General features: G+C 41.3%; 3 protein-coding genes and 3 pseudogenes across 12 annotated transcripts; 5 read left to right on the top strand and 1 right to left on the bottom strand.

Annotated features, from left to right (window-relative positions):
- Positions 1-410,879: 410,879 nt before the first annotated feature.
- On the bottom strand, positions 410,880-422,675 carry LACC1 (laccase domain multifunctional purine nucleosidase 1). The gene is given in 7 exon segments (XM_022574892.2): positions 410,880-413,662; positions 414,674-414,685; positions 414,687-414,834; positions 415,987-416,212; positions 419,025-419,190; positions 420,305-420,483; positions 421,102-422,675. Coding segments are annotated over 7 exon segments (1,305 nt in total). The 5' UTR covers positions 421,652-422,675; the 3' UTR covers positions 410,880-413,638.
- A 749-nt stretch (positions 422,676-423,424) lies between these two features.
- Positions 423,425-458,165, top strand: CCDC122 (coiled-coil domain containing 122). Of its 7 annotated transcripts, none has more exons than XM_089899515.1 (6): positions 423,425-423,637; positions 432,636-432,723; positions 433,239-433,354; positions 442,054-442,452; positions 443,202-443,318; positions 457,225-458,165. In XM_089899515.1, exons 2-6 carry the CDS (start codon positions 432,678-432,680, stop codon positions 457,372-457,374), a joined length of 828 nt encoding a protein of 275 aa, XP_089755641.1. In that variant the 5' UTR covers positions 423,425-423,637; positions 432,636-432,677; the 3' UTR covers positions 457,375-458,165. The 7 variants fall into 7 exon arrangements, with proteins under 7 accessions (XP_089755641.1, XP_089755642.1, XP_089755645.1 ...); XM_089899516.1 differs by having other exon boundaries at positions 432,569-432,723; XM_089899519.1 differs by lacking the exons at positions 432,636-432,723; positions 433,239-433,354 and adding an exon at positions 439,832-439,926 and having other exon boundaries at positions 423,433-423,637.
- Positions 458,166-470,859: 12,694 nt separating this feature from the next.
- Positions 470,860-1,101,693, top strand: ENOX1 (ecto-NOX disulfide-thiol exchanger 1). Of its 4 annotated transcripts, XM_089899512.1 has the most exons (21): positions 470,860-473,377; positions 473,746-473,975; positions 491,957-495,580; positions 640,615-640,680; positions 697,175-697,332; positions 805,739-805,882; positions 840,051-840,197; positions 887,775-887,918; positions 888,762-888,899; positions 944,736-944,906; positions 946,326-946,532; positions 950,166-950,399; positions 960,914-961,126; positions 977,928-978,034; positions 981,946-982,063; positions 1,006,889-1,007,073; positions 1,034,794-1,034,901; positions 1,039,229-1,039,285; positions 1,065,140-1,065,242; positions 1,077,570-1,077,655; positions 1,100,234-1,101,693. In XM_089899512.1, the coding sequence occupies exons 7-21, from the start codon at positions 840,110-840,112 to the stop codon at positions 1,100,363-1,100,365; spliced, it is 2,091 nt and encodes a 696-aa protein (XP_089755638.1). In that variant the 5' UTR covers positions 470,860-473,377; positions 473,746-473,975; positions 491,957-495,580; positions 640,615-640,680; positions 697,175-697,332; positions 805,739-805,882; positions 840,051-840,109; the 3' UTR covers positions 1,100,366-1,101,693. The 4 variants fall into 4 exon arrangements, with proteins under 4 accessions (XP_089755638.1, XP_089755640.1, XP_022430603.1 ...); XM_089899514.1 differs by lacking the exon at positions 840,051-840,197 and having other exon boundaries at positions 470,860-473,975; XM_022574895.3 differs by lacking the exons at positions 470,860-473,377; positions 473,746-473,975 and having other exon boundaries at positions 486,905-495,580.
- Positions 1,101,694-1,135,551: 33,858 nt separating this feature from the next.
- Positions 1,135,552-1,136,390, top strand: LOC149746858 (dynein light chain 1, cytoplasmic pseudogene; annotated as a pseudogene).
- Positions 1,136,391-1,138,294: 1,904 nt separating this feature from the next.
- On the top strand, positions 1,138,295-1,139,455 carry LOC111175091 (adenylyltransferase and sulfurtransferase MOCS3-like; annotated as a pseudogene).
- Positions 1,139,456-1,149,802: 10,347 nt separating this feature from the next.
- Positions 1,149,803-1,151,757, top strand: LOC149746857 (spliceosome-associated protein CWC15 homolog pseudogene; annotated as a pseudogene).
- Positions 1,151,758-1,153,433: the final 1,676 nt, after the last annotated feature.

Here is a 1,153,433-nt window from a genome sequence, read left to right as displayed (position 1 = left end):
CATTTGTATATAAGTTGAATTGACTCACTTTGAATAAAGAATTGAAAAACTGGTACTAGAGATCAAAATTTAAACTCCTGAAATTACTAGTTAATGCTTAGCTTATTCAAATTTAATTTTCATGGGTGGAGGTGACCCACCCTCTCTTTGGTAAATACCAATGCCTAGGTATCAGTAAGCAGCTTCATGCAGAAATTCTGATTCCCCATCACTGTCCTCCACTCTTTGAGCTGGAAAGACAACTGCCTAGTGAGTCCTGCCTGCACCCACCTCCCTGAATCCAGGCTGGGTTGAGTGTTTTATGAGATGCATACCATTTGGATCCCTTGATGCTAAAGAACATACTATAGAAAATCTTGCCCATCTGCCTCAGTCCAAAGACTTTCCAGCTTGCATTTCAAGATGTGTTCTGTTGTCAGCTGCTTGCAAACCGTTCTGCGAAGCTTCAGCTTCATTAATTGGCAGCTGCATTTACTCTAGGCAGAGTTTTGTTGCATTGAAACGAGAGGAGCCCCGGGGTAAACTTGAGTGTTTACCTATTTACGGAGATAATGATGCAGTCAGGCGGGTGGAGTTCTGCTGTGTGTATAGGGATCCCCAAGGAACACATCTAAGTTGTGAGTCATTGCTCTTTACCTGTAAGAACAGTTCTGCCAAGAGCCCTGGGTGTGGAGGCCCAGAGGTAGATATCGGGCAGCCGTTTTGCCTTTTCCTTGTGTCTGTTTTATAATAAATACTTTTATCTCCTTGATTTTATGTAGCACTTTATGTCCTCCAGACCTCTTTCAACTGTTATCTCATTTCACCCTCTTAAATAACCCTGCAAAATAAATAATTATCATCTCCATTTGATACATGAAGAAATAAACTCCAAGTTCATTGAATGTGATGTTTAGAAAACTTGAGTAATGAATATCTTTAAATAAAGTTCTCATAGACTCTAAGTGTTGACAAATTATTTTTCTATAGAGTTATATAAGCATGTATAGATATTATTTTTTTTTAAATTTGTTTATTTATTTATTTTTGGTTGTGTTGGGTCTTCTTTGCTGCGTGCAGACTTTCTCTAGTTGCGGTGAGCAGGGGCTACTCTTTGTTGCGGTGTGCAGGCTTCTCATTGTGGTGGCTTATCTTGTTGTGGAGCACAGGCTCTAGGCACACTCAGGCTTCAGTAGTTGTGGCATGCAGGCTCAGTAGTTGTGGCACATGGGCTTAGTTGCTCTGTGGCGTGTGGGATCTTCCTGGAACAGTGTTCGAACCCATGCCCCCTGCATTGGCAGGCGGATTCTTTTTTTTTTTGGTCCAGCACCATTTTATTTTACTTTATTTATTTTTGGAATTTTATTTTATTTTTTTATACAACAGGTTCTTCTTATTTATCTATTTTATACATATTAGTGTATATATGTCAATCCCAATCTTCCAATTCATCCCACCATCAGCCCCTTCTCCCCCCGCTTTCCCCCTTGGTGTCCATACATTTGTCCTCTACATCTGTGTCTCTATTTCTGCCTTGCAAACCGGTTCATCTGTATCACTTTTCTAGATTCCACATATATGCGTTAATATACGATATTTATTTTACTCTTTCTGACTTCACTCTGAATGATAGTCTCTAGATCCATCCACGTCTCTACAAATGACCCAATTTCGTTCCTTTTTATGGCTGAGTAATATTCCATTGTATATATGTACCACATCTTCTTTATCCATTCGCCTGTCAATGGGCATGTAGGTGGCTTCCATGACCTGGCTATTGTAAATAGTGGGCAGGCAGATTCTTAACCACTGTGTCACCAGAGAAGTCCCTGTACAAATATTCTATATGCTTATATTCATTACACAATCATTGAAAATCTACTAATTAAATATAAACAAGACAAAAATATTGATAACTTTTAAATTAATAATATTTGTTTTGTATGTTAGCTGATGTTTTGCTGAAAGTAAATTGCTAATATTGGGCTTACTAGTAGACCCATGTATCTACATTTTTCATACTTGTCAACATAATTCCTTTTATTAGTTTGAGTCACAGTATTTATCATAGTCACCACGCTCCCATTTTAACCTGACCTTATTTTATTTATTTATTTATTTATTTTGCGGTACGTGGGCCTCTCACTGTTGTGGCCTCTCCCGTCGCGGAGCAACAGGCTCCGGACGCGCAGGCTTAGCGGCCATGGCTCACGGGCCCAGCCGCTCCGCGGCATGTGGGATCTTCCCGGACCGGGGCACGAACCTGTGTCCCCTGCATCGGCAGGCAGACTCTCAACCACTGCTCCACCAGGGAAGCCCCCTGACCTTATTTTAAACCATGCATCCATGGTTGTGAAGGACAAACCAATTGAAAGGTGTAAATCAAGATGCCTTACTCAAAGTTTAAAGAGTTAGTATTTAATGAAAAATCCTCATTGCGTATTTACTGTAATACTGTTGATGAACCATTGGAGATCGGTACAAACAGAAACAGGATCCAAAGAAAACATTTACTCACAAGGTGATATTACTCTGAATGATGACTCTGGGATGAGGCCTCCATTCTTCCACCATATTTCTCCATTTCATTTACCCCCTGTTAGCAAAACATTCTAATACCTCCCTGCACGGCACCCCCTTCAATGTTTGTTAAAATCTGTTCAATCCACAGGGCTGATTCAGATGCTTCCTCTTCTTGTAAGAATTAGTACCTCCTCTCCCCACAATCTCACAGTTTATCTCTGTGATTTCACCCTGCCTTGGGTTACAGTTAGCAGTTGCCTGGTTTCCACACTGTGTGGAAAACTTTTCAGCCAGATACATTTTCATAATCTTTGTGGTCCCCAATACGAATGAAATGTCCTAATTTATGGGGAAAGCAAAGTGAGGGACCTTCATAGGATATATACTTGAGCGGCACTAGAAGCAGAACTCAAATTGCTTGCTTTCTGACATAACGGAAACCTCTCAGCATAGGTCAGTTGACAGAAAACTTGAAATATTCCAAACCTGAGCAGATTTAGGCCTCCTCTAACCCAATTCATCCCATCCAAATCTCTTGCTTTATAGAGGGCGAAACCGAGTCTTGGAGAAATGAAACGACTTGCCCAAGGAGAGGTCACACAGCTAAATATTTGCAGGACCAGTATTAGCTCAGAGCTCAGCGGCTCTCCTTCATCAGGCAGCTCCCCTGCATTCAACGCTTCACTGATCCCTAGAGAAGCCATTCAACGCTTCACTGATCCCTAGAGAAGCCATTCAAAACAGCCTGTCCTGGACTCAAAAAATAGGCTCGGTCCCATTGCTCAGTAGAAGTTCTGGAACAGTGATTTATACTGCCTGCTACTATCCAACTTTGAATTTTCTTAACCAATTCTATCTACATCACCAAAAAATGAAGTCTTGGGTCATATTAACAGAGACAAGGCGAATTAACAACAGAACTGTAGTGTATGCAGTATGCACCCCCCAAAACTTTTATGTTAGAATGAATGAACCAACCCTCCATATCCTAAATCTCATGACGTTATAAATCCAGACGCGAATGAAATGAACATAAGCGCTTGCAAGCACAAGTTGCAGTTAGTGAGGGTACGGAGCTGGCAGTTTAGGGGGTCTTCCGTTTTACCGTTCACACATTACATCAGGGCCTGGCAAACTATGGCCCTTGGATCAAATCTACTACTACTTTTTGTTAATAAAATTTTATCGAAACACGACCATATCCAATTGTTTAAAAATTGTCTGTGGCTGCATTTGTGCTGGAAGAGTTGAATAATTGTGACAAAGACCCTATGGCCCACAAAGCCTAAAATCTTTATTATCTGGCCTTTTACAGAAAAAAACCTCTAGACCCTTGACCTCGACGTGTTTCTTCATCTGGAGTTTGTCACTCCAGTAGGATCTGTGGACATACTTCTAGAATTATACCAGAACTTAAATATATATATATATTTTTTTTTTTTCTTTATTTTTGGCTGCATTGGGTCTTCATTGCTGTGTGTGGGCTTTCTCTAGTTGTGGCGAGCTGGGGCTACTCTTCGTTGTGGTGCGCGTGCTTCTCATTGCGGTGGCTTCTCTTGTTGCAGAGCACGGGCTCTAGGCACGCGGGCTTCAGCAGTTGTGGCTCACGGGCTGTAGAGCACGGGCTCAGTAGTTGTGGCGCACAGGCTTAGTTGCTCTGCGGCATGTGGGATCTTCCTGGACCAGGCTCGAACCCGTGTCTCCTGCACTGGCAGGCGGATTCTTAACCACTGCGCCACCAGGGAAGCCCTATACAGGAACTTTTAAATGTTGTGTTTCGTGTCTATGATAATCTGGAGTTAAAGTGAACATGAGCATGCTCTGTGTCTTCCACACGGCTTCTCCAGGACCTGATCGCAGTGCCTTGTGTTTTAGTGTCAGCATTTGGATTTGGGTTTATGGTTGTTAGAAACACGAGAAGGTGGAAAGACCTCACAGCAGGCTAGACAAACTGCCTTTAGGAGCATCCAGGGCTGTTCTAACCACTTTGCCTGTGACTTAGAGGCATCTGCCCACAAGTCAACTCAGAGCCAGAGAAAAATACACAAGCTTTCTCTACCTGCAAGAGACTCATCCTGGCATAGCCAAACATGCTTTCCCAGCTCCGAGGGAAAAGGAAGGTAGTTGTTTTTGCTATATGGAAAAGGAAGGTAGTTATTTTTCCTATATGGAGGAGTGTAAGGAGGGTCGACATTAAACTTTGCATGGGGTGCATTTTTCTTAGTTGCTTGACCTACAAAGTTTCCAGATATTCATGAAGTGGTCAGTAGGTTTCCAAGGACCTGGCCTTTTGCCAGGGGAAACCAGTATTACTCCATCTAGATGGAATGATTGCATCACTTTGCTCCCAGACTGAAAATGTGCCTCTTGCAGGAAGTATAAAGTTGGGCTTGATCATCCAATTAAAATGGTGTTCTTGAGCCGTTTCTGCATCCTTGGGGGTCTACATCAATCCAATCAGATTCATGAAGAGAGACAAGGAGATAAAAGCAGACAGCCTTTTAAAAGTTCACGGTCTATGAAAGATAAGACTGACTGGTTTGAGGGGGAACTTTCAAAGCAAGAAAGCAGAACTTGACTTATAAATCTTGAAACCCATGATAAGGCAATCAAAATACTGATTTCCCCAAAGTAAAAGACTTTTGTGGTATTTCAAAAGTAACTGCTTAGAGAAACTCAATTTCAGTCTTGACTAGTTAAGATAAAATTTACAATTGCAAATGGGAATAATCCTTTGGGAAAGAGTTTTATATGTAGTAGGAGACAGAAAGATAATAAATGCCTCTAGACCCAGTAATTCTACCCCTAGGTATTTTTCTTAAGGAAATAATGCACGGAAACGAAAGAATGTGTAAACAAAAATGTTCACTGCTGCGTCATCTCTAAGATAAAAAATAAAGAAACATTTATGTAAAAATATCAATGCTAGGAGAATGTTTAGTTAATTATGCTGTATCAATATTGTAAAACTCTTAAAGTGAATAATTATAAAGAACATGTAGAAATATGGAGAAAAGTGCTATAATTTAAGTAAAAATAACAGTAAACAAAATAGAATGCTCACTGTAATTGTGGGTATGTAAATATTACATGCAAGAGGTAATATCAAATAATGAAAATAGTTTAATTAGGTAGTGTGATACTAAGGGTGACATTTTAAGTAGTTTGTTTAATGATGTTGTGTTTTTTCAAAAAAGAATTAGGACGGTCACTAATTCAAAAGCTCAGGTAAGGGCAAACATGAAAGAAACACCACATTTTAATTTTGACATAGATTTGATATACCAGGAGAAAATAAAATCACTTTATTCAAAACATCACAAGGTTTCCGAAAACAGTCTAGGCACTAAAAGTCATGCGACTCTCTTGTGAGAGCTACTGGGAAGTGGTCACTTACTGTGTGGAAATGTACTTGAGTCTTCAAACATGCTTTGCAGCCAGCACTAATACTATTCCCATTTTTCAGATGAGGCAATAGGAGTAAAGAAGGGAGGAGATTTGCCCGCGATCATACAGATAATCGGTGTCAGAGCTGGGATTTAATCCCAAGTCTGACTTGAGGGCCAGTGCAGCTGTTGAGTTGGAAACCCTTCAAGACTTTATGCCCAGGGAGACAGACTCTCAGACTAGAAACTCTTGGGATGAATAGGTACTTGATCATCAGACAGACCTGAGTTTGGATTCCACTTTTTGCATCAGTCAGGCTGCTTCTGATGAAAGGGAAATAGAATCTGATTCATCCTGAGGTAGACACTTAGGAAATTTATTAGCTTGTGTAACTTGGAGTCCAGAGGTTGCCCTGGCTGTGGGGTGGGCGGGGTTGGCTGCTCAGTGATGCCACCCAGGACCCTTGCTGGCTTTTCCTCTTGCTCCTCCGCCATCCTTGGAGTGATCTTTGCTGGGAAAAGGATGCATCACAGCCTTATCTGAGGAGGAAGAGAGAGCACCCCATCTAGGACACTGTCTCAGGAGAGGGAAGCTTTCCTCAGAAGACTTCCAGCAGAAAAGTGTCCCAGGATCATTCCTGAGCTAGTTCCTGGCTGGGGATGGTCTGATTCGTTTACACTGGCGTGGAGGCGTGGACACCAAGGAGTCAACCACGAGGTCCACTGCTCTCTTCTCTCAGTTACCTAACTTGCTTACATTGCCATTTCTCTGTCTGTAAGAGGGTGGAGCTGAGGGAGGATTCAATGGGATGAAGGTTGGATGTGCCTGGTCAATGGGGACATTCAGTATTTAGCTGAGTTTTTATTAGTTTGGGGAGGGAGGGCTGTGAGTACTGGTTGTATAAGCTTGAGATGCAATCTTAGTGAGTGTGCTTAATTCTTTTTCTTTACCACCCTTCACTCCAGCAGCAGTAGAGGGATAGTTTGATAAAGAATGAGGTGCTGGGCTTCCCTGGTGGCGCAGCGGTTGAGAGTCCACCTGCCGATGTAGGGGACGCGGGTTCGTGCCCTGGTCCGCGAAGATCCCACATGCCGCGGAACGGCTGGGCCCGTGAGCCATGGCGGCTGAGCCTGCGCGTCCGGAGCCTGTGCTCCACAACAGGAGAGGCCACAACAGTGAGAGGCCCGCGTACCGCAAAAAAAAAAAAAGGAAAAAAAAGAATGAGGTGCCAATAGTCCTAAAATTAAAAAACAATTTTTTCTCCTTTTTTTAAAAAAACAGCTTTATTGAGACATTATCAACATGTAAAAATTGTATGTATTTAAGGCAATGTTTTGATATACATATACATTGTTAAAAGATCACCACAATCAACATAGTTAACATCAATCGCCTCTACATAGTTACTGTGTGTGTGTGCGCACACACGTGTGTTGAGAAGATTTAAGATCTAGCCTCCTAGCAAATTTCAAGTATATGACACTGTATTATTAGCTGTCATCACGTGCTGTACATTAGATCTCCAGAACGTATTCACCCTGCATACTTGAGTTTTCTCCTCTCTTCTTGTCCCGGGCCGTCATCCTACTTCTCTATCGAATTTTTTTTAATGAGTTAATTAATTAATTTATTTTTAGCTACGTTGGGTCTTTGTTGCTGCGCATGGGCTTTCTCTAGTTGCGGCGAGCGGGGGCTACTCTTTGTTGCGGTGCACGGGCTTCTCATTGCGGTGGCTTCTCTTGCTGTGGAGCACGGACCCTAGGCGCGCGGGCTTCAGTAGCTGTGGCACGTGGGCTCAGTAGTTGTGGTGCGTGGGCTTAGTGGCTCTGTGGCATGTGCGATCTTCCCAGAGCAGGGCTTGAACCCACGTCCCCTGCGTTGGCAGGCAGCTTCTTAACCACTGCGCCACCAGGGAAGTCCTTTGAATTTCTATAGTTAATAAGAAACGTGCATACACCCAGAGCTTTAAGATGTTATGAAGTTCCATTATTTAAAAAGTGGAAATGAGATTTCACAGAAAATTCACAGTTTTCAACATCCAAGCTAAACTGTAATTTTTGCTGTCCTCCTCCACTCTGCTAGTCTTTGTTACTGGTGTTTTTCTCAGGCTGTTTCAGTTTAGCCTTGAACAACAGAATTTCTTGCTCTGTGTTATTACTCAGTTTTCATTTATACTACGTGAAAAGACAATGAGTTTTACAAATTGTAAAATTCATGGGCCTTAACATTTGCGGCTCTTCTCTCCCTGGTCCCCTCCTGCAAAGGCAGAGGACATCCACTTTCTCAGTGAAATGTTTCTGGATGCTCCAGTCCCCTGGAGGACTATCAGGGAGCCCCGGCTCTGACTGCTTCACATACTCATGTACAGGCTGAGTTGCTCTCTTCTGCTCCGTCTGCCCCCCGCCCCCATCTCTGGTGACATGCGTGTGACAGATAGAATGACTCCTGGGGGTCAACACAGGAGCTATAAGTAAAGAAAAAAAGGAAATAATTGGCAGTGTTTGTTAGCATGAATACATGATGCCTCCCCTCTTTCTGTGTTTCTTCCTCCCTTCTTCCTCCCCCTCTCCTGGTGTCACGTGGACTGAGCCCCTGGATATAAGTTGCAGTTCCTGTCAAATCAGTCAGTGGGGTTTCAGAAATCAGAGGCACATCTCCTTATCTGAGTGACTGTCAGCCCCACTTTGAAGCCCAAGTCCTGGTGTAGTTTCCCAGTGTATATGGATAGAAAGACATACTGATTTTGGCGTGTCTAGTTGAATGCCGTAGAAAGTATGATGTGGTTAGTTCTGTACCGAGCTCCTGCTTAATTCCCCAGGTTTCACCCATTTATTGCAACCCAAAAGCCCTGCACACACATTAAAAACTATAAAACCAATGGGCTAAAGGCAATCGAGTTCAACCTATAAGAATGTGTCTGTAGAGTAGTAAATTGTGTGAACTTTATTATAAAGTGACAATATAATATTTAATATTTTAAAAAGGAAAATGTTACTTAGAATTCCTTTGCTCAACACTACTGTCTTTATTTTGTATTTCTAGGCAGCATTAGCCATATGTATACATTTTCAAATAGTCATAATCATAACGTATATGTAATATTATATATGTGTAATGCATGTGTATATATAATATGTATACATATGTAATATAATTTTATATATTATGAATAGTAGTAGACTGTTGACGTTCTTGAATTTGACATTCTCACTTTCAATTGTTTGCCTGGGACATCAAAGGTCCCAATAGTTTGTAATTTTGCAGGGGATTGACTTTGAAATGGCTGGGTTTAAAAGCTGGTGTGCAAGAAAGGAAGAGATCACATATGGTGAACAAGCCCGCCCACCGTTGCTGGGAGCAGCGTTTCAATACAGCTTGCTTTTGTGCTTGCCTATGGAGCTTGTAAGGAACTCTCATAAAGTGATAAAGATGTTGTTTCTTTGCGGATTTAGGTAAATTTGGTAAGTACACTAATGATGTGATATAATGCAATCTAGAATTTATTTTATTGGCATAATTTATTTTTATAGCTTTATAAGCAAATCCTTAGCTCATAGATTCATTAAGAGTCTCAGGGGGTTCCTTCACATTTTTAGTTATTGCATTTTAAAGGGGGCAGTTGTATGCTACAATGTTTTTCACTTATCTGGGACTTTGCAAAGATATTAGGCTATATTCCTCGTGAATGTCAATAGTGTACTCTATTCTACCTTTCCACATGACAGTTTACTTCCTATAAATATTTTCCCATGGTGTTACATAATCCTCATAAAGATCATGTTGAATGACCACACAATATTCCATTGAGTTGTTGTATGATTGTTTACCAAACCATTGTCCTGTCACTGCACATTCAGTTTGTTCTCAGTTTTGCACTGTTAATGTTGCAATGACAAACTTTGAGTCTATTTTTGAAATATTTTCTTTGGATAAATTATTACATTGTTTTCCAAAAAATTTATGTAAATTTACAATATGACCATCAAAGTGTTACCGAGTCCAAGCTCATACTGCTCACCACACAACAGGCCAATAGTCGAGAGATGAGTTGTTGAGGCAAGGAACAGAGACTTCATTTGGAAAGCCAGCAGACCTAGAAGATGGTGGACTCGTGTCCCGAAGAACCATCTTACCTGAGTTAGAATTCAGGCTTCTTCTATACTAAAAGGGGAGGGGGTGTGGCTGCTTGTTGCTAACTCCTTTGTTCTTGCAGCTCTCCACTAGGTCTGGTCACAATGTTCCTATAAGCCTCCAGCAAGACAAATGGCATTCTCTATTCTGCAACTTTTTATCTCTATACAAATGGAAAAGTGCTATACATTTAAAGGTCAGTGCCTTGAGAATGGGCTATCCTGTATATTTCAGGCTATAGGCAACAGTCTTTTATAAGAGGTGCAGAGCCAGCATGACTAAGCACAGGCAACAGAGCACAAAGGTTAAAGCTAAAGGAATAGATCCAATCTGGAGTCATGTTGGTTCTTCTCTGTTACAAATGTACTGATGTCCATTGAGTGATACAAAACAGATGGCATCGTGCATGGTTAGTAATGTTTTGCTAGTTAAATGGGTATAAAATGGTTCAATATTATTGTTTTACTTTTTGATGCTTTGACTTGTGCCCAGGTTGAACATTCTAAATATATTTAGAATTCAAAGTTTCCTTTTAAGTGATGTATCTGTTCATATCCTTTGCTGGGTTTCTTTTAGGGGGTCCTTTTGGGCTTTGGAGTTGAGACAGGTAGAGAGTTTGAATTCCAGTTCTGCCACTTACTAGCTGTGTGACCCTGGGCAAGTTACTTAACCTCTCTGGTCTCTGTGTCCTCACCTGTAAAGTGAGCATAACAATGTGTCTCTCACAGAGTTGTTAGAGGATGAACCAGGCTAGCACATGTGAAGAAGTACTGAACACACACATTAAAATCATTTCATGAGTTTGTAGTCACACAATATGCTTTTGGTTTGTTGGTTTGGTTGGTTTCTATCTCAGCCTGAGCCATCAGTGGCTTCCCAATGCTCTCAGGATAAGCCCTCCGAGACTTCCCAGCAGCCTGAGTGCCTCTCTCATCTCTGTGTTCATTCTCCCAATTCACTCTTCACAGGGAGTGTCTTGAATGTGTCTTTGTTGTTTCAGAATTCTACCTATGCTTTCCTACAAGCAGCTCCTCCCATCATGCCCTCATCAACCTTCTTCATCTAGCAAACTCCTAATCATCCTTCAAAACATCTTCTAGAAGTTTCTCTGACCCTCCAATCTAACTTTACTCCTCTTCCTCCCAGAGACCCCCATGCCTGTCCCCATCACAGCATTTACCACACTATTCTATAAAGCCAATTTACTTGTAACTTTTCTCTAATAGGCTCTAAGCCCCGTGTGAGTAAAAGCTATGTTTTATTTGATTTTGCAGCTTCACTTGTAGCACAATCCTTGGCGTGTGGAAAGCACTCAGCAAATATTTGTTGAAAGAATGAATCAATACCTACATAACTCATCAGGTGTGGACTCAAATGTCTCAAAGCGGAAAGGAAATCACTTTCACAGGACAAATATTTGCCATCACTGGGATTGGTTGGATTTAGGGCAGTCCTTGTGGGAGAAAAGGTTTTATCAATTAATCAATCACCTGAATGATTCCCTAAAACCTCAAAGGAAAGAGAATTGCTGTAGGCTGTTTATTGTGTTCAGTGGTGTTTGGCACATACTCTAAAGTCAAACCCAAAAGAAGAACCCCCAAATTAGGATGGGGAGCGGCCTTACTGGAAGAAGTGATTAATCGCCCAAGGTGAGTACTTTGAAAAGTGACAACATCTATTCCGATGATTAAGTTCTGATGTAATTGTCTAAGAAATAGAAGTAGGTACATGTTTTGACGTATCACTTAAGTGCTAAAAAATACACACATAAGGGGTATAGGCAGAGTCTGGTTGGCAAACCTTGGAGTAAGTAAAACCTGAGTTAGGTCTCGAAAGAAAGGAATAAGTAGAGAGGAAGCTGTCTTAGCAGGAGAAAGAACAGTAAGACACGCGGTGTGGAAATAGAGGGGGCGAAGTTCCAGCTGGAACAGAGGGAGCTAAGGAATGGGGGTGGAACAGGTGGTGTGCGGGGAACTGGAAGGCTACCCCAAGGATTCCCTGGTGCATCTGTGCAGCTGCAAGAGGAAAAGTCAGAGGCTTATGCTGGGTTCCCTAGAAGCAAAGCCTGAGATAGAGATTTGGATGCCTCTGACTTACTGAAGAGGTGCTCTCAGGAAAAATACCCCAGAGAGCAAGGAAGCAGGTTAGGAAAGGGGAACGAACCTAGCAGAGAGTAGCCTTAGGCTGATCCTCTGGGGCATGGGGTGCAGAATTGTCCCCATGCTGAGGCAGGGGGGGGTGCTGGCCTTTTGTGCCCCTGTATCAGTCTGTCCCTGGCTGTCAGCCATCCTGAGAGGCAGGAGTGGCTCTCTCTCCGGTGGGGTGCTGTGGTCAGCCAATGGCAAACCTCAGAGATGGGGAACAGCTTGGAGCCGTGAGCAACAGAAGCCCCAGCTGCCCTACCCGCCGAGGGGACCCGAGCGAGGCCTCAGCTCCTCCGTTACACCCGTGGAGGGAGCTGATGAATTCTCATCCTCCCCAACGCCGCATGCCTGTATCCTTACCCCTTGGAAAGACTTAGCCGAATGCCCGTCCTCCATAAAGCCATGGTCTCTCCACCGTAGGAGTAATCTCTCTCTTCGCGCTTCCTAAAACACTTCATCTGCACCTCTTTTGTGGCACTTTCCACTTAATGGGTGTCGTTTCACTCGCTGGTGTGTGGTCCTATCTCACCTAACTAGCCTGTCAGCCTCCCCGTGCCAGGAATCACGGCTCATCCAGCTCTGTATTACGTTGACCCCAGCATGGTGGCTGGCACATGGGGTTCACAACAAATGCGTGTAAAACGAGTGTTCAGAGAATGCTGTTGCTGCCCAGATTGGGAAAGAACTTCAGCTGTAAATCCATTTTTTCTGGGTTGGCTGCTAAATGCTCTTGGTTTATCATCAGACCATAGCTCTGCAAAGTCCTTCATAATCCCACCCCCCTGAACGTTAATATCATCTTTTTAATATCCTTTTGCCTGTGTGCTATTAGCATGAACAGCAAAGTAGTGAAATTATAGTAACTTTGGAATTGCAACCTTGGGTGTTTTTTGGAGGATGCTTTCAGAGACTTGGCTTTGAGCTACCCAGTGTTCAATTTCACAGACCCACGTCGGGCCTATGAATTGAGCATACACATGCTGTTTTTGACATGCCCATCAATACATAATATCCGTTACACTGTGGTCTGCAGCCAGGCTGCAATTCTGAGCCTGCCTTCTGATTTTCTTGAATTTTCTGTAGGAAGTTCTGCTGATCGCTTACCAGCAGAACGGAGCAGTGAGATGCTGTGGAAGTTGTTGCATGGAGCCTTCTTACTTTTGTCCTTCAAAGCCCCCTGGTGTTGGCACTGCTCTCACACATGCAGGAGAACACAGGAGAGATGGTATAGAGCATCCCAAGGCAGTACAGGGCTCAGACAAGGTTGCCTGCACGCTCCAGCTTGTTGGGTGTTTGGACTGAAGGTGGAGAGCCACGGGGGCTGGGAAGGAGCTTTTATTCTAGCAGAAGGGCAGCCTTTTCTGTACACATTCTTTTGGAAGAACGTCCAGGATGGTGTGTGTTTCATAACACCGTGCAACATGATACATCCTGGACAGGTTGGATTCATGGCTTACCATGTGTTTTTTAATCAAGCCCAATCTCCTTAAAAATGTTATTGGCAGAGCTGGGGAACAGGTATTCCGTAGAGCTCCTGTTGGTAAGTGTGGGAGTGCTGAACTTTTCATAACCTGCACCCTCCGAACACCAAACGTGTTATCTATGTAACAAAGGAAATGAAATAATCCAGAAAAAAAACCCCAGTGAATTCTGACTTGTTTTCTATACTTGGAGACCTACATTCAGTCAGGTTCTTTCCTTGAGCAAAATTAGTCACTGGCCAGAGAGATCATTAACCACAGGCGACCAGGATGCCCATTTGGGATAGGTGCTGTTTGTGGTCATGGGAATAATTAACTCTGGAGATGCTGACCAGGTCACAGTTAAGGCCTTTTGTAAATTATTGATGCCAGGCTCTTCCCAGGCATCAGTCCCTGTGCTTCCCAGACCCCTCAGTCCAGCTACTGCAGGATGCAATCAACCAATGGCCAGAGGGATCCAGCTGACGCCATCCGGAAGTGATGAAAACGGACGGCACCCTAGAGGGTGACAACTTCTTGTCCTTCTCAGGGGCCACCACTCCTTTCTATCTTCAGTCTGGTTAAGCCAAGAAAATTTTAAAATGACTCCACTTATTGAGATTTAAAGTGTTGGCTCTGTCTATATTTCACTTTTTAAAAAATTTTTATTTATTTATTTATTTTTGGCTGTGTTGGGTCTTCGTTTCTGTGCGAGGGTTTTCTCCAGTTGCGGCAAGCGGGGGCCACTCTTCATCGCAGTGCGCGGGACTCTCACTGTCGCGGCCTCTCTTGTTGCAGAGCACAGGCTCCAGGCGCGCAGGCTCAGTAGTTGTGGCTCACGGGCCCAGTTGCTCCGCGGCATGTGGGATCCTCCCAGACCAGGGCTCGAGCCCGTGTCCCCTGCATCGGCAGGCGGATTCTCAACCACTGCACCACCAGGGAAGCCCCGTCTATATTTCTTGATTGGCACTTGTTAATTTCGTCTGCTTTGGCTCACTTGGACTCTCGTAGACATATGATCCTGATGAATAAAGCATTCAAGGGCCAAATGTTGTAGTGAACGTTCCTGATATGAACATTACAAACTTGTGAACGCTACTGGAGAGTGGCATAAGGTACACATCAGGTCCTGGAGATGCACCTCTCCCAGAGGAAGACGCGGAAACAGCTGTGCTGCGGTGGACCGCATCCTCCACCTGGGGTCTGAAGACTTCCTTCAAATACCGAGTCTGCCACTAACAAGATACTGGGTCAGGCCGTTGCTTCACCTTAGTTTCTTTGTGTGACCGTCTGATAACAGAGTATTAGTGTTTGTAATTTTGCTGTCTCTCTCTGGTGGAGGATTTTTGTATCCTAGTCCCACGGTGCCAGGCGTGGCCATGTGATTCTTGGCACCCATCCGTCCTGTCGAAGAGTAGGCATCCCTGCCCTGTTGACATCAGGCTTGACTATGGGATTTGCCTTGGCTGGCAAAAGAGAGTATGAATAATTGTGTCACTATTGTAGAGATACCTTAAGGGCCATTGTGTGGTCTGCCACCTCTCTTTCTCTCTGTCATTGGGGCCTGGAATGAAGAAGACATGAAGATGGGCCGTAGCTGACCCCTAGCGCACGTGTGATGGTGGCATTGGTGAGAATCAAATCTGTACCACAGTGAACACTGAGATCGCCAGGTTGCATTTTTTGCAGCGTAACTTTGCTTAAGCTGATTAACACAATTGAGGATAATATGATATATCGGACGGGCTTCTTGTGAGAATCCAATGAGAGAATTAACTCAGAAATGTATGTGCGCTTACCGGGTACCAGGTACTGTGCTCTGGGTAGAAGAGTGACAAAGGTGCGTAAGGCAGGGAGCTCATCCTCCAAAGAGCTCATAGCAGAAGAGACAGAGGTTTCTAAAAAATGTTAGTAACAATGTGTAGTAGACCTATAGTGTTTGTAAGGGATTCAGCCTGGGCTGTCACACATCCCCCAATTCAAGAAAACCTCTTTTTTTATACTTAAAAAAATTTTTTATTTAACATCTTTATTGGAGTATAATTGCTTTACAATGGTGTGTTAGTTTCTGCTTTATAACAAAGTGAATCAGTTATACGTATACATATGTTCCCATATCCCCTCCCTCTTGCGTCTCCCTCCCTCCCACCCTCCCTATCCCACCCCTCTAGGTGGTCACAGAGCACCGAGCTGATCTCCCTGTGCTATGCGGCTGCTTCCCACTAGCTAGCTATTTTACGTTTGGTAGTGTAAGAAAACCTCTTAACAGATGATTTTCCTCAGAAAATGCTTGCAGAACAGTGAGTTGAGAACAGCAACAGTGCACCATGATGCTGCTGGGCAGCTGTGTGAGATAACTCACTCGTTGAGTCACTCATTTCTTTTGCATCGAAGCGCTATAGATCAAAGTACCAAATCTCATGGAAATATTTTATTTCAGTTGCATGTGGTTACTTGTACGTAGTCAAAATTATAAAAGTAAATCATTCAAGAACCGAGTATACATGGTATGTTACATGGCAGTACTTGATACCCAATATGTTTATCACTTGGTAAATGGCTTAGAGAATGGGGCAACTTAGTGAAAGCCACAATGTGTTTGTTATAATCAGAGGAGGTTGGGTTCCCAGAAAGAGAAACCTGCTCAAGCCAGCTGAGCAAAGGAGGGGGATTGGAGGGATTCAGGGGCGTCTCATGGGCTCCGCAAGTCCTCCAGGCGGTACCTTCTCCACTCATCATCTTGATTCCTTGCTGAAAATGCCCAGTTTCCTCTCTTACAGCCTTGGGTTTCCTCATTCAGTCTTGCCTGGGTTCTGGCCCCTCTCTATGTGATGGTTAATTTTATGACTCTAAGAAAACTGGTATAATTTTATGAATAATGTTTGATCAAACATCTGGGCACCCCATTTCCCAACTTGACTGGACCCCAGATATTTGGTCAAACGTTATTCTGGGCATTTCTGTGAAGGTGATTTTGGAGGAGATTAATATTTAAATTGGTAGATTGAATGAAGCAGCTCCCCTTCCCCAGTGTGGGTGGGCCTCATCCAATCAGTTGAAGGCCTGAATGGAACAAAAAACCTTGACCCTCCCCTGAGTAAGAGAGAATTCCTCCTGCCTGACAGCCCTCAGATTGAGACATTGGCTCTTCCTGGGTGTCAAGCCTGCCAGACTTGCCTAATCACTTTGCCAGTCTTGGGGCTTGCTGGCCTCCATAACTGCATGAGCCAATTCCCTATAATAAATTTCTTTCTATATCTGTATGAGTCCCATTGGTTCTGTTTTCTCAGAGCACCCTGACCAGTGCAGTGATTGTACAGCTGCAAGCTCACAGATGCTTTAATTGTCCTTTCTTTTTTTTTTTGCGGCACGTGGGCCTCTCACTGTTGCGGCCTCTCCTGTTGCCGAGCACAGGCTCCGGACGCACAGGCCCAGCGGCCATGGCTCACGGGCCCAGCCACTCCGCAGCATGTGGGATCTTCCCGGACCGGGGCATGATCCCGTGTCCCCTGCATCGGCAGGCGGACTCTCAACCACCGCGCCACCGGGGAAGCCCCTAATTGTCCTTTCTATGTGTCAAATCCAGTCCTGTGGGAGAGCACCTCTGACTTCTCTCATTGGTGACTCTCGCTGGTCCAATCAGCTCTGGAGGAGGGCTGTGTGGGTCACAGATCCCGGGCATTCAGAGTAGGGACACAGCAGGTGCTTGAAGGTGCTGTTATTCTTGAATGAATAACGTTTCTCTCACTGTTTTCCTCTCCTGCGAATGCAACTAACCTCACCTCTGTAGACTCAAGAAGAGGGTTTTACACTATTATGAGGTCATCATGGGGTTGACATCTCTGAGTGTTCCACTTCTCAGAAGGCTGACATGTTAAATGGTTCCCCCTTACCCCTTTTGTATTGCTTCCCAATACAAAAAAAAAAAAAAAAGGCATAGCAACACTTTGAGTTTGTGATTGTAAATGTACTTTTGTCATTCTGGAGACAAGGCTATTGTCCACGATTGCCCTTCCAGAGCACTGGACCAGGAGGTGCTGGATGAGGGTTTGTTACAGGCTCTGCTATCTACCAGCCCTGTGGCATTAGGCAAGCTACTTCTCCTCATGGGGCCTCAGTTTACTCCTCTGTAAAATGGGGTTAATACCCACCGCCGGAGAGACAATGAGGTGCTGTGGTGCAAACCCCCTTGACAATTTCATTATGATGTACAACGTTTAAGAATTCCAGGATATCCTAGCTAGAAGGTATCATAAAGAACACTTAGTCCAACCCCTTAATTGTAAAGAGTATGAAACCGAGGCTCAAAGAGATGTTATTATTGCTGTGAACATAAATAATCATCCTCATAATTCTGGGCTTGTTCTGGTCCAACTTTTCCACCCTCCACGAGGCATTTGTTTTCATAGCTGGGAAGGTTAGGATCCCCAGGCTGCCTTCCCTCCTTCCCCTTTTAAGGGCTTTCTTTGTTTCCTCCAGGGCCACTTGTTGGACCCCCTCTGAGGTCAGGTGTGTGATCTTCCCTAATCAGGAAGCCTGCGCAGACCAGCTGCTCTTCTGGGGGCAGACTTGCCAAGGGTGGGCATTCAAACTCCGACGGCAAGAAGACTCAAAAGCTATAGATCTGAGTGAGGATTAAGTCGCATGGCAGGTAAAAAATGCACAGCACACAGGCATGCAGGCCCTGTGGCCAGGGTTTCCCGGGATGGGGATGTGCAGTTCGGCAGAGACAAGCCTGGGGTGCCCAGCAAACAGCTTTTGATCTAGTGCCATCGTGGTTTTTGAACTCAGAGTGCAACGCCTTTAATCGTTCCTGGCTCCGATTTCCCAGGTTAATTTCCTGACATCTAAGGAGCTTTGTTTAGTGTGTGTAACTTCCTGCCTTTTATGTCAGAGCCTGTGAACTGACGGAACCAGGGTACGAGCCAAGATAACCTGGCGATGGGGGCAAGCATTTGAGACTCCTTTCCTAGTTTTCTTTTCCTTTAGTCACACACTCACCCTTAGTCACTTTCCCCCCTGATATTAACACAATAGGAGGCTCTTATGTAAGATGTTAGAAGGGGTAAGGAGGGCCCTGGAGGGAGCGTGGAAGGAGGCTGTCATGTTGGAGTGAAGAGCTGGAGGGGTTTTATCTCAGCGTTCTGACTTTGCACTGATGTCTCAATCCTTTGGGGGGCAGTCATAGAGGGCCCTTGTCCTGGGTCCTGGGTCCCCATCTCGGTTCTCGCTACCCTTCTTTTCTCCACCATTCCAAAGGACCTGGCAATCCTGGGACTTCCCTGGTGGTCCAGTGGTTAAGACTCTGTGCTCCCGATGCAGGGGTCATGGGTCTGATCCCTGGCTGGGAAACTAAGATCCTGTGTGCCAGGGGAGGTGGGGGGGAAACCTGGCAACCCTGGACTAACAAAAACACAGCTAGAGACTTCCCCACCCTGTTGCATGTTCTATAAGCCCCTCTCTCCCTCCACTTTCACCAGTTCTGCATTTGCATTCCCTTCGTTGGTCTGACAGCACCATCTTATCAGAGTTTGCTCTGTTGTTTGTCCTTTCTATGGGCAAGCTCCAGGGTTTCTAGAAGCGTCTGGACAGCTGGGCTGTGCCTCTTTGACTTAGAGCACAAGACGCCCCAAGCACACCGGAGCCTAATGAGTGTTTCTGGGTGTGGCAGACGTTGCCACACTCACCTCTCCCCAGGGGCTCTGGCGAGGTTCCATGACCAGCTCTGACACTGTGAGTGCCAAGTGGTTAAGTCTGGGAACGCAAATGTAAACAAATAGACTAGCAAAACATGATTCCTTTTACTTAGTAGGGGCTGAATTCTTTAGCTTGGGAGATATAAGGAAGCCCTCTGGCCACTAAGAAAATATTTAGAGACTGTTGGATGGGAAAGGCCCTTGGAGGGTGTATCTTATAAGATGCCCGGGTCCATGTGGGCTGTTTCGCTTTGTGTTTCTACAACCCAAGGCTGTCCCTGACATCCAGCAGGGTCTCAGGAAATGACTGTTGAATCAAGGACTGCAACTGCTCACACCCTGACATCTCAGAGGAGCAGACTCGCTCCACAGAAGCTGTGATGGAACCGGGAAGGTGAAAACCTGTCTCCGGCCCCTCACACTAGAGCTGCTTAACTGGCTTGTTTCTGCTGTGTGCCTGGTGTGGCCACTCAAGCTGGGTCTGAGGGCCCTCCTGTCTCAGGAAGCTCTTCAGAAGCCCACTCCTTGGTGAGAAGGGGAGCCCAGCAGGGCGCCAGCGGGAGACCCGCTGCCATCCTTGGGACCAGTAGGAAGCCCTGGTTGGGAATCTGAGGGAGTCTCTTTCACACTTGACCAGGTCCCGACCATCTGAAGATCCAGATATATCTGGCCAGAGACAAATGCTCTCAGAGACAGTGTTCTCCAGCCAAAGGTCTCCCCCCAGCCCCACTCAGGGCTGCCTCCAGAGGCAGCTGTTAAGAGGACACTGCGACACGTGGTCTGGCTTGGGTGGAGCCCAGGGCTCCCCATCAGGAAGATTTATCTTATAAATCTGCCCTCCCACCAGTTACAAACAAACAATAAAATTCTGAGTCAAAAACAAAACACCTCCAAAGAAAATAATTCTTGTGTTCAGGAATTCTCACAGCTTCAGTAAATCATTGCCTCTCTCCTTTCTCTGTCTCTGTTTCTCTCTTTGCCTTTGTTTCTGACACACACACACACAAATCAGCACATGTGTAATTGCTGTGAGCTCCTTCAAAGGAAAGTGCTATATACAGACAGAGCGTTTTTATGTGTGCATATAAAATATGTCTTCTCTGGCTAGAAGTTTCTTATTCATGGAGCTAAATGAAACAGGTTTAATTTCAAAGAGCAGCTACCCCAGAGGACCTGAGTAGTGCAAAAAGCTTGCGTTTGGGGAACTATCCGTCACTATTAGAAACTGTTTTTACAATTAATTTCTTCCCCTCATTTGTGGAGTCTTAGTTTCTGCCTTATTCTCTTTGCTTTACCTTAATGAGACTCCAGACCCATACTCACACAAAGACTTTTCTGTATGGAACATGATACAGTTTCAGGTAGTGGGGTGCTGGCTCTTTGGGGATGGGGGTAGTCTGAATTTATAGTTTTTGCGATATCAGTTTTCACGATGTAAACACTCCTCCCCATGGCTGATTTCAAGCCAACAATATGGCTGATGTCAACAGGAGTTGGGCAGAGACGCACCTAGGACACCTTTATATGATTTTTCCACCAGACTTATAAAATAGATATAAATCACCTCAAAAGCACAGATAATAGTAAACTATAGTAAAGTAATTAGGAAGTGGAGAGCTTTGAGAATTTATTATGCTTGTTTTTTTTTTTTTTTTCGGTTCGCGGGCCTCTCACTGCTGTGGCCTCTCCCGCTGCGGAGCACAGGCTCCGGACGCGCAGGCTCAGCGGCCATGGCTCACGGGCGCAGCCGCTCCGCGGCATGTGGGATCTTCCCGGACCGGGGCACGAACCCGTGTCCCCTGCATCGGCAGGTGGACTCTCGACCACTGCGCCACCAGGGAAGCCCTATGCTTGTTTTTAAAATCATTTACGTGTAAGTTTTTGTGACTCGATTTTTAATGATGGCTGTATCCACTGCCACTTTGCGAAATTTCAGAAAATTTACCCACTGCCTCTCCCACGCTGGGATGAGCTGGCCCTGCCACACCACTGTGCTGGCATACCGAGGTGCTGGGTTTGGTACGGTCTTGACTCTAATGCCCCTGGAGGCTCTGGCTCACTTTGCCGAGCATCTGTTGGGTGTTTCCACCTGGAAATCAAACCTGAAGGGTAAAGGGCTCTGAAAATAAATTCCTCGTTTCCACATTAGCATCCCTTTCTGACTTTATCCAAGTTAAAAACCGTAAGGTTAGGTAGCCTCATCCACAAGGGGGCAGACAGCAGAAGCAAGAAGAACTACAATTCTGCAGCCTTATTAGTTATCTATTTTATACATATTAGTGTACACATGTCAATCCCAATCTCCCAGTTCATCCCACCACCACCACCCCACCGCCATTTTCCCCCCTTGGTGTCCATACATTTGTTCTCTACATCTGTGTCTCTCTTTCTGCCCTGCAAACCTGTTCATCTGTACCATTTTTCTAGGTTCCACATATATGCATTAATATATGATATTTTTCTCTTTCTGACTTACTTCACTCTGTAGGACAGTCTCTAGGTCCACCCACGTCTCTACAAATGACCCAATTTCGTTCCGTTTTATGGCTGAGTAATGTTCCATTGTATATATGTATCACATCTTCTTTATCCGTTCGTCTGTTGATGGGCATTTAGGTTAACTCCATGACCTGGCTATTGTAAATAGTGCTGCAATGAACATTGGGGTGCATGTGTCTTTTTGAATTATGGTTTTCTCTGGATATATGCCCAGTAGTGGGATTTCTGGGTCATATGGTAGTTCTATTTTTAGTTTTTTAAGGAACCTCCATACTGTTCTCCATAGTGTCTGTATCAATTTACATTCCCACCAACAGTGTAAGAGGGTTCCCTTTTCTCCACACCCTCTCCAGCATTTATTGTTTGTAGATTTTTTGATGATGGCCATTCTGACTGGTGTGAGGTGATACCTCATTGTAGTTTTGATTTGCATTTCTCTAATGATTAGTGGTGTTGAGCATCCTTTCATGTGTTTGTTGGCAATCTGTATATCTTCTTTGGAGAAATGTCTATTTAGGTCTTCTGCCCATTTTTGGATTGCGTTGTTTGTTTTTTTGATATTGAGCTGCATGAGCTGCTTGTATATTTTGGAGATTAATCCTTTGTCAGTTGCTTTGTTTGCAAATATTTTCTCCCATTCTGAGGGTTGTCTTTTCACCTTGTTTATGATTTCCTTTGCTGTGCAAAAGCTTTGAAGTTTCATTAGGTCCCATTTGTTTATTTTTGTTTTTATTTCCATTTCTCTAGGAGGTGGGTCAAAAAGGATCTTGCTGTGATTTATGTCATAGAGTGTTCTGCCTATGCTTTCCTCTAAGAGTTTGATAGTGTCTGGCCTTACATTTAGGTCTTTAATCCATTTTGAGTTTATTTTTGTGTATGGTGTTAGGAACTGTTCTAATTTCATTGTTTTACATGTAGCTGTCTGGTTTTCCCAGCACCACTTATTGAAGAGGCTGTCTTTTCTCCATTGTATACTCTTGCCTCCTTTATCAAAGATAAGGTGACCATATGTGCGTGGGTTTATCTCTGGGCCTTCTATCCTGTTCCATTGATCTATATTTCTGTTTTTGTGCCAGTACCATACTGTCTTGATTACTGTAGCTTTGTAGTATAGCCTGAAGTCCAGGCGCCTGGTTACTCCAGCTCTGTTTTTCTTTCTCAAGATTACTTTAGCTATTCGGGGTCTTTTGTGTTTCCGTACACATTGTGCAATTTTTTGTTCTGATTCTGTGAAAAATGCCACTGGCAGTTTGATGGGGATTGCACTGAATCTGTAGATTGCTTTGGGTACTATAGTCATTTTCACAATTTTGATTCTTCCAATCCAAGAACATGGTATATCTTTCCACCTGTTTGTATCATACTTAATTTCTTTCATCAGTGTCTTATAGTTTTCTGCATATAGGTTTTTTGTCTCCTTAGGTAGGTTTATTCCTAGGTATTTTATTCTTTTTGTTGCAGTGGTAAATGGGAGTGTTTCCTTAATTTCTCTTTCAGATTTTTCATCATTAATGTATAGGAATGCAAGAGATTTCTGTGCATTAATTTTGTATCCTGCTACTCTACCAAATTCATTGATAGCTCTAGTAGTTTTCTGGTAGCATCTTTAGGATTCTCTATGTTTAGTATCATGTCATCTGCAAACAGTGACAGCTTTACTTCTTTTCCCATTTGGATTTCTTTTATTTCTTTTTCTTCTCTGATTGCTGTGGCTAAAACTTCCAAAACTACGTTGGTGAGAGTGAACAACCTTGTCTTGTTCCTGATCTTAGAGGAAATGCTTTCGGTTTTTCACCATTGAGAACAATGTCGACAGTGGGTTTGTTATATATGGCCTTTATCATGTTGAGGTAAGTTCCCTCTATGCCTACTTTCTAGAGGGTTTTTATCATATATGGGTGTTGAATTTTGTTGAAAGCTTTTTCTGCATCTATTGAGATGATCATATGGTTTTTCTCCTTTGATTTGTTAATATGGTTTATCACATTGATTGATTTGTGTATATTGAAGAATCCTTGCATTCTTGGGATAAATTCCACTTGATCAACGGTGTATAATCCTTTAATGTGCTGCTGGATTCTGTTTGCTAGTATTTTGTGGAGGATTTTTGTATCTATGTTCCTCAGTGATATTGGCCTGTAGTTTTCTTTCCTTGTGACATCTTTGTCTGGTTTTGGTACCAGGGTGATGGTGGCCTCATAGAATGAGTTTGGGAGTGTTCCTCCCTCTGCTATATTTTGGCAGAGTTTGAGAAGGATAGGTGTTAGCTCTTCTCTAAATGTTTGATAGAATTCACCTGTGAAGCCATCTGGTCCTGGCCTTTTGTTTGTTGGAAGATTTTTAATCACAGTCTCAATTTCAGTGCTTGTGATTGGTCTGTTTATATTTTCTATTTCTTCCTGATTCAGTCTTGGAAGGTTGTGCTTTTCTAAGAATTTGTCCATTTCTTCCAGGTTGTCCATTTTATTGGCATATAGTTGCTCGTAGTAATCTCTCATGATCCTTTGTGTTTCTTCAGTGTCATTTGTTACTTCTCCTTTTTCATTTCTAATTCTATTGATTTGAGTCTTCTCCCTTTTTTTCTTGATGAGTCTGGCTAATGGTTTATCAATTTTGCTTATCTTCTCAAAGAACCAGCTTTTAGTTTTATTGATCTTTGCTACTGTTTCCTTCATTTCTTTTTCATTTATTTCTGATCTGATCTTTATGATTCCTTTCCTTCTACTAAGTTTGGGTTTTTTTTTGTTCTTCTTTCTCTAATTGCTTTAGGTGTAAGGTTTGGTTGTTTATTTGAGATGTTTCTTGAGGTAGGATTGTATTGCTATAAACTTCCCTCTTAGAACTGCTTTTGCTTCATCCCATAGGTTTTGGGTCATCGTGTTTTCATTGTCCTTTGTTTCTAGGTATTTTCTGATTTCCTCTTTGATTTCTTCAGTGATCTCTTGGTTATTTAGTAGCATATTGTTTAGCCTCCAAGTGTTTGTATTTTTTAAAGTTTTTTTCCTGTAATTGAAATTTAGTCTCACAGTGTTGTGGTCGGAAAAGATACTTGATATGATTTCAATTTTCTTAAATTTACCAAGGCTTGATTTGTGACCCAATATATGGTGTATCCTGGAGCATGTTCCATGAGCACTTGAGAAGAAAGTGTAATCTGCTGTTTTTGGATGGAATGTCCTATAAATATCAATTAAGTCCATCTTGTTTAATGTGTCATTTAAAGCCTGTGTTTCCTTATTTATTTTCATTTTGGATGATCTGTCCATTGGTTAAAGTGGGGTGTTAAAGCCTCCTACTATTATTTTGTTCCTGTGGATTTCCCCTTTTATGGCTGTTAGCATTTGCCTTATGTATTGAGGTGCTCCTTTGTTGGGTTCATAAATATTTACAATTGTTATATCTTCTTCTTGGATTGATCCCTTGATCATTATGTAGTGTCCTTCTTTGTCTCTTGTAATAGTCTTTATTTTAACGTCTATTTTGTCTGATATGAGAATTGCTACTCCAGGTTTCCTTTGATTTCCATTTGCATAGAATACCTTTTTCCATCCCCTCACTTCAGTCTGTACGTGTCCCTAGGTCTGAAGTGGGTGTCTTGTAGACAGCATATGTACAGCTCTTATTTTTGTATCCACTCAGCCAGTCTATGTCTTTTGTCTGGAGCATTTAATCCATTTATATTTAAGGTAATTATCGATATATATGTTCCTATTACCATTTTCTTAATTGTTTTGGGTTTGTTGTTGTAGGTCTTTTCCTTCTCTGTGTTTCCTGCCTAGAGAAGTTCCTTTAGCATTTGTTGTAAAGCTGGTTTGGTGGTGCTGAATTCTCTTAACTTTTGCCTATCTGTAAAGGTTTTAATTTGTCCATCGAATCTGAATGAGATCCTTGCTGGATAGAGTAATCTTGGTTGTAGGTTTTTCCCTTTCATCATTTTAAATAAGTCCTGCCACTCCCTTCTGGCTTGCAGTGTCTGCTGAACCATCAGCTGTTAACCTTATGGGGATTCCCTTGTATGTTATTTGTTGCTTTTCCCTTGTTGCTTTTAATATTTTTTCTTTGTATTTAATTTTTGATAGTTTGATTAATATGTCTCAGCATGTTTCTCTTTGGGTTTGTCCTGTATGGGACTCTCTGTGCTTCCTGGACTTGATTGACTATTTCCTTTCCCATGTTAGGAAAGTTTTTGACTCTCATCTCTTCAAATATTTTCTCAGATGCTTTCTTTTTCTCTTTTTCTTCTGGGACCCTTATAATTCGAATGTTGGTGCATTTAATGTTGTCCCAGAGGTCTCTGAGACTGTCCTCAATTCTTTTCATTCTTTTTTCTTTATTCTGCTCCTTGGTAGTTATTTACACCATTTTATCTTCCAGCTCACTTATCCGTTCTTTTGTCTCAGTTATTCTGTTATTGATTCCTTCAGGAGTAAATTTAATGTCAGTAATTGTGTTGTTCATCACTGTTTGTTTGCTCTTTAGTTCTTCTATATCCTTGTTAAAGTTTCTTGTATTTTCTCCTTTCTGTTTCCAAGATTTTGGATCACCTTTACTATCATCATTCTGAATTCTTTTTCAGGTAGGTTGCCTATTTAATCTTCATTTATTTGGTCTTGTAGGTTTTTACTTTGCTCCTTTGTCTGTAACGTATTTTTTTGTCGTTTCATTTTTTTTTTTTTTTTTTTTGATGGGTGGTGCTGTATTCCTGTCTTATTGGTTGTTTGGCGTGAGACGTTTGCAGGAGTGGAGTTTGCAGGCAGTTGGATAGAGCTGGGTCTTGGTGCTGAGATGAGGACCTCTGGGAGGCCTCACTCCACTTATTCCCTGGGGCCTGAGGTTCTTTGTTAGTCCGGACGTTTGGACTCAGAGCTCCCACCACAGGAGCTTATGCCCAACCTCCAGCCTGGGAACCAAGATCCCGCAAGCTTTCTGGCATGGTAAAGGAAAAAAAAAAAAGGAAGAAAGAAAGAAAAAAAAGAGCAGTACAATATCAAAGAATAAAAAACAAAATAAAATTAGAAACATAAAAAATATATTAGGAAAAATAAAGCTATAATTGAAACAACTGCAACAAGGTAAAATAAAACCACCACAGAAAAAAAGAAAAAAAAAAGTGGGGGGGGAACAACCCAAAAGGATAGAACAATAAGAAAGTATAAAGAATAAAATAAAATTAGAAAAATAAAAGATTTATTAGGAAAAATAAAAATATTAAAAAATCAACAATAATGAATCTACAAGGTAGAACAGAACCCCAATCTAAAAGAGGCAAGAAGGGCTTGCCTGGTGGCGCAGTGGTTGAGAGTCTGCCTGCCGATGCAGGGGACACGGGTTCGTGCCTCGGTCTGGGAGGATCCCACATGCCGTGGAGTGGCTGGGCCTGTGAGCCATGGCCGCTGAGCCTGTGCGTCCGGAGCCTGTGCTCCGCAACGGGAGAGGCCACGGCAGTGAGAGGACCACGCACCGCAAAAAAAAAAAAAAAAAAGTGTAAAAGAGGAAAACAGAAAAGAGGAAAAAAAAAAGTCTTGGCTATGTGGGTGGAGTTTAGGGGGGTGGAACTTAGGGGTGGGGTTTTGGGTGGGGCGGGACCTAGGCTGGTGGGGGCGTGATGTTTGAGTGTGGGGCGGGGCCTAGGTGGGGTGACGTTCAAGCGTGGGGCAGGCCTCTGCTTAGGACCTGATGGGGGAAGGGGAGAGGCAGCACGTGGAAAGGAGGGCCTCTCCAGTGTGGAGTTCGGGAGTCTGGGGGTAAGGCCCTGCCTGAGTGTGTGTGGGTGGGGCTTAGGCCCAGTGCCTTGGAGGGGGTCTCAGAGGGGGTCTCCGAGTGTAGAGGTGGGGCCCTGGGGGGGGGTGTAGGGGCGGGGCTTGGGCTCTGCGCGGCAGGAGGGAGGCTCCGAGGGCAGAGGATTAGGCCTATGAGCCCAACAGGCTCTCCGGTGCCTAAGTGGACAGGGAAAGCGCTGGCCCTGTTCCCTTCCATTCCTTTGCTCCCCTCCCCCACCATCTCCCCCAGGGTCTCCCCCGTTGCCGCTGGACCCCTAACCGTGGGTGGGTCCCGCTGGCTGTAGGAACTTCTCCCATCCCCCAGCTACCTACCCCTCAGGGGCGCCAGTCCCGTTCCACCTCCACTTGTCCTCCCCCTTCACTTCCTCCACACCCTACCGTCCTACCTGGTCGCTGGGGGTTCCTCCCGTCCCCTTAGATGTCCATGGTCCCCCACCGGTACCTGGTAGGTGCCCTAGTTGTGAGGAGACGCAAATTCCATGTCCTCCTAGCTCGCCATCTTGACCCCGCCCCTACCTCCATGCTTTGTGTCTGCTGTTCCGTTCCCTCCCCTGGAAAGCCTTTCTTCTCCTTGCTCACCTGGACATTCCAACTCACTTGTCAAGGTACCAGCTACACAACCTTCCTTAACTGCCTCTGACAAAATTAATTATTCCTTCTCTGTGTTCCACGGCCCTTGGTACAAACCTTATTCAGCACTTGGCTGCATTGTTTTGTTTTCCTATCTGCCTTCATTCGAAGGCAGCTTAGTCGTCGTGGTATTCTCCCATGGCCCCATGGGAGGGAGGAGCTCTACACCTGTTTGTGAAATTAGCACATTTCCTGTCTCACGTTACACGTGCTCTCTCTTGTCCTTCTCTGCCAGAGATATGCCAAGAGACCGAGAGGAGAGAGCCTACCTAGATTAGACAGCAGTACTCACAAACATCTCAAAAGCTCTGTTGTATGTCCAGGAAAAGCTTCCTTCCAGAACCCATGTGGCAAAGCACATTGAAGCAAGCTCTAGCAGACACGGGAAAAGTCTACCTTTCACCCTCAGAGAGGCTGTGCTTGGAAAACCCGTGTTGATTTTTAACTTGAGTGTTAGTCACCCGTAGAATGCTGCCGGAAGTCTCTCTGGGGCCGGCCCAAATTGCAGATCGTGTGCAGCTTGTTTTCTAAACTGTGCTTTGTTAAAATAGCAATTCCCAGTTTGCCTCAGGTGTGGAGTTTAGGTTCATGGTTCACTGGATATTTTAGGAAAATATGAGCAAACATTCCAGTCCCCGAATTCCCTGCCCGACACTATGTGAGGCTTAGGTTGTTTGTTCGTATGGCTGAGATTTTTCAGAGAAGAGATCGCTGATAATGGCCATTCCATCTCCCGGCCCTCTTCCAAAAGAACCGTGTTTAAGTGCTCTGTGGATTTGAATGTCCACAAAATATCACTCTCCAGGGTAAGCCTGGAAGTGAGGTTGGGGGACTTTGGAGCCCCCGACAGAACCAGAGCCCTGGGCCCACATTAGAGATAAGGCCACACGTGGCCTTTTTCTGGGAGATCTAGCCAGATTGAAAGAACAAATGAATGCATGAATGAATGAATGAACAAAGGAATCCTTCCTCATAATTTGAAAAGAGGATTTGAAAACCCAGCTCTATATTTAATGGTATTTTCCCCTCTCATCAACCTTCTCCCTACTCTCCCCTCTAGAGGTTCACCCCCTTGCTTTTGAGCACTGACTTGGTGAAGTCACTCACCAGTATTTACTTTGCCAGATTGACCTTCAGTGTCAGACAGTAAAAAAGACCACCAGTGACCATTGTCCAGGACCAGAGGCTGAATGACTTTCCGATGAATTCTAGCCGGAAGGCTTTTGAAACAAAAGTAGGAGGAAAAGGTCAAGGAATGATGGTATAAAAATATCTTCATTCCCTTCATTGGAGAAAATGACATCTAGGTTCGCTGTCACTCTTCAACAGCCAGGTGTGTGTGCTGGAGGTCATGTTGACGGAATGGTCTGGGTGCTGGCGAGATGTTGGGGAAACAGCAAGGTGGTGAAAGGGGGAGGGGTTTGGCGGAGTTATGGCTCTGGCAAAGGTGAAGAAAATAAATCACAGTCATGGAAAGGAGCTGCTCCAACTCCATGTCATCAGGTGGATAGCCAAGGGAGTCTCGGAGAATGAGGTCCTCGTGCCTGCCCGGGCAGGTATTGGTGACACCACTTGTCAGACCCTTCAGGAATTAAAGAGTGTACGTTAAGCTAAAACAGCTGTTCTTAGAAGTGCACATCCAATTAAGTTACATAAATCAATTAACGATTATTATATAGAACAGAGAAAAACGTTGTAGGAATGAACAGCTGTGGTTTGGGGTATGCTACCCCACAGATGGGGGTAGCAGCTGCCTACTGCCTGTCAACTCAGTCAGTCGGTGGAATCAAACTTCTTTAGACTGCTTCTTGAGGAGCTCGGAAACTCATGCCATCTTGGGAGGTTTCTCACCCTGATCACAAGACAGGAACGGGCAAGTTCTCTTTACTGGCTCTACCCTGGGATGGAGGTGGAAGTTCTCAGAAGGCACAGCTGTATTATGGGGCCAAATCAAACACCCATATAATGGAGTACAGGAAGTCACACCCCTTATCTCACTTGATCCTCACTGGGTCCTTTTGAGGGTAGGCAGGGCGTTGTTCATTCATTCATTCAACATTTACTAAGCAACATGTGTCAAGCTCTGTGTTAGGGATTAAGAATGTAATAAGACAGACCAGGCTTTAAGATGCTCAGAGCATAGTAAGAATATTGGCCATGATACCACAGTGTGAAAACATGGGTCTAGTGGTATACGTAGGACGCTATGAGAACACATCAGACAGGTACTGGATTCAGCCTTGGAGAGAAATTCAGGCAGGCTTGAGTTGATCTTGAACGATGAATAGGAGTGAGTCAAATTACAAGGTGGCAGGGGGTGGGGTTTGGATTCCAGGAAGTGGGAATGACATTTATAAAGATATAGAGGCAGGGGCTTCCCTGGTGGCGCAGTGGTTGAGAGTACGCCTGCCGATGCAGGGGACACGGGTTCGTGCCCCGGTCCGGGAAGATCCCACATGCCGCGGAGTGGCTGGGCCCGTGAGCCATGGCCGCTGAGCCTGCACGTCCGGAGCTTGTGCTCCGCAATGGAAGAGGCCACGGCAGTGAGAGGCCCGCATACCGCAAAAAAAAAAAAAGATATAGAGGCATGGAAAAAATACAGTGACAGGGAAGCAACAAGTATTTCAGTATGACAGGAACAAAATTGGTGGGATTCTAGTAGGAAATAAAGTTGGAGAAATAGAAAGGGGTCATATCATCAAAGACCTTGTGTATAATACTAATTTTTTTTTACTTTATTCCGAAGTAACAAGGAGCAATTGAATACGTTTTTCTTTTTAAATGAACTTTATTAAGGTACATTTAAAATACAATAAGACACACCCATTTTATTTTTTTCTTCCGTTTTATTGAGATACAATTGACATGCGGCACTGTAAAAATTTGAGGTGTATAGCATAATGATTTGACTTACATACATCAGAAAATGATTATCACAATAAATTTAGTGAACATCCATCATCTCATATAGTTACCAAATTAAAGAAACAGAAATAAAAAAGTTTTCCCTGTTATGAGAACCCTTAGGATTTACCCTCTTCACAATGTTCATATATAACATACAACAGTGTTCATTATATTTATCATGTTGTACGTTACATCCCTAGTACTTATTTATCTTAGAACTGGAAGTTTGTGCCTTTTGACTGCCTTCATCCAGTCCCCCCTCCCACCATCCCCACCTCTGGTAACCACAAATCTGACCTCTCTTTTTTATTTTTAATTTAATTTAATTAATTAATTTATTTATTTTTGGCCGCCTGGCTTACAGGATCTCAGTTTTCTGACTAGAGATTGAACCCTGGGCCATGGCAGTGAAAGCCCAGAATCCTAACCCCTAGGCCACCAGGGAACTCCCTGATGTCTTTTTCAATGAGTTTGTTTGTTTCTGAAGCATAATTGACCTATAACACTATGTTACTTCCTTTTACACAGCACAGTGATTTGGCATTTCTACACATTTCAAAATGGTCAGCACAATAAGTCTAGTTACAATATGTCACCATACAAAGATATTACATGGTTATTGACTATATTCCCCACACTGTACATTTCATACGTGTGACTCATTTATTGTGCACCTGGAAGTTTCTACCTCTTAATCTCCCTCACCTATTTCTTTCCTCCCCCTAGCCCCCTCCCTTCTGGCAACCATCTGTTTGTATTCTGTATCTATAACTCTGTTTTTGTTTTGTTATGCTTGTTCATTTGTTTTTTAGATTCCACAGATAAGTGAAACCATACAGTATTTGTCTTTCTCTGTCTGACTTATTTTACCTAGCATAATACCTTCTAGGTTCATTCATGTTGTCACAAATGGCAAGATTTCATTCTTTTTATATAATATCTCATTATATATCTTTATCCATTCATCTATTGATGGGCATTTGGCCTAGTGTGTGATCTATCCTGGAGAATGTTCCATGTATGTTTGAAAAGAATGTGTATTCTGTTACTTTTGGATAGAATGTTCTATTAATATTAAGCCATTTTGTTTTAATGTGTCATTTAAGTCCTGTGTTTCTTTGTTGCTTTTCTGTCTGGATGACCTGTCCATTGATGTAAGTGGGGTGTTAAAAGACCCCTACTATTATCGTATTACTGTCAGTTTCTCCCTTTATGTCTGTTAATATTTGTTTTATGTATTTAGGTGCTCCTATGTTGGGTGCTTGTATGTTTACAATTGTTATACCTTCTTTTTGGATTGATCCTTTAATCATTATGTAATGTCTTTGTCTCTCTTTACAGTCTTTGTTTTAAAGTCTATTTTGTCTGACGTAAGTATTGCTAACCTGGTTTTCTTTTAATTTCTATTTGCATGGAATAACTTTTTCCATCCTCTTACTTTCAGGCTGTGTGTCTTTAGATCTGAAGTGAGTGTCTTGCTGGCAGCATATATATGGGTCTCGCTTTTGTATCCATTCAGCCACTCTGTGTCTTTTGATTGGAGCATATAGTCCATTTACATTTAAAGGAATTATTGATAGGTATGTACTTATTGCCATTTTGTTAATTGTTTTGGGGATGTTTTTCTTCTTTTGTTCTCTTCCCTTGTGATTTGAAGACTACCTTTAGTGTTATGTTTGGATTCCTTTCTTTTTTCTGTGTGTATATCTACTACAGATTTTTGGTTTGTGGTTACTGTAAGGTTTATGTATAGCCATATATATGATTATTTTAAGTTGCTGATCTCTTAAGTTCAAACACCTTTTGATAATCCTGCATTTTTATACCCCTGCTCCCACTCCTCATTTATGGTTTCTGACATATTTTCCGTCTTTTTGTTTTGTGTATCCCTTAACTACTTACTGTGGATGTAGATGATTTTACTACTTTTGTCTTTTAACCTTCCTACTAGCTTTAAACATGGTTGATTCACGACTTAACTGTATATTTGCCTTTACCATTGAGCTTTTTCCTTTTGTAATTTTCATGTTTCTATTTGTGGCCTTTTCTTTTTGCTTAGAGAAGTCCCTTTGACATTTCTTGTAAAGTGGTGATGCTGAACTCTTCTATCTTTTGCTTGTCTTTGAAACTTTTGGTCGTTCCATCAGATCTGAATGAAAGCCTTGCTGAGCAGAGCATTCTTGGTTGCAGGTTTTTCGCTTTCTAACATACACCCATTTTAAGTGTGTAGTTTGGTGAGTTTTGACAGACATATATACCTGTGTAACTACTGCCCCAATAAAGATATAGTACATTTTTCCATCTACCCCAAAAGCTTCCTGTGCCCTCCTCCATTCCCAGCTCCAGGTAGCCACTTATCTGTTTTCAGCCATAATAGATTAATTCTGCCTATGCTAAAATTTCATATTGATAGAATCATACAGTATGCTCTCCTTTACCTCAGTATGTCTTTGAAATTCATCCATGTTCTTGGGTGTATCCGAAGTTCATTCCTTCTTATTGCTAGGTACTATTCCATTGTATGAGTATATCACAATTTGTTTATCCATTCATCTGTTGACAGGTATTTGGGTTTCCGGTTTTGAACTACTGTAAGGTTGCTATAATCATTCATGTACAAATCTTTTTGTAGACATGAGTTTCTAGTTCTCTTGGGTAAATAACCATACAAATATATGATAAGCACACGAAAAGATGTTTAGCATCATTAATCATAAAGAAATGTAAATTAAAACCGCAACAGGATACTAGTAAATACCTGTTAGCTTGCCTAAAATTAAAAGACTGACCATAACAAGTGTTGACGAAGATGTGGAGGAACCGGACCTCTCAGACACTGCTGACGTGAAAATAAAATGGCACATCCACTTTGGAAAATGGTCTGGCAGTTTTGTATATACATAAACATTAACTAAGCAGCCCCATCCCTGAGTTTTTAACCGTTGAATCATTTTAAGCAGGGTAGCGATATGAAGAGATTTTATGTTTAAAGGAATACTCTAACGGCATTAAGGATGATAGATTCTGTATGTTTAAATAGTCTTCACAAACATTAATTTTTATTGATGAAAAATCGTCTGTCATGTTTTAATACTTTACGTGGGTAATCATTTCCTTAGTGTGAATAGTTAGGTAACATTAAATATTTCATTACTCACTATAATTCCTAATAAACATAAGTGTTGTTTCTGCTGAATTCATTCCTTAAAATGAGCTCCTAGGATCAGAATCACTGAGTCAATATTCTTAAAAATCTTTATGCTTTTTGCTGCTAAGTGACATTCTGACTGACTAAGGATTATACCGGTCAACAACAGGTTATATATTACTAGTTATTTTTCATAGATCAGGAAAGAGAAGCTCAGATAGATTATGTGAATTAACTAACATAGGTGGAAAAAGGTACAGCAGTATTTTGAGCCTGTGTCCTTGATCCCTCCCTAGTCTTGGGTTTCCTTATTTTTCTGTTCACACTTGTGCTAACTCAGAACTTTATCTGGAGAACCCCTATTCTGTGCCGTAGACTCCTCTAGCGTTAGGAGTACAATGAAAATGCATAGTTCCTGTTTCCACAGAGCTTATGGGCTAGTGACATTTCCAGATTCCTTCCTCTCTATCTGGAGAAAATCTCGAGCCAACAGACTGAACGACAAAAGGAGAAAGAGAAAAAGTGTTCAAGTCATATAATGGGTCACAGCTCGGGTACTCATTTTTGACCCAGCTTCCAGGACCATGTCAAGAGACACGAGGGAATTGCATCTTCTGTTGTGCCATTACTTGGTTGGGCCAGTCATGTGGGTGGAGGTCTGGAATGAAGAAACCCACCTCAGTGGGGATTAACTACAGATATTCAGCGTGAGTTTAAGAAGGAGAGAGTATACAGAAGCACTCAGTGGGGGGAATGACAGGTTGCAGCAATAACGGGGGAGTCTGACAGAGGCATCTGAATTGAGTGCATTTTATTGTGAATGACTCACATTTCTTGAGTTCTTTCTGCGTGGTTGTCATTGTTCTAGGTACTGGAAGAAAGTGGAAGTGAAAAGCCCTGGGGGCTGGAGATCAAGACGTTCCAGGAAACGTCTGGCACAAAGCAATGCAGGTGAGGTAGGAGGCGGAGTGCAGAGGTGGTGGTGTTTCATTTGCGTGTGCTCCAGCTCCCTCCCTCCCTCCTTCTGGGGGCCCCTTTTCTATGTCCTCTCCCAACATGCACCCCCTGGGCCTCCAGACACCAAGCGAGCACTGTTGTGTTATCCCAGCCCTTTGCAGAGGCACCTTGCCCAGGCCTGCACACCTACTTTGGGATCAAACCGCAAATGCCTACAGATATCAGCCAGGTCAACCTAGTGAGTAAAGAAAGATGTCGTGGGGAGCCAGTGGTACGGGCTGCAGAGAACTGGACAGCTTCTTGTCCGTCTCAGCAGGACAGCTGCTACTGCTTCAGGTGACTGATGCTAGTCACACTAATGGAACAGGGCATTGCAAGATGGCCCAAGGTTCCAGGAGTACGGGAGAACCAGTTTTCATCTGAAATTTTATTATGTTTAAATATTGGAAATCCAGTTAATTTAACCTTTTGTGTTACAGTTTACATTGGCCAAAATAAAATAAGAGTTTAGACTGGATTCCACTGGGAGCCTCTCGTCTGCGCTTCTGTCCTAGGCGATGCCACATTCCTTTTTCTTTCTCTCTCTAAGCCTGTCTCTCAATCCTGGGAGGTTACTGCTCAACTAATTAATTTCCAAGGGTGATAATGGCTTAATAGCAATCAATTTCCTTTTGTCTTCAAAGGCATGATCTGGAGGTACTGAAACTGATGGGGAAAATTGAGGCTTCATGGGAGGTGCAAGTGATCAGTAGGTGGGCGGGCCCTTTTTGTGCCAGCTCTCATCAAACCATTTGGGAAGTCTGTGGGCTCTGACCATGTCTAGGATCAGCACCCTCTTCAAGGGTTCTGGGGACACTCCATGATTCTTTATGAGTAGGTTCACTTGGGTCTGGGGCTTGGAATGGAGAAGGAAGGCTCTAGGGCATGGTACCTATGGAAAGACAAGGGCAACTCGGAACTCCTCTCTGTGCAGCTCGGGTTTAGCACTAAGGCCCTACCTGCATAATGCAATATGGTAGCCACTAGTCACACATAGCTATTTAAATTTAAATTAATTCAAATCAAATCAAATCTAGGTCCTCAGCTGCACTAGCCACATTTCACGTGCTCAATAGCCACTTTAGCTGGAAGCTACCATATTAGACACTGCAGATATGGAACATTTCCATCATCATAGAAAGTTCTATTAGACAGCGCTGCTGGACCACCTGCCTCATGGGGAAACAGGCACGGGAGTCGGGAGAACTGAGTTTTGGTCCTAACGCAGCCACCCATTGGCTCTGTGACCTTGGGCAAATTATTTAATTCCTCTGGCTCTCTTTCTTCATTGATAAAATGGAAATGATAACATTTTCCACAAGATTCCCTTGAGCGTTAAAGGAAAAGACAAACATACTGGCACCTATAGTGATTAATAATGTTGCCCCCCGGGCAGAATGTTGTCCTGCACGAGGGGCAGAGCTGAGCTGAGGAGGAACATTTCCTCCCCTCACTATGGTTTCCAGTCTGGTTCTAGGATCTTACTGTACTAGTTTTGCTTATTATCATAAGCTCAGAAAGATTCCCCAGGTGCACGTAGGCAGGGAGGATAAGCAGGAAGGAAAGATCCCCCAGGTGCACGTGGGCAGGGAGGATAAGCGGGAAGGAAAGATCCCCCAGGTGCACGTGGGCAGGGAGGATAAGCGGGAAGGAAAGATCCCCCAGGTGCACGTGGGCAGGGAGGATAAGCGGGAAGGAAAGATCCCCCAGGTGCACGTGGGCAGGCAGGATAAGCAGGAAGGAAAGATCCCCCAGGTGCACGTGGGCAGGGAGGATAAGCAGGAAGGAAAGATCCCCCAGGTGCACGTAGGCAGGGAGGATAAGCAGGAAGGAAAGATCCCCCAGGTGCACGTGGGCAGGCAGGATAAGCAGGAAGGAAAGATCCCCCAGGTGCACGTGGGCAGGGAGGATAAGCAGGAAGGAAAGATCCCCCAGGTGCACGTGGGCAGGCAGGATAAGCAGGAAGGAAAGATCCCCCAGGTGCACGTGGGCAGGGAGGATAAGCAGGAAGGAAAGATCCCCCAGGTGCACGTGGGCAGGGAGGATAAGCAGGAAGGAAAGATCCCCCAGGTGCACGTGGGCAGGGAGGATAAGCAGGAAGGAAAGATCCCCCAGGTGCACGTGGGCAGGGAGGATAAGCAGGAAGGAAAGATCCCCCAGGTGCACGTGGGCAGGGAGGATAAGCGGGAAGGAAAGATCCCCCAGGTGCACGTGGGCAGGCAGGATAAGCAGGAAGGAGGAACTAGGCTGAGGATGCTGCCGCAAGACTTGTGTAGAGCACAGTCTGCACGACTGTCCCAGGTGGCCTGAGGGAGGTTCAGGGTTGAGCATGCACCTGGGAACAATGAACAAAGGAGAATCTGAGGGGTCAAGCAGGTCTGGTTAACAGTGGACATTGGTGACGCTGGAAAGCAACAGGGGACAAGATCTAGTGCTTGGTATGTAGTAGGTGCTCAAGAAAGACTTGCGGAATGAATGAATGTACAAAGCACACAGAAGGTAAAGGCCAACAGTCAGCTTCTGGTGACCCTGGCTGGCTTCTGTGATGGCTTTCCCATAGGTATAAAGCCTTGAGTTAATGGAGGAGGGTGGGCAGTGGAGGGTGGGATTCGCTTTCAAATAGGATGCAGTAAATACAGGGGAAGTATAACAGCCTCTATTTATTGTCCATCTACTATGTTCCAAGGGTTCTGCATGTTTATCTCTACTCCTTGCAAATACTCTGCAAGGTACATGTCTTTATTCCCATTTTAAAGAAGAGTGAGTTGCCCAGAGTCACCTGGCTTTGTGCGAGCATCCGAGATTCAAACCTAAAGCCCACTTCTTTCCTGCAAAGTCAAATTACTCTTAAACAGGTAACGTGTTCTCTCTGAGGAGGACTGCGTTGTCTGAGCTTTAATGCGAGAAGTCGCAACAATCTCTACTCTTCAGGTGGACTTCTGACTAATGCTCTCTTTGGTTTGGCCCGGTTGGTAGACGTACCATTTACACGAGTATTTCACAGCACTTTACCATCTGTGCCTTGAACATACAACAGCAGTGAAGTTATTTCTCTCAGTTGAAAATGGAGAACCTGCAGCACCAGGAAGTTATATGACTTGTTCAAGAGCCTAAGAGAGCAAGTCGCTGATGGAGTGTATGTGGAAATGAGGACATTCAGGAGACTGTTCGGGGAACTGAAATGAATCTGTGACACATCATTGTATGTATCTATTGCTAAGTTACGGAATTATTTAATGCTTTTTGCTTCTTCCGCCTCAGTGCTTTTAATTGTATATTCCAGAATGCAACAAAATAATGCCAGAAGACTGTGGACCACATAGAACACAAGTGTCAATCACAGGCCATTCTGCTTGGAGGTTGGTTTGTCTTATGCAAAGGGAGTGTCCGGTCATCAGACCCTATTTGTTACCCATGTTTCTACTAATACCTTTGTGGATGTTCTACTTACAAGAGTCTCTACATGGTTCAGGGTGTGTGGAGGAGTGAGCAGCCAGAAAGAGGCCGGGAGAGTCTTTCAAGCAAGGTCCTTCCTGGATTTTTCCTTTTATGGACTTTTCCTTTTACATTTACCATTTAGGTGATGTCTTTCATTTGTGGATATAGCCACATTCCCTCGTGTTCCAGTGAGGACAGACCTGGGGGTCTAGTGGTCCTGGACAGGGTCTTCTAGGTGTGGGGTGCCCAGTTCTGCTCTGGGAGTTGTTGGAAGGCACCCTGGAAGAAAGAGAAGAGAAGGAAAATGGAAATCAATCAGAGCAAGTGGTAGCTGCCCTGAGGCAGCGTTCTTCAAAATGGGTTACACAAACACTAGTTCCGTGAGCTGCTCTGTGATAAAAGGATTCTGATTCAAAGATTTCAGGGAAGTGGCATATTATATCACCCACGTGGAGCTTCACAATTCAAATTGGCATATTAAAGCTTACAAAAAGCCTTCAGAAAAGAAATTCATTGCTTTTCATTTAATACAGTTCTTCTAAAATTTACTGGAGTGGGGAACCCCATCTCTCCACCCCCTGTGTCCAACACATCTCTTAATATCCCAGGAAAGCACTTAGCATTGAAGGAAGATGAAGATACAGGAGAAGACGAATCTACTGCCTAAAAGAATGTATGAGCCCTCTTTCATTGTCTGTTGCTCAAATTAGTAAATCCCAAACTCCATTTAGTAAATCTTCAAGGTATCAGGAAGCTCACAAAACATTATTTAAAGCATGGAGAGGTGCATTCACGTTGACTGGAAAACCCCCCAGCGCCATATGCAATGTTTAGCAGGAAGCAAAGGGCCATAGGACTATCCTCCCTGAGTCCTGCTCATTGAGTCATGTCCTCAAAGAATTCTTGCTGACTCCTCTCTAGAGGTTGGTCTCCTTCTATATTCTCATAGAACCTGCTCTTTCTTTCAGAGAGCTCATCTATTTTGTAGCTAGGCATTCATTAGCATTGGTTTATGGCTTCCACGGGCCTAAAAACTGCAAGAGAACAGGGACCTGCACACAATTAGTGTTCTATAAATTTTTGCCAAAAAATTTTATTAAATCCATTAGAGATCATGATAAATTTCACCTTCCTTGAAACTCATTATACCAGACACACTTTACCCTCTAGGCAAAAATCTGTATTAGATTCATAGGGCTTCCATAATAAATAACCACACACTTCATGGCTTAAAATAACAGAAACTTACTCTCTCACAGTTCTGGAGGCTAGAAGTCTGAAATCAAGGCAAGGTTGGTTCCTCCTGGAGGGTCTGAGGGAGAATCTCTTCTGTGCCGCTCTCCTGACTTCTGGTGGCTCCTGGCAATCCTTGGTGTTCCTTGACTTGTAGCTGCATCACTCCAATCTCTGTCTACATCTTCACAAGACCTTTTTATCTCTGTGTGTCTGATCAAAGATGCCTGTATGAAACATTGGAATCCTTCATACATAGCAAAAGCCTAAATAAAATGTATTTTTGTACCACCCTGTCCTACTTTCCTGCCAACAAATATACACCCACACCCTCCTGCCTTTTCTCACAAACCTTCGATGTTTTCTAAAAACTTGGGGCTTACACATCTTACCATCATTAATTCTGTCAACAGGAGTTTGTTGGACAGCCTTGAAGGGGTGGTAAGATTTCCCCAGGTGGAGAAGACAGAGAGGCGTTTCAGGCGGCAAAACCATAAGGAATAGAAGTTTGGTCCAGGTGAGGAAGACAGAGTATTTTCCCTCTCTCTTTTCTTTCATATTTTTCACTTTCCTTGTACCACCAAGCCACAGAATTCACAAACTGTACATCATACAACTTGTCCTCAGCTCCAGAAGTGCCAGGTTGGTTTGGCTGGAGCTGTAGACAAGACACTTCCTGTGGAAGAGGCAGTTAGGTTGTGAGCAGGAAACAGGGACAGTTAACAAAGAAGACCTAGAATTTCTACCTTCAATCTGGGAAATTGCCTCTTGAATGAACTATATGAGGACTATGAAATCTTGGATAATTTCTGTCCTTGAAAAAAGTAAGGCTGAATGTAACTTCGATTGGGAACTTTAGTTCTGCTCTAGAGTTTGCTTCATTTGGGGGTAAGTTGAGAGCAGAAGTTCTTATCTGGCCAACTACTACTTCATACAGGATCTGAGGTCCTTGTAAGAGGACCAGATGCCCCCGTGGTCCATGATCTCTAAAAAACGGAACTAGAAGAATATCCTTCCCCTACTTTTAACAAACTGTAGAGCTCATGGCTTACTTTATGAATTAACATCTCAGGTGAATATATTGATGGAGCTCGGGATGTGTTCTAGCTTTGCGTGATGAAGCAGGGAACTATTGGGAGCCATGGTCACCTGTTGGGCTAGGATTCCTCATGAAGGCCCTCCTCTTTGTGACTTTCTTGTATATAAACCTTCATCTTCCCTCCCTACCCCAAACCAAAATAGACGTAGTTATAGACTAACACCACCAGGCAGACATACCTGGTAAGTATTATGTCTTCTTATTATCCCAAGAAGAGGAACTGAAGGCATAATGATTTTCCATCAATATACCGAAAAGAAGAATGAGGGAAGGGAGAGAGTTTGGTCCTTTCTTGGTTAAAAGGAAGGAGAGGGGCGGTATGTCTGAAATAATTCATTTTTTCCATCTACTGCCTTTACGAAAAGCAAAATATTAACCTACAGATAAGGAAGAGCTTGAGGAAAACAAATGAAATGCTGAGGCATTATCCTGATAAATGCCAAAAACACACTCCACCTGAAGACGAAATATTCCCAAGAATTTTGCGAGGAAAGAGGAAGGAGCAACGCGGTAAGGTCAATATCCACGTCTGTGGAGACAGGAAATATTTTTTGAAAATTAAATTTCAAACAGGTAGTGATGAGGTTGATACTGAGACACTTGAACACAGAAAACTCTGATGAGTTTCAAAATTTTGTTTTCTAACATTCATCTCCTTTTCTTCTAGGAAGGAAAAATTTATGAACTTCAGAATTAAATTCAAAGGATATAGTACTTGGTGGGCTGGAAATATTCACTGGCAAATATGTCAGACCCTAACATAGACGGGCCTGACATATTTCCATGGGAAAAACATCATGTCTTTTCTATTCTTTCAAATCGGGCACGTGAAATGCATTTCAGTAAACTTGATGCATTAGGGGGCCCTCAGCTCACATATTTTATTTAGCAAAAAGGCACAATATACCTTTCTCTCCTAATGTCTGTTTGCTTTGAGAAATCTTTTTGCCCTTCATGCACACCTAAGAAGCACATCTCCAAGGTACATAAATTTCCAGACTATGTTTTCAACCAGGTGAATTGCAAAATCGATCAGTCAGTCCTTCCAACCCAGAAGAGAAATTGTCATTGGAAAGTTTCATTCCCAAGGCTGGATCTTAGCATTGAGGCAGACCTGGATGGGGAAGGAGGGTGGGCTTCTGTTGGGACAAGTGATGGGAGCTTTGGGACTCTTCCACTCTGTGATTGATGAAACCCCGTCATCTGAGATAATACTCCTTTGGCCAGATGTGCTGAACTCTGGGATTGCACAGTGTGAGTGCTAATGGGAGTCAAGTCAAAGACAGCAGTCAAGGAGAAACGAGAGGAGAGAGGATATTTCCAGATGAGGCTTGAAATGAGATCATGAGTTGATGTGGCGAAGACAGTCAGGATGGCTGTTCCAGATGACAGGAGCTGCAGAAGAGGTCACCGCATGTTTGTCTTTAGGAAGGGAGAAAACTTAGAGAGACAGGAACACCAAGTATTAAAAGTACTACACGCAACACAGAACGTTGTTTTAAAATCTGAGGACTTCCCTAGCAGTCCAGTGGTTAAGATTCCATGCTTCCACTGCAGGGGGTGCAGGTTCGACCCCTGGTCAGGGAACTAAGATCCCATATGTCGTGTTGTGCAGCCAAAAAATAAATAAATAGATAAATAAATAAATCTGAAAATACTACAAGAATACAGATTTCCTTTTAAATGGATTTGCTGACATGATTTTCAAAAGTAATTTTACATGGTATAGTGGTTGAATTGTGGCCCCTCCAAAAAAGATATGTCCACATCCTAGTACCCGGAACCTGTGGATGTGAACTTATTTGGAAAAGGCATCTTTGCAGCTGTTTAATTAAGTTAAAGATCTTTCAATGAGTTTATCCTAGATTACCTGTGTGGGCCCTAAATCCAGTGACAATTGTCCTCATAAGAGACCAAAGAGAAGACACAGACACACAGAGGGAAGAAGTCCTCGTGAAGATGGAAGCAGAGATTGGAGTGATGTGGCCACAAGCTGATGAATGCCTGGAGCCCTCAGAAGCTGGAAGAGGCAAGGAAGGATTCTCTCTGCAAGATTTCAGAGGGAGCATGCTCTTGATTTTGGTCTTCTGGCCTCCAGAGCTACAAGGGGATAAAGTTTTTTGTTGTAAGCCACCGAGTTTGTGGCAATCTGTTATGGCAGCGCCAGCAAACAAATACGGGTGGTTATGGCGGGGTCCTTGCATCGAGGCAGACCTGGTTTTGAATTGTGGTCCCTCCTCTTCCTAACCTTTTGAAAGGCCCTTCTCTAAATATAGCTTCAGCATCTGTGAAATTGGTAAGGCAATAGTATCTACCTGATAGGTTGTGGGGAGAAAGGGAATCAATGTGTGGAAGGGATGGAACACAGGGGATGTCATATAGTAGATGCTCAGTAATGGCAACTGACATTATTATAGCGATGAATATCTTCCTTACTCCAAACCTCTTGCACTGGTGCTGACACAACCCACTTAGGCTGGTTAGGATGCCATTCTCTCTCAGCTCCAAACACACACTCCTGTCCTCTGCTGTGTTGGGCTGGGTCTGGGCCTCTGCTAACCACACGTCTCCTCTGCCAATTAGTGACACTACAGGGAGATCTGGTGTTGCAAGGAGGGGAGAAGGACTTGCTCTTTGTGTTTGCTCCCTTTTTCTGTCAGTATTGCCCCAGCAGTGACCTTTCAACCGGAAGCAGCTTTGGTTCCAATTGGTTGCTGTTTCCAGCCTCTTTCAGTACTTCTGGAAGCAGCCCCATCACTTGTGCTCTGAGGTACCAGCACCAGTGGGGCAGTGCTCCCTCCTCAGAAGCCTGAGTCATAGCTCCCAGGGCCCCTTCTCCAAGCTTCTAGGGTCTGAGGACTCCAGCCTCCTCTCTGTTCCTTTAGCCCTAGGTGTTTCCTTAGCTAGACCTACATTTACAGGCTTTTGTTACTTAGGGTTCCCTGTCTGCCTTTCTAGTTCCTCAATACCTGTTTCACCAATTCTCCATATTAAATTCCCTCTGTTACAATCACTGGTGAAGTTTCTGTTTTCTGACTGTACCTGGGGGATACAGCACTCTTTGTGGGTTTCACGGTTTGCTGTACGTGTAGGAAAGGGTTGGTACAGCCGACCCAGCACTGAATTGAAACCAGAAGGACTTAGTTTCACATCCTGGCTCCTTTACTTTCCAGCTGAGACATCTTGGCCAAAATACTTGGCTTCTTCGAGAGTCCAATTTTCTTATTTGTGAAATGGGGTTAATCATGTTTATCTTGTAGGGTTATATATGATTGAATGAGATAATGTCTAAAAAGTGCCTGGCACCTGACAGATATTCAACAAATGTTGGCTATCATGTTATATGTGTTAGAAATATATCTTCGCATCTGTATATCTCTTACAGGTTCCTTTGCTTTTTACCGTTGAGCATATGAGCTCCTCTGGGCAAGCCTGGACTCTCTTACTTCAGCTTTCTTGGTCCATTTAGGGTGTTTGTTTTAGACGAGAAGACTGCAGCTCTGTTGTATTAATTAGCTTGATCCCCAACTGATTTAAGAATGAGGAAGTGATAGTTGTGAGCATGAAAAGAGTTGGATTTACATTGTGCAACGAATTAGGATGAAAAACAAGCCCGCTGTTGGGAAGCGCCACTGGGACACTTTTGGTAGCCTGGTACTCACCACGGCTCACTCAGGGCTCTTTCTCACGTGGATGTGCTCCTGACTTTTAGAAGCCCGTCCAGTAAGAGGCCGTGACATTCCTGGGGGTGGCAGAATGTGAATTAAAAATTCAGTGAATAAAATCTCACCCGGACTGTTTGCGTAAGACTTAGTCAAAACTCCTGCTGTAGGTAAGGCAGCAGTCTGGAGGGGCTGTCAGAATTAAAGGCAAGTGAAAACTGTGATCTTGGCTGGTGTGGGGTTTCCAGTATAATGGGGGAGACCAAACTGAGAGGTCCAAACACAAATATAACATTTGCATATGTGATTCCTCTAGATTTTAGAATTTTCTGGAACTCCCAGAAAGATTCCTGAGCTGGAAGGTGCAGGACCTAGGGCATAGGAACCACCACTGAAAAGTAGTTTTCAGAGTCTAGTGGAAATTATTAATCCCATTCTCTCTTCCTACCCACCTCCAGCTGACCCCAGTGCCCTGATACCGCTGCTAGCCACGGAAGGCTCCATCCATCCACTTGGCTCCCAATTAATTCCCCTCCTCCACCATCAGTGTATCATCCCTTCTCTCTCAGGACCCTGCTTTCTTTATATGAGAACATTCCATCAGTCAGCTGTATAAACCATGTATAGCACCAGACACTGGGCTAGGCCTGTTGACACAAAGGCACACGTGAGCCATAGATCTTGGCCTCAAGGAGTTTATAGTCTCAGTAGGAGACACAGACAGGTGAACAAAGTGTATATGAAATGCGCAATGATTTGGGGTTCTAGGATGATGAAACACGAAGAGGGTGTGGGCATTCTAACAAAGACGTGATGAGAAAAAGTTTCATAGATACTTCAAAATGGGTAGAAGTACAATGCTGTTAATTGTAGGGAATCTGAATCTGGAGAGTGAGGAAAAGGGAATCGCAGGCACAATGGCAAAAGAGAGGATGGGCAAACAAAATGGTGAGGTCTCAAAATACATACGCATGGCAGGTTCTCACTTCAGAGGATTGAGAAGGAGAAAGGCCAGGCTAGTGGTGAAGGGGACAGTTTGGCAGACAGCAAAGGAAAAAGGGTCCTTGCTTTTTTCTTTAGAGGGTTCTTGCTTGAGCTAACTTTGTTTCACACCTCACAGCCTGGTCCCTGATATTCCGATCAGGTGTTTGGCACTGTCTCCTTAATGTCTGTTTGCCACAGACTTATCCACTGTCATGTCATGATTCTTGGAATGGAGCCGCATTTGAAAAAAGTGTTTAGAAGATGCAACCAGGCTTCATACCTCTCTTACCAGCTAGGACTCTGATGAAAAGTCTACTGTGCTCCCCCTCGCCTTCCATCCCAGGAAACAAGTCCTAAAAACATCCCCTGGGTATCTGTTGCAACCTGGTTTCACGCTAGTCACCATGGGGAGGGGAGTAGCTAGCGCTTTTTGAAAAACAATTACTGTTTTCCAAGCACCGTGCTAGCTGCTTCGAAGGCAACAAAAATAGGGCACAGTCCCTTCCATGAAGAGCTTGCAATTTTTGTTGGGGAGTCAGACTTAAACATGGATTTTCACATACTATAGTCCTGGCCAAGGGAGCCCTTTGCCCAATCTGGAGCTTCTGGGAAGGCTTCAAGAAGTGGTTGAGGCTAAGATGAGTGTTGAAAAGTGAGTAAAGCGTAGTTATGCCAAAAACAATGATGGACCAAAAATTCCAGGCTGAGGAAAGAGCAACAGCACAGAAACTTGAAACAACAGAACGCATATTAGGAGATACAAATGCTTTAGCACAATTAGAGCATAAAGTGTGAGACCAGGGGGGAGCAGAAGAGGAAATAGGAGGGTAGAGGCTGGTTCATACGGGACCCAGTAGGCCAAGCAAAGAACTTTATTCTCTCACGTTGGGAAGCCATAGGGTGGTTTCATGTTGCAGGTGACGTGGTTGGATGTTGAACTGCAGAAGAGAAGATGGATCCAGGCAAGAGGTTTCAGGACTGGGAGCAGGGAGTCAGTTAGGAGTCTTGTTCAATAGTCCAGGCAAGAGATGCTAAGCTCCCGAGCTAGGAAAAGGGTGGTAGATGAGGTGGGAGGAGGGGACAAGTCTAAGGGCCATTTAGGAAACAAAAGAAGCAATTGGGTTCAGTGATGGATTGGCTAAAGTGGGAGAGATAAAGGAGGAGGCATGGTGAATTAGGTTGAGGCTTGGCTGAATGGGTGCATGAGGCTTTGATGGGCTGGGACTGGGAATACAAGAGGGAGAACAGAATATTTCGAGGAAGTGGGGGAAGGCTGTGAGTTCAGCTGTGATGGCTTGAATATGGAGGGCTTCAAGGGCCTGAAAAAGGGAGTTGGCCATGTAATCTGAAACTCCTAAGAGAGGTGGAGTGACCTGTGAGCATCATCACCATATGGGTGAGAAAGGCCGCTGTGACGGTGACTGGAATCACCCGTGAAGAGAAAAACCGGAACTAGAAAGAAGACCAACACATTTCCCTTTCCCCGGAGGGACTCTACATTCTACTGGGGGAGATAAGACTTGTACGCAAATAACTAGAATACAAGGAACCACGTAGTAATTCCTGCCATTACAGCGACTGCATTTTCCAGGTCAAATGTGGAACCATGTGGTCTCATCAAGGTCTGACCACAGACACAGATTTTGAAGGAGAGTTGTATCAGAAGTCCAGTTGCCTTAGTTGTAATAGAGGTACAAACAGAAGTGCTTTTTTTTTTTTTTGCAGTACACGGGCCTCTCACTGTTGTGGCCTCTCCCGTTGCGGAGCACAGGCTCTGGATGCGCAGGCTCAGCGGCCACGGCTCACGGGCCCAGCCGCTCCGTGACACGTGGGATCTTCCCGGACCGGGGCACGAACCCGCGTCCCCCGCATCGGCAGGCGGACTCTCAACCACTGCGCCACCAGGGAAGCCCAGAAGTGCTTCTAAAGAGCAGAGTAAGCAGCCATAAAAAAGAACGAAATGCTGCCATTTGTAGTAACGTGGAAGGACTTGGAGGGCATTATGCTCAGTCAGACAGAGAATGACAAACACTGTACGATATCACTTACATGTGGAATCTAAAAAATACAACAAACTAGTGAATATAACAAAAAAGAAGCAGACTCCCAGATACAGAGAACAAACTAGTGGTTACCAGTGAGGACAGGGAAGGGGGGAGGGGAAATATAGGGGTAGGGGAGTAAAATGTACAAGCTATTACGTATAAAATAAGCTGCAAGGATATATTGTACGACATGGGGAATGTAGCCAATATTTTATAATAACTATAAATGGAGCATAACCTTTAAAAATGGTGAAACACTATATGGTACACCTGTAACTTATGTAATAATGTACAGCAACTATAGTTCAATTGAAAAATAATAAAGTGCAGAGTAAGAAGAAATTTATGCAGAAAGAGGAATTTGAGTTAATCCCTGAGAGTGGACTTGGGAAGTCTCAGCTCTACCTATACTAAAAGTTGCTTTCTTCGAATATTGTGTCACCCCAGAGCCACCAAGAAAAGGGTTGGCCCCAGTGGAAGAATAAATTGCATCCTGCAGCAAGCATGGACTGGCCACAGTCTTTAGAGAAGATATGTTTGGGCCCTGGGTTCTGGTAATTTGTACAGCATCATCCTTTTTCACCCTGTGTCAATCAACGAAGACACACCTAAATGGAGACAATGAATGAATTCCATTCGTTACCAGTGTGGTAGGGTCTTAGTTATGTTCAAATTGGAATTCAGAGTTTGTTTATCTGCAGAATAAATGGCTTATTGACCAGCCAACACCCCACCCCCCATATCTGTTTCATGAATTGTTTTGTGTGAGTTTTTTTTTTCCCCTCTGAAAGGTAATGGAGGAAGTTTGGTGCGTGCACTTCTTAGAGAGCGATGAGAGGTATATGAGTGGTAGAGAAATGCAACAATGTCTGTCTCCTCTGCTTGGTATTCTAAACCTCAATTTGTTATTATGAGCAATTTGAAATAGTCAAAAAGTTTCAAGAATGGTGCGCCATATACCTGCCCTTCACTTAGATTCACTAATATTAGCATAACACTTCCTCTCTCTCTTTCCCTCTCTCTCTCTCTCTCTCTCTCTCTCTCTCTGTGTGTGTAGCATACACAGGTGTTTTATTTTTTGCTAAACCACTTGAGAGTTAGTTGTAGGCATCATGAACTTTCGTCTCCAAATACTTATCGTTCTTTGTAAGTACAATACAACCTTCACATTCAGAAATTTAAAGTTCATACAACACTATTTTATAACATGTAGCTCACGTGACTTCAATTTGACTTCAATTGTCAAGTCAAATTTCCTCAATGTTCCCGCTAAGGTCCTTTACGGCTTTTTCATCCTTTTTTAAATCCTAGGACCTAATGTAGGACCATCCATTGGCTTTGGTTGTCATGTCTCTTTGGTCCCATTTAGTCTCGAACAGTTTCCCAAACCTTTTATGGTTTTCCATCATATGGAGATTTTTGAAGGGTCCAGGTCTGGTGCTTTACAAATCCTCAACGTGGATTTTTCTGACTGTTTCCTCGCGGTTAGGTTCCGGTTAGGCATTTGGGTCAGACTGGTTTTTGAGCTCCCGAGTCAGGGTCACCTGGCCTGGGCAAGGGAGCTCTGCCTGGTCAGGTACATCTCAGCCTGGCTCCAGCATCCTGTGAACAAAACAGCCTTGGTATGGCTGCCGGTGCCAGAGCTCTGCAGTCTGGATGTGACCAGGGTTAGCGGCACAGAGCAGCCCCGGGGATAGTGGCTTGGAGCAGCTGTCAGGGACTTCAAAAGCCTGGCAAGAGGCTTAGAAGGGGAGTCGGGGTGCTTACCAGAGAGCAGAAGCGCCCTTGAAGTGGATGCATCTGTAAAATGTACAAGCCTCCTCTGGGGTTCCAGAAACTTGGGACTGGTGTTCTTCAGAGTGGAAGTTTCTGGATTGTTGCTACGCTTCCTGATTCAGTAGTGGGGTAGAATTCAATTGTCAAGTGAATGTTAGCGGTTTATAATCTGCAAAGGAGGAGAAGGTACGACTTAGCAGATGGGAAACGAATGAATAATTGGAAGAAAGTACTAAGATTTTCATTTTCCCGAGAGAAGAAGGGACCGCTGTGGGGGAGGAAGGGCTGGAAATGTATTACAGTCAGAGATCCTAGGCGAACTTATTTTTAGGAGAATTTTTGTCATTAGAGGTTCAGGACAAAACAGGAAAGGCGCACTCGTATTTCCTTCTAGAAGAGAGATTTCCTGTTCCTGAGATTTCCATTCACCATTTTGAGAGACATGTAGGAGGCAAAGAGCATGCCCTTCTGTGCCCACCAGGTCATCTGTCTGCCCTCCTTCCTCCTGACATTTTACCGGGAGTGCTGTGTGCATTGGTTGCTTCCCGGATTTGGAAGGAAATAAAAATGGAGACCAGGCTCGCTGGGGAACAATGAGGAGGGAATACTCGCTGTTTCTCGGAGCTGGGCCTCTCCGGGATCACCAGGGGGAGGCAGAGCCGGGCTTGGCTTCTGGATTGCAGAGCCTTTTGATCTTAAAGCAGCCCTTTGGTCCCAGACATCATTCAGGCCAGGGGGGATGTAGCTGGTGGTTTGGGTAATCATGTGTTCATTCCTAAAACCAAATCCTACCTTGCGGCCATTAAAATGGTGAACAAAAGGCTTCAAAGCAGCAAATTATTTTCTGTTGAATTTATTTTTTTTAATAAAGCGATGATGCCTTCTCCTTGTAAAGCATTTTACCAATTACAAAATATTTTCACAAATCGTGTGTGGCCCTCACATCAGTTTCACAATATAGGTCAAAGGAGGAAGCAGTCCGTCCTGGAATCTGGGGCTTCTGTTAGGGCTCTCAGCCCAGTACTCAATCCTCTGCCCTTTGCTTTCTCCTCTCAGCAGGTGGGTACCATCTAAGATGTTTGCTAAGGGAGCCGACTCCTCTATCTTTCACCCTTCAGCCTCCTATGAGTTCTTTGTTCCACTTGGTACCAGGTCTGCATGGAGACGTGACCTCACTCGGCACCAGGGAAAAGCCCAGGCCTCCTTGGGCAGCTGTTGACCCCGAGGGAAGAAGCTGCCTCTGAGGTTTTCCCCTCTTGTGAAACATAAGTCCTCATGTGATGTGGGAGAGACGCACCCGATCTTCTCATGAGACCGCTTTGGGGGAATGAATATGCCCCACAAATGTGACCAACAGAACGTAGATCCCTATTAAGGTGAGCTTCTGCCTGGTCTCTGAGTCTGGGGTGATGGATTTCAGAAGGTCAGCAGGCTGTAGACACTACCTGCCAGATTTCTGTGGGGTGTGTGCGTGTGTGTGTGTGTGTGTGTGTGTGTGTGTGTCCCCACTCAGGCAGCTATTGGAGGGTAGCACTCTAAGTGATCGTCCATAAGTGATAGCACATTTCACGTGTCACTCACAGGAAAGATGTCATGATGGGAAGACATATCCTCCTGCAATTTCAGGTAACTTTGGGGTGACTTGGTCACTTACAAGGGAGGTAGCTTCCACTGAAGTCTTTGTGAAATCCCTGAACTGGGAGGCTGGTGAGGAAAGAGCCGCAGCTCCATGGCGGGGTCCTTCTGAGGTCACACCAGGATATTTCCACAGTGAAGTGGAGTCCTGTGGCTGGCAGCTGAGAATGACACGTTAGGACCCACCCCACCTAATTCTCCTCTGGGAGCTGAATCAAACATCATTGTCTACACACATGTTTACACGTTCTTGCAGAGGATGTTCTGGCGTCCAGCCCATTACAATCTGTCATCCATGAAGCTTTGTGTCCATGCCTGGAAGCAGAAAGCATATGAAATTGTACACTGGAGGAAAAACAGCACCAAATCTCAGAGGCGCATTCTCTTCAGGCTCCAAAGGAGATTGGGAAATCTAAACAATTTAGAGGTCAGTATGGTAGACCCAAAAGGCCCAGCCAATGCAGTAAAAAAACAAAACAAGGCACAGCCACATTCGGGGCAGTACTATTCACAAATTCACACTTGCACACTAGCCAAAAGGTGGAAGCCACTCAAATGCCCACCCGTGGACATGAATGAATAGATAAACAAAATGTAGTGTGTATATATATTATTCAACTATGAAAAGGAAGGACATTATGACATATACTACAATGTGGATGAACCTTGAAGACATCATGCTAAGTGAAATAAGCCAATCACAAAAGGACAAATCATATGAGCCCACTTATGTGAGGTACCTAGTGTAGTCAAACTCACAGAGACAGAAAGTAGAACAGTGGTCGCCAGAGGCTGGGAGGAGGGGGAAATGGAAAGTTGTTTAATGGGAACAGAGTTTCAGTTTTGCAAGATGAGATTCTGGAGACATTGCACAACAATGTGAGGGTACTTAACACATCTGAATGGTAGACCGAAAAATGGTTAAGATGCTCGATTTTGTTATGTTGTGTATTTTACCACAAATAAAACAACAACAACAGAAGAAACGAACAAAAATAAGGCAAGATAAGCCCATTGTATAACAACGGAGTTAGCTGGTTGCTTGAACTTCCTGGAGACGCAGCCACGTGTGGCTAGCCAGGGAATGGGGTCAAAAGACGTGACAATCTCAGCTGGGAGGGAAGCTGCCCCGGGGGAGGATTTTTTGAGGAGAGAGTTGGAACGAATGTTCTCTGCCCTTTGCCTTCCTGGGAGTTCTTCCCTCCATCCATAACTTCCGGAGGAGAACTCAGTGTGAAGGTATCCGCCTCCAATCTCTGTGTTTTACTCTAAATAGTGACAAAGTCCTGGGCAGGGAACTGCTATCTCATCAAGATTCCTGGAGATTGGGGTGGGTTTATCTTTCCTTGGACACAAAGTGTGATCAGACTGGTCGGACAGATAGGGAAATGTCGCCTGGGTTGGTGGTTGATGTAACAGAATGTTTCTCAAACCAGAATCCATAGGTTCTCTATGCAAATTTTATAATTTATCGTAGTCTAACTTTTATGATATAAAAATAATTTAAAATTATACATTTAATTGAATAGTTGGAGCATCAGGATGATCAACTTCTCACTAGTTTGCTGGCATAATTCCAGGACCCACATTTAGGATTTTGTCATCACTCCAGTGAAGGGCAAGTGACATCTTGAACCTTGGCATGCATGGAGGTATAGCACCAAATTAAACTGAGGAAAGGGGTGGGAGAATTGAGTCATCCCACAGCACAGGGTAGCACGGGCCTGCCACACTCAAAAATGCCAATATCATGACAACACCACCCTCGTATTTGTGCTGTGAACCAGTTTCAGCAAAACATTACTGGTGCCATGAATGTAATGTGGTTAATTTTCATTTTGTCGACCTCTGAGGTTTCGTTTCCATTTAATTTGTAAACTTCTGTTGCTTTTCAGTTATATTTGAGCTATAACCATAAAGTGTTTATATCTATGCTAATGTTGGCATATTTCTAAATAGCTGTATAAAAAGGTTAATTTATAAGAAGGTTAAGTTAACCCTTAGGGTCCAAGATGCTTTCTTCTCTGTAGAAGCTCCTACAGCTCCTGGCGTGAGAAGTCTGTTACACGGAAGCTCAATTGGCCCTACTTGTGTTTGATCAGACCTAGAGGGAGGTCTAACTCAGGACTTTATGAGGTCAATACAGTGACTTATTGAGGATGGACTAACTTGCGTTTAGGAGTTCTACCCATTATCTCCAACATCGATACATACAACTCTAGAATATAATTGGTAGCTTCCAGATTGTGTTCACAAAGAACCCGGGGGCTCTGATTGCCCAGCCTCTTCTCTCAGGCTTAGTTGACTCTCTTCTATGCTCCACACCCTTCTTGTCCTTTCTCGTTGGAAGCCAGGTTTAGCTGCTCCTTTTATTCAAGATGCTTGTTTTATGTACAGAAACTTCGAGACTTAACGTTAGTGCAGGCTCAGATTTCATCTTAAGCACCGTTCTCATCAAGCAGTTTGGCTTCCCTAGGACTGCAAACTGCTGCTTTTTTACTGTGCCCATTCCCCCAAGACGTACTTTGCGTTCTTCTTCCTTTCACAGCTCTCCCCGTCTCTCTCTATCCAGACACACTCGGCCCCACCTTTGCTCTCTCCCTTGAGTTGCAGACCCTGTCCGATAGTAGGAGGGGTTCTCTGGACAGGAAGTCACTCCCTGAGCCAAAGCCAAGTTGAAAATGGATTCCCACTTAGGAGAGGACTTGGGCACCCAGATGCTTTCTTTGAGAAACCATGAATGTTTCTGCTGTCAACAGGAGTTAGGAGCTACTTCTGGTTAACTTTCCATGACCTGCATCACGGAGGTCTCCATGTTATTCATTCACTTGACAAATATACCAGATTCCTTCTATATGACAGTCACCGCTCCAGGTTTTGTCCATGCTAAGATGAATAAGTAGTATTTGTCCTTCATGAGCTGGTGATCTCACTCGGGATGCCATGTGCATCTAAATAAGTTGCAGCACAAAACCAGAAATATAGATCCATGGAACAGGATAGAAAGCCCAGAGATAAACCCACACACATATGGTCGCTTTATCTTTGATAAAGGAGGCAAGAGTATACAGTGGAGAAAAGACAGCCTCTTCAATAAGTGGTGCTGGGAAAACTGGACAGCTACATGTAAAAGAATGAAATTAGAACACTCCCTACCACCGTACACAAAAATAAACTCAAAATGGATAAAGACCTCAAAATGTAAGGCCAGACACTATCAAACTCTTAGAGGAAAACACAGGCAGAACACTCTATGACATAAATCACAGTAAGATCCTTTTTGACCCACCTCCTAGAGAAATGGAAATAAAAACTAAAATAAACAAATGGGACCTAATGAAACTTCAAAGTTTTTGCACAGCAAAGGAAACCATAAACAAGAGGAAAAGACAACCTTCAGAATGGGAGAAAATATTTGCAAATGAGACAACTGACAAAGGATTAATCTCCAAAATTTACAAGCAGCTCATGCAGCTCAGTATCCAAACAACCCAATCCAAAAATGGGCAGAAGACCTAAATAGACATTTCTCCGAAGAAGATATACAGATGGCCAACAAACACATGAAAGAATGCTCAACATCATTAATCATTAGAGAAATACAAATCAAAACTACAATGAGGTATCACCTCACACCGGTCAGAATGGCCATCATCAAAAAATCTACAAACAATAAATGCTGGAGAGGGTGTGGAGAAAAGGGAACCCTCTTACACTGTTGGTGGGAATGTAAATTGATACAGACACTATGGGGAACAGTATGGAAGTTCCTTACAAAACTAAAGATAGAACTACCATACGATCCAGCAATCCCACTACTGGGCATATACCCTGAGAAAACCATAATTCAAAAAGACTCATGTACCACAATGTTCATTGCAGCTCTATTTACAATAGCCCAGAGATGGAAACAACCTAAGTGTCCATCATCGGATGAATGGATAAAGAAGATGTGGCACATATATACAATGGAATATTACTCAGCCATAAAAAGAAAAGAAATTGAGTTATTTGTAGTGAGATGGATAGACCTAGAGACTGTCATACAGAGTGAAGCAAGCCAGAAAGAAAAAAATAAATACCGTATGCTAACACATATATATGTAATCTAAAAAAAAAAAAAAGTTTCTGAAGAACCTAGGGGCAGGACAGGAATAAAGATGCAGACATAGAGAATGGACTTGAGGACACGGGGAGGGGGAAGGGTAAACTGGGACGAAGTGAGAGAGTGGCATGGACTTATACATACTAACAAATGTAAAATAGATAGCTATTGGGAAGCAGCTGCATAGCACAGGGAGATCAGCTCGGTGCTTTGTGACCACCTAGAGGGGTGGGATAGGGAGGGTGGGAGGGAGACGCAAGAGGGAGGAGATATGGGGATATATGTATATGTATAGTTGATTCACTCTGTTATACAGCAGAAACTAACACACCATTGTAAAGCGATTATACTCCAATAAAGATGTTAAAAAATAAATAAACACATAGGTTGCAGTGCATTGTGACAAATGCCCTACCATATAATACAAATGCCATACTTTATACTAGCCCTCCAGAGGCGAAGAGGAGAAGCCCCCTGACCACCAGGGGAGGTCAGGGGAGACATTCAGAGGGCATGACTCTGAAACCCCTCTTGAAGGATGAATGGGAGTTCCTTTGGTGGGAAAGTTCCATGGAGGCGAGTGAGCATTCAAGGTAGAGAAGAGGTTGTGAGAAAGCTCAAAGCTTCATGGAGTTTGGGTGGAAATGTAAGGTGTTTGGGATGGCTGGAGTGTATGTTTTGGTGTGTGTATACACGTGTTGTAGGAGAGTGAGGGTGCAGGGTATAGATTTGGAAGAGGCTTATACTCCAGGCCAAGCAGAGGCAACGGGGTACCATGGCTTACTGCATTCCACAGTGTATACCACTCCTGCCTGGGGCTGCTGTTTTTTCCCCTCCCTCTCCCTCCCTCCCTCCCTCTCTTCCTTTCAACAGCTTTATAATTCACATACCATAAAATTCATCTATTAAAAGCATAAAACTCAGTGGTTTTTAGTATGTTCACAGAGTTGAGTAACCATCACCACAATTTATTTTAGCGCATTTTCATCACTCCAAAAAGAAAACCCAGACCCTTTAGCTGTCACCCTCCTACCCTCATCCCCTCCACCTCAGCTCTAATTAATCAATAATCTACTTTCTGTCTCAATGGATCCTGGACATTTCATATAGATGGAATCATACAACATGTGGCCTGTTGTGGCTGCCTTCTTTCACTCAGCGTGGGGTATTTTCCTTAGCAGCTGCAGAATGGGCAGCAATTCAATTTCCCCTAAACTTGCAAAGGGTTGGTGAGTTCATGGGAGAGAGAGAAAAATAAAGAAAACAGTGATGGAGTATTTGGGGACTCTGAAACGGCAAGACTAAAAAGGCATAAAGTTTCATTTAAGACATTTCTTTCTGGGACCATGGCTTCGCAGGTGTAAATATTTCTCTTACAAAAGACTTCTTGTTTTGAGCCATGGTAGTGTATCTGGAAACCCACGGTTTACAGTTTTATGTCTTTGTGGACAGGTTGGTAGAGACAATCCCTCTCTTTCCCACTGCTGTGGTGCCATTGCTTCCATGAAAACACCACCGAATTTGGCATTTATGCTACTTGCTTCACTGTGAGCCTTCTGCCTGATATCGGGTCAACACAAAATTGCTTCTTCTCCAGAACAAACTTGAACTGGGAAGTGGCATACGCTGGACCCGGAACTGTTCTCACAAGTGCGGTAAATTTCACATTTGCAAATTCAACAGGACAGCCCTCGTTCATTTCGTACGTCGCTGTGCAGAACTGCTGAGCTCTATAAAAGGTCTGGTTCCTCTCTCTTGCTGGCACATTGTCAAAGACCACATCAGTCAGTGAGAGCAGTCCTGGGTCCTTTCCACGCAGCTGCCTCGGGGTTTTATAGACCCTGAGACGGAATCTCGTAAAGTCTGGCTGCCATTTTGAGTTGCAGTCTAGTGATTCTCTCTCTTTTCCTACGTGAAGATTTGATTTCAAATCCGTTTGGAAAATGACATGGTCAGCCTGAATCATCTTAGTTTTCAATGTTAAAATCGAACAGAATATGCGGAAGTTGGCTCACAGTATTGTAGTTAAACTACTTGTCACTTAACACTACGCAACTTTAAGGATTGTTTTAATCAATAGTATTTTGATAAGGTACATAGACGCCAGAGAGTTCCATCCAACTTGTTCTCTTCTTTGGCGATGTGCGTCATTATTATTCCAAGTAGCGTGTCTTAAGAGCCTGCTGTGTATAACTCTGCTTTCTCTTTCTGTTTCTTTCTGTCTCTCTCTCATTCATACTTATATTTAACAAAATATGATTCCAAATATTCCTCTAATATTTTCATTGGGACGATTTGGGCATGAGGCTTGTTGCTGTCCTTGAATGGTTTTACAAGCGCTCAATGAGAACGGGGATATGCGAGAGGCAGGTGTGGAGCAGCTGGGGGAGGGAATGCTTAGTGCTCCCAGGAATCCCAGCCTAGTGATGCGAAGCTTCCACCTGAGGTTAAAGACCAACTCGGCTCATCAGAACAGCTGTGACCCAAAATCTGATCTGGGAGTTGATGTTTTCTAAGAGCTCAGCCATGTGAGCCTGGAGCCCCAAAGCCAGGCGTGGTGGCAGCCCCACACTTATCCTCAGGTATCAGTGAGCTCCAACCCTCTGGGGGCCCTGATGTGCTGGGAAAGCACAGGTGTTATACTCCATGGACATGGGATGGAGTTTGGGGCTCAGTCACTTACTGGCTCTGTGATGTTGGACAAGCTGTTCAATATCTCTGATCTTCTATTTACTTTTTTTGTAAAAGAAATATGATCACGTCAATAACTATGGAGGTTATTGTGAAGAAGAAATATGCATGGAAGATTACTGGTTTGGGAATTTCAGAGTCAGGATTTGTCTCTGTCCCTTAATAGGACAATGTGGTATGTGATTCCTTTGAGAATACCTGACCAGAGATTTAGCTGGAAAGTTGCTTATCCACTTGGTTTCATGAATCAGTTCTTTCGTTGATGTATTTTCTCAGTTAACCTAGCTGGGGAGGGGTCCAGGAAAGTGGAGGCCCCAAAGATGAAAAGGAGGTAGCCAGGTGAAGGTGAGGCAAAGAGCAGAGAATGACATACAGTGGGCAAAGAGATGGGGATAACGGGGCTCCTGTAGATATTCTGGCATATATGGAGTGGCGAGTGTGAGGGGAATAGATAAATACGGAGATGTGCAGAGAACGCAAGCTTCCTGCGCCCAGCAGTTCGCTCCTTGCCTCCCCGATGCAGTTCCATACCTCCGATGTTGATACCATGCATGCTGTCATCACAAAAGATAGGATGCTAGGACGTTCCTGACGTTCAGTGTTAGAACTTGAAATACAATTTCTACAGAGGCAACATGTTAACTGGTAGTCCTGTGTAGTTAGGATAGTGTTATAAATGACAACTTCAAGTGGATTTTAATTTAAACAAGTAAAATACCGAGAAAAGGTGGGGGATAGGTCCTGTTTCTTGGCTAGGGGTCCTTTGCAATGCAGAGCACTGGGCGTCTTGCTCTGGCCATCGGAGCCCAGATCAGATCTGTAGGTTGACTCTGCTTGGCCCATGTACTTGGAGTCTTTTTTTTTTTTTTTTTTTTTTTTTACCAATTTTATTTTAAATTGAAGTATAATTGATTGACGATGTTGTGTTAGTTTCAGGTATACAGCAAAGTGATTCATATATATATAACATATATTCATATATATATGTTATATATATATGAATATATGTGAATATATATATTCATATATATTATATATATGAATATATATATTCATATATATAATATATATGAATATATGTGAATATATATATTCATATATATTATATATATATAACTGTTTTAGATTCTTTTCCCTTATAGGCTATTATAAAATCTCTGTGCTATACAGTAGGTCCTTGTTGTTTATCTATTTTATATATAGTGTGTATATGTTAATTGCAAACTCCTAATTTATCCCTCCCCTTTGGTAACCATAAGTTTGTTTTCTATGCCTGTGGGTCTATTTATGCTTTATATATAAGTTCCTTTGTTTCATTTTTTAAAGATTCCATATATATGCGATATCATATGGTATCTGTCTTTCTCTGTCTGGCTTACGGTGTTTGGATTTGAGTGTTTGGTCCTGTGAGGCTCTCGTCACAGTGCTTCCACGGTTCCATCACTCCCTGCTGTTTAATACCTGGCCCACTTCCTCACTTTGATGCTACCTCACTTGGTCCCTGGAGGCACTGGACTTGGGAACTCCATGTCTGGGCAGCAGAGGTGAGAGGTGCCATCATCGTTTCCATCTGATTCATTATCAGTTTGGCGTTTGTCCATATCCAAAGTCAAGCACGATCATTGAGGTGGTGTCTGGAGGTGCCTTCTTACTTTCCAACCAGTGCTTCTTTTTCTTTTCCTCTAATCCTTCTCCCAGGTCCCTTCTCTTGCTCTGCCAGCATGTTTGTTTTCTAGCTCAATTAAATTCAGTTCAACAAAGGCACATCAACCATGTGCCTGCCACTTAGGCTGCAGCGGTTGACAAAGCACAGTGGTTACCCTCAAGGGGTTCATAGTCTGGCCCGAGGGAGTGGAGGACAGACAAGTAGAGAGGTCAGCCCTGCTTGCTGGGGAATGGGCCTGCTGGGGTGGAGTCTATCCAGCATCAAAGAAGAGAACCTGAGCCATCTTGGGGAATGAGGAAGAGGCTGGAAGGACCTGCAGGAATTAGACAAATGCAGATGAGTTCCAGCAAAAGATAAGATACAGCTTCATGCACTCAGGATATTGCAAGATTGGGCCAAAGGCTGGGGGAAGAGACGGGGAGGGAGTAGAGAGCAGTGAGAGGTTAGAATGAGGAAGCCAGCTTTGCCTTTCCTGTCTCTCCCCAGAGACACTTGGATGGTACTTAGCACCTCCTGGGAGCCCTCTGAGCTGAGATGGGCACTCACTCCTGCCTTATGGGAAGCCTGTATTTTTCAAGAGTTTCCTTAGAGAAGAGTCCCAGGAGAGTCGAGGGCCTGAGCCTGCATTGGCAGGAAAAGTGGATTAAAAGAAGGCCAAACCCAAAATAGCTCCTGGGGGTTGACAAGATGGATATTGGATTGCTGGTCTGTGTGGGTATAACCCTGTGGAGGCCAGTAAAAGGGTGAGAAAAAGGGAGTGACCACTTCTAGAGAGTGGGGGAGAAAATGTTGCTGCCTGGGTCCCAGCTCAGCAAACGCTACAAAAGAATATTACCCAAAAAATCTATATCTTAAAAAAAAAATCAAAATGCAAAGGATTTTCAAGTGCCATAGGAAAAATATTTTATTAATAGATGAGTATCAAAAAGATTACTGGCCTTATGTTTAAAAATATTAATATCTGGACACGTTTGGGAAGTAACGATCTGGAGGCTGCTTTCTAATCTTTTTTTTTTTTTAATTTTGTAATTATTTTCCGCTAATCTTTTCTTCCTGGGCTGGGAAGCATTCAGCCATTCTCCTGAGGTTACTGTCTCTAGGCATGTGGTGTCCTGTTTGGAAAATGCACCTGGCCTTTAGAAAGCGGCTGTTCTGTGACCTTGTAGGCATCTGTCTCTGGTCTTTATGCAGAAGGCCACCTACCGGGGAAGACCAGGGTGCTGTGTAAACACGTAATGCCTATGCCGTTTTTGGTTTTCTTTTCTCATCACTGTGTTGTTTTGGGAACTCAGTTCAGGGAAGTGATGCTGCCAGCCTTTCAAACCGCCCTGGGCTGTGCAGCCTCCCAGTGGGCACCCCGAGGCAGGCACGTCTGATTTCCTCCTTTCAAAGCTGCAGGAAGTAGCAGCCCCAGGATGAGCACACATCTCAGCCTCGTGAGAAAGGCGGGCTTTGGGAAGGGAGATTTAGAGTTAGAATAAACAAGAGAGAGGATTTCATAAGCTTCTCGGAAACGCCTGGACCTGATGCTTGTCATCTGCTACTAAATTTGGCCTTTTCATTTTCTTTGCACAGGATACGGTGGCAACCAAGGCACAAATTCCGGGATGTATTTAGATAAACAACTTGGCGGTGGAGGATTTTTACCTGTCATGGGACCAAGAAATGTCAAGGGTTATAAGCGTGACTCAGGACAATTTCAATTAAAGTGTCAAGAATAGAAAAAAAAAATCAGCAGTCTAGCTTATCTGTCTCTCTTTTTTCTTTTCTACCCTTACAATTTTCATTACTCTCAATGAACTGCTGGAGGTAAAACTGTTTTTGTCCTTTCAGCTTTTACGCTGTGTGTACGTTGCTTCTCGTGTTTGGATGATACCATGGAGAGCTTCAGTATCACCTCCGCCCTCTTCCTGGGCGGGTAGAATGAATCTCTTCCACCTTGAATACCCAGGGCACCCGTGCACGCCTCTATTACAGCACCCATTCCTTGTAGTGTATTATTGGTTCGTGAGTCCGTTTCCCCTGCTGGTCCTAGAACCCCAGTGTGGACCATCCCTGGTTGACGTCTGTGTTCTCAATGTGCACACAGGGCCTGGCACGTAGTAAACCCATATTTGATGCTAAGTGGTCATCCTGATTCTGGGGGATGATGCTTTCGGCTGCCAAATGACAAAAGAATAGAGCCAAAGCCTCATGAAAAGACAGCAAGGAGGTAGGAGAAGGAGCAAAGGGTTTGAAGAATAGGGATGTTTCTTTTGTTTACTGTTTCTATTACCTTGGGCAAATCACCAGTTTGGCATTTTGTTACCCAGGAAGTGATAATACTGCTTTCTTCTAGGTTTTGGGGAGAAGTTTAAATGATGTAACAGATAGGGTTGTGTTTTCTCAACTGGGAGGAGTTCTATGCAGGAGAAGCACAGTCATTAGTGGAAACAGTCATCTGGACCTGGGAGCTGAGACAGCCATGCTCCTGGGCGGTGCTCCCACTTTCTATCTGAGTGATCTGAGGGAAGGAAATCACTTGGCTTTTTGTGGATTCCTCGCCTGTCAGGAAACTCAGTTCTCTTTCCCAGGGTCATTAGGTGGATCAAAATACACATGAATGTTTCGGATGGTTATTAAGGTCTGTCAACTGGAGCCCCAATATTATTAGCTAAGGTGGGATGAGCACATCCAGATCTCTCTCTGCTCACGTTCACTATTCTCCTCCTCTGTGCCCTGGTCTTCCCACCATCGACTCAGGACATATGTACCTGTGTGTGTGTGTGTGTGTGTGTGTGTGTAGTGTCAGGGCAGGGGCCAAGAGCCCCTCTGACTCTGAATGCCGGCAGAGTGGCCCCTGTCCTTGCTGAGCAATGACCCAGGGGAGCTGGATTCTTCGCAGTATGCTACTAGGACAGGAGGGGAGAGGTCAGCGAAAGCTGCTCTGATTAAATTGCCCATGTGGGGGAGCTGCATCCAGGTGTACAAACAAACACGTACATTTCTGGTATATCTGCCCCCAAACTGGACATCGAAAATGTTTATCGTCCTTTAATGAAGAAGATCAGCTTTTTCCACCGGCCAAGCCATATAAGCAGTTGGTGTTCTTACCTGTGCACAAAGCACTGGAAATCACGATTAGTAGAACCTTGCTAACCAGGACCCTCAATTCACCGGAATTACGTCGCTGCATTTAGTATTCATGAGAAAGATTGGCAAGCAACACACAAAGCCTGTGTGTCAGGGTAAGGTGTGAAGATATTAATTTGTGCTTTGTTTGTGCCGGGATGGAAGAATGCAGTTAAATGGGACACTGTTGTGTTTTATTCATTTTATCCCACCTTTGTCATTCTGAGAAGAGAGACAGGTCTTTTAGGGTCACTTGATTGTGAGTTCCCAGGGCAGAAGAGAGAGGTGAAGATCTGTGGGGTGTGTGAATGTGAGAGGAAAGGGGAGCTATCCCGAGACTGGGGAGCTGGTGGAGATTGCTGGGTCTGCTACATCACCCCTTCTCCACCCACACCCCGGATCATCATTGACACCTTGGACAGAAATGGTTGTGTAGAGTTTCCAGGGGCCTAAAGCCCAGGAAATGGGGCTCCTGGCGCAGCAGCAGTTGGCTCGCTCAGCCCCAGCACAGGCGAGGAAATACCAGTCCCTAGGACTTCAAGAGACCATGTTCACACTTCGTATGATGCTGGTAGATTCGGAAGCCCTGATAGGTACTGAGATTAAATTTCGGAATTATTGCTTAGAATTGGGTTGAAGGCAAATAAATACACGTGATATTTCTCGGGTAGCGGAATATGTTTGCAAACCTACCCTTGGCTACTTGGTTGGCAGGATTTATTTTAGAAATGCAATTTTCAGGGCTTGCTATGAGGTCGAGTGATATCCGGTCCAGGTTCCAGCATCTACATCTTCAGGACCATAGGGGCTTGGAGAGCTGGGAGTGGAGCAAGAGGAAAGCTGACAGCCAGGCTTCAGAGCTCAGGGTGAAGGGATGTGGAGAAGCCTGGGATTCACCTGCGCCAAGGGTGGAAGTGTCCCTTATCTCCCTCTCACGGGGAATCCCTGAAACCCCTAGAGGTCGTGACAACGGCAAACCAGGTAACCAGGTACTGTGCTAAGCATGTTGCATACATCAACTCATTTAACCCTCGTAACAGCTTTGGGAGGTGGGCACTGCTCTTCATCTTCCATTTTACAGATAAAAAAACTGAGGCAGAGAGATGCTCATGATCACATAGCTAGTGAGGGGCAAATCCAGGAGCGAACCAAGCTATCAGGCTTCAGAATGTACGCTCTTGGCAACCACACTCTTCTGTCAGTCGACCTTGACTCATAACTGACCAGATGGGATGTTGTTACTGGACAGTGCTCATGGGTGCTCAGTGTGCTTGTCCAGCAAGACTCTAAATCATCAAGGGAAGGTCAAATGTGCATATTCTTGGGGCTTCCCTGGTGGCGCAGTGGTTGAGAGTCCGCCTGCCAGTGTAGGGGACACAGGTTCGAGCCCTGGTCTGGGAGGATCCCACATGCCGCAGAGCAGCTGGGCCCGTGAGCCACAACTACTGAACCTGCACGTCTGGAGCCTGTGCTCCGCAACGGGAGAGGCCGCGATAGTGAGAGGCCCGCGCACCGCGATGAAGAGCGGCCCCCACTTGCCACAAGTAGAGAAAGCCCTCGCACAGAAATGAAGACCCAACACAGCAAAAATAAATAGATAAATAAATTCCTACTCCCAACATCTTAAAAGAAAAAAAAAAAAAGAAATGGGAGGAGTATTAAAAAAATGTGCATATTCTTGGTGGCTATTAAGAGATAAGCTATTTTAATTTTTGTATTTTTATTTTTTTAGGACAAAATTTTACGCATACTGAGAAAAAAGGGATGTCTGGGCAAGCCTTGTTTGTTTCATCTCAGCCGTACTAAACAATTCTCTTCTGAGCACAATTTTGGTTACTCTGGATTTTACTTCAATAAATGACTTTGGGTAACTGAGGCCATCTTGAAGTGGACGAGGCCAATTTTTTCCTGTGCGACTCTTTAAGCAAATCTGGTTTGGTGTGTGGGGCTGTTCTTTGGAAACACTGGAATATGAGGCATGCCATGAGAACCTCAGGATGAAATTGCAAAAACAGTCTATTAGCCTCCTGGCGAGAATACTGAAACTTTGCAGAGTGTGTGGGGTAAACACAGAGAAGATGGTGTCATTCGGATCGTTCCATTTAAATGAAATCTGACTAGGGATTTGGAGAGCATTACTACAACCTTTACAATTGGGAATTCCTGGGTGGATGTAAATAGAGCTTAGTATTTGTTTTTAGGTAAACACCCAAAAGGTCATAACAGGTAAGGGTTTGGAGGATACAGCAATAATAGCCTTTTTAAAAAGAACTTCGGGGCTTCCCTGGTGGCGCAGTGGTTGAGAGTCCGCCTGCCGATGGAGGGGACACGGGTTCGTGCCCCGGTCCGGGAAGATGCCGCAGAGCGGCTGGGCCTGTGAGCCACGGCCGCTGAGCCTGCGCATCCGGAGCCTGCGCATCCGGAGCCTGTGCTCCGCAACCGGAGAGGCCACAACAGTGAGAGGCCCGCGTACCGCAAAAAAAAAAAAAAAAAAAAAAAAAGATACATTTATACTCTATTAATTTTATCCTCACTAGGAGAGAATAACGGTCCAGTAACTAGAAGCTTCGTTTGTTAGATGCCTTTAGACCACCCCTTCCCCACTCCCCTGCCTCTCCAAGGGGAGCTACCGTAGGGCTGTCTTCTGCTTCAATAACTCTAGGTCTCGGCAATGAACCAAGCATTGAATGAAAGTCATCTGACAACCTTTTTCTCCTTAGTACCTCACAATTACCTTTTATTTCTGACCCAGCTTTCTCTTTGGACTTGTGTTTCTGACTCTGTTGCAAAGCCATCTGTCCATCTGTCCATCCGTCTGTCCATCTATCCATTTATTCATCCATCCATCCATCTGTCCATTTATTCATCTATTCAAGTATTACCCATTACCTGCCTCCTCCGGGATGGGCTTCCCTCAGCACCCCAGATGATTGTGCTCTCCTCGGAGGGCTTGGCGGCCCCCTGCAGGGGAATGCAGGGCGCTGGGTGGCCCCCCTCATGGACCCCTCCGTGGGCAGCATGAGTCCACTGTTGAGCCAGGTTGACTGGTCTGCAGTTTCGGTCCAACCCCCCCGACATGGTTCTGAGCCCACAGGTCTGGTGTGGGAGGATGGGAGGTTCTGGGGGAGGGAAGCCTTAGTCCCATCTGGACTCCTCTTCTTCCTGTGTGGTTGGAATCACCCTCACGTCACACTCTTCCTTCCCTCATGCCTTTCTATGTATGGCCAGCTCACAAAGCTTTTGGCTCTTTGTATGTTAAAAACAAAAAGAGAGAGGGCCTTCCTTGGTGGCGCAGTGGTTGAGAGTCCGCCTGCCGATGCAGGGGACACGGGTTCATGCCCCGGTCCGGGAATATCCCACATGCCGCAGAGCGGCTGGGCCTGTGAGCCATGGCCGCTGAGCCTGCGCGTCCGGAGCCTGTGCTCCGCAACGGGAGAGGCCACAACGGTGAGAGGCCCGCATAACGCAAAAAAAAAAGAAACCAATAGAAAAAAACACAAAAAAACAAAAAACTTCGAGAGTCCTGATAAAACCATCTTTTCTTAACAGTCTTACAAATTCTGTTGCCTTTAGAGTGAAATACAGTTTGAAATTCACAGCAGAAGCAACGGTGTCTTTACTCCAGTTGGCATATCCCCTTCCTGGGATGTCTGTCTGAACAGCATGGTTCAGTTTTAATGGCAGATGAGCTGTGGAGTTGGGTGCAACAAACAGTCACTGGGAAAATACAGTGGGTGATAGTTCAAAGCATCCTTGGACACGTGGACCAAGGGTGTGAGCCGCCCCCCCCACTCAAGTGGCCCTCACCTTCTACTGACATTGCCCTGAACGGTGCTCTTTCACGTGACATAGAGAAAACGCCTTCTTCCTTATATTGGGTTCTAATTTATGTGACTATCTTGAAGCTCAAACTTGAACTGCAGCTCCTTACCTGGGAGCCCCCCCCCCACCCCCGCCGTGTGTTCGGACAGCTTCAGCAGTCACACCACATCGTCCCTTTCCCACTGCCCTCAGGCAACTTGGGCCCATGTCCAAAAACAGCAGCCCCGGGGTGTCGCCATCTGTCAGACCAGCAAAGTACAGAAGTTTCTCCAGTGGACGTCTCTCAACTTACACTCCTTGGATTTTGACTGGCATCAGATGCAAGCGCCCTCACAAAATGTAGGCAGCTGAAAGCTTTTTGGGAGTCTGGGTGACGAGTCTGCCTCAAGGACAGTTCTCGGCCGTGGCTGTGGCTATGACCTGCTCCTTTGTCTGGCACTGTGGCCCCTCCCAGGCCTCTTAGGTGGAGGGTCTAACCGTGACCTTGCGGGCAGCTCTGCCTAAGTTCTTCCTCATCATTATGGCTCGAGGATTCAAATGTTCTGTGCTCTGTCATGCCTCTGTGCCTCTGTGTATATTATTCCTTCTTAGAATACTTTGTACTCATAGCCCTTGACTCAGTGTAACATTCACTGAACTAGGCGGGCACTTCTCTGGGTACCAAACTGCTCTAAGTCCCATTTGTCCCTTAGGTCTTGGCTTGGCATACAATTCCATCTCTTGGGGGACTACCTGGATTATTCCCTCTCCCTTTTACATCCCTTTCTCCCTTTCCTCCCAGCCCTGAATTCGGGGCTTCTCCTCTGCTCCCTCAGAACCTGTTGCAAATATCACAGCATTCTTCAGGTACTATAATCGCTTTCTCGGTCAGCCCCCTTATTTTGATCCCCGAAAGGGCAAAGATGGTGTCTGTTCATCTCTGCATGTAGCACCCAGCACACTGTCTGCAAATGGAAGACCCTCAATAGAATGTACTAAATGAATGGATAAATAAATGATTGGTTTTAATGTATTTTCAAAATCACATCCTGATGAAGGGCTAAGAAGATATTCCTGGAACTGGGAAAACAAACCAGAGCAATTTAGTGTGATTTTAATTTTAACCTGACCTTGAGGCTCTAGTCTGAGTAAACAGAAGATGAATGACAAAATATTGGATTTAAGAAATGGTCGTTTTCTCAATGTTTAAAGTTTTAAAAACCCCGTGCAATTTTGCCCACAGAGAGGAAAAAAAGAAACGCTGCCATGAGAGAGCTGTGAATTTTATGTCTCCGGGGCAACAAAGTGAATAATTTTAGAGAGAGAAGGAGAGAAATTGAGACAGAGTCTCGCCGAATGAATTCGCTGTTCCACCCGAAACTCACTTAAATTTTTTTTTTCCCCAAACAGAAGTATAGGAATTAAAATGAAAATAAAAGGAGATAAGGTAGTTTCCCTATTCATAATGTTCTCTTGGAGGCTGAGAAGGAGATGGTGAAACAATGGACATTTTATGAGCGTTCGACTCTGTTGAGACACAGCAGGGCCGTTTTTCTGACGTTTACAGCAGGGAAGAAACATCAAGTCGGAACCCTAAGTATAAGCCATCTCCAAGGCCAACTGCGAAACGCCATCCGCCCCGGGAGGTGTGTGAAGGAATACGGTGACGGATTTCCCTGCAAAGGGCTGCGGGGGAGCAGAGCTGCTCTGAAGGATTGCCCCCCGCCTCTCCTTTGCTGTCCTGCCTGGGGCGCCTCATTTCGTGTGCATCAGGAACAAATTACAGGTCTGTTTCCGGCGTGGTTGTTGCCTCCTGACTCTGGCGTTCTGCGAGTCAGCTCGTTGTCATGGAGACCACCGTTTAGACAGTTCTTCTGAACAGGGCCTTGTTAAGTGGGCGAAAAGGATCCGCAGCAGTATCCACTTTGGTGTGGGAAGGGTCCCAGTCAGGAGCGCTGCGTCACTGCTTGGGTAGCAGCCACGGCGTGTTGTCACAAGGCTTCCCAGAGCCTCCTCGGGTCATCCCTTCATCTCTCCATCTCCTCAGAATACATTTGTTTATTGCTCTTTATGTGCCCTCGATGTGTGACTTCAACAGAGATGTTTCCAACCGCTCTGAATGTCAGGACCCTCCTTTGCACTGGGCTCCCACATTTAGGCATCACACTCCCAAGGGTTCACCCCGGTCACGTCCATCACAAGTGTTTCATGTTTAGAGTGTGGACGATGAGCTGCTTCTTACTCACTGTGTCATCAGTTGTGAGATCTCTGAGTGCTGTGGGCCCTCTGAGCAGGTCCATCTGCAGTAGTGCCCATAGCTTGCAGTTAGACGGCCAGCATCCCATCATGGCGAGGAGGGGAACCCTCCAGGTACAAGACTAGAGCCAAAGACAGGTTTAAAAGCCATTGGGGACAGACAGCTAGTCTCCCAGGGCCTGTGTATTTTATTCTATGTAACTGACATGAAGCCATTCTGAGGGCTTCTCCCTGAAAACCACGTGAACTAAAGCAATATGCAGGATTCTGGGGCAACGGATCACATTCAACACAGAGAATAACATCTAATAGGAAACTGGAAGAAACAGAAACTTCAAGTCTGTGCCTGTGTTCTCAGTTTGAGGAATACCCGTAGCTTGGGGTCACTTACCACCCCCAAGTGATACTGGAGGCAAAGAATATTGCATATCTTGGAAGCCACCAAAGGTCTTGTTCTATTGGTGTTCAGAACGACACCAATACATCATCAAGAAAAGCTAAATATATATGTATATAGACACATATGTTTTTTAAGGAGGTGAAGTATGTAGTGTGTTTCAGGAAGATTTACTACCAAATTGATAAAATAAGAAAGGGAAAAACAGTTTTATGGAAAATTAAGTTATGTGAACTACTATGTGTAATTCTATGTGATAAGAACCACTTCCTGTTATAAGACCAGTGGAATTAAGAGTTCTTATATATGGATTTCACAGAAACACTGCTAGTGCGGCAGGGATATTTGCAATCATATATTGTGGTGGCTTGAAAATAATTATCAGCCTTGGAACCCTTTCTGCAATGGAATCTTATGCAGGAGCCTCACCTTATGTGGAAACCCGTCTCTCTGCCAGCATGTGAGGAAGGAGCTGAGCTGTAAATCTGCTGCTTTCAGATTCAGGTGGTGTCTGTCTTAGTCTGCTCAGCTGCCATAACAAAATACCACAGACCGGGGGTCTTGAACAACAGAAATTTACTTTCTCACAGTTCTGGAGGCTAGAAGTCCAAGATCAAGGGGTCAGCATGTTTGGTTTCTAGTGAGAACTCTCTTTCTGGCTTGTAGACGGCTATCTTCTGGCTGTATTTTCACATGGAAGGGAGAGAGACAGAGAGATTTCTAGTGCCTCTTCTTACAAGGCCACTAATCCTATCATGAGGGCCCCACTCTCATGACCTCATCTAACCTTGATTACCTCCCAAAAGTCTTATGTCCATATACCATCACTTTGGGGGTTAGGGCTTTATCATATGGATTTTAGTGGGACACAGTTTAGCCCATAGCAGGTGTGAAAGCAGAGGTCTAGGGAGGTTCTGTGATGGAGGGAATTGTTCTCAGGTGATGATGTCCAGTCCAGGGCTCCTCATTTTCTTCTGCACAGCCTAGACTTCCAGAGCAACTGCCCTAGGGTCTTGACTTCCTCAATCCCTTCTGCCTTTTTAAGGGCTGGGTGGGTTTAAGGAAGGATTTCTGGAGGCTGCCTTTTCCAAATCTCATCAGGAGCAATGTTAACAATTATATTAGAAATAGTTATCATATATAGGGCCTTGACTAACTGTTCTAAGAACTTCACAGATAGTACCTAATTGAACCCTCACAACAACCTAGGATAAGGCATTCTTTTCTTTTTTTTTTTTTTTCGCGGTACGCGGGCCTCTCACTGTTGTGGCCTCTCCCGTTGCGGAGCACAGGCTCCGGACGCGCAGGCTCAGCGGCCATGGCTCACGGGCCCAGCTGCTCCACGGCACGTGGGATCTTCCCGGACCGGGGCACGAACCCGTGTCCCCTGCATGGGCAGGCAGACTCTCAACTACTGCGCCACCAGGGAAGCCCATAGGATAAGGCATTCTTATCTCTTCTTCATTTCACAGCCAGAGTACAGAGATATTACATGATCGTGCAAAGTCACACAGCCAGAGGCACCGCAGTCAGGAATGGAACCCAGGTGTCTGGCTCCAGAGTCTGTGCTCTTAACCAGCACTACCCTTTGGGATGGAATAGAGAATACCATAATCGGGAGATGGGCAAGAGTCACCCTCCCCTGGGCTAAGTGTGCTGGAATACATCGACTGTGCCCTGGTCGGCGCTGGAATGACACGTGAGGCTGATTTTGAGAAAAATCGAAGTGTAATTGACATATGGGTGTTTCTCAAACTGAGAACCAGGCATAGACTTGAATCTTCTGCTTCTTCCAAAGTCAAATAATGAAGTAGACAGACTTATTCTAGCCATAGTCCCAATTTCTTGTTTTCTAGGAGGATATAGGCCAAAGGTTTCTGGACCTAGGATCACAGACTCAAAAGACTAGGACTATTAAGTCACCTGAGACCTTTTGGTGTCATTGGACAGGACCACATGGAGCGAGATGCCATTTTAGTATTAACTAGGAGGTGCTGGTCAATCCCCTAGGGGTGGTAATCTCCCCTTCTTCTTCTGGGTGACATGCAATAGTCACCAAGGATGTTCATTGTGCTGGGTGTCCACGGCCTAGACTTATGGTCCTGTGCTGTTGAAATCTACATCTCGACATTGATTCATGTCAGTCCCTCCCAGGGCTCTTATCATCAGCCCTTGCTCTGGTTGGATGGCCCACAATATGTCTATGTGTCAGATCTGGGAGTTACATTGACAAGGGTTCAGTCTTGGCTTGTCACTGGGTTACTTTGGACAAATGACTTCACCTTCCCAAATCCCAGCTTCTTCACTTAGAAAGTATAACAACTGCATTGCAGGTTGTTGTCTGGGTTAATTTAAGGTGTCTGCCTTCTAGTTGGGGCTCAATAATGTTAGGGGTTTTTCCCTCGGGTGCTATACGTTGTGCATTTTTACTTAACAAAATTCTTCTGCTAGAGTTTAAGTGATGTCATATTTCTTCAGTGGGTTGTTTGTTTGCCTTTGACTATGAATCTTTTTATAACTGAGATGCATTCGTGCTTCTGGGTAAAGAAGCAGAAGTTAAGCCAAGGAAGAAGCAAAGCTGGGGTTTCAGGATAGTTTTGGAAATGTAAGGATCACCCATTGGCAGAAAAATAACAATGATTTTAAAAGAGAAAAAAGAAAATCCTGGGGGGAAAATTGCCCTGAATTTCATTCCATTGTTTCAAGTCTTGGAGGGCTTTTAAAATTGTTATTTTATGTCATGGTCTCAAATACAAGCGCCACAAAATATCACTGTCTCCTAGAAAGATTCAAGCAAGTGAAATTAGGGAATTGGAAGATCAAGACAATAGCAAATAATCAGTCATCAGAACAAGAACAAGGAGAGAGAAGCATCCTCACAAGCTCAGAGTATTATTTCAGAGCAGATTCTGCCTGAGGTCAAGATGCGCTCAACAGTCCTGCCCCAGGCTACAGAACTGGCTAGCAGGAGATGGATGGTTTACGAGTTAAAACATTATCATTTACTCTCCTTCCCCGCAGATCTCAGCTTTCAAAGATGATTTTCTTGCTAATTCTTTAGTAACAGGGAGCAGCTTATGCACGATGCTGTTTCTCTCCTAGGGGAACATGCACTTTGCTGGCAGAAAACACAGGGAAAAAGAAAAGCCACACAAGCGGATTGATGAAGGATCGTGATTGGCTGAGAAAGGAGGTTGGGAAGTTACCCGTGGAGATGAAGCACACAGATTTAATTTAATATTGATTTCAGTTTCGGGAGGAAGAAATTACCCTTGCAGCTGAGCCTGCTGTCACGCAGAAGTCACTGTTTTCTCATTCTGACCAACGCTCTCCGCTCCTCCCAGTAGCCTCTTACACTGGAATCTTACACTGAGAGCATTTTGGAGGGTTGTTCATTCATTCGAAGCCTATGGAGAGGGGCATATTAAGTGCATTCCAGCAAAAGCACCTCTGTACAGTGATCAGGAAATAGACGAGTTTCCTGAATAGGATGCTTTTCTTTTCAATACCATTAGCATCTTCTCTAACAAACCGAGAGCCTGTTCTTACAAATGATTTTTAAGAAACAAACCATCACTCTGGTTTTGCCTCCTCCACACAAAAGGATTTAAAAATAACCAGTGTTAGGATCAAACACTGGGTTAACTATTGCTCGTGCGTGTTTTCCTTTCAAGTTATGAAGGGCATGACATCATTCAGCGCCATACCTGTCTCCTGTCGCCATACCTGTCTCCTGTGGCATCTTTCTGTATCTCTGTCAGCACAAACACTCACCCCTTTGTCCCCTCACTGCCTGACCACCTGAAAACCATTTGACCGGCACATAAATTGTGCCAAGCAAAGGACAGGTGGGTTAGCTGAGCTTGGGGCCCTGCCAGCCCTCCCATCACGTAATAAGAAAGCTCTCAAATAAACACTGTATGATTTAATTGAATCTGAGCTAGGAGCTATGGCTTTACAGAAACTAATTACAGCAGGCAGCCTGGTATATTAGTGTAGTAAATCTCACTGATGTCAAGCCCTTGAGCTACTGTGTCGGTTTCTTTTCTCTCTTCCACTTCTTTTGCTTCTTAGTTTCTTTCATTTGGTCTCTTTCCACTTAATTTCATGTCTCCCTCTTCTTTCTGGCATGTTTAGACCTTGAGTAAGGGTTCAGCACTGGTAGCCCACCGATTCCTGCTTCAGATCAATGAACGTGTATGGATCTGTGTATGTGTATGTGCGTGTACACATGTGTGTGCATGTGTGTGTGTGTGTGTGTGTGTGTGTTTTGGTCTTTCTGCCTGCAATGGACATGACAATTCAGGACAGAGTGGTGTAAGGGTGGGGGCAGGAGGCAGTGGATAAAATAATTATTCAAACTTCTTGCCTTCAGATAGCTTTATCATGGGTGATATTGGGGCGGGAGTGGTTATGAAAAGGGGAAGAGGCCAATTATGCAAGCCACTAGGCTTGAAAACATCAGGCAGAGTGAGGTAAAGACCACGTGTCGTGAGAGGGCAGATGGAGGCGTTTTAATTCTGATCAGACGAAGCTTTAGCTTCTTTCCTTCAAGGCTACCGTCTGTTTCACTTAGGAACAGAATACTCGATTAAATATTATGAGTGAATGAACTCATAATTACATTTATTATTTACTTAAGAAGTCTGGAGCTGGTCTCAGACTTTGTTTAGTTACTTGGTTATCCTTCCATGCTTTTTCCATCCTTCTTTGCCATCCTCAGTGTTTATGGCTTTTCGTTCTCCTGCCTCATGGCCTTAAGATGGCTGCCGCAGTCCAGATATCACATGAGCATCCCAAGCTTAAAGGAAGCAGCAAGGGCAAAAGGCCTTCTCTTTATTAGGCTCTAGAAAGAAAACTTTTTCCTATAGCCCCCAAGAAAAGTTTTATTATATCCCCATGGTCTGAACTGGGTAGCTGGCTATAAGGAAGAACAGGAATGTGAGTACCTAGCAAAGGACAATGAGAGGGCCATGATTCATTTCCTAGGGATGGATGCATTGTCATTCTAGTAAAATTGAGATTCTGTGAGATAGGGGAAGGGGACTGAAAGGGCAACTGGGATGGCCAATGTATGATGTCTGCCATGCTTTCCTCGGGTATATTTGAGAAAAGGGCTACCTGTCTTACATTAGTTACTGAGCTGCCTTCTTACAACCCCCAGCTGATGCTCCTCACGTAAGTACCCTTCTCTGCTGTTTGCTTTGCTGCTGGTCACCGCAGGAATTCTTCAACTACAATCCTCTCGAAACAATACTGCCTTCTTCACACAGGCCTACACATAGGATTTCACATCAGACAGACCTGGGTTCAAATCCTACCCCCGGGGGTACTACTCACTTGAGTTGTGCCCTGGGTGAGTTTCTTAACCTCCTTACTGAGTAAAAATGCACATAATAATTTGTATCTCCTTGAGTAGCTGTGAGGATTAAATTATGAACGTCAAGTGCTTAGCGCTATGCCCGACCTAGAGAGGTGCTCAAAAAATGATAGCTTTCTCTTTTCTCCACATTTAAAAAATAATAATAGCTGACATTTACTGAGGGCTTCCTATATGCCTGGCACAGCTCTAAGTGCTTAATACAAATTAACTCATCTAACCCTCACAACAGCCCAATGAGGTCTGTACTAACATCATGTGCATTAAGAGCTGAAGCAATGAATAAGAAAAGTAAATTTGTCTAAGATTCCAGAGATAGTGAGAGGCAGAATTAAGATCGAATCCAGGCAGTTGGTGTAGAGCCTGGCCACTGACCACCGTGTGTATTTTCTCCTACTCACGATGTGCCCCTCCTGGAAATGGGTTCATAATCAGCTAGGACCAAAGCTTCCTATTAGGCAACAGACATTCAACAAGGGGCGACCTCAGTAAGCACAGGCGTGTGGGTGGAGAACGGTGGGTTCCTCTGTGGGGCAGGGGCTGTGTCCTGTCTGAGAAGGGGGCACAGCAGGAGAGCACGGTCACGTGAGGGAGTGGGGGGCAGTGACGCCCCACACTACACGTCAAGCTGTATCCCACAGAAGGGTTTCCTTCCACCACTGTAAGCTTAGCCAGCCTCAGTGTGGTTACAGCTCCCGGCTCCCTATGCGAGGAGCCTGCCCTCGGAGAGGTGGGATACACGTTTCCTGCCTCCAACTGTTAGACTATTTTCCAGGTGAAAAGCTCAGTATTGGAACCCAGCAGCATGAAATCATTTTGATATTCTCCCTGGGCATAGCTTTTCTAATGGAAAGAAGACAGAGCAGTGTTTTATAGGGGGAAGTGGCCAGCTTTCCTTTGGCTTCTGAAAGGACTACTCAGTTGCATTGAACGATTCCAACCGACAGACATAGGCTGCGACATCCAAACAGTAGGTGCCCTGGGGGGCTCAGGAGCTAAAGCACCTTTTAGTCTGAGACCCCAGCCAGACAAGGGAGAGAGGAGATCAGAATGGGACAGTGAATGGGACACTGCTCTGCGGGCAGTCCTAAGTTTAAGCAATTTCAATTTGATTCTTGGATGGGAATGCAAACATCAGTGCCTGTATTGATATACACTCCATTTAAAGAAACAGATGAACCACAAACCACATTGGAAAGGTAATTGATGAGGACACAGCATTTTTCTTTCTTTCTTTTTGTTTTTAAATGCTATCGCACCGGAGTCCGTGAGGTTGGCTGGAAGGTGGTGGGCAGGGAACATGCAGGTGTTGAAACATCTGCACTTGGAGGAGGTAAATTCCCCTGCACATCCCCTGGCCCCTTTGTTGTGGTTTTGTTGCCTTTGGATTTTGTTTACTTGTTTGAATGAAGGATGAGCCCTCACAAGGACGGGCCAGAAAGTTTAGATAGTGGAGTGGCATAGGCCTGCCTTGAAATGAGTCTCTGCATTGCAGGTGACGAGTTGCATGTGAAGTTTTGACATGCGTAGAATCACCTGCTTACTTAGGCCTCTCTGAGCATTGCTGAGCCCTAGATAACGAGAAGTTTACCATTTTACAAGTGATTTCCTGGTACCCTACCCTACATGATTTCCGTCACCTTGGCCGGAAGTAGGATAGAGGAGATTTTAGTGTTGTCCCCATTTTTACAGAGGAACCCTGGACTCGGGGCAGCTAAATGACTTGTCGTCGGGGAAGGACTCAAACTTCTTGTCTTTGGAAACAATTCTCACCACACCCTCAAGCCGTTTCCCTAGTGGTTGGGAGTTCTCCCCCAAGCCTCCCTAAGATGCTGGGACTCAAGCTCCCGGTGTGTCGGGAAGGTGTTGTCCGGCAGAAAGGAGGATGGAGAGGCCAATGTTTTGGGTCACCAGCTTGCTACCTCCACGGGGTCGGAGATGCAGATAGGTTCAGCAGGGCTTCGGAAATAAGTGTGGCTTAGCAGGAGGGCAGAAGTGTGTCCATATTATAGACTCATAACGATCTGAACACTGGAAGGGACATCAGAGGTTTCCCAGGCTTGTTCTCACAAATGAGGAAAATGAGAATCTAATTCTCTACCCAGTTCCAAAGAGTGGGATTTTTTCCCCCATACCAAGCCGTTCTCAGACACCAGCTGGGGGTCATACAATTCAACTCAGTCCTGGCATTATGGACCTGGAGAGAGCGTCAGACCCCGCAAGTCAAGGACTCTGTCTTACCAGACTGCTCCCCTCACCCACACTTCAAGAGGCAGGTTCAAGGCAGAAAGAAGGCAGAACGGCGGGCTCCTGCTGGCCAAGGCTGTTCCTTCCGCTCAGGAAAGGAAAACCGATTCTGGAAGCCGCATCCAGGAATCTTCTCCTTCATTCTATGGGCCAGAACGGCGTGCTCTGGCTGCCTAGCTACAAGGGAGAGGGAACCGTAAGCTGTGGCCTCTGCAGTGGAAGGCAGCGAGGGGGCAGGGGATGGGACAGGGCTCCTGGGGGTCCATCCACAGTGTCTGCCTCAGGGCCCACCCTGGATTTCCAGGAGGAGGGACATGGGACACAGTCGTTGACTCAGCCTTATGTGTAACCCAGGGCATTGGGTTTCCTACTCCTTATTTTTAAGAACCAGGTAGAATTGGTTCAAGTCTCCGTTTCTTGGTACTCCCAAGGTTGTCTCCAGGATGTCTTCGTATTAGAAGGAGTTGTGTGTTCTCATGGTCACCTCTGGCTTGCAGCTCCGTGTCAGCGGCAGGACCACATCGCTGCTTGTGGGCGCTGTCCACCGTTTCCCTGCAGTTGACCCAGATGTGGATCTCAGAGACTTTCTTTTCTTTCCACCAACCTTCCCGGGCTCCAGGTGTGTGCATTTTACTCAGAAGTGAGTTTAGAGTCGGGTCCACTGACATCAAAGCCAAGGAAAATTCCATGGAAGGAAGCGAACTGGTTGCACCATTGTTTCTATAACAGTTTAGTCAGAATGAATTCTTTTCATTGCATTTTCCCCTTTAGGACAGGCTGAGTCTGTTTTCTAAAGAGCTGTCTATGCTATTGTTTATGGGATGGTGGGTTCCCAGAGCAGGGTGGGTGTTCAATAAATTACTTAAATAAAAGGGAGGGCAATCATGAGTCAGGAAGCAACCACTCAAATACAGGAGAACTTTTGCGAAAGTTTGGAGAATCGGAGGCAGAAAAACCTCTCTCGGCTGCTCAGTGTTTAAAAAGGCATTTTCTCCTTGCACCTTTCACTTTCTCATGTGAAAAATGTTCTTACTGTTATCTTGGTGGAAGGACTAGGTTTCGGTGTGAAACCGTCATGGTGTCAGTGGCACTTTGATGATAAAAATACTTGTATATGTCGTTCAAAATATTTTCCTGGAACTTATCTTTTCCCACCACCTACCCACTTACCAGGATTCTTTGCAGACTCTACGTGTGCTGCGTTTCTGAGGCTGCCTTGGAGAAAGAAGCTCCAGGATCTTGGGCCATAAATAAGGGCACTAAATGTTTTTTTCTTTTCTGCTGGGGAGTGTCTTTGGGCCTGAAACATGTCTGCGTATTTACTGTGGCTCAGTTTCCTTATGTGAAGAGTGGAATTGTCATTTCAACTCCATGGATTCCTCAATGCCCTGAAGACTTTCTGATGGGCAATTTTCAGCCAGCTTGTGTAGGAAACACTGCTGGGCTACTAAGACTGCAGGAAGTCGAGATGTGATTTCGGAAGGTGCAGAGATCAGATTGGGCACTAAGGGAATTTCACTGCTCACCGAATATAGATAATGCCCTTCTAGGACCAGCGTGGAGAGAAGCCACCTGTGTCAGGCCACTCTCGTTGATGGGTCAGATGATGTAATAGCTCCGTCAACTCTTCACTTAAGGCTCTGATAGATTTCAGCTGCTGTTCTTTTTTGTTTCTGTTTTTTTGGTGGGGTTCGGGAGAGAAGGATGGGGGACGAGGGCTGGGCTGAGCTGTAATGCAAGATCCCTTCTCGGAGGAATCAGAATTGGAGGCAATCGTTCACATTTGACAGCTCATCAGCCTACAGGAGGGAGCAGAGTGTGACACGGAAAAATCACATGGGGCCACGAGGAAAGTGGGAAAAATCCATTCAAGATGTTCATTACCACATGTGAAAAGTCGAATCGATTTCTACCAAACGGCTTTACATGGTCTTCTAGAAGGGTAGGTTAAACAGCCGCTTAGCTAAACAATGCCCACAAATATTTTTCTCACCACCAGCGGGTGATGAGAAACTGAGATTTGCATGAAGTTCTTTTAAAGGGAAGAGTAGTCACCAACACACCTCAATTTCATTTTTAGATAAAGAAACTGAACTCGAAGTTTACATAGCAGAACAGGAGCTGAGAGGATCATTTACATCGAGTTAAGACTTGACCATTGCCCCATGACTGTCTTCTTGCCTCTGGAGCTGGGGGTGAGGGAGGCTTTGAGGGTGGGTGACACGCCAAGTGGACCATCTCATTGGTAGCTCACTGAGTGGCTGAGGCCAGACTGCCACAGCAGCAGAATAGATCAACCACCATCCTGTCTTTCCAGAAGAATTCCTCCCCATTGTGTTCCAAACACAGAGAACTAGTTACACGTCTCCAAACATGGCGTCTGCTTGGCTGTTTTTTGTCCTTTTGCATATTTACTCCGTCTAGAATCCCTTTCTCATTTGCTCTTCTGGGTAAGTCCCTCTTCATTCTTCAAGCGCCTTCTCCAAGTCACCCCTTCTCAGGTGCTTCAGCCACTTTACCTCTCCAGCTCCAATCGCCCTGAATGCTGTCCACACCCGGACACGTATCTCCCTCTCTCCGCGTCCCGTGTCTACAACTTTCATTTCTGTAGACCTAACACCTCAACAATGCCTGGCATTTAGGATACAGTTTTTAATTGATTAATTATTAGATCAATTTCACCACGCTCAAAGCTGGAAATGTACCAGCGGCATCACAAGTCCCACAGAAAAACCCATATTAATTCACTCTTGTTACATCTGAACTCTCGGGGGAGTTGCTGGCAGCTCACTGAGACAAACCCCAGCCACTGGGTGTGTGCAGAAGGAGAGCAGAGAATCAGCATTCTACAATCAGGTTCTACACCTGCCATCTCATTTAATCTTCATATCAGCGCTGCAAAGTAGGCGTTCATATCCTTACTTTACATTTGAGGAAACTGGGGCAAAGCGAGGTTTCCCATGAGGCTCAAGGTCCCAGGGCTCCCCAAAATGGCAAGGTCAGATTTGGACCTTGTCGGCTAAAGGCTAAAGGTGATGCTGTGGACCGCTGGGTTGTATTTATTGCCTTTTAACACATCCATCACCACATGCGTTCAAGGGTACAGTGCTGGCAGGGGGTGGGGAGGGCTAGGGAAGGGTGGCTCAGCCTGGGCTGAACAGTTTTTTTTCTCCTCCAGGCTTAGAGTAAGACTCCTTAGTGGATCAGGCCTGGGGGCTGGACCGGTGCTCAGGTCATCTATTTGGAAAGAGACCCATGGGCCTCCCAGAACCGGGACATCTGCAGTGTCTATAATCAGACGCGTCATTATTGAAGACCAAGTATGAGGGGCTTCACACACACACACACACACACAAGCGCATTCCCCCAAAGAACCGCTTGTTGGAGACCAGGCAACCGAGGCTCCACAGTATTTCCCAGTCAGTATCAAGGGGAAAGGTCCTGTGTGGGGTGTGGCGAGAGGCAGCACAGCCGTCTACAAAACGACACCAGTAAGAACAAGCCCTAGGAGGCCAAATGCTCGGCCCCTGCCCTGTGTTTGCTCAGAGTTCTGGGCAGCAGTTTGGGGTGGGAGGGGACAGGTTTTCAGCTGCTCTACACCAGCCCCAGGCAATGGTCGGAGTCCAGGATTTGTCTTGGTTTTGCAGTCCTGGAGGGCTTTGCTCCTTGCTGCAGACCCAAGAGCTGCCAGGAAGCCCCAGAAAATGCCTGAGAACGAAGAGGCAAGAAACACGCTCCGAACCCTTTTACCAACTGGCTCCGTCCCAAACCAAAATGAGAAATGAATTGCTGGGGGGGGTGTGTGTGTGTGTGTGTCTGTGGCCTCAAGCTGGTGGGAAAGGAAAGCCCTGTTTTAGATGGCAATATTCAGCTTGGACCATTTAAAGGTATGGTCAAGTGAGTACAGCAAATGAACTTTCTGTACATTTGTCCCTCTGAAAAGCTGACCCGATAAGCCGTAAAATTTTCGCACCTCAAGGTTTCTTAAGTACTAACATTGCTCGGGGAAAGGCGAAGTGTTTGTTTAGCTTGACACTGTGTTTTCTGAACAGGGAAGATTATCACCATCATCAACTCCATGTCACCTCCGTCACCATCTTTTGTTAAGCACAGGTTATAAACAAGCAGCCTGCTGGAAGTTTACTGATACCATGTATCACTTTTGTAACAACACTGCTGGGTTGCTACCCTCGACCTTATTTTACAGAGGACACGACTGCTGCTCAGATTGCATAAGTGATTTGTTAAAGACCACACCGCTGGTATTTACATTTAAGTCTTTCAGGCTCCAAAATCCACACTGTTTCTGCTTACTTCTCTATGTGCAAATATTTATTATTATTAATACAATGTCTCAAGCCATAGCACTGTTCAGCAGTAGGACATGGGAATGACTATTTCCTCAATGGATTGGGTTCTTATAGGAAACTTTGGGTGGGTGTGCTGTTACCGCAGCCAGGGATCCAGGAGCCGGGGCCTGCATTCCGTTTCTGGTTCTCAATTACTTTTTCTATTCTTCTTTTTGATAAAATAAATATGATGCCACTTACCTTTACACGATTCTGTAAGACTTGACGGATTCACGTCCATAAGTTGCTCCAATCTCTTAGTTTTAAGGCATTCGCACATTTTGCTAGTTGTTTTGCTTGTGTGTTTTCTTTTTTCATTTAATTTTTTATTGAAGTATAGTGGATTTACAATGTTCGTTAGTTTCAGGTATATTTGTTTGCTTGTTTTTGATTAAAGTTAGACCATATTTACCTCATTTGTGTCTGAGCTGAAGTTTTTGGAGCGGTGTAGGTGAGAGGCCTGACCTATGACCTCAGGAGATTGGTATGATCAGCTCACCATCTGGAAAGCTCTTGGAGGCCTTCTTTCCATGAAGTGCTTGCTTCTAGGGAATCATTAGTGTCTAGGAGGTGGAATGTCCTCGTCTTGTATGAAGGGGATCAAGTGTCCAAATGTAACTAGCTCCTTTGGTATCACAGCTGAATCTGAACACAAACATCATACTTCATGTAAAATAACGGGGTTAAAACCAAGGCACCCCGTGCATATCTGACTTTTTAACAAAAAAAAAATCAAGCCAAACAATAAACAAACACCAGCAACCCCAACCTTTCAGGACTTTTCTGATAGCATCATTTGACTGAAATAATTATAAGACAAAGCTTTTAAATTGCTGAATATCTGACAATCCTCTATGAGAACATAGGAAAAGCACCATTGATGGGAAGACATATGCCCAGAAATATTTAAGATTAATCAGTACTGTTTTCAAGAGGTTTACACGATGAAACCAATCATTCCCACAACAATTCTATGTCCTTTTCAAGATGAAGACCTGGGCACAGAGGAGGCAAGTAAGTCACCCAAACTCATTCAATAGATATTTATACTTTCAATAAATTTGTTCAATAACTGTTTATTCACTACAAAGCCCGGCCACTCTTCTAGGCACTGGAGGTGCAGCAGTGAACAAACACAATGCAGATCCCTGCGCCCAGGGAGCTGGTGTTTGAGACAGGGGGCGACTCCCAAACTGCAGATCTCATGTTCAGCAGGACATCCTTACCTTCGGAAGCCCCAGGTGTGAAAATTCACACCTCTAGACCGGTGGCTGGATCTTTGTGGTGGGAGTTTGTTTTAGTAAACTGATTTTACACTGTGAGTTCCAGAGTAACAGGTATTGACGTCTCTCTTGTTTCCCCTCAAACAGGTATGAGTGAGAGGGTGTTTGAGAAATATTGGCTCTTTTTTAGGATTATGAAACTCCTGGTCCCTTGCTAATTAAGACTCTTTGCCCCATAGAGCAAAAGCTTCATTATAATCAGAGAGACAGAGAGGGACTCAGAAGGGATGAAGGCCTGAAGCCAAGCTCTCAGTGTGAACGCCTTGGTTCAGTCCTATGCACAGTGCAGGTTGATTTTCTGGATTTGTGCTGATTTGGTCTAAGTTGCATTCAGCCGAGAATGGGAACCACGGGGATGCTCTCTCTAAGCATCTGGAGGTCTCTCTCCCTTTGATGTCAGCTCCCCATGCTTCTTGCAGTCATAGCAACAAAGACTGTGGGCTCCTGAGGGCAGAGGTGCCTCTCCTCTTCCTATGCCCGGTTCCTCAGAGAACTGGCTTATTTAAGTGCTTGCCAAATGACGAATGGATAAGTGAAAAGATCCCAAGTCCAAGAGTCATGATAGCTAGTTTTGGGTCTTAGAAACTTAGGGCAGGGGCTCCATGTCCCTGCCCCTATATCCTCATCTACAAAACGAGAAGGCAAGTCCCCTCAAACTTAGGTAGCTGTAGATGGTTTCTATTCCAGGAATTCTTATTTGCAACAATAGATATGGATAGCTTCTAACTTACATTGCTCTTCTGTTTCATAGTGAACCCTACGGAAAACCCCAAATGAAATCACCTCTGATTTTCTACAGGGTGCTGAGGGGCTGAAGATTTTTTGTTAGGAAAGAGGAGATTTTTATTAGTAGTAGTATTACTGTTATCGATCAGTTATTGAGCACTTAGAATATTCCAGGCGTTGTGCTAAGTGCTTTACAGATATTATTTCTATTAATCCTAACAGCGACACTATGATTTGGTCCTTTTATTTTCCTCATTTCATAAACAAGAAAACCAAGGCTCAGAGAAGGTTAATTAACTTAAGCAGGCTCACCAGCTAATAAGTGATGGAGGCACACTCGTGTGTGCACTTGTGTGTATCTATGTATTTGTGCAGGTTTTGACGTCTTGGTGTAAGAGCATCTCTTTCTCCTTGTATTTTTCTCAATTCTGCAGGAAGGTCTGTCTATCCCCCAGAGGATACCAGACTCTGGCAAAGATCCACAGCTGAAACAAAGCCCCTTCCTGTCCGACCTGCTGTCTGAGTCTGTTCGAGCTGCTATGACAAAATACCACAGATTGAGTGGCTTATAAACAACAAACATTTATGGCTCACAGTTCTGGAGGCTGGCCATCTGAGATCAGGTGCCAGCATGGGCAGGTTCCCGTGAGGGCTCTCTTCTGGGTCGCAGACTTCTCATTGCATCCTCACGCGGTGGAGGGGACTCAGGAGTGCTGTGGGGTCTCTTTTATAAGAACACTAATCCCATTCGTGAGGGCTCCACCCTTGTGACCTAAGCACCTCCCCAAAGCCCTACCTCCTAATATCATCATCCTCGGGGTTTAGGATTTCAACTTTAGGCAGGGACACATTCAGAGCATAGCCCCTGCCTAAGCCAAGCCAAGCCGAGGTGTGAGGGTAACTAGATGCTTTACACAAAGGAAGGGCAAAATGAAGGGTAAGCCAGGATCCTAACTAACCAACTTCTACCAGCCCCAAGCACCTCGGTGGTCAGGGGCATCGGTAATCTGTATATAAGAACCAAAAATGACTCCCGGGGGAAACTGGGATTGTTAAGACTTCTGAAAACCTTTGTGATCATTACTTCCAGTTGCTAAAATGCCTTTCCATAGGTAAGCCGATTTCACTCAACTCTTCTTTCTCAAGGTTGTAACCATTTTCAACTCAGAGAAGAATATTCAGGCGTCTATGAGTCCTTGATTTCAAACGAATTTGTCTTGCTTTCTGTTAATACTAACAAAGCTGTCATTGATGGAAACCTAGGGCATTAAAACCCAGAGCACATCTACTGGCCTGGGGAAATCACTCAGATGATAACCGCTTTGAGAAACAGGCTCTGTTTTGGGACACACTGGCCAGTCTCCTTAGGGCACACCCAGGATCTCATTACAAACCACCCACCCCATCTTGTGTAGGCTCCTCTGCACAACTCACATGCACAAAATTGCCTCTGTTGGTGGGACATCCTTCCCCAGACAATGGGTTTGCTGTGCGGTTTCACAGAAGAAACACCATAAGCCGAAGAATTGATGTACATGTCATAGTCTGGTGGCTGGGACACCTTGGTAAAGAGCATGCAATAAATTCAGGGGGGCTGATCATGCTGTGTTTTGTTGGGCAAAGGCCCAAGGCCACACACCAGCCCACTTGTTACTTACAATACCTGCATTTGGTATCATTGGAGAGGCCCTCCAGGCCTACCTACGAACTGAAATTATTATGCACATTTTACCTGGATTTCAACATGCTGTTGTTTACTCTTGCAGCTGGGTGTGCAAAACAATTGTCGTTACTTCATGTTTGCCTCGCCTTTGTTCCCCTGAGCCAAGTGCAACCCCCAATCAGCCTCTGCAGGTCTGAGTTTGAGGGTAACTAAGAGCTTGCCTTCTCATTTTACAGATGAGGGTATGAAGGCTCAGAGACCTTGAGCGCATGGCCAAGGTCCCAGCTACATATTCTTAGAGTCAAGACCAGAATCTACCACCTATCATGCCTTTTGGTCTTGGGATCTTTTCACTCATCCATGCAACATTTGACAAGCACTCAAGCCAGTTCTTTGAGGAACTGAGGATTTGGAAACGAAAGGGGGTCTTGTCCTGAGGAGGCTGTGGTCTCTGATACTCTGACTGCAAGAAGCACTGGGTCCCAACATCAAAGGGAGAGAGATGGCCGGAAGCGGAGAGAGATGGCCGGAAGCTGAGAGAGAGCATCCCCACAGTTCCCATCCTCCACTGAATGCGCCTCAAACCAAATGAGCACAAATCCGGGATTCACTAAATAAAACCACTGGAAAACAAGGCGAAAGTGACCGAGGCCAAGAGAACCGATACAAGTGCCTTCCTATCCCTCCTGAGAAGTGAGTCGAAGAGTGGCCCCCAGTGACAACGTGGGCCTCATGGCTGGGCCTCACCACCCACCCCGGCACCGCCTGGGATGAATCACACAACAGAGAACAACGGGGCTGTTTCTTAAGAGTCATTTGTCAAGTTGACATCCGTGCCCAGAGTTATTTAGGGCTTTCTAAAGACACTTCTTTCCCTCCCTGCTGCAGGAAGCACCTGCGTGGCTGTCGAGCTGTGCGTTTGCTCAATGGCACTTTGATATCCTTCAATGCCATCAATTACGCTTCTGTCCCTGCCAGCATGGACTCTGGCTAATACAAAGATAGGGAAGCTTAGGGAGGATGATGGAGAGGAAGAGGATAGGGGGATCCCACCCCACCCTGGGATCTGAGGCCAGACACTGTCTGGAGGTACGCTCCTTGCTGATTCCTGTGGGGAATCCTCCAGGCAAGGACAGTCTGAGTCCTTGGCTGGCTGGACTTGGAACTTAACTGTGATGCTCCCATGAGAGCACGTCTCCCTCTTGGCAACTACTTAGAGGAAAAGCAGGCCCATCAGATGAGTGAGACTCAAGCAAGATTCAGGTAAATGGCTTCGGGGGAGGGAAATTGGAGAGGACTCAGAGGAGAAAAATATAAATAATTAGAAGATCCGGTGAATGGACCTCTGAAAGCAGTTAGGGGAATTAGAGTTGTTGAGTCTAGGGAAGGCAAGGGTATACTAAGAACCAGCTTTGATTACAGGGAGGATAATTGGGAGGAGATTAGTGGTCAGTTCCACTGAAAACATGATGTGGGTTAGTGATGCTTAAATTAAAGAATGAGGATTTTGTGCAATGCGTGCTGGCCTGTCTGGACTGTTACATTGTTCTTATTCATGAGGTGGTGGGGCTTCTTCTGTGGAGATGTACGTGAATGAAAATGACATCCTCCCAGCTGGAATGGTTTAGGGAAAGTCCTAATGGCCCATGGGTCTCCTCCTTTCAGTTCACACCACCCAACAGCCCAGTTTGGCCCTTATGTCTGAATCAGTTTGGCAGACTCTCGGCTGGTATCCAGACATTCCATCTCTACCTCCTCCAACCTGTTTTGCATAGTGAGGTCCTACTTATCTTCCTTAAATTCATCTTGGCTTATAGCAGTGTCCTGCTCAGAAAGTGTTGATGCTTCATTCATTCATGCAACAAATATTGAGCACCTATTGTGTTGAGCCCAATACTGTACTAAACTTTGTACATACAGCGTGGTACAAAGTGCAATAGGGCCTCAAGGAGGTCTCTCAGTCTTCGTGTCCTTGTCCTGGAATATTTCAAGGCCCCCACTGCTTGGTTTTGACATGTCTTTCTGACTTTATGTCAACTATGAAACTTTCCCCTCCACCAGCCTTGTCTATTCACCATGGCCAGCTCACTCTGGGACTGTCCTCTCAACACTACTGGGGCATGGACTAGCCTTAGCCAAAGCCCATCTCTCCTTCGAAACCAACACAAGTCTCCCCTCCGTTAGCAGGACTTCTGAGGCCACTTGGGTTTTGAGAATTCCAGCACCTAAGCCCCAGCGGTGCTTCCTTGGCACTACGTATTTCCTGCCTGAGGGCAGATTGCAAACTGGGCAGCTGCTGTGCCTGCTATGACCACTGCTGCCTTCACTCACTGTGCATGAGACCCCAGAGAGCTGTGATCACATGGACCTTCTCTCTGTATCCAAAGCTCTGCTGTGAGCCGTGAAGATAGCTGGGGGTTGGGGGAGCGCTCAGGTGTTGGCAGGTGCTTCCAGAGCATTTTACACTATTAAGAAAAGCGCAATTATATCAAATCTCTGAGCTTAACGGGAGAAAGGCTTTTGTGATCGTTTAGTAAAACTACCTCATCTTCCAGATGTGGAAACTGAGGACCAGGGGATCTGGTTTACCCAAAGCCACTAGGTGAAGTCGTAACAGAGTCAAATCTGTTCTCCTTGTCCACTAAACTAACCTGTCTCTATACAGTCCAGCAGTTGGAATCCTAAAGAACCTGCCATTTCAGGACACACATGAAAGAAATAGGAAATGCATTGGTTTCTTATTATGGCTGTTAACAAAGAACCGCACATTTAGTGGCTTAGACAACACAAATTTACTATCTTACAGTTCCGTAGGTCAGAAGTCTGACATGGGTTTAGCAGTCTCACTGCTAAAATCCAAGTGTTTGCACGGCTTCATTCCTTTCTGGAGGCTCCAAAGGAGAATCTGTTTTCTTGCTTTTTCCAGTTTCTACAGGTGGCCTGCATTCCTTGGCTCATGGCCCCTTTTATCCATCTTTCAAGCCAGCAACGGTGTGTTGAGTCTTTCTCACGCTGCATCACTCCCGCCTCCTCTCCTGCCTCCCTCTTCCACTATTAAGGACCCCTGTGGTTACAGTGGGCCCACGGGGATACTCTTCCTATCCTAAGTTCAGTTTAATAGCAACCTTAATACCTCTTTGCCATGTAAAGCAAGATATTCTCACGTTCCCTGGATTAGGAGGTGAACGTCTTTGGGGGAGGTCCTTATTCTGCCAACCCCAGGAAAGGAACAGAGAAATGAGAATGAAGGCCAACTCTCTGTCGTGTTTTCTTAATTTCTCTAATTCTCTGTGACCAGAAAAATTTAGTTTGAAGATATCTTAGATTAGGCTTCTCTTCTGAGCTCTGATCTGGTTAATGGTCAAGGCACAAAGGAAAGGAAAATGCCAAAATTTATAGAAAAGAAGCCTCCAAATGTTGGCGAAAATGGGATGAGAACCAAGGGAAGACCGCTTTAGTTTCTAAGGGCCTGAGAATTTCTAGGCTTCAAGGGTGTGGGCTTAGTTTACCAGAGGAGGGAGTTTACATGAGACATGTAGATGGAATCCCTGACTTCAAGGCCTGTTGGTCATTAAAATCAGTAAGTAAGGGTAGAGCAAGGGGGCTTCCCTGGTGGCGCAGTGGTTGAGAGTCTGCCTGTCGATGCAGGGGACACGGGTTCGTGCCCCGGTCTGGGAAGATCCCACATGCCGCGGAGCGGCTGGGCCCGTGAGCCATGGCCGCTGAGCCCGTGCGTCCGGAGCCTGTACTCCACAACGGGAGAGGCCACAGCAGTGAGAGGCCCGTGTACCGCGAAAAAAAAAAAAAAAAAGAGTAGAGCAAGGAAGGGAATGTCTTGGACAATTTAAGGCCGGAGTCAACGAATTTTGGGTCAGGATGTTTTCATAGACTCCTGGCCTCTCAGAGTGGAAACAAAGGGCCTTAAGAGGTTCCTTGTCTGACCTCACACCTAATGCAAAGTCCTCTGTAAGACCTTTGACCACTCACCAACACCCTGCTTTGTGGAGCTCTGGCCAGAGGTAGAAAATCATCTAGATTCCCTTAGGTATTCTCCAATTTTCTGTGCTTATGATTTTCTGTGAACCTCAACTTTTATTTCTAATTAATTCTTGGAGTTGGTGGGAAAATCAGGCAAACTACCCCTCCTGATCTTTTCTCTATCAGGGTGGTAGGATTTTGACTGTTGTTCTATCTTCACATGGAGAGTCTGACACCTCCCTAGACCACATGTGGTATCTAACCTTCACTGATGGGACTGTGAGGAAAGGAGAAAGCGCCCAGGGAGGAGTCATCTGCCGGTGGATTTGGTTTCACAGAGCTCTCTTGTCCTCATATGCTGTAGTGGCTGTTGTTTAATCGGCCTAGCACCCTTCCCCCACCTCTTTTGGTAACAGACCCTGTCTCCTGGTCACATGGGACACATGACCCAGGAGAGCCAATCACATACCTCACTGGCTTAGTCATTATGGCTGGACCAATCAGCATCATCACTCGGGGACTGTTTTCTAATCCATGGGAGGAGGGGGAGGAAATGCCCATCTGCTCAGATCCTGAGCTGTGAGGAGGTGAGATTTGCCCATGGCCACATCCCCACCTCCTGGAGAAGCTCATCTGGGAAAATGGCATCATCCAGGAGTGAAAAGAAGAGAGAGTGAGTATCCTCAGGGCGTTTTCAGGTCCCTCAATCCAACAATCCTTTTTTATGGTTTGGTTATATGAACAAATAAATTTCTCTTTTAGGCTTAAACTGGCTCAAGATGTGTTTCTTCCATCTGTAACCCATGAGTCCTAAATCATTTGGGACTTTTCTCAGTTTTCCTGTTTTTTAGAGACTCTGAAAAGTAAACTAAAGAGCAGAAATGATTCGTCTCAGAGTCCAACCTGTCCATGAGGGTTTGGGGAAGAATGAGTAGAAAGAAAGAGTGGAAAATCAATGCAGGTGAGAGATAAAGGTTCTTGTGTGAAGCCCAGTGAGATGGGATCCATGAGTGATTCATGGGGTCCCTTGCCCTTTGGTCCTTTTGGACCTACACTTGCTTAAAATAAATCATAGCCCTAAACTCACATAGATTCAAGCCAACCTTGGGTTCCCAAAGGGAGTATTTTTCTACTTTATGGAAATGGTACTATTTGTTTGGTGTAAATCAGAGCTTTAGAGAGTACCCAGTAGATTCACTGTTAAGCCCAAGGGAAAGGGGAGGGAAGCAAGAGAAAAGTCTAGCAGTAAGGAGAGAGAAACATGACTCCACCAACAAGATGCTGACTGAGTATCTCCTATGAGTGTTAATCTGTGCTCGTTTCAACTTGTCATTCCAAAGCACCAAGCAGAAACCTTATTCGTGATGACAGACACTGAGAATTAGGTGTGTCTGGTAGAAGAAAAATGCACACTCAGGTAGGAATGGCAGGCAGCAAAGTGGACAATTACTCATGAAGGCTATTAAGGAAGGAACAAGGATGAAAGGGCCCATGTTAAACTACACATTAAGTTAAAACATATGGAAAAAAATTTTTTTTGATATATATTTGAAGCCTGTAATGGTCTATACAAAGAGGCTGTGGCGTCTCCCTCAGAGGGAGACTATTGAGGATAGTTTAGACTGCCTCATGACCGCTTCTCAGGCTTGATTATAGGTCTGCAACTTGGCCCTCACATCTGCTTTTCAGTATCACCGTGGGGGAGGGCAATTTGTCCCTTTGGACTCTGAAACATAACCTAAGGCTTTTGCATTTTTATTTTCTGGCAGAGTTGGTTTTCCATGTTTATTTTGTCAAGAATGGCTTTATATATATTTTTTTATATATACTTTTTTTTGCAGTAAACAGTTGAACAAAATGTGCACAGTGTTGTCCAAACTTCTTAAGTGCTCCCAGATTTGGATGCAGTGTTTATTTATGTAGCTTTCAGAAAGTCCAAACGGGTCTGAAAGGTCAGAAGATACCTGAACTTTTGACTCTGCCCTTCAGCTCACACACTGTTCTGTCCATTGTTTTATCTTCAAAATGGGAAAACGAGGAACTATTCTTTGGCCATATCTTGCTCACAGAGCCTTTCCCCTCCTGCAGACTGTGCCACCACCCGCAAGCTTGAAAACACCCAAGGAAACCATCCCGGCATTGTGAGCAGACTAATCGCCACGTACCACTCAGTTTTCCCTTCCTGGACTGCGTCACTGGCCGTAGCCCTGTGGTTCCCACGTTGTTTCTGTCATCATCCCAAGGAGCATAATTCCTGATCCTGAGTCTGGGCAGGACAGCCTGTCTCAGCACGAGCTCTTATGTAAGGTGGCTACGGGAAGAGTTGGCAATAAACAAACATATTTCCAGCCATTGTTTTCTCTGCAGTCTTGAAAATTATTTTCTCTGGGGCAGCTGCTGCTCTCCTGCCCCAGGATGGAAGATTCCCAGCTTAGAAATGTCTTGCGCTGCATTTCTAGATTCTAAAATCAGAACGAAGCGAGCCACAGTGTTCAAAGAACTTACTGAGCACGGGGACATTTAGATGGATTTCTCTGCAAGGGGATTTGAGGCAGCATTTCAGAAAGCTTGTCCACTCATCTGTGCTGCTGCTGACTGTTGGTAAATCACATCCCTTCCGAGCCACGGGTGGGGAAACCAGAAGACGATAGGAACTAACCTGGGAATGGAGAAGTGATTTCATGGCTACCAGGTCCTGTCCTCCAGTGTCAAAGTCAGACTCACTGCATGAACAGATTCCACAAGTATGAGAAAAATGGGACTATTTGCAGACTCCATTTTTCCTTGAACCGCTCCATCTTAGAAACTCAGAGGAGGGACGGTTTCCAATACTGCCTTAAAATACTCTGCCTCTAACTCCCATTACTGAATTTAGTGAAAATCCCACCCAAGTAGGCAGTTCCTGGGAGAATCTTGTAGGGACACTCAGCCGGCTCCTGGTTCACTGGGGGGTATCCCTGGGCTTCCTGTGGTTGACACGACGTCACCCCCCCACCCCGCCCCGCCTTAGTAGTCTCCATTGGGAGGCCCCCGCCAAAATGATCATGGTCCCACTTTCCCAGCAGGGGCCAGCTGCTCTGGGGGTACCCTCTGTGCTGAAAGCCAGGTTGATTCCTCTGTCTCTCTGAGTAACTTAAGTCATCTCACAATGAATTACGAAGTGCATTTGTTATTTTTTTGGGGGGTGGTGGCGATGGGGGTGGGATGCACTCCCAGAGTCTCTTTTAGTTCTCCTTGAGCCTCCTGAGACCCCCGAGGGAGGACTCATTGCCTGTAGCCTGGACACGTCACTACACACTTGAGAGGCCTCCACTGGGCTCACTGTCAAGGCTGGGCCTGTGTCTGTATTCATCCTACCTCGCTCACTATCGTCCCCATAACATCCATAGGACAAGGATAAGGTTACTTGAAAAGGAAGAGGCTCACGCAGGCCACTTGGCTCGTCCTCGGTCACCTGGAGCTAAGATCAGCTACGTAATTTGCAGGGCCCAGTGCAAAATTAAAATGTGAAGTCCCGTTCTGAAAAATTATTAAGAACTTCACGATGGTAACAGTCAAGCATTAAGCCAAGCATAGGCCCTCCTGCATAACTACACAGGTAACACACCCGTGGAGCCTGTGTCGTTTTATTTGAAATCGCCAGTTTTCTGAGTGGAGTGACTGGAAGAGGTAAGTACTTTGAAGACCACGTAAGAAAGTCTATGACAGAGAGGCATCAGCTGGCTGCCTTTAGCAGCGTGCTCTAAGTGGGGGAGGTCTTCTGGGGACACCCTGACTAGCAGGCGGCACCATTCTCAGTACTTCCATATGTTAAGTCATTTCATATACATACATGCATATAATTTACATCTATTACATCATGAAGCCTCACAGCAACCATAGCAAGTACTATTATTTCCCCCTGCTTTACAGCTGAGGAAACTGAGGGACAACAGCATTGAAGAAAACGTTGAGAGTCTGCTTCTCAGCTTTCTGATACAGAACCTCTGTTTTTCAAGTCTACCCGGACCTTACCAGACCTGGAGGGACTGAATCATGGTGAACTCATGGATCATTGATTTCTATGCTGCAAAAACACATGTATTCCTCTACAGTGATAGGCGCTACCATTCCAGTAATTCAGTTCCATGAACCAGGGCACCCCTTTGGGTATTAAGGTGCCTGGGGTGACTAAAGTCAGAAGGCTTCTCAGTGAGCACAGAATCAAAACAAAGCTAACTGCAAAATCTCAGGGGAGACCTTGACCAGACTAACAGCAGAATCCGGGAAATGGTCCTCCTTGTTCTTAATGCACTTCTTTCTGGTGGGTGGAGCCCCCATCTGCTGAGCACAGAGGCTCCGTCCTGTGCACGGAGTCACTCCCACCACCTCATGCCAGGCCAGTGACATTACAACCGAGGGGGGTGTCCCTTTCTTTACATTGTTGCAATCAGGTCTGGGATTTGATCGCAAACATCACAATCCCAGCAGTTAGTTTATTCACAAACCAACTCTGAGGATGCCCAATCCACAGAAGCCCTGCTGATTTCTACCAGTTTCCATTTCCAAGGACAAACTGAATCTGGCCCTCTATGTGCTGCCTAAACTTAGCACTTAAGTAATTCCAAAGAGAAGCAGCATGTTAACATGTTAAAATGAGATTGTGTTGGTTCCATCAGGAATGTAGGATAAAGATGCCAAGCTGGCCCCTTGGAGGTAAATTAACTCCCTAAAAGCTCCTACCTGAGTAGCACTGAATAACTAAACAACAAAACTACACTTGGACAGGTTTCAAGTGGGACTGAGGAAGTAGTCGTAAAATAAATGACTTTTGCATCATCAGGGAATTCGTTTTTGTTTTGTTTTGTTTGTTTGTAAACCTCACTTGAAAGTTGTCTTCTCCCTGCCAAAAGCCAGGATGATTCAGGGGACCCACCTTCTGATGTACAGAGAACCTGCAGCAGGTGATTTTGAAGGGCATCTTCTGGGGGCCAATTTAGAATAGCACGATTGGATTATAAAGATGATAATGATGATAATGATATTAAATATATTAAAAATAGTTTTACTATATAGGTGGCAAGAATTTGCTGAGTAAAAATAAGTATTTTCTAACAACACTATGAGATTATTCTCATTTTACTGAGAGAAAATGGATTTGGGACCAGCGATTGCAATAGAGGTAAAGGCGATGATTCTTAATCTCTGAACTAAAAGCATTAAGAATTGGCCGCAGTTGGAAACTTGTCTTAGATGGAAGGGATGGTTCCAGGTAGACGAGTGTGGGCTGGATACTGGTGGGGCACATGAGGAAGGACGAGAGACTCAAATAGCCACGTGATGAAGATGGAAGAGGGTCCTAAAAGGACGAGGGCAGAGAAAGCACCGGGGCAGGTGTTTCTCTGGGTTAGGTCCACCTGGATAAAATTCTCCTGAGATCCCTCACTGAGAAGGGGTCAGAAAGGCCAGGAGGACCATCTAGTCTCTAGTTAGGTATGAATCTTAATTGTGACTGATTATATATGTGTTCATTTATGCTCAAGTTAACTGTGAGTAGATCGGTAGGATGTCATTCCACGGTATGGATTTGGCTTTCTTTCCTAATCTCTTTGCTTCGTTAGAAACTCCAGTTAATGGAACACTTCCAATATTGTGAGAAGCAGAAGCAAGCTGACCAGCACATAGTCACTTAGCTTCTCTTTCTTCCCGGGAGGCTGTTACATCATATCCATTTGTAAAAGAGGAAAGAGTGGCTTGGAGGTACTCAGTAATTTTCACAGTGAGGTAGTTCACAGGTGAGCGGTGCAGATCTTGGTCTCAGATCTCTCTGGCTCTTTCCCCTTCAGTGGAGAATCAGTCAAACAGCAATCCTCGGATAGGAGCAGTCAACCAGGCTTGTTCCTGTCTTCGGCATGCCTCCCACTGCCCTGTCTGCAGCTACCCTCCCCGCAGACCACGCCCCCGCCCCGCTCACCAGGGTCTAACCTCAGGTACATGGTGGTCTCCTTTAGCTCATTGCTTTGCCTACTCAGGTGTGGTAACTGAGAAAAACAAGAATATGACTGTGATTTTCTTAGCTACTTTTTAATGTTCAAATCAGCTCTTCGAAAACAAAGTCAAGATGCAATAATAATAAGTGTTTATAGTTAAAGTAGGGAATCAAACAGCGCTTCTATAGCATCTCCTATGTGGCAGGTACTGTTACCGGTGTGTTCCATGAAGTCAGTTTGCCCCTGGCTTCATAAGGCAGTTTGTGTGTGTGTGTATTTGCCTCTTTGCGTGCGTGTGGTACGTATGTGTGTGTGGCAAAGGATGCTAGAATTTCAATTTTCTCTTGCTCCCATCTTTGAACTTCTCAGAATTAATTTTAGCCGGGCTGGATCTAAGTAGAATCTAATTCTTACTTGTGGCTCCCCAAATGGTCCCACTCTACAGGCTGCCTGTTTGGAAAAGGGAGGGGCCAGACAAGACACAAGGGTCTGAGGCCCACCCTGGAGTCCCCCAGGCCTGACCTCTCTGGAGGTGTTATCAGAATCTGTGGTCCCTGTTCTGCTTCCTCTCGTTTTGCTTCTTCCCCCGCCATCATGAAGTCTTTCTTTTGATGGTGAAGAGCCATGTGCTAGTTCCCTTGTATGCCAACAGTCTCACCCTCCTCTGGCTCTCAGGGCCAAGGCCCCCGTCCCTTGGGACCTTGTATCCTTGGTTTTCCTGCACCCTGGGAGGCTGGGTGCCCACACAGCGATGTGAGACACATGTGTGCAGTCGGGGGAGAATTTAGCTCCCAGGATTCAAAGACATTCAAAACCAAGCTCTGTGTAGTAATTCCCCACATAAATCTTGCCTTTGACTACAAATTATTTAGACTATCCCATTTCACTTCCTTCTCCTCTCCCATCAGATTCAAAGGATTTTAGACTTAGGAGAAACATTGGGTCTGAATTAAGCTGAGTCATTAACTTGATCATCTTTTAGTCTCTCGTTTCACCGGGGAAGACTGGGAATAGGGAGATGTAGGGGCAGGGGCTCCCCAAAGCAGGGGCTCTGAAGATATCTACATATAAAAGGCATTTGCAAAGCCAAACTTGCTGTGGACTTTATGATATCGAAGATGGTGCAGTCCAAATGAAACATAAAACATAAGGCTGGCCCACCTCACTGTGACATTATGGCCCTTAATAGTTGTCCTGGGTGGTGCACCTCCAGAAATTTGAAACAGGAAAGAAACAAGATTCCAGGGGTTCCAGCAAGACCATAATGACAGCTTTAGAGAGCGCTGCAGCCACCTTTTTTTTTTTTAGGCCTCTGCCCCGCCCCTGGGGTCGAGGGTAGTATTTGATCCCTACAGCTTTCTTTCCATCCAGTTCAAGTACCTGCTTGCAGGCTTCGCTGGCCCAACTTGCAAACAATAAGTGACAAAGGAAAACACTGGCAGCAGGTTCCAAGGCAGGCCCGAGGCAGGGATTTCCCAGAATTTGTTATGAGAGGCAACCTGCTCTCCCCACCAGGTTGGGAGTGGCCAGGAACCAGGTTGGAACAGCCATGAGTCAGGCCTAGAGAATTTCAGTTTCAACATCCCTCTGCAAAGAGGCTGTTTAATTATATCTGTTACCTTCAATGAAAAGGTCACCCACCCTGTAGTAAATGATTAATTTGCTGGCTGCTGAACATAATGTTCCGATTCTAATTCCTTTACATTTCTGGTTAATTTTTGTAGGAAAACCAGGATGTGATTCATTTTGTTTTACGGAATGGTAACCGCAGTCGATGGTCAGTTGGTGAGCTGTTCCTGTTTGATGCATCCTTTGCAAACAGCGCTGTGTAGGATTGAAGGGTGGGCGTGCACGGCATGGGACCCAATTTGTAGTTCAGATTCTGGTGTAAATTGTTTCACCCAAGTCTAAGGTTCACTGAAAGTGTGGAAACAAGTTGAATAATCACTGCGGTCTGAGCAGAGCAGGAAGGAAGGATGCGGGGTTTCCAGAGAGAATCTTCATGCACGCCACACCGGGCTGCACTCAGGATCCTCCAGCCCCCAACTCGCTCTCCTCAGCCCTTGGAGCAAAGGACCCAGGAAGATCAGCGGTCCCCTCTTAGGACCTGTCAGCACTATTCCTGAGACGACACCGTGGTCGAGTCACGCTGAGCACCTGTCATGCTTGCTGGCTTTCTTTGTTACGGTGATGGCAAAGGGGCAGGCAGAGAGCTATGGAATTTGATCTACAGCTCTTCATCACAACTCAGCCCCTTCACTTCCCTCAAGAGCATAATTGTCAAGAGTCCAATTTGTTGGAGATTATTTTTTGGATCGAAGAGGGGCGTGGGGGGATCAGTAGATGGAGGGAGTATCAAATATGTTCTAATCATTTCTTCACCTCTTTCCCTACTTTTTTTCTACGTGGGACTCATTTAATGTCTGTCGTAAGCTCTTGAATAAGCAGAAGCACATCATCTGTACCGGTACCTAAGAGCTGACCCAGTTTCCTGGGGCTTGAAGCTTAGCAACTCTGGGGGCCTCATTGAAGAAAACTGAATATTCAGAATTAGGATAGAAATAAAAATAAATGATAATTTAAAACATACAAATACCACAAACACTGACAAAAATCCCATGCTGTTTTTATTAACTAACTGCCTGGCATACCTCTAATAATACTGTTTTCCCCACCCTTGTTTTGCCTACATACTCTTTGATCATCTCTTCACATAACAATAATTTTATAGAAAAACAATAGGAGGATAATTCAGTCTTTCCTCTAACACGGTTGATCAAAAACCTTTTTTTCAACTTTAAATTAAATAGTTGGAATGTATAAACAACGTATCAACTCACACGGGGAGAGACACGCTTGCTATTTATAGTGCTACTAGAAGTTCGTGCCCTACAGACACAGCAAGAACTTCCTTTTGGATGAGACATCCATGAGAACTGAAATCTCTGCTTACAATTTTACATGTTTGATGATTGGTAGAATTCCCACAGACCTGCGTCTGCTCCCACAATCTCAAACCTCCGTGACTCTCCATTTTCCATAGATTCACAGGCAAGACTCTGCACGGCACATTTGTATCATGATATAACACCTGGCTGTGTGCCTTAGCATCACGATGATGGATGAGTTGGCACAATAGGCTCCAGGAGTATTTATAGAAGAAATTCCTACACCACAGTAACTTGCAATAACTTAATCATAATACGCAGAGGTGACTGGGAACCATAAAAATATATCCCATTAAATCCAAACCAAATTTATCTCCAACTCACCTTTGCCTCAGCAGAATTCCCAAATGCTGCGGCCACTCAAAGCCAACCCGCACAAGAGTGAGTGTGGTGAAGCAGAAGAAATAGCCTTAATTGATTTCAGTTAAAATATTTTACTTTTGCAAATTTTACAGAAGTCCTGTGACCGTGAACCTTGTAGCTTCATTAACATCACAGTCAATCTGCCTCTGCTTGTATCCATTTTAAAGCTCAGTTCAGTGCTTAATCATAGCTCTTAATTGAGAAGTGGAGAAATGAATCTTGAAAACACAGTGAAAAAAGAGGAAAGAGGACATGAAATGTGAGGTTGCTGGCAGCCATGCATGTACTGAGCAGAATGTCAGCCTGACATGGGTCCAGGGAAGCAGCCAGGTGGCCAGCCTGGGATGCTCTGGGAACCTTCAAGGGATGCTCTAGGCTGGGGATCTGGTTTCTGGACCATGATAGTTTCCAAAAGCACAGAGAAGTCTTGGCTGTTACTGAAGGTGAGAAGACATCCTGAATGTGCCAGAGAAAAAGGGAAGAGAGATTAGGAAGGGAGTGGGAAAGGAAGGACAAAAAATAATGATGATAAAGGAATTTTCCTCATTAGTCCTCCAACTCTTCTTCCTAGCAATGGCAATTCTGTGTGTAGCCTGGAAGGAGAGTATGTCAGAGGTCACTTGTGGGTACATAAAGCTTTCAGAAGTGACTCACAAATGACAGTGGTCTGCTGGCCCTGGAGAGAATCCTTTGCTAAGTCTGAGGATTTTCCTGTCTGTGTTTCTAGGAGGCCTTTGTGGTTGGTTCTTTTTATGGGGGAGGGAGCGTGACTTGCGAGACTCTCGTGAAATGGATAAGACCCATCGCAGGGCTGGAGCAAAACCTCATATTCTCCATCTTCTAGTTTTCTAGGGCTTCAGTATTCTCCTGTTCATTAACTGGGTCGATGACTGTGTATTGACTATATACTGATAGCCTTACATGCCAGGTACTTTTCTAGAACTGGGGATACAGTGGAGGACAAGATGGGTAAAGCCCCTGCCCTCATGGAGCTTCCATTCTAGTGGGGGGACAAATGGCATATAAGCCAATGAATATTATATATCAGCTCCAGTAGCAATAAGTCTTGAGAAAATGAAACTGGAGGATGGGATATGGGTTTAGAGAGGAGTGTGTATGTGGGGGAGACAATGGCAGTGTTGGGTGTGTGCTCACTTTTGAAGAGGTGACACCCGGCCCTGGAATGGTGAGAAGGAGGGAGGTATGCAAGCATTTTGGAAAAGAGCTCTGAAAGGAAAGGGAACACCAGTCATGAAGGCCCCCAAGACCAAGAGGAGCTGGCACATTAGAGGGACAGAGAGCACACCCGTGTATCCGCAGTGAGGAGGTGGAGAAAGGCAGGGGATGAGATCGGGGGAAATGGCCCAGGTGGTGATGAGCTTTGTAGCCTATGGTTAGGGTCGTGGATTTGGACAAATTAGCCTATCCATTCAGACAAACGGACTCCCATTGTACAATTCTACCCCATGAGCCTAGAAGGGTATGTAGAAAACGACTATGGTGAATGTAAAGGCCACCAGACCAGGGCCAGGAGTGGGCTCAGGGAACTATGAGAGTGATGAGAGGGGTCTGCGGACCCCAGGGGAACAATGTTGGTGGAATAAATGGGTTTCACGTGACCCTCAGTAAGGCCTGCTTCAAGGTACCCAAGAGAGTGAGCTGGTACCAGGTGTACAGAAATCATCTTCACAGTTTAAAAAGACTACTTTGAATACACAGGCTATAGTGAGATAAGAGAGGTAGCAGAGAAGCCAATTAAAATGGGATTTTTGTGGTAGTTCAGGCCCATGGTAATGTTACTGAGTCTGAGCTCCTATTGCTTGCCACACAACCAGTAAATCGAGATGGGTTGTTGGGACAAGGAATAGCAACTCTATTTGGAAAACCAGCAGGCCGAGAAGATGGTGGACTCGTGTCCCAAAGAACCATCTTACCCGAGTTAGAATTCAGGCTTCTTTCATACTAAAAGGGGAGAGAGTGTGGCTGCTTGTTGCTAACTTCATTCTTGCGGCTGTCCACTAGGTTTGGTCACGATGTTCCTATGAACCTCCAACAAAGCAAATGTTATCCTCTGTTCTGCAACTTTTTATCTCTATATGAATGGGAAAGTGTCATACCTTTAAAGGTCAGAGCCTTGAGAATGGGCTATCTGTAATATTTCAGGCTATAGCAAATATTCTTTTACAAACAGTGCAGAGCCTACATGACTATGTGCAGGCAGCATAGCACAAAGGTTAGAGCTAAAGGAATAGATTCAATATGGAGTCAGGTTTGTTCTCCTCTGTTACAGTAATACTTGCAGGCACGTATCTTGGAGGTAGAGCTGAGAAGACTTGCTAAACAATTGGAAGGGGATATATAAAAGTGAAGAGGGGGATGGTTTCGTCAACTGCTGAAAAAGGGAAGACGAGAGAGAAAGAAGTTTAGTTGGAAAATCTCGCTGTGTTGTGCTTGCGATACCTAATGATACGCTGACTAGGACAACGAATGGAAAACATGGAGCCCAAGGAGAAGGTGGGGCTGGATTTATATATTATTGGTTTTATTAGCTTCTATTGATTCTTCAACAATGTTGCGAGCAGCCAGGCAAACGTACAGTTCAGATCTTGCCATTTGCCACCTGTGACAAGTTGACAGTTGTTCATCAAAAATGGACATATATACACTACCAAATATAAGGTAGATGGCTAGTGGGAAGCAGCCGCATAGCACAGGGAGATCAGCTCGGTGCTTTGTGACCGCCTGGAAGGGTGGGATAGGGAGGGTGGGAGGGAGGGAGACGCAAGTGGGAAGAGATATGGGAACATATGCATATGTATAACTGATTCACTTTGTTATAAAGCAGAAACCAACACACCATTGTAAAGCAATTATGCTCCAATAAAGATGTAAAAAATAAATAAATTATCAACTCAAAAAAAAAAATGAACAAAGAAGAGTTGTTGCTGGAAGCAGCTGCCCACCAGGACTCATTTCTTTGCCCCTCTTACATTTAGGAAGAAATCAGTGATTAATGTTTCCAGGTCAAGGAAACAGAGTCACAGAATAGTGAGCCGCTGTATCTTATTGAGTCTTTCTCTTCCCTGTTTAGCTGGCCAGTTACAAAAGATTATATGTCTCTTGGGCAGTATTTCTCAACCTTGGCACTATTGATATTTTGGACCAGAAAATTCTTTGTTGCAAGATCTGTCCTGTGCCTCGTAGGATGTTTAAGAGAATTCCTGGCCTCTACTCACTGATGCCAGTAGTATCCCCCCCAGAAGTGACAATCAAAAATATCTCCAGATATTGCCAAATATCTTCCGGGGGCAAAAATCACTTCTGGCTGAAAACCACTACCCTAGAGGATGGTGAAGCCACAAAATGAAAGAGGCCAGAATCCCTGAACCTCTGCATGGAGAATATCCGTCACCCGCTGACCAGGAAAACCCACGTTGTACTGTCCTGTGAGTAAAATAAATGTGTATTGTGTTAAAGCCACTGCTGCACAGTTAGGGGCTTCTTTGGTACTCTAAACAGTCCAACTAGAATAATGCCATAAGTAAAAAAACAAAAGCAACTAAAAACCACAAGCTTTCTGTCTCTCCAATGCTGCTAATGAGCTGTGTGACTCCCCATAAAGCATTCAACTTCTCTGAGCCTTAGTTTTTTCTCATCTGACCATAAGGTAATGTTGGACTAGACACATGTCTTCCAAACACTTAAGACTGCAACTCACAGGCAAAAATACATCGTGGTCCAGGACACACGTAAGAGTTTCACAGAGCAATACTTACCATTATTATGAGCAAATAGCTTTAATATAGTTGGGATACTGCACCATCATTAAAGCTATAAAAAGCTATCATTATGGCTATAAAAAGTTTGTAGGAAAATGGAAAAATGATGATGTTACTGTGTGAAAAAGTAAGAAATTTTAACTGAGCTCTTTCCCAGGACGATTACCCCAAGCACCATGCATAAAAACCCATTTTTGTGTAGAAATGTTGTTTTTCTAATAGAAAGGAAACCCAATACTACATTTCAAATCCAAAGAAAACCTGAGTTTTGGCCTCTACAGTGCTTCTGACAGACTGTATAATCTATAAAAGTGGTGTGAGGAAAATATGTTGCTTCCACCAGGAATTCTGGTGGGAGAGAGAATGACATTATATGTAGCACTTTCCAAGGACCAGTCCTATGTAAATATAAGGTGTTGTTCTCTCTGCAGTCATAACTAGCAAGAAAAAATATTATGAAACCTTTAATTTAAAAAAAATAAGACTTTGAATCCTGATTAATTGCTACCATAGACATTCACTAGAGCACGGAAGTCAAACTCAAAGGGTAATAACCTATTTCCCTGTCTCAGACTCTTTTCCTTGGTTGAAAATACTCTGTTCTAAACCTACAGCTGCAGTGGAAGGGAAGGAACCAGTCTCTGTTGAGATGTCCACCTTTCTGGAGCCTTCAATGGAAAGTTTTATGAAAAGTAAGATATAATAGAATTCATAAGAAGGTAGAGAGACAATCTTAAAGACTCCAATTTCTCCTAGAGGGCCTCACAGTCCCTTCCTTTACAGCATAGTCTAGGGGGGTTATTCATTACTTTGCCAACCGGTTTCAGAAGTTGGTCATCTGTTTTGATATCTCTCCAAGGAGTTATCTTTTGTTGCTCAGAGCACAGATTCTTCCTAAGATTGCAGTTTCTTGGACTTCAATTACCTGTGAAGTCTCCTTTGGAAAGGTTAAAACAAGTATCAAGGGCACCATTTTCTTGCTTTTTCTATCCAGGTACCTTAGTGTTTCGTGCCTCAGTGCATAAGAAGAGAAATTATGGAAGGTGAAAGAGGGAGATTTTAAACAGACTTAAGGCAAAGGATGAGGTTGGATACCAATGGAGAGTACGTATAGTGAGATATTTCTTCCTTCAGAATCATGGAATGGAACGTTATCACTGTCGACTATCCTAAACTCTCTAGCCTTGAAACTCCTGGGCACTCTTGTTAATAATAATTATTATGAAGTGTGTACCGAAAATAATAATAACTCTAGTAAACATTTAGTGATTTTTATAACTAAGGGCTGGATACTGTACCAAGCACATTATCATTTCATTGAATCCTCACAGTAACCCAAGAGGTAAATTCCATGATTATACCAATTTTGCTTAAGGATAGTTCCATTATAATAATTCCATTATTATACCAATTTTGCTTTTAGTAACTTGCCCAAATACCAAAGCTAACAATTGACGCTGTGAGGATTTGAACTTGAGTCAGTTAGAATCCAAAGTTCATACTCTTAGCCATTAAGCTATACTACCTTCTTGATACCCATAAGATATCCCCAGTGAAAAGTAGCTATGAATTCTAGAGAGGGTTTCATGGGTAATCAGCGCTAATGCACCACTAATGGTGACGGCATCCTCTTCTGTTGATATATTTGTCTTTTTTTTTAAAGAGAGAATGCTTTCTCCAAAATCCTAATGTACTAGATCCGAGGCACTGTAAAAACATTTTTTTGCTCCTTTCACATTTGTCAGTTTATAATGTTCCCTAAGTGACCTTCTACAATCCTTCTTTCTTCTGGAAACAAATGCACTTCCCATGACCACGTGCCACTTGGCTATGTCAAGCCCAGTCAAGTGCAAGCAATTCGTTCAGACTTAGGCTGGTGATTCAGCTGGGCCAAACAGAGTTCTTCCCTGAGACTTTTCTTACCAAGAGGTAAGAAGCCTCTTTATTACATGAGCCAATATATCACCTTTTGGCTGATCTTATTTCATGCTGAGTTTCTGAAAGAGTCCTGATTAATATAACCTTATCCCCAGCTCTTTTCAATTTTTGTTTTATTGTAGGCCCCAGTACACTGGGGAATTCAGTTTTGTACCAGTAAAGACCAAGAAGTTCATTTGAGAGTAAATGAAAAATGAGATAAAGATGGGGAATGGGTACCGATAGGGATACACTCTCACTGTAGGTGTTTGAGGACATAGTGCCAAGGGAAGTTATAGTATTTCTTCTCGAAATATTTTTTAAAATATGGTAAGAAATTTTCACAAGGGGGAGGTACTACGGAAGATGCCATCCTGCCTAAATGTAGGAGACTCCTGAGGATTTGAAGACTCATCATACTTTAGGCTTGATAAAATATTTCTCCTCTGGGTGCTTCTGTTTGCGTAAATTTTCTATATTTGGTATGCATGTTTTTTCAATGGAAACTTTCTCCATTGTGTACATCTTTTCTCGTCCCCTAGGGATATATAAGAAAAAAAATCAGCTTGTTTTTCTATCTAAATGGAGGTTTGTGCTAAACACAAAAATCTAGCTATGAGTAAATTATGCTCTGATCTTGAAGGATAAAATAAACACAAAGCAATGCAGAGATGGGCTTTGCCAGAGCTAAATGGTACATGAAGTCCAGAAGTTTCCAATCGACTTCCAAAATTAGAATAAATCTTGGCAAAATGCATACACATGTCCCATAAGGAATTTTATCATTTGAACTCAGTGCTGGCTACTCCGTGCCTTACTCATTCCAGTAGCTCCCAGGAGGCCCAAGGACCTGACTCCATGTGTTCTGGAGCTGCCCTGGGCCTGCTAGTTTTAACTTTGCCTCAGTTAGGATGGAAATAGAGCATCAGAAACCCAGCCAGTGATACCCACTTCCAGTCCCATTTCTTCTAGGAAGTCCAGCTGTTGCTGCTGAGTTTATGCACTGAGTAGTTATCCTACTTGGTCTCACAGCTGCAGATCTCTCAGATGTACTTGGTGGTAGGTGCTGGATCTAAGCCTTTTGGCTGGGCTCTACGTTCCTATGAAAGTCTCTTTGGATTATACATTCTGTAAGAGGTAGTTCATTTCTAGATTAGAGGCCTTCTTGGATAGGTAATCTGGTTCAAGTGTGAGAGTATGGGAGTTCCTTTCAGGAAGTTCTTAATTAAAGACAGCCATATGGTTGCCAGTTAGGCAAGTTTCAGTACTTGCTGAGTTAACTTCCAGGGGCCAGGATGCCAAACTTCATCACCAAAATGGGCCTGAGGCTCTTCCCTCTTTTGTTTGTGGGGCTTTGCAGCACAAGACTTCATCCTGTCTCCCAATGCTCATGAACCAGAGTGTAGCACTTTTGTCAGCCAGCATCCTCTTAGCCCCTTAAGGTGTTGTGTTCATGGTAACCTCAAGATTTCATTCATTCCAGTTTCCCTCTTGGAATGCTTCCTTCCACTCCATTCTACATCTGCCATTCACTTCCCAAGCTCATCTCAAATCTTCTTACATCCTGTGTGAGGCACACCTGCCAACAATTTCGGCCCACTTTGGTTGCTTGCCTCTCTATTTTCTCATTGCTCTATCGTACAATTACTACTTCATTAATATTCAGCCATTTATTTTTCTGCAGTTGTGTCCCACAACTGTACCAAAGTATTTTGAAGTCAGGGCACATATTTCAGACTTTCTTTCTTATATCTCTTGCAACTTGAAACATAGGTACTTGAGATCTGCTCAAAGTTGAATGTGAATCTAAGAAAAGATGAGCAAAATCTTTAGACTGAAAACTATGGATCATTACTAAGATAAATTAAAGACCTAAATAAAAGAAGGTATAGACCATGCTCATGGATTGGAAGCCTAAATATTTTAATGCAGAAGAATATTTTCATGAGCATGAGAAAGGCAAAGATTTAATAAATAGCATTTATGAATTTTAGGACATACTAAAAATAAAATTGATAAGTTAGATAACAGTAAAAATGAGAATTTCTGTTTATCCAATATACCATTAAAAGAGGGAAAAATTAAGCCATAGGTTGGAAGAAAATATCAGCAAATTATATATCTGACAAAGGACTTATATCCAAAATATGTAAAGATCTCCTACAAATTAATAAGAAAAAAGATGGACATCTCAACAGAAGAATGTGCAAAAGACCTAAAGAGGTAGTTTACAAAAGAGGAAATCCAAATGGCTAATAAACATGAAAAGATGCCTAACTTCATTAGTCATCAGGAAAATACAAGATAAATAAATGTGCTTAAAAAAGCACAGCAACCAGAGAGGCTAAAATGAAAACAACATTCAATACCAAGTGTTGGAGAGGATTTGGACTATTCAGAACTCTTGCATGCTGTTATTATACAATGGTAGGATACAGTTGATACAACCACTTTTCAAATCTATTTAGCAGGATCTACTAAATCTGAGTATATATATAGCACATGATCCAGCACTTCCATCCTATGTATATGTATTAGTATATATGCTCATCAAAAGACATGTAGGAAGAAGAGTCATAATAAGCTCTGTGCATAATCACCAAACAGCCCAAATGTCCATCAACAGTAGAATGGGTAGATAAATGTGTATACAGTGGAGTTCTTTCAGCAACGAGAATGAGCAACCTATTGCTACATGCAACCATCTGAATGAATCTCACGAACATATTATTGAGCAGACAAAGTCATACACAAAAAGGATATATTCTATAATAGCATTTCTTGAAAGTTCAGAAAGAGGCAAAACTAATCTATGGTAACCAGGAGGGCTTTCAGGATGCTATGATGTTCTATTTCTTCATCTGGATGGTAGTTACAAGGCTTTGTTCTTTTTGTGCCAATTCACTGAACTGTATACTTACGATTAGTATGTTTTTTCTGTTTTTAAGAAGTATTTATGTTTAAAAGCAGAAGGTTTTGTCCTAGGAGGATGAACTGTCATTCATCAGGGATTTTTACTCACTGCTCATAAGCTTAGGGGTGGAAAGTGAGGAAAGTCTGATTGAATAAACAGACCCATAAATCTGATTTTAAACCTCATCTTGACCTTGAAAAGGATAAGCCGGTTTGAGCTACTCAGCTCCTCCTGCTTCAACAAGTTTACTCATAAAACCATTTCATAGATGTTGCTTTGCTTTCAACAAGGAAAGCATTTTTATTAATAATATTCACATCCTCATTATCTCCCCATTGTAGTTCATCTCCTGGCTTGGAATTGCCTAAGTCTCTCTCATGACTCTGATCTTGTTGAATCTTGCATTTATAATTGTGTGTATTCTTTTCTTATCCCAGCATCCCTGCTCAGTTCGATACACAGGAGAGGCTTGAGGCTGGATTCCCCCAAAACATTTTAATTGAATTGAATTAACTGCAAGGTTCAGGGTTACAAGCTAAGTGGGTGGGCTTGGCTATACCTGGTTATGCTTCAAATTCTCCTTGTTGTGAAATTGAGTAAAAAGGTCACCATTCCCACCAAAACCCAGCCGGGTGCTGAGCCATCTTTGCTCCAGTCTGCAAGATCACGGGCTTCATTTTCTGAGGTTATTTGTGGACACTCGGATTGGTTTAGGATATTCCAACCAGAACATTCTTGAATGTTGGAGGCAAATTAGAAAACATACTCTCCTGCTTTTGTGTAAATTCTATCAATTATACTAAAGTGAGGTAAGAGAAATTTGGACTTTAGAAGTCCTGAATTTAAAATGTTTTTACTTTAACACTCTGGAACTTTGGTAGTGGGGTGGGGGAGGGAAACTTAGCACCTGTTTCCGTATCTTCCCCCAATGGGACAGTAATGCCACCCCACAAGATTATTGGGAGGATTCATTCTTGCATACATACATTCAGTTTTCAACATTCAGCATTTATTCCCAACACCATAGAGTGTCAACCATTCCATCAGCTCCAGGGACCCACAAAAGATTCATAGTCCAGTTGGTAAGAAAAACGTATGACCAAATCAGTTCAGTACTTCTCAACCGATTTTTCATTATTGGCCTCTAAAGGGCCTTCTTAGACTCATTGTTCCTAACTCTCCCACCATGAAATGTTAATACCACAGATATACTGTATAAATATGTATGCATATCTGTGCTTCATAATACAAAGAATATTATTTTTCCAACCCCCCAACCCCCCGGCTCTAAGAACTCACCCCCTGGGGGGAATATCCCCTCCATTGACCATGAAGGAAACAAATGATTACAGGCGAGCGTGACAAGTGCAGTAGGAGGAAAAGGTACCAGCTGTAGAGCGCCCCCAGCACCCACCCATGGATGGAGGAGACCGCCTGTGACTGGTGTTGTCAGGGAAGACTTCAGGGAGTAAGGGAGGTGCTGGAGATCACAAAGGACGAATCAGGACTGCCCGGCAGCCATGGAGAAAGGTGGTCCCTGCGGCTTTTGTCACAAGGCGGGGTGAGGCAGTGTGCCCACTCTGGATGGGTAAAGGTGGGGGGGCCCAGGGGCAGCAGTGCAGGGCCTTGAACGCTGAGCCCGAGAGCAGACCTTACCCCGAGACACCGGGGACCCAGGAAGTCCTTAAGAAGGGGAATGACTTGATGAGAGTCATACATTTACGAGGTTGCTTCTGTGTAGATGAGGCAGGGAAACCAGGTCAGAGACTGTTAGAGAATCTGAAAGCCAGGAATCGTGAGGACTTGAATGAGAGCAGGTGCCCGTGAGGATGAGAGAGGAGGGAAGGAGATTTTGGAGACAGGATTAAGTGAAGCAGTTTCTGTGACGGCACCTGGCATGCTGTCGGTAAGTGGTAAAAGGGCTTATCGCTGAAACTCAGCCTTTGGGACCGTTTGGCGACTTGGCATTGCAGACGCTTCCCAGAGGCCTCGGAATCAGACTGCCTATATCGCTCAGTGGCCTGAGGTTTGACAGCTGTTAAATCAATGTTTTCCTCTGAGGTGAAACTGGGCAGAGTAAACCTAGCCAGTGGGCTGTGAGGGGACCACACGGGCTGGGTGCTGACCCCTGAGCTGAATGACCCCTGAAACTGTAAGTGTCACGACAGGACAGCACGGGCTGCGGGCGGTCCTAGACCCGTGCAGCCATTACACGTGGACTTCAAATCCTCCCTTGCCGCTCAGCACCAGCCGATCTGCACCCACTGACGTCATCAGATGTTGCGCGTCCCACCCCTTCTGCCTGCTCTGCTCTCTTCTGGGCATCTCCTGATCTGCTACCAAGACCCTTGAGAGATGAGCACACTCTCCCATTTGTCTCTAGTTCACAATAAATTAGGCTGCTTACGGATTAGCCAACAGAAAGCTATTCATTTCCTATCTGTTAGTAGCTTTTAGGATTATGAAGAAAGTAAAAGAAAGTGGCAGTGATGTAACACGTAGGGAAAATGAGGCACATTAATATGTGAATGGCTTTTCTATCAAGAGGAGCAGCGGGGGTCAGTGGCCTTTCTGCATTGGAGGACTGTTTGCCATTACCGGAAGCCCGGGGAGGATCCAGGGAGGTGAGCCAGGGAGAGCAGCGGCTGCTGGTGGTGCCACTTCTCTCTGTGCTGGTGTCACTTCTTCCCAAAGAGCTGCCTGACCAGGCCTTGGGGTGGACAGGGAGCTGTCTGTCCACTGCCTGGGACCCTGTGATCTAGGCTGAAACCCATTCCTTTCATCTTTACGCAGAGCACACTTGCTGCATTTGATAAGATGGTTTTGAAGTAAAGATTAACACTGTTTTCTCTATTCTGGATCAAATCCATACACTGGGGGCCACCTCCTCAGCGCTCCTCTTTATCATAGCACATCCCTTATAGGCCCTTCCAGAAGCCCGTCATAACGGCAGCAGAAATCAAGAACTGCCAAAGTCTCCCTCCCAACCATCCCTTTTAATGTCCCCTCCCTTTGGCTTCCCCATCTCAGCTTCATTTGTCTTCTTCTGCTCTGCCGAACCCCAACTCTACTGACAAGTGGGTCTCAGTGTTTCCCTTGGCTCTGACACAGAGTGCCTTTAACACACTGCCCTTCATGGATTTGCACTGAAACTGGGCAAGGGCCCTGGTCCTATGTCTGCCCAGGGTCTAGGAACTGGATTCAGCTGGGCCTACAGAACCTTCCAGATTCCACTTATTTGTTAGAAGGTGGAAGCAACCGTGCTGAGGGAGCCAGAGCTGAAGATGATTAAGGAGCTTGCTAGGGAGCTCCCAGATGCTCCCAGGGCGCCAGAGCTTCTGACCTGGCTCAAGCTCCGTCCCAGGCAGGGGCTACCTAACTATTGAAAGGATGTATCCAAAGAGCGCTGACTCGTGCATTTTGGTGTCTGGAGGGAGGTCTTTGGTGGGCTGCCACAGTGCCTGACATAGTCCCTGTTTAAAAATTAACTGGATGAGGAGCTTTGGGAATATGTTAAATAAACACAGAGAATGCAAAGCTGGGAGTGGAGACCAGTGCACTGTGACAAACTCTGGATTGAGAGCAACTTTGAGGGGCTGAGCAGTGTTACAAGATTCGGAGAAAACTGAGAAATGTTAGTGAGAAGTGTGAATGGATTTTCTATTAACTGCGTGGTGCAAGAGAGAGGAGATACGGCATACTGTCATGAGTTGAAGAGCCTTCAGGATTTTTAGTGACCAGTAAGATAAGGGAATATAAAACACAAGATCCAGTACCTCAAATTTTAAATACACTGAACTGAGCATGTCAAATTTGTCCTTCCCTTGAGGGTCCCAATATCTGTTGATCAGAGCTATTAGTCTGCTAGAATTATCTATTATATAGTTTGAATGATTTAATATATCATTGTAATTTGTAGCCAATTTTTTTTTCTGAATTTTTGAATTTTATTTTATTTATTTATTTATACAGCAGGTTCTTATCAGTTACCCATTTTATACATATTATGTATATATGTCAATCACAGTCTCCCAATTCATTCCACCACCCCCACCCCGCATGCATCTCAAGGATTCTCTATGCATAGTACCATGTCACCTGCAAACAGTGACAGCTTTACTTCTTCTTTTCCTTGTATTCCTTTATTTCTTTTTTTTCTCTGATTGCCGTGGCTAGGACTTCCAAAACTGTGTTGAATAATAGTGGTGAGAGTGGACATCCTTGTCTTGTTCCTGATCTTAGAGGAAATGCTTTCAGTTTTTCACCATTGAGAATGATGTTTGCTGTGTGTTTGTTGTATATGGCCTTTATTATGTTGAAGTAGGTTCCCTCTATGCCCACTTTCTGGAGAGTTTTTATCATAAATAGGTGTTGAATTTTGTCGAAAGCTTTCTCTGCATCTATTGAGATGATCATATGGTTTTTCTCCTTCAGTTTGTTAATATGGTGTATCACATTGATTGATTTGTGTATATTGAAGAATCCTTGCATCCCTGGGATAAATCCCACTTGATCATGGTGTATGATCCTTTTAATGTGTTGTTGGGTTCTGTTTGCTACTATTTTGTTGAGGATTTTTGCATCTATATTCATCAGTGATATTGGTCTGTAATTTTATTTTTTTGTAGTATCTTTGTCTGGTTTTGGTATCAGGGTGATGGTGGCCTCATAGAATGAGTTTGGGAGTGTTCATCCCTCTGCTGTATTTTGGACGAGTTTGAGAAGGATTGGTGTTAGCTCTTCTCTAAATGTTTGATAGAATTCAACTGTGAAGACATCTGGTCCAGGACTTCTGTTTCTTGGAAGATTTTGAATCACAGTTTCAATTTCAATACTTGTGATTGGTCTGTTCATATTTTCTGTTTCTTCCTGGTTCAGTCTTGGAAGGTTATGCCTTTCTAAGAATTTGTCCATTTCTTCCAGGTTGTCCATTTATTGGCATAGAGTTGCTTGTAGTAGTCTCTTATGATACTTTGCATTTCTGCCATGTCCATTGTAACTTCTCCTTTTTCATTTCTAATTTTAATGAGTCCTCTCCCTCTTTTTCTCGATGAGTCTGGCTAATGGTTTATCAATTTTGTTTATCTTCTCAAAGAACCAGCTTTTAGTTTTATTGATCTTTGCTACTTTTCTTTGTTTCTATTTCATTTATTTCTACTCTGATCTTTATGATTTCTTTCCTTCTGCTAACTTTGGGTTTTGTTTGTTCTTCTTTCTCTAGTTCCGTTAGGTGTAAGGTTAGATTGTTTATTTGAGATTTTTCTTGTTTCTGGATGTAGGCTTGTATTGCTATAAACTTTCCTCTTAGAACTGCTTTTGCTGCATCCCATAGGTTTTGGATCACTGTGTTTTCATTGTCATTTGTCTCTAGGTATTTTTTGATTTCCTCTTTGATTTCTTCAGTGATCTCTTGGTTATTAAGTAGTGTATTGTTTAGCCTCCATGTGTTTGTATTTTTTACGTTTTTTTCCCTGTAATTGATTTCTAATCTCATAGCATTGTGGTCTGAAAAGATGCTTGATCTGATTTCAATTTTCTTAAATTTACTGAGGCTTGATTTGTGACCCAAGATGTGATCTATCCTGGAGAATGTTCCGTGTGCACTTGAGAAGAAAGTGTAATCTGCTGGTTTTGGATGGCATGTCCTATAAATATCAATTAAATCTCTCTGGTCTATTGTGTCACCTAAAGCTTGTGTTTCCTTATTAATTTTCTGGCTGGATGATCTGTCCATTGGTGTAAGTGAGGTGTTAAAGTCCCCCACTATTATTGTGTTACTGTCGATTTCTTCTTTTATAGCTGTTAGCAGTTGCCTTATGTATTGAGGTGTTCCTATGTTGGGTGCATATATATTTATAATTGTTATATCTTATTCTTGGATTGATCCCTTGATCATTATGTAGTGTCCTTCCTTGTCTCTTGTAACATTCTTTATTTTAAAGTTTATTTTATCTGATATGAGTATTGCTACTCCAGCTTTCTTTTGATTTCCATTTGCATGGAATATCTTTTTCCATCCCCTCACTTTCAGTCTGTATGTTTCCCTAGGTCTGAAGTGGGTCTCTTGTAGACAGAATATATATGGGTCTTGGTTTTGTATCCATTCAGCGAGCCTGTGTCTTTTGGTTGGAGCATTCAATCCATTCACGTTTAAGGTAATTATTGATATGTATGTTCCTATGACCATTTTCTTAATGGTTTTCGGTTTGTTTTTGTAGGCCCTTTTCTTCTCTTGTGTTTCCCACTTAGAGAAGTTCCTTTAGCATTTGTTGTAGAGCTGGTTTGGTGGTTCTGAGTTCTCTTAGCTTTTGCTTGTGTGTAAAGCTTTGATTTCTCTGTCGAATCTGAATGAGATCCTTCCCTGGTAGAGTAATCTTGGTTGTAGGTTCTTCCCTTTCATTCCTTTAAATATATCATGCCACTCCCTTCTGGCTTTTAGAGTTTCTGCTGAGAAATCAGCTGTTAACCTTATGGGAGTTCCCTCGTATGTGATTTGTCCTTTTTCCCTTGTTGCTTTCAATAATTTTTCTTTGTCTTTAATTTTTGGCAATTTGATTACTATGTGTCTTAGCATGTTTCTCCTTGGGTTTATCCTGCCTGGGACTCTCTGCACTTCCTGGACTTGGGTGGCTATTTCCTTTCCCATGTCAGTGAAGTTTTCAACTACAATCTCTTCAAATATTTTCTTGGGTCCTTGCTCTTTCTCTTCTCCTTCTGGGACCCCTATAATACGAATGTTTTTGCATTTCATGTTGTCCCAGAGGTCTCTTAGGCTGTCTTCATTTCTTTTCATTCTTTTTTCTTTATTCTGTTCTGCGGCAGTGAATTCCACCATTCTGTCTTCCAGGTCACTTATCCGTTCTTCTGCTTTAGTTATTCTGCTATTGATTCCTTCTAGCGTATTTTTCATTTCAGTTATTGTACTGTTCATCTCTGTTTGTTTGTTCTTTAATTCTTCTAGGTGTTCTTTATTTCTTCTAGGTGTTTGTTAAACATTTCTTGCATCTTCTTGATCTTTGCCTCCATTCTTTTCCGAGGTCCTGGATCATCTTCACTATCATTATTCTGAATTCTTTTTCTGGAAGGTTGCCTATCTCCACTTCATTTAGTTGTTTTTCTGGGGTTTTATCTTGTTCCTTCATCTGGTACATAGCTCTCTGCCTTTTCATGTGATCTATCTTTCTGTGAATGTGGTTTTTGTTCCACAGGCTGCAGGATTGTAGTTCTTCTTCATTCTGCTGTCTGCCCTCTGGTGGATTAGGCTATCTAAGAGGCTTGTGCAAGTTTCCTGATGGGAGACGATTGGTGGTGGGTAGAGCTGGCTGTGGCTCTGGTGGGCGGAGCTCAGTAAAACTTTAATCCTCTTGTCTGTTGATGGGTGGGGCTGGGTTCTCTCCCTTTTGGTTGTTTGGCCTGTGGTGACCTGACACTGGAGCCTACCCGGGCTCTTTGGTGGGGCTAATGGCGGACTCTGGGAGGGCTCCCTCCAAGGAGTACTTCCCAGAACTTCTGCTGCCAGTGTCCTTGCCCTCACGGTGAGACAGAGCCACCCCCCACCTCTGCAGGAGACCCTCCAACACTAGCAGGTAGGTCTGGTTCAGTCTCCTATGGTGTCACTGCTCCTTCCCCTGGGTCCCAATGTGCACACTACTTTGTGTGTGCCCTCCAAGAGTGGAGTCTCTGTTTCCCCCAGTCCTGTTGAAGTCCTGCAATCAAATCCCTCTAGCCTTCAAAGTCTGATTCTCTAGGAATTCCTCCTCCAGCTGCCAGACCCCCAGGTTGTGAAGTCTGATATGGGGCTCAGAACCTTCACTCCAGTGGGTGGCCTTCTGTGGCATAAGTGTTCTCCAGTTTGTGAGTCACCACCCAGCAGTTATAGGATTTGATTTTATTGTGATTGCACCCCTCCTACTGTCTCATTGTGGTTTCTCCTTTGTCTTTGGATATGGGGTATCTTTTTTGGTGAGTTCCAGTCGATGACTGTTCAGCAGTTAGTTGTGATTCCGGTGCTCTCGCGAGAGGGAGTGAGTGCATGTCCTTCTACTCCGCCATCTTGAACCAATCTCCCCAATTGTTTAATATACATATATTTGGCACATAATCCCATAACATGTTTTAGTGAATCATTTGATCATTAATTTATTCTTTTTTTCAATTTATTTTTTATTTGTTTCTGGCTGCATTGGGTCTTCTTTGCTGCACATGGGCTTTCTCTAGTTGCGGTGAGTGGAGGTTACTCTTTATTGCGGTGCCCGGGCTTCTCATTGCAGTGGCTTCTCCTGTTGCGGAACATGGGTTCCTGGTGCGCAGGCTTCAGTAGTTGTGGTGAGTGGGCTCAGTAGCTGTGGCTCGCGGGCTCTAGAGCGCTGGCTCAGTAGTTGTTGCTCACGAGTTTAGCTGCTCCGCGGCATATGGGATCTTCCCGGAACAGGGCTTGAACCGTGTCCCCCGCGTTGGCAGGTGGATTGTTAACCACTCTGCCACCAGGGAAGTCCCATTAATTAATCCTTTTCATATATATTTATTGAGTAAATAGAAAGTACTGTACACTCTGTTAGGTGCTGGAAATAACAGTAGTAAATGAGATAGACATAGTCCCTGCCCTTCTAGACCCTGTTCTATCCTGGGAGACACTTCAGACTAGCAAATACACACATGATTATTCAAAATGATAATCTCCATTAGCTTTATGAAAGTACAAGTTTCTAAACAGCATATAGTAGGGAGATAGGCCTGGCTATGGGTGGGGTATTCAGGGAATGCCTCTTGAGGAAGTGAATGTTGAGTTCACTAAAGTTTGTAGAGTATTCTGTCCAATATGGTAGCCACTAGCCACATGTGGGTATTTACATTTAAATGGCTTAAATTAAATAAAATTAGAAGTTCAGTTCCTCAGTCACACTGACTACATTCTAGTACACCATAGCCACCTTCAGCAAGTGGCTACCATATTATAAAACACAGACATAGAATGTCTCCACTGTTGCAGAAATTTCTATTGAGCAGTGCTGTAACATAGGATTTCACTAGCTGGGAAGGAGCCCAGGGGAGGGGAAAGGAAACAACTTGAGCCAAAAAAATATACTCCTGAACTTAGTGGAAATTGCTTATAATCTAAGAGAAATGTTTTTAGAATGCTCTGTGGATGATGACAGTGGATGATGGGTTTTGGTGAAGGATCAGAGGAGATGGGAAATATTCCCTCCTCTTGTTTTGTGAGTCAGCCTTGGACAGATAACATCCAGCCAATCATTCGGGGCTTATTCCCACATGGGCCCCCTGTTCTGGACCCTTGCCTTGGTTCCTGGGCATATGAAATAGTTAGGAACAAGACAGGAGAAAGGAGAACAATATTGTGCCTGAATTGTTCAGCAAAATATAAAATGAGTGACATAAGAAGACAACTGACAGCACATTTCGAATTATATTGTAGAAACCACGCATTACTAAATATTGGCAGTCACTGCCCTCTGAGTCGTCTGCCATTTGCCACAGGCCCTTGTCCTCAGCCCATATGAGACAGGCTGGGACCTGGGACCCTTTGCTGCAGTGCTTGCACCTGGACAAACGTCTCCTCTCCTCAAGCAACAGAATACAAAGAAACTACAAGGGACAAAAAAATAACTGTGTGCGCGTACGGTTGGGGCAAATTATGGATAACAAGATACAAAAAGACCAAAAAAGCCCAACTGCCATTTCTGAAGAGCCAGGAGCAAAAAAAGGGTACTGCACATGCCCCCTGCACTCACCACCACCAAAGGGGTGGGCAAAATACCTAGGCCACGCCTCCGGCCCGACCCCTGGACACACCCCTACCCTCATGCCATATAAGGAACAAGCTCGTGCGCCCTCCACCCTCCACCCCCCGGGAGCGAGCAAGCAAGGGAACCTGTGGCTTGTTTTTGCTTCCCCCTCTGCTGCAGCAGGGGCCCCAATAAAGCCTTACCTGAATTTCTTGTCTGGCCTCTTACCAATTTCTACTGATTAAGGGAGGCCAAGAACCCTGATCGGTAACACACAGAGTAAGTATCAGTGCTCCTGAGAGCTCTGTCTTGGGCCCTATTTTCTTTTCACTTTACACCTTCCCTTGAGTGCGAGCATTCCCTCCTTGACTTCACATACGATCCACATTCTGACAGTTCCCAAGTCTCTATTTCTAGTCCCAGGCTCTCTGCTGTGCTTCAGACCACTCAATGTCCACTAATAAGCTCTAATAACGCTGTCCCACAGACACTGCAAACTCACCCCAACTGTGCCCACCCAAACTGCCCCTCCTTCTCAGGTCACAACATCAACAATGGCGACACTTTCTGAACCAGAAGCCAGAAGCCTGGGTGTCATCCTTGACTTCTGTACTGAAATCCCACCAGCCACCAAATATCTATTGATTTTGCCTCCCAAATAACCTCTTGAATTTGTTGACTTATCTGCCTTCCCTTCTGCACTGTCCTAGTTTTTCATTCACTGCCTGAATTATGTAACCATTTCCTAACCATTCCCCTTGGTCCAGTCTTGGCTGCCTCCAAACCACGCTCCACATTACAGCCATAGCCATCTCTCGAAATCTGATCATGTCCTTCCATTGCTTAAAAACCTTTCAGGGCCTCCTCATTACACTGGTCCAAATGACTTTCTGTAGTTACAAGGCTCATCTTTTTTTTTTTTTTTTTTGTGGTACGCGGGCCTCTCACCGTTGTGGCCTTCCCGTTGTGGAGCACAGGCTCCGGACACGCAGGCCCAGCGGCCATGGCTCACGGGCCCAGCCGCTCCGCGGCATGTGGGATCTTCCCGGGCCGGGGCACGAACCCGTGTGCCCTGCATCGGCAGGCGGACTCTCAACCACTGCGCCACCAGGGAAGCCCACAAGGCTCATCTTGATTTGGCCTCGATTACTTCTCCAGCTGCTTCTCCTACCCATTCTCCTTGTACATTCTCTGCAAATACACTTAGTTTCATTTAGTGTCAGGAATCCAGCAGGCTTAACTTTGTATTGGGATCTTTGCACATGCTATTTCCAGAAGCACTTTCACCACCGTCACCCCCTTCTTTTCCTCTTTTCCTGGCTTATTCAGCTTAAACGTTATTTTTTTCAAGGCAGCTCACCCCAATTCCCCAGTGTGGGGTTAGCTGTCCCTGTCATATACCCTCTGTAGTGGGTTGAATGATGGCCCCTCACATCCTAATTCCCAGAACCTGTGAATGTTATACTTTCATCAGAAAAAAAGTGTCTTTGCAGATGTACTTAAGGATCTTGAGATGAGATCATTCTGGATTATCCAGGTAGACCTTAAATACAATGACACATGTCTTTATAAGAGACACAGAGAAAAGAGGAAAAGGCCATGTGAGGAAGGAGACAAAGGTTGGAGTGATGCAGCCGCAAGCCGAGGAACACCTAGAGCCACTAGAAGCTGGAAGAGGCAAGAAAGGATTCTCCTCCGGAGCCTTCAGAGGAAGCACGGCTCTGCTGACACCATGATTTCAGACTTCTAGCCTCCAGACCTGTGAGAAAAGAAACTTCTGTTGCTAAGCCACCAAGTTTGTGTCAATTTGTTTCAGCAGCCACAGGAAACTAAGGCATCTCCCGCCTTCTTCTACGAGACCTCTTATCACAGTGCTTCAAAGTGGACTTTTTATCAATACTTGTTTGCCTTCCTGACTTGCAAAGTCTCATGAAGGCTGTAGAGATTGACCTAATCGCAGGCTGGGGTTCCGAAAATAAAGCCTGGTGAGCACTAAGGCAAACTACTAGAAACTTCTCCTGCAGGACTGAATTTTCCCAGCAGGTGAACTCAGCAACTTTGTGTGCTGAGAAAGGATTACAGTTTGCCATGACGTCTGTTCTCCCCAGAATGGCTGGTTGGGACCTGGGGCTTCAGAGCAGCCCACGACAGCATCCATGTATTAGCATGTTCTTTGTGTACCATGGATTAAAAAAGGCTGGCAAATACTGCTAAGGTTAGGAGTCACTAAAGCTTCTTGAAATTGAAACATGAATAGGACTGTCTACATAATTTGTGGGCCCCAGTGCAAAACAAAAATGCAGGCCTCTGATTCAAGAATCATGAAGAATTTCAAGATGGCCATAGAAGAGCATTAAACCAAGTGTGGGCTCCTGTGTAGCTAATTGCATGAAGCCGACCCTGATCACAATAGAAAGATGTGCTGAAAATGGATACGACGTTGTTTTGTGAAATGAGCCAAATGGGTAGGAGGGTAGTCAGGGGCACAAGGTAAGGGACTACTGCAATAACCCAGGAAGGCAGAGGTGAAGAGACCATGGGCTAAGGTGGTTTCATGGCAGTGCTAAGGGAAGAAAAAGGCAAATCCAGGAGGTGATGTGTGCTCAGAGGCAGGGATGCTTCAGGGTCTTTCCAGACTTAGAGCAAGGAGAGGCGTCGGGGAGCCCTGGAGGAATCTGGAACACTCATGTGTCATTGACATTGTCCTGGGAGCTGCAGTAGGTGGGAATGACTAGAGCTCAACGGAGATCAGAGTGAACAGGGGCACTTACTCCACAAAGGAACCACATACAGCTGTCAGGCTGTAGCCTAGCAACTCGACGGCTATAGTGAGGGTGATGGACAGAAAAGGTGGCAGGGGAAGAGGACACACCCTCAGATGCTTCCAGGTGCCGGAATGTGTGAGGATGAGTTGTGGTGGGGACCATCGAGAGCTCAGGACCACCCCCAGTGACAGCCACCACCGTACATGGTTATGTGGGAACACAGGGGCAGAATGGCCAGAGATGCAGATTTTGAAAGAGAAGCTGGGGATCCAGAATGGTGAAATCTCCCAATTTTTAAGTGTGGACAACTAAGCTAAATATTTTTTTATAAATACTATAAGCCAAACTAAACGCACCCATAGGCTAGATCTGGCTCCTGGGACTCAGCTTGCAGCCTCTGTACAGGGGATAAGAGCTGGGCGGGGCTCAAATCCTGTCTCTGCCACTTGACCAGTGGAGCCCTTCTAAGCCTCACTTCTCCATATAGTGGGGACAATTTTAGGATCTACCTCTCAGGGTAGTAGTGAGGAATAAATGCATCTTTTAGGTAAAGCACAGATGACAGTAACTGGTATGTAAAACTGTGCTGTGCACTTTATATATTCTATTTTATTTTATGCTCACAACCATGCAGTCAAATTGGCTTTATTACAAAATACCCATTTTCCAGAGGTGGGTTGGAAAGAAAGTCTCAGAGATGAGAAATCACTTGCCTCAAATCACACACACCAAGTCTGAGCAAGCCTGAAGGCCTTATTTCGGCCTCCAAAGGTATTGCTTTTTAAAAAGTCTCTCTTACCCTGTACTGACTCGTATTTTATTTTAGAGGTTTCTAGAAAGAATGTTCCAGCCAATGGTACTTTCACAAGAAAAATTTTAATAATAAAAAACTTCAGAAAGGAAAAAACAGTCTCTTCCTCTTCAACCTCCACACTTAAACACACACACACACATTCAAAACAAAAGTAACGAAAGGTGCCAGAACATTCCCCCTCCCCACCCTACCCTCAATCCAATGGACTCTTAAATAACATTATTTTAGGGAATACATTATTCTTTGTATTTTCCCAATTCCTCAGGACAACCACTGCAATCCTGTTCTTTAAATCTTTTTTTATTTTATACAATTTTTAAAGGTTACTTTCCATTTACACTTATTACAAAACATTGGCTATATTCCCTATATTGTACATTACATCCTTGAGCCTGTCTTATACCCAGTAGTTTGTACCTCCAACTCCCCCATCTCTATATTTCCCCTCCTCCCTTCCCACTGGTAACCACTAGTTTGTTCTCTACACAGTATCTGTGAGTCTGCTTCTGTTACGTTATACTCACTAGTTCGTTGTATTTTTTTAGATTCCACATGTAAGCAATATCATACAGACTGCAATCCTGTTCTGCTTCAGAGGGGCAGGAGAGGATAGTGTAATGGATAAGGGGCCTGTGCACAGGCCCTAAGGCAAGAGATTAACAGGTAGGCCCCTAATGCCTTTATGGAGTAGACCAACTCCCTTGTGTCCACTCAGCAGTGGTGACAGGTGTCAGCGCCAAGCATAGGGCCCTAGGGTCTCTGTGCCCTGGAAGGCAATTAGGCATTTGCTCAGTGGCATATACTTCATGTATACGCTCCAGTCCCACAGACTGATCATTCCATTTCCCATTTCTCCTCGGGGCCTTTGCCTCTGGAGCTGGATCTTCCAGCAACCAGATCTTCCAGCAACCAGAATTTCTTTTCTTAAAGAGAGAAAAGGAAAGAAAAGATTTGCATTGTTTGTAGGTCTGAAAGTAGCAGGAATTTTAACTTGTTCCTGGAACAAATTCTGGGGCATTTGAATTGGGAGTAGAATTGGGGTAGGCGTGGGGAAGGTCCCAGCTGGGCAAGTCAGAGTGATGAAATTCACAGCCAACAGCTTTGTTTGATTCTTTTGACTATGGCCAAGCCAGTAGGGCTGAGAGCACGATGTTCTCAATAATAGCCTTGACAATAACATGATTTGTTTCCCTTCCAAAGCCGAACATGGCATCTCAGCCTGCAAAGGGGAGCTTTCTTCTGAACCTGTGGGATGCGAGAGCTGATTTCGTCCTCCAGACTAGGAAATGAAGGCATTAGGCAGGGAGGACTCAATCGAAATGTCATCTGGCCATAACACTTGCCTAAACAATACATATTTTGTTTTGAAGGAACGTCGCTTCGGTCTTTTCATGGGTAGGATTTCAGACTAAGATGTTCCTCTTTCCTAACCACCAGATTGAAACTGAATATTGCCTCGGTCCAAGGGGTACAATACTGCTGTTATTTCTGTAATTCACAGTAGAAACTAAGTCCTGAAGCTTGACCCAAGCCAGCTGACATTTTTAGGCCCTGGGCTGGTAACTACCAAATGGTTTTCTTTTCTTCACGCTTTTCTGGATTCTTTCAGAGAATTGGGAGGCTGTTTTCTCCGTGTTTTCTCAACAGGGAAAACTGAAAGCTAATAGGCATTTATGCCATTAAGAAAAATAATGGTTGCAGTTAGCTAGTAGTTAATCATGACTGTAAGTGATTGCAAATCTCTTGAGTTGCACAAACGCTACAAACAAATAAATGAGGGTTTCAATGCTTTCCCCACTGGTGAAAAGCACGGATTAAGCTCAACTCTGGCCAAAGCCGTGCTCTAGTGCCACAGGGAAACACTGGGTCACCAAAGACGTGATCTCTGCCCCCACTGAAATTACAGGAACGCAAGAGCAGGGCACCCCCAGGCACACACATGCACACACCCCCAGTAGATAGCACAGTCTCCAAGGTGTGCATGGGTGTGCAAGTTCATGTCTAAATCAATGGCTTGAATTCAGATTGCATTTGCCAATATAAATTATACCCTAAAGGCTGAATAAGTTCTTGGGCTGGCAAATCACAGCCCATTTGCTTCTTCAGACAACCGTAGGATTTGTCCACCTTTTGTAACATTGCTTCTATGGACTAACTTATTGATCTCCATGGTCCTGATAGTAAATTCCAGAAGCTTTATGTCACCACCCTGCTGGAGAGAGCGTCCCCTCCTCTCTCCTTTTACTGGGATTTTGTTTTCTTAAGGGTTCCAGTGGGGGTGGGGTGATGGTACCCGACCATTGATGGGAGTATTGAGTGGTAGGGGACTTGGGTGAAGCTGGAAAATCCGGGAGGCCTCCGGGACATTCAGGGAGCAGTTCATCTTTAGAAAGGAGTTTAAGTCTTAGCCGTGGCACTTGTTAGTCCTGGAGCCTCAGGCGACACCTTCTTGATGAGTCTCTCAGCTGGCCTGGACCCTACGAATCTGTTTCCACATCTGGAAAATGGGAACAATGACAGTAACAAATGATGCTCCCCTCATGGGGTTGTCGTGAGGATAAGGGGATGGAGTCTGAGAAAGCACCTAACATGATGTGCTGTGCCAGAGCTGGCATTCAGTAAATACCAAATTTGGATCTGTTAGAGGAAGAGAGAGCATGTGCAAAAGTATAAACAAGTACAAATACATTGAATGCAAGTTATATACAGGCTGAGATATAGGTGCGGAGTGGTGTGGAGATGAGGTAATTTGTGGGCCAGCAGATAAAGCTATCCAGGGAGACTCTGAGAAACTTCCACATGGATGCCTCTCTATAGGACATATCTCTTAGCATGGCCAGGCTTTTGGGGTTCTTCGCGGTCATGGGGGTTTGGTCAAGGCTTCCGTGTGCAGCTCTTGGCTCTGCTTCTGTTCCCGCTGATAAGAAGAAGCTCAGCTCCACATGTGCAGGGTCTTAAGATTTAGAAGTCAGACCACAGAATGCTCAGTTAAATTTGAATTTCAAATAAACGGTAAGTAATTGTTTAGTATAAGGATGTCCTGTGCAATATTTGCAAGGTACTTATATTTTTAAAAAATCCATCGTTTATCTGAGATTGAACTGATTGTCTTGTATCGTATTTGGAGACTCTACCCCTGTCACCCCCAAATCGCAAGGGACCAAGGGCAGAACTCAGCAGGATACTCCACACTGACCTCTTGGGGAAGAGAAATTAACTACACCCTGGGAGGTTGGATAGATTCAGGAAAAATCATGAGGACAGTGCTGAAGGACACAAAGGACTTCCGTTGTCAAAAAGCTCTATCACCTCCCCTCTCTTCAACTTTCCTCTTTGGATCAGGGACACTCCTTGAATGAACACCAAGATTGATGCCCCTGGACTGTGTGGCTTTGGGAATTCAGCCCCAGAGGGAGAATGCTGCCTGCCTTGGTTAAGGATCTGAAAGAAATTACATGTGACCTTAGGCCAGGGTTTCTCTAGATTCCAATCAGTCCTCCGCCTCAGAGTCAAGCCTTAGAGCATCAAATCCATTGCTCTCCTCAGTGCCCATCATTTTTATGCTTTCCTGATGAATACGGGGACCTTTCATTGGTCCTGTGATCTGAGGAGGTGGAGCTTAGTAAATTCTTAGGATAACAACACAGCTTGAAGAGAAAGATCTGAGGAGGCAAAGAGAAACTTGAAAATATAAAAATAATGATATCACTGACAGAAGTTTGGAGGGAGGTGATGTTAGAAGAATGTAAAAGCACCAATTTCTTTTTTTTTTTATAAGGTTGATTTTCTTTCTTTTTTCTTTTTTCTTTTTGCCCACGTTGGGTCTTAGTTGTGACACGCGGGATCTTCGTTGAGGCATGTGGGATCTTTTTGTTGCAGCGCGTGGGCTCTTCGTTGCAGCACGCGGACTTCTCTCTAGTTGTGGCATGTGGGCTCCAGAGCACATGGGCTCTGTAGTTGCAGCACGAGGGCTCTCTCACTGAGGCACGCGAGCTCAGTAGCTGTGATGTGTGGACTTAGTTGCCCCAAGGCATGTGGGATCTTAGTTCCCCGACCAGGGATCAAACCTGAGCTCCCTGCATTGGAAGGTGGACTCAAACCCTGGACCACCAGGGAAGTCCCAAAGCACTAATTTCTTAATCGTATACAGTGGGGAGTCAGCCAGTGCTGTTGAAAGCTGGTGGAATAAGACACAAGTACATAATTTAGAGTTATACACATAATCAACAGAAAAACTTAAAAAAGAGTAATAAAACTAACCAAACTCAAGAAATGGGAAGTAGTGTAAGAAAGGCAAAGAGAGTGAAGAGGTATTCACTCTTCTTTTAGAATAGGAAGTAAAAAGAAAAAAACTGTTAAAAGTTTATAAAGACATATAAGTGTATCAGCTAAAAACTAAAACAATGGTTCTTGTTCTGCTTGTATCTCATGGCTGTGGCTGCCAGTCTCCAAGATGGCTTCCGATGATCCTTGCCTCTTGGATTGCACACTCTTGTGTAGTCCCCTCCCACATGGCACCAAGAATTGGTCTACGTGACCAATATAATACTAGAGAAGTAATGACGTATAACTTCTGAAATATAGGATAATTTGTTATGCAGTAGTAGATAACTAATACAGTCGCTGTCGGTTTGCTGAGTCTCTGCACCGCAAAACGTCTCATGATGAGACTCAGGAGGAATGAGTAGCCCCTGGGACATCTGCTCTCATGGCAGAGAAGAGCCAAAGGGGAGTGGAAGCTCACAAGGGCATTAAACCATCTGCTTAGAACTGGCATACGTGACTGCTGCTCACATTTCATTGGTTAAAGCAAGGACATGGCTGAGCCTGTTTAGGGTAGGTAGGTATTTTTCTTCCACAAAAGGTCATTATAATAGGCAGAGATGAATAATTCTCCTACTGGGAAAAAGGGCATCAATAATCAATAATTGGCAATTATAATACATTTGATTCCAAGAGGCATAATGTATTTGATAACATACAACTAAAATATCTCTGGAAGCATATTCAGAATAATGATAACATTGGTTACTTCTGGAGGAAGAGACCTGGGTGTCTGAGGAATGGGATGGGAGGGAGATTTTTCACTAAGTGACTTTTGAATATTTTAAATGAGATCTAAGTAAATATAGAAGTATTTACTTCTATAAGTAAGTATTAAAAATACTTACTTGAAATTAAAATTTAAAGTGGGGAGGGGGTGTGAGCCTTCTATTTTGAAATGTATCATTACTAGGGAGATACTTGGAGAACCACTAGTTATTTATGGAGAATGGAGTGAGGGTAAGGCATGAGGAGTGAGAGGCTTAGATGTTTTGTTTAGGTCCTGTTAGTTACTATTTAAAATAAAACAAACTTCTGGGCTTCCCTGGTGGCACAGTGGTTGAGACTCCAACTGCCGATGCAGGGGACACGGGTTCGTGCCCCGGTCCGGGAAGATCCCACATGCCGCGGAGCGGCTGGGCCCGTGAGTCATGGCCGCTGAGCCTGCGCGTCTGGAGCCTGTGCTCCGCAACGGGAGAGGCCACAACGGTGAGAGGCCCGCGTACCGCAAAAAAAAAAAAAAAAAAAATCAAAATGGGGTAACTGTGGTTTGAGCATTCAAAATGGAGCCGGGTGGCCATTGTGGATGTTGTTTCAGACATGTTCCTGCATCATTGAGAACTTGAATTTTCTAACTATATCAAACTCGAGGACCCCACCTTGAGATATTGTTCTCAAAACAATATCTGCTAGCACCTGCCAGCTGCAACCTTATGGTCTCTAGGTCTCCCTTTGTAACTATGCAACCATTTCGGACCCCAACCAATTCTTACTGTTTAACAGCACCCTTACTTCTTGCAGTTCCAATTACAATCCTTGATAAACAACTCATGTAACTAACTGTAACCTTGCAGCTTTTGCCTACATAAGCCTCCCGCATTTTGTAATACAGTGAAACACAATTCGAGGGCTTCTTGAACCTGTGTTTCCTGGGCTATAGTCCTCAATTCGGCTTGAATAAAACTTTTCTATTCCTATGATAGATTGTTTACTGATTATTTCCATTCATCAGCAACCTGGATTTGTCCTCCTCCCGGCAGTTACACGGTGGTCCATTCTCTCCCCTACCCCAACCTCCTGCCACGGCAGTATCAGAAAAAGCCACTTAAAAACAGAAGGCTTAAATAAGATCCAGAATCTTGTAACATATTTTGATATACAGCTTTCTGTTGGTTTCCTGTGTCTGCAGCAACAAATTACCACAAACTTTGTGGTTTAAAAAACAGAAATTTATTCTCTCACATTTCTGAAGGCCAGAAGTTAAAAGAAAGGTGCTGGCAGGGCAGCTCTCCTTCTGGAGGCCTTAGGGAAGATCTGTTTTTTTGCCTCTTTGAGAGTCTTGTGGTAGTTGGCATTCTTCGACTTGTAGCCACTCCAATATTTCTCTGTGGTTACATTGCATCCTCCTCTTCTATCTATCTCCTCTGTGTGTCTCTTACAAAGACACTTGTCATTAAATTTAGGTCCCACCTGGATAATCCAGGATGGTCTTCTCATCTCAAGATCCTTACCTTCATTACATCCACAAAGAACCTTTTTCCAAATAAGGTCACATTGATTCATTCCAGGGATCATGGCATGGACATATCTTTTGGGGGAAATACCATTCGACCCACTCTAAGATTTAGATCAATTCTATCAAAAATCTCAGCAAGCTTTTCTGTAGACATAGACAAGATTATTCTCAAATTATATGGAAAGGAAAAGAATTTAGAATAGCTAAAACAATTTTGAAAAATAAGAATGAAATGAAAGAAATCAGTCTACTGGATTTCAAGATGATATATAGCTACAGAAATCAAGATTGTGTGATATTGGTGGGGGAACAGACACATGGATCAATAGAACACAACAGAGAGCCTAGAAATAGACTCACACAAATATGCACTACTGGTTTTTGACAAAAAGTGCCCCCCCCCCAAAAAAAAGGAAAGAAAAGAAAAGAAAAAGGAAGGATTGTGGTTCTGGAGTAATTGGACACCTATAGGCAAATACATGAAACTCAACCTAAGTCTCACATTTCATACAAAATTAACTCAAAATGGATCATGAACATGTAAAATGTATAACTATAAAACTGCTAGAGGGGCTTCCCTGGTGGCGCAGTGGTTGAGAATCTGCCTGCTAATGCAGGGGACAGGGCTTCGAACCCTGGTCTGGGAGGATCCCACATGCCGCGGAGCAACTAGGCCCGTGAGCCACAACTACTGAGCCTGCGTGTCTGGAGCCTGTGCTCCGCAACAAGAGAGGCCACGATAGTGAGAGGCCCGTGAACCACGATGAAGAGTGGCCCCCACTTGCCACAACTAGAGAAAGCCCTCACACAGAAACGAAGACCCAACACAGCCAAAAATAAAAATAAATTTAAAAATTCAATTGTCTATTAAGTGAAACTTTAAAAAATAAACTGCTAGAAAAAACAATAGAATATTTTCAGGATCTAGACTTGATAATAAAAGTACAATCTATAAAAGGAAAAATTGATAAATTAGAAATTTTAAAATTAGACTTGACAATAAAAGTACAATCTATAAAAGGAAAAATTGATAAATTAGAAATTAGACTTGACAGTAAAAGTACTTGACAATTAGACTTGACATAAAAGTACAATCTATAAAAGGAAAAATTGATAAATCAGAAATTTTAAAAATTTGATCTGTGAAAGACTCTGTTAAGAGGAAGAAAAGGCAAAGTACATATTGGGAGAAAATATTTACAAACCTCATATCTGACAAAGGACTAATATCTAGTATATACAAAGAATGCTCAAAACCCAGAAGTGAACAAAACAAACAATCCAGTTAGAAAATGGGCAAAACATATGAAGAGACATTTCACCAAGGAGAATACACAAATATCAATAAGCACATGAAAAAAGTTTCAGCATCATTAGTCATAAGGAAAATGAAAATTATAACTGTGATGAGATATTTCTACTCACCTATGAGAATGGCTAAAATAAAAAATAGTGATAACACCAAATGGCGGCAAGAATGTAGAGAAACTGGATGGCTCATACATTGCTGTGGAAATGTAAAACGGTACAGCCATGGAAAACAGTTTGTCAATTTCTTAAAAAACTAAACACGCAACCATCAAATGATGCACGAATTGCATCTCTAGGAATTTATCCTAGAGCAATGCAGACTTATGTTTACGCAAAAAGCTGTACATGAATATTTATCGCAGCTTTATTTGTGACAGCCCAAAATAGGAAGCAACCCAGGTGTACTTAAATGGGTGAATGATTAAACAAATGGTGATACATCCATACCTTGGAACACCAAGCAGCAATAAGAAAGAACAATCTATCGATACACACAAGAATCTGGATGAATCACCAGAAAATTATGCTGAATGAAAAAAGCCAGTCCCCAAAGATTATATACTGTGTGATTCCATTTATGTAATACTTTTGAAATGACAAAATTACAGAAATGTAGACTAGATTAGCAGTTGCAAGGGATTATGGGGAGGGTGGGAGGGCTGTAGCTATAAAAGGGCACCATGAGGGATCCTTGTGATAATGGAAATGTTCTGTATCTTGACTGTCTCGATGCCAAATATCCTGGTTGTGATATTGTACTATGATTGGAGGAAACTGGGTAAAGGGTAAAGGGTATTTCTCTATATTACTTCTTAGAATTGCATGTGAATCTACAACTGTCTCAAAAGGTTTAATGAAAAAACCATACTTCAATTAAAAAGAAATGTGAAACAAACTAAAACAATGTTCATGTATTATTTAATTTATAATTAAAAATAAACAACATACCAGGAAAATATATTTAACATAAATTACAAAGCGTTAATATTATTATTGTAACATGATCTTCAGGTAATCATTAAGAACAGACAGCATAATAGAAAAATAAGCAAAAGTTATAAGCAAGCGATTCTCAAACTAAGAAATACAATGGCCAGTAAGTAGTGTGACATGAGTTTCATTTGCTTCCCTTCTGGTTAGCACCCCTTTCCACTCAAAACACTCTAAATTGCACAGTAAGTTATATGATCATCTCACTGATAAACCGCTAAAAAGGCGTTCACCTTCACAAATAGTGAAAGAAAAGTGAAAAACCAAGTTATTGTTTTCCCCTATCAGCTTGTTAAAGAATAAATTTTGCTAATTCTCACTGTGGGCAGAGGCGTGGGAAAGGTGGATCTTATGTTCTGTTGGTGAGAGTATAAATTGGTTCAGTTCTCTTGAGGGTCATTTGTCAATATGTACTAAAACCCTTTAAAAAGTACATTCTTATGAACAGCAATTCCATTTCTAGAAAATTAGACAAGTATTCATAGATGGATATTCAAGAATTTTCACTGAAATGTCGTGTAGACATTGAAGACAATCCAAATAGCAAATGTTCATTAATATATAAATAATGGTACATACATACAGGTAGATATAATGGAATATATATACATATAAATATATATTATATACATGTCTAAAGATAGTAAAATTAGCATATCTTGGTTAGTGGGTTACTTGTTAATGCTAATTTGCTCCTTTATACTAGTCTAAACTAGTGACAAAAGTCACATGCTATTTTTATAATATTAACATAGCAAATCTATTTTAAAAGGATCCTGAGAAAAGTATACCTAGAAGATCAAGGTAGCCTCAAGGAGATTAAGTGAAGCAATAAGAATGCGGAGTGTCACTTAGGAAAGTGGCCTCTATGGGATGTAGGAATTGATTCTGGCGTCCAAGAATAACATTAGGGTTGGTCCTACCTACCAGCCTGAGAAATATGGTCACCTTGCTGTTCTGTCTTTAGAGTGGCTCCTTCACAATTAGGACATATGAGATAGGTACTTTATAAACTACAAAATGCCACAAAAATGTTGGGTATCACTCTCATCACAAGTGGTCCCTCCATGCTGCTGAGATGGGATCTGAGGGCAGTTCTGGAACACCAACGAGCCAGCTGGATCCTGGGAGCCCATGAATGGAGCACGCTGGTGTTCAGCTCACATTCAGCCCTTTGGCCAGCTTTGGGCTCGGCGCTTGAGATGTCACGTGGTGTGGAGCCCAGAGCAAAGGTTCGGGCGTCATAAGACACGGGTTTAAATTCTGCGGACTCATTCACCTTAGAAAACCTGGGGAAATTGCTGTAATTCCACTACCTGTTTCCTCCACTTAGAAGTGAAGAAAATAATAATTCTCATGTCACATGAGTGTTCTGAAGATCCAGTGAAATAGGGCACGTGAAAGTGCTTTGTAATACAATATTCTGCAAAGCTCAGTTACATGTGTTGGAGAGGCAGTGTTGATGCCATGAACGCATCGGTTTTGTAGTGTGAACCCAGCGTGGCCACCTGTAGTCGTGTTACTTAAACTCTTTAATCTTTTGTTTCATCATCTATAAAACAAAAATTTAACTTCCTTATAGCGTTTTTTTATGAGAATTAGATGAGATAGTGAGGGAGGGAAACACAGCTATTGAGCATCTGCTACGCGCCATGCGCACAGTACATGATTTTTATATGACAACAAATAAATATAAGGCATATTCCCCCCAAATCACCCTTTGATATAAGAGCTTTGCCTTGTGTCCAAGTCCTTACAATGTTTCTTGTATTACGGGATGTTCTCTCGGCTATTTTATTTTTGAACAGCACAGTACCATTTGAGAGATACTGACTTAGATCAAAATGACTCAATGGGTGCTGGTTTTGGACACAGAGGTCACTGGACATAATCTGTGAAATCAGGAAGCAACATTCTAGGATGGTTAACCGGCACATGACGTGCCCGATCATGAGTCAGCATGTGCAGAGGGGTTATCTAGCACTCACCATATCTTTAGTGAAATCTTCTCTTTGGTACAATGAATAGTGTCAACACTGGTGGTTGGTTAGGAATACTGTACAGGCCCCACTCGTCCCCCGCCCTTTTATGAACAAGACATAAGAAACTGGCAGATGTAGGCCTGACATCAGCCACTTGGTCCTCTGTCCTCTCCTTCAAGGGGGACCCTGTTGCCTGATGTGAACCAGAACTGCCCAGTGCTCTCCTAAGAACATCACCGCGTCTGCTCCAGTGCCAGCCTTTCATGCACGATGCTCGCTCGACTGCCAGGGCCATAGTGGGTCTTCTCCTAAACCACTGAGTGAGTTTGAATGCTTGTTTTTGCACTTGCTTGCCAATGCACGCTTGTTTGTCTGATGGGGTTCAGTCCAACATTTCTGAGGTTGTGGGAGAGGGGATTTATAACTCCCATGTGCCTCTAACCGTAAGAGGTTACCAATAGTTACCAAAAGAAACTGATGTTTTCCAAATCGCCAAGTTTGCTTAAGTCAGAAGGCAATGTCATTGTCTCTCTCCCCCAGACCATAAACTCCTTTAAGGGAGGGACCACGCCATTTCTGTGAGCCTCTTTCAGATGCCTTGTGTAGTGCTTTGTGCAAAAGTAATGTAGGAAGCAGGTACGTTTATTTGGAATAAAGCTTCCTATGTTCAAATCCTGCCACTTGCATACATTGAGAGAATTTGGGGAAGTTATTTACGCTCACTATGCCTCAGTTTCCTCTTCTGTAAAATGGAAATGGTGACAATGGCACCCACTTTCCAACGGTCTGTGCAGATTAAGGTGTGTGCAGATGAAGAGTTCAGAACAACGCTTGCTTTTCAATAAACATTAGCTCTTCTCATTAAGAAGGTGGAAAATGTGTGTTATGTGAATTAGGGGTAGTAGTGCAGGGTTCCGGTAATCGCACAAGAGCTCTGTCCAGGCCAGCTATGACTGTGTAATCAGTGTCCATAAATCTGCTACTGGTTCCAAGAAACATCCATCAACGAATCCACCTGCACGGCACTTGAAGCCACCCCAGTGGGGCTGGAGGCAGGCCACACAGCCAGCCCCTCCATCGTCCCTTCCTGCTTCTCGGCATAAGCCCGCAGAACACTTTTCTGAGAGGGCCACCTGGGAACTCATCCCTAATGGATCCTATTTTTTCCCACACTGAGTGACCCTCCCATTAGGATGCTGAATCGGATAATTGGTAGACCTCCTCCTTGGCTCATTCCATCTCATTACTTCATGCTTCTCCTTTCCCCCACTGATGCTAAGTGATTCCCCGAGGGTGAACTGGAACGAGAACAGGGTACTTGTCGACTCTTGGAAAATAACGGCTTTTCCCACCAGAGTTGGGTTTGGCAGCTGTTCTGTGGTCAGGCTAACATGTGTAGTGCCTGTACAGTTTGCAGCATCACATGAGTTTCCACGTGCATGCCCAGAGGCACCAGCACTCACTCTAATACAGATCCACGTGGGGCGGTGCACACACCCTGTGTTCACATACAGGTGTTCACAAAGCCCTCCCCTTCTTCGCACAGATTCCCAACTTATCCTGAAACGACCTGGCCTAGGGAGAGAAGGAGGAAAAGCAATCCACTTTCATCCTTTCGTGTTTGCTGTAAACTTGTTTTGAACAGTGGGGACCCTATACTCACATTTATTCCCTCCCTCTCTGCCCACTGGGCTCCTGTCCTTGCAGCCTCCATCCCGAGAAGACTCCAACTGGGTAGATAAGGCCTAGATGTGTGAGCGTGTGCTGTGCTCAAGGTGATGACTTGCTCTAAACGCCACCTTTAGGGCCCTTCATGTCCAGTTGGGAGGAAGTCAGGACATTGTCCTGCTGCCCTGACCTTCCTCCCCGCTGGCCTTGGGACTGTGCTGGGGAGGACAGTCACGGGGAAATGAGCATTCCAGACGTGAGGGCTGAGATCCCATCTTCCCAGGGCTAACTGCTTTATCTTGGTTGTCGTGAGACTGTGCCCCTGGAACCCTGAAGCATTTAGAGGCGGTTGCCACCCATACCCTTGAGATGGCAAATCCCTGGGTTCGGTTCACATCAAACACCCTGGAACTGACATGCCTTGTCTTGCATACCAAGAGAGCAAACATGTGTGTGGGGTCCGTCCTTCCAAGGAGGAGGAAGTCCTCTCTTCTTTGTTCAGGATGGTGACAACATGGCCCTACCCCTCCCACACAAAGGAGGCTATTTACAGATAGTGTCTGTGGTCACCTAGGTGTGTCTCTATACATAGAACTTTCCAGAACAACCTTTCAAGCAAATTTTCTTATCCGTCTCCTAAATAACGTTGACTGATAGGGAGAGGCGAAGGTGTATTAGCTTTCCACCAGCAAGTAGAAGGCATGGCTGACCAATTCGACAGGTGAGATGTTAATAAGTTTGTGCAGGTGAACTCCCAGCAGAGAGGAATGAGAGATAAACGTTGTCTAAGAGACGTGAACTCTTTCACCCAGCACCTATGCTTTTGGGTTTTCTTTCTCCATTAATTACGCCCTGGCTTCGTCAAAGAGAGTAGATAATGCAGGTAAAACATGCTTGTGTTCTGGTTGTCAAGGAGATGGGGGATCTGTTTGCTTAAGTCTACGCATAAGCAAACTTCATAAGCACAGCCCAGTATTTAGATTTCTGGCTTTTTACCAAATCTCTGCATCTTTACTTCAAAGCTTTGTTGAGTTCAGTGATTTGTGGTGTGTTCTTTTCTTTCCATGGTTCTTTTCTCTCTGCCACCCCCTCAGCCGGTGAAAATGCTGACATAAAATGAAATCCCCTGTGGCAAGGGAGCTTCGCCAGGCTCCCAAGCCTGATGGCGTTGAGCCCCTAGGATGGCAGAGCCGGGCGAGGTACCCATCGCAGCCCAACTCCCAGCACCCACTCCTCAGGACTGTGAGGGAAGCAGAGACTTCCTGGCTGGTTCAAAGGACAGGTGACTGAAGTGGAGAAATGTGATTTTGGAAGGCTGGAGGCAAAGGGGGTTGGAGCCAGAGAGGAACACGCCAGACCTGAGAGCGAGAAAGCTGAAATGTAGATTTTTTTTTTTCGGTCACGCCGCGCAGCTTGCGGGATCTTAGTGCTCCGACCAGGGATCGAACCTGTGCCCCCCACAGGGCAAGCACGGAGTCCTAACCGCTGGATCACCAGGGAACTCCCGTTATTGACATGTTTCCATGTCAACCAAGTGTTTCGGATCCAGATGCTGGAATGCCAGAGTTTTCCTGGCAGGATGGTGGGGAAGCTTGTGGCACCAGCCAGGCCAGGCTGAGCCTTGCTGGCTGTTCTGTTTTTCCTGGGATCGTCTCGTGGAGCCCGTTTCCCCTTAGTCGATTGGTAAATCATTACAGAGCCACGACTGGAGTATGTGTGAATGTTCCCCAGGTTCATTAGCCTTGGACACAAATGAGGCTGTCAACCTCTAGGATCAAATTTTGTTTGCTCAGCTGTGTCCCCCATGGGGCCTTGGGGTTTCTTTCAGTCCTCACCCCTCAAGCCTCTCTGAGAGTTCCCAGGGCGTGTCTTATATCCTCCACGATCAGTTCAGCTGTATGGAAACAGCAGCCTGTCATCTGTGAGCTGCCATTTTAGGGGGTCCCCAAAAGGTTGTTGGAAGTCTAGTAGATCAGGGTTGAGTTACATCTTGACCCTTTCACTTCAGGGCACACTCCCTACCACCAAAGGAGACGGCTGGGGTGAGTGCAGCAAAACTCATCCATGTCTTTCACTTACACTGTTCTTCATCACTGGGAGATGTTCTCCTTGAGAAGGCAGCCACCCTTGCTGTGGCTTGCCTTCTTTTATCCTCACCTCTCTCATTATAGTTCATCAGTTGAGGAGGCAAAGTTCAAAGAAATATATATATATATATATATATATATATTGCAGATGAATCAAAAAGTACAGATAGGGACTCCCCTGGCGGTCCAGTGGTTAAGACTTCGCCTTCCAATGCAGGGGGTGTGGGTTTGATCCTTGGTCGGGGAGCTAAGATGCCACATGCCTTGCAGCCAAAAAACCAAAACATAAAACAGAAGCAATATTGTAACAAATTCAGTAAAGACTTAAAAATGGCCCACATCAAAACAATCTTTAAAAATAAAAGTACAGATAAAAGTAGAACAATCCGATTGCAAACGAGAGGAAGAGGACCTGTAGGGACCAAGTGAAAGGGCAGGCATAGCAAGCGCCCTGCGAGAGGTGAGTGGAGCTGGTGAGGGAGCTGAGAGATGAGATTACTGCAGATGTGGCGGGAGGACGTCCTATGTGCTTCCATAGCAACCGGGCTTTCCTCTGAACAGCCTCCCACAATTATAGTGCCTTGTAATTGCTCTTTCAGCCGTCTTTCCACTAATCTGTGAACTTCAGAGACTGAAGCTTTAATCTCTGTATTCCCAGAAGTATGGCTCAGGCAAAGTTCTGGAAGCGAAGCAGGCACATTGTGGACCAGGGGCAGTAAACAAAATTGCTTGGTTTAAAATGATGGATATGTTGTAAATCGACTATACTTCAATAAAATAAAATTTAATTTTTGAAATGATGGATACATGAAGGGAAATGACGCTTATAGTCAGCCTTGAGGACCTCGGTTTTAATTAACAGTGGGTCAGAAGCTGAAATCAATCCTTGAGTGTGAATCCAACAACAAGGCTTGAGAATTACTTTTCAGAAGTTGTATGTAGAATGGCTGGGGTCAGGGCAGAGGAGGAAGGAGGCTGTGGGCTGAGGGACTCACCAAGAAGGTGTTGTAGGTAGTCAGCATGAAACCGGGCAGGGAGGAGATGAAGGCTCATTTATGGGAAGAAAGGGCAGAGCGACGGGGGAGGTTGGATGAGCAGGAATTAGGCTGGACCACATGAAAGACTGATAGGCATGGACTCATTCATTTGCTCCGTTGTCCATTAATTCATAAACTCATGCATGCTTCATTCAGCATTGGGTTGTGCCAGTGCCCTTGCTGAGCGCTCCTCTCTCTTCACCGTCAAGCGACAGCTGCAGGTGTCACCACAGCCAGGGAGTGACTGCGTGGCAGAGCGTGGACCCTGGCTTCAGTTCCCATTGGTTCATGTCCCGATTCTGCCTGCGTGGATCTTAGCAATTTACTCAACTTCACTAAACCTCACTCCGCTCATCTGTGAAGTGGGGATAATGACCTACCTCACAGGGTTATTGTGAGGGCTGCTTGAGATGATGCACGGAGCTGACAAAGGCCAGCTAGCAGACGATAAATGAATATTTCTTAAGCACCTGCCTATGTGTTAGGTATCGTGATATTAGGATATCGAGCCAGACAGGACCCCGTCTTGTTCTCTAGCACCCCAAAGGCAACTTTGGGGAGTAGGGAAGTTTGAAAACCGTGCTGTGCATGTAATGTGGTAACTGATCTAACAGAAGGATGACGTTAGGGCCATGGAATTCAGACAAAGAGATTAAAGGGGCCTGGGGAGTGAAGAGAGATGCCGCAGAGGAAATGGTAATTGAACTGGGTTTTGAAAATGAGTAGAAATTTGGAAGATGAGAGGAGGGAGGAAGAAAAAGATCTTCAGACAAAAGGAACGAATGTACAAAAGAACAAAGGGTAATGACACACTTCCCTTGCAGGGTTACTGTAGGATGGACTGAGGCACCATATATGCCTGGCACCAGGGCCTTCGAGGTCATAGCAAAACTCAACATATCAACACACGCTAGCTTTCTCTCTGCCTTTGCTGAATCCCAGTTGTATCTTCTCTAGACAACTTGTAGCTCAAACCAAGAAAATGGAGGAACATCTCAGAAAAGAGAGGAAAAGGAAGGCAGGAGTTGTAACCAAGGCTTTTATGACCATGGTTAATGAGTAAATGGAGAGAGGAAAACAGGTGTCTACAGAGGAGGCCAACAGAGGTTACTCAGGGCAAAAGGAGCAAAAACAACAGGGTTCATGTCGCATAAGCTGAAGAAGGGAAAGCTTAAGAATGAACACTCACTTATGTGGCCTGTAATGAGAGGTCAGTAAAGGAAGAACATTGCAAGGGCTGCTTCCAGAGGCCTTCAGCAGCCTCCTCAGAGTTTTCCATGGTAACTGCTGCGGCCACTGTAAAGGGTTGGCTCTCCAATGTCTGCCCACAGCGCCAGAAATGTTTCTTCTTCCCCTGGAGTTCCCACTGCCCTCTGCACCCACCACCCCACCAGGTCCACGGGGTATGCAGATCCCAGTGAAGTGGGAGCAGAAGGGCACGTGGCTGTACTCGTGGCCGCTCCACAGACCAAGCCACTCTCCCAGGACAGCCCCACCCACCCGAATTTTCTGATGGTTGGCGTTCACGCAGAAGAACCCCGCAATCATGAAGGGCAGCTGTCTGCCAACCTGGAGTCAGCATCCAGGAGGAATTTGGTAAAACCAAGACAAAGCATAACAAAGTCTTCCTGTGTTATTGCTGCAGCTGGGACTGGTCTGCGAACTACCTGTTGGTGCAATTCTCCCAGAGGTGACCTGAAAGGACTCAGACCTCAAATATTTAATGACAAACAAGTATGGTTGTCAAGATAAAGTCCTTTTAGACTGGGTCATTCACAAATGCACTGGTAAGCAGGGAGGCCACATGAAGCTCCAACAAAGGTCCATCTATTCCAGCACCTATAACAAAACCCAGGGAGCTTGCAGTTCCTAAAATCTACAGATTAGTAGCTCTGCGTTTGCTTGATTCATATGCCAATGTGTCAGGATATGGGCCCCCTTTGCTTTCTTTATAGGTGAAACCCTGTAGAGTGGAATAAAATAGTACTTTCTCCTGAAAGTACAGTACAATGGAGAAGACAGATAAACATGGTAGGAGATTTCCTTTTTTCTTGCCTCTTCTTTGTTTTGTATTTTTTAAAACTCGGAGTGTGAATCAAACCTGAAGAACTACCCTAAGATAGCAGGGTAAACTACCAGGTTAATGTTTAATTCACTTTTGCTTGATCAGGACTTTAAAACTTTGAACAAAATGGACTTCAATAAAGATAGAAGATGGAAGAAGATTTTAATATAATTTTGGTGCAGAAATAGGGCGAAAGCAAGTGGTTATGGAGGAAGTAATTTGTGAGGAAAAACAAGCCATATCCAGGGGTTGGTAAACAGAACAGGGAGAGCTGAAATCTCTGCTTGTGTAAGAGAAGCTCTTGCCTCTTCATCAGGGACTGGGCTGTGTTCTTACTGTGGTTCTCATTCTGCTGGACCTTCCTCTCTCCATGCCCAGTAAAAACTTGCCATATGGTCACCAAATACTAATCTAGCATGTGCTAATTGCTAAGCAGAGTACTTAGCACATGGGAGCATAGAAAGAAGAATGATATTTTAAAACCCTCTTCATCTTCATCTGTCTCAGAGATGACTCTGACCCCGGTCTAGGTAAGGGCCACTATTACGTGCACATACAACACCTCGGCTGTCTCACTCGCTCTTGTGTTTACTTGATGAATATCTGTCTCCCTACAGATTGTAAGCCCCAACAGGGCAGTGACTCTTGGTGAGTTGATCCCATCTATATCTGGAGCATCTAGTATAGTGCCTGACACAGACAGTAGGTCTTCAATACATTATGAATGAATGAATGAGTAAACAAGCAATGGAAGGACAAATACCACTTCTAGGCCATTGAAATGATTAATTCATCCTTCTTTTGGAATAGCAATGGAAGAATGTCATTCAAATATCAACTCACTCTCCCCTCCCTTCTCTTTCCTTCTTTCTTTCTGCTTCACTCCTCACCCCTCCTACTAGCCCCTCAAATATGAAAATAACATCATCAACAACCACAAAAATAACATCATCAACAACCACTCTGAGTACCTGCATCCTGGAGGATGTGCTGGTGCCGCTGTGGGCTGTACGGACACAGCCCACGTCCTCTGCTGCGCTGCCTGGGGTTTTTATGTAATAGGAACAGGTCGATTGGCATGTTCTCAGCTTGGAAAGAGGAGCCATGCCTTGTTGTGGCTTTGAGTTCAGATCAGTTTTTCTCACTCTTTGAAGATGAAGAGCCCTATAAACAAAGCAAGGCAAAATAAGCCTGAATGCTTCAAGGCAGGAAGAATGCTGTGTGGTGATATTGTTTAGAAAGACTTGGTAATTACTGTACTGGAGAGCCGACCTTTGCGGAGCTCAATTGTGTGGCGTCCGACTGAGTAAGTTAGCAAAATAAAGACAGATGGCAATGGATTAACTCCAACACACCCACCAGACAACGGCAGACAACATGGAGAACGGTGGAGTGGCCTAAAAAAGCATTTTCGGGGAGACTTCACCAAGTGCCTCCCATAGATGCCACCTAGTGACTCACCAAAACGTTGCATCTTGCACAATCCTATAGATTGAGGAAACAGCTTGAGGGGACTACGCCATACACAGCCTGGCTTTGTTTAACAGGAAAAGAGAGAGGGAGAGATACCAGATCATGGAGGCCTTGAAAATTTATAGCAGTTTAATGTTCAGTTCACTGAGAAATAATGGTTGAATTTTGTATTCTGCCTTGTATGTTTAGAGAGAAAAAAAAAAGAAAGAGATAAAAGAACACAAATCCTGCAAGACAGGCAACTGTCTTTCATCCAGAAATAAATGACCCAGAGATAGACACAAGATTCAGGACAGTTTATGCATTGGGGTCCTGACTTTCTACAACTAAAACCTAGAATATGAATCATTCATTTCAAGTGCTAGCTCCAACTGACCAGCAGAAGCTCTCAGGATGGTGTGGGGCTGTGAGGTGGGCTCCAGACTCATGGTTGGGACCTTGTGGTCCTTGAGATCGTCTGCCGTGGCTGCAGGCGAGGGGACTGGTGGTACCTGGGTCTGCATTAGACAACTTTATGTCAGGCTATCAAATCTCCTAATTTGTTGAAGAAACTGTACTCCTGACTGTCCAAGGGCAGGAGCTGAAATGTGCATAGAACATATAGAAAAGGTGACAGTTTTCCATGTTAAGGAGAGGTGAAGAAGTAACATGAGCAGTTTTGTTAGGTTCTACCAAACTCGGGTTTCATTATGTTTGTCCCCCCATTGTGGAAGGTGGTGTTTGATCGGCAGTTTACACACTAGCACATATAATTTAGGGCTTATAGTCCTTGAACATGTGCCAAGAACTTGGTGCTGAGGCACTGATTATTCTTAACTATAGAATTATTTTACAAGTGAAGGTCTAGACAATTTCACTACAGGCAGACCTCAGAGATAACCAGATGACCGCAATAAAGCAAATATCGTGATAAAGCAAGTCACGTGAATTTTTTGGTCTCCCGGTGCATATAAAAGTTATGTCTACGCTATACTGTAGTCTGTTAAGTGTGCAAGAGCATTATGTCTATAAAACAATGTACATACATTAAATTAAAATCATAATTTAAATTAATTTACTTTATTGCTAAAAAAAGGCTAACCATCATCTGAGACTTCAGTGAGACATAGTAGTAACATCAGAGATCACCAATCACAGATCTCCATAACGAATGTAATAATAATGAAAAATGCTTAAATATTGTGAGAATCACCAAAGTGTGACACACAGAAACGAAGTGAGTGCTATTGGAAAACGGCACCAACGGACTTGCGCCATGCAGGGTTGCCACAAACCCTCAATTCGTAAAAAACGTAGTATCTATGAAGTTTAATAAAACGATGCAGTTTCTTCATTGCCACATGTGGCCAACCCATCTGAAGTGTCTAGGAGGGTACCCCAAAGCAGTTGGTGAACACCTCTTGTGTGCCAGGCACTATTCTAGGGGTTCAGGGACACAGAGATGAAAATGAACCACGACTTGCGCAGGAGAAGTTCGTGTTTTAGTGAAGAGGCAGACATGCATAGATAAAACCCCAATATCTTGAAAGAGATGCTGTGACTGAGGTCATGGCTGAGGGAGCTGGGAGCTCAGGGCAGAAGGTGACATTTCAGTTGGGTCTTGAAGGATGAGGCGGAGTTGTGAAGGCTGAAGATGACACACTAGTGTTTGCAAGGGCAAGGTCACATGGGAGGGCAACGTGCAGTTGCGGAACAATGAAGTCCAAGCTGATCACAACACAGGGCAACAAGAAGCCATTGCCAACAGAACTACAAAGACTTTCATGTCTTCTCTGCTTTGACGTGAGCTTCATGTTTGGGCTTTATTCTGCAGGCCAGCTGTCCCCAATATTCACTCTTAAGGACTCACTTTTTATACTTTCTTTCCAGTGGATCGTGTCTTTATAGATTTCTTTTTAACCTCCCCCAGTCCTGCAATTATTAAGAAGTAATTTGTTTCCCATTTCAAAAAAGTCATCCAACCTCCATAACTTGCAATGGATAAGCATGAGATAAAGCATGTTATTAAATTGCGGAGAAAGGATATAGAACATTAGCTGCTCCCTTAGACAAACCCCCCAAATCCCAATGGTTTAAGACATGAAGGTTTGTTCTTGCTCAAGTCAGGTCCAGTGCATATAAAAGTTATGTCCACACTATACAGTAGCCCCCCATCATGTTGCAGTAAAGCCACTGAGAACATTATCTTCCAAGGTCCCTGCATCAGGGGAAGAGAGAGCACGGAGGAGGCACCCTATCTCAGCCTGGAAGTGACCTTGTCACTTTTGCTCACAAATCATTGGACAAAACTAGTCACATGCCCCAATCTAACTACAGGGCAGGGTAGAATATGCGGAGATGTAGCATTTGTTCATCATTAACAACCTGTGTCATGTGTCATACATGTGTAAATTTGCTCCTGGGTCTGTGGAGTTCAGAGGCACCTCCAGCTGAGAACCACAACTCTGGCAAAAGGAAACAGGAACGTGATCGGATTGTTTTCTTTCTCAGAAAAGATCACACACGTGGGAGTTCAGAGAATGGATTCCAGTGAGTAGACCAGAGGCAGGAAGACCAGTTTAGGAGGATGAGGGCCTGGCCCAAAGCAAGGGATGGAGCAAGGGAATGGGTTCTAAACATAGTCTGGGGGTAAAATCCCTCCGTGTTGGAGACCAGATATGATGCCTGAGGGAGTCAGAGGTGTCAACGTTGGTTCTTGGGCTTCTAGCCTGGGTGAGTCAGAGGCACTGTGACAGCCACAGCATGAGTCAGAGCAGAAGTCAGCCAGCCAGGCAGGATCCCCTTCTCCGGGGTTGCAGGGATAATGGTTGTCAGTCATCCCTTTTTCCCCTGCTGACCTAGTCATTTGTTCTACCCCTTCCCCACCCAAGAAAACACCAGGTTTGCATCACAGCCTGTGGAAACTCAAAAGCCAAGGCACCAGAGTTAGGGCAGATGTGGCTGGAAGTTTCAGACTCCAACCCAGATATTAAAGCCTTCCTAGCTCTACCCATCCATGCTTAGGTGCTGTGTTAAGTGTTTGGGCCAAACAGCACTTAAAACCACCACTACTGCCATCACCCAATGCTCCCTCTTCTCTTCTACTCACTTTCCTTCCTCAGGCGTCTTCCCTTCTGGATGCTTCCCAGTCACTCCTATCAACCTTGCTAATTTGCACCAAGCATTACAGCCTCATCACTCCGCGGATATTGTAATCCAATGTATCTGTGCACTTCTTGTCCAGCCTGTCCTGTCTTCCACTGGACAGCAACCTCATCCGTGGAGGGACCACACCTTCCCAACTGCTGTGAGTTGGGCAGAAAGGGACAAACTTCACCCCTTCAAATAAATGAGCTACTCTCTTTAATTACGTTGGCCCTCTCTGGACATCAGAGCCTTTAATGCAAAACTCAACTGCGTTCCCCTGTTTGAAGCATCACCCTCTTAGCAGAATCTACTGGTATGTGGCTTCTTTGAACTTTATGAAGAGAAATGAAACAATCACTTGAGAATTGAAACCACACTCAGGAAAAAAGTACATTCCGTGTTCTGTTTACTCAGTTCGATGAACTACTAATAAGTAAGTGGCTGTTACAGTGGATAGCAGAAGAGAATGGGCTTGAGCATCAGGGGGAACTTGGTGCTTGGGTTCTAATTTACTGCATGTTACAGAGCTTCACTATCTTCATCTGCAAACGAGGGAGCTTAGAGGCAAAGGCAGTGCTGTTCTAGGCCTGAGCCCATGCAGGGCACCTGGCACAGGCCTTGCACAGTAAGAGCCGCTCAATAAAGGGCAGCCAACACATGATCATCACTCAGTTTCCTCCCTTATGACGTATGATGTTATAACCTGAATTGTTTCTGCCTTTTTTCGTATCTATAGGTCCCCTTCGCGTTTTTTTTGGTTTGTTTTGTTTTGTTTTGCGGTACGCGGGCCTCTCGCTGTTGTGGCCTCTCCCGTTGCGGAGCACAGGCTCTGGATGTGTAGGCTCAGCGGCCATGGCTCACGGGCCCAGCCGCTCCACGGCACGCGGGATCTTCCCGGACTGGGGCATGAACTCACGTCCCCTGCAACGGCCGGCGGACCCTCAACCACTGCGCCACCAGGGAAGCCCCCCACTTCGCGTTTTATCTTCCTGATCTTGTGTCATTCACTGATCTTTATCCATGTGTCACACAGAACCTTGCGGGCTCATCACTTCTTAGTGCCAGTATTAACTGTAAAGAATTGTCAGTATTTTATTTGCATAAAAGTTGAACCTAAGAGTACAGAGTTTGCATCAGCTGCTTTTATACAGAGAGTCTGAGCTACTTATGTTTCCATTTGCTGCTCTATGAGACCATGCAAAGACCACTGGACTTGCCAGCTCTCCAAGAGCTGCCTGGGAATATCGTCTTGCGGTAGAGGAAGCAGAGCCAGAACTGACGCTCCTTCTGCCAGAAGTTCAATAAGTCTCCCTGCCTTTCAGTGAGAAGAGGAATCTTTTCAGCTTGAAATGACTGTACTGCTCAGAGATTAATTACTTTTGGGTCTGACTCTTGTCTGACCATTAATTATCCACACTAGCAGCAGAAGCTGGGGTTAAAAACTGCACTATTGTTGCCTTACTGCAGATTTGCTATTCAAGCATCTCTCGCCATTTATATGTGTGGTGGCAACAAGTTCAAGGCTGTGTGCACTGTAGGAAGTACTTAAGTTTCTGTTCGACATGTCTGATGCATTCTGGATGTGGTCTGAGAGTTCAAAGTTGCTCCACGAAACCTTTTGAGGAAAGGATTTGTTGGAATGTACCCAAACGAAAACAAACACATTAAATGGCACACTTTTCCATCTGGGCCTGCATCCAGTGTTAGAGCACCTTAGGGTGTCAGAGTGTTTGGGTTTCCTGCCATCTTCTGCAAATGTTGACAGAGCAGGGAGGAAACCAAAGTGAAAAAAAATAAAGGAGGAAGGTACATCTTGGGAGACGTCATATGGCTGGAGAGGTAAGGAGTGGGAAGCATGCTGTCCTGGACTGAACTGTGTCCCCCCCCAGAGTCATATATTGCAGTCCTAACCCCCGAGAAGGTGACTGTACTTGGAGATGGGGTCTTTAAAGAGTTAATCAAGTTAAAATGAGGTCATTAGGGTGGGCCCTAACCCAATATGACTGGTGTCCTTATAAGAAGAGGAGATTAGGACACAGACACACAGAGAAGGAAAACAATGTGAAGACACAAGGAAGAGAAGACGGTCCTCTACAAGCCAAGATGAGAGGCCTCCAAAGGAGCCAATTCCACTGACACCTTGGTCTCAGACTTCTAGCGTCCAGAACTGTGAGAAAATAAATTTCCCTTGTTTTAGCCACCTAATCTGTGGTACTTTGCACTACAAGAAACTGATAGACTTGCCTTATTGATATAGAGCAGCAGGTGAACATTTCACAAGTAAAGAAGTTTAGGAAGACTGAGATAAATGATTACATATCTCTAAAATATTGTGTGTAGGTATGTTGGTATTTTATATACATTTGAAGTTGCCCTATACCTCCCACTCCTGAAATGCTTGTTCATGTTTAAATTGTTCAAGATCTTGGGATCCATCTTACTCAGAATCTTACTCAAAATTCCTTCTTTTAAAGAGAAGAGATGTTAAATAGGTAATTCTCAAACTCTTCTATCTGGGTATTCCCAAAAGCAAGTAAGAAAGAGGAGGTGCAGCAATGTATCAGCCTGAAAAGGGAGCCTGGAGTAACCTGATTTTTTTTCTAAAAAGTCAGGTTTATTGAGATACAATTTACATAAAGTAAAATTCACCCTTTTAAATTGTATAGTTAATTAAATTTTGTTAAGTATACACAGTCATGTAACCACCATCACAATCAAGATATAGAACATTTTTCATCATCTCCAAAGTTCCTTGTGTTCCTCTGCAATTTCCTTCTTCCACTCCCAGCCCCTGGCAAGCACTGAGATGAATTTTATCCCTATAATCTTGCCTTTTTCAGAATGTCATATAAATGGATTCACATGTCTGGCTTCTCTCATTATTTTGAGGTCAACATTTAGATTCTAAAATTTATTTGAATTTTATATTCAACGCTGATATATGTGATATATACATATATAACATATATATATATATTTTTAATGCTAAATAATATGTCCATGTTTGTTTTAATATTGGGAAACATTTAAACCTATGTACCCAATTAGGTTACTTAAATGTGACTTAATAATAATTAGATAAAATTAATATTCCATGAAGATGCCCCATTTCCTAATTTTAAAATATCACTTAATTATAAAGATGTTGGGTTACAAGAGACCTCCAAGAAAGTTCAAAGAGATATTCATTAAATTCTGAAAAAATATGGGACAGGGAGTAATGAACAAGAGCCTCCTTCCCTTTTATCAGAGACTGCGATCAGAAATGCCTTCTTGGGGTTTGAGAGACAACATATTCTATATGTAAAATAAATAGAAAAAAATTTTCATAAGAAAGACATCCAAACAGGCCACGTGATAATCTCAATATTGATGTATCACTGAAACACGCTGATACACTAAAGTTTCCCACTGCGTGGATAGTAGTAGGTGTGGAGGTGGGGCCTCTGCTATCCAGCCAGTACCCACCAAACCAGTTCCTCACAACTGGAGGCCCTTCTGGTTGGTTGTTTCTCTGGGCCACGACCCATTTGTAGAACACGTTTGATATCTGTCTTTAGATTGCCGAGCAGAAATAGATCTTGTGCAAAAAATGGTTCTTTTTATGCAAGGTCTAGGCTTTGGATGAGATCAACACAAAGCAAGAGGAGAGGAAGAGGCACCCACTTGGTCAGTGGATAGTATACTTTCTGGGCTGTCCTTTCACACTCTCCTTACTGAATTCTTTAAGAGCCCACTCAAATATTACCTTCTCTGTGCCCCCATCATGACCCGTTCCTTAACCCAAGGCAGAACTGGACCTCTTATAACACTTGCACATAGTTATCACATCTTATGACATTAGTTTTTTATGTGTATGTGTTGCCTGCTATGTTCTAACTCTGTATCCCTAGATCCTGGCATGACAGCAAATGCTCGATGAATACACATTAAATTTAGTTAGCCCTTAAACATACGATATGCCACAGGTCACAGACCCGCCTCAATCAGACTTTGGAGAACCAAGAACTGGACTGTACAGATGAAGAGCTAGTCTCCAGTTTAATTTGTGTATCAGGCTTCATGTTTCCTACTAGTCTGCCAAGCTTTTGACCCAGATTCCTTCTCTGAGCCTATCTGCCTGGTCCAAGTGCAAACATAATTCCTGCTCTGACCCAGATCCACCGCCCCTACTTGTTCCAGCTCACCAGGGTCTCCTGTTTTGGCCTCATCTATGAAATCTGATGTGTGACTAAGGCAACCCTGGTGAAGAGCCAGGTGGGGCAAGCTGGTACTGCAAGGTCCCAGGGTGACATCCAACTCTCCCGGCTATCTGCAAGGCAACTGAGTGGGCCAACCAGAATAAGCTTTCATGGGATCAAGTATACAACGGGCTGACAGCGAATCCTGAGGTAGGAGGCAGGTACAGACGTGGACCAGAGTGGAGCCAGGAAGCAGCAGATTAGTCGGTCAGGATGTCTTACTTGCCCCTCTAGCTGTGAACATCCCATAAAAGAAGTATGGACGAGACTGGAACAGGTGTGCAGGGGAAAGGAAAAGGGAAAAGGAAATATATGTAGGTTCAAACAAGGTAAAGGGATGGATTCTATTTGCAACCAGTTAGGGCCCTTTTATTCCTCCTAGTGGGTTGAATAGGTGGCCCCCAAAGATATGTTCACCTCCCAAATCATGTGAATGTGAGCCTACTTGGAAAAATTGTCTTTGCAGATATAATTAAGTTAAGGATCTCAAGATGAGGTCTTCCAGAATTTAGGGTGAACCCTAAATCCAATGACAGGTGCCCTTAACAGAGACAGGCAGAGGAAGATTTTGACAGAGATGCACAGAGGGAGAAGGCCATGTGAAGACAAATATAGAGATTGGAGTGATGCCACCACAAGCCAAGGAATGCCTGGAGCCACCGAAGCTGGAACAGGCAAGGAATTCTCCACCAGAGCTTTCAGAGGGAGGTGGCCCTGCCAATACCTTGGTTTCAGACTTCTGATTCCAGAGCTGTGAGAGAATAAATTTCTGTCGTGTTAAGCCACCAAGTTTGTGGCACCTTGTATGGCAGCCCAAGAAAATTAATACACCCCTCCTTTGCTCATTTATCAGAGAAGTAGGTATGCATTTGAGTGTTTGGGTCTATGAGGAAGGTTTTCAGAGCATTCGGGAAAGAAGACAAGGCACGGGGAAGACGCTGGCTCAGAACCACACAGAAATAGCTCAGTCATCAGTAGAGACCAATAGTATCCACAGGAAGAAAGTTTCTATTATTCAATTTAGTTCACCCTAAGAAAGTATCTTCCACTTACAAAGGAAGTGATAGTAATAGAAATTATAATAATGATTACTGGGAGTATGCCATATGTCAGGCACTGAACCAAGTGTTCTACATATATCCATTTTTTTCTGATGAGAAAATTGAGGCTCAGAACGATCAGGTAAACCTTTACGTTGTACTTACTATACGCCAAGCCCTGTTCTAAGAACTTTACAATTGTGTGCTCATTCAATCCTCATAATAACCCTGTGAAGGAGAAATTATTATTTCCATTTTACAAATGAGGAAAACCAAGGCACAGAGAGGTGATGTAACATGTCTAATGTCACACAGTGAGGAAGTGGAGGAGCTAGAATTCAAATCCAGGAAGTCTTGCCCCAAAGAGTCTGCGCTTACCTAAAGCTGCCTCATAGCCATAGGTAAAGGAACAGGGATTTGAACGCAGGTGTGTCTGACCCAAGATTCCATGTATATTCCATATGCTGCACTGTCTCTTAAACAAAAAAGGTAGAATCACACTGTGAACAGTGATCCTGTCCACGTGACCATCCCTGTCTGCCCTCTCAGTTACAGGCTCTGAAGCCAGAAAGGAATTCCTCCCCGTTGCTTACACAACCCTGAGCACAACAGCCAATGCAGATGGAAGCTCAGACCTACTTCCTGGCAGAGACTGGCACTGGCTTTATGGGCCAGTCTCTGGGAGATTGCAAGAGAGCCACAGCCACCTCCTTCCCTTCCCCCTCCCCCATGCTGTCCTGTCCAGGTTTACCCAGTTTTGTAACTGAGGTTTTTATTGTTTCAACAAATATTTATCAGGCATATATTGTATGCTCTGCAATATGGCAGATGGTAGAGACAGAGTAAAGGCCTAGGCCCAGGCAAAGCATGCACAGTCTCCAATTCAGAATGATAGGTGCCATCAAGGAAGAGTAATAATGATGGCCACTGTTTGCAGAGTGCTGTTATGTGCCGGTCATTATATAATCCTCCCAACACTGGCTGCTCTGGGAGAACACAGGAGGGTCACCTACTCAATCTTGGGAGGTCAAGGAAGGCTTCCTGGAAGAGTCCTGGTAGACACATGGGGGATGAGTAGGAGTTAGCCAGGTAAAGAAAGGGAACCAGGGAGAAAGGTCTTCCAGGAAGAAGCCTGAAGCTGAGAAGGCACACAGTACATGCTGTAGAAAAAGTATGCAACTCATTGTAACTGGGGGCAGAGCAGGAGGTGGGAGAAAAAGATGGATGTGGAGGGAGAAGTATGTCTGCAATAAACATCATCATGGCCTTGGAAGCCGTGATAAAGGATTACTGGTCCAGCCGGACTGGAGTCTAACAGCGCCTGTCAGCTGAGACATGTAACATCTTTCTGCTGTTGCGGAATTCCCTGTCCCCTGTCCACTTCCTAGAGTCCTGCTTCTAGGTGAATGGACAACCCAGAACTACAGCCCTCCCACCCCTCTGACTGCAGACACCGCTACTGCCCCAAATCCCCTTGGATACTGAAACTGGCCTTAATGGCACTCAAGTTCACTGTCCCCTGTAGATACCTCCAAATTGATGGTTGGACACCACAAGGCCTGGAGGGCACATCCACAGGAGAGTTATTCCGCTAGCCCTGGCCAATCTGCCCCTTGCTCCCCACTTTCTGGTGCCTTAGAGGGTCCCCGAACGTTTCAGAAAGATGTCTACCCTCTGCAGGTTAGGAAGAGATTCAGAGCTGCATTTGGTAGAACCTACACAGCTTGTCACTGAGGGGATCCTGGCCTCCTGACTCTACATCCAGGGTTTTGGTCAAGTGCAAGTACTTTGGAGACATGTAGCCCGTGTTTGAACACAGCTTGTACTGCTAAGCAGTTGGCGGGTGATCTTGGGGCAAGTTACTTAGCGTTCCTAAGCCTTGGTTTCCCCCACTGTAAAAAGGGGTGATAATTTATCTCCCTCACAGGACTATAGTGAGAATTAGAAAATGTGTGTAAAAAGCTTAGCACATGGCCAGCCATTTATTAAAGACTTATAACATGAAGGTTGTAGTGGATGCTGTGATACAACACCAGCTTCCCCCCAGGTCTGACACATTCATTCTCCTGGCTGCCAATAGCTCCGTAAGCCAAAGGAAGCTCTCTTGCTCAAGGTCATGTCCCTTTTCTGGGGCGTCCCATATTCAATGATGGGTTGATGTGAGAGTACAAGCTCTGGTCCTCTTTGCCCCAGAAGGGTCATCAGTAGAGTCGCCTTTCACCTTTAGAGTCTCTCCTGAGATCAGCTTAGATATTTGTCACCATTGCAGTGGGGTTCAACTTTTCCTTCTAGTCATGTTTCTTCTGCTATCCTACAGGTGTTATGCCCTAAGGCAGTCCTGGATACATTTCCTGCATGCAGATCTCAGAGTCTCAGAGGACCCATGCTGTAATGATGATGAGGAAGATGACGTGGTGATTGCACCTCACTGCTGTTAAAGATCAAGCCTGTGCTGATATTGACAAGAAATGGCGGCAAATTAATTGATTGGCTTACATTTATTGCCTATTCTCAAATAAGTTCTTTCTTTGTTTATCTGAAGTTTCTATTCGAAAGAAAATACACAAACTTGAATTTCACAAGTATGTGTGATTTACAAAAGTGTGATACTGCTTTAGCAAGAACCCAGCTTCAGGCTCCTTTCAGACACTGATTATTCTCAGTAAGTCACTAGTCTGGGTTAAGCAATATTTATCTTTTGTGTTAGAACTGCAAACCAAACAACAGCTAATTCATGAATTCAGTTATAACTGTTGTTACCTATTTTTTCCCCAAAGTCTAAATCATACGTATAGTAAACTCTGTTATTACGTTTTGTAAGAGAATAGTATCATTTGGGCAAACCAATATTCTGATAAATAGAATTTTCATATTCCACACATGCTTTACCAATTTTTAATGAATTAGAAATCAGTAAAACATATTTAACACTAAAAGTCTGCTGCACACAATCTAATTTTATTTTTGGTAATTCCAAAGGCATTTGGCATTTGAATGATTAGCAGTGTGTTATAAATGTGCCGAAATAACAGTTACTAGAGAATGACAAAGTCAGTTTTAATCTAACTGTATCTATTATGATATACATGAATATCCATATTTGCATACATTCATCTTGTTTAATATAATTATGAGAACTGTTGTTATAAAAATTGGTAATTGGAGTATAGCTGCTCGTGAGCACAGCAGGGAACTCATTGATTTGAATGGGCTTAGATAGACAGATTTTTAAAGTAAGATAAAATTTACATATACTGTATATTAGGTGTAGAGTTTGATGAATATTCAAAACAATATATACTTATGTAACCAACAAGATATAAAACATCTCCAAAGCAGGCATAATGTGGGAAGATCTTGGATTTTTGGCTTTCCCCAATAGTGTGCTTGGTTTCCCAAGATAGCTTGTCAACTCCTGGATCCCAGTGCCTGCTTTGATCCTTTTCTCATCTCCACTGCTTCTTGCAGCTTCCCTTGGCGTCCACTGTACCTTTCCTCTGCTGGTCCTCAATGCACACAGTTTTCATCAGATTGGAGGTGAGTTCTTTCATTTTCCCGGGTGGTGGCTGTTTCCATCTTTTCCTTTCCAACAGTGTGTTGTTGGCTTACTAGTTCCAAATGATCTTTCCTCATGATGAACACACACAGTGATCAGATTTCTTCCCTCCTTCAGGAGCTTTCCAAACGTTTGCTCATAAGTCTTCCCAGTACAGTCCTGGGTAATGAGTAGGGAGCAAGTCATATGCTTTGCTTTTATACATGGAAACCTCAAAGCTAAGTGAAGTTAAATGGCTTCCTGCAATGACTCTGACACTAACTCAGAATTATATGACCCAGTTTGTGCCATGTTTGTTTTTGTTTTCTCCCTCCAGCAGGAAGGAGAGTATGGTGGAGTTCCTAAGGCAGTTCTCTCTTCAAGCCTCTCAATTTTTCTCACCTCTACTTGAGAGGCTATTCCATGGTCCAAGTATGAGGAAACAGTGACCTGGAAGGAGACACAGCAGTAGGAAGAGACACAGGGAGATCTGGTGTGAGAAGCCTCAGGTCTTGGTCATGTTTATAGAGATTAGGAACGAGAAAGAGGGAGCAAAGGGTCAAAGATGGACACAAAAAAATTAGTCAAAGCAGTAGTTCTTCACACTTCTTGTAGTTATCTGCACACTTCCTGCAGTGTCACCTTCAGCAGCTTAATGGTTTCATTTAACTGGAGGCAAAAGGAAAATTCAGTTTGACTCTTTGCAGTATCAAAAAGATGATGATGAAGAAGTTGTAAAGAAGATACTGAATTTTCTGGGAAATCCCCCTTCTCCACTCCAGACATTCCTCCCTCCAAATGTTGCTCTTTACCTTAACTGATTGGCTTTGTGGAAATAGCCACATTTAGGTATTAAAGGACATATATATTTAGAGGCTTAGGAAGTTACACCAAAGGATTTTTCCATGCTTTGGGCAGTGGGAGGGGTAGCCACCCAGTGTGTTAAATTTTGCAAAAGGAACTGTGCAGCTGGCTTCGCCAATGCCCTACCTCTGCAAACAGAGTCAGGAGACGGGAGCAGTTGGAAATGGTACCATTCTCCTGCTGCTCTTATTGGCTGCCTCGCAGTTCACCTCATACCCTTGGCATAATGCCTGTGCTGTGGGATTTGACAGTTGCAACATCTAATCTGCCTCAAAGGCTCTCCTCACGTCCAGGGACTTCCACAGGACCTCCCTTAGTCTGCTGTAAGATCTAACCGCAACCTCAATTATTAGTCTTCTTGAGAGAACCAGGGAGACTGTCTCCCACACCATGACTCCATCCACTCAGCTCTGAATGAACAATCCAGCTCTTTACAGCTAACTCCCCAAGTAAGCGACAAACCCAAAGTGTGAGTAAAATAACTATGTGCCTTAAATAACACAGCCCAGGCATGCCACTCCTATTTTGCTTCTTAGGAAGTGTTTTACACTCATCTGCAGCCTGACTAAAGCCTTCTCCGGTACCTCCCTCTGACTCATGAAAGCATCAACTTAATCCATGGTAATAAGAAAGGATTCTATTTAGCTGTACTCGTGGAAGAGGCATGATTAAGGTTGCTTAGCAGTAGACATTGGTTTATTAAAAACAACTGTCTGTGAGGAAATCACTCCCTCACTTTCCTATGCATTCGTGTCTTCTGGTTGATTGAATTGCTAACTGAATTGCTCAGAAGATTTTCTCCTTATATGTGCTGGGGGGGGACCTGGAGAGCAAAACGGCTGGGAAAGACTCAATATTAGAAACAAGACTAGATGCCTTAAAGCAACTAGGTGGACCATGTTTCTTCTGTCTAGAAAGTCAGAGGACTCAGAGCAGCTGTGTGTCCCCTGCCCAGCTGTGGGGTTTCATGCGACCTCAAGCAAGACGAGGGAGAAGCTCAGGGAGGGAGAAGGGACAGGTGTCAAACTGGGAATGAGGACAATCATCTCTGGAAAGGATATAGACTTGAGTTGTTACGTAGTGAACTGAAGCACCACAGTTGCCAAACTCATTTTACTGAATTTTTTAGACTAACAGTAATGATTATGGGGCCAGGATAGTATGGAAACTAGTAAAGCTACCTATGTAAGAGGGGTGGGAAGGAGAATCATTGACATTTATTGAATGATTATTATGTGCTACATTCTTCTAAAGTGAGCATGGAACATTCTCCAGGATAGAACACATCTTGGGTCACAAATCAAGCCTCGGTAAATTTAAGAAAATTGAAATCATATCAAGCATCTTTTCTGACCACAATGCTATGATATTAGAAATCAATTACAGGGAAAAAAATGTAAACTACACAAACACAGGGAGGCTAAACAATACATTACTAAATAACCAAGAAAACACTGAAGAAATCAAAGAGGAAATCAAAAAATACCTAGAGACAAATGACAATGAAGACACGATGACAAAAAACCTACGGGATGCAGCAAAAGCAGTTCTAAGAGGGAAGTTTATAGCTATACAAGCCTACCTCAAGAAACAAGAAAAATCTCAAATAAACAATCTAACCTTACACCTAAAGGAACTAGAGAAAGAAGAACGAACAAAACCCAAAGTTAGCAGAAGGAAAGAAATCATAAAGATCAGAGTAGAAATAAACGAAATAGAAACAAAGAAAACAATAGCAAAGATCAATAAAACTAAAAGCTGGTTCTTTGAGAAGATAAGCTAAATTGATAAACCATTAGCCAGACTCATCAAGAAAAAGAGGGAGAGGACTCAAATCAATAAAATTAGAAATGAAAAAGAAGTTACAACAGACACCGCAGAAATACAAAGCATCCTAAAAGACTACTACAAGCAACTCTATGCCAGTAAAATGGACAACTTGGAAGAAATGGACAAATTCTTAGAAAGCTATAACCATCCAAGACTGAACCAGGAAGAAGTAGAAAATATGAACAGACCGATCACAAGTAATGAAATTGAAACTGTGATTAAAAATCTTCCAACGAACAAAAGTCCAGGACCAGATGGCTTCACAGGAGAATTCTATCAAACATTTAAAGAAGAGCTAACACCCATCCTTCTCAAACTCTTCCAAAAAATTGCAGAGGAAGGAGCACTCCCAAACTCATTCTATGAGGCCACCATCACCCTGATACCAAAACCAGACAAAGATACTACAAAAAAATAAAATTACAGACCAATATCACTGATGAATATAGATGCAAAAATCCTCAACAAAATACTAGCGAACAGAATCCAACAACACATTAAAAGGATCATACACCATCATCAAGGGGGATTTATCCCAGGGATGCAAGGATTCTTCAATATATGCAAATTAATCAATATGATACACCATATTAACAAATTGAAGAATAAAAACCATATGATCATCTCAATAGATGCAGAAAAAGCTTTTGACAAATTCAACACCCATTTATGATAAAAACTCTCCAGAAAGTAGGCATAGAGAGAAACTACCTCAACATAATAAAGGCCATATATGACAAACCCATAGCAAATAATCATTCTCAATGGTGAAAAACTGAAAGCATTTCCTCTAAGATCAGGAACAAGACAAGGATGTCCACTCTCACCATTATTATTCCACATAGTTTTGGAAGTCCTAGCCACGGCAATCAGAGAAGAAAAAGAAATAAAAGGAATACAAATTGGAAAAGAAGAAATAAAACTGTCACTGTTTGCAGATGACATGATACTATACATAAAGAATCCTAAAGGTGTCACCAGAAAACTACTAGAGCTAATCAATGAATTTGGTAGAGTAGCAGGATACAAAATTAATGCACAGAAATCTCCTGCATTCCTATAAACTAAGGATGAAAAATCTGAAAGAGAATTTAAGGAAACACTCACATTTACCATTGCAACAAAACGAATAAAATACCTATGAATAAATCTACCTAGGGAGACAAAAGAACTGTATGCAGAAAGCTATAAGACACTGATGAAATAAATTAAAGATGATACCAACAGATGGAGAGATATACCATGTTCTTGGATTGGAAGAATCAATATTGTGAAAATGACTATACTACCCAAAGCAATCTACAGATTCAATGCAATCACTATCAAATTACCAATGGCATTTTTCACAGAACTAGAACAAAAAAAGTCTTAAAATTTGTATGGAGACACAAAAGACCTTGAAGAGCCAAAGCACTCTTGAGGGAAAAAAGCGGAGCTGGAGGAATCAGACTCCCTGACTTCAGACTATACTACAAAGCTACAGTAATCAAGACAAAATGGTACTGGCACAAAAACAGACACATAGATCAATGGAACAAGATAGTAAGCCCAGAGATAAACCCATGCACCTATGGTCAACTAATCTATGACAAAGAAGGCAAGGATATACAATGGAGAAAAGACAGTCTCTTCAATAAGTGGTGCTGGGAAAACTGGTCAGCTACATGTAAAAGAATGAAACACTCCCTAACACCATACACAAAAATAAACTCAAAATGGGTTAAAGACCTAAATGTAAGACCGGAGACTATAAAACTCTTAGAGGAAAACATAGGACAAACACTCTTTGACATAAATCACAGCAAGCTCTTTTCTGATCCACCTCCTAGAGTAATGGAAATAAAAACAAATGGGACCTAATGAAACTTCAAAGTTTTTGCACAGCAAAGGAAACCATTAACAAGAAGAAAAGACAACCCTCAGAATGGGAGAAAATATTTGCAAACGAATCAATGGACAAAGGATTAATCTCTGAAATACATAAACAGCTCATGCAGCTCAATAATAAAAAAACAAACAACCCGATCCAAAAATGGGCAGAAGACCTAAATAGACATTTCTCCAAAGAAGACATACAGATGGCCAAGAAGCACATGAAAAGCTGCTCAACATCACTAATTTTTAGAGAAATGCATATCAAAACTACAATGAGGGATCACCTCACACCAGTTAGAATGGGCATCATCGGAAAATCTACAAACAACAAATGTTGGAGAGGGTATGGAGAAAAGAGAACCCTCTTGCACTGTTGGTGGGAATGTAAATTGACACAGCCACTACGGAGAACAGTATGGAGGTTCCTTAAAAAACTAAAAAAAATTACCATATGACCCAGCAATCCCACTACTGGGCATATACCCAGAGACAACGATGATTCAAAAAGACACATGCACCCCAATATTCATTGCAGCACTATTTACAATAGCCAGGTCATGGAAGCAACCTAAATGCCCATTGACAGACGAATGGATAAAGAAGATGTGGTACATATATACACTGGAATATTACTCAGCCATAAAAAAGGAACGAAATTGGGTCATTTGTAGAGACATGGCTGGATCTAGAGACTGCCATACAGAGTGAAGTAAGTCAGAAAGAGAAAAACAAATATCGTATATTAACGCATATATGTGGAACCTAGAAGAATGGTACATATGAACTGGTTTGCAGGGCAGAAATTGAGACAGAGATATAGAGAACAAATGTGTGGACACCAATGGGGGAAAGCGGCAGGGGGGCGGCGGGCGGTGTAACGAACTGGGCGATTGGGATTGACATGTATACACTAATATGTATAAAATGGATGACTAATAAGAACCTGCTATATAAAAAAATAAATAAAATAAAATTCAAAAAAGTAAGAATCACTAGATGTTCCTATATAATTTATTAAATAATTTATCATGCCCTCATTGTTTCAAAATCTGTTTATATCAAAAAAAATGTATAATGGGAAAAAGAAGACAATGGATGTGACAGCCATTTTGTAATGCATGTAGATAAGTGTTGCATAAAAAAACATACATAAAAAAGGTGGTTATAAAAGAAAAGAAAAGATTATTATGTGCTAGCCACTCTTTTAAGCATTTTTGGTACATAGAAATAATTGCCATTAGTTTAACATTGTCTTTATAAAGATGAGAAACCAAGACTTGAGAGGTTAAGTTCGTGAATTTGGTTACTTGTAAGTAGCAGCGATGGGATTTGAACTCTGGACACCAACATTTCTATCCACTGCACTACCTAGGCCCTCAGTTCTCAGATAATTGTGACCATGGTGGGAATTGTGGCCCTCAGCTGTCAGACCTTTCCATTTTTCAAGAAGTTTTTCTGAATTTATCAATGAGAAACTTCTGAATTTTTAAATCATTGGAAATATCTTTTTTTTTTTTTTTTTAATGTTTTCATAAGACTCATTTCAGGTCAGCAATTGGATGCAGACCGAATGTGATCTAGGATTACTTCCTGCCCAAAGTCATTAGGTCACTGCTCAACCTGCAACCCTGTGCACACGCTGGGGAAACCTGCACCAAGGAAGTAGAAATATAAACAGCAACTTGTCCCATTGCAGGAAATGCCCTTTGTGGAAGCTTTGTAGCATTGGGTCATCAGAGGGAGTTTGTCCACCTAGGCTTTGCTAGTTTCACCAGAAACCTAGGGAAAATGTGGATTTAAGATTTGCAATGGAATAGTCTAGACCTGTGTGTTTAGACCAGAGTGCCACTGATCCCGTTCAAAGAGGTCAGTGAAAGCTGTGATACTGACCCTCTCAGCCCCCAGGGGACTGGGGAGTTTCTGTGGTCTAGAGGTCCCTTAGATGGTCACCTCTGGCCACAAGTAGCTCCTCTTTTCAGTTTACCCCATGTTGCAAATATTATAATTTTTAAAAAATGTGTGCCATGAAGTTAAAACAGTTGGGAAGTACTGTTGTGGCCTATTTCTCATGTAATATGTTGCCCTAACTTACCATCAGCTTTTTTCCTTTTAATGAATGGGATCTACATTTTTATATGAATCCTTTAATGAAACTTTCCTCTTCTGCTCACCTGGATGGTAGGACATCCTCCTCCTGGTTCTTACCCTGCTCATTATTCATGGATCTTTTCATTAAAAACAAATAATTTCATTCACTTATTCATTCATTTTAGTTCTCTTCCTGACTTTCAATTTTACACAGCAATTTGGTACTATTTGCTATCAATTCATTCAATAATGATTTGTTATGTGTTTGGAAAGGTCCCTGGGGAAGGGGTGTGAGGCCTAAGAGAGCAATCATTCTGTCTTGGTCTTCCTGGGACATTTCCAGTTTTAGCACTGAATGTCCCAGGGACCCTCAGTCCTGGGCTAACTAGGATGGTTGTTCCCCCTAGGCCTAGCTAACAGGTAGAGCTGTTGTCACAGAGAGAATGAAAGACTCTTCTTCATATGGGTGGGTAGGTATGGAGAAGACAGGGGACAGGGGAGGGTTTCACACAAAATAACCTTAATTTTTTACTACGTAGGTGTAAAGTCATCTGCTGAGAGGAAGGTGAGCAGATGGTAGAGGAAGTGTCATTCAATGAAGCCTAGTTCCCTTCATACCATGTGCTTCTAAAACAACTCTTCTAAAACAACAGCAACTTATGTTAGGTGTATCTATGCTTTGCCTGGATGTAACTGGTCATTTCCTGAATGCAAATTAATACGAACAACTAAAAAAGGGAAATGATTCTATATTTATTTTTCAAAAATAAAAGGCAAGTGCAAAATACATAATCTATTACGCTGAGGCATCATCTAGATCATTAGATGTACCTGTTCCTGTAACTGCCATTCTTTAATAACCACATGCCCTCAACTGGCTACCACGTTCCTGCTCCCCCGTCCCCACATCCTAAAGAACACACCCGGCTTAAGTAATAGTAACTCAAAAATGGGGGAAAAGTGGCTATAGCAGAGGAAGGGAAGTACCTGATTTGATATGTGGCCCTCAAAGATCCACTGGACTGTAGGTGCTATATGGCTGTGAGAGGGGCCAAGGACAGGGCAAGTGTAACAACATGACCTTGGACAAGCACTTAACCTTTCTGTGCCCTGATGTCTCCCTTTGCAAAATGAAGGGATGGATTACATAAGCCCCTAAGGTCCCTCGTGTGTTCTAGAATTCTAGCACTTTTTGAAGGACTGTAAGGGGAGAGAAGCAGTTACAGATACACGTGTGCACACAAACACAAACACACACACGTTAGAAGTCTTTGGTATGTGAAGCCAAGGGGACAGGCCAGAGATCCCTGCAAAAAATTAAGATTGTGACTGGGATGAATCAAGCCCTAGGACACTGAGATCCAGGCAGCTCCGTGAAAGTTTGTAACAAAGGAAGTCTCACTCCCCGCGTCAGAAGCAAGCTTCTCATTATGGACTTTCACAGTTGAGAAAACATTTTCACGTACAACAACAGCTTGCAGACTGAGAAGCATTTGAACACAATAGTGTTGCATTTGGTCCTCACACAATCTTGGGAGGCAGGCATCAGAGTTTCTGTTCTCTCCATTCTATAGATGAGAAAACTGAGTCTGCAAGTAGTTAAGCTCACAGAGCTGAGTCTTGGACTCTGTTCCCACGAATCTCTGCAACCTCTACAGAGAATGGGGGTCAGTGGGGTCTTACCACTGAGCAGCCATCTCAGAAGTAGGAGCCCTGGGTGTGGAGCCTTCAGGACCCCTGGAACACAGGATGGAGCAGAGGCCTGCAGTTGTGAATGCCATGACTGTCGGGTCACCAGAGATACACTAGATTCGAGGGTAGCCTGACCAGTCTGTGTCCTTACTCTCTGCTGGGGTTGTGTCCTTGTGGTCACATCTCCAATCTGGTCACTGCTGGACTCCCTCATCCTGATTGTTCCAGGACCATGGCTTTGGGGTTCTGGGAGGCTGTGGGACTGAAATGATCTAGGAGTCTGTGAGGACTCGTGCTTCTCTGCTGCGTGCTGTCGAGTGAAGCGGGATGCTACGGTACCACTTTTGATGCTGTTTAGATGGCCCATCCACTATAGATTATTATTCCACGAGTAGACCTGTAATGTATTCTTGTACATCTGAATTTAATTAAGAACCTTTCTCTCACTAACGTGAACGTGGTTTTACTGTTTCTGGCCAGGCCAGACAAAGATGTTAGAAGACAGATTTCTGAATTGTGGGCCAATTTCCCTGATCTTTTAAACCCAAGCCCCTGTTCTGAGACAGAGATTTATGACTTTGACATCCTGTCTTCAACCACTCTCTGGTCACTAGGGAGTATGCAGAAGCAACGGCTCCAAGAGTCAAGGTTGTCCCCTGCAACCTCACCAGGATCCTCATGGGATTCAGAGGATTACTTAATTTTCAGTATTCAGAGGACGGTGTCGGGATCACCCCAGCTTTACTTAATCATCTCATGACTTGGGAGCGTTGGTGATGGGATTAAATCTTTGTGCTGTGGTCCATTTCTGATGTGTTGGCCTGTGGAGCCTCAAAGGGCAACGTGAGCTCTACTTTTTCTGTTCCCAAAGGACTAAGACCGGAAACTCATGTACTATTTTGTCCTGTGGCTTCTCTGTTTAGCAATACCTCGCCTTTGGTGCTGATGCTGCTTAAAAATAAGAGAAGGTTCAGGAACACTGACAGTTGTTACCAAGGGCACTTCTCACATCCTCTGCCCCTCCCCATGTGTGATGGCCACACCACCTGCACTTGGGGCAGTAAAAGCCTGCACCCTTTAATCACCTCCCAGTTGCTCACCCCAGCTGTTGACTCAGCTTTAAACATCCAGCCCAGGGAACATTGCCTCTTTGGTGCATGTCATAATCAGGAGATTATGGCTCTCTTCAGATTCTCACTCCACTCCATTTAGGGTGGAGAGCTTGGGAAGCAGGGATGAGGGGATGGTGGCATCCCTCCGTCCATCCATTCACACCTCCATCCAGTCTTCCCTTACACAGCGTCTGACTGCCCACTGGGCGCCATGTGCTAAGCTGGGTGCTGTGCATTCAGTGGTGAACACAGAAGACGCTATCTCAAGGAGCAGCTTCTGTTTCAATAGAGCAGCCCAAGGAACTTCACCTGCTATTATTTCGGGTATGTTTCTTGCTGCCAAGAGTCTGTAGGTGTTTAGGGACCTCATTAAGGTTTGGAAGCTCTGGATCCTCACTGCTCCTTTGGAGCATGGCCCTTGGTTGGGCAAGGCCCTCAACGTGCCACTGTCAGCACTTTCCAGATGAGCACTATGCATGGGGAGGGGCCAGGCCTGGGGCCCCCTGAAGGCTGTGTCATCCCTGGCTCTAGCCACAGAGGCTTCATCACAGAGGGAAGCTGAGCTGTGAGCATGTTGCTAGGCTGTGGCTATTTATTTTTATAAACGAGGCTTCTGCTTAATTTAGAAATCTGCTTTTGCTTTTTTTCCCCTTTGTTCCAGCATCATCTGGCTGTCTGGCACCATCAAAGAATTGCATTTCTGACCCAACAAGAGCTCATGGGTGAATGGGGGCAGGAAAGAGGTTGGGGAGAGGACTGATGCCAGCGAGGCTGCCTCACGGGGAGGTGGAGACACTTGGCCATGCCCCTAGCATCCTGTTCGGCTTTCGGATGAGTTTCATCTATGACACGTACAGAGTCCTCACTTGGAACAAGAGGGTTAAAAGAGGCCCTGGCGCTTGCTCCTCTTCTGATTAACCACACCTCGGCGGAACAGAAGGCAAAGCTGCACAGAAGAGGACCAAAGTCAGGTGCCAGAAGCAGGTGACATCCAGACTCTCAGTTCATTGGATGCCGCTATTTCAATAGAGCCACTTTTTTGTGTGGCTATTTAGACATGAGGATATTTCGATTTGGCTTAAAAATTAAGCTGATAAATGTTAGTTTTTCGGCCTAGGGAATATAGCCAATGTTTTATAATAACTTTCAATGGAGTGTAATCTATAAAAATATTGAATCACTGTGTTTGTATACCTGAAACTAATATAACACTGTAAGACAACTCTACTTCAATAAAAGAGAATTTTAATTAAATGATGAGTAAAATGGGCACTTTATACTCCACCTTTGAATTTCACCCCAGCCCCGAGCTTTGTCCTATTGCCAATCCTAATCCTACCTCTGGGCGTCAAGGTGTGTGGATCGGGGAAAGGTATGGTAGAGGCTCAACATGGAAGAGATATACCAGGGATCAGGTAACAGTTAAGGACGGAGTAAATGTCAGGAATAAGGTGCCCTAAGAACCGGGGGCAGGTCGGGAGGAGAGGAGGCTGGGAGGCCTCTAATGTCGATCCAATAGAGACAGAGCAAGACTCAAGAGACGGAGTGACGGGTGGGGAATTGGTAACAAACAAAATCCCGTGAGCCTGCATTTCGGCTCGCCTGTCTTGAGGCTGTGTCAGAACAGCTGCATGACATTGTTGGGCAGGAAAATATTCCACTTAGGATTCAGAACAGCTCATCTTGTCTCCCCCAGGCGCGGTGTCTGACTCATACATGTCTAGGCATTTCACTTGAGGGCTTGTTTGAGCCTCAGTTTCTCCGTATACAACACAGATGATCATGTCGACCCTTCCTCTTTCCCCAGCTGTGTTTTCCCTCCAAGCGACAGGATGCAGAATGAGCCAGCAGCTTGTAAACTGCTTCGAGCCACTTGGAGAAGGTGCTTGCGTAACTAGTGGGCATTAGCCGCTACGAGTGCCCCATGAGTCAAGAGTTTCCGAGTCGGGCAAGTGTAGCCGTCTCTGCCTGATGATTCACGTGGACACAGTAATGCCTTTAGTTGGAACGTACAGTGTTGGTGATGAATTTGCTCTTGCGATGGCAGAGAACTTCATCTTCGCTAGAATGCTATCAACGTGAGGAGTGTGCGGGGATTAGATGGGAAAAGAGTTGAGAGGAATCTGGCACCTGTGCCTGCCATGCAGAGATCCACTGTACGAAGAACTACGGCACATGTTTACGCCCAGTCATCAACTCCTCTTGGCCAGCAAAGAAATTCTTCCAGATTCTTCTGCCATTTGTCAAACCTGCCAAAGTCCCCGGAGGCAGTTTCTGTGTCACTGAAGGTGGAGGGAAGGGAGGACTTTCTCCACCAGGTTTCACTACTTCCTCTGTTGATCTTGTGTGTCACATGGTGAAACCTGATTTTAGTACGGAATGTCCTTCCAGAATTGGTACAAGGAGGCAGCAGGGCCTGGGGCCTCAGCTTCCAGAAGCCTGACCTGGGGCTGCCATGCAGCTGGGCAGGAACCCTCCTCTGAGCCCTCAGAGCAGAGGCAGAGGGCAGGAAGGGCATGCGTGTCTCTGCAGCTCGCTGGCCCAGCCGTGCCTCCGAGTGCTGGCCGCCCCGATCCCTGCTCTAGGAGCCAAGATGCCATCTCCCTGGTACGGTTAATCTTCGTTCCTGCCACCAACTCACCTTTCTTTGTTACTTCTCACCATGCCTCTGGCCGCAGATTCCTTATGGATTCCTTTCTCCGGTGTCGTGTTTTGATTCCCTCCTCACATGTACTCCCAAGTGCCAAGAACAACTCTGTTCCGGCAGGAGGATATCATTTGGCTTAAAAGAGGGTGGGAGCGGTAGCTTCTCCACACGAGCATTCTTTGGATTTATGTGGGGATTTATTCTGGGAACTGTTTACAGTCTCCCGCAAGTCTCCCCCCACCGCCAACAACATGTTTCTGTCGCAGAGAGTCGCTCTGCTTTCATTGTTTGTAACTGGAGGACGATACGAGCTTTTCCTCTGGAGCCCGGGTAGGAGGGCTCAGCACGCTCTCTCCACATGCACCATTACTGCCCCAGCATGTTGGCGGGGCCCACACTGAACAGTGCAAAGTGCTTTGTTACCATCATTACAGCCCCAAGGCTTGTCCCCAATATTTGTGAGATAAACCTTAAGACTTCTTCCCAAATAGTTGGTTTCTCCAGCCCTGGCGTGGTGTTCACCCCATGGGGCAGCCCTCCCTGAGCGACTGACAAGCACTCCCAGGTTTAGCTGGAGGGGTCAGGTCCGACTGACATTTGCTTCTCTGTTGTCGTTGCGTCAGACTTAATGATACATGCTAAGGACAGTAGCTGCTCTTCCCCCTCGTCCCCATCGTGGTTTGGGGAGGTTGCGTTGCCCCCTCTGTCACTTTGTATAGTGATTCAGGAATCTGCTGTTGGACATGGAACTAAACTTAGAGACAGGAGGGGTCAGGACCCATGCAGGCAGCAAGCAAGCCTGTCCCCAGACAGGGGAGGGTGGCTCTGGGAGTGAACGCATCCTGGACTTGGTCTGCCTGGACCAAGCGAGTCACCCAGCAAGACCCCTGCTTTAGGGGCTAAAATCAAGTAATCAGGCCAAGGCTGAGTAAGAGCAATCTGAAGTTTGAAGGTGCTTCCAGGTACAACCCCTGATTCAGGTACGGAAACTAAGACAGTGGTCTCCTTTGAGTCCGACCACAATTCTTGAAGGTAAACAGGGCAGTTGTTATTACTCCAAGTTTACCAATGGGGAAACTAAGTTCCAGGAAGTTTAGTTAACTTCCTTAGAGTCAACTAAGTAAGTTACTGGTGGACTTGAGACGAGAAACCTCAAATTCCTGACATCTGTTCCAGTTTTTTCCATTACTCCATGCTGCACTTCAGCAGGGCTTACGCAAAACATCAAATGCAAGTGCTAGCCCTTCCAGCTGGGCAGGAGCTGGAAGCTGGCATGGGTTTCCACTGGCATGTCTGGGGCCCAGGAGGCTGCAGGCACTGTTTCCACTTGCTTGTACAGCAAGGTGAGGCTGCGTGGCTCGGCAGGGCTGAGACCATTTGGGGGCTCGCTGCTTATGAGGCTGTAGTGAGGGGAATGCAGCTGAGAGGGAGAGGAGTGGAGCAATGGTGCGAGTATCTGTGTGTGCACTTGTGTATGTACACTCACACACACACACACAGTCACACACACACAAGCCTGGGATCACAGGTGAACAGCCGTAACTACCGTCTGCCACAATGGCTGTTGAAGGTGGATGGAGCAGATCCCCTTCGAGGTCATCTGCAGCTTCCAGATGCACTGTGGCTTCTTACTTCAAGCTTCTGCATCCTAAAGCCTTTCTCTGGCCACGGGAATTTGCTGAGCCCCTGGGTGGGGCTGAGGCGGCCCAGAAGAGCCCCAGAGCTAATGGTCCTCTGGCACTGGTTAAGACCAATGAGGGATGGAGCTGGGCATAAATGTCTCAGGCTCCTTGCCCCTCGATAAGACAACTGAGGTGTTTTCTATGGGGTCTCTGACAGGGACCCCAGAGGGAGTGAACCCCAATGCTCTCAGCAGCAGCCTGCTCATAACACCCCCCTTTTTGCTTTCCCCTCTTCCGTCTTGCTTCCCCAATCCCTCACTGCATTTCTTGGGATCACCTCCCCCATAAGCTCTGTGCAACCAGATTTCTGTTTCAGGCATGAAAACTAAGACAGTGGCTTCCTAACTAACTCCTGCTTCCCAGGAGCACCTTGTACGTGGTGGGCTTTCAACACAGCCAGGTTCCTGCTCAGAGTGGCAAGTGTGCATTTCCTGGTGAGCACTGCTCCTTTTCAGCCATCGGACAGGAAGCCTGTGGCTCTGGTACAAATAATGATGGAGTTCTACGTGCTGGAAGAATCTTTTTTCCTATGTATCCAGGGGAGGCCCCGCATCAGGGCTGCATGGGTAAGAAATAGAGAACTGAGCTCAGTGTCTTTAAAAACGATGCCAAGTTGAAGTAAGCCTGGAGGATTTTTTTGCTGTTTTGCCAACGACATGGACTCTGTGCAGGTGTGGCCTCAGCTATCCTTCACTCCTTTAAGCCCTGGTGAGCGGCGCCATAAATGCTCCCTTTCCTGGCGGAGGCCTGCATCGCCTTGCTCTCTAAATTCCTCTTAATGCAGCCGCGGAATCTTGGGAGCACGGGAAGGCAGAACCAGGACTCCCCGAGGCGGGAGCAGGTTCCTGGATGCCACCTGCCCTTCAGTCCTCCTGGGTTCCAGCAGACAGCAGATTCGACTTGCAACCAAGCAGACACATGAAAGCAAACGTGCGCTTCTGACATTTTGTAACCCGCCTCCCACAAAACAGAAGGTACTCTTTTCCTTGTGTTATTCCCTGCCTTGTTCTTGACATTTTTAATGTGCTGAGTCTACAGCCGACTTTGCATTCCCGACACCTCCCACTTGAATTGGCTCCTGGTCCCTCCAGGCCTGAGATCCCAGTCACGTGCTACACCCCAGAGAACACTCGACATTCCCTCTCTGGGCAGGCTACCCTCCTCCTAACCTTGACATTTAGGGCCTGCTGTTTCTTTTCCTCTTCTCCTGTAATAAATCAGCGCCAGGCAAGATTCACTGTGCGCTTGGCAGGGCTTGGGGAAGCTGATGCTGGGATAAGGGGGGCTTTTCTGCAAGCACTGGGTGAAAAGCAAGCATTGTCGTTCTGCCCCTGTTGCCTGGCTTTGCAACAGTGTGAAACCCTAAGCAGAGAGCCCAGGTTCCCTTTCCAGGCCCTTGTCTGACCTGCACAAAGCTGAGCGTATCTTCCAAGTTCTTTCGCTTAAACCAGACAAAGTAATGCCGTAATGCCGTCCCTTGCCTGGGTTTTTCCTAGTTTGTAGCCCAGGCTGAGCTGCTGGCTGAGTTCATTCACCTCAGGGGGTCTGGTATGGAGCAGAGTCCTCAACAGCCGAAGGAACACAGAGGCTGGGCCATTTCTGTCCATCCGCCCCCAATCTCCCCAGGCCACGTTTAGGAGTTGGGGTTTGATTCAGCTTGGGAGTGAAGGGAAGTAAGCCTTTTTAGCGCCAAGTGTCAGATACTAAGCAATGCCTAAGGGTATGTATGTACGGGATGATAAAGTCATCAGATAGGCTACAAGGATATATTGTACAACACAGGGAATATAGCCAATATTTCGTAGTAACTGCCAATGGAAAGTAACCTTTAAAAGTTGTATAAAAAATTAAAAAACATTTTTTTCAAGACAGAGGGAAAGGGGAGAGAAAGGGACAGAGAGCAGGAGAGAAATGGGAGAGAGAAAGACGGGAAAGGAAGAAAATGAGTCCACAAAATAATAGTGATGCAGAGGAGTGGCTGAGTGCCACCCACAAGCCTTTGAGTGGCACCGATGCCATCTGTCACCCATCTCTGCTTCAAAGTGGCATCAGGAGCTGCTGAATGCATGTGCTAGCTCCACAGAAAACACACAGCTCAGATGTTAGAACGATGTTGCCTCCCACAGTCCCCTGGAGTAGGGATGAGTGTGAACCTCCCTACTCAACCGTGAGAGGTCTTCATCAAAGGACTTTCAAATGCTTCATGATATACTAAATCACTTGTGTAAATATAAGATGGTATTTTTTTTCTCCAGCTCACTTCAAGACTTGAACACACACTATTTGCACAAGTCTCAAGGTTAATTTAAGATTCTTAAAGGAAGAGACCATGACAGTTGGGTTGAACCAAATGCCTGGCACACAGTAGGTGCTCAACAAATGTCTCAAATTGAATCAGGGAATGAATGAATATGAGGGATACAAAGAAGAATATTTTAACAAGAAGATAACTGAATATTCAGTACTGATTCCTTTTCAACACATTTCATGGCATTCCTTCTGGGTCCCAAGGATGAGTGAGCGTTCCACATGTGTATTCACTAGTCAGCCTGTGACCACACGCACACATTGGAGTAGATGTGGACAGGGTGCAGTGATGGGGATGGTTGACACCGCCCAGGGGTTTCTGCAGAGGTGTCTATATATGCAGGTCCTGAGGCTACCCAGGAGGTCTCACCAGGCAGACCACTTGGAAGACAGAAGCTGAGGACAAAGGGATGAAACAGCCTAGTGTGTCAGAGAGCAGCAATAGCTGCATATGGCTGGGGCAAATGGAAGGTGTGTGTGTGTGTGTGTGTGTGTGCGCGCGTGTGTGTGTGTGAGAGAGAGAGAGAGGAGAAGGGTGGGGGGTTGAGGGAGGCAGGGGCAGGATAGAGAGCCCTGAATGTCTCTGACAACAGCCAGGTTTTGCTGGTCACCAAAGATTTCAGAGTGTCTTCTATATGACCAACCACTGGCAACAGCAGGTTTCACTTATTCAAGTCTTCCTGGGAAGCTGAAACCCCATGGACCAGCTGTTGCTTGGTCACTGGGGAGTGTGGGGTGTCTCCATGCCTCCTTAGGGCCTACAAGCTAACGGTAGAGAGGTATGATCTCTGACCTTCTAAGCACCTCATGGTGCTTATTTGGTGTCTGGTCTAATTTCCTCTCTGCTGCGAGCTACCTCAGGGCAAAATCTCCCTGTTCTCTGAGCAGACCGAATGCAACAGAGCTTTACTGGAAGGATGGATGGATGGACAGATGGACAAGTGGATGCTGAGTCCTACAAAAGCCTTTAAGCCCCACCACTCTTCCCTAAGGGGGCAAAAGTCATATTTACCGTGACTACTTGTTTATTATTAACCTTGCAAGTCTCCGATGGGCACAGAGCCCAGACCAAAACCAGTCTGGTATGAAAAGAGACAAGGCAGGAGCCCCCAAAGAACTTAGCAAGAAGCCAGATCAGGGTTTATCAGAAGAGTGGCCAGCACAGGCCCCGAGGCCTGGGAGGAAGAGCATGGGCTGGAAACCTGCGGCCCCTCAGGTTCTCGGGCCCCTGGCAGTTCCAGCAGAAGTGGGCCCAGTGCTGGAACGCCACAAGTGCTTCTGCTACAGAATGCCCTGGAAGCCAGATGATTTGATAAAGCCCAAATCAGAGCAGATAAAAGGCAATTATGTCCCCACAGCCTGGGCTCCTGCCACTCTGAGCCTCCCTGGGGATGTACTTGTGGCATTTGGATGTTTCTCTCACAAAGGCCTGCAGAGAGAAAAACAGCCATTCAACATCTAATAAATTATCTATCGTGTCACTGCTTCTGCTGGCCTCGTTCTGACACTTCTCCCCTTCTGATTGTAGACAATCACCATTCTCTAATTGCTTAGTTCAGCTTGCTCACGGAGCTACAGCAACAACGAAAAGCTCTCATTTGTCGTTGTTTGTTCGGAACGCTGAATTAAGCCAAATTATGCCTCAGTTTAGGCACGATTCTATTCTGAAGAGCAGCTCCCCGCCCCACACTGGCCCCAACGAGGCTTCTCTCTTGGCCCAAAGGCTGTACCTGATTTCCAGGAGATCACTAATCAGCCCCTCTCCAAACGGGGCCTGGAAGGAGGGTCCTTGTGTATCTGGGGGCCATGATCTGGCAGCGGATGGAGAATAACCGAAGGAAGGCAGTAAGTGCATGCAGGTCCCGACCCCACTAACAAGTGGATTTCCCTGGAATTCAGACCAGCCTTGGACCCTGCATGTGAGTCTCTCTCTTTTCAAAGCACAGAACTGAATGGCAGGAAAATAGGACAAATTGCTGACATAATTCAATAGTATTTATTCGCCATCCCATATTCACTGCTTGGTGCTTTACAGTCTTTGGGAAACTTACTTCCTACAACATGAGTACAGATTATGCACAGAAGTCACTGTGAATATATGGAATACATGGAACTATGAGGCAGTGGTGTGAGTTGGACATAGCAATGAGCACAGATTCTCAGAGCAGCAGCACGTAGAGAATGCATGAGAGAAATACCTGAGTGCAAGCTGGACATCAGGCCTAGAGATCTAAGTGGCTTAACTGATTACTTAATTCATTTGTCCAACTCCACGTATTGAGGACCTATTAAGTAACAGGTACCAACTGAGGCACCGAGAATTTAAAGAAAAGAATAAACCTCTGCCTGTGGCTCTGAGGAGTTCATACTCTAGAGAGAATTAAAGTATAAATAAACTAGATAAGTAATTAGAGTACAGTGGCACATGGAGAGTGGGAATTACCGGGGAAGCATCAAGGAAGAATGCATGGACTCAGCCTGAGGAGACGGGACCCAGATTTGAGTGGACCTGGCGGGGTCGGTGAGCTCCTGAAAGGTTTGCTGAGGGTATTTCAGGCCTGGAAGCTGGAGGAGCAGGGAGCAGTTAAAGGAACGTGCAATAGTTGTGTGAACAAAGAATAGGGGGAGGGAGGCGGAGTGACAGATGTGGCTGGAGAGAGGCCGGGGCTAGTTCGGGAAGCTTCTGAGTGTCCTGTGAAGGATGTGGGCTTTTACACTGAAGGCTTTAAGAGGGGAGAGGACAGGAAGAGAGTCACTGGCCAGAGTGGAGGGGAGTGGATGGAAGCGGGAAGGCAAGAAGCAGAGACAAGTGAGGAAGTGGTGGAATTAACGGGGTTGGAAGAGACGCTTTCAGAGACACATGAGATGCGGTCTATTCCACTCTCACGTTTCTTTCTTTTCTCTTTTCAGTGCTTTTTGGGGCATTACTACACACAGCTGTTTTATAATTTGACTGTCTTAATCTGCTTATTCTGGAAGTCTTTCCCCACATTTTTCTTGGGCCCTGAGATCTGCCTCTATTACTGCAGTGTCCAGGTGCACAATATTTTCTGTCCTTGGATGGGGGTGAGAGACCCCAGAGCGCACATTCCGGTTAATGGAAGTTTCACATCATGGGTTGGACTCAACTTGAAGTCCTTCCTTTATGATCTAGATAATTAATTTATGTTTTCTCTTTTCAAGTTCATAAATTCTCAGCTGAAGCTAGAGTTATCTGTGTGAGGACTTGGATCTTTCCCTAGTTTCTCTATCAGGGGTGTTAGCAATCCAGGGGTCAGGTCTCAGCCAGTTTATGAACACAAATTTATTGGATCATCACTATTCCAGGGTGTGTTCAAGAAAGAGTCTGAATATTGTTCAACAGCCAAAGGAAGGTTCAGGCCATTGACGAAGGTTCAGGCCAGGCGTTCGTAGCAATAAGCAGCCTCCACCTGGTGCTGAACTCACCAACCTCGGGCTAAGGGTGAATGTCTGTCCTTCTCCAGAGAACTGCTCATTTGCTTGGTGTAACTCTGATGACTCAGCATCCTCAGACTCCATATACGGAAACATCTGCCTCTGGGGTAATTGCCATGGTTGTTTCCAGATCATTACTGTGAAAGGTGATAAATGAAAGTACTCTCTAGGTGGCCTTGAAAAGAGCTCTGCTCTGAACCTGCACCTCTCCTCACTTTCTCCACCAAGAGTGTAAATAATTCAAGGGTCAAGAGTCAGCCAACCTATGATCAAAGATTTATTGGATGCTTGCTGTTTACACATGACACAGCTATTCCAGATTGTGTCCAAGAAAGAGTCTAGACTCTGAGTCTCAGCAAAAGTCCCTTGTAATCCCTCCCACTGCCAACAGCGCTTGCTGCGGGCTTGGGGCAGCCTTCCCCTGTGCTGTTGTGAAAACTAATCTCTGTAAAATGCTCGCAAAGCCTGATGCACGTCAGTCATCTGGACCCCCAGCTCCCTACCAACGACACAGAAACAAGAGGAGGGCTAGTCTCTGGAATGCTCTTCAGATCATAAATCTCCAACTATACTGAGGAAGCAGCCTCTCCCTTGGAGATGGTAAATCGATTTGCCTCAAACCCAACCAACCGACATTTCTCTGAGCCTGTTTCTCATTTCCCAAAGGTAACATATTCTGGAGAAATGAAACAAAAGGAAAATAAATAGATTGATTCAACACCTCCTGTATATGTGAGTCTCTGTTAAGCACCATACAGGTACTACAGGGTCACAAAAAAACTAGGACTTGGCCTCTGACCTTGTGGAGTTTACATTCTACTTGGGAACATACAGAGCTGCATGAATACCTTTAGAGGCTCTAACATGAAAAGATGCGATCCCTCCCACCCGTTTACAGGTCAAAATAAGAAAACAAACCTATAGTGTAAAACACAGAGCTTACACTCTGTGTGTAAAAGTTCTGGATTTTCTGATTGCAAAATTCTGGACAAGTTAAGTGAATTCAAGATGAACTTTTCTCGTGTTTTTGTGGTCTTATTTTACTGGTTCTTTAAGCACAGGCTTCATCTGTCTACTAGTAATCTAAATGGGGTCCATAACTATACACGCAAGATACAAGACCACACATGCCACACAATATTACAAGAAAATAAAGGACATGGTGGGTCCCTGTGTCATTTAGGGTTCTCAAGAGAAATAACCAGTGGATTGTATATGTATGTGTGTGTGTATGTGTACAGAGACAGGGACACAGAGACACATACACACACACACACACGTAGAATTATTTCAAGGAACTGGCTTAAGTGATTATGGGGGCAGCTGGCAAGTCTGGAATCTGTAAGGCAGGCCAGCAGCAGGTTGGAAAGCCTCAGACAGGAGCTGATGCTACAGTCCACAGATGGAATTGCTTCTTCCTCAGGGAAACTTCAGTTTTGCTCTAAAGGCCTTCCAACTGACTGGATGAAGGCCACCCAGATTATCAAAGATAACATTTACTTAAAATCAATTTAAGTAAATGTTAATTAGATATACAAAATACCTCCCCAGTGACACCTAGATTAGTGTTTGAATAACTGGGCTATAGCCTGGCCACGCTGACACATCAAGCTGACCATCACAGTCCCCTACAAAGGATGTAACTATAATCAGGTGGGTCATCAGAAGAAGGAATCCCAGGATGTGAGAGCCTGAAGGGGATTTAGAGCTCACCACGTTCAATCTCTTCCATGCACAGGGATGCTTCGTTTGTACATAATCTTGAAAACTGATTTTTCTAATCTAGTAGCAATGTTGTATGTGAGGAATTCAAGGGGATTGTTATAGAGGCCTGGGGTCAAGATTCTTTCTTGATTAAGGCCTGATGGAGCAGAATGTACACAACAGGTGTCCAAAAATATTTGTTAGTTGTGTCACATGGGTATTGGAACTGGGCCTGAGGCTTAGTCCTACCCTTTGAGAGCAGGGCTCAAGACCATCAGTTCACTGATATGTCTCTAGGGCCTAGTCTAGTCATGGCACGTAATAGGTGCTCCAAAGCATTGGTGAAATTCATGAATTGAATGAATGCATGGAATTCAGGCCAGTTGGATGTGCAATATCCTGATTCTATCCATAAAAATGCAGACACAGAAAGGCAATATTCTAAGCATGAAGTATGGTGTTTTCTGAGTTTCCTCATGAGTCCAGTGGAAATGGTAGTATATTACCTATCTAATAGCTATATTCCAAGGATTATATGAGCATATGTATATAGCTATATTTTATATTATATATATATATATATATATATATAGCATTTAGCACAGCACTTGGCGTATAGTAGGTGCTCAATAACTGAGAGAGATTACTATAATCCACGTTATTTCACGCTATCCATTTCCAGTAGATGCTGTTGGTGCCATGCCCAGACTACTTTTACCAGCCATGGCATGTATGGTAAAACTACCAGCTCTGGGCATTGAGCGCCAATGACCCACAGCTGCCCATGGAGAGAATCACCCTCCACTAAAACAAGATCTTTGCTCACTAGGCAGATATGGTTCCCTGCCTTCAAGATATTGCCCACAGCCAATGACTGACCCATATAGAGAGACAAAGAGTTAGCCTCCTTGCCTTAAGGTGGGACCAACCCCAAAGCTCATGGTGATAAAGCTGCAGCTAGTCTCCAGCTGAGCTCACATACTGGCATTTCCCCTGCCCTCTTCTGCTTCTCTTGCTCCCTTTCTCCTGAGAGCATGCCCTCACTAAAAAAGTCACTTGGACAAGAACCCTTGTCTCAGGCTCTGCTTCTAGGGAACCCAACTTAAGACATAAACATTTACTTGGAGAGCGCGCCCCTTCTTTGCCTGTGCAGTAATGAGCCATTGCACTCATGTGATTCTGCTATTCAGATCCCCGGGTGAGTTTTTGCCACACGCTGTTCCTAGCCAGAAGAGAAAAATGGCCTTGCCTCTGCAGCTGGCGCCTGGCTCATCCACATCAGACCTCTCTAGGCTGGTGCAGTGAGTCCTCTTTAGCTTACATTTTGCCTAATTCTTCCTGGCCAAGTCTATTCAATTAGCCTTGCCTGTTCTTTAAACTAAATAATCACACTTTCAAACACTAAAGCTTGAATTTCAGGGAAGACATTCACTCATCCATCCATCCATCCATCCATCCAATCAACAATTATGGAGTAGTGTCCATGTAGCTGAGAGCTGTGTTAGGTGCTGGGGATGTGGCTACAAACATAGACAAGACATAGTACCTACCCTCCAGGATATCGTATTCTGGAGGGAAAAATGGACAAATATGCAATTGCGATGGAGTTTATGACCCACTATAACATGATACTACAAGAACACAGAGAAGAGATTCCTAAATCAGGCTATTGGTTCAAAATGACTTGGTCTTCATTGTGATTGACCTAAACAGAAATAAATAGAAGGGATATCCCCTAGCACGCTGCAAACCAAGGCAGTTGCTTCAGAGAATAAGGTGTTAAAATGTAGAATGATGCGCAGTTTTAAACACAAAGAATAGTTGCGTAGTGATGGACAGAATAAAGAAATATAAATGCAAAGGACTCTGTCTGCTGTGTCATTACTGCTATAGCTTTTCTCCCACTCAAATGCTTCCTTCCTGGGGACCCAAAGAAAGGGCAGCTGAATTAGACGTTTTCTGTCTGGGGACTGGCTAGATCAGTGGCAATCAAAACCGAGTTCTCCCACTGCCTTTCCACCTGATGGCATGGCTGATCTCCCACAGGCATGGCCAGGATGCAGAGGTCTCACTGCACAGCTGCCTTATTGGTGCTTATTCCTCCTAAGCCATTCATCAATCTATTCCTGCGAGACAGGTGGAGGTTACAGCCTAACCGCGAGGTTAGGAATGTTAATTGTTCTGTGCTGATATTAGTGTGGCTGGTGCTAATGGGAAAATAATTACTACTCTGTACCTTTATGGCCATGTTCATTGCTCTCTGGTGGTTATGTAGTTGTTTGGCTATACGTGGTAATGGCACAATGCACCGGGGCTATTGTTGCTTCAGCTATACAGCTGGGGGGAGTGAGATAGGAGGAGGTGTTTGAGAGGCTGGGACTTAAGAAATAAAGACTTCATTCCTCTTGAGACTTTTTTTTTTTTTTAGTCTTTGCAGAGCTCTCTTTGCAAAATCTCTATGTAAAATCCTAAAACTCCAAAACATTTGGTGATTCAAGAACCCCAACATCTTATTCATAAGTCAGCTCTGTTGGTGATTCTGTGTTGCGGTCTGAACAATAAGGAGTCTCATCGTCTCTCTGGATGCCTCTTATCACCTAACTTCCTGAGTTATAAGCCTTGGAGTCGATCTAGATTCCCCCATCTCTCCTATTCTCCTGTGCCCAGCTCCAGTCACTCTCAAAGCCCATCAGTTGTATCTCTCGAGCATCCCACTTCTCTCACCTTTGTCGCCTCCTCTCTGGTCCTGATCATGGCTCTGGTAGGGGGCCTGGGCATTTATCTCTTCTTGGACTCTTGATTGACAACTGCCACCTTACTGGTCTCCTACCTCTAGTCGCAACTATTCCAGTCCACCAATCATGCCGGTTCCTTATTCAAAATTCTCCCCATTGACTACTGGATAAAATAAAAAGTCCTTTCCAAGATGCTTCAACATCTAACCCCTGCCCACCTTTCTAACTTTACCTCCTTTCACACTTCCTTCTTCTTCCCGGCAGCCCTGTGTATGACTCACGACTTGCTCTTCCCTGAGTACATCATGCTGTCTCCTCCAATGCCTCTCTTGCTTCCTGGAATGCCCTCATCCTTCAGAAGCTACTTTGTCTGAGACCCCTCCCTGCCTCGCCAAGGCAAATATGACCATACCTCTCCTGTGTCCTGCAGGTGACACCTCAAGCACAGAAACGACCACACTGCACTGTAATGGTGTGTGGGCTCATCTGTTTCCTCACAAGACTGTGAGTGTCTAGAGGTCCATGAGGTTTTTCTCTCCTTAATTTTCAGTACCTGGCACAGTTTCAGGTACATGGAAATTATTTAACATATGCTGAATAAATGAATGAAGTGGTTTTCCTCCTTATGAACTAGGGTCTTCTGGATTAAAATGACAGACAAAACAATTACTCTTTAGAAGGATCATATGAGATGTTTTTATAAATTTATAGTTATAGTCACACAGTCATACCTGTTAGAAGGTCAGCCTCTCCTTCTTCATGGTCCTCACATGTGCTGTTCCATCTTCTTGGAACACTCTTCCTTCCCTGTCATATGATTTCAGCTTAAATGTGTATTCTTTAAAGAAGCTTATACTGAGCACCCTTCCAACCCCCATCAGTCTAGTCTAGGCCCCCAGTTATATGTTCCCATGGCATCTGAATATTGGCTTTCCATTCTATTTACCCCAATTATTATTAGAAAATATTAATTTAATAACTGTTTTATCTATTAAATATTAAGTTCCTTGGAGGCAGGGGCTAATAGTCTTATTCACCACTGTGTTCCTGAGCCTGGCATATCACCTTGCCTATACAGAGTATATAATACATATTTAAAATAAGGAACTGAAAAAGTTTCCAAGGCAAGACATTCTTTTGACATCTACTTTACGCACAGATTAATGGGTTACATAACTACATCTCTTTCCAGAGGTAGGCTGAAGTGCGTGTTGTCTTGCATAACATTTCAAGCAACACATTGAATTTCCATCAGTTTGGACTAAGAAGAATAGGGGAGAAGATAGGTTCTTTTGAGTATGTGATCAATTTCAATTTCAGGCTTTTTTCCAGGTCAGTTTAGTTCAACATCTCCTGAGCACCTACTATGTGCTAGGCACTACCCTGGACTCAACACTGGGTACATGAACAAGAATATGACAGACTCTCTGACTCTCTGATGCTTAAAGCCCTTGAGAAATGCCTCTCTGTAGATTTACTAAATTTTAATTCACTCTAAGCACATCCTGTTTCTTTAAATCATGTGGTCATCTCTCCCCAGTTCGGTCTGGAATGTTCTTTCCTGTCTTAACCATTTGATTAATCATTATTTCTCTCTCCTACAGCAAACCCTTTGATTAAGATCACACCGCTCCTTCCCCAGAATCTTCATTGCTCCTTCTCTGCACTGCTTTGCTATTCTCCCAGGACTGGTCCCCATAAACCATCCACTGCATCATCCTCCCTCCTTGACTCCTATTCTGTGTGTGCCCGCAGGGCAGGGACCATCATTTCATTCTGTCTCTAGCACAGTGACTGAGATATAGGAGATGCTCAACGATTTTTGTTGTTTTTACAATGAACAAATAAATTAATAAAACTCGTGTTTTTAGCTAGAGATAGTGCAAGACTATTTTTTTTTACTATGCAACATCTTTAATTTCTCAACCAAAATAACTGAAAAACAATTTTACACCTTTTAGCTCTACTTTACATCCAAGTATTTATCCAATTAAAATGTGATATCTTTCTGCATCACATTAATGAAATTGTGTCACAGAACTGTTGCAAGACTATTTTTAATGGATTGTTTACAGTTAGCGGTACTCACTCCTATAAAGACCCAGACAAAATTCCTCAGTATTTCTTCCCCTGTCATCAAGTAAGTTAGACATCCCCTAGTATATCTTATTTATCTCAGGATTCTGTAAGATTCAGTCATATGAAGCTACCATTTCTGTGCATCAAAAACAATTGAATACCGGTACTTCACATGGCTCAACCTAATGCTCACCCGCTCATTAATGACGGTGCCAAGGTGAACATCAAAGTCTACATTTAAATGTTTCAGATTCCAAAAGAGAGGACTGTTTTCCTTATCTCATTCTGGATCTTCTCCCTGGCCTATGTATCCAAAGCTATTCAGGAGTATCTGCTAAGCCCACTGCTTCTTCCATTTTCCCTGAAATCAGAAATGTTTGGAGCACAGTGCAGAAATAATCTGTTTTAGCATCATTTATGAAAGGTCAGCATTCATAGCCAATTAGCAAAAGCCCAACACAAAGTGTATGTACAATAAATGTCTCTGAATGAACACTAAGCAGCACAGTGGACATTGCTCATATCATGATGACACTCTCCAGGTGGTTGGGATGGAGGGATTGAGGGATAATGGTTTTGGTGAAGCCCCTTCTTTTCTGGAACGAGAGCCACACTTTTTGATATTTGTTCCTGGGCCTTTAACTCCACTGCCCTGCCCCTGTCCCATGTGGCTAACACCCACAGAACCAAGCTATCCTCTGAAACATCTAATCCACAGCCTCTGCCTAAGACTTTATTGCTCATACCATGCTTTACTCCATTTCCCAAGCAAATGGCATCATTGGCTCCCAGCCTTTTGCCTCATCTCCCATCTAGGTCTGTATGTTCACCACTAGAATCTCACGACTAATATTTCTCCACCAAAATTGCCCTGTATTTCCCTCTTTGATGGAGGCTGCATTTTCTCTGGTCACTCAAAATATCATCTCTGGATGTTGAGGGAACACTTGGGTCCTAACCCCCAGCACTATCCCTACTCCCTCCTCATACTGCATATTTCCCAAGCTTACCTGGAAAGGTGGAGGAAGAGAAGGCAGAAGAGAAGGGTGAAGCCCAAGAACCTGGGTATTTTTCTTGATCAAGAATCAGGACTGCTCTGGATAAACAGAGGTTGTGTATGGAAGTGTTCTGTATAGTTCAAGGCCACCAGAGCTACAGAGGCCAAAGTCACTTTAGCAGGAACTCTGACCTGGCTCCCAGGGAGAGCTGCCTCCAGCTTTTCCCTGTAGATATTATCCCTTTTTGTCTGCCAGGAATATAAATCTCTGCTCCCATCTTACAGCATTTAACCTTCAGTTTGAGTCCTTGGTCCCCTCATGTCTACCAGCTCCCACCTCCTTCCTTGTTCTGTGACACCTGTTGAAGGAGACACACAGGATTTGCAGTCACTGCAGTATGACTTGTGATTGTGAGGTAACTGGATGATATTATCACCTTCTCAGAAAGTCTTCAAAGATATCACGAGGAAGTGAGGCATTCCTCTTCTGGCAGGTATCTGTGTGGTCAGTTAAGATGACCACTGCATTCCATCCCAATCATGTCATTCAGCCATTTTTCCACAGTGGGCACGTCCACAGAGACACTGAAGGATGTGAGAGTCCAGAGGACTCAGCTAAAATGCAATTCCAAACACAGCACCCACACATGGGTTTCTAATAATCAGTTGGCACATAGTCTCTCCACAATTCAGGACGTAGGTTCCTCTCACTGCGTTGTTTTTGCTTTTTACCTCCTGCCTTTTGGGAGTTTTAAAACGTTAAAGGCTTCTTGGAGATAGTGACAAAAGTATTCATTATCAAAGAGAGCTCTTGTATATAGTACAAATATTAATGTGTGTGACTCCAAGAGCTAGATTGCCTGGGTATAAATTTCCGCTCCAACAACTTATAGCTTTTTAAACAAGGAGAGGTTATTTAACCTCTCTGTGCCTCAATTTCCTCATCTGTAAAACGGGAATTATAATAGGATGTACCTCAGAGGTCACTGGGAAGATTAAATAATCAATGTATATAAAGCACTTTAAAACAATACCTGGGAAAAAGCTGACAAAAAATATACTGTTATATTATTGGTAGTAGATAATGTTTAGCATCTGTCTTAGAGGAGTATGTTTTCCGGCAGTGTATCTCCTATGTAAGAACTCACTGAAGCCCTTGCATATGTCCCTGGACTATCTTGAGCTCTCTGGACTTCTGAGTATCACAGGTTTTGCAAAATGAGTCCCAGACTAGAAGCCAGAAGACCTGGGGGGTTCTGTAGCTACCTACTTACTATTCATTAACAGCCTACACGGGCCAGGCCTCATACCAGATTCTTCTCCTGTTACTTTATGTATTCTTCACACCAGTTCCGCAAGGTGGCTCTTATTTTCCTAATTTCACAGATGAAGAAACAAATTCAGATTAACCACTGAGTCAATGCTATGGAGCCAAAAACGCAGGTCTGGAACCACTATTAAAATCTTGTTTTAAAAACCCAGCACGTGGTTCTATGGAAAGTCACTCAACCTCTGTGACCCTTATTTCTCCCGCCTGTAAAACTGGAATATGCCTCCGCGGTCCATCTCACAGGGTTAGACTCCAAAGAGAAAGTTTATGAGGCCGGCTGTAGGCCGCGAAGGGATAGTCAGAATCCTACTCCAGGAGCGAAGAAGCACCTAGAACAACGAACCAAAAACACGCTAACGCGAGGAGGAGACTGCCGCTTCCGGGAGGGCGCTCGGATGAGTGGCAGGAGCATTGGCCAATAGGGCTGCGGGAGGCGGCAGGGGCGGAGTTACCCCTCAGCCGTGCTACGCCTTGTGGAAAAGGGAACGGCTGCGTGCCTGACTGTTCTCGGATCAGTCATGAGAGATTCCTGAGCCAGACGGCCTGTGGGACTTTAGCAAATGCCAGAGCGCTTGCCGCGGGCGCCGCGATGCCTGGCCTTAATGTAAAGAGGCTGGCGAAACCTCGTTAGCGAGAAGAGCAGGCTGCTGGCAAAGTCACGATGTGCTGCAAATGGCCCCAGCGAGCCTGGGCTCTGGAATGTGGGCGTCGGGACAATTGATCTCTGTAATCAAGACCCCGGGGGTCCCGGCCTTCTGTTTCCTGTCTCATTCCTGACTGTTCTAGGGGCGGGGACCGATGGGGAACAAGGGAAGGCAGAGAGCAGGGACTGTTTTCCTACCAGAAACACATTTGCAGTCGTCCTAGAAGGAGAAATTCATCAACAGTGGGATTCGAGGAAAGAATGACACCTTGGTTCTCATATTTGGTTGTGATCCGTTCACTTCGCTTTTTAGGCTGCCACCACCATCTCTCACGTGCTTTGTTGCCATCGTTCTGACTGGTTTCCTGTTCCAAGATTTGCCCATTCCTGTCGGGCCCACTGTAGCTCAGAGTGACTGCTGCTAAATGCTCGGGACATCCCCCTCCATAAAACTCAAGGGATTCCCCATTACCCTCAGATGCAGGCCTAACACTGAACTTGGCATTCACGGCCATGAGGCTCTGGCCTCTGATTACTGCCCCAGACCTGTCTCTAGACACCTTCCACTCCCTTTCCTCAGTTAAGGGTTTGTGAGATGAGTACGTGGATCAATGAGTTAATTCTAGAATTATCAGCATTATTATCAGAATAGAAGAAGTCCTCCATAATCTGACGATGAATTCTCAGTAATCGCCTCAGATGGGAAGTCAGCTCCGCCCTGGAGTCCAGCAAACCTAAAGGCTAGTTCTTGCTCAGCTGCTGATTTTACTGTGTAATCTATCACAGGTTGCTTCCAGTCTCTGTTCCTTTATTTATAATATAGAGCTGGTGAAGTAACATTTCCTGTTCTCTTATATTTTTACCTTTTCAGGATACTTCAAAGGTAAATCTAGTAATACATGGAGAAGCACTTTACAAATTCAAAGTATTATTGCTATATGCCCCTTACATCAAGGTGTACACCTTAAAAATGGGCCATGTAGAACCTGCACTTTATATACAATATGTCATACCTAAGGTTTATTTTTATATCTGACATAGATTTAAAGCACCTCACAGATTCCTTTCCCTATGGCTGGATCTGAGATGCCCACCTGACTTGTAAGCCTTGCCCACTTCTGTTCACCAGTTATTGTATGTTTTAGCAGAAGGGCCTAGAGAGGAGGTGAGATAGAAGATGTTAACTAGAGAGTCCTGGCTGGATGAACTAAAAATGGCTCTGTCTTAAGGAAGCCTTAAAAAGTAGTTCTTTTTTTGTGCTAGGTACAGTGTTGCCCTCAAAAGAATTGGAATAACATGTAAAATAGAACGTGGGGTCATGGGCTGCTGTAGGTCCCTGATCACACCATGCTCTTAATCACCTCATTTTCTCTGCCTTCAATGCCCTTTCCCAATCTGAGATGCCTCTCTCTTCTTTCCTTCCCCCAACCTCCCAATGTACACGTACTTTTCATTTCACTAACTCTTGGAAAATACTATACATATTGAAGAGTGAAGAAATAAAAGGATGATGGATGGATAGATGTTTGGGCACCATGGACATAAAGTCAGAAGATCTGGGTTCTTGTTTGTGTTGGCACAACCACCTTGTAAAGTAAGTAGAGCAGCAATTAATTGTCCCATTTTACAAATTATAAAATTGAAATTCAGAAAGTTAAGTGACTTGGTTGAAGACATATTGTTACAAAGTGACAGAACTGGCCCTTAACTCTTAGGATATTTTTCTTCCCACAACATCATAATTCTTGAAGTCAAGAAAGACTGAATTTCCATGCTGTAGGCTGAGAAGAAGCCATCTTTAGAGAAAAGGACATTTATATGCCTGTCTCCTTCGCCCCCTCCTCCTCCCCTAAGCAAAAGATTTCAAGGCAAGCCAGTACTCAGCCTAATTTTCAAGACAGGTCTGGAAAGTGATGGCTGTTAGGAACACGGTAGGGAAGAACTAGACATCATGGGATTTCAGCCCTTTTTTTTAACAGATTTTTTTTTTTTTTTTTTTTTTTTTGGCTGTACGCGGGCCTCTCACTGGCCTCTCCCGTTGCGGAGCACAGGCTCCGGACGCGCAGGCTCAGCGGCCATGGCTCACGGGTCCAGCCGCTCGGCGGCATGTGGGATCTTCCCAGACCGGGGCACGAACCCGCGTCCCCTGCATCGGCAGGCGGACTCTCAACCACTGCACCGCCAGGGAAGCCCTTAACAGACTTTTAATGAGCGACTCAGTACAGTTCTCTGCTTATGAAAGGAGCCTGTTTCCATGGCAAGGGAGGGACTGAGGGAGGAAGGAGAGAAACAGTAGAGCATGTTTTCTCAGAATCATTTCTTCAGATACAGTGAACAATTCAAAGGACCAGGGCAATTCACTGATGAGTGGCAATGGGTGAGCACTGAGAAGTATTGATAGAACAGTTCTTTAGGTCTCACCCAAGGGACAAGATCAATGAGAAACCTGGGCATAAAAACGCTTTATTGAGCTTGTGAGCCTGCCCTATTTCATTTGCTCTGGCTCACATCTCTCCATATAGTCTGAAGCTAGACTTCCTGGGTTTTAAACCCCGGCTCTACCACTAGCTAACTCTGTAATCATGAGTATGATTCTTAACCTCTTTGTCTATTCTCATCTGTAAAATGGGGATGATAATAACTAACACCTCCCTTGTAGGTTGTTGTGAGAATTAAATGAATTAGTTTATGCTCATACCTTTAGGTCAGTGTCTGGCACATTATAAATGCCACTGTCTATCATTATTACAGCTGCCCCTTGATAATTGAAGTAGGGCACATACATTAAGACAGTTATTTTCAAATGGGTCACAAAAGGGAGGAAAGAAAAAAGAGAGGAAAGAGTGACTAGATCAACTGGGGCTCTTTTACACTTTCTGGCCCCCTTTTCCATCTCCCATCCCCAACCTTCTGGAAATTCAGACTCATTTGGTCTGGGGTTAAGACATAATCATTGTATTTTGAAAAGGCAGCTCTAAAATGCTTTCTTTCATCCTACCACTCAACCTAACTCCCCAACAGAATCTCAACTTTAAGGGACTTCTCGAGAGGGTAAAAGGTATTTTTACTCCATGAGGATTACAGCATAGTATAAGCTTGGGCAGGGCACGTATGCATTATTATTATTAAGTCTATCCAAACTTAATTGGATTGAAACCAGCCTAATTTAGGATTCAAACTTTTTTTGCATTATGGATAAGCCGATGAGACTTACAGATGATATTGATATGATGATACTCTTTCTGTAGACACCAAGCCCTAATAATTTAAAGCTGGATCATACAGTATTGTGTCCATTATACTGCAACTGACTTTTTTCACTTAATAACCTATATGGACATACTTCCAAATTCATACATATAGATCTAACTCATTCTTTTTCATAGCTGTATAATATTCCATTATATATATGTATTTTTTTCATGCTTTCTTCAACCATTTTCTATTGTAGGAAATGCAGATTGTCTGTACCCTAGATTTTTAGGCAACAAACACCCTTCCACATAAATCTGTACATACTAGGGCATTTTTTTCTTTCCTCTTAGGATGGGATCACAATAATGTAATGTTTAGATCACAAAGTATGTATACTGGTAATTCTAGACGATATTGCCAACAAGGTCAAAACACTTCACCACTGCCCTTCCCACGAGCTTCTCCAGAGCCTAGTATGTGTAGTGTGGGAAGGGGGCAGGCTGACCTAGAATACCTTCACGTAGATGCAGCTGGAGTACAAGACTATGATTCATGGTTTGTGAAGTATTTTGGATTTTATGGTTCAGCTAAAATCTCATTAGATAACATGCCACCTGCCCTTTTCAGAATATAACTGTGTCCACGATGTGGCTAAGCATACTACCCACGCTTGCTTACCCCACAAGCATCAATCCGCCCTCTATCCCTGCTTCTAGTTTTGTATGGTACCTGCTTGAGGGAGAGAGGGAGTGGGCCGGAGAAGATGCAAACAAAGTACAGGGGCAGGTAAAAGGAATTGTGGGAGTGGAAACCCACATAAGCTCAAAGCAGAGACCGCAGGAGAGGTGTCAGGCGACAGGATAGAATCTGTTTCCTTATTTTCATGCTCTCTCTTTCTGCTCAGAAACATTTTCCATGGAATAGCTGCTGACTTCTATAGCACCCTCCTATAATCTCCTGCAAATCCAGTGGACTCTGTGTTGTCACACTTCATCAGCTGTGTTATAATTCCCGATAACTGGACACAATTGATGTCCTATCCCTGTAAAGCTGGCTCCAAATAAATGGCTTCAGAGGGCTTAATGATAAATCAGAAGCATTTTGAATGGATTCTGAAAGTATTCTAAGTCAGGACAAATCCTCCCTAGAATCCAGTTTGGCTGCTTCATTACCAGTTCTATCTCCTGCATGCAGAAAGATGATAAACAACATTGTAAAGATGTAGATGAGATTGGCTCTTGTGACCTCATGTTTCTGATGAAGAGAGAAGTACTTGCTGTTAAAACAGAAAAAATGCACACAACCCACTGGCAAGAGATTATTACAGCTTCATTTTGAAGAGGAATCATTTGTGATTTTATTACCTCGGAGACAAAGACCTGGCTGCTTCTGCATTTTATAGTGGTTTAATTAACCTTTGTGCACAGAGCTGATACACCTACTGAAACTAAAAGGCACTTAAGAGATTGAAAGTTGCCAGCTCTTTCTTACAGACCCACGCCAAGATTCTGCAGGGATAGATAAAGGAGTGATGAGGGCAAACATTTCCAGGCCAGGCTCTGGGGGGTGACTTCCAGCAAATAACTTCTCCATGTCTCAGTTTCTTCATTTGGAAAATAGGCTAACAGTAGTTTGTACCTCATTTTTAAGTGGCACTAAGAAGGACCAACAAATAACCAAATGTGAGAGGGTGTATGGGCAAAGAGTGAAAGTTTATTTAGGAAATCTAGTCTCAGAAAAATCATTAAGAACTGTTGGAGTTTGGCTCTCATTTTTGGTTAGTAATTTCCATGTAAGGTGTTAGGATTGACAGTATATTCCATATGTTGTTTCTGTTCATAGCCTTTGGAGTTAGACCCGGGTTTAAATCCTTGCTCTGCCACTTAGCAGCTGTGTGACCTCACTTTCTTCATTTACCTTATGGGGAATAAATGTCACAGAGTGCATAACCAATACATTATAAGGATGCAGTACCTGGCAGCAGCTATGATTATTATTATGCTCTATTGGCTGCCATGTATTGAACCTTGGATTCGTTTCCTATTGCTGCTGTAACAAACTAACACAATTCTGATGGCTTAAAAACAACAGAAGTTTATTCTTTCACAGTTCTGGAGGCCAGAAATCTGAAATCAAGGTGTTCAGCAGGGCCACACTCCCTGCACAGGCTCCAGAGGAGAATCAGTTCTTTGCCTTTTCTAGCTTCTGGTGACTCCAGCATTCCTGGTGTTCCTTGGTTTGTGGCTGCATCCCTCTAATCTCTGCCTCTGTCTTCACATCGCCTTCTCCTCTGTGTGTGTCTAATATCTTGAAAAGACACTTTTGGTGGTATTTAGAAGCCACCCAGATAATTCAGGATAATCTCATCTCAAACTCCTTAATTTAGTCACATCTGTTAAAACTACCATATAAAATAACATTCACAGGTTCTAAGGGTTAGGACTGATATCTTTGGGGGCAGCACGCAGCCCATTATAATCCCTTACTGTGTGTCAGGCTACCCTGGTTTTCTAGGGATGTTTCTCATTTCTAATTGACGAAAAGAGGAAATCGAAAGTGAAGTAACCACAACTTTTTTAACCAGAATGCTGAGAGAAATAGGGGCTTCAATTTGCCAATTGAAAACAAAGTAAACGTTTTGTTTCTGTGTTACTGGGTCATCATTTCTAACATAAACAATGATCCTACACAGGTGATATAGCTTAGAGGTGGAGACCCTAGATCCTGGACGCAGATGGCCTGTATATTAGGTGTAACTTTGGGAAATTATGCCTCAGTTTCCTTATCTATAAAATGAGTACAGTTAGAGTACCCACCTCAAGGAGGCACTTGTGAGGACTGAAAGGAGCCCAGCTCACAGTAAATATTATGTAAGTGTTAGCTGTTATCATGTATTTCTGTGCATGCAGAGGGAGAAAAGATTTGGGACCAGGTAGAACACTTGCTACATTTCTAAGATTAGAAATTGCCTTTTTTCTTCCAATTTCATTACTTGCATCTGAGGGCATTATGCAGAGAACATTTTGGTTAATTAAGAATCAGTTATCAGGACCCTTGTTAATTGAGATTTCCTATGTACTCTGGGCATGTGCACTATGTGAGTAGAGGTATGAAAGGGCAGATCCAACTTTGTGGGTGCTGAAACTTATAGAACATGGGGGCCCTCTTGATGAAAAGGAACACAAAACCACAGGTGCAAAATTAGGTACAAAAGTGAATATTTATTTACAATGAGAAGAGAAAGCACAACAAATCACTGGTTTGAGCTGGTCACGGAAGGTAGATGGAATGCAGATTCCAGGGCCTGTGCATATGGTCACGGTCTGGGTAGTTAAGAGAAGCAGTTCCAGAAGTGGTCTCGGCACAGTGGACAACTTGATTAACAGCCTTCTCCTGGACAGGAGTTAATAAATTTAAATCCATTAATAAAGGAGATTTATTACGTGTAAACTAAAGGCAATTTATTTTCCTTCTTTAAGACTTCACAGAAAACATTACATATATGTCTGAACCAACATTCCAGTTTGAGATCAGGAAATTCAGTCCTGCATTTCCTTTTATTCTTAGTCTTCATCTAGAAAAGATTCTTCTTCAGATTCTAGGTCTTATCTGGATGGAGAAGGGAGCCTGGAAATGTGGGCCTGGGGCATACCAAGGTGACAGTACCATCTCAAGCAACATACATTGTTTTGATGTTCTTCTTGTCTCTTATTTCTTGAGTGCTTGAGTTTTCAGGTGCTGTGTGGCTGGGAGAGAAAGCATGTATTGAGGAATATGTGTGATGAAGGACTTTCTTGGTGGCTCAGTGGTTAAGACTCCATGCTTCCGATGCAGGGGGCCCGGGTTCAGTCCCTGGTCCAGGAACTAGATCTCACACGCATGCCGCAACTAAGAGTTCGCATGCCACAACTAAGGAGCCGGCAAGCCGCAACTAAGGAAGCCACCTGCTGCGACTAAGAGCTGATGCAACCAAATAAATAAATATTAAAAAAAAAAGAATATGTGTTATGAGTCCTGGCCTGCTGGGCTTCTCAATATTGTCTGGGCAACTTTGGAAGGGCTCCCCTCAATCAAAGCCGTTGTGTGTAACAGATTTACAGAGTGGTTGGAGGTTATGGAAGGGGTCACAAGATAATGAAGAAGAGAAACTATTTAAAACAGAAAATAAAAATGCCACTGTTCTGTAAAATGCTGTAGCCATTCTTGCCCCAAGAAATTTTTCATGGCCCTTGTTGAGCCTCAAGGCCTGCTACCTTCTGTCATGTCTCCAGAGACCACTGCTTGATTTTGGAGACTCAGATCCTATGATGTCACTTTGCTTCCCTGAGGAAACTCAGATTTCTGGTTACTTTATTAAGAGAAGTTTGGTGCTTCTCTGTCCCGGCCTCTCTAGGTCAGACCAGGTCACTCTCTAGGTCACTTTCCTGAATCAAGGCCACACCCTGATGTCTTTTGCTTTGAGAAGCTTCTCCCCAGACACAGAACAGCAGCAATTATTTTTGTTGTTGTTGTTGTTAAAGCATTTTGTTTTCATGCCCTTAAACATGAGAGGCGGAAGAAAATGAAATCTTGTAGACCTCAGTCTCTGATGGAGTCCCCTTATCCAAGGAGGTGGGACAGAGATGGCGGCTAGGGGAGGCAGGTCTCAGAGAGGGATAGCTACTTGGGTTGAAGTTCTGCATATCTGTCAGGGATGTGTCCTGGACAGATTCCTTGAATCCTTCCACTCTTAAGCACTATGGATTTGATGTTTTCTCTTGTATTTCAAACTTGTGATTTGAAGCCACGAAAGGATCAAAAAGTTGCTGTACTGACAGCAGCCTCCAGCTTTGGCATGAATGGTAGCACAGGTGTGCGCTTGTCCCTCCCACACTGACTTTATCTCTTTGCCAACTCAGCCTGGCCAGGTAACCTGCTCACAATTCCTCAGGTAACTCAAAATGAGAATTAATGAAGAGAAAAAAAGGAAAACCTGCTTCGGTTTCAATGACCTAAGCAATGTAAAACAATTTTTAAAAATTAGATCATCCGGGAGGTAGGTCTTCTTGAATGGTTTCTAGGAATTTTTTTTTCTCCTGCTCTGAGGGATCATTCTAGATCATTCCAAGGGCTATGAATTGGCTCCAGCAACTGTTGCCAGTAAGGTTCCACAGTCATGCTTAAGCATCCACCCCTTCGCTTTCATTGTGCCCTGGTGGCAGATCTTTGTGAAGATTTAGTGCTTTGTTCCCCAGCACTCGGCAGGGAGAGGCTCTCCTCTGAGGCAACACTGGAGTCAGGCACAGTGGTCCACTGGCAGCCTGCCTGGCAAGCGTTACCACCGTCACTCAAGGCCGGGGATCACACTGGGTTGGATGCATGAGCAAGAATGTTTATGGTAGTACTTAGCATCTGGGCTGTTGTTTGCCATCCGGGACAGAAAGATGAAGCAGAGCAGCCCTGAGCAGAATAGGGGGCACACATCCACGGAGGTTCAGGATGTATCGAACACAGCCTCCAAGGGAAAGGGGACAGGGAAATATTGGGAGCAAGAATGCTGTTGCTTATGAGCTTTAAGAATCCGGAGCCTGTGAGCCATGGCCGCTGAGCCTGAGCGTCCGGAGCCTGTGCTCCGCAACGGGAGAGGCCACAACAGTGAGAGGCCCGCGTACCGCAAAAAAAAAAAAAAAAAAAAAAAGAAGCCGGAGGTAATTCCATGGTGAAGAAGTGAGTGCAAAGAAAGAAGCATAAATTAGCCAGAGGCAATGAACCCAGAGACTGATAGGCAGCATTGTCCAACTCCAAGCTACCAGCCCTGCCTCTAGTCCTCACTGATCTCTCCCTTTCCTGAACTCTTATCACATGCCCCATCTTTATTACGTTTTGACATTTATACCATACTCTGTCTTATGTTGTTTCCCAACTGCGATTTCATCTATATGCATCATCTCTTCCCAACTTGAATATAAAGTCCTGGAGGGCAAGACCATACTTGGCAAAAGGTATGAATGAAATTAATTTTTAAAACTTGTGTATTTACTATAAGAGAGAAAATACAATCGAGTCATATTGTTCATGGAAGTAAATTAAATAATAATTACGATAAAGAAGCACACCAGCACTATTAAAAAGCGTTCTCTACCTAACTTCCTGGTGCAAAAAATTATTTTTAAGGTTTTTAATAATAAAAAAAGTTAAACATAGTCTAAAGTAGAATGAACAGTTTTATCCCCATGTAATCATCACCCACAGTCCAGAATATTCAAATTTTCACTACTGTTGTTTCATTAATTCCCTTTTTTACCCACAGTAATTAAAAAATTTTAATCCCAAATATGTTATTTACTTCTATATACTTAAGAATGCATCTCTAAAAAATGTGGACATTTCCCTTCATAATCATGTGCATTCATTAACCTGATTAACATCAAATTAAAATTAATTCCTGGATATCATCTAAACTTCCCTGATTTTTTTCAAAGAGCAAGAACATCATTTAAAGGAGGGCCTGGGCTTCCCTGGTGGCGCAGTGGTTGAGACTCCAACTGCCGATGCAGGGGACACGGGTTTGTGCCTCGGTCCGAGAAGATCCCACATACCGCAGAGCAGCTGGGCCCGTGAGCCATGGCCGCTGAGCCTGCGCGTCCGGAGCCTGTGCTCCGCAATGGGAGAGGCCACAACAGTGAGTGGCCCACGTACAGCAAAAAAAATAAATAAAGGAGGGCCTGTTTGGCTTGCTGAATGGATACAAAAACGAGACCCATATATATGCTGTCTACAAGAGACCCACTTCAGACCTAGGGGCACATTCAGACTGAAAGTGAGGGGATGGAAAAAGATATTCCATGCAAATGGAAATCAAAAGAAAGCTGGAGTAACAATACTCATATCAGGTAAAATAGACTTTAAAATAAAGAATGCAACAAGAGACAAGGAAGGACACTATATAATGATCAAGGGATCGATCCAAGAAGAAGATATAACAATTATAAATATATATGCACCCAACGTAGGAGCACCTCAATACATAAGGCAACTGCTAACAGCTATAAAAGAGGAAATCGACAGTAACACAATAATAGTGGGGGACTTTAACACCTCACTTACACCAATGGACAGATCATCCAAAATGAAAATAAATAAGGAAACAGAAGCTTTAAATGACACAATAGACCAGATAGATTTAATTAATATTTATAGGACATTCCATCCAAAAACAGCAGATTACACTTTCTTAGATTACACTTTCTTCTCAAGTGTGCACAGAACATTCTCCAGGATAGATCACATCTTGGGTCACAAATCAAGCCTCGGTAAATTTAAGAAAATTGAAGTCATATGAAGCATCTTTTCTGACCAAAAATCTGTGAGATTAGAAATGAATTACAGGGAAAAAAAAGGTAAAAAATACAAACACATGGAGGCTAAATAATACGTTACTAAATAACCAAGAGATCACTGAGAAAGTCAAAAAATACCTAGAGACAAATGACAATGAAAACACGACGATCCAAAACCTATGGGATGCAGCAAAAGCAGTTCTAAGAGAGAAGTCTATAGCTATACAAGCCTACCTCCAGAAACAAGAAAAATCTCAAATAAACAATCTAAACTTACACCTAAAGGAACTAGAGAAAGAAGAACAAACAAGACCCAAAGTTAGCAGAAGGAAAGAAATCATAAAGATCAGAGCAGAAATAAATGAAATAGAAACAAAGAAAACAATAGCAAAGATCAATAAAACTAAAAGCTGGTTCTTTGAGAAGATAAACAAAATTGATAAACCATTAGCCAGACTCATCGAGAAAAAGAGGGAGAGGACTCATTAAAATTAGAAATGAAAAAGGAGAAGTTACAACAGACACTGCAGAAATACAAAGCATCCTAAGAGACTACTACAAGCAACTCTATGCCAATAAAATGGACAACCTGGAAGAAATGGACAAATTCTTAGAAATGTATAAGCTTCCAAGACTGAACCAGGAAGAAGTAGAAAATATGAACAGACCAATCACAAGTAATGAAATTGAAACTGTGATTAAAAATCTTCCAACAAACCAAAGTCCAGGACCACATGGCTTCACAGGAGAATTCTATCAAACATTTAGAGAAGAGCTAACACCCAACTTCTCAAACTCTTCCAAAAAATTGTGGAGGAAGGAGCACTCCCAAACTCATTCTATGAGGCCACCATCACCCTGATACCAAAACCAGACAAAGATACTACAAAAAAAGAAAATTACAGACCAATATCACTGATGAATATAGATGAACAAATCCTCAACAAAAAACTAGCAAACAGAATCCAACAACACATTAAAAGGATCATACGCCATGATCATGTGGGATTTGTCCCTGGGATGCAAGGATTCTTCAATATACACAAATCAATCAATGTGATGCACCATATTAACAAATTGAACAATAAAAACCACATGATCATCTCAATAGGTGCAGAAAAAGCTTCTGACAAAATTCAACACCCATTTATGATAAAACCCCTCCAGAAAGTAGGCATAGAGGGAACCTACCTCAACATAATAAAGGCCATATACAACAAACCCACAGCAAACTTCATTCTCAATGGTGAAAAACTGAAAGCATTTCCTCTAAGATCAGGAACAAGACAAGGATGTCCACTCTCACCACTATTATTCAACATAGTTTTGGAAGTCCTAGCATGGCAATCAGAGAAGAAAAAGGAATACAAATTGGAAAAGAAGAAGTAAAGCTGTCACTGTTTGCAGATGACATGATACTATACATAAAGAATCCTAAAAATGCCACCAGCAAACTACTAGAGCTAATCATTGAATTTCGTAAAGTTGCATGATACAAAATTAATGCACAGAAATCTCTTGCATTCCTAAACACTAATGATGAAAAATCAGAAAAAGAAATTAAGGAAACACTCCCATTTACCATTGCAACAAAAAGAATAAAATACCTAGGAATAAACCTACCTAGGGAGACAAAAGACCTGTATGCAGTAAACTATAAGACACTGATGAAAGAAATTAAAGATGATACCAACAGATGGAGAGATATACCATGTTCTTGGATTGGAAGAATCAACATTGTGAAAATGACTATACTACCCAAAGAAATCTACAGATTCAGTGCAATCCCTATCAAACTACCATTGGCACTTTTTACAGAACTAGAACAAAAAATCTTAAAATTTGTATGGAGACACAAAAGACCCTGAAGAGCCAAAGTAGTCTTGAGGGAAAAAAATGGAGTTGGAGGAATCAGACTCCCTGACTTCAGCCTATTATACAAAGCTACAGTTGTCAAGACAATATGGTACTGGCACAAAAACAGAAACATACATCAATGTAACAAGATAGAAAGCCCAGAGGTAAACCCACGCACCTATGGTCAACTAATCTATGACAAAGGAGGCAAGGATATACAATGGAGAAAAGACAGTCTCTTCAATAAATGGTGCTGGTAAAACTGGACAGCTACATGTAAAAGAATGAAATTAGAACACTCCTTAACACCATATACAAAAATAAACTCAAAATGGATTAAAGACCTAAATGTAAGACCGGAGACTGTAAAACTCTTAGAGGAAAACATAGGAAGAACGCTCTTTGACATAAATCACAGCAAGATCGTTTTTGATCCACCTCCTAGAGTAATGGAAATGAAAACAAAAGTAAACAAATGGGACCTAATGAAACTTCAAAACTTTTGCAAAGCAAAGGAAATCATAAACAAGACAAAAAGACAACCCTCAGAATGGGAGAAAATATTTGCAAATGAATCAATGGACAAAGGATTAATCTCCAAAATATATAAACAGCTCATGCAGCTCAATATTAAAGAAACAAACAACCCAATCCAAAAATGGGCAGAAGACCTAAATAGACATTTCTCCAAAGAAGACATACAGATGGCCAAGAAGCACATGAAAAGCTGCTCAACATCACTAATTATTAGAGAAATGCAAATCAAAACTACAGTGAGGTATCACCTCACACCAGTTAGAATGGGCATTATCAGAAAATCTACAAACAACAAATGCTGGAGAGGGTGTGGAGGAAAGGGAACCCTCTTGCACTGTTGGTGGGAATGTAAATTGATACAGCCACTATGGAGAACAGTATGGAGGTTCCTTAAAAAACTAAAAATAGAATTACCATATGACCCAGCAATCCCACTATTGGGCATATACCCAGAGAAAACCATAATTCAAAAAGACACATGCACCCCAATGTTCATTGCAGCACTATTTACAATAGCCAGGTCATGGAAGCAACCTAAATGCCCATCGACAGACGAATGGATAAAGAAGATGTGGTACATATATGCAATGGAATATATTACTCAGCCATAAAAGAGAACGAAATTGGGTCATTTGTAGAGATGTGGATGGATCTAGAGACTGACCTACAGAGTGAAGTAAGTCAGAAAGAGAAAAACAAATATCGTATATTAACGCATATATGTGGAAACTAGAAAAATGGTACAGATGAACTGGTTTGCAGGGCAGAAATTGAGACACAGATGTAGAGAAGAAACGTATGGACACCAAGTGGGGAAAGCGGCGGGGGGCTGGGGTTTGTGTGTTGAATTGGGTGATTGGGATTGACATATATACGCTGATGTGTATAAAATTGATGACTAATAAGAACCTTATGTATATAGATAGATAATTTTTTTAAAAAGGGAAGTATGTAGTGGGAAAATAAAGGACATAAAAAAAAAATAGAAAGCCTGTTTCTCAGCCTGTCACAGGGAGTCATTCTGGAACTGACAAGAGAAAGCAAGGATTAAATTCAAGGTCAATTCTTGTCTGGATGTACTAGCAAAGTCTGAGAATCATAGTCACAATCTTGAACAGACAGAGAGGACTGGCCTGGAATCCAGCTTTCTGAAGAGAGGCCAGTGGGTTCTAGACAGCTAATGCTATTTCGAGGTGTGCATGTGTGTGTCCAGATAAGGGCCATCCTTGAGGCATTGAAGTGAGAATAGATTTCAGGGGATTGTGATGGAATTCAGGGGAGCTATGAATTTAGATGGAAAAGGGGGATACATCTTAAGTTTTTATTATCCTTTAGTGGAAATTTAAAATTCCTTTTAACTATAAATATAGGCTGCAAACCACAGAAGTATTAGTATCTGTGGCTTTGTCACCAATAGAAGTAAAAATATTTTAATATAACATTAGAGTTGTCCCAGATATCTTCAAATATTGTGAATACTCATGCTTACTTTGAAATTATGTTGTTTCCCCACCTCTAGATCTTGTTATATGTCAATAAGGAAGCAAATTCATTACATCACAAATCTGTTTTGTTTTGTTTTACTATTTGGATAACTGTATTTTTTATATATTTGATTTCCTTTCTAGTCCTATGTATTTTATTTTACACATTTTAAAGTAGTATTCTGAGAAAGAGTCCATAGACTTCACCAGACAGCCAAAGAAATCCATGGCACAGAGAGAAGGAGCCCCTGGGAATAGCCTGTTTGGAGACATACAGAAAGCTGAGATGCTGTGAGTGATGTTAGGGGAGAAAAGAGAATTACCCCTTGACTAGTTCATCATATTTTTGAACCGTGAACACAATAGCTGGAGATGACAAATCAGCCCATATAAGGAGCCTGGAAGTCACCGCAAGAGCCATATGAAGGCCCATCTCCAAAGCGACGTTTCTCCTAATGCTGGCATATGAGTCACAAGCTTTGGCCAGCTCTTCTGAAAAGACGCTCAAAGTCCTCTACAGGCAGAGAACTATAAAAGTCTAAGGTATTAATAGAATTCCTCCCACCTCAAGGCCGTGGTTCTTCCCACGAGATCTTTGCAGCAACATCTTGGGCACCTGCCAGGCTGACTGTGTTCGGGGGGCGGGGGGACTGCTGGAGACAGCTCTCAGCTCAGTCTGAAGTTGATATCGGCTCGCTATCATGAATAGGACAAGAGGGAGGTGAAGTGGTTTGCCTAAACTCCCTTTTCTGGAACATAGGAGCCATGCCACTTGCCATTTACCTCACAGAGTTTTAAGTTGCTCAACACAGTGTATATGTTAAATCCTAGGAGCGTCACATAATCGTATCATGAAAAAGTTACCAAGCTTTGATAAAAACAGAGGGTAAAAATAACCAGCTGTTGCTGGGATCACATAGAGTCATATTCTTTACCTGCAAATTCATCAATCTTGTTTGCTTCTCACTGGCTGATGACTTATTAGCCTTATGCAGTGATTTGCATAGAACTGCCTTATACAGTAACCATACCTTTAAATTTTCCAAGCAAGAAAAACGATCTTTCACAGTTATTTTTGCTTCCTACAACCACAACAGTTTATCAGCCCTTGAATTTCACATTCACATTTGGTGTGGCTTGTGGCAGGAGTATGTTAACAACAGTCAAACATTAAAAATGGCTGGCAACCATTCACATTAGCTCCAAACTGGAAGTGACCCAAATGTCCATCAATAGGAGAATGAATTAAATTATTTGTGGTAGATTTCTACAAGGACATACTATACAGCATTAAGAATGAATGAGCTATTGCTACTGGCAACAACCTGGATCAAGCTCATGAAAATAAGGTTGAGAGAAAGAAGCCAGAGAGAAGGGAGTGCACACTGAATGATTCCACTTACACAGAGTTCACAAACAGCCAAAGCGAGCCTGAGGCATTAGAAGTCAGAGCAGTGGTTGTCTGTGGATGGCGAGGAGTGACTAGAAGACATGAAGGGGTTCCTGGGGTACTAGTACGAAGTCTGTTTATTGACTTGGGTGCTGGCTACTTGGATGTATTCATTTTGTGAAAAATTTTTGAGCTGTACACTTATAATTTGTTCACTTTTCTGTGTATATGTTATACTTCAACAAAAATTCACAATTAAAAAAAAGAAACCATGAAGACAGGATCCCAACATGTTTTCTTTTTAATACACCCTCCACCAGAATACATTTCTTCTTAGAGAACTGGCGATATTTTAAAATAGTGTTAAGAAATCTGAAATTCTTAATTGGGGTTTCTGGGAATATGCAGATCACCAGAAAATAAGCTATCCTGCCAGCCCTGCAACCCCCAGTTGGGTAATAATTCTTTTTATTGACATATTTGTTCATCTTAAATGACAGATATCACAAAGCCAACTGTGATCTGTTCTGAAGCCTTGTTAAAGTGACTTTAAGTAAAGTGAGCAATGGTGAGGACATCCTTACCAGGAGTTTCTCCCCAGGAGGCAGGGCGGTGGTGACAAGGGCACCCAGTCAAGCCGATGCAAAGAGCTGCTGGAATCTGTTCTTGCTCAGCTCCCGGTGTGGTGCATGCAGCAGGAAGAAGGGGAAACTTCTTCTAATCGGCCAGCCCAGAAAGCGCATTTTTTCCTGATTGGTGGATCCAAACGGGTACTGTTTGAGAGAGAGGACTAGCCGGGATGCAGCCCTGCTTCTGTTCCCCATGGGGGTCCCTTCTTCTGCTCATCACTGTTGATGTAGATCACGGTCCTTCCCTCCTCCAGTTGCCTACCTTCTTTCTTCCCTGTTTTTACGTAGGAAGGCTTTAAGAACACTCTTCTTTCTTTCATGTCTCCCTTTCATTCCACCCCAACTCCAGAGCAGAGCTTAACCCCAAGTCACCATGTTTCACTGTTTGCTTTGTAGGGATTAAAGGTGAGAGTCCTGTTTATGAAACATTGAAACCCACTTCATCTCCCAACACTTGGTGTCTAGGAGGAGTTTACTAAACACTTGTTCAAAGAAGGAACTGCAGGTTCTTGGTATTTCTTTTGGCCCTTTTGCATTTTTGTCTTGCCTTTATTCTGGGGTATTTGTTCTCATGTCAGTGGGGAACAGTGGAAAACAAGCAGGTATCAGAGTTAGACAGATGTGGTGCCAGAATCCTGCTAATCACTTGTCACTTATTGAACCGTGGGCAAGTTATTTACCTCCAGGTTCAGTTTCCTCAATGGTAGAATAAGGATGGTACTATCTTCCTTGCAAGGGTCTGAGGAAGATCATATAAACAAAATGCGTGTAGCTCCTAGAACAATGTTTGCACATAGAATTGCCCATTCATTCATTTCCTCAATCATGCACTTGATAAACATTTGATAAGCTTGGAAGAGATGCCAGAAACCAGGCTAGTTGTAGTGACATGAAAAATAAGGTTCCCATTCTCATTGTGTGCAGAATCCTATGGGGGATGTATTTGTAATCAAGAAATGCAAAATAAATATTTTTGGGGGGTATTATACTAAAAATATATGCAGGGTTATCTATCTATCCATCATTTTACTATCCAGGCATCTATTTTTCTAGCTGCATATGTATGTAATTCTTCTACCTGTATCTTATGTAATAATATAAAGTACTATATGTGTTTGCTATTATTATTAATAATATTATAATTATGCATACTAAAAAATGCCTGCCATAAAAATTATAACTATGTACGTATATAGAGATGTTTATGTTATGATTATTTCTAGGGCTAGGATTTGGGGTGGGATTTTCAATTTCTTCTTTAAATTGTTCTGTATTGATTGAAATCTCCAAGAGCAACTATCATTTTCAAAAAACATTAAAACAAAGATTTATGAACTAAAAAGATCAAAAACCTAGACAAAATGGAAAAATATGATATGCCAAAATTGGCATTGGTTACAGGGAACTTGAAGAGACCAATAAGTTTTAAAGAGATTACATTGCACTTAACAACCTCCACCCTCAGAAAATTGTAGGCTTAAACGGTTTTTCAGGTGAGTTTTACCAAACTCTTGAGGAATAATAAGTTTCCAAGTTACTCCAGTAGGGACAAACACAAAGCTGCCAAGCTCATTTCATATTGGTATAATCAGATGAACACAGTATATTAAAAAGAAAACTCTATCCTCTTTTTAAAAATATTTTAGGGCTTCCCTGGTGGCGCAGTGGTTGAGAGTCCACCTGCCGATGCAGGGGGCACGGGTTCGTGCCCCGGTCCGGGAGGATCCCACATGCCGCGGAGCGGCTGGGCCCATGAGCCATGGCCGCTGAGCCCGTGCGTCCAGAGCCTGTGCTCCGCAATGGGAGAGGCCACAACAGTGAGAGGCCCGTGTACCGCAAAAAAAAAAAAAAAAAAAAAGTTAAAAGATGAAAAATCTTTTAAAATGCTAGCTAATTGAGTCTAACAGTATGTTTTAAAATAATACAGCTTGATTAATGAATGGTTCATCATTAGGATTCTGCCAATATAATTTAGAACATTAATAGATTAAAATTTTTTTTAAATCTCATAATTTTAATTGATGCAAAAAAAGTATTTGACAAGTTCTTTACTTATTTATGATTAAAAACTCTTAGTAAGCCAAGAGTAGAAAAGGATTTCTTTAATTCCCTTAAATGAATGATGGTTATATTCCAAAACTCTCAGTAAATATTATACTTATTGGAGAAATTTTAAGTGCATTCCCATTAAGAATGGAAACATATTCTTACAGTCAGAAACCACTGTATATTGCAACCAATACTATAATATTGGAAATCCTGGTCAAGACTGAAGGAAAGAAAGAGAAATAAGAGGCTCGGAAAGAAACAAACAAACCATTGGTTTTTGCAGGATGATATACTTATTTACTCCAAAATCAACACGTAAATTATAAGAACGTGGTGGATGTATGATCATATTATAAGCACATTTCTAAGAGCAAACAACTAAAAAGGCAAGATACTATTCACATAGCAACAACAACTAAAAATTGTCTGGTAATTAACTTAACCAAGAATACATAAGGCCTCCTGGAGAAAACTTAAACATTGTAATAAAGGACATAGAAAAAAACCTGAGTGATTAAGAGACATTCCATGTTCTCAGATGAGAAGACTTAATATTGTAAAGATATCAACTCTCCTCACAATTATCTCGTAAATACAATGTAATTCCACTAAAATTGTAGCTAGACCTTTGAGACCCACAATAAATGTATTTTAAAATGTCTAATGTTGAGGCAGTATAGGACCTCTTAAGCAAAAACTTCAAAAAAAACCATATGGTATAAAATTGATTATTGAATACATCAAAGTTACACATGGGGCTTCCCTGGTGGCGCAGTGGTTGAGAGTCCGCCTGCCGATGCAGGGGACGCGGGTTCGTGCCTGGTCTAGGAAGATCCCACGTGCTGCGAAGCGGCTGGGCCCGTGAGCCATGGCCGCTGAGCCTGCGCGTCCGGAGCCTGTGCTCCGCAACGGGAGAGGCCACAACAGTGAGAGGCCCGCGTACCACAAAAAAAAAAAAAAAAAAGTTACACATGGATAAAGTTAGAAACATGGGTGAAGAGCCTTTAAAATGTTTCAAATGGACAAAGGATTCCCATCTAGAATGTAGAAGAACACAAATCAAACAAGAAATCAAATCAAATCAACAAGAAATCAAATCATACAAATCAACAAGAAAAAAGACAGTAACTTCAATAGAAAAATGGGCAAAGGACATCATCAGGCAATTTACAGAAAATAAATTCAAAAAGCTAACAAGTCATAAGTAACTCGCTGACAACATAACAGTGAGATATAATTTTATACTTATTTGACTGGAAAAAATTAGAAAGCTAAATTATGCCCTGTGTTGGCTGGATAAGGGGATAAGTTCTGCTGGTAAGAGTAAGGATGGGCACAGTCATTGGGAAGCACAATCTGTAGTGTTCAGGAAGTGAGTAAAACTGTGTCATATAAAATGGCAAGACTAAAAGGACGGTAAAGAAATGAGAGGAGCAGAGAAAACAACAAGGCTTCTGGCTTAATCATTGACTGAGTAGATTCAGGTGACAGTGCCCAGGATAGAGAATGAAGAAAGAGGAGGAGCTTCTTTGAGGATAAAGATGATGTTTTCCATTTTGGACCTTTTAAGAATTATGAACTTACGGGGCACCCTGATGGAATTAGTAGGTACTCAATTAATATTAACTTCTCCCCCATCAAATAAATTTCCTTTTCCTTCTGTGTTTAGGAAAGATTAAATCTTAATTTGCAATTTTCTTTAACTTAAATACTGTTAGTTTTTGTATTTGAAGGACCAGTGTTTCTATTAACTCCTTCTCAATAATAAGAGATGAATAGATAATGCTGATTTTTTTAGATCATCAAAACTTTTAAGCTATAGTTAGGAACTAAGTGAGAAGATATCCCTGCTTTTTCCAAGTCACCAAATGTCGACATTCTTGGGCATATTTTTTAAAGTGAGGTAAGGAATGCTTAAGAGACATCATTCCAAAAACCTCATGGGAACAACAAACCAAACATCTACAATAGATACAGACACAAAAAAGAAAAAAGCAATCCAAACACATCACTAAAGGTAGACATCAAACCACAAGAGAAGAAAACAAAAGAGGAAGGGAAGAAAAAAGACCTTCAAAAGCAAATCCAAAATAGCTAACAAAATGGCAATAAGAACATTCATATCTGTACTTACTTTAAATGTAAATGGATTAAATGCTCCAAGCAGAAGACATAGACTGGCTGAGTGGATACAGAAACAAGACCCATATATATGCTGTCTGCAAGAGACCCACTTCACATCCTGGGACACACACAAACTGAAAGTGAGGGGATGGAAAAATGTATTCCATGCAAATGGAAATCAAAAGAAAGCTGGAGTAGTAATACTCATATCAGACAAAATAGACTTTAAAATAAAGAATGTTGCAAGAGACAAAGGTGGACACTACATAATGATCAAGCAATCAATCCAAGAAAAGAGATATATCAATTATATATATGCACCCAATGTAGGGGCACCTCAATGTATAAGGTAAACACTAACAGCCATAAAAGGAGAAATCGACAGTAATACAATAATAGTGGGGGACTTTAATACAGTAAGTCCCCTACATACAAACGAGTTCCATTCCGAGAGCATGTTCATAAGTCCAATTTGTTCGTAAGTCCAACAAAGTTAGCCTAGGTACCCAACTAACACAATTGACTATGTAGTACTATATTGTAATGGGTTTATAATACTTTTTACACAAATAATACATAAAAACAAACACAACAAATAAAGAAAACATTTTTAATCTTACAGTACAGTATCTTGAAAAGTACAGTGGTACAGTACAACAGCTGGCATACAGGGGCTGGCATCAAGTGAACAGGCAAGAGGAGGTAGGAGATGGTAGAGCTGAAGGATCGTCAGCAACAGGAGATGGAGGGCAAGCTGCAATTTCACTCATGCCTGACGATGGTGGCACAGGTACTGGTTCCTTGCTGGATTCAATTCTATCTACCCTCTTGAAAAAATGATCCAGTGATATCTGGGTAGTAGCTCTTTTCTTCTCATCATAGATGACATGGTAGCACTGGATTGCATTCTGAATGGCTGCTGCAACCTTCATGTACCATTCTACATTCAGGTCCTGTGCCCCAAAACCTGACAGTGCCTCCTTAAATGAAGAAAATCCCCTTGCCATTTCCTGTGTCATGAATCTCTTTGGTTCTTCAGTTACTTCTTCCTCTTGTCTCTCTTTGTCCTTTCTCTGGCCCTTCAATTCTGTCAGGTCTTCATCAGTAAGCTCCTCATGTTGCACAGCAAGGAGTTCAGTGAAGTCATCCTCTTGCAGATCTAGCTCCAGCTTCTTGCTGAGGGTCACTAAGTTGCCGAATACCTCTTTGGACTCCTCATCCACCTTCTCAAATCCATGAAAATCATGAACAAACTTTGGGCAAAGGTTCTTCCAAACTCCATTCATGGTGATGGCCATAACTTCATGCCAAGCAAAGTCAATGTTTTTTATGGCCTTGCAGATGTTATAGCCCTTCCAAAATTGTTGCAAGGGTGTTCCTGATTAGTCAGTTGCCTTTACTGCCTGACAAAAAGTGTGACATAAATAATATTTCTTGAAAGCCGTTATAACTTCCTGGTCCATAGGTTGGATGAGTGGCATAGTATTCGGTGGAAGATGCATTACTTTGACATTGGGATGAAAGTTGTCCATGAATGGGTCATGGCCTGGAGCACTGTTGAGCAGCAAAAATTCACCGAATGGGATGTCCATCTCCAAGCAGTATTTCTCTACCTCTGGGATACAGTGGTGGAAAACCAGTCCTGGAAAATGGCCTGTGTAACCCAGGCTTTGGGGTTACTCTTCCACAAAACAGGAAGGGAGGCCTTAGCTATGTTATTAAGGGCCCTTGGGTTCTGTGAATGATAAACTAACAGAGGCTTCAGCTTCATATTGCCAGAAGCACTGCCACCAAACAACAGAGTTAGCCTATCCTTTGCTGCTTTATTGCCTGGCATAAACTTTTCCTCCTTACTGATGTAACCTTGGTCTGGCATCCTCTTCCAGTACAGTCCTGTCTCATCCACATTAAAAACCTGCTCAGCTAAATATGTGCCTTCATCAATAATTTCTCGAAGTGTTTCAGGAGATTCCCGGGCAGCTACCGTATCTGCCTCGCCACTTACTTTTACATTGTGAAGGCTGGCTCTAGCCTTGAACCAATGAAACCAGCCATAGCTGGCATTAAAAGATGCACCCTCTGATTCTTTGTCATATTTCTTCTTCACATCTTCATAAGGGCTTTTAGCTTTCTCTTGTATCAGCATTAAGCTGAGTGGGACTCAACGCTGATGCTGATCCTTCATCTGCACACTGAGAAGTTTCTCCATCTCCTCCATCCCGTTTCCATGCTTCTTCAATATTATTGTCCACATCAGCAGCACAGCAGATGTCACATGTTCCATGATCTTGTCTTGTTCTTTAGAGCTGTGCTAATGGTTGAACAGTTCATGTTATAAGAGCAAGCAACGTCTACCATCTTTTCTTCTCCTTCTACTCTCAATTATTTTCACTTTTGTTTCCATTATTGCTTGCTGCTTCTTAGCAGTACCAGCTACATCACCACTGCTTTTATGCTTGCTTCTGGACATCCTGGGCTTGAAATAATGATACTGCACTTCTGTACTGTACAGTAAAGTGCACAAAAGCACAACCACTTGTAGAGGATGCACGCACATGACAATGTACACCAGACACGTGAACTAACTTACATGATTGGACATGCGAACACACATTTGCATCTTTGAAAGTTCGCAACTTGAAGGTTTGTGTGTAGGGAACTTACTGTACCCCACTCTCATAAATGAACAGATCACCCAGACAGAAAATCAATAAGGAAACATAGGCCTTAAGTGACACATTAGACCAAGTGGACTTAATTGATATTTATAGAACATTCTATCCAAAAACAGCCGAATGCAATTTCTTCTCGAGTGCACATGGAGCACTCTCCAGGATAGATCACATCTTGGGCACGAATCAAGCCTCAGTAAATTTAAGAAAATTGAAATCATACCAAGCATCTTTTCTGACCACAACACTATGGGATTAGAAATCAATTACAGGAAAAAAACTGCAAAAAAAAAAAAAATACATGGAGACTAAACAATATGTTACTAAACAACCAACAGGTTACTAAAGAAATCAAAGAGGAAATAAAAAAATATGTAGAGACAAATGACAACAAAACATGACAGTCCAAGAGACATCATTTCAAACTGGAAGGTCATGTATTTTGGTGCCAGAAAACCTGAATTTAAATACCAGCTCTACCACTAGCAAGCTATGCAATTTTGAGCAAGATGCTCAACCTTTCAATAAGTGGAATAATAATAGTTACTTTTCAGGGTTGTTATTAGGATTAAATAAAATCCTAGAGGTTAAGCTTTGGACACAGTAGATGTATCATAAAGGCTGTCTATTATTATCATCAATATTATTATCATATCGCCATAGACCCTTCCATTCTTCTTTTATTAATTCTACACAGAGTAGTCTACATCAGCCTGTCCAATAAGAATATAATACAAGTCACATTTGTTACTTAAAATGTTTAGTAGCCATGTTAAGAAAATAAAAAGAAACAGGCTAAATTGATTTTAATAATAGACTTAATTTAACCCAATATATACAAAATATAATTTCAACATGTGAGCAATATAAAAGTTATTAACAAGATATTTATATCTTTTTATTGTTTCAAAATACAGTATATTTTATACTTAGAACACATCTCAATTCAGATGAGCCACGTCAAGTGCTTACTAACCACAAGTAAGCACTAGTGGCTGTGGCATTGAATAGCACAGGTCTAGATACAACGTTTTAAATCCTTCATTATTTAAACATTCTTTTTAAAATCAAGTTCCTCTCTATCGTTCTCAGATGATAAGAGTTTGTCTAAGAGACAACACAGCATTTTTTCCGCACCTCAGTCATTAGAAATGGAGGTTTCTTTGGAACAGTCTTTAGGCCTTTAGTGCTTCTGGAAAGAAGGCCTTTGCAAATGCTCCCTCCTTTCTCTCCAATCTCTGGAGCCAGGCTGAAATGGGGCCTTGGAAGGATCTCTGGAACCAGGAGTCCATGCAGCAGTTTTGTCTGCATCTTGAGGAACTGCAGGTTTTCTGACTCTTCTCCTCGGGTTCAGAATATGAATTCTTTTTTTTTTTTAATTGGCTATTTATTACATCTTGTGCTTATACGAAAGAGGCCAGAATTTGAATTCTTAAACAAATCTTATTCCCTCCCAGACCTGGGAATGTCCAAACCACAGCAGCCATTAAACAAATGGGAAGGGAGGAGACAACTTTTTCCTTTTGGGGCCCACTCACGTTCCAATGCAATCAAGCAGATCATTTATTCTGCTTGGAATTGGTTTGGAATGAAACAGAGAGGAAAGAAACACATATTGCATAAGCTTATGGTAACCACAAATTGGGCAAGACAAGTATTAACAATACTTGAAACAAATGAAAAAGGTTGAAATTATTTCCTTTCTCTGCCAAATCTAATACAATATCCTGCATTGGGTGGGAGGGTGACAAGATGACTTCTCTCAACTCCATTACAAGTCTGTTATTCTCTAGTTTCTAAAATAATTATGTAGACAACGGATTTTTTTGTTTTGGTTTGTGTGATAAAAACACATACCATGAACTTTACTATTTTTAAGTGTACAGTTTAGTAGTTTTGAGTATATTTACATCGTTATGAAACAGATCTCCAGAACTTTTTCATCTTGTAAATCTGAAACTCTATACACATTAAACAGCAACTCCCTTTTCCCCTCTCCCCCAGCCCCTACTAACCACCATTCTACTTTCTAAGAGTTTGACTACTTTAGACACCTCATATAAATGGAATTGAACAGTATTTGTCTCCTTGTGACTGATTTATTTCACTTAGCATAATGTCCTCAAGGTTCATTCTTGTTGTGGGAACATTTTTTAATAAGATTTTTTTAAAGTTTAGTCTCCCAAATTCATCACAAAAAAACAAATTTGATTTTTTCCACCAGACTTTAAATGAGTAACAGTTATATTCTCTATGCCATACACATGAAGCTTATCTTCCTGTTGGGGAGCTAGTAAACTGGGATCTTCAGTCTCAGGTTAGCAGAGCCATGGATGGGACTTCCTTGAGACTCACTCTGGTAAGCTTTAGAGAACATGCCGGGGAATGTACGGCCTTACGTCCAGTTTAAATTCTACCCATACTCCTCAGCCAGGCACTTCATTACTCCATGTTTCTCACACTCCTAGGTGATGAGTCAGGTCCACAAACCATGGAGAATATAGGTAAAAGTAAGCATAGAATATGTGTGCAGCCTTGAATGAAGTGGAGATCAATTGATAAGCTCAATATTTCATGCTCAGTGATTTGGGTGAGACACAGGCTGGCGACGGAGAGGGTGGTCCATATCAAAGAATCCCACATCATCAGAATCTGTCCCCACCCTCTGTCTTTCATATTCCCAACACTTTTGACTTCTCCAGAGCAGCAGGGAATTCAGCCCTGCCATGTGTATCTTAGAGGTCAAAGAGAAAAAGTATAGAGCTCCAATGTGTGATTCCCAGTCTGAAAGGAACCAAGTGTCTTCTGATAAACAACACTTGAGTTTTTTTTTTTTTTTTTTTTTTTTTTACGAAGGCACTAAACTGACCTTCTTTTGAAATGGGCTAGACAGGATAAATAGGAGAGATCTTGTTTTCCCTTCATCCTGGAAAAATAACATTTCTCTCTTTCCAGCTCAGTACAGTTGAATGAATTGGAAAGGAATCTATTTTCTCTGGAAAGATTTATTTGCCCAACAGTTGTGTTTTTGTATATGTGTGTGTGTTGGCAAGAGGTGATATATTTTCCAGAACAAGGGTCGTCTTGTTCACAGTTTAAAGGGGCCCAGAAGTTGACTAAGGAATTGAATGTTAGGGAAAGCTTTTTCAGCATTCGTTAATGCTATGTACAGACTCCAAAGAATGTCAGGTTGGTCTGGGCATTAGGATGGGGAGGAGAGTGTGCTGGAGCATGGCTCTGTGCTACCACCCCACTCATTCCAGAATAGGTAAAAACATTTCCACTTTCCTCACCTCAATCTCAAGACATGTGACAATCAGGGTCTGTTAGGAAGCATCTGTGTTTCTATTTTTCAAACAGAGAAACTGTTTCCAAAAAAGTTAAGCAGGTTTTGACTAAAGCCATGTGGAAAAGCAAAGAGTAGCATTACCTCCTCTCCCCACAGCCAGACTTCTTTTTCCCACCTGGGAACACATGTTTTAGATCAAGCAAAGATGTAAATTCCTTTCTGGCCAAATTAGAGAGAAGACTTAAAGGGATTATTAAGGTGCCCCTATCTCCTGTCTCCTCCTCTACTTAGCTTCACAAAGGACTGGCATCCCATTGGAAATTTTAGAGCAAATATTTTCTGCTTTACAGAGAATTCTTTTCACTGCTTTTAGTTTTCTTGTATTGTGTGCTAGGCATTAATACAATATAAAATAAAATTGGATACTTTGGGATATTTTCTTGAGAACATTTCTTTGAAGGTGAATGACCAACTTCTTGTCAATTCAAAAAAGTTGACTATATATTATGTACACAACACATATAATTAAACATATATAATACCGGGTTGGCCAAGAAGTTCTTTCAGGTTTTTCTGTAACATCTTTCGGAAAACCCGAACGAACTTCTCAGCCAACCCAATATATATGTTCTAACACCAGAACTGCAATATATCTTAAGCTGAAGATTGTTTCCCCTGACTTTTTTTTTCCAAGTCACTGCTTGCTGAGCTCAACTGACAGCTCAGCTGGATTTTGCACAAGTGACTCTTCACTCAGCTGGTCTTTGCCTTGCCAGGTGTGGCTGGCCAATGTAAAGGAAAGGAAAGGTGTTTTTCCTTTTAGCACAAATGTTAAAACTTTTACCATATTTTCCATTGCCCAGTGTCTGTTTTCAAGGAAGCACGGATCTGCAGAAAACAGAGGAGGCTGAGATTTCCCATTTGTAGATGTTGGCTCCCGGTCTCTTAGTGCATTTAATTTAGCAAAGTCCAGGTAATTAAATGAGGGGAAAATAGAATTTTTCTTTGATGGCAAAATGGTTTCCATGAAGAGAAACTGGCTGATGGTGTTGACTCTGAAGTGTTGCTGGAAGACTTCACAGCAGCCACTCACCCGCCTTCAGAGCCCAGAATGTCCACACTCCCAGGGGTTGGCTCTCCTGGCGCTGAACAGCTTTCTGCTCAGGAAGTGTATACCTTCTCGAGACATTTTTGACTTTTGTGTGCCAAAGTCCATGTATTTGGCATAATTGGAAACTTTACTAATTCATATTGTGTTCTTTATTATCCTGGTTTGAAGATAGCTGGGATTAAATCTGGGCGAAATGGGTTTCCCACTTGCTCTCAAGTTACCTAGTACAGCAGCTCTAGAAGAATCAGGTGTCATCTTTGGGAAAGACCCCCAAAAGCTTTCCAGGGCAGGATCCAGGCTTTTCTTCTTAGTCTATTCTCCAAATACCTACCCCGTCCTTGGTGTTAAATAAATATTAATTGGAAATGCTGGCCATGAGGTAAAAGACATAGAGGAGGGGAGAGAAAAATGGCAGCTTGCTGCCCATGAGCAAAGGATAAAACAGGGGTGATCATCCAGTAGACCCGGACCTGATTCTCAGTCTCCAACTTATTTTTGTAGGGCTTTCAGTCAACTGAAGCTTCCGGGTCTTTCTCTGCCATAATCCCTTCTCTGATTCGCCCCTGGTGGTGCCCCCTAAACTCTGCTCATTCGCCCTTCCATCAGCACCTTTCTTTCCCACCCTGTGGTGCAAAGAGCCCTCCACGGTGACACTTCTCTTGCCTCAGTTCCAATCTCTTCCCCTCCAGCCAATCACCTCTGGAGTGGGGGAACATTTAAAACAGCTTCTTCACCAAGAAGCAGTCTCTGGGATGGAATATTATGTCAGGCTGGATGGATCCCACACTCTGCGCTTCTGCACATAGGACAAGAGGCAAAAGAAGGAGATTTGAGGTGAGATGTTAGCACTTGCCACCTAATTATCAAGGTTGGTTGTTCACAGAGATGCATTCCTCGCTAAGGTTGTGGATAAGCTTAATGGAACAGAATGGGAATAGACTATCTTAGCACCTGGCCTCAGAATTTCTCCTACCTTGATGAGCCAGCCTGATGTGAAGAGTTGAGCAGAAAAGTTCGGCCCCAGGTGAGTTATGGAAAGAAAAGAGAACAAGGAGAGGACTGAGTTCTGTATTAAAAAAAATGAAAGTATAATATTTTTTATTAGTGAGGGTGGGGGTAGGAGGTAGGGGAGAATATTGTGGTAGTCAGTCTCAGTTGATGGAAAAAAATATTTATATCATATAAATATTAATTTATTTGTTTGCATGGGTAGGATGTAAACCCCTCTATTTATCTAAGTCTTCAGTAAAAGAGCATAAAGTACTTATAAATTATATCAAATACATATAAGACAATGTGTGTGTGTGTGTGTGTGTGTGTGTGTGTGTGTGTGTGAAAATCAAGGGACTGTTCTGGATTTTCTACATCTATACCCCCTTGTTAGAGAAAGCCGCAAGGGCACAATGAGATGATGTACACATAGATATACAGAGTCAGTGTTTCAATGGGAGGAACTGCAACTTGACCAGCAATATCAAAAGGCACACCTTCCTCATGCGTCCAGAATCCAGGAGGCAAAAGGGGTGTAAGGCCCCTCAGATGGGAATGTGAGGTGATTCATCTGAGACTCAAAGGGCAGATTTTGTTTTTTTCTGAAACCTTGGTTAAATTAAGAGCGCATTTATCAAGTAGGGGGAGAGGGCTGGGCAGCCATTTACTGGCTTGATTTAGTTCTACTAGTGTTACCTGTAAAAAGAGATCAAACCAAAAGAAATTTAAACGTCTATCCAGCATTTTGACTCTATTTTTAATAGAGATCCTGAACTTCCTTCATCAAAACTTATGGATCACAGACATGAAATCACCAAAAATGTTAAAGTCATGAACCCAAATGTGGCAAGAGCCACAGAGCCTATGAATCCAAACTCTGGTACCAATGATCTGGACTTGGCCATGCTTACTTGTAAGTGACCTTATGCGAGTTCCTTAACCTCCCTGTGCCTCAGTTTCCTCTTCTCTAAAATGGGGATAATCATAGTTCCTAACTGATAAGTTCCTTGAGAACATTGAGTTAGTGCAGAAAGCACTTAGAAGAGTTCTGGCATATTCAGAACCTGAGTTATTGTCATCTTGCCTTACCACAGGAAGTCGGGAAGAAGATTATGCTAGGAAATTTATGTACCTATCTCAATCCTCCCAACAATTAATTTTCATAACAATGGGACGTTATTAAAACTATTGTCTCAGCTGAAGACTTGAGACCAAGGAAGAGAAGTAAATCTGCTAAGGTCACACAACTGGTTAGAAGCATGTCTTTGTGGGTCGTTTGTTATACAAATTTACACAGCAAAATTGTAATGACTGATTATAGCTCACACAGTGAATAATATCTTATATAGTATTTATAGAAATGGAAAACCAAATAGGAAATAGCTATGTTCAGTGCATTAGGCTAGCCACACACCATTTTAAATGGGAAAGTGTGAAATGAAACCATTACAGTTAATCTCTAAGCAGAAAGTCCACGGGATCAGTAGTGGGGCTGAGCTAGCATGTCTGCAGAAGTCTTAATTTCTCAATGTCTGGTCTGCAATTGCTTAAATTTTTTAAAACAGTATTAAAAGTAGATTTAGCTAACATCTCAAATATTAAATATATTCATATTATTTGAAAGAGAAACAGTTTTCCTCCTCAAAGCTATGTCTAAAGTAAAAGTCCCTTTTTCTCAGTTTGGGCGAGCCTGGTTTACTGGAGGCGAGGTTTCACGTCCCCCTTGTGGCTTAGAGACTGATATGATCCCAGTTCTGGGGGATGGGCTGAGAGGTCGGAGAGAATCCTTCCTTGTTGAGCTCCTATTGTCAGTGCCATGCTAGACACTTGGCATCCATCATCCCTTCAATCCCCACCACCATCTTCTGAGGGTGGTATCTCATCCTCTTTTTGGAGGAAACAGGCACAGAGAGCTTATTTCTTACTTGTTCACTAAACACTCTGACAGTATTCAGAGAAATTCACAGGCTCTAGTCTCTTAAACCAGTGTTTATCTCACTTTTCCTGTGTGAAATAAATGGCGTGTTTTGTTCTAATGAACGACGCACTCCCACGGGTATACTCAGGGCTGTGATAAATTTGCTACATCTACACTCTTTTCTCTTTCACTTCAGAAGGCCTAACAGAATGTAAGTGAATACTCTGGTTATTAGAACCATAACTTTGAATCCATACTCATTTATATAAAATAGTACATCATTTGCTAACTTCAGCACTGCCACCATTATTTGCAATGATCTATATGCAAGATACAAAAGAAGTGATACTCTGATGTTTAAAATCAAAATGAAGCAGGCATGGTGGGTATATATGTCAACACATTTCCAAAGGAACAATTCCTCATTTTCCTCTCTTTTTAATCCTTTCTTTTTTGTGAGGATCCCTTCTGTATTCTATTTCCATCTATAGAGCTAACTTACCTAGAGTTATCCAGACTGAGCAGCTCAGGGCCGTCTTAGTGCCTCCTCATACTTCACTATTTCTCTCACACCTGTTCCCTTTTCTCCATCCTCAGTTCAGGTAATCATTATCTTACTTCTGGGCCATTGTCTGTTCACTTGTTTCCCCGCCTCTTTCTTCTTTCTCTTATATTCTTTTTATTTCATTGCTGCCAGATAGGTCTCCTCAAAATGCAGTTTAAATCCTTTTAAATCATTTTATTGTAACAAAACCCTAAATAGCTACCCAGATTCAGTGCAAACCTCAATACATAAGGCAAATGCTAACAGCCATAAAAGGGGAAATCGACGCAAACTCCTCCCCTTAGCCCCTAATAAACTTTGCCTTATGATCCCAACAAGTTTTCCAATCTTACCTTCTACTCTCTGTACCCTGTGCCCCAGCCAAAGTATAATAGATAACGGGTGCCTGTGTTTCTCTTTGCTCATCCACCCTCACTCTATGAAAATGCTAACCGTCCTTCTAGATTCTATTCATCCTTCTCCAAAAAGTCTCTCTAGGTTCTCTCAATCCGACGTAATCACTCTTCCTTTGAACTCTTCTGTCATAAAATGAGCAGACATTTCTGTATATTATTATCTCTAATTCTCTGGTCTCTTGCCTCCCTCCTTCCCCCACTACACACACAGACACACACGCACACACACACACACAGTTGGGACTTTGTATTCCCTGTAGTTCCAGTATGGTCTTTCTCATGAAGTGGTATTTGCAATCATAATGTTGTTAAGAAGAAAAAGAAGAAGAAGGAGGGGGAGGAAGAAGAAGGGGAGGGGGAGGAAGAAGAAGGGGAGGAGAAGAAGATGGTAGAGAGCTTTCTTGTTTCTCCAGTCATCATGGTTAAACAGCTCTAATTGTTGGAAAGTTTTTCCCTATATTCATCTGAAATCTTTGAAAAATTCAGTTCCATAAATATTTATTGAGTGACTACTATGTACAAATTATACCATTTTAGGCACAAAGCACATTCACTGGTCCAAATACAGCCCATATGCCTGCCCTGCCCATGACCCACCATCAGGGACCTTCTTCTCACATATTGAGGAGGAAAAAAGCTGCATCTGAGCCCACCCACTCTTAGCAGCTTCTCTAAGATTTGAGGCCCTGCTCTCGCGGTTAATTTCTTTGAAAGTATCTTTGTCCGCTCATCTCTGAGCTATAATATATATGGGGGGGTGCCTATAGGCTTGCTGAGGGATTTATTGGATTTACTATCATTATGTATAGCAAACCCCTGGGGGTCAGAGGCAGAAAGATTTGTTCTTCCATTTACACACACACAAAAAAATGGGTCTAGGGCTTCCCTGGTGGCACAGTGGTTGAGAGTCCGCCTGCCGATGCAGGGGACACGGGTTCGTGTCCCGGTCTGGGAATATCCCACATGCCGCGGAGCGGCTGGGTCCGTGAGCCATGGCCGCTGAGCCTGCGCGTCCGGAGCCTGTGCTCCGCAACGGGAGGGGCCACAACAGTGAGAGGCCCGCGTACCGAAAAAAAAAAAAAAAAAAAAAAAAGCATCTAAACCTCATGATTAAATCTTCAAATATGTGAAGATAAATATCCTAGTTCCCCATAAATCTTCTTTGGAAAGATTTATTTACTTTGGAAACTAAGAGTGGAGGGATAGGTAAAGATTCTTCGTATAAATCAGGAGATGGGTTTAAAAGGGATTTTGGTAATTTGGTTTAAAAGGGATATATTTAGAAAGAGGAGTCATTTATTTAGGATTTATTTTTACATTACAGGGATGGGGAACATTCTAGAAGTTGGACTATCTGATTGTATCAGTCCTTGGAGGCACTCCTACACAGCTGGCAGAGAAATAGACATAACTTTGCTCTCATAGGTTCATTATATGAATTAGACTTTGTTGTAGTTAGTTCCTAAGCAATGCATGATCTGATTTGACACTTGGACCAGCCAGATCCATCAGTGTCTTCCTTTCCATCAGTGCTGCCATTACCCTCATTGTCTCTTTCCTGGACCACACAGTGACCTCCAGCCAGGATCCTTGTCTCCAGTTGCCCCTCTCTCCAAACCATCCCACATGACCCAGTGAGGGCGATCTTGCTAAAGTGCAGTTCTAATCATATCCCTGGCCCAGCAGTCCTGTTTTCTTAAATCTTACCTAGAGGGGTGGGATAGGGAGAGTGGGAGGGAGGGAAACGCAAGAGGGAGGAGATATGGGGATATAGGTACATGTATAGCTGATTCACTCTGTTATACAGCAGCAACTAACACACCATTGTAAAGCAATTATACTCCAATAAAGATGTTAAAAAATAAAATAAAATAAAATACACCATCACTAAAAAACAAAACAAAAACAAAACTTCAATGCCCCCTCCCACCTCATCCCTGGAGGGGTTCCTAAGCTCCATATAGAGTTGACCACCCTCGCTTTTTACCTATTATTTCTGATACAGCTTTCAATCATAGTACTCATGACACTTTACTTCTTTAGATCGCTCTCCTACTTCTAAGACTATAATTTACTTTTGCATCCCCAACACCTACCACAGTACCTAGCGGCCAGTGAGAGTCTAACATCTTGTCTTGGAATGAATACAGGCACAACCTCATTTTATTACACTTTGCAGATGTTGCGTTCTTTACAAATTGAAGGTTTGCGGCAATCCTGCATCGAACAAGTCTATCAGTGGCATTTTTCCAATGGCATTTGCTCACTTTGTGTCTCTGTGTCACAGTTTGGTAATTCTTGCAATAGTTCAAACTTTTTCATTATTGTATATTTGTTATGGTGATCTGTGATCAGTGATCCTTGATGTTACTATTGCAAAAATGTTATGACTCACTGAAGGGTCAGATGACAGCTAGCATTTTTCAGCAATAAAGTGTATTTTAATTGAGGTATGTACATTGTTTTTTGAGACATAATGCTATTGCACACTTAACAGACTACACTGTAATATAAACATAACTTTTATATGCACTGGGAAACCAAAAATTTTGTGAAACTCACTTTATTGCAATATTTGCTCCTTTGGGTGGTCTAGAACTGAACCTACAATATCTCCAACGTCTGCCTGTGTGGGATAAAATCCAGTCTCCTTGGTACAGCACTCCAGGCCTTCCACAGTTTTGGCCTGCCCCACTTCTCCAGTGTGCCTTTCCGTGGCCCCTGTTCCTTTACAAATCACAAAGCAAACCTTGCCCCTAAGAAGGCTTGAATTTTCCCACTTTGATAGGGGAATTCTGTCACTCTCCACTCTGTCGCTTTCACCCGGATGGCCCTCTTTCCTTTCTCTGCTTGTTGAAACCCTACTCTTTTTCAGGACAGTCCAGTTATCCCTTCTCCTTGAAGCCTCCACCTGCTCTGAAAACACCTGGTTGATCTGCCTTTGACAGCATTCATCAGACACTTATTTCATGACCTCATTCAATTTCATTTTCACCACAGCTTTTAGAATGGAGATCTGGCCAAATAGATTCTAAGAAAACTTTGTAGCATGGAAATAACACGGCTGCATATCTGCTGACTTTGTTGAGCACACAGCCCTGCCCAGGATGCATACATCTTGCTACTGAACAAGTGCTAGAAAACGATACATCATAGGCTCTGGGGGCATAGTTAGAACATGATCAGGCCAAAGTCTTTTCCTGTCTTAATTTTCTCTGGAGAAGTAGTTAGCTGGGCTGCAGAGCCTTGAGCTTCCCAGCCTGTGTTCTCACAGCGATGGGTTACAGGTATATGGAGAGAGATTCCTCTCACTCCTCAGGGTGGTAGGGCCAGGCTTGGAACCACCCAAACCCCCGGGCCAGTGGTCTGACTGTTTGCCCAGTGTGCCTCAAAGACACTGTATGTGGGTCCTGTTATAAACAAAGTTAGGGGGCACTGACCTAGTCAAATTAGGGCAAAACCACAAACATGGGTGCACGTGCACTGCAATGGGAAATGGCTCTGTTTGGATTTGGCATCCTATCTGTGGGCACAACAGGAAAAGCAGGAACGTGGAGTCAGGAGCTGCACCCCAAACCCATCCCTTACAGCTGTGTGACTCTGAATAAATCATCTGAACTTTCTGGGTTTCTGTTTCCTCCAGGATTTTTTTTCCTTCAGGGATTTTTTTTTTTTTAAACATGGCTTCATTTGGTGTTTGGGGAAGCCTTGGTTTGAGGTTTCTAGACCCTCGCCCCACTTTGGTCAGGGCAGCTCCCCTTGGTCTGTTTTATATGCTGTGGGAGCAGGTAGACATCCCTGGGAGAAAGCACTATACAGCACTATACCACTATACATTGGACAAAGTGTTGCCCAGTGCTCACATCCTTGAAGACTATGGAAACCTATTTCCATCGCTCTGTTGAAAGTAAGTAAACGAATACACTTTAGGCCACGATTTTTTCATTCTTAAAATAGATTGTTTTGCTGGTTAGTCACTTTTTATCATTTGGTTTTCTGAGAAAGTAGGGCCTCTGGGTGAGGTAAAAGCTTTAATGACCTGGGTGTTAAACCCACCAAGTTGAAGGCAAAACCTATGACTCCTTTTGGAAGAGGAAAGTGAACATCTTTTTTTTTTTTTTTGCGGTACGCGGGCCTCTCACTGTCGCGGCCTCTCCCGTTGCAGAGCACAGGCTCCGGACGCGCAGGCTCAGCGGCCATGGCTCACGGGCCCAGCCGCTCCGCGGCATGTGGGATCTTCCCGGACTGGGGCACAAACCCATGTCCCCTGCATCGGCAGGTGGACTCTCAACCACTGCGCCACCAGGGAAGCCCATGTGAACATCTTTTAAGGGCATCAAATGCCATAGATTTCATCTTCAGGTGAAAGATGAAAAAAAAAAACAGTGGGCTTTATTCTCCCACTCGCAATTAAATATTATAGGATTGTGAGCTAATTTAAATATTATAAGATTGTGACCTGCCGCACAACCTGTAGGTCGTGTGCTGTTCATTTATTAATTCAACAAAGAATTGCTTACGGTAACCCATACCACTGTTTGTGCCCAAACAGCCCAGGTTAGACTTTTTGTGCATTAGGTGACTTCTAATAATTATTTGAAACACTCCGTTTCATTTTGAATATCAAGTGCCTTCTCTCTGCCAGCAGTCTGCCCCTTCTGGGTTGGGTTGGTATAGATTCACAAATGACTCTCCTCATTGAAAAAAGAGAACTGAGTCAAAACAACCTTCTGAAATCTCTGTTTCTGAACCTGGTGAGTAGTCAGTAAAGGATGGTGGAGCCTGAATGAATTACAGGATTCAGAATCAAGCCCTTCTTTCTCAGACACCATTTTAATTTAATTTTTAGACGATTTTAAATTCATGCTTTCTCCTCTATGTTTTTGTGGCTTATAACGGTTTGGTTTTCCATATCAGGATTTTTCTCATTGGTGTGGACGTTAACCCAGATATTGACCACAACAGAATTCTGCTTGCTGAGTCAGAAACCAGTCCTTGGGGTGAGAATTCACTTGCTGAATGAAGATACCTTTTAGGTGCAAGGCATCTCCTTCACCATTCACAAGCATGATTTATTCACTCGTTTCCACACACGGGCTTCTGTCTCCATCCACAGAGCTGGAAAAAGGGGTCTTGATTATATAAAGGCATTATAAGCTGAATCTGTCCCTGCAAGGCCTCCTCCCTTGCCATGGGAAGGACTCCCAGTACACATTTTCACCACCTGGCACACCTCCTCCATTTATAGCCTGAGAATTCCCTTCCCTTATTCTGACCTAGTAATGCTCCTTGCTTCATTGAAAAGCGTGATTGGGTTTCTGGGGTCTTCTCCCTATTAATGCTGCCTCATGCCATAGCATGGTAAGGTCCTATTTAAACACAAGCTCGTCCAGAGCCTTCGCTGACCCCCACTGTGGAAATAAGCTCTCCTTCCTCTTAGCTCCTGACGTTTCTCATAACCTTTCTACTTGCATGTATCACTTTTTAAAGTGATAAGGGATCTTCAAATCCCCAACAGGCTAGGACCATGTGAGATGATTGAGGCATTGGCCTCAGATGCAAAATTTAAGGCCCCCCCACAAAACCCAGTCACAATAAATAGCATCAAAACATGACAGTTTAAAAAATAAAAATTAGTGCAAAAAATCCATGATGAACAAAATATCAAATTTTTCAATGAAGACTGGATCAGTATTTTTCCTTTTATTTTCTCTTTTTTTTTCTTTCAGAATTTCCCTTTTGCCTCAGGCTCCAGTATGGCCCAGCACTGGTAATGATTATGTCTTTTTTGGAAATTTTAATATGTCATTCATTATAGATTTTTGCATTAATTTTGATTCTTTTAAAAAAATTGCATTAATGTGTTATTTATCTTGATTCCTGAGTTTTTTTGGCACCACTAAATGTTATGCTTCAGGCCAGTGCCTCACTTACCTTTCCCTGGGTCCTGACTCTGATCACCATAGCAACTAGCACAGACCTTTGCTCATTGCTAGGCACTCAATTAATACTTCATGAATGAATGAATGAATACTAGCAGAGATATTTTAGGTACTCTTTTCTTTCCTTTTTTTCTAAAGGCAAAATGACACCCTACCCACAATCCAGCATCTACCACGACATTTGGACAGACAGTGACACAGATATGTTGTCATGGTCTCAAGTGGCTGCATGCGGTGGCAGTCACCATTGCTACTACCAGTTAACATAACTGAGCCTGGGCTTCTTTCACTGTCACAGAGCATCCCCTTGCAGTCTTGCTTTATTTCATAAAAAATTCTCAAGAAGATAAATAGCCGCGGAGGTATAGAATCATCTTTCACCTTCTTCTAGTAAATTGTTAACCACTAACAACAAAATAACCCCTTTGCAAGCCCAGAAGAATGGGGGAAGGGGTTCTGTTGATGGGTTTCTGCAGGAGCCCCAGTGGTTCCACCGAGAGGAAGAAGGCAAAGGGCTGGAAGACCAAACATGATGGAATGGAGCCTGCCCCTCAAACTACTACCCGGCTCGACAGAAAGGAAAACGTTGTTTCATTACAACAGCACAGACACATAGGAGGGGTTCCCATTTCTCAGGGGAAAAAGACACAGATCATGTATGTGCTGAGTCTGAGCTTCACACATGCTCTGAAGTTGATTCCTCAGTGTATTTATCAACATCTATCTTTAAAATACCAAAGGGACCATTCACAAAATCCTCTTGCAAAATCATCTCCAGAAAGTTGAGCCTGTAATAACAAAATTATTTCTCTGCCCTGGTAGATGACCCATGATAATAATGTTTTTGATTTAGTTACAGGAATTCTGTTCAGCAAACAAAGTGTTTCCTCTGGGTTCTGTCCATACAGTAGTCACTGTCCTGAAGTGAGGAAAATAGATTTTATTCTGTTATAGTTAGTATGATTTACACTTTTTGTCTTGTCATCAAATGATCATTAGCCTTTGTCTATCCTCACTCCTCCTAACCTTAAGTTGTCCAACTGTAAAAAAGTTAACTAAATTAGCTTTAAAAAAATGTTTCTTAGAGACTACCTCTTTGTTTCACTGACAGTCTTCAAATCACTTACGTTCCCATTTTGTTCTTTGCCGTTTCATTGTAAAGTGACTGGAACTTCACTTGTAGTATACCTCTGGAAATCTGGAGATCTGAGACCCAGCAGTGTGCTCATTTTAACAAATTATCTTACAGGGAGAATGTTTAGACACTTCCTGGAATATCAAGGAGCCTCACTAATACATTAGGTTAAGATTCCACTTTTCATGAGGGCCTATTCTGTGCTACCCACCATGCTAGGTGGCTTTCTCATGTTATTTCATTGAACCCTTTGAAGAGTCTGGCAGGAGAACAAGTATTGTCAGGCTCACGTCAAATAAATAAAAACCAAGACTCCAAGAGGTTGTGATGTGCTCAGGGTCACAAAACTAGAAAGAAGCAAAGCTGAGGCTTGGCTCAGGTCTCTTGCTTGTCATATTGCCTGCAACCGCCTGGTTATTGTCACAGGAGGAAATTTGCACTTCTTCTGCTTCAAGAGATGCCAAGGATATGTTTATCCAACCCAGTTTGTCCTGTGGTTAGTTTCCAAGGTGAAATGAAATCAATCCTAGGAGGTTTCAGACATTATTTCAACTTATATGAAGAGACAAGCACTGTCTGACCATCTCTCTAGACTCTGTATATACTCTCCCAGGAATTTCATATTGTTTTCAGGGAAACTTCTCCCTTTTCAAAAAGGTTACCCTAACTTCCAAAAAGGCTTACAAGGTATAGGTTTTAGATCACCTTGGAAGAATGGGTAAGGTGATTGTGTATGAGAAAGAACAATTTGATTCTATGAAATGGAAAATGCGTCAAGGTTTATATGCCTGAATTTGGGGGGTATATGTGGGCATAGTTGTGTGTGTGCTGGGGGCGGGGAAAGAATGTACATAACAGAAATTGAATGATGCTCAGGACAATATTTTTGATGATCAAACAATCAAGTATTCATGGCTACAACTCTAATGGATAAAATGACTCAAAAACAGTACAAGGAAGTAAGATAGAATAGCACAGCACGGTGGTTAAGTCTGTAGGCTCTCAAAATCAGTTGCATGCGTTTATATCCCAGTTTTGCTACTTACTGATTGTGTGACATTTGATAGGTCACTTAAAAACAGACAAGCAAACCCTGTGTGTTCAGTATTCTCATCTATACAATGGACACAATAACAGTAAGTACACACAAGGATGTTGTAAAAGTGAAATGAGAAAGTGCCTATAAAGTATCTAACTCTTCATAAAAATGTGCTATTATCAAAAGGAGGATATATCTAACATTTTTGAGCTCCTTGTAGTAGAATACTGTATTTCTCAGGTTCAAGAAATAGGAAAGAGTTAATCACAACAGGATTTGTCACCAGGTTTAGTGATAGAGCAAGTGATTTTATTAGTGGAAGTCAATGTGACGCCTATATCAAGGCCTAAAAAGCATGGGGAAGAGGACACCTAATGAATAAATAGTAATAATCACAAGGTTGTTGGCAGCTGAGCCCTCAGAACACCTACATTCCTTTAATAATTAGTAGGCAAATAACCCTGCTCAGTGGCAGTGGATCTCCACTAACCATACAAGCAGTGCCAGCAAAACTAGAAAAAACTAGCAGGTGCCCCTTGCAGGAAATTTAATTAAAGTGGAAAGGCCTGTAATAGTGGTCCCACTGTGCTCTTGACTTAAATTGGAGAGGCAAAGCATTGTGCAAATTCTCCAGACCAGGAGGCTGGCGTGGAAACAGCCAGACACCGTGGGCCTCCTGGGATCCTGCAAGAGGACTTGCAGCTATGTCGATTGATAATCACTTCCCCAAAGTCACACAGCACCTTCAGATAAGCACAATTCTGGGTCACAAAATAGGTGGGAAGCCACAGAGTTCCAGGTCCTTTAAATAAAGTTAAAGATTACACCATCTATAATGATATAACTTTATATCTCCTCATGGCCTCAGTTCCTTAGTCACTGAGAATACAATAAATTCCACAGAAATAATTCATGGAGGTGAGAAGTGAAGCCTCACCTCTTATGTTCTGAGCTGTTAGCAATTGCTCTAGCTCTTGAAAGGGGGATGGAACATCTATTGCACATCCTCAGCCTGTGATATTTTCTTGCAACGTGGGAGACTCTAAGTTCTGAAAGGTAGTGGGCAGGCAGTTCCACAGGGAGACAGTATAACTTGTGCCTGCCCTGGAACAGCAGTGTCTGGTTTCAAATATGGTCTCAATGTACCAGCTCTATGGCACTGGGCAATGACTTCATTCCCTGTGCTTCTCGGTTTCCTCATCCACAAAATGGGAGTAATAACAGTGCCTCCCTCATAGCGTAGTTGTGCCTGGCACACTGTAGGTACTAAATAATTGTCAGCTATTACGCCAGTTCTTCTCAGTAATTAACAATGGTCTCACCTCTTGATAGTCTAGCAAAGAATTCTTTGAAGACAATTACAATGACCAGTTCAGTGCATATTTCATAAAGATAAAATATCTAACATTATTTTGGATCTATACCCAGAAGTAGAATTGCTGGATCACATAGTGGTTCTACTTATAATTTTTTGAGGAACCTCCACACTGTTTTCCACAGTGGCAGCACCATTTTACATTCCCACCCAAAGTGCACAAGGGCTCCAATTTCTCCACATCATTGACAACACTTGTCTTTTTTTTTTTTTTTAAATAATAGCTATTCTAACTGGTATGAGGTGATATATATATCATTGTGATTTGGGGGTTTTTTTTGTATATCAATTATATTTCTACAAAGCTGTTTTTAAAAAATCTAACTTTGTTCTTTACATGTTGTAGGGATCTCACACAATATAGGTAACTATTGGCTCTTTGCTATGTGGAATGATAACATGTGTTGCTTCTCTGAATGATATTCTGCTCCTTTGACATTTCCACTGCTTTGACCTTTCCCAGTGGACCCGCTGAAGGGATAACAAAGGCTTTGGCAAAGGGTTCATTCGAAATGCATACACGCACTAGATGTTAAGAATAGAGAGGGAGGAGGTGCAGACAAGAGTGTGGATGGGGTCCCTCCTTCACGGAACTTAAATTCTAGTTAGACGAGAGGTAACAACAAAGCCTGAGAAGTGTTAGAGTTGGAAACTCAGAGTGTGAGAGAGTTATGTGTCAGGAGCTCACAGGAGGAAGAAGGAAATGTTTCCCTAAGGAAATGAAATTTAAGCTGGAAAGTAAAGGATTCTAGGTATTAGCTGCACTTGTGAAAGTGCTGCAGGTAGGTGAAAGGTTGTGGTTCCGAGATCTGGAAGGAAAAGAGCTGGTAGCAAGAAGAGATGGAAAGGTGGGATGGTGGCCAGATTCTGATACAGGCTTGGAGGCATTTCAAAGGGTGAGGCTTGATCCTGAGAATGACGGGGAAATCACCAGAGTGTTTCAAGCAGGGAAGGGAAATGATCCCGTCTGAGATTAGGAAGCATCATTCTGACTGCTCTGTGAGGCAAGAGGGAATGTAGGATCCTGGTAAGAAGCATTAATGCATCATCTCTTGATGGTTCTGGCCCACACTTCGGTGGTTTGGAGGCAAAGAAATGGGTAGATTTGAGAGAAATGTAAACAGTAGGCTTAAAACTAAAGCTAAGCCCACCCCGCCATCCAGATAGGGATGGGACAGGTAGAAACCTTAACCTTCAACCTGCTCTTCTGCTAAGAACACCCAAAACATATTTAGTCTGGAGAAATATGGAAAACGTAACCAAAGGGAGCTAGGGGGTTGTCTACCCATGTCAATTGTCTGTGCTAATCTACTTGACCCATTGCTACAGCTACTGAAGGGCTGCCTGCCTGCCTTTCACCCTAATTATGCTTATCATCCAGGGCCCATAGACGCCAGGAATAACTCAACATGAGTCCCTCTAGCCAAACAATCAGCAAGCAAAGATAAGTTTAAAGAGTGTCAAACCCAACTTTATGACGCCCTCATAGGTACCAAGGGCATTGTCTCAAAAGCCTAAGCCACCAGACAGGATGGCCCAGAGCTGCTTGTTAGTTGACCTGCTGGGACCAACTGTGACTCATCTGTTTACTGCAGAGCAAAGGTAACTTGGGCTGTAAAAGTAGACAGCTGCCTGCCATCCGCACCTGGAAATGAGGGCAGTGGGCTCTTCAACTGGAAGTGTTTCCATTGGCACAGACCCAGGCTGGATGAAGCGTGCTGGGTGAGAAGTGATGCCATGGGACGTGAGGGAACACATGTGCATTTTTTTTTTTTTTTTTTTTTTTTTTTGCGGTACGCGGGCCTGTCACTGCTGTGGTCTCTCCCGCTGCGAAGCACAGGCTCCGGACGCACAGGCTCAACGGCCATGGCTCACGGGCCCAGCCGCTCCGCGGCACAGTGGGATCTTCCCGGACCGGGGCACGAACCCGCGTCCCCTGCATCGGCAGGCGGACTCTCAACCACTGCACCACCAGGGAAGCCCCACATGTGCATGTTTTAAAGAATGGGGTCTTCACAGCTGACTGTCTATTTCAAGCCACTTTCATTCTCACTGAGCAGCTTAGAGGCTAGTGATAATCACTTGTGAGTGTTCTGTTATTTACAATTTCAATATAACCAGACTTCTTTTCTTGGCAGAAGTAAGATTAAGGGCAGGAATAATAAAAGTATTATTGGTATCACTTATTAATTATTATTATATTCGGAAGGTTCTATGTTGTTCAGGTTATATACATCACCTCTAATCTAGTGATCACAACCTGGGTGCCCATGCGAGTCACCTGGGGATCCTTAAAATGCCGATGCCTGGGCCCACCCTCCAAAGGCTCTGATTTCATTGGTTTGTGGGAAGCCCAGGCACTGGCATTTTAAGGCTTCCCAGAGAATTCTACTGTGCAGCCTAAATTGAGAAACACAGCTTTAATGATCATGACAGTGTGCAATGTAGAGATATTTAGCTTCATTTGATAGATGAGGGGGAAAAAATAGAGCCAGAGAGAAAAAGTACCTTGCCTAAATGCAAGATCAGGCACTTCAACCTTGAATCTGGCCACCAACCCCCCTCACAATTGCTTCCTGTACTGTTTAGTGAATCCTTGGTAAAGAGGACACAGGGAGAGCACATGGAGGGAGAAGGAAGGAAGCCCAGGGTGATAGCACTGCACAGGTGCCTAGAACTCTGTATAGGAGGCTCTACCTTGCCCTGAGCCAGCTGTGCAGCCCGTAGGTGAAGATTCATAAAGGAGAGAATCCAAGTGGGCAAATAACCCCCCTTCGTGGTGGCAGCAGCCCCTGGCCTCCGTCCAAGCCCTGGGGACGGCACACAGGAGACACTTGGCAGAAAGTTGAACAGGGAACAGCTGGCAGGCAGCCCCACACGCACCCATTTACCCTTTGCCTCGTCGTACTGCTGCAGGGAGAGGAGCTTTCTTCCCCAGCTCTGTCTTCTCACCCTGTGCTCAGTCAGGGCTGGCAAGTTCCCCCACCTCTAATCTGGGCTTCTGAAACACTGGTGTTAAGTCAAGGAGGTCACGCTGATTGAGACCCTATAGAGTGGAAAGGGGGCATCCTCTATTCTTGTTTCCCACCCATGAGCACCCTTCACCATAACTGCCTGAAATAAATATAATCAAGTAGGACTCTGAAACAGGACTCTTATTCCTCCCTGCTGGGAAGACAAGGACTAAATATTTGAAGAATAAAAGAAGGTAGAGGAGGCTATATCTGGAGCTAATTGAACATATCTCAAACATGGGACCATCATGTTTCTTAAAAAAGAAAATGAAGAGTGAAGCATGGACACAAACACACATTCAGCTCCTTTGTGTCCTCCCACTTGGGAATGGCTGGGAAAGAATCACACTCTGAAGGATGAAGAAAGGAGGGGAGAAGTTTCTGGAATCTGGGGTGGGAGGTGTCTGACCTTCTCTGTAATTCACATCTGACTCCTACTTTTATACTCCCCACAAAGCCTTAGACTAGCCATTTTTGTTTATGTATTTACTCATGTAAACAGTCATTAAGGCTCTAAAGCTCTAGGGATTCTTAGAGGAATGAGACCCGACCTTAAGTAACTCACAGTTCAGTAGGGAAGAGGTCACATAAAGAGCAAGTGTGATGACAGGGGAAGCACTGGTGTGGTGGGAACACAGGGAGGGGCCCTGGGTCCAGCTGGGAGGTGGGGAGGGGAGGGGCCTGGAGGGGCAACCCCTCATTTGGGACTTCCTGACCGCTTAGCAGCATGAGCCGGTGCAGAGTGGGGAGATGATGCTCTCAGTGAAGCGGGCAGCTTCAACAGAGGGGTAGAGATTCCATCCTCTGCCTCAGTAAAGGTGTTCCTTGTTGAGTAGCCGCATTGGCGTAGCAGAAACTTCCCTCTCTAGGTTTCACACTTGGACTTCCTTCTCTCTGTTCAAGCCAAAGAGCTGAGTCCAAAGGGAGACTGATTCCTCACTCAGATTTTTTTTTTTTTAACAGAAACATGTAGTTCCAAAGGCCTGCCAGCTGTACTATAAAGAGCTTTTCCCAAGGAGGCATGGGCCAGGTAGAGGCAGCTTTGCAGGGGGAGGAGTGTTAGGTTTTGGACCAAAAAACATGACTCAGATGAGGTTAACGATACACAAAACACAGGCACTGCATGAAGGAGTCATTTTCCCCCTCGGTAAGCATTCTGTTTCATAATATCAAATGTCATAGCAGGGCATAACAAGGGCAGACAGATAGATCCTTGGAGGGAGGTGTTCCTGGATTTCACTCCTGGCTCTACCAAGTAGGATTGTGGATGACCTCCTGCAGGTCTCTGAGCTTCACCACTATTATGTACGAAATAGGGCTGAGAGTGTCCCCCAGTCTACGCTGGAAGGGAGAGTTAGGTGACATGGCAGCAGAAGAGGACTTGGGCTTGGCACAGATAGGGTCTCAGCCAATGGTAGCTGTGCTTCCTGCACTCCTGATGTGACCTTCCTGTTTCCGGTTCCCCTCACCACACACAGCCCCCTTTCAAGTCTCTAAGGCAGTCATCCAAACCCTTGCTCTCAGAAATTTCTAACTTTTTCCAAAAGTGGATGATTCACTTTTTTTTCTGCCCCTTGAAACACGGCCACGTATTCCTCCTTAAGCTCTTCGGCTGGATGTTCGTGGACACACCCCTGTTCAGTCAATGTATGCCGAGGGCAGGGCGGTGAGGGTTGGGCTATGGTTACAGGATCAAGGGTGAGTGTGAAGGTCTCCCAGCTTCATTTCTGTCTCCCCCTCCCCTGAGAGAGCCACACCAGGTCACTCTATTCCTCCATCACCGTGACTTTCACTTTACCCACTTTGGAACACTCACTAACGTTAAGAAGCCTTTGTTTCTGCCTGTGCTGAGCCTGTCTACTTTGTAAGACAAATCACAATGGTTGTCATAGTTATGCTCTTTGCTTCCTGAGTGAAATAGCGCCAGGTTGGATTATATTTCATTATTTATAATTAATTATATTATATTATGGATCTCTCTTTGATGGTGGGTGGCAGAGGTGGGTTTGCTAATTCATTCCCTTACAATATTTTAAAAATAAGCTCTCAGAATCAAGTCCACGTTATTATTTTCTTCTACTTTTAAATAGACTTTAAATGCTCATCAAGTGAAAAAAGCATAGTTAAACACCTATAGTCTGTCATATAATGGTGAGAGGGGGAAAATCCAAAGCAAGAGGCCACAGGAATATTTTAGAAAACAGTGCTTGAACACAAATCCTTCCCTTCTCTTCCCACTGAGGCCGCTGGATATAAGGCCTTGTCAGCTCATACCAAGACCACTGCAAGAACTTCATATTTGTTCCCCAGCCTCCAGCCTCTCTCCCCTGCAGTCCGTGCTGCCCAAGTACCTCAGTCATTACGTTGTAGTCCAGCTAGTTTCCTAGTAGCTCCTAGTGACTGCAGGATAAATTCCATCCTCCTCAATGGACATTCAAGGTGCTTTACTGTTAGGGTCCTCCTGACTTTCCAGGGACCCCACTGCTGCCAAATGGGTCTACTCATGGTCCTATGATGGTCCTGGAAGAGCTTTACTTGGTGCCTAGAGTTATGGATCCCTCTGCATCCCCCTCTCAGAAATCCTTCCCCTCCTCCTTGATGTGTGTACAAATATTACCCGTGTCCTCTGAGCTGGAAGCACATCCTCCACCAAGATATGCATGTGCGGGCTTCCTTGGTGGCGCAGTGGTTGAGAGTCTGCCTGCCGATGCAGGGGACACGGGTTCGTGCCCCGATCCGGGAAGATTCCACATGCCGCGGAGCGGCTGGGCCCGTGAGCTGTGGCCGCTGAGCCTGCGCGTCTGGAGCCTGTGCTCAGCAACGGGAGAGGCCACAACAGTGAGAGGCCCGCGTACCGGAAAAAAAAAAAAAAAAAAAAGATATGCATGTGGTCATCTATCTTGGTGAGCAATCATTCTGTGCTCCGTTTCCCTTTGCCCTTTGGAGGTAATATGATATCCCTGGGCAAAATGGTGCCCCCAAGCCCCACTTTCCCTTTGACGTTTCCGGGGCAGCTCCACTATACTTCAGCTTCTCTGCTCTGGCTATTTCACAGCCCTCCTCCTTCACAAACCCAGGAAAAACGTAATATCTCTGAGACATTGCTCTCTGCTACAACCTATGTCCAAGCAGGTTTTTAAATAGTTTTGTCTCTCCCATTGTGCACCTGTCCTCCAAACACACCTGAGCAGGTAAGGAGAGAGAGGGAGAGAGATTACTGATGTTTACTGCGTATCTACTGTATGTCGGGCATGAATACATTTGGATACATTTAAATTTACCTACAAACTTGTATGGAGGTATTTTGATTCACACTTTCCAATGACGGAACTGAAGCTCAGGAGGGGTTGATGACTTTCTCAAGGATAGTTTGATGCCGGATACGGTGCCAAAGAGAAGAAAATAATTGTGGGATGAAGCTTGTGAAGACAGGCTTCACAGATGTGGTAGGAGCAGAGCCAGACCTTGGTGGGGTGGGCAGCACGACAGAGCACTGTGAGTGTGGGTAGCATCTCAAAGATTCCAGACTCACCCTGACAGTGTGATCATTTATGGCTTTTAGAGATTATACCTGATTTCCTTTAAGAAGGCAATATTAAAGTTAATTGTCTGGCTTTGAGCATGCAAACACTGAAATGCACTGGAAGGGCCAAAGTTCAGGGGTAAGTGAACTTTACTGCAGCATGTTGAGAACGGAATAAATGCTGACAAAGAGACAGGTTTTTTATTTTAACTGTAGGTCAAAACCTCTTTTAACTTTTAACACTTTTAACACATGATGGCTGAAACGGGGCAAACACACAATCCCAGATGGTTTCACACAGCAGGATAAAAATGAATGAGTTGATGCGGGTTCATGGATAACAAATGTACCGCTGTGTGTGTGTGTGTGTGTGTGTGTGTGTGTGTGTGTGTAGATGGTGGTAGGTAGGAGCTCTGTACTTGCTGCTCAATTTTGCTTGGAACCTAAAACTACTGTAAAAAGTAAAGCCTATTTAATAAAATAAAATCACTTTAAAAAAATTTAAATGAATGAGCCCAGATCCCAAAGCTGTCCTCTGAGGCATGAAGGGAAGGGAGGATATGCCCTTCTTTTGATGTGTTGGAGCACAGACACCTCCTCAGCTGTTGTGAGTTTCATAGTCTTTTATTTTTCCAGTTTACTCCCTAATGAAATGTTTATGATCATTGAGGCCCTCAAAATTAAGACATGGAATATGAAAAAGAAGGAAGGGGACAGTGAAGAGAAGGAAGTAAAGGATGCTTTAATACCCTGTATATTGAAAAATAAAAAGCTGGCTGCATGTACAGGTTTAAAAAGCATAATGAGTAAGTGTCCAAGAAAAGGAGTTTTACAGAACGTTTAACCTTGGGAAGCTGCTCACTTCTTTAATTTTCTTTTATCTCTTCTCTGAATCAGATATAACAATACCTGCCTTACATGGTTATGATGAAGATGGCATAATGTACTTAAAATTCTTAGCCCAAAAGCCTGCATTCGTTCCCTGAAAATGGTTGTTGAGTGCCTAATATAAGCTAGATACCAAGGTGATCAAAACAGTTGTGATTCCTCCTGGCTCATTGCATTTACAATCTAGCGGGGGAGACAGATGTCAAACAAGAAAACATAAAAATAATTAATTAAAAATTGTGGAAAATTCTACAAAGGGAAAACTCAGAGTGCTGTGAGAAAATAATAGGGCTTCTGAGTAAATGATCAATAAATAGTAGTTATTTAAAGACAGACATTACTTTGTAATTAGGACAGATTTGGGGTTTTTTTAATTAATTTATTTTTTTTGCGGTATGTGGGCCTCTCACTGCCATGGTCTCTCTCGCTGCGGAGACTAAACAATACACTACTTAATAACCAAGAGATCACTGAAGAAATCAAAGAGGAAATAAAAAAAAACATAGAAACAAATGACAATGAAAACACCATGACCCTAAACCTATGGGATGCAGCTAAAACACTTCTAAGAGGGAAGTTTATAGTAATACAATCCTACCTTAAGAAACAAGAAAAATCTTAAATAAACAAACTAACCTTACACCTAAAGCAATTAGAGAAAGTAGACCCAAAGGTAGCAGAAGGAAAAAAACCATAAAAATCAGATCAGAAATAAAAGAAAAAGATATGAAGGAAACAATAGCAAAGACCAATAAAACTAAAACCTTGTTTTTGAGAAGATAAACAAAATTGATAAACCATTAGCCTCAGGAAAAAAAGGGAGAAGAATCAAATCAATAGAATTAGAAGTGAAAAAGGAGAAGTAACAACTGACACTGCAGAAATACAAAGGATCATGAGACATTACAAGCAACTCTATGCCAGTAAAATGGACAACCTGGAAGAAATGGAGAAATTCTTAGAAATGCACAACAGTCCGAGAATGAACCAGGAAGAAACAGAAAATATGAACAGACCAATCACAAGCACTGAAATTGACAGTGTGATTAAAAATCTTACAACAAACAAAAGCTAAGGACCAGATGGCTTCACAGGCAAATTCTATCAAACATTTAGAGAAGAGCTAACACCTATCATCCTGAAACTCTTCCAAAATGTAGCATAGGGAGGAACACCCCCAAACTCATTCTATGAGGCCACCATCATCACAAAGAAAGAAACTACAGGCCAATATCACTGATGAACATAGACGCAAAAATCCTCAACAAAATACTGGCAAACAGAATCCAACAGCACATTAAAAGGATCATACACCATGATCATGTGGGATTTATCCCAGGAATGCAAGGATTCTTCAAGATATGCAGAGCAATCAATGTGATACACCATATTAACAAACTGAAGGAGAAAAAACATATGATCATCTCAGTAGATGCAGAGAAAGCTTTCAACAAAATTCAATACCCATTTATGATAAAAACCCTCTAGAAAGTAGGCATAGAGGGAACTTACCTCAACATAATAAATGCCATATATGACAAACCCACAATGAACATTATCCTCAGTGGTGAATAACGGAAACCATTTCCACTAAGATCAGGAACAAGACAAGTTTGCCCACCCTCACCACTTTTACTCAACATCGTTTTGGAAGTTTTAGCCACAGCAATCAGAGAAGAAAAAGAAATAAAAGGAAACCAAATTGGAAAAGAAGTAAAGCTGTCACTGTTTGCAAATGACATGATACTATACATATAGAATCCTAAAGATGCTACCAGAAAACTACTAGAGCTAATCAATGAATTTGGTAAAGTAGAAGGATACAAAATTAAGGAACAGAAATCTCTTGCATTCCTATACATAATGATGAAAAATCTGAAAGTGAAATTAGGAAAACACTCTCATTTACCGTTGCAACAAAAGGAATAAAATATCTAGGAATAAACCTACCTAAGGAGATGAAAGACCTGTATGCAGAAAATTATAAGGCACTGATGAAAGAAATTAAAGATGATATAAGCAGATGGAGAGATATACCATGTTCTTGGATTGGAAGAATTAACATTGTGAAAATGACTCTACTACCTAAAGGAATCTACAGATTCAATGTAATCCCTATCAAACTACTCCTGGCACTTTTCACAGAACTAGAACAAAAAATTTCACAATTTGTATGGAAACACAAAAGACCCCGAGTAGCCAAAGCAATCTTGGGAAAGAAAAACGGACCTGGAGGAATCAGGCTCCCTCACTTCAGACTACATTACAAAGCTACAGTAATCAAGACAGTATGGTACTGGCACAAAAACAGAAAGATAGATCAATGGAACAGGATAGAAAACCCAGAGATAAACCCTAACACATATGGTCACCTTATCTTTGATAAAGAAGGCAAGAACATACAGTGGAGAAAAGACAGCCTCTTCAATAAAAGGTGCTGGGAAAACTTGACAGCTACATGTAAAAGAATGAAATTAGAAACTCTGTAACACCATACACAAAAATAAACTCAAAATGGATTAAAGACCTAAATATAAGGTCAGACACTGTCAAACTCTTAGAGGAAAACATAGGCAGAACACTCTATGACATAAATCACAGCAAGATCCTTTTTGACCCACCTCCTAGAGAAATGGAAATAAAAACAAAAATAAACAAATGGGACCCAATGAAACTTCAAAGCTTTTGCACAACAAGGAAACCATAAACAGGACGAAAAGGCAACCCTCAGAATGGGAGAAAATATTTGCAAATGAAGCAACTGACAAAGGATTAGTCTCTAAAATAAACAAGCAGCTCATGCAGCTCAATATCAAAAACACAAACAACCCAATCCGAAAATGGGCAGAAGACCTAAATAGACATTTCTCCAAAGAAGATATACAGATTGCCAACAAACACATGAAAGGATGCTCAACATCACTAATCATTAGAGAAATGTGAATCAAAACTACAATGAGGTATCATCTCACACTGGTCAGAATGGCCATCATCATAAAATCTACAAACAATAAGAGGGTGTGGAGAAAAGGGAACCCTTTCACTGTTGGTGGGAATGTAAATTGATACAGCCACTAATGAGAACAGTATAGAAGTTCCTTAAAAAACTAAAAAAGAACTACCATATGACCCCACAATCCCACTACTGGGCATATACCCTGAGAAAACCATAATTCAGAAAGAGTCATGTACCACAATGTACATCGCAGCTCTATTTACAATAGCCAGGACATGGAAGCAACCTAAGTGTCCATCGACAGATGAATAGATAGAGAAGATGTGGCACATATAGACAACGCAATATTTCTCAGCCATAAAAAGAAACGAAATTGATTTATTTGTAGTGAGGTGGTTGGACCTAGAGTCTGTCATACAGAGTGTAGTAAGTCAGAAAGAGAAAAACAAATACCGTATGCTAACACATATATATGGAATCTAAAAAACAAACAAAGAAAAGGTCATGAAGAACCTAGGGGCAAGATGGGAATAAAGACTTAGACCTACTAGAGAATGGACTTGAGGATGTGGGGAGGAGGAAAGGTAAGCTGGGACAAAGTGAGAGAGTGGCATGGACATATATACTCTACCAAATGTAAAATAGATAGCTAGTGGAAAGCAGCTGCATAGCATAGGGAGATCAGCTCCGTGTTTTGTGACCACTTAGAGGGGTGGGATAAGGAGAGTGGGAGGGAGGGAGATGCAAGAGGGAAGAGATATGGGGACATATGTATATGTATAACTGATTCACTTTGTTATAAAGCAGAAACTAACACACCATTGGGAAGCAATTATACTCCAATAAAGATGTTTTAAAAAATACTGCTTAAAACTAAAGACAAAAATAAAAATGTTAAAAACAGTTACTTCTCTGGCAGTGCAGAGGTTAAGACTCCACGTTTCCACTGCAGGGGGTGTAGGTTCGATCCCTGATTGGGGAACTAAGATCCCACCCCACATGCCACATGGCATGGCCAAAAAAATAACAGCTATAGGAAAAAAAGACCCATTATTTTCAAGGAGAACAATAAGGCTGACAGCTGAATTCTTGAGAAAATTTATGAAAGCTAAAGACATTGGTATATCATCCTAAGGTGAAAAATGCCCGTTCCAAACTAGGATTATAAAAATTGTCTTTCAATATTGAAGATAAAATTTACTAATTTTAAATTTATTTCTATTTTGTATCTTTTAATTATAACATAAAATACAGATAAAGAAATTACATAAAACAAAGGTATAGTTTTATAAATTATTTTAAGGCTAATACCTTTACAACCACTGTAAAGAAATAAAATTTTGCCAGCCACTCAAAAACCTCTCCTTGTGTGCTGTCCCAATCACTATGCACTGCCTTCCCTGAGAGCAACGCTTACCCTTTTATCATACTTTTATTGTTATCTTGTTCTTGGGTTTATAGTTTTATTATCCAAATATGCCTCCCTAGACAGTTTAGTTTATTCTGGCCCACTAAAAAAATGTTTGATGTGACACATAAGTCTCTTTTTATCCAGTGGAGCTCCTCCATTCCTTTCTTCTATAGGGACTTTATCTGTTGAAGAGGGCTGTTTGACCCATAGCAGCGGTCCCCAACCTTTTTGGCACCAGGGACCAGTTTCATGGAAGACAGTTTTTCCATGGATGGGGGTGGGGAAGTTTCAGGCAGTAAAGTGAACGATACTTCAGATGGCAATACAAGTGATGGGGAGCAATGGGGAGAGGCAGATGAAGCTTCACTTGCTCACCTGCCACTCACCTCCTGCTGTGCGGCCTGGTTCCTAACAGGATGTGGACTGGTACCAGCCCATGTCCTGGGGGTTGGGGACGCCAGACCTATAGAATTTCCCAAAGCCTGGATTCTGTTAATCTCATAATTATGGTACAGCTCAATAAGTCCCTCTCTTCTTTGTTTTTTTTAAAGATTTTTAGCTGGATCCAGAGACTTGAACATTGTATTTTCTGGAAGAATTTGTCACCAATACCTGCAGGGAGGAAATACACAAGGGAGGTCTTTAGGCAGAGGAAAAGTGATGTTAAGTGACAGTAAAAAAAAAAAAAGTTACAATATAGAATAAGTAGTAATGAAAAGATATATATATATATATATATGTAAATCTAAATAATATTGAATCTATAAAATAATATGAATAATGTATGGGGTTTTAAATATATTGAGAATTAAAATACATGACAGTAATAACATGAAAGTTAGAAAGAAGATAATAAGTAAAGTCAAAGCATTTAACTTTCCTTTCATCGCACAGGAAATGATTTTAAAAATACTACTTTATATTATACTTTAATAAATCCAAGATTCATGTTGAATCTCTAAATAGACTCTGAAAGAATGCCAAAAGATTACATAATTGCCAATATGTGAAAAAGTGGAGTTGTAAAACCTACTTGACTGACCCAAAAGACGATAAGGAGAAAAAATGAGGGACATAGAATGAATGGGATAAACTGAAAAAAATCATAGTAAGATCGAAAGTCTAAACCTAAGTGTGTCAGCAATTATCTTAAATGTAAACAATTGTTAAAATTTATATTGTCAGACTGTATTAAAATATCAAGACCCAATAGTACAACGCTTATAAGAGAAGCATATTAAATAGAAGGATACAGAAAGAATAAAACCAAAAGAATGAAGAAAGATACACCATACAAACCATAACCATAAGGAAGCTGGCATAGTTATATTAGTATCAAAAAAGGAAATTGTAAGACAAAAAGGGACCCTGTAAAAATGATAAAGGTCAATCCACTAGGATTTACGTTTGTAGTGTTTAATAGTGTAGCTTCAGAATATATGAAGGAAAAGTGATAGAATTAAAGGAGAAATAGGCAAATCCACAGTCACAGTGGAAGCTTTAAACATATTTCTCACTGAAACTGATAGAACAAAAAATGCAATAGTGAGAAAAATCAGACATGGTCTCAGCCTATATTGAACTTGCATTAGAGTAAAGGAAACAGATAATAATCAGATAAGCACATGAATGAAAATAAAATTGCAAGTTAGCTGAGTGTTCTGAAGGGAAGGAAGACAGTTTTATGACAATGAAGATGACCCTGGTTGAGGGAATCAAGAAAGGATTTTCTGAGAAAGTGAAACTTGATCTCAGACCTGAAAGATCTCAGATCTGAAAGACAATAAGGTTAATTAAAAGAGTGGGAGTGGAAACATAGAGCAAAGAGCACTATACACTGGGCTTCATGGCATCTTCAAAGATCCTGCAGTAGGAGGAAACTGGAGTTTGAGGAACTGGAAGGAGGTCAGAGTGATCAAAGCACAGTGTATGAAGGAAAATAGTTCAGATCAAGCTGGAGAAGAGGGCAAAGCCAGAACACTGAGAACTTTCTGGATTGTGTTAAGGATCTTGGGATTTATCCAGAGAGGCAATCAAGAGTGAAGCAGGGTGTGGAGAAAAGGGAACCCTCTGCACTGTTGGTAGGAATGGAAACTAGTGCAGCCACTATGAAAAACAGTATGGAAGTTGCTTAAAAAACTAAAAATAGAGTTACCATATGATCCAGCAGTCTACTCCTGGGCACATATCTGGAAAATATGAAAGCTAATTTGTAGAGATACATGCACCCCAGTGTTCAAAGCAGCACTATTTACATTAGCCAAGACGTGGATGCATCCTAAGTGTCCATCAACAGATGAATGGATAAAGAAGATGTGGTATATATATAAGGAAATATTACTCAGTCATAAAAAAAGAATGGAATAATGCCATTTGCAGCAACATGGATGGACCTAGAGATTATCATACTAACTGAAATAAGTCAGACAAAGACAAATATCATATGATATCATTTATACATGAAATATAAAAAAATCATACAAATAAACTTATTTACAAAACAGAAATAGACTCACATACATAGAAAACAAACTTATGGTTACCAAAGGGGAAAGGTGGGTGGAGGGATAAATTAGGAATTTGAGATCAACAGATACACACTATTGTATATAAAATAGATAAACAACAAGGACCTACTGTATAGCACAGGGAACTATATTCAATATCTTGTAATAACCTATAATGAAAAAGATCCAAAAAAGAATATATATATATGTAAACAATCACTTTGTTGTACACCTCAAACACTGTAAATCAACTATACTTCAATAAAAATAAAAAAGAAAAGAGTGTTAAAGCAGGTTTATATTGTTATTGGATTTATGTTTGGAAAAGATTATCCTAGCTGTAGCATGAGAAAGGGCTGGAGAAGGTAGAGTCAGAGGAAGCTAAACAACCCAGCAGCTTTTTACCAGAGCAGGGTTGGTGGCGAAGACAGTGGAGACGGAGAGGAGTCAGATTCAAGAGACGCTGAAGATCATGTTAAAATCAACAGGACTGATCCACCAGAGGGCAGACAGTACAAGCAAAAAGGACTACAATCCTGAAGCCTATGGAATGAAAACCACATTCACAGAAAGATAGACAAATTGAAAAGGCAGAGAGCTATGTACCAGATGAAGGAACAAGATAAAACCCCAGAAAAACAACTAAATGAAGTGGAGATAGGCAACCTTCCAGAAAAAGAATTCAGAATAATGATAGTGAAGATGATCCAGGACCTCGGAAAAAGAATGGAGGCAAAGATCAAGAAGATGCAAGAAATGTTTAACAAAGACCTAGAAGAATTAAAGAACAAACACCTAGAAGAATTAAAGAGCAAACAAACAGAGATGAACAATAAAATCACTGAAATGAAAAATACACTAGAAGGAATCAATAGCAGAATAACTGAGGCAGAAGAACAGACAAGTGGCCTGGAAGACAGAATGGTGGATTACACTGCTGCGTAACAGAATAAAGGAAAATGAATGAAAAGAAATGAAGACAGCCTAAGAGACCTCTGGGACAACATTAAATGCACCAACATTTGCATTATAGGGTTCCCGGAAGGAGAAGAGAAAGAGAAAGGACCTGAGAAAATATTTGAAGAGATTATAGTTGAAAATTTCCCTAACATGGGAAAGGAAATAGCCACCCAAGTCCAGGAAGCACAGAGAGTCCCAGGCAGGATAAACCCAAGGAGAAACATGCCAAGACAAGTAGTAATCAAACTGACAAAAATTAAAGACAAAGAAAAATTATTAAAAGCAACAAGGGAAAAAAGACAAATAACATACAAGGGAACTCCCATAAGGTTAACAGCTGCTTTCTCAGCAGAAACTCTACAAGCCAGAAGGAAGTGGCTGGACATATTTAAAGTGATGAAAGGGAAGAATCTACAACCAAGATTACTCTACTCAGCAAGGATCTCATTCAGATTTGACGGAGAAATCAAAAGCTTTACAGACAAGCAAGAGCTAAGAAAATTCAGCATCACCAAACCAGCTTTACAACAAATGCTAAAGGAACTTCTCTAAGTGGGAAACACAAGAGAAGAAAAGGACCAACAAAAACAAACCCATAACAATTAAGAAAATGGTAATAGGAACATACATATCGACAATTACCATAAATGTGAATGGATTAAATGCACCAACCAAAAGACACAGGCTAGCTGAATGGATTCAAAAACAATACCCATCGATATGCTGTATACAAGACACCCATTTCAGACCTAGGAACACATACAGACTGAAAGTGAGGGGATGGAAGAAGATATTCCATGCAAATGGAAATCAAAAGAAAGCTGGAGTAGCAATACTCATATCAGATGAAATAGACTTTAAAATAAAGAAACTTACAAGAGACAAGGAAAAACACTACATAATGATCAAGGGATCAATCCAAGAAGAAGATATAACAAATGTAAATATTTATGCACCCAACATAGGAGCACCTCAATACATAAGGCAAACGCTAACAGCTATAATAAGAGAAAATTGACAGTAACACAATAATAGTGGGGGACTTTAACACCTCACTTACACAAATGGACAGATCAAACAGACAGAAAATTAATAATGAAACACAAGCTTTAAATGACACAGTAGACAAGATAAATTTAACTGATATTTATAGGACATTCCATCTGAAAAGAGCAGATTACACTTTCTTCTCAAGTGCACACAGAACATTCTCCAGGATAGATCACATCTTGGGTCACAAATCAAGCCTCAGTAATTTTAAGAAAACTGAAATCATATCAAGCATCTTTTCTGACCACAACGCTATGAGATTAGAAATAAATTACAGGGGGAAAAAACGTAAAAAACACAAACACATGGAGGTTAAACAATACATTACTAAATAACCAAGAGATCACTGAAAAAATCAAAGAGGAAATCAAAAAATACCTAGAAACAAATGACAATGAAAACACGACGATCCAAAACTTTTGGGATGCAGCAAAAGGAGTTCTAAGAGGGAAGTTTATAGCAATACAATCCTACCTCCAGAAACAAGAAAAATCTCAAATAAACAACTTAACCTTACACCTAAAGGAACTAGAGAAAGAAGAAAAAACAAAACCCAAAGTTAGCAGAAGGAAAGAAATCATAAAGATCAGAGCACAAATAAATGAAATAGAAACAAAGAAAACAATAGCAAAGATCAATAAAACTAAAAGCTGGTTCTTTGAGAAGACAAACAAAATTAATAAACATTTAGCTAGACTCATCAAGGAAAAGAGGGAGAGCACTCAAATCAATAAAACTAGAAATGAAAAAGGAGAAGTTACATTGGACATGGCAGAAATGCAAAGTATCATAAGAGACTACTACAAGCAACTCTATGCCAATAAAATGGACAACCTGGAAGAAATGGACAAATTCTTAGAAAGGTATAACCTTCCAAGAATGAACCAGGAAGAAATAGAAAATATGAACAGACCAATCACAAGTAATGAAATTGAAACTGTGATTAAAAATCTCCCAATGAACAAAAGTCCAGGACCAGATGGCTTCACAGGTGAATTCTATCAAACATTTAGAGACGATCTAACACACATCCTTCTCAAACTCTTCCAAAAAATTGCAGAGGAATGAACACTCCCAAACTCATTCTATGAGGCCACCATCACCCTGATACCAAAACCAGACAAGGATACTCCAAAAAAAGAAAATTACAGACCAATATCACTGATGAATAAAATGCACAAATCCTCAACAAAATACTAGCAAAGAGAATCCAACAACACATTAAAAAGATCATAAACCATGACCAAGTGGGATTTATCCCAGGGATGGAAGGATTCAATATACACAAATCAATCAATGTGATACACCATATTAACAAATTGAAGAATAAAAACCATATGATCATCTCAATAGATGCAGAAGAAATTTCGACAAAATTCAACACCCATTCATGACAAAAACTCTCCAGATAGTGGGCATAGAGGGAACCTGCCTCAACATAATAAAGGCTATATATGACAAACCCACAGCAAACATCATTCTCAATGGTGAAAAACTGAAACCATTTCCTCTAAGATGAGAAACAAGACAAGGATGTCCACTCGGACCACTATTATTCAACATAGTTTTGGAAGTCCTAGCATGGCAATCAGAGTAGAAAAGGAAAAAAAAGGAATACAAATTGGAAAAGAAGAAGTAAAACTGTCACTGTTTGCAGATGACATGATACTACACATAGAGAATCCAAAAGATGCCACCAGCAATCTACTAGAGCTAATCAATGAATTTGGTAAATTTGCAGGATACAAAATTAATGCACAGAAATCTCTTGCATCCGTATACACTAACAACAAAATATCAGAAAGAGAAATTAAGGAAACACATTCACCATTGCTACAAAAAGAATAAAATACCTAGGAATAAACCTACCTAAGGAGATAAAAGACTCAGAAAACTATAAGACACTGATGAAAGAAATCAAAGTTGACACAAACAGATGGAGAGATATACCATGTTCTTGGATTGGAAGAATCAATATTGTGAAAATGACTGTACTACCCAAAGCAATCTAAAGATTCAATGCAATCCCTATCAAATTACCAGTGACATTTTTTACAGAACTAGAACAAAAAATCTTAAAATTTGTATGGAGACACAAAAGACCCCAAATAGCCAAAGCAATCTTGAGGGATAAAAACGGAGCTGGAGGAATCAGACTCCCTGACTTCAGACTATTATACAAAGCTACAGTCATCAATATGGTACTGGCACAAAAACAGAAATACAGGACAGAAAACCCAGTGATAAACACACACACCTATGGTCAACTAATCTATGAGAAAGGAGGCAAGCATATACAATAGAGAAAAGACAGTCTCTTCAATAAGTGGTGCTGGGAAAACTGAACAGCTACATGTAAAAGAAAGAAATTAGAACACTCCCTAACACCATACACAAAAATAAATTCAAAATGGATTAAAGACCTAAATGTAAGACCGGACACTGTAAAACTCTTGGAGGAAAACCTTGGAAGGACACTCTTTGACATAAATCACAGCAAGATCTTTTTTGACCTACCTCCTAGAGTAATGGGAATAAAAACAAAAATAAACAAATGTGACCTAATGAAACTTAAAAGCTTTTGCACAGCAAAGGAAACCATAAACAAGACAAGAAGACAACCCTCAGAATAGGAGAAAATATTTGCAAATGAATCAATGGATAAAGGATTAATCTCCAAAATATATAAACAGCTCATGCAGCTCAATATTAAAAAAACAAACAACCCAATCAAAAAATGGGCAGAAGACCTATATAGACATTTCTCCAAAGAATACATTCAGATGGCCAAAAGGTACATCAAAAAATTCTCAACATCACTAATTATTAGAGAAATGCATATCAAATGTACAATTCACACCAGTTAAAATGGCCATCATCAAAAGATCTACAAACAGTAAATGCTGGAGAGGGTGTGGAGAAAAGGGAACCCTCTTGCACTGTTCTTGGGAATGTAAATTGATACAGCCACTATGGAGAACAGTATGGAGGTTCCTTAAAAATCTAAAAATAGAATTACCATGTGACCCAGCAATCCCACTATTGGGCATATACCCAGAGAAAACCATAATTCAAAAAGACACATGCACTCCAATGTTCATTGCAGCACTATTTACAATAACCAGGTCATGGAAGCAACCTAAATGTCCATCGAGAGATGAATGGATAAACAAGATGTGGTACATATATACAATGGAATATTGCTCAGCCATAAAAAGGAACAAAATTGGGTCATTTGTAGAGACGTGGATGGACCTAAAGACTGTCATACAGAGTGAAGTAAGTCAGAAAGAGAAAAACAAATGTCGTATATTAACGCATATATGTGGAATCTAGAAAAATGGTACAGATGAACCAGTGTGCAAGGCAGAAATAGAGACACACATGTAGAGAACAAATGTATGGACACCAAGGGGGGAAAGCGTCAGGGGTGTGGGGGTGGTGGTGGGATGAATTGGGAGATTGGGATTGACATGTATACACTAATATCTATAAAATAGATAAGTAATAAGAACCTGCTGTATATAATAAATAAATAAATAAAATTCAAATAGAAAGTTAAAAATAGAAATCAACAGGACTTGGAGAAGGATTTTACGTGGTGACTGAGGGCAAGGGAGACATCAAGGGTGTCTTTTCAGGTTCTTACTTGTACAAGTGGGTCTGACAGTGATGACGTTCTCTGAGGCAAGAAACACAGATAGAAGGCCAGGTTTTAGAGGGAAAATTATAAATTCAGTTTTGGACATATTTAGATGGAGGATTTTTTCTTTAAGAGTTTGTTCTATAGAATGTCTTTTCCATATTCTTGATTATTCTTTGTGGTGTTTGGTTTGTTTTATTTATTTTTCTTACCTCCTCCAGTCTAACACTTCAAAAATACAATCACAAGCTCAGACTGTAGTTATTTATCATGTCACTGCATCCAAATATTGGTGCTTGCCTAATTTGAACCTTCCTGGAGAGTAATGCAAAGAAGAGAGAAGATGGAAAATTTGTGAAGATTCCCCAGGAGTGCTTGCAGGATGTCAGACACTGACCCCAGCTAGAGTCCAAATGTGTCAGGGAACTTTCCTGGCTCTGGCTAACAAAGGCCACCTAATGTGCCAGGATTGCTTTTCTTGAAGATGCTGTGCAAGGATGAGCAAGCCAAGTTTAGAAGAACTGGCTCTAATACACAGAGCCATTTCAGAGAAACACTAATGAGCTCTCCCTTCATTGAAAGTTAAATCTGTCAAGGATATGAATCAGGTGTCATGTGAAAGAAGCCAATCAACTCTTTCAAAGCAATTTCCTGTTAGAGCTCTGTGATGGGAGGTCCCATTTCCCTTGCTCCAGGGTGGTTGAGATCCTGGTGGCAAGTTGTCTTGAAATCCTTTCCATGAGAAAGCACACAGTGAATATGACAGCCTGTGCAAAGTCAGTTCACATCCAGAGAAAGGGAATATGTAGTCATGACTCTCTCTCTCTCTCTCTCTCTCTCTCTCTCTCATTGACCAGTAATATTATGAGGATGTATTAGGCCTTTTTTCAACACATTTTTTTCTTTATTCTGCTTGCATATATTCTTTAGTTCTGCTGGGACTTAAAAGAAGAAATTAGGTTTCTATCTATTGATATCTGATAAGAAATTTGGTTATGGTATCTGACTGGAATGAGGTATGTAGACTTTATGATGATTAAATTATGTGTTGTTCTTTGACAGCTTAAATTTTAAAATTTTGCTCCAAGCATTGAGTTTGCCTACAGTTTCAGTAGTTGGCAATTCCTTACTTGTAATAGAACCTTGAGTTTTGTAAATGTATGAAGGAGGAGATAGATGATTTATAGCTGTTTCACAAGCTATGAATATAATTCAATTGTCAAAGGAGGAAAGGTGGTAGATGTTCAGGTGGTAGATATTCAGGAACTTGTTCTTTTATGTGATTTTCCGTATTTCTGATTTGTTTGAAGATTATCATCTTAGGAAATTATAAAATAAAAGGTTATATATATGTAGCCTAGAACTGGGCCAAAGAGCCATGACTTTGCTTAATACCAATGCTGCCTAATGCAAAACACCACAGAATTTTGAAGTGGGGAGGATCTTAAGCCGTCAGGTCGTCCAGAGCTCTCTGGAGGGCTGTGATTTGGGATCCTGGTTTTAATACTCCCCACCTCTCATTACCCATAGGTAAACAAAGACCCAGAGGGGAAGTGACCTGGTAAAAGTCACGTGATTAGTATCTCAGAATTCATCTTCTTGTGAATTTTATTCAAAGAACCAAGCGCTTGAGCTAGTCTTTATTCTAAGGGCATGATTTGAAATATTACAAAGAGAAAGTCTCAGATGATAGCACTGGGAAGAACTGTCCTACATGAAGCCCCTCTCGATGGATTCTGGGCTTTGGATGTGCTCGGGCCATTTTATTTCCATTTTGGATTCCTGCAGACCCTGTAATTAGGAGGAAGCCACCAGGTTCTTGTGGCTGAGTGGAATTGAGGGAAATGAGAGGAGGGAAGCATCTCAGCACATGTCTGAGCTTGCCCCTTACTTTGGACCACTCCTGCACACAGAGTATGAAGCTCTTGAGCTGGTAAGCAAGGACCTTGGGCTAGAATGTTTTGCTTTCACATTCTCAAACTTTGTGTTTACTTCCTTTCCTCTAAGATAACACTTGCTTACTCCCCATGTGGTTCCCAATCACATATTGAGAAATATGGGTGAAGTCTACCTTTTAATAATTTATCATGTTGCTTGTTCTTGAATTTGATGGATGAAACAAACGACCCAGAGTTTGTGATTAATGGAACCCCATCTCCACTCCAACCCCAACTCATTAACCAGTGACTTTGACTTGTGCCTGTCATATCAGTAAATATGCCAGAGGGCTTAATTAAATCTGGAGCTGAGCTGGTGATCTTAGTTGAAGTACTCTGATTCATTCTGAACAATCATTTGATAGAATAGCCTCAGTTTTTCTATATGTAAAATGAATTTAACGTTGGTGGCACCGGTGTTAAAGTAACTTTAAGAAAATTGCTGAAGGCTGTGACATATTGACCTAGTGTATTATCATTTTATAATGGAGAGTTTTACCTACCAAAGAGAAGACCTATCAGTTGCTCATGTCATCGCTGGTAATTTATTATTAATGATTTCTAAAAATTCCAGCACTGCAGGAAGCTTCAAGCATCATTACTGCATAACATTTTGCTTTCATGTTAATGGACAGCTATTTTTCACTGTCACTTTCACGAGTAGCAAGAGAACAGAGATGAAAATTTTTAGCAAATATGGACAGTTGAAGACGTATTCCAGGCTTTGTCACTTGTTAATAATTGAATGATCAAATTCAGCTTTACCAGAACCAAGAATTTCCTGGACACAGACAGTAACCCATATACGTCCTTACCAGTGCCCTTGTTACATCACACCCACTCAGAAGCAAAGTCAGGAAACACTGAATTTTGTTAGCACTTCCATGCTTAAAGAGTTAAAAAATCCACATCATCAAGTTACTGCTTTTTTATAACTGAGAAGGAAAAAGTCATGGTATAATTTCATCCAGTGGAAAAGCTTCTATTCGATTCAACTTCTTCATGGATTAGAAGGAGGAAGCACTTTTGATGTCACCAAAAATATCTTCTCCTTCTAGAAGGCCTTTTTAAAATATTATGTCTCACGGAGGGTTCTCTGGTTTGCAGACATCTCATAGAGGTAAGGGGTCTCTGCTTGCCACAATCTGGAATAATTTAAGTCAAGCCCAGTTAGCACACTGTAGGAGCAAAACCATGCTAACTCCTGATATTACAAGTGGAAGCAGTTCCTTTCTGTCTAAATCACAAGTCCCTACTCTGCATATCCAGCTTGTAATCTGTCTCTCTTCAAAATTTTTGTGCCCTGGGGATGGCTGTATCTGAAGGTGCTAACTGTCAGCAGGGACAAGGACATCAGGGCTCTTGTACTCTTTCCTCTTCCATGCCTGTCCTTTGATTAGTTGGTGCTGTGAGAACAAGTTTACAAATTGAAGGGCACATTTTCAAAGGGATGAAGAATGCCAAGACAATAGCTGTTTGCCAGTGTGGTGCAATTGGCAGACGTGAAAGGTGGAGAAAGGAGATATTTAGCAAGTTTACACTCATTATTAATAGTTTACAGCAAAGCAATTGCGTATTTTGTTTTTATGTCTTCTGACTTCATGCAGTTTTCCTTTATGCAGTCCAAGCATGTGCAACAAATACTTTCTCATCCAGTTATAGATGGCAGTGTAGTTTTTCCCCATCAGCAGGGTCCTTGGTTGTGGTAACAGTCAACAGAAACAAGGACATCAGGGGTCTTGTTCTTCTCTCCTCTTATTTTCCATGGCTGCTCTTTGTTGTTTGGCTTAGGTAATTTGATGCCGAGTAATGGCTCTGATGCATCATATTTTCCATCCATTAACCAATGCTAATCCGAAGAAGAATGGGGCATAGGCAGGGAAAGGTCTCTTTCCTTCCCTTACAAAACAAGTTAGTGTTTATTCTTGGAATCTGTTCTAGACAAATTAAAGCACAAAGAGACTGCACTATCCATTAAACACCATGACAAACTGGCTGTAAAACCTCACAATTTGTTCAGAGTCAGTAAATGAATATTGTGATATTTCTTATCTGTGTTATGGGCTAGTGAAGTATTTCCTAAAAGGCATTTCACAGAAGAGAAGCCCTTGGAGGTGCTTCAGAGAAGGGATTCTGGAGTTCAGTAAAATTGGGAAGTGTTTCATAGAGGAATTCCCTCTTTGAAATTCACAATGCATAATAGGATTTTACAGCTCTGACAACTCATTCTGTTAAAAAACAAAACTAAACTATTATACTTTGTATAACCCAGAACTTTTAAAATTCATTTGATCACAGAGCACATTTTAACACTCATTTTTTGGAATATCTGGAAGCTGTAAGTGAAGCAACTGATCTATAAATTATAGTTTGAGAATAGATCAGTACTTTTATTTAAAAGATAAAGTTTCCAACTCAAGGTCTGCAACTGATTTGTAATAAATCACAAATCACCATCGTATCCTGCTATACCCCATCAATAAATTTACTTTTAAGTGAAAATTTATTAAGTTTTTATGATGTGTCAGGTACTATAGTAAGTGCTTTATATGTCTTATTTAATTTATTCCTTTAAACTTGTGTTTATTTTCTTCTTTTTTAAACATCATTATTGGAGTATAATTGCTTTACAATGGTGTGTTAGTTTCTCCTTTATAACAAAGTGAATCAGCTATACATATATCCCCATACCTCCTCCCTCTTGTGTCTCCCTCTCACTCTCCCTATCCCACCTCTCTAGGTGGTCACAAAGCACTGAGCCGATCTCCCTGTGCTGCATAGCTACTTGCCACTAGCTATGTATTTTACATTTGGTAGTGTATATATGTCCATGCCACTCTCTCACTTCATCCCAACTTACCATTCCCCCTCCCCATGTCCTCAAGTCCATTCTCTATGTCTGCGTCTTTATTCCTATCCTGCCCCTAGGTTCTTCATAACTGTTTTTTTTTTTTAGATTCCATATATTTGTGTTAGGATGCAGTATTTGTTTTTCTCTTTCTGACTTACTTCACTCTGTATGACAGACTCTAGGTCCATCCACCTCACTACAAATAACTCAATTTCATTTCTTTTAATGGATGAGTAATATTCCATTGTATATATGGGCCACATCTTCTTTATCTATACATCTGTCGGACACTTAGATTGCTTCCATGTCCTGGCTATTGTAAACAGAGTTGCAATGAACATCTACGTATTTTTTGATTTCCTCTTTGATTTCTTCAGTGATCTCTTGGTTATTTAGTAGTGTATCGTTTAGCTTCCATGTGTTTGTATTTTTTACAGATTTTTTTCCTGTAATTGGTATCTAGTCTTATAGCATTGTGGTTAGAAAAGATAGGTGACACAATTTCAATTTTCTTAAATTTACCAATGCTTGATTTGTGACCCAAGATATGATCTTTCCTAGAGAAAGTTCCATCAGCACTTGAGAAGAAAGTTTAATCTGCTCTTTTTGGATGTAATGTTCTATAAAGAAAAATTAGTCCATTTTATTTAATGTGTCATTTAAAGCTTGTGTTTCCTTATTCATTTTCATTTTGGATGATCTGTCCATTGGTGAAAGTGGGCTCTTAAAGTCCCCTACTATTATTGTGTTACTGTAGATTTCCCCTTTTATGGCTGTTAGCATTTGCCTTATGTATTGAGGTGCTCCTATGTTGGGTACATAAAATTTTACCATCTTCTTCTTGGATTGATCCTTGATCATTATGTAGTGTCCTTCTTTGTTCCTTGTAACAGTCTTTATTTTAAAGTTTATTTTGTCTGATATGAGAATTGTTACTCCAGCTTTCTTTTGATTTCCATTTGCATGGAATATCTTTTTCCATCCCCTCACTTTCAGTCCGTATGTGTCCCTAGGTCTGAAGTGGGTCTCTTGTAGACAGCATATGTACGGATCTTGTTTTTGTATCCATTCAGCCAGTCTATGTCTTTTGGTTGGAGCACTTAATCCATTTACATTTAAGGTAGTTATTGATATGTATGTTCCTATTACCATTTTCTTAATTGTTTTGGGCTTGTTTTTGTAGGTCTTTTCCTTCTCTTGTGTTTCCTGCCTAGAGGAGTTCCTTTAGCATTTGTTGTAGAGCTAGTTTGGTGGTGCTGAATTCTCTTAGCTTTTGCTTATCTGTAAAGGTTTTAATTTCTCCGTTGAATCTGAAAGACATCCTTGCTGTGTAGAGTAATCTTGGTTGTAGGTTTTTTCCCTTTCATCACTTTAAATATGTCCTGCCACTTCCTTCTAGCTTTCAGAGTTTCTGCTGAAAGATCAGCTGTTAACCTTATGGGGATTCCCTTGTATCTTAATTGTTGCTTTTCCCTTGTTGCTTTTAATATATTTTCTTTGTATTTAATTTTTGATAGTTTGATTAACATGTGCCTTGGCGTGTTTCTCCTTGCATTTATCCTGTATGGGACTCTCTGCACTTCCTGGACTTTATTGACTATTTCCTTACCTGTATTAGGGAAGTTTTCAACTGTAATCTCTTCGAATATTTTCTCAGTCCCTTTTTTTCTCCTCTTCTTCCTCTGGGACACTTAGAACTTGAATGTTGGTGCATTTTATGTTGTCCCAGAGGTCTCTGAGATTGTCCTTAATTCTTTTCGTTTTTTATTTTGTTTTTTTGTTTGTTTTTTCTTCTGCTGTGCTGTAGTTATTTCCACTATTTTATCTTCCAGGTCACTTATCCATTCTTCTGCCTCAGTTATTCTGCTATTGATTCCTTCTAGAGAATTTTTAATTTCATTTATTGTGTTGTTCATGGTTGTTTGTTTGCTCTTTAGTTCTTCTAGGTCCTTGTTAAACGTTTCTTGTATTTTCTCCATTCTATTTCCAAGATTTTTAGATCAATTTTACTATCATTACTCAGAATTCTTTTTCAGGTAGACTGCTTACTTCCTCTTCCTTTGTTTGGTCTGGTGGGTTTTTACCTTGCTCCTTCATCTGCTGTGTTTTTCTCTGTCTTCTCATTTTGCTTAACTTACTGTGTTTGGGGTCTCCATTTTGCAGGCTGCAGGTTCATAGTTCCCATTGTTTTTGGTGTCTCTCCCCAGTGGGTAATGTTGGTTCAGTTGGTTGTGTAGGCTTCCTGGTGGAGGGGACTGGTGCCTATGTTCTGGTGGATGAGGCTGGATCTTGTCTTTCTGGTGGGCAGGACCACGTCCATTGGTGTGTTTTGGGGTGTCTGTGAACTTATTATGATTTTAGGCAGCCTCTCTGATAATGGGTGGGTTTGTGTTCCTGTCTTGCTAATTGTTTGGCATAGGGTGTCCAGCACTGTAGCTTGCTCGTCATTGAGTGGAGCTGGGTCTTAGGGTTGAGATGGAGATCTCTGGGAGAGCTTTCATCATTTGGTATTACATGGGGCTGGGAATTCTCTGGTGGACCAATGTCCTGAACTCAGCTCTCCCACCTCAGAGGCTCAGGCCTGACACCCGGCCAGAGCACTAAGACCCTGTTAGCCACACAGCTCAGAAGAAAAGGGAGAAAAGGAAAGGAAGAAAAAATAAGTAAAATAAAGTTATTAAAATAGAAAAAGTTATTAAAAATAAAACAATAAAAAGTAATTAGAAAAAGAGATAAAAAGAAAGAAGAGAGCAACCAAGCCAAAAAGCAAATCCTCCAATGATAACAAGTGCTAAAAACTATACTAAAAAAAAAAAGGACAACCAGAACCCTAGGACAAATGGCAAAAGCAAAGCTATACAGACAAAATCACACAAAGAAGCATACACATACACACTCACAAAAAGAGAAAAAAGAAAAAATATATATATATATAAATAAAAAAAGGAAGAGAGCAACTAAATCAATAAACAAGTCTACCAATGATAATAAGCTCTAAATACTAAACTAAGATAAATATAAAACCAGAAACATATTATTTGCAGAAAACAAACCCCAAGTCTACAGTTGTTCCCAAAATCCACCGCCTCAATTTTGGGATGATTCGTTGTCTATTCAGGTATTCCACAGATACAGGGTACTTCAAGTTGATTGTGGAGATTTAATCTGCTGCTCCTGAGGCTGCTGGGAGAGATTTCCCTTTCTCTTCTTTGTTCTCACAGCTCCGAGGGCTCAGCTTTGGATTTGGCCCCACCTCTGTGTGTAGGTCGCCTGAGGGCATCTGTTGCCCTTCCAGGCAGGACGGGGTTAAAGGAGTAGCTGATTAGGGTGTTCTGGCTCACTCAGGCCAGGGACATAGAGGGGTACGGAATGTGAGGCGAGCCTGCAGAGGCAGAGGTCAGTGTGACGTTGCACCAGCCTGAGGCCCACCATGTGTTCTCCCAAGGAAGTTGTCCCTGGATCATGGGACCCTGGCAGTGGTGGGCTGCACGGGCTCCTGGGAGGGGAGGTGTGGATAGTGCTTACACACAGGCTTCTTGGTGGCTGTAGCAGCAGCCTTAGCATTTCATGCGGGTCTCTGGTGTCTGCGTTGATAGGTGTGGCTCACGCCCTTCTCTGGAGCTCGTTTAGGTGGTGTTCTGAGTCCCTATCCCTCGTGCACTCTGAAACAATGATCTCTTGCCTCTTAGGGAGGTCCAGAGATTTTCCCGGACTCCCTCCCGGCTAGCTGGGGCGCACTAGCCCCCTTCCGGCTGTGTTCACACAGCCAACCCCAGTCCTCTCCCTGGGATCTGAACTCCAAGGCCTGAGCCTCAGTTCCCAGCCCCCACCCACTCCGGTGGGTGATCAGACAAACCTTTCGGGCTGGTGAGTGCTGGTTGGCACTGATCCTCTGTGTGGGAATCTCTCCACTTTGCCCTCTGCACCCCTGTTGCTGTGCTCTCCTCCATGGCTCCAAAGCTTCCCCCCTGCCCACCCCTCATCCCCGTCAGTGAAAGGGCTTCCTAATGTTTGGAAACATTTCCTGTTTCACAGCTCCCTCCCAGAGGTGCAGGTCCTGTCCTTATTCTTTTGTCTCTGTTTTTCCTTTTGCCCAACACAGGTACTTGAGGAGTTTCTTGCCTTTTGGGAAGTCTGAGGTCTTCTGCCAGCATTCAGTAGGTGTTCTGTAGGAGTGGTTCCACATGTAGATGTATTTCTGATGTATTTGTGGGGAGGAAGGTGATCCCCACCTCTTACTTCTCCACCATGAAGGCGCCCCCCCTTGTGATTATTTTCAAATAAACCCAAGTAGTGCAAAAATACATTTTTATCCAAAAAGTCAAAAAAATACATAGAAAATTCTTTAATTTTTGTATGTAAATATCTAAATATTTTTCTGTGCATTTACATTAAAAATGGGTCCTTAGAAAACATGTACATTTCTTATTATTTAAATAAAATGGAATTCTATTATGCATACTGTTGAGCAACTAGCTTTCTTCATTTCAAAGTATTTGTTAGAGATATTTCTATGTCAGTATATGTGCATCTACCATATTAATTTTAATGGCTTCATGACATTTATAGTGTATATGTACCCCCAATTTTTTAGTGGTAGATATTCAGCTTATTTTAGAATTTTTCACCAATGTAAACAATTATTTTTATTTCTGTTTCTGGTAGTATGGCAGATAGATAACTTTGAATCGAAACATCCAGAATGCTGGAGCAAACATAGAGTGTATCAACTGGTGCACAAACAAAGAATCCTCAGAGGTTAAAAGCAAAGAGAATGCAGAGACCTGGTGGAACAAGAGACTGACAAAGTTGTCTTTCCTTTTGAGGTTTTCTGTTGAACCCAGGGAAACTTGAGCTACTGCTTGCTGAGATGCAGGAGCCAGGAAGTAAAAAGTCACATCCATACAAGAAGCTGAAGCCAATAGAAAACACATAGCATAAAGCTGGCATCCAAAGGACTATACCTTCAATGTAACAGTAAACAAGAAGCAAAACCACTATCCAGACAGGAAAATAAATAAATGTACTTGTCTCAGTCTGGGTGTTGGGTAGAGGATGATAGTAATCTCTCCTGAAAATTCAAAACCATAAGCCTGACTTCACGTGGGTTTGCAATCTATTTCATGTGATGTCTTTGTGTTTCACAAAACATCAAGTAAAGAATATAAAGTGGACCCAAGTTAGTGGTGCCTTTAAGCATATTATGTAAGTAAAAGAAATCTGATTCTTTTTAGAGGGATTTCAACTCAGTCCTCAAAGAATTCCCACTGATAATGTGATAAGAAAAATGATCAGCCTACAGCCAAAATTCACAAAACACATAAAGAACCAAGACATCATGAATGAAAACCATCAAAAATAATAAACAGGAGAATCAGACTTGCAAAGACTTCATATATTGAAATTATCAGACACTAAAGATAAGCTATATTTAATGTTTAGAGACATAAAGGAAAAGCTTGAAGATATAAATAAGAATAAGGAATTGAAAAAGAAGAAGCAAATATATTTGTAAAAGAACCACTAGAGAATTTATAGAATTCTAGAAGTAATAAATAGACAAACTCAAAGTAATAAGACAATACAAACAACAGATAAGACAGACACAGCTAAGGAGAGAATTAGTCAATTGGAAGATATAGCTAAAGAAGTTATATAGAATACATTCCAGAGAGATCAAGAGACAGAAAATACAAAAGAGATGTTAAAGACATAGAGGATAAAGTAGGATTATCTTACATACATTAATTAAAGTTTTAGAGGACAATAATCATGATAATGGGAAAAAGGTAATATTTGAAAAGATGATGGTTGAGAATTTTCCCTAACTGTTGAAAGACTAATGCTGTTTTTCAAGAATGTCAATGAGTCCACAAGTATGATAAACAAGAGAAATTTATATCTAAACATATCACAGTGAAACAAAATACACACAAAAGAGATTTTAAAGAAACAGTCAGCAAGAAGACACTACAAATAAAAAGCAATTATCATTGTGGCTAACTTCTCAAAAGCAACAATGGCATCAATTTCTTCATGCTGAGGGAATATAAATGTCAATTTAGAATCTGATACTAAGAAAATTTCTTTCAAGATTGAGGTGAAGTAAAGATATTTTCAATCCTTTTGCTTAGCCATCCTTACAATATGCTATTTGCCTTGTCACAGAATGGTTGCTTCACCTCTGAGGATTGCCTCTGCATTCTGGGTAGGAAAAAGGGAAATAGCAAGGGCAAAAAAACATGCCAGCTGAGTCTGTTCCTTTTTTCCTGGAAGTCCCATGTACACATCCACCTATATCTCATTGGCCAAAACTCCATCACATAACCTCACGTATCTGCAAGGTAGCCTGAGACACCTCACCTCCCCCAACAAAATTTAGTTTCTATTTTCAAAAAGGAGGAGTAGGGTGGATATTAAAGAAGCCACTAATTAATGATTTCTATCACAATCAAGAATGAAACATGGTTTTTGTCCTCAAAAATTTCATAGTCTGGTGAGAAAGATGGACCTATAAAAAAGGTAAATGTGGAATTCCAGACACTGATTTCTATAGTTCTTTCCATAAATAAAAGGGAGAGACTTTACTACTATCATTTTGGGCCTTTGTTTATTCATCATTCCATCAGCAAACCAACCAACTGACTTTAATAAGCATCCTCTTGTGCTAGGAATTATACTAAGTCAAGGCTACAGAGAAGTATCAAATGTGGTTCCCTCTATGTAAAGGATTATGAACTAATGGAAGATGTCCGGCAGAAAAAAAATACACGAGTGCAAGAAATTATTACAATATAAATAGGGGGAAAGGAATAAAAGAGGGCATTACAGGTTGAGTTGTACACACCAAAAATGAAATTTGGTGAAGTCTTAACCCCAAGCACCTCAAAATGTGACCTGATTTGGAGACAGGTTCCTTACAGAGGTAATCAAGTTAAAGTGAGGTCATTAGGGCAGGCCCTAATCCAATATGACTGTTATCTTTCTGTGCAGAAGAAATTTGGACACAGACATGCACGGAGGGAGGCATTGTGAAGAGAGGGGAAAAACATAACCATTTAGAGACCAAGGAGTGAGATCTGGGACAAATCTATCCTTTATAGCCCTCAGAGGGAACCAACACTGCCAACACCTTGATTTCAGACTTCTAGCCTCCAGAACTGTGAGACAATCAACTTATGTTGTTTAAACCACCCCATCTGTGGTACTTTGTCATGGCAGCCCTAACAAACTGATACAGAGGGAGTGGTAAATTCTCTTTGAGTCGTGGGAAGAAAAGGTATTTTACAAAAGCCTTCATGGATTATCTGAAGGTTGAGTTGTAGGCTGAGTAGGCATTCACCAGGCAGAGTTAGAGAAGGAAGAGTAATAGAAATTCCCACCTAAAAGGCTGTTATAAGTAGAGATTCAGATGTGTGGTGAAGCATGGCATGACTGAGAAAGCATTACAGCAGGAACATGCGTTTTGAAGTAAGACACCATGAGGGAGAAGACTGGAGTAACAAGATGCTCAGATTAAGAAGGACCTTTGATTTCACGAAAAAGCACATCTCTTTGAAAAATAAATATGAAGTAGAGAAATCTTTGTAGCTAGTTTTGTATTGGATTGAGTCTGTTTCTGATTTCTTTGATGTCACTTAAATGAGCCTTCTTCATCAGATAAAACTGATGCTCAGATGAAATTGACCACTTCTAATCTCCAGTACATTCTGTACAGTACCCAGTACACTTGCAGGTACATTGTGTTGAACAAATACTTACTGATGGAAATAGGGAGCTGTATAATCAGTGTGCAATGAAGCAATATGGCTTCACACACTTTCATGAAATCAAGATCTTAGTCCTTCTAATACAAAAGTGATCTTTTGATTCCTTTGAGACTGTTTAAGAGCATTGGCTCAAAGATATGAATTCACTTAATGTAGAAGATTATACTGTCTGAGGATGTGTTGATATATAACTGCTACAATTATGTCTCTTCAATTAACTGTGATATTCTTGTACCTTTCTAATTTGAAATTTCTGTTCTGGTTACATGTTTCATTACTCAATGTAATTAAGTCAGGTACATGCAGGAAATATTGGAGGAGCAGCAGTTATAGCCCTTTCATGTTCAAAACCAGAGAACAGAAAACTCTAGTGTGTTTTAAAATAGAAACTTTTTCAATTAAACCCACTCCCTCCCACCCAAGAAAACCCATCTGAATCAAGTTTGATGACAGTACTTCCTGACTGTAATAAATGACTGTAAATAAGCAATCTAATTTTCAATGCTTGCAGCATGAAGTATAATTAACCTAGCAAAACTTTCATGATAAAATTTGTCACATCTTGAATCAAGGTTATCAAAATGGCCATTATTTATAGAGACAGCAGCCATTCATTGCTGACTTTTGTTATTCCTGCATTCTAAACCAATAGTCCATCTTTTATAGAGAAGTTAAATTTAAAAAGCAATTAAATAAAACAATATATTACAAATACTAGCTGCTAAAATACAGGAGGTGGAAGGTATTATACACGAGAGAAGCGTAAATAGCATAGCAACCGGATTCCATTAGAGAAATCTGTTATCCATTCATTGTGAGGCTTGGATACATTCTTCAATACCAGAGTACTTCTGTTTTTCCATCTGTAAAATAAAGAGTTGCGAAATAGATGTCCCCTCATCCAAATGAAGTGCACTGAATTAAAGAAATAATGTTCCAGGTGTCCTTGCTTAATTGCACCCTAAAAATGTCACAGCAAAATGAGCATTTTTGCTTGAAAAGGCTGGAGCAATTTACAACCAGTGTTCGAAGATGATCCTCAGAACTTAACAGAAAGATAGAATTAACACCAGCTCTGTTTATGCAGAGATTTATTGTTTTTATTTAATGTATTTCTGGAAAAAGAGAGATGGCCAAGTAAATAAAAGTTCTTTAGAAGAATGTTGATGTTAACTGGCTATGAAAATTGCTATCACTGAATCTGAGCACTCTTGCTGCTTTGGGACTGAGTAGAAAGAATTGTTCATACTAATTCTCACATCAGGTTAGAATCAGTAACAGGTTTACAAATAGAAAGACAATGACAGCTACAGGGTTTTTAAATGCAAATATAAGGAGACATTTACAGATTTGACTTTTATTTATTAATTGAAGTTCTCTTTGGCATAAAATAATTGTAGGCCACCCTGCATTATACACACCTTCCTTATTATCTCATATTTAAGAAATGAACTGGACAATCTGGATGACCAGTAGGGAGGAGGGACAGTCTTAGGACCCAAAGAGCAGAAATAATTCCCTAGGTCTGCAGAGACCCTTATCAGTCTTACAGGGTGTTCCTCCAAATGTTTACATTGCCCTTCCCTGTTATCAATCCATTTTTCCCGTAACATGGAAGGTGCTGCACTTCTTACATTTTTAAAAAATGTGTTCAAAAATCCACTAACACTCTTGTTCTGAAAGATTTCTAACAAGTTAGAAAAATTGTCTCCAATTTTTAAAACAGCACAGATAGATTTTTATTTATTTATGCTCTTCAGTTCACTAAATTCCACCTAAATCCCTGACTGTGAATCATATTTCACACTCACAGCTTACCCAACCTGATAATTTCAACAAATTTTACCAATAGAACATATGTGTATTTCACATTCCACCCATATAAATATAGGTGCAAATAAGACAAATCGCGTAAAAAAGCTGTTAGTAATATCCACTTAAGTAAGGGAATATGGAAAAATGATTGACAAGATGAATTCATATGAAGCAGTCTTTTCCTCATTGATTAAATAGGAGGAGTGTGCTTTCTGTGGCAAAACCCATAATTGTTTAAGAGAGATTAAATCAGTCACTCTAGGGAAGCAGAACTTCATTATCATGTATTGAGTTCCTCCCCCATAGCAATGGATGATGAATATTTGTTATCTAATTTAAGTCTGGAAGTGTTTGTAAATACCTGACCCAAGGAAAACAAAGATTGCCAAACAGCAGGCTGAAATAAAGCCAGATCTTTTGCTTGGTTCCAGTTCAGTGGGTCTCCTTGGATAAAAATGAAAATGGCTAGATCAGTGTTGTCTAATAGAAAAACAATGCAAGCCACATAGATAATGTTAAATTTCTAGTAGCTATGTTAAAAAAGTGAAAATAAAATGAGTAAAATTAATGTTAGTAATATATTTTACTTAACTCAATATATCTAAAATATCACTATTTCAATATGTAATCAATATTAAAATTATTAAAGATATTTTCGCCTTTTTTGGAACAGTCTTCAAATTCATCTGTGCATCTTATACTTAGAACCATCTCAGTTTGAACTAGCCCATTTCAAACACTCGAGAGTCATCTATGGCCAGTGGCCACCACATCAGACAGCACAGAGCCCTAGAACAAGACAAATAAGAGAAAGATGAAGTTCAATTCTCTGGATGGCTCATGAGGCAAATTGTAAATGCTTCTCTGGAATTAATTGTCTTCAGTTTTTAGACACCAAAGCTGGGAAGCCTGGATTCAAACAGTCTGAAATGGGTTGTCCAAGATTCCAGCCAGCCAAAGTCAGTCAGTGGATGCACTTGCTTGAACACTGTTGAAACTTGGCAGGATTTCTTTTTGCCATCCAAACAAGTTTGCAATTTGCCACAGATGTGAACAGGATTTTTTTTTTATTGCTTCATCAGCCACATTAATCTTTAGTTAGGATGCCCATAGATAGAATCGATTATTCAAACAGGAATACTTTTAAAAAAAATTTTATTGAAATATAGTTGATTTACAATGTTGTGTTAACTTCTGCTGTACAGCAAAGTGACTCAGTTATACCTACATATATTCTTTTTCATATTCTTTTCCATTATGGTTTATCATAGGATATTGAATGTAGTTCCCTGTGCTGTACAGTAGGACCTTGCTGTTTATCCATCCCATATATAATAGTTTGCATCTACTAATTCCAAACTCCCAGTCCTTCCCTCCCCTACCTTTCCTCCCCCTCGGCAATCACAAGTCTGTTCTCTATGTCTGTGAGACTGTTTCTGACAAACAGGGAAACTTTTGAGAGACAAAGGAGGTACTCCTAATAATTACCCTGGGACAACAGGCATAATATGAGACTGTCCCTGCTGGCATATCAGGGTACATGGTTACTCTACCTCTAGTCAGCGTTCCCAAAAGAACCTGGGTTACTGCCTGTAGGCACATGTTTCTCCATGATATATGTAACTCAATGAAGAGGAACCAGTTTCCACAGGAGCCCTGCACACAAAGCCCTAAACTCCTCCTATAGAATTTAGGTCTCATCCCAAAGCCAGCATCATAGAGGGTCTTTTACACCAATGTCTAACAACATTACTCTGATGCAATTTGCATGCTTCCTGTTTTGCAATTTTCCACTCTGGGTCATGCTTAAATTGGGGGTTTAATGAGAAATGGCTGTTGTCAGCTAAATGGAGCTTCTTGTTGGCGAGGTCTCCCAAGAAAACTAGAGGACCAGTAAACAAAGCTGTGCATATAGGTGGCCAGGAGATATCTTTTTTTTGGGGGGGGGGAGGGTCCTTCTCTTTTAAAATTTCTTTTTCTCCTATATAAAAAGAGAAGTAGAACAATCAGCAGTGACAGCTGAGGGAACTGTTCCACAGGAAGTAACAGATGGCTCAAAGCCACCTTCATTTCTGAACGAGAGGGAGAGTGCCTGTAGGCCTGGAAAATTGAAGACTTGGAGACTAATTTTGTTTGACTCTTTAATCCATTTCAAACATAGGCTCCAAAATGGAAGATTAAAGGATTTCACTTTTGCTGCTGAGGGCATTCAGTTTAGAAAGGTGACAGATTCAGAAGCAGAATGACTTTAGGAGGAACAATAGGAGATTGAACAGGAGGAACTTACCTTTATTAACCCCAGGGTAATTGAATAAAATTCTCAAATTAGGATTTTGCTATTACTGTTTTTGTTGTTTATGTTAAGACTGGAGTGTTTTACCAAACTGTAAGACACTGGGTCACCACACGAGGTTATATTTTATATAGAAACTACAGGTCACATTATTCAGAGCAAAAAGTCATAAAGTAAGATTTGGAGGTTGGTTAATATGAACATTCCAGCAAAGGTAATGAAAAACACAAAGGACTCAAGCCCATTCATTCATTCATCCAATATTTACTGAGCACCTACTATGCGGCAGGCAGTGTTCTGTTTCAGGTTCTGGGATCAGCTATGAAGAAGGTGTACAGTGTAATGTGCATTACAACAGCAAGAAGTTGACAACAAAGAAATAAACAAATAGTAAGATAATTTCAGAGAAATATGAGGACATGAAGAAATCTTAAAGGTGGAAAGAACAAGTAGGATGGAATGGGGGTACTTTAAATAATGTAGTCAGGGAAGACTTCTCTGAGGAGGTGGTATTTAACCTAAAACACTGAGTGGTAAGAAGGAGCCTTCCAGGTGGCAGGAATAGTGTATGCAAATGTAGCTTGGCCCCATTATGTGCCAGGCATTATTCCAGGAATACAGTGTGAGCAAATTAGGTAAAATTCTTGCCCTCATAGAGCTTATACTTTAGTGGGGGTGGGAAAATAAATATGAGCTAAATAGAAAAACTTAGCTGGGAGGTGCTAGGTAGAAAAATTAATCAGGGAAATCATGGCTCAGGGAAGGTTTCACTTGCCCCCTTCTCAGGGAAGGTGATATTTGAACAAGGACATATAGGATGCAAGGGAATGAGCCATGCAAATTTATGGGAGAAGACGAGCTTTCTAGAAAGAGGGAACAGCCAGTGCAAAGGCCTCAGGCAGAAAAAATGTGTAGCTTATTTGAGTAAAAGCAAGGAGGCCAATGTGGCTACAGTTTATCCAGGAAAAGAACAAGAGTAATTTATACTTAGTATTAGAAGATGATGGGTGCCTGGCCAATACCATAAGACTTCATGATTTCATCAATTATTAGTGTGTTGTTTAATCTTCAATTCTAGGGGAACTTCCAGATATCTTTGTTATTGATTTCTACTTTAATTCATTGTGGACAGAGAACATACTTTGTATGACTTAAACTATTTTACAAATAATGAGATTTGTTTTATGGCACTCAGTGTGGTCTTAGTGATTGTCCTGTGTACACTTGAAAAGAATATGTTTTCCGTTATTGGGTGGAAGTTCTACAGATGTCAATTATGTCACTTGGATGATAGTGTTGTTCAGTCTTGTATGTTTTTAAAGATTTTCTATCTAGTTTATTTCTACCAGTTAGGGAGAGAAATGAGTCAAAGTCTCCAACTCATATAATTGTGAGTATGTTTATTTCTCTTTTGACTTCTATCAGCTATTTCTTCTTCCTGAAAAATTATTTTAAATATTTAGTTATTTTTTTATCGGGGTATAGTTTTATACAATGTTGTGTTAGTTTCTACTGTACTGCAAAGTGAAGCAGAGTTCCCTGTGCTATACAGAAGGTTCTCACTATTTATCTATTCTATATATTAGTGTATATATGTTAGTCCCAATCTCCCAATTCATCACACCCGCCCTTTCCCCCTTGTGTCCATATATTTGTTCTCTACATCTGTGTCTCTATTTCTGCCTTGCAAACTGGTTCATCTGTACCATTTTTCTAGATTCCACAAATATGCGTTAATATATGATATTTGTTTTCCTCTTTCTGACTTACTTCACTCTGTATGACAGTCTCTAGGTCCATCCACGTCTCTACAAATGACCCAATTTTGTTCCTTTTTATGGCTGAGTAATATTCCACTGTATATATGTACCACATCTTCTTTATCCATTCATCTGTTGATGGGCATTTAACTTGCTTCCATGACCTGACTATTGTAAATAGTGCTGCAATGAACTGGGCAGAGGACCTAAATAGACATTTCTCCAAAGAAGACATACAGATGGCCAAGAAGCACATGAAAAGCTGCTCAACATCACTAATTATTAGAGAAATGCATATCAAAACTGCATTTTGTGAGGGATGACCTCACACCAGTTAGAATGGGCATCATGAGAAAATCTACAAACAACAAATGCTGGAGAAGGTGTGGAGAAAAGGGAACCCTCCTGCACTAATGGTGGGAATGTAAATTGATACAGCCACTATGGAGGACAGTATGGAGGTTCCTTAAAAAACTAAAAATAGAATTACCATATGACCCAGCAATCCCACTACTGGGCGTATACCCAGAGAAAACCGTATTTTAAATATTTATTAGTAGTTTTGCTGGTACTTAATGCTCTAAGACTTTGTTTGTATGAAAACATACAAGGAGAAATAGATTTCCCCTTCATTTTTGAAGAACATTTTCACTCAGTATAGAATTTAAGGTTGAGAGTTATTTTATTTCAGCTTTTTATAGATGTGACCCCATTGTCTTTTGACTTCTGTTATTTCTGTTGAGAAGCAATCAATTTGTAATTGTTACTTTGAAAGTGATGAGTCTTTTTCTCCAGCTACTTTTAATTTGCCTTTGTTTTTGTTTTTAGTTTACAGCAGTTTGACTACATTGTGTCTGGGGTTGGGTTTTGGGGTTTTTGTTGTTGCTGTTGTATTTAGTCTTTTTGGGTTCTTAGAGCTTCTTGAATATGGATTGGTATGTTCCATCAGGTTTTGGAAATGATCAGTCATTATCTCTGCTAATATTGTTCCTGTCCTATTTCCCTCTTCTCTATTTCTGTAAATCCAATCACAAATATTAGGCCTTTTCTTTTTTTTTTTTTTTTTGTATTTCATATATTCTACAGTCTTTCTGTATTTTTCATCCTCTTCTCTCTCTATGGTTCAATCTGGATTTTTATTCACTTACTCGTCTTCTAGTTCAATATTTCTCTCTTCTGCTCTAATTTTGTTAAACTCATTTATTGAGTTATTAATCTAAAATACTGTATTTTTCAATTCAAAAATTTCTATTTGATTTTTTATTTGGAAGATACCAGTATCCTATTCTTCAGCTAGTCAACAGTTTTCTCAGAAATATTGACTATAGTTAATTTTAAGTTTTTTCTGATAACTCTAATAACTGCATTGCCTTTGGATCTATTTCTATTATTTTCTTTCTGTTCCTTGATTTTCAGTCATTTGGTCCTGTCTCCAGGCATGGTAGTAATTTTCAATTGAATAATGGGTATTACCTATGAAAAATTGTAGAGACTTTTGTGTTATTATCTATTTCCATAAAAGATTTATTTTTCTTTTGGAAGGCAGTTAGAGTAGGACCCTGTAACCTTGATTCAGTGGGGGACTGGGAGGAATCAGGTTGAATTTCCATTTTTGTGAGGGCTTGTCTATTTCCAGTTTGCCTTTAGTCTCAGCATGTAGTTAGTTATTCATGGGTCTCAACTCAAAGAATAGAATGTTGACCATTGCCTCTCATCCTTGGTTGGGATTCAAGCTCCAATTTGTGTCTTCCCAGTACCATGATATCAACAAAAGTTTGCTAGAGTTTTTAACTTCTTATGTGTTTCATTGTGTTTGTCTCCTTGTCTTTTCACCTTGCACAGCTTATCAGTGGTAAAATGTCTCAAAGTGAAAAGCAACAAAGTGTCAGCTTGTCTCACTATATTTTCTTTCTTTCCAGAATATTTGTCCCCTCACTCCTTTCCCCCTTGATTATTCTCTAATGCTTTCAAATTGCTACATTTCAGTATTTGTTCAGCGTTCATTGATGTTATCAGAGAGGGAGTTGATTTGATATACAAGGTACCCTATGATTCTTAAAACTGTAGATGACTTGAACTTTTGAATTTCTTTTACTTCTAAATATCATTTTGATGAAAAAATATTTAAATATCAAAGAAGTGTTATATTTCCTCTGCCAAATAAAATAACAACTTGAAGTTAGGAAACCGATTACTTGACAACCACATTTTTAATAGATGACTACACTGTAGTTATGCTGGAAACCAAGTGATAGGAGGAAAAAAATAAACCATGAGATCATATTACCAGCAAGATGTTAGTTGAAACCAAAGAGAAAGGTACTGGAAAACAAGTTCTGCAATGTCAGTGTGGGTGTGTGTAAGAGGAAGAGAACCATTAATAGCTCACTTATTTTTAGAAAATAAGTGGGCTATTATTTCATTCTAAAAATACTATCATTTATCTAGTAGCACTATGATCTTTCAGTGTAACTTGGTACACTGATTGAGAGGCAGGTGATATTAATCATTTCCTGCTGAAATCTTGAAAATAAGGTGGCAGAATTGAGTAGCCCCTTTTCCTCAGCTATTGAAAATTCACCAGTGCATCAGTTACATGAGAGACAGCACAACATGGTAGCATTGGTGGGAAAGTGCTATTCTGTGCATAACCTTTAAAAAGTGGTTATGTGAAACGAGTGAATAATGAGCAACCACAACCACTAGACTCTTTACTTGGGTTATCGACCTACAGCAAAGCACTAACCTGCCCTCCCACAACAAAGACACTAAACCACTAGAGAGTGATGCCGTAATTCACCAAGCAGATGATACCAGAGTGTACGGAAGAAACAAAGGAAGAGTGAAGGAGTGAGAAGGGGTCTCAGAGTCATCGTAACTAGGGTTCAGATACCCAGGTTCTGACACTTCTTAACCATGTGGTCTTAGTCATGTTGCCTGAGTCTCTGCTTCTCCACTTGTAAAAAGAGGATAATAATGCCTACCTTGCAATGCTGTTGCACAGGTTAGAAATTTCCTAGCAAAATGATAGACATAAATAGGGTCTCAATAAATAATCGGTATTCTTGTTATCACTTTCTCAAACCTCCAGGATAATAATGTATAACGAGTTACCTATTGTCATGTAATCATTTACGTGGAAGACAATTTGCCTTAGAGATTCTTTCAGAATGAACTTTTAATTTTTATATTAGAAGAGTCATGTGAAAGCAGCAAAGAGGGAGAAAATGTTTTCATTAAAAGAATTCATAATAATCGTCCCAAGAGCTATTAGTAATTTCTCATGGGGAAATGAAACTAACATTATAAGGTTGAGAAAAAAGGAAATCAAATTCAGTGTGGCCTTTGTAATTATGATTTGTATTCCAGTTATCATTTGAATGCAATGAGACTTCAATGTAGGCTTAGTTCTTTGTCATCATGATTAGAAACACAAAATTAATTTGTGGCACGATGACCTGGACACGGATCAGCATGCTTTTTCTGGTATCACAACTTTAACGATTATTCATAGACAAGAACCTCTGCCGTATTTACCTACAACCACTGTCCTCAACATACCTCACTCTGTTCAAATCCACAACCCGTAATTAGAATATCGCTGTCTCCCACTCGATATTTTTGCCCCTTCCCCTTTCATTTTGAAGGCCTGGCAAAACACCAACTTTCTCACCCTCACTCCACTTCTATTTATAGAAAACCTCTACTTTTCCCTGCTGGTTCTCCCCACTCCCTCTCCACCCATTCTCTCTTGAACCCACACAATCAGGCTACTATGCTCACCACTCCTCTTAAATTGTTTTTATCAAAGACATCAAATCTAGTACATAGTCAATTCCACATTGTCATCTTACTCAGCAGCATTTAATACAAGTGATAATTTCCTAATTTTTGAAAACACCTTCTCTAGTTGGCTACAAAGACACATAATTGCTTAGTTTGTCTCAGACTTCAGAAGCTGCTACTCTGCAATTTCCTCTGATGGGTGCTTTCCTTTTTTTTTTTTTTTAAACAACATTATTGGAGTATAATTGTTTTACAAGAGTGTGTTAGTTTCTCCTTTATAACAAAGTGAATCAGCTATACATATACATATATCCCCATATCTCCTCCCCCTTGGGTCTCCCTCCCACCCTCCTTATCCCACCCCTGTAGGTGGTCACAAAGCACCGAGCTGATCTCCATGTGCTATGTGGCTACTTCCCAATAGCTATCTATTTTACATTTGGTAGTATACATAAGTCCATGCCACTCTCTCACTTTGTCCCAGCTTACCCTACCCCCTCCCCCTGTCCTCAAGTACAAACTCAACATCTGTGTCTTTATTCCTGTCCTGCCCCCAGGTTTGTCATAACCTTTTTTTTTTTTAGATTCCATAAATATCTATTAGCATACGGTATTTGTTTTTCTCTTTCTGACTTACTTCACTCTGTGACAGTCTCTTCTGACAGTCTCTAGGTCCACCCACCTCACTACAAATAATTCAATATCGTTACTTCTTATGCCTCAGTAAATTTCCATTGTATATATGTGCCACATCTTTATCCCTTCATCTGTTGATGGACACTTAGGTTGCTTCCATGTCTTGGCTATTGTAAATAGAGTTGCAATGAACACTGTGGTACATGACTCTTTTTGAATTATGGTTTGCTCAGGGTATATGCCCTGCAGTGGGATTGCTGGGTTGTACAGTAGTTCTATTTTTAGTTTTTTAAGGAACCTCCATACTGTTCTCCATAGTGGCTCTATCAATTTACATTCCCACCAACAGTGCAAGAGGGTTCCATTTTCTCCACAACCCCTCCAGCATTTATTGTTTGTAGATTTTTTGATGATGGTCATTCTGACTGGTGTGAATTGATACCTCATTGCAGTTTTGATTTGCATTTCTCTAATGATTAATGAAGTTGAGCATTCTTTCATGTGTTTGTTAAAAATCTGTATATCTTCTTTGCAGAAATGTCTATATAGCTCTTCTGCCCATTTTTGGATTGGGTTGTTTTGTTTTGTTTTGTTTTGTTTTTTGATACTGAGCTGCATGAGCTGCTTGTAAATTTTGGAGATTAAACTTTTGTCAGTTGCTTCATTTGCAAACATTTTCTCCCATTCTGAGGGTTGTCTTTTCATCTTGTTTATGGTCTCCCTTGCTGTGCAAAAGCTTTTAAGTTTCATTAGGTCACATTTGTTTATTTTTGTTTTTATTTCCATTACTCTAGGAGGTGGGTTAAAAAGGATCTGGCTGTATTTGTGTCATAGAGTGTTCTGCCTATGTTTTCCTCTAAGAGTTTGATAGTGTCTGGCCTTACATTTAGGTCCTTAATCCATTTTGAGATTATTTTTGTGTATAGTGTTAAGGAGTGTTCTAATTTCATTCTTTCACATGCAGCTGTCCAGTTTTCCCAGCACCACTCATTGAAGAGGCTGTCTTTTCTCCATTGTATATTGTTGCCTCCTTTATCAAAAATAAGTTGACCATATGTGCATGGGTTTATCTCTGGGCTTTCTATCCTGTTCCATTGATCTATATTTCTGTTTTTGTGCCAGTACCATAGTGTCTCGATTACTGTAGCTTTGTAGTATAGTCTGAAGTCAGGGAGCCTGATTCCTGCAGCTCCGTTTTTCTTTCCCAAGATTGCTTTCGCTATTCGGGGTCTTTTGTGCTTCCATACAAATTGTGAAATTTTTTGTTCTAGCTCTGTGAAAAATGTCATTGGTAGTTTGATAGGGATTGCACTGAATCTATAGATTGCTTTGGGTAGTATAGTCATTTTCACAATGTTGATTCTTCCAATCCAAGAACATGCTATATCTCTCCATCTCTTTGTATTATCTTTAATTTCTTTCATGAGTGTCTTATAGTTTCTGCTTACAGGTGTTTTGTCTCCTTAGGTAGGTTTATTCCTAGGTATTTTATTCTTTTTATTGCAGTGGTAAATAGAAGTGTTTCCTTAATTTCTCTTTCAGATTTTTCATCATCAGTGTATAGGAATGCAAGAGATTTCTGTGCATTAATTTTGTATCCTTCTACTCTACCAAATTCGCTGATTACCTCTAGTAGTTTTCTGGTAGCATCTTTAGAATTTTCTATGTTTAGTATCATGTCATCTGCAAACAGTGACAGCTTTACTTCTTTTCTGATTTGGATTCCTTTTATTTCTTTTTCTTCTCTGATTGCTGTGGCTAACACTTTCAAAACTATGTTGAATAACAGTGGTGAGGTTGGGCAACCTTGTCTTATTCCTGGTCTTAGTGGAAATAATTTCAGTTTTTCACAATTGAGAAGGATGTTGGCTGTGGGTTTGTCATATATGGCCTCTACTATGTTGAGGTAAATTCCCTCTATTCCTACTTTCTGGTGGGTTTTTATCATAAATGGGTGTCAAATTTTGTCAAAAGCTTTTTCTGCATCTATTGAGATGATCATATGGTTTTTCTCCTTCAATTTGTTAATATGGTTTATCACATTGATTGATTTGTGTATATTGAAGAATCTTTGCATTCCTGGGATAAATCCCACATGATCATGGTGTATGATCCTTTTAATGTGCTGTTGGATTCTGTTTGCTAGTATTTTGTTGAGGAATTTGCATCTATGTTCATCAGTGACATTGGCCTGTAGTTTTATTTATTTGTGACATCCTTGTTTGGTTTTGGTGTCAGGGTGATGGTGGTCTCGTAGAATGAGTTTGGATGTGCTCCTCCCTCTGCTATATTTTGGAAGAGTTTGAGAAGGATAGATGTTAGCTCTTCTCCAAATGTTTGATAGAATTCCCCTGTGAAGCCATCTGGTCCTGGGCTTTTGTCTGTTGGAAGATTTTTAATCACAGTCTCAATTTCAGTGCTTGTGGTTGGTCTGTTTCTATTTTCTATTTCTTCCTGGTTCAGTCTTGGAGGGTTGTGCTTTTCTAAGAATTTGTCCATTTCTTCCAGGTTGTCCATTTTATTGGTGTAGAGTTGCTTGTAATAATCTCTCATGATCCTTTGTATTTCTGCAGTGTCAGTTGTTACTTCTACTTTCTCATTTCTAATTCTATTGATTTGAGTCTTCTCCCTCTTTTTCTTGATGAGTCTGGCTAATGGTTTATCAATTTTGTTTATCTTCTCAAAGAACCAGCTTTTAGTTTTATTGATCTTTGCTAAAGTTTCCTTCATTTCTTTTTCATTTATTTCTGATCTGATCTTTATGATTTCTTCCCTTCTGCTAAATTTGGGGTTTTCTTGTTCTTCTTTCGCTAATTGCTTTAGGTGTTTGGTTAGGTTGTTTATTCGAGATGTTTCCAGTTTCTTGAGGTAGGATTGTATTGCTACAAACTTCCCTCTTAGAACTGATTTTGCTGCTTCCCATAGGTTTTGGGTCATATGTTTTCATTGCCATTTGTTTCTAGGTGTTTTTTATTTCCTCTTTGAATACTTCAGTGATCTCTTGGTTATTTAGTAGTGTATTGTTTAGCTTCCATGTGTTTGTATTTTTTACAGATTTTTTCCTGTAATTGATATCTAGTCTCATAGCATTGTGGTGGGAAAAGATACTCGATACAATTTCAATTTTCTTAAATTTACCAAGGCTTGATTTGTGAGGCAAGATATGATCTATCCTGGAGAATGTTCCATGAGCACTTGAGAAGAAAGTGTATTCTGTTGTTTATGGATGGACTGTCCTATAAATATCAATTAAGTCCATCTTGTTTAATGTATCATTTAAAGCTTGTATTTCCTTATCTATTTTCATTTTGGATTATCTGTCCATTGGTGAAAGTGGGGTGTTAAAGTCCCCTACTATGATTGTGTTACTGTTGATTTCCCCTTTCATGGCTGTTAGCATTTGCCTTATGTATTGAGGTGCTCCTATGTTTGGTGCATAAATATTTACAATTGTTATATCTTCTTCCTGGATTGATCCCTTGATCATTATGTAGTGTTCCTCTTTGTCCCTTGTAATGGTCTTTATTTTAAAGTCTATTTTATCTTATATGAGAATTGCAACTCTAGCTTTCTTTTGATTTCCATTTGCATGGAATATCTTTTTCCATTACCTCACTTTCAGTCTCTATGTTTCACCAGGTCTGAAGTGGGTCTCTTGTAGACAGCATATATTCAGACCTTGTATTTTTATCCATTCAGCCAGTCAGTCCATGTCTTCTGGTTGGAGCATTTAATCCATTTACATTTAAGGTAATTATCAATATGTATGTTCTTATTACCATTTTCTTAATTGTTTTGGGTTTGTTATTGTAGGTCTTTTCCTTCTCTTGTGTTTCCTGCCTAGAGAAGTTCCTTTAGCATTTGCTGTAAAGCTCATTTAGTGGTGCTGAATCCTCTTAACTTTTGCTTGTCTGTAAAGGTTTTAATTTCTCTGTCGAATCTGAATGAGATCCTTGCTGGGTAGGGTAAATCTTGGTTGTAGGTTTTTCCCTTTCATCACTTTAAATATGTCCAGCCACTTCCTTCTGCCTTGCAGAGTTTCTGCTGAAAGATCGGCTGTTAACCTTATGGGGATTCCCTTATATGTTATTTGTTGTTTTTCCCTTGCTGCTTGTAATATTCTTTCTTTGTATATAATTTTTGATAGTTTGATTAATATGTGTCTTGGCATGTTTCTCCTTGCATTTATCCTGTATGGGACTCTCTGTGCTTCCTGGACTTGATTGACTATTTCCTTTCCCATATTAGAGAAGTTTTCAACTATAATCTCTTCAAATATTTTTTCAGTCCCTTTCTTTTTCTCTTCTTCTTCTGGGACCCATATAATTTGAATGTTCGTGCTTTTAATGTTGTCCCAGAGGTCTCTGAGACTGTCCTCAATTCTTTTCATTCTTTTTTCTTTATTCTGCTCTGCAGTAGTTATTTCCACTATTTTATCTTCCAGGTCACTTATCCGTTCTTCTCCCTCAGTTATTCTGCTGTTGATTCCTTCTGGAGAATTTTTAATTTCATTTATTGTGTTGTTCATCATTGTTTGTTTGCTCTTAATTCTTCTAGGTCCTTGTTAAACATTTCTTGTATTTTCTCCATTCTATTTCCAAGATTTTGGATATCTTTACTATCATTACTCTGAATTCTTTTTCTGGTAGATTGCCTATTTCCTCTTCATTTGTTTGGTCTTGTGGGTTTTTACCTTGCTCCTTCATATGCTGTGTGTTTCTCTGTCTTCTCACTTTGCTTAACTTATTGTGTTTGTGGTCTCCTTTAAACAGGCTGCAGGTTTGTAGTTCCAGTTGTTTTTGTTGTCTGCTCCCAGTGGGTAAGGTTGGTTCAGTGTGTTATGTAGGCTTCCTTCTGCATAGGGACTAATACAGGAGGCTGTTTTCTGGTGGATGAGGCTGGATCTTGTCTTTCTGGTGGACAGGTCCACGCCCAGTGGTGTGTTTTGGGGTGTCTGTGACCTGATTATGATTTTAGGCAGCCTCTCTGGTAATGGATGGGGTTGTGTTCCTGTCTTGCTAATTGTTTGGCATAGAGTGTCCAGCACTGTAGTTTGCTGGTCATTGAGTGGAGCTGGGTCTTAGCATTGCCATCTAGATATCTGGGAGAGCTTTTGCTGTTTGATATTATGTGGAGCTGGGAGGTCTCTGGTGGACCAATGTCTTGAATTCAGCTCTCCCACCTCAGAGGCACAGGCCTGACACCCAGCTGGCACACCAAGACCCTCTCAGCCACATGGCTCAGAAGAAATGGGAGAAAAAAAGAAAGGAAGGAAGGAAGGAAGGAAGAAAGAAAGAAAGAAAGAGAAAGAAAAGAAAACATAGTAAAGTTATTAAAAGAAAAAATAACAAATAATTATTTAGAATTAAAAAATTTTAAAGTAATTTAAAAAAAGAAAGAGTAATCAAACCAAAATCACATCCACCAATGATAACAAGCACTAAAAGCTATATTAAAAAAAAAAAGAACAGACAGAACCCTAGGACAAATGGTAAATGCAAAGCTATACAGACAAAATCACACACAGAAGCATACACATACACACTCACAAAAAGAGAAAAAGGAAAAAGTACATATATCGTTGCTCCCGAAGCCCACTGCTTCAATTTGGGATGATTCGTTGTCTATTCAGGTTTTCCACAGATGCAGGTACATCAAGTTGATTGTGGAGATTTAATCGCTGCTCCTGAGGCTGCACTGAGAGATTTCCCTTTCTCTTCTTTGTTCGCACAGCTCATGGGGTTCAGCTTTGGGTTTGGACCCACCTGCGTGTAGGTCGCCGGAGGGCGTCTGTTCCCGCTCAGACAGGACAGGGTTAAAGGAGCCGCTGATTCGGGGGCTCTGGCTCACTCAGGCCGGGGAGGGAGGGGTATGGATGCGGGGCGAGCCTGCGGCTGCAGCGGCCGGCGTGACGTTGCACCAGCCTGAGGCGCCGTGCGTTCTCCCGGGGAAGTTGTCCCCGGATCACGGGACCCTGGCAGTGGCGGGCTGCACAGGATCCTGGGAGGGGAGGTGTGGACGGTGACCTGTGGTTGCACACAGGCTTCTTGGTGGCGGCAGTAGCAGCCTTAGCGTCTCATGCCCGTCTCTGGGGTCCGTGCTGATAGCTGCGGCTCGCGCCCGTCTCTGGAGCTCATTTAGGCGGTGCTCTGGATCCCCTCTCCTTGCGCACCCCTAAACAATGGTCTCTTGCCTCTTAGGCAGCTCCAGACTTTTCCCGGACTCCCTCCCGGCTAGTTGTGGCACACTAGCCCCCTTCAGGCTGTGTTCACGCAGCCAACCCCAGTCCTCTCCCCGCGCTCCGACCGAAGCCCGAGCCTCAGCTCCCAGCCCCGCCCGCCCCGGCCGGTGAGCAGACAAGCCTCTTGGGCTGGTGAGTGACGGTCGGCACCGATCCTCTGTGCGGGAATCTCTCTGCTTTGCCCTCCGCACCCCTGTTGCTGCGCCCTGCTCCGTGGCTCTGAAGCTTCCCCCCCGCCACCCCCCGTCTCTGCCAGTGAAGGGGCTTCCTTGTGTGTGGAAACTTTTCCTCCTTCACGGCTCCCTCCCACTGGCACAGGTCCCGTCCCTATTCTTTTGTCTCTGTTTTTTCTTTTTGCTTTTGCCCTACCCAGGTACGTGGGGAGTTTCTTGCCTTTTGGGAAGGCTGAGGTCTTCTGCCGGCGTTCAGTAGGTGTTCTGTAGGAGTTGTTCTACATGTAGATGTATTTCTGATGTGTTTGTGGGGAGGAAGGTGATCTCCGCGTCTTACTCTTCCGCCATCTTGAAGGTCTCCCCTTTCCTTTTCTTGATTTATGAACGTTGGAATACACAGGGGCAAGTCATCAGACTCCTCTTTGTCCATATTCACTCCCTTATGATCTCATCCAGACTATGGGTTTAAGTGACCTCTACATATTTCATCAAGTCTAAGATTCTGTGATAGGCTGAATAATGGCCCCCAAAGATACCCAGGTTCTAATCCTTGAAATCTGTAAATGTTACTTTATACGGCAAAAAGGATTTTGCAAATCTGGTTAAGTTTAGGATCTTCTTGTAGGAAGATTGCCCAGGGTATTCAGGTGGGCCCTAAATGTAATCACAAATGTCCCTATAAGATGGAGGCAAGGGAGATTTGACTGTAGACACAGAAGTTAATGTGATACCAAAGCAACATGCTATGTAACTGAAGAGAGAGGAAGGGGCTTCAAGCCAAGGAATTTAAGGATCACAGCTCTAAGAGCTGGAAAAGGCAAGGAGATGAGTTCTCCCCTAGAGCCTCTGAAGGAGTGTGGCTTTGATTTCAACCCCGTGAGACCATTTGGACTTCTGGCCTCCAGCGCTGTAAGAGTATAAATTTGTGATGTTTTAAGCCACCAAGTTTGTGGCAATTTATTACAGTAGCCATAGGAAACAGATACAGATAACACTTTTTTCTCTACATTTTAACATCTTTGAGATCGGATGCATCTAATAATCATGGCATCTTAGAATTGCTGTCAGCCACAGGGAAGTTGTGATCTAGTTGGAATAGTTCAGTAGTGTAAGTACATTCACATTGTTGTACAACCAATCTCCAGAACCCTTCTCATCCCACAAAACTGAAACTATACATCTATTTAACCACCACTCCCATTGCCCCCTCCTCCCAGCCTTGGGCTACCACCCTTCTACTTTCTGTCTATGAATTTGACTACTCTGGGTACCTCAAATAAGTGGAATCACAGTGTTTATCTTTTTGTGATTGGCTTATTTCACTTAGCCAATGACAATGATAATATCATCAAGGTTTATCCATGTTGTAGCATGTGCTAGAATTTCCTTCCTTTTAAAAACTGAATAATGTTCCTTTGTATATAATGTATATACCACATTTTGTTTATCCATTCACCTGTCTGTGGACACTTGGGTTGCTTCTCCCATGGATTTTTGTCATGCTTGGAATAAAATCTGGAGTCCTTATATGGCTCAAAAGGCCCTATATGATCTGACCCCTAGCCATCACTTTGGCCTTTTTGCCTATTAAGCTTCTCCTCACTGCTCCCCAGCCACACAGGCTTCCATCACAGCGGGCTGTCTCCTCTCTCTCCAGGGCTCCAGGACTCCTCTCTGAGTGGTCCGCAGGGTCCCTCCCTCACTTCCTCTCTCAAGGCTTCCATCACATGTCCCTTCTGAGAGAGCACTTCCCTGACCACCACATCCAACACAGCACTGCTGCCACCTCCCCTGCCTGTGCATTATACTGATTCATTTTCCTCCATAGCATTTACTGCCTGACATTATTTGTGTTTTTATGTGTTTATTATCTGTCTCCCAACTAGAATAAAACTCCAGGAAGGCAGGGATATTGTCTCACTAAATGCTGAGTCCTGAGTGCCTAAAATAGGAAATAGCATGTAGTAGAAATTCCATAGATGTCCTGGAATATTCAATAGAGTAAAAGAGATCAAATTCAACAATTAACCTTTGGAGTATCTTACTATTTTTTTAATTAAAAGACTTTATTTATTAAAGCAAGTTTAGGTTTACAGAAAAATTACATAGACAGTACAGAGATCCCATATATTTCCTTTCCAGTTTCCCGTATTATTAACCCTTTGCACTGATATGGTACATTTGTTACAATTGATGCACCAGTATTAACACATTATTATTAACTAAAGTCTGTACACTAGGGTTCAGTTTTTGTGTTGTACGTTTCTATGGGTTTTGCAAATATGCAGTGTCATGTATCTACAATTAGAATATCATACCTAATAGTTTCACCACCCTAAAAATTCCCTGTGCCCCACCTATTCATCCCTCTCCTTCTTCCCAACCCCTGGCAACTGCTGGAGTGTTTTAATTTAATGTGACTAGGTGACTAGACTCTTCCTAGGACAGACATAGGAAAGCCCACGCTTTAGTTTTCCACTGCTCCTGACACATTGCCTTCATGTTTAATGTTCTTGCTTTTCAAAGCTATTAAGGAACTGGAGCACATTTCTGGGTTAAAAAAAGAAAAAAAAACCCCACATCAGCTAATAGTGTTCCATCTTGTATTCCTTTCAGAATTATTGCTTGGTTCTTAATTATCACCCAGCTGTGGTCTCCAAGGCTGCTGCCTGAAAGCTGTGATTAATATGGGGGCTCACTGGGAAATAGTTTCTCACATAGATTCATTTCCTCTTTCTAGGATTCTCCCTACTCCCACTTTTTTCCCTTTTCTTGTCTTCATTTTCTAACAGTCTGAGTTATTGAAATTTCTAAATATGTTTTTATGTAATGCCACTTTAATTAAGATATGGCCACAAGCAAATGGATTTTTTCCCATCAGTCACGGGAAAAAGCTGTGCTTGAAAGTTTTCAAATGGCAGATGCTCTAATATAGGGGGTGGGGTAGGGAATATAGAGTGCTACCAAAGGGCTGGGGGTCTTTCTGTGGGGATGGGGACAGAGTGACTGCTAGGTAAATGACTTCTTTCCTGGTAAGGAGAGGATCTATATCCATACTCCCTGACTACCTGTGAAGTCAGCTGAAGTGTGTCGAGGGGGAGTAAAGCTTTCTGGTCTCAGCTTGGCTGCTGGGGGATTCCTCCCTCTTTTACTCATATGACCACTGGAACTGGATCATTTATTTCCTTAGCCTTCAATTCTATCTCCTTGGAGAAACTCACCAGTTACAAAATCACAGCTATTGCTAAATGCAGAGAAGTCTTAGCACTAGGGAAGAAAATGTATTCAAGAGGAAATTATTTATGTTCATTGTGTAAATCAAGTTCATAAGAATGGTTTGTTTCACCAATTGCTTGTCATTTCCTAAGCACACAATTCTTTCCTTCACACATGTTTTCCGTGTGCTCATCCTGATGTCAGTGTTACGTTTTCTTTCTCTCTCCCTCCTTTCCGTCTGTGATGTCTTCTCTGTGGCCACCAGGGTGAGTCAGCCACTCCTTGTTCAATCTTCCCATTGTTCTTTATACATAATTTTAATATCATACTTTTTACTCCTCTACTAAGTGACAAGTTCTTTCTTAAAGGCAAGAAGTTCATCTAGAGTACCATAATTCATGGTTAGGTGCTCAAGAAACTGTGGATTGAAAGCCTGAACTTAGATCTTTTAAACGCAGTGTAGCAGGAGTCCTGGCTGGAATGTGAACTGTTGACCCCATGGTCAACATGTCTGGAGGACTGGTGGAGCCAGCCCACTGCAAGCTGTTTTCGTGAAGACTGAGAATCTCTGGGGAGAGAATTAATACCACAAGACTCGTTCCTGGAAAGACTAATCTCTCCTGCCTCCAGACCTCTACACATGCTCTGCACACATGTTTTGCCTGAAACTCTTTCTCCACCTATTTCATTTATATTTCAGAGGTGCGTCTAAATATCACTTCTCTAGGAAACCTTCGCTCGAGCCACCCAGATTGTCATCTCCTCTTGTTCTTCCCTCCCTAAGCCCCCTGATTTCTACATCAATACCTACATCATGTTAGTTACTTGTTCAATGTCTGTCCTACTTGCTTATAAATTCCATAAGGCTAAGACCACCCCTGTTTTGTTTATGGCTTTACCCCCAGAATCCAGCCCAGTTCCAGTGTACAGTAGAGATTCACAAATATTGTTAAATCAACAGATGAGTATACGCAAATGCCTCAGTGCCCCACTTCAGTAACTCATCAACCTGCATATGTTGTAAGCTTTTGATTTCCCCTCAAAGTTTTTCATCTTTCTCATCTTAGTAAATGCATCAGCATCCATCCAAGGTAGAATCTTGGTAGTTGATCTTGATTCTTCTCCTTACCATACCTCTATGTTGACTCTATCTGCAAATTCTTCTGGTTCTAGAATACATCTTCCATTTACTTATAACCATCTCTGGTGTCACTGTCCTTCAAGCCACCATCACCTCTTACTCAGTTGGCTGCAACTTGCATCCTTACACCTCTCCTTACTAGCACCCTTATTCCCCTCTAATTGCTAATTAGACTCTGACTGCTAATTCGCCACATAGAGTCAAGATGATCTTTGCAAAATGTAAAGAAAATTATTCCAGTGCTCTGCTCTTTAATGGCTACCCCAGTACAACTCACAAACCCAAACATAGCATGGCTACTCCTTACTGCTCCAGTCCCACCTCCTGCCACTCTGCCTCTCTGTCACTGACTCTGTCTCTCTTCTAGCCACACTCACTCCAGATTTATCCTAGGTCTTCAAATATACCATGCTTCTTTATTCCTTATGGACTTTGCTGTTCCCTTTGCCTGGAAAAATCTTCACCCAGATCCTTAATGGCTTGTTTTCTTCCCCTGCTTTGGCTCTCAATCTAAATGTCATTTCCTGGATGAGGCTACCTCCTGACAATTCCATTAACTCTCGTTCCTTATCACAACACCTTGACTATTTCCTTCTCAGCACTTCATGTAGGTAATTGTCCATCTACTAACTTGTTCGCTTGTTGACTGTCAGTCTACACATGGGAATCTAAGCTCCATGATGCTTCTTTCCTACATAACTGTACACCATAAGCCCACTTTATTGCTCTGTAAATAATAGATGTTCAATAAACATTTGTGGACTGAAAGAACACATAATGACTGAACAAAGCTCAAGGACAATGGGGTGGAAGTGGAGTGGCCAGTTGGCTTTGATGACAGTACAGAGTCTGTCATGACTAAATGCAGTGGCCCAGATATTGGCCTCCTTGATCGCCACCAGCCTCAGGGTGGACATTTGGAACAGTTGGCCTCTCTGGTGGGCATTGAAAGCCAGGCTCTCCCCTCAGGCACAGCAGAGGCAGATGTAGCACCATGAAGTTCAGACACACTGGGGTCCCATGAGTGCCAAGAAGGTTAGTTGTTTGAACCCTTGGGAGGTGCCATATGGGAAGAATCTGGGCCTTACTAAGACCCTCATGGGAAGAATTTGAGGGGGCTGAAGTTTCTACAGATTGTGTGAGGGTAGAGCTAGAAAAAATGCCATTTTGTGAGAGTTGTGGCCAAGGACATGTGGGTTTGGATTGCCTAAGTCTTTCAAGCCTTGTCTCTCAATTGGTAACTTACGTGGGGTTTGATTTTTATATTCAAGACATTTAGAGTAGGCAATATTAATAATCACTAAATATCAATAGTGTTGGAAGATGGACTCAGGGAGTTAAACAAAACCTCAGTCCCACTGGTAGTAGTGGTTACAGTTTTATGAAGCCACTTTGGAAGTACATTAAAAAGCAGACACAAAAGATATTTGAGCCGTGTTCCAGCTGTTGCAGAAACCCTTCAGGTATTATGTCAGGGAGCACATTAACAGTCTTAATAGGTCACAGGTGCTGCATTTTATTTTTTTAAAGCATCCTTACAAGGCGATCCAGTTTAAGTATACATTTGGGCCAAATTCTCATCCTTTATGGCTCTATGGGGACATGAATTCATTAGTGAAAAGGCGTAGAGTTCTTCAAAAGGAAGAATTGTCTACCCGTTAGTGAGTTGGCCTAAAATATTAGAAACTCCATATCCTCTTTCTACTCTGTTCATTCTCAAATTATTTCCTTCAGTGGGGGCTCTGGTTTTCCTCAGGGCTGACTTTCTTCTTGTCACCTCCAACATGAGTTCTGGGCGAGGAAAATGAGGTCACAGGAAACCAACATGGATTAGTCTTGCCCAATATCCAGCCTCTTCAGGCTTCTTCTCCCTCCATAGCTGAGGCTACTTAAGCCCAGTTTCAGGCTCAACCTTCTGAGGCTTAAACAGCAGCAAGAAGTTCCAGATCACACCCTGAGTCTCTGCACAAAGTCACGTGTGCCCCCAGTCCAGCTCTGCCCTTGTACACAGGCCCTTCTGTCTTAGCCCCAAGAGTTAGTCTCCACCTCAGGCGCCAGTTCTGAGAATTTGGCTTCTTCCTTGTCCCCAGTGTCTGAGTTCCTGCATTGGAAACCTGACGCTCTCTGTTTTAAAAAGTTTTTTTCTTCTTTTAAAAAATTTTTCTTATGGTAACATAACGTATAATCTACCATTTTAACCATTTTTAAATGCACAGTATTTTCACATTATACATTGTCATGCAACCATCACCACTATCTATCTCCAGAACTTTTTCGTCATCCCCAACCGAAACTCTGTACCCATGAAACACTAACTCCCCATTCCCCTCCTCCCCATGACCCCTGTATTCTACTTGCTGGCCATTGTCTCTTATACTGAGCCTTGTCTTGCTCTTGCCTGCCCACCTCTTTGTTCCCAAGCCACAAGGACGAGGAAGGGACTAGAGTCTTGCTTTTGAACTTTGACATAAGAGGTGAAGCCCTGCTACTTGCTAACAATTTTTTTATATTTTCCGCCTGCCTGCACTTCTGAGTATCCCTTCATATCTCAGTCTTCACGGCCTTCCTCTGCCCGTCTCTCATAATTTCCTGGCTCTTTTGCTTTGACCTACTTCACAGGACAGTCTTCTTACTTCCAATGTCCCTCCCCCATACCTGTGGCTTATTTCCATACCCTCTGAGACAGCGTTCTCTCTGCTGGACTATACTTCTCAGCACCTGTAGCTGGACCCCTTTCCCTGCTCCCTTATTCTAAGTCTTTGTCCCTCCAAGGATGTTCTTCCCCAGCCTACCTGGCAGCCTCAGGGGGCAAGAGAACATGGCCATTCAGTGCCTAGTCACATGGAGACAAAGCCACTGGCTCTGCAAACTTTAGAAGTATAAGGCTCTCAATCTCCCTAGGAGCATGTAGACTCAAATTCAGAATTATGAGCCAAAAGCAATGAGAATTGATAAAGCACTGCGCAGGGAAGGTATCACTCTGGTAACACAAATGAGATGAGTTTTAATGGACTGGAATGAACCAATATGAAATCTCATTTGAGACATAGATTTAAAAGACTGACTTCAAAAGTCATCGATTCTGTTTCCCGAGGCCCTCCACACCATCATGTGATATGTGAATCTCTTCCACAATAACCTGTACAAGGCTAGGAGCTAAATACATCTGTACCTGAACAGGTGTCCTGTACCTGAACAGGTTAGATTGTTAAAACCCAAGGTCCCTTCCTAAAGAAAAGCTTCCTCTTCTAATGTACAGTATTATTTTTCTGTTCTATTAAAGACTGATTCAGCTAAAGAATTAGTTTCTATATCATTTTAATAGTAAGTATTTTTAGAGGTCAGTGAAATATTACTGTAAAATTGAAGATAATGACCCAATTCCTCATCTTCTTCAATAGAAGTGACACATATTAAGACTGAGAAGAGAGATGAGGTAGAATTAGATATTCATAATAACTCTGTGAATTCTCAAGTACTTCATTTTTCAGTGAGCTTTTAAAAATAGTACAGAGAACCTATTTAAAATAGCATTTGGGTCGTCTCTAGCAGTCTGATGCGCTTCGTCATGTGTCACTTTTGGTCAGAACCAAGGAAAAACAGGCATAGGGACCAGGTTCTCAGCATCAGGCAAGTGGGTGAGGAATTTAAAGCTGAATTTTCTACTGTAAAATGAATAAGGTCTGATGATCTAGTGTAAAAGATGGTGACTATAGTTGATAACAATATACTGTATAATTGACATTTGCTAGAAGAGAATTTAAATGTTATCATGAAAAAAAAAAAGAAAGAGAAATAAAAATTTTAAAAGAAAGCTGAATTATGGTGTGGAAGCATGATCAAGTAAGATACAGAGTGACTGCTTACCAGCTGAGCAGGAATGAGAGACCTAAAGTTCTAATCAGACTCATACAAGAAGCAGAGACAGTGAAAGCATTTGGGGGACAGGTTGAAAGAAGAAATTAAATGACTGGAATTGAGACTTAATGATGGGCAGAAGAATTTTGAGGTTTGTTTGTACCCATGCCCACTTAGAAGGCCAAAGCCCACCTGTGGCATTATCACTCAGCAGATGACACCTTGTTCTAGATGCCTGGTATTTTCCAACATGTGCCAAAGAACAGGACAAAGGCTTTCTCGAAACAAATTTAGTTGTAGAAAGGGTATTTGGTGTTAGTTTGCAAGACCTGGGTTTAAATTCCAATTCCACTACTTTTTAGATGTATATTTGGTGCAAATTACTTACCCTCCCTGAACCTGTAACTTCCTCTAAGTAATAGCAAAACCCACTTCACAAAGTCCTTTAGGCATGAGTTAAGGGGTCTTTGGGCATTGGACAGCATTCTACAGTTAGTAAAGCAAGAGTTTTCTAAAAGAAATATCTTGCAGGCTCTAAAATCCAGCCATTTGTTCCACAGGAGATGTCAGCTGCATACAGAAAACAAAGTTGAGAGAGTTTGTATTTCCCTGTTCAGTTCTGTTCAAGGGTCCCATGTCATGTTTTTGCAGCTGTCAATAATGGAAATTTCTGCCAAATATGTAATAATAATAATTCTAACTCTGAACTTCTTCTGGCTGCCACTTCAGCACTAAGCCAGCACAGAGCCAAATGGAACAAATTTTTCTGGAACTTATCCGTGTGATATCATTTTATCTCAGACTTTTTTATATAGATCTTCCCCGATCTGTTTTGTAATATCACAGGAAAGAGAATAATTTTCTTTTTGTGAAAATAAACTTTATTTTTTAGAACAATTTTAAATTTTAAATTTATTTTTTAGAACAATTTTAAATTTAAAAATTTGTGAAGATGGTTCACAGAGTTCCCATATACCCCACACCTACTTTCCTCTGTTAGCCTCTTATATTAGTATGGTATATTTGCTGCAATTGATGAGCCAATGTTGAAACATTATTATTAAGTAAAGTCCATAATTTAATTAGTTTTCACCTAATTTCTTTTTTCTGTTACAGAATCTCATCTGGGACACCACATTACATTTAGACGTCATGTCTCCTTAAGGTTCTTAGCTGTGACAGTTTTTTAGACCTTCCTTGTTTTAGATGACTTGACAATTTTGAGGAGTATTTGTCACATATTTTGTAGAATGACCCTTAGTTGGAATTTATCTGATTTTTCTCTCATGGTTAAACTGGGATTGTGGGTTTTGGAGAGGAAGACCACAGACTTAAAGTACCCTTTTTCATCACATTATATTAAGGGTGCGTACTACCCACATGACATCACTGTTGTTGTTAATCGTGATCACCTGGCTGAGGTCGTGTTTATCAGGTTTCTGCGCTGCAAAGTTATCTTTTCATTCCCTCTTTTCGTACTATTCTAAAGGAAGACATTGTGTGCTGGCTACATGGCCACACTTAAGGTGTGGGGATATGTGCCCCACTTCTTGACGGTTGAGCATCTACATAAATTATTTGGAATTCTTCTGCATGGGAGATACTTACCTTCTACCCCATTTATTTATCTATTCAATTCTTTATATCAATATGTGCTCATGGACGTTTATTTCATACTTTGAATTATAATCCAATACTACTTTATTTGATTTTTTTCCCATATTGTTCCAGCTTTGGACTTTGGAAGCTCTTTCAGTTGGCTCCTATATCCCTTGGGAATATCTCCCTTATTATGGGGTTTGTTTGTTTTGCTTTTGTTTCTGTTTTTTGGACACTTCCTTACTTTCTGGACTGTAAGATGCTCCAGTATCATCTCGTCTATTTCCTGACCCAGCCTTAGAATCAGCCATTTCTCCAAGGAGTCATAGTTCCTTTTATTGGGAATGGTATTAGAAACCAAGATCTGGCTACAAGGTGTGTTTATTGCTACTGCGGTGTTGGTGCTTCTGGGTCCTCTCAGCTGACAGAGCAAAGAAATATATGTGTGTATACTGACCTATGTATTTACAGATATCTAAAAACCTTTTGTTTTATAGCCATCTATACCTGTATTAAGCTAAACATGAGTTCATACTGATGTCTCCAAACCTAATCCGTTATGACACGGTTCATTGTGGCCTCCTCCCCTTGCTTATCTGTAAACATCCACTCTAACAGTGAGAAATCTGACTCTTATCACCTGCCATCCATTTACTTGATTGTTCAGTTCCAATATACATGCATAGTAGTTTCAGAATCATTAACCCATATCCCTGCTGGAAGCAACTTTACCAATCAGAGTGCAGCGCTTATGTGCAAGTTCTTTTCCTTTAATTCTTACAGACTCCACTTATTTCCTAAATCACTTGGACCAGCACCTTTTCTCCCTACCTGCCTTAGTGAGGTGGTTTCACACACTGTAATACCGTTAGAGCCTCTTGTCATAGCTTACACTCCTCCTTGGTATCCCCTGACACCTTAAATGATTTCTTAAAAGTTTACATAAACCGAGTTTCACTCTTTGTCTTTTAAAGTTCAGTGGGTTTGGACAAAATGCATAGTGCTGTGTATCCACACTTTTCAGTATCATACAGAATAGTTTCACCACTTTAAGATCTCCTCTGTGCTTCACATATTCAATGCTCACCCCCACCACACTCTTGAACCCTTGGCAACCACTGAGTATTTTACTATCTTTATAACAATAACTCTTCCAGGATGTTATATACATAATTGGAATCATACAGTACATAGCTCTTTCAGACTGGCTCCTTTTACATAGGGGTATGCAGTTTAGATGCATCCATGTCTTTTTGTGTCTTGATAATACATTTCTTATTATGGTTGAATAATATTCCATCATATGACTGTACTGTAGTTCATTTATCCATTTTACCTCTTAAAGAATATCTTGGTTGCTTCCAGTTTTTAGTGATTATGAACAAAAGATGCTATAAACATTCAGAAACAATCCAGTTTTAGCACATTTCCATCAATGGAAAAATTCCCTTGAACTATTTTCATTTAATCCCTGCTCTCTCCCCAGCCCGAGGAAGTTTTGCCTTTTATAGAAATTATTTAAAATGTAGTCATTATAGTCTAATGCATTTGGCTTCTTTCACTTAGCATTACATTTACGAGGTTCATCTATGTTGTTGCACGTATCAGTAATCCATTCCTTTTAATTGCTGTGTAATGTTTCATTATAAGAATTTACTACATTTTGTTTATACATCCATCATTTGATGGACCTTGTCATTTTTTGGCTATTACAAGTAATGCTACTATGACCATTCACATACAAGTTTTTGTATAGATATATGTTCTCATTTTGGGGGGGTAGATATCTAGGAGTGAACTTGCTGGTCTGTTTGATAAGTTTCTATTTAACTTTAAAAAAACTATCAAAGGGGCTTCCCTGTTGGCGCAGTGGTTGAGAGTCCGCCTGCCGATGCAGGGGACGCGGGTTCATGCCCTGGTCCGGGAAGATACCACATACCGCGGAGCGGCTGGGCCCCTAAGCCATGGCCGCTGAGCCTGCGCGTTCGGAGCCTGTGCTCCTCAATGGGAAAGTCCACAACAGTGAGAGGCCCGCGTACCAAAAAAAAAAAAAACTATCAAAGTATTTCTCAAAGTGGTTGTATCATTTTACTCCTGCCAGCAGTGTATGAGGGTTCCACTTCTTCCACATCCTCACCAACACGTAGAATTTTCAGTCTTTTTTAATTAAGCTACTCTAGTGAGTGTGTAGTGGTTTCTTGTAGTTTTTTTTTTTTTTTTTTTTTGCGGTACGCGGGCCTCTCACTGCTGCGGCCCCTCCCGTTGCGGAGCACAGGCTCCGGACGCGCAGGCCCAGCGGCCACGGCTCACGGGCCCAGCCGCTCCGCGGCACGCGGGATCCTCCCGGACCGGGGCACGAACCCGCGCCCCCCGCATCGGCAGGCGGACTCCCAACCACTGCGCCACCAGGGAAGCCCTCTTGTAGTTTTAATTTGCATTCCTTGATGACTAGTGGCACTCATTTGTTTGTAAATCTTCTTTGGAGAAATGTCTATTCAAACCATTTCTTATTTTTAATTTGGTTGTTTGTCTTATTATTGAATTGTAAGAGTTATTTATTTATACAAAATTATTTTATCAGTTGTTTTGCAAATATTTTCTCCCAGCCTCTGTTTTACCTTTTCATTTTCTTATCTTGTGAAGACCAAAAGTTGTGATTTTGATGAAGTCCTATTTATCACATTTTTAATAGATGTGCTTCTGATGCCATATCTAAGAAATATTTACTAACCTAAAATCACAAACATTTTTCTCCTGTGTTCTCTTTGACATATCTTAGAGTTTCAGCTCTCACATTCAAGTCTGTGATCAATGTAAAGTTAATTTCTCAGCTCCATTTGTTGAAAAGACTGTTTTTCCCCATTGAATTACCCTGGCTCACTTGTTGAAAATAAGTTGACCATATACGTGTGAGCTTAGTTCTGGACTATTCTGCACCATTGACCTTTGTGTCTACCATTATGCCAACATCACACTGTCCTGCCTACTATCATTTTGTGTCGAGCTTTGAAATCAGGTAGTGTAAGTCCTTCAACTTTGCACCTCTTTTTCAAAATTGTTTTGACTATTCTATGTCCTTTGCACTTACATATGATTCCTAGGATTGACTAATTGAATCTAATAAAAAAGAGCCAGCCAGAATTCTGTAGGGATCATTTTGAATCTGTAGATCAATTTGTGGAAAATTGACATCTCAATATCAAGTTTTATAATCTACAAACATGATATATTTCTCACTTATTTCGGTCTTCTTTAATTTCTTTCAGCAATGTATTATAATTTTCAATGTAGAGGTCTTATCTTTTTAAAGAAATATAAATTATTCCTAAGTATTTTGTTCTTTTTGATATTATTGTGAATGGAATTTTTTATTAATTATATTTTTACATTGTTTGTTGCTAGTATATAGGAATACATTACTGTCTGTATATTCATCTTCCTGTTACCTTGCTAAACTCTTATCATTAGTTCTAACAGTCTTTTTCTTATATTCCTTAGGATTTTTTACGCACAAGATCATTTCATCTGTGAATAAAACATTTTGCATCTTCCTTTCTAATCTATATACCTTTAGGTTTTTTCATTGGCTTGCTTCACTGGATAGAGTATCCAATATACAGTGAATTTCCCCAGTCTAAGGGAGAGAGAATTTAATCTTTCACCACTAAGTATGATATCAACTGTACGTTTTTTCTTTAAGATTTTTTTTTTGATGTGGAACATTTTTAAAGTGTTTATTGAATTTGTTACAATATTGCTTCTGTTTTATGTTTTCGTTTTTTGGCTCTGAGGTATGTGGGATCTTAGTTCCCTGACCAGGGATCAAACCTCTGCCCCCTGCATTGGAAGGCAAAGTGTTAACCACTGGACTGCCAGGGAAGTCCCAACTGTAGGTTTTTTATAGATGTTCTTTATTAAATTAAGGAAGTTCTCTTTTCCTGCTTGTTTCTTGGGAGTTTTTTTTTGTTTTTGTTTTTTGCAGTACGCGGGCCTCTCACTGTTGTGGCCTCTCCTGTTGCAGAGCACAGGCTCCGGATGCACAGGCTCAGCGTCCATGGCTCACGGGCCCAGCCGCTCCGCGGCATGTGGGATCTTCCCGGACCCAGGCACGAACCCGTGTCCCCTGCATCGGCAGGCGGACTCTCAACCACTGCACCACCAGGGAAGCCCATGATAACTGTCTTGCTTTGACATCAAGGTAATACTGGCCTCATTAAATAAGTAGAAAAGTATTCCCTCCTCTATTTTCTGAGTGTGTGTAGAACTGGTGTTATTTCTTCCTTAAAAGAAATGACTTCACAGACTTTACCAGTAAAGTCATTTGGGCCTCAGCTTTTCTATGTGGAAAGAGTTTTAATTCTAATTCAATTTCTTTACTTGATGTAGATCTATTCAGATTTATTATTTCTATTATAGTCAGTTTTAGTAATTTGTGTCTTTCTAGGAATTTATCCATTTCATTTAAACTGTCTAATATGTTAGAATAAAGTTATTCATAATATCCCCTTATAACTATTTTAATTTCTTCATGGTTTGTGTTAATGTGTCTCTTTTGTTCCTGATTTTGGTAATTTATGTCTACTTCCATCTTTCCTTGATCAGACTAAGTAAAGGTTTATCAATTTTTTTAATGTTTTCAAAGAACCAAAATTTAGTGTAATTGAAATTCTCTATTGTTTTTCTGCTTTCTAATTTACTGATTTCCATTCAGATCTTTATTATTTCCTTCTACTCCCTTTGGATTTGGTTTGCTCTTCTTTTCCTAGTTTCTTATGATGGAAACCTAGATTAGTGATTTTATCTCTTTCTTTCTTTTTAGTACTATATAAGTATTTATCACTATAATTTCCTTCTAACCACTATTTTAGATGTGTCTCATAAATTTTGATATGATTTGTTCTCATTTTTAATTAGTTCACAACATTTTCTAATTGCTTTTGTGATTTCTTTTTTGACCCATGAGTTATTTAGAATTGTGCTCTTTAATTTCCAAATATTTGCGTTCTCAGATTTCTTTTTGTGATTGGTTTTTAATTTAGTTTCATTGTAATCAGAGAATTACTTTGTATAATTTTAACCCTATTAAATTTATCACTATTTGTTTTATGGAATTGTCATAATATCTATACTGGGAAATTTTCCATATATACTTGAAAAGAATGTGCATTCTGCTGTTGGTGGTGGAGTGCATTATATATGTCAACTAGGCCAATTTGGTTTATGTTGTTCAAATCTTTCTTACTGATCTTTCTAGTTCTGTCAATTACTGAGGGAGGAGTATTTAAATCGCCAACTAAAATTGTTGACTTGTTAACAATTTTAATTGTTATTAATGAAAATAACAATTATTTTTAATGGAATTGTATTATATGCTTTATACTTATCTTATAATTTAACATAATTCTCAAAACAATCCAGTGATGTATTCTTTTTACAGCTGAATAACCTAAGGATCATAGAGATTAAATAACTGGTTCAAGTATACAAAAAAGCATTAAATGAAGGATCTACAATTTGGATCCTGTCCTGTTAGACTCCATATGATACTGTAGAGTTTTCTTCAACCCCTTCTCTCTCTTTTCTTCCCTCCATGCTCTTCTCACTCACATAATTTTTCCTCCTAACATTCCCCATGCTCTTTTCAGATACTTAGTGGTTCATAGCGAGTTATCTGTCTCTTTTGTCAGAGCCCAGAGACTATGATAAACTCATTCACAGTTGTCAATAATTAATTGTGAGCTGCCTTATATAAACGTATGGCCAAGAGAACTTTAATTTTATGGATAGATGATCCATAAGAGAAACCCAGGTGAGGACTGAGGAGAAGGAGATAGCAGTTGCCTTTCTCTCTTTCCCACCCTAGGACCATGTTTCTAGCATGGAGGATATGTTGGCTTTTATTCTGATTTCCCAAACCCAACTAGAAAATTTGAATATAAATGTCTCTCCCCCTTTTCCAGGTGTCTAGAGGATTATCTGAGGGAGTCAGAAGTAAAATTGACCTTCCCAGGGACACTAGGCTCTCAATTCCTTACTTAATTCTCTCTAGAATAATAAAATATTTGATAGAAGGTCTTCTAGACCGGCATCTTACTTTTGCCAATGAGAAAACTGGACGCCAGAGAGGCTGTGAGGTTTTGTCAGATCTCACAGCAGGTCGCCACCCATCTGGAACTTAAGTTTGCTTCTCTGGCCTCTCAGGCCAACATTCTGCCCACTCTGCTATACCACCTCCCTGATGGATGCTAGCAGAAGAACATTCTGATGAAAAGGACCTTAAGTTTTTACAACAGCTGCCTAAATTTTTTCTTTAGCATCACGTAGTATTATGAGTTAGATTTTGTACATAAATTTATTATTAGTGGATTTGTATCTCATTTTAGACATGAGAAAACTGAGGAGCTGGGTTGCACCAACTCCCATAGAGTCTGAAAAATACACCCAAGACGGCTCTTCATAGGGAAAGTGCTCAGTACAGGCTTCCAGCAACGGAGGAGTATGACTCAAGCAAGAGGAATGGCTGCCCATTCATAACAAGCCCAAGGGCACGGCATCCCTTTGGCAGTCCAACTGCCCCAGATAACCCAGGATCTGGATTGCCAAAGGCATCCATAGGCGATGGTACTAAGACTGCCTGTTGCTAACACCACCCTTTGATCACTCAGTCATATCCAAAAGCATTTATTAAGAATCAGTGTGAGGCTCCCTGCAGGGGCTTCTCTTTGTGTCTCTGTTGTTCACACTTCCCTGCTTCTCTTCTGTGGCTCTTCACCCCTGCCCAAGAAACTCCCCAATGCACATGCATCTCACATCTGGTGTTACCCTTGTCACAGCCAGAACAGGCTCTCTTTTTGGTTCCTTCCGAGATGTTATTCAAAGTCCAGGACAGAACTTTGGGCATGGATCTAGGCTTTATGCCACTGTAGAATCTATGCATTCCCCCTGCTTTCACAGGATTCTGTGTGAGAAGCAACCTAGTCAGTAGCTGGAGTTTATAGGGATGAAATTTTAGCATCTGTTTTCTTCTTTCAGAATGCAGAGTGAACATTTAGAAGAGTTTTTATGAAAGCAATTTACAGCCAATAATTGGAAGTGCTGAAGTGTTTTTGTAAGACCAGTGTCTCAGATTACAGGTTTACGATTTGCCTAAAAATAAGTCATTTATTTTAGGCTTAGACTTTAGAAAGAAGAAAAGTAAAGTCTTAGAATGATTTTCTTCAAGTTTCCCATGATGTTCTTTACATCAGGAAGGAAGGGAGAAGGGAGAATGCAAGATGGAGTTTCTAGAGAGAAGGGGAATCCAACACTATTTTCCCTCCAATCATTTATGAGATTACATTTTCCTAGTCATATACACTATTTCCATTTTACGACTCAGACAATTTACTATGTTTAAAGTTACATTAATTTCTTTTTGTAATGCTTAGGTCAAATATACATACTATGTGTATCAGTGGAAGTTCCACCTCACATATTCAGCTCGTAGTATGGATGTTGTATTTGTGTCCTCGTTGCCGTGGTGACTAGAAAAGGTTAAAGCCAAAGTCTCAAAAAACAGAGTGGCTGTGCAATAAAATATCATAAATATGTGTATGCTTATTAAAATATTCTTCTCAAATATGGATGAAAAAATCTTTGATCCACTGTCTTAAAATTAATTCTCCATTTCTACCATGCAGGTTATTATCTGAAAAGACTATTCTCAAAACAACCTCTTACAATTCACTCCCTTTCTCTCCCAACTGTAATCTAATGGCTTTTTATCTCAAAAGACAGACTATGTAAATCATGAAAAATGCTTTGGGTTTTTGGTATGGATGAGAAATGGCAATGAGAATGAAGGGGAATGGAGTTGTTTTCTGACTGAAACACACTGTCTTTTTCAAATCTCCCCCTTTAAATCTATTTATACAAGAATAATAAGATATTTTTCCCAGTTTGTTTAAGAACTTGATAAATAAACTTGGGCAACACTTGACAGTGCCAAGCTGTTAAACATTTACCGGCTGTAAGAATGCAAGCTCTTCTTTTTGTTGGCTGATGGCCCTCAGGTCCTTGACTGACCCTTGTTATTTCCTCATACATTTTAACTATCCAGTGGGATGGATTTTAAGGGTTTAGCCTCAAAAGTAACACTAAATAAGAGTAGAGGATATAATTCCTGAAAGGCCTGGATCCGTTGCAGTACTGGAATAAAAGAGCGTTTCTCATATCCACGTGTCTTTTCTATTATATTTCCAAATGCAAAGGGACGATGGGTGAAAAACACCCTTTGAGTCCTTTCCCCATACCCATTGCCCATTTCATCAGGATACCAGAAAGAGGATTAATATATCCCTTGGTCTATAATCCCTTGCTTAATTTGTAATCTCCAACCTAAATTCTAAGATTCACCTAAGTTCTCCACAACCCTTTCTTTATTTCAGGATATTTCCATGTAGAACATATGATAAAAATAAAATCAAAGCAATATATTTCACAGTTTATTTCCTACCTTTGATACCATCTCATATTTAATATCTAGGAATCAAGATTATCTCAAGCTCAATAACCTGGCCCTTCTTCTGCCATCTGGTGGAGAAATAGGGAAGCAGTGAAATTAAGTAATGAACGGAGAGTTTCTTCACTGAATCCATAAAAGCATCAGTCAGCAAATGTTTATGGAGCTGTTATTATTATGCATTATTTTTATTCAAATAGTACTCATCGAGGGAGGTACTTGGTCCCATTAAGCTCAATACACTTCAAGTTAGCCGAACTCAGTCCTTGGCCCAGGAAGGACTGTGAAATATTACACATGTAAAACTCCCGACAGTGTAGTATTTTCCAGCAATCAATTCAACACATAGGACAAGGCAGAGACTCTTTAAGACACTGAAGTTACCACTTAGCTCATTTCAGTAGTAATTTACTTTGTAATGATAGTCTGACCCTAAGATGCTCATGCTTTTCTGAGCATTTTCTAAAGAGAGAAAAAAAAAGAGGGGGAGAAAAGGGGGATGGCAGGGGTAGGTGGGGTGGAGAAACTCTTTTATGCCTTATGAGGCAAAAAATAAGGTTTGGCAGCATTTTTCAGTAAGCCATTTAAGAGTGCCTGAAAGAGGAAAAAGATGAGAAAAAATAACATCTCTGTGAACTGTCTGCATTTTTCTCCATTCCTAATTTGCTGGCTATGGAGAGTAGAGATGTGATAGTAGAGATGTGATAGTAATCATACTAACTGGCACAGATTGGAAGGAAGTGGCAGCCTCCTCAAATAACTTGAACAAAATGATGCTACAAGCCTGTTGAACTGCCCCCACATATAGTCAAATCTGAATTCCCTTCTTCCTACCAAAATCCACAGAGAAGAGGCAGCCATAAATCATGTAGGAGATACTGTGGTTGTTATTAAATGTCCTGTACATTTCAAGGAAATGTGGCTCTTTATGCCATGGATTCTGGAGGAATCCACTCAAGAGAAAAGGATCATGCCAATTTATGTTATGTTGAAAGGGGCTGTTGGCTTGGTCTGTTTACACGTGCTCTTTGGTTTTAAAGGACATTGAAATCTAAGGAAGGTCCTTCATAGTGTTCCAAGTCATTACTATAGCACTGAGGAAAAAGTAGTGCTGATGTAACTAACATAGTCAACTCAGATGGCCTTAGCCAGGGATGTGGAGCACAGTAATCTCCAACTCCCGCTTCCTGCCTCCTCCACTCAGCATCCTCTTGGACCAAACCTAGGATGAGCGGTCTGCCAGAAATTGTCCTCTTGCTTAAACAGGGGATAGAGACACCACCTTGAACGTCCCTAATTATAATCATCAGTGGATATATTTTGATTATATATGGATATGTGATGCTTTTCTAAACAAAATGAGAATTTATCTAGTCCAAAAATATAGCCCCTGGGGTTTTGGTAGCTGTTTCTCTCCTCTAACTTCTCCCCACACAACCTGATCTGCTGCAGCAACCCGAAAGGGCAATGTAGTTTTATAGTTGACTCCTAGAAATTCTGTCTCCCACCAGAATGTCTACAAGCAGGCTCATGGAGCCTTCTGCCCACAAAGGGAGGCTCTGGAACCTGTAGAAGAGGAACTGGTAATCACTGGGAGCCAGTATACGTTCCTTAATATCAAGTTATGTCAATCTAAACTCATCTTTCATAAAAATTGTTTCTATAGTGTAAGTATATTGTATCTTGATAACAGCAAAATATCCCCAAAGCTTCCTTATGACAAAGATGAAGGAGAAAAATGAGCTGAATCCAAACACATTTGGATTAATACACATTGAGAGATAGATCCCCAAAGAAGGATGTTTCTGGAAGAAAGCTAAAATATTCTGTCCTTTTTTACATTTTAATCAAAACTTGAAAAATATAGAAGGTATGCCTTTCAAGTTGGTCCAATAAACATTTAACTGAGTATGCTGTAGACACCAGGCCACGTGCCAGGATTTGGGGAGAAGGGTGATGCAGAAAGCCTGACCTCCAGGAAACTAGTCAGACTCTGATTATGCTGTTGGTAGAAAGCTGGGAGAACTAAAGATTGGATGACACCATCACAAGCAAAAGCCACGCGACCTTCATTGGGCTAAATTTAGCAGGGGTATATGTGAAATTCTGGACTAAGGATCAAAAAATATAATAACCTAGCAAGGCCGTTACAGAATGGGAAGACAAGGCTTAACAACTGCTTCATGAAAAAGACTTAATGGTTTGAGGTGAGCAATATAGAATGACAATGTGATGTAGCTCCCCCAGAAGCCAATGCAGTGTTGGGGCACATCAGATAAAGATCCAGAAAAAATTGGCAACTACCCCCTTCTATTCTGTGATGGTTCTACTGATATCAGAGTATCCTGCAATGGATATCGCATATTAGTGGGCTATAGACAAACAAGAGATCCACTGAGATGGTGATGGACTAGAAACTAGAAACTACTCACCAGCAAATGTTTATTGAGTGCCTACTTTGTTTAAGTCACTGATTCTGGTGCTGGGTACAAATGGTGGACAAAACATTCAAGGTGCCTGTTCACACAGAGGTGACTGATTTAACGAAAACAGAAGATAAACAAACAGTTGAAAATATAACCTTACATACTGGTAAGTACTACTTTAAAAGCCATCCAAACCATGTCCTGTGAAGCACATTGGAAGGGAGCTAGAGACACGATGAAAGGGGAAGATGAAAGAGATATGCAAATGCTTTATTAAAATGTAGAAGGGATTTTCTGTAAGAGAAAGACTAAATATATTCTGTAGGAATCTGAAGAATAGAATCAGGGCCAGTGAGACATGAAGACAGAATCAATTCAACATAAAATTAAACTCCTATGAATCTGGTCACTCCAAAGGAGAGAGAGCCTCCATCAGAAGAAGAAATGCTCTTCACCAATCCACTTGCCAAAGCAGAAACTTCTCAACCCCTGCTTGTGCAGGAGTTGGAGGCTCATGGCTGGTGGGTCCAACCTCTGTGTCCCCCCAGTGCTTTGTAGGTGCCTCTGTTAGTGCTTTTCCCTCAGCTCACTTCTCTGAGCCCTGAGTAGCTTCATTAATGGCACTGAAACCATCATCTATAACTTCAACGCAAGGTCTCACCATTTTTACCTGGTATCTTATTCAGGAAACATTCAGCTGCAAGTGACAAAAAGCTAACTCAAGTTTGCTCAAGCAAAAAGGAATCTTTTGGTGTATGTAAGTGGAAAGTCCACTGGCATACTGGTTTCAACACAGCTGGATCTAGGTCCTAGATTCTAGGGGGCTCAAACAATATCAATAAATCTCTGTTTCCCCATCTTTTAGTGTATCTTCCTCTAAGTGGCTTAATGATCAAAGCGCCCTCTCTATATCGCAGGAGAGGTGGTTTCTGGAAACCAAAGGCTACATCCTTTCACCTGAAAGAAAAGAGAGGAAGGGAGGAAAGAACGAAGAAAGGGAGGGAGGGAGGAAGGAAAGAAGGAAGGAAGGAAGGAAGGAAGGAAGGAAGGAAGGAAGGAAGGAAGGAAGGAAGAGAAAGAAAGAATCATACATCCAGGAGTCCATATGTGAAGTTTCATGAGAGAAGTCTGATTGGTGCTGCTTGGATTATGTGCCTAACCCTGGACCAGTCACAGTGAACCAGGGCTAGGGTACTATAATGGTCTGGGTTTGGGTCTTATGTCCATTAGTGTGAGGGTGGGCCAGGGGTTGATAACAGGGCAATTCTCTTTCAAAAAGCAGATGCTAGACAGACCAAAACAAAACAAAACATGTTAAGTGTCTTCTATAGTCACACTGTTGCAATAGCTTCCTAATTGCCCCAAGTTTTCTCCAGTTTATGCTTTTCTTTGCTAGAAGAATAGTCTTCCTAAAGAGCAATTATAAATTCTCTGCCTTCCCTCCTTGAAACCTTAAGTAGCTCCTATTTGCCTGCAAAATAAAGCCAAAACTCATTACAATCTGGACCTACCTACATCTGTCTTATTTCTCCCCCAGACTGCTCTCAAGGCCATAGCCCTAGCCATTCTGAATCGCTTGCAATTCCCCAAACATTCAAGATCATTCCATGCCTTCAGTCTTTACTCACATTGTCCCCTCTATCACCCTCCCCCAATCCCACTAATTTCCTTTTGAGAGGCATCCCCAGTATCACCGTCTCTCCAAGCCTGTCCTGCTCTCCCTCAGGTAGAATTTATCCACGTGGGCCTTGTGCATGTCTCTGTCTCTTTAGCTTGCACATTTGCTTACATGCCGCATCCCACTTGATAACGTGTGGGCTCCTTAGAGTAAATGAGCCTTATTCATCCTCATGTCCTGGTAATTGCCTGACAGATAATGGTACCTAATAAACACTTTTAAGACAGAACAAAAAGGTAGGGGGAAGGAAAAAAGGAATTAAAAAAAGAGAAGGAAAAGGACAGATTCCTCAGGGCCCGTTTTTTCCTCCGAGATAATAAATAAATTTTGAAAATTGCACTCTGGGTAAAATGTCCCGACTTTTTTGTCTAAATTGAGTAAAGAGTCATAGTGAGAATTTCAGGCTCAGTCATGGCGGAAGGTAGACGCAGGGAACATAGGAAGAGGGGACAGAAGGTCTTTGTCGTGTCCTTTTTAGATGTGGACTGGGGTAGACCAGCCACTTATCCCACCCATGCAAAGGGTGAGCCCTGCACAGGTGTAGAAGCACCATCCTCAGGGACGCGCTGGGGCTGCCCCATTTCTGGCTCACTCCTGACTGGGCAGTCATGTGGAGAAATGGAAGTGAATGGAGAATTAAAAAGATGACCTAATTCTCTGCTGAAATCATTTCCAATCATAAGTCTGAGTGTATTTTAATTATACCTGGACACAGAGGCCCTCATCCATACATAACTGAAGTCCCAAGTGGACTGTCACTGTGGCTGGAAAGATTTTCTAAGCTTGTGTTATCTCAAGGGCCTGACATCATGCATGATTAAGCAACAGTGTGGAGGCGCAGCTGCACATTACCATGGCAACCTGCACTGGGCGTGCGCCTGCAGAGCTTGGTAGCAAGAGCATTTTATTATGGGTCATTAAGGGCAAACGGCTTCATTTACATTATTTCCTGTAAAATTCTATTATTTCAGGTGTTATACTCCATCTTCATCTAGGTGGCTCTTGTAGAAGAAATCGTAAATGTGGGTTACTAGGTAGAGGAAAAATAACAAGCTTCAGGTAAACTGTCAACCACAGTGTTTTGTAGACAAGAAAAGCATTTTGCTGTAGGGATGCACGGTAAAGAGGCATCCAGTGTTCTCTGGAGACAGAGAATTCTTACTTTGAAAAGAGAAAGGTTTTTCTTTTTATTGTCTGTTCCCTCTGGCCTGAGTCATGCTTTAGACTGTCACTGATACTGATTCTTGGGTCCTGTAATCTGCTAAACAAGTATTGACAAATCTGGCTCTGCTGGTCTTTTTTCTTTAAATTTCTTTAAATTTTCTGTAATATGGTAAGAACGCTTAATGGGAGATGTACCCTGTTCACAAATGTTTAAGTGTACAATACAGCATGTTGACTACAGGTACAATGTTGGACAGATCTCTAGAACTTATTCCTCTCGTTTAACTGAAACTTTAAGCCCGTTGATGAATAACTCCCCATTTCCTCCTGCCTCCACCCCTGGCAACCACCATTCATTCCTCTCCTTGATTCTATGAATTTGACTATTTTATAAGTAGAATCACACAGTGTTTGTCTTCCGGTGATTTGGCCTTTCTTATCCTCACCAGTTGCTGAATTTCAATATCTTATACCCCCGAGTAACCTTTCTTTCCCAGATGCACCAAATCCAGGAGCTTCTATCAGCACCTAAGAACTTAAAGCTCTAGAAAGCAATGAGCCCCTCTTTTGTGTATCTGTGTACGGGAGTAGGGAAATTAGTTGTTCAACCCTAGCCAGCGTCTTTCCGATAGCCCAGGCCCCTGGCCCCATCACAGGCTGACCTGGCGCTGATTGACAGTGATTGTCTCTGAGCTGTGACAGCACTAAGTCTACTTGGGGAACGGAGCTTAAAAGGTCATTCATTCACTCACAGCTCCATCTGCTGCCTATAATTAAGGATATCAATTCTACAAGGTAGAACCACAAATGCCACAGAATATGCTCTTACCTCCAAGTCCCTGTGACGTAACGAGAGTCCATTTAGGCTTTTCTGAATGCTCACAAGTCCTCTCGTGATCAAGAAGACTCTGGAGTCTTGCAACCCAGGATGACAGCTGAGAACTAGAGATAAACAGCCTAGGGTCTAATCCTTACATTTTTCGAGTTAATTTAGTACAGCCAGGGACATGTGAAATGCTTCGCTGTTCAGAAAACTGCTTTCTTAAATGAGTGGAACAATGGACATGTCATTGAATTAGTGCACTATTTCACTGGCATTTTCCACCATCCTCCCAGGATGGCAGTAATTGACTTCAGATGACCCAAGGCAGAGAAGGGGTCAGGAAGTGGGTGATCGTCAATGCTTTGCTTTGTAAAGAAGATGGTACAGAATTGCTGGCTCATATTAAAAACAAAAAATGTCAAAACTGTTCCTTAATGTTCACCAGAACTCTTAGAGCTAGAAAAAGTAGATTTTGTGTGTGTGTGGCAAATTCCAATCTTTTAATTCTAGAATTAAATTATCTCTGTTATAAACAGTTCAAGTTCTTCCATTAGAGTTGAGTGACACAAGGCAGGAGGCTGGTGAACTAAGACAATCTGGTGAATGTTCCAGGGTGTAGTTCCTGGTGTGATGGAGGGACCAGAGAGGCGAGTTGGGTGCGGACTTCCTCTTGAGGTGTGAGCCAACACATAGAACCTCCAGCATGCTTTCAAGCCCAGAAGATATTTCTTGAGGGTTAAGACAAAAAGATTATATTACAAGTTGTTTTTCTTGCCCCAGAAAATGGGATCAATCTAGATTAGATTTGGAAAATTAGGCTATACTACAGATATACAATATCAGGTACATAAACACATTCTGTATGTAGAACAGAGGTGAATATGAGTTTTAACTGGTATTTTTATACCAGCAGTAACTTAATTCTAAAAGGGTCACAGCTATTTGACACATCAAACACCCCTTTAAAAGCATTTCAATTCAGAAAATGCCCTATTTGAGGAGGTGAATTTTCCTGTTCCCTAAATCAATAAACATGCAACTAATTAGAGTTAAAAGGGGCAAATCTCTGAGGACAGGGGTTTCACGGGAAACTCCCAACAGCCGGAGTTAAAAGATTGGATTTAATCACAAATTATTGTCCCAAATCCCCTCCTTCAGCTCTGGTATATTTACAGTGAACTCTCCTAAAGGTTTTACAAATGAAGAACTGTTTCTCTTAGATAAAGATAACTGAATAAGAACGATGTTTATACATAAAATTAATCCTTTGTAACCTACATTTTCAATGTCTTTTATCTAGAATACATGGGAAATTATTGTATAGACTACTAACATAAAATGTGTATATTTAAATATTATAAACAGAACATATACAGATCAGATTTGAGGGATGCAAATATATTAGACAAATATTGACAAAGATAAAAGGAGAGCAAAAATTTTAAATAAAACTTAATTTCATAAATTGGAAAGGTTTTTAAAATTTAGTGGTGATGTTTACCTCTAAATGTCCTCTTCCATTATGTATTCCTGGCTTCTAAATAGTATTAGAATTATAGTGACCTGCTTTACCAAAAATAACAGTGGATTAATATAATAGTTTGAGCAAAATCAACTAATTTAATTAACTTATCCATTACATACTAAACTATTAAAAAGTAAAGTAGGGCTCCCCTGGTGGCGCAGTGGTTGAGAGTCCGCCTGCCGATGCAGGGGACAGGGGTTTGTGCCCCGGTGCGGGAAGATCCTACATGCCGCGGAGCGGCTGGGCCCGTGAGCCATGGCCGCTGAGCATGCGCGTCCGGAGCCTGTGCTCCGCAACGGGAGAGGCCACAGCAGTGAGAAGCCCGCGTACCGCAAAAAAAAAAAAAAAAAAAAAGTAAAATAATCCTGCTCTGAATTAAAGGACTGAGCTGCCCGTGGACATTTCTCAAAGATTCCTAACTTTCACATTAGTTCCCTTATTACTTCTGAAGAAAATCATTACGACCCCTTTTTCAGGTCTGTCTCTCCTTAGTTCCTGAAGAAATAAGCAGGAAAAACTGTCATACTCGTTGTTTGGCACTAGACCTACAAAAAAGCAAAAAGTGCTATTGAAAATAAAAGCTTTAGTCATTTCAATCTTTTGACATAGACTAACAGTTTGAGTGATATTTTATTCTTTTGTTTTAAAGGCATATCCATTTATGAGTGTAAATTTAAACTAACTCTTGAACCCTGTTTGACATTTCTTTTTGCACTGACTGCTTACTTCAAAACTCCTGATTCTATACCTCTTGCTAATATGTGTGTCTAAATTATATGTGACCTTACTGTGAGACCTTGCATTCTTTGACTGGATGAAATGGTCACAAGTGTCCACTTATAAGACATCCTTATAGGCTAATTGGGAATCAGAAATAGTCAGGCTTAAAGAAACCATTTAAGTCATGGCTATCTCCAGTGTTGATTAACAAAGAGGTCTATAATTAGAATTTCGAGAGCTATCTTTTCAGAGTTAACATTTTGCATTGTTCGTGTAGAAGCTAAGTCTCAAGAGTTTTACGGACCTCACAGACATCGTCTACTGATTTTCTGCAGCATCTTGATAGTGTAATGGGAGGCTGACATCCTGGCTCTGGAGCACAGATGGCAACGCTAAGCTGTTGTAGTAAGCGTTGTATTTATATTGTTAATGCATTAAGTCATATTCTTTTTTACTACAGTTTTAAGGACCTCAGGTGCATAAGACTGAGGTGATCATACTCATTAGTCCACATCCATCTGAGGAAGGTCCTTGATTTGTTTTATTACTTTCCTCTTCATCTCCCATCTCCAATCCCATTCCCCTCCCTGCTCTACTGGAAAAGTATGTAAAAGTGTGAGCTGTCCTTCCAGGTCCATCATATGGAAGCCCATGCATTTATGACCCAGCGATTTTGCCCCTGAAAATATATCCCAGAGAAAATCTTGTACCTTCACAAGGAACTATGCACCTGTCTGTTGATCACAGAGTTGTTCGGGAGAAGCAAAGAGATGCAAGCCACCTGTGTTCATCACTAAGCGAGCAGAAAAATAAAATATGTCTCATAGACATAGCAGGATATTATGTAACAGAACCAATGAAGTAGATTCTCATATAGTAACGTGAAAAAGGAATGACACGGAATGAGATTAGAGCACAATGTCATTTATGTAAAGTTTTAAAACCATACACATAAAATAACACGAAGCATTTTTAGATAGATGTTTATCTCATTTTTTTAAGGGAAAAATTGATGTAGTTTTATAAGAATGAGAGGAAGAAGGAAAAGGAAAACATACAAGGGTAAAAGTGAAAAAGAAATTCAACAAAGGGTCTATGGATCTAATTTATTAACTACGTGCCAACACAATGCTAAGCTCTTTACACAAATTATCTTAGTCAAAATTATAACAACCTTAGGAGGTAGATACTGTTATTTCTATGAGGCTCAGAAAGGCTAAGTGTCTCAACCAATGGTTCACTGCAAGAGTGTCAGATTCAATTTACAAATGAAGGAAACCTGGCCCAAGAGTCACCAGGCAGTTATAAAACCATTCATGTCTGAGAGCTGTGTTTTTGAAGTCAAGATTGTTTATTAGGAATTTTCCCACAGTCAGTTTTCTCTGTTACAATTCTACGCTCAGCTTTCAACTGTTAGTTGTTTTCTTCCCCCCAGATTCCAAGAAGTGGATATTGAAAGTAAAAGAAACAATTATAATCAACATTGAGAGATATACTCTGCTTCCCACAGATAAATCCAGGTGCATCTGATTTACACTTTTTGGTTAGCATGACTTGTTATGTAAGAAACTAATAAGCCTAGATGCACTGTTAAAATTTATTTTCTTTATGTGAAAAGGTAAGAAAGTGATTCCGTAATGTGGTGACTCATCTGCTATCATCACTTTACCTGAAGACCTGACTTGATCTACATATTATTTCTCTTTTCCATAGGCTGTTCTCAGTAGATTATTAAGCTTTTGAGAGTATGTGTCCTGTTTTTTCCTCATCTAAACTATTCTATAGTTGATCTTTAAAATATTAAATAAAAATGTTTCTTAACCAGAATAATCAATTAAATGTCCTTCCTGGAAGTTTTATGCGTTGCTTCCAGGTTGCTAGAGGTTAAATTTAACAATGATGAAATCTCTTAAAAAGTTTCAGAAATCCAGGCCACACACCTATCATTGAGTTGACCCTTTATTTTCTCTACAATTGCTTAGTGGAAAATGGCTTTTGAGAGCGCTAACAGTGATGGCACAAAAGCTGCTTCTGATCAATGAAAGAACAAGGGAAAAGATGAGCAGTGTTACATCACTGGCATCACTGAATAATATAATGCTTTAGATTTTCATTTTTCTATTAAGTATGTTCAGTATACTATGCAGAGAAAGAAGTAGAAACTTCAACTCAACTTGGAAGCCACAGTGAAAAGTACTGTCCATTGATAATCTCATATGAACCCTCAAAAGCTAGAAAAAAAAAGGAAATTTAGGGGATGGGATGGGGAGGGGAAATGAAGTTTGTCTTAGATGAACTTTGAGATTCATGGCTCCAGAAATAGAAAAAGAATTGAATAGTAATGATAGAGGACATATTTAATACTTTCTATCTCTTGGAAATTTACTAATACCCTTTGTAATAATCCTTATGTTTCCACTAAGAAGAATCTAATTAAAGAGTTCCACATGGGCTTCATTTCTTTATGTAGAGCAATGATTCTTTATGTTTTGGGGGTTATGAACCTCTCTTTTCATCTAATTTGATGAAAGTTATGGACCATCTTTTTTTCAAAGTGCACATAATGCACTATTTTCCATAAAATTCCAAGGGTTCATAAATCTAAAACCCAAGAACTTAGACTAGAAAGTTCAAATGGTTAGGATATTTAGCAACTCAATCTAAATTTCCCGTATAATTCTCTTCATAAAGTTTTCTAAGAAACATCTGGACATTTACCACTTTTGCAGGTATTCACACATAAAGAATGAAAACAAATCATCCTACTTCAGGCCAAGTCCAATCTTGACGTAATTAGATTTTGTTTATTTTACTGGAGCTGCCATTGAATTCTGCAAATTGCAGACATCATAACGAAACTTTCAGAAACTAGTACCAAAGGATGCAAAAAATATCTGGTTACCAAGGAGAAGGCTGGTGATGCCTTGTGCTTGTGGAAGGGAGGTGACATTAATCAGGGGCAATCTCAAACTAATAGATGAGAACTGAGAGCTCATCAAAGCTTATAGCTTTTTTTAAAAAATAAATTTATTTTTATTTATTTTTGGCTGTGTTGGGTCTTGGTTTCTGTGCGAGGGCTTTCTCTAGTTGCGGCGAGCAGGGGCCACTCTTCATTTTGGTGCGCAGGCCTCTCACTGTCGCAGCCTCTCTTGTTGCGGAGCACAGGTTCCAGACGTGCAGGGTCAGTGGTTGTGGCTCACAGGCTCAGTTGCCCCGTGGCATGTGGGATCCTCCCCGACCAGGGCTCGAACCCGTGTCCCCTGCATTGGCAGGCGGATTCCTAACCACTACGCCACCAGGGAAGCCCCAAAGCTTATAGCTTTTTGAAAAATAAATGTAGAAGAGTACACCAGTAGTATAGTTAACACTCAATTAAAATATTCTTGTCTAACTCCCATGTCAGGTACATCATTTAGGTTTAATGCAATCATGTACTGAGAGCAAATAGAAATGTTATTTCCCAGGTACATTTAATCCAGTTGAGAAGATTTGTTAAGCAGTGAGATTAGTTTCTGGTGCCTTGGGCTGCTCTAGAGAGAAACATTTATCCACTAGGAAAATCTTTAGACCCCAAAGCTGTACCTACTGTCCACCTGAATGCTCATCTCTGTTCCATACCAAGCATGCGATGGCAACATTAGATTCTGCTCAGTTAGCTCAGACACGACTAATGAAGGATGTCATTTTCCATATTCAGACTTTTTTAGTTGCTCCTGTGTGGGTGATATTATTTATAGCAATATGACAAATTTAAGGTAAAAGATAACGAGAGACAGGAAGGTATTGTGAGGAAGCCTGAAATAGGAAATCAGAAAGACTGGGTTTGATCACTGGCTCTGCTACTTAGTAACTATGTCAACTTGTACAGTCTCTCTGGGCTTCAATTTCTTCTCATGTAAAGTGAACATATAATGCTTATCTGTTAGGAATTTTCTGGGTTTCCCCATCAGTCATCATAGTGAGGTATGTTTTTCTCTACATTCTGAATACACTTTAAATATAATTTTTATAATCCTTAATTTATGTGTACAGTTTAAAAAGTCAAATATTACTGCAAGACTCAAGCAGCAGTTTCTTTCCAGATTCCTGCCTCCCAGGGGCAACTACTATTAACTCTTTTTAATTGTTTATGTCCATTTTTATAGTATGTTTGTATCTATTTCTGGATGTTTTCTCACACTTAGATATTATATATTGAATTCTTAAATTGAAAGATTAGAATTTACTTCTCCTGTCGCACCCTCCAGACACACACTTTCCCCTCATTCATCCTCCCAATGTAGTTTAAATCAGTTTGTGATTACATAAGGATTCAGTGTTTATATTATTATGGCAATAAACATCTCCAGAGCTGAGCCATGTAATTTACTAGAACTAAAAGAATGGAGGAAAGTCTCAGAGACATCTGGAACAACATTAAACACAACAACATTTGAATTATAGGTGTCCCAGAAGAAGAAGAGAAAAAGAAAGGGACTGAGAAAATATTTGAAGAGATTATAGTTGAAAACTTCCCTAACATGGGTAAGGAAATAATCAAGTCCAGGAAGCGCAGAGAGGATAAATCCAAGGAGAAACACGCCGAGACACATATAAATCGAACCATCAAAAAAAAAAAAATACAAAGAAAAAAATATTAAAATCAGCAAGGGAAAAACAACAAAAAACATACAAGGGAATCCCCATAAGGTTAACAGCTGATCTTTCAGCAGAAGTTCTGCAAGCCATAAGGCAGTAGGCAGTAGCAGGACATATTTAAAGTGATGAAAGGGAAGAACCTACAACCAAGATTACACTACCCAGCAAGGATCTCATTCAGATTCGACGAAGACATTAAAATCTTTACAGACAAGCAAAAGCTAAGAGAATTCAGCACAACCAAACGAGCTTTACAACAAATGCTAAAGGAAATTTTCTAGGCAGGAGACACAAGAGAAGGAAAAGACCTACAATAGCAAACTCAGAACAGTTAAGAAAATGGTGGGCTTCCCTTGTGGCGCAGTGGTTCAGAGTCCACCTGCCGATTCAGGGGACACGGGTTCATGCCCCAGTCCGGGAAGATCCCACATGCCGTGGAGTGGCTGGGCCCGTGAGCCATGGCCAATGAGCCTGCACTTCCAGAGCCTGTGCTCTGCAATGGGAGAGACCACAACAGTGAGAGGCCTGTGTACCACAAAAAAAAATAATAAGAAGAAAGAAAAAGGTAATAGCAACATACATGTCAATAACTACCTTAAATGTAAATGGATTAAATACTCCAACCAAAAGACATAGACTGGCTGAATGGATACTAAAACAAGACATGTATATATGCTGTCTTCAAGAGACCCACTTCAGACGTAGGGACACATACAGACTGAAAGTGAGGGGATGGAAAAATATATTCCATAAAAATGGAAATCAAAAGAAAGCTGGAGTAGGAATTCTCATATCCAACAAAATAGACTTTAAATTAAAGACTATTACAACAGACAAAGAAGGACACTACATAATGATCAAGGGATCAATCCAAGAAGAAGATATAACAATAGTAAATATTTATGCACCCAACATAGGAGCACCTCAATACATAAGGCGAATACTAATAGCCATAAAAGGTGAACTCAATAGTAACACAATCATTGTAAGGGACTGTAACACCCTACTTTCACCAATGGACAGATATTCCAAAATGAAAATAAATAAGGAAACACAAGCTTTAAATTATACATTAAACAAACTGGACTTAATTGATATTTATAGGACATTCCATCCAAAAACAACAGAATACGCCTTCTTCTCAAGTGCTCATGGAACATTCTACAGGATAGATCATATCTTGGGTAACAAATCAAACCTTGGTAAAATTAAGAAAATTGAAATCATATCAAGTAACTTTTCTGACCTCAATGCTACGAGACTAGATATCAGTTACAAGGAAAAATCTGTAAAAAATACGAACACATGGAAGCTAAACAATGCACTACTAAATAACCAAGAGATCACTGAGGAAATCAAAAAATACCTAGAGACAAATGACAGTGAAAACACGATAACCCAAAACCTATGGGATGCAGCAAAAGCAGTTCTAAGATGGAAGTTTATAGCAATACAATCCTAACTCAAGAAACAAGAAACATCTCAAATAAACAACCTAACCTTACACCTAAAGCAATTAGAGAAAGAAGAACAAAAAAACCCCATAGTTAGCAGAAGGAAAGAAATCATAAAGATCAGAACAGAAATAAATGAAAAAGAAATGAAGGAAACAATAGCAAAGATCAATAAAACTAAAGGCTGGTTCTTTGAGAAGATAAACAAAATTGAGAAACCATTAGCCAGACTCATCAAGAAAAAAAGGGAGAAGACTCAAATCAACAGAATTAGAAATGAAAAAGGAGAAGTAACAACTGACACTGCAGAAATACAAAGGATCATGAGAGATTACTAGAAGCAACTCTATGCCAATAAAATGGACAACCTGGAAGAAATGGACAAATTGTTAGAAAAGTACAACCTTCCAAGACAGAACCAGGAAGAAATAGAAACTATAAACAGACCAATCACAAGTGCTGAAATTGAAACTGTGATTAAAAATCTTCCAACAAACAAATGCCCAGGACCAGATGGCTTCACAGGAGATTTCTATCAAACCTTTAGAGAAGAGCTAATACCTATCCTTCTCAAACTCTTCCAAAATATAGCAGAGGGAGGAACACTCCCAAACACATTCTACAAAGCCACCATCACCCTGATACCAAAACCAGACAAAGATGTCACAAAGGAAGACTACAGGCCAATATCACTGATGAACATAGATGCAAACATCCTCAACAGAATACTAGTAAACAGAATTCATCAGCACATTAAAAGGATCATACACCATGATCACTTGGGGTTTATCCCAGGAATGCAAGGATTCTTCAATATAAGCAAATCAGTCAATGTAATACACCATATTAACAAATTCATCTATTGAGATGATATGATCATCTCAACAGATGCAGAAAAAGCTTTCAAAAAAATTCAACACCCATTTATGATAAAAACCCTCCAGAAAATAGGCATAGAGGGAACTTACCTCAACATAATAAAAGCCATATATGACAAACCCACAGCCAACATCATTCTCAAGAGTGAAGAACTGAAACCATTTCCTCTAAGATCAGGAACAAGACAAGGTTTTCCACTCTCACCACTATTATTTAACATAGTTTTGGAAGTTTTAGCCACAGCAATCAGAGAAGAAAAAGAACTAAAAGGAATCCAAATCAGAAAAGAAGAAATAAAGCTCTCACTGTTGGCAGATGACATGATACTATACATAGAGAATCCTAAAGATGCTACCAGAAAACTACTAGAGCTAATCAATGAATTTGGTAAAGTAGCAGGATACAAAATTAATGCACAGAAATCTCTTGCACTCCTAAACACTAATGATGAAAAATCTGAAATAGAAATTAAGGAAACACTCGCATTTACCATTGCAACAAAAAGAATAAAATACCTAGGAATAAACCTACCTAAGGAGATGAAAGACTTGTACTGAGAAAACTATAAGACACTGATGAAAGAAATTAAAAATGATTCAAACAGATGGAGAGATATGCCATATTCTTGGATTGGAAGAATCAACATTGTGAAAATGACTATACTACCCAAAGCAATCTACAGATTCAATGCAATCCCTATCAAACTACCAATGACATTTTTCCAGAACTAGAACAAAAACTTCACTATTTGTATGGAAACACAAAAGACCCTGAATAGCCAAAGAAAGATGGAGACAGGAAAACGGATCTGAAGGAATGAGGCTCCTGGACTTCAGAGTATACTGCAAAGCTACAGTAATCAAGACAGTATGGTAGTGGCATAAAAACAGAAATATAGATCAATGGAACAGGATAGAAAGCCCAGAGATAATCCCACACACATATGGTCATCTTATTTTTGATAAAGGAGCAAGAATGTACAATGGAGAAAAGACAGCCTCTTCAATAAGTGATGCTGGGAAAACTGGAAAGCTGCATGTAAAAGAATGAAATTAGAACACCACCTAATACCATACACAAAAATAAACTTAAAACAGATTAAAGACCTAAATATAAGGCCAGACACTATAAAACTCTTAGAGGAAAACATAGGCAGAACACTCTATGACATAAATCACAGCAAGATCCTTTTTGACCCACCTCCTAGAGAAATGGAAATAAAAACAAAAATGAACAAATGGGACCTAATGAAACTTCAAAGCTTTTACACAGCAAAGGAAACCATAAACTAGATGAAAAGACAGCCCTCAGAATGGGAGAAAATATTTGCAAATGAAGCAACTGACAATGGATTAATCTCCAAAATTTACAAGCAGCGCATGTAGCTCAATATCAAAAAAACAAACAAACCAATCTAAAAATGGGCAGAAGACCTAAATAGACATTTCTCCAAAGAAGATATACAGATTTCCAACAAACACATGAAAGGATACTCAACATCACTAATCATTAGAGAAATGCAAATCAAAACTCCAATGAGGTATTACCTCACACCCCTCAGAATGGCCATCATCAAAAAATCTACAAACTATAAATGCTGGAGAGGGTGTGGAAAAAAGGGAACCCTCTTGCTCTGTTGGTGGGAATGTAAATTGATATAGCCACTATGGTAAACAGTATGGAGGTTCCTTAAAAAACTAAAAATAGAACTACCATACGACCCAGCAATCCCACTACTGGGCATATACCTTGAGAAAACAATAATTCAAAAAGAGTCAAGTACCACAACGTTCATTTCAGCTTTATTTACAATTGCCAGATCATGAAAGCAACCTATGTGTCCATCAACAGATGAATGGATAAAGAAGATGTGGCGCTCATATACAATGGAATATTACTCAGCCATAAAAAGAAACGAAACTGAGTTATTTTTAGTGAGGTGGATGGAGCTAGAGTCTGTCATACAGAGTGAAGTAAGTCAGAAAGAGAAAAACAAATACCATACACTAACACATATATATGGAATCCAGAAAAATAAATGGTTCTGAAGAACCTAGGGGCAGGACAGGAATAAAGACACAGGCATAGAGAATGGACTTGAGGACATGGGGAGGCAGAAGAGTAAGCTGGGACGAAGTGAGAGAGTGGCATGGACATATATACACTACCAAATGTAAAATAGATAGCTAGTGGGAAGCAGCTACATAGCACAGGGAGATCAGCTTGGTGCTTTGTGACCACCTAGAGGGGTAGGATAGGGAGGGTGGGAGGGAGACACAAGAGGGAGGAGATATGAGGATATATGTATACATATAGTTGATTCACTTCATTATACAGCAGAAACTAACACAACATTGTAAAGCAATTATACTCCAATAAAGATATCAAAATAATTAAAATTAAAAATATGGATGGTCTCACAGTCTCCTGTAATAACAGTAATGAGCTCTTACTGAGGCCCTAAAGCTCTGGGGGCACTGTGTTAGCCCTTGGCATATATTATAGCTAATTCCTACAACAGTACAGCTTATTAGAAATTATAGCTGTACAGATGAGAAACTAGTATCTCAGAGGTTACAGATGACACAGCTGGTTACTATGCAGCTAGTGTTTGAATCCATATCTCTCTGGCTCCAAAGCTTGCATTTTTGTCCCATATGATGATCTAAGTGAGCATTTGTTGTACCTAGGGTTTAACATTTGCCATCACTTAATAAGTATAGATGCTCAAGGCCAGTCGTATGGGGCCTGATTATTTGTGCACTAAATCTGAAATTATTTTGCATCATGTAAACACTGGTGTCTCCTACGGGGGCAGAAGGTCTGCAGATGGCTTTCCTTAATTAGAAAAAACTTGCAGAAACAGCTAATTAAGATTTTTTTAATTAAAGAAAATTATCAAAAGCAATTTCATCTTCAGATTAAGCTATTTTATATACATATGGCACAATATATTACAGAATAAACCTTGAAGGAATACACTTAAATATGTGATCTCTTTATCAATCTGTTTGTCACATTTCAATGATTGACAGCCACTGCAGAAAGACCATGTCTTTCTTTTCTCCTCCCAGGGCACTTTTGATTCATCACACGTACCCACAGGTCATACTCAGGTCCCAGATCCTTATCTTGTCTGTGGGACCCACAATAGCTGGGAATGAAATTCCCTCTTGTTTCTCCTCCTGCCCCTCCGCCTAGAAACCTACAGAGGTTTCATTTTTTCACCTGTTGAGGCTCAGGAATAACATCTCCCTTTCTGAAAAAGAGCTACTGATATTTACCCATCTCTTGGGAAGCTTCAAATTTTTTTTTTTCGCATTCTGTGATCTGTCTTTTCAAGGCCAGACCATGGGGGTAAAAAAAAGAAACCTGGTGAAAATATGTCTCCTTTTTCCTGGGCTTCTCCCCCTTGATAGCTTCCTTCCAATCAGGAAAAAGTCCTCTTTGACTCACTAAACTCATTTGATGAACTGTCTCAGCGGTCCCCCTTTAACAACGCCGTACAGTAAGCGTAGAGCCAGTTCTTTACATAACCTGTCAAATTTGTGACTGAGAAAGGGCACTCTTCATATTTTTGTTACTTTAAATATATTTGGGTTCATCAGAATGTTTTGGAGGTCTTGCTTCTACTATTCCCTTACACAGAGTGTTCTCAGTTCCTAGCATCCTCTCTGGTTTATATGAATGTTATGGTCCATGCGCGGTATGAAACACTTCCTAGTTACCTTTTTTTTCTTTCCTGATTTCCATTAAACAGAATGACTTACATTGTTTAGTTTTGTTTCTAACCATGAGAAAATAAAAGTTATGAAGGAAAAAACTCACCAAGATTCCTAGAAATTGCACCTAGTACCTCCAGTCAGTGTCAGTGAACACCTCCGCTCTCCCACTCCCAGGAGGTTTGCTCACCTGAGATGGGCCTAAAGACACCTGTTCATAGTAGAAAATCTAGAAGAGGGTGAAGGAACAGCTCTGACTCCAGGGTAGAGTCTGTGGGGTATTGGTGATCCTTCATGTCACCACCTCAAGCCCGTGGCCTCTCGGCTCTGAGCCTGGATCTTCACCTACCTTGCCTCTGTGTCTTGGTCTTAAATATGATCTGTGTCTCTGGGCCTGGCCTGGTCAATCTTTGATGATATTTCAAGATGTGAACTGGTTACCACATAACTTTTATTTTACCCCAAATGTTGGATAAAAAAGAAGATGAAACTGTGCATGCAGTCATGCCCAAACATGAGGTACATATTGGTGAAACATTTAAAGAATGATAAAGTGGCTGGGGAGGAAACTGGGTAGCAGGTAAGCAGTAGTACCAATGAGTTCAACTAACACATAGCAAATTCCTTGATCCAGGCTCAGCAAATAACAACCACATTCTCCTTCCTTGGGCCAACATTTAAAAGTCAAATATTTTGAACCAGACACCAAGAAAAGAGACAACATTTGTTTCATTTTTTTCATAATCAAGTGAGAAGGATTATTAACAGAAAACAGATTAAGCATAAATGCCCAACATCACGAGAGATTTTACTTAACATGTATCAGGAACAAAGTAAAAATGTCTTAACAACATCTGACATTTCAAATTAAGATAATTGTGGAAACTGTAAGAAACCAACAACAAACAGATTTTTTTATGTGTTTTTTTTTTTTTTTTAATGCATTACTTTTGCTGTTTGCTCAGAAGATCAGATTGCCCCTTTTGGGCAATGACAGGGGATGATACTTTAAACTCCGAACTGAACCAGATAAAAGTTGCTGGTGGTTTCTTCCTCTTCAGGGAGTAGACCAGCAGAGTCCATGCCAGGCCTTGGCCTTCCCTGGATCATTTCCTGACCACAGAGCAAGCCCCGTGGAGAGAGGGACCCAGGGCTACTTTGGCATCTTTGTTTCAGACCATCCAGGGTGCAGTCTTCCATCTGAGTTTCTGGCTGGCAAGTTCCAAGGAATATGATCTTTTAGCCAATAATCCATTTCAATATTGTCCCAAAGAGTTGTAATAATAGACACGAGTCAGTCAATCAATTTTGCACCAAGTACAAATTCTCCCCCAGCTCTCCTTTCTGAACCAGAGCTCTTTCCAGGAATCAAGCAATTGCTACTGAGAAATTGTTCACTCCTAACCTGTGAGCAGCATGCAGAAGAAGGATTTCAATTAAGATGCCAGTCTGGTGATGTTGGTTCAATCATTAACATATTACATTTTCCGGATTGAATAGCTGAAGGTTACCCAGAAAGATAGGAAAGGAGAGTTGGAACCAGAAACACAGATTAGAGGATTAGATTAATTGATCATTTCATTTTCCAAACTACATTCAGAAAGTTTAGAATTATTTAATCTGGCCTGTGTTAAAGTTTGTATTTCACTATCTGGGAAGAAATGCTTTGCTAAGCAAATTAACAGTGTAATAAAATTATCTAGTGCATTTTAACCTACCAAAAAGAATAGGGTATAACTATTTTCTTTTTTGTGCTTTATTTCTATAAAATTTGAATGAGTGAAGGAAAAGATAATATTTTGTTCAATAGTGAAGGTTTTATTTATTTATTTACTTATTTTTTGGAATCGTGATTCATGTAACTTTCTTACATGACAACAAGAGGATGAAACAGTGTTTAGAAAGAAAAACAGTACATTTAGGAAGACTCAAAAGACTGCCAGAAGTTTTGTTTCAACATTTCAAGTCTCAGTCTAGCTTTTTTATTTCTATATTTGAAAATTAAGTTTTGTTATATTCAATCAGTATCGATAGAATTATATTATAATTGTAGGTAATTTGATGAAAAAAAATCACATCTAATATGACTAGGAATGACTTTATTGAGTCATACTGTGTCCTTGAATCAGCAGTGCTATATCAAACTAGTTTTTCTCTGTATTAAAGACTTTCTTCTTTTTACAGTCCTTTGGATACAATTTTCTTTTAGGGAATCAAAAGCCAAAACAGAATTTTTTCCCAGGTTAAGCATTAGGGCACCTGGTATAGAGACCCGAGATGTGAGGCAAGAGCCAGTTTGGGTAGACCAGGAACCTGGTAACAGGTAGGAACCAGGTAGCTCAATGACCTGACACCAGGAACCCACTGTATCTGGAAGAAGTAGTCCAGCTGGTCTCCATTCCTAAGACAGGGTAAAGGCTTTCTTGTATCTGAGCTAGCCAAGAAAATACATGGAACAAATATTGGTTAAGAACAGGACAATCTTATATTTATTATGGAACAAATATTGGTTGAGAACAGGACAATCTTATAATTTATTGTCCAAAGTGACGCACTCTTGAGAGTAAAAGATGCTATTAATAATTATGCCAAGACAAAAGGTGTAAACTAAGTCTCTTCCAGGCAAAATAAGACCTACAGCCAGCCAGTTAGAAACCAGGTAGACCTATACAGTTTTCAGAGCCTAAAAACTTAGAGCAGAGGGAATCAGCCACCAATACTTTCATTTTACAGGTGGAGCAGCAAAGGTGTAGAGCTGTGAAGATGACTTTCTCAAAGCCTGACAGCAGTTACTGGCAGAATTAGGACTAGAATAGAACTTCCTGCTCCCAGCTCAGCATTTTCCTAATGAATCACATATTTTTATAGTGTTTTATTTTCTTCAAAGCACGGTCACAACCTCTTGTAGACCCAAGTCTCCCCAGGCCATCCCATTCCGGAATATAAACTAAGGTCATAGCAGAAACAACAAACAGTATTTTCTTGGTTATTTCTCTACCTGTGATTTTAGAAATTCCAGTTCTACTTTAAATTCCCATCATATAATTTTGAGGAGTTTCCTCAGGCAAACTAATGTTTGTTCACGAATAAAATCCTCCCTACATTTTGGAGAATCCACCGTTTCTCTGCATCCACCTTCACACCAGGGTAGCACCAACATCACAAGCTGGAGATCCAGAGTCAGAACTGGGTTCCACTTCCTTGCCAGTATTATAGCTTTGAATACAATATTTAACCTCTCTAAGCCTAATATTCATCTAGGCCTAAATTTTTGTAAAATGTGACCTTTGTAGAATTACTTTCTGGAACTATGACTATTAAGTGAAATAACGTACAGTCAATTCTCATTATTCACGACAATTAGAGTCTATAGAGTCACCACAAACACTGAATTAGTAAATACTGAACTGTCGTTAGGAGAAGAAATACAGAGTTAGGTTCCTGAGAGCCTCTAGTCACATTTTTGTCAAGTAATCAATACATAATCTTGTCTTATATGTGTTTCTGTTTAAAGATAACTTGTTTAATATATAGTGTTGATTCACTAATGTTAAACTCATGGCCAATAGCATTATAACTCATGCTGAAACAAAGCTTATCTAATGTATACTTTTTTTCTCTAAAACAGATCACAGCCTTCTTGTGCTTAGCAATACAAAAAGGTACTTTAGCATTACACTTGGGGGCCATTTCAAACGGTGAAATCACCAACAAAAAGCACAAAAATGAAAAAAAAACATGGTACTACATAGACTACAAAAAGGACCCTTGTTTACAGTATGAAAGTTGAAACAAGAAGAGAACGTCACCCTGTTTGACCTCAGCTGGGAACACACATGTCAGGGGACTCAAATTTTTCTCTGTTCTGCCCTTGTCCCTGAATGACCGCAAAAGCTCTGTGAGTATTGATTTTGGAGTCACGAATACTCTAGCAAGTAGGCAAATATGGAATTCCACAAAAAGCTTAGCACAGCACATGACATAGACACACCCCCTCCAATAAATGTTAACCATTGTTGTTCTGGTGTGATCATGGTTAAGAAAAGCCCCTGCCCCTGCCAACGCCTAAGGCACAGGGAGGCCACCACCCAACAATTGCTGGAGACCCCAGAGCTGCCTACTGCTGGTGTCAACCAAAGGAAATATTTTCTAGCTCATTGATCAAGCCTTATATCCCAGACAGAAAGTGTTGTGAATTTTTCCCAAGTGTCTCCAATGTCCACCAGATAATGGACCCCTAGTGAGCCCACCTTCCAGGTTCTCTAGGATCAAACACTACTGAATCCTACGTGAACATCACGTGTCTCTGGCTCAGACACCCTTTCCCACTCCTGGGCCCCACTTCTCTGCATTGCATTTGTCCCTCACAAGGTGCTGATGTGTTACGTATGCAAACACATGGCACTGCAGAATGAATTAATGACCCAACATCAGACAAATTCTACACACACTTGAACGCTTCCCAGTTTCTCGTACAAAAGGTACCCTCAGATTTTCCATTCCCCTCTTCCGTTTACTTTTTATTTTGTTTCTCAAGTTCCTCCTTCAGCCCTCTCTGTGGCTTTGCCTATTCTCCTATTCTCGGAGCCTGTTCTTGAAATGGATTTAACTCCTCCTTTGGCTGCCCTCAGGGTTTTCTCTTTCCCTCTCCTCTTTGACTCCTTGATTTCTGGCTATTCACTGTCTCAAATTCCAATTACTCCCTCCTCCAGCAGATCCTCTTCCTGAGGATCTTTCTATAATTGAGCTTGTTGTTCTCCTCTGGCTGTCTTCACTTCCGAGAACAGTCTCCTCCCTGCGCCCTTTCCTCCCCTGTGGCCCTTGGACACAGTTGTTTTCTCTGGGGCAGGCCCAGACTGTCGCCTTTCCTCAGTAGGGGGTGTCTTCTCCCCGCTGTCTCTTCCTGTGCTTTTTGTGGAGCCCTAGCTGCATTCTCGGTTTCCCACTTCCCCTTTCTCTCTTATCTCCATCTGAAATCCATCACCCTTGACTCATGCGATTTGTAGGTTTGGATTTTGCAGAAAATTGCATTGTCTTAAAATAGGTGGTGCTTGAACAGGCTGTGTACCTCCTTTGTAGAACAGCTCAATGTCACATGGATTTGGAGACACCGCAGGTCACATCCCGCCCTCTAAATTGCAACTCCACACAGGCCAGCCCGTTGTGATTGCCAACCCAATGTGTGCCTTTCATTTGTCTTCCAAAACCAGCATGATGAAGAGCTGATCCAGTTGCTTCCAGTTCTGGAGTTTTAAATATTATACCCAAACGTTGATTTGCTCTACAAGTTAGCTCTGTGACCTTGCTGCTTCCACTTCCTCTACCCTGCCCCAATTCCACTTACCCAGCCCCCAATTACTGTCCCCAAACAACTCTCCCTAGATTGCCAAGGACTTCCCAAGGTCAATCTGATGACCTTGCCCATTCTCCTGTGCCTGCCTCCTTGTCTTCTCAGCTCTGTCCAACACTGTTCATTCTTTCCTTCAACAAATAGTCTTCCGGTATCTCTCCATACCAAGCACTGCTGTAGGTACTCAGGAAAGGTGCCCTCACGAAGTGTATATTTGATTAGGGGGCAGAGATCAAACCACATAAATAACCAATTGTTATTACGTACACAAACGAGCAAGTAAATTATCTAGTATATTAAATGGTCCTAGGGAAAACAGAAAAGGGAGAGCAGGTAGACATCACTGAGAAGGTAACAATCAAGCAGAGACTTGAAGGAGGTGAGAGGCAGCCATGTAGACAGCTGAGGACGGGTACTCCAGGCAGAGAGGGTGGGCAGTGTTAACACCCTAAGATGGGACCTGTCTGCACGTTCAAGGAATAGCAAGGAAGCCAGTGCACAGGAAAGGAGAAAGTTACGGGGAGGGTCATAGAAGACAAGTCAAAGAGCTGTTAGACCTCAGGCCATCTTGGACCTTGTGAGCCCTGCTGCTCGCATTCCCCCTTGGCCTCCATAAATGCTTTGTGCTGGCTCTCTCTTTAGTTTCTTCCTCTGCTTCCTCCTCCAGGAACCTTGTCCTCAGCTGATGCCCTTGGAGTTGGGGTCTCCACATGCTCTTTGATCTTCCGCCTCTGCCTCCTCACCATCCCTCCCTTTTCAATCACATCTACTTCCTTGGCTTCTGCGATGTGACTAATTACCAAAACTTCCTCCAAGTTTATACCCACTTCCAAGGTGCTGTTTTTAACTTGGTGTCTTACCCACATCTCACACTTCCTGTGAAATACATCAGCTTTCTCTCATGCCAGTCATTTCTGGGGACTTTCCTATTTCCATTAGTGAAAATTCTACTTCCTTGGCCATTTGTGTATTAAAATTTCATAATTACCATCCTCCTCCTTATCTAATCAGTGTCAAAGGGCTGATAAATCCATCTCCAAAAAAGAAAACCTCACATGAGGATCATACTTTTTTCTAAGAGAAACATAATTTTTACTAGAGTTTGCCAAGGCACTTTTAAACCTTCATAATATTATTGTATGTGTCTTCCGGAACTCTGAATACCATCAGTATTTCTGTAATGAGTCTAACAAATCAGGAATTGATTTCATTTTACACTAGAATCATTCAAACGTTTATAATAAAGTGCAATTCCAAGGTGTCAACTAGACAAGGTAGCCATGGTTTTGTTAACACCGGTAGAGTAATAGGATCTAGGTTGCAGGCTTTTCTTTGGGCGCCAGAACACTCAGATCCTCCCTGGGTCTTCCCTCACATTTGTTTATCTTCTTTGGCTGCTTTGCAGCTCCTGTCTGGCACTATAATTCAGTTGTTTATCACAGATCCACTCAGAAAAGAATTCAAGGAATGAGCGAAATTCCTGAAAGTAACCTGTCCACCCTCCAACCTGTTGAAAGATTGCGCAACTTACAAGCCTGCATAACTCAGCACTAGTTTCCACTGGCACCATTCAGATTTTACAAGAGAGTCCCATCGTTCACCGCAAGGCTGGCTTGAGTTGTAGGGTACAGGCTGCCTTATTTACTTTTCCTCAGGCATTGTTATTTTCCGTGGCACTTCTTCTACAATAACAAGATGAGGGGTTACCCCCTGCGGTGCCCATCTCTCCCTCTCTTTCCCTCCCCTTCCCTCCCGTCTCTCTCCTGAGAAGCCATTACCCAGCCTGCCTCTAGACAGATGGAGAAAGAGCCAGTAGAAGCACAGCTGATCTCTCTTGACCAGTGAGTGTCATTTCTCCCTCTTAGGGGACAGACCTTCCTGGAGCACGTAACATGTTCTCCATTCCTGTTTGTACAACTGCCCACTCTTCTTCCTTTGGCGAGGAAGAGGCATCTCCAGGGAGGAGCTATGCTCCTAAGGAGCTAGCTCTCTTAGCAAGGATCCAAAACCATCATTGGAACAAGATGGTATCAGTGGTGGGGTCTTCACGTGGATGCTCGTAAGGAAAGACAGGGTAGAGTGGTCCCAGTCCCATCAGACCAGCCGAGTGTCCACTTGCAGAGACTGGCCACTCAGCAGACACACCTGAGGGGTTCCTACGGGTCTTAACATTGGGATTTAGGAATCTGATGACAGTTCCGAGACCTGATGGAGAAAGGAAAGGGGTGAGGGTGAGAGAAGAGAAGAGATCAGGGTTTGGGCAGAAATAAGGTTGGAGGGGTTTTCCCGCTCCTCCCCCGGCCACCGGGGCCACTGTTGGGGCCCTGGGCCACCACAGACGGGCTTTCACTGTTCACAGGCCTGTCTAGCCTCAGTCTCACAGTGAGACCATGAGCTGACAGTGTTATTGACGTTTCTAGTACATTCTTAAAACACTTAGGCCCACGGTACTCTTTGCACATCTGTGTGAAGAGTCCAGTGTATTTGGACTGGGGTCTATAGGTTGGAAACTCAGTGAGATTTTGTTAGGGGCTCAGAATTTGAAGTCTAGCGCCTCCCATTGGCTACGTCTGCCACGCAGCCACTGTCTAAGTGTTCCTCCCGCACCTGTGCCTGAGGACTAAGAAGCTGCTGTAAAGCTGCTGTGAATTCCTGGCTCGGGGAATTCTCCTGAAGCCTCGTGGTCTGAACTCTGACGTCATCACATGTGGGTTTCTCTCATCTTCTGCTCTAGTTTCTACCACAGTGTGAAAGCCCCTTCCTGTGCTGTCCCGTTTGGAACTGGTCATTGGGTTCTGAACACATACTACTGGTCTGCAATCCCTGTAGAAAACTGACTCACATAATTTTCTCCAGGCTCCATTCTCTGTTCTCATGAGTAGGAGGTGCCCAAGACACCAATGACCAGGCAGGGAGTGTAGACACATTGTATGTCCCTGAATATAATGGGATCTGGTAACTGGCTGTGTGGTGGGAAAATGTCCAAGGGGAGGAGCACTTGTACACAAAACAGAAATTCATCTACATTCAAGGGGCATGCATTTCATAGTGGCCAAAATCTTGAGAATGCACAGCTTAGACATCCTTCATTGGCCTGACGTATAGTGGTACTGACTGAAATTCAGAAAAGCACACTGACCAATCCGATTAGCCAATACGAACAAATTCGATGAAAAAAAATCATATCTTATGAACAACAAATGTATGTTTTATTGTAGACTTTATTTTTAAATTATCTATCTGGTCAATTTGGTCAACACACTTAAAGTCATTATGTATATGGGCATATTCTGGAAAGATAAATTTTGTTCTTCAGTTTATCACCTCTGCCAAAGAGTGTCCTGGGTTGTTTAGCTTGTGTCATTCATTATTGACTAGTTAGCCTTTTAATTGTTCTCATCTTATGAAGAAGGAGAATGATGGGAAGAGCACAAAGGGAGGAGTTTCTGGAAATGGTGTAAAACTTTGACATAGCTTCCTGAACCATCCTCTTGTTCTTGGTGACCTGGTCTGGAGAGTCAAGTGCACACATGTGCTCAGGAGGCCAGCAGTGCCAAGTGCCCTCAGCCTTGGAGGTGGACATGTGGGTGCATCCAACTCCCACAGAGCTGAGTCTGAGCTCACTTCCCAGATGGCTGCAATAAAACCTTCCTTTCACATAAAAGGGAAACATTTTAAAACAGCCCTCCTATGTACAGTACTATCCCAGGCGAAGGTAGGAAATCAAGTCTGAATCACCCATTTAAATCCAAAGTGCTATTTTTAATTGATGGTGTCAGTTGTTATTTGACACTCTGTCCTGAAGTCTGGGCCTCTTGGCTGATCATTAATGGAGTGGGTGAGACATGACTTATTAACGAGTTTCGGTTTGAGGCTGTGAGTTGGAGGCATAATGGTCTTGCCCCTTCTCTACCAAATGATCAAAGTCCAGCTTCCTAAGCTGTGACCGAGCACGGCTCCCACCCACATCTTTCTCATCTCCACCCTTCCCAAAATAGGCAGGGTTTTATCAAAGAGCTTTCTTGTTTGATGCCACTATATGATTATAATTTGGACAGGGTAGCATTTTGAAATCCAAGATTTTTTATAAAGGGCTTTTGTTAAAAAATATAAAGCTGGATTTCCCCTAGTGATGTTTATATTCACGGATCACCCAGGCTTTCGTGGCCCAGACTTCTTATGTATTCCCAGAAATTTGGCAAAATCTTCTGAGAGGAAGCCTCTGAAAAACTCTCCTTCTGTTTTTAGCATCTCAAGTGTCCTCAGCCTATTCAGCAAGATCCTAGAACCTGGGGACCAAGGAAGGGACCAGAAAGGTGGCAAACATCCTCAGTTCTCACAGCTGGGGTCAGGATTCAGGAACCCCTGGGGTGCAAGGTAGGAGATGGGTCTTTCAGCCTCTCTCCCTGAGGTGAGTTTACTGTCCTGGGCTGGCTGCCCTTTATGAGTCCACCGTGCCTGTTTGTTTATTTGGTGGATTAGCTTTCCTCTCGTTGGTTCTCATGTTTCTATATCCCAGAATAGAGCCTGCTGACTGCCAGGAAGTGTTTTTCACCCCAGCCTGACCAGTCAGGGCAGTAACCACAGTCTAAGAACCAGGAAGATCCAACTGCAAGTCTGAAGCAATTTAATTTATTTTAATAAATTTTGACAATAAGTAGAAAATGTGGAGGCCAGTTCTCCTTTACTTAGTCAATTCAAAATATGGACAAAAACAATCAAATCCAGGGCTTCCCTCGTGGCTCAGTGGTTGAGAGTCCGCCTGCCGATGCAGGGGACACGGGTTTGTGCCCCGGTCCGGGAGGATCCCACATGCCGCGGAGCGGCTGCGCCCGTGAACCATGGCTGCTGAGCCTGCGCATCCGGAGCCTGTGCTCCGCAACGGGAGAGGCCACAACAGTGAGACGCGCGCGTACCGCAAAAAAAAAAAAAAAAATCAAATCCAGATTTTACGCAAATGTGTCAGATGATTACTTCAGATTTTCCATTTCATCGTGTTATTCAAATGTGTTTCACCAAATGAAAATGCCTATGATCTCTCAGTGCTTCGTTATCATAAAACATTTGAGAGACCAGGAGAGCAATTTGGTGATATATGTCAAAAGCCATATAAACATGCATATCGTTGTGTAAGTGATTCCATTTCTTGAAAATGTTTTTTGAAATTGATCCTCAGGGAATAAGCAACTACTATACATAAAAATTTAGATAACTGAACAATCATCTTGAAACAGATCAAATGTCCAGCAAGAGATTTAGACTAAGTAATGGCTAATCCATGTTGCAGAATATTATACAGCCATTTAGGAGTTCTATCTATAAGAATAGTAATGGCATGAGAAACATTCCATATCAGAAAAGGAAAAGAAAGGGGGTGGAGAGAGATACAGACAGAGGCAGAGGGTTGGGAGAAGGGGTGAGATGAGAAGATGAGAAACTGGAGGAGAACCGAATGTGAACTCAGTACTTTCAATTTGTGGGATGAGAGAGCAGGACTGAGCTGCGGCCACCACCTGGGATGTTGGGATGAGCATGTAGAGACTCTTCTGAGGACCTGCACACTTGCTCAGCTGGTTGGTGTTAGTAAGCCATCCTAGAGAACTTGCAAGTCGTGAGAAGCAGGTGAGCAGCATTACGAGCAGATGGAGCCCACATGCCCTCTGCTCAGACCAGGGAAACTCTTCTGTCTTTACCAACTGCCCTCCCTTACGGGGCATCCTTAGCATGCTTGGTCACGCTCCTCTTTAATTCTTACCTTTCCTCCTTTGTCTCTTTTACTGGCACCTCCCACGAGGCCTGGCCATTCCCAGTGACCTGCTGAAAAATGTCTCCGTATCTTTCAAGACTTGGCTCCAAGTTCAATACCACTGTGACGTCTTTGTTCACTCAGGTCGCCTACCTGCCTCCCCACAGGTGGATTTACATGGAGGTTAATAACACTCAAGCATCAGGGCACTTCATTCGCAGAGGCCCTGGGCCTCATGCATTCATAAGGTCATAGATCTTTGTAAACTTTGCATATATAAACTCTTTTAACTGTAATGAGTTAAGTCCGCTGTCTCTTTCCCACTCTGACTGCCCCTACCCCAATTTACATACGTCTCCTCATGCTGGGTAGCTTGGAAAGGCTGAGGACATTTGGGGGATCCAGTCTGGAGAGAGTTGAGCTAGAGAGACATTTATTTGGATTTCATCAGGTGTATTTATGTGGTTCCTAAACACTTCCATGTATAGTTAAGTGACACTAGCTGTGCCAGTGTAGGAATGGCTTCCAGGAATCCCCATCCTGCCCACAGGGCTGACTCACCCTGTTACTCACCCTGTAACATGACACTCAGGAGTGAGGCCAGAGGCTACACCATAGCAAGAGCAGCCCGCTATGCTGGGCACAGACCATGAGGGCAGTTAAGTGAAACGAGATGTACCAAAGTGTCTTCTAGTCTTTCAAAATATAAAATTGTTAAGTGAGTGATTCAGCCTTTAATCACACCTAGTCAAAAAGATCAATAATAAAAAACAAATTTCACTGGGCTAAGTTACGGGAAAGACTGAATTACATTTCTGTCTTTCTGTGCAAAGTAATTGTAAAAAAATCACTGTCATATGCAGAGGAGATCAAAGATTATATGGTCAAAAAATACAGGGAAAAAAGTAATAGATGTTTGCTATGGAGTTAGCTAATAAGAATACTATGTCTTTTTTCCCACCTGGATTTTATATCTGTGTTATTTGTCTGATTTTTAAAATTTAAATTTGTTGGAATTTTTTCTCACTCTAAATAAATAAAATTTCTCTTTTATACTTCAATTTATATTTGTAAGTTGGTATTTTTTTTCTTAGAGAGAGCCCTGCAGATCACATAAACTTTAGGCTTTATAAGCCTGGCTGCCCCTGGCCTCCCCTGCAGACCTAGGTAGCAGCCCCAGGTCTTCATCTGGTAGCTCCATTGTTGACACCAGATACAAATACTTAGTGCAGCCTAAATAAATGTTTGTTGAAAAACATATCATCTAAAAATCTTAGGATGCTACACTCAGAGGGTGAGAACTAAGGGTGCCAGAGCATCCTAGAAAACCAACCCCAATTTAGATGGGCCACTGCCAACTCTTATGCTCCTCTGCCCATATAGTGCTTCTAAATACCGTGTCTCATTTCATCTTTACAATGTCCCCGTTCCTGACGAGTGGGAGACAGAATAAAGGAGAAAGATGCAGGAATTCCTCTAATTACTCTAGGTGACTCAGAGTGTAGGTGCAGCAAAATGAAGAAGAAATTAAAGGAGAATAATGAAAAGTATCTGCCTAGGACCCCTTGAAACACCGAGCTCCCCAAATTCCCTTTTCTGCAGAGACCATCCAGGTGTTAAGAACATATAGTCAGGGCTCAAAACTCATCTTCAAACATCAATCCCTGTACTTTGTTACTCTACTCTGTCTTGGACGCCTTGCTATTTCAGGTGATGAACTCTACCCAAGGCCTAAATCGTAGGTTTTCAGCCAGTTGCTAAGTCTGCAGGACACACACCCAAGTTTGGCTTTTTCCATTTTCAAACTGCTTCTTGCCCCTGTTCTGGAGATACTCCCCTGTTCCGGAGATACTCCCCTGTTCCAGAGTATATCTGTGGGACATCAGATACACTCTCCTTAGTTTGAGTCTAATGTTAATCCCTTTCTGTATCATTGATAACAATTTGCTCCATCTTCTGGGTTTTACGATTGGAACCCTGTGACCTAAACTCACCCCTGCCCTCCACCTCAGTTCAAGTTCTTTCCTTCTTTGATGACTAGTCTTTTCCCCTCTAGATTTTCATAACCATAGAGATGCAGTCCTTTTCTTTCAGCCTTTGTAGGTGTTCATCTGGCATCTTCATCATTGGGCCCTTAACCTCAGCATCCCCTCTCTCTACAGACATTACAAGCAAATTTCCTGGAAATAATTCACATTTGTCTGATAAATAGCTCCTGTGGTTTAATTCAGTTTATCCCACATCTTCTAATCCTGTCAGTCCACTTTTTAATATATGTATAGAGCTGCATTCTAGTTCCATGTCTACAAGTCACTCAACAGCTCCTCACTGATAGAGAGCAAGAGAACACTACCTCAGGATTCATAAATAAAGGGGATGGCCTGGATAATCCAGTTTAGAAAGTCAGTAAAAGTAAACACAAGACAATCGGGAAAAAGAAAAGAAAGAGAAGGACGTGGAGAGACTAGCCATGAAGAAGATGGAACTCTCATTCCACGTTGTAGACAAAATATGAAAGAAGATTTGGAAAACAAAATTGCCGGTGTCTTCTAGAGAAAATTGAAAAATAAGTCTAAAACCTGGAAGCATAGGACAGGTATTTGAAACAAGAAACAAAATAAATAAAATGTAGATTTTATGTCCCAGTGGCAGAGAAACGGCCTTCTCTGCCCAACTGAACTGAAGATGCAGTGGGCCTTACGGGTCCACACTGAACACAGAGAAAAAGAAAACCCAATCACCAAGACAGCAGGTATTGTAGGCAGATTACATTCTTAGCTTGTAAAAAATAATAATAATAATGAACTGCGTAGCTCTTCTTTATATGCTGCATTTTGAAATCTGATATTTAAAAGAATAACAGCAGATTAAAATAAGACGGCATTAGCACAAGAAATGTGTACGGTTAGAAAGAGACACAATAAATTTATTTATGTGAGAATTCTTTGGAGGTAGATTCAAAGCATATTCAAGTTTGAAGATACAGGGACAATATATTTCAAAGGTAATAAGAATATTTGCGTCTTGTTTTTGAATAAACTTGGTATGACTCCAAGAACCAGTTGTTCATAAATATAGGTTTTTCAGAATTATTAATTAAAAGCCAATTAACAATCATCTCAACCTGGATTTCTTTCCAGTTCCCTTGACAAATTCACTGTGGGTCTTTCTTGAAAGGGAAATATAACCAAGTTGTGTTCTGCCTGACATTCTTCCACCATCACACAAGGAAGCAAACAGGTTTTTTTCTGCTAACGTTGGCATAAATTTGTGCTCAAAGAACAGAACATCCCAGGGGAGTGTTAAACCACGAGAAAAGGGTAGGTAAGAGATAAAAATCTGCATTACCTGATCTTGGCCAAATCTGGGGGAATGGCATTTTTCAAATACTGAGAGTGCTTCCCTGCGCTTACACATTAAAAACTTTTCCTACGCAATGTCCAGAATACTATTACATCTTTGACAAATGAAGGTTCCTTTTAGGAAAAGGAGAGTCTCCAGGATTTTACCCCTCCCAAGTCATGTAAATCTTGGAGTAGACAAAGGCCAGTGACAATATCCACTGTTCTTCATCCCCGTTTCTGCCTCCCTCTAGGGCCCCAAGTACTTCAAGGGACTAGATGCCGTGTATTAAACAAACACATTGACTGGCACTGCTTTCTGTCATTTCATGAGGAAGCCCTCAGCAGTCATCTTAGCAGCAGAGAAACAGCAAGGAGAGTAAAATTAAAAGGTACGTTTCTTTCTGTTATATCCTAGATCATGCTGGGTCCCCAGAGAGGATTTCCCAAATCCATTGTACAGCCTTGCGTTGTAAATGAATATGCACATACCAGGGAGACATGTTAAACTTTTCTGGTTATTACAAAGAAATCCACCCCATTCTCTCCCACCCCCATGTCCACATCCCCCATGTCCACCCCCTTCCCCCACGTACTCCGTACTTGGCATAATTCCCTGGCAGGGGAACATAGATTGTGTGATCTCTGATTGTGTCTTTTCTCAGGAGGAGATCCAACCATTCAAAAAGAGTTGTGTTTCCTGGGGATGCACTGAATAGCATCTCTGTTTTCTCCGGAAGCTGTTTATGTGCTCACTTTGTGTTTCACCAGCCACACCTCCAACTAACTCAGGCAAAGAGGTACTGTAAAGAGTTCACATTTGAATTGTTTTGGACAATTTTCTGGCAAGAATTGAAGTGTTCCAAGGTAGGGGCTACTTTTCCCACGGAAGAGTAGGCATCACTTGGCTGACAGGTCTTTTCAGCAAGCTCACCTCTCACTTCTCTAGCTGCAGGGAAGGATACCATAGCTAAGAGCTAAATTCCAGCTGAGTGCAGCGACCAGGGCCACCTTGACCTACGAGAGTTAGTTATCACAGGTTCCAAGGGGAATCTGTGCATCTTAGGAACTGTTTCATCGAAGAATTGGAGCCAGATTTCTGGAATCAAAGGGAGATGTCTAATATTCTAAGAAGTTGAAGTAGTTCTGATAGTCTTAAAAAACTGATGTTATAACAATTCAATATTTCAGTGAAACGTCATCTATATGGGCAAGAACCTAGACTGAGATCACGGTGACATTTATAAGCATTGCCATAAATATGTCCTTTCCATAAATCTGGGCTTTATGACTGCTTAACTAATAGAATTCAGAGGTAAAGACACTATTCTAGTTTTCATACACTGGTCTTAAAGACACGGGGTTTTCATTTCCTCTCTCTTGGGATTCTCACATTTGAGAACCAACCACCATGCTATCAGGAAGTCCAAGCAGCACATGAACCTGGTCAAGCTACCCCGACTGACCCCCAACTGAGCAAACAAGTTGTCCCTGCTGAGCCCTGACAGATCGCAGATTCATGATCAAAATAAATTATTGTTGTTTTAAGCAAGTGAATTTTAATTAAGCAGCAGTATCTAACTGATACCGTCAACTTGCCACAGGCTATAGGTGGCAATCTGAGGATTAAAAGTAATTTCTCCCTAATTCGTATCAATTTCAAAACCTAAGAAAGCAGATTTAGTTTAAGAGATGGGGTATTTTGCAGCAAACATAAATTTGATGTTGGTGTTTTGCAACAAGCTGTGTTAGATCAATATTCTGCATGTTTAAAATCGAAAACAGTAACATTAATAACAAAAGCATAGCACTAATGGTCAATTCAAATGATATTATTCTTAATGTGGGAGTCTTACCATTGTTACCTTTGACATTTTTGCCTTCAATTTTGTGTCGCTCTGTGATGGACTATTTTAATGTTTTGATTTTTCTAGAACATTAGATTACATGGAGAGAGGATTGTGATTATATAACCATAAAGATGCTCAGCATGGGACAGAATACATCAACACAAAACGTTATGGAATTTAAGGTAAATGAAACACTAGAGGCCCAGATGAATTTACTACAGCACATCTCAAGTACTTACAGTAAAGATATATTCACTTACTTTTCCATTCACTCAACAAACATGATGAGATTTAACCATGTGGCAAACATCTGCTAGTGGTTAGACATAAAGATGAATGAGAAGGCATAGTGAATAACGATGAACACCAATGATTCTCTTCTGAAAACCTTGCTCCTTTTTCAAATCCTCTGGCTTCAAACACCTCCCAATCTTGTCTGCAAAACTGGGACTTATGGATCACAAAACTAAATTAAATTCTGTCAGTTTGATTAAAGATGTTAAGCTCTTTGCTCTGAGTCATGCAGACAATCAATAGCATGGGTGCAACCTAAGTGTCCATCAACAGATGAATGGATAAAGAAGATGTGACACATATATACAATGGAATATTACTCAGCCATAAAAAGAAACGAAATTGAGTTATTTGTAGTGAGCTGGATGGACCTAGAGTCTGTCATACAGAGTGAAGTAAGTCAGAAAGAGAAAAACAAATACTGTATGCTAACACATATATACGGAATCTAAAAATAAACAAACAAAAATGGTCATGAAGAACCTAGGGGCAAGACGGGAATAAAGACGCAGACCTACTAGAGAATGGACTTGAGGATATGGGGAGGGGGAAGGGTAAGCTGGGACGAAGTGAGAGAGTGACATGGACATATATACACTACCAAACGTAAAATAGATAGCTAGTGGGAAGCAGCCGCATAGCACAGGGAGATCAGCTAGGTGTTTTGTGACCACCTAGAGGGGTAGGATAGGGAGTGTGGGAGGAAGACACAAGAGGGAGGGGATATGGAGATATATGTATAAGTATAGCTGATTCACTTTGTTATACAGCAGAAACTAACACACCATTGTAAAGCAATTATACTCCAATAAAGATGTTAAAAAAAAAATAGCATGGGTGGCTGTATTCCACATATCACCCTGGCCAGTGGATTGGTTTGGGGGTGAGCATTGCCAATCAGAGAAGAACTAATGATGTGGGTTTTCTGGCGAAGCAAAGGAAGCCCTTTCTTGACCCCAGACATGAATGGGAAAACATATATTACAGTTTGCTGGGGTATTAATCACAACGTTGGGGGAACAAGCCAAAGAAATATGCATTTTTGACAAGCTCACCCAGAAAGTGTACAAATCACAATACCAGACAGAGAGCAAGAATCTATACTCATATCGGACACAGTCCAGATTCTGGAGAAAATACAGGTGTTTTAGTCAAGAATCATGATCATTTTCAGTGAAGAAAGAAGATGGCAACAGAAAGTGCATGGCTTGAAGCCAGTGAGGAAGAACCTGGGGCTCACAGAGGAAAAATACTTCTCTCTTCCATGCACTGAGTTTCAGGCGAAGCCTCAGGAGCACAGGGAGGGGCTGCAGAATCAAATGGAGACCACCCTGGGTGCAGCAGGGCCCATCCAACGTGGGCTTGTTAAACAGTCATTGGAAAATAAGGAAAGAAGGTAAGACATGGTCCCTGACCTCCACAGTCGACCAACTTCTAAGCCCGTGAGGGAAGCAGCCAGTGTCTGACCACAGTCCAGTGGGGACACCAGAAAGACACTGCCTGCCCTGCTGAGGGGCATCTGCTGAGGAAGGGCTCTGAGAACACAGCCTCGGAACCCAATTCTAAAGAACCAGTAGACTTTTGTTCTTGGGTTGTTTGTGCTGTTCGTTTTATTTTGTTTTCATATTGTACCACGTTCCAAAAAGGATTTAAAGCAATTTTGAACTGGGATGCTCCCAGCTGAGAAGCGCTTTGAGGGCAGAGAAAACAGCAGGAAGTAAAGGCACAGAATAATGATAAATGAACACAGCCAGAGCAGGGAGGAGAAAGGATTGGAGCGGGGTGATCAGACCGACCGGCTGCAATGGTGCCAAGAGAAGGTGACTCGTGCAGGTGAACCGTGATGAGGACCTAGACCAAGGCAGGACCACTGGACACGGAAAAAGGGGACCTATGTGGAGATATTGTCTAAAGCAAAATCTGCAATACTGACCACAAATGGAACGTAGTGGGTTAAAGAAAAAGGGAATAGTTGGGAATAACGCTGAAGTTTCTACTTTGGCTCACGCTGAGACATATGGGATAAGTGTCAGGCAAAGAGACACCTGTGCAGGCATGAAGCCATCAGTTCAAACCCAGTCTGGTTTGGAATTTTTAAAATACAGATTATGGGCAAAACAGGTGAAAGGAATCAAATGTACCAACTTCCAGTTAGAAAATAAGTAAGTCATGGGAATGCAATGTACAGCATGGTGACCATAGTTAATAATATTGCATTGCATATCTGAAAGTTACTGAGAGAGTAGGTCTTAAAAGTTTTCATCACAAGAAAAAAATTATAACTATGTACGGTGATGGATATTAACTAGACGTATTGTGCAATGTATACAAGTATTGAATCAAATACATTGTACACCTGAAACTAATATAAAGTTATATGTCAATTATATTCAGTGAAACTTTTAATTCAGGAAAAAAATCCAGAAAAGAAGTGTTTTAAATATATTAGGATAGGTCAAATTATTAAATAAAGTGTTTTGATATCAAAAGATCAAGAAAAAAATTGCTTCAGGGCTCCCCTGGTGGTGCAGTGGTTGAGAGTCCGCCTGCCGATGCAGGGGACGCGGGTTCGTGCCCCGGTCCGGGAGGATCCCACATGCCGCAGAGCGGCTGGGCCCGTGAGCCATGGCCGCTGAGCCTGCGCGTCCGGAGCCTGTGCTCCGCAACGGGGGGGGGCCACAACAGTGAGAGGCCCGCGTACCGCCCCCCCCCAAAAAAATTGCTTCAAAGAAACAGCAACAACAAATAGCTGATCTACAAAAATCCACCGTGATTACCTCACTCAAGGAGAGTAGTTTTGACCAAATGATGTGAAAGTAAGCTATTCTGCTAGAGCTATTTAATATAGTGGGTGCTACTTTTAGCTGTAATTGCAAATAAAATGTTGGTGATTTATCTGTAATAAACACCAGTTATGCAGAAGTAAAGTAAGGCATAGTGCTAAGAGATCTATAAGAGAATTCCGAAGATAAGCAAAGGATAAAAATAGATAGAGAAGGTCAATGATAGATAGATAGATAGAAAGATAGATGATTGATAGATAGATAGATGATAGATTATGTAAGAGAAACATCTCTGGGAGAGCTACCTGTCAGAACTGGGAGCTTAAGCTCCAATCTAAAGGAGGGAGCAGAACAAGAAGAATACAGATTGGAGCACGAGGGCTTCAAAAATAACATGAAAATAGGATAGGAGCTCAATTTGCAACACACTTAAGAGCTATGTATTGATTACACAGATACGTCATTTTATCCTATGCTTCCTTGAGTATTGATGTTGCAATTGTTTTGTTGTGTTTGTTGTTGGCTATCAGAAAATGCTCTGGAAAAGGACAGGGTACCAATAGGTTAGAGGACAGTGGTACCAGCCATGCATTCTCATTCCAGAATTGGGCAGGGGAAGGGGAGAAGCCAGTGGGAAATAATGACTAGCAGAGCTGGTTACTAGAGGCCACAAGTCAGCCGAGGGGCCAGGAACTGGTCCAACCTGCAAGACACCTAGAGCTTTACCCAGTGAAAGGACTATTAATCCAGGCCTCTGCAGGTTAAGCCCTGGTCCCCAAATAAGGCACAAACAGTGAGCACACCTTAGCTTTACCACTGAGCACATAAACTGCTTCAGAGAAAACAGCAGCATTTTATACAAGAAACCTGGCAAGCCCGTAGCATCGACAATGCACTGAGAGTCAGTTGATGTTTGACCTCCCCGAGACTCAGCCTCTTTGAGTTTCCAGCCCCTCTGAACCTTGATCATGAGCACATCTCACTAAGGCCTCTGATAATGGAAACCTTTTCTCTGCTATGTTCCCCAGCTGTCACTTGAACTTACTGGTAAAATTTCGGCGGACAATAGCGAGACTGTCAAGTCAAACAGTAACTCTTTTAGTGATTCCAGCGAGGTCTCTTGACTTACTTGGATGTCAAGAGTCCAGCGTTGGCAGAGAGGACACAGAGGAGGAAGGGCAATAATTGGGGCAAGACATGTCATCAGAGAGAAATTCTCCTTTCTAGAAGGAAAGGGGCATCTGTGGGTGAGTGCCTTCCTGCTAAAGGCATAATTAAGTCACAGGTTAAATCTGTAAGATTCAAATACTTCGCTACCTTTGTCGATCATACGTCCAAAAATGTGAAGCCTAGAGCAGGGTCTTGAATGCATAAGAAGAAGAAATGCAGAAATGTTGAAAATAGCAGAATAATGGGAAATTATGAAGATGAGAAACGTTCTAAGGGAAAAAGACACAAGATGGGTTTTCTGTGATCTCAGAGCTCTGACTCCAGATGACAGTGGAATCACCTGGAAGAGTAACCAAGTTGGGAAGAGTTGGGTGATGCCCTGGTCAAGTGGGTTTGATTCTTTCCCTCACCATCTCTGTCAATCCCAAGCTTTCACCTGTAGTTAGCGAGACAGGCCGAGGAGATACTTAAAATATTTAATAAATAAGACGGCAAGGTCTGACGAACCGGAACAGATGTGGGCCAGAGCTTTGGCGCAGACACTGGAGGCTTTCTGCCTGGCTGGATCCTAGGGAGATACCAGAATTGGGCCCAGGCAGCCAGGGCATCAGAGCAGCTACTTAACAACCAAGACAAAACTACTTCAGTAGTTCACAAATCACTACACACGCACCGTATGAACCAGTTGAATATCTGCCCTTTTTGGAGCCCTGATCTTGTTTCCATGCAAATCAAGTACCCTAATTTCATATAGCCCCAGATTTGGTTTTCTGTTTACTTATCTACCTCCTCACTCTTGCAAAACCTTGAAGAGGGGGTCTTTTTTTCTCTGTGTTTTTGGTACACAGTACTTTACCTCTATTTCAGGTGGGAGTGCTGGAATCCTGGAAGAAGTAGAATCTGAGAGGGACTTGTGTGGAGTAAAATTCAGGCATGCAGAGAGGGAGAACTGGTTTTGCAAGCTGTGGAAATGAAATAAAAGAAGTGTCATAACTTGACCTTGGCAGGTAATGACAGTGGGAATGGAGAGGATGGTTTCGACGTGAAAGACATTTATGGAGTATACTTAACAGCTCTTGATAAATGATTGGAGGCACAAATAATGGGGGGTCAGGATGAAAGATGATGGCAAAGCTTGATTCCAGGGAAAATGGTGTTGCCCTTAAAAGCATGAGTAACTCAGAGAAGCCCCAGGTTGAGATCGGATTAGGAGGGGAAAAGAAGGGCTGCAATAAGGACATTTGAATCTGATGGACTAGACGGAAAACCAAGGGGAGGGTTGTAAAAAACCGTCGCAAACATGGAATTAGAGCTTAGGAGAGACCTCAGGGACGGAGTTAGGGAATTAGCTCAGGCAGACTTAAATTTTACTGGACATAAAAAGACAAAGCTTAGTAGCAGCTCCTGATGCTTCCAGAGGTAGACTGGGATCCTGGCTGTGGCGCTCACTTCCTCTTTTCCTGAGGCTCATTGGTCCTCCATGTCTCTCAGAGGAAGGTGAAGGATGAGTGTGGCTCCTGAGTCATCTAGCTGAGCTGTCATCATGCAAAGCTGATGTCCAAGAGCCCAGGCAAGAGAGGAGGTAGGCTTGACCAGAGCTTTTCTCAACCTCCAAAGAATTACATTTATAACGGCTTTTGAATGGTGTATTTATAAATCAGTGGAAGTGAAGAGAATATTTTATGGAACAAAAATTTATTCATGAGTAAAATATATTAGCCAGGCTAGGAAATGCTAGATTGTTCAGAGACGTTTTAGTCTGGCCCAAGAAACCCAATATCTCTAAGAAATTGGTTTTTTTCTGTAAGTACACAAGACAATACGTATTGATCCCAAACTGACATTGTCATTGTTATTGATAATAATAGCACAGATCTCAGCTCGTCAGCTAGCATGTTCTTGTGTTCTGCTCTTATTGGGTTTACTTGTTAGTGAGTTTGTTTATCTTTGCTGAGTGTACTATTTTCTCTTTCCGAAAGGATTTCTAATCTTTTAAAACTAAATTACTGTACTACTTCTGGACCAAATAGTTTGAAAAACTTAGAGTTCCAACAGCCCCATCCCCACAGAACAATGGTTTTGATGTCTTAGCTTATGTAAGAGCACGCTCCCACAATTTAACCATTTCATTTCGCCGAAACAATCATACCACATTCAGTTGATAATATCCTTCTCTCCCAGATTTACTTGTACTTCAAATAAAACAGTAAATTAAAAGAAAACAGCCAAGTGTTTACATTCTGGAGTCAGACTCCCTCCGTTTGAATCCTGGGGCCTTATAGTGGTTTCCTACAGCTGCTGTAACATATTACCACAAACTGGGTGGCTTAAGATGACAGAAATGTACTTTCTCACAGTTCTCGACACTTCAAGTTCCTAAGTCAAGCTGTCAGCGGGGCCATACTCCCTCTGAAGGCTTTAGGGAAGAATCTTTCCTTGTCTCTTCCTAGTTTCTGGTGGCCCCAGACATCTCCAGGCCTGTGGCAGCATTTCTCCATCCATGCCTCCATCTTCACATGGTTGTTTTCCCTCTGAGTCTGTGTGTCCATCTGTCTCTTATAAGGACACTCACATTACATACAGGGCCCATCCTAATCCAGGATTACCTCATCTCAAGATCGTCCATTTGATTACATACAGGAAGACCCTTTTTCAAATAATGTCACTTGTGCAAGTACCAGGGGATAGGACTTGGATGTATCTTTTTTTTTTTTTTTTTAAAGAAGATGTTGGGAGTAGGAGTTTATTAATTAATTAATTTATTTTTGCTGTGTTGTGTCTTCGTTTCTGTGCGAGGGCTTTCTCTAGTTGTGGCAAGCAGGGGCCACTCTTCATCGCGGTGCGCGGACCTCTCACTATGGCGGCCTCTCTTGTTGCGGAGCACAGGCTCCAAATGCGCAGGTTCAGTAGCTGTGGCTCATGGGCCCAGTTGCTCCGCGGCATGTGGGATCCTCCCAGACCAGGGCTCGAACCCGTGTCCCCTGCATTAGCAGGCAGATTCTCAACCACTGCGCCACCAGGGAAGCCCGGATGTATCTTTTTGAGGGACAAAATTCAACCTACTACAGATCCCCATTACCAGCTGTGTGACCTTGGGCAACGTGCTTTGCCTCTCTGTGCCTTCGTTTCCTCGTATGTAAATTGGAGATGGTAATAGTACCCAATAATTATATAAACAAATAAAATATGCAAACCACTTAGCACAGTGCTTGAAACATAAATATTGGCTATTATTATTTGCTTGGCATAATGCAAGAAACAAATAAAAAAACAAGAAACAAAAGACAAGATCAAGTTATGACACTGCTCTTTACCATGCATTATACTTTATATTTCTGTAGTATGTATTTTACATTTTAAGTTTTATGCAATATCTATCTCACTTCAGCCTCACCCAGTCTTTGTGAAATAGAAAGAGATTTAAAGTATCATATTATACTACTTTACAACTGAGTAAACGGAGGCACTGTGTGGTTATTTGCAGTAGTTAATAGCATCACTGTAACTTGAACACTTGAAGATGGAATCCAGCACTCTTTCTATCTTAGCAATGTAGACGGGCAAGTTATTTCATATTTTTATGACAAATCATCCTTCCACATCCAACATTTTATCTAGATATAAAAGAGGGATTGTGATAGAGATCTTGATTTGAAATATACCTATGATAATATGGGAGAGAAACAAAAAAGATGAATTAGAAAAGGAGAAGAAAATATATTTATGAAGTGAAGAAAAGGTGGTCTTTAGAATGTCCTTTTCTTTCAAGTTTCATGTTTAATACTTTGGCATATTTGGTCTGAAACAGGTTACCAGGAGGCAACCTCTTCAGGCAAATCACATCAAATCTGCTCCTCTAGCCCCCTGGGATCACAGTAAGTTGGACCCACTAGCAGATGTCCTTGGGGCACCTGTTCCTTACTCCACCCTCTTTTTAATCTTTCTCAGTGGCAGCTAGAAGAGGTTCTAGCCCAACTTCTAACACTTCAGGGAACATGGGGGCAGAAACAGGCAATAAAAGAGCTGCAGGAAGAAACCATGTATTTAATCCTTTGCCGACAGTGGTGAGGACAAACCCACTTTATTTTGTTCAAAAGGTATTCCTTGATGGGGAAAAAATTAGATATATTGAAAGGAAAGCACATGAAGGAGGGATTCTGGTGTTTTCATCTAGATCACTCAGCTTTTCGTTCTTAAATCCCCCTGTGAGCTCTTGCTAGAAGCCAGAAAGTTGCTTCATAGAATAAAAAGAACAGAAATAAAAGAGTAAAGAGGGGGGTGAGCTAATTAGGTGGGGACACATTCTTATAAATTTTATTCTCGAAATATGGAGTGAGAATAATTATATAAGGAGACGAAATATGAGTATTATAACCTCCTTTGGAAATTGGACTCATACTGTTTAAAGTCATTTTAATAATCCTGTGGTTTGTTCTATAATGTATTTTCCAAATTGCTCTAGAAAGCCTCAGGGCACACGTACAATGAGATCATTCAGCAAAGCTCTTTAAACAATTGATAATAGTAATAAAATGGAAACTGCCTGCATCTAATCCTAACCCACATTAAGATAATTTTTTAGTACTTTTATGGCATTTGCCTTGAGGTGACTGACCTCTGGGTAACGATTAATTAAATCCCACAACTGGAATGAGGGTCAAAATTCCGACAAGTACAATTAAATCCTGTTATAAAGCACCGTTTTAATTCACAGACTGGGTTACACCTGGGTCAGATTATGCCCTTACAGATTATGCCTTTACATGAGAGTGTAAAATGCATCTTTCATTCTATAACCTGAACGCTTATAACACAAGGTTATCTTTTGTCCAGGAGGACGATTAAATGACTGACTCAAAAATATTTTACTTTTGTTTTCTTCATTTATCTTATGGTGTCTCTCAGTTCCTAGTCCCCATATGATGTCCATCTAATCCTACATTTAAAGCATTACCACATTTGACACAAAGATACAATAATTAATTTCCCAAACTCAACTGCTTCTCATTTTTCCAATCTGTCTTCAATGAAGGAACTGAACAAAATGTGTCCCATGTGCTGGAGGAAAAGCTATTCTAGCTAAGCATTAGGAGACAGGTGTTTCTTCCTGCCTTCAGTACTAGATTTTATTTAGTTATGTTATATTTCTGGAAACTGTATTTTTTAAAGATGTAATTCCCCACTAATTGGAACTTGCAGTCTGCAGGGCATATGTCTTCCAGGAGCTGGACTGAGAGACCCAAGCAGTAAACAACCAAATGTCCATCAGATGGTAAATGCTGGTGCATTGAATTCCTGCTGTTCTCTATTATATTTCAACAGGAACCCTTCAATGGAACATAGTCCATTGGGATAACTCTGCCTTTTCTTCAGCCACCCTCAGGGCTTCATGTCTCATTTCCTCTCTGCCAGGTTCAATCTGACCCCCCATTTCATTGATCAGTTAGACCCCATAACATCATGTGCAGAACATGCATCTCAAGATCATGGCAAAATCAAAGACCTTCCTTGCCCACCTGGGACAGATACAAAGTCTAACTTAAATGCAAAGACATGACAGTGTGCAAATAATAAACAGGAATCACAGATACAGCGTATTACGGCTTTAAACCAGTGCTGGCTGAGCCAACCAAAGTGAAGAGTTTAGAGAGGGGTTTTCTGAAAAGTCTTCCAGGAGGCCAAAAGCTTGAGGACATGATTTAAATGATAACATTTAAAGGCATGAAGAGAGCGGCTCAGTGAGAAAAGGGTATGCTAGGAGCAGAATGACACGAGCCCAAGGAGGTGAGCTGTCGTGGGCGTACAAAACTTCCCTTGGCTGGAAAAGGGAATAATCCAAAACAGATAGCCTTTCCCACAGCCTCTCTGGAGAGTTGATAAGCAGATATCTCCTTGAAAGACTAACTGCTCTTGTGTTACATTTAGTGTAGCGTATTATAGATTCTCAGATGTCTCTTAGGACTCAAATGATAAAAACGATAGATAATATTTCCACATTGCTGATCTCTAAAGAACGATGGGTTGCTAATTGTCATATGGCTTATCTATTTTTTACGAGAATCACAGAAGCAACTTGGTGTCCATGGAAGCTTGTAAGTAAGCAAGGAGCTACTACAGAGATGATTCTTGAAGGTTCCTACCATCAGCAAGTACATAGCAGGTCAGGGAAGAGCCACATTACAGCGCCCAAAGGTTAGACATTAGAAGAACCCTGTGTGCTATTACAAAATGTGAATTCGTGTTTCTGGGCATGAAACCTCCCTTCAGCCCTGGAACTGCTCTCTCTACAGTCAGAGCACAAATCCACTTCTTAGGTTGAGCCCACAGAATTTTCCTGTAAATGCAGAGTGACAACCCTTCTTTATCATTTGCTGTTTAAAGTTGTCTCTTCCATAAACCACATTGCCAAATCCTGAGTGGAGCTGAGAATTCCTTCTCCTTTGACAGCTGCCGTCTTCCCCACTAATGCTCTGTGAAGGATGTCCCGGCTAGTGGAGCGGACAGCCCGGGATCCCAAGGCCTTTGGGATCCTTTCTCAGGGTTCTGGTCCACTGACCTTACCTCGAAACCACATCGTTATCAGCAGCCCTAGGAGCTCAGGGCTCCGCATGAGGGCTTTGCCTCAAAGCTCCTTGCTTGTTCTCTAGGTCATAAAACAGACGCCTGCTGGCTTTCTTCTCTGTCAGAGAATGTTCTCTTGTCTCATTTTCATTCAGACTAAAAGCAGGAGAGCAGAGGCGCCATGAACAAGTGAATCTGCTTTTTCATCCACTTTCTCACTGACCCAACAAACAGTTCAGTCCTTACTCTGCACAGGACAGGATGCTAGGTTTTACTGGGAGTAAAACTACGTGCGTGGAGACCACGCAACTCCTCTGCTGCCTGCCCTGGTCTGGGAGTTCTTTGGTTCAAGCATGTGTAGAAAACCAGAGGGCTCAGTGTCCTTAGGGGCCAAAACCAAAGGATTGAGTGGGAAGGGAGTTTAAAGAAGTCAGTTATAAGGCACTTAATATATCACGTTCCAAACAGGCACCCTCCTCTCCTGACTTCAGACATAGCTTACTCGTGATGGTGGTCTCTGAGCAGACCGCTGTAAGCCGGGTCCTCCCTGGGCAGGTCCACTGCCCCCAACCACACCTGTGCAGATACATTTCCTACCCAGACATTAGCAGAAACTGCTGAGTCAATGGATAAATGTTAAATAAATGGATAAGTAAATAAATACTAAATAAATGTATAAAATATTCCCATTGGTCCTTTATTAGAGAGTGTGAAATAAGCAAAAAGGAGAAATCAGAAAGTAGAAAAGCAGAGATGATTGTGTTCTTTCTTGCTCTTTTCTTCTTTTTTCCAAAAAGAGGTAGGATGCACCGCTTTCTCTATTTTCTTAGAAAACTCAAAACGGAGTGGATAAGTGATGTGCCTTGTAAGGATGGTGCCAATTCAGGTGAGAACTCACATCTCCTCTGAAGCATTGACTTGTGTGAATTCCTCATCATCCCCTTGAGAAAAGTTCTCTTTCCTTCTAAGCCCCCAGAGTAAAATAAGTTTTTAGTTCTGGTTTCTGCAGAGCATCTGGTCTTAAGTACGAATGGCTATTGGAGTTTGGAGACCAGAAAGCAAGAGAAATTTTAAGGGCTCCCTTAAGGGACACAAAACTTACCTGTGTGCAAAATAAAACCACCAAATATCCCCCCCCCACACACACGCACACACACATCCTCACACACCCACATACCCACACACACAGATGCTCAGTATTGGCAATGTTAGTACCTTTTCTGAGGAGACAGAAATGGTTGAATCTAATAGAATTCATCTCTAGAGGAAAGTTATAGAATATGCTTTGTGCGTCAGAAGAATTCCTAGAAAGAAAAAATAATAATCATTTGACAGTGCAAATTAACTGTTGCCACCTACTGCCTTTTTTCCCCTTTGCACAGAAGGTAATTAAGATGACACCAGGACAAACTGCCTTGATTGTCAAAATAAGTCAGACTTAACAAGTCATCAGTTTCTTCCCAAGTAAGCCAGCACTCTTTCACCCCTTCCATCTTCCTTCACTTCCTCCAGCTGCCTTTCCAGCTGCTGGGTGATGCTGAGCTATTTGTTGAGTCAGCCTGGTGTGTCTTCCATTTGAAGGCGAGGTGGAAGTGTTGATGGACTTTTGAGATTCACTCCCATCCATCAGCCTGACAAGCTTCACTGGCGAGACGTCGGTACCTGTAGCAGCACTTCCCCAGGGCCTCGGCACACCAGCCAGGCTACTATCAGAGAAGAGAATAGACAGCGATCTGTCAGCCATTGCCCTGCATCCTTACACACTCATTTGCCAGAGTCCATAGGGAATGCTCCAGGCCTCCCACTGTAATCTGGAGGGTGCTAACCTCAGCTTGGTTCATGTCTGTGATTGTACATGCGTGCACATGAAGGCACACACGTGCACACGTGTGCTCACAAGGTAGGCTTAGAAAAAAAATCCATTTTACCTATCTCTCTTGCTTTTTTTTTTTTTTTTTTTTTTCGGTACGCGGGCCTCTCACTGCTGCGGCCTCTCCCGTTGCGGAGCACAGGCTCCGTCCCGGACGCGCAGGCTCAGCGGCCATGGCTCACGGGCCCAGCATCTCCACGGCACGTGGGATCCTCCCGGACCGGGGCACGCACGAACCCGTACTCCCTGCATCGACAGGTGGACTCCCAACCACTGCGCCACCAGGGAAGCCCTCTCTCTTGCTTTTTTATTTCTTCAGCAGAAATAAAAGATGATTAGTCTCCTTAGACAGAAGTTCCTATGGCACTCAGCACACCTTTTCTCTTTCTTTTTTTTTTCCTCTTTCAATCAATAGCACAGAAATGAAGTCTGCTCTTTGGGCTCAGACTTTCTGCACAAGACGAAACGGTGCCAGTCACATAAAAGTGATCGGGAGAAATGTTTGGAGAAAAAATACTTTTTTTCTAGCTTAACCTCAGTGAATAGGAAGAAACACTGCAAATGTGGGTTGGCATGACAGCTCTTATCTGCCAGACCCTGCGAAATTGCTTCCCCACCCCAGCCCCTACCCCTGGGTTTCAGATTTGCATTCCCACAAAAATCTTCCAGCCCAACTGTTTGGAAGATGGAAGAATACTATTAAGGTGCCATTTAAATCTCAGTGATTTTCTGAAAGGATAGATGTTTGCTAAACTTGTTTTTGTAGAGGAGGACTTCAGACTTATTTTAACCCCAGATCCATGCAAGCTAGAAAGCAGACTACTCTCCAGTGCTGATTGCCAGGAGGAAAACATTTGCCATTTATTAAAGAGAACACTGCAAGAAAATGCCATTTGCATGACCCAGATGTTAACCAATGGAAGCAAAGTCCACCCCTTGACCCCCTAAGTGCCTGGTTATTTTAAGTGCAAAGATTCCTGGTGCTTTTCTTTAGGAAGGTAAACACATCCACTACAGAATGTAGTTACTGAATTCAGTGGTCCCTTGATGAGAGCAATCGCCAGGTGTTTGTTCTATGTACAATGCTCCTCAATGCCATTTCTGATTCTGAAAGTGTGCCTGGAGCCCCAGGCACTTATATTTTTAATAAGCTTATATTTTCAGAAGTATGTTCAGCTACTATGAATAAAGATGCTGTAAAGAACATTATTGTACAATCTTTTGGTGGACAAACTTCTTTATGTCTCTTAGGTATATGCATAGGAATAGAATTACTTTGTCATGGATAGGTATACATAACACTACAGGAAACTGCCAATGAGTGCTCCAAAGTAGTTACACTCCCACCAGCAGTGTGTAAGAGTTCCCATGGTTTCACCTCCTTGCCAACATTTGATGTCATACTTTTAATTTTAGTCATTCTAGTGGGTCTGAAATTGCATCTCATTGTGGTTTTAATTTGCATTTCTCTGATGAAAATTGATGTTGAGCACAACCCAACCTTCCTTGCCACCGCCTTTTTGATTTTGTCAGTATGAGAGCTACAAGAAAGTTTGCATGTAATTTTGGCTCACCTTTAGATTCAACTCAGTCAGGGTCCTGGAATTCAGTTACCATAGGAACATAAGTTTTCTGTTATTTCCTCTCTACTTATCATCCTTCTTCTTTACTCTTGCCTTCTCAGCAAAATTTGGTTTGGAGGGAGAATTACTGAGCCAGTTCTGTTCATCAAGGCTTCCTTGTGTCCACTGCTCTTTGCCCACCCCATGGAAAAGTATGATTTAAATTTTGTATGGATTTTTCTTTTTGTTACCATGGAAGAAAAGGGCTTTCATATGCCTCTAGATCCCAGCTAGAAGCAAAAGTCTTTTCCTTTCACCTTTTTCTAGTTTTTTAATTAATTGACAACAATTAAAAATTAGGAAAACCCAAGGACTATGCAGCTTCTACCGAAAGTAGGTTCTCTTGAACTCACTAGACCTGTAGTCCTAGATGCAGTGATTAGTCACAGCCAAACAGAGGTTTCTTCTTTACTCAAGGTGGGAACCCCCAACCTCCACCCAGTTCTCTCCACTCCCATCATCCAGCCGAAGTCACATGACCTGTGATTCCTGATCTTTTTGATATTCATCATCAAATATTTCCATCAGGATTGAAGGGGAGTCCTGCAGCAGGGTTTTTAACCAAATTCGGATTCATCTGAACCCAAGGGCCATAAATATTAGTTTAAACAATCTCGAGTGACTGATAATTTTTCTGGTTTAAGTCTCTGATCAAATTTGGCATATAGGGCTTCCCTGGTGGTGCAGTGGTTGAGAGTCCGCCTGCCGTTGCAGGAGACACGGGTTCGTGCCCCGGTCCGGGAAGATCCCACATGCTGCGGAGTGGCTGGGCCCGTGAGCCATGGCCGCTGAGTCTGCACATCCAGAGCCTGTGCTCCACAACGGGAGAGACCACAACAGTGAGAGGCCTATGTACCACAAAAAAAAAAAAAAAAAAAATTGGCATATAACTTATCTCCCAGACTAAAAAATCAGGAATAATTGCAAGTAGGTATCTCTTGATTTGGAATAGAATGTCTCTGCTCTGGAAAGGTATAGAACCGCTGAGACTAGAGACACTACCTTAATTTCCATACTCCGAGCTGTTATCCCTGAAGTATTGTCTGATGATGGACAGGTGACAATTAAACATACTGGACAGTATCTTTGACCTTTCTTTCAATACAACAACTATGTCTTTCAGAACCTTCTCAATCTTAGTTTACAAGTCAGCATTATAGGAGCTTCTTGCCATAAAATTCCCTACTCCTAGGACTTTTAATTAGGATCAGTTTCAAGCAAGAAGTCCCAGCCCAATTCTTACATGTATATTCTTCTGAACTTGGGATGCTCCCAGACTATGCCCAGATTTAGTACATTTAAATGAAGTCAAGCAGGATGAATTCTCCAAAAAGTCCTTTTATCCAAAATAGATGTTAGCCTTATATTGGAAGGTAACCAACAAAGAGCTATCAGGAAAACAGATTTTAAAAGTCATCGTTAGGACTTATATGATATGCTTTAACCAGCACAAAAAATCATTCCTATAACTAAACTACTATTTTACATGACTGTTCTGCAACCAATCAAGAGCTTGCTGGGGACAGAGACGATATCTTATTCATCATATGACCTCAGCACCAAGCGCACTGCCAGGCATATAGTGGAAGTTGAATAAATAGATGGTAAGACGTAGTCTAGTAGTCTTTTCTGAATTATGTTGGATGCAAGTTCAGAAAAAGCCAAGGAGCTCAAAAGCTCACACTATTGCTGATTTCTGAAAGTCATGGGTTAAAAGATTTCAAAACCATATATGTGCTGTAATGAACCAAGAATGTCCTAGAATATGTTAAGATTTCGATCCGACAAGGGTTGGCGGGGTTGGGGGAGTTGGCAAGAGAGAACTCTGCAAAAAGAACCTTTTTATCTTTTGTTAACTATGAATCCACAACTCTCCAGCAACTAGCCCTCCATTAGTAAAACTCAGGATTCATTCAGTGGGCATTCACGGGCCAGCCCATACTCTCTAGACAAGAAGAGCAGGGAAGGTAACATTGAGGTGTTGGGTCCATTAGGCCTTAGGAATCCCACACCCTGAAAGTTGACTATCTAGGCAGCTCATTGGTAGCAGAAGCTGTGGGAAATGAACAAGTGGACAAAATTAGTGTGGGTTTTCAAGCAGTATCCAATTTACCTTTCTTGGTGACATTTTACAATGTGTGTTTTTTGCTTGATTTAGAGTCACATCCAATTCACAATAGCCCACTGTTGAAGCAGTGTCTCTGCTTCCTATTCCTAAATTGTAAATACCTTGGCAATGTCTACACATTCTCTCCCCATGTCACCCATAGACCTTTTCACCGGAGACCCTGGTATTTCTTAAGTAGTGCCTGAGATGACAAATTAGCTCGAATTGATTCCTCTTACCTATTTTTATGTAACGTTGATTTCATTTTAACCATAAATTTTTTTAAATGGGAAAAAGATAATCTGATTGTTAAAATTCTCATGTTAAATCACATTATAAGTGGGTAGAAGACGGGACTTAAAGGCAGACATTGGGCAAGTAAGTTACTGCGTCTCTTGCTGCCTCCGTTGTAGCAACTGTCAAAGGGTAAGATTGAACTTAACGATAACATTGTCATTTTAGCATTGACACTAAAAAATGAGATTTCCTACCAGCCTTAATTTTTTTTTGCGGTACGCGGGCCTCTCACTGTTGTGGCCTCTCGTTGCGAAGCACAGGCTCCAGACACGCAAGCTCAGCGGCCATGGCTCACGGGCACAGCCGCTCTGCGGCATGTGGGATCTTCCCGGACCGGGGCACGAACCCGTGTCCCCTGCATCAGCAGGCGGACTCTCAACCACTGCGCCACCAGGGAAGCCCCAGCCTTAAATTTTTAAAATAAATATTTTATTAAAGTTGAACATCTCTAAAGAAAAGTCATAAATTATAGTTCTCTTGCTTGAAAGAATTATCACAAAAAGAACTCAGCAATCTAAGAACCATCTTGATGAAGAAACCGAACGTTACCAGCATTCAAAGCCCTCCTCATGGCTCACCCAATCACGACCCTCTTGGCCCTCCCCAAACATAACCTCTGTCCTTACTCCTAACACCACAAATTCTTGGGTTGGCCAAAAAGTTCGTTTTCCATAAGATCTCATGGAAAAACCCAAAAGAACTTATTGGCCAACCAAATACTTTGCTTTTGAACATTATAAAAATGAAATTATACCGTATGTGTTTTTTTATGTTTGTAAGCCATATATTGGTCTATAATTTGGTGATAATCAAAATTCAGGTTTATTAATATCAATGACCAAAGTATTGGGCCTTTGTTTCTGTACCTTTGTGTCATTCAGGATTATGCAGGGAGGAAAAATATTGACTATGCATTTTGAGTGGAGAGATATTTAATATAGAAAATTAGAAAGAATTGGAAGACTTGAGGGAGCAAAGGTCAAGAGTCCACTCTAGAAGAGCTGGAGATGCAGTGATGGCTGGGAATCCACTGCCGATGACTTCAGCTGCCTGTCTAAAGGGAAGTCCTGTCTAAAGGGAAGTCCCCCACCCCACCCCCCGCCCGTAGCCTACGGAAGCCATTAGCAATGATCTTAGCTCCCTACCCATGGCTGTCACAAGAGAAAAACACCTTCTCCTCTTCTCCTTCCTAATCTCACCGAAGTTCCTATCATTGGCAGATTTAACCCAGAATTCTACTGGAAAGAAATTCAGGAAAATGACATTCTAGATTTCCCTCCTGTGATGCAGGAGAGAATACAGAAAGGGGCAATGATGATGCTGAGCTAAAAGCATCATTTGGCAGAAGCTTAGCTCTAAATTAGCTGATGGAAGAGGATCAGCCTGTCTACATCTCTCACCTACTAATCTCTCCGTCTTTACATCCATTTCTAACACAAATCCTATAGCGCCCTCCGTAGGGATACTTGAAAGCCTGCTTCTGTTCTACTTTTATCAAGACCAGCGAATTAGAAGGTCCTCTTCTCTTTTTTCTTTTTTTTGTGATGTTTATTTACTTTTTTTTTTAACATCTTTATTGGAGTATAATTGCTTTACAATGGTGTGTTAGTTTCTGCTTTATAACAAAGTGAATCAGCTATACATATACATATATCCCCATATCTCCTCCCTCTTGCGTCTCCCTCCCACCCTCCTTATCCCACCTGTCTAGGTGGTCACAAAACACTGAGCGGATCTCCCTCTACTATGCGGCTCCTTCCCACTAGCTTTCTATTTTACATTTGGTAGTATATAAAAGTCCATGCACTCTCTCACCTCGTCCCAGCTTACCTTTCCCCCTCCTCGTGCCCGTAAGTCCATTCTCTACCTCTGAGTCTTTATTCTTATCCTGCTCCAAGTTTCTTCATAACCTTTTTTTTTTTTTTAGATTCCATATATATGTGTTAGCATACGGTATTTATTTTTCTCTTTCTGACTTGCTTCACTCTGTATGACAGACTCTATCCACCTCACTACAAATAAATCAGTTTCATTTCTTTGTATGGCTCAGTAATATTCCATTGCATATATGTGCCACATCTTCTTTATCCATTGATCTGTTGATGGACACATAGGTTGCTTCCATGTCCTGGATATTGCAAATAGAGCTGGAATGAACATTTTGGTACATGACTCTTTTTGAATTATGGTTTTCTCAGGGTATATGCCCAGTAGTGGGATTGCTGGGTCGTATGGTAGTTCTATTTGTAGTTTTTTAAGGAACCTCCATACTGTTCTCCATAGGGGCTGTATCAATTTACATTCCCACCAACAGTGCAAGAGGGTTCCCTATTCTCTACACCCTCTCCAGCATTTATTGTTTGTAGATTTTATGATGATGGCCATTCTGACTAGTATGAGGTGATACCTCATTGTAGTTTTGATTTGCATTTCTCTAATGATTAGTGATGTTGAGCATCCTTTCATGTGTTTGTTGGCAATCTGTACATCTTTGGAGAAATGTCTATTTAGGTCTTCTGCCTACTTTTAGGTTGGGTTGTTTGTTTTTTGATATTGAGCTACATGAGCTGCTTGTAAATTTTGGAGATTAATCCATTGTCACTTATTTCATTTGCAAATATTTTCTCCCATTCTGAGGGTTGTCTTTTGGTCTTGTTTATGGTTTCCTTTGCTGTTCAAAACTTTTAAGTTTCATTAGGTCCCATTTGTTTATTTTTGTTTTTATTTCCATTTCTCTAGGAGGTGGGTCAGAAAGGATCTTGCTGTGATTTATGTCATAGAGTGTTCTGCCTATGTTTTCCTCTAAGAGTTTTATAGTGTCTGGCCTTATATTTAGGTCTTTAATCCATTTTGAGTTTATTTTTGTGTATGGTGTTAGGGAGTGTTCTAATTTCATTCTTTTACATGTAGCTGTTGCGTTTTCCCAGCACCACTTATTGAAGAGGCTGTCTTTTCTCCATTGTATATTCTTGCCTCCTTTATCAAAACAAAAAGGTGACCATATGTGTATGGGTGTATCTCTGAGCTTTCTGTCCTATTCCATTGATCTATATTTCTGTTATTGCATCAGTACCATACTGTCTTGATTACTGTAACTTTGTAGTATAGTCTGAAGTCAGGGAGCCTAATTCCTCCAGCTCCATTATTTTTCTCAAGATTTCTTTGGCTATTCGGGGTCTTTGGTGTTTCCATACAAATTGTGAAATTTTTTGTTGTAGTTCTGTGAAAAATGCCATTGGTAGTTTGATAGGGATTGCACTGAATCTGTAGATTGCTTTGGGTAGTAGAGTCACTTTCTCAATGTTGATTCTTCCAATCCAAGAACATGGTATATCTCTCCATCTGTATATCTCTCATCTTTAATTTCTTTCACGAGTGTCTTATAGTTTTCTGATTACAGGTCTTTTGTCTCCTTAGGTAGGTTTATTCCTAGGTATTTTATTCTTTTTGTTGCAATCGTAAATGGGAGTGTTTTCGTAATTTCTCTTTCAGATTTTTCATCATTAGTGTATAGGAATGCAAGAGATTTCTGTGCATTAATTTTGTATCCTGCTACTCTACCAAATTCATTGATTAGCTCTAGTAGTTTTCCAGTAGCATATTTAAGATTCTGTATGTATAGTATCATGTCAACTGCAAACAGTGAGAGCTTTACTTCTTCTTTTCCAATTTGGATTCATTTTATTTCTTTTTCTTCCTGACTGCTGTGGTTAAAAGTTCCAAAGCTATGTTGAATAATAGTGGTGAGGCTGGGCAAACTTGTCTTCTTTCTGATCTTAGTGGAAATGGTATCAGTTTTGCACCATTGAGAACAATGTTGGCTGTGGGTTTGTCATATATGGCCTTTATTATGTTGAGGTAAGTTCCCTTTATGCCTACTCTCTGGAGGGTTTTTATCATAAATGGTGTTGAATTTTGTCGAAAGTTTTTTCTGCGTGTATTGAGATGATCATATGGTTTTTATCCTTCAATTTGTTAATATGGCATATCACACTGAATGATTTGCATATATTGAAGAATCCTTGCATTCCTGGGATAAACCCCACTTGATTGTGGTGTATGATCCTTTTCACGTGCTGTTGGATTCTGTTTGCTAGTATTTTTTGAGGATTTTCGCATGTATGTTATCAGTGATATTGGCCTGTAGTTTTGTTTCTTTGTGACATCTGTCTGTTTTGGTACCAGGGTGATGGTGGCCTCGTAGAATGAGTTTGGGAGTGTTCCCACTCTCTGCTATATTTTGGAGGAGTTTGAGAAGGAAAGGTGTTAGCTCTTCTCTAAATGTGTGATAGAATTCACCTGTGCAGACTTCTGGTCCTGGGCTTTTGTTTGTTGGAAGGTTTTTTTGTTTTTGTTTTTTTTGCAGTATACAGGCCTCTCACTGTTGTGGCTTCTCCCGTCGCGGAGCACAGGCTCCGGACGTGCAGGCTCAGCGGCCATGGCTCATGGGCCCAGCCACTCCGCGGCATGTGGGATCTTGCCGGACCGGGGCATGAACCCACGTCCCCTGCATCGGCAGCCGGACTCCCAACCACTGCACCACCAGGGAAGCCCCTGTTGGAAGACTTTTAATCACATCCTCAATTTCAGTACTTGTGATTGGTCTTTATATTTTCTATTTCTTTCTGGTTCAGGCTTGGAGGGTTGTGCTTTTCTAAGAATTTGTCCATTTCTTCCAGGTTGTCCATTTTATTGGCATAGAGTTGCTTGTAGTAATCTCTCATGATCCTTTGTGTTCCTGCAGTGTTGGATGTTACTTCTCCTTTTTCATTTCTAATTCTATTGATTTGAGTCTTCTCCCTTTTTTTCTGGATGAGTCTCGCTAACAGTTTATCAATTTTGTTTATCTTCTCAAAGAACCAGCTTTTAGTTTTATTGATCTTTGTTTCTTTCATTTCTTTTTCATTTATTTCTGATCTGATCTTTATGATTTCTTTCCTTCTGCTAACATTGGTTTTTTTTGTTGTTGTTCTTCTTCTTTCTCTAATTGCTTTAGGTGTAAGGTTAGGTTGTTTATTTGAGATGTTTCTTGTTTCATACGGTAGGGTTGTATTGCTATAAACTTCCCTCTTAGAACTGCTTTTGCTGCATCCCATAAGTTTTGGGTCATTGTGTTTTCATTGTCATTTGTTTCTAGGTATTTTTTGATTTCTTCTTTGATTTCTTCAGTGATCTCTTGGTTATTAGGTAGCGTATTGTTTAGCCTCCATGTGTTTGTCTTTTTTACAGATATTTTCCTGTAATTGATATGTAGTCTCAGTGTTGTGGTCAAAAAGTTACCTGATACGATTTCAGTTTTCTTAAATTTACCAAGGCTTGATTTGTGACCCAAGATATGATCTATCCTGGAGAATGTTCCATTAGCACTTGAGAAGAAAGTGTATTCTGTTGTTTTGGGATGGAATGTCCTATAAATATCAATTAAGTCCCTCCTGTTTAATGTATCATTTAAAGCTTGTGTTTCCTTATTTATTTTCATTTTGGATGATGTGTACATTGGTGAAAGTGGGGTGTTAAAGTCCCCTACTATGATTGTGTTACTGTCAATTTCCCCTTTTATGGCTGTTAGCATTTGCCTTATGTACTGAGGTGCTCCTATATTGGGTTCATAAATATTTAGAATTGTTATATCTTCTTCTTGGATTGATCCCTTGATCATTATGTAGTGTCCTTCTTTGTCTCTTTTAATAGTCTTTATTTTAAAGTCTATTTGGTCTGATACGAGAATTGCTACTCAAGCTTTCTTTTGAGTTCCATTTTCATGGAATATCTCTTTCCATCCCCTCACTTTCAGTCTGTATGTGTCCCTACGTATGAAGTGGGCCTCTTGTAGACAGCATATATGTGTCTTCTTTTAGTATCCATTCAGCCAGTCTATGTCTTCTGGTTGGAGCACTTAATCCATTTACCTTTAAGGTAATTATTGATATGTATGTTCCTATTATAATTTTCTGAATTGTTTTGGGTTTTTTATTGTATGTCTTTTACTTCTCTTGTGTTTCCTGCCTAGAGAAGTTCCTTTAGCAATTTTGTAAAGCTCCTTTGGTGATGCTGAATTCTCTTAGCTTTTGCTTTTCTGTAAAGGTTTTAATTTCCCCGTCAAATCTGAATGAGATCCTTGCTGGGTAGAGTAATCTTGGTTGTAGGTTTTACCCCTTCATCACTTTAAATATGTCCTGCTACTCCTTTCTGGCTTGTAGAGTTTCTACTGAAAGATCAGCTGTTAACCTTATGGGGATTCCCTTGTATGTTATTTCTTGCTTTTCCCTTGCTCCTTTTAATATGTTTTCTTTGTATTTAATTTTGAATAGTTTGATTAATATGTGTCTTGGCACGTTTCTCCTTGGATTTATGCTGTATGGGACTCTCTGCGCTTCCTGGACTTGACTCTTTCCTTTCCCATATTAGGTAATTTTTCAACTATAATCCATTCAAATATTTTCTCAGTCTATTTATTTTTCTCTTCTTCTTCTGGGACCACTATAATTCAATGTTGGTGTGTTTAATGTTGTCCCAGAGGTCTCTGAGACTGTCCTCAATTCTTTTCATTCATTTTTCTTTATTCTGCTCTGTGGTAATTATTTCCACTATTTTATCTTCCAGGTCACTTATCCGTTTTTCTGCCTCAGTTATTCTGCCATTGATTCCTTCTGGAGAATTTTTAATTTCATTTATTGTGTTGTTCATCATTGTTTGTTTTCCCTTTAGTTCTTCTAGGTCCTTGTTAAACTTTTCTTGTATACTCTCCATTTTGTTTCCAAGATTTTGGATCATCTTTACTATCATTACTCTGAATTCTTTTTCAGGTAGACTGCCTATTTCCTGTTCATTTGTTTGCTCTGGTGGGTTTTTACCTTGTTCCTTCCTCTGCTGTGTTTTTCTCTGTCTTCTCATTTTGCTTAACTTACTGTGTTTGGGGTCTCCTTTTTGCAGGCTGCAGGTTCTTAGTTCCCGTTTTTTTTGGTTTCTGTCTCCAGTGGCTAAGGTTGGTTCAGTGGGTTATGTAGGCTTCCTGGTGGAGGGGACTAGTGCCTGTGTTCTGGTGGATGAGGCTGGATCTTGTCTTTCTGGTGGGCAGGTCCATGTCCGATGGTGTGTTTTGGGGTGTTTGTGATCTTAGTATGATTTTAGGCAGCCTCTCTGCTAATGGGTGGGGTTGTGTTCCTGTCTTGCTAATTGTTTGGCATAGGGTGTCCAGCACTGTAGCTTGCTGGTCATTGAGTGGAGCTGGGTCTTAGCATAGATTTGGAGATCTCTGGGAGAGCTTTCGCTGTTTGATATTACATGGAGTCGTGAGGTCTCTGGTGGACCAATGTCCTTAACTCGGCTCTCCCACCTCAGAGGCACAGACCTGACACCCAGCTGGAGCACCAAGACCCTGTCAGCCACACAGCTCAGAAGAAAGGGGGAAATAATGGAAATAAATAAATAACATAAAATAATGTTATTAAAATAAAAAATAATTATTAAAAATAAAAGAAATTAAAAATAATAAAAAAGGAAAAATAATAAGAAAAAAGAGAGAACCAAACCAAAAACATATCCACCAATGATAACAAGTGCTAAAAACTTTACTATAAAAATAAAGAAAAATAAAAAGCAACAACAACAGCAACAAAAAACCATGGACAGGCAGAACCCTAGGACAAATGGTAAAACCAAAGCTATACGGAGAAAATCACACAAAGAAGCACACACATACACACTCACAAAAAGAGCAAAAGGCAAAATATATATATCGTTGCTCCCAAAGTCCACCACTTCAATTTTGGGATGACTCATTGTCTATTCAGGTTTTCCACAGATGCAGGGTACATCAAGTTGATTGTGGAGATTTAAGCGCTGCTCCTGAGTCTGCTGGGAGAGATTTCCCTTTCTCTTCTTTGTTTGCACAGCTCATGGGGTTCAGCTTTGGGTTTGGCCCCGCCTCTGCGTGTAGGTACCTGGAGGGCGTCTGTTCTTCGCTCAGACAGGATGGGGTTAAAGGAGCCGCTGATTCGGGGGCTCTGGCTCACTCAGGCCGGGTTGGAGGGAGGGGCATGGAGTGCGGGGCGAGCCTGCGGCAGCAGAGGCCGGCGTGACGTTGCACCAGCCTGAGGCGCGCCCGTGCGTTCTACCGGGGAAGTTGTCCCTGGATCCAGGGACCCTGGCAGTGGTGGGCTGCACAGGCTTCCCAGAGGGGAGGTGTGGAGAGTGACCTGTGCTCGCACACAGGCTTCTTGGTGGCGGCAGCAGCAGCCTTAGCGTCTCATGCCCGTCTCTGGGGTCCGCGCTGATAGCTGCGGCTCGCGCCTGTCTCTGGAGTTCGTTTAGGTGGTGCTCTGGATCCCCTCTCCTCGCACACCCGACGCAATGGTCGCTTACCTCTTCGGCAGCTCCAGACCTTTCCTCGGACTCCCTCCCGGCTAGCTGTGGCGCACTAACCCCCTTCAGGTTGTGTTCAGGCCGCCAACCCCAGTCCTCTCCCGGCTCCGACCGAAGCCCTCAGCTCCCAGCCCCGCCTGCCCCGGCGGGTGAGCAGACAAGCCTCTCGGGCTGGTGAGTTCTGGTCGGCACAGATCCTCTGTGCGGGAATCTCTCCACTTTGCCCTCTGAACCCCTGTTGCTGTGCTCTCCTCCGTGGCTCCAAAGCTTCCCCACTGCCCACCGCCCCCCCACCCCCGTCTCCACCAGTGAAGGACCTTCCTAGTGTATGGAAACTTTGCCTCTTCACAGCTCCCTCCCAGAGATGCAGGTCCCGTCCCTATTCTTTTGTCTCTGTTTATTCTTTTTTCTTTTGCCCTACCCAGGTACGTGGGGGGTTTCTTGCCTTTTGGGAAGGTTGAGGCCTTCTACCAGCGTTCAGTAGGTGTTCTGTAGGAGTTGTTCCACATGTAGATGTATTTCTGATGTATTTGTGGGGAGGAAGGTGATCACCACGTCTTACTCCTCCACCATCTTGAAGGTCTCCCCGGCCCTCTTCTCTTAACTTACAGATTGCACGGGCAACTTGTGAAGATAAGCAGGCCAGTGTGTACTTATCTGAGGGTCCCCAGAATTAAAGCAGAATGCAATTCATCATACTGAATGAGACCACTTCCCATTGACCATGTCTCTGGGATGGTGAGACTATCTCGTAGGGGCAGACATAGTTAAAAATAATTACTATTTATTATCCTCTGCTAACAGAAATGATTTTCTCCCCTCACCTAGGTTTCCAACCTTAGAGGTTGTCCTGTCCTCACACAGGAATTACCAGCCAGGTAGGAGTTATTTTTTTTTTTTTTTGCCTTCCTGTGCTTTTAAGTATCCTGAAAAATCTAATCTCCTGAAGGTCCCTGTAACTAGGAAACATAAGACATGCTCCAATTACAAGGTCCTCAATCCATTTTTTTCTGTGCTATTCTAGTTCAAAATAAAGATACCAAAGGCAGAACTGCAGAAACTAGATTTGAATCTTTATTACTACAAGCAGACAACTGCACTGCAAACCACCCCTCCCACTGCCACTTCTTATTGCTACTCAGAAATTCTGAGATAAGTGCTTTTAAATAGAACAATAAATCTCACCTAAGAATAAGATCAGATCTAGTTCCTTGTTTTTCCTACAGAAAAAAGAACATGGAAGGAGATAGCTTTTGTCTGGTGACTGTTTATTTTAACCCAGACGCTTTCTCCATTTGTAATTTAGTCTCGCTTGTGTTTTCAGAAGTATTGCCAATTCGGATGGGTTTCTTGGGCAGGGACTAACAGACAAGGTTAAACACAGCTGCTCTGGTGACTGGAATCCTTAAGAGTTAGGCAAGACCTGAGCTGGTAAAATAAACTCAGAGAGGGCTGTCTGGACCCACTTTTCTAGAGACAAAATGAATATAAATAAGCATAGAATCCATATAGGCCAAGGTCAGAGGCAACGTGGGGACACAAATTGAGAGAGAAAGATACTATCTATAGTACATTTGCTACAAGACAGCACAACGTCAGACGTTCTGGCTTTGAATCATCAGGATATCACAAGGAAACATGGTCCAGGTTGGCAATGACCCTGTCAGCACTTTTTTGTAATATCAAATGCTTCTTTTACTGGGAATTTTGCAATCAGGTTGCAGAAGATAAAAATGACACTGAGATGCAAGGTCAAACCACAATGCTTATAATTTTTCAATTTGCTAAACACACACAGTCCTAACTGTACAGACAAAGGGGGCAATTGTTTTCCCAAGCGGTACCTCAACGTCTAGTGATGTACAAAGTACTTTTATACACATCATCTCATCACTATGGTGTGCACCCTGGTTACACAGATGAGTTGAACTGAAAATAGTTTCATTCACCACTTTTCACTATCTTTCTTTACCTTCTGGGTGACATTAAGTCTCCGTGTGGCCTAACAGACGTCACTGTCATTTGGCTTTTCCAGGCCCAAGACACCTATAGAGAGGTCACCAGACTAGAACTACTCAGTTCTAACATCTTAGATGAGAGTCCCTCAGTCTTCCTGTGTTTCAGCTTCTTAAGATGTATGCTCTAGGGCTTCCCTGGTGGCGCAGTGGTTGAGAGTCCGCCTGCCGATGCAGGGGGCACGGGTTCGTGCCCCGGTCCGGGAAGATCCCACATGCTGCGGAGCGGCTGGGCCCGTGAGCCATGGCTGCTGAGCCTGTGCGTCCGGAGAGCCTGTGCTCCGCAACGGGAGAGGCCACAACAGTGAGAGGCCCGTGTACTGAAAAAAAAAAAAAAGATGTATGCTCTAGATATATTGTCCAAATTGTGGTAATCCTCTCCAAAAAAATAAGATAAGAATGAGTCTGGGTGGCTATGGGACTTTTACACTCGGTGAGGGTATAGATCAGTGTGACTTTTTGTTGGCATTATGTAATAAAATTTAAAATGTAAAATGTTATATCTAATAAATAGTCTAGTCCAATGAGATAGTCACATAAACATGTAAAGATGCACAAAGATGCTCATCACCATTAGAAACAACCTAAACACCCATCAACATGGGCCCGTTTATAAAGATATGGTGTATTCCCACCAGAGAATCCACTAAAGAGAATCATGGAAATTTATATTTGTTGACTTGAGAAGAAGCGCCATGACGTATTTTTGAGAGAAAAGGAATTACAAAGCAGCATAGTTGATAAAATCCCATTTGTATATAAATCAAATAAATCCCATATCCCTCTGAGATCCCGTCTCAGCACCATGACCTTCACAGAAACAGCCCAGCTAACAAAAGGCTTTACCAAGCAATTTCAGCCTTTGCTCTCAACTTTCAGAAAACATTAAAGGACACACAGCTGCTAACTCACAGTACCATATCTTAAAATATCTTTCGCAACCCACCTTTTTCATCCTGTTCTCTTTCACACTGTAATATTATAGCTCCTTCCTGAAGCCTCTCTCTCCTCAACAGTTTTTCCAGTCTCATCCACAAACTTTGCTCCCCAATTGATCATTACCTTCTCTTCCTGTCCCTCTTCCCTCTTCCTTTGGTAGTAATTACCATAATCTGAATAATAAGGTAGGGAGAGAAGAAAATACTAAGTGAACAAAATTTCCTTCCCAGGGAGTAGGAAGAAAATATTTATTGACTGTGTATATACTACAAAGTATCAACTTGGTAGCAAATGCAAAGTTATTACACGGGTATCTACTGTATATATACATAGAGGCATCTGCAAGGATGTTGACAAAATTCTTAACAATAGTGATCGCAGTTGGGCTTTCCTGTGAATTTTGCTTTTAACTTTATATCTCTTCTTCTATCTCTTTGAATTATTCATGAAAAACGTGTTTTGTTTATAATCAGAAATGAGAAATAAACTCATATCAGCATGTAAAAAAGGGACTGTAATAATGCTCACAGGGAATAATGGATGTGAAAAAATAAATACACCGTTTGAGTACAAAATATATGTACTTTAAATGAACTCTTTCTCCCTGTTTTCAACATTAATGAGCTTTATTATTTTGGAATTATTTTAATTACTGCTACATGTTAGCATTGGTCAGTTTCTTAACAGTTGAACATTTCCATATACTGCTTAATTTTTTATTTTGCTACCAATCAATCCTGCTTAATTTGTGAGTCCACTGCATTGTGACTTGTATAGCATCTAACGACTTAAACACTTCAAACTAGCTGTGATCATTTTCATCCATTTGCCCTGGAAGCCGTCATCTTTCAGGATCTTATTGGTGAAGAGGAAGTTAGTATATGTATGTTTGTATCCATTTCAATCTCCCCCATACTTAGACAGCCTTGTGTCTCTTTCAAAATATATAGCATCTATTTTTTTTTATGATTTGTAAGCCAGACAAATTTCCCTGAAATTTCAAGATGGCTACCTGTGCAGTTCCCAAAATTCTGACTCATGAGTCTTCTCTTAGATGGGGGAATTCTGAAGAGAGGTCTGTAACACATCACCGGTGGGGCCTGGTTTTACAACTGCTAATAACCAGGCGACTGGCACTCCTGTTTCCTGAGAAAAGAACTTGTTAGTCAGACTCTCCAACCAGAAATGCTAACTAGCACCCTTGCTTATGGCTGGAAATTCCATCCTGCGATTCCAGAAAGCAGAATGTGTTGCTGACACTTGTATTTACCTCTCAAAGTTTCTTCAGCATGATAACGCAATCTGTTCTAGTCATAGACAACTTAAAGCAGGTCTCTTTGTGAGGAGAGAGAAGTAACTACTCATCAAAATCCTGAAGGACCTTGAAAAATTGAAAAAATGATTGGAAATGGGCTTTAATAGGCTGGTGACAGAACAGAACATTCAGAGGGAAAAAGTGTCCAAAGTAAGCAGAAAATGGTTGTCTTTTTAACTCCACAGATTCAGGTGTCAGGAAGGGACTATATCCTTCAGCGTTATTATATCAATATTAAGCAACATTTTAATACATAGAGCAGGGTACCTGTTTGCTTTCTTTAGTTTTGTTTTGTTCTTGTTTTTTTTGTGTGTCCTTCAGAGTCATGTGAATGGTCCTTAGTTCTGTGAATATGGCCAAGTAAGTGCCATTGACCTTTATTTCTCATTCTTTTAGAGTGACTTTGGAAATGTTGCTTTACTTTCTGGTAGGAAGTTGATCAACTTGGCCAAAAGCCAGGCTTTTCTGAAAAAAGAGCTCAGCAGAGTCACCTCCCCAGCAAAGCGTTCTCTGACTTTCCTCACCAGATGATTCTCCTTTTATGTAATCTCACCTTGTACCACTCCATCATTGCCTTCTCACAGTTGTGGCTTTGTGTTTTACTGTTATTCTTTGTTTCATACTTCAGTCCTGCTCTAGGCTTTAAGCAACATGAGGGTAAGGACCGAGACTCTCTTTGTTCCTCATTATATTCCTAATGCCTCACAGAGTGTGACCCACACAAGCACTCAACAAACACAGTACTTGTCAAAAAAATAAATGAATGAAGACATGAATGAATGAATGAGTTGGAAAGATCTATTTACGGTGTTACCAATCAAGGTAAGTGGCAAAGAGGATAACAAAATCCAATAAGTTTACCACAAAGGTAGAAAGAAATGGGGCCAGTAGATTGGGTTTGAGTTAGCAACTGAAAAGGGTATAGTTGTTTAATTTCTATGATGTGACAGACACTAGACATGGTCTTGATCCATCCTTCCTCGGAAGGCCTGTCTTAGGATCTGGCTAGGTATATAATTAAAGAAACATTCTCTATAAATGGTATCAACATGGGCCTCAGACTTGTTATAGACGAAAGCTATCTGATCTGAGCAAGGGACAGGAAGTGACCTTCCCCCAAAAGCTTTCTGGGGTTAGGATAGGGCTCTGCCAAAGCAGAGGACTTCACCCAGCCTCACAGCCACGTTCCTGGACAGCATATGCAGTATTTGCCAACAAGAGTAAACAACATTCTGGAGTCAAATCAACACTCAGATGATGCATAACCTCCCTTCCTGCCTCTTCTTCTGCTGGAGGGTTTCTGGGCCACCTCACCCAACATGAAGTATTTCAAATCCAATGATTGGTACCCCATTGAACTCTCATTCACCTAACATTCACACAGGGATTTTCATTTGAACCTGCCCTGGAGGAGATTAGCACCCTATGAAAGTCACCAGGGGAAGGAACTGAAATCACTATAACTCAAAGAGCCCTGGGCCATTAGCCGGGAGTCAGTGCCACTGAGTACAACCCAGGTCACCCTCCAATGACAACTTTCAAGCTGCACCCTGACACCCTTGACCACTCTAGGAACAGGGATTGTCCATCTCTGCATTTCCAGCAAGGCTGACCTCTATTGGGAACTTTCTTCCCTGCATCACTGTTGGTCCACTCATATGACTCAGAAGGAGCCTGAATTTCCCTCTTGCCAAGACACCTACAAACACTTAATGGATGCCAGGACACAAGATGAGGATGAAAGTAGAGATGAAAGAATTGGGGACTGAATGTCTGACTGTCTGTCTACTCTTATAGCCACATAGGGACTTAAATACTGTACCCTAGGAACTTCCACTGCAAAACTAGGTAGAGGAATATCTTCATTACTTAGATAAAAACCAAAAGATAACTAATTCATAAACTCAGTCTACCTCTCACCAGTGCCACCTATAATTTTCAATCCTATACGTTATCTTCCAAAATTATCAATTGAGATATCATCACCCTTAGAGGTTAAAAATCTCCATGTGATTCTCATTATCTACAGAATCAAATTCAATCTCCCAACACACCTTTGTCTCATACCCCTCCACACTTCCTTAAATTTGTTAGCTGTATCAATTTTTTAAATTTCTTTTTAGTATAAAATACTAAGTATAAAATATATATTTTAGCATGTATAAAATAATACACACTCAAACAATATAAAAGGCACAGAGAAAAAATATTTTCTCTTTTTCTATCTCCACTTCTTTCTCAGAAGTAAACTGTTATGCTTTGCCATGTAGCCCTTCAGATATTTTACTCTATATAAATATGTATTGGAGTTGCATTATAACCTACCAAACCAACTAATGCACATATAATAAAAATATATAGAAAGAGAGAAAATTGCAAAGAGAAAGCAGCGTAAATAGAAGTTCAGGCTATTTATTCTACTCCGTGGAGCACAGAGCCTTGAGAGAGCCTGGGACTCCGCTGACCCTAAGGACAGCTGCTTCCAGGCCTGTGGAGGGTGAACATCTCACAGCTGAGTGTGGTCCTACTGCTTGTAGATGCAGGTTTGATTGTAGTTGATTCTCAGCTGATGAATTTGCTTGACGATCGAATCCCCTCATTGGATGTGACTCTATTATCTATATGAATATAATATTTTCACTGTTATAGTGAGGGTGTAATACGCTGCTTTGCAACCAGGAGCATTTTTTCAAGACTTTATCTATTTTAACCACTGCCTGATATGCTATTGCTTAGATGCACTGTAATAATTCATTCAACCTGACTCTTTTTCATGGGTATTTCACTCCTGATTTTCACCCATTTAGGTGATGGGCCAAACATCCTTGTACATCTACCTCTGTGCTCTTGTTTGGTAGGATACATACCTGGCAGTAAAAACACTGGAATGAAAGGTAGGCACTTCTAAATTTTTGATAAGTGTTACCAAATGGTTATATAAAATTTAAACATACTAATGGCATCCCTCACTGTTTTCTAAAGAACGTTTAGAGTTATTTATTATATAAAAGTACGAAGAAGAAAACTAAACAGTCTCATAAACTCCACTGAAATTTATAATAGAGAATTGAAATATGTAAATATTAAAACTAAAAAGGAAAAAAAATCTACCTCTCTACAATCTCTTCTAAAGATAACCACCTTGTATTTCCTTTAAAAATTTTTTGCATGCATATAATAGCATTCTTACATGCAAATATATTTATGTATATATCCTTTTAGTAAAAAAAAAGGGTCATTATATACATACAACTTTTCACTGTGCTGTTCTTTCCTTTGAAAAATACATCTTTGAGATTCTTTCCAAACCAGCATCCATAACTGTACCTGATTCTAGTGGCTGCATACCATTCCATTTTCCTGGCAGTTCATAATTTAATTAACCAGTCCCTTACTGATTGATACTTATAATGTTTCAAGTTTCGTGTTGTTACAAGTGATTCTTAACACACTTCTTATAAAAACACACTCATACTCTAACACACTCATTCTTAAAATTGAACATGACTGTTCTTATTTTATTATCAATACATAGATGTAAGTGTAGTGTGGTTATTTATATATGTCTTCCTCAAAAAACTGAGCTTCTTGAAGAAAAGAAACATGCTTTACTCTGTGGTAAATCCTCAGGACCTGGTACATTGTTACATGATAGGAGCTCACTAAATGTTACCTATATGAAAAAAGGAATGAAAAAAATGCTGCTAGTAAAGATCTATCTTTTCTTAGTTTTAATGTGAGTCTGAAAATATGCATTTCATGGGTCCATTGATACAAGAGACATTTGTTAAGCACCTATTATGTGCTAGACATTATGGCCTATACGGCCAGGAATTGAAGCAGGTGCATAAATAACGGAGATAAGTGGAGATAAGGGTCTCAGAATGCCACAAAGGAAGAGCCACAGGCAATCAGAGGGAGCCAGAGAACATTTCTAGAAAATAGTATATGCTTAAAATCAGACACTGCAGTATTGGTAAACCAAATCCTGGGCCAGTGGATGGTTGGGTGGGGGCACTTTGATTTATAGTATATACCAATTCCCGTGGCCATTTTCAAGCTACCAGAATATTTAACGGTCAAGTCTCTTAAGCCAGTACAACCTTCTCCAGCGTAACACTAAATCGCGGCATCCCAGCCAAACTTCTGGAAACTCCCGTTCTCGTCCTGTCACCACGACCTCCCAATACCACATTATTTCAGTTATTGCCACCCCTCCCATGCACTAGGCAGGCAAAACAAAGTATTCTTTGGAGGTCTGAGCAAGAGAAGTTAGGGGGCATTAGAGAATGACTTCTAACTGCCCTGTCCAGCTGTCCACGCTTCATGGCCGGTCTTGCTGGCCCTCAAAGTGTCCATTCCTGTAATAGGGGCGGGGCGGGTGCACGGTTGTCAGCGGGAGACCCTGAGCGAAGCCATTCGCGCGAGACCATTAGGACGAGATCCTGAGCACAGTGGTTAGAGGTTCTGCTCCGCCAACAGTCAGCTCCCAGTGGTCCCTGCGGCAGACAGTGCGGTGAGAGGTGCGTTGTGGCCTTCTCCCTGGGGCCCTCCAGGCCCTCTGGCCTCGGGTGAGCTAGGGAGCCCCGGGACAGAGAGCGCTGTGTCCTGCAGAGCTCCAGAGCCCTCGCCACAGCCGCCCACTGGCCGGGCCCAGGCCTTGAAGCAGCAGCAAACCTCTCCCCCACCCCCACCTCCGTGACTTAATGGCGAGGTCTGGCTCCGTGGGTCGTGGTCCATGGAGGCCTCAGCAGCCGCAGTATGCGGACACTGCCATTAAGGTAACAGCTTCAACAAGCTTCAGTCTTTCTGCCCAAGTCTCAAAAATTGGTCCAGCTTGGATCAATTGTCTACCCCTCGGAGGTGGCCGGAGGGCAGGGCTAAGTTGCAGGGACATTGCACGTCATTACTTCAGGTCCACCTCTATGGTTGGGGCTATTGTCAAAGAAGGGCAGCAGTCGCGAGCTGGGAATTAACCTGATTTGCTACAACGTGTATTCCTATTGATCCTATACAAATGGTTCTCTCCAGTTTAAATGAAAAGCCTGAGGACCGGCCGGGTCCTGGGTGCCTGGCTCCCTCAGTGACGTCGGCTGGGCAGGGCCTGGGGGCCTGACCCTGAGGGTGCCGCCAGCTGAGATCTGCCTCCTCTTCTGGGCCTGGACACTGGCGGGAGGACCCAGACTGGGTGCTGGACGAGCGCTCCTGGGCAGGGTTACCAGCCCGCGAAGGGACCCCATCCTCTTGGCCGGGTCCTGGACCTTGGAGGGCTAAAGTTGAGCCTTGGGACCTTGCCCTTTCTTATCAGAACTGAGAATAACATCTGTTTTGATGGAGGTTTACAGGAACATCATGACCTGACCATGACCTGACCTCAAAAACAAAGGATCTAATACCAAGAAGTGTGCAACAACTAACCACGCCCCTCCCTCACCTTTCCAATAAAAGGGCTTTGCTTGAAAGCTTTTGGGAAGTTCAGGGTTTTTAAGGCGTGAGCCACGCATCTCCTGAAACGGCCCTGCGATAAACCTCTCTCTGCTCCAAACTCTGGTGTTTTGTTATTGTTTGGCCTCACTTTGTGTGGGGCGCACGGACTTGCATTCTATAACCTTCCCTCCTTGAAGGCCTCTTTTCCTCATTACATTGCCTAAGCTGCTGAGTTCTTTACTAAAGTTTCCAGCTCAGCTTTGTTGACTGAGCCAGAAATCTAAGAAAGATAAGAAAAACAAATGGACTTTGCAGATTATAAATAGGGCTCCCCGCTAACCAAGCTCACATCCCCTGAGGCTTCAATGTGTATTTAAATATCAAATTTACAGCAGGAATATAGGGCCTGGAGTTTGAGAGATGAGTCAGAGTGCATTTTAAGAGGTATTGGATACATGTTAAGATTATACTTTTCTTTGGAGCCAGGAAACAAAGAGTGTCAGCTGTGCCATGAGAAGTTATAATTTCAAGATCCTGTCTTGGTTGCCCATGTGAGAATCTCATACAAGTTTCTAGAAGAGGGGCTTTACAGGCATTAGTCAACCTTAGCCCAGAGTATTTTTAGTATGATTATTTGGCTTTGGGCTTCACTCTTTATCAGAAATCTTGAAGACAAAATAAAAACAACCAACAAAAAAATCATATCTACCTCTTTGGGAGTTTGAAATGTATTTTTCCAAGTAGAGCTTCAAGTTACAATATTCTCATTCATCAGATCCAGATTTGCAAACCAGTGTGATATTCTAATTTTCCACTTAAACCATGAAAACTAGTATGTTAGAAGAGGTCCCTTGGAGAATTAAATAGTGACTTTGATGATCAAAATAAAGAATGCGGAATCACAGAGACAAAATTTAACCCAACCCCATTAAAATCAATTAAGACGTATTTTTTTATTTAAATTAAGAATATTGACGCACTATCCCTGAAAATTAGCAGTACATTCATTCAACTTTTTCTATTCTATTATTTTTCTATCAGAAGGTTTCAGACATGGGGAATAGGTAAAACTAATTACTAGCAAGAAAAAGAATGATGTGTTTTAAAACGACGCACAAAACATCGAAAACCAAAGGCTGAAGCAGGAAAGAACTTAGCACAGGAAGAGGACTCAAGTAACATGATGACCAGGCTCCATAACCTTGAAGAAAACACTTCCAACCAAGGCCTGCTTCCCAAGGATGCCACCAATGCAGTTACAGAGCCTCGTGCTCACAAGGGTCTTGTGCTTGGGGCTAATGGTGTTGTCTTGAAATTCTTAATTTTATCTTTGACTTGTGTTTTTAAAATAAGTGAGCCAGTGGAGCATGTACTAATGGCTTGGAGGCTTGGCCCACAGGAGGGCCCATCTCAACTGCCCTCCCTCAGACAGGCTCTCAACCACCCACCCTCTCATTCCCTGGTGCCTCGGGACATGCCCAGCCTCCCCTTCCTGCCCCTTCCCACCAGAAGAAGTAAAGTAGAACTAATGTGCTCCACACCATCTTGGGACAGGATGTGCACTCCAGGGTGGCGTCCTGGGCTGGCTGTACCACAGTGCGTTAGGCAGGTGACTCTGGGTGGGGGGGTGAGCCTCTCACCCACCCCTGATCCAGGTACTGTGTACATTGGGGTGCAGAGGTCACAGTCCCTTGGGGGTCACTTGTGGGAAGGGGAGATTGATTTCCCTGCCCCCTAGTTGGGCATACATGTTGGTCCAGTGGCTGGACATTGATATATAATTATATCATATATATAATTAGTGACTTTTATATGCCTCTGTTTTACTTTTTCTTCACTTAATTATCTCTTTATAAGAGTTAATGTTTTTAGCTGGTACTACATCTGCCTTGTAGCAGTTCTCTGCCCAGAGTCTCATGTCTTGCTCTAGATCAAGAGTCAGAAAACGCCTCTCTGCTGTTCCCTCTTCTTAGGTCCTTAGGTCCTGACTGCTTTGGCAGGGCTGCAACAAGACTTTTTTTTTTAATGGCTCTTTGTTTTCCAGCAGGAACACAGGTATTCCATCATAGCTGGAAATTGATGACATAGTTTGGTGTCATAAACTGGACAGCTGTTCCTGAACAGCTTTCTATAACCAGAAAGAACAAATGAACATCGACCATTCCAGAGTCCTATCATTCTGAGCTCAGAGATTCTAAATTTTAATTAGTTTGTATTAAATAGTATTTTACATTAGTTCTTTAAATTAAACTATGTCTTTGAGGTGGGGATTTTTTTTAATGGACACTTTAGGTGATGCATGTCACTTAATGGCAATATTTTCCAGTGAAAACTTTGTGAACATGTATTAACCCATAATGCTTCTAGGCCTGAGTTGTCTGTGTGTTCAAGTTAAACAATTAACTACTTTCTGGGGAAGATCTTGGGCCTGCCTAAGGGTACATCCTCTACCCAACCCCTGTGTGAAGCTGGGGCTGGCCCCTGGTTAGACCCCATATTATTCATAAAATGTCATAAGGAGATGTTGGCCCTGCCTAAGGGTACATCCTCTACCCAACCCCTGTGTGAAGCTGGGGCTGGCCCCGGGGCAGTCACATGCCCTGGTTAGACCCCATATTATTCATAAAATGTCATAAGGAGATGTCAAACCTGCCTTTCTCTCAGTTTATTCTTAAAATATATGTAGGGCACTTCCCTTTGTCAGTAACCTGGAGGTTAGGTAAATAGACAATATACTGTGAAGTTCTCTGTGGAACTTTTTTTTTAAATAAAAAGCTTAGTTTTAAGAAATGTCATTCATGGAAGATTACCATAAGGCTATAGGAATCCACTCCTTCCTCTTGAATCTAAAAGAGCTAAGGAAGAAAAATATTGCTTTTGATTTCATTGCTTTGGTCCCTTGTACACTAGCTATGCTTTGGCATTGGGCCTCTTTGACCTGCATCCAGGGAGGTAAGAAGAGGAAGTCATTCTACACTTGCCATTTTATTTATCACAGAAATTATTGTTGAGGATGTCATTCTCCTTGGGAAATCACAGGAGATGTTTCTCTCAGTTCTCAATATCAGGAAGAGCTGTGCATCTCTGAAAAAAAGGGATTTTTAGACACTCTAAACATTGTAATCAATCATGTTTCATTTTGTTTGGCAGCTAGGAAGCTCAGAACCAAATCTGGAACCTCTTCAGGCAATGTATTTCAAGGATTTTGTGTGTTAATTTTGTCTCTGGTTTTATTTTAGTTTCCTTCAGTTATCCTGTAGCATTGTATATATGTTTTCAGGTAGAATCTTAAATAATTTTTGGAATGAAACAAAGGATAAAAAACATGAATAGGGCTTCCCTGGTGGCGCAGTGGTTGAGAGTCCGCCTGCCGGTGTAGGGGACGCGGGTTCGTTCCCCGGTCCGGGAAGATCCCACATGCCGCAGAGAGGCTGGGCCCGTGAGCCATGGCCGCTGCGCCTGCGCGTCCGGAGCCTGTGCTCCACAACAGGAGAGGCCACAACAGGGAGAGGCCCGCGTACCACAAAAAAAAAACAAAAAAACAAAAAAAACATGAATAAATGACCTTAAGAATGGGGATGGGCTGTCCTTGTGTCCCCAGTGTTTTTATCTTTTGGATCTACCCTTCCCTTCAGGCCCGGCCAAAGGAGGCAGGTGCATCTCTGTACCCTCCCAGGCTCTAAAGCAGCGGTTCACTGGGAACTTCCCCACTGGCAGTACCAGGAAAAAGAGGTGAGAGGAACATTGAAGAAGCCCATTAACAAAATCAGTCAGTAATTCATAACAATTGATGGGCTAGAGATCTGTTTTAAATGTTTATGACAGCCTCTTCCAGCTCTAAAATTTTATTTTATTCTATAATTCTATGAGCAGTTGTTAAACGTACAGGTTAATTCTAGTTTTGTAAGTTTTTGACACTCTTGTGACCATTCTCTGTGTTTCTTGAAGCCCTTATCTTGAGTTCCTGCTGTTTAGATTCTTCCAGAAGGTCTGTTCAACATTAAAATCTAAATGAAGAGTCCTTGTCCCTCTTCCCACGCCTCCACAGCACAACAAAAATGAGGTTAGCAGCACACTTGCATCAGCCATCCCGGCCCCTATAGAAGTGATTCTTAACATGGGTGGGAGGGTGATCAAGGTTTACATCACCATGATGGGATGGGTCAACATCATCTTTTCTCCTGTGTGGTGCCCTGAGAAGAGCATAAATAGCATTTCTGGGGGTTTTGCTGTCAAGAATGCATGGGCATTCTTGTTTGGGCCTGAGGAATCATTGCACAGACCCAGGTTGAAGGACATGATACAGAATGAATATAGAATTAAATACAGATACAGAATTTAAAATGTCAAGGCCATGGAAGACAGGAAAAGAATGAGGAACTACTCCAAATAAAAGAAATTAAAGAGATATGACAACTAAATGCGACTCATGATTCTGGATTGGGTCCTGAATGAGAAAGGGAAAGAGACATTTTGGGGACCACTGAGGAGATGTGAAAGGCGTCTGTGGCTTGTGCTTTGGAGGGAAGTGTCATCAGTTATGTCAGTGCTAATTTCCTGATTGGAAAATTTGTATATGGTGAAAGGTAGGAAAGTGTCCTCATTTGGGGTCCTGATGTGGAAAAATATACACTGAAGGATCTAAATATGAAAGAGCATCATGTTTGCAACTTCCCCTCATATGACTCAGAAAAAAACTAATGATGATGGGTATATCTATCTATATCTATATAAAGACAGAAAATGAAGGAATAAATGTGGTAAAACGCTAATAAAGGGGAATCTGGATGGGGGGATATGGTATTCTTTAAGTTTGAAATTATTTCAAGGTAAATTATTTTTTAAAAACGTAGGATTTATGTTTATTGAAATGTAAAAATGTCCATGATTTATTTATGTAGATTATCCATATATTTATATGTTAACAGAGGTAAATGTCTTCACCCATCAGATTGGGAAGATCGGGGAGAGGTTAAGAGGGACTTTGCCCTCTTATAAACTTTATAAACACTTTGTAAACAAGTATTTACCTCATTGTAGGAAAATCCAGCTCGTGGAGATTAAGATACCACTTAATTAGAGAAGGCAAAGAGGTCAGTCCTTTGCAATGGCTTACGCAGATGACAGTTCACAGAAAAATACAATGCCAGCCTTCCTTTGTTATTCATTCTATTTTCTTGATGTTTAGATATCTCTTTGGATTGAGTGTTCTCCTGCTTTTTGCTAGTTTAGGTCGGTCATCAATTTAATTAAGAGAACTAGTTCCATCAACATTCACATACACAAACTTTCTTGTGCAGTGGATACGTATGGGGCTTTTTACCTAGTACCTTTCTATCTATCATTGGAGACCTCTGAAGAAAACGTGTTTCTTTAACTCTCCTCGAAGAGCTGTCCTCTACTGTCCACCTCCATGGATGCTGTAGAGTCCACTCTGTTAGCCCAGTGTTACCCTCCTCTGACACTTATTCACAGGGGTGAGACCCTAACTCAAGCAGAGCCAACAAGCTCTTTTTTCAGGAGTTTTAGACTTGGGACTGAGAGCATCGCATTCTCTCTCTCTGTCTAAGTGGCTAAAGTTCTGAGGGCTTTCAGCAGCTATCTTTCTGTCAGGTAGATAAAACTGTTAAAAAAAAAAAAAAAGAATGTGAGGAATCAGGGTTTTCAAGAGCCTAATCCAGTTGTTCCAGAAGCCCAGCCATCTTTCTGATCTTGGTTTCCAGGAGACATGTTTCTGGGCTTACAATAAATACCCTTTTTCATTAAGGTAATTCAAGTTGGGTTTCTATAGCTTGCTATCAAAGGAGTTCTATGTAGTATGTGTGGAAAAAGCACAGCATCTATGAAACCATCACTCTGTTCTGGTCTCATGGCAGTTTGAGTCATGTTTCTTGCACAAGGAGATACTTGTCTTGTGACACTGAGTGTGCCACCTTCAAGCTACTACAAGAGTAATTTGTGTGATGAAGAATGACTCCAGAGCTGGGTTCTTATCCACCATCAAGAAACATATTTTTCTTCAATTCTCCAAGGAAAGAATATTTACATATGTAATTTCCTACAGAGATTATCATCATCTTAGACACCTGCCTGACACGTAGGCTTTCAGAGTCAACACTGCTAAAGTTGAGGAGAAAAATATTTGGGGGGTGGGGGTGGATTTTAGAAGGATAAAAAGGAACAAAAAATGAAATCTGAAATGTTCAAGTTCTGATTCTCTCTCCCTCTTACCTTCTCTCCAAAATTACTTTGGGGAGGAGGTGGGGGAGCCTCTAAAAATTTCTTTCTGAGTTCTACTCTGCTCCTGCCACATTAAGCCTAGAACTATCAGTTTTCTTTCTTTATTGGCTTTTCCTTCATGAGGAACTTTTCCACACTTAAAATAGTCAGAGGGTGGGCTTCCCTGGTTGCTCAGTGGTTAAGAATCTGCCTGCCGGGCTTCCCTGGTGGCGCAGTGGTTGAGTCCGCCTGCCGATGCAGGGGACACGGGTTCGTGCCCCGGTCTGGGAGGATCCCACATGCCACGGAGCGGCTGGGCCCGTGAGCCATGGCCACTGAGCCTGTGCGTCCGGAGCCTGTGCTCCACAATGGGGGAGGCCACAGCAGTGAGAGGCCCGCGTACAGCAAAAAAAAAAAAAAAAATAGAATCCGCCTGCCAGTGCAGGGGACACGGGTTTGAGCCCTGGTCCGGGAAGATCCCACATGCCTCAGAGCAACTAAGCCTATGAGCCTCAACTACTGAGCCTGTGCTCTAGAGCCACAACTACTGAAGCCCGTGTGCCTAGAGCCTGCGCACCACAACTAGAGAAAGTCTGTACTCAACAACGAAGACCCAACGCAGCCAAAAATTAATTAATTAAATAAATAAGAATTTTTCTAAAAGGTAAAACAACCTCCTTACCCATCTTCCCACTTCAACTCTTGTTCCCTCTCATCCATTCTCTACATAGCAACCAAAAGGCTATTTTTTAAGACATAAAATCAGAGAACTAAATCCCCTGTGTGAAACATTCCATGTGTTTCTCACCATACTTAGACTGAAAACCAAATTTCTGACCATGACCTCCAAACTCTGTCTGGTCTGTGCCCTGTATACCTTCTTAGCCCCAAATCCCATCACCCTTTCCCTCACTCACTGTCCTGTAGCCACCCTAGTTCCTCTCAGACTCTTGAAAGTGGTCCAAAAAGTGCTCTTCTAAACCAGACAACCTGTGCTTACAGGGCAGCAACCTACAAAATTCAAGTCTTTCAGAAGCTCACGAAAGGGCTGATGTGCCAGTCAACGAGGAAGGTTCTACCCTGGGAGACAGAGACCCTTAGGACCAAACCAACATCTATTATTCTACTGTCAATTTATGAGAAAACTAAGTAAGCAATTGCCTAATATTCCCCCTGCTCTGAGTGCCACGGGACACCCCCCACCATCATCACTCAGGTGAGACTGCAAAGCTAGACCCGGGCTCCTGACAGTAAACAGAGTGTTATGGTTTATAACACAAGTTTGATTTAGACAAAATTAGGTTTGAAACCTGGCTTTACCACTTAGTGGTTGTGTGACTTGAGGCCTGTAAACCCCTGTATCAGCAACACTTGTCATGAGGCTCATTCCTGAGATCCACGCAAAACCTCTCATCCAGAATCCCTGGGGTTGAGAGCAGAAATAGACATTTAAAACAAGTTTTCTAGATAGTTATTCCTGTACATATAGATTGACAGCATGGAACTGGTGCTCAAACCAAAATAGACTGATTTATTGAACAACAGAAACTACGACTGATCTCAGATGCAAACAATCCCGTTCAGCTTTGCATCTTTCAAACAATCTTTCTCCAAACATAAGCAATATATTAGATTTTTTTTTAAAAAAAGAAATGCAACGAACAAAAGGTCAAGAGTTCCTGGGATATTTATTTCAAAGCCCTAGAGACCTCCTCTTTGACATTCCAAAGGCCCTCGATAGGCCTGTAAATTGAATGTCATATAACCACATGCACATGGAAGTCCATTCTTCCAGAGACCTGCCCTCCCACAGTGCAGTTTCTATCAGGTGGAGACTTATAGCTCATGTGTAATATTGACAGAGCACCCTCATTTGACACTCTATCACTCTTTCCAACCTATATGTGTGTTGCAAAGAATCGGACTCCGTTTTTTATGTCTGCTGACAACTTTCCAGCCACATCGTTCCTCTTCTCCTGCTGCCCCACAGCCAGATGATAAGAAGCCTGGGTGCTCCCTCCTTTGGTACCAGCAGGAAATTCAGGTTACGCAAGCCTCAGCACATGTGAGGGGACACTCACTCCATCCCTACACTCTAACCACCGTAAAAAGCCAATGCAGTCGCCCTTTCCGGATCTCCCAAGCCTTTGGACCTGCTTGGGAGTTTGTCCTGCTCTCCTTTAAAAGTCTCATTATGGGCCTTCCCTGGTGGCGCAGTGGTTGGGAGTCCACCTGACGATGCAGGGGACGCGGGTTCGTGCCCTGGTCCGGGAGGATCCCACGTGCCGCGGAGCGGCTGGGCCCGTGAGCCGTGGCCACTGGGCCTGCGCGTCCGGAGCCTGTGTTCCGCAATGGGAGAGGCCACAGCGGTGAGAGGCCCGCGTACCACAAAAAAAAAAAAAAAAAAAAGTCTCACGTGAGTAATAAAGCTTCTCAGGCTCTCATAGTGTGTGTGTGGCATCATCAGTCTAGACCCCTGAACTAAACTTGTGGTGGTGGCAGGTCCATCCCATTTCCACAGAGGGACCTAAACAACCTGGGAAATGACAGTTCCTTCCTTCCTTCCTTCCTTCCTTCCTTCCTTCCTTCCTTCCTTCCTCCCTCTCTCCCTCCCTCCCTTCCTTCCTTCCTTCCTTCTGCAAAGGGCCTTAGTTGCGGCACGCGGGATCTTCATTGTCACATGCAGGATCTTTTAGTTGAAGCATGTGGGCTCTTAGTTGCGGCATGCAGGATCTAGTTCCCCGACCAGAGATTGGACCCGGGCCCCCTGCATTGGGAGTGCAGAGTCTTAACGACTGGACCACAAGGGAAGTCCCAATGGCAGTACCTTCTAAGTCATCTTGGTGTCTGAAGTTTCTCTGTCCCATCTGCACACAGCTGAAAGAGTCACCGCTCCAACGTGCTGCTCTGATTTTGTCACTTCTCCATTTAAGTTTAGAATTAAAATCTTTCAGTGGTTTCCCTACAAAATCAAGTTCTAAAAGCTTAGCATGGCATCTAAGGCCCATAATTTTAACACAATTTTACTTTCTGGGCCTGTCTCCTCTACCATTTTAGAAACTCTATTCTTTAGCCAAAGAGCTGAACTACTGATTCCCAGAGGAATTTTAACATCTGACTTGTATTCACAGTTAGCCTTGTATGTGCTTTTCCATTGTTGTCTTAAAGTATTACTTATATATTATGATGTTATTTAAACTTTCAGTTCTTAACGATATTCTTCTACCAGATTTTTAGAAGACAGGAACTTTCTTTGTTTCTCCCATAGGATTTAAGGCAAAGCCTGACCCATCATATGTGCTTACTGAATATTTATTCTTCTGATGTGATTTTATAAAGAGTTATAAATCTACTCTAGGATTTCTCAAGGGTGAAAAAACAAAGGATAATTTTTGTTGTAGACTTTTCAGCCATATTTTATGTTTTAATTATACATGACTTAATGGACTGGGTTTGGGAAAATATTCTTTAATATAAAAATGAAATGGATCTGCCCTTTAGTGTATTGTGATAAACAAATTTGAACTTTTCTCACAATTGTAACTTATCAAGATAAAATTTCCTTAGGCTGAATTACTAAGTCAATTGGTTTGTTTCAGATGTACTGATTTTTAGAGGAATTTTTCTAATCATACACTTTTAGTACAGATTTTAATCATTCAGTTAACACTTTACAAAGGCTCTTATTGCTAAAAAGGGCAACATGGTAAATTTCTTCCATTGGATTGGCGTTCACATGGGCATACACAACAGGGATTTGTGGATCATTCAAAAAAGCATTGTTTTTTCTTTAAATCCTCCACTCAGCATCCTTCCTGGGCAGATAATAACTCAAGGAGAAGGACTTGGAGCGTCATGGTTCTCTCAGTAACAACGGTTATCACTCCAGTAAAGCTTCTATCACAAAGACACAGGCTATGCTGTGGCAACCAATGGAATTCTGACTATTTGTGGGAAGGTCAAGACACATAGGTGGCTCATTTTCCCCTTAAACTTGGTTTGATGCAAAGAAAAGGATAGCCAGCAGAAAGCCTTCTGTAATCCAGAAGATATTTGAACAATATTTATACCAATGCCTTTCTCAAAAACCTGCTAATAATATTGGAAACCAGATTCTATTCTCATTTATTAGGCAATTTGCTCAATAAAGACAGATGAGTCAATAGCCCTGCACACATAACCGTCTGGGAATTGGGGACTGCAGGTTAGAAAAGACTTTAGTAAAATATGTTCTGGGTCACATACTTGCGCTTCCTCAAATATTTTTGAGAACTATATTAAAGCTTGGATTGCCTGTTTCTACTGTACTTTTGTAAAGTGACACGGCTTAGGGATTGGATCACATGCGTCACAGCTTTCTAAGTATTACATCAGCTCCAGACTCTAAATTCTACAGCACTCTGTCAGTTTTTCTACTACAGTGTCAGCTGCCATTCACTAAAAAGCTCACAGTTCATACATAACGCGCAAGACACTCTCGGTGTCTAGGCTCTTCCCCACCCAACTCAGCACACTTTACGTGTCTCCTTCCTCTACTTAATCTTCACTCCCTTCATTTTTTTCTCTCACTCCCAACTCCTGCATACAGCCTCACATGTCTGAAATAATTTCCATTCAGCTTCTCTCCACATTCCTCACCTTTAAATGCTCCATGTAATTGGATAGTCTGAAAAGCTCAAAATTTCTGAAGTCTCTTTAGAGGAGTTTTCTATCTACCCTATTACTTTACTAGGCTCAAACATACTTTCCCATATTTTCTTCCTATCTCGTACTTTTCTTGGCCATGTAATATTATAGCAGCATCTAAATCTGGCAGTGGCAAACTATCAACTATTGATGCTAAATAAATCTTCGTTCATAGTGTTGGAGGCTAATAAAGTAGTTATCCAAGATCAGGCTCTGGAAGTCACTAATGATGGCATGTGAGGAACATGTCACTAAACTCCCTCAATTGCTGGAGCTTATTTCATTCTTTAAAAAAAAAAAAAAAAAAAGTAGCCTAATTTTCCAGCTGCGCAAAGCAAAATGGAAGAAAGAAACCACTATCACAAATTGGTGTCAGGTTTCTTAACAGATGTGTATTTTTTTGAATAACCGGAATCACCACCTATGACTGGTTGTAACACAAGGGACATTTATCTGTAAAATATAGAAATAATTCCATGAAGACTAAAAAGCATAAGTAGAATGTATTTAAAATATGCTCACATACTTGGAGGATTTCTGGTAAATAAAATCTGAATGTTCCACTGGAATCTTAAATTAGGTTTCTAGTCTTTGCATCAAATGAGTAAAATAATCATTCCTAAAAATATACCACATGTTTGATAATTATTATATTCTGTTATTTCTTTTGTTCTTTTCCTGTAATAATCAAGCCAACAGATCCAGAACAGCAGTTTTATATTATAATGTTGCCACCTTTTTATGGGGATTTGATCCTAAATATGACCAGAAAAGTTAGTCCCAAAATGTCTCCTTGGCAATGATCCATTTCTTTGTTCCCATTTCATTCTACAACATTCCCCAAGGGACATACCGAGTATGGGCACTTTTATTTATCAGTCTGCTGTTAGAACAATGGTGAAAAAGTAGCAATACTTACTTATGTTTCAGAGACATCCAGAACTGACTTTAAATGCTTACATATTGACTAACCAGCTTTCAGTTAAAATGTAGATTGAACACAAATGTTTACTCTTTTCCCTCCAGAAACCTCACTAAGGAGGCAGTAAAGGCAATAAAACATATAAATCCACAAGTATAAAGAGAACAGGAAAACAAATGACAATAAAAGTTTGAAAGCTGAAAGTCTTATGGATGAGTAATTACTAACTTAGGAAACTAGAGGAAGCCTGGAAGTGGTTTGAGCTGGAGAAGCCTCAAGGTAACTCCAGAAATAAGCAGGTGCATGTGACAAAACCACCGAAAGCCTCAGTAGTTGGGGTATCAATTACCTCTGAAGGTGGGGTGTTCAGGTGAGGCTGAAAACCAGAAGCTTAGTTGAAAATCTGTATAAGAAAAAATTAACCTCATAGATCTCCCTCCTCAGCCTCCTCAGACCACCTCTTCCCCCACCGTAAAAGGAAACAAAAGGTTTGCTCACTGATGAGCTATAGCCTCACCTCGCTAGAGAGCTCTACTAAATACAGGGAAAACAGGCCAAATGTGAAATTTCTGAAAGGTGAACCCTCCTCACCCCCATCGCAGCACTTTCTCCCACTCAGTCCCAGAATGCTGCAAGAACTCATAACCCCCAGGCGTGAAACTGGAAGATTCATATCTAGGGAAACTGACTCAGCAGAAAGATCTGCAGATCTTGACAGTTGGGGTTCCTCTAAGAAGACACTCAGCCAGATTACCTTAGAGTGAAGCCCACTACTCAGCAAGGCCCCCTACTCATTCAGACCTTAGAAGCAACCTTTTTCATTAATAATAATAATGAACACACAGCCAATAATAACAGTAAATCTGAGAAAGACCTACAATATGAAAGACACAGACCAAAACAAAAGAGAGAAAAGAGAGGCATTGAATGAAACAGAAGAAAACTTCAAAAAAAAAAATAAACTGTAACTAATCCTCATAAAAATAAAATAGATAAGAGGAGTCTGTAAAAAAGCAACATTTATTGAACAAAAACAAATTCTTGGGAATTAGGAAAAGAGCAAAAATGAACATTTTAATAGAAGGGATCGAAGATAAAGTTTAGTAAATCAAGTACAAAGTATGACATATCTGTTCATGAGATAGAAAATAGGAAGGATGATAAAATTAGAGAATCAACCTGGAGGTCCATCATCCTTTTAATGGAATATTCAGAAAGAGAGGAAAAAAATAAAACAGGGAGAAATTATTAAAGAAATAACTTGAAAATGTGTCAGAACTAAAAAAAAAAAAAAAAAATAGCTTCCAAATGGAAAGACCCACAGAATGCCCAGGACAATACTTGAGCAAAGATCCACATCAGTTCCTATAGTGAGGAAATTTCAGGAGCTGAAGGACAAATAGGAAATCCTAAAACCTTCCAGGGAGTGAAAAACATACAAAGATCAGGAATCAAACTAACACTGATTATATCATGTTGTTACAACTACTGCAAAATAACATAAAGTGAAATATCAGAGCCTAGAAGATGCTGGAGCAATGCTTTCAAAATCCTGAGGGAAATGCTTTTCATTGTAATAAGATACCAAATGATTGATTAATTATAAAACTGGAATAAAGATTACAAGTTCTCGGGGTTTCCCTGGTGGCGCAGTGGTTGAGAGTCCGCCTCCCGATGCAGGGGACGCGGGTTCGTGCCCCGGTCCGGGAGGATCCCACATGCCGCGGAGCGGCTGGGCCCGTGAGCCATGGCCGCTGAGCCTGCGCGTCCGGAGCCTGTGCTCCGCAACGGGAGAGGCCACAATGGTGAGAGGCCCGCGTACCGCAAAAAAAAAAAAAAAAAGATTACAAGTTCTCAAAAAATGTATCTCCTAGGAACTGTTTCCTAGGAAGTTACAAGGTGTGCTCCATCAAAACAATGAGGAAAGCAGAAGACACAGGATCTAGGAAACAATGGATCCAAAATAGGAGAGAGGCAAAGGGAATCTCCAAAATGGTAATGACTGAAAATTCCTTGGCAAAATTGGTGTGGCAGGCCTAGAGATCAGCCAGTCCGGACTAGAAGGGGAATAGAGAGATGTCTTTAAAAAAAAGAAAAAGAAAAAAATGATGTGATAGTTACCTGTTGTAATTGAATATATTTAAAGAGATTTGTATTTCTGGCACAGTTCAAGAATGAATCAATGACAGTAAACAGTATATAGAACTAAACAAATGAAGAAAAGGAGTTCATACAACTCAATATCAAAAAAACAAACAACCCACTCAAAAAATGGGCACAAGATCTAAACATTTCTCCAAAGAAGACACACAGATGGCCAACACAAAAAGATGCTCAACACTGCTAATTATTAGAGAAATGCAAATCAAAACTACAATGAGGTATCAACTCACACCAGTCAGAATGGCTATCGTCAAAAAGTCTACAAATAGTAAATGCTGGAGAGGATGTGGAGAAAAAGGAACCCTCCCACACTGTTGGTGGGAATGTAAATTCGTGCAGCCACTATGGAGAACAATATGAAGGTTCCTTAAAAAACTAAAAATAGAGTTACCATATAATCCAGCAATTCCACTCCTGGGCATATATCCAGAAAAGACAAAAATTCTAATTTGAAAAGATACATGCACCCCAATGTTCATAGTAGCACTATTTTTAATAATAAAAATCAGAGTGATTACCTCTGAGGACAGAGGTATTGACTGGAAAGGAGCACAAAGAAGCTCTTTGAAATACTGGAAATATTCTGTATCTTGATATGGTTTGTGGATCATGAGTATGTTCACAGATAAAAATTCAACCAACTATATGCCTAAGATTCATGCACTTTAATATATGTATAATATATATGTATAATGTATATTATACATGTATGTATACATGTATGTAAGGTATGTAATTATACATATAATATATGTGTATAACATATGTATAATGTGTATAATTATAATATATATATGCCATTGTGGCAATATTATTCCTCAACAGAAAAGAAAAGTTGTTTGGAAGAGAACCTCTCCAATCCTCTAAGCTCCTTCTTATCACTCACTCTGAGCCTCCGTATCACCTCTACCGCTGATTTCCAGCACCCTGCACTCCTCCCCCGCCATCTGCCCTATTTACACTTGGAGTCCAAGCTGAAAGCTGGTTCCCAACTGTTCAGCCCCATGATTCCTCCAGTGGCAGCATGTTATACATTCTCTTCCCCCAACCACCCAGAAGTTAGAGTTTAACCATCTCAAGTTTAATCATCTCATAAATATAGACTGTTCCAGATATCCTAGGCTTCCGTCAGCCCTAAGTAAAATGCCTGCCTGGGGGAATGTGCATAGACTATTTTTACAAGTGCATGCTGTCATCGTATTCCACATTCTAAGCTTGCTGAAGTCTTTCTACCCAGAAAAGAACAAAGGAAGAAAAGAAGAAAAGAGACTACGAAGAGATGGCTCTGTAAATTTCTAATCTCCTTTTTTTCCCTCTGCTGGCACAAATTTTTTAGCTTATTATAATTCTCATATTTTTTCCGCCTCTTCCTTTCCTTTACACTATTCTTATTCCTTCTTTACTCTCTACCTATATCTGTTATAGTTTAATAAGACATTTGAAGAATGGAATAGTTCTGGAATTTTTATATTTTTATTTTTTACTTTCTTTTTTTTTTTTTTTAATTTGTTGAACACTAGCATTTATTGAGTGCTGGAAACCAAGCTAAACATTTTCAGTAGAGATCACAAAGTGGTGGTCCATAGACTGTATCCACCTGAAGTTTTGTTTTTAAATATTTGAATTTTTAAAAAAGTTTTTGGCCATGCCACACAGTATGTGGGATCTTAGTTCCCCAACAACTCCCCCTGCATTGGAAGCACAGAGTCTTAACTACTGGACCACGAGGGAAGTCCTGGAATGATTTTTTTAATTGAATATATTTGGCACATAACACTGTATAAACTTAAGATGTACAACATGTTCTTTGATACACTTTTGTATTGTAATATGATTGCCATTGTAGCACTATTTATCACATCACATAATTATAGTACAATATTATTGTCTAGACTTAGAATGATTTTTCTAAATTAATGTACTTTTTAGAGCAGTTTTAGGTTTATAGAAAAATGGAACAGAAAGTACAGAGAGTTCCCTTATACTCTCTTTCCAAGATACCCCACATTTTGCCCACAGTTTCCCTATTACTAACATCTTACATTGGTGCGTACAATCGATGGACCAATACTGACACATTATTATTAACTAAAGTCCATAGTTTACATCAGGGTTCATTCTTCGTGTTCTACCGTTCTGTGGTTTTGACAAATGCGTAGTCATGTATCCACCATTATAGTATTATACAGAATAGTTCCCTGCCCTAAAAATAATTTGTGTGCCAATTGTTCAGCTCCCTCCACCACACCACCAACCCCACTGAACCCCTGGCAACCTCCGATATTTCTACTCTGTTTAAAGTTGTTTTCCAGAATGTCATATAGTGAGAATCATATAGTATGTAGCCTTTCAGACTGGCTTCTTTCATTTGCCATATGTGCTAAGTTTCCTCCATGTCTTTTTCACTAGCTCATTTCTTTTTATCACTAAATAATTTTCCATTGTCTGAATGTACCACAATTTGTTTATCCATTCACCTATTGAATTACATCTTGGTTGCTTCCAATTTTGGCAGTTTTGAACAAAGCAGCTGTAAAAATGTGTGCACAATGTTTCATGTGGACCTAAGTTTTGGCTCATTTAGGAGCACGATGGCTGGATCATATGGTAAGATTATGTTTAGCTTTGTCACAGAATAATTTTCTAAACATTCTAAAAATAAAGAAATGAGGCATTTCTTCCAAATAGGACATGGGAAATAGCCTTCCTTCCATTGCTACTCCAGTCCTGCTCAATAATAAGTCTCATAATACTTAACATGTTAACCTTTTATCCTGGACTTTGCTTCTCTTGAAAAGCCTCTGTACAAGTCAGAATTATATGGACCTGGGTGGTGAGGGAGAGAACCAAAATGCCTTAGACCAAATTTCCTAGGTAAGATCTCTTTTCCTGGGTTAATGAGCTTTGAAAGGAGATAGGGCAACCTTGACTCCAAGATCAGCTCCTCATGGCAGCTACTTAACCTCCCATAGCCTCAGTTTCCCATCCATAAAACGGTGATAGAAATAAGAGCATAATGACACTGGAGAAAGGATTTGGTGAGATGCCATACCCAAAGCTCATAGGACACAGCCCGGGAAACGGGAGACACTCACAAGAGTTTATTTCCCCCCTTTGATTAAGACTGCTTGTATGCCATACTATATTTATTCCTCCCATTTCACTGGGGCAATACAAATGGTTAGCCTATCTCCACTCAGGAGACCAGGAGCTCTCTGATAAGACTTTCAAGTGAATTCTTGAAAAAGTCTTGAACGGCCTTCTAAGAATGAGTGACATGCTGTGGACGTTATTAGGATGGAAATTGACCTTGGCAGCTCTCTTGATAGTGTTACTCCTTAATGCTCTTTAATGTATTACCCTCCCTAGAGCATCTGCATTTTAAGTGAGGATTCCAGAAGATAATACAAAGGAATTAGTGCCCAATGGAATTTTAATCAATCCTGTGGTTCACTCCCTTTAACCTGACCTAGGAAATACCAGTCTTTCTGCAACACAGACCAACATGTCCACAGAATTCAACTCAAGACTCTTCAAACAACCATGGAATGTGGGATCACCCATCCTACAAGGATTACAAGGTTCAAATGAAAGGAACACCATGGTGTTGAGACTGATCGGAGCCTTGTGAAAGTGAGAATGCTGGTTTTTCTTTTTTTATGCTGGTTTTTCTTTTTTTATAATATAGAAATTATTTTTTTGTGGAACTATATCTATCTTTAGGCGTGTTTTAGCCCTAGCTACCACAGAGAGTATCCAGTCAAAGTTAAGTGACTTGACAGAAAGCAGAAGTGTTGAGATTTGCTGATCACTTCTAGGATGTGTCAGATTTCTTAGAGCTAGCTCAGTGCTTTAGTATCATAATAAATTATATCTCCCTTTTGTCTCTTTGATTACCAGGGGATTAACAGCTGTTTTAAATGCACCTATGTTATGAGCATCTGCCAGTCATAGATCCCAGTATTCTTTCCCCAAGACAATTTACCCTCCTAATTTTCAGGGTTATATTTGCATCATGGAGCCAGTGTTTTCCCTTCCTCAAAAGAGGGCAGTATCCATGTCTTATTTGCTCCTGTACTTTGTGTACATGGTGCTGAATATCTATTGACAAACACCATGGTCTTATTGTAAATCAAGAAATTAAAGATGCCAATTCTCTCTTTACAATGTGATTACCAATCCGATGGTTAACAATTTCCACCTTACAATTTACAAATTCCCCAAATCACAGATACCATTGTAGCATAGAATTTTTTCCATAAAGTTCAGTCAAGCATCATTAAAAACTTTTAACTGACCCCTTAAGACCTTCATAATTCTATAAATAGAGGAGTAGACTCATTTATAAAGCAAATAGTATGAATTCTGTCTGGAAAATTTATTGAAATAGTGTGTGAATTACCTTTCCTTATTTCCTTATGGGGCACATGGTAAAAGCACTCATATCGTGAATCCAAACCACCGCCAGTGTGGCATTCCCACTCCATAATTTATCCCAAACTCCTAATTTGCTGTATAAGCATCATCTTTTTCCTAGATTTCTTAGCTTTCTCCTCACTTTCATGCCAACACTCTTCACTGGTTGGTTCGAATTGTTTGTTTTTTTCTGTTTGTGCCTTTGTTTAGCAGGGGCATTTTCCATAAAATACAGAGATTTTCTTGCTTCACAAAAGGTGCATGGATGGGACGATGAGCTAAGAACCATAAAGTTGGTCTGAGATGAGGATGCTTGACCTTGGATAGGTTTCACCCCAGGAAAGTGACTCACTACTGCCAATGACCGTCACCTCAGTGTATAGGACTTAAATATGTAGTTCAGCAAAATTCAAAAGACTACATTCTGTGGACCACTGGCGTTACTTAGCTGTAGTCAAAACCACACATCTTAATTCTCTGAATGCCAATAGCCTTATAATGATTTTTTTTTAATTCTAATATAATTTGTGAATAGACGAATAGACACCCTTTTTGAGACGGAGTGGGAGGGAGACTAAATTAGTGAACGCTGTTGTGAGTGAGGAGCTGGGTTGCTTGCTTTATGCTCTACAGACATGACATCATTTAATTCTCTCAGTAACATTATGAAGTAGGTATATTGTTCCTATTTTTAAAGAAATGAAAGTTCAGAGAAGATTTAAACTTCCCCAATATTATACAACTAATAATTGACTGGGAAATAATTCAAAACTGGGTGGTCTGTCTAACTGGAACCTTGATGCTCAAAATGTCCTCTGACCACAGCATCAGTGTCACTTGGGAGGTGGCTGAAAATGCAAAATCTCTGAGAAACTTAAACCAGTTTACACAGAATTATAGATTGAGGCCTACAAAATCTCATAACTGCCTAGGAAAGACTGGAAAACTAAGAAACTGAAGCACAGAAGGATGGAAAAGATTGACAAAGTTGAATTCACTACTTAATTAGGTAATATAAACTTTGAGTCTGTTCTTTTCTCTGGGAACTTCGTACCCCATCCTCAGGTTGCTTTAGATTTCTCCTTTCAAACATTCTCCTCTGCTAGTCTTTCAGATCCCAATTAGTGACGAGGCCCCCGTTGCTCAGGCCTATCCTAGGGGTCATCTTTAATTATTCATTTTTCATTGTCCTGCATGTAACCCATCACAGCTTCTTTTAGATTCACCTCCAAAATACATAGCAAAAATCAATCACACTCCACCATCACCACCCTCATCCAAAACACCCCATTTCTTTCCTGGGTGACCTTATAACCCACCGTTCATCCCGATTCTGCTTTCAACACCTGCAAGTCACTCACTACACGGAAGTCAGAGTCATATTTTAAAGTATTGTTAATAACTACTTATCGTATTTAGAATAAAGTTCAAACTCCATGATCCAGCAGCTTTTTCTACCGGCCTGTTTTTCATTTATCACTTCTAACACTGGCCTTCCTTTTTTTCTGGAACACGTCCAACTCATTCTCCCCTCAGGGTCTTCATACTTTCCTCTGTCTGGGAGGCTACTCCCCCCAGATCTTTCTGTGCCCCTTCTCATCATTCACACGTCAGCTCAAATATCAACTTCTTGGAGGAGTCCTACCTGACCATCTTAACTAGGCAGCCCCTCCTGATATCTGATATTTATTCCATTTCCCTGTTTCATTTTTTTCCTAACACTGCTGCAAGTTAGGCTCCCCAGGATCCAGAGACTGAGGAGTGGTTTGCATGTAGGAAGTTTATTAGAGGTTCTCTTGATCAACACCTGAGGAAAGAAGGAAAATAAGAGGAGTGGATGAAGGGAGATGTTGGGCTACCACTGCAGTCTTAACAAAAACCTCAGCAAACCGCACAGTTGAGTTCCGAAGCTGCAAGATATAGAGATATACCATTTTAGCAAGAGGCAACAAGTTTGACATCCCCAGGTCAACCAGTTCCTGGATGCCAGGGGCTCTCTTCAGTTGAGACAATTCCCAAAGTAAGCTGACAGCAAAAGCTATCTGTCTGCAGCACTCCCAGCAGCTTGGGGAGCAAGTTTTTTGGTACTGAATGAGGGTCTAGGTAGCACTTCACGGAGTTCACGAGTCTACCCTTTGAATCCACGGCTCTGTATACATTCTGGAGGCAGCTTTGTGGTGTATTCTTCCTCAGGTAAACTTACTGAGGTTTAGTGGCAAGAAACACAGCCCCAGCTGAGCAGCCAGTCTTGGGATCACAAGTGAAATGCGTTGTCTCCTCCTCCACCTCCATTCTATATTCTCCTCAACCTCACCTAGCATCTCCACAGGTCTGGGTGTCTTACCTGGTGGCATGAACCTGACCAGAGGGGTCTGAGCTCCCAGTCACCATGTCCTTCTCTGACTAAGGTTTCTAAACTTGCCTATTACTGTCAACACTGGGCAAAGTAGTACCAAGAGGCACCTAAAAAAAATCACTTGGGTGCCAAATATATTCTTCCCTGCTTCCGCTGTATGACAGTCTCCCAACCTCCTCCTGATGCCACGAGTCACCCCCTTCTTGCCTGTTGGTCCCTTGGCACAAGGAACCCAAAGTGCCGAGCTGTCGATTATAGTTTAATAGGACTCTGTGTCCTCTGGTGGAAGGACCAGAGGGAACCAGGACAGAACCCAGAGAAACAAGGAGAGGAAGAGAAATTCTCCAAGCAGGTAACAGAGTGATGGTAAGCAGGGCCATTCCTGCCCTGACCCCTAACCCCTGAAAGTATGTATGCTACCTACTGAGGATGTCACACCGTATAATATTCATTGATATCAAGTACACAGTGCACCCTAGATGATGACCCCCACTTCCTTACCCTAATCTCAAAGCTGCTGCCTCAGCTATGCCTTGAATGTACCATTCCAGTGCTCTGCTGAGCCAGAGTCTCTGATGGTGCAGTATGTGAGAGGACCAGTGCATCTCACAGTCATGTACCCACTCCTGCGTTTTGGTGTCTGTGTGGCATCCACCTGGGGAAGCGGGTTGCTCCCAGCATCCCTGCAGTGAAGCCTAAGAGCACATCCCCTGTATCTGCAGCCATGATAGTTTTAACACCAAGAAGACTCACCTTTGTGACGATGTCATTGTCAGAACACATTTTGGAGTCAGTTCTTTCCTCAGCCTGGGGCAAAGTTGTAAGAGTGAACTGGCAACCCTTTTAGGGCTACCACAAGCTTCAGAATATGATGGAGAAGCAAAAAAAAAAAAAAAAAAAGTCAGGTTTTGATGACTGGAATTTCTGGATCAGTGTGGACCTCAAGGGCTATGGTTCCAGCTACCACAGGCCTATCTTATTAAAGTTTTTGTAAGGTTTTGGGCCTCCATTGATCTTTATTCTGTTTTACTCCAATCTCAAATTGCATTTTAAAGAAAACAAAAGGAAAAATTGTATCCTTTAAACTCATTTATTAATTATGTGCATTTGCCAATTGGATGAAAAACTAGGTGCCAACTTCTTGCCAAAAGCCAAGTGGAACTGAGGTTAAGTTTTGTATTTACTTACCTAAAGAAAACCGCATGTAAATATAGTTAATATTTTATGTGTAGAACTATCTATCTGTATATCTGTGTACATTTATGTGTATTGACATATAAGGACATAGCAGATGTCAGCTGATTTCCAGATCGTGAGCCTTGCAATATTCCATTACAAATATACTTTTCAAAAGCAGAATTTTTTACTCAATGGCTAGGACCAGTCTATCCAAAATACACTTTTAATAATGATATGAGATATGTGGAAAATATGAGGGAGAAAAATCTATGAAAACCACTAATGCCAAAATCAAACTGAAGATGCAAGGCATGCCGAGGTCGTGCAGAGGGCGTGCTATGTGGACACGAGCAGCTGAGGTAGTCAGCCAGGCTCCACAAAGCAGCCCTCAGCTCAGTTGCAAGGGCCAGTATAGGACTGTATCATCCACCCTGTTCTTTCCTCTTTGGTTTCTGCATGAACCTAAATAAGTCCATCCTTTATCTGGAGGGGTGTGTCCACCTTCTGGTGTGGGTCTGGTTATTGGCTTCAGAGAGGAACCAGAGTATTGAAATTGGCCCTGGAACTCGTGGCTTACAAAGCCTTTGAGCCACAGTCTTATTTGCACAGGGATAGGAGCGAGTTACAGGGAGGAGGCAGCTTCTGCTGCTGCGGTGGCTGAATTTCAATAAGCAGAAATCAGGCAACAAAGTCAGGACATGGGAGCCCTGACATGGGAGCCCTGACAGGCTCCGGCCTCCTCTGAGATGAGGCCAGTCTGGGGACTTCAGCCTGACACAGAACTTTTTACATCTAATATTAAAGACACACGAGCAACGGCACGTCCCCAGGAGGCTCCTTCTCTGAAGAGGGAAAGTCATGGCTGTGTGGCCTTCTCATTCCTGCTCTGTTGTCTGAAGCCGCGCAGAAATAAAAGGCATCTTCTTTTGAAGAGAGTTATGGAAAGAATGCATAATAGTTGCTAAACATCTTACCAAGATAATTAGCAAACAAATGCCACAGGTTATATAAATTGAGTGAGTGAATTTAAAATTTCATTTTGTCCTTAGATTTCCCTTCCTTAAACCTTGAGAGCCGGAATAAATCAACTCCACATTTTGGAGGCTAGGCAGGGTATTCTTGAGTACAGTCACCGGGCAAGCAGGATTCAAGGGTGCCGGGCAGACCCCAGTGTATTTCTGGTTTTATCCAGTTGTGCTTTAGTGGAAAACATTTAATAGCAGTAACTCCTTCAGTTATTACTCCTCGTAGGGTGTCTCTGATACCTCTCGACTTACTTCACTGACAAAAAGCATGCTTTTAATCTGCTTTGCATCACTGAGCCAACTGAAAAAAGGGGGAACACAAAACGGGTCCTGTTCCTTGTGAATTATTAAAGCACGTTGTCAGCAACTATAAACCCTGGAGATGGATGACAGCCTCAGAAGCAGACAGAAGACAGCCCAATCTGTGGAGCCCAGTGGAAAAAAAGAAAGAAAGAAAATGACTCTTGACTGGAAAACTGAAGATACTCCTATTTAGATTTAGAATATGGATTTGAGGGAGCTCTTCACAAACACCCCAAATCAAAATTAACCAACAAGTCTTCTTGGATAAAGTTTTATACTATTTCTCTTGTTCTTTCCTTAACATCTTACTTGGTTGGGATCAGAGTCAACTAAAGTGATTTAAATGATAAGTTTCAGAGGAAAAGCTTTTGGGCACTTAATATAGACATCGCTTGAAAAAATTTAGTATATAAAAATAAACCAAGCCTGTTAATCACCAGATGGAACTAAAAGGAAGAATACTGAATATTTTCATGGGGTTCATGTGAGTCCTATTCTCTCTGTTGTCAGTTCTAATTCATTATCTATTCATTCAGCAAACATTTGCTGGGGTCTCTCAGTAACTTTCTCTCTGTTCTTTTTGAAGCAAATACTCTTGGGAAAGTACTTAGAACTTCCTGGCCAGCCAATGGATAAGAGAAAATGTCTTTACCATGGTGTTAGCCAACATTTTTCTTGATACATTGATTTAGGAGTTTATTTTCATCCATCCTACATTATTAAAAGCCAGGGAGAAGCTAAATATTAATCATATATTTTGTTTCAAGAAACACCATGGGGTCCCCAGACTCTGATTCAGAATGGACTCGTGGCCCAGTGTCAAAGGGAAACAGAGGCCATCAGGTGTCAGGGCCAGTGCTGCCCAGCCTTGGGCAGGTAAGCATCCTTCCCCTCTCTGAGCCTCAGTGACCTGCACTTGTCTGACACTATGAGTGAATGCCTCCTTAAGGCTGGCACCCTAGGCACCTCACTCGCCCACCCTAGTCCAAGCCTTGCCCCTATGATACCACTTTGGTGAACTTTATGACTCCAGAGATATCTTGGGCATAAAGATCTTGTCTCTGTCTCCTCATAGTGGAAGGTCTAGTAAAAATTGAAACAGCTCACCCTGACTCCAAGGTTAATCACTCCTCAAGCCCAGCTGTAGGGGCTGCTTTCCAGAGGGGCTGCCCACCCTGGGGCTAAGGAAGCGCTACTGCACCAAGGGAGATCACGAGGGCACTTTCTGAATGCTGACACTGGACATTCTTGCTCAGTGTTGATTGCTTCTTTGGTTCCTGTCTTGTGCTTTGGCTCTGAGCTTTGCTAACTGTGATTTTGGCTCTGGTTCCTTTTGGGCTTCTGCCCCCTGGCCTCCACGCTGTCTCAGTGGCAGACCTTCCAGCTCTGATCAGCAGCTGCGTCCTTGATCTGGCTTGTTACATTCATTCTCTTTAGGTCTCCTGCTCTCTTTTCTCCACAGTCCTGGGCTGAGGTCCTAAGGCCATTTCAAAATCCCAGGTCTGGTCATTGATAGTGTGTCCTGGAAAGGCGAGTGGAGACCAGAAACATTTGTTTTCTATTATTCTTTCCCTTCATGAAAAACAGACTAAAACAATATATTCTGCCTTTCTGGACTGCATAGGTGTGTTATAAAGATTAACGTCCATGAAGCCTGTGTGGATTAATGTAAAAAGCAGCCATGTAGAAGATTGCCAAGGTATTGCCTTGGCAACATTTCCACTTTAGCAAGAAACCTATAACACAAGCTTTCATTATAAAGTAAGGAGGCTGTTTTATTTTTACCAAATGCACCAAACTCTGTACTTCTAGGTACCTCTTGTCCCCTTCAAATTAGCCACTGTGGGACACTGTCAACTTATTTCACTTATTTCAGCAGTTAATGCCCATTCAAAAAATTGTTAGGAATGAACTTTCGCTATTTCCTTTAGGGACAGAGGCCTATTTTTCTCAAATCTCCTTAGTGGTAAAAAGTCTTTATTCTATCAGGGTTGTCCTGAATTTAAAACCACCAAATCTGGAGGGAAAGTCCCCCACAAGTCTGGGAAATATTGAAGAAAGAGAGAAAGAGACAGAGACACACAGAGAAATTGATTGACTGATTGATTCCACCTGAAACTATAAAAGAAAAAAAAGAGCTTACTCTAAAGTAGTAACTGGATGTGTGTGTCTCATGCATGCGTGTGGGGCGGTGTAATGATTGTATGTAGGAAAGTCAGAGAGAGAGAATATCCTCGGTGTTTCAATTTGTTGATAAAGTAGTGACTTTATGTCCCACTGAACAAAGAATGCAAATCTAATGGGCCATGCATGCTACAACTTCCACCCCTGTCAGGAAAATTTCTCAGCTTCAGTCTTAATTAGAAGCACAATTTTTTTTTTTTTTTTGGAACAGATGATGCTGTCAGCAGGAAGGCAGAAGGTCCCACAGGGCACATCACGGGAATGTCTCTCCACCCAGGATTCACATAGCTCTGTCATCATATCTGAACTCTGCTGCCGCAGATGACCAGCCAACAAGGCTGGATGTGCAGACTTGTGAATGCTTTCAATTGAATTTTTGAGGAAAAGTTTACTTTGCAAACTAGTCAGCTCCCCTTTCTCCAATGCCACTAGTCTCTATGTCCAGTATTCCTTCCCTCAGGCCTCTCTCTGCCTTTATAAAGATCAGCAATTACTTTCAGCTTCAAGCAGGAGGCTGCCCCACAGGGGCCCTCCAGAGGCAATAAGTATGGGAGAAGGTGGATGATTTACAGATCAACAGCTACCTGGCAGATACTGTGGGATACTTTGCTGTCAACACCAAAGGATTGACGAGCATAGTTTTGCTAGCCATAGAAAAATCTGTAAGAAAAAAAAAAAGAGGGGGGCTTCTCTGGTGGCGCAGTGGTTGAGAGTCAGCCTGCCGATGCAGGGGACACGGGTTCGTGCCCCGGTCCGGGAAGATCCCACATGCCGCGGAGCGGCTGGGCCCGTGAGCCATGGCCGCTGAGCCTGCGCGTCCGGAGCCTGTGCTCCGCAACGGGAGAGGCCACAACAGTGAGAAGCCTGCGTACCGCAAAAAAAAAGAGGAATTACAACCTCTCCTCCTCCTCTTGAAAAATCTGGTTGTTTCTTTCTTTCTCTTTGGTAGCTAATTCCATTTTTAGATGCCTATGAAAAAGACAGAAACATTCTTGCTTTGTGAATTCTGGTATTTCCTAACTCATACTGTCTGTGATCTGGCCAACGTTAACAATGGACTGAATTCCCTGTGTTTGCAGTTTTTCCTGGATCCCCAGGAGGGTCCACCTGTTAGATTCTACTGAGGACCACTTGAGGCTAAGTCAGGACATAGGTGCTCAGTCCATGTCACTCCTCTTGACTCTCAGCTGTACTGTTCACCTCCTCACCCTGTAATTGGCATACCTCTCTTCCCAACTTGCCAGTACTACCAAACTGCCACATTTCAGAAACTGAAATGCCAGAGTATCCTGAGGTCCCATGTTCATGGCTTTTGTTTTGTTTTTTTCCTATTTTATCCCTCTGGTAGATTACTACAATGTTTTAGAGGGTAATTTTTTTTTTAATTTAATTTTTATTTATTTAGTTTTGGCTGTGTTGGGTCTTCGTTTCTGTGCGAGGGCTTTCTCTAGTTGTGGCGAGCAGGGGCCACTCTTCATCGCGGTGCATGGGCCTCTCACTGTCACGGCCTCTCTTGTTGTAGAGCACAAGCTCCAGACACGCAGGCTCAGTAGTTGTGGCTCACGGGCCTAGTTGCTCCGCGGCATGTGGGATCTTCCCAGAACAGGGCTCGAACCCGTGTCCCCTGCATTGGCAGGCAGATTCTCAACCACTGCACCACCAGAGAAGCCCCTACTACAATGTTTTAGAATGGATTAGCTGAATCTGTTTCATCCTGTAGCCTAAATTCAATTCACCTTCACAATCATTTGTGGAATCCTCGCTAAGGACAGATATAAAAGCTACAGAGGGTACATAAAAATTTAAGACATCTTTCACAATCTAATTGGGTAGATATTCAAGCACAAAAAGGAATGTAACACAAGATAGAGTAAGATAGGTATCTTAGGATACATAAAACATTGTTCCTTGATCATTGTACTGTTAGATGTTGGCCATCAGGAATGGGATACTGATGAGGAAAAGGGTGGACGACAGAAATCAGGAAGCCACACTATCAAACACGTTTGCAATAAATAAGTTCAAACCTGAATTCTGAAAGGGGCCTATGTTCCTTTGGCTTCACTGAAACCTTCTAAGTAGTACTATGTAGGTCAATCTGTTTTCAAGGTTTAAGTGTGAAGAAGCTGTTATTTAGTTTTTTAAAGGCTTTATCTTTTAGAGCAGCTTTAGGTTTACAACAAAATTGAAAGGAAGGTACAGAGATTTCCCCTATGTTCCCTGCCCAGCATATGCACAGCCTCCCTCAATATCAATATCACTCACCAGAATGGTACTTGTTTTTTTTTTACCAAGGATGAACCTACATTGACACATCATAATCACCCACAGTCCATAGTTTACCTTAGGTTTCACTCTTGGTGTTATACCTTCTATGGATTTGGACAAATGTATAAGGACATATATCCATCACTATAATATTACACAGAGTACTTTAACTACCTTAAAAAAAAACAAACTATGCTCTGCCTATTCATTCCTCCCAACCACTTTTCATTTTATGGTCTACATAGTTTTACCTTTTCCAGAATGTCATTAGGTTGGAATCATACAGTATGTCACCTTTTCATATTGGCTTCTTTCACTTAGTAATATGCATTTAAGCTTCCTCTGTATCTTTCATGGCTTAATAGCTAATTTCTTTGTAGAACTGAATAATATTCGATTGGGTGTACCATAATTTATTTATCCATTCACCTACTAAAGGAAATCTTGGTTGCTTCCAAGTTTGGGAAATTATAAATGAAGCTACTATAGACATCTGTGTGAAGGTTTTTTATATGGACCTATGTTTTCAAATCATTTGGGTAAATACCAAGGAATACAATTGCTGGATTATATGTTTACTGGAGATGTATGTTTATTTTTGTAAGAAACCATCAAACTCTCTTCCAAAGTGGTTGTACCATTTTGTATTCCCACCAGCAATGTATAAGAATTCCTGTTGCTTCAAATCCTTGTCAGCATTTGGTATTGTCAGTGTTCCAGGTTTTGGCCATTCTATTGGATATATAGTGGTATCTCGTTGTTCTTTTAAGAGAAGCTGTAATTTTTATTTTTATTTTAGAAAATAATGGTGGAATGTAAAAGTTGGAAGAGATGTCATAGGCCATCTGATCAAACCCTCCAGAAGAGGCTGAATTCCTTCCTTCAACAGAAACATTACTCAATCAGGAGATACAGTCCAACATTTCTCAAAACAGACCCAGAAGTGATTTATTCACTTCCTCCTGACCCAGTAGCCTATTCTTTCTTCAGAAAACTCTGTTCATTTTTCTTACATCAAGAGAAAATCTGTTCCCCTGCAATCTCCCCCAGATTGACATATAAACCCTTCATTATGAAAGACTTCAGGTGTGGAAACAGGTATCATGATCCACCACCTCTCTGTTGCCCACCTCACCCTTCCACACCATTCTCTTCTGGAGCTCAACATCACCAATTCCCTCAATAGATATCCCCTCAATTCTTTTATTTTGTTAGAATGTAAAAATAATCAATGACTATACTAGAAAATATATTAAAGCATAGAGTAACAACTCTAGAAGCATGTTGTCCAGTTAAAAAGATGAATGTATGATATGCACACTATAAGAGCACAAAAGAAGGGCACTGAATGAAATTAGGTGGCAATGACACTGAGCTGACTGATGATGAATGAGTAGAAGGATAAGAGGCAGATTCGGAGAAGATATTCTAGAAAAGATCTTATGATGTTCAGAGCTTGCACCACAGCCCAGAAGTAGGAAAGTGCACAGTATTTAGATGATGATAGGCGTTCTTTTTGGTAAATAGTTTGTATGAAGGACTGGTAAAAGATGAAACTAGAGAGGTGTGTGGAAATCAGATTGTGAAGGGCCTTACATGCTAAGCTCAAAAAGAAAATGTTATTTTTGTCCCCAAAGTTATAGGAATACATGTCATTAATGTGTTTAAGAAAGGGAGCATTTTTGTTGCTGAAAGTTCACTCCACTGGCAGGTGGAAAAAGAAAGGAGCAACCTAGGATCAAGAAGAGATCAGTTAGGCTATTGCAGAGAAAGAAGTGACAAAAACCAGAGTGGCAGCAGTGTTGGAATGAAAGAGAGAAAAGGAAAATATATTTCAGAGATTGAATCACTGTGACCTGTAATTGATTGAAATTTAGTGGTGAACTTCTATTCAACATAGTACTGAAGGTCTTGGAGCAATTAGGCAACAAAAAAAAGGCAGCCAAATCAGAAAGAGAAAAGTAAAATGATCTCTGTTTACAGATAACATGTTCCTATACACAGAAAATCTAAAGATTTCACCAAAAACAATCTTAGAACTAATAATGAACTCAGTAAAGTTGCAGGACAGAAAAACACACAAAACCCAGTTGCGTTTCTATATACTAACAATGAACCATGCAAAAAGGAAGGTAAGAAAACAATCCCATTTGCAGTAGCATCAAAAAGCATAAAATACTTAAAATAAACTTCACCAAGTAGTTGGAAAAACTTGTACACTGAAAACTGTAATACACTGAAGAAAGAAATTAAAGAAGAAATTTAAAATGCAAGTAAATGGAAAACATCCCATGTTCATGGATTGGAAGACTTAATATTGTTAAGATGCCCATACTACCCAAAGCAATCTACAGGGCTCAATACTATTCCCATCAAAATCCCAATGGCATTTTTTATAGAAAAAAAATTCTAAGATTCATATGAAATCACAAAAGACTTTGAATAGCCCAAAGCTACTTTGATCTTGAGATCTTGAGAAAGAAGAATAAAGCTGGAGGCATCCTAATTTCAAAATATATTACAGAGAGGACCTTCAAGATGGCAGAGGAGTAAGACATGGAGATCACCTTAATCCCTGCACATACATCAAAAATAAATCTACATGTGGAACAACTCCTAATGAACACTAGCAGAAGACCTCAGACTTCCCAAAAGCCAAGAAAATCCCCACGTACCTGGGTAGGGCAAGAGAAAAAAAGAAAAAACAGAGACAAAAGAATAGGGACAGGACCTGCACCTCTGGGAGGGAGCTGTGAAGGAGCAAAAGTTCCCACACACTAGGAAGACCATTCATGGACAGAGATGGGCGTTGGGCGGGAGGGACGATTCAGAGCCACGGAGGAGAGCGCAGCAATAGGGGTGCAGAGGGCAAATTGGAGAGATTCCTGCACAGAGGATCAGTGCCGACCAGCACTCAACAGCCTGAGAGGCTTGTCTGCTCACCCGCCAGGGCAGGTGGGGGCTGGGAGCTGAGGCTTGGGCTTCGGAGGTCAGATCCCAGGGAGAGGACTAGGGTTGGCTGTGTGAACACAGACTGAAGGGGGCTAGTGCGCCATAGCTACCTGGGAGGGAGTCCGGGAAAAATTCTGGACCTGCGGAAGAGGCAACAGACCATTGTTTCGGGGTGTGTGAGGAGAGGGGATTCCTTCCCTGTCTGCCCAGAAGAGGCAGAGCACCACCTAAATGAGCTCCAGAGAAGGGCGCAAGCCACGGCTATCAGCTCGGACACCAGAGACGGGCATGAAATGCTAATGCTGCTGCTGCTGCCGCCACCAAGAAGCCTGTGTGCAAGCATGGGTCACTATCCACAGCCCCCACCCCGGGGAGCCTGTGCAGCCCACCACTGCCAGGGTCCCGTGATCCAGGGACAACTTCCCTGGGAGAACACACGGTGCATCTCAGGCTGTTGCAACGTCATGCCGGCCTCTGCCACTGGAGGCTCACCCCGCATTCCGATTATAACTACCATACCCCTCCCTCCCCACAGCATGAGTGAACCAGAGCCCCCTAATCAGCTGCTGCTTTAACCTCATCCTGTCTGGGTGGGAACAGATGCCTGAGGGCAACCTACATGCAGAGGTTGGGCCAAAACCAAAGCTGAGCCCCAGGAGCTGTGCGAACAAAGAAGATAATGGGAAATCTCTCCCAACAGCCTCAGGAGCAGCAGATTAAATCCCCACAATAAACTTGATGTAACCTTCATCTGTGAAATACACGAATAGACAACGAATCATCCCAGAATTGAGGTGGTGGACTGTGGGAGCAACTGTAGACTTGGGGTCGGCTGTCAATGACTGATTTGTTTCAGATTTTTATATTTAATCTTAGTATAGTTTTAGCGCCTGTTATCATTGGTGGATTTGTTTATTGGTTTGGTTGCTCTCTTCTTTTATTTTAGTTTAATAAATTTTTCTTTCTGTTTTCTCCCTTTCCTTCTGAGCTGTGTGGCTGACAGGGTCCTGGTGCTCTGGCCTGGTGTCAGGCCTGAGGCTCTGAGGTGGGAGAGCGGAGATCAGGACATTGGACCACCAGAGACATCCCAGCCCCATGTAATATCAATTGGTACAAGCTCTCCCAGAGATCTCCATCTCAACACTAAGACCCAGATCCACCCAACAGCCAGCAAGATCCAGTGCTGGATGCCCCATGACAGTCAACTAGCAAGACAGGAACGAATCCCACCCATTAGCAGACAGGCTGCCTAAAATAATACTAAGTTCACAGACACACCACCGGACATGGCCCTGCCCACCAGAAAGACAAGATCCAGCCTCATCCACCTGAACAGAGACACCAGTCCCCTCCACCAGGAAGCCTACACAACCCAATGAACCAACCTCACCCACTTGGGGCAGGCACCAAAAACAACAGGAACTATGAACGTGCAGCCTGTGAAAAGGAGACCTCAAACACAGTATGTTAAGCAAAATGAGAAGACAGAGAAACACACAGCAGATGAAGGAGCAAGGTAAAAACCCACCAGACCAAATAAATGAACAGGATATAGGCAGTGTACCTGAAAAAGAATTCAGGATAATGATAGTTAAGGTGATCCAAAATCTTGGAAATAGAATGGAGAATATACAAAAAACGTGTAACAAGGACCTAGAAGAACTAAAGAACAAACAAACAATGATGAACAACACAATAAATGAAATTAAAAATTCTCTGGAAGGAATCAATAGAAGAATAACTGAGGCAGAAGAACGGATAAGTGACCCTGAAGATAAAATAGTGGAAATATCTACTGCAGAGCAGAATATGAAAAAAGAATTAAAGACACTCTCAGAGACCTCTGGAACAACTTTAAATGCACCAACATTCGAATTATAGGGGTCCCAGAAGAAGAGGAGAAAAAGAAGTGGACTGAGAAAATATTTGAAGAGATTATAATTGAAAACTTCCCAAACATGGGAAAGAAAATAGGCAATCAAGCCCAAGAAGTGCACGGAGTCCCATATAGGATAAATCCAAGGAGAAACACACCAAGACACATATTAATCAAACTGTCAAATATTAAATACAAAGAAAAAAATATTAAAAGCAGCAAGGGAAAATCGACAAATAACATACAAGGGAATCCCCATAAGGTTAACAGCTGATCTTTCGGCAGAAACCCTGCAAGCCAGAGGGGAGTGGCTGGACATGTTTAAAGTGATGAAAGGGAAAAAACTACAACCAAGATTACTCTACCCAGCAAGGATCTCATTCAGATTTGACGGAGAAATTAAAACCTTTACAGACAAGCAAAAGTTAAGAGAATTCAGCACCATCAAAGCAGCTATACAACAAATACTAAAGGAACTTCTCTAGGCAGGAAACACAAGAAGAGGAAAAGACCTACAAAAACAAACCCAAAACAATTAAGAATATGGTAATAGGAACATACATATCGATAATTATCTTAAGAGTAAATGGATTAAATGCTCCAGCCAAAAGACATAGACTGGCTGAATGGATACAAAAACAAGACCCGTATATATGCTGTCTACAAGAGACCCACTTCAGACCTAGGGATACATACAGACTGAAGGTGAAGGGATGGAAAAAGATATTCCATGCAAATGGAAGTCAAAAGAAAGCTGGAGTAGCAATTCTCATATCAGACAAAATAGACTTTAAAATAAAGACTATTAAAAGAGACAAAGAAGGACACTACATAAAGATCAAGCGATCAATCCAAGATGAAGATATAACAATTGTAAATATTTATGCACCCAACATAGAGGAACCTCAATACATAAAGCAAATGCTAACAGCCATAAAAGGAGAAATCGACAGTAACATAACAATAGTAGGAGACTGTAACACCCCACTTTCACCAATGGACAGATCATCCAAAATGAAAATAAATAAGGAAACACAAGCTTTAAATGACACATTAAAGAAGATGGACTTAATTGATACTTATAGGACATTCTGTCCAAAAACAACAGAATGATATTTCTTCTCAAAGTGCTCACGGAACATTCTCCAGGACAGATCATATCTTGGGCCACAAAACAAGCCATGGTAAATTTAAGAAAATTGAAATCATATCAAGTATATTTTCTGACCACAACGCTATGAGACTAGATATCAATTACAGGAAAAGAACTGTAAAAAATACAAACACATGGAGGCTAAACAATACCCTACTAAATAGCCAAGAGATCACTGTAGAAATGAAAGAGGAATTCAAAAAATACCCAGAAACTAATAACAACAAAAACACAACGACCCAAAGCCTATGGGACTCAGCAAAAGCAGTTCTAAGAGGGAAGTTATAGCAATACAAATCCTACCTCAAAAAACAAGAAACATCTCAAATAAAGAGCCTAACCAAGAGCAATTAGAGAAAGAAAAACAAAATAACCCCAAAGTCAGCAGAAGGAAAGAAATCATAAAGATCAGATCAGATATAAATGAAAAAGAAATGAAGGAAACAATAGCAAAGATCAATAAAACTAAAAGCTGGTTCTCAAAGAAGATAAACAAAATTGATAAACCATTAGCCAGACTCATCAAGAAAAGAAGGGAGAAGACTCAAATCAACAGAATTAGAAATGAAAAAGGAGAAGTAACCTCTGACACTGCAGAAATACAAAGGATCATGAGAGATTATTACAAGCAACTATATGCCAATAAAATGGACAACCTGGAAGAAATGGACAAATTCTTAGAAAAGCACAACTTCCGAGACTGAACCAGGAAGAAATGGAAAATATAAACAGACCAATCACAAGTAATGAAATTGAAACTGTGATTAAAAAATCTCCCAACAAAGAAAAGTCCAGGACTAGATGGCTTCACAGGCGAATTCTATCAAACATTTAGAGAAGAGCTAACACCTATCCTTCTCAAACTCTTTCAAAATATAGCAGAGGGAGGAATACTCCAAAACTCATTCTACAAGGCCACCATCACCCTGATACCAAAACCAGACAAAGATGTCACAAAAAAAGAAAACTCCAGGCCAATATCACTGATAAGCATAGATGCAAAACTCCTCAACAAAATACTAGCAAACAGAATCCAACAGCACATTAAAAGGATCATACACCATGATCACATGGGGTTTATCCCAGGAATGCAAGGATTCTTCAATATATGAAGATCAATCAGTGTGATACACCACAAATTGATGTATAACAAATTGATGGATAAAAACCGTATGATCATCACAATAGATGCAGAAAAAACTTGCGACAAAGTTCAACACCTATTTATGATAAAAATTCTCCAGAAAGTGGGTATAGAGGGAACTTACCTCAACATAATAAAGGCCATATATGACAAACCTACAGCCAACAACATTCTCAATGGTGAAAAACTGAAACCATTTCCTCTAAGATCAGGAACAAGACAAGGTTGCCCACTCTCACCACTATTATTCAACATAGTTTTGGAAGTTTTAGCCATAGCAATCAGAGAAGAAAAAGAAATAAAAGGAATCTAAATTGGAAAAGAAGAAGTAAAACTGTCACTGTTTGCAGATGACATGATACTATACATAGAGAATCCTAAAGATATTACCAGAAAACTACTAGAATGAATTTGGTAAAGTAGCAGGATACAAAATTAATACACAGAAATCTCTTGCATTCCTATACACTAATGAATAATCTGAAAGAGAAATTAAGGAAACACTCCCATTTACCACTGCAACAAAAAGAATAAAATACCTAGGAATAAACCTACCTAAGAAGACAAAAGACCTGTATGCAGAAAACTATAAGACACTGATGAAAGAAATTAAAGATAATAAAAACAGATGGAGAAATATACTATGTTCTTGGATTGGAAGAATCAATATTGTGAAAATGACTATACTACCCAAAACATTCTACAGATTCAATACAATCCCTATCAAACTACCAATGGCATTTTTCACAGAACTAGTACAAAATATTTCACAATTTGTGTGGAAACACAAAAGACCCCGAATAGCCAAAGTAATCTTGAGAAAGAAAAATGGAGCTGGAGGAATCAGGCTCTCTGACGTCAGACTATACTACAAAGCTACAGTAATCAAGACAGTATGGTACTAGCACAAAAACAGAAATATAGATCAATGGAACAGGATAGAAAGCCCAGAGATAAACCCATGTACATATGGTCACCTTATTTTTGATAAAAGAGGCAAAAATATACAATGGAGAAAAGCCAGCCTCTTCAATAAGTGGTGCTGGGAAAACTCAACAGCTACATGTAAAAGAATGAAATTATAATAGTCTCTAACACCATACACAAAAATAAACTCAAAATGGATTAAAGACCTAAATATAAGGCCAGACACTATAAATCTCTTAGAGGAAAACATAAGGCAGAACACTCTATGACATAAATCACAGCAAGATCCTTTTTGACCCACCTCCTGGAGAAATGGAAATAAAAAGAAAAATAAACAAATGGGACCTAATGAAACTTCAAAGCTTTTGCACAGCAAAGGAAACCATAAACAAGACGAAAAGACAACCCTCAGAATGGGAGAAAATATTCGTAAATGAAGCAACTGACAAAGAATTAATCTCCAAAATATAGAAGCAGCTCATGCAGTTCAATATCAAAAAAACAAACAATCCAATCCAAAAATGGGCAGAAGACCTAAATAGACATTTCTCCAAAGAAGATATACAGATTGCCAAGAAACACATGAAAGGACGCTCAACATCAGCAATCATTAGAGAAATGCAAATCAAAACTACAATGAGTTATCACCTCTCCCTGATGGTCAGAATGGCCATCATCAAAAAATCTACAATCAATGCTGGAGAGGGTGTGGAGAAAAGGGAACTGTTGGTGGGAATGTAAATTTATACAGCCACTATGGAGAACATTATGGAGGTTCCTTAAAAAACTAAAAATAGAACTACCATATGACCCAGCAATCTCACTACTGGGCATATACCCTGAGAAAACCATAATTCAAAAAGAGACATGTACCACAATGTTCATTGCAGCACTATTTACAATAGCCAGGACATGGAAGCAACCTAAGTGTCCATCGACAGATGAATGGATAAAGAAGATGTGGCACATATATACAATTGAATATTACTCAGCCATAAAAAGAAATGAAATTGAGTTATTTGTAATGAGGTGGATGGACCTAGAGTCTGTCATACAGAGTGAAGTAAGTCAGAAAGGGAAAAACAAATACCGTATGCTAACGCATATATATGGAATCCAAGAAAAAAAAAGAAAAAAAGGTCATGAAGAACCTAGGGGCAAGATGGGAATAAAGACACAGACCTACTAGAGAATGTACTTGAGGATATGGGGAGGGGGAAGGGTAAGCTGTGACAAAGTGAGAGAGTGGCACGGACATATATACACTACCAAACGTAAAATAGGTAGCTAGTGGGGAGTAGCCGCATAGCACAGGGAGATCAGCTCGGTGCTTTGTGACCACCTAGAGGGGTGGCATAGGGCGGTTTGGAGGGAGGCGCAAGAGTGAGGGGATATGGGAACATATGTGTACATGCAGCCGATTCACTTTGTCATAAAGCAGAAACTAACACAACATTGTAAAGCAATTATACTCCAATAAAGATGTTTAAAAATATATATTACAAAGCTACAATCATTAAAGTAATATGATACTAGAAGAGAAAGGCCATCTGAATAATGAGTAGAAAAAAGTACAAAAAGGGAAAGGTACAGAATAGGTGTTGGTCCAAAGGAAAGAAAAGTCCAACCACTATAAAATAATCAAATTATATCTAAAGATGTCCAAGTAAACTAGAAGCCTTCACCACAAGAACAATCAGTCTCCTTCACAGGAAAGAAAAGCACTAGCACACCAATTCAATTCCCCAAAATAAAGGGAAGAAAGATATTTTTAAAAAACAGGTCACAATAATGTTCAGCTGAGTCATACTTATAATAAAGGATGTAATAATTGAGAGAAATCTAATAGTCTGCCTTTAAACAAAAAGGGTAAATAAGTAATTCAATCTCTATGGAAGAGAAAAATGGCAGAATTTTTAAAGAAGAAAGGATCTCATTTCCAAAAGATGTTAGTACAAGTTACATAAGTTTTCTATAGGACTTAATGTTTTTACAACCATAATCCTGCAAGCCATGGGAATAGTTAAGAATTTAATCATTTAACTAGGCAATTGACTATTGAAGCAGTTTGGTTTTACCAAAAGAGAGAAAAAAATAGACATAATCTTGGAAACTTTTGCCATTTCAACATTTTTTATAATGAGCCAAACAAATTACCTTCTAGCTAGAAGAAAATTGTGTGAAATTCAGATGGAGAAAAATCAAGTTGGTGTCAAGGAAAGGCTTGAATTGATCAATTCCAGCCCTTACAAGCAGGCTGAGGAAAATTTCAAACATAGTCATGAGGTAATGTCCATTACTGGCAGAGAAATAGGCTGTGTGTTCCCATCTCAAATTGTTCTAACTCTTCAATTTACCCTTTTCCAAATAATTTATTCCATAATGCAAGAATGTTTACCTTCTGATCCAAAGGAAGAGGGCCAATACATTTTTCCATCCACTTGTCTTTTTAAAAATAAGACAAAAAAGAAAAATAATAAAAAGAAAATGTATCAATTCCTAATAGACCCTAATAGCTAGATAGTAATAATGGATACATCCTAATAGACCTAATTCCTTTTACTAGGGGCCTGCTCACATAGGTTCATAGACAAAACATTCTAAAACCTCACCCTTCTGTTGTGTAAACACATATCCCCTCCAGAGATAGAAATAACTGAGATCCTGTTTCTATATCAAACACACATGTGGGAATAGCTCCTAAAACTCTCTAAGGATATTTGCCCACTGTAAATAAAACATTTTCTGAGTATCTAGACCTGCAGTTGAGGGACTTTGTTTTCTTGTCATTCTTTTCCAGATTCCACCAGAGGTCTATTGAAAGTGTTTTCTAGCAGATTCAGCAGTGAAGGCTACCTGAAGAATAGACCCAACTCAGCTCCGATGCTCCACCATCAAGGTGGGAAAGCAACAGCTGCAGCTTTGCTGCAGGGTCCCTGTTGGTGTAAGAAACTCTCAATACTGAGACAGACTTTCAATACTAAGCTTCCATGGAAGGTCTTCCTCTAGTGCTGACAAACTTGGGAATCATGAAAGGAGGGAACACTGAAGTAACAAAACATTGGCGTTCAGTATTATGCTAACTGGAACTGAAGTAAACCCAAATACCAGACCTCAAGTAGCCAATATGAAACTCACTACAAGAAACGAACAAAACGCAAACATCCTCCAGTGTAAAATGATGGCACAGAAACATTGTTCTGATTCACCAAGCTTTCTAATCCTTTCTAGTCTTCATAATTATCCCAGTTCTTGCCTGAGCATTGAATGTACTCATTAAATTTCTCTCTGTTAGGCTACAGAAAATTAAGCCTTAGTGGGTGGGTTTGTTTTTGTGCCCTTAACATTCCCCAAAAGTTTTGTTTCAAAATCTAAAACTCTATTAATCCACACTAGTAGCCACTAGAATCCTGTCCTATCTTGGACTCTTCGAATGACTTATTACTGTACCCAAGTGAAGCGCATATTTTTTATTTCCTGCTCTAGTTTAGTTTCTCTTTCTTAACATGGGAACAATTAGTAGGGTACCTATAATTTTTCTTAACAGAGTTATGGTAAATGTTCTGCAAAAATTAGCTCACAGATATTTTTTCTGAACAAATATGAAGAGCCATTTCATATTGGAACTGTTATGACACACTTAATAAATACTGATATAGAAGATTATAGTAATAGCTTCATAGTGGCTAACAGAGCTGAAAGTTGTAATTATACATACACTCCAGCCCTCGGGATACCATATTACTGTCCACAATCCTTTTAACTTCTCAGGAATGGACGACCTGATGATCCATTCGGTTTTGCCTTTATCATCAAAATAGTTTATATCAACAAAAATTCAATCCACTAAAAGGCTATGGACTGTGACTCAGATATTTTAAAAACTGACCAAAGTATCATCCAGTGGACATCTCAGATTTCTACTAGCCCAGGATACATATGCAAATCTAACTCACTATTTAATATTATAAATGTTATTTTGATGGGCAATCTAAGTCAATGGGTAAAAAGAGTAGAATTATAAAGCAGGACAAAGCATATGTAATCCATTTTACATCCATTATAGTGGGGCCCAATTCACCAAGATGCTAGCTTTTTGCTACTTAAGGTTACAAGGATTCCAGCCTCCAGTGAGGTATTGGACTGGATCACCTCTGCATTCTCTTTCTGAGAAAGGTTGTATAGAATGACAGGAAGGGTTTAGGCTTTAACTCCCTATCCCCATGTTGGATTTCAGTTTTGTCTGTGGTATAATACTGAACAAATCATTTAATCCTGAGTCTTGGTTTCTAATGTATGAAGTGGGAACAATAAAGCAAGCTTGGAGAATTGTAAATGCTTTTGTTGCATTCGTTCCATGACATTTTGATTTGTTCACAGTTCTGTCCTGGACCTTCTTGAGGGCAGGAACTGTGTCTTATCCATCTCTAAATCTTAAATGCCCAACAAATACCCAGCAAATGAAAGACACTCAATAAATGAACTATGACCTCTCAGAAACATTTGTCACAATAATAATGACTTCCCATTCAGCAGCAATGCCTCTTTTTTTATTTTTATTTTTAATTTTTTGAGAACCTCCACACTGTTTTCCATAGTGCCTGCACCAATTTACAATCTCACCAACAATACACAGGGGTTCCCTTTTTTCCACATCCTCACCAACACCTGTTATTTCTTGTCCTTTTGATAATAGCCATTTTGACAGTGTGAGGTGATAGCTCATTGAGGTTTTGATTCGTATTTCCCTGATGATTAGTGATGTTGATTTGTGATGTCATTTCCTATTCCCTTTCCCTGCTTCTTGTTTTTTCACAGCACTTACTCTTTAGTAGTGACTTTATGTTATAGATCTATTAATTTATTTGTTTATTGTATCCCTCTTGACTAGAATGCCCTTCATGAGGGCAGAAATTTGATCTTGTTACCTGCTGCATCTCCAGCACCCAGGAAAAAGTCTGGTATGGTATATATTAGGTACTCAACACATATTTGTTGAGTGAATAATTAATGTCCAAATTCACTTTTTTGAATTATTCAATATCCATTTATTTTATGTAACAGTACCAGGCAAGCAACAGCTTTAGATCTCAGGGTGGGATTACACGTGCTGCCTGCATTACTTACCACCCAGCATGCCAGGGTGGAGGAGGTTGAGCCAAGGGGCACCACAAAAGGGGGGCTGGGGAGTGGCTGCAATTCTAAATTGCATCCAAACCAGAGAATGGCAAACCCAGTGCAGCCCACTGCAGTTGTTGGTATTAGAGTAGGGAAACAACGGGATGGGAGAGTCTTAGCATAAGGGCACAGCCTCCTACTATCAGGAGAAGAGTAGAGACCACAGGACTCCAAATAGTAAACAAGGTTATCTGGGGAAATTGTCAGATGTACTGAAGCAGAAGAAAATTTGCAAAGCTCACAAGAGATCTATCACCTTAATGGTTGATTCCTTGATTTCAGTGCAGGATCATGGCTGCCTACTGGTTTGACTGATGCTCAATCCAGTATCAGGCATGGGGATGGGCTGGGACCGGTATTGTGGGGATTGTGCAAAGACAAATAAAATCTCTATCTTCAAAGTGGCTGGAGACTTATGGGAGATGATAAGACACAGCTAGTAGAAGTAAGAGCATTACATAATATGTATGTGCTCAATGGAGCCATGGAGTCATAGCAAGTTATGTCTGTAAAGGAGGCTATTTCTGGATTGTGTTTAAATATAGAACTAGTCTCTTGGGTAAAAGAAGAACAATTTACCAGTTGCAAATCTCTTCATCTGCAAAAATGTAGGCTTTAAATAGAATTCATTTCTCTGTGTCCCTCTACTTCTAAATTGCTATCATTCTTAATTCATATACATGTAACCCTGTATACATACACATATATACGTAGATAATAAAACATCATTAATTGGACTTTGCTAATTTGGGATTTATAATCAACCATCAGAGTGAGGCTAGTTTAATTTTAATTTTGCTCTATCAGTAATATTAGTAGCTTGTCCAACAAACAGTGTAAACAAATTATAAAAGGAATGTTCACCAACTTTAAAGAGCAAACTGTTTTCAAATACAAAATTTCAAATACAAATAGCTGAAGTGGAGTCAGACACTTGGACTAATGTTTTGATACACTTCTTACAGATCCCTGAGCTAAGGCCCCCTGGAGAGAAGGGGGTTGACACACAAGGTCCCTGACCCTCACCTCACCTCAGAGCATCAGGAGTCAGAGCTTGACTTGACTTAAAGGAGAAGCCAAAGGAATTATCTCAGAAGAAATGTGACCTCGCCACTTATCCCTGGAGCCTCTACTGTACTTCTTGCTCTGGTGGTAAAAAGTCCTTGTGAAAAATGTGTAATAGAAAAGATGTATTCTTTTTTTAATAGGTTATTACATAAAATTCATTCATTTATAAAGATTTATCAGATGGCTACTATGCAGGAGGCACGATTATATATCCACCTTCCATTATGGATTGTTCAGTACCATGTGTTTGTCTATCCACAGTTCTTGAAAATATGCTAGAAGAATATCTCAATATCTCAAAAGACTGCATGTATACCTCACAGGAAAATGGGAATCTTACCCAAAATGGAAAGTAAGGTGACTAGGGAATCCTAAAACTTAGCAAAAGCTTTTAGGACTAAGGTCAGAAAAGCTGGGATGAAGTGAGAAAGTGGCATGGACATATATACACTGCCAAATGTAAAATAGCTAGTGGGAAGCAGCCGCATAGCACAGGAAGATCAGCTCGGTGCTTCGTGACCACCTAGAGGGGTGGGATGGCAAAGGTGGGAGGGAGACGCAAGAGGGAGGAGATATGGGGATATGTGTATATGTATAGTTGATTCACTTTGTTATAAAGCAGAAACAAACACACCATTGTAAAGCAATTATACTGCAGTAAAGATGTTAAAAATAATAAATAAAAATAAAAAAATTTTTAAAAAGAAAAGCTAAAATTCAGAATGAGATGGAAATGGGAAAAAGTCAGGAAGGGAATAAAAAAAAAAAACCTTGGAAACCACACAACTAGAAATTTTCATTATACCTTAGAAAAATGATCACAAAGTGAAGAGGAGCTGGATATAGGAAGGCAGAAATATGAGTCACACCACCTAGCAGCCTCTCTCTGTGGCTGAGTCGAAAGACTAATCAAGATAGGCCATGGTCCTCCATCTCCCTTGGACACATTGAGGTTATTTCCAATTTGATTCCTTTCCTAAGGCGCTCTCCTCACTCAATGTCTGACTTTCAGACACTGTTCATTCTTCAGAGCTTTGCTGCAGTTCCAGCCTCTTCTCAGCACAGCCCTCTCTGTCCAAAATGACAGCCACTTTCTGGATGCACCACGAGCCCTTACACCAACACAGTTTACCACTAAGCGGCTCTTCACTGGGTGTTGAGTTCTTCGTCTGGATTAGTCTGCAGATTCCTAACTAGCAGGACTCATACCTTAAACCTTTTAATAATTTATGAACTTACTTATGAGAAAAGTCTTACAAGAGACAAAAAATTAAATCATCTTAAATTTATATATTTAATGACTTGTGCTTATTAAAAAGAATAATACTGTAGGAAGTGAACCTGTCTTGGAAAGTTTGGAATATGTGTTCCACAAGACCCATTCACTTAACTCCTAAAATATTTTTGACTGCATATTGATTAGATTGATGTGTGGTGGTAGGAGATGTTTCTTTATGGAGACTTTTCGTTCTAACCTGTGTGTTAATAATGTATGAAGTTGATTAGTGCAAATAATCAGATAATATGTCCCGAAGTAGACTCGAGACATTCATTACCACCACCACCTAAAAACTGCTCAGCCTCCTGTATCCTCTATCCTGCTTAATGACATCACCACTCACCCAGTGACCTAAATCAGGTTACCGGTGCTTACCCAGCACTCCTCTTACTCTCATATTTGATTCCTCATCAAATTCTGTTGAATCTCTCCGATTCATCCCTGCGTCTCCTTCAGACAGCTTCTTCCTTGGCTCGGGCCTTAGTTTCTCCACCCAGGCTCTATGGTCATTTCCTAACTGGTTACCTTATATCTGGTCTCACCTCTCTCCAGTCCACGCCAAATACAGCTGCAGATGATCTTTCTAAAATGCAAATGTTTGTGTCATCCCCCTTTCTAAATATTAAAATGACTCTTAATGTCTAAAGCATAAAGTCCTAACTTTTTTGCGTGTCATTCAAAGGGCCTCATAATCTGATCCCTGCCTTTCTTTTTCATACCAACTTTAAGCATTTGCCTACATACATCGTACCTTCTACCTATGCTAAAATTGTCAGACTTTGAAATACCATGCCATTTCATCTCACTATGTAAAACCATCTTTAACTCTGTATCCATTTACACTGTTTGAGTTAACTTCAGTCCTAACCCAGGGGCCAATTTCTTTCTTGACCATCTCTACAAGACTGATACTTTTGTCACCACTGTGCCTGGTAAATGCTTTCATTGTATTTGTTCATATACCCATTTTACCAACTAGATATCCTCTACCCTCAGAAGGGTAGGGAGGAACACAGCAGTATGTGGAGAGAGTATGTAGTTTGGGACTTCATATATTACCAGTCACCATAATGACTACTCCAATGTTTGCTGAACATGGGTGAGTCAGTGATGAAAGAGTTTAAAGGAGGAATTTCGGGGAAAGAGAACATCAGGCGCAAAGGCTCAGAAGTAGTAGTGAAATTGCAGGAGGCTGAGACCAGACCAGGGTGTTTTTACCCTGACATTTCTAAATTGGAGATATTTATGAAGGGGTTATAGGTAAAGGAAGAAGCCAGTTTGAACAAGCAGTGACTCAATAAGTAAAACATGAAATGAAACAAAAATAACTCAAAGATTTCTGCCTGGGAGGCTGGAAGATTGGCTGCACCTTCGCAGAACATGATAAACCTGGATTACACATTCAGACCAGCTCTCACCATCTGAATTTGAAAAAATGTCTAAGAGGAAAAACTGAATGGTTACCTACAAATTACTTACGAATATCCTTGCCAGTCTGAGGGTTTACGCCACCTGGTGGCAGTATACCCAACTTTAGATTCTATTTAAAGTGGTATAAACTCTCCAAATTTGTAGGTACCTGCAAATCCTAGCACAGTGTCAGGTATGAAGCAGTTACTCAGGCATTTTTTGTTGAACAAATGAATGAGCTAAATGTATAAATCAATTATTAAATGAGGCAAAACTCTATGGTGAAAAGAGCTCTGACCTGAAGGTCGAAGGTCAAGTGAGTAGGCATCCAGTTCCATAGTATTAACTGCGGGGTGACCTAGGAAAGTCACCAGATCTCTGGGTCTCAGTGTTGGTGTATGTAGAATCTCTAAGTAGGGCCAGAAGAGAAGCTACATATCAGTACTAAAAGTACAGAAAGATTTATTGGGATGACTTTGTTTTGTATTGTTTTTAATTGAAATATTTAGTTGATTTACAATATTTTAGTTTCAAGTGTACACCATAGTGATTCAAAATTTTTACAGATTATACTCCATTTAAAGTTATTATAAAATATTGACTATATTCCCTGTTGTACAATATATCCTGTAGCTTATTTATTTTATACATAGTAGTTTGTACCTCTTAATCCCCTACCCCTATCTTGCCCCTCCCCCTTCCCCCTCCCCACCAGTAACCACTAATTTGTTCTCTTTATCTGTGAGTCTGTCTCTTTTGTTATATTCATTCATTCACTTTATTTTTTAGATTCCACATATGACTGATATCGTATGATATTTGTCTTTGTCTTACTTCACTTAGTATGATAATCTCTAAATCCACCTATATTGCTGCTAATGACATTATTTCATTCTTTTTATGGCTGAGTAGTATTCCATTGTATATATGCACCACATCTCCTTTATCCATTCATGGATAAAGTATTCCATTGTATATATGTACCACATCTCCTTTATCCATTCATGGATGGACATTTAGGTTGCTTCCATATCTTGGCTATTGTGAATAGTGCTGCTATGGACACTGGGGTGCATGTATGTTTTCAAATTAGTGTTTTTGTTTCCTTTGGATATAAATAAATTATTGAATAAATAATAAAGGGAGGAGAGTAGATAAATCTGTGCAGAAAATTTTCAAATTATTTATGTAGATACTCTCCCTTCACAGAGGTGGAACATAATTCCCTACTAAGTATAGCTGTGTACACACCACCAAAGAATATAAAGCATGGAAAGGAGGAATGAAAGAGTGACTTTATCATGGAGAAACCTGACAAACACTACCTCAGCAAGGTGATCAATGGTGCTAAGTCATGCTGATTGGTACTTACCCTTGACATGACTTCACCTCTGCAGTCTTCTTCCCCAATATCCATAATTCAAGTCTATTCAATAGAAACAAATCAGAGAAATCCCAGTTGAGGGGCATTCTACAAAATACCTAACGAGTATTCCTCAAAGCTGCTGAGGTCATGAAAAAATAAGGAAAGCTTGAGAAACTGTCACACCCAAGAGGAGCTCAAGGAGATATGATGGCTAAATGTAATGTGGTGTCCTGGATAGGATCCTGGAACAGAAAAAAGGACTCGAAAACAAAGGAAATCTGAATAAGGTATGATCTTCAGTTAACAATATTGTATCCATATTGGTTCATTAATTGCAACAAATGTACCAAACTAATGTAAGATGTTAGTAATAGGGAAAAGTGGGGTTTTTACAATTTTACAATTCTCTGTAAGTCTAAAAACTATGCTAAAATAAAGATTGTTTTTAAAAAAAGAAAGCACGAGCCAAACCTCCCATCACACTCAGCACCATGTGGAGATTCAAGGAAACGTCAAAATATTATTAAGTACCTTTTGGAAAATTAGACAGCCAAGGATATGTGAAAGAAAAAGGAGGTTTTCAATCCAGGAAAGAGAAAGATAAAATATGGTTTAGGCACAGTTAGATATGTTTTTCTTTTGAAAAAAGTATAGTTCATTAAAATACATAGAAAAAATAGAAAATATAGAAAAATACAGAAAAGCAGAAAGGGGAAACAAAAGTTTTCATAATCTCACCGTCTAATGCAACTACTATTACTACTATTTTATTTTCAATTTTTAAAAAATATATAAAGTTTTGTGGGTTTTCTCATGTTGTAATCACACTTGATATACAATTTAATTTGGAAGTTTTTCCCTCTCTTAACTTGAAGATAAATCTTACACAGAGCTAGTTAATTAGTATTATTCTGCATTTTGGACAATTAAGTCAAGTGAAAGGGAACTACAGGACTTCCCAAGACTAAATGAATCTCCTGAATCTGCTCTCCTTATCTAGGATGTAGTACAGAACCAGAGAGCATGTATACTATGTTATATAGGAGCTTAATGATGTGTCTCTTGATTTCACTGTGAAGGAGATGTGGTATTTAAGAAACAAAATGGAAAAGGGGAAAAATTCACTGTCAGGCAAGAGCCACAGAAATGAGAGGCGGGGAACTAAGAGTGTTGGGGTCAGAAAATAGTTTAGGGGAATATAGAAGGGGCATGTGTGTGTTTAAGGAGTGAGGTATGAATAATTATAAAATGGCATGGATTGAGAAGAGCACGAGAGATCATCTATTTTGCAAATGTGTGGCCTGTGAACATATTGGGAGAAGAATGTGGTTAAGAGTAAATGGTAGGAAGTATTAACATTATTAAAATCTCTGTAGGTAGGAGCTTGAATTCAGGCAATATTGTTTCTTAAGATTTGATACAATGACAATTTTCCAAATAAAAGTTTGATGCCTTAATTTCAGTTAGTCTGAGGGAACTAGAAACAGTAAACATTCTTGAGTACACATTGCCACCCAGTGGATGAATGTACATGATGCACAAATCATATGCAAAGGAAAAGACAAAGGAAGACTGTGAGAGGTTATCACTGTGATGCTAGTGTTAAAACTTTATGTTCAGTGATATCATATGTGATCCAAACCTGAATCACACCACTCATTCAGAAAGCCAGACTAGATTTTAATACACATTTTTCAAAGTATTCTGGTAAATATTATGAAAGGCTTTCAGCAATGAAAGAAAAATATTGAGTGTGCTTACCACCACATTAGATACTAAAGTTTCATTAACGCTAATAAAACTTACGTTCATGAATTTCCAATAGGACAAGTCAGAGATACTTAACTCGTCATATGGCAGAAAGAGGGCTGTCAAGGCAGAGATTCGAGATTCCAGTCTTGACTCCCCAGGGTGCTAAAAGCTTTGACGTGGAATCAGAGATGAATTACATCTTTGGCATAATAATTTTGAGTCTCCCTTCATCTGAAGGCAAATAAAAAATATGAGATTAGGGATACACAGAGACAATGGGTGAAGTTGGGTCATTTAAATACGTATTGAGGCCATGTTTATATAGGGATTTCCTAGTGGTTCAACTTGGAAGGGCATAGCAATATTCTCTTGGAGTAACTCTTCTGGTATTCTACAGACAAGTCTAAATTTATATACTGTCTTTCCTAAAAAGAAAAATAAAATTTATGCAATTGGCATGACATTGAATGTCTAAGGAAAACTAGTCTGGGGCTTTGGTTTTTGCTATGTTTATGCAGTATCCTAAATAGAGGTTTATCCATTCACTTTTGAACACCTCTCAATAGGGAACCCACGAACTAATGTGCTTCTCCTTTGTTGGATCTGGGATTTATCAATCTAATCCTACTTATGGGCTAATAAATTAGTCTATCATCAGTATTGGCAGAAGATGTGAGATGACTGAGTTAGAGACAAAAGATTTCATTATTCATAGTTAACAAGTAGGATAAACATCTTATCTGAGTTAGTTCCCTTCCCTCCAAGTCCCATGGGGGCACCAAAGAGGGGCTCAGGTGTATTGTATGCACACAGTAGGTTTTTGTCCTAGGTTAAGAACACTGAGCTTGGGGAATTCACTTTTATAATAAGTGGTAAGCAAGTCTGCCTTTTCTCCAAAATGGTATCTTAACCTATCCCTCAAGATTGCTTGCTGCAAACACAACCCTGATAAATGTCCTGGAAAAAAAAGAGCAAACAGGGCCTTGCTGGAGTACTTAAGGCCCATGGCAGATAGCCTTTCTCAACATTCATACTAATCCAAAATCAGTCTTCCTATAATTTCCACTAATTTGTTCTATTTTTTTCTATTCCGTCAGCATTCTGTACTTCAAATATCTATGGTGTGTTGTTTAAATCCCACTGAGACTTCTTTTCTCCAAGCTAATCATTTCTAGTCCCTTTGACCCATCCCTCCCATAATCTGGCTTTGGGCCCGCTCACCATTAGTATTGCTTTTCTCTGACCTTGTTTAAGGGGTACTTCCCAAAATGTACTACAATACCCCAAGTATGGTCTAATCAATTTAGAACAGAATAGAAACATTGCTTTGCTCATTCTAGAAGTATATTTCTATATGGCAACCTGGGATCCCATGAGGTTTTTTGGCAGTCCCATTCATTCTCATTGAAAAACACTAACTTTTACCATAAACTGCTATTAAGCCATACACTTTTATTCTATTCTAGACTATTCTTATGCCAGAGGATGGCAGTTCCATGTAGTTTTTCATTAAAGGAATCATCATACCAACCAGATTCCACTTAATATAATAGAAAATGTAAAAGTAAGCTTCTTATTTTAGGATAGTTATTTAGCAGAAAAGTGTGGCTCCTTATTGTTTCCTATTTTGTGAATTATAGACCTCCTGTGTTAATATAAATGGCATATAATTCTCATATTCTTCATTCAAACAAGAATCCAACAGTCAGATATGTTTGCTTTCTCCTCTCCACTCCCCACACCATGCATATAAAAGAATGAGTTGACAATGTTCATCTTCTACTTTAATAAAGAAAATTGAAATGTGTACATACCTTTTCTAAACAAAAATGTGCAAGAAGTTTAAATTTTTAAAAATTTTTAAAAATTATGGCTAAATTTCAAACATTCACGAAAGTAGAGAAAACAGTACAATGACCCCCAGATAACCATCACTTGGGTTTAACAATTCAAGATTTTGCCATGTTTGCATCATATCCTTATTACTATCATTATTATTGAAACATTTGGTAGCAACTGGCATGTAACACATCAGTTTACTCCTACACAGTTCAATACAGATCAACATAGATATTTTTTACAGAACTTCAACATCATTAACCTCTAGAAAAACTAATGATAATTCCTGGCATCATTTAATACCTAGATCATATTCAAATTTTTCCCAATTGTCTCAAAAATATGTTCTATAGTTTATTTCTTCTCATTTGAATCCAAACTAGGCCCACTCATTTCATGGGACTGTTAGGTCTAATAAATTTATTTTAATCCAGAATAGTCCCCCTCCTATCTTTTCTTTGGTAAAACGACATAGCCACTTTTTTATTTAAAAAAAATTTTATTGAAGTATAGTTGACATATTGGTTTCAGCTGTATCTCCCACACTTTTTAAAATTCTTGACCAGTTTCAAAAAGTGGATCACTTTTTTACCATCCCAAATTTGTGGTATCCTTTAACTTAATCCTCCCTCCCCCATATTTCTTACACATTGATAATTAGCTCTAGAGCTTGATTAGATTCAGGCTAAAACAAGTACTTAAGGAAAGTGAAATAATAGGGAAGCACTGGTAAGATGTAAACTGTAGCAATGTATGATGCAAAAATAAATAAGAAGAAAATAAAGGAAAATAAAAATTCAAAACTCAGTTGTCACCATGAACAGGTCTATTTTCTACAGATGTTTCTCATGGAATGAGAGTACCCTTTTTGTTGTTGTTAGAAAGGAATGTGGTATTTTGAGCTACTGAATCTGCTAGAAATTTTAATTGTTTAATAAGATACAGTAACTGGACACCCCAGTCTTTTGAGAACTACATAAAAGAAAAAGCCTGCTCCAGATACAGAAAGGACATAGCTCACCTCAGGCAATTGGCACAGACATAGGGAGCGTGATGTAAGCATTTCTTTCTCCACGAAGAAAATGCGTCTGCGGAGAGTATGAGAAGTTTGTCTCCACACAACTGACATGTGATCATTGTGAGTCCAAACCAAATGCATTAACCCGGAAAAAGCAGTACTGGCAGATTTCTTTTTCCTTCATTAAGCAATGACCTCACACAGAACAATGCATTACTTACAGCAGTTGCCTCATCTTTGAAATCACAAGTAAAGTTTAAAAACACTGCCTACAATGGAAATGGACGTGCTCTAGACCAGAGCTCCCATAAACACATACAGTGAGCATAAGGACCATGCTTCTATTCTTTACTGCCCGATTTACAAAATTTTTATAGAGGGAAATCTATGGTTCCACTGCATCCAATGTATTTTGTGTGACTTTACATTAGCTGGGGCAAAGAGGCTATGCACCATACATGGCACATATGTCTTGTTTACCATTTAGCACACACACACAGATCCATGTCTAAGATTGGTGGCACTCTCTAAGAGTTCACATAAAAGGATGGATACATCGGAAGTACAACTTTAGGACAACTGAGTGAAAACAAATATCAAATCCTACTTTGAGATATAAAATGAGTTCATATGTCACTGTCCTCTTATTTCCAGCTTCTGAATCCATGGGTATCATTTATGTTTTTGTCACGTGACACAGAATAAGCTTCTTTGAATCCCTCCCACCCCCCAATCTATTTACAGAAGAGCAGTTACTGGAGATTCTGTAGAAGTGAGACCCAGGTAGGTGAGGATTCCTAAATGTTTTTACCTACTTGAACTACAATAAGTTGCATCTAAAGTAAGAGCTATATATGTGTTTTGTACAAATAAATACAGAGATTAAGATTGGTTCAACTTTATGCCAAGAAACAGAGCAGAGCTACTTGTAGAAATACTACCTCCTAGTGGAAAGACCATTTTTTCCTTTGCTTTATAAAGCAATGGAGTAGAGCATATTTAATCACTATGCTACTCTTCAGAATTTAAAATTACAGTTAGATAAATTTTAGTTCGCTAATTAGCACCTCTAAAAAATCATGTCATGAACTCTGATTTACAAACTTAATTTATCGTCTTACTAAAACGACAACTTATATTTTCTATGTGCAGTTAGTAGTAGTGCTTAGATTGACAACAGAACAAAACTTATTAAAAGTCATCATTGTAGTCACACCCTGAAAGTCCCAGAAACCTATATACAAATGCTTAAAAATGAGAGATCTCGTAGAGGCAATAAGATATGACTACTTAACAACCAACATTCTGTTTTTGAGTTACTGAATCAATACTTTTCACTCAGTAAAACAGCAAGGAGACAACTTTTCATTCTATGCTTTGACACAGATAATGAAAAATCATAGATAATCAAACATAATTTTTATTTGGTTTTGGAGTATTTTGATACATAAAGTAAAACATGGCTGCCTAATACTCTGCATTCAACAAAATAATATACAGTGAAGAACTGGAAAATTATCCATCTTTCTCAATGGAATTATTTCTTAATCTTATTGTTATCATGAAACAAGAGTATTTTACATGAGTTTGATTGCATGAGTTTGTCCTATGATTTGTATTTAATGCCTTCCCTAAATTGGAAGAAATGAGGTATTATATATAAATTTCACACTGAGCTATGAGTTACATAAAAGAATTAAACAACCTTACAACACATATCACAGTATTAAAATTGTTGCTTTATTGAATGTCACTTTCACTGGATATTAAATATCTTGAGGGCCATACTATAATTTTTAACCTACCCTAGCAGCTCAACAAAATTTTGACTGAGTGGATGAATATTAACAAAAAGTTGCAAAAATTTAATTTAGATAGCTCTGATTAACTGTAAAATCTGAAATGATATTTGGAGTCACAAGATGTGGGTTCAAATCTTACTTTATCACAAATTATGTGATTTTAGCCTCTACCTGAACGAGGCTCAGTTTTCTCATCTGAATAAAAGGAATAGCACCTGACATGTACTTCAGGGTACCTGTAAAGGTAAAATGAGGTAATGGACTTGAAAGTCCTTTATAAGTACCAAACAAATGTAATTTTCTGCATATTCAGGTAAGAAATACATGTATGAAATAAGAAATCTTTTTAAGGTACAATGTGACAATTCACATTAAAAAAGTATGTACCATACATACCATTTTTCCCAAGTGAAAACAGCCTAACTCCTCTCTTCAGCCTACAAATACACTCACGACTACTCATCCCCCCTCCCCAATACACACACACACACACACACACACACACACACACACACACACACACACACACACACACCATGCTTCAAAATACAGCCCTCGGTGCTTTATTTTCTCCAATAAATACTTGCGAAGAAGGGTTGACACTGGTGCATCCTCGTCCTCAAGGAACTGAAATCTGACTCCTCCACCATGACCTATAGAACAGCTTCAACATGGTTAATCCATTGGTTTCTTCTCATTTTCTCTCTGAAGATTTCTTTTTTTTTTTTTTAACTTACTTACTTATTTATTTTTGTATTTTGGCCACGCTGAACGGCATGCAGGATGCTGACCAGGGATCAAATCTGGGCTTCCATAGTGAAAGCACCAAATCCTAACCACTAGGCCACCAGGGAACTCCCTGAAGATTTCTTTTCCTCTCTTATCTATGCTGGCTTCTTTCTCCAAAATAACTATACATTTTTTTCTTCTAGGATCAATCTTTTTGACTGGTTCAGCTTCTGGCTCTCCAAATGCAAGTGTTGCATGACGTTTCATCCTTGGACCTCCCTTCTTCTCGCTCTGTTTCTATGGAGATGATCCAGCCTATTCCAGCAGACTCGGGCATTGCCTCTGCATAGCCAACTCCCAAATTGCTGTCTTTTTCGCAACTCCCTCCCAGGTTCCTGGTCTCTGTTTCTAATTGTTGACCACATAATTTCCATCTGGATGTACTTCAGTCTGTGTGTCAATCTCATTATCCCTCTCCCTTGCCCCAAACCTCCTCCCCATCTTTGCTGCCACTCTAGGTAGTCAGCCAAGCAGAGACTGTGGAGGCATCAGGGACTTCTCCACTCTTCCTCATCTCTTACCTCCATGATCTAGGAACAGGATCTGCAGATTCCATCTCTGAAATGTCTCGCTAATTCATCTACTCTTGCCTCTGTTTTAATTTCCACTGCATTCAGGTTTCATTATTTCTTTTTAAAAGTATCGTGACTGCCTCTTAACTAATCTCTCTGCTTTAGTCTCTCACAAGTTAAATCCATCCTGTTAAATATAATGCCAAGGACATAAAAACACTCTCCTACTTTCTATGCCTACTCTTTGCCTGGAAAATAAACTCCAAACTCTCTGACACAGCATTCAAAACCTGAACTAATCTGTTTCTAACCTGTTTTTCCAGTAACTCCTGCCCACACCTTTCTCTTTGCAGAACATGTTATACACGTACAGCTTCATGCCCTAGTTTATGGTATTCCCTCTACCTGTTATGGTTGTTCTTTATTTGTCAAAAGCCTATACATCATCTTTCGGGTGCATGTGGTAAGTCATTTTCTCTGTAATACCTTCTCTAGTCTGCCTTTCACATAGAATTAATCCTCCCTTCTCCTGTACTCTTTGGCTATTAAAATTAAAATGTTAGAAGTGTTTATCTCTTCCACTGCATTAGACTCAAAGGGAAAAAGTATTACTCATCTTGATTTCACCTATGATTCACACAACACTTGACAAATAGAGGCTACCCAATAAATACTAAACTGAATAGATCTACTCCTGATTTACATAACAAATACAGAGTACAAACTTTAAGAATAATCCTTATCTGTGTAACATATAAACTATTGGGTTGGCCAAAAAGTTCATTTGGGTTTAAGTAAAAATAAAAGACACATTTTTCATTTTCACCAAGAACATTATTGAACAACGTATTCATTAACTGAGCAAATCTTTTGGCCAACCCAATACGTCATATTAATTTTGTGTCAGTTATTGTTAGAATCAATGAAATCATGTGGCTTTGGATAATAATGAAAATATATCTGAAAGATGAATTATTCATTATAATCCTTTTGGTTTTAAGTATATCAAACAGCTAAATTTCTCTCTTACAGTTGGTTTGGAAGGAAGCAGGAAATAGTTATGCAAAAATCCAGTCAAGTATCTGTAAAAATACATAGAAATCAAATATGAGGAGGCCATTAGTAGTGCTATTAAAATATCAATGTAAGAATCACTAAATCTATCAAAGCCTTTTGTATATTAAAGAGTTAAAGACATTGTAAAGCCTAAAAACAGTATTAATTCAATTAAAAGTAACCTTAAAGAAAATCAGGTATATGCTAAAGGGTCAGTGCCAAATCACTGTCACAAAATATTTTTTGTATAACTAAAAAAAAAAATCCATCTCTAAGAAATACTAATTTAATGAAATTACGCTAAATCTTGCTCTATGATTGTAGCTCAAGTGTCAGCAAACTATACCCTGTGGACCAAATCTTTATCTTGTAAATAAAGTTTTACTGAAGCTGGACATACTCATTCATTCCTGCTCCTGTCTGCTTTTGCTCTACAAAAGCAGAGTTGAATAGCTGAGCAGAGACTACATGTTGCACAAAGCCTAAAATATGTACTATCTAGCCCTTTAAAGAAAACTGACCAACTCCTACTATAGATAATCAGCTGGAAATTTGGTTGTAAAACCAGGCTGGTCTGTGTATGTATTATCATTATAGAATTTCGAATTTTTATGTAAAGATTTCTTCTCAAAAATTAAAAGAATTTAAAAAAGAAAGATATAAAGATGTTATGATAGAAAATATACAGATGTCAAAAAAAAGAAAATATACAGATGTCAAGTACATAGGAGAGTTAAATGGCATACATAACATGATTTTTTAATGAAAAAATTATTTTATTTTTATACTTTTATATATACTTATAATATATTCTTCATTAACTAGGAAAAGAAGTAGCTGCTCTTTATATTAGAGTATGTCACAGAAAATTAACTGTTCTACTACTATTGCTTCACTAAAAAGTAGAGAATTAATTCTTCCTATAGGAATAAATAAGTAAAGTTAAATATAATTAATTATTTTTTAAAATGAGGGGAGGGAAAGGTGGAAAGAGGGAGGAGAAGGGAGAGGGAGCAGGGAGAGAGAAGCTACTATACCTCATTCTCTAATTGATATGAAGCCAATCTGTGTACCAAAGTTAAGGCCATCTCGGACATGGGAGAAAAACTTGTCAGGATGACAGGAGGTACAGAGGTTGAGATCTTGGTTCTGGTCCTGAATATTCTGTGGTAGAATTCCTCCCTGTTCTAGAAGAATCCTTAGGATAAAGATTTTTCAAAAGACAGAAAGTTTACTTTACCAACAGCCAAAGCAATATGGAAAAAGTATGGATATTGGTGTAAAAGAATTCTGGGAAAGATCTGCTTGGAACAATGCAAATTGTTATTCAGTTACAGAACAAGGACAAGTCAGGAAATGGTAGATTTCACCACCATTAATCATCTAAGTTCATATGTGAACTGTATAACCTCCATATTGTCCTGCAGACATGATCTGGGTATAGGATTCTATAAGCAAAATCAAGTAATTATTTAAGAAGAAACTTTTATAAGCAAAATCAAGTACTAATTTAAGAAGAATCTTGAAGACAAGATTCAATTGATTCAGACAGAGCGTGCTTTGTAGTCATCTGGCTCTCCCGCCTCCTTTCCTTCTATTAACCAGATTTTTCACAGAAAACTTGCTTCTCCTTAAACACTTCATGGTATGAAATATGACTATAAATTAGTGACACTTATTTCACAGGTCACATTTAAGAATCAATTTCAATCCTTTCTACTTATGTACTAAATGAGGCAGAATCTGGGTAAGGTTTTGCTGACTGGAAAAGAAACACGATTCAAATCAGACATCAATTTTCCTTTGTAGAAATGACAAATAATTTTTATTATCTATTAATAGCAAAATTTCATAAATTCAAAAATGCAAGGGACCATAAAAAACTTGAAAGTATCTATGTGTTTATATTATCTAGTATTTTTGCTGAAAAATATATTCCTCCAGTTAATTAGAGAATAAGAATAATTTTAAAATATCAGTCTCCTGATAGTTTATTATATTTAGGAGAATTTAGCTGAGGAATGTCTGTGAAGTGCCATTCTTTTCTATAAAAAGTGCCAACTTTTCTATATGAAGTTTAAGTAGATCTCTTAAAATTAAATGCCAGCTGTTTCTTCCTTCACTTTTAAATCAATAAGAGATACCAGATCAAAAGACTGCTGTTATTCAAATTTAAATGAGAAAAGATTTCATATTTAAAATTGTTTTTGTGTAAGTGTATATGTCAGCTACTTAAATACCTGCCACCTGAATTTTTCTTGGAGTTACTAATTGTTTTCTAAAATTATCTTCATTTTAGAAGCAATAAGCAATCATCAAACTTGCAGTTCTGGACTGAAATCAAGCATACCTCGTGGCTTTACGGATGTCAACATAGGGATTTGGTGAGCCAAAGAGCCGTACACATCCGGGATCAAGATTATGAAATGCCTTTGCTGATTCCCTTGGAAGAGTAAAACAGCAAGGTCCTACTGAAGGCCCCAGTACAACAATAATGTCTTCCAAACTACAGCCGTATTCTGCTATCATAGCATTCACTGTAGCCATAGCAACACCTAATAAAGTACCTCTCCAACCTAGTAAATAAGAAGAAAAAGAGATAAGCAAAGTTAAAACATAAGAAAATTTCATCATAATTTATATCTAAGTTAAAAATGAACAGAGTCAGTTTATGTATTTTCGAAGTCCAGAAATAGTAAATGAATCACAAAATTAATTAAGCCAAATAATCAACTAATTAATTAAAATACTGGGTTTTAAATGAGGTATATTATACAAAGCACCTGACACAGAAGAGACATTTAATGGGAGGTCCCTTCCACTTCCTTTTTAAAATGTTCTATACTTTCAGTTTCCACTGGAATTATATCTTCTTAGTCTTCTCTCCTTCACTTTTTATGCACACTTTTAAAAATCGTGGGAAAAAACACATAACATAAAATTTACCATTTTAACTGTTTACAAGTGTACTCTTCAGTAACGTTAAGTCTATTCACATTGTTGTGCAACCAATCTCCAGAACTTTCTCATTTTGCAAACTAAAACTCTATGCCCATTAAACAAGAACTTGGCCTTTCCACCTTCCCCAGTCTCTGGCAACCACCCGTCTTCTTTCTGTTCCTATGAATTTGACTACGCTAGGTACCTCCTATAAGTGGAATCATATAGTATTTGTCTTTTTGTGACTGGCTTATTTCACTTAGCATAATATCCTCAAGATTCATTCAATGTTGTAGCATGGGTCAGGATTTCCTTCCTTTTTAAGGCTGGATAATATTCCATTGTATGAATTTTGCTTATCCATTCAATCGTGGATAGACACTTGGGTTACTTTCACCTCTTAGCTATTGTGAATAATTCTGCTATGAGGATGGGTGTGCAAATATCCTGCCAACATCCTGCTTTCAATTCTTTTGGATATATATTCAGAAGTGGAATTGCTGGGTAATATGATAATTCTATTTACAAATTTTTGAGGAACCATAATACTGTTTTCTATAGGAGCTGCACCATTTTATACTCCCACCAATAGTGCATTATGGTTTCCATTTCTCTTCACCAACACTTTTTTTTTATAATATTATCCATCCTAATGGGTGTGAGGTGATATCCTGTGGTTTTGATTTGCTTTTCCCAAATTATTAGTGATGTTGGGCATCTTTTCACATGCTTGTTGGACATTTGCATATCATCTTTGGAGAATGTTCTATTGAAGTCCTTTACCCATTTTTCAATGTTCTATTGGAGTCCTTTACCCATTTTTCAATCAAGTTGGTTTTTGTTGTTGTTGTTGAACTGTAGGTGTTCTTTATATATTCTGAATATTAACTCCTTAGTAGATATATGAATTGCAAATATTTACTCTCAATCGGTTGGGTTGACTTTTCACTTTGTTTTACTGTGTCCTTTGATGCACAGAAGTTTTGACAAAATCCAATTTATCTATTTTTACTTCTGTTGCTTGTGCTTTTGGCATCATATCTAAGAAACCATTGCTTAATCCAAGATCACAAGGATTTACGATTACACTTTCTTCTATGAGTTTTAGAGTTTTAGCTCTTACATTTAGATCTTTGATCCATTTTGAGTTAATTTTTATATATGACATAAGATAAGGGTCTAACATTATTTTTTTGCATATGACTATCCAGTTTTCCCAGTACCATTTGTTAAAGAAACTGTCCTTTCCCCATTGTATAGTCTAGGTACCTTGTGAAAAATCATTTGACCATATATACAAGGGTTTATTTCTGGGATGTCTATTCTATTCCATTGCTCTATACGTCTGTCTTTATACTAGCACCATACATACTGTTTTGATTACTGTAGCTTTATAACAAGTTTTGAAATCGAGATGTGTGAGACATCTAACTTTGTTCCTTTTCAAGACTGTTTCTTTTATCTTTGATATTTTTGAATTTAATGTTTCAAAACCCAGGAAGTAGCAAATAATATTCCCGTTTTATATCCAGGAACTAAAACTCAAATTTTAAGTAACTTTTGACAATGTCACTGACTTCTAGTCATTCATTACTTTAGCTAGATCAAAAGAAAAATGCACCACTTTCTTATTTATCTATAGTCTAAAATGCAAAGTAATCGTTGATTTACAAGCAGAAGAAAATCTAAAAGATCATTCTTCATTTTACATAGACTCATAACCACTGGATAGTCTAAACAGTATTTTTTAAAAAAATCACCAGAAAACAAAATTCCATTAACACAACACAGAACCTAAAAATTCTTTGTTCTTATCTTTAGAGAATAGTTAAAGCCACTAGACTACAGCATATTAAACTAAATGCGGTTTTCCAAACATATCTTGCTTTTTCTTACCTCCACACCTTTACACATGCTGCTGCATTTTCATAAACACCTTCTGTGACCCAACATGTCTCAACTTCCTATTCTCTATTACCTGGACTTCAAGGGTTCTGAACTAGAGGCAGTACAACTCCCTGGGAGTGTTCTGAAAAGCATGGAGGCTTTTTTTTTTTTTTTTTGGTTCTTACAACTCTGAGTGCTACTGGCATGAAGAATTTCAAAAAGCCAAGTAAACTTGGTCTGCAGTTAGTGTAAGACTATCTTGCCCCAAATATTAATAGCACCCCTGCTGAGAAACACTGGCAGCTAACCAAATCCTATAAATCTCCCAGAAATCAGCCTAAGTACTGCTTTCTTTGGGAATTATACTCTGATTCATATAATTTGACTTAGGGACTCCTTTTATCTGCTCCTGTCCTAAGAGTCTGCTAGCTCTTCCCTATGTTTACACTTATCACCATGGGTAGTAATTAACTATTTGTAATATCCATCAGAAAGAAATTATAACTTTTCCTGTACCAAAAAAATTGGTAAAATCCTAGATGTTTAATTAAGTACACTTACCAGAGTGAGCAACCCCACATGCTTTTCTGACAGGATCGGCAAAAACTATCGGTATACAGTCAGCACCAAGAGCCGCTATTGTGACTCCTCTTTGATTTGTGGTGATTCCATCGTAAGATTCAGGCTCCTTCCTTCCCATAATCCAGACATCATTGGCATGATCAGTCTAATACCAAAGATGTGAGAAAAAAATGTTTTGAAGATAGAGTTTCTCATACCATAAGCTTTTCTTAAAGTATGCATCTTGTACAAAATTATATAACCAGTTTAAGGTTACAAGCATTCATTAAATATATCAGGTCCATATATGATAAAATAACAAACTTACTTATTTAACTTTATGATATGATAATCTCTGCATATTTTCCTCAAAGGAAAGCAGACTTTTACATTTAACAAACATTTTAAAAAATTCAAAATAGTCCATCCATCATGAATACCTCCCACTAGAGATGGGTAAATCTCTAATTGCAGTACTTTCCACAAAGTACTAATTTACTGAAAGAAATTAAATTTCCAAATCAATGATATTTTTACTTTTCCTGGAGTCAAGTAACGCTAGAATTCTGTAAGAAACAATTATCTCATCAGTTGTACCCGAGTTCCTCCTAGTGTTGATTAATAATGGCTTTTCTCTCCCACCAAGCAGGAACCTTCCTTCTAAATCAAAAAGGGCAGTGGTACTATACTCTGAGAATTCACTGTACTTTTAGATGTGAGGAGCTCCAGATGAAATATATATATACATCGTCATAGAATTGATCTTTAGGTTATGGTATACAGCTCTAAGAAAAATAATCACAAACATTATCCTAAATCTTAGATAAAACACTAGATGCAAAAGTTAAATAACTTATTTAAAGTCCACGTAGTCATTAGCAGAGTCAAGAATATACTTTAGGGACTTCCCCGGTGGCGCCGCGGTTAGGAATCCACTTGCCAATGCAGAAGACACGGGTTCGATCCCTGGTCCGGGAAGATCCCACACGCCACGGAGCAACTAAGCCCATGCGCCACAACTACTGAGCCTGCGTTCTAGAGCCTGCAAGCCACAACTACTGAGCCTGCGCACCACAACTATAGAAGCCTGCACGCCTACAGCCTGTGCTCCACAACAAGAGAAGCCACCACAATGAGAAGCCCACGCACCGCAAGGAAGAGTAGCCCTTGCTCGTCGCAACTAGAGAAAGCCCGCGTGCAGCAACGAAGACCCAACACAGCAATAAATAAATAAATAAGAATATACTTTACATCTTCCAAAATAGGAAACAAAATTGTACCTTTATTCGGTAAAATTTCTTCACGTTAAATCCTGCTGCATTCCCCAGCCTACGCAGATTTTCTTGAACAACAGCCTTGGGATCTCTCCGTTTGGAACTACTGAAGAGATTGAATGAGCTAAGAGTTGGTATGTAAGATATCCCACCTGTTCTTGTAGTAAATCCATGTATGAAAATATCTGTTGAAGATAAACAGTGAAGATTAAAAACATGACACACAAAAGACTATAAGCATTACAAACCCAGTCTCTCATTAAGACTTTCCCTAATCACCTCATCCTGCATTAGTTTATCTGCCTTCTAATTTCTACAGCTCTTTATACCTCCACCTATTCTTATTCTCCACCTATTCTTCTTATAATGCTTTGAGTTTGTTTTACCTTTTCTGTGGGATTATTGCTCTTCAAAGGGTATCTTTTGTCCCATTTGTCTTTGTTATCCCAATAGCATATAGCTCACAGTAAACTTCATTCTTCTGTGAAAGCACCAATGAGTTAAGGTTTCAGAATTTCTGAGTAGGAAATGCTTACGGTCATAAATCTCATTTAAAAGGAAGGCTGGGGGATTTGTCTTAAAGCTGAATTTGCATAAAGAGAAATTATTTACTTAGGGTGGCTATCCCTTGACACCCCTGACACTACAAGGCAATGCATGACACTCCCATGTTGTAACTGATGCTAATGAACACATAAATTCACAACAGTCTACAAAAGAAAGAAGCAAAAAGAGGTGAACAACCTGTAAAGAAAGACTGGTTTTTCACATCCAGTAAAATCAACAGATAGTGTTTAACGTACCTGGGATCAAAGGAGATGTGATAATGGTTAATTCTCCTTTCAGTGTTGGCAAACTTCTCAAATATGTTTCTATTTCATTCTGGATTGCCTCTAGTTCTTGAGCTGTGATTATGTTTATTTCAGTAGGCTGTTTCAAAAGACCTCCCCTCAAAGTCATCTGTAAATCTTCAAACTCAAAATTGTAAACATCAGTGAAGAGTTGACCAATAAAAGCCTTCATTAATGTCTTCCGGTGCACAGGCACAATCACCTTAATGCTGCTCAAATTTTTTTCATCAATTTTTTGTTTAATGGTATACAATGAGGCAGCCATGCTGGGATTGCTAACAGTCTCAAATTCTCTCAGGAAAGCAGATAATCCATTGCTTGTTTCTAATTCACAATTATCATGGTCACAGCTGATGTCACTGCAACACATTATGCAAAGGAACTTGGCCTTGGCACCATGGTGGTTTCGGACAGCATTCAATGTCATTAGTAATGTCTGATGACAGTTTTTCTGAGAGTTTAATTTCAAACCAAAGAGATCTATCAACACTGCTTCTGCCATCCTTCAACACTGTACAAAGTTCTTCAAAGAAGGTTTTTGTGCCCCCCCAAAATCACCTGTAAAGAAAAATTAGCCTAAGTAAGAATACAAAGTTATATCAATCTCCTTATAGTTACAACAGAAACTTGTGGATGGGTAAAAAGAATTGCATTGACTTAAAAATGTAACCAAAATAGTGAATCTAGACTCCTCCCAGAAAAGCTAGTGCACTATTTGTCAGAACCAGGACAATGAAAAGCAAAGCCATCTCTTAATTCATTTTGTGAAAGTACTTTACATCTTTCCAGCAGAACAACAGTTTTTGTTTTGTTTTGTTTTCAGGTAGCAATTTTTTAAAAATATCTTTATTGGAGTATAATTGCTTTACGATGGTGCAGGTAGCAAATTTTAAGCAGGGAATTACTTGTTGACTTAGACAAAGTCCTGTATTTTAATTACAGGGTGTCAACTTATTGATATATCATTAATCCGGATATCACTGGTTTGCTAATTTACATCCCTTCATATGAAATACCTGGGTCTCGAGTTCAATAGGTTAAAAGGAGCTGCACCTAAAAATTAAAATTTTTTTAATTCTTAATTGCTTTTTTTTTCCTTCAGAAAAATTGCATTTTGTTATTGTTGTTTTTCAGAAGCAGACTCACAGATACAGAGGACAAACTAGTGGTTACCAGCGGGGAGAGGGAAGGAGGGAGGGGCAAGATAGGGGTCGGAGATTAAGAGGTACAAACTACTATGTATAAAATAAATAAGCTACAAGGATATATTGTACAGCACAGAGAATATAGCCAATATTTGATAATAACTTTAAATGGCATAAAATCTATAAAAATATTGACTCACTATGTTGTACACCTGAAACTAATATTGTAAATCAACTATACTTCATTTTTTTAAAATGCGTTTTTAAGGAGATAAAAGCAGACTCCAGGATTCACGCAGGACTCAGGTATGGCAATTATCTCATAAGCAACGGCAATTTGGATCAGGTGTGCGTCCCACCTGCTCTCCTCTTCACTCCCCGCGCACAGATCTTCTCCCCCCAGCCCCTGCCCTCCCCCTCCCCAGGCTGCCGGTCTCTCTTTGGTGACCTCTTCGGTGACCCCCTGTGCTCCGGATTGCTTTTCTCCTGCCGCCACTCCTAACCCCCTCGCTCTGGACCGTGAAAAGCCCCACGACGCCTCTGCCACCCGCCCGGTCCGCGCTCGGCCCTGTGGGGCGCCGATCCTCACCTGCCTGACTCCTCCCGCCCCTTCGAGATTTTCCGACGGCCGGACGCACACCCGAGGCCGTTCTCCGTCCTCGCCCGTCGCGCGTCGCCTTCCGCTGCACACTCGGTGGGCGGCGAGCTCTGAGGCGTCTGCCGCCCCCAGTCCTCCGCCTGAACGAGACCGGGGGGCCGCAAGCGTGTGCCCGGGCGCTGGGCGGGCGGCGGCCGTCCCACCTCACCCGCCTGACCGCGGACTGACGGAGCCCCCGCCCGGCAGCCCCCTGACAGCCGCGGAGGCCGGGCCGGGGGGCTGGGTGCGGGGAAGCTGGAGCGACCCGGGGAGCGACCCTCGGGTCGGACGCGCCAGACCGCGGGGAACCGTCAGCAGTTCCGGGTCAGGAGGGCGCCAGCCAGCACCAGCCGCCCGGCGCCAGGAGGAGGAACGGGAACCGGAGCAGCCGACCGACCGAGTGACCGGAGCCAGGCGGGTCCGCGGGCCGGTGGCTGGGGGGGGTGGGCGGGGCGCGAGGGAACGGGGCGGGCCTCCTGACTGGGCGCGCGGCCGAGCGGCCTCGGGTCGATGACCTCCTCCCCCTGCCCGGGAGCGATGAAGCCCTTTCCCGGCCTCCGCGCTCCCAGTCGTGCCTCAACGAGTCGCCGGCCCGGCAGCGCGGTCGGGACACTCGGTTTCCTCCCCAGAGCCCAGGCCTGAGAACCTCCTCGCGTTAGCACTTGGCACTCTGTCCCATCCAAGTTCAAGTAACGTGCCTCCTGAGGTAGACTTTTTAAATTTTTTTAGCGGTTTTGCTTTAGTTGTTTCCAGAAACGAGTTGGCTGAACCCCTCCTTTGCCTTTTTGCTGATCCTGCCTAACTTGCTGACTAAACTTTACAGCTCCTGTACGTGTGTGGATAAACGGAGGTCCTAGGTGCCCTTTGAAAACTACGCGCCAGGAGTAGAAAATTAGAAGGCACTGACCCTTAGAGTTGTGATAAAGATGTAAATTAGCATCCTTTCTCTGCCCTGAAAGAGCATAACATTCATTTATTTAAAAATATTGAACAGCTCCTACCTATATGGAAGGCAGACGCTCTGGCCAAGGGGAAATATCTCCAACCTTCAAAGAGTAGGAGAAAGGATGCTTCCTGTGGAACTGGTTATGACAGAAGGAGGGGGTCCGTTTCTTCTGACAGTCGCTCAGACGATAAGTGCTGAAGAACCTGTCCCTGAGAGAAAGAATCTCAGCCATCTGGGAGTTTAGAAGAGCACCTGAAGTGGGCAGGTGCTGCTATTCTATGGCATCACCAGCCCAGAATAGGAACCCACTGTTCAGTGTCTGGCAGATGTTTCTGTCAAAAATTGTACTTTCATCATTTTTGCTGGACATTTATTAAGAGCACTGAGTGCTGTGTGGTGCACCTGATGCACTCTGCTCTGAGCTTGCTTTATGTTCAATATTACTGAAAGCAAAATAGAGGTCTTTAGTTACAAAGCTGGGCGAAAACATTTATCTCTGTTTTTATAGACAATGGTGGGAATTCATTTTCTGTCATGCAACGGTAACAGTAAAAAAGGTAAAAAAAGAAATATTTCAGAATAGGGAAGCTGTCAGGGAAGAGAAAGTTTGCTGTTATATTGTATTTATATACCATTTCCTTTCATCATCTGGTACTGGGCTGTGGCCTCATCTCCTAGCACTCTCTTACCTCATCCCCATTCCCCCCACTCCAGTGGCTCTCAATCCTGGCTACACCTCAGAACGACAAGTAGAACTTTAAAAAAATATAAATCCAGGGAGCTTCCCCCTCCACCACCTCCAGATATACATTTGAATCAGAAACTCTGGGGAGTCACATCTCACTCGGGGAGTCAAGTCTCGGCCTGTTTTGCTTTGCTTTTTGTTTTGTTTTAATCTCTACAGATGATTCAGATGCATAATTAGATTTGAAAAAACAACTTCCCTATTCCCAAGCCACTCAAACTAAAGGCCGTTCCTTGGAACACCATGTGATTTCATCCTTAGCATAAGCTATCCCTTCTGCTTAGAACACTCTTCTCTTCATATGCTTTTTTTAGCTGTTACTTGTTCAAGCCCCTTCAAGCTCAAACATCACCTTGAATCCCCATCCCCTTGCTAAGCAGAATTAACTGCTTCTTTTAGCATTTTGTTTGTATAGGAGAAGCTCTCTCATAGATGCAATCTGTATCCATAACCAAGCAGTACATTGAAAAAGTCAATTAAACATTAAATTGTATACCTCATAAAGATGAACATGGTAGTATATAAATTATATCTAAATAAAACTGTTTCAAAGGAAAGTCAGTTAAACCAGAGAGTTATGAAAAAGTATACCATAATACCTTAAACGTTTTTTAACCTAAAACAACTATATGCTTGTTTGCCAATCTGTTGAGAAGGTCCAAGGCCTTTTCTTTGTACATGGCCTCCTGATTAGAGTTCTGCATCATATCTCTTCTATAAACGACACTTCTCAACCATCAGCTAAGCTTTCCCAAGATTCGGTTCCCTTAAGAGGAAAATAACCTAGAGGCACTTGCGAAGCTGAGTGCAGATTTCTTCTTTATAATCATTTATAGTTATCTCACACATTCAAACAACTCACCTTAATTGGGTCTTTCCAAAATATTAAACATAGCTTTTAAAGAAACAACAAACTTTATTTCCACACTATTTCATTGGTTTACATAATATTTAATTAAATTATGAAAGCACAGTGACAAGTACAACTGGCATAAACAGGTTCAGGAACAAACACAAGTGACACTGTCAGCTGTACAGTTCCACTGGTAGGAGCAGAAGTGGGCAGACTCACTGGAGACTAGCTTTGTAACCCTTTAGCATTCAGCATGCGCATTCAGCGTGATGTGGGAATTGGCAGCGTATGATTTAAAAGGAAACAAAATGAGTCAATTGGTTAGAGGTTAAGTGTAAGTAGACTAAGAGAACACCTACTGTTCCTCTACATTTTCATTATTTGACTTTGCATCTATTTCCCCCATAGAGACTTAGAGCATTTTGGGGGCAGAGAGAGTGCCTGGCTGTTGAGGGGAACCTTTGGGAAAATCCCCAGGCATTCTTAATCACCATGTAAATTCTTATCATGAGAACAATTAGAATAAAATTGGGAACACTTGTCTTTAAACCATTCACACTAGGGTTTATGAGTCCTTCCAGAAAAGGACATGTAACGTGCAAATTTCCTTGTTAAAAGATTATGTTAGTTTCCTAAGTTTTCCATAACAAATGACCACAAACTGGATGGCTTAAAACAACAAAAATGTGTTGTGTTATAGTTATGGAGGCAGAAGTCTTAAATCAAGGCGTGTCAGGACTGTGCTCCCTTCAAAGCTTTCCTTGCCTCTTCCAGCTTCTGTTGGCTCCACGTGTTCCTTGCGTTGGGGTGCATGACTTGGGGCTCTATGCCTGTGTCCTCACATGGTCTACTTTCCTGTGTGTCTGAGTCTCAAATCTCCCTGTACCTTTCTCACATAAAGACACCTGAGTGGAAGTAAAGAAAAGGCCAATCATAGAGTAAGCAAAGGCTATTTATTCAGAGCTTGCTGGAATAAGGGAGTCAGCCGCATTACTTGTGTTTTGGCAGAGACTCAAAGGCAGGCAGAGGGGTGGGAAAGCTTAGAGTGGAAAAAAGGGAAATCTTCAAGTATGCCCTGATTGCAGGCTGTTGGCCTGGGGAAGCTGTAGGTGGGCTCACTAGGAGTTGCGCATCCTGTGTGATTGGTTAGGGGTGCATATTTGGCTTTCTCTGGTTGGTCCTAAGTTGGAAGTAGGGACAAAAACTAGGGAAGCTGTTATTTATTAATCAAGCACTGGCCATTTTGGGGCCATTTGTTACAGGGGTTAGTTAGTGTTTGGCTCCTGAATTGTTATTAGAGATAGTGGTCTGACTTCAGATGGCAGGCTAGCTGGTTACTGTAGATGATGGATGGTTTCCTGGGTTGGTTGCTGCAGGCTGTGGCTCAGAGTCCTGTTTTTATATATGGCCTAGTCACTGTTTGTTTGCATGCTCAGCCTCTCACCTGTCACTGAATTTAGGGCCCACCCTAAATCCAGGATGATCTCATCTCGAGGTCTTTAACTTAATTACACCTGCAAACATCCTTTTTCCAAATAAGCTCATATTCACAGTTTCTGGGGGTGAGGACACAGACATCTGTCTGAGGGACCACAATTCAACCTGCTACGAGCTCCTTTTGGTTTAGAACTCATGTTTACTTGTTTACAGAGTAAAAATAAAAGACTTTTCCCCTTACTGTCCTGAATGAGACAAGCAGGGAGGTTATGACTGGATTTCACCAAAGACCTATAATTTCTTTTTCAAACAGTTGCCTGGGCATCCCTTAAAACTTAGATTTGAGCTGCAGACCAACCCTTGTATGTCTACACCCCAAAACGAGATGTTTTTGTAGTCCAGTACTGTCTGTACATTCAGAGAAATCCCACCTTCGGCTTAAAGCTGTCAATGAGTAATATCTGAAAGTTCTCTAACTTGTCTTTGAAAGAAAGTTAAGGAACAGTACCAATCCTCTGGTTTCTTTCTGTTTTCAGCATCCTGAAACTTTAATCTCATTACCTAGCCAGGGAAGAGAAAAGTCCCTAGTTTCAGCAGATTCTAAGACTCTGGTATATAATAGGTATGCAATACATTTTTAATGATTCAATTAATTTATTCTTTTTGGATGACTCTGATGATGTAACTTCTCTTGAAAACATGTGGTTGAAAAGACTTGTCCTCTTTTTTACCTGAAGTATGTACTATTGATTCTTACTCATTTGTGCAGTTTGTTACATTTTCCCCATGATTCCTCTTTAATTTATTGTTGGAATTGAACCATCCAGAACTGATTCCATCATGCTTATGACAAATATAGACATAATTTTAAACTCTCAATTCCAGGAAAACTTTTCTCTCTTCCCCAGGTCAGTTTTTTTAGCTTCCCCAGTTAAACATCAGCTTCAGTTATTAAACTCCCCCCCCCACTTGGAAAACAAAAACAAAAGCAATTCCACCCTTATGTGAAAATTAGCTAAGTAATTTTTCTTTCCTTGTTTTCTAATCAAATGTATGTTCTAAAGGGGGTAGGAGGTAATTATAAACTTAACTACTTAAACTGCTTGGCAGGTCCACATAGCAGCTTTTTCCATTCAGGATGAAAATTGGTGCTTATGTGACATGGGCGCACATGGACAGTTGCCTCGTCTTGATTCTTTTAAGCCTGAAGCTCTCAAAACCCGAGGGGAGTTTGACAGCCTTGCTTTATTTTGCTCATTAACTTGAAGGGAGGTACCAGACGATGAGTTTCCAAAGACTCAAGCCATGGCCTTTTTAAAATCTCCTCCCAAGGGCCAATTACAGGCACTCGCCTCGAATTCAGATGAGATGGTGCACAAAAATCATGCTCATCACAATGCTTTAGTACATACTAAATACCTAATAAATGTTAATTTGGATCCTAGTTGCTTCAAATTTCATCCTTCCTGCTTGGATGTATGACCTTTGGCGAATTTCCTTATTTCTCGAAGTCTTAGTCTCCTCATTTACAAAATACAGGTAAAAATCATGTCTAGCTTATAGGATTGCTCTGAAGGCTAAAACAGATAATCTATGTGAAAGTACTTATGGTAATTAGTAAATGTTGGCTATAGTTAATATAGAACATGGTGGTTTATAGTATTTCCATTGCATTGTTTTCTGTAAAGCTACTTTTTTAGTTGAGAGTGTTTTGCCTAAATGATTTTTTTTTTTTTTTTGCGGTACGCGGGCCTCTCACTGTTGTGGCCTCTCCCGTTGCGGAGCACAGGCTCTGGACGCGCAGGCTCAGCGGCCGTGGCTCACGTGCCTAGCCGCTCCGCAGCATGTGGGATCCTCCCAGACCGGGGCACGAACCCGTGTCCCCTGCATCGGCAGGTGGACTCTCAACCACTGCGCCACCAGGGAAACCCTTAAATGATTTTTTATAAGTAATATTTGGATATTTACTCTCAAATACTATAGGTATTATAAGGTGTGTTTTTTTAAATCAGTCACTTAATTCATATTTATATTTCCCACAATGCTTTGTATATAATATGTACCAACATACGTGGTTTGAATGAAAGAATAATTAATACTGTCTAGTCTCTAAACTCTTGTTTTTATTGATTTATGCAATTGTAATGAATTATCAGTAGATGGCAGTAGTTTGTTTTTATTTTTTGTCCATTCTACAGTAGAGATCCAGAAAAAATGAAAATTTCCTCAATTTTAAACCAGATATCCTTTCATGAATAGCTGGTTTAAATAAATATCACCCAAGAGTTCTTCAATTTGTGCTGCTTCAGAAATAGATATCAAGAAGTACCAGTTACTTTATTTTTTATTGTATAAATCTAATTTTCTTAATTTTTTTTTTTTTGGTTTCTTCATCAAATACTTTAAAGAATACAAAAATGAGTAAGACTTCCTGGAGCTTATAGTCTAATAGGGAAATATAGTATAAAGTAATGTAAACAGTAGGAATAGAAATTGTTGAGTGGCAGGAATTTGCTAAATGCTTTATATTCATTATTTCACTTCATCCTCACAAAAATCTAATGAGGAAAGTACTATTACTGACAAGGAATCTGAGGCTCAGGTTGGAAAGAATTTACCTAATAAACTAGTAAGTGGCACAATCTAGCTTCAAGATTAGCCCTGTCTTACCCTGAGACCTAGACTGTTATCTATCTTGGTATAATAGAGATATAGAAACAATTGTACTAAAAAGAGAGAGAGAGATAGATCATATATACCCAGAAAGATCAGAAAAACTTCTTAAAGAAGATGCATCTAAGGTGGAGTTGAGAGATTGGTTGCTATTTGATGTGATCAGAACAGTGTTTCAGAAGCATTATTCTATCAGTAGAACAGGGTCAACTGAAGTGGAGATAGACTATAGTTAGACACCTGTTATGTTCCAGGCACTGTTCTAGGTCTCTTCCCTCATGGAGCTTACATTAGTAAAAGGAAATAAAAAAAGAAAAATGATAAAAGTGATAAATGCTGTTAAGAAAAATGAGGCAGGGTAAGGAAATGGGGGATGAAGGTCATGTTTTAGAGGGATTATCAGGGAAGCCTTCTTAGCTAAGATAGTATTTGGAAGAGGTAAGGACTGGTTGGATTCCAATATAATTTAAAGGTGAACCAGTGAGTTTTGCCAAAAGAATTGCATGCAGCATGTAAGAGAAAGAAAAGAGTCAAGATTCTGATTTGTCTATTGAGTAAAACAATTGGGGCAGCAGTCTTGGGCCACATACTTGGGGAATATCTCAAATGATTCCCCAAAGGGTCTATGGAACATCAACAATGAGCTCTCATTTATGATTATCTTGGGCAAGGCTGATTAAATTGCCTTGGGCTCTATATCCTTCTAGATACCTCCCTGACAATATTCTAGAGTTTTGAGTGTGAATAAGAAAAATGAACTTATAATTTACTGGGATGGAGAAGACCATGAAGGAGCAGGTTTAGGGGTAGTGATAGAGTGGACAGAGACATAAAGAGTTCGGTTCGGAACATAGTAAGTTGAAATGCCTATAAAAAATTCAAGTGGAAATATCAAGTAGGAAATTGTGTATGAGTCTGGAGCTCAAGAGGGATGTCAGGTTAGGGATATGAATTTGGGAGTTGTGAGCCTATAAGGGGAGTTTAAAGCCATAGAACTGGATGGCATTACCTGCAGAGTAAGTTTAGAGAAACGAAGAGGCCTGAGGACTGAGTGCTAGGGCGCTCTAACGTAAATGAGAAAGGTGAGGAGGAGCCGGCAAAGGAAACCAAGAAGTATGTTGTTTCAAGGAGGAGGGCATGATCAAATGTGTCAATGACATGGATACGTTAAGGAGGATGAGGACCAAACTTGCCATTGAAGTGGCAATGTGGATGTCATAGATACCTTGATAAGAACTTTAGAGTTGTAAACGATTAATTCTGGGGGGTTCAAGAAGAATAGGTGGAGAGGAAGTAGACAGCAAGGATCTTGGCTATAAAGGAGAGCAAAGAAAGGGGTCAATAGCTGAAAGAGATTAAAGTGTCAAGCAAAAGTGGTTATTGTTGTTGATGATTATACGATAGGCCGTCCAGGATAATATGTTTGACCAAATAAAGGAGGAAATTCTATTGATGGGACGTTTGAAGGAGCAATGTCCTTGAGTAGGAGAGGAAGGGGTACAGAAGGAGAGGATTGGCCCTAGGTCAGAGCAAGTACACTTTATTCACTGCAAGAAAAGAATAGACTAGTATATAGGTATAGGTCCAGGAAGACTGGTAGATGGGGTGATTTACCACCCTCTCTGATATTTTCCTACTATCTCAGTTAAATAAGAAGATGGGTTATCAACTGAAAGAGGAGGGGGAAAGAGATGTGGGAGGTTTGAAGACAGAGAAGAAGGAATGAAATAATCATCCATGAAACTTGATGAATCCTAGGGGCCTAGCATCAAGGGCCCACTTGACATAAAGTGTCTTGAATTTTAAGTGAGACCACAGCACAGGTGTGTGCTTTTCTTGAGGCATATTCAGCTACTAGTATGTAAGCAAAGCAACTAGTTGGAATTTTTCCAGGGAAGTAGGACAGGGAGAGAGCGGTACAAAAAAAGTGAGGTTGAATGCAAAGGAATCTAAACTGGGTAAGTGATGTGAGTACATGAAAGGCTAAGGGACCATGAAAAGGTAGAAGAGTCAATGTGGTTGAACAGCTCTTACAGTCAAAATACTAGGAGGGATGAGCTGAAAAATAAGTGTTTGAATCTGAGATTATGGATGAGGTGTAGTGATACTCTGTGGGTGGCTGGGGAGGATGGATAAGGAAAAACATCAAAGAACTGAGAAGTCAGGGTATTAAAAGTACCACCTGTGTGGATGTTGAAATTCCAAAGAAATATTTTAAAAAGTAGCAATAGAGACACAGTAAGTCAGATACTGTAATCTAGGAGTGAAGGGTAGAGATTTAGAAGTCAACTGATAATAAGGAAGAGTAAAGCTTACTTTGCTCTTTACTTTTTCTTACTTTACTCATCTGAAGCCCATGATGGCATGAACTTCAGAGAAACTAGGTGGTTTTAGGGAGAAGATGTTTTTAAAAGGATGTCATCTAAAAAGAAAAATCCATATGTTCAAATGTTAAGCAGGAACACGACATTCCTTTTATTAATCATGCAAAATTGTATGATTTCTTTTGTATAGGAATGGACGGGCACAATCAGATACTCTTTTTCCAAAGACTGGTAGTGCCTTTAACTCTGCCAACTCAGCATTCATTTGTTGCACTGGTACAGGAAAGAACTCTTTCTCTCCACCTTTCAGGGGAGAAGACAATCTACCCCTTTTAGAATCCATTTCATAATAGTTCTAGAGGTACTAGCTACTAATCCAGAATAATTACTCACTGTGTGTCATTTACTGTGCTGAGCATGTTACATACATTAATTATTACAACAGCCCTATGAGGTTTTACAGATGAGGGCACTGATGAGCAAAGAAATTAAGAAACTTCCCAGGGTCATAACAGGTGAAAAGCAGGACAACCAAGATGGAAGGACAGTTCTACTTTTTCCCCAGATCTCTCACTCAGTCATTGTATTTTAATTCTTGGAGCTGATGACGAATGTCATTGTCATCCTTGTGAGATATTTGACAGTTAATTTACTTTCAGGATCACTCATACATGACGGAAAAAAAAAAAGAAAAGTGAAAGATTATCTACACTGATTATTTTGTAGGAGTAAAGAAGGTGAACTAAAAAGGGGAAAAGAGACACAAGAATGTCAGGCAACGAAGAAAGGGAGAGTCAAGGAGTTCCTGAAGAAGGTAATGAAGCTATCTTCAGAAATATATAACTAAAAGATGAGCGGTAACAAAAAAGTAGTATGCTAGGATAATTGTGTTAAAATTAGTAGCAAATTAAAATAGAGGGAAGCTGTTGAAGTTTACCGGGAGGAAACTTATGGAATGTTTAGAAAAAGTATAACAACCTGAAAATGCAGGCCTATAATGAAAATTCATCAACTGCAATTGAGAAATGGTTATGGTACCACTATAATTGTAGTATATGTGCAAATGGTCTAGATAAAAATTTTTAGGACAATCAAAATATTTATACTGTTCCATAAAGTAACAGGTATAATATTGTAGTAGGTGACTTTGAATTGTCTGTTTTTATGGCCTTTGATTTTGGTTTTGTTTATAGTCAAAAAGGAAGAGTACCAACCCTAAATTTAGTTTATTTTTGAGAAAACATAACAATTTTCATGACTTTGAGTGAAGAAACATGTTTCTTAGAATGTTTGCATTTAGATTTTTATTATGTACTTTATTTTGTCTAGCTCTGGCTAAACAAGACACATCTTCATTAACTGATGCTATCAAGCAAGTTGCACAGCAACAACTATCACAAACATCAGAAATAGAAAAAAACAAAAAAGTTCTGTTCAATTTGCAGGTAACCTATTTCACACAGTCTTTTACATGAGTCTTTATGTTCTTCAAAGCTATATTAAATTTGTAACAGGAAAGTTATTAAGCATAACTTAATAACTCTGAGGAGGCAACTTAAAATGTCTGTTTTTCATATTTACACCTTCTAAATTATTCTGGTATCCCTAAGTAAAGTCTACATGAGTATTCCAGTTTCATGGAACATTTTACACATCCAGTGTGCAAACATTCAACAATGTCACTGTGACTATAAATAAGCATAAAAAATATGTCACATAGAATTATTTTAAATTCACTCTATTTGATAGTTTTTCCTAAAATTCTGAATTGAAAGAAGGTTAAGTTTTTAAGCCTGTGTTCTTATGAATTACAAGTTGCCAGTGAACATTTCAGGTAGGTAAGGAACATTTCTGTGTTCCTTAAATTTCAAAATATGTTCATAATTCCACCACAGGCATCTGGAAGCCATACTTGTTTTTGTATTCAGCATAATTAGACATAACTGTTCTCTGTTAATATAGCTAAAGGGGCAAAAATTAAAACAGTGTATTTAATTTTTAAAGGTTTTTTAAATTAAATATAACATAGAAATGAAAAGAATATGCTCTAGAGCAGGGGTCCCCAGCCCCTGGGCCATGGACAGGTACCGATCTGTGGCCTGTTAGGAACTGGGCCACACAGCAGGAGGTGAGCAGCAGACGAACGAGCAAAGCTTCATCTGTATTTACAGCCGCTCCCCATTGCTCACATTACCTCTCTGCCTCCTGTCAGATGAGTGGTGGCATTAGATTCCCATAGGAGCGCGAACCCTACTGTGAACTGCGCGTGCGAGGGATCTAGGTTATGCGCTCCTCATGAGAATCTAATGCCTAATGATCTGAGGTGGAGCTGAGGCACTGGGGAGCATCTGTAAATACAGATTATCGTTAGCAGAGAGGTTTGACTGCACAGAGACCATAATACATCAATTGCTTGCAGATTCATATCAAAACCCTATCAGTGAGTGACAAGTGAAAACAAGCTCAGGGCTCCCACTGATTCTGCATTATGATGAGTTGTATAATTATTTCATTATATATCACAATGTAATAATAATAGAAATAAAGTGCACAATAAATGTGATGCACTTGAATCATCCCGAAACCATCTCCCCGTGCCCCCCACCCTAGGCCAAGGAAAAACTGTCTTCCATGAAACCTGTCCCTGGTGCCAAAAAGGTTGGGGACTGCTGCTCTAGAGCTGAACTGCCTAGTTTAAAAGAAGAGATTTGCTACTTCCGGTTCCATGGTTTAATCTCTCCATGCTTCTGTTTTCTCATTTGTAAAATGGTGATAATAATAAGACCTGCCTGTAAGGTTTTCATGACAATTAAATGAAATAATACTTTAAACATTATGTAATATATCCTTGCTGGGACCCTGGTAGGCAGTATGGGACCAGATTTTGATAATGGCTTTAGGTATTAGTGCATCAACAGAGATATGATGATAATAATTATACCTTTTTGGTAATATAGATTTCTTATAAGTATTTGCATTGCATTAGTCACTTTCAGAAAAGAATACATGTTGACAATAGGATATAATACAAAGATAATAATGTCTTAGATTTCTATAAAGAAATTTTCTATAAAAATTGTCAATCTTCGGGCTTCCCTGGTGGTGCAGTGATTGAGAGTCCGCCTGCCGACGCAGGGGACGCGGGTTCGTGTCCCAGTCTGGGAAGATCCCACATGCCGCGGAGCGGCTGGGCCCGTGAGCCATGGCCGCTGAGCCTGCGCGTCCAGAGCCTGTGCTCCGCAACAGGAGAGGCCACAACAGTGAGAGGCCCGCGTACCTCAAAAAAAAAAAAAAAAAAATTGTCCATCTTCAAAGAGTTTTACAGATGTTATTTCACTTATGTTGAGGGCCTAATTTCTATTAAGCATTTTGCTGAATATAGTCCTCACTTTTACACTACTCACCGTCTATTAAAGAGGGAGACAAATAAGTAAACAAATAATTACATGCAGGGAAGTGGTGTCAACAGTAGAAGCGCAAACACAGATTTAACACTGAAAGAGGAGTGATCGGTTGAGTTTTAAAAAATACCTGGAGTTCACTTGAATGATTAGGTGTCTGGGATAGGTTTGAGGGTTAGGGGGTGAGGAGGATGATATTCCAGACAAAAAGAACCTGAAAAAATTCACAGAGTCCTGAAATAAAATTGGTACATTCATAGAACTATAAGTAGTTTGATAGTGGAATAACATAGACTGTATTTTGAGAAGCAACAGGAGATATATAGCATGATAAAAAACTTGAACTTTATTCTAGAGGTGATGGGAGGGTTTTGATGGACTTCAAGCAAAAGAGTGAATGATTAAATTTACGTTTTAGAAAGAGAATTCTAGATGCATGAAAGATACTTGTTATAATCCAACATCAATTTAAGATAAAAAACTTCCAGCAAATTAGGAATAGAAGAGAGCTCCAGCCAACTAAAAAAGGGCATCTACATAAATCCTATGGCCAACAGCATGCCTAATAGGGAGAGACTGAATATTTCTCTCCTAAGATCAGGGATAAGGCAAGCATGTGTCTTCTCATCACTTCTATTCATTCTACGGTACTGATAATTCAAGCCACTCCTTGCAAGAAAAAGAAATAAAAGGCATCCAGATTGGAAAGGAGGGAGTAAAACCATTTTTATTCACAGATAGCATGATTATTTCTGGAAAATCCTAAGGAATCTATTATTTTAAAAAGCTATTAGGACTAATAAGGGAGTTTAGAAAGGTTGCAAGATAAGATTAATTATAAAAATCATTTGTATTTACATTGAAAGAAACTATCAGAACTTAAAATTTTTAAAGCATTATCATTTACAGTAACATCAAAACTATGAAATACTTAGGGGTAAATTTGATGAAAGTTTTTGTGTTATAGACTGAATATTTGTATCTCCCCAAAATTCATATGTTGAAGCCTTAATCACCAATGTGATTGTATTTGGAGGTGAGGTCTTTGGGAGGTAATTAAGCTTAGATGAGGTCATGAGAATGGGGTCCTGGTGGTAGGATTAGTGCCCTTATAAAAATAGACTCCAGAGAGCTTTCTTTCTGCCATGTGAGGACACAGTGAGAAGGTGGACCTCTACAAGCCAGGAAGAGTTCTCACCAGAACCTGACTATGCTGACACCCTTTCCAGCCTACAGAACTGTGAGAAATAAATTTCTGTTGTCTTAGCCACTAAGTCTATGGTATTTTGTTATGGCAGCGCCAGCAAACTAAGACAATATGTAAGACCTGTATACTGAAAACTGTGAAACACTGCTGAGAGAAATTAAGGACCAAAATAGAGAGATATACCATTTTCATGAATCATAAGATTCAGTATTGTTAACATGTGAGTTCTTTCTCTTTTATCTATTGTTTAAAAGCAGCTCCAATCAAAATCCCAGCAGGCATTTTTTAGAGAAATTGACAGGCTGATTCTAAAAGTCCTATGGAAACATATAGATCCATGGAACAGAACAGAGCAGTATCAAGAAATAGCCCCACACATAACAATTGATTTCAGAGGTGCTCTCATGGACAGAATGTTTGTGTTCCTTCCAACGTGATGGTATTTGGAGGTGAGGCTTTTAGGAGGTACATAGGTTTAGATGAGGTTGTGAGGGTGGGGGCCCTATGATGGGATTATAGGAAGAAAAAGAGACCCCAGAGCTTTTCTCCCTCTCCCTCTCCCTCTCCCTCTCCCTCTCCCTCTCCCTCTCCCTCTCCCTCTCCCTCTCCCTCTCCCTCTCCCTCTCCCTCTCCCTCTCCCTCTCCCTCCCCCTCTCCCTCTCCCTCTCCCTCTCCCTCTCCCTCTCCCTCTCCCTCTCCCTCTCCCTCTCCCTCTCCCCCTCTCCCCTTCTCCCCCTCTCCCCCTCTCCCCCTCTCCCCCTCTCTCCCTCTCTCCCTCCCCCTCCCCTCCCCTCCCCTCCCCTCCCCCTCCCCTCCCCTCCCCTCCCCCTCCCCTCCCCTCCCCTCCCCCTCCCCTCCCCCTCCCCTCCCCCTCCCCCTCCCCTCCCCCTCCCCCTCCCTCCCTCTCTCTCTGCCATATGAGGACACAGCAAAAAGGTGTTTGTCTGCAAGCCAGGAACAGGCCTCTCACCAGTAACCAAATCTGCTGCACCTCGATCTTGGACTTTCTAGCCTCCAGAGTTGTAAGAAATCAAGTCGGTTGTTTATGCCACCCAGTCTATGGTGTTTTTCCGTTTTTTTATTTGTTTTTTTGTTTGTTTTATAGAAGCCCAAACTGATTAAGACGGGTGCCAAGGCACTTCATTAGAGAAATGATAATCTTTCAACAAGTGGTGGAGGACAGCTACATGCTAAAGTGAACTTCAATTTCCACCTCATACTGTATATGAAAATTAACTAAAAATGGATCATAGGCCTAAATACAAGAATTGAAAGTACAAAGTATCTAGAAGAAAATATAGGAGAAAAACTTAGTGATGCTGGGTTTGGCAAAGATTTCTTAAATAGTACACAAAAATTTTTTAAATTGGACTTCATTAAAAAACATTTTTATTTCTGTTCAAAAGGCACTGTTATGAAAATGAATATGAGGTATACCTGCTGGGGCCCTATGGGCATTTGGGTTGTCATAGACTGGGAGAAAATACTTGAAAACATACCTGACAATGTACTTGAATTTATTTATACTATATAAAGAACTCTAACAATTCAGGAAGGCAAACAACCCAGTTTAAAAATGGGCAAAAGATTTCAATGGTCATTTCATGCAAAAAGATATTGCAAAAGACAAGCACATGAAAAGATACTCAGTATCATCAATTATTAAAGAAATGCAAATTGAAATCATAATGAGATTTCATTCTATACCCACTAGAATGGGTAAATTTAAAACGACTGACCATACCAAGTGCTGGTGCAGATATAAAAGAACTGGAATTCTCAGACCCAATTATTTTGGAATGTAAGTGATGTACCATTTGAGAAAATAGTTTACAGTTTTTTAAAAGTTTAAAATATATCTACCATATAACCCATACATTCAATTTCTAGCTATTCATTTACCCAAGAGAAATAAAAGTGTATGCCCACTGGAAAACCAGGAACAACACAGATGTCTACCAGATGAATGAGTAAACAAAGTGTGGTATATTTGTACAAGAAATATTGCTCAGCAATAAAAAGAAAGAGCTACTGATATATCTAACAACATGGATGAGTCTCTGAGTAGGCTGAGTGAAAGGAGTGAGACTAAAATTGTATATATTGTATGATTCTTTTCATATAAAATTCTTGAAAATGCAAACTAATTTTTGGTGACAGAGCAGATGAATGTTTGCCTGGAAACAGAGAGCTGAGGAGGGAAGGATAGATCACAAGGGATCAGGAGGAAACTTTTTTGGACATGTCTGATATTTGGACATGTGGGTAGTGGATAAGTTCACTGTCTTAATTGTGACAGTCTCATGATCATAAAATTAAGTCAAAACTTATTAAATTGTAAAGTTTAAATATGTGCAGTTTATATCAATTATATTTCAATAAATCTATTAACAAAGAAAGGAACAAGAAGGGGAGAGGGAGATGAGAAAGAGGAAGGAAAGAAGGAAGGAGAGGGAGGAGGAGGAAGAGGAAGAGAAGCAGGAGGAGGGGGAGACGCAACAACAACAAGAAGACATAAAATTCTAGTGAAAGAGTAGAAGTGGATCGGAGGAGGAATTGAATAAAGCCAGGGAGAAAAGTCAACAGTCTATTAGTTATGTTAGTCTAAGAAAGAGAAGAGATGATGACCAAATTAGTGTAAATGCCATCTCCCCATATTGATCAATAGGGTCAACAGCCTGATCTGGTTGACAGGTCATGTGTCCCTTTCCTGACCATTCCATGTACATCACTCATTCACTCATTTATTAGATATTTATAGAGCACCTACTTTGTGCCAGGTACTATTTTAACTACAGGGCAGATGGTGGTAAAGAAGATAGACAAGTTTACTGCACCCATGGAGTTTACTTTCTAGTTAGGGCAGGCAAGCAATGAAGATATAAAGTAATTCCATTGATTGAGGTGTTACAAAGGAAATACAATAGGATGATGTGTAGAGAATAACGGGGGAGGAAGGTGGATAGTTAATTTATATTTTGATTCAGGGAAGACTGTTCTGAGGAGTAGTAATAAAGCTGAATTGTGAAAGACAAAGACCCCAGCAGGTAATAGCTAGGGATAGAGAATTCTAAGGTGCAGGGAACAATTTCAAATGCCCTTAGGAGAGAAGGAACTAGGTGTATTTCATAAACAAAAGGAAGCTGGAAGTGGGGAGAGTAGTACATGAGAGGGATGGCAAAGTGGATAGGGATTAGAGCATGTATGGCCTTAAAAGCCATATTACAGAATTTGAATTTTATTATTAGTGCAATGGAAAACCACTGGAGGATCTTGAGCAGGGAAGTAGCACGATATGATTTATGTTTTTAAAGGATTCTTCTGCCTGAAAAATGGAGTCTAGTTGGGGGAGAGGAGGAAGCATGGAAACAGGAGACCAGTTGGAAGCTGGACTATGCTACAAAGACTGGTCAGAAGTGAGCTGGGATTTTATATATTTTGGAGGCCCAACCATCAAGATTTGTTGGTAAATAGGTTGTGGGGGTTAAGGTAAAGGGAAGAATCAAGAATGACTACTAGGTTTTTAAGTGTCCAGGTGGAAAGTGGTACAGTTTATTGAAATCAGGAAAGCTGGAAGAGGAACATGTTGGGTGTGCAAATTAAAAGTTCTTTCCTGAACCTGTGTAGTTGAGACATCTATTACATATCCAAATAGAACTGTCAAGTGGTCATTTTAAATATTAGAGCTGGAGATAGAGGTTGAAGTTCATCAGCACGCTGTATTTTTCAGTGTACTTCCCTCTCTTGTCTCTGCCAAGAAAAGGATAGGCTGGGTCTGCCTTTCTAGTGAAGTGCTTCCCTCCCCAAATTATAGATTCATTTAAAGAGGATGACCATACTGGATAGAAGAAAAAGGATAAAGGCCTACAGTTTTATTGGTGGGAGGATCTACAGAATTTGATGAATAGTTAAATATAAAGAGAAGAGAGGGGCTTCCCTGGTGGTGCAGTGGTGAGAGTCCGCCTGCCGATGCAGGGGACACGAGTTCGTGCCCCAGTCCGGGAGGATCCCACATGCCGCGGAGCGGCTGGGCCCGTGAGCCATGGCCACTGAGCCTGTGCGTCCGGAGCCTGTGCTCCACAACGGGAGAGAACACAACAGTGAGAGGCCCACGTACCACAAAAAAAAAAAAAAAAAAAAAGAGAGAAAAGGGAGGAATTAAATATGGCTCCCAAAGGAATACCATTAACTAAGTTTGGGAACATAGGGGTGTGGTAATTTGCATTTTTAGTCCCAAATCTTCATCCTCGTGTATACACCCTTTGCCATTTATCATTATAATGCCCTCCCATAATGGGTGGACATACTTTCTACCCCTCCACTGAGATTTGATCATGTGACCAGCTGGGATGTTATTCAAACAGAAGTTTGAAAAAGTTGTTCCATAATTGGGCTTCCATTCTTCTGCATCTGCTATCATCATGAGAAGGACATACCTGTCCTGGCCCACTGGAGGATAAGATACATGTGAAGCAAAGCCAAGGCACCCCGGTTGGCCCAGTTGAAGCCAACCTAAATCATCTTACAGCCAGCCAACTTCCAGACATTTGAGGGAATCCAACCAAAGTCAACAGAACCACCTAGCCAAGCCCAGTTGCTTCTTATCACATGAGCAATAAACACTAGTTATATGTCACGGAGGTTTTGTGATTCTGACAATAAGTGACTGATACAAGGGAGAGCAGGTTGGGATCGGGGAGGGGAGGATTAGTCTGATTTTTGGACACGATGAATTTGAGATGGCCAGTGGCAGCTGGGTATAGGACTTAACAGCCACTTACATTCTGTGAATCATTAGCATATATGTATCTCAAGATCTAAGTATGGATAAGATTACCCAAGGAGTATATACAGAATGAGAGGAGGAAATTATGATGACTGCATCCTGAGGAAAACCTGTATTTGAAGGAACCATCGAGATTGAAAAGCAATGCTCAGAGATATCTGAGGTGAAGAAGAGAAGAATGCTGGGAGGTTTTAAAAAGGAGGTGCTGGTTAGAAATGCCAAATGCCTCAGAGAGGCAAAGCTAAATATACCTTTAAACTCATCTTACAAGTGAAGACAGTGAGGTTTGAATAGGGTAATTAAGTTTGTTATGTATGATCACCCCAACTAGTAAATAGTAGTAAGGACACTAGAACCTAGATCTTTTGTGTTTTCAATTCAGGGTTTTATCATTTTTATCATATAGTTTTTCTTTAGTTTGTACTTCTGATTGCCCACAAATATATTAGTAAAATGATTGTAAAGTATCTTTTACATATAAAATATTAAGACAAAGGATAAAATTTTAATATTTAGAATTAGATGAACATTAAAAAATAAGAAATATATAACCCTGGGCTCCCTCTGATTATAAAATAATTTTGTTACTATATTACATGTCTCCGGTTATGCATCAATTTTTCTGTATCTGATAAATATATATTTTTTATGTTAAGTGATTTTTCTACACACACTATGGATCAAAACAATGACTTTTCTTTCATGTTGAATATCATGAACTAATAATAATAATGTTGAAATATCTTACAGAATGAACTTCATGAGCTTAAAACACAAATAGCATCTGTCTCTGCAGAAACTAAAGAAACAGAAAGGCAAATTTATCAGCAAGATGCTGCCATACAGACTACCAAACTTCAGTGTGGAAACCTGGAAAATCAAATCAAATCCTTACATACAGAAAATGTGAAGCTTAAATTTGACATAGAGGCAGCACAAGAAGATTTTGAGGAACAAATGATAAGATATAATGAATACTATGCAAAAATAAAAGCACATAAAGATAGTTTGAGAGAGGTAGAGAGCAAATGGTCATTCATGACTGAACTCAATGAGAAACGAGACCTTGTTAAAAAACTAAAGACAATGAAAGAGGAACTTATGCAGGATCTCCAAAATCCAGAAGGAAACCTGATGAAACAAGTACAGGTTTGAAATATCACTTATTAAAATGTTTTCTATTATTCCTTTTATTGCAAGTACACTTACTAAGTGATAAACTTATCATTAACTTAATAAAATACCCATGGGTGCTCTAACTCGATTCACAAATTTGAAAACTTGTATAAGTGCATGAGTTATGTAACAACTATGCCATATGTGCAAATGCATGAAGGAAACATCCCCAAATCCCTTATAGATTAATAAAAATATATAGTCAAACAAAATCACAGTGAACAATTAATCCATTTGTTACAGAAAGTGTGACTCACAAAGATGTTGAAACTCTAGCTTCCAGGCTAATGGATACAGACCAATTAAAATCAATTTAGTGTGCTTAATGCTATTATACAAACAATATGAATTAATAATTGTACCCTAAGCATCTTCTTCTTAATAGTCTTTGAAGATGTTAGGAGATAAAAACTTAAAATATCTATTATTCCTTGCTAAAGAATTTAAAAATATCCTTTATATTGTAGCTGGGCAATTGCCCCTGTGACTACCACTTTCCTTTATGTCTTATTTTCATTTGGTCTATATTTTCAAATCTAAGGTTTGCTTGTTTGAACAACCATTCTTTGTTCCTCGTACCTATAGAAGTAATATTCTAATCCTATTTATCAAAATTAAATGTGATGGCTAGTTTTCTTAAATTATAGAAACACTGAAAATCTTGGATTTATATTGACCATTCATTGTTTGATGTGTATATTTTAAATTCTATAAACATACAGGAAGACATTACAAACCTAAAGGATAAAATTATAACTGTAAAAGAATCCATCATTGAAAAAACTTGTTTTCTTGAGGAAGAAAAAAAGACACATGAAAACTTAAGAAAAGAAATAGAGGTAAGTCTTAATTATCTGGATTTCAATGTTTTATGGGATCATTTTTTAACTTTTACTATAGTCATAATTTCCATAGTTTACTCTCAATTCCCAAAATAGCTAGAGAACAAAAAAGAGCTACAAAAAGCAGTTGATAAGTCTAAACCATTAATAGATAAGTATAGAGACTCCCTCATTCAAAAATATTCAAATATATTAATACATTCAAAGAAAGCAAGTACTCACTCTTATTTAAATCTGGCCTAGAATTCTTCCAGGTCGCATTCCACCAATTTTGTACCCAGTTAATGGCTAGAAAGCAGAGGCTAATACTGTATGTGGCCTTTTCAGATTGGCTTCTTTCACCTAGCAATATGCATTTAAAATGCTTCCATGTGGGGGCTTCCCTGGTGGCGCAGTGGTTGAGAGTCCGCCTGCCAATACAGGGGACATGGGTTTGTGCCCCGGTCCGGGAAGATCCCACATGCCGGTGAGCCATGGCCACTGAGCCTGCGCGTCCAGAGCCTGTGCTCCGCAACGAGAGAGGCCACAGCAGTGAGAGGCCCGCGTACCGCAAAAAAAAAAAAAAAAAAAATCCTTCCATGTAGTTTTCATGTCTTGATAGTGAGCTGAGTGATAATTCCATTCTCTAGATGTACCACTGTTTATCCATTCACCTGCTAGAGGACATCTTTCTTGTTTCCAGGTTTAGGCCATTATGAATAAAGTTGCTATAAACATAAAAAAAAAGAAAGTAGAAGCTATCCAGTCAAAAATATGACCACTCCTAGACAGAAATTAAAGACTCTTCAAAGTAAAGTAAAGACAATGGAAGTATTGGTATTCTAAACTCCTCTGACTTCCTATTTGTAATTTTCAACTGTCCAATTAAAAACAACAAACTGATGTGTAAAATTAAAAGTGAAACTAAATTTGAGGTGCCACTGGCAGACCTCTATAGTCATTATTGTTTAGATGAGGGCAGAACAAAAATGGAAAAGTGTACGTTGTTAAGGGCAAAAAAATAATTTTCACCCTTAAAAATTACTTTGGAAAATAAAAAGATGTATATTTTCAACTTGTTTGTGTCTAATTTGACACAATAAAAAAAACCTGAGGAATTTGAAGACAAAAACCCTCACCTTTACAAAACATTCTCTTCAAGAAACACCATGATTTTATCTTATATTTTACTAGCAATCTAAATAAATGGGTATTTTTTTTACCCTTCTAGATATCAAGATTTATTATAAAACTATAAAGTAAGACAGTATATAAGTGGCATAGAAATAGAAAAAATGATTAATTAAACAGAAAAAAAGAATCCAGAAATAATCCATCATAAATGGTACAAAAATAAGTTAGCCATATGAAAAAATAAAGACAACTTTGAAATAAAATTAGATTCCTACCTCTTAACACATGCATGCACATGCTTCCACGGGGATTGAAGACAATATAGGAGACAAACTTAACCATTTATGTTACAGAAGTATTTATTTTAAAAGACACACAGACATATATGCAAACTACATGATTAAATGTTACTTTTGACTATATCATAAATTTCTAGATTATTGAGATGCAGCATAACAATAAAGAAGACAAGACTCATTTTGAGAGAGGGTATTTGTAACATACATAAGTGACTAAAAGATAAGAAAATTTCAAACAAGCCATAGAACATTGGTAAAATGGTATGAAAAGTCTTACCTTTCAAAATATGAATATCAAAAAAAAAACCCAATGGAAATGATGAACAACCTCGCTAACAATAAGGGGTTGATAATTCAAACCACAATAAGGCCCCATATTTAGCCTGTCAGTTATCAATATTACAATTTGTAAGATGTGGACCACCTGAATTCTAGAATACTATTGGTATGAGTATAAGTTGGTAAAAGCATTTTGGAGGAAATTTGAGATTCTTAGTAATTTTTATTAAGGTATATTTGTCATAAGAGTAGGTACACTATAAGGGTTTAGCTTGATTAATTTTGGCAATTTATACATACACCTGGGTTACCATGACCTAGATCAAGATATAAAACTTGCATCATGCCCAGAAAGTTCTCTTGTCCCTTTTCCTCAGGCTACCACTATGCTGATTTTGAAAACAGCTTTATTGAGATATAATTCACATACCATACAATTCACCCATTTAAACTGCATAATTCAATGGGTTTTAGTATGAATACAGATAATTTGTAACCATTACCATAGTCAATTTTAGAAATTTTCATCACCTCAAAAGAAACCCCATACCCTTTAGCTGTGCCCTCTCCATGTGTCTATTGTATTTACCCATATTTTTACTCCACCATATTCTTTCTTCCTTCCTGATGTTCTAAGATTTCCTCTTTTATCATTTCCTTTCTCTTTAGAAAATTTCTAAATTCATTCTTTTAGGAGAAGTCGGCTGGTGGCAGTCTCTGGGTTTTTTCTTTTTTTTCATCTGAGAATGTCTTCATTTCCCTTTCATCTCTGAAAGATATTTTGGTGGATATAGAATTCTGGGTTGACAGTTCTTTTCAGTTGAAAAATGCTGTGCCACTTCTTTCTCGTCTCTATGATTTCTAACAGATAATCCACTGTCATTTGAATTGTTTTTCTCTCTACAGATAAGGTATTTGTTTCTTGCTGCTTTCAAGCTTTCCTGTCTTTAGTTTTCAGAAGTTTTACTGTTATATGTTTTGGAACTAATTTCTTTGGATTTATACTATCTGGAAAATTCTCAGCTTCTTGATTCTGTAGGCTGATGTCTTTTGCCAAATTTGAGAAGTTTTCAGCTCTGATTTATTTGAATACTTTTGCAGTTCTGCCCTCTCTTCTCCTATCCTTCCAGGACTCTGATGACACAAATCATAGGTCTTTTTGTGATATAGCCCTACAGGTCCCTGAGGCTCTCTTCATTTCTTTTTTTCAGTCTTTTGTCTCTCAGTTTTTCAGATTGAGTAATCCTTAGAGTTCTATCTTCCATTCACTGATTCTTTCCTTTATCCCCTCCATTCTGCTATTGAACCATCCCATGAAATTTTTTATTTCAGTTACTGTGTTTTTTCCATTTGGTTCTTTGTATCCTTTTTTCCTTTGCTGAGACTTTTTATAATATTCATTTGTTTCAGGCAATTCATAATTGCTCATTGAAGCATTTTTATGATGATGGGCTTTAAAATGCTCGTCAGATAATGCTAACTTCTGCATTTTCTTGGGGTTGGCACATGTTGATTGTTATTTCTTACTCACTTTGAGGTCTTCCTGGTTCTTGCTTTGATGAGAGATTTTCTATTGAGATCCGGACATGTTGGGTATTATGTTTTAAGACTCTGGGTCATTGTTGCTTCCAGGTAGTACTGGAAGTTCAGAGTCTCCATGGACACTCATGGAGGGGAGAAGGGCTTCTTGTTACTGCTAGTCAAAAGTGGGAGTTCTGGCTGCCCACTAGGCTTCTGTTGATAAGCCCGTGGCTGGGAAAGGGCAGGAGCACCTCTTTACTGCTCCCCTGTAGATGTGGCCTTGCTACTACTGAGCGGTGGTAAAAGCCCGGACTCTCCACTAGGCCTCCTCTGACATTCTCCCAGTGAGGAGGGGGAAGAATGCCTTGTTACCACTAGATGGAAGTAGAAGTCCAGCCTTCCCAGATGGGCTCCACTCACACCAGAGGATGTGGTTTGTTACTTTCCAGAGGGAATGAAAAGTCCTGGCTCCCCAGTCAGCCTTCTCTGACACCGCCCCAGCAGGAGGATCAGGGCACCTTGTAATAGCCCAGCAAAGGTGAAAGTGTAGGCTTTGCTAGTGTGGGTGGTGGTGGGGCCATAGTTTTTTCTGTGGTGTTTGACTTGAGTAGTTACTACCTAAAAGTTTTCAGTCTTGCATAGTCTGCCTTTTTCCTGGTCCTTTGGCTAGATATCCAGTCTGGGATATATGAGGCAAAATGAAAACCCAGGGAGCTCATTACCAAGTCGTTCCTAGGATCCTAAGGTCTCCAGCCAGTCTGCCTTCTCTCCACCTTTCAGAAGCTTCTTATGCTAATATTACATACAGTGTCCAGGGATTTTAGTTGTACTTAGCATGAGGAATAGGTATATGAAATGCATCTACTTTATTTTGACAGAAGCAGAAGTGTACATAGGTATTTTTAGTGGTAAAGGGTGATGTAAATGTCTACTAATGATAGATTTAGATGGAATGTCATTGAGCTTGAGACCAGTTTTTAATGTTTTCATCAGTATATTTCTTATCGTGAAATTTAATAAACTCTTTTTTAAGCTTTCATAATAGGGTTACTAAAGATCCTTTTAGGCTTTTTAATTTTAGTTTTATTAACTCTAATGCATTAAAAAGTAGTCCTCAATTCTATCACAATGTTATGGTTGAAAAAATGAAAATCTAAGAAATTAGAGATTATCTGTAATAAACTATAACACTGAAGGACAAATACCACAGCCACAGCATTGTCTTGAGAGCACTGCATTTTTTTCCCAACAACTTCATTTATTGCTTGATGAGAATTTATCATTGACACAAGTAACTTCTTTCTCAAAACAACTAGTTTTTTAAGAGTATAAATTTAAGTACCAGAAGATTTTTATTACTTATTTCTTTTTTGAGTCTTTTTTTTTTTTTCTATTCCTTCTGGATGTTTTTAGCCATGGTCTTGGTACAGTTCATGGTCATCTTTTGCCTGGATTATAGCATTCTTTTGTTCTAATGTTTAATTCTTTCAATATTTTGTGCTTTGCATGTTTAATCTTGATATTAATGTTGCTTTTTACATTTTTTGATTAAGAAAAACTGAAAATGGTTTTTGAATTTTACATGTTTTTTTTTTAGTCAAATGAATGTTTTTGGTAATTTTAGGCCATGTCTGAATGAAAGAAGTATTTCCAAATAATTATCCCAAAAAGCCTTTTTTCCCTGTCTATTGTCTGTCCTTATATATATTTTAGAAGAAAGGAACTAAAGAGAGGAAAATAAAGATAAGTTATGAGTCACTGATGAAGAAAAGTGGGGAAGCAAAATACAAAGCAAACAAACACAAAGCATTAAGCAGGAATCATTTTTAAAAACATGTTATTTGCCAAATCCAAGAGTTTTCAGGGAAGGGAAACTAGAGCAGTTAAGAAGTTTTTAGCAAATGATGAGTGCTGCAAGTAACATTTTGTGATAAACAGGTATTGTGTAAAGCATTTTAAGATTTATTAACGGTTACCCTTGCCTAAATTTTGTTCAATTTGAGCTCCAAATTTAAAGGACAGGGAAAAATTCAGAGTGCTTTTGGAGCTACTAGGGATCAGGAACAAAATACGTTTCACTTGTTACAATGCAACATGCAGGTTACACAATTAACTAATCCATTCATTTACTGAGGTCAGCCACAGAAATGATTACACAACTAGAAAGCCGGTCCTACATGAAAAACCCAAAGAAGCAAAGGTAAAAAGGTAAACTAAAGGCAGGGTAAGAATGATTCAGATAGCTAGATGACATGGTAACAAATTATTCTGTCTTACAAAAGGTACAAGAAGAAATGTTCAGTATTATTAAATCTATTGCTGTTTATTGAGTGCCTGGTATTTTTCAAGCACTTTGTGTAGGCTATCCCATTTAAATTCTCACAGTAGCATATTTTACAGAATTTCAGAAAATTTAAATAACTTGTACAAGGTTATATAGCTAGTGATAAGGAACAGAATAGAATATGAGTCCATGTCTTTTGGACTCTACTCCCAATCTTTTTAAAAAATGGTTTTCACTTCTGTGGAAATACATTCTCCTTGGAAAAGATTAAAATTTTAGAGGGAAGGCTAAAGTTCCTTTGACCACTGCCTCCCATTACATTGCTCTCTTATCACACTCACCTCTTCCTAATGGCAACCGCTGTTTGGTGTGTGCACTTGGGTAAGCATGAGTATGTATGTATATATGTATATATACACATGTGCATGTACACACACACATGAACACACATCTATGCATAGGGGAAGATTACATAAAGTACCATACATATAATTTTGCAACTACTTTACTTAATAACTTAATAAATAAATAGTATTTTTTCATATTAGTACCTATGGACCTACATTATTCTTTTGAACTGCTGCAAAATATCTCACAGTATGACTATACCTTAAATTATATAAAAATGCCACAACTGATAGACATTAAGTTATTTCCAGCGTTTCACTATTAAAAGTAGTGTTGTAGTGAACATAGTACACACACCCTTTGTATCAAGAAGTAGAATTACTGGGTCGTAAGATAAGTTCCGTGATCTTGCTAATATTTAATATGTTCTCTTAATAATTATCACCACAAATAATAATAATAACTTACATTTGAAATCATTTTATACTGTTTTAGGGATTCCTACCCCTCATCATGAGGTTGATTGAGTAAATATTAAATTTGGCCTTATTTGGAGCCCCAAACTTCTGTATTATCTCCCTTCAAATCCTTGGCTTTAACTTGAACTGCGGTTGCATTGGGGGCGGGGGTAAAATTTCAAGGATCACAGTGGGGAAAAACAGCTACAATGCTGAAGAACTGACCTGAGATTTTAGCATCTGCCCACTGCTACTACTGCCACACTTTAGGAGTAAAGACCATACTCAGAACTAAGAACTAACACAAAACTAGACTAAAGACAAGGCCTAGATCTAAGAACAAAACTGAAATGGACACTCTCTAGCAAAAGTATAAAATAAAGTCTCACAAGTTCAAGATGATACACCAGTAACTTAACTGACTGTTAGAACAAAATTCAAAACTTTTCAGAATAAAATAACATAATCCAGAGTTTATAATATATGTACACTGTTCAGTTAATTAAAAGCATTCTTACACATGTAAACAAATAGAGAAGTATTACCAATAATTAAGAGAATAATCAAGAAAAACAGTTGAATAATTAATCAAGTCACAGTTGACTCAGCAGTTGTTCGGCAGGGATGGAAAATTATGATTAAATATGTTAAATATTCTACAGCAGCGGTCCCCAACCTTTTTGGCACCAGGGACCAGTTTCGTGGCAGACAGTTTTTCCACGGACAGGGATGGGGGGAGTAGAGCAATGGTTCAGGCGGTAACGCGAGTGATGAGGAGAGATGGGGAGCTGCAGATGAAGCTTTGCTCACTCGCCTACTGCTCACCCCCTGCTGTGCGGCCTGGTTCCTAACAGGCCGCAGACCAGTACTGGTCCACGGCCCCGGGGTTGGGGACTCCTGTTCTACGTGAAAGATGGATACACAGTAATGGGTAAAGAGAAAGAATATTAATCATATAAAAGAACCAAATGGAAATCTTAGAACTGAAGAAAAAGTTGAAAAAATTTGGTGTAATTGATAGCAGGTTAGACACAACAGAAGCAAGATCTTTCTTAAACTTGAAGACAGATCAGTAGAAGTCATCAAAGCAAGCATACAGAGAAAAAGAAAAATACTGAAGAAAATACATAGAGCCTCAGTGACTTGTGAGACCGTTAAGCAATGTGACATATGGGTAATTAGAGTTTCAGGAGGTGAGAAGAGAGAGAGAAAAGGGAACAGAAATATTAAGAAATACTGCCAACAATTTTCCAAACTTGACTAAAAGAATAACTCATAGATTCAAGAAATTTACCAAACCCAAAGCAAGATAAATACAGAGAAAACTGTATCTAAGGAAATTATAGTCAAGCTACTGAAAACCAAATACAAAGAAAAAAATCTTAAAAGCAGCCAGAAAAAAAGACACATTAAATATACAAGAACAGTGATGGTTATTGATTTTTTTAATAGACTTTATTGTTTTAGAGCAGTTTTAGGTTCACAGCAAAATTGAGCAGAAGGTACAGAGTGTTCCCTCATACTCCCTGCCCCCTGGCAGCCTCCCAAGATATCAACAGCTCCCACCAGGGTGGTACATTTGTTACAACTGATAAACCTATGTTGACACATCATTATCACCCAGAGTTCATAGTTTACATTAGGGTTTACTCTTGGTGGTGTACCTTCTATGAATTTTGACAGATGTATAATGACATGTATCTACCATTATAATATCATACAGAAGAGTTTCAGGGGAGTGGTGGTGGTGGGATGAATTGGGAGATTGGGATTGACATATATACACTAATGTATAAAATAGATAACTAATTTAAAAAAAAGAAGAGTTTCACTGTCCAAAAAATCCTCTGTGCTCTATGTATTCATCCCTCCCTCCCCCAACCTCTGTCAGCCACAGATCTTTTTACTGTCTCCATGGTTTTACCTTTTCCAGAATATCATATAGTTAGAATCATACAGTTTGTGGCCTTTTCAGATTGGCTTCTTCCACTTATTAATATGCATTTAAGGTTCCTTGTAACATTTCATGGCTTGATAGCTCATTTTTTGTTTTATTTATTTATCTTTTTAGTGCTAAATAATATTCTGTTGTCTGGATATACAACAGTTTATTCTTTCATCTACTGAGGGACAGCTTGATTGCTTCCAAGTTTTGGCAATTACAAATAAAGCTGCTATAAACATCTGTATTTTTGTGTGGATATAAGTTTTCAGCTCCTTTGGGTAAATGCCAAAGGGTGTGATTGCTGGATCATGTGGTAGAGTATGTTTAGTTTTGTAAGAAACCACCAAGCTGTCTTCCAAAGTGGCTGGACCATTTTGCATTCCCACCAGCAATGAATGAGAGAGTTCCTCTTGCTCCACATCCTCACCAGCATTTGGTGTCGTGAGTGTTGCAGATTTTGGTCATTCTAATAGGTGTGTAGTGGTATCTCATTGTTTTAATTCTCATTTCCCTGATGACATTTCATGTGGAGCATGTTTTCATATGCTTATTTGCCATTTGTATATCTTCTCTGGTGTGGTGTCTGTTCAGGTTTCTGGCCTATTTTTTAATCTGGTTATTTGTTTTCTTATTGTTGCATTTTAAGAGTTTGTTGTATATTTTGAATAACTGTTCTTTATCAGATGTGTCTTTTGCAAATATTTTCTCCCAGTCTGTGGCTTGTCTTATTTTCTTGACAGTGTCTTTTACAGAGCAGAAAGCTTAATTTTTATGAGGTCCAGCTTATCAATCATTTCTTTCATGGATTGTGCCTTCAGTGTTGTATGTAAAAAGACAACACCAAACCCAGGGTCATCTAGGCTTTCTCCTGTGTTATCTTCTAGGAGTTCTATAGTTTTGCATTCTATATTTAGGTCTGTGATCCACTCTGAGTGTAGACAGAAAAGAAATAAATAAAAAAGGCAAAATAGACTAATGGAACACAAATATTGAAATGGTAGACTTAAACCCAAACATATCAGTGGTTACATCAAATGTAAATGGACTAAACATTCCAATTAAAAGGTAAAAATGATCAGATTGGATTGAAAAACAATTTGCGAACATAACTTTTTCACAAGAGATGCACTTTGAATATAAAGACACAGACAGGTTGAAAGATAGAAAAAGATAAGCTATGAAGACATCAGTCTTAAGAAAGCTGGTCATGGCTGTATTAATATGAAGTAGATTTTAAGATATGGACTACCATCAAAGTTGAAGAGGGCCATTCAATTCACCAGAAACAAATAATAATACTAAATGTGTATTTACCTAATCATAAAGCTTCAAAATACATAAGCAAAAACTGACAAAATTAAAAAGAAAAAGATACAAATCTACAATCATATTGAAGAGCTTAACAACTTTTTTGAGTAGTTGATAGAACAATACACAAAATCAGTAAGCAAGCATATAGAAAATTTGAACAACTTATCTACCAACTAAACCTAATTACCATATATAAAATACTCCACCTAATAACTGTTGATTATACTTTATTTTCAAATGCACATGGAACATTCACCAAGATAGACAGTACACTGGATGATAAATTTCAAAGAATTTGATATTCTTTGATAACAGCAGAATTTAATTAAAAATCAGTAACAATAAGAAAGCTAGAAAATACATAAACATTTTGAAATTGAGTATCACAATTATAAATAATCCATGAGTCAAAGAAGAAATCACAAAAAAGAAGAAATCATGAGAATTATTACAAAATATTTGAAATTGAATGATAATGAAAACACAGAATATAAAAAACCATAGGGTATAGCTAGAGCAGTATTTAGAGGAAAATTTACAGCTTTAAGTGTGCATATTAGAAGAGAAAAAAGGTTTAAAAGCAATTATCTAAGCTTCCATCTTAAGAGACTAGAAAATAAGAATAAATTCAGCCCATAGCAAATAGGAAGAAATGACATAATAAATAGTAGAAATCAGTGAAATAGAAAATGGAAAATCAGAGAAAATCAGCAAAGCCAAAAGTTGAAAAGACTAATAAAATTGATAAACCATAACAATACTGATCAAAAAATGAGGATCGTGGGGACACTACTTTAGGTCCTATAGACTTAAAAGGATGATAAAGGCCTATTACAAAGAACAATAAATTTAACAACTTAGATGAAATGGACAAATTCCTTGAAAAGCGCACATACCATCAGTAACACAGGAAGAAATTACTTTTATGTTTAGACCTATGATCCATTTAAAATTAGGCTATATAAATGGTGTAAAGTAGGAATCAATGAAATTGAACTCATAATTAAAACCCTCCCCACAAGGAAAGCTTCAGACTGACATGGCTTCACTGGTAAATTCTATCACACATTTAAGGAAGAAATAATACCCAGCCTATACAAATTTTTTCAGAAAATGGAGGGTGGAACTCTTCCCAGCTTATTTTAGGAGGCCAGCATAACCCTGACACAAAGAATGAACAGGAACATTCCCAGAAAAGTAATTACAGACCAATGTTCCTCAGGAACGTAGATGCAAAATATTTTCAAATTGACATCCGCTGGTATGTATAAAAAGGTTAGTAACTCATGACCAGGCAAAGTTTATCTCAGGAATGCAGAGTTGGTTTAACTTTCAAAACACAAACAATGTAAAGAAGTGAAGGAGCTAGTCATGTAGATCTGAGGAATAGCTTTCCAGGCAAAGGGAAAAATAAGTGCAAAAGTCTTAAGATGAGAACGTACTTGGACTCAGATTCTAGAAGTGAAGTATGTCTAGAGTGAAGGGAATGAAGAGGCCACTCTTTTTGCCACTGTGTTTTCTGAGCACCACCCCTGCTTCATTATTATTCTTATTTCTGCCTTGAGTGTAACAATAACTAAATAAGAATAGTAACCCCTCCATTTCTTAGAGGCAAAAAAAGCTGTATTCTCTCCAGAACCACTACATCCTTAGCTGTGTAATGGTATTCAAGTTTGAATATTGACACATACCAAAGGCAGAATTATACCAATAGAGGCTGAACAATTGGCTGGCCTTCAAGAAGGCTCACAATGTGACCTTCATCTTTACGAAGTCACTTCTTGGCCAAAACCTCCTTTTAGCCTTGTGGGCTTAGAAAATTAACCTTTTAAATATCCCAGGGTTGCGTAGACATGGAGAAGTGCTAGTAGAGTTCACAAGAACCTGATGTATAAAACTCAAATGCCAGTTTATTAGTTTACAATAATAAACAAAACTCTCAAGGAAATCAGAAAACCTATCAGTCATCAGTGCTTCTTCTCCCTGTAAGGAAACTACACTGGAAGCCAAATTATCATAAAGCTGGTTACTGAGCATAGAAATCAAGTCAGTCATTAGAGTTGGAGTGTTCTTAACCTCTGGCTCTGGACACTCAAGGAGCCAATCTCCGTAACAGTGTTATTCTTATCAGACAGTCACTGGATGGGAACTACCAACACATGCCTCCTTCACTTGCCTATTTTTGTGCTACGTTCTTCACATAATCCCTTCTGATGATATATTCTTTCTTTAGTTTATATTAATACCTCCTGTGATATCTAGCTGAGGCTGGTGATCTAGAGTCCCACTAAGGGGACTTTGCATGTCTCTACTCTGATACATGGTGTATTAGTTTCACAGCTTCACTGCTGAAGAATAATTTTAGAAGCAGGCTAATATGATTTATGGAGTAACCAAAATTTTGTTCCAGTTTTTTGATTTCTATTAGCATATTCTATGAACATGTATATAAGCATATTCAGTGACTATATTCTCCTTATGAATGTATGCTATTGGATATATCAATGGATGTATTTATTACATATTAATATATGCAGTGATATGTATTACATATATACATATAAGTTGATATATATCCCTTTGAATATACTTGATATATTAAAAATCTTCTTTTGAATATAGTTTCCTTATCTAATATGATGTTTCTGTTTACCAATTTATTTATAATTCTTTTAAAGTCATTTTCTGTTTTGCCAATATATCAGGAGGCCTAGTTCACCAATTTGAATGAACTGACTTTGAAGAATTAACAAAACTGAAAACTTAAAAGGATGTTTAAAGTTTATAGCAATTTATGTGAAGTGTTACTTGACAAGTTTTCACTTTGTTTTTATACCAGTATTTTGGAATGCTTACAGTGTTTCTGTCCTAGTTCCCCTGATGCTCTGCAGAACTGTGTTTCCATATAATTGGTTTCTTTTGTATTCCTGTATGTTTTATTTTATGCATTTAAAAAACATTCTAAGAAGTCCATAGTCCTCATATACTATCAAAATGAGCCATGGCATAATAAAGGTGAAGAAGCTCCAAGTTAAGGGAGAAGCTGGGAAAGAGAGAGGGGAAACCGTACTGAGGGTCCCAGTAAAAAGGGTCCCAGTAAAAAGGAAAGCTGAGTTACAGAGAGAAGGGGAGACAGGTCGGGGACAGAGTCTTAAGGCCCCAGAAACCCAGAGTCTTGTCTCCCTACAGCCATCTTAAGCTATAAACTTATTTTGGCAAATTGGTTATTTTGACAAATTGGTGTTTTGACAAATTGATTCTTCTTTGTATTGACCTAGAATCACCTTCCTGACTGACTAGAGCTCTCTCTTAAATAGACATGAGAATGAAGAAGTAACTTTCCCAGCCCCGCTAATCAGTTCATTTTAAAGTGGGTGTTTCACTACAATACCACTGTCACGCTCACTGGGAGTACCACTTCACACCCACTAAGATGGCTATGATTGTGATCAAAAAGGTAATATCAAATACTTTCAGTGTGTGAAGAATTGGAACCCTCCCACCTGCTGGTGAGAATGTAAACTCGTGCAGCCAGAGTAGAAAACGGCATGGCAGTTCAGCAAAAAATTAAAAATAGAATTACTGTATGATCCAGCAATTCTACTTCTGGGTATATACCTAAAAGAATTGAAAGCCGAGTCTCAAAGATATATTTATATCCATATTCATAGCAGTGTTGGTCACAATAGCCAAAAATAGGAACAACCCAAGTGTCCATCAATGGATGAATGGATAAACAAACTGTGGTGTATACACACAATGAAATATTATTCAGCCTTAACCCATGCACTTTCCACTGGGCCTCACTGCCCTCCGCTGTAGCCTTGTCTGTCTCAGCATAAATACTGATCTACTTAATGGCAGGGAAATGGCCTACATGATCTCCTGGATCTTTTAGATCAATAGGTCTATGTTTCAGTGAACCACTAGATACAGGAAATGAAACCATTACTCTTAACCAGAACCTGCTTTGATAAGTAGAAGGCCCTCCATCGCAGATGCTTCCCTTGTGTTCAAATCCCAAACACCATCACTTGCTAGCTGTGAAACCTTGAGTGCATTACTTAAACTCTTTGATCTTCAGTTTATACAAAAGTGGGGATAATAATATTTACATCATAAGGTGTTATGAGAATTTAATTACATGTAAAAAGCTCTCATCACAGTATCTAGCATGTAATGTGTTGAATACTTATAATTAGTGTTTATTTTTATTATCATTATTATTTACAGTGAGTAATTTTTAATCAAGTGCTTTCCTCTTTAGAGTAGTCAAAATATCCTTTATGGCTGTTTACTAGTTTTCCTTCTCAAGGCCCATTGACATGTGCTCTTCTTTTAATAGGTACAACGTAAGAGATATGGTGCAATTCTTAAGCGTTTGCACTGTCAGGTGAACAAGCTTCAGTCAGATAGAAGACGATGGCAATGGAACATTCAACAGCTGCAAAAAACTGCAGCTGAACTGAGAAAATGCATTGGAACGAAAGATTAACATGGCCAAGGGTAATGTAGTATAGGGTAATGCTGAGCACAGACTATGCCACAAAAATTATGGGATAGAAAGGTGAGAATATCCTTTGGGTCTTAACAAATGACATCCACTATCAGAGGGCTCTCTTAATGACAGATATGTTTTCTTTTCTTTGAATCAGTCATCTGTTTGCTGAAATGCCTTCCAACCCGATAATTGATAGCAATAGAGAGACAATAGGAAGGCTCACAGAAGAATAGTGAAAGACTCTGTATGAATATTTTGAGTGTATAAGATATATTGTACTCATGAATGCCTGTTTATAAACATGTTGCCTTCACTAGCACATGAAGCAAAAATTTAGAAGAAAAGAAGCATTTGAATTTACAGTGGTTTAAATTGTTAAGATATTTTAAATGGTTGTCTGTTTCAAACTACCTGATTTTTACCCCTGGCTTCAAAGCAGTCCATAAATGTTGACATTTATAATAAGGTTGTTATGTGTTCAAGGCTTCAGATATTTACCTAGTTTTTCTCTTTTATCCAGAAGGTAACAATCATTTTTCTTTGCTGTTGGATAACATATTTTTAGAGTGTTGCAATGTATACAATTTTTTGTTCACTTTTCTGTCTGTATGTTCTTTCTTACTATTCTATAGCTAAATTGAATTTATAACATCATGTAAGGCAAACATACCAGCTCTTAATGTTAACCAATGTAGACTAACATTTTTTTTCTCATTGAAAGTCATATACTATGTCCACAGCAACAAACTTGTGCCTTTTAGAATAAAAGCGCTCCTTGTTGTGGCTCCATTGCGTTAAATTTTTAGAAGCAGAAACAAAACATCAATTATTGAAGATATGGTTTTTAAATATTCACTTTTAGGATTTAATGAGTTCAAAGCAATAACATCAAAGAGGTATCTTAGGTCCATTTTCTCCTCACCTTTCTATGTGCATAAGATTCAGTAAGAGTATAGCTGACATAAAACCTGACAATCTTGTTTGCCTAATATTAGTAGTCCTATTAGGAATTTGCATGACTTATTATGGCTAACACTTCAAGTGGCTTATGCTGTAACACAATCAGCGTTGGCCCATGACTCAGAACTAGGTTATTTTCTTTCTTTCTTCTAATTTTTAGGATTAGGGTTAGAGTTAGTAGATCACAGACGTAAATGCAAAATGCAAAATTATAAAACTGCTAGAAGATAACATAGGAGAAAGCCTAGCTAACCATCAGTATGCTGATGTCTTTCTTAGATACAACACTGAAGGCACAACCCATGAAAGAAATAATTGATAAGCTAGACTTCATTAAAATTAAAAATGTCTGCTCTGTAATAGATACTGTCAAGAGAATGATAAGACAAGCTATAGACTGAAAGAAAATATTTGCAAAAGGCAAACCTGATAAAGAACTGTTATTCAAAATATAAAATAAACTCTTAAAACTCAACAATAAGAAAACAAATAACCGGATTAAAAAAATGGGCCAAAGGCCTAATAGACACCTCACCAAAGAAGATACACAGATGGCAAATAAGCATATGAAAATATGCTCCACATGATATGTCATCAAGGAAATGAGAATTAAAACAATGAGATACCACTACACACCTGTTAGAATGGCCAAAATCTGTAACACTGACAATACCAAATGCTGATGAGAATGTGGAGCAACAGAAACCCCAAACAGAAATGCAAAATGATACAACCATTGAGGAAGAAGTTCATCTCAGTCTAAGTTTAGAGGGAAATTTGACAAAACCTTCATTTGCGGGACCTGATGATGGTGGTCTCACTGGTGATACCAAGAAACTGAGTTCCTTGTGTTAAGTGCACTTCATGTATTTCTAATAAGACGACTTTCCAGAAAGTGACATTTGTTATGTTCTGGCTTTTAAAAGGTGAAATATAAATAAATTTCATAATTTATCCAAGAAAACAGAAATGCAAAATGGTACAACCATTTTAGAAGATAGTTTGGTAGTTTCTTACAAAACTAAACATACCCTTAACATATGGTCCTGCAGTCACACTCCTTGGTATTTATCCAAAGGAGTAGAAAACTGATGTCCACACAAAAACACAGGTGATTATAGCAGCTTTTTTCATAATTGTCAAAACTTGGAAGCAACCAAGATGACCTTTGGTAGGTGAATGGATAAATACACTGTGGTATATCCAGACAATGGAATATTATTTAGTGCTTAGAAAAGAAATGTTTTTAAGCTATGAAAAGATACGAGGAAACTTCAATGTATATTTCTAAGTGAGAGAAGCCAATCTGAAAAAGTTACATAAGTCTAACTATATGACATTCTGGAAAAAGAAAAACTATGGAAGCAGTAAAAATATCAGTGGTTGCCAGGGTTGCTGAGGGTGGGGGGTTGGAGAAGAGATGAATAGGTGGAGCACAGGGGATTTTTTTAGGGCAGTGAAAATATTTTGTATGATGCTGTAATGATGGATATATGTCATTATACATTTGTCCAAATGCATAGAATGTACAGTACCAAGGGTGAATCCTAAGGTAAACTGTGGACTTTGGGTGATTATGATGTGTCAGTGTAGGTTCATCCTTGGTTTAAAAAGATGTACCATTATGGTGAGTAACGTTAATGAATGGGAAGGCTGTGCATGTGTCGGACCAGGGAGTATATGGGAAACCTCTGTGACTTTCTCTCAATTTTGTTATAAACCTACAACTGCTTTAAAAATTTGTTATTTTTTAAACATCTTTATTGGAGTATAATTGCTTTACAACGTCGTGTTAGTTTCTGCTGTATAACAAAATGAACCAGCTATACGTATACATATATCCCCATATCCCCTCCCTCTTGCGTCTCCCTCCCGCCCTCCCTATCCCACCCCTCTACGTGGTCACAAAACACCTGATCTCCCTGTGCTATGTGGCTGCTTCCCTCCGGCTATCTATTTTACATTTGGTAGTGTATATATGTCAATGCTACTCTCTCACTTCGTCCCAGCTTACCCTTCCCCCTCCCCCTGTCCTCAAGTCCAGTCTCTACAACTGCGTCTTTATTCCTGTCCTGCCCCTAGGTTCATCAGAACCTTTTTTTTTTTTTTTTTAGATTCCGTATATATGTGTTAGCATATGGTATTTGTTTTTCTCTTTCTGACTTACTTCACTCTTTATGACATCAGTACATGAAAGTCAGTATTAGTAAAACATTTGGGCTAAGGAAAGTGAAATTCTGCTTATAAAAATTGCTTTGGAACCTTGTAAAGTTCACATAGGTGATTACAATTAATACTCGAAGTTCCTGTATCATCTTGCATTGAACATGGAATCCCTTGTTCATCCATACAAATCATTAAGGCCTATAACAATACTGTGGAAATTTAGGACTATTTTTTGGTGGGGAGAGTCAGTAGACTAAGAAGAACTTACGGTTTTTCAACTAAAAACTATTTGATTTACTAGTTGCTCATATTTTCAATATTTTATTTTTCATTAACTAAGATAATGATTAGTAAAGCTAATGATCAGTAGCTAAAAGTTGTGTGCCTGTCATAAATAACCTATGCTATATTTGTTTACTTGAATTTATAATGTATTTCTAAGGGAAGCGTTTGGTTTTTGGTTTTTGTTCTTTTACTTTCCTGATAAATTTGGCAGTATAAGTAATGGGTCTTCTATATCACATAAGCTACCATATAGCACTTTCTCCTGAATGTTACTGAACTATGACCAAAACCAGGAAAAATAAATTGAAACAGATACTAATAACAGAATAGATTTATTCAATACATATCTAAGAATGGGATGCTCCAAATTGCTTTTTCTCTTCTGTAATGTTCTATCTCAATGATGGCTATGAGGTCTACATTTTTAGAAAAATTAAAATAGCATATGATTTAGTAATGACAGAGTTGCTGTTTACGTAACCCAGTAAAGACAGACATGAAATAATGAAACTTCAATCTTTTAATTAATGAGATGATGTATTCCAAAAGCAAAACCAGAGTTCATGTGATAAATAGTTTTAAAAGGCTTCTTACTCAAAAAGCTCTCTGGCATAACAATCATGTCAGAATTAGAATAAAACCCTTAAATTACAGATATTTGCCAGTGTTGCTCAGCCACACAGCACAAGGTAATTTAGAGGCAATGATAACACACTGCCAGTCTAAGATAGACCTTCAAATTTCTTCTTTGTCCAAAACGTTTAAGTCAAGACATATCGTCCACCTTATTTATTATGTATTACTTATTACTCCCCATGACATTATTTTACATAGAATAGAAATTTGTTATCCCCGTGCTTGTATTGGAGAAGCTTCCTCAAGGTGCTTTCAAGACTATTTCTCCTTGATTCCATAGTGCTTCTTTATGTATGTGATATGGGAAAAATATAACAATCCTGCAAAAATGAGTTGTTTTGTCTTCAATGACTAGTGTTAACTAATTCAGCCAGCCAGATGTCAGCACATATACTTGGCTGAAAATATTACACAGTTTTCTCCTCATCCACCTTTCCCACAGAGACTGTGTACAGCCATTGTCAAGTGTCTGTCATTCCTTAGAGGGAGACCGTTTTGAGGACACCTCCGTCCCTTGGATGTAATATTGACTTGGCTGGGAAGTTAGATAATGTTGATATTATTTTAATTTGTGGTTCATACAAATTTGTATAAAGCATTCAATTCTCAGAAGAGTCCATTCTTTTTCTAATCTTTCACTAATTTAGATTATTCATCTTCTAAGCCTTTCAATCTCAATTAATCTGTCAATGTAATTTACTCAGGCACAGTTTCCTAATAATTAGTCTAATTCTCTCATTTTTCTTCCATTTCTTTCCAGCAAAAAATACCACTTCCTCTTCAGAGCTTTCCTTTTCTCAGTCTCTGCAGAGCCCCAGTTGTATCATCTTCAGACTCCAATTCGCATTTTTGGTGTAACTCCAAAGTTTAATTCACTTGCCTAAATTTAGATCCCGAACATTGAAAACAATCTCTTCATTTATAACTGTCTTATGCAAGAGACTCCATCTTTATTTTGAGCTGCATCCTAGAGATAAACTTTCTCAGAAACACTGACACAGTCAGTGCTCTGCCCAGACCCTCTCAGATCTCTTTTTTATCCTTTTTGAGCACCCCTCTCCCAGGTGAGCTATGCTTTTACCTCCACTAGCTCTCACCAACACTGTCTGTGGGAATCCTGCTACCCTCAAAAGGACTTTACCTGCTATTACAGGCTTGCTTGGCTTTTTTTTTCTTTCCAGTCTTGCTTCCCTCACCAATTTCTCCTGGGAGGACTTCACTAATAAATCACTTGCTCGGAGTCTGCTTCTGGGAATCCCAAACCAACTCACCTTGCAAAAATAATTACACGTTGAAATCTCTATTTTCAAGATATGACTTACTCTACTCCGGTTCCTCATTCCAGATCAATTCTGCTTCCAGCAGCAGCAGCAACAGGAAAAAAAAAAAAAAAAAAGCAAGAAACTTAGCACCTTTGAAATCTAATTACTATCCCATTTAGTGTAATTATGATATTTTTATTGGCTTTAAGTTAAAAACGCAAAAGCCAAAAGACACAAACTTTATTCCATTTATTTAGTACAACAGTACAAGTACACTATGAGCCTTCAAGTATAATAAGTCAGTCACTATTTTGTATTAAACTTTTTTTCATATTACTATTCTTAGGAACTACCATGTTGCTACATACTATAAATTTATTAAATAAATCTTGATTTTGAATTTAACAATTTTTTAATTTAAAATTTTTTCAACTGTGCTGAGGTCCTGTGATTTTTAGACAGGCTTATTAAAAGACTCATGCAACCAGAAAAAAAGGGTGATATTTAAGGAAAACATTTTGGTTGCTCTCATTCCAACTAAATGACAAAGACAGGGACAGGAAAAAATCATGTGTGCACATCCCCAGATCCTATGGCCTCGTATAATCATCCTGGTTCTTTTAAACCATCCTTTCCTATCTTTTCCATTTTTTTAAATTAGCAATTCTCCCTTTTAATCATTCATTATTCCACCTACAACTCAAAACCCTAGAATAACAGTCTGTTGCAGATCAAGAGTAATTAACTCAGAATATTACAAAGAAATGTGGATCTAGAAGACAGAACATTGTAAAAAATCAAAATCATAGCATCTGTCACCATGGTTTCAGAAAATTTACAGTCACTTTAAAAGTATTGCTAAGGGTATTTCATAATATCTTTGTGATTTTTTACATTAACAGCATCGAAAAATATAAAATTGGTAACAGTTATAAAAAAATTATTAGTGTTGTAAAAATGGTTTTAACCTAGGCTAAATTTATTAAGACTTCTTGCTCTTGGCCTCCAAACACTTGTAAACATTAGTGTTGCTAGTCCTCAAAACTTCAAGCTGATATATAAATAAGTTAAAATTCTGCAAAATGTCCTACACTTATGGAAGTAGGGCCCAGCAATAGGAACAAAATTTGAATATCCACTTTCATTTTGTAACAGTCTAAAAAAGAAGCTGACTGGTATGCGTTAAAGCCCAACACAGTGAGCTGACGATGGCAAAGAAATAAATTTCACGTTCTACCTTCTTTGTTAGGTAATTGCAAAAATAAATATGTCATGGTTCTTTCCATTCAGGAGATTAATTTAGTTGGCAAGAGAGACATGTATATAATAGGTTCAAATACAACATAAAACATCCTGTAATAGAAGCGTAAACGAAACCCTGTGGAAACACAAAATAAGGTGCAGTTAATTCCAGACAGGGTGGAAGAGTTTAAAAGAAGAGGTGACATTTGAGGTGGGCTGCAAAGCAATTATTTTCTCATGATTGTTTTCACTCATCAGACTCTGAAAGTTTCTATTTTATTCCCTTTTGCATTGCCATCAGCAAGCAGATACCTAGCATACATAATAGGTGCTCTGGTGTATGTTGAATGAGTTAGTGAATAAGATAACCATTGCTCTTCTTGTCAATATTTCCCAACATCCCTGTCGTCAGTCTCTCCTACCTCTAATCTTATTATTAATACTATTTCTTGAGCTATCTTCTTTGAGTAAAAACTGAGCATGGGGCTTCCCTGGTGGTGCAGTGGTTGAGAGTCCGCCTGCCGATGAAGGGGACGCGGGTTCGTGCCCCGGTCCGGGAAGATCCCACATGCCGTGGAGCAGCTGGGCCCGTGAGCCATGGCCGCTGAGCCTGCGCATCCGGAGTCTGTGCTCCGCAACGGGAGAGGCCACAACAGTGAGAGGCCCGCGTACCGCAAAAACAAACAAACAAACAAAAAAAAAAACTGAGCATGAAATGCCTCTTCTGGGAAAAAAAGAAAAAAGAAAAACTTTCCAAAGACACAAAATCCATTTCAGGACTAAACAGTAAACACTGCCTTTTTTTTCCATTTTTTTTCTGTTCGATTTAACAATAAACCCTTTCCACCAGCCAAAACAAAATTCTAGGTCTTCTGTAGGCATGTATTTTCACAAATTTGCTTCAAGCTCTCTCTCCTACATTCAGGAATCAACAATAACACAGCCTCAGAACCAAGTTCAACAGTTACAGCTACTATAAAGCTGAACTACATTTAAAATGCCTCAGTTTCTCTGCAATGCTGTAGTTTAGAAGTACTAAGAAATATATATCATGATTTCTGAATCAAAATAAATATTGGCGTACAATTTAGAGAACTTATGTAGAGTTCCTTGTTTAAAATAGGTTAAAATAACTTTAAGCTTTTATATATTGGGCTTAATTATGGATAGTCTGGCATGGGATCATTTGATTGACATAGGATGATACCAAATAACAGACAATTCAGTTATTATTTAAAAAAGAACATGAAAATTACTTCCAAAATTTACCTTTATGATTTTAAACCAAAATATGTGAATATTTATAAAGACCAAAACTTTAAATGCTTTTCTAGAAAATGAAATGAAACTTTTATGTAACTCTAATGAAAGTAAACATGTTTAACAAGCCACAAGCAATATGTTCTTGTGTTCTTCAATTATAAACAGTTTGAACCATGCTTTTAAAAGAGTTTTATATATTGAAAAATTATGTAAAATGTTCCATCTTTTAAAGAAGAAAGCTGTGAAAGCTTCATGAAAATACAAGTAAACAGGGAGGACTGTATGGAAATAGAAAGAAAATCTTTATTAAAAATGGAAACTATAACATTCCTCTGAATAGAATATTGTAATATTCTATTGAATATTGTATATTCATAAATGTAATGACTATTCAGGATAATCTGGGGCAATTTCACTTTGTTTTTATTGTTTCTATATGGTTTATGCATAACTGTGGAGTTTAACTATAATTCTAATATAATTTTTCCCAATGACACACTTTATATCTTTCCTTATTACATCTGTAGCAAAATCATTTTCAGGAAACCAACTTCCTATGTCTATTATTATATTATTCTTTACACCACTAAAAATGCCCTCCCTTTTAATCATTTTCAAATATTCTTTACTTTCTTCCCCTAGAATGGCAATATTCCATTAGCTGATGGCACAGGGGTTTTAAGTGCTTTTCAGAGTTTTGGCAGAGTTTAAGCATTAACCATGCTTATTAGGCCTTGGAGAGTGTTAATTTTCAGGTAGAAAGGGAGTTTTGAGCTTTTGTTAGGATGTTTCCCAAATGCTTTAATTTCAGATATAGTTTAGTATAATTATGGCTGCTTTAACCAGGGCCTTGTGAGAAAAAGCACTGAGTAGCTGATAAATAAATGACCATTGTAACACAGTTTAACATCCCATATACCAAAGGGAAAACATGTATTCTGTGATATTAACTATTGTAATTGCTAATGCATCACAATTTAGGCAAATAAGTTCAAAGTATACCAAGTTCTTGAAATAGAAAGCATTCTTTGAATCTGAATAAAAATTGCAGCACTATTTAATATGGTGGGCCCTGGAGTGGAGTGAATAAAAAAATGAAAAGCCATCTATTTTACGTTTGGTAGTGTATATATGTCCATGCCACTCTCTCACTTTGTCACAGCTTACCCTTCCTCCTCCCCATATCCTCAAGTCCATTCTCCAGTAGGTCTAGTGGGAAGCAGCTGAATAGCACAGGGAGATCAGCTTGGTGCTGTGTGACCACCTAGAGGGGTGGGATAGAGAGGGTGGGAGGGAGGGAGATGCAAGAGGGAAGAGATATGGGAACATACGTATATCTATAACTGATTCACTTTGTTATAAAGCAGAAACTAACACACCATTGTAAAGCAATTATACTCCAATAAAGATGTTAAAAAAAAAAGAAAAGCCAAATATACCTTATTAAAAATAATTAGAAAAAAGAGTTTATTAATATGCATATTACTTAGAGTATAAATTTGTTGAATGAATTAAGAGGAAAAGTAGATTGTGAAACATTAGGAACAGTATATTTTAATTATATATATTTTTAAAGTGACTATGAACTCTGTTTCAAAGCGCCGGAAATACATAGCCCATGTCCAGCCCAAGAACTGTTTTCTCTGAGCTAAATATTCCCAGTTTATAACAACTCACGTGACTTTAGTTCATATCCCTCCACATCCTAGTCACATCCCTCTGGATGTGTTCTGCCTTGGTATTGTCCTATGAAAGATGCAGAACAGAAAACAACACTTAAGGTATTAGTCTGATCAACCACCTGTAGAAGAGTCTTATTTCATTCCATACTTGGGACTCAGTTTTCTGTTAATGCAACCTAAGTTTACAAAGGCTTTTATGGTAGCCATATCATGTTGATCACTCATGTTGAACTCACTCCCCAAACCTGAGAGATTATGTTAGCATACTAGCGATGTACAAGCATTCCAATTTCTCAACATCTTCGCCAACACTTATTTTATTTTTATAATAACCATCCTTATGGATATAAAGTGATACCTCACTTTGGTTTTGAGCCCATGTTTCCTTAGTGATGTAGAGAATTATTTCATGTGCTTATTGGCCATTTGTATATCTTCTTTGGAGAAATGTCTACTCAAGTCCTTTGTCCATTTTTAAATTCGGTTGTTTTTATTTTTGTTGTTGTTGAGCTGTAGAAGTTCTTGATATATTATAGATATTAATCCTTTATCAAATATTTTATTTACAAATATTTTCCCCACTCCATGGATTTCCTCTTCATTCTGTTGATTGCGTCCTTTGATGTGCAGAAAATTTTAATTTTGATGAAATCCAGTTTATTTATTTTTTCTTTTTGACTGTGCTTTTGGTATCATATCCAAAAAATTCCTGCCAAGTCCAATGTCATGAAAATTTTCTTCTATGTTTTTTTCTAAGAGTTTTATTGTTTGGGTTCTTACATTTAGGTCTTTAATCCATTTTGTGTTAATTTTGTGTATGACAAAAGGTAAGAGTCCAACTTCATTCCTTTCCATGTGGACATCCAGTTTTCTAGCACTATTTGTTGAAAAGACTGTCCTCTCCCCATTGGATGGTCTTGGCACCCGTGTCAAAAATCATTTGACCATATATGGGGTGGTTTATTTTGGGGCTCTGTATTCTATTTCATTGGTCAATACATCTATCTTGATGCCAGAATAATCTTTTGTTTGTGATACAAGTAGCACATATTTATTCCAGTTTGTCATTTGTCTTTTTACTTTGTTTATAGTACTTCTTTTGCCATGCAAAGTTGCTTTATTTTTATGTAGTTAAATTTATCAGTGTTTTTCTTTATTGCTTCTGTATTTTGTGTCACAGGAAAGTTTTCCCTGTACCTAACTCGTAAAGGAACATGCCCATGTTTTCTTCTAGTACATGAATGACACTATAAGGTTTTCAGAGAAAAAGAGAGAGTAGACCCCTCTTTAGCAAATACATGATAATAAACTAAATTGAGAAACGACTACACAAAGACCACTGGCCAAGTTAGAATGTGATCCTCTGTGTAATAGTAATGATGACAATCATGATGATAACGATGACAATGCTGACTATCTAATGACTTCATTTTCTGTACAATACACCATAGGAGGTCTTTGCATACAGTAAGTGTAGGGAAAGAAGAAAAGCACAGTTAAGAGCTTTAACTTTAGAGTTATATAAACTTGAGTTCTAATACCTGTTTCACTAGATTCATTCCAAACTATCACTCATTGGTGGTGTGATTTGGGGCAAGTTTCTTACATTCATTAAGTCTCCATTTTAAAATCTGTAGAATGGGAATAATATGATTTACTTCATGGAGTTGTAGATTAAATAAGATAATGCAGATAAAGTCCTTAGTGATTAGAATTAAATATTCCATACATATTAACTACTATTAATACAATTAGTATTGATTAGTTCACAGAATTCTCAATTTGTCATTGAAATTACTGAAGCAGTTGAAAGTTAAAGTCATATAACTAGTATGTGTCAGAATTTGGACTCAAACCTAACCTCTGATCTCCTATTCCTCTACTACATCAGTAGGAAGTCATTTTAACATGAATGTTGATTTTACAAAAACCTAGAGTAGAGGGACCTGGTTGTTAAGAGAACTCTCTTCTGATTGGAAACAATGGTAATCGTATAAGAAACAATGTACAAAACTGTAGTGTATGACCTCATGATCTTTGCCTCTTTTTCCACAGTCAAATGGGAAGTGATCGGAATTTTAGAGCTGAGAAGTGAGAGAAGATTAAGACCGGGAAGGTGTCACTGGATTGAGTAGTTAAGATCTTATGGTTGATTTTTGAGCCAGAAACCAGTGTGTAAGGTTAAGGAGTGAGTGTATTCCGGCAGCAGCAGGGTTGGCACAGTGGCTAAGACTAGATAGGCTTTCTGGTGCAGGAGTTAGGAGAAGCCCTAGCCAGGAGGCAGAGGATGGATAGTGTAGAACATTTATTCCCCATGGCTCATATTTCCATAAAGGGAAGAGAATGTCCAATCTACTCTCAAGGAATGGAAAATTATGGTAGGAATGTTTTCAGCTAATCTCCGAACTTCCACTTGTCCCAATAGATGAGTGACTTAACCTTTTGTTGATTTGGAAGAAGGCTTAGCCCCCAACTCTTCTTCTTGTAAGCCAGACTGCAAATCAAGTGCAGAGAGGGCACATTCTGGGCTGCTGTTATAGGAGAAAGTTCAATTTAATAAAACTATTCAGCCAAACATGTAAAGAAACATTTACCAATCAGCTTCATCAATAGTAAAGTTAATGTTCCAATATCTATCTGTCCAAACGCGAAGGGAAAAAAAGGAGTGCGATGGGGGTTAGCGGTAGGCAGAAAATGTAGCTGGTAGGTGGTTAGCTTCAGTAAGTTCTAGTAGCAGTGACATAGGCAGAATCTAGTTCCAGGCGGGAGCACTTGCTACAGAGATTCAAAACTGAATCTAAGGGGTGATAGTTGCTTCCTTGTGAGCAGTTTTGTCCTAGAATCTAAGCACAAGCTTACCCCTTAGGCCTGGAATTTGTGGCCTTCAGTATGAGGACTGGTGGGATGCAGTACATCCAAACAAAAAAGTGGATAAATTGAGATAACATATATTGACTGCACTTTTGAGAAGTGAGATAGTAAATGAAAGGCTAGAAATGCAAGATAACTTGTAGGGTAGCTAGAAGGGTTAAGAGAAGGATTTCCTAGGGCCTGGGAAATCTGACCATGCTTGCAGGGCTCATGAAAAAGGCAGCATTGAAGATACAAGAGAGTGGGAGCTATTTGTGGAGTGTATCCTGGAAGCCCAAGAGGGGACAGGCTTCAGGGCAGAGAGGAAGGGAGTAACCTCCAGAAGAAAAGCACTCCTGAGTCAGGATGAAAAAATTAGAGACTGAATAAAGGAAAAGGACAGTTTAAAGAAAAGGGAAGTCGAAGGAGTTCTTGATTAGATAGAGTGTAAGAAAAACAGCTGAAGGTGACAGTGTAGCGTTAGTAGTGTAGAGTTAGTCATTTGAGGAAAATGAAAATGGTGTGAACTGCCATAAAGCCATAAAAAAAGGGATTAGCTTTAATGATCTAAATGACACCAATTAGAGTAAATCCACAGTTAGTGTAAATCCATGGTGAACCTACTAAGTTCAGCTTTGCAGTGTTTATTCAGCAGTGTTCTGTTTCCAGGATCAGGAGACACAGCAAAAGGTGGGATGGAAATTGGATTAAATAAACTCAGTAGGTCAAAGACTTTTTACCTTTTCTTTCTTAAAAACAATTATGGAATTTTACCGTAGGGTCATCATTTTAAGTGTCTGTTCTCTCTATTCGGTGGTATAGTGGTAAATATAGAAGTTGTAAAAAAGAATGTTGAACTCAAAACATACCTGGGAAGTAGTTTGTGTGGCTTGTTGGTCTATTTTAAAACTAAATTCAACATCTCAGATTACAAGTGAAGTGCTAATATTTATGGAAGCCTAAATGCCCACCCTAGACATTTGCTAGGGCACCACACAAATATGTAACTTGATTTAATTAAGTATTCCAGGGTTCTGGATCGTTTATTGGTTGTACACCTACTAACTGCATCTCTCGGCAACATAATATAAAGTGCAATATATAGTCTTTTTTCTCCTTTATCTTATACCCAGTTGTTCCTCCAGTTAAGACGTGAAACAGATGAATCAGTTCAGCGACACTGAAAGAGCAATTATAATGAAGTACCAACATATTTTACAGATTTTCAGAGGAATGAACAATATGAGCTATTTTGGGGATGATGGACAGGATTTGGATGAAAAGGAAAGGAAAAAATTGGATATTTCAAACTACAGCCATCATGTGCTGGAATGCCCACAGCACGCAGGTCTAATTACTCTTGGGAAAGAGTAAAGGAGAATGTTTGAATCAGATGTACTGAGACTGAGGCCGGGTGGGGTTGGGAGGGCTGCTTCATGGAGGGAGAGAAGGGAACCCCATCTCTGAGTGTCTACATTATTGGTTTATCTGCTGGATCTAACTCTTCTAGGTTGCTTTGGCTATGAAGTCATAACTACGGTATGCTTTTCCACATGGTGTTCTATGAATATTATTATTTATAATAATTCCTTCATAATGATTTTCAAAACATGAAGTCTACACATATCAGTGTTCTCTGTAATCATTAAGTCCCTCTCCCACAAGCAATCCTCAGCCAACCAACCCATTAGTCTAAGTTAAAATGGAAACTAACAATTTTGGAGCATGCCACAAGGCTTTTAAGGAACCTATACGTTTTTCTTTTTAAAGTCTTAAAATATGTGGAATAAATATGAAGAGGTAGCAATTTAAATTTTTTAATTTCTCTCTTAAAGCCAAAAACTAAGTCCAGATATTTTTATTGGTTATAGCTCTAACAGCAGCTAATGGGTTGATGCCATTTTACCCTTCCCCTGGAAAGTAAAATTTTTATATATCACTTGTATGTGGAATCTAAAGAATAACACAAATGAACATGTTTACAAAACAGGAAAAGACTCACAGACATAGAAAACAAACTTATGGTTACCAAAGGGGAAAGAGGCAGGGGAGGGATACATTAGGAGTAAGAGATTAACAGTTACACACCACTATATGTAAAATAGATAAACAGCAAGGATTTACTGTGTAGCACAGGGAGCTATATTCAATATCTTATAATAACCTATAATGGAAAAGAATCAGAAAAAATACATATTTATGTATAACTGAATCTAACGCTTGAAACTAACACGATATTGTAAATCAACTACACTTTGATTAAAAAAATGAAAGTAAAAAATTTTTTTTAAAGATGCTTGAACGAAACCTGCTAGAATATATCCTATAACCCCCAAACTTACAGCAGATCTGATATAATACCAGGCTGACTCCGAATCAGAAAGCCCCAGACAGTTGCATGAATTATAAGGGATCTCAGGAGTCAACTTAGTTATAGAGCTCATAACTGAGCAGGGAAGACAGATGTTAAATTATTATGAGGTTATTTATTGAATTGTAGAGATAGTAAGTGCTCTGAAGATGTAATACAGGGAACTCTTGAGAGAATGACCCAGTCTGGGGGTGGTCTCAAGAAAGACTATCTGGCTAAGGAATGCCATGCATGTAGCAAATTTATCACCCCATGGAGATTCTAGAATGTAAGAGAACAAGCAAATTATCATCAGTAAGCACCTCTTTTGCTTTGCTATGTCTCTTATTTTCTCATAAGCACTTTATAAACATTAATTCTATCCTCATAATTTCCCCATGAGGTAGATGCTACTATGACCATCATTCCCATTTTGCATATGGAGAAATTGAGACACAGAGTGGTGAAGTAAGTTGTACCTGGTCCCATAGTGACATCATGGCTTAGCTGGGATTTGAACCCTGGTGATCTCAATCACCACACTGTTGCTGCTTCTCAGCCCACATATAGCAGAGGGGAAGAAGCAAGCGCACCAAGGTATAAAATAACATATACTGAGAGTAGCTTAAGTACATATGTCTTCTGCATCCAGTAGAAAATTCAATCAGATCAAGGATTACTAAATTCCACCAGAAATCAAAGCGGAGCTGAGTAATATTTTGACATATAATTTGTATCTTCTCTCACCTAATTTTTCCTCTTATTCTTTTCCACATTCAAGCCAATAGCTTTCTGCGCTCTACTACTTCAGGTGTAGAAAGTAAAAATAGCCCCTATCCTTTCTGGCTCTTCTTTCTAAAAATAAAACTAAGCCCATAGAAGAACTTACACTCCTTATGGAGGATGCATAAAGGAGAACATGTTTGCAGGAGCAAACCAAGCTTGAAAAAAGTAGGAGGAAGAAAAAGGCTTTCGGCAGGGAGGGAAGTCCTGGGGCAGGAGTCAGATGCAGCTTTCAGGAAATATCTGGGGAGGCAGAAGAACCCAGTGCAGAACGGCTTCCAACACTGGCTGTGACTGTGGAGGAAGGACAACGTGGAAGTATCAGAGTGCCGCCAGCCTGGAGGGACAAAGGACGTGGAAAGAGACAATGAGTGTGAATTCAGTGGGACACCATCAGGAAACCACTGTCTTCATCCATGTCCTGGTCGGCGTATCCTTTCTACAACTTGGCAACCTCTCCAAGAAATCCCATAGCATTTCTGGTCATTTTCAAACCATGTCTACAGTCTCATCTTTAGGTAAGCATAAGCGTAACTCTAATTTCCTGCTTACAATAAGACTTCTCTCAGCTGAAGTCTGACTCCTGCCTTTGTTTGGGTACCAGGATTAGGAAGTGCAGGCTGCTTCTACTGCTGTCTTCTTCTAAACTCCAACTCCCAATACCATGACCTCCTCTCCCCACCCCCAAGGTGAAGGGGGAGGGCCGAGAGCCAAGAGCAAAGGCCTATTTACTTAGCTTTGCTGTTCCTAGTCTGTCAAATGTAGACTCTCTTTCTCTCCCAGGATGTATGTGCAGATGATTTAAATATCTCCTAGTCAGGGCACTCTAGTCTGCACTGTTCTCTAGTAGGATACCTTCCAAATGGCCTCTTGCTGTCCCCTGCAGTGCCTGCCCTCTAGGGTGCACCCACAGCCTCCTTCTGCTGGGGTCCTTTCACTTCAACTGGCAGCCTCCTGAGCTGGCTCAAACCTGGCTCCTCTCGGTGTCCACTTGTTGTGATGTGCAGAATCCCGGAAAAATGGCACACTTTGAGCATGGAGGAAGTTTCCAAAAGAAGCAGAAGTTAAAATTTCCTCCAAGCAGGCGTAATGGGAAGTCTGGAGTCAGAAATTAAGGTGAGTTTTAGAAAGTAAATGGATATTTTTTTTTGCACAGTTATGTTTGTGGTTTGAGAGTCATACCTGCTAAAACAGTAAGTCTCCTCTAGAATGTTGTCCCTGGAATTGTGTAACACATGGCCCTAATCATCTATTAACGTAGGCCAAGTTTTTGTGCATTGCAGTAAATTTTCTTGGACTTTCTAGGAATGGTTGAAGAGAAGGAGTTGTCAATTGCCGTTATCTTATAGGAGGCGGAGGAATGAGTTACTCTCTAATCAGTTTGTAACCATGTAAATCATGGTATCCAATGAGGAGTGCCTTCTGGTTTCTCATTCAAGATTTAACAACAGTCTTCTTTAATAGAACAATGTGAAGAAAGAGCTTCCTTCCCCTCGTCTCCTCCCCTTCACCCTCCCTCTTTCTTCTTTTGTCAGTTGATCAATAGTAGCTCAGCTTCCACAAGTCACTGCTAATTGCTAATTGTCACGAAGTTGGCGCCTGTTCACCATCTACTTTCTAGATTGTAGCTTGTCCTTGTTGTGGCAGCAAGGGACCATCATGTTTTGATAATTTGCTATTCTACTGATCTTCTCTGTTAATTTACAAAGTAGTTAGCAAAAATATCCATTACCTGGGCATTTATCCAATATTAATAACCATTCTAAAAGGACAAAATTCCATACTTAAAAATATGTGATGTTACTGTGTCACTGGATTCCACTTTATCTCTGAAGACCCAGATGCTGCTGGGTCAACTTTGACATGCTTAGTTAATGCAAAAAAGAGAACAAAGAAAATAAACGTATATAATGGGTCTGCAGTTAAAAAAAGGAGGCAGCATGGTTTGGGGGGGTCTCTCAATAATCACACCTATGTATGCTGCTTCTCACTCTGGCTTTCTGACTTGTCAAATCTTTTGATTTTTTTAATTACACATCTGAATCCTTAGAAAGGTAACAATACCTAAGCCTAGAAAGTCTGTTAAAATTCTTTAAAAAGAAACAAAAAGCAAGGAAGATGGAACAGAAACAGAAATGGCTGTTTTCAGCTCACAAAGCAGAATATGTTTTTGGAAGGATGACATGGTTTCATAACAATCTCAGGTCAATAGTTCATATTACTCTTCTAAGGCTCATCCTTTAATTGGTTATGAGTTGTTTTATAATTATCCTCAGAGTTCCCTGTATACCCATAAATGCCTATTCAGCAAAATTGGCAGATTAAAAACTCTCATTCTTTAAATGTGTTCAAAAACACATTTTATAAACTAATTATGTATTCAGACCAGCTAATTTTTGCTGATAAAATACATGTTAGACGTGCAGATTTTATCCCATCATCATCTCCATTGATTACTGACAGAATTAGTAGGGATCCAATAGTGTGGAATACAATTAAATGAAACAATTTCAAATGGATGGAGGAGGGCATTTTGTCCTAATGTGAATCATTCTATTTTAGTGAAACCTATTACACGCGTATATTTATTAGCCATTCACACATCTCCAAGGCACTGATGAGCCATGCAAAACATAGTGATGGGCTGAGAAGTATCCCATGCTATTGTATCCAAAGGTAATTAACATCTAAATCCTGGAAACAGTGCACTGAGTGGGCAGTAAACTGGTTTAGATATGACAGCTGGCAGCATCATCTACTGGGCAGCACATTGCTTCTAAATTCCATTCAAGGCCATCCTCTCCTGAAAGCAAATTACATCTCTCAACTCCTTAATTTCTCCAGCATTAAAGGTTGGGAGAAATGCTTGGGAAGAGAGAACATTGGTGAAGATTCCCAAGGTCTTGTTTTATGAGAGCTTTCCATTTCACACCAAATTATAATTCATATATTAATCAGATGGTTCTTAAACACATTCGGGGAATCCCGAGCCTTAAAACCTTTAAAATGTCTGAGGATTTTCGTTACCTCCATAAGGTGATGGAAGTAAGGTAGAGTATAACAGTCCAAATACAAATACATTGTATTTATATAATTATAACTGGATTCATAAGTCTATATCACTCTCTGCCTACTTTTTGTAAATATTTGCATATGTTAATTTTTAATAGTTACATCTTAAGTCAGGAATTTTGACTTAAATTTGAGGAGAAAGGCAAAACAGGAACTTCTTAGCATGAGCACAAGGAAAGCGAAGTGTTCTCAATTCTCATATTAAAATCACCTGAGAGATTTTTAAAAATACTGAATCCTTGGATCCACTCCAAAGCAATTAAATCAGACTTGCTTAAGAGACCTGGGCATCAGGATCTTACGAAGTTATTCACATGTTTCTGATACGTAGCTGAAGTTGAGACCCACCGGAAAAGGTCAACCGACAGCCAGTAAGAAGAGGAGGTGTCTTCTAGCTGTGGTGGAGTCTGGGAAGTAGGGCAAAAACTGCTTAGAGCATAATGGAATTGCCCTGGGAGCAGTACCTGCATGAAGAAAGAAGCTGGAGAGCCAATTAGGGCTTGATGGAATAAAGCAGGTAGGCTTTTAAGATCACCACGTGAAGAAGGACTTGGTCTGGGAAGAGGCTGAATCAAAATTTCACGACAGTGATGTTCAGAGGGTCTCAATCTCAGATATAATCCTATTCTGTTGACTGTAATCACCAATCTGCAGAATAGTCAACAAATCCTGCATTAAAGGAACTTTTGAGCAATCCAAAGATTGCTATTCACGTCTTAGCCCTGAAGACAGTTAGGAAAGAAAAATTTGCATTAAATGAGCCACTATTTATTGGGTATTAGCTCTGCATGAGACACTATGGAAGATATAAATAAATACATGGTCTCTGCCTCTTATGAGCATATTTCCAACGAGTTGGAAAGAATTGTAGCACTGATCTCATGTTCCATATTATAGCAAATGTTCACTTTCAAGTCATCTTTCTTCACGCCCTACTTCTTCAACATGACTTAAGGACTATTTAAAAACAGTCAGTGACTAGTTGTCATGGAGTGGGTCAGATTGTACGTGCTATGGTTTTAAACAAGAAGAGATCACTATGGACAGGGCTGACCTAGGAGAAGTCTTCACAGGGGGCTTATACCCGAGCTGGGTTTGAGGCTGAACTGGCTATAGTTAAGTGACAGGAGGGTGTCGTTGGTCTTGGGGATGCGTTTTCCTGCTGTCACTGTTGTCCTTTGGGGGAGTCAGAGAAAGGTTTGGTTTGCTGACAGTCAGGCGGCCTCACTGCACCAGCATCTCCAGGAGGGGTGACACCGCACACGAGCCAGCTTCCACAAAAGGCTGTGTAACTGAACCTCTGTCCACACTGCCACACCATTCACACACTCTGTGAACCACACACACGCATCACCATCACACCCGGGAGCCTTTACCAGGCCAAAGCAATTGACATTTTATCTAAAGAAGGAGCACCAAATCTGAGAACATAGTTGGAAAAAGAATAAATAAATGATTTATTGATATTATATTACAATATATGACAAAATCATATTTTATGTTTCTAGACTTTATAGGCCACCTGGTGGTCACTTAAGTTCATTAAAAGCTAAAGTTCTGGGAGAGGTTAGTTGCCATTAACAAGACTGATCAAGAATGGGATAAATGAAAGGTATCCGAGTATGGGGAGTAGAAAGAGAGGAACAGCCCACAGGGAGAGGCAGGGTGCCAATAGGAAGGAGGGGACACTCAAAAGGCAGTGCGAGACAGCCAACAAACGCTGTCCGCTCCATAGTTTTCCTGAAGACAGTCTTTGTCGGGGTAATCCTGGAGTTTCCCTAGAGCTGCAGCTTCCCAAGACTGGCTGTACACTGGTGTGGCCTGGGGACCTACACAGTGAATCAGAATCACTGAGATGGGACCCAGGAATGGACAGTTTTTATTTTTTATTTTAAGTAAATCAATGTTGTGGAAAGCTTTATTCTTTCTTACTTTTATTTTTTTTTTTGGTATGCCATCAGCAATTTTTTAAATTGAAATATAGTTGATTTACAATATATCAGGTGTACAGCAAAGTGATTCACTTGTACGTATATATATACTTTTTCAGATTCTTTTCCATTATAAGTTGTTACAAGATATTGAATATAGTTCCCTGTGCTATACAGTAGGTCTTTGCTGTTTATCTATTTTATATATAGTAGTATCTGTTAATCCCAAATTCCCAATTTCTCTCTCCCAGCTTCCCCCTTTGGTAACCATAAGTTTGTTTTCTATGTCTGTGAGTCTATTTCTCTTTTGTAAGTAAGTTCATTTGTATCATTTTTTTAGAGTCCACATATAAGTGCTATCATATGATATTTGTCTCTGTCTGACTTACTTCACTTTGTATGATAAACTCCAGGTCCATCCATGTTGCTGCAGATGGCATTATTTCGTTCTTTTTCATGGCTGAGTAATGTACAACTTTTAAAATGCCACAGATGGTGCTGATGTGCAGGCATACAGTGTTCTAGAACAGGCCTGGCAGGAAAGGCCTGGGATGGATCATTGGAGGCTCATCCACCTGCAGTGTGATCTTAGGCACCAGAGAGGCTACAGAGTAAACAATCCCAAGGTGCTGGACAACGGATATCAAACCCCAATGTGCATAAGAATAGCCTGTTAAATGAAGATGTCTGGGTGCCAGACCAGAGGTTTATGATTCAGCACATCTTACGACTCAGGCCAGGAACATAAGTCTTTTACAAACTCCCCAGATGATACTGATGCAGGTGGTTCGAGGACCTCAATTTGAGAAACACTGTGCTGGGTGTTGCCAGGACGTGGATCACGAACCACCTTGCACACTGACCAGTGGAGAAGCCAGGTGACCTAGTGCCCTGAGTCCTCCTGGGAAGAGTTGGGGACAACACATCCAGCCCAGCTCTTTTCCACCATGTGGGCTTCATAGAATGAGCATTGTTCACACTACATAGGCCCTGGCCTCCTTCCTAGGTTATGTGTTTCTTTTCTCCTCCTATTCTTTGTGAAGAAAGAAATGTGTTAGCCTCTGAGGTGGATCAGACTGAGGTTGGAGAGTTGTCAGCTGAGCAGATGAGATGGGTTATTTCGCAAACCTGGGGAGATTTTGCTCAGTTTCTACTTGACGATGCTTCCATGTAGGGTAACTTAACTTTCTTTCGAGAAAGATTTTTTTTAATATTTAATAATTGTGAAGGCAATTATTTTGTTTTCATTGACTATTTCTTTTAATACCAAGAGTAAAGTGACTTTAAATGAATTCATAAAGAAACAAACAGCCACTTTAAAATATTTTGGAATCTTCATGACGGGTAACAAACGTTTTTCTTGTTTAATGTGTTTTGTTATTTATGTTGTGTATATGTATTGAATATACACAACTGTTCAGTCTGCAAAACTTCTAACAAAGAGAAAATTAAAGCCCAGTAGATGGCACTGTTTGCTACTTTTTTACAAGTTAATTCAGCAAGGAAACATTCCCCTCACCCCCAAATCTATTTGTTCTTACAATAATATAAATCCAACCTCCATTTTTAAAAAGGATTTCTTACAAGAAGCCCAATCATTCTGTCCTCTTCTGGACCTACACTGAGTAACTCTGTCACAATTTATTAAATAGAAAAGTACTTGAGGATTATTAATCTTGAGTGTAGAATGCATTTAACTTGCTCTCTTTCCTTCAGTGCTGCTGAGACAGCTGTATTTCCCCTCCTCCACCCACCCCCATACACTCTACAGATGCTCCCTCTTCAAAAAAGATGTAGGTTAAAAATCAATTTCAGGCCAGAACTGCACTTGTGTTTAAATGAAATTGTTTGTATTGGGATTATACCTATAGCTGTTCTCTAACATCATTTTTTTTCAAACGCTATAATACATATATGAAAAAACCCTTCATTGTGTCTTTTGACATGAGAAGGAACTAATGTGTGACCCATGTGTGTAGGTCACTGAGATCAGAAGGGGCACTGGTGTGAGCTCTGGGGGTTTCAGTCCCAGGTCTAATCATAGGACCCTGGGTCCAGCATTTAACTTGTCTGAACATCATTGTTACCATGTATATAATTGTGATAACAATGCCTATGCCGTAGGAATATTATGAAAATGAAACTCGATAGTAGAAGCATCCAGTACCGTGCATGATCCATAAGAGGTACTCAAGTAGTGGTATCTGTTGTTCATGGTGTTATATCAAACAATTTCCTAGAGTCAGTCATGCCTGACACAAAACTTTCTAAAAACCTCAGAAAAATAAATTCCATAATCTCCATTAGCAATATATTTAGTCGTAACCCTCCCCCAACCTATGGGATGCTAATTTACTGTGTTTTCTCATCATTAGCATCAAACCTATATTTTTAAGCTTCTTGGGCTTTAGAGGCACACAGAGGCAATTCAGCAAGCATCATTTACTGTTGAAGGTTAACGCAGTCATACCCTGTAATCTCCTACTCAGCTGCCAATACTAATTTAATACAGAGAGGTGAACACATGGCTGAAACATTTAGTGCAGTGTCTATTTTGCCCATCTCAGTTTAAGATTATGAAAATTATATACTGTCTACAAAAGCTAGTATTTCTAGTTAGTGATAGTTTCCCAACATCAGAGCACTAAATACATCAAAGTGCCAAGGTATTCTACTACGAATTAAAATTTGATGTCTGTCGGCATTCGATTTGATAAAAATTCTGAAGCCAAGCAGAAAAAGATTAACAAAATGAACTGGAATATTCAGGAGGAAGAAAAGTACCAACTAGTAAAGAGAAAAGGGGGGGAATCACCGTAAAAACAACTTGAATTTTCTATATTTATCTGTGTGTATTTGCTCCACTTGGTTGTCAGTTTTAATTGGTCTGCAGCATGCTGGGGTTCTAATGTATTCAGAATTTCACCATCTATTATAGTATCCCCAAAATGCAGTCTATTCTTGGTGAATAATAAGAGTTTATCTCTTTATTGAAATAAATAGCTTATTAAATCTACTGTTAGTTTTTATACCTGGTGACACAACTGTTTAGAAGTGCAGAAAATGAGAAACTGTCTCCTTCACAAATCATATTTACTAGGAGCAAGGTTGATTCCTCAAGGTTGGTCCAATGCTATTTAAGATTTTGTAAAGGTTAAAGCCAAGGCAGGTATATACCAAACTGTCAGAAGTTCACTACTGACACTCATGTCTTTCCAGCGCAATTGTTTTCTGGATGCCAAGACTATTTTTAAAAAGGAAAGAGTCCTACTGTGCTGCGTGTATGTCTGCGTGCTATATCTATATAAACTTCGATGGTTCTAAAATTTGAGAGGCCACGTGATATACTGAAAAGAGCATAGGCCTTGGAGAAAGACAGATCTGGAATCTTAGATAGATACCAGCATTTATTTGTTTTCTTACCTTGGGAACTTATTTAAACTTTCTGAAGCAGAACTTTGTCATCTATAAAAAATGAGGATAATAATACATGCCCTATAGGAAGTGACTGGTGTATTTTATCACAGTGCCTGAAAAATAGGAATAGCTCAATACTCGCTTAAAAATTAACTCAGAACATAGGTGGGCCCTTAAACAACTTTATATATGAAAATCTGGATTCACAACTACAAAAAATTTGTTGTTGATAGAATAGAATCATTCTATTGATTGATAGAATCATTTTTAAAAGCCTCTATTAGTGCATTTAAAGTTTAACAAGAATAACACTGTACAAAACATTAAGTACAGTGAAATAAACTGTAGAATTAACAGAACACCAAAAGGAAGACATTATGTTGTTTCTGAGCCATTCATTTGTTGATTCCTATTAATGAAAATTAACTTCCCTACTTGAGTAACACCTAACAAGTATTTGTCTATGTTTTACTTTAAATAGGACTGGTTGATATTTAGATGTTTAGGTTTGTTAATTTAGCTAGTGTCAATATGTATGTGTGTATATATTATTTTGTGCTGTTCAGAAATATTAGTTAATATATGCCTGATCAGGATATGGAAATTAAAGGTTAAGGAAAATAAACATAAAGAAGACATAAGGGTCATGGGGTAGGGAGTTGGGACCCACTACCCTCTGTCCTTTTCTCTGCATGTCTCTCAGATCTCTCATTTGATATGAAAAGTTGGAAAAGTACTGAAAATCTCAGATGGTTTTATTGAAGGGATAATAAAATTGAACTACCACACGTTGATATTGGACGCACTCATGAATCCAGGGTTGTATATTCTACAATTTCTCAAAATGTTATTACAACATTCTATTATACAGTCTTCATTTTACATAAGATTTTCTTCCAAGAGAGATAGTTTGATGGATGTTTTGTTTGTCAGTTTACTAGAAATTGAAAAACTGAACTGCGGACACAAAGTTAGCTGAATTTACCAATATGTGCGTCTAACAGAGGCTGCGTGGCTGAGAAAGGATTGGTAGTCTCTTGGTTCATAATCAGAATTAATTATGATTTGGAGAAATAAGACTGTAAGTTCAACCACTGACTTCCTTGATGAACCATTTTGAAAAGCTAATTAGGCAAAATGCTACTAAAAGACTAAGATGCATGTGCAAAATGAAAGCATATATATATATATAGGCTGTGGAGGATGTCGATTTTGTCCCTAAACTAGTGCACATTCAAACATGCTCATTGTCATTTGATTCTGGCACTATCAAGCGTTGAAAATCACTCTAGCAACTAATATGTGAGCGAGCAGTTCCTTCGGCTCAGTCTAGTCTAGGTGAGAGGATTACTCACTATTTCTGGCCACATCTAAGAAAAGCAGCTGCTGAGAAATGCACAGCCATTCTCATACCCTCCCCTTCCCTACTCTCTACAATTCCCAGCTCCCCTATTGCACAATCCAGCTTGTGTGACCAACACTTTTCAAAGCTCAATGTAAGCACACCAATGTCTCAGAACTCTCATATGCCATTAGCACAAACAGGGGACCTTAGTAGCAGTCTCTCAGTCACAAGTCACGTGTGTCCTGGTATCAGGGCCTGACTTCCGGACAACACAGAAGATTCTGGCAATAAACACATCACACATTTTCTTAATGAAATGAAAAGTTAAACTTTTAAGGGCTCTTCTACTGTGTTTTGCAAGTTATAGTTGAGTCTATTAGAGAAATGGCTATGCGCCTGAGCTACTGATCAGGGATAGCAACTTGTTGGGAGAAAGATATGATTGGAAAGTAGGACTGAAAGCTGGCATCACAAGTTTTGCTAAATGAAACAGAAAATTCGCAATATATAATGGTTTTCCGTGGGTTGAGCAGCAGGCTAGATGGCAGGGGTGTCAGGCCTTGCCATGAATTCAATAATTATTTCTTGAATCCTGCCGATAGGATATCCATAATATTAATTAATTAATTAAACGACTATTTACTAAACACTTGCTGTGGACCCCAGTCAGAGTTTGGTGCACATATCCAAAGGAAAGAAAATAGATATGCTTCCTGACATGTTCACAGACCAGTCCTGGTTATGGCTATGAAGTCCCTGTGGTATCAGTTAAGAAGAGCCTGGGCAGAGATTCTGCAGGCTTGGATTCCTCCCTAGCTGTGCCGCTGACTTGCCGAGGGATGTTGGCGAGGGCATTTAGCCTTGCAGCCTCACTCTCTGCTTTCATACAAGGAGGCTAACAAGAGTTATAGCCTAGACAGGGCCTAGGTAGGGCTGTCAGTGAAACTGCCCTGTCTAGCTTCCCCGCAGTGTCGGTGTGATGGACAAGCCAGATAATCGATATGAGAATGCTTTGAAAATTGTAAAGTACCCATTTTCATTTCACCTTGCGATAGACAGAAATAATAATTTCCACCTATTCACCTCACATGCAAGCTGCTGCTTCTTGGCACGTATTGAACAACAGAGCTCACTCCCTGATTTACAAACAGACTTAGACAGAGTTCCTGCCCTGTGGTTTTAAACTAGGCAGACATGCATGATAAAACAATGAGAAAACATTCAAGGTAGACGGTATTGTGGTAGACATGAATGTGTTTATAAAAGGCCTACGAATTTCTTAGATGGAAAGTGCTATGGGCATTTTTCATAGTCCTTAGGATGTTTGCTTCTTGTGAAATAATGTAAAATACATATATTTTTTTAACCTAATGTAAAATAAAAAGAAAGCTACAGGAGGATTGAAAAGAAAAGAAGTTGAGTAAAAAGAAGGGAATAAGTCAGAAAGACAAATATCATATGATATCACTTATATGTGGAATCTAAAAATATGATACAGGACTTCCCTGGTGGCACAGTGGTTAAGAATCAGCCTGCCAATGCAGGGGTCATGGGTTCGAGCCCTGGTCCGGGAAGATCCCACATGCTGCGGAGCAACTTAGCCCGTGCGCCACAACTACTGAGTCTGCACCCTAGAGCCCACGAGCCACAACTACTGAGCCAGCGCACCACAACTACTGAAGCCTGTGTGCCTAGAGCCTGTGCTCCGCAGCAAGAGAAGCCACCACAATGAGAAGCCTGTGCACCACAACAAAGAGTAGCCCCCGCTCCCCACAACTAGAGAAAGCCTGCGTGCAGCAACGAAGACCCAATGCAGCAAAAAATAAATAATAAAATAAATAAATTTATTAAAAAAAATATGATACAAATGAACTTATTTACAAAACAGAAATAGACTCACAGAGATAAAAAAACAAACTTATGGTTACTAAGGGGAAAGGATAGGAGGAGGGATAAATTAAGAGCTTGGGATTAACAGATACATACTACAATATACAAAATAGATAAACACAAGGATCTACTGTATAACACAGGGAACTATTTTCAGTATCTTGTAATAAACTAAAATGGAAAAGAATCTGAAAAAGAATATACATATGTATATATATGTACGTATAACTGAATCACTTTGCTGTACACCTGAAACTTTGTAAACCAACTATACTTCAATTAAAAAAAACAGAAGGGAATAAATAATGTGGGGCAATTAAGTCCAACAAAATGTACTGAACACCTTACTATATGCTTTATACTATGCTGTGTCCTTGATGGGGGAAACATTGATATTGGCATGAAGTGAACAACAAGCATGTTCTTTATTTTGCTCTAGAAACTATGCCAAATAGTTCACCTCATGATTGACTGCGATCCTATAGTTTTGAAATTATTAATATTTTTAAATAGTAACAATTGTAGTAATACCCCCCAGATATTTTAGCATCTATATAATGCCTTAGATTTTACAAAATTTTTATGTGAACAATCTAATCTTCATAATAATTTTGTGAGATGGGCATCACCATTATCTCTAATTTACAGATGAAAAAGTTGGGCAGGCGTTGGTAAAATAATTTACTGAAAGTAAGACAGTAATTGGGAGACCCATGGCTTGAACCCAGGTCTTCTGACTCTAAGATGTGTTTTCCATCTTCATGTCACATAAGTCAACAGTCTAAAATAAAGCACTATGAAGCCTGAATTTGGATGCATTGTGCCCTTACTCTCATCTTATTCCATTTGTAGAATTTACAAGTCAATTCCATTGGTTTCCAGAGTAATGCAGTTATTAGAAGAATTTCGTGAAATGGTTGCTTGGGCAAACACTGCCTTCTTAAGGAATGTCACTGTGAAGTTTTTTTTTTTTTTTTTTTAATATTTATTTTATTTTTGGCTGCGTTGGGTCTTCGTTGCTGAGCGTGGGCTTTCTCTAGTTGTAGCGAGTGGGGGCTACCCTTCGTTGCGGTGCGTGGGCTTCTTCTTGCATTGGCTTCTCTTGTTGCGGAGCACGGGCTCTAGGCACGCAGGCTACAGTAGTTGTGGCACACGGGCTTAGTAGTTGTGGCACACAGGCTTAGTTGCTCCACAGCATGTGGGATCTTCCCAGACCAGAGCTCGAACCTGTTTCCCCTGCGTTGGCAGGCAGATTGTTAACAACTGTGCCAGCAGGGAGGTCACTGTCACTGTGAAGATTTAATTGTGGATTGTGTTTCTGCATAGGTATAGGATATATTTCTTTCATGAGATTGTTAGAATGCTCAAAAAAAAAAAAAAAAAAAAAAAAAAGGAGACCTGATGTGAGATTCACTAAAAAGTTTAAAGCATTTATTTTATTTTCATTAGTTACAGGTAATCATGTGTAACATGAAATCTAAAAAGAGAGTGAAAATAGCTTTAAAGAAATATAAGCCAGGGCTTCCCTGGTGGCACAGCGGTTGGGAGTCTGTCTGACAATGCAGGGGGTGCGGGTTCGTGCCCCGGTCCGGGAGGATCCCGCGTGCTGCGGAGCGGCTGGGCCCGTGGGCCGTGGCTGCTGGGCCTGTGCGTTCGGGGCCTGTGCTCCGCGGCGGGAGAGGCCACAGCAGTGAGAGGCCCGCGTACCGCAAAACAAAAACAAAAACAAACAAAAAAAAGAAATATAAGCCAAATACAAAGTCATAATTGACATTTATTTTTTAAGAATGAAATAAGATTCTAGTTAACTGTCTAATTAATGAGACGCCTATATGAGTAAAACACATACACAATCACACAATTATGCATGGTTGTTAGCAAAACTTTACTGATTTCCTGTAAATTCTAATAGTCTTCTAGTCCAAGAACAGATTACTACATGGCCCCTTTGCCAAAGTTAGGGTAAAAGACAACAACTACTACAATAACTTGGGGTAGTGCCTTAGTTGAGGCTCATATAACAGAATACCACAGACTGGCTAGCTTAAACACCAGACTGGTATCTCTCACAGTTCTGAAGGCTGGGAAGTCCAAGATCAAGGTGTTGGCAGATCCAGGGTCTGGTGAAGACTCTCTTGCAGATGGCCATCTTCTTGTCTTATCCTCACATGGTAGAGAGCAAGCTCTCATGTCGCTTCTTGTAAGGCTTGTAAGGCCACTAATCCCATTCATGAGGGCTCCACCCTCATGACCTAATTACCTCCAAAGGCCCCACCGCCTAATACCAATACCATCACTGGGGATCAGTCTTCCACATAACGAATTTTGGGGGGACACATTCAGTCCATAGCAGGTAGCTTAGATCTCTCTCCCTCTCTCTCTCTCTCTCTCTCTCTCTCTCTCGCAGACACACACATGCACACAATAAGAACAAGATCTTTAACAAAATATCTTTTACCACAATAAGAACAAAATCTTGTTTTTCTCTCCCAGACTATTGTCTCCCTTCCAGAAATCTGAAATGAAGATTGTCTCATTAAAACAGCTGCTAAAGGCCAACTTCCATTTCTTTTCATTTTTCCTTCTATAATTGTAATGGAATAAAACTATCAAAATATATTATCCTACTCTGAATTTTCTATTCAGAGAATAGAAAGTTACAGTATCAGAGAATCATCTGACTAGAAGAGTACTTGATTATCAATGTCTGCCTTTAGGAAATACTATGTATAAATACCTTTATTTAGACCTATTTATAAAGATCTTCAGAGAGGACAATCCCATCATCTTTCTTATCTCAATTTGGATGCAATCACTTTCCTTGTCTGGAAACCCTTCTTTATACTTTGATTAAATCCCTTATACATCACAGATTAAGAAATATAAATATACAGACTGGATCTTTACATTTGAAAACTTGACCCTTGGACTGTCTTAAATATGGAAAAGAACTTGAGTTCATGTATTTCCAAAAACTTGTGATTGTTATGATATGAAAATCACTGAATGTTCAGGCTGGGTCACACAGGATGTAACCCTTAATGAAATCTTCATGGTGTGAGGCTTGGTCCCCAGTTTTGCAGTTGCAAAAAATTGGTGAGTGGTCTGGTCCTGAGCTAGCTGAAATCACAAGAAACTGGTTGACAAGGGTGAACATGTGGTATGATATGAGGGGTGGGGAGTTGAACATGAAGGAGGGTAGGCAGATGCATGCCTTTTCTGCTGGGCATTTTTTTTTAAGATATCAATACTTTATGTATTCAGAACATAGCCTAGACATGGGAAATAAGTAAAAAGAGACCATTTGTAGTGAAAACTAGGTGTCCCCAAGTCTATGCAATGGAGTTCTGTTTTGAGCACAGAAGAATCTACAGTCAGTCACACTGAAGAAACAAGAAGAGATGGCTGACACCTTGAAGGGATACAGAGAAAGCAGACATGTGCACTCAAAGGTCCATTTGTTGGTGGAGGATGGTGTATTAGTCCAGGTTCTCCAGAGAGGTAGAATATATATGTATATATAGATAGATAGATATAGACATATATATATATGTGTGTGTATATGTATATATATCTGAATCACTTTGCTGTACACTTGAAATAACACAACATTGTAAATCAACTACACTTCAAGTTTTTTAAAAGTTAATTTTATTGATCTCTAAAACAAAAAAAAGAAACTTTCCCATGTTCACCCAGAGAGTGACAGACCCATGATTTAAATTTAGCTCAATCTGATCTTAAATCCCATAATATTTTTACTTTTCTATGCTATTTACTATTAAATATTATATTCATTCCAGTGATTTTAATTTGTGACGATTAAAGGATATACAACATACTATATTTTAGCAGAACTGCCACAAAGTAATTAAAATTTAAAAATATTTTGGTATTTATTTTTTCTTAATTATTCTGGTCAAATATGGCCTTATTATATTAATTGAAATAAAGGCTGACTTTTGATAATGGGGTCAAAAGAAATAAAAGTGGAACACATCCATCTCTTTGAGCTTCAGCCAAGCCAAGTACCACATATGAGGGGCATTCCATGGCTACTGTACTCTCATGGACTTGGTTCTGGAGCAGTGGCCTCGTCCTGTCTCCGTTTCAGACTTTCTTCTTTCACCTCACCTTTCAGATTCCATGCTATAAACTTGGTACCTCTTCCTGCCCAAGGCCACTTCTTAGCCCAAGGTGGACCTATAGACATAAACTTGCAGCATCTAGGACAGGAAAGAATCAAGATAAATGATCCTGTGCAACAAAAGTATCCCTTTTTAGTTGCTGAAATTCTCTGATTTGCTAAACATGATGGCTCTCTTTGATGAATGCTAGAGACATGCTATCAATTCTCTAAAACTTTTTAATGCATATTGCTATGCCATGTATACAATTTCCAAGATTACAGCTTGTCTCATATGTTGCATTTTATTATCTCATTCTTTTCTTAGATGAGTTGCACATACAAGGTGGTAACTTATTTCCGTAAAACTTTCATAATTCACAAGGTAGGGTGTATATTCTTCAGAGAACTCCTATAGGTAAATAATCTCACCTTGTTTTCTTTGTTTCCTTCCTTCTTACTGTCAATTCTTTAGCTTTCATTTTAAGAGTGATGCCAGAGGTCCTGGTCTCCTGGATTTGCAGAATGGGATAGCCTGGATTGGGGTTGTTTTACTCTGGGAACTTGTGCTCTGTACAACTAACAAATCAACAAAATTATAAACATTGTTATTATGTTCCATTAATAATTATAGCTTCCTGGGTGAAATAGTGAGCATGCTCAATTGCAAAAGTGCGGGATTCTTTTGGAATTATAGTCAGCATTTTCGTCTTGAAGGACTGTTTATAGCCTCTTAAAACAAAATAAAACATACTTCCCAAATTTTGCCTGCAGCAATTGACACAAAACATGAACGCAAATAATTCACCTCCAGGCCAACCTTCTGTATAACCGGTAGATGGTCACTCCAGTGAACATTCTGGTTACTTATTGAAATCAAGAATCTTTCCTGCTCCATCAGGGAATTCAGTACCAGATCCAAGGTCAGAGCCGGACCTCATCTTGGGGGTGGAGGTTAAGTAATGCAAAGCATCCACAGAATGGCTAGAGGCCAAGGAGCAGGGCTTGTGACTCCAGAACGAGGCAGCTCAAGGTGAGATTAAGTTTTTAAAGGGTCATTAAGAAGTACTCACTGTTAGAAGTGGGGAAGTAAAAAGGGAAGGTTCCAAGGATGACTTGGTAAAATCCTGTTTAAAGGACTTGCTGAGCAAAGAATCCTGAAAAGGAAGAGTATGAAAGGAAAAAAAACCCAAAACCACTTTTGAATCTTTTTGTGAAAGAGTTTAACTGTTTTTGCTAAAATGCTAGTATATATTTAAATGGCTGATACGTTGACTTGGATGACATTTTAAAACAATAAACTGATACAAAGAAGATGTCTGGAAAGGTATACACCAAAGTAGGAATGTTGGTTGGTCCCTGAGAGGTGATATTACAGCATTTTTTTTCTTCTTTATACATTTCTGTATTGCTTGTTTTCCCCCAATGAGTACACACACTGCTTTCACAATTAAGGAGGAATAAACAGTGAATTATTTTTGTTTAAAAAAAATAAAGTTTACAGTTGGTCTTAATCTGTAAAATAAATGTTCCTATAGCTAAGTTAGCAGCTCAAAACACCATTGGGGAAGCAGGATCTGTGTGACAGGAAAAACAGAGACTAATTAAAAACAAATGAACACAAAAGCTTGGGTTTTGCGACAGCAGCAGAATTTACAGAATTACAACACCTCTAGAATTATGGAACCCACAAGTTCCTGCATGTGTCTGTTTCTGCCAACTTCTGGTTGTCTGTGGCTTTCTTAAAATATCCTTGGAAGGGACTCCAAGAAATCATCAAATCAGTTCAATGTTCTTTAAGTTATAGTCTAACAAAGGCTCCAGCATTTCTACAGGAGCTTCCCATTCGTGTACGTGTTCCAATTTTCTGCCACACACTTGATTTAAATCCAAGATTGCGTAGACTTACTTAGCTCCCACAACATTTGAAGCCCTTTCTCACGTTGTAATTTTCTTAATCAATGAGGTAGTTATTATTGTCCACATTACACAGGAGAGTCAACTGAAGCTCAGAAAGTGACTTGCCCAAGGTCTCATAGCAACGTGTTTGCCAGGCTGGGATTGAACTCAGATCTTACAACTTGATGTCCAGTGCCATTTTTATATGACACTAAGACTGCCTCTGGAGAAGTAAAAAGATGTGACTGGTAGTCCTGGTGTCCCCACATGAAGCCTCTGGGGCCCTTGGAGAGGCAGGCTATGTAAGTGGTCAATACATGGATGGTTGAGCTTTCCACAGCTCTAATTATGTGACTGGCTTTATGTTCATGCCACCCCATAAGTGGGAGAGGAGTTCATGGTAACACTTCCTTTAACTGAAAACCTCTTGTTTCCTTGGATGATTGCTTTTCCTCTTTATAAGTCTGTCATGAATTGAGTGTGAAGGAGTTGTAGTTTCAAAAGTTCTGTTAACCAAAAATAAATAACGTTAGTAAGTGAAAAGAACAGAGGGCAAAAATTAAGAAATTTTAAGGAGAGTCATAATAAAATATTACACTAAAATTATCCAAGAATAGACGGAAGAGTCTTTGTAGATACAGAAATTTCAAAATACATGGGTGGTCCTACTAATTTGTGGATCAGTTGAAATATAAACTATATAAAATTGATTAGCATATTCTAATCAACTCCACTCTGCCCAGGGATCTCCAGGGATACTTAATCCACAGCTGCCACTGCCAATATGGCTGATTTTTTCCTGTCAGTAATTTTCTTCTTATCCCCAATCTAAAATTCAGAATTCAGCAACAGACTAGCTTTTTACCTTATACATCGTGTGGTAATTTATTACTACTAGGGAATATGAATATGAAAATATGCATATATACCTTGGCCACTAATCAATTTTCAATGGAATGGTTTATTTACTTAACAAATGGCTCGTTAAGTCACATTGGTAATTCAAGTTGAAGTTTTTTGTACCTGGTCAAGTGATAAATTATGCTTATGTTCACTTTTTTGTTCCCAAGAATAATGATAGCTAGATTGTAGGCTCCTTAAAGGCAGAGATAGATTGCATTTTATACTTTATTTGTTAACAATCATGGCATTAGGAATGGTATTGATTATGAAGTAGGTACTCAATAAATACTTGTGGGGTTTACTGATTTGCTTATGCATCTTCTTGGTATTGACAACCAAATAACTTATTGGATTAAAAACAGAAGTAAGGATAGTAGTATATCTACCAATTCATTTCCCTTTAGCCATAAATATCAATGTGCAAAGGATCTATGTTAGACAGGGGTTCTTAACCTGAGCTTCAGAGGGTGTTCCCTTAACTTCCTGAAATTTTATTCAAATTTTTTTTGTTCAGATGCTCACTTTCCAGAGGAGAGGATCTAGAGCTTTCTTCACCTTCCAGGAAATCCATCATTCCGTAAACTATTAAGAACCTGTGGTCTTTAATATTTTCGCCTGTCTCCGGAATGTCAGCACTGATAACTCTGGAAGCCCACCTACATTTGCTTGGAATACACTATAACCTTTTTCCTCTGATTTTTGACTTCCCCAAACATGCCTGATCTCCAGTTAGAATTAAATTGCCCTAAGTAATATCTGGAATAAAACAATGTATAAGAGCATGAAGAGAAACAGGATAACTTGAAACTTCTTCTTGTTCCCATGCTACACTCTGTACTGAGCTGGCATTTGGGTCCAGATGCAAGTCAAGGTGTTTTTTTATCATTTAAAACTCTAACGCATTAAGTGATCTGTGACCTAATTATGGGGGAAATTACCTGTATCCTTATGCGTGCTCACAACCACTAAACTCAACAGCAGCATTTCAGCTAACGGTCCCTGCCTTCTCACTTGAGAGAATTTGGAGCAATCTGCTCCCAGCATGAGCAGTTGACTTTGGAATTCACGGTACATCTCACAGCCTAAATTTACCAGTCTTCAGAGACAGAAAGCTTTTGTTATAACTTTAGAGGGGCAGATTAGTTCATTGTGGTCAAATCAGTTTGAAGTGTTTCTCTACACACCCCACCCTTTCCCAATCCAGTATTTTTAAGGAAGTTAATGTTTGACTAGTTCATTGCACTGCTGCAAATTGAAAAAAGCAGTTATGTTAAGGAGCATTCCCTTTTTAGGAAGAAAAATCAAACCTTTATAATTATGCTATTAATTCTCAGTTCAACTGATAATAACATATGAAAATGAATTTCTCGGTAGAACGTTTTATTATTATTTAGTGTTTAGCTAGCATGAAGAGCTATGGTTTATAGCATTTTAATCGTAGCTAGTCCTCTAAACTTTTAAGTGGGTCAGAAACACTTTCTCTCTTACATTGTTAGTCTTTCTTTCTATGGTTTATCTTTTAAATTAACATACATTAAGATTGCTCCAAGCCTACCTTCTTATTTTTAAATGTTGGCTTCTTCTAAATGTATTTGTTTTTACAAACACAAGTCTAATCCCTTCGGTGCTCATTAGAGAAGTTATGGCTTTGTTCCATTCTTCCATCCCACCAAGTAAGCAAGCACTTGGGAAGCTGTTGAATGAAACCATAAAGGCAACTTTTTAAGCAAAACAAAATTATTTAAAATTATTTTGGAAGACTCTAATAGCCATTTTAAAGGTTGGCTCTCAAGAGCCCATTTTGGGTGTCAGAGTTTTTCTGCTCCTTCTGCAAGTTCTAGAGCTTCCTTTCAAGTAAAAAATTAAAATATCTAAGCTTTCAACCTAACAAAAAAGCACGTGAATTCCATATCACAACAAGTGGCTTCTAAGAAGATTGTAAATTGAGTGACAGAAGAGGAATCATTTAAAGGGACTCCCACTAGAGAACAGACGGCAGCACCCAAATAAATCCATTTTAATTTTCACTTTATTTCAGTTCTATTTCAAAGCTGTGATATCATGAGTGGAGAGAGAAGCAGCTCATAGAAGAGCCTGAGTTCAAAGGAACTGAAATTTAGCATGGAATGTAAAATAGAGGACTTTTGCTTCTAAGAGGATGACTGTAGAAATACCAAGGTTGAAGGATGTGGGCTTGGTGCTACAGCAGAATTAGTAGTCTGGGGTGACCCTGCATGTATTGGCAAGTAGCCATTAAGTAATGCTCTTTACAAGAGAAAATCTTGTACCCGACAAGCTATTAGAAACGTGCATTTCTCTTAAACCTCTTTTCCTGCCCTTCTACTCTAGAAGAGACATTATAAACTGCTAATGAAATGTGACTTTCATGTTGAGAGACTGGATTCCCCCAGGACTGAAATGAAGCACGCTTTAGCCTTCTCACACCCAGGTGCTCCATCGGGTTCCCTGCAGAGTGATCTCTGCCAGCACCCTGGTGAGACTGCACAATGGGTCAGTACTCTCTGCCGTCATTCTTTGCACTGGGGCTCTGGCCGACAAAGGGGAAAATAGTCACACACAGGGAAATGGTATAAGTTAAAATCAAGCAAGTCTGGTGGGGTGGTAATGACTTTCCCAGCATCCAAGTCTTCGCCTTCAGGACATGTGAAGCTAGAAAACAATGTCATTCATTCAACATTTATAGAGAACACACAAAGTACACGGTACTGGGCTCAGTACTGGAGGGCATGCAAAAGTGTACGAAACACAAACCCTGCCCCCACCCCTGCCCGAGGATTCTTGCCAGGAAGGGTATTTCAAGTATCAACCAGACCTTATGACCCTTTAAGAAATTCTTGAGGGAATAAAAGTGCATTCAGAATTTAAAACAAGCATGGAAAAGAATACCGCTAGGACAATAAGTCTTTTAGGAGAAAGGGCACGTAAATGTGCCTGAAAATTTTATTTCTATGGTATACAATGTAGCTTGGCTGAATGAGAGAGCAGAGGTTTAAAGGGCCAAGAGCGGCGCCAGGCTGGCCGGTTCTTGGAGAAGCCGGACTTCAAGGAAGTCGGATGCCTGCACAGTTAGCTGAATCCGAACAAAGAGGAAGCCGGCACTTTTACCTGGGAAGTGGATAACTTCGAGGAAAAGTGGAGAAAAAAAGGCAACATTCCGCCCGGAGTGGAAGCCCTCACAACCCTCGACTGTGCCTGCTGACCGCACCCTTGACCGACCTCACCCTCGCTCCCCCGCCCGGCTTCCTCTACCCAGTCTAGGCGGCAGGCCGCGCTCCGCCGGGTTCCACCGCCCACTCCACGCCCGCAGCTCTTGCACGCGCCGGCTCCAGCCGGTAATCGGCCACGTGCGCCGGGAGCGCCTCCAAGGCTGCGGTGGCCACGGTGGGGGCTCGATCCCCGTCCCCACGCGCCCAGCCGAGAAGTCCGGACAGCGGCGGCGGCGGTGGCGGGAGCGAGCGGCCCGGCCCCTCCCTAGAGGGAGCAGCGCGACAGTGGGCTGCGGGCGCCGCCTCTGCTGCATCGGTGGCTGCGCGTTCCGCTCGGCCCAGCCCAGCTCGGATTTGGAGCCCGCGCGCGCCGCGCTGCCTTCCCCTCCTCCTCTGCCACCGCCCCGCGGGCAGCTCCCCCGGGCCACACGCACGTTCGATCCTCTTTTCCCTGGTTTACGGATTTCCGAGGGCGAAGAATTTCGCCTCGGTCCCTGCGAGTGTCTCTCGGCCTCTCTCCCTCTCCCCTCGCGACTCCCCCTTCCCGTGGGCGCGCGCGCGCACGCTCGCTCACACACACACACACACACACACACACACACTCGCCGGCGCGCGTGCGCACGGCCGCGCGCCCTGAGCCACGGAGTCTCCAGCGCCTCTCAGCAGATCCCACTCTCTCCGGCGCCGCTACTCACACAGGCTTCCAGCCGCCACTGGGCGTCCTCTGTCTGCGGTAGCGCGGCCGAGGCGGTGGTGGGAAAGGTAGCTGCAGCCCGGCGCGGTCTCAGAGCTCCGTGCCCTGGACCGAGTCCGGGGAGAAGCGGAGAAGGAGGACGCCGAGGCGAGGAGGAGCCGCGCCGCGCCCGAGTCCGCGCGGCTGGCTGCCTTCGCTACCGGTACCGCAGCCCCAGGTAAGCTGCTCCGGGGCCCGCAGCATCCCCGGGGCGTCCGGGCTCGGAGCGAGGGTTCCGCGGTCCCGCCGCCGCCGCTGCCGCCGCCGCGGCACCAGGACAGAGGCTCGGAGGGGAGTGGGCTCGGGGGGAGGGGAATGGAGCTAGAGGTGAGGCCGGTAGGGAAGGGGGCAGGGGAGCGTGGGGGCTTCACCGCAGCCCCCCGCGCCCTTCCCCTCCCTACCTCAGCTCCAGCCGGGTGACTTTTACGAGCCTGGGGGCGCCTGGCGCCCCAGACATCTATTCTCAGCTCTCCCCCGCGCCGCCAGCTACTGTTGGCTGCGGGCTCCGCGCCCGCCGCGCGCCTCCCACCTCCCGTGCACCTTGGACAGCGCACCCCGCTGCCCGCCGCCCCCTGAACCGCACCCGGGTCCGCGTCCTGCTCGCGCAGTCCTCCCACTGCTCTCTTCTTTCCCGGTTGTCACCCTCCCGCCCTGCATCCCTTCTCCCAGCCGTGGCGGACTCCTCTAGGTGCGGGCCGGAAACTTTCCTCCCCGCCTTGTCTGAACTAGGTACTATTGTTGTTATTTGTGACTGTCCCCTTACTCGGGGAACTCAGACACAGTGTACTGGTTTTCCTCGGCGGCAGGCCCGGTCCAGCCCGAGGCAAGAGAGGCATCGGGCAGCAGGACTCGGCGGCTGCCAGGGTGCAGAGCCTACGCCTCGGTAGCCGGACGCCTGCCGCCTCCCTCTTCTCCGGACTCCACACGTGCGCGCCTCCCACGGACGCCGCCCCTCCCCGACCACCCCACGTCCTCCCCCTGCACTGCCACGGCCACCCCATAGGTTGGACACCTGGGGCTTGCGGGTCCTGATTGGCTGAAGGCGTAACCCCGCCTCTTTTCCGGGGGGGTGGTTTGGAGTGTTGTGGTTGTCATCCCGCGGCGCGCACATGGGGGAAGTTGGGGTCGACAGGTGGGGGAGCGGGGCTCGGTTGGATCCTCTCGTCCCATTGTGTATAACTACGCTCTCACCCGCCTTCCTCCAAATGCGCTCCTGCTTTTCTCCTTTTCTGTTTTTTTCTCAACATTTTGCTGCTGTGACATTAAAAGAAAAAACTGGCTTGTAACCTTATTTTTATTAATATTGTATTTGCTCGGTGGTGGCGATTTTTAAAGCAGATCTAGAAGGATGAGGGAAACAAGTGCTTATGGGGAGGTTCGTGGCAAACTGGGCTGCAGATTTGAGTCCGGTAGTTTGGAGAAAGTAATGGGTGCCTAATGGTTATGAGGAGGGTGGAGAAAGTGAGAAGGAAATTGTTTCTTGGTGAGGGCCGGACACAGGTGAGCAACCTTGAGAAGCTGAGGGAGAAGGAAGTGGGTCATGTGTGGGTTGAGACGTGAAGGAGAAACCCGGATGGGCGCTCCCGGGAGCGTTTTGCTGAAGATGGCTCTGTCCGGAAAAGTAATTTTGACTAGTATTCAGTTCATTATTTAACACACTTTGTTTCTGTCTTGCTAATGTTGCCCTTTTGATATATTTTATAGTAATAATGTCAATCCACGTAATGGGTTTTGCTTATTCCAGTTTCTTGCGATATATCGATTTGCAAGTGGTAATGAATTTCAAAAAGTGAATTTCAAAGGCTCCTTTAGAGGGATGCACTAAATAGTTAAAGTGCTTTGGAGTATTGTGAAGGGAGACGGATGAGCATTGCATAAAATCCAAAGACTGTTCTGGCATTATTTAGGGTCTTTGCAGAAATATATGTGTGTGCGTAAGTGACACTGATTTCTCTTCATTTCAAAGCATGATTGCCTCTAGCACTTTCCAGCTTTAATTCCTTCAGGCTGTTTTGATGTTGTGTCTGTACATCTAAGAATATTGTAATTCTTATCTTTAGAAGCCTTGTCAGTGGAAAACAAACAGCAACTGATGCAAGCTAATGTTGACAACTTTATAGTGAGCACACTGTGCATTATTTTATTTGTAAGCTAGTGAAATATGCACGAGTAACATAGCATGACTGTTATTCCCTAGGGACCAGTATCAAAACAAAGTGGGGAATTACATGAGGCTATTCCAGGGAGCACAGTTCAATTATTTAAAAAGTGAATATATGTTAAGATTCTTGGGTGTAAAGAAAAGCAGAATATTCCCACTTGAATTATTATCTTTGTACGCAGCGGTAGCCGATGATTTGAAGTAAAACGACATATTAAATATGTTTGATGATTCCAAAGTAGATAGTAAAGGCTTTCCATTTACTATTTTTATGTAAGTAGAATTACTTTTCTGACTGAAGAACTTTGTATTCAAAGGACAGAATTTGATACATCTGGCAAATTGGTAATTATTGCTATTGTTGAGAAAATAATTCTTACTGTGTTTTCATATCTCCAGGTCATGCTTTGATTTGCCCTCAGGGATTTAGATTCTAGCTTTTGGCCTATCAAATTGAGATGGGTTGGAGGTAGGTAGAACAAAAATGTATATAGTCACACACACACACACACACACACACACGCAAAATGTATGTATGTGTATCAGCACACAGCTATATATTTATACACATAATTTGGGGGTACATTCAGTGTGTTTAGTTATTATATATATGTTATTGTCATCCTTAGAATTTTTTCTCATTTCTCCTTGTCCAAATGGTGGCCCTGTTTTAAACTGTGGAAAGCATTATCACCAGTAAAATTGGCCAATAGATCATGGAAACAGACAATAGTATTTTGTTGCTTGGCAACCACCTACTGTGAATGAAAAACAAAGCAGTGACAGCTGCTTCCACATCCTGACACTCATAACTGTAGCTCAAGCATCGCAACCCTCCAAATGAGACAGATCTACTAACTTTCATTTGAGGAAGGTGAAGTGGTTTCCTTTTGGGGATGTTTTTAAAACGTACATTTAAAATTTTTATTATAATAAGAATTATATTGGTATTGTGGGATGAGATGAAGCATCTAATTTCAGTTGCCCTCCTAAGCCTAGTATAAACTGAAAAATGCAAGACTGGGAGGATTGTTTAGACCCTTCTTATTCTTCCCTTCATAGTCATTAAGCACCGTAAGCACATTTTCTGCTGCCGTTAGATGCTCTTAGGATTTTACAAAAACTTGAGTTCTCTGTGATACCTAAATAGGTGACTGGATTTTACTGCCAGGAGGGAGTTAGAGACTGATGCTTTGGCCTAACCCTTTAGTTTTAAGGGACACTGAGGCACAGTTAGGTGTTGTGATTTGAGCCTGGTTACAGAGTCATCTCCAGGATGTCTTGCCTTGGGTCACACTTGAAAAATTTTCTCCTGTTTCCTCCCTCAAATTATTCTTTCTTTGTTCTTTACACAGAATTTGTAACCAAGATTTTTATCCTAATAAAGATACTTAGAAAATACAGTAATATTTGGGAGTCAAAATTCAGTGTTGACACCAGGCTACATTATGGTTTTAGATGCATTGTGTATTCAGCCCTCAGTCGCGGAAAGTCCTGTGACTTTCCACCTCTTTCCTCAAACTGGGGAAGCCCAGTCCCTTGCTTTGGTAATTGTTTACATCTTTGGACAACCTTTAATGATCTATTATTCTCTAAATGAATTTTAAACGGGGATGAGATTGAGGATTGTGTTTGTCAGCTTGTATACCTGCAAGAGTTTAACCATTACAGCTAATTAATCACGTGTTGTGGTCTGTCTGTAATGTGATAGACGTACTGTTGATCTAGTGATCTGGGCTCAAAAAAAAAAAAAAGATACAAACGAACTTATTTACAAAACAGAAACAGACTCACAGAGAACGAATTTATGGTTACCAGGGGTGAAGGGTGGCAGGGTGGATAGATTGGGAGTTTCGGATTGACATGTACACACTGCTATATTTAAAGCAGATAACCAACAAGGACCTACTGTATAGCACAGGGAACGCTGCTCAATATTTTGTAATAACCTAAATAAGAAAAGAATTTGAAAAAGAATAGATACATGTATATGTATAACTGAATCACTTTGCTGTACACCTGAAACTAACACAACATCGTTAATCACCTATGCACCAACATAAAATAAAAATTAAAAAGAAATAGAGTACATGGGACAGACTGTGTACCTGCATAATCTTCGTTTCAGTCTTTTATCAAAGCTGTCTTGCCAAAGGTATTACCTGAAGCCTGCTTGTGGAGGACAACTCACCTATCTGTGAGAGATGGCAATAGTGCAGATTGCTTCTGAACTCTGAAATGATAATGAATGGAGTACTGGATGGCGAACTTGGATCACATGTGCATCATTAAGGCTTTTTTCTAAACTTAGGCAATGTATTGCATGTGTGATACATTTTGAGGTTCCTTATGCTATTTTAAAGAATCTGTATTCTGTTATTTATTATTTATGACAAAGGTAGTCATTGAACTTTAATACACCTTAACTGGAAGAGAAACTTGGATTGGACTGGTTGGAGAAACAGTGTAGTGACAGTATTAAGTACCATTGCAGAGCCATTTTCACCAGAAAAGCATGCACTGTAGCAGATTTGTAGGGGAAATAAATTGATTTACAGCATGTTTAACCTAGTTTTAGAAGTCTGCTATTAACTTGTTCTAGCTAGAAGGATTTCCAAGCAGAATAATAATTTCGCAGATTTCAAGTGAACGTCACTGATTTTTAAAATCATTTGTCACAGTCTGGTTGTAGTTTGTTCAGGACAAGTGCTTGCTTTGGATCCCCTAGGATTAATCTGAATTTTAAGGTTATTATTATTTTTAAAAATTCAGAACCATTTCTCTTTGCGTGGCATGATGTTAAATATCCTGTAGTTCATACATTTAATTTATTCCACTGGAATCTTGAAATTTAATTAACTTCGCTCTCCTCTCTTCATGTTCGAGAGAATATGTGTATGCGTATGTGTTTGCATTCTTTTCCTTTTCATGGTTTTCATCCTAACGATAGAGCACCAAAGGGCCTGATTTGTATTTTTTTCATACAGTAAAGAGAAGGTTTAAACAAGAGATATTTGCGTTTTCCATTCCCTTATGTCAGCTTCTGCTATTATAACCTGTAAACTCTCACCCACACAAATAGGATGATTGCTAAACAAGCAAACAAATAAATATTTATCCAAGCAGCATCCCATTTGCTGCCCTCCAGGCTGGCCAAGAAAGCATATTTTCTCACTCTTAGACACACATATACTTCCACACCCACCCACATACACATTGAGTTTAAGGTCCTGTAGATTCTTTTTTTTTTTTTTTCTAAAGAGTAGACGGAAATAGTATTTGATTGGGAGATCTGTGTGTGATAGATTTTAAGTAAAGCTGATGTATTCAGATTCTCAGAAACGTAGCAGCAGAGGAAGATTTAAATTGAATTATTCCCTTTGGAAAAATTTCAAGTTTATGCTGAGAACATAACCCATGACCCTTACAACAGTACCCGCAACAGAGCCTGCCACGTGGTAGACACTTAGTGTGTATTTTGTGGAGTATGCACCTGCCGCCTCCTTTATGTGATGCTGCAAATATTTCAGTCTGTATCTGCATGAATAGCAAAAGTTGGGGAAATGGAGGAGAAGTGACTACTTTTCTAATTGTTTCTGGCCGTGTATAAAAACATGTCAAAACAACTAACTTAGCCGGGGATATTTTGGAATATAGTTCTTGTCGGTGTAGAAAGTTATACCAAGGGTATTGATTTTGCACAAATACAGCCATCCTAAGTACAGAAGAGCACTTTAATAGCCCCACAGCAGCATAACAAAGGTAACGGCAGCTGGGCCGAAGGAATACTTTATTTAGCTGGAGCTGGAGGGTGAAATCTGTTCGCCCCAGTGTAATTATCCAGACTGGAGTGTGGCCAGGGCGCTGTGGTTAACAACCCAGACGGGGAGAAAAGCCGCCGATGAGGTCTTTAGTGACTCCGACTGTCCAGACCTCTGCTTTGGTTTGTAAGAGTGCACCTTGAGTAGCTTGAAAACCACAGAAGCTGTTGTGCATTTAAGGGATAGAGCCCAGAGTTACCATCGAGGTCCCAGGTACCAAATTTCTGGTGATTGGAAGAAGTCTTAATCCTGAGAGGTCAGTGGCATTGAAATAAGACTTTCTTCTTCATCCTGCTCCATCTTTGTGAAGTATGTGAAGGGCGACCGTGTCTCTGGGGACAGCCCTGGCAGAATCACCAGGTAGGGTAAAGCCTGACAGGCTTCCAATTCCCCGTAAAGCATCCTTCACCCTTCCACCACTACCTCCGTTGTTTGTCTCGCTTGTAGGGTTTAATTCACAGTTTTGTAGCAGCAAGTGTCTGTTAAGGTGTATGCTGATCAAAGGTTATAGAGCTTTTCTGGAGGGATTCCTGAGTGTCTTCCGTATATTAGGTGCTCAATAGATACTTGTTTCATTTTACTACTATTTTGAGAGACAGGGAAGATACTTATGTCCACAGAACCTATGTAAGTAATACCGTACTAGTTCCTTTTAGGATGATTTCTTTAACAAACATTTATTGAGCATTTACTATATGACTGGCATAGTATCTGGCTTTGGGGATCATAGAGATTATTAAGGCACAGTTCCTGCTTGTAGCAGAGAATATGCTGCCTGCGGGGAAGACTTGCAGGAAGTGCACAAATTCAGTGTGGTTTACAAGTGACTGTGCTGGCGGGTGGGGGGCGGGAAGGGGGAGGAGGTTTGGAGAGCAGGGCAGGGGGCAGACCATGGAAGAACTAGTAAGACCCATCAAAGATTTTGAACTTTATGATATGGGTCAGTGTTTCACAATCTTCCCGTTCTTGCCACAGTACTGATTCCTGGGTCCCAACCCCGGCCCCCCGAATCAGACTCTCCAGGGACACGCCAAGTCGAGCAGACACATTCATATGCTCGGATGCTCACTGCTCCCATGCACATCTGCAGAATTCTTCTGCAAGCACCTACTGTTCTCCACCTGAGGGCTTTCTCTGTCACATGTGGGGCAGCTGTAGGGCAGCAAAGTTAGATGGCCTCAGGAGTGGACCTCATCCAATGATTGAAGAGAGCTGGGTGGCAGTACCCTAGCATCTTGGCCCATCAGGTGCAGAGACTGATGTGTGTCCTGCGCTGTGTCCCAGGATCCCCTAGTGAGACTGATGATGTTGCCCATGGTGGCTGTCTGCTAGATAACCTGGGCTTTCTTGGCTGCCTTCCTTTCCCGTACTAGTCCTTCCTAGGATCCCCTCCCAGATGAATAGCTTGCATTGAAATTCTTTCATGGACTTCCCTGGTGGTCCAGTAGTTAAGACTCCACGCTTCCACTGCAGGGGGTGCGGGTTCCATCCCTGGTCAGGGAAGATCCACATGCCACGCAGTATGGCCAAAAGAAAAAAAAAGAAAAAAGTAAATAAATTCTGTCTCAAAGTCTGTTTCTGGAGAAACCCAACGTAAGATACTGAAGAATCTGCTTCATTTATTTTTAAAATAATGCCCCCACTGGTTTTCTTCATTAGGCAAATTTGGGCACTCTGGCCTCAGGTGATAGAGAGCTACTGAAGAATTAAGGTGAGGGCATCGTTACTCTTGATCTGCAGCTGAGAACGACCTTGCCGGCAGGTGTGTGGGGAATGGATTGATAGAGGAAGAGTTGGGGGCATGGAGACCAGCTAGGAGATGGCGGTGCCTAGACAAACCGAGAAGATAGTGGCTGGGAGGCTGGAGATGGGGAAAGGATGCAAGAATGATTTGGGAGGAAAGCTGGCTGGAAAAGTCAGCAGGACCAAGAGGCCTGAGATGCGTGCTCACTTAGCTCATCCCAAGGCGGAGATATCAGTCCTCCACCCGCAGCTTGGCCTGCTGTCCCTCCAGCTCGATACGCCCTAAAGGGCTGAGACGCCTCTGCCTTGTCTGTAATCGTGGTCAGGCTCTCTAGAGTTAAGTAGTACAGTTCTGGGCATAAATAAAAGAAGACAGAAAGATAAACTGAAGCATATAAATAATTTACCACCAGATCATTAAAGGAAGAAAGTTATATTTTACGGGCGGGATTCGTGGAGTGGTAGAGGAGAGTTGGAGAGACGTCTGTGGCGCATGTCCATTTTGCGATGAATAGTGATTTTTTCCCGTCGTACTCTTGGCTAAGAAGGGATTTTCATCCAGCATCAGTTTCTGGAAGACCTAGCAGGCACTCCTATCTATTGTTTTCCCCGCTTCTCCCGTAGCCTATATTTTAGCTGAGTGAATGAGTGGTAGCTGGGAGTGGGCTGGCTCTTTCCTCTTGGTCTGTCAAAGTGCCAGGCTTTTTTCTGCAGTTTCTCCTGCCTGTTCTTAGGCCACCAGCTCCCAAAGGAGATCAAAGGGTGTGGAGGGTGGGAGAAGGGAAGCATGCATCCAGAAAGAGAGCGGTTTTGAAATGAATTCTTAATCATGAAATGAGCAGGTTAAGGCTTGTTAGCTGATCTGAAATAAGATCAGGCAGTCTCCTCATTGTCCCGTGCATGAAGACTAAGGTCCTGGCTCCGTCTGCAGTCAGAAAGGCAAAGGCTGAATAATCAAACAAGAGCAACCTAGCACCATCATATTTCTGCAAAAGTAGCACTGAGCCAATGACAAAGAGAAGACGGAATTCTGAGAAGTTGTCGAGGGGGCCAACACAGAGCTTACTGGGCCCTGCTTCACCGGGAGATAAGAGTCCTGACGGTAGAAACACTGCGCTTGTGAGTGCACAGACCGGAGACACTATGGGTGAAACACGGTGGCAAGGAAGAGGCCTTAATTTAGAAGAGCAGGCACATATTTGTGATAGTTTTTAATTAAACTTCTGATTTGGAGATCATTACAGATTCATGTGCAGTTGTCAGAAATAACATGGTCAGAGCCTGTGTACCCTCTACCCATTTCCCCCCCTGTGGTAATGTCTTGCAGACCTATAGGGCAGCATCACAACCAGGACATGGATCGCTGCGGTCCACCAGTCTTGGTCAGGTTTCCCCAGTTTCACCTGTACTCATTTGTGGGTGTGTGGGCCCAGGCGTGCATGCGTATATTTTCTCCTATTAAATACTTATATTTTAAAACTTTTTCAAAGAACCTTTTTTCCCCTAGGATTTTGGGGGAAAAAATGCACTTTTTAAGACCAGTCCTGAATTAATTGTAACTGAAGAAAGGGTATTACTATAGAATAAATCCCCCAACCCGTGCAGCTCGGGGACTGTGCAGAATAGCTCAGGGTCACCTGCACGCAGCAGGAAGGTCAATAGGCCAGTCCGGCCGGCTTCCACTTAATTTATTCCTGTGTGACCATTATATGGCAGTAAACAAACCTTTTAAAAGTGTATCTGTTGGGAAAGAGGCTTGCTTATTACAGCTCGCTGTGACTCCTGGTCCTTGCCCCAGGCTTCCTGGCCTTCCCCCCCTTCCCCTCCGTGTGCCGGAGGCTCACCCCTGCAGGCTGTTCACCCAGGTTTCCGAGTCAGCTGGCTTGCTGTGTTCAGCCCGTGGAAGGCACGTGGGAGACAGCAGGGAGAAGGGCAAAGCCAGGGAGGGTATTTTTTTTCTTTCCTCCAGCTTTGCGCGGCGTTCCCGGGCGGAGGGAATCCCTCTCCGGTAGCACCACTCACGCTTGACAGACCTTCTCTGGTTCTAGCTGCTCACAAGTGACCTTGGCCCGTGGACTCCAGCAGCAGCCCCTCCTTCCGTTGTCTGTTGTCAGCCTAGGCAAGGCGGCAGCTACCTGCCCGTGCTGATCTCTGGATTATCTCACTGTCACGTGTAGGCTCTCTGCTCCCCCATCACCTGAGTAACCAATTCTCTCTCGTAAATTTCCTCCGTGAAAAATACTTGAAGAGATTCCTATTTTCCTAGTTAGACAGTCCCCAGGTCCGGAAAGCGTGGGCATGGTGTCACTCTGATGACGTTTTCCTCTTTCTGACATTTTGGCTTCTTCCGCTGCAAAAGTCTGGCCAGCTCCAATCGTAGCAGAAAGTACCTGCATTTAGAACGTCACTCCTCCCACCAGGAGCCTCCATCCTTTTACTGACTATTCATCCCCTCCTAGTCTCTGGTTTTCCAAGCACTGATTTCCCTTTGTCAAATTTATTCGGCATTTTGGCAACCTCTCCTAGTGTCCTTGCTAGTCTGTCCTTGAGCTCCTCTTGTTACTAACCATCTCTACCTGATTTTCTGCCAGTGGTTCTTACTGACCTTACCTCCGTGTGTAATATCCTTATGCCCGTATTAACATGTTGGTCTCATGACTCATTCCTGAATGTCCTCTGGTTTACAGGTTATACCTCTGCTACCTAAGGATTTGGTTTTGCCGGCACTTCACTTTCCTGCACAAGTGTGCTTTCTAAATGTGTTATCAGGCTTCTCCACCTCATCTCCTATAGAAGTGTATGTGGTTCTCTAACAAAATCATTGGTAAGAATGTTAATAAGGATGCTTTGGGAAGAAGGGAACAGGACTCAAGGAGCACCTATGAGGCTAAAGCAGATTTAGAAGCCACGTCAGAGGAAGCTGAGCTGGTGGCCAGCTGGCGTGGTGGCCTCGCGCACTACCTTAAGGACTCTGTTCAGGCTCCTCCCCCTGTCGGAGAGCAGTCTTGTTGGTTGCTCCCATATTGGTCCCATAGTTGGCCGCATCGGGCAGCTTTGTCCCTTCTCCGGGGGGTCCCCAGCCAAGCACAGAGAGCTGGGAGTTGGAGCAAGGAGAAGGCTTTCGAGCTCTCTCCGACTAAGATGCCAAGAGGTCGCACAGACAACCCAGTTGTAGGTGCCCCATCCTCAGATGTCAGGAGCAGTACCTTCAGGCATTGCAGCACACATGGGGTTACTCTAAATTCACCACCAGGTCTAAGGACTGGGGCTTGGGAAAGCCCAAAGCTTCGGCGAAAGAAGAGTTTAAGTGTAAAATTATACTTATATACTTATATACTATATACTATATAAAAGAGTTTAAGTAGAAGAATAGCCTATGGCATAGGTGGTAAATGTGCTCAGGTCTTGACGTTCTCCTGCCCTTGCAGGGGGAACAGGGCTGGAGAATGTTCTATGAGCTGGTGCACAGGATTTTGCACAGATGGATCTCCTTGGAGCTGGGCCACTCGCTGGCCTCTCCTCTGCCCGGTGATCCCAAGTGTTGAGAGCTGGGTGGGAGGACTGTGGATTCGGTGGCTCTGGGTGAGCTGACAATGGAAAAGAAATAAGCTTATTTTAAATGGGCATAAGCTTTGAAGGCAAGTAATTAAGACACACTTCAGCCACTTGGACAAATTAGGGTTCTAGTTAATACAAATGCAAGATTGGAAAGAATAAATCACTCGGCACACCTATAATCACTGAAGAACAGTTTGTTTAGTAACAAAATACCAATTATGCCTGCTCTTATGTGAGTTTCTCCTCTATTTCCCTTTAAAAAGAAATCCCTCAGAACAGACTGAGTTGAAGGTCCTTTCTTCCTGGGTTGGACTCTACGCACTTTCCTTCAAGAAAGTGGTGCCCACGTGAGGGCAGCCCGCGGTTTCTCCTGACATCCGTCTGAAGCCTGGTCTTTCACCCAGTTCAGTTGCATCTTTCTGCAAAGGTACAGCCTCCCTTTCTTTCCTTATTACTCAGCGATGTGCAGTGGCACAAGGAGAGAGTTTTTAAAAGGCATTTCCTTGAGCATCCGGGACTTGATTCTGTCCAGAAACGCAAAGCAGGTGCTGTAGCAGGCAGAGAGGTTGCTTTCTGTGCCTGGTGGGTGTTCTCCATACTGTGTTGAGTTGGCCCTCAGTAGTTTCTGATTTTTCTCATCTAGTTATTAATGTCGACATATCTATTTTAAATCTCCCATCACATTGTGATCTAGCTCGACACTCATTTTGTAGTAGAGATTTAACGTTTTTGGAGCAAAGCATGCTACGTAATCTTTGTGCCAAATGAATAGGTATTTATGGTTTCCAGGTTCCCACTAGGTGCTGGGAATGCAGTAGCGAACAAAAATCCCCGGTCCTGTCCTCCTGGGAGTCCATAGTTTACTGGAAAAAATATCCAGTAAAACAAAAATCATTATGTAATTGGAGCTCATGATAAGTTCTTGGAAGAGACCAGACTTCTCTGAAAGGATACCATGAGGGTGGTCAGGGAAGGCCTATATGGGAGAGTAATTTATAAATTAAGACCTGAAGGCTGATTGGGGTTATCCCACGGCGAGGTGGTGGGGAGGGTCCCATGTATGAGGCCCAGATGTGAGAAAGAGTCACTGGAAGATAGCCAGTGCGGCTGGAGTGCAGAGTGAGGGTGATAGTGGCTGGAATAAGGCTCTGAGATGCAGGTTAGGGCCTGATGATGCCAGACCTACCAGGCCAGGCTGAGGACTTTGACTTTTAGCCTAAGTGCCGCGGGGCGCCATTGAAAAGTTTTTCTTTTTTCTTTTTCTTTAAATTGGGGTGAAACTTATACGACGTAAGATGAACCATTTTAAAGTGAACGATTCAGTGACCTTTAGTATATTCAGTGTTGTGCAGTTGCCGCCTGTGTCTAAAACATTTTCGTCACCAGGAATGGAAGGAAATCCCTACCCACTAAGCAGTTATTGAAGGGTTTCGGGGGCAGTCACGTGGTGTGATTTGTAGTGTGGAAGATCTTCCTGGCAAGTTTCTGGAGAAGGAATCGGAGAGGGCAAGAGCGGAAGCAAGACAACCAACTTGGAAACTGGGGTCAACTCCAGGGAGAGGTGGTGGTGATGACCTCCTGGACAAGGGGCAAGAGTAGTGACCATAGATGTGGAGAAGAATGGAATGATCCAAGGAGAGTCATCTAATCGGGTTTGATGATCTGTTAAGTGATTTGGTCACCTTGTAATAACCTACGTCACTCTTCCCCAAAGGGTGATCCATACCCTGTTCAGATCTATGTAGGATGCTTATTAAAAGTACAGCTTCTTAAGCCCACCTCAAGATACTGATGCAGAAGGACTGAAGAGGGTCCCTAAGGGGTTTCTTACTGGAACTGAGGTGTGAGAACCACTCAGTGTCTTCTTTCTCATTCTGATGCCCTTTCAGGTTGAAGGCGGCCAACAGTCCATCCAAGTGGGATGAATTAGAACGAGACACAGAATAGACAAATGGATAACCTAGGGCATGCTTGTGATTTTGAGTGGGAGGGATGCTTTCCAGAGATGTATCTTTAACTTGATCCCAAAGGCAAATGTGTAATATAGACAGTTTTATGGGTGGTGTTTATCTTTGATTCTTTCCTTTCGTGGAGTATTCGGACTCTCCCAGAATTAAATGGTGACTGACTGTGAGCCATGGCATTATCATGAAATACAGTGTAGGTACAGTATAGTAATTTATTGTAAAAGAAACAACTGCAGGAAATTAACTTCTAAAACAACCATCCTAGTATTTTTGGAGTCACCTTATATCTACAAGATTCCTGCTACTTCAAAGAGATGTTTACTTCACTTAACTGATTTTAGAGCCAGAGTTTCTGAGACTTTATTGTCAGAAAATCCTACAAGCTGTAGTAAAAATCACCAATAAACAGATCACGGTTTTTGTCTTTGACTTCTGTTTCCCATTTGCCTTTGGTACGTTTTTCTAACCCAGTTCTTCCTCTCAGAGATGTCACTTCGAGCCAAGTCTAAGCTGCTCAGATGTTTCTGTCCTAGTGGTGTTTGGACCTTTCAGATAATCCTCGTCCTCCCAACAATTTATGTAATATGTTTGGTTAAATTATACCTTTAGAACTGAAAAAGCTCACAGAGAGCATCCAGTTTTCTAGTTGGCTTGAAGTGATTTAAAGTGACTGTAATCGTCCTCCACTGCTGAGGAGTGGGGTTAGGTTTTGGGGTGGGAGGTCTTCCCCATGAGAAAAGGGTATGGATGTCCAGCAGCAGCCAAGGGCCGAACCCTCTGCATATCAGCATGGTAGCACCCCACACCGGCCGCCCCTGGGTGCTTTCTGTGCTCACTGTCACGTGTGTTACCCTCTCTCTACCTCCCGCCCTCCCGCCACTGCTGCTTTCCCTTTTCGGAAAATGAAGTGCTCAGCTTCTTTAAGAAGATGTTTCCTTTTGATTAATGTTATTTCCACTCTTCTAGAAAGACACTTAGGCACCTCTGGCTGTGTTTCTTTTTCAGCATGTACAAATTCAGATCTTAAAGCAGTTTCATTGCTTTGCCATGGAATTTTATAATGAAATAATATTTTGAGTGCCTGGGTAGCATCTTCAATTTTTTTTTTTTTTTCCCCTCGGAACACTTCAGTTTGGAGAGGGATATGAGGCAAAGCCGTCCACTTATTTCACACTAGAGGGAAACAGAATCGGTAAATAGCCAGCTTTGTTTAAAGCTGGATTTTTCTGCGGCCCCTCCCCCCAAATGCATGTTGTTGTACAAGAGCAAACACTATACAAGAATACAAAAAGGAAAGGAAAATTCTTCGGAACTAATACAGTTAACCATTGCTGATATTTTAGTAAAATTCTTCCAGGAATATCTCTCTGTCTCTGTCTGTCTTTCTCTGTCTCTGTGTGTGTGTGTGTATATATATATATACACACACACACACATATCTATTACATATACACACGTACATACACACACAAGATACAGATAAAATTCTAAATAAATGGAATTTTGCTGTACATGCTATTCTGTAATCTGCTATGTTGTTCTAGTGACATGTTCTGGGCATCTTTCCATGTCAACAAATATATCTCATCTTTTTTTTTTTTTTTTTTTGCGGTACGTGGGCCTCTCACTGTTGGGGCCTCTCCCGTTGCGGAGCACAGGCTCCGGAAGCGCAGGCTCAGCGGCCATGGCTCACGGGCCCGGCCGCTCCGTGGCATGTGGGATCTTCCCGGACCGGGGCATGAACCCGTGTCCCCTGCATCGGCAGGCGGACTCTCAACCACTGCGCCACCAGGGAAGCCCTATATGTCATCTTTTTAATGACTGAATAGTTGTATTAGATGCTTTTCATTGCAAGTAATGCAAATCCCAGGGCAAACTAGCTTAGATAATAGGAACATACTGAAAAATCCAGTAGGTAGGGTCTTCAGGCATGATTTAGTTGGGATTTAGGATTTCTTTCTTTATAATTTTCTCTTTCCTCCTCTTTTTCATGCTCATGGTGGCAAAATAGCTGTGGTTCTAGAGGCCCATTCACTGTCCAGAGAAAGAGAGCTTCACTTAATCATCAAATAAACAAATCATTAAAAAAAAAAAATCCTGGCTTCCTTCTACTTGGACCATTTCAGGTAAAGTGATCAGGGCAGGGACTTCCCTGGTGGTCCAGTGGTTAAGACTTTGCACTCCCAGTGCAAGGGGCCCGGGTTCGATCCCTGGTCAGGGAACTAGATTCCACATGCATGCGGCAGCTAAAGATCCCCCATGTCCCAGCCAAATAAATTAATTAATTAGTTAAAAAAAACGTGACCACGGCAATGTTCTGATTGCTTCAGATTTGGGTCGAAGTTCATGCTAACCCTTTGGACTTCGTGTGTAGGAAACTCAGAGTACTGGTAGAAAAGAAGGGAAACAGCTTGCTGAGGAGGTTGTCTGTTAGATTTTATTCTAGGCTTACTGATAGACATTTGTCTCCAGTTTTTCAATCTAGAAATCATTACAGCTCTAAGCATGCTTGTAGGTACATCATTTTACGCTTGTGCAATAATCTCATTTGGGTAGATTCTTATTAGAAGAATTGCCGGTTCAAAGGGTATGCCCATTTTACAGTTAATAGCCATAAGCCATCTAAGCTATAAGACCACCCTTTTGCCAATTATACATTGAAATCCTTCAACTGCCTGTTGGGAGTTTTTAATTTTTTACTTTCTAGCTTTTGAATCTTTAAGTGGAGACTTCAGACTTACAGCAGAATTTCAGATGTCACAATTTCTCTGAGCAAGACACATTTGACGTGACAGAGTTTAAGGTTAATCAGAGCTTCTGTGGTGTAAAATGTTTCACCAGGAAGGCAAAGAGAAAAGGATGGAGAGGAATGCATTCTACCAGCTGCAAGTCTAGTGCTTGATGGGCGATGGCTCAGGGATGGGCTCTTTGGCTGCCATTGGCACGTGCTCTGCATTCATCCCGTCACTGTCTATCTCACATCTCAGTGTGATACGAAGACAGGCCAGACATGATTGGAAATGCTGGGAGAGGATGGTCATTCATACATTGATCCTGCACTTTCAACTGTAGTACATCTGAACTTCTTGCAGTTGAATTTAGTAGGAAAAAGCTAACTTGGAAATCAGTGGTCTCTCGGATGGTAGGACCTTGTGTACCTTGGTCATCCTTTGGAGGAAGTGAGTGGGGAAGCTCATGGGAAGACACACTTTCAGGGACCCAGTGGCAGTGAGATGCTATTTGCTGGGATAGCATTTGTTAGTGTGCGTGAGAATGGTGCGTGAGTGGAAACCTAGCAGGAGAATTACAGTTAGCATCTTTTGAGTATTTTCAGGCACAGTTTCAGATGCCATCCTGTTTGATCCTCATGGCAACCTTTTCTTATGCCAATAATAAGAGGAAGCCAAGGCTCAAAAAGATTGAGTAACTGGTCCACTGTCATAGCTGGTAAGTGGAAGAGGCAGGAACTTTGAACCCTGTCCTCCACCACATTCTGTTGTGTGATGCTCCTTGTCTCCCCAGTAGAGATGATCAGTAGCGACATGCTTTGTTTTTTCTGATGATGCGAAAGAAAGAATATAATGTCTAGTATTAAGATATGGCATCGAAGAGATTCACCTGAGAATTGTAAATGATAAAAGGGACCGAAAGTGCGAATGGCCCAAATGAGGTGTGTGACCCAGAAAGCAAAGGAGTTGCATCAACAGTGACAAAGAGGACAGGCTTCCCTGTAAGAACTGACTGCAGGGTGGGAGTTTCATGAGCATGAGACATGTAGAAAGGGGCCAAATGGAAAAAAGTAGGTAAGATAAAACGTATGAAATACGTGAGCATGTTCCAAAGCTATGCATAGGCTAAAGAAATAGAAATTATTATTGTTAAATTAGATGTGTTTGTCACAGAAACATATTTCCATGACAGCATTTTATCACCGAGTAGAGAAGTGGCGGAGTTTTGGAGAGGTGTGAACTTGGCTGCTATGTTGTTGATTTGGGTTCAGAACACTAGAAGGATATGGCTCGATGCAGTCAAATAATATCCTCATCAAGAAGAAGAAGAAAAAGGGAAACTTACAAATGAAGCACAACGGTATCAGGGTGCAAATACATTTATACGGGAAAAGAGAACGTTAGGGTATATAGCATGCTTCGTGGAGAAAAGTAATGGCTTAAACTCACAGGAATGGAATTACCTAAGACAGGGTCAGTTCTTCTGACATTTAGAATAAGGAAGAGTTGTTTGGATCGTGGGTCAGAAGGAGGGCTCCAGCTCTCTGAGTCTCTGTCTGATGCCCCCCAACTCACTGCCGAATACCACGTGGAGCCGGGGAGCACCACCACGTTGAGTGGCCCCAGCGAGTCTCCTCTTGCGAATGGGAACCAGCGAGTTGCTGTCCTCAGGCTCCTGTCTGCTGCCGAGCACAGCCCGTGCCTGTGATGTCTGCCAGTGGACAAGGTGATTCAGAGCCACGGGGGAGCGTGTAAGGCTTTGGCGAGTGCCCAGGTATACGTGGTAGGCCCCACTCATTGTTAGGGCTTTGGTGGGAGCTGAGCGCATCCTCTCCCACTGATGCTCTAATGAAGCCATTATAGAATATCTGCTAGAGTAGCTCCTTGGTCATCTTTCCTGGGAATCAACTCCATTGCCCAGTTGCACTGATCATTAAAAGCTTCCTGAAGCGTGTAGCCCAAACTCTTCTCGCCTTGGCTGCAGGCAGTTGTGGCTGCCCTATTTGGCAGTCGCCGTGAGTAGCTGTGAGCCCTAGTGATGTTATTGGCCGAGTTGTTAAACAGAAGCTGAAGAAAGTTTGGCTCCCTGCATCCTTCAGGGCAGAGCTCCTGGTCCCAGGGTGAAAAACAACAGAAACAGCCACTGAAAGTGTCATTGAGTGGCACACCGTGAATGGCCTTCGATGCCCAACGGGGGGATCCATGCCTGTAGAAGATGCTGTTGCAGACTTTCAGTGCTCCAAATCTGTGCTCCTGTCTCTTTAGTCTCCAAATCTTAGCGTGAAATATTTAGTACCCTAGGAAAGCTAAATTAATGGTGAGTCAAAGTAATTAAGGCAAAGTAAATAATCTCCAAGGTTCTCATTCCCCGTGAAACTAATTTCATATCTTATCCTTCATGTGTTAAAAATAGTTCTCTGCTAATTCAAGATGCCTGTGCTCTGTGTTGGTGAAGTGCACTTCAGTTCTATTGAAAGGATGCAGATTAGAGAGTTATTTTCAATTGGGCAATTTTTTTTTAAGAGAGACATTTATTTTGGCACCAGGAGAGCATGAATCTCTTTGGGTGAGCAGAGCGGGGGATACAGCTGTGGCTGGGCAGCTGATGGGCCAATTCGCTCATGATCGCTTTCAGCCGGGGTAGGCTTTTTCATCCTTAGAGTGAGGACTTTCCGTTCCCAGCCGTCTAGCCAACGATCAGGTTCGCTTGGCTCTTTTGCAGGATTTTGGTCATAGCTTGACCTTGAATATGTCTACACGTTCAGAAACTACATGTGTTTAGCTCTTCTGAGCGAGGGGAACGTTGGGACATGAATGTCGTTTTAGAGTCTTTTCTCACCGTAAAATAATCATGACATATAAGTAAGGGAACAGTTGTGAGCGTATGGGTTTTGAGGCATCAGTGTACCAAAGCGGATCCTTCTACAACTGAGCTATAGCAGTGACAATGCCCCATTGTCCCAGGCCCGCAGGGGACATGGTGCTTTGGCTTGAGTGAGGAGAGGACACTGTGCTTCCTCAAGCTAATGGAACAGCTTTAGGATTTCTTACTGTTACAGCAGCGGTCTTAATCAACTGAGAGAATTCCTTCTCTTTTTGTGACAAGAGAGTATTTTGGTTAGGAAGAACAGAGGTATTTGAAGAGAAACATTCAGCATATAGTCCTCAGTTACCTACAGCTGAAGTGTGAGATCGTCATTCTGCTGTTGGTCCCTCCCAAGATCCTTCAGTTCCGTTTGCGGTTTTGCATTTGAGGTGACAGCATGCGGGTGCAATCTGCAGTATTCAGTGGCCGTCACAGAGTGGAATCTAGTCACACATCCGTGCAGAAAACTGTGGTTAATTAATGCAAGGAGAAGCACATGTAAAGAGACTTTAATGATTCTCTGACTTTTAGATATTTAGTTTTAGTGTCAGGAGGACATTTTTTTTTGGGACAGTGAAGTGTCCTCTTTTGCTAAAGTTTAAATTTCTCTCCCTGAGAAAAGAATATTGAAGTTGAGTGTAGGCATGTGGTAGGTATGGGGAATAATAACTTTTTTTTTTTACTGTATGTAAAGATATACTGTATTTGTACACTGTGGTGTTTGTTTGAATATTACCATCTTTATCATCATTATTACGTACATTTGTACAGCACCTAACAACGTGCAAAGCACCATCTCATCTTTTGACCATCGTGACTTCTGAATGAACTGGGTAACGATTATTATCCCTTCTTTAAAGGTGATGAAACGGAAATTTGGTAACGTCAGTTCATTATTCATTCCTTCATCGATCCATTCTTTATTTCACAAACTTTTACTGCACGTTCTCTCGTGTTCCGACAGTTCTGAATGTGCGGAGGTGAGATGATCCCTGCCCCGAGGAGCACGGAGGCTACCGAAGGAAGTGGGCCGGCATAGATAACTAATCCTGTGTCGTAGGCATAATGATGCAGGTAGTATTAGAGGCGCCTACAGCGAGGTGCCATCCCTTGTGACCAGGGAGCGGGGGTACCATTCACAGAGGTGAGAATTAAGCTGGGCTCCAAAGCGGTTCTCCAGGGAGAGAAGGTCATTCAAAAGGGAGACGCAGAGGCCCAGCAGAACACAATTATGTCCAGGGAGAGTAGTGTGAAGTGGCTGGAGCACTGGGGACACATGGCAAGTGCAAGAACGGGGAGATGAGGCTTGGAGTGTCACATAGCTTGTCTATGACAGAGTCAAGAAGGCACAGGGCTTTCTGCTTCCTGGTTTGACATTTCTCCTTTACACTAGGTTCTTTGTTGCCTATTTACGTTTTCTTTTTTTTTTTTTTCTAAGTAAATCGTTAGCACCCTCTACACAAGCCATGTTAAAGAAAATGACAAGTGGGGATTTCACTTGACAGGGTTATCTCAGGTAGCTAGAGATGTGGCTTCTTGCATTTTGGTTGGCGTGTGAATCTGTGCGTGTTCCTCTGTATGAGCTGAGGTGAAGTGACAGTGGAGGGGGGGTGCCGAGGCCCAGGTATGCTCGGTTAAATGTTCTGACAGGTGAAGCAAATGCTACTTCATCAACCCAACAGGCATGCTTTTTCTGCCTGATCCTGGCCCTAGTTTAGAGGTCTCCCAGGTTATGTATAGTTGGCACTCGGAAATCTAAAAGCTTTTAGTAATTATCCTGAAGGGGATATTTTAAAGCTGTTTCTCTGGTTGAAATGACGTTTTGTTCACAGAGCTGAGTGAGTGCTGGAAATAATTGAAAATGACTTGAAGAAGGGGAGGGTAAAGTGGAGGTAAGGCATATTAGCTGCTGGCTGAGATTATTGCTTGAAAGCAGGCGGTTTTGTTAGATTCCATACACTGTATGTGGTGTAAAGAACAAACCTTTCCATTTTTTTTTCCTGAGAATCATGATGCTATCTCAGTAATTGAAAATAATCTTCTAAAGTTGCTCTTTAACTAGATTTACACAATCCCCTTTCAAATCAGCTGTTATCTGCCCTTACATTTCACAGTTAATGTTGCTGTCTGCACAGCCCCTGCTAACAAGAAGATCAAGTGTAACTCTTTTCATGATTTGAAATAAAGTGTTTCTATTGTAATTATCCCAGCTCCTGGTTGTGCCGTTTTAAAAGTGGGCTCATTTCTCAGCTGGGTTTATGAGGATGTTTCCTTGTGGAATGTAAGGGCTTCTGTTCCAGCAGTGTTTTCTTTCACAAACATCTCAAGGATTTCTCTTAACTCTCTCATTTTCATTTTTTTTTTTAACATTTAAAAACATTTTCATAGATATTTCAGGGCAGGGGCTGGGATTAGGGAGAGGTAGGGCCTGGGCCGTTTTTTCTTCTGCGATGCTGAGTGACACTTGTGAGGCATCACATCCCCTGTTTATGTTTTTGCCAACCTCATTTTGGCAAAATGAGAAAAAAACCCACTAGGCCTATTAAAGTGCAGTAGGCAGGTTTTAAATTGGTGTTTTTCGTGGTGGTGAGAGGGTAAACATTGACATGCCCTGCCAGGGAAGGTTGTGCAAAGCTGTGGAGTCTCCTTTGGAATTCTCCTGGAACAGGATACATTCTCGTATGTTTAAGATACAGATTCTCTACAGGTCTTCTGCGTCTGTGCCGATGCGCGTAAGTCTCTATTTCCAGGCTGTGCTCACATTTTATTTTTAAGTTGCTATGTTATCCCTCTTGCATAATTGATCTACAAAAGCCTTTTGCTTATTCCAGACTAGCAAAATTTCAGTGACGCATTTTTTAAAATCAAAATTGCTAATTGCTTACTTCCTCAAGGAAGACATCAATCAACAGCCCTGAAAAGATGAAAGGACATTAAGTCCTATGTACGTTGGAGTACTGAATCCATTGGAGACTTGTACCCAGGAGGGTCTCAGTAGTTAGTATTTGTTACTGGTATTTTGGGAAGTGAACTAAGAATAGGGCCGGGGATGGAAGACACTAACCGAAGCAACCAGTTGCTTTTAAGACTTCTTTTAAATATAGTCCACAGGGCTCCACTTCAGCATGTCCATTGCAGTGGTCACACTGATACCTGACTCTTCCAGTTAACAACAGTGGTCCCTTAAACATTTTAAGCCAAACTTCCCTTGGGTGCAAAAGAAGAGGATTGGACAGGATGACCCGCTAAGATTCTCAACTGCTTTGAATTGATGAATTCTATTAAATCTGAAGAATATTCTGTGCACCCATATACCAGTAATAAAGAGTGTAGACTTAGGAGCCATCGTTATGCTACCGGGCTGCCATTTTAGGTTCTCCACTGTGTTGATCACCTCCATTAGTAGGAATAACTGAGAATTGACTGAATCATTTAGACTCCCTCCTAATTACATTAACTAAATATAAATAGTCCATAAATACTTCAGGCTTCATACAACGTGACACTTTTTTTTTCTTCAAATATCTTCTGACTTTAGGTACAGTAAGTATGTGTTGCCTCGTGAATAGTAAGAGAGTAAATACCTTGCCTAATTCCCACAGTTGGCTACCCACAGTGCCTTCTCTTTGGATGGTAGGATTCCAAGTGAGTGTGCTTGTCCCAGATTATTAACTTCCTTCTGGTGAGAATGGATACCACTGGCTTACTCTGGTTGGAGGCAAGAGATCCAGCTTCTACTCTTCTTTCTATATTGTGTTTTGTCCGGTTCAGTGCTTAACTAGTAGCGCTACCACTTAAAAGGACATACAGGAACAGTTGTAGGGAGTTAAATTCAAATTTTATCCCCTGGTTAACTAAACAACTGAGGAAGTTGATAAGGAAGAAACTCAAACCTGAGAGTTAAAAGGAAGCTAACTTCTCACCCCCAGTTATCTCAGAGAACTGAGACTTGGCTTTCCTGTAGAATAAATAATCTCTCCTGACCTGCACACCTTTTCTTCTTTCTTCTCAAGGGTAGACTGTCGACAGCCCAGGGAGTAAAGGGAAAATTGGAGGGAGGTATGCCTGGAAGAAACGGAAGCGGCTGCATCTGCAGCTCACATTTATCTTAGAGCTCCAAACAGAAAGCGCGCAGTGGAAGGCGAGACCGAATTGGTAACAAAGTTTAAATTGCCCCAGAGCTGCTTTAATTTATGAGCTTCTCAGAGTAATGGAGATGTTGCCAGAAGAATTCTGCATACTTTTGCCAACAGTGGGCTGTCCCTCCAGACGGATCTCAGCAGTCCTGGCCATGTCACGTGCAGCCAGGCACTTTAAACATCATTCGCCTACCTGTACTAGTACGTCCAGCTTTATTTGACATCTGGTGTAGAAAAAGAAGGAGGATGTGCAGTAATTAGATTTGCAGGAGGCGGCAGCATGACCTAAAGAAGGACACAGACGCCTGCTTTTATTTTTATTGTTTTCATCTCGCTTCCTGTTCTCCTGCTGACTACTTGGAATGCTGTTTCCAGCTCCTCTTCTGTAAAAGTTTGTAGTATTTTACTCATTGAGGCTGGGAAGTGACACAGATTTGGCTTAAAGCAGTGAGAACATTGTGAACACTTAAAATATCATATAACAAGAATCCTGGGAGATTCAGCAGGCACAAAGGAGGAGAAAGAATGGCGCCACGGGCTCTTCGGTTGGTTAGCGAGTTGAGGCGGGTCGCAACAGTGAAATTCATCTGAAAACAATCCAGTCTAGTCCAAAAACAGTGGGCGGGGAGTTGATATTTGTAACTTGCTAACGCAAAGTCCTTTCTGCGAAAATGTGTAGATAGTTTTATATACTGTCAGAGAATGGTGTGACTTTTTTCACTGTATGAAAAGTACTTTGAGAGTTATTGCACTTATCGCAGCAATTTCAAGGTGACAGGTCCATCTGATGGTGTAGAAAGACGAGAGTATTTTCCTGTAAGTTTGAAGTACTTTCCGTAAGTTTTTGTATGAAATAGGGTGGTTTCTTAAGACTGAAAACATCTATTAAAAGATTTTTACTGATCTTAGTTTTGAGGAACTTGCTTTTTCTTACCTCTGTTTCTCTATATCTGAGAGGACGATCAGGTACCTTGTGGACAGTTTTGCTCTGGAATGCTTGGGAAGCATTGTTTCCTGAAAACAAAATGAGGAGGGTGGGGCGGGCCGGAAGACCCTCAAGCCTCTTTCTTTTCTTTTTTTTTTTTTTTACATCTTTATTGGAGTATAATTGCTTTACAATGGTGTGTTAGTTTCTGCTTTATTACAAAGTGAATCAGTTATACATATACGTATGTTCCCATATCTCTTCCCTCTTGCTCTCCCTCCCTCCCACCCTCCCTATCCCACCCCTCCAGGCGGTCACAAAGCACCGAGCTGATCTCCCTGTGCCATGCGGCTGCTTCCCACTAGCTATCTGCCTTACCTTTCGTAGTGTATATATGTCCATGCCTCTCTCTCGCTTTGTCACAGCTTACCCTTCCCCCTCCCCATATCCTCAAGTCCATTCTCTAGTAGGTCTGTGTCTTTATTCCTGTCATAACCCTAGGTTCTTCATGACATTTTTTTCCTTAAATTCCATATATATGTGTTAGCATACGGTATTTGTCTTTCTCTTTCTGACTTACTTCACTCTGTATGACAGACTCTAAGTCTATCCACCTCATTACAAATAGCTCAATTTCGTTTCTTTTTACGGCTGAGTAATATTCCATTGTATATATGTGCCACATCTTCTTTATGCATTCATCCGATGATGGACACTTAGGTTGTTTCCATCTCCGGGCTATTGTAAATAGAGCTGCAGTGAACATTTTGGTACATGACTCTTTTTGAATTATGGTTTTCTCAGGGTATATGCCCAGTAGTGGGATTGCTGGGTCATATGATAGTTCTATTTGTAGTTTTTAAAGAAACCTCCATAGTGTTCTCCACAGTGGCTGTATCAATTTACATTCCCACCAACAGTGCAAGAGTGTTCCCTTTTCTCCACACCCTCTCCAGCATTTATTGTTTCTAGATTTTTTGATGATGGCCATTCTAACTGGTGTGAGATGATATCTCATTGTAGTTTTGATTTGCATTTCTCTAATGATTAATGATGTTGAGCATTCTTTCATGTGTTTGTTGGCATTCTGTATATCTTCTTTGGAGAAGTGTCTATTTAGGTCATCTGCCCATTTTTGGATTGGGTTGTTTGTTTTTTTGTTATTGAGCTGCTTATAAATTTTGGAGATTAATCCTTTGTCAGTTGCTTCATTTGCAAATATTTTCTCCCATTCTGAGGATTGTCTTTTGGTCTTCTTTATGGTTTCCTTTGCTGTGCAAAAGCTTTGAAGTTTCATTAGGTGCTATTTTTGTTTTTATTTCCATTTTCCTAGGAGGTGGGTACAAAAGGATCTTGCTGTGATTTATGTCATAGAGTGTTCTGCCTATGTTTTCCTCTAAGAGTTTGATAGTTTCTGGCCTTACATTTAGGTCTTTAATCCATTTTGAGCTTTTTTTTGTGTGTATGGTGTTAGGGAGTGATCTAATCTCATAATTTTACATGTACCAGTCCAGTTTTCCCAGCACCACTTATTGAAGAGGCTGTCCTTTCTCCACTGTACATTCCTGCCTCCTTTATCAAAGATAAGGTGACCATATGTGCGTGGGTTTATCTCTGGGCTTTCTATCCTGTTCCATTAATCTATCTGTTTTTGTGCCAGTACCATACTGTCTTGATTACTGTAGGTTTGTAGTATAGTCTGAAGTCAGGGAGCCTGATTCCTCCAGCTCCGTTTTTCGTTCTCAAGATTGCTTTGGCTATTCGGGGTCTTTTGTGTTTCCATACAAATTGTGAAATTTTTTGTTCTAGTTCTGTGAAAAATGCCAGTGGTAGTTTGATAGGGATTGCATTGAATCTGTAGATTGCTTTGGGTAGTAGAGTCATTTTCACAATGTTGATTCTTCCAATCCAAGAACATGGTATATCTCTCCATCTATTTGTACCATCTTTAATTTCTTTCATCAGTGTCTTATAATTTTCTGCATACAGGTCTTTTGTCTCCTTAGGTAGGTTTTTTCCTAGATATTTCATTCTTTTTGTTGCAGTGGTAAATGGCAGTGTTTTCTTGATTTCACTTTCAGATTTTTCATTATTAGTGTATAGGAATGCCAGAGATTTCTGTGCATTAGTTTTGTATTCTGCTACTTTACCAAATTCATTGATTAGCTCTAGTAGTTTTCTGGTAGCATCTTTAGGATTCTCTATGTATAGTATCATGTCATCTGCAAACAGTGACAGCTTTACTTCTTTGCTGATTTCGACTTTTATTTCTTTTTCTTGTCTGATTGCTGTGGCTAAAACTTCCAAAATTATGTTGAATAACAGTGGTGAGAGTGGCCAGCCTTGTCTTGTTCCTGATCTTAGGGGAAATGGTTTCATTTTTTTACCATTGAGGATGATGTTGGCTGTGGGTTTGTCATATATGGCCTTTATTATGTTGAGGAAAGTTCCCTCTATTCCTACTTTCTGCAGAGTTTTTATCATAAATGGGTGTTGAATTTTGTCGAAAGCTTTCTGTGCATCTATTGAGATGATCATATGGTTTTTCTCCTCAGTTTGTTAATATGGTGTATCACATTGAGTGACTTGGCGTATATTGAAGAATCCTTGCATTCCTGGAATAAACCCTAGTTGACCATGATGTATGATCCGTTTAATGTGCTGTTGGATTCTGTTTGCTAGTATTTTGTTGAGGATATTTGCATCTATTTTCATCAGTGATATTGGCTTGTAGTTTTCTTTCTTTGTGACATCCTTGTCTGGTTTTGGTATCAGGGTGATGGTGGCCTTGTAGAATGAGTTTGCGAGTGTTCCTCCCTCTGCTATATTTTGGAAGAGTTTGAGAAGGATAGGTGTTAGCTCTTCTCTAAATATTTGATAGAATTCGCCTGTGAAGCCATCTGGTCCTGGGCTTTTGTTTGTTGGAAGATTTTTTTTTTTTTTTTTTGTGGTACGCGTGCCTCTCACTGTTGTGGCCTCTCCCATTGTGGAGCACAGGCTCCGGACGCGCAGGCTCAGCGGCCATGGCTCACAGGCCCAGCCGCTCCACGGCACGTGGGATCTTCCTGGACGGGGGCATGAACACGTGTCCCCTGCATCGGCACACAGACTCTCAAGCACTGCGCCACCAGGGAAGCCCTGTTGGAAGATTTTTAATCACAGTTTCAATTTCAGTGCTTGTGATTGGTCCGTTTATATTTTCTGTTTCTTCCTGATTCAGTCTTGGCAGGTTGTGCATTTCTAAGAATTTGTCCATTTCTTCCAGGTTGTCCATTTTATTGGCATAGAGTTGCTTGTAGTAATCTCTCATGATCTTTTGTATTTCTGCAGTGTCTGTTGTTACTTCTCCTTTTTCATTTCTAATTGTATTGATTTGAGTCTTCTCCCTTTTTTTCTTGATGAGTCTGGCTAATGGTTTATCAATTTTGTTTATCTTCTCAAAGAACCAGCTTTTAGTTTTATGGATGTTTGCTATCGTTTCCTTCATTTCTTTTTCATTTATTGCTGATCTGATTTTTATGATTTCTTTCCTTCTGCTAACTTTGGGTTTTTTTTTGTTCTGCTTTCCCTAATTGCTTTAGGTGCAAGATTAGGTTGTTTATTCGAGATGTTTTCTGTTTAAGGTAGGATTGTATTGCTATAAACTTCCCTCTTAGAACTGCTTTGGCTGCATCCCATAGATTTTGGGTTGTCGTGTGTCCACTGTCATTTGTTTCTAGGTATTTTTTTATTTCCTCTTTGATTTCTTCAGTGATCACTTCATTATTAAGTAGTGTATTGTTTGGCCTCCATGTGTTTGTATTTTTTACAGATCGTTTTCTGTCATTGATATCTAGTCTCATAGCGTTGTGGTCAGAAGAGATACTTGATACAATTTCAATTTTCTTAAATTTACCAAGGCTTGATTTGTGACCCAAGTTATGATCTATCCTGAAGAATGTTCCATGAGCACTTGAGAAAAATGTGTATTCTGTTGTTTTTGGATGGAATGTCCTATAAATATCAATTAAGTCCATCTTGTTTAATGTATCATTTAAAGCTTGTGTTTCCTTATTTATTTTCATTTTGGATGATCTGTCCATTGGTCAAAGTGGGGTGTTAAAGTCCCCTACTATGAATGTGTTACTGTCGATTTCCCCTTTTATGGCTGTTAGTATTTGCCTTATGTATTGAGGTGCTCCTATGTTGGGTGCATAAATGTTTACAATTGTTATATCTTTTTCTTGGATTGATCCCTTGATCATTATGTAGTGTCCTTCTTTGTCTCTTCTAATAGTCTTTATTTTAAAGTCTATTTTGTCTGATATGAGAATTGCTACTCCAGCTTTCTTTTGGTTTCCGTTTGCATGAAATATCTTTTTCCATCCCCTTACCTTCAGTCTGTATGTGTCTCTAGGTCTGAAATGGGTCTCTTGTAGACAGCAAATATATGGGTCTTGTTTTTGTATCCATTCAGCCAGTCTGTGTCTTTTGGTGGGAGCATTTAATGCATTTACATTTAAGGTCGTTATTGATATGTATGTTCCTATTCCCATTTTCTTAATTGTTTTGGGTTCGTTATTGTAGGTCTTTCCGTTCTCTTGTGTTTCTTGCCTAGAGAAGTTCCTTTAGCAGTTGTTGTAAAGCTGGTTTGGTGGTGCTGAACTCTCTCAGCTTTTGCTTGTCTGTAAAAGTTGTAATTGCTCCATCAAATCTGAATGAGATCCTTGCTGGGTAGGGTAATCTTGGTTGCAGGTTTTTCTCCTTCATCACTTTAAATATGTCTTGTCAGTCGCTTCTGGCTTGCAGAGTTTCTGCCGAAAGATCAGCTGTTAACCTTATGGGGCTTTCCTTGTGTGTTATTTGTTGTTTTTCCCTTGCTGCTTTTAATATGTTTTCTTTGTATTTAATTTTTGATAGTTTGATTAATATGTGTCTTGGCGTGTTTCTCCTTGGATTTATCCTGTATGGGACTCTCTGTGCTTCCTGGACTTGATTAACTATTTCCTTTCCCATATTAGGGACGTTTTCCACTATAATCTCTTCAAATATTTTCTCAGTCCCTTTCTTTTTCTCTTCTTCTTCTGGAACCCCTATAATTTGAATGTTGGTGCGTTTAATGTTGTCCCGGAGGTCTCTGAGACTGTCCTCAGTTCTTTTCATTCTTTTTTCTTTATTCTGCTCTGCAGTAGTTATTTCCACTATTTTATCTTCCAGGTCACTTATCTGTTCTTCTGCCTCAGTTATTCTGCTATTGATCCCATCTAGAGTATTTTTCATTTCATTTATTGTGTTGTTCATCGTTGTTTGTTTCATCTTTAGTTCTTCTAGGTCCTTGTTAAATGTTTCTTGCATTTTGTCTATTCTATTTCCAAGATTTTGGATCATCTTTACTATCATTATTCTGAATTCTTTTGCAGGTAGACTGCCTATTTCCTCTTCATTTGTTAGGCCTGGTGGTTTTTTATCTTGCTCCTTCATCTGCTGTGTGTTTTTCTGTCTTCTCATTTTGCTTATCTTACTGTGTTTGGGGTCTCCTTTTTGCAGGCTGCAGGTTCGTAGTTCCCGTTGTTTTTGGTGTCTGTCCCCAGTGGCTAAGGTTGGTTCAGTGAGTTGTGTAGGCTTCCTGGTGGAGGGGTCTAGTGCCTGTCCCCCCCGATGGATGAGGCTGGATCTTGTCTTTCTGGTGGGCAGGTCCACGTCTGGTGGTGTGTTTTGGGGTGTCTGTGGACTTATTATGATCTTAGGCAGCCTCTCTGCTAATGGGTGGGATTGTGTTCCTGTCTTGCTAGTTGTTTGGCATAGGATGTCCAGCAGTGTAGCTTTCTGGTCATTGAGTGAAACTGGTGTTGAGATGGAGATCTCTGGGAGATTTTCGCCGTTTGATATTATGTGGAGCTGGGAGGTCTCTTGTGGACCAGTGTCCTGAAGTTGGCTCTCCCACCTCAGAGGCACAGCACTGACTCCTGGCTGCAGCACCAAGAGCCTTTTATCTACACAGCTCAGAATAAAAGGGAGAAAAACTAGAAAGAAAGAATTAGTAGAAGAAAGAAAGAAAGGAGGGAGGCAGGGAGGGAGGGAGGAAGGAAGGAAGGAGGGAAGGAAGGAAAAACAGAAAGAAAGACGATAAAGTAAAATAAAATGAAGTAAGATAAAATATAAAGTTATTAAAACAAAATAATTATTAAGAGAAAAAAAAAAGAAGAAAAAATTAAAAAAAAAAAAAGGACGGATAGAACCCTAGGGTAAATGGTGGAAGCAAAGCTCTACAGACAAATTCTCTCAGAGAAGCATACACACACACACTCACAAAAAGAGGAAAAGGGGAAAAAATCATAAATCTTGCTCTCAAAGTCCACCTCCTCAATTTGGGATGATTCGTTGTCTAAAGGAGGGAAGGAGGGAAAGAAAGAAAGAAAGAAAAAAGATAAAATAAAGTTATTAAAATAAAAAATAATTATTAAGAAAAAAATTAGTAAAAAAAACACAAAAAACGGATGGATAGAACCCTAGGACAAATGGTGGAAGCAAAGCTATACAGACAAAATCTCACACAGAAGCATACACATACACACTCACAAAAAGAGGAAAAGGGGAAAAAATCATAAATCTTCCTCTCAAAGTCCACCTCCTTAATTTGGGATGATTCATTGTCTATTCATGTATTCCGCAGATGCAGGGTACATCAAGTTGATTGTGGAGCTTTAATTCGCTGCTTCTGAGGCTGCTGGGAGAGATTTCCCTTGCTCTTCGTTCTCACAGCTCCCAGGGCTCAGCTTTGGATTTGGCCCTGCCTCTGCGTGTAGGTCGCCGGAGGGCGTCTGTTCCCGCTCAGACAGGACAGGGTTAAAGGAGCCGCTGATTCAGGGGCTCTGGCTCACTCAAGCTGCGGGGAGGGAGAGGTAAGGATGCGGGGCGAGCCTGCGGCGGCAGAGGCCGGCATGACGTTGCACCAGCCTGAGGCGCGCCCTGCGTTCTTCCGGGGAAGTTGTCCCTGGATCACGGGACCCTGGCAGTGGCGGGTGCACAGGCTCCCCGGAAGGGGTGTGTGGATAGTGACCTGTGCTCGCACACAGGCTTCTTGGTGGTGGCGGCAGCAGCCTTAGCGTCTCATGCCCGTCTCTGGGGTCCGCGCTGATAGCCGCGGCTCGCGCCCGTCTCTGGAGCTCCTTTAAGCCGCGCTCTTAATCCCCTCTCCTCACGCACCAAGAAAAAAAGAGGGAAGAAAAAGTCTCTTGCCTCTTCGGCAGCTCCAGACTTTTCCCTGGACTCCCTCCCGGCTAGCCGTGGCGCACTAACCCCCTTCAGGCTGTGTTCACGCTGCCAACCCCAGTCCTCTCCCTGCGCTCCGACCGAAGCCGGAGCCTCAACTCGCAGCCCTGCCCGTCCCGGCGGGTGAGCAGACAAGCCTCTTGGGCTGGTGAGTGCCGGTCGGCACCTATCCTCTGTGCGGGAATCTCTCCCCTTTGCCCTCCGCACCCCTGTTGCCGTGCTCTCCTCCGTGGCTCCGAAGCTTCCCCCTCCGCCACCCGCAGTCTCCGCCCGCGAAGTGGTTTCCTAGTGTGTGGAAACCTTTCTTCCTTCACAGCTCCCTCCCACTGGTGCAGGTCCCGTCCCTATTCTTTTGTCTCTGTTTATTCTTTTTTCTTTTGCCCTGCCCAGGTATGTGGGGGGTTTCTTGCCTTTTGGGAGGTCTGAGGCCTTCTGCCAGCGTTCAGTAGGTGTTCTGTAGGAGTTGCTCCACGTGTAGATGTATTTCTGGTGTATCTGTGGGGAGGAAGGTGATCTCCGTGTCTTACTCTTCCGCCATCTTCCCGGAAGCCTCTCAGGCTTGGGCAACTGAGAGGCTTGGGTGACTTTGGGCAACTCACTTAGAATCTTGGTCGTCACAGCTTCCCTCTCAAAGTATTAATAATTATACTTGCTTTTTGTTTTGTTTTCTTCTGTATCTCAGGAATTTGGGGAAAATAAACAATAGTACAAATGTTTGAGCTCTTCATAGGGAAAAATGCAATATAATATAATTACATAATGCGCCAGGTTGGTGGTATTTATTTCTTTGTTTTTTCTACTTTAATGCTCTGGAAGTAAAGCCAGGAAAGCACAGTACCCCTCGGCCCCCTGAAAAGATTTTTCACAAATGCCATGCATCTGAATTTTGTTTTAAGCAAAAGGTCTTTTTACTTTATCTGTTTGTTTGTTTACTTACTTATTTAAATTTTTTGGCTGTACCACAGGCACGAGGGATCTTAGTTCCCCGACCAGGGATCAAACCCGCAGTGCAAGTGCAGAGTGTTGGGTTCCCTTGGAAATTTTCATTTTTGGTCTTGCTTAGAAACTACAGGAAGAGAAGACATAGCTGAAGAAAGCAGGTTAGAACGGAGGAGTGGTGGTGCAGGCAGGCAGTAGGGACTCGTGCCCCAGGAGTCAGGGGGCACTAAAGGAGACAGACTGTGTCCCTGCGCTGGGGTGTGTGATGCGGCTCAAGCAAGCGGATGTCCCCCGGGTTACCGGGAGAGGTGGGGGAGGGCACGGACGGACAGCAGGCTACAGCAGGCTGCCAGAGTTCTGGTCCTCTACCTACCGGGGCAGCGTTCAAAGTGAATAGGTGGTACTGACATTCTCAGAGATCACCAGGGGCCGTTGGAGAGAGACTGAATCCCAGTCACCCGTCCGTTTTAGTGATGCAGAGGAGTGTACAACTTGTTGCATTTTAGGAGGATTTAGTGTTTTGAAATTTTAAATAAAATTTTAGCACCGGGTGATGCTTTCCAGCTTTCTAGAAAATACACTTAGCTGGGCCAGAATACTCTTTGATGATGGCAGGTAAATGGAGTGTTTGTTTTCGTTATCTAAATGGGGAAAAAAAAAATTGAGCAGTTTTCACATTGTATGGAAGAGATTAACTTACTGTTGATGATAACCGTTCAGATGAGTAGATGCTTCTGCATCCAGTGAGGTCTTCCCAAAGCCCCTCTGTAATTCCCATGACTGAACATTTTGTGGTCAATAAGCAATTATGTTACTCTCCTGAAAGAATATAAGTCTCATGAAGGCAGAGATCGTGTCACTCTTGCTCATGGTTGTAGCTGCAACATCTGATATGGTACCAAACACAAAGGAGATGCTCGGTAATTATCTGTTGAATGAACGAATGGATGGATGGATGGATACGCTTCAATATAGTGCAGCTTGATGTGCTTGTATGCTGGCTGCATTCAGATGCCATCAAAGAAGTAAGTATCTTAAAATGTTGCTTATATCTACACACTGAAGCGACGTCACTCTTTATCACTCCAAGGTGATATAAAATGGAAACCATTAAGCCTTATTTTCAAAATGCTTATCCCACTGACTCTGATGTGCAGCCTGTAATGTCTGCACCGAGCTCTGATTTAGAGTTTTACAATTACGTTTAAGTCTGAAAGATAGTGGCCTCTCTATCAGCTCCCTCTCCATCATTTTTTTTTTTTTTTTAAAAAGTGAGACATTTCCTTATTAGGCATTGTGGAGCATAGCCTGAGGGGTTGCAAAGTTAAATGGGGATAAGTTTAATTTAACTCTTGGGTTATATGTTTAATTACATATCTTTAGGTGTATCGTAGAGACTAATCAATTTCCAGCCCAGGTTTTCATTTACTTATCTTTCTGACACATGTTTTCTTCGTTCCATTCTATAGCTTTTTCTAAAATAGAGCTGTCTTTCTCAGTTTCCTTGTGCTTGAGCAAATAACGTCTCCTTTCCCTTGCTTTAGGTCTCTTTTCTAGTAAGCAACTTGACCACATGAATTGCTACTGTCTACCTTGCTGTCATGCCCTGCCCTGTGCCCCGAAATCTGGCTGGACTTTAAACAAACAAAAATACTTTTTTATATGTGACTATGTTTATTTATTACTATTTGTTACTATATGCATTGTTACTACTGCGATTACTATTATCAATAATAACATTTATTGAATACTAACTGTTCTCTAAGAGCAATATAAATATCATTTCACTTAACCATCTAATTTAGGCCCTATTAGCTAAGTACTATTCTGTCCCTGTTTCACAGATAAGGAACCCAGGGCTTATAAGTCAACTCGGTAACTTGCCCAAAGCCATTCAGGTAGTTAGTTTTAAACGAAAATTTTTATTTTGAGATGATTGTAGATATGTGTTCAGTTATAAGAAATAGATACTTTGTATCTTAGTTTCTTCAAATGATAATATCCTGCAAAACTATGACACAGTATCATAACCAGTGTACTGACAATGATGCCGTCAAGATATAGAATATTCCCGCCACCACGAGGATCCTCCACATTGCCCTTTTTGTTATTCCGATACCCATCTCCTCTCCTCTTGCCCCCACCCCATAGCTGTGACCCCAGCAACCACTAATCTGTTTTCCAGATTCTGTAATTTTGTCATTTCCCTAGTAAATATATAAATATAAATATAGTATGTGGCCCTTGGGCATTGGCGTTTTCTCACTCAGCGTAGCTCTCTGAAGACTCATCCAAGCCGTGGTGTGTACCAGTAGTTTGTTCCATTTTACTGCTGAGGGGTAGTCCACGTTTTAAACCATTTTCTGTTGAAGAACTTCTGGGTTGTTTCCAGTCTTTGACTACTGTGAATACAGTGACTATGGCCATTCATGTATAGGTTTTTTGTTTGAACGTATCCCAGGTCTTTACTGGGATAAATGCAGTTGCAAGAGTGCAGTTGGTGGTCGTTTCATGTTTAGTTTTATAACAAACAGTTTTCCACGGTGGCTGTCCCAGTTTACATTCCCAGCAGCAGTGTATGTGTGCCCTGGTTTCTCTGCATCCTCCCCAGCATTCGGTGTTACTATTATGTTTTGCTTAGCCACCTTGATGGGTATTTAGTGGTATCTCAATGGTGGTTTTAATTTACTTTCCCCTAATTCTTTGGTGAAACGTTCTGCATCTGGGTGCATGTGGCAGCATGGCTCAGGGCTGGCTGCCCCCAAGCCTGGTCGTCGACTGACTGTCCGCTGGAGTGATGAGGACGGAGGAACCACATGGCCTCTTCTTGTTTCCCTTCATCCAACAACCCACCCTGGTGACCGGGCAGGGTTCTGAGAGAGTAGAAGTTCACAAGGCCTTTTGAAACCTAGTTTTGGAACTGGCACACTTTTACTTCCCCTGTATTCTGTTACTCAGAGCAAGTCACAAGGCCAACCCTGATTCAAGGAGTGGGGACATAGACTATCTGTCTCTTGAAGGGAGAAATTGCAAAGTCAAATATCCGAGAGTATAGATACAGGGAGGAACAGAGAATTGGGGGCTGTTTTGCAATTAATATACCACATCAGGTATCTTGTATAATTATCTTCCACCCATTTTTCCCTTCATAACACACATTAACCTTGTACACTAGTGTACCTAATACACTATTTGGTGTACTTAGTGAAAATATATTTGACTAGGAGTTGAAAGTCAGTTGTGTGTGTGTGTGTGTGTTAAGATATTGGATTAAGGGTTCTTAGTGTTATCCAGCTTATTTACAAACATTTACCTTTAACACATGCACAGTTGACTTCTGCCTAAATCTCAATGGGACAGTTAGAATTAAAGAAGATTATATTTTCATCTTTTTTGTTGTGTGTTACATAAGCTAATTTCCGCCCATCCAATTTCAACTCAGCTGCTTCTGGGACAGCCCCTAAATCCATCCAGCAAATCCTCACTAAGTGCCAGGTACTGGGGGTAAAAAAGAGGAATAAGATACCTGCTGAGGACTTCCAGCCCAGTGAGAGATGTGGGTGTACAGAACAATGCCGAGTGGTGGGTTGTATCTCCCATCTCATATACTTCTTTTTCCCTGGACCTCTTGCACTTATTAACTTTTTTTTTTCCTTCCCAGCAGAAACGACATGGCCTTATCTTTTTCCCACTTTCCCACCCCCGGTGTGTGGTCATATATACCTCTAGGATGCTTAGAGCTCTGTCTGTGGATGGGGTGTCTCATGCCACCTGGCTGAGTGACAGTGTTCTGGCTATGGTTTTCTAATTAGTAAGGGATTTCTCCATTTGCTAGTTAATTCTGCTCATTTTAGTAATAAACCACGGGCAGCTGGAGGGAGTGCAGGTCTCACACCATAATTATTTCATGGCTTTTGTTGAAGGTCTAATGCTCTCTGTAACGTTTTTACTTCTTTTGCTAAAATCGCACCAAAAAATATAGTCGACATGTGTTCCTGCCATTTTTACCTACTTGACAGTTTAGAAAACAACTGTGGATAACTTTCTAATTTCATTTTGGTTGAAAATGTCGTACAGGGGAGAACAGTCTGGGTGAATGTATACCAGATGTTAGGAGTGGTGATCTCTGGCTGGCAAGTTTAATGATGATTTGTTATCTTATTTTGGCTTTGTTGTGTTTCCTAATGTTATACTGTAAAATGTATCATGGCTGTAAAAATTATTTTTAGTATGGAAGAAATTTACGGCCCACACGTAATGTTTTATGACCAGAGAGAGTGTGTGAGAGTGAGAGGGATGAGAGCTTCCCAGGTATGCAAGGCCCTGACTAAGGCAGTGACAGAGGCCTCCTGAATGACTGTATGTCAACGTAGAGAAATAGGAAGCAGGTTTAGGGAGCTCTGACCAGATTTCATTCTTCGATGTTACTTCCCTATGTTTTTCGCCTGGTGTCTCCTTTTCGCTGCGCCCTTCACACGGTGCGTCATTCATGCTAAAGGATGATGCTCCTGACACTGATGGTCAGCTGGAGACATGGGTATAGCTGAAAATGCTCACGTTCTACCCCAGATCCTTTCAATTAGAAACACGCTTTGAGGTTTTCTGGGCAGTGTGGAAGAGAGAACTGGTTTTGTGTTCTGGGGTTTGTAACAGCGGTATCCTTTCTTTTATGTCCTGAGCAGATAGAGTTCTGGGTTGTGAAGGATGGAGGAACATGTGACCTCGGAGTTTTCTATTGCAGAGAATCAGTGCAGCAAACAGGGTATGCTGCACTGTGGAGCAAGCATCGTATTTATGGTTGTGGGGTGAACAAGAACGTAAGCAGATTCAGTTATACAGGCAGTCCACATGATGTCATATGTAGAATTCAGAGTCAGGAACCTGAGACTAATCATTCAAAATACAAGTAGATACAGAGAGGATGCACTCCAGTTGAAGTCCCTGTTCTGAATTGTAAGGGCTAGATTCCTATTAAAGAAACCTGGTTATAAAAGGATGAGGTAGCAGAAACCATCCTAAAGGAATCAAGGCCAAAAGGAAGGTGAAGCATTACTGTTATGGGCTCCCGGAGTTCCTCTTCTGTGCTGAGGGATTATACTGTTTCCCATTGCAGAAACTGTTTTAGGAAGGACCATATGCATTAAATCTTAGAATTTTTTCCAAACCACTTGGCTGATGAGCTCAAGGACTCATTCGAACCATCTAGGCCAAAGATACAGAAACAGGAATGCAGAGGAGATATCTTTATTTCCTGTTTTTCCCCTAGAAAATGTACCTCCACAGCATACATTTTCCTGTATGTCGTTGTGATCAACTTCCTTTGGCCCCCGAGGAATTGAGATGGTAACTTAATTCTTTTTTTTTTTTTTTTTTTTTGCGGTACACGGGCCTCTCACTGTTGTGGCCTCTCCCGCTGCGGAGCACAGGCTCCGGACGCGCAGGCTCAGCGGCCATGGCTCACGGGCCCAGCCGCTCCACGGCATGTGGGATCTTTCCGGACCGGGGCACGAACCCGTGTCCCCTGCCTCGGCAGGCGGACTCCCAACCACTGCGCCACTAGGGAAGCCCAAGATGGTAACTTAATTCTTAATTCCAGTGACCTCTGGCAAGATTCCAGGATACAATATCAATATAGAAAAATCAGTTGTTTAGAGATTGGTTCAAGATGGCGGAGTAGAAGGACGTGCTCTCACTCCCTCTTGCGAGAGCACCAGAATCACAACTAACTGCTGAACAATCATCGACAGGAAGACACTGGAGCTCACCAAAAAAGATACCCCACATCCAAAGACAAAGGAGAAGCCACAATGAGATGGTACGAGGGGCACAATCACAATAAAATCAAATCCTGTAACAGCTGGGTGGGTGACTCACAAAATGGAGAACACTTATGCCACAGAAGTCCACCCACTGGAGTGAAGGTTCTGAGCCCCACGTCAGGCTTCCCAACTTGGCAACGGGAGGAGGAATTCCTAGAGAATCAGACTTTGAAGGCTAGTGGGATTTGATTGCAGGACTTCGACAGGACTGGGGGAAACAGAGATTCCACTCTTGGAAGGCACACACAAAGTAGTGTGTGCATCGGGACCCAGGGGAAGGAGCAGTGACCCCATAGGAGACTGAACCAGACCTACCTGCTAGTGTTGGAGGGTCTCCTGCAGAGGCAGGGGTTGGCTGTGTCTCACCGTGAGGACAAGGACACTGGCAGCAGAAGTTCTGGGAAGTACTCCTTGGCGTGAGCCCTCCCTGAGTCTGTCATTAGCCCCACCAAAGAGCCCAGGTAGGCTACAGTGTTGGGTCGCCTCCGGCTAAACCACCAACAGGGAGAGAACCCAGCCCCACCCATCAGCAGACAGCAGATTAAAGTTTTACTGAGCTCTGCCGACCAGAGAAACAGCCCGTTCTGCCCACCACCAGTCCCTCCCATCAGGAAACTTACACAAGCCTCTTAGATAGCCTAATCCACCAGAGGGCAGACAGCAGAAGCAAGAAGAACTACAATCCTGCAGCCTGTGGAACAAAAACCACATTCACAGAAAGATAGACAAGATGAAAAGGCAGAGGGCTCTGTACCAGATGAAGGAACAAGATAAAACCCCAGAAAAACAACTAAATGAAGTGGAGATAGGCAACCTTCCAGAAAAAGAATTCAGAATAATGATAGTGAAGATGATCCAGAACCTCGGAAAAAGAATGGAGGCAAAGATAGAGAAGATGCAAGAAATGTTTAACAAAGACCTAGAAGAATTAAAGAACAAACAAACAGAGATGAACAATACAATAACTGAAGTGAAAAATACACTAGAAGGAATCAATAGCAGAATAACTGAGGCACAAGAACGGATAAGTGACCTGGATGACAGCATGGTGGAATTCACTGCTGCGAAACAGAATGAAGAAAAAAGAATGAAAAGGAATGAAGACAGCCTAAGAAACCCCTGGGACAACATTAAACACAAAAACATTCGCATTATAGGGGTCCCAGAAGAAGAAGAGAGAGAGAAAGGACCTGAGAAAATATTTGAAGAGATTATAGTCGAAACTTCCCTAACATGGGAAAGAAAATAGCCACCCAAGTCCAGGAAGTGCAGAGAGTCCCATACAGGATAAACACAAGGACAAACGTGCCGAGACACATAGTAATCAAATTGGCAAAAACTAAAGACAAAGAAAAATTATTGAAAGCAGCAAGGGAAAAATGACAAATAACATACAGGGGAACTCCCGTAAGGTTAACAGCTGATTTCTCAGCAGAAACTCTACAAGCCAGAAGGGAGTGGCATGACATATTTAAAGTGATGAAAGGGAAGAACGTACAACCAAGATTATTCTACCCAGGAAGGATCTCATTCAGATTTGAGGGAGAAATCAAAAGGTTTACAGACAAGCAAAAGCTAAGAGAACTCAGAACCACCAAAACAGCTCTACAACAAATGCTAAAGGAACTTCTCTAAGTGGGAAACACAAGAGAAGAAAAGGACCTGCAAAAACAAACCCATAACAATTAAGAAAATGGTCATAGGGACAACATATCAATAATTACTTTAAACGTGAATGGATTAAATGCTCCCACCAAAAGACACAGGGTCGCTGAATGGATACAAAAACAAGACCCATCCATATGCTGTCTACAAGAGACCCACTTCAGACCTAGGGACACGTACATACTGAAAGTGAGGGGATGGAAAAAGATATTCCATGCAAATGGAAATCAAAAGAAAGCTGGAGTGGCAATACTCATATAAGATAAAATAGGCTTTAAAATAAAGAATGTTACAAGAGACAAGGAAGGACACTACATAATGATCAAGGGATCAATCCAAGAAGAAGATATAACGATTACAAATATATAGGTACCCAACATAAGAGCACCTCAATACATAAGGCAACTGCTAACAGCTATAAAATAGGAAATCGAAAGTAACACAGAAATAGTGGGGGACTTTAAACACCTCAGTTACACCAATGGACAGATCATCCAAACAGAAAATTAATAAGGAAACACAAGCTTTAAATGACACAATAGACCAGATAGATTTAATTGATATTTATAGGACATTCCATCAAAAAACAGCAGATTACACTTTCTTGTGAAGTGCGCACAGAACATTCTCCAGGGTAGATCACATCTTGGGTTATAAATCAAGCCTCAGTAAATTTAAGACAATTGAAATCATATCAAGCATCTTTTCTTACCACAACGCTATGCGATTAGAAATCAATTACAGGGAAAAAAACGTAAAAAACACAAGCACATGGAGGCTAAACAATACATTACTAAATGACCAAGAGATCACTGAAGAAATCAAAGAGAAATCAAAAAATACCTAGAGACAAATGACATGAAAACATGACCATCCAAAACCTATTAGATGCAGCAAAAGCAGTTCTAAGAGGGAAGTTTATAGCAGTACAATCCTACCTCGAGAAACAAGAAAAATCCCAAATAAACAATCTAACCTTTCACCTAAAGGAACTAGAGAAAGAAGAACAAACAAAACCCAAAGTTAGGAGAAGGAAAGAAATCATAAAGATCAGAGCAGAAATAAATGAAATAGAAACAAAGAAAACAATAGCAAAGATCAATAAAACTAAAAGCTGTTTCTTTGAGAAAATAAACAAAATTGATAAACCATTAGCCAGACTCATCAAGAAAAAGAGGGAGAGGACTCAAATCATTAAAATTAGAAGTGAAAAAGGAGAAGTTACAACAGACACTGCAGAAACACAAAGCATCCGAAGAGACTACTACAAGCAACTCTATGCCAATAAAATGGACAGCCTGGAAGCAGTGGACAAATTCCTAGAAAGGTATAACCTTCCAAGACTGAACCAGGAAGAAATAGAAAATATTAACAGAACAATCACAAGTAAAGAAATTGAACCTGTGATTAAAAATCTTCCAACAAACAAAAGTCCAGGACCAGATGGCTTCACAGGTGAATTCTGTCAAACATTTAGAGAAGAGCTAACACGCATGCTTTTCAAACTCTTCCCAAAAATTGCAGAGGAAGGAGCACTCCCAAACTCATTCTGTGAGGCCACCATCACTCTGACACCAAAAGCAGACTAAGATACTACAAAAAAAGAAAATTACAGACCAATATCACTGATCAATAGAGATGCAAAAATCCTCAACAAAATACTAGGAAACAGAATCCAACAAAATATTAAAAGGATCACCAAGTGGGATTTATCCCAGGGATGCAGTGATTATTCAATGTACTCAAATCAATAAATGTGATACACCATATTAACAAATAGAAGAATAAAAACAATATGATCATCTTAATAGATGCAGAAAAGGCTTTTGACAAAGTTCAACATCCATGTATGATAAAAACTCTCCAGAAAATGGGCATAGAGGGAACCTACCTCAACATAATGAGGCCATATATGACAAACCCACAGCAAACATCATTCTCAATGGTGAAAAATTGAAACCATTTCCTCTAAGATCAGGAACAAGACAAGGATGTCCACTCTCACCACTATTATTCAACATAGTTTTGGAAGTTCTAGCCATGGCGTGGACTCACGCTGCAGAGAAGAAAAAGGAATACAAATTGGAAAAGAAGAAGTAAAACTGTCACTGTTTGCAGATGACATGATACTATACATAAAGAATCCTAAAAATGCCACCAGAAAACTACTAGAGCTAATCAATGAATATGGTAAAGTTGCAGGATACAAAATTAATGCACAGAAATCTCTGGCATTCCTATACACTAATGATAAAAAATCTGAAAGAGAAATTAAGGAAACACTCCCATTTACCGTTGCAACAGAACGAATAAAATACCTAGGAATAAACTTACCTAGGGAGACAAAAGACCTGTATGCAGAAAACTATAAGACACTGATGAAAGAAATTAAAGATGATACAAACACATGGAGACATATACCATGTTCTTGGATTGGAAGAACCAATATTGTGAAAATGACTATACTACCCAAAGCAATCTACAGATTCAGTGCAACCCCTATCAAATTACCAATGGCATTTTTCACAGAACTAGAAGAAAAAAACATAAAATTTGTATGGAGACACAAAAGACCCCGAATAACTAAAGGAGTCTTGAGGGAAAAAAACGGAGATGAAGGAATCAGACTCCCTGACTTCAGACTATACTACAAAGCTACAGTAATCAAGACAGTGTGGTACTGGCACAAAAATAGAAATATAGATCAATGGAACAGGATAGAAAGTCCAGAGATAAACCCATGCACCTATGGTCAACTAATATATGATAAAGTAGGCAAGGATATACAATGGAGAAAAGACAGTCTCTTCATTAAGTGGTGCTGGGAAAACTGGACAGCTACATGTAAAAGAATGAAATTAGAACACTCCCTAACACCATACACAAAAATAAACTCAAGATGGATTAGTGACCTAAATGTAAGACTGGACACTATAAAACTGTTAGAGGAAAACATAGGAAGGAAACTCTTTGACATAAATCACAGCAAGATCTTTTCTGATCCACCTCCTAGCATAATGGAAATAAAAACAAAAATAAACAAATGGGATCTAATGAAAGTTAAAAGCTTTTGCACAGCAAAGGAAACCATAAACAAGACAAAAAGACTACCCTCAGAATGGGAGAAAATACTTGCTAATGAATCAATGGACAAAGGATTAATCTCCAAAATATATAAACAGCTCATGCAGCTCAATATTAAAAAAACAACCACCCACTCCAAAAATGGGCAGAAGACCTAAATAGACATTTCTCCAAAGAAGACATACAGATGGCCAAGAAGCACATGAAAAGCTGCTCACCATCACTAATTATTAGAGAAATGCAAATGAAAACTGCAATGAGGTATCACCTCACACCTGTTTTAATGGGCATCATCAGAAAATCTACGAACAACAAATGCTGGAGAGGGTGTGGAGAAAAGGGAACCCTCTTGCTCTTTTGATGGGAATGTAAATTGATACAGCCACTATGGAGAACAGTATGGAGGTTCCTTAAAAAACTAAAAATAGAATTACCATATGACCCAGAAATCCCACTACTGGGCATATACTTAGAGAAAACCATAATTCAAAAAGACACATGCACCCCAATGTTCATTCCAGCACTGTTTACAATAACCAGGTTATGGAAGCAACCTAAATGCCCATCGATAGACGAATGGATAAAGAAGATGTACATATATACAATGGAATATTATTCAGCCATAAAAAGGAACGCAATTGGGTCATTTGTAGAGATGTGGATGAATCTATGGACTGTCATACAGAGTGAAGTAAGGCAGAAAGAGAAAAACAAATATTGTATATTAACGCATATATATGGAACCTAGAAAAAAGGTACAGATGAATCGGTTTGCAGGGCAGAAATTGAGACACAGATGTAGAGAACAAACGTATGGACGCCAAGGGCAGAAAGTGGCGGGGAGGGGGGTGTTGGTGTGATGAATTGGGAGATTGGGATTGACATATATACACTAATATGTATAAAATGGATAACTAATAAGAACCTGGTATATTAAAAAATTAAGTAAAATTCAAAAATTCAAAAATAAATCAGTTTTATGGTATACTAACAGTGAACAGTCAGAAATTGATATAAAAAATGCCGTTTACAGTAGCATCAAGGATAGAAATACTTAGGGATAAATCTGACAAAAGATGTGCAAAACCTATACACTGAAAACCCATAAAATATTACTGAGAAAAACTAAAGAAGACCTAAATAAATTGAGAGGTGTATTTTGTACATGGTCAGAAGTCTCGGTATTGTTATGATGTCTGTTTTCCCCAAACTGATCTATAGATTCAGTGCAACCCCAATCAAAATGCTAGCACTTTTTGAAATTGCAGTGGTGAATCTAAGAAGTCACATAGATACGCAAAGTTCCCAGACTAGGTAGCCAAAACAACTTTGGAAGAGAAGAACTAAGTTGCAAGACTAAAACTACCTGATTTCATGACTTATAAAGCTCAGTAACCAAGAGTGTGGTGTTGGTGTCACAGTAGACAAATAGATTACTGTGGAAGAGCAGAGAGTCAGAAATAGATCCACACACACATATATATATATACAGCCGGTTTTAGACAAAGGTGCAAAGGCAATTCAGTGGCGTAAGACTGTTCCTTCAAGAAATGACTCTGGAACAATTGGATATCCATAAGCAAAAAAAATGAACATTGAACCATGCCTTATAGTGTATATTGAAATGAACACAGAATAGATTATAAAATAATGAGAACCTAAAACAATAAATCTTGTAGAAGAAAACATAGGAAAAAACTCTTTGTGACATTGGGTTGGAAGAGATTTCTTAGATATGATACAGAAACCACAATCCATAAAAGAACAAATTGATGTTAGACTTCATCTAAAATTAAAAATTCCTGCTCTTCCAAAGATACTGTTAAGAAAATGCAAAGATAATGGGATTCCCTGGTGGCACAGTGGTTGAGAATATGCCTGCCAATGCAGAGGACATGGGTTTGAGCCCTGGTCCAGGAAGATCCCTCGTGCCACGGAGCAAATAAGCCCATGCACCACAACTACTGAGCCTGTGATCTACAGCCCGAGTGCCACAACTACTGAGTCCATGCACTACAGCTACTGAAGCCCTCGCGCCTAGAGCCTGTGCTCTGCAACAAGAGAAGCCGCTGCAGTGAGAAGCCTGTGCACCGCAACGAAGAGTAGCCCCCCACTCGCCACAACTAGAGAAAGCCCGCGCGCAGCAACAAAGACCCAGTGCAGCCAAAAATAAATAAAATAAATAAATTTTTTAAAAAAGAAAGAAAATGCAAAGATAGACCACAGATTGGGAGAAAATATTTCCAAATACATATGATAATGGACTTGCATCCAGAATATAGAAATTATTCTCAAAACTTAATAAGAAAACAAGCAACCCACTAAAATAACAGGTATGTGATATGAACAGATATTTCACCGAAGAAGAAATAAACAAGAAAAGATGCTCAACGTCGTGAATCATTAGGGAAATGCAAATTAAAACTTCAATGAAATAACACAATAGGCATATCAGAATGGCTATCATTAAGACAACTCACTGTATCAAATGTCGATGACATTATGGAGGAAGTGAACTCTCATACTTTGTTCTTGGGAACGGGAAATGGTACAGCCACTTCGGAAAACACTTTGGCAGTTCCCTAAAAAAAATTAAACATCTTCCACATGATTCATCCATTCCCACTTCTAAATATTTACCCAAGAGGAAACAAATAGAAACATGTGTCTGTTCAAAAAATTACATGTGAATGTTCGTAGTAGTGGACTTAGTAATAGCCAAAAAGTTGAAACAATTCAAATGCTCATTCACAGGTGAAAGGGCAAACTCATTGTACAATAGCATAGCTCAGCCCGTGCTGAAACGACTCAGGAATAAAAGGTAAATGAAGTGCTGATTCATGCAACAGCATGGACGAAGCTCAGTGTAATTAGGCTGAGTGAAAGAAACAAGTCCCCCTCCATCCCCACCAAAAGAATACATGCTGTATAGTTCCATATATTTAAAATTATTAAAAATGCTAATAAATTTAGTATCCAAAAGCAAAACAGTGTTGCCTCGGGATGGGGAAAGGCAGGGAGGGGGTGACAGGGAGAGATGGCAAAAGGACATGAAAAACTTTTGGAGCTAGTGGGCTATGTTCATGATCTTGATTGAGGTGATGGCTTCACAGCTGTATGCTAAAACTTACGAAATTGTATGCTTAAAATGTGCAGTGTCTTGAATTTGAATTCAAGCTCTTCCATAAAGCTCTTAAGAAACAGTGTAGTAAAGGGCTGTAGCAGGCAGGAGTGGTATAGGGTCTGTCGGGGGGCACAAAGAAAGGAGTGGTCAGTCTTTGCTGGGAGGTGATCTTCGCTGAGCTGTAAAAGGTGAGTAAGCATTTGTCAGAACTGCTGCAAAGACAAAACACTCCAAGCCTCATGGAGGCTCAGTGAGGGCTGAGAGGTGTGAAGCAGCGTGGCAAAAAATTTGAGGACTCACAGAGAGATTTAGCATCCTGGCAGCTGTGGAAGTAAAGGCACCTAGAGAAGTAGGTAGGGGCCAGACCATAGAGGACTTGCTTATCATCCTGAAGAGTTAGGATTTTAGCTCATAGGCACATCTGGGCAGTAACAGGCTGTATTTGTTTTAAGGAAGATTATTTTCACCCTAGAATGAATGCTTAACTCTGATAATTAAGGATATGTAGGATTTTAGTTAAATAACAAGAGAATTCTCCATTGATAAAGGTTCCATATGATCACTTCCTGTGAAAGTATTTTATCTTGAATGTGCCCCCCGCCCCAAATGTGATCACATGGAAAATTTGGCACCTAACGTCAACTGTGCAGATGCGCACACATGGATATCCATTCCTGGATTTCTCTCCTGTCTTCTCCTTACCCCACCTGTTGACAGAGAGGGAACTTTTGCCAATCTTGTTCCAAGGCTCTTTTGTCAAAATGTTCCAGGTCAGAGATTCACCTTAATCTAAATAGCGAAACTGCTCCACTGCAGAATCACATCAGCCTGGAGTTGAGAACCAAGCTCAGCAGCCTGGAGATTTGGAAGGCATCTCAATGTGGTTGAGCTCCAGTGGTCCAGCCACTAAAGACCAGGTCCGCCTCTCCCTGGGTGCCTTGCAAAGCACCTGCAGTGTTGAAAGCCAGCATTGCAAAGGCACCGTGAATGCCTCAGCTGAAATGTTTTACTTTGGCCACCGTTAAGGGATGTTGGCAATAATAATACTGGCACGAGTTGAGCACCGAAGAGGAGAGTCCTCTAATTATGAATCTGCGTCGGTTCCACTGTAAATATTTCTACTACCTGATAATCTTTGGCCACTAAACCCAGATTATGCCAAATTTTGCTTTCTTGGTACAAAAAGCTTCTTGTTTTCCTTCGTCCTGGGAATGAACCTTTAGCTATATGTGTTGGAAAACTAAATCTCCGTGGAATACCTCTGTGTGCATCTGGGGAAAACCTAAAGATTTATTGCTTCTGACTTTTAAAACTAGTGATTTAGCAATCTTTTAATTGTTATTTTAAAAAAGCAGATCTGGTACTTGCATTTTTGTTGAGTACCAGGAATAGTGATGAGCATTGATTTTATAGTATATTAGAATTAATGGGGTATGTATCATCATTTTACTTATTTATTTATTTATTTATTTATTCGGTACATGGGCCTCTCACTGTTGTGGCCTCTCCCGTTGCGGAACACAGGCTCCAGATGCGCAGGCTCAGCGGCCATGGCTCACGGGCCCAGCCGCTCTGCGGCACGTGGGAATCTTCCTGGACAGGGGCACAAACCCGTGTTCCCTGCATGAGCAGGCGGACTCTCAACCACTGCGCCACCAGGGAAGCCCCATTTTATTTATTTTTTTAAAATAAATTTATTTATTTATTTATGGCTGCATTGGGTCTTCGTTTTTGCGCATGGGCTTTTTCTTTAGTTGCGGTGGGCGGGGGCTACTCTTTTTTGCGGTGCATGGGCTTCTCATTGCAGTGACTTCTCTTGTTGCAGAGCATGGGCTCTAGGCACGCGGGCTTCAGTAGTTGTGACTCGCAGGCTCTAGAGCTCAGGCTCAGTAGTTGTGGCGCACGGGCTTAGTTTGTTTGTGCCATGTGGGATCTTCCTGGACCTGGGCTCGAACCCGTGTCCCCTGCAGTGGCAGGCGGATTCTTAACCACAGCACCACCAGAGAAGTCCCTCATCATTTGATTTTAACATTCATTGTCTTGCTGGGAGGGTTAATAATATATTCAGCAAAGAACCCTGAATTCTTAAAGCTCAGAGGTAAAAATCAATAAAATAAAATGATGGTGAGAATAGTTTCACTTGTTTCATAATTTTGCTGTGATTAGTTGCTGAGTTACTAATTACTCAGCTACCTTAAAAGATGGAGAGAAGTGAGTGTGTTTGTTGTTATCATGATTATTGTTTTTACTGTTACTCTTAGTTAAAAAAATAACGTCAGTCACATTCTCAGAGATCAGTGGTTTGTGTAGGTTTTAAATTAAGCCAAACCCTACTAATTGCCAGGTGAGGAGCCAGGCCGGTCCCCTGCTGGGAAACAGGTGCGCCTCTGCTCCCGTGATGCTGACGTGGCCCTTGCTGTTGTCACTGAGCCCAGCATTTCCATGGCTCCTTTCTCCAAGGTGAGCTCCAGCCTGGGCCACAGAGGCCACTCTCTGCACCTGTTTAAAGGTACAAAAACATAGTTGTGTTCGTCCGTATATGACACAGATCGGTTGTCATGAAAGAAGCATTTCTTTCAAAATGTAAAGAATCCGTCTTGCGTAAGCTTTGACTTGGTTGCAAAGCCATGGGAAGTGGGGTCTTTCTAATCCCTCCTGGGAAGTTATTGTAGCTGACTTTGCTCCCTGCCTTGTTCCTATTAATGTCCAAATATATTCATGTAAATAATTTCGTTTAAACGGGACTGACTCCACTTGATTTATGATAAGTCATCACTAAAATTCACATGAAAGGAAGAAGAAAGAGTTCTGTGTAAGCTGATGAGAAACCATTATACAGTAACTATTGGTGATGTTGATAATAATAGCTGATGGTTACCAGGTATTTACTGATTGCCTGGCACTTTTTAGTGTGCTTCGCATATGGCTGTAACTTGACCCTTATAACAACCTTATGAGGTAGATACGATTATTTTCCCTATGTTACAGATCTAGAAACTCAATCTCAAAAAACTGAGGAATTTACTCAGAGTTACACAGACTGTAAGTGGTGGAGGAAAATTCAAATCCAGGCCGTCTGTCTTTAGAGTCTGTGTTCTGAGGCAGTGCATTATGTTGCCTCTCGATTATGTAACCTTTTAAAGACATCATCTTAAAGACTCAGTGTAAGTTATAATTCAAATGCCATTAATGACTAAAGAAATGATAGTGCTACAATTTACTGAGTACTTACTATATCAGGTGCTGTGCTAAGTACTTTGCATGTATTATTTAGTGTTTTGCATGTACTATTTAATCCTCTTAGTAATGCTTTGAGGCAGGTATTATCATTCACATTTTATAGACGAGGAAAAAAAATGAAGCTTAGAGAGGTTTACTGGCTTGCCCAAGGCCAGACAGTAAATTTGAGATAGGATTCAAAGCCAGGTTCTTGACTCAGATGCTTGTGTTTTTAACCCAATGGGAAAAGATTATAAAAACTCAAATTGGACTGTCTCATGCATAGCCTGCTCTATTATGTAAGTCATGTTATTAATTTTGAACTTTTTGGTTAATATAAGCAACTCGTACATCTCAGGATAATTGCAGATTCTCAGATGTTTTCACCTTCACATTTAAAAGTGTTTCAAGCCTGCACAGTTCTTTCAATTGTTGGACAGTATAATCTAGAGCAGGGCTTCTTAACCTTTTTTAGTGTTGTGGACATCTTTGTTTTCTTTTCTTTTCTTTTATTTTTTTACATCTTTATTGGGGTATAATTGCTTTACAATGGTGTGTTAGTTTCTGCTTTATAACAAAGTGAATCAGTTATACATATACATATGTTCCCGTATCTCTTCCCTCTTGCTTCTCCCTCCCTCCCACCCTCCCTCTCCCACCCCTCCAGGCAGTCACAAAGCACTGAGCTGATCTCTCTGTGCTATGTAGCTGCTTCCCACTAGCTATCTGTTTTACGTTTGGTAGTGTATATATGTCCATGCCTCTCTCTCGCTTTGTCACAGATTACCCTTCCCCCTCCCCATATCTTCAAGTCCGTTCTCTAGTAGGTCTGTGTCTTTATTCCTGTCTTAACCCTAGGTTCTTCATGACATTTTTTTTTTCTTAAAGTCCATATATATGTGTTAGCGTATGGTATTTGTCTTTCTCTTTCTGACTTACTTCACTCTGTATGACAGACTCTACGTCTATCCACCTCATTACAAATAGCTCAATTTCGTTTCTTTTTATGGCTGAGTAATATTCCATTGTATATATGTGCCACTTCTTTATCCATTCATCCGATGATGGACACTTAGGTTGTTTCCATCTCCGGGCTGTTGTAATAGAGCTGCAATGAACATTTTGGTACATGACTCTTTTTGAATTATGGTTTTCTCTGGGTATATGCCCAGTAGTGGGATTGCTGGGTCATATGGTAGTTCTATTTTTAGTTTTTTAAGGAACCTCCATACTGTTCTCCATAGTGGCTGTACCAATTCACATTCCCACCAGCAGTACAAGAGTGTTCCCTTTTCTCCACACCCTCTCCAGCATTTATTGTTTCTAGATTTTTTGATGATGGCCATTCTGACTGGTGTGAGGTGATACCTCATTGTAGTTTTGATTTGCATTTCTCTAATGATTAATGATGTTGAGCATTCTTTCATGTGTTTGTTGGCCATCTGTATATCTTCTTTGGAGAAATGTCTATTTAGGTCTTCTGCCCATTTTTGGATTGGGTTGTTTGTTTTTTTTTGTTATTGAGCTGCATGAGCTGCTTATAAATTTTGGAGATTAATCCTTTGTCAGTTGCTTCACTTGCAAATATTTTCTCCCATTCTGAGGGTTGTCTTTTGGTCTTCTTTATGGTTTCCTTTGCTGTGCAAAAGCTTTGAAGTTTCATTAGGTCCCATTTGTTTATTTTTGTTTTTATTTCCATTTCTCTAGGAGGTGGGTCCAAAAGGATCTTGCTGTGATTTATGGCATAGAGTGTTCTGCCTATGTTTTCCTCTAAGAGTTTGATAATTTTTGGCCTTACATTTAGGTCTTTAATCCATTTTGAGCTTATTTTTGTGTATGGTGTTAGGGAGTGATCGAATCTCATACTTTTACATGTACCTGTCCAGTTTTCCCAGCACCACTTATTGAAGAGGTTGTCCTTTCTCCACTGTACATTCCTGCCTCCTTTATCAAAGATAAGGTGACCATATGTGCGTGGGTTTATCTCTGGGCTCTCTATCCTGTTCCAGTGATCTATCTTTCTGTTTTTGTGCCAGTACCATACTATCTTGATTACTGTAGCTTTGTAGTATAGCCTGAAGTCAGGGAGCCTGATTCCTCCAGCTCCGTTTTTCATTCTCAAGATTGCTTTGGCTATTCAGGGTCTTTGGTGTTTCCACACAAATTGTGAAATTTTTTGTTCTAGTTCTGTGAACATGGACATCTTTGATAGTCTGGTAGAGTTCATGTCCTGCTTCTGAGAGCAAAGTATGTGAATGCATAAGATAAAATACATAGAATGATAAGGAACCAATTATATTAATTATAGTTATCAAAGTATTAAATCAAATTTGTTTTGTAGTAATACATGTGCTCCTTGATTAACACATTATATTTGATCTGGCAATGGGTATAATAACCACTGTAATTTCAAGCTGGTTATAAACATACATGATATTTTGAAATATTAGCATCAATTACAATGAGATATGAAAATACCTGTGGCTTCTGTTGGTGACAAATGTGTAAGTACTGCTAATGCTACCATGATTTGTTGCCTAAATTCATAATTGAAGCAAATGCTAAATTTCAGTTAGATATTGGTAAAAATAAAGATCTAACTTTTTTCCCATCTGAGTGTAAGTACCTCCATAAACTCCATCCATGGTTCCCTTTGGTATTCGAGGACCTAGATTAACATACTCTAGCCAAGAGGGTATTGCTTCATCTTTATGTGCTTCAAGTAGGAGGCATCCCATTCGATATGCTGTGCACATCTACCTGCTCAAAACTGTTCTACCTCTCCAGAGGATCTGGGATCCCCTTCACTACCACCACATAGAGGTTGGCCCCAGAAGGTTCTCTCTGCGTGGCTTTGTAGTGTTAGTTGGTTATTTGCCTGCTCATGAAGTCTGAAGTCAACATTCCTCACCTTCTTAGATCTTATAGTTCTAAAGAGAAAAGGCAAAAAGCACGGAAATACACTTTCAACATTGAGGATGTGTTACAGATGCCCAGGAAGGGCAATAATGGTAGTATAAGCAGTAAATGGGAGACTTTGATGTTAGAAGGAAGTTACCTGCTCTTACTGCAATAAGATAGAATTCACTAGAATTTTACCCTTTCCCATACCTTTGTTTCGTGAACAATAATAGTACATACAGGGGCTTCCCTGGTGGTGCAGTGGTTAAGAATCCGCCTGCCAATGCAGGGGACATGGGTTCGATCCCTGGTCCAGGAAGATCTCACATGCCACAGAGCAACTAAGCCCGTGCACCACAGCTACTGAGCCTGCGTGCCACAGCTACTGAAGCCCTCGTGCCTAGAGCCTGTGCTCCACAACAAGAGAAGCCACCAAAATGAGATGCCCGTGGTTCATTTGTTCATTCAGAAACATTTAAGTGTTGTGCTATGTCCAAGGCACTGAGTTATCATTCGTCTGTCATTTGAATCTCACAATTCTTTGAAATTGTACCCATTTTTCAGACTAGGGACCTGAGGCACGTAGCGGTTTAGATGTGCCTGTGAGTGGTAGAGCCGATGGTTTTACTATTTATACTGAGAGGTACCATTTACTCTTGGCAGCTCTCCTAGCGTGCTGAACTGGATGGCAGGGCTTGGTAACTGAATAAATAAGCTGTTCCAGTTCCCAGGAACATCTGGGACATGGTGACACAGACTAACAGGATATATAGGAACAGCGATTTTCAACTGAAATTTGCTGGACTTGTTAAGGGAAGACAAACTGCATTTTGAAGTTCTGATTGCCTTTTGGAAGCAAGAAAGTCGATTTCAGGTTAATGGGTTTGGAGCCAGCTTACTTTGTGCTGGACTGACTTTTGGTAAACAGCCATATGTTATGAGTCCCCTCATAAATTCTGTTTACTTGCCTCTTATTTTTCTTTTGTGCTGTTTTAGTCACTGTTGCCCATCCATTCTCAACCTTGTTTTTCCATGTTTTTGCCACCTCCTCTCTTCCGCCTTTCAGAAATTCCCTGTCACTTTCTCTCAGAACTCTGTGGATGGACAGTGGTCCTTTGTACCCTGTGAAATACCTTCTCCTTCGAGGTTCAGATTGTTTTCTCATTCCTACTGCCCTTCAGCTCAGGGTGATTGGTTAGCTGCTGTCCAGGTTAGAGCTCAGCATGACTGTGCTTTTCATTCCCTTAGTTACACTGCCTGTCTGTACCCTGCCCTGCCCTAGTCCTAGCCCTATACACCTTCTGTTTTTCAAAGCCCCTCTTACGTTTTACCCCTATTACCCTAGGATACACTTCTAAAGTTTGTTCACATATACTAGTTGCTTTAAATTTTTTTGATTCAATTTTCACTCTTTAAGAAGTTTTTCCAGTGACACATGTACTATAAGTTTATATTGTACAAAATTCAAGCATTACAGAAGTACATTAATGTAGGAAATGAAAGTATCCAATCCCATAATTTCCCCTCCATTTGTCTATTACTCCATACTGTTTCTTTCCTGTGTATATACCAACAAATACTGTTGTAGCTATTTATTTTCATAAAAATACTTTTATACCATGCATGTTTTTCTGTATCTTGCCTTTTAAAAATTTTACTTGGCCATGTCTCATAGACATAGTTTCATGTCAGTACAAATAGATATACCTCAATTTTTAAAGTGATATAGGAAGTCATTTTCTATATATGCCCAGAATTTATTTGATCTGTCCCTTGTAGACAGATATTTGAATTGTTTCCCATTTGTTAAACTATCACAGAGTTGCAGTGAATATTTATATATACTCTAATTGCCTATAAAAATATGGTGTGGGCTTCCCTGGTGGCACAGTGGTTGAGAGTCCGCCTGCCGATGCAGGGGACACGGGTTCGTGCCCGGGTCCGGGAAGATCCCACATGCCGCGGAGCGGCTGGGCCCGTGAGCCATGGCCGCTGAGCCTGTGCGTCCGGAGCCTGTGCTCCGCAACGGGAGAGGCTGCAGCGGTGGGAGGCCCGCGTACCGCAAGAAAAAAAAAAGTGGTGTGTGTGTACACGTGTCTTTACCATAAGATTAAAGGAAATTTTGAAAGAAAACTGATCTGTCCATAATTCTGCCATGCTCATCTGGTGGTTTTGAGTTTTCTACATTCCCTTCCAGATTTCAGCCTTTTGTGTACGTGATTTTACGTCTTGCATTCATCGTTTGATATCTTGCTTTTTTCATTTAACATTATGTTATAAACGCTTTCCCATGTTGATACGTTTTCTTGGTGGTTCTAATGGAAGTGCCATTTTCCATGATATTGACATTCTGTTTGATGTTTTTGTCTTCTTCTACTCTTGCTTTCTGTTACCTGTCTCATGATGCTTCGCCACTTTGAGCTTTCTACTGCAGTTATCTCTTTTTCTTGCATGTCCTTTGTTAAGCAGCTTCTTCTTCCTCTCCCCTTGTGAAACCTTCTGACCAGAGGCTGCTGCAGCCTTGCCACCTCCTTTCTGGGACTCAAGCCCCAGCACACTCTTAGTGCTCAATAAACACATGGTCATCCTTTGCCAGGGAGTGCCTTCCCAGTTATCTCCCTAAGAATTTTGCCTACATCAAGGTGCCTCTACAAACACTGTTTCTGGAAAAACGTGTACCCTGTTGGTAATCCATGGATGCTAAGATGCATTGTAGATGTAATTTATATTCATAGCCATTTATGCAGTGCATTATTTAGGCAGTTCAGCACCAAGGAGAATGACTCCTTTAGCTTGGGTTCAAGGTCAGTGGAGGATTTATTGTGTTTAGGCCTCTGTAGTGCTGTTGGCAAGATGTAATTTTTCTATAATAGATGAAAAGCCAAACCCGGTATAAACACACTTTAATAACGGTGAAAGCGCTGGCAGAGCTGTACACCGAGGAGACATGAAAGTTCACACTCCTGTAGCTTAGACTTAATTGAAGCAAATAGTCTTCATGTTTACATTTGGGTTGTTTGTTTTTAAATGTATTTATTTATTTTTGGCTGTGCATGGGCTTTCTCTAGTTGCAGCGAGCAGGGGATACTCTTCCTTGTGGTGTGCAGGCTTCTCACTGAGGTGGCTTCTCTCGTTGCGGAACACAGACTCTAGGCGCGCGGGCTTCAGTACTTGTGGCACGTGGGCTCAGTAGTTGTGGCTCATGGGCTCTAGAGCGCAGGCTCAGTTGTTGTGGCGCACGGGCTTAGTTGCTCTGCGGCATGTGGGATCTTCCCGGACCAGGGCTCAATCCCGTGTCCCCTGCATTGTCAGGCGGATTCTTAACAACTGAGCCACCGGGGAAGCCCTGCGTTGTGTGTTTTAATGTCAGTCTTAGAGTGGTTCATCAGATGCCTTCCATTCCTCTACACATAACAGCTTAACAACCTACTCTAGGATTCCATTTGGTCTTTGTCTTGTCTCCAGGCCCTGGGGACAGATTTACATTTTCCTCTGTGTGCCTTGGAAATCCTTGACATGGTACCCTGGCCTCCTTTCCTCTGAATATCTCTAGTGCTGAGAGGCACTGCTTCCTCATTAGCTGTTGCTTCACTGACAAAAAATGACTTGAGAGGCGTATTAGGGTCTTGAACCGAGACTCCTTTTGTCTGTTTGTATACCGAGTTCTCAGAACTAGTTCAAGGTTGCCTAGAGCCAGTTTTCGGAGAAGACTCCGAGCCTCCTGCTTTCTCTTGAAAGGAACACTAGCTATTCCTTGTGCCCTGTGGACTCAGTAGATTTTCACTGAAACGGAAATCTTGTCTAGGATAGAAGGTAGTGGAAAGTTGCTAAATCCAGAAGAAAATCACCTTTTCTTATGAAGAATGAGACGGCTTAAATGCTTCTGTTCCCTCCCTGCGTGCTACAGTCCTTATCCTGCTTCACCTGCCCCTTCTGAGGCCAGGGGAGGGAGATTAAGTCTCTTTAAGGAACACTAGAGGTGCAGTGCTTTTTTCCAGTGCAGTGGTATGAGCTATCTGAGTTGTGCCCTGACCATCTTCTCAAGGGTTTTCATAGAACTTGAAGATTTATGCCTGAGAACCCCCTGGGCTGGACCTATTAGAAAGTCTGCTACAAGAGCTGCTTGAAAGACTTTCTGAGTTAATAGGAAATGAGATTCTCTTGTCTTCCAGTGAATACCTTCTGGAGGAGTATGATTTGAAGGATGTCTAAAATCCCATCTAGCCTGTAATATCTTCTTGATTGACCTGTGGCGAGATTTGTAGTTCTCACAATTAATTTGTTAGAGGTTAGTCATCGTGTTTCTAAGAAGGACTAGTGACAATTCAGATAAATCCCCAAAGAGGGATTATCACAGCAGGCTTCTGAATGGTCCCTCTGCCCTCATCCTCATTCTCCTACCATCTGTTTTTAATACAGTAGCCCAGGTGATCATGTCACTCTTCTCCAAGCCAAAGTTGTAGTCTGTGACATCAAGACCAAAAATATTGAAGTCAACTTTAAGTCTTCTCTTCCTCTCACACCCATATCCCATCTCTAAGCAGGTCTCATGAGCTCAATTTCCAAAGCATATCCAGAATTTGACCACTTAGCATTTCCATCGTCACCCTCCTGGTTGAGAAACCGGCATCTCTTACCTGATTTATGATAGTGGCCTCCTAACTGGTCTCTGTGCTTTTAAGGGCAACAGACAAAGCCTGTTAGACAAATCCTGTTAAAATGTAATTTAGTTTGGCAAGGGAGCCAATAATTCAGTGGAGAAAGAATAGTCCTTTCCAAGTAGATGCTGAAACAACTTGATTTCTACATGTAAAAGAATAAAGTTAGACCCCCTTTCTCTCACACCATATACAAAAATTATTTCACAGTGGATTAAAGACCTAAGTATAAGAGCTAAAATTATAAAACTCTGAGAAGGAGACATGGCTATAAAACTTCATGATCTTGGATTAAGCAAGAGTTTCTGAGATACACCACCAAAAGCACAAGAAAGCAAAAGAAAAAAATAGATAACTTGGACTTCATCAAAATTAAAAACTTTAGTGTTTTACAGCAGATCATAAAAAAGTGAAGCAACAACCCACAAAATGGTAGAAAATATTTGCAAACCGTATATCTGATAAGGGACTTGTATCTAGGATATGTAGTGAACTCTTACAACTCAGTAATAAAAGCACATGCCCTATTAAAAAACGAGCAGAGGATCTGAACAGGCATTTCTCCAAAGAAGATGTACAAATGATCAATAAGAACAAAAAGATGCTCAATAATATTAGCCATCTATGAAATGCAAATCAAAACCACAATGAGGTGCTGCTTCATACCAGCTTAGATGGCTATGATCAGAAAGACAGATAAAATTACAACTGTTGAGGATATGGAGAAGTTGGAACCCTTATGCACTGCTGATAGAATGTAAAAAGATTCAACCGCTTTGGAAAACAGCTTGGCCGTTCCTCAGAAGGTTAAGCATAGAGTTCCCATATGAGCCAGCAAGCATACTTCTAGGTATTTCCCCAAGATAAGTGAAAATGCATGCCTCTACAAAAACTGGTATACAGATGTTCAGAAAAGCATTATTTATAACAGCTAACAAGTGGAAGCAACCCAAATGTCCGTCAACTGATAACTGGATAAACCAAGTGTGCTTTATCCATACAATGGAATGTTATTCAGCAGTAAAAAGAAATGACGTACTAGTACCTGATACACGAGAATGAACCTTGAAAACATACCAAGTGTAAGAAGCCAATCACAGAAGACCACGTATTGCATGATGCAGTTTATATGAAATGTCCTGAAAAGGCAAATCTATGGAGACACAGAGTATATTAGTGGTTGCCTAGGGCTAGGAGTTCGGGGGGTGGGGAGTGATTGCTGAGGGGTGTGGGGTTTCTTTTTGGAGTGATAAAAATGTTCTGAAGTTGATTGTGGTGACGATTTCACAATTCTGTGAATATACTAAAGACCATTGAATCGTACACTTTGTAAATGGATGAATGTATGGTGTGTCAATTGTATCTCAGTACAGATGTTTTAAAAATAAAAAGGGATATTACTCCGTTGTTCAAAACCCTCCAGTAGCTTCCCTTCTCATTCAGAGTAAAAGCAAAGTCTTTACAGTGGTCCTTGGTGCCTCGAATACTCACTACACTTTGCCTCATTTACCCCACTCTAGACACATTGGCCTTGTTTCTGTGTCTCAGAAATGTTAGACTCACTACTTAGGAATCTTCTGTGTCCTCTGCCCGGAACGCTTTCCCCCATATCTATCCACAAGACTTTCTCACTTTCTTCAGGCCTTTATCCAGCCATCACCTATCTAACCATCTTATTTAAAATGCAACCCCACCACAGCAGCTCTCCTCTTATGTTATTTTTCTTTATTTCTCTTAGAACTCACAGAATATATACATGCACATATATACATACATGTATATTTATTATCAATTAATTAGTTTATGTATTGTGTTAGCCTCTCATGAAGGCAAGAATTTTGGTCTGATACTGTCTACAAACACATCCTCAGCACCTAGAAGAGTGCTGAAATATAGCCGGTGCTCAGTGGGTATTTGTTGAATGAACGAATCCTTATAAGATTGTTAGTGAACAGTTGGTATCAATCTGATTAGATGGTTGGAACCTAGGAAACAGTAGCAGAAGAAAGGGGAGAACGGATAGATTAAAAAAAAAAAATGTACCTTTGCAGATTGGTCAAAGTTGGGGATACCATCCATAAAGAGGCAACCCTGGGACTTCCCTGGCGGTCCAGTGGTTCAAGACTGCACTTCCACCACAGGGCGCGGGTTCAATCCCTGGTGGGGAACAAAGATCCCACAAGCCTTTCGACATGGCCAAAATGAAAAAAAAAATAAAAATAAAAAAAGAGGCAACCCCATTAAGTCATGAATGGTGGAGGGTTAAGTTCTTGGGTGCTAGTTGAGAAGGTTCGGAGAGGAAATGGCATGGAAGGGCTCCCAAAGCAGAAAAACGTTGGGTTAAAGGCAGCGCCTCTTCTTTTGCAGCTGTAATTAGGGGGGAATATTGGCCTTCATAAGAATTGAGTTACTGATTAGCAAATCTAGTATGAATAAGTGAGATGATTTCAGAGTTTTTGAGGCAAAAATCATTCATCTGTGCTTCAGATGCTTGTTGCGGTCAGGTATCGTGAAAAGGAACTGAGCAAACATAACGCAAGAGGGATCAATTGTCATCTTGGTAGGCCTGTTCGATATTAACTCTCATTTTTTTAAACATCTCTAATGATATGCAATTAAAGGATTATTATTTGGAAGGCACTTCACTTTGAAAAGTGGCAAATGAAAGCATTGTTTCTATTTAAATGTGGATGAGAGACGGACCATATAAATACAGCGGACGAATGTATCTGTACCAATTCATCTTTTTAATTGATAACTTAAGAACTACTAATTCCATTGTAATTCTATACATGACACTAGAGAAAGGCAGTTAACCATAGAATAAATGTTTTTGGTATCAGATATTTTTTTCTTTTTCACTTACTGTCACACAGAGCTTTTCCTTAAATTACTGGATTGTTTGCCTTATACTTGACTGTCTAACTACATTTTGTTATGTTGAAAAACTGATTAAAGACCCTTATATCTAAAGAACTATGGCCTAATTTATAAAATTATTTTCCTGTAGGTTGTATCATATACTGTGTGCTCTCTGAGCCTGGGTGAAAGGGCTTTTGAAAGTATTCATGTTGTAAAATAAATAATATGGCATTCCCAATGCTTTATAATAATATTTGAAAACACCATCTTATTAATAATATTTTCCTACACATGTTCATTTAAAATACTGAAGATCTTCAAGGAAACTAATTACGGTCATGAATTTAGGTTTAATTTAAAGTAAGAATTCTACAGAAAAAAAATAAAGAGAGAAAAATGGCTTAAAATCATAGCCCCTGTTCTCCTATCAGAATTGGTTCAAGTGAGGCTGGTCCCCTGTGTGGGAAGTGGAGAAGCATAAGAATTAGATCCCACAGTCTTAGTTACGTTTGCTGTGTAAGGGCCCATTCTGTGTTCTGTGTGATCGGCAGATTAGCCATACGTGAATTTTAAATAATAAAAGTCAAGGTGTATTCATGATATTCACAAATTATGATTCGCTTGATAACATTTATGTTTGTGGATACCAGACCTTAAATCAGGTGGTCCTTTCTGGAAGGTCAGGCCCCGTCTACTTCCTTCTTGAGTATGTTATCCTGCTTTGCACTCACGGTATGTAAATGCATTAACTATGCTTTCTGGGTGAGGCATATAACTTGTGTAGTTGGGTCATTAAGATTAATAGAGGGGCTACGTATCCTGAAGTATTTCTAGTAATTACCAGACAGCCTGGGCACCGGCCTAGCGACTGATGCAGGTTTCCTCAAGCAAACGTTGGTCTGGATCTCCGGGAAACCTTGGCATTTGTCAGCAGCAGTGAAGGCCTGAATAGGCTGACAGGTACCCCTCTCTTCCATGCCTCCTTCCCGTTTCTGAGCATGCAAGGCTCTTCCATTTGCTTCAGAGCTTTCCTGAACTACTCCAGATAGGTGGGAGCTCTTCCCCAGCACCGATCTTACTGGCCAAGGACATCACCCAAAATTACAGTTTGTATACAACATTAGCACAGGCTCTTAACCTTGTGGCAACTTGGCCAGAAAGCTTGCTCACCCGACGAGCTCAGTGTAATCTGAATACCGTCACACTGAAAGGAAACACTTGCTTGCCATTCCCAGGGCTAAATTAAGGGTATGTCAGGAATATTTCTAGAAACTGAAAACATAAAAGACATTTTCATCCAAATGAGTCGTTCAGTCCGATGTAATCCTGACTTTAGAAAAAAAATTCTTACTGACAGCACCTCTGAAACATAACCCGTTGACTAGAGGGAATAAGCAAAGCACGATGCTTCATTCGCTGAACGTTTTTGATAATTTTCTTGCCGTAAGTTGAGAAAATAAAAAATATTTACGATAAAGCTCTTCAGGTTTTCTGGCCTCCATTAATAATTAAAAGATCAATAAACGCACTGTAGCAAAAGTTTCTACACAAGTATAAATGTGTACGATTGAATCAATAAGGTACATTAAACGATGTGCCCTGCAACCAAGCTGCCTGAGAGAGTGCAAAGTAGGTTTAAAAAAAAAAAATCAATAAAAGGAGGAAAATGGAAGTAGTTAGTTCTGAAAATGGGTTTTGATCATCATTCTCTGTTGTTCACTTTACCTTCTCTAATGCTGCACTTTTGTGGGAAGTCTGAGAAAGCAAGGATTCCTGCCACCATTGTCCATGCTGTGGTCAGTACTGAATGGAAGACCTGTGTTGTTTGAAGCCTGAACCTTGAACAGCCTTCTGGAGTGATGAGATCTATGTGTGTTAACTGTCCTTAGGTTTTGAATTGTTTTTCTCTGTGGCCTTTAACCTTTCACATTTCATTTTTGCTCCACGCTTGCCTTCTTCTTTCATACTTCCCGATTCTACAAGTACTTGGTGTGGTTGAGAATGAGTGGGAATAAATTTTATTGCTTGTTTCAGTTTGGTAAACACTATACTGTGTTTTATTGATTACATTATTGTTTTGTTTTTATAAATAGCAGAGAGGAATTTCTTTATGTCTGTTCAGAAAAGCCAAGCTGTAATTGTGATCTTTAAAGGCCCAGCTTCCTGGACTGTTACCTTAAATGTCATGCTTTCTGATATGTTTAAACACTGAGAATTTTGATTAACATTTTATGGCATGGGAATGTGTCCCCCATTTTCCCAAACCCATTTTCCATTTTAAAACATTAGGGTTTTTTGTTTGGTTGTTTCTCTGCTGGCACAAAATTGGCTTTAGCTGGGGCGTCTGAAAGCACGTTATAAACGGGCACCATCACCCCCCTCTTTGGAGACTGAGAAGCAGACAGACAGCAGTCTGGTAGAAGGCCTGCCTAGGTCAGGGTTGGCAGTGAAGTCCTAAAGATGTATCTTGAGCCTGGTTTTTCTCATCTGTAAAATTATGGTATGCGATCTCTAAAAATACGACTGGTTCTCGTAGTAAGTTCTCTGATTCTGTGTCTCCAGAGCTGTCCTCTGTCCTTGGGAGTATATCCCACATACCTTTGTTCCAAACAAAGCAAACTGGATTCTCCTTTACATCCCTCTTTATTACCATCTCTTCAACAGGAATGCTCAGTTTTCTCAGTTGCTAGCAGTACATGCTGTGACCTCATTAAATAATCCAGAGCTGTCACCCTCTATGCACCCATACCTACAGACGTTAAAACATCAAGTTGCTAAAGGCTCTTTACATCTGGGTGTTCTGAAAGGCAAATGACAGGTCAGAAGTTGATTGCTGGCACTTCTGGATCTGCCTTATTGCCTTCTCCAGGATGAGTCCCTTAGGGAAAGGAAGGCAGGGTGACCTCAGCAGTCTCCAAAGATACTTTCAAGTTTGAAGGTGGCAGATTGCAGCAACACTTTTGTTTCTCTTTTGGTTACAGATAAGAACTTCTGCTGTCAGGGGATCTTATCTATTTGCATGGGTTATGGAGGGGGCTTCTATGGGCTTGACTTAGCCCCCATCCAAACAATCAGGGGAGTTTTCATGAAGTCCTGCTGCAAGGCAAAAGGATGGAAGAGGTGCCCCTTGTCTTAGTATCCAAGGGCTGCCATAATAAAGTACCACTAACAGGTAGCTTAAATCAACACAAATTGGTTGTCTCATAGTTCTGGAGGCCAGAAGTCTGAAATTGAGGTATTGGCAGGGCCATGCTCCCCCTGATGCCTCTAGGGGGGATCCTTCCTTGCCTCTCCCTAGTTTCTGGTGGTTTGCTGGCAACGGTGGAAGGCAGTCCTTGGCCTCCTTGGCTCGTGCTATGGCACTTCAGTCTCTGCCTTGGTCATCACATGGCCCTTGTGTGCCAGCATCTGTACTCTTCTTCCTATAAAGATGCCAGTCATACTGGATTCGGGCTCACCGTAATGGTGTCATCTTAACTTGATTACATCTTCAAAGACTCTGTTTCCAAATAAGGTTGGATCCACAAATACCAGATATTAGGCTTCAACATACCATTTTGGGGGACACAGTTCACCCCAGAATAACACTAAAGCTTTTTCCCATATCTGAGATGCAGAGAGCCTCTCGGTGAGGGGTTGAACCTACAGATGAGCAATCTGAACAATGTATTTGGAAAACAAGTCTCTGGTACAAAGAAAGATGAAAAATGCTTTTTTAAAGGACAGTGCTTTCGGTGTATTGAAAGACTGGGTCTCTGTTTTACTTCGGAACATTCAGACAAAGTCCGAGGATAAATCACCACGTTGGATGTGGCTTTCGCTAATGCCTTTTGATGCTTATGACATGTTTGTAAAGGCCAAGATTCATTTGTGCATAGAGGTTATTATCTTTCAGTTTTTTGTGTGGGAAGTAACTGAGCCGATGGTGTTCTTCAAAAACAGTTACTGGACCTTTCACATAGCAATTACTATCTGGTCTTTTATCTTGCTACAGAAGAGAAAATGTACCATTATATAAAATACAGTGTTATATAATACACACACACACACGCATATATATATCTGTGTGTGTGTATATATATATATATATATATATATATATGTTCTATATATATATGTATGTGTGTCTGTATGTATGTGTATGTGTATATATATATATATATATTCCCCTGTAAGAATGGTATAAGATTATTTCAGGTACATGAAATCCTTATATTTTTGTTCCCCATTCCCCCGTGATACATACACTTTTTGTGGGGAGTGGGGTCTAATCATCCAGGTCTGAAGGTATATGCGGGAGAGAGGTTTACCCTCTACCGCTAGGTATGGAGGGAGGTTCCAGGAGGGACTGGCTAATAGTGAGGTGTCTCTTGTGACTGGCCTAGTCTCTTGGATGTGGGCTGTCTTTTATGCTGTGCTTGGGCCCTGTGCAATTAGCTGTAATTTGTGTCAGTGATGTGAGCTGTCACCATGTGCGGCCTGGCCTCTGCCACATCCAGAGCAGTCTGATGGACAGGTGGAGAACTTGCTTTGTCTGGCTTTCATGGGGTGGACCGAAAGGCCAGAGAGAATCCAGTGAGTGCTGAGGGACAGTGAACGAAAAACGTCAACAGACAGTGCTGCCTGAACCATGCTGAACTTTTGGAATTTACCAACTTAATTCTTGTGGGGATTTTCATTTAAGAAAATCTTGGAGCAAGATTTGAGAGGAATATATCTTATTATTCTTTCACCCAATAGCCCATTGTCTTTTTTTTTTTAAGGGTACTGTTTTTGGTATTGATTCTTCAGTACTGAGCAGTTGGAAACTAATTCACTTAAAATATTTTTTTAAGTGGTAGGGGGCTGATTGGGCCTTAATCCTTATTTGGCATGTGTGTTTCAATGACTTGGTAGAAGATATAATTAATTTTATGAGAATGGAAGTGTATTCTAGAAGCTTAAATTGTTTATACATCAGTTTCAAATAGACTTTGGTTAAAAGGATTTGAGGGAGTCCCCACTTTCACCAATGGACAGGTCATCCAAAATGAAAATAAATAAGGAAACACAAGCTTTAAATGATACATTAAACAAGATGGACTTAATTGATATTTATAGGACATTCCATCCAAAAACAATAGAATACACATTTTTCTCAAGTGCTCATAGAACATTCTCCAGGATAGATCATATCTTGGGTCACAAATCAAGCCTTGGTAAATTTAAGAAAATTGAAATCATATCAAGTATCTTTACTGACCACAACGTTAAGAGACTAGATATCAATTACAGGAAAATATCTGTCAAAAATACAAACACATGGAGGCTAAACAATACACTACTTAATAACCAAGAGATCACTGAAGAAATCAAAGAGGAAATCAAAAAATACCTAGAAACAAATGACAATGGAGACACAACGACCCAAAACCTATGGAATACAGCAAAAGCAGTTCTAAGAGGGAAGTTTATAGCAATCCTACCTTAAGAAACAGGAAACATCTCAAATAAACAACCTAACCTTGCACCTAAAGCAATTAGAGAAAGAACAAAAAAACCCCAAAGTTAGCAGAAGGAAAGAAATCATAAAGATCAGATCAGAAGTAAATGAAAAAGAAATGAAGGAAACAATAGCAAAGATCAATAAAACTAAAAGCTGGTTCTTTGAGAAGATAAACAAAATCGATAAACCGTTAGCCAGACTCATCAAGAAAAAAAAGGGAGAAGACTCAGATCAATAGAATTAGAAATGAAAAAGTAGAAGTAACAACTGACACTGCAGAAATACAAAGGATCATGAGAGATTACTACAAGCAACTCTATGACAATAAAATGGACAACATGGAAGATATGGACAAATTCTTAGAAAGGCACAACTGCCGAGACTGAACCAGGAAGAAACAGAAAATAAGAACACACCAATCACAAGCACTGAAATTGAAACTGTGATTAAATGTCTTCCAGCAAACAGAAGCCCAGGACCAGATGGCTTCACAGGCAAATTCTATCAAACATTTAGAGAAGAGCTAACACCTAACCTTCTCAAACCCTTCCAAAATGTAGCAGAGGGTGGAACACTCCCAAACTCATTCTACGAGGCCACCATCACCCTGATACCAAAACCAGACAAAGATGTCACAAAGAAAGAAAATTACAGGCCAATATCACTGATGAACATAGATGCAAAAATCCTCTACAAAATACTAGCAAACAGAATCCAACAGCACATTAAAAGGATCATACACCATGATCAAGAGGGGTTTATTCCAGGAATGCAAGGAATCCTCAGTATATGCAAATCAATCAACATGATACACCGTATTAACAAACTGAAGGAGAAAAAACATATGATCATCTCAATAGATGCAGAGACAGCTTTTGACAAAATTCAACACCCATTTATGATAAAAAACCCTGCAGAAAGTAGGAATAGAGGGAACTTTCCTCAACATAATAAAGGCCATATATGACAAACCCACAGCCAACATCATCCTCAATGGTAAAAAAATGAAACCATTTCCCCTAAGACCAGGAACAAGACAAGGCTGGCCACTCTCACCACTGTTATTCAACATAGTTTTGGAAGTTTTAGCCACAGCAATCAGAGAAGAAAAAGAAATAAAAGGAGTCGAAATCAGCAAAGAAGTAAAGCTGTCACTGTTTGCAGATGACATGATACTATACATAGAGAATCCTAAAGATGCTACCAGAAAACTACTAGAGCTAATCAATGAATTTGGTAAAGTAGCAGGATACAAAATTAATGCACAGAAATCTCTTGCACTCCTATACACTAATGGTGAAAACTCTGAAAGTGAACTTAAGAAAACACTCCCATTTACCATTGTAACAAAAAGAATAAAATATCTAGGAATAAACCTACCTAAGGAGACAAAAGACCTGTATGCAGAAAATCATAAGACACTGATGAAAGAAATCAAAGATGATAGAAATAGATGGAGAGATATACCATCTTCTTGGATTGGAGGAATCAACATTGTGAAGATGACTCTACTACCCAAAGCAATCTACAGATTCAGTGCAATCCCTTTCAAAGTACCAATACCATTTTTTTTTTTTTTTTTTTTTTTTTGCGGTACATGGGCCTCTCACTCTTGTGGCCTTTCCCACTGCGGAGCACAGGCTCTGGACGCGCAGGCTCAGCGGCCATGGCTTACGGGCCCAGCTGTTCTGCAGCACGTGCGATCTTCCCAGACTGGGGCATGAACCCGTGTCCCCTGCATCGGCAGGCAGACTCTCAACCACTGCGCCAGCAGGGAAGCCCACCAGTAGCATTTTTCACAGAACTAGAACAAAAAATTTCACAATTTGTGTGGAAACACAAAAGACCCCGAATAGCCAAAGCAATCTTGAGAAAGGAAAAATGGCACTGGAGGAATCAGGCTCCCTGACTTCAGACTATACTACAAAGCTACAGTAAGCAAGACAGTATGGTACTGGCACAAAAACAGAAATATAGATCAATGGAACAGGTTAGAAAGCCCAGAGATAAACCCACACACATATGGTCACCTTATCTTTGATAAAGGAGGCAAGAATATACAGTGGAGAAAAGACAGCCTCTTCAGTAAGTGGTGCTGGGAAAACTGGACAGGTACATGTAAAAGTATGAAATTAGAATACTCCCTAACACCATACACAAAAATAGACTCAAAATGAATTAAAGACCTAAATGTAAGGCCAGACACTACCAAACTCTTAGAGGAAAATATAGGCAGAATGCTCTATGACATAAATTGTAGCAAGATCCTTTTGGACTCACCTCCTAGAGAAGTGGAAATAAAAACAAAAATAAACAAATGGGACCTAATGAAACTTCAAAGCTTTTGCACAGCAAAGGAAACCATAAACAAGATGAAAAGACAGCCCTCAGAATGGGAGAAAATATTTGCAAGTGAAGCAACTGACAAAGGATTAATCTCCAAAATTTATAAGCAGCTCATGCAGCTCAATAACAAAAAAACAAACAACCCAATCCAAAAATGGGCAGATGACCTAAATAGACATTTCTCCAAAGAAGATATACAGACTGCCAACAAACACTTGAAAGAATGCTCAACATCATTAATCATTAGAGAAATGCAAATCAAAACTACAATGAGATATCATCTCACACCAGTCAGAATGGCCATCAAAAAATCTAGAAACAATAAATGCTGGAGAGGGTGTGGAGAAAAGGGAACGCTCTGTACTGTTGGTGGGAATGTAAATTGATACAGCTACTATGGAGAACAGTATGGAGGTTCCTTAAAAAACTAAAAATAGGGGCTTCCCTGGTGGCGCAGTGGTTGAGAGCCTGCCTGTCGATGCAGGGGAGACGGGTTCGTGTCCCGGTCCGGAAGATCCCACATGAAGTGGAGTGGCTGGGCCCGTGAGCCATGGCTGCTGAGCCTGCGCGTCCGGAGCCTGTGCTCCGCAACGGGAGAGGCCACAACAGTGAGAGGCCCGGGTACCGCAAAAAAAAACCCACAAAAAACTAAAAATAGAACTACCATATGAACCAGCAGTCCCACTACTGCACATATACCCTGAGAAGACCATAATTCAGAAAGAGTCTTGTCTACCAAAATTCTCATTGCAGCGCTATTTATAATAGCCAGGACATGGAAGCAACCTAAGTGTCCATCAACAGATGAATGAATAAAGATGATGTGGCACATATTTACAATGGAATATTAGCCATAAAAAGCAATGAAATTGAGTTATTTGTAGTGAGGTGGATGGACCTAGAGTCTGTCATACAGAGTGAAGTAAGTCAGAAAGAGAACAACAAATACCGTATGCTAACACATATATATGGAATCTACGAAAAAAACAAAAGGTCATGAAGAACCTAGGAGTAAGATGGGAATAAAGACACAGACCTACTAGAGAATGGACTTGAGGATATGGGGAGGGGGAAGGGTAAGCTGTGACAAAGTGAGAGAGTGGCATGGACATATATACACTACCAAACGTAAAATAGCTAGTGGGAAGCAGCCGCATAGCACAGGGAGATCAGCTCGGTGTTTTTTGACCCCCTAGAGTGGTGGGATAGGGAGGGTGGGAGGGAGGGAGACGCAAGAGGGAAGAGATATGGGAACATATGTATATGTGTAACTGATTCACTTCGTTGTAAAGCAGAAACTGACACACCATTGTAAAGCAATTATACTCCAGTAAAGGTGTTAAAAAAATAAAATAAAAATGAGCAAAGGACTTGAACAGACGTTTCTCCAGAGAAGACATAACAAATGCCTAAAAAGCACATGAAAAAATGCTCAACATCCTAATCCTTAGGAAAATGCAAATCAAAACCACAATGAGATACCAGTTCACATACACTAAGACAGCTATATATAGAAAAAATGCAGAAAATAATGTGTCAGTGAGGATGTAGAAAAATTGGAACACTTGTACGATGCTGGTGGAAATGTAAAACGGGTCAGTCACTGTGGGAAACAGTTCGGTGATTCCTCTAAAGTTAAACATAGAGTTATCCCATGACGCAGCAATTCCACTCCTACATATCTAGCCAAAAGAATTAGAAGCCTGTATTCAAACAAAAACTTGTACATAAATTTTCATAGTGGCACTATTTACTATAGCCAAAGGTGAAAACATCACAAATTTCATCCAAAGAGGAATGGTAAGAATATGTGGTATATCCATATTCAGCTATAAAGAATATTTAGCCATAAGTAGATTGAAAGACTGATACATGATGTACAACATAGATGAACCTTGAAAACTTCAATCTAATAGAAGCCAAGCACAAAAGGCTACGTATCAAATGATTCCATTTGTTTAAAATATCCAGAAAAGGCAAATCCATAATACAGAAAAGTGATTAGTGGTTGCCAAGAGTTGGGGGGAGAGGGAAATGGGGTGTGACAAAGGGTTTTCTTTTGTGTCAGTGACAATGTTCTGGAAATTCACAGTGGTAATGGTTGCACAACATTACGAATGAACTAAATTGCACTAAAATTTTCACTTTAAAATGGTTTGTTTTCTGTTATGTGACTATCACCTCAATTTTTAAAATGTAAATTAGAAGAGAGTAGGCCAGGAGTTCAAGAAAATTGTGTTGTTTTAGCAGAAAGAAAACAAAACTTTAGATTTGTATTACTACAATATTTGATGCTAAAATTCTTTTTGAAAATATTTTAAATAAACGTATCAAATGTTAGCCAACTTTGACACTGACAAATAAAATTCCCTTCCCGTGAACTTTCCGTAGTACTCTATATCCATAAAGCATCTTTCTAGTACATCATCTACAAGTGGGAATAATGGATATTTTCATTAAGAAGTGTGTGTATATATATATATATATATAAAGGTATATTACATAGGATATCCTCTACCATATGAATACTGGGGCAAAAAGTAAATGAACCTAAAATTAAGCCTAGTAATTGAAGTTTCAGTATTTATTTTTCTTAAAAATTATCTTAGTATCTAAAAAATATACATTATTTAGATAAATTTAGCATCCGTTTAAGGTCTTAAGTTACCTGAATATTTTGGAGATCATCTTCAAGCTGACATACTATAAAATATAATTACTTTTGAAATAATATTTGTCAGAATAATGATTCAATTTTGTTATTACAAATTTACATATTTTATAATCTTAAACATTAAGCAGAAGCAGTGCTAGATCATTCAGTCAGTAAACCCAAATTAGTTTAGAAAGAATGTGGCCAAGTAGGATAAAAATGTATGAAAAAGTATTCTTTTTTTAAAAATTGAGATCCACGAAACAGAATAGAGAGGCCAGAAATAAACCCACACAATTATGGTCAATTAGTTTATGACAGAGGAGCCAAGAATATACAATCAGGGAAGGACCGTCCCTTCAATAAATGGTGTTGGGAAAACTGGACAACCACATGCAGAAAATGAAACTTACACTCTGCACATCATGCAACAATATGGATGGTCCTTGTGGGCATTATGCTAAGTGATATAAGTCAGACAGGAAAAGACAAATACCATATGATCTCACTTAAATGTGGAATTAAACACATATATAACAACAAACAAAACTCATAGATACAGAGAAAAGATTGATGGTTGCCAGAGGTGGGGGCTGGGGGGGTAGGAGAAATGGATGAAGGGGATCAAAATGTACAAATTTCCAGTTATAAGTCATGGGTATGTAATGTACAGCATGGTGACTACAGTTAATAATATGGTATTGCATTTTTGAAAGTTGCTAAGAGTGTAGATCTTAAAAGCCCTCATCACAAGAAAAAAAATTTGTAACTATATATGGTGATGGATGCTAACTAGACATTTTGGTGATCATTTCACAACATATATAAATATCAAATCATGTCACATATCTGAAACTAATATCATGTTATATGTCAGTTATATCTCAATTAAAAATTGGTGCAAGAAAATCTTAAAAAAAAAAAAAGGATTTGAGTGTGTATACTTAAAGTAACCACAGTGTATCTCTTAATCTCATATCCCAATCTTTCCCCTTCCCGCTTCCCTCTCCCCATTGGTAACCACTAGTTTGTCTTCTATGTCTGTGAGTCTGTTTGTTCTATTTTGATATATACATTCATTTGTTTTATTTTTTAGATTCCATATGTAAGTGATAATGTGGAGTATTTGTCTTTTCTGACTTACTTCCCTAAGCATAATATTTTTTAGGTCCATCCATATTGTTGCAAATGGCAAAATTTCACTCTTCTTATGGCTGAGTAATATTCCATGCGCATATATCCCACATCTTCTTCATCCATTTATCTGTTGGTGGACACTTAGGTTGCTTCCATCTCTTGGCTATTGTAAATGGTGCTGCTGTGAACATTGGGGTGCATGTATGGAATAGATATGCAGCAAGGATATACTGTATAGCACAAGGAACTATAGATGTTATTTTGTAACAACTTTAAATGGAGTATAATCAATCTATAAAAATATTCAGTCACTGTGTTGTACACCTGAAGCTAACATATTATAAATCAACTATACTTCAATTTATAAAAGGATAAATACAGTAGGAGATAAATCTAGGTTCAATGTATTTTCTGTTATTGGATACTTACTCATAAGGAGTGGGGGAAGAAACTTGGCAGGTCTGCCATTGGCTGTGTAAGGCTGTGTAAGAATCAACCATGCAAATCCGCTGTTTTTAAGGGTTAGCTGAGTAGGGGCAGGAGCAAGGGGCATCAGACTGGACTTGGTGATGTTGTAAGTCTCTTAAATTATATTCACATTACAGGTGACTCCTATAAGGTTTGAAGTGAATTCTGATGCTGTTAATATTGATTTTAATTTTTGTTCCCTTTTCCTTCTCTGCTTGGGATAAACTGTTAATTAACTCTAACCTGTGAAACTTGTGTGCCTCATATTGCTTGTTTAATTTACATTACAAGTCCATGGGGCAAGCTCCTTTCTGTCCTCTGCAGTGCCAAAGACCCTGATGGCAGAAATGTTTATTATTATTAGGTATTATAATAATCACAGTGTTCTGCTAAAATACTATGCTGATTGCATGTAGTCAGAAGTGTTAGCTTTAGTCCTTTTTAACTTGAACTATTTTATTTTGCTTTAAGCTGGTTAGACAGTGATTTCATCAGGAAGACTAAGCTAGATACTAAATTGAAATGTAGTTTGAATGCATTTTTGAATTATGCTGGTTATTCTGAGCCAAAAGCAGTTGCACCTTCATTGTAAAGTATGTTTTAATAATTTTAAATCTCCTCTCACTCCAGAATGGCTAAGTGGATTTTTTTTTTCTTTTCTCAAATTATTCCCAAACAAAGAAAAAAATAGGATGGGGACCAAGCCTAAATAAATTTGGCTGAGGAAGGGCATTATGATTGAGTGAAAACACGTGGCTCTAATATTCTGCTTAGAAATATCTTCAACAGGAACTTTTAAAAAACTGTAAACTCTGTCAATTACTGTAGAAGGCTCCATCCATAGAGAGTGACAGAGAACTGAGGCACACATCAGAATAAATAATGCAGTCCAGGAAACACTCTATGGGAAACATCTTAACAGAGAAAACCTTGTTAATTAAAACTGGCTTGGAAAGGCCAGCTGAATGAGTGAAGTTTACATGGGAGTAATCTCTAGCGTATGGCAAATTGATGTGATTACCCATGGCCGTTACCTAGAACTTGGCAGGGGTTCTGGGAAGTGGGGAGGAACTCAGAGACATGGTGGGATTAGTGGGTTTGTGCTTGTCATAGCTCGTTACTCGTTTTATTCATTCAGTAGACGTTTATTGGGTACCTCTTATGTAATTGGCACTGTGCTAGGAACTGGGCATCTGGAGTGGAGGAAGACATTGTTTCTGCCCTCAGGGATGAGACACACCATCAAGAAGACTGAGGAAGCCCTGTGAGAGAGCAGTTGCAGGTTACAGGGTATCACAGAAGTACTGAGAATGGATAGCTAGACTAGCCCAAGCCAGGGAAAGCTTCCTGGAGGAGAGGGTGCCTGAGTTGAATCCTGCAGAATCGAGGTGAGGATGCGGGAACAGCATGAACAAGCACTGAGGTCAGAAATAACGCAGGCACAGCAGGAAGCCATGAGCAGTTCCCGGACCACACGGAGTACGGGGCCGTGATGGTGAGGCTAGCTGTTGGACAGAGGTACATGGGAGCGGGAGCCTATGTTAGGGAATTAGGGCTGTAGGCGATACGGTGCTGCTGAAGGGTTTTGAGCACAGATGAGATGGAGTCAGTTTTGTGTTTTACAAGGATCTCTGGGGAATGGTTTCTTGAATAGAAGATGGGCTCGAGGGTGGGAATAAGACCAGAGGCATGCAAAATGCAAACTAGCTGGGGTGGGGGGAGACTTTTTGAGTTATCCAAGCTAAAAGGGAGAATTGGAATCTTACTGGTAAAAGCAGTCAGCCCTGGAGTTTAATTGGATGTAAGTTCTGAGGGCAATGGAGTAATATAGAATGAATCCCAGATTTCTTGTTTGGGCATCTAGAGGACTGCTGGCGCTAACGGTTGAAACTGGGAGCAAAAGTGAAGGATCAAGTTTATGGACGAAAGTGAGGCTGTGCCTAATTTGATGCACCATGGGAAAGAAACAGTTTCTCTGCTGCAAGGCCAGCCCTGGGGAGTCCACCTTTTCTCTCCTTCCTTTCTTTCCCTTCTTTTCTTCTCTTCTCTTTGCTGCTTTACTGCAGAAGTATTTAGGGTGGCTAACTACAGTTATGCATTTGGGAGCTATTAGCATATGTGGGGTGGGTAAAATTGCGAGAGTGGAAAAGATTCCCCACCCCAATGGGTAGCGGGGAAGAGGGGAACCCAAATTTAGGGTAGGGGAGATTTTCCAGAGATTCCCCCAGAGGAGGGAATCCTACCCAGAAATGAGGGGGGGTAGTCTCCCAGAGTAGAAGCCGAGGGGATTCCACCATTTCCAGTGTGAATCATATTTACATGAGACGGCTGCCTTCTCCATAAATAATGCAAGAGAGAATGTTTACCTAGGCCTAGCTGAGTTATCCCCAAAGCCAAATTTTACTGTAATCAAGAGTGGTGTTTTAACCTGAGTTAAATAAATACTGATGTAGATTTGCTCCTTTATCTTAGCCTATATTAGGTCTGGAGTACATATTGAGTAAATACAATTTTAGGGGACGTTGGATATTTGAAATATTGGATTTTCTATTCTATCTTCTGCCACTTTTTCACTAAATGACCTCGGGCAAAGTAGATACCTATTTTGGGGCCTCTCTTTTCTCACGTATAGAACAAAAGGACTGGACTAAGTGGTTATTATGATTATTACTCTTGATTGAATGAATGAAGCAGAGAGAGAGGCTCAGGTTTGAGTTGGAAGGTAACTGGGTGCCCAGGAGCTCGTTAGGAGCTTAACTGACCAAAGAAAGGGCAGACGCTTTCTCTCCACCCTCCTCTCCCAGTCACTTACGTTCTTGATGATGCTCCACACACCTCCATCTGCCACTTAAAAATAATTCAGACAAAATATTTTATAAATATGCATGATTGGATTGTAAAGATGTGGCCCATTTTTTCCTCTCCAACTTGTGTTTCATAGAACGTTGACTAGTGACGTGTAACACCAAGGAGTTAGTGGTCAGATAAGTCTTGGGAGATACGACTCACCATACCCCTCTCTTAGAAATTCCCAGCGCATCTCACATTCTGCAAGAATGTCTGCTGTGCAGAAATGTTTTTTTCTTTTTCCTTAATCCAGCATTCATTTTCTCAAATGAATATATTAAATTCTTATTTTACTCAGACTCTGTTGCCATCCCAGAGAATCCTTGATCTCAGTGCACTTTATGGGAAACAATAATGTATTTGCCCAAGCTCTCCAGATGTTCACTGAAGGGATGGAGTGTCGAATGCCAGGGACACAAGCACTGTGCTAGACTCAGATGGATATCACCACCCCGCGAAATCCTGCAATCTAAGGAGGCCTGGAAAATAGATATGGAAAGAAAAAAATGCTTTTTACCCCTTTAAATTGACAAGTGATGCTATTTTGTTCAGACTGTCTTTAATTCCACATTTAAGCAATGGCATTGAACTAAAACTTATGAATTTGAGGTTTCCACTCCTTTCTTTTATTCTGAGGACCATTCCAGGAAATGAATGTGCTCTGACTTGTGAAAATCTGGCCGGTTTGATTCATAGGTCACTTGCCCTCTCCCCACCTTAGTTTTGTCCCTTCATCCCTCTTCAGGGAAGAAGAAAAAGAAAGATGACAAGAAAAGAAAAAAGCAAAGGAAAATAAAAGGAGGGGAAATTGGATTCATAAAAGCCCAAGAGGTATTAAATTCCCACAGCTGGTACCACAGCTTTGAGTACTTTAGGCTATGGGACATTTCCTGTAATAAAAAGTAGGGTAAGTGGGGGCCTTTGTTTTAAATTTAGAATGAGTTCTTGTTGTGGATTGGTGATATTAGTGTTACTATCAGATGTGCTATTAATAATATGGCTATTTGGGATCTACAAGTAACCTTAAAATTTGACTTCTTTAAAATGAAAGAATCAATAAGCAAATGCCTAATAATAAGGGCGATGATTTTAGCATTAACCCCCCCCTCAAAGTTGATAATATTTTTCAGATGGCTTCATACATTTGATTAAAGGTGGGGTTAGTGGGGAGGGTGGGATGGGAAGGAGAGTAGAGGGAGGCTGTCGAATCCTGTCTGTCCCTTGGCCATCTGACACAAGGTTTAATTCAGAGCACGAGCCTCTCTACACTCCTGCCTCTGCTCCGTCCCCTCTTCTTCCACAGCAGCTACCTGTGGACTCCATCACCATCTTTTGCCATCCCCGTTCTCCTCGTGGTGAGCCCCCGACCACGTCTAAAACAGACTTTCTAGAACCGCTTTGTGATGATGGTCTACTTAGGTTGTCTGCCAGCCAAGTAGAAAAGAACATGGACTGAATTCATTTTAATCTGTGTCTGCGCTGTGAGGGACAGCGCAATTCTGGTTATCCTTGCAAAGCGGAACCTCAACTGGGTGGTGGGGATAATTGCTGCATCTGGAGGTGGGTGTTGCTCTTTTCTTTCCATCCGGTTGAACACATGTAGTGAGGAATTAGCCACAGAATGATCATAAACAAGGATGTAACTTGAGTTCATTAAAATGATTTGGGGGACATGGGCATTTACTCTGGAGTCTGAGCTGGCAAGAAGGGCTCCAGGAAAGAGCTGGAGTGTCAGTAACCAACACTTGCATGGGGGAAAGAAAAGATAGAGACAGATGTTCAGGGTGTTCCTTGGTGCAGGACTTTGGCCTTGAGGCCAAAGTTCAAATGCTTTTGCCTAAAAGAAGCAATATGTTTTCTTTAGTCTCTTTAGGGCTGAATTCTGATCAAAGGAGAATTTCTACTTCCTCCTTTAAGCCTGTTCTTCTCTTTGTCCTTGATTGGCTGAAGCATTGGTTAAAGTGTATATTTTTGAGGTGATTCAGGTGTTCGCTAGTAGTTCATTTTTTAATCTCATGCAGGTGATAGGATGGTCACTGAATGACTAAAGTTGAGATATGAAATTGCATAACAAAAGTCAGGGCTTAAAAACTTAAGATTTTCTTTGTCCTTTTGTGTGTGTTTTTCTGTGGGTTTACATTTTTTCAATTGCATGACCATACTTAGTTTCATTCCTTTGTTGTCTGAATATGTGGTTTGCTTTGAAAAATAATATTGTCATCATGCGCTCCTTGGATCATATCTGGTTACCAAGAAAGTTAGGAGCATCAAAACTATTTTAAGTGGCTCATAGCTGGTCAGGAGCCGAAGGTGGCTGTAGAAATAACAACGGCAGTGACCAGCAGTTACTGCTCCTGCAGAAATTTATTACTGGTGGAAGATAAACTTGACACAGGAGACAAAAGATATGCTTTTATTAATATTTGTAAAATTCCTGCTGTCCAATTCCTGGCCTAGTCTCAGGGAGAGGAGCATGACTTCGGCTGATAAATGTGTTAGCTCTTTTGAGCCTTCTCTTTGGGACACCTTGTAGCAAGAGAATAACATCACTAGTTGGTGAACCTGAGCTCCATATTCTGTATAATATTATTATTCTTAATAATATTATTATTATTTATTATATGTTTCAGATATACAGCATTGTAATTTGACACCTGTATACACTACAAAGTGATCACCATCCCAAGTCTAGTTACTATCCATCACCGTGCAGTTGACCCCCTTCACCCATTTTGCCCATGCCCCAACCCCTTCCCCTCTGGTAACCAGTAATTTAATCTCTGTATCTATGAGTTGTTTTTTTTTTTTAATTTTGTTTGTTAATTTGCTTTTTAGATTCCACATATGAATGAAATCATATGTTACTATGTTTGCCTTTCTCTGACTTATTTCACATAGCATAATGACTTTATCCGTGTTGTCGCAAATGGCAGGATTTCATTCTTTTTTATGGCTGAGTAATATTCCATTGCCTCTGTCTGTGTGTGTGTGTGTGTGTGTGTATGTATATGCATTTGTGTGTGTATATATAGACAAATACATATACATACTACATCTTCTTTATCCATTTATCTGTTGATGGACAGTTAGGTTGTTTCCATATCTTGGCTATTGTAAATAATGCTGCAATGAACATAGGGGTGCAGATATCTTTTTGAATTACTGTTTTTGTATTCTTTGGGTAAATACCTTAGTCATGTGGTAGTTCTGGTCTTAGTTTTTTTGATGACCCTCCATACTGTTTTCCATAGTGTCTGTACCAATATACAGTCCCCACCAGCAGTGTATGATGGCTCCCCTTTCTCCACATTGTCTTCCACATCCATTATTTCTTGTCTTCTCAATAATAGCCAGTCTAAAAGGTGTGAGATGATATCTCATTGTGGTTTTGATTTGCATTTCCCTGGTAATTAGTGATGCTGACGATCTTTTCACATGCCTGTTGGCCATCTGTATGAAATTTCTTTGGAAAAATGTCCATTCAGAGCTTCTGCCTGTTTTTAACAGGGTTTTTGGTTTTGTTTTTAATTGTTGAGTTGTATCAGTTCTTTATATACTTTGAATATTAACCCCATATTGGACATACGATTCATAAATATCTTTGCCCATTCTGTAGTTTGCCTTTTCATTTTGATAATATTTTCCTTCACTGTGCAGAAGCTTTTTAGTTTGAAGTAGTACTATTTGTTTATTTTGCTTTTGTTTCTCTTGCCTTCAGAGTCAGATCCACAGAAACATCCCTAACATTGATGTCACTGGGGTTCCCACCTATGTTTTCTTCTAGGAATCTTATGGTTTCAGGTCTTACATTGAAGTCTTTAATAAATTTTTTTTTTTTTTGCGGTACATGGGCCTCTCACTGTTGTGGCCTCTCCCGCTTCGGAGCACAGGCTCCGGACGCGCAGGTTCAGTGGCCATGGCTCACGGGCCCAGCCACTCCGCGGCATGTGGGATCTTCCCGGACTGGGGCACGAACCTGTGTCCCCTGCATCGGCAGGCAGACTCTCAACCACTGTGCCACCAGGGAAGCCCCTGAAGTCTTTAATACATTAAAAATTTTTATGTATGGTGTATGCTAATGGTCTAGTTTCATTCTTTTGCATGTGGCTGTCCTGTTTTCTCAGCACCATTTATTGAAAAAACTATCCTTTCTCCATTATATGTTCTTTGCTCCTTTGTCATAAATTTGTTGTCCATATATGTATACGTTTATTTCTGGGCCCTCAGTTCTGTTCCATTGATATGTGTGTCTATTTTTGTGCTAGTACTATCTTGTTTTTATTACCATACCTTTGTATAATAGTTTGAAATCAGGGAATGTGATACTGCCAGCTTTTTTCTTCTTTTTTAAGATTGTCTTTGCTATTTAGGGTCTTTTGTGTTTCCATACAAATTTTAGAATTAATGTTCTAGTTCTGTGAAATATGCCATTGGAATTTAGATAGAGATGGCATTGAATCTGTAGATTGCTTTGGGTAATAGGGAAATTTTAACAAATTTTAGCAATATTAATTTTTTCACTACCTTGGTTAAATTTATTCCTAGGTATTTTATTCTATTTGATGTAATTGTGAGATTGTTTTCTTAATATCTCTTTGTACTAGTTTGTTATTAGTGTATAGAAATATCACAGATTACTGTATACTGATTTTTGTATCCTGTGACTTTACTGAATTCATTTACTAGTTCTAACAGTTTTTGGTGGAGTCTTTAGGGTTTTATATATACAATATCATGCCATATGCAAATAGTGACAGTTTTACTTCTTTTTTTTTCCAATTTGGATTTTTTTTTTGGTCTAATTGCTGTGGCTAGGAACTCCAATACTATGTTGAATGAAAGTGTTGAGAATGGGCATCCTTGTCATCTTCCTGCTCTTAGAGGAAGAGCTTTCAGGTTTTCACTGTTGAGTATGATGTTAGCTGTGGGCTTTTCACATATGACCTTTATTATGTTGAGGTATATTCTGTTTATACCTGAATTGTTGAGAGTTTTTACCTCAAATGGATGTTGAAATTTGTTAAAAGCTTTTTCTGCATCTCTTGAGATGACCTTATGATTTTTATATTTCTTTTTGTTAAGTGATATATTGACTGCTTTTATGGATGTCAAACCATCCTTGCATCCCTCTAATAGACTCCACTTGATCATGATATATGATCCTTTTAAAGTATTGTTGGATTCAGTTTACTAATATTTTGTTGAGGATTTTTGTATCTATGTTCATCAGGGATATTGCCTGTAATTTTCCTTTCTTGTGGTGTCCTTGTCTGGTTTTGTTGTCAAGGTAAGGTAATGTCAATTCATACAATGTTTGGAAGGTTTACCTCCACTTCAGTTTTTTGAAGAGTTTGAAAAGTGTAGGTATTAAATCTTTGACTGTTTTATAGGATTCACCAGTGAATCCATCTGGTCCTGGGCTTTTTGTTTGTTGGGAGATTTTTGGTTACTGTCTTACTCTCCTATTCAGTCTATTCAGATTTTCTATTTCTTCCTGATTCATTCTTGGAAGATTGCACATTTCTAGGTCTTTAAACATTTCTTATAGGTTTTCTAATTAGTTGGTGTGTAATCGTAGTAGTCTCTTATGATCCTTTGTATTTCTGTGGTATCTGTTGTAACTTTTCCTCTTTCATTTTTATTTGAGTCCTTTCTCTTTTTTCTTGGTTAGTCTAGCTAAAGGTTTGTTGATTTAGTTTATCTTTTCTTCTTGGTTAGTCTAGCTAAAGGTTTGTTGATTTAGTTTATCTTTTCAAAGAATCAGCTCTTAGTTTCATTGATATTTTCTATTGGTTTTTAAATCTATTTCTTCTCTAATATTCTTTCATTTCGCTAATTTTGGACTTCATTTGTTCTTCTATTTCTAGGTTTTTTTAGGTATGAAGGTAGATTGTTTATTGGGGATTTTTCTCGTTTCTTGAGGTAGACATGTATTGTTATGAACTTTTCTCTTAGAAATGCTTCTGCTGCATCCTTTAATTTTTGGTGTGTTGTATTTCTGTTTTCATTTCTCACTAGGTATTTTTAAATTTCTCTTTGATTTTTTTTAGATGACCCATTGGTTGCTAAGTGGCATGTTGTTTAATATCCATGTTTTTGTGCTTTTATCTATTTTTTTTTCTTGTGGATGACTTTTAATTTTGTATCATTTTGGTTGGAGAAGATGGTATTGTTTCTTTTTTTTTTTTAATTTACTGAGGCTTCTTTTGTGACCCAGCATGCAGTGTATCCTGGAGAATGTTCCATGTGCACTTGAGAAGAATGTCTATTCTAGTGCTTTTGGATGGAATGTTCTGTATATATCTATTAAATTTATCTAGTCGAGTATGTCATTTAAGGCCGGTGTTTCCTTATTGATTTTCTGTGTGGATGATCTATCCATTGATGTAAATGGGGTGTTGAATTCCCCTACTATTATTGTATTGCTTTCAGTTTCTCCCTTTAAGTTCATTAATATTTGCTATGTGTCTTGGTGCCCCTATGTTTGCTGCATATACATTTATAAATGTTATATCCTCTTCATGGATTGACTTACTTATCATTATATAACACCCTTCTTTGTCTTTTATACAGTCTTTGCTTTAAAGTCTATTTTCTCTGATATGAATATATCTACCCCAGCTTTCTTTCATTTCCATTTGCATGGAATATCTTTTTTTATCCCTTCACATTCAGTCTGTGTATGTCCTTTCTTCTAAAGTAAGACTCTTATAGGCAGATATATAAAATGGGTCTTCTTTTTGTATCCATTCAGCCACTTGATGTCTTTGGTGAATTTAGTCTGCTTACATTTAAATTAATTATAGATAGGTATGTACTTATTGCCATTTTGTTCATTGTTTTCTGGGTGTTTTATTTTTAATTTTTGAATTTTATTTCATTTATTTTTTTATACAGCAGGTTCTTATTAGTCATCAATTTTATACACATCAGTGTATACATGTCAATCCCAATCGCCCAATTCATCACACCCCCACCCCCACCCCGTGCCGCTTTCCATATGTTTGTCCTCTACATCTGTGTCGCAGTTTCTTCCTTGCAAACCAGTTCATCTGTACAATTTTTCTAGGTTCCACATATATGTGTTTATAATAGACAGTATTTGTTCTTCTCTTTCTGACTTACTTCACTCTATATGACGGTCTCTAGATCCATCCACGTCTCAACAAATGACCCAATTTCATTCCTTTTTATGGCTGAGTAATATTCCATTGTATATATGTACCACATCTTCTTTATCCATTCATCTGTCGATGGGCATTTAGGTTGCTTCTGTGACGTGGCTATTGTAAATAGTGCTGCAATGAACATTGGGGTGAATGTGTCTTTTTGAATTATGGTTTTCTTTGGGTATATGCCCAGTAGTGGGATTGCTGGATCAAATGGTAATTTTATTTTTAGCTTTTTAAGGAACCACCATACTGTTCTCCATAGTGGCTGTATCAATAAACACTACCACCAACAGTGCAAGAGGGTTCCATTTTCTCCACACCCTCTCCAGCATTTGTTGTTCGTAGATTTTCTGATGACTCCCATTCTAACTAGTGTGAGGTGGTACCTCATTGTAGTTTTGATTTGCATTTATCTAATAATTAGTGATGTTGAGCAGCCTTTCATGTGCCTCTTGGCCATCTGTATGTCTTCTTTGGAGAAATGTCTATTTAGCTCTGACCATTTTTGGATTGGGTTTTTTATTTTTTTACTATGGAGCTTCATGAGCTGTTTATATATTTTGGAAATTAATCCTTTGTCCGTTTAATTGTTTGCAAATATTTTCTCCCATTCTGAGGGTTGTCTTTTCATTTTGTTTATGGTTTCCTTTGCTGTGCAAAAGCTTTCAAGTTTCATTAGGTCCCATCTGTTTATTTTTGTTTTTATTTCTATTACTATAGGTGGTGTATAAAAAAAGATCTTGCTGTGATTTATGTCAAAGAGTGTTCTTCCTATGTTTTCCTCCAAGGGTTTTATAGTGTCCAGTCTTACATTTAGGTCTTTAGTCCATTTTGAGTTTATTTTTGTGTATGGTGTTAGGGAGTGTTCGAATTTCATTCCTTTACATGTAGCTATCCAGTTTTCCCAGCACCACTTATTGAAGAGACTGTCTTTTCTCCATTGTATATCCTTGCCTCCTTTGTTATAGATTAGTTGACCATAGGTGCATGGATTTATCTCTGGGCTTTCTATCTTGTTCCACTGATCTATGTTCCTCTTTTTCTGACAGTACCATACTCTCTTGATTACTGTAGCTTTGTAGTATGGTCTGAATTCAGGAAGCGTGATTCCTCCAGCTCTGATTTTTTCCCGTAAGACTGCTTTGGCTATTCGGGGTCTTTTGTGTCTCCATACAAATTAAAAATTCTTTTCTAGTCCTATATAAAATGCCATTGGTAATTTGATAGGGATTGCATTGAATCTGTAGATTGCTTTGGGTAGTATAGTCATTTTCACAATATTGATTCTTCCAAACCAAGAACATGGTATATCTCTCCATCTGTTGGCATCATCTTTAATTTCTTTCATCAGTGTCTTATAGTTTTCTGCATAAAGGTGTTTTGTCTCCCTAGGTAGGTTTATTCCTAGGTATTTTATTCTTTTTGTTGCAGTCGTAAATGGGAGTGTTTCCTTAATTTCTCTTTCAGATTTTTTATCATTAGTGTATCGGAATGCAAAAGATTTCTGTGCATTAATTTTGTATCCTGCAACTTTACCAGATTCATTGATTAGCTCTAGTAGTTTTCTGGTGGCATCTTTAGGATTCTCTATGTATAGTATCATGTCATCTGCAAAGAGTGACAGTTTTACTTCTTCTTTTCCAATTTGTATTCCTTTTATGTCTTTTTCTTCTCTGATTGCCATGGCTAGGACTTCCAAAACTGTGTTGAATAATAGTGGTCAGAGTGGACATCCTTGTCTCGTTCCTGATCTTAGAGGAAATGCTTTCAGTTTTTCATCATTGAGAATGATGTTTGCTGTGGGTTTGTCGTATATGGCCTTTATTTTGTTGAGGTAGGTTCCCTCTATGCCCACTTTCTGGAGAGTTTTTATCATGGAGAGTTTTTATCATCAGTGGGTGTTGAATTTTGTCAAAAAGCTTTTTCTGCATCTATTAAGATGATCATATGGATTTTATTCTTTAATTTGTTAATATGGTGTATCACATTGATTGATTTGCGTATACTGAAGAATCCTTGCATCTCTGGGATAAATCCCACTTGATCATGGTGTATGATCCTTTTAATGTGTTGTTGGATTCTGTTTGTTGAGGATTTTTGCATCTCTATACATCAGTGATATTGGTCTGTAATTTTCTTTTTTTTGTAGTATCTTTGGTTTTGGTATCATGGTGATGGTGGCCTCATAGAATGAGTTTGGGAGTGTTCCTTCCTCCACAATTTTTTGGAAGAGTTTGAGGAGGATAGGTGTTAGCTCTTCTCTAAATGTTTGATAGAATTCACCTGTGAAGCCATCTGGTCCTGGACTTTTGTTTGCTGAAAGATTTTTAATCACAGTTTCAATTTCAGTGCTTGTGATTGGTGTGTTCATATTTTCTGTTTCTTCCTGGTTTAGTCTTGGAAGGTTATACCTCTCTAAGAATTTGTCCATTTCTTCTAGATTATCCATTTTACTGTCATAGAGCTGCTTGTAGTAGTCTCTTAGGATGGTTTGTATTTCTGCGGTGTCTGTTGTGACTTCTCCTTTTTCATTTCTAATTTTATTGATTTGAGTCCTCTCCCTCTTTTTCTTGATGAGTCTGGCTAATGGTTTGTCAATTTTGTTTATCTTCTCAAAGAACCAGCTTTTAGTTTTATTGATCTTTGCTATTGTTTTCTTTGTTTCTATTTCATTTTTCTCTGCTCTGATCTTTATGATTTCTTTCCTTCTCCTAACTTTGGGTTTTCTTTGTTTTTCTTTCTCTAGTAGCTTTAGGTGCAAGGTTAGGTTGTTTATTTGAGATTTTTCTTGTTTCTTGAGGTAGGCTTCTGTAGCTATAAAATTCCCTCTTAGAACTGCTTTTGCTACATCCCATAAGTTTTGGATTGTCGTGGTTTCATTGTCATTTGTCTCTAGGTATTTTTTGATTTCCTCTTTGATTTCTTCCATGATCTCTTGGTTATTTAGTAACGTATTGTTTAGCCTCCATGTGTTTGTGTCTTTTACGTTTTTTTCCTTGTAATACATTTCTAATCTCATAGCATTGTTGTCAGAAAAGATGCTTGATATGATTTTAACTTTGTAAATTTACTGAGGCTTGATTTGTGACCCAAGATGTGATCTATCCTGGAGAAGGTTCCGTGCACACTTGAGAAGAAAGTGTAATCTGCTGTTTTTGGATGGAATGTCCTATAAATATTAATTAATTCTATCTGGTCTGTTGTGTCATTTATAGCTTTTGTTTCCTTATTTATTTTCATTTTGGATTATCTGTCCATTGGTGTAAGTGAGGTGTTAAAGTCCCTCACTATTATTGTGTTACTGTTGATTTCCTCTTTTAGAGCTGTTAGCAGTTGCCTTATGTATTGAGGTGCTCCTATGTTGGGTGAATATATATATTTATAATTGTTATATCTTCTTCTTGGATTGATCCCTTGATCATTATGTAGTGTTCTTCCTTGTGTCTTGTAACATTCTTTATTTTAAAGTCCGTTTTATCTGATATGAGTATTGCTACTCCAGCTTTCTTTTGATTTCCATGGAATATCTTTTTCCATCCTCTCATTTTCAGTCTGTATGTGTCCCTAGCTCTGAAGTGGGTCTCTTGTAGACAGCATATATATGGGTCTTGTATTTGTATCCTTTCAGCAAGCCTGTGTCTTTTGGTTGGAGTATTTAATCCATTCACGTTTAATGTAATTATCAATATGTATGTTCCTGTGACCATTTTCTTAATTGTTTTGGGTTTGTTTTTGTAGGTCCTTTTCTTCTCTTGTGTTTCCCACTTAGAAAAGTTCCTTTAGCCTTTGTTGTAGAGCTGGTTTGGTGGTGCTGAATTCTGTTAGCTTTTGCTTGTCTGTAAAGCTTTTGATTTCTCCATCAAATCTGAATGAGATCCTTGCCGGGTAGAGTAATCTTGGTTGTATGTTCTTCCCTACCATCACTTTAAGTATATCACGCCACTCCATTCTGGCTTGTAGAGTTTCTGCTGAGAAATCAGCTGTTAACCTTATGGGAGTTGCCTTGTATGTTATTTGTCGTTTTCCCCTTGCTGCTTACAATAATTTTTCTTTGTCTTTAATTTTTGCCAATTTGATTACTATGTGTCTCAGCATGTCTCTCCTTGTATTTATCCTGTATGGGACTCTCTGCGCTTCCTGGACTTTGGTGGCTATTTCCTTTCCCATGTTAGGCAAGTTTTCTACTATAATCTCTTCAAATACTTTCTCGCATCCTCTCTCTCTCTGTTCTCTTTCTGGGACCCCTATAATGCGAATGTTGTTGCATTTAATGTTGTCCCAGAAGTGTCTTAGGCTGTCTTCATTTCTTTTCATTCTTTTTTCTTTATTCTGCTCCGCAGCTTCTACCATTCTGTTCCAGGTCACTTAGCCGTTCTTCTGGCTCAGTTATTATGCTATTGATTCCTTTTAATGTAGTTTTCATTTCAGCTATTGTATTGTTCATCTCTGTTTGTTTGTTCTTTAATTCTTCTAGGTCTTTGTTAAACATTTCTTGCATCTTCTTGATCTTTGCCTCCATTCTTTTTCCTAGGTCCTGGATCATGTTCACTATTATTATTCTGAATTCTTCTTCTGGAAGGTTGCCTATCTCCACTTCATGTAGTTGTTTTTCTCTGCTTTTATCTTGTTCCTTCATCTGGTACATAGCCCTCTGCCTTTTCATCTTGTCTATCTTTCTGTGAATGTGGTTTTTGTTCCACAGGCTGCAGGATTGTAGTTCTTCTTGCTTCTGCTGTCTGCCCTCTGGTGGATGAGGCTATCTAAGTGGCTTGTGCAAGTTTCCTGATGGGAGGGACTGGTGGTGGGTAGAGCTGGCTGTTTCTCTGGTGGGTAGATCTGACTGTTTCTCTGGTGGGCAGAGTTCAGTAAAACTTTAATCTGCTTGATTGCTGATGGGTGGGGCTGGGTTCCCTCTCTGTTGGTTGTTTGGCCTGAGGCAACCCAACACTGGAGCCTACCTGGGGTCTTTCGTGGGGCTAATGGCAGACTCTGGGGTGGCTCATGCCAAGGAGTACTTCCCGGAACTTCTGCTGCCAGTGTCCTCGTCCCCATGGTTAGCCACAGCCACCCCCCGCCTCTGCAGGAGACCCTCCAACACTAGCAGGTAGGTCTGGTTCAGTCTCCCCTGGGGTCACTTTTCCTTCCCCTGGGTCCCGATGGTCATACTACTTTGTGTGTGCCTTCCAAGTGTGGAGTGTCTGTTTCCCCCAGTTCTGTCGAAGTCCTGCAGTCAAATCCCACTATCCTTCAAAGTCTGCTTCTCTAGGAATTCCTCCTCCCGTTGCCGGACCCCCAGGTTGGGAAGCCTGACGTGGGGCTCAGAACCTTCACTCCAGTGTGTGGACGTCTCTGGTATAAGTGTTCTTCAGTCTGTGAGTCACCCACACAGCATTTATGGGATTTGATTTTACTGTGATTGCGCCCCTCCTACCGTCTCATTATGGCTTCTCCTTTGTCTTTAGATGTGGGGAATTTTTTGGTGAGTTCCTGTGTCCTCCTGTCGATGGTCGTCCAGCAGCCAGTTGTGATTCTGGTGTTCTCGCTAGAGGGAGTGAGAGCACGTCCTTCTATCCGCCATCTTGGTTCAGGGCTCCTGTTTTGTTTTTTGTTTTGGGTGTTTTTTGTAATTTCTGTTTTCTTCTCTTTCTGTCTTGTGTTTTGGCAGTTTTATTTAGTGTCCTTTTATTTAGTGGTTACATTCCTTTCTCATTTTCTTTTGTGTATTTACTATACGTTTTTTCCTTGTGGTTATTATGATGTTCAAATATAACATCTTATGTAAATAGTAGCCTGTTTTAAGTTGGTAGCAAGTGAAATCTGAACGTATTCCAAAGCTTTATCTTTTTACTCCCTCCCCCCATGTTTTATACTTTTTATGACACGTTTTACATTTTAAAACTTTATGTATCCCTTAACTAATCACTGTAATTTAAGTTACTTTTGCTACTTCTGTCTTTTAACCTTCATACTTGCTTTATAAGTGGTTGATTCACTACCTTTATTTTATATTTTCCTTTTCCAGGGAGATTTTTACTTTTTAAGTTTTATTATTATTAATTAGTGCCATTTTTCAGCTTAAAGAAGTTCCTTTAATATTTCTTATAGAGGCTGTTTAGTGGTGATGAACTTCTCTAGATTTTGCTTATCTGGGAAACTCTTGATCTCTCCTCCTATTCAGAGTGATAAGCTTTGCTGTGTAGAGAATTAGTTGGAAGTGTTTTTGTTTTTCTTTTTTAGCACTTTGATTATGTCATGATACTGCCTTCTGGCTCATAAAGTTTCTGCTGATAACTTTATGGGATTTCTCTGTACCTTTTTGATTGCTCTTAATTGTGGATCATCATGGCTGGTGTGTGGTTTTTTCCTTGGTGAGACCATATTTCTTCCTCTCCTCCCCATGTCAAGACTGTCCTTTTACCCTTTGTTTGGAGGCTGTGTTCATCCAGTTTTCAGGTCCCTTTCCATGGGAATTATTCCATTTATATTTGTAGATTTCTTGTGTCCATTGGCGGAGGTAAGTTCAGGATCTTCCTACACCAGTATTTTCTCCATACTTTTTAGATTGGTGGTGATTATAAAGGCCCAGTTCACCATATCGTGATCCCTTAACATTGAAGCATTTTAGGGAAGCAGGGTCCTTTACAGTCATCCTGCCAGGCTCAAAGTGACTGGATGATGGTAGCTTAATCCGTGGGAAAGGAGCTCCTCATAAAAGCAGAATTAAAAAAGAAAATGCTCTCATCATTTCTAGATATCAGTCAGGAAAATCTTAGGTTATCCTTTCCTGCCAAGGTGAAATGCTTTAGAATTACAACTTAATAATCAAGGAAGTTGGGACATACATGCCATGTGATAATGTCTGAATTCCTGATATGCAAGAAAATGTTACCTCAGCTTTGTCTTGCCAAACAGCAGAGCGTTCAGTGCTGGCTGTCATGCTCTGTCCTTCCCCTTCTCTCAGTGGGCCTATGCTCTCATGTTGAGAATAATAGAGTTAGATAATTTTTCCTTTGTCATTATCTCATATGTGCTTACTCCATAGCAAGATGAAGCAGGGTAACTGAATAATGTAAAAGTGTATTTCTTGCATAGATTTAAATAGAAGCTGGCTGTGTGAAAGAGAGAGATGGTGAAGGGGAAGGACAGAAAAGGGGGGATGGAAAGAAAGGAAAGTGTATTCTTTTGAGAAAGGATGAATTATATAAATATGAATTGGAAACAATCCAGAATCTTTAAGTTCATTTCAGTTTTTAGTTGAATTTCCTCCAAAACCTATTACCAGGGTTATAATACAAAGGCAAACTTGACTCGTTTTTGTTTAATCTTTACATATGTATTTGGTGTTTATTGAGTTGCTACTATTGTGCTAGTCAGGGGAGACACACAAATGAATAAAATTGTCCTTGTGCCCAGGTTCAGACAAGTAGATTGCTTCCCTCTCTCCACATGTTGCCAAGGAGAGACGGAAGCATGGGTGCTATGGGAATTCCCTCTTCTGTCCTTTCCATCCATGGGTTGGAGGTATTGATAAAACAGAGATGTTAAAAGGAGGACAAATCAGGGGAGGTATCAGACATATCAGGGGAGTATACAGAGGTTATACCAGGTGTGTTTGAATTTAGCATTCTGGGTCCTGAGGAGGATAGATATGGCATTCCTATTTGTACAGAAGCATTTGGTACCTTTCATGCATGAAAAGTCCTTTGTACACATTTGATTTATTTAATTGAAAGGAACTGGTAGAGAGGCAAAGTAAGCACTTCCATTTGGACAGTGGCAAAAAGAACATGAAAAATGGACCCCCAGAATCTTCCTGGCGTTCACAGCATTATTTAAAAGACCTCGTGTGATGTCATGTATGATTTATGCTGTGTAGGTATTTTTCTACTATGTTTGAAGCAGATAGGTATTAAAGTGTACTAGATCATGTAGTTTCACATATAAAAACAGCCTAGTGATGTGAAGAGATAAGGCGTTGTACTGCTGATCAGATAGCACAGAATAATTGTTTTCAGTGGCAAAGCTTATATTTGGACCTTTTTTTCCTAATGAAACATTCAGGAGTTTAATTTCCTTTTTTCCTACTAGTAGCTTGAGGGTTTGGTCCAGTTCTTCTTTCTTTCATATATATATTTTTTTCTTTCTTTCTTCCTTTTTTTTTTTTTGTCTTTTTATCTTTTCCTCCAGGCATTTGTATAGATTCTTGAAATGCTACCACCACTTTGATGGAGAGTAACACGTGGTCAGAAGGAGTCTTGGATACCGTTTCTAGCTATGATATCAACTCAATTCTAAATCTGAGTGCTTTCAGTGACTCTCCTGTCTTGGGCTTTCCCTTTTACAAAAGTGTGCTAAAAATACATCTGTACTCACAGAGTGCTTTGTTTCCTACTTGAAATGAACAGAAGAAGTTTAAGAGTTTGAAGTGCTTTTAGGAATAGCAGATAGAGTTGGCTGTCTTCTAATTCTGAATTTTCAGTTGAAATTTGTGGTGATGTCATTTCAAAACAATCCTAACGGGTAGAATATAGAACACTTATACGGCTCCTGAGTAACTTTTTGAAAATGGAAGCATTTAAATGAGCATCCCAGTTTTGCTTTTACAGATGTTGGTTTCAATCATGTCCTGGGCTTAAGTGGTAGGAAACAAGCAAGGGGAAATGAATACTGTTCCACCAAGAGGTAATTTCACACCTGCCAAACTTCCAAGAACCCAAATATGGCTTTTCTAGGGTGATTTTCAAGATGTGTAAGTATAAAAAGCTGCAATATCTGTATTAAAATGGGACAAAACTACTGAGAGGCAGGCCCAGGCCCTCACTTGCCCTGCAAGGTGGAAGGTGAGGGCAATGTTTAGGGATTGTCTGTGTAGTGATAGCTCCAGAACCTCGAATGTTTCTTCAGATGGCAGAACAGTATGGGGAAGGCTGGAAGCTCAGTAACTGTGTGGATAGTCTAGGAAAGAAAACGTCTTTTGTCGCCTGGATTTTTTAAAGGTCTGCTTGACAATGTAATGATGTAATTCTCCTTGACAGTTTGTTGCATTTTTTTAGGTTCCCTCATAATGATTCAGATGGAGATTGTCACATTTGTGTGAAGTTGAGGGGACTATCTTGGGAGTCTTTCACATTCAGACATGGGATTTGTAATCATTCTTATTTCATTTAGCATTTGTCCAATATTTCTGAACCTCAGAGTTTGAAGAAAACTCGGTGGAAGGTGGCTGTCTTCATAACAAACTAGCTTTGTGATCATGAATAAATTAATTACACTTTCTTCTTTATCCTCAGAGTGAGAATAAAAGTAATAAGAGAAATATTGCCCACCTTGTGGATTTGTTGTTATGATTTAATAAGATAGTATATGGTAAAGTGGCTCTCATAGTGTCTGGCATTTAGGATGTACCACGAAACCATATCTACCCCAATCATTGTTATGATTTTATGTCCTAATCTTTATCTGATATGACATGTTTCTTAAAACTTTGTCAAGTACTCCTCTACTCTCTCAAGAGATAGAGAATTTACTGTATCCCCAGGCAGGCCCACGTTTGCCTCTTCAGAAATTCTTCTTCGTACTGGTTTTCTGCCTTCTCAGAAGTTTCCTCCCATTGGTTTCTACGTGTCACTCTTAACCCTTCTGTTTTCTCTGTGGCAGACATTCAACAGTTAGAAGTCAGTGGTTGTGGTCCTCCTAGGTCTTTTTTTTTTGCGGTACGCGGGCCTCTCACCGTTGTGGCTTCTCCCGTTGCGGAGGACGGGCTCCGGACGCGCAGGCTCAGCGGCCATGGTTCACGGGACCAGCCGCTCCGCGGCATGTGGGATCCTCCCGGACCGGGGCACGAACTCCCGACCGGCAGGCGGACTCTCAACCACTGCGCCACCAGGGAAGCCCTAGGTCTTTTTTTTTTAATACCTTATTATCCTTATTTTGCAAAAGCGAAAACTGACACTCACAAAGGTTAATTAACTTCCCTTTGGTTATATAGGTAATAAGTTACCAAAACAATTTGAGCCCAGTACCTTTTGATGGGTTATTTTCTGCATCCCTTTTCAAATGTGACCCCTGGAACTGAGCTTACTACCCCAGCTGTGGTCTGCCGGGCACAGAGTAGAGAGACAGATTATTGTTTTCCTAGCTTGGGACCCTATGATCTTTTGTTCTTTTTATACCCACCACATTCGAGACCTAACAGGTGTTTACTAAATGAACTCAAATTAGGGGCTGAGGTGCTGCAATCACATAGCCATGGATAGAGCAGAGTCTCTGCCTCCTGGAAACTTAAGTCTTAGGGGCAAGGCTGGCTATGGGGTCCAGTGCAATTGAAAATGTGGGGTCCCTTGTTCAAAAATGGGAAAAGAGGCCATTAAAGGTGTAAGACATAAAGTTTTTTCCTCTTTTTTGTGGTTTCTTTTGTTTTGTTTTTTACTTGCTATTTAATGTCATTCTAAGTAAGGAATAATTGAAAATTTAAATTATTAGCATGAACTTTACCATTCATTTTTATATTATGCCATGCAGGTTTTAAATGTAAATATAAGGGCACTAAACTTGTATGTGGAATCACTGAAATTACACAATTCCTGTGTGTCCCGTTCTTATCAGAACAGTGGAAACACTGAACAAAACTACCTCAGTTATTTATTTCACTTCTTATGTACATATTCTGCCTAACACTCTCTATCTACCATTGCTTGCTGATAAATAATGAAGAACTGAAAGGAAAACCACGGGTTACCCTCTCCTTTTCTTTCTACGTCATTATTTTCAGCGTAAACGGTTGGCTAACACTTAGAACTGTTGCCTTCTTTCTACAGTCAAATCAAGTTCTGGTTCAAATAAAAAGCATGGCCTTTTGGGGCATTCAGTGCCTCCACTTACTCACTACTCAGTGATCAATGTAATACACTTACCTTGTGCTTTGAGTCTTGCCAGACTCGCACACATCGTGGGTCCCCGGAATTCCGTCCTCATGGGGTGTCGGGAAAGCTCTCTGCAATGAGGGGGAGAAGCACTGTGGACATACGTGCTGCGTACTCCTCTGCTCACGCCCCATTCACTTACAAAACACAGCTTCGAAGATAAAATTATGAAGATTTTCAAGATGTTGACAGAGGGCATCAAACCAAGTGAGGGCGTGAGAGTGGGGCTCCGTGTGACTTCACAGGTCACATACCCATGATGCCAGCCCTGCCTACTGGAGAAACAGGTAAGTCGAATGCAAGGCAGATGGAAACTGAGCTATAATTGGGAGAGCCCTATGGGCTTGGGCACCTGGCAAGAAAGTTTCCAGGAAAAGGTGATGTTGAGTAGCCACTGAGGGAAGGCGTCGATAAAGAGAGGCATTGACTGTAGTTTATGATGCTGTATTGCATATTTGAAAGTTGCTAAGAGAGTAGATCTCAAAAATTCTCATCACAAGAAAAGAAATTGTAACTATGTTTGATGATGGATGTTAACTAAACTTATTGTAATCATTTCACCATAAATACATATATTGAATCATTATGTTGTACACCTGAAACTAATAGAATGTTACATGTCAATTATAACTCAATTTTAAAAAGAGAGGGGCATTGAAAGGATTTCTGCATGAGGGAAAACATGTGCCAAGGCATGGAGGATGGGAGTGCAGAACTCATTAGGTGCAGGAGCAACTGTGGTCCAGGCTGGCCTGAGCAAAGACAACATGGTGGGTTTATAGAACGTTTACTCTGTGTGGCACGAGAATAATTGAACAAGATCCTTGCTTCTTTATTCTCATTTATATTGCATAGGGTCTGTAAATCTGCAAACATTGTCCTGAGAGAAACATCAGATTTGTGTATGTGATTTTTCAATAATAATGTAAGTAATTTATATTAACTTTAGACGGTTTCCCCCCAAAATGAAACACTGTTAATTCTCTGTCTTGCTTTTAAAATGAATCCAGTTAGAGATATAAATCTTGACTTTTTTCAAATATATCTGCTTGAATAAAGGATTAGGTGAACAGGCTATAAGTTCTTTTATTCATATGTGAAAATTCCAGTGAATTTAAAAATGTCACCCTTATCATGTCTCAGATATAGCATATGTGTTCTGATATCTTCTCCAGCAGCCCGAGACAGGAGGTCAGAATTGGGCAAGAGACTCATTCATCTAGACAGGCTAGGGGTTAGGAGGTGATGTGGTCCATTAGATCCATGGTCAAAGAGTATAGCAGACCCTTTTAGGATTCAGGCTAGTCTCTCGGAGTTCTGGCTGTCCTATTGCATGTTTTGAGGTTGTTCATACTTGGTGAGCTGCATTTGGGTCCCCTGGTGGTTGCTGCTTTGGATTCCTTATGTTGAGATGAGGTCTTAAATCAGGTGTCTTGCCTATGAATGCCTTAGGACTTGGTGCATTTCTACTTTCCACTCCTTTCACCTGTGATCTTCTCCTTATCTCACAGCTTCCCAGCCACTGGTTGTTTCCATTGGTTTGGGGAGGATTCGGGGTGAGCCTGAATGCTTAGTCACTGCATGGTCACCTCCAGCTCCCAGACAGAAAGGCAGCCTAGAGCGGACAAAGCCATAGAAACCAACACCTAACTCTGAACATGTGAGTGCAGATGCATGTATGTTCGTATGTATGTGAATGAGTGTATGCACCTGTGTGCACCTGTGGGTAGGTGTGCAGTACTGCAACTTAGTGGGAAGTATAAGAACACAGTTCTCTCCGCTGAGAGACATCTGACTCTAATAGGCGGTGTACGAGGCTTAGGAATCTTGGTGAAAGCGAGCATCTGGAAGGGTACTCCAGACCTTCACGGAGGGTGGCCAGTGGGAACTTAAATGCTACTTCTAGATCAGCTTGTAATTAGACTTGGAGACTTCAGAGAGAGGTGGAGAAGGGTTGTGGTAGGAAACAGAAATGAGGGACTAACAACAATTTTTTCCTATGCATGGAGTATTTCTCCATTAATCCCTTTGTATCCATTACAGCTGATCTTAGCATGGTTTTAAGGTTTCTCCGTAAAGGACTTGTGCGTTCTGAAGATAATTTAGAGATATTTTGTTTTATTGTGGATGTTATTTTCTTTTATATTTTTTACTTGGTTATTACTTTTGTAGGCCGTGTTATGGACTTTCGTAACCCGATTTTCAATTTAACCACCTTGCTCAAATTTCTTATTCTATTTTAAATTTATTTATATATTGATTCTGTTCATTCTTACCTTGGTTTAGCTTTTTTTATATTTTTATGTTGATGGTCATATTTTCTACTGATTGTGTTAAATTTTCTTCTATGTTGATAGTCACACTTTCTGCTAATCAGTTTTCTCTCTCCTCCTCCAGTCATTATGCCTCTGATTTCCTTTTCTTCTCTCACATTATTGGCCTGAAGTAGTGATCGCAGGTAAAATGTGTCTAAAGTTTTTCAGTTATGGTCGTAGCTGTAGATTTTGGTACATAATCATTCTCTGGTTAAGAAATTACCCTCATTCTTAGTAGTCTGAGAATTTTTAACATGAATCATTGTTAGACTTTTTCAAATGTTTCTGCATTTATTGAGATAATCGTGTGATTTTATCATTGCTGTTAATGTGGTTGATTACTTTAATAGATTTTCTCATGTCAAACCATCCTTGAATTATCTTTGATCATGACCCCTCCTTCTCCTCCATTATTATTTTAATACTTTGTTGGCTTTGATTGGCTGATGTTTGCTTTACGATATTTGCATATATGTTGATTAGTGGAATTTTCTTGCATTGTCCTTATCAGGTTTTATAATTAAGATACCAGTGTTCTCCTCCAATATATTAGACAGCGTTTTTGTTTTCCTATATACATTAACAATTTAGTGTACGAGGTACGGATTTTTCTATTCCTTCAAATTAGAGCTCACTGGCAAAATGATTTGAGCCTGATCTTTTTTGTTGTGGAAGATATTTTTTAAATTTATCATTATTACAATTACTGGGTTGTTTTTTTTTTGCGGTACGCAGGCCTCTCACTGTTGTGGCCTCTCCCATTGTGGAGCACAGGCTCCGGACACGCAGGCTCAGCGGCCATGGCTCATGGGCCAAGCTGCCCCGCAGCATGTGGGATCTTCCCGGACCGGGGCACGAACCCGTGTCCCCCGCATCGGCAGGCGGACTCTCAACCACTGCGCCACCAGGGAAGCCCCCAATTACTGTTTTTTTATGCTTGTTGTTTAATGATGGTTTCTACTTCATCTCAATTTTGATATTTAATATTTTCAAGAATGTGTAACAGTTGTTCTTTTCTCATTTAAAATTTTCTGTTTGTAGTTGTATCTGTGTTTTTATTCTTTTTAACTAATTAATGTTTATTGAGGTATAATTAACATAATATTAGTCTCAGGTGTACAACATAATGATTTGATATTTGTATATAATATGAAATGATCACAATTAGTCTGGCTAACATTTGTCACCACACATAGTTACAAAATATTTTTCTTGTAATGAGAACTTTTAAGATCTACTCTCAGAGCAAATTTCAACATAATAAAAGTATATTATGTAATATTACTATAGATAATAGTATTATTATTTATAGTAACCATGCTGTACATTACATCCCCATGACTTACTTATTTTATAACTTTCCAGTTATAAGTTTGTACCTTTTGACTCCCTTCACACACTTGGCCCATGCCTACCCCTAGTCTTTTTTCTTGTGGTAGGTTATTTATTTTCCAGACATAGGTTCTTTTTGTTGTTTTTTAGCTTCCTTTTTGTTTTTAATTTCTGATTTGATTATGTATGGTCATAGGACACTTTCTGTATGATGTTGATCCTTTGGAATTTATTGTTTCTTCTGGCCTATTACATCATCAGTTTTTAGGAGTGTTGTAACACACATTTCTCTGCTTCTGGGTGGAGTCTTATCTAAAGCTACTAGTTTCACTTTATTCGCTATGCTATTATATTTTATTATATTGTTTTGCTACCTTATTGTCTATGTCATCCATCAGTTTCCAAGAGTGTGAGTTAATATCATAATTACAATTTTAGACATATCCACTTTTCTCCATATTTTGTATATTTTGAGGCAAAATTGTTAGGTGCATTTATGTACATGATGGATTCATATTCTCAACCTACTCTTCCATTTACTAACATGTAATTTCGTTGTCCCTTATGATTTTTCCTTGAATTCTATTTTTTGTCAGATATTAAGAATGCTATGCTAGCTTTCTTTTGGTTCATTTATATTTGACATATATATTTTATCCTTTCACTTCTATAATTTTATATCCCTTTTAAAAATGTGATTTTTATAAACAAGATATTGCTTGTGTTTTAGAGTCATTTAGGGAATATTTGTCTTTTGTGTGGAGAGACTATAATTGATACATATAAATTGTACTGATTTTAAGTGTATGCTTTGATGAACCAAATGTATATACCTATATAACTACGCTCCAAAGTATGGAAATTTTGATCACCTAGATTGAGCCCTCTTGCCTTTTTCTAGTCACTTTCCACACCCTGCTCTGAAGCACAGATACAATCACTTTTCTAATGTTTATCAATGTATCTTGGCTTGACCCGTTGTGGAAATTTGTATACGTGACATTATACATTATATACTCATGTCTGGTGTCTTTAGCACAGCATGATATTTTTAAGATTCTGCAGATTGTTGTCAGTGTCAGCAGTTCATTTCTTTTATTGCTGTGCATAATTTTGTTGTATGGATATACCACACTTTATCCATCAGGCTATTGATGGAAATTTTAGTTGTTTTGATTAATTGGCTACTATAAATACGGCTGCTATAAACATTTATGTACAATGCCTTTTTTGGCAGAAGAAGGAATAGAGTGTGTAAATACCAGGGAATGGAATTATTGAATCATGGGATAGGTATATGAAAAACTGCAAATAGTTTTCTAATTTGCATTTCCTAGATAACTAGTGACGTCTAATTGAACATCTTTACATGTGCTAATTGACCATTTGTATCTTCTTATGTGAAGGTTCTATTTAATTCTTTGGTCTGTTTTTTATTTTGTTAGTCTATTTCTTTATTATTAAATTATAGAATAAAAATATTTTGGATACAAGTCCTTTGTCAGGTATCTTCTTATGTGAAGGTTTGTATCTTCTTATGTGAAGGTTCTATTTAATTCTTTGGTCTGTTTTTTATTTTGTTAGTCTATTTCTTTATTATTAAATTATAGAATAAAAATATTTTGGATACAAGTCCTTTGTCAGGTATGTGTATTTTGAATATTTTCTTCCTATTTATGGCTTGTCTTTCATTTTCTAACAATGTCTTGATGAGCAGAAGTTTTCATTTTGGTGAGTAACATCAGTTTTTTTTGCCTAACCCTTAGTGGGTTTGTGTGCAGAAAGATCCTTGCCATCCTAAGGACATAAAGGTATTTTCCTATGTTTTCATCTAGCCACATTACAGTTTTAGTTTTTAGGTTTAGGCCTATGAACCATCTTGGATTACTTTTTCTGTATATGTTGTGGCTCATTTTTTCAAATACAGATTTTTAGTTGTTTCAGCATCATTTGTTTTAAAGATTATACTTTCTCTGCTAAATGATTTTTGTGCCTTTTTTGGAAATTAGTTGGTCATATATGTCCACACATATTTCTTAATTTTTTTTTCTATTCTCTTGATTTACTTCATTTGCTTGATTACTGTAACATTTTTGTAAAATTTAAAAGCAGGCTTTGTAAATCATTCAACTTTGTTCTTCTTTTTAAAGCTTGTTTTGGTGATATGTCATTGTGGTTTTGATTTACATTTCCCTGATGATTAATGATGTTGAGCAACTTTTAATGTACCACATAAATTTTATGACTTTAAAGAAAAATTTCTGTGGAAAATCCCATTGGAATGTTGATAGGGGTTGCACTGAATCTATAGAATGTTTTGGGTGGTATGGATATTTTAATAATATTATTTCTTCCATTCCATGAACATGGAATATCTTTCCATTTATTTGTGCCCTCTTCAATTTCTTTAATCAACGTCATACTTTTCCATGTATGTATCGTTCATCTCTTTGGTAAAACTTTTTTTTAATTTAATTTTATTCATTTTTTTATACAGCGGGTTCTTATTAGTCATCAGTTTTATACACATCAGTGTATACAAGTCAATCCCAGTCGCCCAAATCATCACCCCTCCATCCCCACCCCCCTGCGGCTTGCCCCTCTTGGTGTCCATATGTTTGTTCTCTACATCTGTGTCTCAATTTCTGCCCTGCAAACTGGTTCATCTGTACCATTTTTCTAGGTTCCACATATATGCATTATCCTTGGTAAAATTTATTCCTATTTTTTTTGTTTTGTAAATGAGGTTGTTTTCTTCATTTCTCTTTCTGGTATTTTGTTGTTAGTGTATAGAAATGCAACTGATTTTTATATATTGATTTTGTATCCTGCAAATTTGCTGTATTTGTTTGTTAGTTCTAACAGTTTTATGGTAGAGCCTTTAGTTTTTTAATATTTAGTATCATATCATCTGTAAATAGAGACATTTTTACTTCTTCCTTTCCAATTTGGATGCCTTTTTATTTCTTTTTCTTTCCTAATTGCTCTTTCTAGGACTTCCAGTAACATAAGCGGCAAGAGTGGGCATCCTTTTCTTGTACCTGGTCTTATACGAAATGCTTGAAGCTTTTCACTGTTAAATATGATGTTAGCCTTGGGCTCATCGTATATGGCCTTTATATTGAGATATGTTCCCTCTATACCCAGTTTGTTGAAAGTTTTTATCATGAAAGGATGTTGACTTTTGTCAAATGTTTTTTCTGCATCTACTGAGATGATCATATGATTTTTATCCTTCATTTTGTTAATGTGGTGTATCACATTGAGTGTTTTGCAGATACTGAACTGTCATTGCATCCCTGGAGTGAATCCCACTTGATCACTTTGTATATAATCTCTTTAATGTACCGGTGAATTTAGTTTGCCAACATATTGTTGAGGATTTTTGCATCTGTGTTCATCAGGGATATTGGCCTTTAATTTTCTTTTCTTGTAGTGTCCTTGTCTGGTTTTGGTATCAGGGTAATGCTGGCCTTGTAAAATCAGTTTGGAAGTGTTCCTTCCTCTTCTATTTTTTGGAAGGGTTTGAGGATTCATATTAATTCTTCTTTAAATGTTTGGTAGAATTCACAGTGAAGTTATTTGGTCCTGGATTTTTGTTTTTTGGGAGGTTTTGATTACTGATTCAGTCTCCTTGCTAGTAAACCATCTATTTCGATTTTCTGTTTCTTCACGATTCAGTCTTTGTAGGTTGTATGTTTCTAGGAATTAATCCATTTCTTCTAGGTTGTCCAATTTGTTGGCATATAATTTTACATAGTAGTCTCTTATAATCCTTTGTATTTGTGTGGCGTTGGTTGTGATATCCCCTCTTTCATTTCTAATTTCATGTATTTAAGTCCTTTCTCTTTATTTTTTGGTGAGTCTAGCTAAAGCTTTGTCTATTTTGTTTATTTTTTCAAAAACCAGCTTTTAGTTTCATTGATCTTTTCTATTGATTTTTTAGCCTCTATTTCATTTACTTCCTCTCTGATCTTTATGTCCTTTCTTTTATTAACTTGAGGCTTCGTTTGCTCCTCTTTTTCTAGTTCCTTGAGGTGTAAAATTAAGTTGTTTGAGATTTTTCTTTCTCTCAATAAAGGTATTTATTGTTATAAACCTCCTGTATAGCCCTACTTTTGCTACATCCCATAAATTTTGGTATATTGTTTCCATCTTTATTTGTGTGAAGATTTTTTTAAATTTCTCTTTTGATGTCTTCTTTGACTCATTGATTGTTCAGTAGCATTTTGTTTAATCTTCACATATTTATGAATGTTCCATTCTTTTCTTATAATTGGTTTCTAGTTTTGTACCATAGTGGTTGGAAAACATGCTTGGTATATATCAACCTTCTTTAATTTATTAGGAGTTATTTTTTATTAATGTTTAATACCATTTTTTAAAGCGAAGTATACTTGACTTATAATGTGTTAGTTTCAGGTGTACAGCATAGTGATTCAGTTATACATATATTACTGAATATATATATGTATATGTGTGTGTGTATTAGGCCCATCTGATCTAAAGTGTTGAGGTGCCAGATTTGCGTACCAGCTCCTTTCAGGCAGATACAAATGACTTAGAGCTGGCTAGAGGGAGAAGGCAAAGGAGGTACCTGCCAGCTTCCCTGGTTTCCAGGGAGGGTAGTGGGTCCCTTAGTTATTTTTAAAAAGTGATTCTTTTTCTAGTTTCTTAACTTGGCAACATAGATCACCGGTTCTAAACCCTTATTATTTTTTAATGAAAGTTCTTTAAAGTGACCAATTCCATTTAAGTACTCTTTAGTTCATTTCATAAATTTTTATATGATGTGTTTCGTTATTATTCATTTCTAAATATTTTCTAATTTCTCTTATGATTTCTTCATTGGACCCAAATATTTGAGGGGGGATATCTAGACCTTAATTATTGATGTCTAATTTAAATGCCTTGTGGACAGATAACATTCTGTATGATATTCAATATATAAAAATTATCGAGAATTGTTTTATGTTCTAATATATGGTCTGTCCTATTGAATATTCTTCAATGCACTTGACAAGAATGTGTATTATGTGAATTGTACATTGTTGTGTTTTATATTTTATATATATTTTAAGTTAATTTGGTTGATAGTGTTGTTCAAATCTCCTATATATACAGGTTATTTTTTTCTCTTTTTATTACTTCCTGAGAGAGAGATTATAAATCATCAACTATGTGTGAATTTTTCTATTTTCCCCCTTATTTCTGCCATTTTTTTGCTTTATGTTTATTAAAATTCTTAGGTGTATACATGTTTGGATTGTTATTCTTTAATGAAATGGCCCTGTAAGTAATACCCCTTTTTTGGTGAAATAATTTATTTTCTCTGGTAATATCCATTGGCTTGAAGTATACTTTGTTTGGTATTTACATAGCCACACCAGCTTTCTTATGTGTCATATTATGTGAATTATAGTTTTCCCATTGTTTTCAACCTGTGTCTTTACTTCTAAAGTGCATCATTTTTATAGAACATGTAATTGTTTGCTTCCTTCTCTAGTTTTACAATCTATGCTTTGTAATTTGATGATTTAATCTATATATATTTAATGTAATTATTGATATTTGTGTTTAATTATGCACTCTTACTATTTGGTTTCTCTTTGTCCCCTCTATTTTGTGGGGGTTTTTTTGGTTGCTCCCTTGTCTTTTTGTTAATTGAATATTTTGGGTATCCCATTTTATATCCTCTTTTGTCTTTTGTATATATCTCTTGTATTATTTTTAATGGTTGCTCTAGAGAGTAAAACATTCAGATTCATCTCATTGTAGACTACCTTCAAGTAATGTTATAAAGCTGCATGTAAAATGGAAGAACCTTACAACAGTACACTTTTATTTTCATCCCTCTCTGCTTTTGTGCTATTGATAGCTCATATTTTTTCTAACATATGTTATAAAATCCACAGTACATTACTATTGCTTTTGCATTAGTGAACTGACTTTTAAAAATTGAAGAAAATATGTAGTATTTTATATTTATCCATATATTATTTGTCTTCTTTTCATTCTTTCCTATAGATCTCAATATTTGATATCCACATCTAAAGTGATCTCAGTATTATTTCTCTTCACCCAAAAAAGACTTCTTTGGTCTTTTTTGTTATGCAGATATTTTGCTAAAAATAACTTCTGCTTATCTGACAGTATCTCTATTTTGCCTTCATTTTTGAAATGAAAGATATTGAAAGCTGTTTTTTGGGCCAAGTATAGAATTTTAGTTGTTTTTTTCAGCACTTTGAAGATGTCATTCCATTGTCTCCTGGCCTTTATTATATTATTTACAACAGTAGCTCTGTTGTCATTCTTATTCTCTCCCTCTCTCCCCCCACAAACCGTCCACTCCCACTGCCCCCCCCCATATATAGACCATTTTTCAATTCTTCTCTTTTTTTTGCTTTTTGGCAGTGTGACTATAATTTTCCAAGGTGTGGTTTTCTTTTTATTTATCCTGGATTTGTCATTGTTGTTTTTGGTAAAACTTGCAAAATTTTCAGTCAATATTTTTTTCAGTTAATCTTCCTGTTCCTGTCTATTTCTTCTCTCCTCTGAGGTTTCCAATTATAAGTATGTTAGACTACCTTGTAACATCCTTCAGTTTATTGAGACTCTATAATGATAGTAAATTTATTTGTTTATTTCTGATTTTTATGCTTTAGCTTGGATGATTTCTGTTGACCTTGCTTCAAGTTTACTGATTCTTTCTCGTGGCCAATCTACTGTTTATTCCATTCATTAAAATTTTCAATTTCAGATACTGTATTTTTCAGTTTAGGATTTACGTGTTCTATTTTGACAGCTTCTGTACATTTCCTGAAATTCCCTGGCTAGTCATCCTTCAGACCCAAAGTGTCATATAGATTTTGTAACATCTTTACAATAATTATTTTAAAGTTTTTGTTTGCTGATTCCAACATCAGAGTTGTTTCCATTGCCTGAATTTTCTCTTGATTATGTGTCACGTTTTCTTATTTTCATATCTAGTGATTTTTTATTGTATACTGATATCATGAATGATATGCTGTAGACACTCTGGATTGTGTTATTTTCCTCTGAATATATTGTTGTGTTGTAGCAGCTGGTTGGGTTACATAGAAATCACATTAAACTTATGGAGGCTTGGTAAAAGACTTTGTTAGTGTAGGCATATCTTGGTTTTGCCTTTAGTCCTAGGGCAAATAGTATTTCAACACAGTCTTTTCTTCTAAGGCATGGCCCATCTGTGGCATTACTGGAAAGCCCAAGTTGTTTCCCACGTCACCCCTAAGTTGGCAGAACTTGAATTGCAAATTTTGTTTCCTCTGAGATAAACAGCTGCTGAAATCTCTCTTTAGTTCTTCCAGGCTTCCATTGGTTGGTTTCTCCTGTGCTCTTTGGAGTCTTGCCCCACGCATGCACAATTATGTAATCAGCCAAGGGTTTATATGAAGACTGTAGGTTTTGGGTTTCCCTACCTCCACCCCAACACTGGCCACTTTTTACAGTGCTCTGGCAGCCTCAGACACTGTCCTCTGATTCCTCAAACCAACAAGACTGTGGATTTCTGCTTGAATTCCAGCTACACTGTCCCAGGGGAAAAGATGTATAAAAGTAGATCTTACCCAGTGTGGTTTCCTTCTTTCAAAGGTCAGCTCTCCTTTTTGTTTGGTTTATGTTCAGTACCTTCAAAGAGTTGGTTTTATATTTTGTGTAGAGTTTGTACTTATTTTCAGCAGGAAGGTTAGTCTGATAAAAGCTACTCCACCATTACTAGAAGTCAGAACTCCTCTGCAGGTCTTCATTGTTGAATTTAAGCCATTTATAATGACTTTATGTACTGTTACATCAGGACTTGTTTCTGCCATCTTATTCACATTTTATATTTATGTCTTTTTCTTTTTTCCTTTCTTCTTCTAATTTCCTTTGGAGATATCAAATTTTCTTTTGTTCGTTTAAAAAGATATTCATTCCGTTTTTATTCTTTAGGTGGTTCTCCCTAACTTACTGAGATACTTCCTTCTTTTTAGTTTTCTCTGTCAATATCTTAATTTAATTGTTACCCATAATCCTCTTTATTAAGAAAAGTACAAGGGTACATCTATCTTTGGTATCATTCCTTATCCCTGACATCTTGGTATTTTAGAATTTTAGTTCTTTGTTATCAAGGATACTTTCTTCAAAGAATATATATAAAACTGAATCAATTTGCTGTACCCCAGAAACTAACACAGCATTGTAAATTAACTGTACTTCAATTTAAAAAAAAAGGATATTTTCTTTAGATTTTTTGCCTGGGTAAGAGATGCAACAGCCTGTTCTAGTTCACCGTTTTGCCGTCAATTGCATGTAATTGTTTTTTTTAATAAAATATATTCCATTAGATACAGCGTTGTTTTTTAAAATGCAAAACTGAGAAGCTAATAAAGAGACAGCTTCTTAAGGAAGACTGATATAGAATTGGTAAATATAGCTTATTTTTATAGTTAGCGATTTCTTTTTGAACAAACAGGGAAAAACAAAGCAGATACAGTTTTCATTCGGAATTTATGTTAAGTTCTCTCACCTCCTAGCGTATTGCCTGTTGGTTATACGTTTTGCTTTGAATGTCTAACTCCTGAGTAAGAATCCACTATCGAGAAACAGTGTTGAGATAGTCTATAGAACTACGTTAGGAATAGGCTCATCACTGGGCCTTTTGACAGTAGAAGGAGGATAGATGTGTAAGATTCCCAGAGAAGCCTAAAAGAGGTAGCTGAGAATGCCATCTGAAGCTGCCCAGATTTACAGTCTTGATAAGTGGTCTCTACTCAGGGAGACAGCCACATTTCTGGTTACCCATAAATGAAGAGGATGAGCAAAAAGATGGTGAATGGGACAAGAGAAGAAAGCTGATTGTTGGGTGGCATAGTTATTCCATACTCTTTGTCTTTCTGTGGAGGAGAGAAAATTTGTACACTACACCTGAGGAAGGAAGCATATGGAAAGAACATTTCCCATTTCACAACGTTTCCTCACTTAGGCCTCTTGAGCGTTTGACCTTTCTTGAGAGGTGAGTTGGGGAGTACGAACTCAGCATGCTCCGGACTTTCTGATCTGTCTACCAGTAGTTTTCTAGCTTATGCTAGTGGATAAGTTTAATCCTGCAGTGGAATGTTAGCCAGCACTTTTGGCAGCAGGCGTAAAGCCATGTTCCCCAATCAGATTGAACAGTAGAGCACTGATACCTCTGTCCCTATTATGTGACTGCTTTCCTTTGCTTTCTTATTTTGTTTGCAACATGAGAGGAGTATTATTTATCGATCCAGTAAAATCCACTATTATATTTTTGAACCCAACTTGTATGATGATTAAAATGATAGCAATAAAAAGGGTGCAAGCAAGCTACTAATACATGCAAAAACTTGGACGGATCTAAAGGGCATTATTTTGAGTGAAAAAAAAAGCCAATCTCAAGAGGTTTCATAATATGTGATTCCATATATATAACATTCTTGAAATGACAGAATTATAGAGATGAAGTGCATGTTGGTGGTAACCAAGGACAGGGATGAGATGGGGGGAGAAGCATAAGAGAGCTCCTTGGTGAGGGAGGATAGAATTCTGTTTCTTGTTCGGAATGGTGGTTACTTGAATCTATACAGGGGATAAAAGTTGCATAGAAGTACCGTACATACACACACACACACACTCACACACATGCACACATGAGCGTATGTAATAGCTGGTAAAATCTCAATAAGGCCTGTAGTCTTTATAAGAGTATCACACCAATGTACTTTCCTGGATTTGATGTTATATTATAGATATGTAAGATGTTACCATTTGGGGGAAGCTGGGCTAAAGGTACACACAACTCTATAATACTTTTGTAATTTTCTGAGAGTCGATAACTATTTCAAAGTAAAAACTTAAAAAGAAAGTCATGTAAACATTGTCATTTAATCTTAGCAACTCCTCCCCTAAAAGATAACAAGTGGCAGGGTAGAGCTTATAAAGCTGAGGGTGCTATGAGAACCTTGGCAGTAATATGTTTTGTCCTAAGCTAAAGTCATGGCGCAAATAATCTTGAAAACCCCCCCAAAATATCCTAGTAAATAATGAAATTTTAAAGGCCATTTATCTCTTTCTGAAAATTTTTTTTTAAGTCGAAAGCAGATTTTATTTCTGCCCTTACTAGATGAGAGTGTTTACTGCCTTGCTTCCTGATTTAAAATCCAAGACTTATGAAACTCAGACTGATTTGTGAATGTACAAATACACTTTCATTTACCATTGGCTCCAATAAAAATCAAGATGCTTCTAAAAAACGATGGTTTGCGGGGAAAGAAATGCAGACTTGGGAACAGTTAATGGTTTTGGTAATATTCAGTGCACGGGTATTAACCGGTGTTCACTCTTTAGCAGTAATATATATTTCAAGCCCCTAAATATTCAAAACATGAACTAATTTTTCTCCATTATTGAAATCTGTGTATGCAAACCTAGTAGTATTTGAAAGCTAATCTCCTTATGTGCCAGAGTAATTACAGCAAAGTAAATAATCTCCAGTGTTCTTATTCCCTATAGGAATGGTTTAATATCTTATCTTTCAAAACTGGTTTTCAGCTCATTCAAAAAGCCTGAGAAAAGTTCTTTAGTATTCAGAAAAGGAGTAACTTTAAGGAAGCTCTGGAGCGTGTCTCCCCTCTAGCAATTGCTGTTGGACCACAGCACTTTTTCCATCTGAGAATGGAAACAAATCTCTTTGATGCTTTTCCCTAACAGGGGATTGTGTGAGTTCCTCTGCTGAGCCCCAGATCAGAACCCTGAACCAGAAGCCACTGTGTGTAAACGTGAAGTGGTTTATTGATCATTCCATAGGTGGCATTCCTCCATCAAGTCATTCTAAATTGCAGGCCCAGCATGATATTAGGGGCCACCGAGCTTTTCCAGGAGATGCTCCACGGAGGGCCTGAGCCACCATGCTAGTTTATTATCCGCTGGGCTTTTGGTTGTCCTTCACAAGCTTTGGGGTGTTGGTCCCAGTGTCTGTATAGGTTTCAGAATGAGTCGTGCAATTGCTTCTCAAGGTGTAAGGCAGTAATGAGCTGTGGTGAGTTCTTTGCTTCTAGATCTGCAGTGTTGGATATCAGGCCTCAAAGTGCCAAAGCAATTCTTGCTTTTTAAAACTAAAATTGTTCTTCACAGGGCTCTATGCTAGTGGATGGGCTGGAAGCTCTGCATTTTTTTTTTTTTTTTTTCCCTGACAGGTTAAAACTGTGAGAAGAGTTTCTCGGCATATATGACTCATATTCCTTCTACAGCAGGATCGCTGGGAGACATTTTGTTTTGAATAAATATATCTTTAGTGAAGTGTGCAAAAGACGTGACATGTGCTGCTTGCAGTTTTCAGCCTGTTATAATTTTGTGAAAAGTATAGCAGTGTTGATTGAAATTTTCTATTTTGGATCTCGGTGTTAAGATGATTTTTGTTTTACTTTTTGTCTCGATCAAAGACAAGGGGAAAAAACTATGCCTTTTTGTGAGTTTTTATTTGTACTAAAATTGTTACCGTCTAAATTTCCAAAAGATACCTTTTTATAATATAATTTAATTGCTTAAATTTTAGTTCACAGTCTGTCTATTTTATAACCACTGAGCTTTACATTTTATTATTGATGTCGTGACTTGGAATTCTGCAGCATTTCTGAGATTTTTCTGGCTATTCTAGAAATGAGAGCTTTTGGAGGTCCATATTTCCAATTTATATTTTTGATCTTTTCTTTCACTTTTTAGACAGTTTCTATTGATAGATCAAGATTGGATGTATTCACCAAAAGGTATTTATACAGGAGTTGCCACTCTTACATATTGGTTGCCAAAAACCAAATGGAGAGCTTTAAAAAAGTGGGCCAACAAAGCATTATTTGCGGGAGCGCATCACTGTTGGATACAGTGAAGCGAACATTTGGGTGACGATTAGGGGGATCAGAAGGGTTCCCTGATGACCTGCTTATTTCTTCTGAGTTCTCTGTCCCTCTAGTTTCCCTGACCCGCTCCTCTCTTGCATCCCCGTCACTCTCACTGATGTATATAGAGTGTTGTCTGAATGTTTTCCCTGCCTTATCTTTTTTCTCCCTCTTCCTTCTTTGTCCTGACAAATGTGAATGTTGTGTGTGGCTCTATCCCTTCCTTCCTCAACCCTGATTCTGGAGTAACTGTGAACATCTGAAGGTTCGGCGTCACTGGCTTTCTGGGCCTTTCCTGAACAGGGCAGAAAGCGCACCAGAAGCTTTATTTCCTGTAGCGTGTGGGGCCCCAGTCAGTCTTGCCTTCTCCCCCCACCAGGCCAGGTGCTGACAGAGAGGAGACAGGGTGAGTCCTGGTACCCACATCCGCACCAGGGCCTCCCTTCCCACATCCCGCTGTGTCTGTCCAGCCAGTGGAAACCGGAGTCTTGGTGGAAGCCATCCCTTCAGATGGAACCTGGATATTTTGCTCAGCTTTTGCTCATCCTGGGAGGCTGGACTCTGCCCTTCATCTCCTCAGTCAGTGCAGGAGAACCCCTCGGAAATGGCTAGCCTCTCCGAGGGGAAATTCCTGCCGCTGTGCCTGACCTACCGGATTGAACCTCCCAAGTGTCAGCATTGGCCTGGTTAAGTCTGAGTTTGCCTTGTCCTTCAGAGCATTGTGGTTGAATAGCTGGCCACCTTCCTCAAGGCTCGGTCCTAAAGTTGGGTCTGTTTCCTACATCCTGGCCCGGTCTAGTCCTGGTCTCCTTGGCTTCCCCAGGGGACTGGCTTTCCTGTTTGGGCATAAGTCGAAACAGGCCATTTTTCTTCTCTCTCTTACTCACTCTGAGGGCTTCAGCAATGACCTCCATGAGGAAATATTTCCTAAGCTCCAATTCTGTATTTTTATCTGCCCAGTGGACCCCACCTGCATATGTTCTCCTGGACTTTAAACTCTATATATTGATATGTCTGGAAGGGAACTAACTTATTGCTTCCCTCTCATGCCAGGTCCTCTTCTAGCCTTTGCCATTATTTCTGTTAATGGCACTACCATCTGTCCTGTACTCCATGCCGAAGACTTGGGAGTCATCTTTTGTTCCACCTTGTACCTCACTTTGCACATTCAGTCAATTGCTAGAATGTCAGTTCTTCCTTGTTACTTTCCCGTTTTTCTAATCCTCATTCTCATTCCTTCACTTGCTGCCTTCGCTTATACTATTCCTCTGTCTGAGATGCAGTTCCTCCTCATAAATGTAGTTATCCTTTAAGAGCTAGTAAAGATGCTTTCTGCTCCAAAATAATCTTCCCTGATATGCCCAGCAGGAGTTATTCTCTCATATGTTAGTTTCTTTGAAACCATATTTTGTCATTATTTATGTTCCTGTTGTATTGTCCTGGTTATACGGTAAGCCCCTGAAGTAAAGATATGAGTGTGCTTATATCTGTGTGGTTTATTGTTATAAATCTAGAGCTTAGAAATTTAAACCACATCGAGGCCCACTCAGAACTCCCTGAATTGGTTCTTGAACTCCAGGCACCATTGCTGCCCTGCCGTGGATGTCCTGTCTGTGTGCTCCACACAGCACCACTTTATGTGGCCCCCACACATGTCAACCACCTTGTTGTGTTTTCTCTACCTATAGTGGCTAAAACCAGCTCATTCTGTAGAAAATACCTTTGCAATCACCCCAGTTATTTCCCAGCTGCGCCCAAACAACCAGGAAACAGACACAGAAGGAACCCAAAGAGGTCAAAAGCAAAGAGGATGGTATAACCACTTGGGAAGACAGTTCGGCATCGCCTCAAAAGGTTAGACATAGGGGGGCCATATGACCCAGCAGTTCTTCCCTTAGGTGTATACCCGGGAGAACTAGCAGTACATTAGGTCCACAGGAATACCTGTATGCAAATGTTCATGACAGCGTTCTTCACATTAGCCAAGCATGTCCATCATCTGATGAGTGGATAAGTGAAATGCGGTATATCCGGACAGTGGACTTTGATTCAGCTGTAAAAAGGAATGAAATACTGACACATGCTGCAACATGGATGAGCCTTGAAGACATACAGGCAAATCCATAGAAACAGAAAGTAAATTAGTGGTTGCCGCGGGCTGTGATGGGGGGATGGGGAGTGACTGCTAATGGGTGTGGGGTTTCGTTTTGGGGATGATGAATTTGTTCTGGGATTACATAGTGGTGATGTTGCACAGCGCTGAACATACCAAAAACCACTGAATTATATACTTTAAAAGGGTGAATTTTTATGGTATGTGAATTGTGTCTCAATAAAATTGTTAATTAAAAAAAAACAAAAGATTAGAGAATTGGAAGGTAAAAGGAGGAAGGGCTTGAATGTTTCACTGAAACATGGTGGGCCCTCTGACTGTGGGGAGAAAGCTGGTTAAAGCACTTTTCCAGATGAGGAAATCAAGGCTCAGAGAGGTTAAGTAACCCTATGTAGGACCCTGTGTAGTGAGGGTGGAGTGAGGGACCATTCTTTAAAACACATGCTAATTCCACCAATTATGTTTCCCTCTGCGAGGAGCTTATACCTCCTGTCATGTGTGTCTTGTGAACATGCTGCTCTGTGAGGCCTGATGACTGAGTGAGTTTGAAGTCAGACCTGCCTCAGGATAAAGCCCCACCGACTGTGTGCCTTCCCTCGCCTGGACTGATGGGGGCTGCGGACTGGACTGTGTTATCAGTGCCTTCGCTCCTGTCCCTCTGTTCTCTGGGTTTTCCATCCTCACAGAGCAGTTTTTGGCTGTCCCTGTGAGAGGAGAAGGGTTGCAGCTTACGCTTAGCAGTGGCTTTTCACTTCTTCAGTGCACCACGTGGGAGACAAGATGCACCAAACAATTAAGGAGAGGGTCCTACTCACATTGTTACAAGGGAGAGAATGTTCATTAATGAGGACTGTCTCAAAGAAGAGGGTGAAAAATTGGGTTTCATAAAACAAGGGAGTCATTGAATAAGGGTGGAAATGGGTCTTAGAATCAGAGAAGGCAGGGTGGACCTTGCAGTTGGCCACTGCTTCAGTCACATCTTCTGGAACACCAACAATAACTGAAATGATGGATGCTTCCACTGAGGTTATAAAGATGGGAGCAGTCTTGAAGTGTCACTCGAGAATATATAGTCCCCTTTTTACACAATTGAAATGAGACCCACTTACCTTTTGGTGGTCAGTTTTAAAGAAAACTAAAAAGACCTAAGGAGAGTTAAAGAAAGGGAAGACTGACCTGTGTGAACCAAGTTCAGTAGGTAAGTGAGTGTCCTGGCAAAGTGACCGCTAAGCCAGAGCCACTGCCAGCTAGGGAAGCATAATCACAGCAGGAGAGGAACTCAGAGTAGTAAAGTGATGGAATGCTTTTTCATAAGGGCTGATGGAGTTCTTTGTGAACATAAAAGTGGTTTTAAAAAATCCCAGCTTTGGGGTTAAGACTGATTTTGTTCTAGCCCAGACTAGCTCAGTAACAATCTTTCTTAGTGTTGTTGTTTTTTTTTTTTTTCCCCTAAGCCTAATTTCCATGATTTTACCATATGGAAACTCTGACTTTTACAAAGAAGTTGCTCCGTGGAGCAAGCTTGGTGCATTTTTCAAATGTTTCTTGACATGAACAGCTCTATTTCTCAATTAGCAAAGGGAATAAAGTTGATTATGCATATCCACGGGCTGACGATTTACATCTGATTAGCCAGCTTGAAGGTAAACAATCAAAGGTCACTAAAAATAACTTTTGTTTCTTTTGTCTTCAGAAAGACCATCACTAAGTCCTAGCTTTCTCCCACTCCCCATGGTTGAGACGCCCCATTTAAAAATTTATTTATTTATTTATTTATGGCTGTGTTGGGTCTTCGTTTCTGTGCCAGGGCTTGCTCTAGTTGTGGTAAGCGGGGTCCACTCTTCATCGCGGTGCACGGGCCTCTCACTGTTGCGGCCTCTCTTGTTGCGGAGCACAGGTTCCAGACGCGCAGGCTCAGTAGTTGTGGCTCATGGGCCCAGTTGCTCCGCGGCATGTGGGATCTTCCCAGACCAGGACTCGAACCCGTGTCCCCTGCATTAGCAGGCAGATTTTCAACCACTGCGCCACCAGGGAAGCCCCGAAACGCCCCATTTTAAAGCGATGGACTTAAAATTATATTGAGTAATAAAATATGTAAGCTGACATTTTGTTTGTTGTTTTCCTAACCATATTCTGATACCCATCTGTTTTTGTGATAACTATTAGCTAATCGTAGGCATTAAAATACAGGAGGGGGGACATATGTGTAGACTTACAACACGTCCTGGTAACCTACTCATGGATTTATTCTTGGAGCTGAAAAGTCTTCCAACCTTTTTCTTCTGACTAAAACTAGGCAAACTGTCAGACTGAGGGAGGGAGGAAATTAGCTCTACTTCCTCTGTTATGAAAATGAACAGTTCATCCTTGTTTTAGGCTCACTGGGGTCAGAATCTGTTCTTCTGGTCTTGTGTATGAGAAAAATTCAGTAAAATAAATTTATAGTGTGAACTGTTCAGTAGTTCAGGTGGTCTTGTGGTATTGCGTGAGTTGGGTTTGGCAGACCTGAAGACGATGAACTTTATGTGAGTGTCCCCTGTTCCTGGTTGGTATAATTTACTCAAAATAGCAGCTCTTTTAGACACATGACCCGGCTCTCTCCACCCATTCACATGAACACTGTTTTTGTCTTCTTTCTCCATTGAAGTCATCCTTTTTATTTATTTCTTGACTTATTTATTTTTAACATCTTTATTGGAGTATAATTGCTTTAAAATGGTGTGTTAATTTCTGCTTTATATCAAAGTGAATCAGCTATATGTATACACATATCCCCATATCCTCTCCCTCTTGCATCTCCCTCCCACCCTCCCTATGCCACCCCTCTAGGTGGTCACAAAGTACCGAGCTGATCTCCCTGTGCTATGTAGCAGCTTCCCATTAGCCATCCGTTTTACATTTGGTAGTGCATATATGTCCATGCCACTATCTCACTTCCTCTCAGCTTACCCTTCCCCCTCCCTGTGTCCTCAGGTCCATTCTCTACGCCTGCGTCTTTATTTCTGTCCTGCCCCTAGGTTCTTCAGAGCCATTTTATTTATTTTTTTTAGATTCCGTATATATCTGTTAGCATACGGTATTTGTTTTTCTCTTTCTGACTTACTTCATTCCGTATGACAGACTCTAGGTCCATCCAACTCCCTGCAAATAATTCAATTTCGCTTCTTTCTATGGCTGAGTAATATTCTATTGTATATATGTGCCACATCTTCTTTATCCATTCATCTGTCTATGGACAGTTAGGTTGCTTCCATGTCCTGGCTATTGTAAATAGTGCTGCAAGAACATAGTGGTACATGACTCTTTTTGAATGATGGTTTTCACAGGGTATATACCACTAGTGGGATTGCTGGGTCATATGGTAGTTCTATTGTTGGTTTTTTAAGGAACCTCCATACTGTTCTCCATAGTGGCTGTATCAATTTACATTCCCACCAAGAGTGGAAGAGGGTTCCCTTTTTTCCACACCCTCTCCAGAATTGATTTTTTGATGATGGTCATTCTGCCTGGTGTGAGGTGATACCTCATTGTAGTTTTGATTTGCATTTCTCTAATGATTACTGACGTTGAGCATCCTTTCATCTGTTTGTTGGCAATATGTACATCTTCTTTGGAGAAATGTCTATTTAGGTCTTCTGCCCATTTTTGGACTGGGTTGTTTGCTATTTTGATATTGAGCTGCATGAGCTGCTTGTAAATTTTGGAGATTAATCCTTTGTCAGTTGCTAAATTTGCAAATATTTTCTCCCATTCTGAGGGCTGTCTTTTCGTCTTGTTTATGGATTCCTTTGCTGTGCAAAAGCTTTGAAGTTTCATTAGGTCCCATTTGTTTATTTTTGTTTTTATTTCCATTTCTCTAGGAGGTGGGTCAAAAAGGATCTTGCTGTGATTTATGACATACAGTATTCTGCCTATGTTTTCCTCTAAGAGTTTTATAGTGTCTAGCCTTACATTTAGGTTTTTAATCCATTTTGAGATTATTTTTGTGTATGGTGTTAGGGAGTGTTTTAATTTCATTCTTTTACATGTAGCTGTCCAGTTTTCCCAGCACCACTTATTGAAGAGGCTGTCCTTTCTCCACTGTATATTCTTGCCTCCTTTATCAAAGATAAGGTGACCATATGTGCGTGGGTTTATCTCTGGGCTTTCTATCCTGTTCCGTTGATCTATATTTCTGTTTTTGTGCCAGTACCACACTGTCTTGATTACTGTAGCTTCGTAGTACAGTCTGAAGTCAGGGAGCCTGATTCCTCCAGCTCTGTTTTTCTGTCTCAAAATTGCTTTGGCTATTCAGGTTCTTTTGTGTTTCCATACAAATTGTGAAATTTTTGATTCTAGTTGTGTGAAAAATGACATTGGTAGTTGGATAGGGATTGCATTGAATCTGTAGATTGCTTTGGGAAGTATAGCCATTTTCACAATGTTGATTCTTCCAATCCAAGAACATAGTATATCTCTCCATTGTTTTGTATCATCTTTAATTTCTTTCATCAGTGTCTTATAGTTTTCTGCATACAGGTCTTTTGTCTCCCTAGGTAAGTTCATTCCTAGGTATTTTATTCTTTTTGTTGCAGTGGTAAATGGGAGTGTTTCCTTAATTTCTCTTTCAGATTTTTTATCATTAGTGTATAGGAATGCCAGAGATTTCTGTGCATTAATTTTGTATCCTGCTACTTTACCAAATTCATTGATTAGGTCTTGTACTTTTCTGGTAGCATCTTGAGTACTCTCTGTGTATAGTATCATGTCCTCTGCAAATAGTAACAGTTTTACTTGCATTTTTCTGGTTTGGATTTCTTTTTCTTGTCTGATTGCTGTGGCTAAAACTTCCAAAACTATGTTGAATGATAGCGGTGCAAGTGGGCAACCTTGTCTTGTTCCTCATCTTAGTGGAAATGATTTCAGATTTTCACCATTGAGAACGATGGTGGCTGTGGGTTTGTCATATATGGCCTTTATTATGTTGGGGTAAGTTCCCTCTATGCCTACTTTCTGGAGAGTTTATCAAAAATTGGTGTTGAATGTTGTCAAAAGCCTTTTCTGCATCTATTGAGATGATCATAGGGCTTTTCTCCTTTGATATTTTAATATGGTGTATCACATTGATTGATTTTCATATGTTGAAGAATCCTTGCATTCCTGGGATAAACCCCACTTGATCATGGTGTATGATCCTTTTAATGTGCTGCTGGTTTCTGTTTGCTACTATTCTGTTGAGGATTTTTGCATCTGTGTTCATCAGTGATATTGGCTTGTAGTTTTCTTTTTCTGTAACATCTTTGTCTGGTTTTGGTATCAGGGTGATGGTGGCCTCATAGAATGAGTTTGGGAGTGTTCCTCTCTCTGCTGTATTTTGGAAGAGTTTGAGAAGGATGGGTATTAGCTCTTCTCTAAATGTTTGATAGAATTCATGTGTGAATCCACCTGGTCCTGGGCTTTTGTTTGTTGGAAGATTTTTAATCACAGTTTCAATTTCAGTGCTTGTGATTGGTCTGTTTATATTTTCTTTTTCTTCCTGGTTCAGTCTCAGAAGGTTGTGCTTTTCTAAGAATTTGTCCATATATTCCAGGTTGTCCATTTTATTGGCATATAGCTGCTTGTAGTAATCTTTCCTGATCCTTTGTATTTCTGCAGTGTCAGTTGTTACTTCTCCTTTTTCATTTCTAATTCTGTTGAGTCGTCTCCCTTTTTCTCTTGGTGAGTGTGGCTAATGGTTTCTCAATTTTGTTTATCTTTTCAAAGAAACAGCTTTTAGTTTTATTGATTGTTGCTATCATTTCTTTTTCATTTATTTCTGATCTGATCTTTATGATTTCTTTCCTTCTGCTAACTTTGGAATTTTTCATTCTTCTTACTATAATTGCTTTAGGTGTAAGGTTAGGCTGTTTATTTGAGATTTTTCTTGTTTCTTGAGGTAGGATTGTATTGCTGTAAACTTCCCTGTTAGAACTGCTTTTGCTGCATCCCCTAGGTTTTGGGCTGTCATGTTTTCATTGTCATTTGTTTCTAGGTATTTTTTGATTTCCTCTTTGATTTCTTCAGTGATCTTTTGGTTATTTAGTAGCCTATTATTTAGCCTCCATGTGTTCGTATTTTTTACAGTTTTTTTTTCCTGTAATTGATATCTAGCGTTGTAGTCAGAAAAGATAGTTGATATGATTTCAGTTTTCTTAAATTTACCAAGACTTGATTTGTGACCCAAGATATGTTCTATCCTGGACAATGTTCCATGAGCACTAGAGAAAAAAGTGTATTCTGTTGTTTTTGGAGGAATGTCCTATAAGTATCAATTAAGTCCATCTTGTTTAATGTATCATTTAAAGCTTGTGTTTTCTTATTTATTTTCATTTTGGAAGATCTGTCCATTGGTGAAAGTGGGGTGTTAAAATTCCCTACTATGATTGTGTTACTGTCAATTTCCCCTTTTATGGCTGTTTTTAGCATTTACCTTATGTATTGAGGTGCTCCTGTGTTGGGTGCCTAAACATTTACAATTGTTATATCTTCTTCTTGGATTGTTCCCTTGATCATTATGTAGTGTCCTTCTTTGTCTCTTGTAATAGTCTTTATTTTAAAGTCTATTTTATCTGATATGAGAATTGCTACTCCAGCTTTCTTTTGATTTCCATTAGCATGGAATATCTTTTTCCATCCCCTCACTTTCAGTCTGTATGTGTCCCTAGGTCTGAAGTGGGTCTCTTGTAGACAGTATATATACGAGTCATGTTTTTGTACCCATTCAGCCAGTCTATGTCTTTTGGTTGGAGCATTTAATCATTTATGTTTAAGGTAATTATCATTATGTATGTTCCTATTACCATTTTCTTAATTCTTTTGGGTTTGTTATTTTAGGTCTTTTCCTTCTCTTGGGTTTCCTGCCTAGAGAAGTTCCTTTAGCATTTGTTGTAAAGCTGGTTTGGTGGTGCTGAATTCTCTTAGCTTTTGCTTGTTTGTTAAGGTTTTAATTTCTCTGTCGAATCTAAATGAGATCCTTGCTGGATAGAGTCATCTTGGTTGTAGGTTTTTCCCTTTCATCACTTTAAATATGTCCTGCCAGTCCCTTCTGCCTTGCGGAGTTTCTGCTGAAAGATCAGCTGTTAACCTTGTGGAGATTCCCTTGTATGTTGTTTTTCCCTCGCTGTTTTTAATATTTTTTCTTTGTATTTAATTTTTGATAGTTTGATTAATATGTGTCTTGGCATGTTTCTCCTTGTATTTATCCTTTAATGGACTCTATGTGCTTCCTGGAATTGACTGACTATTTCTTTTCCCATATCAGGGAAGTTTTCAACTATAATCTCCTCAAATATTTTCTCAGCCCCTTTCTTTTTTCTCTTCTTCTGGGACCACTGTAATTCGAATGTTGTCTGTGTTTAATGTTGTTCTAGCGGTCTCTGAGACAGTCCTCAGTTTTTTCATTCTTTTTTCTTTATTCTGCTCTGCATAGTTATTTCCACTATTTTATCTTCCATGTCATTTATCCGTTCTTCTGCCTCAGTTATTCTGCTATTGATTCCTTCTAGAGAATTTTCAGTTTCATGTATTGTGTTGTTCATCATTGTTTGTTTGCTCTTTCGTTCTTCTAGGTCCTTGTTAAATGTTTCTTGTATTTTCTCCATTCTATTTCCAAGATTTTGGATCATCTTTCCTATCATTACCCTGAATTCTTTTTCAGGTGGACTGCCCATTTCCTCTTCATTTGTTTGCTCTGGTGGGTTTTTACCTTGCTCCTTCATCTGCTGTGTATTTCTCTGTGTTCTCATTTTGCTTAACTTACTGTGTTTGGGATCTCCTTTTTGCATGCTGTAGGTTTGTGGTTCCCGTTTTTTTTGGTGTCTGCCCCCAGTGGGTAAGGTTGGTTCAGTGTGTTGTGTAGGCTTTTACCGTCATTTTATAAATAAAAAAGTAAGAGCTCTGCGACATTAAGAAATTTGTCTAAGAATATATACCGGGGCTTCCCTGGTGGAGCAGTGGTTGCGAGTCCACCTGCTGATGCAGGGGACACGGGTTCGTGCCCCGGTCCGGCAAGATCCCACATGCCACGGAGCGGCTGGGCCCGTGAGCTATGGCTGCTGGGCCTGTGCGTCCGGAGCCTGTGCTCCACAACGGGAGAGGCCACAACAGTGAGAGGCCTGCGTACCACCAAAAAAAAAAAAAAGAATATATACCGTGTAAATACTTCCATGCAGTTAGGAGAGCATGCAGAACCACAAATCCAAGAGTGTGTTTAAATTCAAAGGCTCTCTCTCTAGGCTTCTATTTTCACGGTGACGATGTGCCTCTGGAGGGCATGGGGCCACTTCTTCCCCGAATTGGTGGAATGGAAGTGCAAAGGCGCCCAGCATCTTTTGAAAATGAAAAACCAGTGCTGCAGCTGTACCCTCTTCCAGGAGGTGCCGAAGCCATCTCAAGATGTGTGTGGTAAAACCCAGGACGCTAGTGAAGCCGCCATTCTCAGGGAGAAGGCCCTGGACCAGGCCCTTTTTGAATCTGCTTGCCTATTCATCCTTTTCAAACCATGGAAGTAGTTATATTGTTGGTAATTTTTTTTTCTTAAGATTTTTTTGATGTGGACCATTTTTAAAGTGTTTATCGAATTTGTTACAATATTGCTTCTGTTTTATGTTTTGGTTTTTTGGCCCCAAGGCATGTGGGATCTTAGCTCCCTGACAGGGATAGAACCCACACCCCCTGCGTCAGAAGGCAAAGTCTTAACCTCTGGACCACCAGGGAAGTCCCAGTAATTATTTTTTAATTATAAAAGTATACATACTGTGTGAAAAAAAGTCAGATAAGAAAGAAGGTATGAGGAAGGAATTCATGTTCCCACCTCTCAGAGATAATGATTGTTTACATTTTGGTAAATATCTTTCCAAGTGTTTGTTTTCTTCCTGTGCACATGAACAAACATCTTTTAAATAGGCGGATGTTATACATTTTTTTAACTCAATTAAAATTTGCAGCATAGCATTCTACGTAAGTACGCTTATATCTTGCATTGTGGTGGGTATATGATAGTACAGTATAAAGAGTTAGTCTGTTTTATTAAGTAGCTCCCTGTTGATGGATGTGTAGATTGTTCTCTAGGATAAATTCTGGGGAAAATTCTGCATCAGAAATATTGAGTCTCGCTGTTAAACTACTTTCCAGAACTCTGTTATCAGCAGTATTTAACTGTGCCCTTTTCCTACACCTTCAATAACCCGGAGTATTTTTTTAATCTTTGTCATCCTGGTATGCAAAATATCATTGAAAATTTGAATTGCTTTGATTTAGGAGTTTGAAAACTTTACATAAATTTAGAAGCAATTTGTGTACTTTTTTTGTCATTTGTTTTGCTTTTTCTAATAGGAGGTTTGTCTTTTTGTATTGGTTCACAAGGGTTCTTTATATACTAGGGAGATTAACCCTCTGCTATATAAGTCAATTTACTCAAAATAAATTAGGTGCCAGGCAATGTACCAACTAGGCATTTTTCTCAATTTGTTGATTGTCTTTTCACTTGGCTTTATAGTACTTTTCTCCAATTAAAAAGCTACTTATTTATTTAGCTAGTTAAATGTATCAGTCTTTGTAGTTTCTGGTTTTTAAAATCATGCTTGGAAAAACCTTTCCCTTGGGCTCTAGAAATCGTCTTGTAAACTTTCTTCTAATTTTTCTGTGATTTTTTTTTTAGGCATCTAAATATTTAATCTGTGTGGAATTAATCTGGGGGGAAGACACTTGCTGAGTATCCAAAATGATCATTTCTGCATGTTTAACCCATTATACGAGCACCTTCATTTGAGAGTCCATAGCTTTTCCACTTTCATCATACACAAAGTTCCCGTGGGTTTGGATCTAATTCTGTTTCCTCTACTCTGTTCAGTAGATCACCATGCTGCTAACTCAGAGATACAGAAGTGTATCACTGAATAGCAGTATCAGCTTTCACTTGCAGAATTGGATAGAGAATATTTGGAGAGCACTGAGAGGGCGTCCTAAGGCTGCCAAAAGGTGGTCCCTGGATGAACCATAAACATGTACTAGGAGGAGCCCAGTGAGGGTCAGGATGGGAAACGAGGAATGCATTCTAGGCAGAGACTTCAGTGCGACTGGTCCCAGGGGTGGGGAGTAAGAGGGAGGGTGTGTGTGTGTGTGTGTGTGTGTGTGTGTGTGTGTGTGTGGGAGAGAGAGAGAGAGAGAGAGAGAGAGAGAGCGAGAGAGAGAGAACTAGGAGGCATATGTCATGGTAAATGAGGTTGTAGCCATGGTCTGGTGCCTAATGTTTGGGGTTCTCGCTGCCATGTAAGAAATTCAGATTTATTTTCAGATGGTGTATATCATTAAAGTGTTTTAAGCAGAGGCCAGATACTGCCTGATTTGTGTGTTAGATAAATTTTGTTTGCTTTACATGGGTAGGATCCACTGTAGAGAAATTAGCCTGTAGGCAGGGAGATCACTAGACATTTCTGTAGTGACGACGACCTGAACTAAGGAAGGGGTGGTGGAGGGAGAGAAGGGGGGCTGATGGCAGGCTGTCTGGTGATGACTCAAGCAGGATGATTGATGATGCAGGTGGGAGAACGGAGGGCGGTCCAGGGTTCCCAGCATGGCTGAATAGCCTCCATTTTCTAGACTTGGAGGAGACAGGACCATCCTGTGAAGAGGAAGATGGCAGAGTTAACCTGGCAGCTTTAGGAGACCGACAGAGGTGAGAGGAGAATCTGACCAAAGGAAATTGTTGGGCTTTCCACCCCAGCTGCCGTTCGAAGCATCAGATGGAGTGTTCAAATTGTGTGTTTCGCATTCCCATACTCCTTTTGAGCAAATGCCTGTGACATTTGTGTACCTCGTGTTGGTGAGAACTCCTGCCCTTCTCCCACAGCTGCCCCTGAAGCAGCTGAGAGAGTCTAGAATTGTTTTTTAGAGTAACTACGTATGTAACCTAGCCAGTGGGAAACAAGTTGCAGTTTCTCAGATTCATACGTTATCTGCATCAGCAGCTCAGTTTCCAGATGCTTTGCAGGTGGTATTTGAAGCTAGCCGACTCTGAATAGTGAGGACCCTATAGAAGCAACAATAAGAAAGACTTGCTGGAGCTTACAGAATAGCTCATCACAGAAGCCAGAGCGGAAGTACCGCTTACAGAGTTTTTCTTTGCTTGTACGCATGGGCTGGTCTCTGTCAAATGAAAGGAAGAATTACTTTTGCTAATTGGGAGGCTATTTCCAATAGTTAGATTCACCTCTGATATAAGTTACAGCGTGAAGAGCAGTGAAGGAAGAATAAAATGCATGTGATTTGTGCCACTGAAGTGCCACCTGCGTGTCATTAAGTAAGGGAACATGGTCACCACCCGCAATTTGTATTTACTGAACCCCACGGTGTTCGAGGTCAGGCTTATGAATAGTCACTTTGTCGGGTTGTGTACACTAATAATTTATGCTGGGCAAGTAGATGAGGTTACTAATTTTGCTTTCTTTAGCATCTATGTACCACCTGGGCAGATCATCTTTTTAAAATCTGCTTGTCTTTTTTTTGTTTTTTTTAACTTATTTATAAGCAAGGCTGGCTGTTTTTCTGCCGAAAAGAGTGTTCCGACACAAAACCCTCAGAAGCCGCTTCCATACCCCAAAGACTTCACATTCTAAAGAAAGTGAAGAGGGAAGGTTGGTAGACAGAGCTCTGTAAGGTCTCAGATGCTTCTTTTCCCAGCTGAGGTCTTCTGAGCTCAGAAGGGCTGTGGACAGGGCATTGGTGTTCTGGCCTGGATTTTCTTGTCTAAGCTACAGGCTCTGTTCTGTTCTGTAATAATGAAACAGTGCTTCAAATGTCATCAGAGCAGCGTCCAACTTATTCTCCTTGGTCTTCTCATTGGGAGCCAGGACCAAACGTGCAAACGTGTTGGGTAGGAGGTGGAGGGGGCTTGAACAAAGCAGAGAGTATGGAAAATTGCTAAAAAATGCAAGTGAGAAAGAAATGCATTGTGGTAATGAACCCTGGGAGTGCTGAGTGGGTGTGTATACACAGACAGGCATATATTCATATTTATATTAATATGTTCACGCATATAAGACCACGTAAAATTTTTAATGCAGAAAAACACATTTTACCTGTATAGGTTGATTTATGGACACAAAAGTGAATGGAGGGCTTCCCTGGTGGCGCAGTGGTTGAGAGTCTGCCTGCCGATGCAGGGGACACGGGTTCGTCCCCCGGTATGGGACGATCCCACGTTCCGCAGAGCAGCTGGGCCCGTGAGCCATGGCCGCTGGGCCTGCGCGTCGGGAGCCTGTGCTCCGCAACGGGAGAGGCCACAACAGTGAGAGGCCCGCGTACCGCAAAAAAAAAAAAAAAAAAAAAAAGTGAATGGAAAAAAATTTTGTACGATGTAGCCCTAAAGCAGCCCATCGGAATGGTAATGAAAACCTACTGATAGATTTTTTTGGCGGCACTGATTTTACCATTTTCTCCTAAATGCAGTTTGGCTCCTTTTTCGTCTAAATATCAGAGGTACCAAATACATGTCAGCTTGTTAGTGGTGGGCTTGATGCTTAAGGACTAAATTTGTGCTCATTCTTCATATGTTCGTTAAATATCTCACACACTCTCCCAGTTTTCTTTTCTTCCTGTCATTCCTCTTTGCTGGATCTCTTCACTTTGGTGTTCTTCGGGGCCCTGGACTTGGTCTCACTCCTCTCAGTTGCCTGAATCTCTTTTATTCACCCTCAAGCCTTCTGGCCTGTGTAGGTATTTTTGACTCTGGTGGTCGATCCTGGTGGCTTTCCCTGCAAATCCACTCTACCCTTGTTGATCCTAGACACACAGCTCCACTGTGTTCCCCAGCCTTCCTTGCAGTTAGGTGGCCATGTGGGTGACATCTCTCCAGTGGGTTGTGGGCAGACATGCTGCCTTTTTCAGACCTGACCCACAAAAGCCTACTGCAGGAGCTCCTCTCTGAACTGTCCTCCTTGCAACTCAGTAACGTGGGTGCTGCTATGGGACAGGCTCCTGGAATGATTTTCCCCCCATCCCCATTAGAGTTTCTGGCATCACCGTCTGAGAAACTTCTTATGACTAAAGCCACAGAATTTTGGTGGTCTGTTTATAACATTTAGTCTACCCTGCCCAAGACAACTCCCAAATCTCTGTATCTCTACCCAGAGCTTGGGCGATGTCTCTCAGGCATCTTGAACCCAACTTGTCTAAACATTGCCCACACCTCCCTCTCTCTGACCCTGCTCCTTCTCCAGCCTCCTTTTCTCTGTGAATAGTAAGCCGGCCACCCAGGGGCCCATGCCCCATACTTGGGATCATTTTTGATGCTCTTACCGCTGCATCCCTCACTTAGTCCAGTGGTCTGCAGACGTCAGCCCTGGACCAAATCTGGCCTATTGGCCTGCTTATTGTAAAGAAAATTTTACTGTAACACAGGCACACCTATGCCCTTGGATATTGTCTATGTCTACTTTCTCACCCAAGCAGCAGGGTTGAGTAGCTGTGACAGAAATTGTATGGTTGGCAAAGCCTAAGTTTTTCCTCTCTGGCCCTTTAAGGAACCTTGTGCCATCCCCTGACCTAGGATTGTCACAGTCTGTTAATTCCGCCTTCTTAATATTCTCTTGAACCCATCCACTTCTTTCCATCTCCATCATTGCCATCCTCATCCAGACGACTGAAACGGCATCCTAAGTGGTTTCTGTGTATCTAAGTCTCACCGTTTTATAATCCATCCTCCATATGGCATCCAAAGTAATTGTGCTAAAAGGAAAATGTTGAAGATCTATTTATTGCTACACTTAGCCTACTCTAATGATACAACTCCCAAATCTATGTGTCTTTCTCTACAACCCCAGTCTGTCTCCTGAAGCTCAGATGCAAATGTCACCACCTTGGTTAAAATCCTTCAGTGACCTCTATGGCCCTGAGAATAAAATAGCTGAGGCCCGAGCTTGTCTCCTGACTTAAACCGCAGCCATTCTTTACTTCTTTAAGTGCTTCATGTACATCGTGTTCTCCCTTGTCTCTGGGTCTTCCCTTCCCCTTTCCCACATTCCTCTTTCACCTGGATAAGTCTTACTTATTTCTCAGGTCAAAACTTAAAAGGACTTTGTCTAGGAGGCCCTTCCTGATTTCCAGATTAGGTTTGATCTCCTTCCTCTGTGCTCTCATAATACCTTGCGTTTCCTCTGTCATAGTTACTACACTTTACTCACCTTATTATCTCTCTCTCTTTCTATCACTGGCTGTAAATTCTGCAAGAGGAGGGGCCATGTCTGTATTGAGTCTTGCTGCAATTCCAGCATCCATCATACCTGGAACATGGCTGGCAGGCTGTGGGCAGTGCAGTGCGGTGACACCAAGTCATATTTCCTGCCCTTTCCTCCCTCCAGGAACTTATAGGGAGAAGGAGAATGCCTTTTTTAGAGTAAGGATTCTAACTGTTAATTAAGTCCAAAGAAAATAAGTGATGAAGGGAGCAAATTATAAGATAGAATGCAAAACACATGCACATATAACCACACATGAAGCACTCATTCATTAAGTGCCCAAACATCCTAGACATCTAACACTACAAATGGGTGTGATCTATCCCTCCCCACCCCCCTCTAAGTGTGACAGTGTCAGCCATCTTCAGTCATAAACAATAGAGGAAAGAGAACATTTCTTGTTGCCCTAGTTAGCCAGAGCCCTGGAGCAAGTTGTCATTCACTCATCGTTACATTCATTCTTCCACTGGTTTGTTTAACAATATTTGTTAAGCACGATGCCAGATGCATGGGACTCAAATATTCAGGGGATAAAAGGAGCTATTACCTAAGTGGGAAGGCAGACACCTAAAATATATGGCAGGACAATATGGTAAGCACTGTAATTTAGCAGTTGGTCCGAAGTAGTTATGAGAGCACAGAGGAGGAAGGAAATTCTCTTCTCCCCGTTTCTGGCAAGAGGAAGGTGGAGATGTGCGTACACATTTTTATGGGAGGAATGAAGGAAGCGGCTAAAGTTCACCTCTCTTGTGGTTTGGTTTTGCTTGAGGAGCTTCTCATTGCTGCCTTGCCCACTTTTCCGTGGCGCTCGGATAGAGATAGCTGGCTGTTTTCCACGTGAATTTGCTTGGCAGATCGAATAATGCGTGTATTGCTGCAGGACCGGCAGGAGAAGCATTTCTTTGACATATTCGGTCGAGTCACAGGAGAGAAGACAGACACCGTTCCCATGGTGTCACCACCCCTCCCCGGCCTCCCTAAGGAGGAGACACAGTAGGAAAACTCAGTTCCTGGGCGTTGACCACTTGAAATAGCCACACGGGGACAGATCACACTTGATTAAGAGCGACACCGTGTGAGTGAGGTTTGAGTCTACACGGGAAACTGTGTTTAACAGACAACTCACCTGGCTCAGAACAAGCCCCAGTCTTAGTGGGCAAACATTCACACGGTCCGACTTTAGAATCTCCTTTTGCCTCGTTAAGCCAGATAAGAGAAATGAACTGATAATGTGAGGGAGAAATTCTGTGTTTTCCTCAGTTTCTTTCTTTTTATTTTTCACAGTTTTCTTTTTTTCAGGAATTCTTATTTTTCTTCCTCACCCCTTTCCTTCATCCTCCAAAATCTCTTGGAAATAGGCTAATTCTGATTTTAAAAATCTCCTTGGCCACTGATGGTATAAATAACTGATAGCATGTATTCACATCCCATCAAACTGGGGAGACTTGGATGATTTACTTAATTAAGCTCACTAAGCCTTAGTTTCTTCATCTTAAAAATGAGGTTATTAACGCTACCATCTACCTCAAGATTGTTATGAGGACTCAGTGAGATCGCATAAATACGACCCTGGCGCATCCTAACAGCTCCTTCGGGTTCCCTTTTGTTATGAGGTCCCAAACTCTAAGCCTTGCCTATCATTTGGTCTTTGTTTAGAATGTCAAGACACTTTCCTTTGCCATTTTAACCATGACATAGCAAGAGCCTGCTGAAGGGTTATCTATACTGAGGTCTCATCCATCACTTTGATTCCTTGGTTGGTTTATGTTGGCCAAGACTTCATTTATTTTAGGAGATTTCTCATTGTTTAAAACCATGTGGTTGTTCATCCATTCCGTATATACCGGTTTGCAACTGCTAATCCCAAACTCCCAATCCAACCGTCTCCCACCCCGCTTCCCCTTGACAGCCACTAGTCTATTCTCTATGTCCCTGATTCTGTTTCTGTTTCACATATAGGTTCCTTTGCGTCATATTTTAGATTCCACATAGAAGTCATATCACATGGTATTTGTCTTTCTCTTTCTGACTTACTTCACTTAGTATGATAACCTCTAGTTGCATCCGTGTTGCTGCAAATGGCATTATTTCGTTCAAGGTCCTACTGGATGGCCCAGGGAACTATATTCAATATCCTGTGATAAACCATAATGGAAAAGAACATGGAAAAGAACGTGTGTGTGTATAACTGAGTCACTTTGCTGTACAGCAGTTATTAATACAACATTGTAATTCAACTATACTTAAATAAAACGTAAATTACAAAAAAAAAAAAAAAAAAAAAAGTGTGCTGATTTTTGCCCTGGGTCTTCTAAAAGGCTGTGGCAAGCTTCTTCAGTTCCTGAGGAGGGAGAATCTGCTAAGCGATAGGACTGGGCTCAGAAGGCCAAGGTGCTCTCATTTCCCAGGATGCTCAGGGGCAACACTAGCTGGGCTCAACATGGAGCTCACAGTCGTCTAAACATCCAGAGGGATGGAAACAGCAGAAGAACACAGATGTCTATCATTTATTAGCCTTTTTTCCCCACCACCAGCACCTTAAAGAAAAAAAAAATATGTCACCACTTAATACTTGTCTTTCAGAATTTCCTTCTAAATCGAGGCCTTACATAGTTCAAGTCTGAATTGCCAAGTACACTGACTCATTTCTTCATTATGTAAGCCATTAACACGTCACCGCTCAGAGGCTGGAGTACCTGCTTTAGGCTGCCAGCAAGGTGCCCCAGTGACTCTCAGCTGAGCCCGTACACTTGTGCTCACCTGCTGTCCCCAGAGAACTACCAGCTCAGCTCTTCGCCATTAGCTGCGAGTCCTGCAGAGAAGCTTCATTAGATCAAAAAGCTGCTCCTCCCTGCCGCCTTCTGGGCAGCCACCTACCCAGGGGAATGGGAGGAAACTATGCAAGAGGCAGATTGCAATTTCCGGGAAGTGAAACTTTTTGCAGAAAATGCCGATCGACTAGATCTGGGTGTATGCAAACAGGGAGAGACCCAGTGTGGGCAAGTGTCATGCAGGTGAACTTGAAAGCTGAGTGGGGATCTTTGGCACCAAGTCGTATTTAAAGCCAACACCATAGAGAATGACCTTGGGGGTCTTGGGAAAGTGAGGAAGAGCAGCATGATTTGCACAATGAGGCCAGAAAGAAAGCAAACGCTGAAGGAGCAATTAATTCTAAAAAGTATTAGCTCTAAAGAAACACTCTAAACACGGTTTCTCTGAAAGCCATTACAAAGCTCAGATATTTATATTGATACTAGTTAGCTATGACCATGGAACTTTTTGGTTTGGCTGACACAATGTACGTACTCCCATATTGTAATTATCTAGGGAAAATATTGTTGCAAAAAGTTCATGAAAAGACGTAACTTGTCACTGATCGTGATTGGCAGAAGCTACTGCGCATAGCGGAGCATTGGCTTAATTAAGCTCTTAACCCTCTCCTGTTACCATAGAGGTCACGTCATTCAGCGTGGTGAATGCAAACATGGGAATTTATTTGTTTCTGAAGATTCTCTGTAGGCCGATGGTCCTCAGAGGCGTTTCAGGACCTCCAAAACAAAGATATTATTATCCTCTAGTGATCACCATTACTGGTGTGGCCTCTCAGAGGGTCATTAGAACCTACTAGACTTTAAATAAATGTGTTTGGAGACATCCTGGGACCTCAGACTTTTGCTTATTTTCTTCCTTAATTTTACTTCAATTGGCATAGTAATTGCTTTACAATGTTGTGTTAGTTTCTGCTGTACAGCGAAGTGAATCAGCTCTGTGTATACAAACACCCCCTCCCTCTTGGACCTCCCTCCCACCCCATACCCCATCCTACCCATCTAGGTCATCACAGAGCACCGAGCTGAGCTCCCCGTGCTATACCGCAGGTTCCCACTAGCCATCTGTTTTACACATGGTAGTGTATATACGTCAAACCTGATCTCCCAGTTCATCCCACCCTCCCCTTCCTCCCCTGTGGCCACACATCCATTCTCTACGTCTTCCTTAATTTTAGATACGCTCTTCTTCCTTCCTTTGACAGTGTAGCTCTGATGTCCTATCAAGTTTAGCTGAGTAAAGTCCTCCCTGACCACTTGGGTTCCTCAGTAACTGACACACTTGTGTCTACCACGTAGTCAAGAATCTGACATTCATTATATTTCATTCTTTGCACTCAGTAAAATATCATCGTTCAAAGAGCTTAAAGGGGCAATAAGACAGTTACGTACATGGCTAAAATACAAAATAGAAAAGGACGTGGGAACTCAAGTGAGGGAGATGTTATTTCCGGTTAGGACATCAGAACAACCTCATGGAATAGTTATATTTAAGGTAGAACTTGGGAAAGATCAGGTGCTGACACGTGAGTTGCTTCTTGCATAGACTCCTGCATCTTCGTCTTCGGATGTTTCACATTCAACCACATAGTATAACAAAAGCATGTCCTTGCCCAGGAGCCCTGGAATATTTTTCAAGAGGGCATGTTTCCTTTTACCTCTTTCTTCACTTCTTGGACCCCGTTACTTTGATGCAATATTTAAGACAGGGTGAAGGAGTGAGTGAGGGCCTGAGGGGTAGAGTGATTGCTTTTACAAAATCACCTCTGGAGGTAGATCTGTGGCCACTTCATCCCAGAGTGAAGAGAAACCCATCTCAGAAACCCAACTGAAGTTGGTTTTGTATAAGCCGTACTTTTTGCCTGGTTCTTTTGTCTTTGACGTGTCAGCTGTGCATCTAATTAAGAAAGGTTACACCTGACTCACAAATAAGCATCAGATTAGTGAGGTGAACTCGGGGAGGCATGGCACACCAGGTGCTTGGTTCCTACCATCAGCTGAAACCCAGACCTGCTTCTGCACCTGAGGAGACACTTGTTGTCCTCTCTGAAGCTGCTTCCCTTTCCCATCCCAGCTTTTCCTGTCATCACTTACCAAAGGGCCACTGGGGAGCTTGTATTGGAGGGGTGGAGGCAGGATCTAAAAATTCCTCTTGCCTTGTAGGACTGTCCCCACCCTGGCTTTGCTAGCCAGTTGCAGGAAGCTTATCGTATTCCCCAGCCAGCTATTGGAGGAGAACTTCTCTGCGATTATCTGCCGTTGACCTTGGCCTAATTTCTCACGTTTTGGCTGATATTCTAAAGGCGGAGGATGAGGTCTAGATTTCATGTGCCGCATTCTTCCTCTGAAGTGGTTTGTTTTCCTAGCCTAGTGATTCTATTCTATTACATTAAAAACCCGAGGTTTATTTTATAAACGTGACAACTAGTCATTATATGAGGATTATTTCACAGGCCCTACAAGCAGAACATGTAAAATGTCAAGTGCCAGGTGTGGTTTTTTTTTTTTTCCCCGATTTCATTTTTTTTTACAGAATTTTGAAAACGGCTTAAATCTAATTGGTTCCCCCAGGATCTCAGCTCCTGTTACATTTGTGGTGCTTCTTTTTTTGAGAGGCATCTGGAGAGACTGAACTGCCACTGCTAGTTGGCAGGCAGGGTAGGAGGATGCAGCAACTTTTTTTTTTTCTTTCTTAGAAACTTTCAAATTTTGGGCTCAACTCTTCCCAAGCTTCAGTGTTTGATTTCCACACTTGTTTTTGCAATGTTGAGTTCTGCTTTTCCTATTATTGGATTCATATGAATGAGAATGGCAGCCACGACGACCACCATCGTTGGTGGCCAGCCTATATCGACTGTGAAAGAAAAATAAAGAGAATAAGAAAAACAAAGCACATATTAGTGGTAGTAGAGTATAATCCATGTAGACAACACTTACCAAGCACAGTTCTAATAAATAGGCTTTATGTGGGTCTAGTCTACTAAAAGTAAACACTTCTTTAGGCAACAGAGCTGAGTTATTATTAGTGGCCCAGATTCAGATGTTCCTATAGTCTAAACAATGTGAGAAGATGGCCAAAGTCTCTCCCTTAATCACAGTGAGGTCACAGCTTTGAAACCCCACATAGTGAAGCAAATAAGAAGCCACCCTCATAGCAGGAAAAGGGAAAGGGGGAGAGTGTAAGCAAACCAGGGGCTTCTTGCTTCAAAACATTTTAGCCAGATTCTTACACTTAAGGATCTGAGCTATAACCACAACGGAAAAACATACTTAGAGTGTTTATTTTTAAATATATACTATTAAATGGTACTAAAAGACTCTGGTTTCGGAGTGAGTCTTCCACTGTGGAATTGAAAGCTAGGAAGAAGGGAAGCCAAGGCTTTAGGAGACTATTGACATGGTTTGGGCAAAGCATACCGAGGTCACTCGGAGAAGCCAGATAAAAAAGCTTGTTGAGTACAGCGGTGAGGCTGCCTTTTGTTATTGGATTAGAAATAGCATAGGAAGTAATAGCAAAGAAATTGTTCCTGCTTTGGAAGATAAATGGTTTGAAGTCTCTGTATTCAGAGAGCCTTATCTTGTAACATTTGACATCTACTTCTCTTAAACACAGGCAGGAAGAGTAACAACAAGAATGGGCTCAAACTGTGTTTTGATTAAGTGCCTCTTTGGGGTGTGTGTGTGTGTGTGTGTGTGTGTGTGTGTGTGTGTGTGTCCCAAGTGAGAATATCTGTTTAATTGAAATCTGATTGTTCTGTTATTGGCGAGGGAGGACCTGCCCAAGCATAGAAAAACCTAATTTCAGGCTTAGCAGGCAATGAAGTTAACAATAAAACATGTTTATTGAATTAAAAACAGTAAGCTTCTGGTTAATTCATTTAGGAATATTTCTCAAGATTTCCTTCCCAAGATAAAAACTTACATATCTGCCAGACGGGATAAGGGCCAGCCAGACTCCATGTGGGTAAATGTCCTCGTTTTCTTGTCCTCAGGGAGACAGCACAGACCAGGGGCACCGGGAGTGCAATGTTAATGTTGCCTGTGCCATTGCTGAGCTGTCCAACCCCGGGTAAATGACTTGGTCTCATTGGCCCTCAGTGTTTCTCACGTATGAAATAAGGGAACTGGATTAGGGGACTTCTAAGGCTCTTTCTGCATCTAATATTTGATAAAACAGAGGTGTAAACAGTGGAAAGAAAAGCACGGAGTGGTGAGGAAAAGATAAGTGTGGTAGTTCAGTGCTTGAGGAAGGATTTTCTGGGCAGAGAAGGAAACAAGCCAGGGCAAGGCTGCAACAAAGGTTCTCTCCGTCTTTGTTCAGCTTCTGTCTCCCTGATGGTTTTAGGTAACTCAGGAATGCTCCTTTTGCCTGCCCCTTCTTATTTTCTCTTTTTCTCTCTGTCCCATATTTCCTTAACTTCTTTCTCTACACCCCTACCCACCACCATCTTTACATCTCTCTGAGGAATAGATGTGGTTAGGATTTGTCAGGAAGACACAAGAAAAATAAAACTTGTTGGAAAAATAGTTTTCCACTTTGTTTTTTCCTTTTATTTCCTAGGATCTGTTATAGCTTCAATTCTGCTAAATAAAAACAGTGAAAATTTTCAACTCATGGGTTGTGTGTTCATAATGGTGATAATCACGATGCAGTGCTTACTGTGTGCCAGGAAGAGCAGTAACTTAGTTACTCCCCCTAACAGCACTAATGAGGTAGGTCCTGTTACTAGCACCATTATGCAGATGAGGCTGCTGGATCAGAAAGGTTAAGTAACTTGCCCACGGTTTCCAGCTAATTATGGCAAAGCTAGCCTCCGATCCCAGGCAGTTGTTTGCCAGTGTCGCCTCTTTCATTCACTTGGCCTAGCTGCATTCTCCTCTGAGGCAGAGATGATATGTTTTATTCATTTTCCCCATTCCCTTGAGATCTGGTACAATGCTGGAGGAAAGTATACTTTGAATTCGTGTAGGATGGACTTACAGGCGTACCGTCCTACCTGGGAGAGAAAGCTGTCCAAGGCGTCCTCTGTCTCCAGGGGAGAAGCTGTGCCCATAAGTGCCCTCCCAGCTGTGCAGAGATTTGTGTTGACAAATCTTTGACTTGGCATTTGAAAGTATCTGCTTCCTGTCTGTGTGAAGTTTTTTTTTTTTTTGCGGTACGTGGGCCTCTCACTGTTGTGGCCTCTCCTGTTGCGGAGCACAGGCTCCGGACGCGCAGGCTCAGCGGCCATGGCTCACGGGCCCAGCCGCTCCGCGGCATGTGGGATCCTCCCGGACCGGGGCACGAACCCGCGTCCCCTGCATCGGGAGGCGGACTCTCAACCACTGCGCCACCAGGGAAACCCTGTGTGAACTTTTTTAATTTAGAAGTTTCAGTTTTAAGAAAGTTAGACTAGTTTAAAGGAGTTGAATTATATTTCTGTGCAAACAGTGAAACTGTAGTATCATTTAAACAAATGTAGCTGATAAGTTAATATATGAACCAAGAAATAGCTGGGAACAGAACGTCAGTGAAAGCACTAGATTTAATTGTGAGGAAAAAAAAATTCCTTTAAGGTTTTATTTGCCTGAATGCATTTGACTTTGGAGATATAGTAGTTTTGCACTTACGAACATTTGATACAGGGGAAAAAAATGGATCAATATGTTTACATGCCAAGGTCAATCTTTCTACTACTGTGTATGATGTTAGGGGTGAGAGAAATAAGAGAGCTCATTCTTTTTATATTTGTTGCCATGGTACAAGGATAATATCTTCTTGTGAGGATGTCTGTATTAGAGGGTGAAGGATGCATTGTTTATTCATTATGTCCTCTAAGATCTCACTTACCTGGTAGTTGGATTTCCAGCAGCTCTATCATCTGGAACATACATAGGTGCCTAGAAATATAGGATCATGGAAGATTAATGAAGATTAATTAATGAAGATTAATTAATTAAGATCCTTTAACCCAACTGCCTTATTTTGCAGATGAAAAAGTACAGCCTCAAACAACTAAGGGACCTGGTCATGGATTAGAATGAAGTCTTCAAATAGAAAATGATAATTACAAAGGTTGCATACTATTTACCCTATTAATTTACTTGATAAGTATTTGTGGAGTACCTCATAATGTGGAAGACATTAGGGGTAGAGCAGTCCTCCTTGGTCTAGGAAAGATACAGGCTCTTCTTCGAGCTCTTACCAAACATATGTGTCATGAGGACACAGATGAGAAATATCTGAGAATGAGTCCTGATAAACCTTTTCTTTTAACAACTCTATTGGAGTACAATTGTTTTACAATGGTGTGTTAGTTTCTGCTGTATAACACAGTGAATCAGCTATATGTATACATATATCGACGATGACGGGGACTTTGTCTTGTTAACTCAGCAGTGTCTCATGCCCTCCAGGGGATGAAGCCGCTGACCACAGCTGTGACCACAGTGTCGAAATCTGGGAACATTTAGTGTTGCAAATCTACTGACTTAAAAAGCCTACAAGGAATCGTAACATTTATTTATTTATTATTTATTGGCTGCGTGGGGTGTTAGTTGCGGCACGCTGGGTCTTTCGTTATGGGGCGCAGGCTCCTCTCTAGTTGTGGTGTGCGGATTTTCCCTCTCCAGTTGTGACATGTGGGCTCTAGAGTGTGCCGGCCCAGTAGTTGCGGCGCACGGGCTTAGTTGCCCTGCTGCCCGTGGGATCTTAGTTCCCTGACCAGGGATCGAACCCGTGTCCCCTGCATTGGAAGGCAGATTCTATACCTCTGGACCACCAGGGAAATCCCTGTAACTTCTTATTCCAGTGCTAAAACTTAAATTCATGTTGACAGCCCCGAGTCAAGAAAAAGTTAAAGTTCTTTCGACCTGTTCTTTTAGCAAAGTGGTTAAGTATACATTACATTTTAGCTTTCAAATATAAAGAGTATAGATGAGCTTCACTTCTCTGGGACATTTACTCATTTCGTCCTCAAAACATTTAGTCATCGAAATCTGTTGAACACCTTTTATGCATAACAGCTTATCTCTAGACCATGAATAAATAAGTTTGATGTTAGTGGAGGGGAGATTGGTCGTCACTGTAAATAAATTTGATGTTTGGCCGTTAACTTCACAGCAGGGTTTTGTGTACTGAAGCACCATTATGAAGGTTGGGATGAAAGAGGTCACGCTAAATGTGGGAGGGAGACGGAGAAATAAATAAACTACAGCAACTTCTGCAACCCAGGCAATGTGCCAAGCCTGTGACCGGTTCTGTGTGGCACTCAGTCGTCCCCATTTGCCGATGAGGAAGCTCAGAATCAAGGAGTGAGTTAATTTGCCCACGATGACATAGTTGGCAAATAGCAGGGTTTGGATCTGTGTCTCTGTGGCTTGGTCCATCGTCCTTGAAGCAAGTGGCATTTCCCTCTTCCACTGACATGGAGTGTAGCGTGATGGACACATGCATTCGTTCATTTATGTATCCATCCATCCATTCAGCAAATATTTGGAGACCAGCTTTATGCTGGACTCTTTAAGGAGGTGCAGTTACGAATTAATAGTAATTTGAGCTATGGCATAATATAATAAATAATAAAAGTTCATGACAAAACTATATGACCGTGGCGGTTTTTAATTTTAGACTATAGACTCAGTGCTACTACTTTAAGATTATGCCTCTTATATTTGGAGGAATTAGTTTTTTGAATTTTAAAAAAACATTGATTAGCCGTGAGAACAGAATTAAATCATTTGTACTTAGCAAATTAATTTTTTAATCACATATTGGTGCTAAGTTGGTGATGTAGGCCTCGTGACTGAACAAAGGCAAGCTTTCTTTTTCTCCACATTTAGGTTGGTAGCTTCCTCATCCGGCACCCTGTATGATATTGGATGCACATTTATTGTAGCACCTCCCAGATTCCAAGTGAGTGGGGTATCACTTGATGGTGGTTTATTGCCTCGGCAGCTCTGAATTAGTGAAGCCTAGATTGGTGAAATTTATAGCACATAGAGTTAGAGAACAAGAAATATACTAACAGCGTGTTCTAGAAAGCACAGGATCTCAAGCCACAAGATCTGGGTTTGAATGAAGGCTCTTTCACTTGGGTGGCATTGTGCAAAATTTTTAAATCTCTTTGAGCCTGGATTTACTGATTTAATAGTGTTTATGTCACATAGTGTTATGGGAATGAAAAGACACAGTATATGTGAAAAATGCTTGGCAAAGACAGCTGTAGTGTTTAATTGTGTAAAGATAGGATCATCACTCTGATAATTGTCTGGCCAGGGTCTCAGGTGTCTTGTGAGGATAAGAGAGCATTTGACATTGGACCCAAGCTGTGAAGGAAGGACAAGAAATAGAGCTGTACAGAGGGATCGTTATGACTATAAAGGGACAAGAGTGTGAGCATTTGCCTTTTTTTTTTTGCCTACTCTGTTCCTAGCCATTTCTAGTGACAGGTACCACTGGCATCCTGCAGCCTTCTGCTTCCAGCCTCTAGGGTTGCCTCTAAGATGTCTCATAGTGGTGTCGAAAGCCCACTGCTTTGAATGCCCCCCTGGTTTCTAATCCACTGCTTGCTTTTGGTCATTCCTACTTGTGTGCCCATCTGCTCTCCAGGCCTCCCGCCATCGGCCCATCTTGCTCGCTGACTAGGCTCTTCCTAGGAGCAGACTCTCTGAATCAAGTCCCCTGTGAATTATACCCAGTTTGCCTTCCTTCTTGCCATCTGTCTTTCCTGAACGCTCTTGGCAAATCTCAATAACCACACTACCAAAAAGCAAGAAAACTTTACTGAGAGGAGAAGACAGAGTTAGGGAAAATGATGTGTACAAGCAGGACAAAGGATTCTGTAGGGCAGAGCGGACAGGGAGATAGGGCCTAGTGGAGGATATTGATGTGAATGGGAGCCTGTGGGTAGTTTCAGGCAGTGAGCTGCCTGAGCATCTATCTAACAATAGGGCAGGTGTCCACTCTCCTCTGTGTGTGCAGAGAGCCTGTCAGTCGTATGTGCCTCTGTGAAAGCATTCGGTAAGAAAATCAATGTTGTAGGGGGAGTGGGTCCCATCTTTACATGTGGTTTTAACCCTGACAGGTGATTTTCTAAATCTCCAGCTAGGAGGACAGGGTGCAGCTGACCAAGCATCTCAAACTCCTTTCTCCCGAACCTCCTCCCTTGGGCGCCCTCAGTCCAGTTACTGTGGGTACCACTTGCTGTGGTTTTGTCCATTAGCCGGCCTGTGCCTGCCATTGTAGAGGTCCTTTGGAAATACATTATTGGAGAAGAGCAGCAGAGAGGAAGTCTGCAAACCAACAAGAAAACAAACAACCTACATTCAGTAAGAGCAGGGAGTGTACGACTCACAGCGAGAAACACAGAGGCAGACACCCCCTCTTTGTTTCCCTTTCAGACTTCAAAACGTCAAGGTGAGAGACCTCGCAGCTTCTGAGGGAGAGCCTGGTGGATGAAGAGGGAAAGCCTGGTAGATGGAAAAGGAGAGTCTATTTTGAAGCCGTGTAGAGGTGGCATGCAGAAAAGATAGCATGCCCAGTCCTCCCGGGGCTGCCCCGTCTTCTTCAAATATGACCGGAATGGCTTTAGTGGTGATTTCATCTAGTTGAATTTTACTCCTTTAAATGATATTGCAGGGCTTCCCTGGTGGCGCAGTGGTTGGGAGTCCGCCTGCCGATGCAGGGGACGCGGGTTCGTGCCCCGGTCCGGGAAGATCCCACATGCCGCGGAGCAGCTGGGCCCGTGAGCCGTGGCCGCTGAGCCTGCGCGTCTGGAGCCTGTGCTCCGCAGCAGGAGAGGCCACAGCAGTGAGAGGCCCGCGTACTGCAAGAAAAAAAAAAAAATAGTATTGCAAAAACGTGACCTGTCAACTCTGGTTTTCCCTTTTCCTAAAATGTGTTCAGCGCTTTGGGTGTTCTTCGGGAAACCTAAGGCACAGGGGAGGAGGTCCTGAGGAGGTGTGTGAAGAGGTGGTGTTAGGCCAGCTGCTTCCATTTCTGAGGAAGCTCATTATGTGTAACCCCGAGGAGGTTTCTGAAGGGCTTGTGCCTGAGAGGCCTTGTTCATAATTAAAATGTCTGTTTAAAAATCAGTGTCCCATTGCACCTGAATATTTGATTTGCTGTCTGTGAGGTTTGCTTTCATGTTATTGAATTTTTAGATTTGTCAACCACATTTGATGGATCATTTCAGTAGCATCCAGACAGGATGAGCTAGCTATAGGAAAGGAGGCCGCATCAACCCCACCCTTCCCTTATCCGGGGTGCGTGTTCCCGCATGAAGAGTGGTGCCCTGAACGTTCGGGATGATTTACAGAGGCTCTGATATGTGGTGTGAACTCCTGCAGGGAATCCTGGTTCCTTGTTTCAGCTCTGCTGATCCCTTGCTGTGTGACCTCCGGAAAGACTTTTCCCCCTGTTTGCCCTCAGCTTCCTTGCACGTTAATGGAAACAACAACAATAACACAACTCTTTCTCTTTATTCCTAGAAAGACTGTTGAAATGATCTCAGATTTGCTTTGAATTGCAAAACCCATCTATTAAACCTGACACATATTTGCATATATCCACGTACGTGAGTGTATGTATCACACACATGCACACATCTGCTACTCACATTAAGGCAGAGGCCAGGCAAGTTGACCTTGAGTTCCCTTGGTGAACTTGGACCCCCACTGCTTCCTTAGGGCTCCACATGGCACCTTGTGTGGTCTTCATAGGTCGTTTCTCAAGAGTCTTCCCTCTCTCAGGGAATGGTCTCTCTTCTTATTCAGAAATCAGCTTTGATTTCTCTTCCTCCCTCACCTCTCGTTTCCAATCTATCCATCGCCAATCCTGGCAGCTCTTCTTTCAAAGCATATTTCAAATCCAGCCACTTCTACTGCTGTCACCATCCTCAGGCTCTGTTGATTCCTCTCTGTAATCCATCTTCCACACGGGAGCCAGAGCGACTTTTCAGAAATGTAAAACACATTATGCCAAGCCCTGCTTCAGACTAGCCCGTGGCTCCTGGTGCTTCTAGAATGAAATTCGAACTTCTAACCATGGCCTCCTTAGCTTCCTTGGTGGCCTTGCCCTCCCTCCCTGAAGCTTGACTCCTTTTTGTTCTTTAACACCCCACACTTTCTTACCTTAAGAATTTTTAAAAATAAGCTTTCTTTTTGTAGAGCAGTTTTAGGTTCATAAAAATTGAGGAGAAAGTACAGAGAGTTTTCATATATCTCCTGCCCATGTGTACAGTCTCTCCCACTATGGATACCCCCCCACCAGAGCGATGCATTTGTGACAGCTGGTGAACCTACATTGACACATCGCTGTCACCCAAGGTCCATAGTTAACCTTAGGGCTCACTCTCGATGCTGTCCATCCTATGGCTTTTGACAAATGGATGATGACATGCATCTACCATAATATAGTATCATACAGAAGTTTCACTGCCCCAGTAATTCTCTGTGCCCCTCCTATTCTTCTCTCCCTCTTCTCATCCCTGGCAACCGCTGATCTTTTTTTTTTTTTTTTTCAACCACTGATCTTTTAACTGTCTCCATAGTTTTGCCTTTCCTAGAACGTCATACCCTTGGAAACATACAGTGTGTTGCCTTTTCAGAATAGCTTCTTGCACTTAGTGATATGCATTTGAGATTCTTCCCTGTCTTTCCATGACCTTAAGGATTTTGCTTTAGCTTTTTGCTCTGCTCGCCTTTTCCTGTCCACCCTATTTAACTAGCCTCTCGTGTCACATCACCTTCTTGCAGGCTCTTTCTAGCACTTGTTACCCTCTGACATTTTCTTTTATTGTTTACTACCTGTCCCTCCCGCGAGATTTCAAGCTCTGTGGGAGTGAAGGTCTTGTCTGCCTCACTCCCGGTTGCGCCCCAGTGTCTAGAACAGTTCTCAGTGCATAGCAGATGCTCAGTAAATGTTGGGAGAGTTGAATGCATCAGTGACCTTCAATGTATGAACCCGTTTTAGCTTTACTCTTCTCTCCTAGTTGGTCTTCAAGGTGACAAACTCTTTCATTCACACTGCTCCAGGTTTTGTTCGGAGGAAGAGGCAGACATTCACGTTAAGTCGCTGAGTCTGAGAATTATTTCTTGTTCACCTTTGGCTTCTGAAGCTCTCTTGGTTGTCTGCTGAATTTAATGGGCCTCCAGGCAAGCGGAAGTTGGGAGCCTTGCACAAGAGAGAACAGAGGCGGTAGAAAATGATTAAGGGAAAATAGCAGAAAAGGGTAATTTTACATTTATTGAGTCACACATTGTACTCCAAGCTGTGTATAACATAAAAAACGAATTAGGAGACAAGTCAGATATGACATGAATGAGCACACACAAGCCCACAAATACTGCAGAGAGGAAGGTATTTCTCCAGATGCCTCTTCTCATTTACCAAACTGTAGCCTTATCAGAATATATGGGCTCGTTCAGGAGAGGCATCATGCAGCCAGTGTTTGTGGCCCAGTCATGCCCTGGCGGCACAGAGAGACCTGCAATTTCATTACTGCTTCTTGAAGAAACTTTCTTCGACCTAACAGACTTTCTAGGGAGACCAAACCAAGTGCAGCTGAGTTTAATGTTCTCATTAAAATGTTAAAGAGGCTTTATTCATGAATGGCTGAAGCTGTAATTTCTTTATCCTCATAAACTGTGGAAATATGCGGCCGTCTCTTACAGTGGCGTTCACCCAGACCCCTCTCTCAGGAAAGTCTGCTTAGTGGAGGGGTTGGCTGGATCTAGGGGCTGGGAAGGGGATTATCTGGATCGTATCTTTCAGGGATGTAGTGGAAGTGATGGGAGGGGCCCCCCTTCCTTGATCTGTTTTCATGCTGTAGCTCTTGGTGTGTAAGCACTATTTGTCTACTTGACCTTGAGTTCTAACCTGGAAATCACATGAGAGACAAATACTCAAATACACACATGCACCCAAATGTTGTGGGAAGAAGTGGGTTTTTATCCTCCCGTAAGCAGTAGCTTATTGAGGTGAGATTAGAAGAAATCCATACATGTTGAGGTGCTGGTAAACTGAACAGGGAGTTGATCTGGAAAAGGAATTGTGTGAATCATAGGTGGAGCTGGCACTCAGAACTGGCTTTGGGTGGTGACCAGTGCAAAAACATAGCTGTAGAGCTTTAGGGAGTGGATACAGATGGCAAATACAACTATTTTTCTTCCTCTAAATATTTATAATGTTGTATAGGTAACACTGAAATCGTAGAGCTGTCTGTGGTCCATATATAGCTAGGAAACTGTATTGCCAGAAACCTCAAACTGAAACTTAAGGGGACGAAAGATTAAAACATGCTCTCTTTTCCTCAATTCCTTATTATTAGAAAGCATTGTCTGTTGAATGGTAACAGATCTAGGTCCCATGATACGCAGATGTGGTAATGTAAGTAACATCTAGGGATTGTTTAAAGATATTTTTTTCTTTTTCCATTGATGGGTCATTGAGGTACTTTACCCTGGGTCAGATTTAAATTAAAATACATGCGTCCTAGAGTTGTCCAAGTTTTTTCCTCAAGAGGCAAATCCTTCTTTTCAGATGTGAGTGCAGGGCTTTCGTTAAAACTGTTTCAGGGGCTTCCCTGGTGGCGCAGTGGTTGAGAGTCTGCCTGCCGATGCAGGGGACACGGGTTCGTGCCCCGGTCTGGGAAGATCCCACATGCCGCGGAGTGGCTGGGCCCGTGAGCCATGGCCGCTGGGCCTGTGCGTCCGGAGCCTGTGCTCCGCAACGGGAGAGGCCACAATAGTGAGAGGCCCGCGTACAGCAAAAAAAAAAAAAAAAAAAAAAAAAAACTGTTTCAGGTCAGAGGGGGCAGTGGAGTTGAAAGTTAACATAGGAGGCTCTTTCTACGTGAAAATTGGATGGGTTTCTGAAGAGGCCTTTTCTGGAGGGGTGACCATCTCAGCCCAGTGGTTTTCATGGTGTTAAAGTTGTTAACGTTAAAAAGAAACACTCATGATTTTTGAACACAAAGAAAGTACATGCTGATTTTAGAAATACTGTTGATTATATACTGTTGATGAAATACATTTTTAAGAGATTCAGAGCCAGATATAACAAATTACACTGCCGGCTAAGCCAGCTCTGCTCTAACTCTTGGTTGGTTGATATGGAATGACTTGCATCCCTGTTTCGGGGAACTGCTAACCTGGTCTCTGAATTCTGACATGAATCCAGAGAGGCAGGACCTCTTGGGGTTCTATTTAGACCTAGCTCCACCTCTCGTGTCTCCTCTTTCCCTTTTCCAAGATAGGATTGCAATCCCTTTCCTGGTCTACAGAGCGAACCCATTCTGGAGCCTTCTTGGCTCGCCTACGAAATCTTGGCGAGCTATGATCGGTCCTTACTTCCTAGTTTGACTCAGAACTGTTGAAGAAGTGTAAAGGTGTGATGAGAGCATCAGTAATTATAGGGTCTGGACAAAGTATCATGGGAACAAATGGAGGGACTGACTAATTTATCCCAGGCTACTGTATTTCTTTTGGAGAACTTTTATCTGTCCTCTAGAGTTTTTCTCTTTGCTCATTTGCTGTTAGAATGTTAGTTGTCACATCTGACCACTCAGTATCCCTGCCCAGTCAGCCCCTCTGCCCTTTCTACTTCTTGGAGGTGAGTTACATCCACAGCCCTGTGTTTACCTTACGATTAGGTGCCACTGCCAAAAGCCTAGAGGAAATTTTCAAAGTGCATCCGTGTGCCATAGTATTTCCCTCCGGCTGCTTAATTCTGTTGTGTCTTAGGCTAATACTGATTGGTCAGTTGATTCTTTGATTGATTAATTCATTCATCAGACATTTGGGGAGCATATACTATATGCCAGGGGCACATACTCCATCTAGGTGCTGGGATAAAAGGGTGAGCAAAGCAGATTTGCCTACAGAGTTCTGCTGATCGTTCACAGGGGTGAAAATAAGAGTGAAACACCTAAAGAAAGCCAAATTGCTTTTCTGTAATTCAAAGAGTATGTGTGAGATTGCCGTATCACAGCCGACTCTGTAGAGTACTCCGTAAGTGCATTTCACGCAGGAAGTGGTGGTACCAGACATTTTCTGTATTATAATAATCTTCATGTATTTATTAAGCTGTAACTTGTAAGGCTTCCTGACGGGGCGTTGAATGAGCCTTTTTGTGTGCTACATTGTGTCTTTGTCAGGAAGCACTCTGGTAACTCCTGCCTGTAATGAGACCCATTTCAGTCATTCCAGGAGGGTTTGGGGGATCGGCACAAAGAGGGGTAAGACGAACACTCAGGAAAGGGTTGGATTCATGGTGGGTTGAAGGGAGCATCCTCAGGAAAAGCCGGAGATAGAATGGCATCCTGTTGCCTGGTATATTTTACGTCTCGGCGCCCTTTGAGCACAGCAGCTGAGTAGCCCAGCATTGTTCTACATTTTGAAAACTGCTAAGACAATGCTAGCTCACTACATTTATAAAGTTTTTCTTAGAATAAATTTATTTATTTATTTTTGGCTGCGTTGGGTCTTCGTTGCTGCGCGTGGGCTTTCTCTAGTTGCGGCGAGCGGGGGCTACTCTTCGTTGCGGTGCGCGGGCTTCTCATTGCGGCGGCTTCTCTTGTTGTGGAACACGGGCTCTAGGTGTGCAGGCTTCTGTAGCTGTGGTGATCAGGCTCAGTAGTTGTGGCGCACGGGCTTGGTTGCTCCGCGGCATGTGGGATCTTCCTGGACCAGGGATCGAACCCGTGTCCCCTGAATTGGCAGACGGATTCTTAACCACTCTGCCACCAGGGAAGTCCCTAAAGTTTGTTTATTTTTGCCTTCTCCACTGTTGACCTGGCATCAGGTTGGGAGAATCTGTGAACTCCAAGTGTGACGATGGGACAGCAGACGAGCCCAGAAATTTTCCTATAATTTCCAGGCTCTGTGCCTGGGAGGTCTGGCTACACACTGATAACAGAGGTTCGACTCTGGGAAAGGAGAGAGCCTAGAAGAGGGGAAAGAAGTATGGGCACATTAGTGAGGAACAGGGAAGAGAGATCAAGGGGGGAAAGGTAGAAAGATGCTCTGTTATCCTCGCTTCTCTCCCTCATCTCCTTCTTCTCATAGCAGGAGGGGGTGAGAAAGCAGGCAGATTGAAAAAGAGAAGAAGGGAGTTGAATTAGAGATGGGAGGGCACTTGGAGGTGGTAAGGGAGAAGGAGAATGAGTCAGAGGAAGCGAGGGGGAAGGAGGCAGGATAAGGACTACTTAAATGTGGGGAGGGAGAGGAGACAGGCACAGAGAGGGGCGTGCACACCGTGGTCTCACCGAGAGCCTTCAATTGCTCCCAGCGATGCAGCAGCCAGATAGCCAGTGTCCCTCCCCGAAGACAGTTTCCTGACTTTTGTATTAACTTTAATGCCATTCTCTTTATGGTCCCTGTATTGCTGGTTGCAGCTGCATTGACACTCTGCGTGATCAGAGAGCAGAGACTTAGTTCTGTTGTCCCTGCCCCCTCGCAGTGTTCGGCAGACTTCTGAGTCAGTGCTGCTTGCATTTGATGTCTGCCATTCCTCCTTGTCTATACAGGTAGGGGAGCTGAAAGGGAAAAAAAAAATGTTCCTAACGGCTGCCGCCTTTAGAGCTCATGCGTACAAATATTCAAAGCAGTTGGGAAAAACAACTCGATACAGTCACAATCCAATATTTTTTCTAAGTAAAGGTAGTTGACTCCTTCATTGCTGGGCTGGGTACTTGCCCTAACCCAGCACCACACTCACTGCGCCTACAGGTGGGCTGCTTCTTGAAACACCTTTCCTCTTCTTTTTTCGAAGCTCAGCTCAGGAAGCCCTCACAGTGTTCCAGGTCTGGGTCAGGTGCTTTCTAAGTGTGCGCCAGAGTCCTCCTCTGCACCCTGGCTTGTGGTGCCAACCTTTCTCCTATTAGAGCTCCCATTCCTATTGTAATTTCTGTTCTTCCTCTACACTTTGGGCTCTTTACACAATGTTGGATGTTATGGAGCATCTAAATAGATGTTCACTAACTGCTTATGGAATGAATGAATGGCTATGGTGCTGCTTTTGTAAGTGTAAAACAAAAGTCTTCTAGAATCAACTATGCTTTAGGAATGAGTGTACAATCAGCCCACGTATTCTGGAAGAGAAAAGTTGACTTAGCCAGCAGTAAGGGATTTCTGGGGACTTTATTCAGCTATAATAAAGGAACTGTGATTCCTTTAACTTCTGGACACCAGAGGACAGTCTTGAAGTTTCAGGCAACCTGTTTCTTGTGATTCTAGTAATTGCAGGTCAGATAGATAAGGAGCTTCAAAACCATACTTCTCAGACATGAATGTGCATAGGAATCACTTGAGGATCCTGTGAAAATACAGATTCTGTTTCAGGAGGTTTTAGCATTTCAGGCTCCCTGGTGATGCTGCTGTTGCTGGTCCGTAGACCTGACTCGAGTAACAAGCTTTTAAAATACTTTCTAGTAAATAAAGTTGGGATTTATTCTATGGAAATATACAGATGCATTTTTATAGTTTGAGGAACCACAGACTTCCCAAGAGAAAACGTAGAAATATGTAACCCTTATGTCAACTTGGAAATTTGCAGGAAGTCTTTCCTACACTTAAAAAGAGGAACCCTATACTGATCAGCCCCCCAAAACTGCTTTCAAATGATACTCTAGGTTGTACTGCCCTTAACTAATACTCAGCTTTATTTATGAAGGCTTTTGCAGATTTGCGAGGCCCTGGCCCTGACCCTAGCCCTGGTGTAGCTACTTTAGCAACAAGGACGACTTTTAAAGCACAAATATTCTGTGGAAGATCGACAGTTCAAGGGCTGTGTTTATGATGAGACCTTTGCATTCATGGATTGTGACCATGCAGAGACCTTCTCCAAGGACAGCCAATTAGAATGGCTGGAAGTAGGAAGGGGCAACATTCAGCTCGAACTTTGCAAGCGAAACCTTGAATCTGCTTACATATATTCCAACAGCTCTCTGAGTTTGCTGTTCGGAGTCTTCTCTAACACGGCTGCCTTTATTTTACAGGTCCTTTGCAGCCAGCATGATGCCATCTTTATAACCCGTGGAGGAGAGAGCGCTCACCATGTTCAGGTAAAGGGATGGTGGGTACAGCAAGCAACGAGCACGGCCACTGGCAGGTTGCTTGTCACTGTACGAGAAGTGATGCAGCTTAATCATTCAGTTGACATCACTCTCTTGTGTTTTGCTCACTTATACTGGGGTGCAGAGGGCCAGCCATGGGTGGTCTCAGTGAACTAATGTGCGTTTGGGGAGCATCTCAGGGTACCTACAACAGGGGCTCTGTAGACAACCAGGGAGGAAACAGGACTGGTCACCTGGAATCTCTTTCCATCTTCTACAGTGTTAACATAGAGTTATTGCTATTGTTCATCTTTATTACCGTATCAGAAGGCTTTAATCTTTTCAACATTGATGTAAATAGGTGAATACTGAAGACTCTTCTAATTAAAGTCTTATCTCTGTTCCCTTATCTGAAGTTGCCCTTCTAAAGATTCTTTGCATTTTCCTTTTCAATAAATGTATGTCCCACAACTTTGATTTGCCCCACTAGGTCACCAAGATTAATTTTCCATTAACCTTTATGGCTTCTTTCTTTCTAATCATCTTTTTAGAGTTTTAAACTTTGGGTCAGCCTCTGTATAGGATATAAACCATCTCCTTCTTTGATGGTCTTTATGGAACGGACATAGATGGTGATGACCTCTGGTCCGTTGACTGAACCTGGCCCTGTTAATTGAATCAGACCATCTGTGGATAGACCCGCACAGGCGTTCCATTGACCATGGCAGTTTTGTCGTTGGCCTTGCTTCTTTTGTGACCCAGTCTGTATTAGTTTTCTCTGGCAGCTGTAACAAAGGAACACAAACTGGGCGGCTTAAACGACAGACACTTACCATCACGCGGTTCTGGAGGCTAGAAGTCCGAAGTCAAGGTGTCAGCAGGCTTGGTTCTTCCTGAGAGTTGTGAGGGAGAACATGGTCCATGCCTTTCTCCTAGCTTCTGGTAGCCTCAGGTGTTCCTTGGCCTACGAACGGCCGTCTTCTTCCTGTGTCTTCGCATTGTTTATCTCTGTGTTCAAATTTCTGCCCTTTTAAAGACACCTGTCGTCTTGGATTAGGGACTCCTTTAATGACTTCATCATAATTTGACCATCTGCATAGATTCTACATCTAAATGAGGCCACGTTTAATCAAGACTTCCACATACTTTTTGGCACGCCTAATTCAACCCATAACACTATCTAAGGGAAGGGGACTTCGTTCCTCTTGGTTTTCCCTAAAGAAACTAGCACAAAGCTTGTCGCTTAATATTGGTTGAATGAGTGAATGGCAAAGACCATAATGACCGTGGCCAGATTCATTTGGCAAAAGCAAAGTGCAGTGACCAGAGGCGGGCAGCTCTTCTGCTCCCTTATCCTCAGTGACCTCTTACTTTTAGATAGTCCCAGCTCAACAGCATCCTAAACGGGACACGAGCTTTCCTTTAAAAGTAAGCGCAACTAGACTTTTTCTAAACTGTAGCCCTCTCTGTGAGCCAGGCCCGCTTTCTCTACCGCATGGCAGGCTGACAATTTACACGCCACCTCTATCAGGACATCAAGATATCCTTCCAGCTAATTCAATACCATTGCAATCATACTTAGCCGGGCTATTCTTTCTTTCCAGCTGCATCACTTTGGGCTTATTAAATTTAACGTCTGTTCCAGAGCTCTCATCTCTAAATGCAGTCCTGAAACAGGTCTGCTCCCGTTGTGTCTTCTCTCCTCTCTGTGCTTCCCCGGGTAGAAATTGTTAGCAATGGTCTTTTGCGTGTTGCTTAAGATTTGAGTATTGGTAACACGTGAGGATCCTGGTCTCAAGATAGCACTTAAATGATCCGTTCCTCAGAGATGTTTATTTAGAAAAACCCTTATTTCCTGCAAGGGTAGAGCTTTCTGGACGTATCTACTGTGACTTCCAGGAAAGGATTACCTTTCTGTCCCAAAAGGAAGCCTCCTGCTGAGAGAAGTCCAAGGCCAGTGGGACTTGGTCCTGGGAATGAAGCAGGCATCTTTAGAGACCCTGTGAATTGATTTCAGGCCCCGGGTTAGTGCTGCAGGTGGGCAGGCCAACATCTAGATACAGACTGTGTGGCTCCCACCTGGGCCCCCCAAGGCTGGACATCAGGTGGGCTGGGATAATCGACTTCCAGGCTTCCCAACCCCACGGAAGCTTTCCTGTTCCTGGGGGTGGGGCTGCAGGCCATCCCATGGCCGAGGGATAGTGTTGGCCTAGACAGCACTGGCGTTATAAGATGATGACGGGCAGTAGAAAATAAAAATGAAAATAAAAATTCATGTTAGCCTTTTTCACGCTGACGTTAGTCCTAACAAAATTGGTGAATCACAAGGCAGATTTTTATGGTGTGTGTGATGCCTGCAGGCACGGTTCCACCAAATGCCATCGTACATGGTTGTATAACTTCATCCTGGCGCCTCCACTGCTTGCTTGTCTTTTCCATTTTATTGAAGTGCTGACTACCCTCTATTACAAGTGCTTACTATCCTTCTGTAATAACTTCCATGTGAATCCCCTCATTTGGTGTGTGAGAATGTCCACAGGCCTAAATTAAAAGTAAAACAATTTGTTTTTGTCACACAGTGACCATATCAGAGTGATGGTGGAAGAGCTCTTTGATGATGACGTGTCGAGTTCAGTGAGCAATTGCATCTCGGTCGTTAAACAGTCCTTAAACAGCTTGTTTAGTACCCTAAAGTGGCACTGCTACAATTATAACATTCTAATAAATCTTATTTTAATAACTAGGTTATTTTGTGTGTACCTAACACTTCTCTACCATTAAAGAGAAATAAACCAGAAATGAAACCTCAAGTGTCTTGACAACTAAAAACTAACTTATTGTTGCCAAGTCTTTTCCCCTCTTCCATTTTGCACTTTCCAGTTTCTCTAATCTGAGATTTCTGAAAATTCAGATATACCTGTTTCGTGGAATTGATAATAATATGCATATTCACTGTGAAACTCTGACTTTTAAAAAAAAGGGGAAATGCTTTTTATGCTATTTTAGTTAATAATTAACACGGTAGTTTTAAGGCCTCTGAAATTTTAGAGTGTTTCGATGATACATGGGAGACATTTTAATTAAAGAAATGATACTTTGAATCAAGATTCTATCAGACTTTCTCAGAAAATACTTGCACACGGGTAAGGGTAAGTTAAGATACGAATCTTCGTGTTTGTTCTCTTTGGGTTCTTTTCCTGCCTGTCTCCTGACGGTTGGTTCTTTTTTTGTTTCTTTTAAATCTGTAAGTTTATACTCAGAGCTTTTAAGCTGGTAACATAGGAGTCATGAAGAAGAGCAGAGGGCTTCTGGCAGAGAACTCGGAAGCTCGGCATACTTCTCCACGTCTTGCTGCCCTGACATTTGGCTCTCACTAAGCTCTATCAGGCTTTCTATAATTCTTTCATGTTTTCACTCTCTTTTCCCCTTTTCATCTATGACCATCATTTTCATGGCTTTTCCTTCCTTTTGTTTTTGTTTGTTTATAAGACCATTCAGTTTGTTCATTTGCTCATTCACTCACTCATCCATGCAAGTATTGTCCTTCTCACATGTGCCAAAAATGGCTCTGGGGATAGCATCAAGGTGGTCACAATTTAGGTGGGAGATGGTCGTGCAGAAATTGTTGCTGTGATGGGGCTCTGTACTGTGTGCTCCACACACACAGGAAAAAGAGCAACGGAGTTGGCTTGGGGAAGTCAGGAAATGCTTCCAAGAGAAGGTGGCATTTGAGTGGACATTGAAAAGAGTAAGAACCTTGCCAGATGGACCCATGTGGTGGAGAGAGAACATTCTAAAGGAGAAAGGATGGGCGGCCTAGCAGGGAGGTGTGGGGAGCAGGGTGTGTGTGTACCGCTCGCCGTTTGGGCGACGTTGCTGGAGCATGAGGTGGGAGGGAGGGTGTAGGGCTGGCTGAGGCTCTGCGGGAAAGTAGGCATCGATGGAGAAGGTCCCCTTACATACTGTGAGCCTTCCTTCCATCTCAGGTCTGCAATCTGCCGTTGCCTCGGGTTCATCCTGCACCTTGCAAGGAGGCTGCCTGTGTTAGCAGGCTTATCTCCTGCCAAACGCCTCACTGCTGCTAGAGGGAAGTCAGGGCTTCCTAATCTGGCTCTCGAAGAGCTCAGTGCCCTCTCTCTCTCTCTTTTTTTTTTAACATCTTTATTGGGGTATAATTGCTTTACAATGGTGTGTTAGTTGCTGCTGTATAACAAAGTGAATCAGCTATACGTGTACATATATCCCCATATCCCCTCCCTCTAGCGTCTCCCTCCCACCCTCCCTATCCCAGCCCTCTAGGTGGTCACAAAGCACTGAGCTGATCCCCCTGTGCTGTGTGGCTGCTTCCCACTAGCTATCTATTTTACGTTTGGTAGTGTATATATGTCAATGTTACTCTCTCACTTCGTCCCAGCTTACCCTTCCCCCTCCCCGTGTCCTCAAGTCCATTCTCTGCGTCTGTGTCTTTATTCCTGTCCTGCCCCTAGGTTCATAAGAACCATTTTTTTTTTTTTTTAGATTCCATATATATATGTGTTAGCATACGGTATTTGTTTTTCTCTTTCTGGCTTACTTCACTCTGTATGACAGTCTCTAGGTCCATCCACCTCACTACAAATAGTTCAATTTCATTCCTTTTGATGGCTGAGTCATATTCCGTTGTATGTATGTGCCACATCTTCTTTATCCATTCATCTTTCGATGGACACTTAGGTTGCTTCCATGTCCTGGCTATTGTAAATAGAGATGCAATGAACCTCGTGGTACTTGGCTCTTTTTTGAATTATGGGTTTTGAAGGGTATATGCCCCGTAAATGCTGGGTCATTTACTCTGTAAATCATCTGTCCTGGCTGCACTCGCCTGCTTTGCTTCTCACACACAGTTTGTTCCTTTGTCCTTCCAGCCTCCATCTGCAGAACCCCCCATCCTTCAGGACATCACTCAAATCCATCCCCTTTATGAAACTTTTCTCCACTCATGAGTAATTTACCCCTTCCTCACTGCAGGGGACCTTTCAATGCCCTCCTCACATCACAGTGTCACATGCCTCTCTTATCTCATGGGTTAGTTCTCTAACACTCTCAGAAGGGCTGACAGGTGCAGAGGAAACGGCCTACGTACCTATTACGTGTCCTGTTTGTACGCAAAGTGCACAAACTTACATATTATAAATGCTGCATTGACGTTCGTTAAGAGTGGAGGGAAAACAGAGTTCCTTTAATTTGTAAGGCTGCTACAGAGGTGGAACCGAGGGGTTGATTACTTGTCGTATGGAAGAGGCGGTGGTTAATGTAAGGTCCAGATGACACTCTTGCAGGGCAGAATACTTGTCGGTGAAGGGAGAAGGATTACATTAAACAGAAAGCTGGGATATGGACAGAAAAGTGGTCCACTTTGAAAACTAGTTAAACCGCCCTAAGGCTGAGACATGGGAAGAAGAGACTTAGAAAGCCATTAAGCCATGTGTGCCTGGTCTTGACAGCGAGTGACAAATGACAAAACAGGTAAAAGCACCTATATTGCATTAAGAAGCTCTGCATCTTTCTAAGAGATGGCCTCTGGAAGACTTGATTCAATTTAAGACTTCTCCATTGCAGATCTGGAGACAATCACAATTTCAGAAATATAAATATATATTTATATAAATATGCATATAAATATATTGAAAGTCTGCTGCCACTGAGCTCAAAAGACCATAATCCTATTACTTGTGATTTTGACAGGGGTAAGTATGAATAACTGAAAGGAGAGATCGATTAAAGGAATAATAGGAACAGGAATAATGGAGTTAAGGTAATTGAGGCAATATTGGCCCTAATGGACCTTGTTCTCTTAATGCCTCTCTTCTGCTCTTCGTATCGAGTTGGCCCTAAAGTCCATTCGACTCTGCACCGGGAGAGAAGAACATAATGGAAGAATTAGTATTGCTGTCTATAAAAGAATCAATCTTGTTTTTACAGAAGAACCTCAATCAGTCTGTGAAATCAATTAGCTGGAATTTTTTACATTCAGCTTATAAGGTAACGAGACAAAGCGATGAGCAGAGCCCGTCTGCCTCGCGCGTAGTAGATGTTCAGGAAACGTTTCTTGAATTAAAAGCCAAAGGAGACCATGGATTTAGTTGAAACACTACTTCAGTGTAAGTCCTTTCGTCGGTACTAATTCAGTCCCATCCCTTTTCCTCGACGGACTGTGTCTGTCCTACTGTAAGTAGAGATGATTCATTTTCATTGATCTCTGCAGTGAGTTCTCTCACACGTCAATTGCCGGGCAGCCCAGGCCAGCCTCGCGTGACCTTGGGTCTCTGTATTACTTAGGGTCTGACCAGTGGCCTGTGACTTGGTTTTCGGCCCTGTAGAGCCCTGGCAGATTACATGATTTTGAGAAATACCTCTTTGATGACATTACTGCCTCTTCAGAAAACTTCACTGTCTCCCCTTTGTCTCCCGAGTTACAGGCTCATTAATGCTTTAGAGTCCCTTCCCCACCCCACAGAGCTTCTGCGTTTGGACTTCTCCCACAGCCTATCCACAATGAACTCCCACCTGCCCCTACTCAGGCCCAAGGCGGAAGGCAGATTGGTCTCTGCAGGGCATCATCCCATTTTCAAACAGGCACAATGCTCCCCTTGGAATTCTTCTTCTCATATGTAGATCCATCCAATTAGAGTCAGTCTGCCCAAGGCAATCATGATAGTCCTTAAAACTGTATGTTATCAAGAATCATGCTGTGAAGACGTTTATTTCAGTGAGATGAACGGTGTTAGGAACTAGAGAGTTGCAGGCACACAGTAACAAGGTTGTTTTACCAGCAGGTATTTCAATGATAATGATGTTTTCAGTATCCACAGGAGTGTAACTTCAAAACCTGAACATCACTGAAAAGTATATTTCACTGTATCCCTTTTCACAAGTTTGTAGTGAACTAAACTGGTGTTTTAAAAAATGATTTCAACATCGTAATGACCCGCTATGGTGAAAAACTGAGAGTAAAAACTTAAAGCAGCTGTATTTTAAGTAGAAGAGCTTTTTTTCCTTTCTGCCTTAGTCTGCATTAAATAAATCTTATTTCTCCATCAACTGATCACTTTGTATCTAACAGACATTATGCAGACTGTACAGTAGAAATGTTTGTAACGTTTATTCTTCGAAACTGAGTTTAAGTCCTTTTTCCTCCATTGAGTTTGCCTCTTACCATTCCACTCTTCTGTCATGGTTTTCCCCCCTCCAGATACCCTTTTTGAGGCCAATTATCCACTCAAGGACCTCTTTAATATTTAACCTTTTTGAGAATTTTTAAAGGCTGCTCTGAAATACGGACATATTTTTATTTCCCACAATGCCCAATGCATCGTTAGGACAACGTGACATCCTTGTTTACAGAAAACATACAATTATTAAATTCAGTTTCACCCCAAATTTCTCTTTTCCCTACTTCCTATTCTACCTGAACATTGGGTCTTGTCTAAATGGTTAAAATTTTTTTTTTTTAAATTGAGTAATCCCCATTTCAATGGCAACGTGAAAGGATGAAGAACGACTAATAGGTTTCAGGTTAAAGATGGTACATGTTTTATTTAGTTCCTGGCACTTCCTGAAACACGATTAAAGTGACACTTAAGGGATTTTTTTTTTAAGTTACATATCTATAAGAACAAAGGAATGGGGCAACAGCCATAGCATTTTGGAATCTGGGATACAGGTGGATGAGTGATAGCTTACTGAGCAGAGGAGAAAGGAAGAAGTAGCCTAATTTACACCGACGACTCGTGCGAAGCTCAGGAATTTTCAGCAACAAGGACCCCTTGGAAATGAGAGTGAAGATAGGACTAAAATTAGGAGTATTGGCTGAAAGTTCAGATCTGCTCCCCAACTTTATACAAGCAGGTAACTAACTGCCCCTCTTTCACTCCATAATAGGAATGGAGAGTTGTTTTTTTCTTTTTGTACAGATGATAAAATAGAGGTTTCTGGATTGGAAGTTATCAGGAAAAGTCAAGTGGTATTATATAGTCTTGAAATCAGGGAGATTGTACTGATTTACCAAATCCTGAGAACCATAGCTACCTTCTTCTCCCTGCCCCCTAGCCTGAGGGCAGCCAGGATGATACCCTATCTGCAGGAGACTTCCCTGGGATTATGACCTAAAAATAAAACTCGAGGGCTTCCCTGGTGGCGCAGTGGTTGAGAGTCCGCCTGCCGATGCAGGGGACACGGGTTCGTGCCCCGGTCCGGGAGGATCCCACATGCCGCGGAGCGGCTGGGCCCATGAGCCATGGCCACTGAGCCTGCGCGTCCGGAGCCTGTGCTCCACAACGGGAGAGGCCACAACAGTGAGAGGCCCGTGTACAGCAAAAAAAAAAAAACAACAAAAAACAACTCGAGGATACTGACATCAGGGGTTCCCAAAGAAGAGGCCTAACTAGAACAATCCTAAAGTAAATCTCAAATCAACCCCCCTCCCCACACACAAAACCTTCCTGTTGACTCTCTCGGGCCTCACCAAAAATTACCAGCAGACAGCCAAGGATCATCAGACATTTAAGGAAAGTCTCTATTATGAGAGACAGAAACTAAAACATGCAAACAGAAAAAAAGCAACTTGGAGGAAAACAGAACCTTTGCAGGAAGAAAAAAATCTTAAAAAAAGAAAACCATTTGTATCTTCAGATAGATAAGGTGTGATATTACAACTGTGAAACAGAAGAGACTTTATAAGGGTTGGGAGATAAAGTTAAGGAAATCTCCCAGAATGTGAAGTAAAAGAGAAAGAATAGAAAATAATATAGAAAAAATAAGAAATTTATAAGATTGCTTCATGAGGTCCAACGTCCAAAAACAGCAGCACCAGCTTGAGAGAATATAGAAAACAGAGGACAGAAAATCGTCAAAGGAATAACTCAACACAGTCTCCCCCAACCAAAGATAGGAGGTTCCCAATTAAAAGGTAATACCAGTACATGGTCATGAAACTTGACAGCACTATATGATGTGCTCCAATAAATGACAGGGTAAACCAAAAAGACCCCAGATCCCAGAGACGGGACCAATGTAAGAGCCAGCTGTGCAGAGGGACAAGTGATCCACTGATCTCAACAGGAGTAGGTAGAGAGCTTCAGGAGAGACCACTTGAAGATGATGAAATTGATAAAACACCTGATCTGTTCCTACTGAGAGGAGATTTACAAATCTGGGGGCCGCTTTGGGGATAACCTCAGGATAATTATATAAGGAAACTAACCAAAGTGAAATGTAACACTGATTTGTTACATTGAAATGAAACGTTTCAATGAAATGTAACAGGAAGGAGAAAAAGGAATGCAGAAAAGGAAATGTAATCATAGAATATTACATGACTCAGATACTAATAATGTCTCTGTAGCTATAATGATTTAAAATGGGTATTTAATATAACCAAAATTGTGCTAGAATTCTGAGGATAGGAACATGGGACAAATATAGGTGGATGAAAATTAACCAACCAACCAACCCTCATCTTCCTTATTGGAAGGCCAATAGATAACGCCTAAAATTGAAAAACCAAGAAATAGTGATACAAGCATGTTATTAAAATCAGTTCTCAATTTCACCTCAATGTGGCGCACATAGGAACAGATAACTTAGAAACATAGTAAGCTGGGGACATCCATTTGGGGACTATTGTATAGCTAAGAAACTTCCAAATGAAATCTTTTCAGATTTTCTAATGAGAAACCTGAATTTGCTTTCATGAACATAACTTCTTTTCACATTGCTATTTGCCTAAATAGCTAAATAGAATTCTTGATCAAGATGTCAGTGATTCTCCTCTTGGAATTCATATTAGTCCCTGTCAGATACTACACAAGCATCGATTAAGAAATATGCAAGCTGTTTCACCACTATTCCAAATTTTACAGCAGTTAAAATTATGTTTAAAAAATCCAACAGCTTTCATCATTTTCTTTGCTCTATAAATGCAATACTCCGATACTGCCCTTTGAATTTTTTTTCTGTGAAGTAATTAAAAATGATGACGGGACCCCTAATTGGTAAAATGCGTGTTCATTGTCAGAGCAGTCACCCCATAGGTAGCTTGGATGCCAGTGAAAGGGCACATTCGCCCCCAGTGGAAAGAAGTTTCTGAAACCCATAAAGAGAGAATTTGGGGAGCTGATACCAAGAGCTTTGCCCACCAGTTCCCCCTCCCCAACTTACTAGAGGCCCACCTTCAGCCAGCTGTACCTTGCACGTCTGGAATGCAAATGCCTCCCCCAGCTGCATGGACGGCTTCTCCGGAAGGGCAATGGTGCCTTCTGCAGCGGCCTGTTAACATGGGTGTCGCTGGACATGCAGTGCTTCTCAGCAGAGCAGTGGGGACTATGCCTTTGGACTCTGGGGAAGCTGATGGCCAGCTGTGACCTCTCCAGCTGCACGGGGCCCCACCTTCTTCTCTGAGGCTGAGGGGTGTCAGGACCTCATAGCAAACCTGGAACCAAGTCACAGCACAGCGGTGTGCTGAGACCTACCGGCTGGGATGCGCTGATTTCTAGATGTGGAAGCAGAGTCCCAAATGATGACTTAAAAGGTTGTAAGCAGTTAACCCGCGGGCCTGGCACTACTTAACAGGTGAGACTGTGTTACGAACAAATTGGCGTAAATACAAATTGATTCTCAAGGAATATCTCTCGTGCGGTCATATTAGATCTTCCAGACCTTTTACTTCATCCAGGGATTGGAAGGAGCTGCATTGAACCCCGTTTCCATGAGGCGAGACAATAAAATATATGTAATTGTGGAATATGGCCCACTTCTTAAATTCAGAGGCTCTTCAGTTTGTGGATTAACCACATGCCGTGTTTTACCATTTTGTCTCAAGTATGAAGGTAAAGAACAATACATCTGAAGATAGTAAACTTCATCTTTTTCTAAAAGGAAGAAGAGAAGTTGAAATTAATGGGGAATAGAACTTGTGTTTTGAATCTCCGATTGTTTATTTTCTTGCTGTCCCTTTAACGTGGTCCTAGGGAAGTTAGTAATAATGTTTTAGGAGAAGAGTTAGGAAATGGATAGTCACTCTTTCACTAAATTTTTAAGCTGGAAAAGAAGAAAGGCAGTTAAGAATACAGAGCGGTGAGTTCTCGCTCTCCCTACAGAGGGGAAGCAGAACGTGGTCCATTTGGTGCCCTCCATATTCAAGGCTGAAATTGGAAACAATGGTGCTTTAATCCGCTGCTGAGTTAATGGGCCTGCTGATTTGTTCTCATTTTTCAGGCCTCTAAAATGTCCTTAAAACCCTCTCAAGGGTTTTATACTTTTAGCCTGAGGTCTCTGTGCTTCATTTTTCCTTTTGTTCTTCAGACACTCTCATTGCCTCTCCTTGTTTCATCTTCTGAGAGGTTCAGAATAATGCATGGTATGTACTGAATAATTTGGATGGAGCTTGTGACGTGTCTTGATGATGTTAAGCCACTCAGAATCCTAGAAAATAGTCCCAGCTTGCATTAGCAGTGGATTAATGCAGGTGAACTTCAGAGTCTTAATTTTAAAGAATTTACATTTTTACCAGTGATGATTGAGAACCATTGGCATTCTCTCTGCCTGCATTACTGATCACAATTGCAAATACTTGCAAAAAGTGCTAGGATGACTTTTCACTGTTCCATAAGGAGCAGAGTATTATTTTACCCGTTTAATGGCTATTAAATATTAAAAAAGCAATTTTCCAAAAATACATCCATAACTGTATGTAACATGTGCACAAACCACAATGGGAAATATATTCTGATACGCATGCCTAATAATACTTGTGTAGATTAGTTTCCGTGTCTAAGAGAATTTGCCGAGAGGAAAGGTTAAATTCGGGGGAGGTTTCTCATTTGCGACTTTGTTCCGAGGACAGAACAAATAGGGGTGCTTTCAGATGAAACCAAGCAAGTTATTACTCAGGTAGTTACTTTTTGCCCCAGGATTTCCTGGATGTGAGCTGTACGTGAGCCCGAACCTCAGGATCTGAATCAGGAATGGTGGAAAACCATAGTGAGTTAGTTATTTGGGATGTGGGATCCAGAAGCCCCATCACCTCTTGAATTTTCCCTGTGAAAAACAGGGGTTATTTTTTAATGTTAAGGGAATTCCTTCAGAGTAGAGATTCAGAGGAGAGCAGGAACGTATTAGGGGAGGGGTCTTAAGAGAGAAGGGTTAGCCCCGCCTTCTGGAGAGCAGAGAGGGGGCAGGGCACAGGGGTGGGGCCTGTGAGCTGGGGGCACAGCTAGAAAGGAGGAGAGTGAGGGGAAAGCAGGGAGTCAGCTGGTGGACTTGAGATCCGGGGCTAAAATTTAATTTCAGAAGAAACATTTGGAACACTTGGCAACATGTCACATGATTGATCAAAGTGACATTTGGGGGAGGTAATTTTCTTTTTTTTTAACATCTTTATTGGAGTATAATTGCTTTACAATGGTGTGTCAGTTTCTGCTGTATAACAAAGTGAATCAACTATATGTATACATATATCCCCATATCTCCTCCCTCTTGCGTCTCCCTCCCTCCCACCCTCCCTATCCCACCCTTCTAGGTGGTCAAAAAGCACCGAGCTGATCTCCCTGTGCTATGCAGCTGCTTCCCACTATCTATTTTACATTTGGTAGTGTATATTGGGGGAGGTGATTCTTGCTGTGGGTTATACAGTAACTCAGAAGAGGGAGAGGGCAGGCACATAGTGAGAAGAGCTGCAGTGAGGAAGGGAGAAGGAGAAGAGATTGGCCTTGGTGACAGGACTGATAGAGAAGACGGAAGATGAGGAGAGCTTACTGAGAACTTTCAGTCAAGGCTGGGGGGCTGCCTCGGAGAACTCCTCCCATCCCTACTGGTCCGAAAAAAAAAGAGGGCGTATCCAAAAGATTATATACAGCAGATGTCCAGATGCCTTCTAGAATAGATCAGTTCTCTTCCCAGCTTACAGGTCATGGAACCGTGGCAATGGAACAGTTTGCAAAAGATAGAAAATTTGGTCGGTTCTCCTTTGGACGTGCTACGACCCTTTCCCTCATTCCTCCCACTCCCGGGAGATCCTACAGTCGGCAATAAATAAAGGGGTGTGAAAAGAGTTAGCTGTCGGGAAGGGAGCACAGGCCCGGGATGGGCTGCGCACACACAGTAATTGGATCCGGGTGTGGGGATAAGCATTCCATGTCTCACAGAGGAGATGGGAAGAGCCGAGGCTGGAGAGCACACACAGTAAGCTGCCTTTTGAGGCCAAGGGAGGAAAGGAGACAGAGAAGGAGCAGTCAGAGTGGCATTAAACCCGTGAAATTGATCTGAACTTGACGGGGATATTTGCTTCATTAGAGCTGATCGTATGACTTGTGCTTTTAGGCCATAAATGAGGGGACAGTTCCATCCCCCAAGACTTAGCATCCACAGAGAATTCACAATATAGATACAGCAAGGCGAGCCCCCAAAGCAGCCTTGCTGAGCAGATGTTCAGCCACCAGAAAGATTTTCATGAGCCTCTTTTACAAATATAGTTCCCCATTCTTCTTCTTAGAGTCAGCCTCTTAGAGTGAGAAGTCTTTAAATGAGTATCAGGAAGGAAATTTTCAAGAAAGTCCTGTACGCCATAGTGGTGGAGCTATTTTAACAAAATGAGTGAAAGTGGTCAAAAGGTACAGACTTCTAGTTATAAAATAAATAAGTCGTGGGGATGTAGTGTAGAACATGGTAACTCTAGTTAATAACAGTGTATTGTACATTTGAACATTGCTAAGAGAGTAGATCTTAAAAGTTGTTGTCCCAAGAAAAGCTATGTGTGATGATGGATGTTAACCAGACTTCTTATGGTGATCGTTTTGCAATATATTCGTATATTGAATCATTATGTTGTACATCCGAAACTAACATAATGTTATATGTCTCCCAATAAAAAATTTTAAAAAGAGAATACATTAATTTTTACATTGTAATCAAAATCAAGCAGCACTCACCGAACCACCAGGATGGATTATAATACTGAACGCTTTGTTCTAAGTGGGAAATCCCTTTGAGTCTTGTATCAGTCAGGGTTTTGCAGAGAAACAGAATCAATAGATATGCACGCATCTATGCCTGTGTGTATGTACATATAGCATATTTATTTTAAGTAATTGGTTCACATAACTGTGGGAGCTGGCAAGTCTGAAACTCATAGGGGTGGCCAGCAGGCAGGAGTTGATGTCGTAGCCTTGAATCTGGAATCTGTAGGGCAAGTCAGCAGGCTGGAAACTTAGGCAGGATTTCTTTTTTTTTAATTAATTTATTTTATTTACTCTATTCTTGGCTTTTTAAAAAATTAATTTATTTTATTTATTCTATTCTTGGCTGCAGTGGGTCTTCGTTGCTGCACGCGGACTTTCTCTAGTTGCGGCGAGCAGGGGCTACTCTTCGTTGCGGTGCGCGGGCTTCTCATTGCAGTGGCTTCTCATGTTGGGGAGCACAGGCTCTAGGCCCACGGGCTTCAGTAGTTGTGGCACACGGGCTCAGTAGTTGTGGCTCATGGGTTCTAGAGTGCAGGCTCAGTAGTTGTGGCACACGGGCTTAGTTGCTCCGCGGCATGTGGGATCTTCCCAGACCAGGGCTCAAACCCGTGTCCCCTGCATTGGCAGGCGGCTTCTTAACCCCTGTGCCACCAGGGAAGCCCTAGGCAGGATTTCTATGTTACAGTTTTCAGGCAGAATTCTTTTTTCTCCTGGAAACTCAGTCTTTGCTCCTAAGGCCTTCAACTTGATTATATGAGGCCCACTCAGATTATCCAGGGTACTCACCTTCACCTAAAGTTAACTGAGGGATACTGTGAATTATATCTACAAAAATACCTTTACAGCAACAGCTAGACTTGTGTTGGACCAAATAACTGGGCACCAAAGCCTACCAAGTTGACATCACATACCTCTGATTTTTACTTTGGTGGAAGAGCAAAGTTAGCTGTGTTTTGTCCCGTTTCCTCAATGTTGAAATCTTTACAATGAAGAAAGATTTTCTTAGTGATTCAAAAGTGGCAGTTTTGGTGGTACCTTTTTTCCTGTCAAATTATGAAAAAAAAAGAGAAAAAGAAAACTTTGAAAAGCTGGGCAGCACCAGCACCTTACTTCTGTCACACGGGATGCAGACGGTCTTGTCTGCTCTGTCTGGTGAGTGGGTGGCATGGGTGATACAAGTTTTATACTCTTCCTGAACTCTGTACTGAGACCACTCCCCTGACTGTGCAGCCATTGCATGGGATGTGGGGAGTTAATGTTTTCTGGGAAGAACTCTAATGTTAGGATTTACTGTCTTTTGCACATATAAATTTGAAGCCTTAGTGTTATGCTCTTCTAGTCATTTGCATTTAATATGCATGCAAATTCACAATGTATACTATGTACCGAGCACATAATTTATCAATCGGTACTTTCCCTGGTTGTTAGCAATTTTGGCCTTGTTAAAAATTAATGCTTTGAAGAGATATATGATTTCAAATTTATATGTAGTATCTTTAGTTTCCAGAGGAAGATACGGAGTACATTCTCCGCTGGAAAGGTAGAGCTCTGCTGTAACGTTCTCCGTGTTTAAAAAAGTTCCATATAATGCTACAGGTTAGAATGCTTGTATTGTTTAAAAATCTTCCATATAATGCTACAGGTTAGAATGCTTGTATTTATCTTTCCTATGAATGGGTTCAGATTAGTTGTCACAGATGTTTGTTTCCCCTAACAATGCTGAAAAATATATGTTTCTGAAGCATGATTGCAGCCCACAGCATCCTGATACGACGGGGAGGGAGAGTCCTTTCAGGTGATACACACACCTCACGCAACAAGAGTACATATTGTACGTTTAATGGAAGAACATCAGGTCTGTACAGCATGACCCACGGCAGGAGGATCCCAGAGAGAGACTCTGAGGCCTCTCCGGCTGCCATTTAGGCCTGTTGTCTTGGCAACCAAAACACAGCCATCAGTCGTTTCCTGGGCCAGGAACTCCAGTCAGCCCTGACTCCACCACACCCTTCCCTCTTCCCGCTTCCAACCTATCGCTGGTTCTGACCCGGCAGCTTCCAGGCAGCTTCAGATTTTCCTCCTCACACATCACCAGGCCCCCACCTGTGTCTATTCTTTCCCCTCTGGGAGACTGAAACCTCATCACCGGCCTCCTGGCTTCTCAGCTGTGTACCTCTTTCATCAGTGCAAACAAGGTTTCCCAAACCTTCCTTCCCACTATTGAAGAAAGTCCTCTTTCAGTTTAAACCTCCAGGCGTTCAGCATCAGGCTTCCATCCTCAGCTTCAGCTGTCGGCTCTGTTCTACTAGTTACCCTTCTCTTTGTGCTCATCTTCATGGCTATTAGTCACCCTCCTCCTGCAACTTACCCACACCGTGGACGGCTTTACCCTCTCTGTCTCTGAGATGTCTCCATCCCTCTCAAAATCAGCCCTCCTTAAGTGATAACGAGCAAAGGCTCTCCAGCTGACAAGTTGGTGATGGCGCCAGCACCAGCATAGTCAACGCCATAAATATTATGACCGGCTTCTGTGTCAGCATAGTGCTAGTAGTTGCATAAAATGGGCTAGATTCATCCGGCCTGCAGACGTTGACTCGCGGACCAAGTCAGGGCCTCTGTGTGTTGTCGTGCAGCCTGGCAAGGACATAAGTCGGGGTGAGAAGCCATTTTGGCTCTGCTCACACACACGGGTGTCCTTGGGCACAGCTGGATCTGCCAGGGTAACAGGTGCCTTCCACCCCACCCCCCCACTCATCCCCCGACAGAGGCACCTTCAGTAACCAAACTCTGCTGAGACACAGAGCCGAAGGGGCCCCATTTTCTAGCTCCTTTGTGGGCCAAGGTGGCGTCACGTACTAATTTGCAGATGGGCACCCTCTGCATTTGGGGAGGCCTTAACTCACAGCATATATGTGAGAATCAAGAAGAACTGAAATTAAGTTTTCTCTGAAGAGGAGAAAACATCCAAAGGAAGACCAAATCTACTCTCTCTCCTTTAGAAACTGTGAATGGTGGGGAATCGTACTTTTGCTTTTGGATTATGTGACAGTGTTTGATAAATGTGATATATTTTGTGGTAATAGTGATTTTGTGGTAATAATGATTTTGTGGTAATAATGACATCCAAGCGAAATATTCTGCAGTCTTCCTCTTGCCCTCCTCTTCTTTTTTGGTAGGAAGCATAGCAGATTATAAATGTCTAAACTATTTTGGGTGGCTCCGTGATGCATTTTCACCAAGCTGGATGGTATCATAAGTCACTGTAGCCACCAGGTTCCATCCATGTGCTGTGGGCAGAGCGGCCTTCTGTCACGGAATGTTCGGGGGGCATGGAAGCCACATGCTTGATTTACATACCACTCAGGAGCCCTCAGGGTGAGGACTTGAGCCTGGCTTACTTCTGGAGCTCAGACATGGACTGATCTCTCCCATGGCTTAGGATTCCCCGAAAGAGGCTGGACTGAGAGAAAGCCACGTGGGAAGAAATCTGCCCGTGGGACCAGACTGAGCGACAGCCTGGATGTCCAAGGGAACAGAGGCTCCAGGTACCTCTCCTGACTTAACTAGCTTCCCCTCAACTCCCCTTACCAACAGAAGACACCTGCTCACACACACACACAAACAAGTATGCTCTGGCATGAACGAGACTGTGGCATACGGCGTGGGTTGGCAAACTCCGGCCCTCGGGACAAATCCAGCCTGTGACTGTTTTCGTAAGGATGAAAGGCTAAGAATTGTTTTTCGGGTTTTAAAGCATTGTAAAAACAAAGCAAAGAAGAACGTGTTACAGAGATACATTACTTAAGCCTTTGAAGCCTAAAATATTTATTATCTGGCCCTTAAAGATAAAGTTTTCCAGTTCCTGCAAAGAACTGGTCTCAGTGCCTAACGACTTCTTCTTGGCGGTGCCTTTTTGAAAGAGCAAGGCCCGAGAGTGGAAATGGTTTCCCTGATGGCCGGGCCTGGAGGTTGGCGTTCTAGAGGAACTTATTTGTCCAGAGAATGTTGTTGAGGGGGGGTCGATGGTGACTTGTGGGTGGCAGAGTAACAGTGGTCAGTGGAGCCCACGAAAAGCACAGCGAAGAGGAGAGGAATGCTCTCAGGTGCGGGAACAGCCACACCCACAAGCACCAGGGCATCTCATAGGGAGTCACTGAGGAGAGGAATCCTGGGTGGAGTACGGAGAACCGGGACCTGGGCTTTTGCCTTAAACGCAACATATTTGTAGCACCATGAGTGAGGAGGCTGGGTGGGGGGTGGGGGGGACTTTGCGTTTACACTTACGTTTAGTTCACAAAGTACATCTCATTTTGGAATTGTGAGAACCCTCTGAAACAGGTGAAAGGGCGTTTCTTTCGACTTCAATCTATAGAGAAGAAAGGATTGATGCTTGGTCAGAGGTGCGCCCTGTTCAAGGTCGTACGGTTGTTATATGGTGGGGTTGGAAATCAGACTCATATTCTGGCTCTAAAATCTGAGCACCATCCTCAGGGTCAGTGAATTATCATTGTGAAGTGTTAACCCTGCACCCCAACTCCCCAACACAAAAGGCTTTCCACTCAATATGAAGTCTATATGTAAGTCTCTTGTGTTAGCGTATAAAACAACAAAAATGGGTAGCATAGCTCTAGAACTGGAATCGTTTTGCATATCTCGCCTTTGTAACTTTCTCACATGGCCGAGTATACGTGGGAGAGAGTCTTAGCAGGTGTACAAGGTGGCTCGCGCTGCTCGGGATTGTTTGTGTACGTCTGGGAACGCTGGCTTGAGACAGATTGCTTGGCCATTCTAGCTTGACCTTCATAAAGAACCTATGAAAGGAGCAATTGTGAGAAATAATTAATGACGCTACGACAGTCTTCATCAAAATTGGAGTGGCTTTCACTATTTTACCATAGATGTCAGAGCAAGATACCATTTACCAATAATAGATAAATCGAGTGGCTTGTTGTGTGTATGTGTGATTTGGATGGCACAGACGGTCATTCCTACCTGATAAGACAGGAGAGAGAAGTTTACCCATTTACTCACCATCTAGAGACTTTGATATTTTTCTCCTCATTAAGTGTGCAGGGGAGCCAGCTGCGTCAGCATGGGCTCTGGCTCTCCATCTGGGTCTGAACCTGAGCAATGGATTTGGTCCTGGAGCCAGTGTCACTGATAGAGGAAACAGCCAGCCACAGGGAAATCCATCACAACGACAACGAGAGCAGTCCAGCCGTCCCAGGAATCTAACCGCATCCATATTCAGATAAGGAGAGCACTGAGTGATATCAGGGACTCTGGGGGTAATGCTGCCTTTACACTGCTCATAAAGTATGTTAAAAAAATAAAGCCTTAGAAGTCATGCTTGTGAAGAGTGAGGACAGGAAAATGAGCGAAGCCATTCACACGGAGTCCTTTTCTTTGGAGCAAGAAGTTGCGTCAGTTTCTCAGAGTGGCTACTTCATCTTTTACCTTCTCAGTAAGCCTGCCTCGGTCAGCCATGGGTTAGCAGCTCAGGATCTGACTTGGATCTTTGCCTTGCTGACTCCTTGTACCTTTTTGATTTCAGCTCGAATGTCATTTCTTAGAGAGCCTTCCTCCCACCCAGTCTGGGGTTTCCTTCCCCTGGCTCTTCCCCAGCGTTCTCTATCTCTTCATTTTGTTTTATTTTCTTCACAGCACCTATCGCTGTTTGAAATTGTTTTATTTCTTGATTGGCCTGTTTACTGTCTCTCTCTCTTACCTCTGGGACGTAAGCTCCATGGAACAGAAGCCAACTGTTTCTCTCTGTTCTACTGTTGTGTTCTGGAGCACATAGAACAGTGCCTGGCATATGGCAGGTGCTTCAGAAGTTCATTGAGTGACTCAATGAAAGAATGAATTAGTGAGGAAGTATGTGGTTTTCTGTTGCTTAATTCCACGGCATAGTGCCCAGATACTGGCTTGTGGTCTTTCCCTAGTAGGAGAATCCAGAGGGAGGGACTCTGTTAGTTTTCTATTGTTGCAATAAGACGTTACCACAAACCTAGCGACTTAAACAGTACAGATTTATTATCTTAAAGTTCTAGAGATTAGAAGTCCAGCACAGGTCTCACTGGTTTAACATCAGACCGTTAGCAGGGCTGCGTTCCTCTCTGGAGGCTCCAGAGGAAGTCCATTTTCTTGCCTTTTTCAGCTTCCAGAGACCACGCACATTCCTTGGTTTGTAGCCCCTTTCAAGATGTTCAAAGCCAGCAATGATCTGAATCTTTCTGACTGCCATCTCTCTGATTCACTACAGCTGGGGAAGTTTCTCTGCTTTTAAGGACTCCTGATTAGATTGGGTTTACTTGGATAATCTAGGAAAATCTGCCATCTCAATGTCCTTGTTACTCCTATCGGTAAAGTCCTTTTTGCCAGGTAAGGTAACGTAGTCACAGGTTCCGGGAAAAGGATGTGGACATCTTGGGTGCGGGAGGGGAAAGGGGTCATTATTCTGCCTAGAATGTGGATTTACTCACAGAGCAGGTAGAGAGGATGCTCCAGCCCAGAACACTGTATTCCCAGAATATATATTGTGAAGGACAGAGTCTTCCCAACACATTTATTCATTCAGTAAGAAAGAGTTCTGGAGCTCATCGCACTCTCTTTGACAGTTTTGTTTCTGATGGCAGAGTGGGCGAGGCTAGATTGCTGTTTTGTAGGGGTTTGTAGGGTTGGGTGTGGGGAACTTGGAGAAGTTCACCTGAATTCAGGCCCAGGCCTGACGGTGAGAAATTGGGGTGCTAACCAAAATGGGATCAGTGTGTCCAGTGGGGACTCATAGCAGCTGGAGTGGTGGTGACAGATAACATTTATTGAGTGTAGGCCTGTTTGGAGTACTTTATTTAATTCATGCAATCTGTACCTCAACCCTGTAATAGAGGTACTGTTATTATCCCTATTATACAGATAATGAAACTAAGGCACAAAGAGGTTAAATAAGTCGCCTAAGATCTTACAACTAATAAGTGATTGAGCCAGGGTTAAAAATCCCATGTCGTCTAGCTCTAGACCCTGCTCCCTAACCAGTGTACTCCCCTGCCTCTCATGGGGCCACTCAGAGAGTGGGTGAAGGAGCGAATGAGAGGGCCAGAGTGGGGTCCGGAGGGCACAGCCTCAGTTTCTGTGCAGGTGTGTTGGGGGGTGGTTGATTGGACCCCTGGGTTTCCGCTTCCGGAACCTGGGCCAGACGGCACTGTGCGCAGGCGCAGCCCTCCTCCCGGGGCGGGGGAGACGTGGGAGGTGCTGTCTGTGCTGGGAGGATGCAGAACCACGCCGCCCGTGGGCGTTCCCTGTGAGGCGCAGGCCGAGGAGCCGCGTTCTGAGCTCCTGGGTGAGCCATTTGCTGGGCTTCCGGGTTTCGTGGCGTACAGGGTGGAACGGTTACAGAAGAAAGAGTTGGAAGCCCCGAGCTGACGTGTCCGTTTCATCAGTTTCCAGTTGTGGGTTTGGGCGAAGCCCCTTGGATTCGCTGAGCTTCTGTGAAGAGAGCCTACAAATTGTCTGCATCTCCAGGTGGGAGAAGGATCAAATGATTATTGAGAAGTGCTCTGTAAATATTGGTTATTACTGTCCATGCGCCTGACCAGCAAGGTGGGGAAAAGGAAGCAAGTTGGGGCACCTCAGTGCCTCAAAACCTGTCTGGCTTGCATCACCCTTGGGGTAGCCTGAAGAGAGGGAGCAAGATACGAGATTTTCTTCCCATGAGACTGATTGATGGCAGGGATTTACAGGTCAGCCTGGGAAAGCATGTAATCAATCAGGGAGTAAGAAGGATATCTTGTTTGGGGCGTATAGGTCCATGGTCACGATGGCGCTAATAACCCGGCAGTGGACAAGCCTCCTCCACTTGTTCCCGTCGCCCCTCATTTTAGTAGCTATCAGGTGGCCAGGTCTTGTAGGAAGGTGGTTTTCTGTAGTGGGTTTGCCGTGATTGTGTGAGCGCAGGTGATGGCTGTGAGTTTCAGGCTTCAGAGGGAGGTGCAAAGACTTCCCTTGGAGTTGGTGAGCCTCTGCAAATACTTAATCAATCACACATAACTGTCAAGAGCAGTGAAGGTTCTGAGATTTTACCCTGCCTGTGAGCTAATAAGTGAGCCTGCCACAGTTCCATGCATGTTGGAAAAAGACACAAAACTCCTGGGTCAGACACAAAGGATTCTATTCCACATGGCACAGCCTGCGGCGCAAGCTTCCGCGGCGCGAGCTTCCTGCTTGCGTCAGTTTCCCTTGTCCCCCAGTTCCCAGGGGGGCAACACTGAGTGACGCCAGGTGGGTACTTCACACCTGGTGGGTCTGTGTCACAGCTGAGGAAGGCAGAGTTTAGGAAGCCACCAGTCTTTTTTTTTTAAATTATTTATTTTTTACATCTTTATTAGAGTATAATTGCTTTACAATGGTGTGTTAGTTTCTGCTGTATAAGAAAGTGAATCAGTTATATGTATACATATGTTCCCATATCTCTTCCCTCTTGCGTCTCCCTCCCACCCTCCCTATCCCACCCCTGCAGGTGGTCACAAAGGGAAGCCACCAGTCTTATAAAGAGCTGCTGGCAAATGTACTCAGCCTTTATTATCCTGGTCAGGTAACCAATCTGTCCTCTGTCCTGGAGGGAGATGCCGTCTTCATCCTTCCAGGCTGTTTAATTTACAGACATCCTTGTAAAGATAGTCTGGCATAAATGCCATCACAAGACATGTAGTAAAGCTTCCCAATAGAAACTAATGCATAATTAGCTAAATTCCTAATAATGACCTATCAAAGGTGTTTGTCTTTAAATACACGGAATTGTACCAGTGAGTTGATATAATCTGAATTCTCTTTAGGAAAAAAATTCATTTCTAATTCTCTTCACTTACTGAGTTACACTCAGTAGTTTTGGATGGTGATTCAGCCAAACTTGTTGCTTAAATTCTCAATTACCATGGAGTTCAGAATTTGTAATGAGTTGGTAATTGAAGGATATTTTAATTAAAAGTGGTTTACCTGGAGCTGCAGAAGGCGTGTGATTGATTGTTTGATCAGCTTTGGTTACAGGAGTAACAAAAGTAAGAATTTAACACTTTGACACTGGATGATACTGATAGAAACTTACCTAAAGAGTTTTACTTAGAACAATACACACTTTTCTTTGATTTCCACGATAAACTTGCTAGGCGAATTCTACTGGGAAAATTATTATTTGAGGTACAAGTTTCTTTATACTTGATTTTTCAAATAACTCCCCCAATATGTTAAATCTTTACTTATGATCATGGTTGAAAATTGTAGCCCTGTCATTTCCTACTCAGTAGGTAGCCAGTGATAAATTGAACCCCAAAGTCTTGGATAATCCATGAAATAAATGAACTTTGAATTTTTTTAGGTTTAAACTTGATATAAGGACCCACACGGTGCTGTAAATATCAGGAAGTTCAAGGACTCACGTTCTTCCTGGGGGTTGGTGAGGGCTGTGAATGTGGCTGGATCTAGACTTGAATGCAGCTGGATCTGGATTGAACTTCAGCTGGCTTCTGCCAATTCCTAATTCTGTAATTTGCCTAAAATATCGGTGCCTCAAATCTCCTCATGTAACAACTGTAGATAATGACTATTGCATCACAGGATGGTTGTGGAGCCTGAATGGAGTAAGTTATTCAAAGCTGATACATCCCTTTAATAATGTCAAGGGAATATTGAAGTCGGTTCAGGACCATTATAAAGTTTTGTTGATTACTTTCAGCTTGGGTGAAGCTTTAAGTTCTTAAATTCCTTCTTTAAAGCACTCATTTATTGTCTGTTATTTTTCTAGTTATCTAGGTGCATTGGGGAATTGAAATCATCCTTTAAAAATCATCTCATGGCTGTCAAAAGCTCATAAATTGTGAGACGCTAATAGGAAAGTCAAGATCTGCTCCAACTTATTCTTGCAGGAGCGCCCAGAGCTATCTCGGGAAAAGAAAGGGTTGGCTTAAATTCCCAGCATAAGATGCTTTGCAGATTTCAAAATATGTCACTCACTATAAAATCAAATCAGTTATTTATCAGCCTCACACATACTAATCAGGGTTGCAAGCATACAGACAACAGGGAAGAATGGACGGGTACCTTACTATTACCACTGCTAGTATTAAGAAATAACGACAGCTCACGCATGTGTGATGCCCTCAGCTTTATGAGAAATCAGGAACTGAATATTTAAAAACCAATTACAATGAATTAAGATGACTGAAAGAGCTATGACAGTTTGGGATTCTATTTTTATCGAATTAATCAGTGTCTCCAATGAAAAGTAGGAAAGAGACTTTCAGACTTGACAAACAACATGACAGCTTTGCAATGGGAATGGAACGAGAGAGCACAGTGAGCAGCTGTGAAGTTCTGAATATGAAGGCACCCATGACTGAAGAGGTGGAGGGGGAGAGGGAAGTTGATGGGCTGAAGGAAGATAAATGGCAAGGTGCCTGCCTTCTCCTGAAGTGTAAATCTCTATTCACTGCTACCGCGTAGAAAACAGAACTCTATGATGAGACCCGCTTTTATTCCAAATGTGTGTGTGTATGTATATGTATATTTTTATGTATGTCTTCAGACTGTATATAAAATGTTAAGGACTTTACTTAGTAGAGATTGGGTTAAATATTTACTTCCAGCTAAGTATTACCATATGCCTAAACTTTTAAATAGTAACAATTCTAAAAGGAGAAAACAAACGAACAATTTGGAAAATATCAAAGCTCATCTAAGCTGGTTGTTAATGGAGGTAACTGGGTCATGCTGGTATTATTTCCATTGAGTCCAACTCATATTCAGTAAGCACCTCCCGTGGGCAGGGTGCTGCCCTGGGTCTGTAGTGACTAACCTGGCCATGAACATCAGCAAATCTTCTCAGCTCCTTCACAACCAGAGAGGACACAGTGGGGAACGCAGACACCACGGCCCAGGCCCTGGCATCATCCCATGTAAGAGATGAGGTTTCTTGAATCTAACCCTTGCCCTCAAGAACCTTATAATCCAGGAGGGAAACTTGCACATTAGTGAGACAGGACACACATACACAATTTACATCAGTTTGCTTATGTCAGCAGTTTTCCTTTATAAGTAAAAAAATGATTTGAATTCATTTTTACAGGTATTTTTTCCCCTACCTAATTGTAATTGTTCTACTTTGAAAGACAGTGAAAGGAGTGTCTCTTCCTTTTCATTTTCTACCTGTATTTTTCTTTACCTTGGACTGTATATGATCATGGAGATAAATATCTCACGCCTAGTACAAACACAGCTGTAGCATAAATGAAGCAGTAGAAAATCAGCTCAAGTGGAGGAAGTTCCAACTCTGGGCTCTATTAGACAGGAAAATGGATATTCCAGTAAACAGAGTTGTTGAGGCAACAGCAGTCGTCTGCGCAAAGCTGCAGGGTCAGCATTTTTCAGATAGTATCATGGATGAGCAGTTAATGAAGTAAAGACATCCAATCCCAGCAGAATCTTGAGGAGATGAGGTCTATACTTTCATCTCCTGGAACGTTGGAGCAAATCAGTGTTGATTCTATTGTAATCATCTCTTGGGTGCTTCCACCCTAAGTTGTTTCTATTACTTTGAAAATCATTGTGTTGAAATGACCTTAGTGTCAGTGACACCCACAGGATAAATTTAAATGCTTTTCTAAAAATATTTTTCCTCAATAATTCCTTCAATTCACAATTAAAGTATGAAGTGTTGGAAACTTTCTTGTTAAACTCTTCATTTTCTTCATCTTACTGATTTTTTCTTTTTCTTTCTTTCTTTTCTTTTTTTTTTTTTTAACCACAAATGGCCCATTCTGTATGGATAGTATTTCTCTCAGCTTCTAGCTTTCTTTCCTGATATTGATTAAATTTGGGGATATTCAAAGCAAACAGACCTATAGAGACAGATAAAACTACGTGTCTGTGTGTACATGTGTGTACGGGAGTTGTTATCCGTTTTTAAAGAACTATAGAATACTGGCAGGATTTTTTGAAATTGGAGGCTGAAATGTGTAGTGGTTATTAGCATATGTAAATTTGGACAAGTTATGAAGTAATTCTCTAAGCTTTTTTGTGAACTCATTTGTAGAATTAGGATAATAATATCTAATGCTCTTGTTGTGTATTAGAAGTTGGAAAGCATTTGAAGTAGTGCCTGGTACATAGTAAGTGCTCAATAATAAATGTTATCATTGTGGCCATTATCATTCGGGTCATATTTATCTTGATTAGTATATATTTTAGGGTTTTGTCAAATGGAAAGCTTCATTTTAATTTGAGATATCTTAAGAGGCACATGAGACTTCCTTTTTAAATTTTTTCTGTTACTGATAATGTCTCTGATTTCAGTTGAATTATTTAAATCACACAATGGTCACAGGGACTCAAGGGCCTTGAGGGCAGGAGCATGTTTTATTCTAAAGTATATCACCTTCTGGGTAGAACTTTATTCAGAGCAAGTGCTCGGCAAATTTGGACAGAGCTCTGGCATCTGGATTTAGTTTCTCACTTGCGTGGGGTTATACTAGGTTCACTTTTTGGGCTCAGGATTTCTAAGGTCCTAAAGCTAGAATTGGAGGCAAAAAGACCCGAGAATTGAGTTCCGGCTCTGCTCAGTTCTGGTCCAAAGCGTGTGGGGCTTCCTGGTCAGACATCCCTCCAAATCTCTAGTCTTTAAGAATTTGTTCAACACTTTTTGAATGAAGGCATGGGGAAAATGATTGTTTGTAATGAAAATATAATGTATTTACAGCTTCACTGATTTATTTACTTTGCCCAAGGCAGGATCAGTGTTCTGGGGGTAAAATTAGTGAAAGTTGCTCTATTTTAGTTTTTCTTGATTTTACTGTAGACTCTGTGTGTGTGTGTGTGTGTGTGTGTGTGTGTGTGTGTGTGTGTGTGTGTGTGTTCTAAATCAAGTAGTTGGGATGTGTGTTAAGAGATTTACATACTAGATAATAAAATCTCAATTGCTTGAGTCAGAGAGCACCAGCCATGCTTATTTGATTTCAGAATTTTAGGGGGCAGTAACTGTGGGTTACTCCAACAAGATAGATGAGTGATTCTGGGGAGGCTCTCTTTGTGTGGGTGGGTGAGTGGGTGGGGAATGGGACAGGCTTTTAACTACCTGAGAGTGCTGTTTTTACATTTTGCTAGTTACATAAAGGATTGCATGATGAAATTTGATTTGACTGGTGCATATTACCCCAGTAACTTTTTATTTAGCGCTGGAAGAAATTAGCTCCTAAGGAATTGGCCTATTGCCCTGAGGCTGATTTGCCTCGGGCTTTGCCACTTACCAACTGCATGGTTTGGGGTGAGTTATTTTAACCTCTCTGAGCCTTGGTACCATTATCCTTAAAGAGTAAGACAGGAAGAAGGGAAGAAAAGAGGTCACACCAGCCAAGTCTTTTCTCTGTGTTGGTTGAATGTAAGCGTTCCTGGAACTGCCACTTCTCTGCTTTCTTCTCATTGGCCAGAAGTGAATCACATGAACGTTGCTTGCCGAAAAGGGTACGGGAGAAGTATGTACTTCACTTTTCTATTCCTTTTGGTGGCTCCTGGTGCCACCTTTTCCCCCTCTTTCAAGCAAAAAGGTGATTGATTGGGGGTATTAGGCTGCTTCTAGGAATTTCTGTGTGTGAGAAGTACTGTTACATTTAGCATGTGGCAGAACCTGCCTACACGCTTAGTAAGTCGTAGGCGTGTGGAAAATAATGTATTTTCTCATGTCTGTTACACTGTGGATTGCTAGATGCTTTAATAGTGTTTTAGGAGAAAATGAAGAGTAAATCCAAATTTAATGTGGCTATTATTTTAGGATGTATCTCATTTTCAAAAATGTTAAAAGTGAAAAAAATACATATCCTGTAATTGAGGAGCTGTGAAAGTAGATATGATGAACCTGGAAATTTACTTTTTTTCCTTAGATGATATTTTAAAGTACGGCATAAACATTACATGATTTCAACCATTCAGAGATAAAACAGCTGTTCCTTCTCAAGGATATATACTTGGAATGTAATAATTTGGGGGAAATATTTTAAGATTAATTTTGCAAGGCTGCCAAAATATATATTTTTATATAATAAAAACAAGAATAACAGTAGAGAAAGACTTGCATTTAATAAAAACAGCATTGAAAAATTTCTAAATAAATCACTTACAGATACAAAGGGCATTGTTAAAGACATTAAAAAAAAAAAAACACCCCAAAACATAAAAACCATCCTGGGTCAGACTCCTGATCTACCATAGTATGTACTGTGGGAGGGTACTGTTGTCAACTCCAAAGGTTAAATGCTTGTCCCTAATTCCGACTGTCCTAATCAATACTGTTTATTTGTATTTCAGTTCAGCTAATGAGTCAAATCGGGTACTGGTGATCTAAGACTAATGTCAACTCTCTTCAGTGCAAATCTCCTTAAGAAAATATTGGGTTCTTGACATTTTTATATAACAGCCAATTTATTTTCTCATTAACTAATTTTACTTAATTTCTCAAAATTTTTCTCTTAGTGCAAGAGTTTGTATGTGTCACATTTTTTGTGGTGTATGTGTTAATGTTCATGCCACCCCCATGCTGTCTTCTTAAATAGGTGTTAATACTCCTAAAACAAAAGAAAACTAAAACTAAAAATCCAGATTTGTGGAGGGTTGTGTTCTGAGCTGGAAGCCTCAGTGAATTAATTACGTAATGTGCATAATGTAATTTTAATAAAACAGCATAATGCCATCAGCAGTGGTTGTAAAATCCAGTCTTCAGATACGTTATACATGAAATATGCAGCATCCTTTATCAGTCGTTTCCTCACAGTCTAAATTCATGCCAGTCTGTACACACATACACTCACACATACATACACATGCATACACACATAAACACACGTGTACAGACATGTAAACACATACATAAGCACATGTAGTTTCCACATATATAAAAATACATATTTTTATATAAAAGTATATTTTAGAAGGTTATGAAACAGCCTTAGAGAAGAAAATATATAGCCATAAATAAATAAAGACCCAGCTAAGCAATCTGGCTGGGAGATGTCTGATTCAAAAAAAGTAGCCATTTGGTTCTATTATCACTTCCTATCCACTACACAGATGTAAACTCTTTGGTTTAGTTGGCAAAGAAGTTCATTAGGTTAGAAATCAGTTCCTTAAATTACAGTCTGCTAAAATGCAGTGCAGTTAAAGAAACAGTGTCTGAATCAGAGGGTCAAATATTACAGTTTTCTGAAAAAGACCCTGGACCCTTACGATGATAGGGTGAGTTAATTCTGTTTCTCTGGGTGAGGTCTCACTGTGAGGACACAATGTACCACTTTGGCTGAGATGCAATTTCCAATAAATATGGAAATTATGGCTTCCAGTGCTGGGCGCCCCCCCCCCCACCCCGTATGAAATCTCACAGGAAATAACTTGAAACTATGTGATAGGTTTGAAATTAATTCCTGTCCCCCTCCCTGAAGTAACCAACCTCTATTTACAAGATGTACATTATTTCATGGCCATCCAGAAAGATGAGAAAATGGAGTCCTATTTTGTAGAATGAGACTGCAGTGATAAAAATCTCCTCGTCTGTACATGGTCATGAGGGGATGAGCCGAATAAAGCAGGCTCTGATTTTGTGAGTTGGGCAAAGTGGCCTGTGCTTTGGTAAGCTAAAGAGTTGTTCTTTGACCCGTTTTCCTGCTCCTGCTCTTTCTTTGGCTTCCTCTAATGATGCTCAGCAGAGAACTGTGATTGGGATGTTTCCCTTTGCCAGATAAGGAGAGTTTTGTAACGATGGATTTCAAACTGAAATCCATCGTTCTCAACCTTGTAAAATCCTGGTAGGACAGAGGCGAAACGTGCCTGCCATTTTCAGACTTATTTGTTGAGGAACGGTTAGAGATTCATTACGTTACTTGGGTTGGCTTTCCAATCTACTGACCCCGGGTTGTGGTGAAGGAAAGCACAGCGTTTATTGTAAGGCAGCAGACAAGGCATCCAGGGCAGTTAGCACTCAAAATACCCCTGAACTCCTTGATGGGTTTCAGGAAAGCATTTTTTTATTTTTTCGGTATGCGGGCCTCGCACTGTTGTGGCCTCTCCCGTTGCGGAGCACAGGCTCCGGACGCGCAGGCTCAGCGGCCGTGGCTCACGGGCCCAGCCACTCTGCGGCATGTGGGATCTTCCTGGACCGGGGCACGCACCTGCGTCCCCTGCATCGGCAGGCGGACTCTCAACCACTGTGCCACCAGGGAAGCCCAGGAAAGCATTTTTAAAGGTACAGTGAGAGAGGAGAGTCACATGGCAGGGTGTGTGATCAGTTCGTGCACAGTTCTTTGATTGGTTGATCGTGAGATAGCAGGGCGGTATCACAGGGATTAATACTATCAGTCCTCAGGCTCCAGGAGATCTGGGGCCTCTGTGCTCATGGCCATCAGGTAAAGTCTTCTATTTGGTGGGGGTTTTAGCATCTGTAAAACAACTCAGGAATTGTGCATCAGAGACAGTTGTCTGGGTACTTTGGAGACGGGGAGAGGGGTTATCCCCAGAAGGCCCCATGGGTCCTGCTTCTTTACAGTTATACAGTGAATGTTGGGGGATGATGTTATTAAGAGTAGGGAGAGACAGGAGATGTTTTGAAAATCTCTGTAGATAAAGCAGAGACGCTCAGCATTTGTGAGTGGATTCTTAAAGGACTTGAATTCAAATGTGGCAACTGCCCACTGAGATCAGAAAAACCCAATCTGAACATCCTCAGAATTTGCCTCCTGTTCCATGGGTATCTGAGAATAGGGAGGGTTCTGGGTAGGCCTGGCCTCTGCTGGCTGTCCGTGGGCTATGGGGCTTCATGGGGCAAGGGCTTGTGCTAGTGATCTTTTACTCCCCTCAGGACCGGTTTTTCCGAGGATCCTCCTTAACTTTCTGTATTACCTGCGGTAGATTGTCTGTTCTCTTTCAGTTGTGCTTCCATGGTTGAAAAAGATGCAGAGATTAACTCTGCTTTGTTCATTTCTAACCAAAGGAAAAGGAATTTTGTAAAGATTTAGTAGATTAGTAAAAACAAATACTTGTGTGCAATATTTTGAACTCTTGGAAAATTGGTTCTGAATAAATTTAATCCTCATACAAGGATTGTGCCAGGATTGGAATTCTATGAAAGATGAGGGGCTGTGAGCTGAGTCCCCTGGGCTTTACATCGATGTGCTTCCAAGCGGCACCATTAGAAAGCTTGTGCTGTTCTCCATAAAGTTAGAACCATATAAAAGTTTTTTTCCCCTTCAGCCCCTCTCTTTCCAGTTTCCACCTCTGGTGCCAAGACCACAGAGAAGTGCTGGTTGAGTTAGGCCTGGGAGGTCCCCGTGTAGCTGTCTAGGCTCCTGTGGGCCTGGGAGAGACTCTGGCTCAGACTTGTGTTTGGAGTAGGACTGAGCTGGGGGTGGCCTTCCCTGGAGAACTGGGGGGGTTCCGAACTCAGGTCTGGCTGCTCACCGCTCAAAAATCAGTACTCGAGAGAGAGGCAAATGTTGGTAGAAAGGAAAGCTGCTTTTAATCAGAACGCTGGCGATCTGGGGAGATGGTGGGCTCAGTGTCCCCCCACAAAACCACCTCCGAAGATTCTGCTCAGCCGGGAAAGTTTTTAAAGAGAAAAAGGGAAGTAACCTCAGTTAATCATTGAGATGGGGGGGTCAGAGTCGTCCCCATCCCCCTCTGTGCAGGCTTGTGGACTTCTTGTGATCTTTCCTTAGATGCTACCTTGTTCACACAGTTTGTTCGTGAGGTTACTGAAGGGGAAGCTAGGGAAGAGATCTCATCATATGTTAATTACTTATTCTTCATTTGTACCTCCTTGATCTGTGGAAAGAACCAACAAGTTAGGCAAGGTATTACGTGATCAAGAGATTTGAAAGGTGTGCTGGAGCTGGAGTTGAGTAGAGCATCGGGGTGCCTGGTTTAAGGTTAGTGACAAGACAAAAGAGGCCTCCTGCAGAGCCCCCTTTCCTGCAAGCAGCTCTTTGCTGCCAAAAAAGCTGCTTACAGGGGCAACCTGTACTAGGAACCCTGGGTCGTGCTGGGAACTCTTCCTGATTGGATTGGGCTGGGCACACCTGTGTCCCTTATACCCAGGCCCCCCACCCCACTTCCTGTGTGTCTCTAAGATCAGCCCTTCTCCTTCCTGCCTCCTCATGAAACCCGACACTGTTCCACTGCCCAGCCTCGCCACAAGCTGTGTCCAGCCCGCAGAGGGCAGCCGGGACTGATGGCCCCCAGCTGCTGCGGGACAAAGCCAGTCCTGACACACCAGCCCTTGACGGAGGGAAGACTGAGCTGGGCACAGAGGGGTGAGGGAGACTGTGCTCAGCTGGGATTAACGTGATTTGTTTCATGATCAGTCTTAACAAGGTTTTGGTTGGCTTGTTACCATGTCTGCTTTTCAGAGGATTTGGGTGGAGGAAGCTGGACTGTTCTGAACATCCATTTTGGAGTGTGATTATCCCCTTTAGATTTGTTGAATAAGTAGGAATGACACAGTATAGGATCATTTTTACTAAGATTATATTTGTGATAGGAGCCTCATAACAAAAATTCATGGCCTTCAGGAGTTTCCAGAGGTGGCCATAGAGACCGTTGGGATGAGAAAACCGAGGCCCTGGAAGCTTAGGTGATGATGCTCAAAGCTAAGCGGCAAGTTGTTGTACTGGAGCCTGGGCAGCCTAGGCTGACGGTCTGCCCGCTTTTCCAGAGTCAGCGTCCCACGACTCCATGAAACAGTTGTTAACCACAGACTTCAAGTGCAAAATTTCACCTTTGAGGAGATTCCATCATTTGAAATTGGATGTGATGTTATGCTACTCCTACCAATAGGAGACCCTTTTGTAGTGTTTGCTATGTGTCACTATAACTTGCATGGCCCTGGGCATGGTTCCCAGTCCCAGTGGTGCATTGTCAGCCCATTTGATGTTAACCCTTCTTGATGTTAACCTTCTTAGTAACGGCAAACCTTCTGTGTCTTGACTTCCCAAACCTCAGGTGGCTTGAATGTGGTCCAGGTCAGAACTCTCTTCTTATTCAATCATTTGGTCTCTCTTGTAGGATCGAGGCCCAACTAACTCCACTGGCTGCACCAGTGGCTATGCTGGGGAGAAGCCCAGCCCAGGGACAGGGCCCTGCTGCTTCCCCATTGACAGATAAGTGTCTGTGGACCATTGCAGGACGGCTTCCAAGGACTGCCGGGCCTCTTTCTGTATATGGCCCTGGGTCCTGGGACTCCCTAGTTTTCTTTTGTCCCGAGTAGAGGTCAGCGTGAGCATTATGCTTTGCCCACTCTGCACACATGCACTTGCTCCCACGGCAAGTCTAGTGCAAGTTCTGGCCCCTCCTTTGCTGGCTTATCTCGCTATGAGTAGCTGACAAGATCCAACAGAATCCTGATATACATCACATTTTTCTGATATTGGGTATCTTTAAACATATTCTCACCTGTCACATGTGGAAATTATAGAAGGTGTATGGATTGAATATATGGGCTGGCCAAAAAGTTCATTCGGGGTTTTCTGTAACCTGTTACATCTTTTAGGCCAACCCACGATCTCCACGTTTAAAGTAAAGAGTGGCAGGTGTCCTTCTGGCGCATTTACCTCTGTCAAAAGACCAAAAATATATCGTATATTCGCTCTTTTTATATTACATTTTCTGGAATTTTTTTTTTTTTTTAACAGGGATCGTCACAGGAAACCAAGTTGTTAGTTCAGTTGCAACTTGGTTTTTAAGAGCGGGCATTTGTCCAAACAAAGAAACGCTTATCAGTGGAAATGATCACTGTGATAAATTGCCTTAGCTTCCCCGCTTACCTGTTATTTCCTCGTGGCGCAAAAATCCCAGTTTTAAGTTTGAAAAAAATTAGGCTGAAGGTCTTTCCCAGCAGAGCTTCCGTTTCCCACTGATAATTTACAGAGTTTTTCTCTGGTACCCCTTCTGGGACTCTATCCTCTTTCATCACTTCATAGGTATTAATCTCCTGTTTATTCCCCACTGTCTATCTTTATTTCCACTCAGATTTTGGTCTCTCTGTATTGTCATGCTGCTTTTCATTCCTTTCTCTCCCCTTGGTCCTGATCTTCAGAGCAGCCGTCATTGAAATGTTCCCTGTTCTCTGCACACATACACAGTATATGGGTATTTGGTCCTTGGGAGAATTAGCGCCCTGGAGAGCCGCCATGCTTGATTAGTAAGTGGCAGATACACCACTGCGGTGTAGAAAAGTTCTAACGGTTGTGTTTGTCCACATACGCCTTTTGTGTTTCTGGCCTCTTTTGTCCATTAGCAGTGTTGTATTATGGTTTTGGACTTGCCCTTTATTTGCAAAATGACACATTTATAGTGTCGTCTGGCTGATAGGCCCTGACACAGCCTCTCCCAACTTTCCATTTAAGTATCAGTGGTGACACAGAAAAAGATAAAGACGTGATACCAGTGGAAAATGAGACGGATAGCCTTTTGCAGGATTCCCGAAGGAATTTCTACTGATTACGAGGCTCATAGAGCTGAACTGAGGAGAAAGGTTGTCGGCCAGCATTGGATTTCTGTACCAGTGGAAAGCCTGAGCAGCTCTCTCCTGTGGGTCGTGTGCTTTTTGACATGTTCAGAATGCCATAGCAGATGAGAGTCCCCTGGTGGCCTAGTGGTTAGGATTCTGGGCTTTCACTGCTGGGGACCGGGTTCAATCTCTGGTCGGGGAACTGAGATCCCGCAAGCCGTGTGGCGCAGACAAAAAAAAAAAAAAAATACTGTAGCGGAGCTTCTCCTCTGCACCAAATTTTTAATATGTCTTCATAGACTGCAGTTTCCAGTAGTTTACTGTCCTTTTTCAGTGGGTGGTGCAGAAGGGGAAGAATAAAATCCATCCCAGGTGGTGAAGTCCCTTCCCCATGTAACACACCAAGGATTGTAGCTTTTCTGTCACTCTGTGTTTGCTGGGGTTTGGGGGTAGAGAAATATGCAATGAGGAAAAAAGAAATCTCACCCCAATCACTTAGGGTAGTCCGGGATGAATGCTAGCTAAACCTTAAACGTTTCCAGACTAACTTGTACCATAAGGTGAAACTCAGAAGGGGATTCAGAAACCACCACCCCAGGGGCGTTGCCAGCCAGGAGCTCACACATATTATCTGTTGGCCAACTAAGTATGAGTAACTTTCTCCCATTTAGAGAGTAAATAAACACATAGAAACCCAAAATAGTAGTCCAGGAAAAGATAACGTTAATAGCGACTAGGTGTCGCTTTTAAGTTTTTCAATAAAACATATAAGTTGTATATGAACACAATATTACAGTAGGTAAATAAAACAAGGTACAAATACTTAGATTAACAGTTATAGTCTTTCTTTTTACTCTCTAATTTCACTTACCTCCCCAGAAGTAAATATAATTACCCTTTTAGTGTCTGCCCTTCTAAATATTTGTTATGCATACACATACTGCCCCTCCCTGCCTCCCCCACACTAAGACATACTTTAAAATAGAAACAGCATTATGTTGGTCATATTGTTCTCAGACTTATTCTTTGCTTAATAGTATACAGTAGTCCTCTTTATCTGTGGGGGAGACATCCCAAGGCCCCCAGAGGATGCCTGAAACCTTGGATCGTACTGAACCCTCTATATATTTTTTTCCTGTACATACATGCCTATCATAAAGTTTGCTTTATGAATTAGGCACATTAAGAGACTAACAATAATAATAAAATAGGACGATTATAACAATATACTGTAATAAAAGTTGTGTGAATATGTGTGTCTATCTCTCAAAATACCTTTTTAAAAAAATATTCTTTTCCATATGGTTTATCATAGGATACTGAATACAGTTCCCTGTGCTCTACAGTACGACCTTGTTTATCCATTCTACATATAAAAGCTTCCATCTGCTTACCCCAGCCTCCCACTCCATCTCTCTCCCAACCCCCTCCCCCCTTGGCAGCCACCCAGTCTATTCTTTATGTCAGTGACTCTGTTTCATAGATAGATAGGTTCATTTGTGGCATATTTTAGATTCCACATATAAGTGATATCATGTGGTATTTGTCTTTCTCTGTCTGACTTAACTTCACTTGGTATGATAATCTCTAGTTACATCCATGTTGCTGCCAATGGCATTATCTCATTCTTTTTTATGGCTGAGTAGTATTGCGTTGTATCTATGTACCACATACTCTTTATCCATTCATCTGTCGATGGACATTTAGGTTGTTTCCATGTCTTGGCTGTTGCGAATAGTGCTGCTATGAACGTAGGGGTGCGTGTATCTTTTTGAATTAGAGTTTTGTCTGGATATGTGCTCAGGAGTGGGATTGCTGGATCATATGGTAGCTCTAGTTTTAGTTTTCTGAGGAACCTCCATACTGTTTTCCACAGTGGCTGCACCAACTTGCATTCCCACCTACAGTGTAGGAGGGTTCCCTTTTCTCCACACCTTCTCCAGCATTTGTTATTTGTAGACTTTTTAATGATGGCAGTTCTGACTGGTGTGAGGTGGTACCTCATTGTAGTTTTGATTTTTCAGAATATCTTATCGTGCACATTTAATGCCTTTTTCGTCTTAACTAAGTGCTTATCATTCACTGTGGCTGTAACTTTTGCAGTTGAGGTGCAACAGCAAGACTAGCACGAATTTCTTTTTTCCTCCCTCACAATTTCACAGAAGATTTGTTCTTACCATAGATCTTAGCAACCTCGGCATATGATTTTTTTTCTTTCCTTATTAGTCAAGAGCTTTCACATTTTCACTTAAAGGAAGCACTTTATGGCTTCTCTTTGGCTCATCTGAATTGCCAGAATCACTACTCTTGTGCTTTGGGGCCATTGTTAAGTAAAAAGAGGGTGGTGACTTGAACACAAGCACTGTGATATTGCAACAGTTGATCTGATGACTGAGACAGCTACTAAGTGACTAACAAGTGGGATACTCTGGTCAAAGGGATGATTCACATCCCGCATGGGACAGATCAGGATGGCATGAGATTTCATCATGTTACTTAGAATGATGAGCTATTTAAATCTTACAAATTGTTTATTTCTGGAATTTTCCATTTAATATTTTCAGACTGTATTGACTGTGGGTAACTGAAACCTCAGAAAGCAAAACTGCACGTAAGGGGGGACTACTCTATCTTAGAGATTTTTTCCCATATTATTACATATAAATCTACTTCATTCTACTTAACAGCTGTACAGTATTCCACCGTATGGGCACGCCATAGTTTATCATTCCCCTGAGGTAGATTTTTACGTGGAATCCAGTATGGGCTTATTACAAACAATGGTACAATGACCTGCCTTGTATCTTTATGTACATGTGTAAAAATGTCTGTGGGACAGAGTCCTAGAAGAGGAATTGTTGGATCAAATGGTGCACGCATTTCACATTTTGACAGATGTGACAAACTTCTTCTAAAATAACTACCAATTTCCTTTGTCATCAGTGGTCTATGACAGTGCTAATTTCCCACCTACTTATACCAACACCAAACATTATCAAACTTAAAAATTTTTGTTTAGGATGGCAGATCACTTGCAGTGCTGTGATTAGTAGTGAAAGTCAGTACCTTTTCACATGTTTACCATTGTAAACATCTTTAATAATCATAAAATTTAAATTTTACGTTTAAAATCTAAGAGAATTTTTATTTTGAAACTTGAATTATTGACTGTGAAATTCATTTGGAAGAATAAATGGGTGAGCTACTTAAAATTTTGAGGAAAAGAAAAGGTAAATGGTAGTGGAGGAAAGAATACTTGCCTTACAAGATTCCCTCAGTAAACAATCTAAGAACCATCAGGTAACACAGTGGTGCAACTACAAGGGCTTTAAAAGATCCAGTAGAAAAAAAAAAAAAAGATCCAGTAGATGAAATAATTCAGTATATGATAAAAATGGTATCAAAATCAATGAAGAATCAAATGATTTCTCAAAAATGATATTAAAATCATTTATACAGCTTAATATATATGTGATTTTGGACTTGGGAAGGTATACTAACTATACAAAAGAAAAAATGCTAAAGCAAAAGACATATTTTAATGTACTAAATTTAAACATTTCTGAATTATAAAAAACAAATGCACCATATACAGAATCAAGTGGCTCTGAAAACTGGGGAAAATATTTGCAACAAATATGACAGACATAAGGTTAATATCATCAATAGTTAAAGGAATTTCCCAAATTCATAAGAAGAAGAAACCCTAACACCTCAATAGAAAAATGAACAAAGAGCATGAATAAATAAAATGTAAATTCTCCCCCGCTCAGGCTGCTCTAGGAAGAGCAAACGGCTGATGGAAGTTGGGTGTCACAAAGTAAGCTGACAAATGAGTTCTTCTTTTGTGTAAAGGTACTGCTGTTTGTCTTGTCGGCAGGGAAAAACATTCTTGTTTTAAAGAATGTAATATTGGAAGGTATTGTACATTTTTACAATCAAATAACTTACAAGATCTATTATGGAAAATAAAATGGCTTAAAAGTACTTCATTGAGAGCAATATGTAATCAGATACAACACACTCACAGTGTGATGAAACTATTGAGTTGCCTAAATTTTGGTGATAGATAGATGATAGATAGATAGACAGAAAGGTACTTACGTATAGATAATTGTGTTGCCAATTTTGTTTTAAAGATACTATTTCCTTACAGCATGGAATCTCTTTTATTTGTCCTAAAATAAATTAGCAAGTAAGGCTTCCTGCAAAAAATGTCACACACCGTTCCGCTGACTCACACTCTCATCTTGGCCCTTACTACTCCAGTGGTGAAAAGAGACAGGATACAGACCAGAGGAAGCACACACATGACTCAGTTTCCCTGGTTCCCAGCAGCTCTTCTAAGGAACAGAGGAAGCAACTAGTTCTTGGTCTAAGCCGGAGGAGCCTCAGGCTTGCCTGGTCACACTACTGCACAGGATATAAGCACCCTAAAGAGAACCCCAACATTGTGTTGCTAGAAGGATACAGAATTTGCAAACTCTTTTCAATGCCACAGCCAAGAGTTAACTTGGCCCTGACCCACACCAGTGTTTCCTGCTCTAGGAGGGAGCCTTGTGCTATTAGTAGCTGCAATCCAGTAGTCCAAATTCTAGCAGTCTGCCCTAAGGGGGAAAAAAAAAATCAAAGATTTATGTTAAAAAATATGTATTGCAGTATTATTAAAAACAGCAAAAAATGTATAAACGTATCCTCAAATAGAAGAATGTTTAAATAAATTATGGCACCTTCATAGGGCTTCCCTGGTAGCACAGTGGTTGAGAGTCCGCCTGCCAATGCAGGGGACACGGGTTTGTGCCCCAGTCCGGGAAGATCCCACATGCCGCGGAGTGGCTGGGCCCGTGAGCCATGGCTGCTGAGCCTGCGCATCTGGAGCCTGTGTTCTGCAACGGGAGAGGCCGCAACAGTGAGAGGCCCGCATACCGCAAAAAAAAAAAAAAATTATGGCACCTTCATAAGGTAGAATATTATTATAGCCATTAAAGACTCATGTTTTTAAAGACCATTTAACCAAATGGGAAAACCCATTATTATGTTAAGTGGATAAAGCAGGGTTCCAAATGGTATTTATTATAGTCTAAGCCCATTTTATAAAGAGAAGAAAATAATAAGTGCATAGGAAGAAACTAGAGTGGACTACTCCAAAGAAAATGTAAGAGTAGTTTATAGCTAGATGGTATTATGTAGAGTTATATTTTTATGCATTTCTCTTTGCCAAAGTATTCTACTGTGAGCAAATATTATCAGAAGTCTGTATACACACATACACACACATCTTTATGTACTACATTGACATCCGCAAGGAGTTAATCCTTTTCTGTGCATGTGTTTCTTTGTAGAGAAAAGAAGGAGCTTCATCTTTTGAATTAAACAAAATAAACAAAACCTGTTTTAGGGACTATGTATCAATGGCAATAAGCTTTAACTGGGGAGAGGGTGTTTTAATTATATTCCTGTTGTAAATGATATTTTATTGCTGCCCTATTCTTGGGATATTCTGTTCCCACTGTTGTTGAAATAGCACTTAAGGACTATGAGGCAAAAATGTTCAGAAAATAAAGGTGCGATATAATCAAATGCAAGGGCTAAACAACTGAAAATGGATACTCATCTAACAAAATCCCGCACTTGTGTGTCAATGGAGGCTCAGTAAGGAAGCTGGACTTCTACCTTCACTTGGCAATAATGAGATTGTATCATCCCTATCCCTATCAGATCAGTATCAGGGAAAGCCTATTAAAATAGAAGGTTTAAATAAGATCCAGTGTCTCAGAGCATAATACAAATATGTTCAGGTTTTAATTGAAAATCAGTCTTCATACCCAGAACCGGGAATATCTCAGGTAGTATGAAAAAAGGTAATCTATTTATGCCAACATCGAGATGACAGTCAGAATTATCTAACAGGGATTTTAAAGCATTCATGATAAAAGCGCTTCAGTAAGCAACTACAAACACTGTTGAAATAAATGAAAACACTAGAAAGCTCCAGCAAAGAAATAGAAAGCCTCAACAAGGAAACGTAAAATATAAAGTACAACCAAGTAGACATTTAGAACTGAAAATACAAAAACCAAAATAAAAATCTCAGTGGATGTGCTGAGCAGAAGAATGGAGGGGATAGAAGAAAGAATCAGTGAACTGGAAGACAGAATGAGAAAAATTAACCCAATGTGAACAACAGAGGGAAAATAGAATGGGAAAAAAGTTCTCAGTGAATAGAGGATCAGGGACCTGTGGAATTATAACAAAAAATCTAATATTCATGACATTGAAGTACCAGAAGGAAAGGAGAAAGAGAGTGTGCTGAAAAACAACTTGAAATTATAATGGCAAAAAAAAAAAAAAAAGATACAGTGGCTGAAAGCTTCCTAAATTTGTCAAGAGACATAAACCTACAGATTCAAGAAGCTGAACAAATCCCCAAAAGAATAAACACAGATCCGCACCACCACACATTATAATTAAATTTCAAAACTATGATGCATCTTGAAAGCAGCAAGAGAAAACAACCTTTTACCTACAGGAGCAAAATAATTAAAAGGGCAGATTTCTCATTAGAAACAATGGAAGCCAGAAGGAAGTGGCACAGTATTTTTCATGTGCTCAAAGAAAAGAACTGTCAACTGATAGTCCTAAACCCAGTAAAAATATCTTTCAGGAATGAAGGTGAAATCAAGACATTTTCAGAATAAGGAAAACTAAGAGAATTAGACCCCAGTTGACCTGTCCTACAAAAGTGGCTTGAGAAATTTCTCTGAACAGAAAGGAAACAATAAATAAAAGGGATTCAGGGCACTCAGAAAAGAAGAACTAACGTGGTAAGCAAAAATATGGGTAAATATATTAGATTTTCTTCTCTTGCATTTTCCAAATTGTGTTCAGTAGTTGAAATGAAAATTATAACACTGTGTGATATAGCTTCTAAATTATGTAGAGGAAATATTGATTACATTTTAAATAGGGAAGGTAAAGAGACATAAAAGTAGGTAAGTTTCCTCTATTGCACTTGAACTGGTAAAATGATGCCACCAATAGACTGTGGCAAGTTAGGTATATACGTAATACCTAGAGAAGCCATTGAAAAATTATACAGAGAGATACATTCAAAAACACTACAGATAAATCAAAATGGAATTCTACAGTGTTCATCTCACTTACTTGAAGCACAAGAAAAACATAGAGAAATGAAAAACAGAACAAACAGAATTAAAAATAAGATGGCAGAAGCCCTAATATATCAATAATTACATTAATGCAGATAATCTAAAAATATCAAGTAAAGGACAAATTATCAGGATGGATTAAAAAACAAAAACCAACTATATGCTGTCTACAGGGAACTCACTTCAAATATAACAATATAGGAACATTGAAAGTTAAAGGACAGAAAAATATGTATCATGTCAACATTGATCAAAGGAATTCAAGGTTGTAACATCAGATAATGTAGACAAAGAAAATCACCAGAGAAAGAGCTGAACTTTATATAGATAAAAGGGTTAATCTACCATGAAGATATAGCTGTCCTAAATGTGACTGCAGCAAACAACAGAGCTACAAAATATGTGTAAAGAAAAAAACTGATAGAGCTGAAGGGAGAAATATGCAAATCCAAAATTACAGGTGGAGATTTCAACATCCCGTTCTCAACAGTTGACAGCATAACTACACAGAAAATCAGCAAGGATATAGAAGAACTCATAACACCGTTAACCAACAAATCAACAGGATCTAATTGACATTTAGAAACTACTCCACACAACAGCAGAATACACATTCTTTTCAAGTGCCCATGGAACAGATACCAGAAAGACTATGTACTGGGTCATAAGACAAACTTAACAAATTTAAAGCAATTGAAATTATATAGAGTATGTTCTCTGACCCCAATAGAATTAAACTAGAAATCAATAACAGGAAGATAACAGGATGATCTCTTAACACTTTGAAACTAAGCAACATAATTCTAAATAATCCACAGGTCAAAGAGGAAGTATCAAAGGAAAATAAAAAATACGTTGAACTAAATGAAAATGAAGATACAGCATAACATTTTGGGGCAGCAGCTAAAGCAGTTTTGAGAGGGAAATTCATACGACTAAATTCATATAAAAATGAGGAAAGTCTTAAATCAGTAATCTAAGTTCCCCCCTCAAGAAGCTGGAAAAAGAACAGCAAACTAAACCCAACGCAAGTAAAAAAAAAAAAAAAAAGGAAATAATAAGGGTAAAAGTCAAAATCAGTGAAATTGAGAACAGGAAAACAGAAAAATCAAAGAACGAGGAACTGCTTCTTTGAAAAAATCAATAAAATTGACAAACCTCCAGCAAGACTGACAAAGAAAAAAAGAGAGAAGATAGAAATAACTAGTATCAGGAATGAAACAACAGATATCACTACAGACCCTGCAGGCTTCAAAAAGAAATAAAGATGATACTATGAACAGTCTTACCTACATGAAGTTGGCAGCCTAGATGGAATAGACTAATTCCTTTCAAAACACAAAATAATACAACTCACCCAATATGATGTAGATAATTTGAATAGCCCTGTAACTATTAAGGAAATAGTATTCATAACTTTAAAACTCCCACAGAAGGAATCTCCAGGCACAGTTGATTTTTTTCTGGAGAGGTCTATTGCACATTTAAAAAATAATTAATACCAATTTTGTAGTCTCTTCCAGAAAGTAGAAGAGAACTCTTCTCAATTCCTTGTGGGATGCTAACATTGCCCTGATACCAAAACCAGACAAAAACAATACAAAATAGAAAACTATATACCAATATTTCTCATATAGAGACGCAAAAATCCTTATCAAAATAGTAACAAATAGAATTCAACAATATATGTAACAATTGTAAGCCGTGACCTGGTAGGATTTATTCCGTGGAAAAATAGCTGGTTCAGTATTTGAAAATCCATCCATGTAATCCACTATATTAAAAAGTTAGAGAAAACACATGACCATATCAATTGATACAGAAAAAGCATTTGACAAAATTCAACACCTATTCATGGTATTAAAATCTCATTAAAAAATAGGGATAGAGGAGCTTTCCCAATTTGATAGGTGACAATCTACAAAAAAAACCTACACAGAACTTTACAGTTAAAGATGAAAGGCTGAATGCTTTCTCCTTATGATTGGGAACAAGGCAAGGATATCCACCCTCACCATTCTTACTCAACAGAGTACTATAAAGTGAGGAACAAAAAGCACATAGATTGGGAAGGAAGAAATAAAACTGCCATTATTTACAGGCAACGTGGTTGTATATATAGAAAATCACAAAGAATCTATGTTTTTAAAAAACCCTAGAACTAATAAGTGAGTTCAGGAAGATCACAGGATGCAGCTAAACATACAGTCAGTTGTATTTCTGTATACTAGCAATGAACACATTGACACAGAAATTCAGAAATACAATACTGCTTACGGTTGCTCAAAAGAAGAGAAGTGTTGAGGTGTAAATCTAACAAAACGTACAGGACTTGTATACTAAAAGCTACACAATACTGATGAAAGAAATAAAAAAAGATCCAAACAAATGGAAAGGCATACCATGTTCATGGAGTGGAAGATGTCAGTTATCCTCAAGCTGATATATAGGTTTGCTAGCAATTCCTATCAAAATCACAGGGACAATTTTGTGGCTATTGACAAGATTATTCTAAATTTTATATAAAAAGGCAAAAGAACTAGAATAGCTTAAACAATTTTGAAAAGAGCAGCATGAGAGGATTCAATCTACCCAGTTCCATGACTTATTATATAGACACTATAATCAAGACTGTGGTTTTGGTGGAGGGATAGATGCGTAAATCAATGGAGGAGAATTGAGACCCCAGTCAAAGACCCATACAGATGTACACAATTGACTTTTGACAGAGGTGCAAATGCAATTCATTGGAGGCAGGATACCTTTTTTAACACACAGTGCTGGAGCAATAACATTTATAGGTGAAAAATGAACCTCAATCTTAGTTTCAAACCTTATACAAAAATTAACTCAAAATAGATCGTGGAGTTAAGTACAAAACTGTTAGAAAAAAGTAGGATGAAATCTCTGGGATCTAGGCATAGACAAAGAGTTCTTAAACTTTATGCCAAAAGCATGATCCACAAAAGAAAAAATAAATAAATCAGAATTTTTCAGATTTCATTAATATTAAATTGTTTTGCTCTGCCAAAGACTCTGATGGGAGAATAAAAATATAAGCTATAGACTGGGAGAAAATGTTTGCAAACCACTAATCTGAGAAAGAACTACTACCCTAGAGTATATAAAGAACTCTCAAAAGTCAACACTGAAAAACAATCTAATTATTAAGTTGGGAAGAGACGTGAAGAATTCACCAAAGGGTATATGTAGGTAGCCAATAAACATGTGAAAACGATGGATAGTGTTAGTCATCATGGAAATACATATTAAAACCACAATGCCAAATCACTATACATCTATCAGAATGGCTAAATTAAAACTAGTGACAACATCAAATGCTGGCAAGGATGCAGAGAAACTAGATCACTGATAGATTGCTGGTAGGAATGTGAAATTGTACAGCCACCTTGGAAAACAGTGTGGCAATGTCTGAAAAAACTAAGCAGGCAACTAGTGTAAACTTTTGTTATCACTCAGAAATATTTAAGTATTTATATTATTATTTATAATATTTATAATATTATCATCTGGAACTATTTATTATAAAATGTAAGGCTTAATATTTGTTTGCGAAGATAGTGTTAGATGATGGGAAATGAAATGTATTGTATTGCACTTACGGAACAAAGTACTGGGCTGTAGTGGAAGGCACAGATCATAATGCTGCTGATTTATTTTAAGAGTCATAAAAGTCTTGGTGAGAAAAATACTGAGGAGAATTTATGATAATTAATTGGTTATCAAATTAATTTTTTTATACAAGTTCCCCTGGAGGAAAAAGCATTAATTTTCAAATCACCCCGCAGGAATTCTTGGGTAAAAACTTTCTAGGAGTCATAAAGTCTGCTTTCTTTTTACTCTTTTGGAAAGAACCCGTAATTCTACTCGTATGACTTTAGCAAAAAAAAAATAATAATAATAATAAAAAATCTGCCCTTTATAGCTGATGACAGATGGGGCACCGACAAAGATGTTATTTCTATCCATTTAGAACTATTTGTTAATGATAATCCAATTCCCTTCCAGATCTTTCTCAATCATCAAATATGATGCTCTCAAATTAGTGACTTACAAGACTATGAGTAACCCATACAGGATATCTGTGTTTTCATTTCCCACATGTTCTGCTACTGTCAACTGGGCCGGTCAAGTGAGATCTACTTGGTTGGCCCTTCCTAGCTGTAATACACACCATCTTATTCACAATGAGCCTACCTGGGACATTAATCTGCTCTCTCTGACTGCTTCACAGAGGTCAGCTTTCAGAGTAGTTGAAATGATTTTCCTTTGGATTGCTTGCTTATGGTCACCCCCTTTCAACTCTACCCACAAAACAGATTACCAGGAATTCTCTAATAATATTAGTATTAACGTTCATATGTGAAGATGACTGTTGACAGTGATCGATTGGATATGAATGACAGAAAAAAAATGCAGAGTTTGCAGAAAGGAAAAGAAAGTGTCTCCCCGGAAGGTGATAACCAGCATCTTTGAGAGCACTTAGGGAGTCTGTGTTTGTGAGGCCAGTGAATTAGGAGGGTGGAAAGCAATGTGGCATTGCTGAAACTGATGAAGAAGAGCAAGGTACCATGCCAGGGGCAAGCACAGGCTCTTAGGCAAAGCTCCCAACTGCTGAGAGGTTGACTTGTTTTGCAAACTCTACAAGTAATTTGTTGTTCAGTCACATTCCATGGTCACTGGCACTATCCTGCAGAGTGGCTTCACAAAAGAAGCATTGCTAGAATGCATTAGAAATGATGATTTAAGATTGAACTGGCTCTGTTGAAATGACCTTAAATTACATGCTGCAACGTTGTTTTTCCCCAAGTGGCTAAAATCACTGACTTAAGATATTTAAAATGTCAGAAACATATATCCTTAATAAGATCGGAGAGTCAGCCAACTTCACGGAGCATCATAGGTCTTCACCATCATCTAAGTAGACCTTTGAGACTACAAGGGTCGTGCCTTGATTTCTCTCATTATAAATCTGAAATGATTGATGCATTCTGACCTCTGGACAGGGCTGCAGCAGATGTGTGACTGAGTCATGTTTGCAAGTTCCTTGCTTCAGATCCTTCAGCGTAATTTAGCATTTAACCTTTAAACGTTTAGCCTGGAGGATTAGTCTTCCAAGTATTGTCATTCTTGATGCCCAGCAGATGGATCCAGCGATACATGTGCGTATCTGGGTGAACAGATCTGAATTAAGGAAAGGCAGCTTCTTCTGGCACCAGTGTATACCAATGGAATATCATTGGTGTAAACAGGAAACGTGGCACCTATTAACTCAGGCTTCCATGTGTAACACTTAGGCAGTTGGCAAGACAAAATTTATTCCAGCCCCCTCACAGGGGTGGGAGCAAGATAACAATAATAATTGTTAGCATTGCTGAACTATATTAGATATGCTGCACAATGTTACAGCAAGCCTCCCCACAACTGCAATCACCTGAATTTGGCAATTCACAGTCAGTTGAAATTCTTATACTGAGTAGTATTTTATATAGGTCTGTTTATTGGAAATGAGTGATTGATTTATTTTTAAATTTATTTTCTTTTATTGAGGTGTAATTGACATATAACATTATATTAGTTTCAGGTGTACAACATAATGATTTGATATATGTATGTATTGTAAAATGATCGCCACAATAAGTCTAGTTAACATCCGTCACCACACACAATTATTAACTATTGTCACCATGCCGTACGTTTACTTTTAGCATCTAAATTTGAAAGTTGTTAGTGTGCTTTCCAAGATTTTGCTCGGTTTGGTAAATCGTGAGAAGCCAAGAAGACTGAAGAGAAGACTGAACCGAGAAAAGGACCAGGGAAAAGTGGAAAACGTTTTGACAACCTGAATGTAAACAAACAAACCAAGGAACTTTGTGATCCACTTTGTAACTCTATGTGTAGGTTACTGCTGCCCTCATGAGTATGAGTAACTAATTTTAGGCAGCAATGAGACCAAAGCATTGTGAAAAAAGAAATTGAAGCTCGAGAAAGTGATATGTTCATTCAGTGTGTGAACTAGCTCTGTTAACTAACCATGAAGAGATATACACTTTTCTTAATAGAAAATCAGTTTTCCCCAATTCCACTTAATAAACGTTGAGTAAATACTTTAGAAATATCAGTTTGAATGGGCATCAAACCTTTAGCCTTTCTGGGGCACCTACATGATTTGCTCTCAGACTCTGTGTGTGTGTGTGTGTGTGTGTGTGTGAGAGAGAGAGAGAGAGAGAGAGGGATGGCAGGGGCAGGGGGGAGAGGCAAGTGAGCAAGTACAAACACGCACAGTTGAATACACAGCACAAGAAAAGTACTCACATGCATGGAATTAGATGGGTCTGAGTTTGGAAAAGCTAGATTCCATTTATCACCTGCAAAATATCACAAAAACATTACATAAATGCCATGAGCACTTTGATGTCTGGACTCTGTCTTGGTGACCAGGGCAGATGGTTGATATGTCCTAAGAATGGGCACTTTGCAGCTCCCAGCGTTTGGAACTCTGCCATATAAATTTGAAATGGGGCAAAGTGAAATGCTGGGATTTTCATATACTCATGAGAGGTGCAAAATTTCAAAATGCGGGGATCGTAGGAAGTTATTCTCTGAGAAAACAGCCCTATTAGTAAAGATCAGAGACTGTCATTTATCTGGCTGTTGTCTGGTGAACAGGAAGGAGATGGGAAAAATTCTTACATAAATGAAGCCCCTAAGAATGTAGTGCAGTCATGTTTTTCTTGTATTTATGACAGTTATTTTAATATTTGTTAATGCACCTTACATTAATTCTTATGCCATAATATTGTAATAGTTATCAGTTTTCAGTGCAATTATATGTGTGCTAGCTTTAATGAGAGCCTGCAAGGAGATTAAAATAAAAGGATTCTCCAGGGACATGGGTTCGATCCCTGGTCCGGGAAGATCCCACATGCCGCGGAACAACTAAGCCCTTGAGCCACAACTACTGAGCCTGCTCTGTAGAGTCTGCGAGCCACAACTACTGAGCCTGTGCACCCTAGAGCCCATGCACTGCAACTGCTGAGCCCCTGCACCACAACTACTGAAGCCCGTGCTCTCTGGGGCCCGTGTGCTGCAACTACTGAATCCCGCGCGCCTAGAGCCTGTGCTCCATCCACAACAAGAGAAGCCACCGCAATGAGAAGCCCGCACACCGCAATGAAGAGTAGCCCTCGCTCACCACAACTAGAGAAAGCCTGCATGCAGCAACAAAGACCCAACACAGCCAAAAATAAAATAAAATAAAAAAATAAAAAATAAAAGGATTCCATGACATGGTTTATGTTACAATTAAGAACATTTTTTTTTCAAATGCAAGTGTGAAGTTATACGGAGAGAAATGATCAGGTGCTACATGTGCCATACTTTATGATTGCTTTGCCTTTTAGCTGCGAACCTTAGACTTTCATCTCATCTGTAGGTTTGTCATCATTAGGTAAGAGGAAGCAACATCTGAATGGCGGTGATGCTGCTTCTAGAAAGCTCGAATTGTGTATCCACGACAACATAACTCAGACCCAGAATTATTTGTTATAACCGAAATATAAATTATTTATAAAAATATAAATAAAGCCAAAGTGACTATTTTTTTATTAAAATAGAACTGCTGGGTGGAGAAAATTTATGAAAATAATAAGGAGCTTTTAAGCTATTGGACTATACCGTTACGAATGAGTTATGGCAAGCATAATGAGTGTCGTGCAGGTGTGAGAGGAAAAAAAGAAAACTTTATTCACAGATATGCACAAATAAAAAGTGATGGATTGTGATTTGTGGGTTTGCTGACCGCAAAGAGGAGCAGTATCTTGTATGTATCCACCTGATCCTGTGAAAGATGCAGAGACTGGGAAAAGTGCCATGTCAAAAACCAGCCTTTCTCCAAGCGCCTGCTCTGTGACTGCCCTCTGCTAGGCATCTTAGGTACAGTGTAATTCGAGGACAACAAAGAGAGTGAAGAGTCACAGAGTAATTGGCAGAGATCGGAAGGGGGGGTGCCAGCAGTGTGGAAATTCAAGTGACAAGAGGGGGGTGGGTGGGTGACACGTCAGAGAGAGGCCCAGCAGTAAGAAGTGACCTTCAGGGCAGCTCTGGGGACTCAGCAGGGTGCTCAGCAGAAGGCTTCTGCCCTCCCTGTGCCTCAGTGAGGACTAAAGGCAGTTCTGTGCTTGTTCAAAGCACATTTGTCACACAGCAGGTCTTTAGTTCATATATGGCATGGGAAGAATGGGAAAAAGACCAGAGCGCAAAGGGACATTTGTATCTGTCTTTCTCTCCATCCGTCCATCCATCTAGCCAATTCAAAGAGGTGGATGGCAAGCTCTTAGTTAACTTAACTACAGCTGTGCCCATTGTTGTTACCAGGACAGCAGTGGATATTAGTAATGATGCCCTAAGTCACCGAGGAAAAGCTGTATAATATTATTCTTAAGAAGGTAGACACATGTAAAAATCTATTCTAGAAAGATTTCCATCTTTTCATGAGATCAATGGTTCCTCGAGGGAAGAAATCATTTCTTATTCATCTTTATATCTTTTGACACCCAGCACAATGTTCTTTGCATAGGAGATAAAAATATTTGTGACACTGAGCAGAAGAGAAATAATTTATGTTTTTGGGGAAAAGAATTATGTTGTTTAAAAGCCAGTATTTTTATTATCAGGAGACTCAACCCGCAATAATATATTGCCCTTCCCATACTCCTACCCGTTCTCACCCCTCAAAATAAGATGATGTTTTCATGTATTGAATTAAGGATTCAGTTACTGAAGTGTCTTTAGTAACGCAGAGGATGTGTTTCTAAGATGTTTTTCAGGAAAATTTAACAGAGGAAGGTATTGTACAGGTGGTGTCACATGAAGGGATTATTTCCTGCCAACCTACATTGTAGGCACCAGGCAGAGGTCCCCTACTCCTGCCTTTTCCCAGATGATTCTCAGCTCAGTGACTTGGGTGCTACTGGCTGTAAGCCTTATGCAGTACCCTAAGCTCAAGGTGGAATTTAGCCAGATAAGACTCAGGGATCAGGACCGTAGAGCTTCCATAAGATGCCTCTACCTGAGGCTCAGCTAGGGCATCCTCACATCTACCCAGGCCCAGCACATCCCCAAAGAGACTAAATTTTATTCCAGCAGACCCCGCATCACGTGGTAGAAAGAGCAGTAGGTTTCTTGAGTCTGTGGTCTGGGATTTTAGTGGCCATATTTGCCCTAAATGGTAAGCTGTAACCTCCTTGGGCTTCGGTTTTCATAATTATAACATGAGGATTGTCATATCCGCCCTACAGAATTGTTGGTAGATCACGTGAAATAATGGGTCTGATGCGTTGAGGGGATCGAAAGCACTAGACACACATCAGGCCAGGGTTCCTCTGTGGCCAGACCAGAGTTTTGGTAACTTTGCTGCCAAGGATGTCTTAACTTACTACCACTAATAATGGTTGAAAATAAGGAAAATTATAAGGAACTTTTTACTAATAAACTATGCAACTATAAATGAGTTATTTGGGATACATTGGTAACACCTATGTAAGGAAAGTTAGAAAGTGTTATTTATGAAAAATGAACCTCTTTGCGCACTAAGTACAAACTATGTACGCTTGGCCCAATTAATCCAATACTTTGCATCTATTATCTTTGCCAGAGATTCCCCCAGCTTCGCAACAGAATTCTGACCGCCTCCATGGATTTCAACAAGCTCACTAACACTCAACTATTTTCACTAAAATCTAGTTAAGATCCTGTTAACACTTTTCAGCGGGTCAGCAATGTTCTGTCTCTGATGGAAACATCCCACTGAACACCGAGCTATCCTTAGATAAGTGAAAGAATCCTATTTCAACTCTCCAGGTCCTTGTCAGCTTGGTGTTCCCTTCAGAGCTCCTGGTAAACTGCTCCTTGACTTTTAAAAAAAAAAGTAGTTTCACATTCTAAATAGTGTATTTTAAAGGAGCCCAAACCTTTTTCTGCAATTTTATTCATAGCACACCATGTCGCCTGTAGTTTGGTATTTGTTCTAACAGGTTACAATAAAAGTGAAAGCCAGCTGTGTCATACTTTTCACAATTTGCTATTTGCCCTTCTTCAGTTGGAGGTATTTCCAGGGACTAAGGTTCACTGGCGAGTCCTGTACCTTCTGCTCAGCGACCATGCAGGCAGAGAGGAGACCCCTTTATTTTATTTATTTCTTTTTTCTTTTTTTAATTGAAGTATAGTTAATTTACAGTGTTGTATTAATTACTGCTACACAGCAAAGTGATTCAGTTATACATATACATATATATATATATACACACACACATTCTTTATAATCTTTTCCATTATGGTTTATCATGGGGTACTGAATATAGTTCTCTGTGCTCTACAGTAGGACCTTGTTGTTTACCCATCCTATATATAAAAGCTGACATCTGCTCACCCCAACCTCCCACTCCATCCTTTCCCCAGCCCCCTTTCCTTTGGCAACCACCAGTCTCTTCTCTGTGTCCATGATTCTGTTTCTGTTTCATAGATAGGTTCATTTGTATCATATTTTACATTCCATGTATAAGTGATGTATGGCATTTACCTTTCTCTGTCTGACTTACTTCACTTAATATGATCATCTCTAGTTGCATCCATGTTGCTGCAAATGGCACTAATTTGTTCTTTTTTATGGCTGAGTAGTATTCCATTGTATATATGTACTACATCTTCTTTATCCATTCATCTGTCGATGGACATTTAGGTTGTTTCCATGTCTTGGCTATTGAGAATACTGCTGTTATGAATGTGGTGCATGTATCTTTTTGAATTATAGTTTTGTCTGGATATATGCCCAGAAGTGGGATTGCTAGATCATATGGTAATTCTATTTTTAGTTTTCTGAGGAACCTCCATACTGTTTTCCACAGTGACTGCACCAACTTACGTTCCCACCAACAATGTAGGAGGGTTCCCTTTTTGAGGAGACCCCTTTATGAGCAGATGAAGTAGGCTTGAGAAAGGGCCAGACTTTCTGAACCACAGAATGTGTTTATACAAGTTCTGAAAACGGAATATTGGAAGTTTGGGTAGTCGTCTTTCAATCTGCTTGAGCGTAGGAGCTACGACAAAGTATTATTTCATTCAGCAAATATGTACCTCTTACAATGTGCCAAGCACTATAGGTCTTGTGGAAAAAGCATTGATCAAAACAGACAAAACTCTACCTTCATGAAGCATATTTCCTCGTGGCGGGGGGCAATATATTTTTAGGAGGAGAGTGCTATGCTAGTAATTTGGCTCTCAGGGAGAAAAGAGGCCTAATTTTTAGCATTTGCTAAGCATGGCTAATTTCAGGCTACCAGTGTGAATGGGAGTTGGGGAGAGAGGTGTATAACCAGCAATCTGTTTTTTTTGAGGAAGCTCCATAGTGTTTTCCACAGGAGCTGCACCAATTTACATTCCCACTGACAATGCACAAGGGTTCCCTTTTCTCCACATCTCTTCGGGACTTGTTATTTGTTGTCTTTTTTGCAGTGCTGACTTTGACAGGTGTGAAGTGATACCTCACTGTGGTTTTGATTTGTGTTTCCCTGATGTTTAGTGATGTTCAGCATCTTCTCATGTGTTTGTTGGCCATCTGTAGGTCTTCTTTGGAAAAATGTCTATTCAGGTCCTCTGTCCATTTTTTAAACCAGTTATTTGTTTTTCTCCTGTTGAACTGTATGAGCTCTTTGCACATTTTGGATAGTAGCCCCTTGTTAGGTATATGATTTGCAAATATCCTCTCCCATTCAGTAGACTACTTTTTCAGTTTGTTCACTGTGCAAAAACTTTTTGTTTGATGTAGTCCCATTTGATTATTTTTGCTTTTGTTTCCTTGCCTGAGGCGATATGTCCAAAACAATATTGCAAGACCGATGTCAAAAAGCATACTGCATATGTTTTCTTCTAGAAGTTTTATGGTTTCAGCTCTTCAAGTCTTTAATCCATTTTTAGTTTCTTTTTGTGCAGAGAGAATTAAGAGGCATCCTTTGGGCCCAGCCGCACACTCCCCCTCTGGTCACCAGAGCTGTATGCTCTAGTGATATGCTTTTTTGTGGGCTCTGTGGGCCCTTCTGTTGTGGCGGGCTGGCTACTTTGGGTGTGGTGATATGTAGGGCAGACTCCTGGCTCGGGTGACTACCAGGCCCTGCCTCATGCAGTGGCTGCCAGCCTGCTGGTGGATGGGGCCATGTCCCAGCTTGGCTGGCTGTGTAGCCCTGAGTGTGCCTGGGGCTGGTGTCAGCCTACTGGTGGGCAGGTAAGTCCCTGGCGCTAATAAGCTAGAGGGAGGACTCCAAAATGGTGCTCACCATCGTCAGTGTCCTTGTGGCTAAATGAGCTCCTAAAAATGGCTGCTGCCAGTGTCTTTGTTCCCAGTGGACTCCCAGTTGCCTCTTGCCTCTCCAGGAGGCTCTCCAAGGTGAGCAAGTGGGTCCAAACCAGGCTCCTTTCAAATCACTGCCTCTGTGCTGGACTTGGAGTGTGTGAGGTTTGCATGTGCCCTTAGGAGTGGAGTCTCTGTTTCCTATAGCCCTCCACCTCTCTCAAATGCAAACCCTGCTGGCCTTCAAAGCCTGATGTTCTGGGGGCTTGTTTTCCTAGTGGAGGACCTCCAGACTGGGGAGCCCATTGCGGGGCTCAGACCACTTGATCCTTGGGGAGAACCTCTGCAATTGTGATTATCCTCCCGTTTGTAGCTCACCTACGTGGTGGTGTGGGTTCTGACTATACCAATTCTCCATCCCTCTTACCTATCCCATTTCAGTTCCTTCTTTATATCTTTAGTTGTGGAAAATACTTTCTCCTAGTCTTCACATCTTCTTCATAGATAGTTTCTCTGTAAATAGTTATGATATTGGTGTGTCCATGGAAGCAGGTGAGTTCGGGGCTTCCTACTCTGCCATCTTGGACACTCAAACCAGAATTAGCTTCTCTGTTACTGCCTCTGTCCCTTACTAGCTGTTGGTTTCCCTTTGCCCATGCATGATTAGCTCCACGGAAGTAGGGACATGCTATAATGCTTCATACCATTACACTCCTGGTGCCTAGCACAGAGGAGGCACTCAGTAAATATCTGTGGAGTGAATGTTATACTTTTCTCCATAGTTTAGTTTCCATAACTGTGAGATCTAAATAATAATACAAACTTTACAGGTAGTTTTGAAGAATAAATATAAAATGATGTGTACAAAGTGCATTGCACATCCAATATACAGAAAACATGACTACATGGAAGCTGTAATTATTATTTTCCATATTCTGTGTCATTTAGAATCTTGATAAAGATTTTTGACATCCAGAAGGGAGGCTTCTTCATTGGGAAAAATAATGGTGACTAATTTTCATTAAGACTTTTTCACTAAGCACCGTCTCTTGAGTAACTCAGAAATAGAGGACTTCCTCATCTAAAAGCCATAAAGTCCAAACTAACTGCATCACTGCAATTAGAAAGAATTTGTCCTACCCACAGTAATAAACTAGGACAGAAGCAAGGAAACATGCTCTAGGAACTGACTTCCTACACGTAAATATTATTTGCTAAGATGATTGTTGTTTTAAAATGGTACCTACTCTGGGCTTTTGGAATAAAAACGAAAGGCCTGCAGTGGTGTTAAAAGTAGATAAGCAGAGACCGAACTGTTTGAGAGACGTACACTCAGTTGCCACGGTAGCCAAAAACTTCCAAATAGATCCTTTCCTCCTGCCCAGATGTTTAATGTCTATAGTAACATGCCCTAGATGGTGACAGAACCAGATGTGAATATATAATACCATTTTTTTTTTTTTTGTCCTCGACGGTTTAGAAAACCTTTTTAACGCTCAGGAAGAATTTAGCTGGGAGTAAGCAAGTGAGAATTTGGTAGAACATCTGTGTTTCTGAAGTTTGTATTTTTGAGCTGTGTATGAATTCTCAGTTGCCTTTTTAGATGAATGTATTAATTTCACACATTTTGAAGAGAAATTCATAAAACCAACTAATAAGAGTATATCTGGGAATTGAGGCTACAGAATTTAAAACTGTTGATATGAATCTTTTATTTTCTCATGTTATGGCTTAGGTACCAATTCAGGCTAATGACTGTTAAAGAAAAGAACACATTAATTTGCAAGTCACTCCTAAAGTTGACTGTTTTAAGAAAAGACCTTTGCCTTGATTATAGCTTTTCAGTAAGTGAAATTGTATGTACATATTTTTAAGTGTATTTTATTTTCGCAAGATTTTTTATTCTTATTTTATACAAGAAAGCTAGTGTTAGCCAACATTTTCCTGTGAAAATACCTCTGATGAAGGTAAAAAGTATAACCTCATCTTACCACTGACTCTGTGACCTAATGAAAGAATGTTAACTGAGGGTCATAATACATGTTCAAAGAACAGTTAACTTTTCTTGAGAAAAAACATTTAATGTTCAGTTAATCTGCATGAAGACTAATGAACATGAAAGTCTAATACATAAAAGAAGTAAAGTATTTATTGCAGGTTTGTTTTATTTTTTTTTCTGGTGACTGGAGGGTGGAGGAGAATGAGGGACAATAAGGATTTTGTAAGCAGATCAGAGTCAGATAATCAGGGAGAAAGAAAAGAGTAGGAGAAACCGATGGAAAAAAATGTAACTAACTCCTCCTACCTGGTATTGCTCCTAGACCTTTACCTCATGTGGGTCCTTGTTCCCCTTCTCTCTCAATAGCCACATAAAATCCTGCTCGCTCAGCCCCATTGACCCAGGTATGCTTCTCTCCCCTTTCTAAGATACGCTTTGTTCCCCCAGCTGTGCAACCAGCCCCAGAGAGGCAGTGTGTCTCTGAGTCACCTGAGCTCCGTGCTGCTGCCTTCCTGCTGTCCACCCACCTCTCTTCACCTCTGACGATCCTCCTAGTGTCTGCAGGCTCTCCTGGGCCGACTATCTCAAAGGGAAGTGCCTCTCAGGTAAGTCTTTTTCACCTCCCCTGTGGATCTTTGCGGATTTCAGTCTGATGATCTCTTTAAGCAGAAGTTGTCCTTTTAGGGCAATGCAGTTTAACAGAACTTCCTGCAGCCACAGAAGTGTTCTGGGTCTGTGCTATCCAGTATGGTAGCCAGTAGCCACTTGGGGCTACTTAGACTTAAATTAATCAAAGTGAAATACAATTAAATATTTATCTCCTTAGCCACACTACCCACGTTTGAGGTGCTCAGTTGTCACGTGCTGCTGGTGGCAGCTGAATTAGATGGTACAGCTTTAGGGGAATCCCAGGTCTGGTGGGAATGGGCCAATTCTGGTCAAGTTCAGATGGGTGGAGAGAAGCCCCAGGGAATCGTGGTCTCAGAGGAAAGCCACGGTGGATGCAAAGGTCCAGCAACTGTCTGTTATCCAGGCTTCCTGGAGCAGGCTATCTTGAAGGCAGACTGGAGCAGGGCAATTCCATGGCCTCCGCACGCCCCAGCTCCCAATAAACAGTGGTGTAGCCTCAAGTGTGGAATTTCGAGTTTAGGCCTGCGTTTGTTGGAATGTCGGCTCCACCAGTAGTTAGCTATGGGACATAGGAAGTTACGTAAATTCACTCAAGCTTTGTTTCTTCATTTGTAAAATCAAGATGATAATACCTACTTGCCAGGGCTGCGGTGTAAATTCAGTGAGGTGATAAATGGAAGGCAGCACAGCACCTGGCATATCCTAACCACCTACTGTATCAGCCGGAAATTAGATGCTGTAGGTCCTGTGTGTCAGCCTCAGGCCCTGCTTCCTGCTTCTTAAACAAAATACTGATTAGCCTTTTGAACTGAAGTACTAAACAAACAAGAGAATAACTCAGGAATTGTTGCTACATTGCCTGTAATCTTCAAACACATTATTTTATACAAATATAAGTCTCCTCATACGAAGATGCTGTTTTGAAGAATAATGTGTGTGTGCGCGTGCGTGCGCGCGTGTGTGTACAGACTAATCTTTATTCACAGTTACACCAGGCAGGTACTGGTAACAGTGCATGTGGAAAGATGTCCTTGACCTCTGTTTGTGGACCCAAGTCAGCTGCTATTTTCATCACAGACATTCACACTTGCTCATGATTGAAATTGTCTAGTCCAAGGATCGTACTACATTCCTGCGGTCCGCATTCCAGGTTGCAAAGGGAGGAGAAATGTTTTAAAGAGCAGATTGTCTGCACATCTTGGGAGTTTCTTCTGGCTTCTTTCCTTGCAATTCCACATACTTTCACCCACGCGAGAGCAAATGGGGTTGGTGTTGATGGGGCTCCGTAAGAGAGAATCAACTGGCTGACCTTGTAGAGATCCTGCTGGAACGTGAAGATATGAGAATCAGACTGTGGTCCAAATACGCAGATGGTTTCACCTGCCTGAACTTCTAGTTTCAGCGTGCTTCCAAACTCCATCTCTCAGCTTCTGTGCAAAACAGATCATATGTTTTGACAAGAGGAGAAGGGGGAGGAGTTCAGATGACTAATATTTATGGACCATCCTCACTATGAATTGAGTTTTAAACAGTCAAGATCTTCCCCTGGAAGAAGGCTGACAAATTGTCTGAAAAGGGGTGCCTGTGTGTGCTGGAGTGGGGGAAAGCCACAGAAGTACAAATCCAAACGGGGCCTCAAGAGCGGGGCTTCCCCACCCTCCCTCTCTGATTCCTGCTAAGCAGGGAACATGTTCTGTAGCTCCTCCCAATTGACTTCACCTTCCAGATAAGTGTTGAAGGTTTTGAAGGGCTGCTTTTTTTATTTTAGGGACTCTGTCCCCTGCCCTGAAATCTGGGCTGTCTTGTGATTATTTCAACTAGTAGAGTACACCTGCTAAAAGAAAAGAGGCATCTCTTTTTCTAAAAAAAATTTTTTTAAGGGTTTCATTTTAAGGGTTTCATTACAGACAGGGTAACCAAGAGAAAGAAATTGGGGAATTTGCAGCTGACTCGGAGATTTGGAGGGGCCCCTCCTATAGCGGTCTCCCAGACTCTCTCTCTGCTCACCCCATCCCCAAACAATTTTATTTCTGATCCAACAGTAGGTAAGGCTATGGAATTGTTTCTTTATTTTGGTCCTTTTCCCTGGAAGTATGTAGACCTGAAGGTGCATTCTGGGCAAAACAGTAGAATTCCTTTGCTGTCTGCAAAACTGTTGATCCACACAACCTGCCGGAAGGTAAACAGGTGAGGAAGTCCCTCCAGGAAGCAATCGCTACCAGACCCTAGACTGCTGCTCTCCTCTAAAACAATTTTTAGCAAAAATTTTAAACCAAGTATACTAGCAGTTCTTGGAATTCGTTGGTATTTATTTTGTTAATATACAAAACACTAGCCAAATATTGTTACTGAGTAATCATTATGAGAGGTACTAATATTTTTGAGAATTTCAGTGATGTAGGACAGTGGTCTGCAAACTTTTTGGCACCAGGGACTGGTTTCATGGAAGACAGGTTTTCCACAGACCGGAGTGGGGTGGGGAATGGTTTCGGGATGATTCTAGCACATTACATTTATTGTGCACTTTATTTCTATTATTATTACATTGTGATATATAATGAAATAATTATACAGCTCACCATAATGCAGAATCAGTGGGAGCCCTGAGCTTGTTTTCCTGCAACTAGCTGGTCCCCTCTGGGGGTGATGGGAGACAGTGACGCCCGACGTGAGTTGCTTATGTCTAGTCTACTCCGTGATCTCGTGTTGGTTGCTGTCACTTCAGAAAACTCTGCTTCACAAAGACAGGATGTTGGAAATGGAAGCAGGCTTTTCAGTGCTTTTGTGGCAATCTCAGGATATTCCGCCTTGACTTTAATCCAGAACGTATGGAGATTTGAAGTGTTTCACACATACTTTTAAGGCCACCGTCATTTGCGATCTCAAGCAGTTGATCCTCTTCTAGCACGGACAAAGTTGATTCACCTGGCTTATTCACAAATGGGTCACGGATCCATTCCCTCCCAGTTCGGGGATCTTTTGTGGTTGGGAAGTAACGCTCAGACTCTTTTGAAAGCTGCAGTAGGTGATAGAAAGAAGGCCCTGGTTCATTCTCTTTCAAAATCTCTGCTACTGTTTGAAACATGTCAAAAATCCCAGTGTTTACTCGTCACTCCCAGAATTCCAGTTTGGCTTTGAGTGCAGCCACTTTATCTGCCGACTTGAACACAGTTTTCGTTCTCCCCTGAAGTGACAGATTGAGTTTGTTGAGCAGGTTGAATATGTCACACAAGTAAGCAAGTTTTGTGACCCAGTGTGCGTCACTGAAATGTGCTGCCAGTGGTGACTGTTTTTCTAAACGAAATCTCTGGAGCGGCTCTTGGAACTCAGAAACTCTGGCCAGTGATCTCCCTTTAGAAAGCCATCTCACTTCTGTGTCTAAGAGAAGACGTGTGTGCTCTGCGTCCATCTCCTCACAGAGCCGCGCGAACAGACGCGAGTTAAGGGCATGCACTCTAATGTGCTTGATAATTTTAATCACATCCCGCGAAACGTTGCTAAGTTCAGGTGGCGTTTTTCGGCTAGCCAGCACTTCTCTGTGGATGACACAGCGCGTAGACTCACATTCAGAAGCGACCTCTTTGACCGGAGTAGTGAAACTAGTCATGGCAGCCGCTCCATCTGTGCGTACACTGACACAACATGACCAATTCAGCCTTCCTGGTATGTAGTCGTTCAAAGACTTGAATAGTTCTGCAGCTGTGGTGTTGGTTGGTAACAAAAGTGCACGTAACATATCCTCATGCACATCCTCCTGAAAAACGTATCGCACGAAATGAGCACTGTTGCCTTGTTGTGAACATTGGTAGACTCGTCAACCTGGATTGTGTGCCACGGTGACTCATTACTCCTCTCTGACAGTTGTGCCTCAGTATCCTCTGCTGTTTCACCAGTTCGTCTAGTTATGGTATTAGCCACCTTTTGAACGGCAGCCTCTCCTACAAGTTCACGACAAATGTCCTTGCAACAGGCAGCATCAACTCTTCGCCAATAGTAAAGGGCTTCTTAGCTTTAGCAATGCAGTTAGCCACTAAGAATGATGCTCTCAGTGCAGACACATTTGATGAAGTGGTGGCCTTCAATAATTGCTTCTGTTCTTTGTGTTCACACTTAAAAAAAAAACCAAAACAAAAAAACTCCAGAGGCTTGTCTTTTAATGCAGGGTGCTTGGTCCCCATGTGGTGAAACAGTTTTGAAAGTTTCCAAACGGCTTCGCTGGATAGCTGGCTGCTGCATATTATACAAAGTGGGTTCGGAGAATGTGAGTCGCCTGTTGCAATGAACCCGTGAGTTAAGTAGGACTCTTGGCATTTTCTTTGAAATGCAGCTTTCTTTTCGTTGGCAGTCGTAGAGTCTTCTGCTGTCTCCTCGTTGGGTCTTTCCCCCTTTTCAAAGAAGCTCTCCAGCAATGTTTGTTTTTTACTGATCTTGGCTAGGGTTAGCCTGAGGGCTTACCAAAACTGTGACTGAGACAAGTGCGTGGTGCCGGAAAGAGGCACGATGGAAGTGGTAAATAGAATAATGGACAGGCCACGTACAGACTAAAATAAGTGTTGGATTCTGACTTAAAGCCTGCTACCGGGCGCAGCTGTACAACTGAAGTACATCAACTCACTTGCCACTGTAGCCTGCCACCAGCTGCAGCTTAATTGTCACTCCCCACTCACTGATAGGGTTTTGATATGATTCTGCAAGCAGTTGATTTATTACGGTCTCTGTGCAGTCAAACCTCTCTGCTAATGATAATCTGTATTTGCAGCCGCTCCCCAGCGCTAGCATCACTGCCTCAGCTCCACCTCAGATCATCAGGCATCAGATTCTCATAAGGAGAGTGAAGCCTAGATCCCTCGCATGCGCAGCTCATGTGCTCCTGTGAGAATCCGATACTGCCACTGATCTGACAGGCGGTGGAGCTCAGGTGGTAATGCAAGTGATGGGGGGCGGCTGTAAATACAGATGAAGCTTTGCTTGCTCGTCTGCCGCTCACCTCCCGCTGTGCTGCCTGGTTCCTAACAGGCCACAGGCTGGTACCAGTCCATGGCCCGGGGGTTGGGGGCCCCCTGATGTAGAATATCAAGTAGAACTTTAAGAATTTCTGACATTGTTCTTGTATGGGTGCCCAGCAAAGGAATAATTATTAGCAACTGCTACTTGAGATTGATTTTCAGAGTGCTGAAGCACTGTTGACTTTATCAGATCCAAATTTGACTTTCGGAGAGTCTGTGATAAAAAATAGCAGTTTTCGGACCTTTTCTCTGCAGAGAAGGATAGTAATCCTTCTCTGGAAGGATAGTAAGGTGCAAATACCAGTGCACCTTAAGTTGGCTTAATTGAGTCATGTAGGCTTTCTTTAGCAAAAGTCTAATTCCTTTCTTTTTATCTTCTTTTCTCCCTCCCTCCCTCCCTCCCTTCCTTCCATAATATGTTTCATTAAGATTGCATTTTCAGCATAGAAACATCTATACCAATAACTTTTACATAATGATGTAAAACTTTAAAAATCCAACCAATGGGGATATATGTACACATATAGCTGATTCACCTTGTTATACAGCAAAACTAACACAACACTGTAAAGTAATTATACTCCAGTAAAGATGCTAAAAATAAATAAATAAATGTTAAAAATATGTAAATAAATAAAAATGCAACCAAACTCATTCTGAGAAATTAACTTCAATCACATACTAATAGATACACTGATGTTCTATTATTTACAAGAGTAAATCAAGTAGTCTATCCCGTAAACGTTTTTTCCCTAGGATTTTGTTTTTCATTCTATGTGTATTTGTTTTTATTAAAACAGCGATAGTATTTTTAATAACCTATGGATAAAACCACATGAATCTTCCCAGAAGTTACTTAGTCACACATTTTTACCTGTCTCAGACACTCAAGATGTTAAATTAATAACAAATATACTAAGTTATGTTTATAAGTACTGAATGCTTCAGGAAACGTCGATCAGCTGACATACAGCCACAAAAGTCTTAAATCTAGAAGTCACTTACGTTTAAATAGATATCTAATCACAAGACATTGTACCGGCACATTTCCTTGGATGCCTTTCACATTTCATATCTGTCCAAAAGAGGTTCAGATGATTTTTTTCCCTACTGAGATGAATGATTAAAAACTTGCCGGCCATATACTGTGAAAAATACATACAGAGCATTGTGATAATTAGGAGTAATTAGTCTAGAAGAAGCTGCAGGAAGCTTTTTGAAGTGGTCGGAACGTCGCCCCAGTCACCTCCATTGAGGAGCTTGTGTGGTGGGGGTGCGGCGCCCCAGGGAGAAGGTGACACCAGGCAGATGTGGGGCTTATTGGGAGGACTTCAAAGCCAAAGCTCGTCTGTTCATTTCAAAGGTTCCTTGGGAAGTGTTACCTGAGACTTTTATGAGCCCAAACCTTGATTATCCTTTGGCAGGATTTGTGGCTGGAACCTATAAGATGTGCCGTTAAGTCTGAGGAAAGACGCAGGTCGGGGGGAATCAAAGACATACCTGGCCGAGTCCCCAGTTTTGCCCAGGGTTTGCCACTCCCACAGTGCTTTTTTAGGATTTTAATGAAATATTTTATGCATGTAATGAATAATACGTAACATGTATTTACATTATGAGGAACAGTAGAACAGCAGCTGTGTGTGTCACAGCTTAAGAAATAGAACTACAGCGAGAGACCTTCAAGATGGCAGAGGAGGAACACGTAGAGATCACCTTCCTCCCCACAGATACATCAGAAATACATCTACATGTGGAACAGCTCCTACAGAACACCTGCTGAACGCTGGCAGAAGACATCAGACTTCCCGAAAGGCAAGGAACTCCCCATGTACCTGGGTAGGGCAAAAGAAGAAAAAGAGACGGAAGGATAGGGACGGGACCTGCACCTCAGGGAAGGAGCTGTGAAGGAGGAAAAGTTTCCACACACTAGGAAGCCCGTTCACTGGCAGAGACGGGGGGTGGGCGGGCGGTAAGCTCCCGAGCCACAGAGTGGAAACTTGAGATGACTAAGACATTAAGGATGCTGTTTTTTCTAGAGTGGACTTGCCTATGCTTCAGCTGGGCATCAGGGAGTACTGAAAACTTAGGAGAATTATTTGGACTGGGGTTTTCTGACAGCCGAAGTATAAATTTGAAGTGCACACTTAAGTGAGATCTGGTCCCCTGTTGTAGATGCTAAGGGGAGACTATTATATTATTATCTTCATTATTATCATTTTTTTAAATCCTCGGAGTGGCAGGGACAAGTAGGCTTCCTACCTATTTCCTCTGCAGAGGGAATAGTGTTCACTTTCTCTGAGGGTGAGGTTTCGTCCAGTACAAATTGAATTTAGGAATCTCAGGTTTAACCTCCCTCTCTGTCTATCCCATTAATATCCAAGGCTGTGGGAACCTAGTTCCAGTCACTTCTCCTCAGGGAAGCCTCAGCTTCAAGCTTTTCTTACCATTCTGATTTTAGTATGTGGATTCCATCTTTTGTTCATTTCCCTTGTTTCCTGGTGAGCTCAGCAATGTGTTTATATGTGAGTTAGTTACAATTTATCCGACACGCAGGTGTTTTTTGACAGGAGAGCTTTCCTAAATGTTTAGTTCACCAATGGTTGGAAATACAAGTCTGGCCCAGTGCTCAGTGCCTTTAAAATACCGCTTCATCCCATGTCCAGCAAGTGCACTATAGTTGACACACCAAGACTCTCATATTGGGAACACCCGTATTTAAATCTCATCCATTGGTTTTAAAATTTTGCAGTTAGATCTGGGGTTGGGATGGAATGGAGGGTTAGAGTGAGCAAGACCCTGCATCCTCACATCTGCATCACCGGAGGAGCCTTGTTTTTATCATTTATTTATTGAGATTCTCAGTAGAATTTTCACTGTAGGAAGAAAATCTGGAAACCTGTGCAGTCAGTCTCATGCACTGATGAGGAAATTGGAGCCCAGAAGCCACATCTCTAGAAGGTGTGGGACACGGAGCTCAAGGAAGATTTTCAGCTTCACGTTTCAGCCTCACTTTCCTCACATCAGAGTACTAGGCCCTATTCTACAGATCATACTGATTCATATTGCAGGTTTAGCATTTTGATCTTATTCTTTCTACTTTTAATCGTTGTGTGGATTTTTCAGCCTTACTCACAGCAGAGGAAAGGAAACAAGGTATAAGCATTAGTTTGATTACTGATTATAATTACCGAATAAAAGAAATAGAGCTCTAGAGGGATAATGTGACTTTTTTGATCTGATAGTGAACAAATGAGCTAAAACTGTGGTCCAGATTTTTCCACTCCAAATCCACTCGCTTATACATCTATTTTAATGAGATAATATTAAATCTATCCTTATAGTATGTCAAAAATTTTTTTCTAATATATATGCTTCAATTTTATCAGGTCAGTATGAGAAAGTGAAATGAACTTAATTTAGTGAAATGAATAGAAACATACTTAATCTGGTTTGAGATTTTTTCCCAGGAGTGAATTAGGAATGAAATTTTTTGTTTATCTCATCCCATTTCACTTCAGAAACATAATTTGGACCTTTGTTTCCATTGCCTTATCAGAAAGGAAGATTAACTAAAAAAGAGTTCTCTGCTCTCAACTCTGTCTTTCTCATTGTAGACTTAAATGGAAAAAATACACAGAGGTTAATCAAATCGGAGGATAACTCCTAAGACTATTTCTACGTGGTCTGTCTAAATCATTATTTCTGGTGTTTGTGGCTCCTGAAATGAAGTTGTAAACTGATAGTTAAAGAATGTATTTATTTTTACTTGGAGTTGGATTGTTACCCACAAAAATATATAACACATATTTAAAAGTGAAGAAAACTGCTAGGGAACTTCGTGAAGCTCTGATTTGAGTCTAATGGTTGCAGTGATCGAGTGGAACATCAACTCAAGATGAACTGTGCTGTCAGTGCATCAGACAGTTCTTTGCAGAAAGTGTGAGTTTTTTTTTATTCTAGAAAAAAATATACTGATAAATTATCCTAGCCATCATATAGAATGGAATTAACATATAAGTATTCTGCAGGTAAAAAGTCATTCTCACCCTGTTACTCAGGGATATGAGTCAGCAATATAGGACTGTTATCAAAAAGGCCAACATTATCTGGGTTGTACTAACCAGAATGTAACACACAAGAATCATGAAATAATTCACTCACTGTGCTAAACATTGATAAAGCCCATATTAGAGTCTAACTTGCATTTCCATATTTTAAGCACAATATTAGGAAATTGGATATGGGCCAGAGAAAAGGGGTGGAAATTATTTGGAAGTGCAAAAACCTATCTATGCTGCAAACCGAAAGAAAGCAGAATTCTTTATAACCAGGAAGGAAGAGTGAAGACCTGGTGTAAGAAGTTTTGAGTAGGTCTCATCTATAGCGGAATTGAGACTGACAGTCTCTTGTCCGAAGTCTATCTTTTAAGGTAAAGTTCTTGCACTAGAAGAAGTGGCCCTGATGCCAGGGTTGATTGTTCTTGTATCACTTCTCAAATGTAGCACCTGTTCATTGAGATTTAAGGGGTATGAGGGCATTGGTGTCTTACTGAGTTACTTCTCAATGTAATTCCAAAGCCAAATGTGAGCCAAAACTAGGAGAAAGATAGGGCAGGCGTAAGTCAGAGGCCATGAGAAGGGAAGGCTTGTCCCTCCTGTTAGTTCAGAGTGAGGGCTGGGCTAGGCACTGAGAAAGAGATGGAGAGAGGCCCCAGCCTTCAAGGAGGTCGTTGTTGAGAACTTGCCAACACAGTTGGTTCAGTATTGAAAGATATGTAGGAGTTTGCCACTTAATCAAGTAGTGAGGGAACATCAGACAGAGAGTAAAGATGAAGTACCAAGTATGAATGGAATTCTGTGTGAAGCACCAAGTTTAGACAGAGGGCAGGGATTAAAATTAGATGGTTAGGTGGGTGTCAAAATATGAAGACCTCTTTTTTTAGGTAAAGAAATGTATTGTCATTCTGTTGTCAGTAGTGAGCCATTTTGCTTGAGACTTGATCAGATTTGTGTCATGTAGACATTCTCAGGGGACAGTTTGAAGACTAACCTTGCCTAGGTTGGGGCTGGGGGGAGGGAGTGGCTAAAGTAGATTCAGTGAGACTAGTAAAGACTCTAGGATGCAGATCTGTCTCAGGGAGTACCCATGGAGATAAGAACAGACGGTTGGGAGGGAACATGAAGAATTTACGAGGTAGAGTCAGTAGTTCTTGGCAACTCATGTGGCAGAGTGGTAATCAAGAGTGATTGATGAATCTAAGGATGCTTCATGGTGGTACCATAGACTAAGGAGAAAATTGGTGATATTAGTATCCTGTGGCTGCTGTAACAAATTACCACAAAATTAGTGGTTTGCAACAGTACAAAATTGTTATCTTATAATTCTGGAGGCCGGAAGTCTGAAAAGGGTTTCACTGGGCTAAAATTAACGTGTCAGTATGGCTGCATTCCCTCCAGACACTTTAGGGAGGAATCCCTTCTTGCTTCTTCCAGCTCCTAGAGGCTGTTCACATTCTTTGCTTCATGGCCCCCTTCTGTCTTCAGGAGCAGCAGTGGCCAGTCAGGTCTTTCCCACATTGAATCGCTCAACACTGACTCTTCTGCCTCACGTTTATCAGCACCTTTGTGACTGTGTATTGAGCCCAACCAGATAATTTCGAGATCCTTAACCAACTCATATCTACAAAATCCCTTTTGCCACATAATCAGAGATTCTGGGGATTAGGACATGGGCATCTTTGGGGGACCATCATTTCGTCTCTCTTGGTTGGGACGGAGAAAGTGAGTTCAGTTTATGCATATGCAGTTGAGAACCACCTGGGGAAATTTGGGTACAGGATTCTTATCTGAGATAGAGATTTTGATGACATAAGACTTTGATTTTAGTTTTGGGTTGAAACCGTGAATAATATTAAGCTCTGAAGTGGTAGCGCGTGTGGTGTGAGATGAGATGAGGGCTGAGTATGGAAGTCTGGGGACCACTGAAATATAAGGGCAGGTAGAGAAGGAGAGGTCTTCAAAGATAAGGGAGCATGAGAGAAGCAGGAGGAAAACCAAGAGCTGGCATCTCAAATATCTAAGAAGGGCACATTCTGAAGGAGGGACGGATCACCGTGAGGGGCAGGCCAAAAATAAAGCACTGCATTTCCCTTCTAGGAAAGCGCTAGGTATGTCAACTTCTTTGTTTTATGTGGTCTTAAAATAACCTGTAGCTCCTGTATTCAGAATGATCCAGAAGTTTGTCATGTCATTAGATTTCATTGCTTTTGAAGTGGCACTTGATAGCAATGTAACAGGTTTATGTTGAAAGTCCAGTTCTCAAAAAGTGTATCAAAAATGGTCGGAGTATGACCTTTTGGTACCGTCCTAACGTAGTGTCAGTTTCTCACGTTATACCCCATAGTCTCTGCTCTGTTTAATATTCTGTTCTTAGCAAACCTTCTGGTGCAGTTCTGATAGGACTGTTGACCCCGCTGCACATAACAAATTACACATACATTTTGAAACTCGACATTATGACTGTCTCGCAAGTTTACACATTTCCAGTGAAATTTTAGAACACAGGTTAATATCTGGGCTTCGTGAAAATGAAAATGTGAAGAGGATGAGTATGCATAGCAGGGTGTGTGTGTGTGTGTGTGTGTGTGTGTGTGTGTGTGTGTGTGTGTGTGTGAAGTACCTGCTTAACCAACCGACAAGCTAATGAAACCAACACTTCCATCCTGACTCCTTTACTCACTTATTCCCCACCCCCCATGCCTTGAATTGATGGTTTAGCAGCTTTTTGGCTTCTGCAGTAGTTGTCGCTGTCAGATTACTGGCTGGCTGAAGGTAATTAGAGCGTCTCCGTCAGGAGCCTGAGCACATTTCATGCTGCCCTGATTCCAGCTGTGGGGTGAGAGTGGGGCTGGCATTGTTACTGCCCTGCTGACTTTCAGATTCTAACATTTTGTTCTGTGCACACGCAGTAACATTTTAAGGAAAACCATTTCTCACAAGTGTTCAGCTTGCTTTCTGCATTTATATTCTGGATTTTTATGTGTCCCTGCACCAGAACGTTCAAGTAGCAGGATGATTGGCATACAAAGGCACCTAAAACATGGCCCTTACCCTCAAAAAAGTTTCCAGTCTAATAGGAGAAGTAGTGCCTTACAGGCATAAATACCTGTATACAGGGTTAAATACATGTGCTATGAGAAAGGGGGGAGGGAGGGAGGGAGGGAAGGAGGGGTGGGGAGAGGGGGAGAGAGAGAGAGAGCGCGAGAGTGCTTTTCAGTGGTTTAGCAGGAGAGAGGTTTCTGATTGTGGAGAGAATCAAGGAAGCTTTTCTTATGAGTTAATATTTAAATGCGGTTTTGTTGGGTGGATAGAATATTTAGAACTGGGAGGAAGTTGGGGCCCATGACATTCCAAACACAGATACAAAATTAGCAGAGGTCAAGAGATAAGAAATAGCATTAAGTATGTGGAAGGCTGAATGACATAGTGTGGCTGTCATTGGAGTGGTGGGATTAATGTGGAAAGGAAAACTATGATTCTCTAAAAGACATCAAGTTTCCTAGTGAGGAATTTGGTGTTGACAGATTTCTTCCTAAGGTTTTTATTCTTTACGTTCCTGAAATAAATTCCATCTGGCCATGCATATTATTTTATTTGTTACCGGATTCTGTTTGTCAATATTTGGTTTCAGATTTCTGCATTGCTATTCCTGAGTTTGCACTATAGTTTTCTATTTGGTTTGGTCTGTCAGGTTTTGGTATCAATGTTACTATTGCTTTGTAAGAAGAGCTTGGAAATCACCCTTGTCTTTTTTTCCTTATGCTCTGGAAGAGTTTATATGATATTAGAATTATCTGTAACTTTAAAGTTCTGGCAGATTGTACTGTGAAACCATCTAGGCCTTGTGTGTGTGTGTGTGTGTGTGTGTGTGTGTATGTCCAGTTTTGGGGGTAACCATTTACTTTCTTTATTTGCATGGTAATTGGTCTGAATAGAGCTTTCTTTTTCTGGAGGCAGTTTGTGATACCATATGTTCTGTAAAATTATCTCTTTCATCCAAGTTTTGAAGTTTATTTGTATAGAGTTGAGCAGAGAAATCTCTTATGATTTTTTTAGAAATGTCTTCTATATCGGTGTTATTTATCTCTTATTGTTTCTTATGTTGTATAATTGTATCAGCTTCCTTCCTTATCCCCTGTGATTTGGTTAGCTAACAGTGTAAGTACTAGCTTTTTGATTTATTTATTAATCCTCTACTCTTTTTTAGTCTAATTAATTTATACTTATGTATATTCCTTTTTCTGCTTTCTATAGTTTTTGTTTCTTTTAACATCCTAACTCAAATGCTCAATTGATTTTTTATTTGTTCTTATTTATTAATAAACTGTTTAAGTCTATGAATTTTCCTTTGAGCACTGCTTTAACTACCCCATAGGGGTTCTTTTCCATATAGTTGTTTTCTAGATGTTATTTTCTTGACCCCCAAATTATGAGAGGGTTAAAATTTTTGGAAGATATGGTATACTTTTTTCTAATTTTGTTAGTAATTAACAGATTTATTGCATCATGATAAAAGAATGTTTTCTACACTTTCCTGTTTGGTGAAATTTATGATGTCTTATTTGTGGCATAACACATTGTCAGATTTTGTGCCTGTTTGACAGATACTGGAAAAGAAGATATTTTCTTTGTTTTCAGGGTGCAGATATGATCTGTACTAATTAGATCTGCTATTTAAATTATTAGATAAATTATTAGTTTTCAGATTATTAAATCTGATTATTAAATCAGATTATTATTAAATTATTAGTTTTCAGATATTCTAAATTATTACCTATTTTTTGTACACTTGATGTATCACAAGTAGAAAGAGATAAATAATTTTCTGTTCCTATCTGTTTCTATATTTTATCCTCGTGTCCCCTGTTGACATTTTGGGTAGGGACAATTCTTCATTGTGAATGTCTGCCCTGTGTGTTGCAGGATGTTTACCTTCTCCGGCTTCTATACAGTTTAGGCTGGTAGAGTCCTCCAATTTATTTTGACAACCGAAAATATCCCCTAGGTTTGTAGAGACAGTATCGTTTGTAACTTAGAACCACTCGTGGTTGGAAAATATGTTGTTAAATCTTTCTTTCCTCTCATTTATATGATAGTTCTATGTGTTATGAGAAAATTTAAGATTTTTTTAAAAAAATTATTTTAAATTATGTATGAAACAATTGTTTTCCTTTCTGAGGTTCTGATGAAATTAATTAAATAGTGATGGCAGAAGAAGCCAGTAGGAATCAGAGATTGCTAAAATTGCTTGAGTCAGACCCTTTCCATTCCAATATTTTGCTCTCGTTAGGGTGCAAGAAACTGCAAGAAAGGTCTACCAAATAGACTAACTCTTCCAGTAGCCTTAAAATAAGTCTCTATATATTTCAACAGAATCCTGACTTTCATTACCATCTGCTGCAATTAATCTCCCAACGGGCAAGCTGTGTAAAATTGACAAGTTCTTGAATGTAAATGTGGCATACTAAATAACATACATACATGAAATTTTAAACTAAACTCTTTAGTTCTAAAATAAATTCCTAAAGACTCAAGCAAATTTCTGTATATATAACACAAAAAACATCAGGATTCCATTGAAAGAGGGCGGAACCTTATCTATAAAAATAAACTCTGAAGTTCTTAGAACTCAAGATGAGCTTACTAAAAATTGTATGCAAACAGTGTGGAAGGAATATAACAATTTCAAAGTAACTTTTGGTTAGCTCATCAGAATTTGAAAGAATCCCCCTGAATGTGTGGATAGGATTTGAAACAGCTTAGCTGAAGCTAACACACATTGACATCAAAGTCTTTTTTAGGGGGGTTGAAAATGACTTTCACTGCTAGAAAGGAGAATAAGTGTGTATTTTTAGGTATTCACCTGAGCCTACGGAACTGCTCTTAGTGCAGCTATTCTGGTCAGCACTTGAAAATACCTGGTAGAGAAGCTGCTCCACATCTACCACTGGTGAGAATTAAGTTATAATATGTCTGTGAATGCTCATAACATTACTTGTTGGTACTAAAAGGGTCCATTACAGTTTACAAAAACTAAGGAGGCTGAAGGTCAGCTGACTCAGCACGTGCAGACTGCTAATTTGTAGTGAATATAATATGATAAAAATCCACTTAATGTAAAAATGAATGCAGAATGCCGTTTCACGGTCTTTCCTGGTGTTGCAGGTGATGTCGGATTTTGTGTTTCTAGAGGACATGAGTGTCCCAGGTTATGTCTTGGTACCACAGATTTAGAAGAAGCCCACTGACTCATTCTTTCACTCTGAACCTAGATTTAGATTTTTCAGGTCTCGCCTTCCTTTAAAAAGACCCGCTACCAGCTGCTTACGCCTGGGCGGACCCCCTGCACACATAGCCCTTACCGCCGAGCCCTGCCCTCTCTGGTGGTTGTCTTGGTGGCCACCTCAAAGAACTCCTTGAGTCTACTTTTCCCTACTCTATCGAGGGTCTCTCTGGGACAGGTCGGCTTGTTCCCAGTTTCCTACACGTCCCTCTGCGGTAAGACGTGGCCTTCTTTAAATGTGAATATATTTAAATTCTTCCTTTCCGATTAAGAATGAGTGGTTAGCTGAAGCTAACACACATTTGCAGATCTCAACGTCTGCAGTTTCTTCCCTTCAGGCTCCTTTTAGTTTGCTTTATCATGAGCCTTCTAAGCAAGTCTTAACTTTTTGTGTGTCTCCAAGACATCTGAGCCCCGGTCCCCATGTTCATCTACCCCTCATTCCTTGTAGTCTCGTGAGGAGGTCAGGAACATAGACACCAATGGTCAGAAGTCAACGGGAAGTTCCCCATGTACAGGAAAGACATCAGCTCTCTTGTGAAAATAGGGCAAATGTACCTGCTGAGTACTGGAGCCTAAAATGCTCTTTGTTTTTGCACTGGGGAACTGTGCTATATCCTTCTTAGCTTCAGTTTACTGTGTTAGTCATGACCATGGGATCTTAAGGTTGGGAATAGGAAGGGGGATGTTAAAAGTTATCTCATGGAAATGGTTTTCTGCTGTATAAATCCTCTCTCCAGTATCTCCATCAAGTGGATAATTAAATCTCTGTTTGAACACCTCTGGGTACAGAAAACTCACTCCTAAAACCATCTAAGGATTAAAAATTCTACATTTTGTTAAGCCACTATTCTTTTCTCTCTGAGTGCTTAGGAGGTTCCAGGCATCATTCTAGATACTTTTAGTTGCCAGGCAACTCTGTGACATACCTTGATTTTACCGATGAGGAAACCCAAGCCATAGAAAGGTTAAGTAGCTTACCCAGGGTCACGCACTAGAAGAAAAAAACATAAGGAACTAGAATTCCTATCTAGGCAATAGGATTTCTGGTCCCATGCTCTTAATTAATGCTACAATACTCAATAAATCGAGGATGACCTATAGAATAGATGTAAACTTAATAAGTCTTCCAGTTATAAAGCTTTATAAATCATGGAGGGAAGAGATGGGATGTGGAATTAAGTCAGGTAATGATATTTGAGTTCCTTGTTCATTCATTCGTTCATTCATTCAGCAAAGGTACCTTCTGTGACTTGGCACTCTTACAGATGCTGCGGATAAGCAGTGAACGAGACATACCAGCTGGACTCAAATCAAGCTGACATTCTAGAAGGAGGAAGGCAGAAGCAAACAGATAGTGAACAGGAAAGTATCAGATAAATGATATGAGGGAAATAAAGCAAGGTGACTGTATTATAACTGTTGAGTGATTCTGCTTTTGATAGGAAGGCCTTTCCGAGGAAGTAACGTTTGAATTGAGAGCGAATATTTGATTTTTCATTCATTATTATTAAGAATTAGAAATAAAAGTTTTCATATGTGTCAAAATTTTTGGAAACAAAATAAAATCCTCCTTGATCAAGGTATATTTTTTCCCGGGCTTCCCTGCTCTCGCAGTGGTTGAGAATCCGCCTGCCAAGGCAGGGGACACAGTGTGAGCCCTGATCCAGGAAGATCCCACGTGCTGCAAAGCAACTAAGCCCGTGCACCACAACTACTGAGCCTGCGCTCTAGAGCCCACGAGTCAAGGCTACTGAAGCCCGCACGCCTAGAGCGCATGCTCCGCAACAAGAGAAGCCACAGCAATGAGAAGGCTGCGCACCTTAACAAAGAGTAGCCCCGGCTCGCCGCAGCTAGAGGAAGCCTGCGCGCAGCAACAAAGACCCAACACAGCCAAAAATAAAATAATTTAAAAAAATATATATATATATCTTCCCAACTTACCTCTTCTCCTTTATTTAGAATACAGTTGAGTTCGAGTCAGCTCTTAGTTGAGATAACTTTTGTTGATATTTCCAGGTTGTATTTAAGTCTTTCCTAACCAGAAGAGAAGCCAAATGGTCTCGTCTGCCTTGATGTCTGTCCTGTGATTTTGATGATCTCTTGGTGTTCTTCCCAAGTTGTGTTTAGGTCTGTACATCTTGCTTGTATCAGAAGCCAGATGGCTTCAAATGGCTGTCCTATGGATGTCAGATAAACTCTGAACAAAGCTAGTTTTGTTTTGTTTTTTCCTCCTTTCTCTCTAACTATACATTACATGAACATTTTATTGGATTGTCCATAGGCTCAATCAGTTCTCTGGTTCCTATTTCCCCTTCTCTGTAGTTTCCCATTTTAAATAGCTCTTTACTCCAAGGGTTCTGTGATTGTGGGTAATTACAGTAGCTGTGGCTTTAAGGATTAAGGCTTTCCTCTGTAAGGACTATGAATTAGGATAGAGACATGGAAACAGACAGAGATTGATAGAGAATGCCAGGAGTTTGAAAAGTCACTTAGGGTTGCTATAAATGTTTGAGCTTTCTGCCTGGAATACTCCTTCCACAGTTTGCATGGTTAAAAAGAAAAAATCCTACTCATCTTAGAAGATTTATATAAAACAGCTGCCATTATCTTTTCAAGCTTTTCCTGGCACCCATGTTTGTACCCAGGCCCATCCTCCACCTGGCCATCGCTCCTTCCTAAGCAGCTGTGTCCTGGATACGGCTATCTGGTATAAAGCCTGTAGTGCTTTACGGCATGTACATACAACTCTGAGCTACACTGAGATCCTTGAAGTCAGGGACCAGGGACCAGGGACCGTGCCATCTTCTTGTTTTGTTATTTTTTATTGAAATGAAATTCACATAACAAAAAACCATTGTTTTAAAGATTTTTTTTTTGATGAGGGACATTTTTCAAAGTCTTTTTATTGAATTCGTTACAATACTGTTTCTGTTTTATGGTTTGTTTGGTTTGTTTTTGGCCCTGAGGCATGTGGAATCTTAGCTCCCCAACCAGGGATCGAACCCTCTGCATTGGAAGGCAAAGTCTTAACCACTGGACCTCCGGGGAAGTCCCACAAAAAAACGTTTTAAAGTGAACAATTCAGTGGCATTTCGTACATTCACAGGGTTACGCAACCACCATTGCTATCTAGTTCCAAAACAGTTTCTTCATCCCCAAACGGAAATCCCATACCGGTCAAGCAGTTCTCTCTGTCCCTCTACCCCCTCAGCCTCTGGCAACCACTTCTTGTTTATTTTTGTATCCTCCAGGGCCTTGAGCAACACCTGGCTCAGAGTGAGTGCTTAATCAGTGTTTATCAGAATAATGAATGGATTACAAATTTCTGAAAGGAGAGGAACTGTCTCTATTTCAATTGCCTCATTCATTCCTGCTATTTTGGACTAACCAGCGTGAACCAGGCAGTGTGCTGGGGGCAGGGTAGGGAGCTGTGAATGACACAGACAGTCCTTGCCCTCCTGAAGCTTGTAATTGAACCCAATGCTATCCAACAGATATATTATGTGATCCACATATATAAACCTTCTAGCAGTCACATGTATTAGTTTTTTGTTACTGCTGTAACAATGACCACAAACTGAGTGGCTTAAAACAACCCATGTTTATTCTCTTATAGAACTGAAGGTCAGAAGACTAATGTAGTTCTCACTGTGCTAAAAATCAAGATGTCAGCTGGGCTACATTCCTTCTGGATGAATTCACATAAAGCCTTCCAAATCTGATCGATACATGTTTTACATGAAAGCGCATCTCAGTTTGAACCAGCCATGTTTCAAGTCTCAATAGCCACGTGTGACTAGTGCCTACCATATTGGACAGCCCGGATCTAGGGGGGATAGAGAGACATGGAAAAATAAGTACAAGTGTGATATGTATTAAGAAAAAGCACAGAGTCCTGTGAGATCACACTATAGGGAACCTAACCCCAGTGGTGTGGGAAGATTTCCTGGATAAAGAAGAAACCTGAATAACAGGTGGGTTGGGTCTTAAAAGGCAGAAGGAGAGATGAGATACTCTCCTTCTCTCCCAGTTTAAAACCCTCAGATAGCTTCTGTTGTCCTATGGCAAGATTTGGGGATTTGGGGCCAGTTAAGGATTTGGGGCCAGTCTAAGTAGGGAAATGATGGGACTAGATGTGCATTTCTAAGACAGGCAGTTAACTCTGACTGCTTTTAAGATCCCGTTTTCTTCATTCTCAACATTTCTCCCTCAGTTGTCTTTTTAATTGAAGAAAACATTTTTTGTTCCATTATCCACTCTCACAAGTTTCTCGTTAGACTACAAGGTCAATACATTTCAACAGAATATAAATTATTTCATATCTTTTCCTTTTAGCCTTTGGGAACTTACGTGTTACAATGTATTTCTAGGATGTGCTTCCCAGGCATTAATTAGCCCTTAGATACAGTCAAGGTGTACATCCTCATCCCTTGTAACTAGTAGAAGGTCATGCCCCCTGTGTTGGTTGATCTTAGAAAGGAGAACCTGGTGTAAAATTCCAAATGGCCAGGCAGGCGTTTTATTGGGTGAAGAGAGCTTCAGCCGGCACTTTGCTAAATGACTGAGGAATCTGCGTCTTATTCTTCTGGTGACAGTCCTAGTCTTGCTGTTCTGAGCCACTGGGATAAATGGTCACTTGTTAATAACCACAGTATAAAGGCATCTTGTAACACGAACCTCTGGAGAAGAGTTTAAGGATTGATGGGTCAGCAGGAAGGCAGAGGCACTTCTTAGGAACAGTTTAATAAAACTGATTTTAGATGCCTGGAAGATATGGCCTGAAGGCTGCCTACTGAAATCTTCTATGTCACTTGCCTCTGTCCAGAGAGTAGCTGATATATTTTCCACTCATCAGAGGCAGGGCATGGAGGGCAATGAAAGCGGCAGTGGTGGAGTTTCCTGAGATTGACCTAGTTTGTTTTACGAAAACAACCTAAGCTTGGCAGACTTTCCTCTCAACTCTCACCTGGTAGGCAGGTAGTGCTTGCTTCTTTGTCCAAGGAGACCTCAGAGATTGAAAGTGTCAGATGGAGTCCAACTTCCTCATAGCTCTCATTAACACACCAAATGAGAAGGCCGTCCTCAGTCCTCTGCCTCCTTTCAGGAGGTCTTTATACTGATGTGTTTTCAGTAAAGGAAAATATTAAAGGGCCAGGTGATTCTCTCCGTACTTGATGCTTGCACCTTTCCTTTCAGAATGGAAAATATTCTTTAGTTATAGGTGCTTATAACAAATTTTAAATTCAGGTGAACTTTAGCCCAAACCTTGTAAAGCAATAAACTCCCACCAAGCATCTGGGTCTCTCCTGTGCCCTCCCTCCAGGAATACTGTCTTCCCTTTTGCTGCTGTCTCTTGCCCAGTTTGTCTACCTCTCAGGTGGTTAAAAAGAGCTTGAGTCTTCCTGGTCCTGTTTGTCTTCTGTGTCCCATGACGCTATGTATCTTCTTAGTCTTGTCTCTGTTTTCAGACCCCACTTTGCAGAAACTTCCCTGAGGGAAGGAAAAAGAACATCCTGCTTTAATTAGTCCATTTCCCTCTCTGCCCCATTTCAGTCTGATGCACAGTTCCTAGAGCATCAAGCAGGTGCAGGTGCGGTGCAGTTCGGAGTCTCTCATCCTGGATGTCAGTCACTGCGGAGGAATCTTGAGTGTCCTGGATCTTCCACACCCCGTATCTCTGCAGCGAATCAGTGTAAATATCCATGTAGCGATTCTGGAGCAGGGAGTCCCCTACGATGATAAAGTATGTTTGTCGGAAACCTGTGGTTCCTCTTGACTGAGAATTCGAGCATGACAGGTGTTGAGACAGCACAGATGCCCTGCTGGGATTAAAGTGGAAAATGAAAGTCTATTTTGATCAGCAGTGGAAGTGCCAGCATTCTGCATGACCTCGCATGTCTGATAGTGAATTACAAAGACGGGAAACTTGGAGAGCAGTATATATGGCGCACACATCCAACCGTTTCCATTAACGTCTTCCAAGCTCTGATTTTAACCCACAACGTTAATTTTAGTAGAAATTAGTGGATTATAAGTTGGAGGTCAAGGGAATGGAGTGGGTACGTGCCGCCGAGAGGCTGAAAGGACTCTTTCCTTTGCAGAATCCGTTGACCACACTGCACTTTTCTCATTGGCTGGGAGTAGCTGTTCTGTGATCCCGTTTCCTGATTGGCATCTTCATGACCTTCTAAGACCCCTACCTACCTGCAAAGCCCTTCCCGTGGGCCCTTGTTGTCTCCTGTCAGATGGACACACATATTATATTACATTTTAAATAGCACTTAGGCTGCTCTATGCAGCACTAGCCTTGAAGATTTGCCATCCATGTTGTAATTTTGAGGGAGAAAATTGGTTAAATGACAGGAGAAATATGGCACAAAATTCTTTCTCAGTTTCGTTCTCTGTTCTAGTCATCCGTATCCCTGTCACTGACCTCATTAGGTCAAGGGCTTCAAAGCATTTTGCACAGAATTGGCGTATGTTTTCGGTGACTGTGGTACGCATTTCAGCATCTGAACAGTGCTTTTCTCTCCTGTTTGGAGGGAACAGTGGTTTCCGGATATCTCTCATTTTTAAATTGAAAAGCTAGTATCACATGGTGCATTTTGCCTGAGGGAAGGCTTTCAAGCAGGAAGCGGAAGTTGGTCTCAACTTTTCCCACCAGTCACAGAACTCCTCAAACTATCACCAGCAGCGGTTTAAGACCAAGCAATTGAATTAATCTCTGTGGCAAGACTGATTCTGGGGGATGCTGTTCTTTTAATTGTCTTCAGGTTACCTCAGGCACCCGAGGCAAACAATATATTGACTAGCATGGGCCTGACTCTCTAAGGAAGGTTTTTTTGATTAGAATAATAATGGGGGAAAAAATGAGTCTCGGTCATGTTACATACGGACCGTGGTAGCCCTCTGTGGACGTCTGGGTAACATACTTGCTGGGCTGTGCTAGCTCACATCTGGAATAGCTCCTCAGCACTGAACAGATGCTGGTGTGAAATAGGTCATTGTAGCAGGAGAGCACGAGAACACGCGCATTTCTTCATTCTTGCAGTGACAGCCATTGCGTTTTACTCATGCTAATTGAGAAAATGTCTCGTCCTCTCTGAAATAAGAATACACGCGTGATAGCAGGCCTTGGCAGCATCTAGGGGTAAAAATCAGACTAGCTCCAGAGGACTCCTACAACACCATCTCCACAGTGCAAACAAATAACTCTCAGTATTAAGCAGTGGCATTGGGGGAAGGGCAAGCGTAAGAGTGCTTAGGGCTCGAATGCAGACATTTCTGAGTGCCTTCGTGGTTGCAGACACCCAGAAGGATGCTAACTCATGGGGTGCATCAGTCTTGTGAAGGGAGAAGTCACTGAGACAAGAAAAACGAGCAGCGTGAGGACAGGAAGCAGTGACATTCAGTGAGTCCTTGTCACCAGCCGTCATTAGCATGCAAGCCTGCTGTTAGTTTTCCATGCTTTATTTGATTTCCTTGACCAAGCAGGGAGCCTTTGGAGCAGTTAATATCACACGAGTTATTGTTTCTTTCTGGAACAGTTAATATCACACAAGTTATTGTTTCTTTTTGGAATGCCTTATATTATTTTTAGTGTCAGTGAGATCCTTCTCTGTCCCCCGTACCTCCAAAATTTCAAAGAGAATCAAAGAAAGCATATCTGTCCCAGAGGTAATGGAGTGACTCAGTGATATCTATGAAGGGATGATTTTAAATTTCACGTCTCATGCAAGAGGTGATTTTTATGTGGAAACTGTAAGAACTGGCCTCGGGGATAACCAGATAATTATCCCTCAAACAGCAGGGATAGATTCCAGGGGGATTATAGCCGAAAACCGGCATGGATCAGCTTTGCCCCTGGGAATTCTGGTCGCCACAGTGGAACACATAGCAACTGATTTCGCTGCGTGGAACACATTCGCTTCTACCTCTGCAGGGCACCCACTGGAGACCTGTGTCTCAAAAGGCAGGTGAGCAGAGATTTCCTGTGCAAGAATTCAGGGCAGGGCTGAGTGAGATTTCTGTTTACAGCAGCAGCAAAAAAAAAAAATTGCTTTCTTCCCTCTGTTCCCAGAGGTGCTCACTGATGAATCAGACGAAACCCATTAGTCCTTAAGGCACAAGTGCCATGACACCCCCAGCCCGAACCATCATTGTCCCCACTGTGCTCAGAGCCTGGGCACCCTCCCCACCTAAGCTCTGAAAAGGTCTCAGAGCTTCCAAGGGACAAGAGAGCAAAATAATATTCTACTGTCTTCACCTCAGTTAAAACTCTCTGTTTTTTTCTTCGAGCAAAACAGTCCTTAGCATTTCCTTTTAAGCATTTTGTGGCTGTTTCTTTTTTCCTCTGGGAAAATTTAGATGCAAAAGCACAAAGTTTTGTAATCTGCTGGAGGAAGAGGCTTATATGAGCCTAGAAAAGTCTAGCCGGTGGAATTGGGAGGGATTTTTTTCCAGGTTGATTCTTTGTTTTGTTTCTTTTGTTTGTCTATGTCTTTTTCTCTGTGTCTATAGGTGTGTAAATACATTTCTGTTTATATACAGCAGTGTTTATTCTTTTGATCCCTTCCTCTCTTGGAGAATGCTCTTGATAAGGTACCTTCTGATCTCTTAATGTGTCTTCATTCTAGGAGATTTTTCTGGTATACTACATGGTTGACTGCCTGCTTCTACAATACTTGAAATTCTCACTTCCTTTAGATCCTGAGATGTCTCTGACTCCTGGTTCTTCCTGCTTATCTCTTATGAACTTGTACACAGTAACAAACAAATGTTTAGAAACTGATGGGAGGGACTTTAGGTATTATCTACTTCCACCCCTTCAAATCTCAAACGAGGAATTAGAGGACTTATATTTCTGTGTCTCTTCTTTAACAAACTCCTTGAAAGGTAGTTTTAAGGTGGTAAAGATTAAGCACGGATTGTTGCCTTGAATTCCCATCCAGTTGAGAAGCAAACACAGGAGTCGGACAAATGGAGCACATACCATAAGGTTTATTTATCAATATGACTGAATTGGAGACTATGGCTTACATCTGTGACCACATGGGCTTCTTAATACGGCCCCTTTGATATAAACTGACCCTTCAGTTACAGGTGGAGCTAGACAGTCGCAGTCTTGCCCAGCTGTGGCAGGCTGTTGAAGGCAAGGTGAATAGGAGGTCCCGTGCCTCCTGTGATCTTAAAGAAGGAAGATGATGAGCTGGACAAGCTCAGTAACTTTGCCCAAACATAAAAATCAGATAAATTACTCCTTTTCAAGGAGAAGGAAATGGGAAGGCAGAGACTGTATCTTCTTGTGAAGTTGATGTTCCCTTAACCTCTGTGGAAACACGAGGAATGGGGGTGAGGAGGTGGGGATAAACATTCATCGCCAGTAGGAATCGTGGAACCATTTTCCTAAGGACATCTGGCCCAAAATATAAAGTAAGGTTGCAGCGGGAACAGTAGGATCCTTCTTGGCTGTTGCGCGTTTGCTAATACCTTCTCACCATGCTTCTCATCACTGCTTCCTCCACTCCCACCCAGGTGGCCACTGAAGACTTCCTGCTCAAGCCATCTTTCATCCACACACATAGTCTCAGTAATGAGTCTGAATGGAAGATACTCATTCATTGTAACCAATCACAGTCTGTTTTTCCCTGGTCCTTTCCCGCAGTGAATTTGCTCTCAGTGATGTCTCACTTTTCTCTGCACCCCATCTCCCCAACTTGTAAAACCCATCATCTCTGTTTAATTTTCATCCCACTTGGTACACCCCTGGTGGTCCAGTGGTTAAGACTTTGCCTTCCAATGCAGGGGGGTTGCGGGTTCGATCCCTGGTCAGGGAGCTATGATCCCACATGCCTCGTGGCCAAAAAACCAAAACATAAAACAGAAGCAATATTGTAACAGATTCAATAAAGACTTTAAAAATGGTCCACATCAAAAAAACCTTTAAAGTACATTTTTCATCCCCGTTGACCATTATGAGACACTAACATGATTGATACTCCTTCTTATTTTAACTTTTTAATGCCTTTGGCCTCTTAAGTCTTTGATATGTTATTCTTCCCCAAAGCCTTTCTACACGGTTCTTTTCTTATCTCCTTTTCTTGTCTTTTATTAGGTCCTCTTTATCTATCCATGGCTTCCACTGCTACCTACATACAGATAATTCCCAAATGACTACCCCCTTCAGCCCTAACCGCTTTCCCAAGCTCTAGGACCAGATTTCCCAACTTTCTGGTTTCTTTTGGGGCACATCTTACTGGAACTTTGAAATTTGAGCATCTCCACATGAAACAAACTACATCTCACAAAACAGTCCGCTTTGATTTCTCATCCCCTGTCTTGGTTAACATCATCACTATTCCCTTTGCCTCCTAACCTGACAAGCTCTGAAGGTATCTCATTTTTATTCAGTGTGTCCAAACTGTGCTGGGTACTAAGAAAACAGAGACAAATTAAGACAAGGTTCCTGCTCTCAACAATTGCAGATGTTGGGCTTCCCTGGTGGCGCAGTGGTTGAGAGTCCGCCTGCCGATGCAGGGGACACGGGTTCGTGCCCCGGTCCGGGAGGATCCCACGTGCCGTGTAGCGGCTGGGCCCGTGAGTCATGGCCTCTGAGCCTGCGCGTCCGGAGCCTGTGCTCCGCAACGGGAGAGGCCACAACAGTGAGAGGCCCGCGTACCGCAAAAAAAAACCCAAAAAAAACAAAAAAACACAATTGCAGATGTTAATTTAAACTGATGAGAAGTTTTCCTTGGGGGATGAGGATTGGTGGTAGATGAAGCTGAGCGAGAGCAGCAGAGGCCAAATGGAGGAAGACAGGGTCTGTACCGCTAAGGAGCTTGCCCTTTCTACTCCAAGTAAGAGACTTTAATAAAGAGGCATTGTCTCAATATGCTTCTCCACGTGGGAATACCAGGGGACTCTTCCTCTGCTGAGAGTCTCACTGGGAGTGGCTTTTACCCAAGCCTGTGGGTTACAAGGAAATCAAAGCTTTCAAGAAGGCCTGTGAGCCAAAGCAAAGGGGATTAGGAGAACAGAAAAATTATTCTCTAATTAATAATTGGTCAATTGATTAATGAAGATGTCCTGGGTGAACATCTGGGGTCTTTCTATCTTTCCTTCTTTCTATCTTTCCTTCTTTCTGTCTACTCATTGATTCATCCAACCAGCCAGCCAGTGAGCATCCCTACTTACCTACCTACCTACCTACCTACCTACCTACCTACCTGCCATCCATCCACCCATCCATCCAGTCTATTTATCTGTCTGCTGTGGCTGGTTTTTATAAGTTGTATGCCATGCTTCATAAGTGAGCCCAATAAGAATAAAGAACCAGGGATGAGAAGGGCAGACGTGATCCAACACAATTATAGAAAAGGTCATTTTAAAGCAATGTGGTTTGGAAAAGGCTGAGGATGGAGGCAGGAAGACCTCTGAAGCAACTATTGAAGTATTATTATTGATTATTTTAATAAATACTTACTGATTGCCTTACATGTGCTATAAGCCCTGGAGGTTTGACAGGCCTGCACCCACAGTGAACAGCGTGAAATCAGTAGGTTGCACTTTCCTACCGTCCCCAGCCTCGGAACGCTTCTCAATGCAGTCCCCTGGGCTGCCACTACGAGTAGTCCAAAATTGGCTTTAGCAATGGAGTCTGTTTGCCTTCCTCTGTCTAATTTCATCAATAAAATGAGTTTTATAAACTTAATGATCGTGGTGATGAAAGTAATGATTATACTAATAATGGATCCAAGTCAACAAATTCATGTGGGAGGTTGAATTTTGGCAGACCCAGAAAAACCCAACTCTGGAATTTTCGGGCCTGCTCCAGGTAGAGTGGCCAAGGCTAGAACTAATGACCGTGTCTGGAGGCATTGTTTTCAGAGCTTGGTTCTTTCTTATTTGTGCTGCCCTCTCTTCTGTCAGCTCGTGGTCTGACCTGACCCTCAGAACCTCAGCTGGAGTGGGCTGGTCTGACAACACCGGTCCGGGAGGAGTTTATCGCACTGACATTGGTTTTGGTGAAAGTGTGGTTTTTCTCTTTCTTAGGGACAGAAATGGCCAGAGGATTCTCAGCCTCCCTTCCAAAGGCACCCTGACATGTTTGTTAAGGATAGCTCTTCCTTGTCAAAGGCTGAAATTTTAATTCAGATTTTGGGTATTCGTAACATACCTCATTCTCCATGGACAGTGAGTGAAGTTCCAGCTGTTACAGAAGGTTTCATGCAAATCAGGGAATGGGGAAAATGGTTTGTGGATTATCCTTTTGAGGCAAAGCATTTATCTGACACCTTTGATCAAAATATTGTGGCTGTAAGTATATTCTATCCAATTTAACTCAAGTGTATAAATAATAGTGCCGATTGTCAAAGAATGAAAAAGAGGAGTGTTACTCTATCACAGAGAAAAATCCATCACCTAGGGATTTTTCATATTTTGTTTTGAAGGTACAACTGATCAGGATTTTTATAGTAGGGAAGCATTTTCTGTGGTTTTGAGAGACCCAAAGTAAACATTTTCAAATGTCAGAAAGCTTTAAAACCCAAATAGACTATGTTCTCATTAGAAAGCAGACTGGCTAGAATTCACAAATTGAAATATCCTGTAAATATTTATTGTAAATTTATTGTAAACAAGACAACAAGGAAAGGCATGTAGGTAATTCAATAAAAATCAAGCTCTGGGTTTCTAGCTTTTAAAATCAAAGATGTTTGAGGTTCCATAGCCATACCCTGACTCATGTTATCACAATTTATGAATCTACTTTATAAATCCTGTTTCTCTTCCTTGCGGTCTGACTGTAGGAAGGAAGCACAGTAGACGTGTAGATTAAGTACTAATCCTTTCTCTAACAAGGTACTTATCTCTCTGAACCTCAGTTTCTCTCCTCTAAATTCGGGATATTTTGATTCTCATTCTACTTTTTATAAATATATGTAGATTAATTATTTATTGGGCCATATCTAGACAGGGGTAAAATTAACTTTAGGAATTATATTTATCATTTCAGGCAATTTTAACCTTTTTTTTTTTTTAAACAAAGTACCTCTTGGCAAGCAGTTTATTTATTGGGTATAATTTTGTCCATTTTAAAGCATATTAGACATTTAAAACTATTGTAGAATGATTAGATGAAAGGGATAGAACTCATTGGACTGCAGAGCGCATGATTTTTGAAGCAATAATAGAGGTTAAAACATTATAAATTAATAGTGACATGGCGAAAAAGCCTTTGATGCTGATTTTCTATTAAAATGTGCTACTTTGCTAACTCTTCAGAGTTAAGTGTAAGGAATGTGCCCTGATATTGACTTCCTATTAAAGATCTGGTTATTACATGGTTTTTATTCCAAGTTTCCAGGCCACTAATTACACTGTCAGGTTTTAGTTGTATCTTTCTTGCTTCACCTTTTCTGGTGAGTTTCAAAAAGTGCTTGGCAAAACCAATCAGGAATTGACATGGAGGTACTTTGCTCAGATTATGAATAAACACGTTCATTTCCCAGATGAAATCACTTTTTCCATTAGCCGTTTCTAATTCTAGGAGATCAGATCTTCTGCTCATTCTTACTCTAAATGATCTGCGCCCGGTCACTGAAAAACTAATTATGGACAGGACTTTAGTGATAATTGGCACAATAAAACAACTCCAGTAATAATGGCATGTCTTTGCACTTTACAGTATTTCGTAAAACATTTTCACACACCTGAATGTTTAAACTCACCTTATTTAGAATATAAGTATAGTTTACTACATTATTAAATATTCAAAGTTGTGTACCTTTTCTCCTGAGAGTGGAAACGTCTTTTAATTATTCTCCTATCAAGTGATACCAGTCCAAACAACACTAAGTTCCTAGAGTTCTTAGCTTCTAGTTTAAGCTCTTTGTCTTTCAGAAATAATAGTTTACTCCCCATATAACCAAAGTTTCTTCTGTACACCTGCACATAGAAGGACTTGATAGATATGCTATTGCCACTGAAAAGAACAATTTGTATATTCCGAACCCAGAAATAAAATACATTTATTCACCTGGGGTGTTCATCTTCTTTAGAAATACTAGTAGAATAGAATTCATGTGGTATAATAAGTATAAAATTCTCCGACCCATGCATTGATGGTTTGCCCTAAAATGACCATACCCAAAACGTTCAAAACGCCTAAACTTTGTGGAGAAGTTCATTGAGTTTGACTCCTTGTGACTGTGGAATAAGCATCCTTTCTAAGAAATCAGTATGACCTCATAGAGAAATTTGGTCTTATTATTTTAAGAATAAAGAAATCTAGTGTCAAGTATAAACTGGCCTATTAATCCATGCTAATAAATGACAAAGGGGGGAAAAAAATGTAAACCTTAACCTCTCCAGAGCAACTTACTTACATTCCACATTTGTATGAGAAGGCATGATTTTGGTAAGTAAACACATTTAGTTGAAACTCAGCTTAGAAAAGCAGGCATTTCTCAATTTTCCTATTCTTAATTATCATCAGTCACAAATTATTTTGATACTATATCATGCATGGTGATTATAAACGTTAAGTTTTAAAAAAGAGGCCAACAAATAAAGTAGAAAATTTTCTTTAAAAGTTATCATACTAGGTGAGATTCATTTCCATCCATCAGTGGCTTTGTTTGGCTTTTCAGAGTCATCCTAAGGGACATTTACTAGGATGGCGTTTTGGGGGTTATTTTGTTTTTAACCTAAATCTTAGGGATACATCAGCAGTTGTCTTCATTCCCCTGGTCTTGCTTTGTACGTAGGGCACCCTTGGAATTTCTGCTATTGCCAGTTGATTTTGTCCCAAGTGCTAATTTGGAAACTCGCAGGCAAATAAGGGAAAAGAGGCATCTAGCTTTCCGTTAACTAAGTCAGGCTAAAATTCTGCTGAAGATGAGTTGAAATCCCCCCTCCCCCCCACCCCCCCGCCTCCCCAGATTGTGTCTTCATGGGTACCGGACCTGTGAGCACCTAGTTACCCTTCACTCACCCAACCCTTTCCCTTTCCTCCCATCAGGCCCCCTCCTGGATCCCTGAGTGAGACCCGTTGGCTGTGGGCATTTCTGAGGTCCCGACCTCACGCATTCTGTGTGAGCAGCTGAGGAGCTGCTAAACCCCTGGCAGGCGCTGCGAGCGAAAACCACGGCAGAGGAAAGGGGGACATGTGGGCTTGATGTCCAAAGCTGGAACTCGAGGTCACTTTTTGTTGAGGAAGCATCGTCCCTGGCACTTTCCCCTTCACTCAGCTCCAGCCTCGTTGGCCGTTTTGTGCTGGGAACACACCAAGCCTTTCCCAGCCGCCGCAGCTTTGCTCTGATCATTCTCTCTGCCCGGAACTTCCTGCTGCTGCTCTTCTGTCTCCTCATTCAGATGTCATCTGATGTCACTTCCTCAGAGTGCCCTTCCGCCCCATGACAGCTCTTGCTTTTACCGTCTCCACGGTGCTTTTCACTGTCCCACTGAGCCTCCTTCATCCATTGGTTTATTCTTATGCTCTGTGCCCGTCACTCCTCCCTCCCCGACACTGAACTACAAGCCCCGTGAGTGTGGACACCTCATGTCTCTCTGATCATGACCTTCACCCCTCTCCTAGGAGAGCCGCGCACTGGTGGTAGGCGGTCCTCAAATGTCGAATGAACGAATGCACGAATAAATGAACGCACGAATGAATGAATGAGCCGGATGGTAGTCTTCCAACTCTGCCTTAGCAGCTTTTATCGCCAGGGGCTGCAGGGACCAGCCTGGAAAGTTCTCCGTCCTTTATGGCAGGGTTTCTGTGGGACAGGCATTTCTTTTTTCAAACATTTGTCCTAGAGATAAACTTCGGGAACGCAACTTTCCTTTCTTCTGTTAGGGATTAGCTCTCCTTCTGAGATAACCGTTGATCCAGTTTATTCCTTGAGAGCAAAGAGTAAGGCAACATTTTCTTATTTAAACAAACAGAGTTGAGCTGTCTGAGAGGTTAACTGCTCGGCAGTCTACGTTTTTAAAGTTGTCTCCTTCTTCTATCTCAGTGCCCCTTTTGTTGCGCTCACACTGGCTTACTCGTGGTCCCTGAGGTGGTGGATTTTTTAAGGCTCTTCCCTGCCTTCGGAACGCACACACTTGTCTTTGGTTATCTTAGGGCTCCTTCTCAAGTCCTGCTTGTTCCTTGCTGCATTACTTGACTGATCCTTTGGGGCTCCCCTTTCTGTGGTCACATAGTACTTAAGTAAGGCTTGTTGGATTTTATCATACTCTGCTTATATTGCTCGCTGGTCTCATTGTTATTAACAGACCATGTTTATTTAAGACTTGCCACGTGCCAGGCGTCATAACTCCTTTACCTGTATAGGAGTCCTGTGACGTAGCTGCTCTTATTATTCTGACACACTGTACTTATCGGTATCTTACAGATAAGGATTCTGAGCCCCGGAGGTTAACTGGCTATCGGTAACACAGTGAACAATTCGGGGGTCAGGATTTGCACCTTGTCGCCAGCTCCCCACTTGCACAAGTACAGGCGAGCTCGTTGTTGGCTGGACTCCTGCCCTGTCATTCTGTGCATTCCAGTGGCAAGTCCGGTCAACGCCCTACAGGGAGCACACCCTCAATAACCCATGTCAGTGGTGATGATGAGGGAGAGGATGCAAAACCCTGGAATATAAGATCTGGGTGAATCACTGGGAGGATGGAAAAGGAATCCTAGGAAGTTGCTGGATTTATTTTATCAAATGAATTCTTTTCTTTTCGCCCCCGACTCTTCCCAAAATTGTTGGTAAGGAAGGAGGGGGAACAAATAAATGTTTACTTAGCCTTTTGAGTGACCTCTAGATAAAAGGAGCGGGCACTTTTGGGTCAGGTTCCCGTCTGAGGATAAGGCAAGAGGCTGCCAGGTGAAGGTGACCCCTTTGTAGGGACCTCTGTGACTCTGTGACAATTGAGGGAGTTTCTATCAATTAGTCCTAGTCCTGGTGACCTTGCTACCTGAGATAAGCTTCACACCTGAATAAAGCAGGTCACAGTTCGCACCATGCATACAGTACAGCCGCTGATGTATTGTTTAACGCATCTAATTTTCCAGAAGACTGCCTCCTACTCCAGAACAAAACTAAAGCCAGACAAATGAAAAATTAGGAGAAGTATTTGTAATACATACGACAGATGATGGGCTAATTTCCTTGCTAAACAAGGGGCTCCTGTGTTTGCATCAATAAACGGTAACAGCCCAGTAAAAGAAAATAAGTAAAGAATGTGAATGGTTAGTTCAAAGAAAAATACAGTAGCCAAGAAACATGGCCTCATTAATGATGAAAGGAAAAAAAAGTTAAAATAAGATGGTATTTTTCACTCGTCAATTGAAAACAGTTTAAACAGGTGGTGTTACCTAGTGATGGTGAAAAGTTTTCACACTGTTAGAAGGAGTGTAGATTGGCAAGGTGTTTTTTGCAAGAGTTTTGGTCTATCTGTACAAAATATGCAGCTCTAACTGCAGGAAAGCATATTGCATTTTCTTTTGTAACAGTTAAAACTTGGAAGTAACCTGAAAGTATATGAATAGGAATACAGGTGTTTATAGTGACCTGTTCAGTAAGTTACAAAGAAGCTGTTAAAAATAGCAAGTCAATCTATGACAATGATACGGACCAATGCTGCAGGGATTTCATATACAGTTGAGCATATCTGAAGAAACTAGCAAATGTTTCCATATAGTTTAAGCATGTACCAGCAAATATGCACATGTGCAAATCTGCAGATATATATGCTTTTGTATGCATGGGCTGTACATGAAACTGTTTTGGTTATTATCTCCAGAAAGCGGGACTCTGGTCGTTGGGAAGCCTTTATTTCTTGGTTAGTCTTTTGAACTAGTTGAAATTCTTACTTTAATCATATACTAGTTTTGAAGAAAAGCCCCAGTTAGAGTATATTTAAAGGACTTTGTTAAAGGAGAATATATTTCAGCATTTTTAGAAAGTTACTTACAGCAAAGACCTAGATATTTTTTCTTGTGGTCCATGCTCCTGGCCTGTTGTGATTCCTGTTAGAAATTAAGATTTTCTTTGTTATACATTCTAAGAGCCATACATTTTGCTAATCTCTCACTCCCGCCACTGTTCTGGACGGTTCCCTTCCTGCTGTATTACCTTTGGCTACTGACTTGAAGGAGGAAATTCCACGTATTCTCTGCAGTTATGATTCTTATTCTCTTGTTCACGATTCTGGATATGTATGATTTGTGATACTTTATTATACCTCAAGAACCATAGAGGAAGCATATTTAAGTAAGTATTCCTTTTCAGAAGCTGTTTTGAACTGACTGAGAGACAGTGAGATCTAAATCTGCAGAATCTGCAGTGGGTTTGGGGTCCACAGATTTAAAATCTCCCCGAATCTGTGTTTTCGCCCATGCTGTGCAGAAAGTAAGCTTGTGCACAGAATACTGCATTCCGGTGTGGTTTATAAACAGCCAAAGGACAAAACTGGTTTTTATTAAAGGAGAGAATCGAGCACTGAAAATGAGAAAAAATAAAAATAAAAACATCAAGTAAGGGTGCATCGGTTTGGAGGAGGTATTTTTGTGGCCTGGGACCCTTGCACATTTAAGGAATCAGCAGGCCAGATGGTGGGTCTTACTCTTAAGTGCCGTCCCCCTGCTCCCCTAGACCAGCACAGCTGAATTCCACTGAGACTTGCCAGTGGGCCAGATGTGCGTGAGTCTACCAGATTTAGCTGAGCGAGTGGTGCAGTGAACTGCAGAAGTGTCCTTAGTAACACACGTATGCGCTGTTTGTGGCACCTTTTACGTAATGGAAGCCAAATAGTTGAGAGAAGAGGGCAAGGGCTGGGAGGCTGGAAACAAGAGAAGTTTCCTCATGTTGCTTTTGTCCTCTTTAAGGGGACAAAGTGTGGTTAGAGGATAGAAGTAGATGATGAAGTGGCAGAAGAGAAATGCTCTTTAATCAGAAAGATCTCTCAGTCCCCAAGACTGTATTGACCAGCTGGTAAAAGGAAGTTCTGCTACATGAAAACATTAAAAAAAGAAAATCCAACAGTTTTCTTATAAAAATCGACTTCTCTTTAATCTTTGTGATTTCCCACCTATAATTCACCAGAATGATCCATTTTGCCCTTCAGCCGGAAGAGTGGAGAAAAAAAAAAAAAGGAATGAAAAATAATGAATTGTCCGACCTATTTAATGTTGAAAGGCGGAAGTGTGTCCTTGTCACAGAGGCAAAAATAAATAAATGAAAGCTTGTCAGAGTAACTAAGGCAAATCAGTGACTAACTCACTGCGATCAGTGATAGAAACGCTGGACTTTCCCTGCTGCCGACACAAACCCAGACCCATCCTGGAAATATTCTGGCTCCCTCAGTGTGGTGCTGGAACCCTGGTCCTGCCGGCTCACCCATCCAGCCGTGCTCGGCCTCAAGGAAGTGAACAACAGACTAATTGTTCTCCAGTTCACTGCTGCTTGAGCAAGGACACTCAGAGGGACAGTTCACACTGGAGATGGGGCAGAATTCTCCCAGCCGGTCAAGCCCTGGCATTGATGCAACGGCCGATGGCCTTTCTGCTGAAAAAGTGACAGCAGTTAGCAAGGTGCCTGTGGAAAGTGGAAAGGGCAGCTGCCAACTCGAAGCCTAGCAAAGTCATTTCCTGTTCTCCCCGGAGGTACCCAAATCAGCAGATGCTGCCTTGTTGACAACCCAGCACCACGTTGGTTTCCCAGCCCTCAGAACGTGACACAGACGCAGCCTTCCAAGTAGCGTTGCCCAGGAGGATGGCTCTCACAGACAGGACCCCTTCAGCTCTTCTCCTTGTTGTGATTTCTTGCAGCGGGACACGGGGCCTAGATTTGCTGGAATTTCACAAGGCAGGGGATATGGGTGATGGTGGAAGGATATCAGTTCTAGTAAGTCTTCTAGGCCCCATCAGGTATGACCTCCTAACCAACAGTTTCCCTATATCTTGTTTCTTACCGTTCCTGTTTTTTCTGTGTATATCCACAAAATGAATCTTTTGCTTTCAGCCCAGCTCTTTAAGCTGTTGGAACCTGACAGGTTTAACTGTAAAGCATCTTAGGATATGATCCTCGCCAGTGACAGGTGAGGTGGGAGGAGGGTGCTATTTCTAGCACTTAGTGACGCTCTGCAAGCTGTGTGACACCAGATTGTGTTTAGGACCAGATCAAAGCCACTGTGCTTCTCATCTCAGCCACCTTTGTCCCTCCTGGCACGGAAGCCGTCCGCACAGGGGTCCTCTCGCATACACTCATTTCTGTTTCTTCTGCAAGAACCATCCTGCCAGTGCCCCTTCCCTGAAGTTGTGGTTTGCTCCTAGGTGTCTGAAAGCTCAGACTTCTTTATACAACTCTGGCTGTATATGAAACTTGCCTCTTCTGTAGAGAGGATATCCTCCCTGTGCAATTTCTACGCCCCAAATGCTCCTGGACTTGGAGATGGTATGAGCATCTCCTGACTCTCCATTTCTTCTCCCATCTTAAGTAGAAAACTTTCTCACCTTGAGTTCCAGGCAATCCTGCCACTGCCCTTCCTGGTCATTTGGGTGGACTTTTCTATCCTTATCCGCTCTGATAAGTCATGTAAATCTTCTGCTTTACAGCGGACTGTGTGCTCTCACTGGCTTGCCCTTGCTTGTTGGAATATTTGTTGTTTTCTTTTTTCACCCACTCACATCCTGTCTCACTCAACTCTCTTACCTTTTCCCCTAGTCCTTTCCTTGAAAACTCCTGCCAATAGAGATTCCTTCTTTAAATTTTACTGTAGCCCCTCTTTGGCCCGTAGTTAGATGCAGTGATTGTGGCAGTTGACTATTATTTTGTATTATAATTTAAATCCTGTAATGCTGTGTAACTGGTCGATGCGTGCCTTCCGGATCTATTTAGATGGTCGAGCTCTTTGAAGGGAGAACCTTCTGGGAACTTTCTTCCATATAATTCTCATCAAACCTATGTCTGACATTTAAGTGTCCGATAAGTGTTTGTGGAATGTAAGAAAGAATTAATCAATCATGAATCGTATCTTAAGATGTTAGGGAGCCTGGCCTTCTTTTGTTGCTGGTTTGCCAGCTGTGGCCTTTCCTAAACAAATTTCCTGATGTGAACTCTCAGTTTTAACTTGCCATGAGATTTGAGAGAGCTACTGTAAAGTCATTTGAGCTTGTAAGAAACAAAAAGTGTTTTTAACTAAACGTTGTAAGTACAAAGTAAAAGTTTGTAGTAGAATCAAAGTAGTGTCTATATTCACCGTCATCTCTATAAATAAGGAGATACAGTGTCCTTCAGGGAAAACCTAATGTTCCCCATTTCAGTTACTACAGAATGTTTCTTTTGTCTTTTGCTACTTACTAGGAAAGAAACACAATTAGTTCTATGGTTAAAACAACTGGACAGCTAAGCCTAGTAACTGTTTTTAATTGCTTGCTTGTTTTCTTGGAAGCATCAAAGAGAACAGGGAAGGTTAAAAGTTTAGGAAAAAATACTATTATTTATGCCTCATGATGCAGTTAGAGCTGACCCTGGGACACTTTTTGTTGTGCTTTGAACATCCATTGGCATCAAAGTACTTTTCATTTGAAGAAACCATTCGTAAATGAGAGTATTTTAAGTAACGGGAGATTTGGGAAGATGGAAAACTCTTAAGTGTGGGAGGAGGTGGGCTATAACTGCTGAGCCTTTCTCTGCTTTGATTCCTCTGCTCTGTGCTGTCTCTGTCAAGCAGTATGTCATCCTGAGCTGCAGTGGAGCAATTCATACATATTTACCAGTTGCAGATTATAAATGTGCAGCCCGGAGAGTAGCACTGTTCTTTGTCTTTCTGCTTTTCTTTCTGCACTAATGATTTAAAAACTCCTAACACATTCAGAATCTGGAGGCTGATTTTGTTACTTGTCATTTCCTTTGTACGCCAATTAAGTCTTTGTAATTTAAATGGAATTTTATTTTCCAGTTTAGAAGCTTCTAAGTAGGTAGACTGAGGTTTTCTCCATCCTGTCCGGGCTTTGATATAATGAGCTATTAAGGTACTAGGAGAAAATATTGATTCTGCTAATAGCTTCTGCCTTGCCACATAATGTTTTACATTTTCCTCAGCTGAAAGACCATATTCCCTTTCTCCTCATCTGATTGACCATAAAGGCTTTGGCCTTTCCTCTGCAATTATCTCACTTATCAAAGCGGTGGGAAAAGTCAAGTACAGACTAATTAGTGAAGGGAACATGTCTAAATAGAGCACTTTAAATAATACAAAGAAGTACAATCCAGTACTGTGAAATTAGCAAAGTTGGGTACAAAGTAAAGAAGCAAGCGTTGAGAATACCAGTCGTTGAGGACACATGTACTACTGATGGCAGTTGTCCTTTGTATGATTATTAAGACACAGATAGGGTGATGTAATAATAGCACTTTTCCCCCATAGCTTCTCTCCCTGATCCTAGTTTCTGTTTACTTTTGAAAGATTTGAGATATTAGTGGGTTTGAGTTTATTGTAGATTTACTTTTCAGAGTTTAGTATCTCGAGATACCTACGTTTAGGAATATATCATTCAACACGAGCTCTTGGTTATAAAGACATGTTAAAAATGCAAGTATCATTTTGTTATAGATAAAGCTACTTTGTACTTTCAGAATGTCTTAGAAGTCTTACTTATTGCCAAGGTATAATTAGCCCAATTTTGAAAAATTTTTAAAAAATGCTAGGAAATGAACAAATGGGACTATATCAAACTAAAAGCTTCTGCGTGGTGAAGGAAACCATAATCACAGTTAAAAGGCACCCTAGGGCTTCCCTGGCGGTGTATTGGTTAAGAATCCGCCTGCCAACGCAGGGGACACGGGTTCGAGCCCTGGTCTGGGAAGATCCCACATGCCTCGGAGCAGCTAAGCGCGTGCACCACAACCACTGAGCCTGCGCTCTAGAGCCTGCGCACCTAGAGCCCGCGTGCCTAGAGCCCGCGTGCCTAGAGCCCCTGCTCTGCAACAAAAGGAGCCCCTACAATGAGAAACCCGCGCACCGCAACGAAGAGTAGCGCCCACTCGCTGCAACTAGAGAAAGCCCACGTGCAGCAACAAAGACCCAATGCAGTCAAAAATAAATAAATAAAATAAATAAATTTATTTTAAAAAAAGTCACCCTACTGAATGGGCGAAAATATTTCCAAATCGTATATCCAATAAGGGGTTTATATCCAAAATATATAAAGAACCCATACAACAACAACAACAAAATAAACAAAAACCTGATTTTTAAAAACAGGGGAGGGACCTTCAAGATGGTGGAGGAGTAAGACATGGAGATCACCTTCCTCCCCACAGGTATATCAGAAATACATCTACATGTGGAACAACTCCTACAGAACACCTACTGAACGCTGGCAGATGACATGAGACTTCCCAAAAGGCAAGAAACTACCCACGTACCTGGGTAGGGCAAAAGAAAAAAGAAACAACAGAGACAAAAGAATAGGGACGGGACCTGCACCTCTGGGAGGGAGCTGTGAAAGGGGAAAAGTTTCCACACACTAGGAAGCCCCTTCACTGGTGGAGATGGGGGGTGGGCAGGGGGGAAGTTTCGGAGCCACGGAGGAGAGCACAGCAACAGGGGTGCAGAGGGCGAAGCGGAGAGATTCCCGCACAGAGGATCGGTGCCGACCAGCACTTACCAGCCCGAGAGGCTTGTCTGCTCACCCGCCAGGACAGGCGGAGGCTGGGAGCTGAGGCTTGGGCTTTGGTCAGAGAGCAGGGAGAGGACTGGGGTTGGCTGTGTGAACACAGCCTGAAGGGGGCTAGTGCGCCACAGCTAGTCGGGAGGGAGTCCGGGAAAAGTCTGGAGCTGCCTAAGAGGCAAGAGACCATTGTTTCGGGGTGCACGAGGAGTTGAGATTCAGAGCACCGCCTAAACGAGCTCCAGAGACAGGCAGGAGCCGCAGCTATCAACACGGACACCAGAGACGGGCATGAAATGCTAAGGCTGTGGCTGCAGCCACCAAGAAGCCTGTGTGCAAGCACAGGTCACTCTCCACACCTCCCCTCCCGGGAGCCTGTGCAGCCCACCACTGCCAGGGTCCTGTGATCCGGGGACAACTTCCCCGGGAGAACACACGGTGCGCCTCAGGCTGGTGCAACATCATGCCGGCCTCTGCCGCTGCAGGCTCGCCCCGCATTCCGTACCCCTCCCTCCCCCAGGCCTGAGTGAGCCAGAGCCCCCAAATCAGCTGCTTCTTTAACCCCGTCCTATCTGAGCAAAGAACAGACGCTCTCCAGCTACCTACACACAGAGGCGGGGCCAAACCCAAAGCTGAACCCCAGGAGCTGTGCGAACAAAGAAGAGAAAGGGAAACCACTCCCAGCAGCCTCAGGAGCAGCAGAATAAATCTCCACAATCAACTTGATGACCGCTGCATCTGTGGAATACCTGAATAGACAACGAATCATCCCAAAACTGAGGAGGTGGACATTGAGAGTAACTGTAGACTTGGGTTTTGCTTTCTGCATCTAATTTGTTTCTGGTTTTATGTATATCTTAGTTTAGTATTTAGAGCTTACCATCATTGGTAGATTTGTTTAATTTGGTTGCTCTCCTCCTTTTTATATATATATATGTGTGTGTATATATATATATATTTCTTTTTCTCCTTTTGTGAGTGTGTACGTGTATGCTTGTTTGTGTGATTTTGTCTGTATAGCTTTGCATTTACCATTTTTCCAAGGGTTTTGTCTGTCTTTTTTTGTTTGTTTTTTTAGTATAGTTTTTAGTGCTTGTTAACATTGGTGGATTTGTTTTTTGGTTTGGTTGCTCTCTTCTTTTCTTTCTTTTTTTTAATTACTCTAAAATTTTTAATAATAATTTTTAAAATTTGAATATTTTATTTTTTCTTTCTTTTTTTTCTCCCTTTTCTTCTGAGCTGTGTGACTGACAGGGTCTTGGTCCTCTGGCCGGTTGTCAGGCATGAGCCTCAGAGGTAGGAGAGCCAAGTTCAGGCCATTGGTCCACCTCCCGGCTACACATAATACCAAATGGAAAGAGCTCTCCCAGAGATATCCATCTCAACGCTAAGACCCAGCTCCACTCAGTGACCAGCAAGCTACAGTGCAGGACACCCTATGCCAAACAACTAGCAAGATAGGAACACAACCCCACCCATTAGCAGAGAGGCTGCCTAAAATCATAATAAGGTCACAGACACCCCAAAACACACCACTGGACATGGTCCTGCCCACCAGAAAGACAAGATGTAGCCTATCCACCAGAACACAGGCACCAGTCCCCTCCACCAGGAAGCCTACACAGCCCACTGAAACCAACCTTAGCCGCTGGGGGAAGACATCAAAAACAACGGGAACTATGAACCTGCAGCCTGTGAAAAGGAGATGCCAAACACAGTAATTTAAGCAAAATGAGAAGGCAGAGAAATACGCAGCAAATGAAGGAGCAAGGTGAAAACCCACCAGACCAAAAAAAAAAGGAGAGAAAATAGGCAGTCCACCTGAAAAAGAATTCAGAGTAATGATAATAAAGATAATCCAAAACCTTGGAAATAGAATGGAGAAAATAAAAGAAACTTTTCACAAGGACCTAGAAGAACTAAAGAGCAAACAGACAATGATGAACAATGCAATAAATGAAATTAAAAATTCTCTAGAAGTAATCAATAGCAGAATAACTGAGGCAGAAGAACGGATAAGTGACCTGGAAGATAAGATAGTGGAAATAACTACCGCAGAAGAGAATAAAGAAAAATGAATGAAAAGAATTGAGGACGGTCTCAGAGACCTCTGGGACAACATTAAATGCACCAACATTCTAATTATAGGGGTCCTGGAAGAAGAAGAGAAAAAAAGGGACTGAAAAAATACTTGAAGAGCTTACAGTTGGAAACTTCCTAATATGGGAAAGAAAATAGTCAAGTCCAGGAAGCACAGATAGTCCCATACAGGATAAATCCAAGGAGAAACACACCAAGACACATATTAATCAAACTATCAAAAGTTAAATACAAAGAAATAATATTAAAAGCAGCAAAGGAAAAGGAACAAATAACATACAGGGGAATCCCCATAAGGTTAACAGCTCATCTTGCAGTAGAAAGTCCGCAAGCCAGAAAGGAGTGGCAGGACATATTTAAAGTGTTGAAAGGGAAAAACCTACAACCAAGATTACTCTACCCAGCAAGGATCTCATTCAGATTCGACAGAGAAATTAAAACCTTTACAAACAAGCAAAAGCTAAGAGAATTCAGCACCACCAAACCAGCTTTACAACAAATGCTAAAGGAACTTCTCTGGGCAGGAAACATAAGAGAAGGAAAAGACCTACAATAACAAACCCAAACAATTATGAAAATGGTAATAGGAACATACATATCTGTAACTACCTTAAATGTAAATGGATTAAATCCTCCAACCAAAAGACATAGACTGGCTGAATGGATACAAAAACAAGACCCATATATATGCTGTTTACAAGAGACCAGTTCAGACCCAGGGACACATACAGGCTGAATGTGATGGGATGGAAAAAGATATTCCATGCAAGTGGGAATCAAAAGAAAGCTGGAGTAGCAATGCTCATATCAGATAAAATAGACTTTAAAATAAAGTCTATTGCAAGAGACAAAGAAGGACACTACATAATGATCAAGGGATCAATCCAAGAATAAGATATAATAATTGTAAACATTTATGCACCCAACATAGGAGCACCTCAATACATAAGGCAAATGCTAGCAGCCATAAAACGGGAAATAGACAGTAACACAATAATAGGGGACTTTAACACCCCACTTTCACCAATGGACAGATCATCCAAAATGAAAATAAATAAGGAAACACAGCTTTAAATGACACATTAAACAAGATGGACTTAATTGACATTTATAGGATATTCCATCCAAAAACAGAAGAATACATTTTCTTCTCTAGTGCTCATGGAACATTCGCCAGTATAGGTCATATCTTGGGTCACAAATGAAGCCTTGGTAAATTTAAGAAAATTGAAATTGTATCAAGTATCTTTTCCGAACACAACACTATGAGACTAGGTATCTATTACAGGAAAAAAACTGTAAGAATAGATACATATGGAGGGTAAACAATATGCTACTAAATAACCAAGAGATAACTGAATAAATCGAAGAGGAAATCATAAAATACCTAGAAACAAATGACAATGAAAACATGATGGCCCAAAACCTATGGGATGCAGCAAAAGCAGTTCTAAGAGGGAAGTTTATAGCAGTAGAATCCTACCTCAAGAAGCAAGAAACATCTCAAATAGAGAACCTAACCTGACACCTAATGCAATTAGAGAAAGGAGAACAAAAGAAACCCAACGTTAGCAGAAGGAAGGAAATCATAAAGATCAGATCAGAAATAAATGAAAAAGAAATGAAGGAAACGATAGCAAAGATCAAAAAACTAAAACCTGCTTCTTTGAGAAGATAAACAAAATTGATAAACCATTAGCCATAGTCATCAAGAAAAAAAGGGAGAAGACTCAAATCAATAGAATTAGAAATGAAGAAGGAGAAGTAACAACTGACACTGCAGAAATACAAAGGATCATGAGAGATTAGTACAAGCAACTATATGCCAATAAAATGGACAACCTGGAAGAAAAGAACAATTTCTTAGAAAAGCACAACCTTCTGAGACTGAACCAGGAAGGAATAGAAAGTATAAACAGACCAGTGACAAGCACTGAAATTGAGACTGTGATTAAAAATCTTCCAACAAACAGAGGTCCAGGACCAGATGGCTTCACAGGTGACGTCTATGAAACATTTAGAGAAGAGCTAATATCCATCCTTCTCAAACTCTTCCAAAATATAGCAGAGGGAGGAACACTCCCAAACTCATTCTACAAGGCCACCATCACCCTGATACCAAAACAAGACAAAGATGTCACAAAGAAAGAAAACTATAGGCCAATATCACTGATGAACATAGACGCAAAAATCCTCCACAAAATACTAGCAAACAGAATCCAACGGCACATTAAAAGGATCATACACCATGAGCAAGTGGGGTTTATCCCAGGAATGCAAGGATTCTTCAATATATGGAAATCATTCAGTGTGGTAAACCTTATTAAAAAATTGAAGGATAAAAACCATATGATCATCTCAATAGGTGCAGAGAAAGCTTTCGAGAAAATTCAACACCCATTTATGATAAAAACCCTGCAGAAAGTAGGCATAGAGGGTACTTACCTCAACATAATAAAGGCCATATATCAGAAACCCACAGCCAACATTGTTCCCAGTGGTGAAAAACCGAAACCATTTCATCTAAGATCAGGAACAAGACTCGTTTTTCCACTCTCAACACTATTATTTAACATTGTTTTGCCAGTTTTAGCCACAGCAATCAGAGAAGAAAAAGAAATACAAGGAATCCAAATCAGAAAATAAGAAGTAAAGCTGTCACTGTTTGCAGATGACATGATACTATACACAGAGAATCCTAAAGGCACTACCAGAAAACTACTAGAGCTAATCAATGAATTTGGTAAAGTAGCAGGATACAAAGTAAATGCACAGAATTCTCTTGTGTTCCTATACACTGATGATGAAAAATCTGAAAGAGGAGTTAAGGGAACACTCCCATTTACCACTGCAACAGAAAGAATAATACCTAGGAATAAAGCTACCTAGGGAGACAAAAGACCTGTATGCGAAACTATAAGACACTGATGAAAGAAATTAAAGATTATGGAGATATACCATGGAGATGGAGATATATATATACCATGTTGTTGGATTGGAAGTATCAACATTGTGAAAATGACTCTACTACCCAAAGCAATCTACAGATTCAATGCAATCCCTTTCAAACTACCAGTGCCTTTTTTCACAGAACTAGGACCAAAAATTGCACAATTTGTATGGAAACCCATAAGACCGCGAATAGCCAAAGCGATGTTGGGAAAGAAAAACGGAGCTGGAGGAATCAGACTCTCAGGCTTCAGACTGTACTACAAAGCTACATTAATCAAGACAGTGTGGTACTGGCACAAAAACAGAAATATAGATCAATGGAACAGGATATAAAGCCCAGAGATAAACCCATGCACATATGGTCACCTTATATCTGATAAAGGAGGCAAAAATATAAACCCATGCATTTATGGCCACCTTATATCTGATAAAGGAGGCAAAACTAGACAATGGAGAAAAGACAGCCTCTTCAGTGAGTGGTGCTGGGAAAACTGGACAGCTACATGTAAAAGAATGAAATTAGAACATTCCCTAACACCATACACAAAAATAAACTCCAAACGGATTAAAGGCCTAAATGTAAGGCCAGACACTCTAAAACTCTTAGAGGAAAGCCTAGGCAGAACACTCTATCACATAAATCACAGCAAGATCTTTTTTGATCCACCTCCTAGAGAAATGGAAATTAAGACAAAAATAAACAAATGGGACCTAATGAACCTTAAAAGCTTCTGCACAGCAAAGGAAACCATAAAGAAGACAAAAAGACAGCCTTTAGAATGGGAGAAAATATTTGTAAATGAATAAAAGGACTGCTGACAGTGGTTTAATCTCCAAAATTTACAAGTATCTCATGCAGCTCAATATCAAAAAAACAAACAGCTCAGTCCAAAAATGGGCAGAAGACCTAAATAGACATTTCTCCAAAGAAGATATACAGATTGCCAACAAACACATGAAAGGATGCTCAACATCACTAATCATTAGAGTAATGCAAATCAAAACTACCATGAGGTATCACCTCACACCAGTCAGAATGGTCATCATCCAAAAGTCTACAATCAATGTTGTAGAACATGTGGAGAAAAGGGAACCCTCTTGCACTGTTGGTGGGAATGTGAATTGATACACCTACTATGGAGAACAGTATGGAGGTTCCTTAAATAACTAAAAATAGAACTACCATACGACCCAGCAATCCCACTCCTGGGCATATATCCTGAGAAAACCATAATTCAAAAGGAGTCATGTGCCACAGTGTTCATTGCAGCTCTATTTACAATAGCCAGGACACGGAAGCAACCTAAGTGTCCCTCGACAGATGAATGGATAAAGAAGATGTGGCACATACATATGGTGGAATATTATCCAGCCATAAAAGGAAACGAAATTGAGTTATTTGTAGTGAGGTGGATGGACCTAGAGTCTGTCATACACAGTGAAGTAAATCAGAAAGAGTAAAACAAATACTGTGTGCTAACACATATATATGAAATCCAAAAATTGTTCTGAAGAACCTAGGGTCTGGACAGGAATAAAGACTCAGACGTAGAGAAGGGACTTGAGGACACAGGGAGGGGGAAGGGTAAGCTAATATGAAGTGAGAGAGTGGCATGGACTTATATATACTACCAAATGTAAAATAGATAGCTAGTGGGAAGCAGCCGCATAGCACAGGGAGATCAGCTCGGTGCTTTGTGTCCACCTCGAGGGGTGGGATAGGGAGGGTGGGAGGGAGACACAAGGGGGAGGAGATATGGGGATATATGTATATGTATAGCTGTTTCACTTTGTTATAAAGCAGAAACTAACACACCATTGTAAAGCAATTATACTCCAATAAAGATGTTAAAAAATAAAATTAAGTAAATAAATAAATGTTTAAAAATGCTAAAAACATAAAAAAAAATAAAAGCAAAAGTAAAAATAGGCAGAGGACCTGAATAGACATTTTTCCAAAGAAGGCATACAGGTGGCCAACAGGTGCATGAAAAGATGTTCAACGTCACTAAATATTAAGGAAATGCAAATCACAACCACAGTAAGATATCATTTCACACCTGTTAGAATGGCTATTATAAAAAAGACAAGAAATTACAAATGTTGGAGAAGATGTGGAGAATAGGGACCCATTATACATTGTTGGTGGGACTGTAAATTGGTGCAGCCACTGTGAAAAACGGTATGGAGATTCCCCCCCAAATTAAAAAGTATGGGTCCTCCACAGACCCAGCAATACACTTCTATGTATTGATAAGAAGAATACAAAAACACTAATTCAAAAACAAGTATGCCCCTCTATGATCATTGCAGCATTATCTACATTAGCCAAGGTATGGAAACAACCTATGTTTTGCCTTCATGGATGAATGGATAAAGAAGATGTGGTATATATATATACAATGGAATACTACTCAGCCTTGAAAAGAATGAAATCCTGCCATTTGAGACAACACGGTGGACTTTGAAGGTGTTATACTAAGTGAAATAAGTCGGGTGACAAAAAAACAAATACCATATTATTTCACTCATATGTGTAATCTAAAAAACCAAAACAAATTAACAAAATAAAACAAACTCATAGATATAGAGAACAGATTAGTTGTTACCAGAGGGGAAGGCAGTTGGGCCGTGAGTGAAATGGGTAAAGGGGGGAGGTCAACTGTATGGTGATGGGTGGGAACTAGACTTGTGGTGGTGATCACTTTGTAGTGTTTACAGATGTTGAATTATAATGCTGTACTCTGGAAACGTATATAATAAGAGAAGAATTTTGGTGGTGTAATAGGAAGTGTTTCAGTCTGGAAACAAAGTTTGGTTCTTGGTTTTATAACTAGTCACTGTGTGTCCTTGTAGTGGTCACATTAGTCCTTTGGGTACCAATTTCATCATTTTGGAATGTGAGATTTTTAAAAAACTATGAAAATCAAAGGAGATAATGAATGTTCAATTACTTTGTGAATTGTACAGCACTATAAATATGTAACTTCCTCCCTTGTTCCCCAACTTTATTGAGATATTATTGACATATATGTAAGTTTAAGGTACACAATGTGATGGTTTGATACATATACACATGGTGAAATGATTACCACAATATAATTAAGTAACATCTTTGTCCCCTCACATAATTACCATTTATTTTGGTGGTGATAATATTTAAGATCAACTCTTTTAACAACTTTCAAATATATATATATAATACAGTGGTGGTAACCATGCTGTACATTAACTCCCCAGAAATTATTTGTCTTATAGCTAGAAGTTCGTACCCTTTGACCTGGTATCTCCCTATTTTTCCCACACCTCAGCCCCTGGTAGCTACCATTCTACTTTCTGTTTCTGTGATTTCACCTTTTTTAGATTCCACATATAAGTGAGAACATACAGTATTTATCTTTTTCTGTCTGATTTATTTCACTTAACATAACACCCTTAAGTCCTTCTATGTTATCACAAAAGTCAGGTTTTCCTTCTTTTTTGTGGATGAATAATATTCCACTGTGTATATATACCAGATTACTTTGTTCATTCATTCAGTGATGGACGCTTAGGTTGTTTCCACCTCTTGGCTATTGTGAATAAGGCTGCAATGAACATGGAGGCGCAGATACCTCTTTGAGATACAGATTTAATTTCCTTTGGATACATATGGGTTTGACAGGTCATACGGTGGTTCTGTTTTTAACTTTTTGAGGAACCTGCATACTGTTTTCCATAGTGGCTGTAGCAATTTACATTCCCATCAAGAGTGCACCAGGATTCCCTTTTCTCTGTATCATTGTCAACACTTGTTATTTCTTTGTTTTCTTGTTAACTGCAGTTCTAACAAGTGTGAGGTGATAGCTCGTTGTGGTTTTGGTTTGCAATTCCCTAATGGTTAGTGTTGTTGAGCATCTTTTCATGTCCTGTTGGCCATTTAGATGCCTTCTTTGGAAAAATATCTATTCATCTGCCCATTTTTTAATCAGATTTTTCTTTTTTGGCTGTTGAGCTATATGAGTTACTTATATATTTTGGATATTAACCCCTTATCAGATATTTGGTTTGCAGATACTTTCTCCCATTCTGTATGTTGCCTTTTTATTTTGCTGATTGTTTCTTTTGCTGTGCAGAAGCTTTTTAGTTTGATGTAATCCATTTGTTTATTTTCATTTTTATTGCTTGTGCTTTTGGTGTCATATCCGAAAATCATTGCCAAGACCAATGTCAAGGAGTTTTTTGCATATTTTTCATTTAGCAGTTTTATAGTTTTGGGTCTTACATTTAAGTCTTTAATTCATTAAAATTAATTTTTGTGACTGGTGTAAGACAGGGCTCCAGTTTTATTCTTTTGCATATGAATATCCAGTTTTCCCAGCACCATTTGTTGAAGAGACTGTCCTTTCCTCATCGTATGGTCTAGGTACATTGTTGAAAAGTATTTAACCATATATACAAGGGTTTGTTCTGGGGAGCTCTCTATGCTATTCCATTGGTCTGTATGTCTGTCTTTATGCCAGTACCATACTGCTTTGATTACTGTAGCTTTATAATAGGTTTTGAATTCAGGAAGTGTGAGACTTTTAATTTTGTGTTTATTCAAGATTGTTTTGACTATTCAGAGTTCCCTATAAATAGGATGGATTTTAAAAATTTTTTGGTAGGGATTGCATTAAATCTGTAGTTCACTTTTAGTAGTGTTGACATCTTTATAATATTAAGTCTTCCAATCCATGAACTTGGGATTTCTTTCCATTTATGTGTGTCTTTTTCAATTTCTTTCATCATTGTCTTGTAATTTTCAACATACAGATCTTTCACCCCTTGGTTAAATTTATTCCAAAGTATTTTATTATTTTGGATTCTATCATAATATATATGGTATTCTTTATTTCTTTTTCAGATATAATATTTTTCAGGTATTCCTTTTTTTAGTATATAGAAACACAACTGACTTTTATATGTTGATTTTGTACCTTTACCTTTACTGAATTAGTTTATTAATTCTAACAATCTTTTGGTATCTCATTTAAATTACATAAGGGCCAGTGAAGGGTTCCTTTTGAGATAAATGTAGGCAGAAATAGGATTGCAATCCAGACTACTGTTAAATTAGTAATGTTGCTTCCTATTTTGTCTCTGTTCCTTCTGATGTGTAGTTGTATCGTTGTGTACACCTGTCTTTTTGTATCTTGTATACATTTTGGAAGGGATGGAAAATCTCTTTAGAATCTCCAAAAAAGATTGTGGAATCTCTTTGGAAATAACAAGGAATGTCTCCTGTATTTATTATATTATTACAAGGACCCACTGTAATTATTTATATTTTCCCAAGTGGCATTAGTGCACTTGGAAAGATAATGTTCTGCTTTCTCCCAGTATTCTAGGCCTAGAATGGAAATAATAACAACAACAAACCAATACTTCGATGTATCTACCTTAAATAAACATCCACCATGTGCCTGATTTATGCTGTGCTTTTTGTTTCTTCATTATCCTGCACTTCCTTTAATCCCTCTACTTGTCATTTTCTACGGAAAATGACAATTTGTAAGACCAGAAACCAAAACAAAATTGAATCATACAAATGACATCAGAAAGGAAGGAGGTATTTTAGTGAGCCAGTTCTGAGGAATGGTGAGTATTTGACCCCAGTGAAGTATGAGCTTTCTCTTCAGACTTTGTCATCAGAGCAGCCAAGGGTCAAGCCCAGTGTGTCTTATGGGGCAGCTTTTTTTTCTTTTCTTGTTTGTTTGTTTTGTTTTGTTTTGTTTTGGAAAATTAAAATACTTGTGGAATGGTGGTAGTCCTACATTCACCATTGACTTTTGTCATGACTTCTTCATAGACCACTCAAGGCAGGTTCTCCACTTCAGTACATAGGTGCTGTAACGACAGCTATATAACCCTAAGCCAAATAGTAATACTTACGTTCTACGCTGTTGCCATCTTTCCTGTTTATATACCTTTGCCATCTCCTGGTGTCCCCTCTTACCTTTAGGTGCCCATTGTGTCCTTAGGTTGCCTCTGACTGTCCAAAGTTCCCATTTTGTTTCAGGACCTCTCAACTTCCACCCCCAACCTTCCACCTGCCCACCTACAAAAAAGCCCAGGCTCCAAAATTACTTCTTCCTCTTAGTGTCATTACAAATTTCCATTTTTTTCTCTAATTCTGGCTGATTAAATTAGGAAAAAGTAATATGATTAAACTAATTCATAATAAGATCTCTGTAACCAGTGAAAACCCCTCCCTTAATTCTATGGGTATGTTTCCATTTTAAAGGAGAATGATAGTCTTCAAATATGCTACTTATGTGGATAAACAATAATTTGTTCATTCATTAGTTCAGTAGATAACTGAGTGTCTAGTCTTACTGTCATATGTTAAGACAGATAAAGGACCATGAAGTCAGGTAGGTCCTTTCGGGTCGGTTGGTCCTGGACCTTAAATTATGACATGGTCTAAACCCTTAAGTCACTCTTGTTTTGGTCCTGCTGTTCATCCCAGGAGTGCATGATCCTGCCTCTGCATGATCCTACCCTAGGCAGCAGCAATCTCAGAGCAAGTGGGAGGAGGAAGAAAGGGAGGAGGAAGCAGGAAGGAAGGGAGGAGGAAGTCCAGTTTCAGAGATGAGAGGAAGCAAGCTGGGGCATGGAGATGCAGCGGAAACAACACGAGGAGAAAGTATAGCCAAGGGAGTTGAATTATTTAACCATCAAAATCTCTTCTGACCCTAAAATTCTGTGTAAATGAGAAAGAAAAAGGGAGGAAATAAGAATGAAAAGGGAAGTGGGAAGGTTCTGGGAATACAGTAAAAGCTGCATTTTTTAGCTAAGAGCCTCAGATTAATAAATGTATTATGATGCATGTTTGCCACCTAGAGCAGAGGTGAGCCCTTTTCTGTGGCTTCTGGGATTTTCAAAAATCAATTGGCATGTGGCCCCCCTGGCATGCCCCTCCTGTGACATCACAGAGCGTCTCCCACGGGGAGGTGGAGCCTGTCAATAAATACTTCAGCATTTTCTTTTTAAGCATTTTCTTTCCTAAGCCAGAACCCTCAAAGAGAGTTGGTAGTATATCAGAAACCTCTCAGAGGATCAGGGTTACAACCTGCTCCTTCCTGGCAGAGGTTGGAGAGATGATGCACAGAAACGTCAGGTAGAGATGAGGGCTGGCTAAGAACAAAGTCCAATCCCCTTATAAAGTGAATGTTTGCTAAACTGAAGAAGTGGGATGGAGGGGAGTTAAGGGTTTGTGAGGAGAATTTAAACACACTAAGCTCACTGTATACGTGTTAAGTCAAAACAGCCTTATCTTGTCTGGGTTGGCGCAGTTGCACTGGGCCCATCCTCTCCTGCCCTGGCCAGGTGTAGCCGTGGAAGGAAGCCCCCAGGAGGCTAGAGCAGCTTTGTGGGCAGTTGTGCCACCGTGATGTTAGGTGGGATTTAAATGGTGTTAGGATAGCAAATATTCTTTTGCTCTGCAGTCAAACATAATCAGTAATGGTTGCAGCTTATAAACCAATGACTATTAAATTTGATCAAATTATAAGGTACCTTTTAAGACAAAAGAAAATGCTTTTGGTATATAAAAATGCTTTGTAGCTTTAAAAGGTCAGCAGCTTCCTGGAGCAGAAATATGCCATGTAATTTTTTTAGAAGATAAGCAGTCCCCTAAACTCAATTTAATTGCCCCATTTTGAGGCCTCACCTCAAATGTCGACTCATTATCTGTTAGGTGTGTCATGTTTGGAGGAAGGTCCGAGAAAGAGTGTCTTGAGGGGATAGCATCTGTGAATTTGATTTTATTTTTGAAAGCCAAGTGAAATTAAATTTAAGATTCTGTGTTTTTTTGAGAGTTACCTAAAGTTCCTCAAAAAAAAAAAGGTCTCTTGCATTATTAGAGTATTTGAAGGATAAGACACAAATACACTAGGGATTTACTCTTTAAATATGGGTTGTTTATGGTCTAAGCTTTTCAATAATTAAGAGACATATTCTGTGATATGAAACCCTTGCTGTAATAGCTTAAACAGTGATTTAAATTCTGTTGTAACATCTTAAAAGGTTCATCAGGGATTAGCTCTCTTTTCAACACAATACAAAGTGCGACTCTTTTGCTGTGTACAAGTATCCTGAAGATAGGTCTTGTAATCTTTGGAAGGAGGAGAATTGGCGTTTTTGAGCACGTTATTGCGGGAAAGTTACTTAACCTCTCTGAGGCTTCATTTTCTCATGTATCAACCAGGCCAGTAATATTTATCTGTCTTTCAGAGTTTTGGTGGTGGTTGAGTCTCTGAGCAGTGGAATTGCATCTTATTTCTAGAAGGGGTAGCTGTACCTTATCTGCAGTCAGGTACAGGAAGGGAAAGATGTGTAGGCAAAACTATGCTTGAACTGTCCCTAAATTGCCTATAAAGAATAACAAACGTGGTTCTCTGCCTGCTTGCACCATCTCTCGGGAAGTCCTGCACAGCCCATTTTTCCCTCCAGCATGAGACTGGGTAGCTGATAGCGAGCTCTGGAGGAAGACCCCACGTTGTATGAAAACTTGCATATGGTGGGACGCCCGCCATGTGTGCCTAAGATACCCAACCCCAGACCTTCCGCAGCTAGTATTGGTTTCTCCTCCCCTTGCTCCGAGGACCTTGGTATCAGTCTTTCCTGAACCAACAGGACCTGAATGTGGGATTCAGTACGGCTTTAAGGCCTTGATCACAAGAGTTTCACTTGAAGTGGACGGTTCTGAACTGAGAACCGGGTTATTGCGACATGGTCCTCATTTTCATCCGACACTGAGGAGGACACAGATGGGAAGTGAGGCTCAGAGCCTATGTACATTTACAAGATGCAGAGCAGTATCTTCTAGTATCCACTTATGCCATTAGTATTTTAGGTAATAGTAAATTTATGCAGTGTTTAAAGTTACGTCATCTGAAAAGGCATGTATTGCTGTTCCATAGGCTATTTTTACATGAAGTATCTTTGATCGTAGTGAAACACGAAACTTCTATTTTTGTGACATCAACAGTATAAACTGAAAATATAAACGGAGTTAGAAATGAATTAAAGTTATTTTACTAGGTTGTGGGTTGGATAGAGAAGCTAGCACTTACTAATGAATTATTTTAAAATAGTTCAGCGGTTAATGTTTTGCTATTCTTGTCTGAGTCGGGCTTCAGGGACTAGGTAAAAATGCATTTCTCAGTGACTGAATTTTCAGATTTCCATTTGCAAGGTAGAGGCATTAAAGACGTAGGGTCTTCTGGAGGCTATTTCATTGCTATTTCTGAATAAATTCAGTGTGACACCACAGAAGAACTGTCTCTGTCAACAACAGTCTAATTCCATAAATATTTGCTATTTTGTATATTTGCCAAGGATGGTCCTAGGTGGCAAGGATAAAAAAACCTTTGGGGAATTTTTTATATTTAAGATGAACACAGAAGCAGAGAGTTTCAAAAAGTGTAGTAAATTCGGTGGCAGAGGGAAGCACAGGAGTCGGTGGGAGTTCCAGAAAGGGGCCCGAAACCACTGGGTGAGAGTCTGGAGAGAGACTTTTTTTTTTAATTAATCACTTTAAGGTGAACAATTCATTGGAATTTGGGAGGGAGTATCTGAAATCAGTTTGGATAGGATTTTGATGAAAGAGGAGGAAACAGGTGAATGGAGGCGTAGACATCACATAGTAAATATCTGTTGGTTTTACATGGTGGTGTGCATTCCTTTCCTGGTAACAACACCTCAGAGTTTTCCTTTGGGAACCAGGTCTCTTCTTAACCTGTGGAATTCAAGCGGTGCTGACATCATCCCACTCAGAGTATTACTCCCTCACCCTGCTTGCAAACCACAGAGATGGCATGTGAACCAAGCCAGGTTAATTAGACCAATCTTAAAATATTTCTTGAACTCATGGAAGAAATTTGTTTTGTTTTAAGCTTAGGTTGTTATATGATACAGGACTTCTGGTAATTATTTTAGCTCTATTAATGATAACTTGCTTAAAAAGAAAGCCATTGCAGAGGGTAGCAGAATTAAGGAGAAAGCTTCTGATAATATAAATTAAGCAGCTAGATCTGGCCATACCTGAATCCATTATCCCTTGGCCTTTTCAGCTGAGTGTGCCAATAAATACTCCTTTTTACTTTAGCTACTTCGAATTGGGTTTCTGTCATTTGAAACTGGAACAGTTCTAATAAATTATTTTGGGTTTTGGGGGGGTTTTAAAGAAATTTTGTTACTTTTGACTTAAAAAGAAACTGTGGCAGTTTCCCAGTATTTCCTCTGAAAGGGAAGCTTATTTCTTCTTTTTACGTGTACGGATTATTTATCAGAAATTTAAGCTTAGTTCTAAAAGTCTTATTTCAGAACAGCATTTTATATCAATTATACACAAAAGAAAAGAAGACTGTCACCAAATTTTAGACACAGAAAGTTGTTAATTTTATATAAAATTTTATTTTGTTTTTGTATATTCTCTAGCCCCCCGCTTACTGAGGAGGACTTAAGTTTCTAGACACGGATGCCCCTGGCAGTGGGGAAGTTAAACCTGAACACCATTTTCAGGTCTGCACCTGCCTTACCTGACAGCACTTGGGGTCTCAGACCCCTCTCTTTTCTGGGTTTGCAGTGATACCTCAGCACCAGAGAGTCCCACTTTCTAGAAGTGACTCGGAAGAGGTCATCTCTTGTTTAGTCTCACTGCAGTTTTTCGAGCCATCTGAAGATATGCAGATGTATTCAGGCAAAACACATTTTTTTGTAGTATCTGATCATCCGTTGTTAACTCAGTCTAGTCATCCCAAATAGTAAAATTTCCTGCGCTGTTGGCACACCAGTATTTCAAAATGAAAGCATTCCCTTGGGACCTACAAGACTAAAACAAACCCACATTGCACCTCTGTCTGCCTCATCTGGTGATTATTTAGCAAGTGCACTTTCAGAGCTTTCTCTTTGATGTCTTTTTAAGTTACCTTTTCAATCAGAGATAACTTTCATCTTCACACATCATTAATGACTTTTTTAAACGTTTGTTCCCCTTATACACATACCTTGTCACTTATCTGGGGGTACAAATTAAGTTAATGTGTTTTTCTGTGGGTTCCCTGGCTCTTTGAAACCATTGCATTTCCATGCATTCCCATATTTTGTCTCTGGTTTGTTTTCATTTAAGGAAAAAAAAGCAGGTGTAGACTTAAGAACGTTAACTTGACAAAAGTAGTCGATTGTATTAGGGAACTAAAATAAAATTCAGACTTTGCTAAAGAGCCTCGTTCCCCAGTTGGTCTTTGGACCTAGGGTGGGGTTCTTGGAGAAGTTAAGTGTGATCCAGTTCAGAGGCAAGAGGACGGGCCACGTCCATCTCTCCTATGATTTAATGGTTGGCTGAGCCAGCTTAAAAAACAATGAGCTTGCATGCCTTGTTGAAACAATAATCCTCAATTGGTCCAAAGGGAGATGCTAACAACTCATATGGCAAGAAAAGCAGTTTAGTCCAGCCTGCGTTGTCTGTGTCTGAGATACTTTGCAGAAGGTACTCACTTCCAAGGAATTCAATCTGACGTCGAGACTTGGCAAGTCAAACCCAGGGATGTTGTGAGAAGGATAATTTAATTTGTACTCTTCTATTTTCTGGTTCCTGTTTCTTTCTGTTCAAGCCATTCTGAAGTACTTAGGAGTGGTTAAGTGAGACTGTGGTGGTAGGTAAAAGGTCTTTTTTTGATGATAGGTCTTGACTGAATGTTTTTCACAAATAAAAAAGTAGCAATTGGGGGTGCAGGGCACATATCTCTGCTGTTGAAATCTACAGTCTTTCAAGGCATGGATCCTTAGAAGGCAGTGAGCTGGAGACATGCAGTGGGGAGGCAAAGGGTATTTATTTTGATTTAGGTCTCTTCCAGTGGTGTCCCTTTGCTGTGAGAGTGACATGGGAACTCCTTCCCACCATCCACAAGCCCCTGTGGGATGCCCCTCCTGCCCCCGTGACCTCTCCTCATGCCACTTGCCCATTGTTTACCAGACTCCAGGTGTACAGGTCGAGGTTCCCCTCCACCGTTGCACAGGGCATTTGCATCTGCTACCTATGCTGCTCTTGACCAGAACCAGAGTTTGGTGGCTTCTTTTGATCCTTTAGCTTTCAGCTTGAATGCCAGCCCCTCCAAGGACCTTCTGTAAACCCGCTTAAAACTTCCTCCACTTCTTATCCAGTCATTCCATCCAGTGACCACGTTTACTGCCTTCATAGCAGTTACCACTATTTGAAATTGTCCTTTAGCTCCTCTATTTCCTGTTCCCACTAGAATTCATGGACTAGCGTAATTACTGATGCTTTGTCTCCTTTTGTGTACAATAACTTCATGCACTTTGTTTTTTGTGTTTCCTTTTTAAAATATTTTAGCCGAGTACTGTGATCATATTTTCTTTCTTAAAGAAAGTTTTGATTTTCTTGTTTGTTTATTGTGCCTGGAGCACAACATTTTTTGCTACAGTTTTTCATTTACTTAATTTTTCTTGACTTGCAGGCTTAGTTCCAACCCCTCAGTAAAATGCCACCTAATAAAACTGTCTGTACAATTTGTAAAAAATACATGTTCCATGAGGATGAGGACCTTATTCACCACTGAATAAGTGGTGAGTATATAACTCACCACTTATTCAGTGGTGAGTTATATAACACCACCACCAATATAACTAAGTCTTCCCAGCACTTAAATATCATCTAGTACAATATAGGGGCTCAGTTAACAATGAATATCTGAATTTTCTAGACCCGTTCAAATGCTGATCCACTGTTATATATGAATCAAACATAAACCAATGTCGATAGTTCAGTTGCCCCTTGCCATTGCTGGGAAGACTTCAACCAGTTGACATAGCACCACCTCCCTTCACCCCACACCTATCGGAGGTCCCTGTGGCTCAGACCAGGTGGCCGGTTTGATTGGATGAAAGAGGAGAGAGAACAGTGGCTGCAAATAGTCAGACATGTCATCATTGGCTTGGAGGAGACACCTTCCTCTGAAACATCCTCTGACACAAACAGCATCCACCCCTTCGCCCCCAGGAAACACACACAGTGTTACACAGCGTGGATGTCAACCTTCGAAAATCCACAAGTCCCCGAAAGTTTCTTGCCATGTTTTCACATGTGACCTTTGGCTTTGCTTTATGAAATTGTGTAACCCTGCCGCCTGGCAGAAAAGCAGGGAGAGAAGCAGGAAGCTCAGCATTCCCAGGCGATCTTTCATAGAGCCTGGGGGCCCACAGACCAGACCACTGACTGACGCCGTTCTTGGGATTCTAGTCCGCCCCCCCCACCCTCGTGTTTCCTTCTCCCCTGGGGCCTCTTATTTGTGTAAGAGAGGACACAGAAAGAGACCTGACAAAAAGATTATTTTTGTGAAGCAATTTAAAGGCAGAATAAAAAGCAAATGCCACCCTCGGGTCAGCCGGAAAGACTAGATGTGTAAGAACTGTATTTTCGTTGTCACTTTGAAGACGGCAGGATGAGAAAACTCAGCACCTTCGTACACCTAGGGGTCCTTTGGAGATGGCTGTCTGTTTGCTGATACACATGTGGCCTGTTTCAATGGGAGGCACAGGCTTTTTGCGTTAGTGATATCTGGAATTCTGAGATGGCAGAGAAGCATCATCAGACCTCTGGTTCCCCTCCACCCTCAGACACAGCTCTGTGGTCACAAGAGGGCGGGGCTGCCGGCAGGTCAGCTTGGACAGGTGCTCAGAGATGCCCTGTCACCTCAAGGTGCTAGGGGTTGGGAGGACAGAGCATCGGATGCAGAATTAGGGCTGTGAGGTATTTGTGTGGAGATGGGAGCAGAAGGAAATTTGGAAAAGAAAATAAGGATTGGCCTCTATTCAGTATGGTTTGTCATAGGCTTGTTTCCGAGCAAAACAACTGTTCTCTCTTATCAACCCGTTCTTTGCTTTTGAAATTAAGCAAAAATACCACTCTCTCCTCAGTCTTAAGTGCACGGCTTGTCTCGACCCCCAGGTGCCTTCAATTATTGGCTTCTTCCCAGAGCAGAGAGATGTGCTAACTTCCTGTCAGGGGAGAGATGCAACTTACCTGATGGAACTTGACTTTGGTTCCTTTTGTAGTCGGACCATTTGGGAGGTGGGTGTTTCCTGTTGGGATTACATTCCTAGTCCAAAAAAAAACCCCAGTGAGCTAATGTGGGCATGAAGATTGGCCCTCGTAATTGTTTTGGCAATGGGGATACTGTCTTATCAAGAAAATACAACAGCACCTTTTTAAAATTCAACTCTGTCAACTTTTATCAAGCATCTACCGGGTGTCAGGCCCTGTGTTGCACTCAGGGGATGAAAAGAGATGAAAAGTGCTCATCATGAGGGTAGAAAACAAGATGCCTGCTTATACAGGAGAAGGATAAGAAGCAGTTGTGTGCTTGGGTTCTTACGTTATTATAATTCAAAATAGTCGTTTATCAAATGCCTAACTTTTGTCAGGCACTTGCGCGAATCATCTCCACTCCTTGCAACAATCTGGCTAAGGAGATAGTATTAACTTTAATTTACAGCCAAAGAAACTAAGGCTCAGAGAGGATGAATAACTTTCCAAGTTTATACAGGGTGGAAGTGATTCTGATTCACTGCATACTTTTTTATTTTTTTTCAGTTGGACAGTAATTTAGATAGGAATGTATTTTCAAATAAAGCCAGATCATATGCCAGTTTTTAAGACCCTCTAACAAGAGAGATACCCAAAGGAGAGAGAGGATCTTCCTAATATTTAAAAGCCCAGTGATCTAGTGTGGCTGAAGGATTCAAGGACTACTTAAAGAGAATCAACATGTGACACAGAATGAGAGAAAGAAGGGATAATTTCTGAGACGTTGGAAGCAAGACTGTCTTCTCTGTTCTATGACTGGGAACAGGGATAAGGCGAAAGCTTGGAGTTTTATTTTGAGGGTATAAAGCACAAGTCAAAAAATGAGCAACAGCAGATCTTTAACATAAGGTCCTTTCCTGTTAGAAGAAGGGGGCGGGGAACCTTAAATACTGTAGCTCAGTGACTCACTTTTATGACAAACCACAGAGTTAAAAGCATTTAATATGACCAGTCAATAATACACATTTATATATTCTCACAAAATACTTTCACATATATATGTGAAACAAGTGTTTCATGAAACATTACCTTTGTTACATGATATACTCTGATACCTTCTATTCTAGCTTATAAAACAAATTCCGGTAATGAGCCATGTACTAATGGCTCACGACATGATGTTTCCAAAACAAGGCTCTATCTAATCCATCAAATTTTTTTCCTCTCCTCTCTTCATTCCTTAACCCCAGGAGAAACATCTCTACAGCAAACAATAGAGGCACTAACACCCTTCCCTTCCTTCACCCGCTTCCTCATTCCACGATCCCGTGTACAACACACGTGCCTCCTGCCCCCGGACCTTCCACACATACCTGTGCTTTAAATTCCAGGGACCTCTGGTATCTGTACCAGTTCACTTTTGCAGGTGAGGGATGTGTGTTATTTATTATTGGTGCTCTGCAGACTATAATTGTTGAGGGTCCCCCCCACCCCCATAAATGAAGCTTCTCTGACGTTCAGAAAATATTCTTTCTTTTGGATGCTTTTTGACATAACTTTTATAACTGGAGGGGAAGAAAAAGAAGAACTTGGTACTCAATAGTCTTACAATTCCATTAGGAACTTTTCCTTTTATTTTCAAGAGAGAGGTCAAAACTTGAAAACCTAAATGAAATGTAGGCCCAATAAATGTTTTGAGGGTGATCATTTCCGTTACAAACATGATGGTTTTTATAATAGAAATGCTTCTTTTGAAAGTAGCGGTACTGAAATTTGTGTTAGGGAAAAACAAATTGTCATTCAGCAGAATTGTCTGCTTCAATTTTGTTTTCTTGTGAAAAGTGCAATAGAACAAAAGTTTCGTTTTAGTTTTTTTAGAGTCAGCGTTAACCTGGTCTGAACCACTGAAGGTTTCTGACCAAACCTTATAATGTCTTTTGTGAGAAGAATAGTATTGGATAGTATGTGGTACACTGTTCAGTTTTCTTTGAAATCATTTTTAGCACAAAAACTGCAAAGGAAAAATATTAAAGAGAGATTGGAGTTTGATCGTAGAACCGTGAGAGGTTTTCATAAGCTTGCAATTTGGAAAATTTATTAAATAATGGTAAGATAATAATCAGTAGTTTTGATAAATGATCTATAATTATTAGACTTCATTGTAGATAAAAATTCATTACAAACACTTCCCATCAGCATGTTGCTTGAGCCAGAATCACAACGCCATCGTGTTAACACCACCCTGTCCCTCATTTCCCACGTGAGCCATTATTAATTATCTCCTAATGATTCTACCCTGAGAGATACCTCGAATCCACCTCCTTTTGTTTCTCAAGTGAAAGACATGTCTTTGGAGGGGAGACGTCGTTAGGAGTCTGCAGTGACTACCTTCTTGCCCACCACTTCCGTTCTTGCCTATTCTAATCAGCTTTTCCTGGAGCTGCCCAAGTAGACGATTACAAACATAAATCAGACCATGACATTGCCCTATACACTGGGAAGTGCATTTCTAATACAGTCAACAACCCCATAAAGCTCTACAGGATCTATGTCCTATATGCCCATGTCGTTAATCTCATCACTTCCTGCCATACTTCCTTTCTGTTACTTAAACTCACCAAGCCCCTTTCCTTCTCAGACCCTTCCTTCACACCTTCTGACTCCGAACGTCAGGAGTTTTGTTTGTTTCAAGGGAGTCATCTCAGAAGACTGTGCGTGTGTTCTTGCGGTGCTGCCATTACTTGATATATTTTTAAAATTTTTATTGAAATATTGTTGATTTACAATGCTGTGTTTCAGGAGTACAGCAAAGTGATTCAGTTATATATATATATATATATATATATATATATATATATATACAAAATATTGAGTATAGTTCCCTGTGCTACAGACCTGATATATTTTTAAAACGTCTTTGAAACTGCATTCAGGGGCCTGCATTGCAGAGGTTTTTTTGTTTGTTTTTAACTCTTCAGTGGAAGAATATTTACTAATACAAAGTTTGATTTAGGATATTGTAATTTCCAAAGCACTTGGACAGATCTTCTCATTAAAATTTTTTAAATTTTCATTAGACCCATGATTGAAGTTGATACTGATCCTCAGAAAGCTAAGTAGATGGTAATATAGTAGATGGTAATATCAATCTAAATATATTAGCAATTGTATTAATTGTAAATAGGCATAATGCTCTAATTAAAGGACAAAGGTTGTTAGATTGGATAAGACCCGACTTAATGGTACTTCAATATATATATATAAAACAAAGGGATGTAAAAAGGTTGGAAGTGAAAAGATGGGAAAAAGCATAAAATGCAAATACCGATGTTGTCTCTCCATCCCCCTCAAAAAGGCAGTGGTAGCTGTATTAAAACTATGAGGATTTTTAAAGCAAAAAACATTACCAGATATAAAGAGGGTATTTTACAATGGTGAGAGCTTTAATTCACCTGGAAGTTATAATAATCCTCAAATTTTAGCCGCTTAATAATATGAGCTAATTAGAGCAAAAAGTGATGGAACTAAGAGAAGAATGTTTAAAAAAACAACAGTAAGAGATTGTGATATATCTCTCTCAGTAATAGAGAGAACAGACAAAAAGTAAGCATTTAGAAGTTTTGAACACTATAACAAACTTTACTTATGGACACATAAAGAACATTGAACACATAACAAATCCAGAAAACCATTTTTGTCTAATATACACAGAACATATACAAAACTTGACCAGATCAAAAGTCAAGTCTCAAAATATTTGAAAGGATAAAAATCTCATGAAGTATTAAAAGTTGATCACTATTCAAGCTACAGCAGTGACAATAATCTTGAAAACAACACTAAAATCTTGAGTATTTTCATATTTAAAAATTAAGAATTACTCTTCTACATAAATAATGGAATGGGTCAAAGAAATAACAATGGTAATTAGAAAATATTTTTACCTGAATGATAATGAAATTTTGACATCTCAAAATTTCATGTATAAAAATGCAACTAAAGCCATCTTTAAGGGAAATTTTAATTTAATGCATATGTTAGAATAAAGACTGCAAATTAATTCACTGAATATCCATCTCAACAAGGAGGAAAAATAAACTGAAAGACAGTAGCAAGAAGGAAGAAAACAAACAGAAGAGCAAAAAATAATGCATATTTTAAAACAAATGTATAGTAGAGACCATCATCAAAGCCAGTGTGTTCTTGAAAAGTCTGTTAAAAATGGCAAGGTCAGACAAGGAAAAAGAGAATAAAATAGGAATGAAAAAAGAAGATATCAGTATAGTTCCTTGCAGACATTGAAGAATATTATCAACAACTATAATAAGGGTAAAATTTCTAAAGAAAATACTAGCAAGTTAACTCAATTAATATATAAAAAAGTTACCACGCGAGCAAATTGAGTTTGAGGTATAGCACAAGATTGGTTTAATGTAACTTTCCACACTAATTTTATAAAGGAGAAAAATTGTGTGATTATTTCATTATATATCAAGAAAGTATTGATTGAGATTCACCATTAGTTCATGATAGTAACCCTTAGTATACCAGGAAGAAAAGGAACTTTTCTTAATCTGAAAAGGGTATCCACCCCAAAATCTACAGTATCGTTTGCATATGTGCCCCCCAAATCTGTAATTAAAGCCTGTGTCCTGTCAGAGGTCATTCTGACCTCATTCAGACCTGTGCTGTGCCATTTGACGTTTAATTGCTCATCTTCTCTATGATACCATCAAAATTGATGAACTAAAAGAAGAATGAAGGGAATACTTTTAATATTTGGTACCATATAGAATGCCTATAAAGTTGTTAAGAATGGTTTAAATATCATGAATTTAAGTTAGACATTGCCTGAGAGAATACCCGTATTGAGAGGAATGCAGAATTGGAAGTCAGGGCCAGGGCCACAGCACAGGTCAAGGGCAAGATCTAGGATAAGCCGAGAGAAAACAGCTAGTGCTGAGAAGATGGGCAGCTGTCCTAGGTCCAGGGAGGCTGTGTCCAGAGACCAAGAAATGCAAGTTGACTGAGAAGCAGCACTTCCATCTGCTTGGAGGACAGAGGCTAAGTAAGTACTACACTGTAGAATGACTTCTGCTCCTGTATCTGAGAACTCTGCCTGGTGGGTGTTAACTAGCCAGAAGGACCTTGCCCTGGGGTAAGAGACTTGGCAGGTGCCTGGGGTGCCCCCAAATAATCCTTAGACTCCAGGTGAATGAGACAGTAGTCCTTCTACTCCTTGGTTTCAATCAGTAATAAGCCAAGAAAATTCTTATGTCTGTGGTTCATCATCATGAGAAGATAGAAGAAACATTGTTTTTCAGCAGTTTCCTTCCCCTGGTTCAATACTTTTGGATATTGTATCTCACATCACGGGGCCTTTTATAATTTAATTTGAGAGCTTATTAATTCCCAGTGAAATATTTTGATACAGTTGTCCTCATTCACAGAAACAATGCCGAAAACTACACAGAAAATAAAGTAGCTATTATCACAGTCATCATTATTATTTCTGCACATTTTCTGTATTTCCCAAGCCCCTTCATCCTGGGAATAGACACAATAACAGTCACAAAACAGCATTTCTTTGGCTCCAGCTAGCTCCCTCAGATTCCTCCCAGGCAGCTGGGGAGTCTCTAGTGAACGTCTCACGTATATTCTGTGAGCGAGTCCTCTTGATTACTGCTAATCACCAGCAGGTTTATTCCCCACCCACCCCGGGGAGGGTTTCCAGTGGCTCTGACTCCACACGCGGTCCCTGTGTCATTGGGGACCGGGAGTTCTTGTGCTTTCCACTAATGCCCATTCGAGGGTGACAGAGTCTCACATCCAGGGCACTTAGCTGCAGCCCAGGAGTGAGTGTCATCTCCTATAAATTGATAAATGCTGCTGGATAAATGCTACTAGTATCTTGCATTTCTAGTGCCCCACTGAGATTTCGGAAAAACTGCTCTTCTTTGTTGACACTACCTTTATTGTACTTTCTCTAGCGAGGACTCCTATGCGCCTGCTGGAACAGTACCCCCGTATTCGGAGAGGAGCCATTTTCTTGCTCTCAGCATCAGTTCTTTTCACTTGTATCTTTGTCCCTTGTCGTAGAAGAAAGTTGTTTCCTTGTCAGTCTTTTTCCTTCCCTTCCTAGCCCAGGAGGCTCCTTGGTTCCTCCTGTGCCTGCATGGACTGGTCCAAAGCCAGTCCACACACCAGGTACACCTGACTCTGGGGGCACGTAGGGCTTCAGCTCGGATTTGGGACGTAAGTAAGTACATGCCTAGGACTCCCCCAACAGAAGGGGAAATGGCTTAGTGCTGTTCACAATTAAATCTTAAAAATATTATTTCCCAAACATATAAGATTGTGAGTAACCAGAATAATAGACAAACGTTATGGAAGGTGATGATATACTTTGAAGGAGGAAGCCTGTCATGAAGGCACTTCTCTGCTTCCTTTATCATTCTGGTCTGGAATGTGTATTTTTCTTGAGGAAGGGTTTATAGAGTTGAGAACCCATGGAGTTTTTTTGGGTTTTTTTTTAAGTGAAACTCTCTGTTTTTTAATAGTCCAAAAACTAATTATCTTGTATCCTCTTACGGTTGGAAGCCTTTCAGCGAAATAGGGGATTTTTGTATTTCTCCAAAGCAAATACTGTAAACTCTCCTATGCTGGAGGACCAAATTCCTGAAATGCAAGGCTAGTTACCTGCCTCATTAAGAAACATGAGTACAAACAAATTTTATGAAAAAATTATGGAGAGCAATTGGCTAGAGAGTGATTGCAGAGGTTAATCTGAGTACTAATTGGCTTGTTTAGGACTTAGCACCAAACCAGATTCACCAGTCATTTCTAGTGTAAATAAATGATACATCATTATGGCAATTAAAACATGATTCATTTTAATACAGTGTTTCTACATTAATGGAAAAATAATCATTTGGGCTTAATCCAAATTCACAAAAAATATGCACCATCTAAATGGGGCTTTTACCTTTCAAGTAATTTTTCCTACTGTTGAATGTGTAGAATGATGCAAGACAGAACTTCATTTCTGAACTGTAGGGCTTAAAGGAGATTCTCATAAGGACTATGCCTTCCTTCCAAGCCCTATTTATTTATGCTCTAGGTCATTGTTCTAGTGAATGTGACACTGCAGTCATCCGTACAGTTACAAGTTATAGTGTGCATGTGCAAATTATAACTTTCTTGCACAGAGCAAGAAGCAGAGCTGTATCAGGTGGTATAAGAGGGATAAGTAAAAGTCATGTGATACAATAAAGAAGATAAATTCTGGAGAATTTTTTAACTGGGGGAATTTTTTCCTGGAAAAATGCTTATTTCTGCTAAATTAAGAGTTTCTAGCTGACACACGCCAAAAATGCCACAGGGCATGGGTAGACTGATGGTACATGCTGACCACATGCTCCCCCTGGGCTGGACCTTTGACCCCTGAATCTTGAGCACGGTGACATGGTCAGCCCTCCTTCTTTCTGAGACCCACGGGAAGTCACGGCACTTCACTTGCATGCTGTTTTCTCTTGGTGTGAGAGTAACTCTTCACCACAAAGTGCCTGAGGTCCCAAACCAAAGAACGTGGGGTTGTGGTGGCAGGGAGAAGTAGCAGGGAAGCAGAGCATGAGAAGACCCAGTTAGGACAAGCATAGCACCCTGTGATGCTGGAGGAGAAGGAAGAGATGGGTCTCACCAGGTGGTCAAGGGGCGCACTAGCGTACGTCTTGCTTTGGGACAATTCTCTAGGATTTCAGAACCTTAGGATATGTCTCCTGATTGCATTTTTGCTTACTGGGTATGTCTGTGAGCTTCTTACCGATAAGTTCCGAGTCTTTCTTCATTAGTGTACTTTCAGGTCCAAACACAGGGCCAGGCACTTGGGAGTTATTAAGTATTTGGCGGCGATAATAATTCTGGTGACGATGATGGTGCTAGCAGCAGCCGCTAACATTTACTCACTGAGCATTTTATGCGTATTATCTAATGTAATCTTCATAGCAGTTGTCTTGAAGGTGTTATTGGTTGGTTTTGTTTTTTTTTTTTCATTCATTGATGATGCACAGAGTTTCAGCCCATTGCCCAAGGTGTCCCACAGCTGGTAAGTGTAAGAGCTGGGGATCAGATCTCTCTGATAAGAAAACAGTACAAAAATGCAAGTAGTTGAATGAACTAGTGTGTAATGAAAGCAGTGTTTCCATTTATATCCATGGACCTAGAAGCTGTATTAGACTGGGGCAAGGTTTCTTAACCTGTTGCATTTCGTGCCAGGTAATACTTTGCCTTGCGGGCTGACCTGTGTCTTGTAGGGTGTTTAACAGCATTCCTACCTTCCACCCACTAGATGCCAGGGGCATGCGTTCCACCACTCCCGCTCTCCCAGTTGTGACAACCAAAAGTGTCTCTAGAGGGCAAAATCGTTGCCGGTTGAGAAGTCCCAGAGTGAGAAGGGCCACCTGAGGCCTCTACTTCAGAAGCACGGATTCCTACTGTGGTCACCTGGGAATTACTTTACCTTCCAGAAACCAACAGCATCACTTTCCACAGCCCTTAGAAGAGCGAGCTTAGGTGCATTTCCCTTCCTCTGTGATGGCATTACTGTCTTCACTCTCTAGGAGTTAGGGGATGAGGTAGGGAACAGTATTTAGTTTTTTGGTTTTTTTCCGTGTTTTCTCCTTCTGTTATAGGAGAGAAAGAGAGCAAAAACATTATCCCTCAAGAATGACAAGAACCTGTCCAAATAATCACTTTCTTATCCTAGGAGAGGAAAAGGGTAGACATTTAGGAGTAGGGCCATGGGTGAAGGGTACTGTAGAGGTAGGAAGAATTTAATTCACTGGTTGCAGCAACAGTGTGCCTAGTCTTGAGAACACAAGACCTGGCCAAATGCAAGTATCCCAGGCCCAAAGGAAGTTGGGAAGAGGACCCAAGTGGATTGTTTCATACCCCACTCTTAGGTTTCTTGAGAATCTCTGTTTATTGGGGACTCTAAGTCTGTTTGTGGTTGACTTGTAAAATGGAAAGGGTGAGTTGGACAGGAGGGTGTGGTGTGATTTAAAATAGGAAGATCCAGTATACATTTTTGGAGAGAAAATTCAACTTTCACATTTGAAAATCATTGATAAGGAGTCCCATACTCATTGGGCACTACAGTAAGGATCTGCAGCTCCAGGGTTCACAGTGTGAGAACCTCACGTGGCTGTACTGTCCTTCAGTTCTACTCTCTTTAGCCTTCTGGCGTGGATACCAAGGCTACTTTAAATAGGCACTCAAGCGCCTCTATAACAGTGAAAATTCCTAAGTACTACGGAACACATTTTAGGGAGTATAGTCGTGTTTAAAGTTACTTAGGTGAGCCCCTGAGAGACCATTTGAGATTAATGCAGCTAACTCTGTATATATTTAATTCATTAAAAGCAATATTAATGCATGAGAGAATGGCATTTTATGGAATTTTTTAAAAATTTATTTATTTTTTGACTGCGTTGGGTCTTCGTCGCGGTGCGTGGGCTTCACATTGTGGTGGCTTCTCTTGTTGCAGAGCACAAGCTCTAGGCATGCAGGCTCAGTAGTTGTGGCTCGCGGGCTCTAGAATGCAGGCTCAGTAGTTGTGGCGCACAGGCTTAGTTGCTCCGCGGAATGTGGGATCTTCCTGGACCAGGGCTCGAACCCGTGTCCCTTGCGTTAGCAGGCAGATTCTTAACCACTGCGCCACCAGGGAAGCCCTTATGGAATTTTTATGCTTTAGGACTCTGAGCATTTTTTTAATTCTAGATTAATAAAAAAAATCAATTATTCAGCTTGGATAATCCTGATTTAAGAAAATCCGGATTTGCAAAATAGATAAACTGGGCCATGAGTTCTTAGTACTATAAATATATTCTTAACCTTGTTAAAAATAAACTACTGATTTAAATAATCCTTCTAATTCATTAAGGGCCATTCAGGTCTCCAGTATTTGACTGAGAGGCCGTGAAGATGGGAGGGGAGTAAGTGACCAAGCTAAGGTGCTCAGGACTCAACCTGATTGAGTATCAATCAGAAATTTTTAAAAAAGCTATCAGAAATGTAAAGATATCAGAAGTGTAAGGTAAGTTCAAGGAAAACGTCATTTGGCTTTCTGAAATAAATTTGTATTTCACCTTCTTTGAAAATTATTTCTGTGGAAATCCTAGAAAAATTAGACAAAATATTGAGAAGAGAGAAAAGCTAAGCAGGATAGTAATGTGGTTGTGTCTAAACAGCAGTGGGAAGTTTAGCCTTTGGTTTTTGTCTTCAATCTGCCCATCCCTGGGGGAAGGACAGGATTGCCACGAGCTGTAGCTCCCTCTCTAGGCCCTTTAGGATTTACCTAGTAGTCCCTGCTTTCAAGAACTGTATATTCTGGTGTTAAATACTTTAAGGCGTGCCCATTAAAAAGACCACTGTGCTTTTGATAAAAGTCCTTTCCCAAACATTTTGGTCTCAGGGCTTCTTTACACCCTTCAAAATGACTGAGGATGCCAAAGAACTTTTGTTCATGTGATTTATATCTATCAATGTTTACTGTATTAGAAATTAAATAGAAAAAATAATATATAAAAAATAATTTATAAGCAACATTAAGCATATTACCTGTTAAATCACACACTTTTTGGAAAATATATTTTTCAAAACCAAAAATATTAGTGAGGACAGTAAGTGTTCTTTTTGATTTTTGCGAATCTCTTTAATATCTTACTTGACTGGTTCAATAGGAGACATCTGGATTCTCGTACCTACTTCGCTATTCAGTTTGTTTGATGATATGTTTCAGTTGAAGAATATAAAGAAAATCCCGCCCCACACATATGTGGGAGGAGTATTTCAATAGCCTTCTCAAATAATTGTGGACATTGTTCTCTGATACTGTACCACACTCAAAAACTGCTTTGATTTTTTTTTAAGGCAACAGCAGTTTTACCCACGATGGCCTTTGCCCCATCAGTGCAAAGCTCAACATGGTGAAAAAGGCAGATAACATTTTAGTATTATTATAAAAATAGATTTGACTTCCCAGATCCAAAGAAAGAATGTCAGGGGGCACTTAGGAGTCTGCAGTCCATACTTTGAGAACTGCTGTCGTGGAAAAACATTTTAAAACATGGGAAAAAGTCCATGGCTATTAGTGATAAAGGGACACAGAAAATTGTCCCATTTCTTAAATCAAAATATTTCTAGTAAAGAGAAAAACTGGAAAGTGTATATCAAACTGTTGAACAATGGTAATATCTCAGGATTGAAAAATTAGGAGTCATTTTATTTTCTTTTTTGTTTATTTTATAGAATTTCTTACAGAAAATGTTTTGTAACAGAACAGGTATTGATTCAGTCTTTAATATGATAGAAATTAAATATTTTGAAATTTTAAGCAAAATGCAAAACCTCTTGTAGTCCCATTACCCTAAGAAGATTGTTTTAACTCCTTTTTAGAAACTTTTATTGTGGTGCGAGAACACGTAACCTGAGATCTACCCTCTTAACTTTTTAAGTGTACAATACAGAGTTGTAAACTGTAGGCAGTGTGTACAACAGATCGCTAGAACTTACTTGTTTTTACTTCCTGTTCATTTTAGTTTTTAATTAATTTGTATATATATATATTGAATAGAGTAGTAGAAAATTCATTTTTCTACTTATTATTGTATATGACCAAGAGCTTTCATCTTAATTATATATAAAATATTAGCATTCTTATTACTGATACAAATTTTGGCTCCTATGGAAATGAACTGGCTAATCTAAATGGTACCCAATGATATTAGTTAACGCAGTTTCTTCCAAACAGGAAGTAACAGTGATTTTTCATTAACCGACTTTAAAGAAATGTAATCACTGCATTAACACTCTAATAATTTTAGATCCTAAATTATTTGATTTTAATGATTTAGCAAATTCCTGTTTGTTCTTAAAGATTTAAAAATAGCCAGTGGTACTTTCGGTAGTTTCATTTATTGTTATTTTCACTATAACTACACTCTTTTAACTTTAATCATTCTCAACCTGGTTGATTCTACACACCATTTAGGGCTAATGTGGAAAGATAACGATTTTCAAATTCTGATGATGCATGATGTCTGCATAGGAGAGATTTCTCTGGTTGACACTCAGCTACAGCCATTTTCCAAGCCGTGTAATTTTAATTGCTTAGCATCACTTGTATGATGAGCTCTAGCTGAGGGCATTTTAACACAGGTAGGCTCTGCAGGCTCACTCCCAGGTGGCTTCCTATCAGAAGTGATAAGTGAGAAATAATTGAATGGCAGCACCTTTCCTTTGTGCAGCTTTGATTCTTCTGGAGAAATTGTGCTCTTTCTATCACAGAGCAAATCCCCCAAACATCTTGTCTACTCTGATTATATACTTCAGTTCTTAACAATATCTGTGTCAAGCTTGTTACCTCCACTGAAGCAGATGGTTTATGAAAGCTGATAGGTATTGTTTGAAATACTATGAACATAGGATGCTTTGCTTAGTTATTTCCTGTCTACTCCAAGATAGCCTTCGCTCACATGCCACATGAAATATTAGATGGATAGTAAAATGTAACATATATCCAGGAGGGTTGTCTTAGCTTCAGTGGTTGATTCAGAGGGATACTGAGTCAGAGGCATTCTTGGCAACTAAATTCAGACTAGTCCAGGTTGGACAGCTTAGTGTGACAGCCGCATTAATTATTTGTTTGTTGTTTTAATAGCTGTGCAAACAACAGACTATTGATTTTTTTAATTGAGTGGGTGCTGGAGATACTCTGCTGGGGATCAAACCTGGCTCCTCTACTTCTAGTAGTAGTATTTGGTATTATAGTAATAATAACAATAATACTAGTAGTAGTATTTGGTATTACCGGTGATCACTAGTAATAATAATTACCAGTAGTAATTAGTCTCTTTCTATCAATGTCTTTTTCTGTAAAATGGGACTAACAGGGTTTCTATGAGCATACTCTGACCTCATTAAAGACAATTTCAAGTGTAGGAGAACATGATATTGCTTCAACTTAAAAATAAGAAAAAAGAAATAGTAGAGTCAGAGAACCAGAAAGAGACACCGGCAAACGTGTAAGTTCCCAAGTTAAAAAAAAAAATCAATGGAGTAGCTGAATAACAGAATGAAAATGCTGAATGCCGAATGGTGATTTGGGAAGTTAAGGCACTCCTCCCCAAATCCAAAGACATGAGACAGAAAATGAAGGCATGAGAGAAATGTAGGGGCATGGAAAATCAATCCAGGAGGTCAAACATTTATTGACTAGGAGTTCTAGAAGGGAGCAGAGAAAATAGAAAAGAAAATAATCAAAGAAATTATCAGAGAAATAGCAGAAGATAATTTCTCTAAGTTGGAGATAGACTTGTGTCTTGAGATTAAATGGTTTGGCCAATTTCCAGCAAAATGAAAGGAAAACAACCTATACCTAGGTGCATCTTGATGAAATTTTAGAACTCCTAGGAAAGAAAGAATTCTGTTCCCAAGGATGAAAAAGAAAGCTACCTAAAAAAAAAAAAAGAAAGCATTATGTTAGCAGACTTTTTTTGGCCACCCTGGATTCTGCAATATAGTGAAGTTTAAAACATTAAATTGTCATGGAAAATTATTTTGAACTCAGAAATCTCAAACATAAAGGTACCATAAAGATATTTTTAGAGGTGCCCAACCTTCTACAAAAAATAACTTCTAGATCTAACACAACAAAATGAAACGCAAATGAGTGACAGAATTAAAAAATGAACAATAAAATATCCAAACTCATAACAAGGATGGAATTTTATATTAAGTAACAGTGCAGAAATTTTTATCCAGTAGATTGATAAAATTCAGTGTTGGTGAATATAGGGAATAGGTACTCTCATATATGTACTTTGGGTGAAATTATAATAATTTAGTGCAGTAATTTGGAAGATAGTGTGGCAGCATATATTATTATTTAAAATCTGCATTCCATTTGATCCGACAGTTCTAGTGTCTGTAGTAAGACAGTAGTCCTATGTATAGAGAGAGAGTATATACTAGGGGGTACAATGGGCAAGGGGTAGAACTGGGGGGCTGGTGGTGAGCCAAGAACGTCATCTCACTAGTCTTCTGCGCCATTTACGTGACTTAAGTAATTAAGCGCTCAAGAACTCAGGAGAGGGGGTCTTGCAGAGGCTACGTCCGCAAAAAGGAGATGAAGCCTGATCTACTTTTACAGGAAACAAACACATATGATCAGCAGAGAAAAGGTGGAGTTGAGTCTTCTCCAAATTCACGTGAATCAAAACATTCAGTTTTGAGCCGAAACCAAGCTTAGAAAGCTTCAACCCCAAAGGAAACCCTTTGGGAAAATTGTGACAGAGTGAAAATTGGATTATAATGGAAACCTATCTACTCTATAATTTTATGGTTTTCCAAACAGTATATCATCTCACTTTACATTGTGTTTACTTAATTAGACGTTTGAAATATGGAAAACAATATTGAGAAGAGCAGAAAGCTGGACTTAATGGGACTCAAACAGCATAAACAGAAAAGATAAATTCAGGTGTCTTTATATTTTAATCATATGGATAATTCTGGTGTAGAAAGTTAGCTGCCTTGCTTGCTGCTCTCCATCACTCAGATTCTTTATCACATACATCATATCCATTTTTATTTCTTGCAAGATGCATCAGGCCAAATTCAGTGACAAAGGATGAAACCAAAAAATACATTGTTTCTAGATTTCTTCCCAGCTGGGCTGAAACAAGCTTAATAAACTCTACTTATAATAAAAGGATTGAGAAATGAGGGTCCTGAAATCAATATAAAAAAATACCGGGCCTCCCTGGTGGTGCAGTGGTTGAGAGTCCGCCTGCCGATGCAGGGGACATGGGTTCGTGCCCCGATCTGGGAAGATCCCACATGCCGCGGAGCGGCTGGGCCCGTGAGCCATGGCCGCTGGGCCTGTGCGTCCGGAGCCTGTGCTCCGCAACGGGAGAGGCCACAACAGTGAGAGCCCCAGGTATCGCAAAAAAAAAAAAACAACAAACAAAAACAAAAAAACCCAAAAAATACCAAGTCAGTTCTCCTTTCCTTAAGAAGCATACAGTAGAATTTTTAGTGGAGAGAAAGTCCATAACTGGGGTTTATGGGGAGAAATATAGAATTGAGTATAGTAGAGTATAGTGGCTGTGAAGTGACAACAACTGTCCCTGGGGTTGTGACATCATGGCTGTGGAACACACAGCACAAGGCCTGGCACATAATACCCCGCAACTCCTCGCTAATATATTTAAATTATTAATTTACTTAACACACTCTTATTGAGTGTCTGCTCTGCATCAGGTACTGTGCCAGGCACTCAAGGGTAGGTCTTTGGGAGGGGAAGAGACCCAAGGTTGAGTGAGGTTATGTCTTGCCCTCCCATTTACTTCAAAGCAAATTTCAAGTTAAGAAGAATGTAGGGGCTTCCCTGGTGACGCAGTGGTTAAGAATCCACCTGCCAATGCAGGGGACACGGGTTCGAGCCCTGGTCCGGGAAGATCCCACATGCCGCGGAGCAACTAAGCCCGTGCGCCACAACTACTGAGCCTGCGCTCTAGAGCCTGCTAGCTACAACTGCTGAAGCCCATGCGCCTAGAGCCCGTGCTCCGCAGCAGGAGAAGCCACGGCAGTGAGAAGCCCACGCACTACAACGAAGAGTAGCCCCCACTCGCCGCAACTAGAGAAAGCCTGCACGCAGCAACGAACACCCAACACAGCCAAAAATAAATAAATAAAATTAATTAATTAAAAAAATTTTTTTCATCCTGTTTTTTCAAGGCCAGAATAAAGGATGAAAATAATGGGTAAGAAACAAAGGCTTTTAAGTGCAAGATGTAGGGGTTTTAATTAAAGGATGATGAAAAAGTGACTAGTCTCCAAATCTTTAATAAATCTAGTTAATTCTCCACTAATGCTGTAGAAATTATGCCCTAGTGAGCTGGGACATTTTATTCATAATCAGGCACATTATGTGCTTTTAATTAACAGTTGTACTTCCATTTGTCGGCCATTATTGAAAGAAGAGCCATACCAAATAGTATCCTACGTTGTTTCATAGTCATCCTCAAAAAACTTTAGGCATCAAGCCTGCATAGAGTATTGTTTGCTAAGAATTGCACGAATCAGACTAACAGACCCATCTCTCTTCTCCAGCAGTACACCGTCCAAAATAAATTATGGACAGGTTAAGAGGACACCAGTCAATCCAAGGAATTAAAAATATATATTATTCAGCAACCCACTGAATGAGAGAAAATATTTGCAAATCATATATCTGATAAGGGATTAATATGCAGAATATATAAAGAACTCCTACAACTCAAAAATAACCAGAGAAAACAAACAAACTTATTTAAAAAATGGCCAAAGGACTTGAATAGACTTTTCTCCAAAGAAGACATACACATGGCCAACAAGTTTAAAAGTTGCTCACCATTACTTATCATTAGAGAGATGCAAATCAAAACCACAATGAGGTATCTCCTCACCCGCTTTAGAATGGCTGCTATCAAAAAAACAAAACAAAACAGAAAATACCAAGTGTTGGTAAGGATGTGGAGAAATGGAACACTTGTGCACTGCTGGTGGGGAGAAGAGTAATGGATTAAAAAAGAATTCGTTAAGGGTAGGGTCCTCTCATTGATTGTGTTTGTGGTGTGCCATGCCAGCCACTTCACCTGCACCTGAATCCCTCATTAAGAAGGAGAATCCGATGGCTGAGTGGCTACATTTTCTGTGCTAATTATAGTCTAGCCAGGGGCATTGGTTGATGACTGCCGCTTAATGGTTAGATTTACCTCCTCTAGAGCCAGAATGACACCTCAGAGAGCGGGTATTTCTGTTATCGTCCAGTGTAGGGGACCTCAGAGACTACCTGGAGGGTGGAGGGTGTCTGAGAGAGGGGGCTCAAGGGACAGGGTCCCTGGTCACTTCTACCCAAGCAGCTTTGCATCTGTCAGAAGATTGGTTTTTTTTCCTCGAAAGATTCTGCTTGAAAATAGCTTAACTGCAAAGAGGGTGGTTAAAAAGTCACTGATCCCGTTCACGATCTTTGTCAGATAGGAAAATGGCAACTGTGAGAATAAGTGATATCCTCTTTATTCTGGTCCTTCTTGCTCTTGTCCTCCTTTTCACGTTCCCCATTTTGTTATCTCCTAGTTAGTGCAGATTTTCAAAGGAATTCCATCCTTTTAATCTTACCACCAGCCTCTGCAGGGATTGAGCAGATATGGTACACCACCATTGACAAAATAAGAACCTAGGTTTTCCCGTCTTCTAACCCACATCTCTTAGAACTAGACCTCATTTTCTGAGAGCCTCATCCAGGGTAGGGCCAAGGAACGTGGGTTTTTAATATGCACCTCAGACGTTGCTTCTGTAGGTAGTCTTGAGGCCACATTTTGAGAATAACGAGACTCGATTTTTTGTGAAGGAAGAACCCCTGCAGTTTGTGGATCAGGAATTATTATTGAACTTTATGGATAAAATGCAGAGAACAAAACAACTCACTCAAGGATGCCCTGCTACTGTGATGTGGTTGAGACCCAAAATTCTATGTTTTTCCCACAAAACTGTTGCTTCCCAAACGCTGGTCTACAGAACAGTGCCTTTCCATGTTTGGCTTTTTTTCTGTGATCCATAGCGAAATAAGAAAAACGTAGGACAGTATTGTGTTTTATCAAGAATCTCCATTTATTCTGAGATTCTTTAATACTAAATGTTTTTAGTAACAAAATATCCCTTCTTCTTTTATGGCATGATGGTAATTGTATGTAGTAGTTTTTTTAATGGCACGAAATCCACAAATCTGTATACTAAAGCACTAAAAGCCCAGTGGCTCTACCTGAAAAGAAAGCATGAGGCAAACAGTGGAACTCTGCTCTCCAGGCCTCCCTGTGCCCCACTTCTGGGTGCCCGGTGAGTTCCACAGAGCACCATTTGAGAACCACTGAGGTGGTGGAAAGTACACCAGACAAGGAGTTGGCAGACCTTGATTCTAATCTTATCTCCATCATTAATTAGCTATGTGACTTCAGCAAATCAATTCATTTCTCTAGGCTTGTATCATCTTCTAGGATTCTGTGTGCTTAGGGATAAGTTTCTATGTTTTGAAATAAGGGAATTATTAAAATGGATTAGGAGTTATTTTCCTTCATTATGAGTAATTCATCAACTCTACTGCATTTGTATGAAACGCTAATACAATTTTTTATTAAGCCCAGTGCACAGAAAACTCATTAGGCTGACACTGGCTTATCCAGAGTGGTGGTGAACTCAAAGCAATTGCTATTCCCTAGTAATCTAGATCTCTGTGGTTTAGTAGTAAAATATTGAATTATCTGAATCTCGTTAATACAAGACTCACTTTTTTTCAATTTCCCTATTTCTAAATAGAGTTTCTGCTCCTAATTCAAGAACTTTGATGTATATGCCAATGAGCATCAGCCTCTGACTCCTCAGAAGGTGGCCTCACCTTGATAACCACAAGCCCTCACAAATGTTCTGGTCCACAAATAAATTGTCAGATGCTTAGGGTTTGATTCTGTTTGTGATGCTGTGCCAGTCAGCCTCCGTGGTGTCTTATAAATACTTAAATGCCACATCAGCTTAAAAATTCATACTTCATTTGGGGGTAGCTCTCTTGCCTTGTAGCACTGATTTTTCCGTGTATTCGACAAGCACGTAATGAGCTTGCTCTATCTGCCGAACTGAGCTAGGCCTTGAGGACAGAGTCCCAGACCTCAGGGAGCTCCTAGTCCAGCAGAGGAGCTAGTCTTACAAATAAGTGATTAAAATGTAGTAGAAACACGGTATTGGACAATTTATATTTTCAGTCTTTAAGCTTAAACTTCTATTCATGTTTGTCCAAAGCAATGGCCTTTTAGGGCCAAGTATCTTTGGGTGTAGGCTGGGACTTTAGGTCAGAGAGGTCCTAGGTTCTCTGACCCCCCTTGATAAAGTTCAGAGGCTGTTGAGGGCTTCCCTCCTCTGCTGTCCTTCCTTTTTAGGAGGAAGGACACGAGAGTGGCCTTGTAGGGCTCAGGGACAAAGAACTACTTGGGTACCAAAGGACCTGACTTGAATGCAAGGTATAGAGGGTATAGGGAAGACTTGGCAGCCTTCCTCATGGAGGTGAGGGTAGTCACTGGTCTCATGGGAAAGAGAGCTTGGGCACAGTCCCTCCTGTGGGAGCCAGAGTACCGGACCAGGATTGGTTGTTAAGCAAACTGGGCTGAGCCTCTGGCATTAGTCTTTGGGCGATCCTGCCTGCTTCTCTCTACTGGGTCTACAGTATCCTGCACAACATGCGTCATCACATCAGGTTATATCCAAACATGTCTTCTAAGAGTGAACATCTCATTCTTCTAAAACCGATGCTAAGTGTTTTATTATTCAATTGGTCATGTCAGTAAAACATTGGAGTTTATCGATTTGTGCCTTTCATCATGTACCTATAAAATATAGAATTTGATTGCTCTCTTACAGAAAAAAAAAAAACCTACTTCTAGACACAAGAGGTCAGTGTACCTCATGCAAAGGGTCTGGACACAAGTCAAATTCTGTTGACTTTTTCACACAGCTCCAAATGAGAGCGTGGGCCAGAACACACTCTTCTTTTGTTTGGAAAATAGTGATATGTTCTCAGGTATCCCCATGTTAGGGAAAACTGTTTCTGGTAAAGTATACACACCAATATCATACAGGGTTCTGGCAAATTCCTAGAAGTTAGTGCATAAGAATTTTCCTCCTCCTGTCTTTTCCTCAGTTCGTTCTTCTTCACTCCCTCCCTCCCTCCTTCCCTTTAGCTAAGCTAGAGGAAATCATATTGTTTGCATGTAGATTAAAACATGGCCCTACTAGTTCGTTCCTTTCAGCTTTTACCTGGACGGGGGGTAATATGAGTGAAGGGCTGGGAGGGACCTTGGGGTCCTGGGAAGCAGTGTTCCTCCCTTCTCTGGACTCTTAGGGTAGTAAGTATTATAGACTGTGTACGTTTTGCATTTGAGTGTACGTTGGAATGTTTGTTGTTTGTCAGTCTTCGCCTGCAGTATTGTGGTTCCTTAAGGACAGGAATCATATATAACTACATCTCCCACACTGACCAGTGAACTATTGTTCGTGTGGTTGTGGATCAGTGAGTGGTGTGACAGAGTGAATGAGTGGGGTCTTCTGATGGAGACCCACCTTTTCTCCTCACTTGCCAGCCCAGGGTGATTTCAGGTAGCCAAATCATCTACATAGTTATGTTTCTTTACATGAGATATTTGACATCAAATTCTTTTTTTAAAAACATAACATCTGATAGGCATAATATAGCCTATGGCTAATTACTGCTTTTTGATTCACTGCACTCCACGTGTCTGTGCAAACATCTCTTTCCCTCCACCCCATTCAGTTGAGCCCCATTTGGCCTTTCCTGGCCCTACCCAGTTGTCACAAGTGTTTGCATCACAGTTCACCCTGGTCAGTGGTGGGGCCAAAGGATGAAGCAGCCTTTTTACACACTGCAACCCTTTCTTGCCTGTTCTTCTGCGTCATTCACTAAACGTAGCGTGCTCTCTTGTGCATGAGGACGCAAGAGTTTTTGGACTCAAGTCAGGGTTTGAGTCCCAGCTCTACCCCTTATTAGCTTCATGACCTTGGACAAATTACTCTTCTGATCTCATCTCCATCATCTATTAAAATGGAGATAATTAAACCTCTCGCACAGGGTTGCAGAAGTTAAATAAGGTAACGAGTAAGTGTTGGTTTCCCTCCCTTCCTCTCAGCTGGTTTGAGTCTATGTGAAAGAAGGAGAATGACTGTGCACTTTTCTGTGGTGTAATTCGTAGGCACAGGCTTTATGTTTCAACTCTCCAAAGTAATACGTTCTTTGCAAAGTATGGACCATTTCCTGTTTAACTTACAGAGTTGATGCTAAACCCTCTGCAGGTAATGAAGAAAAGAAAAAGTGTAGTGTTCGGCATTGGAGAAACTCACTTTAGTCTCTCTCTTTTTTTTTTTTTTTTTTTTTTTTGCTGCGATACGCGGGCCTCTCACTGCTGTGGCCTCTCCCGTTGCGGAGCACAGGCTCCGGACGCGCAGGCTCAGCGGCCATGGCTCACGGGCCCAGCCGCTCCGCGGCATGCGGGATCTTCCCGGACCGGGGCACGCGCCCGTGTCCCCTGCGTCGGCAGGCGGACACCCAACCACTGCGCCACCAGGGAAGCCCTTTAGTCTCGTTTTGATTAAAGTTTATGGCACTTTGCTAATGTCTCACAATGTGCCTATGAAAAGGGATATAGTAGTCTAGAATTATTATGCTAGATCTTTAAAACTAAACTTCTGAAGAATGGGGCTCTTGGGTTTATGGAGTTAAATGCAGTTAGAGATTAACTTTGCAGACACGTGAAGCTCTGCCATGTTTTAGAGTTGTGCCCTTCACCTCTTAATGTGGCCCGTTTTCATTGCACATCTTCTGAGGTGTTTGCTAAAGCCCTTGGCCATTTGGCGTTCATCTGTGGTGATTTTAGCAACCCTGCTTTTGCCACGTCACTTTTTTTCTTTTTTTTTAATCCAGTACAAATATACCACACTGAAAAGTTTTCAGCAGCTTCAATTATTTATTAGCTGTCTTAGTTTAGTAAATTTTATTTTTTTTAATCCTGCTGTCTAACGAGGAAGAGAGAGTTCATGAAAGGATTGCTTTTAAAGAGTGATGGTCACTGCAGGTGATGGTCGGGGCCCAGGATGAGCCTGCTGCCATGATTATGTGGTTCCTTACCCAGAGCCTGCCTCCTCCCTGGTCTTCCAGTGACGTCTCTTCCTGCCCACTGCCAGGGTTGTTGCAAAGCATCCTGGGACCTGGACCTGCTTCTTGTTACTTCCTTGACCCTTAAGTGCTTACATTATGCTTCCGTCACAGTGCCATCTTCTCTTCAAACGCTCTCTACTCCATCTGGCTGACGGCCACTGCAGCAAAGCCCTCTAGTCCCACATCTGTGTAGCTCATTTGATGGTGGTTTTCTTTGTGGATACATACCGTGTCTCCCCATCTAGATAAAAACCCTTGTGAGAAAAAAGACATCATTTTCTGGACCCCACCCAGCTAGCCTACTTTCTTGCATGTAGCAGGAGATAAGTCAGTGTTTATTAGTAATTATCTTAGTCTAATCAGGCTGCTGTAACAAAAATACCATAAGTTGGTGGCTTATAAACAACAGAAATTTATTTCTTAAGGTTCTGGAGGCTGCAAAGGTCAAGATCAGGGTGCCAGCAGGTTCCGTTTCCAGTGAGGGCCCATTTCCTGGTGTCTTTTCACTGTAACCTCACAGGGCAGAAGAGGCAATGGAGCTTTCTCAAGCCTCTTTTACGAGGACACTAATCCTACCCATGAGGGCTTTACCTTCATGACCTAATCACTCCCCAAAGGCCCCCTCCCTTTAATACCATTACATTGGACATTCGGTTTCAACATATGAATTTGAAGGAACACACACCATAGCAGTGACTTTAGAGAGTTTTTAAGAATTTAAATAAAATATAGTTCTGAAATTAAAAACAACGACAACAAAAAACTTGCTGTGTACTTAGGAGGACTTATTAGTAAGATAAAGAGAACATCAAGGTAGTTATGTATGCAGGGTGACTATTATCCTTAAGGGAATATAAGGAACAATAAGGGGCAATATTGTTCCCTTAAGGGAACAATAAGGGGCCATACCAGTGGAGTACATCCCAACAAGGGTTGCTGGGGAAGGCACTCTAGGACTTGCTTCTGACCTCCTATGGGAGAGTTAGCAAAAGGATGGGCACGGCCCAGGGTCATTGTGATGAAACCTGATCACCAAGCCAGCAGAGCAGTTCATCAGTAGGCACTATCGCATTTCTAAACTAGAGTTCGTTTATTCAGTTACTTGATGAACATTTTTAAAAGCATTTACTGTGGGCCAAGTGCTCTGCTGGGCTCTGGGAACACTAAGATGAATGAGGCCAAGGCTCATTCAGGAAGCTCATAGCCCAGCGGGGAAGCAGACACATACGTGGACACTTAAAAAGTGGTGTAAATGTTCAGGGATGGAGATGTTATATGTAACAGAGAGGGTCTAGCAGGGACACTGAACCCACTGGAAGTCTGGATCCATTTCCTTAGTCTAAGTCAAGGACAAGGGAGCAGAGACCAGGGCATTGAGTATGAGTTTGGGACGGTCGAGAGGGTTGGTTATGGCGCAGGTCAGAGAAGATCACATGGGATGAAGAGTTCTGAGCACGGCCTGTGTTTGGTTCTGTCTCCTCTCGCTAACCAACTCCCTTCTCCCTCCATGGCCTGCTCCTGGGATCTGCTCTGTGGTCTGGGGTGTCCTGGTCTTCACTGTCCCAGGCCCAGTTTGTCTGGCTGCCAACCAGGTCCTCAGTATAGGCTTCCTGCCAGGTGCTCTGGGCAAGCTGAGATGAACTCATCACAGTCTCAGAACTAGTTAAGGGAGATCCTGGATGGTGTGGGGAAAGGCGTTTCAGGTGCTGGGAACAGTTTGAGCTGAAGCACAGAGACAGGAAATGGGAAGAAACGGTCAAAGTGGTGGCCAAGTAGGCTGAGAGGTAGGTTGAAGTTTTGTTTTTAGGCCAGAGACTGTATTCCTTATTAGTAGGCAGATAAGGTTTTTTTGTTGTTGTCTTTTTGTTTTTGTTTTGTTTCCCAAACCAGCATGTGATTGGTGCAGTGCTGCAGGCTGTGGGGTCAGAGGTGGATATATGGTGGATGGTGAGACTGGGGGGAACACACACGTGTTCAGTAATGTAATTGAATTGAGTTGAATCTGTTGCAATTTGATATGAATTAATATGCATCTCAGTTGCTCTGACAATACCTCTTGAAGAAACTTTTGCACAAAGATTCCTAACCAAAAGGCACTACATGGTTATTTGCATACTTGGAACTAGCACCCAGGCTTTTCATATTCTCCACCCATGCTCTCTTTAGGCCCCCAAGTCTTTCATATACTATGAAAAGGAAGTAAGATTTGGCAAGAATTTCCTACTTGGGTAGGAGAGAGAGTTTTGTCATGTATTGCCTAGAATTGCTCATTTCGATCTTAAATTTAATGAAAGAATGTTAAAATGAATGGATATTCTACTTGGCCATGTTTTCTATAATTTACTATTAAATTCTTCAGTGTAGACACAATGGTGTATGTGTGCGTGTGTGTTGTATGTGAATTAATTTACATCACAATGATGGAAAACGAATACGAGGTTCCTAATTGAGAATATTCAGTTCAGGGCGTTTTGCTAGTATTTGAAAGATTCATGAGATGGTTACGATAAATGTTTCAGTGATCTTTGTATCTGATCAACAAGGAGGATTTAGAATTTCTCCCCCGGTGGTGAAATTAAGGGGTTCAACATTTGTGGATGAACAAGATGTTAGAATCTAGTGAACCAAATATGGGAAAGCCAGTCACCTGTTGAACATGACCATAGGTTTATAGTTCAGCACCGTCTTGTATGAAAAACTATCCCTAACTAGCTAAAAGAATTAGCTGAATGTTGTATTAGAATATTATGATATCTTCCCGCACTGAACTTTTGATCCAAAATGATGTTGGAACACCAAAAAGGACAGAAAGAGGGATTTCTCATGGAACTGACTACATACCTGTTGTTGTGCCTGCTTGCTAATAGATGTTTGCACGTGTGGCCGAGTTTTGTAGTCAGGCTGTGGGAGAGGAGACAGTCTCACCTATCAAAGGAAATCTAATATCCGTGAATGATCAAACTGGCTTGGATCAGTTCTCACAACTCACCTCCTGAGAATGAACTGAAAGAAGGAGGCAGGGCATTTAAAGGAGAGGAAACCTTATTGATATGGTTGATGAGTTCTTCCTAGTGAGGAATGCATTCTTTAGATTGGTTTTGTTTGGGGGCTGCTCTCTTTGATCAGCCATCAGGGCTCCCTGACTTGTCCCATAGGCTCCGTTTCGAAGGAAAAGAATAGTGCATTCTTTGACCATGGGGCAGAGCAGAGATAATTGGCCCACACTAGGGCCTGTCAGGCCTACAACCAAGGCAGGGTGCACTAACTCCTGAACTTTTTGTTCAAAGATGTTGACTGGACTTTATTTCCTAAAGTAGTAGGATTCATAGAACTGTATGTTTCACATGAAACTTGTAGGGACTTGAAGACTTGAGGGCATTTCCCTTAAATTACCAGGCTAAAAGCTTCATAAATATGTTTTCTGCCATAAAATATAATGGTGAGGTACAATGTATAGCCTGTTTTATCTGAAACACATTGTTTATTCGTGTGGTAATCTGAGCTCTCCATCACTGAATTAGCATAATGGCTTTAGCCTGTTTTCGTCCTAGGGTATTGTTTAGAAGGAAAAATTAATATGGTCTGTTTCTACTAATCACAAATTCCATTTTGTATTTCTTTGATATAGTTTCTTTGATGTGAGGGAAAAGACTAAATCTCTTTTAAAGGAAGAAAAATGTCAGCGAGTCTGTTTAGCATGTATGCAATCTCAAGAATTTAGTAAACCGTGTAAAATGGGGAAGTTAATATTCTGTGTTTGGGGCCACTTTGCTTGTTTGAGGAATTTAATTACAACTTGGATGGCTTTCTAGGCATGTAGGCTATTCTGACCCCAAGACTGTAGAACGTTTTGCAACTATCCTGTTTGATGTACTAGGCCACTGAGAGACAAGTTAGACAGAACACCAACTAGACTTTTCTAGAAGCAGGAGCCAAGGAACCAATTCCTCCCCATTGTTCTCTGTGTTCTTCTTGTGCAAAAGAATTTTGTTTTCCCCAGATGGCTTCAGTGGTCATTGCCGAGCTGGGAAACTTGATCCTTCAGTAGCCAGGAGAGCAGAGAGCTCTCAAAATTTCTTGCTTCTTCCAGCTGGAGAGGAAAGGACCAAATTCACAAGCCAAGCTTCACTTCCCACAAGCCAAACTTCACTTCCCCCATCTGCTTACACATTTACAGCACCGAAGCCAGCATGCGCTAACGTGTACAGGCGTGTCCCTGAAAACCACTGTTTAATTCGCATTTTCATAGGTCCATAGAAGATTTCCCACTGACTTAAATGATAATTTCAGAGATTATTTTATCGGAAATTTGGATTGATCTCCAGTTGGCAGTGGCTTTAACTTTCTGTCTTCCAGGCTTGCTGTCGAGAAGTTAATGGTATGTAAATGAGCACAGGGGTTTAGAAACCTTTGGTAAATTCTATCATAAAGCAAATAACCATTCCTTACTTTGCATACAACCACTCTTCTATGCCACGAGCATCTCTGGAGCTCCTACTCACCACCAGACACCTGGGGCAGAAAATAAATAAGGCTTAATGTCCGCCCCGAGGGGGTTTAGAGTCTCCGGTGGAAGATGGGAGTAGATCTGTGGGTGTCGCTCAGTGCCGGTGCCGTGAGGCCAGTGTGCTCTGGGCCCTGGAAGGGAAGCAGAGGGGACTCTCACTCACCCTGGACATCCAGGGATGGTGTCCAGGTTTTGTCGGATGAGAAGGCATTAGCTGTGTGAAGAGGGGGCTGGGGGCGTAGCAGGCATGCCGGCGGCGGGAACCGAACACGTGGAGGCATGGGGCATGGAGCATGGAGTAGGGGGACGTCCTGGAGCAACCCTAAGATTAATCCATTAAGCTCAAATCGAAGGTGCTGTGAGCAGTGCTCCCCCAGCACTGTCAGGGCGATTGCAAATCTTGGTTTTGAAGCTGCAGGTCTAGCCTAGCATGATGGTTGACACACGGACTCAAGCCAGACAGCCTGGACTCACGTCTTGAGTGTGATTTGAGGCCAGTCCCTTTAGCCTCTCTGTGCATGTGTTTCCTCATCTATAACACGAGTATTATGATAATATCATCTCCTACGTGAGGTTGTGGTGAGAATTTAATCAAGTAACAGGGCCTAGCGTGTAGTAAATATCAGTACTATATAAGTATTTGTTAAGTAAAATGTGTGAGACTGGGAGGGTCAGGGCAGTGACTTGTTCATATACGATGCTCAAATGATGAATAAAAAATTCCCAGAAATGTTCCTAATGACAAGCTGACAAACCCTGCAGAAAGTTTAGAGATGGAAGAAAAGCGGCAGGCCACCAACTCTACGGCAAGTAAGAGTTACCCAGGGAGCTTGTTAAAGTGCAGACTCTTGGCCCCACCCTCCAGAGAATCTAATTCCTAGCTCTTGGCTGGGATCCAGAAGCATGCATTTAAAAAATCACCCACAGTGATCCGTGATTTTCATGCACACAGTCCCAGAATCTTTGTGAGACATTGCCTAAGCCTTTTCCCTTTTAGAGCAAGTGACCTGTAGGGACTCTGAAGACCTGTGTTCTGGTCCCAGCTCTGCCAGTTCCTGGTTGTGTGACCTCGGACATGTGGATTAAAGCTGTGAACATCCGTGAATTTGTCTGTGAATACTGGCATGGCTCTGCTATGAAAATGAAACAAGACGTGTATCTGAAAGGCACCAGTGAACCAATGACCATTGTGGAGTGGTCTCGTTACTGAAAGGGAGGGGGCCTCAGCCCACAGCTGGGCAGGCAGGAAGCCTCAGCCCTGATGACAAGGTTATTTTAGGATTGGGGAGGGTGAGGGTAATGGATGCTGGACCTCTGGCCATGTTTTTCTGTGGAATCCACCTGTATTTTCTGTTGTATGATTATCCAGCTAATATTCCAGCGCTCAGCAGACATAGATAAAGGGCGTTACTACTTTATAGGGTAAACAGCCCCATTATTAGACAGCTCTGGTTATAAGAAAGTTCTTACAGATTAAGCCAAAGTAGGCCTACCATTTGATATGCTAGATTTCAGCATATCGTTTTAGACAACTGAATGTGGAAGGGTTAATTAGAACAGGCTGTTTGAATTGCATGGGGCCAGAACCCAGAACTTGGATGGGGAGAACACAGAGGAGCGTTGGCTGGCAGATACTGTTCACTGTTCCCTCCCAGCTCTTAAAGTTAATACTCCCTCTCAGCCAATGCGTTTGGGCTGCAGCCACAAGTCCACATGCCAAAGTGAAGAGAGAAGAGAGAATTTAGGAAAGAACGAAAGGATAGGAGAGAGATTTTTTAATTTATTAAGATAACAACATATTTGGTATTAGAAACATGTTCCTGAAATATAGTTGCTTCTGGTTTAAGAATTTAGCAGCTACCCATAGGGACTTACTGTGACGCACCTAACTAGTTAGGACTAAAAAAAAAAAAAAAAAAAAAAAATCTCAATTGGAAATTTAGGACGTATAAAACTGGTCTGAATTTTATTTTATTCCACTTTAATTTTAATAGAATCCAACAAGAAAAAGAGCTGAAATCCAAAATTACCTCTTTGTCTTTAGAGGTGAATATGAAATATATATTTTTGCTCTATTTGACATATAAGAATAAAAGCTAATTATTACTGCTCCTCTCCCTGCCTGCGAAGAGAGAAATATATGCACGTACAAATGGGTACATAAATGTGTCTGTATGTAAACAGGCATTGCATTAGTATATGCATTTCATGGTTAAAGATTTTGATGTATTCTAGGAAAACAATTGTTTAGATAATAAATTAATGCTAAATAGTAGTGTTGAGATCCTTATTTTTCCTTGAAAACTATTGTTTTGCAAACTATGTGATCAACAGCTAAGGGAGAACGTTTACTTGAAGTTGAACTTTTACTTGTTGACGTTTACTTGAAGGAGTACTTGTGATTTTTCTCCTTTTTTATATATTGATTTTAAATGTATTCATTACTTTTGTGTTACTTTTTTCTCATTATAATAAGTCTCACAAAGGAAACATAAATCACACTTGGAGGTGTGGTCATGATACTCGACCTGTCATTTTAAAAGCTCCCCCAAATTTCCTGAGTGAGTAGATGGGTAGTTGCTCATGTTTAGTCATAGACAGTTCACTGGGTTGCAAGGTGAGGTTTGTGTTAAGAATAATGGAATAATACTTTTCTTGTTTATTATTACTTCAGGGTTACCCTGAAGTATCTCTAGAGTTACCCTGTCCAGTGTTGATTAAAACAATAAATAATCGGAGAAGGGCAAAAACAGGAATAGTCCCAAACTGTGCCCATCTCTCTAGTCTTATTTCTTGCCACTTCTCTGCTTGCTCTCTACACACCAGCCCTTCCTCCTTTGAGGGTTTTGTTTTGTTTTTTTAATGCTTCACACCCTCCATTGTGCTGTTCCATCTGGCCCCTAAGTCCCTTCATTTTTTTCAGACCTAGTACTACTTATTCTTAAGGCCTCAGGATAAATGCTATTTCTTTAGGAATCCTTTATAACCTTTCTCTCTATTACCTATCTAGCCAGCTCTTCTTTCTTTATCCTAGGACTTAGCACAAATTATAATTATTATTCCTTTTACCGTTGAGTCTTCCAAGCTATACTGTAAATTCCATGATGGCAGGAGCTCTTTTTCATCGTTATATCTCTGGCAACCAGCACAATGCTTGACACATCTTAGATACTTGACTAATATTTGTTAGAAAAATGGATAGATGGATAGACAGATGACTAGATGGATGTATGGATGGGTGGATGGGTGAATGGAAGAATATGATGCTCACATAAGAGGGTAGATTCTGACCTCATGAGTCAGAATCTTATAGCAATTTGAGCCAGGAAATTTGTACTTCTTAGGTTATAGGTGCTTAGGTTCATTGACTTATTTGACTGCCATGCAAAAATGCAAGTGATAGGCAGTGAGGAAAGTATGAACATCAAAATATGAAAGCTGATAATATCACAATTATTTCCTTGGCCAAAAATGGGAGGGGAAGCACACTGGTTTTGAAAGCTCTCTAAAAATTTAACATAAAACTTTTTTTTGTAAAAGGTTTTCTTTATTATATAGTATGTTAGACATGTCTAGAACAGTGCTGGCAAGTCTTTCAGTCAATTATATGCTCATTGGCAAAGTATTTCAAAATATTTTGGTAAACTTTAGAGCTGCGTGCCATTCAGCAACTCACATGACATTTCCATGTCAGTTTGTTGCTTTTCTGCTGCATTTTGTTCACTCATCACTTGAGTGCCTCTTGCCAGCTTTTGTTCTCAAGATGGAATAGGTTTGAATCTGGGAATGAAACTGTGCAAAATGGTACAAGTGCCTCAAATACCATGTGCAATTACAAGTGTATAGCACAGTCAGAAGGAAAGCAAGTTAGAATTAGCTTTCAGGGCTCTTTCATTCTGGAAGGATTTTTTTTTTTTAATGGTAAAGTTATTTTTTTATTGTTCTAAAATATGCATAGCATACAAGCTATTCTTTTTTATTAATTTTATTTTATTTACTTTTGTACAGCAGGTTCTTATTAATTATCTGTTTTATACATATTAGTGTATATATGTCAATCCCAATCTCCCAGTTCATCCCACCACCACTGCCCCCTCTCCCCGCTTTTGCCCCTTGGTGTCCATACGTTTGTTCTCTACATCTGTATCTCTATTTCTGCCTTACAAACCAGTTCATCTATACCATTTCTCTGGATTCCACATATATGCGATAATATTTGCTTTTCTCGTTCTGACTTACTTCACTCTGTATGTCGGTCTCTACGTCCATCCACGTCTTTACAAATGACCCAATTGCGTTCCTTTTTATGGCTGAATAATATTCCATTGTATATATGTACCACATCTTCTTTATCCATTTGTCTGTCTATGGGCATTTAGGTTGCTTCCATGACCTGGCTATTGTAAACAGTTCTGCAGTGAACATTGGGGTGCATGTGTCTTCTTGCATTATGGTTTTCTCTGGTTATATGCCTAGTAGTGGGATTGCCAGGTCAAGTGGTAATTCTTTTTTTTTAGCATCTATATAGGAGTATAATTGCTTTACAATGTTGTGTTAGCATCTACTGTATAACAAAATGAATCAGCTATATGTATACATATATCTCCATATCCCCTCCCTCTTTCATCTCCCTCCCACCCTCCCTATCCCACCCCTCTAGATGGGCACAAAGCACCAAGCTGATTTCCCTGGGCTATATGGCTGTTTCCCACTAGCTATCTATTTTGCATTTGGTAGTGCATATATGTGAATGCTACTCTCTCACTTCTTCCCAGCTTACCCTTCCCCCTCCCCATGTCCTCAAGTCCATTGTCTATGTCTGCATCTTTATTCCTGTCATGGCCCTAGGTTCTTCAGAACCACTGTTTTGTTTTGTTTTTTTTCAGTTCCATATATGTGTGTTAGCATACAGTATTGGTTTTTCTCTTTCTGACTTACTTCACTCTGTATGACAGACTCGAGGTCCATCCACCTCAGTATAATAATTCCATTTTGGTTCTTTTTATGTCTGAGTAATATTCCATTGTATATATGTGCCACATCTTCTTTATGCATTCATCTGTTGATGGACATTTAGGCTGCTTCCGTGCCCCGGCTATTGTAAATAGAGCTGCAATGAACATTGTGCTACATGACCCTTTTTGAATTATGGTTTTCTCAGGGTATATGCCCAGTGTGGGATTGCTGGGTCATATGGTAGTCCTATTTTTAGTTTTTTAAGGAACCTTCATACTGTTCTCCATAGTGGCTGTATCAATTTACATTCCCACCAACAATGCAAGAGGGTTCCCTTTTCTCCACATCCTCTCCAGCATTTATTATTTGAAGATATTTTGATGATGACCGTTCTGACTAGTGTGAGGTGATACCACACTGTAGTTTTGATTTGCATTTCTCTAATAGTGATGCTGAGCAGCTTTTCATGTGCTTCTTGGCCATCTGTATGTCTTCTTTGGAGAAATGTCTATTTAGGTCTTCTGCCCATTTTTGGATTGGGTTGTTTGTTTTTTTGATATTGAGCTGCATGAGCTGCTTCTATTATATCTTGGAGATTAATCCTTTGTCAGTTGCTTCATTTACAAATATTTTCTCCCATTCTGAGGGTTGTCTTTTCGTCTTGTTTCTGGTTTCCTTGGCTGTGCAAAAGCTTTGACGTTTCATTAGGTTCCATTTGTTTATTTTTGTTTTTATTTCCCTCACTCTAGGAAGTGGATAAAAAAAGATCGTGCTGTGATTTATGTCAAAGAGTGTTCTTCCTATGTTTTCCTCTAAGAGTTGTATAGTGTCTGGTCTTACATTTAGGTCTCTAATCCATTTTGAGTTTATTTTTGTGTATGGTTTTAAGGAGTGTTCTAATTTCATTCTTTTGCATGTAGCTGTCCAGTTTTCCCAGCACCACTTACTGAAGAGACTGTCTTTTTTCCATTGTATATCCTTGCCTCCTTTGTCATAATAGATTAGTTGACCATAGGTGCATGGGTTTATCCCTGGGCTTTCTATCCTGTTCCATTGATCTGTATTTCTGTTTTCGTGCCAGTACCATATTGCCTTGATTACTGTACCTTTGTAGTATAGTCTGAAGTCAGGGAGTCTGATTCCTCCAGCTCTGTTTTTTCCCCTCAAGACTCCTTTGGCTATTCGGGGTCTTTTGTGTCTCCATACAAATTTTAAGATTTTTTTCTTTTAGTTCTGTGAAAAATGCCATTGGTAATTTGATAGGGATTGCACTGAATCTGTAGATTGCTTTGGGTAGTGTAGTCATTTTCACAATATTGATTCTTCCAATCCAAGAACATGGTATATCTCTCCATCTGTTTATATCATCTTTAATTTCTTTCATCAGTGTCTTATAGTTTTGTGCATACAGGTCTTTTGTCTCCCTAGGTAGGTTTATTCCTAGGTATTTTATTCGTTGTGTTGCAGTGGTAAATGGGAGCGTTTCCTTAATTTCTCTTTCAGATTTTTCATCATTAGTGTATAGGAATACAAAAGATTTCTGTGCATTTATTTTGTATCCTGCAACTTTACCAAATTCATTGATTTGCTCTAGTAGTTTTCTGGTGGCATCTTTAGGATTCTCTATGTATAGTATCATGTCACCTGCAAGCAGTGACAGTTTTACTTCTTCTTTTCCAGTTGGTATTCCTTTTATTTCTTTTTCTTCTCTGATTGCTGTGGCTAGGACTTCCAAAATTATGTTGAATAATAGTGGTGAGAGTGGGCAACCTTGCCTTTTTCCTGATCTTAGAGGAAATGCTTTCAGTTTTTCACCATTGAGAATGATGTTTGCTGTGGGTTTGTCATTTATGGACTTTACTGTGTTGAGGTAGGTTCCCTCTGTGCCCACTATCTGGAGAGTTTTTATCATAAATCGGTGTTGAATTTTGTCAAAAGCGTTTTCTGCATCTATTGAGATGATCATATGGTTTTTATTCTTCAATTTGTTAATATGGTGTATCACATTGATTGATTTGCGTATATTGAAAAATCCTTGCATCCCTGGGATAAATCCCACTTGATCACGGTGTATGATGCTTTTAATATGTTGTTGGATTCTGTTTGCTAGTATTCTGTTGAGGATTTTTGAATCTATATTCATCAGTTTTATTGGTCTGTAATTTTCTTTTTTTGTAGTATCTTTGTCTGGTTTTGGTATCAGACTGATGGTGGTCTCATAGAATGAGTTTGGGAGTTTTCCTTCCTCCGCAATTTTTTGGAAGCGTTTGAAAAGGATGGGAGTCAGCTCTTCTCTGAATGTCAGTAGAATTCACCTGTGAAGCCATCTGGTCCTGGACTTTTGTCTGTTGGAAGATTTTTAATCACAGTTTTAATTTCATTACTTGTGATTGGTCTGTTCATATTTTCTGTTTCTCCCTGGTTCAGTCTTGGAAGATTATACCTTTCTAAGAACTTTTCCATTTCTTCCAGGTTGTTCATTTTATTGGCATGGAGTTGCTTGCAGTAGTCTCTTAGGATGCTTTGTATTTCTGCAGTGTCTGTTGTAACTTCTCCTTTTTCATTCCTAATTTTATTGATTTGAGTCCTCACCCTCTTTTCCTTGATGAGTTTGGCTAATGGTTTATCAATTTTCTTTATCTTCTCAAAGAACCAGCTTTCAGTTTTATTGATCTTTGCTATTGTTTTCCTTGTTTCTATTTCATTTATTTCTGCTCAGATCTTTATGATTTCTTTCCTTCTGCTAACTTTGGGTTTTGTTTGTTCGTCTTCCTCTAGTTCCTTTAGGTGTAAGTTTAGAATGTTTATTTGAGGTTTTTCTTGTGTCTTGATGTAGGCTTTTATAGCTATAAACTTCTCTCTTAGAACTGCTTTTGCTGCATCCCACAGGATTTGGATTGTCGTGTTTTCATTGTCATTTGTCTCTAGGTATTTTTTGATTTCCTCTTTGATTTCTTCAGTGATCTCTCGGTTATTTAGTAACGTATTGTTTAGCCTCCATGTGTTTGTGTTTTTTCCGTTTTTTTCTCTGTAATTGATTTCTAATCTCATAGCGTTGTGGTCAGAAAAGATGCTTGATATGATGTCAATTTTCTTAAATTTTCTGAGGCTTGAATTGTGACCCAAGATGTGATCTATCATGGAGAATGTTTCGTGCGCACTTGAGAAGAAAGTGTAATCTGCTGTTTTTGGATGGAATGTCCTATAAATGTCAATTAAAGCTATCTGGTCTATTGTGTCATTTAAAGCTTCTGTTTCCTTATTTATTTTCATTTTGGATGATCTGTCCATTGGTGTAAGTGAGATGTTAAAGTCCCCCGCTACTTTTGTTTTACTGTCAGTTTCCTTTTTTATAGCCGTTAGCAGTCGCCTTATGTATTGAGGTGCTCCTATGTTGGGTGCATATATACTTATAATTGTTATATCTTCTTCTTGGATTGATCCCTCGATCATTATGTAATGTCCTTCCTTGTCTCTTGTAACATTCTTTAAAGTCTTTAAAGTAGCTTCTTTAAAGTCTCTTTTATCTGATATGAGTATTGCTACTCCAGCTTTCTTTTGATTTCCACTTGCATGTAATATCTTTTTCCATCCCCTCACTTTCAGTCTGTATGGGTCCCTAGCTCTGAAGTGGATCTGTTGTAGACAGCATATATATGGGTCTTGTTTTTGTATCCATTCAGCAAGCCTGTGTCTTTCGGTTGGAGCATTTTATCCATTCACGTTTAAGGTAATTATCAATATGTATGTTCCTATGACCATTTTCTTAATTGTTTTGGGTTTGTTTTTGTAGGTCCTTTTCTTCTCTTGTGTTTCCCACTTAGAGAAGTTCCTTTAGCGTTTGTTGTAGAGCTGGTTTGGTGGTGCTGAGTTCTGTTAGCTTTTGCTTGTCTGTAAAGCTTTTGATTTCTCCATCAAATCTGAATGAGATCCTTGCCATGTAGAGTAATCTTGTTTGTACTTCTTCCCTTTCATCACTTTAAGTATATCATGCCACTCCTTTCTGGCTTGTAGAGTTTCTGCTGAGAAATCAGCTGTTAACGTTATGGGAGTTCCCTAGTATGTTATTTGTCATTTTTCCCTTGCTGCTTTCAATAATTTTTCTTTGTCTTTAATTTTTACCAGTTTGATTACTATCTGTCTCAGCGTGTTTCTCCTTGGGTTTATCCTGTATGGGACTCTCTGAGCTTCCTGGACTTGGGTGGCTATTTCCTTTCCTATGTTAGGGAAGTTTTCGACTATAATCTCTTCAAATATTTTCTTGGGTACTTCCTCTCTCTCTTCCCCTTCTGAGACCCCTATAATGTCAATGTTGGTGCATTTAATGTTGTCCCAGAGGTCTCTTAGGCTGTCTTCATTTCTTTTCATTCTTTTTTCTTTATTCTGTTCAGCGGCAGTGAATTCCACCATTCTGTCTTCCAGGTCACTTATCCCTTCTTCTGCCTCAGTTATTCTGCTATTGATTCCTTCTAGTGTAGTTTTCATTTCAGTTATTGTGTTGTTCATCTCTGTTTCTTTGTTCTTTAATTCTTTTAAGTCTTTGTTAAATATTTCTTGCATCTTCTCTGTCTTTGCCTCCATTCTTGTTCCGAGGTCCTGGATCATCTTCACTACCATTATTCTGAATTCTTTTTCTGGAAGGTTCCCTATCTCCACTTCATTTACTTGTTTTTCTGGGGTTTTATCTTGTTCCTTCATCTGATACATAGCCCTCTGCCTTTTCATCTTGTCTATCTTTCTGTGAATGTGATTTTTGTTCCACAGGCTGCAGGATTGTAGTTCTTCTTGCTTCTGCTTTCTGCCCTCTGGTGGATTAGGCTCTCTAAGAGGCTTGTGCAAGTTTCCTGATGGGAGGGACTGGCGGTGGGTAGAGCTGGCTGTTGCTCTGGTGGGCAGAGCTCAGTAAAACTTTAATCCGCTGTCTGCTGATGGGTGGGGCTGGGTTCCCTCCCTGTTGGTTGTTTAGCCTGAGGCGACCCAACACTGGAGCCTACCCGGGCTCTTCGGTGTGGCTAATGGCAGACTCTTGGAGGGCTCACGCCAATCGGTACTTCTGCTGCCAGTGTCCTTGTCCCCACGGTGAGCCACAGCCACCCCCCGCCTCTGCAGGAGACCCTCCAACACTAGCAGGTAGGTCTGGTTCAGTCTCCCCTGGGGTCACTGCTCCTTCCCCTGGGTCCTGATGCACACACTACTTTGTGTGTTCCCTCCTAGGGTGGAGTCTCTGTTTCCCCCAGTCCTGTCAAGGTCCTGCAATCAAATCCCACTAGCGTTCAAAGTCTGATTCTCTAGGAATTCCTCCTCTCGTTGCCGGACCCCCAGGTTGGGAAGCTTGACATGGGGCTCAAAACCTTCGCCCCAGTGGGTGGACTTCCGTGGTATAAGTGTTCTCCAGTTTGTGAGTCACCCACCCAGCAGTTTTGGGATTTGATTTTATTGTGCTTGTGCCCCTCCTACCATCTCACTGTGGCTTCTCCTTTGTCTTTGGATGTGGGGTATCTTTTCTGCTGAGTTCCGGTGTCTTCCTGTCGATGATTGTTCAGCAGTTAGTTGCTAGAAAGATTTTTAAGTGACTGTTTGCAGTGGTTTAGCTCTGAGTAGCCATCTTTGGACCTCCTAGTAATAGAAAAGCTCGCCCTGATCTTATAAGAGTACAAATAAATAGATAAGTCACACTCACACAGACCCACACACAGTTCTAAGCTTTACACTAGGGTACTAGCATGGTCACCCGTGGGAAGGAAATTTCTGGGGATCTCTTAGAACAGACCTGCAGGATTGTTATAGCCTGAAACAGCAGCTGCTGGTGACAGTTTTCTCCCCTCCAGGGAGATGAAATGATGCAGACCAATGGCCTGACATTTCCCAAAGCACTATAAAAGCATAAATAAGAATCAGTGAAATGGCATATTGCTTCATGCTTTATTTTGGAATTTTAGAATTTCTTTGGCAAACTACTTTTTTCCCCCCCCCAAGAGAACCCCTTGACCTAATTTTAGTAAGTTTTAACTGAAAGGTCTTGCTCACAGCACAGCGTGATTCAGAAGTGGCGTGTTGTTTTGTTTGGGATTTTCCTTTTCAGTCTCTGGAAAAATTCAGGTCAATCTGATATGTTTGCATTGAAGTAAAGTGACATCTGGATTTCAGTACTAATGGAGCGAAGAGTCAATATAAATATAGCTGCACAAACTCCATCATGCGTACAATAATCATAAACTAAACTCTTCTGAATGAAATTGCTGTCAGATAATGCGTCGGCTTACCAACACTAAGAACATTCCTAAAGCAAATCTCAATAAAAATTAAAATAGTTTTATGTATAAAGAAGCTTGTCTTGTCCACATCATTTTAAAAGGCCTTCATGAAAGAGAAAACACGTTCAGCCATGTGCTTTGAAAAACACGCCCAGGGTGAACAGAGATCCTGAAGCTGCCTCCATGATTAAGTGCCTCAACTAATATCCATGTTTTATCCAACACGTATACCTTACTAAGCTGTAGTTCCACTGGGCTCTTTAAGGAGCTAAATATGTGGAATAGGGCATCAAGTTGAATATTTAGAGGAATTCAGGAATATAAACTCTATCCTTGTATGGCACTGGTAGAAAATTTTTTAAAAATCACAGTATGGACATGACGTAATTTCCTCATATTTTTTCCACTTCCCTGTAGTATTGGGTTGGCCAAAAAGTTCGTTCGGGGTTTTTCACGTTATGGAAAAACCCGAACGAACTTTTTGGCGAAACCCAATAATAGGAATAGTAACATCAGCACCAGCAACACTACTTAAGGCTTTCTGTGTGCCAGGCCCTTTTTCAATGAGTTATGTAAAGTAACCCACTTAATTCTCACAACAGCCATGTAAGGTAGGTACTATTATTATCTCCCAACTGACAGATGAGCCAACAAAGTATAGAGAGGTGAAATAACTCGCTCAAGGTCATACAGCCAGTAAGTCAGTTGCAGAGGTGGAATTTGAACCCAGGCAGCCTGGTTCCAGAGTTTGTACTCCAAACAGCTGCATGATTCTGTCTCTCACCTCTGTAGGTGCACATCTTTTTATAGCCCAGTATTAGAATTCAAAGTGCAGGGAATGGCTTTGTCAGAGCCCCTAGGAGCTGTCCCCAACAGGGGATTGGATTATGCAGAGTAGCACCAGCTATCACTGGTATCTTAGAGTGTTTGAGAATTTGCAAAGCATTTTCACTTCGACTTGCTCCTTTCCCTGTAAAGACAGTAAAATTCGAAGGTTGTTATTAATGCACAGAATTTACAAAATACCTGTTATATGTCCTCTTCCAGAAGGTGGGATACCAGAAGGTGTCCTCTTCCAGAAGATGGGATACCGTAGTAAATTAGACATGGAACTCGCTCTCCTAGAACTTATCTACTTAAAAGGACTGTGTAGTAATTAGAATGTTAGTAACAACCATTGCTACATGTGAATGCTTCAGAAAGGCAGTGCAGGCAGGCAGGGTGGCAACATCTTGTTCTTTCCTGATTCTAGAAGGCTGGTGAAAATTCACATGCCATGATCTCAAGGCTCTTTAAGCTCTGATTTCATTCATAGGAAGGGGATCTTATAACATTTATATATTATTTACTTTTTTGGTTGTTATTCCATTGCAAAAACATTTTGGTGACTTCCCTCTTCTAGATGTATATGTATACACAGACACACACACACACACACACACACACACAGATAAACTCTTCCCATAAAGACTTCCAACGGATATCTGAAGTCCATTACTACTTGTCAACCTTTCCGAGCCCTAATTTTTGCTAAAAAAGAATATACATGTGGTAGGACTCTCCAACCCTGAGAACATATGTCTGGAAACTTAGCAGCAGCTGGAAAATTCTCATTCAGGAAGGGGGAAAAAGAAGCCTGCATATTTTTTTTCTTTAGGAAAAGCAAGCCAGTATTCATTTTTAAAGCTCCTACAAGATGGGAATTATTTAAAGTCTGCTGTTGAATTTCAGATGTTTGCCTGTATCAAATGATACTGGAAAAATTCTTTATTTGAAATGTTTGGACATGGAGCAAAGGAAATTTGAAGATGAATGAGAATACCATCCACAGACTCTACAGTCTTTCATATTTTGACATTTGTCTCCTTTTAAAGTTTTTCGCTTCATTTTTACTTTTTCCAAATCTGTATCACAGAGTAGTTTATTATATCCAGAAATTTCAAATCCGTGCCACATCAGGTACATCCCAGATTTCAAGTGGCATAAATTCTGTGGTGTCCTACTGTACCGGAAGTCTTTTGAGCTTTATCATGTTTGATAGTGGAGGTCTTGTCCCCTAGAAGTGAATGTCAGGGATGTAGTTCACAAACCCTGATTCTGATGGACACTGTCATTTCATATGTTGGCAATCACAGAGGGGATAAATGACAGACTCAGGGTATTTCAGGATGGCTCCAGTTTAAGGAGTTTTTCATTGTTGTATTAGTGAATGAGAGACCAAGCTGCCCCTTTTTCTCTGATATGTGTCAGATGCCATCATGAAGAGTCATGAAGGACAGGCCTTTACCCACCTCATATATCTTTCATAAATATTTTAACCACAGTTTTTTAATTTCATCAACACCTAATGTCCCTAAAGTAGGCTGTTTTGTCCTGTATTCTGAAATAGTTCTGTGATATGGCCTGCCATAAGATAGGATTTGTAGAAGACATTTCTATTTGAGACTTTAAAATGGACTATTTTAATTTCTAAAATACCATTATTTAAACGCTAAGGGGTACACTATGAGGCATAGTCTAATGGGATGATTTCCAGATAGATTTTTTTAAATGTTAATAAATGTTTCACATTCAAAATGTTTAATATTTCAAAAATATTTAATTTTATCAATAAAATGCATATATATATACATATACATATATATATATATACTTTTAAAAATTGAAAGATACAGTAGGCCTATGATGAAATGGACCTCACCCCCAGCACAGAGAAAAGCTTATAATTCTTTTGTATGTTTCTCTGTTTATACTTTTGCTGCTGTAGCTCTAAATATATTTGTGATATTGGCTGTATCATGTGTGTGTTTGTGTACGTGTATAATCACCATTTGTTGATTTGTCAAATTTAGATATTAATATATTGACTTACTATTATGATAAATAAGGCTCTAGATTATTTGTACTACTACTGTCCCACTCTCAATATAGTATCTTTTTTTTTTTTTTTTTTTTTTTTTTGCAGTAAGCGGGCCTCCCACTGCTGCGGCCCCTCCGGCTGCGGAGCACAGGCTCCAGACGCGCAGGCCCAGCGGCCATGGCTCACGGGCCCAGCCGCTCTGCAGCATGTGGGATCCTCCCAGACCGGGGCACGAACCCGCGTCCCCTGCATCGGCAGGCGGACTCCCAGCCACTGCGCCACCAGGGAAGCCCTATACTACCATTTTTAGTTCTTCTTTTGTTACCTACATATTTTTAAATAATATATTTATTCCTATATTTCTATCTTATTAACTACAGGCAGTATCTAATGAATTCTTACCTTATAAGATGAGATTATTACCCTTTCCGTAACTTCTCCCTTTAATATTTTCTAGTTTTGCTCACTTGTGCTTTTAATTTTACACTACTAAGGTTGATATCATTTATATTCTCTTTTTAATCATATTAAGACTTCAGCATTTTGTCAGTAGATTGACTCTAAAGGTTAAAAACCTCAACAAAAATTATTATGAGTACGTAAGCATTATTATTCACTGCTGACTGAAGTAATATACTGTGATTACATTGCCTTATTTTTTGTAGCTATTTGTTTTTCCTAGAGTTTCTAATTGTTTTTATTTTTCTTTCCATAATCTGTCTTTATGGCATCCTTAAGTACTTTCAGCTTCTTTGCAATACTCCCTTTTCCTAGATACTTCCTGCTGTCCCAGACTGGAGCAACTGTTATCTAGGCATCTTGTCTTCCATTAATCTTCCTGGGATCCATGTCTTCATCTTTCTCACTTTAATCCCATGTACTGCTGAAGCGTACATACCCTCTACATTTTCTACCTAGTCTGTAAGGAAGACTAGTCTCTTCTCTCCCATTTATTTATTTATTTATTCAATCATCATTTATAGGATTCTGAACTCATACTATTTTTTTTCCCTTTGGGTTATATGGTCTGGTACTATAATTATTTGTTTTGTTTCTCAAATTTTTCCAGTTTTGGCCATTGGAAGTTCTTTCAGGTTGGCGCCTGTGCCTTTTGACATGCCCAATATTAGTTTGTTGTTTCTATCATTATTTATTTTTTGCGGTACACGGGCCTCTCACTGTTGCGGCCTCTCCCATTGCGGAGCACAGGCTCCGGACGCGCAGGCTCAGCGGCCATGGCTCACGGGCCCAGCCGCTCCGCGGCACGTGGGATCTTCCCAGACCGGGGCACAAACCCGTGTCCCCTGCATCGGCAGGCGGACTCTCAACTACTGCGCCACCAGGGAAGCCCACTATCATTATTTTTTAACACTCCATGCTTCCTGGCACTATATAAGGTGCTCCAAACTCATCCACAGTAGCTGTTTAAACTAGCCCACAGAGTGGAGAAATCAGTAATCTCATAAATATTTATTTAATGTTCAATGAGTATGCTAGCTGCTATGGGGAACAATGAAGTTTAAGGTATAATTTCTGCTTTCAAGAATTCTATAATCTATTTTCAGAGGTAAAATAAACTAATGAAAGATAATGGAAAATACAAGGCAGTACAAGATTAAATTAGTAAGGACTGGAGAAGCTCACAGAAGAGGAAAAAAATAACATTAATCTGAATATATCAAGAAAGGAAACCTAGAGAGGTGGATCCAGTTTAGTCAAGTGAAGTGGAAAGGAAAAAAATAAGTGCAGGAACTGTCATTTTAGGGTGTGAGAAGTAGTAAGAGACAAAAGCATCTTAGGTGAAGTTGACAGAATTTCTTGTTTAGTACGACAAAGATCAACTACAAGTGTTACAAGAAGAAATAGAAAATAAGACTAGCTCTGTATTTGTTGAATTAATTGATTGACTTGAACATTCCCACAGCAACAACCAAAAAAAAAGAAAAAACCCTCCAGATCCAGATGGTATTACTAATGAATTCCTTCAAATATTTGAGGAAGAAATAATATTAATCTTAGGTAAATACAGAAAATAGAGTAGTACACTTCCTAAGTCATTTTCTGAGATCTGTACTACTTTAATACCAAGTTCTGATAAGGACACTATTAAAGAAATACACACTGATATCTGTCATGACCATGGACACAAAAATATTTAACCCACAGTTAGGAACAGAATGCAGTGATATATAAAAAGAATGATAGTTGCAGGATACAAAATTAATAATACATAATCACTGTGTTGTGCAAAGGAAGCCAGACAAAAAGTAACTTAGAATGTATGATTCTATATATATGAAGTTCAAGTATAGGCACAGATATCAATGGTGATAGAAACCAGAACTCCTCATTTGGAAGGGCTTGACTGGAAAGGAGCTTTCTGGAGTGATGAAAATGCTCTTTATCTTAACTATTGTGTTGGTTACATTTGACAGAGCTCACTGAAATGTACCCTTAAAATCTGTGTATTGTACTGTATGTAAATTACATCCCAATTGAAAAAATTGAGGACGTAGTCTTTGATATTCCGTACTGATCTTTGAGGATTTATCAGACCTTGAGTTTTCAATATTCATAATCATAGGAAGGAATGTGACTTTTCTAAATCTTAAAGCCGCTTTGATTATTGCTTTCTACTCTCCTGGGCATGGAGACACACAGCAGTTTTCCCCCCCTTGAATTTCCACATTCTGTCAGTGTTCTTACAATTTTTGCCAAACCCAGGCTTAAAATTTTCTTATAATCTTTGACTGTTTCTTCTCTTTTATCATGAATTCCATCTAATTCACGGAATTTCCTGTATTCTCTGCTTTTTCTTCCATCTGGGCCTTCCTTCCACGCCTATCTCTCTAATTCACTCTGTTAGCAGTAGTCCTCTCCTTTTTTTTTTTTATTCTGAACACTGATGCCACATTTATCTTCAAAAACACACTCCTAGTCAACATCCACCTGAAACAAAAACACTTCCGTTAGCTCTAAGCCAGTCACCAAAACTTCACATGTGTTTTTCTGGAATTCACACTCTAGTCTTATTCTCCAGCTCCATAAAATCTCCACTCCAGTCTCCAAATGGGTCTCAGTTCTCCTCATCTTTACTTTTTTGCTCACTAGTAAAGGGATATATGTGTCACCTTAAAAATTTCACACTGATTTGTACCTCTTGTGAAGGTACCTGTGCTTTTGTAGGCAGTAAGAATCTTAGTTGGGGAATTGTTCCATTGTTTTTTGTTTTGTTTCGTGTTTGGTTTTTTTGTTTTTATTTATTTTTTGGTTATAGGAAGACACTGCTGCCAAAGCTTTATCACTGACTAGTTTATTTAACAAATATGTATTGGGCACCTGCCATATACCAGGCACAGTACTGGGAGCTGTAGGTTTGGTTGCAAGCATGGTGAACATGGTGCCTACCTTGACAGAGCTTGAAGGCCCTAATTAGAGAGGAATTTAAAAAGTAAGTGCTGTGGAGGGGGAGGAGTCTCATATTAGCTATGTATTGCTGCTTAACAAATTACCCTGAAACTTAGCAGATTCCCCAGAGAAACAGAACAGGGTGTTTGTGTGTGTGTGTGTGTGTGTGTGTGTGTGGTGTATATATCTATACACGCAAATATATATATACACAAATATAGGGAGATATACAGGTATATATCTTTACCCATCTATTTTACAGAGAACTTTATTTCAAAGAATTAGCTCACGTGATTATGGGGGCTGGCAAGTCCAAACTCTGCAGGGCAGGCTGGAGATCCAAGAAAGTGTTCATGTTTCAGCTCAAGTCCAAAGGCGGTCTGCAGGCATAGTGCCTCTTTCTTGGGAGATCTCAGCTTGTTTTCTTTTAAGGCCCTCATCTGACTGGATGAGACCCACCAGTATTACACAGGATAATGTGCTTTACTCAGTGTCTACTGATTTAAATCTTAATTTCATCTAAAAAATACTTTCATAGCAACATCTGACTGGTGTCTGACCAAATATCTGGGTACTGTGGCCTAGCCAAATTGACACATAATATTAACCATCACAGTCAGGAATCTGGCCATGGCTTAGAGGGGTCCTTCGAGCTCATGGCCTCTCACAAGGCTTCAATCAAGGTGTTGGCCAGACTCACAGTTATTACAAATGGGGCAGGATCTGAAGTTCACCCCTCTCAACTGGGGCAACATCCATTTCCACGTTCCCTCAGTGGCTGTTGGCAGGGTTCAGTTGCCGACGGGTGGGTGGACTGAGGGCCTCAGTCCCTTGCCAAATGGTCCTCTCCATAGAGCACTTCACAACATGGCAGCTGGCATCATTAGAGTCAGGGCAAGAGAGAGGTCACTTCCCATCCCTTCTGCCATACTCTGTTCATCAGAAGACACTAGGTGTAGCCCACACTCAAGGTGGGGAAGGAGAGGGGATTACACAAGGGTGTGAATACTAGTACAGAGTCAATCAAGAGAATCAATGGAAGATCCTTTCTAGTTTGAAATGTTTTAACTCTATGATGAGAAACTAGAGAAGGGATGGAATATTGTTATGGCCTAGGAAGATTCACTGAAAAGGTGCGGCTTCCCCCGCATGCCCCAGAGCAACTAAGCCTGCACGCCACAACTACTGAGCCTGCGCTCTAGAGCCCGCGAGCCACGACTACTGAAGCCCGTGCGCCTAGAGCCGGTGCTCCGCAACAAGAGAAGCCACCGCAGTGAGAAGCCCGTGCGCGACAACAAAGACCCAGTGCAGCCAAAAATAAATAAATAAATAAATGTATTAAAAGAAAAGGTGAGGCTTCCATGTGCTATGCTCGGTGGGTTCATACACCTGGAGGAGGAGGGGCCACAGCAGCAGTTCCGAACAAGTGATGTACATCTGAATCACCTGTGGAGCATTTTAAAAATGCATATACTGAGGATTTTCCTCTGGTGATTCCAATTTAGTTGACCTGGGTAATTAACGACGCATCCTTAGTTGAGATTCACTAGAATGTAATGAGCAAACTATTTCTAATTGACCCAAGGGTTGGGGTCACAAATAGTCTGTTTTAAGGTTAGAGAGGGTGGTGGGAACAGGGGTTCCTAATGAGGATGTAGATCTGATCCTTAAGAAAATAGGGAGCCGCGGTAAGTTCTTGAGTAGTGGATGAATATAATTAGAGTTACATTTTTAAAAAATAGTTCATTTATGCATTCATTCTTTCATTTTTTTTATTCTGATATTTATTTCTCACCACCATCGACCAGTCAAACAAGATGCCGAATCTTTTGACTGTTTGTAGGATGAGCTACTAGAAGGAACACCAGCAAAAAGCGTATGGTAGTACATGAAATGTGATGTCATGAGATGGATGAATGGGAAGAGGAGTTGACAGGATTTCCTAATTCAGTGGAAGGGATAAAGAAGGGTGAGAAAGGAATGATGACACCACGTCTTTTGCAAGGTCCCTCTCTTTAAGCAGACCTCCCAGGGCTGGGAAGCAGAGAAGGGGTGAGAGAATTCAAGTCACTGTGTGCTTTTAGCTCTGCTGTTCAGCACAATATCCTATGGGTCTGACAAAAAGACAAGTAGCGTGGCTCAGTAAGCCCTTGAAAGAGGGATTTAGTCAGAGGCATTATATTTTAAATCCATAAATGACGAGATTCCTGCCAAGCTTCTTTTGAATCAAATAAAGTCCAGAATATGGGGGAAATAGGAATGCTCATTAACGTGATAAGACAGCATTTCTACATGAATGATACAAAATCAAATAGAGTCTTTGTTTTCATTGCTTCTGGAGAATCAAAGCTGGAATCCTTTTGTGGCTCTGTGCTTATAACAATATAGTGCATCTTTTCATCATACTTTCCAGGATAAAAGGGTGTATAGTTTCTCTGAGCAGTGACAGGCATGTTTCCTTGAACAATACCCTGTAAAGGTCACGTTGGAGATTTGAGTCACAAGCCCTGTGACTTAAATTTGAGGCTAAGTTTAAAAATGGTGTGCCCAGAGCTTGCCAATTCCACTAAAAAGCCCTGGTGTCATTTTGGATTACAGTTGAATAGAACAGGACCCAGTGGGATATTGTATCTTTCTTGGTAGCAATACATAGATTTTCTTCTTTGTATCGTTCCCTGGCTATGTCATTACGGTAGATATCTACTTTCACACCAAATCCTGGAAAATAATGTCTAATTTCGTGGACCTGTTTTTTTTCTAAAGTAGCTCATTTTCTAGCTTTTCAATTATCATTAGAGGATTTCTGTGAAAGCCTAATTATTTGTGTGTGTTTAGTTATGGTTGATCTTGAATGCTACCTTCCTTACTGAAGCCTTCTAGATTCCCCTCATTCCTGAGAAAGAGGATCGCCAGCCCTTTCAAAGTTTCAGAGCACTTTCTCCCTCGCTGACATCATCACGCTGTGTTATATAACGGCACTACCACTCCTTCCTAACAATTGATGAGTTCTTACCATGCACCCCTTATTGTGCCAAGCAGTTTGTATAGGTTATCTTACTTAATGCTTACAGCAGCCTACGTGGGAAGTATATCATTTCTGCATTTTGCAGATGGGGAAGCCAAGGTTAAAGAGTTTAAAGACCTTGCCCAAGATCATACAGCTAGCTAGTGATGAAGCAAGAACAACCCTAGGCAGTCTGGTCCAGACCCCATTCTTTCAAACACGTATCAGTACCACCTTCTCATAATTTTTGATGTCCAAGTTGCATCCGCTTCCAAAGCAGTAACGTGCTTGAGGCAAAGGCTATCTTGCTTTTATCAGTGTTCCTAGAATTTTCTGACATACTGACTGACTCAGAAGTATGAACTATGATATTTGTCTTTCTCTGTCTGGCTTAGAGAAAGACAAATATCATATGATATCACTTATATGTGGAATCTAAAAAAAGGATACAAATGAACTTATTTTTAAAACAGAAATAGACTCACAGACATAGAAAACAAATTTATGGTTACCAGAGAGGAAAGGGGGAGAGGGATAAATTAGGAGTTTAGGATTAAAATACATACACTCCTGGGCTTCCCTGGTGGCGCAGTGGTTGAGAGTCCGCCTGCCGATGCAGGGGACATGGGTTCGTGCCCCGGTTCGGGAAGATCCCACATGCCGCGGAGCGGCTAGGCCCGTGAGCCATGGCCGCTGAGCCTGCGTGTCCGGGCAACGGGAGAGGCCGCAACAGTGAGAGGCCCACATACCGAAAAAAAACCCACAAAAACATACACTACTATATATAAAATAGATAACTAACAAGGACCCACTGTATAGCACAGGGAACTCTACTCAATATCTTGTAATAACCTATAATGGAAGAGAAGGTAAAAAAGAATATATATATTTATATACATATATGTATAATTGAATCATGTTGCTATATATCTGAAACTAACACATTATAAATCAACTATATTTCAATAAAAATTTAAAAAATAAAAGAAGTGTACAGTAAATAGTGGTTGAGTGAATGTTTGGAAATTACCGTCGAGGTTTTATGGGAAACAGGGTACACATTTAGGCATACCACCTGAAACTTTGTTTTTAAGGGATGTGAGGAAATCAGAAAGCTAGTATGTGAGATTTTAAGAAGAGTTTCTATTCATTTTGTATTCCCGTCATTTAGGTTAGAGTCCATGGTCCAGATATTTTCATTCCCTGTTCTTTGTCAAGCTCTTCTTCCTTCTTTTATGCAAAGATAAACTGGCTCTGTTTGGCTCTGTTCTCTTTTTTTTCTTTCCCCACGTAATACTCCTAGGCTCCAGTTCTGCAGAGCTCTGAAAACTCTATCAGTTGTTCTTCCTTGTTTCTTTATTCATGCCTTAAGCTTTTGTTGCCTAAATTAAAATAAAATTTTTTAAAAGTTACATGTGACCTTCCTGCTTTATCCTCCTCTAGCCTTTCCGAGGAGCTTCCCAAGTATAGTGTGGTTATGACCTAGAAGTTCCAAGGCTCATACAGAAGGCTATGGCATTAAAAGCTGGCACGTTGAGGGGAATTTTGAAGTGATTGATTGTGACCCTGAAACATGCTGTAAGAGTGGGTGCTGGGACAGCTGGTGGAGAGTAAGCTGTTGGCAATGGAACAACCCAAAACATGTAGATTTTTGACTAAAAATAAGAACGGAAACCTAGATGGAGCCCTGCCGAGACTTGTCAGCCACCCTTTAGCTGTTAAGATGGATATAGCTACGAGGAGATGCAGTCCTGTCACTCAGAGACATCCACAGAAGATGCAGGCTCTATTCCTGGTTGCATCAGGGATGCCATTCCCCTTAGGGAAAGGTGATGTTCTCTTTCACTGGGACGATGAAGGCACTGTGGGTCACATGGAGGCATCAGAGGAAGATGGGCCGTTTGCATTGCTATCTCCTTGATGTCACACAGCACACAAACCTGCCCCGCAACCCATGGGCACCACTGGGTTTCCAAAGAGCTCTCTTCGCATAAGGAGGAAGGTGGGAGAGGAAGTGCACTGCTTAAAGTTGGCTATCTGTATTTCTGTGGGGCCTGACTCAATAAGACAATGTCTGATATAAAACTAAAGCAAACGAGGAGAGGAATTTTCTTGATCAATTTAGTAGTATGTGAGTTACTTTAGTATATTGCAGCGTTACCTGTTCTCTTGTCAATAATATTTCTGTTTATGAAATATTTTTCTTTTTTTATTGAAGCGTAGTTGATTTACAAAGATGTGTTAGTTTCTGGTGTTGAGCAAAGCGATTCAGTTGTATACATACTTCTTCAGATTATTTTCCATTATAGTTTTACAACATATTGAATATAGTTCCCTGTGCTATAGTGTAGGTCCTTGTTGTTTATCTATTTTATGTATAGTAGTGTGTATCTGTTGATCCCATACTCCTAATTTATCCCTCCCCCCCCCTTTGGTAGCCATAGGTTTGTTTTCTGTGTCTGTGAGTCTATTTCTGTTTTGTAAATAAGTTCTTTTGTATCATTTGTTTTAGATTCCACATATAAATGATGTCATATGATATTTGTCTTTCTCTGTCGACTGACTTCACTTTGTATGATAATCTCTAGGTCCATCCATGTTGCTGCAAATGGCATTATTTCATTCTTTTATATGGCTGAGTAATATTCCATAGTATGTATGTGCCACATCTTTTTATCCATTTATCTGTCCAGGGACACTTAGGTTGCTTCCCTATCCTGGCTCTTGTAAACAGTGCTTCTATGAACATTGGGGTGCATGTATCTTTTTGAATTAGAGTTTCCTTATTTTCTGGATACATGCCCAGGAGAGGGATTGCTGGATCATATGATAACTTTATTTGTAGCTTTTGAAGGAAGCTTCTTACTGTTCTCCATAGTGGCTGCACCAAGTGAAATATTTTTCTAAATCACACAGGCCACAGAGTGAAATGAGGGGCAGAGTCAGCCCTGAGGTCTTTTAGGCTTTGATGCCTGGGCTGTAAACCTGACTTCAGGAATCTGTGCCTTAGCTTTCTTATCTGGAAAATGGGGCCAGTGCCCTCTAATTGCAGGGCCATCGTTCAGATTAAAGAGTCTGTGCCCAGTGCCTCACAGCTGGTGGGTTCTCAGTGAAAAGTAGTGTTCCCGCCTTCATGCTCATACCCTGAGCACCGTCCTTCAACCCTTGTCTGGTTAAATAAGGGGAAAAGCAGAGTTGGCTTAGTTATAAAATACTGGTGGCCTTTAGAAGTTTCTAAACACAATGCTGAAAGATTACCATCCACCCTGTCATTTATGAGTAAGAAGATCTGGGGGTACAAAAGTAATAGCAATTAATACTCTTATCTTAATAATAGCGGTAGGTGCTACTACAGCACTTTCTGACCACAGTGGCTGGTACTGGCAGTCATGGTGCTTTGGGCACATCCTAATGGTGTGCTTTTTTTCTCCTTCCAGAAGCATCTGGCATGTCAGAGCTACAGTGTCTTCCATGGGACTTCCTTTGTGAACAGCTTCCATCTAAAGGAGTTGTGTGAATACCTTGTTTCAGTCAAGTTCCCAAAGAACACATTTGTCTTCTGATCTGCTGGAGGTCTTAAGGTTTGTGTTACTTTTTCCATTTGTCTCACTGAAGTTATTATTAATTTTGAGGGATATTTTTTAAATGGGTAATAGTCATACCCTGTTGCAATAAGGACTGTGGAAGTAGGTTATGCACAGATTGTAATCCTTTGATTTCATTGGGAGATGGATATAAATGAGAAGAAATTTGATATGATCCTTCTCATACTTACTATTAGATACTCTGTGGGATGTCACAAGGATATTAGAAATAAAATATCCCCCACGTTGGCTTAAAACAAGTTTTATTGCTGTGTTCATAAATTCTAACTGAACAGATCCAGTACATTTATATTGAGTGTCTACGTATATCAGATTTTGTTAAGTACTTTCAATTAGCTAAGACCTCGCTGATAAATTATATTTTGAAACATTGAAAATCAAAACTGCATTTGTCAGTATCAACTAGTGTTATCATTATGACATTTTTCAAATTATAAAATCTCAGTAGCCATAATGTTTTCATTTAGCTCTGCCAAGGGGTCCTCACCCTATGATTGATGAGGATAGAACAGGGGGATGGTGGTGGTTGTTTAATGTGTGTGCGTTAACAACTCGAAAAATCACTAACAGTATTGTTGCTCACTTAAAGACAGAGCTTGCTAGCAAAGCAAGCATTTTATTTTGGAAGTGCGTGTTCTGCTTCTGAGATGGTACCAAGTAAACCACTTTTATTCTGAAAGTGCTTTCTGACAAAGACCTACCTAAAGGCTGAAATTAATCCACCCATCTTTCATAGATGGAAAAATGAGCAAGAGAGCAGATAAAGCTTGGCTCACTGAGTGGATAAAAACTAAGTGAAGAGCAAGGGAGAAGGAACAGAGTACTTTCCCTAGAATGACATGTCTTTTCCCACAGACTTCTATTTCATTCGGTTGGACTTTTATTCTGTCCACGGTGACAAATGTTTTCTCCTGTAATGGCCCTCTACTGTGGGTTTTTTTTTTTTTAACTTCTCTTACTGAGAAATCAAAGTAGATTTCACTGCAGTGCTGGGCTAGATTCCAGTTTTCCCACTGCACCCTTCATTGCTGGACCCCATGATTGATTCACTTTGAAGGGTGAGGCATGTGGTACATACATATTGGGGGAGAGGACGGATGGGAGGTTGTGTCTCCATCTTTAACTCTCCAGTCTGTCAGCTTGGTAGGATGTTATGGTGTGCAGAGATGTAACAAGTGTCTGACGGAAAAAGAGGTGCTAGAAAGGACTTGAGAAGTTACCTAAATGTTCTTGCCTAGCCTGCAAATAAGATCCCACTTGAACTGTCCGAAACCAATGAGAAACTATTTGTTTTCAGACCTTTATACCTAGGTATCCACTTTCCTTTTGAATCCTAATATAGATTCTCCTTTCTTAGAAACCTCACTGTCTAGAAAACCTAAGTGTTTCCCGACGTCCTCGCATGGCACTTTATTTCTTCTGTTATGGAGACAGAATATATTGGTCAGAGTCCCCCTGTATCATCATAGACTTAAGTCTCAAGTCATCCTTTTTCTCTTCAGGAGAGAGAAACCCATTTTTCTGAACCGTTCCTGTGAAATTGTACAGTCCACAAATTTATTGATCCCCACAGTTTTGTTCTGAGTCTCTTAAGTTCTCTACATTCCACTTCAGTTACAGAATACAGACAGGTTGCAGGAACATGAAAAATCATCTATTGTTGTTTCTCAGTGGGGCCACTATTGACATTTTCAGGGGGATACTTCTCTGTGATGCAAGATCAGCCCATGGATTTGATCAATAGAAAGGTTAGTAGCCCTGCCTTCAAGGAACTAAAGACCAGCAGCACCCCGCCACCCAGTCCCCAGTTGACGTGATAACCAAATTCAAACCTCCTTTGCCTGTCCCTGCAGAGGAGGACCCGGATTGCCCAGACCAGAGAGTCGCCGGTGAGAGTTGAGCATGCTGAAATGGGCAGAGTTGAGCAAATGGTGGGGCCGGGCTTGGACCCCAGTTTTTAACTCTGGGTGCCATTCTCTTCCCCCCTATCATTCTTCAGTGCTGGGTCTACACTGGCTTTTCAGCTGTCTAGAAACACACCAACGTGTGTATATGGATACTTTTTGGAGAACCAGAATTTCTGGTTTGGTGTTTAGGGGAGATCACTGTTGTTTGATATGGGAACATGGAGAGGAGGAACAGAGTACTTTCAGAAGATAACATCAGAACTCAGTGCAGGGAAACAGGAGAGAGTAGACAGCTCTGGGGACTTACAGAAAAGACAGGGCTCGGACCCCAGAGGAAATAGTGGGGCTGGTGTTGCAAAGGTATCATCAGCTCAGTCACTGAGAAAGGAAGGGGGGGTAGAGTATCTGAAGTCCAAGGGAAGACTGGAACAGGTCAGTAGCAAAGGAGTAGTTTTTCACTTGCTTTGTATCATGCACCCCAGTGTCAGCTCTCTGCTCCGTGTCACAGGCTTCCTCGGTAGCTCAGGAATCAGTTTGCGGGTAGCTCAAAGGGCCCTTCACTGCAGCTGAAACTGTCTCTCGCATCAGCCCCGATATCCCTCACCCACCCTCCATCCACATTTCTGCCTTGTCCCTCACTTATCTTTTGGCAGCTGCCCCCATTCCTGCCCTCCATTCTTCATGTCTGCAGAGAATGAGGAAATGACTTGATGCCTTTTATTTCTCTGGATTCTTCCAATATCTCAAGTAAGGCTATCCATTAAAAGGAAAGGACAGGGCTTCCCTGGTGGCACAGTGGTTGAGAGTCCGCCTGCCGATGCAGGGGACACGGGTTCGTGCCCCGGTCCGGGAGGATCCCACATGCCGTGGAGCGGCTGGGCCCGTGAGCCATGGCCGCTGAGCCTGCGCGTCCGGAGCCTGTGCTCCGCAACGGGAGAGGCCCGCGTACCGGAAAAAAAAACAAAAAAAAACCACACAGTTATAAGTAGGGGTATCTTGGTTGTTACAGTTACTCTCCTCCTTAGCTTGCACGAAATACACACAGCAGCTACAGAGTTGCACATGGGAACTGAACTAAAGGACTCTTTTCTTTGCTCTCTAGTAAAATGAAGAATCCTACATGATAAGATTTATCATCTATAAATAGACTACGTTTATGGAGATAGAAATAACATCAAAGGCCTCCCTTATCTTGTGTTGTTTAATTATTTAAAGCTTTATAACTGAGTTCCTGAGCCCAATTTTTCAAACATGGTGACTTTCCTGTCCTCTCTTCTTTGGCGCACGGGACACCAAGTTATATGTGACTTCTCAGAGTTTCTCATTTCCTGAAGTGCTCTATTAGCTCTATAAACATGGAAGAATAAATATTAGCTTTATGAGACCATGTTCCTCTACCAGTTGAAAAATAGCGTACAATAAAAAATACAAGGATGTAATGTTGAAAATTATAGGCCAGTATGCTCTCTTATTGTGGGTATATATCTAATCCTCATGCACAGAGACTGCGTTTTCAGAAAAATATGTGCTGTGTAATACCACTTGTGTCTGTGATGTATTTTCACCCCTCAGGTTTAACAGTATATCTCAAGTGAGTCTTGCCTCACTAGTGAAATGTTTCAGACTTATTTACTACTCTGATTTAAAAGCAAACAAACAAAACTCTCCGGATCTTGCTATTAATTCTAAAAATTACATATGATCCAAAGTTAAGCTGTTTGTGGCTTCCTTTCTAATTACATTAGAAAATGTCTGATGGCAACTTTGAATCAAGAGGACGTTTTGTGAGGAGTTTAAAAATAAAAAGTCAATTGTGGTCTTGCACAGCTAGTCAGTACTTTATGTGTGCAAATTGTTATTTCAAAATCCAGACTCTAATTACACATTTTTAGCAGCAGTGAAAATGTAGCATCCATTGACTGTGCCCCTAAAGCTTCACATTCACACCCCGTAAGGCAGAGAAGGAGTAACCTACATGGATAGTGTGTGAGTTGAAGCACTCTTATAAAACTAGAGGATTAAATATAATTATGTTCAGATAATTCACTTCCTCCTAGAAATGACCATCCATTTGCCAAAAGTGCCAATGATTCATCATATCAAGGACAGTTTCTTCTTCTACATTAACTCTCCATTGTTCCTCTTGCTAAAAACAGAAAATAATCAGCCTTGTGTATTCTGGGCTCAAAAGTAAGAAAATTGGACTTACTGGACTAGCTCCTTCTAATTGCCTAAATTTCTACAGCATTCTTCTTTTAAACAACAAAATTTAAAAATATATTAAATTTTATTATGAAGTAGTTTAAGCCTACAGAAAATAATAGATGTACCTACTGCCATATTTTATTTTAAGATTTTCATTTTTGATGACATTTATTGTTTTCTTTCTAACTTTATAAGCAAAACATACATGTTCATTGCAGACAAATAGAAATGCATAAAAACATAAAGGAAAAATTCGAAATCACCCATAACACCCCCCCGAGAGAACCTTCATTGTTAGCATTTTTATGCATTTCTTCCCAGTGTTTACACATTTTTACAAATTGAGGTATAATTGACCTACATCACTATGTTAGTTCCAGGTACACAATATAGTGATTCAACATTTCTGTACATTACTAAATGATCACTATGATATGTCTGGTTATCATCTGTCACCATACAAAGATATCACAGTATATCTATCTATATCCCCCATACTTTACATTTCATCCCTGTGACTCATTTTTTTTTGTAACTGGAATTTTGTACCTCTTAATCTCCCTCAACTATTGCATTCATCTCCCAATCCCCCTTCTCTCTGGTAACCACCTCTTTGTTACATTCTGTATCTATGAGTCTGTTCTTTTATGTTCATTTATTTGTTTTGGTTTTTAGATTCCACATATACGTGAAACCGCACAGCATTTGTCTTTCTCTGTCTGACTTATTTCACTTAGCATAATACCCTCTAGGTCCATCCATGTTGTCACAAATGGCAAGATTTCATTCTTTTTTATGACTGAGTTGTATACCACATCTTTATCCATTTATCTATTGATGGACACTTAGGTTGCTTCCATATCTTGCCTGTTGTAAATAGTGCTGCATTGAACATAGGGGTACATATATCTTTTCAAATCACTGTTTTTGTTTTTGTCAGAATAATGCTCGGAGGTGGAATTGCTGGATAGTATGGTAGTTCTATTTTTAATTTTTTGAGGAGCCTCCATACTATTTTCCATAGCGGCTGTACCAATTTACATTCTCACCAACAGTTGACTAGGGTTCCTTTTTCTCCACATCCTCACCAACACTTATTATGTGTTGTCTTTTTGATAATAACCATTCTCACAGGTGTGAGATGATATCTCATTGTGGTTTTAATTTGCATTTCCCTGATGACTAGTAATGTTGAGCATTTTTTCACGTGTCCATTGCCATCTATATGTCTTCTTTGAAAAACATGTCTGTTCACGTTCTCTGCCTATTTTTCAATCAGTTTCATTTTTTGATGTTGAGTTGTATGAGTTTTATATATTTGGGATATTAACCCCTTACCAGATATATCACTTGCAAATATCTTCTCCCATTCAATAGCTAGCGGTTTTGTTTTGCTGGTAATTTCCTTCACTGTGCAGGAGTTTTTTAGCTTGATGCAGTCCTGTTTTTTAACTTTTGCTCTTGTTTCCCTTGCCTAAAGAGACATTTCCAGAAAGTTATTACCAAGGCCAGTGTCAAGAGTATACTGCCTATGTTTTCTTCTAGGAGTTTTATGGTGTCAGGTCATTTAAGTTTTTAATAAATTTTGAGTTTATTTTTGTATACGGTGTGAGAAGGTAGTCTAGTTTGATTCTTTTGCATATAGGCGTCCAGTTTTCCCAACACCATTTATTGAAGAGGCTGTCTTATCCCCATTGTGTATTGTTGTTGCCCCCTTTGTCGTTGACTAATTGCCCATATAAGTGTATGTTCATTCCTGGACTCTCTATTCTGTTCCGTTTATCTATGTGTATGTTTTTGTGCCAGTACCATACTGTTTTGATGACTGTATCTTTGTAGTATAGCTTGAAATCAGGGAGCCTGATTCCTCCAGCTTTATTGTATGTTTGCTTTTACCAATGAGATTTTTCCTTTTATAGTTTTCATATTTCTAGGTGTACTCTTTTCTTTTTTGCTTAGAGAAATTCCTTTAACATCTCTTGTAAGGCTGGTTTAGTGGTCCTGGACTCCTTTAGCTTTTGCTTGTCTGTAAAACTCTTTATCTCTCCATCAACTCTGAATTATAGCCTTGCTCAGTAAAGTATTATTAGTTGTGGGTTTTTCCCTTCATCACTTTCAAAATATTGTGCCACTCTCTTCTGACCTGAAGAATTTCTGCTGAAATGTCAGCTGATAGCCTTTGTGAGTTCCCTTGTATGTAACTAGTTGCTTTTATCTTATTGCTTTTAATATTCTCTCTTTCTCTGTAATTTTTGCCATTTTAATTCTAATATATCTTGGTGTGGACCTCTTTGGGTTTATCTTGTTTGGTATTCTCGGAGCTTCCTAGACTTGGATATCTGTTTCCTTTCCCAGGTTAGGGAAATTTTCAGATATTATGTCTCCAAATAAGTTCTCTCCTCCTTTCTTTCTCTCTTCTCTTTTTGGGACCCCTATAATGAGAATGTTTTAGTACATTTGATGTTGTCCCAGAGGTCTCTTAACATATCCTCATTTTTTTTTAAATCCTTTTCTCTTTTTCTGTTCAACTTGAGTGATCTCCACTACTCTGTCTTCCAGTTTGCTCATCCTTTTCTCTGTATCATGTAATCTACTGGTGATTCCTTCTTTTTTATTGCAGTCATGGTGTTCTTCAGCTCTGTTTGTCTCTTCTTTATATTTTCTAAGTCTTTGTTAAACTTTTCACTGTGTTCAGCAATTCTTCTCCCAAGTTCCTCAAGCACCTTGAACTCTTTATTGGGTAGATTGCTTATCTTCACTTCACTTAGCCCTTCTGAGATGTTACCTTGTTCCTTCATTTTGAAAATATTCCTCTGTTGTCTTATTTTGCCTGATTATTTGCTTTTATTTCTCTATATTAGGTAGGTCAGTTACATTTACCAGTCTAGGAAATTTGGCCTTACATAGGAGACATCGACGCGTCTGAGCTGCACACTCCCCTCTGTTCACTGTAGCTGTATGATCTAGGTATTCCTTCCCCTATGTAGGCTGCATGGGCCCTTCTGTTGTGGTGGGGCTGATTACTGTGTGCTGATGTGACTGGTCTCCAGCCTGGTTGGTTGCCAGGCCCTGCCTAGTACAGAGGCTGCTGGCCACTGGTGGGCGGTGGGAGGCCTGTGTCCCAGTTAGCTGCCTGCATGACCCAGTAAGTCCTGGACCCGGTGCTAGCCTGACTGTGGGTGGGGCTGTGTCCCTGAAAGGCTGGCTACTAGGCCTGGGGCATCCCAGGACTAATGCTGAAAAGTTGGCGAGTGGGGCCAGGTCTAGGCACTAATAAACTAGAGGGAGGACTCCAAAATGGTGCTTGCCAGCACTAGTGTTCTCATGGTAGACTAAGCTCCTAAAAATGGCTGCCACCAGTGTCTCTGTCACCAGGGTAAGTCCCAGTTGCCTCTTGCCTCTCTGGGAGGCTCTCCAAGATCAGCAAGTGTGTCTGACTCAGACTCCTTTCAAATTATTGCTTCTGCATTGGGTCTCTGCATATGTGTGATTTTGCATGTGCCCTTTAAGAGCAGAGTCTGTTTTCTGTAGCCTTCCGGCTTTCCTGAATGCAAGCTCTGCTGGCCTTCAAAGCCAGAAATACTGTGGACTCATCTTCCTGGTGCAAGACCCCCAGGCTTCAGAGCCCAGTGTGGTGCTCAGACTCCTTGCTTCTTGGGGGAAATCTATGCAATTGTGATTATACTCCTATTTGTGGGCCACCTACCTAGAGATGTGGGTCTTGACTATACGGCATCTCCGCCCCTCTTACTGATCTTGTTGTGGCTCCTCCTTTATCTTCAGTTGTAGAAGACCTTTTCTGCTAGACTTTAGATCATTCCCATTGAGAGTTGCTCTGTAAACAGTTGTAATTTTCGTTTCCTGTGGGAGGAGGTGAGCTCAGGGTCTTCCTACTCACCACCTTGGCCACCATCTCCACTGCCATATTTTAAAATGTTAATACTTCTAAAGTTGCTTCGGATATCTATTTTTTAAAGTGAAAAAAAATTACCATTCTTTCTATTTACCTATCGCCATAGATACTATAACTTATATAAGATTTTGTATTTCACTCCTTTATATTATATTATATATCTGTTTCTGATTATGTCTGTGTCTATATATATGGGATATTATTTTTAAGTTTACATAGACGAGATCATACTGAATTTATACCTTTCAATTTGTTTTTCCTCAACAGCTTTTTGGGGTTTTTTTTTTAGCATTATCTGTTAACATATGGACATTTGACTTATTCGTAGTAGTTAATTGTTTTATGTATCTACCTTCTCATAATGGAACATTCACCAGTCTTTTTTTTTTTTTTTTTCTGGACAACCACCTTCCTACACCCATCTCACCATTCGCAGTAGACACGTAAGCATGTAGATGTGGGTTTAACGTTTGGTAGTGCAGCACCCTCCCTGCCATTGAATAGGCACTTGAGAAACAGTTATTCTTTAACTCTACTAGAAAAACTTTTATTTCCTTCTTGTCAACAAAGTTTTCTATTTTGTTTTGTTATTACCATTAGATGTGCCTCTGTCCCTTTTCCACTGAATTTTCTGTGAGCAGTTTCTAATGTGGCTTTATTAATTCCATCTAAATCAAGTATATTTATGTGTAAGCAATGAGAAAAGACCAAAGGAATAGAGCAAAGACAAACAAGAGAGAATGAAAGAAGGAAGAAGGGATTACATCTAATTTTTAGCCTCTGAGACTCGATTGGTATTCCTGAGAGATACTTTTTAAAGGACATTTGCACAGTTTCTTATTCTCCATCACCTCAGAGGTCAGCCAGTTTTGGAGGCCTTTCTCTCCCATTTAACCCATCAAATACTTCCTTTTGTCTCTTACTTTCATAATAACATTAGAAAAATGTATATTATTTTTTTAAATTTAGATATATTTCAAGATCTATCTCAAGTGTTTTTTTAGATTGTGGTGCCTCAAAAAATGGGAGCTATCAAAAAATCTGTAAATGGATATATATTTGTACTTTTTACTAGATTTTACCATTGTTTTGCATTTTGCCTGGCATGTGCTAAATAAATATTTGGTGAATGGTTGAATAAATAAACAAAGAAATAAATATTTGTAGAAATTACAGTAATAAATATTTGTAGAGGTTACATGGTCATTTGACTTAGAGGTATTTTAGTGTTACTAGTAGTCATCTTTCATCTACTAAAACACTTAACCTCAACATTTAGATCTCCTCTGATTGAAAACTAAAGGTCTAAAAACAAATGAAAGATCAGAGTTAACTGAGAGTACCAATTCCCAAAAGTTACTAAAATTAAAGTCTCTATTTAAGGTTACCAGATTATTTAGGGCTCTAAAACAAGTGTCTACTCCCTTAAAATTTTAAGAGCTGTATGTCTGTGTTTAGACTATTCTCAAATTCTGTTTTGTTATTCTAAGAAATTAAACTTTTACTAGTCCATTTTATTTTTGTACATGACAGTGGGCTGAGCCAGCTGACGCCACTAAAAAAGTGAAACTTTGAAAAATTGAAGAGTAAAAGCAATTATTTCTAGAACTGACAGAGCCTTTCCTGGGTTCAATTCTTGCTCCTTGTAATTATTTATTCCTTTCAAGATACTGGAAATTATTAGACTGTAATTGATCTCAGCACTTGCCAAATGTAATTTCCTATATAAAAACATTAGTAAGTATTGAGAATTTCCTTTCGTTTTCCCTTGCAAACAATGCTCTGGTCTTTTCTGAAAGTCAAGTTTATAGGGTTTTTCCCCACCCTTAATCTTTATTTTTGTTGTATTTGATGGAGTTCTACTAAGCTAAGATGTGCGCCAAGTTTAGTTTGTAACTGAGTATAAGTCATCAGAAAATAGGATTTCAGCCAGAAATTCTTGCACACATTACCTCTAGCTGCTCTGCCAAGTGTCACAGTACTATTTAGGCCGTCCCATATGTCTGAAAACAGCAGGAAAATGCTTTTCAATCTTAGCTCACATATGTTTTTAAGTAGAATTTGTTCTGGTAGTACTGATATCCCCAGTATGAGATTATTAGTACTGTTTTCTAATGGTAAAGGTATGCTTTTTTATCAGTATCCATCGTAATGATAGCTCTGCGGATGGCTCTGGGTTCTCATTTGGCATATTTGTTGATAAGAGGACTAGAGGAGGGAGACCTTCAAGATGGCGGAGAAATAAGATGTGGAGATCACTTTCCTCCCCACAAATACATCAGAAATACATCTACAGGTGGAACAACTCCTACAGGACACCTACTGAACGCTGGTAGAAGACCTCAGACTTCCCAAAAGGCAAGAAACTCCCCACATACCTGGCCATGTGGCTGACAGGGTCTGGGTGCTCCAGCCACATGTCAGGCCTGTGCCTCTGAGGTGGGAGAGCCGAGTTCAGGACATTGGTCCACCAGAGACCTCCCTGCTCCACATAATATCAAACGGCGAAAGCTCTCCCAGAGACCTCCATCTAAACGCTAAGACCCAGCTCCACTCAACGACCTCAAGCTACAGTGCTGGATATCCTATGCCAAACAACTAGCAAGACAGGAACACAACCACACCCATTAGCAGAGAGGCTGCCTAAAACCATAATAAGGTTACAGTCACCCCAAAACACACCACCAGATGTGGTCCTCCACACCAGAACACAGGCACCAGTCCCCTCCACCAGGAAGCCTACACAACCCACTGAACCAACCTTAGCCACTGGGGGCAGAGGCCAAAAACAATGGGAACTGTGAACCTGCAGCCTGTGAAAAGGAGAACCCAAGCACAGTAAGTTAAGCAAAATGAGAAGACAGAGAAACACACAGCAGATGAAGGAACAAGGTAAAAACCCACCAGAGCAAACAAATGAACAGGAAATAGGCAGTCTACCTGAAAAAGAATTCAGAATAATGATAGTAAAGATGATCCAAAATCTTAGAAATAGAAAGGAGAAAATACAAGAAACATTTAACAAGGACCTAGAAGAATTAAGAGCAAACAAACAATGATGAACAACACAATAAGTGAAATGAAAAATTCTCTACAAGAAATCAATAGCAGAATAACTGAGGCAGAAAAACGGATAAATGACCTGGAAGATAACATAGTGGAAATAACTACCTCAGAGCAGAATGAAGAAAAAAGAATGGAAAGAATTCAGGACAGTCTCAGAGACCTCGGGGACAACATTAAACACACCAACATTCGAATTATGGGGGTCCCAGAAGAAGAAGAGAAGAAGAAGGGGACTGAGAAAATATTTGAAAAGATTATAGTTGAAAACTTCCCTAATATGGGAAAGCAAATAGTCAATCAAGTCCAGGAAGCACAGAGAGTCCCATACAGCATAAATCAAAGGAGAAACACGACAAGACACATATTAATCAAACTATCAAAAATTAAATACAAAGAAAAAATATTAAAAGCAGCAAGGGAAAAGCAACAAATAACGTAAAACGGAAGCCCCATAAGGTTAACAGCTGATCTTCCAGCAGGAAATGGGCAAGCCAGAAGGGAGTGGCAGGACATATTTAAAGTGATGCAAGGGAAAAACCTACAACCAAGATTACTCTACCCAGCAACAGTCTCATTCAGATTCAATGGAGAAATTAAAACCTTTACAGACAAGCAAAAGTTAAGAGAATTCAGTACCACCCAACCAGCTTTACAGCAAATGCTAAAGGAACTTCTCTAGACAGGAAACACAAGAGAAGGAAAAGACCTACAATAACAACCCAAAACAATTAAGAAAATCGTAATAGGAACATACATATCAATAATTACTTTAAATGTAAATGGATTAAATGCTCCAGCCAAAAGACATAGACTGGCTGAATGGATACAAAAGAAGACCCGTATATATGCTGTCTACAAGAGACCCACCTCAGACCTAGGGACACATGCAGACTGAAAGTGAGGGGATTGAAAAAGGCATTCCATACAAAGGGAGATCAAAAGAAAGCTGAAGTAGCAATGCTCATATCAGATACAATAGACTTCAAAATAAAGACTATTACAAGAGACAAGGAAGGCCACTACATAATGATCAAGGGATCAATCCAAGAAGAAGATATAACAGTTGTAAATATTTAGGCACCCAACCTAGGAGCACCTCAATACATAAGGCAAATGCTAACAGCCATTAAAGGGGAAACCAACAGTAACACAATCATAGTAGGGGACTTTAACACCTCACTTTCACCAATGGACAGATTACCTAAAATGCAAATAAATAAGGAAACACAATCTTTAAATGATACATTAAATGAGATGGACTTAATTGATATTTATAGGACATTCCATCCAAAAACAGCAGATTACACTTTCTTCTCAAGTGCTCATGGAACATTCTCTAGGATAGATCATATATTGGGTCACAAATCAAGCCTTGGCACATTTAAGAAAATTGAAATCGTATCAATTTTTCTTTTTCTATCTTTTCTTTTTCTTATCTTTTTCTACCACAACGCTATGAGACTAGATATCAATTACAGGAAAAAAATCTGTAAAAAACAAAACAAACGCATAGAGGCTAAGCAATACACTATTAAATAACCAAGAGGTCACTGAAGAAATCAAAGAGGAAATCAAAAAATATCTAGAAATAAATGACAGTGGAAACATGACGACACAAGACCTATGGGATGCAGCAAAAGCAGTTCTAAGAGGGAAGTTTATAGCAATAAAATCCTACCTCAAGAAACAAGAAACATCTCAAATAAACGACCTAACCTTACACCTAAAGCAATTAGAGAAAGAAGAACAAAAAAACCCCAAAGTTAGCAGAAGGAAAGAAATCATAAAGATCAGATAGGAAATAAATGAAAAAGAAATGAAGGAAACAATAGCAAAGATCAATAAAACTAAAACGTGGTTCTTTGAGAAGATAAACAAAATTGATAAACCGTTAGCCAGACTCATCAAGAAAAGAAGAGAGAAGACTCAAATCAATAGAATTAGAAATGAAAAAGGAGAGGTAACAACAGACAGTGCAGAAATACAAAGGATCATGAGAGATTACTACAAGCAACTCTATGCCAATAAAATGGACAACCTGGAAGAAATGGACAAATTCATAGAAAAGCACAACCTTCTGACAGTGAACTAGGAAGAAATAAAAAATATAAGCAGACCAGTCACAGGCACTGAAATTGAGACTGTGATTTAAAAATCTTCCAACAAACAAAAGTCCAGGATCACATGGCTTCGCAGGCGAATTCTACCAAACATTTAGAGAACAGCTAACACCTATCCTTCTCAAACTCTTCCAAAATATAGCAGAGGGAGGAACACTCCCAACCTCATTCTACGTGGCCACTATCACCCCGATACCAAAACCAAACAAAGATGTCACAAAGAAAACTACAGGCCAATATCACTGAGAAAGATAGATGCAAAAGTCCTCTACAAAATACTAACAAACAGAATCCAATGACACATTAAAAGGATCATACACCATGATCACCAGGGGTTTAGCCCAGGAATGCTAGGATTCCTCAATATACACAAATCAGTCAATGGCATAAGCCATATCAAGAAGCTGAAGGAGAAAAACCTTATGATCATCTCAATAGATGCAGAAAAAGCTTTTGACAGAATTCAACACCCATTTATGATAAAAACCCTCCAGCAAGTAGGGAACTTAACATAATAAAGGCCATATATGACAAACATCGTTCTCAAAGGTGAAAAGCTGAAAGCATTTCCTCTAAGATCAGGAACAAGGCAAAGTTGCCCTCTCTCACCACTATTATTCAACATAGTATTGGCAGTTTTAGCCACAGCAATCAGAGAAGAAAAAGAAATGAAAGGAATCCAAATTGCAAAAGAAGAAGTAAAGCTGTCACTGTTTGCAGATGACATGATACTCTACATAGAGAATCCTAAAGATGCTACCAGAAAACTACTAGAGCTAATCAATGAATTTGGTGAAGTAGCAGGATACAAAATTAATGCACAGAAATCTCTGGCATTCCTATACACTAATGATGAAAAATCTGAAAGAGACATTAAGGAAACACTCCCATTTACCACTGCAACAAAAAGAATAAAATACCTAGGAATCAACCTACCTAAGGAGACGAGACAAAAGACCTGTATGCAGAACTATAAGACACTGATGAAAGAAATTAAAGATGATACAAACAGATGGAGAGATATACCATGTTCTTGGATTGGAAGAATCAATATTGTGAAAATAACTCTACTACCCAAAGCAATCTACAGATTCATGCAATCCCTATCAAACTACCAATGGCATTTTTCACAGAAGTAGAACAAAAATTTCACAATTTGTATGGAAACACAAAAGACTGTGAATAGCCAAAGCAATCTTGAGAAAGAAAAATGGAGCTGGAGGAATCAGGCTCCCCAATTTCAGGCTATACTACAAAGCTACAGTAATCAATACAGTATGGTACTGGCACAAAAACAGAAATATAGATCAATGTAACAGGATAGAAAGCCCAGAGATAAACACACACACATATGGTCACCTTATTTTTGATAAAGGAGGCAAGAATATACAATGGAGAAAAGACAGCCTCTACAATAGGTGGTGCTGGGAAAACTGGACATGTAAAAGAATGAAATTAGAACACTCTGTAACACCATACACAAAAATAAACTCAAAATGGATTAGAGACCAAAATGTAAGGCCAGACACTATTAAACTCTTAGAGGAAAACATAGGCAGAACACGCTTTGACATAAATCACAGCAAGATCCTTTTTGACCCAGCTCCTAGAGAAATGGCAATAAAAACAAAAATAACAAATGGGATCTAATGAAACTTAAAAGCTTTTGCACAGCAAAGGAAAACATAAACAAGATGAAAAGACAACCCTCAGAATGGGAGAAAATATTTGCAAATGAAGCAACTGACAAAGGATTTATCTCCAAAAGTTACAAGCAGCTCATGCAGCTCAATATCAAAAAAGCAAACAACGCAATCCAAAAATGGGCAGAAGACCTAAATAGACATTTCTCCAAAGAAGATATACAGATTGCCAACAAACACATGAAAGGATGCTCAACGTCAGTGATCATTAGAGAAATGCAAATCGAAACTACAATGAGGTATCGCCTCACACCAGTCAGAACGGCCATCACCAAAAAATCTACAAACGTTAAATGCTGGAGAGGGTGTGGAGAAAAGGGAACCATCTTGCACTGTTGATGGGAATGTAAATTGAAACAGCCACCATGGAGAACAGTATGGCGGTTCCGTAAAAAACTAGAATTAGAACTACCGTATGACCCAGCAATCCCACTACTAGGCATATACCCTGAGAAAACCATAATTCAAAAAGAGTCATGTACCAAAATGTTCATTGCAGCTCTATTTATAATAACCAGGACATGGAAACAACCTAAGTGTCCATCGACAGATGAGTGGATAAAGAAGTTGTGTCACATATATACAGTGGAATATTACTCAGCCATAAAAAGTAATGAAATTGAGTTATTTGTAGTGAGGTGGATGGACCTAGAGTCTGTCATACAGAGTGAAGTAAGTCAGAAAGAGAAAAGCAAATACTGTATGCTAACACATATATATGGAATCGAAAAAAAAAATGGTTCTGAAGAACCTAGGGGCAGGAGAGTAATAAAGACACAGACGTAGAGAATGGACTTGAGGACGGGGGAGCAGGGAAGGGTAAGCTGGGATGAAGTGAAAAAGTGGCCTGGACATATATACACTACCAAATGTAAAATAGATAGCTACTCGGAAGCAACCATATAGCACAGGAAGATCAGCTTGGTGCTTTGTGTCCACCTAGAGGGGTGGGATAGGGAGGGTGGGAGGGAGACACAAGAGGGAGGAGATACGGGGGTATATGTATATGTATAGCTGATTCACTTCGTTATGCAGCAGAAACTAACACACCATTGTAAAGCAATTATACTCCAATAAAGATGTTTAAATAATTAATTAATTAAATTAAAAAAAAGAGTGCTAGAGTTCCCACAAACTGCACACTCTTAATTTCTGGTGGCTTTCACTTTAGAAAATCAAAATGCTGCTCTGTCAATCTGTGTGCCTACAAGATGTGGCATCGGGACTCAGCTCAAATTATCACCAGATCTGCAGCCTTCCTTTCCTCCCTCTCCTTTCCTCTTCAGGCCCCTTCTCTCAGGAGTTGGGGTGGAGCCCCTGGGTTCTGATACCATCCAAGAAGATGAAGCTGCAGAGGAGAAAGAGGACATGTGTCCAGTAATAGGCCTACTGTCATCCTTCTGCATTTTCTTTCCCTTGTCTTTTATATCAGGATCCATAGCACTTAAAAAAATGAAAAGAAAGAAAGATTTAGGCACCAGTGCTTGGCAGAAAGATTGGTCATGGTGTTGGATTATAAGTTTTTCGAATACAGTTTGAAAGTATCTGTTAAAATTTGAAACATAATGGAGAAGAATGAAAAAAATCTGGTTTTTAATTCAGATTAGAGGATCAGCAAATTCATAATGAGTAAATTGAAACCTGCGTTTGGATTCCTTAATATAGAAACAGCTATGGAAAATTTAAAGATAAGCAATGCATTATTCCCAAAAGCATTGAAGACAAAATTAGGTTAACAGGTCTAGGCAGAAAACAAAGCTAATGAGTGTTAGGAACTTAGAAAAATTGTAAATTTCAAGCGTGCTCCTAATACTTGAAGCATAGATGTAAGTAATTAAGGACAAAGAATTTCAAGGACGCTTGTGAAAGAGACAAAATGAGTATAGGGAAGCCTCCCTAATTTAAGTTAACTAGAGAGAGCATACTTGTTGGAATTATGTGATGTTTCATTTCAAGACAGTTATACACTCTCCAGTAAATACAGTGGTATAAGCTTGTGGCTAATCAAAATGACAACAACCACAACAAAAACCCTCTCTGTCTTGCTTCACGAATCCCTAATTTCTCCCTAATAATTTTACTCTAAGATGATCTACGTGGGGAGAGATTACAAAAGTTTGGCCTTTGATCATCCTAAGCAACTTGTACTGATTTAGAAAACAGTGGATTCACCTAAAGTCAGTGGGCAACTTTATTTGAATATAGGTCTCCTAATATACTTCTGTGACAAATTTATTACTATTTAAATTGAAAGGACCTTTTAAGATCACAGGTGTGTTGGTGCTGAAACCCAGAAAGATGATTTCCAAGTGACTGAGTATTTTCGTTGACATAAAACATTTTATTTTCTCTTAACAGTAAGGTTAAAGGGGAAGAAGAACAGACATTAAAGTTCAGGGCACCTGACTCACAGCTTGTGTCTCCACTGAAGAAAGAGGTCATAGAGTCCGGACATCCCCAGCCTGGGAGAGATAAGTGGGAGGAGAAGATAAGGGCTAGGAGAGGTGATTGCCGACTGGCTTTCTCTTCCCTGTTATCCCAGAATTTGGCATGCAGTCAGTGTTTCTTTAATTTTATGTTTCGCTTCTATGGATAGCACAGGGTTTGTGTGTTGTGTACTGGAGGGAGGAGAGGGAGTTCCTTTCATAGTAGCCACAAGGGAATGACATCTTTTTATGAGAAAGGCATTTTTCTCAATTCTTTCCTGAAAATATGGACAACATTTGAATAAATACTATAGGCGAAAGTTTTCCAGATAAAATGTCTAAGACCATTTCCATTCATTTGAAAATTTGCACACGCACAAAGGACTGCTATTTACTGAACAATGCCATCACTGTTAGAAATTCCATCCTAAATTTTAGCAGAGTACGTATAAATCCCCAAATAAAGACAAGTTAAGGGAACAGAATGTACTTTTCCTTTGATTTAAAAGAATTTGTTATTGTTGTTGTTTTTAAATTCTGGGTAAAAATCCATCAATCACAGTTTCTTAGGAGTATCACAAGTATACATATTTGAAAACCCCGAAGGAGAGCAGTCGTAATAGAATGAGACAATTTTCAACATTCTAGAGCTCAGTTTTCTTCTCAGAAACATTGCTAAATTGAAAGTAAAAGATACCACATTAAGAAATCCCACTTGCATTTAAAATACTGATAAAAATGATAATGCAAGCACTATAGGAAATGTAGTTGATAAAAATGTATTTCTACTTATGCATTTCTCAGCAAAGTAAAACATAACCCACATAACATATTCTGCCACCTCTTTTCCTGTCTGCAAATTCCTGTCGTTTGTGAAAATATGTGGCTGCTTAAGCTATCGATTGAAAATATGAAAATTGTGTTTCTAAAATGAATATTAAAGAAGGAGGTGGCAGGTGTAAATAGTACTGACCTCTCATTATACTGCACTTAGAACTTTTTCTTTCTAACATTACCTCACCCTTTGTTTTGCTGAGGTCCTCCTGGAGGGCATGCAGAACTCTGCCCAGAGTAGGCTGTGATTTAAATGTTTGCTAAACAAATAAATAAGAAAATTAATTAAAGGTGGCCTACAAAGGTGAATTTCCAAAAACCCCATAATTTCAGTGGGCTAAATACCAGATGGTAAGGGTATTGGAGGCATAACATTACATGTTCTCATTTTACTTTTCCTCTCCAAAGCCCCACTCTATTTATTGCTGTGGCATCTGGCAGGCTTTCTTTTCTGGGCCCAGCATGCTCCACGCCATGTGTTAGCATTTTCCTGGAATGAAAGTCAAGGAAATACCATTTCTAAAAATATGCTTTATGGGTGTTTTAAAATATAATATTTCCTTTCTACTAGCTCATTTGCTTAGGGGTCCTGATAAATGACATTCACGCACAGAAAAAAAAAATCACAGTGAATCTGATTTTATGTATGCAACAAACATCACAATTGCCTTAACAAAGTGTGCAAACAGTATCCTCCTTTTCTGTTTCTGAGACATTTTATTTTTGTGGGTTTATGGCCACAGGCACTCCGTGCTCACTAAAAATAGGAGCCAAACATTTACTCAGTGCTTATTTATATCAAGAACTGTGCTTTACATATATTAGCAAGTATAGTCCCTTAAGGATCCTGTGTAAAACGTATTATTTATCATTTTTGTTTTACAAATAAGGAAATTTAGACATCGACTCTTTATTTAAGCACTTTGCCAAGTTCACATGGCTAGTAACTTATGAGTTGGGATTGCTTTCTTTTTTTTTTTCTTTTAACTTTTTCCTTTAATTTATTATTTATTGTGAAAGACTCAGTTTTTAAGGTTTCTTTTTCTTTTGCAAGATTTTATTATGCAAATGTTTAACCACACAGAAGAGTTGAAAGAAATTGGCAGTGAACACTCATATGCTTACCTCTATGCATCCCTGTTTTCACCCACGAATCCACTGAATTTTTGGAAACATTTCTAAGTAAATTGTAGACATCGCTACAATTCCCCCAAATGCTTTGGTGTATGTACCATTACTAGAATTCAAAGTTTTATGATTTCTTATATGATTCTTATTTTTTAAGTAAAATTGTTAGGTAAAATTTACATATTTACATAAAATGCACAGATCTTAAGTGTACATTTCTATGAGTTCCAACAGTTATATACACCTGTGCTACTCAAATGTCTATCAACCCCAGAAAATTCCCTCATACACCTTCCCAGCACATCCCCATCCCCGCCTCTAGAGTAAATCAATTCTAGTTCTAGAACTCCGTATAAGTAGACTCATATACTACATACTCTTTCATGTCAGGTTTCTTTTACATAGTATGTTTTTGAGATTAATCTATTCTTGAGTCTGTCAGTAACTCATTTCTGTCTCTTGCTGAGTGATATTTGATTGCATGAATAGACAACAGTTTGTTAATCCATTCTTCTATGGATGGACACTTGTGTTCTTTACAGGCTCTATTTTGGATGAAGTTGCCATGAACATTCTTGAACAAGTCTTTCGTGAAGATATGGTTTCATTTCTTTTAGGCCAATATCTAAGAGTGGAATTTTAGTCATAGGTAGGTGTATATTGAGTTTTGGAAGAAATTACCATATCTTTGTACAAAATAGTTGTACCATTTTACATTCGCATCAACCATATATGATAGTTTTAGTTGTTACACATCTTCAACAGCATTTGGTCTTGTCAATCTCTTTAATTTTCGCCATTCTGGTAAGCTAGAATTGGGTTTGCAGTGATATTTCATTGTGATCTAATATGCATTTTTCTTGATGACTAATATGTTGACATCTTCTTCATGTGCTTACTGGCCATATCTTCTTTCATAAAGTGTCCATTGAAGTATTTGCCCATCTTTATATTGGGTTGCTTGTATGTATTTTTATTTTTGAGGTATAAAATATATATTCGTCTCCAGGATTTTATTAGATGTATACATTGCAACTGATTCCTTCCAATTCCAATGTATTGCTTGTCTATTCATTCTCTTAATGATGTTTTTTGTTGAGCAGAAGTTTTAATTTGGGGGGGGTGTAATTTATTGGGTTTTTTTTTTCTTTCATAGGTACTGGCTTTTGTATCCTAAGATAACTTTATGCTCAAGTCAAAAAAATTCTGTGGTTTCTTTGAAAAGTTGTATAGTTTTAGATTTTATGTTTAGATTTATGATCCTTATTGAATTAACTTTTGTATATTATGTTTATTATGTTTTGTATATTATTTATTATCTTCTATATGGGATGTTTAATTCTTCCAACACTATTTTTGAAAAGCCTTTCCTTTCCTTATTGGAATGCCTTAGTGCTAGTCTCAAAAATCAAGTGACCACATAAGTGTGCACCTATTTCTGAGCTCTCTATTCTGTTCCATTGATTTTGTTGCTCCTTATGCTAGTACCACACTGTATTGATTACCGTAGCTTTACAGCGAGTCTTCAAGTCAGATGTGTAAGTCCTCCATTTTTGTTCTTTTATAAAATTGGCTTAGATATTCTGTTTCTTCTGAAAATTTATGTAGATTTTAGAATTAGCTTACCAGTTTTTTTTTGGGTTTGTTTTTTTGTTTGTTTTTTTTGCTGTACGCAGGCCTCTCACTGTTGTGGCCTCTCCCGTTGCGGAGCATAGGCTCCGGACGCGCAGGCTCAGCAGCCATGGCTCACGGGCCCAGCCGCTCCGCGGCACGTGGGATCCTCCCGGACCGGGGCACAAACCTGTGTCCCCTGCGTCGGCAGGCGGACTCTCAACCACTGCGCCGCCAGGGAAGCCCCAGCTTACCAGTTTTAAAAATAATCAGTTTAGTCAGATTACAGTTGAGAATATGTTAAATCTAAGGCTCAGTTTGGAAAGAATTGACATCAGTATTGAGCCTCTCAATCCATAAATGTACATTCTCTTCATTAATATTTCTCAGCAATATTTTATAGTTTTTAGAGTATAATTCCTACATGCCTCTTGGTGCATTTATTACTAAGAATTCTATGTATTTTTAATAATTTAGGTGTAATTTAAATTTTTTAACTTCCAATTCGTTCCTGCTAATATGTAAAACTGTAAGTGTACTTTTATCCTGATACCAAAATCAAACAAAGATACAGACCAATATTTGTTACGTATGTAGACTCAAAAATCTTCAACAAAATTCTGGCAGATCGAATACAACAACATGTAGAGAGGATTATACACCATGACCAAGTGGGATTTATCTCAGGAGTGCAAGGTTAGTTCAAAATTCAGAAAATTAATGAATGTAAGACTCCATATTCATAGAATAAAAGACAAAAACCATATGATCATCTCAATAGATGCAAGAAGAGCATTTGGCAAAATACCTTTTGTTAAAAACACTCAATGGGGGCTTCCCTGGTGGTGCAGTGGTTGAGACTCCGCCTGCCAACGCAGGGGACACGGGTTCGTGCCCCGGTCCGGGAAGATCCCACATGCCGCGGAGAGGCTAGGCCCGTGAGTCATGGCCACTGAGCCTGCATGTCCGGAGCCTGTGCCCCGCAATGGGAGAGGCCACAACAGTGAGAGGCCCACGTACTGCAAGAAAAAAATTAATTAATTAAATTAAAAAAATAAAAACACTCAACGAACTAGGAATATGAAGAAACTTTCTCAATCTGATAAAGAATTATCTATGAAAAACCCCCAGCTAACATCATACTTATTGGTGAAAGACTGAAAGTTTCCCACCTGAGATCAAAAAACACAAGGATGTCTACTCTTGCCACTTTTATTCAGTAATTTCCTGGAGGTTCTAACAAGGCAGTTAGGCAAGAAAAATAAATAAAGGGCCTCTGGATTGAAAAGGGACAAATAAAACAAACTCTGTTTACAGATGACACAGTCTCATATCTAGAAAATCCTAAGGAGTTCACAAAAAAAACCTGTTGAGCTAATAAATGAGTTCGGCAAGCTTGTAGGATAGAAGATCAGTACATAAAAACCAGTTATATTTCTATATGCCAGCAATGAGCAATCTAAAAATTAAATTAAGAAAATTTCATTTAAAATAGCATAAAAAATAACAAAATACTTAGGAAAAAATTTAATAAAAGAAGTGTAAGACATGTACACTGAAAACTACAAAGCATGTTGAAAGAAATTATGACCTAAATAAATGGAGAGTTACCACATGTTCATGTATTCAGCATGTTATTTCTCAATATTATTGTCGTATAGTTTGTTGTCCCTGATCTTCTATTTCTTATTCATCCCATATTCCTGGCCTTTTAATTTGGTCCCAAGATTTTGCATCATCCGTTTTGGGCTTAAGACCCTGAAATTCACTTTTACAGCTTAGACAACTCTCTTGAAATTCAGAACCACATTTCAGGAGGTCTTTGAAGCGTGTCCACATGGATACTCCATTTTAAATGCCTTATACTCAATTATTTTCTTCCCAAATCCTTTCCTCCCAGTGTATTTTCTGAGATAAAAAGACACCTTTACCCCATTACTTAATCCATATTTATCTCCATCTTCTCTCTCTCACTTTCCACATCCAGTCACTTAAGTTCTATTTATGAATCTTCTAAAATATCCCTCAAATTAATTCTCAGGTCTTTAATATCCTCTGGAGTACACAGCATCCTTTCTAACATTTGTTCTTACCTCAAGTCTCAGCCCCCTTCAACCCATTCCTCACTAAGTTAGAATAATATTTCTAAAAATATAAATATAATTAAGTCACTTTTCTACATTAAATAATTTAAAGATCTTCTCTTACAATGTTTGTTTTCAGGCTTTTTTCTATTATTTTAAAGTAATAGAATTTTGTTTTCAAAAGAAGTTTCAAATACTAGAGTCAAACAAATAAGTAAATGGGTGGTGGGAGCCGAGTTTCTCTCTGTCAGGGTCTTTGCAGATAAGCAAGGAGGGAAAGCCAGAATGAACCATTTAGTACTGGGTTATAGTTGGACATGTTAGTATGAACTCATGTTTAGTGTAATATATATACAGATGGACGGATACAGAAACAATTATAGCTATGTATATATACCTGGGCTTGAATATATACATACATTCCTAACTCTTTCTGCTGAGAGGGCCTGGGAGCAGTGATACCCCAGTAGCATCTTAGCACACCCATGCCCAGATACTAGTTTCTAAATATCATCCTCCATGAAAAGGAACTAGGGATCTTTGGAGAAATGGCTGGCTCTAGGGCTGGGGCAGTAAAAATACAATATAGGACTGAATTATCTGGTTTGCCCTAAAACAAGAAGTGCTCAAAGAACAAAAAGATGGGGGCATGTCAAAGGAATAGAAGAGCCAGCCTAAAATAGTTGCCAATGGCAAAAGCTGGAGCAATTTGAGCAGCAAAATAGATAATACGGTATTTATTGTCCTGTAATCTAAAATATAAAATAAATGTGCATGAGTTCATCCTAATATAAACAAATGATTAAATTAATAATTGGAGTAGAAGGGACAAACCTTCTTTGTAGAAGAATTCCAAATAATGTAGGTAGGTATAGCCCCCTCCAGGAAGTAAAGCTTACCCTCATCCTTCAGTGTGGGCTGGAGTGACTAGCTTCCAAATAAGACAGTATGTGAAGAGGGCAAATAGTAACTTTACAGTGAAGAAACTCAGTATATACTACCTTAACCGAGCGATCAAGGTTAGCATTGCAAGTGCCAAGTCTTGTCGATGATATATGCCCCCTGATATGATGTGATGGAAAGTGTACCTCACCTCTGTGGTGTTCCTCCCAAAACCCATAACCCTAGTCTACTCACGAGGAAAACATCAGGCAAACCCAGAATGAGTGTGAAATGCCTGGCTGATATTCCCCAAGACTGTATGACTAACACGGAAAAACTGAGAAACTGTCACACATCAAAAGAGACGGAAGAGACATGGTGTCTCGATGCAGTGTGGTGTCTTGGATTGGATCCTGGAACAGAGAAAGTACACGAGTGGAAATACTGGTGAAACACAAATGTAGTCCAGAGTTTAGTTAATAGCAAGGTACCAATGTTGGTTTCTCAGTTGTAACAAATGTGCCGTGGTGGTAACATAAAGAGATTAATATTAGGGGAAACTGGGTGAGGTGTTTATGGGAACTCTCTGTATTATCTTTAAAACTTTTGTAAATCTAAAATTTTTCCAATTTCAAAAGTTATTTAAAAAATTTAGAAGGCCCAACAGAAGACACACATTGGCAAAGGTACTGTGGTTGAAGCAGAGTTTCGGGGCCCAGAGTCCCGACTGGCCGGCCTCTCCTTCACTCTTTTCACGCCTTCCCAATCTGTCTCCCTCCCTTCCCGGGACCCGAGGGTTCCCTGGCATGTATATTGCAAACTACTGCCCCATAGAATGAAATCCCAAGTCCTAGACATGTCTTCTGGGGCCCTGCACGTTCTCACCCTTGCCTAGTGTTCACCATCATATGTTGACTTTCTTGCCTCTTGTGTTTATTTCATTCATTTACTCTGAAGGCGATTTCTTTTCCTCACTCAGACCACGACCTTCTTGTTGATTTTGTACATGCTTCTCTCTCATCTTGGAAGATTTTTCTTAAGCTTGTTCAGTCACAAAAACTCTTCATTTTGTGCCCTCTTTATATGGTCCTAGAATGCAGCTCAAGAGTCTTCTCTCTGAAGTCTCTAAGAGAAAGGGAGGTGCTCTGAAACGATTTCTACAGTAACACGTAGAAATTGGCTGTGTGCGTGCAACTTTCCTCCAATGGTTGACAGACTCCTTAAGGATATGTTATTCATCTCTCTCTGCCAAATATCAAGAAGTGCCTAGCGCATAGTAGGTATTCAATAAATGTCGAATGGATGGATGGATGGATGAATAATAGTAGCAAGTTTATTAAAACAAAATTATTTTTGAAGCATTTGTATTTATTTGAATTTAGTTGTTATAAAGCTTCACATTCAACATTTTAATAAACAAGTTGATCCCAGTTTGCCAGCTTAAAAAGAAAAACTTTGGGTTTTTCAAGAGTAAGTAAGCCTTTTCTTTTAAATTTTTAATTGGCGTATAGTTGCTTTACAATGTGTTAGTTTCTACGGTACAGCAAAGTGAATCAGCTATACGTATACATATATCCCCTCTTTTTTGGTTTTCCTCCCCATTTAGGTCACCACAGAGCACTGAGTAGAGTTCCCTGTGCTATACAGTAGGTTCTCATTAGTTATCTATTTTATACAGAGTATCAATAGTGTATATATGTGAATCCCAATCTCCCAATTCATCCCACCCCCCTTTCCCCCTTGATATCCAAATGTTTGTTCTCTACGTCTTTTGTCTCTACTTCTGCTTTGTAAATAAGATCGTCTACACCAACTTTTTTCAGATTCCACATATATATATTAGTATACAATACTTGTCTTCCTCTTTCTAGCTTACTTCAAAAGTAAATAACAGTCAATTCAATCAGTATGTATATACAAAATATTGAGGGCTGTTAGGTTTTATGCCTTTAAATTACAGACACATCGACATGGTGCTTACTTTACAGTAAATGAAACAGGTGCTGTAATGTGCCTTTTCAGGCTGCGGGTGTTAGAAGGAGTTGTCAGTAAAGCTGGCCGCATACATTTGTCTTCCTTAGTCTTTCCAGGGTGGTGCTTTCTGATGCAGGCGGCCCAGCTATTGTCAGGCACTTTAATTTGCCAATTATTATACCCATGGCTAAGGACAGATAGTGGTGAGTTTCACATTTTGCTCACTGGGCAAGCTTAATGTTCTTGTCACCTTACATTGAGTTTTAAATGTGCAAAGCATAAAGAGTGTCAAACATTTTTCTCAGACTTGGGGGTTGGGTGTGTGTGGGAGGGTCGTACCTAGTAACTTGAGTTGCTTCTGGACACAGAAATTGAAGGGCCTGATTGATCAATAAAAGAGCAAGATAATATGGCAAAAGTACGTCCAGGAAGGTAACATGTGTGTACGTGTGTACATTCCCTTTCTCGACATATTTCATCCCTTAGACGTCTCTTTTTCTTTTCTTTCACAGAAGCACCACTTGCTAGTTTATGGAATCTGCATGCTAGCGTGGATGGGTTAGATTACTACTATTTAAAGAAACAGAGAGAACGGTAGGATGTTATTTACAAGATAGCACTCAACCTTAATAATTTCCTTCTTTGAATATCCTCAGGCAACACAGGTTACCCAAAACGCAGAATGAGATGCATCCTAAAATTGACATAATGAATATTCACTACCTTATGTTTTGGGCAACTTGGCTCCAGCCTGACTCCCTAATGCCTTCTTTTAAAAATTGCAGTAGAGAGGGAGAAAAACTCCCTTTGGAAAAAAACTAAAACCACACTGGCCTGCTGTTCTTTTGCTTAATTGCCTGGGAGTGAAGTTGACTCATGTATGGAGACTTAACCCAGTACCACTATTAGAAAAGATTATTTAACATTATAAGAAGGCATGGGAGAATATCAGGCACACAGTATCCCAAACATAAACTTTATTTCCTATCCTCTCGAAGAAGTCGTTTGCATATAATGTTGTTCACACCACTGATAACAGAAAGTGTATTTAATAACTACTCAGAATTAATATGCTGTAGTATGCATGGCTGCCTAATTTAATTTATCTCTGATTAAGCCTATTATGTTTGAGATCACTTTACAGAAGAGATTTTTTTTTTTTTGGCCAGCTGTAAGCTTATTTGAATTGTAATATAAGTTAATAATGTGTGAAATACCAGTGGTGCCTACTTCTCAGTGTTCTTTTTGCCAACTGACTTCCTGACATGATGCGTACCCAGATCGTTCATACCCATACCCATTTAGCTCCTATCTTGCATGAAGGCCAGATATTGGAATAAATATGAAAATTAACTATTTTAGGGGTCAAGGACAAATGGCACAGTGTTGCTTTAATTCTGAAATCCAGAGAGAAGGCCATCGCATTATAAACGTAATTGAAAAATCAATGACTGATAATCACGTAACATGACATAAAAGACAACACATAACTTTTGCATGATTTTTGTCCCACATGTATTCCCTCAACATTAAATACTCATCCGATCAGATAGAGTGGGAACCTCAAGGGTTTGGCAATGAACTAAGCAGCTTTTGCCTTGACGCCTGGGTAATTAGGTCTCTCTGGTGGGCCCAGCATGAGAGAGGGAAGGGACTCGTACTGTTGCTGCTGTTCTGTGGCTTGTTCTCTGTGTTGCACACCAAGCTTGTCTTTAATGCTTCGGCTGAACCAACTGTTCCATCGGCCAGGTTAGTTCTTCTTTTCAATGTCAGGAGTGGTTATCACCAAAAAAAAAGTGATAGGGCTAATTATGACCCCTTGCTCAGCAATCTGCCTCATATAGTTTGTATTGCTCAGCATGTGAGCTTTATTACTTGTGTGTATGTTTAAATTTGGTCGTCCGATTGCTTCTTACCCACTCTCTGCTTGGAAGGCCCTTTCTGGCCTTCTCGTTAGAATCCTACCTAGCCCTCAAAGGCCTTCTTTAAATCCTGCCTGCTCTGTGCAGATTTCCCAACCGTCTCAGGCCATAGCTGTTTCCTCTTTGAGCTCCCCGTGAGGTCCTCTGCTTGATCATTTAGTCACCTTCCTGTGTTTTACAGTGAGCTGCCTGAAGGCAGAGACCCTGAGTTTGAAATCTCTGTGGTCCCACAGTACCTGCCTAACACAGTTTCTTGTGCAAAAAAATGATGTCAGTAGGTGGTGGTGATTGATAATCATGACAAGGGAGAAACATACCATGAACCCTAGGTGAATACATTTAAAGTTAGTTTGTGGGTTCTCATTTGTTTTAAATATGAAGTGGAAACTTGCAGGCAATATTTTAAAAGTCAGAGATAATAAAGTAGATTTCTCCTTGCTTTGAATGGCTCTTGCTAGACCTATAGTTTGAATCTCAGAATGGATGCAAAGCAGTGTTTCTTAGCCCTGAGTAGCAGTAGAATAAGCACGGGAATTTTAGACATATATGCCGGTGACTGGGACTTACCTCCAGATCAGTTAAATCAGGGAATAGTATCATTTAAAAAAAAAAAAAAGAAAAGAAAGCTAACCAGATGATTTTAGTAAGAAGCCAGAATTGAGAACCACTGGTGTAAGAGAAAGTTAAGGTCATTAAATGCATTCATCCATCTGCTGTTGGATGGCTTTCTACAGCTGTTTAGCGATGAAAGAAGAGTGCTTCCAATAGGAGGATTAAAATGGCAACTTTCTGATGCAGGCATCCATTGCCACTCCCAATCCTTCTCTCAAGCTACCAACCAAGGTGACCCACAATCTCCATTTGTCAGGGACTGTGCTAGTTTTAGCACAGGAAGTCCTACACAGTGGGAAGCCCCTCCGTCGGTCACCCTACTACTAACACACTCATCCTTCGGATTCTACAGAATTGTTTTTCTGAAAAACTTCCTCTTGAGAAGAAGGAAAAGTATTTTGGGGGTGGAAATAGAGTATTTTATGAAAATATAGAAATCATTAGAACACTTTCGAACCTTAGCAGCCTTGAGGGGCAGGAGACATATCAAGAGAGAAAGGAAACACATTGCAACAGGTTCTAATAGAATTCCTACAATTCAAATGAAACAGGGGGGCTTCACTGCATGTAGTTAATTAAAGAACATCAGAATATTCATTCACTTTTATCTCCACTATGTAGATAAATTAAGAATGATTTTGTGATGTAAGAAGGCACTATGGAGAACAGTATGGAGGCTCCTTAAAAAACTACAAATAGAATTACCATACGACCCAGCAATCCCACTACTGGGCATACACCCTGAGAAAACCAAAATTCAAAAAGAGTCATGTACCACAATGTTCACTGCAGCTCTATTTACAATAGCCAGGACATGAAAACAACCTAAGTGTCCATCATCGGATGAATGGATAAAGAAGATGTGGCACATATATACAATGGAATATTACTCAGCCTTAAAAAGAAACGAAATTGAGCTATTTGTAATGAGGTGGATGGACCTAGAGCCTGTCATACAGAGTGAAGTAAGTCAGAAAGAAAAAGACAAATACTGTATGCTAACACATATATAAGGAATTTAAGAAAAAAAAATGTCATGAAGAACCTAGGGGTAAGACAGGAATAAAGACGCAGACCTACTGGAGAACGGACTTGAGGATATGGGGAGGGGGAAGGGTGAGCTTTGACAGGGCGAGAGAGAGTCATGGACATATACACACTAACAAACGTAGTAAGGTAGATAGCTAGTGGGAAGCAGCCGCATGGCACAGGGATATTAGCTCGGTGCTTTGTGACAGCCTGGAGGGGTGGGATAGGGAGAGTGGGAGGGAGGGAGACGCAAGAGGGAAGACATATGGGAACATATGTATATGTATAACTGATTCACTTTGTTATAAAGCAGAAACTAACACACCATTGTAAAGCAATTATACCCCAATAAAGATGTTAAAAAAAAAAAAGAAGGCATTAAATGGAAATCCCAAATTTGTAAATATAATCAACTAAATTATAAGCTACTTGAGGCTAGTTATTTTTAAAAGTAAGAAAACAGAAGGCTGTTACTGAAGGCTACATGGAAAGTTACTGACAGAGCATCTGGCTCCTAGATCTTTTTCTGGTAGGTTCTTTGGCCTCTTTCCTACTATATCCTTTCGTTCCCAGCAAACACTTTGCACAGTCTTTTCCTTTCAGATAAAAGTAAACGTTGGTAGATTGATAGAAAAAGTGAACATATTGTGCTATTAGAAATAATTTAACTGGTGGATTTGTAATTGTAGCATGAAAGTGTATTCATCGTGAACACACATTTGAGTTTTATTCTGGTTATCACGGTTCAGTCCTGCAGTCTAAGGATTAATTTATCCCACAGTTATTTTCCATTCCAGTCACGTTGATCACCAAGCAGCCAGTCCGCTCACTACATGGTTGATTCATTTCATTCACTGATTGCCAGCATTGCCAGATGTGTCCCAGTAGTATGTCTGTCTTCATTGGCAGCAGTTCAGTGGATGCTTTGGTGATCAGCTGCTCAAGACATTGACGGTACCACATAGATGAAATGTTAAACTATACTTAGAAATATCTGGTTTCACTGGAATGGCGATAGATTTTTCTCCCACTCTAAAAGTTATATGCTGCTGTACACGTCACGTTTACCCTTCTTTCCTTAACCAAACATTTATGTGAAGTAGTAAAACTCAGAGCAGCATATTATAGAATGAGAAACCGCAGATCAGCTCATCCGTCTTTTCCAAAATATGCTACTATTTGGGGGGAAAAAATGGGGAGGATTTGTAGGCAGATAAGTTTGTAATATGCCAGGTAAAACAAAATCAAGCTGCTGCCTTAAATGGGGGAGGGGGCAAGCATGGGATGAAGGGGTCACATTCCAAAATTACCCAGCCACAGAACTCTTTATTGTGAACATCTGGAGGGACGTCATCCAACCTCCTAATTTTATAGTTAAATAAACTACAAAAAGGTTAAGGAACTGATCCAAAGTCAAATACTTTGTTTAACTTTTTTTCCAGGCCTCCTCCCCACACCCCTACTTTCACAATGCTTTCCCTAATTGCCTGTAAGAACTTCCCCGTTGCTTTTCAGTGGCTGACAAGTTGCTTCTAGCTGACCAGCACACCAGTGATCTGATGCCTAAAAATGGAAGTGAAAACTCTTCACTTAGAGGGTGTATTTTTAGAGTTAAGGTGTCAATATCTTCTCATGTTCTGATTTTAATAGCTTTTATTTATTGGACACCTACAATATGTCAGGTTCTTTATATGCATTTTACAATTTCATCCATATGACAACCTGCAAAATAGATAATAGTATGTCCATTTTCCTTGTGGGGAGGTTATCAGCTCCCTGAAGGTCATACATTCAATAAGTGGAAGAGTCGGGATGCAAAACAAGGTCAGTCTGACTACAAAGTTTTTCATCTTATCAAAAGCTCAAAGATGGGATTCCAGCTACATTAGAAGCATTCCTGTTGACAACATGGTTAACTTTTTAGAAGCTTATTGGCCCATAATTGAGTGTGGCACAGAATAAAGAGGATGACATAATTTTAGGTAGACAAATTTGTAAGAAATATACTCAGGAAAATAAAAATATCTTCAACTAATATATTAAAAGGATAACCAGCAAGCTGACTTAAATTTGTTTGGGGGATGAAGTGAGGAATGCATACATATATATATATGCAGTAAAAGGGTGAGTACATAATTAGAAGGTGATCTGTGTATGTAATTGTGAGAATTTCTTATGTGGATAGTTTCTTACTGGATAATGGTGATTTTTTTATATGAATTTTGGGTGCAAGTTGTTGAATGAATGGCTGGAGTTTCACAGCTAATGTTCAGGGCAGAAATTACCCAACTGCCTTCCAAGTGAGTGATCTCTGTTTAGTTATCTTAAAGGCAGGTGATTTTCTGCAGTCTCTTTTCTTATTTAATAAACTTACATAGCTTTTCTTAAAATAGTTATTTATTCAGGCCAATCCTCTCACTATTCTATTTTTAAATCATTTTCTTGATGTCTGTTTCTTTCTTTTTTCCTCCCCCATCCCTCCATCTCTCCCTCCTCCCTTCCCTTCCCTCCCTCCCTCCCTCCCTCCCTCCCTCTCTCCCCCCCTCTCTCCCTCTCTCCCTCCCTCCCTTCCTTCCCTCATATTTAAAATTTGATGTGGCATCTGCCTCAAATTGACTGTTGGTCCAAATTTCTAGAGCCAAGATAATAATGAGAGTCTATAAAGATAAATTTATGGAGGAATTTAACTCACTTTGCCTGGTACTCCCTAGACAGTCGCAGAGAATTAAAATGATTTCAGTAATACCCTACCTGAAAGTATTACAGTTGTTGCGTAGTTAGTAGCTGATTTAGGGCAACACCTAAAGTTCTCTGGATAAACTTTCTAGAGTGAAGTACATAATAAGTACGTAAGTACAAAATAAAATTTATAAGACTGATAACTTGTCGTTCTGTCAGATTGAACACATGCGTTTATATCTTCTAATTCCAAAAAATCTCCCTAAAATTTCAGCAAAGAATTTAAAGACGGCTATACACAGATTGAGAGTGAGAAAGAACAGAGGGGGAGGTGGCACTAAACAAGAGGTGTCAGCAGACTTTGGGAAGATGGCCCAGTGATGGAGGGGGAGTGGCTGAGGGGTACTGAGAGAAGCCCACAGATTGATTCTGCAGGACCCTGGGGAGACTTAAGAAGGGTGTGAGGGTGAGCCTGGAAAAGGGGGGACTAGTTCACAGTAGTTACAGAGTAGTCGGTAGTTAGTAGTACTTAGTGGAATGGAGTGCAGGGACTAGCTCGGCCCTGTTCCTCTCCCACCCTCACACTGCCACTACCAAATCTCCATCCCCGCTGGAGGCTTGAGGCATAGTCTTGGGCTAAATTGAATCAGAGATGCTCTGGACTCAGGGAAAAGAGGCCCAGGATAGAGAGGTGAAACTGGGAGAACTAAGTGAAACTCTGTAGAGTGAACAGGTGAGACCCTCCTGGACTGTAGCTCCCAAAGCACCTGTAGCCAGGGACAGGCTCTTTATTTTTTTATTTGATTTTTATTTTATATTGGAGCATAGCTGATTGTGTTAGTTTCAGGTGTACAGCAAAGTGATTTGGTTATACATATACGTGTATCTATTCTTTTCCACATTCTTTTGGGACAGGCTCTTTAGACAGCAGTTTAAAGGATTCTTATCTAGAGAAACTGAATGACCCAAAGAAATGACCTGACTGGCATTTGGAGTCCCTATCGGAATGGCTAGATTCCTACCCAGTTACCTCATGGGACGCCTGCCAGGTGATACGCACACCCTGCCAGCGTTTCTAATCAGTTGTGTAGGGACTCACTGTACCTAAATATAAATAAATTGTATATTTTCTTTATAGATGTGTTACATATATATGTGAAAGTCTTAAATATAAACGAATAGTGAGAGGATCACCAGATATTTGAGTATGGCTCCCAGCAGAAACTATAGAATAAAATATCGAGATCAAAACAGAGAGAGAGAAACGGGTTGGGGGGCTTGGAAAAATATAGATAATTCAAGAAGCGAAAGAAGAGCTTTTAAAAATCTATAATATCTTCAGAAAGATGGGAGACAATATCATATCCATGAAATAAAAGGTAAATTCTATAAAAATTAAAGACACACTCAGAAAATAAGAAAGAGATCTTGGATATTAAACTCAGAGTTAAAAAAAAAATATTCAGAGGTGTAAAAGGTAAAGTCCAGCAAACTTTCTAGAAAGCAGATTAACAGGCAAAGATGGATAGTGGGGTGGGAAAAAGAAGGTAAAAAAGGTATTGGATCAGTCCACAAGGTTCAGCATTTCGCTACAGAGGTTCCAAAAGGAGAAAATAGTTAAAATGGTGGGGAGCCAAATATCAGAGAATAATTCAAGAAAACTTGCAAACCAGAACAACAGGAATTTCCAACTTTAAAGGGAAGAGAAAGTGCCCAGAACGATGGATAAGAAAATATCCTCATTAAGGTTTTTTTACTATGAGATTTCAGAAAACCAGGGACTAAAAAGGAGATTCCTAAACCTTCCAGAGAAATAAAACAGGTCACAGATAAAAGAGCAGGAGAACCAGTGGCCTCAGACTTCTCAGCTGCAACACTGGATGCTAGAAGACAGTGAAACTCAGCCTGCAAAATTCTGAGGGGGACGAATTTTTACTTAGAATTAAATGACAAGCTTAATTAGCAAGCACGCGTGAGAGTAGAATTAAGACTTTTTCAGACACGCAAGGAAGGTCTCAACAAACTTACCTCCCATGTACCTTTTCTTAGGAAGCTACTAGAGAATGAGCTCCACAAAAATGAGGATGTAAACCAAGAAAGAGGAAACCATGGGATCCAGGAAGCGGGGGACCCAACACAGGCGAGAGGCACAGGGATTTCGCAAGATGGTGTTAAAAAGAAGCCCCAGGACAACAGGTGGGCAGCTGGCCTGGGAAACCACTAGACCGGACGGACTCAATGGTAGGCTTGTGGAGGGAAAAACAGATCTGAGAGATTCATTGGTTGAGTTGCTTACGCCAAAAATGATTTTAGTAGGGCTTTTATAGTTCCTTTGAAAAGGTCAATAGTGATGAGTAACAGGTACGCACAAGAAGGAAGGAAGAAAAAGGTAGCACCAGGAAAAAAATATTGAACAAGCTAGGAAGTGCGTTCTTATACTGCGTGGCTCAGTAGTAAACAATATTATGCGGTCCCAACAATGTAAACACAGAATATCGATTTAACCCCAAATTGCAGTTTAATCAACTGGAAATATGGGGGAAGAACGCTTGTTGGGAAGTGGTGATGGTGTAACAGTGTCAAGTTTTCCTCATTTTGCAGGGTAGTAAGACATTAGATAATCTCTAAAAATGATCATTTAAGAAATATCAGTGTACATATATCACTTAAATATATGGGATCAAATATCAGAATTGAAAGTTAAAAGTGGTGTCCTTTCTTTGCCATGACAGGATTCAACCTCCTTGACGGGGGAGAGCTGGGTCAGACTTACTGGTTAGTCTTCCTGCCCTGGGCCAGCCCATAGATTAACCAAACTTGAGAGCAACTGCTTGGGGCAAAAGTCTTACCCGTATAGGAGGCTACTCGCTCTGGCAAGTCATTATCTTTCACAGTAAAAGCAAACCACAAACAAAAAAGAGGTTTCTGGGGAGCTAGGAGGGGGTGGTGGAGACAGGTGGGGATGGCTGGTTTTGATTATAGGCCTCTTACAGAGTACTTGCTTTTTTAAGCTACAGGCATATATTACTTTGATAAGTATTAAGTTGGTTTCTTAAATTACTGGAATTGGAAATAGAGGTTATCAAACCAAAGTGTGCAGTACCCCTCCGCCCCATAAAAGCAAAAAGAGAAAAAGAGGAAGAGGTTGATGGTGCTTTTCTTGACACCTTTCAAGACTCATTTATTTATCTCATATCTGGTCGCAAGGTGGGAGCCTCAGAACCCTCTGCCAGTCTCACTCCAACCAGCATCTCCTGTCATCTGCGACCACCCCCCGTATTCTGTGTTTAAGCTCTTAGTGGGCTGCTTCGTGTTCCCTTTATAATACCTGTATTTTCCCTCACCTGGGCCTTTGCTGGCTGTGCAGTTATATGCACCTTCCATTCATACATGTTCTCAAAACACACACACATGCACGCGTGCACACACACACACATACCCCTTCCCAAAGTCCCCTGGTTCCACCTGCATCCCTACCTGTTTATATCTCAGCCAGGATCCCTCTCTGGATCATAGCATCCTCCCCTTTCCTTTAATTCCTGTTACATTGTCCTTGGCACCACTAACTGATCACACACTGCTTTCAATCACGGTCATTTTTTCCCTTGTCCAGTCTTTGTTAAGAGCTAGCAGGTGACAAGGGCAGGAACCATACTGCACAAATATTTATTCCTCCTACAGAGCCCGGCAGAGGGCTGACATAATCCAGGTACTGCCTCAGATAATAATTAAATGCATAAATGAATCTTTCATTAAGTGTGAAATATGTCCAGTCATATGGCCCAATGCTAAACATCTGTATCCGTGTAAATAAATATTGCTAGAAGGTAAGGAGTTTTTGTTCCTTATTGTTTTAAGGAAGCTTACGTGCTTTCTCCTAAAAGAGGAAGATTGTACTCAGAGCCCAGATGGTTAACTGCTCCCTAAAATTTGTGCTTGTGCTTCCTTTGTGGGGAATGTGGAAAACTTGTCACCTGGAGGGTTTGTATTTGGCTCCGCAGGGCTTACAGGGTAGGCTGGCATTGAGGAAAATGTTGCAAGTAGGTTGTCGCCTTCCCTCAGGGTAGAGAAGATCCTAGACACCCCCCTGCACCTGGTGGATGTAGCCCTGCCTAAGATGTGGCAGAAGGAAAACCACTAATATGAAGCAGGCATTCAGTGGATACCCGGTTATAACGTGGTCACCTGGTCGAGTGGCACACTAGGGCTCCCAGCCACAGCTTCACGTCTAATTGCTCTTTCTACTTCATCAGGCTTTATACCGTGCTCCCCAAATCTCCTTATGACCACTCAGACGATCACCTAATAAGTTCAATAACAAGCTTAATCTAAAACATTCCCTTTGCTTAAGTAAAGGAATGCCCATCAGTATTATGGTATATGCACACAGTGGAGTACTATGGGGCCATTAATAAGAATGAGGTAGATCTTTAAGTTGTGATACGGCAAGGGCTTTAACACATATTGCTAAAGGAAAATGTAAATGTGGACTAGGATGACCGCTTTCATGTCTCTACTCAAATACCATCTTTTCCATGAGGCCTTCCTTAACCACTGCATTTATAATTGCAAATGTTCCCCGCCCCTCCCCCCCCACTCCACCGGCTTTTTCTTCAGTATCATTTATCCTTATTTGACATAATGTTTATTTCACTCTTTTGTTTATGATCTAGCTCCCCTGCTGGAATGTGAGATGCATGAGGGATGTTGCATGTTTTACTTACTCCTTTTCCCCCTGGAAAAATGAATGGCTGGGTGAATGAATTTGTATGAAAAAGTTTATTATTTGCATAGAAGGTTACTATTTGCCCAGAATTTCTAGAAGGCTACACAGACCTAACGGTAGTTCTCTCTGCGCAATAGAAATGGAAGCACATGGGAGGAAGGCAGACTTTTGTTGTTTATATCTTACCATGGACATGCGTCACTTTTTAAGATAAAGACACTAGTGTAATAGGGAACCCCGTGTGAAGTGTTTCTCGAATAGCTGTAATAAAATATAAATTATTTAGTCAGCACCATTTATTTCTGGTCCTGAAGTAATGAACATCATTCAGAATTTCTCTTCTGTTCAGAATTCAAGTTGTAAATGGTCCACGATTCAAGTCCACACTTTATATTTTACGAAGCCTTTACCAACAGAGACATTTTATTTTCCACTGGAGTGGAACGATCTGTACGGATGTTGTGGTGGGAAAAAATTCGGGTTTTAGGCCAGATAACATTTGTACCTTCTGACTTTCAGCTAAGTGACCTGGGCGGGTTACTTAACTACCCTGAATCTCAGTTCCCTTCCCTGTAACACTGGGATCATTTTTCCTAAGAGCAAAGGTTGTTGTCCAAGCAAAACAAGATGAAGTCTGTGTATTCAGGGCCAAGCAGTATCTGGTTCAAAGCAGGGTTCGGCAAGTGTCAGGTTCTTCCCTCTTCCCTGCAGAAGGTGACCAAGGGATATTCTTAGCCCTAACTATTCAAAGCACGGCCCCAACATCACCAAGGACTTTATTAGGAATGCAAAATCTCAGGACTTCCCTGGTGGTCCAGTGGTTAAGACTCCATGCTTCCACTGCAGAGGCTGTGGGTTTGATCCCTGGTGGGGGAAGTTACCCATGCCGTGGGGCGTGGCCAAAAAAAAAAAAAAGAAAAATCTCAACGCCCACCTGACCTAATGAATCAGAACCTGTAGTTTAACAGAATGCCCAGGTGATTCCTCTGCACATTAAAGTTTGAGAAGCTCTGTTTGTATGCTTCTTACAAGTGTTTCAGACAGGCTTGTATTAATCTTATTTTATCTTCTGTATTTTATAAGATGTATTTTGACATCTTAGAGTCTTGCAGATGCCAAGGAGGCACTGCCCTTCCTAGGGTTAGCTAATTCCTAGAGACAGCGAACAGCTTGCCTGGGAGCACACCTTGGATTGCCAAGTGAACCAATCCTGAGGCCATGCCCACACCTGCCCCTTTTTATCAGGCTCCTGCAGTCCAGAACACTATCCCCCTGCCCTAAGTCACACCAGGGCCAGGTGCTGGACAATCAGGAATCATCCCTGTGCCCCAGAATGCACTGAAATTATTGAAGCTATCCAGTCCTAAACCTTCTTAGCCTGCAGAAACCACAGGAAAGGCTTTTGCCCACGTTTTTTCCTTATTGCCTCTCCTCCTGAGCAACCCTGGTACCTCTGCACGTGGCCCTGCGTGGCCTGATGTGGCACTTCATGCCTCTTCCTCTTGGAAACTATATGTAACAAACTATCTTTTCTATGGCAAGCATCTCCTAACCTGTTCCCCATACCATACCTGCATAAAACCACAACCCTGGGTACATTTAAAAACAGGGCTGCCGGGTTATATGCCACTTTTAAACTTTTTTCCCGGGTTGAATGCCACTTGCCAGTCCTTCCCATTCACCTTGCCGACTTTGGTTTCATTTGGAGAAGCGTGAGGGTGCCCGGGAGAGCCAGATGTTCTGGTGGAGCATGACTAGCAGGCTGAAAACACAGGAGGATGCTAAGCCACTTCATCAGCCTGAACTTACTTTTAAATAAAGATGATCAAAGATAGCCATGAACAAGGTTGTACACCTGCTTAACGCAGCCTGACTCCACTGAATGCCAATAATGGTCCTTAAGCCCGAGCTTTGTACACTCCAGAAACTGCTAATACAAATGATTAAGACCTGTATACACTAATGTGTATAAAATAGATAACGAATAAGAACCTGCTGTATAAAAAAATAAAATTCAAAAAAAATTGTAAAGAGTAAAAACAAAACAAAACAAATGACTAAGACCTCCAAGATCGTGGAACTGTTTGAATTGAAACACACAAACTTATTTACAGTATTCTGAGATGTCAAGGAAATGAATGAAAACCTGCCATCCACATCCGTTTATTTCTTCCCTGTGGCTTCTTAGTATGGTGTATATGTTTTAGGTAGAAATAACTCCTACCAGGGAGCGGCTGTCATGTCACCAAGCAGCTTCCCTTCCCACATTTGCCTTTACCTCTTCTCTCTTCTGTTTTGAAAAGAATCTTGGTATATGGAAGTGAGCTAACTGAAGCTGAAGTTAATAAAAGCAAATATTAAAAGAACATAAAAGGGACTTTTCTTCCTATGACTCAAAGAAAAAAAAATGCAATAAGGAATACCTATTTCAGAAATATTCCACATGTGTTAGATAACGAGAACAGAAGATAATAATTTCATAGTAACTTTTCCCTTATAAAAATTTTGTACTACAGTTTTATTAAGGAATTAGGATTTGATTAGCAACTTTTAATTAGAAATATTAGACAAGGAAATTTTCCATTACTTTATGACTATCAGTTTTGCTTCCATAAAAAAATAAACCCACACACACAGAGGTAACTCTGTGAGGTGACGGATGTGTTATTAACTTTATTGTGGTAATCATTTCACAATATTTGTGCACTGATGAAAAATTAATCAATAATCGATCTAAGAAAAAATTGTAAATTTTATTCAAACCAACCTGAGGATTATAACCCGAGAGACAGTGTCTCAGAGAGCTCTGAGAACTGTTCCGAAGAGGTAAAGGGGGAAGGTCAGTGTATATGTGATTTTGCAGAAGGGGGTACATGCAATCAAGCACACATCTTGGTAGAAGGTTACTGCTATTTGTAAGGAACAGATATAGTTAATGGTTTTAGTGCTTTTCGAAGTATGGGAAGATGCAAGAAACTGAGCTCATAAAATTTTCTCCTGAAAATATCAGCTATCTAAGGGTCACTTCTGCCAGTTTTCCTAGAGCACGAAGTACTGCATCCTGATCTTTGCCCTGAATTCCTTTCAGGGCGCATTGTAGGTCAGCGACTGCAGTGATCAATGACTTGAGTCTTGTAGAACTGGATGGTGAACAACATTCTTTATTTTACAGTCCCTCCTTTTCAGCCTTAATTTCTACCAAGGTTTTGGAGGTATACCATGACCAATTTGTCCCACTGTGCTAGGAATGCTCATTCCCAGGTAAGGCAAGTATTTCGTTGATGGACCACTCAGTGTGCTATTACTGGACTAGGCCCTGTTAACAGTAGCCAAAAGCCCAATTTTATAGGTAAGGGAACTGAGACTCTGTTACGGTCCAGGAGATGGTTCCCTCTTGTTGTTTCTTTCCACATCTAGGGTTGCACTATTACCGTCATGGATCTTACAGAGCTCTGTATTTGGTCAGTTGTTTCAAGTCACCTCGTCATCATTATTTCTTATCAGAGGCTCAGTCACACATTTGGTAATGCAAGAAACAATAATCTTGGAAAACAGGCAGAATACAAGTAACACAATACAAGTAATACAAGAATACAAGTAATATAGTTAGTAACATGAATAAGGTCATAAGTATTTAAGCTAAGGACTTCCACTGGGGGGTGCCCAGTATCTCCTCAGTCTTTTGACCGATGTGGTCTGCACCAATCGCTGTCTTTAAGGGAAATGATATATTGGCTTTGTATCAATACATAAATTTCAGCAGAGATGTCTGTACATACAAGGCGAGTGGTGGGTCATCCTGAGCCCTTACGGGATTGAGACAGGAATGTTACCTTCCAAGGAGTTACATGGCTGGTGCCAGAAGAAGAGAAATTGATCTTTATGGTTGAGCCGGCCTTTCTGCCATTGGGGAGGTCTGGTTAATGCAAAAAGCAGGTGCACGGTGCACACCAGAGGGGTGGGAGGAGGCCCAAACGGGCAGAGAAAATAATTTCTGTTTAAATTTTTCTGATTTTGCCTTCAAATATGAATTTTTATTTCATCATATGCATATCAAATCATCATGTTAAATGCATGTCATACAATTGTATTTCTCAATTATACTTTGATAATGCTGGGAGGGGAAAAAACTTATTTGTCATGATGATAAAAAGAAACTTTGGCTACAGATATCAGGATTTTGTTTTCCATTCCTGGCCCTATCAGATTCAACATTACAGCCCGAGCAGTGTCTAAAATTTGACTTGTGGTATGGCCTGCACAAATGACAGCGTCCCCTGAAACCACCTGCTTGTTTCTCAGTAGGTATTTTGTTTGATTGCTCCTTGACCCTTTTCCAAGAAACCTAATTTGCCCAGGGGAGTCTCACACAGGAAAAGAGTGTTTGCATCTGCTTAGGGAAATGTGCCTGAAATAATGACTTATTTAGAACGAGTAACAGAATGGAATGGAATGGATTGATAAGCCAGTTTGAGCAGGCAGAGAGCAACCCAGGCCTCGTAACTCTTATAAAAGGAGTCCTGCAGCAAAGCAGTTTGCCCAGACCGCCTGCCAAAACCTATCTCCCTTCAAGGAACGTTGTCTCTGTAAACTCCGTGCAAAATTCTGACTCCTACAAACGCCTCGAGGCACGCTATCTCAAGTTCCACTTATACTTCTAAGATGGTGCGGATTTCTCGGTTCAGCCCTGCAGACCCCAGGGTAGAAATTGCTCTCCGAGGTATGTTACCCATTTTAAACTTCCCCGAGTCCTTCAGATGACTGCAGAGCGCTGGGTGGTGGTAGTGCTGTGCCCGGTAGTTAAGGCACTTCCTTGGTGGCCAGGAGAGGTGGCGGGTGTGCTGAGACCTGGCTTCCCCCAAGAGAGAGTTGGACTCAGCTTCTTTCTCACTTAAAATGAACCAGGCGGTCAGAAGTAGGGAGTGGGGAGCTGACATCCATCTAGCAGAATGAAGGATGAATTGAAGCAAAGAAAAAAGAAGAAAAGAGAAGAAAACAGAACATTGCCCCTGCATGGCTCTTTTGTGCTGCTCCATTTCCCATTTCTGTTGCTTTGTCTTTTTTCTCTTCACTTGTCTGCCAAGAAGTTATAGTTGATTTGATTATAACCATAGCCTCAAGGTTGGCAGCTCTGAAATGTCAGAGGTAACAGAAAGCTTCTTAAAATAAATTTTGAAAACGTGCAGCTAGGTTAATTTCTTTCCATCTTAATGTTTCTTCGCTATTTAATACAAAAAAAAAAAAGAAACACAGAAAACCCCACAGCCCAACCATTGACCATATTTCAGTTAGCAAGTTTAAGCTTAAATAAAGTTCTGTTTATGCAGAGTGGTAAGGAGAGCTTCCCTTTTTAAAAAAAAAAATTTAAATCTATCTTTGCACAATTAGCAAATTATTAAATGACCTTTCCTTCAAAGTCTGCAAGCACTTGCTTGTTTCCACTAGTAAGAGAACATGTTTTACAAGGTTCACGTTGATTAATTGACAAATGCTGGTAAAATCAAAACAGGGCTAAAATGCAGTCCACCAGCATTTTAAATTCCTTTTGTTCAATAACGTTTCAAGTGCCTATACATTTATGGTTCACCTTTCAATGAATATTACTGTCGTAATTGAAACATCTGTTGTGGAAACGTATGTCTGAAGATGACAGTCAGAAACCCCAGCTAAGACTAAACATTTCTATATCTGCATATGCTTTTCTGCTCAATTAAAAGCACTGATTGCTGTGAGCACTTTAAAGATGGATGCTTTATATTTTATGCAAAATGAACACTAACACATTTTAATACATTTTGAAATTCAGGTACCCTTGATTGACCTAAGTATAGTGTTCCATACATTCATAGAGAGCTTAAACCATACAAATCAATCAATAAATGCTCTAAACTACTAGCCTCACGCCATTCACTGAAAGCATGGCATTCTTAGCTCATTGCCACCCAGCTGTTTTGGCAGCTCTGCTGGGCTCCATTAGAGGGCCTGGAGCTTGGCTGTTTCACACTCAGATGTGTTTCAGGCATCGAAGATGCTTGGCCAAACCCAGATTCCCGTGTTTTACTCGTAAGTAGCTGTCCAGTAGAATTTCTCGCATCCCAGGACAAACCTGAAGGTGCCGAGGATCCCAGCAGGAGAAAATGTGCGTTAGGTCATAGACTGTCCTGCAGAGTTCCCACACCCATCCTGTCGTGGTCCTTACTCACTGGATAGACTCAGAGATTCTGGTGCCTCAAGAACCACCCTAGCACGTAGATTCAGGGCTCCACCCAATCTGACAGTTTTGTCTGGGCCATCTTCAAAAGTCCTGCCTCATCCCAGTTCTTGGGAAATTAGATATCGTCCAAAAGTGCCTTTGACATACTCTTCTCAACAAAGTCACTCTAACTCAGCAAATATTTGCCAATTCTGCTAGATGCCAGGCCCTGCGCTGGGCCCTGGGGATGCAGATATAAACCCAGACAGACTCTCTATCCTGAGGGAGCTTACAATATCCAATCATAACTGTCAACATTTGCAATTTGTTATTTGAGAGATGTCTTTACATAGTTTGCCAAATTCTTTTGAGTCCCCATAGGATGCCAGGCACCATTCTAGGTCTTCAGTAAATATTCTAAACGTTTTCTTTGTCTGGTAATCATCGGAGACCAGTATGTTCTGGTGGCCCCCTGAGGCAAATCTCATTTGCGAGTCTTCTGTGGGAACTACCTCAGTTGCTGGTTACCAGGTAACAGTTGTACTCAAGAGTACCACAGCTGCCAGACCTGGATTTGGTCAGTGGAACTGAACTGAGACCCTCACTCTGAACTCAAAGGATGTGCCGCCCTCAGGATGGGCGTGAAGATCCTGGAGCAGGAATGTGGGGCTGGTGATAACGGACTTAAGGACAATTTGGGCCATTTAGAATCAGGCTGATTGGGGAATGTAGAGGCACATTAAACTGACAAGCCAGGGCAGAGGTCTGGGCAGAAGTCACACTGGGCCAGTAAATGGTAGAATTCCAAGTGACTGACTAGAAGGTAAGGACAGAAAGCAGACTAGTGGAGGCAACCCGTTAGAACAGATCAGACAAGGTGAGTTGTTGGAGTCGGCAGCCCAGCCAGCATGTGAGCATTCCAGAACCTCAGCCACTGCTGCTGGCATGGGTCCAGCCATCACATCACGAGCATGAGACATAAGGATGATAAACAGGGAGAAAACCTCTCCCATGGAACTTGGTCGCAGGAAGTAAAATGTGCTTCGAGTCACCAGATTACAGGCTGAGAGCAGACCGGGCAGCGTGGCAGAGAATTTCTGAGTTTGGGCTCATTACGTTCTCGCAGCCCAGACATCATTAAGACAGCGTCTGGCATGCGATAAACACCGTTCTGCCAAACTGACCTGCGTCCTGAGAGGGAGGCAGGTTCCAAAATGAAGCGGTTTGTACATGGCAATATTATAAAAATTAAATTAAACTGCACTGCCACTTAATGGAGACCAAAGAAAAACCACAGGAGAGTCAGACACGTGAGGAGGAGGACCGTTTGTCTAAATGATACATGCGTTGCCCCTGTACTGATGTCGTTCCCTCCTTTGGTTTCTTTCCTGTGGGGTGGCATTTAGCAAGGAGAGGACAGAGCTGCACAGAACTGGGAAGTTGGAAGTGTGTGTGGTGAGCTGTGAGCTGGTCGGAGATGTTTTCCTTGTGGGAGCATTTGGAAAGAAAGAAATGAAGAGGGAAGGGTGGAGGACTGAAGCCCTGCAGAGCTCCCAGGTTTAAGTCTGCGAGATGCCAGAACTGGGTGACTTGCTTGCAGCTCGCCCAGGATCCCTTCTGATCTTCCCTCGGGAAGGCACTGCCTGCCCGTCTCCATCGCCCAGGGGCTCCTTTATGTTGATGGCAATAGCCACCAGTCAAAAGAGTAGGAAAGATGATTCCTTGTGACCTTAATAAAAGTCCTGTCGTGCCAGTGTTGTGCATCACACACGGAAGCTGTAAAACACAGTCTTTTTCAGAGTGTCCTACGTCCCCAAGTTGGGCGGGTGGGACATGACAAAGACCCCCCCCCCGAAGAGCAGTTATGCTCGCTGCCACTCTGACCGCTGAAGCCATGAAGGACCACAGAGCCATTCCTCACTCTGCACTCCCGAACCAACATTCCCTATTTTGACACTAGATGGAGCATTGTTATTATTACAGCGGCTCTCAAACGTGAATATGTAAAACCCAGAAGGCTGAAAACATTTCTCTAGAACATCGTATTATTCTGCCGAATCGGAGAACATTGGGAGAGGAAAGCCAATGCAAAGTGTGTAATCCAAACACTGGCTTTTCCTTTCCACCCGAGAAAACCGTGACCAGCCCAAGTTCATGCAGTGAGTCAGCAGCAGACCCAGAGCCAGAAGCCAGACCCCAAGTCTAGCGAGACCCAGGCGGCCCCACAGTCTGCACACCTGCCCGGGGAGGAGGGGTGACACGTGGGTCTAGGGAGCCACAGGCTCAGCTCTCCAAAGCTGCCTTCTTTTACATGGGGAATAATAAGAGGGTTAAGTCTCCAAGGCACGCCTTCCTAAAAATACACTCTTCCTGCATCTTGGCTCTACTTGTTGATGGCTCAGAGAAAACAGTGAACACAGTCCAGACACTTGGTTCATTTATCTTTTTAACCTCTCTCTCACACACAGGCACACACACCCGTACACTTACACATACATGCACACCTCTTTAAAAAAGTACCAATATGAATGAATTAACTTTTATAAAATGAATAAGCAAAACTATAACCTATTATATTTAGGTTCCTGCTGACTTAAATTTCCCTTAGGTTTTTAGCTCCAGTTTCGTTAGCTTCTAGGCCCTGTGAAAACCCATCAAAGTCTTGTCCTCTTCGTGGTCTCAGCCTCTCAGCAGCATCTTCACTTGGGCATTAGAGCCTCATGCTTCCTCCGTCCGGGTCTACCCAGGAGACCTTGCTGCCCCCCTTCCTTGTCCCTCTGTAGCAGAAGAGGGACACAGTACAAAATGTGAAGTCTGCAGCCCAGCCTTCATCTCTATTCAAGAGACCAATGTGATTAAATGACTGGGAGAAAATGATGGGTTTCTCCTTGCTCTCCTCCCTTCTGACTAATAGGACCCAGCACAGAGCAAAATTCTTACACACCCTGTAGTTGATAGCTCTTGGCAGACTTTTTTCTTAGCAGACCCTCTTAATGAGGTCGATTTAACTTGTATTTTAAACAGACCGAAAAGGCATGATTATTGCAGTATGCTTTTCCTGATTTCATTGGTATCACAAACCTACAGTGCTAATTCCGACTATTACTTCAGTTATGGAATCATTCTCTCTCTGTTTCTACCAAGGTACTTTAAGTCCTCTCCTTCTTGTTACATGTACTTCTAACCATTTAGGGTGCTTGTGAGAAGGGCAGGCCAGTGAGAAAGAAACCATCTAGTTTGTGATTTTTACGTCATGTTAGACTTCTCAAACTTGAATCTTTTTGAAGGAAAACACCTTTAAAAGTCTGATTTTAAACCCTTGGTATGGATGGGCTGATTTGTTTTTGGTTTTGTTTTTGTTTTTTTTCTCTGGCTTGGAATGCTCTCCCCTGCCTGGCCTAATCTTCTTCATCCTTTAAGACCCAGCTCAAATGTCATCTCTTCTGCTGAGCATCTACCCTCCCTACTCCCATGTTCCCTTCCAGAATCCTCACTCTTTATTCTGTACTGCCAGAACATTTGATTCATACCACGAGAATATAATCCCAGCACATTACAACCAGATATACATGTGTCTGTCCCGCCAGACCAGTCGCAGGCTACTTGAAGGCAGGACCAGCAGACGGTAGTCATCTTGCATCACCTGCTCAGCACCTGCTCAGCAGATGAGGTGCCCTGGGAGTTCTATACATATTTATGGGGTCGACTCAAATTATGGCAGCATCAGCTCTTTTAACATCAGGGTTCTGAGGTTTTGGAAAGTGTGTCAAGTAAAGGTATAATTTTAAAACCATGGTCTTCTGAAATTTTCTGAAGAAAGAACTTTATATTCTTATTTTTAAGGGGAAAGTGTTAACATAAAACTCAGCATACATTGCCTGCATCTGGGGATACTGGTCATGTGTTTGCTCCCCACATCTTAACGGGATAGAGATTTTTGTCACCAATTCACTTCGCCTTGTGCAAAAGATACATCCCAGAAAAGTTGTGTGTAAAAGTGATGTCTGTAAATCAAGTTAGGTTTTAAAATGCACCGAGGGAGCAGTTTAAAGAAAATATTTTTCCAAGTGAACGAGGATAATTTTCCAAGTAAAATGGATCATTTCTGGACTTAACCAGAGAATTTGCCTGTTGTAGAGAAGTATTTTTCCTAGAATGATAAAGGCTCCCCTATATTCAAAATTCACCTGGCATAAATTTCATGCTTTTCCATAGTCTATTTAAAACACTGGACTTACTGCTAAGAATTTAAATTTATACAACAGATATTCTTGGCTTACTAACAGTGAATAACTTCCCACTGTCATAAAACTGATATGCATTATGCATTATTTCTGGTTCAGTTAATTTAAAAATTACTTGTGTGGGCACTGAATGATTTTAACACAAAGCTTCTTGGAAGGAGTCAGTATATTATACTCTTGATCTGCAAGTAGAGCTGGGGGCTGATGTGAAGGCTTACGCAGTCCCGGAACGTGGAAAAGGGGACCAGGCACCCGTCTCAGTGAAATACTTACCATCCGAAGAACCAAAGATGTTGTGCTGGGAACTAAAGTTTTATACGAGTTTTATTTCAAGGTTTCCATTTTCCTTTTTTCTAGATTGGCCGAAGGGAATTGAAGAGAGGGGCGGAGAAGTGTAAGTTTGGGGTTAGTGCTGTTAGAGTTTATAGTGAATGACTTACTCATCGTCCCTTCCCATTCAGAGTTCAGGGCCACCGCCACCTCTTCTCCTATCCCCCGGTGGTGGGCACAGCAGAAGTCCTTTAATAATGCATTCACTGAGTTTCAAAAACAATATTCTTGGCTCTGAAACTGTGCATTTAACACATCCTCAGCAAATGCCGTGTGGCAAACCTAGTTCTTTTAGACTGCGGTTCTGCAGTGCATCAATAAGGCACGCGGGTGTTGGCCTTTTTCAGTGAACAAGACGAGAAATGTTGAGTACCTTTTAAATTAAAACGCAACTTTAAATATGCACTCTCATTTTCCTGGACAGCTGAGGCCTGCCTATGCTAATACGCAGCTGATCTGAGGTCTGCGGAGGGCTTGGGAATCGGTCACACCCAGTTCATCTTTGCTTGTTTTAGCTCCGCCTGTGGAAGCACGGGGCCTGCTCTGTTCAATTCTCCCTACATTTAGGCGTTCAATTTCCCGGGAAATCTTTCTCATGCCTGGACACTTCTCTCGTGAGCATCACATTTGGACCAACGTATATGCCTCCACCCAATTTTAATTAAGTAGTAAAGCTGATCTCTATTTATTAGAATTTCAAAAATAGATATCCCCCCTCCAACCTCCACTTTAAAAAATGGTTTTATTGGCTGTGTCTTTTCTCACTCCTAAAAAATACCTCAGGAGAAACCCCCTACCTCATTGTGAGAGCTCATCCAACTTTGATTGCTGGTTCTTGGGATGAAAACACGCGGAGACACGTGGTTGCCTGGAGGTTACGTTTACCCAAATGTGACCATTACTAGCAGACCCGTACTGCCTTGGGGCAGGTAGGTTCTGGGATGGGCCTCCAGGTGCGAGAGTGGCATCTGACCTATTCCACTGGATTAAAAATTAAAATCTGTTTAGAAGCAAGCTGCTCACTTCTAGCCTGGAGCTTCTAGCAGTAATCCCAGGTTAATGAATGTGTTTCAAGGGAATAGCGTTTCCTCCCTCCTTGCTTCAATTTCCCCCTCTCTCTTTTTGTTTTACTTTGCTCATCTGCCTGCTTTCCTGTTTGGACAGTGGCAACAACCATCATAATTCTAATAATCTGAGCTGAATACTGATTTAGAAAGACGTACAGCCTTTGTAAGAAACGACACAGATTTAGCTTAGCGTAAAGTAATTTTCAATCAGTTAACTGAAGTCTCTAGTACATAGAGAATCCTTTTTTGATTACAGCTGTTTGGGGAAAATTGCAAATAATATAAAAACAGGCTTACATCGTAGAATTTAGCTAATACCTAGGATGCGATAAGGAATTATTCCAATTTCTTAAACTTACATTTATACATCCAGTACTATGTATTGACTACTGATCTTCAGAATGATGATCAGAATATTCAGAGATATAAAATATGAATAGGAGAGTTCTGTATTCTTTCTCTGTTTTTCATAATTCTGACTTTTTTATTGTAGCTTTTTTTTTATTTTTTTAAACATCTTTATTGGAGTGTAACTGCTTTACAATGGTGTGTTAGTTTCTGCTTTATAACAAAATGAATCAGCTACATATATACATATATCCTCATATCTCCTCCCTCTTGCATCTGCCTCCCACCCTCCCTATCCCAACGCTCTAGGTGGACACAAAGCACTGAGCTGATCTCCCTGTGCTATGCGCCTGCTTCCCACTAGCTATCTATTTTACATTTGGTAGTGTATATGTCCATGCCACTCTCTCACTTCGCCCCAGCTTACCCTTCCCCCTCCCCGTGTCCTCAAGTCCATTCTCTACATCTGCGTCTTTATCCCTGTCCTGCCCCTAGGTTCTTCAGAACCATTTTTTCTTTTTTTAGATTCCATATATATATGTGTTAGCATACGGTATTTGTTTTTCTCTTTCTGACTTACTTCACTCTGTATGACAGACTCTAGGTCCATCCACCTCACTACAAATAACTCAATTTCGTTTCTTTATATGGCTGACTAATATTCCACTGTATATATGTGCCACATCTTCTTTATCCATTCATCTGTTGATGGACACCTAGGTTGCTTCCATGTCCTAGCTATTGTAAATAGAGCTGCAATGAACATTGTGGTTATGGTTCTTTTTGAATTATGACTCTTTTTGAATTATGGTTTTCTCTCGGTATATGCCCAGTAATGGGATTGCTGAGTCGTATTTTTAGTTTTTTAAGGAACCTCCATACTGTTCTCCATAGTGGCTGTATCAATTTACATTCCCACCAACAGTGCAAGAGGGTTCCCTTCTCTCCACACCCTCTCCAACATTTAATGTTTGCAGATTTTTTTATGATAGCCATTCTGACTGGTGTGACATGATACCTCATTGTACTTTTGATTTTCATTTCTCTAATGATTAGTGATGTTGAGCATCCTTTCATGTGTTTGCTGGCCATCTGTATATCTTCACTGGAGAAATGTCTATTTAGGTCTTCTGCCCATTTTGGATTGGGTTGTTTATTTTTTTGATATTGAGATGCATGAGCTGCTTGTAAATTTTGGAGGTTAATCCTTTGTCAGTTACTTTGTTTGCAAATATTTTCTCCCATTCTGAGGGTTCTCTTTTCATCTTATTTATGGTTTCCTTTGCTGTGCAAAAACTTTTAAGTTTCATTAGGTCCCATTTGTTTATTTTTGTTTTTATTTCCATTTTTCTAGGAGGTGGTTCAAAAAGGATCGTGCTGTGATTTATGTGATAGAGTCTTCTGCCTATGTTTTCCTCTAAGAGTTTTATAGTGTCTGGCCTTACATTTGGGTCTTTAATCCATTTCAAGTTTATTTTTGTGTATGAAGTTAGAGAGTGTTCTAATTTCATTCTTTTACATGTAGCTGTCCAGTTTTCCCAGCATCACTTACTGAAGAGGCTGTCTTTTCTCCACTGTATATGTTTGCTTCCTTTATCAGAGATAAGGTGACCATATGTACGTGGGATTATCGCTGGGCTTTCTATCCTGTTCCATTGCTCCATATTCTGCTTTTGTGCCAGTACCACACTGTCTTGATTACTGTAGCTTTGTAGTATAGTCTGAAGTCAAGGAGCCTGATTCCTCCAGCTCCATTTTTCTTTTTTTTTTCTTTTTTTTTTTTGCCATATGCGGGCCTCTCACTGTTGTGGCCTCTCCCGTTGTGGAGCACTGGCTCCGGACGTGCGGGCTCAGCGGCCATGGCTCACGGGCCCAGCCGCTCCGTGGCATGTGTGATCTTCGCGGACTGGGGCATGAACACGTGTCCCCTGCATCGGCAGGCAGACTCTCAACCACTGCGCCACCAGGGAAGCCCCTCCAGCTCCATTTTTCTTTCTCAAGATGGCTTTGGCTATTTGGGGTCTTTTGTGGTTCCATACAAACTATGAAATTTTTTGTTCTAGTTATGTGAATAATGGCATTGTTAGTTTGATAGGGATTACACTGAATCTGTAGATTGCTTTGGGTAGTATGGTCATTTTCACAGTGTTGATTCTTCTAATCCAAGAACATGGTCTATCTGTCCATCTGTTTGTATCATCTTTAATTTCTTTCATCAGTGCCTTATAGTTTTCTGCATACAGGTCTTTTGTCTCCTTAGGTAGGTTTATTCCCAGATATTTTATTCTTTTTGTTGCAGTGGTAAATGGAAGTGTTTCCTTAATGTCTCTGTCAAATTTTTCATCATTAGTGTATAGGAATGCAAGAGATTGCTGTGCATTAACTTTGTATCCTGCTACTTTACCAAATTCATTGATTAGCTCTAGTAGTTTTCTGGTAGCATCTTTAGAATTCTCTATGTATAGTATCATGTCACCTGCAAATAGTAACAGTTTTACTTCTTTTTTTCCGATTTGTATTCCTTTTCTTTCTTTTTCTTCTCTGATTGCTGTGGTTAACACTTCCAAAACTATGTTGAATAATAGTAGTGAGAGTGGGCAACCTTGTCTTCTTCCTGATCCTAGTGGAAATGGTTTCAGTTTTTCACCACTGAGAACGATGTTGGCTGTGGGTGTGTCATGTATGGCCTTTATTATGTTGAGGTAAGTTCCCTCTATGCCTACTTTCTGGAGGGTTTTTATCATAAATGGGTGTTGAATTTTGTCGAAAGCTTTTTCTGCCTCTGTTGAGATGATCATAAGGTTTTTCTCCTTCAATTTGTTAATATAGTGTATTGTACCATATTGATTGATTTGCGTATATTGAAGAATCCTTGCATCCCTGGGATAAATCCCACTTGATCATGGTGTATGATCCTTTTAATGTGCTGTTGGATTCTGTTTGCTAGTATTTTGTTGCGGATTTTTGCATCTGTGTTCATCAGTGTTATTGGCCTATACTTTTCTCTAGTTCTGAAGTGGGTTTCTTGTAGAAGCATATATATATAGGGCTTGTTTTTGTATCCATTCAGCCAGTCTATGTCTTTTGGTTGGAGCATTTAATCCATTTACATTTAAGGTAGTTATTGATATGTATATTCCTATTACCATTTTCTTAATTGTTTTTGTGAGTCTTTTCCTTCCCTTGTGCTTCCGGCGTAGATAAGGTCCTTCAGCATTTGTTTTAAAGCTGGTTTGGTGCTGCTGAATTCTCTTAGCTTTTGCTTGGCTGTAAAGGTTTTAATTTCGCCGTCAATTCTGAATTAGATTGTTGCTGGGTAGAGTAATCTTGGTTGTAGGTTTTTCCCTTGCATCACTTTAAATATGTCCTGCCAGTCCCTTCTGGCTTGCAGAGTTTCTGCTGAAACATCAGCTGTTAACCTTATGGGGCTTCCCTTGTATGTTATTTGTTGTTTTTCCCTTGCTCCTTTTAATATTTTTTCTTTGTATTTAATTTTTGATAGTTTGATTAGTATGTGTCTTGGCATTTTTCTCCTTTGATTTACCCTGCATGGGACTCTCTGTACTTCCTGGACTTGATTGACTATTTCTTTTCCCATATTAGGGAAGTTTTCAACTATAATCTTTTCAAATATTTTCTTAGTCCCTTTCTTCTTCTCTTCTTCTTCTCGGACCCCTATAATTCAAATGTTGGTGCGTTTAATGTTGTCCCCGAGGTCTCTGAGACTGTCCTCAATTCTTTTCTTTCTTTTTTCAGCTCTGCGGTAGTTATTTCCACTGTTTTATCTTCCAGCTCACTTATTCATTCGTCTGCCTCAGCTATTCTGCTATTGATTCCTTCTAGAGAATTTTTGATTTCATTTATTTTGCTGTTCATCATTGTTTGTTTGCTCTTTACTTCTTCTAGTTCCTTGTTAAACATGTCTTGTATTTTCTCCATTCTATTTCCAAGATTTTGGATCATCTTTACTATCATTTCCCTGAATCCTTTTTCAGGTAGACTGCCCCTCTTCATTTGTTTAGTCTCATGGGTTTTTACCTTGCTCCTTCATCTGCTGTGTGTTTCTCTGTCTTCTCATTTTGCTTAACTTACTGTGTTTGCGATCTCCTTTTCCAGGCTGCAGGTTTGTAGTTCCCGTTGTTTTTGGTGTCTGCCCCCAGTGGGTAAGGTTGGTTCAGTGGGTTGTGTAGGCCTCCTGGTGGACTGGTGCCTGTGTTCTGGCAAATGAGGCTGGATCTTGTCTTTCTGGTGGGCAGGTCCACGTCTGGTGGTGTGTTTTGGGGTGTCTGTAACCTTATTATGATTTTAGGCAGCCTCTCTGCTAATGGGTGGGGTTGTGTTCCTGTCTTGCTAGTTGTTTGGCATAGGGTGTCCAGCTCTGTAGCTTGCTGGTCGTTGAGTGGAGCTGAGTCTTAGCGTTGAGATGGAGATCTCTGGGAGAGCTTTTGCCGTTTGATATTACGTGGGGTCGGGAGTTCTCTGGTGGACCAGTGTCATTAACTTGGCTCTCCCACCTCAGAGGCTCAGGCCTGATACCCAGCCGAAGCACCAAGACCCTGTCAGCCACATGGCTTTGGCTAGAGGGTTTGGTATGAGGCTTTGTGGCCTGGAATTTCTGCAGCCATTGTTTCATGATGAGGTGAGTCATTCTCCTCCCAAGCATCGTCTCTGCTCCCAAACCATGCCATTACTCTGTCAATTGTGACATTTTTGAAGAGTACTGCTTAGATGTCTTGATTTGGGTTTGTCTGATGTTCTCTTACAACTAAATTGAGGTTATACAATTTTGGCAAAGATACCACAGAGGCGATACACACTTCTCAGTGTATCATGTCAAAGGCCACATGCTGTCAATATAATCTTATCACTGGTCTTAACGTCCTTTTGATAACATCAGTTGAAACAATATTATTTTCTCCTTAGTAAGTGAAATTATATCATTAATTAGAACATAGTATTCTATCATTCCAATGATTGAAGTTTAAATTTACCATATTAATAAAAATATGCTTTTATAAATATAATATACATTTTCACCCGGATTAACATGATTCTTCAATGAATTTTTTATTGTAATTAACACTTCTTACAGTATTCCAGTTTTAGGCATACATCTAAGGTAACTCTGATTTTTTATTTCCTGATCTGTAAAGTGGTTGTGAGAATCAGATGAGAATTTAAATGTGAAAGTGGTAGCATATAGTTGGTGCCTGGCAAATTTTAGGAAAAGTAGAATTCTGGTTTTAATAATTTTTTATGTAAAAAAAAAAATCACATTACCTCTCAAGGTAGTAAAATGTTAAAAAAAAGTCATGAGGGGCTTCCCTGGTGGCACAGTGGTTGAGAGTCCGCCTACCGATTCAGGGGACGCGGGTTCGTGCCCTGGTCTGGGAGGATCCCACATGCCGCGGAGCGGCTGGGCCCGTGAGCCATGGCCGCTGAGCCTGCACGTCCGGAGCCTGTGCTCCGCAACGGGAGAGGCCACAACAGTGAGGGGCACGCGTACCGCAAAAAAAAAAAAAAAAAAGTCATTAGTTAGTTAAATATCATAGTAACTATTGTCGGCAGTTACTACTGTTCAAACGTATAGAAGCACATTGATCAAAATTAGTATAGAGATTTTTAACATTTCTGGCTCTTGAAGTTAGCCTTTTTCTACTTCTTTAATTGCTCTGCTAGTATGAACTTCAGGATTTTTCCCATTGTTCTGTACCTAATTGTTAGACCTGGTAATTAACACATAAATGATACGAAAGCCCCAGGTTCATCAGACTTTGAGGGTATGACTTTTTAGATCTAGATAAGGAACAGGACCAGGGCTTAAATTATATTTCTTAGGTTAAACACCTGTCCCTATTTCACCCTTTTATTTATTCCCTATTTTAAAATTGGACTTATTTTGTTTAAGGAGGTATCCTATAGAACATCAAAGTTTGGGGAGCTGAAGTGTTTTCTCGTGGAAGAAAATCTAAAAATATCTTGTCTGCAGCTGCTTGTGATTTTAATACTTCTGAAACTGTTTCCTCTGCCTATAATACCCTCCTGACAGGTCTGTAGGCATATTGAAAGTGTTGCAGTGTGGCCTAAACATTTCATGAGAAAAGTCTGGCTCATTGCTCATTTATTCACTGAGCACCTGTGTTTGGCTAGGTAGGTGCCGGACACACAATCGTGAGCAAAAGAAACAGAATGCCTGCCTGTATGGAACTTCAGTCTAGTAGAAGAGACAGGCATTGAGAGGAAAACAAATGGAGAAAAATATGTATTAACAAATACACAAAATGTTATGAAGTTAAAGAACAGGTTGCCATAAGAGAGGATGGTCATTAATCGTGGAAGAGATATGAGAAAAGATTCTGCCAGTCAAGCCAGCAATCACTTAGCCGGTGCTCTCTCTGCAAGGGTCCAAGCCAGGGATTCTGTAACAGCACGTTCATGAACCCTTGAAATTGGAAGATCTGAAAGGGCATCTTGTAGACTTGCCAGCCGACACTATACTGTTGAGTATAGAAGGTCAACCAACTGCTGCTTTCAGAAACTGCCGGAAGCCTTCTCTCCCTCCCTTTCTTCTTTTAATTAATGATTCTGTTATTTATCAACTCTCTGCTCCCGTGGCTGTCAAATTTTGGTGCACATCAGAATCTCTTTTGGAGCTGTTTTTTAAAATGCCTGGACCTCACATCAGATCTACTGAGGGTTTGTTTAAAAATCTGAGGGTGGAAACCAGCATATGCATTTGTAAAAACCTCCTCAGGTGACTCTGGTGTCCGTCAAAGGCTGAGAACCACGGTGTGCCAGGCACAGAGGCTAGTTCTGTGGCTACTGAGAGAAGCACGTGTCTGCCTGGGGACAAGCGTGGCTTTGTATATTATATAAGTTCAGCAGTGGAAGCATTTGACTGCTCTGTGGAAAGCTCACATTGTTCTCCTTTTGAACTAAATCTTCTTGCACCGTCATCTGTATATTCTGACTGCTCCTCCAGTCCTATCTCTCTGTCTCCAAAAGTTTCTCTCAGTCTGTTCCCTCCCTCCATCTCCGCTGCCACTGCCCCATTTTGCCTGGGCTTTAGGAATTACTTTAGAACTACCCTCCCCCAAGCTTCTCTCCCTGTGAGCTGAGCCTTAGTTTACCCTGAGGAGGTTTCTAAATTACAAATTTGATCCTGTCGCTCCCAGTTTAAAGCACTCTGTGTGGTCCTCGTTGCCTATGGAGATCAAAGTCCCTAGCTTGGCCCGCACCTATGTTTTCAGCATCATTCCCCACCATCTCACCATTTGCCCCACAAAGTCCAGGCGATTAAAAACACTCATTTCTATACCACACCATGCGCTTTTCAGCTAAGCCTCTTTGCTCATAATGTTGTCAATGCCTGAAACACTTCTTATTCCAGTTTTCACCTTCATCCGTCCTTCAAGAAAATCTAAAATCACTTCCACCGGCAGAGTTGATTGAGTCTTCCTCTCTGGTCTTCATATTAACCTGTGTTTTAATTAATGTACCCCTTTGTCTATGTGCATACCTATATACTGACATACCTATCTGGGCCAGCCCTCTTTGGAGTGAGTTTTTGTTTGCCTAGAACTTAAAATGGTGCTACAGACAGCAGGAGTTAACTAAACATTCACCGAGTGAGTGGGAAAAAGAGTGAATGAACCTGAAACTGGTTTGCTGTATCCCCTCCCACTGGTCCTAATTCCATTTTTTTTTTTTTTTGGTGTATTACTTAACTAATCTAGTCTATCATATATGTCTGCTTTTCTCCTAATATATGAAGATTACTCTCACCCTTTGTCTTTTTGCCCTAGTCACACACCTAGTAAGTTGTCATTTTAAAAGTGACACCAACTCCTTGGGATTCCAGTAGTCATTATGGGTAGTTTCAAAGTTGCACTAAGTTCTCCAAGTCAAATGACCTCATCCTGATAAACTTGCTACAGACTCAGATTTGCAAGAGAGTAAAGTGGGTAGCATTTAACCTACTGTCATATTACATGGGTTTCAGGATTGAGCTGCTGATCTCACAAATTCAAATACATTTTAACAGTCCTGCATTTTTACTCCCCTCCATTATAGGCCACTACAAGATATTGTTATCTGTAAAACTTCTGATCTCTCCATCAAATCTGAATGAAGGCCTTGCCAGGTAGAGTATTTTGGGTTGTAGGTTTTCCCCTTTCGTTGCTTTAAATATACGGTGCCACTCCCTCCTGGCCTGCAGACTTTCTGCTGAAGAGTCAGCTGATAGCCTTATGGGTGCTTTCTTGTATGTAACTTGCTGCTCTTCTTTTTTTTTTTTTTGCGGTACGCGTGCCTCTCACTGTTGTGGCCTCTCCCGCTGCGGAGCACAGGCTCCGGACGCGCAGGCTCAGCGGCCATGGCCCCCTGGGCCCAGCCGCTCTGCGGCATGTGGGATCCTCCCGGACTGGGGTGCGAACCCACGTCCCCTGCATCGGCAGGTGGACCCTCAACCACTGCGCCACCAGGGAAGCCCTGTTGGTCTTCTTTTGATGCTTTTAATATTATCTCCTTACCTTTAACTTTTGCCGTTTTAATTACATGTCTTCGTCTGGTCCTCTTTGGGTTGATCGTGTCTGGGACTCTGCTCCCTGGACCTGGATGTCTGTTTCCTTTCCTAGGTTAGGGAAGTTTTCAGATATTATGTCTCCAAATATGTTCTCTGCCCCTTTTTCTTTCTCTTCTCCTCTGGGACCCCTATAATATGAATGTTCTTACACTTGATGTTATCCCAAAGGCCTCTTAAACTGTCCTGCTTTATTTTTATTCTTTCTTCCGTTGAGAGTCAGTGATCTCCTCTACTCTGTCTTCCGGCTTGCTGATCCATTCCTCTGTGTCTTCTAAAATCTCCTGTTGATTCCTTCTAGTGTATTTTTTGTTTCAGTTATTATATTCTTCATTTCTGTTCGGTTCTTCTTTATATTTTTCCACTCTTTGTTAAAAGCTTCTAACGTCTCACTCTGTCCGTCCAGTCTTCTCCCGAGTTCTTTGAACATCTTTGAACTCTTTATTGGGTAGATTGCTCATCTTCACGCAGTTCTTCTGGGGTTTTCTCTTGTTCTCTCGTTTGGAACATATTCCTTTGTCACCTCATTTTACCTAATTTACCAGTTTTATTTCTTTGTGTTTGTAAGGTTAGTTATATCTCCCAACCTCGGAGAAGTGGCCTTTGGTAGGAGACGTCCTAGGCATCCTGGCAGTGCAATTCCTGCTGGTCACCAGAGCTGTCTGTATGCTTTAGGGGTGCCCCTGAAGTGGGCTTCATGGGTCCTTCTGTTGTGGTGGGCTGACTACCATGGGCAGTCTGGCAGGCTGGCTTCCCAGCCCTGTTGGTTGCCAGGCCCTGCCTTGTGTGGAGGCTGCTAGCCCACCGGCGGGCAGAGCTAGGTTCTAGGGTGGGTAGTTCTGGGACCAAGGATCCCAGATCTAGTATCAGCCTGCTGGTTGGTGGGATCGGTTTCTGACACAGCTGGCTGCAGAGTCTGGCTGTCCCATAGTTGGTGTTGGTCTGTTAGTGAGGGGGGCTGGGTCCTAGGGTGGCTGGATGAGGGGTCCAAGGTGTCTCAGAACTGACGTCGGCCTGCTGGTGGGCGGGGCTGGGGCGCAGGGGTTCCTGGGGCTGGCGCCTGCCCACTAGGGATCGAGGCTGGTCCCTGGGCTATTGCTGGCCCACTGGTGAGTGGAGCTGGGTCTCGGGATCTTTGACTGCAGGTTGCTGGTTGTTCCTGGGGCTAGTGCCCGGGTGGGTAGCACCAGGTCCTGAGCGCTCTGGCAGATAAGGCTAGGTCCTGGGGTAGCTGTGGGCTCAGGGGATCTGTAGGCAGCCTGTCTGCTGGTGGACGGAGCTGTGTCCCTTCCCAGCTGCTGCGTGGCCTGAGGCATCCTAGTATTGGGGCCCACAGGCTATTGGGTGGGGGCAGGGCTGGATCCTGAAGCTAAAAAGCTAGAGGGAGGATTCCAAAATGGTCCTTGCCAGCATCAGGGTCCTCGTGGTGGAACGAGCTCCCAGAAATGGCTGCCACCAGTGTCTGTATCCACAGGATGAGTTCCAGTTGCCTTTTGCCTCTCTGGGAGGCTCTCCAAGATGAACAGGTGGGTCTGACCGGAGTGTCTGTTTCCCACAGACCTCTGGCTCTCCCAAAAGTAAGCCCTGCTAGCCTTTCAAAGCCAAACATTCTGGGGGCTTATCCTCCCGGTGCAGGCCCCCTGGGCTGGGGAACAGAATGTGGGACTCGGACCCCTCGCTCCTTGGGGAGAACCTCTGCAGTTGTAATTATCCTCCAGTTTGTGGGATACGGGTCTTGCCTTTGCTGCATCTCTGCTCCCCCTACCTGTCTTGTGGTTCCTCCCTTATATCTTCAGTTGGAGAAGGTCTCTTCTGGCAGTCTTCTGGTCTTTCTCATCAATAGTTGCTCTGTAAATAGTTGTAATTTTGGTGTGCTGGTGAGAAGAGGTGAGCTCGGGGCCTTCCTACTCTGCCATCTTGGCCGCTCTCCTCCCAGTATTGAATCTCACACTTGCTTCTTTTTTTTTTTTTTAACTTTTTATTTTATATTGGAGCGTAGTTGATTAACAGTGTTGTGTTAGTTTCAGGTGTACAACAAAGTGATTCAGTTATACCTATACATGTATCTATTCTTTTTCAAATTCTTTTCCCAGTTAAGTTGTTACAGAATACTGAGCAGAGTTCCCAGTGCTATATAGTAGGTCCTTGACTGTTATCCATTTTAAATATAGCAGTGTGTACATGTCAATCCCAAACTCCCTAACTCTCCCGCGCCCTGACCCTTCTCCCCTGGTAACCATAAGTTCATTCTCTAAGTCTATGAGTCTGTTTCTGTTTTGCAAATAAGTTCTCTTGTATTATATATATATATATATATATTTTTTTTTAGATTCCTCATATAAGAGATATCATACGATATTTCTCTTTCTCTGTCTGACTTACTTCACTCAGTGTGACAATCTCTAGTTCAATCCATGTTGCTGCAAATGGCATTATTTCATTCTTTTTAATGGCTGAGTAATATTCCATTGTGTGTGTGTGTGTGTGTGTGTGTGTGTGTGTGTGTGTGTATCACATCTTCTTTATGCATTCATCTGCCAATGGACATTTAGGATGCTTCCATGTCTTAGCTGTTGTAAACAGTGCTGCAGTAAACATTGGGGTGCATGCATCGTTTTGGGCCATGTTTTTCTCTGGGTATATGCCCAGGAGTGGGATTGCAGGATCATATGGAGAATATCTGAGGCTCACCTAATGCCCTTCCTCTCCCCTCTCCCACCACCACCTCAGGCTGTCATTCCGTGCTTGCATTGTTTATTATAACTTCCCAACTTATGAATTATTTTCCTTGCATGTGTGGATTATTCTGCTTTGCAGAGGGAAACTCACAACAGGGCAATTGAACAATTCTGTGGTCTTTGTTGTTTATCGTTAATGAGCTTCCCCCCCAATATTTCAATTTTTCCTTGTTCCTCCTCTTCGGATGTTTTGAAACATATTCTGTGTACTACCTTTGGTTGTTTCTCAAAATGTTCAACCCCAGTCCTTCTGGATTTAGGCCTCTCCAGTGTTCTTCTAAGGGATCTTCTGACACTTGTATGATTGTCTCTACTTTGTGTCATTGCTGCCATTTATTTCTCACCCTTGTAGAATCAGAATTCGTCAGAGGTCTTGTAAAGACATGGTGAATTCTATAATGGCATCCCCTTTTCTGTCACTCGGATTATGACTGTATAGTTATGTGATCAGAATCTTATTTTTCAGAATCTCTTTTAAAGTAGAGCTGACATCTCTGCGTTCATATTATACTTATCTTTTTGCTGGTGTTTTAAAATGTTTTTCCTGAGTCAGTGGTGTGGATCTGATTAGAATTAATGTTCTCTATCCTCCCTATTATGGAATCCAGGCTGGTATAGTAAGTTTCTTCTAAGAGTCCAGTCATCTTCACGTTGTTATTGACTTTATTTGCAGCTAGTCAATATTAAGGCTATTATATAGTTCTTCCCTGGCCTCAAAGTTTGAGAACAGACTCCTGCCACTCTTAACCTAGTTTAATTAAACCATTGGTAATCTGCTCTCCATGACTTTATTTAAAACTCTCTTAAAATCTATAATATAGTGTGTATTTTTTCAGTCTCTTGGTTAATGAATTCTGAGATTACTCTCTGTGCTATAAAGAATGTGCATTATTGGGCTTCCCTGGTGGCGCAGTGGTTGAGAGTCCGCCTGCCGATGCAGGGGACACGGGTTCGTGCCCCGGTCCGGGAAGATCCCACATGCCGCGGAGCGGCTGGACCCGTGAGCCATGGCTGCTGAGCCTGCACGTCCGGAGCCCGTGTTCCGCAACGGGAGAGGCCACAACAGTGATAGGCCCGCGTAACACACACACACACACAAAATGTGCATTATTTTCTTTCTACTAAAATGATCTCTTTTACGCTTTTGAGCAGTAAAACCCTAGTTTTAGTATTGCATGAGTTGGGGAGTAAATGCATGTTTATATTGTCAAGACTTTCTTAATCTTTTCAGTCTATCTTTTATATTAAAAAAAAAAACACCTCACTTTAGTTTTCTAGTTGATAAGCTAGCATCTTTATGTAGGAAAATGTTTTACTTAGGAAGCATGCATTCAAATCCCTTGACATTTTCCTCAAAGCAACATCTTAGAGAATAAAAACTACCTCTGTCATTATATGGATACAGAGACCAATGTAATCTGAATGACTTCACTTCAGTGTGCAGTAGTGAAGAGAGAGGCAGCTTTGTCCTTTCAGTGCCCTCTCCCACTCTGATTTCACACATCAGCATTTACCTTACCCTTCCTGAGCTGCCTGCTTACTTTCCCTCTCTCTCTTCCTATTGAGGTATTTTTTATCCTTCGTGACTCAGCCTATATTTTTCTTGTCTGCGGTACTTCCCTGGCACCCCAGAAGAAAATAACATCTCTTCTGTCTCCTCACCACGCATTTCTACAATAACTTTTTCTCTTTAATATTACCGGTTGTGACATCTAGTGACTGACCTCCTAGGTACTGTAGAGACACATCATTCTGTGCTGTGCATGGTTGTAAAGACAGGTTAGTAGGCAGAATTTTTTTTTCTTAAACAGTGGATTTAATATAAAAGCTAAGTTACAAGAGCTTTCAAAATACCAACTGCACATAATATTTTGTATGTGTTTAAAAGAGAAATGAAATGAATAATGTACGAGTGACATTAGTTCATGTTTTAAAGTAAGCGAGTCATAATTCTCCCCACACATTTCAAAACACCCAGGCATCATTTTTTAAAAAATTTTTATTGGAGTAGAGTTGATCTACAATGTTGTGTTAGTTTCAAGTCCACAGCAAAGTGAAACAGTTATTCATATACATATATCCACTCTTTTTAAGATTCTTTTCCCGTATAGGCCATGACAGAGTACTCAGTAGAGTTCCCTGTGCTATACAGTAGGTCCTTATTAGTTATCTGCTTTATATATAGTAGTGTGTATATGTCAATCCCAATCTCCCAATCCCTCCCCCACTTTCCCCCTTGGTAACCATAAGTTTGTTTTCTACATCTATGACTCTATTTCTGTTTTGTAAATAAGTTCATTTGTGCCCACATATAAGCGATATCATATGATATTTTGTCTTTCTCTGCCTGGCTTACTCAGTACGACAATCCCTAGGTCCATCCATGTTGCTGCAAATGCAGGCTTCATTTTTTAAAGGACAGTATTTAACCGAAACCGATGCTGGTTGCAGTGCTTAGTAGCTGGGCAGAAAGGTCAGGGGCCAGGAGAATGTCACAGGAGGACGTGGCTTCCCGTAGTCTGTCCTCTCCCACCTGCTTGTGGCCCTGCCTGTTGGGACTGGGAAGCGGAGGGGACCATGCATATTGTGGCGCTAAACAGAGAGTCCACATGGTCAGCTGTGTTCTGTCCAACAGACCACGCTGCCTCTTGACACTTCTTGGCGGTTTCTAACAAGCAGTGCTCCTAAGAGTCCTGAGTTGTAAATTGTTCCAGGTCTCAGGCTTCCTGGCCAGAACGGCACGGCCCATCAGTTTCTAGCTTTAGAGTAATAAGAGGGAAAACAAAGGGTGTTTCCTGGTGAGATAGCATCATCGTAAGTGACCAGACAGATCCTGCTCATAGGTCGGTCTGCTGTGTAGAAGGTACTGTGCTAAGAGGTTGATCACTCAAATTGCTCTCTGCCTTTACGTACCTGGGAAACTAGTTGGAGAGAAAATACAAACACAGACACACAAAGAAAATAACCATATACACACACAAAAATCGGGCGTGTTAAATGGCCAGAGGGGCATGTGGAACACTGGTTGTCAAAATGCATTTGTTCCTCAGTTTGCTGGTGGATACGAGCTTAACAATTTTTGCCGTGTCTTTATCATCAGAGCACTTATTTACTTTTTTGTTTATATACGACTCCAAAAAGTATCTGTTTAAGCTTCTTCCTAAGTAATAATATCTGCAAAATCACATGGTTTTCTTCTGATACAGTTTTTTCCTGATGCACGTTAAGTTGAACTATGTGAAGCTGCCGATATCTGACTATTTTTAAAAGCATCCATTTCACGTAGCTTAAAGTAGACACAGCTATTCAACATTTAAAACGATGGTTCCATGAGTCACGTTAAATCCCTGGATATCATACCGGAGGAACATATCACCCTGGAGGAGCTCTGGAGCTGGAGGGAGCAAGCAGTTGTTAAGAGTTGATCTTGTAAGGTTTCTCCGAGGAGGGGGCCAGGATGTGAAGCTGGAAGGAAGGATGCACAGACAAGAGAGGGAAGAGCAGGGATCACAGGGGAGAAGCCGTCCGTGAGGACGGGTAGGGGGCTGAATGCGCCACCAGTGGGAAAGGAAAGCCGATGGACCAGAGAGGGTGCTCCGGACTCCTCTGATGTAAATTCTTAATCCTCGCGTTTATTTGGCAAACATGTTTTCAGAGCACATGAGCAGGGTTTTATGACCCTTCTGAAGATTTCTGCAGATTACTCTGTTATGATTAATACCTTAAGCAGGGTCAGGTAGCGTTTCTGTTAGGGAGTATGCAGTTGTCTGCAGGGGGACCACAGTTGGAAAGAGCTGTGTAATGCAAGTACAGGAGGTGTGAATTTGCACGCAGACAGCTGCATGGGGTGTGAGGCTCCGTGGCTGTCTCCCCCTTAGAGAGTCAAGCTTCCCAGGCTGTCAAATCCCAGAGAGGGCTCTCCTGCCAAAGACAGCAACTGACGGGGTTGAGGTTCCCTCCAGTTCATTCCAGAAGCTCCCCTGGCCATTCCTGCGGATGTCTTTCCATCTTTCTGGCCCGTCCCTACTGTGCTGAAGATTCCAGCCTCGGGCTCTCCTCCTTACCAGGTGGGTAAGGAGGATAGCAGATTCCCCAGCGCTTACTGGGAGGGTGAATCAGAGGTCAGTTTCCCAGGATCAGTTTCCATGGCTGCCATGCCTGGAGGCCCAGGCTTAGCCCTGCCAGAGGTGTGTTCCAGCAGAGAACGTGGACCCATCGAGCATTGGACCCTGGAACAACATGAACTATATTTTCTTGGAATAAAACAAAAAGAAAACAACTTTGTCCTCATGTGTTGGCAAAACTCAGAGTGCTTCAGCTGTAGAAATGTGTCCTCATTACTTTTAGAGCTCAGTGTAATTTAGGAAAGTATGGGCAGGACTAATTATTTCCTTATATTTAAAGAGAATAAGTTTGTATGTGTTTTGACAGTTTATTGGCATTTGCTATCCAGTGTTAATTATTTGTGTCTGTGGCAGAAAGAACGTGGCAGGGCTGCTCGCTTGCATTGATGGTCCCTAGATCCAAAAAAAAGCTTTGAAGGTCGAATAGACACCAGCGATAATAACCACAAAAACAGTCAATCCATGAATTAATCTCAGAGCCAAGATGAGGGCCAAATTACCCACATATCTTTAAAATGGTACAGTTATTTTATTTATCGTGAGTCCAAGGACACCATAACTCCCGGTGGTGATTATATTGAAGACTTCACTTGTATGAGTCATTCAACAAATTTGTATGTGCGCATTTTAAAATGTAGATTTTAGTATTATTCAGGTATGGTGAAGCCAAGAGATCAGGAGAAGGCTGCCATTGAAGATATAGTGTGTCACTCACAGTTCCTAAGAGGAGAGAGTATGCGTGCCACCCCGGGAGGTGGGTGGGCAGAGGGGGAGGCACCAGGGTCGGTCAGGATGCGGAAGGAGCAAGGGAAGAAAGTGGGCAAGAGGCTTCGTGATAGTTTCTGAGAGAAGGAACGGGTGAAGCAGGGTGAGCACGTGTAGGATTGGCTAGTTTGAATCATTTCATCGGGCTCTGAGGCACAGGGGCTGTCTTTAGTTGTCCGGTGCCTAGCCCTGGGGTGACTAGGGCAGGGGGATAGTGGAGTCTATTGAGGGTATGAGCTCTGGATTGGCTAGCTCGCATTTGAAGATTATGCCCCTGTTGTTTGCTGTCTTTAGGAATTGACCAGCCCTGGGAGAGGCAGTCCCTCCAGTGTCAGGAAGGGCCCAGAGGTTAAAGCATCAGGAAATAGAAACGATAAAAAAAAAAACAAAAAAAAAACTAATGCAGTACGTATATATATGTACACACACACATACACAGACATACACACTCATTCTACTTATTCAGTGCATTTGTGCGGGGGGAAAGGGAGAACGCATGTCTACTGTGTACCAGACGCTGTTTTGGTTGATGGCGATTTAGCAGGAAAAACATAAACAGTTTTTAAAAGTCAGCTTGCCCTTATGGAACACCAGCTTGTCAAAGAAATAGTTATGTAATGTAACCTCAAATACTGAGAAATCCTATGGAGAAAGATACAGCTGGTGGAAGGACAGAAGAGAACTGAAGTTACTATTTTTGGTAGGTCAGGGACGGCCTCTCTGCAGAGGGTGATATTTCAGTAGAGAAGGGACTAAGGGGCTAGAAAAGGGCAGATGTCCAGGCATCTGGAGGAACCACAGGTGCCGAGTCACTGAGAGGATCCTGCTTGGCAGACTCAGGGAACAGTAACAAGGCCCGTGTCCTGGGATCCCCGGGAGAAGGGGGGCTGTAGGAAAGGAGGCGGCAGAGGTGACCGGCAGGCAGAATCTGAAGGACCTTGGAGGCCATCCAAGGGCAAAGGGAAGCTGTGTATGCTTCTGTGATGCTAGAAATTCAAACCATATGAAGGTAAGAGTTAAGCTTTGGTCTCAAAATGCAAATTAAATAGCTGTCTCCTCGCTATTTTCTTTTACACTATTCAATTTTTTCAGTATTTATTTGAGATGGCTTTGTTTGCAAATGGGAAAGCTTACTGTCTTTCTCCCCAAAGTTTTACATTTGGAAATTTTTTTTACAGTTGAAAACAAACAAAAACTTACCCGTATAATGCAAAAAGACAGCTTTAGATCAGGAGTGTTGGAAAATGACTCTCTGTACCGCTGAGTTCCTTGGCATATATGTGACGTTTAAATAAAATGAAATACAATTTGAAAACCACCACACTTCTGAAAATCTAGAAGAAGAAAAAAGATCTGGGAACAATCAACAATTTGCTTTCATTTTCTGTTAAATCGTGATTTTTTTTGCACTTGGTATTGTTTGCTAAATATGAAGTAAAATCCACTCACAATCTACTTAACATAAGCGCGCCCAGAACGAAAAGCTCATTTCACATCTAATTGTGGATATCGTTCCTTTGTTAAAAATTCATAGGGTTTATAAACGTGTCCATTAAGTACCGGAGTCTCCGTTATTTCCCCAGCTCTTTTCCCACTGCCAATTCTGATCAGAATTTTAAAACACCCCTCTCTATGAACGTGTTCTCTGAAGAACAAAAAGCCGGGGGTGGGGGGTGGGGAGGTAGAACTTATGAATATAACTAGAAAGACCTCCTGACCAAATATGCTGCAGTTTCCTGATTTAGCTTCAGTATAATGTAGGTAAATGGACAGGGGCAGACCATCTTCTGTTAACCTCAACATCACGTTACTGCTCTAAAGTTCTGCCTCTCAGTAATCTTTAAATGTGGTATTAACTAATAGCTGGTCGGGTTGTTCGCTTGCTTTGCTTTTTGGAAAATGGAGGAAACTGAAGAGTAGGCAGTTGGCTTAGCTTCTTCTCTGTTCTGGTTCTAACGCCCCTCCACCCACATTAGCGAGACCTAAGTCATGTGCCACTTCTTAATACTGGGCATGTTGTTTGCTGCAGGGGACAAGACAAGCAATACTCTGCAGTTCAGTGTCTTGGTTAATCTCCATGTGGGGCCCCTATTGCTTATACTTCATGTGTTTTCATTGATTTGGGTCAAGAATATGCACATACTAGAAAACTAATGGCAGGGAATTCCCTGGTGGTCCAGTGGTTAGGGCTTGGCGCTTTCACTGAGTGGGTCTGGGGTCAGTCCCTGGTTGGGGAAGTAAGATCCTGCAAGCTGCATGGCATGGCCGAAAAGAAAAAAGAAAGAATGAAAAGTAATAAGAAAATATATAAAAAACTATTCAAAAAGTAAATTAAATTTTAAAAAAAGAAGCAAAAAAAAAGGAAACTAGTGGAGAGTATAAAATAAGACTGTGTAACTGTACATAACAAAACTGTGATCACATGGCATGGAGGAAAAACACTTTTCTGGATTTCGTATGTAAATTTACAGCCATTGTATTACACTTAATATATTTCAGAAATCACCTTTTCTCCTCATATGAACTTATCTTTGTAATTTAACTCAGCAAGAAGCTTGCAAATTCTGGAACAATTTGAGCTCAATACAACTCTGATTGGAAGGATCGACTATCACCTGTATTTTATCCTGCATCACTTTTCAGTATTAACTCACATCTTCTCTTTAGTTTGCTGCCCTGCATAAAACGGCCTGCTCATCTCCCTGGTTCCCGAGTGTGTGATCCAACGGCAGATAACGTAGATAAAAGATCCCTGCAGCTGTTGGCCATTGTTCTGAATTTCGTTTAATGGATTAAGTCATCAAGGTGATAATACTACACGCTTTTCCCACGTTTGATCTCCTGGACCACAGGAGTTTACAGACCAAAGCAGTGATGCTACTGCCAAACCCTGCCACTCACAGCCTCCAACCACCTAGCTTATTATTCTGGTGTCCTGTGAACCAACAATGAATCAAGCCAAAATACTGATGGAAAAAACCCAGAGAGACCAGAATGTGGACTTTTCAGGGGGGAGTAGTTGGTGTGAAGATGCACTCACAAAATTGTCATTGGTGGAGGTTTTGCTTCTGTTTTGTAAGCCAAAGAATTCCTCTATGAGAACCTATCTAAAGGGATCTGGATTTTAACTATCAAAATGTCTCACCGTGTTGCCAGTAATGCTTCGTTTCTTTCAGTTCCTCCAAGAGGCATTATGCGTTAGCCCCTCACATAACTCGTGAGATGAGGAGTGAAGGCATACAGTGGAGAAGGGAACCGGCCCGGGGGGAACTTGTGATGAGAGCTCTCTTGTGACGTACAAATTGTGCTGTCAAACTGCTGTGCACATTTTTACGGGAGAGGCACAAAGGGGGTCCCCAGACCAGCTCTCAGGGTTTAAGGCTATCTTCACTGGGAACGAAAAACTGACTGCCACAATGGTACTGATCCCCTGATAAGCACGCAGTGGGAGTTGGGCTCAAGTGTACGTCACACAGTAACACAGACCCTTGTGCTTCCAGCCCCTCCAGTCGCCAGTCCCCTGGGAGAGGAATTAGAAGTTGGGATTTCTGGTTCACTCAGCTCCCAGCTTTACCCGGCCCCGAGGTACCCCCATTTCCTACTTCCTGTAGCCCTCCTTCGTGGTGGAAGGCAGAAAGCAGGCTTGAACTCCAGGCCAGCCTGGTTGCCAGCTGCCAACGGAATGAGATAGCTTGTGAGGTAAGAGAGGTAGGATGGGAAGGGGTGCTAGCACAAAACAGGTGAGGAAAAGGAAAAGAGGAGTAGTCACCTGACTCTGCCTCCCAGCCATCCCACTCATACGGCCCTGACCAGCCTTTCCATCTCGCCCTCTTTATCTCTCACTGTCGTAGTTCGTTAGGTGGCAGAAATGTGGTGGGAGTGTTGGTAAACTGGAGATTCCAATAGAAGTTGTCTACACAGGGATAGCAGTTCTAGGCAAGCCTCAATGGTGATGATACTTAACCAAGCTCTCAGCTCAGACCACAGATCGACCCTCATTATATGTATTTGGACAAAATCAAGCCCAGTGTGGGGCTAAAGCATCTGTGAGGTTGTCTGATAAAACCTAACCCATTAAAACCCTCAGAGTGTCGATCAACCCTAGGCAGACATCTTATACATATGTTCCCCACCTCTGTTTCTCTAGGTGCACAATGAATATTCTAAAAAAAAATGTGCTTCTCCATAAAGCCTGGGTCTTCAGATGTTTTCCAGCAGACGTTTCTGCTGATTTGCTCAGATTCCTTCCCCTGTCTACTTTTATAACTGAAGTAGAAGGGTGAGGATGGCTGAATGGGGGTGGGGTGAGGGCCGTGCAAAGACACAACAAGGCTTGCAGGTCCTGATGACTGAGGGATACTCAGACCCTGCCTCTACTTCACTGTGACAGGCTGTCTCCTGGCACAGTGCCAGCGCTAGCATTTTTCCCTGCAAGCATCTCTGGCTTCATGTTTGCCTACTGCTCCAGCAACTCCTGGTTTCAGCCCACTTGTCTTTCTCTTTGTTGGGCAGTGGGGGAAGGAGGAGAATGGTGGGCGGGGGAAGCAAAGAATCTTAGTGATTTTTCCTTCCTTCCTTCAAGACTAACAATACATTAATAAGTAGTTCTATCCGGAATCCAGTTGTTGTTGTTTTCTTATAACAGGCAGGCTCTGAAGAGTATCTAGTTTGCCACACTGCAGCAAGTTCAAGTTTGCTAATATTTTTTTTTTCAGTTGAACTATAGTGGACTTATTATGGTAGTTTCAGGTGTACAACATAGGCAGTATTTTTGTATGTTATACTCCATATAAAGTAATTATAAAATATTGGCTCTATTCCCCGTACTGGTACTGTTATCTTATTTATTTTATACCTAGCAGTTTGTACTCTTAATCCCCTTCCCTCTCCCCACTGCTAACCACTAATTTGTTCTCTACATCTGTGACTCTGTTTCTGTTTTGTTGTATGTGTTCATCTGCTAGCGCTTCTTACTTTGCAAACTTCTTGGAGACGGGGTCTGTGTCTTGCTCACCACTATATCCCTAATCGCAAGCACAGTGACCCACATACAGTAAGCATGTAATAAAGATCTATTGAGTGAATGCATCCCTGGGGGACGAACTAACCCTTTACCCCAGACTCCTCCAGTCAAACCAAGAGGGACCTCCTAGTCTGGCTCTTTGTTGGAGAAAAGTTCCCCAAATCTATAACAATAGAGGCCCAGGCTAAGACAGACTAAAGCCTGGGCTCTGCCAGTCGTTAGCTTTGTGACCTGGGGTAAATGGGCCGGTCTTAATTTTCTGAAACTTAGCTTTTCTTCTTTTGCAAAAAAAAGTGCTAATAACATCTGTCACATAGGTTGTTGTGAGTTTTCATGAAATCCAAGATGTGGGACTGTTATATAGTAAGCTGTTTTCCCACTGGGTGCCTCTGGGGGAGGGCTGAGGGAATGACTCTCCTTTCACTTTACAGACTTCAGCTTTTTTCTTTTTTTTTTTTTTTTTAACTCATTCAAAGCATTAGTATTAGTAAAAATGCCTTTAAAATAAAAATGTCCTTATAAGAATATTAGTTTCCATCTACCTGACGTATATGGATGTTTATTCTCAGATTGAAAGGAACTGCGTCACTGCATTTCCATGCAAATCTCACTACTCAAAAAAAGGGCAGTTGAATTAGCTGGTAAATAGGAAGGGTAGCAAGTGTTTGGGGAGCGTGTTTGAATGAAGATGGTGTCTCCTATTAAAGTAAGGGTTTAGTATTAGGAGATTTTGCTGTGGGAAGTCTGGAAATAATGCTACACTTAGTTTTCATGTTGATTATGTATCTCACGGTTTCATCTACCCTATTTTTAGCTTATTAATAATTAATAAAACTCTTTGTGTTGTAGAGAATGTGTCAGATTGATGTGCTGGATAAGCTCATGAACACATGTCTGCTTCATCGTGCAAGTAATAAAATCATTATCGTGATTGCATTAATGGGCCAGGGCCTGGTGAATATTTGTAGGTGGCAGCCACGTGGTTCTCAAGTGCCGTCACCTCATACCCTGCACTGCTTAACCACCAGTAGTTGCTGCTTATTTTCTTAGTCATCATTTTGCAGTAAACATTGTCTCATGATAAACCATGAAATTTAGAAACGCACAAGAACGTCAGAGTTCTTGAAGAGCAGGTGACCTTTTTCATTACGGCTAGAAAGGGGAAAACGTGATAATGCTATAGTGGGAATTCTTTTAAAATATTTGTTTAGGTTGGGTTTAAGCCATCTAGCTGTGAAAATAATAAACCATGGTAGCAATAGCAATATGCTGTAATTCCCACAGAGCACATTCAGCATAATTTCTTTTTTTATATACATAATAAAACCATAAATAAATGTGATTACTCTCAGCTCACATGAAATTACTTTCAGCACCAGATGTTTTTCTCTCATACCTGTCTCCTTTAGGGTCAGTTTTTGCTTGCCCCCCGCCATCACCACCGGTAATATGTGAGTCATCTGTGAATAAATAACTGGGGGTGGCATTGGATCTTGAACTTGAGTTTGGCGAGTTTGAGGGGAGACGGATCTTTGTCTGTCTCACACGCAATAGGCAGGAAGGGGCCAGATGGTGCCTCAAAACAGCCATTTAAAACTTCTTAGGCTCCAGGCACCAGCAGCTTTCTTCTGGAGGCCTCACCCCACACCGTATCAAACATACAAAATGCACTCACATGTGACATTCAATATAATTTTGTCTGTAGGACTTTTGGACAGGATTTTTTTTTTTTTTTGCGGGGGGAGGCCGTGCTGAGCAGCATGTGGGATCTTAGTTCCCCGACCAGGGATCGAATCTGCACCCCCTGCAGTGGAAGCGTGGATTCTTAACCTCTGGACTGCCAGGGAAGTCCCGGACAGGGTTTTTATAATTCTGCCTTTGAAATTATTTTCCTACAAGTTGCTCATTTCATTTACAGCCAGCTCTGACTTCTCCATAACCGTGCGGGCTCAGAGACTTTTTCCAGTGCGACACAGCCCCACTTACAAATGATTTCTAACTCAAACGATGTCTGTATGGATATTAACTTTGCTAATTAGAGAAGTTGTCATAATACAAAATGCATAGGTATTTCATTAAATAACTATTTGCTTTTGATCATGCACATTTCATTGCACGTTGACACAAACCGTTTTCAGTTCTCCAACATTATCATAGACCTAGGTGCCTTTAGTGCCTTGTTGGTAACACAGCCGTAGTTAGAAAAATAGGTGACTTTCCCAGGGCCGGATGGCTTCTTAATGTGGAAGATAGGAGTAGAGAAAGAGATTCCATTTGAGGAGCTTAGTCCTCCAAATGCCATCCCCTTGTACAGAGGAAGGGTTTCTATTAAGACATGCTTAAGGGGCAAATAGCACTGAGTGTCAGAGAGTATGAGTGTTCGTGGGAGAAGGTGGGGTAGAGCAGCACATTTATACCTTTCTATGGGAGGAGAGAGAGAGAAAGAGAAAGAGGTGGGGGGAGCGAAAGGGGAGGGGAGGGAGGAGGGAAGGAAGGGAAGGAGTTATGGTTATAGCAGCAGTGTTTTACAGCGACCTTCAGCCTTGTCTTCAGTGCTGGAACCTTCCCATCAGCATTTATCCCACCCCCTCTTTTTGACTCTTGCCAAACACAGCCAATATCAACTAAAGTTTGCCCCATTTCCTCAGGATGCTCCCTGCCAGCCTAGAATTTTCCAATTGGATATCTTGCTGCACATGCATTACTCGTGCCCTAGTAGCCCTCCCCCAACTAGCCCAACGCCATGTCACCATCTCTGACTCCCTGAAGAGGAAAAAGGACCGACCATCCCAGGGAACCCAAGGCCCCCACTATCCTGCCTACTGGTTACAGAGCATCAGCAAGGGCTGTGCGTGCTCATTTCGAGAAGAAAAAACAAGGTCTCCAGCCCCCGGTAACACACTAGAGGTGAGGTGTCCTGCTCAGGGGGTGATCAACTGCTGCGGGGCTAATGCTTTATTCATTGTGTTGCAATGGCATCATTAAGAGCACATTAGTTTAAAGAGTAACTAATATGTTCTTGGTGAGAAACATTAAACAGGATGAGCAACCAGCTCAGGCCGGTCATGGTCTGATCCAGGTTTTATTGCAGGTAGATTTCCATAGATTAAAGAGCTCTAATCGGGGCTTTTTGGAAAACAGATAACTCATTTACTAGAGTTTGCAGCCATTTAAGGGTCAGTTTTCCACCCACTACAATTAAAATGTTCCCCTTTGTAGCTTAATATGTTTTCCGTGGTTGGGTCAAGGTGTAAAATGAGTGTGTAATGAAAAAAAAAAATGAATACAAAACAGCACAAATTATAGAGTTAAATATACTCTGCTTTCCCTTACATAAGAAGATAATAATGTTCACAGAAATCACTTTCTGTACATAAGTGCGGCTGAAAAGACCGGCATGTGAATGATATACCTTAATACACTATGCATTAATTTAAAAATCTTCTTGGATCTGTGGCGCTGTCCATGGTTTATAGAGGTTACCTCTCCTGATGGCTGTGTCTTTGAAGCCAGAAATCCACCTGAGGTCTGTTTCGGAGGCGTTACCCCCTTTCTCAAAAGGACTCTTCCTCTGGTCTCTCTGCTGCTCTCTATCGGCAGCCTGTAGTTTTACCATTTCAAGTGAACCTTTTTTGTAGTTCCAGCTTTCTGTTTACGTTGTCTATTCTGTAGAACTTTTTGAATGGGAAGGGAAGAGAACAGAGAGGGTGCCAGCAGGAAAAAACTCGTCGTTTGAGTGGAAGCAAGGATTCTCTGATACGTCCTTATGTATTTTAATGAACTTGTCTGTGACTTACTTATTTGGCGGTTGTGCCTCATTGTCCCTATTCAGGGTCTCGAAGCGCCCCAAGGCCTACACGTGTCTGTAGAAGTAGGATTGAAAGACGGAGCTCAGCTGTCTTGTTTTCTAGACGAGGACTTTGCTGCAGGGAGACTTTTTGAACTGTTAAGGCTATTTTGAAACAGTTGCCTGTCAGAAACATTTTGGGGACTTTTGTATCTGGGAGAAGTTAGAAGTGATGAACTCTCAGGTTGGAATCTTGATGTTCTGTGAGCTTGGGTGTGTTTGTCCTGATTGATAGGTATCCATTAATGAGGGGAATTAGTTGACCCATGTCATGTTTCATAAACAGTCTTCAAGTATAATATTGCCCTTCTCAGAAAATCTGAAATATGCTAAGTATGGAAGGTGTCTCTACAAAGACTTTGAAATTACATATTTTTATCATAGTAGTTTCCAGTCCTGTTTTCTTTTCTTTTCTGTTTTTAATGGAAAGAGAAGTACTTTACTCCTGTGGTCTCAAGCTTTCTCTTTTATTATATTCTTCAATTTAGAAATATAAAGTTAATTTTTTTAAAAAAGCAAAGAGTTCCCGAAAACAAAATAATTTTACCTCTGTCATTTCTCTACACTTACGTATGTAATGCCGAATAGTATTTTTCTTTGTATCAAAAGATAATTGGCGGGCTTCCCTGGTGGCGCAGTGGTTGAGAGTCCGCCTGCCGATGCAGGGGACACGGGTTCATGCCCCGGTCCGGGAAGATCCCACATGCCGTGGAGAGGCTGGGCCCGTGAGCCATGGCCGCTGAGCCTGCGCGTCCAGAGCCTGTGCTCCGCAACGGGAGAGGCCACAACAGTGAGAGGCTGGCGTACTGCAACAACAACAGCAACAACAAAAACCAGATAATTTGCTTTATCTGCTATCCTGCCGTGCTGGTTGAGTTATCCCTTTGGCAAAGTTGGTTATTTTGTTTGAATGCATCATTACAGAGGGAGGCCTTCTGTTTCTCTCATATTCATTCTCTCTTTTTCTCTTTCAACACTGAGTTCTTCGAAGACAGATATGTCATGGGTAAAACTTTATCATCCATTCAGTAACCATTTCCTCCCTAAGCTGGAAGGATGACGATCTGTAGTTTAAAATTGGCTACTAGACAAAGTAGAAAAATGGAGGATGTAATCACAGACCCTTAATGGCATTTTGTGTTTGAGAAATGGCCAGACCTGCTTTTTATCCTCTGTGGTGCATGCCAAATTGAAACTTTTCCTTTCTTCCCCTGATTTCACTTCTTTAGCACTATAGGTGTATGCCTTTGTTACACTAACGCAGCACTTAATGGATCAGGCGATGCCCTTATTTATAGATTTCAGCTTCTCCAAGGAGCAGCTGGGAAGAAGTCTCACAAAAGGAGAACATCGCTGTAACCTGCTTATGACCCTACATTGGTTACCAGGGAGGTGTGGAATCTTAGATCTTGGAGAAGGACTTGTTAAGCGCACCAAGAGCTTATCTGGAAAATTCTAACATTTTTAAAAAGTTGTCTTTGATACTTGCCTGTGTTCTAGTTTCCAACAGCAATTTTCCCTTTTGTGTTCTCTAGCTTTCAGACCTCCAACCTTTGAGACTGGACCCTGGAACTGAATTTTGTCTTTTTGTCCCATTATTACTTCCTTCTTTCCCTTTCTTATTTTCCTTTTTACTTTCTTTCCTTCCTTCTGTGCCTGAATTTATTTGAAAAACATACGTGTGTGTGCGCGTGCGTGTGTGCGTGCGTGTGTGTATATAAAATTTTGTATTTGTAATTTATATGATGATTTAAATACATTTTAAATTTATAAATACATTATAATTTTATATGTATACTGAGCATCTGGCATATTCTAGGTACTATGCTTGCTCCCTGCAGGGATGCAAAAAATGGCCAGTTTCCATGATCATTCTAAGCATGTTGTTTATTAGGGACATAGACATAAACAACTAATTAGGATATGAAGTTACAAGTGCTGGTATAGAGAAAGGTTCAGAGCACTGTGGGAACACAGAGGAGGGAATACATACCTCCTTTGTCTTCTTGCCTTAAAGGGCAAACTAAAAGCTACTTAGAACAGGAATGGCATTTTACTCCTCAGGTGCACTGTGCTGTGAGGTGTGTCACATCATGACCCCTTTGAAAAGAGTTCAGTGGTTTTATAAACATGTGAGTAAGATATTAAAGAAGGTCATAGGTCAGGTATTAAAGAAGACCTTTTGATTTCGTGGCTTTGATAGAAAGTACTGCAGGGTCCATCACCGCCTGAATCCATCTTAACCCAGTTCCATCCTCTGCCCATACTGTTTCCAAGAGGTGACTTTTCTGTCCATTTCCGAGTAGGATCTTTCTAGCTTTATTTGATATAATGTTCCTACCTTGCAATTTCCTTCATCAGAAATTCCCCCACAAAATCTAATTCCTCATAAACTTTAGTATAATTTAAATCTCTTCTTCAAAATCTTAGTCCTTTTATTTCACACCGATCGGGAGACGTCAATCATTAATAACCAACATCCTGTATATTTAGCAGGCGTGAAAACGTCATCAGGCATTATTATCACGTAGTGCCTTGGGTAGTCTCTGCTATCAGCTGCCCCCGTATAACCCTCTTCAAGCTCTCTCCTCTAACGGGTACCCACCATCCAAAAACTGCTCCCATCTAAGAAGTAAGCAGCAACATAGACTTTGCTGACATTTCTGTGGAGGGCCCAGGGGAAAGGTTTACATTGTATATTTCCCAGTGAAGCACCTCAAAGTCCGCTTTACTCATTTCTCTTCTCTGAAGTCCCCTTTTCTCATGAGTGGCTACCAAAGATCCCTTCTTTCTTTCCCATCAAAGCACTTAGCCTTGGTGTCCTTTTTTTTCCTCTTTTTTTTTTTTTTAGCCACATTTTTTTTTTAATAAATTTATTTATTTTTGGCTGCATTAGGTCTTTGTTGCTGTGCGCGGGCTTTCTCTAATTGCGGCGAGTGGGGGCTACTCTTCGTTGCAGTGTGCGGGCTTCTCACTGCGGTGGTGGCTTCTCGTTGTGGAGCACGGGCTCTAGGCGCGTGGGCTTCAGTAGTTGTGGCGTGTGGGCTTCAGTAGTTGTGGCGCGTGGGCTCAGTAGTTGTGGCGCACGGGCTCTAGAGCTCAGGCGCAGTAGTTGTGGCACACAGGCTTAGTTGCTCCGCGGCATGTGGGATCTTCCCGGACCAGGGCTCGAACCCGTGTCCCCTGCATTGACAGGCGGATTCTTAACCACTGCGCCACCAGGGAAGCCCCTTTTTTACCACATTTTGCAGAGCAATTCTGCTCTGCCTCGAAACTTGCAGATTCCACCCATCTCCTAGATCAGTGTAAGAGGACCCATTCTCCTTAGAAGCCTGTTTAGTAATCCTCTACCATAATTTAAGCATGTCTTTGTGATCCTTTTGTGTTTGAAGAGATAATAGTGAGAATTTTTGTAAAACTGATGAAAGACATTAGGCTGTTCTGGGGTTGTTCCTCAGTGGGAGAATTAGTCTGAATTACTTCACTTACCATTATAGGAAGCAGAAATGCCTCCCTTATTCCTAAACGGTTGCTTAAAAATCATGGGGTTAAAACGTAAGTAATATCTATTTAACAATACTCTATATTGTTTTAAACTATGAGCATTTCCATAACCTCAAGAGAACATCCTACTGATTACATGGAGATCAAAGTGAGATATTTTCTTAGTAATAGAAGCAGAAAGTAGAACTTTGGATGAGAATGCGTTTTTCTTTTTACTAGAATATAAAACATAATAATGCTAGTGAATACTTCCTATAAAGTAAGAGAGTTTCAGATGTCATATGAAATGTTTCCTTTGGAATGAACTCTCAACAAGACGTTAATAAATCAGATTTTCTCACTATAATTATTCTTCTATTGAAGTAGGTATAAACCTAAGGACTTAAGTCAAACAAAATCATCCTTTTAAATTAACGAAAGAAAAATTTTCAAGACTTAACTCATCTCCACCCCCTTTTAATAGGAATCTGTGTTTTGTGGACAGTTACAGGTGGATTTTATTACTCACTGTGTGTGTGTGTGTGTGTGTGTGTATGTGTGTATGTGTGTGTCCGTCCTTGTGTTCCTTGGGACCTTAGACAGGTAGAATGAGTTGTGTTTCTTAGAGCAGAAGCCTGTGTCCTTTTTTTAGGCCAAATAATATTTTCTTAGGCTTGGTGAGTTTCAAAAACTATTTGCCCCATGGATACAGCTCAATGAAATTCTGAGCATAAATATGTCTTGTTGAACAGTTATGAAATTGGGTCTGAGGTTTTGTACTTGAATGTACCTTAACAAAGAACAGGTTAGATTTCAGTTGAAACCCGGACAGAGCTGTACTGTTATCCTTGGCATCTGTACATCTGATTGTACAAAAGCTTCACTAAAAGCTGTAAATAGAAACTGCCAATTTCACAATTCATCATGAATCTCTTGAAATCTTTTGCAGTTGCACAGGTAGAAAAAGAAAAACCCAGAGAGAAAAATGTATACATCTTTTAAATTACATTGTATTATTTTATAAAGGAACGGTGAAAAGGAAGAAATATTCTGGTACAATTTAGATGTGACACAGAAAACTAGGGCAACACTTACTTTTAGAAATATCAAGTGTTACTCACTGTTTTAAAATTAATTACATAATTATCCAGTAGAACACAAAGATCCCAGGGTACCTTAATGGAAACACTACACTTTCAAATAAAATAATAATAATTAGCACCTACTACATTCCAAGTGCTTTATTAGCTATAATTTTTAACTCCCCACATCTCTGTGTAAATAAACATTAAGAATATTAATCTTTTCTATAGTTTAGAAATAAGAAAACTAAGGCAGAGACATTCATTGGAATGATGAATTAGGCATTATGGCCTTGAATCATTTAAAGAGGCAGGTACTCAGTAGGAACAATAGATGTTAGTAGAGTATAAAAATCACTCTTGTAACTATTCATAAATTATCAGGTAGTAATTAATTTAAAATATCACCTTTCTCCCAAACCAAATCACTTTAAAATTTTTGAAGAATTGAAAGGCATCCTTGGGCTTCCCTGGTGGCACAGTGGTTAAGAATCCGCCCGCCAATGCAGGGAACACGGGTTCGAGCCCTGATCCGGGAAGATCCCACATGCCGCGGAGCAGCTAAGCCCGTGTGCCACAACTACTGAGCCTGCGCTCTAAAGCCTGTGAGCCACAACTACTGAGCCCGCGTGCCACAGCTACTGAAGCCTGCGCACCTAGAGCCCGTGCTCCGCAACAAGAGAAGCCACTGCAGTGAGAAGCCTGCACACCGCAACGAAGAGCAGCCCCCGCTCGCCGCAGCTAGGGAGAAGCCCACACCCAGCAACGAAGACCCAACGCAGCCAAAAATAAATAAATCTATTAAAAAAAGAATTGCAAGGCATTCTTGAGTCTATTGGAAATGCCTAAGACATGACAGAATTTCCTTTAGAGTCACCATTCTAGGTACATGGCAGCCACATGAAGTTGTATGTCATTCAAACCGTTGGATAGGGACATTGAAGAGATGTCATACATAGAATGTCACCCTCTCATTAGGGGATAAATTCAGGTTTACAAACCACAGCTTGCCAAGGAAGCAATACTTTTTGCTTTTTTGCTTTTGTGATGAAACAGTAGCAGTTTTGTTACTATTCTCGGTGAAACAGTATCAGTCTTAAAATGGAGATGGAAAGCGTGGGTAGAAGCTAAGGGCCACCAGGACACTCGATTCCCCTTAGTAATACCACAGTCACTAAAGTGAAAACTAACACTGGAACAGGTATAAAGCCAAGGAGAGCTACCACCACCCCTAAAATACTGTAGTGGTAAAGGCAAAGTGAAACATGGCCAGTCAGGCACAAGTCATAAAGCCTACAAAGTAAAGGAATATTCTCTGATACAGTGTTCCAGAACTGCAGACTCATTGGACAGAAAAAAAAAGTTGTCATTAATGCCAGTTTGGGGAGAACTTGAGCTAGAAAAAGAACCAGCCAACTGAACTTCACTGGGGAGATCAGTAAGACAAGTAGTGACCTTGCAGTGATCTCAAGCGCCTCTCCTCCTGGGCCATTTGAGCAAAAGCATGAACACATTGTAGCCTGACTTTGCTTTGGTGTTCTGAAATGGCTGGAGGTGGAGAGAGGAAAATGCTTTGAGGTTTCACCACAGAACTGTTGCTGGTCTGTGGCTAGCTAAAGGGCAGGCATTTTGGTTAGCTATATATTGATGTTATTGGGTATATTTTATATGGTAAGAATCTCTTTGTCTGATGGCATCCACTGCCTGGGATAAATGATGCATATAATATCTAAACACGTTCTGAGTTTATTTGGGTGGTAGAGTCTAATTGCGAGGTTTGAAACATTTGTCCTGAGTACACTTTGCTCCCAAAGTTGAAATCATTCACTACTTCTTGATGAAGGTGTTTTATCTTCCTGATAGACTATTGGAAATAATTCCCCACCATCTCTCATTCCCCTATGTCTGAGGGCTAGGGATTTGTGGAGACCATAGAAACGATTTGCTCAATATCCACCTATCCTTGAGATATTGAAACCTGAGCTTCCATTTGAATTAAACTTATACTCACCTGGCAGTAAGGGTTTTTTTGTATGTTTTTTGGGTTTTTTTGAGAATACAGTGTTCAAAAGGATCACTGATTCTTGCACCTAAGAATCAAAGAAATAAAAGAGCATACCATAAAAGGGCCAAACTTCACACTAGATACACTGACAGACTATAACAGTAATTCTAAAATACATATTAGCAGAAAGACAGTTGAAAAAAATTTCTAAATTTGTGCCTAAATAAAGATAAGTACTTCGAATTCAGTTGTTCTACCAATCTACTTAAAATTCAAACTTCTCAGATCAGCCATCCAAGTGATGTGTTTTGTCTTCCAGTCTTGAACTGGTAAAAGTGCTTTTAAAATATGTACATAGGAATACTATGTCTTTGCATTTTTAAGGATGGAGAGAAGGCATAGCATTTTATAAATGGTACAGCATAGAGGGACCCTTTGTAACTTTAAGTAATGTTTTGTTTTTTTGTCTTTTTCAGAAAGGTGCTTTGAAAAGTCTTATAAAAATACATTTCTATATAAGCTGTGCAATTCTCGGGAAAAGTCAGACCAAACAAATTGCGGCCAGTTAAATTTATCTTGTCATAGAGCTAAGAAAACAAATGCTTTTCCTCTGCTGCCCCAGCACCCTCTGCGTCTTCTTCGACGGGTGGGCAGCACGCCATTCTTTCCTTTTGCCTTTCCTGACGATTGTAATTTGGGCACACTCTTTACCAATCTCACGGGGAGTAGCTCCTTGCTTTTCTTTCTCCCTCTTCCCAACTTTTTCTCCCTCTCTGAATACATTTCACAGACGACCGTCTTCGAAAATAACAACATCAATTAATTTTTTAACTTAAAATAAAACCACATTTAGCCCCGAGTCTGCCCTCTCCATTGATGTGTCATGTGCGGAGCAGGCTGTGAGGGTCTGATAAGTCCCGTTTGTGAAGTCTCTTCAGTAGGAGGCCAGGCACTAGCCGTTCCACAGACAGGCTGTTTATTTCATCCAGCCCTGCTCCAGGTGGTTTGACAGTTGACCCGCACATCTCCCGGGCTCCAAGACCAGACCAGAGGAGGATGCAGCTTCGCCTCTGTGCCTCCCACTGAAAGCTGTTCTTTGTCATTTATTTGTTTGGTTGTTGTTGTTTGTTTTGAATAGACAACAGTTTTTCCCATGACAGCTCCCCCAGTTAACAATGACACTTTCTCACCGCACTGCTCTTCTTCCCCTTTTGCAGAATCCGATGATCTCCGTGGGGACCCTGCACTCAGCCATCAAAGCACTCCCGCCCCTCAGGATGTTCGTAATTCAATAGTAGATGCAGGCGGCGTTGAAAGCATCACACAGTGTCCCCAGCAGCTTCCTCAGATGATGGCTGCAGGTAAATGTCGGTGGCCGGCACGGAACACAAACAAGGCATTTTGCGTCTTAGTGGAAAGCCTCCCCAGCCATGAAAATAAGTATTGAACCAGGATCCTGGGCTCCTCAAAGAAACCAGGCTCTGGAACTAGTGAACCTCAAAGAGCATTAAGTCAAATTTAACTTATTTTGCTGACCCTTTTTTTTTTTTAAGCTCTGTGCTATTTGTCTTCAATATTATTTATTTGTTTATTTTGTTTCGATGAAAGCCTGTGCTTATAAGAAATATTTCGGGAGTCACTTTAGAAAGACACCTGCGTTTCCTTAATGTACGTATGTAAATAGTTTGTAAAGGACGGAATATGTTACAAGGTAACACTTAATAAATTCAGTCAGGACCAATTTGACTGCTTGACATCTGATTTTAGAGATTTTATTAGACGGTTAGAGGGTGTGCCTGCTTCAGAATTACTCTCGGAAACAGGTGAATTTATTTATTCTAAGCCAATTGACTTGTTTTACCCAGAGAGTCCCCTGGCTTTGCCTCCCCACCAGGGAACTTAACTAATGTTTCACCTGGAGAAGGAAGCGATTCTTCAGTTTTTTCCAGGGGTACTTCCTTAATGGCATGCTGCGTATAATATAAACTGCATGTCATTCAGTTTCCTCCCAGAATGTATTTGGAAACTCTTTTATGTTTCCGTCTGGAGAAAGCACCGCTGTAGGTTACAGTGCTATTATTTTTTGTGGTTTGGGAATGTGCTTAAACGAAGCCTCACGTCTCTAGAAATGCGATTTGTTTTCAAAGAGACACCATTTCCTGTGGACTGTAAGTCAGAGTTTCTTCCCCCCTACCCCATCACAGCAGCCGATGGTTTGGGGAGTCTCGCAATCGACACGACCCAACTGAACATGTCAGTGACGGACCCCACCGCCTGGGCCACCGCTATGAATAACTTGGGCATGGTTCCCGTGGGGTTGCCTGGACAGCAGCTCGTGTCAGGTAAGCTTGCTCTTGGGTTGGAAGATGCCTGCAACCACGCCACTGGGTGTGGGCGACAGGCGCCTTGGCCGTCTTTGCACGCGCAGGTGTTGAGCCCGGTCTGGGACTGATGACCGGGGCATGGTTAGGCAGGCTGTATGCCTGAGATTCTTCTCATCACCTCGCTCTTCTGCCTAACGGCCATTCTCAGAAAAAGCCACACGCGGTTCTCTCTCACCGGTGGCACTGCAACACCAATTTTGTATTTTAAATGGGTAAATAGAAGAGCTAATATTTGCTTTCCAATTTACAAAACTCTTCCACAGACGTTACGCCATTTGATTCCACAGCCGTCTCTTTGAGACAGGTATACACTTACGGTGGGCGTGGCTCTTGTTCATGTTCCCATGTTAAAAACAGGGAAAGAGGGGTCCAGAGTTTGGGTGACTTGTCCAGCACTGAAGTGGCAGAACTTAGAAACCCAACTCAACGGACACTGCATTCCCTGTTTTCTTTCCGTCACACTTTGAAATAGTAATAACAGTCGTGTATTCAATATAGAAAATGTTTGGAGATGTCACAAAGTAGAAGGTCATTTGAAAGAGTTGATCATTTAATTTAACACATGTTTATTGCAGATTTTCCATGTACCCTGTAACAAGTGCTTTGGGAAATAGAAAAAAATATATATGTATATAAGTGTCCTCGAGGGTTGAGTGAGCATATCTCCCCAAACTGAAAAACACAGCGACAAAAAACAGCAATAAAAATAATGTGTAGAATCAGGTGCTGAGAGGTGGTTTGGTAATTTCCAGAAGGATCAATGCCTGGGGCTCTGAGGGAAGATGTTATCAGGGAGGTGGGACTTGAGCTGTCTGGAAAGATACATAGGGCTTCAGTATTCACTTAACTCATTCAACACACATTTTTTCCCCCTACTTATTTATTTATTTATTTTATTTTATTTTACTTATTCATTTTTTACAGCAGGTTCTCATTATTTACTTTATACATATTAGTGTATACATGTCAATCCCAATCTCCCAATTCATCCCACACACCCCTCACCCGCCGCTTTCCCTGCTTGGTGTCCATACATTTGTTCTCTACATCTGTGTCTCTACTTCTGCCTTGCAAACCGGTTCATCTGTAACATTTTTCTAGATTCCACTTATATGCGTTAATATACAATATTTGTTTTTCTCTTTCTGACTTACTTCACTCTGTATGTCAGTCTCTAGGTGCATCCATGTCTCTACAAATGACCCAATTTCATTCCTTTTTATGGCTGAGTAATATTCCATTGTATATATGTATCACAACTTCTTTATCCATTTGTCTGTCAATGGGCATTTAGGTTGCTTCCATGACCTGGCTATTGTAAATAGTGCTGCAATGAACATTGGGGTGCATGTGTCTTTTTGAATTATGGTTTTCTCTGGGTATATGCCCAGTAGTGGGATTGCTGGGTCATATGGTAGTTCTATTTTTAGTTTTTTAAGGAACCTCCATACTGTTCTCCATAGTGGCTGTATCAATTTACATTCCGACCAACAGTGCAAGAGGGTTCTCTTTTCTCCACACCCTCTTCAGCATTTGTTGTTTGCAGATTTTCTGATGATGGGCATTCTGACCATTGTGAGGTGATAGCTCATTGTAGTTTTCATTTGCATTTCGGTAATAATTAGTGATGATGAGCAGTTTTTCATGTGCCTTTTGGCCATCTGTATGTCTTCTGTGGAGAAATGTCTATTTAGGTCTTCTGCCCATTATTGGATTAGATTGTTTTTTTAATATTGGGCTGCATGAGCAGTTTATATATTTTGGAGATTAATCCTTTGTCCACTGATTCATTTGCAAATATGTTCTCCCATTCTAAGGGTTGTCTTTTCATCTTGTTTATAGTTTCCTTTGCTGTGCAAAAGCTTTTAAGTTTCAATAGGCCCCATTTGTTTATTTTTGGTTTTATTTCCATAACTCTAGAAGGCGGGTCAAAAAAAGATCTTGCTGTGATTTACGTCAAAGAGTGTTCTTCCCATGTTTTCCTCTAAGAGTTTTATAGTGCCAGGCCTTACATTTAGGTCTTTAATCCATTTTGAGTTTATTTTTGTGTATGGTGTTAGGGAGTGTCCTAATTTCATTCTTTTATATATAGCTGTCCAGTTTTCCCCACACCACTTATTGAAGAGGCTGTCTTTTCTCCGTTGTATATCCTTGTCTTCTTTGTCATAGATTAGTTGACCACAGATGCATAGGTTTATCTCTGGGCTTTCTATCCTGTTCCCTTGATCTATATTTCTGTTTTTGTGCCAGTACCATATTGTCTTGTTTACTGTAGCTTTGTAGTATAGTCTGAGTTAGGGAGCCTGATTCCTCAACATTGCTTTGGCTATTCAGGGTCTTTTGTGTCTACATACAAATTTTAAGATTTTTTTGTTCTGGTTCTGTAAAAACTGCCATTGGTAATTTGATAGGGATTGCATTGAATCTTTAGATTACTTTGGATAGTATGGTCATTTTCACAATATTGATTCTTCCAATCCAAGAACATGGTATATCTCTCCATCTGTTGGTGTCATCTTTGATTTCTTTCATCTGTGTCTTATAGTTTTCTGAGTACAGCAGGTCTTTTACCTCCTTAGGTAGGTTTATTCCTAGGTATTTTATTCTTTTTTGTCACAGTGGTGAATGGGGTTGTTTCTTTAATTTCTCTTTCGGATCTTTTGTTATTAGTGTATATGAATGCAAGAGATTTCTGCGCATTAATTTTTGTATCCTGCAACTTTGCCAAATTCATTGATTAGCTCTAGTAGTTTTCTGGTGGCATCTTTAGGATTCTCTATGTATAGTATCATGTCATCTGCAAACAGTGACAGCTTTACTTCTTCTTTTCCAATTTGGATTCCTTTTATTTCTTTTCCTTCTCTGATTGCCATGGCTAGGACTTCCAAAACTATGTTGAATAATAGTGGTGAGAGTGGACATCCTTATCTTGTTCCTGATCTTAGAGGATATGCTTTCAGTTTTTCACCATTGAGAATGATGTTTGCTGTGGGTTTGTCATATGTGGCCTTTATTATGTGGAGGTAAGTTCCCTCTATGCCTGCTTTCTGGAGGGTTTTTATCATAAATGGGTGTTGAATTTTGTCAAAAGCTTTTTCTGCATCTATTGAGATGATCTTTTGGTTTTTATTCTTCAATTTGTTAATATGGTGTATCACATTGATTGATTTGTGTATATTGAAGAATCCTTGCATCCCTGGGATAAATCCCCCTTGATCATGGTGTATGATGCTTTTAATGTGTTGTTGGATTCTGTTTGCTAGTATTTTGTTGAGGATTTTTGCATCTATATTCATCAATGATATTGGTCTGTAATTTTCTTTTTTTTGTAGTATCTCTGTCTGGTTTTGGTGTCAGGGGGATGGTGGCCTCGTAGAATGAGTTTGGGAGTGTTCCTTCCTGTGAAGGTTTTTGGAAGAGTGTGAGAAGGATGGGTGTTAGCTCTTCTCTAAATGTTTGATAGAATTCACCTGTGAAGCCATCTGGTCCTAGACTTTTGTTTGTTGGAAGAATTTTAATCACAGTTTCAATTTCATTACTTGTGATTGGTCTGTTTATATTTTCTATTTCTTCCTGGTTCAGTCTTGGAAATTTATACCTTTCTAAGAATTTGTCCATTTCTTCCAGGTTGTCCATTTTATTAACATAGAGTTGCTTGTAGTAGCCTCTAATGATGCTTTGTATTTCTGTGGTGTCTGTTGTAACTTCTCCTGTTTCATTTCTAATTTTATTGATTTGAGTCCTCTCCCTCTTTTCCTTGAGGAGTCTGGCTAAAGGTTTATCAATTTTGTTTATCTTCTCAAAGAACCAACATTTAGTTTTATTGGTATTTGCTATTGTTTTCTTTGTTTCTATTTCATTTATTTCTGCTCTGATCTTTAATGATTTCTTTCCTTCTAACTTAACATTAGTTAACCGTATAAGTTTGGATTTTGCTTTGTTCTTCTTTCTCTAGTTCCTTTAGGTGTAAGGTTAGATTGTTTATTTGAGATTTTTCTAATTTCTTGAGGTAGGATTGTATTGCTATAAACTTCCCTCTTAGAACTGCTTTTGTTACATCCATAGGGTTTGGATCATCGTGTTTTCATTGTCATTTGTCTCTAGGTATTTTGGGATTTCTCTTTTATTTCTTCAGTGATCTCTTGGTTACTTAGTAACGTATTGTTTAGCCTCCATGTGTTTGTGATTTTTACGTTTTTTTCTCTGTAATTGGTTTCTAATCTCATAGCGTTGTGGTCAGAAAAGATGCTTCATATGAGTTCAGCTTTCTTAAATTTACCAAGGCTTGATTTGTGACCCAAGATGTGATCTATCCTGGAGAATGTTCCGTGTGCAGTTGAGAAGAAACTGTAATCTGCTGTTTTGGAAGGCATGTCCTATCAATATCAATTAAATCTGTCTGGTCTGTTGTGTCATTTAAAACATGTGTTTCCTTATTAATTTTCTATCTGGATGATCTGTCCATTGGTGTAAGTGAGGTGTTAAAGTCCCCCACTATTATTGTGTTACTGTTGATTTCCTCTTTTATAGCAGTTAGCGTTTGCCTTATGTATTGAGATGCTTCTATATTGGGTGCATATATATTTATAATTGTTATATCTCCTTGGATTGATCCCTGGATCATTATGTAGTGTCCTTCCTTGTCTCTTGTAACTTTGTTTATGTTAAAGCCTATTTTATCTGATATGAGTATTGCTACTCCAGCTTTCTTTTGATTTCCATTTGGATGGATATCTTTTTCTATCCCCTCACTTTCATTCCGTATGTGTTCCTAGGTCTGAAGTGGGTCTCTTGTAGACAGCGTATAAATGGGTCTTGTTTTTGTATCCATTCAGCCAGTCTATGTCTTTTGGTTGGAGCATTTAATCCATTCACATTTAAGGTGATTATTGATATGTTTGTTCCTATTACCATTTTCTTAATTGTTTTGGGTTTGTTTTTGTAGGTCCTTTTGTCCTCTTGTGTTTCCCACTTAGAGAAGTTCCTTTAGCATTTGTTGTAGAGCTGGTTTGGTGGTGCTGAATTCTCTTAGCTTTTGCTTGTCTGTAAAGCTTTTGATTTCTCCATCGAATCTGAATGAGATCCTTGCTGGTAGAGTAATCTTGGTTGTAGGTTCTTCCCTTTCATCACTTTAAATATATCGTGGCACTCCCTTCTGGCTTGTAGAGTTTCTGCTGAGAAATCAGCTGTTAACTTTATGGGAGTTCCCTTGTATGTTATTTGTCGTTTTTCCCTGTTGCTTTTAATGCTTTTTCTTTGTCTTTAATTTCTGTCAGTTTGATTACTATATGTCTTGGCATGTTTCTCCTTGGGTTTATCCTGCCTGGGACTCTCTGCGCTTCCTGGACTTGGATGGCTATTTCCTTTGCCATGTTAGGGTAGTTTTCGACTATAATCTCTTCAGATATTTTCTCGGGTCCTTTCTCTCTCTCTTCTCCTTCTGGGACCCCTACAGTGCAAGTGTTGGTGTGTTTAATATTGTCCCAGAGGTCTCTTAGGCTGTCTTCATTTCTTTTCATTCTTTTTTCTTTATTCTGTTCCGTGGCAGTGAATCCACCATTCTGTCTTCCAGGTCACTTACCTGTTCTTCTGCCTCAGTTATTCTGCTATTGATTCCTTCTAGTGTATTTTTCATTTCAGTTTTTCATTTTTCATTCCCAGCTTTCATCTCTTGTTTGTTTGTTCCTTAATTCTTCTAGATCTTTGTTAAACATTTCTTGCATCTTCTCGATCTTTGCCTCCATTCTTTTTCCGAGAACCTGGATCATCTTCACTATCATTATTCTGAATTCTTTTTCTGGAAGTTTGCCTATCTCCACTTCACTTAATTGTTTTTCTGGGTTTTATCTTGTTCCTTCATCTGGTACATAGTCCTGCCTTTTCACTTTGTCTGTCTTTCTGTGAATGTGGTTTTCATTCCACAGGCTGCAGGATTGTAGTTCCTCTTGCTTCTGCTGTCTGCCCTTGGTAGATGAGGCTATCTCAGAGGCTTGTGCAAGTTTCCTGATGGGAGGGACTGGTGGTGGGTAGAGCTGGCTGTTGCTCTGGTGGGCAGAGCTCAGTAAACTTTAATCTGGTTGTCTGCTGATGGGTGGGGCTGAGTTCCCTCCCTGTTGTTGGTTGTTTGGCCTGAGGCGACCCAGCCCTGGAAACTGCAGGCTCTTTGGTGGGGCTAATGGCAGACTCTGGGAGGGCTCATGCCAAGGAGTACTTCCCAGAACTTCTGCTGCCAGTGTCATTGTCCCCGTGGTGAGCCACAGCCACCCCCTGCCTCTGCAGACCTTCCAACACTAACAGGTAGGTCTGGTTCGGTCTCCTATGGGTCACTGCTCCTTCCCCTGGGTCCCGATGCACACACTACCTTGTATGTGCCCTCCAAGAGTGGAGTCTCTATTTCCCCCAGTCCTGTCGAAGTCCTGCAATCGAATCCTGCTAGCCTTCAAAGTCTGATTCTCTGGGAATTCCTCTTCCCGTTGCTGGACCCCCAGGTTGTGAAGCCTGACGTGGGGCTCAGAACCTTCACTCCAGTGGGGGCACTTCTGTGGTATAATTGTTCTCCAGTCTGTGAGTCACCCACCCAGTGGATATGGGATTTGATTTTGTTGTGATTGCACCCCTCCTACTATCTCACTGCGGCTTCTCCTTTGTCTTTAGATATGGGGTATCTTTTTTGGTGAGTTCCAGTGTCTTCCTGTCGATGATTGTTCAACACTTAGTTGTGATTCCTGTGCTCTCGCAAGAGGGAGTCACACACTCAACACAGTTTTTGATACACTATCCTCGTGCAGTGGCTCCAGCAGTAAACCAAATAGGCACGGTCCCTGCTCTCCCAGTATTTGCAATGGAGAAGCAACAGTTATTATAGTGTGGTCATTGTTATATGTCAGAAGAACAGTTCACTTTTGCGCATCAAGTTAGCTGAGGGTAGACGGTATGCATTAAGTAGAAACCAATTGCCTTTGGAGAGTTACTAAGTTTCACACCCACGAACCTGTGTACTTTGAGTTGAGTTGACCAAACATTTGGGTTTTGGTTGTTGTTGTTTGTTCTTTTTGTCAATATGGGCCATACATGTAAAAGTCTAAACTAGCTGTAGTAAATTATATATAATATGTATGCATGTGTGCACATGTATACAAACATATATGTACACACACATACACATACATACATATATAAATATATATGTGGTTTCTTATTTAATATAACAAAGAACATGAGAAGAGAGGACAGGAAAGCGAGAAACAGAAAAAGGAAAGTCAAATATTGAATTAAAAGCATTATACTTAGGATATTTATAAAATTCTCCAAAATGTTATAAAATTCATACAGTTGAGGATTGGTCTGCTATGGGATGTGTGTGTATGTACATAAAATGACATTCTCTATGGTTTGAACATGCGCTTATCCGGACTCCTTTTCTCTAAAGCTAATCTAGACAGCTAATCTAATAAGTTGAGAGCAGAGATTTGTATGTTTCTGCCCAAATTTTCTCAACTGCCTAATTGAAAGATTCCTATAGCAGAAATTACTTTACTCTTGTCTCCACCTCCCACTCCTCTCAGAAAGTGTTGTGTGACTTCCAGAGTAAGCCACAGCCTCAATAATTCATGACTTTTTCTTACGATTTTGAGTCTTCTGACGTTTTAACCATGACCAGTTTATGATTTTCCCAGTAACTTACCATGAAAAGAATTACAGCCCTACTTGTTATAGAAGATTTACCGTATCTACTGTGAATTACATTCTCTGTCTCTCGTATTAGCCAAACTGCTTCAACTGTGTCTGAGCCTTTTGTGCTCTTCCTGAGCATCCTTCATCATTCCCCTCATCCACCAGCTGAAGTACACTCTGCTTTGTTCTCAGGGCTGCCAGCAGACTCTCTTTATTGACCCTCTCTCAGGGTCAAGTCCTGTTTTATTTGGTGAGTGTTTATATGTTTTCCTCCAGTCTTTTTTCTATGCAAATATTTGAATCCTATTAAATATAAAATTTTCTGTTGTGTATTTTTATTAGCACCTTACCCTAAATTATTTTTCCTTTCTATAGTTTTATATTAAAATTTTAGAATAATCCATTAAATAAATCTTCCACAGTTTTCCTGTATTTACATTTAAGCTATTTCCATTCTTTTACTCTTACTAACCAAGTTTCTTGGGAGAACATAATCTCTTCAAGTATGTAAAAACATTTTACCTTTTCTGTAAAATGATGATTATATCTGTTTCCTGGGACAGTTGTGAGATTATAATATGATAACTTCACATACAGTAACTGCATAGTACCTACACATAGTAAGCATTCATTAAACATTAACTGTTATTCCTTCCTTCCTTCCTTTTGATGTTTTTCAACAAATAATATTGCAGTGAACCTTTTTTATGCGTAGAGCTTTGCAGCAATTAGAATTATTTTGCTTGGATGGACTACTACATGTAGAATTAGTTGGTCAAAATAAATGAACATTTTAAACTTTCTTGTTAAATACTGGGTAATTAATTTCCAAAATATAAACATATATTTAATATTTACTGACTTGATATACAAAGGTGGCATCCTGTTATTTTACTTTAAATTATTTTATAACTACTCCTTTTAAATTGTATCATTTTCCTGCATTTATTTTCTATTCATATTTACTCTTTTGTAAATATATTTATTACTTTCATACTATATCCATTTATCACATAGGGTTCTGGGTGATTTTTTTATTAGCTTGTATTTGGTCATTACTTTTAAGCATTTTAATCTTTAAAAAAATTTCTTTTTAATTTATATTTATTTTTGGCTGTGTTGGGTCTTCGTTTCTATGCGAGGGCTTTCTCTAGTTGCGGCAAGCGGGGGCCACTCTTCATCGCGGTGCGCGGGCCTCTCACTATTGCGGACCCTCTTGTTGCGGAGCACAGGCTTCAGATGCGCAGGCTCAGTAGTTGTGGCTCATGGGCCCAGTTGCTCCGCGGCATGTGGGATCTTCCCAGACCAGGGCTCGAACCCATGGCCCCTGCATTGGCAGGCAGATTCTCAACCACTGCGCCACCAGGGAACCCCTAAGCATTTTAATCTTGACGTTCATATTTTCTAAAAATATTTATCCAGTCTGTATTTTGCCTCTTTAGTATTGTTCCTTTAAAAAAAAAAGAAGTTTAACATTTCCTTTATGAGTCCTTTATGGTTATTTCATTTCTAAATACAGAAAGGTTTTGCCCACTCTCTACAGTTGATATATAGTCCTAATTTGCCATGGCTCCATGAATGTACTTCCTTCTTTTATCAGAAATTCATTTCTTATGTATATTTCAATCTGTTGCTGAAATACCTATTCTGTACTACTGATCTCTTTTTATTCTGGCACCACATTGTTTCAATTCTTATAGCTTTATAGTATATTTATATAAAGTATCTTTTTACTGTACCCAATGTGTGGTGCTCTTTGTTTCTTTTTCCCATAGTCATAGAGCCACAGAATGTTGCTCCTGGCCCAGTTTTCATGCTGGTGCCTCTTTGAGGCAACCTTTAATGTCTCAGAAGGGACTTAAAGATAATTTAGTGTATCCTTCTTTCCAAGAAATCTCCTCTAAAATGTCTCTGACAGAATTATGGAGAGGCTGGATTTTATGCGCGCTTGGCTTTCTCCCAAAGTTTCTGGTATTTCTAAGTGACCAACGCCTCTTCCCATGTTTGTTAAAATTAAATTGACACTAAATCCCTTTCCTTACTACTTTTTTACTATTTTTTGAGAGATTAAAATTATCGGCAAAACAAGGCACACATTTTTCATATCCTCTGATTTTAATCCAAAGGATTTCCGAGGAAATCTGAGGCAGTTATTGCTGCCATATCACGCCATTTTGCTGGGTCATTGCGAGCTCCCACAGTTACACCTCCTTCATTTTCCTCCCCTTTCATCATCACTCACATGTTCCCCACCACAATCCCATTCCCACTTTCATGAAAGTCCCCATTTACCTTCTTCATATGAAGTGCTACTTGAGATCATTACATTGAATTTGTTTCTTTTATCCAAAATATACCATTCTAGTGGTACGCTGGTATACTAAATCCCATACTCGAAGTCCTCCTTTGTCTATGAGCTAATATTTCCCTCCTTATGGTATTGTATGTTTATTTTATTCCTCATACTTATAGATTTGTGGAATTTAAAATTTTTTCTTTTTTTTCTTTTTTTTCTAATTATCAATTCTTTCTGTGTTGGTATAGATCCAGGTTTCCTAAACTGGCCTGTTGGAATATCAGTGTCCCACAGTTGTTAGGTAGGGTGGATGTCATGTAAGTATTTACGTGACCTAACAAGCATGGCAAATTCTGGGTTTAACACAAGTAGGTTGCTTTCTTTGTGGGTTCCTCAGAGCCTTTACTCTGCTAATGTGCAATGCACAGTGTAAAAGAGTGGTATCTCTTAGGTAGGATTCCCTAGACATAATTTAGCCTTTTAAAAATATCTGTTAGCATCTCATGAGACACTAGAATATAGCCATCTAAACCAGACTTTTCCCATCAACTGTGGAGATCCCTCTCTAGGACCATCCGTCTTTCTTTGCCACATATGATATCTTCCTTGCGATCTAGTTTACGATCAATTTTGCGATCAATTTTGTTTGTTTGTGTTTTCACTGAACAGTGTCACTGCCTAATCTCAAGTTTCAAAATAATCCTCACGTGGTCTGGTGTTGCCTGAAAGCTTCTTCCCAGTTTCCTACAATACACGTTGTCTCCTTTCAGGAGCGCCCCGATCCCCACCTCTGGTGTCATCTGCTGAAACCAAGAATATCAAATCCCGAGCTTTGACACCATCTGTGTGACCAGCTGCTTCCTTCCTATATACCCTGGCTTCTTCTCCAGAGTTATCATCATCGACTGGAAAGCTTGGAAAGCAGCAGCTGAGTCCCCAGGTGTTAAGTTGCTTGCCCAGGCCTGCCTGGGAACGGGTAATATTTCCTGGACGTTCTCTGACTGTGAGATTATACCTTGCTTTGCTCTAAACTTTTTGAAGTTTTCTTTCCTAATGTCAGCAATCTCTCCTTAGCTGTTACTGACTTTAAGTGGACATGTATCTCTTACCCCAGGTTTCTCAGTGTGCCATTTGTTGTATTTCAAATACATGTTCGGAAAAGGCATCACACCTCCCTGTTAGCTGTGGAAGTGCCACGTACCTTATCACGTCTTAACCTGGAGCTTAACCTGTAGAGGTCTTAAAAGACCTCTTCCCTCTCACAGGTATCCGAGTTGTTCCTTGGTTCCTACCTTGCGGTTTCTCCTGAAGCTCTGAGTTTGCTCTCAGCGCCTCTGTTCTCTGCCACTCTGGGGAGAGGTGAGATTTACAACTCATGGGGACAGTCCCCTCTCTGTCCCCTTCCTCTCTCCGACTTACGGATGCCCCCACTCATTTTAATTCCACTCTGCTTCCTCAGAATATTTTTTCTCTAGTTTCCTTGTTGGGTTGTTTAATCCTCCCAGGGACAACTTTATCCTCTTCAGTATGCCCAGATGTGAAGAGGCATTTGTTAAATCCTTTCATCTCCTGAAGCATCACTCTTTTAACTGGGATTTATTGAGCCAAACGTACTGAATACTGGGAATAAAAGACATAGACCTCACTCTCCTGTATTAGACCCTAGTGGGGGAAATAGAGAAGAGGGAATAAGCAAATACAAATCAACGTAAGTGGTTCTGCCACTAGCAGATAAAGGGCGCTATAGGATGCCGCCGAAAAGCGGTAAGCAGGAGTGTCATGTGATTAGAGCTGTGGTTTTTGTTTGTTTTGGTTTTGTTTTGTTTTGTTTTTTTATGATTTTTATTGGAGTATAGTTGATTTACAATGTTGTGTTAGTTTCAGGTATACAGCAAAAGTGAATCAGTTATACTTATATCCACTCTCTTTTAGATTCGTTTCCCATATAGGCTATTACAGAGTATTGAGTAGAGTTCCCTACGCTATATAGTAGGTCTTTATTAGTTGTCTGTTTTATATATGGTAGTGTGTATATGTCAATCCCAATCTCCCAATTTATTCTTCCTCTAGAGACTGTCATACTGAGTGAAATAAGTCAGAGAAAGACAAATACCATATGATATCTCTTATATGTGGAATCTAGAGCTGTAGTTTTACAGAGCACTTTTATTAAGTCCTACAGACAGCTGATGGGAATGAGGGAAGATTGGCAGCAAAGAGATCAGATGGGAGGCTGTAGCAGTTTCCCAGGTAAGAGAAAATGATGGCAATAATAATCATGGTGGTAGAGACAGAAATGAAGGGACCCATGAGACATTTAATTATAGAAAAAAAAGAAAAAAAAAAACAGGAATTGATGACTGAGTCCATGTGGAACGTAAGGCGGGTAAAGAATCAACAGTGACTCCTGGGCTTCTAGCTTTGGAAATTGTGTAAATGGTGGAGTCATTGACTGAGATGGGGAAGGCTGGAAGGGAAAAGGGTGAGGGAAGATGGCGAGTTTCTCTTTGGCTGTGTTGAATATGAAGAAGCTGTTGAAGGAAACACGTGGTGATCAGTCACACGTAAGGGGTCTAGAGCTCATGAAAGAAGCGGGTATGGAGATGTGGCTTTGGCAGTCACAGCACATGGATGGCCGTTGACTCCTGTCTCTCCTAGTTACACTTTTGCTGTGAAATTAGAAACGGGCCCTCGGCTGCTCATGCAGGTCTCAGCCTAACCTCTAATTGCATCTCCAAATAGCTCATTCATCTGTGCCCTCTCTTTTGACCCACTAGATTGCTGTCTGTTGCTGGACTTCGAGGTTTGAAATAAGAGAAGTAGTCAGAGACTTTAAAATGTAACCTAGGGATCTATACCTGAAGCCATCTCATCAGCGCACAGAGACACTCAGATAGACTATCTGATGATAAACCATCCCCCATACTCGTTTTTAAGATGAAAATTATACTCAGGCCAGCAAACTTCCTTTCTTTAGTCCCTTCAGATATCGATGGTGACACTCTGTCACAGGCATGATTAAGGGATGCAGATAGCCTGGTGCTTAGTAGTTGGACTCTCTAAAAGATGATGCTTGGTCCTCTTTTGTTTTCATTTTCCATCTTGTTGAAAGATTTCTCGTTATCAAGTGTCAGAAAATAAATAGGCCCTTGACTCATATTTCACAATTTATGTACCTGATTTCATGTCTCCTTGACAGTTCCGTTATACTTTCCACGGTTATTTACCCTTTTCTCCCCAGGACAGCAGGACAGTACATTGGTGTATTCATTCATTCACCACAATATTACTGAAAGTTCATAACGTACAGCGTGTGTTACAAGACACTAGAGAAACAGCAGTTTACATGACAGACAGGTGATGCTCCTGTGGAGATACACATTTCTAAAGAAGCAGATGTTATCCAAATAGCTGTGCAGGTGATTATATAATTACAGTTGTGGGCTGTTACAAAAGAGGGATGGGAGCCTGACTTAGCTCAGAGGGATTGGAGTGTGTTCAGAAAACGGTCCCCTGAAGAAGTGATATTCGGCCTAAGACCCCAAGGATAAATGAAAATTATCCTGGTAGCAGGAGGGAAGAACAGGAAGAAAGGGCGAATTTGGGAAGATGAGAAAATTCTAAAAGCAGAAAATTCCCTGTGGAAAGGCCTGAGGTGATAAGAACTTGGCTCTTTCAAGGAAATGAAAGTAGGTGTATGCATGGGCAAGAAGCGGCAGTTGGCATGGGGCGGGTTGGCAGATTGGTACCTAACATATGTCTGGAGAGGTTGGCTGGGGCCAGATCCTGCCTGCCAAAGCAAGGAGTACAGATTTTATTTGAAGTGCAGGCTATTGAAGGATTTTAAACAGGGAAGCAACCTCCGACTCATGTTTAAAAGAGAAAAAAAGTCAGCCAAGTTGTTTTATAGGGACTGGATTGAAGAGTGGTGAGAGGCACCTGAACTCACACCTAGAGGCTTCTGGAAATCCCAGAAGAGATTAATGGTAGCATGGAGTATTGAGTACCTATTACGTGTCAGGCATTGCCGTAGGTGCTGGGGATGTACATGCCCTCCTGGAGCTTTCGTTCTAGTGCTTTGTTTATGATGTGTGTGTGTGTACAGTGTTTCTAGAGGTGAGAGAATTTGTAGATAATTGTTTCCAAAAACTGTAATATTTGCTTCTGCCTGTACTGTGTACTGTATAAGGTAATTGATGTCACTTCAGACAAATCAAGGCTTGTCCTCCAGTAACTCTCCACAAGTGACAACAGCCCATATCCTTGTTGGCTAGAGCTGTTAGGCAGTGAAAGTCCTTTCCAGATGCTTGCATAACATAATATAGTTATTTGAAATATAGTCATTTTCTTCTCTTCCATGGAATGAAGCACATAAACATTACTTGCTTTGTAAATTTACTCCTTTATAGATTGACTTCTTTTGAATTATCGATGTGTAATTTCTTCCTTCCTGTGTATGCCATAACAATTTTTTTGAAAATTTTAAACTGGTTTCCATCTCTTGATTAGCTTAGTCTTCATTTGGTCTGCTGTACTGTGGTATATGTACCAGTCAACTAGCGTGTTGAACTACAGAAGTCACTTTCTTACCTGCTAGCCTAAAACTAGAGGAAATATATTCAAAGAATTGCATGCATATTTGTATATGCATATATCTATACATTTATATATGTATACATAAATGTCTATACATAAATGTCTATACATAAATGTATATATCTATACATTTATATATGTATAGATATATATTAAGTATACACATATTGCATAGAAATATATAACGTGTACATGTGCATATACATTGCAAACACATGCATTCCCTAGCTTTCTTGGTTTCCTTTTCTTCCACTGGGATAGAGAAGCTTTGATATCTTTGACAGCAACATGAGCTGAAGGGAGATATTTGCATTTCATAATGGAAAATTGTATCCTGGCCCTACAGTAGACATTCTAATGCAGCTGGGAACAGAAAGAAAAACCAAACAGTTTTATTCCGATATTAAAATCAATTTGTGTGTTTTCTGCCCTGTGCGCACACGTGCATATTACTGTGTATTGGAGTTTTGTTTTGAATTAATGTCAACGCCTTTTATTTGTAAATATAGAATAATTGCATAGTGACTCCTGTATCTTGTTTCTTTTATTTCCTTTTATTTTGCAGCCTTATCATTTTCTGTGTTCCATATTGTGTTTCTGAGTTGTAGATATATCACATTATACCTTTATATAATTAGGCTATCATGTATCTCACAGACTGTGACGGACTCTACACTTATACAAGCAAGAACCATATCGAATTCATCTTTGTATTTCCTCTCTCATCAAACACAGAGCTGGGTGCTCAATAACTATATAGTTGATTGAATGTGTGATTTGATTTCTTTATATAATTAATTATCTAAAATGTATTAATTTTGGAAGTCACTTTTATACCTGGTCCTTGGACTATTCTAAAGTATAGCTTTTATGTTATTAATCATGGTTAGATATGAAGGGTGGCCATAGCCATCAGCCTCCTTTGAGATTTGATGTCTTTTTCTTCTTGTCATCTTCCCATCTCTCCTTATCATGCTTATTCTTTCATTTATCTTCTTATACGTGTGAAATATATTTATAACAGCTGTTTTAGTGTACTTACCTACTAAGTCTGTTATGTGTGATGTTTCTAAGTTCTTTCTATGGGTTTTTCTCCTTGTGATGGGTCATATTTTTCTATTTCTTCTTTGAATGCCTAGTAATTCTTTGTTGGATGCCAGACATTGTGAATTTTACATTGTTAGGTGCTGGGGTTTTTTTGTATTCCTTTAAATATTTTTGAGATTTGCTCTGAGATACAGTTAAGTTCCTTAAAAATAGTTTAATTCATGCAAAGGCTTGCTTTTAAGTTTGGATAATTGGGTCTAGAGCAGCCTTTGGCCTGGAGATAATTTTATCTTAACTGCTGAGGCAAGACCCTACTTGGAACTCTACCCCAGTACATTGCAAGGTTTCCCCTCTCTGGTTATTGGAAATTTGATCGGCTCTCAGAGCTTTTTGAGCTTCAGAAATGGTACCACCTGCTCCTTTTCCATGATTTTTGCCTTGGTACTTCCTTCACATGCCTGATCGATATTCAGCCAAAGACTTGAGGGGAATCATCTGAAGATCTCCAGAGCTCTCTCTCTGATTAGCTCCTTCCTTTCCAGCGCTCGACCTTATAATTTCCTGCTGGCTTGGCCTCCTCAGACACTGAACTCAGGTACACCTCAGGCTCTGTTTGGGTTTCTCTTCCCTGAGTTAAATCCTCAAAACTTTCTAGACAGCAGACTGGGACAATCATAGGTTTCACTTCATCTGTCTCTCTTCTCTCAATAATTACTGTCCTGTACTTCCCGTTGTCCAATCCCTGAAAACTGTCACTTCATGTATTTTGTCTTACTTTTTAGCTGCTTGAAGCAGAAGGTTTAATTCTATCCCTGTTGCTTCCTCATGGCTGCAAGCAGAAGTTTTCAAAGTCTTTTGAAAAAAATTGTGTGTGTGTGTGTGTGTGTGTGTGTGTGTGTTTCCCTAGGGACATAATCAGTATAAATCTGAGGCTATGCTATGAATGGTTTTACTAGGAATACTGAAAACAATAGTAATAACTCCACCAGTTATTGAGCACCTAGTATGTACCAAATACTCTAAGTACCTTGCTTCATTTAATCCTCTGCTAGCTAAATATTATTAACCCCATTTTCCAGATAAGGGAACTGAACTTGGGTGATGTTAATTAACTTACCTAAGGTTAGCCAGGTAGAATGAGGCAGTGCTGGAATGGAAATCCAGGTCTGGCTGCCTAAACTGTTTCCACTCTATCAGGAATTGGGGGGGAAATGATTAAAACAAAACCTCCTACGTTTTTGCCTCAGGCCAGCCCTATCTTCACACTTTTACTTTTAAAAATAAATACCTTAGGTGGAAATATATCTTGTGGGATGGGAGGGAGTGATGATTGTAGAGATTTTTTGTATTGCATTGAAATTTAAAAGATTTCAACTATTTAATTTTTATGCATATCATTTATTGTGCTTGAAATCTGGAGATTTCCATTAAAAGTTACAAGTTTAGGACTTGGGGTCCAGTGATCTAAGATCTGTACTAAAGTTTAACCAGGAAAAACTTAGTAATACAAAGTTGACTGCTATGAATGAGACCGTGCTGGTCATGCCCTCCAGTTAATGTCAGTAATCAAAAATGATCATAAATATAGGGCAGATATGTACATTTCAGTCTAAAAATAAGTAAAGAAAGCTCTCCCAAAGGAAAAAAGAAACTTTGAACTTGTCAGTGATTAACACACATCAGATGGACTTGAGTCCAACATATGCGCTCTTGGGAAGGTACCAAATCCGGAGCAGGTGGGCTGGTTGGTTTGGTAACATGGGTGGAGGGAGTTCTTGGCTGAAGGATTCTATTGATGCTTTCCCAAAAGAGTGGGAGGCAAAGTTATCTGGTGAGGTTAGGTGGGCTGATGAAGAATGAAAAGTTTGAGAAGGGAGAGCCCTTGAAGGCAGTCGCTGGAGGAGCGAGAAGAAGCTGATTATGGAAATTTAGGAAGGTTGATGAACACTCATTGCGAGCCTAACGTGATTTCCCCCAGCAGTGTTGTATGTTCCCACTGGCGGGGGGGGTGGGCACAGAGAGAAGGAGGGTGGCTTTTATCCAGGTTGGGTTTCAGCAGGTGGCTGAAATAAAAGGACAAGGGCACAAAGTGGATATGATGAGCTTTGCAGGAGAGTCATTATGGAGCCAGACCACACAGTTGACTGGGGGCAGAGCAGTGAAAAGGGGGAGGACTGGTGTCAGGGAGAACGTGGAGGGGTCCCTGGATGGGAGAAGCTGGTAACAGCAAGCAGGAGGTTGGAAGGGTTGGAAGGTGTGAGGGAGAAAGGGGAGTTAGCTGATAACAGCAATAAATGGGGACCCTTTCTGTGGTCTTTGCAAAGAAAAATCCTTTTCATTAGAAATTGATGAACTCTCTCTCTGCAAGAGGCAGATGGTGGCTTTAGAGCCTGAGGTCTTGGGTTTGAATCCAGGCTCTTTCCATTAGCTGTATAACTTTGAGCGACGTATTTCCCTTCTTTGAGTTCGTCTGTCTGTAGAGGGGACATAATACTCTCAACATCAGAGAACTGTTGCAGTTTCCACAATGGGTAATGAAAGTGTAGGACATAGTGTAGGGATCCAAAATGTTAGTTTCCTTTACCCTCATTGGAGGGCAGTGTAGGGAGGAGTAGTGGGGTGGGAGCGATCTTGGCCGACTCTCTATTTTAAGGGAAAGAAAGAAGATGTGGCCGCTCTAAACAGTGATTCCCTTGTTCTGACTTTTCTCCTGTTCTAGGAGCAGTGACAATGCTTCTCCTCTACAAGCCAAGTGGAGGCATCCACATGTACCAGAACACACCCATAAATTGTAGCTCTGTGACAATATTACTCAAAGTAATTTCCACAAGTCACTGTGTCAACTGTAGATTGCAGGGCCTATTTCAAACCTTCTGAGACATGAGGCCCGGAAATGACAACTGAAAACTTGAGAACATAACTCCTTGAAGTACTTCAGGGCCTGGGCTGGTGGGGAAACTAAGCAAAACAAAATACCCCGTTAGGCCTGGGAATGGGTAGGGAAACTTGTCTGATGCTACATTTCCCTGGCCTTAACTGTAACGTAATTTTACAACTGATTTTTTTGGTAAAAGTACCCAAGCCATAAAGTACCTAAAAGGGAGCTGCCAATGCAAATCTAAAAAACATATTTTGAACATCTACTGTATTCAAGCACTGTGCATAATCTTATCTACCCAGGTTTTATCTTGGAGAAAAAGGTCTTGGGCATCAAGATACACATCCTTGAACTATAATAAACTATATTTTCCTCCTCATTAGGGACATTTACTTGTTCTCATAGAAGGCACATCTTTGACCTTGAAGCCTTACTTCTGCAGGTTTATGCCTGTGGGCGAAGAGACACTTCATCCTGAAGAGCAAGGGGACATACTGTAGTCTTCAAGTTCACTAAGGCTTTGCGACCACGAGGGCATCTTTAAAGAAATATTCCTCACTTCACTGGCTGGAACTCTTGTGGCCTCCATCAGCTAATGCTTCCTAGCCATGTACTCTGTCTCAGCAGGAAAAATAGGCCTCACACTCTAATGCGAGGCAACTGAAGTCTCCGCAGGGGACCCTCACTCAGAGTGAATGAGGTTCTAACCAGAGGCATTGTCATGAACTGGGCAATCACTCAAAAATGCTCATTTTGTGTTTTCAAAACTTCGTGGCCTCTCTCGGAAACCATGTATTTGAGAACGTCTTTTTGAATGTGTTCATCCCCAGCTGTGAGAAAATACTGCCTCGTCGTGGGTAGGAAAAAAGCAGTTCAGGGCAACTATAGAGGAAGATGATGACGTCATACGTGTCTGGATTTCTGTGTCATCCTCGCTGGGGCTCGGCTGGGAGAGGGACAGGCCGGAGGCTCTGCAGGGGCCAGAGGAGGCCCTGACTGACTAGAGAAGCCTGGGAAGGCAGGAAGGTGCCGGAAAAGCCAGTCGGCATCGTATAGGGAAGCAGAGCGCCGGCGGCCCCGGAGGCTGGGCGTGAATCCCCCTCTGCGCTGTCACATGGGGACTAAATGACCCTGGGCCAGTTGCACAGGTCCCGAGGGCCTTGCTATGCCCACCTGTCAAAGGAGGGTGTCCAGGTTCTCTTAAAGGTCTGAAATACTAGATTTAGGAAAATCCTCAAAATTCAAAACATAAGCCCTTACTATGCACAGTGACTAGCATCCAGGTAGTATCTTGAGGAAATAAAGCAGGATGGTAACTCTTAACAAGAACCACAGGAAGAGTATCTCTATAATTGAGGTAATCTTTCTGGCAGCAGTGGTGGTTTTTATTTGTTTGTTTGTATATTGGTTCTTTAATGGACCCAGAGAGCCCCTGCAGAGTTAATCGCGCACCCAGCCACGGAAGTGATGTGGGAGAATCATTGTAAGGAACTTTCATCTTTCTAGGCTTTGAAGAAACAACTTGCAACAGAGGGAAGGCAAGTCCTTTGGCAGAGCCATGGCATCTACTGAATAACCAATAACCCAGGGCAAACGTGAGGGTGAGAGTCGTGTAGATGCTAGAAATCAGGTCTCAGTTCAAGCAGCCTTGGGAGCAGGGTGAACAGGGCCTTCTGTAGCTCACCTTTTCCTATCAACAGAGGGTAATAGGGTACAGACTATCTAAAATCCTAAGTAAGCGGCCTTGTTTGTTCGTATTTGTAGTTGCTCTTGGTCGTGGCTATATCTGATTTATGAATTGTCAGTTCCTTAAGGAAATTAGGAACTTCATAAACACATGAGTAAGGAGGAACCAGAAGTGTCTGTTTTCGTTTTCCCACCCACCTCCCTTCACAAAGCTCTTGCTGTTCCCGAGCCCAGGCTTAAACTGAGGAAGAGAGCCAACACAGCTTCCGTGCAGCCCTTTGCACGGTCGATGTGTGACAGGTTCCTTTTCTGAGTGAGTAAACCACGTGTTCTGTTTTCAACGGCCTCCTGCTGGGCCCCATGCTTAGGAAGGAAAAGGAAATAAGACCAAGCCTGTTCCAGTCATGTTCATGAGAACCTGAAAACAAGACATGGGGCAAAAAATAACTGAAATAAGAATCATTATTAAGAATTATTAAGAACCATTAATAAGGATCATTAAGAATTTATCGTAACATGGTATCCATTGTATGGGAAGGTAAGAGCTCCAGCTCAGTAGAAGTAAGATTTGGGCGTTAGAAAGGACTTTAGATAGTAATATCTTATACTGGTGTTCAGGGTTTAATTTTTCAGAGAGATTTCAGATACCGTATTTCATTTAAACCTTAGTGATCCACTCCACAGTGGCAAATGTGTCTCATACTGTTCCCATGCAGACGTTACTAACCTATCGGGACCCTCTTTCCTACTGAAGTAGTGTGTGTTTTTATATGTCAACATGGCACTCCAGGCAGCCAACACCAGTACAAACGTGAAGCAGACTTTCTGCTGACCCTGATCTGGTCCAGCCCTTGCATTTCATGGATGAGGAGATAAGGTCTGGATAGGGTCTAGTTAAGTTCTACAGAATAATGTATCTTGACTGCTTTCTCCATCTTTGATAGGTGGAGAGGACCATCCAGGCACTCTTACCTCTTTCCTTCCACACCTGGTGAAGAGCGTGCCAGGTCTGGGAGTGCCATTGTACTTTCCACTGAATGAAACTGGTTATAAAGCAACAACTAAACTCTAACCTTGGCTGCTTAAGCACAAGACTTAATAGGAGATTACATTTTTCATTCATTCACTGTAAGAGTTTTGTGTACATTAAAGTAAAGGGAAAGCCTATTGATATTTCCCAAGGCAATTGAGATACGGATAAAATTAATGAACCATGCTCATTTCTCCACATTTATAATCAGAGTCTCCTTAACTCTCCTTGTTAACTTTTGTATTCTGGTTACTTTCTTTTCCCTGGGAGACCATGCTTGCTCATCCATCCGTTCCTCATGCTGTATCTGCGTGTGTGTCCATCTGTCCATCCGTCCACCCATCCCTTCTTCCTTCTACCCAACCTGTATCTTCTGCTTGATGCTAAGCCTTTTAAGGGAAAGAACTATGTTTTATTCATCTTTGTGCCCCGACACCTCCCAGCACGGTGCATGTTCAGTAAATGTTTGTAAAAGGAATTTTTTGCCTTTGATTTCTTGCCCCTTTACCCGCTCTCTTTTTATTAGAATGGTACAAACCATTTGTACCCCCTTTTTCTCCTATTTGAAAAAGAGAAATTAAAAAGTACCTTCCTTAAAGGCTTATGATTATCTTTTATCAGGTCGTAGACCTGAGTACTCACAGCAGGCAGCTCTAAGACTGTGTAAGTTTCTCGTTGCTACTTACTTGTACTTCCAGCCAACGACATATCAAAGGGGTGAAGCGCTATTGTGTTTGGGCTGAAAATGAATTTCCTTCCAGCAGCAATTCAGAAGCATACAATGCTTCATTTTCTTTCCTCTTATTATTTGTGCTTCACCTTTTTTATATAAATTATTTATAATAACTAATATAACTATCAGAAACGTCCGCAGAGCTGTGCCCGGCTTTGCCTCAAACTCCTTGGTACCCACTGACATTGGTCAGGATTGGGGATCCACCCCACTCCAGTAGCAGCCTCACCCCTCACACCTGTTGTTTGTTTGTGTGTTTGTTTGTTTGTTTTGTGTGAGGACAGAGAGAAGAGCGCAGAGAAGGGATTTCTTTAAGAGACTTCTCAGGAGAGTCATGCTTTTCGTGCTTTGACTGAAAAAACAAATCGGTAAAGAAAATAGTAGCCTTTAAGGAAAAACATATTATAATTTTTAAAGTGTATGTAAAAATAAAGCCAAAATTTGCAGAAAGTATTGAAACTAAAATTTTATTCTCAAGAAAATGGATTTTTGAATTGATATTGCCCCTTCCCAGTTTTAGGGATTCCGTACTATTTCTCATTGTATAAAGTGACAGTATCCATCTATTTTCCCTCCGTCCCTCCCTCCGTCCCTCCCTCTCTTCCTTCCTTCCATACCTCCCTCCCTCTTTCCCTTCTTTACTTGTTGTCCACCTGTCACTGTGAAGAACCAAAGTTATTGCTGCCCTCATGGAGCTATTGTTCAATGGTGGAGACAGATAGTAAGCAGGTAAATTAATAAGTACATCATTACAAATCATAATAATTACTAGGAAGGAGATAGTAGGATGCTGCAACGGTAGAGCACAAAGGAGGGAATCTACCATGGATCTTCATGGAATCAGGTCAAAATTTAGCCTGAGAGGGGGCTTCCCTGGTGGCGCAGTGGTTGAGAGTCCGCCTGCCGATGCGGGGGACACGGGTTCGTGCCCCGGTCTGGGAAGATCCCACATGCCGCGGAGCGGCTGGGTCCGTGAGCCATGGCCGGTGAGCCTGTGTGTCCGGAGCCTGTGCTCCGCAGTGGGAGAGGCCACAGCAGTGAGAGGCCCACGTACCGCAAAAAAAAAAAAAAAAAAAAATTTAGCCTGAGATCTTGAAGGATGAGGAGGACTCAGCTCTGGAAAGAGTGGAAGGAAGAGAGTTTGAGGGACCCTAAGGGCAGAAGGAGCTTGACTTGCTTGAAGAACTACTGGAAGACCGGTTTATGGGATGCGGTGGAAATTGTTGTGAGAAGACTTATAGAGGTGGTTAGAGGCCCTGTGCATCCTGAGAAAGGTTCTGGACTTAATTCTAAGATCAACTGAAGGTTTGTTACTCATACATTCATTCATTCACTCACTCAACCAAGAAGAGACTCCATGATTGAATTAAAGGAGATGGGTTTCGTTGCTGGAGTGGGGATGGAAGCAAGGGAATCAGTAAAGAGACCTTGCGAGTCCCAATAAGAGGAGAAGAGTGAGTGTGGCCTCCACTGGGGGATGGGAGTGAAGTTGGAGAGTTGGGGACAGACCCGTGATACAGTTTTGAGGTCGAGGCCTCAGGACTGTGTGATTAGATGAGAGGGGAATGAGGGAGAAAGGGGAATCAAGATGGATCCCAAGTTCCTAGCTCAAGAAACGGGGTAAGTAGTGGTGGCGCTTCATGAGACGAGAACTACAAGAGGAACAAATGTAGGGGAGACTCGTGTATCAGATCTATACATCTTAGGTCTGAGCTCTCGTGAGAAATCTAAGTGATACGACGTAGGCAGAGGGAGATACGGGTCTGGGGTGGGAGACGTGGGGCAGACACATACACATACAGGGATGCCTGTGTTCCTCAGCACGTGGAACATAGCCGGCGCCATGGGTGTATGGGAAACGGCATGAAGAGAATAGCGGCAGGGGAGCGGGGAGGAGCGGGCTTGGAAAATCTCCAGCATTTAAAATTTAGAAAGAAGGGATAAGTCAGTCATGGGGGTTGAGAAGGAGCAGCCAGAAATTTAGCAGGAAGCAGAAATGTGTGACCTTATGGGGGCCAAGCCACATTTCTCAGCCCCGGAGCAGCCGCAGGAGTGATTTCTTCTAAGAGGTCAAGTAAAGAGACTGAAGTGGGGAGGTCACTCACTGGTGACCTTAACGAGAGCTAATTCTACTTGTAGGGGTAGAAGCCAGGTTGGTGGGTTAAAGATTGAACAGAGGGCTTCCCTGGTGGCGCAGTGGTTGGGAGTCCGCCTGCCGATGCAGGGGACAGGGGTTCATGCCCCGGTCCGGGAGGATCCCACATGCCGCGGAGCGGCTGGGCCCGTGAGCCATGGCCGCTGAGTCTGCGCGTCCGGAACCTGTGCTCCGCAACGGGAGAGGCCACAGCGGTGAGAGACCCGTGTACCGCAAAAAAAAAAAAAAAAGATTGAACAGAAGAATCAAGTGAGATGAAGCCAGTGAGAAGCCAAAATGAGCTACACAAAGAAAAGAGATTTTTAATAGTAATAATACCCTGATGATATTGATGGATTCACTACTTTTCATTTTTGCTTCATATTTAAATTTGGACCAACTATTAAACCCCCTTCCAAAAAGAGCAAAAAAAAGAGGGAGGGAGGAAAGAAGAGGGAGAGTAATGACAAATTTAAAGCAGAAACATTTTGTACAGTCAGCTCTTTGAAGATGTTTGTCTAGAAAGAGAGCACATAAATTTAAAGGCAACTTGAGGGAGATATGGGATCAAGAGAAAATGAAGATGAGCTCAGATGTAACAGTACACTTTTGGAAATGGTCCCTTAGATAGGAAAAAGTATTTGATTCAGGACAGAGGGACTAGTATAAAAAGTAGAGTCCTTGAGAAAAAAGAGCCCCAAAACCCTTGATGTGAGCCAAGCTCTTCAGTCCACATTACAGATAGTAAAACTGAGGCACAGAGAAATAGTGAATCCTTGTTCTGGGATCAAACAGTGAGCCACTGGGAGGGAGGATTTTAAAACTCGAAATGAAACACATTCTTGACTGACACAGTCTTGTAATTGCCAAAATTTGCATATACTGACTGAATTTTTTTCTTTTCTTTTTATTGGAGTAGAGTTGCTTTACACTGCTATGTCAGTTACTGCTGTACAGCAAAGTCAATCAGCCATACATATACATATATCCCCTCTTTTTTGGATCTCCTTCCCATTTAGTCACCAAAGAGCACCGAGTAGAGTTCCCTGTGCTCTACAGTAGGTTCTCATTAGTTATCTGTTTTATACATAGTAGTGTATATATGTCAATCCCAATCTCCTAATTCATCCCACCCCTCCCTTCCCCCTTGGTATCCGTACGTTTATCCTCTATGTCTATGTCTCTATTTCTGCTTTGCAAATAAGTGCATCTATACCATCTTCCTAACTTCCACATATATGCATTAATATTCGATATTTATTTTTCTCTTTCTGACTTACTTCACTCTGTATGACTGTCTCTAGGTCCATCCATGTCTCTGCATATGACACAGTTTCATTCCTTTTTATGGCTAAGTAATATTCCATTGTATATATGCCACATCTTCTTTAACCATTCCTCTGTTGATGGACATTTAGGTTGCTTCCATGTCTTGGCTATAGTAAGTAGTGCTGCAATTGAACATTGGGGTGCATGTATCTTTTTGAATTATGGTTTTCTCAGGGTATGTGCCCAGTAATGGGATTGCTGGGTCATATGGTAGCTCTATTTTTAGTTTTTTAAGGAACCTCCATACTGTTCTCCATAGTGGCTGTATCAATTTACATTCCCACCAACAGTGCAAGAGGGTTCCCTTTTCTCCACACCCTCTCCAACATTTATTGTTTGTAAGTTTTTTGATGATGACCATTCTGACCAGTGTGAGGTGATACTTCATTGTAGTTTTGATTTGCATTTCTCTAATAATTAGTGATATTGAGCATCTTTTCATGTGTTTGTTGTCTATCTGTATGTCTTCGTTTTTTTGTTTTTTTTTGCGGTACGCGGGCCTCTCACTGTTGTGGCCTCTTCCGTTGCGGAGCACAGGCTCCGGACGCGCAGGCTCAGCAGCCATGGCTCACGGGCCCAGCCGCTCCGCGGCATGTGGGATCTTCCCGGACCGGGGCACGAACCCGTGTCCCCTGCATCAGCAGGCGGACTCTCAACCACTGTGCCACCAGGGAAGCCCTGTATGTCTTCTTTGGAGAAATGTCTATTTAGGTCTTCCACCCTTTTTTTGATTGGGTTGTTTTGTTTGTTGTTTTGATATTGAGCTGCATGAGCTGTTTGTATATTTTGGAGATTAATCCTTTGGCAGTTGCTTCATTTGTAAATATTCTCTCCCATTCTGAGTGTTGTCTTTTCACCTTGTTTATGTGCAAAAGCTTTTAAGTTTCATTAGGTCCCATTTGTTTATTTTTATTTTTATTTTCATTACTCTAGGAGGTGGGTCAAAAAAGATCTTGCTGTGATTTATGTCAAAGAATGTTCTGCCTGTGTTTTCTCTTAGAGTTTTATAGTGTCTGGCCTTACATTTAGGTCTTTAATCCATTTTGAGTTTATTTTTGTGTATGGTGTTAGGGAGTGTTCTAATTTCATTCTTTTACATGTAGGTGTCCAGTTTTCCCAGCACCACTTATTGAAGAGGCTGTTTTTTCTCCATTGTATATCCTTGCCTCCTTTGTCATAGATTAGGTGACCATAGGTGCGTGGGTTTATCTCTGGGCTTTTTATTCTGTTCCATTGATCTATATTTCTGTTTTTCTGCCTGTACTCACTGAATTTTTGCAGACATTTTCCTTGATAAATAACAGAGCGATGACGACAGGTGTTCACTGAAGTTATTACTGGGCACGGCCATCTAGTGCGACACCATTGCTCTCTTTTGTGTAATCTCTCCTTCTGAAGAGTGATTTTACATGTCTAAAGTTCACTTATATGCCTTGATTTCCTATCTTTGTGCTGTAACTCATTCTGAATATTTACTTTGGTTAATTAATTGATTATTGTGAAACCCATTGTAGTACACATGGCTTTTAGAAACGATGAGAATTATTACTTCTCTTGCTGTGAAATAATAAGGCCTCACCTCCATGTTGGAACCTGCTCTCCAAAGATACACAACACTTGTGAATAATAGATTTCTCACAATCCTCACCTCCATTTAAGCATTCACATTGCATCTTATATCTGCATATAAGTTATTTTTGTCTGTTCTTTCACACGTGCTAGGTCAGAGGACCAACAAATCATTTCTCTTTCTCTCCCCACCCCACTGTCTCTCCCTCTTCCCCCTCCCTCTCTTTCTCTCCCCACCCCACTGTCTCTCCCTCTTCCCCCTCCCTCTCTCTCTCTCCCTTCCCCCCAAAATCACCACCCCCCAAATATAGTGGGAGCAGTATTATCTATTATGCCACAGAAAATATGGAATTACTCCCCAGACCCTAGTGGTTTGCCTCTGTGAAATGGAGTTCTATGCCTAAACAAAGAGATATTTTACATAAACAAGATGACTGTGTTTAGCCTCATGGAATTCTAGTAAACACTAGTAAAGGATTTGACTTTTACTTGCTGGGCATATGAATTTAGGGGTAGTAAGGGTAAATCTCTTAATCTCTGTGACCTTCATGTTCCTTATTAGAAAGTGGGCCTATCAGTAATATCTATCATGATATCTTTTCTTTCAGGGATCAGATGTAGTGTGTATTATATAATTTTGAAAAGGAAATTAGGCGATGCCTTGGAATCAGTAAAGCCCTTTACACACTTTAAGTGTTTTAGCTATCCAAGTTTCTAGAACTCGGAAAGTTGAAATACTAAGTTTCTAGAACTGGCTCAGAGGAATGAATGTTTTAAATTTTGATGTTGCCAAATTGTCCTCGACAAAAGTTTCACCCATTTTACACTTTCACCATAAGTGGATATTTAAAAGCACTTTAACCTTTACTCTCTCTCTGGGTGAAAAAGATCTCACACATCGGTTTGCATTACTTTGACTGCTCTGTTGGTAGTCTTTGAACTGTTTCCAAGTTTCAAGTAGCATAAGTAACTCTGCAGTTAGTATCTTGGACTTTTTATTTCCCATTTGGAATATTTCTTTAAGTTCAGTTTCCAGGTCAGCGGATGATATGGTCATTTCAGTTACTCTGGAGGCATCACAAATTATTTTTGAAAGGGCTTTATAATTTCTACCCTCATCAGAGATGTTTTCTGTTTTCTTTTTAGCATCCTTGCTCACTCTGGGTGTTGTTGAAATTATGTCTGCTAATTTAGTAAGCAAGAGTTCTGCCTTCTTTGTATTGCCCAGGAGCCATAATTTAAAGGGCCTCCTAATGGTCCCACAGCCAGATGGAAGCCTGCACTGACACCAGAGGTGTTTTTTCTGTTCTTTCACCTGCTAGTTAATAATTAGGCAATATTTCCAGGCTCACAGTTGGATCAGATTGAACTGCTCTTGCTGAGCTGTTAATGATTCAGAAACACCTTCCCCTACCTCTCCACCCACCTAAATTCTACCAGGTCCTCCGAGGGCACCTCCAGTCCCAGTCCATTCAAATAGCCTCCCCTGGTAGCTTGGGCCAACTGTGGTGTTGCCCTTCCCCTTCCACACCAAGGCAATGATTGCTCTTACCGTATGGTTTGACCCTGGGCTATGGTCAATTTGTTTCCATTATTTGTTCTGCTGATAGGATTTTGTAGAACGGATACACTCCACCTGTCAGAGGATGCTCACACCAGGCCTTTTCTCTTTAGTAGGTTTTCCTCTCTGTGAGCAGAGACTCTGCCTAGCACAGTGCTAGACACACAGGGATGCATAATTTACATGGATTGTGGTATTGAAATGAATCCCACGTCAGACAGATTTTACTCCAAAGAGTGATGGAGTACAAGAAAAGCCATCCTCTCCCCCTCAAGTCATTTCCAGAACTCTGGACAAGCACAGCAAATTATTATTATACCTCATCGTCCAAATTATTGTTTTCAGATCATTCTGATTTGTTCTTTAGGTACCGTCCCCTCATGGTCTTTTCTTGCTTAGTCTTCTGGCTTTTTCCAGTGAGCAAGATTAGTTTCTCCTCAAACAAAATAGTTGAAACATTCTCACACGTGGGTTGAGTTTCTTCTCTATTTAGATCATGTCTCTTAAGTGACACGGATCCACTTAATCCTGGCAGCCTTCATTGTTATTATTGACTCCGTCTCTAATGTTAGTGTTTTCCAACTCTGCTGTTTTCAGAATATACCTGTTCGTGTCATTCATGTGTTCTTTTATTAGTCATCTCAGGTTTCACTGACATACTGAGCTTCTCCGGCTGGGGAAAAGCTGCCACCCGCTTGTGGCTATCTCTGCTTCCTCAGCTTCAAGCACTTCTGAATCGTGATGGTTCAATTTTACCTCCTCTGCCATGATTTCTAAGCCACTGATTCTCTAGAGTGAATCCTTGGCAAATGCCCCAAAACACCGGTATGTAGGGGGGTGTGTGTGTGTGTGTGTGTGTGTGTGTACATGTTTGTGCGTATGTATATATGTTTATAAACATATATGTGTTTATATAGTCACATATACATTCATGTATATATATGTGTGTGTGTGTGTATCTATATATCCTCTAGCAATTAGAATAAAATTAAAACTACAGAAGTTTTCAAAACTTTTTAACGTTAAAACACTCTTGAATGATCACTGAAGCAGAAAGTCATAAAAGATAGTGATTATCCAGTTGAATAGTAGGGATGAGGGGGTTCTTGGGAGCACGTTTCAAAAACCATGATCTGTCCGCCTGCTGTTCATTTCACATCTCTTCACTGTACCCTTTGCCCACCAGGTTCCAGCCACATTGGCCTCCTGGTACTTCTGGAATGTGCTAAGCCTGTTCCTGCCCTCGGGCCTTTGCTCCATCCATACACTCTGCCTAGAATCTCCTCACCTAGAGCTTTCCGCTTCCCACAGCCTGACCCCCTGTTATTAGGAGCTCAAATCAAAAGTCACGTTTCCAGAGAGACCTTCCTTCACCAGTCAGATGGCTTCCTCCCTCCTTTCCACCTCCAGGTAACTCTGTTACATCCCTACACCCAGCACTTAACCACTACCTGAAAGTAGCTTCTTTCCTTATGGCTTATGTTCCACCAATTCCCCATCAGGAGGTAAGGTTCGGCAGAGGAGAGGCCACTCTGTCCTTAGAAGGCACTTACTAGTATTTGCTGGGAGAAAAATATATTGATGAGACATTAGCTCTAGTGGACTCGAAAACTTTCATACAATTTCCTTCTCTCATTTCTAAATCCATTAGGGTTTTTTTTTTTTTGTGTGTGTGTGTGTGTGTGTGTGTGTGATACGCGGGCCTCTGACTGCTGTGGCCCCTCTCGCCACGGAGCACAGGCTCCAGACGCGCAGGCTCAGCGGCCATGACTCACGGGCCCAGCCGCTCCACGGCACGTGGGATCTTCCCAGACCGGGGCACGAACCCGTGTCCCCTGCATCGGCAGGCAGACTCTCAAGCGCTGCGCCACCAGGGAAGCCCCAGGGTATATTTTTTAACCTCCCAATTTTTAAAAATGTGTTTCACACGCTTCTTCTGTAGTTAATGTTATCAGGTCAAGTTTTGATATTTGAAGTCTGATTGCTGGTAGGAATTTGAAAGCCCATGGTCAGAGGGTACTACAAAGAATGAGATGTGTTAAAATCAGTTCTAAACATTTTAAAATAGCGCCTGAAGAGAAGTTTTACTTACTAAAGTATTAAGTAGAATTTCAAAGTTCATTTCCCCAAGGGAACCATCACGTTCTTGTACCACTTAAATTACAATGCCCAAAAGTAATTTTATTTCTTATTTTTTAACTGGAAATGAAACAAAAAGCTAAAAATTTTATATCCAAGTAAACGATGGCAGGTTAATATTACTATTTGGTGAACATTGGTTTTTATCACTTTTCTCCCAGTTGTAGATTTACTGAATGGGAAGCAGCTATTAGGCACATCATTTATTTGGAAAAAACAATATGTTAATATAGTATTGTAATTTGTATTCTCTTCATCCCTTTATCGTAGAAGAGTCTGTCCATGCTGAACTGGACTCCTAGTTCTGAAACTTATTTTATGTAAAGTTAAATTTTTAATAGGCTTACTCATCCAATCCTAAATAATCCTCTTGGGAAAACAACATCAACACTGTTACAAAGAAATTATACACATTATCAGCATGTCTCAGTAATGACATGCTCAATGACGTGGAGGGGTGTGTAACATGAATCCTGTCTCATCTATTTCCCAACTAAGATAGGGATTTTTTTAAAAGGAACTTGGAACATACAGAGAAACATTTTATAGCGTAGTTTTATTATAAAAATTTTGAGTACGTAACAGTCATCTTTAGAAGAAAAATATTGTAATCTAAGGGCTCAGAATAACCACTCTTATATCAATGTATTTACTTTCGGTCACTTTTTTTTACAAAAGTATAAACAAATATATTTGATACTAAAAATATGGTATCGTTTCAAATATATAATTGTTTATCACTTTTTCTTACCAGGGAGGAAAAAGACAATTTTCTCATGTCAGTAAATATTCTTTGGATGCATAATAGTAGACTTAGCCACATGTAATGTTGACCCATTCCTTAAATCCTTGCTAAAACTATTATTGTAATTTAAACCTTTACTAATGAGTGAAAAGAATCTTGCTTTTATTTGAACCTTTTCAAATCTTTTTTTCCCAGTTTTATTAAGATATAATTGACATTCAGCATTATATAAGTTTAAGGTACACAGCACAGTGATTTAATTTATATATATCATGAAATGATTGCCACGATAGGTATAGTTAATATTCATCATCTCAGATAGGTGAGAAAAATAAATAAATAGATTGTTCCTGTCTTGAGAACTCCTAACAGCTTTCCTATATAACACACAGCAGTGTTAACTCTAGTCAGCATGTTGTTCATTACTTATTCATCTTCGAACTGGAAATTTGTACCTTTGAACCTCCTTCATCCAGTTCCGCCTCTCCCCACCCCTCCCCTTTGGCAACCACAAATCTAATCTCTTTTTTATGAGTTTGGACCTTTTCAAAATCTTAATTGATTATATGCATCTATTTCTCCTCTCGTGAATTCCCTGTTTGTTCTCTACTGAAACATTTTCCTTTGTTTCTTTTTGATTTATTAGTGTTCTTTCCATATTAGGGGCTTTGCCCTTTTATATGTCATATATATATATATATATATATATATGTTGCACATATTTTTAATAGTTACAATTTGAATTTAGTGTAGGCTACTATGTTTTAATAGAATTGTTACTTTATATAAAAGTTAATCATGGTAAGTTTTCTTGAGAATCTTGAGAGTATTCTGATAGCTGTGAGCTTATTGACAGTATAAGATCAAATTTTCTCCTGCTTATAACTACTTCTTAATTTTTATTCATGAAATACTCCAAATATACATTAACATGCACTCATTTTTGCATCAGTCAGAGGATCCTTCCCTCCCATTGGGAAACAGGAAGGCTTACTCTATATCTTGATGCTACAGGTCCTTCCAAGCCCTGTGAGACCTTGATGCTACCATGCCACATACTTCTTTGCTCTGTGCTTTCTGCATAATATCCTTCCCTGAGGAAGTAAACACTAAACAGCCTGATGTGAATTATGGTACCAGGCAGGGACCAAGGAAAAAGCAGAAAAAAAAAAAAAATTCATTATCATTTCAAGTAGATTCTCCTGACAGACAGAGATGGCTCGGCAATAACGATGTTATCTCCGCGTTCAGGTATGACAAGGAAAGTATGTTTCACCCAGCAGTACTTGAGACTGCCTTGTTTTAATAATTTCAAAAGACTGTGCATTGTTGGAAACTCTGCCTTCTGAAAGATTTGTTTTCCTCCTGAATGGCTTTGCTCAGAACACAGCACCACTTTGTGGGTTGAAAAACCACCTGGCATAGTGGCAAAACCATGGGCTAAGAGCCAGACTCTGCCAGGCTCTGTGCAGAAATGCTCTTACCGTCCATGTGAGCTGAGGCAAAGTATTTAACTTCTCTAGACCTGAGTTTTCTTGTCTCGAAAATGGGAGTTCTCTCATCTGCTTCTTGGGGTTGCGATGGGAATTAATAATATAGTGTATGTGATGCCTTTGCAGTGTATGCAAAGGTACTCAGTAATTGGTGGTATTAGTATAATTATTATTTAGTAAACTGGTTTTGTATAGTTCTCTTTCCAAGAAGATTTTGCTGCATCATTAGAAGAAGTACTTCTATGTCTTATTCCTACTGTGCTTGTTAGAAGGAGGCAGCTTAGAGATGCTTCTGTCATCCATTCTCCACAACTGCGGTTGTGTCAGCAAAGCTGTGTTAATAGTAATAATTGCTTACATTCATTGTGTATGTGCCAGGTATTTTGCCAAGCATCTTAGAGTTATTATCTCATCTAATCCTCATCTAATGAAATAGGTGCTAATAGTACCTCATTTTTACAAACGAGTACCCTCAAGGCACAGAGGAGCTAAGGAATCTGTTCTAAGGCCAGTGAGAAGCACAGCCAGAAAATACACATGAGCAGTCTGGCTCCCCCGCGCATCAGTCTCCTGCATTTTGCTGTGCTGCCTCCCTGGAGACATTTAACTCAGAAAGGTGCTGAAAGAAGAGAAGGAGGATGCTCAGAGTTGAGCGTCATTAACCAGCAGGGTGGTGTCCAGAAGGAGCAAAGCCACTGCCAAACAAACTCCATGCATTCTGCTAACAACAAACTGGCTTTGTATTTCTTTCAATAAAGAGTCTCCACAGTGCCAGGAGAATTCCTATCGTTGGTAATGGTGTCATTGCTTCTTTTCCTGAGAACCCTTTTCTGTAACTGCAGCCCTATAAACAGCAGCAGCAGGAGACCACAAGGGAAGCCTTTGTTGATAGTACTGTAGGGTCTGTTGCCTTTGAGTAAGTAAATAGACCTTATTTATTAATAAGCATGTAGAATTTATTTAAATTACTAATTGTGAGGGAAGCAGTGGAAGGATGTGTGGATTTCCCATTGGATTACAAACTGAAAAGAATCATATTGCAGTATTAACAAGATCTAAACTAGCTTTGCCTCAGTATTCATTTCAGCACCCAGGATAAGGATGTTGCTCTCCTCAATTCTATTTTAAAATCTGAAATACAAACAGTTTAAGCTTCGCTTGCCTTGAATCATCATTACAGTGAGGTTGAGCCATCTGTGTTTTTCTCATTCTGCTCATGGTTCCAAGGAGAAGTCTTAAAATTTAACACGTTGGGAGAAGAATTTCTGTGGAGGAAATTCAGATATACAGTGACATCTAAAACCCTGCAAGTTGGTATGTTACTTGGGAGACTTTTTCACTCTTGGATTGAGTTGAGAGTGAGAATTAATCACACCCTACCAAATCATCTATTAATTTCCCAAACTGCTTGAGGTCTGGAACCATGTTTCATGCCAAATTTTGCTGAGTTCACCGATAATCCCCAATATGTTTCCTGTTGACTTCTGAGATTTTAGAATTGGCATAATAGTGGGCTGTTTGTTTAAATTTTACTTCATATATCTATGAAGTATTGCTATAATCGACACACAATAAACTCTACATATTTAAATTGCATGACTCAATAAGCTTCGGCATGTGAATACATTTGTGAAATCATCACCACAATCAAAATAATGAACATGTTTGTCACACCAAGAAGCGTCCTTGTTCCTTTTGTAAATGCTCCCTCCTGCCTGTTCAAACCCACTCTCCCCAACAAGCCAATACCCAGGCAATCATGAATCTTCTATTCATCTCTATACATTATTTTGCATTTTCCAGAATTTTATATAAATGATGCCATACAGAATGTACTCCATTTCTGGCTTCTTTCACTCAGTATAATCACCCTGAAGATCATCTGTGTTGTCATATATATTGATGGATGAATAGAAGTAGTAAGAGTGGATATCCTTGCCTTGTTCCTGATCTTACAAAGAAAATGCAGTTTAGCATGAGGATGCCTCTAGGTTTTATCATCACCTTTATTTGGTTGAGGAAATTTTCTTCAAGTTTTAGTTCGCTAGGAGAGTGGATGTTGGATTTTTTTCAAATACTTTTTCTGCATCTATGGAGATGATTGTAGTTTGGGGGTTTTGTTGTTGCTTTATTTTTTAGTTTTAGTCTGAAACTTTGGTAAATTAAATTGATTTTTTAATGTTAAACCAATCTTGCATTCCTGGAATAAATCCTACTTGGTCATGATGTATTATCCTTTATATGGATCATTAGACTCAATTTGCTAAAATTTTTCATCAAAGTTCATGACAGATACTAATAATTTTCTTTTCTTCTAATGCTTTTTCCTGGTTTTGGTATCAGTGTAATGGCATCATAAAATGAGTTGGGAAATATTGCCTCCTCTTCAATTTTCTGGAAGAATTACTGTTATGTTTTCTTTAATATTTAATTTATACTAGGGTAGAATTCTCTACTGAAGTCATCTGAAATTACAGTTTCCTTATAAGAATGACTTTATGAATTCAATTCCTTTAATAGATATAGGGCTATATATTTATTTTGACTTTAATGAGCTTCAGTAATGTGTGTCTTGCAAGGAACCTGTTCCATCCAAGCTGTCAGTTTTATTGGCATAAATCTGTTTGCAGTATTAATTTATAGTTATTAGGATCTGTAATTATGTTACCTTTCTCATGTCTAATATTAATAGTTTGTATCTTCTAGCTATTCCTTCCTAATCCTGGCTGGAAGTTTATCAATTTAATTGATCTTCACAAAGAATTAACATTTGGTTTCATTGATTTTCTCTATAGTTTTAAGGTTTTATATTTGATTCCTGTTTTATCTTTATTATTTCCTTTTACTGTTTATATTGGGCTTAATTTGCTCATCTTTTTCTCTAGATTTTTAAAGTGGAAGGCAGGTGCATTGATTTGAGACTCTTTTCTAATTAGGCATTTTAGTGCTATAAATTTCCCTCTAAGTCTGCTTTAGGTGCATCCCATGAATTTTGGTTTGTTGTATTTATTTTCATTTAGTTTAAAATACTTTTTAATTTCTCTTTTGGTTTCTTCTTTGACCCTAAAGGTTATTCAGAAATACGTTATTTTGTTTCCAAATATTTGATGATTGGCCAGGTGTCTTTCTGTCATTAATTTCTAATTTAATTCCATTATGGTCTGAGAATACACTTTGTGAGATTTGTATCTTTGTAATTTTATTGAGATTTGCTTTATGCCCCAAATATGGTCTATCTTTGGTAAATGCACCACGTACACTTGAAAAGAATGTGTTTTCTGCTATTGTTAAGAGAAGTGTTCTATAAACATTAATCAGGTCCAATTGATCCATGGTGTTATTTTAGCTTTCTATATTCTTACTGATTTGCTGCCTATTTGTTCTAGCAATTATTAAGAGAGAAGTACTGAAATCTCTGACTGATATTATGGATTTTTCTATCTCATCTTTCCATTCTATCAATTTTTACTTCATGTATTTTCAGTCTTCTTATTCAGTGCAAAAATATTTGGGGTTTGTTATGTTCTTTTGATTATTTGACTCCTTTATTATTATGAAATGACCCTTTTATCTCTGGTAGCATTTTTTTTTGTTCCAACATCTACTTTGTCTGATATTAATATAGCTCCCCTCTCCAGCTTTCTTTTAACTAGTATTAGCATGGTATATAATTTAAATACTTTTAACCTATTTATGACTTCAAATTTAACATGGGTTTCTTATAGGCAGCATATAGTTGGGTCTTGCTTTCGTAATCCAGTCTAACAATCTCTGCCTTTTAATTAGGATACTTAGACTGCTTACCTTTAATATGATTATCGGTACAGTTGGGTTAAAATAAATCTTACTAATTGGTTTTATTTGTCTATTCTATTCTTTATGCCATCCTTTCTATTTTTCTGTCTTCTTTTCAATTGAGTATCTTTCATGATTCCAGTTTTCTCTCCTGTTGGTTTACCACTTCATGTATAGTATAAGAACCATAAACAGTATAATTTTATATCCCCCTCTTGTCTTATGTGCTATTTGCTGTTATACATTTTACTTCTACATTTATTATGAACCCAAATACATTCCTAGTATTTTTGCTTTTTCATTCAATTATCTTTTAAAGAAATACAAAAATCTATTTTACACTGAACCACATATTTACCATTTCCCATGTTCTTCATTCCTTTGTGTAGAATAAGACTAAGATTTACATTTTATATCATTTTTTGCTGCCTAAAGGACTTTATTTAATATTATCATAGTGTATATCTGCTGTTTTGGATTCTTCAGTTTATTATGTCCAAAAATGTCAATATGTTGCTTTCATTTTTGAAAGATATTTTTATTGGGTACAGAATTCTAGATTGACAAAATTTTTTTCCCCAATTCTTTAAAGATGTCACTCCAGTCTTTTGGCTTGCACTGTTTTCAGCAAGAAATCTGCTGTCATTATTATCTTGTTCCTCTGTACATAATATAACTACTTTTCTCTGGATGCTTTTAATAATTTGTCTTTATCGCTGGTTTTAAATAACTTGATTATGATGTGTCTTGGTATACTTTTCTCCATGTTTTTTGTGCCATATATTCTTGAGCTTCTTGGATCTGTATTTGTCGCTTTTATTTTCCGTGAAAGTTTCTGTCCCACTGGAACCGTGAAGCCCAAACCCAGTCTTCAACCTTTTTGTGTCCCCAGCACCCAACACAAGGTTTGAGCACAAGTGCTTGGTGATGATGGTGTTTAATAAGTGTGTCACAGAGTTCTCTGTTCCAGATATCAGGTAAGGGTACTGGGCAGAAAAGGCCCCAGGATCAACCCTCATAATACACACTTGATACAACCTCCCAGTTTACTCTCTTTGATTTAAGCTTAACTTAGCTCTGTTTGTACAACAAACACTTCATGCTGAAATTGTTCATTTCACTCACGCCTCTGTCCCATCACTCTGGGATGGAAGGAAGACAAATACCTTTGATAAAGGTTTCAAATCCTTTTGACTGACTTACCAAATGTATTTGAAAAAAAAAAAATGTGATGATCTGTTTTTGTTACAGTCAAAAGAAAAAAAAAAAAAAACCATTACTGAATAAGGGTATGAAGGCCCAAGCTAGCATTTCTACTCTGGTTTTTCTGGCGAGTGGAAATTCCCTGTCCAGTTTCAACCAGCAGATGTAGATTAGCTGGGCCTTGGACTCGGTCCCTGACAGATCTGTACTTTGTAACTGCAGTCCTCCACGCCATGGACGCTTTTGATGTAGACTCAGCCTGAAGGAGGCCTGCTGATCCAGAATGCCCCCCCGTACTAAGATAGAGGAGAAAGATACATAACAACATAGATAAAGAATGATGAAACACCCAACAATCCCCTGCCCTCAAAAAAGTCATTCGATAAATGCCATAAACGTGGCCACTGTTGGAAGCTTGGCTCCAGCCCCAAGGGGAAGCCACCGTCTGACTTGGGAATGTATTTACAAAGTGCCCTGTGCTCGGGCTTGGGGGCACGGTGGCTCAGCTAGACAGATACTTTCAGTGAGGAAGGCTACTTGTCATTCAGAGTGTGGACTGTCTCTTTTCAGGAGGATGGCACAGGTGCTGTGTAGCCCTCCCGAATTTTGCTGCTACCTTCTAATGCAGTTATGTGCCCATGTGTCTGCATCGCAGTGTCCTGAGCACCTCAGGGCCAGGGGTCCTGGCTTACCTCTGTGTCCCCAGCGACTAGCACATTGCTTAGCAACCCGGTAGATACTGAATGAGCAGATATCTCAGAGGGATCTAGGGCAGTAGGCCGCTCAGCTCCTCAGTGTTTCCAGCTATAAAACTTAGTGCAGGAACTTCCCTGGCAGTCCAGTGGTTACGACTTCACCTTCCAATGCAGGGGGTGCGGGTTCGATCCCTGGTCGGGGAGCTAAGATCCCACATGCTTTGGGGCCAAAAAACCAAGAAAACATAAATAAAACAGAAGCAATATTGTAACAAACTCAGTAAAGATTTTAAAAATGGTCCACATCAAAAAATCTTTAAAGAAAGAAAAAAAAAAAAAAGAACTTAGTGGGTAACCCTAACGTGGAGAATGGCATGGTTGTGTTGGAACCGTGGGTTATGGTGAGAAGAAAGAGGGTACGCCACACACACACACGCACACAATCCATGCTCCCTCCGTTTCCCCTCCTCCCTCCTGTCATGCTCCTGTGTACTCTTTAAAGCACAATAATATATGGAGTAATGTATTGAATTCTCTGTCTGCACAAGATAAACACTTAGCACCATTGTGGAGCCCCAGAGGCCTTTGAAGTGGAAAACCCTAACTGTAATTTACATTTGTATATTGATTTCTGGTTTGTAAATTGCTGGCATATAAATACCTGTCGTAACATCTGGCACCCACAGTAACTGTGGGAAGTAGGCAGGGCAGGTTGTAGCCTCACATCTGCGAGGAGGAACCTTAGGTGGACATGGGGCTGACCCCTAAATGTTGGGCATCCCAGCTCTTTCCCTGGGCCCTGGGCCTCCCTGGAGACCACAGGCAAGTAGACCCTCACTGCAGCCAGGAGAGGATGGGCCACAATCTACCTCTCCTCCAAGTCCAGTGATGCTGTGGGCAAATGTCTTTAGTCTCCCAAACCTCAACCTCCTCATTCATGTTTAAAGTGGGAACGATCTTGGAGAGATGTAATGAGGACTGGCTTATTAAACAATAGGAAAAGGACTCTGAAAATATAGTGTTGCCTAAAGGCTTAGTGACAATTCAAAACAAGATGTGTCTGGGAATGAGCATGAGAGGTGGACCCCCAAATGAAGAACAAAAACATTCTTTGGATTTACAACTGGGCAGAAAATAATTTCAAGTGAAAATCTGGCAGCTAGTCTCTGCTCTTAACCTTGAACTCTACGATTGAACAACCAAGCATTACACTGTCTTGTCCCTTTAGTATGAACTCTGTCAATTCTGCGAATTTTGCAATTTCTTTCATTCATTTAACAAAAATTTCTTGAGGGTGACACCCGGTGCCAGAGACTGTGTTGGATCCAGGAGTTAAGGCGATGCTCACACAGTAGAAAAATTAAATTAATATTAGATTAGTCTGTGATTTAAATACAGCACACGATTCACAGTTTCCCTTAGGAGCATGAAGTGTTTACTTTTAAAATAGGCTCAATTTTCTCTCCAAGTCCACAGCTCTGTACTGATCTTATTTAAAGAGACCAACTCTGTGTTCCTTCAGTCCCTTCAAACAGTAAGTTTAAACTGAAACCTACATAAATTGTTTAAAATAATATGATGTGAATGTTTTCTTTGAAGCTAAACGTTGAATACATTTTCCTTTGTCCTGTTTAAATTTATGAGATGTTACCTATCTCCCAGATGCCTTTGTAAACTGAAACCAAGGTTGATAAATAAAATCAAAAGGTTAGGCCCTGTATATTGCCTTGGAGAGATGCAGGTTTCAAAGGAAAGATCCCTATAAAGACGTTCACGGGCTGTGAAATACCACCTCTGCTGTCATGACCACTGACTACAGCGGGCTTTATGTCAGTACGACGCCAGGCTATTACCCTGACTTCAAAGAAGAGGAACAGCTCTACAGAGCGAAGAGGCACTGAATGCCAGAAAGAAATGTGTTGACGTAAATGCTCTAGTCTTTCAACATACACTTGGAGTGTCCCCACTCCTTGGGAAGATAGGCAGATAAATGGATTAATAGATGGGTAAAAACTAAAGAGTGCGTCCTACGTGCTTGACAGAATATTCAAACATATTTCTCAAGATTCAATAGTGTGTGGCTTGTACTTCCTGCTCCTGTGCCACGAGCCTGTCAGTGAGGACAAAGCAGAGAATACCAAGAGCCCATCCAGTCCTTTTTCCCCATCATTATGTAACAGTCCTGCTGTACGAAGTCACGTAACATCTTACAGAGAGGAGACTAATCGTTAGCTAATGAGATAGGGATGTAAAAAGAAGTTTGAAAGAAGTAATTTAGAGACCCCAATTAGGGCCTATTCTCGTGGGTCTCCCATGAGCATCGCTGGCTGATCCCAGGTCCAGGGATGTGAGAAGGGGTTGCGGGGATAGAGTGGGGGTGTGGGGAGGGAAGGGTGGGAGAAGAGGGAAGAAGATATAGAAACTTCTGGGCACACAAAGAGGCTTTTGCAGTACTCTGGATGAGAACTAATGAGAATAAATAGAAGTGGGGTGGAAAGAGAAGATGCCGTAGAAAACCTCTCAAGGGTAGGTCTGTCTGAAAGGCCTACCCTGGATGTGTTTGCCTACAGAGGTTTCAAACTGGGAACTGAGAGGAAGGGCAAGTACCATTAAAAGAAATAGGGAAACCCTGAAGTTACTTCATCTGCTCAGGAGGGTCTAATAGCACTGGGACAGGATGGATGCCCTGCACACTAAACAGGTTGCCATGGAGGACGTTCAGACGAAACAGAGAAATAGGTGAGAGGGTGCAGGAGGCCACAGGGCAGGGACAAGAACTCAGCACGAGCTTCCAACACCGGGATGCAGGGGTAACCCCGCTTGCCAGCGAACTTGGCAATGGCCCTCCAAGTTGGAAATCAACAACAAAGCGTTCAGAAGAAATAAGCATTAGGGGGAAGGTGTCTAAATGGATTTGTCTAAGGGTATCTCCTCTCCTTCTGTGGCTGAGTGTGACCTGCAAGGAGAAATTTGCTGGGGGATTGGAAGGGGCAGGAACTTACAGAGAGACTTGTCCCACTGTTGTGCAAGATATTGAAGGCCCGGGAGGGAACATTCGAGACAGGAGGAGAACCTAAAAAGGCAGGTTGGGGAAAATTCAGTGCAGGACGCAGAATCTTCTATTTCATTTCACAACGCCAACTGCAGAGCTGCACGATGGCGTCCTGCAGAGACAAGACACGTGTGTTCTAGTTGAATGAGGTCGTTCGGTGATGTCAGCTCCGTGATGGGACTGCCAGAAAGGCCCGCATCACTAGAGGATGTGAAGCTGTCGGCACAGGCCTGGCACAGAGCAAGTGTTCGAACGTGACCACTGTCTTTCAGTCACGATGTACCAAGTCAGCAAAAAACACAGAGTTCAGAAAGGGAGCGAGCACTGCTGATCGGAGCATCGGCGTCTGTGTGGCCTGTTTCTGGGGACAACCCCAGACCTCAGAGAAGGTGGTCTTCGAGGACAGTCCCACGTGGAAGGACTGCGGGAAGCAGGGTGCCGAGCGTGGCCGAGAGAAGACGCGGGTATTCCCGTGAGCTTCCGTCATGGATTTGACCAGTAGAGGTGGGAGAGAGAATTAGGCCTGGGGCAGCAGCTCAGGAGTGCAGACTAAGGACAACGGATTTAACTACGGGATGTTAGGTCCTGAGTCAGCACAGGAAGGGTCACTGTCTCATTGTGAAAACCGTTAGAAAATGGAATGGGCCACCCTGGGAGTTAGCGAATGTGCTGTCTCTAGACGCCTCCCAAGGAAGGCAGATGGAGAGGTGTTGGAGACGGCAAATGCACAGTGAAGAAGCGCAGGACTTTTTGATTCCAATTCCAGCTTTACTCCTAACCAGCTGTGTCGCTTTGGGCAAGTCACTTAACCTCTCTGGGCCTCAGTTTTCTCCTCTCCAAATCAAGAGGGTAGGACTAGGAAATGCCCAAGTCGCCTTCAGCCTTGGAAGTAACACCCAGTGTCTTTTGCTTCCTTGTCTAAGTGAACCACTCCCCACCTGGCTGGCACTGCCAATGTGGTTTTTATGCCTCAGCTGTGAGGCCCATTGTGTCTGAAGGGTGTGTTTCAGCAGGCCCAGGGGACACAAAGCTGCTTCATTTGGGTGTGACAGCTCAGGCCTCTGTAAAAAAAAAACCTGCTCCGGCACTGAATTCAAATCACCCGGCCTCCAGCGTGCATGAATTTCCCAGAACCTTTGACGGGCTTTTACCTCCAGCTCCCTCAAAATGTATCTGGTTCCTGTGCACAGGTTGCTAGAAAGATCTGACAGACCCCTTTCTAGCTGTCAGTTCTCTGCACCGGTTTTGGTCAGAAGGTTTGAAAATCCTCTTCACTTGGTGTCATGTCATATTTTCAGACATGGGCACAGATTTCCTCACTCAAGTCAACAGTGCTTGAAATAGCTGTTGACGGCTACATTCCTCCAACTGCCAGCATCACATCCCCCGTGGAAGGGGACAGAGGGCTTTATTGATGGAATGAGGTCTTTGTTCATAACGTGTGCACAGCAGGGCTCCAGGAGCTCACCTCGGATATGCATCCTGGGTTTAAATGGAAAACATACCTCTCCACCTTTGGGTCTCTTTGGAAAGATCACAACAGCATTTTCAGTTTTGCTTTCGTAGAGATTCTGCTTGAAGATATTCACTTATCATGTAAAGGACACTATTATGTTAACTGATAATCTCTGTGGTTGCTTTGTTCTCCACAAATATATGGCAGTCTTCAAGGTTTGCTTCTTCGCCGAGGGAGAACCTAAGAGCAGTTCTGCCTCCAGAGGACCGATTTGGGACATTTCTTCTAAGACAGTATTTACAACTATCTTTGTGTTTATGATCCCAATAAGGATATTGTGGAAATACCTTTTTTATATGCCCATTGCATATATAGAAGCCATCCTTTTTAAGACTTGGGTCAGCTGTCATGCCCTCCCGGGTTCCTTCTGGGACAATTACCCCCACCCTGCTGTATTAGTTTCCCGGGGCTGTCAAAACAAAGTACCAAAAGCTGGGAGGGCTTAAAGCAGAAATGTCTCCTCTCACAGTTGTGGAGGCGAGAAGTCGGGATCACAGTGTTGGCAGGGCTGTCGTCTCCCTGAAGGATCTAAGGAAGAATCTGCCCCACGCCTTTCTCCTAGCTGCTGGTTTCTGTCAGCAGTCCTCAGCGTTCCTTGGCTTGCAGCCGCATCACGCCAGTCACTACCTGCGTCCTCTCTGTGTGTCTGTCTGTGTCTCTTCTCTTTTTCTTATAAGGACACCAGTCCCATTAGATGGGCCCCCCCCCAACCGAGTATGACCTCAACTTGATTACATCCTCAAAGACCCCGTTTCTAAATAAAGTCACATTCCCAGGCACCAGGGGAGTTAGGACTTCAACATACCCGTTCAGGGGACACAGTTTAACCCAGGACACCCCCTATCCCAGACTGGTTCTGATGCCCCGCTTCTCTGTGTTTCCATAGCACATCGTATTTAAATGTTCCACACCTGTCGTCACACTGTAGTGATTGTCATTTTCTGTTTAGTTGTTTCTGCCACTAGACTGCTGCTTCCACGAAGAGAGGACTCATATCTTTGTCTTTGCAGGCCAAGTACCTAGCAAAACATCCAGCACCTAGTAGGCGCTCAACTGTTTGTCAAATGAAATACATCACCGTGATGATCTCTGATGTGTATACAATGTTGATAACATACTTATATAAGGTTACATTAAATAGATATAAAAATACGTATTAATGTTGTATGTAATTGTTACCATTAGTTGCATGCTTAACCATGTGTTGGACATTCTGTTAAACACTTCGGGTTTTTATTTAATCCTATTTAATCCACCCAAGGACATTAAGATTTAAATATGATTATCCCCATTTTACAGATATTATAAACAAGACTTAGTAAGGTTAATTAGATTTCCTGAGGTCACGCAGCCAGTGTGTGGGAGACCCAGGGTCCCGACCCCCGGTTGCATACTTGGGCGCGATAGACGGCTGCCCTGAAGACTGTCCTCTCTGATGCTCCCATTTTGTGGATGTAGCATGTCTGGTATTCATGTTCACCTTTACCTGATGAACACATTGAAGCCCAGAGAGGTTAAGGAACCAGCCAGCCTTGTGGTCACCCAGCTGTGCCCACATCCTTTTACTTCAAGATCACCTTTTTAGAAACTACTTTCCTTTGTTGATCATGAAATGGTTTTTTAAGAATATTAAAGAAAAGGAGGACACGGAATGGAAAAAGAGTTACTTTCGTAGTCCATGAACTTAACCGATCTTATGGAAGGGCAGGACTTGTCAATTGCAACGGGAAACCATTGTGAAAAAGTCTCCCCTTCCTAAACTCCCAGGAAACAGAGTGTCCTCAAGTATCACGTGGTTTCTCTGTCGAGGGACGATAGATCATATATATTTTTTTAATTTTATTTTTGGCTGTGTTGGGTCTTTGTTTCTGTGCGAGGGCTTTCTCTAGTTGTGGCAAGCGGGGGCCACTCTTCGTCGCGGTGCGCGGGCCTCTCACTGTCGCGGCCTCTCGTTGCAGAGCACAGGCTCCAGACGCGCAGGCTCAGCAGTTGTGGCTCACGGGCCTAGTTGCTCCGCGGCATGTGGGGTCTTCCCAGACCAGGGCTCGAACCCGTGTTCCCTGCATTGACAGGCAGATTCTCAACCACTGTGCCACCAGGGAAGCCCTTGACAGATCATATTTTGAATCAATAATTCTTCTGAAGAAAGGAGAGGAGCTACTGCATATTTGTCATAGCCCCTCCAGCTTGCCTGTGCCTGTGCAAGTCCTGAGTCCGGGACCCGCACGTGCATGGCATCTCCCTGGACTTGAGGTCCCACCTGGCCCTCAGGTAGGAGGAAGGGGATCCCAGAGCCCTGCTTCTGTGCTTGCAGCCAGCCATACAAAGAGGAGCTGGACAGGGCCACAGTCTTGGCAATAAGTAACACTTCTTCTTGTTTAAGTGCAGTTTCGAGAAGAAAGTTCTACTATATGCTTAATTGGATTCTTTCTTCCTGCAATTTCCACCTCCTCCCTCTTTTCCCTGAGTGGAATTGGAGCTCTCCATCTCTCAAGTTCACGGGGGCAGCTTTTCTAAGCAAGACAAGGAACTGACTCTGAGAATGGACATTCTCTCCCCACCTTTGTCTTGCTGTGCACGTGTCTCAGACTCAAAAATTGTGCCTTTGCTTTAATGCGTTAGTCCATAATAGGCTCCTGTGCTCCTTTTATTTTTTTAAACGTCTTTATTGGAGTATAATTGCTTTACAATGGTGTGTTAGTTTCTGCTTTATACAGAGTGAATCAGCTGTACGTATACATATATCCCCATGTCCCCTCCCTCTTGCGTCTCCCTCCCACCCTCCCTATCCCACCTCTCTAGGTGATCACAAAGCACAGAGCTGATCTCCCTGTGCTATGTGGCTGCTTCCCACTAGCCATCTATTTTACATTTGGTAGTGTATATATATCCATGCCACTCCCTCACTTCGTTCCAGCTTACTCTTTCCCCTCCCCATGTCCTCAGTTTCAGTCTCTATGTCTATGTCTTTATTCCTGTCCTGCCCCTAGGTTCTTCAGAACCTTTTTTTTTTTTTAGATTCCATATATATGTGTTAGCATACAGTATTTGTTTTTCTCTTTCTGACTTACTTCACTCTGTATGACAGACTCTAGGTCCATCCTCCTCACTACAAATAACTCAATTTCGTTTCTTTTTATGGCTGAGTAATATTCCATTGTATATATGTGCCACATCTTCTTTTTCCATTCATCTGTCGAGGGACACTTAGGTTGCTTCCATGTCCTGGCGCCTGTAAATAGAGCTGCAATGAACACTGTGGTACTTGACTCTTTTTGAATTATGGTTTTCTCAGTGTATGTGCCCAGTAGTGAGATTGCTGGGTCGTATGGTACTTTTATTTTTAGTTTTTTAAGGAACCTCCATACTGTTCTCCATAGTGGCTGTATCAATTTACATTCCCACCAATAGTGCAAGAGGGTTCCCTTTTCTGCACACCCTCTCCAGCATCTCTTGTTTGTAGATTTTCTGATGATGCCCATTCTGACTGGTGTGAGGTGATACCTCATTGTAGTTTTGATTTGCATTTCTCTAATAATTAGTGATGCTGAGCAGCTTTTCATGTGCTTCTTGGCCATCTGTATGTCTGCTTTGGAGAAATGTCTATTTAGGTCTTCTGCCCATTTTTGGAGTGGGCTGTGTGTTTTTTTAATATTGAGCTGCATGAGCTGTTTATATATTTTGGGGATTAATCCTTTGTCCATTGATTCGTTTGCAAATATTTTCTTCCATTCTGAGGGTTGTCTTTTCATCTTGTTTGTAGTTTCCTTCACTGTGCAAAACGTTTTAAGTTTCATTATGTCCCATTTGTTTATTGTTGTTTTTATTTCCATTTCTCTAGGAGGTAGATCAAAACAGATCTCGCTGTGATTTATGTCAAAGAGTGTTCTGCCTGTGTTTTCCTCTAAGAGTTTTCAGTGTCCGGGCTTACATTTAGGTCTCTAATCCATTGTGAGTTTATTTTTCTGTATGTGGTTAGGGAGTGTTCTAATTTCATTCTTTTACATGTAGCTGTCCAGTTTTCCCAGCACCACTTATTGAAGAGGCTGTCTTTTCTCCATTGTATATTCTTGCCTCCTTTATCAAAAATAAGGTGACCATATTTGCGTGGGTTTATCTCTGGGCTTTCTATCGTGTTCCCTTTATCTATATTTCTGTTTTTGTGCCAGTACCATACTGTCTTGATTACTGCAGCTTTGTAGTATAGTCTGAAGTCCGGGAGCCTGATTCCTCCAGCTCCATTTCTCTTCCTAAAGACTGCTTTGGCTCTTTGGGGTCTTTTATGTTTCCATACAAATTGTGAAATTTTTTGTTCTAGTTCTGTGACAAATGCCAGTGGTAGTTTGATAGGGATTGCATTGAAACTGTAGATACCTTTGAGTAGTATAGTCATTTTCACAATGTTGATTCTTCCAATCCAAGAACCTGTTATATCTCTCCATCTGTTTGTATCATCTATAATTTCTTTCATCAGTGTCTTATAGTTCTGCATACAGGTCTTCTGTCTCCTTAGGTAGGTTTATTCCTAGGTATTTTATTCATTTTGTTGCAATGGTAAATGGGAGCGTTTCCTTAATTTCTGTTTCATATTTTTCATCATTAGTGTATAGGACTGCCAGAGATTTCTGTGCATTAATTTTGTATCCTGCTACTTTACCAAATTCATTGATTAACTCTAGCAGTTTTCTGGTAGCTTCTTTAGGATGGATCCTCTATGTATAGTATCATGTCATCTGCAAACAGTGACAGCTTTACTTCTTCTTTTCCAATTTGGATTCTTTTCATTTCTTTTTCTTCTCTGATTGCTGTGGCTAAAACTTCCAAAACTCTGTTGAATAAAGGTGGTAAGAGTGGGCAACCTTGTCTTGTTCCTGATCTTAGAGGAAATGGTTTCAGTTTTTCACCATTGAGAACAATGGTGGCTGTGGGTTTGTCATATATGGCCTTTATTATGTTGAGGTAAGTTCCCTCTATGCCTACTTTCTGGAGGGTTTTTATCATAAACGGGTGTTGAATTTTCTCGAAAGCTTTTTCTGCATCTATTGAGATGATCATATGGTTTTTCTCCTTCAGTTTGTTAATATCGTGCATCACATTGATTGATTTGCTTACACTGAAGAATCCTTGCATTCCTGGGATAAACCCCACTTGATCATGGTGTATGATGCTTTTAATATGCCGTTGGATTCTGTTTGCTAGTATTTTGTGGAGGATTTTTGCATCTGTGTTCATCAGTGATATTGGTTGGCCTGTAGTTTTCTTTCTTTGTGACATCTTTGGTTTTGGTATCAGGACGATGGTGGCCTCGTAGAAAGAGGTTGGGAGTGTTCCTCCCTCTGCTATATTTTGGAAGAGTTTGAGAAGGATAGGTGTTAGCTCTTCTCTGAATGTTTGATAGAATTCACCTTTGAAGCCGTCTAGTTCTGGGCTTTTGTTTGTTGGAAGATTTTTAAGCAGAGTCTCAATTTCATTGCTTGTGGTTGGTCTGTTTATATTTTCTATTTCTTTCTGGTTCAGTCTCGGAAGGTTGTGCTTTTCTAAGAATTTGTTAATTTCTTTCAGGTTGTCCATTTTATTGGCATATAGTTGCTTATAGTAATCTCTCACGATCCTTTGTATTTCTGCAGTGTCAGTTGTTACTTCTCCTTCTTCATTTCTAATTCTGTTGATTTCAGTCTTCTCCCTTTTTTTCTTGATGAGTCTGGCTAATGGTTTATCAATTTTGTTTATCTTCTCAAAGAACCAGCTTTTAGTTTTATTGATCTTTGCTATTGTTTTCTTCATTTCTTTTTCATTTATTTCTGATCTGATCTTTATGTTCTTTCCTTCTGCTAATTTTGGGGTTTTTTTATTCCTCTAATTCCTTTAGGTTTAAGGTTAGGTTGTTTATTTGAGATGTTTCTTCTTTCTTGAGGTAGGATTGTATTGCTATAAACTTCCCTCTTAGAACTGCTTTTGCTGCATCCTAAAGGTTTTCGGTTGCCGTATTTTCATTCTCATTTGTGTCTAGGTAGTTTTTGATTTCCTCTTTGATTTCTTCAGTGATTTCTTGGTTATTTGGTAGTGTATTGTTTAGCCTCCATGTGTTTGTATTTTTTACAGATGTTTTCCTGTAATTGATATCTAGTTTCATAGCGTTGTGGTCGGAAAAGATACTTGGTATGATTTCAGTTTTCTTAAATTTTTAAATTTACCAAGGCTTGATTTGTGACCCAAGATATGATCTATCCTGGAGAATGTTCCATGAGCACTTGAGAAGAAAGTGTATTCTCTTGTTTTTGGATGGAATGTCCTATAAATATCAGTTAAGTCCATCTTGTTTACTGTATCATTTAAAGCTTGTGTTTCCTTATTTATTTTCATTTTGGATGATCTGTCCATTGGTGAAAGTGGGGGATTAAAGTCCCCTACTATGATTGTGTTACTGATGATTTCCCCTTTTATGGCTGTTAGTATTTGCCTTATGTATTGAGGTGCTCCTATGTTGGGTGCATAAATATTTACAATTGTTATATCTTCTTCTTGGATTGATCCCTTGATCATTATGTAGTGTCCTTCTTTGTCTCTTGTAATAGTCTTTATTTTAAAGTCTATTTTGTGTGTTATGAGAATTGCTACTCCAGCTTTTTTTTCATTTCCATTTGCATGGAAAGTCTTTTTCCATCCCTTCACTTTCAGTCTGTATGTGTCCCTGGGTCTGAAGTGGGTCTCTTCTAGACAACATATATACAGGTCTTGTTTTTGTATCCATTCAGCCAGTCTGTGTCTTTTGATTGAGCATTTAATCCATTTACCTTTAAGGTAGTTATGATATGTATGTTCTGTTACCATTTTCTTAATTGTTTTGGGTTTGTTATTTTAGGTCTTTTCCTTCTCTTGTGTTTCTTGCCTAGAGAAGTTTCTTCAGCATTTTTAAAGCTGGTTTGGTGGTGCTGAATTCTCTTAGCTTTTGCTCGTCTGTAAAGGTTTTAATTTCTCTGTCAAATCTGAACGAGATCCTTGCTGGGTAGAGTAATCTTGGTTGTAGGTTTTTCCCTTTCATTACTTTAAATATGTCCTGCCAGTCCCTTCTGGCTTGCAGAGTTTCTGCTGAAAGATCAGCTGTAAACCTTGTGGGGATTCCCTTGTGTGTTATTTGTTGTTTTTCCCTTGCTGCTTTTAATATTTTTTCTTTGTATTTAATTTTTGATAGTTTGATTACTATTTGTCTTGATGTGTTTCTCCTTGGATTTATCCTGTATGGGACTGTCTGTGCTTCCTGGAGTTGACTGACTATTTCCTTTCCCATATTAGGGAAGTTTTCAACTATACTCTCTTCAAATATTTTCTCAGTCCCTTTGTTTTTCTCTTTTTCTTCTGGGACCCCTATAATTCATACGTTGGTGCGTTTAATGTCCTATAGGTCTCTGAAACTGTCCTCAGTTCTCTTCATTCTTTTTTCTTTATTCTACTCTGCAGTAGTTATTTCCACTCTTTTATCTTCCAGGTCACTTATCCATTCTTCTGCCTCAGTTATTCTACTATTGATTCCTTCTAGAGAATTTTTAATTTCATTTACTGTGTTGTTCATCATTGTTTGTTTGCTCTTTAGTTCTTCTAGGTCCTTGTTAAACTTTTCTTGTATTTTCTCCATTCTATTTCCAAGATTTTGGATCATCTTTACTATCATGACTTTGAATTCTTTTTCAGGTAGACTGCCTATTTCCTCTTCATTTGTTTGGTTTGGTGGGTTTTTACCTTGCCCCTTCATCTCCTGTGTGTTTCTCTGTCTTCTCATTTTGCTTCTCTTACTGTGTTTGGGGGGTCTCCTTTGCGCAGTCTGCAGGTTTGTAGTTCCTGTTGTTTTTGGTGTCTGCCCCCAGTGGCTAAGGTTGGTTCAGTGCATTGTGGGGGTTTCCTGGTGGAGCGGACTGGTGCCTGTGTTCTGGTGGATGAGGTTGAATCTTGTCTTTCTGGTGGGCAGGGCCATGTCTGGTGGTGTATTTTGGGGAGACTGTGACCTAATTATGATTTTAGGCAGCTTCTCTGCTAATGGGTGGAGTTGTGTTCCTGTCTTGCTAGTTGTTTGGCATAGGGTGTCCAGCACTGGAGCTTGCTGGTTGTTCAGTGGAGCTGGGTCTTAGCATTGAGCTGGAGATCTCTGGGAGAGCTTTCACTGTTTGATATTACGTGGAGCCGGGAGGTCTCTGGTGGACCAATGTCCTGAACTCGGCTCTCCCACCTCAGAGACACAGACCTGACACCCAGCCAGGGCACCAAAGATCCTGTCAGCCACATGGCTCAGAAGAAAAGGGAGAAAGAAAGAAGGAAAAAAATAAAGTTATTAAAATAAAAAATTTAAAAGCAATTATTAAAAATAAAAGAAAATTAAAAAGTAATAAAAAGAAGAAAAAAAGAAAGAAGAGAGCAACCAAACCAAAAATCAAATCCACCAATGATAACAAGCGCTAAAGAACTATACTGAAAAAAAAAAAAAATCAGACAGAACCCTAGGACAAATGGTAAAAGCAAAGCTATACAGACAAAATCACACAAAGTTCACCTCCTCAATTTTGGGATGATTGGTTGTCAATTCAGGTATTCCACAGATGCAGGTACATCCAGTTGATTGTGGAGATTTAATCCGCTGCTCCTGAGGCTGCTGGGAGAGATTTCCCTTTCTCTTCTGTGTTCGCACAGCTCCCGGGGTTCAGCTTTGGATTTGGACCCGCCTCTGCGTGTAGGTCGCCTGAGGGCATCTGTTCCCGCTCAGACAGGACGGGGTTAAAGGAGCCGCTGATTCGGGGGCTCTGGCTCACTCAGGCCAGGGGGAGGGAGGGGCACGGAGTGCGGGGTGAGCCTGCGGCGGCAGAGGCCAGCGTGACGTTGCACCAGCCTGAGGTGCGCCGTGCGTTCTCCCGGAGAGGTTGTCCCTGGGTCATGGGACCCTGGCAGTGGCGGGCTGCACAGGATCCCGGGAGGGGAGGTGTGGACGGTGACCTGTGCTCGCACACAGGCCTCTTGGTGGCGGCAGCAGCAGCCTTAGCGTTTACATGCCCGTCTCTGGTGTCCGCGCTGATAGCCGCGGCTCGCGTCCGTCTCTGGAGCTTGTTTAGGCGGTGCTCTGGATCCCCTCTCCTTGCGCACCCCGAAGCAATGGTCTCTTACCTCTTTGGCAGCTCCAGACCTTTCCCCGGACTCCTTCCCGGCTAGCTGTGGCACACTAACCCCCTTTAGGCTGTGTTCAGGCCGCCAACCCCAGTCCTCTCCCTGCGCTCTGACCGAAGCCCTCAGCTCCCAGCCCCGCCCGCTCCGGCGGTTGAGCAGACAAGCCTCTCGGGCTGGTGAGTGCCGGTCGGCACCGATCCTCTGTGCGGGAATCTATCCGCTTTGCCCTCCGCACTCGTGTTGCTGCTGTGCTCTCCACCGTGGCTCTGAAGCTTCCCTTCCGCCACCCGCAGTCTCCACCTGCGAAGGGGCTTCTTAGTGTGTGGAAACCTTTCCTCCTTCACAGCTCCCTCCCACTGGTGCAGGTCCCGTCCCTATCCTTTTGTCTCTGTTTACTCTTTTTTCTTTTGCCCTACCCAGGTACGTGGGGAGTTTCCTGCCTTTTGGGAGGTCTGAGGTCTTCTGCCAGCCTTCAGTAGGTGTTCTGTGGGAGCTGTTCCACATGTAGATGTGTTTCTGATGTATTTGTGGGGAGGACGGTGATCTCCACGTCTTACTCTTCCGCCATCTTGAAGGTCTTCAAAGGGTGCATTCTGCTGATCTTGGAGAGTCTCCTGGAGAGGCTGGGGGTGGCTGTGTCTCCTGCTGGGGACACAGATAGTAGCCTAGCAGCAGCCACACTCAAAAACTCCTACCCTGTGGAAGCTGGAAGACACTGCTGGCAGGTGCCTGGTGAGATCCTCCTGTGCTCTTGGAGAAAACAATTTTCATCTGTTCATATATTGTTAAAAAGTAATGGGTTCATACTTTTTTTTAAAGTCTAATCCTTCCCACTTCTTCCTCTCAAATACTGAATCTCAGATCCTTTGATGTTCAGCATAATTTAAGTGTTAATTCCTTGCTAAGCTCTTTTCAAGCTACTACACTCACCATGCAGATTTCATTCAACCCCACAGTCTCTTTGTATTAATGTCTCAGAAAAAGCAAAGTAACTCTTGCTCTGTATTCAAATATTTTGCTCAAGAGTAGTATCTTTTGTCTCCATTCCTGAAGATGTGTTTATTTATTTGGGCTTCAAAAAGAAAACATAAGCCTGCTACAACTAAAAGAGAATGCAAGAACTGGGCTTCTCGTCTCATTTTGGGAAACATCTGGTTATTGTAATTCACGGAGCTCTCATGCGGTCCTGAGTGGTTTCAGCCTTAAATCACCCTGTATTGGCAAACAATAGTAAGGGCCGGGCCAGGAAAGGAACAGACCAATCTCATTTACGGAATGAGATTAAATAAAGGCATCAGCATGCCAGTATTCCCATTACCAATATTTCTGTTTCTGATATATCCTCCTGAGAAGCCAATGTGTTATTTCAGTGATGTTGACATTGGAAGCCATTCTGCTGTTCTGGAGCTCCCCTTTAGAATTGGCATCGGGATCAGAAGGCTACATCTTGGTTTGTTTTAAAGAGTAGAGTACATTTGTGGTAGTGGCATGTTATTAGGTCAGTGATCTAGTTGGGTCATTCTAGGTGGAAACTTCGAAGTGGTTAAAAGAGATGTTTTTATATCCGGAGCCAGAGACCTGGACCCTAGTTCTGACTCTGCCATTTGTTTGCTTTGTGATGATGGAAATTTTACTTTACTGCTTTAAGCCTCGATTACTTTAGCTGTGAAATGGGAATAACACCTGTGAAACTTGATGAAGATTTCAAACGAATAACCAAAGTGTGAGTCCTGCCTCTGTCACTTCCAAACTTTTATGTCATTTGTACTTCACTTTGTTTTGAACAATTATCAGTGAAGAATCCTGGAGTCCTAGGAGGCTAGTGCTCCAAGAGATTATCCACTCAGAAGCCCCGTGTGAGAGACGAAGAACCTGAGAACCATAATTATAGAAGTACCTCGAATGTCAGGGTGACTGCTTTGAAAGAGAATGCTTATTTGACATTTACACTGAGGGTTTCTTAAAAAAGGCCAAAACCAAGAAACAAACCCAAAACCCCACCTCATTTTCCTGAAGTAAGGCTGGTATGCAGTCAAATTAAATGGATTTCCTCATAAATGGGACAGCAGTCCTCTTGAGCTTATAAATCAGGATCACCCTGCTTATTCTGTTCGATCCAGAAGAGGAATGGAAATACCCAAAGCAGCTGGAGGAAAAGCTATAATAAACTTCTTCCTAGAAAGGAAAAGTCCATGCTGGTCCTCTGTATCCCCTGGAGAGTCTTGGTAAACACAGTCTGTAGTTGTCACTTCACCTGCCTCTGGGCTTATCTGACCTTTCAGCACAGGTAAGCAAAGGGTGAGGCCACGCAGGGGCCTAAGGCACGGGCTGGCTGGACGTGAGAACCACAAAGGACAGGGGGTGGGAGGGAAGAATGGGAATGGTCTAGAATAATGGGGAGAAAAGGAGAACAAGAGAAAGAAATTTCATCCCTGAGAACTATAGTGGAGGGTCACCACGGCTACTGCTGGGGGGCATCTGTGCTTCTGTTTGTCTACCTCCGAACAGTATCACACCACCAATGAGAGTATGTTTTCTGAAAACAGAAAAATTCTCAGGAGAGGGATCCCCTTGCAGCTACTCTAGAAACTCAATACATCTTAACAGTCCCTACTCTTAGAAAGGTCTTACTAATTTAAAAAAAAAATCAAAAAAAATCCCTGTATATCACTTTTGAAATGACTTGCTTTATTATCCCACTAAAAAAATAAAATTCAGTGTTTATATTGGAAAACCCACCCTTTTTGTGCCCTTCCATTTTTTATGCAGGGCGTAAATTTGTATTTTTTATACAACAAATAAAGATTTCAGAAGGGTGGTCAATTATTTGCTGATTGAATTATAGGAAGAACGTGTGATTATCCAATAGAACTCAGAAATGTATACAGCTAACATTATGCCCGCATGTGTCTAACCCAGCCTTAGTAATTATAATCACTCTTTGTTTTTTGTTTCCTGAGGGGAATAGGTTAGGTTGGACCTGAATGCATCATTATAAAGTATGCACATATAAACTGAACTTTCTTAAATCGAGGTCACTTGGGTAAGAAGGCTCTTTTGACAAAACTGGGTTGACAGTTGTATTCACTGGGCACTTCAGTGTTAAATGATATTCTTCCCACATCCTGGGTCATAAGGCAGTCACATCTACATCAAAGTTAAGAAACAGAAAATCACGTTCACGGTAACAGCAAAGCTTCATGGTGCGTGCTTTTACACTTGAATATGCTGTGTCCTGTTCTGCCATGTTAATATTTTAAATAATACAGCTTCCTTTCCATGTGGTATTAAGTTCATCTTTTATTTTCTCTTTACCTTTCTGAAATAGCTTTCTATATTGCTATATTTATGCCAGCAGAAATTCCTAAAACATAGGAAGCATAAAGTCAAATCATCTTTGCAGGAAAACAGCAAAAGTAACAACAAAAACCAGTTTAAGATCCTCCAGCCAAAATGATATCTTGTGTACTTTACAGACTCAATCTGTGTACCAGGCTTTGATCCAGGCCTCAACATGATGACTGGGATCACCCCTATTAACCCAATGATACCAGGCCTGGGGCTGGTACCACCCCCGCCAACAGAAGTGGCTGTCGTCAAAGAAATAATCCACTGCAAAAGCTGTACTCTTTTCCCCCAGAACCCAAGTAAGTGATATCTGTGAGAAGTATTTGATCATCGATTTAAGTTTCTTTCTTTTTGACTACAGTATTGCATTCATTTTCAGATGTGACTCAAAGTTCTCCCACCTAGGTACACAGAGTGGGGATCGTTCTACAGCAGTCCTTCGTCTCTAGATCAAAACAAATATGTAGGTCCCTGTGTCTATCCAGGAGCTGAATTGACACCACGAGGGGAGCATGAGTGATTGGGGTGAACAGCCAGCATTAAGGACCTTTTTGCGCGCAACAAAGTCTAGCGTTTGCCGCAGATTGCAGTGTGAAATATGTGAACACTTCCATCCATCTTCACAAATGTGGGAGAGAAACTCTGAAATGCGTTTTGCTAGATGGAAAACGGAATTAATTTGGCAGTTAGCAATTTGGTGGTGGAGGGGAGCGGGGAGCCTGCATCTCAGAGTTCCTGGACCAGATTGCATTCGCTTGAAGGAAACATACATTTGATGAAATAAATAGGCCAGTTTGTTGTGTTTTTTTTTTTAACTTAGTCTCTGATACTAAATTCATGGGCTTCAATAGCTGGGATTTTTTTTTTATTCATATGAAATCAGTGTTGCCTTTTTAAAGTGGACTTTTCAGAAGATTGCTTTTTATCTTTTTATGCAGGCTCCCTCAGATTTAGTAGTTTGCTCATTTAAATGTGAATAATAAAAAAAAAAAAGGAGGGGGTGGTTTCAGGCCTTGTGTTTCGCAGCCAAGTAAGTACTGCGCCTGCTTTCAGGCTCTGCTCCCTGTTCTGCCTTACTGCTCCATTATCCTGCAACCAGACAAGGCAGACAACAACCATCGGTTTGCTTTTTTTCGCTGTACGCGGGCCTCTCACTGTTGTGGCCTCTCCCGTTGCGGAGCACAGGCTCCGGACGCGCAGGCTCAGCGGCCATGGCTCACGGGCCCAGCCGCTCCGTGGCATGTGGGATCTTCCCGGACCGGGGCACGAACCCGTGTCCCCCGCATCGGCAGGCGGACTCTCAACCACTGCACCACCAGGGAAGCCCAACCCTCGGTTTTTCGTCATGTTTTCATTTCATCATGCTCTGTACTTAATGAAGTTTTTTTTTTTCTTTTTTTTCCGATTTTCCGGGCCTCTGTATTATGAAGGAGAAATGAAATATGGTAACATTTGCTTGATCTCTGTTCGCGGACGAGCATAGCCACTCTGTGTAGAAATGAACACAGAAAGTAGAGAAAGGTGGGGAGGAGGAGGGGACAGGCACTGAAAGCCAGGACAGCCTGCCATCTGTGTAGATCACTCTAGAAATCCATCATTACTCAGAATGGAGAAAGGTAGTCTGCGAGTTTGACTTTCACCAGGTGAACCAGAAAAAAATAAACAAAACAGGAACTATAACTAAAAGGCAAAACCCTCTGTTTTTTTGTGATTCTCAGATCTTCCACCTCCCTCCACAAGAGAACGACCTCCCGGGTGTAAGACCGTGTTTGTCGGGGGATTACCAGAAAACGCCACTGAGGAAATCATCCAAGAAGTCTTTGAGCAGTGCGGTGACATCACAGCGATTCGGAAAAGCAAGAAGAATTTTTGTCACATTCGCTTTGCCGAGGAGTTCATGGTTGATAAAGCCATTTACCTTTCTGGTACTTTGCATCACATAAGGGGGTTTTCTCGGTGCTTTGGGATGTTTTGTTACGTTAATATGAGCGTATTCCCTTTTGCCTTAATGCATAATAAAAGTCCTCACAGTTTGGGGCTGGAGAAGGAGGAATTCTACCCTTAGGCTGCCAGAAGCTCCCTGTTAAGTCTGTGAACGCACGTACGTCCCTGCTGCAGACATGGTGTCCCACCATCCAGGCTTTAGGAATTCCATCGAGTTTCTAATTAATGTTCTCAAGTGCTTCTTAGATGAGAAGCAATATTATGAATACTGAGGACCATTATTATTATTGGATGTAATTCTCTGGGGGAATAAAGTCCTCTCTCAGCATAATTTCAGTTTTTCAGAAGTGGTTCACTTTCTAGACACCAGGGCACCAGATCAAGATGAGTGCCTTGCAGACAGTGGTCCCCAGGCCTGAGGAGGAGGCCCAGGAAACCGCCCCGTTGCTAGTGCATTTAGCCTGGCTAAGCCCGCCCCACCATCCCTGCTTCTCTGGTGCCATTTATCAGGGAAATTCTTACAGAGGTTGAAATTAAGCCTCCTGCTGCCTTCCACCCTATGGGTGTTGGAGCAAATGTATGGAGCCTGTCAGCAAGGCCTTTGCCAAATCTAAGCATCGCAGAGCTGGTATTGAAATGTAGCTTTGGAAGGATGTCTTTTTAGATTTAACTCACTGCCATTCCCTCTCTGTCTCCATCTGCATATTTCAGTCTGTCACTCTGCACATCACTTCCCTCTTCCAGAGGCAAAGCTAGCGGGGAAAAGTGGGAAAAGAAGAGGGGAAAAAAATCTGAACATTACTACCAGGTTTACCTAACTCTGCAGTCAGCCCCGATGACCATAAAATTGTCTTGCAAACCCCAGAAGCCTTGGGGTTATTCCAACACTGAAGAGACTTTCCTGAGCTAGATAGTGACCTAGAGAACTTTAAAACCCTTATTCCAATAAAACCTGACAGTGGAAAAGAAAGCCTGAAAGTATTCCAGAATGGAGGTGGACGATAAAACATCAAATAAAAATACAACACTCGGATCTCTCACAAAGTCTTGAGCTACAGCATCAGAGTAATCTATTAGACAACTGGGGATTCTATTGAGTGTATGGCACTGGCTTTCAGTGGCAAGATAACCTCTCTCTGAGCCTCTCCTTTCTCTTCTGCAAAATCGAGATAGTAATAGTGCTACCTCATCGGATTGCTATGCGGAATGAATCAAAATAAGGGATATTAAGTGCCTAGCAGGGCACGTGCAACATGGGAACCATTCAGTAAGTGGTTGTTTTTAACACAAATATCCTGATGATGTTAGAGAAGGAACCCTGCCCTGGGAATTTGGGTTCTAATCACAGCTCCACCAATACAACTATGGCTTTACCCCCACCTGATTAAATGAAAGGGCTACAGTAAATCAAAGGTGTTTTTCAACACTGACATAACATAATGTTTAGACCCAATCAGAAAACTCACAGTACATTGCCAAAAGATGAACAGTTCCAAATTTAGACACATGAAAGTTTCAGATTTATGCCTTGATGCTATATTTTTTTCAAGCTCTGACTACCCCTTGGCATCCCACAGCAAAGGCCTCACCTCCAGCCGACCTGCCTGAGTACACAGGGGTCTCCCAGCTCTGCCTGGGCTCCCCTGGCAAGGTTGCAGCATGGTCCTGGGAAATCTGAAAGGCTGACTGGGAGGGGCAGGAAGGAAGGCAGGCTGCCGCTCTTACGTAAGAGCTCCCGCAAGCCCTAGCCCAGCTGGATGGCCTAATTTTAGGACCACAATCACATTTGAGGGCCAAGCTAATTTTAGACTCAGTCTCATCACGGGCTCTTTTAAGGCCTTAATGATGGTGTTGTGATGAAAGAGAGGGTGATTTTTGGAACCAGAAATGTCTGAAAAGTGATGCTCTGGACATGACCAGGGGAAAGTTGCTTGGCCAGTTGGGACAGCTGGCCAGTCTTAGGCCATTCTGCCTGCTCAGCTGTTATGTATATATCACCACGGCCTGCTGATTTGTTAAATTTCCACAGCCCACAACCAAAATAATACTCTGCTTTAGCATTAATTCTGCTCCTCTGTGATCAGATGTTTGCTTTTTTTTTTCTTTTTGCTTGTGAACACTTTTTTCAAAATTTATTTTCTAACATCTTTATTGGGGTATAATTGCCTTACAATGGTGTGCTAGTGTCTACTGTTTCACAAAGTGAATCAGCTATACGTGTACATACATCCCCAAATCCCCTCCCTCTTGAGATGTTTGCGTTTTTGATAGGTATTGTTATGTCTTCCCAGTTTTAGAGAGACAATACCTTTTAAACCTGGGAGTGAGAAGGTTATAACAGGAATCAGACTTGAGATCTGTTTCACATTTGTAACTTCTCAAAGGTGTGAAGTACCCTACTGGGGAGAAGCCAGCCTCTCCTGGGATTTTTCAGCTGAGTTTCAACCCCAAATGCTAAAATAATCCATTAAAATCTACCACAAGGTCCTGAGCATCAGTGCAGTGCAGCCTAGCATTTCACAGTGGTGTCTCATTTGCAAAGTCCCTGCACAGCAAAAGTGCTTATTTTGCTCTCTCTTCTGGCAGCCCCTGACAGCAGGGATCCTGCTGGGACCTGAATTTATGTTTTTAAAAATCTGAGTACCCCAAACTGAAGAGCAACCTCAAAGCCAAACCTCCTTCCCTTGAAGTTAGTCTGGCGGCCTGGTTTCAGTTCTGTTTGTGTTGATTTCTCAGATCAAGTTTCTGCTTATAATCTTTATAAGTTGTGTAGCTCACAGTAAATCCCCCAAAGACTTCCAGGCCCATTTTTTTGGTCTAGCTCTGGGCTCTCACACGGGCTCCTGTGGCCTTCAAAGATTGCATGGACAATTTGCGCAGTGCTGCGTGCCAGATGAGGTGCTGGAGGGGCTGTAAGGAAGGCCGCGGTGAGGCCTCTTGATTGAAGGTAAAATATTCTCCTGTGTGCCCCGGAGGATAAGTGGAAATAAAACAGTATTGCAAAATTGCCTTGGTAATTGTGGCTTTTGCAGCTGCCGAGAGAGAATGGAGCAAGCAGCATTTTCTAGGAGAATGAATTAATAGCCTGTGAGTGAGGTGTCACGGAATTTACTTTGTAGATCTTTTTAAATATCATAGATAATATTTATTAACTCACACTCCACCTCTTTCTAAAAAATAAAAGTAAGAGGGCTTATGCAACAGAGTTACAGTAAATTGAAAATATAAAATTGAGGCCATAAAAAGTGGAGGGGAAAAAAAGCTACATGCCCAATATTTTTCTGATCTTCCTGGAAGCCAGAAGGAAGAAGGAGCTAGGATAAGTGCCCTGGTTCTTGAGATCATCCTCTTGGCAACATTGGCTTGAAGACCCCTCCCACTGGAGCGTTTATCCCCAAATCTATAATAGGCGTACCTTGGGCCGCGCTTCCGCTTCCGGATGGCCTCGGAGGGTAACAGCTTCCCACCTCCTATGGGAAGGATGTCCTTTGTAAGGGAAAAAGAAATCAGTGAGAGCTCCCCTGGCGCGCCTTGAGGGCCCGGCCCCGACTGTGACAGTCGTGCGTGACAGTGTTGTGACAGTGTGATGTGACCCGCCTTCCCACTGGTTTCAGGTTACCGGATGCGCTTAGGGTCTAGCACGGACAAAAAGGACTCAGGCCGGCTGCACGTGGACTTCGCCCAGGCCCGGGACGACTTCTACGAGTGGGAGTGCAAGCAGAGGATGCGCGCCCGCGAGGAGCGGCACCGGCGCAAGCTGGAGGAGGACCGGCTGCGGCCGCCCTCGCCGCCGCCCATCATGCACTACTCAGAGCACGAGGCCGCGCTCTTGGCCGAGAAGCTGAAAGGTAGGAGCTGCGCGCGTTTGCTTCCTCCGCCGCCCCGCCGGCCATGGCCCGCCGCCAAGGAAACAGAGTGATCCCCAAGGGCCGGGCCCAGGTCTTTCTCCTGTTCCTTCGCGTGCTGAGTTCATGGGACCGGGGTCCCCCGGGCTTCCTCCTGCTGCCTGGACAGAGCCGTGCCCCTGCCCAGCCCTCTCCCCTGCCTTCTCCCTGAATGTGTGTGTATATATCAACCAAACTCAAGCAGAGGGGGGCAGAAGAGCCCTCCGCACTAGCCCCGTAGCAGGCCACCATCTGACTTCCTACCTCTGTTGAATGAACCAGTGCCTCCTCCTGCAGGCGGGCAGGTCCCGGGGCTCCTCCAGGTCTGTAGTTTGCACCTCTGCTGGCCTCTTAACAAAGGCCCCCCCACACACACACAAGGCTCGTCTGCAACCGTGCTGGGGCCCGTGCAGAACAGAAGAGAAATGTAGAATAGGCTCCCTGTCTTTAGAGATGGAGGGGAGGGGACCCTCCTAAGGTCTATGGAAGAATTAGAACTAGAAGTGGGCACGTGTCATTTCTTTGACTGTTTTCTGTGCTCCTCTCCCGGGTTTGAGGCCCTGGGGGATAAAGACAGAGAGACGGAGGCTTTTGTACCTGCCACAGTGAACTACAGATGACTGGGGAGAGGCCAGATTTGGAAGTTAGGATGACATGTGTGTCAGTTCTGATCCATTATTGAGCAGAGTTGTTTCCAGCAACATGGGTGTACTTACAGGCAAGTGATGGTCACACCCTCCTCAGTCTGTTGGGCGTGTCAGGTTTCGATAAAAAAACAGGTCATGGTCGCTGGCCACGATGAACTGTAATACAAAGCCAAGGACATGATTGTCAACCAACATATGAGCAACATGCTTTGGAAACTCACAGACAAGTGTGAGTGGTGTTGATGACAGTGTCAAGAAAGTCTTCACAGAGGAGGCAGAACTTGAACCTTGCAGGATAAACAAGATTTGTTTCCCCAGGAAAAGAAAGGGCCTAAAGACATTCTTGTCAGAGGCTGGAGCTCAGAGAGTAAAGACAGAAGGAGGCAGAGGGGAATTGGGCACAGGCGGAGAAAGGCAAGTCGCCTCCTCGGGGGAACAGAGTGAAGGTGAAGCTGGGAAAGCAGCCTGAGGCCAGATGGTGAAGGCCCGAGGGCTGCCACTGGATTTGGGTTTTATTCTATAAACAACGGAGAAGTCATTAGGAGAGGAGAGATGCGATTGATCCTTGGAGTGTTTTAGAGCATAGTTGGCAGTGTTTAAAGTGGATTGGATGTTTTCACTAAAGGAAATATGAAAAGCTGCCTGAAACCTATTTTAGGAAGATAGGAAGTTGACATTCTGTTTCTTTAAAAAAGCATTTAAGGGCTTCCCTGGTGGCGCAGCGGTTGAGAGTCTGCCAGCCGATGCAGGGGACACGGGTTCGTGCCCCGGTCCGGGAAGATCCCACATGCCGCGGAGCGGCTGGGCCCGTGAGCCATGGCCGCTGAGCCTGCGCGTCCGGAGCCTGTGCTCCGCAACGGGAGAGGCCACAACAGTGAGAGGCCCGCGTACTGCAAAAAAAAAAAAAAAAAAAAAAATTTCTGCTTCTAGCCCTCATCCCCTGCTCCAGCCTTGGGAACCCCTAACCAGATGCAGTTGTCACTGAAACTGTTGACTTGGGGAAAAAAAAAAAGAAAAACACCTCACATTGTAAGAGCTGTGAGTTGAGTTTATTCAGTGTCTTATTGAGGACTCTAGCTCAGGGGACAGCCTCTCAGCTCTGAGGAAATTTTCCAAAGAGGTAACGGAGGAAGTCAGTATATATGTGTTTTTGGTGAAGGGGATGCCTGTACCCAAGCACACATCTTAGGAGAAGGATGCTGCTAGTCACAAGGAACAGATATCTTAATGGCTTTAGTACTTTTCTAAGTATGGGAAGATGCAAGAATTTGGGTTCATAAAAGTTTCTTCTGAAAATATCTACCCATGTGGAAGCCTGTTCTTCCAGTTTCCCCAGAGCACAGAGTGCCGCATTCCTTTTCTCTGCCCTGAATTCCTTTCAGGGTGTGTTGAAGGTCAGCGACTGCAGTGGCTAATGACCTGATCCTTGTAGAAACTTCTTTAGTTGACGTAACCATAGAGCACCTCTTACTGATGCCCTTGGCATAGGCTCCGCTGCTCCGAGAAGGCGTGTCTTACCAATCATAGGCTGTGGCTGTCCCTTTAATAAAAAGCACATAAAATGCACATGCAGACGTCCTCACTTTTCCATTCAGACTAGAATCCATAAGGAGTGGGCAGAATGAGAAAGAGCAACATTCTCAAGCAGGAATGTTGATTTTGGAACAAATAATTTTTTCTTTAATATCCAGTACATGGTGTAGTATCACCTCACCTAATGAGCTACATCAGCTAAACTGTATTCGATCGTGTCCACACCTAGAAGTGACAAAAACTAGCACCTTGGCGCCGTGACCCCGTGGAGGAGTTTCAGGAAAGTTTGGCGTCTACGTTAGGTTCTTTTTAAGAAACCAGCACAGAAGTGTCTTTGCGTGTAAGAGTTCCACAGCGCATTGCCTTTCCTGTTAAAGGATAGCAGATTGGGAAGTCAGTTTGGTAAAGTCATTTGCAAACCTTGCCATTTCAAAACTGTATATTTATATAGATGAGTATAATTTGAAGAATTTAGAAGCTGTACTTTTGCCAAGTACTGTGTGATCCCTTGAGGAGAGAACAGATTGGAAATTTTAATAGATGGCAGTCACAGTAAAATGAGCGAGATGGGGCGACATCTTAGGCAACAGTCAGGTAATATCAAGCATGACAATTTCAACCCAAGCACAGAGTTTGGAGTATAAACAGCATTTAATTGCTTAGGAAATTGGCTGCCTCTGAGAGGAAATCCACTCCATGCTCCTGATAACGCTGCAGAGCCAGACAGCAGGAGCCAGGGAAACTGTTTCCCTGAAGATGATTTCCTTGATGTGGGGATGTAAAACACCATCAAGACCTCAGGTAAAAAAAAAAAGCCCGGATCAGAAAGGAAATGGAAATACAATCTGAAAATACCTAATTGGATTTGACTTTTTTTCCTCCCCTGAGAAATCTTGCTATCTCAGGTTTATTACAAGCATTTTTTTCCCCCATTTTACACCATACTCGTTTAGCCTTACAATTTTCTTGTGGAAAATCAGCTTTATCCAGCAAAATCTGTACTGGCCAAGTCTTTACTATAACCGACAAGGACCTCCATATCCTGCCCGGTGGTAAAACTATGCATACAGTAGATGCTCAGTAAATTAATTCCTGTCTCTCTTTCTTAGCTGTTTGGAACTATGAGCGTGTTGCATTTCCGGCCAGCAGTGCTACCAGGAGTGATGGGAAGTGTAGGGAAGTGCGATGTGCCCTCGGCCATCATTCCACTCACTCCACAAGTATTCGCTGAGCTCTTTGCCATGTCCCTGGCACTGTGATGCCAGGGAAGCAGCACACAAAGCCCCTGCCTCACAGAGTTTAGGTGTAGTTTAGGTTTCTTGAGTGACAGAGGCAGTTACAAAGCTCTTCCCACTATTATGCGTGGGAAGTGCAGCGCGCTAGCCCGGGACTGGTAGGCGACCCAGCCTGGCAGAGGTGGGGTGAGAGAGGGGTGACCTTCTGGGACCCGGTAGCCCCGATCCAGTGGCCCCTGGGTCTTCTGACGTCAGAGGAGACACTGAGTTGTAATGGTGTAGCGTCTGACGCACTGAGCACCCAGTGTCCATTATGGTTAATACAAATTCTAAAAAAGAAAATTAGCGGGCACCCTGCTGATTAAATAGACATTGTTCCGAGACAGTTCAACTTAGTGAAGACTGACTGGGAAGTAACTGCTCACAGATCCAAAGTTTGTAGCACAGCTTTGAGAAAGTGAGAAGCAGCTCAATACCACCATGATTACACTTTATTGGAAACAGTAGCACCAGGCAGATGAGATAATGAATTTCTCTTTGTCTAACACAGACCATCCACCCCTGGAGGAGCCCCCTGTTTGGACTGTGGAAGGGAGAGATTGATTAGACAGTGAGGAAAGATGATCTCCTGATTCACTGGGGATTTCTCCTGGCAAGAGCATTTAAAAGTTCTTGTGTACTTTTTCCCCCTTTGGAAAGCTTCACATAATCTTTCATTATATGATGAATGACAAGTTTCTCTCTGAATCAGGTGAAGTTTTGACAAAGCTTTGCAAGCATTGTCCTTGGGATTCCCTGATATGTCATCCAGGATACAGTCTTCCTGCGATCAGCATTTGTAATTTCTGAGGACTAGTCTCTGATGTGCATACAGAATGGCCCCCGATCAGCCTGCCAGAGGGAGAAACCGCGGAAGTGGTTGCCAGCATCTTGCTGAGATGGTTGTCAATATTTATGGTTCTGAGAAACTAAAAAAATCAATAATGCTCTGAGCCAAGTCGAAGTTCCATTAGCTAGAAGCTAGGCTTCCTTCTCAGGGCAAAGGAAATATGAAGCACGGGAACCTGTTTGAGAATCACGCCCTTGGACGTTACTGACCTTCACAAGGCAAGATAGACCATTTCAACTAGAAACATTTTACCTGATCCAAAAGCAGGAAAAATTAGTGCATGTTTATGTTGTCCCCGCTGAATTTTCTCATTTTCACAGGTACTAAATTATTGGAGAGATTGTGTGTGTGTGTGTGTGTGTAAGTGAACTTGTAGGTATGTCGAGGGTAGAGGGGGAAGTATTAACATTTATGTAGCCTTTCACACTATTAGTGATTTGAAGGCTAGGTAAGGTACCACCCCTCTTGATGGTTAATTGAGCAGCCAGAGAATGGAGATTTGTTTAGGGATGTCTAAGTTTTAGGTACACATAGTGAAATCTTGGGAATGTTGTAGTATCGGTGCTGTCCTGGAATGTCCATTCTACCTGAATCAGTATGTGACTGTACACTGTAAATTATTTCCACCTATCATAGAAGCTAGAAATCAGGGACAGCTGTATAGACATACCATTCATTCTGTGTGTGTGTGTGTGTGTGTGTGTGTGTGTGTGTGTGTGTGTGTGTCTATCCCCATTTCTGTGGAAAGAAAAGTGTTGTAGGATGTCTTCCTTTTTTCCTTCATCCTCGAGACGTTTTGTTCAAACATGGAATCTCCCTTCCTGTCATTCCTTTCTAGACCCACCAGAAATCAGGCTACTCCAACCCACTTCAGTTTTCATATTCAGGGCCCATGGCCTGGCTCTTGTCACACTTATTGTTCTGAAATTCCGGGCCAGATCTCCCTGTGCACCCAAAGAGGGAGAAGAAATACAAAATGAGCCTGTATCAGTGATTTTACTTAACTCACTAATTAATGAGAGAATGAGTAAGATGTTAAAACTGGTTCAAAAGAGAGTTTGCTTTGTAAAGACATATTTTCTTCTGGACAAAAATTCATTTACATTGTTACAGAGAAGAATTATTTGCATTGTTATGCCTTTTCACAATTTGTCTTCTGTCCCTAAAGAGTTGTAAAATAGCTTAGTCAATAACAATTAGAGATTCACATCCCTGGAAAATCAGATAATCCCAGAGGAGGGTGGAGAGGATCCTCTAGCCCAGCATTCCATCGAAAGGGGCTGCAGCCTCTGTGCCCATTTCCAAGACTTTGACATTTTTTTTCACATTTTTTTCTGGGATGAAGATGACTGACGTTTAAGCAGCTCTTCTTTAAATGGGGGTGGAGGGTTTGGGGACAGGGATTCACAAAGCTCATGAGAATCACATCAGAGCCTTTCAGTATTCGCCACTCTCTCAGATGCTACTTTCCATTTCAGGTTTTCATTATCTTTTAACTTCGGTGAGCTCCTCACCAGTTTCCCTGGCTTTTATTGAGTGATTTCTTCTAGTGCTTCTCCAGTTTCAATGTGCATATGAAACGCTTGGACTAAGATGCAGCTTCTGAGTCTGGAGGTCTGAGTAGGGTGAGGCTACATTTTTGATAAGCCCCCAAACGAGGCTCATGCTTGTGGTCTTTGACTAGCAAAGATGTGTGCCATATGCAATTTTTAGAATGCCTGCTACGTGCCCCGTGCTCAGTAAACGTGGAAAAGAGGGATAGGGAGGGAGGTGACGAGAAATGAAATAAGATGGGTATGGATTCAGATACTGAAGTGTGATAATCATTATAATATTATTTAGTCCTCAGGAAGCTGAATACAAAGGTTATTACCTTCCCAGAATTAAAAAGCTAAATTCGAAGCTAAATGCAAGGGTTATTACCTTCCAGAATTTAAAAAAAAAAAAAAAAAACTTTCAAAAAGATTTTTAAGTCATTGGATAAGCTGATTAGCTTACTGTGGAAAGCTCTGCTTCTGTGTAATTATCTGATATCTCTCTTAACTTTCATTGCTTATGGTAATAACCTCGGAGGCCTGGAGGATGAAAGGACCAGCCAGCTTAAGTGCCGTGAGAACATTTATCTCTGGTAGACAATGTGAAAACACTCTTCAACCTGGAATTAAAATGTTTATTATCAACTGGTATTTCCCAGCTTTTGACCACTGGATTTGCTGTAACTCTCCAGCACTAATGCACTGCAGATCTATTAGAAATAGAGTATAATGAAAGAAACTACGAAGGGAAAAACTCAGAGTGAGCAGAAGGCTGAAATATGTTTTGGAAGTTTTCTTCTCACGTTGACCCCTCAGAACTGGAGGGCCAGTGGATACATGAACCAATGATTACTGTATAGAGTGACTAATGTTTTCATAGCAGGGTATGTAGGGAATTGTGGAAACGTAGCAAAGGGACGCCGAATTCATGTTAGGGTTGCAGAAAAGCTTCCTTTGTGAAAGGCACTTAGGCTGACTCTTGAGGGAAGCATAACAGTTAGCCGGGTGGACCAGGAGTGCCGGGGCCCCTAGGATGAGTGCACAGTACATGCAAAAGCAGGGAGACAAGGCCATGGTCCTTAACAAGGAGGAGCGCGACAAAGGAATGGCGAATGGATTGAAGGGGAAACTGCAGCTCAGGGGAGACCATGGAGCAAACAGTTGCAGTAGCCCAGGTGTGACATTGTGAAGACGCTGATTAGAAAACATTGGGCAATTTTTAATGAGCAAATGGTCCATAGTCACTCAAACTATGCCAATTTTCCCAATTCTTTGTGTGGAGAAGGCATGTCTGCACATTCTAGTTTCTGAAGGGCACCCATGTTCAGAGTTGAACCCACGCATGTTCACAGAAAGTATTTGGAATTTTTATAAGTGCGTCTTTGATGTGATTTTTATGAGCCGTGTTAATTTATTTCCGCATGAATAGCTTTAAGAGTGCCGCAATCTAAATCCTGTTTAAATTAGTTTATACTGTTTTCTGTTTTCTCTGTGATCTTTCCCCTGAATCCAGAATTGAATTTTCATTTGGGTATTGAAAATGACCGCTCCCAACACCCTCCTGTAGCCGTTCAGGGGGAGCTGCTGGCTTCGTCTTCATTTAATATAAAGTCACGTCTTACATGGCAACAGACATCGACTAGACTTAGCCAGTCGTACGTTAGCTAATGTTTTCACAGTTAATTTGAACGTCAGTACATCAGTCATCCACCAGCCCGCCTCAGAAAGTTCAGAAACGAGGATGAAATTGGGAGTTTTCAAAACTATGTACTAAGCCATATATATATGTATATATGAGATATATACAGTATATAATGTACATTTTATTTTATATATACTGAGAAAATGGAATTCTGCCTACTATTACTTGTTACAATGTTAGAAAGTCTCTTGCCTACTTACTTTTTCAGCTGTGTATTTTCAGTTGCTTAATCCTAAAATTGCTGTCTTTCTTTCTGAAAACTATCAATTAGCTCTAATCTGGTGAACTTATGCTTTAGGTCTAAGAGTGAAGAACGATAAAAATTGGCTCTTGGGTCATTCAAGGAGACATGCATTTTTACAATTTAAGTGTGTTCTTCCTGACAGTAAATTAGGGTATTTATGACCTGCGTAACCACAAGCAAGAGAAGAAAACACTGCGCCCATGCGAGGGTGAAAGAAAGATGGGACCCCGTTGCTCTCTCTCTCTTTCTCTCCTTGGAAGCCCCATAATGAAAACATCTAGGATTTTTCTCTGTGTTACATAGAGATGCAAGTCACAGCAAAGGCGAAAAATGGTCCATGAAGTCAGAGTTCTCTTTTCTGTTGTTGTTATTTTTTAAGAGGGGGGAAAAAAAAAGAAAAGATTTCTTATACGCATTAGGTTGATTTCTGCTGTCTTTTCGGAGGCCCATTCTCCTAACACATATCTGCAGAGAGGCAGAGAGAGGGAGAGAGGCAGAATTTATTCTGACTGTAAGGGTCGCAGTGGGGCTCCCACAAGCATAATGCTGAATTATGGGCCTCTCCACGGGTTGAACGCAGTGTTAAGTCGTGTGATGGATTCTCTCTTATACAAGCCGCTCTGGTCCATGAAATAAGAACCCCGTGCAGCTGGAGTTCATTGAGGGTTGAACTCAGACTGAAATTCCAGAGTTGACAAAACTGTGCAAACCAGCTGTGACACTGAACAAGTGCGCGCTCAATTGCGGGTTGGTTGAAATTGGCAAGGAAACTTGAGTCTTTCACGTGCAGGCCGCCCTGTGGGCCTTCCCCAGGCCACTTATCTCCTCGGATCAAAGCGTGAGGGCAGAAGGGGCAGGTTTGCCCAGGAGTAAAGCTTTGATCCCCAAGCCCAGACTGGCACCACCCAGGCGGGAGAGGGCCCGGGACGGTGGCCCATCCACAGCAGGATTTCCATCCTGGAGAATCCGCGGGCGCTGGGTCAAGCGACCCTGCCTTCACTCAGTGCAAGTACCTCCTGGGCAGGAAGCAGCCACAGCAGTGAAGTGCCCTGGTCTGAAAGGGGGCCTCTGGGAGAAAAGGTACTCATGGTGTTCCCACAGCGCTCTGCCAAATTCACAAAGCACTCCGCAAATGCAGACTTTGTATGGTGTGTAAAATACTAACAGCGGTGGTTGATTGTAAAACCTCTGGTGAGTAAAATAAAATAAAATTCCTTTACTAAATATGAATCACCCTCTGTCTGTTCATCTAGAGTGTGTATGTATGTGTGTGTGTATATGTATGCACACAATATATATTCTTATATATTGTGTGCATACATATACACACACACATACATACACACTAAATATGAATCACCCTCTGTTCATCTAGAGTGTGTATGTATGTGTGTGTGTATATGTATGCACACAATATATAATAATATATAAACAATGGAATATACACATACAGTGTATAAGGATGTCTCTGGTGTCTCTGGTGTTCCTCTAGTAGAGGGAACATGGTAGTCACTTAGTATTTGTCAGATGCATGAGAAGCATTTGAATCTTTTAGTCTAATTTTGCTTCTTAGTTTTAGAACTCAGATTCTACTCAGTTTACTTGGAAAATATAGGATTTTTAAAAAAATTTTTATTGAAGTATAGTTAATTTACAATGTTGTGTTCGTTTCTAGGATATTTCTCTTAAATCACATCTTTTCGGGGGTAAAAAAATAGGGATGAAAGGCTCGTCTCCTCAAGTTTGTCTGGAAAATACGCAGTAAGCCTTCAGCAATGGGATCAATTAATGTTGTAATAACTGACATACGGCTTCCACTTGCAGTTAACTTAATCTCCTTCAAACTTGCTTCTTCTCCACCTCCAAGTCAGTCGTAAAACACAGATCTGTTCCAGTAACTATTTGCGAACGGGCAAGTATATTGATTTCTTTGAAATAAACTTTATCACTTATTTACAGGTAGAACCTCCCATCCCCTCCCCCCATCAACACACCCCTCAAACCAAGTTCAAATGGGTTTCCAGTAGCCTTCCAAGGCAAACACTGACCACCTCGGAACAGGTCCTCTTTCGTTGGAAACAAGGAAATATTCTAGTTTTCAGCCTAATCAAATATGTTCTATTAAACCTAAAGTGAAATTAGTTTTGAACTGTAGTAGTATAAGAATTGACCTATTCCTACTACCACCTTGGGAACAATATCTCACATCACAACCACTTTTAAAAGTAATTTAATCTGTCATCCACATCTTGACATTAACTCAGCAGATTCTAAGTCAGAAAACTAGTATCACCGTATGCGATTTCTGGTGAAAGAATAAAGAAATCAACTGGAGGCCAAATAGGTGAATAACTGTTTTTCGAGCCAGTCTTAAGAAGGAGAAATCTGGGTTTGGTGGAAGAGTGCGGTTGTACCATATTTCAAAGGATGCCCAGAACAGATCTTCTAAAACTGAGCTCATCGAGAGGGTGAACCACCCTTTGTTTCTTGGGTGGTTGTGCAGTGCCGTGGAGTTAGATGTGGGAAGACAAGCTAAGTGATGATGGAGCCATTAGTCGCAGGAAAGCTCACAAGGTCAAGTTCTGAAAACATATCCATTATGATGGACCGTGCTTTACCTTTAGAGAGGAACCAAAGTGAAAACCAAAATCTTTCCTGGGCGTGATTTGGACTTGGTGGTTTTGCATTTCCAGACGATAGCAAGTTTTCAGAGGCCATCACAGTGCTGCTGTCCTGGATTGAGCGAGGGGAAGTAAACCGGCGGTCCGCAAACCAGTTCTATTCCATGGTGCAGTCGGCCAACAGCCATGTCCGCCGGCTGATGAACGAGAAAGCCACCCATGAGCAGGAGATGGAGGAGGCCAAGGAGAATTTCAAAAATGCCTTAACCGGGATCCTCACTCAATGTAAGTAAGATTTGGGGGGGCCATCTCTTTTGTCACGACGTTGCCTTATGTACTCTTTTTTTTTTTTTTTCATTTGGGGGTAAGTAGTCCCATAATTTCCCATCTTACTCCATATCGAATGGCAAAACCTCATAACCAATTTCATGTCCTGTGGCAACTTGGAGGAACACGGACCCCGCCCTGAGAGCTTACTTCTCAAGGTGAGCAGCATTTCTGTAGCTTTTCCTCAGAACACCTGGCCTGGCCCCCAGGGCGGGGCGGACAGACGCTGCTTCGGTGCCTGCTGGGCCCACTGCAGTTCACACCGCCCCTGCAGGGTGGCCACCCTCACGTGCGGGCTCTACACCCAGACCCTCACATCCTCCCCGTGCCGAGAGTAGAAGCAGCCCCTGAATGCACTGTCACGCGTTGTCCTTGGGCTCTGTTTAGAAAGAAGGTCAGAAAGACTCCTCACGATCCTTTATTTGAGGTGAGCCTTGGCTGTCAACACAGGCAACTCAGGAGTAGAGATTTTTCTGCAGTGTTATTTTTTGTCCTTTTTTTCATTTGGAAAGCAAATTGCCTGAACCACTGGATGCCGGTGATTTTTCACGTCCAGATCCTAAACTGATGAAAGGGAGTAAACGGGGCTTTTTCTCATAGAACAATAGTTAGGGAAATCACCCAGGGCTCTATTCAAAACAAAGGACATATATTTTTTTACGGGCACTCTGCGTCTGTAGTTAATGTCACAGTGGCATCACGCCTCACAGCTGCTCACGTGCCCCTTGCTTGGTAAAAGCTATTAAATGACACTCGTAACGGTGCCGCGCTCCATTCCACACCAGGTGCAGGACCCCGCACGGGATGGCAACATATGCAATTTACATATTCATTCTGAAAATACGTATTATTTTCAATGACATCATGTGCCAAAACGCCCATCACCTCTTTCATCAGTGTAAACCCCAGCCATAATGTATCCGTTAGGATGGAAAGAGAGGAGGGGATGAAAAACCAGCATCTTAACTGTAAATGTGTTTTATATGACTTTGTTGTCAAAAGACCATTTTTGCCACAGTGTAAAATGTCACATGAGGAAACTCCCAAACATAAACTCTGATAAGTGACCAAATATCCAGTATGAGACCAACCTGGGACACCCTGTCTTTGTAGGAAAAAAAAAAGGAAAAACGGAACTGCTGTTATCTCATAGAGACCACTGTCAGACCACCTTACCTAGATTCCCTGGTGGCGAGCAATGACCTTTTACCAGACTGTGTATGCCCAGCAGTTCTGAAGTTGGGGTTACTAGGGCTAGGCTAAAGTCCACTAACACCCAGACCACCTTTTAAAGGAGAGAAGCAGAGAATTGATTAGTAGGCGGGGTAGGGTGGATTGGTAGCAGAGAAAAGGGAGAGAGGGAAAGGCCACACCATTCTAATAATACAAATTCCTGCCAAGTTATGGCAGGAAGCCAGCTGCCTGAACAGTAGAATGATCGCTGATTACCTTTTGCTCACTAGCATCAGTTTGAAATAAATCCTTGTTCCTGTGAGGTGTACAGTCCCACTGGGCAGGGAAGACTCAATCCTTGACTCTCACAAGGAAGATAGGAAGGCAGCCACACACTAGAATAGGGGAGGGATTTTGGTTTTCTCTTACGATACCCGTTGAAAGAAGCACTTGTTAAAAACAAGCCCCCCATCATGTGGCTGAAAGAATGGGATGTGTCTAATATTATACAGGTAGAAGCCAACCTAAGTGTAAAACCACCGAGAGATAGACAAAGAAGTCCAGCACGTGGGGATACAAACGTCCGTGTTTTACTCCTGATAAAAGCTGAATTGGATAATGGGGTTGAGATCTGCAGCGATGATGGGCTTCCTGATGCTGGACCTGGGGGTTGAGCATCCAGCCACAGGCAGCTCCGAGGACCACAGGCTTCTTCCTGTGGCGCCTGTATCCGTATGTACCACATCACACGTGGAGAAGCAGGCGGGAATGAGTACAGGTGACCCTCGAACATTGCACAGGGGTTAGGGGCCTGGACCCTCTGCAGGATGAAAAATCTGAGTATAACTTTACAGTTGGCCCTCCCTGTCCCCAGTTCCATGTCCGCAGATTCAATCAAGCATGGATGATGCAGTATGGTAGTATATATAAATGGACCTGCACAGTTCAAACCTGCGTTGTTCAAGGGCCCACTGTACCCTGTACAGGCAGGCTGGTTCACTTGCTCCTGAAAAAGAAGAGAATGAAGGGCTAGAGCAGGGCCAGGAATTTTGGAGGAAGATCCCACCTCATGGAAACCACAAGGATGGAGATTACTAACATAGATAACACTTAGGTACCTCACCTGTAAAATATCAAAATTTAAATTCTTTTAGCCTTCAAACCTGTCCTTCTTTGGTTTTTTCCTTCCCATTTTAATAAATTCGCAGACCAAAATCCTGTAATTTTCACACCCACCATTCCCCACCACCAAAGCCCACATGTAGGACAGCAGGAAATCCCATTGTTTCAACATTCAAAATTGACTTTTTCATTTGACTTTTATTCATTTTCACTGCCACCATTCAAGTGCAGGCTGCCTGAACGATGATAAGAGCCTGTTATGTCAGTTAAATATGGTGTCCACTTGTAAGTAATAGAAAACCCAAGCAAACTTTATCTTAAAAAATGGAGCATTTTCTTTTTATACCCAGTGAAACCCAGATTTGTTGGCACTGATTCAGTGGTTTAAGGCTGTCAGGCCTGAGGTTTCTGTGATACTATCAATATTAACCTTCTTAGATAGTTGTCTAAGAGGGCTGCTGTTGCTCCTGCCATCACATCTTGTTTTTACAAGCTGGAATCACATAAGAAAAAGGAGAGGAAGAAAGGAAGAGGAAGGGGTTGCACCTTTAGAGCAGGAAAGCAAATTTGCGCAAAGATCCCCAATAGGCTTCAATTTATGTCTTGTTGTGCAGAATTATTACATGTGGCCATGCCGAGCTACAAAGAAAATGGGAAATATACTTTTTGACTGGGCCCATTGCTCTCCAGAATAAAACTGGAGTTCTCCGAGTTAGGAAGGAGGGGAGAATGGCTACAGAGAGACATTTTGCAGTTTCTGCCATGTGTAATTCCTCCCTTTCCACCTTTCCTCCAGCTCAATCTATTTTTCACACATTGTCTGACATGAGTCAGAGCACGTCTTCCCCACTTAAATCCCTTGAGTAGATTCCCATTGCACTTACAATAACATTCATCCTCCCGAGCCTCAAGCTCTCCGTGCTTGCCTCTTCAACGTCAGCTCTCCCTCACCTCATGAGGCATCATCTCCACTGGCCTTTTTTCTGCCGAGCCCGTTAAAGCTACCTCCCACCTCCGAGCCTTTGCACATCTGTTCCCTCTGTCTGCTGTGCTCTTCCCTGTACTCTGCATGCTTCCATCCCTCTCATCCTTTAGGTCTTGGCTGTAAGGCCACCCTTTCAGAGAGGCCTTCCTGATCCATCCTCTCCTAGCAGGCTCACCATTTCTGCATCTCATCAGGTTCCTCGGGGCGCTTATCCAAATGGGTATGACTTAATGAATTCTCTGGTTTTGGTTTATTATAATAAACGTCACAAAGGAAAGGACACGTCTCTCCTAGTCGTCGATGTATATCAAGTGCCTGGAACATGGAAATACGCAACAAATATTTGGTGGATGAGTGAGTGAATGAATGAGTACGTTGGAAGGAAGGCAGGAAGTAAGGCTGAAACAGTAAGCTCAGAAGTTTCCAGGAACCTTGTAGAACAGTTTGGCATCGGTGTTAGCACTGTCTGTGGGTAACAGAGTTTCACCTTGCATGTGTAATCAAACAAGCTGAAGAAAGAGCTCACCAGCTATGCTCTTGTTGGAAACTGCTATATTTTACCAGACACTTGGTAACAGGCTAGAGGAAGGTAGGAGAGTTGGGGTGGAAGAATAAACACAGAAGTTCATGTTGACATCACCCCAGTTGTCACTGTCTGACAACCTGTACCTTCCCCATCTCCCTATTACTGTTTGCGAGATTCTCCCCCCCCCCCCCTTAACCCTGTAATTTGATTCTGGGAAGTATTTCAGCAGCCAGCAGATACCAACAGGGATTGTGAAAACCCCTGCTGAACTTGACAGGCCCCCAGAGCTGTCCAAGGGGTACACGCCCCAGCCACAGAGGCCCTGAGGGGCCTTCGTGTGAATCCTCAGTAGCCGGGACCCTTCAGGATGACTTGAAGATGGCAGATACTTTCAGTGTGAGCCTCAGCTGGAGTTAAGCCTGTGACCTAGAACGGGAACATTGCATAGCTCACTGAGCCATCTCAGAATTTTCCATTCGTTTTTATGTGCTTTTACAAAGACGACAATTCCCCAGATGCAAAGGGGAACCAAATTCTAACGTGAAATTCACCATAAAAATATTAGCAGTAACCTGACTAGCCTGGTAGGTGTGTGTACATTTCCTCATCCTTTGAATTTTGAAATAGATCTCATGTCATGTCTGGTGGAGTTATGTTTGTTCGTCTCCACCGCATTTTCTGCTTCCCCAGATGGCTTCAGGGTGAGTTTGGTGTCCATACACGGAGCTACCTCTAAAATAATAGCTGCGGAAGTCCACAGCAGTCGACGTACTTGCCATATTTTCCAAAAGTAGAACCAGTCATCCCCCCACTTATCAGCTTTCATATTTCTGGCAAACACCACAGGAATCCCATTTGGCTTTGTCTTTTAGAATTAGATTAGGATTGTCAAGCACTGGGATTCGGGAATGACATCTCGGCTCTCTTTCTCCAGAGTGGCTGGAAATTTCCTGGTTATTTGACAGTTGCTCCCTCCCACGTAAAAGATCCCCACAATGTCAATGTTACGCTCCTAGAATTCCATGGCAGCCTCTCCATTAGAAAGTCAAGTTTCAGGGAGTCGTTCCTGGGCGGTTTGGAAGCAGGTCTATTGTTGAACTAGTTTATTACAGCAAGTAGGGCTGGCCCGGTGTCCTGAAGAGAGGGCCCACTGAACAACTTCCAGGCAAATTCCGGTACATTACAAAGCTCCAGGCGCAGTAAAAGTGTGGGTCCCTATATAGATTTTGTTGGAAATAGCCAACTGGTTGACCAGGAGAAGGGAAATTCCAGTGCATGATAGTCCATTAAAATGGATTAAATGCACATATCTCCTTGCCTTGCTTATCCTTGCTTTCATATTTGAACAAATAGCATGTGTTCAAAGGGAAAAGAAACCCAAGAGCCATGAATAATTTAAAGGTTGAGATTTATTTCAAGGTCTACATCAAAGGCCAGCAGTTACCTTCTAGCTTTGTTGGTGTTCAGTTCTGCCAACATTTGTTTAAGTTCTAACCTTCTTCCTATCTCTGGCCTTCACCCCAGGATGGGCTATGTAAATATAATCAAATAGGCATTGTTTCCATCTGAGCCTTGGCATAAAGTGTCAAAGGGCAGCAACTAAACCCAACCGCGAGTTTGGGAAGTATGGCATCCATTCACTTCTACTTTGGATCGTTTTTCACCTGTGACAATGGATGTGCAGTTTTCAAAGATGTTAGATGAGAGCATCCTTTAAACTGGTGGGGCACCTAGGGCTTTCCCTTCCTTTCTGGGCCAGCTGGATAGATCTCATTCACTACATATAAAGGAAAAAAAAGTTCAGTACAGGTGAATCATCTCATCCTTATGTCATTTTATTCTCATATCATCCTTATCTCATCTTTATGTCACCTCTCAGCCTATCCGTTGGGCAGAAACTCCCCCAAGTTTCCCAACTGAGAGACTTTCAGGTTTTGATCTTCCTTGCTTTTTAAACATTTATACGTCAGAGGAACTCCCCATAGGCCTGCCCACATTCAGGTTTTCAGTTATGAGCAAAGCTTGTCATTTCAAAGCTCAGAGAAGAGCTGTTTATAAAGTTGAGGAAGCATGTTCCACAACACTCAATTATTAATGTGCTTGCCAGGTTGATCAATTGTCCATGCCTTGTTACAACACACACACATCTGATGAAAATTTAAACACTCCACGATCGTCCCACTCTGGTAATTTCCCAGCACACTTCCTGGTAAGAGAGGAGAGAGGGAAGGGAGCAAAGTGGGGAAAAGGCAAACGGGAAGCAGACGGTGATGGAGAAGGACTTAGTAATATTAATTTAAGATTATGTGGGGCTTCCCTCGTGGTGCAGTGGTTGAGAGTCCGCCTGCCAATGCAGGGGACACGGGTTCGTGCCCCGGTCCGGGAAGATCCCACATGCCGCGGAGCGGCTGGGCCCGTGAGCCATGGCCGCTGGGCCTGCGCGTCTGGAGCCTGTGCTCCGCAACGGGAGAGGCCACAGCAGTGAGAGGCCCGCGTACCACACAAAAAAAAGGATTATGTGCCGTAAGTATTAGCAGGATGGAAAACTAGAAATTGTTGAGTGTCAGAGCTGGAGGGGACCTCAGACCCTCATTGGCCCAAGCCCCCTCGTTTTATAGAGGAGGAAACTGAGGTTCCAAGAGCAGCCCTGATAGGCCCCTGTCATTTAGCAATTTATGGGCAGATTAGAACCCAGGACTCTCGGCTCCTTGGACAGTTCGCTTTCTCTGTGTGCGTGTGTGTTTATGAAAAATGAAAATGATCAGAGGAGGATAAGTATAAGTTTATAGTTTACAGGTGGGTGTGAAGAAGTGTGCTGACATCACACTGAATATAAGAGCTGCTACCTGGTCAGAAAACAAAGCCTTTGCTTCTAGCACGACCCTCTATCCCCCCTCCGCACTCGTACTTCCTCCCCATCCCTTGTCTGAAGCATTTCCCCTCCTCCCCAGGCCAGAACCAAAGCTCCTATCACACCTCCTCCATGAATCTTTTCTGTCTGTCCTACGCACAACCACCTCCCTTTCTCCTCCCTTCTGTAGCGCTTGTCGGTACTGTCTACTTGGACATTTGATTATTCTCTTAAGCATCAGGTTTGGGGTTTTGGTTTTTTCCTCCAGCAAGATTTTAGGCTAAGCAGAGACAGAGACCGTTTGCTGTTCTCTTCTCCCGCCTCCCTGCCCCACTTTCAGGCAGCATTCTTGTAAGCACCTCAGTATACAAATATGGGTTGTTGATCCTATGTCACAGGTGGAAATGAAAGTAGTATTGGAAGTTGGGCTGGAACCTGATAACTGCGAAACACATTGTAAATGTTGGTTTGGGGGTAAACCGTGATCTTAACTGGCTTTGATCTAATATACCATTCTCCTTAAAAGTGAAATACATAGAATATACTTTAGTTGAGAATTTTGCAGAAGTAATATGAGAGCACTGTCACTGATGTTATGTTAACCTGGAGATTGGGAAGGTGAGAACTATCATGCAGATTTGTTTTGTGCATTTATGATAGGAAATGGCACCAACCTCATCTTAGATCTCGAAGAAAGCCGACAGTGGGGAGTTGTGAACCCAGCTTGACCATAAATTAGCCAGGTGACTTTAGGAAAGGCCTTGAAGCTCCTTAAGTCTTCGTTTTCTCATCTCTGCGATGAAAGGGTTTGACCAGACAGTCCCCTAAGGTTCTCTTCCCACTCTGAAAATTCGGCTGTCCTTATCGTATCAACAACTTCGACCCTTGAACATCTCTGAATGTCTGCACACAACAAGTACCTGCCGGGATGTCAGTAAGTCCGGAGCTGATCATAGAACAGAGGATCAGATGACACTCTCCGTGCCCGTCCGGACTCTGCCTGGCTGCGGAGGTTACATCTCCGGGCAGTACTGTAAGTTTTAAGTTTCTTGAAGGCAGATACGACGTGTTCTTGACTCTCTGTGCAACTGAAAAAGAAGTACCGATTAGTATTTGTGCTCAAACAAAAGAACACTGTCCAGGGAGACTCGTGACAGAGTAGCCACAGACAACGTGAGAGAACATCTACTTAAGGAGACAAACTGCTTAGGTGTGCAGACCCCTGCTCTAGCAGGTAGCCTTGTGATCCGCAAAGCCAAAAATATATCCAGTCTGTTCCTTCACAGAAAGTTCGCAGACCCCTGTGCCATGGGATGACAGAGGTAGGAAGGATATTCAGGACTGACCCCCCTTGACCTTGGGATTCAAACAGGTGGAGGTTTCGCAGGCCACACAGCTGCTTAGAGGTGGAGCTACGGCCTCAGAAATGCAGGCTGCATGACCCTCCCTGCCCGCCCGCGTGCCCCCAGAAACCCTGTGCGACTCCTCGACCCCTAAAAGCTCTCCCTCAGCCCCACCTCAAGCTTCGCCTGCTGAGGCTTTTATTCAACAACAGTGATAAGCAAAAGTAGGACAGCACGGATTTTAGATGAAAGCGTGTGCTGAGCGCGCACCTGCAACTGCATCAGTTGCAGTCTGGTAGACAGGTGAGCAGGGGCCCTCTTTCCAGACCCTGGGATTCTTCCTTGCTGTCTTTCACATTCCTCAGTACACTTTTGGAGAGGGCTCCATGCAGCTTCCTGCCCCATCACAGCCGCAAATATTTGTCTTCTTTGCAGTAGAAAATTCTGGTCACCTTAACATTTTGGACCAGCCGTTGTTAAAGCCTTTCCTGCCCGCCTTGGCGCTCTCTGCAGCCTCCCTCTCGGCAGTTCTCATGCTGGGATTCACCGGGGCTGCAAGGACCAGCAGCGTCTCTGGATCTTTTTGTCCCCAGTGCCTAGTGCAAGGTCTGGCACGGCGGTATGCTCCACAGTGTTCGTAAGACTTTGGCCCATAGTACAAATGCACATACAAATGGGTATAAATGCACGATTTGAAGTTGCACAGATGCTATTTTCCATCCCCAGCTTCACCACTTGCTAAGTATATGACTGGTAATGATACCCTCTCTGTGAATCTCAGTTTCTTTCTCAGTGAAATGGGCATAATAATAGCACCTGCCTCAGATCGTTGTTGGGGAATTTAAATGAGGTAATGTTTTAAATCAGAGGTTCTCAAACTTCATTATGCGTTGGAATGACCCGGGGACCTTGGAAAAACAGACTCTGCTGGATCGGTGGTTGCCAGAGGCAGAGGTTGGGGGGTGCAGGGAAGGGGTGAAGGAGGGCAAGAGACACAAACTTCTAGTTATAAAATAAGTAATTCCCGGAGGTGAAATGCACGGCCCGACAGCAATAGTTAACAGTACTGTACTGTGTATTTGGAAGTTGTTAAGACAGTAAACCTTAAAAATTTTCGTCTCGAGAAAAAAAACTTGTAACCGTGTGAGATGACGGATGTTCACTAACCCTGTGGTAATCATTTCATGGTACGTACGTACTGCAAATCATTATGCTGCGCACCTTCAGCTTACACAGTGTTGTATGTCAGTTATATCTATCTCAATAAAACTGGGAAAAATGTTTTTAGGAGAAGGATCTGCTGGGCCCCACCGCCCCCCCCCCCAAGTTTCTGTGCAGTAGGTCTAGGGGCTACTTGCATTTTAATAAATTCCCAAGTGATGCCCACGATGCTGGTCCAGGATCCACGCTTTGAAAGCCACTGTTTTAAATCATCAAGCATAGTGCCCGGGCCAGTAAATCTAAGTAATCAGAAATAGCCAGTTACTGTTACCTGATTTTCCTGGCGCCACTCGTGGAGTTGATGGTGACCCAGAGGAAAGCAGGGTCACGAAGGAGAAGGGATACCCAGAAACCAGGTCTCTTCCCTTCTTGCTGGATGATCAGTCTTCACAACAGGCCAGTTACTGATAAAAAGGGCAGTTCTGGGCTTTCCTGGTGGCGCAGTGGTTGAGAGTCCGCCTGCCGATGCAGGGGACACGAGTTCATGCCCCGGTCCGGGAAGATCCCACATGCCGCGGAGCGGCTGGGCCCATGAGCCATGGCTGCTGAGCCTGCGCGTCCGGAGCCTGTGCTCCGCAACGGGAGAGGCCACAGCAGTGAGAGGCCCACGTACCGCAAAAAAAAAAAGGGCAGTTCTGATGAGTCTGTGGACTTCTTTCCGTGATTCACAATGGAAACTGCAAATGTGGATAGCTCGGGTTCAGAGAATCGGTCATCATGTAATTCAGGCCTTTTCTCATTGATCAGGAATGGCAAAATTTAACATTTGATTACCAGCTGTTGACGAGGGATAGGAAAACAATCTGAAAAACACTTGCGGGCATAAAATGTGAGTGCGACTTGGCGATAGCTCTCAAAAATTAAAAATTCATACACTCTTTTATATATTTTTTCCACTGCTGAGAATTTCTTATAAAGATACTTAGGTAAGAATGTGTCAGAAAGCATGTCTGAGGATGTTCACTGCAGCCTTACTGATAATACACGTAGGACTTAAGAGCAAGATACAGCACAGTGTATATATCAATAATATTGGCACTTTATGTAAGTAAAACAAGGTTACACATAGTGTACTGTATGTATAACTTTTTCTTTGGATGGATACTCTGTTAACAGTGGTTACCTTTAAAGAGAGACACTGGATGGGCGGTAGTCAGGATGGGAAGATAGACTTTTACTTTTCATTTTATTCATTTTTTTCTTATATACGTATAGTACTTTCATTTAGTCAATAGGGATCATCCAGACAGGGTGATTGATTGGATTTTCAAAAGCCTAGTAGATGCTATATATTGTAAGGAACCATTAAAATTATAATAGCTTCATGGATTTTTGTTCCATTACTTTCCAGAATATTTGAACAGATGCATTAATAAGGGTATCTACAGTTCCCTGAAGTGTATTGGGATTTATACTATACAGAGCTTCAAAAGTCACTGTCTGCCTAATAGCTTACCATTTATTGGAAAAAATGTCACCATTTCCTGCTTGCTCAGAATTTGCCAAAAGCACCGTGTTTCTTTTTGTGTAATTTGATCCAGCATGTTTTTCTTCCTATCCGCACCCCACTCCCCAAAAGAACCAGATTTCTGGCCTCACCTAGCCAGGAAGTTCAGAACCGTGGTACCTGCTGGTGGCGTTCTGGCCTCAGGTTTAACAGGGCTGGAATGGATTCACAGGGTTACACAGCATGGCTCTTTTTAGTCATCTCAAGACAAAAACCCCAGAATGCCCTTTTTCCTCCTTGACTTGAAATTCCGGTCCGTGCCTCCTTAATGTATGGGTTTGATGGAGTTCATTCTGTTTCCTGGGCTTCCCGCCAGACTCACTGGCTCCTGAGTGAGGACCCAGAACACAAGTGAGGGCACAGGAATCTCTCTGGGAATCACTCTAGCAGCTTCCCCTGTCGTGTTCAACACTAACGGCTCCTCCCTCTGGCTTTGTCTCACTCCTCTGGGCGTCCAGAGGGCCCAAATCACTTATTCCACTCGCTGTTATAATTCTGCAATCCAGGGCCAAGGCTCATCCGTCCCACCCTAGCTTTTGGTATTTAAAAACAACACTAAAACGCTAGTGGGGGAACTCAGCTCTTTTCATTTGTTACACGCCTTTGAAAATCTCTTAAAGGAAAGTAAAATTTCCTCTGAACCCCACAGAGTTAAGGCTCTATCAGGAGCCTAGATAACATTAAAAACAAAAATTCAGCTTGGAAGATTTGTTTGAGGTGCTCTATTTAGGCAGGCCTACTGCCTATAAGGACTTAATCGGTTTCTCTTGATATTTGGGAGACTAAATGGATTGAAAGCTGTCTCACAGCTGCTTAGCTGGAACAAAAGATGCAGGAAGTGTGGGGGACTCAAGACACACACTCAGGAGCACATGGAGGAAAAGGTCTGGGTTTGTTCTCTGGAGGAACCTAACCTTTCTCTTTCATTGCTTCCAAGGCTTTTCTGCCCAGAGCTCAAGAATCAGGAGCCTCGTACCCCCCAGAAGTCTGAGGTTTTGTGCTTGGTGCCCGGCCCCTTCCCAGGGAGCTTGTTTGAGTGTGTTCTATTTCTGGGTGTTTACCCAGAATGTCCTGTTCTGAGCTTGTCTTTTCTGAGAAGACTGAAGACAAGTGCTTCTCAAGATAATTGATCAAATTCTCTCTCATGTAAGAAGTCTGTTCTGAAGTCAGCAGATGTCCAGACATTCTGAGGTGAGGGGAAGGTACAAAAAAAAAAAAGGTTGTTAAATTACCTAGTCTTAGGATTTTTTGTTGAAATGCTGAAGAATTTATACACATGTGCGTGCATGTTATGTGCATAAGAGAATGAATAATCACTAGTAGGGTGTTCAATTAATTAGACACAGAGGGCACTAGAGGAGGCTCTAATGTCGTGGTGGCCTAAGTATGCAAACCAAAACCTAAGCCTGTAAATGCGTCACGGTTAAGAAGTGGAAACCTAAGGACAGCCAATCACAAATAACCAACTAGGTTTTGAGAGACAACCAAACAGTAATCTCCTGGCTTTGCTTCTGCCTTTTCCCTGTAAGTCTCTCCCCAACTCCTGTCAATGGTGCACTGCTAAACGCTTCCGGTTTGGTGCCGCTCGACTGGAATCCATTTTTGTTGAAATAAACTTCAAACATTTTAATATACCTCAGTTTATCTTTTAACAAGAGGCTTGCCTCTGCCAAGAGTGGTTAGCAGTTTCCTCCAAGCTCTATTTATCCTCCGCTAATGTTCGCTTATACCTGCTGGAAATGTACTAGGGACTCTACTGTGACACCTAAGACGGACATTCCAGCATACTTTAGAAAAATCAGTCCCTTTTAATTTTTTCCGTTTCTCTCAAATAACCTCATTTAGGCAAAGTTAATACAGAGGATTGTGGGAGGGCGGTTTGCAAGGTGTGAAGGGTAAATATTAATTCTCTTGCGGAGCGCTCTTTCTGTCGTTAATACTTCCCAAATGCTGAAGAATTCTAATTGCTATAGGCTCTTATGGGGCCCTGCAGCCACCACTCTGTAGACCCCTGGGTGGTGAAGGCCCCGGTGGCGGCTGATGTGAATCTGCTCTGCTCTCAGCTCAGCGTCTGCACGCTACCTTTCTGAACAAAGGCCAGTGCCATCTTGTTTACTACTTCTGTCTTCTCTGAGCGGTGAAGTAGAGTGTTAAAGATTCCACTTAGTAACTTCCTGTAGTTTTCCTGTGTATAGAATAAGCAGTATGAATTATACTGGAGAAGTAGTGAGTGGTAGTCGGATTCAGGGACTTGCTCTTTGATGTTTCCTGCTGCAGTGAAGAGAGCATGGTCTTTCCCTGGGACACCAGTCCTAGCGGTCACCCTGATTTATGGTTTTAAAAATATGCCGTCTTTGAATCACATTCATTACGGCATACTCTTGGAGGTAGTTTTTCACTAATGATGATGAATTCCTGCTGATCCTAGCACTCTTCTGAGTCCTTTTGTGTGCCCAAGATCTTTCATTTGCAAGACGAATGGCTCATTCAGGGACAGTCTGCACAGAAGTGAGAGAAGTCAACTGGACCATAGAAATACTGTGCGAGTATTTTTTAAACCTAAGCTGAGTTACATGGTTTTTGTTTCTTGGGATTGAGGGGTTTTTTTTAACTTGTTAATATGTGGGGGGAAAGTATAAAACTTAATAAGAAAAGAAGTATAAAAGTTCTCATATTTAGTTTTGCTTTTAATTAATTATGCTACTGAAAAGAATACAATTACAGGAAATTGAGAATGGCCCAGAAAATTCAAGATAAGTCTCTGAATTCTGACTTCTTTCTGAACCTCCGGTGTGTATTCCGGCTCCCTCTGGATGACCTTCAGGCATCTCAGATTCAGCCCGTCCAGAAGTAAACCCCTTATCTTCTTTCTCAGACCTCCACCTGTGCTCTCGGTCTCTGATGTGCTTCTCAAGTTTGAGCCATCCTGGTCTCTCTTCTCTCCAGCCTCACAGCAAGTCAGCCACCGTGTCCCATCGACTCCTTGCTCCTCCCTCCATTCCAGTGCTCTGTCTTAATTCAAACCTTCATCATCTCTCCCAAACAAATCCTACTCGGATATGCCTCCTCTAGCCTACAGTATAAAGTCACAGTCTGGCTCGGCATACATGGTCCTTCCCGACTTATTCCCACCCAGCTTTAGCCCTCTCCCCACCAGCTACTTTCACACAAAGTCCTTTCACAATTCCATGGCCACCTCTGAACCGGATGTCCCTGCCTTCTCTACTGGGCAAGCATTGATTCATCATTTAAGACTTAGCAAATGTTGTTTTCTTTGGGGGTGTTCCCTGACTCCATCTACGGAGTTAGCTATCGTGTCCCCATAGCTGTCATCCATACCTCTCTTGCATAGGATAATTATCTGCTTGTCTTTCTTGCTCCCCAGAGACCATGGTCTCATCAAGGGCATGGACTTTGTCTTAATCATATATTTCTAGCAATCAGTCAAATGCCTGGTGACTAGGAGGGTCTCAGATGTTTTCTCAATGGATGGATGAATGAATGAATGGAAATTAAACCCTGGAATATGGTAATAACATGTTCTAAATAACTGAGGCATTGGGGCTTCCCTGGTGGCGCAGTGGTTGAGAGTCCGCCTGCCGATGCAGGGCACACGGGTTCGTGCCCCGGTCCGGGAAGATCCCACATGCCGCGGAGCGGCTGGGCCCGTGAGCCATGGCCGCTGAGCCTGCGCGTCCGGAGCCTGTGCTCCGCAACGGGAGAGGCCACAGCAGTGAGAGGCCCGCGTACCGCAAAAAAAAACAAAAAAAAAAAACCTGAGGCATTTATCCTCAAACAGGGAATATCTGCAGGAGTACATGCCTTGAGTAGATATTAGGGGATCCATTTTTACCCTTGAACCTGTGCAGAGTCTTTCTTCTAAGTACCTTCCCTTCTGTACTCCTCCAAGTGCATTACTGGTCTCTCTTACCTTCCTCCCACTCCACACACGCATGTATGACCACGTAATTTTCTCTTTAGTGTATCCCCTTTATTAACAGCCTTCTCCAGTTGATGGCAGAATTTTGACTTCTATCACCCAGATAACTCAGCCTCGACCTTTCCTGTCCTCTCTCCTCAGGCCTGGTGTCAGGACACCACAGTTGTTACTCTTCTAAATGACGCTGATCAGAGAGGTCTACTATCAAAAGCAATGAGACCCGTTGCTCTTTAACAATCCCGTGGTCACCACCCCCGCCGGATAGTCTCATCAGGCAGTGGATTCCACCGTGGGCATTCTGGGCGGAGTGCTCTGTACTGCCCGTGCAGCAGGCATCTGGAGGCCCCAGATGATCCCAGCCTCCCTGCAGGCAAAGCCATGGGAAGCCCAGGCAGTGGGGCTGAACCAGTTCTCCTCGGCCAGCCACGGGCAGTGCATCCAAGCAGAGCCCTGGGGGGTCGGTGGTCAGGGGAAAGTCAGCCCTGGGAGCAGCTCATTGTGACTAGTCTGGCAGCGTTACTTCCTCCAGGGGAGGCAGGAGAGGGGAACTGCACGCGCTCAAGGGCAGCGCGAGCTTAGCTTAAATCCCCCTGTTACAGGCGAGCGCAGCAAATTCATCAGGAGACACGATGATCAAGTTTGATAAATAAGGAGATTTGGAGTTGCGATCTTCTTGAGTCAGAAGACGGTCCATGTAAAACCCCTGCGAAAATCACCCATAGACTGAGAAGTAGTTGCTTATTTAGCCTTAGAAGATATTTACCATGTAGTAAGTGAAGGGAATCTGCTTTCTTCCTTTCCTCCATCACACACTTGCTTATTTCCAGTGTTTGAAATGGGGGCACCAGGTGTTGCTCTTCTGTGGGGATTCTTCTATTACTCTTTGACATTCCTTGGACACCTGGAAGATGTGGAAGAGCTTTGATGTCCTTTTTTAGAATAGAGCCTTGGGAATCACTTTAGAAAGATTTCTGTTAAGTAGAGCATTAGCACCCCTAAGAAGCTCATTTTGGCTGTGCCTTCCTAACTAAATATTTAGGAGTTCAGGTTTAATCATACGGGTCATTCAGTGCTGTAATTTCCTTAATCCCGTGCTTACTAGATCAATAACTCCTTAAGCAAGATTGAATCTGCAGTTGGTTGACCCCCGCCTCTCACATCCACTACTAAGAGCCCATCCCTTTCCCTGTCTACGTTTGTTCACCACCCTTCAACGTTGATCACGGACGTAGCGCCTCCCCTGGAAGCCACAGAAGTGCTAAATTAAGTCAAAGTGTTAGAGTTAGGACTTCCAGAGTGTCGGGAGCCAGAGGGAGGAGAGCCTTATGAAAGTTAAAATGGAGTATGTGGCCATGATGAACTACGAAGGACGCCATATGGTGTTGAAATAAGATTTGCATGCGGTGCTGCTGGTTGGGTGAGCCTTGGTCTGTCTTGAGGTGAAGGCAGTGGCTCCCATTTTCTGCCAGAGGGCTGGAGGGCTGGCTATAATGGGTGCAACGGGGGAGAAAAGGGGACCAAGGGGTAAAAATGGCCTTGAGACTGAAGGGAGATATGACACAAACTACTCATTGCCCCAACTTGGAACTTGGACACGGTAATGTCTTCAGCGGGCTGCACTGGGGTCCTTGAGATGGAGACCAAAAGCTGAAAAGAGATGTGTTTGGTTCTTCCTCATTCAGCCACTCCCCCCGGGCTTCACTTCTAAGGCTCCAATCCAGGCATTACTTGATCCGTATATCTATATTTGTGTGTCAACACCAGTGCCTGTATATCTATAGATCTAGGTGTATAGATGTACCAAGTCATTTTTTTAGACAAGAGGTAACAAATGCTTGGAAGCAGATGTCCATGAACTTCTCCCAGTCATATTTAGAGTTTGTTTTAACCTAAAGTTATGGACACAGACATGAAGGGAGACCTCCCCAACCTTGCTGCCATGTAAGTACAAAAAGGCACAAATGGGATGGATATTGATGATGTTATTTCTGCTGCGACATCATCCATAGACTCCTAGTGTCTTTGCTTTGCTTCCCTATAGTGATCACAACATAAATTACTTGTCTTGTTTGACTTCCTTGTTCACCAAAGTTGAGCAGATTGTGGCCGTTTTCAACGCTTCTACCAGACAAAAAGCTTGGGACCATTTCTCGAAAGCTCAGCGCAAGAACATAGACATTTGGCGAAAGCATTCTGAGGTTGGTGATTTTATTATTACTTTTCTAACCACCGTCACACAGCTGGATTGGCAGGGAATAGTGTGGCTGCAGCCATGATGGTTTTTGTTACAGTGGGCGGGCATCCTGCCCCTCACTGTCAGCTCCAGATCCAGCTCAGATTTGTTCCTTATCCAGAAAAGCAGCTGACTTAATGCTTAGAGGACAGAGTGCTTGTCTCCCCTGCAAAGGGAGAAAAGCATCTCTCCCATTCGTGGTAAAGAGCTCAGAAATAAGCTAAGACACTTTGCCTAATCACTGTGCAAAACAAGGAAAAGAAAAAGTGTAACGTAAACTAGAAAACTAGTTTTTAAATTACTGAGTTTCTTTTCAGTGTTCTACAGCATGATGGTGACGGTTTGCTCTTTGGCTAGAAATGGCAAGTATGCCTTTCATCCACATCTTCTCATCCTAAGCAATGCCTTCGTCCCCTGTGCTAGCCAGCAGGTCCTATCAGACCTCTCCCCAGAGCAGATTTCCTCAGGGAGGTGAATGTCCAGGCTAGCCCTGTCCACCCTTCTGCATCAATGCATGTGTGAAGTGTGAGTATCTACCCCAAGGCAAGAGTTCAGAGCTTCACCTTCGCTGCCACCTAGAAGGACCAGATTGTGTCATTAGTCATTGGTGGTCCAGCTGTTATTTTTAACTCCTCAGTGTAGTGTACGCTTTGAACCTGTAATTTAAAAGTAAGTATACTGTCTTTGTTTGCTTCTTCCTTTTTTTTTTTTTTAACGAGAGAATGTTTTTCATTTGGATGCCTCTCCGTCTCTAGCGTGTTAATATTAAAGTTCTCTAAATGATAATCCCCTCTTTCCAAATCCCAAACTTATAGAAGGTAAGGTTTATTAATTTAATGATTTTGGCTCACACTTGTAAAATAAGTGTTTTATGTAGAGTTTGAGGAACCACAGAGTACTGCAGTATCAATCATTTGGGGAGCATTTTAAGTGCCCATTAACTAATGCTAAATTACAGTTGAATACCAATGGCACTTGATGTAGCATCCATATGCATACCAAGTGAATTCTTTATTATCACTGTTATTATGGTGAGTACTGAATGACTGTGCAATAATGGGACACTTAAAAGGCTAGTGCAGTTTATTATTAAGAAGGACATTTTTTATTTTGTTCACAAATACCGAGGCGGGATTTCTCTTTTATTCTTCGGGGGGCCAGAAAACCAAAGGATGCTTACCCAGTGCTCTCCCAGACACTGACTTGAGCCCCATGTCAAGGTTGATTTTCATGAGGAAAGAGTCCCGAAAATCAATGATGAAATACATGAATTGAGGGTTCTGAAACACTAATTGGAATCCATAAACTATGATTCAGATTTGGGAATGATCTGCCTGTGAATTATTTATTTATTTTTTCTTTTGGCTTCACGTAAAACCAGACATGATTAAAAGAAACATTAAGAGAAGGGCAGGTGGCATGATGCTGAATAAACCTGGGCATAAAGAAGACTGTCGTTAATCTGGGAGTGGCGGCAACTGTCCGTTACTGATCTAAATCACGCTTCCTGCCACGTCGTATCCAGTTCCCCCAGCCCTGCCTCCCCCCTTGCAGGGCCATCCCCTCCCTTGCTGAACGGGACACGCGAAGGCTTCCAGCCTTGTCCCAAGGAAGCCTGCTTGCTTTGCTCCCTACTGGGAGGTAGAAAGGGACACAGCCCAGAAAGGTGCTTCTGTAAAGGGTCTTTGTGTCTCCCTGCCACTCCCACCACCACCTCTTCTGATATAGGAGGAAATAGAATTCTAAATTACCTTTGATTTTCTCTCCTACGTGTTGCCCGATTGATTAAATACCAGTTGGCAATTTAACGTTGTGGATGATTTCTCAGTTGCATATGAGCTTGATAATTGGCTTGATTTTTCCGCGTTCCTGTGAACAGCGTCTGTTAATTACCTGCAGCACCTTTACAGATTTATTAGCATGTCCACGTGATTTACTGCTGAACCAGAGGCACGCTGTGGAAACAGCCTCAGCTTTTTTTTTTTTTCCTCCAATCTTTTCCTTTCTGCCACCCTTCCCCACGAGAACAGCTAATGTATGACAGTTTGTCATTAACTGTAGGAACTAAACAGGCCCTTTTAGCCTCGTTTATTCTTTCCACCTGAAGTTTCTTTGCTTCAAGTATTTTCAGGCCACCTCCTCGGGAACTGGCCTCTTTGTCGGTAGAAAGATTAGTTGTCCACAACCTAAAAACTTCCCCACTAATCACACGTGACATCCGCCTCCAAGACCCGATGGTGTTACTTAAGGCGGAATTGGCACCTCTTTCTACAGGGTGGCATGGTCAAGTGGGGGGACACTGCCTGTCATCCTGGTGCCTCTCAGGACTGCCCTGTGATGGGTGGCCCTGTCCCAGGGACCTTGCCTTCTGCCCTCCCCGCTTTCCCTGTCTTTGGTGACTTCCCTGTCTTTGTCTCTGCAATTGTGGTTCCCAGGGTTCAGAGCTGACCATGCAAATGTGGTCAGCAATACAGAATTCCCTTCCCATCGTGCTACAGTTAAAATCTGTGTGCTAAGGAGAGAAGAGAGTTGAGAGCACCTATAACAATAATATAGACGCATCCATCCATCGAATGAGCACGTTAAACTGTGTTTAAAGTCATGCCATTAATACATTAGGTGTTGTAATTTAGTTTTATTCTTATTCATAGATTTATTATAAAGTGAAATTATTTTAACTCTTTGACTTTTTTTTTAGACTCCAATTTAAATGGGGAGAAAAACAACAATGCAGCTCTTTCCACCCCACCCCGCTTTTTTCTGTTGTTTTGGGGACAGAACATATAAAAGAACAGAATGGATAAGGATTTGCAAATATATAATTTACAGCTTGATCCAAAATAATAATATAATTATTTAATGTAAGCAATTAGTGTCCTGATTTTTAAGCACAGTAGTAAACAATTTATTGTGTAATTCTTTACTTTTTACAGTGAGTTTTCACATATACTCTTGCAGTCAAACAGTCTTGTATTACTACTACCCTATTTTTGTGTGAGTAGACAAAGGCTCAGGAAATTAAATGCCTTGATTGCAGTCACTTTTCTAGGAAGTGGAGAAAGAAGTGACCCTTAGATCTTAAAGGGATGCTAAAACAACCATTACAACATAAACAATAAACCCCACGTGATAATGTAAAACACCAACAAAGAAGGCATCTGTTTTCATTTTGTCCTCCGACATCATTTGAATTTCACCATTTGGATATCTGAAGTGTGTGTGTGTGTGTGTGTGTGTGTGTGTGTATGTGTGTGTGTGTGATCACACATGGGCACATAAACATGCAGGGACACTATTTTGCATGAGTAATAACAGTGGTCAACATTTTCAACTTAATGAACCAAGTCTCTCACATGATGCTAAGTATCTCACATGCATTAACTATTTTATCCTCAAAACTCTCCTTGTCACACTATCTCAGTGAGTGAATTGACACTAAGAAAGATGAAGAAACATCCCTGAAGTGACACAGTGGGTCAGTGGTAGACCGTCCTTTTAAAAAAAATTCTCTTGCTCACATTCCTAGCCGCCCCTACGTTCCAGTTCTGGTAATAGGCATTTCTATGGGAGCCTCACAACAGCCCTACCAGTTGGACGTTGTTGTCCCCCTTTTTACAAATGAGGAAATTCAGAGATTAAATAACTTGCCGAAGAGCCCTTGACTCACCATTGGTGATCAGGAATTTCTCCCAAGTCTGATACCGAATCCCTCGATTGGTCCACACCCCAGACCCCTCAGAACTTCACTCTCGATTAGGTGGAGCAGTGTTTGGGAGGTGAAGACATTCCTATGTCAGTCATAACACACGGAGAGACCACTGGGAAAGGTGGGTCATGTGTCGCCGACCCTGACGCCCGTGGGTCCTCTGCTTCCAGGAGCTCCGGAACGCTCAGAGCGAGCAGCTTATGGGCATCCGCCGAGAAGAAGAGATGGAGATGTCGGATGATGAGGACTGTGACAGCCCTACTAAAAAACTGAGAGTTGATGAATCAGGTAACGCGGGTAACTGCCACATCCCTGTGAGATACCTTAATGATCTTCCTGATCTTAGATGGGGCATACACATTGAGAAATGGCCACATAACTCACTTTTATTTGAGTTAAACTGAACTTTCATCTTCGACTGACCCTGCCTTGTATTAATAGAACTTGAAATTCCTTCTTGGGAACATAATGATTTAAGTTGTTCCAGTTGTTTCTCTGTATGTGGGTCTGGGGCCACACTTACTTTCAGGGACATTTGCCTGTTCCCATAAAAATCCTTTTCCACAGTGTGGCAGCCACCTCTGATGCTGAAATACAGATAAAATTTGGTTTCAGTCAGTGTACTTCTTACATGGGAAACGTTTAATCCCTAAAGAAGCTTTCTAGCCTCTGAAGCAATGTGCTGGAGAATTAGACTGCTTTCCAATCAATTTTAGTTCCTAACCTGTAATCAGAGGGATGGTCCCGTTTGGTACCAAGAAAGGGGCATCAATCCTTGAGTTATAAAAAGGAGAGAAGCTTAAAGAGAACCTTGATTGATATTCTCTGCCTAATTTGAGATGCTGATTTAAAACTCTCTTCTCAAATTGTATGTTATTCCCTTGATGTTGTAAAAGCAAGCAGAAGTGCTCACTCAAACGTAGGAAGCACCAAGGGAGACTGCTTGTCCGAGGGGAAGGGTGTTTCCTAAAGGGCCTGGGAACAACCAGAGTCGCCACCTTTGGCAGAAAGGGAATAAAACACTCACCTCTCCCAGGCCTTTTCGGGTGACCAGGAACAGAGGATCTTTGCTGGTTTGGTTAGTAGAAGCCAAAATCAAGATTCCAAAATGGTCAAGTCATCAAGATTACAGAGCGGTCAGTTAGGTTGACCGGTCAGTTCCACATCTTGGCTGTTGTGAATAGTGCTGCTATGAACATAGGGGTGCATGTTTCTCTTTGAATTATAGCTTTGTCCGGATATATGCCCAAGAGTGGGATTGCCGGATCATATGGTAATTCCATTTTTAGTTTTCTGAGGAAGCTCCGTACTGTTTTCCATAGTGGCTGCACCGACGTACGTTCCCACCAACAGTGTAGGAGGGTTCCCTTTTCTCCACATCCTCTCTAGCATTTGTTATTTGTAGATTTATTGGTGATGGGCATTCTGACCCGTGTGGGGTGGTACCTCATTATAGTTTTGATTTGCATCCTCTAATAATTAGTGATGTTGAGCATCTTTTCATGTGCCTACTGGCTGTCTCTGTTACTTCTTTGGAGAAATATCTATTAAGGTCTTCTGCTCATTTTTCAATTGAGTTGTTTGTTTTTACTGTTGTTGAGTTGTATGAGCTATTTGTATATTTTGGAGATTAAGCTCTTGTCAGTCGCATCATTTGCAGATATTTTCTCCCATTCCATAGGTTGTCTTTTCATTTTTTTCTTTTATGGTTTCCTTTGCTGTGCAAAAGCTTGTAAGTTTGATTAGGTCCCACTTGTTTACCTTCGTTTTTATTTCTGTTGCTTTGGGAGACTGAGCTAAGAAAACATTGGTACGATTTATGTCAGAAAATGTTTTGCCTGTGTTCTCTCCTAGGAGTTTTATAGTGTCATGTCTTATATTTAAGTCTTTAAGCCATTTTGAGTTTATTTTTGTGTATGGTGTGAGGGTGTGTTCTAACTTCATTGATTTACATGCAGCTGTCCAACCTTCCTAGCACCACTTGCTGAAGAGACTGCCTTTTCCCATTTTATATTCTTGCGTCCTTTGTCGAAGATTAATTGACTGTAGGTGTGTGGGTTTGTTTCTGGGCTCTCCATACTGTTCCACTGATCTGTACGTTTGTTTTTGTACCAATACCACTCTGTTTTGATTACTGTAGCTTTGTAGTATTGTCTGAAGTCTGGGAGAGTTATGCCTCCTGGAAACAACCTAAATGTCCATTGACAGATGAATGGATAAAGAAGATGTGGTACATGTATACAATGGAATAGTACTCAGCCATAAAAAAACAAAATAATACCATTTGCAGCAATATGGATGCAACTAGAGATTATCATACTAAGTGAAGTAAGTGACAAAGAGAAAGACAAATACCATATGATATCACTTATATGTGGAATCTAAAATATGGCACAACTGAACCTATCTACAAAACAGAAACAGACTCCCAGATGTAGAGATCAGACCTGTGGTTGCCAAGAGGGAGGAGAGGAGGGGGAGGGATGGACTGGGAGTTTGGGGTTTATAGATGCAAACTATTGCGTTTAGAATGGATAAACAACAAGGTCCTAGTGTAGAACACAGGGAAGTATATCCGGTCTCTTGGGATAAACCATAATGGAAAAGGATATATATATAAAAGAATGTCTGTATGTGTGTAACTGAGTCACTTTGCTGTACAGCAGAGATTGGCACAGCACTGTAAATCAACTCTACTTCAATAAATAAATAAATAGCGGTCAGAATGCTCTGTTTTTCCAGGGCTTAAGAAAAGAATGCTAGAAGCATAAGATGATCACAAAAAAAAGCTCCTGCATCCAGACGTATACAGAGGGGAGTTTCATTTCCCTAGAACAGTGGTTCTGAAAAGCATGGTCCCCAGTCCAGCAATGTTAGCATCACCTAGGAACTTATTCGTAATGTAAATCCTCGGGGGTGCTACTCGAGACCTACTAAATCAGACTCGAGAGGATGGGGGAGGGGGGGATGTGAGATTCAGAATCTGTGATTTAAAGCCTCTGGCGGAATCCTGATGCAGGCTAAAGTTTGAGAACCACTGCCTTAGAAAATTTCCCTTTCATCCTCAAATTCCGTTCATTTGAATCTTTTAGAAGCTTAGCATAAAAGCAGGCACCACACCACTATTTTCTGAAGCCATATATCCTTTGTCTGAAAAATGAACCGAGCATTTATGTGTCAATGTATGTCTCTTATTAAACTGATATCAGATTTCTCAGGACTGCTCGATTATTGGGTTTGGATTTGCTTATTTGAGGAAACCACCTTCCACGCAGCGTTTCTATTCTGCAGACCTTCATATATCAGAAGAAGAAAGTGAGTTTTGGGTGTGATTTTTCTTAAATTCAAGGAACTCTTCCAATAAATAAATAAATAACTTTTTTCCTCAAAAAAAGCTTTCATCATTTTTTTAATCAGAGTTTTTCAGGGCATCTCTGCTTTTCTGATTATCAGGAATACTTCCTTGTACTTCTGCTGTTTACCACGTATAGTAATTTACAGTGTGTCTTTGGCTAGATGAGGGGCAAGTTTACACAAAACCTGGATCCTTAACATCTTTATAAGGTAGGTGTAGAAGAAAAGAATGGAATCAATCAGGAATTCTGATTTGAACCTGTGGCTTTTTTTTTCCCTTTGCGGGGAGTGGCATTTCTTTTTAAACAACCTGTCAATTTCTCAAGTAAGAATTATGTATAATTCCATAGCCTGCTTGGGATAAGACAAGAATAATAATGACTCAAGAATAGTCATAAGCCACAGAGGAGATCTTACAGACCATGGCAGCCAGCATATACCTGCAGGATTGGCCCCTGATCTGTGCTCCGGAAGAATCCGCAGGGATACCAAGGACCTCTCCTCTCAGTGAGGACCACAGGGGTCCTCCCTGGAAGTTCGACTGAAGAGCCTTCTTCCCAGACCTCTGTGGTTTTCCTCCCAGGCGTCTGATAAGAGCCTGAAGTAGGACTTGAACTTGCAGAACTTTCTCCAGGCTCGTTCCTTGGTCAGCAGAATTAATGAACACAATACAGTGCGTGTTCCACACCAGGCCGAGGGCAGAGATGAAAGAACCAGGGTTCGAATGCCAGGCCCTGAGGGGTTCAAAGTCTTTTGTGCTTTTTGAAATGAGACGGACCCGGAGAATGCGGTGTGTGGTTTATGAGGAAAGCGCAAGACTGATTGGAGGGAAGGGAAAGCAACTGACCTTCCTTATTCCGCTGGGCCCTCAAGATCCTGCCTAAAGGCAGGTAGGTGGTGGTGGTTCTTTCAGCCGTGCGTATTCGGGGTGGGGGCAGCCTAACAGCAAGAATCCCATCTTGTCTTTTGACCAAGCTTCAGACAAGATCGTGTGAACTGCTGAAAGGGGGGACTGAGGCCCTACAGCCTGAGGGAAACAGGCCTTCCAGCGGCATCTCCTTAGGTGACCCGCCACTCGTTTTTTTAGGTACAAATTTGCATGTGTTAATCTAGTCACCTCCAAGCAGGCCTCCGAAAACAGAGCGCTCTACTGAACGGACAGAGGAATTGCCAGACCTGAAATAGAAGTAAACTTCTCCATCCTTTAAGGAATCCCTGCCCCCTCCTTTTCTGCCAAAACAATGAGACCTTGCCTCACCGGCAGCAGCTGACCCAGGAATTCTTGGAAATCCCGGGGAGCCTCGGGCCTGCCCTGCCCTCCATCTTCCTCCTAAAACAAAAACCTGCGCAGGTTTTATTGCATTTCTGAGGGGGAGGTGGAGAGAATTGACTTTGGTTTTCAGAAAAAGCAAGGTTTATTATGTGAGGACTTGTATGGTACCTTGCGTTCAATTTTTTTTTTTTTAATCGAAGTTTCTCAGGGCATCTCTGCTTTTCTGATTATGAAGAATACTTCCTTGTACTTTTGCTGTTTACCACGTATAGTAATTTACAGTGTGTCTTTGGCCAGAGTTCCGCCAGACCGGCTGTCACTTCCACATCCCTCTGGGCGGCGGGCCAGTCACTGCTGCTCAGCCGGTGACTCTTAAAGGGGAAAAAGGAGTTTGCTGGAGCCAAACTAAGATGCTGATAAAAATGAAAATGAGTTTTGCTAATACACTTGAAAATCAAGACAGATTTATCGAAGCATTCATTCAAGAAAATCGGCATCCTGTTCCAAAGTCTGTGAAGATAATTTTTGATAAAAATTCAAACGTATTCTTGCATATAGTCTGTCTCCTGCTGCAATCAAGCCAAACTTTAAAAGCCGGATCAATTCCTCCTTCTCCCTCTCTCTCTCCCCTCACCTCTATTCTCCCTCACTCCTTCCTCTCACCCTTTCTCCTTCCTCCCTCCCTCCAGGTTGGCAGTGGGGGAGGGCCAGGAGTTGCACAGGAAGGAAGGGAGAAGAGAAGTCTGTCCTAGACGGTAAGGCTTCCCTGGCAGAACCTGATTAGTGTCCGTATTGTGAGTTCAGTGAGTCGGTGCGTATGAAGCCCTTCCAACAATACTTAGTGTGGAGCATGTAACAGGTAACTCAGTGACTGTAACTGTGCTTCTCATCTTAGTCATCCCCCAGCACCTAGTCCTGGGCCCTTCACCAAGTAAGTGCTCAATAAAAGGGGGTTGACTTCAGTTACATAATCCCCTTCTTCTGGTCCCTGTTTTTGATGGTTCCGTCGTGTAAGTTGATCAGAAGATGGTAGCCCTTGCTCTGGCTAAACTGAAATGGCAGGCATCAAGCAGCGTGTTCAGACAAGAATGGTTCATTTCTCCACAACGTTCAGAACTTTTGCACACCCAGAATTCAGTGCCACATGCTGAAGAGACTACAGACCAGAGAATTGAAACTCGGCATCATTCTAATGATTGACAAACACTTGTCAAGCATCTTCTCGTGTTCAAGACACTGTGGACCCAGGGGGCACGGAGAGAGCTAGACACAGCCTACCCTGCGCTCTGAGGTGTGAGATACTTTTAAAGAGATAAATAAGCATTTTAAGTTAATAGAAATACAGTGCCTGATGCCAAATATATTTTAAGCCGTTAATTTAAATTCAGGATAAAGCAGAATGAACATCACTCTCCAGTGTATGTACCTAACCCAATATTTGGTGAGTATACATTGCACATTGAACACAGATTTTAGAAGAGAGTAAATCTAAAACGGCCCTTGCTTAATAGATGACCCTTAAACCATTCCATATGCACAAATGCTCTTGGGTTTTAATTACACCTTATTTAAACTCTGAGCTCCTTATAGGAGCAAATACTCCTTTAATTATGAAGAATGTTTTCTGGGTTGTTAAGTTTCCGTGGAAACTCACCACAAAATAGGTACGGACATTTTTTTTTTTTTTGATTCCAGTAAGAAGTCAAAGATTTTCCAGCTCTTTCAGCCAGTGGAGTCAAATTAGGGACTCATAATTAAGTTCACTTGGAATCAGCAGTATTCAGTCTGTCTAAACAGTTTCATATATAGCTGGTAGTCTTAGGTTAAAAAAGTTAATAGTAAGGCTCTCTCCGGCTATCCCCTGATCTCTTTGAACACCAGGACTGCCTTCATTTTTCTGATTCACTTTATTTCCAGTATGGGAGTGCTTTTGAAAGACATAAGAATGCCCAACAGACAGATTACTATTAGGCACGAGTCCAAGAAGAGGTTCACTGCAGCCCCCAGCACCAGCCTGGGCACAGAAGGGAAGGGCTACTGGATTCCAGTTCGGGGTCCTGCAGCCGACTGATGGGGCCCTGACGGGAGCCATGTCACTCGCAGCTGGTAGAAGCTTCCTTTTAGGAAACATTGAGTGTGATCCTAGCAGGCTTACTCTGGGGTCGCTCAGAACCGGGCAGAGGGACAAGGGCCTTCAGACGTGCAAAGTGAGATGGCTCAGTCTCACATGCCTGGGACTGTGCTCCCTGCCCAGCAGACTCCCAAAGGCAGGAGTACCAGTGGTGAGAAGGATAGGCTGTTCGTAGACCTTCTGTTTTCACACGTGATGAGCGTCTGAAGGAGAAGTAGAACAGTGATGTGTGCCCATCAGTCACCGCCAAGGTAAAGACGAGCGTTGTATTTCCAACCGTGACAGAGTGTCTTCTGGGAACCCAAGGGCCAAACAAGGAGGTGTGATTAATTCAAACTTATATGGCTTAAAGATGATGAAATCAGTCTTCCGAGGCGGGCTGAGCAGCCTGCTTCATTCCTAATCTCTGGAAATAGAGCTTCATTTGCAAGGAGACAAGGCTTTTTTCTCTGTTTCTTCCCTTTATTTATTTATTTCTTTAAATCTTGCTAATCTTGCCACAGGAAATCAAACCATTGTTTATTTGGGGTAGATTTTTCGGTTCCTTGATTTCATGTGCAGTTACAGTTCCCATTTCGTAACGGATATGTTTCTGAACAGTGTAGAAATCAGTTCTTTACCTTTTAAATGTAAGAGGCAGAGGCTGTTAAACCGACCCCACGCAGCAGGATTCCTCTGTCACGGCAGCACTCCTGTCCAACCAGACCGTGCTTATCTGTTCTGTAAATTCACATTTGGAGGCTAAACCGTCCTTACGCGGAGCCCCCTTATAATCGTAGTTTTCTGTAGCCCTCCACAGTGCCCTATTCCCAACATCGCTCTCATATATAAACAGATTTTCCATCGTCGTGTGTTTCGTGTCAAATCGATTTGGGTTGCTGAAATGGTGTTGTGTCTCGGAGACCACAGATTTTTCCCTAATGCTCCAGCCATTCAGCTGAGCGGCGCCTCCAGAAAACCCAGGCGAGCCCTGGTTGAGGGCCTGCATCAGTTCACACCTGGTCAGTACTAGCTTGGAGCCGGCTGGGTTCTCTGAGTAGTTTTCTGTGTGCCAGCCCAGCACATTCTCCCAGCTCAGCCACCTTGCAGAGAGGACTCCGGCTCTATCAAGCCCTGGCTTCTGGCCTGGTGACAGGAGCCCCTGGAGTGTGGTGAAGGGCTCCTGAGCTGATGGGTAGTTGGCAGGCAGAGGAGAAAAGTGAGGAACTTAGCAGCCAATGTTCAGAAAGGGAGAAGTGCGGAGACCTTGACCCAGGAGGAATGGAGACAAATGGCCAGTGGGCCGCACGAGGTCACGGCACAGCCGCCCGTGCCCAGCCTCCGGCGCTGTGATGCCTTTCAACTGCCAGGAGCACCATGATCTAGATTGCAGTTTATTATGTTTTCGGGGCATTTCATTCTGATAAGTTTTGATGCAGGATCATTCCGTAGGGGAGTAGATTTAATCCTGTTTTCTTAGCAGGCTCTGAGGACACTGAGGGAATATTTATGTAATAAGGTGCAAAGTTGCTATGGAAAATACTATAGCAACCTAACATCTTCGCAGAGCCAGGCAGCCACTTATAACAGCAATGTAAATTTACATTTATTTTAGTGTCATTTTATCGACACTCTTAGTATCTCATTCTGACAGGATGTTAAAATATGTTTTCAGCTTGCATCTGAGCAAAATTAGCACAGTGTTGTTGGAATTTAAGTGGGGTTTGCACAACTTCTGGAAAAAAGCAGAATATTTTCGAGGGAGTTTAGATGACAGAATCTGGGTAAGTTTGTAACTCTTCTTTCTCTTTCCTAAATGTACGAAAGAATTCCTTAGTGGCATTTATTCCTAGTTTTTTCTCTTAGTTGGTAACTAATGAGTCGGAATTTCTGATTACCAAATGAGGATTATCCTTTTCGACACTGACGTAATTTTTTAAGTGCTCACCTATGATTCTAGCTGGCGCTTATAGAAAACACTTTTAGTAGATCAGCTCATTGCCCTCCAGCAGCATGTGACTTTTTGATAATGAAATCTATTTTTTATATAAAAAATACCTATTCATTTTGGAAAGTCTAATGATTAAGAATAATAAAAGATAAAAGTGTTAGTTTATAACTTTATAAAGATAAAAGTGTTAGTTTCTGTTATAACAAAAGACTCTTTAGTTTCTGATTCGTTTTCTTCTTCACAGCCTAACTATATGAGCATTTTTGTATGTATTTTTTAATATATACATGATTACGTTTTTAGTCAGACCTTTTTGTATAACAAGTGGGTTTTTTTAAAGCTTTTTTAATATATTAATGAAATAGAAAATATAGAGCAAATGCGTGTGTATCCTTTCTGGATCACGGGCTCCTTCCCGTTAACCTTTAGGACTTCAAGCTGTAATCTTTGAGGTGGTCAGAGTAGATACCTGAGGTCATTAAAGCCTGAAAATTGGGCCAGCCCTCCCCAAAGCATCTTTTAGGTCCCTTAAATGTGAGTGTGGCAGGGAACTATAGATACGTAGCTGGTTAGTAGTGGAAAGATAGTGTCTATTGATTTTCTTCTCTACCTCTCCATCTGAAATCTTAAAGTGTGACTTTAACACTGTTAAAGTGGGACATTGGCCAAAAGAATCGATACCAGACTATATTAAAACCTATGCTGCTACCAGCTTCTTGGCCCTGATGTACTGTTTATGAACACCATTGTCCTAATTCTCCTGTGCTTTTATACCGCATTGTTCATCAAGACACAGTTGGCGACATAAAGTTATTGTACCTTGACTCCTAACACTGTTGCCTATAAGCTTCATTAATCCAAGACCTGAAGATCTACTGAAGGAATACAGAAAGTGAGGACAGATATCTAATTGAATTCCAGTGAGCCACACTCAGTTAAATGCCCCATAACTGATGGAGAAAGTAATTGACAGAAGTTGCAGTAATTATTTCTCTCCTTTCTTAGAAATTCCACCTTCCAGTTGTGATACTTCGAAGCGCTGGTCATTGAAGTTTATAGCAATTTTAAAAATTATTATTATAGCGAGCGCTCCCATGTCTAAGTGGCTTAGAGACTCCTCTCTTTTACTGGCATGCATGTCCTTGATCCCAAAGAATGCTCAGCAGACCTTCTCCCCAGCTCCAGGACACAGTGTGGGAAGCTTTCTGGGAAGGGGCTAGAGAAGGGACATTTTATTTGAGACTCCCCATTACCAGCAGAGAAGTAGGGAGACAGATTTCTGGAGCAGTCGATTCATCGTAGTGCTTCAGGGCGGGTGTTGCAGGTTCTTTAATGAGCCCATTGTACTGATAACTTCTAGAGCCGCTGTGTCCCAGAGACCTCTGCATTCCACGTCCTGCATGTGGGTCATTGCCGCCTGATGCAGTTACCCAAATTTTCAGTTATCAGAATTACCTTAGGAATATGTAAATATCTAACACTAGGGTATCGGTTAGTTAATCATATATCCATAAGCAGCCTTGAAAGCAACCATGTTTTAGAAGACTATATAATGGCATGAGAGAAGGTTCTCTGTATATTGCTAAGTGATTTAAAAAAAGCAATTACAAATCAATGTACAGATCATTCCAGTTGTGTGTTTGTGTTGTATTCACAATTTATATGTTAGGGGGAATCTGTAAGGAGATAGGTCAAATATTCAGAGTGACTGTTTCTAGATTGTGTGATTACCAGTGATCTTTTTTCTTACTTTTGCATCTCAAAAATTTCTACAGCACATACATGTATGATTTAAACAATTGGACTACAGCAAATATTAATATAAAAATTACTCAGGAGAATCTGTGGTGAAATTGGTATTGATTGAGGAATACTACCTGGCCATTTTCAGTCACAGGAAAGTTGAAAGTAGTCATGAATAATAACTGGTATCAGATGATAGAAGTTTATTGAATTGCCCTCTTTTGCTTCAAATTGGGGAATAATCACCTTTAATTTTCCATAATATTTTACCTTCCTAGACCACATCGTCCTGCAGTTTCCTCTTCCAAATATGATCATATTTGCGTGACTATTTAATTAAGGATCCAAGAAATAATTCAAGTTCTGATCCAGGCAGACATGTTGAATGAGGAGACTGGCAACCATGAGTCTCTTCAGATATGAAGAGACCCTTAGAAAGCACCTTAAATAACCTTCTCCTTTCTTCACAAACAGGAATGTGCAGTCCCATGTTGAGCAGTTAATGTTATCTGCCCAAGATAGTAAGTGGAAGGTACTAGAACTAGAGCTAGTACTAATACTAGGTATTAGCACTAGAACTCGGTACTAATTTCCTTCTTTCCACGTTAATGACCTTTCTATGGCACTCCTAAATGTTGTGGGAAAAAAAGCTCCAGAATAGAATATCCCTCAAATGCCGTTAAGTGGCATCGTAAGAGTCAGTAAAATCAACCAGGGATTTTGAATGCCTGCTATGTGCATGGCACCATATGCCGTCTGGAACAAAGGTAGGCCGGAGATGTTTATTACCTTAAAATGTTAATCCAGACCAGGCTGACTGGGGCTTTTGCTTAGTCTTCCCATTACTTTCTGGATTTTTCTATTGACTAGAAAGAGATTGGCTTCAACATAGGCAGTGCATCCAGCAAACTGTTTTCTAGCCCATTCCAACAGAAATGCCAGCTTTTAAAAATATTCAGGAAATTGGCACAGTCCCTTTTCTAGCTGAATGATATTTATTTCCTCATAAACAACCAGCTCTATGGCTTTGGGCAAGAAGAAGAACTGCTTTGAAGAGGCAAAGTACATCAGGAAGGAATCATGCCATATCATGTATTCCTTTGGTAAACCAGGCACACTGTCACAGCCCGAGTCTTCCATTCCCTGACTCTCCAAGAAGGTAAAGAGAAAAATAAAACGACTTCTCTAAACACAAGCACAGATGTGATGATGGATCTGCAATGATCTGAGCTACAATATTAGTTCTTTGATTTCCCATCTCATCCCATGTTTCCCCTGCATCCCCAGGGCCTGGGAGAGCCTACCTGAAAATCATTCATTGACTCTCCATCTAATTTCAAGACTTACTGAAGCGCTCTCCATCCTTCCTTGTTCCTGAGGCTTTTCTTTATGAGATCTACCCCTCAATCAATCTTAAAAATAAAAGTTTGAGGGAGATCACCTACAATAATATCAATGTTATTGAGATGCACAGACTCAGGGAAGTTTTGATCGGGAAGAGATCTTAGAAGTAACGTGTCCTCTCCCTTCTTACCCCATGTTCAAAATTAATGAGAAAAATGTGGGTTTTACCCCCAAACAATAATCAGCTGGAATGCTGAATAATGTCTGCAAGTTTGTATTGGGGATATTTTTTTTTGTAATTACAAGTTTTCACGTAAAACTTAAGTGATAACACACATTTGGCAAATCTCTTGGAAGTAGGATAAGAGATTTAATTCTTCTTTTAGTGACTTCCTAGTCGGTTGATTAAGAAATGTCTCCACCTGCCATACTAGACTTTTCTCATATAGTTTATATAATCCCAACGTCGTAAAGCCATCCATTTCTCTATCCTTAGCTCTTTGCTTCCATGAAATTGTCTTAAGCAACGCCATAATACAAAGCAATGATAAAATGAAAACAAATACTTAGTGAATTCTTACTTATGACATGTATGGGACCGTGATATCATTTGTCTTGCAGTGCCATATTAAGGGGGGAAAAATAGCAAACAAAGTCTTGTAAGACTACTTGAGACTCAGTCTTTGATCTGAGAGTGGTGTTTATCTGCTCTGAAAAATCCCTGTAGCTCACCAGAGTTCTCCTTTTCCTGGAATAGCACTGGATCGTGGGTCCATAAAGCTCTCGCTCTCAGAAGTCAGAGCCAGAACTAGCAGATAAACTCTAACATGCAGAGCTGTGAGAGCTGAGAGTATCTGAGAAGAAGTTGTGTAAATCTGTTCATCTGAACTCGTACCAACCCTGTAGAAGGTTTTGTTTGGTTCTTTGTTTGTTTTAAGCAAATAAAGGTGAACACATGCTGAGATGGAGGACCTTCTACCCAATCTGCTCCTTCAAGACTAGCTTTCTCAGAGGAATTCTTCTCACCTTTCAGAAACAAAATATTTCATGCTAATTCCTGCTTAATTGGAGGGAAGTCATTTCTTTAAAATCATTGACTATGAATTTGAAGTCTGTTTCATCCCGGTCCTCTTTAATTCAATCAAGGTAACCTCCTAAACTTGCCCAGACAGCACTATTTCTCAATTATAAAAAGGGGTAGAGCTGTTTAAAAGCATTTAACGTCTGATTAATAGCGCTGAACTGGGGCTTCAGCACTTGCAGAGGGATTCTAAGGAGTCGCCAGTAAGAATATTCATTGCTACCTGGAAAAGTGTCCTCTTCAGAAACCAAAAGCAAATCATTTTAATGAAGAAGGCAAAAACTGCTTTTTTTATGGGGATGTGAGAAAGATGATTGTACTCAATATATAGCGGGTTTTAATATCCGAACAACTCTCTCCCAGGGAAAACTTGCTATAATTTAGCCATCCAGACAGTTTATAAAATGCATGCACTTTTCCCTGCCCAAGGACTCTGAGTCTGTCGAAGCAGGATTTTGTCGCACTCAGGCTCTGGCGATGGGAAGAAGTGATGAGAAGAGGTGTCCAGTTGACAAATGTGAGCTGGAGCCATCCAAGTGGAGAAGAAATCAAGAGTTCCGAAAATAAGTTTTTGAGAGACTTCCTTCCAACTCTCCTCCCCATTTCCTGGGCCTGACTGAGGAACGCCGAGCTCACCTTGACGCTCTTTTGAAGAGGGGTGGTCAAACCACTAGAAAAGCTCTGAGAAAGTGGCCTGCATGAGTGAGAATTGGTGTCCCTGGAAGAGAGGTTTTAGAGTCACCAAACAGAGTGCAGAAATAACTTTGAACCAGATGAGGTCAGAGGCCCCTTGAGGGATCGTCGTTTTGTTTCCAGCGTGGCTTGGCAAATGATGTCCCTTCCCTAAGCCTCAGCCTTCTTAGCAGTAACATAAGGCTCATCCTAAGAGGGTTTCCTTGAGGTTGTAAGAAATAACCGATTAAGGGTTTCCATGGCATTTTGCAAATGGTACTTTGACAACGTGGGGAATGGATACTGCTAAGCAGTAACAAAGGTAAAATGAGCAGCTCCCAGCCCTGGCTGCACACAGGAAAGACCTGGGAAGCTTTATACAACAAACGCCAATGCCTGGGGGTTAATGCCCAGGCATCTGTGTTATTAAAATGCTCCTCAGACGAGTCTGATGCACAAAGGATTGGAAACCACTGGCGTGTGACATGAAGATTGATGGCTGTCAATTATAGGTGGGAAAGAAGAAAAAAAAAACAAATAGAGGTAAGGTAACAGAATATGAAAACAAGAAGAAAATGAAAATGAAGTAGAAGATAAAAATGATTAGTGGAGAGGAAGTGACTGACATGGGCAATGTTAAAGGACCAAAGAAAGAAGAAACGAAAGGGAGGTAGTTTAGTCGTTTAAATACGGCATACGTGACACAGATGGAGAACCCCCCTCATCATATCTGTGCGAGATGCATCCAAGTATCCTTTGGTTAATTGGAAAAAAGACTAGCTGGGAGGAAAGGAAAAATTAAAGTAGCCTGGATGCAGAAAGACAGAGTCCCTGCTTTTCTCTGATGCTAGGAGAATAGCCAAGGACTGTTTTCTCATCCATCAGTGGTGAGAGAGAGAAGCAGGGGTGCCTGGGCATTTGCCAAAGAGAAAAGCCTCAGAGGACCTAGCGACTGGTCTGGGGAGAGTGTGCACGCCGGAAGGGCCTCCCCTCCTCCACTGAGAGGCTGGTCCAAGCGCCCTTGGTCAAGGGTGATTAGTTCCCACAGAGCACGGAGGTATAGCTCAGCCTCTCCTGGGTGCAGGCCACAAACTTGCTGTAGCCGAGCTTTCCCCAGAAATATGGCTGCAAAGAAAAGTAATACACAACCACGTGTAGTAGGTCAGAAAAATGTGCTCTGGAGACACTGCCTGGAGGATTTGTGAAAGCAGTCACAGTATCATCACGGGAAAGGCAGTAACCCGCATTCAGAGAGGAGCAGGGAGATAGATGAATGAAATGCGAGAAGGCAAGGCAGATGGCAGAGAACCCTGGAAGGCTGTGTTGGATGGTAAAGGCTGGAGAAGAGTAGGTCCTTTCAATAACAGAGAAGCCGTTAGAAAAGGCTGAGAGAAAGCAGGCGTCAAAAAATAATGAAAGAAACACAAGCCTGGAAAAAGGTTATGAAGAAGTGGGGATCTGGTCTCTAAAGGCTAGTGAAGAGGTTCCAAAACTTCGGTGTGCATTAGAGTTACTCCAGAAACTTGCTGAAATGTACAACCTCAGGCCCCCATTTCAGAAACCCAGATTCAGAGGGTCTGGGATGGGTCTAGGAATTCTCACATATGAGATACCGTGGTGGGACAGATGGAGGCTGTGTGTGGAACAAACTTCGAGGACAGCTGGCCTGGAGACACCAGCTACTTTTTCATACCAGTGCCATTCTACCTTGGTTACGTATCTAGAGAGGATGGGAATCTTTTTCCCTGATGCCAGGCACAAACATGTGGGCTTAAATAAACCAGTCTCAGCGTTGGTAAGGAGGCTGGTAGGGAGGGGAATTCACTGCCCACCACTTCCCACCAGCCTTGGTTCCCACTCCATGGACTGGATAGAGTCTGTGTGCAGCACCAAACCCAAGGGAAGAGAAAGTCTTTCTATTCAACTCATCTTTGTTATCCCAAGTATTTGGTGTCTTAAAAGAAAAGCTTTGTGAGAAATGTCACTCTTCCTTGCAAAGGGCGATGCCTAGGACTGAGAACACTTCAGGTGTGGGCTGACCTCCGCTGTACATTTCAGAGGGATATGTTTTATGTAGTAGAAACCAGCTGTTAGAGACAGAGACAGAGAGAGAGAGAGAGAGAGAGTGTGTGTGTAGGGGTTTAGAAGGAGTAGAAAAACATCACTCCTTGAGGGGAAGTTTCCTTGAAGAAAATTGGAAGTGACCATTTGTTAAAAGGGAAGGAAATCTGCCAGTTGGGAGGAGAGAAAGGTGTCGGCCCGGCCCTGGCATTGCAGCCAGAGGAGAAATAGAGGAGTAATGCCTTTGGGGGAAGGGTTGCTGTTTAAAGCTACTCTGTTTGGATGAGACCAACCACCAGTGAGGGTGGAGCACGGTCCCCCGGAGAGGTGTGCTGTCTGTGAGGGGGGTACATGGCCAGGGAGGGGGCACTGTTCCTGAAGACCCGTGTCATTCTGTGATGTATCCTGGTCTAAGTCGGATGGCCCTAAAAAAGACTCCCTAAAGCTTTCAGAGAGTTAGAAAAAACTGTACCTGTGTCTTGGAAATCGAAATAGGGATTGCAAGTGAAAAAGAAAACTGAAGGCTAAGCAAAAACAAAACAAAACAAAACAAAAAAGTGAGAGTTGAGGGGAAGTGCCCTTCTGGATGTGTCTACTGCCGGGACCCGAGTCGTCGGGCCCTTAGCAACCCAGCCTCCCCTCCTCCCTGCACCCATCTTGCCCTGTCTCCTGGGCACTGGCTCCTTCTGGAGTCGGCAGGGTCCTTTGGGAAAGTGGTCCTCACCGTGGGACGGCCCCACCCCACTCCTTGCAGCTTTTGACAGTGTAAGCCTGACTTCAAGGCCCAGCCCCGCCCCGCCCCGCCTTCTTCAGAAAGGAGCCTCACCCACCCCCAGCTTTCCTTTCCTAGCCTCTTCCTCGGTCTGACCACCACGGCTCGTGGTGGGGAGAGGAGGGAAGCGGCCTCCGCACGTTCATACCTGTATCGTTTTCCCCATCGCTGGGCGTGGAGCCCCCGAAGTCAGGCGGGTGTGCTTGCCTAGAGCAGGCTCTGAGCCAAGGTTTGCGGGACTCACTGCAGCTGTGCTTCCCTGAGGACTCTCAGGGCATCCCTCACCCAGCAGAGCATCCTTCAACGTTTTAAATGGCAGACACCCTGCTGTTGGAAGAAGCGAGCATGCCTCTTTCCTTCACTTACTTTCCTCCAAGGACAATGGGAGAGCTGGGGGAGGTATTAGATATAATAAAATCAATGGAAAAGCGGTAAGGCGTGAATGAGGTGAATTCTCAGCAGCGTCAGTGCCCCAGAGGCACCGCACGGTCACGGCCACCGGTGCAGACCGCTTCCTTAGGAGGAGCTCTGTGGACAGAGCGACAGAGGATTTTCTTTTCCTGAGTCACCTGCTGCCGGTTGTGCCCGCAGACGCGCATTTAAGCCATTATAATAACAAGATCCAGCTTACCTGCACTCTCCAAATTACCCTTATTCCACTGGCCTCACACAAAGATGGAAATAGACCCTGCATTATGCTTCTGGTGAGCTCTCCCTAATCATAGCTAATGCGCAGACTATAATACACACGACAAATAGAAAATGTTATGTCAGTGCTAAGTTGTAATAATAATAATCCTGCAAAACCGTAGCTGAAGGAATTTCCGCCAGCAGTTGGAGGAAGATTGCTGCTTCAGTGGCGATACAGGTGTTACTGGAAAAAAGATTGATTATAGTTCATCCGGACCACGATAGGCTGTCTAGCAAGAGACTGTGCTCTCCAGCTCTGTGCCTGGACGCTGGGGAGCACCGACATGACAGCATTCCAAGGACCCCGTGCTTTGTCTGGTCACCTGAGGGTCATCTGATGCTTGTCCTGGGCCTTCCTGAGCCTGTTCAGACCCTGGGGAATCTGTGGAAGAGGGTTTTCACTGCCTTTACTCCAGCTGAAGGCACAGGACACCTAGAAAAGCAGAACATAGAGGAGTTGGGTGGGGTAGGCACTGGAACACTGGTCCTTTGGGACTACTGAGACCAGGCAGAGTCCTTGGACACGGCTCTCTTCATAGAGCCTTTTATAAAAAAATTTTATTGAAATATAATTGATTTACAATGTTGTGTTAGTTTCAGTTGTACAGCAAAGTGAATCAGTTATAATATATATATCCATTCTTTTTTATAGACTCTTTTCACTATAGGTTATTATAAGATGTTGAATATAGTTCCCTGTGCTATACAGTAGATCTTTGTTGGTTATCTATTTTATATATAGTAGTGTGTATATTTTAATCCTAAACTCCTAATTTATTCCTCTCCCTTTACCCTTTGGTAACCATAAGTTTTCTATGTCTGTGAGTCTATTTCTGTTTTGTCAGTAAGTTCATTTGTATCATTTTTTTAGATTCCACATATAAGTGCTATATGATATTTGTCTTTCTCTGTCTGACTTACTTCATGTAGTATGAGAATCTCTAGGTCCACCCATGTCGCCGCAAATGGGCAATATTTCATTCTTGTTTATGGCTGAGTAATATTCCATTGTATATATGTGCCATATCTTCTTTATCCATTCATCTGTTGATGGACACTTAAGTTGCTTCCATGTCTTAGCTGTTGTGAATAGTGTTGCTGTAAACATTGGGTACATGTATCTTTTCAAATTAGAGTTTTCTCCAGAAGAACAGAGCCGAAGGAATCAGGCTCCCTCACTTCAGACTATACTTCAAAGCTGCAGTCATCAAAACAGTATGGACTGGCACAGCAACAGACATCTAGATCAATGGAATAGGATTTAAACAGGATAGAAAGCCCAGAAATAAACCCACGCACTTATGGTCAATTCATGGAGCCATAATAACCGGCCGAGGCCCAGGAGCTCAGTGGTCGGTGGTTCAGTGCAGCCATTTCAGAGGAGGGGGACACAGCATAGAAGGCGGAATCCCTGAGCGGATCAAGTCAGGCCTCAAGGCTCCAGGAGCCTGAGTTTAACTTCTGTATGGCTCATTCCCAGACTCCTCCTGCAGAAGATCTATGTGTGTTCGTTTTAAAATGGGCTTATCCTCTCTGCCTCCGTAGTGGAGCCCTTCTCCTGCAGAACAGTCCCCAAAAGCACCCAGCAAGGGAATGTTTGCCTCTGTTAGGAGCTGATCAGGTCCCACAGCAGGGTCCCTGGTTTCCTTCGCGTTCGAGCTGCAGCGCTTACCTGTGAGGGGCCACCCCGGTGCCATCACGTCGGGGAATGTAGGTTCTGGAGTCCCCCTTGCGGAGGATAAACCCTGCACCTCCAGCCACAAACCTCCACACCTCTCAAACTCAGTCCCATCACTTGGAAAATAAAAATATTAGTTGTATTTACTATGTCATGTTTTTGTGAAGGCAAAAGGAGATTGTGCAAACGTTGCCTGGCACATAAAATTGTTAGCTATTACTACCACTGTTACTATTCCTATGACTACAGCTACTCCTGCTGCTACTGCTACTGTTATGGGGGGAAAACAGGGGAAGGAAAACAGTAGTGACTGTACTTTTTGCCCAGGTTCCCCCCTCCCTCCATAAGGAGGTGGCTGGGGCATGGAGACAGGGCTGGGACAGGACTGCCTTCACAGGTGCAGCACATGGGGCTGAGGCTCATTCAGAAGGTCGAGGAATGGAACCAGAATGCCAAGCTGAGCCTGTGGTGCCGTCAGATGTATTTGTTCAAACAAACCAATTGTAGCTCCAGTTCAGAAGCCGGGGGATAGAAGCGGCCGTGGCCTGAGCTGCCGCTCACCAAGTGTGGTCTCGGCCCTGGCAGCATCAGCACCGCTCGGAGCTTGGAGGAATGCAGATTCTTAGGCTGCGTCCCAGACATACCCCATTGGAAACTGGGGAAGGGGCCCAGAAATACGTGTTTAGCACACCCACCAGGAATTTCTGACTCAAGCCAGTATTTGGGAAGCTCTGGGTTAGAGTAATGCCAGCTGTTTTACAAATAAGTTCCAAATCTTCAAGTGTCTTTACCAAAGAACAAAAGTTCATTTCTTGGGCACACTAGAGTCCAAAGCAGTTATCCTTGGTCTGTGGGCACCTTTCCTCCACATGATGACTCAGAGACCCAGGCCCACTCCGGCAGCAGGAAGATAACAAGGGATTGAGCAGAAGGCACACCTCACACCCCCCTCACGCTGCATCGGTGAGAACCAGTCAGATGGCAGCCCCTGGGCCAGTCACCTCTGAGGAACAAGCTTCACTAAACAGAGAAAAGCATGACACAGTGTGCCGTCTGTGCCGCAGCAGCGCCACTGGGCCCCCCACCCCAGGCACCCTGCCGGAGGAAGAGCAGAATGCAGGAAGGCAGATGGAGCCTGGGGACGGTCCCTAGGTGCCCAGGCCATGGGGGCTGGAAGGCGAGCTGATGTGGTGGCTGTATCTTCCAGGTCTCAGACCCATCCAGTCGTCCTGGGTTCTGGACCTTTCAGCACAAGTGCCTTTCTGGGCAGCAGCCGATGGAAACCTTGAAAAAGACATTCTTTGTGCATAGGGAGGAAATGCACAGCTGGGCAGCGTCCTCCCAGCATCTCAGGAGGACATCTGGCAAAGTGGTGGGGGGACCCCCCCCCCAACGACACCAAGACAGTTTTTGAGAAATCCAGATATTGTTAGAAACAGTATGTTGAAGTGTTTGATTATTTAGTTGCATCTCGCCTGAGCATGGAAGAGATATTAACATACTGTCAGCTTACAGGGACATAACCCAAAATAGCTTACATATTTTCATATAGGGCTAATTATTTTTCTGAGGCTGGCTCAGGGTGCTAAGAGAGAGATTTCAAGGCTTTCAGCAGAGTATTTACTTAAAGAAGGTAAGCATGCCATTATCTGTTCCCAGGGAAACACAGTAAGTAATGGAAGAGACAGAGGAGGAGGTCACTCTGACCATAATTAATACAAAGACTAATGGTTTATATAGGATCTAGTCAAGGGTGCAGCAAGGTGCTGTAATGCCTTTAAGCCTCTTCTTCAGCAGTGCAATTTAATCTTTGGATCAATTTATATACACTTTGGTAATTTTAGTAGCCTAGTGCTAAGTTCTGAAATGGAATTTAATCTTGCTTAGCAGAGTTTTTTCCACGTTGTCATTTTGGTTTTGATCCAATCAGAAAATCCCTGTAACAGAATTTTCCTAAGGTCCTGAGCAAGCATAAACTGATACCTACACTGGCCTTGCCCTCGTGGAGGCCACAGCTCTCCTCACATGGCTTCACTATGAATAGCTGATTGGTGAATGAATGAATGATAATCCAGAGGCATCCCTGGACTCAGCAGTGCCTTTAAAATCACCAAAGGAAAATTCAGTTGTGTTCAGAATAGTTTACATTTAAAGTGTCTTCACTGTATTCTTTTTTTAAAAATTTTATTGAAAATTGGTAATCCACATGTTAGCTAAATATTCTATTTATTGGAACACAGTGCAGTCCACAGGGATTCCTACAAAAAGATGCATGCTGTTGTTTATTTTTAATCCTTCTTATTTGAATAGTGGATTGGTTGTGCCGTCTCTCAGGGGTCAGTTTTATCACAGAAGCTTGATTATACATTGTTCAAAACTGTTTACTTTAATACAGTGTCCTAGAAAGAATGATAGAGAGAAATGAAAGGGTGGTCCTTTTAAGTTTCTGAATTTTGAATACACTGAGAAATGATGTTAAGTTAGAAATTATTAGGATTTTGTTTCCTTTAGAGCTCTGGTCCAAGAAACTAATCTAGCTTCTTCCAGGAAGCTTCATCTGAGGGGTGGATGACGCTGAATACTGTTTACAAACAGGTGACCACAAGTTAAGTGGAGTCAATATATAATTTCTCACCCTTTAGAAGAAAACCACTTTGCTGCCACATGAGTAACCAACATTTTCTTTGCAAATATCAAGCTTGAAATTATTTAATAAGGAATGTAAATCAGTTATATGCCCCAATTATAAAAACGTTGATGGGATTGGCTATGGTATAGATTTGGGGGGGGATGGGGGGGATGGAGTTACAGCTGCTGGGGTTTTTTCATCTTTTTTTATATGATGATATCACATTCGTATTCCAGACATGCAAATGACACTGCATCCTACTCGGTAGGAACAGTGGTCAGGGCTTAAGCCAAGAATAAGAAATGTCAGCAGTGCCATTCCACAGGCTTATAAGAGAAACCCTAAAATAACGGATGGTACACTTCCCTATATGTATTTATGTTCAGAAAATTTATTGAAATGTTGCTGGCACATGCTTTATAGCTGCTTGCATTTTGCTACACAGATTTCAGCATATCTTGCAGACTATGCAATTCATTTGGAAAATGTGATTTCCATCCCTGCATACTAATCGATTTCTTCACAAACACCTGCTATCAGTTATGATAATAAAAATGCCACTCTGAATTGAGAAAGGGCCAGATAGAGCTTCCTAAGGAAATGACTTAAGTGTCTTTGAATGCTACTAAATGTAGTAATGTGCTTCTGTAGCGCCAACACTTTTTCCATCATTTGCATTTTCTGTAATTTTGCCCTATTACAACATCCCTCTCTTAAATGATGCCTCATAACCATTTCCTTAGGGGTTGGTAAACTGAATTGTCAGGAGTTGGTACCTCAGGGTGTGGACAAGATCTGAAGTTGGGCTGTGCAGTGTTGAAAAAGCACTAGCTCATACTCCTGGGTATACCATGGGTCGTTTACGATTTTTTTTTTTTTTTTGCGGTACACGGGCCTCTCACTGTTGTGGCTCTCCCATTGCGGAGTACAGGCTCCGGACGTGCAGGCTCAGCAGCCATGGCTCACGGGCCCAGCCGCTTCGCGGCATGTGGGATCTTCCCAGACCGGGGCACGAACCCGTGTGCCCTGCATCGGCAGGCGGACTCTCAACCACTGCGCCACCAGGGAAGCCCCATTTCCGATTTTATGTCCCTGAAAACTGTAAAATTGGCAGTTCCTCTGTTTTGCACACACATATACACCAAATAAAATTTCCTTTATTCAGCCTCCAGTTCATTCCATGCACCATTGCCAAACCAATCTTCCTAAATCACCAATTGCATCACGTCCTTCTGCCGCCTGGGCACCTTCAGTGGATCTCAGTTGGCCTCCCCATTTGACCCTACCTCTCCAGCCTGACTTCTGAACCTCCATCCTCTCTCATCACCCAGCATGGCTCAGCTTTCTCTCAACTGCTTCCAGACAGACTCTTGCCTTTTGGTCAAGCTTCTCTGCTTCCTGCCCCAAATATTCTATCTTCAGTTCTCATCTCTGGGCTTTGCTTCTGCTCTTGCCCTTGAGTGAGGTGCCCTTCCCCAGTTCTTGGGCTTTCACCCTTCAAAGCCCTCTTTTTTTTTTTTTTTAAGTAATTAATTTATTTATTTTTGCTGTTTTGCGTCTTCATTTCTGTGCAAGGGCTTTCTCTAGTTGTGGCAAGCGGGGGCCACTCTTCATCGCGGTGCGCGGGCCTCTCACTGTCAAGGCCTCTCTTGTTGCGGAGCACAGGCTCCAGACGCGCAGGCTCGGTAGTTGTGGCGCACGGGCCCAGTTGCTCCGTGGCATGTGGGATCCTCCCAGACCAGGGCTCGAACCTGTGTCCCCTGCATTAGCAGGCAGATTCTCAACCACTGCGCCACCAGGGAAGCCCCAAAGCCCTCTTTTATTAATCCAGTCTACCTTTTCCTTTCTCTTCTCTGAATTCCTGTAGGACGGATTCCCTTGCAATAAACTTTGACAGTAATTAGTCACTTGTTTATTTATCCAACCAACATTTATTGAGTGCCTACTATATGCCAGGCATCAGGCTCTTCTCTCTTGCTTTGAGTGTGTTCCTTTCAAACATGTTGGTTTCTATTATATTTCAAGCTCCTTGAGAGAAGAGACATACTCTGTCTCCTTGTCTTGTGATCCAAGATGCCCAGACAGGCTTGGGCATGGAGTACATATGCAGTAACTGCTTGTCGACTAATTGATCCCTGATGGTTTGAGGTAGGGAATTTTCTGGTTAATTGCATGTTCTATTTGATTAGTATTTCAGTGTGTACTATACATAATCATTTTGCAAAGTAGAATACCATAAAACACTCAACTATAAAACTACTATTAACGTAATTTGATGGTTGATATTTAAGGAGAGAACTCACTGGGGTTTCAGAGCACCTCCGTACAGATCTGTCACCATTGCGCGGTAATGTGTGGGTGGAACATCTGAGAGGCTGACCTCGATTTGGCTCTGGGATTGGGACTGGATATGGTGTGGGGTGCGGAAATGATCCTGGACCGAGAACCTGCTGGACAGGGACTCCGCGCCATGCCCTTACCAACCGGAAGTTACTGCTTTAAAGAAGCTTCTGATAAGAAGCTTTTAAAATATCTTCACCTTTCTCTTGCTTACAAAAGTAGAGAATGGATTTTCTGAAGGAGGCGGGAAGAAAGCATGGGAAACTGGTGAGAAAGTAGGGGGGGAGCATTTGGAGTTCTTTTCAAACAGTCTGGTATGAACTAAACTCATCTGGCTGGCAGAATATCCCAGTGACAGGGAGCAGAGACTCTGGAGCCCAATCTGGGTTTGAAGGCTGTTGATGCTACTCTCTTTGTGGGATCCGACAAGTTCTCTAACTTCCCTGAGCCTCATTTTTCTCATCTCTAAAGAGGGGGTGGTTAGCAGCACCCACATCAGAGGCTTGATGGGGGGATGAAGTGAGGTAGTTCATGGTCCAGTGTCTGTTGTACAGAGAGTACTTCGGAACCTCTTGTGATTATTGCAGAGATCACCAAGCAGTAAGCTGGAAACTAGGGAAGGGAGTCGCCATCCTCAATTTTGTTTTGAACCATTCACTCTGTTCTATTCCATTTCAGTTGTTTTTGGAGCCTTGAGATGCGTAAGACCCTGAGTGAAGTGTCTCGGTTTCTCAGTCAGGTGGAGATGTGAGTGAGCTCTGAATCTGCACGTAGAGAATTTCAGGTTTCAGGAAGGAGTATTAGGGTAGGAATCTGTTGGTGAAACAGATGGAATCAGGTCAGCATTCTGATAGGAGTCAGAGGGAACTAACTAACCAACTGACTGACTCATGCAGTCAGTCTGACCCGGCAGTAGAGCTGGAAGGAACAGTGTGTGTGTGGATCAATCCCCAGCTCCCCTGGGCGGCTGCGGCTGCGTGCCTCCATTGGGGGGCAGCTGATAATTTGAAAGAAAGTGGCCCTCCAAGGAGCTAAGCCGTCCTGCCTTCCTGCTGAAAGGGAAAGGGCAGCCACGAGGTAGATAACGACGATTGCCTGGAGTTCTGAGCACTCTCATCACCTAGCAACACGGATCAGTTTCTGAGAGGGAGCCTAGGATCGGGGAAGAGATCAAGAGACAAGAATTTGGGAGGAGTCAATCCTGTGCCCACAATCGTACATAAGACAGGACAAATAGAATAGCGAAAAATTCCCAAAGAAGCAATGCTCACCAGCTGCAAAATAAAGCACCCCAGGGTAGCTCATTTGGGTTTGGTACAAACGTTAAGAATCCGGTTTAGAATCCCTTTCGCACTGAAGGCTGTCCATCTAAGCGAGAAGGTCACTCACTTGAACTCATTCTGTTTGCCCCGCAGCCCTGGCCGCCCAGGCCTATGCGCTTAAAGAAGAGAACGACAGCCTCCGGTGGCAGCTGGACGCCTACAGGAACGAAGTGGAGCTGCTGAAGCAGGAGAAAGAGCAGCTGTTTCGAACGGAAGAAAACCTGACCAAGGACCAGCAGGTGCAGTTCCTGCAGCAGACCATGCAAGGCATGCAACAGGTACCTGCGCCCACATTGGTGTCTTTGTTCTCGAGAGAAAGGGACGTGCGTATGCAGTGGCGGCTGTTTGCTGGGAAAGGTGGAGGAGAAAAAAGAACAGCAGAAAAGCTGAGTGGCTAGGTCAGGAAAGTGATGATGACTGTGGAAGGGGAGGGTCAGGGGAGAAGCCACGCTAAAGAAATAGGTTGAAGCACTACACCCTCGAAGTGGGAAGCAAAGGAAGAGAATCTTGGAGTTTGAAAGCTCCGTACATAAAATTTAGCCTCATGGCAAAAGGTCAGAAAATCCTTGCCAGTTGTGACACCAGTGTTCTGTAATCTTAGAACTTCTCAACTTAAAAGCAGGCAGACCGATTTCTACAAAAGCGTGGCGAGTTTGTTTTTGAGATCGATGAATACGTAAACTGTATTATTTCCATTTCTCTTGGATGATACTTAGGATGTAGACCGGCTCTCTGAACACACTGTGTATTTCAGAAATGTTGGTTGATGGGATGGATGAAGCACTAAAATTTGGGGCGATAGGTAACTTCAGAAACAGGCCAGCATCTCTGCTTTTGTTAAAGATCGACAGGCTTCATCCTGGCACACTCACGTTAAAGCTGGGTCTTTCCAGCTCATGTAAGAAAGAGATAGAAGCTGTGGGCTTTGGAGGAAGCGGAAGGAATGTGGTCTGTGGGAAATGAGGGCTTGAGGGGGTGGGAAAAGACTGGGCACTGGCAGAGGGTAGAATCAAAGAGTCATAGCTGGGTTTATATCTGAAAACATTGACTGATATGTGATACTCTTAAGGTGTGTGAGTTATCTTAGAATAATATAGCCTAAATTATCATCACACATGGTTATTTGTATTACTCCTCTGAGTATATAAATCTAACCACTCTTTTCTGGAAAAAAAGATTGTTCTCTATAAACAAGGAAGATATAAGCAAGATGATGGGCAATTATATAGTGAGTAGGATAATTTTTTCGAATTCCCCCACCAATATTGACTGCTCTCTAAGAGCAGGAGCCTGAATTGCCTACAAAAGCGTCTCGATGATTAGAGGTAACTGCTGCTGCTAAAACCTCCGCCAAGCAGGGAAAAAATAATTGAGAGGAAGGGATGTAAGAAAGCGTGGATCGGGATACGAAGAAGTTAATGACCAAGTCACAGAAATTCTGCCTTAAACATCGCCTGCCATTTAAAAGCCATTTTGGCGTCTTGGCTTTGAGTCCTAACTCGCTGATGCTCACGGTGTGTGTTAGACAAATCAGCGAGATTCAGAGGTCAGACCCAGCCAGGAAAGTGTCATTACAGGCGGGGCTCGGGCCCCCCCGCACTTGGAAATCGGTGTTAACAGCCGCCGCCGGGAGCTCCCGGGGCTTGTCCATCTGTCCGCACGTTGGGGGTGAGTGGCGCCTTGCCAGGAGGAGGAGCGTCCGCTGTCTCTCATACCTCATGCGTCGGGCCCTCTTTTCCTCCAGGAAAGATGACTCTGGTTGCATGAAAAGTTGATATAAACCTTTAAGCTGTATATATAAGTCCACGCCACTCTCTCTTCGTCCCAGCTGACCCTCCCCCTCCCCGTGTCCTCAAGTCCTTTCTCAACGTCTGCGTCTTTATACTACCAAATGTAAAATAGATAGCGAGTGGGAAGCAGCTGCATAGCCCAGGGAGATCAGCTCGGCGCTTTGTGACCGCCTAGAGGGGTGGGATAGGGAGGGTGGGAGGGAGACCAAGAGGGAGGGGATATGGGGACATATGTATACGTATAGCTGATTCACTTTGTTATACAGCAGAAACTAACACAGCATTGTAAAGCAATTATACTCCAATAAAGATGTTATAAAAAAAAAACCTTTAAGCTGGTTGAAGATTCAAATCTGAAAGAAGTCAGGAGGCGAGGGTGAGCTAGCCAATCAGGAAGAATCATGCGGGGTGTCAGCGCCCCGCCCCAGTCCGCACTGGAGCCCCGCTGTGCATCCCCACGGAGCTCCAGCCCCTTAAAGGAGCAGTTCCGTTCTCACGGCTTCTCATACATTTGCAGAATCTCCTTGTCCATAGGAAATGTACCTTACTGTGTTTGTTTTGTTTGAGTGGGAATTTTGTTTGGGGGTTTGTTTTGGTTTGTTCTGGTTTGGTTTAAACCACAGAAAGTTACTGTCTCACAGTTCTGGACCTAGAAGTGCAAGAGCAGGGTGCTGGTAGGGTTGGTCCCTCTGTGGGCGGCGAGGGAGAGTCTGCTCCGGACTTTCCTCTTTCCTCCTCAGGTTTGCTGGCGAGCTTTGTCCTTCCTTGGCTTGTAGACGCATCACCCTGCTTTCTGCCTTCGTCTTCAGATGGCCTTCTCCCCGCGTGTGTGCCTGTGTCCCAATTTCCCCTTTTTATAAGGTCACAATTTGTATAGGATTAAGGGGCCCACACTATTCCAGTATGACCTCATCTTAACTAATGACATCTGCCGTGACCCTGTTTCCAAATAAGCTTGCATTCTGAAGTACAGGCTTTAGAACATCACCATATAAATTTGGGGGGACACAATTCAATATTTGTTGAATGGAGGAACGAATGGACAAAGACAGAGGCAAGAACTCGCCTGGTGCCTCTGGGGAGCTCGGGGTTGTTTAGGATTCTTGGATCATAAAGGGCAGGGCAGGGTGTGGGGAGAGGTGATGCCCTAGGGGTCCGTGTAGCACCTCCTTAGCACATGGAAAGCACTAGCGCAAAGGCAGCAGTTATGATTTCCATTTTCACTAGTCGTTAGCTGGATGCACGGCGATCACTGTGGCAACACATCTTTAATATAGTTTTTAAATATATGTGCTCATTTAAGAGTCATTTTTCTACCTTACCCGCTTTGAGTGAATCCCCACAACTTGCCAGTTTGAGCCCCACTGCAAAGAATTCCCCTGACTTTAAAACCCACCGTCAATCTGCCCTCTGTCCACTTTATAAGTCAGAAAAGCATCGTCTCCCAGGCAAGTCAACAGATAGAGGAGAGGGCTGGTCTCTCATAGGTCATTGCTTTAGCAATCCATATAGGGGAAATTATTTCTGCAACAAACAAGAATATAAACAGTCTTAACAGCCTTAAGACTAGCATAAAATTTTTAGAATTGCCTTCATGTTTAGCCAAAAAGTTTCTAACCTTTCTTCTTTTCATCCCTGAAGGATATGTTCACTGACTTCACGTGGCTTCTCATGAGTTCATGGAGGAAACTTTAAGGGCAGGGTTCTGAAAAATGAAAAAGCCTCGGGTGACTTTGTCTGGTTGTTTCTTAGTCTCCCCTTGCCTTGCATGTGAGTCACAATTTAATATTAGAGGTTTCACGCAAAAGGAAATAATAGCTTGTATCCATGGTAACATGGTAGCCTTAACCTGATCTGAAGCTGGCAACAGAGTTAACCTGTCTCTGCCACAGGGAGAGTCAGGTTGCAGGCTTTCGTTTATATCTTTAGGTATCCAAGACAAGCATACCCATATTTGAAATTCTTATTTACCTTCAGGTTACCACACTGAATTATTTTCTTAGGTCGATCGAGGTAAAATTTACACACAATAAAAATACTCTTGTGAGGGTTCTGTGAGTTTTGACAAATTCATACAGTCATGTAACCATCACTACCACAGTCAATATATAAAATAATTCCATCACCGCCCCCCAAAGTTCCCTTATGCCCCTTTTTAGTCCACCCCACTCCCAGCAACCACTGATTTGTTTTCTACCCTTATGGTTCTGCCTCTTCAGGAAAGTCATATAAGTGGAATCGTACTGTGTACAACCTCTTGAGCCTGGCTTCTGTCACTCAGCATAACGAATTTGGGATTCATCTGTGTTGCTGTATGTGTCTGTTGTTCGTTCTTTTTATGCTGAATGGCATTCCATGGTAAGGAAGGGCCATGCTTTGTTTATCTAGTCACCAGTTAATGGACATTTGGGTGGTTTCCTGTTTGAGGCCAATATGAATCAATCTGCTATAAACAGTCACTTACAGGCTCTTTGTTTGGACATAATTTTTCATCTCACTTGGGTAAATACCTAGGGGTAGGATTGCTGGGTCATATGGTAAGTGTGTTTGACATTTTAAGAAAATGCTAAACTGTTTTCCAAAGCGTCTTCCCATTGTGCTCTCCCGAGGGTTTACACGAGAATTACAGTTGTTCTGTGTCCTTATCAGCCAGCACTTGGAATGGCCAGTTGGTTTCTGTTTTATTTTACTCGGTCTTTTTTAGCCACTGTAATACGCGTATAATAGTATCTCGTTATGGTTTTAACCACACCTGAATTTAAACACGATCTGTATTTTTATTCACGAGGATAAGTCAGTATGTCATATTTCTAAATAACCAACTTAAAAATCAGAATTCTTTTTGAAGCCATGCGTAAATCATATTGGTAGGACTGGTAAATATTTAGATGATAAGCGGATACCATTATAAGCTGCTGGTTATAAAACTGTGAGTGACTAATGATGATTATGTCAGAAGGGTCCCTCATACATACTTCCAGTGATGCTGTTTAATGCTGTTAGCAAATGTCATCTGAAGGCCAGCTGTCTTAGGCCAGTAAACCATTAGCCCACGTAGAACTCTCTAACACTCTTGGCTTGCCATTAGTAAAGACCAGGGCTAGTCAGCTGTCTTGACAATTTTCAGCAAGGGAGACCAGGAAAAAAAATTGGGGGAAAGAGGACTATTACGACCAACACCATTTTAGAAATTAAGTAATTGGTTTTTTTCCCTTATGCTCAAGGAGGAGTAGATGTGGGATTCTCTGTATATGTATTACAAAAGCTCATCTAGACTAATTTTATAGAAGAGGACAGAGAAATACAATAATGTTACTTTCTTAAAATACAAAGTAACCCCAGCTAGTTTTACCAGAAGTTGGTCAAGGATTGGCCTTTGGGATATATATTAAGAAATAAATGAAAGTGTGTTGAGAACATCAGTGAGTGCATCTATCTGACCACTTAAGGAAAGTTAAGCATCTCTTGTGAAATCTCCTTTAAACGATTCAGTTGCTTAGTAAGTACATTTTTAGAGATAGTGAAAAGTTTGTGTTCGATTCCCCTCCTGATTTCATGTGTAATGAAGTCTCACGTGTACATGTCAAAGTCAGGATCATTATTATGGCAGCAGGAGTCGTATCAAGGATTGCGGTGATGATGGCTGTGCTGGCGATGGCGACTGTGGTAGGGGTGCTGGCTCTGCTGGGGGTGGGGGTGGTTTTGATCATCAGAAAACTTTAGGGGAAGACAGGTAAAATGAACTTACCCAAGGCAACTTTAGATAATTTCTTCTTAATTTCTGAAAAAAAAGCATGTCCCTTAAAAATTTTGAAAATCCTAGAAAGGCCAGCAGCCCACTGCTCCCAGTGGCCTTCACAGGTGATGCTACAAAGAACTGGGGCGCGGGCTTCCCTGGTGGCGCAGTGGTTGAGAGTCCGCCTGCCGATGCAGGGGACGCGGGTTCGTGGCCCGGTCCGGGAGGATCCCACCTGCCGCGGAGCGGCCGGGCCCATGAGCCACGGCCGCTGAGCCTGCGCATCCGGAGCCTGTGCTCCACAACGGGAGAGGCCACAACAGTGAGAGGCCCGCGTACCGCAAACAAAACAACAAACAAAAAAAAGAACTTGGGCGAGGTGCTGCAGACAGATAACACGGATAAATGCAACAGGGGTCTCCATTCTCTTGATAACTGTTCACTTGTCATTTCTGTTTTCATTTTCTTTCTGAAATGCCCAGCAGTCATATAAGGGACCTACGAGGCTGATGCTCTGTGCCCATTGTCCTTTTTCTCATATTATCTGTTTAAAGTTTATCTTTTATCCTTTCCACTGAAGTTTCTATTTGATAATTGTGTTATTTTATATGCAAATGTTATTTCGTTCTTTGTCTACTATCTTTTCACACAGTCTTATTTTTTGGTTGCAGTATCTTCTCAAATCTTTTTGAGAATACTAATTAGAATTTTTTAATTCTTATTGTTCCTGAATCATTTCTGTTTATTCCAGGACTGGTTGTTTGGTTTCTGTGTCTCCGTCAGTCTCTTTCATGCACCAGGTTCCTTCTCACGTGAGGTAATGCGTGGTAGCCTGTTTGTATCGGGGATGAAGGGCTGGGGTCACTTTTCTAGGACTCCGTGTGGCTTACTGATGGCTGAGTCCAGGTCACCTCCACAGCTGAGTCTTTCTCCTGCCCGGTGGCTCACTGACTGGCAGACTTCATTTTGAGGAGATTTGGGAATACCACAAAGGCCAGGGTCTGTCCTACACTAAGAACTCCATGGAATTCCCTTCCCATTCGCTCTGCTCTCTTAAGTTTAATCACTGACAGACATTTTAATTGCCTGTGGAGGAAGGAAAAAGCAAAAGCAAAGACACATGGACCGGGTCTGACATTTTGAACAAGGACCTGTTTCAGGGGCTTTTAGCTTAATCCAGTTGTTGAATGAATCCTTGGTTAGCATGGTGCCCGGGGAGGGGGTGGGGGAAGAATATTACATGTTTTTCCAGCTTTCCAGAAACAAGGGAAGGGAAGAACAGTGAGCACATTTTCTGAATGTCTAAGAGGCAGGAACATAGAGACTTAAGGCAGAATATTTTGGAATATAGGCGTTTCAGAGTAAAGAAGCAGATCCACAAATTAGAGGGGTTTAAGGGAGGAGAAAAGGAAGGTAAGTAGTCTGGAAAAGGTGACAGGAAGAGGCTGCAGTATGTAATAACAAGAGAGAAGTTGGATTTTTAAGTGGTTTTTTTTTGTTTTTGTTTTGGTTTGGTTTTTTTTGCGGTACGCGGGCCTCTCGCTGTTGTGGCCTCTCCCTTTGCAGGGCACAGGCTCCGACGTGCAGGCTCAGTGGCCATGGCTCACGGGCCCAGCCGCTCCGCTGCATGTGGGATCTTCCCGGATCGGGGCACGAACCCGTGTCCCCTGCATTGGCAGGCAGACTCTCAACCACTGCACCACCAGGGAAGCCCTAAGTGGGTTCTTTAAAAATTTGACACAGGGGGGCTTCCCTGGTGGCGCAGTGGTTAAGAATCCACCTGCCAGTGCAGGGGACACGGGTTTGAGCCCTGGTCTGGGAAGATCCCACATGCAGTGGAGCAACTAAGCCCGTGCGCCACAAATAGTGAGCCTGTGCTCTAGAGCCCGCAAGCCACAGCTACTGAGCCCACGTGCCACAGCTACTGAAGCCCACGCGCCTAGAGCCCGTGCTCCGCAACAAGAGAAGCCATGGCAATGAGAAGCCCACGCACCGCAATAAAGAGTAGCCCCCGCTCTCCGCAACTAGAGAAAGCCTGCACGCAGCAACAAAGACGCAACTCAGCCAAAAATAAATAAATAAATAAATGTATTTTAAAAAAAAGTTCAAAAAATATATGTATGCATAAAGACATATTCACACACATATCTGGAATTTTTACGAGCTGTGGCTGCAGAGACATAATCCATGTTTACTTTATTTTATTTCAACTTACCCAGATGAAGTTTCTTTCTTTCTGAATAGAAAACAACTCACAAGGCATTTCCCACATTCCTGTTAAAAGTCTTTGATATTTTGCTAGAATCATAACAATCATAAAAACGTGTACGTCTCTCAGATGTGGCTTTACATAGGTTCCAGGGCAGGATACCAGGGTTCACAACGCTGCTTAATTTGGGGTGTACCGTGGTTGTCCTTCCTTAACTACCCCAGAGTTTGTCATTTCCTTTTCTACCTGTTCTTCAACCAGTACCTTGGGATGATGCAGCCTGCAGTAATAGCAGCCTGCGTGATGGTGATGATAATATTTATAATTCAGTGCCCCTTCCCTCTGGCTGCTAAACGTCAGCTGTCTCGGTGGCAACATGTGCATTTTCTAACATTTGCAGATCACACTCCCTGGCACTTCTTAGAATGTCTGTACCCACTGCAGTGTGAGACTCTTGAAGGGATGGTTGGGGACATTTGGAACGAGAAATAGTAACCGGTGCTCTGGTTCTTGGCTCAGGGCTTCACATTGCAAAGCCCAACCCGTTTGAAATGATCGCACCTGACATCTGCTTAGGGGCTTAGGAGTTACTAAGGCACATTCCCATTTGACTCCAGACAAGATACAAAGGACTAAAAGTGAAGCTCACGGAGAGGAAACCACCCTGAGTTTTTAGCAGTTTCAAACAAGGGAGGACCATGGGCATCTTGCCATCTTCACTGGACAGAGAGAGACCTTCAGATAAGGAAGGAGATACTCTGCCTTCATGGACGTGAGCGGCACCGAGCTTCTGCCCAAGAAAATGAAAACACCAAAGCAGTAGGAGGGAGAGGGTTTCCAGCTTGGCTGTTTTCTGCACAACTGTGTACAAATCAGCCTATCTGAACCTCAGGTTCTGCATCTGGAGAATGGACCCTGCCAGCCTCGGTCAGCGTTTGTGGCCGTAAAATGAGGTCACCTATGTGAACGCATTTGGAAAAGCTGTTCTGCAAAGGCAAACTGCAATCGCCACATTCCTGGGGCCAACGTGAAGACACGTAGAGGTTTAAGAGAAGGCTCAGGACTTGCAGAGTAAGTCTGGACAAATCCAGAGCTGAGCTTCCTGACCCTGGGGTGGCCAGTGCTGTTGCCTCTCCGCCCCTTACAGCTGGAGGACCTGCTCGCCCCAGTTTACTCTCAAAAACAACTTCTGTACTCCACTCTGTGCTCACGTCTCAGGAGTATGAGCTTATCCCGGCTTCTCAGGTAGAACTCGAGACCCGGAGATGAAGGGTGACTTGCCCAGGGTCCAGCATGGTCGCGGTAGAGTCAGATTTCCAACCCAGGCCTGCCTGACCACGGCCCCTGCATTCCCTCTGTCACCCCGTAACTCCCCACAGTGGACCAGGTGGAGAAGTGGGGCTTCAGGGCCACAGTGACCAGGGGAGCGGGACATGGGGAAGCTCTACCCTTCCGGCGCTCCTTGCTTGCGAGAAATATTTTTGGCAAAAACCCGTTGCCTCTTTTCCGACTCTGTCACAGCCCTTAATGTGGTTTTTACGTTAGCAGAGTAAGAGCTAGCAAGAAGAAAGTAACACACACGTGGCTTTTATTTATTAAATTTGAACTGTGAAAAGAAATCTCTTCACTTCTGGGACGAGAAAGAGAAGCCCTAATAAAGTTTAATTCTGGGAGGCTTCAGCTCACCATTAGAGCTCCTGCTCTGCCCGTAATTAACTTGATCATCAAATGCATCCTAATTAGTAATCGTCTCTTCTGAAAGCAATGAGGTTAGCAGATGAACGCATGTGGGAGCCAGGGGTAGAAATAATGGCATTGCCCTGCAGACCATTAAAATCGCTTGGCTTCTACCTTTTCTCGCTTTCCCCGGTGTCTGCAGTAGGAAATATGGACCCTTGGGGGATTTGCAGCCATTCCCAGGATAAAGGAACTTGGCTTTTCCCACACACTGTCAGCCATAGCTGGTGGATGACCTTTGAATGACCCTCCCCTCCACCATCTCTTTTAGAAATTTCCTCCAGGCCAAGAGTACCAGCTTTATAGTGAAATGGATCTTTTCTTGAATGCAGCAAATCAAAATGGGCTTTGGCCGCAGACACGTACTGTTTGGCCATTGTAGTATCTCCCTCCAGCCACGGACACTAAAATGAATCCTTGTGTTCTGGCCTTGACTCCATTTCTCTATAGTCTAACCATGCAAAGAAGCGGCCTCATCCACGCTGAAACCCTGAACCCGGATGCACACATGGCCGCCTGTGTATAGCAGGTGTCACGCTCCCAGCCAGACTGATGTAATTATCCATCATCTCCAGTTGGGCTGCGGTTGCGAGGGAGTCGTGCTCCGGGGCTTTCTCCGTGCAGCTGGTTAGGAGAGGAAACATGAGGATTAGGAAAAGCAGCCCATTTCCTTCTCGTCAGAAATGAAGGCTGTGAAGAGAAAACAGGGAGAAGTGTAGGGGGGGGTGGGTGAAAGAATACAACATGGAAACAAAGAGGAAGGAGAAGAATGACTCAGAGGGAGAAGAATCCTCTTTATCTGAGTAAGAGAATAAACAGAGAGGCCGAGAAGCGTAGGTGGGAGCTGCAGTTTTTCTGGGTCCAGGTTTGTCGTTATGATTTTTGTTTTATTTTTCTTCATACAAAAGAGTATATGCCAATGCAAAAAAACTTGGAAACCTAAAAGAAGCATATAAAAGGAAACACATCATTCGGAGTGTCACTACTCAGATATAACTATGGTTAACATTTACATATATTCTTTCAGTCTCCTTCTCTCTTTGCACATAAACATGTAGTGTTATCAGTTTTAAAGATCAACCAATGGGCTAGGCAGACATAGTCAGTTAACGTTTCTGGACTTGTAACCAAAGAGTGGAATTGGGAATTCAGTACCAGGATGTTAGATGGTTAGTTAAAGACTAAGTTTTCTCCTCTGTTTAACAAAGCACCCTGAATAGTCATCAAGGGAAGCTTAAACAAATTTATTGCCCAATCTGGTGCTCACTTTATAGACCGCCCACTTCACTCAGTTGATCACTGAAAAGACCCTGCCTCATGAAGTTCTTAACTTGATGCGACTCCCTCAGTTTGGTAATTACCTCTCCAGCTTTGGTGCTTTCTGTTTCATCTCTGTATCTCGCTCTCGCGCTCGCTCTCTCTCTGTCTCTCTCTGTCTCTCTCTCTCTCACACACACACACACACACACACACACACACTAAGTAAATGGCCACAACAGCTTTATTTTCTGGAAGTAATTGGGGAAGATAGAAAAGGAGAAAGTATATTTGAACTCTGGTTATAGGTTTCCAAGGAAGGGGCATTACAAATGGTGCTTATAAATGAAAGAGGAGCAAAATGACACTCCACACCTTTATTATCACCTTTTTCTTCTTTCGTTTGTTTTGTAGTTTATTGTAATTACATTTGTAATTTATTCTGCTGTCCCCCATGCATACACACTCCATTTTTTATGTCCTCCACCACACCACCGCTCTAATTTATTTGAAGCCGGGCATCGCTCAGGTATTCCCGTCAGAAGGCTTTCACTGGCAAGCACCGGTACTCTCATTCACGGTGTTAGAGAAATATGTTTTCGCCCATGATTTACATTTTATCCTGACTCATTTCCTGAACCAGTGCATTACACATTTTTCAATCATTTAAATACAGAGTGGCACTCGGCAATTTTGTCCTTCACTAATTCTCTGTGCATCTTGTTTTCTTTTCTCCTGGGTTTATATTTCTTCCCTAGTGGTTTGTATTTCTTCGGTGCTACTCACAATTTACTTCAGGAAGATCTTGGTAATGACCTAACTGTAAAGTCCATAAAAAAGCTGTTGTGCTGAGTTTCTTTTTACAATATAATTTTCCCAGGTACTCCTTCTATTTATCATTTAGGGAGAAGGAGAAAAGAGGTGTTTGTGATGCAGTTTCACCACTCGGCATCGGGTAACATGAGCTCACGTAGATTTCTGAGAGCTGCCAGGTCACTTAAGGAGCACTCCGAGGCCTGACCTTTCCCTCATGGGTCCTTGGGTCTTAGTTGATTGGTCTGGTCTTTTCAGTCTGCTTTTCTGCCCAGCTGGTGATTGATGTGCTCAATTTTAAGTCCACGATTTGCTGGACATTTCTCACGGTCCACCCACAGTATAAAAAGCAAGGTAGAATGTGATGATAATGGGAATTCTGCTTTACGTATAAAATTTGGACTGGAGATGGGCTCAATTTCACCACTATTTTTACCTCAAGAGAACTGCAGAATACAGACTGCTGAAGCTAGAAGGGGCATTGGTGAGCCCCTAGACCAGCCCACTTATTTCCTGATTTTAATCAAATAGAGTTTAAGTCACTGAGCTAAGCCGTATCCCCCCCCCACCCCCGCAACCTCCCTTCTCACCTCTGCTGCTCATGGCTCCTGATTCCTGGTCCTTGGCTCCTTACTGGGCCTCCACATGCTTGCATTCTGAGACTCTTTTCCTTTTACATTCATTTATATCGATCTCCTAGCCCCCTGAAAACTGAGGTGAGACACAGGGGCTATGATTTCTCCCCAGCATGTTAAATAACTGTTAGTTTTTTTTTTTCTTCTGATATTGGAGTAGAGACTAATTCTGGCACCTAAGGCCAGTCTTTCATGGCTAATTTAGTCATTTATAGCCAACAGCTCTCTGAATAAACAGATGAAGAAAAGAACAAATTGTTGAGTCGCCACACGTTTTATTCTCAGCTATTGAAGACTGTAAACCATCTTCCCTCATTCTTTTTTCTTTTTAAGAATTGACTGATTGATTGATTAATTGATTGGCTACGTTGGGTCTTCGTTGCTGCGCTCGGGCCTTCTCCAGTTGCTGTGAGTGGGGGCCACTCTTTGTTGCGGCACACGGGCTTCTCATTGCCGTGGCTTCTCTTGTTGCGGAGCACGGGCTGTAGAGCCCAGGCTCAGTAGTTGTGACTCACGGGCTTAGTTGCTCCACGGCATGTGGGATCTTCCCGGACCAGGGCTCGAACCCGTGTTCCCTGCATTGGCAGGCGGATTCTTAACCACTGCGCCACCAGGGAAGCCCCAACTTCCCTCATTCATAATCTCTGCTGCTCTTCCTACTCATGCCTGAATACATAATAATCTCATCTCATTGATTGAATAGAGCCAGATTTCTGACAAATCTTTGTTGGAGTGTAAGGATTGATGGAGCCCTTCTGTCTTTAGGGGTCGTGAATGCTCTCTGCTGGTATTAGATGCTAAGGAGCTTATTAGTCACTGATGTCATCTGGTTTGGCCCCAGGGCTATGAAAGAATGACTACAACCTTGGGAAATAAGCTGTTGTGTTTTTACTTACGCTGAGTGTGTGTACGTGCAGTCACAAATGTTTCTGTTCAGACAATGTTTTCTACTATCCAAATGCTTTAAGAGCCTTGCATCCTGGGAGTTGACATTTTTATCACGTTTATCAGGGAACCAAGGCTTAGAAAGAGTAGTAAGAAGACTCCAAACCAGGCAATAGAGTACTTAAAATTTCTTCCTGATTGTTTTTCCTAATCTTTTGAAAGTGAGATTACATCACACGTTGATACTTAAAGGACAGTGGCAACATGCCAAGCCTACTTTGAATGAAAGACCCTAGAAGATGTCAGGGGGTGAGGACATTTTTCTAAGCGGCTCTGCCATTCCCTTCTTCTTGCTGTTCCTGCCGATGTTTGCAGTTGATGAAGCATTTACATAGCACTCAGCTCCTGTACTCTTGATTGGCAGGACCTGTACAGAAAACTGTACTTTTCAAATATATGTGGGACATTTACAAAAATTAATCCCATACTAGACCTTAAGGCAAGTCTCAACAAATTTCAAAGGGGTGATAATATTTTCTGATCACAATAAAATTGTTAGAAATCAATGTCAGAAAAGATAACTAAAATAAATTCTATATACTTAGAAATTTTAAAACACACATCTAAATCCACAGGTCTAAAAAGAAATCAGAGTTTTAATTTTAAAATAGTTGGAAGTAGTTGATTATTAAAATACAGCATATTAAAACTTGTGGGATGCAGCTAAAACAGAACCTAGAGGAAAAATTTTAAACTTTTAAATGTCTGTTTAATGAAAAAAGAAAACTGGAAACAGGAATGAGCATCCAACTCTTATTACAAAAAAAATAAATAAACACAAAGAAGGAAAGATAAATAAAGATAAGGATAGACATTACTAAAATAACAAAGAGTCATACATTAGAGAAGATCAACAAAGCCAAATGTCGCTATTTGAAAACACTAATAGAATGGAAAAATTTGGCAACACTGATCATAAAGAGAATAACTTAATAAACAGTGTTTTAAAAGAAAGTGAGTTATAACTATAGATGTAACAGAGATTGAAGAACTATGAAAAAATCAGGAATAGTTTTACTACAAATTTTTAAACTCAGGTGATATAAACAAATTCCTAAAGGAAGAAAAGAAAACCTTATCAAAATTAAATCAGGAAAAAATTGAAAGCCTGGATGATCTCATAAAAAAATTGGAGTTAGAAGCTTAAAATCTTACATCAAAGCAACAGATCCAAAATGGATTTACTGGAAGGTTCTACCAAACATTCAAGGAAGATTATGCCAGTCTTTTGCAAAATTGTTCAGAGAATAGAAAAGGAGGAAACGCCTCCCAACTAACTCATAAGGCTAGTGTACCTAGTACACTTGATATCAAAACAGGACAAAGGCAGTAAAAAAGAGGGGTGGAAATTACAGGTCAGTCTCACTTATGAACATAGATTTAAAATTCCTTTTTAAAAGCTAATTTAATCTGGTATTTTATAAACCACCAAACTGGATTTATTCCAGGAATGCAAGGTTGGTTCAACATTGCAGAAGTCTATTAATATGATACAATCCCATTAACAGGTTAAACCCGAATAATACAGTCTTTTTAATAGCCACTGAATATCCATTCATAATATGAAACTACAGAAAAAATGAAGATTGTAACAACTTGGAATAAAAGAAAACTTTCATATCTTGTTAAAGATTATCCACAGTGAACTCAGTGGCAAAACAGGTGGTTTTCTTTAAACTTCCCAAAGTAATTATCACATAATCCTTCTTAATCCTGATATAATCACTTGGACTAGAATATAACTGCTTTATGTCACTTACTTGTATCATGATTTACATTTTCAAATTATCATCAGGAAGTAAAAATCACTGCTATATAGAGTCTATTGGCAGTCCCTAAAAATGTGGTCTCCCTATTCTTTCTTTTGGAAAAAAATGAAAGTCATCAACACTAATCTTGGTGTTGATTTCCCTGTTTCTAGAATGCACATGTAACTAGCTGTGGATCACACAAGATCATCTTTTCTGTGCCATCATTGTTAGAAGCTGGCCTTTCAGCTGACTTCAGCAAAACCTACGATTGAAATTTTCATTAAAAGGACATGGGTAGACTTCCCACATGTAATGTTAAATTGCATGCAATCGCCGATCTCAAGTTGAAGGATTGCTAAGGCTGGAGGAACACATCATCACAGGGTAGATATTAAGTGTAGAGCTACAGCTTTAATTTCTCTTAATTTTTATACCTTGGGACCCTTTTTTGCTGTTATCATTCATGGCCATGCTGACACAATTTATTGTAAAGGGTCTGAGTGATTCAGCTCACTTCTTTAGTGCTTCCTATGTTTAATGGTGCAGAAGCAGAGAAGATTGGTTTAAAATGGTAATTTTCTGTCTGCATCCTTGAGATCTATGCAAAATGGGTGGTGCTATATTTTATTTTACCCAGTGGATCTCAGCCCCAGATATTAAGAATATGTGGCACATTTCACAATGGCAGTCAGCCTCTGTTGAGCTTTTCTCTTGCAGCTGCTGCTACTGTTGCTGCGGTTTTGTTTTTTCCTTAGATACAGTCTGCAGTTCAGGGACTGGGCAAACCTGAGATAGTCCAGAGGCTAAGTTACTGCCACGGAGACCACCTGCAGGTGGTTAAAGCCCCTCAGGGAGACTGTCCTTATCTGGTGAGGCCTTCACCTGTCTCCCCAGGGCTTGGCTCTGGAACAGGGAACAGGTGAAACTTGGAGACCTCCACGAGGTTCTGGTTACTCTGAGACTCCTAATGAGGGGTCCCAGACCAGCCCCAGTGTATTAAAATAACGTGGAGACTTCAGGGAACGAGCGGACATCCTCTGCCTCACACCTTCTCTGTGACAGACGAATGTGCCCATTATTTGCAAACCTTGTTGCAGAGCCACTAAAGATTCAAAGCACTCAGTTCAGGGACAGCTCTCCTCTCCTCACCCTGCCCCTAGATGTCTGAGTCTCCTAGCCATAAAAACGTCAACTTGCACTAACAAAAGAAAATTGGGAAGATTGTTATCATTGAATTAGCTTCACTCAAGTTCTACCATTAATCAAGAGTTAGGCAACATAGGTGATGACCCATGTCCATCCTTAGTCAGACATCTGTGGCTGATGTAGAGATAGAACTTTCAGCTGTATTTTCTCTCTTCATTTACATGTTAGATCATTACAACTTTCTCACCAATTAGGATTCAACTAAAAGCTCTCAAAACCACGTTCTTACTCTGTAACCATTAAGTCAAAAGCTGCTTTCCTAAAACTGCAGTCAAGGTGGTCACTGATGATGGTAGCATCTGTTACTGATGCCAGAAAGAACATGGTTTGGCTCTCCACGGGCTGAACTGAATTAGCCCCAGATCACTTTGCATAAGCCAACTCCAAAGATGGCCACGGGATTTTGGTCACAAGTCACCCATAAAGGGTTTTCTAGTTATAAGCTCTGATTGTGACTGGGTTATAAACCCTGCAGAAAAAGAACAAATCTCTTTTGGCCTTTGGGGCACAATGCAAGACCCAGCTGTGCAATTAGGTTCTTGTTTGAAGTAAATGGGCCAACCTGGCTGGAAAGCATGTTAATATTTTAAATTTCTACATTAACAGCTGTACATGTGCCCAGAGGCTGGGGTGATGACCACCTTATATAACTGCCAAAAAAAAGTGACAAGAATAAATAAATCCCAGCAAATTGGATTATCGTTTGCAGTGGAATTGCCAGCAGAGGCAACGGAGGGAATATCACTGATTTATATTCCTACTTCAGCAACACATTTGACACCTTCTCTTGGGAATTGCATGAATGGTGTTAATTCAAGTTGGCTGGCCCTGTGTTTTGAAAATTGGCTGAAGGAGGACGACCAGCATGGCCAGGATGGGACTGAACAACAGACCTTCCGCTATGAATATTAATCCCCAGGAGTGCCCACTCATGTAGGGCCTGCTCACTTGACCTTAGTGTGTCCATTTTTGCAAAGAGGATAGTAACAGCCCTTTCATTTAACTTAGTACCCTTTGCCATTAAGGAGCCTCACATATTAATGGATGTTCTTTAGTCTCAAAATGTCCCACTCGTGAGTATTGTCATCTTTATTTAACATGTGAGGGAAGTGAAAAACAGGAAGTTGAAACGACACTGCAAATCACGCTATTAAAAAGAAAATCATCTGAAGAAGAGAAAATAGGTTTTTGAGTCTTCTAAGCCACTTTTGCATCTTTTCCTGCGTTCAGTAAGCAAGACATTAATTGATGTGTTGCTTTGCAAATGATAAATCATTCCTCATGAGAAAGTTGTGAGGGAAAGAGGAGACCAGAGCAGTAAAGTGGCTTGTTTGAGGTCACACAGCAAGTCAGCGATAGAGCTAACCATGTTAACCTTGAAACAATGACCTGGGGCTTATTTTTTTTGCCTTTTCTCCAATCCTTGGCAGTATTTCTTTTCATAATAATGTTGCCTTATTGGGGTATAGTGTATCGTGATAAGTAACTCCATTGGATTATACAAATGCCAAAGGGTACCTTGTCTTTTACACAAGGCCCTCCCAGGAGGATATCCAAGTAAAGGAAATGGTCTCTAAAACCAAGTCTGATGACACATTTCTCCCCTCCCAAGGTCATTATCTCCTCTCCTGCCCAGACACTGGGCTGCGTGCCAGGGGTGTGCCTAGTGTAACTTGACACTCCGAGGGGGTCCTTTTTTAAACATCCTCCTCTGGTACAGGACAAAATTATTTTCAGTAATAATCATGAAATGAAACAAGTAATAATAGTGGCCAAGAAAGAAATACAGTGAGATTTTTCTTATATTGAATTTCACATATAATTATGCCTGTAAAACATTTTTAAATAAAATAGTACAATGTAAGGAAAAAATCACAACTCTCTATTAAATAATTTTTTTAACCCACCTAACAGTTTGAACTTTGATCTTTTGATTATGGTTAATATATTACAGTCTGTAAATAACTGTCCAGTAAATACGTGAATCTTAACAAACCCAAATGCAAAAGACACAATTTAGGCAACTACTAATAGTACCACTAATTTGGTAACATTTTCTTGATCTGTCCTTTAGTTTTAAGGCAAACAGTCAACAGTTTTGAAAGAACTCATTTCAACTTGTAAAATATTAAAATTCAGTAAAAATATGTAACATGAGAACTAAAATTTGCACTCAACAAAAATAATACAACTCATGGTTCTCACCATGTTTCCCTGTTTCAAATTTTAGACATAAAAATTCTTTAAGAGGTCCTGTGGAATGAAGTAGCTCAGTTCTAGCTCTCAGTCTTTGCGATAACTGTGCCAGCATTGTTTATTTCGAATCTACTGTAGAAATGTAAGAATACATGTAGTGCTACAGGGATTGGAGACACTGTGTCTGAGACAAGCTCAAAATCCAAAAACTGGGTGTAGCTGAGTCCCGTGTGAGCATATGGGGGTGGGGGAGGGGGAGGGTGGGAGCAGACTGTGATACTGACATTTTCCAAATTCGTTTCTACATCGAGTATGTTTATTAAAGGGTAAGAAGTGAAACTGCTCATTTGAAGCGTGCACGTGTATATTGACTCTTATCAGTAACAGCAGTAATTGGTTAGGCTTTAGATCAACTAAGGATTTTATCACTGATTATGTTAGAATTGCTGGTGCACGCTGATAATCAGTGGATGGACCTTCCTTTAGTTTGATTACCATTAAGTTTTGCGCAGTCGCACCTGCTTATTTCCTGCCCCGAGGGCGACAGCGCCCAGAGCCCCGCCCTTGGAGTCCTTCCACTGCCTGCAGACTTAGGCCCCCAAATCTGCACCTCAGTGGTTACCTGCGTTACCCAATTCTCGGTCACTCTTGAAGTCTTACATTTATCGCTCCTGCTTCCCTTCGGGAATTTTGCACAGCTCACGGAATTCAAGGATTCTTCCCTTACCCTGTAGCAGGGGAAACACCAGTGTTAGGGGCCAGCCTCAGAGAACCTGGAAACATTCCAGCTCCAAACCCTTGCTCTCCGGGTTGTATGCTTCCCTTCCAGAGAACCCATGGCCCGTGGCCTCCCTTCGCCCACGTCCCGTGAGATCTTGCTCCAGTGTATGCACACTGTGTGTGTCCTCGGTCAGGCCCTTGCTCGTCTGTTCAGAGAAGGGGAACCCCTGTCAGAGCACACCGCCCTGGGTGGGTGGCAGGGTGCCTCATGTCTCAGGGACCCTCTTGAGGATCCACACCCTTGAAAACACTTACTTCTGCCTTCTCCCCAGTCTCCCAGAGCTGTCCCAGGCTCCCAGGGTACCAGTAGGCATGACCCTAGGGTTCCTTGTCTTGACCTCTTGGAGGGCCAGCCCTGTCAGACCTGCGCCTGGGCTGTTTGTCTCTGACCGACATTAGGATCTTAACAGCAGGGTCAGGGAACAGGGCCAGGCTCCTCCAAGCATCTCTCAGTTGTAAGTGAAACCTGATCCCATCACGAGTAAGAGATTGCCTTTCTACCTAGCAATGAGAATGGCATTTAAAATTCAATATCAGAAAAGATATTGACGAGATTAAGGGCCTGAAGGAATTGATTTATGAGGAAAGACCCAAGGAATTAAATATGCATAGCCTGGTGTAATAGGGTATTAGGCCCTGAGCACAATTTCATTCCTATGATCTGGTGTTCCTGCTATCAGTCATCTAAATGGTGGGGTTCTCTCCAAAAGATGTTTCTCCCCCAGGGGTCACTGAGCTGTTGGCAGAGGGGGAGGCACTGGGATGGATAAACCAAGCCCTCGGACCTTGATATAAATTGAAGCGCGGTTTCATCCACAGGCAGAAGCAGATGACATTTTAAACAAGAATAAGTTTGGAGTAGTCTTACCACCTCGTGCGACAAAAAAATTCAAACTAGTTCAATTCCATCTTTTTTCTTTTTTTCCCAAGGAGAAAAGTGAACGTAGTGAGTACCAGGTAGTAAATGACTGTCCTTCCCCTGAGCCAGGTTTCTCTCCTTTCTCAGGAATACTGTTAGATGTGTTGGCCTTTAGGCAAAGCCTTGCTCTTAGGTTGTGATAATATGCACTTGATTTTTTACATCTCAGGCTTTTCCCAACAATCAGGGATTGGCTCGGGATTCAGTGTTAGACGTGAGGTGGGAACAGGCAGACTGCAGCAGTGGGACCTAGCGCGGCTTCCCTTCCTAAGTGGTTCTGAAGTCTGTGAGAAGCAAAGCAGGCCTGAGGGGTGGAAGGTCTGGAGAGCGTGGGGAGAAAAGCAGCAGAAGCAGGGAGCTGTGTTTGGGTAGCAGGATCTCACCAAGGAGGAAGGGACGAATGAGCGGATCCCCTCACCTCACTCCCCAGTGGCCAGTTCTGCCAGATGAAAATGATCTGGCAGAACTGGCCACCGGGGGGGATTCAGATAGCAGGCTGAAATACACGGAGTAATGGGGTTGGAGACAAGGTGTGCAGACATGGTGATGCTGGATGCCCGCAGGCGTCGCCCCACGGTCTGGACATTAAAACAACTGCTGATTGGTCTGTCCAGACATAGTCACACCCACCCTGGCCTTTGGTGGAAAACTGTCTTTGGAAGCCAGCAGACCTCATTTCCTTAGGCGATATCCTACTGGCCTTTAAAGGCTTATCCCACTAAGTAGGGCATCGAATTTATAGCAAAGTTACCGAGATGGAATAACATTTATTAAAACGGAATCAAAAGAGCAAAAACACATTAAAAATTGATGACACTGTATGGGCTCAAATATTTCCAGACCTCAAGCATTAGTATTTGGTGGCTCATTTCTAATGAGTAGAGAACAAGTTCTGATTCAAAATGGATCCCCTGAGCTCATGTTCTCCTAACACCTGAACTGATCCCCAAGAATCTCCTAGGGAAACCACATTGGTTGTAGCCACTTTTAGAGTATTTTGTGCCACCCTAAATTCATTTTAGTGGATAGACTAGCATCCTCGTGACCCAGCATCTTGAGGACAGGCTACTCTGTTTCCTCCGTGTCCTGCATACTGTCTAGCCCAGCACTGTGTACTTAGGAGATAAGTGAGGATTGAAAGAATGGATAAATGAATGATTGCTTGCTTGATTGATAATTGAATATTACTGGATTGTTTTAAAAGAACTGAATATAGAGCCAGTCGCTGGGGAAATCTTGAAATTAGGGGAAGAGGGAAAGAGAGAAAATGTGTGTGTGTGTGTGTGTGTGTGTGTGTGTTTGTGTATAGGTGTCAGTCACTGTCGGTATATATTATATCTACCTAGTGGCACGAGTTCACGTGACCTGCCACCACCGTGAATTTAGAAAGAGTACTCCTCCACCGCCATGGAAGACACAAAGTCAGATGCTCTCAGTTTCATGCCACCCAGCAGCTCCATCCCCAAGCAGCTCACCAGTCCTGCAAGAGATTCCTGAGGCGGCACTATTCAGTGAGTGTCAGCTTGTCATGAGACGTTGCCGGTGTTCTTTCATACAGAGAATCTGCTCCGTAGTCCGGGGCTTTCATGGAATCTAAGCTCATCTCATATGTTAGCTATATAAAGACTTGACCTTAGTGACAAAATTATAGAATTTAAGGGAAAAAGACAAGGAAAGGGTTACAGTTTTTAACGGAAAGTGAAATCCACCACAGCACTCACAGAAGGATACACAAAGGCACGTCTCCAGCAGCCTCGGTCTTAAGTGGAAATGGTGAATGCATAGGTAGAAGTCATTGCTAGGAAGGTTTTAAGTCTGGCATGTCCTGATTTCCATTTCAAATTGACGGATCAGTGTGGTTGTCAGGGTAGAAACCACAGTTTGAAGTAGGAAAATCGAGTTGTGCAAGTGGTAGGTCTTTCCCCGATACCGTGGCCTCGGATACATGATTTAACCTCTGGGTGCCTATGAATCGCCCATCTGTAAAAATGGAAACGTGACCTCACTTATTCTGGGGCTCCAGATAACACTGGTAATGCTCTTCGGATTTGTCAGAGAGAAAGACCCATTACACACGGAAGTCTACATCCCCAAAGAGCATTACAAATGATCCTATTAAATCAGTGGCCTGGAAATATGAAGATGTGTCAGGTTCGGCGTTTATTTACCTGTTTTTGTCCGCCAGAGTGTTTGCACTTGATTGGCATATGGATAATTGCCTAATTGGCACACACTCAATTGTAACCACCAAAAATGTAATAGTGCATCTGTTTAATGCCACACTTCCCAGTGTTAAATTAAAATTATGCTGCAGTCAGCCGGTCCAACCGAGAGGCTCTTCTGATTAAGTTCTAGCTGCCTGTGAACTTCTGTAATTGAGGCACTCTGGAACTTAAAAATTCAAACTAGAAAGAATATTATACAGTCTCACAGATTTCAAGTGAAAAAAGACCAGAAAGGCTGACTTAAATTATCTAGTTGCAGACTATCTCATTGTTTTTATAAGACATCTAGTCATATGAACAATCACAGTTTTGAATCACCACGGTTTTGAATCCATAAATGTTAGATGCGTGAGTTTACCTTTTGTAAACAAAAGAAACAATTCATTTGAAAGAATGCAGAAAATAGTCCAGGGGTGTTTATTTTGTTTTTCCTCTAGTGGTGGTTTTGGTTTATTTGTATGCTTTTTGGTGGAACATGGGGAAGAAATTACATAATAATAAATTCACTGATTGGATTTTCTTAGACTTTTAAGAAATATTCCCGGGCTGAGAGTCCGTCTGCCGATGCAGGGGACACGGGTTTGTGCCCCGGTCCGGGAAGATCCCACATGCCGCGGAGCGGCTGGGCCCGTGAGCCATGGCCGCTGAGCCTGCGCGTCCGGAGCCTGTGCTCCGCAACGGGAGAGGCCGCAACAGTGAGGGGCCCACGTACCGCAAAAAAAAAAAAAAAAAAGAAAAAAGAAATACTCCCCTATAGATTAAGGATGGTATCTAGAACTTCCAGAGTAAAGAATCAAAATGTCTTAAGTGCTATTTTCCTCTGAAGATTTCATATACCCATATGTCTAGAACAATAAATTACCCAGTGATAGATCCTCAGGTAGTTGTTCTCGTTTTTGGCTTTTGTGTGTGTGTGTGTGTGTGTGTGTGTGTGTGTGTGTGGTTTTTTTGTTTTTCTTTTGTTTTTTTGCTAGATCGTGGCTTAATCTCATAGAATTGGGGAAACCAGAGCAAGCATTCATTCACCTCTTTACTCATTCGTTCATTCAGCACCTGCTGTGTGTTAGAGGTAACCCAGTTATTGACCCTACCATTGGTGGATGTAGGCTAGTTGGGGAGATATCTATGAAATGTAATATATCGTATAAAAGTGCTTTTGGAGCATGGAGGTTAGAACCACTCACTTTGCTTGGGTGATCAGAGGGGGTCTTTATTGAGGAAGAAACCAAGACCACTGCTTATAGTTCTGCAGGTTTTGCCCTGGACAAGGGCACCAGGCCAGATGGGTTGAAAGGGGTTGAAATCAAGCCCCTACTCTACTGCCCAACCATGTGCCTTACTGAAGGGTCCTATCTGCCTAGAGGATGGGGCTCTTTTCTATCGTATAAAGTCATCATATGGATTGACGTCAGCCCGAAAACATTCTTTAAGTTGGCTTAAAAAATGAATAGGAATCTGCCAGGCAGAATTCTGGGTAGTGAGCTTTTCATAGAGTCATGAAAGGACCTAGCATGTCTGGGGAAGGACGACACAGCCAGTGGTTTGGATTTTATCCAGTAGAGATCGGGGAATCGATGGTATTTTTTAAGCACAGGAGCACTTTGATTCAATTTTCTCAGGAGTGTAGGGTGAATGACAGGAGGAAAAAGCAGATCCAGAAGAGAGATGCTCATCCTAAACATGACAGTGAAGATGGTTGGAGAGAAGGCAGAGGAACGGGCAGAGAGGTTGTGGGCGTGATGAAAGGGCGGGCATGGACCTCAAGGTTTTAACTCTGGTTACCAGGGGAATAGAATTAGCCTTGTGGGGGAGGGGTCATAGTAAGCACAGTTTGGAACACTGTAGGGAAAGGGTCTGGTGGGCAGTAGGAGGGGCGGAGGCTGTGAGGTCAGCTTTGAAAAGCAGGAGCGCAGGAGCCGAGCCCGTGCAGTTGAAGCCATGGGTGTGAACAGGATCGCCTGGAGAGAGAGGACATGCCAAGGCAAGCAGAACCTGGCATCCTAGTTGGCCGTTAGAAAAGCGTTAGTGACTTTAGTAAGAGCAGAGTCTGAGTAGGGTACTCTGGACAGAAGCAACGTTGTAGCAGGATTAAATAAGCATTTAAAGAGACAGTGGTTTTCCTTCCCAGCTGCATATTAAAATTATCTGTGGAGGTTGTTTTGTTTTTTTTTTTTTTGCGGTACACGGGCCTCTCTCGCTGCGGAGCGCAGGCTCCGGATTCGCAGGCTCAGCAGCCACGGCTCACGGGCCCAGCCGCTCTGCGGCATGTGGGATCTTCCCGGACCGGGGCACGAACCCGTGTCCCCTGCATCGGCAGGCGGACTCTCAACCACTGCGCCACCAGGGAAGCCCTGTGGAGGTTTTTTTAAAAAATATTATTGCCTGGGTCCGTCCCCTAGATATTCTGAGTTAATTGGTCTTCTGTGGGACCCAGGAATAAGTGTGTTTGAAAAGTTCTCCAGATTTAAGAACCACTACCCTTGACTCTCCCTTAAAGAAGTGTCAGTAAACCTCAAAAGCTGGCAGACATGTGAGATGCATAAAACCCCAGGGGGTCAGAGAAGTATGAGATTTTTCAATGATGAAGAATCTTTTTTTAAAAAATATATAAATTAATTTATTTATTTGGCTGCATCGGGTCTTACAGCACGCGGGGTCTTCGTTGAGGCACGCTGGATCTTCCGTTGCGGCTCACGGGCTTCTCTCTAGTTGTGACATGCGGGTTTTCTCTCTCTCGTTGTGGCTCACGGGCTCTGTAGTTTGCGGCACGCAGGGCTCTCTCGTTGAGGCGCACGAGCTCAGTAGCCGTGGCAGGTGGGCTTAGTTGCCCCATGGTATGTGGGATCTTAGTTCCCCACCCAGGGATCGAACCTACATCCCCTGCATTGGAAGACAGATTCTTTACCGCTCGACCACCAGGCAAGTCCCAAGGTGAAGAATCTTGATATTATTAGCCTGACAGAGGTTAGAAAGTTGGATAATGCAAAGTGTTAGTGTGGGTGTGGGGTACAGTAACTCTTATAGCACTGGTGGGCGGGTAGGCTGGTACAGCCATTCCGTGATGCAGCTTTGGCAGTGAACTCCTCAGGCATGCCCCATGACCGACAGCTCCACTGCTGGATGTGCACCAGGGCAAGTCTCCCACAGGGCCATAGGGACAAGCATTAGCATCTCCCACTACAGCCTTATACAGGGGGAGGAGAATTGGAGATAATCTGAGTGGCTTTCACCGGGAGAGAGGAATAGGTATAACTGGGTGGACGTGTCCCGTAAAATAGTATGCAGCCACCAGAAGCAATAGTTAGATATATATACATATCAACATGGATCTTAAAAACATAGTAAACAAGAAATATGAACACTATCACTTAACATACAAATGCATACTCTCAAAACAACAGTATATATTTTGGAAAAACACATTCAAATAAAAAAGAAACCGTTGAAAGCAGTTGCCTACATACGAGAAGAAAAGGAACTGGGGATGATTCCTTGGAATCACACTTTTAAATTAAAAAAAAAGTGTGATTCCAAGGAACAGTGAGAACGGATGGAAGCTTACATGGGAAGTGAGGTCAGGGGAAGGGTGTGTGTGTGTGTGTGTACACGAGCGCACGCACGTTTTAATAGCATGAAGCAGTGTTGTAAATGTGTGGATGAAATGGCAGACTCAGTGGAGTTCTCACTTCCCCTCTGACCTATTCACAGTGTTGGTAATAACAGCTGAGAGTTGTGTCCAAGTGGTTTTCCTTTCTTTGTCCTTTCCCCAGCCTTAATTAAGTCCATTTGTTTGCTCTTGTTGCTGTTCTTACTAAAGCAGTGTCTGCTCCTTTACAGACATACCAGAAAATTACAAGCAAAACTAACAGAAAGAAAGATCCATAAGCCCACTCACCCAGAGACAGTATCCAGATTCATTTCTATGAATAGTTTGCAAAATTCAGTGAAACCCTCTCATAGCCTGAACTTTTCATGTGGAGAACAGTATATTATGAGTTAATTCTATGTCCGGAGACACTTGTGCAACTTCATTTTAATGGCTGCATGGTGTTCCATTGTACAGATGCACCATCGTTACTGTAGCCAGCCCCCCTCTGCTGGACATCAGTCGTTTCTAAATTTTGCTACTTCGAGTGCTGCAGTTGAGTGAACATAAGCTACCTATGTTTGAAGACAATTTCCTGTCCTTCATTTGGCTCATTTTTAAAGGAGGTTTAAGGAGTGGATTCGAAATTGTCTAATGACATAAGAATCCACTCGGCATCGTGGAAGTCAGAGCACCAGATCCTCTCGGAACTGTTCTGGGGCTGGTCATGAATGAGAATAGAGAAACAGGGTCATTCCCCACTGTTTGGAAATGGTCATTTTCATTACTTATCATGGTGCCAGAGTACAATATGGCCCCCGGGTTTCTGCACTTTTATCAGTTGGTGCACAATGGAATCACGTAACGTGTGAAGGGAGCCCGTGTGGGTTGCGTGTATTGCACCATATGTGAGTATGATACAGGCAGGTGGTAAAATAAGGGGCGCTGAGTGTTTTGAAAACTGCAAGGAAGTCACTGTTTGTGCTGGGGGACCAAAGCAGGTTCTTAAACCTACAGCCAGCACCGGACGAGGGAGCAGGACACGCAAGCCCAGGGGTTAAGGCACAGGGTGTTTTTCTGAGCACTTCCTCCCCGAGAACGTACCGCAAAACTAGCAGTTTTGAAGATTTAATTTAATCCTTCCACTTGGCAACTTTAAGCGTCAGGAATCCAGTGCCAGTGTTTATTCCGGCCTTGATAGTTCAGAACTGGCCAGGCAGCTCTGCAGCCAGCTTGTCCAGCCCCAGAAGTCGCAGCCTTGGTGTGGAGACAGCTACCCTCGTGGCAGGAACGCACTGACATTCTCGTATCGTTAGTGCAGCACTTGTAGCGTGCAGGAGCAGAAGAAACAGACTTCCGTCTTTGCAGACTAGCCCTTTGTTGTCAAGAAGCTCTGAATACGACATAGCTGCTTCCAGGGCCTGTTCTGAAGCTCTTGAATGTGCTCTCCAGCCTGTGTATATATTAGCACATAACCATGTTCCAAAGAATTAGTTCTGGGCAGCCCCGTCCTCCTGGCAGGCCAGGTAAGCCTCCCATGCATTACAGTTGATAGGGCAAATAGCGCTCAAGGCTTCACAGCAATCCGTTCAGTGGCCCTGCTTCAAAACAACGGTGCAGGCCATAGCTGAGTGTTTTGACAGCTTGTATCAGCAGTTTTCTCGACTGATACATTGATGGCAGTTTGGACTTCAGTCCTGCTGATCTAATAAAACATCATCATCATAACAGAGAAGGTAAAAGGCTCTTTTGTGCTCCCAGCCACCTGGTGAAGCAGCTTTACAGAGCTACTGTAAAGCTAGCTTTAGGGTCATATGTAAAATGATGTAACCTCGGACAAGTTGACTCATTATTTTAAGTGTCTTTATGATTTAATTTCTTCAGCTGTCAATGTCTTAGTTTCTTACCACTATTCTACATATTTTTACAGATACGCATCTGTTTAAAGGAATATAAAGGTGCCTTCACAAACACTGAAACAAGCGTGCATCAGTGTCACAAACAGCCTGATACTGTGGCATTAACTGCACACTCGTTACACTACGGGGGGTGTGTGTGTGTGAAACAGACATTTCAAAAAGGTCAACTGAAGTCTGGATTAAGCTTTAAGACACGTACAAACCTTTCCCTCGTGTTTTGGAATGGTTGTTTTCAATATCTTACCGTATTCCATTGGCCTTCAATCCTACTTATCCTAAATATCCTTTTCACAGCAATTGCTGACCATCCAGGAGGAGTTAAACAGCAAAAAGTCAGAATTGGAACAAGCAAAGGAAGAGCAGTCACACACACAGGCATTACTCAAAGTCCTCCAGGAACAAGTAAGTGAATGCAACAGCTCTGCCTCGTGAATTAGTTCAGACACGGACACACGCCTCCCCCGTGTTCGACACACACGCAAACAGTGCTGCAGTTAATCTTGGAAGTGACCAGCCTGGACCCTCCCCACCTCTTAGCAGCTTTGCTGGGTAGAATTTATAATCTCATGTGCAGCATCTCTGTTTTCACTCTGGTACCTCTTTAGACCACCCAAGCCCCCCAGCGATGTGTGAACGTTTCTTCCAGAAGACAAGTGAATTTCGATAAAGTTTTAAAACATTGGCAATGCAGATAAATTTCACAGCAAGCAGCTAGTTTCCTTTTAAGTCTAATCGCAAGGAAAATGAGTTTAGCACAGCCCACAATCCTCCTGCAGACACCTGGATCAGAAGGACTGATTCATAGCGACATTTAAAAAAATCTCTCCCCTGTGCGTCAGGGCGCTTATCTAACCAGGGTGAGCAACAGACCTTTCATATGAAGTTTGTAAATCTGAACGTTTCATCCTGGCTTTCTTTGATACTAAAGTGTGGCCTGACATTGATAAGTAGATTTGAAACTATCGTCTTACAGCAGGGTGAGATGGATCGCTCGGCAGCTGAGTGAAATCTAAGCCCAGTATCTACACGCGAGAAGCTGAGAAAGCTCTTGAAATGCTTTCCTATTTCTGGCCTTCACATGCTGCCCATGATGTAATGAATGGCAAATGGAAGGGGGAAAAAAAAAATCACGTATAGTGCCCGTAGCCCTTTGGGGGTAGTCAAATTTAGGTTGCTTTAAAATTTTCACTCACAGTGGTATATGAGGAGGTCCTCTGTACAACATATATAACTTCAAAAGTGATATTTTTTTAAAAAAAACTATGAAGTTGGAAGAGTATGAGCCTAGTCAGCTGTGACTCAGTCACTTTCCAAGTGATTTTTAACCTTTTAATGGTTTGGACTCAAAATATATTGTCAGTCACTTTCCCCTAAAAGTATAAGTGAATTGTGAGGGAAAAGTGAAGATGTTAGATAGTTTATAAGCTTTTATAGCTTTGGAGGAAAATGCTTTCTAAAGCTAATCGTTACCTTTATACGATTAAGATAGATTCAGTAACTTAGACTGAGGCTTACATTATATGATTTTGGATAAGTTAGATTGAACTGAAAAAATATTGATCACTAAATTCACAATGACCTACTGTCTAAGAGACCTGCAGTCACTGTTCTTTCTTCTTTTACATTATTCAAAGGCTTTCAACAAAGTAGAGCTGATTTGGTCCAGATTTGCTCCTGATCGGACAGACATAGCTCTGAGCTTTGTTGTTTTACATTTTCTCTCTCTGCCTCCTTGATTTACTGGGATGAGGAGGGGTGAATTCCTTTCTCTAAATGACTCAAATCCTTTATTTTGATTCAAAATCCAAACTCCAGTCATAAAAATAGATGCTAAGTTTTGCAGAATTCATTGCTATATCCTTGTCGTCATGGCATGCGTTTTTAAAGAGCAATGCGCGTACACAGGCTTTGGTAAAGCATCACACTTCATTCTCCATTACCTAAAAAAAAAAAAGATAAATGGGGAACATGAACACGATTCAGAACAACTAAAATCATTAAAAACCTAGGAAATATGACTGGAAAGGAAGCATTTTTAAATCTGCTGTAGTAATGGGATGGCTCCTTTTCAAGCAAAGGCACCGAGAATACATAAGCTTAAGAGAGCCCACAGCAGCCAAATGCATTTGGGTGCTGTTCGCCACCAGACTGTTTTCCCGAGAGCCCCTTGCCCGGTGCCCCTGTCATCCTTGTAGATGAGAGCAGGCAGTGGACACGTTCCTTCCATCTCCCTGTAGCTTCCCGCCACACACAGACATACATTTAAAAACACACCTCTGCCTCTCTGAACAATGCCTTAGAAAGCTTTCTTTGGACTTGTGTAGAGTAGCTATACGTGCAAACACCTTTTCAGTGCCTGCATAGACAGGGCCTAAACAGATGGCCTCACCCCCAGAGATTTGATTGGGCCTAGACTCTTACTACAGTAAGTTCCCTGCATACGAACCTTCGAGTTGAGAACTTTCGAAGATGTAAATGTGCGTTCGCCTGTCCAATCACATAAGTCAGTTCACATGTCTGGCGTACATTGTCACGTGCGTGCGTCCTCTACAAGTGGTCGTGCTTTTGCGTACTTTACTCTACAGCACTGAGTGCAGCAGTGCAGTATCTTTATTTCAAGCCCAGGATGTCCGGAAGCAAGCGTAAAAGCAGCCGTGACGTAGCTGGTACTACTGTACCTTTCAAGGTACTGTCCTGTAAGATTAAAAATGTTTTCTTTATTTTTTGTTTGTTTGTTTTTTATGTATTATTTGTGTGAAAAGTATTATAAACCTATTACAGTTCAGTACAGTACTATATAGCCGATTGTGTTAGCTGGGTACCTAGGCTAACTTTGTTGGACTTACAAGCAAATTGGACTTACAGACGCGCTCTTGGAACGGAACTCGTTCGTATGTAGGGGACTTACTGTATTATATAGACGCGCACACACACAGGAAAAGACACATCCTGCTCTGAAGACGTGGAATTTTGCTCTTTAACGTGACTGCCACTTGATGGAAATCCTGAAAAGAAGGAACAGGTTGTGAGGGCAGACCCTTACCGTGCGTAGCCCTCAGCCCAGGGAAGGCAGGCTCATTCCCTAAGCTCTCTGTTTGCTGAGATGCAGCTTCACCAGGTCCCACCAGGCCCCACTGGCTCCTGCCTTTCATGTCCTTCACAGAGGTGGTAGCTTCCAACACCTGGAGCCTGTTCCCAAGCCCAGGTATCCTCAGACAAGATGTCAGCCCCTCCGTCTGGAGGAGACCAGCAGCTCCGGAGAGAGCAGGGAGCCAGGCCATTGAGGGCAGAAGTAACAAAACCTTCTTCTGAGCCAACCCCGCTCTTCACTCCCAGAAGCACGAGTTACAAGGTGGGACAAGCAGAGAGGGTTGACGAAAAGGAGAAGATGAGGGACACCTATGAAAAGAAAACCTTAAGACAGGAAAACAGAGAGGGATTTTTAAGTCCCTTTGTGCCCTCTGATAACAGATGGCACTGCTGTCACTGAGGCGCACTTTTTCTTCTCGTGTGTATCACACATTGCCTGTGCTCCCTTGTCTTTGTTATGTGTAGAAGCATCAGTGGTGTAGCCCCAGAGAACACAGGGCAGCATGCCTCTTTCTCAAGCAGGAGCATGATGTGGAGGTGAGTCTTAACCTGCCCCACTGGCCCACAGCCAGCTGCCCCATACTCAGCTCCTCCATGGCGCCGTTGCTTTGGCAGAGCCTCTCTCTTGGCATGGAGAGCGTGTGGTTTTCTTGCTGGGAGTCTGAGATCGCCTGACAAAAATCAAAGAAGCTTTCATGTTAACGTGTACCAAAAGCCCGAAAGAACCAACATTTGAATCAAACACATTGGTGGTGCATTTATTCTCTTTCAAACTTGACGCATTTATATCCCACCATGAATATTTTAGGCATAAAAAAGAGGATGTAGAAGATGCTGCTTCCTAAGCATAACAGGCCAGGAAGAAATACCAGCAAACAGCTGCAAGGCCCGCTCCCCTTTGCCCTTATTCTCTGTCTTCATGTGTCTGCTTCAAGTCAGGCTAGGATAACATGCCAATTAAAGGTTTCCAGAAATCTCCCGATAACTGATGACTCCTAAGCCTTCTGAGGGAGAGGCATTTTCAGATGTTCACTGTTAAAAATCTCGTTTGAGAGATAGCTTTTCTTCTGATGCCTCAGTGACCAAGGAGATGTGTTCCCAATTCTTCCTTTCCAAAAAGAAGCAAATCGTCTTGTTTTAGACCTCCAGAAACCATGTCAGTCATTCAAATAGGTTCTCAAGGAGGACACATACAGTAGCACTGCGGCATGTTAAAACAAGGGGAAATAACATAATTCTCGAATAATTGTTATATAACATCATTTAGCTGGTGGCAACTTGCAAACACTGCCGGGTTGAAGTTAATAGCAATACAACGAGGAAATGGAATCATTTATTATTCTTAAGAATGAATTTTATGCATTTTATGCCTGTGGAACTGCTTTCTAATTTTATTATTTAAAAATAATGACCAATGCCCATTTATTTCTTGCCAGCCATCAGGTTTCGTAAAATATTGGTCTCAAACTGGCTTCAGGAAGACTCGTTAGAATTATGTGCTCCATCTGTTTTTCTTGTTGGAAGTTTCATAAAGGGCAGCCTCAGATAAATCAGGGTTAACAGGATGACATACACTTAGTAGATAATGCTTACTTATTCATTTGGGTTTTTTTGTTTTGTTTTTTCTTAAAATCTGCAGTTGAAGGGTACCAAGGAGTTGGTCGAGACCAATGGCCACAGCCATGAGGACACAAATGTAGGTACCACAAACCTGGTGTTTGCTCTTCTTGCTTGGTGTTGGTTGAAAGCCCACGAGAACGTGGCACTTTTTAACACAAAGGAAGTCAGAAGCTCTGCGTCTCAGCGGCTTATTAAGATGACTAATGTGTGGTTTGGCAATAAAATATGGTAGGTACTGTTAGCTTAGGTTACCAGATGTGGACATAGGAGTACTTGAGCTAAGCTCTATCATAAAAATTCTCATCTCAGTGAATTTATTCGAGCCCTTTATATTTTCAAAGCTATAGACCAATGAGGTGTTGGGAGGGCAAATGGAATGAGACCCAACAGGGTAATAAATTGTATACTGCATGTGTTTTTATTAAGTTTGCCTGGCAATGAAGAGGGTAGTGAAATGGCTGCTATGCTGAAGAGGTTTCAAAGCAAACCCCTTCTCCCAGAAAAGCCCTTGAAAGCGTACCTTTCTCTGTTTCTGACCCCGATCGGTTGCATAGAGCATCCGTCCTCTTGAGACAGAGTCTAATGGTACAGGATCCCACTTGGCACTCTGCTTCCTCCTTGGTGTACCTTGAATTTCCCAGTATTAGTCAAGTACTCTCTTTGCCTTGGAAGTTCTTTAGTCTCAGGTGAAACAGTACGCCATGTAGATCATTGTCTCTCCATATGTTGGATGGTTTTGTTTTCGCCTTTTTTAAAAATCTCTTTGATATCTGTATGTATTTGACTATCCTCTTCATAGAAAATGCTTAACTAAGCCGTTCTTTCCACATAACACAGAATCAGACATGGTAATGAATGCCTGATTAAGCTAGAGCGAGGAGAAATTATACATTCCACGTTCACTCTTGTTTTAATTATATACAGCAGAGACCCTGACATTCAGAGTACCAAAAAATCCCTCTTAATAACTACTGTTCCTACCAAATAGATATTTAACATACGATGCTTATTGAGAACCTACTGTGTACATGGGGCTCTGCTAACTGTGGGAGGGGGTGGTTAGAAAGAAATATAAGGCTTGGTGCCTGCCCTCAAAGAACTTACAACCAAAGGCTGATGAACTAAGGGAGACGTGGGCAGGCAATATACAAGATGGGATACATGTACAGGAAGGTGAGGCCGCTGTGATTTGATGCAGTTTGAAATCCAGACTTGGCTGCTTATTAGCCGTGTCAGCTTGACAAGTTACTGAACCCCGCTGGGCTTCATTTTCTCCATTTGTAAAACTGACTCTGCAGCCTACCTCAAAAGCTTATCATGATGTAATGAGCTAAGGCACATGGAAATCTTAAGGTGCTGTTATTATGGTCTCTCTGTGCTAGATACTCAAGAACGGCTCCTGGATCTGTGGGATTTGGGTTTGGCTTTGAAGAATAGATAGGACTGAGAAAGCAGAAAGTTAGGGAAGGAAGCCACTCACCCAGAGCTCTCCACAGGCAACAGTGTGACCTAAGTAGAGTTTGTCTTCCCGCTCCAGTATTTCATTACCCCATCCTTACCCGAAAACCCCTTTTCAGGATCCTGTTTTCCAGAGACACGTTACTGCCACGCTTTGAAGCTTTCATATGCACCCCCCCCCCTCAGAGTCAGCCCCTCTGTGCCTCCCAAGGAAGCTGCTGTCTAATCCAATAAGCCAGACCAAGTGGCAGTATGTCTCAATTTCCTGATCTGTAAAATGGGGGTGACATTACCTCCCTTTCCTTCCTTCAGGTTTACTGTGAGAAGCAAATGACATCACTGATGTGGAAGCCCTTTGTAATTGTGAGGTTCTAACTACATGGGATGTTGTTAGGATTACAAACTCATCTGCTGATTGAATTCAGTTAGGTGCTACGTGGAAAGATAGGCCTGACACAATATCTAGTCTGTAGGCTCTTTCTTGAGAAATGTCAAAAGGTATATATTGTGAAGTGGAAAGAGTGAAAAGAGATCATCTTTAAGGTCTGTCGTCCTCTCTTAGAGGAAAGTTTTTAACGTTTAAGAATACCTCTCTAGGGCTTCCCTGGTGGCGCAGTGGTTGAGAGTCCGCCTGCCGATGCAGGGGACACGGGTTCGTGCCCCGGTCTGGGGAGATCCCACATGCCGCGGAGCGGCTGGGCCCGTGAGCCATGGTCGCTGAGCCTGCGCGTCCGGAGCCTGTGCTCCGCAACGGGAGAGGCCACAACAGGGAGAGGCCCGCGTACCGCAAAAAAAAAAAAAAACCTCTCTAGAATCCATGACGTGTGCTTTGTAATCAACCCCCAAAAATGATGGTTGAGAAATGGGGTTCAGTCAGGCCAAGCAGGAGAGAGGAGCAGCACCTTGCCCGCTGGGGCGGGTTCGGGGAGAGATTTGTGGACTGATGGAGTCTGGTAGCACTTGCCCGACATCTCAGCTGGCCGCCTCCTCCCTCACCGAGCAGAGGGCTAGGCTAGTTTGTGCAACTCTAAAAAATTGCCTTTTCTTTCGAGCGTTTCCCAGTAGGTGGATTATTCACCTGTCCTTCTCTTTTCTGTCTGTCAGGTTGTCTCCTTTGGGTAGTTTCCCCAGCACCTCCACTAGGTTGTGTGAAAGAAAAGAAACAAAGGTCAGTTATTTTGGCCACACGGTCGGAGCGCTAGCAAAATATTTTAAGATATTTTTAAATGTCTGAAATGAAGTCTACGTGTCATCTGAAGTTTTCACCAGCCCTGTGGTGGTGAAAGGAGAGGGGGCTTTCAAGCCAGACTGAGAGGGTTTGAATCCATTTTGATCACTGAGGAGTCATGTGGCCAGAGTCAGTGATTTGACCTTTTTGAACTTCAGTTTCCTCATCCAGAAGCGTACCAAGCGAAACCCCATGTATGAACACCTGGCCCAGAGTACGTCCTTGACAAGTATCAATCCCCTTTTCATGCATCAATACCAGAATATTCAGTATAGTAGGTAGTGCTCTGACAGGATGAATTTTAATGCAGATCATGAGCTTTAAAGCTTCTGGCCCAGAGGTTACTGACTGAGACATATTGATTATTTTCACCGTGATTGTTCACATGCAGGGATAGGAGCTGTGTATATTATCATTTATTAATAATAATTATATAGTGGACTGGTGCTGGCTTAGCTAGGTGTTCTTGTGAGAATTAACAATTGCTTTCTTAAAGCAATATATTTTATTGGAAAAGGAAAAGGTTTGTATGAAACTGGAAAATGACAGAAAAGTATATACAAAGGTAGAGAAAAATAAGCTAATATCTCATTACTCAGAGATAGTCACCATCAGTATTTTATCTTAGTTCTTCCCAGTCACGTGCATGCATACGACCAGAGGGGAAAAAACCATAAATAAATGAACCGATAAATATGATCACAGTGTCTTCCATTTTGTACCTTATTGATTTCTCATTATACCATGAGTGTTCTTCTTGTCAGTAAATGTTCCTCAGAGACATGGTTCTTAATGGCTGTGTAATGTAGATATGAACTAACTGAACCACGTGCCTATGTGTTAGGCATTTAACTTCCTATTTTTTTTAATTTTATAAATAATGCCGTAATTAACACGTCCATAAATCCTGGTCTGCATTGCTCAGATTTGTTTCTGGTTGATTCTGTATATTAATAGCTGTGTCATGAAGTCTGGCAGGGAGATTCAGACTTAACAGAATTGTTGGGCATTCAGAATGTTAGCGTGACAGATGCACACCTGCCGCTCAAAGATGTATCAGAAAAAAAAAAAAAGATGTGTCCGGTTTTGCAACTTAGTAACTCTTTTGCCTATTTAGTCTCAAGAGCTAAGCTTATGAGACGTAGCCGCACCTAGAGTCAGTCAGTTACTAATTCTTTTCTACTGTTTTTATATTTTATTGGGCAAGGACAGTATCTGACCAACACCTTGTTCAGTATTCTTGAGGTCCCCAAACAGAGGCACCCTTACAAAGCCCACCCTTGTCCCCATGCACAAGACCTTCTGTGAGCTCACGCCCATGAGAAGAGGTTTCTGAAAGAGTAATCTAAAAGCATTGGAGCCAGAAGCTGAGATCAATTGCAAAGGCCTTTTCTCCAAGAGGACTGCACTTAAGATCTGAAGCGGGTTTTTCCTTGTATTTGGAACGGGATATATTTTAGTATACCCAAGTTTAAAACTAGCCTTTAGTACAGATCCTTCAGAGATTTCAGTTATTCCAAAACCAATTTTCTTTCCTCAAAAGCAAAGCTATGATTTTTCTTTTGGTCTCTGTCTCCGAGCTCTCTCTTAACCCCTAGGATTGCTGAATAACTAACCTGGTCCCTGGTCATTACGTATAACAGATATCAAAATCTTCAATTAAAAACTTTTAAAATTTAATTTAAAATTAAATTTACTATTAATTACTTTATTGAATGTAATTAATTTGATATCTGTCCTCACCTTGCATCTCTTTTGATGACCTTCCTCCCAGGTACCTCCCTCCCAGAGGTATCACCACCCATGATCCTTAACCTGCATATGCTCGGCGAGAAAGTGGAAGGGAAAGGAGAGGATGCAAGAAATGCAGGAACAGCTAGGAGGGATCAAATAAAGTGGCTACTTAAGCCGGCAACGTATAGAACAATTTGGTCTAGAAGCTTTCCAAGAATTTTTTCTCCCCCCTCTTTGTTTCTGCTACAGGAAAGCTTTTACCGCCCCCTCCTCTACTTGCATAATTCAAGCTCACACACTGGAGTTACAGAAATCATTTGCAGTCTGGAAAGAGGTTGTATCTGTGGCACTGAAGGTTACCCTGTCTAGTGGGACACCTTTCCCACCCAACAATAAAACAAAAACACAAAAGAGAAAAGATTTTTCAGTTTTTCACGTTGCCTCTGTAAGTAAGTAAATCCTCAGGTTGTCTTTAAATTTGTCAGAGTAAAGATGTTAAGAGCATATGGAAGAGATACCGTGTCCAGAACAGTCTTCAAGTTTAGCACACGCTGCGGCAGAAAGCCACCATGAACCGTGTATTCTAATGGTGCCTATGGCGGAACCTCTGCTAGCGTCAAGCCCTTGGCCCAGTTGCAGAACGTGCGTACCATCCTTTGGGTACGTTAAGCACAAGAGAGTATATACATACTGATGTATCAAACAAGGCTGAAGAAAAACCCCACAGGAAACTGGGACCATAGTCTCAGGCTCTATCCTTCCCTCCTGTAGCTTCTGGCCTGTTGTTGGAGGCCCCGACCTTGAACTGGAGGAGACAGTAAGGAACACCTCAGCACAAAGGTCTGTCCCTCCCTCGCCCCATTCCACAGCCTGCATGGCAGGGAACTGGAGCACCAGCCCAGGGAGCGTGCGCCTGCAGATACTGGGGGTGAGACTGCAGACGCCATGGTCCTTCCGGCCCCTGGGGGTCTTTCCTCTCACCATCTCACTGCCTGAGGCTGTACGAAGGCCCCCAGCCTGTGTTCTAACACAGTCTTCCATCCCCCTTTTTTTTTTAAATTCATTTTTTATTTTATTTTATTTTTTTTTTGCGGTACGTGGGCCTCTCACTGTTGCGGCCTCTCCCGTTGCGGAGCACAGGCCCCGGACACACAGGCCCAGTGGCCATGGCTCACGGGCCCAGCCGCTCCACGGCATGTGGGATCTTCCCGGACCGGGGCACGAACCCACGTCCCCTGCATGGGCAGGCGGACTCTCAACCACTGCGCCACCAGGGAAGCCCTTTTTTTTTTTAATTTTATTGGAGTATGGTTGATTGACATTGTTGTGTTAGTTTTAGGTGTACAGCAAAGTGATTCAGTTCTACATATACGTATATTCATTCCTGTAGATTCTTTTCGCATAGAGGCTATCAGAAAATATTGAGTAGAGTTCCCTGTACTATAAGTAGGTCCTTGTTGGTTATCTGTCTTGTACATAGTAGTGTGTATGTATGTTCATCCCAAGCTCCTGCTTTATCCTTCCCCACCACGTTTCCCCTTTGGTAACCGTAAGTTTGTTTTTGCTATCTGTAAGTCTGTTTCTGTTTTGTAAATAAATTCATTTGTATCATTTTTTTAAAAATTAGATTCCACATATCAGTGATATCATATTACATTTGTCTTTCTCTGTCTGACTTACTTCGCCTTCCATCCCTTTTGGACTCAGTAAATCAACAAGTCTTCAGTGAAGGAGGCAGCAGAATGTAGAGATTAAGAACAGATCTGGGCACCAAGTAGCCTGGCTTTAGTCCTGGTTCCGCCATTTACTGTCCGGGGGACCCTGGGCCATTCATTGCACCCTGCGCCACCATTCTGTTCACTTCTAAAACAAAGGTAGTGACTGCAGCTACCTCGTAGGGATATCGTGAGCATTGCTAAGCAGTGCTGACGTGGCCGGGAAGCGTTGGGTATTATTATTGCTCCATCCTTCCACGTGCCAGGTGCTGTGCTGGGTTCTGGAAATCCATCGGTGACTAATATAGATGTGGTTCCTGCCCCACATGGAGCTGACTCTGTCATTGTGCCCCGATCTCACCAAAACTTGCTTGTCCTCTGTCTCATTCCATCAGGACTCATTCTCCACCTTTGGGTCAGTATCACAGTGCGAATAAAGAATGGGCTTGAGGTAGCTGGTTTGCACGTTTCCCTAAACTCTCTGGAGACAAGACCTTTATTGGAAGGATTGGGTCCATGGGGAGGAGAAGTCTGAGGGGAGTGGTATATACGTGTAGGTATGTAGGGAGCTTTGAGACCCCTGAAAATCGCAACTGGGAAATCAGTAGCCACTTTGTCTTCCTTCAGGGAGAGATGGACCCATGTCTGTAGCTGCCTGGGGTCACCCTTGCTCTGTAGATGTCTAAAATCAAGAAGGGGGACTTTTCATGGACTGATACTTCCTTTAGCCTGTAATGTATGGCCCCATTCACATATTAAATGCTCACACCCAGCCTCTGGCCTTTTGTTCCAGTTACAGCCTCTGTAACGTTGCTTTTTTTCTGCTGGTGCTTCCGTTCCCACCTCTACCCCGACCCCACCCTCCTGTGCCCACCCAGCTGCCTTCTTCCAGCTAGTTTACCATGTTTTCTGCTGTGAATTAGCCGTATCCCCGCCATTTGCTGTGAAATCCAGAATTGCACGTGAAAAAAACCACACACATCCCAACCCAGCCCCCTCGGAAAGGACTGATGGTCGGAGGAAACCCTGTTCATAAACTCTCTTCTCAGCATGTGCCCCAAGGAAGGATTAGAGAAGGAACTGCTGTCAAAGTTGGACAAAGCTGGCTTCAGGGTTAGTGTCTTTGGTTCCAGTAAACACTCGAGAAGTTTCCTTACCAGGAGCCTCACTGCCAACCCGCCATGTGTTTCCACAGCTGGAGCTGGGCCTACAGTTAGGCCTTTTTGTCAGGACGGGAGCTGATAGGACCTGCTTGGCCATTAGAGGATTTGGAGCGTGTAATAGGATTAGTGCATGTTTAATAAAGCTGACAGGTTGGGTTTGGAGACATGAAAACAGCCAAAGCAGACATAAATTTCAGTGCTGACTGAAATGGTCTGACACAGACATGGATACCTATATAGCTAAAATCAAGATCTGAAACCAAAATTTTCCACTCTGGAGACAAATATACTTCCCCCAAAAGGTTAATGATAATCCTACGTGATGCAGAAGCAAAAGCAATTGTTTAGAATGGAAGATTGGTAACTTTTATAAATCCAATACCCACACACACACACAAATGCTCTTATCTTAAAAGAGCCATTTTCTTTTTGTGGAAAATATAAAGAAAACAATCACCTGCAATCTTACCACTCAGAAATTAGTGTTTACACTTTCTTGTGTTTCCTTCAGCCTCGCCTGTGTGCACATATATACATTTTTACCAAACGTACAGCATATTATATGGGCAGTTTTACAGCCATACATTTTTTTTCATTGTAAATCATGAGCATTTCCCCATGTTATTAAATGTTTTCTTAATACAACTTTTAATGACTGCCTAATACTTCATGCCACAGATGTGCTGTAGTGTATTGAATCAGTCCCTGCTGTGGGACTTTAAAATAGTATTTGTTTTTGCTGTCATGGATAGTGTGCAATGAGTATTCTTTAACAATGTATTAGTTAATCCATCCACCATTTAAGCACTTTTGAAATGGGGGTGCTTTTCCATTTGAATGGGATTTAGGGATAGAGGGAGATCCGCTAACTCTTTACAAAGATTAAAGCTCAGCCCCTACATGGTAAGTGATGAGCTAGACAACCAGTAATATTGTCTGAATGTGACCACATAGAGAGGATACTGAGTTCTTCAACAGGAGATGAAAATGGCTCCCAAAAATGTCTGCATTCTGCAGAGAAAGGCAAATGGTATAGCCTTCGTGAATGATTTAGAAGAATGATACTGAGACATGTTATTGGGGGTTTTGTGCTGTGAACTAGAGCGTCTTCCTGGTGGTCTGGGGATGGCAGAACCTGTTCTCTGTGTGGATCCCAAACCCAGGCCACCCCTACCCACCCTCTCCAGAGAATACATGAGATTGAGAAGAATGTCCAAGTACAAGGACAACATGAGTTCTAAGCCCAAACAGAACCTTAACTTTTTATTTCTAATATGGCCAGGAAGATACATGGAAACTCAAAACCGTCAACAAGAGATGCACACAGGAATATACAGACATGACTTGAGTGCAGGCAATATCATTTTAAAGTGTAATAAACCTAGAGAGCTCACTCACGGGAACCGGGCCTCCCAGGAGATACAGCTTAGCACTGCCTGATGTGCTGCTCAAAACGGAACAGGAAGAAGGTTGAGGAGCATTTGTGGAAAAAGCCAGGAGCCCAAAATGTGGACAGAAGCACTTTGTTCTGGTGCCTCTGGAAGATGGTAGGGGAAAGTGGGGCGCCTCCTTCTCTCACACAGCTTTGGTTCCTGCTGACATATCACCAGGATTAGTGACCTGAAAACAGCAGGGAACAGGGATTCACCAGGAGATGAGCGTCCCCTGGTGTTAGTTCTCTATGTTTCTCAGGAGCTATAGGGCTTCCTAGACACTTATTGTTGTTTTTCGAACATTAAATGTTCTACAGTGATTTCTACACTCCTAGTTTCTGCTAACCACAGAGACCAGGAAAGGAAGAGGTGTGAAATGTGCCGGCCAGGGCTGGGGCGAGCATTGCTCGGCTCACCGTCTTGACGCTGGTCTTGCAAGGATTCTCTGCTCAGCACTCCCTGGGTCTCAGGAGGGTTGTGTAACGCTGCACGGGGCAGTCATTCTCTCACCACACACACTGCTCATCTCCAGACCTCATCCATCACAGTGCCACAGAACTCACTAGACTGTGGTATTTCTTTGAGGAAATGTGTAAGGACGAGGACAAAGAAGGGGAAAGTAGGCGGAAAGGTGGAAAGAAGAAAAAAAGGGGGAGAGGGGCGGAGAAGGCTGTGCCGGGAAGAGTCTTCCTAAGTTTCATCCTTTGCTCCTGCCACCATCCCACCCATCCCCGCCAACTCGAGAAGCGAAACGGCCTTCACCAGAGGTGTGTTTGTAGTTGCACTATGCCCACGTAATGAAAACTCTACCCCAGAAGAAGTTTATCCCGGAATTCGAAGCAAACAACTCAGATATTAATCTGCATATGCAATATTGATGGGCTTCCTGGGGGTGACTACAAAGGTCAGACTTGGAAATACTACTTGGACATTTCAGAGGACCCATGAGCAAGTGAAGTGCGTTCTACTCGTTCAGCCTTGCTCTGACGGAGGCGCCCCTCTCCGTTCCCCCAACCCTGTCTAGGACCTGAGAGGTGGGAAGCGGCCCCAGCTGTGAGTTCGCGCCAAATGCAGCCTCCCCTCCCTCCGTCCTGGCCTGCCCACCCCGCCCAGAGGGGCACCGGCCGCACTGCTCTCGCAGGCACCAGGCACCCTGTTTGTAGCCAGCTGGAACTTCCTCAGGCCACACCTCAGCCTGAACTCCCTCCATGTCTTTCTTCCTAATTCAGGCAGAGCAAACGTTGAGCTGGGGAGGAAAGCTACTGCCCCTGCCCAGTGGAAGAGGCCTTCACATCTTACGTTCTTTCTAGAAAGACTCATCAACCTTGGAACACTTAATAGGTTTTGTTGTTGTTGCTGTTTTAAGATTTCTCTTCTTTTTTTTTTTTTTTTTTCCTTCCCCCAAGAAACTCCTCTAAGCCTCAGCCTCCCCAGCCCTGAAATTGCCCTTGTAGGGCAGATTTGTGGCCATGATGCTGCATCGCCGTCACTTTTATTGTTATGTCAGCTTCCTTGTGAGATTTCAGAGTGCCTTTCATGTCTGGACAGTTTCCAGACTGTTCGGTGTATGCTGATGAGCTACTTACGTTTATGAGACTTTCAGAATCTAATTTGCACAGTTTCTTGCCATTGCCAGCTTTGAGAAAGATGACTTGAAACTAGGAGAAAGGTCTGCAAGTGCGACCTATGTAAAGCCCCCAAACCTATGTGGGTCTAATCCCCCACTCCCCTCACCACACGTACACACACACTGACACACGTGCACACAAGTATAACATGTCTTACTGCTGTAAGCTTAGGTATCGTTCCTGGACATTTTTTTTTAAATAAATGAATTTATTTATTTATTTGTTTATTTATTTATTTATTTTTGGCTGCGTTGGGTCTTCGTTGCTGCACACAGGCTTTCTCTAGTTGCGGAGAGCGGAGGCTACTCTTTGTTACGGTACGCAGGCTTCTCATTGCCGTGGCTTCTCTTGTTGTGGAGCACAGGTCTAGGTGCACGAGCTTCAGTAGTTGTAGCTTGCAGGCTCAGTAGTTGTGGCTCACAGGCTTCAGTAGTTGTGGCACACAGCCTCTAGAGCACAGGCTCAGTAGTTATGGCACACGGGCTTAGTTGCTCTGCGTCATGTGGGATCTTCCTGGATCAGGGCTCGAACACGTGTCCCCTGCATTGGCAGGCGGATTTTTAACCACTGCTCCACCAGGGAAGCCTGTTCCTGGACATTTTACACAGCAGTATTCAAGTTGGTCCCCTTGGTAAGACCGGAATAACTCTTGGCCTGCTATTGGGAATAACTGTTGACCTGGGATCCTGAAGAAATGACTTTAGTCAACAGGTCGAATTCGGCTAGGTGCACCATACATGAAAAACTCTAAATAATTAGATTTTTTTATTGGTAATTCAGCTTTCCTCCATCTATCACGTCATGCTTTTTGCCGGCAATGCAAATTCTGCTGTGTTGAAGCCCAGCTCAATTCCTACTTCTTGGGGTCTTATCCTAAGGTCAGCCCAAATCAATTACCATCTTCTAAATATTCCCACAGTAGCTATCATTATCCCAAACATTCTGAACAACCCAGTTATGATACGCCTAGCTTCTCAACTCAGGTGTAAGTGCCTTAAGGGCAGGTAATGTGTAGGTATGTGTTACCGAACCTAACAGGGTGATGAGCCTGTGTAGGTGGGCACATCTGTAATACATTTATAACACCTGTTGACTGATAATTGAGTGGAGGTAGAAACTCCAGCCACCTCAGACAGCTCTGTGGATCTGTTTGGCCTGATTAGGTGAGAAATGCAAACACTTCCTTATCTATATTATCTGCAGGTGATCTTGAGGATTAAGCACATCTCGTTGCAGTTCAGTTTCAGATGTGTACAGAAGTCTTGCCCACTGTGAAAGTTAGAATTGAGGTGGTAGGGGTCACTCATCCGGCTTTCTTATGTTACAGCTTCAATTTGGTGTAAGTTTTCTTTGCCTATGGCTATGCGTCTGTGAGTCTTAACATTCTCTAAGGTAATACTTCCCAAACTTTAGTAAGCAACAGAATCAAAAGGAGAGCTTCTTAAAGCACAGATTGCTGGGCTCACCCCTTAGAGTTTGAGATTGGGAAGGTTTGGGCTGAGGCCTGAGAATTTGCTAATAAGCCCCCAGGGCCATCAGTCTGCAGACCACATTTTGGGTAACTACTGCCTGCTGTCCACTCCAGTTCAGACCAGGTGCTGCTAGGGGCTTCCACAGCCCCCAAGGCCAACCCTTGTCATAGTTACATCACACTGTCTTTCAGTATATTTTACATGCCTGTTACATACTCTAGACTCTTAGGTTCTTTGAGAGCAGGAACCACTATTACTCATCTTTGAATCTTATCTAGCACAAAACCAACCATATAGTAGGTGCTCAATACATATTTGATGGATGAGAGAGTGGTGGAGGTTCGATAAATTCTAATCGAACTATACTGAACTGAGGTGTCCAGAGACTTTAGTCTAAACGTTGAACTTTGCTGTGTATTCGATCCCCAAAGGAAAATATACAGTTACTAATTGCCAGGCTCCGGTTTATAAGAAATCACAGCCATTTGGAGAATACACGAAAGATAGGTGGACTCACAGCTAGCTGCTTCTGTGTCCACCCAAGTCCACACAGTGGGCAGCGCAGTGTTGTAGACAGAGTGCTGTGTGTTGGGAGCACACACAATCACAGCCGGGTCACCATCCTCAAGGAGCACATGGCCCCTTGTGGAGACAGCAGGTGCTGAAAAGGGAAATCACCAAACACTGGCTTCAGTGTTCTCAGCAAGGAAAGGACTTGGCCTGGGATTAGGGGCTTGAACGAAGTCCAGACGTTGTGATTCCCTGAGAGGTAACTTGGACAGAAGGCAGTATAGACTACTACTAGCTCCGAAGTCTGGCTACCTGGGGCCCGGTCTTACAGCCACTACTCTCTAGGTATGTGAGCTGAGGAAAGTACTTAGCTTATTTGTGCCTCGATTTTATCATCTGTAAAATGGGGATAATAGCAGGACCAACACCTGGCATCTACCAGGCACTCAGCAAGAGCTAACTATTATAATCATTGCCCTTATTCATACTATTTTTTAATTCAGAGGACCCCAAATTCTACGTCCACCATGAACCATGCATCAGCAATCCAGACCACTTTGTTCTTGGAGTATTTCTCATAGGTGGCATATGCAAGAATGCAGTGAGAAGAGAGAATTGGATTTTGGTGTGTTAGGGAGGGGAGACTATCTAATGTCTACTAAGATCTCACAGTATGGCTGGCAAACCTTGTAAAATTTGATTTTACTTTAATAATAATTAAATGTCTCTCTTTCCCATTTATCAGATTGCATCCCATCTATTCTCATGACCTGATTTACCTCTGTACAGGTCAAAAAGACTCTGAATTTTAATATTATTGTTAGTAACGTAAACTCAGCAGGTGAAAATTATGATAGTGACTGCTTCGTAGCAGAGAAAAATACGAAATGTCATACTGAGAAACGGACTGGGAAAATAACATGCCAAGAGCACCGCAATACAATTAATCTTCACCAACAATAGAGTCAGCATCATACAAGATGAATCAAACTGACTAATTCTGGATGCACGTACATACATTTTAAAGTATTTCGCGTTAGTTTCTTGTTTGCTGCTCCATTTTTATTGGTTAAGGAGATTTTTCACGTCAGTACTTTTTCAGGCTCTGAAGGGTAGCCTCACTTGTGTGGATATAGTAGTATGGGTCCCATTTTTTACGTATTGAAGAGAAACACACAAGATCAAGTGTATCTTTTTTCACTTGGCAACATTTATGGCAGCATATAGCAAAACTAAAATAAAACACTACAACCTGCCCTTTAAATAATGAATGGAGCTAAAGGAATACAGAAGATTTTTTTTCTCATTTTTACATAGGTTTTATTTAATATGATTGTCACAAAACTATGCCAAAAGAAAGGCATCTCATCACCAGCTTGAGACCATCGTTTAAGCTTGGTGTGAACTGTGATAGCCATAGTTAAGTTATGATCCAGGCAGGAGTATGCTCTTGGTTTTTAATGGAAAACATTACAAAATTGAAATTACTCTTCCCTATCAGGGTTCTCTTGTTAAAAGTATATGTGGGATAATCCTGTTTTTTCAAATAAGAATTAAACGACTATATATATATACACACACACAACTATATATATATACATTCGTGTGTGTGTATATAACGTAATACTATATATATGAGTATGTGGGAGGAGGGTTATTTATAAAATATGAAAGGTAAATATCTGAATGTTAATAGTGCTTATATCTGAGCAGTAGAATTCCAGTTAATTTTTAAAATCTATATTCTGTACGTTTTCTGCCAGTATATATATTTGTAAAGAGAAAACCAAGAAACGTTATTATTAAGAATTAACGTGGCATGGACATATATACACTACCAAACGTAAAATAGATAGCTAGTGGGAAGCAGCTGCATAGCACAGGGAGATCAGCTCGGTGCTTTGTGACCACCTAGAGGGGTGGGATAGGGAGGGTGGGAGGGAGACGCAAGAGGGAGGGGATATGGGGATATATGTATATGTATAGCTGATTCACTTTGGTATAAAGCAGAAACTAACACACCATTGTAAAGCAGTTATACTCCAATAAAGATGTTAAAAAAAAAAGAACGTGAACTAGAGAATTATCTTAAATTTTAAACAGGAAAAGAAAGGGAAAAGTTTATAAGCTTATATTATGGTCTCCCCCAAAAAAGTTAATATTTAATTTAAAAACATATTGAAGGGCTTCCCTGGTGGCACAGTGGTTGAGAGTCCGCCTGCCGATGCAGGGGACACAGGTTCATGCCCCGGTCCGGGAGGATCCCACATGCCGCGGAGCGGCTGGGCCCGTGAGCCATGGCCGCTGAGCCTGCGCGTCCGGAGCCTGTGCTCCGCAACGGGAGAGGCCACAGCAGTGAGAGGCCCGTGTACCGCAAAAAAAAAAAAAAAAAAAATATTGAAAGCACTAATAATAGATACAAACTCAAAGTTAACTTTTTACTGTCTAAATCTAAAGTAGTAAAGAAATTATTTTACTTTAAAATGATGCTACATCAAATACATTTAGGGACCAGAAGAATGTAAAATACCCAAAGCGACTGCATTGTTTTTTCCCCTCTCCATTATATGTAGTCCTCCTAGACTTCTGGGAAATCACTCCCAGCCAAGGGTACTGACCAGATCCTGTGACTGCCAGTCGGTCTCACCTATGAGGTTTATCCTCTCTGGGTAATAACAGATTCATTCAACAAATATTACCAAGAGTCTACCATTTATTCTTTCAAACAATATTGGTTGAAGATTTACCACGTGCAGGGGACTGTGCTAGCAACTGAGAACACTGTCGCTTTGTAGAGAAATGACTGCAGGTAGAGCAGGCACATGAAGACCGGGCAGAGACACTCTGAGGGTGGCAAGGACAACTCCCTCGTTACCTGCGGGACGGGGGAGAGACGGCAGATGGGCTGGAGAGCCCCTGCCAGCCCAGATGCTATCCTGAGCCTATGACCCATATTTCTCGCTACCTTTCCAAGACCTCACATCCAGTATTTCTGAAATACTGGAGCCAGTACTTCTCATTCTTTGTGACCTCTGATTCTAGCATCATTATTCTGCTAGTGGTCCAGACTTTGCTGAAAAGTTTTTAATTCTTTTCTTTCCTCTGTCCATTCTTCCTTTAGAATGGCTTCTGTATCCCCCGCTTTTCTCTTTTATCCCATCACCTCAGTGGTTCTGCTTTATTATCACATACTTGGGGTATAGCTGGGGCTCCCCCAGTCCCCGTGCCCGAGTCTCTTCATCTGCTTGGCCGGTCCTGCCCGTGGCCCTCATTTGGTCTTTGGAGCACTGCCTCGACCTCGGCTTTCCCCTGCACACATCTTCCAAACTGCGTGCCTGTTGTAACCATGGTTACAAGTCACGCTTGGCCAAAGGACAAGGTGTCACCACCTAACAGCAGCAGAGAGCCAGGCCCATCCCAGCTAACACTGCTCCTGGGCCAGGCCCCTGCTGCCTTTCTGCTCTGCTCCCCTTTGCGTTCACGATTGCACCCGAGCCACCGCTCATCAGCCAGCATGGAGCCCCTGCTGGCCCCCCAAGAGGCCCGGACTGCTGGCAGCCCTCAGAAGGGGATGGCGTCCCAGTGGTCAACAGGCATTTTTCAGTTGACAAGGACTGTAATAGGCTGACATTACAGTCCATTCAAGAGAGGCAGCCCAGCTTGGTGGTTAAGAGTCTGGAGTGAGACAGCATCGGTTCACATCCTGAGTCTGCTTCTTACTAGTTGTGTGACCGTAGACAAGTCCTTGGCCTCTCCATTCCTCATTTTCCTCATCTGTAAAATGCACTGACCTCCTAGAGCTGTTAGGGGGATTGGGTGAGTTCATATTTGTAAAGTTCTTATAATACTACCTGCACAAATTAAGCACTGTATGTGTTTATTAAATAAATATAACCAAGAGTGATCTAAAAAGAAAGCCACCAGGAGAAATGCTTTACGTGGATATCTCTGGTAACTAAACCACAGTGAGTTTTCTCTTTTTTTAAGGGTCCTTTTTTATTTTTTTAAAGGTTTTTTTAAATTAAATTGATTTCTTCATTTATGTTTGGCTGCGTTGGGTCTTTGTTGCTGCGAGCGGGCTTTCTTTAGTTGTGGACAGCAGGGGCTACTCTTTACTGCAGTGTGCGGGCTTCTCGTTGCGGTGGCTTCTCTTGTTGTGGAGCACAGGCTCTAGGCACGCGGGCTTCAGTAGTTGTGGCACACGGGCTCAGTAGTTGTGGCTCACGGGCTCTAGAGCGCAGGCTTAATAGCTGTGGCGCACAGGCTTAGTTGCTCCGCAGCATGTGGGATCTTCCTGGACCAGGGCTCGAACCTGTGTCCGCTGCATTGGCAGGCGGATTCTTAAACACTGCGCCACCAGGGAAGCCCTTAAAGGGTCCTTTTAATGATGCATAACCAGTTCTCACTGATTTTAATCTTTGCAAGTGGAAATCTTAGAAAATCTTGGAGTTGTCTTAGGACATAATGCATGCACTCTGGGTCTGAGTCCAGCAACTGAAGCCCAATGCGGTGGCTCATATCCCAGTGTGTAAAATGTGCTAGTGTTGTGATGAATCACTAACTCTTGGCTGAGGGCCGGTGCTCCACACATCTGCTCTCAAATGGTCTCTCTGAGGCTGAAGCCTGTTGGGCCTCTGAGGCTCCCCTCTGCAGACCCTGGACATCAAAGGCTTCTGAGAAAAGGGACAGGTGGGTGGGGACCCATGACCCTCAGGACTGGCAGTACCAACCTTCAGCAACTGGTAGATTAGTGAGGCCTTGGGACTTCTAAGCCACAGAAAATTCCCGAGATCCTGCATTCCCTTGAACCGTAAGAAATTTTGAAGCTTACTCAGTTACTCATTCTCATCAATCCTTTTCTCATCCATTTGCTTTTTAAATGATTTTTTCGTCCCTCTTCTTTTTCTCTTCCTTCTAATTTTATTGGCACTGAAATCCAGGATAAGTGAACCTTGTCAGTACCAAGTTGGCTGCCTTACCCTGAAGGGAAGCTCCAAGTCAGGGAAAAGGGCTCACAGCAGAGATGAAATACTGGAGCAAGAAGACACTGTAGAGCTCATCTGCTTCAAATCCCTCTCTTTACAAACAGGAATCATGAAACAAGGGTACACAGCGAGTGGCAATTAGAACCAGTCTTCTGTGTCCAGATCCATCATTTTTCTTTCACTATTCCAGGCCATTGTCTGTGGGCCGTTCCTTCATTTATCAGCCACTGGGCACCTGCAACGTGACAGTCACTGGCTCATAAAGGAAAGTGTGAGACGTATCCCCATCCCCCTTCCTCCTCCGACCATGGTTCTAATCTTATGAGGAATCCCTGAAGGTTAGTGGAGACTGGCCTGTCACTTGATGGATTACTTTGGGTACTCTGAAAAAATTCTGAGTAAAGGATACTAAAGTAGCTAACTGGCATCTTGACCATAGTCTACGGGGCCCTTGATTCCATGGAGTGTGATGTCTAAGAGTAAGGCCTTATGGTGTGGTGGTGACGGTGTGGGAAGTGACATGAGGAATCTTTACCATGCGGATCTTGACAACTGCCCCACTCACCTTGCATTAGGAGCTATAGGGCCCGTCAGCCCTTGGAGGGCCACAGGGTAGATTTCATATGTGTGTGGTGTGGCGAGGATGTCGTTTGGTATGTCACTCAGTCAAGTAGTCAGCTAGTGGCTGTGCTTACATACAGCTCTTCAAAATGGCATCTGCCTGTCATAGGCTTCTTTTTATTTCTTTTTAAAGTATAAGGATAGCAGTAAAAGAACAGTGCCACAGAACATTTAGAAAACAGAAAATATGTACAGTTTGAATCCCATGACAATTTATCACTTGCGCATACATGTTTTTATATAATTGTAGTCAGGGTCTTATACAGAATTCTCACCTAGATTTAGTACCCCAAGTATTTATTATGTACCTGTGCTGTATCCACTCAGTCCTGAGGATAATAAAAGTGAGTAACAATCCTAATAATAGTGATGCCTTCCTGGAAGGTTATAGTTTTCAAAAGCACCATGTCACATATGACATTTGGTCTTCACAGCACCCCGGGGGATAGGTATGGGTTATTATCCATGATTTATGTAAAAGAAAGTTCAGAGATACCCTGCCTAAAGTTACCTAGTACATAAATAACGGCGACAGAATTAGAACACGGATCCCTTTCGGCCATGCTGTCTCACTTGCTTGGATACGGTGAGTGCCCTAAAGGAGTTGGCGGTTTTGTTGAGGAAACAAACACAGGTGACTCGGTTTATTCCAAATGTATAAGTGGCCAGCTGCCACAGAAGTGACAGGGGAAATATGCTGAGATAAGGAAAATGTACAAATAGCCTGGAATAAATGCCCTTAAGAGATACGGGACTTGTGCTATGTATAAAAATATATGTAGGAGGTGGTGAAGAAAAGGAGAGAGCTTTCTATGAACGTATCTGGACAGAACATCTAAAGGAGATAGGCTGTATCGGTAGGATAGAACCTGAATGCCAGGCTCAATCTGATTTTCCCATGGGTTATTGGAAAGCATCGGAGTTTTTCCTATGGGTTATCAGAAAGCATCTGAGTTTTAAATTGGAGATTGACAAGATGAAAGTGGCGTTTTAGAAACTGATCTGGTAATATCATGTAAGGTGGACTGGAAGAGGAAGAAACCAAAGGCATAGACAAGGTAGGAGGTTCTTGGGGTGGTCCAAGTAAGAAACGAGGAGAAGTGACAGTAGAGCACTGGTAGTGGAAATGGGGAAGGGGAATGAGAGACATTTCACAGATACTTGATAGAATTCAGGTCTAGGGAGGCCTTAGGGGATAGAAGAGAATGAATCAAAGGCCTGCAAGTGGAAGAATGACGGTGCTACTAGTAGAAACAGAAAAGTTAGAGGAAAATGCAGTCTGACATGTGAGGTGAATTGGACTTTAGCCATAAAATTATAGAATTTTAGAAGAACCACCACATCAGGAAGGACTTGGATTCACACATTTTTCAAAATAAGGACATTCCTTTCAAGGAAGCCTTAAATAGAAGTCCTGTATTATAAAACAGAAGCAAGTTGTAATGGAGTGGGAATTCTAGCGATCCGCTCCTTGGACCTTCCATGTCACCTCTGTAAAGCTGACGGGGTTCCATAAAGCATTATTCAGAGATGGTGGACCCTACCCAGCATGCTCATTTTTAGACAACTGATCTGAGGCTTAAAGATGTTGCATAAGTTGCCCCAGGTCAACTAACTGTTAGTGGAAGAGCCAAGGCTAAAACTTAAGCATGTAGTATGTCCCCTACCACCTCATGACCACCTCTCATTCTGAATTTGAAACGGGCAGCGATCATTTCAAGCAAACAAACCCAGTGGTCAGTTGGTGATAAGGAACAGAAGTTAAAGAGTTAAGTGTGACGATAGCTGAACCTGTGAGAATGAAAGAACTCTGATCAAAGGAAACAGAGAAGAAAAAGTGGTGACTGAGCTTTGGCAAAAGTATCAAAGAGGATAAACGGAGAAAGTAACCTTCTTATCCATGTGTACTGGGCCCGCAGAGGGAAGGAAAAAACCAATGAAGATGAAATAAAAAATTAGGAGGAAAAAGACCAGGACTTCTTATGCAACAGAAGCAAATGAGGCAGATGGTTTAAGGGGACAGAGTCAGTGATGTCAAATATCACATGGTACGAAGACTGAGAAAATAGTCACTGAAAATCTTTCAAAGGATAGTTTCATCGGGTGATTAATGAGAAAGCTGAGGTTTCAGGTGGTGAGACAGTAGATACAGTGGGTATGCACCATGTATTCGAGAGGCTTTGCAGCAGAAAGCAAATAGCACTAAAGTTGAGCAGGCCACAGGAATAACGAAGTGAAAGGAAGAACGAAAGGCTTTTATCAGGCTGAAGAAACCGTATTCTTGGTTCTTAGGGGCTTGGGTAGGTGTAGGGGAACAAAAACAAAACAAAAGCAAAGCGCAGTTTTAGCTCAGTAAGTTAATTAAAAAGAGCTTTTCTAAATGGATGAACTACTTTGACCGTTTCTTAAAGTAATTGACAAGGACTCTTCGAGGGGAAATTTCTGCCTTTGAGTAGCTTAACCTTTAAGAAGTCTAAAAAAAACCTCCATGATATCTAGTTTCAGATATTGAAAAACCTCTTCTTGCAGCCCTTTAATGATTCCTTCTAAGTATCACAGAAATTAGAGTTAAAAGGTAGACTGAGAAAAGATTTATTAGATAACCTTGTTCATTCTCCTGCCAAGTGCAGAATTGTTACTTATTGTGCATTTTCTAGACTGCGGTGCTTTTTACTGTGTCAAGTGAATGGTGTCCGCACCACTTCTTTTGGAATACGATTTCATAATCCTGTTGATCTCACTGTGCGGAAACTCTTGATCCGCACCCTGATGTTTCCTCCCTACCGTATACTTTGTACACCATTAACAATTTGTCCTTAATAACCTCCATCTGCACTGATCCACGTCCAGTTTGCCATCTCTAAGCACCTGGAACACCTTCACCAGTAGACACTTAATTCTTCAGGGCATATTACAACTATCAGGGTAAAGGATGTGTATGTGATAAAAGATAAAGAGTCTACTAATTTTACGTTTCTAATGATGAAAGTTTCTTTCTGTATTCCAGAGATTTGGGGTAGGAATGAGTCAAAAGAACAGTGAAGTTTTTAAGAAAGGGGCAAAGTCTTTCTAACTTACGATCCAACATCCCAGTAAAAGGTATTCCCTAATTACTGAAGAGATAAGTTGGAACATTCTGGGTAGAGAATGTGAAACTCTTAAGGTAGGACCAGGACTTAGACTTGAAGCATGGATTTATAGAGTTAGAGATGAAGCACAAACTAGATATCCTCTGATACCCTTGAAAATGTGCTCCCATATGGTCAATTTGTCCCTTTTGTGATGGGCTGTTCTCAGAGAAGGTTTTGGCAGATGTCCATTTGAGGTTCTATCCTGTGCTCCCAAGACAGTGGTCCTGGCTTCACCAGCTTTACCCTCACGGATCTTACAGGCTGATCATGCCCCGATAGAGGGGCCCAGATGGAAGCTTGAACATACAGTGGATTATGTTACAGGAGAGGAACAGTGAGCTTGGGGGAGCCATCTCTTTTATGTCAGGCAATAAGCAAGCCTTTTCTTTGTCCCAGAAGGAGACATCAGGGTTGTGTGCCACAAACACTAACTTGAGAAATGGGCCATAAAAGAGCTGTCAGGGCCCTGCTTCGAAGTTCAAAACCCTGTGGATCCTACTTTCTCTCAGATATCTTGACAATATGTCATAGAAACCTTAAGTTCAAATTTGGACAAATTATCTTCACCCATACTTGCTTCTTTCTCTATTTTCCTTTTCACGGAGGCACTGAGTCATTCTCAACATTTTCCTCATCCACCAGGTCATCGGATTTTTTTTAGTTCTACCTCTTAAATATCTCTTATGTTTCGCCCTCTGCACATCACTGACTTGGGTTCTACCCTCGTTATAAAAAGGTCAGAATTAAATAGACAATTGCAGTAGGCTCTAACCTGGCATCCCTGCCCCCACTTCCACCTCCTGCAAACCAGCATCCTAAAATGCAGAATTGTTCATGTAACTCCTGTGTTGAACACTCTTCACTCATTAAGCCTTCCAGGTAAAATCCAAGCTCCTTATCCTGGTCCACCTACTTCTCCAGCTCCATCTACTGACATTTCCTGTAAGCTTTCTTACAGACCTTTTATAAGAGGGAAGACATGTGGGAACATAGGTATATGTATAACTGATTCACTTTGTTATAAAGCAGAAACTAACACACCATTGTAAAGCAATTATACCCCAATAAAGATGTTAAAAAAAATTAATTTCTTTGGATAATTTTTTCTCTCTTGATTTTTAGAATATTAAAATATAACTACCTGGGTATGGGGGGGTGGAGCATGGGGAGTAGTTATCTTCCATGCCAAAAAAAAAAAGAATTGCTTGCTGGTAAGCATGCACCTCTTGCCACTTTTAGACTCAGTATCATTTAAAACGTAGCATTCCTTGGCATGTGGTAGGCATGTAATATATGTATGCAGCATAAATATTTATTGAGTGGCTGAAAGTAAAAATAGGCTTAGCTTAATTTAAATGCAAGAAGGGTTTGACTTGGGGAATTATTTAGTTCCACCTTCTCTCTGTGTACTCCCTTCAACCAGTTATAATGATGGAGCTCTTTTGACAGACATTGGATGATAATTTAGCTAAATGAAAACACAAAAAGAGGGTACGGATATTGCTTATATCTACTTTGAAGACAACCCCAAACTCGCCACCTACTAATAACTGTAATTCTCTTGTTAAATTAAACAACTCTACTACAAATACAGACAAATCAAATTAATTTTACTTTTCTAAGGAACCAGTGAGTCATGAGTCATTACAATACTCCTCGCCTTTTTTGTTACAGTGGAAAAAGATAAAAGCACGGCACGTCAAGTGGCTATCTAAAACTACTGTCCTGTCTTCTAACCCTTAAAACACACCCATATTAACTTTAAATTATGTCTCTGGCAAAATGTATAACCCATCTCATTAATTCTGTGACTCTGTCAGCAATAGTCTGAACTTTTTAAAAAAATTTATTTTATTAAAGTATAGTTGACTTACAATGTTAATTTTTGCTGTACAGCAAAGTGCTTCCGTTATACATATATATGTATATGTGTGTGTGTGTGTATATATATATATACACACACACACACACACACACACATTCTTTTCCATATGGTTTATCACAGGATATTGAATGTAGTTCCCTGTGCTGTACAGTAGGATATCGTTGTTTATCCATCCTATAAATAACAGTTTGCATCTGCTAATCCCAAACTCCCACTCCACCCCTCCCCCAGTTCCTCCCTTCCCCCTTGGCAACGACAAGTCTGATCTCTATGTCTGTGAGTCTGTTTCGTAGATAAGTTCATTTGTGTCATATTTTAGATTCCACAGATAAGTGATATCATATGGTATTTGTCTGTCTCTTTCTGAAGCATCTGAGCTTTTATATCATGCCTGAGGCAGGCTTAGGCTCTAGGACGCTTAGTCAGTAGTAACGCTTCTGAATGGTCACAAGTTGGTCCACTTCACTAAATGGTGTTAAAGACCCAAGTCTCTTGTTTACATGCTTGGACACACCTTTGACTATAATGGAAATGAGAGTTCCCCTTCTGTAGGCTCTTGAAGCCACCTTATTACAATATGCAATTGTAACTGGAACCTGCCTGATGAGCTTAAGTCTTGCACCGCTTCCTGGCAGAGCTCTTCTTCTCCCTCCGGGGGAGTCAGAAAAGCAGCAACATCTCCACCCTGGACAGAACTCACAGTGGTACCCAAAGGCTGAACCATCTGCCGAGCCTTGGTTCTGTGCTGGGCCAGGCCTGCTGCACTGCTTGCTGTTGTAGCCTGGCAGAGAGGTGTGTCTACTCCATGGTCACAGACGAGGACCATGCAGGAACGCACCATTTGTGGTTGGCAGAGCATATTCAGCCTGAAGAAATATTTCCACAGACTCTTAGTTTTCCATCCTCATGTAGCCAGCCCTAAGACATCGTCAAAGTAGCAGTCACTGGTAAGGCCTGTCTGGCTCCTTGTAGACTTGTTGATCCAATAGCACCTGCTGGAGCCTGCTCAAAGTGCCCTTTCTTTATGACTCCAGCTTTGGACATGGGGACAGGAGCCTTACAGCACCTTGACTAGGCTTAGTCTGGCCTGCCCTTGCCATCTCTTGCTGGTTCCTGATGCGCTGCCTGCCCTCTGTGGTTCATTTTCCTTAAAAAACCTGGATCCTTAACTGTGTGATGGCCTCAGGACACCACTCAGTGTTGGCAATTAATGTGGGCCTGTTCTCTGCTAAACTCCCCTCGGTAATTTCATTTGAACCCAGTTATCATCCAGGGTGTTAACAGATCACCCCTTCCTGGAGAGACCGTTTCCACTCAGCCATGAGCTTCATTATTTATATTTTTCTTAAATAATACAATCATCATCCTAGTTAATATTTTTTTTTGGACACACCTTTGACTATAATGGAAATGAGAGTTCCCCTTCTGCTCTGTTTCCTCCTATACCTCTTCAAGCCGTTAAAACACATCCATATGTCATTTCATCACAGAAGGAATTCCCTGTGACTTCTCTTTATAAAATATTCTGACCCCGTCTACATACACCTTTGGGTTTGTTGTTTTCAAGTTCTGGATTGTGTTTCTACTGGGACTGCTTCCCAAGATCCCTTTTTAGAAGTATAAGAGCATCTTTCTAGTGACCTTTTAAGTCTAACTGGCTCGACTTGCCTTGGACCAGTCTTAATTTGAATGCCTTCAGGTAGAATCTTTACATGCTCAAAATGCTCCCAATAATTTCCTATATTCTTTTATCTGGCCAACTTTGTTAATTTATATAAACTAGCTAAATATCTATCCTGTAACCAGTTCCAGTCCTGGGAACACCTGCCAAACCATCTAAGTTGTCCTTTGTCCCTCCCTACCTACCCTTTGTCCTTCTGACAGAGTCCTTATCATCTAATGGAAACAGTATCCTTAACTCTTTGTCCAATGTGCTAGCCCTTCTTTAAGGCCTATCTTAAGTGAGAAATTTCCCTCCAGTGAGATTCCACTACCCTAATGATTCTACCATCCCATATATGCAGGTCTCTGATCATTAAATTTGATCTCCTATTAAATCATTCTCCATTTTGAGTCCTAATATCAAGTCTGGGAGAATATGAGTTAAATCTTTTTCTCTGTTTTTAAATTAAAAATACTAAAAGAGGGCTTCCCTGGTGGCGCAGTGGTTGAGAGTCCGCCTGGCGATGCAGGGGACACGGGTTCGTGCCCCGGTCCGGAAGGATCCCACATGCCGCGGAGCGGCTGGGCCCGTGAGCCGTGGCCGCTGAGCCTGCGCGTCCGGAGCCTGTGCTCCGCAACGGGAGAGGCCACAACAGTGAGAGGCCCGCGTACCGCAAAAGAATAATAATAATAATACTGAAAGAACTAAAAATAGTCGAGCCTCAATGTTTCACATACTGGCTTGCTGTACAATTCTTCATTTCTAGTTTCCAGAGAAAACGATTCACCAACCTTTGCTTTATCTACCTTTTGCAGTTATGTATAAGGACATAGACTTACTCACCTTAAACACTCCTAACAACAGTTCTATCTCACCTTCCCAATAGGCCCTGTTTCCCCACACACTCACACAAATTACTTGCATAGTATTATAAATGAGTCTGTATATGCTTTTCAGGAAATTTTTTCATATTTGAAATAAAAACTTTGTTAAAGTAGCTAAAGTCAAATAGTTGTTGCTAACAGTTTTATCAAAACATGGATTAAAAACGTAAGATAATTGCACAAAATGTGCCACTTTTGCAAAGAGTTACTTAGTTTGCTGGGAGTAGTAGCTAGGAGGCTAAGTTTTAGAATTACTCTTCTACTCTTGGGCAAATAGATCAATCACTTATAAAAGTTGATCTTCAGTTATAAATGGACGTGATTACCTCTTTTTATAGAGTTTAAAAGACCTGGTGGCTTTTGTTGGAATGCACAGAATCTACATAAATGCCTATATGTTTTTGTTTTTTAACTTTATAGGAAATTAATGTGTTGACAGTCGCATTGGTCAACCAAGACCGAGAGAACAATATTGAGAAAAGAAGCCAAGGCTTAAAATCAGAGAAAGAAGCTCTGCTGATCGGTAAGGAAATTCTGTTTTCCTCATCTGTTCTCTCGTAGGTAATAATTCACTTACACAATATTTAAGTAATTCACCTCCAACTTGTTAATTTAAAAGCTTTGTCAGAGGTAGGATTAACTTCATCAAGATTGTATTACACACATTTCAAATTAGGGGCATGCAAGCCAGTGGGGACTTTGCTCTTCTGTAACTATGTATATTAGTTGGTTATCCAACATAAAACTGAGTACAAGGAAAACAGATTAACTTGCATTTCACATGTTATAAATCTGAATTTCAAAATGTGGACACAACTGGACGCCAGGTTGGGTTCAGTGCAAAAGTTTCACACCAAGCCAGATCCCCAGGCTCAGGAGCGGCCACGTCGTGAGGTCAGTCCCAAGGCCAGACCTGAAATGCTGATGATACAGGGACATCTAGACTACAGTGCTAGGCCAATCTAGGACAGTCTAGCCAGGCTTCCCTGCCCAAGTCTGGACTCATTTATCCAAGATAAATAAGACGAGCTGGACACTAAGGAAGGGGAAAGAAGCAGCAAGGAAGTTGCTGTTCACCTAAACATATTCAGCTGCCCCACGAAATACATCTAAGTTGGCTTTTTCTTTGTCAGGACCAGAGAAAGCTCTAAATATTCTCTCTTTTCTTATTTATTTATTTTTTACTGAAGTATAGTTGAATTACAATGTTGTGTTAATTACTGCTGTACAGCAAAGTGACTCAGTTACACATACATGTATACATTCTTCTTCATGTTCTTTTCCATTATGGCTTATCACAGGATATTGAATATAGTCCCCTGTGCTGTACAGTAGGACCCTGTTTATCCATCCTGTATATACCGGTTTGCATCTGCTAACCCCAGACTCCCAATCCAACCCTGTCCCCACTTGATAGTGATCAGCGTATACAAAAGCAGTACTTAGTCTCATAAGGAAGTCTTCTCAGTGGGGCTGTGGTGGTACCGTGCCTGGGACCCCACCTTCGAAGCCTGTATATTTAAGGCCGTCTCCAGAGTTCTCAAATCCAGAGAAGGAGAAGCCACCAGCTTCACTCCCTGATGCACAGCATTGATTCAAGCTGCACCTTGGCACTGACCCCAGTGTTAGCGTCCAAGTTTAGCCTGGCTCCTCTATGGCGTGATTAAGAGTGAGGAACGAGGCTGTTGTACACATGAGACAAACTGTTCTTCTGTGGTTTGTTATCTGGCAGGAGTACCGCCTGGTTGCAGTTTCTAAATATTGCATGCACTCACCTCAAAATGACAGGTGCATCAGGTCCTGTAGAAGCTGGCACAGGAGGAATTAAATTCAAAAGAGAGTCTCAACTTCATCCATCATCTATAGATTTTCTCAACTACAGGGTTATTGAATATGACATCAACTTAGAGCTACTCCAAGGAAAACCAATTATTTTTTTTCCTCTGTGATGATATACAGCTGTGATAACATGCCGTGCACAAATTTCATAAGACATGCTGATGTGCTATCGGTTCCAGGAACCCAAAATGAACCCGTATGTAGTTAGCAACTGGATTTTTCTCCTCTTGGAAAATGTGTCAAACTCTGACAACTGTTTCTCTTTCGCTCAGTGTGACAAAGTTGTGATTTCCCCCATGATACTTTCAGGGTATGAACAGAGCACGTAGTTAATGATCAGCAGTAAACTCTCCCTCTTTAAGTCTGAGTAATATAGACCGCTTGACGGTAAAAACATGGAAATGGGTATCCATTTTCTTTATTTCCTTCCTCTCACAATAGACTGCTGCTTCTCCTTTTATGTTCTACTTGGAGAACATAGTTCATTTACAATATCTGGTAAATAGTTACTGTATATATAGATAGATGGATAGATTATATATATACGCACACTATTTATGTTATTTTACATATATAAATTTATTTACAGTATATTATATATAAATTACTCTAGGTGTAGACACGGACACACATACACATACACACACACACACACACACACACACAGGTCTTCCTCAATTTATGATGGGGTTACATGCCGGTAAACTCATCATAGGTTTAAAATATGTAAGTCAAAAATGCATTTAATACACCTAACCTACCAGACATCGTGGCTTAGCTCAGCCTACCTTAAACATGCTCAGAATACTTCTTAGCTAACAGTTGGGCAACATCTAACACAAAGCCTGTTTTATACTAAAGTGCTGAATAGCTCATGTAATCTATTAACTACCCTCCCGAAAGTTAAAAACAGAATTGGTTGTGTGGGTCCCGAATGGTGTGTCGGTTGTTCACCCTCATGATCGTGTTGCTAACTGGGAACTTCGTCTCAATACCGCCGTCCAGCATCAGAATATGATACTGCATATCACTAGGTGGGGAACAGATCAAAATTCAAAATTTGAACTGTGGTTTCTACTAAATGTGTACTGCTCTCGCACCATCATGAAGTCAAAAAAATCGTTAAGTTGAACCATTGTAAGTTGGGGACCATGTGTACACACACACACACACACACACACACGACACAAACATTTTTTTTCAATCAGCCACCTCACAAGTTTAAAAACAATATGCTTTACACACTGTAGGTTAATGGGAGTAAATACGAGGGTTACGTTTATAACATGTCAACTCTGCTGAGGTCTCTAATATTAGAAAAAACTTAAAAATTGGTAAATTCAACTGTGTTTGGAATTAAAAATTTAGTAAGTCGGGATCTTCAATAAAAATTAGGTACAGCCAACTCCAAATTTTCCAGGCCTCTTCTCTCACTTTTGGTCTCTTAAACTGGTCCCTCAGATTAGCATTTGAAAGTTCAGCATTGAACAAAAGCAAAACAGCATGTGACACTCAATTTGAATGAATATATGAGACTGTTTAGGTAGAAGGGAGGCTGGAGACTTAAGGTTTGGTTAAATTTAGGAATTTAATTTTCCCTCCATTTCTCCATTACCTCTCCACCACAATATTTTATTTTACTCTGTTTAATGTAAGTTTTATTACAGATGTGACTTCCTGCCCAAACCCTACCCCCAAATTCCTAGGTACTTACACTGTTTTGTAGTCAAAGAGAGAGTAAACATTCAAAAGAATGCCAGGGTAGAGAAGAGTTTCCAAGACTGGCTAAACAGATCTTGCCGAAGGGTGCAGTTGTCCCCGCCATTAAACGTGCCTCTCTGCTAATTGAGTTTGGCCGTTCATGTTTTGTAGAAATCTAAATGTTGGGACCATAAAGACCTCTCCTGCAGCTTCTGGAATCCAGATAAGGACTGTGATAGAGACGGAATGACAGAATATGGGTCCAAAACTGCTCTGGACCAGGCTAGAGAGAGAAGGGAGTTTCTGGTGCTGGGGCTACTCTTTTCTGAAGAATACTTGTGGGGAGAATGATTCTGAGAGCCCCCTGGACTTCTGATACATCTGGAGGGGTCAGGAATACTCTGCAGTTTCCCTGGAATCTTCCCTTGGAATAACTAAACCCGTATGTAGGATACAGTAGGCCTGCTCTAAGTCACTCTAAAAGGCTAGGAGCACAGCAGAAAATCTCCCTTGTATTGGAAATGCTTATCGGCAAAATCTTCAGCACATGTAGATGTGCTATACGCAAATATATTCAGGTAACCCCCTGTTGGGACACACAGATGTTATATAAAAAATGCACAGTGGCACAAATCTTGATTGCCTGGAAGAGAAAAGGGGAGTGAAAGATAAGCTATTCAGATGGATTTCATCTACAGAAAACATAAAACTGAGGCTAGAGCTTCCTAAATAATGAGCAATCCTAGTTACTTGTGACATTAATTTATCTGGGCAAAAGAGTATATTCTTTCCAGAGATTCTCACGACCGTTTTATAAAATTGGTGTCTTTAAGACATATAAATTTTACATACATTACAGAAGATCAATGGAATTTCATCAGTAACACTACTTGGAGCTTTGCAGATTTCGATCCTGAGTCCCTTGGGAGACCCACCATGCTACCAAACTTTCTGCTTGACAGTGAACATAGCATCAAGTGCTATGTTCCAACTCAACTAAAGTAGCTAGGCCCTTAGGAAGCACTTCATTATTGATTGCTAGATTATTTATTATGCAGTCAATCCTTGTGAAGACAGGTTGGCATATAATTGAACCTAAAAGAATTACATTTTTATGGGAGTTTTGGAGGGTAGCATTTTATATCTCAAAACTGTATGGTAACCACACATTAGGTCAGCTTGACATTGCCTAGTGTCTATGCCAGAGCTCCTGGTTCCTTCCACATGTGCCCTACATGTTGGATTTGGCATGCGTTGAACTTGTGTGGGAGAGGATGAGTCAGTACTTCTGGTTTAGGACCAAAGCTTTGGAGCTGTGTTTGGTTGGAAACCCCTGGCTATTGTTATGAAGGAGAATGGATCAAAATTTTTTATTGACAGGCAAATAGCTCTGAGGAGATGTTGACAGTGTAACCCTGGGTCTGTATCACTCCATCTTCTCTTGCTCTTTAATTAATTCCAACACAACACATTTCCAATCCCAGCAGCCCTGACAGGCACCCTGTCAATGCTGGTCATCATTGTAAATCCCATCCAAATATAGTCAAAACCTTCTCAACAACTCTGTTTATAAAGTTGCTGTTCCAGACTCCCCCAGGCCCCGGAGAACCATCCTCACATTCTCAACGATCAGGCAAGCTTCTTCACATACCATCGTGACTCCTCTGCGGATCAGGACATACATATTATGGGGAACCAAGATGACTGTTCACATCAAGCCCCTCCCCTCCTACCACCACCGCCACCATTTCCATCACCATTTAACCCATCTCCTCACAGCCAGCCTATATCTGAATTGGAAACGTCCCCCCTTATACGTGGGTGTTAGGAAACAGATGAAGGAGATGTAGAGAAAAACAAAGAAGGTTGAGTGGCGCCTTTTTGGTGTTTTCAGTGAATAGAGTTGAGGCTATACTTAGTCCACCTGAGAAAAGTAATCCGGGGAGTGTGTTCTTGTCTGAAAGCTACTGACCATAAAGAATGAGTCATTGACCTAAATCTTGTTTCCAAGACACAAATGTCCATATCAGTAAATCAACAAACATTTGTCAAGAGCCTACTCTAAAAATCACCAGCCTTCACTGTGGAAAAGAATCATCTGGGCAGCCTGTTCAAAAGACAGAAGCTTTGTCCTCACACACAGAGATTCTGTTTATCGTAAAACTAACATCCAAGGTGATACTGAAGCAGTCACCTCTGGGACTGTGTTTTGGGAGCTAGTGGCCTGCCATGTACCAGGATGTATCTTGGCGGACGGTGGTGATAAGGTGATCTCTTCCCTCAAGAATTTTATAGACTAGTGAGAAAGAAAGTAGTTAGTGACCATGAAACTAAAATCAGAAATACAGAGAAGGAGCTATTTCTGCTGCAGATGCCTTGTGGGAAGAAAGGACAGTTGAGGGAGCCCTAAAGGATGAATAGAGTTTCCTCTGGTTAGATGGGGAGTTGTCAAGGCCATTTCAGATACAAGGAACAATTTACTGAAAGGCCCAAATACAGTCTCAGGAGTTTAGTTAAAATAAGACAGAAAGACAGATATTTTCTAAAAAACTAAAAACCTAACTGTACAAGATCAGGTATTATAATCACCGAATAAGTAGGAAAAACTGCTTTTTGGAAAATTAAAGGTTTTTAGAATCCCAAGGCACTTAGAAACATCAGACCAAACCACAAGTGTTTGATCCCTCTTCTGCTACCCACTCCCAGTCTTGTCTCTCTCCACGTCTCATAAATGCTTTGTCACTCTGCAGCCACCCACAGACAACTGTCCCCTAGTGGCTTAGTGGGAGACCCAGATTTCACATAACCCCTCCCTGATGGCTCTCAACTTCTGGTCAGTCCTCTGTAGGTTTCCAGCTAATATGACTGTGTCTAGAGACATCTATTCCTCTGCAGAGCTGAGATTCCTGGAAACAGATCCAAAAGAGTCTTGCTGTGATTTATGTCAGAGTGTTCTGCCTGTGTTTTCCTCTAGGAGTTTTATGGTATCCAGTCTTACGGTTAGTCTTTAACCCATTTTAAGTTTATTTTTGTGTATGGTGTTGGAGAATGTTCTAATTTCATTCTTTTACATGTCGATGTCCAGCTTTCCCAGCACCACTTGTAAAAGAGACTGTCTTTTCTCCACTGTATATTCTTACCTCCTTTGTCATAGATTAATTGGCCAAAAGTGTGTGGGTTTACTTCTGGGCTATTCTGTCCTGTTCCATTGATCTATATATCTGTTTCTGTGCCAGTATCAATACAATTTTAAGAATAAGAGTCCATAAGAGAAAAAGAAATCTGTATATTATGTTGAGATATGTTCCCTCTGTGCCCACTTTCAGGAGAGTTTTTATCCTAAATGGGTGTTGAATTTTATCAAAAGCTTTCTCTGCATCTATTGAGATGACCACATGGTTTGTAGTTTTCAGTTTGTTAACGTGGTGCATCACATTGACTGATTTGCGGATACTGGAGAATCCTTGCGTCCTGGGATAAATCCCACTTGATCCTGGTGTATGATGATTTTAATGTGCTGTTAAGAGTTGATTTAGTAGTATTTTGTTGAGGACTTCTATATCTATGTTCATCAGTGATACTGGCCTGTAGTTTTCTTTTTTTGGTAAAATATCTTTGTCTGGTTTTGGTATCAGGGTGATAGTGATGGTGGCCTCACAGAATGAGTTCAGAAGTGTTCCTTCCTCTGCAATTTTTTGGAATAGTTTCAGAAGGACAGCTGTTAGCTCTTCTCTAAATGTTTGGTAGAATTCGCCTGTGAAGCCATCTGGTCCTGGACTTTTGTTTGTTGGAAGTTTTTAAATTATTGATTCAATTTCAGTGCTGGTGATGGGTCTGTTCATATTTTCTGTTTCTTCCTGGTTCAGTCTTGGGAAATTGTACCTTTCTAAGAACTTGTCCATTTCTTCTAGGTTGTCCATTTTATTGGTGTAGAGTTGCTCATACCAGTCTCCTATGATCCTCTGTATCTCTGTGGTGTTAGTTGTAACTTCTCCTTTTTCATTTCTGATTTTATTGACTTGGCGCCCTCTCTCTTTTTTTCTTGATGAGTCTGGCTAAAGGTTTATCAATTTTGTTTATCTTTACAAAGAACCAGCTTTTTGTTTCATTGATCTTTTCTATTTTTTTCTAAGTCTCTATTTCATTTATTTCTACTCTGATCTTTATGATTTCTTTCCTTCTACTAATGCTGGGTTTTGTTTGTTCTTGCTCTAATTGCTTTAGGTGTAAGGTTAGGTTGTTTGTTTGAGATTTTTCTTGTTTCCTGATGTAAGGTTATCTCACTATAAACTTCCCTCTTAGAACTGCTTTTGCTGTGTCCCGTAGGTTTTGGATCGTGGTGTTTTCGTTGTCATTTGTCTCTAGGTATATTTTTATTTCCTCTTTGATTTCTTCAGTGATCCATTGGTTGTTGCAAACACTTCTGATTGGTTTCCCAGTTTCCCTTTTGTCTATTCACCATACAGCAGCTTGAATGAAAATTTGAAAACATAATTCAGCTCATATCATGCCCCTGCTTAGAACCCTTCCATTGGTTTCCTGCTATGTTTAGAGCTTAATCCAGCCCCCTTACACTGGGGCCCTACGTGATCTGGCTCCCCACCTACCTCTAAATGCATGCTGCACCACTCTGAAGCCAAGTTTGTTCCTGCCACCCCATTTCCACCTCAGGTCCTTTGCACTCGCTGGTGCCTATACCTGAGTCACCTTCCCCCAGGCTCTCTGTGGCTGACCCCTCTTCATCTGACACACGGACAAATTCACCTTCCTTGACCTCCTATAAAGCAGCCCTCCACCAAGCTTGAGGATACTCCCCACTCCTGTCTTATTACCTGTTTTGTTTTCTGCAATATGCCCACCACTCTCTGAAAATATCTCCTTTTTTCATCTTTGCATTTATCGTCTGTGTTGCTTACCTAGAATATAAGTTCTCCAAGAGCAGGAACCTTGTCAGTCTGGGCAATGCTGTGTCCCTAGAACCTTGGCATCTAATTGCTGCTAAGGAAATGAATCAGTAAAAATCTAGCACTACTTGGTTAATTGAAATGTCACTCCCTTGGTCTCGGTGACATCTAAACATGCGAATAAACTAGATGATGTTGGTGGGAAAAGCTCAGAATGCCTTTATGTGCTTGTTTAAATGGGCCTCTTCCTAATGAGGGATTTGCCACATGCTGTCTGGAGCTGGTTTGTGTGTCTTTCTCAAGTAGTGTTTCAGGCCCTGAACTGTACAGGAAACTCAAGAGTACTGACAGCCTCCTCTATTCCTTCTTTATTTTCTTAAATTAGCTACTTACAGTTGTGTTTTCCACTGTTGGGAAGCCCATTCTTCAATGTGGAGACCTCGCTTCTCCATGGAACCAGCCAAGACCAATTCTCGAGTCATCCCTTTGGAGACCCACCAGTTCAGTAATGGCTGAGCTCTCCACCCTCAGTTCCTAGTGCTCCTTTTACCCAGCCTCTACAGTGTTTATGGTCTTCCAGAGAACCATAAATAGTTTCCAATTCTGGGTTGGTAGCATTTTTCATTGGATTTTGAGTTACAACTATCCTTTTTTTTTTTTCCCCCCATTCTCAGGAAATATCCCAGTTCCTTTAAAGGAGCTTTAAGAGACTTTAGTTTGATTGTTTAGGAAGCTTCCCCGAAGTGAATCTGATCCAGAGCCAGGGCCTAGAAACTACATTTTCTCAGACGCCGTGACTGATGCTTCTGTGATGCCACTGGCATGGGCAGGATCAAGGGGGGGAGGAGGGGTGCAGTACTTGGGGGAGGATGACTAAGGGTGTTCCCATTTCCACTGCATCTCTAGCGATACTGAAGAACTTGGTTGCCATCCAGAGGAAAAGCTTGGAAAACCTTTATTTAACTACCTGCTTTGACCCCCACATGTCTTTAGTGGCAACTGCTCAACTTTTATAAGGAAAAGCTAATGGCTTGTTATTATCAGCTACCACCGAGATGGTTCTAAATACTCTCCTAGGGAAGAAAACTCATGTCCAGATTAGGGTTTCTAATCTGATTTTAGAAAGATATATAGAAATCACATGTGCATTTTCCCCTTAGCTTTATGAGCAAAATAGTTTCAATAAAAAGTTTCCAATGCCCAAAATATCCAAGTTACTCTGTCCTGACTTCATAACAGGATGAGTTAAGGGCAGGAATCACTGATGAATAATTCCTCAAAGTTACCTGGTGTTTGAAAGAGTACCACATCCTTGGTTAGCACTGGTAGCAATTTTTAAGGGTCTTATTTCTCCTGATTTGTCAATAATAGAAGAGTAGAAATGTTAAAGAAGTACACTGGCCATTCTCAGTTCTAGAGGATAAATTCATTCAACATACATTTATTGTAACTGTATACTATATTCCTGCTACTGAACCAGAACACACAAATACTGTCTAAGGGCAGAGTTCCTTGGGGTTACAGACCCAAGATTAGGGCGGTGGGACAGTAAACAGTGAGGGAGGCCATCATCACGGAGGCAAGAAAAGCGGCCACCCCAGGTCCTCCCACTTCTGGTATCCCTGAATTTCCTCCTTCATCTTCTTAGGTCAAGAGTTGTCTGGGCTTCCCTGGTGGCGCAGTGGTTGAGAGTCCGCCTGCCGATGCAGGGGACACGGGTGCGTGCCCCGGTCCGGGAAGATCCCACATGCCGCGGAGCGGCTGGGCCCGTGAGCCATGGCCGCTGAGCCTGCGCGTCCGGAGCCTGTGCTCTGCAACGGGAGAGGCCACAACAGTGAGAGGCCCACCTACGGCAAAAAAAAAAAAAAGAGTTGTCAGCCACTCCCCCATAGCCCCCACCCCCATCCTCTTCTGAACCATCCTATTCATTCTATTGGAGGCATTTAACTGACTTCATGTCACACTCCCAGGGGCATTTATAGGAGAGGCTGCAGGTTATCCAGGAGATGTTGATGATTCTTTGTCCTGTAGGGATATTAACATAAAAAATGTTTTTCTCTATTTGCTGGGGCCCTGGGATACTTGAAAGGCTGCTCAAGCCCGTCTACCTTCTGAGATACCCCCTTGTCCCATGGGAAACTCACACATTCTTGTCACCCAAGGCTACAGCACCCCACCGCCTCCCCTGTGCTCGGCTGGCACAAAGCCAGATTAGTCCGTCTGCTGCCTAAGCGGAAGTCCAGCCAAGGAAAGGAATGTGCTTCGCCGCCTCGCAGGGCCCCCCCATCCCCAGTCTCTACAAGCCGCTCTCTTGAGGCGCTCCCTGGGAGCATCGCATTTAAGAGAAGAGAAAAGCTTCTCACTGGGAACACCCTTGCCTTCTCACAAAGCCAGCCAGCACTGACTACTCCTCCCTTCCCCATCCTCCTTTCCTCCTTATAGGGGGCAGGGGTCTGCCTACCGTTTGTTGGAGGCTCTCTGTGGAAAGCAGTAGACATAGCACCACTTGTCCTCAGCCTGGGACAGCAGGGAAAGCCCCACTCACCATCCTGAAATAGAAGCAGTTCCCCTTGGGAATTCCCTGGCAGTCCAGCGGTTAGGACTCGGTGCTTTCACTCCTGAGGGCCCAGGTGCAATCCCTGGTCGGGGAACTAAGATCCCACAAGCCACGCAGCATGGCGAGGCCAAAAGAAAAAATCAATTCCCCGTAAGAATTCTGCCCCCTCTCTCCCACTTAAGGAATGCAAATGGAAATGTTATTTTTTTAAATACTTCTATTCTAATTTATTTTCTAAGTAAATCATTCATGGGATTCTATACTTTAACTCTTATTGGTAACGCACTTACTTATAGTGCCGCCTCACGAGATTTGAGAATTTCAGACACAGGGAAGTAGCTGCCAGGTCTATACAGTTAAAACATAAATTAACAAAGTGGTAGGAGGCGGGACAAAACAATCCCACTTACGTATATTAAAAATGGCTATTTGCCACTTAAAGAGATTAAAACTACCATTGTTACCTTCTGTCATCACCATTATTTCAAAAGAGAAGGACATTTTAACAAAAAACGAAGAACATAATCTCAGAATAAAACAGTAGTTCTTTATATTTCAGGGAAAAGGTCAGTCTCTGAAGACTGAGGTTTTAGCTTTATGGAGAAATGTTAACTAATCGTCTCTGTGTTCCTCATTTCACTGTCCACCAAGAAAACCCACATAAAAGCAGCGTTCTGAGGATAGGTCTCGAAAGTACTTGTGTAGACTCTCTGGGTCTCTGCTCTCAGCCTAAGGATAAACTGAGAACTTTTCTTTAAAAACCGACACTCATCCAGAGCATCGCAAGCATCACACAGGAGATCAGGGGGCCATGAGACCCTATCCCAGGTCAATCCAAGGCCACCCTGCAATTCATAGCATGACTTAGTGCAGAACGATGTGCTCGGCCTGTGCTTGCCCTGTGGGTCTGAAGCCTCTGACCTTCGGCTTTCGAGCACCAAAGCATCACAATAAACAGAACGTTGAGGCCTTATCCTCAAATTCGATTCATCTCAAAGCCTGTTTCAGAGAGAAGCCAAAAGTGTCAGTCTGAACCCAGTTTCTTAACAGATAGAAGCATACAGCCTATGGAGTTGACGTCCTCATTTTCACCATTTTGATTCTGGTTATAAGAGCAGGGAGGGTAGGAGGGTAATGCTTTTACGTCAGCCTCGACGCTACCGTTCAGCTTTCCATCTGTCAGTGCAGTGTTGACAGTTGAATTTCACGATGGAAAAGCCCTCTGATTTATAATCAGACTCCAGCCAAACCGTCCGTTCCTGGGCCTTTTAAAACGATCTTGTAAATTACAGCAGCGAGAAGGAGAGAGCAGGCTAGCTCCCTTAAAACAACAGCGAGATCCAGGGGGAGACAGCAGAGGATTTGTGCCTGCCTCAGTGGCAGTGAGGGGAAATATGGATTAAATACTCTTTGTAGCTAGCAGCTGTAATTATCAGGGGAATTTGACACAGCTGTAGGAGCCGTTTTCATACTGCAGAGTCTAGTGAGGGAAAGAAAAGGGATCATTTTATCCTTCCAATAACCACAATTTTATATTGGCAAATCAAGCATAAAATTGGTCGTTGAAATGCTTCCAGGAGTCTTTGTTTAGAAATACCTTCATTCATCCATGTGTTTTCTTAGAGTCTCGCTTTTCCAACTACTGTCGTTCCAGGAGACAGTGTTCTGTTGGCCGTGTTACCATTACCGTCTTCAAAATGTGCAGTTATTGAATGCTTGCCGAGAGCCGTTAGAAATGGCAAGACCACGACTCAGCCTGACAAAACTGTCACTGGGGTCAGATGACATTATTCGCCTGAGACTTTTATTTGCCTCTCAATAATGTCCAGTGTTTGTCTTTTTAATTCAGGCATCATATCAACGTTTCTTCACGTCCACCCTTTTGGAGCCAATATAGAATATCTCTGGTCATACATGCAGCAGCTGGACTCCAAGGTAAATCCTTTTTCTCAACTTGCATTGCTAAAATGTAGCATGTTGATTGCTGGCTGCAGGTCGAAGCTGCGCGAGCTGCGTTAGGGATATAATAGCGTATAGGAGGTTTATCTGTACTTCTTCACAAGAACTCAGTTTCTGGTAGAGAGTTGTCTTCTTTTCACTTGCTTTTGTCTTTGTAGAAAGAAAAGCAGTTATCGAAAATAACAGTTACTTTCAGCACATGCCAAATTACTTTGAAAAGCATATGAGGGATTTAAAAGTGCAGGTTGGCCTGAAAGTTCCCACAACAATGGAGAAATCATGTCAGGGTGACTGATGGGGCATTATCCTTAGACCATATTCTCACAGGATTCTATGTTAAGGGCTCCACACAACAGAGGAAAAATCACCTCAAATAACATAAAACTCTGATATGACTCTCAAGAAAACTGTATTAATGGTGGTTTTTTAGCATCATTCTCCAAATGGAAAAAAAAAAAAAATGACTACAAAAGTTCCTCTCAGTTATGCCCCTCGAGGGTCATACCCAGGGTCAGGACATTACTCCTCATTTCCGTGAGGCTAGTTTTTCTCCTCTGCAGACCAGCTACCCTCCTAGCCCATTGCGGTGTTTGTGCGCCGAAAGAGAAGGGACAGAAAGAGCTCAATTTATGTATCAAATTCCAGTGAATAGTGAGAGAGGCCTCTGTGAAAATCAAGTGATGGCATTAACCAGTACTGCCTTGGGGAGCCCTGGAAGGGGACAGAGATGCTAGGCCTGTCACTGGGCAGTTTGCTAAGTGTCCTGCTGAGAAGGAAAATGGAAGTAAGAAGCTCTTCCATAGAGCACAGCAAAGCGCCTGGGATGTGCAGGACCAGGCCCACAGCTCGCTGACCTGAATACACACACATACAGTCATTCTGAATCTTCAGTGGTCAGTATCGATTACACTGCTACACTGTCATCTAATTTTGATTCAGATGATCTTACCAATTCACAATCCCACAACCGCCTGACCTTTCTTTTTCTTTCTTTTTTTCTTTTTACATCTTTATTGGAGTATAATTGCTTTACAGTGGTATGTTAGTTTCTGCTTTATAATAAAGTGAATCAGTTATACATATACATATGTTCCCATATCTCTTCCCTGTTGCGTCTCCCTCCCTCCCACCCTCACTATCCCACCCCTCTAGGTGGTCACAGAGCACCGAGCTGATCTCCCTGTGCTATGCGGCTGCTTCCCACTAGCTATCTACCTTACGTTTGGTAGTGTATATATGTCCATGCCTCTCTCTCGCTTTGTCACAGCTTACCCTTCCCCCCCCCCATATCCTCAAGTCCATGCTCTAGTAGGTCTGTGTCTTTATTCCTGTCTTACCCCTAGGTTCTTCATGACATTTTTTTTTCTTAAATTCCATATATATGTGTTAGCATACGGTATTTGTCTCTCTCTTTCTGACTTACTTCACTCTGTATGACAGACTCTAGGTCTATCCGCCTCATTAGAAATAGCTCAATGTCATTTCTTTTTATGGCTGAGTGATATTCCATTGTATATATGTGCCACGTCTTTTTTATCCATTCATCTGTTGATGGACACTTAGGTTGTTTCCATCTCCGGGCTATTGTAAATAGAGCTGCAATGAACATTTTGGTACATGACTCTTTGTGAATTATGGTTTTCTCAGGGTATATGCCCAGTAGTGGGATTGCTCGCGCTTGACCTTTCTAATGGGCCTTATACTTCAGCTTTGAGAGAAGTCATCTGGAACAAAAAGTGTTTTTCAGGCATAGAGATCCATGCCCTCTTATTCTCCTGCAGCTGGTGACAGGGTAGACCATACAGAGTGAGATGGAAGGAGGAGACTGGGAGAGTCTTGTCGTTCATAATCATGTCATTGCCTTCCCTGTGGCCTCCCCTCACTTCCATGGGGGGAGGGGAGGGTGACAGAAAACGCTCCTTTGAACTCAGATGAAATGAGGAGGAGTGATACGATGTTACTTTGTCGAAAGAAAGCTTTGAAGGCCTACTTCGTTTTTCCTTCTCCAATACCATTCTTCATAATATCACCACTACCTTTGCCTGGAGGATTAAATGAAAGGCCACTTGCACCACTGTGCTTGGCATAGAGTAAGCCCTCAAGACATGATTCCTATTGTTGCTATTATCCTTCCCTTGTATTGTTGACATTTCTTTCCTTCCCTTTCTGGAAATCCCAAGTGGGAAGTCTTTGTGAAGAAGTAGTGGTTGTTTCAGTATGAGCTGAAATGGCCAAGGAATCCACTCATCATTCATCTAAGAATTGTAGGGCTCCTGTCTCCTCTGGCCCATCAGTGCAGGTTGATGATCTGTAGGTCTATGAAAGGCGCGTGCACGTGTGAGTTGCATACGTGTGTGTGTGCGCGTGCACGTCCAGGTATAATTGATTATTTGATGGGTAGGAGCTCTTGTTCTATTCTTCCCCGCAGGACGGTGTCCATCCTTCACTCGCTCGGGTGAGATCTGTGTGGTCTCCCTCAGTAAGGAGAGAATTCACACACCTGGTCTCTGGTCCTTAGATGATGGGCCTTTCCAGAAGGGATTCGGTCAAGGGGAATTCCGTTTCATCTCAGACTGATACCTTTATTTTAGAAGATAATAAAGAAGGTATTTCCCTCACAGAGGAAATATACAGGGTCTCAGTCTCTCCCAGACAGCCCTTCACCTCCTGGACAGAATGCTCAGTGGAGCTGTCGAATTCTTCCCGCACGCCCAAAAATATGTCAAAAAGTGTTCTGACTAAAACTCCTGGGTGCCAGGGATTGGACCGAATATTCTTTCTATCCCAGTGAGGCTGAGAGGATACTTAGGCTTTTTCATCCAGAGAGCAAATTACTGCTATATCCTGGAGTTCCATATCCTTGGGGCTTTAAGCAGAAAACAAAATAATGAGAGGTTTGCCCTCTAAGTATCCACCAGGGCCTTGTACCTGCACCGACTGCCAGAAGGCTCATAATCCTGGAGCTGCTGCCAGACCCCGACGCTGAGGTTCTCCTGCACAGCGGCCTGGGGCACCTGCTCTGGTTAATCAGAAACGAAGCGGGTGTCAGGGGGATGCTGCATTAAAGCAGGGGACTCGGCCTGGCCTTCGCAACACAGAAGGTTTGCTGACTCTGGTGAAAGAGCTTTTTAAAACTTCCACTTAGCACAACACAGTTTCCTTGAGATCAGACAGCATCACTATTACCACGACTGTAGTTAAGATAACATTTAGATTCTGCCTTCCCCTGTGCTGACCGGAAGAAGGAAAGCAGGCTCAGTCCAGCCTGTAACAGAGCCGTTTTTCTTAGGATTGCCCCAAAGGCCACAGCTGGGTATATGAATGATCAGAAATGGAAGGGGAGACAGGAACTGATTTAAATTAGTCTGGGCATGTAAATTGCACTTGGGTCCCTAAAACTGTGTATCCCCAAACAGGCCATTTTCCAGTTACATACTATTTCTGCTCTTGAGAATGGTATTTGCATATTACTTTTCCTCCTCTGCCTCTTCTAAACCACTCTCATTCGCTCAGCTTTCTTGTATCAGAAATATGTGACCAAGTCAGAAAGTTGCATTCAGAGGGAGGCAGGGCCGTGGTGGTCAGAGGAGATGGCTTCTTGAAGCTTTGCTGAGTCAAAACTCATGCCTTGGGGGGTCTTCCCTGGTGGCGCAGTGGTTGAGAGTCCGCCTGCCGATGCAGGGGACACGGGTTCGTGCCCCGGTCCGGGAGGATCCCGCATGCCGCGGAGCGGCTGGGCCCGTGAGCCATGGCCGCTGAGCCTGCGCGTCCGGAGCCTGTGCTCCGCAACGGGAGAGGCCACAACAGTGAGAGGCCTGCGTACCGCAAAAAAAAAAAAAAAAAAAAAAAAGCTTATAGTCTAACTGAGGAAATGGTATATTTATGAACTAACTTGAGAATCAGATGTCAACTAATGAAGTGCTAAATTTGGCAGGCAGATAGATACTGAGTGAAATAGGAGTTGGAGAAGGGTGAAGTACGTAAGGGTCATGACCACCAGGCGGTGCCCTTGAGTCCGTGTTCATGCTCCTGGTTTCCTCTGGGGCACTTCAGCTGTCCTTGCTGCATGTCTCCCCTTTCTCCTCTTTCTCTCCTTCTTTCCTTCCCTCATCTTCCATCCAGAGCCTTCCTTTGCTCCTAATTCTTTCCTTCTGTTTCTCTTCTTCCTTCTTTCCTGTTCTTTTCCTCGTACCTCCTTGCCTTCCTCCCTGCTCCTCTTCCTTCCAGTCCTTTCCTAAGTCCTCACTTCTGTTTATCTTCTTTCCTTTTTCCTCTCATACCTCCTCCTCTGTGTCCTTCCTCCCTCCCCACCTACGTTCTGTATCTCTCTCTGCAGATGTTTGCTGCAAGGTGTCTGTGTGATGTGCCCAGGGATATGAGGATGAACAAGATTTAAATGTGCGCTAAAGGCTAACCGTCAGTTTATCCTGTGGAAGGAAATCTGGCTTTGCAGTTGGCTTCTCTGACTCTCCAGCCTTGACAAAGCCTATGTCGGTGTCTTTTCAGTCCCCCAAACAGGAACCGCTCTCCACTTGCCTCCCTTGCCTGACTGATATGGGGCATGGAGCCGACCACCCGCATAACAATTGATTTATGCCGGCCCGTGTCAATTTATACACATGCTTAGTGGCCTGGCAAGGAGGCAATGGGCTTGAGCTAGAGTCAGCAAATCAGAAAATAAGTCAAATTACAAACTACCTCTGTGGTATTGCCACCACACAAGCCCCTTGGTTACACGGAGCCTTTATTCCTTCTCATCTTTCCTTTTTAATTAGAGCAAATCAATCCTTTCTAAAAGAATAAATGTTAGAAAATTTTAAACAAAATAGGAGTGGAGGGATCCACTGACAACATCAAAGACTAAAAAGACACAGACCCCCAGTTTCTTAGAATAAAAGCCAGCTGGGTAAGAGGGTAATAAAAGCATCATGTTTATGAGAGTCCTCCCCAGTTTCTACAGCACCACTACATGGTATATGGGAAAATGAGATTTCATAGTCACGGCACCTTTCTGATCTATATCGTAATGCCACACGGGACTCTCTTAGCCACGTGTATCTGATTCGCCTAATAGTATCCTTGTGAGAGAGCGAATCCAGTGCTGCGAAGGCAGGGCTGGATTCAGCATCAGAAACCCTGCACTGAGTTCTAGCCCCTCCACTCACCAGCTGGGCCAGCAGCAGCCCTTCCCAGGACCGCAGTGTTCCATCTATGACAAACGGGAGCCTAGAGAGGATCCCTGACCTCAGAAAGGATATGGGGAAGGGAATCCTGCACACCTGGTGGGGAAACGGATACCTCTCACTCTGAGCTCAGCCAGTGAGTGCTGGACGCTTTGTTTATGTGATGACTCCATGACGATTTCAGGTCTCAAGACCAATGGTCTTGAAATGATTGGTAGGAAGAGAAAGGATATTGTGAAGGCAGTATCACAAGAGCTGACACATTTTTATAAGGAAGAGAAGAAAACAGAATGAAAGTAAATGAAGATATTTGTAAAGTAAAAATTCTTTGGCCATAGGGTAAAACAGAAGGACAAACTGAATTTTCTCTCGACTTTGTCTTGGAGATCCCAAAATGTCACATGTCGTATAGGTTATTTTGTCAGGGTAGGGAAAAGGTTTAGAAACCATCAAACTAACATGAAAGCAGTTTCTCCTTCATTTTTCTTCTCACATGAGATATAAACATCTTTAGGGAAATGCTCTAGAATTTAGCTGAGCACCTTATTAAATGGATTTTTTTTTTTCATCAGGCTCCTTTTATTGGTTCCCGAATAAAGTTGTCCCTTGGTATCTGCAGGGGATTGGTTCCAGGAACCCCTGTGACTACCAAAATCCATAGATGCTCAAGTCCTTTATATAAAATGACTTGGTATTTGTATGTACCCTATACATCCTCCCTATACTTTAAATCATCTCTAGATTATTTACAATAATATCTCATCGTGGTTTTGTTGGCATTTCCCTGACGATTAGTGATGTTAAGCACCTTTTCATGTACCTATCGGCCATCAGCATGTCTTCTTTGGAAAATGTCTATTCAGGTCCTCTGCCCATTTTTTGATTGGATTATTTGTATTTTTGCTATTGAGCTTATGAGTTCTTTATGTAATTTGAATATTAACCCTTTATCAGACATATGCTTTGCAAGTATTTTCTCACATTCGGTAGGTTGTCTTTTCATTTTGTGGATGGTTTCCTTTGCTGTACAGAAGCTTATTTTTTTTTTTAATGGATATTTTAGATGGGATTTCATTTGAGGGTGACTGCTCCGTAATTGTGACACATCCCTGTCCACATTATTTACATCTTCATGGCAGAATCAGGCTGTTACCTTGTACTACCAACAGCAACTGAGAGTTCACTACTTCTGAGGACACCAATTTTCATTATGCTCATTTCTGGCTAATTGGTTATTCAAACTAAGTAATTATGAGAATTTCAAATCCTAGTTTCACTACTTCTTAGCTGTGTGACCTTGGACAACTTATTTAACGTCTCTGTAACCTTAGTTTCACTGTCTATAAAACGGGTTGTTTTATGGGCTATAACGTGTGTTAAATGACTTAATATATGAAGAGCATTCACAGCCGTATCTGGCACACAGTAAGCGCTACTAAGTGTTGGCTGCCGTTTGTTTTGTGCTTAAAAGTGCACAAAAGACCTATTACATTCTCTAAGTTTGAGATCTTTGCCACAACCTAGTGGACAGATGAATTTTAAATGGCTTGCCCGAAGACCGGTGCTAATATATGGTAGGGCCAGCACTCAAATCCAAGTCCTTAGAGCATCTGATGAGCTTCTTTCCAATTCCCTTGTCTTGCAAATGAGAAAATACCCAAAGAGATTAAGTGACTTAGGCAAGATGGTGAAGCTGGTTAATGGTCATTCCATGACTGGAATCTGATCTTTTGCCTCTACATTTCTTTCTTCCAGCAAGTGAAAGGTTTATTTGCTTGTTTGTTTAATGAACTTTTTGATGAGATAATACACTTAAAGCATGTACGCCGTGCCTGGCCCACAGCGAGGACTCAGGAAGTGGTGCCTACCTATTTCCTGCTGCATGCCGCCTTCTGCTTCCTTTGTGGTTGAAGTCTAGGCTCAGGTCAAAAGCCACGATGGAAAACAAGATGTTGCTACTTTTCAGTACAGGCGAGCCAAGATTCCGCACGATTTGCTTGCAAATTTTTGGTGAGTGGTTCAGGAGGGGATGCCCAAGCATTAGCATATGACTGTATAGGCTGGTTGAGTTGGGAACTTTCAGGGTTTTTTTTTTTGCTGTTGATGTTGATATCACTCTAAAACAGTATTCATCACAGAGGAGCTCTGCCCTCCTGTACAGGGACACCTCCCCCATGGTCCCCACCCATGAGCACAGAGGCAGTGACCAAATTGGATTATTTCTAATTCCCACTTCACAGTCCCCAACCCATTTGGGTACTGGCATCAGTGTCAAAGCACATAGCCAGGGAGCCTGGATCTGCACCTCAGCTCCACACTTACTGCCTGGGTTACCTGATCACTCTGGACCTCGGTTTCCTCGTTTGTAAATTATCCCCTCTCTTAGAAGAGCATGGTGAGAATTAAAGAAAGTGCGTTCAGAAGAGTTTGGCAAGGAAAAGTCTCGCAGTGGTCGTGAGATGTTACACTTTCTACAGTCAGCTGCAGGACTGCTAGGTGGGATGGCCTGACCTAACCCCAGCTGGCCTCCTACAAAGCCATTAGCTTTAAATCAGATCTTTATTTTCCCCTCGAGAATTGAGCTTTTTCTCCCCTTCCTAATGAACAGTACGAGGCTTCTTCGCCACTTTTCCGAAAAAAAGTGATAGCTGTGCTGGAAACAAGTGTGTGGTGGGATGGCTGTTCCTTCCATCTGTCAGTTTCTCTGTGGCCTCTGCTTGATCTGGAAAAAGACTGCTCATCCCAGGGGTATCACTTGAATTTGACTGGGGACTGGAACGTTCTGTAGATGACCTGTACTGTCCTCCAAAAGAGAAAAGGGAGCTTGTTAAGAGAACACCTTGACTTCACAAAGCTTAAGGAAAACTGCCTCTGGACCAGCTAAAACCTGGGTTTGACCACACACTTCTCTGTACTTGTTTTCTTTGGCCTATGAACACAGGGCTTGACCCATCTAACCGCAAAAGGTTTGATTGTTAGTGTGTAGTATTCGATCAGCATCGCCTAAGACATATATAGAGAAATTGTATTTGTGCCAGGCCCTGCGTTAACATTTTACAAACAATCCTCACAATTACGCTGAAAGAGATATTTTTATTTCTATTATACACATGAAGAAACTGAGAATTACAGCTATTAAATGACTTGCCCAAGGTCAGACGCTCGAGGCCTAGCCCAGATGCAAATTCAAGGGTATCTGATTTAAATCCTCAATGTAAACCCAAATATGCCTGACCCGGGGCAATTATTAACAATAATCTGGGTACACCCCACACTGGGCGGAATTAGAGACTCCAGAGAAGAGGCTAGGGAATGTGCTTTTTTTTTTTTTTTTTTTTATCGGTTAAATACAAATTGTGGTGTATTCTTAACATGGAACACTTTACTGCCAACACACACGATATTTACATACATATTGGTTTACGGAGAGAGCCTTACGGAGGACAATTGTTGAGGGAAACAGCAGGCTACCCAGTGGTCAATATGCAGATACATTTAGAAAAAGCTTAGAGTGTTATTGCTGGGCTGGGGAATTTAAAAGGTTTCTTCCTCCCCCCCCCCTTCCTCCATTTTTTCCTTCTTTCTTTTTTTTTTTTAACATCTTTATTGGAGTATAATTGCTTTACAATGGTGTGTTAGTTTCTGCTTTATAACAAAGTGAATCAGTTATACATATACATATGTCCCCATATCTCTCCCTCTTGCGTCTCCCTCCCTCCCACCCTCCCTATCCCACCCCTCTAGGTGATCACAAACCACCTAGTTGATCTCCCTGTGCTATGCGGCTGCTTCCCACTAGCTATCTATTTTACCTTTGGTAGTGTATATAGGTCCATGCCACTCTCTCACTTTGTCACAGCTTACCCTTCCCCCTCCCCATATCCTCAAGTCCATGCTCTAGTAGGTCTGTGTCTTTATTCCCGTCTTACCCCTAGGTTCTTCATGACCTTTTTTTTTTTTCCCTTAGATTCCATATATATGTGTTAGCATACAGTATTTGTAAATGGATACAGCCACTATGGAGAACAGTATGGAGGTTCCTTAAAAAGCTACAAACAGAACTACCATACGACCCAGCAATCCCACTACTCGGCATATACCCCGAGAAAACCATAATTCAAAAAGAGTCATGTACCACAATGTTCATTGCAGCTCTATTTACAATAGCCAGGGCATGGAAGCAGCCTAAGTGTCCATCGACAGATGAATGGATAAAGAAGATGTGGCACATATATACAATGGAATATTACTCAGCCATAAACAGAAACGAAATTGAGTTATTTGTAGTTGGTGGATGGACCTAGAGTCTGTCATACAGAGTGAAGTAAGTAAGAAAGGGAATGTGCTTTTAACAAGTGCCCCAGGTGACTGATACTTAGAAAGAATGCACTATACCCCTGGTTCTTCACCCACAGCTTCTGACAGTCATGGGGAGCATTTAGAGCAAACCAATGCCAGGGGCCAGTCCACATGTGGTGAACTCTTCCCCAGTTCTTTCTCTGATATAACACTCGACCCTCTGTAGTCCCTCGGTTTTCTCAGCTATAACACGAAGATAGATCATAATGTCTGTCCCGTATATGTTCCAGGATTGTTGTGAGAAGGAACTCAGGATACTGGTGAAGGTGCTTTGGACATTGCTCACTGAAAGAAAACTTACTTTTTCAAATTCATTATGAATCTTTTGTGAGCTGACATGGGAATCTAATAATCCGGTTAACATGGCTTTATGGAAAAATACATTCAGATTTCAAAACAATTCATATAAAAATTTTAGAATACAATTGATTTCAACTTTCAGGACTGCCTCTGTTTAACTAAAGTTTTGTTTCATAGGCCTAGGAAAATTGACTGTATCATGTAAAATCTTTTTGATGTGAATATTAAATGAACAGTTAATTTGACTTCCTGGTCTATTTAGTCTCCCTTAATTGTTTTTTTTTTTTTTAATTGAAGTATAGTTGATTTACAACGTTGTGTTAGTTTCTGGTGTACGGCAAAGTGATTCAGTTATACACATCTATACATATTCTTTTTCATATTCTTTTCCATTATGGTTATTTATTATTATTTTTTTTTTGCGTTACACGGGCCTCTCACTGTTGTGGCCTCTCCCACTGCGGAGCACAGGCTCCGGATGCACAGGCTCAGCAGCCATGGCTCACGGGCCCAGCCGCTCCGCGGCATGCGGGATCTTCCCGGACCGGGGCACGAACCCGTGTCCCCTGCATCGGCAAGCGGACTCTCAACCACTGCGCCACCAGGGAAGCCCTCCATTATGGTTTATTATAGGATACTGAATACAGTTCCTTGTGCAATACAGTAGGACCTTGTTTATCTATTTTATATATAGTAGTTTGTATCTGCTAATCCCAAACTCCTCATTTATCCCTCCCCACCCCCTTTCCCTTTGGTGACCGTAAGTTTCTTTTCTATGTCTGTGAGTCTGTTTCTGTTTTGTAAATAAGTTCATCTGTCACATTTTATATTCCACATATAAATGATAGATGGTTTTTGTCTATCTCTTTCTGACTGAGTGTGATGATCTCTAGGTCCATCTATGCTGCTGCAAATGGCATTATTTCATTCTTTTTTATGGCTGAGTAGTATTTCATGGTACATATATACTACATCTTCTTCATCCATTCATCTGTCAATACACACTTAGGTTGCTTCCACGTCTTGGCTATTGTAAACAGTGCTGCTGTGAACATTGAGGTGCATGTATCTTTTCGAATTATCGTTTTCTCCAGATGTATGCCTAGAAATGGGAATGCAGGATCATGTGGTAGCTCTATTTTTAGTTTTTTAAGGAACCTCCATAGTGTTTTCCATAGTGGCTGTACCAATTTACATTCCCACCAGAAGTGTAGGAGGGTTCCTTTTTCTCCAAACCCTCTCCAGCATTTGTTATTTGTAGAGTTTTTAATAATGGCCATTCTGACCGGTGTGAGGTGGTACCTCATTGTAGCTTTGATTTCCATTTTCTCTAATAATTAGCAATGTTGAGCATCATTCCATGTGCCTATTGGCCATCTGTATGCCTTCTTTGGAGAAATGTCTATTTAGGTCTTCTGCCCATTTTTTGATTGGGTTGTTTGGTTTTTTTGTTATTGAGTTGGATGAGCTGTTTGTATATTTTGGAAATTAAGCCCTTGTCTGTCACATCATTGGCAAGTATTTTCTCCCATTCTGTAGGTTGTCTTTTCATTTTGTTCATGGTTTTCTTTACTGTGCAAAATTTTGAGTTTAATTAGGTCCCATTTGTTTATTTTTGCTTTTTATTTCTGTTGCCTTGGGAGACTAACCTAAGAAAACATTGGTACAATTTATGTCAGAGAATGTTTTGCCTATGTTCTCTCCTAGGAGTTTTACGGTGTCATGTCTAATATTTAAGTCTTTAAGCCATTTTCAGTTTATTTTTGTGTATGGTGTGAGGGAGTGTTCTAACTTCGTTGACTTACATGAGGCTGTCCAGCTTTCCCAACACCACTTGCTGAATAGACTGTCTTTCCTCCATTGTTTATTCTTGCCTCCTTTGTCAAAGATTAATTTACCGTAGGTGTGTGGGTTTATTTCTGGGCTCTCTATTCTGTTCCACTGATCCATATGTCTATTTTTGTGTCAATACCATGATTTTGATTACTGTAGCTTTGTAGTATTGTCTGAAGTCTGGGAGGGTTATGCCTCCTGCTTTGTTCTTTTTTCCTCAGGATTGCTTTGGCAATTCTGGGTCTTTTATGGTTCCAATATAAACTTTAGGATTCTTTGTTCTAGTTCTGTGAAAAATGTCATGAGTAACTTGATAGGGTTCACATTAAATCTATAGATGGCTTTGGTTAGCATGGCCATTTTAACAGTACTAATTCTTCCAATCCAAGAACATGGGATATTTTTCTGTTTCTTTGAATCGTCTTCAGTTTCTTTTATCAGTGTCTTATAATTCTCAGCACATAAGTCTTTCACCTCCTTAGTCAGGTTTATTCCTAAGGTTTTTTTCGGGGGGGGCGGGGTTGATGTGATTTTTAAAGGGATTTTTTTTTTACTCTCCCTTTCTGATATTTCATTGTTAGTGTAAAGTAAAGAAATGCAACATATTTCTGTATGTTAATCTTGTATTCTGCTACTTGACTGAATTATTTTATCAGTTCTGATAGTTTTTGTGTGGATATTTTAGGGTTTTCTATATATAGTATCATGTCATCTGCATACAATGACAATTTTACTTCTTCTCTTCCAGTTTGGATACCTTTTATTTCTTGTACTTGTCTGACTGCTGTGGATAGGACTTGCAATACTATGTTGAATAGAAGTGGTGAGAGTGGGCATCTTTGTCCTGTTCCAGATTTGAGCAGGAAAGCTTTCAGCATTTCACAATTGAGAATTATGTTGGCTGTGGGTTTGTCATGAATAGCTTTTATTATGTTAAGATATGTTCCCTCTATACCCACTTTGGTAAGAGTTTTTGTCATAAATGGATATTGAATTTTTTTTTATGTCATTAAGTTTTTAGGTATTTGGGTTCTTTTCTTCATATATATATATATTTTTAACATCTTTATTGGAGTATAATTGCTTTACAATAGTGTGTTAGTTTCTGCTTTATTAACAAAGTGAATCAGCTATACATGTACATATATCCCCATATCTCCTCTCTCTTGCATCTCCCTCCCACCCTCCCTATCCCACCCCTCAAGGTGGTCACAAAGCACCGTGCTGATCTCCCTGTGCTATGTGGCTGCTTCCCACTAGCTATCTATTTTACATTTGGTAGTGTATGTATGTCTATGCCACTCTCTCACTTCGTCCCAGCTGACCCTTCCCCATCCCCGTGTCCTCAAGTCCATTCTCTACGTCTGCATCTTTATTCCTGTCCTGACCCTAGGCTCTTCAGAACCTTTTTATTTTTTTTTAGATTCCATATATATGTGTTAGCATACGGTATTTGTTTTTCTCTTTCTGACCTACTTCACTCTGTATGACATACCCTAGGTCCATCCACCTCACTACAAATAACTCAAATTTCATTTCTTTTTATGGCTGAGTAATATTCCATTGTATATATGTGCCACATCTTCTTTATCCATGTATACTGCATTTTATCAAATGCTTTTTCTGCATCTTTTGAGATGATCATGTGGTTTCTTTTCTTTTGTTGATGTGGTGTATCACATTGTTTGATTTGTGTATTGAACCATTCTTGTGACCCTGTGATGAATTCAGTTTGATCATGGGGTATGATCTTTTCTATGCGTTCCTGAATTTCGTTTGATAACTTTTTTGTTATTTTTTTTTATTGCAGTATAGTTGATTTACAATGTTGTGTTAGTTTCAGGTGTACAGGAAAGTGATTCAGTTACACATAGATATATATCTATTCTTTTTCAGATTCTTTTTCCTTATAGGTTATTACAAAACATTGAGTATAGTTCCCTGTGCTTTACAGTAGGTCTTTGTTGGTTATTTATTTATATATAGTAGTGTGTATATGTTAATCCCAAACTCCTAATTTATCCTTTCCCCCCCCCACTTCCCCTTTGGTAACCATAAGTTTGTTTTCTGTGTCTGTGGGTCTATATCTGTTGTTTATATAAGTTCATTTGTATCATTTTTTTTAGATTCCTCATATAAGCAATATCATATAATATTTGTCTTTGTCTGGCTTACTTCACGTAGTCTGATAATCTCTAAGTCCATCCATGTTGCTGCAAATGGCATTATTCCATTCTTTTTCATGGCTGAGTAATATTCCATTGTATATATGTGCCACATCTTCTTTATCCATTCATCTGTCAATGGACATTTAGGTTGCTTCCATGTTTTAGCTACCGTAAATAGTCCCGCTATGAAAAATGCAGTGCATGTATCTTTTCAAATTATAGTTTTCTTCGGATATATGCCCAGGAGTGAGATTGCAGGATCATGTGGTAGCTCTATTTTTAGTATTTTAAGGAACCTCCATACTGTTTTCCATAGTGGCTGTACCAACTTACATTCCCACCAACAATGTACGAGGGTTCCCTTTTCTCCACATCCTCTCCACCATTTGTTATTTGTAGAGTTTGTTTTTAATTTATTTATTTAATTTATTTTTGGCTGTGTTGGGTCTTCGTTGCTGCACGTGGGCTTTCTCTAGTTGAGGCAAGCAGAGGCTACTCTTCGTTGAGGTGCGCAGGCTTCTCATTGCGGTGGCTTCTCTTGTTGCAGAGCACGGGCTCTAGGCATGTGGGATTCAGTGGTTGTGGCATGTGGGTTCAGTAGTTGTGGCTTGCGGGCTCTAGGGCACAGGCTCAGTAGTTGTGGCACACGGGCTTAGTTGCTCCACGGCACATGGGATCCTCCCAGACCACAGCTTGAACCCGTGTCCCCTGCATTGACAGGTGGACTCTCAATCACTGCACCACCAGGGAAGCCCGTTTGTAGAGTTTTTAATGATGGCCATTCTGACTGGTGTGAAGTGGTACCTCATTGTAGCTTTGTTGCATTTGTCTAATAATTAGCAATGTTGAGTATGGTTCCATATGTCTTTTGGCCACCTGTATATCTTCTTTGGAAAAATGTCTATTTAGATCTTTTACCCATTTCTTGATTGGGTTGATTTTTTGTTGTTGAGCTGTATGAACTGTTTGTGTATTTTGGAGATTAATCCCTTGTCAGTTGCATTGTTTGCAAATATTTTCTCCCGTTCTGTAGGTTGTCTTTTCATTTTGTATATGGCTTCCTGTGCTATGCAAAAGCTTTTAAGTTTGATGAGGTCCCGTTTTTGTTTTTATTTCCATTACTCTAGGAGAGAGATCAAAAAAAAAATTGCTGCAATTTATGTCAGAGAGTGTTCTGCCTATGTTTTCCTCTAGGAGTTTTATAGTATCCAGTTGTACATTCGGGTCTTTAATCCATTTGAGTTTATTTTTGTGTATGGTATTAGAGAATGTTCTAATTTCATTTTTTTACATGTAGCTGTCCAGTTTTCCCAGCACCTCTTATTAAAAAGACCCTTTTCTTCATTGTATATTCTTGCCTCCTTTGTTGTAGATTAATTGACCGTAGGTGTGTGGGCTTATTTCCAGGCTTTCTATCCTGTTCCATTGATCTATATTTCTCTTTTTGTGCCAGTACCATACTGTTTTGATGACTGTAGCTTTGTAGTATAGTCTGAAGTCAGCGAGCCTGATTCCTCCAACTCCATTTTTCTTTCTCAAGATTGTTTTGGCTATTCGGGGTCTTTTGTGTGTCCATAAAATTTTTAAATATTTGTTCTAATTCTGTGAAAAATGCCATCAGTAATTTGATAGGGATTGCATAGAATCTATAGATTGCCTTAGGTGGTATAGTCATTTTGACAATATTGATCCTTCCAATCCAAGAACACAGTGTATCTTTCAATCTGTTTGTGTCATCTTCAATTTCTTTCATCAGCATCTTAACAGTTTTCAATGTACAGGTCTTTTGGCTCCTTAGGTAGGTTTATTCCAGGGTATTTTATTCTTTTTGCTGTGATGCTAAATGGGATTATTTCTTTAATTTCTCTTTCTGATATTTTGTTGTTAGTGTATAGAAATGCAACGGATTTCTGTGTATTCATTTCATATCCTGAGACTTTACCAAATTCATTGATGAGGTCTAGTAAATAGTTTTCTGGTAGCATCTGTAAGATTTTCTATGTACAGTATCATGTCATCTGCAAATATAAGTTTTACTTCTTTTCCAATTTGGAAAAGAAGTCTTTTATTTCTTTTTCTTCTCTGATTGCTGTGGCTAGGACTTCCAAAACTCTGTTGAATAAAAATGGCGAGAGTGGACATCCTTGTCTTGTTCCTGATCTTAGAGGAAATGCTTTTAGCTTTTCACCAGTGAGTATGATGTTAGCCGTGGGTTTGTCATATATGGCCTTTATTATTTTGAGATATGTTTCCTCTGTGCCCACTTTCTGGAGAGTTTTTATCATAAATGGGTGTTGAATTTTTATCAAAAGCATTTTCTGCATCTATTGAGATGATCATATGGTTTGTATTCAATTTGTTAATATGGTGTATCACACTTACTGATTTGTGGATATTGAAAAGCCCCTTGCATCCCTGGGACAGATCCCACTTGATTATGGTGTATGATCCTTTTAATGTATTGTTGGAGTCAGTTTGCTAGTGTTTTGTTGAGGATTTTTGCGTCTCTGTTCATCAGTGATACTAGCCTGTAATTTTCTCTTTTTGTGGTATCTTTGTCTGATTTTGGTATCAGGGTGATGGTGGCCTCATAGATTGAGTTTGGGAGTGTTCCTTCCTCTACAGTTCTTTGGAAGAGTTTCAGAAGGATAGGTGTTAACTCTTCTCTAAATGTTTGGTAGAATTTGCCTGCAAAGCCATCTGGCACTGGGCTTCTGTTTGTTGGGAGTTTTTTAATCACTGATTCAATTTCAGTACTGGTAATTGGTCTGTTCATATTTTCCATTTCTTCCTGGTTCAGTCTTGGGAGATTGTACCTTCCTAAGAATTTGTTTATTTCTTCTAGGTTGTCCATTTTATTGGTGTATAGTTGCTCGTACTAGTCTCATCCTCTATCTCCGTGGTGTTCATTGTAACTTCTCCTTTTTCATTTTTAATTTTATTAATTTGGGCCCTCTTTTTTTCTTGGTGAGTCTGGCTAAAAGTTTATCAATTTTGTTTATCTTTTCAAAGAACCAGCTTTTAGGTTCATTGATCTTTTCTACTGTTTTCTTAGTCTCTATTTCTGTTCTGTTCTTTATGATTTCTTTCCTTCTACTAACTTTGGGTTTTGTTTGTTCCTCCTTCTCTAGTTGCTTTAGGTGTAAGGTTAGGTTGTTTATTTGAGATTTTTTTTGTTGTTGTTCCCTGAGATAAGCTTGTATCACTATAAACTTCCCTCTTAAAATTCTTTTTGCTGTGTCCCATAGGGTTTAGAATGTAATGTTTTTGCTTTCACTTGTCTCTAGGTATTTTTTTTATTTCCTCTTTGATTTCTTCAGTGATCCATTGGTTATTTAGTAGCATCTTGTTTAGCCTCCATGTGTTTATGTTTTTTGCAGGTTTTTTTCATGTAGTTGATTTCTAATCTCATAGTGCTGTGCTTGGAAAAGATGCTTGGTATGATTTCAGTTTTTCTTAAATTTACCGAGGCTTGCTTTGTGGCCCAACATGTGATCAATCCTGGAGAATGTTCCATGTGCACTTGAGAAGAAAGTGTATTCTGATGCTTTTGGATGGAATCTTCTATAAATATCAATTAAGTCCATCAAGTCTAATGTGTCATTTAAGGCCTGTATTTCCTTATTGACTTTCTGTCTGGATGATCTGTCCATTGATGAAAAGTCCCCCACCGTTACTGCTGATTTCTCCTTTTATGGCTGTTAGTATTTGCCTTATGTATTGAGGTGCTCCTATGTTGGGTGCATATATATTTACAATTGTTATATCTTCTTCTTGGATTGATCCCTTGATCCCTGTGTAGTGTCCTTCTTTGTTTCTTGTAACAGCATTTATTTTAAACTCTATTTTGTCTTCTGTGAGTACTGCTACTCCAGCTTTCTTTTGATTTCCATTTGGGAATACCTTTTTTCCCTCCCCTCACTTTCAGTTTGCATGTGTCTCTAGGTCTGAGAAGTGGATCTCTTGTAGACAGCTCATATACAGATCCTGTTTTTGTATTCATTCAGCCAGTCTGTGTCTTTTGGTTGGGACATTTAATTCGTTTACATATGGTAGTTATCAACATGTATGTTGATACATAGGTCTTAGGTCTTTTTTCTTCCTTTCTTCTTTTGTTCTCTTGTGACTTGATGACTGTCTTTAGTGTTGTGTTTGGACTCCTTTATCTTTCCTGTGTGTGTATCTACTACAGATTTTTTCGTTTGCAGTTACCATGAGGTTTTGATATAGTAGTCTATATATATGTACATAATTGTTTTAAGTCGCTGATCTCTTAATTCCAAATGTTTTCAAATATCCTGCATTTGTACTCTCCTCATGATTACTGGCTTAGATATCATATTTGTGTGTAGATGATTTCCTACCTTTACTGTATGTTTGCCATTACCAGTGAGCTTTCCCATTTTGTAATTTTCTTGTTTCTAGTTGTGGCATTTTCCTTTCCACCTGGAGAAGTTCCTTTAGCATTTCTTGTAAAGCTGCTTTGGTGGTGCTAAATTCTTCTAGTGTTTGCTTGACTGTACAGCTTTGGATTCCTCTGTCAAATCTGAATGAGAGCCTTGCTGGGTAGAGTATTCTTGGTTGTAGGTTTTTCCCTTTCATCACATTAATTCTCTTGTGCCACTCCCTTCTGGCCTATAACGTTTCTGCTGAAAAATCAGCTGATAACCTTATGGGGATTCCTTTGTATGTTATTTGTTGCTTGTCTCTTGTCAATTTAATATTTTTTCTTTGTCTTTAATTTTTGTCAATTTGATTACTGTTTCTTGGCATGCCTGAGACTCTCTTCCTGGACTTGGGTGACTGTTTCCTTTCCCATGTTAGGGAAGTTTTCAGCTTTTATCGCTTCAAATATCTTCTCAGGCCCCTTCTCTCTCTCTTCTCCTTCTGGGACCCCTATAATGCAAATGTTGGTGCATTTGATGCTGTCCCAGAGGTCTCTTAAACTGTCCTCATTTCTTTTCATTATTTTTTCTTTATTCTTCTCTGTGGCAGTGATTTCCACCGCTGTGTCTTCCAGCTCAATTATCCATTCTTCTGTTTCATTTATTCTGCTATTGATTCCTTCTAGTGTTTTTCATTTCAGTTATTTCCACCGCTGTGTCTTCCAGCTCACTTATCCATTCTTCTGTTTCATTTATTCTGCTATTGATTCCTTCTAGTGTTTTTCATTTCAGTTATTGTATTCTTCAACTCTGTTTGGTTGCTCTTTACATTTTCTAACTCTTTATTAAAAACTTGTAACTTCTCTTGGGCTTCCCTGGTGGCGCAGTGGTTGGGAGTCCGCCTGCTGATGAAGGGGGCGCGGGTTCGTGCCCCGGTCCGGGAGGATCCCGCGTGCCGCGGAGCAGCTGGGCCTGTGGGCCGTGGCCGCTGAGCCTGCACGTCCGGGGCCTATGCTCCGTGCCAGGGGGAGGCCACAGCAGTGAGAGGCCCATGTACTGCAAAACAAACAAACAAACAAACAAACAAACTTGTAACTTCCCACTCTGTGCATCCATTCTTTTCCTGAGTTCTTGGCTCATCCTTGCAATCAGTATTCTGAATTCTTTCTCGGGTAGATTGCCTATCTCCATGTCACTTAGTTGTGCTTCTGGGGTTTTATGTTGTTCCTTCATCTGAAACATATTCCTCTGCCATCTCATTTTGTCTCAATCTCTATTTGTATGTTTATGTATGTGGAAGTTAGTTATGTTTCTTAACCTTGGAGAAGTGGCCCTCTGTAGGGGATGTCCTATGTGTCCCAGCAATACACTCCCTTCTTGTCACCCAAGGGCCAGGGGACCAGCTGGTCCCAGGGTAGGTTCTGATCTGCGTTTGCTGACTTGGTTCCGCACACCGCTGGATCCTAGTTCTCTTGCTTCTAATGTCTGCCCCCTGGTGGGTGGGGCTGGCCTAGAGGCTTGTGCAGGCTTCCTGGTGGGAAGGGCTGATGCTTGCCCACTGGTGGTGGGTGGGGCTGGGTCTTGGCCCTCTGCTGGGCAGGGCCATGTCAAGGGGCATGTCTAGAGGTGGCTGTGGGATCAGGAAGTCTATTTATGCAGCCTGTCCACTGGTGGGTGGGGCTCTGTTCCCGCCATGTTGGTCATTTCACCTGAGGTGTCCCAGCACTGAAGCCTACAGGCGGTTGGGGTCAGGTCTTGGTGCCAAAGTGGCAGCCTCCAGGAGAGCTCACGCCAGTGAATATTCCCCAGTACCTCTTCCACCAGTGCCCTTGTCCCCACAGTGAGCCACAGCTGCCCCCTGCCTCCCCAGGAGACCCTGCGAGACCAGCAGGTAGGTCTGACCCAGGCTCCTATGGAGTCACTGCTTTTGCCCTGGGTCTTGGTACAAACACGAAATCATGTGAGCCCTCCAAGAATGGGTCTCTGTTTCCTCTGGTCCTGTGGATCTCCTGCACTCAAGCCCCACTGGCCTTCAAAGCCAAATGCTCTGGGAAGTCCTCCTCCCAATGCCAGACCCCCAGGCTGGGGAGTCTGACATGGAGCTCAGAACTCTCACTCCTGTGGGAGAACTTCTGCGATATAATTGTTCTCCGGTTTGTGGGTCACCCACCCAGGGGATATGGGATTTGATTATTTCGCAAGTGTGCCCCTTCTACTATCTCGCTGAGTTTCTTCTTTATGTCTTTGGATTAGAATATCTTTTTTGGTAGGTTCCAGTCTTTTTATCAATGGTTGTTCAGCAGTTAGTTGTGATTTTGGTGTGCTCATGTCAGGAGGTGAGCTCAAGGTCCTTCTATTCTGCCATCTTCATGATGTACATACTCTTAATTACTGATTGATAGATTTTTTTACAAACCAGTGCCGTATCGACAGGCTCAACAGAACCCCTTCACAGTAGCAGTAAGGAAGTCTAATTGTGCATCTATAACAGAACTTCCTTCAGCACCAACTGGGTAACCGCTGGGATTCTGAGTGATGCAGGATGCCTCAGCAACACTGGCAGGAGTCCTTGTCCAGCTTCTAGAAGCTGTCTGTGTTCCTTGAATCGTGGCTCCCTGCCTCTGTCTTCAAAGCCAGCCATGGCAAGATGAGTCCTTCTCACCTTGCCATCCTAGATATCTAGTCTTCTGACCCAGTTTGCTAGTATTTTGTTGAGAATTTCTGCATGTATATTCATCAAAGATATTGGCCTGTAATTTTCTTTTTTTATATTGTCTTTGTCTGGTTTTGGTATCAGGGTGATGGTGGCTTCATAGAATGACTTCGGGAGTGTTCCTTCTTCAATCTTTTGGAAGAGTTTGAGAAGGATCAGTATAAGTTCTTCTTTGTATGTTTGGTAGAATTGCCCAGTGAAGCCATCTGGTCCTGGACTTTTGTTTGCAGGGAGGCTTTTTTTTTTTCTTTTTCAATTACAGATTCTATTTCATTTCTAGCGATCAGTCTGTTCGAAATATCTATTTCTTCTTGATTCAGTTTTGGTGGTTGTATGTTTCTAGAAACTTGTCCATTTCTTCTAGGTTGTCCAATTTGTTGGTATATAATTGTTTGTATTTCTGTGGTATCAGTTGTTTGCTTGGTCTCTCTTAATTGGTTGTTGTTTGGTTGGTTGGTTTTTTTTTGGCCACATGGCATGTGTGTGGGATCCTTGTTCCCTGACCAGGGGTCGATCCCACACCCCCTGCATTGGAAGTGCATAGTCTTAACCAATGGACCACAAGGGAAGTCCCTGGTCTCTCTTAATTGTTAAAAGGAAAGTAACGTATAGTCTGTAAAATGATATCCATACAGTGATGACTGTACCGTGAAAAATAATGAGGTCTTATTCACTGAACATTTCTATGTGCCCAAATCTGTGCTAGGCCAGTAGTCTTCACACATCCTTACTAAATGTTGTCATCCCCCCTGTTGAGACAGACTTACTTAGAGAAACTATCATCTTGGTAGGGTCATTTGGGTCATAACAATAGTGCGATATGGAATTTAAACAGAAATGTCAGACCTCCATTTCCAGGATCTCAGTGAACTTGCTATTTGAGATCCCTACATATATGCATGGATTAGGATGCGAACCCAGAAAAAAAAAGAGCAATGGCTGCATTAGAGTAAAAGGGTTGTGGTTGTTTTGTTCTTTATTTAAGAAAAAATGAATTAATTACTGGTATAAAAATATATGTAATAAAAGTTGGGAGAAGAAAAAAACCTGCATTTAAAAAACCTACCTGGGTTTTATGACTGGATGGACCTTGAGACTTTTATTGCTGTGGGTGCTGGCTTTCATTTTTATTCCCAAACCTTTATGGTCTTCTGGTCCCTGTGAAAGTTAAGAGAAAGTTAGGGTGGCAAGAAATCCACCGACATGCCCTCTGGCCCTCACCAAGTTAGATAAAAGTACTGCCCTTTGTATCAGAGGAGTGGTAGCTTTCCCCAAGTGGCGTTCAGTTTGCTCTGAGCCATCGTAAATCCCGCCTCATCTCTTTTTTTATCTAGGGAGGGCTGTTCAGGCATGGTGCTGTCAGTAAGGTAGCCATCCATATGAAGGGTGAACCTGAAACTTGCCACCCACTTGTCTCATGCCCCCCTCCCACCAGCTGCCCAGGAGATGACGAAGCTAATCACATTCAGCCCTTTAACTTGTGCCCCTTTTATAAAGAACATTACTTTACAGCCTAATAGGAAGCTACATGTTTGTCTCATTGGGAAAGCATGTCCTCACTCAACCCCCTGCCTCCTTGTTTCCCAAGAGTGACTTTTCTTCCTTTCTAACAGATATCTGCAAACGAAATCGAAATGCTTTTGATGAGGTTGCCGCGCATGTTTAAACAGGAATTCACAGGCGTGGGAGCAACGCTGGAAAAAAGGTGGAAGTTGTGTGCCTTTGAAGGAATTAAAACTACCTAACTGTGAAGAGCAGCAAAGTCTCTGGATATGAAACTGCCTGAACCCAGCCAGGGCTGTGCAGTGTGAGCCCAGGAGGTTTGGGGCTGGTCCAGCGCAGGACCTTTATGGAGCCATCAGAGCCTGACTTTAGTTACATCTGTGGCGTTCTCTTGTGAGTGGAAATGTAATTGTGTACCAGTTCCCTAAAACAAACAAAGCTTCATACTGTGACAGATCTGTTTGCTACGAAAACCAACGATTCCACAGTCATGATGGCAAAACCTTAAAATATGCTACGTTTGAGAATAGCTCACCAAGTAAAATATTTAAAGTTAATGATGGTGTGGCAATGGTTGTTGCTAGGCTACAGAGTTGTTGTATATGTAATCTATAGCTGAAATCATTCAATGACATTTTCCTGAAAGTCTTTCTGTTTTACTAAAAAAAAAAAAAAAAAGAGAGAGAGAGAAAAAAAGTAATTTTACAGTGAGGAAAATAAATCATACCAAAAGAAAACTTGAATATGTGTCTGAACAGTTACTGTATTTTGTAAATTAAGTTATATGCTGTTATAGGGACTTCTGCCTTATTGAAGAGGCAGAAGATGTGATTGTCCTCCTTGAGAATGCTTTACCAAGAATATTATTTTTCTAATGTAACAGTTCTCCATCATAAGTTCTTTTAACATGGACGGCATAACAATTTTCATAAAATGTAAATAAAAGAAAAACTAGTGCTACTGTCTTGTACTTGGTATAAAATTCAGGTTTCTGCATCAAAATAAACATTTAGTAAATATTCCTGTTACAAATTTTATAGCAAAGATATTAATTTTTTTCAATAAATATGACTTCTGCCATATTGGTTTTGCAACTTGTTCTTTGATATATTTTCATTCTTCCTTAAGAAATATTTTTCACATTATTCAGTCCCATCTCACAGACCATCATTTGTAAATGATTAAATAAATGCATGAGTGACATTGAGAAAAAATGTTATTTCAAACAGGAATATGTAAAAATCATAAAGTGGAAAGTACTAAGAAAAGGAGATTATACAGCATTAGAATAGATAGATAGATAGATAGTATTTGAAAATACCAAGATGATATGACATCCAAATGTAATCAACATAAATTTTACCGTTGTTTTGTGTCCTCATGCATAGGAACAAAGTAGCCAATTAATATTATTAATTCCTGGATTTACTTATTTGTATGTTTTCTGGAATACATACAAGTTAGAAAAGGAATTAAAGAATTCACACTTGGACCAACAGTTTAGAGAGAATTTGGGCTTCCCTTCTTTAATTACAAGTAGACTAGGGCTTTAAATTGTATCTCCTTCCTGCTTCCTTACATAAAAATTATTAAAAATAGACAAGTATTCAAGATATTGATTAATTTTAAATGAAACATTTTTTAGGAAGACAGCTGAACAGTGAATGTTCTTTGAAATTCTGAAAAGACATTCATAATTCCCTATTGGACATTATTGTCCTCAGGCTCTTTTTATTGAGCCCTGATAAATTAAGGTTCTTATTCATGCCTCCCATAAATATCTACACATATGTTATGTTAAGGCTCAGTGCTAAACCCATGAATATGGAGCTGAGTAAGAAAGGACCCACCCCCCCTCCCACCCCCAGTGAGCTCATAGTTCAATGGGAAAAATACATTTTCCCAAAAGTGTCTATATGATGTGAGCCACGTAACAGGAAAGATGTGACAACGGAGCTATGGGATTCGAACTAAATATCAATGTCATATTAAATGTTGAAATACTAGAGGCCTTCCCATTACCACCTGTTACTGCCCACTACCACCATCATCCTGACACATGTGTCCAGAGTGAGCTAGCTCCTGCTTAAGTTACTACTGACTAAATTTTCTTCATTTTCCGTTCAGTCCAGTGTTATCACGGTAAGCAAGAGAAATGAAGCATGCCAACTTTTATCCAAGCATTTTAGGAAATTGTGGCAGCTTTAGAAGGCTGTCTAGTTTTCTATTCCTTAGCCAAAGGAAAGGCAGAACAGGTTTTGGATACTAGAGAAAGTCATATGCTTGCACTATCGCCATTTTGGAAAGCTCTGATGTGAATTCAAACTATACACTCTGTGACGTAAAGCCAACAATTTTAAAGCAGGAGTTTTACTGGCCACTTGAACTCTTTGTACACAGTGTCAATTTGTTAAAAAAAAAAAAAAACAGAAAGAGAAAAAAATAAAACATGAGAGAACATTTTAAGACTTCAAAAAAAAAAAAAGGAGACACAAATAAGGATATAACAGTCAGAAAGGAGACGACCTCACTTATAGATAACGTTACTATAAAATAGAAGACCTAAGAGGTTCACCTGAAAAATAATTAGAAAAAACGAATTCTGTGAAGTGGCAGTTATAAAGTAGGGACACAAGGGGAGGTACCACAATCTAGACTATATGCAACTTGCAAGTCTGGTAGGTGTTTTCAAATGTGCATTCATACTTTCAAGTATTGCCTGTAGTCACTTTAGCCGAAGGATACACTGCACAGGGTGAACCTAGCTTAGAGCTCTGACTAGGAAAAGGAGTTGGTGCGACCTTATTTTAGATCTGACAAAAAGACACCACTTTCTAACTTCTTCAATTGTGCAAATAACTTTTGCAGGAAAATAAAAAAACTTCTAAATTAGTTCACCCACATTCTGGTTTCAGATGGGACTTTAGAGATCACCTGGGGAAGGAACTAACTTTGGTACCTTTGAGGGCCGTCTACATATGTCTGTCACCCCATCCTCCCTAATCTTCGGGATAACCCTATACAAGGATAGTATTATTGTCCTCATTGGTCACACAAGGAGAATGAGGCTCAGAAGTTCTAACAATTTGGCCCAGTTCGCACAGTTAGAAAATTCTGAATATGGGATTTGAAACCAGGACCCAGTGACTCCAAAACATGTTCTTCTTTTCACTACATCACGCTTCTAGTTCAGTCTATCCCCACTCCTCCTGTGAGCCCGATGCCCACGCAGTACCTTCGGATCACCGCTTTTACTCTCCTTTATTCTCCACCATCCCCTGCACGTGCGTACAAGTGGGAAAACTCTGGCCTTTGTCTCCTAAATCTACCCAATAACAAATCATTGTTCTTGGATTCTGAGAAGTAAGCAGAGCATTGAAAGTTTGGAGATCTTGTAACCCGGCCCCAACGGGGCTTTCTGGCTTGCTTTTTCACTGCTCCCCTGAGTAGGGCTAACATTTTTTGCCTTTCTGCTTTTGCTCATATCTTTCTATCTGAAGGAAAAGACCTTACGCACATCTAGTTGTCAAAATTCTACACAGCCTTAAGAGGGAAACACAAAGACACCCTCTGCCGTGAAGCTTTTCTCCATTCCCCAGAAGTCATTTCTCCGGCCTCTGCACGGCCATCCCACATTGACTATTTCTTAAGGCATTTACTGCCCAGCTGTCTTTGCCTCATCTCCCCGTTAGACCGCAAGTTCTTTGAGGGATCCAAGCATGTCTCGTTTACTTTGAATTATTTCTCAAAGTGGTTTTACTTATAAATATTTAGAAAGCAGGACAGAGAAGGAACCAAGATGTTTTCCTGCCTCCAGAGACTAGTTTGCTTAGACACAAAAGGAAAAATTACAAAGTATCTGAAAAGGCTGCACATATTTTAGATCCAAGATTCCAAGGCAGACAATGTGATAAGGTACTACATAATATTGAAATACAAAAAGCAACCCAATTCCTTCTTAAAGTTCAAACCCAGGTCAATTAGTAACTCTTGTATGAAGCCCTGATCCCCTCAGGAATCTCCTCTCCTGTGTTCCTTCCCACTACTTCAATACAATTCTACTGCAGCCCTAGTGCTGTACGTTAACCATTTATGAATGCAGCTGTCTCTCCCACGCCCTGCAGGCTGGAGGCCTCCCTTACTCATCCCTCTAGTCCCTCAGACTGACACGACATACCATGACTTTTAAGTATTTACTGACTGAATGAACCCAATGCATGAAAGAAAAGCCCACACAGGAATTTTCTGAATTTGTTGAATCAGAACGTATTGAGATATTAGGTCCAGTAATAGAGGCTAGAACTTTCTTTCCCTCAGTTGTAAGACCTCGGCAGCATTCTTGCCTTTTTGAAAAAAAATTTTTTGTTTGGAAAAATATGTATAACATAATATTTATCTTTTAACCATTTGTCATTGTATAATTCAGTGGCATGAAGTACATTCACAATGGTACATAACCAGTCACCACTCTATTTATAACTTTTCCTCATCATCCCCAACAAATTTTACGGTACCCATTAAACAGTAACTCCCTATCCCCCCTCCTTCAACCCCTGGTAACCTCTCTTCTACTTTACGTCTCTTTGAATTTGCCTATTCTAGGTCTCTCATACGTGTGGAACCATACAGTATTTGTCCTTCTGTCTCACTTACTTCACTTAGCTAAATGTCTTCAAGGTTCATCCATGTTGTAGCATGTGTCAGAATTTCATTCCTTTCTGAGGCTGAATAATATTCCATTGTATGAGAACTCTTCCAGCTGGCTTAAGTATCCTTTTTCTGTTGGAGCAAGGAAAAGTCAGGTCTGTGCTTGAAAGGACTCAAATACTTTTAGTAAATACCACATCAAAAACAACATTTGAAAGTGTAGAGAAGTTTGTTTCCATCTTGATAAACCTCTCGTTTTCAATGAGGGTAATAAAAAAGAAATGACAAAAGTAGAAAATGTTGGCAGTAATTGTGTAGAAAACGAGACTTTTAAACATGCATGCGACAAATATGGTATGTGACAAGTAGTTTTTTCTTGGTAAGGGCTAGGGACGTTTTACTTGGACTTTTTTTTTTTTAAATCCCTTTTCTAAAAATGGGTGCTGTGTTTATTTGTTACATTCAATAAAAGATGTTTTATCCTGAAAACATAAGAACTATTTTACCATAATGCTCACAGTTTCTCCTCATAAACTGAGAAAATAAAGAGATGTTAGGCTCCTAAAATCTTATAGCTTGGCTCACTTTATATCAAAATGGTAAAAGGTTCACATGTATATTCAATCAGCCTGTCATTAGTATCTGAATAAACTATACTTTTATGTGTAGCACACCAAACATGAACATTTCAGAGTTAAGTTATAATGAATGTGTTTATGTATTAGATCACTAAAAATACTGTGTTTCTAGTTCCACCAACTCTAATTTCCCTCTTCTGCTTTCTAGTGGATTTTTTTTTTTAATTCCTGGGCTTCAAACATTTAGCAATTTCTCATACTATGTAGGAGAGCGTTCAGTCTGTGTCAGAGTTGAGTCCCAGCCCTAACCCTTACTGGCCTTGTGACTAAAGCTCGTTACTTAAAGCCAGTGAGGTGCTAGTCCCAGATTCATGATACGGTACTGTTAACACCTATGTCGGAGGATGGCTGTGATGATTAAATAAGAGAGCGTGCATAAAGCACACAGATCAGAGCCAGGGAGACTGAGGCATTGGCTTCTTCAGAAACAGTACTTTAGATATATCATCCCAAACAAAGCAGCCAAGTGCTTTCCCTGCTCTTAGCCAATTCCTGTCTTTAGGGATAAATAGTCAATATGTTTCTAAACATACGAATAAAATAAGACAAGTACAAGCATCATCCCCACAAACAGTCCATTAAATATGTTCAGTAGTCCATTAAATACGTTAAGACCAACATAAGCAGAATAGTTGCAACTCTCTAACCTGCAAAGACACTCAGAACTCTTATAGTCAAATGGGCAGTCACCATCACAGTGACCCTCAGCCAGGAGTAAATCTAGAGCCAGAATTCTTTGTTACAGCTCCCTTTTTACTTATTTCACATATTTCCAACAGACAGTAATCAGGGTCATATACATTCAACTGGGAAGAAACTATATGGCTCTGGGCAGCTGCCATTTTGAATGATGGTCAACTAGGTGTACAGTATGCGAGGATTAAGTGAAGTATTAATTATGTTTTCTTTAACCCAGAAGAAACACTGTCAGGAAAAATTACAGTTGTAGCTGGAACATGCAACAGTATTATTTTAGAGAACATACATGTCTATTACAGTTGCTGAGAGTATCAAAGTAAAAGACTCCAGTAAATCTAGTAATTACAGACTGGTTGTGTTAATAAAATAAGCTGTTCGGGTCCAAAATTTTAACTCCGTTTGCCTGCTCTCAGAACTGTACAGACACCCAGACAATAAAGCTCAGACGTTTCTAATGCACATTTCACCTCTTTTATAATGTACATGTATTGTACAGGGCTATGGAATGGAATGTTCTTACTTCACGGGAAAAACAGACTCAAATAGCAAACATTTTACAGCAGAAGATGGTACTTTTCTATACAAAGCAAAAAAGTGGTTAATGTACAATAGAAAGTGCATTGCATGTAATGAAATGCTTTTTTATTTGTCTAGCAAATATATTTACTGTGTGTTGAAAATTGTAATATCTTCCCCTGCACAAAGAAATTTCTATATAAAGCTCATTTGCTACTGTAGGGAGTAATACTCTTTTTCTTGTTTACTAAAGTAGTCTGTCTTAATATCAACCCCAACACTGTCAGGTTCACGTAAGAAGAGCTATGTGTAGATAAGAATAGGACTGAATCAGAAACCGGAATATTCCATTTCATATGCTTTTCATCTGAGCAAGTAACTATGTAACCCACGACATCTGGTAGCAATCTCTTTTTGGAAAGCATTCTTCTTTCCAAGAAGAATGGAAAAAGCTAAAAATTGGTCAAGTTGAGGCGCTCATCAATAAATAAATCTTTTGCCTTTGAATATGTTTATGCCTAAGTGAGGGTTGCTTTCGCTAGTATTTTTTGATACAGAATGTGAAATATGGGCTGGCAAGTCAAACACTGTCTTCAGGCAGAGGTAATGTATGAACACCACTGTGGGTGGCTTATTAAACAGGCATTAAGTGTTACATCAAATCAACATATCATGCATCATTTTTATGACAGTAAATCAAGTTTCAAACAGAAAGTGCTATGAATTCTTGGTGAGGATAATTGTCACTTCCTAAGGCTGGGCAGCAACTGGGAAGGGTTTTGCACCTCAGTATCTGTTCCTTGAGCCGGTAACGGTAACTTTGGTTCAATGTACGCCAAAGAAAAGGCTTTGTGGTGCTGGGCCTGGTATACAATCGAACTGTGGGTGGCAGAGGACAGCAAAGTCTAGACTCTGCCAACCTACAGTCCAGTATTTTATATATCGCTGCTTGATTCTACAGGCTGAGAAATGAAGCTTCCAACCTCTCGGCCATGGAAGGAGTAGATTGCCTGGTCGTACAGACAGTATAGTGAGGCATTCAAGAGCATTTTTCTGGAATCACTCCAAGTGAGTGATCACAGGAACGTGACTGAATCTCTGAAATGGGGATAATAGTAACAACCTGTCTCATAGGGTCTTTCTGTAATTTTATCCATTATCTGGGTCTTACTAGGTCATCTAAGTTCATAGACCTTAGCAGACGTTTTCTGTCAAACGTTTTCAGTCTCATGGCCTCACAGTTCACTGCCAGTTGGAAAGGATATCCCCTCAGAGGTCACCACTAACATATCAAGTGGATTCAGCTTCCTGATTTCTCCCTGGAATAACAAATGCTTTAACACAACGTAACCGGAAATCTCCCACAGTCCCAAGAGCCTGGCGGACTGTGTGGATCTAGAGCGAGGCCTCCAAAGAACTCCAGATTCCTGTGGCCTCACTGGGAGGTTTTAGGGACTCGTGAAAGCAGTGAAGAATCAGTAAAGCTCCGAACTCACGCCAGACCTCCTGGAAGACAGTCTTGGCAAAAACAAACCTGGTGTGTTTTTTCAAATATAAAATATTTCAAGGGAAACAGAACAACATCCCAATCTTGGGACTGAGAAAGAACTCGGTAGGTTGTCCCTGGTCCTCGATCTCCAGTAAGGAGGGGCCGTTTTGGTGGGAGAAAAGAAGGGATAAAATCTATCTTGTGCTTCTCCGCTTCATGTACTTTATGGAAAGGCAACATGGATGGTATACCTCATGTTTCTCCAGCATCCAGGTTTAAGGAGAAACATGGGAGGAGAAGGGGTGAGGAAATCCTCATTACTGCCGCTGGAAATTTCTCAAACCTGGAAGCACCCAACTCCTGCTTTGTTCTTATAACCCCCCTTTGGACTCCTATTTCCTTCTTTTCCCATAAGGCTTATGCCCTGTAAGTACTCATCTCACTGTCTCATGATTTATCAGGTCACGTATAGTGGAATATTTTAATAAACTGGGAAGGAACACCCACCACTATGCATGTATACAGGCACGAATGCACATGTGCACAGACATGTATACGTTCACACACTAATAAAACTTCACGTACACACGTGTGTATATCATACACAATGCAAACGTACACAGATGTAGCCACATTTACACAGAAACAACTGTACTGACACTCAAATATCTCTGCTTTCAGTAATCATTTTTGCCCCTTCAGGCTCTTCCCTCTTCTCCTTCTATTTCTATCAGGTATTCACTCTTCCCAGGAGGATGGTTAACTTAGGACAAATAAGAGAAGGTGCCACTAACCACCGTAGATAATAAATATATGAAACGTACTCTGAAAAGATGACACTGGCAAAAAATGTAGGTGGGTTTGAAAACTTTCCAAAAAGTTTACGAAAGAGTCAGAAAAGGGAAGGAAACTGAGCTAGCTAACCCACGAGGACATCAATGAGCCCTGTTCCAGGGAGGCCCTGGAGCAAGGTTCTAACCCAGGAAGTCTTATATTTACAGCAACAATTCCTATAGCAGATGGAGATTATTAACAGCCCTATTTAATGGCTAATCTGTATCTACTCCTCTTTCCCTGTAATTCTGTAACCTCCTCCCACTCCATCTCTGGACTTGGTCATTTTGACCTGCTTTTGGCCAAAGAGATGTTAGCAGAAGCTTGACAAGCACCTGCAAATTTCTGCTTGCCCTCTTGCATGACTGGGTTTGTGCACTCTTGCACTCTGACATGGCTATAAGAACGTACCAGGCTAGCCTACGGGAGGATGAATAATATAAGTAATTGAGGCAAGTGGCCTGAGTCAAGGCCACCCTAGATCAGCTAACAGCCAGCTGATCTCACATCAAAGACAAGAAGTATAATTCAGCCTTAAGTGGGTTTTTTTTTAATTTATTATTTATTTTTGGCTGCATTGGGTCTTTGTTGCTGCGCACGGGCTTTCTCTAGTTGCGGTGAGCGGGGCTACTCTTCGTTGCGGTGTGTGGGCTTCTCATTGCGGTGGCTTCTCTCGTTTCAGAGCACGGGCTCTAGGCATGTGGGCTCAGCAGTTGTGGCTCACAGGTTCAGCATTTGTGGCGCACGGGCCGAGTTGCTCCGTGGCATGTGGGATCTTCCCAGACCAGGGATCGAACCCGCGTCCTCTGCGTCGGCAGGTGGATTCTTAACCACTGCGCTACCAGGGAAGTCCCCAGCCTTAATTATTGGTTGGCAGACTTGCGAGCTTAAGTAAATGGTTGTTTTAAGCCACTGAATTTTGGAGTGACTTGTTATGCAGCTTTATTTGTGGCAAGAGATAACTAACACAGAAATTGTGATTTAGAATTCGGGTGCTGTTATAACAAAAAAGTAAAACATGTGGCATTGGCTTTGAGACCAAGAAGTGGGCAGAGTCTGGGAAAGTAATGAGAAAACTGCTATAGAAGGATGGAAAAATAGCAACACTGATTATGTAGCAGCAGAAAAAAAAAAAAACCGGTAAAATTGTCATTTGGTCATTCAAAAGACAGGAAATGTACCTATTGAACTTTGGGATTTGAGTAATAACATTTCCAGGCAGAATGTTGAAAGTATCAGTGGCTTTCACTACCTACATATTGATAAGGTTCCTGTAAGAAAAGAGAAGGGTTCAAGAAATAACCAACCAGTGTGTAAGCAAGTTTAGCGGGACTATAGAAGGACCATAACTTCTTGGTTGGAAAACAAAATTGTTTCTTATCTCTAGTCTCTTCAGTCAGCAAAAAATTCTCAAAGTAAAATAATGCCTGGGGCAAGGATTCAAACAAACATTTAAGACCTTTTATTATGACTTCTGAAAGAAAGCAAGCAGAACCTAGCAGAACCTCTAAGCTAGACAAAAGGGCTGCTAGGAATCTTAAGAGCCTTGCCCCACAGCAACCTGACTTGCCCAAATAACAGTAATTAAGTCTAGAGAGAGATCTAGCTCTAAAAGAAGTGGAGGTTTTGCTTTTGGCTCATCAGATCTGTAAGAAACTCACAAAAACTTTGTGGGTACTGCATTGGCAAGAGTTCTACCAGTTTATACTAAAAGAAACTGAGACTGTTGAAAAAGTAGGAAAATCTCTGGGCCCCCCATTTCCACAAACAAAAAGGAGGGTGAGAAAACTCCTCAAAGCACACAGAGGTAGCCAAGGAGAGTGAATAACTAAAGTCATCCTGGATGGTAGAGCAGAGAGCCAAGGAGCAGAACTGAGGCCCAATCAAGGAATATTCCCTTCCTCTGGAATAGGAGGAGGTCCTGGCAGCATTCACAGGACTAGACTTCAGAACTGCTATGAACTACTGCCTCATGTAACTTCCATTCTTCATCCTTTTGAATGGGATTGTCTGCTAGGATTATCCTGTCCTTTCTTACCCTAGTGTATCAGGTTTGGGGTAAAAGAGCTTATCTTCTTCATTCATAGGCCTTCGTCAAAAAGAATTTACATCCAGGAGCCACATTCGAACATGGTACATGTCTTGAGACCCTAGACCTTGAGCCTGATGCTATGATTAAATGAGATCATTAGGGATCTTGGGAGGAGGGGGTAAGCATATTCTGCGTGTGTGAATAAAATGAATAGTTGGGATCAGGGTGTAGACATTCGTCACTTCTGTACCAGTTTCCATTCCAATTTCTGTATCAATTTTCTACTGCCACACATAATGGTACATAAGAGACCACCCAGAAATGAGTGGCTTAAAACAATCATTTAGCTCACAAGGTCTACAGGTTTGTGATTTAAGTTGGGAATTTCTCCTGTTCTTAGGTTCACTCGCACGAACTTTAAGTCAGCTAGCTGCTGACTGGGATCATGTTTCTGGTGGTAGTCGGCTGGTGGTTGGCTGGAAGCAAGCGTGTCTCAATGACCTCAGCTGTGACAGATCCACTCTCCTCCGTTAAGTGTCTCTCATCCTTCCAGCAGACCAGCCCTAGCATATGCTCATGACAATGATGAAGGAGCAGGACAAGAGTAGGATTAGGTTATGACTATGAAGAGCAGCAAGAGAACAAGCCTCAACGCACAACGACTTCCCCAGTCTCTGCTTTCATCACACTTGCTAACCACCAACTGGCCAATGTAAGGCACAGAGCTGAGCCCAGACGAGGGGTGGGGCCTTCAATGCAATCCACCTACCATAATTCCAAAAGTGTCTTCCACAGAAACTAATGTTCCAGAAGATGTCATGAGATATTCCACTAAAAAAAGAGTTCTACAGTCACACGAATTTGTCAAGTGCTGTTTATTATATCCTTTTGGTGAATCACAGTACCCATTAACCTATGAAAGGCTCTGAGAATTCCCATGTCTGTTTACCTTGGTTTAACTAGTGTCTCAGACACTTATTTTAGCCATGAGACACATTAATCAGAGAAAACTTCTGAAGACGTCTTGCAGAACACGTGTTTCCCGAATCACATTCTGAGAAGCGCTTGTCTTAAGTTATGAAAACTTGTAATAACTGCATTACAATCAAGAGCGTTAGGAGACCTAGGAACTTTCGGGGCACAGATTAATAAACTGCTCGTGGTTACCCCTTTCTCTACTCCCAGAGGAGAAACCAAGCGTCAGGAAAGCTATCCAAGCCCCACAGAAAGGGAGCAGCAAAGCTGGGATGCGTGCCCACATCTGCCTGACCGAACACCTACCACCTTTTCATCTCCCTACCTGTCAGTGGTGGGATATCAGGCACCATGACAAACGGCAGGGGAAGCAGCACAGGTGACAGTCTAGCAGTTGAGAAACTGGTTTTAGTGCTGACTTTGCCACTAAGTTTTCTTGAACAGGTCACAACCTCTTAAGCAGGGTAGATTGGAAACACCATTCTTTACGTTCCCTTGCAACTTGAAGAATCTGGAAAATATTCTGATGAACAGCTCTTTAGTACACAAGAATCCTCTGACGCTCCCGATCTGCCGCCATAAAAATGACCTAAAACTTACTGCCTTGTCATGAATCTGGTCCTGAATTAAACAAGTTCATTTTGAAATCTGCTTATTTCACTCACTTAAGATATTCAAAATATCCTTCCAGCCTGAAACTCTTCCCTTGCCCTTCCTAATGTTCCAGTGAAATCTCGATGGTGTACTACAGGGAGGGCACATTAATATTCTGAGGAAATACAATACCTGTACTGCAGACTCTAATTTTAGAACATTCATCACTGAGGATGGTTTTCCTCTTCCTGTCCTAAATTTTTTTTTTTAGGTTGTCAGCCCTTTGGACTACATTGAGCTAGGTGGTGACTTTCTTTTATTACACATTTCTTTCCTGAGGGCTTGCCCTTTGTTAGGAATGGCAGGAGGCCCAGAAAAGGGGAGAATCCGTAGCCCATGGCTGCTCTGAGTTTGCCCTCTAACTGGGGAGATGAAACCTGGAGCAATAGGAGGCCACACAGAAAGCACCAAATGAATGGCAGAGACAAGATCACTTTGTCAGGGAAGCTCTTACACTGTCATGAAATCCATCTAGGCTTTACCTCACCATCACGCTGAGGCAATGAGGTGAACTGGTTTCAAATCCTTCGATCTAATATCTGGTTTTGATGTGGCAGCTCCCGTAGCACCAAACTCGGCCTTGAATGAAATCCTTTTGTCTTGGAGGAAACATCCAAAATACATGTGAGTCTCCTGTTCTCCTACAGGCTGCAATGTGCCTCCTATGCTTTTACTGACAGCAGTCTGACAGCACGCACTCGGGAGAGCCTCCCCTTCGCGTAGGGCACGGAGGGCCTCTACAGCAGGGTTGCTCCATCTCCGCACTAGTCACAGTTGGAGTCAGATACTTTGTTGTGAGGCTGTCCTGCGCACTGCGGCCTGCTTAGCAGCTCTAGATGCCACTGGATGACAACAGCACCCCTTACCCCAGGCGTGACAATCAAATATGACTCCAGACATTGTCAAATGTCCCCTGGCGGGGAGTAACCTCTCTACTGGCTAAGAAACACTGCTCAAGAGAATGAGAAAAAAAATCCCAATTTCATAGTTGCTGTTAAAAATGGATACCACCTCCACCGTCACCAAGCAATGTCCCTGGGGTGTCGAGCTTCCTTCCATCCTCCAGCCTACTGCGTAGTTGGGAATTCTCACGGCTGTTCACGGGAAAGACCTTTCACCTTCCAAAGGCAGCTGTTCTGTTTTCCGCTTGTCCTCTACCCCCAATTACTTTTGCTGCTCTACTCATGAGGTTTTATAGCTCTTTATAAGGCTTCCAATAGGTCTATAACCATCATTCTTGAGCAGTTTGGGACAAATTTTGTGGCAAAATTGGGGAAGATTCCAGTGGCATGACATGGTGTCACATTCAGAAGGCTTGCTTCTCAGCAGCTGTCAGCTAGGGTGATTCACCAAAGCATGCATCTTCTCAAGGTGAATTCTCTGTGGACCCACCTAAGCATACTTCCCAAGACCTCCACCCCTATCAAGCCAGGGTCAAATTGAGGGTCTTAAAAAGTCTGGAGTCCAGTCTCTTCAGCAAGTGATGTTGGGAAAGTTGGACAGCCGCATGTAAATCGATGAGGTTAGAACACACCCTCTCACCGTACACAAAAATAAACTCAAAATGGCTTTAAAGACTGAAACATAAGACATGACACCATAAAACTCCTAGAAGAGATCATAGGCAAAACATTCTCTGACATAAATCATACCAACGTTTTCTTAAGTCAGACTCCCAAGGCAATAGAAATAAAAACAAAAATCAACAAATGGGACCTAATCAAACTTACAAGCTTTTGCACAGCAAAGGAAACCATAAAAAAGGGTGAAAAGACGACCTATAGAATGGAAGAAATTATTTGCAAATGTTGTGACCGACAAGGGCTTAATTTCCAAAATATACAAACAGCTCATATAACTCAATAACAAAAAAACAAACAACCCAATTGAAACATGGGCAGAAGACCTAAATAGACATTTCTCCAAAGAAGAAATACAAATGGCCAACAGGCACATGAAAAGATGCTCAACATCGCTAATTATTAGAGAAATCAAAACTACAATGAGGTATCACCTCACACCGGTCAGAATGGTCATCATTAAAAAGTCTACAAATAACAAATGCTGGAAAGGATGTGGAGAAAAGGGAACCCTCCTGCTTTTGGTGGGAATGTAAGTTGGTGAAGCCACTCTGGAAATCAGTATGGAGGTTCCTCAGAAAACTAAAAATAGAATCACCATATGATCCAGCAATCCCACTCCTGGGCATATATCCGGAGAAAACTATAATTCAAAAAGATACATGCACCCCTATGTTCATAGCAGTACTATTCACAATAGCCAAGACAGGGAAACAACCTAAATGTCCATCAACAGATGAATGGATAAAGAAGATGTGGTACATATACACAATGGAATACTACTCAGCCATAAAAAAAGAACGAAGTAATGCCATTTGCAGCAACATGGATGGACCTGGAGATTATCATACTGAGTGAAGTCAGAAAGAGAAAGACAAATACCATATGATATCACTTATATGTGAAATCTAAAATATGACACAAATGAACCTATCTATGGAACAGAAACAGACTCGCGGACTTGTGGCTGCCAAGGGGGAGGGGGTTGGGGAAGAGATGGAGTGGGAGGTTGGGGTCAGCAGACGGAAGCTATTGTATATGGAATGGATAAACAACAAGGTCTTACTGTAGAGCACAGGGAACTGTATTCAGTAACCTATGATAAATGGAAAAGAATATTAAAAAAGAATGTATACGTATATGTATAACTGAATCACTTTGCTGTACAGCAAAAATTAACACAACATTGTAGATTAACTACACTTCAACTAAAAAAGAAAAAGTCTGGAGTCTCCAGAAGACGATATCATTTGCTGTAAACCATAAAGCTCACAGATGGGACAACAAGGATTTGAAGGTGGCTTTATTTATCTCCAAATGTTCACGCTCTTTCTTTCACCAGCACGCCAACCACATGCCTTCAGAAAAACTAGAAACAACAATTTGGGAACCCTATGAAGGGCATTCCACGGTTTTCTCCACCCCTCGTCACGCAATAGTACATACACGGACATCTTTTTATGCCTACAACATCAAATCAACAGACTGTGATACTAGATTAATTCAATAAACATACAGCATTCACTGTGTGGCAGGTCCACCCTCATTGAATCCTCATAATAACCCACAGCAAATACTCTCTTCATTCACTTTTTCATCAACTTATTTCCATGTTCTGGTGAAGAGTCTGTGGAAAACCACTTCAGACCCCTCGGCAGTGGTCCCCACCCCACCAGTGGCCTGAGCCCTGGGAGCACAGCCCCGTCCTCAGCAGGGAACTGCTGGGCAGACACGGGGGACACCTGCACCCACACACCAGTCTGTGACCTCGGGCCGAGTAGCAGTAAACTTGGGTCCTGGAGCAGCCCACCCGCTCTGACAGTCCTCCTTGGGGGCAGCCTTTCCAGCAGTGGCCTGCTCTCCCTCTTCAACAGACTGGATGAGGCCCACCTACATTATGGAGAGTAATCGGCTTTACTCAAAGTTTACTGATTTAAATGTCACCCACATCTAAAAAATACCTTACAGCAATGTCTAGGCTAATATTTCACCAAACAACCGGATGCCACACCTATCCAGGTTGACGCTTATAACCATCGCCCCAAGGAACAGGAGTAAGGCAGGAGTAAATTTTCTTAATATCCACTGACTGTTCCAAAGGCAAGTTGGCCCTTTCGATTCCAGCAGGAAGGAGGTACTGTGCTCAGTGTATCAAAAACAAAAAAACGAAGCAGTGGAAAAGCCACAAAGAGGATTAACACAGACTGGTGGGAATGTGTCAATGCCAAGCACTTCCCTCAAAGAAAAGTGGAGGGAAGCAAAGCTAGTGCCAGCCCAGGGTGCTGCAGGGATAAGCACAAGAGGATAGCTGCCTTCCTTGATATCCATGCCTGCAGATTAGATCTGACTGTTTTAGATAAGTCTCCATGTTAACAGATAAAAGTATGGTGCAGTCATGGAAATAATGAAATTCCCAAGAGCTCTGAAAACCTGTTCCCCACCTAAACTAAACTCTTCTATCATCCAAAATGGCTTTTAAGGGTGTTCACTGATGGTAAGCATAAGAAAATATACTCCGAGCTCTTGCAAATGATTCCATCTAGAGACAAGCACATGGGGACATAGCATAAATTAACAAGCTTCCTTTGTAAGAGGAGTTCCCACTGCCTACAATCCCTTCTGGTGCCGTCTGCATCCTTGGCTTGGTTTCAGAGATTTTTATGTTGTTGAGGTTTTTGGGTTTTGTTTAATGATTTCCCCCCCCCCTAATAAAAAATGATTAGTGAAGAGAGGTCTTGAGCGCTGCAAGAAGAAACACTGTAGGATGTTATGTGTTAAAAACTGGCTTGGGATCCAGGTGTCAGCTTCTTACAACTCCGCCCAGGGCTGGTTCCAGTTCTCTTTGCTATATTCAGACTGGTCTCTGAAGAGAAAAGTGTCCATGTATAGCAGTTTTGTGAAATGCTTAAATAGACGCTCTGTAATCTTAAAGTCTATAAATCAAGCACAGCGAAATACAGAAACTATCAATGTCATCACCTTAGGTCAAAAACAAGATTTAAATTCCAAGCTCCAGTGATGAAAGGCTACTGGGTGGAAATGCTGTCAGCTGACCCATCGCTCTTGTCTCCATGTTTAACATGTCCTCCTTCAGATCAAGGAATCTTCCGTGAAAGACAGCCTCACAGTAGCATTGTTATAATAGCAGACTGACCAAAGTGGAGACAGATGGCTGCTCAGTGGCAGGTTTTTTTGGGGTTTTTTTGTTTGTTTGTTTTTTTGCGGTACGCGGGCCTCTCCCCGTTGTGGCCTCTCCCGTTGCGGAGCACAGGCTCCGGACGCGCAGGCTCAGCGGCCATGGCTCACGGGCCCAGCCGCTCGGCGGGCATGTGGAATCCTCCCGGACCGGGACAGGAACCCATGTCCCCTGCATCGGCAGGCGGACTCTCAACCACTGCGCCACCAGGGAAGCCCCCCATATAATCTTTAGTCAGTCCTCCCAGGCTGCAGGGAGTTTTATGATGTCCTTCTTTCATAATGCCAAAGGATTTCTGCCAATCCCTAATGGCCTACTTCTGTTTTCTGAACCATTTTCTTGAAGGAGACCCAAACTTCGGTAAAACACGCCAGTGTGGTACTCTCCCTTGGCACTTTTGAGGCACCTCTAGCACCTTTTGTCAGTCCTTTGAGTCAATGACATAAAAAGAAATCACAGCCAAGTAAAAATGACTGTGAATGAAGCAAAGCTAGGTCTCTATGACTTGCAAGTACCCAGTGGCCAAGAGCTTCGATGATGCTCCCTCTACTGATTGACGTGCTCCACTGTCCTTTTACTGACTGTTTCAGTACCATACTGGGTTTGTTTATGTACCATAAAAGTATTCCTGGGAAAAGATGCACTAAATGGGTCAGTGCTGAATGGGATATGACTGTACCCTTAAAAACATTCTGGTTTGACACTCAAGGGACAGCAGCAATCCTCACGAGGTATGAAGGCCATGCATGCACTCTGACCACTTCTAGGAAGCCTTGAATACCTGCCCCCCACGGTCCCTGTCTGAGGGGCTCACCATATACGAGGCACTGTCCCTGCCGCAGCCTGATACAGGGCTCTGGACGGTGTAGTGGGTCCTCTGCTGGACATGGCCCAGCAACCCACTAGGTCCCTCCTGAAAAGCTGGATGATGGCACCTACAGAGAGAGGCCACCAGAAAGGAGGGACTCCAGGAGCTGAGGGACACTCTAATACCCACCACCAAGCAGGAGCTGGGAGGTTGGAGGACAGCAGGAAGTCAGTCAGTAGGAACAAAAAAGGCATACCAAAACTGCTGTCATCACAATGGCAGAACAGGAGATCAAGGAACAGTCTCTCCTGCTCTCCTAACCTGACGGACCTGGCAGGAGGCCTTGCTCTATGGAAACTGGCTTTCCCCGTGTACTTTATGTTTTTTAACTGGCTTAACCTAACATGCTCCTGTTTCTTGCATTTCCCAAGAGCCTAACGCTGGTATCACCTCACTCTACCCCGGGTCAGCTGATGTGAGTGTCAGTGCGCCGCCCTGACGTGGATTTATAATGGCTACTTTTAGCACCAGGATGAGTCCCTTAGGCAGCCTTCAGTGCAAGGAGGCTTTATTTATGCCCTTCTTTGGGGGCATTCAGCAGCCCTGATGAATGCCTATCTCGCGCCAGCCAAGCAACATGCCAGACGCTACAGATACAAATGAAAATGAGAAATGACCTTAATCTGAAGAGCATTCCAAGAACCTGAACTTCCAAGTCTACAGTCCTCTGACGGTCCCGCAGCTTGCAAAGATATCCCATCCTAAGATTTCCTGTCAGAGATTATGGAACCAACACCACTGTTAAATAAACACTACCATGCCAATGGATCAACAAGAGCTTAGGAGGGTTTAGTTATGTAGACAACTGAGAAGAGAAAATTAGAGTTAAACATCTAAGGCACAAGATGGAAAGGTTAGCTCTTCTACTCAAAAGAGTCCCAACAAAAATAAAGGATCAGCAGAAAAAAAGATGAAACCACTAGACTACTGCAGAAAGACTTTCTTAATGGTATGTTTCTGATACAAATGCAATTCTAACCTGCTCGGGTTTGGTCAGCAGGTGAGAGAAGAAGGGCAAAGGAGGTTCCTCTTGAGATTCAGAAGAAGCCTGGGTCAACAGAAAAATACAAAATGACTGCTTCCCCTCAGAGTATTCTAAGGAAAGAAAGAGCTGCTGTTAGCCCCCAAAATGCTTTTATGTAAATTAGAAAAAGATGCTTCCTCTGGGCAGACAAAACCCCATGCCAGTGCTTAGGCCTCAGCAAACAGAGCGTAGGCTGGATTTCCACCCTCATTTCTCTTCTTGGCAAGGTATCCTTGTGCAGTTAACTACCTACAAACCATTACATGGCACAGGGAAGGGGGAAGAGAAGAGAGAATCAGACAAAGAAAGAAGAATAAAAAGAATCACGCAGAAAGAGAGAAACAGAGAGGCAGAGAATGAAACTGAGAGGGAAGGTCGAAGAAAGAAGGGAAGAGAAGGAAAGACAGAAGGGAGCGAAGGGGAGAAGACAGAAGGAAGACTCATGAAACAAAGAAAAAGGAAGGGGGCCAGATGCTTTGGGTTTGTTTCTCCATGGCCAGTCCATGCTTGGTGGTGACGGAGAGGCCGGGTGAATACTCTTAACACATTCAGTTCCGTTTAGACCAACACACCTGTCTGGAGGACCAACTTGTGATGCACTGTGGTTGAGGCTCTGGGTACAGATCTGAGTGATGCTGCCTGCTGGGGAGCATTCAGAATGAAATAAAATGTCTACCAACCTCTCTGGGAGCACCAACGCACACGTGATTAATTCCGACAAGAAAGTGCCATTTCAGGCAAGGTAATGGAGTCTCATGACTTCGTCAATTAGAAAGTCAAGACTTGACCAGAAGAAAACAAACAATGAACCAACCAGCCAACCAACCAACAACCCACCCGCAATCAACCAACAAGAAGAGCCCTTGCCTATAAGGCACATACTATTGAGGTGTATAGTTTCTAGACATGTAATAAAAATGCCAGATGTCTTGCAGACATTTTTGACTATCACAGCTGCTGTTAAAAAACAGAAGCAGTCGTTTGATCCACCTCCCTCCACATCACCACCACAAAACAATTCCCTCCCACCTATCAGCATCTACCATGTGGCCTGATTTTAGACGTTCCTTTAGCAGCCGGAGGAGAACCTCCACAGCACGTGACATTTCCTAGATCAGCACCTTGGTTACCAATTTAGAATCTTCCCAGCACCTGGAACCTAGAAACACATTGTTAAGATTCCCCAACAATAAAACAGGCCTGGTCATGTCAGCTCAGCTCCTTAACTGGGGAAATACCAGACAGCCAGCTGAGAGCCTAGTAAGCCCTATGCACATGAACTCAGAACTGGTGGATGTCTGCAGGAAGACAGACGCTACAGGAGGGGGAAGGCATACTAAAAACCAGACCCGGGGTGGGATAGGGAGGGTGGGAGGGAGACGCAAGAGGGAGGAGATATGGGGATATATGTATAGCTGATTCACTTTGTTATAAAGCAGAAACTAACACATCATTGTAAAGCAATTATACTCCAATAAAGATGTTAAAAAAAAAAAAACAAAAACAGACCCACCTGCAGCACGCTTTCATCATAGCCAGTGCTCCAAAGGCCATGTCCTAGTGTTTTGGTTCTTTCATTCATTCAATACATGTTTACCGGGCCCCTGCCTGAGTGTTAAATATGGAGGCAAGCTGTGCAGATACAGAAGTGAAGAAGAGCTAAGCCCTGCCCTCAAGGAACTTACACCCTTATTAAACAAAGAACTCCACAAGTAATTAATTATTCAGTAAGAATTACTAAAAAGTAACTACACGTGTAACTGAGACCAAGTACAGGGCTCTCTCTAGGCAGGTGTGTGACTGGGGCATCTGATCAGGTCTTCAGGGCATGACACTTAAACTGAGATCTAAGGATTGAACCATAGCTAACCAGACGAGGAGGGAGAAAAGAGCAGACCAGGAAGAGAGAAGAGCCATCCAGAAATCCTTGAGACCGGGGTGGCTCCCACCTAGATCATGAGGAGTGACGGGGAACAGGTCAGAGTTATACCATTGGACTCTGGAAGGCCAGGTTACGGGTAACCTCTGTTTATTGTCTTTTAGACTGAGTCATGGTTTTTCTCTTTGACTCAACTGTCTAATCTAGAAATACCTGATCTCTGGTGTGTGAGCTGGCTGCGATGTGTAGCTCCATCCGTGAGACATCAATATAAAGAAGTTAAAGAAACAGACTCACAGATATAGAGAACAGACTTGTGGTTGCCAAGAGGGGGATGAGGGTGGGAGAGGGATGGACTGGGAGCTTGGGATTAGCAGATGCAAACTATCAAATATATACAGAATGGATAAACAACAAGGTCCTATGTATAGCGCAGGGAATTACATTCAATATCCTCTAACAGAGCATAATGGAAACGAATATGAAAAAGTATATATTATATACATATACACACACACACATATATATGTATAACTGAATCACTTTGCTGTATACCAGAAACTAACACAACATTGTAAATCAACTATACTTCAATAAAAAATAAATTAAAAAAAAAGTTAACCTTCAAGGTTCAAACCTCAGTACCACACAAGGCTCCAGTAGCCCCTTCTCTATTTTCGTACCTCCAAACAGTTTCCGCACCACCCAAGAGACCCCTCTGCCTCTCTTGGCAATAGATCACATGGCTTTCAGTGACTTGCATGCGCTTGAGCTTCCTGAGAATTCTCCTAAGCCTGCTCTGCTTCTCCATGGGAACAGGGTCTCCTAAGCCCGCTCTGCCTCTCCATGGGAACAGGGCACAAGCACTTAATGTTAACATACTGAGTTCTCTCTAAGAAGGTTAAAGAGCACAAATGACTTTACTACATCCTCTAGGGGTCTGTACTCCTGCCATCTAATCATCTTAATTCCTTTTCCATTCATTAGAAAAGGGGACTGCTAGGAGAAGAGAATCCCAGAATTCATATAAGTCTGAGTAATAGCCCTAAAAAAAAATGTATAAAAGATTTCAATTCTCCTTACTTCCCTTCCTCTAGTCAGATTCAACTAATGGTACATCATAGAGGGAGTCAAGGTATTCCTCTAACATTTATAGCATGCAATTTTGCAACTAGAATAAGAAATAAGTAGAAATTTTCTGTTTCTGGGATGGCTGGAATTTGAGGTGTAATGTAGTCCAGGGATGGGAGATGAGTTCTACCCTGGATTTCAACCCCGTTTCATTGGCAGTGGTGCTCAGAAGCAGAGTCTTGATGATTCTGAGGCCCAGCAGGTAGGTCTATGCGGTCAGCCAATGCTGGGGCATGGGAGTGGTGAATCACAGCAAGTGTGCCACTTGTTTCCCATCCATGGGAAATTGAAAGACCACAGAAGGCCATGCATCAGATCTTCAAGACCTCATCAGGTTAAGTTACTAACATCTGCTCCAACAGGGGAAAATTTCCCCAGTCCTCACTACCTGATACACACAAACATGTCACCTGAACAGTAGTAATTACTCATATTTGATTCATTTGTGGCCCCTATCTGCTGCTACAGGATCACCTACCCTTTGGAAATTCTTTATTTCTTAAGTCTTTCTATAGTTCTCTACAAGGTAGCTCTCATGGGCCCATAAGCAAGTCTATTCCTGCCAGTGCTACTGGTTTACCAAGCTGAAAGGGTACTGCCACTCCCAGAAGCATCCCATTTCCCTCTAGAATTCCCCAGGGCTGAACAGTCTTCAGGAATCCACTATTTGTCTCACAAGTACAGTGGGTTCCACCGCCTCTCCATCAGTATCGTTTCTGATGCCCGAAACCAAACTTTCAGGACCAAACTTTGCTGTGATGTGCAGTGAAATGAGTGTGTTAGATAGAATTCGAAGAATGACTCACCGTGACCCTCACTTTGTGCCCCTTCCCTTTTGAGTGTGGGTGGAATCTGTGAACACAATGAGACGTCTCTCCTGTGATTATGTTACTTTATATGGCAAAGGAAAGATTATCCAGCTGGGTCTAACTTAAACTGAATAAGCCCTTTAAACACAGTGCTTTCTCCAGCTCATGGAAGAGAGAGAAGTCAGAGATATAAAGCACAAGGATTTGATGTACCGTTGCCGCCTTGAAGATGGAAGGGCAAAGTAGAAAGAAAGGCAGGTGCCCTCCGAAGCTGAAATTGGCCCCTGAAAGAAAACAAGGACCTCAGCCCTTTGGCCACAAGGAACGGAATCCTGTCAACCTCGTGAATGTCCCTGGAAGCAGATTCTTCCCCGGAGTCTCCAAGGAAGAGCTCAGCCGGACTGACACCATGACTTTGGCCTTGCGAGACACTAAGCAGAGAATGCAGCCAAGACTTCTGACCTACAGAACTATGAGATAATGAGTGGGTATTGCTCCAGGTTGCTAAGTTTTGGTAGTGTGTTACACATAAATAGGAAACTTATACATGGAGAAAGGAGAGGAAAATTCTCTCCTCTGCTCCCTACACCAGTGTTGTTTTGTTACCCGTGTTTAACAGTCCAGGGAGATGAATCTTTCTGATTTTATGCACAATATTACTGTTTTCCAAAGATCCAAAGATGTGTCCAATGGGTACTGGGCCTAGGGATAGTCATTACTCAGTCTTTAGAATACCCTTCCCAGCTCTTGGTTAAAACTCTTACATGCCTCATTTCATTATGATGAGTTCTTATAGGAGGCTTCCCAGTTCCACTTTGAAGAGATGTATGAGATCATCTATATTCATTCACTCACTCATGTATTCATTAAAGAGTGAACACCTAACATGTGAAGCTGTGTTCTAGGTTCAAGTGATACAGAAGGAATGCATCAAAGTCCAATCTCTCACAGAGCTCACGTTTTCCTAAGAGGTAAAGAGACAAATACATATCTATTTCAAGTGATGCCAAGTGCTATAAAGAAAAACAGAGCAAAGTAAGGGGATTGAGAGCAACCCAGGAGTGGAGAAAGTATTTTATATACCTGGGTTAGCAAGGATCTGTAGACAAGGGGGCCATATGAGCAGTTAAACAGTCAGCCATGTGAATATGTGGGGAAGAACACCACAGGCAGAGGGGATCCTAAGTGTAAAGGTGCTGAAGTAGGAGGGTGTTTGGCATGTCTGAGGGCTGCCATTGCTGGACAGGAGTAAGCGAGGCGGGGAGAAGGAAATGAGGTCAGTGAAGTGTCACAGGCTGGATCATGTGGGGCCCTATGGGCCACTGAAGAACTTTGAATTTTACCCTGAGTGAGGCAGAAAACACTGGAGGGATTTAAACAGAGCAGTTTCATCACCTGGCTTGCAGTTCTGTGGCGGAGGAACTAGAGGGCAGGGGAGACCAGCTGGTGAGCCAGTGTACTGAGCACTGACGTTGGTTTGTGGAGGGATAGCCATGAAGACAACGAGAAGATGCTGGATTCTGGACATGTTAGAAGGTGGTGTTGACAAGATTTGTGGAGAGGTTAGACACGGAATGTGAAGGAAAGAGAACAGTCAAGAAAAATACACGCCTGTGTCTGAACTCCAGCAGTGGACGGGGCTTAAGTTCTTTCCCAGGAGACGCCTCAGGCTACTAGTTCTGTTCTATGACTTCTCCACCTGCCACTAGACACTGAAGCCCAGTGGTTGTAATGTCCAGGTTAACCTTGAGATCTCTGCTTTGGTAAATAAAATTCTAGACACAGCCAAGTTTCTGTTGGGAGGCAAGGAAGCCAGGTGAGGCAAAATCTTCCAAGCAATAAAGATCTCCGACTCAGCAGGCAGACTGTTTTCCTTATTTAACATGAAAGAGCAGAAGGTACATGGCATTGGTTCCCCAGCCCCTAATTCCAACAGACTTACACATTTTTTCCCAGCTCATGAGCAGGATGTTGAAATCTGAATATGAGTGTAAAGTCTGGAACCCAGTCCTAAGACATCCTGAGTCCTACTGCAGAATTGGTCCAAGCAGTATTTCAAGGGTTCTACAGCATTTCAATCCAATCATTGCTTTTGTATATGAGCAGAGAATAAATAAGTCCTGGAGTTCTGGCATGAAAATCACATATGGTCCCTGAATGCGGGGCACCATTTTATAAATAAGAAAAGAAGTGTGAATACAATAAAACCTTTTTATACAGCTAAAAACAGCCGGTTCAGACAAGATGGGTATAGACCCATTCTCCTGACTCCTGTCCACTAAGCACAAGGATAAAACGTGCGAATGGTACAAGAGGCACTAAAGGAAAGCAAAATGTGGTAAGAAGAAAGCCAACTGGTCTGGGACTCGGGACCTGAAGAACAACACAGTAGCAAGGCATCTTGCATTCCCCCACCCAAAAGAGGAAGGCCACCCAGACACGGAATCTCCAACCTCCAACCTAGCAACAAAAGGCGTCCCAGGTTACTCCTCCCTGGATAAGACAGGAGAGCCTCTTACAACAAAGGAGGATCAACAGAGCCCCACCATAAATGGCCCGGGGAGGCACTCTCTTTCCCCGCAGGCCTCACTCTCTTTTTCCACCAGGAGGTACCAAGGCCTTAGGCCAAGGGTCCAGCAGGAGAGGAACAGCTACAGTAGGTGGACAGTCCTAAAGCCTCTTTGTCCCCAAGGTCCGAGACTCTCCTCCCCGCAGCTGATGGAAATAACATGGAAAAGGCCCAGAAAACTAAAAAGCTAAAACAAACTTTAGCTTGTAAACGATTCTGATATTTTTGTAGCTAAGGATTAAAAGGAAAGATCGGCATATATAGTAGGGTTGAGCTGTGGGGCTAATAAAATAGTCTCTGTAAAAGATTTTACCTAGAAACTGAGATGTCCAGGTGGGGTTGCTAGTAGTGAAATCCTTAATCTTAGCTTTATATTTTAAATACAGACAAATTGAGGTTAAAATGAAATACACAATTTTACTGGTATACAGGAAGAAAGAAAGAGACATTGGTCTGTATAAGGCTTTAGACTAAAATCTGATTTTCAGCTAAGGTGCTGTGGCGGAATACACATAAAAAAAGCTTTTAAATAAAACTGAAATATGTTTTTAAGCAACAGTCCAAGGTAGCAGACCTCCTAGCTCTATCAAGATGGCCTTATTCTTGCAGGCCAAAGTTTAAATATAAAAACAGACTAGGGCTTCCCTGGTGGCGCAGTGGTTGAGAGTCTGCCTGCCGATGTAGGGGACACGGGTTTGTGCCCTGGTCTGGGAAGATCCCACATGCCGCAGAGAGGCTGGTCCCGTGAGCCATGGCCACTGAGCCTGTGTGTCCGGAGCCTGTGCTCCACAACAGGAGAGGCCACAACAGTGAGAGGCCTGCGTACTGCAAAACAAAAAAACAAAAAACAAAAAACAAAACAGACCATTTCATTGAATTAGGGAAGAATTCAGGGTCCTGGGAATATCAGGAAAATCTTTAGCCAAAATGAGCAATACAAACCTTCGGAAAGTTCGCAAACTATTCATATCTGAAACAATATACAAAATAAGTTCACCAGTTTTCTGACACTCAGCTAGAGAAGAAAGAAGAGTAATGGGGTAGAGGAAAAAAATCAGTTAATCAACATTTGAAAGAAAACAAAAGTCAGATGTTATAGATGAATGTTTGTGTTCCCCCAAATTCATATGCTGAAATCCTTAACCCCCAATATGATAGTGTTAGGAGATGGGGGCTTTGGGAGGTGATTAGGTCGTGAGGGTGGAGCCCTCATGAATGAGATTAGTGCTCTTATAAAAGAGACCCAGGAGAGTTCCCTTGCCCCCTCCACCATGCTAGGTTATAGCAAGAAGATAGCTGTCTATGAACCAGGAAGGGAGTCCTCACCAGACACCAAATCTGCCAGCATGCTGATATTGGACTTTCTAACCACCAGAACAGTGAGAAATAATGTTTGTTGTTTAAAACACCCAGTCTTTATTTTTGTTATAGCAGCCCAAATAGAATAAAATGTCAGATAACAGAAATCAGCTAAAGATTAATTCAAGATGTCTCAATACTCTGTAATGGCCTATATGGAAAAGAATCTAAAAAAAGAGTGGATATATGTATAACTTTGCTGTACACCTGAAACTAACAGAACACTGTAAATCAACTATACTCCAATAAAAATTATTAAAAAATAAAAATAGGGCTTCCCTGGTGGCGCAGTGGTTGAGAGTCCGCCTGCCGATGCAGGGGACACGGGTTCGTGCCCCAGTCTGGGAAGATCCCACATGCCACAGAGCGGCTGGGCCCGTGAGCCATGGCTGCTGAGCCTGAGCGTCCAGAGCCTGTGCTCCGCAACGGGAGAAGCCATAGAAGTGAAAGGCCCGCGTATCGCAAAAAACATAATTTTTTTTAAAATATATAAAAAAATAAAAAAGAACTCACGTGCTGCATGTTTAAGTAGGTAAAATAAAGGTAAATTTAAAAAGATTAATTCAAGAATGTGACATAAAACATCCCATATAGGGTTTCCCTGGTGGTGCAGTGGTTGAGAGTCCGCCTGCCGATGCAGGGGACACGGGTTCGTGCCCTGGTCCAGGAAGATCCCACATGCTGCGGAGCGGCTGGGCCTGTGAGCCATGGCTGCTGAGCCTCCACATCCCAAGCCTGTGCTCCGCAACGGGAGAGGCCACAACAGTGAGAGGCCCGCGTACCGCAAAAAAAAAAAAAAATCCCATATAGAAAAGCTGTGTACAGTAATCAGTCAAGCAACCAACTGCCCCTCTTCAGCCTTCCTTTGAAGATAAGATCCCTCCACAAATGACCTGCTCTATAAAAAACAGAGGAAAAAAATCAGTTCTTATAAAAGCTAACTGGAAATTTCAAGAAGAGAATTCCCCTAATACTACTTAGATACTTTTAAAACAAAATATTTAGTTAATAGAATCCACTTGGATACATTCCTGTCATAACGAAAAGGACTTTTTAAAAATCCATTCTACTTTTGTAGATAAAGAAGTATTAACTCAATCAATAAAACTAAAGACTACCAAGGCTGCAAGGGATGAAACCATTTTCAACTACTGAAAAGACAACTAGAGCCATGGAGCAGACTGCTCCCTGGAACAAGATGAAGATGCTCGGTGTCACCTCACCAGCAACCTCCCATATGGTTTTTCCAAGTGTCTCTGTCTTCACTTATTAGTGTGAAATATAGGAACTAAATATTTTTAAATGTAAAGAATCTCTAGCTTGCTAAAGATTTTGTGTTATCAGCTATAAGAAAGAATGAAATCTTGCCATTTGCAACTACATGGATGGACCTTATTATGCTTAGTCAAATAAGTCAAACAGAGAAAGACAAATACAGTATGTTATCACCTATATATGGAATCTAAAAATTAAAACAAATGAATGAATATAACAAAACAGAAACAGACTCACATACAGAGAACAAACTAGTGGTTACCAGTGGGGAGAGGGAAGGGGGGGGCAAGATAAGGGTAGGGGATTAAGAGGTACAAACTACTATGTATAAAATAAGATACAAGGATATATTGTACAGCACATGGAATACAGCCAATATTTTATAACTTTAAGTAGAGTATAATCTATAAAACTATTGAATTCCTATTTTATACACCTAATATAACATATAATATTGTAAATCAACTACACTTTAATTGAAATAAAGACTGTGTTAAAGGAACAGTTCACACAATCCACTGGATTAAAGGTGAGTTATGGACTTATTTTTTTGGACCCTTTTTCTAGATTATAAAATACTACATACTCAATATAAAACTCTTTCAAAAATACAAAGACATATAAAGAAAAAAATAAAATAAAAAACAGCCCTTGGGATGTAATGTACAACATGATGACTACTGTTAACACTGCTGTATGGTATATTTGAAAGTTGTAAAGAGAGTAGATCCTAAGATTTATCATCATAAGGAAAACAACATTTTCTTTTTTTTTTTTTTTTTTGAGTGTATATGACATGATGGATGTTAACTAAACTTACTTTGGTAATCATTTCACAATACGTGAAGGTCAAGTCATTAGACTGTACTCCTTAAACATACACTGTACTGTATGGCAATTATATCTCAATAAAACTGGGAAAAATCTGTTACCAAAAAAAAAAAATTGATCTTACCATTCTGAGTTAAGTACATTAAAAATTATTTTATATCTTTCTATCATTTTACCTCTGAAAATATACCTTTTAAAAAAGTTGGAATAATGCTATGTGAAAAGTACAAATTCTGTTTTCTCCTTTATTATATCTTTTATTTTCCCATATTAGTAAATGCTTTTCAAAATATGATTTTCAATCACCACACATTATTCTACCCTATAGATGTACCATAATTTAGTTACTGTCCTTCTCATTGAATATTTAGTTTCTACCCAACTTTTTCTATTCAATGTTGTTCTGAATACCCTTATATATAAAACTATTTTCTGCATCTCTAATAATTTCCTTATGATCTGGTAACAGAATTGGAATTGCCAATTCAAAGGGAATTAGGAAGTCCAAATTTAAGTAATCCAAGGATCAAATAAGAAATTACATTAGAAATTAGAATATATTTTGAATTGTACTAAAAACATATCAAAGTTTGTGGGTTGCAGTTAAAGCCTTGTTTAAAGGGAAATTTACTGCTTCATAAATAAGGTAGTAAAGAAGAAAGACTGAAAATCAATTTATCTGAGAAACCATCTCTAGAAGTTAAAAAAATAGCAAATGAACAAGATGGAAGAAAACAATAAGTGTAAGAAAATGAATTATTGATAATAACAATAATGTTTAATAAACTTATAAACACTGGAGAAACAAAGACAAAAGTTGGCTCTTTCAGTAGACTAATAGCATAGATCAGAAGTAAGAAAACTTTTTCTGGAAAGGGCTAAGTAAATTATTTTTTTAGTCTTGGCAAGCCTATGGTCTCTGTGCAACTCGTTATCTGGCACTGTAGTATGAAAGCAGTCATAAACAATAAATGAATAGGTGCAGCTGTGTCCCAATAAAACTTTATTGACAAAAACAGATCCAAAGCTAGATTTGGCCCAAGGCTATAATTGACCAGCCTGAAAAAGATGAGCCCAGAGATGATATGTGTGTGAGAGAGAGAAGAATGGAGACAGACAAAGAGGGGACACAAACAACAAAAATTAGGAATGAAAAACGTGACATCAAGCCTTGCACAAGCCTCTTAGAGAGCCTCATCCACCAGAGGGCAGACAGCAGAAGCAAGAAGAACTACAATCCCGCAGCCTCTGAGACGAAAAGCACTTTCACTGAAAAATAGACAAAATGAAAAGGCAGAGGACTATGTACCAGATGAAGGAAAAATATAACCTCCCGCCCAAAAAAAAACTAAATGAAGTGGAAGTAGGCAACCTTCCAGGAAAAGAATTCAGAATAATGACAGTGAAGATGATCCAGGACCTCGGAAAAACAATGAAGGCAAAGATCAAGAAGATGCAAGAAATGTTTAACAAAGACCTAGAAAAATTAAAGAACAAACAAACAGAGATGAACAGTACAATAACTAAAATGAAAAATACACTAGAAGGAATCAATAGCAGAATAACTGAGGCAGAAGAACGAATAAGTGAACTGGAAGACAGAACGGTGGAATTCACTGCTGCAGAAGAGAATAAACAAAAAAGAATGAAAAGACATGAAGACAGCATAAGAGACCTCTGGAACAACATTAAATACACATACATTCGCATTATAAGGGCCCCAGAAGCAGAAGAAAGAGAGAAAAGACCCGAGAAAATATTTGAAGAGATTATACTCAGAAACTTCCCTAACTTGGGGAAGGAAATAGCCACCCAAGTTCAGGAAGCACAGAGTCCCAGGCAGGATAAACCCAAGGAGAAACATGCCAAGACACACGGTAATCAAACTGACAAAGCTTAAAGACAAAGAAAAATTATTAAAAGGAACAAAGGAGGGCTCCCCTGGTGGCGAAGTAGTTAAGAAACTGCCTGCCAATGCACAGGCATTGCATTGAACTGTGCAAGGACACAGTTTCAAAGCTTGGTCTGGGAAGATCCCACATGCAGCGGATCAACTAAGCCTGTGCGCCACAACTACTGAGCCCACGGGCCACAACTATTTCAGCCTGCATGCCTAGAGTCTGTCCTCTGCAACAAGAGAAGCCAGCGCAATGAGAAGCCTGCAAACCTCAATGAACAGTATCACCTGGTCACTGCAACTAGAGAAAGCCCACATGCAGCAACGAAGACCCAATGCAGCCAAAAATTAATTAATTCATTCTTTTTTTTTTTTAAAAAAGCAACAGAGGAAAAACGACAGATAACATATGAGGGAATTCCCAAAAGGTTAACAGCTGATTTCTCAGCAGAAACTCTACAAGCCAAAAGGCAGTGGCACATTATATTTAAAGCGATGAAAGGGAAGAACCTACAACCAGATTAATCTATCCAGCAAGGATCTCATTCACATTCGATGGAGAAATCAAAAGCTTTACAGACAAGCAAAAGCTAAGAGAATTCAGCACCACCAAACCAGCTCTACAACAAATGCTAAAGGAACTTCTCTAAGTGGGAAACACAAGAGAAGAAAAGGACCTACAAAAACAAACCCAAAACAACTAAGAAAATGGTAACAGGAATATACATATCAATAATTACCTTAAGTGTGAATGGATTAAATGCTCCAACCAAAAGACACAGGCTTGCTGAATGGATACAAAAACAACACCCACATATGTGTGTCTACAAGAGACCCACTTCAGACCCAGGACACATACAGACTGAAAGTTAGGCGATGGAAAAAGATATTCCATGCAAATGGAAATCAAAAGAAAGCTGGAGTAGCAATACTCTTATCAGATAAAATAGACTTTAAAATAAAGAATGCAACAAGAGACAAGGAAGGACACTATATAATGATCAAGGGATCGATCCAAGAAGAAGATATAACAATTATAAATATATATGCACCCAACATAGGAGCACCTCAATACATAAGGCAAATGCTAACAGCTATAAATGAGGAAATCGACAGTTATACAATAATAGTAGGGGACTTTAACACCTCACGTACACCAATGGACAGATCATCCAGAAAGAAAATTAATAAGGAAACACAAGCTTTAAATGACACAATAGACCAGATATATTTAATTGATATTTATAGGACATTCCATCCAAACACAGCAGATTATACTTTCTTCTCAAGTGCACATGGAACATTCTTAAAGATAGATCACATCTTGGGTCATAAATCAAGCCTCAGTAAATTTAACAAAATTGAAATCATATCAAGCAACTTTTATGACCACAACACTATGAGATTAGAAATCAATTACAGGGGAAAAAAAACACAAACACATGGAGGCTAAACAATACGTTACTAAATAACCAAGAGATCACTGAAGAAATCTAAGAGGAAATTTAAAAATACCTAGAGACAAATGACAATGAAAACACAACAATCCAAAACCTATGGGATGCAGCAATAGCAGTTCTATGGGGGAAGTTTATAGCAATACGATCCCTCTTCAAGAAACAATAAAAATCTCAAATAAACAAACTAACCTTACACCTAAAGGAACTAGAGAAAGAAGAACAAACAAACCCCAATGTTAGTATAAAGAAAGGAGTCATAAAGATCAGAGAGGAAATAAATGAAATACAAAGAAAACAATAGCAAAGATCAATAAAGCTAAAAGCTGGTTCTTTGAAAATATAAACAAAATTGATAAACCGTTAACCAGACTCATCAAGAAAAAGAAGGAGAGGACTCAAATCAATAAAATTTGAAATGAAAAAGGAGAAGTTACAACAGAGCACCACAGAAATACAAAGCATCATAAGAGACTACTACAAGCAAATCTATGCCAATAAAATGGACAACCACTATTATTCAACATAGTTTTGGAAGTTCTAGCCATGAAAGGAAGACAAATTGGAAAAGAAGAAGTAAAACTGTCACTGTTTGCAGATGACGTGATACTGTACATACATAATCCTGAAGATGTCACCAGAAAACTACCAGAACCAATCAATGAATTTGGTAAAGTTGCAGGATACAAAATTAATGCACAGAAATCTCTTGCATTCATATAAACTAAAAACGAAAGAACAGAAAGAGAAATTAAGGAAACAATCCCATTCACCATTGCAACAAAAAGAATAAAATAGCTATGAATAAACCTACCTAAGGAGACAAAAGACCTGTACTCAGAAAACTGTAAGACACTGATGAAAGAAATCAAAGATGACACAAACAGATGGAGAGATATACCATGTTCTTGGATCGGAAGAATCAATATTGTGAAAATGACTATACTACCCAAAGCAATCTACAGATTCAACGCAATCCCTATCAAATTACCAATGGCATTTTTCACAGAACTAGAACAAAAAGTTTTGTGTAGACACAAAAGATCCCAAATAGCCAGAGCAATCTTGAGGAAAAAAATGGAGCTGGAGGAATCAGGCCCCCTGACTTCTGACTACACTACAAAGCTACAGTAATCAAGACAATATGGTACTGACACAAAAACAGAAATTTAGATCAACGGAACAGGATAGGAAGCCCAGAGATAAACCCACGCACCTATAGTCAACTAATCTATGACAAAGGAGGCAAGGATATTCAATGGAGAAAAGACAGTCTCTTCAATAAGTGGTGCTGGGAAAATTGGACAGGTACATGGAAAAGAATGAAATTTGAACACTCCCTAACACCATACACAAAAATAAACTCAAAATGGATTAAAGACCTAAATGTAAGACTGGATGCTACAAAACTCTTAGAGGAAAACATAGGAAGAACACTCTTTGACATAAATCACAGCAAGATCTTTTTTGACCCACCTCCTAGAATAATGGAAATAAAAACAAAAATAAACAAATGGGACCTAATGAAACTTAAAAGCTTTTGCACAGCAAAGGAATCTATAAACAAGATGAAAAGACGACCCTCAGAATGGGAGAAAATATTTGCAAACGAATCAATGGACAAAGGATTAATCTCCAAAATATATAAACAGCTCATGCAGCTCAATATTAAAAAAACAAACAACCCAATCCAAAAATGGGCAGACCTAAATAGACATTTCTCCAAGAAGACATACAGATGGCCAAGAGGCATATGAAAAGCTTCTCAACATCACAAATTATTAGAGAATGCAAATCAAAACTACAACGAGGTTATCACCTCACATTGGTTAGAAAGGGAATCATCAGAAAATCTACAAACAACAAATGCTGGAGAGGATGTGGAGAAAAGGCAACCCTCTTGCACTGTTGGTGGGAATGTAAATTGATATAGCCACTATATAGAGCAGTATGGAGGTTCCTTAAAAAACTAAAAATAGAATTACCATATGACCCAGCAATTCCACCACTGGGCATATATCCTGAGAAAACCATAATTCAAAAAGACACATGCACCCCAATGTTCGTTGCAGCACTATTTACAATAGCCAGGTCATGGAAGCAACCTAAATGCCCATCGACAGACAAATGGATAAAGAAGATGTGGTACATATATACAATGGAATATTACTCAGCCATAAAAAGGAATGAAATTGGGTCATTGGTAGAGATGTGGATGGACCTAGAGACTGTCATACAGAGTAAAGTAAGTCAGAAAAAGAAAAACAAATATTGTATATTAACACATATATGTGGAATCTTGAAAAATGGTACAGATGAACTGGACTGCAAGGCAGAAATAGAGACACAGATGTAGAGAACAAACGTATGGACACCAAGGGGGGAAAGCAGGGTTGGGGGGGGAGGTGGGATGAATTGGGAGATTGGGATTGACATATATACACTAATATGTATAAAATAGGTAACTAATAAGAACCTACTGTATAAAAAATTAAAAAATAAAGTTAAAAAAATGAAAAAATGTAAAAAAAAAGGAAAAGGTGACATCATTACAGGTCCTCTATTGGAAAAATCATAAGAGCTTATTATGAGCAACTTTAAGCCAATTAATTTAAAAATTTAGATGAAATGTACCCTAAGAAAGCTCAACTTACCAAATCCAAAAATAAACTCCAAATAGTTCTATTTCTATTACAGGAATAAGCCCATAATCTAAAGCCTTCCCTCACTGAGAATCTTAAATCCAGAAGAATTCACCAGTCCCTTCCATCAAATATTTGCCAATTAAAAATTGTCACTTGCCATCTGCCTCTACAAGGATGAAGTCTCTGGCCACTGACCTTCAACACACTCTGGAAGGAGTTTAGGGTAGATCAGGAATGAGGCACTCTGTGATCTGAGAAAAACTGGCAGAACAGGCCTTCAGATAAATATTTTTCAGAAGACTTTATGAACCAGAAGTGAGTTCTCACCAGACATCACGCCTGCTGGCATCTTGACCTTGGACTTTCCAGCCTCCAGAACAGTGAGAAATAAATATTTGTTGTTTAAAATACCCCATCTGGGGGCTTCCCTGGTGGCGCAGTGGTTGAGAGTCCGCCTGCCGATGCAGGGGACACGGGTTTGTGCCCCGGTCCGGGAAGATCCCACATGCCGCGGAGCGGCTGCGCACGCCCGTGAGCCATGGCTGCTGAGCCTGCGCGTCCGGAACCTGTGCTCCGCAACGGGAGAGGCAACAACAGTGAGAGGCCCGCGTACCGCAAAAATAAATAAATAAAATAAAATACCCCATCTGGCTGCTGCTCCCAATGGGTCTGAGCCTCGCCAGCTCCTCTCCCAGGAGACCATTGCAATCGGGCAGCCCCTGCTTATTGGTAACCATGTGTGACCAAAAGGCCGTGATCAAAAATGCCAATATATCAGAGGAGATGCAACAGGACTTGGTGGAGTGTGCTACTCAGGCACTGGAGAAGTATAATATAGAGAAGGACATTGCGGCCCATATCAAGAAGGAGTCTGAGAAGAAGTACAACCCCACCTGGCACTGCATCATGGGGAGGAACTTCGTAGTTATGTGACACATGGAACCAAAGACTTCATCTACTTCTACCTGGGAAATAGGCCATTCTCCTGTTCAAATCTGGTTAAAAGCATGGACTGTGCCACATACCCTGTGATCCATCACAAGAACTGCAGCCTAAATTCCAAATACCAGAGACTGAAATCTTCAGCCTTGCCTAAGGGAACTCCTCGATCTTTATAGTGTTGTTTTGTACAGGGCATTCTCTGTACTCGTTTGTTGTGGTTATAAAGCAATTAGCCAAACAGCTTACATTTGTATTTATTTTCTATTCCATACCTCTCTGCCCCATGTTTTTTTCTCTTCAAAATCCATTCCTTTAAAGAAATAAATCTGTTGGAGAAGTGTGCGTTAATTATGATTTGTCCAAATAATCTATAATAATAATAATCTAGGGTTGAAGATGGCCTATTATTTGATCTTGGGTAGGTTGCTGGGGGCGGTTCCTTGAAGTTTCTGTGGGATATAATAGACTAGCCTATTGAATACTCTTGAGTCTCATTCTTGCCCATCCTGCTACTGTTGTGCATGGAAGAATACTACTTAGAAGTGCATGTTGAGAAATGCATGGCAGAGAAACTATTGGATTAACTCTTACTCCTACTCTGATAAACACTTTCCTTAAGTGCTCATTTTGTTAAAAGATACTGGTTTAGGGGCTTCCCTGGTGGCGCAGTGGTTGAGAGTCCGCCTGCTGATGCAGGGGACATGGGTTCGTGCCCCGGTCCGGGAAGATCCCACATGCCGCAGAGTGGCTGGGCCCGTGAGCCATGGCCGCTGAGCCTGCGCGTCTGGAGCCTGTGCTCCGCAACGGGAGAGGCCACAACAGTGAGAGGCCCGCGTATGGCAAAAAAGAAAAAAGAAAAAGAAAAAAAAATCTACAAACAATAAATGCTGGAGAGGGTGTGGAGAAAAGGGAACCCTCCTACACTGTTGGTGGGAATGTAAATTGATACAGCCACTATGGAGAACAGTACAGAGGTTCCTTAAAAAACTAAAAATAGAATTACCATATGACCCAGCAGTCCCACTACTGGGCATATACCCGGAGAAAACCACGGTTCAAAAGGATACATGCACCCCAATGCTCATTGCAGCACTGCTTACGACAGCCAAGAAATGGAAGCAATGTAAATATCTATCAGCAGATGAAAGGATAAAGAAGATGTGGTACATATATACAATGGAATATTACTCAAACATTAAAAAGAAAGAAATAATGCCATTTGCAGCAACAATGGATGGACCTGGAGATTATCATACTGAGTGAAGTAAGTCAGACAAGAAAAGACAAATACCATATGATATTGCTTTTATGAGAAATCTTAAAAAATACAAAAGCTAAATAACTAAGATCCTCTTAATTGCTTTTGGCTGTGATCTAACTAACAGAACGCCAGTCTTGTTTGTGGCAGCAGTGGGCCCAGGTGAAAATGATCAATTCCCTGAACACTCTTGTATCTAAGAGTCAACATAGTTCTGGCCAATGAGATATAAGAAGTCTACTGAATGGGACTTCTGAGACGAATACCTTGTGTAAGTTTGTGATAAGAAGATTGTAAACTTGAAAGAAAAATCCCATATGGAAAAGTTGTTTTTATGGTGAACTTATTCTATGAGCCCAATTTCTTGCATCTTCTCATACCTAGAAAAGCACTAAAATCATTACGGACATATGCAGACATCTGCATCTCGCCACTAGCAGCAGCCTTCTGCCAAAACGTGTGCTTGATTGCACTGTATCCCCTAAAATCACATATATACTGACTTCTCCCCTTACCTCTTTGGAGCAGGTCCTCAGAACTATCTGATAGGCTGTCTCCCAAGCTACAGTACTCATTTTGCCCCAAATAAAACTTAACTCACAATTCTCACATTGTGCACTTTTTTTTAGTCAACATATTTAAGGAATAAATTACATCAGACTGACATTCTGTAGAGTATTAAAAGAGGGACTATTTCCCAGCTCACTCAATGAGGAAAGCACAAAACTTGCCAAGGATATTAAATAAAGGAAAATTAGAGGTCCATCTCTCACATTTACATATATTCAAACTTTTTACGCAAAATTTTAGCAAACCAAATCTAATAACATACAGAAAGGATAACACATCATGACCGATTTGGGTTTAAGAAAGAAAAAAAAGCAAGTTTGATTAAACATTCAAAAATCAACGTATTGACCATTTCCAAAACAGGCAGTCATGGCTGCCAGGGAGGAAGTACTCACGTTGCAGGCTGAAGCGTAAGGAGGGGCTGAATTTCCTAAAGCACAAGCTGGTGGAGGCTCTTTGGGCTGAGCAGGAGCTGGAGCTGGAGCTGGAGCTGCAGCAGGAGCGGGACCCGGAGCCTGCGCCAGACCCTGCGCTGCCGCCTGCAGCCAGAGTGAGAATATCTGCTTCTGGTGTTGCGGCTGCCCCGGAACATCTCCGAATTGAGACTCTGCACTCGGCCAGCAGCTAGTGCTGCCTGTGCTGAGCATGCGCGGACGGATGGGTTTGGGAGTGCAACGTGCGTTGTGAGCAATGATGCGCTGAGCTACCCATAGCACCTGGCAACTAATGGCGTGGCGTTCGTCGGCTTAAGCGACTGCCTCTTGTTTGGAGATGAGCAACTTGGCCCGCTGAGGGCTGCACCACGAGGCCTTTTCTGCAGCCACCTCTCCTCGGCCTCGAGAGCGTGCCCTACTCCAGGCCCTTATGCCCCACTGCTCGGATAACGTGCTCACTCGCCACCTGGTTAATGATACATCATGCTCGCCAGCCGGCCTCTCGTGTTGGCCAGTGCCCTTGCTTACAGGCCCAAATCCCAGCCTTTTACTATGACGACAGCTATCCCTGCATCTTCCCTCAACTGCCTCTGACCGAGACAGTAACCAAATGCGTGCATGGCAGGATGCTCAGTGTCTGGTGTTGTAACCATAATCCGGATGCTGGGCTGCCTGCAGATGCTACAAGTGCTGAGGATCACTGCTGTCTGGGCCCTCTCAAGTGGCAGCCTGCTGCTCCGGGATGCCTTCAGAAGCATTTCCACAGAATTCAGCAGCTGAGCAACAGGGCCAACTGTGCAGCTGGCGAGGAGCAGTCCACTATGGCTAATCTGCAGAACTACGAATCAAGCCTCCTGTGGCTCCAGAACTACCAGAAAGTACTGCTCGCTGCAGTTGCTGAGCCCAGAGGAGCAGGCTTCTGTCACCGACTCTAAATGACTTCGGGATTCTGGGGCACCCCACCTGTTGCTGAACTTCAAAGTATGTGTTGTTTGCCTCTTGCTCTACACATCCCTTTGAAACGTTTGTAATCGAGGGATGCAGAAGAGCTGGAAAATCCTAGAAGTAATCCAGGAAGGGATTCGCACGGGAGTGGCCCCTCTCTCTCCATTTATGTGACTTGAAAACTGGGCAGTGACTCGCAGAGATCCATGAAATATCCCGCAGAAGGTTGATGATGCTGACTCCCAATTACCTAACTACCGATCTATCAGAAGAATGTCCACGAGCTAATCATGCTCTCTTTGAACATTACTATAAAATTTCTCACTACCCCCTCCAGGCTGGGACACAGAGTTTTGAAGGCAAAAGCCTGCTGTGGCCCACCTTGCCTGGCAAAGAATAAAGCTATTCTTTTCTACTTCGCCCAAAATTCTGTCTCTGAGAATTCATTCAGTGTCAGGGTACAGAGGCCGGATTTGGTTTCATTCCCTTCCTGTTTTGAAGATATAACAGAACTCTTATTACTACTTCTCCCAGAAAGTTATCTGAATACGTGACAGAGCTGGAGGGGAGAATAAAAAAAACAACAATGTATTTTACCACATTAACATTTTAAAAGACAAAATATGATCATCTAAACAGATGCAGAAATGTAACATCCTTTCATAAAAAATAAGTCTATATGTTAACAAAGAATAGAAGGGAATTTTTTTATGTATTAAAGACTATCTATCCAGGAGGAGGAGCTTCAAGAGGGCGGAAGAGTAAGATGCGGAGATCACCTTCCTCCCCACAGATACATCCCAAGTACATCTACACGTAGAACAGCTCCTACAGAACACCTACTGAAGGCTGGCATTAGACCTCAGACCTCCCAAAATGCAAGAAACTCCCCACGTACCTGGGTACAGCAAAAGAAAAAAGAATAAACAGAGACAAAGAATAGGGACGGGACCTGCACCAGTGGGAGGGAGCTGTGAAGGACGAAAGGTTTCCACACACTAGGAAGCCCCTTCGCGGGCGGAGATTGTGGGTGGCGGAGGGGGGAGCTTCAGAGCCACGGAGGAAAGCACAGCAACAGGGGTGCAGAGGGCAATGCAGGGAGATTCCCGCACAGAGGATCAGTGCCGACCAGCACCCAGCAGCCCGAGAGGCTTGTCTGCTGACCTGCCGGGACGGGCGGGGCTGGGAGCTGAGGCTCGGGCTTCGGTCAGAGCGCAGGGAGAGGACTGGCGGCATGAACACAGCCTGAAGGGGCTAGTGCACCACGGCTAGCCGGGAGGGAGTCCGGGAAAAAGTCTGGACCTGCCGAAGAGGCAAGAGACTTTTTCTTCCCTCTTTGTTTCCTGGTGCGCGAGGAGAGGGGATTAAGGGCGCTGCTTAAAGGAGCTCCATAGACGGGCGCGAGCCGCGGCTAAAAGCGCGGACCCCAGAGACGGGAATGGGACGCTAAGGCTGCTGCTGCCGCCACCAAGAAGCCTGTGTGCGAGCACAGGTCACTGTTCACACCTCCCTTCCGGGAGCCTGTGCACCCGCCACTGCCAGGGTCCCGTGATCCAGGGACAACTTCCCCGGAAGAACGCACGGCGCGCCTCAGGCTGGTGCAACGTCATGCTGGCCTCTGCCGCCGCAGGCTCGCCCCGCATCCGTACCTCTCCCTCCCCGCAGCTTGAGTGAGCCAGAGCCCCCGAATCAGCGGCTCCTTTAACCCTGTCCTGTATGAGCGAAGAACAGATGCCCTCAGGTGACCTACAAGCAGAGGCGGGATCAAATCCAAAGCTGAGCCCCAGGAGCTGTGCGAACAAAGAAGAGAAAGGGAAATCTCTCCCAGCAGCCTCAGAAGCAGCGGATTAAAGCTCCACAATCAACTGGATGTACCTGCATCCGTGGAATACATGACTAGACAACAAACCATCCCAAAATTGAGGACGTGGACTTTGGGAGCAATGAGATATATATATATATATATATATATATATATATATATATATATATTTTTTTTTTTTTTTCCTTTTTCTCTTTTTGTGAGTGTGTATGTGTATGCTTCTGTGTGTGATTTTGTCTGTATAGCTTTGCTTTTACCATTTGTCCTAGGGTTCTGTCTGTCCGGGTTTTTTTGTTTGCTTTTGTTTTTTTTTATTATAGTTTTCAGCTCTTGTTATCATTGGTGGATTTGTTTCTTGGTTTGGTTGTTCTTTTTTTCTTTTTATAATTACTTAAAAATTTTTAAATAATTATTTTTTGTTTTTTATTTTAATAACTTTTACTTTAGTTTATCTCTTCCTTCCTTCCTTCCTTCCTTCCTACCCTCCTTCCTTCCTTGCTTCCTTTTATTCTGAGCTGTGTAGATGACAGGCTTCTGGTGCTCGAACCAGGCGTCAGGGCTGTGCCTCTGAGGTGGGAGAGCCAAGTTCAGGACATTGGTCCACCACAGACCTCCCAGCTCCACGTAGTATCAAATGGCGAAAATCTCCCAGAGATCTCTATCTCAACGCCAAGACCTAGCTTCACTCAACGACCAGCAAGCTACAGTGCTGGACACCCTATGCCAAACAACTAGCAAAACAGGAACACAACTCCATCCATTAGCAGAGAGGCTGCCTAAAATCATAATAAGGCCACAGACACCCCAAAACACACCACCAGACGTGGACCTGCCCACCAGAAAGACAAGATCCAGCCTCATCCACCAGAACACAGGCACTAGTCCCCTCCACCAGGAAGCCTACACAACCCACTATAGTCACATTTTAATAAAAGTTCTAGTCAGCACAATGAAGGCAGAAAAAGAAATAAGTATATACGTGTTGGAGAGGAAGAAGTAATAAAACAACATTTTCCTCTTTTTTTTTCTTTTTTGCAGAAAGCAAGATTGTATATGTAGAAAGTTCAAAGTACAATTACAAGCTATTAAAATTTAAAATCATATTTATAAGGTTACAGCTTTCATGGGGTAAATATACCAATTGTGATGGTTAATATTCTGTGCCAACTTGACTGGGATAAGGGATGCCAAGATAGCTGGTAAAGCATTATTTCAGGGTATGTCTGTGAAGGTATTTCTGAAAGAGATTAGCATTTGAATCAGTAGACTGCTTAAAGATCTCCATTACTCACATGGGTGACCATCCATTCCTTTGAGAGCCTGAACACAACAAAAAGGCAGAAAAGGGGCAGATTTGCTCTGTTTGAGCTGAGACTTCCATCTTCTGCCCTTCAGTGCTCCTGGCTTTCAGGCTTTCGAACTCACACTGGAAGTTATGCCATCAGAGCCCAATTCTCAGGCCTTCAGACTCAGAGTGAATTATGCCACTAGCATTCCTGGTTCTCCAGCTTGGAAACAGCAAATCAAAGGACTTCTTGGCCTCCATACAGCAAGAGCCAATTCCTAAACTATATCTCCTCATACATACTTATATATATCCTATTGGTTCTCTTCATCTGAACAACCCTATTACGCCAATTAATCATACTTCTTTATACCAGAAAAAAATGAAAAAGTTTTAAGATATTTCATTTGCAATAACATCCAAATGCATAAAATACCTGTGAAAAAAATCAAACAAAAAATCATATGCAAGACTTCTACATAGAAAACTATAAACTATTACTGAGGAAATTAAAAAATATCTAAGTAGGTATATGTACATACATTGAGAAACTCAACATTGTCAAGATATCAATTTCCCTAAACTGATTTATTAATTCAATGCACTCCAAAAGAAAATAGCAACATGTTTTACTGTTTTCATTGTGGAAATTGACAAGGTGATTCTAAATGTTATATGGAAATACAAAAGATAAAAATCAGTATAATTTTTTTAATAAATTTATTTTATTTATTTATTTATGGCTGTGTTGGGTCTTCATTGCTGTGCTCGGGCTTTTCTCTGGATGCGGCTAGTGGAGGCTACTCTTTGTTGCAGTGCACAGGCTTCTCACTGTGGTGGCTTCTCTTCCTGCAGAGCATTGGCTCTAGGCACGTGACCTTCAGTAGTTGTGGCGCATGGGCTTAGCTGCTCCACGGAATGTGGGACCTTCCTGGACCAGGGATTGAACCTGTGTCCCCTGCACTGGCAGGCAGATTCTTAACCACTGCACCACCAGTGAAGCCCAAAAATCAGTATAATTTTGAAGCGCAAAAATATTAGAGTGCCAACTCAACTGGACATCAAATTTTGAAAATTAAGAGAGTATGATATTGGAGCTACGATAGACAAATGAAGCAATGGAATAGAATGGAGAGTCTAAAGATACACCTACACAATACACCAGAGGGCAGACAGAAGAAGCAAGAAGAACTACAATCCTGCAGCCTGTGGAACGAAAACCACTTTCAAAGAAAGACAGACAAGATGAAAAGGCAGAGGACTATGTACCAGATGAATGAACAAGATAAAACCCCAGAAAAACAACTAAATGAAGTGGAGATAGGCAACCTTCCAGAAAAGAATTAACAATAATGATAGTGAAGATGATCCAGGTCCTCGGAAAAAGAATGGAGGCAAAAACCGAGAAGATGCGAAAAATGTTTAACAAAGATCTAGAAGAATTAAAGAACAAACAAACAGAGATGAACAATACAATAACTGAAATGAAAAATACACTAGAAGGAATCAATGGCAGAATAACTGAGGCAGAAGAACAGATAAATGACCTGGAAAACAGAATAATGGAATTCACTGCTGCAGAAAAGAATAAAGAAAAAAGAATGAAAAGAAATGAAAACAACCTAAGCGACCTCTGGGACAACATTAAACACACCAGTATTATAGAGGTCCCAGAAGGAGAAGAGAAAGAGAAAGACCGAAGAATATATTTGAGGACATTATAGTTGAAAACTTCCCTAACATGGGAAAGGAAATAGGCACCCAAGTCCAGGAAGTGCAAAGAGTCCCAGGTAGGATAAACCCAAGGAGAAACATGCCAAGACACATGGTAATCAAATTGACAACAATTAAAGACAAAGAAAAATTGTTAAAAGTAACAAGGGAAAATGACAAATACAAGGGGACTTGCATAAGGTTAACAGCTGATTTCTCAGCAGAAACTCTACAAACCAGAAGGGAGAGGCTCGTTATATCTAAAGTGATGAAAGGGAAGAACCTACAACCAAGATTACTCTACCTGGCAGGGATGTCATTCACATTTGACGGAGAAATCAAAAGCTTTACAGACAAGCAAAAGCTAAGAGAGTGCAGCATCACCAAACCAGCTCTACAACAAATGCTAAAGCAATTTCTCTAAGTGGGAAACACAAGAGAAGAAAAGGACCTACAAAAACAAACCCAAAACAACTACGAAAATGGTAACAGGAACATACATATCAATAATTACCTTAAGTGTGAATGGATTAAATGCTCCAACCAAAAGACACAGGCTTGCTGAATGGATACAAAAACAACACCCACATATATGTTGTCTACAAGAGACCTCACTTCAGACCTAGGGACACATACAGACTGAAAGTTAGGGGATGGAAAAAGATATTCCATGCCAATGGAAATCAAAAGAAAGCTGGAGTAGTAATATTCATATCAGAAAAAATAGACTTAAAATAAAGAATGTAACAAGAGACAAGGAAGGACACTACATAATGATCAAGGGATCGATCCAAGAAGAAGATATAACAATGATAAATATATATGCACCCAACGTAGGAGGACCTCAACATAAGGCAAATGCTAACAGCTATAAAAGAGGAAATCGACAGTTACACAATAATAGTAGAGGACTTTAACACCTCACTTACACCAATGGACAGAAAGAAAATTAATAAGGAAACACAAGCTTTAAATGACACAATAGGCCAGATAGATTTAATTGATATTTATAGGACGTTCCATCCAAAAACAGCAGATTACACTTACTTCTCAAGTGCACACAGAACATTCTCCAGGATCGATCACATCTTGGGTCATAAATCAAGCCTCAGTAAATTTAACAAAATTGAAATCATATCAAGAATCTTTTCCGACCACAAAGCTATGAGATTAGAAATCAATTACAGGGGAAAAAACGTAAAATACACAAACACATGGAGGTTAAACAATACGTTACTAAATAACCAAGAGATCACTGAAGAAATCAAAGAGGAAATCAACAAATACCTAGAGACAAATGACAATGAAAACACGACGATCCAAAAACCTATGGGAGGCAGCAAAAGCAGTTCTAAATGGGAAGTTTATAGCAATACAATCCTACTTCAAGAAACAAGAAAAATATCAAATAAACAATCTAACCTTACACCTAAAGATACTAGAGAAAGAAGAATAAACAAAACGCAAAGTTAGCAGAAGGAAAGAAATCATAAAGATCAGACCAGAAATAAATGAAATAGAAACAAAGAAAACAATAGCAAAGATCAATAAAACTAAAAGCTGGTTCTTTGAGAAGATAAAAAAAATTGATAAACCGTTAACCAGGCTCATCAAGAAAAAGAGGGACAGGACTCAAATTAATAAAATTGGAAATGCAAAAGGAGAAGTTACAATGGACACTGCAAAAATGCACAGCGTTTTCAGAGACTACTACAAGCAACTCTATGCCAATAAAATGGACAACCTGGAAGAAATGGACAAATTCTTAGAAGAGCAAGACAAGGACGTCCACTCTCGTCACAATTATTCAACATAGTTTTGGAAGTCCTAGCCACAGCAATCAGAGAAGTAAAAGAAATAAAAGGAATACAAATTGGAAAGAAGAAGTAAAACTCTCACTGTTTGCAGATGACGTGATACTATACATAGAGAATCCTAAAGATGCCACCAGAAAACTACTAGAGCTAATCAATGAATTTGGTAAAGTTGCAGGATACAAAATTAATGCACAGAAATCTCTTGGATTCCTATACACTAACAATGAAAGAACAGAAAGAGAAATTAAGGAAACAATCCCATTCACCACTGCAACAAAAAGAATAACATACCTAGGAATAAACCTACCTAAGGAGGTAAAAGAACTGTACTCAGAAAACTATAAGACACTGATGAAAGAAATCAAAGATGACACAAACAGATAGAGAGATATACCATGTTCTTGGATTCGAAAAATCAATATTGTGAAAATGACTATACTACCCAAAGCAATCTACAGATTCAACACAATCCCTATCGAATTACCAATGGCATTTTTTACAGAACTAGAACAAAAAACCTTAAAATTTGTATGGAGACACAAAAGATCCCGAATAGCCAAAGCAATCTTGAGGGAAAAGAACAGAGCTGGAGGAATCAGACTCCCTGACTTCAGACTATACTACAAAGCTACAGTAATCAAGACAATATGGTACTGGCACAAAAACAGAAACATAGATCAATGGAACAGGACAGAAAACCCAGAGATAAACCCACGCACCTTGGTCAACTAATCTATGACAAAGGAGGCAAGGATATACAATGGAGAAAAGACAGTCTCTTCAGTAAGCAATGCTGGGAAAACTGGACAGCTACATGTAAAAGAATGAAATTAGAACATTCCCTAACACCATATACAAAAATAAACTCAGAATGTATTAAAGACCTAAATGTAAGGCTGGACACTATAAAACTCATAGAGGAAAACATAGGCAGAACACTCTTTGACATAAATCACAGCAAGATCTTCTTTGACCACCTCCTAGAGTAATGGAAATAAAAACAAAAATAAACAAATGGGACCTAATGAAACTTAAACCTTTTGCACAGCAAAGTAAACTATAAACAAGATGAAAAGACAACCGTCAGGACCTCCCTGGTGGCACAGTGGTTAAGAATCCACCTGCCAATGCAGGGGACACAGGTTCGAGCCCTGGTCCAGGAAGATCCCACATTCCGTGGAGCAACTATGCCCGTGCACTGCAACTACTGAGCCCGCATGCCTAGAGCCCATGCTCTGCAACAAGAGAAGCTACCACAATGAGAAGCCCACACACCGCAACGAAGAGTAGCCCCACCTGTGACAAACAGAGAAAGCCCACATGTAGCAATGATGACCCAATGCAGCCAAAAATATAAATAAATAAAATATAAAAATTAAAAAAAAAGACAACTCTCAGAATGGGAGAAAATATTTGCAAACTAATCAATGGACAAAGGATTAATCTCCAAAATATATAAACAGCTCATGCAGCTCAATATTCAAAAAACAAACAACCCAATCCAAAAATGGGCAGAAGACCTAAATAGTCATTTCTCCAAGGAGACATACAGATGGCCAAGAGGCATATGAAAAGCTTCTCAACATCACAAATTATTAGAGAAATGCAAATCAAAACTCCAATAAGGTTATCACCTCACACTGGTTAGAATGGGAATCAGAAAATCTACAAACAACAAATGCTGGAGAGGATGTGGAGAAAAGGGAACCCTCTTGCACTGTTGGTGGGAATATAAATTGATATAGCCACTATGGAGAACAGTATGGAGGTTCCTTAAAAAACTAAAAATAGAATTACCATATGACCCAGCAATCCCACTACTGGGCATATACCCTGAGAAAACCATAATTCAAAAAGACACATGCACCCCAATGTTCATTGCAGCACTATTTACAATAGCCAGGTCATGGAAGCAACCTAAATGCCCATGAACAGTAATATTCCATATATATAATGAAATATTACTCAGCCATAAAAAGGAATGGAATTGGGTCATTTGTAGAGATGTGGATGGACCTAGAGACTGTCATACAGAGTAAAGTAAGTCAGAAAGAGAAAAACAAATATCTTATATTAATGCATATATGTAGAATCTAGAAAAATGGTACAGATGAACCAGTTTGCAAGGCAGAAACAGAGACACAGATGTAGAGAACAAACATATGGACACACCAAGCAGGGGAAGGGGGTGGTAGTGTGTGGGATGAATTGGGAGATTGGGATTGACATATATGCACTAATATGTATAACATAGATAACTAATAAGAACCTGCTGTATAAAAAATAAATTTTAAAATGTTCTGCATCAGAATAAAAAAGTAAAATTGTATGATCATATCAGTAGCTGTAGGAAAAAAAAAAGATAGACCTACACATAGAAAGATACTCATCTATGATAACTACTCATTTGTATTCTTAGTTAGCAAAGGATTTCTTGTTTTCTGGGGGGGTTTTTTTGTTTCGTTGCTTTGTTTTTTTCATGAGAGGATGTTGAATTTCTGCAACTGTTGAGATAATCATATTTTCTTTAACTCTTGAATGTGGGAAAATAAATCAACATCAATTTTTGTAGGTTAGTACCTTTCTTTACTGTTCTAAGAATATTTTTATACTCCAAAATCATGTAGAACTCATCCAAAGGTAACTTTATCATGTCATCTTTAAGATATAGATTTATAATCCATAGGGAATTATTTTTTGTATGGGGGGTGACTAGAAGTCAAGTTTTATTTTCTACATGTATAGCCTACTTCCCCAGCACCATTTAGCTAACTGAGCAGAAACTTAAGTGGCCACACATAGCAAAAAATATAGACTTCACTACATTAGTTCAGACAAGTCATGAAACAAATGCACAAACAATAACAAATAGCAACAAGAACAGACTAAACTAGTGTACTGGTAATAAATTCTCTCAATTTTTAATAGGCTATGAAAGTCCTTTATTGCTTCTTCACTTTTGAAGAATAATTTCCAGTGTACAAAATACTAGATTGTAGGGGTTTTTTCTCTCAACACTTTATTTCACTCCACTCACTTCTTGCTCACATGGTTTCTGAGAAGAAGTCAGATGTAATTCTTATCTTAGTTCCTTTATAGGTAAGATATTTTTTCCCTCTGGTTTCCTTCATGATTTTTTCTTTATCTCTGATTTTCTATAATTTGAAAATACTATGCCTTGTAAGTCACTATTTACTCTACTATAAAAGTTAAAAGGTGAAACTATTTAAAATAACTATTACTAGAATAATAGATATACAATTTTAAAATATGTAAATTAACAATGCAAAATGTGGGGTGAGAAGTAAAATTATGTTTTTTGTATGTAACTGAAGTTATAAGCTTAAAATAGGCTCTTATAACATCTTAAATACAAGCTATTTTATATAAACTTCATAGTTATGACATAGAAAAAATCTTTAATAGACACCCAAAGATGAAGAGAAAGGAATCAATTCACACGACTACAAAATATATATATATTTTGTGTGCGTGAACACATACTGAAAACAACAAAAATGGTGATAATAAATCCTTACCTATCAATAATTACTTTAAATGTAATATACTAAATCACCAACCTAAAGACATAGAGTGGCTCAAGGGATAAAAAACTTCCCAACAAAGAAGAGCCTACAACCAGATGGCTTGACTGATGAGTTCCACCAAACATTTAAAGAAGAATTAACACCAAACCTTCTCAAACTCTTCCAAAAACTTGAAGAAGAGACAACACTTCCAAACTCATAACCTTGTATACAGAAAATTCTAAAGAATTCACACACAAAAATATATATATATTTTAGAGCTAATAAACCATTTCAGCACGATAGTAGGATAAAAAATAAACAAAAGTTAGTTGTATTTCTATACACTATCAATGAACAATCTAAAAACGAAATTGAGAAAATAATTCCACTTACAAGAGTATCAAAAAGAATGAAATACTAAGGTTTAAATTTAGCAAAACAAGTACAAGGCTTATACACTGAAAACTACAAAACATCATTGAAAGAAACTAAAGGAGACCAAATTAAACAGAAAGACACCCCGTGTGAGCAGATTGGAAGATTTAATATTGTTCTGGTGGCAATACTCCCCAAAGTGATGTACAGATTCATGCCATCCTTATCACAAATCCAGATGGCTTTTTTTTTTTGCAGAAATTGACAAGCTGATCCTAACGTTCATATAGAAATTCAAGGAACTCAGAATAGCCAAAATCTTGAAAAATTTGGAGGACTCACACTTCCAAATTTCAACACTTACTACAAAGTCAAAACAGTATAGTAGTGGTATAAACATAGATGTGTAAATCAATGGAATAGAATTGAAAGTCTAGAAATACATTCACGCATTTATGCTCAATTGATTTTTGACAAGGGTGCCATGACCATTCAAGGGAGGAAAAAAACAGTCTTCAAGAAATGGTGCCGGGACAATTGAATATACACATGCAAAGAATGGAGTTGGACCTCTACCTTGCACCATATTTTTGCTCAAAATAAATTTACCCAAAATAGATCAAAGACCTCAATGTAAGAAAAAAAACTTAGGTTAAATCTTCATGGCCTTGGACTAGGCAATAATCTCCTAGATATGACACCTATAGCCCAAGCAACCAACAAGAAAATACATTGGATTTTATCAAAATTAAAAATTTTGTGCATCAAAAGATACTATCAAGAAATTACAGAGTCATAATGGTGTCTGTATAACCTCCAGAGACTGGTGCATTGGACCTCAGCCACCCATAAAAGATGACAGCAGCAGCTAGGCCAACTTTTGAACCTGCAATAGGTAGGAGAGGAAAAGGAGAAGGTGATTTGAGCCAACTCTCAAAGCAATATTCAAGTAGAAACCTACCCTCTCATACAGATAAAATATAGACAAACCACTCAGGATGTCCCTGAAGAGGTTAGGAACCATGACTTCAGGAGAGAGTTGGAAGAGAGAGAAAAAAAATAAGAGATATTCCAACCGAGAACATACAACCTCCTCTTCAGCGTCAAAGAAGCCTTGATTAGACCAGATTCCCACTGCCATCCTTGATGCAGCTGATCTTCTAACAGATAAGATGAAGATGAAGACTTTGATAGAGTGATGATGATGGTACTGTAGCTCTTGAAGAACTTGAAAAGATTAACAAAGAAAGAGCTGAAGAGCAGGCCAGGAAAGAACAAGAACAAAAGGGTGAAGAAAAAAGGATTCGTATGAAAAACATTCTGAATTGAAATCCTCTCCTTAATCTCACTGGTCCATCCCAGCCTCAGGCCAACTTCAAAGTTGAAAGAAGGTGGGATGATGACTTTGTTTTCAAAGACTGTGCAAAAGGTGTGGATGATCAGAAGAAAAAGATTTGTGAATGATACGCTGCAATCTGAATTTCACAAAAAGTTCATGGAGAAATATATTAAATAGTACAGTTTTTGCGCTTAATTAAAGACTGTAAAATGTAAACACTCTGACTTTACTGTGGTTAGTTTTTTTCTCTTTCCCCCCTTCTAAATTGTGTATAGGTTTCCCTAATTTTAAGTTCCAAAATATCTTTTCCTTTATTGATACCTTATTTGATAAGGACTTGGGAATTGGTTTAACCCAGTTTTCATCTCTGAATATTTCCAGTCATATATTTTCTTTTTAATATGGGAAACGGAATCTGCTTGTAATGTGTTTCTAATAATCTAAAAAAAAAAAACCAGAAGTTACAAAGAGACATCAAAAAATGGGATAGAATATTTGCAAATCATGTGTCTGTTCAGAGTCTAGTATCCAGAATATATAAAGAACCAATATTAGTGAACAATAAAAAGACAAACAACCCAATTTAAAAATGAGACAGGATCTGAATAGACATTTGTCCAAAGAAGATATATAAATGGCCATGAGCAAATGTCTAGGTGTTTCTATTTAGCCCTCTAGAAGTTTATTTTGGCCCATTATTCTAATTTTTTTTTACTTATTTTTAAATTTCTATGATACCGTCAGGTACACAGGTATCCCTTCCAGTCTCCCATCAGTTTCCAATTTGATCAGCAAACTACCAGCGTCCTCATCTAGATCGTTAACAGGCAGAAAGCAGAGCCGTGTCATGTACCACTGCACCCCTTTCTGCAGGTAATCAGCAACAGTTCACTGATTAGTGCTCTTTCAACCTTTTTGTACAAAAACTAGGCAATGATGTTGTAGCAAATTAACCTTCAAATATCAGGGACTCAATACAGCAGAAATTTAATTCTTATTCATGTCTCAGTCCAGCGTAGGGTAGATGACTTTCCTGGGCACTTCATCACTATGCAATTCTCAGGGAACTGGGCTGCCTCCATAGAATGGCTCTAACGTGCACTTGGATAGGGAACAGAGAGTGTAAGCTAAGAACCTCACAGGAGATTTCAGGGGCCAGGTCAGTGGCATGTATCACTTCTGCCCACATCTCATGGGTCACACCAGCCTCAAACTAACTGCTGGGAAATGTAATCTTCCAAAGTGCCCAAGGAGAAGAAGTGGTATTGATGAGCATCTACCCACAACTTCCTCAATTTAATAAAACCTCAATCTTCCGAAGCTGGCACTGGCAGGAGACTTTCCAAGTGGGAAGGGGTGAGAGGACCTTGCAGTCTTACTCTTTTTCCCCTCAGGATTTGCATTCCTTTGGAGCTCTTCCATTTACATCACTACCATCACCATGCAGATATCAGAGGCTGCTGCCGCCATTTAAATGCACCCACCAAAGGGGGACCCACACTTTCCACCAACCTAACAATGTGGAAAAGATGCTATTCCCCAGTGGAGCTGCATGGAACAGGACAGCTTGTTCCTTACACAGCCCAAAGAAACACGGTGATAGCTCCACCAATTCACAAGTTCTCTCTGGGGAGAATTGCTGCCCCCTCTAAGCAACAAAACCTGATATGCTCCTATGTTAACTCTCTCTTGCAGGGGGTCCCACATCTGTTCCAAGCAGAAACACTCTTAGATGTCTTACCCCAAAGAACTGTGAGAATTTTTCCCGATAAATCACCTCCTTTACAAAAAACTGATACCTGTAAGCCTTTCTTTTTCAGGGGAGACCCCAGTCCCAACCCCAGAAGCAGTGTGGTCTCAACTCCATAGTTTAAGCAGGACAAACACAACAGAGTACCTACCACGTATTACACCTAGGGATAGATAATTTTTTTTTTAAACCTTATTTATTTATTTATTTAACATCTTTCAAGACAAGGAACTGACTGAGAACGAACATTCCCTCCTCACCTTTGTCTTGCTGTGAAAGTGTCTCAGACTTTCAAAAATTGGGCCTTTGCTTTAATGCGTTAGTCCATAATAGGCTCCTGTGCTCTTTTTGTTTTTTTTAACATCTTTATTGGAGTATAATTGCTTTACAATGGTATCTTAGTTTCTGCTTTATAACAAAGTGAATCAGCTATAAGTATACATATATCCCGATATCCCCTCTCCCTTGGGTCTCCATCACACCCTCCCTATCCCACTCCTCTAAGTGGTCACAAAGCACCGAGCTG

Source organism: Delphinapterus leucas, chromosome 18 (assembly GCF_059928025.1).
Source record: "Delphinapterus leucas isolate spDelLeu-1000000601 "Yukka" chromosome 18, BTC_Dleu_Yukka2, whole genome shotgun sequence".
NCBI lineage: Eukaryota > Metazoa > Chordata > Mammalia > Artiodactyla > Monodontidae > Delphinapterus > Delphinapterus leucas.
Note: the sequence above shows the minus strand (reverse complement) of the source record. Positions and strands in the feature narration are given on the sequence as shown.

Excerpts from the sequence above, each read along its gene's own strand:
- CCDC122 (XM_022574894.3), top strand. The coding sequence starts at position 433,184 with ATGTTTCTTAGAATGTTTGCATTTAGATTTTTATTATGTACTTTATTT. Across the intron at positions 433,355-442,053 it reads AAGTTCTGTTCAATTTGCAG|AATGAACTTCATGAGCTTAA; the intron begins GTAACCTATTTC and ends AATATCTTACAG. Across the intron at positions 443,319-457,224 it reads ACTTAAGAAAAGAAATAGAG|GTACAACGTAAGAGATATGG; the intron begins GTAAGTCTTAAT and ends TTCTTTTAATAG.
- ENOX1 (XM_089899512.1), top strand. The coding sequence starts at position 840,110 with ATGGGATCCAGGAAGCGGGGGACCCAACACAGGCGAGAGGCACAGGGA. Across the intron at positions 888,900-944,735 it reads TGGACAGCAGCTCGTGTCAG|ACTCAATCTGTGTACCAGGC; the intron begins GTAAGCTTGCTC and ends TGTACTTTACAG. Across the intron at positions 1,034,902-1,039,228 it reads TCAAAGTCCTCCAGGAACAA|TTGAAGGGTACCAAGGAGTT; the intron begins GTAAGTGAATGC and ends TAAAATCTGCAG.